The following is an 877913-nucleotide window of genomic DNA, read 5'->3' on the forward strand; positions in this document are numbered from 1 at the left end:
GCTCTTTGTCCTAGGATGTGAGCCCTTAAGACTGCATCATCTGCACTCTTATGTTCTCCATTTCAGTTGGGATTGGCAATGAGAAGTAGCAACTGGAGCACTGGGGACAGAAAGAAGACAGTTAAGAAAGTTCTGCCTCTGTCCTTTCTAATTCTGCACTTTGGTCATGAGAGTAGCTTCTTCCCTTGATCCAAACAGCCATGATGTCAGATTTATCCTTTATTTTGGCTATCTCAGAGATATATGCATCCCCTCATTTCTGCCCACATACAAAGTGGCATTAGTTTTCCACTTTTGCTAGTGTCTAGGAACATTATCACTAGATAGTGTTTTAATCCTATCCATAAAATTATAAATAATGTCTTCAATAAATTATTAGTTGTTAAACTTTTGAATGAAATGGACTTCTTGTGATTTGAATAAAAACACAGTTAAAAAGAAAACAGTGTCTGTCTCTCTTCAATCTTCCTGCTTTATGATAAAAGGCTTCTATCAATGTATTTCATACTTCATACTGTGTTTAAAAGTCACCATTCCTTCAGAACTTCAGTCTATCTTCTGTGATTCAGCTTATTTGTGTGAATAGTTCTTTGTGGTTGTTTCTTCTTGGTCCTTTTTGAATCTCAAGCGGCTTCTCCATAGGTTCATAGGCAGGAAGTACAAGCATGGTGTACCATGTACAAAAGGTGACTATTTTAAGTTGGCCCATCATAAAATTTATAATTTTGGCCTAACCAGTCAGTAAAAAAATCTCTACAAGAGACAAACAGCATCCCTCAAAGTAGACTAATTAGAAAAGAATGCTTTTCCTAGTGTAGGCTGATGCTGTCTTGTGCACATACACACACACACACACAGAGATAGAAAGAGAGAAAGAGAGAGAGAGAGAGAGAGAGAGAGAGAGAGAGAATCATTTGTACATAGAAAGAAACACATATTAGGCATTGTTGAAACTTCATTTCTCTTGTAATTTAAAATGCTAGATCTAAAATTGTTTCATTCAGTAACCACAAAAATTAAGAAATTGATTCCACATATAGAAAATGTCATTTTTTAGTATACTTCAAATCTAGAGAATAATGGTTTGCAGCAGGGGATATGCTTTCTTAGAATAAGATACAACAAAATTTTATGTAACTGGGCCAATAGTAGTATAGCTTGAAGAAGTCTATAGAAAGTTACCATTATTTTGACTTGTTCTTTGTCAGTATACTTAATTTGTATTGAAATTTATGTAGATTCAAGGAAGATTTAATGTATTTTTAAATTTGAGGCATGGATTACAAAATTTTAGAGTATTTATATGATGGGTCATGTCTCATAGGTCTGAAGATTGCTCAGAGCCAGTCTTATGTGAACAGTTATCTCCTATCTACCTCAGAGGACACAAAATGGGGTCCTTGGGATTCTTTCTAGGGTGTATATAGAATTCAGGCTTTGTTATCATTCACAGATATGTGGGCTAGGATAAAATCCATTTTGGTGGGAAATGAAGCCTTGTGCCACATTGACAAAAGAAGCACATATTTCTGGGGACTCTTGAGATTACTGCTTTCCTTTGTATCTCTTGACATGTTTTTCATGATTTTATTAACACATTCTATAAACATAGTAGGGGCAAAAAGAAAAATGTTCTTATATGATTTTCTATGCTTGTAGTCAAAAGAAGTAATAATTAGTTCTTCCTTTTCCCCCTCCACATTCTGAATTTAGATGCAATTAAGAAAAATGGCTACACGAGAGAGAAAAGTGAAAATAAAATAATTGATATTTTACTGACAAGGTTTTTTGACTATTAGTCAAAAAATAATGGATCGTATCTTTTATTATTGGATATTTTATTTACATTTCAGATATCATCCCATTTCCCCATTTCCTCCCTACCCAGAAACCTCTTATCCCATCCCATCCCTCCTCCTGCCTGTGAGGATGTGGCCCCTCCCACCCACCCACTCCCACCTCCCTGCCCTCAAATTCCTTTACACTGGGGCATCCAACCTTTAGAGGAGCCAAGACCTCCTCTTTCACCTATGTCCAACGAGGCCATCCTCCCCTACATATACAGCTGGAGCCCTGGGTCTCTCTCTATGTGCTCCCAGGCTGGTGGTTTAGACCATGGGAGCTCTGATTGGTTGGTATTGTTGCTCTCCCCATGGGGCCAGAAAACCCTTTAAGCTCCTTCAGTCTTCACTCTAACTCCTCTATTGAGAACCCCCTGTTCAGTTTAATGGTTAGCTGTGAGTATCTGCCTCTGTATATGTCAGGCTCTGGCAGACCTCTAAGGAGATAGCTATGTCAGCCTCCTGTTGGCTTGCACTTCCTGACATTCACATCAGTCTTATCCTTTAGTGACTGCACATGGGATGGGTACCCAGGTGGAACAGTCTCCAGATGGCCCCTCTTTCAGGTTCTGTCCCACACTTTGTCTCCATATTAGCTCCAAAGAGAATTTTGTTACTTCTTCTAAGAAGGACCAAAGCACCCACACTTAGTCTTCCTTCTTCATGAGCTTCATGTGGTCTGTGAGTTGTATCTTGGGTATTGTGAGCTTTTGGGCTAATATCCAATTATCAGTGAGTGTATACCATGTGTGTTCTTTTGTGGTTGGGTTACCTCACTCAGGATGATATTTTCTAGTTCTATCCATTTGCCTAAGAATAATGTGGTAATTTACACAATGGATATTACTCAGCTATTAAAAACAATAAATTCATGAAATTCTGACAAGGTTTTTTAATGGATAGAATTCTGTGTAAAAGAATTGGCTTCCCTTTGTCTGAAACTTACAAATTTTGGATCTAAGGAACAAATAATATGAACCCAGACTCTAATGTCCACATTCAGCTCTGTCTTGGCTTGGTTGTCACTAGAAAATAAAGAATATAAGAAAAAATAGTTTAATTATGAAAAAGACAAAGAGAAAACAGACAATAATATTGTGATAAGTCAGACATTCCACTGAGAAAATGTGTCTTAGTCTCTCAAGGAAATTCTAAAAGGGATATAAAATATATGTTTCATCATTATTTCTCCCAAGAGATGAGAGAGCTGGAGTATTTAATAGTTGGGGAAATTCTTTAAGGGAGAATTCATTCTGAGGCTTTCTTGTGAGTGTCTAGGGAGAGGGAATTCTGTGGTTTGGACAAAAATACTTCAGACAAAGAGGCGGAGATATTTGTGACTAAAGGTCAACCACATCAGACAATGAAAAAAATGTGTTTAGGGACTGATGCCTGCTACAAGCCCACAGAGTGTTTAGAGAAAGATTATTCTGCAGATCTAGTAATGGGCTCTTGACTTGGACCTACTGCTTACAGTATGAACCAGAATAAGCAGGGAAGTCTTTAAATTTTTTGATAGATGTGTCATAGAGGGAAAAAAGAAAGGGGAGTCAGACAAATAAGTTCAGAAGTAATTTCTTGGACAGTACGGAAGGGCAGAGTGAGTAACTTAAAGGACCTTCCCAGAATGGTCCCTTTAGGAAAAAGTACAGTTTGCTTTGAGAAAGATCAATGTAATAACATGAGGGGAAAAGAAATCAGTTCTTCATGACTGTTGTGTTTATAAAAAGAGAGAAGGAATATGCTTGGTGAATGCATAGTCAGGTATGGGGGAAGGGGTGCCTCTTTGGGCCCATGCTGAGGCATCCCTTCCTCCAGATGGGTATAGTATAGAATAGAGTTTATTCAGGGCATGGGGAGGGGAGTTGAGAGGGTAGTAGAGACAGAGAAAGGGAGGGAGAGCGAGAGCGAGAGCAGAGCAAGCGAGAGCATGTGGAGAGAGAGAGAGAGGGGAGGGGAATGGGAGAGATGGGGGAAGGGACAGGAGGATGAAGTGAGAGCATAAAGGCAAGAGCAAGAGAAAGCAGAGGGGGCAAGCAGCTCCTTTTATAATGAGTCAGGCACACCTGGCTGTTACCAGGTTACTGTGGGGTGGAGCTTAGACAAAATGGTAATAATGACTACAATTATTAGAGATTTAGAATTTTTAATTCAAATGTAACAATAGTTGTCACTGATAATAATAAACAAGCATTTAAACAACAAAAGTTTTCATAATTCTGGAAGAAATATACATGATGAGGAGACTCTAAGGTCTCTGTACACATATTGGTCTTTTTATGTGACTAAGTCTCTTTATGACCAACTCTTTCAATCTCTTTTCTATGAGATCTTCTTTTATGATCATGCCTCCAAATCCGAATCTTATATAGGTTGCAGTTGAAGGGCTAGGAGCAGAACAGAGAAGGAAATGAGGGTGGTTAGATTTGACAGTAGAATGCTTTGTGCTGGTGTTGAGAATAATCAAGGGTGGTTTGCTAGAGGCAGGAAAGAGATAAATTGAAGCTATGACAAGGAGAAGGAAGAACAACAGACTAGATAAAGCCACAGGTTAATGGTATATATATCACTCTTTTATCTTGCTAAAGTAACTCACATCTGTATGTCATTGTTAATATTATTAATTATTAATATGAGCTCTACATCTAAGGAAGCAAGAATGATAAACTGCTGTAGCAAATTCTAGTGAAAACGTAGTGGCTCTGCTGTGTCTAGAACATTGATGTTACCCCAGAATTGTTACATGAAACCAAATACTCAGGATAATGGAAGTGAGACACAGTTTTAAGGAGACATTGAAGGTGGAACCTGATGAATGCCATAGTGCTCTCATTCAAGAGGCCAAAGGAAGCTTACTGTTCTCTTTCACTACATGAGAAGACAGTTAGAAGGTTCTAACAAATCCCAGTGGGTACTCTCAGCTTCAAGTTTCTGCTGTTTTAATAGCAATGCAAAGAAATCAAAAAAAAGGAAAAAGTTTCTTCTTTACTAGTTCAGAGGCAGGCAAGCTGTCCCAGGTCCTAGGTTGAGTCTCATGTATACCACTGCTCTCAGTATGTGATCTTACGTTTGCTGTTACAGCTGCATTTTGCCTTCTAGCTCTTAGCAGGGATGGAATAGAAAAGCAGGAGCTACACAATTTCTTTTAAAGATTGTGAGGAGTTTGCCACATCACTCTGAACACTTATCACAGGTCAGAATTTACTCATATAATCATGTTTAAAACTGTTAATGGAGGCTGGGAATTATGTTCTCTGTCAAAGACTACTTCTGTGTCCTTCTAAAACTATGGTCATGAAGTCTATCACTAAAAGGTAAAATAAAAGAGCAAGTATTGGAATTGACAGAAAAAGCATGTCAATTTCAGCTTGCTAAGTCTTGTTAACTGATTTATGAAAGTTCTCTCATATTTAAATGCATGTGTTAATTGTGTCCTGAAATCCTTATTATTATACTTACTTTTATATTTTACTATTTTGTTATTTTACTATGACAAACTGAGGGTAAGTTTAACTTTAAAGTGAATTTTATAATGAATGCCACACAATTTTACTGAAGCTTCATGAAAACACAGTAACATGGCTTTTAAAGGAATTCATTACAGATTTTACTATCAATCTTGTAAGTTTAGTATCTCCTTATCTTTATTCACAAGCATCCAAGACCTGCATATCTTTTCATATTAGTTTTTATTTTTGCCAAGTAATATTGATTTAAATTTAGTGTGAATGAGCAAGATTTTGACAAAATTCCAAAATGAAACTTAAATAAGAGTCTGGAACTCAAGTCAACATGAAACAAATCTGTATGGATCTTTCTTGATCTAAGATGTAAACCTCCCAAAACACGGCTTAACTCCTAGAACACATTTGGTCTCTCTTCTGTCACTGGAAATCTGGTTCACTTCATACCTTAGTATTGAACATGATACTCTCTATAGTCACTTTCAGAGTGGATGCTCGGTTGATACTGGTTGCATGATTAATTATGACAGCTAGGGCCCTTTAGAATTCTGTTAATCTTCTTTGTCCTAGATAAAAATGAGTCTTTGTTGATATTCATTCAACAATGTTACATTTTATTTCAAATGAATAATTAATAATGTATTAGTAAATATAGTGAAGAATTTTTAGATCTTCAAAAATATATTTCTTTTAAACTCAAACAGTACCTTGCATAATAAATTCTCTGTAAGAGTGAAGCAAAGAAATAAGTTTTTCTCCTATAAGTAACAAAGGAGACCATAGATATCTGGTGGCCTTTCTTTATTTTAGTCTTAAATTACTTACTATATGGAAATATTTTTCTTTCATAATTCAGAGAAGACAGTAGAATTTGTAATTTCAAGAAATCTTGATTTGAGAAATACTATTTATACAGACTTACCATAAATTTTATTAATTACTCAATTGTTGTTCTATCTTTGAGCAAATAACTCAATTTTTGCAGTACCTTACAGCTGGTGAGTTTTCAGGACCGTGATAAACAATGCTTTTTACTTGATTATTTCTCTGGCTTTTGCCTAGTGACACTTTATGGATATTTTGAAACTCCAGGAAGACACTAAAGAATATTATAGAAACAACATAAAATTGATTTATGCAAAATTAAATCTAATTGCTTGCTTTTGGTTATCTCATTCTTCTTCCTTTAAAAAATAATTCCACTCTTCATTTTTTCCCCCAGTCTTCTTCGTAATAAGTCATTTGGCAGTAGATGTGTGTGTTCCCTTTCTCTGTCTCCCAAACAGTTTTAGACTATGTTTAATCTTAGCAATTGATTTAAACTGTAGAATGTGATTATTTTTGACACATAAAAGCTTTGGCATTTGGTCCCCTCATTTCTTATCTTTAGTAGCATTTACTCATCTTAAATTCTTCTTCTATGTTAGTGTAAAATTTATTAATGTTACCCCAAAAATATTTGTAACAAATTTTAGCATTTGGAAATACTTTGTAATTATCAGAACACTAAGGGATATGGAAGATGTTTATTATTTTTTATAGACATTAATAATAAAGAGATTTATTTTATAAGCTAGTTTCTTCAAACAATCTTCAAATCTATAAAGATTTATCTATTACAGACTTACTACTTAAAAGATAGTTTGATGATAAAGGTAGTAGTTTTAATTTTTTCAAACAAATAACCTGACATTTCTAAGCTAACAGCTAAAGATAGGGTTAACTCTTTAATGCTAGTGTAATGCATAACTTTAACATACTTATAGGAGAGTGAGAGTGGTCAGTTTCTCTGGTCCTAAATCCTCAGGTCAAACATAGGACTTGGCACCAACTCTTATATTTTTAGTAGGAACACTGCTGTTTGTTATATTGTTCTTTGTATCAGTTTGTACTGCCTTGTACATAAGACTGTTGATCCCCTAAAAACAAACAAACAAACAAACAACAACAACAGCTCTGCCCCAGATCCTTAGGTTTTCTGTGTAAATAGAATACTGAATTAGATTCTGCCCACTTTGTTGGGAGATACTGTAGTCTGTGAGATAGGAATAGAGAACTGAAAAGGGTGAGTTTGATGCTGATTCAATTAGCAGGCAAAAATAAGCCACTGGTTAGATCATGAGTTAATCAGAATACTTTCTGTCCAGAAAAATATTTCAAGGGAATGGACTGTCTAGAAAAAGGCATAAATACTGTCCTGTACATATGACCCTCCCCACTAGAATATGCTTTTCCATCTAGAATTTGGTGCTTGTCTTTTTACTAGACTGTTTCTAGAAATGTGTATTTACTATCCACATGTTTTATATTTTCCCATGGGCATGGTAAGTAGGAGTCACATCCCAAAAAAGAAAGGGACCCGAGTTTTCCTTAATATCTAATACGAGTTCATGCTACTTAGGAAGATGAAGAGTGGAGTCGGTTTTGGTTGTTTGCAAAGGCATTAAACTTCTCCTCTATATATTTTCTAAGGTTTACTCATAATTGCTAGTTGTAATTTTAAAATTCGCTTTTAGCAGAAGGATATGAGGCTGGCTCTAAGAGCCAGCAGCAGGCCTATGAGCTGGGCAAGGAGGAAGAGGGTCTCTGGGGTTGGGCTGGAGCAGGGATGGGGTTGGTGGAGGGGAGCGCTTCGGAGGGGTGGCACACACTGCAGTGACAGTCCCTCCCAGGGCTGGTTGAGGCACCTCACTGGTGACGGGTCTGAAAGCACGTGGCTACGTCATGGAAAGCCAGTCTTTTCAATGCAAACTTCAACTCCTCCTCCTCCCTCTAATGCCTGTAACTCACGGCCAAGGCTGGGCGAGGAATCTGGAGGGGAGATTTTCCTCATGCTTACGGTGGCTGGAGACTGGAAGGAAGAGTGTAGGGAAGGAGGAAGGAGATTTGTGGCGCTTTCTACCTACTACCAGACTGAAAAGGGGAGGGGGCACCTACATTACATCTTCTCTTCGTGATTGAGAACTGCAGGTTCAGCCTGATCCTACGGAGCTCTGGCGATTGCTTATTTAAAAAAAGAAAGAAAGAAAGAAAGAAAAAATTGATCGCGGGAGAAGGAAGGCTCAGTCTTTGGCAGCCAGACTCATCTCGGAGGTGGTATTGGTGTGTGTGTGTGTGGTGGTGGTGTTTTATTTTTTTCTTTCTTTTTTTCTTTCTTTTTATTTTTCTTTCTTTCTTTCTTTTTTCTTTTTTCCCCCTTCTCTCCTAGGGGCTACACAATGGCAGTCTTCTCTCGCTAAGATGAATCCGGCTTGCCTTCTGCAGATCCGCCCATCCTCAGTTCCATTTAGTAAAAGGCTATGATTTTCTCTTTGGGGATCTTTTGTGCATTACTGTTCTCCCTGGTTAGTTCTGGTCTCGGTTGGGATTTCTTTGCTTTTTTCTGTTTGGCTTCATGTGAAAAAGGATTTTTTTCTCTCCAACCCTTTGGTCATGATCCAGTGGTGATCAAGAGGGGATAAATCATTCACCCTGGCCGAGAAAAAACAATCGCTGAGAAGTCTCAAAGAGATATACCACGTGAGGGGAAAAAACTGGGAGAAGATCCGGAATATTAACGTTTTTCCTATGGTAAAACCGGTGCCCCTCTTCAGGAGAACTGATTTCAAGTTATTATTATGCAACCACAAGGGCCTCTTCTTTCTCAGGGTGTCTAAGCTGCTGGGTTGCTTTTCGCCCAAATCAATGTGGTTTCTTTGGAACATTTTCAGCAAAGGAACGCATATGCTGCAGTGTCTTTGTGGCAAGAGTCTTAAGAAAAACAAGAACCCAACTGGTAAGCAAAGCATGCATCATATTCTGTTTTTCCTGGTAATATCCGTCTGTTGCTCACGGAGCTAGGTCTGCAGTTTTGCTATGCAGGAGGCCGGGGAACATGCAAGGAACCCGGACAGTGTTGCATACAGAGGTGTTGCATGAATAAACAAGTAGCCACCGCCGGATCTGCGTCCTCCCGACCCGAAAACCGTGATCAACAGCTCTTAGCTGTGACACAATCCATCATTAGGAGGGAGGAGGAAACTTTTTTTTATCCCCCCACTAAGTGGATGTCTGGTGGAATATCGAAGGGCTTATAGCTTTATGGCTGTGCCAGGAGAAAGAGCCAAGAGCTCTCCTTACTTCTGCTCCTCCGGGGACATAGCTTTAGACTTTCTGATTAGCTTGCACAATATTCGCCACCCCATCACCTTTAGCAAAGTAAAAGCGCCCCCTCTCTCACGGCCTGGATCCTCCGTCAGCCCCCGCCTCCCTCCCCCGTCTAGCTCTGGGTGCTATTAACTCATTCCCTAGTCTGCTTCTGACACATCAGCCTGAGAACACTGAACACCGGAGCAGGGCTTGTGCCTGGAGGAAGCAGGACCCAGAGGACAAGCCCAGCCCCTCTAGTATATGCCATTTAAGTCCCTTCTTCTTTTAAAAACCGGCGTGGAAACCTTATGTATGGGTCCCACACACTGTGTGTGTGGATGAACAGAGGGTCCCTGCCTTATGGCTCCTGGCGATCATGCGCCCTATTCCAAAGGGTTTCAACCAGAGAAACTTGCAGTATATTACATAAGAAATGCAAATGCAGGTGATTCGGGAAGCCGGGTCCCAGAGGGTTTACTTTCCAGTGTCTATCTAGTCTGAGGCATTTGGGAGCAGCCAAGTGGGCGAGCAACCCTCAGGCAGTCAGGCCGGAGGGCTGCCTGGTGGTGGCAGCTGTAGCAAAGGAGCCTTGGTGCAGCCTTTCCTCAAGTCATTCCCGCTGTCAGTCAGGAGTGTGCATTATCCCCTGGCTGGGATATGGTGGGAAAAGACCTGGAGCGGTTTTGTGTCTGGAGTTATGCTGGAGGGGCGGGGGATCCGCTGTCCTGCAGTGACAGCGGGCGATGGAGGCTGCTGAAGCTAGCACTGCGGAGCACTAGATCATAGCTCTCCGCGGCCGCCCTGACACCTGGAGCTCACAGCCCGCCACGGTATCCAGAACTCCCACGACTGGGCAGCAAGTGGCTGCTGTCTCCCAGCCTCTGAACCCAGCAAATGTAATATCGCCTGGATGATGCACTTGGAGGGGGCTGCAGTCCGTGGCTGCAGGGAGAATAGAGGAGCGTGGGTGGGCGGGGATGGAGGCAGTGGGTGTGGAGGTCGAGGATGCTTTGCGGCCACCACTTCTGCAGCAAAAGGCAAGGTGCCTGCGAGTTGTTAAGAGTGCCCAAAAGGACAGATGTTCCTGTGCTCAGACCAAGGGAAGTTGCCCCTAGCTGGGCCGCTTAGGAGACTGTGGAGGCTCTGGGAGGAGCTAGCTATTGGCTTCCAGGAGGACTCCCCACTGCAGTGGAATTGTTGCCTCTGTCCTACAACCCTAGTCCCTGTGTTCTAAATCCACTCCTTGCCTACTCTGTCACTGTCCCCTGTCTTTTTACCCTTCTGTTCTTTAACTGCTCAGTGTTTAGCAACTCTGAAAAGATGTTCCCATCCTGAGATTTGTCCAAGGGGACAGCAGATACTTACTTTGGCATTACTGATTTAGTCCTGAGGTTTACTCCCTGCCATTTGGCATCTAGCCTGACACCAACGATGCCTGGTTCAAATAATACCCAATTACATCTGCAGCAATGGTTCATGGCCTGAACATGAAATAGTTGTCTGCAGGACTTCCCAAAGTGGGACAGGTCAAAGGCTGTAGTTGCAAGGGAGGGGCTACTACTTCACACAGTAAAAATAGTAGCCTTTTGAAGCTCTCTTGTGTTCTGTGAAAAGATTTAGTTCTCTTCTGAGAATGGAACACAGTAAAAAGTCTTTCTTTTTTGAGACTTGGCCATTTGTCTAGGGACCCCAAACTCAGCCTTTCTATAATATTGGGGAATGGGAAATAACTCAGAGGCAGAGAAACAGTAAGCTTGTTTTCAAGACCTTTGTGTTTTTATTGTAAATTATTTTATTGGGAATGCTGACTACCCCTGCTCAGTTCAATATCTTTTGATTATTAGACTTGCCCCTTCGCATCCACTTTCATCTCTCTATAATAGTTACCTTTTCCAAAAGTGCTTTGGAAGTCGTTAAACAAATGATTATTTATTTTAGGGAGCAATTTATTCTGCAGCTTAAATGTGCTAATGTACTTGAGGGGTAAAGTGGAGGGGTTAACCCACGACGTGTCTGACAATATAGACGACCATTCTAAAAGGATAGTTAAGGCTCAGATTGCCAGGGATTTGAGTCTAAACTGGAAGTCAGAGCATTTAGGAGGGAAAAAAAGGGTTAAATTGTGTAGTTCACTTTCAAAAGGCTGGACTCAAACCCTGCCATTTCCTTTGAATATTGTACTTGGTGAGGTCTATTCTCCTGCTGTTAACAGGAAGCCTAGAATCATTTGCAACTTTTTGATCCCAAGATAGTAGTACAGCTAAGAATTTAATTGGGTAATTAAAATAAAACAAGGACCAAAATCCTCTTAACTGTTAAAAACAAAAAGAACAGATTGACTACCACCTATTATGTTATCTTAAATCTACAAGGAAGACAATTAACTTGTTTCAAACTAAAAAGCTTGACAGAATGCTGCCAACCACTAGAGAATTTGTTGCAAAGCACTCCTTAATATTTCAGGGGAAGATTTTAGGTTGGTTCTTCTTCCCAATATTTGCAAGTTTTGAAATAGTTTACTGATTATTTTCAGCTTTGAAATCCTTAACAATTGTGGGGAGTTGGGCTAAAGATTCCTGAGAATTTTAGAGGCTTGGATTTAAAGGTGAAATTTATTCATCAACTCAGAACTTACTAATTAGCTCCATGGTATTACACTGTCCTGTATTTGTGTTATGTGATAATCTAGTGAGAAAAGAATGTGCAGTATGCATTTGGGCTACATTAAAAAAAATCACAATAGCTTAAACTTTTTTGGATATAAAGTAAATCTACTAATTTCATGGAAATACCTAGTATTTTATAGCACATCAATTATCAGGGAACACATTTGGATGTATACATGTGCTCAAATGTCCCACTTTCTGTTATTTTCCTAGCACAGCAATAGCTGTGCATTTAGAAGGAATGTTACCTGCTGTAGCTTTTGCTGTGAGTATGAGTCATGCGAGGTGACTGTATTCTGGGCAAATCATTAAGTGGGAATAATAAGTACAAGGTACTTTTTTTTTTTGGCCTGGAGGAGGAGGCCTGTTATGTTTTCTTGAACCAGCATAATAGTTTAGAATGACCAATGTATATATCAGGCTTGTTTAGAAAATAAACTAGGTCACTGTTCTTGAAACAAAGAGTGATAAAGTAATAAATATGGCTAAGTACTAAGGTTGTGTCATTGCTGTCTGTCCAGATTTCTAACACCAGTAAAGGAGTCAGGGACTCTTTCACTGTGGTATGTTGTTTCCAATATACCACACACAAGATCCCCAAGCCTCCTTATCAATTTTGGAAGTTTTGGAAAACTCAGATTTTAAGATACATTTCAATGTGTGAAAGTCTTCTTGAGTATAGGTGTCTGTGGTGGGAGAACATGTAAGAAGCAGATTACCTAGACATAGCTTCACAGAGTGCACTGGGAACATTCCATAGACTCATTGCCTTTGGCGTTCCCTTTTCTAAACTCAGCCTCATTTGCTGAGTAACTTAGCCACAGAATCAGGAGAGACTGATAGCAGTCATTAGCACCTTCTGTTTCCTACTGGCATTGGTATCTTTAAGCCCCACTTTTTTTGGTTTTTGTTTTTTTTACTAATTGTTTTAGGTGTCTCAAACACTTGGTATGTTAGGGCAATTCACTTACATATACATTTTAAAACGTTACCTGCATATAGGGGTGTCACATCCTTTTAAAGTGAGAAAATAGGGAGATTAGGAAAAAATATGAATAAGCACCCCCTTTCCCCTTCTCAGCCTGTAGTCTTATCCTGGGGTTCTGTAGAGCTCGGTCAGCTACAAATTGGCAAGTCTAAACACCAAGTGGGCAGAAAACAAAAACATCAAATTCAGATAGCATGACTAGAACAGAAAACAGGTGGAAGGTTCTTCTTGTAATATTTTTTTAAACTGAATTGGGTCTGGACTCTGTCCAGAAAGTTCTAGTTATTGAGGTATTGTGAGTTACACAGAACAGTGCCACTTTATGAACCAAAGATGGCATTTTTTAAAGCTAGGCTAAGTTATGAATTACTAGAAGAGTAGATTTTTTTCTTTTCTTTAGGTTGGCATACAAGTTAACTAGTATAAAGTCAATGCTTAATAAACTCACCTTGAACAATGTAGATTATGTTCAAATGATACATTACTATTTGAATGTGCTAAAGCTAACTCTATATGGTGCTTCACATTTCCTGCAGTGGACTTACTCCTTTATAATGTTTGGATCCAGCTTTCCATGCTTTAGCAAGACATACGTTGGAAACTTTGTGTTTTCATACAAATGGTAACAAGGACAACCAATGGTTTTATTCTTTTATATAGTTTGGAATCCAACTTAGTTCACACTGACTCATAAGTTTTATACAAATACCATGTGTATGTATCAAAATGGAAGCATTTATTCCAAATAGTTTCTCATGCCTTAGGGGGAAACAATTGAGACACTTGAACAGTGTGGCAGAAATTTTGCCTCTGTGAAGTTTAAACGAGTCATTGCATTATGCATAGGGTTAAAAAGCAAACAAACATACACCATTGAGTCCAAGTTAGCCATACCCTCGGGTAGATGTGGGTTAGAGATAGATCTACTTGCTCATCTACCTGCTAGTACTTAGTCTATACATTTTTCCTTAGATTTTTAGTTAGTGCACCATGAACAAGATCCAGGTGTGAGATAACCTTGGGCATTGGAGAGCACAGGATTTTCTGAGGGAGATAGCTCAATCTCTCAATCTTTTTCCTAACATGCAATTATAGTTTTTTGCTATTCTATTTTGAAAGGGTCACTGCATCTTGATGTTTTCTTGTGTATTTCTCCAATTGTTACAAAATAATGCTTCTACTTTAGTCAAAAATGTAGGATGATTGGGAAGTCAAAAGGAAGAACTACTAGGATTGTTTTCAAAGATGGAAGTCTAAAGGCAGAGAATCTGTTTTATAGAGATCACAGACAGTAGTGTTGGACACTACTACATTTCCTGTTTCCCAACAAAGCTTCTGCTAGTTACAGCAGAAAAAAATGTTACAGTAAGATGAATAGTGAAAAGTTGATGGCTCTAAAAAGCTGATCCACAGCCTTGTGCCACTCTCAGTACGATAGTTGGTTAAGTTCACTCAGTGTTCATTTCCTTCCTGAATGATGAAAACAAAACTAAACACACAGACTTAAGTAGGGAAGCACAAACGACAGTAACAGTGTCAATATCCGGCTCTTTGTACACCTGGGTGATTTTACAGAAGTGTCCTGAATCTGAAAACCCTGAAACCTGTAGTCTATTCCTCACACCTGAGCATTCTCTACGAAAACTAAGCCAAGGGTTAATCAAATTCTTTCTGTCAAGCTTGCCCTTAAAATCAAGAATGAAGGCTGAAGGTGCTACCAGGTTCCCCATGAAGCAGGGCTGGCTTCATTTTATTATCTGGTCCTTTCTTGTTCCTTTTTTTTTTTTTTTTTTTTTTTTTTTTGTGGAAGTCAAGGGAATTGTTTCTTTTTCTAAGGCATTATCTGGCCTGACTTTTTCCTTCCTTCCTTCCTTCCTTCCTTCCTTCCTTCCTTCTTTCCTTCCTTCTTTCTTGTCATTGAGTTGGCAGCTGTCTCTAATGAAGGCTTCTCACTTCTAGCATTCTGTTCTTTTGTAGTTTAAAAAGCAATAACTTCCCTACCTTTTGGCTCTGTATACTTCCAACCACCAAATTATTTTGCTTCCTTTAGCCAGGAACCACTTCAACAGGGTGGAGGATGCTGGGCCACTGTGCCTTTGAAATGAGAGGCTTGAAGCATTTGTATCAGGGACAACAAAGTTTGGCATACTTTATAGCTTTGGGTAGAGGCCTTCGGCCTCTAGAGAACTGTTACCATTCTGTGCAAAACCTAGTCTTAAAACCCTGTAGTTCTGATCTGTTCACAGCATAGAAACTCTTTGGAGATATAGATGAAGTTGATGACCAGGCTGTAAGAGGCAGGCTTCCTTCCGGTCTGACCCAGCAGTCTCATCCTTTCTAGGCTTGCATGCGAAGGGGTGTGTGTTGGGGTAGTTACCCTCTCATTCATCCTAGAGGGCTCTGCTAGGCTGAGCAATGCAGCTGAAACAACCTGCCTGAGCTGCCATCTGTGGGAGTTTCTGTTGCCATGGAGATGACCTCTGACCCTGAGAGCATGAGTGGTCCCTTTGCTACAGTGGCCAGGATCTTAGAGCTGGAGCAGCTTGGGAGCAAGGGCCAGGGAGCAGCCACTCTACCCTCTCCCTTCTAGGACTGGAGCATGGTTGTCTTGTGGAGCTTGCAAGGAACTACTGTACCAGCCTACAAGTGGCTGCCTCTTCCTGCTCCTCTCATAGGCTGCTTTAAAGAGAATGTGTTTCAGAAGGGCCCTGAGCTGACTGCTTTTTGACAGGGACTGAGACTGGGAGTCTTTCTTGGAGCCTAGTTCTGGCCTCAGTTCTTGGGAGAAGCACATACATTCCTGAAGTTTTCTGTGCTCGTCTAGTGTGCAATCCAAAGGGTTTTGATTAAAAATTTCAACACAGAGCCACTTTACATAGTTTTGAGTTCTGAAACTTTTATATTCCACTCACTACAACCCTGTCCCCTTCCCTGTGTCTTTCCTGGACTATGTTAACTGCATTTAAGCTGCATTTTAGATTTAGTGATTATCAGATGTGGGACCACCTTGAAACCCATGAACTGCTTTCTCCTCTTCAGAGTGTGCCAACTCCTCATTGGGAATACTAGTGACTGTTGTAAAAGCTGGTTTATAACTGTAGGGACCAACAGGCACATCCCTCAGCCCTGGAGGAATAAACTGCAGAGAGCTTTTCAAGCATTTTCTAGGGCTGTGTGCTTGCTGTTGAGATGATTTTACAGTTGACCCTTTCTGTCTCTAGATGTATTTTCCTAGGGGACTGCTAAGCATTTTTGAAGGATGGGATGTATGCTTTCCCCCCACCTTTCATCCTCTTAGGGCTAATGGTGATAATCACATTAAGTTAAAAATACAAACCAAACCCAACCCAAACAAAACCAAACCAAAACCCAGTCATAAATTTAAAGACTTTTCAGGTCTACTTCTAACTCTGAAATTTATAAAGTCATTCAGAACTAAAGGCTTTTTGTCAAGTACACATTATTCCCCCCTCCCTTTCTTTCCTTTGCCATGTATTCCATGCTGGTTCAGACTCAGAACTCTCTTGCCACAGTATGCAGAATACTGGCATTAGAGACAGGTGCCCACCACATCCAGCTCTTTTCTAAACATAAGAGAGTTAAAATGTTCTCCTGTGCCTCAGATGTTGTTGCAGGAGCAGGGTGAAGAGCTGCTGTGTGATGAACTTTGGAGTAGACACAAAGAATTGGGTTAGTTCTGAGGGTTCAATACTATCTAGGAGCTTTAGGCAGAGAAGGATAAGCCAAGGTTTGACCAAAAAGGATATAGAAGGCTTGCTGTAGGGAACAGAACTGAGCTCTGATGACTGGCTAGGAAAAGGCTCAGAGTGAATTGTTAAGGAAAACTCAGCAGCATGTTTTAAACACCAGGAAAAGGCTCAGAGTGAATTGTTAAGGAAAACTCAGCAGCATGTTTTAAACTTTGATCACATAAAGGTAGTGCAAGGCAGATGGAGGGAGAGAACTGGGAGGGGAGTGGGAAGTGGAATGAAGGATTCAGGATCAGGTGTGGGGAAGGAGACACGGCTAGCTGGCCATGAAAATGAATAGAAATCTGCAACTGATGGGATGAGGAGATGGTGGGCATCTCCAGGGACAAGACAGAGACTTGGGATAAAGGAGGCATCTGAGAGTTGTGCATACCAAGAACTAAGCTAAGGACAGAACTTGAAAGGAGGGAGTGGAACTTGAAAGTAGTGCAGTTAGAATGGAAAGAAGAACAGATCCTGTGTAAATGTGACTCAGATTTACTCTTCAGGTAACGCTCATGATGCAGTGTGGAAAAGAGCTTTGAGTCAGACTAAAGAAAGAGCACAGAGGAAGAAACTATTGTTTTATGAGATGCTGTGGTCCCAAACAAGGCTCTGGAGAGGGAGTAGAGTAGTTTGAGAGAAAAGTAAATTTGGAAAGGAAGTCGAAGGAGTCTAGAACTTTCTGTCTACAGGCTTTAAGCCTTTGGTAATTTGCCATCAGTATATTACCTTCACTTTGGAACCTGTAAAAGCTTCCCAGATTTCCCTTTTGAAGATCCAAGGAACTAAGTAACAAGTCAAAAACATTGATAGGTTTGTAAGTAAAAATTTAAACACTTCTGGAAATAATTCTATGAGATAATGAGTTTTTTCTTCACTTTTTTCCCCTGAAAATCTTAGGGATGGAAAAATGCTTTATAATAAAGTCAAGTGTCTTTTATGGTTATATACGGTTTTTGTTAATATCAGGCATTTTTTTCTGCACATATTTTGGCTGATATGAGAAGCCAAGTAGTGCAATTAAAAGCCAGGTTTTCATATGGATTGTTTCAGATTGGCAAGAAAGGAGAAGGAAATGAAAACCTTGTTGGGTTTATATATGTAGTGTATTCTTGCTTCCCACATGCAAATGAAAGTGCTTGTAATTAAAATGTCTTTCCCCCTCCTGTAACATTTTGTTGTTTGAGCAATTACAGTGGATCACTGAAGTGAGCCATAACCTTTTCTGCAAAGCTGTCTCTTAAATAGAGTGTAGCTTAGGAGGATTCACCATCTCTATTCTTCACATTTCCTATATGAAATACAGTACTGAATTGTACTTAAAATGCAAAAATAAGAGGGTCTAAAGACCAAAGCAAAAAATAATATTCCTTAATTGTGGGATTAAAATGAAAACAGTCTGAACCTTGTCTCCCTACATTGTGTTCCTGTTGAACATTAGGTGCTATAAGTATTTTTTTTAATTTTTATTTTTTATTGGATATTTTATTTACATTTAGATGCCATCCCCTTTCCCCATTCCCCCCAAGAAAACCCTTATCCCATCCCCCCTTTTCCTTTTTGTTTTTATACACTTTTAAAAAATGTTAATCAAAGGCTTTATAAGTTTGGTAATGCTCAATCAGAAGTGTAACCCAATACCCAACCTAGATATATCAACTATCTTTGACTGGTGGAGACACATGAACATCTGCCTCGATACCCCCCTCTCTCTCTTTCTCTCTCTCATCACCTAGCTTCTCCTCTTCTTCTTCTCCTCCTCTCCTTACTCCTTCTCTTCCTCTCTGTACTCCTCCCACCTTAGCTCCTCCTACATATCACCCTTCCTGTTAAAATAAAACTTTTCTCTCAAAATACAATTAGAGCATAATTATGCCAATTTGTACCAGTGAGGTACAAGATAGTCCTAATACCCAGTCCATCATTTTGTTGACTAACCAGAACCTCTGTCATCTCTCCTAACTAAAACACTTAGTTCTGAACCTGGCTTTATCCTTGGCTTTAGAATGAATGTCAGCTGAAAACTATCCACTCAAATCTTTTCTCTCAAGGTAAATAGCCAGGATTGGCTATGAGACTATAAGTTTTCAACACCGTCAGAAATCCAGAATGGCTGAGTTAACTAAAATTATGGGAAGGTGCTATAAGTATTAAGCAAAGAAAGACTATGTTTGCTAGGAGACCTTACTTAGTTTGCTAATTAAACACTCAACATTCACCATCATTCTGCATTACAGTTTTACTCTTAGGTGGATTGAAAGAAGTAACCCAATATATTAAAAGTGTCCCCTTTTATGATTAACATGGCTCATAAGATTTAGATTTTTTTAGATTTTTATTAGCTCAAAAATATTTTCCCATTTACAATGGTAACTGAATCAAGTAAAATTCTTGTCAGATCATATATGTAATACTAGATATTAAGTAGAAGAAGGATTTTTTAAAAGTTAATTACATAAAATATAAAAGTATGCATTTTAGAGGGTACTATGGGATGTTTTGACAAATAGATGTGATAATATAGGAGATGCTTTGAATGAATGAATAATAAATGTTAGAAATAGTTTAAGGGTACAGGAACCAATTTAATGCAGGATATTCTGGCTTATCTTCTATTGCTATAACCATATGAGACAAAGTAATTTACTGAGGAGAAGTTGGCAGTTGGTGGCTGTTTGGGGGAGGGAATATCACTCACTCTTTAGGGTATAGCCACTGGTAGGCTTCCCATGCTTCAGTAGATGGGCCTCTACTCATCTACTTAGTAGCCTTAGTAGGCTATCAGAAAGAGAAAAAAGATGAAGTTGGGAGAGCATGATGAAGGGAGTATAGGATTTAGAAGCAGGAGATAGGGGCTTAATATCATATTTTGTTGTGTACATATATGAAATTCTTAAAGAATAAAAAACACAATAAAATTATGAAACTCTAGAATAAACAGTTTACAAGTCTCCAGGCTGGTAATTAAAATTCTGAGTATACACTGAAGTGATTTAACTCCAAAGCAAATGTCCTTAAGTATCTACATTGAAGCTGCCTCTTTACAAAGCATGGTAGGCAGTGTATATATACACTGTCTGTGTTTTATGAATCATTTTGACATAAAGCTGAAATTAACTGCTACAAACTCAACCTTTAGAAACCTAAAGAGTTTAATGTTATTTTTGATAGTTATTTTAAATTTATTAAAATGCAAATTATTTATAGCTTGATGCATTTTTACAGTTGTGGCTTATAATCATAACCGACAATCTAATCAGGATTTAGACCGTCACCAATCACTCCAGAAAAAATTTTTCTTTCACTTTCAGAAGTGTTCTGACTTCTCTGTCTTTAAGTTACAGTCAAATAAGCCATCACTAAATCTCAAAACCCTCGCATTACATAGTTTGTTTCTTTCAGGAGACATAATGCTTCTTCTGAAGCAAAACATAGCCTGTGATCCTAATTAATTGAGGGATCTTTTCTTAGCTGAATACAAGTGATCAAGGCCTGAGAACAGAGATTCTGGTGACTCTAAGTAACTTGTTCATCTGTGGAAAAGATTATATTAACTTCTATAATCACAGAAAAGGAGAAAATCATGTTAGGACATTTAGCAAATACTGGGTCAGTGGATGATATCAGGTTTTGGATGTTATAACATTTTTTAGCTTTAAGGCTGATGGGAGCTAGTAGGCAGCTAAACTTCAAAAGTTTTATAAGTAGCAACAAGGGTGTTAGGTCAGATACAAAGGTTGAACGTAAATGGCTAATAGGTGGGCTTAAAAGTAGCCAAAGACAACTTTGGCTGTAACAATGCCAGTTGTGACAGTGACCAATGATAGAAGTTCTAGGAGTTAATTACTCTGCAGGATCTCCAGCTAAGAGTGGCTTCTTCAGAGAGTATCAGTTTATGTTTTTGAGATTCACCTGTTTCTTTGCTGTTATACTGGTAGGTTTGAAGGGGAAAGCTTTGGTTTTTACTTTGTAAACTGGAATCTTCTAATTGTACAGATTCAAGTTAACATCCATTAGTTGTCAGGAACAACCAAGGCTCAAAGTGTATGAAATTTTCAAACTTATTACAGGATACAGCGCTGCTAGTGTAAGACAGGAGACTCCTGGGGCAGGCTGAGATTCATGTCCTCATCATCTCATGGTCTTCTACATGATCTGCAATGCCTTAGAGGCAATGTTCAGTGGCTCAGTAGACACCTGTACAAGGTGGATCTGTGTCACAGCTAGGACATATATTTAGGAAACCACAGGATTTTAAGAGGCTTCTAACAAATGTGCTTATCTTAGGAAGGCATTATGCTTATTTTCCTAGTGAAGAAACAATTATGTCTTCACATGATGGAGGAGATACTATCCCTTGATTCCAAGATGGTTTGCCTAATGTATCCTTGCAAGGATTGTCTAGTACAGAAGCTGTTACAGAAACTTGGAGAGATCAGGTAGGTATCTTGTCTTTAAATCTGTTTTCAGAATTGAACTCTTCTATGTCTGTGATTTGCAAGACCTTCATGACATTCTCTATGATTTTAAAGCATACACTGAAGCCATAGTCACTGAAATCCTGGATAATGTGTTGAGCTTTTGAGATAGGATCTATGGAAAGTGGCTGCACTCATGTCCTTCATAGTCATAAAGTTGAAAGGTTGTTATGTGCATTCTGACAGTTCGGGGCCTTATTGTTAGGTCTGACCGCTTTCTTTTTTAATTATTAATTACTTTACTATTTATATTTCAAATGCTGTCCCCCTTGCTGGTCTCCCCTCCACAACCCCCCGAACTCCCCCCTCACACCTCTAGCATCTACTTTCTCTGGGGCAACATGCCTTTCTAGGACCAAGAACCTCCCCTCCCACTGATGTCAGATAAGGCAGTCCTCTGCTATATATGTAGCTGGAACTGTGGAACAACCCATGTATACACTTTGGTTGGTAGTTTAGTCCCTGGGAGCTCTGCGGGGTCTGGTTAGTTGATATTGTTCTTCCTATGGGATTGCAATCCTCTTCAGTTCCTTCAGTTCTTCCCCTAATTCTTGCATTAGGGTTCCCAGGCTAAGTCCAATGGTTGGCTGTGAGTATCTGCATCTGTCTTAGTCAGGTGCTGGCAGAACCTCTCAGAGGAGAGTCATACCAAGCTCCTGTCTGCAAGCACTTCTTGGCATCAGCAAAATAGTGTCAGGGTTTGGTGTCTGCAGATGGGATGGATCCCAAGGTGGGGCCTTCTCTGGATGGCTTTTCCTTAAGCCTCTGCTCCATTTTTTTGTCCCTGCATTTCCTTTAGACAAGAACAATTCTGGCTTACAGATTTTGAGATGGGTGAATGGCCCCATCTCTCATGCCTTTATCTACTGGAGGTGGTCTCTTCAGGTTCTATCTTTCTGCTGTTGGGTATTTTGGCTAATGACATCGCCAAGAGTTCCTGGGAACCTCTTGCATCCCTAGTGTCTGGATCTTTCTAGTGGTTCCCCTGTCTCCTGCTCCTGCTCCTTATTTCTATTCACTCTCCTGGCCCTTTGGACTTCTCTCCTGTCTCTTCCCATACCTGATCCTGCCCCTACTTTTTCCCTCTTTCTCCTCTCCTTCATTCAGGTCCCTCCCCCCTCTGTCCTTGATTATTTTGCTCCTCCCTTCTAAGTGGGATTGAAGCATCCACACTTTTGCCTTCCTTCTTGTTAAGCTTCATACGGTCTGTGAGTTGTATGGTGCATATTCTGAACTATTGGGCTAATATTCACTTATCAGTGAGTACATACCATGTATGTCCTTTTGGGTCTGAGTTACCTCACTCAGGATGATATTTTTTACTTTCATACATTTGCCTACAAAATTCATGAAGTCGTATTTTTAATAGCTCAGTAGTATTACATTGTGTAAATGAACCACATTTTCTGTATCCATTCTTGTTGAGGGGCATCTGGGTTGTTTCCAGCTTCTGGCTATTATAAATAAAGCTGCTATGAACATTGTGAAGTATGTGTCTTTGTTATATGTTGGAGTATCTTTTGGGTATATACCCAATAATGGTATAGCTGGGTTTTCAGGTAGAACTATTTCAAGTTTTCCGAGGAACCACCAGATTGATTTCCAAAGTGGTTGTACCAGCTTGTAATCCCACCAGCAAAGGATAGGTGCTCTTCGTTCTCTTCATCCTCACCAGCATCTTCTGTCTAACAGCTTTCTAAATAAAGAGAGAAGAAGCTTTGATTCTTCACAGTGTGGAATAGACTACTATTCACTTATCCCTTCTTGGCAAGATGATGTTTCTACTGAAACACTCAACATGGAAATGTCAACAGGTTATTTGAACACAACCACCCTTTCACAAACTTGTAGCACATTGCATTAGTGCTTCTCTCATTAATGTGACCAAATATCAGAAAAGAAGTAACTCAATGGAGAAAAGATTTATTTTGTCTTATCATTTGAGGGTCATCATAGTGGGGATCATGAGGATGCACAACATACTGTATCTGCAGTTAAGAAGCAGAGGAGAGGGCCTTCGAGTGACAGCGACACAAGATGGCAGCCACCACAGGCTTGGGAGTAAAAGTCCCTCGAAATTTCCAACTGTTGGAAGAGCTGGAAGAAGGTCAGAAAGGAGTCGGCGACGGCACAGTTAGCTGGGGTCTGGAGGACGATGAGGACATGACACTTACAAGATGGACAGGCATGATAATTGGGCCTCCACGAACAATTTATGAAAACCGAATATACAGCCTTAAAATAGAATGTGGGCCTAAGTACCCAGAAGCACCCCCGTCTGTAAGATTTGTAACCAGAGTCAATATGAGTGGCGTGAGCAGTTCCAATGGAGTGGTGGACCCCAGAGCCACGGCGGTGCTGGCAAAGTGGCAGAACTCTCACAGCATCAAAGTCATCCTGCAGGAGCTGCGGCGCCTGATGATGTCAAAAGAGAATATGAAGCTGCCACAGTCGCCAGAAGGACAGTGTTACAGCAATTAGTCACCAAGGCCCCACCTCCCCTCCACATCCAACCCAAGTCTTCATTTTCCACAGTAGTGAATTTTCTAGATACATCCGTAGACCTCAAAGTACTGGAGAGGAAGCCCCACTCAGCCTTCATCCTGGGACACTGTTCTGATACTAACTTCTTGTCCATTTGAGATACCTGAGTTGTGCTGTGTAGCATCATCTGTCGAGTGTAACCGCTGTCTGCCTGTTTGAACTTCTGGGATCAAGAAGGTGTGTTGAAATCGGTTTCCTTTGGGAGCCGTGGGTACAGCTAACGCAACTGTGAACAGACACATCACACAATCACCTGCTGCTGGCACTTGGCTTGGGTCTGCCTTTGCCCGCCCCGCCCTCCGCCACAGCTGTGTGGTGGCCCTTAGAATAGACGGGAAGGCTTCAGGTAGCAGCCGAGGGACTGACTACTGCTGGGCTTGGAGCGCTTTGGCTGCACCCCTGCTTTCTTAAGTCTTAAGTGATGCCCCATCCAAGCCGTGGTCCCCACTTCTCCACTCCCACCCTCGGCTAAAGCTTAGATTGTAGCCTTCCCCTTCCTTCCCGTCTCCCCACCTTTATCACGGGGTGCTGCTTTCCCCTCCTCAACTCCCTTGTTGCCCGTCACCACCCAACACTTGCTGTGGCCAGAAGCCATCAGATAAGGTTGGTAGAGCCTGGCCTCCCTCACTTAGCTCTGGGCCACACTCGTTCACTTGCCACCAGCCTGGGAAGGGAGCTCCAGGTCCTCAGCCCTGCTGCCACCATCAGCTCTCGAGCTTGGAGCTCGGGTCTAGAGGTGAACAGAACAGTCACAGGGCGACTCAGACCGGCCAGCGCTCAGGTCCTTGGTGGATATGCCTAGAGAAAGGCCATACGGAAGTCCTAAGTGCACACTGAGTTGGTTCCTTTCCCATAATCGCTTTGCCTTTACACATTGAAGAAGTTTGAACAGGACTCTCAGTCACCCTGGCACCCATCGGGTCTAAGGAGGAGCCCGACAGCTGGAACAGGAGGCCCTGACCCTGCAGATGCAGGTGTCAGTGTTGCTCCTCAGACCCTCAGCAGGGACCCGGAGGAGCTCTGTCACCGTTTGCAGATCATTTGCAGATTGTTGGGCCTGGCCTCCTGGCTCATTGCCACGTTCCCCACTCTGTTCAGGACCACTAAATGTTGAAATGTGGATGCATACCGAAATAAAGGCAATTCGTTGTGTTGCAAAACAAAAACCAAACCAAACCAAAACAAACAAACAAAAAAAGAAGCAGAGGAAAATGAATACTAATTGTCCTTATTCTCTTATTTCTAATTAATCTGAGGCCATGGGATGGTGTTGCTCACATTCACAGTGGATCTTCCTCCTCAGTTAAACTTCTCTGGAAACTCTTTTCCAGATACAGAGATGTGTATCTTAGGTGATTCTAAAGTCCATCAATCTGACAATATTAATCATTACAGGCATCTTTTTTGGTAGTGACTTAAGGTGCTGTTCTGGCTCCAATAGTGCTGGCTATTGTTAATGGAGAAATACATTAAGGAACAATTTACCACAGACACACTTTTGGGAATCAGTGTTTGTTTTATATTCTTTCTGTTACAAATTTGAATTTGTATTAGGGGGTCAGATCTTTGTTTAATGTTTGAAATGGTACATTCTTAAAATGGTTATTTTAAGAATGATAAGTTGTATTAAAGAGCAAATCTTACAAGTATCTAAAAAATAAGGCCTTAAGTTAGAAGTTATAAGAGTTTCTAAGATTGATATATATATATATATATATATATATATATATATATATATATATATATATGTTCCTTTTAGGTGGGATGGTGGTAGAACAATGTGTTGGGAGCCAATGAAACTTAAATTCAAATTTTCTGTTGGGTGGGTGAGTGAGTAGTGATTGAATCAAACCTTTATTTTATTTTATTTTTTTTAATTTTATTTTATTTTATTTTATTTTTTTTTTTTTGCAAATTAGAGAGGAAGATATAGACAACTAACTGCATAACACCATAGGACTAGATGCTGAGGCATTAAGAAAAGGACCTGACTGTTTTACCTAAGTATAACTGAATAAAAATACAATGTGAATTTTGTGCAGATAAGGATGCCACATCAGATCATGGTCTAATCTGTGTCATTTGAGTAAGTGCTTATCACCTTGCCCATTCCCTCAGGTGCCAACTAACTCCTGAGAGACCAAGTAAGGATGTTTAAGGTCATTCAGTTAACTCTGAGACTTATAGCTTTTCTCTTTTATGCTTATTAGTCAAAGCAGACAGAAATAGTATCTATCTGTGCACCTTGATATCAGCTTCTGTTTAACTATAGTTTCCATTATAATGTGAATATTTTAATGTAAGACAAATCTTTGTACATCTCTTATTTTTTTAACACGGTTAAATGGTTTAAATGCAATTGTGTATTTTTCTTCTTCTTTTTTAAAATTGGATATTATATTTACATTTTAGATTTTATCCCCTTACCCCATTCCCCCCACCAGGAACACCTTATTCCATCTGCCCTCCTCCTGCTTCTATAAGGATGTGCCCCCATCCAACCCCCCCCCCCCCACTTCTACTTCCCTACCCTCGAATTCCCCCTCCACTCGGTGTCCAGCCTTCATGGGACCAAGGATCTCCTCCTCCATCTATGCCCAACAAGGCCATCCTCCCCTACATATACAGCTGCAGTCATGGGTCCTTCCCTATGTGCTCCCAGGCTTGTGGTTTAGACCCTGGGGAGCTCTAGTTGGTTGGTATTGTTGCTCTCCCCATGGGGCCAAAAATCCTTTAAGCTCTTTACGTCTTCTCTCTAACTCCTCAATTGGGAACCAAACTCTGGCAGACCTCTAAGGAGAAAACTATATCAGGCTCCTGTCAGCATGCACTTCCTGGCATCCACATCAGCATCTACCTTTGGTGACTGCAAACTGGATGGATACCCAAGTGGAATGGTTTCCAGACGGCCCCTCCTTCAGTTTTTGTCCCACACTTTGTCTCCATATTTGCTCCCTTGAGTATTTTGTTACTCCTTCTAAGTAGGACTGGGGCACCCACACTTGGTCTTCCTTCTTCATGAGCTTCATGTGGTCTGTGAGTTGAATCTTGGCTATTTCAAGCTTTTGGACTAATATTCACTTATCAGTGAGTAAATACCATGTGTGTTCTTTTGTGATTGGGTTACCCCACTCAGGATGATATTTTCTAGTTCAATTTACTTACATAAGAATTTCTCGAATTCATTATTTTTAATAGCTGAGTAGTACTTCATTGTGTAAATGTACCACTTTTTTTTTTTTTTTTTTTTTTTTTTGTATCCATTCTTTGTTTGAGGGGCATCTGGGTTGTTTGCAGCTTCTGGCTATTACAAATGAGGCCATTATGAACACAATGGAGCATGTGTCCCTGTGGTATGTTGGAGCATCTTCTGGTTATATGCTCAGGAGTGATATAGCTGGGTCCTCAGGTAATGCTATGTCCAATTTTCTGAGGAACCGCCAGACTGGTTTCTAGAGTGATTGTACTAGCTTCCAATCACACCAACAGTGGAGGAGTGTTCCTCTTTCTTCACATCCTTGCCAGCATCTACTATCACCTGAGTTTTTGATCTTAGCCATTCTGACTGGTGTGAGGTGGTATCTCAGGGTTTTGTTTTTGTTGTTGTTGTTGTTGTTTGTTTGTTTGTTTTTTGCATTTCCCTGATGACTAAGGATGTTGAACATTTCTTTAGGTGCTTCTCAGCCATTAGAGTTTCCTCAGCTGAGAATTCTTTGTTTAGCTCTGTACCCCATTTTAAATTTGGTTGTCTGGAGTCTAATTTCTTGAGTTCTTTGTATATATTGGATATTAGCTCTCTATCGGATGTAGGATTGGTAAAGATCTTTTCCCAATCTGTTGGTTGCCATTTTGTCCTATTGACAATGTCCTTTGCCTTACAGAAGCTTTGCAATTTTATGAGGTCCCATTTGTCAATTCTTGATCTTAGAACATAAGCCATTAGTGATCTGTTCAGGGACTTTTCCCCTGTGCCTAGGTATTTGAGGGTCTTCCCCTCCTTCTCTTCTATTAGTTTCAGTGTATCTGGTTTTATGTGAAGGTCCTTTATCCACTTGGAGTTGAGCTTTGTACAAGGGGATAAAAATGGATTGATTTGCATTCTTCTACATGCTGCCCTCCAGTTGCACCAGCACCATTTGTTGAAAATGCTGTCTTTTTTCACAGGATAGTTTTAGCTCCTTTGTCAAAGATCAAGTGACCATGGGTGTGTGGGTTCATTTCTGGATCTTCAATTCTATTCCATTGATCTTCTGGCCTGTCTCTGTACCAATACCATGCAGTTTTTATCACGATTGCTCTGTAGTACAAATTGAGGTCAGGGATGGTGATTCCCCCAGAAGTTCTTTTATTGTTAAGAATAGTTTTTGCTATCCTGGGTTTTTTGTTATTCCAAATGAATTTGCAAATTGCTCTTTCTATCTGTATGAAGAATTGATTTGGAATTTTGATGGGTATTGCATTGAATTTGTAGATTGCTTTGGCAAGATGGCTATTTTTAGTAAATTAATCCTGCCAATCCAGGAGCATGGGAGATCTTTCCATTTTCTGAGATCTTCAATTTCTTTCTTCAGAGACTTGAAGTTATTGTCATACAGATCTTTCACTTGCTTGGTTAGAGTCACACCAAGATATTTTATCTTATTTGTGACTATTATGAAGGATGTCATTTCCTTCATTTGTTTCTCAGCCTGCTTATCTTTCTAGTAGAGGAAGGCTACTGATTTGTTTGAGTTGATTTCATATCCAGCCACTTTGCTGAAATTGTTTATCAGGTTTAGGAATTCTCTGGTGGAAGTTTGGGGGTCACTTAAGTATACTATCATATCATCTGCAAATAGTGATATTTTGACTTTTTTCTTTCCTATTTGCATCCCTTTGACTTCCTTTTGTTGTCTAATTGCTCTGGCTAGGACTTCCAGTACTATATTGAATAGGTAGGGTGAGAGTGGGCAGCCTTGTCTAGTCCCTGATGCCAGTGGGATTGCTTCAAGTTTCTCTCCATTTAGTTTGATGTTGGCTTGCTGTATATTGCTTTTACTATGTTTAAGTATGGGCCTTGAATTCCTGATCTTTCCAAGACTTTTACCATGAAGGGATGTTGAATTTTGTCAAATGCTTTCTCAGCATCAAATGAGATGATCATGTGAATTTTTTCTTTGAGTTTGTTTATGTAGTGGATTACATTGATGGATTTCAGAATATTGAACCATCCCTGCATTCCTGGGATAAAGCCTACTTGATCATGATGGATGACTGTTTTCATGTGTTCTTGGATTCAGTTTGTTAGAATTTTATTGAGTATTTTTGCATTGATATTCATAAAGGAGATTGGTCTCAAGTTCTCTTTGTTAGTTTTTTGTGAGGTATAGGTATGAGCCTGATTGTAGCTTCATAGGATGAATTGGGTAGTGTTCCTTCTGTTTCTATTTTGTGGAATAGTTTGAAGAGAATTGGTATTAGGTCTTCCTTGAAGGTTTGTTAAAATTCTGCACTAAAACCATCTGGTCCTGGTTTTTTTTTTTTTTTTTTGGTGGGGAGATTTTTAATGACTGCTTCTAATTCTTTAGGGTTTATGGGACTGTTTAGATGGTTTATCTGCTCCTGATTAAATTTTGGTACCTGGTATCTGTCTAGAAAATTGTCCATTTCATCCAGATTTTCCAGTTTTGTTGAGTATAGGCTTTTTTAGTAGGATCTGGTGATTTTTTTAAAATTTCCTCAGTTTCTTTTGTTATGTCTTCCTTTTCATTCCTGATTTTGTTAATATGAATACTGTCTCTGTGCCTCTGATTAGTCTGGCTAAAGGTTTATCTAACTTGTTGGTTTTCTCAAAGAACCAGCTCCTGGTTTTGTTGATTCTGTGTATATATATATATATTTTTTATTTCTACTTGGTTGATTTCAGCCCTGAGTTTGATTATTTCCTGCCATCTACTCCTCTTAGGTGTATTTGCTTCTTTTTGTTCTAGAGCTTTCAGGTGTGCTGTCAAGCTGCTAGTGTATGCTTTTTCCAGTTTCTTTTTGTAGGCACTTAGAGCTATGAGTTTTCCTCTTAGTACTGCTTTCATGAAGTCCCACAAGTTTTGGTATGATGTGTCCTCATTTTCATTAAATTCTAAAAAGTCTTTAATTTTTTCTTTATTTCTTCCTTGACCAAGTCATCACTGAGTAGAGGGTTGTTCAGTTTCCAAGTGTATGTGGACTTTCCATTTTTTTTTATTATTAAAGACCAGCCTTAGTCCATGGTGATCTGATAGGGTGCAAGGGATTATTTCAATCTTTTTGTATCTGTTGAGGTCTGTATCATGACCAATTATATGGTGGTGTATTTTGCAGAAGGTACCATGAGGTGCTGAGAAAAAAAGCTATATTTTTCTTTCTTTCTTTCTTTCTTTCTTTCTTTTTTTTTTTTTTTTTAAGGATAAAATGTTCTATAGATATCTGTCAAATCCATTTGGTTCATAACTTCTGTTAATTTTTTTGTTTTTCTGTTTAGTTTCTGTTTCCATGATCTGTCCATTGCTGAGAATGGGGTGTTGAAATCCTCCATTATTATTGTGTGAGCTGCAATGTATGTTTTGAGCTTTAGTAAAGTTTCTTTTATGTATGTGTGTTCTCTTGCATTTGGGGCATAGATGTTCAAAATTGAGAGTTCATCTTGGTAGCTTTTTCCTTTGATAAGTGTGACGTGTCCTTCCTTATCTTTTTTGATTACTTTTGGTTGAAAGTCGATTTTATTTGATATTAGAATTGCTACTCCAGCTTGTTTCTTGGGACCATTTGCTTGGAAGATTGTTTTCTATCCTTTTACTCTGAGGTAGTGTCTGTCTTTGTCACTGTGATGCATTTCCTGTATGCAGCAAAATGTTGGGTCCTGTTTATGTATCCAGTCTGATAGTCTATGTCTTTTTATTGGAGAATTGAGTCCATTGATATTAAGAGATATTAAGAAAATGATTGTTGCTTCCTGTTATTTTTGTTATTAGAGGTGGAATTATGTTTGTGTAACTATCTTCTTTTGGGGTTGTTGGAAGATTGCTTCTTTGTTTTGTCTGGGTTGTAGTTTCCCTCCTTGTGTTGGAGTTTTCCATCAATTATCCTTTGAAGTGCTGTGAGAAGATATTGTGTAAATTTGGTTTTGTCATGAAATATTTTTGTTTCTCCATCAATAGTGATTGAGAGTTTTGCTGGGTATAGTAGTCTGGGCTGGCATTTGTGTTCTCTTAGGGTCTATATGATATCAGTCCAGGATCTTCTGGCTCTTATAGTCTCTGGTGAGAAGTCTGGTGTAATTCTTATAGGTCTGCCTTTATGTGTTACTTGACCTTTTCCCCTTATTGCTTTTAGTATTTTTTCTTTGTTTTGTACATTTGATGTTTTGAATATTATGTAATAGGATGTATTTCTTTTCTGGTCTAGTCTATTTGGAGTTCTGTAGGCTTCTTGTATATTCATGGACATCTTTTTCTTTAGGTTAAGGAAGTTTTCCTTTATAATTTTGTTGAAGATATTTACTGGCACTTTAAATTGGGAATCTTCACCCTCAACTATACCTATTATCCTTAGGTTTGGCCTTCTCATTGTGTCCTGGATTTCCTGGATGTTTTGGGTTAGGAGCTTTTTGAATTTTGCATTTTCTTTGACAGTTGTGTCAATGTTTTCCATGGTATCTTCTGCACATGAGATTCTTTCTTCTATCTCTTGTATTCTGTTGGTGATGCTTGCATCTATGACTCCTGATTTCTTTCCTAGATTTTCTATTTCCAGGGTAGTCTCCTTTTGAAATTTCTTTATTGTTTCTACTTCCATTTTTAGATTCTGCATGGTTTTGTTTAATTCCTTCATCTGTTTGGTTGTGTTTTCTTGCAATTTTTAAAGAGACTTTTGTTTCCTCTTTAAGGTTTTCTACCTTTTACCTGTGTTCTCCTGTATTTCTTTAGGGGAGTTATTTATGTCCTTCTTAATAGTCCTCTATCTTCATCATGAGAAGTGATTTTAATTTTGAATCCTGCTTTCCCAGTGTGATGGGGTGTCCAGGACTTGCTATGTTGGGAGAACTGGGTTCTAATGATGCCAAGTAACTTCAGTTTCTGTTGCTTATGTTCTTGTGCTTGCCTTTTGCCATCTGGTTATCTCTAGTGCTACCTCCACTCACTGTCTCTGAGTGGAGCCTGTCTTTCTATTTATTTTGCTTGTGCCAGAATTCCTCAGGGTCCAGATGTCTCTGTGATCCTGTGATCCTGAGCTCCAGCTGCTCTCAGTGCAGTGGCTCCTCAAGGATATCTCAGGGTATGGTGTCTTCAGGGGAGCAGACCAGCTAGGTGTCTGCCTCAACCACAAGGACCAAGCGAGGGAATTGTGTATTTTTTAATGAGTGATTTTTAATCAGTCTCTACTTTACAATTATAAAAATAATATGGGAAACAATAGAAGTTGGTACTGATAATGTAATAATATAATCAACAATGTAATGGGTGCAGTTGTAGAAAAGTGGTTTTCAGGTAATAATACAGTATATTTATTTCTTATTATATTACATTATGCAAAAACCCAGCCATAACTACATAATGAACAGTGACATGCTACTTTAAGATAGCATATTACAGATTAAATTGTAGTTTGAACTTTTCTAAGATTCAGAGAAACACTAAGAAATTAAATGTACTTATAGTTATGACTATAAATATATACAACTATATAACTATAGTTATGACTATATATATAACTATAGTTATATATAACTATAGTTATGGCTATAAGTCACTTGGACATTTCTGTTCTCATCTCATCTGCTGGCCATCACAATCTTTTACACAAGAGAAACACTGATACAGGGTCTGTATTAACAATAATTTAAAACCAACAAGTAAAAGCTCAGACGTAAGTTGGTACAACTGATCTTAAACTTATGACAATGAAAAACAGTGTAATAGTTGTACTAGTTTTGTGGCTCCCAGCTATTCATGAGTTTTGTTTTAAAGACAGGGATTTACTATGTAGCTCAAACTGGTCTTGAACTCTTATATCAACCTCCTGTGTGCTACTATACCTAATAATTCTTTGTCCTTTTAGGTGTTCTTTCTGTAGTTTGATAAGAGAATATACTGTGCAAAATGTCCTAAGTCTCTAAACTTACTTTTGCTAAAGCTCTTGTTTTGAGACAGCATTTTCCTATGTAGCAATGAAGGGATAAACTGATTTTTTTTTTTTTTTTTTTGCCTTCTTTGTTCTTCCCCCTTCCCTTCACCTCATGTCATAGACACTAATGTCATAAGCTCCTATTCTTTGACCAAATTAGAGATGGATTTGGACTAAATCAAGAGCTCATGGTTACTCTTGAAATCTGAGAATAAATTCATGTGTTAGGTTTCTGCTACTGTAACAAATATCTGAGATAATTAATGACAATCACCTTATTAAGAGTAAAGGTTTATTCTGGCTTGATGTTTTGGAGCTTTTATACTATGGCTAGTCAGACTTGTTTCTTTTACTTAGGCATCTGATTGGGGCAGAAGAAGAGAGTGGAACAGAGCTACTCACTCCAGTGTTAGAACATATACAAGAAAAAAAGAGAGGAGTTGGATTCATATTATTTCCTCTTTCAGTATGTACCAGTAACACAAAGACCCCCTCTTAAAAGTTCTACCTCCTTCTAGGTTAAGCCTTTATTATTTGGACCCTTGGGAAACACTAAGTTCCAAACTATAGAATCTGGGCACAGTTTTAAAGGAAAATGAGGTAGTAAATAGTTATAAAACAGGTTGTAACCAGAAACTGATTTATATTTCACAAAGGTGACTGACAACATCTGTGGGGGCTGTCATTCATTATAACTGATGCTGACAATAGAACCCAGGGCCTCACATGATATACTCTACCACTGACCTACTTCTGTAGCATTTTGTTGTTGTTAAAATTTATTTGTCTAAAACAATACCATTTGAGGATTCAGTTTTCTCTACATATTTGATGACATTTGTTACTGTTCTTTTGATTCTAGTCATTTTAGTGAGTGTGAATTTGTATGCCTCTATGGCATTTGGTTATGTTTTTCTAATTACTATTCTTATTGGCCTCTTGTGTATCTTCTTTGAGATAATATCCACTTACATGTTTTAACATTTTTAATTGAGTTATTTATTCTTTTAGTTTTGAATTGTATGAGTCCATTATATATCCTAGACACAAATTTCTTATAAGGCTTATGATTGATAAGTATTTTTCCCTTCTGTTTATTTTATTCCCACAATTTTGATAGTGTCCTTTAAAGCATTTTGATTTAGTAAGGTATAATTTATCATCTTTTATCACTCATATATATGCTATTAAACATACACTGTTTATATCTAAGAAACCATTTTCTAACTCCAATTTACAAAGATTTAGCTCTAAATTTGCTTTGGAGATGTGTAAGCTTTACATTTAACTCTAGCTTCTGTTATTAGTAAATTTTTGCATATAGGATGAAATATGAATACATTTCTTTAACATGTTAGCATTCATTTGTGTAAGGAATGTTTGAAAAAATTCACAATAATATCTGGAAATCTTATTATGAGTTAATAGAAACCAAAATATTTTTTCTTTATTTCTAAAACCACTTTTAACTAATTTTATCAAAAATGATCTAACAACATCTTAGTATTTCAAATAAATAAATTATATCTAATGGACCTATAGTAGAGATACTGTGAAAATTTTTTTATGGAAGTGCATGCCTACTTTTACTATATCTTACTTCCACATGCCGTGTGCAAGCCTTTTCAAGAAATCAAATAACACACGCTTAAGTCCATTTAGGATTCTAAAAGAACATACCTTAGACTAGGTGTTTATAAACAACATAAATTCATTTCTCAGAGCTCTACAAGTGGAAAAATCCAAGGTTGAAAATGTCAAAGGTACATCATCTCATGAAGGCTTGATCTAGGATTTAGAGGTGATGCCTTTTCGGCTGAATCATCACACAATATAAAGAAAGATCAAGTATAAAAGATGTTTCTTTTATAAGGGTACAGATCTCTGTCTTGGAGGCACATTACCTGATCTCTATCTGATCATCTCCCAAAAATTTCATCTTTTCCTACTACTGCATTGGGAATTAGAATTTTGAGATAACATAAACACCAAAACTGAATCAAATGCTTAGACTATTTGTAGAAAGTAAACAGAGATAAACAATTCTTATAGCCATATCTGTGATTCAAAATTGCTCTGATTGTTCTTATTCATGTTTGTTTTTAAGGAATGGGCATTTCATTAGTGTACAAATAGTAGGATATTATATTTACTCTTAAGTTTTCTAGTTTTAAAGGTTAAGCCATGAAGGTCAAGATTCAAAGAGATACAAATCCCACTTTCTGTATTTAAATTTATCTCAATTCATTTATTAATTATCTCATGCAAGACATGTATATTCCTTGATATAAAATGTTATCTAAGTGACAGAGGTTATGGTTAGTCAACAAAATGATGGACTGGGTATTAGGACTATCTTGTACCTCACTGATACAAATAGGCATAATTATGCTCTAATTGTATTTTGAGAGAAAAGTTTTATTTTAACAGGAAGGGTGATATGTAGGAGGAGCTAAGGTGGGAGGAGTACAGAGAGGAAGAGAAGGAGTAAGGAGAGGAGGAGAAGAAGAAGAGGAGAAGCTAGGTGATGAGATAGAGAAAGAGAGAGAAGGGGGAGTATCGAGGCAGATATTCACATGTCTCCACCAGTCAAAGATAGTTGATATATCTAGGTTGGGTATTGGGTTACACTTCTGATTGAACAATACCAAACTTATAAAGCCTTTGATTAACATTTTAAAATTTTTTTATAAAAGCAAAAAGGAAAAGGGGGCATGGGATAGGGGTTTTCTAGGGAGGGGAAATGGGGAAAGGGGATGGCATCTGAAATGTAAATAAAATATCCAATATAAAAAAAGAAATATTATCTAAGTTGTAAGAAAATCACATCTTCTGCTAGATTACTGTGTTTTGTGAATAGAAAAGAAAATCCACTGCTACGCAGGAGATCAAAGCTGTGTCATCACTAGGAAAACCCTTCTGAAAGTGCCATCAGTTGATGAATAATGCAGATGTACTGTGTTATTATATGTTGATTTCTTTTGTATTATGTATAAACATACTTGGTTGCCTAGGCTTTGCTCTGGAGATTAAAAGAAGGGACATTTACTCTTGTTTGAGCCATAGTACTTAATTCATAGCCCCAACATCAGTGAAATATTCAAATGGGATGGGTGAATGATAAAGCCGTGAGAGGCCTCACTGATCTTAGTTTGATTTTCCTAAGAAGTATGGCAAATGAGCTCTCCAAGGTAGACTTCTTGTTTTATGATATTAATTTTTTTCTTTTCAATTATATCACTAAAAAAGAGAACCATGGTGTTAGATGACTTTCACTCAATTGTTCTGATTTATTCATTCACCTGACCCCTGCTTTTGATTTTTCATTCTGACAATTTCACTCTGTAGCTTGAAGGCACTTTAAAATCCAGCCTTGAATTCAGAATTTTCCTGTCTTAGCATTCTGGTTTACAGTACTGAAAGTATAAACTTGACATCCCAATTTACTTCTTAACCAAGGAACATACCTCCCAAACTTTAGAATGGTATAGATTAGGTGAATATGCTCATATGTTATTGTTATTTTTGTGTTAATCTTTGCATTTAGCATCAAGAAACATGGAGGGCATAATTTGAAAACTGAATTTGTGTGTGTATGTGTTTAAGAGAGAGAGAGAATCAACATCATCTAAGTGGTAGATCAGAGAAGCAAGCAAGGGGTACTTCTATTTAATTCTATTTTTCCTGTGGCAAATTTCCTAACACTGAGTGAGTTTGCTTAATTAATAAGGTATATCTGATTTTCTTGAAAATAACAGTGTAAATTACTTTACAAATGTCCAACATAAACTTAGAAGCAGAGCTGGAAGTCCAAATAAATAATTTAATGATGGTTTTTGATGATGTTGATATAATACTGAAGAATAAAACACTTAAAAATCTGAAATTTGATTTTGCATTAACAGAAAATGTGCTGTAGAACAGATAAAAGATTCAGCACTTTATTTTTCCCACACTATAGATAAGTCTTTTGGAGCAACTCCTAACTCAATGCTGTAAACTCCTTTGTCTCATACTTGCCCAAGTGTCCCCAGCCCTCTTGATCTACATGGGTTAGTTTTGTCAGATTTTATTTTTGGGTCACTAAATATCTTCTTTAGATAATTATTCTTGAATGGTATGCATTTCAAAAATCAAGTTTTATTCCTCTTACTCTCGTTGATAAAAACAGCTTTTGGAGTTAAGGTTTAAAATTCTATTTGTGATTTGTCTGTGCCTCAAGGTTCTTTTTGTTTGTTTTGCTTTTGGGAGGAGAGAGAGAGTAAATACTACTTTACCTATTTGCAGGGATCAGCAGAGAATACATACACATAGAATAACTAATATAACACCTAGCATGTAGATCTTTATTTATTAGCTATTTTCTCTTCTATTTCTTTTTCAGTAGTAATATTAGTTTCTTTGTTGTACTCTCTGGTAAGAATTAGGCTTATGCTAAAATTGGCATTAAATTAATATTTTAAAGCCTTTTACCTGCAATTAGTGTAAATAAATGAAAATGGAAAATAAATTTATTTCTAATGACTTGTTTTTGATTCTGGGGATTGGATCAAAAGCTTTGTATATGTTAGAAACACACAACCAAGAAATAAATAGAGTCCAATAAATTTATTTTTAATTGAAAATTTAAAGAATAGTTTTAGACTCACAGCAAAACTGAGAACAAATATTTTTCATATTCTCTATGCCAACACATGTGTTGACATCCTCTATCAGAGTAGTCCATTTGTTACAAGTGTATTTAAGTATCATCATACAGAGTCCAATGTTTACATCTGAGTTCATTCATGGCATTATATGCTTTGTGGGTTTGAACCAACTCATAAAGTTCTCACCATTGTAATATATGTAGAGTTTTCTTCACTACCTTAAAAAGTTTTGTGCTTATAAAAATGTCTAAACAAAGGTTAAAGGTAGACACATTTAGAGGCTTAAGAAAGTTCATGTTCTTTCACTGTACTTTCTAATTTTGTACTTTTTAGACTTGACTGTTTTTTCACCTATAAAGGCTTACTGCACTTGTGTTTTGTTGGTCCCAGTGGACTTGCTGCAAGCAGACAGTTTTTCTAATATTGTTTCTGACCTTTTAAAGAACACCGTCAAATATATGTGCTAGATTATTCATACATCTGCTGTTTTCTCGTATATTTTCATGACATGTATTAGTCACGCATGCATGCCAAAATGACAAATTTTGAGGCTTTAAGTATCTATACACTCATATCTTTCTGATATTGTTATCTTCATCATTTGTATTCCATAATTATTTCAGCCTAATAGAAATAACCTCAGGTACTGAAGTAAACTTCATGGATAATTCCCTTTCTCTGATGCCTTTTGTTCTAGTTACAAATTAATGAAGCACATTTATAGTAATCATTTTTATCATTATTTTGCTATATGAGAGATTCATGTTTTCTCTGTCTTTGGATCAGAAAGAATCTCATTTATGGCTTTGAGCTCTTTTGTTTTTTAATTTTCCTCTATGGCTCCAGTTTCTGCATAACTCCTGTTATTAGTGATGTTGCTCATACCATCAGATTCTTTTTCAATTATTTATTAAATATTTAGTCCTTTCCTTTATTCTTACCTGACTATTTTGGGTTCTGTAATTTTTTTCTTTTTCTCTGGGGGGTGGGGGTCCGGGATAAGCTGTCTAGATGTGTGAAGTCTAGCTTGAATTGCTTGTTTCACAGTTTCTGTGGAAAAACTCTTTATCTGTAAATGAACATTCTGTCATGACAGGAGATAGTGAATGGACTTTGTGAATTAATTCTCACTTTAGCTTCAGGCCACTGGGAATATTTTTTAGTGCTAATTGCTTATGGATGACAATAGATTTTTGATGATGATGGTAAATATACAGCAACATGCTTCAAATTTTAGAAATATCACCAGAAGACATTCTATTAATTAATCATTGTCAATTAATATGATTTAAAGTTATAGAGATAGTTCAGTCGGTATAGTAATGCCTTTGTAAGCATGACCTAAATTTCATCCCCATAGTCCACATTTTAAAAAGGCCAAATATTGTGTATGTATTTGTAATCACAAAGTAAAAAAGTGAGGACAGGTGAATCCCGAGATTTTCTGCCAGCTAACCTAGTCTACTTGGTGAATTCAAGATCAGATACTAAGTTTGTATCTTAAAAAACAAGATAGGTTAGGTGATGAAAGAGAGAAAGAGGGGGGAGACAGGGAGGCAGATGTTCATCTATCTCAACCAGTCAAAGATAGTTGTTATATCTAGGTTGGGTAGTGGGTTACACCTCTGATTGAACAATACCAAACTTATAAAGCCTATGATTAACATTTTTTTAAAAAAATGTATAAATGAAAAAAGGAAAAGGGGGCATGGGATAGGGGTTCTCTAAGGTGGGGGAATGGGGAAAGGGGATGGCATTTGAAGTGCAAATAAAATATCTAATAAATAAATAAATAAATAAATAAATAAATAAAGTGGAAAAAAAGCCTATGTTCATAAACAAAAATTGAAAAAAAAAAAAAAACAAGATAGGTGGTATAGGAGGAATGATTCTGGTGGTTGACCTCTGACTTCTACATACACATACACACATGTGTATAACATTCATCCCGAAAAATATGATTTAAATGGTACATGTCAAGATAGTCTGTTTCAAAAATTTAGTCACTATATTAAATAGTTGACTTAAGATCAAATCTTACAAATGTTTTTAGAGTCTACTGGTATAGTCTAAGCTGGATTGGGTTCCTTATCTCTGCCAGTGAATGAATTAAAAGGCAGGAAAATATGAAGGACAACAGGCAACAACAAGAGAAATCTCAAGTACTGCAGATAGAATCAGTAATTAAGAAAGGCATTTATTGGGGTTGAGGGAATTCACACATGCATCAAACAACAGACACCCTCTGTGAAGCACAGGGGTGACTCAGGAAGCCAAAACATCCAGCCTCTTATCCAGGGATGGGGGTTTTAAAGTCTTTGAAGAATTTTTCTCCCCTAATTTAGGGCAGGTCAGTTTGAAGACAGCTGATGAGTTTTCCCAGAACTGCTGCTGTGTGATGAGTTCTAATCAGGTCAGAAGAACTTATTGAATTGATGTATTGGTGTATAGACAGGCAGGTATGGGAGGTCACAAATGGTGGGAGACAAAAGCCTGGCAGGAGGTTGAGGAAAAAACTAGCTATCTTGGAAAATCACCACTTTTATTACCTAGCAATGGTTCCTATTCCTATGTGACTACCAGGGAGTCTGTCTAACTCCCAGTTTCTCACTATTAAGTTTAATTCTAAGAAGGTATTTATTACTTTTTGACTATTGAACTAATTTACTTACTAGAATTCTATAGTATTGTTTTTCCAGGAAAGGTTATGAAGAGGAGATAAATTCTAAGAGAGTGCTAGACTAGGTAATTGTATGCCATCTACTCAGAAGAGAGTTTGTGCTACACAAACTAGGGCGGAACTACCAGTGAGAATTTTTGGAAAGTATGAGAGCACAGAGAAGAGAGGTGGAAAGATAAAAGAGTTCAGAAGAGGGTCCTTGGAATAGTTAATTGTATCCACAACACAATCAGCTGACTTTTTAAAATTATTTATTCACTTTACATCCTGATAGCAGCCCCCTCCCTCCTCTCCTCCCAGTCCCATGCTCCCATTCCTCTTCTTCCATTCCCCCCTCCTCTTCTCTGAGAAGAAGGGGAGCCTCTCCTCACCCCCATGCATACCAACATGCCCTGGCAGTCAAGTCTCATTAGGACTAAACAAATCAATGGGAGACCATTAAGGCCAGACAAAGCAGCCCCACTAGGGGAAAAAAATCCAGAGGCAGGCGACAGAGTCTGAGTCAGAGTCTGAGTCAGATACAATCCCTGCTCCAATTGTTGGGGGACCTACATGAAGACCAAGCTACACATCTGCTACATTTGTGTAAGGGGCCTAGGCCTTGTCCTCTTTGGTTGGTGGTTCAGGCTCTGAGAGCCCCCATGAGCTCAGGTTAGTTGGCTCCGTAGGTCTTCTTGACCCTTATGGCTCCCTCAATCCTTTTTCCAACTCTTCCACAAACTCCCTTAGCTTTGCCTAATGTTTGGCTGTGGGTCTGTGCATCTGTTTCCATCAGCTGCTTGATGAAGCCTCTAAATGACAGTTGTGCTAAGTTCCTGTCTGGAAGCATAGCAGAGTATCTTTAATAGTGCCAGGAGTTACTTTTCTTCCATGGAGTAAATCTCAAGATAAACAGACAGATAGGGACTGGTGAGATGGAGGTATGTAGAAGTGCTTACCCCTCAATCCCTGCAACTTGAATTCTAACCCCAGGACCTCTGAAGTGGAAAAAAGATACAGTCCAGAAATTTGTTCTCTGACCTCCACAAATGTGTACCTGTGTGCATACACACACACACACACACACACACACTAAGGTGGATGACATTGACATTTTATTGATTTGAGCTTGGCTTTTTTCAAAACTAACAACTGACCACCTTGTATGGGAGAAAACCAGGTTTCCATGAGTGGAAGATAATCCCTGCTCCAATTGTTGGGGGACCCACATGAAGACAAGCTACACATCTGTTACATTTGTGTAAGGGGCTTAGGCAGTGTCCTCTTTGGTTGGTGGTTCAGGCTCTGAGAGTCCCCATGAGCTCAGAGCCATTAGTGGAGTTTGGAAGACATAATCTCAAAATAAAAACAAGAGTTTATACTAAGAAATACACCTTCCCAGATAAATAGCCTTATTGTCTGAAATTCAAGTATTTATTTTAAAAGGTAGGTTGCATACAGTCCAACACACACACACACACACACACACACACACACACACACACACACACACATCATCTTTTAAAGCCTTATCTCACCTACATTATTATTAAATAATTATATATTGGGTCAAACAGTTGACTCCGTAGACTTTAATGCCTCCAACTAACACAATTTATTATCACACTGAACACTGGCTCTAATTTGATTACAGCTATATATAGTGTTAGAATCAGGGGACAAGTAACACAAAATTTAATCCTGCTCCCAGAATAGCACCTGTCTAGAACAGTCCTGAATCTAGTAATGGAGATTAACTAAGTCAATAAGTGGGTGTTGATTTTATTTAGGGGCATAAGCATGAAAGTAGAGAGGCAGGGATGTTACTTTCAGCAGCATAATAAATCTTTACTATTACTCTGTATTTTTACTTCCATTTGGGTATACTCAACTGAAATGGCTGACCAGATGCTGTGTCTTATTTAGCCAGTTTTCCTTAAACTCTGGCTCTGCTACATGGTTCTGCCTCTCTAAACTGTGTTTTATTTCTAGTAAACAAACAAAAGACTAGTTTCTTGAAGGATAATTTAGCAAATGAGTGCTTGTTGATCAATACACTATATTATCTCAAAAACTCTTTATCTTGTTGAATCAACTTAATTGACCAGCAAGCTTTGGGTAAATTTATACAAATTATTGGGAATGTAATAAAAATTACATGAACTACCAATATACCTTGAGTCACTTTAAAACATTTCACTTTAGTCTTGGTTGAGGACCTGACTGTCTCCTACATAAGATTCCTTTATATTTCATATATTTGCATATGTCTGCATATATATGTCATCTTTTAGAAGTTTAAAATTTCAGTTATATTTATTTTTCTCAAGAAAATATGTGAGGTACAGACTTTTGTACTGAAATAAAAAAAATTAATTCTGCCTCATGACACCTTTTTTTTTTTTTTGGTCAGTGGATATAATCTTAGCCTTTATCCTTATATACGTATTGACCTACAAATTCCAACAAGCTCTCTGTTTAATTAATTAATTATCTAATGCCTATAGGAGTGCAGTAGAGAATCAGTATATAGTTAGTAGATGAACTTATGAAATGAGTCAATTTTGACCTCTTCAGTATATGATCAGAACCTGGAGAAGAAATGCAAATCATAGAGACATTCTCTTTGTTGTTTAAAACTTCATTTAGGAAAACAATACGATTGCAATAATTTATTTTGAAGATGATATCCAAAGAAACTTCAGGTTTGATCCAATGCAAATTATATAAAGACCACATGGATAATTCACCTTATACTCTCTGAGTTAGAGGCATTGGAAATGTCATCAAGTCCAACTGTCCTTCCCTTGCTTCTACAACAACTTTATGCTTCAAAAGGAAGATGACTTTATACAGTACAAATGATATACTATGTGTTAAATTAATGTACTTTGTTTTTTGTATAATCTTTTAACTTATATGACATTTGAAGCTTATTTAAAATATTGTTTGATTATGAATTTAGTTTTATGTAAGTGCATTGTCAGGCATATCAGTTGGTGAGATCTTGTTGCAATCCTGGAGCACAGTACTTAAGCTTGAACAGGTAACCTCATAGCTAGAGTGGAAGAAGAATTTGATGTTGGGATATTCCCTTGGCTGCTGATGACAGTAGGATGCTGTTTATCATGATTCAGCTACACTTAGGGTTTGATTCTACATACAAGAGAGTGGGCTGGGCTATTAGGTGGTGACTCATTAGAAACAAACATATGTATTGTTAGTGGTGCCTAGCTCTTACTTCCCTTCATTTTTGGCTACATAAGGGAAGACAGAATGGATTCTGGCAATTTATTTCCTCACCTGTACTGAAGAAATGGAGAGAGCAAGAAAATTTGTGCTATTCTCTCTCTCTTTTTTAAATGCCACAGCAGACATACTGGCCATGCTGGGCACCCATCAATGAAAGACAGTGACTAAAAATCACCTGATTATAGCAATCCACCATGTGTCTGAAAAGCCACATTTTACTGACATCAGCAGTGATAGACTGTGTGACTTGGCCAGGTGAATTTTGACAAGCTTTTCAATGATGTATGGATGAGCTGTACTAGATTGTTAAGAACACATTATAAACCTATGATGGAATCTCTCAGGTGTTAAAGGTGTGATGACTACTGTCATACAAAGCAGTTGAAATCTTTTAAAGGAAATGATTCTCACTATTGCCTCTTACTCATTTACTTAACAGACCCAGTTATATGCCAGCCTTTTAAATTATTGGATTTAGAGACCACACAGTGGTCATTGCACATAGTTCTTTTTGTGAGATAAAAAAGATGACTGAAAAAAAATGTAGCATTTACAGGCCTTCAATTACATTAAACAGGAGGCAAATTTGAGCTAGGGAAATAAATGGCTTAGTGGATGAGTGCCTTCAGAGAAGGCAGGAAGGACCTATGTCAGATCTCTAGCACCCATATGAACAACTGGGCATGGAGGCATGCCATGCTCCTGTTGGCCTGATGCTGGAGGGCAGAGACAGTTGGAACCTAAGGATCTTCTGGCCAGCCAGTTTTGTCTAACTGATGAGTTCAGGTTTAGTGAGAGTTGCTGTTTCAAAAAGTAATATAGAGTAGTGATTGAGGGAGACAATTAATGTCAGATGCTTCTGGCTTCCACACATACATGCCTGGGCAAGTGCACTGAATATATATGTATGTATATGTATATGATGTATATGTATATGTTGTATATGTATATGTATATGTATATGTATATACACACATATATATATATGCATGTAATATACATTACACTTATAGAAACTGATACCCCTCCCTTATATACAAAGAGGTGAAGTACATTTTCTTTATTTGTAAGCAAATAACAAAGGTAATTCTGAGATGACATCATTTTCAGAATTGGTATGTCTTTTAATGAAGCTATCTTCATTACTGACAAGCAGTTGCATTTGTTAAGTATTAACTATGCTATTTTTGCTGGAACTACCAAATAAGTTTTCCAAGGATACTGAACTTGGAGTATAAAGGTACCATGGTTCTTATGAGAGAAAAAAGAAGTTTTCAATCACTTATGGTCACAGTTGGGGAGGGGGAAAACCTAAATATTTATTATCTTTTTACTATGTGTTGTGAGAATGTTCATGACTTTTGTCACCTACACCTTTGAAAGTGATTCTATGAACTAAATTTGAATCTAGTTTCTTACTAATGAGATGGGTGGCATTCAGAAGATTCAGGGACCAGTAGTAATCTATTATGTGTTACATATTGTTAGGAACTTATCATATGTTTTTAAAATTTTATTCTCAAAAGAGATACCATTCTTTTACATCTGTGAGTTAGAATATTCTAGATTATATTGTTATAACAAGTAGACCCAAAATCACCATTTCCTAGGAATAAAAAATTTTACTCTTGTCCATATCAAGATCATTATGGTGCCCATGACCTTCCACAGCGAAGGTTAATGGAAATGTTATAGCTCTGTAGTGACAGCTATGCTTCTCAGAATGTGAGCCCACATACTGGACAAGAAAATGTAAGCACAGAATAGCACATGAGCTTGTAAGGCCTCAGCTGAGAAGCCTTACACAGTTATCTTCATAGCCTATTTGCTGAAGCTCTGCCTACAAGGAACTACCTCTCCATCATCAGGATGGGAAATATTAGAGTCACATGTATAGAGGTGACCATCACTGGTCTTGGGCTTTAAAGATGGAAAGGGTAAATTTAGATTATATTACTTCATTTTATGCTTATTAACTGATAAATTTAGTTATTATAGTTTGCTATAAGCCTGAAGAGTTTTTAGGCTCTCCAGCTTACCATGACAGGAAGTATATCTGTGGTAGCCAATCATCAGTGTGGTTTCTATGATTTGACCTCCTGTGTATTAAATAACATATTATTGAAATAGTGGTGTGACTTTTGAGCCAGTCATGATAGATAGTGGCTTCACTTTGTTCTCTATTGTGCTCTGGAGAAATCCAGCTGCCATATTAAGAGGATGCTAAGAGCAGTCCTGCAAAGCTCTCCCATGGCAAGAAGTAAAGGCCTCCTGCTAGCATGAATAGCCAGCATGCCATCTGTGAGAGTGAGTCATCTTGAAAGGAGAGACATCAACATCAGCCTTCAGATGACTGAGCTCAGATTGATTTGATGGACTTGGACAGCCAAATCTCAAGAGCCAAGTTATAACCACTCACTTAAGTTGCTCTTGAATATTTTTTGGCCACAGAACTGCTGTTTTAGTTGACTTTATAGCATCATTTGTTCTGTGAAATTATGCTTTAAATTTTCAGTGTCCCCCTAAAGGCTCATGTATTGAAGGGTTATAGTGTAGTTTGGCTTCGAAACCCTTTACAGGCCCCTGTATTTGAATACCTGCTTTGTAGCTCATTCTGCTACTTTAGAGGTTGTAGAATCTTTGGAACATGTGATTTAAATGGAAGTAGGTTGCAGTGGGCCTTTGAAGGATAAATTTGTTTCTGATTTTGGCTTGATATCTCTTCTTCCTAGTTAGTCACCACATGAACAAGCCTTTGCCACATGCTCCTGTCACTATGACCCGTGCTATGTTTTCCCTGTAATGATGGGACTGCTTGTAATCCTTCTGAAACTGGAGTCAAAATAAATCTGTTTGGTGCTACTTGGGAGATAGTGAAAACTTTGTGTAAGAGCTATGCACTTGAAATATAATATGAGATCTTGGCCATTTCTTTTCCTCTCTTGCTTCTTGGCCATGAGGCCATGGTTTGCTTTCTTTTGCTCTCCTGGCTCAGTGTGCTGACTCATCAGAAGTCCCAAACCAGCAAGGCTAATGGGTGGAGTACCAAACTCTTCAAATTTACGAGGCAAACAAACATTTGTAAGTTGATTACTCAAATGAAATATGACTAACAAATTTGTTAATAGATAATAATACCAACCCTATTTGGATTGCTTAGTGTGTATATTTTTCAGACTCTTTTGCTTTATGATAGCATTTTCAAATGAGCAGAATTATAAAGTAGTACATTTCACACTGACTGCCACATAGTACATAATGACTTTTGACTTGTAATGGGGGTTATGAATGCCCTAATAGATGCTTTGTAAATTGAATATATCCCAACTTGAAAATGCTCTAAAACACTTAACCTACAAAACATAGCTCAGCCTTCCTAAAGCATGTTCAGAACACTCACATTAGTTTATAACTGGACAAGACAATCTAATAACAAGTCTGTTTTCTAACAAAGTATTGCATATGCCAATACTGAAAATGAAAACACTGATTTCCATTCCATCCTAAAGTAGTCAGATCCTAGATGGAGCTGCTTCCAAAAGAAGATTACCAGCAGTATGTTATGAAACTTGAGTTGACTGTCTTACCAACTGCTATAGTGGTTGTGAACCTGTTCTACATTAAAACATTGTGTACTCCACTACTTTTGAAGAGAGACATTTTAAAATTTATTTTTCAAAAATATCTGTATTTTTCTGTTTTGAGATATTGCCTGTTTGAGATTATTTTATATTTTAAACTACACTGTGATGTTTTGAGGATGAACACATTAAGAACATTTTTATTAATAGTTTATTGTCAGGAAAAGACAAAACATAGGAATCTCTAGTTGTTTCTTAGTATATAGGAATGCATTCAGTCCTTTTCTCTTAAGGCAGGAAAATAAACTACATGTAAAGCAAAATTCTGCAAAAGAGAGCAACTGCCTCGTGACCACTTGTTCCTTGATGGTCAAAGTATTCAGTTCTTCCACACTTGCATCATAGACTTCTCTCTGTCCTGAGTGCTAGGCCTCAGCATTGCTATCTGATGGTACTATTGTTGATACTAAAAGATTATAGTTACAAAGAATGGATTTCTGAAGTATTATAATTCAGTTTATCAAACAGTTGTAGGATCTTTATTAATATACATTGTCTTAGTCAGGGTTTGTATTCCTTCACAAAATATCATGACCAAGACGCAAGTTGAGGAGGAAAAGATGTATTCAGCTTACATTTCCACATTGCTGGTCATCACCAAAGGAAGTCAGGACAGGAACTCACACAGGACAGGAACTTGGAGGCAGGAGCTGATGCAGAAGCCAGGGAGTGGTGCTCTTTACTGGATTGCTTCCCCCTGGCTTGCTAAGCTTGACTTCTTATAGAACCCAGGACTACCAGCCCAGGAATGGCACCACTCACAATGGGCTGGGTCCTCCCCACTTAATTACTAATTGAGAAAATGCCTCACAGCTGGATCTCATGGAGGTATTTCTTCAAAAGAGGCTCCTTTCTCTGCAATAACTCCAGCTTGTGTCAAGTTGACACACAAAACCAGCCAGTATATATAATGCTTTAAAATTTTTAAGTCACTCCTGCTTTACTCCTGAATATGGTGTATCTTTCTGACATAAATCCTGGCTTTGGGATTCTTGCTTCCTGGGGTAGCAGTGAAAGAGGCTTGGACCAGCTGTGGTCAGAGTCAATTGTCTATGTAAAAGGTAAGAGGATATTATTTCTGTTCCATGACTTTGGGTAATTATCTTTTGCAAAATATTTATGTAATGGACAACCTAACATTTTCTTAATAAGAACTTTTCTTCAGCTTTCTGTGCTCATGTGTTCCCTTTTCTCTTTAGCAAATGCTCTCTGTATTGCATATGCTCTTAAGTTTCTATCTTGGCTTAATTTTTCTGGTAGGACAAATGACAGAGAGAACATAATTTACATTAGACAAATATTATTCCTAGAAACATGATCTTCTCACAGAAACCTAGCCAACTCAGGAGGGTAATGAAATATACATCACATTCATATATACAAACTTTATATATTTAGATGTGAAAAAACATAGATGTAAATTTCCATTTATAAAGTGAATCTTTATAACAAACCAGAAATAGTGAGACCTTAAAGAAGACTAAGGCTCAGATCTACGGAATTTAGCAAAGTGGGTATGACCAAGATTTGACTGTCTATATCAAAAGAACATTTAACAGATTTTGAAAGACTAAGAAAAACGTAGACTCAAGGACAATTTCAAGGTTTCTATTATACACATGTTAATTTTCACAGGAAAATATAATTAGAATATACATACATATGTAGAACACATAGCTAAGTATATACAGATATCTACATATATATCTACAAATATCTACACATATACATTTATATAAGTACCAGAGAGGTAATTACAAAAAAATTATGAGCACCGTTTAAAATTATGTTTTTTGAGATTATAATATAATTACATCATTTCTTCCTTCGCTTTCTTCCCTCTAAGCTGTCCCATACACCCTTCCTTTGCTCTTTTTCAAGTCCCTGTCCTCTTTTTTCATTAATTGTGGTTATATGCATATATGTACTTACACATGCATATATATCTGTATACATATATATAACCTGATTAGTCTTTTTAATGTTATTCATGTATGTTTTCAGGGCTGAACAATTAGTATCGAATAATCAATTGGTGTGATCTTACCTGGAAGACTATTTTTCTCTCTCTTGCTCAACATTTCATAGTTGCCTGTAGTTTTTTTATGTAGAGGTTGATGCTTCATGAATTTTCTGCCTTTTATGTTAGCATATCTACTGGTGTTGTCTTTGTTTATGGTCATAGTCATGTCTTGTTCAGAAAGTCATGCTGGTAAGACTTTATGGGGCTAGCTTCTGACATTCCTAGGATACACTTTCATAGAAAACTCTATGTTCCTCTAGCTTTTACAGTCTTTCTGCTCCTTCTTCCCTGAGATTCATATTCAGGAGATGTATTGTAGATATATCAATTGTAAGTAAGCTCCACAACTCTATGTTTTGATTGGTGTTTTCTGTAATGTTTCCTGTCCAATTGCAAAGAGAAGGTTTCTTGCTGAGGGATAAACATTATTTTTAAATGAGAATTTTAGTAGATTTTCTGAAGGTTATGCTATTCATAAAGGACAAGATTGAATCTGGAGGTTCTGATTTTAGACATGATTAGGAATTTTTCTATTAGGGATTCTTTAACTATGGGGCCCACGGATGACTGTACAGGACCCTTGTAATGATACCAGGGACACAAATGTTTATATGTGATCTTTTCTGACCAGAAGACCCATACTTATGTTCTCACAGGAGTCAGGACTAACAGAGTTTAAGGACTTTTTTTTTTGTTGTTGTTGTTGATGATGATGCCTGCCAGACTCTTGTGACTAAAAGGATGGTGATGTGGAAGGGAAAACTCTACTTTATACTCAGATAATGGAAAACTGCACCCACTCGGATAAGAAATACTGAATGTGAAACCAAGAGACAAAAAGCAAAAGTGTAGATTTTAGATAAAATTGGAAGGATTTTATATTTTATTTAATTCTCTCTGGAGATGGACTGGGAGCTCAAAATTAGAATGAAATATATCAAATTTTTTTCTTTTTTCTTTTTATTTTTGATGGGAAAATTTTTTTTATTAGATATTTTATTTACACTTCAGATGGCATCCCCTATCCCCATTCCCCCCCCACCCCACTTAGAAAACCCCTATTCCATGCCCCCTTTTCCTTTTTTTAAAAATGTTAATCATAGGCTTTATAAGTTTGGAATTGTTCAATCAGAGGTGTAACCCACTGAGAAGGGTTAATGCTAATCCTAGTCAGGAAGAAGGGCATAGTTTAAGCCTTGGCCACACAAATGTTACAAATAAGCAAAGGCATTGAACTTTACCACATAAGCAGAGTCTCTGGCTTATTTGAACAATTATGGAAAATTGAGTTTTCACTCTTCTGTAAACAGAGAAGAGTAAAGCTTTTATGGTTTCTGAGCAATGGCTATGGGGGTGCTGTGGGTCTTGGGAGGACAGGTGATTTTTGATGCAAGGTAGCTTTGTTTTTAAGAGCCCATCTCTGCTGTTACATGATCAGAAGACAGAAAGAAGGATACATTTTTATTCTCTAAGTAACATACTGTGTTTAATCATTCAACATACAAAACACTAAGGAAAAAAAGATTGGAATATTACCCAGCTCTCACTAGGACTTTAGAAGCTAGCATTGGAACTTGGAGTCAGCTGTTCATTGTCTACAGTTATCCCCTAGTGATCCAGGTATCATCCTGGTCTATTCCTCGATCACTGATAAGCTACTTCCTGTAAATAGGTTGTGTGGTGGAAAAAGTCCTACCAGCTAGTTGTCTTTAAGTTCCTTGTAATTTCTTAAATGTGTCTTAACTTCTCAGAGGTTACTTTTTTCAAAGGGTTTACACAACATACAAGCAAATCATGGGATCATTTGACCAACTCCAGCCTGTCCAATTTTATATTTTATTTAATTCTTTCTAGAGATGGACGGGGGGCTCAAAATTAGAATGACATATATCAACATTTTAAATTACAAAGAGGGGTTAAAAATCAAACCAAGGTGCATCTCATTCCACTCTTTTTAAGAAGAAATTTTGTATTTAGTTGAGGAGTGAGTCAGAACTGAAGATTACCCCTTCCATCTTCTCTTGTCCTTAATGGATTCTGAAGTTGGATTTGATGATGAACCTTATTGTCCAACCAGTCCTCTCTGCCTTACATACTATCTTCTAGTAGAACCCGAAGCCCAAGGTATTAGAAATGGCTGCCACAGTATCTGATGTTCTAACCCTTTCTATTGTTTGTTTCTGTACTCTACTTTTCCCTTGTTCTGGTTGGACTTTTAAAAAGGATATTTTCTTCTACTTTGAATTTGACACTGAATGCCTTGTTATGCATACTGTCTTGTTCTTATCTCAGATCTTTTGGTCTCCTCTTCCTATAGACCCAGCTACATATTACTAATACATGTGCCTGCAAGTGTGCTAGGACAGGAAATTCACAAACAATACTCATCTCTGCTTCAATATTGGTGGCTAACCTGTATAATCTGGCCTCATTTCTTAGCCCATTTTGAAACTTTTTATGCTTTGAACATTTTGAATATTTTTCTTAAAGCTAAGTTAGTTTTCTGCCTTCTCCATGCTGCCTTCCCTAACTCTGTCTAGACCTCTTCCAGTGAGGATATTGTATACAGCTCATCTCATTTATGTGAATGCTAAGACACAGTGCCAAGTACTATTAATTATTGCACAGAAAAGAAGGCAATTAGTAACCAATAAATATTTGTATGTGCTATAGTTGCTCTGGTAACATAGCTGTTTAAATTTTGTTTTAGTTGGTTTTTAAAGGCACCATAATATTTTTGGTCTACATGATATTTTTACCCCAAATGCAGTCTACTCATTCTGTGTGTTTTCCATATATTATAACATTCTCTCCATTATATTTAAGTCCAAGAAAAATGGTAAATATAGAGAGCAAATTGTTCTTCCTGAGGATGGCTTGTGTTTCTCAACATAAAGCTAATTTTGGTTTATTTCCCTTCTAAACTACTATAGCATTTTCCAATGGATTTATGTTTAGGTTTTTAGAAACTGAGCATACAGAGACAGTGAGTTTTCTTCCTCCTGGCCTACCTAATGCAGATATCTCATTCCATAGGAGAATTTCACCAAGACATGCAGAGCTGAAATGAAACTTTTATATGAAAATGCAGTGTGTAACTTGAAGCTATTTCTTTTGTCAGATGTATTTTGGCCAACTTCTAACTAATTACTTTTTGTTCCTGAGGGAAACAGAGTGTCAATAGAGTTATATTTTAGTAAAAGAGGGGAATGCAAAAGTGAAAACTAGTGACAGATATAGAAATGTATTTCTAGGGTTGACAGATAAAATATAAATACAGAAAGTCTGTGTCTTACAGCTATGTGAAGAGGGATATTAAGGTTTAGGTCAAACAGCAGTTTTTGGTTCTATGCAAAGTACATTTTCATGTTATTTGAAATGTATCAGGTGAACAAAATCTTATTCAAATCTGACTAATTGTCTTAGTTCCATTTGTCAACTAATTGTAAGTGTCCTATTGACATGTTCCATATGTCAATATTCTATGACCTTGATAATTCTTATAAAGGAAAGCATTTAATCCATTGTCATCATGGTGGCATGTAAGCAGATGAAGTACTGCAGATGTAGCTGAGAGTTTTGTATTTGCATTGACAGGAAGAACAATAAATTGAGCCTGGTTTAATAATTTGAAACTCCAAAGCTGACCTCCTAGTGGCACATGTCCTCCAAGAATACAATATCTACTCTAACAAAGCCACACCTCCTAATAGTGTCACTCCTGGTGACCAAGCATTTAAAACTATGAGCCTATGGAGGCTATTCTCATTCAAACTATCACATTCCACTTTCTGGCTCTTATAAGCTTATAGCCATTTCATAATGTAAAAATGGATTCAGTCTAACTTCCAATATCTTCATAGTCTATAACAATCTCAACACTGTTTAAAAGTCAAAAGTTCAAGGCTTCTTCTGAGACTCATGACAATCTCTTAAATATAACCTCCTGTAAAATCAAAATAAAAAGCAGATCACATAATTCCAATATACAATAGTACTGGATATGTATTACCATTCCAAAATAGATGAACTCAAGCATAGTGAAGACAAAAGCAAGAGTAAAAGCCAGCCGAACAAACTCCAAACCACATCTCCATGTCTGTTGTCAAAGTTCTCTTTAGATTTAAATTCTTTTCATTTATTGACTGTACTTCACTTTCTCTTGGGCTGGCCCCACACCCAGACTGCAGCTTTCCTTGGCAGGCATCTCAAGACTCTGGCACCTCCAACATCTTAGTGTTTCCAAGCCACAATGTCCTCTCTGGGCCTCTATGTAGGAACAGCTCTCCTTAGCCATGGAGGAAGATTCCATAACCTCTTTCTTGCATCCTTGATTCTAAAGTCAGAACCACATAGCTGAAGCTGACCAGTTCTGCTTGCTGTGGCTGGAATATGTCCCCAGCATTTAAATACATTTTCACTAGCTTTCTATTTTCAGTGGTTTTCTTTAATGCCTAAACTGGTCCTGGGATTCACTCTGGGTAGACTAGGCTGTCTTCTAATTCAGAGATCTACTTGTCTCTTCCTCCTTAGTGCTGGGATTAAAGTTATATGCCACCCTCACTGGTTCCAAAGCTTTTCTTTAATTCCTTTTACAATAATCCAAATAATATCATAATAATAATAATTATATTATTATTATTGTTAAATAATCCAATAATCTAAATAATTGGGTTCTTAACTATTTGAAGTTTTGAAGCCACTCCCTTTATCTCATTTAGAGTCAAGCTTTTCTTTAAGCTTTTATCTCCTTGAACATAAGACTTAGCTTTGTCACATTTACTGGTGCTCTTTTTCTCAAACTGTATGTTTTATAGTTTTCCTTGGTTAGCTTGCTTCTTTCATTGTAGATATACAGAAGGGTTACTACTAATAGCGGCATGACAGAGTCACTACGAGGCTGTTCTGAAATCTCATCTGCCAATGCTATTAATCCAAAACGCTTTAATTTGGCTTCAGGAAGATTTTTTGTTTTGTGTGTATTGGTATTTTGTCTGAATATATGTCTGTATGAGGGTGTTAGATCCTCAGAAACTGGAGTTACAGACTGTTGTGAGCTACTATGTGTGTTCTGGAAATTAAACCTGGTCCTTGGGAAGACAGCTAGTGCTTTTAACTCCTGAGCCATCTCTCCAGTCCCCACGTAGATTTTTTGAACAATAAAAGAAAAGAGCCATATTCTTTTTTTCCATTTTTTATTGGATATTTTATTTACACTTCAGATGCCATCCCCTTCCCACATTCCTCCCTTAGAGAACCCCTATCCCATGCCCCCTTTTCCTTTTTGCACTTATACATTTTTTAAAAAATGTTAATCAGAGGCTTTATAAGTTTGGTATTGCTCAATCAGAGGTGTAACCCACTACCCAACCTAGATATATCAACTATCTTTGACTGGTAGAGATACATGAACATCTGCCTCCCTGTCTCCCCCTCTTTCTCTCTTTCATCACCTAGCTTCTCCTCTCCTTCTTCTCCTCCTCTTCCTACTCCTTCTCTTCCTCTCAGTACTGCTCCCACCTTAGCTCCTCCTACATATCACCCTTCCTGTTAAAATGAAACTTTTCTCTCAAAATACATGGAGTTTATTGTTAGAATGTTTTCTATGTTTTATTTAGAAATAGCTGAGTGGAGTTAAGAGACAACAGTTCAGATTACCTTACATGGATAGTTGGTTTTCAAAACATCAGAAATCCACAGAATTGACGTGACAAACATTTCTGTATTAGTGTTCATTTTGATTAGAGACCTGTCTGCTCCTGACAGCTTCCTATATTGAATTCTAAGAAGAAATTGAGCATCTTTGGAGTTACTCCAGTTGTGGTGAGACAGCCACTAGACAAGAATTTCCTCTTTCCTTCTACAGACAAATTACTGTCCAGAAAAGGACACACTTGCAGAATAGTCGACTGATTATATCTGCCTAGACAGAGTAATCAGCCCTTAATAATTCTGCAGCACTAAGGTCTGTCAGATGATCCTGGGCCAGAAGGCAGAAGAACAGATGCTCCAACGTTTTGTAGTAGAGGGAGTGTCCAGGTGTTCAGAGGTCTCTATAAATTGGCCAAGTTTTAGAAGCTATGCTTTGTGCTTCCCACAATTATAGTTAACTCAGTCATTCTGGATTTCTGATGGGGTTGAAAACTTATAGCCTCATAGCCAATCCTGGCTATTTACCTTGAGGGAAAAGATTTGAGTGGATGGTTGTCAGCTGACATTCATCCTAAAGCCAGGTTCAGAACTAAATGTTTTAGTTAGGATAGATGACAGAGGTTCTGGTTAGTCAACAAAATGATGGACTGGGTATTAGGACTATCTTGTACCTCACTGGTACAACTTGGCATAATTATGTTCTAATTGTATTTTAAGAGCCATATTCTTTATCAAAGTATCACAAGAATGATAAACAATGCTAATTACTAATACTCTTCCTCTCTTAAAACTCTTGATCGAGACCATCAAAATCTATATTGTTTTCAGTACCACTCTCTTTCCTGCTTCTACTAGTATGGTTCATTAAGACCATTTAAAGTGTCACTATTAGGAAGGAAAGTATTTAATTGGGGCTTCTTTACAGATTCAGACCTTTAGTCCATTGTCATCATGGTGAAAAACAGTGGTTTGCAGGCAGACATGGTGCTGCAGAGGTAGCTGAGTGTTCTACATCTAGATCAGCAGGAAGCAGTAAGAGAAAAATACACTAAGCCTGGCTTGAACATTTGAAACTCTCAACCTGACCCCACAGTGGCACACTTCCTCCAAGAAGGCCACATCTACTCCAACGAGGCTATACTATGAGCCTATGGGGACCATTCTTTTTCAAATGAAAAAAAAAAAAAAAAGGTCCTTCAATTAACATTCATTGTATAATATCAGATGAACATTTACATCTGAAAAATGAAATGTTATCATTTGAATCCTTTTTAATATTTGCATTATTGTGTTAGTCACCTTCCTATTTCTGTAAAAAAATGCTGTATATAATTAACTTAAGATGAAAGGTTTGTTTTAGTTACAGTTTCAGTTGATGTCTGTTGAGCTTATTAATCTTAGGGCTATAGTGAGGCAGCCTATCTTCCCAGGGAGTACTTGTTACAGTGGAGATAGTGACCTTATGATAGCCTGAAAACAAAGAGAGAGGAAAAAGAGGAAGGAGCTAAGGTTCTATTATCAACTTCAAGTGCCTGCTACCACTTATCCAGTTTCTGTTCACTGGCCTTCACCTCCTAAGGGTTTCATCACTTCTCAATCACTTAGTGGTCCAGAAACTAAGGCTTCTATATACTGGCATTTGGAAAATACTGGTGCAGACTGTGACAATTGCCGAAAACAACTGATTTTTAAGATATGTTTCTATAGACTGTGTATAGATTGGTTTTGTGTCATGGAGGTAAAGATTTGCTCAAATATTCCAGCTGTGTTTTAGGTGAAAGAGAGGTAAGAACACACACACACACACACACACACACACACACACACACACACACACACACACTATGCCATCAATAGATGGAAAACATCAAATTCTAAATGAATTAGGCATTGGCAGCTAGTCCTTGTTATGCTCCTTGACCTTTGATAATTTGTTACCACTACACTGCTTTTGACTTACAAAGATAGCATTTTCTTAAAGGTTATATTAGGAAATTCTGTAAGTTCTCTGAGGGTATACATATGACTGGGGTATAAAGTCCTTATAATGAGGATGATTTCGATGTCTAAAAAAAGTGGTTTAAAGTGGTCTTCAGTAAAGGTTGTAGATGTTACAAAAGGGGCTTCCTGTGTTTGATGAGGATGGCCTCTGACTCATAGAGGCTCTACTTTAAGATAGTATAGCTTTACAATGCTATGAATGTGATAAATGCTAAGTAGTAACAAAACTTGAAAATTTTGACTTTTTAACTTTTCCTAGCCTGGTAACATAGAGATGCCATGCAGCTCCATGATTGAGGGAAGCAACTACATTACTGTGGCATGCTGTGGTGTCAAGCTATCATATTCCAGAACTTAGTGGTGCTCAGTGTACATTTGTCTCATCATATTTTCACTTTATGGTGGGTTTTTAGGAATGAGACTCCTTTGTAAGTCAAAGAACATCTGTGAGTAATGTGTCCCTGAGACATCATGTTTGTGTTATGTTTAGTATTCTTTCTGTTTTACACACAGCCACTAGGAATCCAAGGCTTTAAGCTACAGTTAAAGTGTCACTTTCAAAGGCAAACAGCTACTATAATTTTTTAAAACAAATCTTAAGTTTTATTCATCAGAAGTCAGATTTTCCTAGCTTGAGACCTTCCTGTTAACAAGTAAACCAGTGGACTGCCCTTGGTGTGAATAATTCCATTCTGGTGCCTCTGCTTGTCCAATTGTTTGGTCTATAATTGTGGTATAATTACTGTTCACCTGTAGACCTGTATATCTTCCTCTAGAAAATGATGGATCAGATATTGATGGCATGTGAACATTTTGCTCTGAACCCATTTTCTCTTATATACACCACAGTCTTCTCATGTAGAGACAAGAATAGTAACACAAAAAATGTCATTTATCAAACTTATATTTCAGAGACTTCTGGAAGCATTTCATAGTACCAATTCACTTTAGTTCTTCAGTGTCTCCGTTACTGTTCCCATTTTACAGGCTCTGAAATTGAAGTAGGGATAAATAACGTGATATAAATACTCTAGCTTAACTTATAGCTAGTGGGTCAAGATTGGAATTTAGGCAGTTTGACAACCAAAGTGCTGTTTCAACTACCACCCTGAGGTTTTTGTTTTCTGTTTTTTTTTTTTTTTTTTTTTTTTTTTTTTTTTTTTTTTTTTTTTTTTTTTTTTGTAGAAATAATAAAGATTGTTGTTTATCTAGTTGTTTCTGGCCCTCAGTGGATACTGCTGATCTACCCTGATATGCATACTTAGTTGGTGATTTGACTTACATGGCCACAGTGAAGAACTGCATGGTACATGGCTCTAGATGCATGACCTGATAAATAGCCTTGCTTGAAATGTGAAGAATTTTCTGTCATCAGGAGTTAGATATTCCATTTTTAAAAAGATCACTGTAGTGAAAGTCATCCACTTACCACCCAAGTTTTATGATTTAAATTGTGCACTGGTTCTTGTTCCTCTATTGCCTTCTACGGGGAACTTTTACTAATAAATGAACCTTTCCATATATAATCACAATCTATATAGATGAATCTCTTTCCGTCTTCACATATGTGCATACTTTGGACACATAGACAGATTTTATAGGCTAAGGTCACATTTTCATGTTCTGGAAGTTTCCACAATTATCTTTCCATTTTAGAAGTCTGTGCTGGAATATTGAGAAATATCTCATTTTAGAAAGCAATCACTGAATAATCCAGAAAGGAATCTTTGAAATAGAAATAATAAATCTTACTTAAAGTAATAAATAATTTTAGAGGAGGTCCTCCCATAAGGTTTTGGGTTGTGTCCTAGCAGTGTGACTTACTAGGGGAGTGGGCAGTATCTCTACCTGGGATGCTCAGGTGAAGAAAACATTAATTTGTCTGTGCTTAGACTTCTATTTATCTTGCCTCATGGAATGCTATATTGTTCCCCATGCAGCAAATTCTTCAGGTTTATCCTTAATAATACCAGATTTTCTGTAATTCACAGGTTTGTCAATGATTCAGCTTAATGAGCATTATGTGGTTGATTGGTTCATTATCCCGCTATATTTTTTATCAGTTAAGAGGTGGGAATAAACTTTCTAAATTCTGTATTGTTAAAATCAGAAAAGACAAAGGTTTTAAGTTTATGTCCAATAGCTTTAGAGTTATTTCCACTTTTGAAGGAATTCTTCCACCTTATATAAGGTTGTTTGGGTTGGGTCTTAAAACTTTTTACTTCAGTAGAGTATATAGTGTTATGTTAATGGAGACAGTGCTTTCTGCATCTGGGTTTGAATTCATCAGAGATGGCCAGAACGGTCTGTAGCTTCTTAGCAGACTCATTAATGTCTCCTTCTTTGACCTTGGTTGATATATTCATTATTTTCTTTCTTTCTTGTTTGCTTCTTAAACATCTGTTATGACTTATTGCTAGATAGTGAACTTATTCTGTGAAAAGTTCTAAAAATAATAATCCTGAGCAAATGACTTCAAAGTAGCACTATAATTGATGTGCTAGAGAGATCGAGGCCTATGCTAACTAACTCCATGGTTACTGTGACTATAAAGCTTCATGAAGCATTAGCAATGTAGATTGTACTTGACAAGGAACAGAAATCTTAGGACTGGTTTAGTCTCAACATAATTTCACTTCATTTTTTTTTTTTTTGTTGCTTTGGTACAAAGACTTTTTATAACTTTTATAAAATCTTAATAATTAGTACAAATAATATATTTAGTTTTTTGCACAATGGCTTTCATCTCATAAAAACATAAACTACAACATGCTAGCACAAAGTGTAAGTGTGTATCAACAGAGTAGACCATGTATAGTTCTCTTATTTCTATAAAACAATTCATATAATTTGACTAAAGTTAGGGAATGTGCAAACTGTATTTGTTTGAGGAGTAATTTATCATATCTTGTCCTGTGCAATGGTCATCAACTTAAATGGGTATTAAAGAACTGTTTTGTCTTTATCAAGACTCTCATTCTGTCATCGATGCCTAAGGTTTATACCTGAATTTCTAATTAACCCACCCACAACACAGAATCCAAGAACTTTATACAGAGGCCTTTGTCATTGTAATATATTTGAAATTCAAGGGATGCACATACTATTTTAAGTATGTTAATTGTGTTAATTGTACCTAAGGTGCCAGATGCATGTGTTCCTTGGTTACTGACCATGCTTCATGTAAGTCTATATCAGGAAATATGTTAGGTTATTGTTTTGCTATTATTATTGTATCTCACCACTCCTATCATTCATTTATTTGTCCCTTTTGAGCAAGAGGTTTTATATACTGCGGTTTACAAAGCTGAAAGATATGTTTGTTTGTTTCTTTCAAGATAGTCACTGGTTATGAAGCAATGGGTTAGGAAGTTACCCAGATAGGCATAGTAACATGACAGTTTTTACAGATGGATTAACTCTTAAGCTAGGTCCTGGATGATGAACATATTTCACACACAAGTAAGAAGAAAGTTTTTTCCCTCTGAAAAACAGACACAGGGGTGTGTTCTACTAAGTATGTTAGGAGAATGACAAATTATTCTTTGCACACTAATAGTGAATTGTATATATTGCATATAATTGGGATGCTGTTTGATGGACAGGAATTTTCTGGGAGGAAAGAAAACATCAAAATAGAATGAAATTTAAGTAAACCTCATGTAATGAAGAAAGTGAGTTTAGGCTCTGCCTTTTGGTAGAAGTGGAAGCCCAAGAAGAGTTTGAAATAGATACCTTACGTTCAGGAAAAGCACCTTATCTCTAAGATAAAGAAAGGAGCTGGGGTGTCAGCAGTGTAGGAAGGAAACAGTTAATTAAGAGTCTATTACAATTGATAGTCCAATTGGAAGTCCAGGAAATAGGGATGTGTTTTGCAAGATGAAAGGATGGCAGTGTATAGGTGACTGACTCGATATGGAACATTAGTGGTAGGAATGGAAGATTGAATGTGATGTAATTGTGCCCAAAAGTGTCTGAGAAGGAATTAGGGAGAGGACTTTTTGTTTAGGACAGTTTGAAATCGAAGGACCTCTGAAGAGAGGTCAGAGTTTTCTATTGGATAACTGGAGTCTGGGAGAGAAACCTAACCTGGAGCCTAGCACTGGAGTGATCACAACCAACAAGATCACTCTGGAGAGCATATCACAAGAACATAATAGGTGCAAATACTGAACCTTCCTGATCATAGAAGTGAGAAGCTGGATAGTGGAGGGAATCCAGCAAAAATGTTGAGATGCAGGAAAGGGAGAACAAGCAGTGTACCTGGCTGGCCTTGAATTTACAACATTTTTTCTGTGACTAATGACTACTGTATTTTAAATGTCATCTTTCAGTGTTTTGTAGTCCATGCATTAGATTCCAATTATTTCAGATAAGATTCTTTAAAATGTGGGATTCTGCATTTTCATGTGGCATCAATAAAGAAGAAAAAGGAATGTTCAAGACACTGTCCTTTTTTTTTTTTTTTTTTTTTTTTTTTTTTTTTTTTTTTTTTTAGAAACAACAGACTTGCAAAGGTAGAGGGAAAGAGGGGCAAGGTTTAGAGTATTCTATTATGAAATAGAATATTTTGAGAGGAAATATTTATCTCTGAAAGACCCCCTATATCTTAAAAGAAGCCCCACGGTGTGTGATGGCTACTGGCTGCTGATGGCTTTGTCTTAAGAGTTGCAAGCCATTAAACCACTTGTATCCTGAATAGCTAAAGCTTCCCTCAACTTTTCATCAATGAGTCATCTGATTATGGTACTTTGTGTATAACCCTGCAGGTATTCTATGAATATTTAAAATTGCTAATTAGTTGGAGATTATGTGTGAATGTGTGTTCACAAGTGTATATAAGGATAGATTCTCATTGTTTTATAATTGTAAAATCTTTGAACATGTGTCTTTTAATAAATGCTAAAGTTGCTATAGCATGCTAGAGTATTGGCCATATTTATACAGTATTGTCTTTTAGAAATAATGTATTTTGAATATTCACATGTAGGTAGATCATAGAACAGTTTTTCCCCTGTCCAGATGTCACTAGAACTTGTCTTACTTCTATAGTTGTTTGAAATGTTTCCAGAGATTCTTTGGCATATCTGTCTTTCAAATAATGAAGCAGATTCTCTTCCCTTCACACTGAGCTAGATGTAGTGACTTCTCGAAAACGCAAGCAGTAAAAGGAGTGACTGGGTGGCTTTCAGAGACTGGATTAAAAATGTTTTACCCATGTTCTTTTCTTCCTTTTTCCTGGATCACTGGCACAAAAGTAGCCAATTTTTCTGTCTTGAGGCATTTTTGGAAAGGGTCCACAAGAAGGAGAAAATAAACTTCCTGCTAAGACACTTGTGAGTGATCTGCTTGAAACCCCAGATATCTGTCCCAGTGGACAACCTATAGTACCTTCATAGGAATCAAGTCAGAACTGCTTAGCTCATCTGAGCCTGAATTTTTGGCTCACCAAAGATGGCATTTTCTTCTTACCACCTGAGTTGCTGTAAAACTCTATAGAAGAATTTGATTTTTTTAAAACTTGAATTTAATTTTATCATACCTAAGACATGATACCATTCAAAATTTTGCCATTTGTGATTTTAGTTACTTAAGATCAACTGAAGTCTGAAAATGCTAAGTGAGAAATTCAAGAAATAGCCAATCTACAAGATTTATATTGCATATTTTTAATAATTTCCTAGTTTGCTATGTACTGCCTGCAATATGAGTAAAATATTCCTTTGCTCAGTGCATCCACACTACATATGCTATATTGCTATTAGTTAGTCCATAGTTATTTCAATTATGGGATCAACCACAATTTTATCATAGTCCTTGTGTTCAAATTTCCCTTACTTTATATCTTTTTATAATCCCTTAATAAAGCACAGCACAAGATTTGTACTGAAGTTTGAGTATGCCAACAAGAAGCTATAAAGTGCTTTTCATAAGTGAAAAAGAAAAGGAACAATGTTTTGAAAAAGTGATGTGATAGAAAAAGAGTGAGGAAAGACCACATCTATTAAACTTTTGTACGGGATGATATAATAATTTCTATTTTATGGTTAGCTATTATGTTCTTGCTATATAAATAATTTTGTAATAAGCATGTGTGCTTAGAGTATATTTAAGATTTGATATTAGCTATGGTTTCAGGTACCCACAAGGGGGTCTTGGCAAATATCTCTGTAGAAAGGGGGTCCCATTTCTTAAAAATTAAAACCATAGTCTTCTTGGATTCACAGCATGAAGACATACTATGACAGGAGAGTGAGAACAATGGTTTTCCTGAGAAGAGAGTTGATCAGTTCCAAGAAGTTTTAGAACAGTGCTATTTATAGCAATCAGTGAGCATGGGGGTGGTTGGGATTATAGGTGGTGCACTCTCCACAAAGGAGTTGGGATGGTACTGATGGAGAACTGTCCTTCTTAGGAAAGGAGAATATCTTTGAAAAAAGGTTGGTTATAATTACCTAGCATTGGCATCTGGCCACTGGAGCACAAGGGAGCTGACGATGCATTGAAGGGAGTTTTGTGTAAAAATGGCTGGAGCATAAGCCAGTCCTTAATTTGAGTGTATAAATTTGCATATTTCTGCCTTGATATTTTTTTTCAGTTCCTGTATCTTTGTTTTGTACCTAAACACATGAGGATGGTCAATATTTACTTGTCGTCTGACTGGTCTTCCCTGAATGTTCTCTGAATAAAGTTCAGGGAAAACAGCTTGATTTTTCCACATTTTCTGTTTACCATAAGTTTTTGGACTTGTAGGAGTATAAAATTAATTACCTAAGAAAGAAAAGTAGAGCTGAAAAAAAAATGAGATGCATTTATAATTCGCACTTGATCCTGGAGCTTGGAAGGCTGAGGCAGAAGGATTGCTGCAAGGCTGATGTCATGCTGGCCTACATAGTTAGTTATACTGACAGGACCAGGCTACATAGTGAGTCCATGTTCCAAGAAATACAACAAAAAACCAAACAAACAAAAAACAAATAAGAAACAAATTTCTATTCAATTTGGAAGCATAGAGAAGCAAACCTGTCTTTGTTCTAAGCATGACCTTTAAGATGCCTGGAGCTTATTTCTTCCTACTCTTTGGAGAGAAGAACATTTGAGTATGACTTTGGTGACACTAGAGGCAGCTACATAGTTGTCTGAATTAGACTGATGTTTACTGTCACACAGAACCCTGGTAATCATGGTATCAAATTCTTACTAATAAATGCTTTTTTCTTTTTTAAATTAATTTTTATTGGATATTTTATTTACATTTCAGATGTTATCCACTTTTTCCAATCCACCCAGAAATGCTCTATACCATCCTCCCTCCTCCTGTTACTATGAGGATGTGCCCCCACATGCCCACCCACTCCCATCTCCCTGTCCTCAAATTACCCCACACTGGGGCAACCAGCCTTCACTGGACCAAGAGCTTCCTCTCCCACCTATGCCCAACAAGGCCATACTCCCATACATATACAGCTGGAGCCATGGGTCCCTCCTTATGTGCTCCCAGACAGGTGGTTTAGACCCTGGGACATCTGGTTGGTTGGTATTGTTGCTCTCCCCATGGGGCTGCAAACCCTTTCAGCTCTTTCAGTCTTCTCTCTAACTTCTCCATTGGGAACCCCATGATCAGTTCAACGGCTAGCTGAGAGCATCCACCTCTTTATATGTCAGGCTCTGGCAGACCTCTAAGGAGACAGCTATATCAGGCTTCTGTCAGCTTGTACTTCCTGACATCCACATCAGTATCTACCTTTGGTGACTGCACATGGGATGGATACCAGGTGAAACAGTCTTCAAACAGTCCCTCCTTCAGTTTCTGTCATATACTTTGTCTCTATATTTGCTCCAATGAGTATTTTCTTGCTCCTTCTAAGAAGGACTGAGCACCCACACTTTGGTTTTCCTTCTTCATAAGCTTCATGTGATCTGTGAGTTGAATCTTGGGTATTGCGAGTTTTGGGGCTAATATCCAATTATCAGTGAGTACATACCATGTGTGTTCTTTTGTGATTGGATTACCTCACTCAGGATGATATTTTCTAGTTCCACCTACTTACATAAGGATTTCATGAATGATTTGTTTTTAATAGATGAGTAATATTCCATTGTGTATATGTACCACATTTTCTGTATGTATTACTCTGTTGAAGGATATCTGAGTTCCTTCCAGCTGCTGGCTATTAAAAATAATGCTGCTATGAACATAGTGGAGTGTGTGTCCTTCTTATATGCCGGAGCATCTTCTGGGTACATGCCCAGGAATAGTATAGCTTGATCCTCAGGTGATGAATGCTATGTCCAATTTTCTGAGGAACCGCTAGACTGAGTAGTGGTTTCTGAGGAACCGCCAGAGTGGTCTTATCAGCCTTTAATTCCAGAAACAGTGGAGGAGTGTTCCTCTTTCTCCACATCCTCGCCAGCATCTGCTATCACCTAAGGTTTTGATCTTAGCCATTCTGACTGGTGTGATTCTGACTGGAATCTCAGGGTGGTTTTGAGTTGCATTTCCTTGAAGACTAAGGATGTTGAACATTTCTTTAAGTGCTTCTCAGCTATTCGAGTTTCCTCAGTTGAGAATTCTTTGTTTGGCTCTGTACCTCACTTTTTACTTGGTTGTCTGGAGTCTAATTTCTTGAGTTCCTTGTATATATTGAATATTAGCCCTCTATGGGATGTAGGATTGGTAAAAATCGTTTCCCAATCTGTTGGTTGCCATTTTGTCCTATTGACAGTGTCGTTTGCCTTACAGAAGCTTTGCAATTTTATGAGACCCAATTTGTCAATTCTTGATCTTAGAGAATAAGCTATTGGTGTTTTGTTCCTCGCCCTTTAAGTTGGGAATCTTCATTCTCATCTATACCTATTATTCTTAGGTTTGATCTTCCCATTGTGTCCTGGATTTCCTTGATGTTTTGGGTTAGGAGCTTTTTGAATTTTGCATTTTCTTTGACAGTTGTGTCAGTATTCCTTGGTATCTTCTGCAGTGAAATTCTGTATTCTATCTCTTGTATTCTGTTGGTGATGCTTGCATCTGACTCCTGGTCTCTTTCCTAGGTTTTCTATCTCCAGGGTAGTCTCCCTTTTGGGATTTCTTTATTGTTTCTACTTCCATTTTTAGATTCTGGATGGTTTTGTTTAATTCCTTCACCTGTTTGGTTGTGTTTTCTTGCAATTTTTAAAGAGACTTTTGTTTCCTCTTTAAGGTTTTCTACCTTTTACCTGTGTTCTCCTGTATTTCTTTAAGGGAATTATTTATGTCCTTCTTAAAGTTCTCTATCTTCATCATGAGAAGTGATTTTAATTGTGAATCCTGCTTTCTTGGTGTGATGGGGTGTCCAGGACTTGCTATGTTGGGAGAACTGGGTTCTGATGATGCCAAGTAACTTTGGTTTCTGTTGCTTATGTTCTTGTGCTTGCCTTTTGCCATCTGGTTATCTCTAGTGCTACCTGCACTCACTGTCTCTGACTAGAGCCTGTCTTTCCAGTTATCTTGCTTTTGTCAGAACTCCTCAGAGTCCAGCTGTTTCTGTGATCCTGTGATCCTGATCTCCTGGAAGAGCTCCTGGGACTCATGGTGCCTCTGGGATCCTGAAATTCTATAATCCTGGGCATTTTAGAGCTCCTGAGAATCCATCTCCACTTCTCTGAATGCAGAGTTTCCTCTTCTGCTCTTAGTGTAGTGGTTCCTCTGTTCCTCTGAGTACAGTCATTCCTCCCATGCTCTGAGTGCAGTTCTTCCTGTGGAATGGGTCTTGATATGGTATCTTCATAGGAGCAGACCAGTTAGGAGTATGCCAGCAGAAACACAACATATAGTTTCAGAGTTTTAGTACATTATCATCGTGGCAGGAAGCATAGCAGCATCCAGGCAGGTGTTGGAACATTATCTAAGAGCTATATCCTTACCAGTACTCAGAGACTAAATGTTTTGCTATGTGTATGCTTTTTTATTCCAGCCCATATTCATACTTGCCTTCCTTTGCTTTTTTTTTCATGTGCATATTTGAAAATAGCAGGGTGTAATTCAATGTGAATATTTGATTTTTTTAATTTATTTACTTTTATTGGTTGTTTGCTTTTGCCCTCTTAACTAATAGACTTGACTCTGAAGGAGACAAATAGAGTCTATTTATTCTATGAGAAAACTGATTAGTGAAAGTATTCATTTGAAAATACTTGACATGTTTTCATCAAGTAATCAGAACCTGTCCTAGTTTCACCCATATCTGTGGCTTTATAATACAGTATATTTAAGTAAAACCATGAATCAACCATATTCAAGGCTTTAAAGTATCTCCCAAGGTAAAGCCAACTTTCTGTTTTTTAGCTTTGAAAGTTTTATTGATATAAAAGAAGAGAAAGGGGAGGAGGAGGAAAGAAGGAAGGAAAGAAAGAAAGATAGAAAGGAGAGAGAGAACTGTTTCTACAGAAATATATATTTTTACCATCTTGGGAGAACTATAATTTGCAGATTTTGTGACTTTCCACCAAGTGGCATTGTTATGGAAACTGTCTTATCAGTTTGCTTAACATGTTATGTCAACTATTAGGAACACAGTATCAATTCTCTTTGGGGACTTTGATGATATGCACGGTTCACATGGAGAAAACAGTTAATTGGGATGGGTTATGTTTCTCATGAAGAATCAAAGATACAAAATGTTCTGAGCATGAAGAGAAATTGACTTTATCACAGCAACCACAATTTCACAAGCACAGGTGAAACTCATTTTGTCTGGAGGAACCAAAGAACTGTGATGATATTTGATGTACAATCTCGCTTGCTGTAAAAATAGCCCTAGGTTTTGGTTTCTTAATAGTACTATTAATACTTTGATCAGGAGAGATCTTCATTGGGAGAGGTTGTCCCGTGAATCTTAGAACATTTAAGAGCATCCCCAACTTCTAACCAATAGCTATTAGATTTAGGTAAAATGCTGTCTTTATGTTCATAGAGAGAGGCAATTTCTGGGTGAGACATAGCATTTGCTAAAACAGGGGCTTTTAATCTGTGGGCTGCAACCTCTTCGGGCGTCATATATCAGATGCACTGTGTATCAGATATTTACATTATAGTTCATAACAGTAGCAAAATTCAGTTAGGGAGTAGCAATGGAATGATTTTCTGCTTGGGGTCACCACAACATGAGGAACTGTATTAAAGGGTCATGGCATTAGAAAGGGTGAGAACCACTCTGCTAAAGGAATGGGAAAAAAACAGCTAGAGAAAAAAGACCTTTTCATGAGGTTACCTACACAGATCCACCTTTAAGATATTGTTTCTCAGGTCTTGGACATCTTATAAGTTTCATGGTGTCTTTCTTCATGGATATCTTGAGAAGTGATGGGTTCTGAACTTGTGTGGCATCAGCATCACCCAGATGGCTCATGAAGCCACAGAGTAGACTAGTACTCAGCATATGGTCCCATAAGCTGGAGGTATGTAGTCTAAGAAAGATAAGACATCTCTACTTAGCTGCTATGTGAAGATAAAGCTTGTCCAGGAGATCATACCTTGAGAATCATTGTTCTGGAACCATCTCGCCTTGGCACTATCTGACATTGGGATTTATTTTTTCCTTTTATTGTATATTTTCTTTATTTACATTTCAAATGTTAGCCCCTTTTCAGGTCTCTCCTCTAGAAACCCCCTATTCCATTCACCCTCTTCCTGCCTCTATGAGGGTGCTCCCCCACCCACCTACTCACTCCCGCCTTCCTGCCCTGTGGGATTTCTTTATTACTTTTATGTTTCTTTATGCCCTGCCTTGCTTTCTCTATATGATCTTAGTAATTCTCTTTTATGTAAGGTTTGTATGCCTCCTCCCTTTTCATTTTACACTGGGCATATTTTTTCTTTATTTCAACATTTATGAAACCCACTTCCCCACATACTGAGACTGGTACCATCTTTTACAGCTGTCTGCTTTTTAAGGAAACTTGTTTCCTAAGGGTGGGCTATCTCCAGAAATAGTCATTAATCATTTGGGATTATTTAACATTTTACTAATTGGAAAATAGTAACACATTTTAAGGGAATATATGACATGTAGGCCTTCCTATGAGCGGTAAGTGATTTCTTAGAACTTATTTTTCTAAAGGGGACATTTGAATTATTTTACATAAATGTATATTTTTACACTTGCCCACATCAAACTTATCTGTGAATTTCATGCCCACTCACACATTTCCATGTGACATCCTTATCAAACTGCATTTTATTGTTGGGGAAAGAAAATTCAGGGCAGCATGTATTCTTAGAGATGGCATTGTAGCTTGTCTTTTTAATAATTTTTAAAACAGCTGTAGATTGACTCTATCTACATTGTAGATTGGAAAGCTATCATTGTTTTATCTCTCTCTGTGTGTGTGTGTGTGTGTGTGTGTTTGTGTATGTGTGTGTGTTGGGAAGCTGAGTGTGTCATAGGTCAGAGGACAGCTGTTTGGACTCTGTTTTCTCGTAAAACTTTCATTGAATTCCAGAGATTGAACTGAGATCACCATTTCACAGAAAGCACCTTAACGTTGAGCCATCTTGCTGGTATGTTTTATCACTGAATCAGTTCAGTTGGACTGCTTGATTAATGATTCCAATGGATCCTTCTACTTTTGTCACCCTACTTTTGAGATTACAGGTAACTGCTGTGGCCACTGGTTTTTGAAAAAAAAGGGGGGGGTGCTGAGGATGGAATAGATGTGCTCATGCTTTGCACAGTGAGCACCTTCCCAGACTAGAATTGCTTTTGTGTTCATTTTGTTGGTTTAATGTTGCTGTATAATTCCAAGACCATGACAAATCAGATTTACATTCCAATTTTGCTTCAATAGTAGACTATTTGCTCCCTTTTGCCACTTGGATTTCCTTGGCCTGGTTTTTCTTATGGAGTTGAACCTGGTGTCTTACTCCAAATCTCCCTGCAGTACTATCACTCTGGACCTTGCAGTCCACTCATGTGGATTGTGCTTCATGGTCAGGCCCCATTGGATTGCAATCAAATGCTGGGGTAATTTCTCTTTATGCAGTGTTACATGTGAAGTCATTGGTTTTTGTAGTGGTTCTGGCTCCTTCCAATCTACTTGTTCTCTAACATCTTCTGACTGAAAGCTCAGCACATATCTACTTTCCCAGAAAAGATTCTATTCCAACTCACCTCAGTGGGTCTTCCATGATACCCATGTTATGCTTCTGTGTCTGATCTCCTTTAAGGCGCTTATTATAATGTAATTAATCATTTTTAATAGCTTGGTGACTCATTTGCCTCTGAGTTCTCTGAGGACTGTGATGACTTCTAAGGTCCTTGTAAATCCATGGTGCCTGGATGGACCTCAATAGTTAATTGAGTTTGATGTCTTGAGTAACAAAAGCAAAAGCAAACAGAAGCAGCAGCAGCAGCAACAACAACAGAACAAACAAAAACCAAAACAATCACCACCACTACCACCACCACCAAAAACAAAAGAAACTGCTAATTTTTGATTGTGACTTGCCTTCGGCAGTTCTCCTTTTCACTTTCTTCCGTTATTTATATTTTCTGAAAACTCCTCCATTCCTCTGGTCATCTTAGGGCACAGTCTCTAACCCTTTGACTACCCCGGCTCTCAAAACACTGTTCTAAGCATTAGCACAACCTGTGACACTCTTTTTCTGTTATCATAATTTCTCTTCAGAATACCTCAGGACTACTCTAATGACTGTCTTTAGTTAGGGTTTCTATTGCTGCAATGAAGCACCATGACCAAAAAGCAAGTTGAGGAGTAAAGGGTTTATTCAACTTACACTTTTTTAAAAGTTACTTTATTTTTGTATGTGAATTTTTCATTAATTTAATTATTTATTCACTTTGTATCACAATCATTGCCCCGTCTTCTCTTCATCACCACATCACACAATCCCTCCTCCCAATCTCCCTACCTTTCTCTTCCATGGGTATCCATCCTCCCTGGCATATTAAGTCTTTACAGGGCTGGGCACATCCTTTCCCACTGAGGCCAGATAAGGCAGCCCAGCTAGTAGATAATATCCCACATACAGGCAACAGCTTTTGGAACAGGCCCTGCTCCAGTTGTTGGGAGGACTCACATGAAGAATAAGCCCCATATCTGCTACTTATGTATGGAGGCATAGGTCCAGCCCACGCATGCTCTTTGGTGGGTGGCTCAGTCTCTGAGAGCCCCCAAGGGTCCAGGTTAGTTGACTCTGTTGGTCTTTCTGTGGAGTTCCTATCCCCCTCCAGGAACCTCCTCAATCCTTCCCCCAACTCTTTCGTAGGACTCTCAGAGCTCCCTCTGATATTTGGCTGTGAGCCTTTGCATCTGTTTCCATTGGCTGCTGGGTGGAGGTCTCAGAAGACAGTTATGCTAGACTCCTGAGCATAACAGAGTATCATTAATAGTGTTAGGGATTGGTGCTTACCCATGTGATGGATCTCAAGTTGGGCTGCTTATTGCTTGGTCATTCCCTCAATCTTTGTTCCTTCCTTTCCCCCCACATTTCTTGTTGACAGGACACATTTTGGGTTAAAAGTTTTGTAAGTGGGTTGGTGTTCTTATCCCTCCATTGAGGGTCCTGCCTGGATACAGGGTAAATGGGATCTCACAAAACTGAAAAGATTCTGTAAGCCAAAGGACACTGTCAATAGCACAAAATGACAACTTACAGGCTGGGATAAGATCTGCACCAACTCTATATCTGATGGAGGACTAAAATCCAAAATATATATAAAGAACTCAAGAAGTTAGACAATAAAACAACCAAATAACCCAATCAAAATAGAGTACAGAACTAAATAGAGAATTCTCAACAGAGGATTCTCAAGAAGTACATAAAGAAATATTCAGTGTCCTTAATCATCAGGGATATGCAAATCAAAAGGACCCAGCTTACACCCATCAGAATGGTTAAGATCAAAAACTCAAGTGATAGCACATGCTGGCTAGGATATAGAGCAAGGTGAATGCTCTCCCATTGCTGGTGGGAGTACGAAATTGGACAACCACTCTGGAAATTTGGCAGTTTCTCAGAAAATTGGAAATAGTTCTACCTGAATACCCAGCTATACTGCTCCTGGGTGTATACTCAAAAGATGCTTCACCATACTACAAGGACATGTGCTCCACTATGTTCATAGCAGCTTTATTTGTAATAGCCAGAAACTGGAAACCCATATGTCCCTCAACTGAAGAATGGATAAAAAATGTGGTTTATCTACACAATGGAATACTATTTAGCTATTAAAAAGAAAGACATCATAAATTTTGTAGACAAGTGGATGGAACTAGAAAATATTCTAAGTGAGGTACCCCCAAACCAAAAAGGACATAGATGGTTTGTACTCACTTAAAGTGAATATTAGTCATAAAGTCCAGGATACCTACATTACATTCCATAGACCCAAAGAAGCTGAACAAGAATAAAGGCCCAAAGGAGGATTTTTGAATCTCACTTTGAAGGGGGAACAAAATAGTCATAGGAGGCAGATGGGAGGAGGGAACTGAGTGGGAGAGGAGATGGGAAGGGAAATGGGGGTTTAGGGTCAGGTGTGGGAGAGATAGGAGAGAGGGCTAGAGCACCAGGAGAATGAATGAAATCAGCAGCTGATGGGGGTAGGGGTTGGGGGCATCTCTAGGATGTGCCAGAGACCTGGGATGAGGGAGGCTCCCAGGAGTCTATGGGAGTGACTTTAGCTGAGACAACTTATATTTCTACATTGCTGTTCATCACCAAAAGTAAGTCAGGACAGAGACTCAAGCAGATTAGGAACCTGGAAAGAGGAGCTGATGCAGAGGCTTTAGAGGAGTACTGCTTACTGGCTTGCTTTACATGGTTTGCTCAGCCTGCTTTCTTATAGAAGTCATGCCCAGAGATGGCACCACCCACAATGGGCTGGGCTCTCCTCCATCGATCACTATTGAGAAAAGGCCTTATTTCTGTATGTCATAAAGGCATTTCCTCAACTGAGGCTTCTTTGTCTCTGATGACTCTAGCTTGTGTCAAGATAACACACAAACCCAGCCAGTATAATGACTTTAGCACCCAAACTACTCAGCTGATTCCTGCTAAATGACAAAAACTACAAGGTTCCAGTTTTACATTTTTTCAGTAATATGTGGCCATTATAAAGTACTCAAAAATTCAGATGAAAAACTATTTTTATGTGCGTAGTATATATATTTCTGTGTTTGAGTACTATAGTGCCCAAATGCCTCTGTGTGTGTGAGTGTGTTTGTGTGTCTATGTGTGCTTGTGCATACATATGTAGAACAGAGGTTGACATAGGGTGTCATCCTCTGTGTCTTTCTACCATATTTTTTGAGACAGGATTTTTCACTCAATCTGGGATTTACTGATGCAGCTATGCTTGCTGACTACTGAGCTTCTAGAATTCTCCTATCTTTTCCTTCCAGGGCTGGAATTATAGATATGAAGCATCATGTCTGATAGGGATAGGAACTTAGGGCATCTTCTTTGTGAAGCAATTGCTTTACCCAGAAAATCATTTTCATAGCCTCCCAAATAGAATTTTAAAAATCCCTAAATAATACATTGTCATCTACAAATGTCCAGTGTTAATTTATGTATGAAAAGACTTTAACTATGAGCCATGTATTCACATGTGTGCTTATGTATGCATGTACAAGCATTTGCATATCCTGAGTTGATGATCTCTTTTTATTTGTGGCTCTGTACACTGTCTTTTGATGTCACATTATGTCAACAAATATAGCACTAGTCATCTTTGGGAATTAATGAAATACTGATTAGAATTTTAGTGCTTGAGTTCAGATCAACCTTTCCTCCACACCCCAATGCTTAGTAGCTGTTTTGCCTGGGGATATATGGCTTATCAACTAAAACTATAATTATACAGTTATTTATAGTTAAATAATTACTTCATGCATAGTTTTACAACATTTAAATAGCTATATAACATTCCACTTCATGGGTAAATCTACTTAGAAGATCTTTAAATTAGTTCTTCTTCATCCTATAATTAAAAATTTTCAGTTTTAAAAGCTGAATTTGATATATTTATGACTGTTAAAACTTCTTTTCAATTTCAATCCAATTATTTCAGGTTTTGAATAATTTTGAACCATGTTTGAATTTCTGTCTCTTCTATCTGTGTGATATACAGACCTGATAAGCAGAATTTTATCTTGTATGATAGGTCAAGGATTAAGTGTTTTAGATACCTCTATAACATGTCATTGTAACCACTAGAGTGCCCCTTTCTCACTGTTCATTCATTAATACTATGCTACCAACTAACATGTTAGTTATTAATTATAGAATATACCAAACTGATTGCTGCATTCCTGATAAGGTACTTCTTTGATTCCAAGGAAGAAAAACACAAGAAACCTGATGAAATGAGAGTAACTTTGTTGTGTTCTCACAATCTTTATCTCCAGTAAGTTTTGTAAAGGTAACTAAGCTTGGGCCAGCAAAATGTCTCAGTGGGAGAAGTACTTGCAAACCTCATGACATTATTTTATTTCCTGGGACCCATATAACAGAAGGCTAGAACTAACTCTGGAATGAAGTCATGTGATCTCTACATGTTCACTGTTGCACGCCCATCCTGCATGCCCATGAACACACGTAATAAAAAACTAACTGTAATACTAAAAAATAAACTAATTTTGAGTTAGTGTGGTGAGATTTTAGTGAACTCACACTGGCTCCTTAAGGTTTTCATGATTCTTACCTTTTCTTCCAGAAATCTTCCTTTGATCCTAATATGTAGGCTGCTCAGCACTTAACCTTGAAAAGCAGTTAACACTGTACTTGATGTGGCAATGCTTTCCTTACACGTGTCTCTACTACTTTACTCTGAGTTCTTTGAACATCCAGATATCAATATGTAGTAAGTGTTCTAATATGAAAGTGAGTTAAAATGACAAGTTGTGTTAAACAGAATTTGTGAGAAAACACTAATCAAAGACCAGATTAAAAAACTCTTGAGCAGAATCCCATTTAAGAGGAAATTGTGTTTCAATGTAATTTTTTTAATTTTTAAATTTTCTATTTTTGAGACAGATTTATCTAATATAATCCTAGCTTTACTAGAACTCTCTATGTAGACCAAGCCTACTCTGCACTCATATAGTTCCATCTGCCTCTGCCTCTCCAGCACTGAGATTAAGAGTGTGCTCAAATTACAGGTTGATTTTAAATGAATGAGGTGTATTACATTTTTAATGACTATTGGGGTTGGTAAGGTTCTTTAAGTAGTGATTCCACTTAAACTCAAATTCCCTAGGTACTAAATATATAGCTCACATGGTAAAGTACTTGCCCAGCATATATTAAGCACTAGGTTTGAACTCCAGCACTGCATAAACAAGGCATGATGCTGCTTGCCTATAATTCCAGCACTCAGAAGGCAAAGCAGGGAGAGCAGAAGTTCAAGGTCACCCATAGCTATATAGTGAGTTAAGACTAGCCTGGACTACATGATTCCTTCAGAGATTGGAGGACTCTTTAGTACCAATTGTAGCATTTTGACAATCTACTTTTTCCCCCTTTCTAAGCCTAACTTACTTGATTGATTTAGTTTTTAATAGGCATGAAGGAATTTATAAAATTTTACCCACAGGTTAATTTACTTGTGGAGGTTCATTTAATAAGTGATGAATTTTATTCTTTTCTGTTTTAGTACACATTAGAAAAAGGTCTGTGGATTAATTTTATTAACTTAATAATTTTATTGATAAGTAAGATCTCGCTATGAGTTATATATCTAATTTAAAAATCATTGCATATCCTTTCTGTGACAGGTTATGGAAAACACAGGGTAGAGAATGTGGTTATTATATAATTTTTTTCTTACAAAAGGTTTAATGACATTGTGTTTCACAGTATAGTTAGAAAAACATTGTGTTGGAACGATCAAAATAGCCACTCAAGCAATGTAACTACTCACAACAGTCATGGATAGCTTTTCTTTCTCATGCTAAGAAAATCTAACAGAATAATTTAAAAAGTTAACCTTCAAAATATGTTTGAATTCTGTTCTGCTTCTAGAGAAGCACTACGACTATGAAAGAAATGTTAAGCAGAAAGTTTGACCCATAGTATTTACAGAAAGAGGTCACTTAAATTTAGTTTGAAAGGCAACACTCCTGTATGACAGTCCTGAATATCACATCCCTCAATCCATTCTCCACACAGCTGGTGCACTTATCATTCTAAAAGCAAACCTAATTATGTGATTGATCTGTTAAGAGCTCTGTAGTGGTAGAATGTAGGTGTCTTTTGTGGACAGATCATCCCTCAGCAGGGTCTGTACCATGTGCCCTAGAAATCCATGTTAGAACTCTGACCCATCTCAGCCATTTGCTACTTACTATTATTTTGCAACCAGCTCTGTCTGCTTGTAATTCATGGTCTCTTCTGCCACTGAGTAACTAAGGTCTCTTTTCAAAGTATTTACAATCTATATCAACATCGTCGGCATGTCAAGCCACTTCCAGAAGTTTCTATATTTAATTAGTCTTCCAAGCTTTTATTATCTCTGCATGGTTCTTTCTCAATGAGGTATTCTGAGAGGCCTTTGGTTAAGTGTATTTATAAGTGGACCTAGTGATATATGAAAGACTGTCAAAAGTTTCTATTTGTAAAAACAACACTATCCTCCATGAGGACTTTGATAAATAGAAAGTTTGACCCATAGAATTTGCAGAAAAAGGTCACTTAAATTTAGTTTGAAAGGCAATATGTGAGAGACTACTCAATGTTTCTATTCTCAAAAACAGTATCCTATATCAATGTTTTGCAAGCAATTTAAAAATAAATTGTCTTCATTTTGAATATTCTTGAGCTTCTCTTGCTGTATTTACTGACTTTATATAAATGGCATCATTGAAAACATTGAACACAAGTAGATATGGTTTATAATTTTTAACTTTTACTAAAATGCATTCAGAAAATCAGCATAGTGAGTAAAGTAAAAAATTTCAATCTTAATATTTTAATCTATGGAAATGTATTTTCCAGAACATGCCTTTTAGCCCACCGATATTGTTGGAGGGGGTTGTGATTTTATGGAGAGGAAAGGCACCAGCATTTTTAGTAGTATTATTTATAGCTAGAGTTTAATTTTTAGCTATACACATTGTGAACAGGATTAAGAGTAACCATTGAGGATGTGCCCCCACTTAACCCCCAATCCCACCTCCCCACCCTCCTGGGTGGTGTGGGGAATGGGTTAAGGGGATAAAATCTGAAATGTAAATATAATATCCAATAAAAAACAACAACAACAAAAAACCCCAAACAGAGTAACCATTGAATTAGATGCTGTCCTTGGGATGTACACAGTATTGGAAAGTTAATTTTGTACATCTTTCTCTTTTATTTTTGTTTTACAATAAAGAAAACTGAAGTCCACAAACTTAAGTAGCATATAGAATTTCATATAATTTTAAAAGAAAAGTTATAAGCACCATGCAAAACCATTTTAAAAACATTTCCCTTGATCTGTGTACTTGGGTTTATTCTGGTGTATTTTAATATATGGCCTCTTCAAGGTGCATCAGGCTTGTAGCTGTGAATTATACCACAGCTTACTTTCTACCATGTTTCACAATTGCCTTCAAGAATGCCTCATAAATAGTTAGCCTTCAGGGGCCAAAACACTGAGATGCACAACTACCTGATAAGTGTTAGGTAGAACCTTAAAATATCAGAAGCACTAGCTTTCTACTTGAAATAGCAAAGACTTTGACCACATGAGGAAAGATTCCAGTCTAATTACTTCTATTAACAAACTGGGCTGTTGTCTTTCTTCAAGTTTGTGAATCTTCATGTAGAATAAAATCAGTTAGGATAACAATATGGGATCATAGATAAAGTAACATAGGAACAGGAAAGAAAATAGCTCAAAGAAAAATGTAAATAATCTTGGGAGTCATTTCTAAATATATCTACACAATGCTGTATGTGTGCTTCTCTGACAGTGTTTTTCAGTAGGTTAACTATTCTTATTAGATAGTTTTACTTATTTTGCATTTAGGTAAAAAAAAGAGAAAGAAAACGCTAATACCCTTGTATTAATTGCTTTTTCATCACTATGATAACAGAACTGTTAAAAAAACTTGAAGAGGCAAAATTTTTCTGGCTTATGATTCCAGAGAGTTTTATTCTACTGCACCAGAGAAAACATGGTTGGTTCCATTCATGAATTTTTTCAAAGTTTCAGAGATATTATTGCCTTCAGGCTTTTGATATTGACAATAAGAATAATGTGTATCTTTGCCCAGGTTCTTTCTGGGACACCTCCTCCTGCCATCTGCACCTTGGAATTTTTAAAAAGCCTAAGACATGGATTGTTATTTATTTTACAAACATTTTAACCAACTTTTCATTTTAATTTTATTTTTAATGTAGGGAATGCATCACAGTGGGCCAAAATTTAAAAATTCTTCAGGGACTAAGGATAAAATTTACAGGCCTGTCTTCTATAGATAGACCTTCCTCCTGAAGTGTCCACAGCCCTATGAAACCTGAGCCTTTGATGGATATTTCAGATTCAAACCATAGCAACCACATCGTTGTGTCAGTTCTGTCTATTATTTAATAGTAAGAAGGACATGGAAAGGGCTTGATGAGTGCTGTGTTAGAAACCTTTTGGAACTGTAACCATCACTATTATGAAACTATTTCCAACAGCAATTTAGTCACTTTTTTTTTTTTTTTTTTTTTTTTTTTTTTTTTGCTTAAAGCTCATCATGTGGAGAGTAGGAGGGTGGGGAAAGGGAAAGAACAGCCTTAAATTACACACCAGCAGCACTTTCAGGGAGAAACCGTATGTACTTGTGTCCTTCAAGGTCTGATATCTTCTTAAACATACAATCTACACATAAAGTGCTTGCTGAATGGATAGGTTATGGGATAACATTTCATTTTACTTCTTTCTGGCCTATATTCACCTTTCTAGCTTTTATTATGCTGCCTCCCTTTCCCCATAGAGTCTCTTACTCTGCCATGCTTTTCTTTTCCTTTGATGCTCTGCTCCTTCAAGAATGGGAGGTGCTTGGTGCTTTGCTTTTTCTCTTCCTCTTCCTCTCCTTTTAAAAAAAATCAGGTAACCATTCTGCATTTATTCAATGTATTTTCTTTTCTTCATTGTTATTTATATACTTTATGTTCTAATCGCAGCCCCCTGCTCCCTGTTCTCCTTCATACAGCTCCCTATCCCCCTTCCCCTTCTCCTCTGAGAAAGGGGGGCCTTCTCTAGGCATCATCCACCCTGGCACATCAAGTAACTTTAGGACTAAGCACATTCTCTCTCACTTAGACCAGACAAGACAGCCCAGTTAGGGGAGTGGGATCCACAGACAGGCAACAGATTCAGGGACAGCCCCTGTTCCATTTGTTGGGGAACCTACATGAAGACCAAGCTACACACCTGTTCCATATGTTCTGGGGGTCTAAGTCTAGCCCATGCTTGCTCTTTGGTTGGTGGGTCAGTCTCTGGGAGCCCCCACAGTTCCAGGTTAGTTGACTTTTGTGGAGTCTCTATCCCTTTTGGATCCCTCAATCTTTCCCCCAACCCTTCCAAATGACTTCCCAAGGTTTGTCTAATGCTTGGCTGTGGGTCTCTAAATCTGTTTCCATTGGCTGCAGTGTGGAGCTCTCAGGACATGCTAGGCTCCTTTCTGCAAGTATAAAAGAATATCATTAGTAATGTCAGATATTGATTCTAGACCATGGGATGGGTCTCAGTTGGGCCAGTCATTGGTTGGCCATCCCCTCCATCTCTGCTCCATCTTTGTTCCTGCACATCTTGTAGGCAGGGCACATTTTGAGTGGAATGTTTTGTGGGTGAATTGGTGTCCTTAGCCTAGCTACTGGAGGTGGCTACTTCAGGGTCCATATCCCCCCTGCTAGGAGTCTCAGCTAGAACACCACCATAGACTCCCTGGGGCTTCTCTCTCTGTCCCAGGTCTCTGGCATGGCCTAGAGATGCCCTCACTCCCAGCCTCTGCTTCATTTCTTATCTCTTTATAGCTTAGCTTAAATCCTTCAAAGATGACCATTTCTTATGTAGAGTGAAAATAATATTCCACACTAAAATATCTTTGAGTAGTCCCTTATGAGCTGATATAGTTGATGACTTCAAATATGATGATTTTTCAGACAAGTATCAGAAACAAAAGTTTATTCTTCTTAAAACTTGAGGAATCTTTTTTTGCCATTTTTGCTTCATAAAAATTTGCCTCAAAGGCACAAGAAAAAGACAGTTCCCACTGGTCATCTACCTTATCTGTTTCTAGTTATGCAAGCTATTTTTTTTTTTACTGTATTTATAGGAAAAATGTAACAGCACACAACTGAGTAGAAATTAGCTCATTAATTACTAATAATCAATGGCTAGTTAACTAGTATATAATTTTTGATGGACCTAATCATTATATACATATGAAGTATATGTATTTTTTTGAGACTGTCTTATTGTTATTGCCATTTTATTTCAGACTCCAAATGCCCATAGATGCACACTCATCACAGTAATTTAATAGATTATCTTGTATTTAATATATTTAATAGTATTTAATAGATTATCATATAAAATATGAAAGCTTTTGCATCTTTACTGTTGCTTTTTTTGACCTGTGTATTGATTTTAATGTTTGTTTGTTGAGCATCATACTTTATTCCTTTTCACAGACAAAGGGTAGTGCAAGATTCAAGTTACTATTTCAGAACTGGTACAATCATTTTTCATATAAATCAACATTATGATACTGCATTATTGGTTTTAAATTCCAAAGTATCTTGGTATATATTGCAAGGTTCTAATATAAAAAACTTGCATATTTTGTAAAACATTTATGATGAGATTCTTAACATCTTTTATGTGTGTGTGTGTGTGTGTGAGAGAGAGAGAGAGAGAGAGAGAGAGAGAGAGAGAGAGAGAGAGAGAGAAAGAAAGAAAGAAAGAAAGAAAGAGAAAGAGAGAATGTGAATTTATTTTGTCAGGACAAAGGTTAAATAACAATCCTAGCTATAGCCCAAATGTAAAATCAGGGGAATAACTATTAATATTTGTACTAAGTTTTTCTTTTTTGATTCTCTCAAAGAAAAATTTTTTATATGGAACATGATTTCATCTAACCCCAAATCTCATATTTCTTCTTTACTGGATTTGTCAAAATTGCAGAAGTGGGTCTGGGTCAATTTGCATTAAACATTTCCCCTATTGGGCATGATGGCAAATGAACTACGTTTCGTGGAGTCGTCTAAGAGTAGAACATTGTAGGAATTTGAAGACAGTGTTGTTTTAAATTTTCTCCATTTTAAGTGAATTAAACATATCATTAACCTTTATTTAACCTCCACCCCATCCCACCCAGGCCAAAAAAAAAAAAAAAATGGAAAAGAACTTGAGATAGACATTCAATCTACTTTGTAGAATGTGTTATGCATCATGTAGCTTATACTGAAAATTTCTTTCATGTTTTAAAAGATGGGGCCATTTAGCTCTAGGTCCTAATCTTACCTCTTACTATAGTGATTTCTGGAGAAACTTAGTGGCAACTGAGACAATATGTCTTACTTAGGATTTTATTGCTATGAAGAGACACCATGACCACAGCAACTCTTATAAAGAAAAACATTTCATTGGGGCTGACCTACAGTTCAGAGGTTTAGTCCATTATCATAGCTGGAAGTATGGCAGCATGAAGGCAGAGATGGTGTTGGAGAAGGAACTGAGAGTTCTACATCTTGATCATCAGGCAGCAGGAAGAGACTGCCATAACTAGGCATGAATTCAGCATCTGAGACCTTGAAGCCCACCCAGGTCCTGGACAGATGTCTTGAGACCACAGAACTTTCAATCACTACAGATGAAGAAACCAAGATATTCCGTGACAAAACCAAATTTAAACACTATCTTTCTATCCAGTCTTATAGAGGATACTGGAAGAAAAACTCCAACACAAGGAGGGTAACTATACACAAGAAAACACAAGAAATTAAGCATCCCATAACAAACCTGAAAGAAGAGAATCACACACACACATAATACCACCTCCAATAAATAAATAAAATAATTTAATAAAAAAGAAAACTATTATGAAGTCATATATTAGTTTACATGTTTAGAGGTTTGGAAAGGGCCTTGAAAAAATAGACATGGACACACACTTATGGGAATGTAGATTTACACTATAAAGGACATAGAAAGAGAAGAACATAGGCATGATAATGGCTCTGATACTGGCTTCTAATTAGAGAGGGCGGTACCTAGTCCCTTTAGGTTTTAGTGTAGGTTGAAAGCTGGACTTCATTGGGAATGGGAGGGTGTATCGCTAACACAGCTACTCAAGCAGCCTTATTTCTTTTCTTTTTTTAAAAAATACTTTATTTATCAATATTTGTATAAACATATATACTCATACATGTATACATATACAAACAATAATCAAACAACAAGATGCACTTAAAAAGCATGGGGGTTGGGAAAAGTGGGAGGAAGGAGAGAAAGGGGAAAACCATGCAAATACAGTGTTCATATATGAAATTCTCAAAAAGGAATCCAGTTTTTTAAAATGTCCAACAGATTAACTAGCATTTTACAATATGAAAACAAATATGACCCATAATTATGTTAAAGGACATTTTAACTCACTACAAACTTTAAAGTTTAAAATGAGATCAATAAAAAATCATTTTACCCAGCATATTAACAAAAACCACAATAATGCTTTATAATTCAAAGTATTTCTGAGAACAAGAAAATAGATTGTCAGGAGCTAAGTCAGTGGAACCAGGGGTACACTGTGTGTGTGTGTGTGTGTGTGTGTGTGTGTGTGTGTGTGATTTATCAAATCATAATTTTTACTTTTTAACATGGGGTTATAAACACAAAAATGCAATATGTGGGGAAGGGGATGACACAGGATCATAAGTGTTCAGGGGGAGTAGAGATATCTTTCAGAACAGGGTATCACCTGGGTGAAGTTCAGGGGTCAGGTCACTATGACTCTGCCTATGATTCACTTGTCCTTATCTAATTTGGTACTATCTGCCAAAAGCTGCCTATTTACAAGGTCTATGACTACTCAGGCTGGTAGATTTCAACAAAAGCTGTCTGTTTACAGTAGTTTATAGCCCTCTATTTCAGTGTTTTTCCATAGAGACCCAAGACTTTGTGTTAGCAGGCATGTAAGTCAGGCCTATTGCTGATTTTAGGCTTATGGCTGATTTTAGGCCTTCAGTGTATAAGCAGGGCTGCCCCTGACATCTCCTCCCTTCTCCAAGTATAGAAGGGCTGTGGTGATTCTAATCTTGCCAAGGCGGGGATAGAGGCCTGCCCTCCAATAATTAAAGGAGACCTTGTAATGGCTCTAGTCCTCCTGTTGTTGTTCAGTGAGCAGCCTTATTTCTTGGTGTTCTTTTATTAATATATGTATTACTGTGAAAAACTAGGCTGTCCTTGACATGATCATCTCAAAGCTAACCATGAAAAGAAGACACATTTCAGGCACCATAAAACAAACTTTGGAATATCTTCTAAAAGTAAGTTACCTGCATAGAGTTTATAAATAAGTAAATGCTGTGTGTGTGATATGAAGTTAGAATTCTGTTCAAAGAAGACTGACGGGAATGTGTGCTGAATTCCAAACTTCTCTGTCATGACTGGAAGTTCTCTGCAATGGATCATGAATCTTTACACAACAGGGTGATGTTGAGGTGAAACAGAACATCTCATTTGGCTTTATTTCACTGAGCAAAATACATGACTCTGCTATTTTTGGAGTGTGTATTCACTGGCATGCATTGCTGCAGACAGCTGATTTTGAAGGGACACTAACATTACACTAGGGAGGCACTGAGCACAATGTTGAGGCAGGTTTCACTTGGCAGGATTGCTTTGTAATGTGTATTTGCATTGATTCACTGGCACTAGCTACCTGGGTGACTATCAGAACAAAGGTTCAAATCAACTGAAACTTTGCCTAGGAAAATCAACCTCAGAACAATTGTTCTGGCATCAATCCATGACCTAATTGGTTCTGGATGTTAAAAGAGCAGCTGAGTGGGTAGGTTGCTCTGCTGGGTCTTATGGTTTACCTCAGGTGGCTCTTTCCCAGAGCTGGAGCACACTCTTTTGACATCATCTTTCTGTGTGTGTTTGGAGAGCATGGGACCTGAGCAGATGGCCTCAATGTGGGCTCCCATGACTACCAGGCATGCCAAGCAGTAATCTGGCTTGTTCTTTCTCTTTTGAATTGCTATTAACCAGGGAAAGTGGTGAAAATAAATCAATGACTGCTTTCTTCTGACCCAGCATATACCTTTCAGTCATCAAAATAAGCAACATTCTTTGGCAGCTGTCAGGTATTTTCTTTGGTAGGAGTCCTTCCTACTTTGGGAAGGCATGTAACAAATGACCAAGTCATGCCTCAGAAAAGCCATGTATGTAAGTGTGTTGTCAGGGACCAAATGTTGGCACTTTTGGACAGCAGCAGGCTTATAGGAAGTATTATTTATTCACTCCTAGATATTCTGCTTTCTCTATCACTGGATTAAGTATTTTTGGTAACTAGTTGGTGATTGTTTGCATCTCTCATCATAAAAGCACAGAAAATCATAAACAGAAATGTTGCTGAACACCCCTAACAATGTCTTTGCATTCCAGCTGTATGTAAATCTCAGGACCCTCTTCTTGGATGACACCCAGAACTTTAGTTCTTACAAAACAAAACTGGGGCTCAGTTTAAGAGAATAGAATAAGCTTTAACAAACATTTAATCTTCAGATGAAGAGTTGATATTAGGCTGAACTGCTTCATGGACCAGCTTCTTTTTGTTTGGAATAAAGATCCCCTTCCTACCTCATTTACCAACCCATGACTCATTCTCACAGACGCAAACTGACTTTCCAGTTATAAATCAGGAACATCTGACATGTTTTCAAACAGTAAACATCCCACATATGTGACAGCCATGTCGGGTTAAGATGGAAAGAAAAAAATTACTTTATATATATATATATATATATATATATATATATATATATATACTCATATATATGTATATATGCATGTATATGCATGTGTTCCAAAGATTCTTCAATTTTGGAAGTTTCATATGGCTTGTGGGTGGCAGTTGGAGATCCCAAGATTTACTTAGCACAGTATGGTAATCTAGTTCCCAAATTTTACATAGTTTAACACCTAGAATTTGTAATGTTTCTAGAAATATCACTGGTAGAAATATCTTCAGAAGGGTTCTATGTTTTGGTCTGTCTTCAGTTGACTTTCATTAGTTAACTAGAAGGATCAAAGGATAGTTAGGTTGAGGAACTGACAGGCAAAGAGCTGGTTTCATTCTGATTTGGTCATGATTGAACCTTTTCTTTGAAAGACATCATTTATCATGGCTCTTCACTGATGACTTAAAATATGTATGTGGCATCAAACAATCTAATTGTATGCTTTGCATTGGGTTCTTTTATAAATATTAGAAAATGTACAAGTACAACTAGTTATTAATGACTGAAACACATAGACTCATCAGGAAGGCTAGCAATGTTTCAACCAGTCCTGGAGAGAAGACAGGTCTGCTATGAGTTAGTCATCTTTTGTAGATAATACATTTGAAGATATGATGCACTGAAATTGTTGGTAAAGTTTCTTTCAGAGGAATCATGGACTGAAGTTTTATATGCTGGGAAATGCAATTTTCCCTCAGTTTTACAAACATGTCAGAAGGGAAACACAGTACTTTGTATTTTAAAATTTGCATTAATATTTTATCTTACATAAAATAACCAGTGAGAACTATGGTAATCACAAATCCTATGTAGATTTAAGGTACATTTAAAATATCCATACATGATGTCATCTTGGGAAGAAATGATTTTTTTTTCTGTTTCAAATATGTGGCTTTCTTGGGGAGATAGACAGCCAACTGCTTGTTCACACTTTACCTTTACAAAAGTATTTTTTAGCTTCTGAATAGACTACGATCCTTAGGCTCCAGTGTCATAGGATAATTCTGGAAGCTTTAGCACAAAAACCTTAAAATTTGTTATCTTTTAATACCTTTACAAATTGGAGTATAGGGTGTCTCTGACTGTGTTGTCTGCCACTGATCCTCTTCTTCTCTCAGGGGACAGCTATACTGGGCTCCTGTCTGTAAGCACTTTTTGGGATATAGTGTCTGGGTTTAGTGTCAGCAGGTGGGATGGATCCCTAGGTGGGGCAGTCTCTGGATGACCTTTCCTTCAGTTTCTGGTCTATTCTTTATCCCTGCATTTCTTTTTGACAGAAGGAATTCTGGATTAATATTTTTCAGGTGGGTGGGTGGCCCTATCCCTCAACTGGGGATGTAATTTTTAAAAGCTCTCAGTATCTTTTGACCTAGAATAAAATTGAAGTGTCTGCATTTGTTGGTAGTTTGCTGTGTTCTAAGGAACTTTGTAGAATTATTTTAATAGTTTTACATTATGCTTATTATTCACATCAAGTAGGAAGCTGAGTTGCAGAGAGTTTTATCTGACCTACCTCAGCATGCATAGTTGATGTTCACTTCCTTTGATTTCAAAGCCTCAGTACTCATAAATCACCATGAACCAATTCTTCCTTCTCTGTGTATGCACTCATTCTCCATGTACTTAAGGCATATTTGCATATTTACTATTTTAGATTCTAGGATAACAACAGAGAATAAAAATAGATGATAACCTTATATCATAGAGTTGTTGTGATTATAGGGGTGACAGGAGGTGATGCTGTGAGGAAATTTCATGGGATACCATGGTGGCTGGAGCTTTAAAGAGCAATAAGACAGAGAAAGAAGGATAGGAGCTTTGTGTAGACTGATCAGGAATGCCTTGTCAAGAAGGTCACATTGGATCAAAGGCATAAGCATAGCTGGGTTCAGTGCAATTGAAACCTTCAATTCAAAATAATTAAAAAAAAAACAAAGAAAAGGGAGGGGATTATGTTCAGAGGGAATGCCATCTCTTAGGCACAGGTCAGAGCAGTCACAGCAAAAATGAGACTGTGACAAATTTATTGCAAACAATCAGACTTTTTACAACCTTATCAAAACAAGAAACAATGGTGAGTATCAGGAAGAATACAGTGGTCGTTGCCAGAATACAGTGACTATACAACTATACATAGAATACAAGATTAATGTCTAAGAATAATTGTCCTGTCAAACTTTTACATGATTGTCGGACTTCTAGGGGATTCAGGGATACAAAAGTTGTCTGAATGCTTTCACTGTATGAAGGAGTTCCTCAGTTTCTCAGGCATTGAAAGGCACACAGTGTTCTAGGAACCATTGACTTTAACCTGAAAAGCATATGATGCATGCCTCTCAAGGAAGCTAGACCAAACCAACTCTGTGATTTTTCAGAGGAAGGAATTGGAGAGTTGGGTAGGTGTAGGATACTTTAGTTTTATCCAGTTTTAACATTTTGAGATATAACAGCATGGTTTATTGATAAATCATCATGGCGTATTAGATAAGAAAACGATGAGAGAGAGAAATAGAATGAGGAGGAGGAGGAGGAGAAAGAAGAGTAGAGAGGAAAAGAAAGGAAAGACAAGTAGAAGATAATAGAGGAGAAGAGAAGACAAGAAAAGACAAGAGATACAGCTGTATTCTTGAGTAGGATGATTAGAATGTGATCAGGTACAAAGTGGAGGATGTGGACTTAAATAGGAACATATAAAGCTTTGTTATAAGTTGTGGGAATTCCAAGTTGGGGTAGACTCTCGATGGCCTTTCCTTCAGTCTCTGCTCCATTTTTTGTCCCTGAATTTCCTTTAGACAGGAACAATTCTGGCTCAAAATTTTTGAGATGGATGAATGGCCCCATCCCTCAACTGGGGACAATGTCTATCTACTGGAGGTGGTCTCTTCAGGTTCCATCTTCCCTCTGTTGCACATTTTGGCTAATGTCATCCCCACTGGGTCCTGGGAACCTCTCAGATCCCTGTTGTTTGAGACTTTCTAGTGATTTCCCACAACCCCACCCCACACTGCTGCATATTTCTATTTATTCTCCTGGCCTTTTGGGCTTCTCTCTTTTTTCCCCCCATACCTGATCCTGCCCCCCCTTTCCCTTCCTTTCCTTTCCTACCCAAATACTTCCCTTTCTCTGCCTCCTGTGATTATTTTGTTTCCCTTTCTAAGTGGGAACAGCCACTTGAAACATCCACTCTTTGGTCTTCCTTCTTGTTAAGCTTCATATGGTCTGTTGCATTATGGGTATTCTGAACATTTTGGTAATATCCACTTATCAGTGAGTATATATCATGTATGTCCTTTTGGGTCTGGGTTACCTCACTCAGGATGATATTTTCTAGTTATATCTGCCCCAACTTGGGATCTATACCATGCTCAGGCATCAAACCCTGACATTCTTGCTGATATCTTGTTGTGCTTGTAGACAGAAGCCTGGCGTGGCTGTTCTCTGAGAGGCTCTACTAGCACCCAACTGAGACAGATGTAGATATTTAGAGCCAACCATTGGATTGAGCCAGGGGACCTTTATAGAAAAGTTAGGGAAAGGACTTAAGGAGATGAAGAAGATTGCAACCCCACAAGAAAAGAACAACAGTATCAACTAACCAGAACACCCAGAGCTCCCAGGAATAGAGGCACCAACCAAGAAGCATACATGAACTGTTCCGTGGCCCCTGCTACATATGCAGCAGAGGACTGCCCTGTCTGGCCTCAGTGGGAGGGGATGCTCTTGGTTTAGTGGAGGCTTGATGCCCCATAAAAGGAAGATACTAGAGGGGTACGATGGGAGTATGAACAATCATGTACAGGTGAAGGTGGAGCTATGGAGTCTTATTCCTCACTGTTGAACTATTTGCTATTGGTAGGCTTAGGGAGTGGGGAAACCTTTGCCTTCAGTTATGTACTCACTGATGACTTCACCAAGTTCCAATGAACATTTCTAATTCAATAGTCATATAAATGGCCCTGGTTAAACAAAAACCACAAACTCAAATCATGAACATGGCAAAAGTAGGATTCTAGGAGGTGATTGATAGGGACAGAAAGAAGATAAGACAAGATGTGGAGGGGTGAGATTCATAATATAGCATACACATGTATTTCATTGTCAAACAACAAAATTGATCAATAAAAATCAGAGACAGACAGGGTGACCAATAGAATAGAATTGAAGGCTCAGAAATGAATCCACACTCTTATGGTCACTTGATCTTTGACAAAGAAGACAAAACCATCCAGTGGAAAAAAGAGCATTTTCAACAAATGGTGCTGGTTCAACTGGTGGTCAGCATGCAGAAGAATGCAAAGTGATCCATTCTTATTTCTTTGTACAAAGCTCAAGTCCAAGTAGATCAAGAAGCTCCACAAAAAAACAGATGCACTGAAACTAATAGAAGAGAAAGTGGGAAAGAACCTCAAACATATGGGCACAGGGGAAAATTTCCTGAATAGAACACCAATGGCTTATGCTTTAAGATCAACAATTGACAAATGGGACCTCATAATGTTGAAAAACTTATGTAAGGCAAAGGACACCATCAATAGGACACAACAGCAACCAAAAGATTGGAAAAAGATCTTTACCAACCCTACATTCGATAGAGGGCTAATATCCAAAACATACAAAGAAACTCAAGAAGTTAGACTCCATAGACTCAAATAACCCTATTAAAAATGGAGTACAGAGCTAAACAAAGAATTCTCAACTGAGGAATATTGAATGGCTGAGAAGCACCTAAAGAAATGTTCAACATCCTTAGTCATCAGGAAAATGCAAATCAAAATGACCCTGAGATTCCATCTCACACCTATCAGAACAGCTAAGATAAAAAAAAAAAAAAAAAAAAAAAAAAACCTCAGGTTACAGCAGATGCTGGTAGGATTATAACCATTTTGGACAACAAACTAGGTGGTTCCTCAGAAAATTGGAAATAGTTTTATCTTAAAACCCAGCTATATCACTTTTGGGCATATACCCAAAAGATGCTCCACCATGTAACAAGGACACATGCTCCACTATGTTCATAGCAGCCTTATTTATAAAGGTCAGAAGCTGGAAACAACCCAAATGTTCCTCAATGGAAGAATGGATACAGAAAATGTGGTACATTTATACAACAGAGTACTGCTCAGCTGTTAAAAACAATGACTTCATAAAATTTTCAGACAAATGGATAGAACTAGAAATTATCATCCTGAGTGAGGTAACTGAGACCCAAAAGGACATACATGGTGTATATTCACTGAGAAGTGAATTTCAGCCCAAAAGCTCAGAATACCTGCGATACAACTCACAGACCATATGAAGCTTAACAAGAAGAAAGACCAAAGTGTGGATGCTTCAGTCTTACTTAGAAGAGGGAATAAAATAATCATGGGAGGTAGAGGGTGGGAGAGACTTGGGAAAGAGAGAGGAGGGGAGGCAATAAAAGGGTAGCAGGATCAGGTATGGGAAGACACAGGAGAGAAGTCTAGAGGGTCAGGAAAATGAATAGAAATATGTAGCCATGGGCAGTGGGGAGTAGGGTGCACTAAAAAGTCCCAGATGCCAGGGAGGTGAGAGATTTCTGGGACCCAGTGGGGATGACATTAGTTGAAATACCCAAGAGTAGAGAGATAGAACCTGTAGAGACCACCTGTAGTAGATAGGTATGGCCCCCAGTTGAGAGATGGGGCCACCCACTCATCTCAAAAAATTTTAACCCAGAATTGTTCCTGTCTAAAGGAAATGCAGGGACAAAAACTGGAGCAGAGACTGAAGGAAAGGTCATCCAGAGACCATCCCACCTTGGGATCCATCCCATCTGCAAACACCAAACCCAGACACTATTGCTGATTCCAAGAAGTTCTCACAGATAAGAGCCTGTTAAATCTATCCTCTGAAAGGCTCTGCCAGCACCTGACTAATACAGATGGAGATACTCACAGTCAACCACCAAACTGAGTTCAAGGACTCCAATGGAAGAGTTAGAAGAAAGACTGAAAGGATCTGAAGGGGATTGCAATCCCATAGGAAAAACAACAATATCAACTAACTGGACCTCTCTCCCTCCCCCAGAGCTCCCAGGGACTAAACCACCAACCAAAGAGTATACATGGATGGGTCCATGGCTCCATCTCCATATAGAGCAGAGGATTGCCTTATCTGGCATCAGTGCAAGGGAAGGCCCTTGGTCCTGTGGATGCTCGATGCCCCCAGCAAAGGGGGATGCTATAGCAGTGAGGTGGGAGTGGGTGGGAGGGTGGGGGAGCACCCTCTTAGAGGCAAAGGGGTGATGTCATGGAGGGTTTGTGGAGGGGAGACCAAGAAGGAGGACAACATTTGAAATGTAAATAAATAAAATAACCAATAAAAATAAATATAAAATACAAACCAAAAAATTATAAAAAACAAATGAGAACAAAAATTAGATAAAATTTATAGCAAAATCAAATAGTTCTTGTTCATTACTTTTAGTTATAAGAAGTACAGTGGTGGAGAGGAGACCATGGCTTGAAAATTTTACTTTTCTTTTTTCAGTTTTTCCGTATAGTAGTGATGAGGAGCCTTTCCCAGCCGGGAAGTCCTCAAACAGATCCTACTATTTATAATTGTTGTTATTGTTCCTTCTGATTTGTGTTATGTTCCCTTTTGCTAACACACACGTAATTTTGTTGTATTTTATTTTTAAAAACAGTATCATTATGAGCCTTTCCTGCTTTTAGGATAGTAGTGCAGTTAACTTTTCATAAGATATATTATTATGAAGGAAAATGCCACCCTGCTGAATTCATTAGTAATTTCAAACCCACTCTCATACATCATAGATTCACTGATGTAAGAGCTTGTGTATGATAGCTATTCTTACCAGTTCTGGGACTTTTTCTGTTGTCTGTATCTTCAGTCTGATCCTTTACCTCTAACAGATGTGTCATAAAGAAGTCACATGTGAGGCATTGTCCTTATGATTATATAGATGCATAGTTAAATGGGTTGTGCAAAGTTGGAGGATCAGAAAGCCTTTCCTAGGCTTGGCATGCTACTGGCCAGCACTTTAGAAGTTTGTTGAGGTGACAATGCCTTGAACTATGGAAACAGAAGCAGGGGAGCTAGTTACCCACTTTAATCTTTTGTTTTGAGCTTTTGAGTTTGTACTACATTTGCTCTGGACTTGGTCTAACGTAAGAACCAATATCTTCCCCCAAGTTCCTCTTCTCTAGGAATTTTTGGGTTATCTTGATTTTTGTGACAGTTATAATTTACTGATGTATTCTATATATATTATATAGTCTATGTATTTTAGTCTCCAAGAACTTCTCTGAAGAACTTCTCCAATAACTTTCCCTGAAATGAGGAAGTACTACATATTGTTATAACTCCTTGCATTTATTAATCATTAATTTGTGCCAGGGAAAGAGTTTACAAGGCCAAAGAAATCATAAGAGAAGGTCAGTATCTTTTTTGTTTTAATTTATTTAAATTGAACATAAGCAATGGAATAATTATCTGCTATGCTTGACCTAATTATCTTGACAGTCTTGTTTGCCATCATGCAGTTTATACCTATGGGGCATATAATGGCACTGAAGTATTTAACTGCTATGTTTTAGTGGAGAAAGTTTTTGTTCTGGTTGCTTACATTTGATATCTAGTTATTGTTTCTGGGTTGCTTACTTTGTTTTCAGTTCCTTTGTATTTGAGATTAAATTTTACAACTTGAATAATGCTCATGGTGATAGTGATTCACTCCTATTTTCACCTCATTATTTTCTCTTAAACACACCCAACCAGGAGCACAAATGCTTTCTTATTCTCTTGATACAGCTACCAAGAAAACTTTTTGCTTTGTTTTTATTTTATAGTAAGACTGAAAAAGTCACTGGAATGTTCAACTTATTGAACCAACACTTTTTGTTTGATTGTATCAGTGACTATTTATACAAACATCCATGGCACATCAGTGGAAAAAATAACAAATAAAAAACCCACGCCTTCATTTAGCTCATATTCAGTCTGGAGTAGGCAAAGGCAAGTATATAAAATCATAATAATGATAGCGAAATCTTAAACACAATAGTTCCTGTAGTACAATACTGGCATGACTATTATGTGAATAGCCAACTGTTTTTGGTTGAAGACCATTTCAAATGAAGGAATTCATATCTGGTTCTGAAAACCAGATCAAAGCTTATGTCTGGGGTGGTCTTAAGCCTCAAAGAAGAACCTAGAAATATTGATTTGTTAAATGGTCACATTGTCAAACTGCCTTCTAAATCACTATATGTATACCCATAAAGTAGTACAGTGCCATCCTTCAACAGAGATGCTTCTTACTACAGTAGACAGCAGTTAACCATCACTAACAAATACAAAACAGCAGAAAATAGGTTTAATGAGCTGTAAAAGTATATTATTATAAATCTTTGCACCTACATACATATAATCATGATGAAGTTTGTCAGAATTCCAGGTGTTCTTGATGATGTCTGTGGCTAATGCAGCTCCAAACATCTCAAGTAGCTTTTTGTTTATTTAGTTTTAAACTATTTCTTATATACTGTGATGTCTCAAATGCTGACATAGTATTAACAACAACTTAAAAACTGAAATTTCAGTGATTTTTATTACCTTATACTTTGACAAAATAAATTAAAAATGGAAAAAGAAAAAGAGAGAAAAAAAGAAAAAAACAAAATGCCCTGGGTCAATATTAACTAAATTTATATTATCTTGAATCGCATGTTAGGCGTTGGGTGTGCTGTTACTCTGGCAGTTTAAGCAATGGCGTCAAAAGAATCAGCTTGTGAGAAAGCAAGGGCTAAAGAGATCAGCTCACATTGCCTCCCAAACTTCTTTTTCTTTTGTTCTTAAGATGATGAATTCTTTCAAATTCAATCCAATGGAAGGAGATAGAGGCTAGTCAGGATGAGAAAGGAGAAGGCAAGTCTGTATTTTTAATGGGCACAATGTGTCTTGGGAATGTTTTATTTATATTTCAATGAAATTCAAATGTATTGAATCTTCTGAAGTTATTAGTGTTCCATGTTGGCATGTGTTTGATACTACTTTGTAAAGTCAATGATGATAATTTACCAAAGAGAACTTATTCAGGGTACAGGAAACAAGATAATACCAAAAACTTTATTTATAACTACAAAAGGACTTCAAATCCTAGGTAAAGTTTTAGATAACATTTTGTAAAATTCTGAATATGTTAATATTCCTATCAAGAGTCACAGAAAAATTCTATCTTTATAAATGCTGTTGAGTCACATCAGCCACTACAATGACAACAATTATGGGATTCCCTAAAGATTCATGGCAAATTATACATCAGCATTGTGATGTACAGCCTGTCTTTTCTATCCAAGGTGAAAATGTATTTATTATCTAGCCCCTACAACACCATATAAGTTTCATTCCTCTGGGAGAGGCTGTCTCAGGTCATTGTAACACAGTGCTGCTAAGTTACAAGTATTAAACCAGTTAACTGCTCAAATAGTCCAAGGTAATACTCTACACATCACAGTGTAATGCTGAGAGGCTATGTGTAGGTGTTTTGAGAAGTTCCACTTCATCTCTACCCAGAAGTCAGTTCCATGCCCATTAGTTTTTCATTTCAGTCAACACTAGAGCAAAAGTGCTTGGTGAGTTTTCCTTTTGATGTTCCTGTGTTTGGGTACTTCTCTCAGGTCTGACTGCCTTTCAGCATCAATCTATGCTTGTCTAAATCAGACCAGGTTGGACTGGATCCACCTGATGAAATTTGGTCTGTCCTCTGTATAATTTAGGAGAAATAAAAGATCATTTGAAACTTTGGGTTTGAAAACAAGATGTGAAGTTGAAGAAAGTGTGTGTGTGTGTGTGTGTGTGTGTGTGTGCACGCACACATGTGCATCCACATGAACAAATTGAGACAGATAGAGAGAGGAAGAGAGAAAGAGAGAGAGGGGGAGGAGGGAGGGAGAGAGAGAGAGAGAGAGAGAGAGAGAGAGAGAGAGAGAGAATCTGATCTAGTGAATCATTATGTTTTTTTTCTAGTTATGTAATCACAAGCTAGTGAAGACCTGGAGATAATTATGAATTTTATGCTGCTGTTTGTAAACCAGACATGAAATTTAACTATGTTATGTTTTAATGCATGCCCAGCCAAAATTTAGAAAGTACATCACGGTCTAATTAAAATTAGTGAAATGTAAGCCCATTTTGTATGTTTCCCTAAATGTTCAGTTGCTTCCACTCACACTCAGTGTGCATGGCCAAGTATACATTCAATGTATAGAAGTCAGATTAGAAGAATTAATCAAAAAGTCTTACTAACTTGTATTTTAAGAATCATAAGTTACATAAAAATTTAAGTTTATAATGTACTTGAGAAGTACTAAAGTTCATTAAAATTTTATATTTGTTGTGATTACATTATTAAATAAATATGTTCATATTGATACTTTGAAATTGAAAATTAAATATAATTGTATATGTAAAGTTATCTGATACATCAAAACAATTGAAACCAGTAAATTCTGATATTTTCTTCCTTATCTGATTTTATGGAGATTATAATCACGAATTTAAGCTTTCTTTTTGTGTCTCTTCTATCTCTCTTTCTATCTTTGCATTTATACACACACTTGTATACTTAGTTACCAGCCAACCCCAGTCTGCTTAACCAGCTAAATGACAGAGACAAGGATCTAGGGGTATAAATTTCAAATCAAAATTTTATTGAAAAAAAATTATTGAAGAAACACCATGATCTGCCACAATCAAAAGGCTTGTCCATGGGAGAATGGCTATTTGTCAGTTAAGAAGAGATTGTAATTTTGCCTTTTCACTTAAAAATTGTTGCACTAGGCTTTGCATCTGCCCTATAAGGAATCAGACATTCCAACAGTTTTTGGGTAGCACGCATTTCTCTAAGTTTGAGCTGTACCAAATACCTAGGTTATAATGACTTTTATTCTTTTAAAAAATTATTGACAGTTCCATACTGCTGTTTTTACTGCTGTGAACAGACACCAGGACCAAGGCAACTCTTATAAAGAAGAACATTTAATTGGGACTAGCTTACAAGTTCAGAGTTTTAGTCCATTATCATCAAGGCAGGAATATGGCAGCATCCAGGCAGGAATGGTGCAGGAGGAACTTGAGAGCTCTACATCTTCCTCTGAAGGCTGCTTGCAGAATACTGACTTCCAGGCAGCTAGAATGAGAGTCTTAAAGCTCACACCCACAGTGACACACCTACTCCAATAAGGCCACACCTACTCCAACAGGCCACACTCTTTAATATTGCCACTCCCTGGCCAAGCATTTACAAACCACTACATATGCATTTATATACTTTTCAATGCTTAATTAATATTTTATTTCTATATTTAAATATTCTCTTTCTTCATTGAGATCTTACCAATTTTTTGAAGGAATCACTCAAGGCTTGTTTAAACTTGCTTATTTCTCAGAGTATAAAAGAATGGGTTCAGCATGGGAGCAATTGATGTCATCAGAACTGTAACACCTTTATTGATAGCCACTGATTCCTTTGTGGAATGGTAAATGAAGATACAGATTCCATAGGTGGTTGAAACTACAATCATGTGAGAAGAACAGATGTAAAAGGACTTTTTCCTTTGCTGAGCAGTGGGGAATCTTAGAATGCATACATTTATATAATTAATTTCAGTAGTTTTATCTTTTGTTTTTCTCTCATCCTCTTCCTCCTCCTTCTGAAACCCTTCTTCCCAATGTCCTCTTTGTACTTTCATGTGGTGTGTGGGTGCATGCGTGTGTGTGTGTGTGTGTGTGTGTGTGTGTGTGTGTGTGTGTGTAAAATCACTGAATTTTATTAGCATTTCTCCAGTAGATGAAATTATTCTTTCAGGCTGTTCTTTAAAGGCTGTTTAAAGTGTGATGATAGTAGTCCATAGGGAGTCTAAGTCACCTAAAGCTGAGTGAGAGTGCCCCATGAAGGCAAAGAGGAAGGGGACTAGGAAAGGAAGAGGAAGGGGAATGAAAGTGAATTCTCTCCCTTCTAGGTGCTCACAATAAAAAAATGATCACCCCTTTATGTGATCAGTGTTTCTGGATTTTAGTACCACACATTCCATTTTTAATTTTATTGAAGAGAACATAGTGACATAGCTGTGGGGCATGAAAATGAAAAGAAGAGGCTTGTAAAGGGACTTGCCTCGTGTTCCCAGGATTTTCCTTGCTGGTTTTCTTTCAAAGTTCACACACTCCTGAGAGGGCTATCACTTTTTCTCTGTCTCCAACTTCCACTTGGGAACAAGCAACCCAGATCCCTTTCTTTTAACATTGTGTGAGAGGATGAGTTTCCACAAACGAGGAAATAACAGGGGAAGACTAAGTCTGGGCACTGAAGAGGTACTTGCCCTCATCATTGTTTTGTTGTAGGGATGATTCTGATAATGTGAAAAGAAATTACAAGTCTAGTCTAGAGCAATACTGACTGCCTGGTGGTGCTAGGAAGGCACCCAAGATGTCTGCAGGGTCAGCATGAAACAGTCATGTCTCCATATAGACAAGCAAAGGTGGCATGTAATACTACCTTTTTCATGGATGTCACATTATTTCTCATAGTTTACATGGTACTTTCACATATTAGCTTTCATTTTTATCTTCATATTTTGGTTAACAAATATCATTTCTTTTTTTTTTATTAGTTGCAGGAAAGGAATTCAAACTAAGGACTTCTAGTTAACTTATAAACTTATGTGGTCTCTGCAGCTGCTTTGAAAGCATACACACACAAACACTCATAGATACAGACATATGCACACATTTTATTAATGGAAGCCATATAGAAGTGTGCTTGCACATACATTTTGTCAGGTGCTCTCAAAAACAGCCTCAGTAATGTGCTTCACAGTCTTCAAAGCTATATTTCAATGGCAATTGAAGTTATCAACAAAATAGTTTTAATTAGTCTATATATGCACCCTCATACACGTATGTGTTCACATAGCCATTAACATCTCTATTTATATCTCTGTCCATGTCTGTATATATAGATTCTATATGCAATCACTATTCCTAGCTAGTACACCAATTGTCTCCAGAAAATATACAGGGATTCTGAAACATAAGCTTATAAAACTAAGTGTTTTAGAACTGAGGGAAGAACAGCACCATACTTTCAGTGCACATTTAGAATTTTCTTGCCTTGCTTAAATTTTATTTTTTATTTTATTTGATATTTATTTACATTTCAAATATTATCCCTCTTCCCGGTCCTTTCCTCTACCCCCTATCCCCTCCCCTGCTTCTATGAGGGTGTTCCTCCACCCACTCACCCACTCCCACCCCCATGCCCTTTAATTCCCCTACACTGGGGCATTGAGCCTTTACAGGACAAAGGGCCTCTCCTCCCATTGATGTCTGACAAGGCCATCCTCTGCCACACATGTGGCTGGAGGCATGGGACCCTCCTTGTGTACATTTTGGTTGGTGGTTTAGTTCCTGGAAACTCTGTGGGGGTCTGGTTGGTTGATATTTTTGTGTTTAAGAAGCAATGAAAGTCCATCAAAACCATGTTTGCCTTGCAACACTGACATTAATACTGTTATATTTTTTCTATTACATGGTCCATGTAGTTGCCAGTGTCCTTTTCTCTGGCTGTGTTCACCTCAGAGCTTTCCTGTTGTGTTATGACTTTGCTTTTCATGAAAGAGGTTGAGTCTAAGAGGCTGAATGATATCTCAAGCTCTGGCAGCAAGGAGCCTCATTGCTTACAGGATACTATTCTCAGATCTTATATTCCCAGGTCCTTTTTGAGATTCCTGATGTATCTGAGCATTGATCCAGGCAGGACTTATATCCCTCAGTCTAAAAGTGTGATTTTCAACCTTCACTAACTGTGACATGTTATTGTGTAGTTAAATTTAGTCTGCCATTTGAATATGTAGTTAATTATAATATAGTTAATTCTCTTTAGACTTCCTTTCCTATAAATCGAATTACTCAGGGACGCTTATATGACACTAAAATCTTTTTAAAAAGTACATGTGACATTTTGAAGGATAAGATTACATGCTATTTATAGAATTTCAATGTCAAATTCAAAGTTTACTGCTATAATCAGACAGCAAGGAGGGCTTCAGTCTTTCAAGAAACCTCAGGGCACTATATGCTGCATCAACTTCTCTTTCCAATAGTGTTCCATGAAAATCACATCACCCCTCAAAAATTACTTCTTCAGAAACATTACTCATCAATGTATTCATTTATTTTTTCCTTTTATTAGATTTTTTAAAATTTACATTTCAAATGTCATCCCCTTTCCAAGTCTCCCCTCTGGAACCCACCCTATCCCATCTCCCTTCCCCCTGTCTCTATGAGGCTGCTCCCTTACCCATCCACCCATGGCCACCTTCCAGCCCTGGCATTCCCCTACACTGGGGCATCAAACCTCCTCAGGTCCAAAGGCCACTTCTCCCACTGATGTCCAATAAGGCCATTCTCTGCCACATATGTGGCCAGAGCAGTCCCTCCATGTGTACTCTTTGGTTGATGATCTAGTCCTCGTTAAGATATAGATTGAGTATCAGCTACTGTATTCCAGGCCTTCTCAGATAACTGTAGATTTATTGATAGTACTGTGTCTAATGATGTCCCTTCAAAATTCATGTATTGAAATCATAAGCCCCAATAATTCACAAGATGACTTTATGTAGAAATCAGGTTGCTATAGATATAATTACTTGAGATGAGGTCATGCTGGAGTAAGATAGACCATTAATTTTTCAGTGTGACTACATCCTTACACAGAAATAGACACACAAGGAAAACGCTGCATATATATGAAAACGGAACTGGAAGATGCTTCTAGAAATCAGAAATATCACAGATTGATAACATTAATCAGAAGGTAGGAAAGACATAGATCAAATTCTCTCTTTTAACCTTCAAAAAAGGATCAATTTTGTTGACACATTGATCTTGAGCTTCTGGCTACATATGATGAGCAGAGATGATTCTGTGTTTACAACTACCAGTTCATAATCCTCTGTTATGAAAGCTCTATCAACATGACACATCTGGGTACTGAATGTGGATGAGGTGAGTAACTCTGAGGATGAGGGTTAGATATGCTTTTTCTCACAGCTTACATAGCATCCAGGTAGCTCTTTGTGCATAGAACCCAAACTGCATTTTGGCTACTTCCAGTGGTTGAATCCTTCACTAACTGGATATCAGATGCTTACATGAGAGATAAAAAGTTGATCTTATCAGCCTTAAAAGTATCCAGGAAGCCTCAGATTAACACAGCTTCATCTGCCTCCATTTACTGAAAACCCTATGTGCTATAAACAATTTCTCTGTAGGACAAATGGTAAAGTATTAGAGAAACATTTGAGAAAAAAAAGTATAGTGATTTCCAAGCACCCACAGTGAGGGCCAGGTCTTATTATATCATCAGAACTTTGTGTGGCCAAGCTCTTTAGTGTTACAGGAGGGTTGGAGGATTTATCTAGGTTGAGAAAAGGTTAATAGGACAATTTATTGGTAGGAACCAAGCAAAGGGCTCTATCTGATCAAACTGGAATTTGAAGACCAGCTGCTTCTCAGGAAATAGGGGAGTGGGAAAGGAAATCAAGCACTAGACAGAAGGCCAAGCAGGACATTGGTCAGACATGTTTAGTAGAAGCCTGGTCTGTCCCCAAGAATGAACAGGGGTGTAGGTCCTTTATAGGTGGAATGCAATATGCAAGGTTCTTATATTGCCTCAAACCTCACAAGTACAGGAAGGGTGTGGTCCTATGGAAAGCATGTGGAAAAACCCAAAGGTGGCTTAGATAGTCTCAAAGCTGTGAAGAAAAGGTGAAATAACTGGGAGAAATTTATAGATAACTAGGAAAAAGGACACACTCTCAAGTTCTTCTTAGTGTATAAATGAGAAAAAATGTGTTAATTGGTTTATAATACATATATATGGATCTTATTCTATTTTATTTGGAGATGTTTTTATAATAATTATTTCCATGTTATAAAACACAGGTATAAAAATAAACAACTGACTATAATTGCTGAGTGGATGCTGCAATGATATACTCAAACATTTTACTTATAGGAAGATTTTAAGAGTCTCATTAGACCTATTCATGCTTACATCAGTCACAAAGTAATGAAATGCTTTGTGAAATTCCATGGCTTACTAAAATTTTGACATAGTGGGGTTAGTGTAGTTAAATAATCAGTAAAGAGCTTTCTGTACAGCACAAATTTCAAACTTCAAAAGTGAATAATTGCATAGCATGAACTTATGAATAGGAAATGACCACACACAATGCAATTCAGCCATACAATGGGCAGCTGTGTGATAATGCATTCACGCACAGGAGCTTCTTCATCTCTATCAGCTTGGAAGATGCTATGTAAGCATAGTGATTTCTCTGAGGAAGGATTTCATTATTTTTATTATAATCTTTCAAGAGCCTCAGAATATATGTGGCTGGCTTTAAAAATATATAGCTTGTTGTTTTTGTAGAGACTCAAGTTTGGTTTTCAGCAACCACATGGTTTTCAGCAACAACCATCCATAACTCCAGTTTCTGGGAATATGATGCTTTCTTTTGACCTCCATAGATGCTAAGAACACACACACACACACACACACACACACACACACACACACACACATACATAGATGCAGGCAAAATTCATGCACATGAAGTAAAATGACCCAAAAAGTCTTAAAAAAAATTTTAAAAAGTAATTTAAAGGACAACAGTAATTACTGCTTTTTCAAGGAATTTGAGTTGGTTCCCAATACCCATATTGGGTGGCTTACAATTACTTGTAACTCTAGCTCCAGAGAATCTGATACCCTCATTTGGCATCATGGCATTCATATACATGGTCATGCACATGTATATGCATGCACATGCACACAAGCATTAAATGAATCTTTAACAAGATAATTTAAAATGAAAAAGTTCTGGGTCTGAAAATATAGCTAAATGCTTACCTACATAGCATGACTAAAGTTCTAGATTTGGTCTCTTTCACTACAAACATATACTAAATTAAATAAACAATTTGTTTTTCCATGAGTTCCATTCCAAACATTTGAACAGGAGTCAAGAAATCTAACACCATGGTTGAAAATTCACATGCCAACATTTAAAATATTTCATATACACAAATAGTTCAAAGAAATTTAAGGTAACTTGTAAGCATATTTTCTGCTGTTGTCTCTCTCACCTTATTTCTTTATATATATACACATACATGTATATAGTTTCTATTAAAAATACATACTATTTCTCTCTATGCATATATATGTATATATAGTCTCTTTGAAGCAGTGGCTCCCTAGTATAGCTTGGAACTCACAATGTAGATTTAGCTTGCCTTGAACTTGGGGTGCACCTCCTACCTTTGCCTTTGAATATTGACATTATTATCACTATACTTGACTGTTAATGTTTTAAAGTGTTTAATTCATGGAGAACTTGAGTGATGCATGGTCTTTGTATGTAAAAGACACCCCTTGTGCATGTTTGATCCTTACTAATCTTTTTTCCATGCTAGAAAACCTGTTGTGATATTATTGGCAGTAATAGGGTCAGCAAGCTAACACTGGAGCTGGTTTCACTTGTTGAAAATGTATTATCTGTAAATAAGAAAGTTTTGTTATAATTGGTAACATTGTTTTGACATGCTCAATAATTATCAATTACTTTTAATAAATAGTATGTCATGAAAACAATATTTGAATGTGGCCAAAGTATTAGGTGTTTAAGAATCAAGAACAGAGGTTGTAGAGAAAGTTTAGCAGTTAAAAGTTCTTGTTCCTTCTACAGAAGAAACCCTATAATGGCTCACAATTTTTAGTAACTTTAGTTGCAGGAGTTCTGATGCCCTTTTCTGGCCTATGTTGGCACTCCATATATGTGGTGCACATACATTCATATAGGCACACACTCATGTACGTAAAATTTAAAAACTTAAAATATTAAAGTAATTTTTTCTACAGGCACAAAACTTATGCTAATTTTTATATATAGTACTCTTGGGGAATTAAATGGGATTTTAGGGGGTCTTCTGGGCTAAATTCTTGCCTCTCAGAGGTGTACTTTCCCTTGACATACTGGCTGAAAGCTTGGTTTTTCTCAGAAAAGTACAGCTATGGAATGCATGGTAGTTAATATGTAGCCAAATAGTTATATCCTAGTTTCTGCTTTTTCACACTGCTGCTGTATGAAGGAGTGAGTGTATTGTAACACACACTGCTGTTGTATGAAGGAATGAGTGTATTGTAACACACACTACTGTTGCATGAAGGAATGAGTGTATTGTAACACACACTGCTGTTGCATGAAGGAATGAGTGTATTGTAATACACAAAGGTTTTTTTTCTATACTATCCTGGGATATGTAGAAGGGAATAATTGCTTGAAAGTTAAGAAGAGGGAATTAAAAATTGAATAAGTCTGTGTTAGATTCTCTGACTTTCTGCATTCGAGATCTTAACTAGTTTAATTCAGGCTTGGGGTTCTCCCTAAGGGACACAAGTCCCAAACTAATATACTTTAGTTGTTTATTAGGAGAGGCACATGTGCATATGTATATGTGTGTAAATACAGTATTCACACAACACAAGCATATGCAGCAAAATCACACAAGCAGATACAAACCTATGTATGTGTACATCTTCATGTTTGTTTATATGTGTATTTTAAGATATTTATTTTATGATCACATATATAATAACACAATATATGATGCATATATGGTATATTTTTACACATATAATTTTAATACCAAAAGGTAGTGAGATTAGTAAAAACTATATTTAATTGAATTTCCATTTAAAATTTCTGATAGATTTCACCATGCATCAGTTATATCTCCAATCTGGCAGTGTAAGACCAGAAGCCATAGGCAACATACAGACTTCCACTCAAAGAAATATATGCAAGCACTCAGGGGCTGTGCAAGCCATCTTCATGAAATATCATCTGATAAGAACTGACTGGTTTTCTGAAAGGTCAATCAAAAAAGAGTATTAGAGATAGAAATTCCCTTCTATAACTTGTACCTTAATAGAAAACCTATATTGAACCAAAGTCATTTACAAACTGAAGCCATTAAAGGAGTGTTTGGACACTACTGAGAGAACAATATTTCTCTCTCCAATGACTTAAAACATGCATTGCATATTTTAGGTCAAGTAGCAGGTATCCTGTCTTGACCTCTTACCTGCAGAATATTTCCTCAATCATGTTCATTGATTCATTTCTATAAGGCTTACCCTGATGTTTCTAAGAAATTTTTAGTGCGTATATTGCTATTTTTATTTGGTAAATGTGGCTTGCCTTTTATATTTACAAGAAATACCCAGGAAAGTTGATGATTTGTTTTGTTCTTACCTTTCAGCACAGGGATTTGAAAATATTATACTAGTTGTAATTCAGGGTTATACCACACTATTTTCATTGTAAAAAAATCAGCGAAGTTTATTTTATTTTATCTTATTTTATTTTTTGGACTTTAAATTCCTTATTAACTTTTAAGCTTTTTGTTAATTTACTTGGCCCCTACTCCTTCATGTTGCTCTAGTTTCAGTTATTGGTAGTATGAAAAGACATCTGGAACCATTGTTCTTTTTTCCATGCTTGTTTGGAAACTTTTTTTTTTTTTTTGACACAGGTTATGGGTGTAAGCTCAGACTGGTCTTGAACCCATAGCAGTCAACCTGTTTGAGACTCCTGAATGTTGGGATTACAGAGAAGATCTGTAATGTTTGGCTGTAGTGTGGTGTTTTTCCACAGTCCCAACCTGTCCCAAACACATGAGGTAACTAAAATTTGGCAGACTCAACTTTGGGGATGAGTGACAATTATAAGAAAAGTCATTGTTGTTTATACTAAGGCACAATTGTACACTTCCTTCTGAGAATCAGTGACAAAACCCACTTTTGCTTTAAAGAACTTACATAGGAAAATTGTTTTTTTTTTCCCAGCACTTTTCAAATAAGAGAACCTTGTAGATCATACAGCTCAATTCTCTAGAGTCCAGAAACCAGGACACAAGAAACCCCTAATGCAATGTGATCTGTTCATGACCTTCTTAGAAAAGAACATCTCACACTCTCTGAATACTATGAATTCATAGGGATCCTTTCTCCCACACTGCAGAAACTTCTCTTCTTAGGCCACATAGAACCTAGTGAAAAGAACAATGAATAAGAATGCAGAGAAATAGCCTAGTTAATAGCTGGCCACATTGTGTGTGTGTGTGTGTGTGTGTGTGTGTGTGTGTGTGTGTGTGTGTGTGTAAATTTAAACAGAAGTCAAACAGAAGTAGTGCTGACATCATGGAGGGACACAGGCTGGAATTAGGTCATGCTCCAGGTGCAGCTCCAGCTCCTAAAGATGAGACCCTGGCAGTCCCTTTCTGCCTCCAAGGGGGAACAATCTGGCCTAGGAGTTGACTCCAAATTATTAATTCGCTCCTGAGATTATGAACACCAGATCTCGTGAATATCAGGCTTTCTTTTTCAAGTCCTTAAGGCTTATTACATTCTATATTGAAGAAGGTTTATTTATAATACATACATACATACATACATACACACACACACACATAATATATAGAATTTTTATTTCTTTTTTTTCCTCATTTTCTAACTCAGAAAGGTGTCTTTTCAGCCCCATTTGCCAACAAACACTACTGAAGAGAAAAGACTGTTTTAATTTAAAAGAGCAAATTTTCTCTCTTTTAATATTTATCAGCTCCATGCAGCCTGCTCCTCAAGGTTATTTCCATTTTACACATTTGTAGATTCTGTCATAATTTTTAACTTTCAATAATTGTAATTTAAATAAAGAAAATTGAGAATGCAGAAAGGTAGAAAAAAGTTGTATTTGTGGTCCTCAATTTAACTCACACCAAATAAGGGAAGAATAAACTCTCACTCTATGTTCTATTTATACTCTGGGCTCCTCTTAAGATTAAAGTCCTCCCAAGGTTTTCCCAGTTTAAAACCATGACATTCTAAAGAATCTGGTAATAGAACCCCAGATCTAAGAAGTAAGAAACCTCTCTTATTTATACAGTGATTAAACAGGCCTAAATTGTTGAAGTGACAGATCAGTATCACTGAGAGATGTTTGTGGATAGTGAGAAAGTTGTATTCCTTGTGAGAGGTGTGTACTTGACTGACATATAAAATGCCATGGAGACCTCAGCAGTGGTTTTTATTGGATTTTTTAAAGATGCAAATATTCTGATTCAAGAATAATGGAGATCCAAAGACTCATCCAAAGGCAGGAGAAAGATTCAGAGCAGTCTCTATCATCTGGAGATGGAGAGGAAAGAAAAAGCTCTCCAGGATATACCTACTAGGAAGAGATTTACTACATTCTGGTGAATTTTCATTAGTATAAGTCTGTTCACAGATTAAATTGTAGCTGCTACCTTTGATGCAGTCCTGTACTTAATAACACCAATTTCAACCCACCTTTTCATGTATATTGCAATGTTTGCCTGATTTATGCAGTTCAATATTGAGTATTTTTCCCTCCTGATCCTTTGCTTTGTCACCAAACTTTATGGTCCTTTTGTGTAAAAGACATCACTAATAAAAAACAAAAGACAACTTTCCTGCTGTTGTTTTTGTTTGTTTGATTTTGTTTTTAGTAGAATCTAGGCAGAATTTCCTGTGTTCCTTGTTACTGCAGTGTAGGCTCTGGCTCTTCCTAGGATCACCTAATGCTGGCAGACACTTTTTCATTTCAACCTGTTAAGGGAAAACTTAACTAATAACAGCATCATGGTTTGGAAGAGTTCCAGGTCATTCTCATGCTCAGAGATGTTTCAAGCTTGCTAATGTTTCCAGGCTTGCTGTGTGCTTGGTGAGTTTGCTGCAGTGCAGCAAGCTTGTGTAATAGGGCCAGGTTGACAGGCTCAGTGCTACATTTGAAAGAATGGAAGCCCTGACTCATAGCTGTGTAAAGCATGTGTGCATATCATATGCATGCATGCATTTGTGTGGGTGCGTATTTACTTTATTTAAATCACATTAATTGAGTATCAACTACATCTACCTTTACTTATTCAGGAAGATTACTATTTCTGGTGTTCCATTTTAATTCAGGTCTTGGAAAACTCACTACTCTTTTGTTGATATTTTGAAGTGCTCCATTTTTTAGGGCTTGCTTTTATTTATATGTATAAGAAATATTTATGTGACTGCATCAAAATCTATATGAATATATTGCTTACCTATCATCTATCTATCTGTCTATCTATCACCTATCTATCATCTATCTATCTATCTATCTATCTATCTATCTATCTAAATAATTATCTCTGGGGTTTGAATATTTGCCATTTTCTGCACCTGGTACTACCACTTATCCCTGACCTCACACCAATTCTGTTAATATCTGTCTACTGAACTGCCCAAAGCTAACCTCTTCCTGGTACAAAGGTACATTGCCAGAATTTGTTGAACAGCAACATACAAATGAGTACTAGGAAAATACTTGATATTTTGTAGCCTAATCTTTTTGTTTTACAAATAAGAAAATGGACACCAATTCATGAAGAGATTGTCCGGGTCACTCAGAATGAGCAGGTGCTACAGGGTGGATCTGCTCACTTTTGGTCTAATTCTTTTTTGCTGAGGTCATCATTCTGGTTTTTTTTTTTTTTTTTAATCCAATAGATAACTGAAGCTATTTTGTTTTCTCTTGAAAGTTACATTCAGTATTTGTAAATGTTCAGCATACTTGTCTGCACACAGTAGGTGGTCAATATATCCTTAATTAGTTTTGCAATCAGGATTATTTTTGAAAAAGAGCAGGTGATATTGGGTTTTTGCACATATTCTGAGTTTCAATTGCTTATTGGCAGAGAAGAGGGGCTCCAATGTTCTGACTTGATTAGGTGGACTGAAATATGCCTTTAAAGATTAAGACTTGAACCTGTGTATTGCAGAAGTCTAGCCTTCCTGATCTTCTTTAGAACACACTCAACAGTTGTGAGTACCTCTTATGAGGTCAGTTCCAGCTTTAGCTACATTATGCAATCATTGTGAGAGTCTGAGCAAGTTACTAACATCTCTAGGCTCATCTTGAAAATGGAGTGCTACTGAGGCTAATGTGTGTGCTAGAAAGTAAGAAGTGCTTGGCACAGTACCTGTAACACTGTTTACTCCCCACAAATGCCTGTGTCTATGAGTCTGCTAGTATAGGGTTAAGTAATTTCTATCTATAAGATCTTGGCATTACTCATTTCAGTCTCAGTACCCTCATCTTTAAAATGGGGATAACAATAGATGTTGCCCTATAAGGTATTGTGAAGATTAAGTGACTCTCTTTACCTAAAATAGGGAGTACCTATCAGATGTTAACATAATTTACATGTGCTTGAAATATTAACAGGTATTATTGCTGTGTGGAACATTTTGCATAATAAATGGAAACTTCTCAAGAAAAATAGCTCTTATTACTACTTTTATTCCCTGTTCTTTAGTGGAACTCATCCATAAATTAATGTTGTAATTATAGCAGCATTTTAAGGTGTTATACAGTATTTAGGTCTTTTGTTGTTCTGTTTTCAGTATAATTTTATAAACAATCTTTTTAGTATACAAATACACAAAAATTTCCTGCTACAAAACTTGTTGAATTAGACTTTCTGAAAATGAAATTCTACATGGTGGGCAGAACAATCTTCCTGAGGATAGATGTGAATTTACCTGTGGGTACTGAGCTATGCTCTGCTTCCACTGCCCATGAGAAAGGTAAGATATTTTGAGGTCATCAAAGCAAATGGTTAGGCTGTGGCCCTGACCTCAGCCCTGGATACCTAGGCAAACAGATGCTCCTGTCAGCTCAGTGGATTTGGAGGCACAAGTGATGCCATGTAGTACAAGGTTCTCTTTCCCACCATGTTTTTTTCTGGAGCCATATTCTGCTTTAAATTTGGCCAGGTAGGAAGCTTACTACAATCCACCCTCCATACTCTATTCTTCATCAACTTTTGCTGGGGGAGGAAGTATGAGACTCATTGGCAATTCTGACCAAAGTGTGGCTTTTGTTTTTGACTAGGCTGAGGTATCTGTAATGGTGGGGTGAGCCTGCCTGCCCACTGCTCACAGTAGTAGCTCCATCAGGCTGAAAAAGCCTACTTACTGAAATTTTTACAAGAGATTTGAGACTAACGGGTCTGGAGCTAATGTCTGAAGAATAGCCCTAGGCCTCTCTGGGAGGTAGTAAGGTCTAGAAGGTTAGATAGTACATATTCTAGATGGTGTTTTTTCTGTCCAGTTGAAAGATATTTATGCTGGTATTTAATCTCATGTCCTGTGGAAGAACAGTAAGTGCTTTTAAATACTAAGCCAAATCTCCAGTTCCTGTATTCATCTTTTTATGTTTAGCTTTTTTTTTTTTTTTTTTTTCTGTTCAGCTTTGGTCTCCTGAGCACTTGGAGATATGCTTACTATTAATTTTTTGGCAGTATGTCTGGTGTACAGTTTCATTTCATACAAAATATAGGTTTGTACTGTTGGGTTCTTTCTTACCTAGTCTTTTAGATGACTATTTACTTAATGACCAAAATCAAAGGTCATCATTTTTAATGGTAGCTTTTCAGATAGCATCCTATTCATTTATTCTTATTTTTTCTAAGTATTATTCTTTTCCTGAGCTTCTCTTAGTCATGATAGCTTTCCTCTCCTGAACATTGCCATGTGTATCGGCTGACTACATGCTCCTCTATAGACAGAATTGTACATTCCTGGAGCCTAATACATTGCCTGACTGAAGATGAGCATGATAGGTTGTTGGTTGTAATATATGGTCTAGAAAATAAATATTTCCATCATCGTTTAATGTGTCATTCAATAGTTATCTATCAGTCAAACACAGGACAAAATAACTTATGGTCAAAGGCAGAACCATAAATAGACACAGTTACTCTCCTGGGGGTTTACAGCCTAATTTCTAGGGAAGCATCAAAGTAACACATCTTTGACAAAATGAGTGTGCATCCCTCAGGAGGCAACGGATGCTAAGTGCTTTATTTGAGGACAGGACAGGCCATTGAAATTATTTAACTTTTCTTTTCTAAATGTTTCCCCCGAGCTTCCAAAGAGAAGCCAAATATTATTCCAGTTCTTCTGTCTTCCACTTTAAATTTATAACGCTACTCCCTATAATGAGTGACTCATCAAGAGCAAAGCAAATGCTGAAAACATTCAGGCACCTCTCTATATTGGACACAGCATTTCATACCTCTTGAAGATTTGAATACTGATTAAAAATGGTACTCTGGCCTATTTGGCTTATATCACTTTTTTTGTGATTTTTAAAAATTTAGTATGTGTGTACATGTGCACAAATGGAAGCACATATGAATGTGTTGTATGTCCACATGTGTCTAGAAGCCAGAGAATACCCTTGGGTGTCATCCTCAAGAACACCATTTACCTCCTTTGAATCAGGATCGCTTTCTGACCTGGAGCTCATCGATTGGGATGAATGGCCAAAAAGCTCCAGGAATACTGAAGTCTCTTTCTACCTAGCTGTGTATTATCAGGCTACTGCTACTACACATAGCATTTCAGCTGAGTTCTGGGAATGAACCACAGTCCTCACACTATGCTTGCCTTGTCAGTTAAGCTCTTTATTGACTGAACTGTCATCCCTGTCCTTAAGTTGCTTCATTTAAATCCACCTCTTGGAGGATGTTGCTGGCCAGAAAAGTAAAGGATTAGCTGAGAGTGGTACAACTCTTTATAGAAGGGCCATTCATATTTCTATTCATTTGGCTTCTTGGAGCAAACTTATAATCACATAAGAAAGTACAGCACAGACTTCCTTTTAGTGGCATCCTAGTATAAGCACCAAGTTTTCAACCTTAAGGTGAATGTTTCTGTGATGAAGCTGTTTTCTCTCACAGCTGTATTCTAACCTTCGTTTTGCAGCTTCTGTAAGCACACACCTCTTTATACTCCAGGCAACCCACAATTAAGTGATAAACATTATATTTTTAAATTGTTATCACTGTGTTAGAATCAGCACTTCATGTTTCTTAATGTTTTTCAGAGTTCAGAACTCTAAATCTTCAGAAGCCCCCTTTCCCCATAGCTTGGCTATTTCACAAACTTACTTAAATGCATCAGCTTCCTTTACTGAAAGCCAGAATGAGTCAGATAACTGCTTATGAGGAAACTCACATAAACATTATAAGCTTAAAAAATGATCAATTCTTATTGATTTGTTTTATATATCAAATCAAATTTAGATGCTATGTTGAAATTTTTAATGTGTATTTCCCAGCAAGCTGTCAAGTTGACAAAGTCTGAGTTATCTGAGAAAGATTCAATGGGGATTGAGAAAGGTTCAATCATATCAACCTGTGGTCATATCTTTGGGGGGGCATTTTCTTGATTGCTTATTGATGTAAGAGCCCAGTCCACTTAAGACAGCACCATCCATAGGCAAGTAGGCCTGGGCCTACTAGAAAGCTAGCTGAACATGAGCCAGTCAGTAACAGTTTTCATCTGTGCTTCCTGATTCTGCTTGAATTCCTGCATTTACTTTCCCCATGATAGGCCATGAACTGGAGGTATAAGCTGAAATAAACCCTTTCCTCTCCAAGTTGTTTTTAGTCATGATATTTATCATAGTAATGAAAGTAAACTAGAACTAGTTATTTTTATTTATGTGAGTATGGATGTCTGTGTGCCATGGGATTTGGATAAAGGTCAGAGCAACTTTCAGAAGTTGGTTCTAACCTCCTACCATGTGGGTCCTAGGGATTGAATTCAGGCTGTCAGGCTTGGCAGGATGGGCCTTTACTTTTAAGTCATCTTTATGGCCTTGGGTTGAAAATTTTTACACGATTCTCCTTGCTGTAGGCTCTCCTTGCTCATGATCTTTTAGACTTATTTTCCTTGTAATAGGTTTTGTAGGAGCCTTGGTTTAGTCATCTGTTGGTGCCTCCGTCACTTCCACAAAACTCAGTGGCATCAAGGAAGAACAAATTCTTAGCATTTTAAATAGTTTCTGTGGGTCAAAAATAAAATTCAGGCATTTCAAAGATGTTTAATACAGAATGCTCCAATGTTGAGATGAGAGAAGGGTCTCAAGAGAAGGAAATGTTACAGATAAGATCAACACTTTTCTACTCTTGGCAGACAAGTGTCCATATTAACTAGATCTAGAATAATAGCACTGATAGAGAGTTAAACCAAAGGGAATGATCAATTCTACTTGTATGTTCTATGCCTCAAATATAGGAGGAAATGTTCATACACAGTGTTTAGTTTACTTTTCTGTTCTTGTGTTTAAACACCATGGCAAAAGCAACCTGTGGTGGAACATATCCATTTAGCTTATAGGTTAAAGTGCAACATCAAGGAAGACAGGAGAGAAACTTAAGTAGGAATCTGAAGGCATGAACTGAAACAGAGACCATGAAGGAAGCCTTCTTAACTGTGCTCTTTACTTAAGTGCTCCTCTGCTCAGTCAACAGTCTTCCACAACCCAGGACCACCTTCACATTTGTGGCAATACCCACAGCAGGCTGGGCTCTCCCACATCAATCACCAACCAAGAAAATGCTTGGCAGGCAGGCAGGACTTCCAGTGGAATGAGGAGGACATCAAACCACCCACAAAACCCACAAAACCCACAAAAAAAAAAATGAAAATTTGTCCTGCCTACAAGATGCACAGGGTAAAGATTGAGCAGAGACTAAGGGAAAGGCTAACTGATGACGGGCCCAAGTTGACACTCATCCCATGGGAGAGAGCCTACCCCTGACACTATTAATGATACTTTGCTATGCTTGCAGACAGGAACCTAGCATAACTGTCTCCTAGGAGGCTTCATCCAGCAGTGGATGGAAACAGATATAGAGACCCATAGCCGAACATTAGATGGAGCTCAGGAAATCTGTGGAAGAGTTTTGGGACAGAATTGAACAAGCTAGAGGAGTCAAGGACAGTACAAGAAGACCTACAGAATCAACTAATCTGGGCCCATCAGAGATCACAGAGACTGAACAACCAACCAAAGATCATTCAGGGGCTGGACCTAGCGCCCCTCCCCCCATTCATCTCTGTGTAGCATACATACAGCTTGGTCTTCATGTGGGTCCCCTAACAACTGGATTGGGGGTTGTCTCACACTCTGTTGTCTGTTATTGGCTCCTCTTTCCCTACCTGGACTGCCTAATTGGGCCTCAGTGGGAGAGAAGGTGCTTAGTCCTGGTGGGACTAGATGGCTCAGGGTGGAGTGGTACCCAAGGAGGGCTTACCTGTCTCTGAGGAGAAGAGGATGGAGTAATTCGAGGGGGGGGTTATAAGGGCAGGACTGGGAGAAGAAGAGGGAGAGGGGCTGCAATTGGGATGCCATGTGAAAGAAAAATTATGAAAAAAAAAGGAAAGGCATGAAAAGGTACTAAAAACACTGCAGCTGTGTCAGAGATAAGCTAGAACTAGTATTTGGTAAAAATATATTCTTATACATTCTACATCTAGATTTTTATTTCTTATATGACTAAGGATGGATCCTTTTCAATTGTAATTACCCAAAGCCTCAGAGAGCCTGAAGAACTAGTTTATGTGGTGTTATAAGCCCAAAAAGTAATACAAGTCACATCACTACCTGAGTTGTATAAAATTTACTGCAATAAATTAGTCATAAATATGTCTATATTAAGAATAGAAGGTACAACAAGCAGCTGGGTATGTGCAGATTATACCTTTCAAATCTGGTGTCCAAAAATGAACACTTTTGCACAGAGCCAATAAGTGATCTATTTCAAACAAGAAAAAAAAATGCTTGGCAGGCATGACCACAGGTCAATATGATGAAGGGAATTACTCAAACAAAGTCCTCTTTCCACAGGATGCAATTATTTAATAATATTTGTGCTGAATTAAGTATCGTAAATAATATAAAAAACTATTTAAAAAAAGAATCTATGTGTATCTCAGCTTATCTCATTCTGGCAATCTGGATCTTACTGTTTCCTGAGTTGGGGAATTCCAGTGGAAGCTGAAAGTATAGTGCCCTCTTTGGATTGCTCCTATGAAGGACAGCTGCTGCTCCTGTTTATCAGGCCAGTTCTGGATGGTGTACAATGCTTTAATTCCTTGTGCTAAGTGGACTTCTTCACAGGAATGATTTCATGGTTTCATGATATGAGAGAATGACCCAAGAGCACAAGGCAGCTCCTACTGTGTCCTATGTAGTTTTCCTTCAACTTTAAGGCCATTTTATTTGATAGAGAAGGGGAATATTAAACAACATGAATAACTGGAAGCAAAAATCTCTGGAGTTTTTCTGGAAGGTGTTTGATCACCATCTAGTCCTTTACTTCTTAGTCTAGTCTGTAGAATTCTAATTTGGGGTACTTTGAAAATACACTTTAAGATTTGTTTGGGCTTGATGAGAGAACCATTAGGTAAAATTCAGAGGTGGCAGCACATAGAGTTAACAATACTGGAAATTGTAGGTCTGGTTTTAGAATCAGAGCAGCAGGAGGAATCTGGGTCAGGAAGACAGGTCCAAAAAAGAGCAGGTACTCAACCACACAGTATATCTGGCAGCTTTGTTGTTTTAGCTAGGTTTGCTAGGGTTGGGAAGAAGATAAACATGGGAATAGGTACCAGTGAAAAGAGCTGCTAACAACATTCTTATTTTTTTATTTTTATTTTTTTCTTCGGTGATGTGAATAATCTTTTTTTTTCCTGGTTTGTGTAGTTAATGATGGTGAGGTAGTTATGATAGTACCTTGGCAAATAGATTTTAACAACTTGAATATCAATCTTAACATATGCCTACTAGTTTTATGGAGTTAAGACCATGCCCATTCCATTGACAAGAGAGATACCATCCATTTCCCAAGCAACAAAAAGGGGATCAGTAAATGTTGTACCAAATAATTTTTATGTGTTTTAATATGAGCTTTTTTCAGGCTTTTGCCTATTGTGTGGATTTTGATTTTTAATAATAATGATTGCAAATGCTTATTAAGTATTTAAATTATATAAAAGTCATTATCTAGGCTCACTGTTATAGTGACAATGAGATATGCTGAGTCAGTTTAGAAAAGCAACAAGCTACTGGGTGAAACTGGCTAGAGTGTCTATATTAAGTGGGCCTCATGCTTATTGTGACTGTGGGAAGTTGGGACCCCTTAGCCCTAATTTTCTCATTGGTAAAGCTGAGGATTGAAAGAAGTTGCTTCAATGATTAATTACTGTGGGGGTTTAGTAATATAACACATATGTGTTATGTTACTTATGTAATATGGGTACTTATGGGTAAAAAGTGCCTAGTATGTGTTAGCTTTTATTATTCTCATAAGCTTCCTTCTGAAAGTTTTAACTAAATTACTTATTTAATGACTATTTATGTATTTCATTTTTGTACCAGTTTTATTTAGGGAGTCTTGGAAGTAAAAACAAACAGTCAAACTCTCTCTGTTCTCATGGTACAATGTTCATGACCATAAATTAAGCCTCTAAAGTATGCAAGATGTTGATTAATTCTATGAAGAAAGTAAAACAAGGGAAAGGGAAACAACTGCTATAATTATAGAATGATTGCTATGTTTTGTAGACTGGATAAGGTAGTCCTTGCTTTTAGATTCCCAGATGATTAGGAGGAATGAAGGGAAGAGCTATGATGGTGGAAGCTGAAGACGTAGACATTTAGACAAAGGAACCAAAAAAAAAAAAAAAAAAAAAAAAAAAACCCACATCCCACCTTGGTTGTTAGACCATCAGGTCATTGGAAAGTGTAGTTGTGGGAATGTATAGTGTTCATCTGATGAGTTCTTTATTTTTAGTAAAATCAGAGAACAAGGGTTTAGTGGTATATGAACAAGGGTTCTGAGAAGAAGAAAAGCATGAAATATTTTCCAGTGCATTCCTTCTGTAAAACTTTCTTGAAGATAGCAGACCTGAACTTTAAGGAAGGGCCTAGAAACTCAAGAGTGGTTTTCTCTAGTTTTATGTTTGTTCCTGTGAGTGCAGCTATGAAGTACCTTAGACCAGAAAGTCAGAGTGAGTGAGGGGCTGAGTAAAGCTATTCAAGATGACCAGAGATGAGAGAACTTAGAATTTAATGCTTTCCTTTTACTATCTTGTCATAGATGAAGATTACCTCTTCTATTAAATTAGACTCTTCTCTGTCAACCCCAGAAGTTATGATCTGGTCTTACTCTTCTAATCTTTTCAACACAGTTTGTTACAAGTTTTGTTTTCTTGAAAAACAGTAAATCAATAACTGTCAATTGGATTGTGTTTCATATTTTTCTTAAGTCATTCTACATCACTTACATTATGTAAAGCTTTACTGAAACTACTTTTAAAAAAGTCAGCACCACATAAATACAAAGCTACTCTGTTCCAAAATGCTACTTTGATTATAGATGTGTACATGAAGTTGGACAAAGTAAATGAAAATTTTATCAATATGGACAGTTTTTTCAATTAAGCAGATGGATGAAACAGAAAACTCAATGGAAAATTTGGCTTGAATGATTTGATTTGACTATTTACATTTTGTCAGATTGAGCTGGTGCTTGCCAATTTCCCATTTTATTTTTAGGTAATCTTAAATAATGAAGAAAAGGACTTTTTTGTTCCTTTAAAATAATATCTCTATGCTGACTATCACTTTAAACTTTTACAGAAATGAGATACATGGCTGTGAGGATGCATTGCTGGAGTCAGGAAGGGAACATGGACTATAATGAAAAGTCAAGTCAGGAGTCATCAATTGACAAACGCTCTCTAAAAATACCTTCTCTTGTGATTATAGCAAACATAAAAGCCTTAACTGAATTAATTATCCTGAGGTATTGTAATAAATAAATCAATTCAACAAGTATGTTGTATGTCTCATTATGACTAATATTATGTGATGAATGAGAAATATTAGATACACAAACAAATTAAATATTCTTTGTATAGTGGGACTGAGTCTCTGATGGTTCTATGTGGTAGAATCCTTGTAGATAGAGCGACCAGATGTTAGTAAGGGAGAAATGATTAAAAGAATCTCATAGATTTGAGGAGATGATTCAATGGGTGGAAGAGCTTGTTAGTGAGCACGAGGACCTGAGTTCAGATTCCTGGTCCCCATGTAAAAGCTGGTGAGGTGGAGCTTGTCTGAACTCCCCTTCTCAGTTGACTCTAGACTATGTCAAGTTGATAGGTAAGGCTAACTTGTATAGATGCTAAAATTCCCAGGTGAAGGGAAGGGGAGGTTTGAAGAAGAAATAATATTGGAGGAAACAGCTAGTTAAAATTTAGGTTTTAAAGATTAAAAATTTTGGCTGTTGCTCATTAATGTAATAATCATATTTTGTATTTGTGTGTGTAATTGGTTATAATTTTAAATGATGAATATTGAAACATTTTCATTCACATATCAAATTTGAAATTATAAGACTGTAGCAATGAACAGAATATGCCAGCATCTCAGTTTCAGTGAATAGCACATAGACTAAAAATATCCATTAATAAATTTAGGTTTCAGTGTATAAATGGTGGGATACTTTTACAAACATGAGTTTGTTTAGGGATAATGTTGGTGAACTTTTAAAGGCTTAGCTCATTTGTGGGTTTAGTGTGCACACTGGTTTTCTTTCTTATGTTTCTAAAATACACCTGAAGGCTATTATTCATTTTCAGTGTCACACAAGTTGCAGTATTCTCATTCTACCTTTCCTCCCATCTTAGAGAGTTTCTACATGCTCTAGTCTCAACTTGTTTTTCTCTCCCATACTACTGTCCTTTCAGCCTCATGAACAATGCCTGGGGAAGCAAAGCAGAGGAAGGAGGAAAGGAAGTCTTGGGCTTTTATCTTTGACCTGTCAGAACCTTCTTTCCACTGTCATACTTACCCTCACCTATGCTGGGAGTGATTCAAAATGCCAGGTGTAAAAAATACAGACAGTTCCAGTGCTTTCTGCCTTACTTGATTTTTCTCCTGCTCTATTGTCTGTTTGCCAACCTGTGGTCCTGGCAATAGACTGTTACTATGGAAAAATAAACAGTTCAGCCTAACTATGTGCATAACAAAGACTCTCATTGTTTAATCCTAAAGTGGACTGATTTTGTATTGTCCCTACTGTTCTATATTCTGAGTGGAAAAATAGCTTTCATTTTCTTTCATTGGATTTTTATTTTAAGCATATTTTTATAAGTGACCTATTTTAAAAATTACCCCTCCTAAGCATTGACCAGACAGAAGCATACCATTTTATTTGGCCATTTCTTGTCTTTTGGTGAACACCTGTGTTTGTAAATAAACAGTTAAATCCACTCATTGTATTGCTAGAAATCCTTGCTGTTTTTGTTTTAGGTTAGAAAATTCCAACCACTTGGTACTATTCCACTAAATAGGATAAGTTTACCCTATACAGAGAAACCAACATCATTGTCATCACCATTGAGAAAGATGGATTCCTTAGGGACAGTAAAATAGGGGAGCCTTTTACTTTTAACATGAAATAAACAGATTCACATCAAAAATAAGATGTCTGGTACAGAATTTATTACTGAAAGAGAAGTTACTTAGTTTTCCTCTAAGACTTCTTCTTAGAGTGTTTTGAAAATAGAGTTACTTAAATGTAAGGAAATGATGTTGTTTTCTTAGACACTGAATTTAAAAACACCTTTTAGCTCTTTTTCTTTAGGAGTTTTTCCTATAGCATTCATCTAGTCCACCACATTGTTCTATGAGAAGCCACTTTACAGAGTTGACTTCTTCCAAGCAGCACAGCACAATTAGAAAATCACTCTTGTATTTGGATACATGAAGGTAAAATAGGGACAGAATAAAACAGTACAAAATAAAAGTCTAGACTTGGCAAGGAAGTTTCAGAACTTCTTTTCTGAAAGGAAGTTTCAGAAAGTAGTGTAAAGAATTTTGATGCATGAGAGGCAAAATTAAAAAATCACCTCCAATAGAGTGTCTTTTGTTTATTGGGATCATTAGTAATTTGTTAATTGAAAAGTTAATAAAAGGGAATAAAACACAATAATTATTTAAAAAGATACACATATACTTTAAATGTTTTAATTTTATATTGAACATGTATATGCACTTGTACTCTGAGTTATCCCGATGGTGTGTTCTTTGATATCTTTAGGTTTATCCAGAATATCTTTAGGTTTATATACATATTGCAAAGATAGTGCAGTGATCTAAAATTAAATTTCATTTGAACATTACACAACAATGGTATATTTGTGTCAACTAATGAGCCAAAAATAGATATATTACTAATGAATATACCTTTTCTTAGCATTCTCTGATTTGGTTGAACTGATTTAAGTTCCTGAAAGAACAACACTTGAATGATCAATTATGATTCTGGTATTTTTAAGTAAAATGGAACTTAAAAGAAGTAGGAAAGTCCAGTACAAATCTTTCTTGAATTTCAAGGCATCCCCATCTTTTATGGGACAAGAACATATATATTCAAATAAATGTTTTTAGTAATTTTTATTTTTCAAGTTTTTCCAAACTGTTTAATCTATTTTCAGTAAAAGTAACAACACCCCTTAACAATTATATTATTTTTAAAATAATCTAATTGTGTAATTAAAATGACAAGTGTTACATGTATAAATAAGACTAGGGGGATGTGTTGGTTGGAATAGAATTCTATCACACGAAAGGTCATGAAGGTGTCTTAGCCACCAGTCTGGCTTACTATGACTATTTTTACACCTCTGTATAAAACATAAGTAAAACAGTGTTTTGATTAGTTGAATGATTCTGACACATAGAAATTAGCAATATATATGGAATGTCTTATTATAAACTTATCTCAGAATATCTTTAGGTTTATATAAATATTGCAAAGATAGTGCAGTGATCTAAAATTAAATTTCATTTGAACATTACACAACAATGGTATATTTGTGTCAACTAATGAGCCAAAAATAGATATATTACTAGTGAACATATCCTTTCTTAGCATTCTCTTAGCTTTTATCCAGTGTCCTCCTTCTTTTCCAGGAGCTCATATAAGATCCCATGCTATCTTGGTTCAGATAAATGATACTTCCCATATGTAAACGATGTATACACTTTTACCAGCAAGTCAAATGGCATTGATGCTGTCTCTTGTCATCTGGCTGAATCTTCCCTCCTGAAAATATGTTCTGATATAGGATGTAGAGAGCCACTTCCATCACATGGTTTCTGTAATGTGATGGCTTGCTTTACTGAATAAATGGCTTCTTTTATCTACACTCTTTTCAAGATGGAAATCATAGTTTGGTTTTTAATGAGGATTTTCTGGTAAGCTAAGATGTTCATTTTATCATCTTATCGAATTCTACCTTTCCTATGCTCTCCTGTTCCTTTATTGAGCTTAATAAGCCAGCAGAAGAATAGACATGCTCCAACATTGTCTAAGTTAGTTTGGAGGAAACAGATCATTGTGGTTATGCAATGTATAGTTGTATAATTCTGAATTCAAGTTCAAGGCTACACCATTCCTTTCAATTTTATTTGAGTCTATTCTTACTTTTTTGGTGGCATTTTTCCATGTTCTTCCTGAATGCACTTGACAAAATTCATTAAATAATTGTCTTACACAGTATCATCATGTGACTAAGGCTAATCCCGTATCCTTTGCTCAGTAGACCATTTCTCAGCTGGAATACAGCTTTAACATGATACAAACAAGAGATCTGTATACCAAGCTGAAAACTGGTATTTCATAATCCTATACTTTATGGGAGAAGTTGCACAGATCTTAAATTATTTTAAACAAACAGCCAGACTCCTACACTATATCTATTGGAAAACATTTTAATATAGAACACAAAGAGATCTCTTTCTGAGAACATCTGCTTCCTATGTGCCTGGGAAATAAAGATGCCACAAAAGCTTCTTTGTATATAAATATCTGAGAAGGAAGATATCAAAGAGAAACTAGTTACTTTACTTAAATAATACTGATTTCTTTAATTTCCTCAAATGTATAGAAATTAGCTCCTGATAATTTAAACTAATATTACCTAATTGATATAAATTGAAAACAAGGGCACCCAAATATTTTGGTTTTCACTTATGTGTTTTAAAAAAATTATTTTCTGCCCCACCTAGGATGAATATGGATTTTGTTCTGTTTCTTCATTATCTCTATTATGTAGGGAGTCTTGGTATGAATTTAATATGGAGCTGCTGATGGAGTAACTACCTTACTGTCTGCTATATATTATATAGTTTCTATGCAGTTGTTCTTTGGTTCTCTGTCCATTGAAACAATGGTGTAAAACAATGTGATCTAGGGAGAAGCAATGAGGAGCTGTTATGACATCTTGGAATAGAAATCCTAGGACCTGGGCAATATGTCTCTCTAGCGTCTATCATTCTGTAACCTCAGACAAGGTTCTTGCCTTTTGTCCTCTATGTCTCAAATGATTATGATAGGACAGTTGTGACTACCTTGTCTACCTCTAGGAAGGTAGTTTTAGGATCCTGTATAACACTATATAAATATGTTCTAAACAAAACTGTATTGTATAAATCACAGGGATGGCTTTGAGGCTACCCAAAGTGGTGAAAATCTACAGCAGTAACAGATGACTTTTGCATTTACAGGAGCTTTTAGTGTAGAATAGGCCGAAAATCTGTATTGTTCAACATAGTTGGTAAGAGGTACAGAAAAGAGAGTTAATGGCCAGAGAATCATATTCCAAAGCTCCCATGAGCTATGATCCACAGAGTGACCAGTTATGAAGTGCCCAATGATGGTTGCTTCAGTGAAGAAGAACATGATATGGGTATGTAGACGCTGCATGATTTGATTTCTAGTATTACTTCTACTTTAAAATAACTTGAAATGTAAATAAATAATATCCAATAAAAATAAATTAAAAAAAGAAATAAAAAAATAACTTGAAATAAGTCAACTACTTAAGCTAAAGACATCTATAGACAAGTAAAGTAAAAAACTACACAAGTATAGGTATTTTTAGACATTTTAAATGATACTATGTGCACATTTAAATCACTTTACCTTTCTGGATGAAAACACAAAAAGAGATCTTGTTTTATCCCAGTCATTGTTCTATTTGCTGTGGTGACACACTTAATGATATTATGTTTCATAGGAGGTAGGTAAGGCAACTGAGTCACAAAATGAAGGTATTGTTTTATAGATATTGTGCAGGTGATTGTGAGAATTGTGGAAATGAAGAAAACAGTATATTATTCAGTATTAGAGAACAATTAAATTAGGAAGATGTCATCAACAGTCAAGGAGAAAAATAAATAACTAGTTTGCCAACAGAAAGAAAATGAGATAGCACATTAAAGTACAACACAAGGCCAGCTGTGGAACTTGCGGGTGGTCCTTATAATTGATACATGTGACGTGTCTTTTAGAAAGAAAATGAGACAATTTACTGCTAAGATGAAAATATTTTAAATAAGAAATTTCTAATATTATATGTATTCGGAATATACAGATTTAAAAATATTCTAGAGAAAGATTTATGAAAAACAAAAACATTAAACAGTGGCAAAGGGGACTATCACTATTACAAAATTAATTGTTGAAAAAGAGTAGGAAGGACAGTTGATGGTGTCTGAGAACATGCCTTTAACTAACTTGAGTATCTTATTTGGGCCAAACATTTTATAGATTTTTTTCCTAAAGAATACACCTTTGTAATGATTAGATAAAAACAGCTTTGTTCTAGTTTTTTTAATTGCATGATGCTTGTGGATGTTATGTGTTTATCTTTTATAGTGCAGGTCTCAACATGTACACTTTTAATTCCAATTACGCATGAAAAATTTATGAATCTATGACAGGTTGCACTCATCCCCTTAGTGCATTCAATTTATATGTTATTATATCTTGTTATATTTTGAATCAAGTGTTGCTGTTTCCAAGCTGCTATCAGCAGTGGATGCCAAAAATATTCATTATAACACTTCTCAGCATGCAAGTGAGAGCACTTCAAATCACAGGAGCAGAATTTACAGGCATTGTTCTGTTGTTCTGTTCTCTTTTGCATATTATGTAGCCAAAAGAGTACAAGACAAAGGAGGATTTACTAGAAAAAAACATGTGGTAAAATATGAGGTTGTTTTGTGACAGTTTGTAACTGAAAGTTAAAAAACCTGTATCAATTGTGCATTTAGCAAAATATTTTTCACAGCTTTTAGACTCTTATACAAAAAATTACACAGATCATTACTCATAAAACGACCATTACTCAATTTCAATGATGTCTTTATTTTGATTTCTTAACATGAAAATGGTAAATGAAAAGAAATAATGTTTTTAGATGCTATCAGTTTATTCTGGGAAGACAACTTAATGGGTAAAGTGCTTGCTACGCAAACATCTGCGTTCAGATGCTCTGAACTCATGTACAGCTGGCTCAGTAGGGCATACATATAATCCCAGTGGTCTTCTGGTGAGATGGGGAACAGAGAAAAGGCAAACTCTTGGAGTTTATGGATTAGCAAGCCTGTCCTATCAATGATGAACAAAAGACTCTGGTTAAAAAAAAGTGAGTAATAAGGACCAACACCAGATGTCTTCTGGTATTCACACATGCACCATGGCATGTTTGTACTTACAGAGAGAGAGAGAGAGAGAGAGAGAGAGAGAGAGAGAGAGAGAGAGAGAGAGAGAGAGAGAGAGAGAGAGAGAGAGAGAGAGAAAGAGAGAGAGACAGAGAGAGAGAGACAGAGAGAGAGACAGAGACAGAGAAATAGATTGAGATGCAGAGAAAGACACACAGAGAGACAAAGATAAGGATTTAAAAATGCTTTTGAGCTCAGGATCATCTGACAGACTTTAGTGCTGCAGAATTATTAAGGGCTGATTACTCTGTCTAGGCAGATATAATCAGTTGACTATTCTGCAAGTGTGTCCTTTTCTGGACAGTAATTTTTCTGTAGATGGAAAGAGGCAATTCTTGCCTAGTGGCTGTCTCACCACAACTAGAGTAACTCCAAAGATGCTCAATTTCTTCTTAGAATCTAAGACAGGAAGCTGTCAGGAGCAGACAGGTCTCTAATCAAAATGAACATTACTACAGAAATGTTTGTAACATCAATTTTGTGGACTTCTGACTTCTGAAAACCAACTATCCATGTAAGGTAATGTGGACTGTTGTCTGTTAATTCCACTCAGCTATTTCTAAATAAAATATAGAAAACTCCCTAACAATAAACTCCAAGCCATGAATTTGCTATAGTCCCTTAACTCACAGGCCAACCATCTTAAATCAGTTGAAAAAGTTAAAGAAGGACTGGGTCTAGGCCTTGTATTCCTAAATGTATTATACAGGCACAATGCCTATGAGAGTATAAATATTCATCTCACTTTTATGTCAATAAGAAGCTCGTACCAAAGAAAACCTTAAATTTGAAATTAAAGTAAATTTTGTACCATTTAAGAAATTATAACTTCATCTTGATAATAATTATACAGATTTCTACCAATATGTTATGGCTATGCAATAAATCCAAGCTAATCCTCCCTATTCCCACAAAACCACTACTTTTCCCTAGAAAGACAGCTTAATATTAACCATCTTAGTCCCCAAGCCCAGGGAATAGGGGCACTGACTCTTCATTAACTTCTTCAAGCTGATTATGGGCGTTGAGATATTAGAAGAGGGGTGGGGGGAAGAGTAAATTGATAAACCTCTGACGCTGTGTCTTCACTGCATCCAGTTGGAATTCCAGGACCTCAGAGGTTTGAGCAGGTCTGCTCAGCTTGCTTGATGAGTAGATATACCAAGGCTGTGTATTCTGCAATGTACAATTCTCAAAACAAATTTTAGTATCTAGATAATTTTTTTAGAGGGCTGACATTTTATTAAAGATGATGCTCCAACGTTTTGTAGTATAGGGAGTATCCAGGTGTTCAGCGGTCTCTATAAATTGGCTAAGTTTTAGAAGCTATGCTTTGTGATTCCCATAATTTTAGTTAACTCGGTCATTCTGGATTTCTGACAGGGTTGAAAACTTATAGTCTTATAGCCAATCCTGGCTATTTACTTTGAGAGAAAAGATTTGAGTGGATGGTTTTCAGCTGACATTCATTCTAAAGCCAAGGAAAAAGCCAGGTTCAGAACTAAGTGTTTTAGTTAGGATAGATAACAGAGGTTCTGGTTAGTCAACAAAATGATGGACTGGGTATTAGGACTATCTTGTACCTCACTGGTACAAATTGGCATAATTATGCTCTAACTGTATTTTGAGAGAAAAGTTTTATTTTAACAGGAAGGGTGATATGTAGGAGGGGTGCCGAGAGGAAGAGAAGGAGTAAGGAGAGGAGGAGAAGAAGAAGAGGAGAAGCTAGGTGATGAGAGAGAGAAAGAGAGGGGGGTACATGGAGGAAGTTGTTCACGTGTCTCCACCAGTCAAAGATAGTTGATATATCTAGGCTGAGTATTGGGTTACACTTCTGATTGAGCATTACCAAACTTATAAAGCATTTGATTAACATTTTAAAAAAGTGTATAAAAGCAAAAAGGAAAAGGGGGCATGGGATAGGGGTTTTCTGGGGGGGGGGGGATTGGGAAAGGGGATGGCATCAGAAATGTAAATAAAATATCCAATAAAAAAAATTAAAAAAAAAAAACGCTTTTGAGGTTTCTAGGTTCTGCAAAATATCCCTCCACTCTGGCATTTTAAAACTCTGTAAGGGATACCCAGTGGGGGAAGGGGGTTTGGGGAAGGATTGTGGGATGGAGTGAGCAAGAAGAAGGCAGTGAGAAGGATATTAAGTGAATAAATAAATAAATTAATTAATTAAAATATAGAGCCCATGGAGGGTGATAAGGTCATGAGGATTGAGACTCATAAATAAGATTATTCTTATTTAAAAGAAATACCAGGCAGCTAGCAAATAGGGGTGTCTTCTTCTAATTAAGAATACAGAATAAGGCATCCTATCAGCCTCAAGGAAGTCTTGTCTTCAAGGTTCTGGTGCCCTGACTGATATTTAAGTTCTTGGATCCAGAAATATGAAAAGTGAGTGTACTTTCCAGAGTATAATGAAAAATATCAGAGACTGTAAACTTTATTTTTTTCTTAATTTTTATTGGATATTTTATTTATTTACATTTCAGATGTTATCCCCTTCCCCATTCCCCCCAGAGACCCCCTATTTAATTTCCCCTCCTCCTGCTTCAATGCGGATTTGCCCCCACCCACCCAATCACTCCCACCTTCCCGCCCTTGAATTCCCTCACACTAGGGCATCCAGCCTTTAAGGGACCAAGAACCTCCTCTCCCATCTATGCCCAACAAGGCCATCCTCCATTACATATACAGCTGGAGGCATGAGTCTCTCCTTATGTGCTCCCAGGCTGGTGGTTTAGACCTTGGGAGCTCTGGTGGATTGGTATTGTTGCTCTTTCCATGAGGGTGGAAACCCCCTCAGCTCCTTCAGTCTTCTCTCTAACTCCTCCATTGGGAACCTCATGATCAGTTCAATGGTTAGCTGTGAGCATCCACCTCTGTATATGTCACGTTCCAGCAGACCTCTAAGGAGACAGCTATATCAGGCTGTTGTCAGCATGCACTTCCTGGCATCCACAACAGCATCTGACTTTGGTGACTGCACATGAGATGGATACCCAGGTGAGGCAGTCTCTGCATGCTCCCTCCTTCAGTTTCTGTTCCATACTTTGTCTTCATATTTACTCTCATGAGTATTTCTAAGAAGGACCTTTACTCTTTCTAAGAAGGACTGAAACACCCATACTTTGGTCTTCCTTCTTCATGAGCTTTACGTGGTCTATGAATTGTATCTTGAGTACTGCGAGCTTTTGGGCTAATATGCACTTATCAGTGAGTGCATACCATGTGTGTTCTTTTGTGATTGGGTTACTTCACTCAGCATGATATTTTCTAGTTCCATCCATTTGTCTAATAATTTCATGAATTAATTGTTTTTAATAGCTGAGTAATACTCCATTGTGTAAATGTATCACATTTTCTGTATCCATTACTCTGTTGAAGGACATCTGGGTTCTTTCCAGCTTCTGGCTATTATAAATAAGGCTGCTATGAACATAGTGGAGCATGTGTCCTTGTTATATGTTGGAGCATCTTCTGGGTATATTCCCAGGAGTGGTCCTCAGGTAATGGTATGTCCAATTTTCTGAGGAACCGCCAGACTGATTTCCAGAATGGTTGTACCAGCTTGCAATCCTATCAACAATGGAGGAGTGTTCTTTCTCCACATCCTCACCAGCATCTGCTATCACCTGAGTTTCTGATCTTAGCCATTCTGACTGGTATGGGGTGGAATCTCAGGGTTGTTTTGATTTGCATTTCCCTGATGACTAAGGATGTTGAACATTTGTTTAGATATTTCTTGGCCATTCGAGTTTCCTCATTGAGAATTCTTTGTTTATCTCTGTATCCCATTTTTAATGGAGTTATTTGGTTGTCTGGAGTCTAATTTATTGACTTCTTTGTATATATAGGGTATTAGCCCTCTATTAGATGTAGGATTGCTAAAGATCTTTTCCAATTCTGTTGGTTGCCATTTTGTCCTACTGTTAGTGACTTTGCTTTGCTTTCTGTTCTATAGAAGCTTTGCAATTTTATGAGTTCCGATTTGTCAATTCTTGATCTTAGAGCATAAGCCATTGGTGTTCTGTTCAGGAACTGAGACTGTACACTTTTAAAAATGAAAAAGGACATCACCTATACAAATCTGTGAAACTATAGAACTATTTTCCATCATTAATAAAAAAGAATGTGTTGTCTCAGAAAGAATTGACTTACATTTTATCAGTGTAACACTTAAGGGAGAGTTAAAAAATTCAGACTTTTAAGAAGTCCTCTGAATTTGTTAGTGAGTGTGTGTGTGTGTGTGTGTGTGTGTGTGTGTGTGTGTGTGTTGTCAGAAAATATCTTTAGGAGCATGTTCTCTTCTTCTACCCGGAATGGAACTCAGGTCATGAGTTTTCCAACTACCTGATGAGTCATCCTGCTGGTCTCATTTTCTGTTCAATGTAATGAAATGGTTAAAAAATGTTAATAGCCAATATTTTATTCTACCTTCATAATTAATACAAATCTGGAAATTTGAATCAGCTTCTCATATAATTACTATGAATAAAAGGCCCTATGGGAATGTGATCATCATTCAGATGTGGTAATTTACATGAGTTCCTAGTATTTGAATTTCATGTTGCAGCAAGATGTGACACTTTCTTGGTATTTAAAAGCAATGAGTGAAAGAGATGAAAAACTAGTACAAGAAAAATTAGAGTTTCAGAGTAGTATCAATATAAACAAATGCAGGGTACTATCTGGAAGTCTTTGAAAGTTTAGTATTACAGACAGATTCAACATCAGACTGTCCTCTGATGTAGATTGTTTTAAATCATTCATCCTCAGAAGAGTTCGGTGTATTTGCATACTTCAAAAGACTCTCATTTGTTCATTAACCAAACAATTATTGAGTACCTACTGTGGGCCGGGTACTGTGTCAGATGCTTGGAATAATAATGCAACCAAAAGTGTTCAAGTACTTGAAAGACAAAGGTAGAAAGTTGAACTGTGATAGACAAACTGTTCTCACAAGTTTAGTGTATGTGATGGACTCAAGCATTTGGGAGGACAGGAAAATGTAGACATGTTTTTTAACTGGTAAATTTCTGTCTCTTATTGAGGAATTGGGAGCTATGAGAGATAGGGATATGAAAGGGACAGTGAGACAACAAAAACTAAGTGTGTGAGAAATTTTTATAAAGAAATCTACTACTTTGTAAGCTGATTAAAATAAAATTTAAAACTCAGTGGAAATGTTTTATTATGTTTTCTTAGAACTCTTTAATAAAAATAAGAACATTGAAAAGACTAAACATTAATTATTATAAATTTGATTAACAAAGGTATCTTCTTATTCTAGAGATATAAACTGTTATTTTATTTGCCTTATGGGTTTGTCTATAAATTAAGTAAAACACAAATAGAAAACATTGTTTACTTAGAAGTAGACATAGCTTCAGTAGAGGTAAGTTCACAAAGAATTATATATATGACATGGTTAATTCTGATTATTAGCTTGACTGCATTGAGAACCATGCAGGAGAAGAATACTATATGTCCTTTAGGATATGGTTGAGGATTTTTCTATAAAGGGTTAACAAAGGGGGCAAGGCCTATACACAATGTGGGACATATTATCCCATGTGATAAGGGACCTGAATGGAAATAAAGGACAAGAGAGAAAGCCAGTACATGCAGGCATGTTGTCTCTGATTCCTGGCCACCAGGAAGTGGGCTGCTCTGCTTTGGCATACCTTTTCTACATAATAAACTGACACCTGTGAAGATGAGTCAAAAGAAGCCATTACTTTTGTGTGTTTTCTCCAGGTATTTGGTCACAATAACACAGAGGTTACACCTCAAAACTGCCATCTTTCAAAGCAATTTTAATCTAACAGATATATTGATTAATACTATATCCCAAATAATGTCACAAATTTAGGGGGCTCTGATATCTAGGTTTCAGTCTTATTCAATGTCACACTTATCCCTTATACACAGATGTACTGTGTCAACTCCCAAGATTTACAGAATATCTAAGCAAACCTGGAATATAATGAGATAAAAATTCTAGCCTTGAGATTCCAACCTTCCTCCTGGTAGCTTATTTCAACTTGACACAAGCTGAAGTCATCTCAGAGGAGGAAATGGCAATTAAGAAAATGCCTCCATAAGATCAGGCTGGAGGGAAGACTTAATTTTCTTAATTAGTAATTGATATGGGAGGGTCCATCTCCTTGTGGGTGGTCCTGAGGGTGATGATCCTGGGTTCTCTGAGAAAGTCAGATGAGTAAGCCATGAGAAGCAAGCCGGTAAGCAGTACTCCTCCATGGCCTCTTCATCAGCTCTTGTCTCCAGATTCCTGCTCTGTTTGAATTCTTTTTCTGACTTCCTTCAATGATAAACAATTCTGTGGAAGTGTAAGTCAATTAAAATCTGCCCCCTGCCCAATTTGCTTTGTGGAGGAACATTTTGTCATGGAGTTCCATTAGAGCAATAGTATTCTGACAAATACAGCAGCTATCACTACTAAAATTCAGACTCTACAACTATTGTGAATAATGAATCAAAGAAAGGAGGAATGGCTGGGGTGGAGGGTGTTCTCACAAGGCTGTAGGGAAGAACATGCTTGTGTTCTAAGGAAATCTATAGATTGTGCCCACACTTAAATGTCTTTCAACTTCCTCCTTCTTCCTTTATTATCATCATCATGATTATTATTAAAATTACACAATAACATGATTATGGTATTTTATAGTAGTTCTGACCCACTAGTGAAACAGTTAATTAATGAGAATATATTGCCAATTAATTTATAGATCACTGAACACCTGGACAGCCCCTATACTACAGAACGTTGGAGCATCAAATCTTCAGCCTTCTGGCCCAGAATCATCTGACAGACCTTAGTGATGCAGAGTTATTAAGGGCTGATTACTCTGTCTAGGCAGATATAATCAGTCGACTATTCTGCAAGTGTGTCCTTTTCTGGACAGTAATTTGTCTGTAGATGGAAAGAGGCAATTCTTGCCTTGTGACTGTGCACAACTGGAGTAACTCCAAGGATGCTCAGTTTCTTCTTAGAATCCAAGACAGGAAGCTGTCAGGAGCAGACAGGTCTCTAATCAAAATGAACATTAATATAGAAATGTTTGTAACGTCAATTCTGTGGACTTCTGACGTTTTGAAAACCAACTATCCATATAAGGTAACCTGGACTGTTGTCTGTTAACTCCTCTCAGCTATTTCCAAATAAAACATAGAGAACACCCTAACAATAAACCCCAAGCCATGAATTTGCTATAGTCCCTTAGGGGCTGTCCAGGTGTTCAGCGGTCTCTATAAATTGGCTAAGTTTTAGAAGCTATGCTTTGTGCTTCCCATAATTTCAGTTAACTCAGTAATTCTAGATTTCTGACGGGGTTGAAGACCTACAATCTCATAGCCAATCCTGGCTATTTACTTTGAGGTAAAAGATCTGAGTGGAGGTTTTCAGCTGACATTTATTCTAAGCCAAGAAAAAAAAGCCAGGTTCAAAACTAAGTGTTTTAGTTAGGAGAGACGTCAGAGGTTCTGGTCAGTCAACAAAATGATGGACTGGATATTAGGACTATCTTGTACCTACAAATAGGAATAATTATGCTGTAAATGTATTTTGAGAGAAAAGTGTTATTTTAACAGGAAGGGTGTTATGTAGGAGGAGCTAAGGGGGGAAGGAGTGCTAAGAGGAAGAGATGGAGTAAGGAGAGGAGAAGATGAAGGAGAGGAGAAGTAAGGTGATGAGAGAGAGAAAGAGAGAGAAAGAGAGGGGGGGCATGGAAGCAGATGTCCACGTGTCTCCACCAGTCAAAGACAGTTTATATATCTAGGTTGGGTATTGAGTTACACTTCTGATTGAGCATTACCAAACTTATAAAGCCTTTGACTAACACTTTAAAAAAGTGTATAAAAGCAAAAAGGAAAAGGGGGCATGGGATAGGGGTTTTCTAGGGAGGGGAAATTGGAAAAGGGGATGGCATCTGAAATGTAAATAAAATATAAAATAAAAAATAAAATAAAAACTACTGTATATCAAATAAAAAAGAGAATATAGTGGATATTTTTATTTGTATCATGAATACTGGCTTGATTGAAGAAGTCTTATAATACATGAAGCATGGTTAATTTGGATGAAAATATACTGTAGGTACTTTTATAAACATGTGAATTATAAACAGAAATTATAGTATATGGCCAATAACCTTACAGGAAAGTCACCCATATAAAATAACAGAAAAGTATCCATGCACTGTGACTGAATGCAATATACTGACATTAAATATTATAGTTTTGCCAGTCTTTAAGAAGAAAGGAAGGCTTTATGGAAGAAGGAAAACTGGATCAGATCTCATGTAATGGGCAAGCTTTAAGTGGCAGGGAATATTTATTAGGAGGTGAAGAGGTGGGGAAAGTGTTGATGTGCAAGTGTTCTGTGTCAAGTCAGGACAGTGATTGAGAATTTGCCTGGTGGAAACATGCAGCAACTTATTATCAACCCTGGTCTCTCAAATCAAAAAATCTGTGGATGAGACTACTTGCACCAAACATATATAAGCATTTGTTTTAAACTATAGGACCTATTTTGTTTTCATTCAGAGCATATTTTTGGAATCTCACACCAATGGCTCAGAAATATAAGCTCAAGTTAGTTTTACATTATTTTGACACCTTTTGTTAGGAACCCCAACTTCACAAAGGTTGCTCTTTACTCAACCCTTATCACTGGCCCTCTACATTGTACTCTATAGTCTCTGCAACTACCACCTGTGTTTGAAGGGTCTACCTTGGCTCTATGCCTTGCATGACTAGAAGTTGTAATAGAGTGATAACTGTCTCTGCTTTCATTATATACTTTCAGATTTGAGAACAATAGTGTCTATCTCTTTGAAAGATGAGTTTAGAATATTTAGAGCAGTGACAGATACTAATTAAGTCTAAGAATAACTAAAAACAATTAAAGTATTAGTTTAGCTCATTTATAAGAATATGGCATCTTTATGAACTGACTCAACAAACTTAAAATAATAAAGTTTGTGAAAAAAAATCATTAGAAATGCTGAGATCAGGTTCTCTCTAATAGTTTAATGTCAACATAGAGAATAAAGATTGGGTAGTCTTTACTCTCTTTATCCTCCCCATTAGTGAAGAAGCATGTTTAGTGTTAGTGTGATAAAGGGCCAGCTGTCATTCATTCCATTAGCTGTAAGTTCATTCTGATTTCTTAAAACCACACATACAAATTGTTGCAATAAATTCATTTTCTACAATTTTTATTATCTCCAGAAACACAGCTACCTGAAATACATTTCATTCTATATAGAACCACTGTTTTTAATGAAGCAATGAAATTACTTCATTTTGGACTCTGTTTTTAATGAAGAAATGAGATATTCTTTGACAGAGCACATATAACCAAGTTAATAAAATCAATATGTGTTCTAAGAGCATCATAAAATTATTATGGAGCTGTGAATGCCTTCATGGCTCCAAAAACTATCTCGTATCATTAGGACAGTGTAACAAGATAGGTTTCTGTAACAATTTCTAGATCAAGAAACATATCCCTTTCTGAGATCCATTCTTTTTATTTTCATTTAGTTTATGCCTTTTCAACTCATTTTCCCTTTTGTAAAACTATTTGATAATATGTAAAGTTCAAGCAAGGAGATAGATGAAAGGGAAGAAAGTTTGAGAGAGACAGAGAGTGCAGACTCAAGTGCTGATATCTATGCCTTCAGAAAAAAAATGGTTGTATCAGTGTTTGCTTTGCTCAGAAGTTGTTGAGAAACCCAGTTCTCTTGTGTGGCTTCATTTGCATTAGAACTGCAAATAAATGTTTGATATTCAGCTGCAATGATTTGGTCTGGTGTTATCCTGTAAATGATTTGCTCAAATGCCTCTCTGTACTTGTACTCAACGAGTGAAGTTCTATTTAATCTAAAACATGTTCACACTGAAATCAATATAAAAACTCAGTTTCTTAAAATTTGAAAGCAAAATATTTTACAAAGCATCTAGTCCATAGACAGTTAAAGAATAAACCACATGTGGAATAAACAAAAACCACAAAGGATAAAGCCTGAAAAACCACAAATGTAATGTAAATTAAATTGGTAAATTGTCTTAAGCTGTTGGCATTTGTTGAGACATGACTCTGAACAAGAGAAGGGCCCCTTTGCCTCAGGTGTCTCTCATATTTACTTTAGGTGTCTTCTAAAATTCAACTGATATAGATCATATAACTTTGTGAAAGGTTACAGGATTATATTGTCACCAAGTTAATGTCCTTTGTACTTGTTAACTAGAGGATTTATTTCTGTTTGTATTTTTTTTTTCTTGTCTGCCTGATGGACCTATGTGTAGGTAGCCACTACACTCTCTACTCAATCACCCCTCTTCTCTCTGGGAGCTTTCTCCAAGCCTCTGCACTCCATGTATACTTCATAGGCAGTCATACTATCTCTGGGTTTTTCAGTTTTCACAGGACATATCCCCTTGAGTCATATTTTCTTCTTTAAAATAGTCTACACAGGTATTTTCTTAAACAAAGAGAATTTTTCCTCCTCAGAGAAATTCTGGTACCAGCTGTGAAAGTGGCATTTTCTCTAATGTGCCTTCCTTTAAAGATAAATATGTTATTTAATCCTCAATGACTGACATTTCTGCAAAAATAATTGACCATTTTTACCTACTGCTGGTGATCTAAGTCTGGACTATTATTTGAATGGAGTAAAAAAAGGAAATAATCATTACTTAATATGTTCAGAACTGCATCTATGATGGACTTAACTGTGCTGGTAATTTCCATTTACCATGTATACACAGCAATCTCCTGATTTATTAAACCACATAGTCTACAGGGCTAAGCCTGTGCCTGAGCAGCATCATAGTCCCCAAAGACATGTCTGCATTCACTAGGAGAGGGGATACTAATAGCAGCACCACTGTCATGGAATTTACATTTTCTACTCAAACTGTTAACAATTCTAAAGTCTTAGACTTTTAGACTGCATTTCTTTCTAAGAAGCATCTTATCTTATTAACTTATTTACTTCTTTGCTTGTTTGTTTGGGAGATCAAAATGTAGGTAAAAACTTATAATTCTATATACATTGAATTTAGCTATTTTGTGTGAAAACTAATTTTTGTGTGGTGTTTGACTCTGGCACATAATGCTTAATAATAGATTAATATTCCTATTTTAAGATTTATAGCTGTAGCAGTGAGAAGTGCATTGTTCTGGGGTCACATCTGCAATGGGTAGCAGTGGCATTCATTCTGATTCTAGCACATTAAAATTCTCCGTTATTCCTTTCTTAAATATACGACTGTGTGCCAAACTATTTCTTTAAAAGATAATGAGCAGAACTATGCATTTTTTAAGAGGAGTAGGACAACTGTCTTGTGGAGAAGGAGAGAGTAATGCTGCTTCAGTGACAGTTGAATCAGGGTGACTATTTTCCCTGTGGGTGGTTTTCCGATTAGTTATCCAACTGTATCAATATTCCTATTCTTAATGCAGTTTAAAAGATAGGGCTTAGATTTAAATAGCATACTTTGTAAACATAGAAATATATACTTGGAGAAATGGTAATGTTCTAGTGATTCAGATCAGGGCCTAGGCAACCACATGTTTGGTTTTAACTGTCTGATTGTAATGCTAGGAAATTGTAGTGGATTGGATTTTCTTGTATTTTGAAGATGATAACAGACAACAGTAGTGCTATGCTATGGAAATTACTGTGAAATATGTAATATGGAAAATGTTTAGGATGAATTTATTGTATAAATACATAATATATAAAATTGACTATAATATTATGGATGGGGTAGGGTACAATAGATATCAAAAGAAACTCAAGGTTGGAACATTTAGACAAAAATTTTGGCAATTAAACTGATGAATCATAAAATGTACACTTGTGAATTCTTTTTGCTAATTGTAGTATTAATAGCCAAGAAGAAAATTGATCTAAACTCTTGATAAGAGATGAATAATTAGGTAGATGCAGTCAAATATGGTGGCAACTCTCAAATATGATGCTTTATTCAGTATGTTTCCATTAAAATATATCATATGAAAAGGATGGAAACATTTCATTAACCTATCTAAAGACATTATCTGTCTTTCTGCCCATCTATTCATTCCATTTATTCCATTCATTTCTATCTATCCATCTAACCATCCACACACCCATGCATACCTGCAGGACCAGGAATAAATACTACTATATGTTAATTATAATATTTTGCTGGAATTTAAATATCTAAATATTATGCAGAACTTGAATTTCATTATTTCTTCTTTTCCCGAGTCTTAGTACATTCATAACCATGAGCATGGGGTCTCCAATGGAGGAGTTAGAGAAAGAACTGAAGGAGCTGAAGGGGTTTGCAACCCCATCGGAAGAACAACAGTATCAACTAACCAGACACCCTAGAGCTCCTAGGGACCAAGCCACCAACCAAGGAGTGCACATGGAATCCTCAATGTGTACTCCTTGGTTGCATTGAGGATTCCATGGCTCCAGTCACTTATGTAGCAAAGGATGGCCTTGTCAAGTGTCAATTGGAGAAGAAGCCCTTGGTCCTATGGAGGCTTGATGTCCAGTGTAGAGGAATGCCAGGGTGGGGAGGCAGGAGTTGGGGGGGCACCCTCATAGAAGCAGGGGGAGGGGAAATGGGATGGGGGTTTCTGGAGGGGAAACCAAGAAAGGGGATAACATTTGAAATGTAAATATAGAAAATATTCAATAAAAAGTAAAAAAAAAAAAACCAAAAAATAGGATTGAAATAAAACAAATGAGATTAATTTTATTAATATTTGTTATGGGATAAACAATAAATATTGTTGCGTAGTGTCTGCTTGAAGGGTCTTCAGGTGCCCTCTATATTTACATTATGTCTCTGCACTTTTGATCTTCTGTATTATGTGGATTCTGATGTCCTTTTTCATAGTCATTATTGCTTTTATCATTTAATTTTCAAATTAAAGAGTGAACATCATGGTAGCAACAGAGGGACAACTTCAGAGCAATACATAACATTAAATTTTTTCTTTCTACACAGTATATATTTTATTGTGAGGTTTACTTTGTTGCTTATAATTCTATTATATGCTTATTTGTCTACTTATATGCTTACATGCTTAAATCCTAAATCTTAAGGTGAACCAACTTTCTGAAAAAAAAATGGTGCAAGTTTAACTTGTAATTGATGTCTCCAGAATAATCTATGCAGTCGGCTGATTAAATGCATTAGCTAAGAACAGAGTGACTGTGGGGATGGAAGTGGCTGGCATCACTATTTGTCTTTGTCTAACAGGTAGTAGATAATCATGAGCCTTATGAGAGGGCTTTCACTTAATTCTTACCAAATCATTTCACTTCTCTGGTCCTTTCTTTGTCATTTGGGAATATAGAGATTATCTGGAACCCCTAGTCCATGACTCATGTGAATTTTGTCTATAGACTTTTGGTGGCAATAGGATACTTTGAAAGATATCAAGTGCATGATGTGTCATTTCATTATATTTCAATTGAAGAACCTAATTGTAGAACTGTTTCATCTGATTGAAAGTTTCCTGCTTGGGCTGCATTTTCTAATGGGCTTTCTAAAGCACATTTCTCCCCATCCCAAGAGAAACGTTTCATTGAGGATTTATACTTGATTTGAGGCCAATCACTCTGAAAAGATAATTATGCCCAGGTGTACACAGTTTTTAGTCACAGACAGTCAATAATGAACTGGACAGGAATATTAAGGATATAAACTAAACAAGTTCATGCATTCAGTTAGCGCAGTCTTATAAGGCAGCTGAAAAATTAGGCATGTAGCACTTCTTGTGAGGTCAACACAGGACAAAAGAGTGAACCAGCTGAAAACTTAGTGGAAAAACAGTTCAGAATTCAGACCTCTTCCCATTTCACAGTGAGATCCAGTGAATGAGAGAATTGTGATGTCTTCTATCTTCTGGTCTCCTCTTCCCATTGCAATTTTCCCTCAGGATCAAGGAAGGTGGCAGAGTGAATCTTGGGGTGGATCTACAACAACCTCCATGCTGGGACTGGAAGATTTGAATTGGCAAGATAAGTGCATGAAGAACTCTCTCAATAACCCTAGTGACTCAGATAGGGCCACACAGATATTCCCACAAATACAGAGGGCTTTGTGTCTATGGAGCTTTCCTAGAGTAAAGAGATTTGATACAGAATGTTAACTGGAGTGCATTTTCCCTTGTAGAAAAACAACATATTGTTTTTCTAATTCTGGAATAACTTTCAGTTTGTGTACAACTTGATAATTGGTAAGAAATGTATAAATTTAAATCCATAAGACATTTCATTATTTTATAAATTATTTTATTTTTTAGATAATAATTTAGATAATAATTTCCTGTTTTCTTTTATTCCTCCAGATCATCTCATATGCTCCTCCTTTCTTTTTTAAATTCATTGCCTCTTTTGTCATTAATTGTTGTTACATACATATATGTATATGCATAATACATGTAAGTCAATGTATAAATGTGCATATATAATTTAAATGAAAATTTCCCATCTGGGCTAACAATACTTCCTCCAAAACCTAAAGACCACATAACAAAAACCAGAATAGCACTTTCTTGAGTTGTTAACAAGGGTTAACCAAGAGACTCCCAAAACATTACAAGCTATTACTAACACCTGTAGTTGTTCTTCAGAAGCTTTAAGATAAGTCCCTGTTAGTGAAGATAACATGTACTGCAAAAGCAGGACCCAGAGGTCCCTATGCTGAAACTGACCTGAATATCTTCTCCTCAAGGACTAGCTTTCATAGTACCAAAAGGTACCATACAGGATTCCAAAGGAGGGAGGCAAGCAACACTCTTATTCAGTCATGATACCTATGAATCACATCAATGACTAGCATGATACGATAACCTCAGGGTGCAGTAGTGTCACACATACCATGGCAGTAACCAATAGCTCTCTAATTGGACTTAAGACTCACTGCATTGTTTTAAATGGAATATAAAGTATACGTTGATTTCTAGAATAGAGTTTCTTGGTAATCATTATAAATTAGATTTTTATTAGTTATTATCATTTTATTGCTGATTATTCATTTAAAAGTAAAGTGGGTAAATTTACTATATTATGGGAATGTAGCAGTTGGCAAATTTAATGCACAACATACAGATAAAATAATAGAAAAAATGGAAGAATTCATATATATTGTTAAGCTTTGTAGCATCTTTTATGAGGTGCTGCTTGTAGTTTGGCTTAATAGTTACTTTTTAAATCTCACATCAATTTTATAGAGAATGAAAATCAGCACAGATGCCCATCAACATAATACCAAATCAGTCTCAGTATTTTTCCTATTATTTATGACGACCCTCAGACCTTGTAACCTCTTACTTTTTGCATCATTTACTTTCAAATTAGTCAAGTTAATACTGTCATGTTAGTAACATAACACATAATTTATGTGCATTTTGTCTGCTTATATAAGATATTGCTTAGATAAAATTTTTCTAAAAATCTCTAAAAGCATTAAGATAAATAAAACATACACATTTCTGCAGTGTTTCAGAAGGAAGATTATTTTATAGCATGACAATTATGTGGTGTTTGGGCAGCTTGAATAATACCTCAAAGGCTTAAAAAAAAACTCTTCTTAAAAGAAAAAAATAACTTTAAACTGACAGCAAATAAATTTTGAATTTTGAAGCTACAATTTTTTTCTTTTAAATTTGATGTCCTCCTGCATCAAATGCAATAAGCTATAAATTGTCAGTAACTTGGAGAAGATTCCCAGAGACATTTGTTAAGGTGCTTTTGATTAATATGAATTAATCTTTAAGCTAGAGGACAGAAATAGTGTTTATTTATTTTAGTAAACATTCTCTTTTCTTTTTTATTTTTCAATCTTTTTTACAGTCCAGTCTTTATCCCCTCCCAGTCCACCCTCTGACTGTTCCTCATCCCACACCTTCTGCCGGCAAACCTCCGTCTGCAAGAAGATGTCCTATACGGTTGCCCTCCTCCTCAGCTTCTTCCAGCGTTTCCTGAATTCAACTATGGGGGTCATCAGCTTCTATCCTTTGGTTGGATGTAAATATCTGTGTCTTATTCTTTCAGCTGCTTGTTGGGCCTTTTGGAGGGCAGTCACGATAGGCCCCTGTTTGTAAGCACATCAAAGCATTAGTAATAGTTTCAGCCTTGGGTCCTCCCATTGAGCTGGCTGTCAATTTAGGCCTGTCACTGGACCTCTTTTTACTCAGGCTTTTCTCAATTTTTGTTCCTGTAGTTCTTTAAGACAGGAACAATTCTAGGTCAGAGTTTTTGACTGTGGAATGGCAACCCCATTCCTCTCCCCACAAGTTCCCTCTCCCCACTGTAGAGCATTTCATCTAAGGTCCCTCCTGTTGAGTCCTGAGAGTATCTCCCCTCCCAGGTCTCTGGTACATTCTAGAGGGTACCCCCATGTCCTGCCTCCCGAGGTTGCCTGTTTCCATTCTTTCTGCTGGCCTTCAGGGCTTCAGTCCTGTTCCCCTCTCAATACCTGATCATGTTCCCCTCTTCCCCTCCCTGTTCCTTTTCCCACCCAAGTCTTTCCCTCCTTCTCTTCCCTTAATCCCTGTGATTGCCTTCTTCTCCTTCACAAGTGGGGTTGAGGCATCCTCACTTGGGCCCTTCGTCTTGCTAACCTTGAGTTTTATTCTGGGTATTGAGTTTTATTCTGGGTATTCTGCACGTCTTTGGCTAATATTCAGTTATTAGTGAGTACATACCATGCAAGTCCTTTTGGGTTTGAGTTACCTCACTCAGGATGATATTTTCTAGTTTCATCCATTTGCCTGCAAAACACATTGTGTCCTTGTTCTTGATAGCTGAGTAAATAAACCACATTTTCTGTATCTATTTTTCTACTGTGGGACATCTGGGTTGTTTCCAGCTTCTGGCTATCACAAACAAGGCTGCTATGAATATTGTGGAACACATGTCCCTGTAGCATGGTGGAGCATCTTTTGGGTATATGCCCAAGAGTGGTATAGCTGGGTCTTCAGGTAGATCTATTTCCAATTTTCTGAGGAACCTTCAGATTGATTTTCAGAGTGTTTTTTCCAGTTTGCAATCCCACAAGCAATGGAAGAGTGTTCCTCTTTCTTCACATCCTTGCCAACATGTGCTGTCACCTTAGGTTTTGATCTTAGCCATTTTAATGGTATAAGATGGAATCTCAGGGGCGTTTTGAGTTGAATTTCCCTGATCACTAAGGATTTTGAACATTTCTTTAAGTCTACTCAGCCATTTGAGATTCCTCTGTTGTAATTCTCTGTTTAGTTCTATACCCCATTTTTTTTTTTTTTTTTTGGTTGGGTTGTGTTTTTTTGCGGGGGGGGGGTGTTAGCTTCTTGAGTTCTTTATATATTTTGGATATTAGTCCTCTATTGGATGTGGGGTTAGTGAAGATATTTTCCCAATCTGTATATTGATTTGTCCTATTGATTATGTCCTTTGCTTTACAGCAGCTTTCCAGTTTCATGAGGTCCCATTTATCAATTCTTGATCTTAGAGCCTGAGACAGAGTTTTGTTTAGGAAATTTCCCCCTGTGCCACTGAGTACCAGCCTCCTTCCCACTTTCTCTTCTATTGGGTTCAGTGTATCTGGTTTTATGTTGAGGTCCTTGATCCACTTGGACTTGAGCTTTGTGTAGGTGACAAATGTAGATATATTTTCATTTTTCTACATACAGACTCTCTAAACACATTTTTGTCTCCTTATTAATGAAAGGAACATTAAGTGTCAGACTGAATAGCTTACTGAAATACATTCTATGGGATCTGACTGAAAAATTGGTAGCCATTTCCTTTCCTTTAGCCATTCAAAACAGCAGCTGCCGCTTTAATGTATGCACAGTAAAAAGAGAGTCCATTAAGATATATGGTAAAAGTTCTTTCTTACAATTTTCTGTCTATTGTTAATAAATTCAGCCTGGGATTATTATAGATAAACAGCCAGACTTACATTTTGCCTTGTGTCTTTATTTTCAAGTAGTTCTACTTTCTGCTACTCTTGAAAAAATTTTTAGAAAAAAATTAGCATGGAGCCAGAGTAGCTTATGGGGCTGAGTAGTCATAGAATCTGGGGAAAATATTTTCTTTGAGTATTTAAAACCTGTAGACTCATGATAGATAGAGAACAAGATTTAAGAACCACTGATGTTCGGAACTCCATAAGTTCATCAGAAATACAAGTCTGAGATACAAATTATTTTTAAATGAATTATATTTTCAATAAGCATGCATATATGTGTACTTGTATGTACATTCATTTGTGAGTGCAGGTGCTCATGGAGTCCAGAAGAGAGTGCTGGAACTCCTAGAGCTGGAGATATAGGTAGTTTTTAACTACTGGAATTGGGTGCTGAGAACCTAACTCTAGTTCTCTGCAAGAGCAGCAAGCACTGCTAAGCCATCTCTGAAGATCTCTTGTTCTTTTCAAGGACTTGAACTCTACCAGGTTTGGGGTCAAGTTATTTCCCAATGAAATTCACATATTTGGACAGCTAGCTCATTATTTTGAAATCCTTTTTCATTATTCTGAAATTCATTTTTACCTCTATTATTCTTTAAACATTTTAAGAGTTATTTTAAAGTGAAAATTTTAGAAGAATCTCTCTATGTTTAAATGAAAAGTTTTAGAGTTTGTAAAAATAAACATCACCTACTACAAACATCATGGTTTAAATTTTTATTAGTATTTTTGGATGTTTAAAATATAGCAAAGATAGAATATAAAATTCTAGGTTTAGATTAAAAAGATATTGTCTTAAGAGGAAGGTGATGACTTTGTTTATGGCATTATGGGAAGTATTGCCTACATGTCAAACTGAGAGTGGTAACAGTTAATCTCAAGTAAAACTGAATATATATTTAGGAGAAAATGCTGTAAATTTGTACAATGATTCCTGAATACGCAACACTAAATCTTAAAAATTTTTATGTAAGATTAATATACCTTTAATTATTGTGAATTTTGTAGATATGTTAAATTGAATTATTATTGTTTGAATAATCTATTATGTACTTATGAGAAAAAGATAATCTTTACAATGAACACAAGATAAATAGGCTTAATTTATCAAGTTAGTGGCTAAGAAACAAAAACAGAGCATGCTATGTAAGACAAAGCTGGTATGTATACTATATATGTGGTCTTAACATTTCTTTCGTTAATCACCAAATACCCCATGTGTATTTGTGTGTATACTCTTGGTCAGATAAGCATTACCTTCTTAATAAGATCTACTCAAATGAAAGGATCTGTTATACAGATCTTTAAGTGTTAGTGAAAACTTCTGAGCAGCCCTGTATACTTACCATTTTAGTTCTTTACTTAACAATTTGCAAAATCTTGCTAGATGCATTCCTTAAAAAAATTCAAGCAAACATGGCTGGGTATTGTTGCTCAGTGGTAATGTACTTACCAGATGATCTAGAATTAATTACTAGTAACACACACACACACACACACACACACACACACACAACACAAACATATCATAAACAACCCCAAGCATACAATAAGTAAATAATCTTTATTGCTTAAATGAACATCAAAGTAAGTGTGGGGGATATTAATAAATATCTAATAAAACTCCAAATTTGTTAAAAAGAAAATAATATTTTAGTGAGCTTGTACAAAGTAGCCTTAGATACATGTAGTCCTTAGAAATAAAGAATAATTTTTTACTCACAAAAGGACAAGTGAATAATATAGGACTCACAATACTACAATACTATGTTATTGAGGATCACTGCACAAAGTCAGGGATATAATAAAATATATTAAAACATACTTGGAGGAAATGTCCATTGAAAGGAAGGGCAAATCAAGTGTCTGCCTTGTAGGTAAGTGGGATGGGTCCAAGTGGCACTGGTTGACAGGGTGCTGAGAATTTTCTAAGAATCTGAGGCTTTTAAAAATTGTTTTTTTTTTACTCACAAATGTTTATACAATGTATTTTGATTATAATCCTTCCCCTTTCCCAACTCCTCCTAGATTCTTTTTATTTCTTCCCATCTTCACACTCTCTTCCCTCAATTTTTCTCAAAAACAGAGTAAACCTCCCAAAAAAGAAAGAAAGAAGAAAAAAGAGAGAAAACAACCAAGCAAACAAAAATACTAAGAAAAAACTAACAAAATAAGACAAAGCAAAACATACATGCACATTAAAAAATATGAAGTCCATTTAAGTTGACCAATCACTCCTGGGCATGGGGACTGACCTTGGCTGTGGGGTTGATAGTCCCACTGATAGTTCGTTGAAGAAAACTGATTTTTCCTTTCCTAGTAGGTATCAGTTGCAAATAGCTTCTTGGTTAGGATAGAACTTTGTGTTCATTACCTTTTCTCAGTGCTGGGATTTCATCTGATTCTAACCTGCGTAGGTCTTGTGTGTGCATTATAGTCTCTCAGAGTTCATATGTATATGAGTCCTATTGTATCTGGAAGATGTTGTTTCCTTAAAGTTATCTGCCACCTCTGACTCTTATAATTTTTCCACTTCCTCTTTTCCATAGATTCATGAGCCTTGAGGGGAGGAAATAAATATAGACATTACACCAAAGTCTCCTACACTAGGCATGTTGTCTAGTTGTGGGTCCCTGTGTTATTTCCTATCTATTGCAAAAAGCAGTTTCTCTGATGAGGGTTGAGCAAGACACTGACATATGGATATAGAATTATGTCTCTAGGACTCATTTTATAGCTATTTTTTCTTCAGCTTTTTGTTTATAATGATTCTACAGCACAGTCTTTGAAAAATGTCCTCCAATGTAGTTGGTCTTTCCTTTCTTTTTCTTTCTTCTTTTTCTTTTCTTTTCCTCTTCTCTTCCCTTCTATTCTCTTTTTGTTTTCCCTCCCTCCCTCATTCCCTCCTTTGTTCCCTCCCTCCCTCCCTCCCTCCCTCCCTCCCTCCCTCCCTCCCTCCCTCCCTTCCTTCCTTCCTTCCTTCCTTCCTTCCTTCCTTCCTTTTTTCTATCATAGAATAAAATGAAGCTCAAGAATAAGGTCATTTACTGAAAGTCAAATGGAAGGAACTAATCTAGTGACTAAATCGATATTGTTAATAACTAAAATAGTTGTGAATAAATGAGAAAACCAAACTATAGAGGAAAACAAGAGAACAGAATACTTGCATTAAAGAGGCATTAAAATTATACTTATTAAAAATAGTTAAAGACCACAAAGAGAATGAAATGTTTATTATGGAAAGAAAACTGGTCATGCAGTAGCATATGAAAGAATACTATATGCTGCTTATTAAATTTCAGGTGTTCTAAGTTAGTAAAAAATATCTGTTACTAAAATTAAGCTAGAGAACATAACTATTTTACCACTTCATTCTTTAGAACACAGAATTTACTTTGAATCATCCTGGTACATTTTTTTTTTTCATTGTATGACACACAAATGCCACTCTCATTCTGGCTGTGTACTGTCCTAAATCTCCCAAAAACCAAACCTTTGAACAGGTGGTGAGTCCTCAGGTTTCCTATCAGTGAAGCTGTGTGCAGGGAAGGAAATTACATGTTGTGGATTAATTCTCTCCCATGCTGCTATTTCTTATCCTCACAATTTCTATTTCCTATAAACACCATTAGCTGACAGATCAGTGGCTGGCTATAATTAACTAGGTTGTGTGTATTTGTTAGTGGCCCTATCCAAAAGTCACTCAGCATGATTTGAACCATGCCATATGGACAGTGTTGCTACATTTGAGCAAATGATGCAATGCTTCAAGGTCCTGCATGTTTCTTCCTATGGAGGGGAAAGAAAGTCTCTGCTTTTCCCCCCTCTTACTTAACTTGCTTAGTGTGTGTGTGTGTGTGTCCATTGTAAAAATCTCCTTGTAAATAAAATACATTTGTTCTAGCCAGGTATGACAAGGGAATAATAAATTTGTGAATAGTTTGAGCAATATAGCAAGACCTTCTCTTAAAAGTCAAGTGGTGAAGTTTTTCATATTGCTTTAAAGTGAGAGGTATGTAGTCCAGTTTATAGCCAGAGGTAGAGGTTTGCAGTAATGAGAGACCGGGTTCCTGATTTTAGACTCATATCTGCTCATCTTTAGAGCCCTGGTCATGCCATGAGCAACACCATAAACACTTGGAAACTAAATGGATGGAATCTATTCATGTTTTGAACATTATTGGTTTGACAGACTTGATTTGCTGAAGAAATATTATCTTTCCTCCTGATTTATATAGTATAAGCTCATTTAAAAAAAATGGTGTCTTCACAAGAGATTATTTGTATAACAGTCCACCAGATTCGTAAAGTACACTTGCATTCTTTGGTCTTTTCAGATAAGTTTTGTGATGCTCATGCTGAGAGATGCAGTTGAGCTATCAAAAGGTTTTGTTTTATAGCTGTGGACTACTGCTGGTTATGCAGTTTCTGAGATAATTTATGGGCATTTTCTTTCCTGTTGCATACACATATGTCCAGATTCTACCTCTTAACATTTTGAGGGCTTTTGGTTTTCATGTGTTGCCTTTTGTTTTTCTACATACTGGTGCTTAACAAATCTTCTATGGCCTGTCTTTGGCTACATTTGTACTGTATTAGTATAATCTTAATCTAAAATTGTGTTTTTCATTTAAATGCTATTTGAACACATAATAAGAATGTTAGAGTACCCCAAATTGCTAATAATTAGGTGACATGTTTCAAACACTTACAAATGGTATCTCTCTTCTCATGACCTATTGCAACATCTTCCTGAGATAGAAGATGAAATTGGTTGCCATGGAGAGTTTTTTATTAAGCTTAGCATGAGATGAGTCAGACTTTTTATGTAAATATTTTCCTTAATTTACATCTATTTGAATAATGTAGCATGTATTTTCCCATACATTTCAGAAATATAAATTAAAGAATCAGTGTTATAAATTTTCAGATGATATGTGTATGCTTTGCTTATTTTCAGTTCAGATGATTTAAATTATAAAATTAGCATACTAAAAAAGTAAAACCTAACAAATGGATTTAAAAAAAGACATAAAGATCTCCATTTTCAATCATTTCCCATTTCATTCATTAGAATCTTTACTGAACTTTTGAGGTAATTGTACACATCACTCTGCATACCCTCATACATGCATGTAGTAGAATATATACATTATATTTATGCATTTTGTAAAACTATTTGACATCATATTCTCTTAATAAAATACCACGCAGGACTTTTCATTTCAGTAAGTTTTGGATCTTTCTTAACATTTTCACAGCTGCACATTTTCCTTTGCATGGGTTACTATGAGTTTCCATAGCTCATAAAGAGTGACCTTGTAAATTCCTGTAACATGTGAAAAGAACATGAAGCAGGCAGAGATGAGGCATTTCAAAACAGTCACACTTCTGTGACACTTGTGTGTCACCCTGCAGGATGGCGTCCAATTGTTCACTATTAAACACTCTGTTTCTATTAACAGTTGATTTTTTTCTATATAGTGATTTCAGAAACATGTTTAGTTGTATCCTAATGTTGTAGAGGAACAGAGTAACTCAGGGTTTTTTTTTGTTTTGTTTTACTCTATTTTTGCCTAAATTGAGTATGCTGTTTTTTACTTTTTGAGACACAAAAATGTCATCTGAACTAACAAGTTTATTTTAATAGTTTTCTTAGTAACTTTAGATAATATACCAAATAACTCATCTTACAATTTCTGGCTTTCTTGAAAATATATATATATATATATATATATATATATATATATATATATACATAAAATTTTATTGATGTAGTTACATTTTTTATTTTCTTATTGGATATTTTATTTACATTTCAGATGTTACCCCCTTTCTCCATTCCTCCCCCACTCAGAAACCCTCTATCCCAATCCCCTTCCTCCTGCTTCTATGAGGATGTGCCCTCACCCACCCACCCACCCACTTGCACTTCCCCGCCCTCAAATTCCCCTCACAGGAGCATCCAGCTTTTAAGGGACCAAGGACCTCCTCTCCCACCTATTCCCAACAAGGCCATCCTCCCCTACATATACAGCTGGAGCCATGGGTCCCTCCTTATGTGCTCCCAGGCTGGTGGTTTAGACTCTGGGAGTTCTGGTTAGTTGGTATTTTTGCTCTCTCCATGGGGCCACAAACCCTTTCAGCTCCTTCAGTCTTCTCTGTTACTCCTCCATTGGGAACCCCATGATCAGTTCAATGATTAACTGTGAGTATCCCCCTCTGTATATGTCAGGCTCTGGCAGACCTCTAAGGAGACAGCTATATTAGAATCCTGTCAGCATGTACTTCTTGGCATCCATATCAGCGTCTGTCTTTGGTGAATGCACATGGGATGGATACACAGGTGGAACAGTTTCCAGATGGCCCCTCCTTCAGTTTCTGTCTCACACTTTGTTTCCATATTTGCTCATATGAGTATTTTGTTACTCCTTCTAAGAAGGACCAAAGAACACACACTTTAGTCTTCCTTCTTCATGAGCTTCACGTGTTCTGTGAATTGTATCTTGGGTATTTTGAGCTTTTGAGCTAATATCAAATTATCAGTGAATGCATACCATGTGTGTTCTTTTGTGATTGGGATACTTCACTCAGGATGATATTTTCTAGTTCCATTAATTTGTCTAAGAATTTCATGAATTAATTGTTTTTAATAGCTGAGTAGCACTCCATTGTGTGAATGTATCACATTTTCTGTATCCATTACTCTGTTGAAGGACATCTGGGTTATTTCCAGCTTCTGGCTATTATAAAACATGAACATACTACTATGAACATAGTGGAGCATATGCCTTTGTTATATGTTGGAGTGTCTTCTGGGTATATGCACAGGAGTGGTATAACTGGGTCCTCAGGTAATGCAATGTCCAATTTTCTGAGGGACTGCCAGACTGATTTCCAGAGTGGTTGTATCTGCTTGCAATCCCACCAACAATGGAAGAGTGTTCCTCTTTCTCCACATACTCACCAGCATCTGCTATCACCTGAGTTTCTGATCTTAGCCATTCTGACTGGTGTGAGGTGGAATCTCAGGGTTGTTTTGAGTTGCATTTTCCTGATGACTAAGGATGTTGAACATTTCTTAAGGTGCTTCTCAGCCATTCAAGTTTCCCCAGTTGAGAATTCTTTGTTTAGCTCTGTACCCCATTTTTAATAGGGTTATTTGGTTGTCTGGAGTCTAATTTCTTGAATTCTTTGTATATATCAGATATTAGCCTTCTATCAAATGTAGAATTGATAAAGATCTTTTCCCATTCTGTTGGTTGTCATTTTGTCCTATTGACAGTGTCCTTAGCCTTATAGAAGCTTTGCAATTTTATGAGTTACCATTTGTCAATTCTTGATCTTAGAGCATAAAGCACTATTGGTGTTTTGTTCAGGAACTTTCTCCCTGTTATCAAGTATTCGAGGTTCTTCTTTGCCTTCTCTTCTATTAGTTTCAGTGTATCTGGTTTTATGTGAAGGTCTTTATCCACTTGGACTTGAGCTTTGTAAAAGGAAAAAAGAATGGATCGATTTGAAGTATTTTACATGCTGACTTCCAATTGAACCAGCACCATTTATTGAAAATGTTGTCCTTTTTCCACTGGATGGTTTTACCTCCTTTGTCAAAGATCAAGTGACCATAAGTGTTTGGGTTCATTTCTGGGACTTCAATTTTATTCCATTGATTTTCCTGCCTGTCTCTGTACCAATACCATACCGTTTTTAGCACTATTGCTCTATAGTACAGCTTGAGGTCAGGGATAGTGATTCCCCCAGTTCTTTTATTGTTGAGAATAGTTCTTGCTATCCTGGGTTTTTTGTTATTCCAAATGAATTTGCAAATTTCTCTTTCTATCTCTATGAAGAATTGAGTTGGAATTTTGATGGGGATTGCATTGAATCTGTAGATTGCTTTTGGCAAGATGGCCATTTTTACTATATTAATCCTGCCAATTCATGAGCATGGGAGATATTTCCAACTTCTGAGATATTAAATTTCTTTCTTCAGAGACTTGATGTTCTTGTCATACAGATCTTTCACTTGCTTGGTTAGATTCACACCAAGGTATTTTATATTATTTGTGACTAGTGTGAAGGGAGTCATTTCTCTAACTTCTTTCTCAGCCTGTTTATCCTTTGAGTAGAGGAAGGCTACTGATTTGTTTGAATTTTAATTTTATATCCAGCCACTTTTCTGAATTTGTTTATCAGGGTTAGGAGTTCTCTGGTGGAAGTTTTGGGGTCACTTAAGTATACTATCATATCATCTGCAAATAGTGATATTTTGACTTCTTCCTTTTCTATTTCTATCCTTTTGACTCTCTTTTGTTGTCTAATTGCTCTGGCTAGGACTTCCAGTATTGTTGAAGTAATATATTAAATATTTCATTCTCTTGGGCCGACTAAGCATCGGTGGTTCTGCTAAGCTCTACAGCCATGTTCTGCGGCCAGAGGCCAAGTGCGCTCTGCAGCAAGAAACAACCAGAAGTGTACCATAGGTAAAAAATGGCCAGCCAGAAACACTGGCCACCCACAAGACACCAATGTGAGAGATGGCTCTGCCAATCTTCTATACTGTCTCCACAAGGTTGGGGTGAGCCCAGACCATCCCACCATCCACGTGGTACCTGGTATGAATGAGACTCTAATGCATAAACATTAATCAAACTGTTTATATGTTTGGTAATGCTCAGTAATAAGATGCCCACACAATTAGAGGTGTAACCCAATACCCAACCTAGATATATAAACTACCTTTGACTGCTTGAGACACGTGCACATCCTCTACCATGTTTCCCTCTCTCTTATCCTCTCTCCTCGATCCTCCTCTTTCTTCTCCTCTCCCTTTTCTTACTCCTCCTCTTCCTCTCCTTACTCCTCCCACCTTAGCTCCTCCCAACTTGCAGGGAAAGTATGCTGCTACACAGTACTATATCAAATAGGTAGGAAGAGAGTGGACAGCCATGTCCAGTTCCTGATTTTAGTGAGGTTGGATCCAGTTTCTCTCCTTTTAGTTTGATGTTGGCTACTGGCTTGCTGTATATTGCTTTTACTATGTTTAGGTATGGGTTTTGAATTCCTGATCTTTCCAAGACTTTTGCCATGAAGAGACGTTGAATTATGTCAAATGCTTTCTTAGCATCTAGTGAGATGATCATGTGCTTTTTTTTTTCTTTGAGTTTGTTTCTATAGTGGATTATGTTGATGGACTTCCATATATTGAACCATCCCTGCATTCCTGGGATAGAATTCTGCACTAAAACCATCTGGTCCTGAGCTTTTTTGGTGGGGAGATTTTTAATGACTGCTGCTGTTTCTTTAGGGTTTGTGGGACTGTTCAGGTGGTTTATTTGCTCCTGATTTAACTTTGGTACCTGGTATCTGTCTAGAAAATAGTCAATTCATCCAGATTTTCCAGTTTTGTTGAATATAGTCTTTTGTAGTAGGATCTGATGATTTTTTTAATTTCCCCAGTTTCTGTTGTTATGTCTCCCTTTTCAGTTATGATTTTATTAATTTGGATACTGTCTCTGTGCCCTCTGGTTAGTCTGGCTAATGGTTTAATCTATCTTGTTTATTTTCTCAAAGAACCAGGTAGACATGGCTAGAATTGATATTCTTCAATATCCAACTCACAGTTCACACCAGAATACTCTTGAGAATAGACACATGTATTTTCCTATCTCATTGAGGTATATAGCTTCATTCATGCAAAAAAAGAAATGTTCATTCACTTCCAAGTCACAATGCCTGCCTTTGTATCCAGACACACAGAAGTAGGAGTAGCCATTGATTTCATCCTGGCACACAGCCCCATTGTAGTAAGCGCTGGGAGCCACTCATTGTGATCCCTCTCACAGAACTTTTCAGCATATCCAGCAAGGTAGATACAGACAGGGTGCTCAGGGTCTTTATGAAATGTACTTTCATGTTGGCAGGTGTTCCCTCTACAGAAATTAGTGGCAGTTTCACAGGTCGGCCACCTGTAACCAGGAGGACATTGGCACAGGAAGCCCCTTTCTTCCAGGGTATTCACACAAGTGGCAATTCTTTGGTATTGACCAGAGAAGCAAGGGTCTTTTAGATCTTCAGTTTTTGTCCAAATTATTGGCTATGTCTAAGTAAAGATTTGTGTTGGAATGTTGATGGGAAGTGCTTTAAATTTGTAGATTGCTTCTTGGCAAGATGGCCATTTTTACTATATTAATCCTACTGATCTATCAGCATGGGAGAGCTTTCTTTTTTTCTGATATTTTCCTTAATTTCTTTCTTCAGAGACTTGAAGTTCTTGACATACAGGTCTTGGCTAGAGTTCTGTTTCTTGTTGTATAAAGGAGGGCTACTGATTATTTTGAGTTAATTTTATATCCAGCCACTTTGCTTAAGTTGTCCTAGGAGTTCTTTGGTAGAATTTTTGGGGTCACTCATGTATGCTATCAAATCAACTGTGCATAGCGATTCTTAGTCTTCTTTTCCAATTTGTATTTTCTTGCTCTTCCTTAGCTGTTGTATTGCTGTGGTTAGAACTTCAAGTACTATATTGAAGAGATTCAGAGAGGGCAGACAATCTTGTCTTGTCACTGATTTTAGTGGAGGTGCTTTAATTTTCTCTGGATTTAATTTGATTCAAGTCTATATCTCATGAAAAATTATTTGTTATATTTTTGAAACTTTTCCTGTTCTACTTTTGTGAGTGTTTTTTTTTTTTTCAGGAGTGCCAGCCCTAAACATTTCATCCCATGTTGTTTTCCATAGGTATTTTTTTTCTCTAGTGAGTTGTATATTTTTACTTTTGTTTTGTGTGATTTACTTTGCAAGCTTATATTTCTTATTGGTTTCAAGGTTATAAATTACTTTACTCTCTTTCTAATGTAGTTTTTAATCTGAGAAACAACTGTTTTATGTTTCCTTACTGAAATGTTAAATTCACTACTGTTTCTTTTACTTCTAATTTCCCATTTGTCTTATTCCCCCAATCCAAATTCTTTATCTAAAATCTGTTTTCACTTCAGATTTTTTATAATAATTGTTGGTATGCATTTCTTCTATTTTCCATAAGAAATTTGTTCAGAAAGTTTAGTGTTCATCTGACTTTTTTTTCTCTTTGGAAGAATTAGATATTTCACCAAGATTCTACTTGGCACTGGATAATTAGAGTGTATATTTCACAGTTCATATTCTGTCATTGAAACCATGGAGATGGTCCTTGTGTACCTTCTACCTTCATTTCTTTGTCTTCTGGGAGGTGAAAATCAGGCTTTGACTGTTTCATCATAAGTAAAAGTTCACAAATCAGTCTGTCATAAGCACTGCTGTGAAGAAACACCATGGCCAAGGTAACTCTTATAAAAGAAAGTATTTAGGTTACAATTTCAGGGGTTAGTCTATTTTCATCATGGCAGGAAGCATGGTGCTGTAACATAAGATAATAGCTACACTCTGATTGCAAGCAGCAGACAGAGAATGGCACTAGGCTTGATGTGGGACCTTTGAAACTCAAAGCCCACACCCTGTCTGTGACACAAACTTGTCCAACAAGATCACTCTTAGTCTTTCCCTGAGAGTCAACTTGGCACCAAGCTTGCAAATATATGACTCTATGGGGCATTTCAAACCACCATAGGGGTCTTTTTTATGAACTTACCAGTCACTTAAAATCATGGTTATAATTAAAAATATTTAATCATTATTGTGTGTGAGAAAGAATGTGCATATGCCACAACACATATATGGAGGTCAGAAGAAAAGTTCCAGGATCCAATTCCTTTCTTCCATTGTGGAATCCAGTGACTAAACTCAGGTCATCAGGCTTCCAGGGGACATGCTGAGCCATCTTAATAAAGTTTATATCTTGGTCAAGATCCAGAGAAATGAATTGCCCACAGTCTTTTCTCATTTCTTCAATAAATTCCTTGTATATTCTAAGTCTTACTAATAAATATTTTTATAGCTTCTTAATAGAAGTTTTATCTTATTTCAAATTATTTTCATTAATGATTTTAAATGGTAATGTAGGAAACAAGCAAATATTTTTCTTGCATATTTTTTAGAAATCTCCACTAATGGGATTTAAAACAGAGAAACTGGAATATTTGTACTGAGTTTTAAAATATTTACATTATCAAAACACACCTTTAAAAAGCATTTTACTTAACTTTTAAGTAAAATGTTTTCAATCCATAGGGATAAATAAATTTATGTTAAAAATATTCTGGATTCTAATTTTGATTTCTCCACTCACCAGCTGTGATTCTTCTGTTTAGTCATTTGATTTTTCTCAGCCTTAAGGGGAAAAAATTCCTACTTGCTTCACAGGCTGTTTTATGAAATTCTGACAAAATAACACAAGAAAGCTTGGAATGCTACCAGCTTCAGTGCATGTGTTAGGTATAATCAATATTTACATTTTATAAGTCTAATAAACCCAAGTAATGGCTCATAAAAGGATTTAATTCATTGATTTTAAATTGTGCTTTGCTTCTTTTCATGTTTTCAAAAGACATAGTGAGTACTGTTCTTAATTTTTTTGGATTGTGTTTCTTTGCAGTACTAAACGGCATCAGCCTTATGTGAGGCGCTTCTGTTTCTCCCTGTATCCTTTCTTCCATCTGTATACTTCCATCGGTGCCATGCCCTTGGAAGTAGACCTTGACTTTGATCATTGCATCAGCAACAGAGAAAGCAGAGGCTGGGAGCATAGTCTTTGTCTCTGACTGACCCTCACTGCAGTTTATCCTTTTCTGATTTCAGGCTTGGTAAACATTTTCTCTTTTACCATCTTTAACTCAGGAGTCTTGTGCCCTATATTGCCTGCTCAGGTGCCTCCAGTATGCTATTGCTGTCCCTGTAATTTCTGTATAATCATAATAGACTCTTATTAATGATTTTTTTCAAGAATTTTCTTCTCAGTTTACTGATGTGTAATGTGTTGTTTTCTGCTAGAGCCAAGGGTGTTACAGGACTTTATGCAGCTGTTCTATTTACCCAGTTAACAAAAGTATCTTTTCAATGTCTGGCATTCCCCCAGAGAACATAGACGGCTTACTTGTCAGATAGCTTAATTAGCTAAAAAGAACAACACATTTATTTTGAGACATCGTTTGTACAATACATGTACACTACCTTGTAATAGATTCAAGGTCAATAGTATTTGGTAATTTTAGTGAAATATGTAAACTCTTTTGAGCATCCTTTTTGTGATATTAGTTTTCAACACTTCATAACTGATGTAATTCCAGTAAGAAGATTATATTTTCCCTCATTTTAAAATAAGTGTTATGAGGATAAGAGAGTCTAATTTTGTTTGTCAAATAAACACAAGAAATTTTGCCTAATTCTGGTATTTTTATTATTTTCAACAGTAGAGAGTAAATTGCATTGCTAAGAGTATTTAATGATTTTCTTTCTAGGTCACTTTTTTAAAACTAGAAAGTTTAGCAATTGTGCATGAATCAAATGCAATTATAACTAAATACTGAATATATTTTCTAGAAACATTGTGTCTTTTACAGTATTTATTAACTAAGAAATAGTGTTGTTAACTATCCCATAAAATATGTAAAGACTAAATTACCAGTATCAATGAAGTAAAACCTATTAAAATATTTAAAATACTAGCTAATAGAAAACAAGAGTGTTAGTATTTGAAAACCTTTCTAAATTTTGTGCACAATAGAAACTATCTCTGTTGTTCGAGGTTTGGAGATTGAAGCAAATTTTAGGCTTTTAGCTTCTGTCAGTAGATTTTAGTTATGTTCATCAAATCATAACACCACATAAATTTTCACTACTTACGGCTCCATTTTGTTGTTTTTAAAGTAGGAAAAAATCTACCTGATTTAAGCTCAAAGAATAATTCACTATATGTGGAGGCTTGTTGCCCCAGCAAAGGGAGATGTTGGAGGGGTGAGGTGGGAGTGCATTACCCTCTTAGGCAAAGGGGGAGGGGATGAAATGGAGAGTTTGAGGAGGGGAGACAGAGAAGGGGGACAACAGTTGAAATGTAAATATATAAATTAATCAATAAAAATAATTTACTGATTTCTAACATGATATAAAATGAAGGCATCAATAAAATACAAGCAAAAATGAGCTGCTTAGGGCCTTATTGAAAGCACCGAACTACTAATGAACCATGTGGTTTCTCCTTAGCAACTGAGATTTCCATGGCTTATTTTGCTTATGTGAAAATAGTCACTAAGTTAGGCTCCATCTTGTCTGTATTGTATCATTATTGCATGAGGTACATGAGTGAGTGGAGTTGCCTTGAACTATTTATACATAGAATTCTATTATGAATAATTGTTTCTGATAAGAGCTTTAGGAAGACTACCTGCCCATCCAGAAAGAGCAAATATGAAAATGTCTCACTGATAGGAACTAGAGTGGCATCCTTCTTCATAAATCTCCTCCCAGGAACAGTATAAATATGAAATAAAAAGTGAGTTTGTATGTTAACACTGAAAAGTATTAGAAAGCTGAGTTTGACTATGTGAAAGGTGTAATAAAAAGAGAGTAGATATAATACAATGGCTTGGAATTTTCTTTCCAATAGGCAAAAATCAGAAAAAAAAAAAACCTTTAATGTGTTTAAAGCTTTTACCTTAAACATCTGTGATATCTATTCTAAGGGTAGAGACATTGGAAAGCCTCATATTCCACATTAATAATATTAGAAATTGTGAAAGTTTTTCTTATAGGCATCATAAATAAAACAATTTCTGCACTAAGTGACACTGGAGTTTTACCTCTGCTTCAGAAAGGCCATGTCTGTTTGTTCACTGGAATCTTCCTGAATCTCTAGTCACAGATGGTGTTGAATGAATGCACAAGCCCAATGATTTAGGTGGATCATGTATCTAATCATCAGGGATCTGAAATAGTCTTCAACCTTTCCAGTCTTGACACCTTAGGTAATGAAATCATTTGGCTCATCTCTGAATCATTTTGGAGAGTCACACCAAAAAAGAGGCAGTGAGTAAAAGACTGCCATACAGCTATAGTTCCATAAAACCCATGAGATGCCCTCTACTTTTTAGGGTGACAATCTCTTCTTTATTTGAGATGTAATAGGGAAAATAATTTTGTTTATTCAGCACTACAAAGTTGAAGGTAGATTTTAGCTAAAATGAATTCTAGGAATATGCAAAGCTGATAGGCTCTCTATGCTAAGAAGGAGTTTGCTATCATCTTTGAGACCTGCTGTCATCTCTTCGTTAGTCTAGGAAAACAAGGGAAGTATAGCGGGTTATTTTGGAACATGCAAGACATGCTGATGAGTTATAATTATATAGCAGCATCTTGGAAGCTGCTATTTGGATAGTGCTTCCAAGCTGATTTATAATTTTTCAACAACGCTAAATCTATGTAGCTTTGCATTTACTCTCAACCCTTCCCCCCATTTTAAACCACTGCTATTGGTTTAAAGTCCTCAAAGGTTTTCCTCTGCAAGATATCACCAGCTGAATTAGTCATTGAAAGGTCCCGAAACTAAAGGTACATCTCCCTAAACATCTCTCAAACTGGGTTAATTGCCTCTCCTAAACCTTTTGCTTTGTTTTTGGTGCTGGCTGTGGCTACTGTGAGGCAGTCAGGATGGATCTTACCACAGCTTTTAATGCAGGGCTGGCATCATTTACCTCAGATATTTTTCCAAAGAAAATCATGTGGTTTTGTTTAGAGAAAACAGGTTGAGTTTTTCACTTCTTGAATATCTGAGTTTTGTCTGCCAATGGGAAACTGAGAGTATGGTAGGAAGAAACAAGGAAAGACCAGTCAGCAGAGTAAGTACCATTTGAGTGGTTTGGGAGAGAGATTCTTACTCATTCAAGAAGCAACTTCTCTGCTGAAGCACATAGATTATACCTGTATAGAAAAGAAATTAGCAGAGTTAATTATGTGTCTAACAAGGAGTGAGACCTTGATAGGGTGAAGGCCCCAAGGACTAACTCAGTCTACTTCCAGAAGGTCTTGAAACATTGCCTGTCTTCCTCTCAATTCTTGGATTTATTTTGCTCTCTGTTTCCCCCTTTATTTCTTAAGACATAGGCTTTTAGCCCAGGTTGGCTTTGAACTTGTGGTCTTCCTTCCTCTCCCTCTCTAGTGTGAACTTATAAGCCTATACCACCACATGTGGTCACATTCTAGCACATTTTAATAAAATGAACACAAATCAATGCAATAGAGGAGTTACTTTGTGTTTGAGCTTAACCTATTAGTATGTTGTAGTGAACTAGAAAAAGGAAGCAGCTGCAAGTTTGTAGAGAAAATCAAAGCATGGCAGCCACCGATACTCCCTTTGGAACCATCCTGAACACTCAATACTGAAAGGCTCAGAGGCTGCTGGCAGGTGGCTTGTCAAGACACAAAGTCCCCAAGGTTGCCACTGCCATCTGTCCTTGCTCAGTCTTCCACCAATACAGAAACTTACTTTGCTTCCAGAAAATAAAGTCAGATTCCCCAAATTTATAATGTGTTTGTATGGTTTTCTTGTTTTTAAAATGTTTTTTTTTTTTTGGTTTTGTTTTAAATTGTTCAAGTTTTTATTTGAGCTGTATGAGTAATTGAGGAGGTAATAGTTTTCAACTGTGCCTTAAAGAGAATTTATATAAAATTATTCACCTTCTACTCTTCTTCCTTTTCCTCCTACTTCTCTTCTTCCTTTTCTTGCCCCATTCTCCAGCTTTTGTCACATGTTCACTCTGAACTAGCATACAAATCATGGATTTTGTGAAAATAGGCAGAGAATAATACAGAAGAAGGTGGGGTTGGGGACCAATTCCTCTGTCTAGTGAGGTCCACAAAAGTAATATTTACACTTATGTTTTTAAAGACACAAAGCAAAATAAAAATCAAGAGCAGAAAGGGAAAAAAGCAATCCTTTTTGCTATTATTTCAGGGACACTGTAAAATAATGAACACAGGGAGAAGATCACTGGGACCAGTGGCAGGGGTCTATATCTGTCTGTCTCCACTAGCTCCATGACATCCTAGATATAGTAGTACATCAGTGGTACATAGTATCTGGACTGTTGAAGCTATTTAGTTCTCTCCATTATTGTCTATTCAGGGGATCCTACTTCATAAGTGTTCCATAACCTTCTAAAAATATAACACCAGTTTGAGACTAAATGTTGAAATACATGAGCCTATAGGAGACATTCATGTTCAAACCACAACTAGGCTCCAAGGAACATGAAGATAGAAAAATTTGACTTTCAAGGAAGAGTTGTTGGGAGGGCAGGTCACTTACACAGTATTGACTTTCCCATAGTGAAGCAAACACAAAACAACAGTGGGGAGATATAGACAGGTGTACACAGGTAGCTATCAAGAGAAAATATCACCTAATAGAAAATGAGTGTCCAGTCTGTATTGGACATTTTTTAAAGGGAAGAGATATTACAGGGTCATAGTGCATTGAAATTATCTAGGTTATATGAGGAATACATGTTCCCAAAGAAAAGTATAAACCATTTAGGGACTATGAGCAAATCAACCATCTGTACAGGGCACGACTCTTAATGCATGATGAACATGGCTCTGGAAAGTTGGCTGAGGCCAGATTCCTCCTTCCATCCTGTCTATAATAGTTTGTCTCACTTGGAACTGTTGGGAGCCAGTGAAATCTTTTCTATAAAGGATGAGATGATTATACTTAGATTTTGAGATGACCTCATTGTACTTTAATTTTCCTATGTAGAAAATGAGCAGATGATTGAGATGGTCTCTAGGTTTTAGATAAGGCTCTATTTAGAAAAATCATACCTGTGGGTAACATTACATTCAGGGCTGTAAAAGCTCTCAACATCCATTCATTGATCACAGCTTAGTAACTTCCCAATCATAACTCTATATGTTTAGTCTCTTCTAAAGTTCAGATCAAAGATGATTGCCCCATTGCTGAGCTGATTCTAACAGTTTCATGTCACTGTATATCCACCATTCAGATAATGTATTTGAGAGCTCATCACTCACCAGTCTTTGTTCTGGCATCATCTACAGTACAAAATATGCATAATAGAGCATTCATTTAGATAGTTGTCACTCTGGTGACCTTGATTCAGGAGTAACTTCCATCTTCTTCCACCTATTATTATATTCTTCCCATATGTTTTCACTTCTCACAGTGGAGGTATAGGGACAAAAGATGGCTATTAAAGAAAGAGCTGGTCAAAACATACCAAACTGGGCCATGTCAGGACAATCTTAAGAGGAGGATAAGACAAAGGTATTCGAGCTGAGAGGGACATAAAGTGTCAGAAGTCACCTGGAGAGCCTAAGACTAGTAGATGACTTTCCTAGAGATGGCCCACCATTTGCATGGTCTTCAAGGGGTGAGCTCTGGGAAGGAAGGCCCCAGGAGACTTCATCCCAGAATTGCTCCTTGCTATCAATATGCCTCTCCTATCACTACTACATAGTCTAACAATTCTTGAGCATCAGCCCACCCCACTGGGAAAATTTCATGCAGATCAACATGAAGAAGAATTTTCGTGAATTAATGCTGTTTAGATGAATTAATGAATTTATAGAACTCCTGATTTGATTCATGAAATTTTAGGAATAAAGTTTTAAGAGATGGTTTTAGTTGTTTTGCTAGATAGATGTAACAATCATCAGAATCAAGTTATAATCAAGAATATGATGTGCCCATTCTTTGAATAGTAAGTAAAGGCTGGATAATGAGAAATACAATAAGCTTTTATAATTGCACTAAAAATAGAAATAGGCTCAGAACAAATTTGTGTTCAAGGAAAAACATTCAGGTCAAAGGATGTAGCCACAGGTGTGTTCTATGATAAGACAAGGAATGTGAAACTGTTGCTTTGAACTTATAATAAGCTTATAGAATAAAACACTGCTTTTAACTTGATATTGGTATCCTTCTGTTACTCCCCTTTTATGTAACATTTTATTTATGAGGTAATTGTTTCTTACATAGAAAAATTTTTGTCTAAAATCTATAAAAAGTTGAAAGCAATGAAAAAAAGGTGGTGTAGTCATTTTCTGCTTCACTCAATGTGTATGTGTCTGTGTAAGTAACTTCTTTCCTTTCATTTCTTTCCTCTCTGGTTTAAAGAGTTAATGATCTCCCTGGATGAGCACTAGCAATAAATTCTTTTACTTAATTCCAGCTGCTACACAGCAGGAGTTAATTACATTTGGCCTTAGGATAGCAAATAGTTTAAGAAAGGAAAATATTACCAAAAGTAAGCTACTTTTGCCCCAGTAATCACAACTTCTTCCACTGCAACTGCCAATACCTCATTGTTGCCTTCCAGGCTGGGAAACCCTATAGCTGCTGAGGAGGACACTGGCAATAAAGAATATGTAAAGAATATATCAGTTATGGCTTCCAGGCCTTCTAACCTGGGCAGATTAGAAAGGGCAGTGGGCAGTGTATTAGTTAGGGTTCTCTAGAGGAACAGAACTTATAGAATGAATCTATATACACAAAAAGGGAATTTATTACAATGATTTCTAGGCCCTGGTCCAGATAATCCAATAATGACTCGCTATGAATGGAAAGACTGAGAATCCCATAGTTTATCAGTCTACAAGGCTACATGTCTCACTTTGGTCTTCAGTATACCCTGGGATCCTGAAGAAGTAGGCTCTAATGCCAGTGAAGGAATAGACTTGCTAGCAAGGTGAGATCAAGCAGGCAGAGAGCAAAAGAAAAATGCTTCTTTCTTCAATGTCCTCATATAGGCTTCACACAGAAGTATGTCTTTCTGCTTCAAGGTCCAGATTAGAAATTAATCTTTTTATTTCAAATTAAGCAAAAATCTTTCACAGGTGTGTCCATCACTTTAAATGTTTAGTTAATTCCATATGTAGTCAAGTTCACAACCAAGAATAGCTCTCACAGGCAGGAAAAATAGATAAGCCACTGTTATCATGGGCTGATCTTGCCATTGCTTTCCCAGCTATAGGTATATCTGGCTGAGAAATTGTGACATGGGAGGACATTGGTTATCTCAGCCTGAAAAATTTGAGGCAGAAAAGACAGAAGAGAACTCATTCACTTGAAATGAAAGCAGATCCTGCAGAAACACTGGACAACAGAGAGCCTTGTAAAACTCTTCAGTTTTTAGAGAACATTTGACTATTCCCTGGCTTGGTAGAAGCAATAGGTGTAGTATTTATTACATTAAAAAACTCCTGGCATGGGGTTACTCCCCACTTCAATAGTTTATGTTTCCAAATGAAACACACACACACACACACACACACACACACACACACACACACACACAACACACACACACACACACACACACACACACACACACACACAGTCTTTATATTTTAATATGCCTTAGGCAGCACAATAGCTGTAGAACTGCCATGGTGTTAGAATCTACCTCCCACCAATAACTACTTACTAATTTTTATGTTCTATCTTGGCTGCTCTTGACCCAGTTGAGCAGTCCTATGGGCTTTGGTCTCTTGGTCCCTTCATATGGCAGCTCTGCCTCTCTCTCCTGTACGTTATTATTTTATTGCTGCTCTCACTCTGCTCTTTCCTCTCCTGTACCTCTCCTAAGGCATTGCCACCCTCTCCTTTCTGCTTCACCCGCCATCCCAAGCCCAGGAAACCTAAATCTCCACCTAAATCTCTTCTCCCCAGCTATTGGCTATGGGCATCTTTATTTACCAATCATAATTAACTGGGGGCAGGTTCCCAGAAGCTATGTGCAGACCCTATGTGCAAACCATTTTGGGGACCCCAATTAGCATTAGAATACAAGCAGGTATAAACAGGCAAGGCATAAACATTGATGAACAAAGTACAGAGGGTTTTACTAGAGATGCATTTGTATACAAGTAGGTGAAAATAAAAACAAAACACACGACAGTAACAGTGTGGGACTGAAAGAGGACTGAGAATGTAGATCTGTAGTGGAGTATTTGCATAGCATACATAGGCTCTGAGTTTGATCCCCAGCCTCTCCTCTAGTAAGATTAAAAAACTTATTCTCAGGAGGCTGAAGAGGTGGCTCAATGGTCATGAGTATTGCTGTTCTTACACAGGACCTGATTTCAGGCTCTCAGCACTCAAATACATCAGCTCATAATCACCAGTAACTACAGCTCCAGGAAATCCAAAGCCCTCTTCCTGCTTTGGTGGGCACCTGCATTCACTTATTTTGGGGAGTGCTGTATATAATATTTTTCCTGCAAAGTTAGTTGTATGTATCCACCGTTGCTTACTCTGAAGACCATTATGAGACTAACATTAAATTTAATCCAGCTGACATTATTTATAGTTATCTTATTGCTTGGGTTAAATTAAAAAATGCAAATCAATCCTCTGTTTTTGATATATCAGTTTCAAAGCAAATAATCATATGCAAATATATTTGTTAATCTTATTTGATAATCAAAGGCAAATAAGTTTTATTTTATTGTTTAAAGATCATGTTTTATAATAATTTTAAATTATAAGTATTTGTTTTTTATTGTGTATGTGAGCATGTGCACATGTGCACGTGTGTGGGAGGCAGCTGACACCTTGGATAACTTTCATGAGTTAGTTTCTCCTTCTACCACATGTGTCATGGATATTGAACTCGGGTCATTAGGCTTGGCAATAAACACCTTTTTTGTTTTTGTTTTTTCATTTTTTCGTTTTTTTGTTTTTTGTTTTGTTTTGTTTTTCGAGACAGGGTTTCTCTGTGTAGTCCTGGCTGTCCTGGAACTCACTCTGTAGACCAGGCTGGCCTCGAACTCAGAAATCCGCCTGCCTCTGCCTCCCAAGTGCTGGGATTAAAGGCGTGCGCCACCACCGCCCGGCTCATTTTTTATTGGATATTTTATTTACACTTCAGATGCCATCCCCTTTCCCCATTCCACCCCCCCTTAGAGAACCCCTATCCCATGCCCCCTTTTCCTTTTTGCATGTATACACTTTTTAAAAAAAAATGTTAATCAAAGGCTTTATAAGTTTGGTAATGCTCAATCAGAGGTGTAACCCACTACCCAAGCTAGATATATCAACTATCTTTGACTGGTGGAGATACGTGAACATCTGCTTCCCTGTCTCCCCCCTCTTTCTCTTTCTCATCACCTAGCTTCTCCTCTTCTTCTTCTCCTCCTCTCCTTACTCCTTCTCTTCCTCTCAGTACTTCTCCCACCTTAGCTCTTCCTACGCAGCACCCTTCCTGTTGAAATAAAACTTTTCTCTCAAAATACATTTAGAGCATAATTATGCCTATTTGTACCAGTGAGGTACAAGATAGTCCTATTACCCAGTTCATCATTTTGTTGTCTAACCAGAACCTCTGTCATCTATCCTAACTAAAACACTTAGTTCTGAACCTGGCTTTTTCCTTGGCTTTAGAATGAATGTCAGCTGAAAACCATCCAGTCAAATCTTTTCTCTCAAGGTAAATGAGACTATAAGTTTTCAACCCCGTCAGAAATCCAGAATGACTGAGTTAACTATAATTGTGGGAATCACAAAGCATAGCTTCTAAACCTTAGCCAATTTATAGAGACTTCTGAACACCTGGACACTCCCTCTACTACAAGACGTTGGAGCATCTGTTCTTCCGCCTTCTGGCCCAGGATCATCTGACAGACCTTAGCGCTGCAGAATTATTAAGGGATGTTTACTCTGTCTAGGCAGATATAATCAGTCGACTATTCTGCAAGTGTGTCCTTTTCTGGACAGTAATTTGTCTGTAGAAGGAAAGAGGCAATTCTTGCCTAGTGGCTGTCTCACCACAACTAGAGTAACTCCAAAGATGCTCAATTTCTTCTTTGAATTCAATATAAGGAGCTGCCAGGAGCAGACAGGTCTCTAATCAAAATGAAAATTACTACAGAAATGTTTGTAACATCAATTTTGTGGACTTCTGACATTTTGAAAACCAACTATCCATGTAAGGTAATCTAGACTGTTGTCTGTTAACTCCACTCAGCTATTTCTAAATAAAACATAGAAAACACCCTAACAATAACTCCAAGCCATGAATTTGCTATAGTCCCTTAACTAACAGGCTAACCATCTCAAATCTGTTAAAAAAAGTTAAAGAAGGACTGGGTCTAAGCCTTGTATTCCTAAATGTGTTATACTGGTACAATGCCTATGAGAGTAACAATATTCATCTCACTTTTATATCAATGAGAAGCTCATACCAATGAAAACCTTAAAATTTGTAATCAAAGTAAATTGGTGCCCTTTAAGAAATTATATCTTCATCTTGATAATTAAGCCATCTGACTGATCCAATAATATGTTTAAAATTATGAATTCCTTTACAATTTCATATAACATGTTTTAATCATATCCACCCCTTTGTTTTCCCAGACACCTTCACTTGTCCATCCACACTACTAACAAAATTTAAACCAATCAACACCAAATTTTGCTGCCCAAATATTCTTAGATGTGGGCTTTTCCACTGGAGCATGATCAAGTGTCAAGATCTACATTCTTATTCTTAGAGAAAAACTATCTTTATTTCAGCTCACAACTGCCAATACTCCAAAGGCTAGGGTTTGGGCCTTTCTGCCCAACTCTCCTCTCCATACTGGGATTTGGTTTGACTTGGACTTGCACAAGTCTTGTGCATGCTGTCATAACTGCTAGTAATTCATATGTGCAGCTACCTTGGTGTGTATAAAAGATACTGTTTTCTTGTAGTCACCTACTAACTTTGGGTCTTACGCTATTTCTACCCGAATTTTCCATAGTTATATCTGAGCCTTGGTAAAAAGGGGTGTAGTAGATTATGTTAGATAATGTTAGATTTAAGGCTGAACATTTTGAAGTCTGTTTGATCAGTTGGGTTTATGTGAAAAATTACCATTTACAATTGAAGCTTCTCTGATAACATTTGAGAGATGCATTGGTGTATGAGTACAAGGATATGTCATTCGGAATTAACTTAATACTACATCTATGATTGGCTCTCCTATAGGACCTACAACCTGTCTAGATACAGTTTCTAGATCTGATAATGGTGCCAGGTATGGGTTTCATCTTGTGGAGCAGAACTTGGGCATGTCTTGCTAGGCCAGACAAATAATATGCTTTGGGAAATTTTCTCATTTAATACTCTGTTGTATAATTCAAACTACCTAGATTTGATCTATAACCCTGATATTACATGTCACCCATCTTAAAGTCCAACTGTTTTCTACATAGACCCATTTTGTACGTGAACTACATATACTCTTATTTTTAAATTATACAATGTATCCATTTACTATTTTCTTTATAAATAATTGCTAGTATGTAATATTTTAGAAAATATTTTAATTATTTTTAAAAATTGTTTATTTCTATAAGGGTTTTACCCACATGAGTATATGTGCTCCATATGCATACAGTCTTCAAAGAGGCCAGAAGAGCACACCTGAATCCTACTTCTGTAACTGTTCTGTAACTGGTTTTGATTGTAGCTGCAGTGTGGGTGCTGAGAACTGAACCATGTCCTCATGTTTTCTGTAAGAGCAGCAAATATCTTGTTTCCTGAGCCATGTCTTGAGCTCAAAGGCAGATTTTTGTTTTTGTTTTGTTTTTAGAAATTAAGATCTACATAAGATGTGGGAAATATCAGAAAATATGTTAAGTATAGAACATCTAAACCCAGTAGCTACAAAGAGATTTTGGGAACCATTCCAACAAATATGATCAAGGTCTGGGCACTCCTGATTTGGCTTTTTCATCATCTTCTTGTAATTTTTTGAATATATATTATACGGTCTCATTATTTTAACTTTTCATCCTCTTAAATAACTCATGTATCCAAATTTAGAATTTGAATGAGTGTTGTGCTCACTCACTTATCAGCAGTCTTAGATAATTTTCTAAATATTTAAAAAATATGTGTTTTATTTTTGCTAAATTCTGATATTCTTTTCTGTTCTCTTACATTACAAAATGTGTATAAGACCCTTTCTAAGTCTCTACTCTGCTACCATGGTCCAGACATATTGGATTAACTCCAAAATTTTGCAGGTGTCTGGGTCAATAATAGGTTGTAACTGGCCTGGCATAACATATTTTGACTTAATTTTTAGCCATTTGTGACTCATAGCCTATGTAGGCTGAGAGACAGATGAAGAAATAAAATGAATTTTGTCATTGGTAAATTTAATTTTAAACTTAATAATGACAGTTAAATAATGGAGAGATTTTGCCTATACTGGAAGTATCATTTGAAGATTAAATATGTCTTGGTAGAAGAGCAGATTAATAATAGCATTTGGAGGAAATGAGAGTCCAAAGAGAGTCACACAAAGGAGATTATTTGATTTTCACTAAAGTATCAAGACTACGAGGTTGTTACTAGCCCTGAGATTGTTGCTGAGAGAATGTTGACATGATAACTCCTCTAGATATTAAATGATTACTCAAGTATAGATAGTAGGATAGACACTAAACAACTTGTCACATATGTGGAATGTTGCTTTTCAAAACATGTTCAGTAAAATATTAGCTTAGTAGAATGTTCCCAAAAGAAAAATCTGATAAATACTTAAAAGAAATAGCAGCATTGCAAAAGTAAGCAGATGTTTTTATGGCAGGACTTCAAGGGGGAAGTTTACATTTTCTCATGAATGAGGTTCCCCAAGAGAGAAAACACCATATGCAATGCCTGACACAGTTGTATGTAAATTCATAATTAATATTCATTCTACCTATATGGCCTCTTTATACATTTGATGATGTGGTTTCCTGTTCCCTGTTTAGAGACTTGAATAAAGGTGTGGTATTTGATAACTCTGAGATGAAGATACTTCCCTTGGGATATAGAGAAAGCCAAAATTCAGAAAACACAGATACAACATTTTGTATAATATTAAAAATTCTAAACAAACACAATAATAAAATACTAAATTTCTCCCATATTTGATGTGGCTCAGGTTAGAAACCTATTCTCCAGGTTCAGTTGGGTATCCTGTTGTTGCTTGCTTACCCCTTATGGTGGCTGTCACTGAAATCTCTGATCAGATTAGATGTAGGTGGGATAATGGAAGAGATAACTGACCCCTCTCTGTTGTTCTGTTCATCTTAACCAGTGTCAAAACTTCCCCTTCCTTCCTAGTAGTGTTTTCAGAGTTCTTCCCATCTCTGGGGTCATTGACAGGGAGTATAGATCTCTTCATCAGATCAGTATCCTCTCCAATAATGTTCCCTTCATGCCTTCTGATTTATTCAGCCATGGTTTCCTTATCTATTTGCTATCCATGGACAGGACCAAATCAGCTACCTCTCCTGAATGTCTCCAACCTACTCCAGGGTGGAGTCCCCAAGCCTCTCTGCCCTTATAGTTCACAAGTAACTGGTGTTCTGGGTCTGCTACAGAAAGGGTGATCATCCTTTCTCCCAGACTATACTAACTAGTTCTAGAATCCCTGGGAAGTTTTTCATAAGAGAAATAAAATAATATTCTCTTACTTCAAAGAAATTACTCCTCATTCTTTAACCTCACTAAAAAATGAGAAACAGGAAAAGACCACAAAAATGAAAACTGATGATGGTAAAAATAGGGACAGAAGGAGTATAAACCCAACATTTCAATACAAGCTCATCAGTAACCATGTCACTGATAGGTAGTAGAGGCCCAGGAAGGAATTCCCTGAGAAAGAAGCCATTTAATTAGGAATCTGTGGGGTTTCAAGCATAAGAAATTATGTTGATAGATTCCTGTGATGTTGGTTTCAGACATGTAAATAAAGTTCAGAAATCAATGTCAGCAAAAAACTGGAAGGTATAGACTTAAGTTCATCTGTGACAATGGACAAGAATTCAGGAGGTGTGAAATCTTCCATCATTACAGTCTTCCCAATTCTTAATACTTAAGAATTGGAAGACAATGCCTGGGAACTCTTTTACACTGTTATCTAGGGATTCAAGTCTTGACTTCATTGAAATGTATACAAAGTCCTATGTTGACTAATTGTGTGTGGTTTTTTTTGTTTGTTTGATTGTTTCAACATGGAAGTTTCCCCTAACACACACATGTAGGGACATGTGCACACAGGTATATACATCTGCTATGCTCAGAACAGTGGCACAGTTTTCTGAATTCTTGGTGAATTTCATGCTTAGCCTTCATTGCACACTATCTACTCAAATTTTGCCCCTCAAGCCTTTCTACCATCATTCTGCAGAACTGCTGTCCACATGGTCACTGGTTTCTTCCCAACTGTCTAATCCACTTACACCTTTCAATGACTTGATGAGCTCTCTATCTCAACAAACTATATACTGTACCATCAATATTCTCATCACTTATACAAACAGTTCTTCATTATAGCCCTTTTTCTTACTCCCCAGTAGTGAGAAACACAGCAATAAATGTTTATCCCTCTATCTCTTCCTACTCTTCCTAGAACTCTTGTCCATTGTCACAGATGAACTTAAATCTATACCTTCCAGTTTCTCATTTTTTCACCATTTTTATCCCTACTCAAACCACTTATCATTTCTTATATGATTAGAGATATGTTTGTTCATTTCCACCTGCCTGTAGGTTTTCTTTCTGTGTATATTATCTTCTGCATATTTCACTTGAAGCCATCTGAAAAATCAAAAGTAATCTTGTCTTGATACCTCTATTTTCTCCCCTATCCTTCATTTGCTGTTTACCCAAAAACACACTCATGGAGTCTAAGTGATTGTGCTTTTACACTAGACATGTTACAGTGTACTGAACACCCTCTCCTCTTAGTGGAACATTTACTCTCTCAAAAATAACCATTTACTCTAAACTGCAAAACATTAATAATTCTATGTGCTGAAAAATAGACAATATTTTCTCTCTCATATATTTCATGATGCTGAATATAGTGCCCAACATATATATTTTATTATTTTGATATAGACTGAATGAAACATAATAGAGCCATCTATAAGCTTTTCTAGCAATCTTTGATATAAACTGTCTGGATTTTACTCTGGGAGTAATAAGAATTTGTGCTTTTCAACATCAAAACTTGTTCTGGCTTCTCTGCCAGTACCAGTATCACCTCTGTCAAGGGTGCCTCCATGTGTGTAGATGGAATTTGAACTGTTTTACATAATGCTTGTAAATTAACTCACCAGTTCTTCAAATGCTGACCAATTTGCATAGCATTGCTTTCCTGTGTTTATTTAACATTGAGGATTAAAAGATGGCTTGAAACCTTAACATTATCATAAATGCAAAGATAGTTTGTCAGCTTTGAATCATTTGCTTTGTAGTTATCATAGTTATAATTTTTATTTAACTTTGGGTCAAGATTTGAAACAGGGTCTAACTGTGTAGCTCAAACTGGCTTGAAATTCACTTCATAGACCAGGCTGGCCAGAACTCCTGACAATCCTCTTGCCTCATTCTACTTTGTGCTAGTGTTACAAATATGAGCTTAAATTTTCTTGAGAGTGGATGTAGAGATTTCAGGAAGATGAGTTTTAAAAGTAAATATTCCTTATCCTGCAAAGTATTTTAGCCAAGTTACTAGAAATTATGTGTTTATGTCTTTTTAAAGACAACAACAAAACAAAACAACCTTATAGCATTCACTTGTCACATTTTTTGAAGCAAAAAAGAATAAAACAGAATAGCTGTAATTTTTTATATATTATTTAAAGCAAAGATTTAAATTGTGGGGTAGAGAAAATGGAAGTATACATTTTTAATTGATTATAAGTTGCTGTTTTCTTAGCTATACTTTCAAATTGACTGCAATGGGTTTGTTTCATCCATGAGTTTTGTTCTGAATATTGAGTACAAATTAAGACTTTAAACACTAAATAATATTTAAATATATAATCTTAATTTTCACATTTCTTTCTGAGGCCAGCTGAAACTCCTTCCTTATGTAGATATGCTTATTATAAAATAATTTCTTTAGATGTTCATTTAACTCAGCGGGTATAGTTAATGCTATGCAATCATTTTTATAATATCCATGTAGAAATAACAAGGCTGCTATTTATTATATTTAAGTATTACTAACAATGGAGTTAGAGATAATCTCTAACATTTTTTACTTCTAAGAGGTCATGGCTATTAATTTGATTTCTTCATTCATTTAGTAATTTTTTGAATGAATGCCTTTGTCTACAAGGTGCTTTACCAAGCCTAAGTCATCTGAGTGTAGATTTTATATGCTTTCTATCAGAGAAAGCTTTGTATACATTCTGTAAAGGTTTGCCATAAGTATTTTTAAGGAATTCCCATCCATTGTTCTGTTTTTAAATTAATGCCTTTTAATGACATGTTTATATTTACATGCTGCTAAACACTGGGTAGCATATACACAGTCATATTATTGGCCTAAATTCTTAAATTAACTGTGTCTGTCAGCTTTTTTGGCTGTGACAAAATAAATGGGGCAAACGTAATTTGAAGGAGACGGGATTAATTTGGCTTAGTGTTTTAGAAGTTTTGGTTCATGTTCTTTTGACTCTGCTGTTCCTGGAGTTTTGTGAAGTAGAACATGTTTGTGTGGAAGAACAGAGAAGCCCACCTCATGGTAGCTAGGAAGGGACTAGTACTAGACATCCAGGTATTGACTCTTCAGTATTTTAACCAACTGATAACCCAGTCATCAATCTATGGAGGTACCATCTTGGGACCAAGCTTTCTGGGAAAGACATTTAACATTTATCCTAAACTAGCAATCACTTAGAAACCTAGCTAGAGTCCATTATGCACTTTTCCAGTTTAATAACTTACCCAAGCACCAGTGGGCAACTGATAGGATTTAAAATCTTTTGAATATAAGGGACAGAGGTGGGGTGAGATTTCTAATTAGTTGGGATTTATGAAGATAAGAGATAAATATCTCAGCTGTCATTTCTTAAGTGGTGAGCAACTGCCTTCCTTTCTTTTTGACATTGATTGAAGATAGCTGATAGTTCTAAATTTTATGTAATAAGAACAAATTTGTGGTTTTCTGCTCCATTATTAAGGAACTATTATTGTGAGGTTACATCATTCTATGGTTCAGACACAAGAAATTTTGTTCGTTTTTTGTTTTGTTATTTCTCTGCACCCTTATATTGTATTCACAGACACATGTGTTTTTTTCTTGAGATGAGATCCTAGGATACTGCCAATAAAGAACCAATCTTTATGGTGTTCTGAATCAGGCATTAGTTGGTATCTATCTCTGTACTTTTTATTTGATAAGACCCATTTGCTGTCTAGAAACATTTGTGACTAAATAATCAATGACTGAATAAATGACTTTCTTACCTAATAAGATATTTACTTTATTACATACAACAGCACAAAATTCAATAGATGACTGGATATAATTTGTATATACTTACTTAGTATTTCCATTATTAAGTCTATAACCCACTTTTCATAAGAGTCTATAGTCTGATGGATATAATAATATAATATTGAAGATTTTTATCTAAAATATTGTTTCTACACCTACCCACATACATCTGCAACACAACCTACACACAGTTATTTGTATGAAGTGGTCAAAGAATGTAGAATTTGAAAAGTGTGTACAAGTGATCACTGCACCCATCCTTATGTATAAATGATGACTTTTCAATTCATACCCACCTCACAAGTCATAAGTTTAAGAAAGAGCTCAGAAACTAAAACAGAACATAAAACTGCAGAATTCTGACACAGCAGAGAACTCGGTGTTCCATTAAAAAAAGTTCATTAAAAGAATGTCCCAAAGTCAGTTTGGGATTTCAAGGCACATGGGGGATACAACTCTCCTTGGTGGAACTCTCAATTAAAACTCAGAACCTGGCAGTTCTTGGATAGAATTAATATTTGCTAAGTATAACAATGTGGGAGGGACTTGGTTGGCATGAAAAACATCCCTTGTAGAAAGATGGGGCTAACAGTCATAAGAGCTGCTTGAGAGCATTGTTTAAGTCTAGATCACCCAAGTAGAGGATCCTTGAAACTAGAAAATGAAAGTTCTTATCAACAGATCTGTAAAGCAATTACCTGTGCTTGAGTCAGTGTTAGTGTTCCCCACAGCATGCACATGTGTTCTGTAACTAAAGGCTTCTAACTAAAACAGAATGTGTGTTCTTGCTGACTAAACACAGCTGCCCCATCATTTGATGATCTAAATCCATATTCTGTGCATTTTATTATCTTTGGGTACAGAGAAAGTCCTTTTGCTATTAATTTGTTTCAAGTCCTTTTGCTATTAATTGCACATTATTATACTTGAACTTTGCTTTCTTTGCCTCCTTTCCATTTCACCAAACCTCTCACTACTCTGGCACCTCAACTTATTTTATAGTCAAAACTGGAAATTAACCTCTTACACTATTACTAGAACCAAGTCGGTAAAATAGACATCTAATTGTCATTAGTGATCTAGGTCTATAAATTTAGATGATTTATTTTAGACTTAACTTGAAAATTCTAAAACACACTCAAGAACCACTATGGGAAAAGAACATTCTAAAGGTAGAATTTGGTTTAGTACATTGACTTCTTCTGTATTTTTTATGAAAAAATTAAGCTGTGACAAAAGGGCACATGACAAATGACAATCTCTTAAAGAATATATTGCCCATCTAACAGGCTAGATAACTTTGTTCTGTGATGCCATTCAGACACTTAGAATAATTTTCTATCATTGCTTTCATATCCTTTAGACTTTGTACTCTTCTTCATGGTGCTTACTGGGTTGCTGTTATATTTCTCTCCTAATCTGTGGGAAGATGATTGAGAACAGTAATGTGAATGGTCAAAATGTTATGGCTAAAAACAAGTTGCACTCACTGATAATGACTTAAACATGTGGCTATCTATGCCTAATTGCAAAGAAGGCTGGGATTTTAAATTCAGCAAAATGACTACTCTGGCTGAAATGCCCTTTAATTCCAAACAATGAAGGTAAAGTTAGTTGGTAGAAGGAAGCAGCCATATTTGAAGGTGTTGTCTAATTGAGAGGTAGACAAAGAAATGAATCAGATGAAGATCTGACAGAATAGGATATGTCCAACTCACATAAAAAGAAACAGGGAGGAGAGGTGACTTAAGAGAGCAGTTCAACATCAATACCAACCAACCAGAGCTCCCAGGTTCTAAAGCACCAGCCTGGGAGCACATAGGGAGAAATCCATGGCTCCAGCTGTATATGTAGGGGAGGATTGCCTTATTGAGCATAGGTGGAAGAGGAGGTCCTTGGTCCCGTGGAGGCTAGATGCCCCAGTGTGGGGAAATTCAAGGGCAGGGAGGTGGAAGTGGGTGAATGGGGGCACACACTCATAGAAGCAGGAAAAGGGGAGATGGGGGTTCCTGTGTGTGGGCGGGAAATGGGGAAAGGGGATCACATCTGAAATGTAAATAAAATATCAAAAAAAAAGAAAAGAAAAGAAAAAAGAAAGAGCAGTTCACAGAGAGAGAAGAGGGAGTTTTTTTTTCAGGATAGTTTTACAGAGACAGGTTGAAGAGCAAACAAATTAGACATAGGTGAATACAAAACTAGCCAGAGAATAAGGAGCCAGAAGCTCAGAACAGGTTGCTAGTTAGTTTGAGGCAAAGGAGAGTATTTAACTTACAGGCTAAAAGAGATGCCAGATTGAATCAGTCAGTTTGGAGGGAAGTTTGAGCCAGAATAGAAGAGTTATACTAGCCAGCCAGAGATCAGAAAGAACAAGAGAGGGTGAGGCTATTCAGCTACTCTCAGAGGCTGAAAGCATTCTAGGACTAGATTAGATTGTATGGAGGCTAGATGCTTTCAGGACTAGACCTAGGCTAGCAGACAGAGGCTGTAAACCTCAGAAATGACAGCTATATCAGGTGAAAAAAAGATACTTTTATAGGGTTAGGTTCTTGGTGAAAAAAATTAGGTTGCTGAAATAACTGACTATCATATATTACATATGTCAATTATTCTGAAAATGTGAGGTTGAATAAATATGTAGATTTGCAAGCAAACCACCAAAAAAGAAGCTAAGTATATGAAGTAGATGTATATAGAAGAGGTAATATCATGCACTGTGGTTGAGTGTTTGCTCTGAAAAACACATTAGAAATATAATCTCCAACATTACAGTCCTAGGTTGTGAAGTCTGTTGTGAAAAGTGTTTATACCATGAGGCCTGTGCCTGTGTACAATGCATATTATCAGAAAAGCAGCTTTATTATTGTATGAGTGGATTCCTTTTCTCCCTTTAGTCTGATTCTTCTTCTTTTTTTTCTTCTTCTTCTCCTCCTCCTTCTTTTCTAAAAACAAGATGGTGTGCTATGAAGGCTCTTTCCAGATTCTGTCCCTACCCATTGACTCCTATACTCCAGAAAGGGTATTCATATATTTCTGTCTAATATAAATGATGTAGCCTTGAGTAATTTGTTATAGCCATACAAAAAAAATAAGGAATCTTTTTACTTCAAAGCATAGCCAGGGGTTAGACTTTCCCTTGTATCAGATTCCTTTAGTCATAATTATAAATTTAAGGACAATTTAAATAGAATAAATGCTTGAGGAATATCAGAGAAAGGGAGTAAAGGTAGGGTCAGCCAGGACCTCTCGAAGCTAATGACTTAATTATTCAATGTAAAAATCCTTAATATGTGTTTTATTTAATTTTATCCTCACTAAGTAAGTTATTATGACCATGTTCATTATACAATTGTGTTGTACTTAAAATTCATATGGATGAGGGGAAAAATAGGGGTCGTTAGTTTTCTATAATGAAAAGTCATTGTACCTGTCACTACCCTGTCTTGGGGCCTTAAGGCCTGAAGAAGGCATTTAGTTTATTTTCCATTCTATGGTTGCTTTAAGTCTTAAATACAGAACAAGAAGAACTTGCATGTCTTGTTGAAAATCATTGCCTAACTAAAAATAAGACTTCCTGCTGGATCAGAGCTTTAAGGTTTTTCACTGGCAAAACTTTGTCTCTAGTGGTTCATCTCTCCTCATTGTACTCTAAACAATTTCTTTCTTTGTTAAGTAGATATCTCTGTAGGTAATAAGATGACAGTTTAGCTGCTACTCATGGGAAAGATTTTTTTTTTTTAATAATGGAGAAACAGACAGTCTTGATGCCAAAGTTCTCTAGACCAAATGAGCTAGGCAGGTGGACAGATCATGTCTTCTCTGAAGCATAACTCCAGGGGGTTCTGAGCTGTTTTTGGTACTTGTCCTAGTTCCTTCTGACTCAGACTCAACAAAGAAATGTGCATCTTTTAACTTCACTGTTGTTTCTTCTAAAGGGTTATTTTATAGTGAGATGTGAAATAACAGCTACTTATTTGTCTGTCCAGGTTGTATAGGGTATGATCCTAAGCCACCCTGAGAAGGTGACGATAACAAAGTGACTTTTACAAGATATTTATTTTGTTAAGACAAAGGGATATGTGACTTGAACATAGTGTCCTATTTCCTTCCTTTCATTTTTTTCTTTCTTTCCGTCTTTCCCCCTTCCTTCCTTCCTTCCTTCCTTCCTTCCTTCCTTCCTTTCTTTCTTTCTTTCTTTCTTTCTTTCTTTCTTTCTTTCTTTCTTTCTTTCTTTCTTCCCTGTTTCTACAGGGTGAATCATGCATGGTTTGGGCTCATCTTTTTTATAAAACACACACACACACACAGACACAGACACAATTGGTGCTGGTAACAAAAACTCTAGTATTTACAATATACAAGTTTAGCCCTTTCTTGGCAACCATTAAACTACCCAATTTTGTTATCAAGCTGATATGAAATTTCTAAATCAATTATTTAAATTTTTATTTTTTCTCTTCACACTGACAAGATTGAACTTCTTATGTTGATTGGACCTTTCTTACTGGATTTCTACTTATTGCTATGTTGGTGTTTTTCTTTCCACTTAATGATTTATAGAAGCATTGTGTGTGTTGTAGGTCTAGCTTCCATCCCACCTACTTGACCAAGTCAACAGGTAAAAATGAGTTCTATAGTGTCTCTTGTAATTTTATTTTTCCCATCAATATTCAGTTTTGGTCCTTACTGAGTTCATAGATGTTATTCTGCCAATCTTTCTAGACTTTACTTCCTGTAGTTATTTGCCTCAATAACATTTACTCAACTGAGACCTTGGTTGTGAAAAATATGAAGTATGTTTTTCACAGTGCTGCTCTGTAGATGAGGATAACTGGAACTCAGATACAGTGGAGAACATGAATCTGTTCATAATCATTTAAAAATAAAAACATTATCTCTCAAAATTGTTAGAAATTTAATTTGAGTTAGATGATGTTGAAGGAGAGTAGATAGAGAAAATATCCTCTGTAAAATAACAAGCATCTTTATTACATAAAGTGTGAGCTGGAGAATGGCATCATTTTATAGAATAGCATCATTTTATAGAATAGCATCATTTTATAGAGCAAATTGGGACATAAAGTTCGTATTTTCCACGAATCTGTTTATCAGGTTATCTAACTGCCTTCTACCACAGCTGAATATAAGGTTCTGAATCCCAGAGCCACAGCCTTTAATTCCACTTCACTTTCACTTCACTTTCACTGTTTTGTATTAGCAAAACAGTTTGTGGGTGTGGAGACTGAGGCTCAGTCATGGTCTTTCTGTCAGGAGATTCTGTCTAGTTTTATATGAACTGTCTTTTGCAGGGAAGATATGTAAATCAGAATCATAAAAATATAATTGAGCTATGAGTAAGGAAAATTGAAGGGACATTTAAAAGCCCCATTAGATTATTTTAATAGTTGGATTAAAATTAATATTTTTAAATTAACATTTAAATGTCTCCAACTAATTGGTTGCAAAGATGAATCAATGGCCTTGGCTAGCTACCCTGCCACCTGTACTTTTTTATGTGACCTCTGTATTATAACAGTATGGGAACATTGTTAATAATAATATGATGCTATGACACAGAGACAAAATTAGATGTGTGTAGAATTCTAGTTGGCATACATAGACATATTTTAAGATGGGCAAAAGAAGTCTAGTCTTCCTCTGAAATAGCATTTGTAGGAGATGGGGGGGCTCATGTGAATGACTTTCAACTGAAAAAGATATAATGCTACTTGTTTGTGACATATACATATTTTATTATTCGGAATATTCCTGAATTACACCCCTCTAAAAATTTAGCTGTGATAAAGGTCCAGGAGGAAACACCAATGATAGGATAGAGGATAGAAAAACTGTATCCTATACATTTTATTTTTGTCTATCAGCATATGAGTGCACTGCCAAAAAATTCTTACAGTACCACAGAAGCCAGAGAGGGCATAGGCTCCCTTAGAACTGAATTTACAGACCATTGTAAGCTACTGTTTAGATGAGGGGAACTGAAGCTGTGTCGACTGTAATATTAATTCATGCTCTTTCCACTCTCCTTCACATTTTCAATCACCTCTAGAGAAGTGTGTACAACATGTTTTATCTTATATTGAGGTTTTGTTAATCACTGCATTCAACTTCATTGTATTCTCCTAAAGCTGATGCTTTTGTTATTTGTTTTGTTAAGTAATTCTTCAATAGATTTCCATAAAATTTAACTCAATGTAGCCTTTACAAATTTCTTATGTCCTAGTTATTTCATGTAGTAAGCAAGCATGTCAATTTAGTTAAAAGACAAATTTAATGATAATAAAGAAAAAATAGCCTATTAAGTGCATACTGGGTATATAAGTGGTAATTAAATAGATTTGGGAGTACAAATAACTACATAATTAAAACTTAAGTAAATCTAAGAGCATAATTAATATGCAGCAGTAAGTGTTCCTACTACCAGCTCACACTAAATGAAAGAATATTGATTTACCTCTTAAATATCTTCCAAACCTCTCCATGTGACTTTATGACAGCGAATTAAATCATTTTTCTATTGAATTCAACAGTTTTATTTTTAGGGTATGTTCTAGTTTTGTACATTAAAAACTGTCATTTGTCAATTTGAAGGAGGAGATGGAGTCTTGGGAGTTATTTTTTAAAGTTTAAGGTTTGCTTCCAAATGTAGTCTCTATATTGATTATCTTCAGATTGCTACCTTGTAATCCACAGATTCCCAAGTAAAGGCTGACACTGTATCTCCCATCTATAGCACCCACTGGCTGTTCTCTTTGCCCATGCCAACTTCTGACTCATATTCTAGGGTTTCTTGCTTGGCAAGTGAAAAGGCACAGCTCTGGTACTGGGTACCTTTTTATGCTAATGCCCCTAACTATATGAGGCTGGTTGAAATGCCCAGGCAAAACTTTTCTTGCAACTTCTTGAAGTTCTCAGACTATGGCTCATTCCCAAGGAGATAGAGTATGCTATAATTTGCCCCTGCTTGTCACAGTTCTAATAGGATAAGGCACTTTGTGGAGTTATCACAAAGATGGGAAAGAAATGACTTACTGTGAGAACTCTCTACTTGTAGACTGGGTTATCAAGCACTGTTGATATTTACTGAAGAATGAATGCTTTCCAAGGAAGCTGGAGGATTTTCCTTCTGGAGATGCCTTTTATTTTAAGCCACCCTTAATTGTTATTACTTATTTCCTCTCTGAAAACTTAAAGAATAGGTGTCCTATGATAATGTCTAGTTCTCATGAGGAGAAATGTTTATTTCTCATATTTTATTATTTAAGCTGTAGAGGCCAAAACATCAGAAAGATGAGTCAATGTTCTGCCATGATCTAATCCTGACTGGTCATCAATTTGGAAAATGTTTATTGCTTATCTTTGCATACACACTCGTACATAATTCTTCTCAAACTTAAATGTGCACATAGCATTCAGAAGGATTAAATGATGTTTGTGGAGTCTGTGAAATTTTATATCTAATAATTTTCAGCTAACCTCAGTGCTGCTTTACAATGAACCAAATTCTGAGTAGCAAAGGCCAAAACCAAATAAATTACAATAAATAATTTTATTTGGTTATCTTGATACCTGAGTCGAGATTCTATTTATGAATTACTCATTATTTCTAATTTATTAATTTATAAAACTTTAATGATATCCTGGAATTTTAATATTACTCTGTATGACTAATGATTCATATTATTTTGGAATTAAGCAGTACAGAAAAATAGTCATGAATCTTGAAATACAATTTCTAGAGTAATAAATATCTTCAACAACTCTAATGTTTACTTTGGTGCTAGAAGTTTACTGAGAGTATATGTTATAGTACTGGGAAATAAATCAAACTCGGGAGTGAGTAGGTGGGTGGTGGAGTACCCTCATAGAGGCAAGGGGAGGGGGGAGGGGATGGAGGTTCTGGAGGGGAGACCTGGAAAGGAGGTAACATTTGAAATGTAAATAAAGAAGATATCCAATAAAAAAAACAAAATTAGAAATCATTAAAATCTAAATGCTATTTGACTTGGCCAGAAAGTAGGATCCTATTTTCTTAGGGTTATTTTGAGCATGAACATGGGAAGCCTATTATTTTATATGAATTCAGACACTGATAAACATGTAGTATGGGTCACATTCCCTTGCTGGTTAAAAAATGCTTTATCCCAACACACATAAAGCTTTAGCAATTCTTATAGCTTTTTTCAATATACTAGTTCTCCATTTTCAGAGTGTGAATGTGATTTTAGGTTTCAATCTATCAAAGTTTCCATCTATCATTGTGGGGAATACAAAATATTTAGCTTTAATAAATTCACATATAATTCACTAATAATGTACATTTAATATCTCATACAGACACACATATGTCAATAAAATAGATATAGCAATATTATAGTGTCTAGATATTTAAAGAAAATTGTCTATAACTATATCAAAATTATGACATGTAAAAAGTACTATCATATTTGAAAGTATACAGTCTTGTGTTACTATATTTTTACATTGTTGTGTTTCTGTCTGCAAGCATAACAAAATGTCATTAATAGTGTCAGGAGTTGGCTCTCTCTCATGGGATAGGTCTCAAATTTAGCCAGTCATTGGTTGGCCATTCCCATCTTGTAGGCAGGACAAATTTTGGGTTGAAGACTTTGTAGGTGGGTTGTTGTCTCCCTCCCTCCACTGGAAGTTTCTATATCCCCAGGTACCAGCAGTCTCAGCTAGGGTCACTCCCATAGACTCCTGGGATCCTCCTCTGTCTCAGGTCTCCAGCTAGTCCCCGAGACATCCTATTCCAAATTTTCCGAGAAAGCACTAAATTGATTTCCATAGTGGTTGTACGAGTATGCATTCCTACCTGCAATGGAGGAATGATCCAGTTCCTCCACATCCTTGCCAGAATGTGCTGTGCCTTGAGTCTTTGATCTTAGTCATTCTGATAAGTGTAAAGTAGAATCTTGGATTGTTTTGATTTGCATTTCCCTGATAACTAAGAACATTGAACATTTCTTTAAGTGCTTCTCAGCCATTTGAGATTCCTCTGTTGAGAAATCTGTTTAGCTCTGTACTCCATTTTCCTTCCTTCCTTCCTTCCTTCCTTCCTTCCTTCCTTCCTTCCTTCCTTCCTTCTTTCCTTCCTTCCTTCCTTCTTTCCTTTCCTCCCTCCCTCCCTCTCTCCCTCCCTCCATCTTTCGCTCTCTCTTTCTTTCTTTCATTGGATAATTTATTTATTTACATTTCAAATGTTATCCCTTTCTGGTTTCCCCTCCAGAAAACCCCTATCCCATTTCCCATTCGTCTGCTTCTTTAAGGGTGCTCCCTCACCCACCCACCCACTCACAACTCCCTGGCCTGGCATTCCCCTACACTGGGGCATTGAGCCTTCACAGGACCAAGGGCTTCTTCTCCCATTGATGCCCTACAAGGACATCCTCTGCTACATATGTGGCTGGAGCCATGGGTTGCTCCATGTATACTCTTTGGCTGCTGGTTTAGACCCTGGGAGCTCTGGGGAGTCTGGTTAGTTGATGTTGTTCTTCCTATGGGGTTGTAAACCCCTTCAACTCCTTCAGTCCTTTCTCTAACTCCTCCATTTGGGACTCTTTGCTCAATCCAATGGTTGGCTACGAGCATCCTCCTCTGTAATTGTCAGGCTCTGGCAGAGCCTCTCAGGAGACAGCTATATCAGGTTCCTGTTAGCAAAGACTTCTTAGCATCTGTAATAGTGTCTGGGTTTGGTGTCTGTATATGGGATGGATTCCCAGGTGGGGCAATCTCTGGATGGCCTTTCCTTCAGTCTCTGCTCCACACTTTGTCTTCCTATTTCCCCCCATAAGTATTTTGTTTTCTCTTCTAAGAAGGACTGAAACACCCATGTATTGGTCTTCCTTCTTCTTGAGATTGTACTCCATTTTTAAATTGGGTTATTTGGTTTGTTGTTGTCTAACTTCTTGAGTTCTTTATATAGTTTTGATATTAGCCCTCAGTCACATGTAGGGTTGGTGAAGATCTTTTCCAAATCTGTATTCTGCCATTTTTTCCTATTGACAGTGTCCTTTGCCTTACAAAAGCTTTTAAGTTTTATGAGGTCCAATTTATTAATTGCTAATTTTAGTTTCTGAGCCATTAGTGTTCTGTTCAGGAAGTTGTCTCCTGTACCAATTAATTCAATAGATTAAGTGTATCTGATTATCTGTTAAGGTCTTTGACCCACTTGAACTCAAGTTCTGTGCAGGGTGAAAAATATGGATCTATTTGCATTTTATATCCAGATAACTCCTAAAAATTACAATTTTAATACTGTTTGAGTAATGTTGATATTGATAAGAATGTCAAAAGTTGTTTTTGTTTTTACTCTTCTAGTCACTCTATAATATAACTTATTGGCATTGTGTACCTTTCTTCTTTCTTGGATCCTTTTGACAACTTATCTATAAAGATGTAAATGCCATGTTAACTATAGTTATCTCCATACAGCATTCTTCTCCTGGAAGACTTTGCTGTAAAGTCCACAGGCTTCATTAAATTTCAGATGAATAGTGCTCTACCTCTCTATACCTCTTCTCAAAACAAGGGTGGAAAAATTAGAAATAAGAACCACAGCCTACTGAAGGCTGTGAGTTCACACTTCAGTCTATGGAGACTTGTTTTCAAAGAAAACATTTAACATTAATAGGAATAATGAATATTGGACATTTTTACATTTTTCTTGATACCTGCAATTGTCCTGTAAGGTAGTGTTTATGATCCACTCTCTGCTTACAATAGAGAGAAAATATTTTTGAGGCCAGGATAACAAACTCAGTGCCTTTCAGTAAGAAAGAAGTGATGTCTTCTCCCAATGTCAGTGAACTGTTGAGAACATTTTCTCCTGTGCTTTTTCTTCTGGTTCTCATGAGTAATGAGATAATAATTAGGCAGAGATCAACAGAAGGAGCTGGGTGTTCCATCTTTAGCTGTTTTGCTACTTGCTGAAGCCATAAGGAGCATCCCAATTCCAACACAACATAACTGGGATGCTCATGTTATGAGTCTCAAGAAGCTTGCCCTACAGTTCTCTGATTCTCTATGTAGAGATGTCTTGTCTCATGAATGCTGTTGTCTGCTCTGGCTTTGCATCCTGTCTTCTCATCTCTAAACATTTCTACTTTACTGCAGCCAGTTCTTCTGCGGCCACTGTTGCTCATAGAGGGTATTTGGCTGTGTTCATGAGGTCCAAAGGCCAATGAGTTTGGAGTCAAGCATCTACATTTATTACTTCTGAAACCTTGATTCTTCACCAAATATTTTTCTTATTTATTTATTTATTTATTTATTTATACTCCAATTTTATTATACTCCCCCATCTACCCTCCAACTGTTCCACATCCCATACCTCCAACCCACCCACCTGTCTCCATGAGGCTGTTCCCACCCCCACCCCCACCCCACCTAACCTCTAAACTCCCTGGGGCCTCCAGTCTCTTGAGGATTAGGTGCATAATTTCTGATTGAACACAGACCAGACAGTCCTCTATTGTATATGTGTTGGGGGCCTCATATCAGCTGGTATATGCTGCCTTTTTGGTGGTGCAGTGTTTGAGAGATCTTGGGAGTCCAGATTAATTGAGACTGCTGGTCTTTTTACAGGTTCTCCCTCCTCCTCAGGTTCTTTCAGCCTTTTTCTAATTTAACCACAGGGGTCAGCAGTTTCTGTCCATTGGTTGGGTGCAAATATTTGCATCTGACTCTTTCAGCTGCTTGTTGAGTCTTCTAGAGGGCAGTCATGATAGGTCCCTTTTTGTGAGCTCTCCATAGCCTCAGTAAAAGTGTCAGGCCTTGGGAACCTCCCCTTGAGCTGGATCCTACTTTGGGCCTGTCACCTGACCTTCTTTCCCACAGGCTCCTCTCCATTTCCATCCCTGTAATTCTTTCAAACAGGAACAATTATGGGTCAGAGTTTTTACTGTGGGATGGTAACCCCTTCCCTCCTTTGATGCCCTGTCTTCTTGCTGGAGGTAGGAAGTTCTCTCTCACTACTGTTGGGCATTTCATCTAAGGTCCCTCCCTTTGAGTCCTGAGAGTCTGTCACCTCCCAGGTCTCTGATGCATTCTGGAAGGTCCCCCCTACCTCCTACCTTCCTAGTGTGCCTGTTTCCATTCTTTCTACTGGCTCTCAGGGATTCAGTCCTTTTCCCTCACCCAGTACCAGATCAGGTTTCCCTCTTCTCCCCACTCCCATCCACTCCCAGTTCCCTCCTTCCCTCCCCACTTGTGATTGTTTTATTCTCCCTCCCTAGTGGGACTGAGGTGTCCTCACTTGGGCCTTTCAGCTTGTTTACCTTTTTGAATTCTGTGTACTATACCTTGGGTATACTGTACTTTTTTTTGGCTAATATCCACTTATTAGTGAGTACATACCAAGAAATTAGGGAAAGACACCCTTCACAATAGCCACAAATAAAATAAAATATCTTGGTGTAACTCTAACCAAACAAGTGAAAGACCTCTATGACAATAACTTCAAGTCTTTCAAGAAAGAAATTGAAGAAGATATCAGAAAATGGAGAGATTTTCTATGCTCATGGATTGGCAGAATTAATATAGTAAAAATGGTCATCCTACCAAAAGCAATCTACAGATTCAATGCAATCCTCATCAAAATCCCAACACAATTCCTCAAAGACATGGAAAGAACAATTCTCCAATTCATCTGGAAAGGCAAAAAACCCAGAATAGCAAAAAAAAAAAATTCTTAACAATAAGAGAATAGCTGGGGAAATCTTTATCCGTGACCTCAAGCTTTATTACAGAGCAATAGTGATAAAAACTGCATGGCATTGGTAAAGAGACAGACACATTAATCAATGGAATAGAATTGAAGACCCAGAAATAAAACCACACACTTATGGACACTTGATCTTTGACAAAGATTCCAATATACAATGGAAAAAGAAAGTATCTTCAATAAATGGTGCTGGTTTTATTGGCTGTCTGTATGTAGAAAAATGAAAATGGTCCCATATTTGTCACCATGCACAAAGTTCAAGTCCAAGTGGATCAAGAACCTCAACATAAAACCAGATACACTGAATATAATAGAAGAGAAAGTAGGAAAGAACCCAGAGTTCATTGGCATGTGGAGAAATTTTCTAAACAGAACTCCAATGGCTCATGCTCTAAGATCCAGAAGTGACAAATGGGACTTCATGAAACTGAAAAGCTTCTGTAAGGCAAAGGAGATAGTCAATGAGACAAATTGGCAACCTACAGATTGGGAAAATATCTTCACTAACCACACATCTGATAGAGGACTAATATCCAAAATATATAAAGAACTCAAGAAGCTAACCACCAAAAACCACAACAACCCAATCAAAAAATGGCATATAGAACTAAACAGAGAAGTCACAACAGAGGAATCTTGAATGGCTGAGAAGCACCTAAAGAAATTTGCAAAGTCCTTAGTGATCAGAGAAATACAAATCAAAAATGCCCCTGTGATTCCACCTTACACCAATCAGAATGGCTAAGATCAAAACCTCAGGTGACAACACATGTTGGTAAGGATGTTGGAAAAGGGAAACACTCCTCCATTGCTGGTGGGAGTGAAAACTGATACAACCACTCTGGAAATCAATCTGGAGGTTCCTTAAAAAAATTGGAAATAGATTTACCTGAAGACCCAGTTATACCATTCTTGGGAATAGACCCAAAAGATGCTCCACCATGTCATAGGGACACATGTTCCACTATGTTTATAGTGGCCTTATTCATGATAGCCAGAAGCTGGAAACAACCCAGATGTCCCATGATAGAAGAATGGATACAGAAAATGTGGTTCATTTACACAATGAAATACTACTCAGCTATTAAGAATGAGGACAGTCTGTATTAATGGATGGCACTAGAAAATATCACCCTAGGTGAGGTAACTCAGACCCAAAGGGACATTAATGCATGGTATGTACTCACTAATAAGTGGATTCTTAACCAAATTGTTAAGGATACATTTTTCTTCTTTCTTCATTAGGTTGAACATAAATGTATTTTAAAAATATGGCTCTAGAAAAGTGGTTCTTAAACTGTGGGTCATGGCATACATATCAGTCACTTACATTATGATTCATAACAGTAGCAAAATTAATTATAACATAGCAACAAAATAATTTTATGATTTGGGATTACCAAAATGTGAGGAGCTATATCAAAGGTTCTCAGCAGTGAGAAGACTGAGAACAACTGCTCTAGAAACTGGTGATTTAGATCAGTGGTTAGAGGCACTAGCTACCAATGTTAACAATCTGAGTTTAATCCCCAGTCCTACCTAGTAGAGAATAAAAAACCCAACTTCACATGTTGTCCTCTGACTTCCACACATGTGCTATGGTATGCTTGTGCATGTATATAAACACCAAATACTTGTAAAATAAAAAAAAAAGCCTCATGCAGTTTTTGCTATGCATTTATTTAGTGAGCTTGAGCTAGTATCATTTTGAAATGATTATGAAACTCTTTGCAAGAATGATAGTGGCTTACAAGTAAATGCCCAGTATAGTGCAACCTGCTCCATGCTTCCCAAACTTAGACAATTCAGGTTTCATAAAATTATCAATACTAGTTACCTATGAACTTCTAATGAAGGTCTAATACAAAGGCCCTTTTAATTTTAGGTTGCATTTATTTACATCCCTGCTTATACTGTTCATTACTGAAGGAAGATTGTATGCTATTTATTTTGCTACACAGGAATGCCACTTATAGAATGCATGTTTAGTAACAAAAGTTGGAAACAGTCTTCTTCCTGTAATAACACTTTCCATAGTACATTTCAACATTTTCTACTCTAAGTTCATCTATGTATACTCTCACAGCCTAAAGGTCATCTGAATTTTTTGATTCCTTCGTCAATTACATGTTTTATTTAACATAATATTTTATTGTTTATTTGGGAATTTCACATAATGCACCTCTATAACCATTACTTCTCAGTCCTCCTTGGTCTGTCCCAACCTTGTGACTTCATTCCACCAAAAAATAAGAATAATAATAAAAAGAAGAAACTAACAAAATCCAAACAAACACAATTGTGTTTTCTATATAGTCACAGTTTGAGCATGGTCAAACCCCTGATGTCAAGCTCCTTAAAAAAAAATGGAGTCTTTCCCTAAGACCACCCCTGCCAGTAGCCATTTCCTTTGAAAAAGCTTCTTATAGTTTAGACATTGGAAGGGTGGTCCCCAAGGGGGCTTCCCTCATTTAACTTTAAGCTCCTCATTTTTATTCAGTCCTAAATATTCAATAATTTTAATCATGGCTACTGGGAACAACCTTTGAAATGACAAAGCTAGTTTGTTTGTTATTTTGTTTATTGCCATCAGTATTGTCATTTTTAATTCTTCTTTCATATATTACATTCCAGGCTGGAGAGATGGATCAGCTGTGAAAAGGCTAGGTGCACAATCAAAAATAAATTACATCCCAACCTCAATTTGTCCTAATCCATGCCCCACAGCCTCTACTCCTCATTCATTTCCCTTCAGAAAAGAGCAGGCTTCCCAGGGCACCTCCTCTTATATTAAGACTGGATGAGGCAATCCAGTAGGAGGAAAAATGTCTCAAAAGCAGATAAAACAACCCAGGTGTCCCTCAACCAAAGAATGAATAAAGAAAATGTGGTTTATTTACACAGTGGAATACTAGTCAGATATTAAAAACAAGGACATCTTGAAATTTGCAAGCAAATGAATAGAACTAGAAAATATCATCCTGAGTGAGATAACCCAGACCCAAAAAGATATGCATGGTGTGTACTCACTTATAAGTGCATATTTTCCATGTAGGATTGCCATGCTACAATCCACAAACCCAAAGAAGCCAAATAACAAGGAAAGTTCAAGGAGAAATCATTGAATCTTTCTCAGAAGGAGAAATAAAATAGATTTCAGAGGTGGATGGATGGAGGGAACTGATTGGGTGAGGGGATGAGAAGGGGAAAGAAGGAGGGGATCAGATAGGGTAAGCCTGGAAGAGAGGGCTAGGAGAGTGAATGGAAATTAGTGTGTGTTGAGAGTGGGTGGGGGCATCTCTAGGATGTGCCAAAGACCTGGGATTGTGGAGGCTCCAGGGAGTTTAAAAGGGTGACTCTAGCAGTGGGGGATGTAGAGCCTGAAGTGGCCACCTTCTATAGCCAGGAAGGAAGGATAAGGACACCAAACCATTCACAAACCCTTTGACCCAAAATCTGTCCTGCCTTCAAGAAGTACAGGGACAAAGATAGAGCAGAGACTGAGAGAATGGCCAACCAGTAACTGGCCTGACTTGAGACCATGGGCAAGAACCAACTCTGACACTATTAATAATGCTCAGTTATGCTTGTAGACAGGAGCCTAGCATGACTGTCCTTTGAGAAGCTCTACCCAGCAGTTGACAGAAACAGGTACAGACACACAACCAAACATAAGACAGAACTAGAGGAGTCTTGTGGAAGAGTTGGGGGAAGGACTGAAGAATCTGAAGGGGATAGAAACTCCACAGGAAGATCAACAGAGTCAACTAACCTGGACCCTTGGGGATCTCAGAGTCTGACCCACCAACCAAAGAGCATATACATCGGTTGGACCTAGTCCTTCTGCACATATTTAGTAGATGTACAGTTTGGTCTTCATGGACATCTCTCAACTATTGGAGCAGGGGCAGTCCCTGACTCTGTTGCCTGACTCTATATTCTGTTACCTTAACTGGGCTGTCTTGTCTGACCTCAGTGGAAGAAGTTGTGTTTAGTCTGGCAGTGACTTGATGTAACAAGGTTGGTTGTTATGGGGGAAAAGGGGGCTCCCGCTTCTCAGAGGAGAAGGAGAGAGGAGGGTTGGGGAGGGCCTATGTGAAGGGGGATTGGGAAGGTGTGGGGCTTCAATTGAGATATAAAGTGAGTAAATAAATACATTAACAGAGAAAAAACAAATCAAGTCAGAGAAATCGCATGCTCCCACTGTTAGGAGTCCCACAAGAAGAACAAGCTATACAACCATAAAATATGTGCTGAGGGCCTAGGTCAAACCCATGAAGGCTCCCTGATTGTTTGTTTCATCTCTGTGAGACCCTATGACTCCAGGTTAGTTAATTTTATGGGTTTTCTTGCGATGTCTTGACTCCTCTGATTCCTATAATGGGAACCCATCCTTGACACTGCCTGAAGGGCCAGGAACCAGAGCCTGGATAGCCTAGAGGTTTAGGATTAAAACCAAACATGACCAGAAAAAGAAAAGGGGTCAATGAAATGATTAGAGAAGCTTTCTCTAGCAACTGATGGAAACAGATGAGACACCTATTGCCAACAATTAGACGGAGCTTGGGGAAAACTGTTGATTTTCTTTTTTTTTTTTTCCTTTCTTTCTTTCTTTTTTTTTTTTTTTTTTTTTCTGTTTTTATTCGAGACAGGGTGTCTCTGTATAGCCCTGGCTGTCCTGGAACTCACTCTGTAGACCAGGCTGGCCTCGAGCTCAGAAATCCGTCTACCTCTGCCTCCCAAGTGCTGGGATAAAGGGAGTGCGCTACCACTGCCCGGTGAGTTTGGCTCCTGATAAGTGCTAAGTAAACATCAGTTATCAATTTTTTGTTGGCTGTGTAATTCCCCAAACTTAAGAAAACAGAACATAGTATCACTGCCTAAGATCCTCGTCTCTAGCAAACAAGAGCGTCCACATTACCCATAAAGTCTCCGGTGGCTGAGAGCTCCCACTCAGGGCAGGAGCCTTCCTGTCTTTGAAAGATGGACGCTGACATCTTCCAGGGGTAGGAGCAGCCGAGAGAGAATTTTTTTTATTCATTCTCAAAATAGAAGTGAGTCGAGGTAGGAAACAGAAAGAATGAAGTCAGTAGAAGACTAAAAATAAAATTGAGCAGAATCTTGAGAAATTTGGGTTTAAATCAACCCAAAATGTATTTGAGGCTAAATTTGTTCTAAAAAGTGCTTTTAATTACAAGGGAGGGTTTATACGTAATATTTTTATTAGAAAGGACAGAGGAATTGTTCTGATTATTAGTCAGTTTGACAAAGCTCCCAAGAACAAGTTTCCTCATCAGCAAAACCTGAATCAAATCCCAGGACTAGTATCTACATGCTTTGCAATAAGAGGTTTCTTAATTTATTCATGAATCATTCTTCTCATCTGTTAAATGGGAATTATTGTAGCTACTCTCTAAGTTTATCATAGATAATGTTATTGAAGAATGCACTAGAAGACCTGATCAATACATAGTTGGATAAGTATTTAGGCAGGTGGAAACTGATGTAACCATTGTTTCAATCCCAGTGAAATATGTGTGAAGTACGAATTAGGTGATTCTGATTTTAGAAGTTTGTGCCTTCATGAGTTGATTGAACAAAGGCCAATCAGTGTCAGAATGGAAGGGAGCTGCGACTGTCTTAATATTTATTAGTTTAGGTTTGATGTTTTCTAAAAGGGAGTACCTGGCACAATAATACATTTAAAGCTCATTTTAAATTACTATAGAGTACTTGGGAAACATATCTGTGTTAGTCAAGAAGAAAAAGTTCCGCAAATAAAAGATAAAGATAGTAGGTAAAATTTACATCATTCATTTTGGATAAAAGCAAATCCAAAACAAGAAAAGATATCATAGGAGGAAACCACAGAAGCAATCTTTCAGTTATCCATTTGCAGTTGGTAAACATGAGAGTTAGTCTACATAAACATTCAGGTGGAAAAGAAGCCATTACTCAAGGAGCCAAATATGTTATATGCAGGTTTCCCTTTATAAACTTTTCCAACAAAGAAACTTAGATGTGAATGAGAGTGGAAAATATGGCACATGCAGTATATATAATGTAAAATAGATAGGTCATTAATGTGGTTGAGCACACAAGGTAGTAGATGTTGTATGCACTTGAGCAAGTGGCTCCCAGTACAGGAAAGCACCCACCTGTTTTTTCTGAAAACACAGTGAATACGTTTGAAAATTTTCATCTATGGTATTTTCACAATTCAGATTTTAGTTTGAGAAATGAGAATCTATTAAATAATAAAGTGTGGGTAACAATGACCAGAGCTATAGTAAGACTCAGAAACACTCCTGTTTCAGTAGCTTGACATTGTGCAGATGGGAATATGTGAAAGGTGGCCCCTAGATGCATGTAGATGCGGGAAGATGAATAACAGCATAAAGTGAGCCTTAAGGATTCTACTGTTTCTGCTTGGATTTTGAAAGGTAAATGCTCTATACTAAGAAAAGACCACCATAAAGAGAAGGGAGTGAGGGGTTGTAGTAGTGAGAATGTGTGTCTAAAATGACACATTTATAACTGCCTAAGACTTATGACTTACCTCCTGCAGCATTCACAGCACCTTTTAGTGCTATGTAAGCCAGTCAACGTGAGTCAGCTTTTTAGTCTGTACCAAGTTTATTTCTTAATATCATATGGCCAAAGTTTGTGATATCACCAGCATATTATCAAGTTATGCTTGGAAACCAAGAGCAATGCAACAACCTGTATTGTTTTGGAGGTCTCTGAGATACTCAAGGACAGGTATCCCACACTTGGCACTGGGAATTTTATTTGGAAATTTATGGTTTCTGAGCGGACCATTATAATACCCTCTTTTTTATAACTCCAAAAATGTATAAATCCATATAGATTTGTAGATAGATGATAGGTAGATAGATGATAGATAGATATGAAACATTCAAAATATTAGGTTTCCATGGAGCTTTTCCAAACATCCTTAGTGTTAGTTATTACTCTTCACCCTCTCCCACACCTTACTCTCCCATACCTCTCCTCACTTAAATCTTTCTCTCCAGTATTCCCTTTCCCTTAATATCATCTGTGTTCTAATGACAGTCAATACAAGATAGGCCTATAGGTGCAATAGTGGCATGACAGTTATAAGAAAAAAACAAACTACTTTCTGATTGGACTTACAGCCTGCTCCATAGAAACACATGATTAGTACTGTAAACTCTCTAAGAATCCATAGTTGAGGAGCTCATATCATAAGCCCCATGTAGATGAACCTATTAGTATTATTTTGCTAAATAGACACTGTATCAAATTGGCCTCTAAATTTCTATTTTTTGTAACTGTATATTAGTGTAGCTCTTAGACCTCATCAGAAAATTTGTGTGTACAATAGTGTTGATGATAGTGTGAATGTTGGTTAACCCAGAAATTTACAACTGGTCAAAGTGCAGAGAATAAGTATTTGTGTAGTTCTCAGCCAGAAATGGAACAAATATATCCCTCCTCTAAAGGGACAGGTACCACCATGGAAGTGATGTCATAAAGATTAAAAAATCTAGTGGTCAAGAAAGAAAGACCAGAAAAAAACAGTATCTTCTGAACATGATAGGTTCACTGAACAAATGAACCCAAAGTAGCTGTGGTTGCCTGCATAAGACTTGCACAAGATTAAGCCAGTCAAAATTTCAGCATGGAGGAAGAAAGGGTCCATGAGTCACTATCCCTACCTCATCATCTATTGACAATTGATAGCTTCTAGAGCAGGGAAAATATATCTTCTTTAAGGGTATGGCTCCTGTTAGGTTGCCCCTGCTCCATTGTTGACCCTTGCATATATGTACTATACAAATTGGACTTAATAATTACTTAAAATATTAAACACAAATGTGGGAGTGGTTGGTAGTGGGGATGGATTAGTAGGTAAATATGGTCAAAGTACATTGTATACCTATATAAAATTATCAAAAATAATAAAATATTATATTAAGAAGGATTAATTTATCCTGGTGGCTGGTCATGAAGAGATGTGTTAAAAATATCAGAAATGAAGTTTTTGCTTAAGATTGAAGACAGAAGTTTGATAATAAGTGGAATCAAAGCAGTAATTGCAAGCATGAGAGTAGATGGCAGAGCCTAGGGAGACCAGATACAGTAAGAACAAAAAGGTAAAACTCTGAAAGAATAAGTAGATTTCAAAGATGAGAATAGACTTTACTGGGAGGGTTTTTTTATAAGAATTAAAAAAAAACCACGAAAAAGCATTGTTGCTGAAGTTTTGAACCTGAAAATTTGAAGAACATTTCAAAACTATTAAATTCCAAAACATTACCTGTTTGTTGTCAAGGAAATTGAATAGAATAAGAAATGAGAGAGTATTGCAGAAGATATTATCAGATAATAGTAAGTATAGCTTAAAGCAGTAAGTGGTATAAGCTTAAAGGGAAGTAATTACTTTTTATTTAGCCTCTTCTATTTTATAAGTTTTGTTCTTCAGACTTTTATACACACGTAAAAATATGATCATATGCATCTCCATTTCCCCCTTCAACCACCTCTATATCCTCCCAACATGTCCCCCTTTTAACTTTACATCTTCTTTAAGAAGCATTTTTGATAACTCACTTAGTTCAGTTACTGCTGCACACATATGCTTGTGGTGGGACCATCCACTTATGCATGGGAAATCTACCAGTGGCCACATCTAGAACCTCATCTTTGTGCTTCATATATTCACTCCAATCCTCAAAGTCCCAGGTTGTTAGGTAAGAAAAAGTACAAGGCTCCTTCAGAATGTATAGATAGGAAGCTTTCTCTGCATCCATTAAGCCCTAAAATGGATCCTTGGTACTGCAACAGAATCCATATATCTGATAGATGACACAGAGTACAATTCTTAAGTAACTTGAAATAAGTTAAGTGTGGTATTGGAATGTATTCTTCAATGGGACAACAGCTAGTTTCCCCATGAGCACTTGATAATTCTGGCACAACAGAGTAGCAGCTGGATTGTATCTATAGTCTGTACAGGGACTTCAAGTGGCTCTATTAAAGCACCTCTAGCTGGATGTGGTACCTGTAATCTAACACTCAGGAGTCTGATGCAGAGAATTGCTGAATGTTAGAGACTGTTTTTGGCTTCAGAGTGTGTTCCAGGCTAGCTTGGGAACCAAACAATAATAAATGAAAACCCAGAAAACTTCTAGCCATGCTTCTATAAATAAAAAGTACAATTATAAGGCCACAGGTTTAACTCAGGGATTGTCTTAAAGCTACAGTGTTTGGTTATAATTTGTAAATCCTGTAAAAACAAACAAACAAACAATGCGGTGAATTGTATTTCAGGGAAAAAAGAATTTGCTTTATTATCAGAATGCTCATTTCTTTTAGATACCTACAAGTAGTAGTGTTGCTCCCAATAAAGAGAAAACAAGATGAGTGGCTTGCAAGGTATCTTAAATCAAAATATTTTGTTTACTTGGAGAAAGGAGGATACATAAAAGCAGCTTTTCTGATGTTCTGCAATTTATTTAGCACATGAAACAAATTATGAAATACTACCTTTGCTGTTCTTTGTAAAATTGATGTTTTGTCCAGTTTCATTGGAGACAGCCATGAATATTGTCTTCTCTTTGTCCTCTTGATCACCTGTAGAAATGATAACTGAGATCTATAAACACTTTGAATCATCCATTTAGCTTAATCTATAATTTTCCTTCACCCTGTGTGTGTACACAAGGAGACTGATATTATCTAGTTAGAAGTGATTAGAAAGAGGCAGAATGAGAGTTGTAAATCAGCTAACTGTAGCAGAGCTAGGTATTTTAAATAATTCTTATTATAAATTGATATAGAGGCATGCCATTTGCATTAATAGAAACTTGATTTTTTTTTCAAGCTGCATCATTAAATAAAGGAAAACAAAAATAATGCCTAGAAGGGCTGGGCATAATTAGCCCATCCAGATTACCCACATGTCAGGTCTAGCCATGAATGACTGTGGTGAGAAATAGAGATAGTTACTGTAATGTAACATGGAAGAGCTTGTGTGGAAACTGTGTTAACAATATGGGGAAATCAGGTTAAGAAGATTCTGTGAAACTCAGGGTACTGTCTGTGGTATGAGGGAAGGGTCAGCAAAGATAAGGAGAGAGAAGGCCCAGTTCCCAATGTTGAGAAGGGATGGGATTCTCACTGGGGCAAGTAAGGAGTTGAAAGGGAAGATAGTGCTGAGATGCAAATACATGCTGTGATTCTCACAAGAACAATTGCTATACTTAGTGAGAAAGGAAGTGGTGCTGAGATGCTGGCAAAGGTGTATTGTTTTGGAAGACTAGTGGAGCTAATCAATTCTAGGATTTGGTACCTAGAGAAGGAACAGCGAGAGTTCTCCCATTGGAACTGAATGTATGCTTAGGGTCTGGAAGAGAATTATAATGATCCAGATAGGGGATCTATTAGGGACTAAGATATTCCCCAGCATTAAAGACCTGGTTAAATTCTAATATGCCAACTTACAAAATAATGTGTTGATCAAATTTTTACTTTTTCATATGGAGCCAGTGGGAAACAGAATGACTGCAATAAAGAGTATTTTTTTAGTTACTAAAAACACTATGCATAAAATACATAGTGAAATGTGGTAAACATGTTAAAATTGAACTAAAACATTATTTTTTCAGGTCATATTTTAAAATAGATGTGATTATTAACTATTGGTGTATTTCTTCAATAGGACCAAGCTGCAGCTCAGCTGTTGTATAAAAAAATATAAGGATTTTAAGTACGATGAGAAATATTCCACATTGCAGTTGGTTATACTTGGAGAAAGGAGGATAAATAAAAGCAGCTTTTCTGATGTTCTGCAATTTATTTAGCACATGAAACAAATTATGATAGTAGAAATACTACCTTTTGCAGTTCTTTGTAAAATTGATGTTTTGCCCAGTTTCATTGTAGACAGCCATGAATATTGCCTTCTCTTTGTCCTCTTGATCACCTGTAGAAAAGATAAATGGGATCTATTAACACAACATAGCAGCAGCCTACCCTATCACATGCTGGTGCACTAGAGTCAACACCCCAGAGAACCCTGGACACAGTACAATCAAAACGCTTTATCATTTACAGAAAGAGCTCTCCTGCAGAAGCGATGTTAAAATAATATTTAATCATGAATTTCTTTATAAGCAATCTGTTCCACCAAAATGATATGGGGGTGTTCATTGTTCATCCAAAGATTGTTATGATGCTTAGGAATGCCCAAAGACATTTTGGAGAGATATGTTTTCTAAATTCTTCTTTTTTTCTTTTAATTGTGGTAAATTCGGAGAAATTTTCCTACCAAATCTCTTCAGTAATTTCAACATCTTTCCATATGAGAGCACATTAAAATGTGTCCTTTCAAAGAGTACAGAAATTCCAACACATCTAATTAATATGCTGATCAATACGGGTTCTCACGATCATTCTATTATTTGTCACTAACAACAAAAGGAATTTACAAAGATATTCTAACATGTTATATTCTGAGGTAGGATATTTAACTTATAGTCTTATAGGGTTTTGGCCCAATTAACAGTACCAGGTGTGAGTAAGCATTAAGCTCAATTAGAAAGGAATTTACTTCCATAATATCCACACTACTATTGTATCAGTAAGCATATCTTATCAAGCAACATTATTATTTTAATTTGAAGTGTTCATAGCAGGGTATGACCATTGATGACTTTGTCCACAGGCAGCATACACAAATCTCCCAGAACTATAAATGCTGGCTAGGAGCAATGAAACTTCCAGGATAGCACCAGCTTAATTTCTTTATGTCTTATGACTCAAATATATGATGTCTTCAGCAGTAAGATCTTACCATTTTGCTCTAAATGACAGTCAAAAGTAATGTTAATATCTTGTACTTTTGGGGGCAGACCCATGGGATCCTACTAACAAAACTTACAGCATTTGTGACTACATATGCAAGTCTTACACAAGAAAAATGTGTTAATGTGGATGGGGTAGATATAAAATCACACCCTAGTTGAGGAACTATTGGCAGTTGATGGCTTATGGCAGAGGGGAAGTCAGTTTTCTTTAAGTATGTGGTCCCTGAGAGAATACCCATGTTCCAGTAAATGGTCTGATAGTATTTAAGTTAAGGTTTATTTTGCTGTGATAAAACACCATGACAAAAATGAACCTGGGAATGAAAGGATTTATTTCAACTTAGAGTCCTACATCACAATACAACACTGTGGGAAAGCCGGGGCATGCACTCAACAAGAAAGGAACCTGAAAGTAGGAACTGATGTAGAGGCCATGAAGGATCTCTGTTTACTTGCTTACTCCTTATATTTTGCTCACTCTACTTTCTTATGCCATCTAGAACCACATCCTACAATGATCTGAGCCCTTCCACATCAAAAAAATCAACCAAGAAAAGACACTATAAGAGTATCTACTGGATAATCTGATGGAGACATTTTCTTAATTAAGGTTACCTCTTATGAGATGACTCTACTTGTGTCAAGTTGCCTTAAAACTAGCCAGCACATAAACCAACATACAAAGAGCACTAAGTAGACTGTGTAGGTTTTAAATAATGAGCACCTGAAGTTGAAAGGGAAGAGTCATGGCAGGGAGAGGGGAAGAATTGAAGGGTGAGGAATGAAGGGTGGATTTGATCAAAACACATCAGCATGTTCAAAATTCTCAAACAAAAAATGTGCATACATGTGTGTACACGAACAGAGTCAAGAGAACACTGAGTATCCTGCTCTATCTTTTCCCACTTATTTCCTTGAGACAGTGCCTGAAATTGGATCTGAAGTTAGGCTGGTTGACAGAAATCCCATTATCCCCACTCTTCCATGTCACCCTATCCTTGAAATTTCAGATTTAAGGGCATGTATATGAGTGTGAATGACTTTTTATGTATGTGGTGGGAAGTTAAACTTGAATCCTCATATTTGAACTGAAATCACTCTTATCTGATAAGTGATCCTCCTGTCCTTCAGATCCCAGGTAGGATGTGATCTAAGTTATGCTGGTGAGCCATTGGAGTGAAATTCAGCATAGATGGGTGCACATTGAAACAGGGTTCTTGCTAGCTTTGGAAATATACCAAAATATTTATGAATTCCTGATAACTTTTAAATCTTTAAAACAAATTGTAGCTTATTTGAAAGTGATAGGCCACAACAGACAACTGTCATAGTACAGAGTAACAGTAAAAATTGTTATTTCAAATTTAGATAAGGGCAAGCCTAACAGGTTTAGGTCCTTAGGTCATTCTGATGCCATAAACTGACAGTAGCTTTTACTGGTGGAGCTGATACAGCACCGAAAACAGAACTCATTTGAAAAGTATAAAACTATAAATAATTTTAGTCCCTGAGGTATCTTCAGTAGCTATGGCAATCCCCTCCTCTTCCTATACTGATAAGCTCTACGAATTGGTTCATGGTCCCAAACAAACATGTTTTATATCTAGTCACTTATATGGTTTCTAAATACTCACCAAAAATATGGTTTCAACACACCATATTTTGCGAAAGTATTTAGAGACTAATTTCTGACAAAAAACAAACAAACAAACAAACAAACAAACAAAACCAAAACCCTTTTCTATCATTTGTTGAGTACTATCTGGGTCATATATCTGTTCTGGAACATGCTATTTCACTTTGTTTTAAACCTCATTTTCAACAGTTCCAAATATAGGTTTCAAATTATCTAGAGGAAAATCATCCTAGAAAATTGCTAAAACCAAAAATCTACAATCTCACCAAAATGCAGAATCAATGGAATAAGAGTACATTCCTGACCACTTTCCTAAAATGATGACTGGGGACTCTTAAAAAGAGACCAGTGGCCAGACATGGGGACACGTATTTGTTTGGGAACATAGAGCAATGTGTACACTATACTGTAACCACAAAAGATTCTTTCTGTCTCTCTTTGTCTCTCTGTCTCTGTCTCTCCCTGTCTCTGTAACTCTATTTCTCTGTCTAACTCTCTGTGTGTCTCTGTCTCCATTTGTCTCTGTTTCTGCTTCTGTCTCTGTCTTTATTTCTCCCCAACCCCACCCCCCACTTGTGTGTGTGTGTATGTATGCAAACTCATGTGCAGGTGTGCATAAACATGCATGTGTGTAGAGGCTGGAGGAGGATGTTCAGTGTTCTCCTGCATTGCTGTAGTCTACCTTATTTCTTTGGGGCAGGGCTTTTTACTGAGTTCCAGTAATCCTCTTGTCTCTAATGTCCACCTCCAGTCTGCCTTGTGTATTGTAAGCATGTACAACCATGCGCAACTTTTCTTTAAGAAAGCATGCAAAATATCAAATGATTTAAAAATAATTAAAAATATAGTAAAAAATCCCAAAATAAATAAAATATTTGTAAATTATAAAATATAATTTTATATCTTTGCTTGAACTTTGTTTGTAACCCACTCTCCCACCTCTTTGTAGATTATTCCTTAGTGCAAAAATCTGTCAGTCACATTCTCTTTCACCATCCATTTTTCCACTTTTCTGTGGGATCTCATACCTATTGGTTCTCTCTCAGATCTGGATGCCAAAAGCTGAAGTGGCTGTCTTCTTTTGCACTCGATTGTGTGTTTTCTGTTTCTGCAGATGTTTAGCTCTTTAGTGTATGTGTTCATTTTCATTTTTCAGTTTCCTTTTGATGAAAAAGACACAGAAATGTTTAAAGTTAGCAACTCACCACATTAACTTGTTAGTTTGCTCTGCTCTAGCTTAATTTGGTGCCCCTTTAACAAAAAAAAAAATGCAGACTTGCATTAATGATGGGATTTTCTGGTAAATATCTCTCCTTCATGCTGAGCATGATGACTCATGATTGCACTCCCTGCTGAGAAAGAAACATTGCTGTAATGTAACCAAATTCCAAACCAACCTGGGCTATAGAATGAGACATTTTCTAGCACACATGCAGACACACACACTTCCAGAAGACCTGTATTCTATAAAATTTAACTAAAATGTTATTTAATCCAGTTATAGTTTCATGATCAAATCTTATTTTACAACCTATAATTATAGGGGCTGGGGGCCCCTCTTTCTTCATTGGTGACTCTACACTCCACCTTTGGGTTAATATTTACTGAACAACTCCAGTAGAGAAGAATATGCTTTGAGGTATCATTCAGATGGAGCTCTGGTTTCAGACAAAAGATGGGGATTTGATGAAAGGTTTTACTTTGAGGTGAGATTGATTTCCTCTAGGGATCAATACTGCATTTGCAGAGCTGGGAAAGTTGAGCTGCTGAGGCTCCAAAAGTAGATTTTGTGAGTGAGAGGTAAATCACTTGGGTGCCAGAGAGCACTCTCTAGGGACTAGGTCAGGATTTTGTAGCTTTGGGGAATTTTAAAGACATTTAAAATGATCACGCTTTGGTGTTTTTGTTTTGCCTTTTGAGTGTATTTTTTATCTACGCAGTAAATGGCTTCCTTTATAGAACCTACGGTTGGTCCTGAACTTTACCACTCTTCTTTGTGGTTCTTATAGCTAAGTGACCACCATTCTCTTCAGATCACTGGACTTTGTTGGGTAGCTCTATTGAACCACATTGCCAGAGAACATTTCTTTCTTTCTTTCTTTTTTTTTTTAATTTTGGTTTTTCGAGACAGGGTTTCTCTGTGTAGTCCTGGCTGTACTAGAACTCACTCTGAAGACCAGGCTGGCCTCGAACTCAGAAATCCGCCTGCCTCTGCCTCCCAAGTGCTGGGATTAAAGGCGTGTGCCACCACCGCCCGGCGCCAGAAAACATTTCATGCATTTTATTTTATTATTTTTTATTTCTTGTATAGAATAGAGTTTATTTAGAGCATAGTAAGGGGAGCATAGTTGGGAAGGGAGGAGAGGAGAGAGAGAGAGAGAGAGAGAAAGAGAGAGAGAGAAAGAGAGAGAGAGAGAGAGAGAGAGAGAGAGAGAGAGAGAGAGAGAGAGAGAACAAAGAGGAGGAGGCAGAGGAGGCAGAGGAGGAGGAGGAGGAAGAGGAGGAGGAGGAGGAGGAAGAGGAGGAGGAGGAGGAGGAGGAGGAGGAGGAGGAGGAGGAGGAGAGGCCCATTGTGAATACATGGAAAGAGAGTGGGGAGGAGAATGGGGAAAAAAAGGGACAGGGAAGAAAGAGTATAAGAGGGTAAGAGAGTAAGAGCACATTTCAGTTCTTGAGGAAAGTTATATGTTATTTTTCTGTAGAGCTGTGGAAAGGGTGACATGCTTGTTAATTGTTGTTTAGCTTTTTGAGCCAATACATTCTCTCTGTTCTCCTGTATCCTTCTCACTATCCTTCAGAGTGCTGGCATACTAATTTTAAACAGAGTAGGCTTTTATTTGGTCCTCATCAATAAGATAAAACATGTTACTAAAATGTCTATTCATCACATTTTTAGCAGGTAATCTTATAATATAAATGCTATTTTTACTAGCTATAACACAAAGTTTGGCTATGGAAGTTTCCAGATTGCAATGATTTTTAGAACTAAGTTTTCCTGCTTTGCCTTTTCTCCTTGTAGGTAGATAACAAAAACTAACCATCTTTCCTCTCCTTCTCCCCCTCTCTTCCTCTTCTAGTTTCCTCCCTCCTCTTCCTTCCCTCTCTCTACAACATGCTTTAGTTTTTCAAAGTTTCTGAAAATTGTATAGTCTAAAATGTTTATAAGAGAATATTTTTACCCTAGGGAATTAGTACATAGCTCTCACAGTTTTAAATTCCTTTGGAATGAGTATGTTTATGGTTTGATCTTGTTTACACTTTTGGTTGCAATACTTTGTCTCTACTATTTAAAGCATGCACATTACTAATGCATCTAATAATTAGAACATGTACCTCAGCTCAGTCATGAATTGATTCGTGTCCTCACTTTAAGGATGAAGAAATGGAGTTAGTGGAAATCTAAGTGACTTGGTAAGATTATGTGGTCTTAGGGAAGCCTGTATTGTCTGGACTAATGGTACACATTTTCATAGACCTATTATTCCTTTGTTTCAGAGCTCTGAGGCTTAAGATGAGGCACATTTTAGACTGAGGTTGTGTGCACAAAGTGTGACATAGAACCTGATTGTATCTCCTAGCAACATAAACCCCATTTCTTCTCTTGCCAGGCTTCCACAGGATTTATGGCTCTTCTTCCTCCCACCTCTTAACTTTATTCTTCTCCATTTAGTATCCCGGCTCATTTCTATATATATTCTCCTATTTCTCTTGTGACTTCATTTCACATTTTTTGGTCTATATGGACCTCCATTTCTGATATTTCTTTCTCCCACTTCATCTGTTCTAGGTTCTTAAAAATACAGTGTCAAGTCTAAGTCAACCTTGAACAAGAACAGGAAGAGATGAACAAGGAGGTGTGTACAAAATCATACTAAGAACATTGTTATCTTACTTCCACTCAAAGACAAGAGTTATCAACCAAACTTAGAAAGATATTATATATATGACCAATGCCTGAAAGAGTAGAATTTGAAATGATTCCAAAACTGACATTCTGCTCTTGAAGAACATGTCATCTCAAGACTGATATACTGTTTATTTGTATCAGCTGCCTGCTAACATAGTAGCATGAATGGTGAATATGTGGCTGGCCAGTAAAGGGACATGAGGATAAAATACTAATTTATTGGCTTCTTACCTTCTCTGAGTTCTGAACCAACTTGTTTGAAACATGTGTTACATTTATATTTTAAGAGGTATAGAGGAAAAAGGAGTAAAAAGAAGCCCCACTTCTGCCCCAAAGCTGGAATATATGAAATCCACATTTAAAGCTGGATCAGATCAGTGGACCTCACATGAATGCACTATGCTGTCAATCACTCTCATTCCACACTCAGAAGATGATGATGAACCATCTATTGGTAGGAGCAGGCTAATCTTAAGGGATCTTCCTGCCCTGTGATCTCCTAGTGCCAGGCCTGACACCTAGACCAGGGGAAAATTAGCCTGTTTTTGTTGCCCATTTTTAGTACATTATAATTTTCATATGAACTAAAAAGAGGGAAATTGTGAAATTTTATACTTAGTTTTCCAGAAGAATAAATAACTGTGAGCCTTTCCATCACACAATGTGGGTGGTGACATTCAGTTGCCACCAACAACTGTTCTCAGGTGAGTTATTCTCTAGGATTTATGTGAACCCTGATGAGCACAGTGGCCCTTTACTCATGATGTGAACAAGAAGTTCTGGAGTTATGACCAGTGATTCTTCACCATTGACACATGGCGTATTGGGATGGAAAATTCTGTATATGATCAGACATTTAGTGGCATCCCTTACACTTTGCCATAAATAGAACCTTTGACTTGTTGCCAACTAAAATCATCCCAGCAGTAGGGAAGAACCCCCTGGGAGAAAGGTCTATTGACAATGAACACAATAACAGCTTAGAGGAAGAGACCTCTGTAGTGCTTCAGTAGTTGGGACTCAACTGAATCCAGGAATTGTGACTTTTTTTTTTTTCTTAAAGGTGGAACTTAATATATCTCCTTGTGCTATCTTTGGTAATAACAAATTTGCTCACACAAATTTGAACACAAGTTCAGAAGCTCACACAATTTTAGGCTACCTAGTTATTTATTCCCTGGAGTAAACCTCACTTTTTCTTGTCTTTTAAGCTTTTGAATCTTAAATGGCTGGTCATATCCTCAAACTAAAAACAAAAAAGGAACAATGAAATGACTCATAACTATTGTTCAAACTAAAGAATTTTTTTCTTTCAAATAACACCTCTCTGCTATTTGGGTGTTGTAAGTAATTAACAGCAGAAAAGGGGAATTACTGAACAAGACCAGAGTGGAAAGGTCTTCTCCAGTGATAAAAGCATTGAGAAGTATTGTTAACCTTACCAGGTGGCGAAAATTATATAGTGTAATTCAGGAAAGTGTCAGAAACCTAGATAAAAGATAAATAACGCTCTGTAATGGGCAGACCTAATGCTGTTTTGCTAACTTGCCCTATACTTCTGGACTTACATTGTATGTTGAACTCTCACCTGTAAGCTTTCTTGGGTGAACAGTGCCTCAGCAGTCTTCCTTTATGAGGCTGGAACATTCTGTATAGTCTTTCTTAGCATAATAGATTGAAATACTTCCTATCTAAAGGTGATATGTCGAATGGCAGCTTCTCATTACAACATGAATTGTGACTGATCATAGAGATCTCTAGGACTCGGGGTGTGAAACGTGGTTCTACACACCTTGGTGTATTGATTGGCAGAAGACACTGCTGAGCTCCTTGTCAAAAAGGTGGGAGGAGATAATAAATAATTTCATTTAAATCATTGGGCCTGTTTTTTATACTCACTATTGCCAGGCTTCTGATTTATTGTTTTTCTCATTAACACTGACAATAACAATAGTTACATAAATAAGTACAATGTTAGCCGGGCGGTGTGGCGCACGCCTTTAATCCCAGCACTTGGGAGGCAGAGGCAGGCGGATTTCTGAGTTCGAGGTCAGCCTGGTCTACAGAGTGAGTTCCAGGACAGCCAGGAAGAAACACAGAGAAACCCTGTCTCGAAAAACCAAAAAAAAAAAAAAAAAAAAAAAAAAAAAGTACAATGTTTCAGTGTTTTCAGAGAACTTTTTCTTTTGGCCTTGATTTATTGGCAGATACTCCAACAGATTCTTAGTTTTACAGTCAGCTGATGAGTACATCGCCGCCCTCCTGAAAATTGCCTGGATTCCAGTATAACTCTTTTTCTCACCATTCAAATGAGTCTGATTCATCTCTTGTCTGGCTAAAACCTGGAAAATGTAGAGCTTGGACAATCACAAATGAAAAGGATATTCTAGAAGGGCTGATGGTATTTTCAAATACAAGGTTCTAAATTCTTTTCATTTGTATTTTTCCCCTAGGGTAATTTATTATATTAACATATGATATCCCTTAATGGAAATGAAGCATACACCTGCTTCTGTGTATGCTCTTTGTGAAGGTGATGGCAGAAATCCCCAGGCAGTTCACCTCATTTAGTGTATTCTCATCCTCAAATTGCAAAAGCAGGCTCAGGGCATTCTGGTTGTAGGCAGAAACCTCTGGCTTGTGAGGCTGCTTCTAAGAATCTCCATTTCTTTTACTGACTCTTTCAAGGTAAAACAATTTCAAAGTGGTTGTTGTAAAATAAGTAAAAAGGGCACTGACAGCTGTCAGTGTTCTGAAGGTTTTTCTGTTCCTGTCAAGGAACACTTCTGGTGGGTAGAGCTTCAGGTTTCATTTGGACTTAGTTATACTGTGGAGTCTATAAAATAAAAGCTTGGTAGTAGTACTGGTGAAGACCCCCTTGCTTCAGCTGCCTTGCTGTGTGGTGAGAGACCCTTACTTACCAGGGATGTCTATTCTTTGGAAGGGGAGGGTAATTCTCTTTTCCCTATGGTCAATCTTGTAACTAGTTTTTGTTAATGCCAGGATCACAATTTTCTGTTTTATCTCTTCCTACCTTTCCCTTCTTTCTACAGTACTCTTCTCTTGTATTTTCCAATCCAGGGTAGCAATGTGTCTGTTGCAGTGAGAAATAAGAAAGCGACCTAGGAAAATCGTGGAATTCCACACCTACCCTATGACATTGATTAATGAGGGCCTCAGCCCCTACTGTACTGTACCAGAATTCACTCAGGACCACTTGTAGTCAAAGCAGGCAAAAACAGGCTGGGTTTTTTTTTTTTTTTTTTTTTTTTTTTTTTCTGTATCAACAGGGTAGAATGTTAAAGAATTGAAATATTTTTTTTGTGACTAGTAATTTATCTGTCATTTACAATAAAATATGGTGTGCTTCACTATAATTTGAAATGTCAGAATTATATAGCAGAATGTCATTAGGAATTATGTTATTGCTATTATTTTAGGAGAATATTATTTGGATTTACCTTAGATTCCTGGCCTATCTAATTTTAGGTTCTTGGTCACTCAAGCAGTGTCAGACCATCTTGAAAGTGGGCCTTCAGTCAAAATAAATATTAGCTGGTTACTCCTACATGCTTTGTACCACCTTTGCAATAGCATATTTTATAGGCAAGATGACATTGTATATCAAAGGTGGCTTGGTTTGTGTGTATGGTGTGTATCTTTCTTCTTTGGTAGCATGAAGAATAACTTCCTGTATCAAAGATGCTAACATGTAGGCTTGGAGGCACAAACTTGACTTCATGTTCAGTGAGTTGTGGAGAGTAGGAACACACAAAATCCTATTCTGTTCTGTAAGCCTGGAAACCTCTTGTAACATAGTGGCTGACCACACAGTCTTCTCCACTGAGTGCAATCTAGTTATTTGTTCTAGCAGAAGTGAAAATGCACAGTAGGTAACAAACTTCAATTAGGAGTTGTTTCCAACTAAACAGTCAATTGTTAACAGAGGGGGAGTAAATGGTCTCACTGAGTTAAATTGTTTTGCCATCATATAAGTTGGTGTCAAAAGTTGTGCTAACTGGGAGAAAAAAATTACAGCATAATTGAACTCAGTAGGTTAAAAGTATAAGCAATTAATCAAACAGACAAATAAATAAATAAAATAAGAAACCAGTATATGAATCTAGAAGGAAAATATGATGGGGCTCTGTGGCAGGCTTAGAGGCAGAGAGTGAGGGGTGTATATAGTCAAAACACATCATATACATGTATGGAATTAACAAAGAATAAATAAAAAATAAAAGTAAGAGTAAAGCCAGAAACTGCAACCCCATTACAAACTAAACAATTAGATTCCAGGAAGTATATTTAATAGCACAGAGGCAAAGTACTGAACATATTTAAGCTTGTTTTTCTTAGCATTAGTGTCTCACATTTGTGACTGCTGATTGTAAACATAATAAACACAATTAAATTTTGCTATTTTCTTCATATTGAGTTCTGAAAATCAATAAAATGTGTAATTTACTTTCAAAAAGATATCAGATGAATCTCTTTGTAGCTTGAATAACATAAGAAAAAAAAAAAAAAACAGCTTCATTTGTGTCCCTGGTCATAGCTATTCAGTAACTAACTGCAAAATGACTCTACGGTCGTTTTTTTTTAACACTATTCCTGAGTTATTTGGAGTTAATTTTTCTCCTTAACTTTTGTATAAAAATACAAAAATATCTGCATCATACCACTACCATATTTGTTATTTATAAATTTGTCTTTAAGAAGTAGATTCTCCTTTGTTACCACTACTCTGAAAGCTGCCTTACTTTGTTCGTTACTGGTATGTACTTGGCAAATACAAACTGATTTATTGTAGTATTTGCATAGTCAATTGTGCTGAAGGAAACCATACACCATCAAAGCAAAGGAAAGTACAGTGCATATATAGTCAAACTGAAATAGAAAAACCCACTCTGACCTGATTTCTTATAGCTCTTCATAACCACTCTGAGTGGGGCTACAGATTCCATGATTTCTGTTTCTGATGGACACAGGTAAAGTCTCATTTTATACTTTTTATCTGTGCTGAAATTGAAGGGATCCAGAGATGGCACTGTTATGTCTGAGTCAGCATTGCCTTCAAAACACCCACTCAAAGTCCCACTAGCTGATTCCCTGCCACATCATAGATGATCCTGGATGGATCCTGGAAACTGTAGTTCTAAATCTGGGGTCTTTTCTTACTCTTGGTAAGAGCAGTGCAGTAGAATTTAGGGTTGGGAACTCCTACCAAAAAACTTACAACCTAAGAATAGCTTTTTTCGGCAAAAATATTTGCAATGAAGAGGAAAATTGGCCACTGTAAACACACCTGGTCATAGCTTTTCTAAGATGAACCTCATCATGAAGCTTGTTAAGCAGCAACAGATGCAGGGCTAGGAAGATGATGTATTATTCTGTGAACCATTTATGTAACATTATCCCTTAAAACAGCAGCATACAATTTGACATCAGCAGAACGCTTTCTATGTACTATTAACAGTGGGTCAAGATGACTAAAGAGGCTCTGTAGCTCCTCCTACCCTGTTGTCATCAGGCTATCTCATTGACTCTTAGTGTATTGTACCACAACCTTGGTTCTTAAAAACAAGTCTCCCTTCCTTCCAGCCTAGCAAGCATTCACAACCTCTCTACTGCCCTACATCATGATAGGCTTTTTGCACTGAGTGACTTTTATGAAGACTGGAGAATGAGAGAAAAAAAAAACTTGATTCACACACCATCTGTGGCCATGTTCGCTAAGCAGGACTGTTCCTCACTGAAAAGTTTTGTTTGAGTTAGAAATGGGCCACTAGGCACATGGATTTTTTTCAGAGATTTTCCCTTAAAAGAACTTTATACTGAAATACTAAAGCCACTTTAGATGGATTTTTTGAAGACATTTGAAAAATAATTTTATTATAACGAATTTTACCTATGTAGAATGTAGTTCTCAGGAAAAGGAGAAGTTCTCAGGAAAAGGCAAAATCCCACCTGCAGCTCAGGTGCTTTTCACCCCAGGGCAGCACTGTGTTTCTTGCAGGGTGCTGGGCCTCCAGGAGAAGCTGTAGCCTATGACTGTGAAGTGTCTCACTCCTTCCTTTGACCTTATTTCAGATAGGGAAGGCCCAATAGAGGAAAACACAAGAAGCAGTTGATTTACAATATACCAAACAGCATAAACGCTAAAAGACATTATTAACTTCCTTCATAGCCGATAGACACTTATCCTTCCTATGGAATAAAGAAATTTCCAAAAACCTTCCCAGTGTGCACCACTCATAGAAATTGGTCTTCTATTACATTTTATCTGTTTATCATGAGACTATGGTTTCCCTTTTGCTCTACACTGCAGATGCAAAATACAGATCTTACCTTGGCATTGGTACAGAGATTCAGTTGCCTATGTGATGGGCTTCATGTGTAAAGAGTCTCACGAATGGGTACCGAGTAAAAGAGAACAAAATCTGAGAGGATAGCTAAATACACTGCTAAATACACCGAACAAAGTGGTTGCAAAAAAGCAGGAAATTTGTTACAGGCCTCAAATGCTACCTGTGACTCAGCTTATGGGTTAGTGGAAGGTACTAGTCAATTTATAAATGGCTAAAGTTTTATGCATAATAGTCCCAAGGATGTTATGTCTGACACAAGAATTGGCCATTGATGGCTATTAAAGGGACAAAAGATAGCAGGAGATAATTTAATTATGGATCTGCAACATTCTCACTCTCCTCAATCCAGTTGTAATCAGTCAGTCAGCCTTGTAAAGTCTTTAGCATGGGTGTGGTTTGTTTTGTCCTTGGGAATTCAGGTCAGAAAGTTTACACTGTAAGCACAAGATAGTTGGGGCTCAGTCATCTCTTTGCAAAGAAAACCCTCAGTAGCTATCATTTTACTCTATCCATTTAGTTAGGTGAGGGGGGGTTCTGATCAAATGGTACAAGTTTCAGTTGGAGAAGAGAAATACATTTAGTGCTCAATGCCAAAGTATGGTGATTGTAGTAAGTAACTATATATTATGCACTTAGAAATTATTGAGTGGGTGAGGGAACACCCTCTTAGAAGAAGGAAATGGGGGATGGAATAGAGGGTTTGGGGGAGGGGAAACCTGAAAAGGGGATAACATTTGAAATGTAAGATAAAGAAAATGTCCAATAAAAATGTTTTCACCACAAATAATGTTAGGGACCATTTTTTTTTGTTGTCTGGATTTAATTATTCTACACTATAAAAATGTCTCAGGATGTCACATTGAATCCCTATCTTTCCTTTCTTTAACCATGGGCTGTTTTTCAAATGTGTGACCCAAATAGGCCACTTGAGTCCACATTTCTTAGCAGTTGACATACTCCTTACTCCCTTTTCCTTCTATCAGCTGTCTTGTAAGAAATGGCCAAGTTTAGATTTTTATCCAATGCCAGCAGGCCTACAGTCCAGGACACTTAACTCAGTGTGATATGGTCAGTTTTATTTTAAATTAAAACTAGAACAAGTAGTGTCTTAATTCTCTTGTCTAGACAACCGTCACGCTGTAAATTCTCATCCTAATGGCTCTGGCTGCTTTCTGATGGCCTTTCCAAAACACAATTTGCCAATCCTACAAACTTTTGAACATGTTGTTTCGTTTACCCTGATTAATCTATTAAGAGATGAAATACTCATCTTGCTTCCTCCTTCCAAAATGACATTTGAAGATTCAATTTCTTGCTGTTTGCTGATGCTGTCTGTAATGCCACTACTGATTTAATTCTGTCTTCTGTCTGTCTGCAACAAATTTAATCAGAAGAACCATTAACCAAATTTGATATTGTTTTCCACAGCTGAGACAGAGACTCTAGCTTTGATAGACTTTTAATATGATCTTAAGTGAACAGCAACTGCTCATACACATTTGTGAAGGGTAGAGATGGTAGTACATTGCCTAAGTTGCTACAATGTGTGCCTCCATGGGAGTGGGGAGGATAGTCTTTTACCTAGAACTTGGAATTCAAAATGATTCCAAGATAGACCTCCATACTTGAAATATAGGCAAGGAAGTGTCTAGTCCTGAACCAGGCTATGAATCAACTTGGCCTCAGAATATGTGGAGTAACTAGTTACACAGTTATACACTCATTAATACCTAGTCTGCACAGGTCAAACTCTTGTGGGGATCAGGCTGAGAGAATTAGTAGGTTTAAGACAACAGGGAAAGGTGGCAGAGCAGATGCATTAATGGATTAGGCAAATATGCAGCATTTTAACCCTGGAAACCAGACTTGTCTATTTGCTGGAAGACTAAGTATTCAAATATATGAGCCTATGGGGGGGGCATTCTTATTCAAACCATCATGATGTTACTGTTATTTTCAGGTGACACTAAGACTCTCATGAAACTAGTATGGAATTCAATTCTTACTTTTGTTTCATGTTTATCTGCTGTTCTACCTGCTCACCTGGAACTTCTCCTTGTCCATATAAATGTACCTAGGATTATAACACAGACACCATGACTCAAACTACTGCAAGGCAGAAACTTGCAAGTCAGCAAGAAACCTGTGAAAAGAATGCTGAGTATTCATTTATTGTCTTGTATGTATTGATTGACTGTCCTTTGTCTCAGTCTTATGACAACACCAAGAGCTGTTATGGTCTCTGTTTATATCTAAGATCTAGAAAGCTATGTCCTACATGTGTGACACTCTTCCCTCCACAACATGAAGTTAAGATGGGTAGTGAGTTTCGTGCCATTGTGTCTATATCTGACACAATGGCATGTTATACCCAGCATCTATCCATGTTTCTTTGATTATCTGTTTGTGTATGGAGACACATCAGCTTGTATCTCTTCTAGCATCTCTCACAAATGGATTCATGGGACTAAGGACAGTGGAGTGAAAGCAAATACTAAATATATTTTCTGTTTTGACAGAAAATACCAGAGGATTTTAGGGACTAATATAAGTTGCCAGTTCCCAGCATGTGGTACACATGTAATGATGTAAGTGCTGAATAAAAGATGTTTTCTTTGAGCTACCACCTCTTCTCACATGAAAGAAGCATGCACTCCCCTGTAGAAGCAGGGCTTTCTGGTAACGCTGATGCCCCTACTTTACTGTTTCATTTCCTATTTAACTTTCCATTCTTCAAAATGAAGGTTCTAAGCTCCAGGTAGAGCAGTTAAGCTGAAGGTTTGAATGTATCTAATTCACAATTAACAAATAACAATGTTCAAATTCATCCTTACTGGATATCTAATTACAATTTCTGAATGCTAAAGAATTCTTTGAGGAATGGATTCTGAACACAGAAAATCACATCTCTTTACAAAATCGGACAGTATTTATTTTCCCATTTTTTTCAGAATTTCTTCTAGACCTCTGGTTTTGTTATAATACCACACATACATACATACTCATGCTCTAAAGTTACCTGTGGGTAGAGTTGGATTTTTCCATTTTCCTGAAGTAAGGGGATTCTCCTGATTTTTGTTTGTTTTGGAAATAAATATTCATGCTTATGTCAGTTCTCAGTTGTGTGAAATTTCGTTCTAAATGTGCGACACGCATGTGATCGATGATCCAGGTGTCTTGTGATAGCATACACAAACTGAAAAAGTGAAGTTCAGAGATTACTAAGTGCAGTCACTGTGAAGATGGATACCTTTAACTTAATTCTTTTTAAGAGTGTCACTATAAAATTTATAATCAGCATCCTCAGTAAAATAAATACCATGTTACATGAAATATTCAGAGATAAAAGATCATTTTAAACATTTTCCTTTCAACAAATTGAAAAATTGCTAGCATTTAGAACCAGAAGTCAAAGCACTTTAAATCAGACAGCAAATATTTTAGGCTTTGTGGGTCAAGATACAAAATTGAGACCATTTATCAAGAGAACAATTATAACTGAGAATAACTACATATTTCATAATGCAAGGTTATTACATATATTCTATCTTCTAAAACTCAAACAAAATTCATCATATATATATTGGCCTATTGTATAGTCCAGGGCTTAAAAGCTTAATAAAATTTTCACTCTACAGAGGTTAAAATGTTAGCACGGCTGTGCAGGCCTTGTTATTAGAAGGGGTTATGAGAATGTGTTTTTTTTTTTTTTTTTTTTTTTTTTTTTTTTTTTTTTTATCTTGTGTAGAGGCCACAAATAGCCTGCACTGTGTATCTCTGGGTTCCATCCTCTGAGCTCAATTACAGAAAATTATGTTTTCATTATTGTATATCTTTCTGTTATTACATGGAAAGGTGCTGCGATTTTTTGCCTCATGTGATTGATTATCCTGGACTCGCCTGGAACATTCAGGCTAACCTTCATAAACCAGTTTCTAGATTACAAAAAATGGAGAACCACCAATTTGTTAGTGAGACCACAATCATTAATATTTTTTCAAAGTGCTAAGGACTAAAATTCCAAAATCAATGCTGCAAACTGAGAATTCAGCTAGATTCTTTCCTCTCTGTAGTTTCTGGTGGGACTCTCAGTCTCTGGAGCTCTGTGCTTCACTGCATTGATACAGTCTCTACTTCTGCCTCTCTACATGACTTCCATTCTTTGTGTTTCTATCTCTTCTTCACTGTGAATATCACACTAAGGGCTCTGATGACTTTGTTGTAATTGTGTTACATCTACAAAGACTGTACCACAGAAATTTAAGTGTCAGAAATAAAGTGTCAGAAATTTAAGCTTTGTCATATCTTTGCAGAGAATATGATCCAACTCATTGTTGTCCATAGTCTCTGTTACCCCTGCAAATTTGTTTTACTATGTGCCCTTTTCATAGGTTCAGTGACTTTGACTAATAATTCTATACAGAAAAAATATTTAATTCCTATTCCTTTATTTTTTTGAAATAACATTCTATGTTATTGTTATCCAGAATAACATTCCCTATGATCAAATTACTTAGAAATCTAAAAAGTCACTTTCAGCTTTGGGTCATAGAAAAACATGTGGAAAGTTGTATTTGTCCTGTAGGTTGTAGTTTGCTCAGTCTTCCTATGAAGAGATCTCTTTTAAGGCAAAATGTAGGAAATTGTTGATAGACATATCATTTAATATACTATAAAATGATTTAAAATTATATTAGAAATAACTCTCAGTTGGTCTGGAATACCTATATAGAAGTCAATCATATGATTAAAAGGACCTGTTGGATAATTTGAATAAAGTTGGATAGACTTAGGGATCAATATTTATTTTATTTTATTTTATTTATTTATTTATTTTTTTGGTTTTTTTCGAGACAGGGTTTCTCTGTGTAGCCCTGGCTGTCCTGGAACTTACTCTGTAGACCAGGCTGGCCTCGAACTCAGAAATCCGCCTGCCTCTGCCTCCCAAGTGCTGGGATTAAAGGCGTGTGTCACCACCGCCCGGCAGGGATCAATATTTATTATTAATTTATTTCAAGTGATTACGAAGTTTATACTACTATTACATGTGTGTGTTTCTTCAGCTCATAAATTACCTAACTATGAGTATCACAACTATATCCATTTATTCTAGATGATTCTCAACAAGCAGGAAAATATTGCTAGTCTTCATATTTAGGAAAATACTAATTGATGAGAATATGTATTATTAATATAAAATGTTCATTTTAATTGGTATTGACAAATTTCAATGTTTTCATAGAATTATAGTGTGAAAATGGTAGCAAATTATTCTAATGATTAACATTTATACTGTTAAGCATAGAACATGGTGAATTTCAAATAGCACATCCTTCAGAGAAGGACATAATATCTGTAGAAATTTAACTGGTTATAGCACACTCTTGACTTAGAAACCAATATTAACTTTTCTCTTGATTGATTTTCATAGACATACTCATTACTCCCAAAATAAAATATGAAATTATGGAAGTTTAGTCAGGACAGCAAGTGGTTAGGCAAGAATACAGAATTCCCACATTTCAAAATCTGATTAAGTTTCACTGTGAATAGGTTTTAATATCTGTATTATATAAAGCAACTGACTACAGATGTTTTTGAAAGGAGATGACAGAACTATGAAGCCAAAGCCTATCAAAAAATTCTGTACAAGGGTAGAGTTATATTCAAATTTTTAGTTATTTTGTGTGGATACCTTCATAATCAAGTCTTCTCTCTTGAAGATTAGTATGGAATGGAGACAAACAGTATGTTTGTGGAATCTAGATAACATGGCTTTAAATCTCTGGTATGCCATTTCTTAACATCCGAGTTCAGATCCCAGATCTACTACTTCTTAGAGATCATGCTGCCTTTTGAAATCTCAGTTTCATTTTCTGTTTAATGTGCCCAAGTGCAGTACCTGTAGAAAGCTTTTCTGACAAGCCCCCAATTCTTTTCAAAGTGCATACTTTTGCCCTATAATAAAACTTCCTTGCATTCTTTGTTTTAAAAAATAGTACATACATACAAAGTGATAGTGAGATTCTTGGTACATAATGAGCATTACATACATACTATTAACTTGTTTTAGTATTACTATTATCATTTGGTGATGTTGGTGATAAGGTGCCCTGTTTTCCTGAGCAAATATACCCAGGACTCTCAAAAGACTGTAGAGTCTACAAATCATTCTGAGGTAATTTGTTAGGGATGGGACTCCAGATTGTCTCAAAAACACTTGGACCCAAACTGAAGGATGTAGCTCAATGGGGAGGTCATTGTCAGAACAGTACTCACTGGGCAAGAATAAGGAGGCAGAAACCTTGTGTTCCTGGGTAGCTACTAGATGGCATCCCCCTGTTTCTTTACCTCTTCCCGCTTGCTTAAAATAAGCTGGAGAGCAAGGGAGAACCTCATGTCACAAATTTATTTTCATGTTATTTTTGTATGGTTATATGATTATTGCAAGCTGTATAACTGAATTTCAGTTTGCAGGATAACAATAGAATTTCTTGTAGCTGTCCTCTCTTTGTTTTCAATATTGGTTTTTTCTTGTGTTTTCTTTTTCTAACATGTTTTCCTGAGAACATCTTCCTCATCACTGTTTCTATAATACCAGTACCCTCAAAAGAGATATAAAGCCATGATTACAAAGAGCAAATCAAACAAAATCTTTGAATTTGAGTTGAGTCTATGATGGTGACTGCAATTCCAAATTAAAGCTAAACTAAATAATGGGAGATTATTCTGTAGTTATATGGTAGAGCTGGGGATTGCAAAGAAATTGGTGACCTCAATCAGCAAAGCCTGTTTTTAGTAGCTGTAGGAATAATGTCTTACATGGCTGAAATATTATGACTCCAGTTGAAAAGTTTGGGTTTTCCAACTTACTAAGTAAGAGTGATGTGGTTTTTATCCCCTGTTGACAATATCTGGTCCTTTACTTCCTTCTTTAATTCATATTCAATATTTTTAAACCTTGGAAACAAAAACAAAAAACATTAGCATTTGAATATTCTAGGATGTAGTAGCAACTGGGTTGGGGAATACCATCTGAAATACCAATGCATTTGTAGAAGCAGGTTGGGAGAGACACTAGTCCTGTGTTTTTGCTGGAGGGGATGATGCAGTGTTCAGGAATTTCTGGTGTTTTATCGAGATCCTGTGTGCTGTAATTATGCAGGCATGGATCTTGTGCTGAGGAAGGTGGGTATTATATGCTGGCTCTGATAAGCTGATGGTAGGCCATGGGATACTTTCACATTAACCTATTAGAAGTGTAGCTTTGCAGTGAAATCTGATTTTAGGTAGAAATCATTTAGGTAGAGGGGAATTTTTTCTTAGATAAGAAATATTTTTTCTTTCTAGTGTTCTGTATTACACTTGCCTTAATGGACTCTTGGTAATAGACTCCCCATTGCACAGATTTCAATGGGTCACAAAGTTCTCAAGCAGGCCTTGAGAATGTTGCTTCTTTTCCCATTGAAAATAATTGCTGGCAAAATAACATTGGTACACAAACACCAACAGCTCTAAGATGAAAAATGCTGTAACAAAGAAAAGGAGTTTCTAGGAAATAGTAGAGATTGTGAAGCACATTAATTGAAAAGTTGATTTTCCTTAAGTAAAAAAGCATGGACACTATTATATGTGTTAAATGAAACAAGACCCCACATTCTACTGATATGTCAGAGCTTCCAGAAGACCATGAGGAGGACAAATGGCTGAAGCCATTTGCCTCAGTGCATATCATTTGCATTTAGTTTGGTTCCTTCTAGACACTGCTTGACTTCAGAAGGATGTGCCCATAAGACTCAAGCTCTAAATATCTTCTATACTAGTACTAAATCTCTTTCTCTTTGTCTCCTTCCCTCCTTTTCTCCCTCCCTCCTGGAATCCATATACAGAATAGTTTTGAGTTCTGTCTTCAGGGTCCTGTAAGGAAACAGCTACTGAACTACTACAGTTAGTTGTCTGTGAGAACCTAGGAAGGGATCAGGTAGGAGCTGGAATGGGACAGAAATGTCTATAAGCACTAGAAACAAAAAATGTGAGAAAGAAAAAAAAAAAGTCAAAATATCTACACAGGGAAGGTTGTGAATAAGTAGTCTGTGAAGAACAGCCATGTTTGTGGATATCCAAGGATGCCATGGCTTACAAAGGCTCACAGATCCAAATGCAGAACTAGAAAAAGCTGACTTTGTATTTGTGGTCTTCTTTTTCATATCTTCCCACCTTGCCTTAGGCATCTAGAGAGACTTTTACTGTTTTCTAGGGAAGACATTTATTCAGAGGTTTTTCTGCCTAGGAATTTCCACTGTATTTTCTCTGGGGCTTGATGCTGCATTTTTTGACCTTTTCTGCTCTTGGAGACCTCTCTTCCCTTATCTATCCCTGCTGTGGACAGTGATTTCCTACCTTAAGCAGCTGTATGGACTTGCTGAGGTCCTTAGCTACAGTCAGAAGCCAAAACTAATAAGATGATTCTTTCTAGTTCTTTTTGAACTCTGGATGGATTGTTTAACTCAGATGTTCTGGCTCAAACTCCTCTCCAAGCTGACTGATTCCAACTGCCTTTTAAACTTCTGGCTCCTTCTTACTTTCTGGCTCATTCTGTCTTTACTTGTCTCTGTAAACTGTTCCAGTAAAACTGCTTCTCTGTCTCTCTCTATTTCTCTGTCTCTCTCTGTCTCTCTGTCTGTCTCTATCTATCTCTGTGTCTCTGTCTCTGTCTCTCTCTCTCTCTGTCTCTGTCTCTCTCTCTCTCTCTCTCTCTCCTCTCTCTCTCTCTCTCTCTCTCTCTCTCTCTCTCTCTCTCTCTCTCTCTCTCTCTCTCTCTCTCTCTCTCACTGCTGTTGTTGCCACTGCTCTTTTCTGTCTGTTCCTGTGAGAGTTGGGTGTATCTAATCTCTGACTAATTCTGTCAAATCCTTCTCTGCTTCATCACTTTGCCCCTCAATTAGATGTCACTTTCAAGTATGGTTGCTTCCTTCTACAAACTTTACCTTCATTGTTTGGGATTAAAGGTGTGTAGTAAGATGTGTGTGTATTCTAGCCAGAGGGATTAAAAGTATATTATTCCATCCAGATTACACAGACCTAGAAGTATTTTGGATATGATCCCTTGACAAAGTAGCCAAGTTGATGGCTTAAAAAACATCCTCTACATAAGACAATCATCCTAAGTGAACTTGAGAAAGAACATACCTTTGGTTACCCTCTCCTATACCCAGTCAACTTCCCTTCCCCTCTACTTTCACCTCCTCTCTTTTCCTCTTTCCTCATTCTTTCTAACTGCAAAACTGACACTAGTTCAAGAGAGTATTTTCATGGTCTCAGAAACCAAACCAGGTAGTGCTTTTGTTCTCACCTAGGTCAATTTTAGGTAAACATTTCCAAAACAGGAAAATATTAATGCATGTTTAAAAATTGACCTAAGAGTACATGGTTTATTGTAAATAAAAAAACAAAAAGAAAGAAAGAAATTCAATTACCACAATGCCAACTTGGTGATTTATAGTGTAGTTTCTTGAAGTTGTTTACAGCTCCTACAGACTATTTTATCACCTACAAAAGATGGCTTTGTCTAAAGTTCATTGAGTAGATTCAGTAAATGGCTGCACAAGAATGGAATTAGCTGACTTATATCATCACCTCCTACTGCTACACCTGGAAGGGTATAGTGACCATATGTTCAACACTTCCAAAAATAATACAATAAAAGGACTTTGGGACTCATTTTCATTTAAATGCTTATTTCTTTCCTTATCTCATCCTATCTCTATATTCCTGTATTACCTCTTTCCCTTCCTTTTCTTCTCTCCTTCTGTCCTTCTCACAGGATTAGAGAGGCTGCTTTCTTCCTATGAAAGCAAATACATGTCATTTTGTGAGTTTTCTGTTGCTCTTTTTCTGACCTCAGTTTATTATTCCAGTTGATTTTCTGACATAAATGTTTCTGTTGCCGGATTAGACAAGTCAGATATTTGGAATTTATTTTGCACAAGTACATTGGAGAGTAAATCCCTCACTCTTTACAGCTTTCCTAGGAGAGAACCAATTAGATTATTTGATCTGAAGCCTTCAGTGCAATATTTGAAGGAAAGGTCTCCATGAAAGGAAAACTATTATGTTGTGAAAACTGGGTCATACTAGAAGGATGAGGAGCAGAAGGAGGAGGAGAAGGAGGGAGAGGAGGAGGAGGAGAAGGAGGAAGAAGATTCTTTTTATCTGCTATAATATATCCAGACTGTGTTAACATTAACAATAGTATCTAAGGTTAGGACACAGCAATTGCAGTGTCTGGACAGTTACAATGGAGGGTGAAGAGAGTTCACATATCTTCATATACTTTCATTATAAGAGGCCATATATGGCTTACATGGAGGACATTGCTATTTATATTTTAGTTTATTTTATTTCAAGCACTTGAATGTAAAAGTAACTTTTATTCACCAGATGTAATTGTCATCTGGGAGGCTTAATGCTGAATAAGTATCCCCTTTCTAATTCTTTCTGAACTCTGGCTGGCTGATTCAGCTCAGCTTTTCTGGCCCATCTAGAGATGCCAGAGCTGTGGGATAGCTGCTGAGGAAAGCTGGTTACAGGGAGTGGAACCACCCCAAGGGAAAGATGTTTGTTGCAGTCAACAAAAATGAAAGGAGTTGGAGATATGAGGAGCGCTTTTATATTAGACATGGAGATGCAAAGCTTAGAGGTCTCGCAGAGATTTTCATGATCAATGGTGACTTGAGTCATGTTAAAGTCAAGGCCTGAACATGGATTCTCAAGAACATATCTTTCAGTTCCCAGTGACAGTCATTTATTGACCTTATGGGGCTTCATTGGCTTAAGTAAACTTGCTATATTAACTATGACCAATAACAAAAAGTCATACTTTCTTTTCAGGTGAAAAATGTCAAGTCTTAAGTTACTGAGATAGAACCAAACTGAGATTGAATATTTTTAAAACTAAACTTTTTAAATTTTATTTTATGTATATGAGTGTTTGCCTGCATGTTTGTATGTTCATGATCAGCATACCTTGTGTCTGTGACTTTCAGGAAAGGGCATCAGATTTCCTGAAACCAGACTCATAAGTGTGAGTCACTATGTGGGTACTGGGAATATAACCCTGATACTCAAGAGAACAACAGGTGATCTAAAGCACAGAGCCATTTCTCCAACCCTAGATGCAGATCTGAAAATATGGGTGAAGTCTGTTAAGGCAGTAAGATTGGTATCTTTGCCTGACCCTAATGTACATATTCCTTTACTCTCCAGGAATTGTTCGCAAAATAGCAGTGACTACTATCCAGTAATTCACAGTATTATGAAAACATCAAAATTCATGTTTAATGGGGATAGTGAAAAAGTTCAGGATTACTTGTCCCCATTTTGCCACATGTTTTCCTCAGTCTATGTGAAAAAATTAGAAATGTATAATTCAGTATTGTGAAGGTACAATTTTATTTGGTGTGGTTCAATGACTATATGCCTCCAAAGCCACAACAAAAAAATGAATTAAAGCTTCTGTGCACACATAAATGTCTGGTTGTTTTTATTTATTAAATGTTTTTAGTCCATTCCCTCAAGGGTGATAGTAACTTATATTTTTCTTATCTTGTAAGTTGAGTCTTTCTTAAGTTTATTAAGGATAGTTCAAATCATGTATTTAAATGTCTAATGTCCCTCTTACTATTATCTTAGTGAGGACCTCTAGTGAATTTTTCAAAGCTTAGGATTTCATGGAACTAAATTCCCATGTATAGACAGTTGTTCACTCAATGGGTTTAGTGCATCCCTTAGTCATCAGACTCCTGATTTACTATTTAGATAGAGAAATGGGATGAAAATTCATATGGAATTACTCATGTAGAAACACAAAAACTAAAACTTTTGTGCTAAGTATTTAAATTAATTTTTTTTAATATGAGTCTTTTGTCTGTCTGTATGTTTGTGTAGCATATGCACATCTGATGATCATGGAGGACAAAGAGGGCATAAGATCTAAAACTTGAGTTATGGTTGGTTGTGAACCACCACATGGTGCAGGAAGCTGAATCCAAGTCCTCCAGAATAGTAACAAGTGTTTTTAAATGTTGTGCAATTTTTCCAGCCTACTTATTTTAATTCGTTTACAAGTTTATTATTTGGATATTTCAGAGATACTTGATTTAAAGAAAGTAGACCAAGGATTCATGACTGAAAGTATAGTCACAAATGTCCTATTTCTTATGATTCTGTGTAAATCTTATCTGATAGTCAAAAAGGAATTCTGGCTTGGACTTTGGTCATATTGTTTTTACATATGTAATTGGAAGCAAACATTAGTTTTTTTCATCTTAATCAACCACTTAATGCTTAGCTTGTATTATTTTTCTTTGCAATGTCACTAGAGAACAGGAGATTCTCATTATCCATAATATTTATATCCTCTTAAGTCATCAAAAACAGTGAGTTAGCAAATGCTAAGCCATTGTATCTAGGGAAATGCAAGGTTAGGTTCTTCTGAGCTCTTGGTTACATTTTCCTTTAGAAATCAGATACTATTTAATACACAGTGTGAATCTGTTTATAGTGAAGTCATGGCCAGTAAATTTATAGCTCATGCCTGAATAAAACAAGTCTACTGTATAAGGGTAACATAATCTTCTTTCACTTAGGTAAACCAGTTTGGGCCATTTTATTTTTTAATTTTTATTTTTGTTTTATTTTTTCTTTTTATTAATTATTTTATATATTTACATTTCAAATACTGTCCCTCTTTTTGGTCTCCCTAAGCAAACCCTACCCTCTTTTGCCTCTAAGAGGGTGCTTTCCAACCCACCCACCCACTCCTGGCTAACTCCTCCAGCATTCCTCTTTACTGGGGCAACATGCCTCTACAGGACTAAGCACGTCCCCTCCCATTGACGTCAGATACTGAGTCCTCTTCTATATAGGTAGCTGGAGCCATGGACAATAACATATACTCTTTGGTTGGTAGTTTAGTCCCTGGGAACTCACTGGGATCTGGTTAGTTGATATTGCTATTCCTATGGGGTTGCAATCCCCTTCAGCTCCTTCAGTCCTTCTCCTAATTCTTCCATTGGGGTTCCCAGGCTAAGTCCAATGGTTGGCTGTGAATATTTCCATCTGTTTTAGTCAGGCCCTGGCAGAACCTCTCAGAGGACAGCCATACCAAACTCTTGTCTGCAAGCACTTCTTGGTATCAGCAAAATAGTGTCAAGGTTTGGTGTCTGCAAATGGGATGAATCCCAAGGTGGGACAGTCTCTGGATGGCCTTTCTTTCAGTCTCTGCTCCATTTGTTTTGTCCCTGCATTTCCTTTAGACAGGAACAATTTTAGATTAAAGATTTTGAGATGGATGGTTGGCCCTCAACTGGGGTGCCATGCCTATCTACTAGAGGTGGTCTTTTTAGGTTCTATCTCCCTGCTGTTGGGTATTTTGGCTAATGTCATCCCCATTGGATCATGGGAGCCCCTCACATCCCTAGATCTGGGACTTTCTAGTGGATCCCCCATCCCCCACCTCTGCTACTTATTTCTATTCACTCTCCTGGCCCTTTAGACTTCTCTCCTGTGTCTTTCCATATCTGATCCTGCCCCCCCCCCACACACACACTTTTTCCTTCTCCCTCCCTTCCCCAACTCAGGTCCCTCTCTCTCTCTCTGCCTCCTGTGATTATTTTGTTCCCCTTCTAAGTGGGTTTGAAACATCCACACTTTGGCCTTCTTTCTTGTTAAGTTTTCTATGGTCTGTGAGTTGTATGGTGCATATTCTGAGCTTTTGGGCTAATATCCACTCATCAGTGAGTACATACCATATATGTCCTTTTGGTCTGGGTTACCTCACTCAGGATGATCTAGTTCTATATATTTGCTTACAAAATTCATAAAGTCGTCATTTTTAATAGCTGAGTACTGTTTAATTGTGTAAATGCACCACATATTGTGTATCCATTCCTCTGTTGAGGGACATCAACAGCTCTTGGTGATTATAAATAAAGGTACTATGAACCTAGTGGAGCACGTGTCCTTATATGTTATATGTTAGAGCATCTTTTGGTTATATGATTGATAGTAGTATAGCTGGGTCTTCAGGTAGAACTATTTCCAATTTTCTGAGGAACTGCCAGATTGATTGCCAAGGTATATTTACCACCTTGCAATCCCATCAGCAAGGGAGGAGTGTTCCTCTTTCTCCATATCATCACTAGCATCTGCTGTTGGCTGAGTTTTTGATCCTGATTGGTGTAAAGTGGAATCTCACTGTTGTTTTGAATTGCATTTCCCCGATGATTAAGGAGGTTGAACATTCCTTTAGGTGCTTCTTGGCCATTCGAGATTCCTCAATTGAGAATTCTTTGTTTAGTTCTGTATCCCATTTTTAATTGGATTATTTGGTTTTCTGGAGTTTAATTTCTTGAATTTTTGTATATTTTGAATATTAGCTCTCTATCAGATGTAGGACTAATAAAGATCTTTTCCACTCTGTAAGTTCCTGCTTTGTCATATAGACAGTGAACACTGCCTTACAGAAGCTTTTCAGTTTCATGAGGTCCCATTTGTTAATTGTTGATCTTAAAGCCTGAGCCATTGATGTTCTGTTCAGAAAAATTTCCACTTTGCCAATGTGTTTGAGGCTCTTTCCCACTTTCTCTTCTATTAGATTCAGTGTATCTGGTTTTATGTGGAAGTCCTTGATCCACTTGGACCTGAGCTTTGTATAAAGAGATAAAACTGTATCAATTTGTATTCTTCTACATGCAGACCTCTAGTTAGACCAGCACCATTTGCTGAAAATGCTTTCTTTTTTCTACTGTATGGTTTTGGCTTCTTTGTTAAAGATCAAGTGTTTATAGATGTGCAGGTTTATTTCTGGGTGTTTAATTCTATTCTATTAATCTACCTGTCTGGCTCTGTACCAATACCATGCAGGGTTTTTTGCTTGTTTGTTTGTTTATTATTCCAGATGAAGTTTGGAATTGTTCTTTCTGTCTTTATGTACAATTGAGTTGGAATTTTGATGGGGATTGCATTGAATCTGCAGATTCAATGGTTGAATTGCTTTTGGTTAAGATGGCCATTTTAACTATGTTATTCCTATGGATCCATGAGCATGGGAGATCTTTCCATTTTCTGAGGTCTTCTTTGATTTCTTTCTTCAGAGACTTGAAGTTCTTGTCATATAAATCTTTCACTTGCTTGTATAGAGTTACTCCAAGATATTTTATATTATTGTGGCTACTGTGAAGGGTGTTGTTTCGCTAATTTTTTCTTAGCCCATTTATCTTTGTATAGAGGAAGGCTACTGATTTGTTCAAGTTAATTTTATATCCAGCCACTTTGCTGAAGTTGTTTACCAGGTATAGGAGTTCTTTGGTATAATTTTGGGTGTCACTTATGTATACTATCATATCATCAGCAAATAGTGATACCTTGACTTCTTCCTTTCCAATTTGTGTTCCTTTGACCTGCTTCTGTTGTCTAGTTGCTCTTGCTAGAACTTTGAGTACTATAGTGAATAAATAGGGAGAGACTGGGCAGCCTTCTCTTGTCCCTAATTTTAGTGGGATTGCTTCAAATTTCTTTCCATTTAACTTGATGTTGGCTGTTGGTTTGTTGTATTTTGCTTTTATAATGTTTAGGTATGTGCCTTGAATTCTTAATATTTTCAAGACTTTTGACATAAAAGGGTGTTGTATTTTGTCAAATGCATTTTCAGCATCTAATGAGATGATCATATGATTTTTTGAGTTTGTTTTATAGTAAATTATATTAATGAATTTCAATGATGAATTCCTGTATCCCTGGGAAGAAGCCTACTTGTTCGTGATGAATGATAGTTTAATGTGTTCTTGGATTTGGTTTGTGAGAATTTTATTGAGTATTTTTGTAATATTCATAAGCAAGATTCATCTAAAGTATTCTTTCTGTGTTGGGTCATTCTGTGGTTTAGGTACAGTGTAACTATGGCTTCATACAATGAATTTGGTAGTGTTCCTTCTGTTCTAATTTTGTGGACTAGTTTGAGAAGTATTGGTATTATGCCTTCTTTGAAGGTCTGATAGAAATCTGTCCTAAAACCATCTGGCCCTGGGCTTTGATTCAGAGACTGCTTCTATGTCTTTAAGGGTTATGGGATTGTTTAGATAGTTTGTCTGGTCCTGAATTAACCTAGTATCTGTTCTAGTATCTGTCTAGAAAAACATCCATTTCATCTGGGTTTTCCAGTTTTGTTGAGTATAGGATTTTGTTGTGGGGTCTGATAATTTCTTGAATTTCAATTTCTGTTGTTATGTCTTTCTTTTCCCTTCGGATTTTGTTAATTTGGATACTGTCTCTGTGTCCTTTAGTTTGGCTAAAGGTTTATGTATTTTGTTGATTTTCTTAAAAAAATAAACAGCTCTTAGTTTTGTTGATTTTTTTGTATAGTTATCTTTCTTTCTAATTGGTTCATTTCAGCTCTGGGTTTGATTATTTCCTGCTGTCTACTCCTCTTGGGTGTATTTGCTTAATTTTATTCTAGAGCTTTCAGTTATGCTGTTAAGTTGTTAGTGTAGGATCTCTGCAATTTCTTTATGAAGGCACTCAGTGCTATAAAGTTTCCTCTTAGTATTGCTTTCATTGTGGCCCATAAATTTGGGTATGCTGTGATTTCATTTTCATTAAATTCTAGAAAGTCTTTAATTTTTCTTATTTACTCCCTGACCAAGGCATCATTGCATAGAGAATTATTCAGATTTCATGAGTATGTGTATTTTCATTGTTATTGAAGTTCAGCCTTAGTCTGTGGTGATCTGATAGAATACATGGAATTATTCCAGTCTTCTTGTAGATGTTAAGGCTTGTTTTGTGTTCGATTATTGGTCAGTCTTGGAGAAGATACCATGAGGGTGTGACAAGAATGTATATTCTTTTGTTTTAGAGTGAAATGTTCTGTAGATATCTGTTAAACCATTTGGTTCATAACTTCTGTTAGTTTCATTGTTTCTCTGTTTAGGTTCTGTTTCCATGATCTGTCCATTGATGAGAGTGGGGTGTTGAAGTCTTCTACTACTATTATGTGAGGATCAATGTGTACTTTGTGCTTCAGTAATGTTTCTTTTACAATTGAGAATCCCTTGCATTTGGGGTATAGATATTTATAATTGAGAATTCATCTTGGTGCATTTTCTTTGATGAGTATGAAGTGTTCTTCTCTATCTATTTTGATAACTTTTGGTTGAAAGTCTATTTTATTAGTTATTAGAATGGCTATTCCAGCTTGTTTCTTGGGATCATATGCTTGGAAAAAATTTTCAGGCTTTTAATATGAGGTCATTTCTGTCTTTGTCACTGAGGTCTGTTTTCTGTATGCAGCAAAATTCTGAGTCCTACTTATGTATCCAGTCTGCTAGCCAATGTCTTTTTATGGGGAATTGAGTCCATTGATACTGAGAGAGCTTAAAGACCAATGATTGTTCATTCCTGTTATTTTTGTTGTTAGAGGTAGTATTATGTTTGTATGGTTCTCTTCTTTTTGGTTTGTTGTGAGATAATTAGTTTCTTGGTTTTCCTTGGGTATAGTTTTCCATTTGTGTTGGAGCTTTCCTTCTGTTTTCTTCTGTAGTGCTGGACTAATGGAAAGATATTGTTTAAATTTGGTTTTGTCATGGAATATCTTGGTTTCTCCCTCTGTGGTGATTGAGAATTTTGCTGGGTATAGTAGGCTGGGTTGGCATTTGTGTTCTTTTAGGGTTTGCTTGACATCTATCTAAGATCTTGCTTTTCGAGTCTCTGTTAGAAGTCTGGTATAATTCTGATAGGTCTGCCTTTATATGTTACTTGACATTATTCTCTTACTGATTTTAATATTCTTTCTTTGTTCTGTGTATTTAGTGTTTTGATTAATGTGATCAGAAAAATTTCTTTTCTGGTTCAATCTGTTTGGTGTACTGTAGGGTTCTTGGATGTTTATAGCCATCTCTTTCTTTAGGTTGGGGATGTTTTCTTCTATGATTTTGTTGAAGATGTTTTCTGGCCCTTTGAATTGGAAATCTTCAGTCTCTTTTTTATTTCTATTATTCTTAGGTTTGGTCTTTTCATTTTGTCCTGAATTTCCTGGATGTTTTGGGCTAGAAGCTTTTTGCACTTTGTATTTTCTTTGACAGCTGTGTCAATATCTTCTACAGTATCTTCCATGCCTGAAATTCTCTATTCTATTTCTTGTGTTGGTGATGCTTGTACCTGTACCTCCTTATCTCTTTCCTAGGTTTTCAATCTCCAGGGTTACCTCTCTTTATGATTTCTTTATTGTTTTATTTCCATTTTTAGATCTTGGATGTTTTTGCTCAATTCTTTTACCTGTTTGATTGTGTTCTCCTGTATTTCTTTAAGGGAGTTATTTATATCTTCCTTAAAGTTCTCTATCATCTTCATGAAATGGATTTTAGGTAAGAATCTTGCTTTTAAGGTATGTTAGGGTATCTAGGGCTCTCTGTGGTGAGAGAACTGGGTTATAATGGTGCCAAGTGGTATTGGTTTCTGTTGCTTAGTTCTTGTAGTTGCCTCGTACCTTCTGGTTATTTCTGGTGTTTACTGGCCTTGTTGTCTCTGACTGGAGCCTGTCCCTCCTGTGATGATGTTACGACATGTGGGGAAAAAATCTCGGGGTGGGCGGTGGGGGGGGGGGAAGAGGAAGTCAGGCAGCCGGGTCCCCAGAGGTCTGGCATCACGGTCCCAGGCGGGCTTCCCATGCTGCCAGCAGAGGGTCCCACATTGGTACAGCCACTGCGGGTTGGCAGTGGGCGGCTCAAGTTTCCAAAGGCTGGGAACCTGGCCATGGCAGATCAGGCAACACGTGGAGTCCGGTTTTCCAAAGCTTTTATTGTTCATGGCATGGTAAATGGATGTAGGTGGTATGCGCTTCCCCTGCCAAAAGCCAAGGGAGCAGGACTTTTATAGGGAGGGGAAAAGGGGAGGGAATAACTTAATTAGCTATGCCCCTGGCCTTTTGATAATTCATTAATATTTAAATCTCTGGAGGTGGAGACTTGTTAATCACGCCCTCTACCTGTGTGACTGAAGGTGGCAGATTAAATGGAGTTACCTCATCCAAGGCCCAACAATGACAGACCTTCTGAAGTCAAGCTGTCTCTGGGTGTAGATGTGCGACAGGAGTGCTGGAGCACCTGATCTGACTCAAGGCATAGTTGTGGACCAAAAGGATGATGTGTTTCTAGTAGGGAGTATAGGTTATGCTCCTTTGGGCTTCTTGAGGGTGGTCCCAGTTAGGTCAGTCTTAAGGGAGTGGAGGGTCATCTGTGAGTCTTATTGTGAGGGACTTCCTGGGAGTCAAGCTGTCTCTGGGTGTAGGATGGGGTCTGGAGCACTTGCTTTTCCCTGGGCAGAGTTGTGGGCCAGAAGGCAATTTGGGCCATTTTAAACAACAAAGGTATCAACAAAAAGAAATGCAAAACAAACTAGTCCTCCTAAAAATGTGAAGTCATGTGGATCCCACAAAACTTGGGGCTACAATGTGAAAGCTGAAAGTATAACATCACATTGATCAGACTCAGGAGTAAATATTCTAAACTGTGTGCATGTCTATTACTGAATAAGAAAATATAAATATTAATTTGAGGGTGCAAGTGAACTTTAGTGAGCAGGAATATCTGTAAACACAGAATCCATAAAACACAAGAATAGTCTGTAGCTATGAAAGACAAGGACATTAGAAGTTTTATGCTAGGTATATAAATTTAAGACATTTTATTATCTTGTTTTATGAGCATATGTGTTTTATATACATGTATATCTGTACCATATGTATACTTGGTGCCCATGGAGGACAGAAGATAATTTATAGATAGCTGTGAGCCACCAAATGGTGCTGGGAACTGAACAAAACTCTTCTGAAAAAGCGTCAGTGTTCTTAACTGCTGTGCCTTTCCTCCAGCCCCTTTTCTCTGATTGCTATTGGTATTTTGATTTGGCCCCATTCACTTCTGTGTGGCTGCAAATATCCCCAACTGTCCTCCACCAGCCTCATCATGTTGTGTTGATTCTCCCTTTTTGCTAACAAGACTGTTATTGCTTTTATAGTATTGTTACCCTTCTTATAGTTTGAATTTTTAACAATCAATGAAATAATTTCTAAGAATTGTAGTACTCTTTGACCCTTTGAATTTTCTCATGTTATCTATTGCTCATAAACTGTATTCAGTATACAATTTTGCAGTGTTTTGAGCATTCTCTGTTTGCCTTGTTAGCTCTACTGACTGCTGAGTGCTTAGATCATGCTTCTCCAGTAGTAAGACTACTACAGCTTTGTGATTTTTTTTTTAATGTCATAGACACTATCTACCTAACAAGACAACTCTACTCATCCTGTCCCAATAATATACAGAATTTTCTCCTTTCTTATTTTTGTTTATAATATATAATATTAGTATTAATATTAATAATACAATCATTATTTTGTGTGAAAGAAAGACATACACAGACAGGGATATAGAGAGAGAAAGAGAGAGAGAAAGGTAGGGAGAGTCATTCTAGTGGCTATGTCCTAAAATGTGAGTGATTGTCCTTCCCTAAATAACTATCAACCTTCCAATAGCTCCTCAGTAAGAGGTGGGATCTGGAGCTCATTCTGTGTTTTGAGGTTTTTCCTCTATACAGGATGAAGAGCAAGACTCTTGAAGGAATGGAATTTCACATTTAGTGTGCAATACCTCTTTGCCTCAAGACAATGTATATAATAAAACTAGAAAGACAAAGTATAATGCCCATAAGCTTTCTTAAAATTTTTTATTTTCACAGATAGATGTTTTTTAATGAAAGATTATTAATTGAGTTAGGCAGAAAACATTTAGAAGTATTTATATTTACAGATTATTTACTTAGAAATCTTGCACTATGTTTTAAAAATAAATCAAACATTTTATAAATTTGAGAAAAGTTTTATGTTATTCTATATGAACTACATGAGTATGTTTATTTTTATAGCATAGTTGTTTATTTAGAGACAGTTTCAAATCAAATGTGTTTCTAGAAACTGGAAATACCATTCATTTTTAAAATTGTGTTTTCCATTAATTCTCAAAGCTATAGTCACTGCTATTGACCAAGGGAAGAGTACCAAGACGTATAATACTCTTTCCTAAAATAGTTACTAAGCATACATTGAGAAAAATATGGAAACTTCTTACATAGAAAGATTAGTTTCAATGACCTTCTACCCAGTGAACTCCTGTTTTGACTTCTTGGATGGCTTTCTATCTCAATTAATTTATCATTAAGTTGCAGTTCATAGTCCCCTTTTCTTAACCTAAGGCCTCACACATGCCAAGCAAATGTCCTACCAGTGAGCCATGTCTCCAGTCCTTCAGTTCACTCTCAGTTAACATACAATAGACAAATTGGTCTGAAAATGGGGGCAACTTTGTGATTATCTTAATGCTGCAAATGGCTCATTTGTAATCCTGGATGGTCTTTATTGCCTTATATCTCATTGATCATGGCTTTCTTTTTAATACAGTGTTCACTTATATTAATTGTATAAAATTTTGGGCTTCATATTTGCAAGGACCAGCATAGCTCATGGAGACTTTTGCTCACCCCAAAAGATGGTTTTATTAAGAACCTTCATTTTAAATTACATTCCACTAAATTTACTACTATGATCCATTCTTATAATTTATCACAAAATGCTGGAAATATCAGCCTCTCTGATTCAATGTTCATCTCTGACCAAGAAAAATTGGGCTTGCTGAAACTTCACTTTTCATTGAAAATTGTTTAGAAGCCTCAGCCCTGGATTCAACTATGAGATTTGTAACAGATTCCAGTACCTTTTCCTAAGTGTCTTTTAAAAACCCAAGTTAGCTTACCTCCATGAACTTTTGAACTGATCAGGTGTCTTCCAGTCATCTAGCTTGAGCTGTTGTGTTTAAAATCTCTTACTAATTAACGTCCCAATATCCCAAATATCCCAAATGCTCATTCAGACTCTTCATAAATACTGATCTGAGAATACATGACAGAAGTCAATAAAGGGCACACATTTTTGTAAGAGTGTTAAAGTCACATCCAAGGGAGCACTATCATTCATTCACATACTTTTTTGCAATGTCTTTTGGGTACAGCATAGTGAAAATGCAATGATAAATCACATACTTCTATTATCTACTTTTTTTGTTTTTGTATAATAAGAATAGTGGAAATTTGCCTGCACAGAGCCCATTTATACTTATAATGAAAATATTATTTTATAAAGGGCTCCAAAAAGTGTTCCTTCTGATTGTTCCCTTTTAGTCAAAAGAACAACTTTACCTTGATCATAACTGTTGCCTGTAATTTGTTGTCTGGGTATTCTGCTGTTTCCCAGACTCTTTTCCAGAAGACATGATAGGCAGAGGGATGACAAAATAGTTATAACTAAACCCGTGATGACTGAAACAAGAGGATCAATTTTCTCTTATGATCATGATAGTTCTTGCTTATTTCAAGGAAATTTTCAATAAAAACATAAATACAGAGTTCTGGAGACATCCTTCCGTTCTGCTTTTCCCTTTCCCTTTGTGTTATGTTTTATTTCTTTTCTTCTTTTTTTCTTATAGCTTGTCTTCTTCAAAATGTTTGCCAAATGCCTAGTACATTGTACAAGACAGTTTTACATTTTTAGCCACTTGAATTTTGTTGGGAACAATGATGACAACCCCTCATCCTCTTTCTTTATCATGGGAAAACTCTGTTCTTCTCCAATGACTTTTGTTTTTTTCATTATCAGTATTATTTTAATAATATTAAAGCAGAAATGCACATATGATTTGAAGGGGCTCTAAGATTATGAAGTGTTGATGATCACTTTTGTGTTCTTTTGTTGAGTCAATCAATACTTGATGGGAAGGTTAGATGAAAAGCTAGTTGCTTTGCCATCTATAGCATTTTTGGCAACCAAAATGTGTAACAATTTGACACATGTATATCAATGTTTATACATTCTGAGAAATGCCCTAGACTGGCTGGTCAGCACTGCTGGGTTTTGTTTGTCTACACCCACCTCCAGAACTGAGGTTACTGGTACCTGGTACTGCAAAACCAGCATTTTACATGGTAGCTGGGCATTGGAACTCAGGTCTTTATGGCAAGCATTTTGCCATTTACCTATCCTAATACTTGTAACCTTAGATGAATGCCTAGAAAACTGAGGAGAAAGGGCTATGCTTGTACAGACCATCTTGGGCAGAAATACACTTCCCTCCTTGAAAAGAGAGATTAGTGAATATTTGTTTAAATGGGCCTACATCATTTAATTGTTATGGCCAAGCATCCATCCTACATAGTATAACATGATGAAGTAGCATAGAACATTTAATTATATTGAAATAAAGACTGTGTCCATGATATATTTCAGTGAGATATCATTAATAAACTAGTTACAAATGCTAATTTGCTTGTTACCTGAAAGGAATAAAGTAATTATAAGATTTCTTTCAGGGACATTATAAAAAGGATATAAAGCCTTAATAGAAATCTAGATACCATTGACTATATGTTATAATCTGTAATATATACAATATCTTAATTCAGCTCTCACACAGAGCGCTTGGTGTATGAAATGAATGAGTCTTTCTTAAAGTGCTAAGCACAAAGTGTTCTTCAGTCTTGTAAGTGAAAGCAAAGGAGGTAATGATGGAATGTGTTCTGTGTCCGTTGTGGCAGGTCTTCTGAAAAATCTATACTTCCATGTTTGACATGCTCATTCACAATTCCATTTATGTTAGAATTAAACAAAAGCCCTGGCAGCTTTTGCTCAGATCTATCCTCTCTTCAGGTTTGGTGTCTTCTCTGCTTATGTTGAGACAATGTGATCATCCTTGAAGACAATGCCCTGACTTCTCTCTGGACTATTAAGTAGAATTAATGCATTATTTTTGTCATTATAACATTTTGTTCATATTGCTAATTACTTCACTTCTCACATTTCAGTAAAAAGATATAGGTAGACTCCCTGATGTTAACAATGGTAAATGTTACAACTTTGATTGCTAATGAACAATTTATAACAGTATCTCAATATACTATCTGTGACTCCAAAAATAAAAAAAAAAAAGTTATATATTGATTTGTGAAACTCCAAGTCAAACACTGGAATCACCAACTGGTGGTGCTGGTCAAGTCCAAAGCTTCAGTTTTATTTACTATCTTTTTTTTTTTCTTTTGAGACAGGGTTTCTCTGTGTAGTCCTGGCTGTCCTGGAACTCGCTCTGTAGACCAGGCTGGTCTCGAACTCAGAAATCTACTTGCCTCTGCCTCCCAAGTGCTGGGATTAAAGGTGTGCACCACCACTGCCCGGCTTTATTTACTATCTTAATATAAGAACAGATAATGATTTAAGACGGAGAGACAAATTCTGCCTTATGTCCTTGGATCTTAACTTTAATCCTATGTAGAGAAAAAGACAAAAACAAAAACAAAAATAAATGAACACACAAGCAAAGTCCATCTCAAAGGGATTAGGTAAAGTATGTGCTTATCACTTAGTATGGCAGAGAAAAAAAATTATTAAGTCACAGTTCTAATTAATTCTATGATTGTGCTTCCTGTTTTTTCTTTTTTCCAAATGAGTTGAGTATTTAACTAGGAGAAATATAGTGACTCTTGTGTGTTGGTTTCTTTTTATTGTTATTATTAATTAATAATAATTTTATTTATTTACACCCCAAATGCTGCTCCCCTTCCAGGTACCCCCTCAAAGAGTTCTTCCCTCTGTTCCTTCTTCTTCACATCCAAGAGGGTGTACCCAAGTCTCATAGGAGTCCCCGGCCTCTGTCCCATGCTTGGCTATGGGTATCTGCATCTGCTGGATAGAGCTTCTCAGACAACAGCTATGCTAGACTCTTAACTGCAAGCACAACATAGCATCAATAATAGTGTCAAGGATTGGTACCCACCCATGGGATGGATCCTAAATTGGGCCAGTCCATTCCTTCAGCCTCTGCTCCATTTTTTTTCCCCTACATTTCTTTTAGACAGGAGCAATTTGGGGTCAAAAATTTTGTAAGTAGGTTGGTGTCCCCATCTCTCCACTAGGGGTCCTGTTTGGCTACTGGAGGTAGTCTCTTCAGGTTCCAAATACCCATTGTTAGCCATTTTAGCTATGATCACAGGCATTGAGTCCTGGGAGCCTCCTTCATGTCAGGTTATCAGAATTACACTTGACTTCTCAACAGAGACCCTAAAAGCCAGATGATCTTGTACAGATATCCTGCAGACTCCAAGAGACCAGAGATGCCAGCCAAGACTACTATAACCCGCAAACTATCAATCACCACAGATGGAGAAACCAAGATATTCCATGACACTAAAGTTAAACAATACCCGTCTACTAATTCAGCACTATAGAAGAAATTTCCAACACAAAGAGGATAATTACACCCAATAAAACACAAGAAATTAATCATCTCACAACATACACAATAGAAAAGAATCACACTCATATAGCACCACCACCAACAACAAAATAACAAGAACTAATAATCATTGTTCATTAATATCTTTTAACATCAATGGACTCACTTCTATAAAATGACACACGCTAGCAGAGTGAATATATAGACAGGCTCTATCATTCTGCTCATACAAGAAACATACCTCAGCAACAAAGATAGATACTACCTCAGAGTATATGGCTGGAAAAAGGTGTGTTGTTTTCAAACTTGAGCTCTCGTTCCTTTCACATCTTCTTAGTTCCCTTAACAAAAGGAAATTGGAAGCCATGAGAGGATCAAATTCTTATGCAACACAATGGTAAACTCTGGTTAAATAAGTGCCAAGTTCTCCTAGTATCCTATTGCAAAAATATGAGTTTCATTTAAACTTTAGCCTACTGCTGGGGTTTGGCTGATAATTAAAACATTGACCTATTTGTTCCTTATTTTAGACTGATTAACATGCAAGAAAAGGAATAGAAAACTATATAACATTAACTAAAGTCTTTTCAGAAATACACAGTGAAACAAAATTCTTTTCAGAATGGTAATGGATAATGTTATCATTCCATCTACTCTGTCTAATCTGATCCACACAAAACTGTAAAATACACATGTGTGAAGTCTTTATTCCTGAGTGGAAAATGGAAAAGGGTCCCAAATAAGGTGAACATTTTCTTCAAAGCCACACAAGAAACATATTGTATACAAGACCTGAAGATGTAATCCAGACTTTGTGAGACAAGACTCAGGGTCTTGCTATTTTTTTATTCATATACAAGTGTGTGTGTGTGTGTACACACATGCAAGAAGCCAGAAATTGATATCAGATGCTTTCCTCTTTAATTCTCTCCCTTATATATTGTGACAATGAATATCACTACACAGGCAACTTGCTGATTTGGCCAATCTAACTACCCTGCTTGCCCTGAGGATTCCCTACCTCCATCTCCCACATGTTAGGATTTCATTTCTGCTTGAAATTTGCATGGATTCTCAGGTTCCCAACCCTAGTTCTTATTGTTACATGGCAAGTGCCTCGTATAATCACAGAGTTATATCCCCAGCTCCAAGGTTTTTATTGATATACTTTTCAATAGAACAGTTGCCATCAGCATCAACTAAAAAAAATACACATGACTTCTGGGGATATCTATATATAAAATTATGGTTCCTTCTTGTTCTTTATTTGTGGTGCAGCAGCTAACCTTGGAGATTAGCCTCCTTCTCTGTGATGCTATTCTGCTCTCTTCCAGGCTGTTTCCAACTTTAGAAAGTGTCGGGCACACCCTAAAAAGCTTTGTCTTATTTGAGATGTCTCTGAAGCACTTAATCACTTCATTTTATAGGAAAACCTCAAGCTAATATATTTGGAATGAAAAAGAGCTGGGACCTCTCAGCTCTCAGCAGCTGCGCTAAAGTTGCACACTGCCTGATGTGAGCAGAGACTTGGGTCTGCCACCATGTGGGAGGAGAATGAAGTCATGTAGAAAGTCAAAAAGTAGCTTCCCAGGCAGCCAAAAACAGACCTCTGGATCAGCCCCCTCACATCTTTAAAACTAAATGTTCAGCAGAACTTGAGACATTAGTAGATTAACATGTCAATACATTTTCCACATCACTGCAGAAAGGTAAGCTCCAAGAATAAAATGTACTGTTTAGGCATTTTTAAAAGAGATATAAAAATTATAGGTATAGCAGAGGATGGCATAACTCTAAAAAGAGCTATTTTGGAGCTGAGGCTTCTGTTACTCATAGAATCCATATCTGAGTCCTAGAAAATTCTTTGACACCAGTATTACAGGTTAGAGTCAACTTCCCCTAAATTAATGGCTGAAGTTATAATCCTCAGAACACTCAGAACTGTAATTGTATTTGTAGCTGAGAGTCAATATTGAGTTAAATGAGTCCTCAGAGTGGGCTTTCACTCAATGTGACCTTGTTCTCAAAAGATCAAGACCAAACCAGGAAGAGGGAAGATTATATGGAGACAGAGGCAAGATGATTAACTCAAAGCAGGAGCTAAGGTACTCTGAAAAAAACCAATCTTGTTCTTGGGCTTGGACCTCTTAACTATGAGAAAGTAAACCTATAGTTTGAGATTGTCATCATTTAGCACTCTGTTATGGCAGTTAATACAATCATTAAGGGCCTGATGAGTTTAATGACACTTGAACATGTTCCTCTCTGTAATTACATTGTCCTCAGTTATAGTGACATACAGTTTTAATTTCTAGGACACAAATCTATGAATTTAGGGTAGCATCAATATCAAGGGATTTGTTAGAGCTTAGGTCTGGAACCCACAAGTAAGTAAAAACTGAACTCAGACAGGAAGCTCATTGTAGAACGAGCTTACTCCATGAAGCTTTCATGCTGTTAAGAGCTTTTGGCAGGTGTTACATTTCCAGTGAAATGACATGCTGTCTTTGGCAATAGTAAACCAGGCCTGGTAAATAAAAACACCACTTTTATTTTCAGAAACGAGAAACCAACATTTCCATTCATAACTGTGTGAAAGAATAGGCTATAAGTACCATTAGTTTGCTTTATGTAGGAAATAGTGGAAGTGGTCATTGGGAAGTCACAATTATCTTGAAGACTGAGAATCCCAGGAAATTATACTTCTTGCATAATTTCTCAGTATAACAGGCAAATAATGTATTAGAAGATTGTATTATGACCTAGTGAGCTAACCACCCATGAAAATAAGGTCATGCACTTGCTGCATAAGTAATAAAAGTTCTGTATACAAACATGGGTCACTATTTCACTTGCCTTTTTCCCTTTTCTTGAAGTCAAATGGTAAGAGACTATCTTACCTTCCACATACATTTGAACATTAATGGGACTTATCTTATTATAGGAGGTAGCTTTTAAGATAAGGCTTCAGATACTGGAAGTTGCTAAAAAAAGATAAAATAGGGTCAGAGTTGTATTTGTGTGTGTTGGACCCCTTAGCATTATGCCATCAAATCATCCCACAACTGGTATTTATGTATGGTTTAAGTTTTCTCTATGACATGCAACAGCTCATTACAGCATAAAAGAATCCAAGGGCACCTTGTTGCTATATCATAAATAATAAAACTTCAAAAGCAATTAAATTTTATAATCATACTTTCCCCTTTGCTCAGTCACCCCATTTCAAAAAGAGTTTTAAAGTAATGTAAGTTCATCGAAAACCATTTTAAAACACAGAAGAGCCAAAAGAGAATTTTGTTTGCTTTGCTTTCTGAATCCTAGCACTCAAAATCTTACTACTGACTGTTCGTGTCTTTTATTCATATTTCCTTAAACATCTTTTCTAAATTGTAAACTCCAACCAGATCACAGTTTCACTAACCTCAGCATCAATATCAGCTTATAGCTAGATAATTACTTGTGGGTGACGACCCAATGTGCTGCTGAGGTTTTTAAAGGAGTTCCTAATCTCTATCTACAAAATACTGGTTCATCTCATTCTCGTAAGCTGTAACCACCAAAACTTCTTGCTTTTTACTAAATATTCGTTTCAATGGGAAAATCTTGAAAATCATGTACTTTAATGGAAGAATACTTTGAAGACATTGTGAGAAAAATGTGTGAATAAGACAAACACTTTGCCATCAGCATGAGAAAAAAACTCTGTATTCACACTTAAGTTGTGAACCATCCTCTTTCCTTACTCCTTGAGTTGTCCTCTTCAAGAAGGCAGTAGAATTAAGGATGGAGTTACTATGCCTAAACAGCATGGTGGGTGAGTTGTAACATGAAGACTGTGAGAATGGTGGACACATGGAAAATCCAGAGCCAAAGCCATTATTCTTACAGATGAAATAGACCCATTTCCATTAATATTAGTCTTTTATGTATATCAACTCTTCAGGCCAGTTCTATCATTGTGTGTCACATTATTTTCTGTAGTTTTGGGGAGGAAATAAAATACAAATATGCACTCTTCTAGAGAACACAGGCCATTAAGGCTTTCTATTTTTCTCTTTTTGTGTATCTGTGACAAAATACTATACGTAGCAAAGTAAAAGAGGGAAAGACATACTTTGGATCATCTCATCATGGGAGTCTGTATCACAGTGGGCTAGAAAACAGAGAGATGATCTTCATTTGAGAACATATAAGGTTTTCTTCCTGAAGTTATATGACATTAATACTATACATATCTATACATACTATACATATTTTAAAAGATCAACATTGGCTCAAATTATAAGAAGATGATAAGCACATAGAAGATATAATTTGGATTGAAAAATTTTTATAATCATCATGCTAAGGAGGTTTTATATTTTTTTCACAAAGCAATTCTGATTCATTAAACAAATTCCAGGATAAAATATTAAAACTTTTTTCTTCTCTAAATTGTGTTGAACTTAAGTATAAAATTATACAGAGTAACTGGAGAAAAGACAAATGAGCATTTTAAGTGACATAAATATTTCATTGTTGATACAATGACTTTTGATGTATTATTCACTATAGTTTCTGAGCCTGTGAACTTGGAAAAATACTTTAAGTCACATTAGTAAGCAAAGAATTGTCTACCACACAATTTTCAGGCTTGAAGAATTTGCTGCACTTTGGGCTTTGACTAATCTTTGGAAAATATTTATTCTTTATGCTGTGCATATTTATAAGAAGTTATCTGTAGGCATGACCTAACATACAGAACAGACTTACACCTTTAGGATTTTTACTTGTTAAAATTCAACATGAGAATCAGTTTCCAAAGGGGGAAAGCACCAGATCACTGCCCCAAATGTAAATTAATGAGCTTTCGCTTCTATGCTCTTTCTGGGACTCCTCTAGAGCTTGTTCCTTTCTGCCTAATATTCAAAATCCTGTGCTACATTATTTGAATTTCCAAAATCTAAATGGGTTGTACAAAAAAATGTGAGAGCAGTTTCTGTGTAAATCTGCATGGTGTGTTCTGAAGTGAAGAATTCTGGGAATTTAATGATTCAAAACCATTCTGATATCATTACTAATATCAACTTATCAGGAAATATATTTCTACATGGCCTTTATTAGTTTATAATGTAGTCATAGAAGCAATCTGTAAAGCATTTGGTAAATGAATAAGGGAATTATATTATCACATTTAAACACTTTGGCAAATACAAACCATATTTGCTGCCATCACTTGGGTAGATATGATATTAGGTTACAGTTTATTTGTGACAGTCTTAGATTTTGTCCTTAGTGACTTTGGTCTGAATATCACACAATGTTTTATCACCATTAACTGTCATCAGCTAGTTATTTAGAATAAAAAAGGTTACTAAGAGAAACTAGAACCAGTCTAAGCAACATGTGCTGCACACAAACTACAGATCTTGTTAACTTGACATGTCTGGGAAGAGGGGATTTAATTGGATTACTTCTGTTACATTGGCCTATGACCATCTCTTGTTTATATACAGTTCTGGGGTATAAGTAGAGCAGTGTTAAAAATAAACAGGAAATATTTTACAATAATAATTTTTGCCTTGATTATTTATTGTAAAGATGTTTCACTTACATTCAAATTTTGACAAAAATATTTGTCAAATATTTTTTTGACAAAATAATTGTCAAAAATATTAATCCCCATGCATTTTTCTCCCTCTTGGCAGAATTTCACATTCTGAGTGTGTCTGGATAATTAGTTACACTGGTCAATATATTAACGTTCACTAGTTTCCTGAGATGGCTTTTACATACAGCTCTTGAAAAAAATATTGTATATCATTGTGGTATGAAAACTACAGGCATGATTGGTTAGATAAACTGTTATCAACTGTTTCCATTGAAGGTAGGTATATATTTATAACAAACAAGGGTCATATGATTTATCATATTTTTACTACAAATACCTCCTCCCAAAATGGATTAAAATTTTTTTTTACCTATAAGTAAGGAGTCTTGAGGCAGGATAATTTTAGAGATGGTTTACCCAGCAATTTAGTAATGTTCACATTACTTGTATTTTCTCAACATTACCATTCTATCAATGAGTGAATTGGCTTCTGATCTCCTGGTTTTGGTTTCTGCAGGTCCAACACTATTAAAGCACCCTTAGATGATCTAGTAGCCTGAATCAGGTTCCAGCACACTCCTAAATCAGTTATTGAGAAAGAAAAAATATTTACCATGACTTTCAAGATATCATTAGGAGACAGTAGTGGCAAAGAGTCCACCTTCCCCTAAGCAGCATGATCCATACTGCTACCCACAGTATCTCCAACAAATTGAGGTTCTGCTAAAATTGAAGAAAGGACTTAATGAGTGTTAGAAAGCAAGGTTATCTTTCATGATAATCAAATAAGATGTTTGTTTTGGAATTTATGTATCAACCATCACCAGATATTTACTTGGGTATAACATCTTTCTTTAATTTGGTTAAAATTGATATAGATCAGTAGGTGCTAAAGGGACAATAAAAATCATTCTTGAAATAATTTGACATAAGGTTTAGATACTTCTAGAAGCCTCATTTCTCTCCTCTTTTCACTGTGTGTTCCATTCCTTCAGAGGAAAATTGCTAGAAGACCATTGCATGTGATATTTGTGCTGTAAGCTTATCAAGAGGAATGGGCACGTGCTTCATAGAGCATTTCATAAAAGTTAGAAAGAGTTATCACAATAGGAATGCTGCCTTCATAAAAACATGTGATTTAAAAATATGGTGATAGAAACTGGCATTGTTCCTTGTTGAGTGAGTATTCTAGTAACATTAAAAGCAAAAATTTATCATTTCACCCAGAGATTGTTCAAATAATGACTTAAGAAGTAACAAAAACTTGATGGAATGTTTTAGAGAGTTTATTAACGTAGTATTTGGATTTTTTTAATTTCTTTTTTTCTTTTTTCTTGGATATTTTATTTACATTTCAGATGTTATCCCCTTTCTCCATTTCCTCCCCACCCAGAAACCACCTATACCATCCTCCCTCCTTCTGCTTTTAGGAGGATATGTCCCCACCCAGACACCTACTCCCACCTTCCCACTCTCGAATTCCTCCACACTGGGGCATCAAGCCTTCATGAAACCAAGGACTTCCTCTCTTACCTATGCCTGACAAGGCCCTCCTCCCCTACATATACATTTGGAGCCATGGGTCCCTCCCTATGTAATCCCAGGCTAGTGGTTTAAAGAATGTGTCTTGATCTTATCCACTTTACTATCTTCCCCAATGCCCTTAATGACTGTTGACCCATTTTCCCACTAAACTCATGTTCTCATTTAAATTTTTCTTAGTATTAGTATTTTAAACCATTGAGTCCAATTGGTGTTGTCCATATGGGCATGGGTGTAGGGTCATCTACTGTAGTATGAGAAACCTATTAAATGTTTCTCATATTAACATTCCCAATGAAAGATAAATTTTATTCCTTCTATCATCAAGACATCAATTGACAATAGGTCCTCCACTAGGGATAAGACATTGGTAACTCCTCTCCAATCTATACTGGCTTACTGTTATATACATAACCTCTGCTGATGTGAGTTCATATGTGCAACATTCATGTTATATCCAGAAGACAGGGTTACTTTAAAATGTATCTTAGAATCTATTATAAACTATAATAAATACCATATACTAATATATAATATATGCATATATAGATTATACAACTATAATAGATTATAATTTATAAATGTGTGCTTCCAGTTGTTATTCAGGAAAACAAACAATGGATTATTCCAGGCATAGCTATACACATTAATTTTCTTGTAAGCTCTTGTTGAAGTTATGATTCTATGCTGGGCTCACTCTTCTTAATTTAGGCTTGCATGTGGAATTGTGCAAATGATCCTGTAAAGTGTGGATGTGTCACTGAGCTGAATGCCAAGTAGGGTTGAGGAACTCTGTAGTGTAGCATAGCCTATGAACAGTGTTGTAGTTTAAATGGCTATGGGTTTATTTAAGAGTTTAGATAGCAACTGTTTAGAATACAGTGAATACATGTCTGTGGAGTGCTTAGCCAGAAATGGGATATGTATATCATATCCCCTACCCACAAGGCTCAGAGAATATTGCCAAAAATGGGGCCAGAAATATTGTAAAAGTCAGAGGTCAGGGAGGACTAGAGTGAAATAGTATCTTTTTGGCACAGAAGGACCACTATACTTATGAACTCACAACAGCTGTGGCAGTGTGTACAAGACCTGCACAAAATCAAGCCAGTCAACACTATAGCGTGGAGGAGAAGGGGCTCAAAGCCACACCACTAACTAAGGAGCTATTGATAGTTGATAGTTTCCCAGGGAAAGAGATTAAATTTTCTTTTTTAGGTGTGATTCTTGGTAGGTCAACCAAGCTCCAGGAATGGTCCCATACCCAGAAGTATGAGGATAACACAAAATACAGTCAATGGTTATTTTTAAAAGAAGACATGTAGTAGGGATGTGGGAATGTGAGAATGTCTCTGAGAGAATACAGAGAGAGATGTTGAGAGTAAATATGATCAGAATATATTGTATGAAACTGGCAAAGATTAATAAAAATTTAATTATTATAGCCTGGGTAGATTAAACAGTAAAAAGATACTTAACACAATGATGTAGTTGAAGTTCAAGGTCAAGGTGCCAATTTGTTTTTTTTCTTGTGAACATTTTTTCTTTTTTTTTTTATTGGATCTTTTAGTTACATTTCAGATGTTATCCCCTTAACCCTCCCCCCCACCCCCAGCCAGGAACCCCCTATATCTCCCCCTCTTCCTGCTTCTATGAAGGATGTGCTCTCACCCATCCTCCCACTCCCACCTCCCCACCCTCGAATTCCCCCACACTGGGCGTCCAGCCTTCATGGGACCAAGGATCACCTCTCCACCTATGACCAACAAGGCCGTCCTCCCCTATATATACAGTTGGAGTCATGGGTCTTTCTCTATGTGCTCCCAGGCTGGTGGCTTAGACCCTGGGGGCTCTGGTTGGCTGGTATTGTTGCTCTTCTCATGGGGACACCAACCCTTTCATCTCCTTCAGCTCCTTCCCTCTAACTCTTCCATTGGGAACCCCATGATCAGTTCAATGGTTAGCTGTGAGCATCTGCCTCTGAATATGTCAGACTCTGGCAGACCTCTAAGAAGACAGTTATATCAGGCTCCTGTCAGCATACACTTCCTGCCATCCACATCAGCGTCTACCTTTGGTGACTGCACATGGGATGAACACCTAGGTGGAATGGTCTCCAAATGGCCCCTCCTTCAGTTTTGTCCCACACTTTGTTTCCATATTTGCTCCCTTGAGTATTTTGTTACTCCTTCTAAGAAGGACCAAAGCACCCACACTTGGTTTTCCTCCTTCATGAGCTTCATTTGGTCTGTGAGTTGAATCATGGGTATTGTGAGCTTCTGGGCTAATATCCAATTATCAGTGAGTGAATACCATGTGTGTTCTTTTGTTATTGGGTTACCTGATTCAGGATAATATTTTCTAGTTCCATCCATTTACCTGAGAATTTCTCAAATTCATTGTTTTTAATAGCTGAGTAATACTCTATTGTGTAAATGTACCACATTTTTTAAAATCCATTCTTCTGTTGAAGGACATCTGGGATCTTTCTGACTTTTGGCTATTATAAATTAGGCTGCTATGAACATAGTGGAGCATATGTCCTTGTTATATGTTGAAGCATATTCTGGGTATATGTCCCGGAGTAGTATAGCTGGGTCCTCAGGTAATGCTATGTCCAATTTTCTGAGGAACTGCCAGACTAATTTCCAGAGTGGTTACACTATCTTGCAATCCCATCAACAATGAAGGAGTGTTCCACTTTCTCCACATCCTCGCCAGCATCTACTATCACTGGAATTTTTTTATCTTAGCCATTCTGACTCGTGTGAGGTGGAATCTCAGGGTTGTTTTGATTCTCATTTCCCTGATGACTAAGGATGCTGAACATTTCTTTAGATGCTTCTAGGCTATTCGAGTTTCCTCAGTTGAGAATTCTTTGTTTAGCTCTGTACCCATTTTTAATAGAGTTATTTGGTTGTCTGGAGTCTAATTTCTTGAGTTATTTGTATATATTGGATATTAGCCCTCTATCAGATGTGGGATTGGTAAAGATCTTTTCCCAATCTGTTAGTTGCCATTTTGTCCTATTGACAGTCTCCTTTGCCTTACAGAAACTTTGCAATTTTATGAAGTCTCATTTGTCAATTCTTGATCTTAGAGTATAAGCCATTCGTGTTCTGTTCAGGAACTTTTCCCCTGTGCCCAAGTATTTGAGATTCTTCCTTGCCTTCTTTTCTATTAGTTTCAGTGTATCTGGTTTTATGTGAAGATCCTTTATCCATTTGGACTTGAGCTTTGTATAAGGAGATAAAAATAGATTGATTTGCATTCTTCTATAATATCATCACATTTCTTGCTGTATCCCTTCTGGAGAGGGAGAGAAAATAAATTTTTTGTCTCTTTGTACAGATTAGTCCCATCTCCAGACACTATCTTGTTAATTCTGTGTAGCCCTGGGTATCTCACAATGGCTTGCCTCCAAATACAGCCTCTACATTGTAGGGTTACAGCTTCAATATATAAGTTCTGGGGACTCAAACCTCCAGGCTATTGAAGTTGGTAAAGAGTTTGATCAGAAAATAGAATAGTTTGGTGGTTGAATTTGGATCTAAAAGTTAAACAACTGCTAGTCTTCTCTGATGCTCCTGAGTCAAGGTTATTGATTTTTCTTCTTTTGTGCAGAAATGTTAAAAAGCAGTTATCATTTACAGCTATTTATTTCAATTATTTTCAGATTTTTCAAAATCTCAACAGTTGAGTTATAATATAAAAATTCACTGGAGTAACCAACAGATGACTCATTACTTTCATTCTTTGTATAAATATTGGCTCATTCTCATTGGCTTATTCTGTAGTTTTCAGATATAATAACTTTATATTAATAAAACATGACTTTAATAATTAACATACTCTTCTAATTTGTTATCTTTTGAATAAACAGTTCAGTGTGAATTTATGGATCTCATTAAATGTTTCAGGAGTACAATTATAGAAAACGACATCTGTAATAGAACCATTCAGACAATAGGTGATAACACAACTAGCTTGGATTATTTAATTCCTTAATCATATTTTGGTGTGTAGTATTTTTGGTTTTAAGACTCAAGAACATCTTTCATGACGACTTTATTTACATCTGGTTTTAGGACACTGCATCACAGTAAGTACTGATGACAACAGGTAAACCTTTTGAAGTCTGTAAACTCATATCCTCCACATATGGCAATTGGAATTAGATGAGGGACTACAGGCATCTTCCTGGCTAGATAGTCAATGATCTAAAAGGAGTCATGTTCCTCTTATGCACTTTTCAGGGACATTCTTGCCATCTGCTATACCTCAGTCCCTTTCTTCTTGTGCACTGTGGTTTGGCAGTAAACATGGTTACTAAGCTTGTTCCTCCTTGTCTTTTCCTTCCTTCCTTCCTTCCTTCCTTCCTTCCTTCCTTCCTTCCTTCCTTCCTTCCTTCCTTCCAAAAGGAACTTATTTATTGTATGTGATTTCAGTGTCACTGTCTTCAGGCACATGAAGATGATGGTATTGGATTCTATTACAGATGGTTGTGAGTTACCATGTGGTTGCTGGGAATTAAACTCAGGACCTCTGGAAGAGCAGTCAGTGCTCTTAACTGTTGAGACACCTCTCCAGACCTCCTCTCTGTTTTTCTAAAAGATCTACTTCCATGTGGAAGCTACACTGTTCCAGACAAGACCATTTTATTTGTACTTGATTTTCAAGATAGATCTAAAACACATTTTCTATTTTTAAAAAATAATTTTGAAGTCAATTTAACTCTACCAAGTCTGTGGAAACAGGGATTAAAGTTTGTAAATTCAAAGCTAATTTTTAAATCTAGGAACTGCTGGGAAAATATAAATGTTGTTTTGTCTCTAGTAAATGTGTTGACTTTTGTAACTATTATATGTAAGATGAAAACGGGTACGTTCTTTTCTTGGAATAGAGTGAATTAGCAGTATGTTATAGTTGATATCTGTGATTAGTTGTGGATATCATACCTATCATAGTTTCACTTGCACAAGATTTTTGTTATCATAATTTACTATTTACTAAAACTAATATGTTAAAATACATATATCATATCATATACATATGTAAGTTAAAGGTAAAGAAAATATATCATTTTTCAAAAGAAGCAGTTCATCAGCTCCTGTGAACACCTTCAATACTGAAGGATTATTCTACAGGAGACACTGCTTGACAGAATTTGAATGGAAGAAGAGTTAAGAGTTCTGGCTCAGTTCTCCAGAACTATGTATTTTTTTTGTTTGTTTGTTTGTTTTGTTTTTTCGAGACAGGGTTTCTCTGTGTAGTCCTGGCTGTCCTGGAACTCACTCTGTAGACCAGGTTGGCCTCAAACTCAGAAATCTGTCTGTCTCTGCCTCCCAAGTGCTGGGATTAAAGGCATGTGCCACCACTGCCCAGCCTATGTATTTTTTTCAAATCAATGCTTGCCATATGTGGATGCTCACAAATAGTTAACTGGCTATCAGTAACCAGTATTTTATGTATGGTAACAGACTCTGGTGGCTAAAGAGTTAAAAACTGGATCAGAAAAGGCAATACATTCTAAGTAGTATGACTTTAGTAGAAAGGGCCAAATTTGTTTCTGTGGAAGGCATACACAGTTTAATAAACCATCATAAAGTAATTTAAAAAACATACATTTTGGGGGTTGGAGAAGTGGCTTTGCAGTTTAAGTGCACACATTGTTCTTGTGATTCAGTTTTCAGCACTCACTTTGGGTGGCTCACAAAGGTTAGAACTCTAGTCCTAGTAAATTCAGTGCCTCTATGGGCATCACACTCCTGTGCATACACTACTACACAAACACACATAATAAAAATGAATCTTTTTTTGTTTTGTTTTGTTTTGTTTTGTTTTTCGAGACAGGGTTTCTCTGTGTACCCCTGGCTGTCCTGGAACTCACTCTGTAGATCAGGCTGACCTCGAACTCAGAAATCCACCTGCCTCTGCCTCCTAAATGCTGGGATTAAAGGCGTGCACCACCACTGCCCGGCTTATAAAAGTGAATCTTAATTTTTTAAAATGTTTTTTAAAAAAGACATTGAGAAAGACTATGCTAAGTAGCTGAAAATATGCAGGTCCTAGTTTATAATCTTTAAGATTAGACTTTTAGAGAAGTCTCAAAAAACAGCGTAATCAATATTTTGCGTTTTGACATTACTTTTCTGTTTCCAGTACTTTTTTCACTATTTCATAGACAGCAAAATTAAAAAAAAAAAAAAAAAAAAAAAAAAAAAAAAAAAAAACAAAAAAACATCATCTGGCTAGGTATCCTTTCTCTGCATTTAAAGGCATTTCAGTATACTGTGCACTGTTTTGGTTTTATTTTTGGTGTGATTGTTGGCTCTGGAACGGGCTTTATAAAATAGATGTAAACAAATCTAGGCAGTGATCAAATGTGATTGCAGGTATGAGAGCTTGCCAGACACTCAGGCTGACAAGATTGAGACTCATTTGCTTATTAGGAAGAATCTAGGCCTCCCATCCTCCTCTCTCCTTTTCTTCCTTTTAAAAGCTAAAAGAGCTGTTGAAGATGAAGATACTCTCCAATTATAACTCTGGTGCACTAATCTGTGAAGACAGCAACCAAACCACATCTTGTAGTTTTTTTCTTTTTTCTCCATTTGTTTGTTTGTTTGTTTATTCAGCTTCCCACCCTCCCAGTCTCCCTCACAAACAATTCCCCATTACCCCTTCCCCCGTTTTTTATAGAAGGAGGACTCTCCCCTTCCTCTGCTCCCCCAGCCCCCTACCAATCCACCCTAACACATGGCACATCCTCTCCCACTGAGGTAAGACAAAGCAGCCCTGTTAGAGGAACAGGATCCACAGGTAGGCAGCAGAGTCAGGACAGACTCCGTTCCAGTTGTTGGGGGAACCTGCATTAAGATCAAGGTGCAGATCTGCTAAATATGTCTGGGTGGCCTAGGTGTAGCTTTGCTGATTGGTGGTTCAGTTTCCGGGACCCAAAGAAGCTAAATAACAAGGAGGACACAGTGAGGGGGACACCTCTAGGATGGTCCAGAGATTGGGGATGGAGGAGACTCTAGGGAGTCTATGAGGGTGACTCTAGCTGAGACTCCTAGCAGTGGGGGATAAGGAGCCTAAAGTGGTCACCTTCTATAGCCAAACTGGACTCTCAGGAGAGGGATAAGGACAGCAACCTACTCACAAAACCTTCTACCCAAATTTGTCCTGCTTCCAAGGAGCTCAGGGACAAAAATGGAGCAGAGACCAAAACTGGCCCAACTTGAGACCCATCCCATGGGCAAGAACCAACCCTGACACTATTAATAATAATGCAGTTTTACTTACAGACAGGAGCCTAGCATAACTATCCTCTGAGAGGCTCCACTCAGCAGCTGACTGTAACATGCAAAGACCCACAGCCAACATTAGAAGCAGCTTAGGGAGTCTTGTGGAGGAGTTGGGGAGACCCAGAAGGGATAGGGACTCCACAAGATGACAAGATCAAGTTTTTATTCACAGTGCTATCTGTTAAAAAATAGACAGGATATATGCCTGATATCTACAAGATAATAGGTTTTGTGAGCTCAAAACAAGTATTTCATACTTTTAAAAGCTATTGACTCTGAAGTTCTCACTGTGGACCAAACAGAAATATGTTTTTAAGCGAACTGTAGCTGGGACAGTATCTTATATGTTTTTCTGTTTCTGATGATAGTTTAAGTTTAATCATTTTATATATTCTTCATTCTTATGAGTAATTTGTGCTTCTTGCTCCTTTCAAACGTATACACTTTGTTTTTGTGAGCGTTTGAGAAAGAAAAGAACAGAGGTACATGCTTAAGTGTGAATGTTTGATTTTTCTTCTGACTTAAAAAAAACACACACATCTAAGTATCCAAACTCAGCCTCCCTAATAGAAATGTTGCTATTTTCAAAGCCTGTTTTTTCCTCCAAGCCAGCTTTATTTGTGCCCTCTAGTGGTAGAAACATGGATGTGTTCAGTAAGCTAGAAAACCCTGGCCAACATCACAAGCTCTCTTTTTGGTACATAATGATTCAGCATTCACGTCCCTAAATAATAATGCCAAATATAAATATGTACAGAGAAAAGGGGTATATGAGTTCACTAAGCATAATTTTCAAATGGACTGGAATTTCTATTGAAACATGAATTTTGACTCCTGGGCAGCTAAGGTTCTTATGTAGCAAAAGTATGTATTTTTATAAATATAATGGCCCTTTTGCCCATCAATTTTCTGATAATCTTTGAAAAAAATATTCACATTTTCCACAAGTGTGTTTTCTCTTCTATAGATCAGTTTTCTGAGACCTCTTAAATTGCTGCTGTCAATCAACATACCACTTACTTTGATCTCATTACAAAGCTGCATGGAATCATTTCATTACCTTTCTTTGTTTCTTTCTTTGTTTGTTTCTTTCTTTGTTTCTTTCTTTCTTTCTTTGTTTCTTTCTTTGTTTCTTTCTTTGTTTCTTTCTGTCTGTCTGTCTGTCTTTCTTTCTTTCTTTCTTTCTTTTTTTCTTTCTTTTAAACCAGTTGTGTTTGGTTCTATCCTAGTTTTTTGAGATATCCAGCCTCTGGTTTATGCCATCCAGGCAGTGTCTTACACCATCTCATGGCTTGGGTCTCAAGTTGTACCAGTTATTGCTTGGCCATTCCCACAAGTTCTTCTGGGTAAAGTACCAACTTTACCCAGCACATATTGTAGGCAGGACAGATAGTAGATCAAAGGTTTTGTGGCTGAGTTGATGTCCCTGTCCATTCACTGGAAGTGTTGCCTGGTTCCACATACATAGACGAGTGCCTAGTCCAATAATCATCATAGAAGGTTCATCCAGCAACTGATAGGAACAGATGCAAAGACATATAGCCAAACATTAGACAGAGCTTGGAGAACCCTATGAATGAGGGGGAGGAAGTCAGAGGGATTAAGGACAGCAAGAGAACAAGGCTGACAGAATCAACTAACCAGGGCTCATAGGGGCTCACAGAGGCTGAAGCAGTAACCATGGAGCCTATAGGTGTCTGAGCTAGGTTCTCTGCATATATGTTATGGTTGTGTAGCTTGGTGTTCTTGTGGGACTCCTAACAGTGGGAGCAGAGGTGTCTCTGACTCTTTTGCCTATTTAGGGGAACCTCCAGATGAATTGACTCATCTAGCCTTGATATGAGGGTTTATGCCAGTCTTATAGAATCTTGTTAGACCATGTTAAATGGCTATCCCTGTGAGGCCTGCTCTTTTATGAAGGAAAATGGAGGCATGTGAGGTGTGGGGAGGTGGAGGGTAGCTAGAAAGAGTGGTGGGAGGGGGAACTTCAGTTGAGATGTAATGTATGAGAGAAGAATAAATTAAAAGAAATAATACAAATTTGATAGAACAAAATAAAACAAAACCACCACAAACTACAAAAGCTGCATGCAATTGAAGATTATCTTTCTCAGGAATTAATTCTGATAGAAAATGTTCCAGGATTAGTGGATCTTGGCCTCAAGGCCACACTGGATATCCCCTGGCTTGATATCTGGCTAGCATTTTCTCTCTTTTAAAGCAACCACTGAGCATAGTGGACACATCTATTTTCTAGTATGACTAAAGTTAACTGAGACAAGAATGGACTCCTTATCTAACAAAGCCAACTAGAATGCTTCTTTGGGACTTTTAAAACTGAAGATGAGAAAGAAAATAATCTATTGTAAATATAGCAATCCTTTGTATCTATGCTAGTTTCTGTCTCCCTCTATCTCCTTTTCTTTCTCTCTCTATCTCCATCTGCAACTTCTTTTGACTATGTTTACTGCCAGCATTTACAAGATGTGTGGCATCATATAATAGAAGATAATTTTTATCACTTTTGTCAATCTGCCTTGCATTTATGCTAATATTTTTAAGCCATCAATGGATTTTGTGAACCAATATATTCTGAGATTATTTAGGTTTAATTTGAACTTATCATTTTTTAAGAAACAAACTTCACACAAAATATTTTGTTTCTACTATTTCATCCATCTCTATTTAGAAGTGTTCTCTCTTTACTTTTGTTTTGTTCTGTTTCCTCATTCTCTTTTATGAGAACCAGATAATGTTAAATTATAAAGAAGTCAGAATACACTCAAAACATCTACTTTTAAAAACCCCTCAAGGACACATAGATACATATAGATACATTCCATAGATGCAGCACACACAGCCTGAATGTCAAAAGAATTCTATATAATGGGGCAATAAGAAATATGACTTTCATCTTACAGTGTATATAGCCATCAATAATTTAGAAACAAATGGCACTCAGGAAAATTGTAGGTTTTAAATTTGTTCATAGACATCAAAATATCTACATAGTGAGAATGAATACAGGAAGCAGTTATTTCATTGTGTAGAAGATAATAGCAATTACTTGCGCAAGCCTCTAATCACTTAGGAATAGCTTTCATGTTGTACAATAAATGTTTAGCTAGTGTAATAAGCCAGCATTACATTTATGACCAGAGATTAGCATTGTTAGACATATCACCAGCTATTCTCCTTAGAAACAAGCAATATCTCTTCTCTCTATCTTGTTCAGTATACTGAAGATCTAGCTCAGACTTGAGATATTGTAGAATTCTCCTCACAACTCCAGCTTTCTCTAGAGGTCACTAGTATTATCACTTCAGATCTTGACAGCAGGCATTCAGCTATTTACTATGTTTTCCATGGAAATGTGGATTCTATCCTTTCCCTCACATCACAATAGACAATGAGAAATTACAGCAGACTGAGACGATAATGGGGCAGAGTGACACAGAGAGGATAGCATACAGTTTTATTTGGCTTTACCCCTCACCACACATCTTAACTTTATCTGACAAGGAGCATCTCACTTTGCTATGAAGATTTCAGTTCATCAGAGTCCAGGTCAATCTAAAATTTCAAGGTCAGGATTTTTTTTTTTTTTCTTATCACTGTAGACTAAGGCCACTCTCCTAAGTTACCACCTCCTATTTCTAGAGTCATGTAGCTGTTTGTATTCTAATGTTAATTATATTACCCCCCCCCAAAAAAAACTGTTTGCACAAGTACATCTGCACATAGCTTCTGGGAACTTGCCCCTAGTTGGTTTTGATTGGTAAATAAAAGATGACAACAGCCAATAGCTGGAGAGGACAGACAGGCAGAATTTTAGGATTCCCTGATGTGGGAAGAGGAGGAAGAAGGAGAAGAGAGATCCTCTATGCTGGAAGGATGTGCCTGAGAATAGTAGAGGACAGAGAGGGATAGCCATCATGTGAAGGAGCTAGAAAGCATGACCCAGAGGGCTGTCCAACTGAGTCTAGGGCAGTCAAGATAGAACACAGAATTTATTAAGTAGTACCTATGAGTTATTGGCAAGAGGTAGTGGGGGTTAGGTAGTGCCCTAGCTGTTGTACTGTGTATATGCTGTTATGCATATAAAATATTAAGGATGAGTGTGTATCTTTTATTCAGAAATATAAACTATTGAGGTGGGTAGTGAACCCATCATAGGGATTTATTTATTAATTATTTAATTTAATTTAATTTCGCAAATCCATGCTTTGCTGCTGTATCTTTCTCTCTTGAACCCAGTCGAACTGTTGCTTGAAGGAAAACATCACACAAACTTAATTAAAAAACCATGGTAACTCATTCTCTGGGTGCAACAACTAGAATGCTAATCTTGTAAGCCATATTAAATCTAAATCCTCTTGGCATAGTTTAGAAGTTACTTCATTGTCATTTCTAAAATATAATGGGTAGAACTGCCTAGTTTTAGATTCTTGTAATTGTTACATATTTTGTTAAGTGTTGACTAAATGATACAGTATTCCTGATTTCATCCTTTCTTTGTTTAAAAGTGTTGTTCTGATCTACTAGTATAACATGGCAGACAGAAAGAGAACTGGTTCTGTGTATATGTGTGTGTGCACATGTGTATGTGTGTGCATGCACTTGCAACAAACCACATGTCTGAAAAAGTTAAGATTACAGATATAGGGATAGGTGGTTTTCTACTTTGCTATCTATTATTAAATATTAGTGTTAATATGAATTGCATTTACTTTGATTTATATCAGGTATTCAAGCCTGTATTATTTTATACAGGACATTTTAAATTATGTATTTATTTACTTACTTGTTTGTTTAATTATTTATTTTGTGGGCTGTTTTATGGCTGTTTTAAGCATGGTTCCTATGTTGGTCCCAGGAGATATTTTTAAGATGTCCATTCTGGTTGCTATAATGCTCTTTTCTGTTAGATCATTTTGAATAGGGGACCCAATTTAAAAGCAATGCTGTGTGTGGGTATGCAGGAGCTTACTATTTTTTTAAAATAGATTTTGTTTTTGTTGTTGCTAATATGGGGAAAGAACAGTACAGCAGTTGTGCGCTCAAGCTTGTAAAAACAATACTTCAGGTCAGCTTCTGTCTCTGCTACTTAAGGATGATCTTGTATTTAAGCTGTCTGTCCCTTAATTTTTTCACCTACCCAATAAATAATATGATGATAATGATAATGTTACATCCTTCATGAAGTGATTATGAGGATTATGTGACTTAAAATTTATATAATATTTAAACAAAACTTAATATATATTAAATATATAATAAATGTAAGCTATCAGTTTTTCACTCCAGAAATGAATAACATTATTATTGTTAGTTATAAATTAACATTGTCTAATTGGATAAAGTAGCTTATCACTAAGCCTGAGACCTGACTTCCATCTTCAGGGGCTACATTGTGGAAGAATTGTCCTCTGACCCTCATATCTGAGCATCTATCTCTGTCTCTGTTTCTCTGTCTCTCTCCCTTTCAATAAATCTTTTTAAAAAAGATATAATGGTTGAATTTAAAAGTCTATCATTGTCTGAAGATTTCTGGGTAACACATATTTTCTGTTTTGAAATATTGCTTATCCGATTGAAATATTCTCCATCTCTTCAAAGCGGACAAGTTGAGACATCTAAAGCATGTAAAGACATATTTAAATCTCAGTGGAATTAAGTTTAAAGTCCCACATATAGACACATTCTATTTATAGGCAGTCTTCCAGATGTTACTCACTGGGTCCAGAGTGTCATCCAAAGTCCTGGTTCTTGTTCATTTTAACTCTTTGAATGCTACTTTTAATAGAAACCTCATTCTCAGGCATTTCTTAAAAAAAAAAAAAAAAAAAAAAAAAAAAAAAAAAAAAAAAAAAAAAAAAAAGGAATCAGAACTTCAGAACTTAACCAGATAACATTTTTAATACAGTCTTTCCTGTATTGTGATATTTGCTGTTGTGGGGTGGAGACTGAGTACTGTTGGACTTCTTTCCAGCGCAAAGGGACCTGGTTTTGCCTAAGTGAGTTGATCCTGTATTTCAGATAGATCAGGAAAATACCAGAGTCATCAAAAACTGACATGTTTTTCTAATGTGTGTATGTGGAGACAGCTTCCAGGAAGTCTTTCCCATAATTTTGTAGTTTAAAGAAACATTCTAATGATACCTTAAAGAGGTTTCTTTTTAAAAATCTAGAGAATCACCATTAAAATGTATACCAATGGGGACCTTTGTTAAATTTAATTTTAAAAAAATTCTTGATTTAGACACTTTACAAATAAATGATCAATAGTTATGAACTTCTCTAGTTCAAATGCCATTTCACCTGTCATTCAATGGCTGTTCAGGACCAACAACCAGTAAGGCCAGATTGTCACTATGAAGAAACCTGTTTGTGAGTTTATTCTGGAATTTTCCCTCTATCTTCATGCCAAGATAACTAAGATAATTAAGTTTATTGTGCACAAAGATACAAGCCCTAGTAAACTAAAAATATTTAGCATTCATAATTTTTATTTTATTAATAACACCGATGCAGTTTACACATTTGCTTGTGTGAGTGAGGTTGGGTACCAATCATAACACTGAGTTTCCATGGACTAACTCCTTCTAATCCAAGGATAGGCCGGCAGAAGTGTTCCTGCTTTGTTCTTTTAAGCATCTTTGAGAAAGAGCTCATAGAACTTGCTAGGAAATGCTGCCTAAGTATCTAAGCATGGGTCGGGGTATAGACTCAACTTGTAGTCTATATTGCACAAAAGTTTAGAAAATAAATTTTAAAAAGAACTAAGAAGGCATGAAAAATAGGACTGCAGTCACTCAGATCACCACTAAAGCCTGTTCTCTACCAGGATTTGTGACCTACCTTAGAATGAATGGCATCTAAAATATTTTTGTTGTTTTTGCTGTTTAGGGCTCAATGTCTTCAGTCTAGCATCTTGTCCAAAGTATACACACGTCTCCAAAGTATACACATACGCATGTCTCTTAATGTAATACATCCTGTGTAAGAGAAAGATAAATGACAAGGAAAATGGAAACTCTTTTAGATTATTGTTTTTAATTTTTATTTTTAGATATTTGCTGAATTTGTGTGTTTTTATAAGAAAGAAGTGAACAGAAGTGAAATGTGGCAGTTTTACCAGAATAAACCCCAAGCACACAAACTAGGCTCCCAAAATAGCATCGATCTCTACAGAACAAAGACTAGGAAATTTAGAGCCAGGCAGTCCATGGCCAGCTCTGTTGTATGACAAATAGAAGCCAAAAGCATGCTTTTGTATTGCTAGTTTCTCAACCTAGAACTGACCTTAATAGTTGCATGTAATTTAAATGGTATAAAAGCAAAAAAGAAAAAGGAGGGATGAGCTAAGGGATTAATGGGGGGGGGGATTAGGAAAGGGGATAACATCTGAAATGTAAATAAAAAAGCTGTTTGCAAAGCAATAAATACCCCTTGCTTAATTGAATTGTCAATTGAAGACTAACTGATCAAAAATGCTAGTACTGAATTAACTCTATTTTTATCTGACTGTGTTATTATAGACTGCAATGAGTGTTTTCCACATTCTTAGGAAATACTACTTTCTCTATCTCCATGTGTAAATATCTTTTACCTTATGTATTATTTCTTGTAGAAGATATTTTATGACATGTATTGTTTTATAAAATACACATATACAATTCATCATATATATTTGAAATGTAGATACCACAGGTGCTGCATATGTTAGTATGTATACACACACAGACAAACAGGCACATATTATTAAAAAAATTGATGTGACATCATCTTAATGACAGCCCACTTCAGTGAGACCTTTAAAAGGCTAAATTTTCTTTTTTTTCCTTACAATATAAACAACCAAATTCTTATTTAATTAAGAGAAAAAACTGTAACTTAGTCATATTATTTCATATTTATGTAGTTTAGGATCACAGAGCTATTTGAAGTAGCTTTCTAGATCAAATGCAGCACAAATGTAAAATCATGATAATAAAAATAATTACTTTAGAATAACTTTTCTGGTAAAATATCATGGTTCTGTGTTGACTGGAAATTGCTGGTGAAAAATAAATATACAGACAATAGAAAATGGCCAGAAATTCATTCTAATAATAAATGTTAGCTTTAGTTTTGACGGATTTTAAGGCATATGTTTTAAAGTTTTCTGCTGTCTATATTTACAGGGATCAAGGAAGTTGCTGAAATGCCTATATTCACATAAACAAAACACCTAAAAATCTTTTGAACAGTCTAAAAAATGTTAACTGGTCCAGAGGAAGTAATATACTCCAAAGTTAAAAAAATCTGCACTTAAAAAATGAAATCTGCTTATAATCTTTATTTTACTTTATTAATTAAATTATTTTCTATGCAGTAATCATACTTACAGAATACAGAGTGATTTTTTAGTGCATCTAATGTGTCAGGATCAAGTAAGGTCATTTTAAATAAAGACACCCTTATTGTATGTATGCCCTTATTTTTTCGCCATCTGCTTTCTTAGATCTCCAATTGAGTTAATGATACTTCCAGTTAAATAGCATTATGCTAGAAATTATCATTTAAGATTCCAAGTTTCAGGGTTTTCTCTCTTATGCTTATTTTTAAAATACATACTAAATGTCTTAAGATGTAGCAGTACATAGCATTTTGTATATGTCCTAAAATGATAAAAGTCCAGTACTCTATAAAGGTGTGCCTTTTCCTTTTGATATTATGTATCTGCTGTGTCCATATGTTGTCTCTCTCTGATGCATGTGTTTCCTTATAGTGTATTAACAATATAGCAAAATCCTTTCCTCGATTCCCTGTCTTCTGGCTTCCATCCAACTATGTGGGAAAGATTGCCTAGACCAATGTCCCTGAAATTTTCCTGATTGATCTGGTGAGAATATCTCTAGTATATATTCCTGTAGGTATTTTTTCAGCTTTACGGCAAAATGTGTCAGCTGTTCAGCTAAACAGAACTTTAGGCTTTAGGCTTTAGGCTTTAAGATTTCATTGTTTGCTGCTTTGAGAACCAAGTTACGAAGAGGCAATGAAAAAATTTGTAATTATGTGAGAACACCAGAAGCACATTAATTGCAGAATTTTGCTCTTGCTTTTAGAAAATTTTGAGTTGCCCATTTAAAATGAATTGGCTACTAAATCAAGAGCTTTCCTATATATTTGTTCTAAACAAGCAGATAAAGAAGTCATACAAAATTTATTGCCATGAGGTCATATTTATCCTTCCCATAGACTTTCAAAAAAAAACCTTGAAGCATTTCTTCTATAATTATAACTTGTTGATATATTGGGTTTCATCTTTGAGGGTAATAAGTACCTGCCCTTCATTATAGAAGCATAGACATTTAAAATGCTAAGCATTTTCTTCACTTCCATAGCTTAGATCAAGGTAGGTAAATATGATATTTTAGAGCATTTGACTTCTTTACCTTCTTTCTTACATATGCTGTATGGAATAATGGCCCATTAACTGCGTCTATTATCTAGTTCCCAAAATTTATAAGCACAAGAGAGAGTATATTTTGCATATAAAATTAAGGCTATCAATCTGATGAATAAAAATAGGAAGGGTTATTCCCAACATCTCAGATAGACTCAATGTAATCACAAAGTTGCTTGAGCAGAAGGGTACAGGGTAGGTCAAAATGATGTCATGATTAAGGGTTCTATCCCACACAACATTTTGGAAAAGAGAGAGGAAAGAGACATGTCTCAAAAGGAGGTAATCTTTGGAAATTAAGAAAGGCAAGGAAACCCAGCAGATGCCATGATGTTTGACCATCTGAAACCCAATTTATACTCCTATCCTTCCAAATGGTAAAATGACAATTCTTAAATTTTAAATCACTATTATAACTTTTATAGAAATGAGCCAAAATTAATACATACACTTGAATTGAATACTTGGTTGTTTGTGGGTGTGAAGTAAAGAATGTTTTATAATCTAAAAGATCAGATATAAAATGATTATCTTGATTTACAAGGTTATTATTTAATGTTTTGACAATATTTTTAGGGGAAGACTGGCAGAACTAGAGATTGAATCTAGGGCCTCATACATGCTTAACTAACACTGTACCACTAAAAAATATTTTTAGCCCTTCAATTCTTTTTAAATTTTGAGATAGTGCTTCACTAAATTTCTCAGGGTAGAATTGCAGTTACAATTCTTTCACATCAGCCTCTGGAGTAGCTGGGGCAATAGGTCTGTGCTGATAGTCCTGGAAACTCATAATTTTCTGTACACATTACATTACTCTGCTATTTTCTCAAAGAAAAATTAACATATATAACATTGTATATGTTATAAATGATTGAGGGATCAACATACTCATGCAATGTACATCAATCTTTATACCAACGATTAAAATATATGAAAATGGTAGAATTTTAATACCACAATTATCTTCAAATTCTGGTAAAAGGAGATAATTTATGTCAGGATCAGTGTTCAGCTACATTGTGGAATTTTTCAAAGAGCTATAGAAGCATACCACAGTGTAATTATTAATGAAACTTTCTGCTTTAACATTTAATCAGTGTTCCCACAAATCAGTCCAACATGTAGTGAATGAGTTCTTTAAATTGGAGTTACATTTTTTAAAATTGTAGTGGAACCCAGCATTTAAAACAACCTGCCTCTGACAAAAAAAAAAAAAAAAGCTTCATCTTGGAATAAGCTGCTGTCTTTTCAGCACACACTTCATGGATCCTGGAACCAGCTTCCAGTTTTCTGTAATTGATTTTTCCCTTCTAATGCTGCTGCAATTTGGAGTGTTAACAAATGTTTATGGGGAAGTGAAGACTGAGTTTCCCCACTTCTGCACCCACATGAATGAGTGAGTTATATGCTTTTTTCTTTATTTAAAAAGAGCCTAGTAAATTTGACCTGTTAAAACTAAGTCTTAGCTTCCTTTATCTCTTTTAGTAAAATATTGGTAACAGTGTTGTCAACAGGGTGAGGCAGCCATGTGAGAATTAGCAAACTAACTTTGGCCTTGTTATCTTCAACATTGATAGAAATAGGAGTGCCTTAGACTTCTGCATGACCAAATAGCCACATTTTTCCAGTTCCTTGGAGAATTTGGAGTTCTTGAACAGATTGCCTTATTTGTGAGATAGTATTAATGATGACAGTACGTGCTAACAACCATTGAACTCTGAGTATGGACCACCCTCTAGAGACCTCTCCTCTTAGCACTAGGAGCTCAGCATTACTGTTAGGAAGAGGTAGAATAGGATATCATATAAAACCAGATGTATATTACAGTACAGAGTAAAGACTACCCCTTATTGCTGAACTACCTGCCTCAAGGAGAAGTTGAGGGTACCCAGGATTACAAAGGTCCTTTTTTCCTGAAGAGAATACAGATGTTTCTGGCTCACTAAAAGTGGGGTGGAGGCATAAATACCAGAAAGCTAACAAATTAGCTGTAGCTGCCTGTATTGTCATTCATAGGCACTCACTTAAAAACTGTCAAGCATGTAGTGCTGGCATTAGTGGTGCATACCTTTTATTCTAGCAGTTGGGAGCCAGAGGCAAGCAGACTTCTGAGTTTGAATTGAGCCTGATCTACAGACCTAGTTCCAGCAAAGCTAGGGATACATGGAAAAAGCTTGTCTCAAAAGATAAATGAATAGATGATAGATAGTAGATAGATAAATGATAGATAGATAGATAGATAGATAGATAGATAGATAGATAGATAGATAGAGAATAGATAGATGAAAACCATATAGCAAGATAGAAAAAAATCATTACCTTTCTAATTCATGGCTTTGGCATTTTTTCTCTTTCTTTTTTATTAGATATTTTATTTATTTCATTTCAGATGTCATTCCCTTTCCCCACTTCCCCTCTCTAGAAACCCCCTATCGCATCCCCACTTCTTCCTTTTGCTTTAATACCATTTTAATTACATGCAAGTATTAAGGTCAGTTCTAGGTTGAGGAACTAGAAATACGATAGATACAAATAGTCAAGGAACAAGCAAGAAAATAAACAGAAATAGTCAAAGAACAAGCAAGGCAATAGCAAAGTTCCATGAACACTCCTGTGATCACTGTTTCTAAGGGCTTATCAGGATGACCACAATATCTGAGCCTACTTCTTTGTCCTAACCCAAAGTCATTTTCATGTTTGAAGCCTACTTCCTTGTTCTAGCTTAAGATTTAGATTCCTGCCTGAAATTACTTCTTTGTTCTAGCCTAATATTTAGATCCCTGTCTAAAATTCTTCTTTGTTCTAAGATTTAGATTCTTGCCTGAAATTACTTCTTTGTTCTAGCCTAATGTCAGATTCCTGCCTGAAGCCCATTGTCTTGACTTTGGGCAATGTCGTATTCCTGTCAAGCAGCCCCAACAGCTTTCAACTTTTCCCCATTTTTTGTTTCATAACAAGACTGAGTCTGTCTTAGGTCGTTCTGACAAGAATGCCTTTCTTACCTGTTGTAGAATATGCATTATCAAACACAATGCACTTATGTCTTGGGTTGGTAAGGCTCTGTGCAGAATATTACCCATCCTTGGCTTGCCAGACTGTTAATTTAATAACTCTATTTGGGTGTTCATTTTAAGTTTCAAACCATGAACTTTGGCTGCCAATGTGTTGATACTGTTAAAGTCAAGCTTTAACATAATGGGCAGGAATAAAATTATTCCCTGGTCAAAAAGGGCTAGCAAGATCAAGCCATATATGCCATTCTTGAAGCTTGACAAAAACAGAAATTCTGACCTCAGACCCTGAGTAATTTTATCAGCAGTGTCAGCCACATCAATGCTCAGCAGAGCAGCATTCTTTAAATTCATAAGCTCATTATGCAAGGTGAGAGGTGTTTGACTTATGGCAAATACACTGCAAGTATCTTTAAATTTTTTCCTAATTATAATGACTACCCCTGTAAATTTTGGAACTAACACGAATCCAATGATACACTCAAGATGGCTCCTTACTCTTAAACTCTGAACCTCCTTCCAATAATTTGAATAGGATAAAGAGAATCAACCCATTGTTCCAAATGCCTATCTAAATCCTCTTGTATATTCAACACATTAGTAACATTTTTTTTTGTTAAATGATTTACAAAAGTAGCTGTCTTATCTTCCTATATCAAAGCAATTACAGAAGCAGTAATGCTAGCAATTAATGTAATTAAAGCTGTTATACCAGCAATAATCAAGCCCACTACCCTCTAGCTTCTCCTTAAAACCTGATCCACTTCTTCCAGTACTTGCAAACTTTTTTCAAAATACCAAGGTTGTGTGATATTCAGGGCAATAAAATAAGAGCTGGTTGATAGACCTCCATAACAGACATGCTGGGTTTCAACATACTAACACAATTAGAAAGTGTACAATCAATGCAACTTACATTAAATATTGTAGAAGAAACAAAAGTAACTTTAACTTGATAATTAAAAGAGCCGTAACATATGTACTAACACTTGTTTGAAATCCAGATTGTGTCCAACTGTATCTCTTGCTACAATAACATCATAGAGGACTGCAGCTAACTTCCAAATATGTCTTGAAAATGTCCAGATCCAACCTTCCAAATGAAGACTGTTATTTCCAATATTGGATTGATTTCTAGACCAGTCTGTGATTGAGTCCAAATAGCTTGTCACCTTTAAGAAAAATATAAGAGTCATTATGAATTCTCTTTTTGATTCTCTGTTCCACAAGGTCTAAAAACTTGAAGCAACACAGCTTGTCCCATTTGGGGCTTAGGTAAGCAAAGGTAGGTCAGAAACATATGTCCAATACAGCTTCCCAATCACCCTTGTCCGGGCACTCAGCAAGTTAACAGGTCAGCATTCTTCTTTGTCTCAGCATCAGCATGTCTCACCCATTGCTCTGGCAGCCACCATGCTCCTTCAGCATCCTACAATCCTAGGCATGTTAGAGCTCTTGGCAGTCCAGCCACTTCTGGGTATTCTGGAATTGGGTGCAGAGCTGGTGCCCTAAGATTGCTCAGGGCACCAGCGCAAACTGGAAGGTGGCTTTGATGATTATTATACACACTATTTATTTATATTATTTTACATTCAAGTTATTGACATTGTTACCAACATGTACTGAATTTTGCACTTAATAAAAGGAAACAATAGAACTTTGAGAAAATAGTTTTTAAGCAATTTTAATTTCTTTCTTTAGATTTATTGATTTTATTATTTTCTGTGTATGAGTGTTTTATTTGGTTATGTGCTCAAAGAGGTCAGAAGAAGATCTTCTAGAACTGGTATTATAGATAGCTATTGGTTGCTACATGAGTGCTAGGAGTCAAACATCACTCCTTTGGTTTAGCAGTTAGTGCTGTTAACCACTGAACCATCTCTCCAGGCCTCAATTGGGATTTCTTGCTTAATAGTTTTTTATGGTATTAAGTATAAGCACAGTTTGTTTTATGGTGGCTAGCTATTATAGAATGAATTACCTCCACAGACTGTGTTTTGGGGCAGTCTGAGAGCTATAGTTTTGCTTTATAACTCAACAAATGTCTGACCTCGGTTGAGTTTCTAAGATCTTTCATAGCCTTGGTTTGTACTTAATCTTGGAAACCAACAATGATAAGAATAGTTAGATCTAGATTTATTGAGAAGTGAAATATGAGACAAAATGTATAATGTCATTGGTCTGGTGCTTAGTACAGGGGTACTATTTCACACATAATAGTCACTTAGCATGATTTTATTTATTTGTGGTTCCTATATATTTTTTATTTTGTCATAAGACCAAAGTGAATCTTACCCCTAAGAATTTACCTTTAGAGGTGTTGATTATATGGGCTATGTCTATAACACAGACTTCTTTACATTGCAGAGCAATGTGAAGGAAGAAAGCAATGAAAATGCTGGAAAAACAGAAGGGCTAGTATTAGGAAATCCAAAAGCTACATATTTAATTTTGGAAAATTGATCTAGTGCTTGATCATGTTTTGTTTTTAGAATGCTTATTAGCATTTTTTTTTCTATTTTTCTAACATTCTAAACATTAGTATGTCTCAAGAAAAATAAATTTTTAGGTAATCTTTCTCTTTAGACTAAATCCTTATAGCAATATCAATGTATGCATCTTAACTACTTTGGCACTTTTTTCTAATATCTTATCTTCTAACTTAATTTAATTATTGACTAACCTTGAATTCTTTCCTACCACCCTCTTAAATTTTACTTAAGAAAATACTTACAAAAATATAGCTTTTCTTCAATAAAGTAGCAAGCATGACTGGCAGACATTCTATTGCAAACTTAATTTTATAATCTTCACTAAGTCCTCTTTTGCTTTAGTTTTGTATAACCACTAATAACCTACATAATATTGAGTTCTCTTCTCCAGTATCTATCTATCTATCTATCTATCTATCTATCTATCTATCTATCATCTATCATCTATCATCTATCATCTATCTATGTAATCTATCTGTCACCTATCATCTATCTATCATCTATCTATCTATCTATTATCTATCTATCATCTATTTATGTAATCTATCTGTCACCTATCATCAATTTATCTATCATCTATCTATCTACCTATCTATCATCTATATCTATCTATCTATATCATATCTATTTCTCTATTTCCCTATCATCTCTCTATCATATATCTACCTTTCTATATCTACTTATCTATATATACTTATCTATCTATGACATATCATCAATCTAAACCATCCATTCAATTATCTCTCTACATAAGTTATTTGTAAATTCTCCTCAGCTTGGGAATAAATTTAATTTGATCCTTTGGTTGAATAATGAAGTGTATGATAAAGTAAATTTTATGAGTGACTTGTTATCTTTTTTAGGCAGAGAATAGGCTCTGAAACCAGACATTCTGATTTCAAACATTTGTCATTTCATCAGCCTCAAGTAATTTTGTCAAAATTTCTCTATTTGAAGACTGTAAATAGACAAGACACAAGTATCTTTAGCATAGATTTACTTGTGATTTCAAATACATTAATAAGCATTAAGTATGTAAAATTGGCCTTGGGACAATTAAATTCCCTTAATCAATTTTATTCTTCTTTGGAGTATTTGTTTTAAAGGCTGAAGTGATGACTCAGTGGTTAAAACATTTGGTGCTCTTGGAAAAAACCTAGGTTTAGTTTTTAGCATCCACATCACTTCTCACAAAACACAAGTTCCAGGCAAATCCAACATCCTCTTCTAGTTTCTGCAGGAATTGCATGCATTACACATATATGCATGCAGACAAAACATACACATTAAATATACATAAATAATTTTTATCATGATCCAATACTTATATAACTCTGTGATGTAATTATCAGTAATGTAATGTGCTGCCCAATAATTAAGTGGATAAAAGCTGAAAAATGTCCATTCAGTGAAAGAGCTTTTCTAGGGGATCACCTGGAAGAGTCACTATTTATTTCTGCTGCCTGAGTTTCTACAAAAGGGGATATGACAGATGCAGTGAGTGAAGTCTAGAGGCTTTCCTGAAGAAAACCATAAACTATAATGTTAAGATATCAGTGAGAGTAGAGTTGCAGACTGAATTCAATGTGGGTGCTAGGATACTGAAGTTTGAACATTTATATAGCAGGAGAGAGCTCCAGGAAGATTCAAAAAGTCAGATACTCACATGTGGACACTCTTCTGTTATGATACTACCAGCCTGATAAATTACTGGGGAATTAGCAAATTCCTGAATAAATGGAACTTCACAGTATGTTACATGACATTTTTCTTAGATGTCTTTGTGAGAAAAATCATTTGCTCTTTAATTTGTCACTTTGAAATATAAAACTCCCTGAGGAATAAAAATTATGCTTCAAAAATATCCTGTGGCTTGATAGTAGTTATAAACATGAATTTCCACTTACTTTGTCTTGATCAATTTGCATTTTATCTCACTCAATTGACATGCTACTTTTGAATGTCAAAATAGGGTTCCCTTAGCAGAAACAAATTTCTGCTAAGAGAACTAGGGTTTTCTTAGGCTATTTTTCATTTATTTTCATGTTACCTCTCATGTTTGATTACACTTATGCCAAACTAAGCAAATATTAAATTGAAAACCTGGTGATGGTTTCCATTAGCTGTGTTCCAAACACAAACATTCTATGGCATTTTCACTCCAGTTCAAAAAAAATAGTCCTAAGCCTTATAGAAACTATTTGTGTATAATTTATAGTCTAATGTCTTAATTAGAGTTGCTCTGATTGAATATTATGACCAAAAGCAACTTGTAGAGGAAAGGTATTATTTGGCTGGTATTATTTACTTTCATACGATAGTCTATCACTTGAGGAAGTCAGGAAAGAAACTCAAGCAGGGAAGGAACCTTAAGTTAGGAGCTGATGCAGAGGCCATAAAGAAGTGCTGCTTACTGGCTTGGTAATCATAGCTTTCTCCGTTTGTTTTCTTATGGAGCTCAGGACCACCAGCTTAGGGATGAAACCACCCACAAAGGGCTTAGAACCCCACTTCATTAAAAAAATTCCTTTAGGCATGCCTGCAGCTCTATCTTATTAAGGTATTTTCTCAGTTAACGTTCTCTCCTCTCAGATGACTTTATTAGCCTGGGTCAAGTTGACATAAAACTATCCAGCACACTCTAAAATATTTCATATGAAAACAAAAGTATTCAAATGATAGAAGCAAATAGTTTCACCCAGATATTTTTAAGTCTATAATGTTTAGTTTTCTGCAGCAAATATGGTGACAAATAAAAATGAATTTCAAGTAGAAATTAAGGAAAACTAGACATGAATGTAAGGCTCCATGGAGTGAAGTGGCTTAGTGCTTAAGAGTACTTGTGTTCTTCTGGAGGGCATGGATTTAGTTCCCAACATCCACCTAGTAGTTCTCAACTATCTGTAAGACCAGTCACAGGGGAACCAACATTATTTTCTGATTTCTGAGGGTATACATGTTATATCATCTACATATACACATGCAAACATTCAAATACATATAGCATGAAGAGGAATAAATTTCAAAACAAAAAATTGCATAAGGACAGTATGTTTATATTCTATAGTATTTAAATGACAAATTCATTAATCTATAAATGTATGTCAGTGATAGGTAGTTTATAAGCATGAATAATTTGACAACAAAACATACAGTGGTAGGATATAGAATATACACAGGAATAAAGATATATAGTTCTGTACCAAATAAAGTCAGAATGACATCAATAAATACGTTTTCCTAAGAAGTAATGTTTTGAAGCTTAAAACATTCGTCTGAATTGAATTTTATTATAAGATTAGTAGTAAGCAATAATTGAAAATAGCATCCTTTATAATTTTTAATAGCTATTTTATTACTGTTTACAAGAATTTCATACAATGTGTTTTGATGATATACACTCCCAACTACTCCAAGTTTCACCTACACTTATCTACTTCAATTTTGTGTCTTCTCTCCTCAGCCTTCTTAAAAATTTAATAACTCATTGAGTCCAACTCATACTGTCCATACACTCCTTGGTTTGGGGCCATTTTTGGAGTAGGGTTGACTACCAGGAGACATACTCTTGAAGAAAACTGATTTTTCCCTCCCAAAGAAGCTTATAATAATCTGTAGCTCCTCAGTTGTGGTTGGCTTGATCTTGTGAAATAAATCCCAGTTCTTATGAGTTTATGAGGGCAGAGGTCATATTATATTTAGAAGACAGTGAAAGCTAGTAGAAGCTCTGTAGTCTGGCTCTTAAAATGTTTTGGCTTCTTCTTCTGTGATGGTTCCTGAGCCTTAATTATTAACTCTAGAAATCAGATTTTTCAAAAGACGTTTGTCATTTACTGGGCTAGATGTATGAGCAATGAATGGCAAAACAATATAGTTTCTGTGTTAGGAAAGAAATAGAAATTTGCCAACACCAAACATCTTCATTTATCCCTTGGCAAGTTGTCACATGTATAAATTGTTCATACTATAATACCTGGTCAGTGTGAGGTATTCCTTTCCACTGTAAAAGGGTAGAAACTCACTGGAGAGGAAACAATGGCAACAGGGTCAGAAAGAACACAAGACCTCACCACCAATGCTAACTCCAGAAAAATCCATGTTAGAAAAAGCTTCACTATGAGCTTGAGGATTTGGAATATGTTCCCTTGAACCATTCTGAGCACGTTGGAATATGTTCCTGTGTACTCTAGACTACATTTCTTAGTTGAAGAACATCTTTTGTAGAGGCATGTGAGATAAACCATTTAGAGACATGCACTCACGCAGCTGCCAAATTTCTCTCCTGGTGACAGAATTTTATCTGTTATCCCACTGGCTTCCACTTTTGAATCACTCAGACCTCACACCTTAGGCATCAGTTGCAATTCTAAGAACATGAGTCTTCTTGTTTCTGCAATTCTCCCATTTGAATCTTTTTACTCAACTAACTATTGCTTCACTTAGTGCTGGATATTATGCCTTTCATATTTGTACCTGGCAATTTTCCACAACACCTCTTTCTTTGATGAATATCTTACTGATGGTATTATCTTTTTCCTGGCATATTCAAAAGCACTGTGTAGTAAAATAGCTCCCCCATGAGAACATGAAGGTTTAAATCAGGGAGGGCCTGGAATGCTTGGGTTGCCAGAATTTAATGATGTTGGCTGTCTGGGGGATTAGAAGAAGAATGTGGCACCTTCAATGTTCATCAGTATCATCTAGTGGTTTATTAAGAGTACCAGTGCCCAAGCCTTAGCCTGGTAAATTGAAAGATTTGTGAGTTAGCCTCTGTTAATTTTCTAAATTTTGTAATAAAAATATTCAAATATATACAAATGAATCAAACATCATTTACTTATCTACTACCGAGTTTCAACAGTTGTAACATTTTGCTATAGTTTATGTCTTTGTACTTAGGTATGTAAACACACACATTCATATGATAACATGCTTTTATGTGTTAATTTTTTTTCATGCAATGGTTACATGTCTCATTCATTTCCAAATCTAAATCAGTGTCTCTGATTTTCTTACCATTTCAATAAATGACAATTTAACCACCCACTTGTCTTGCAAAGTACCTAATATCAGGGATTGCTGAAGTACAAGTGTTAACTAATTTGTTTCTCTGTCCCATATACATTCTCCAGAGCAAGGACATTAAGGCTGTGTTTTGTTTTTACTAGATTCAGCTTAAACCTTGTCATCAAGAGTGCCCATACTCTATACTGTGTTATAACACAGTAGAAACACATAATGTCATTGCTATTCATAATGAAGGCAATAAAGGTTATAGACTTTGGTTTAAGACTTACACATCTTATTACAAAGATTCTCTTATTTCATTAGGGGTTGTAGAAGTTGATTTGTAATATTATTATCTACCTTCATTAACATGATTATGGTATAATTATAATTATTTACCTACATTAAACTACTTATTTCATAAACTCTGGTTATAAGTATAATTATCTCCTTTGGTTACCACTTTTCAAGGCAAGGGGTAGAGAACAGCCATATTCAATAATCCAAGTTAGTATTTTATTTCACTAGGGTCAGGGACAGACAATAACTATATATGCATATTTTCTATTTAGACTGAATTTTCAAAATCTTTTACTATTTACACTGTTTTGTTGTATCATGTGCTAAGGCAATTTGACAAACGGCTTTATTTAGTCTCAGCACAAATTCCCATATACTCAGTACCAGTTCTCATTCCTCAGTGGGACTTTAGGAATCCTTCAAAAGGGTGTGATAGTGCTAATTCCTTAACACTTAGGGAAAAACAGCAGAATAAAACTTTGGCCACAGAAATACAAAAAAATAACCTTTGAACATGAGCCATGAAAGAGGAAAAATATATATAGTAACACATACACATATATATGTGCAGACAGACATATATATGTACATATAAATGGTCCTGACACTACCTCCCTCAATGTAGTAGAAAATATAACAAAATTATTTTTGTAAAGGGAATAAGCAAGTCATGGTGTTTTAGAAAAGATAAAGTATTCTCATATAGAAAAAAAAATTGAACAGATGTAAGAAAGCAGAAGAAAGGATTGTCTTAGTAACTCAGACTCAATAATGGGGCTCTAACCCAGCAATGGTAAAAAGATACTTTTATGTTTGAAAAGTTTCCAAGAAGATAAAGGTAACTGTGATGCAAGAGGACACCAATTGAAGGCCATAGTGACAACCATATGTGATAAATACTTGAGAATTCAATGATAGACTAGATCAGAGATTCACAGACTTGTTCTATTTATGGCAAATAATTAAGTACCATCAGCTTTGCAGAGCAATATATTTCATGGTTCTGTACAAAATGCAACCATGGACACAGGTAAAATAAAAATATAAGGTAAAAGATAATTGACTCTGACCTCCCTCAGGATATATTTAATATATCCATCTCAAACACCTTGTTACTTTAGCCATATATTAATTAAAAATATAGTCTTCTGCATTCTCCAAAGAAGATGAAGAAATACTTAAAAAGAATAAAAAATTACAAAAATCTTACTAATTTTAAGTCAACAATTAAATTTGTATAAATTTTAGTGTACAACATAGTATCTTGAAATATGTACATATGAAATGACTAGATCTAATAACATACATATTACCTAATACACATATTTTTTAGGGGTATGGTAGAAACATTTGAAATCTATTCTCTTATCAGATTTTGAGTACATACCACAAGTCATCAGTACAGTCACAGAGATGTTCAGTGATTTCTTGAACTGACTCCTTTTACCTGAAGGAAAATTACAACATTTCTCCAGCATCACATCTCTGTCTCCACATCATCAGGCCCCTTATAACCACTGCTTTACCCTCTACTTCTATGTTGATGCATCAAATCTTGATTTTAGCTTCAGTTATCACTGAATTTGAATAGATATATTTGGGGTTATTTATTGTGGACAGTTTTCTGAATGCTGATATATCTGAAGCTGCATCCTCCTTAGAAAAGTGTATGTTACAAATGTAATCTTAAATATAGATTTAAAGTTTTTTAAAAAATATGTCTATGTTTGTGTATGTGTATTGTGTGGGTGTGTACACATGAACACAAGTACATACAGAAGACAGAGTTGTTGGACCTCCTGGAACTAGAGTTATAGGCATTTGTGAATTGCCCAATATGTGTATTGGGAATTGAGCACTATTACAGTGCAAGAGCAGAAAGATATCTTATTAAATGAGACATCTCTTCAGCCTCCTATATGCATGTTTTTAATAGTTGTTTTATTATTTGTAACTGTGGGTGTGTGTGTCTATGTGTGGGCATGCGTACACAAGTGTAGATGTCGTGGAAGGGCTGAGATACTGGATGCAGCTGGAGTAATAGGTGGTTGTGAGCTTTCTGATATAGGTGCTAGGAACCAAAGGTGAGTCTTTCGGAAGAGAACTATGTCACCTTAACCACATCTTTTTAGCTCCTTGTACATATTTAAATAAATTAACTAATTTACATTTCAAAAGTTGCTCCCCTTTAGGACCCTCTCCCTCTCCCCTTCCCTGAGTTCTTTAATCCCCTTCCCCTCCCTCTGCCTCTGTAAGGGTGCTCCCCCATCTAGCCACCACCTCTACCTTACTCCCACCAGCATCTCTCTTCCCTGGTGCATTAAGTTTCCACAGGATTAAGCACATCCTCTCCCATTGAAGCCATACAGGCAATTCTCTGCTATTCATGTTCCATGGGGCCATGAACCAGCCCATGTATGTTCTTTGGTGTTTGACTTAGTCTCTGGGAGCTCTGAGGGGTCCTAGTTAGTTGACACTGTTGTTCTTTCTATGGGGTTGCAATCTCCTTCAGTTTCTTCAGTTCTTCCTCTAACTCTTCTATATTGGTCCCTGACCTCAACCCAATGATTGGCTTTAAATATCTGCATTTATCTTAATCAGTAGCTGTTAAAGCCTCTCAGAGGACAGCCATGCCAGGCTCCTGTCTGCACATACAATATGGCTTCAGCAATAGTGTCAGGATTTGGTGTGCATGCATGGGATGGGTTCTAAGTTGGGCTGGTCACTGGGTGGCCTTTCTTTCAGTCTGTACTCTATCTTTGTTTCTGCATTTCCTTTAGACAAGAACATTTTGTTTAAAAATTTTGAAGATGGGTGAATGGTCCCTTGCCTCAACTGGGAGCCATGTCTGTCTACTGGAGGTGGTTGCTTCTGGTTCCATAGCCCCAATCTTGGGCATTTCGGCTAATGTCATCCCCATTGAATTCTGGTAGCCTGTCACATCCCAGATCTCTGGGACTTCCTAAAGGTTCTTCCTAGGAAGTATAACAAGAAGAAAGATCCAAGTGTGGATACCTGAAATCCACTTAGAAGGAGAACAAAGTAATCATGGGAGGCAGAAAGTGGGAGGAAACTGGATTGAGGAGTGGAGGGGGAGAGGAAAAGGATGGCAGGATCAGGTATGAGGAGAGACAAGAGGGATGCCCAGAGGGTGAGAAAAATATATCTAAATATGCAACAGTGGGGTAAGGGAGCAGGAAGAACCTCTTATATAACTTTTAAAAGCCCAAATGAGCCTCTCTTTTGAAATTCTTTGGCCTTACATGTTTCTTGTTTTACTAGGCAAGTCAGAGTAAAAAGTAAATAATCTCTTTAAAAAAGGAAAATTTCCACAAGTATTTTCAAGTGCTAAGAAATCTTTAAAAGAGCTGCTGTAATGTCTCAGTTCAATCTGATTTCAGATTTGACTCCTTGAAAAAAATTTCTTCTTTGTAAGTATTTCTAATCCATTGTTTTCCTGATTGGGTATATACATATATATTCTTAATATTCTATATTAATATATATAAAGATTATAAAGACTATATATAAATATAGTCTTTTGGAGCAGATCACTAGAAAAAAAACAAGGCTAGTTAGGAAGATTTGTGATATTCATAAGAAATATAAATAAGAAATACATAGGTAATAACATTTAAATAAGAAACATGGGTAATGGCATGAATAGAAAATAAAGACAAATCTACTGATTTACAACCAAATTGATATAATAGATAAAAATCAATATATAACAGTTAATTTAAATCATTATCAAAGACAAAAAAATCATATAAACAATATAATTTATGACTAATGACTCCATGTTTAATGTATTTTACCTAATATAATTTAATTTCATATCATTATTTGGTTTTAAAATGTTAGAAAATGTGATCACATGACCTATTAAATGATTGAGAATATTGTATACATATAATAAGCTTCAAAATTAGATGAGTTTTTCTGATACTCTTATATAATAATGTTAAATTGGTGAGCAAGGCAAAAATCTCTCCTTTCCTAGTCCTGTCAGTGACAGTAAATCCCGTGGCCTTCTGTTTGCTACATATATCCTGTCATTTCTGTTGATTATGACTTGACAGATGCTTCCACCCACCTGAAGTTTTTTCTTTTCTTTTCTCTTTTTTCAGTGAAGAAAATATAAACCCTACATTTTATTTTATTAGATTACTTACTATACAAAAGGCTGAACCTTTAAAAATTATACATTTTAACTTATCTATAAAGTATCTAATACTTGCATTGAATTTTGAAAAAAAAATGTTTGCACTTCTTCTGTGCAACATTTTTTCACAGTTTAAAAAGTAGTTCTTATAATCTATAATCTATATTTTGTTGTGCCACTCCATGTACAAACAAATGAGCTTCCAAGTATATGTGATGTAAAAAAAATAGTGTTTTAGGCTTAGAATATTGCTCAGTATATAAAATATTTGATGTGCATGCATGAGGATAAGCAGTTTAATGCTTACAACTCAAAAATAAAAAAAAAATAGAAGCTGGCCACAAAAGCACATATATGTAATATGTAATCCTAGTCCTCTTATGATAGAATGTTAAACAGAGTTCAGAGTTATCTTGGAATCTTGGTAAACAAATTGGAAGAAACTGTCTAATAAAAGGAGGAAGAAAGAAACTGACACCTGAATTTGTTCTGAAAATCTACTGTGGTATGAATGTACCCACTCACAAATTCAAACTCAAACACACATACAGACACACACACACACACCTCATACAACAAACATAACACACCATAAATAATGTAAGGTGGAGAGAGAGGAAGTAACTGGAAATCTTTGTTTCTCTTCTATTCCAAATGCCTTATCTTTTAGATTTTTTAAAATATGTTATAGACTTCAATCCTAAATTTTGTAACATACATACACACAGACATGCAGGCAGACACACACACACACACACACACACACACACACACACACAGACACACACACACACAGACACACACACACGCACAAGGTTACAAATTTGCACAGAAGTGCAAACATTTATTATTTTCAAAATTCAATGAAAGTATTAAATACTTTATAGATAAGGTAAATGTATAGTAAGTAATGTAAATATATAGTAAATAATCTAATAAAATTAAATGTAGGGTTTATATTTTTTTCATAGAAAAAAGAAAAACTTTTAAAGCTCTTCCTTGTGGGGAGCCAACAGCTGTGGGCAGCTATCATCCTTGCAGCCATCTTGAGCCATATACCCTGACAAGAGACTTGTTTACAGTAGCCTACAACAGCTGAGCACACTCTGATAATATCTTGTTTTAGATACCCAGGATTTTCCCTTGGGTGTGTGAGACTTAAAGGGGTGAATTAGAGCCGAAACTTAAAGGCGTGACTTAAAGGTATGGCTTAGAAGTGAGACATATAAAAGGTGAGAGGCAGACAGAAGAAATTATTAGACACTCAAGACTTGGAAAGAGAACTAGGGATTAGACACTTGTACTTGGAAGAAAACTTGCAACTTGGAACTGGGAAAGAGACTAGCAACTAGAACTAGGAGAAGGACTTGAGACTTATTACAAAGGAATTAGGATTAGGACTTGAGACTTGGTGCTGAAACCCAGGACCTGAGACTTGATACTAGGAACTAAGGACTTGGAGAGAAGAAGAGAGACTGAAGAATAAACGGGATTGAACCACACTCTGTCTGGTCTCCATTCTTTGTGTCCGTCCTCACTCTATCTCTTGCTGAACCCTGACCCGAGGACTGGAGCAGCTTGGGGCAGTGTGGGCTCTAACACTTCCTCCTCCTTCTCTTCCTCCTCCTTCCTCTCTGAAACAGGATTTCTCTGTAGCCCCTGGCTGTCCTGGAACTCACTCTGTAGATCACTCTGGCCTTGAACTCAGCAATCTGTCTTCCTCGACCTCCAAAGTACTGAGATTAATGAGCTTCCAATGTCTGGCTTTAATTTTTTTTTCAATACTGAGTATTGAATCTAGGACCTTGTTTGTGCAGGCTAAATAAGTGTCCTACCATGGAGCTACATACACTCTAAGTTTTTAATTCTTTATCTTTAATCTTTATTGGACTTTAGAATCTTCTGATTTTAAGGGAGTCTATCTTCTAGCTACTTCTGAAGACTTTCTGACTGTTCACATCAGTAACAGCCCACCCTTGAGACAATGAATACCCTTCAATGGTTCTGTCAATTTTTCGTATTGACCTCAGTCTTTGTGTGGTTTACCTGCTTTGTAAATCACTTGCAAAATATTTAGTTAGTTAAGATGAAAGAAGTATAGCAACAACTAAATTCTCCTATTTCTTCTAGAAAGCACAGGAGCACATTTTCTTTTGATCCAACCTTGTCAGAACTATGTGCATCTTCAGATAGTTAGAAATGCTTACATATGGCTGCATGACTTGTGATTGTGTTATTTCAGGCTAAAGCTTTTGTAGTTATTAAAAATTAAAAGTTATTTGCTGTGAGATGTTTTATATTATTAGCAGAACATTTCAATTATTTTGGATATTTGAATCTAACCACTCAACAGTATATTTGGTTACTGAAAATAAAATTATTCAAGCTAAGAATTATTTTATAAAAGGAAATACATTTATCTTGATATAACAAAATTTCAATGTAAGCCATTTTTAAAGCCCCATTTGAGACTGTTATAAAATTTGTTGATTCATTTTGGCTTTTAATTACTTTATTTTTTAATTTTATCTATATTATATGTCTCTGTTTATGCCACAGGGTACATGTTTCCTTAGAGGTCAAAGGGGTACATCAAATCTTCCGAAACTGAAGGGCTTTTATGACCCGGGAATACATATTTGTTAGCTCTTTGCCTAAAATCTAAACTGTTTTAAATCAATATTCACTGATTAATATATTATCTATACACTGAAATCAGTATCATTGATGCATGTGTATTGACTGGGAATTACTATTTTTAATGTGCAATATGTTAATATTTATAATAGCTACTTACTGATGGTTTGACTCTCTAGGAACAAACACATGTGTTTAATTCGCTATCCCGCAAGATTCTGAGTGTCTATTTATAGAGTTAACAAAGCATTTTGGAAATTCAACTCATGGAGTGGCAAGTTACTCTTGATTAATATTTTCCACTTGCAATGTTGCTGTTTCTGAATTCTTAACGTACTGTGAGGACAGTGTGCCAGCCAAGCCACACAGAGAAAATAACAGAATAAATGAAGTGGGCTTTCTGTCCCACTTAGCTCTATTCAACAATGCAGCAGCTCATGTCTTTGCAAACCTACTTCTTAGCAGAACAAAGCCGCAGTTGGAAACAGTGATGCCAGTGGTGCCTGGGAATTTCCAGCAATAGGAAAATCATAGATCTTTATGACCAAATTAGACTTTTTTCATCGTCTTGTCAAAAGGAATTAAAATGGAATAAAACAGGTCAGTGATTATTCATTTAAAAAACTGTCTCTAATTCAACCTTGATTAATGAAACAATCAGGATAAAATACCTAACTATTTCTCTAGACTTACTTAGTCCTGGCATCAATTATCCCCTTTACTCTCTAAAAAATGAAGATGGTGACTGAAACAATGATAAAACACTCCATATTTAGTCAAAAAGTGGAATTTTAACTGTCCCTAGAAGACCACATACTACCTTCAGGGCAAATGTATTAGTGTTAAGAACAACTAAGTAGCCTCAGTTTTTCCTACCAAGTTCCCTAACAAATGTCTGTTAGAGGTATGCTGGTACAGAACCATTTTGTATTAGAAAGTTGATATTTTCTTTGTATACATTTTATCTTCCTATCTACCCTGAACTGGTCTTCTAACAGTCCTTGCTGTAACCTCATTTGGATTCTGAAAACACAAGTGGCTTTTGATTTAATCACTCAGTGATGCATGTGTGCAATTGGTCACTGTTAAAAACCTTGTGATTTCAGTGGCACAAGGAGGTCTTGCAGTGTGTGGCTGCTGTAAATTTACTTATCATAATCTCTTCTCCCAAGAATTTCTAGCTTTTTAGAATGTGGATACCTTTGGCAGGGAGAATTCTTAAAGTGTTTATATCTGACAGATGATGGTAAATAAATAGATGTCAGTGATATGTGGCATATAATTTCATTTCTTCAGTTTTCTTATGCATGTTACTATTATGAAAGTATTAAGAGAACTAGATGGGTAGAGTAATGATTCAACTTTGCTTGATGTTATTTTACTGAGTGTGGATATGGAATACTGGAAGGACCATTAGAAAATAACAAACAAGCAGTATGTGATAAGTAAAATGAATTCTGAAGGAGAGGGCTAGATAAATAAGACTTAGCCTTTGTCTCTTTTTCTAACTTGACAGATTACCATAGAGTTGGTCCCAAAAGCAATGCAGAATGGACCCTACATGGTGAATACGGCTTTACTCCAAGATTGTGGTGGATTTTACATTTTGTGACATGTACATTATCCCCTGGCAGAGAAAGAATACAGGGAACAGAAATAAGTCATCCACACTCAAGTAAAATCCCAGAAGAGTTTTTGAATACTCAGTATTTCATCAGGAGACCTTTTCCAATGCAGATCCTCACTGAAGTCTTATTTGGGTTCATTATATGTACATCTTATATGTTCTCAGGTGGTGTTGTGGCTGCCTGTGTGATAGTCATACAGCTATGGGCTAGTTCTTTAATCTTTAGTTGAAAGCCAACTAAATCCGAAAAGGAATAAAAAGATGATTTTATTTATAAAATCTAAAAGTGCATTCATCTTACACCCTTAGAAAACAAAAACAGGAGTGCAGATAACAGCCAGCAAAATTACATTCATGTACTTGCAGAGGAAAAAGTACCAGTGTGTGGCTTTTACAAAACAACAACAAAACAAAACACAACACAAAATCAGCCAAGATGCTTTGAGAACATCTTGAGGAAATATTATTGCTCTTTCTCTATAGGACTCCTGACCCAACATTAGGCAATTATTCGCATAATTGGCTGAGAATGCTGAGGTATCTATACCTCTAGAACTTTTACCCTCTTCCTGAGCAGAAATGTTTGTAGCAGATCTGGAGCTGTGCAACCATGATTTACAGCTGATATTCATGCTGTGGCTAGATTATTTCATAGAGAGTTTGACTCCATCCTTCTACTTATTCATCCTGTCATTATCTCCTACCTGTGCCCTCTTCTCCATAAACATCAGAGTTTTAAGGAAGGCATGCTGTTCAACCTTCAAGTCATCTTTGGAAAGTTGGCTTTCTGGAGCACTAATGTTTTGCCACATAAATTTCACGGTAGTTCCCTTTTGGAACAGATCTTTTCCTTCTTTTTTCTTTTCTTTTCTTTTCTTTTCTTCTTTCTCTCTTTCTTTCTTTCTTTCTTTCCTTCTTTCTTTCTATGGCTGTGTGTTTAAAGTAGAGCTTGCAGGCTTACAGCATGACCTAAGAATCTGCAAAAGAGGTGAGGGGGAAGCATGATGTGACTGATAATCAGATGGAAGTGCTTTGAGGACTAGTTGATAAGGATCCAGGGACAGGGGATCAGGATATGAAGTATTGCTTTGCTATTATGTGACTCTCTGCACTTGTTACTCCACCCACAAAAATACTTTTGTTTCAGTTATATAAGCCATAGAAGAATGCTGTGGTAAGTTCATTACAAGGATTCTTCACCAGCATGTACACCAATTGATAGTGTAAGCATTTAGTTTGTGTGGTGGTTCTCAATCACTGACTTGCTGACTTGGATATTTAATGGCAGGGTTATGAATTCATAAGGTGTTGAGTGACCCTCAAGGCTGATAAAATCATTGGTAAAATACTGGATATTTCTCAAGATTTCTCCTGTTGAGGAGGCCAGGCAATAACTTCTACTTCTTAACTTTGGTATTAGCAACAACAACGTGATGTTTTCTCACTTTTGATATGAAAGTGAAATCAAATTATCTAAAAGGGCACATTCTTTTTGTAATTTCCATTACCCTGTGTTAAACATCAAATCAGTACCTTTCCTGAACAATAAAGAACCATTATCTAACATATCTTGTATACCTTTGGGCAGAAAAAACGCTACTTGCTTTTATTTTCTCTAATACATTGCTTCTGTTGCTACTGATTCAAGTTTAACTAGAATGATTTGGGAAATAACTGATATGTGTGCTATCATTTGTACAAAACTAATCATGCCTGCCAGGTTGATTGAATCACTTTTTAGCTGTTGCTTCATGTTGCTGACATTTGTCTTCTTATCTCTGTTCAATATTGACCTCTATGTAGGAAATAAAGGTAGAATAATAAAGCCCCTACAATTAGGAAATGTGTTCTGCATACTTGATTCTTAATTGTCCTTATAATTTTAGGCTTTTAGACATGCATTTGGCTTAAGTATAAATGCAAAGTATATTTGAAAACAAGAATGGGCACATTGTTTTATAAAAGGCTGCTGGGAGACTCACTTTTCTAAATCCTGAGTGTAGGCCATAATGACTCATTCTTTTTTTTTTTTATGATGAATTCTCTTCTGTAAGATTAGTAAAACCTGGCTTTTAACCTTCTACTCTAAACCACATCACAGATTAATAGGATTGTTTATATTTTTCTGGACCTTGGTTTAAAATATGAGCCAGGGTATGTTTCTTAGAAGGCTTCAGAACCTATTTAAATTCAAACCCATGAATAAATTATTCTAGGGTGGGTGAGAAATTATTTTCGAAGTAGCTCCATACTAGTTCACAATGAATGGAACCATAAGGATAGCTGGATAAAATGTGTGGTCCATGTTCAATGGGATGCTTTTAGCCATAAAGAAGTTATGCTATTTGCAGGAAATGAGTGCAACTGGAGAGAATTATATTAAAAGAATTGAACAATTTTCAGAATAAATAAATATTGTATTTTAGGTTCCTACATTTTATAAAGATACATAAAATCATATTTGAATATATGAAAAGCTCACATTATTAGAGTATTGTGAAAAATAATAGCTATGTGCTATCATTATTTTATTAATGACTTTGTAAAAGATATTTTCAAGGATTTTGTTTCTAAAAGCAATGCCAATAAAGACATTAATTCATTAATGCATGGCTTAATAACAAATAGGACAAAAATATAAAGTTGCACTGTTGAGATGTTTCTAAAGAGTGGGAAAGAGAATGGGCTTTGCAGCTTGAGAAAGCTGGGTTTAAATCCCTATTATCACTTTCTCAGATGAAAGCTCTTCTTAATTGAGTTAAACGAGACCAGTGAGAACATTGTAAGAATTAAAGGCATAATTTTGTAATGTTCCTAGCATGGTGTCTATTCTATAACAATTAATGAATTTTCCTCATCTTAGACATGACAAGTTAGTTTTAACAAGCCATATGTAGTTAAAAGGCAGGAGGCTGAGGATATGAGAAAGTGGAGTAGGGAGAGAGATTTAAAAGACAGTAGTTAGTAGTGCATGATCACTGTTTTTTTTTTTTTTTTCATAAATACTGTGTTTGAAAGCACACAGCTATTTCTGTCCTCTTTCTGTTAACTTCAGCCCCCTTGAAACAGGCAGCCATTAGCCACTTTTATTTTGCCTACAAAATGGCATCCATTAGCCAGACTTTGAGGACTATGTAAATATGATATACAACTAGAAAATCTTTATCTAAGAATGGAGAAGGAGGAAAAAAAATGATCCTACCTTTGACAAGTAGGTAGGGTGACCATCTCCAGAAATTTACTTTCTGTGTTCTATTGTTCTATTTGTTTTGTTTTTTTTTTTGTTTTGTTTTTTTTTTTTTTTTTTTTTGTAGGGAGTTCACTGTCAACCTTACTTTGCCTGTGGTTACTTATGGTTCCTTTCTTACTTTTAAGGAACAAAAAGAAAATCAGTTTATGTCTTTGCAAACTTAGTTTGTACTCAAGCCAGTATGTTTCTCCCTCCTAAAGTGTTTACACTGTGGAGTCTGAGTTTAACTTGATTTAAAAGGTTTTGTGCTTGCTGAACTTATTTTAGACTATAGGTGAATTGGAGGTAACCTTGGCAGCAGGGCAACCTTTTCTGTCCTCAAAGCACACTAAAGAAGGTCCTTGGTCACCCCCATTGATTCTTGTGTGCTTCCGTTATCCCAGGTCTCTCACTCATCCTGGAGATGCCCCCTCACTCCTCATCCCCATAAGTTGCAGATTTGCATTAATTTTCATGATAATCTAGCCACCTCTCCTGTCCTTCCCCACATCCCCATGTCTGTCACAGTTGTTCCCTCCCTCCATCTTTCTCTTATGACTAGTTTATTCCCCCTTCTAAGTGATATTCAAGCTTCCTAGTTTGGTCATTCCTTTTTGTTTAGCTTCTTTGGGTCTGTGGAGTATAACATGATACTTGTATTTTATAGTTAATATCTAGTTATAAGTGAGTGCATACCATGCATGTCCTTTTGGGACTGACATATCTCACTCAGGATGTTATTCTCAAGTTCCATTTATTTGCCTGCAAAATTCATGGTGTCTTTGTTTTTAATAGCTGAAAATAGTATTCCATTGTGTAGATGTACCACATTTTCTTTAGCTTTTCTTCAGTGGAGGAACATCTAGGTTGTTTCCAGTTTCCAGCTATTATGAAAAAGCTGCTATGAACATAGTCAATTAAGTCTTTGTGGGATATCGGAGCATCTTTTAGGTATATACCCGAGAGTGATATAGCTGTGTCTTGAGGTAGAACTATTCCCAGGTTTCTGAGAAACTGCCAAATTGATTTCCAAAGTGATTGTATAAGTTTGCACTAGCACCAATAATGAAGTATTCTCCTTGTTCCACATCTTCACCAGCATGTGCTATCCATTGGGTTTTTGATCTTAGGTATTCTGATGAGTATAAGAAGGAACCTCAGAGATGTTTAGATTTGCATTTCCCTGATGACCAAGGGCTTTGAACATTTCTTTAAGAGCTTCTTGGCCATTCAAAAATTCTGTTTAGTTCTATACCCCATTTTTAAATTGGGTGATTTGGGTTGTTAGTATCTAACTTCTTTACATTCTTTGTAAAATTTGGATATTAGCCCTCTGTCAGAAGTAGGGTTGGTGACCTTAGTTGTAACTCACTACATTGTTGATATGGAACCTGAAAAGGCCACCTCTTGTAACCAGGCAGGAACCCCATTGGAGTGATAGAGATACCAACCTTCCCACAAAATTTCAATCCCAATTTTATATTGTCTACAAGAAATGCTGGCACAGGGGATGGAGTAGAGACTGAAGGAATGGCCAAACAACAACCAGCCCAACGTGATACACATTCCATGGGCAAGCTCCAATCCCTGACACTATTAGTGATACTCTATTATGCTTGCAGACAGGAGCAAGTTGCCCTTTGAGAGGTTCTACCCAGAAGCTGACTCAGACAAATACAGACACTCACAGCCAAACAGTGGATGAAGCTTGGGGACTCTTATGGAAGCATGGGAGGAAGGATTGCAGGTCCTGAAGGTGATAGGCACTCCATAGGAAGGCCAACAGAATCAATTAACCTGGACCTTTGGGGCTCTCAGAGTCTGAACTACCAACCCACACATATGTAGCAGATATGCAGCTTAGTCTTCATGTGGGTCCCAAACAACTGTAGCAGGGCTACCTCAAAAGATGTTGCCTGTACTTAGGATATGTTCTACTAGCTGGGCTGCCCTGTCTGGCCTCAATGGAAGAGAAACACCTAACCTCACAGAGACTTGAAGTGCTAGGGTTGGGGGATAAACAAGGGGGTCCCACCCACTCAGAGGAGAGATGAGGAGGTATGGGGGAAGGACTGTGGGAGGGGGTGACCTGGAGGGAAAAGTCAGTAAGTAAAGTGAATAAGTAAAAATAAAATAAAATGTAAAAAAATGTCTTTAGCAGGTACCCTTCAAAATAAGGTCTGACATACCCCAAATGCACAGACAGTAGGATTTCATTCACTCTTGGTCTCTGATCTCTACTGTTTTCTGAACTATTTTTTTTTTTGCTTTGGCTGTTTCTTGGGATGTATATCTAAAGATGCCAATTATAGAACAAACAAGTATACCTCTGTAAATATTTCAGTAGAATGAAGCAATAGTAAATTATTAATTGATCTCCATGGAACATCTTTCTAAATTCAGTAGCAAATAACTTTGCATAAAACAACATGAAACTTACATATGAATTACTTAAAATAAAAACACACAATCCTAAGAGTGGATTATGGAAAAAGAAATGAATATTCAGAGATTAGGAGATTAGCCACATATTACACGCACCGAGAAATAGTTCTCAGGATCATTCTAAGTGTAAAAATCTAAGGAAAAGATTTTATAGAAACGAGGTTCTAAATTAAAAAGCAAATTGGTGACAGATTATAAGTTCAGGGATCATGAGGAGAAAAGGATGCTCTTATTTATTGTCAGTGGTGGTATCCAGAGCTAGGTAGTGGTATTTTCAGATAGCCTCAACAAATGTGCAGAATGAGACATATCTGATCAAGGGAATCCAAGTAACACTAGAAATGGGAAATAGCTAATTGCTGAAGAAAGCAACATGTAATAAAGATGCTTTTGGGTTGCACTGTGAGCTGGTGATTCCAACAAGCAGCCATGTCTCAGGCCAGGCTAACATTATGCTTTCCTTCAGTGAATACTCATTGTGACAAATAGCAGATTTCTGGTTCTGGTCTATGTGGCAGGGTGCTCTGCAGTTCTCAGGAGAGGCATAACACATTCTTGACAGCTTTTTACTTTTTTCTGATCAGCTTATCTTCTTTTCAAGAAGAGAGGCTTCAAACACTCCTCAGAGTATTGTCTGGCAGATGTGCACTAGGACAAAAGCAACTTCTCTGTAAAGGATATGAGGCTGCTGATTTGGAAATAGAAAAGCAGCAAAGTCTTTCAATCATGTTGCACACCGTGTTACTCTCTTTGATGTTAATAATTTGATTCTCAGTTCCCACACTGCTTTTATGCATAGATGCTATTGAGTTGATCTAATTATAGATGCTTAATCATTCAGATTGTAGAGGATACTGTACTGGGTGCCAACTCTGTAGACACAACTTCTGACTACTTCTGGGAGCATAATAAATACATCTTATTTGTTAAGGCATTAGTGGACAAAAGAATTCATTAAAATGACCATAAATTAATCTAGAAACACATTAGGAGAATCTTTATCCTTGACGAATTCACTAAGATCTATACGTTTCTAACAGTGTCTAAGGCCAAATGCTTTTGTAAGTATGGTTATCACTAGAGAGTTGGAAAGATGTTTAATTTCTGAATCCTCTCATTTTATAGTCTCAGTCATTTGGGGACTGCATGCAAGGCAATTTTAGGGATTTGCAGAAGACAGAAATTAATCTACCTTCCAAAAACTAATGCTGATTTATTAAATGTTGAATTGTCCGTGATCACATCCTGTTTTAAACTTGTCTCAGCCCTTCATGACTGCCTAAAATGTCTATGATTCCTACTTACTTTCATTATTCTTTCCTTTTAAAAACCAATACTGGATGTTACATAGCAGTTGGAAATAAAGTGTGAGGGAAGAAATTGAGCATCCTTGAAAATTCAAGTGTCTGGGGTCTCTTACACATGTAAGGCATCAAACAGTTCCATTTCTTCTTACTCACACACTGAGAATGTAAAATTTTATGTGAGGACTCAGGAATAGAATCTATGATATAAATTACATTTTTTAGTTATTAATTTGATTGTTCTTACAAAACATAAGTTTCCTAAGTGTTTTTTAGTCAACTGATCACCATCCAAGTTACTAAACATCAAAATACAGAATTAAGCCTTGACTTTTCTTGGCATAGCACAATATAGATCACTATTTTTCAAGGTCTAATGCACAATTTCAATGCCTAAATGAGGTAATAAATTCAATATATAGTTGCATTGGCTGCTCATTTGGACAGAGTGTAAATGATCACCAGATTTTATAATTTTGTTTCTTTATAGTTGATCATCCTTGTTCCATATAACTTGTCATTTATTCCTAATTGTACATATATTTATTGAGCTGACTTTTTTAAATAACTTAAACCAATGGCTCTTGGTTGATATGCTGATATTCAAAATGATGTCTCCAAATCCTGTTAGTTAAGGTTGAAATAGAGAATGAAATAGAGAATGTATTTATACAAGTGCAGCAAAGATAATCATGTAATTTGTATTCATATAGGTATATATCTCTTTATACACCAATAGTTTCTAAAGTAAAAACTCACATGTATATTGTATATATTCTCTCCTTAATTCTGTTACATTCTAACAACTTTCTAACACAAACAGATGCTTGCTTTTCTCAAAACAAAATTGTCTCTCTGAAATATGTTTCAAGGTCCTCCATAGTAATTAGATTGATAATCATATTGTCTTAGATTCTAGTGTAGTTTATTGCTTAAGCAATGACATATTACGTTATTATTGTACACTAATAGTATTTTGTTTACTAATATATACATAAGTTATTCATTATTATTTATTTGTTTGCTTGTTTATTATATTGTTATGATCTTAAAATATGTCTACATGGGGCCTGGTATGATAGCTCAATTTGTGAAATGTTTGTCTTATAAAGACCTGAGTTTTATTGCTAGAACCGATGTGAAACTGGGTTGTGATATGTTGTTTTAATGCTAGCACTGGGAAAACAGAGGAAGGTCCCTGAGTTGTACTGAACAACAATTCTAGTTTGTTTAGTTTTACAAAGGCTATTAATTCATTTTACTGTGTTAATTATCAGAAAACATTTATTTTTTCTTATTTTCTTGGATATTTTAATACATTTCAGATGTTATCTCTTTTCCCCCTTTCCCCTGCCCAGGAACCCCCTATCCCATACCTGCTCCTCCTGCTTCTATGAGGATGTGCCCTCACCCACCCACCTACTCCCACCTCCCTGCCCTTGAATTCTCTCACACTGTGGCATCCAGCCTTCACTGGTCCAAGAACCTCCTCTCCCACTTATGCCCAACAAGGCCATCCTCCCTTACATATACAACTGGAGCCATGGGTCCTTCTCTATGTGCTCCCAGGCTGGTGGTTTAAAACCTGGGAGCTCTGGTGGGTTGGTACTGTTGCTTTCTCCATGGGGCTGAAAGCCCTTTAGCTCCTTCAGTCTTCCCTCTCACTCCTCCATTGGGAACCCCATGATCAGGTCAATGGTTAGCTGTGAGCATCCCCCTCTGTATATGTCAGGCTCTGACAGACCTCAAAGGAGACAGCTATATCAGGCTCCTATAAGCATGCACTTCCTGACATCCACATCAACTGCACATGAGATGGGTACCCAGGTGGAGCAGTCTGCAGACGACCCCTCCCTCAGTTTCTGTCCCACATCTTGTCTCCATATTTGCTCCCATGAGTATTTTGTTACTCCTTCTAAGAAGGACAGAAGTACCTACACTTTGGTCTTCCTTCTTCATGAGCTTCATGTGGTCTGTGAATTGTATGTTGGGGATTGTGAGCTTTTGGGCTAATATCCAATTATCAGCGACTGCATACCATGTGTGACCCATAGGTAACTATGAGGTAACCTATCTTATGTGATTGGGTTATCTCACTCAGCTTGATATTTTCTAGTTCCATCCATTTGCCTAAGAATTTCATGAATTCATTGTTTTTAATACCTGAGTAATACTCCATTGTGTAAATGTACCACATTTTCTGTATCTATTACTCTGTTGAAGGACATCTGGGTTCTTTCCAGCTTCTGGCTATTATAAATAAGGCTGCTATGAACATAGTGGAACATATGCCCTTGTTATATGTTGGAGAATCTTCTGGGCATATGCTTAGGAGTGGTATAGCTAGGTCCTCAGGTAATGCTATGTCCAATTTTCTGAGAAACCACCAGACTAATTTCCAGAGTGGTTGTACCAGCTTTTAATCCCACCAACATTTCTTCATTCTATCTCAAACCTTCAAATGTTTTATCAGGTGAGAAGAACTGAGAACCAAGGAAATGCTCTGCCAGTATAGAAAGGCAGGGTTGTTGTCATAGTAATTAATCTCCATCAGGAGTTTCTATGCTGCCTTTTATCATTCTGCTCCCAAATAAAAAAACACAGAACTTTTATATTCATAATAAGCCTTAATCACCACTAGAGTTGGCCAAATATCTGCCCTCTATACTATTATGTCTATTTCCCTGCCTATAACCCAGAGATATGACTTGCCATATTCTGTCTGGGCTGCTCTTTCTCAGACTGATTAGCCTTCATGTCTACTTCTCATGATCATTTATCCCGTGGCATCTTCTCTTCTTTCTAACTTCTCTCTCTCTGTTCCTCATTGTCCTTCTCAGACATCAAGTCTGGGAACCAAAACTCCACCTACTTTCTTTTGCCTAGCTATAGGCTGAAGGCATCTTTATTCAACCAATAGTTTTAAACTTAGGAGCAAGGTCATAAAGCTTTTCTTGATGTACATGAAAATTCTCTTGTCCCTGAGGGCAACTAGACTTTGTGGGCCAGTATGTAGCACTATAATACATAGCAACAAAGCTAACCTTAACATAGAGTGTAACCTGTTTCTTAATTCATAGAAGAGATGGCCTTTGTTGCCCTGTTACTACTTGATGCAAATGTATAAAGTACCTTTTATACTAATGTAAGCATTTGTTTATGTGTGCATTCATGTGTGTACAGGAGTCAGAGGACAATCTTAGTTTTCAGTCTCAGAAATATCATCTACATCCTTTGAGACAAGGCTGAGTACCCTTTATTCAAAATAATTAGGACCAGAATATTGTTTTTAAATTTCTGATCTTCCTTTGGATCTTAATTATTAGGAAGACACCCCAAATACAAAGATTCTTTATTTTTAATACATGTCTTTACATGTAGCTTGAAGGCTATTTAGTACAATATTTTAGAAAAATTTTAAAATTTATGTATATGTAGGAGCAAAAATGTGCAGGTATGTGTGCAAGTGTCCATTCAATTAAGAAAAAGACATTGAAGCTATAGGTGGTTGTGAGCAACCTGATATGGGTTCTGGTAACAGACTTTAGGCCCTCTCCCAAAGCAACAAGTGCATCTAACTGCAGAACAGTCTTTCCAGCATTAATAACACGTTTCATATGCCTCTTCAAGTTGTTATGTGAGGTCAGTTTGGAATTCCACTTTTCTTCCTCCTCCTCATTTTTGTTTAAAGGGTTCTACCAATGAATTCTTGTTGATACAGAAAAGGATCAAATTGTGGAGCAATCAAATTTTTGTATTGGAGTTCTCAGCCTGTACACTATGTGATTTCAGAGGATATAGATAAGTTTGCATGCTGTGAGAAGAAGTCATAATCTTTTTTGAGATGAAAACATATGGGACTGTCTTGTATAAAGAATCTTTTCCTATATTCTTTGGTTACCTAATACATACAAATGCAAAGGCTTATTTCAACAATTGAATAAGTTTACTGAGAACAAACCTATCCTATAAATAAGAAGAAATTGAAGTTTATTTTGTTTATTCAATTTTTTTCTTTAGGACTATTCACTGTTATTGAAATTATCTCTGTCAAGTCACAAATGAAAATTCTGAGGGTGACTTGCTAGCCAGTAATGTGTCATCCATTATGAATAGTTTTTTTAAAATGTGGTTGTAAACAATCATTTTTTACTTTCTTTCAAACATATTCAAATGAAAAACAATTGTGTTTTACTAACACACCCAAAGAATTGATAGAAGGTGGACAGTGCTATAGTTAGCAACTGGCTGCCCAGCAGACAAAGGAAGAGACAGTATTTGTATCAGTTACTGGGGTGAGTTAATGTCTGGTAGTTTCCTGATAGTGAGCATAACACTTTTAAAGAAATGTCCTCAGTCAAGCATGACTGAGTGGCCATTTGATCAGTGGAGACACTGAATCACTATCTCAGTTATAGTGTGCTTGGCTTATCTGGTATGGGAAATATGAGTAAGAGAATCCAGAAAGATACATAGTATATACTATTGGAAGAATAAATAAGACAAAACAGGGACAAGAATTGGCTATGCTAAGGCCCATCTGTTCTTATGACAATAGTAACTCAACAAAAATGACAGTGGTCATATGAAAGATAGTTTTAAATATTTTTAAAAAGTGGAAATAATTTAAAAATTATAATCATTTTAAGACACCAAGTTAACAAATCAGTAGGTTAGCTAGATGTAGCTACATGTTTGAGCTGCCAAGGACTAGGATCCATTGTATTATCTCAACCAGAAAGTGCTTCCATGCTATTGGATTCTTCCTGTATGGTTGATGTTCAACTTTTCAGCCCCACTCAGCAAGCACACAGAGGAGGTTACCCTCTGTATAGCTACAATCTGCACAGTTTCTTTAGAGGATGGTGGTGATTATTGTGACCATTATGGACATGCATGAGCTTTTTATGAAAATCACATTAAGGAGCACTATTTAATATTGTTTAATTCTGTAACAACTAAGCACTTGGAGAGGGATCACATACACAGTTTACAAGTGTATCTAACTCTCTAACATCTAACAGATGTGGTCCCTGACTGCAGAGACTGCCATTAACCTATGATCACAGTACTAGCTAGAGAGAACACAGCTCTACATTTCCTGATTTTTTTGACATAACTCCCTACCACTCTACCTTCAAAAGTAACATACACACATATAAAGAACCTACTTTTATGCTACATTATTTTTGTAATTATGTAATTATTTGACAGCGATTTTTATTATTAACATATGTTAATAACAATATTTGGTATATATTAGAATCTACTGTTATATGTTGTAAGTACATCCATAACAAATTTTTGTTATGAAAATTGACAAGTTGGCCCATTCTGACTTGAATATAGTTAGTAGTGATTCTGAAGTATACACAGTACAGCTATTTACCTAACTAGTTATTTGCTTCATTGCTGTGACAAATATCTCATAACAGCAACTTAATGGGAAAGAGGTTGATTTTGGTTCAGAGTTGCAGAGAATATAAAACACTGTAGTAGCGAAGATACAGCAGAAGCATGGGGCAGCTTGTCACACTGTATTCATATCCAGGAAACAGAGAAACAGTATTTCTTATTCAGTCCAGGACCCTGCATATGGAATTATCTTATCTTTCTTCTCCTGCCTTCACTCAGTGTAGGCTTCCAAATTTAGTTACCAAATCGGTATAATTTTCCACAGACAGGCTTACTACATGAAATGAAGTTCCTTCCTAGGATACACTTTCATAGCTCAGAAGAGAAGTACTTGAAAGACACAATCAGGAGTAAGAGACCTAAAGCAGTTATATGGTGGATAAATACTTGTCTCAGCCACTTGGAAAAGGAGACTCATTAAAACCACCATTGTTTCTCTTTCTATGCCTTCTAAGATTCGATGAAGCAGGATGCTTTTGAAGGCCTAATGTCACAGGGAACATTTTGTTTATAACCATTCTATATAACCTATGTTCTTAGCATGTTTTTTCCTGCTCTATTCACTTTATTTAAAACCATTTTATTTGGAGACTACATAACATTCATCTAAATTTGGCTCTGAAAATGTGAATACTGTCTCATTATTTTTTCTATTTATTTATTTATTAACATTTTAATATTTTATTTCTTAGACTAAAAATTTTAGAACATTTACTTTCCTTTACCTTTTACCAACTCATTTACTGCTGAACCCTCCTAGTGAATTTTCATTTCTGTAACTATATTTTTAACTTTAGAACATTTATTCAGCCTGAAATATTTGGTACCTAGTCATTCATACTCTCTATTTTTGAGAAATTTTATATATATTTTATGTTTCATGCAAAAATTCAGTAACTGATTTAAAGTCTGTAGAGTAAGTTCAACATCCATGATTTCTTTATAGGCATTTTTATATTGACTATTTTTTTCAGATTGACCTATTTTGCTGTTCTTTAGTTTTTGGTTGGAATATTAACCATCAAATAATTTGCCATTATTATAAGTCAAATCTCCATATAACCTTTAATGGCAGGTACTGTTTCTGTATTTTATTTTTGTTTTATGATCTTCAGAAACTTATTTTGTATCCTTTGAAGTCACTATCAATTTAATAAAGCAGCTAGCTCACAATTCTGCAGTTTCAGCCCTGTGAATTACAGTAATGATTAGTGTGGTAAGATATGCCCCTGGGTACAATGGTGGCAGGTAAGAGAGTCTCTCTCTCTCTCTCTCTCTCCTCCCTCTCTCCCCTCTCCCCTCTCCCCTCCTCTCCCCTCCTCTCCCCTCCCCTCCCCCCTCCCCCCTCCCCCCTCCCCCCTCCCCCCTCCCCCCTCCCCCCTCCCCCCTCCCCCCTCCCCTCTCTCCCCCTCTCTCCCCCCTCTCTCCCCCCCTCTCTCCCCCCTCTCTCCCCCCCTCCCCTCTCCCCCTCTCTCCCCCCTCTCTCCCCCCTCTCTCCCCCCTCTCTCCCCCCTCTCTCCCCCTCTCTCCCCCTCTCTCCCCCCTCTCTCTCTCCCCCCTCTCTCCGCCTCTCTCTCTCTCCCCCCTCTCTCTCGCCCCTCTCTCTCTCCCCCCTCTCTCTCTCCCCCCTCTCTCCCCCCTCTCTCCCCCCTCTCTCCCCCCTCTCTCCCCCCTCCTCTCCCCCCTCCTCTCCCCCCTCCTCTCCCCCCTCCTCTCTCCCCTCCTCTCTCCCCTCCTCTCTCCCCTCCTCCCTCCCCCCTCCCTCCCCCCCTCCCTCCCCCCTCCCTCCCCCCTCCCTCCCCCCTCCCTCCCCCCTCCCTCCCCCTCCCTCCCCCCTCCCTCCCCTCTCCCTCCCCCCTCCCTCCCTCTCCCCCCCCTCTTCCCCCCCTCTCCCCTCTCCCCTCTCCTCTCCCCTCTCCTCTCCCCTCTCTCCTCTCCCCTCTCCTCTCCCCTCTCCTCTCCCCTCTCCTCTCCCCTCTCCTCTCCCCTCTCCTCTCCCCTCTCCTCTCTCCCCTCTCTCCCCCCTCTCCCCTCTCCCCTCTCCCCTCTCCCCTCTCCCCTCTCCCCTCTCCCCTCTCCCCTCTCTCCCCTCTCTCCCCTCTCTCCCCTCTCTCCCCTCTCTCCCCTCTCTCCCCTCTCCCCTCTCCCCCCTCTCCCCTCTCCCCTCTCCCCTCTCTTCCCCTCTTCCCCTCTTCCCCTCTTCCCCTCTTCCCCTCTTCCCCTCTTCCCCTCTTCTTCCCCTCTTCTTCCCCTCTTCTTCCCCTCTCCCCTCTCCCCTCTCCCCTCTTCCCCTCTCCCCTCTTCCCCTCTCCCTCTCCCTCTCCTTCTCCCTCTCCATAACATTCATCTAAATTTGTCTGTAAAAATGTGAATACTGTCTTATTATTATTTATTTTATTACCTTCCGACTGTTCCACATCCCACATCCCATAGCTCCTCCCTGTCCACCTGTCTCCATTAGGATGCCTTGCCCACCCCTCCAGACCTCCAAACTCCCTGAGGCCTCCAGTCTCTTGAGGGTTAGGTGCATCTTCTCTGACTAAACCCAGACCCAACAGTCCTCTGTTCTCTATGTGTTGGGCACCTCATATCAGCTCGTGTATGCTGCCTGGTTTGTGATCCAGTGTCTGAGAGATCTTGGGGGTCCAGGTTATTTGAGACTGCTGGCCCTCCTACAGAGTCACCCTCCTCCTCAACTTCTTCCAGGTTTTCCCTAATTTAACCACAGGGGGCAGCAGCTTCTGTCCATTGGTTGGGTGCAAATATCTGTATCTAATTGATTTTCTCAGCTGCTTGTTGGGTCTTTCAGAGGGCAGTAATGCTAGGTCCCTTTTTGTGAGCACTCCATAGCCTCATTAATGGTGTTAGGCTTTGGAGCTTCCCCTTGAGCTGGATCCCACTTTGGGCCTATTGCTGGACATTCTTTTCCTCAGGCTCTTCTCCATTTCCATCCCTGCAGTTCTTTCAGACAGGAACAATTATTGGTCAGCGTTTTGACTGTGGGATAACAACCTCATCCCTCACTCAATTACCTGTCTTTTTGCTGGAGGTGGGCTCTACAAGTTTCCTCTCCCCACTGTAGAGCATTTCATCCAAGGTCCCTCTTTTTGAGTCCTGAGAGGGACTCTCACCTCCAAGGTCTCTGGTACATTCTGGGTTTTTTTTGTTTTTTTGTTTTTTTTTTGTTTTTTTTTTTTTAATTTTAAATAATCAAATGCTAAATGTAAACTTCCATAAATATAAATGTTAAAGAAAGTGGCATCTTTAGGTAGTGGTACAGATTAGAAACACACTCATAGGTGGGTTATAATAAGGAAGCTGGGGGCTAGATAGATGGCTCAGGAATTAAGACCACTTGCTGCTATAGCAAAAGCTCAAGGTTCCATTCTCAACCCCCACATCAGGAAGCTCACAACCACTTGTAATGCCAGTCCCAGGGGGATTCAACACTCTCTTCTGGTCTCTGTAGGCACCGGGAATGCATGCAATGAACACACATATATGCAATCACACATATATAAGATAAATAAATGTATTTTTAATTAGGAAGCTGGTAAAATCCTAGTGTCAGATTTCAAGCATCACTTTACTGAGGAATATTAATACTTCTTATATTTACCTTTTAAAGCATGAAAGAAAACACACTTTATCCCTAAAGATGTTTATTATATTGTAGTTTGTTTTCCTTCTGTCTAAAATATCAGACATTGAGTTTAATGTTTGTCAGCTCACTTTTCCAGATACAATATGACATATTTTCAGATCTTACTCACCCTTACATATTTTGACCTAAGCAATTTCTCCTTGACCTCAGAGAATTGGAAAGCAGCAATAATAAGTCACAGTTAACTAAATTATGTGCAAAAAATATGTGCTGTACTCACAGGAATGTGAGGAAATGTTTAGAATATATTCCCTTGGTACTTACTCAGTGTTCCTTCACTCAAAAATTAAGGTTCAATTCTGGTTTCCCTATCTGTGAAAATGGAAAGCTAGATTTTATAAATAATGTAACAGAGACTTTTCTTTAGCATTCATCTTCTTTTTTTTCATAGAAGTCTAATCTTGAAATGATGTCATTATGGTCTAAATTCAGGCCAGTACTTCCATTTCCTAAGCTAACCTTCTTGAATGAAGAACTGCATCTACTCTATATGCCAATCATAGGGTTAAGTGCAGGCATTCATAATCTTGCCTGTCATATAGTTAATATTATCTACTATATGTGTTGAAATGAGCATTTGTAAACATAAACATACACTTCAATATAAGGGGTCCAAAATCACAAAAATCTTCATTTATATTACTAGATTATGTAGAATTAAAAGCCTGTAATTTTTTCTAGTAAAATCAATTGGTATTTCCCACTTGGTATATCACATACCAGATTTATAGATCTTGACTTGCCAAAAGGTGATAATGAAGTATATTTACCATGAAGATCTAAAATACACATTTGTGACCTAAATACTATTCCATACCTTTAAGAATGAGAGAACAAAAGTTTTATTAAATTCTTATATTACCCATGTTGTGTTTTAACAGTAACTTATTTTAAGAATGTGTTTCTTAATCTGTACTATAATGTTTCTAATATTTCTAATACCAAGTATTTACTGTGCTCATAAATTTATAATGTGAATTATATTTTTCCAGTTGTCAGCAGAATGACTTTTATCAAATATGGCTACTCTAAAACTTGATTAAACATCAAGAGCAACTTGAAGACTAATTTAAAAGCTGAGCATACATGTGTTTGTTGACTTCATAGCTTGGAAAAATGAGTTCTCCAAGGATCTAAATAAAAGTAGGACTTTGTCACAACATACAATCTCTGTGACACATGAAATGTCTTCTCCAAATTCATAGGTTATTCGTAAGTTTTAAGTGAAAAAAACTAATACAAAGTTAAGTGCCCATGGTAAATCATCCCCAGTGATATGTTAACAGACTCATTGAAAAGCAGAAGAGCCCTAGGCTTTAAAAGCATGTGAAGCACTGCATAAATGACATCTTCTACACCTATTTCTGCAATTTGCATTTGCAACCTGTAAGGTTGCAGTTATTTCAAATCAAATGTGCACAAAATGTCTAACTCAGTATCTGAGCTACAGGAAATTCATATTGTGACAAACAGATACAATAACTTATCCAATATCACACTTGCCCGTGGTTGACTTAAGAGCTAGAATCACTAAAGGCTGGAGCAGTGGTTCAGTTGGCAAAGTGCTTATCATGTAAGCACAAGGATCTGAGTTCAAACCTCAGAATCCATGTGAAGAAAACCATGTGAAGTGGCATGCACTGGGAGGCTGAGATAGATGGGTCCTCAAGCTGTCTTCTGACTTGTACATGTGTAAAACCACGAACCTACAAATGTGTACCTCATCAGACACCTGTACTATACAGAAATAGATATACACATATGCTCAAAACATGAGTTACAATCTCTACTTCTATATTTGTTGTCAAAGTAGATAAAAGGTAGCTTATCTAAGGTCATACTGTTTGGAAGCCTTTAACTGGATTTGGTCAGGTCCTTCCTTCCCTTATCAATGCTTCAGTTATCTTACTCAGGGCTGTATGCTACACTGTATTACACAAACCTTCTATCTTCCAGGCCATCCTGGTATATAACTTCCTAAATTACCCAGTGACCTGTCATAACTCAAGTTCCATCAGCCCTGTGTTCTATTTAATGAGACAGCTCATCCAGTTAAGTGAATTGTGGCTCAGTTATTTTTGTATCCGAGTTTCTTCTGACAAATAATACATTTGTGTCATAAGGACAGTGATGGCTTCTTCTGTCTTACATCCTCTCTATCAAGCACTCAGGGGTACCTCCAGTTATCACAGCCCAGCTAAGGAGTCTTTGGGATGCTGTGGTTTTCTTCTTACCCATTTCCTACTAAATTATTATGATTTGGCCCACATAATTGTAGGATGTTTTAAAAAACTTGATGTTCAGGTACCTATATATAAACCTGTCCTTAATAGTAGACAGAATTTACCTATTGGATTTTAATTCCTTATCCTTTCCAAATAGTGTAGATTCTTTAGTTCCTGGAATACAGAATAAGAAGAAATAAAATAAGCAATTATGAGTACACTTCATTCTTAACTTGCAATCTTCCAACACTGGAATTAAAAATAAGTTTTTAATTTTTTTTAAAAAATATATATATCTGTAGACTTTCTCGGTCTTTCTCTCTGTGTGTGTACTTGTGTGGGTATAAGTTCATGTGTGTGTGTGGGGGGGTGGAGGGATGCATGCCCAATTATACAGAGGACAGAGGAGACAGTGAGGGTTTTCTGCTGTTTCTTTTTGTGTTGTATTTTGAGACAGGGTCTCAGGGAACCTAAAGTTCATCATTTTTACTAGGTTGAGTGACCAGTAAACTCTCAGAATCAAGTGAAAACACCTACCAATGCTGAAAAAATAAGCATGTGCAGACATGCCTAGCTGGTATCCACACAGCCACTCACAGCCTCTAGTTACCAGTGATCTGATGACTCTTCCGACTTCCATGGACTCCTGTGTGCACATACACATACTCAGACACACACCAAGATAAAATAAAGCAAATAAAATATCTAAATGATAATCATAAACAAATTAGAAAGTACTTCAGACATTATTCCACTAAATTCTTCTGTTTTGAGAAAATTGACATTGTCAAGAAAAAAACTTTAGTACTGAGAGCTGTCCGAATTCAATTGTCCCATCTGTGAAACAGAGGAATTTGATTAAATTATGTCCGTGATATTTCTTTAAGAGTTTATATTTATTTTGGATTGTAATTAACTAGTAAGTTATATATGATATAACCTAGAAACTATAAAAATTTAGTTTAAGTAATCAGTAGTTACTAAAATACTGAGGAATATGGTTTCCCTTATCTCTATAACTTCAAACTGCCTGTAGCCCCTCCAAAGGGATGAAGACTTATATTCCCTTGGCTATCCATAATGGTTGAGGGTTCAGTTATTGTGAAGATTACTAAGCTGCTATTAATTAATGTGTGCAATATTAGGTCATGTCCAGAAGACACACACTTAATAGAATTGACTTTAATTAGAAAAGTTTATAGACACTATATGACATGAACTGGGCTGAGGAGTGCTAGAAAATACTGAGGGCAATTCTGTTGTTATTAGCTTCCTTTCTTTAACTTTGTGTTACCTTACATTTTGTCATTGACCATTTCTATGAGAATTTAAGGAATACTCAGATGATAATTGTCAGGAGTTGGAGGAGAAATTTCCATTTAAAGAGTACAAACAGCAACAGAAATTGTATTACTGGGAGGCAATAAGAATCAGTATTAAACCATATTTGGGGAAGACATTTCTGACTGTTAAGCTTTTTGAAGCAAACTGCCATAATTCTACTGCCCTTTAAAAAGCAATTAGACACTCTAAGGAAAGTGCAGCTCACACCTGGATAAGAACTCACCTCCCAAGGGATGATTAAGGAGGAAGGTACCTGGGAAATATTCTGCAAAGAATTTGTCACTGCTTGCCTTTTTTTCTCCTGTGATTGCCTCAATAGCTTTTAGCTTCCGACTATATATAACTCACGTTATTAATACAGTGATATTTACATCTCAGTGCTGTAGCAGAACTTAATTTTATGCTTTAACTGATCAGCAGATATAGCATTAGGCATCTTGATGATTGGTCTATAGCCAATATTTCTTCTTGAATTTCTATTGCAAATTGAAAATATGGAAATTGAAATAAATTGCTCATAGGCAAGATTAACAAGTAACATCAATGGGAAAATTAAGAGCAGTATAAACTTAAGAATACTGGCAAGCTGAATTATTTCTCAACAAACATTTACACCAAACAGGTTTTTGTTTGTTTGTTTGGTTGGTTGGTTTTGTTTGTTTTTTTTTTTTTTTGTTTTTGGTTTTTGGTTTTTGGTTTTTTGGTTTTTGGTTTGTGGTTTGGGGTTTTTGGTTTTTGGTTTTTGGTTTTTGGTTTTCGTGTTTTTGGTTTTTGGGTTTTGGTGGTTTTGGTTTTTGGTTTTTTTCGAGACAGGGTTTCTCTGTGTAGCCCTGGCTGTCTTGGAGCTCACTCTGTGGACCAGACTGGCCTCAAACTCAGGAATCTGCCTGCCTCTGCCTCCCAAGTTCTGGGACTAAAGGCATGTGCCGCTACTGCCTGGCTCCAAATAGTTCTTGATAAACAAAATAAATCTATGAATCCAAATGGACTAAAGTTCATTAGCAATATAAAATTTATGTTCTAGTTAGGCAAGAAAAATGACAGCAAATAATATGAGTGTAGAATTTATTGGATATCTTAAGTAAACAAGTATTGTCACTGTCAAGATTTTGGCTAAAAAAAACCTTTTTTATTATTAATTAATTTATTCACTTTACATGCCAATATCAGCCCCCCTCTCCTCCCAGTACACTCTCACACGACCGACCTTCCCATTATTCTCTTCCCCTCTTTCCTCTGAGAAAGGGACCACGCTCCTCCTCTAGCCCTCCCCCCACCCCCACCGCAGCTCTGCATATTAAGTTACTGTGGGACTCCAGACAAGGCAGTCTAGTTAGGGAAATGGAATTCACAAGTAAGCAACAGATTCAGGAACAGCCCCATCTCCAGTTGTCGGGGACCCACATGAAGACCACACTCCTACTTCATGTGTTTGTCAGGGAGGGGAACATTTGGGGGAGGGATAGGGCCAGCCCATGCTGGTTCTTTCCTTGGTGGTTTAATTGGGAGCCCCAAGGGTCCAGATTACCTGAGTCTGTTAGTCTTCCTGTGAGGTTACTATCCTCTTTGGGTCTCTCAATTCTTCCCCCAACTCTTCCACAAGAGCTCCAAGTCAGAATGGACTGGTTCCTAATTGCAAGCATAACAGAGTGTCCTTAATAGTGTCAGGGATTGGCTCCTTCCCATGGGATCAGTCTCAATTTGGGCCAGTCATTGGTTAGCCATTGCATCTATCTCTGCTCTTAGTCCCTGCACATCTTGTAGGTAGGACATATTTTAGGTCAAAGGTTTTGTGGGTGGGTTATTGTCTGTATCCCTCCACTGGGAATCCTGCTTGGACAGGAAGTAGCCACTTTAGGCTCCTTATCTCCCACTGCTGGGAGTCTCAGCTAGAGTTGTCCCCAGAGACACCCTAGGGCCTACACCTCACCTCTGTTCCAGGTCTCTAGCAAGTCCTAGAGCTGCTCCCTTCCCACTGTGGATTTCCATTCTCTATACTTGATCCCCCCTCTGCCCAACTCCCCTCCCTTGCCCACCCAGTTCCCTCCCTCTATCCACCTCTGATATCTAATTTATTTTTACTTCTGAGAAAGATTTAACCATGCTGACTTGGAGTTTCCTTGTTAGCCAGCTTCTTTGGGTCTGTGGATTGTAGTGTGGTTATCTAGTCTTTTATGGCTAGTATACACTTACAAGTGAATATATGCCATGCATGTCCTTTTGGGTCTGGGTTACCCCAATCAGGATGATATTTCCTAGTTCCATCCATTTGCCTGTAAAATTCATGTTGTCCTTAGTTTTTAACAGCTGAGTAGCAGTCCATTGTGTAAATGAACCTCATTTTCTTTATTCATTCTCTAGTTGAGAGACATCTAGATTGTTTCCAGTTTCTGGCTAGTATGAATACGGCTGTTATGAACATAGTTGAGCAAGTATCCTTGTGAGATGTTGGAGCATCTTTTGGGTATATACCCAGGAATAGTATAGCTAGGTCTTGAAGTAGAACTATTCTCAACCTTCTAAGAAACCACCAAGTTGATTTCCAGAATGGTTGTACAAGTTTGGACTCCTACCAGCAATGTAGGAGTGTTCCTCTCGCTCCACATCCTCACCAGTGTGGCCTATTGCTTAAGTTTTTGATCTTAGCCATTCTGATGGGTGTGAGGTGGAATCTCAGAGTCATTTTCCTGTTGACTAAGGATGTTTAACATTTCTTAATTGTTTCTTGGTCTTTAGAGATTTCTGTTGTGAATTCTCTGTTTAGCTCTGTAACTCATTTTCAAATTGGGTTATTTGGCTAGCTGGTATCTAACATCTTGTGTTCTTTATATTTTATATATTAGTCCTCTGTCAGATGTAAGGTTGGTGAAGATCTTTTTCTAATCTGTAGACTTTTAGGTTTGTCCCATTGACAGTGTCCTTTACCTTACAGAAGTTTTTCAGTTTCATGAGGTCCCATTTATTAATTGTTAATCTTAGTTCTTGAGCCATTGGTGTTCTGTTTCGGAAGTTGTTTCATGTACCAATGCATTCAATGCTATTCCACACTTTAAGTTCTATTAGATTTAGCCTATCTGGTGTTACATTGAGGTCTTTGATTAATTTGTACTTGAGTTTTGTTCAGGGTGATAAATATGGATCTATTTTTAAAATTGCTACAGGCTTAGGTGTCTGTAGGGGAATTGTAATACAGCAACACGGTTACTCTGGCAAGGAATTACATCAAAAGATCTAGGTCTGTGTGATCTGGCTGGAAGGCAGACATGTCACACACCTTTAATCCCTCTGGCTGTAATACAGACATGCCCTTAGTACACATCTTCAATCCAAAACAATATTGGTAAGGTTAGATTATAGAAGGAAGCAGCCATATATGAATGTGGTATCTAATTGAGGGGCAAACAAAATGGTGACTCCGAGAAAGAATTCACAGGGTAAGTCAGAGATAGGATATGCCCAACTCACACAAGAACAGCAGAAGAAAGAGAGATGACTTAGGAGAACAGTACAGAGAGAGGAAGAGAGATGTAGTTCAACTTTCTGCAATTCAGTTCAGGGTGGAGTACAGTTAAATTCCATTCAGTCAGTGCAGTGAAGTTAAGTTTGTTCCTGAGTTTGTCTACTTCCATGCATGTCAGTAGAGGCAGTTTTACCAGGACAGTTTTACAAAAATAGGTTGCAGGTGAAGACAGAATGAGCCAGATAATGAGACGGAGCCAGAAGATTAAAACACATTGCTAGAGTTAGTTTGAGGTCAATCAGAGTAATTCAGTGAGAATCCAAGAGAAACCAGTTTGAATCAGTCAGCTTGTATAGGAGTTTGAGCTAGAACAGCTGAGTTAAACCAGGCAGCCAGTGTTCAGGAAGAATTACAAACCATGATCTCATTCAATAGTAAGACTCCACGAGATTACTTACACCTGGCAAATAAATGTTTGCAGGTATCAATTAAGTTTGGAAGTACTCCTTCTTTTTAGTATTTTTGAAAGTTATAGAATAACTTTCCCTGATTGATTAATGTGTTTCTAATACCTAATGCAATTTCCATTTCATGTTAGATTTGTTAAGTTTTGTTGAATGAATGGTTGCATTTCTCTAGATGCATTTGGGAGTCAGGACCTAGAATAGTATTCCCCAACTAAAGCATTCAATAAAAATGAGACTGTTTCTTTTCAGTTGCAAACTAATGTGTTGAACAAGGATTTGTGAACCAACATTTACAATGGTAAAACTTTTTTGTAGACTTCATAGGGTTGGGAGACAAAGATTAAATGCAAGAATAATAGAAATATTTGTTCTACCTTCAAAAATACTTTTCATCAGGATGTTTCTTTGGCTTTAGGAACATTCCCACTGCCCTTTGATCAAGCTATCAGGATAGAGTCCTGATACTGTTTTGAGCAACAAAAAACATAGCTAATTCTTTACTGACCTAAAATCTATAAAGAATAGCCTGTTTGAGGAGGTGTGAATACTGATGAGAGAACAAACAAGGGATAGGATGCACCTCAGCACAACCAAAACTGAAGAACCTCTACTCCTTATGTCTGAAGCATGCTGCTTCAAAGAATCCATTGAAAACTGGTGACATGAAAGAATTACCTCATAGAAGGAAGGATAATAGGAGAAATACCTCACTGTCAAAGCATAAACAAGTAGAGGGCTGGAGAAGAAATTGCCCAATGCACTCTGATCTCCTCCAGCTGTCATTTGTCAAACCCAACTAGAAATATTGGACAAGTACTAGGTGTTTCAGCCTAAAGGCAACATTGCATACTCTGGCATACAGAAAACAAAGATAAGAAAGAATGGTGGGTGATAATAAGTGTGGATAGATTGAGTTTAGAACAGACAAGCATCTGGATTCTTATAAACAACTTTTGAGTTCCATCACTCTCAACCCTGAGATTATTCTTAGGCTATCTATGAAAATTTAAACATCATTTTTTGAATTTCTTTTCCAGAGTAGCCTTTGTTTGTTTCTTCCTTTTTTTTCTGGAACTTCTCTCCCTCATTTGTTACTAGTCTTAAGTACAGTTTTCCCACACAGAGTTCTGGTTTATCTAGAATATCAAGTACAGCTGGTTTATAAGCAACAAGACAGCCCTATAACCTGCTGAACAGACATCATGTATAGAAAGGCTAAGCTTCTGATTCTACTTTTAGGACACACAGGATTTTTGCAGGAACTGAATATAATGAGCTGGTAGAGTCCGATGCTGCTTCTTGCAACACTAAATATTTTGTCTAAGGGCAGGTAACCGTAAATGACACAGTTCAGATAAAGTTTTCAAATATCTAGGACCAAAGATTCTTCTTATCACAGAGCCTCTTTCAAGCCTAGAGATGTTATCTTGATGGGATTGACATGTTATCACTGGGGCATCCTAAAACTAGAAATGTTTCATTCCAAGACTGGCATTCATCTTTGCATGACAATCCAACATTCTATTTGTGAATCCTACATAGGGAGGAAATTCAAGAGACTGTTACATCATGATCATTGGATAACACTTTGTTCAGGTTTTGTCATTTACAAGACAGAACACTCACTTGGCAGGTTAGAGAAGATGCAAAGAAGGCCCTAGAACTTGCTGCTCCCCTGAATGATTTATCAAGATTTAATAGTCAACTTCCAGAAAGAAATATACAGTCAGTTGTAACTCAATTGTCAAATTCATATTGAGTAAATGACCTAAATTGTGAGCTTAAGTACATGCCCACAAATGTGAGTACCACAATTTTCCCTCAAGGAACAGAAACAAAGCCACTGAAAATTAAGGAGTTAGACCAAGTCTGAGAAATGGTCTCAGCATTAGAAGTACTTCAAGTCTCAGAATCACCCATTACTAGAGAAACTTTTACCTGACATCTGGAGAATTCATGTTGGCAAACCAGTGGAGGTGCAGCTGGTAAGGATCTTTTCTCTTTTCTTCAGTATTTCTTTTTGTGTATGTGTGGATATTAATTGTATTGGAAGAAAAGACTAGACAGACAACCAGTGTAAACCACCTGTTTTGAGACACCCTGAAAGAGTTCTTGGTCACTTTTTATGAGCTCTAGCAGTTTTCTAGTGATCTTTACTTTGACCAGTGAAAAATTTTAAATGAATGAAACCACTTAAAATCAGAGTTTATTGTTAACAAATCTTTTTTTTTTTCTTAAATCAACGCATTCAATAATGCTTTCCCCACAGTTTGCTTAAAAGGGTCAATAAAAAAGAATAATTTTGTTTGGAGTGGATATTTAAAGTAAGATCTATCTGTGCTGTGTACTATAACAAGAGTTTGTGCTCATTTGCTTTAATTGCTGTGTGGTATTTGAATGCATTTTTATGCCAGAATGACAAGTGCTATTCATGTCATTTATTTGCTTCTCTCTCTCTCTCTCTCTCTCTCTCTCTCTCTCTCTCTCTCTCTCTCTCTCTCCCTCCCTCCCTCTCTCTCTCTCTGTCACACACACACACATACACACAAGGAATTTTAGTGTTCTCAAGGCTGATCTGAAGCTCCTCAGCTCAAGCCACATTCCTATTTCAAGCTTCCACTACAGCTGCTTTGCAGAGCTCTGTTTATTTAATTTCAGATGAACTCTGATATAATTAAGTTTGCTGATTTATTAAATAACTAGACACAAAATAATGAACTTTCACAAGCAGAACTCCTTGAGTTCTGTCTTAACTAAGTACACAGCAAGTGTGAAGTGAAAAATGAGTGATAAGACCTGTCATTAAAAAGGTCTGCAACAGTGTTTATGGTAGGATTTAAGAACAGAAAAAACATATACCATCCCCCAAGAGATAACTGTGATAGATACTTTGCTACATTTGTTTATGTAGGTGAACTCATTTTGTAATAATATTTTCCCATGAACATTTTGTTTAAGAGTTCATGTTTATGAGGATTTCCCATTATTCAACTTTTTACAAAAACAGAATGTTGATAGCTATATAGTATATCAACTTACAGGCTACTGTTGTAGTGAATATAATTATTATGTTATTTTATTGAGATTTAGTTCTTTAAATCTTTATACATGAGTGCTGTGGACATCCTGATCCATGTATACAAATTATTTCCTAGTTATGATTGACGTTTCAATATAAGCTCGTTGATGTGGAATTGGTAAATCAAAGCAGTGTATTAAAAATGAGAATTTTCATGTTACATTGTTTTAATGAAAAATTCCTTTTATTCAATGAATTAAAAATTAATCTCCCAGTATTATCAGTTTTTATATTCTTTATTATTCATTTTCCCTGACAGTATTTGAAAAGACTAAATTATTATTTAATTGAATTTTTGAATTTGTGTGTATGCAAATTATGCCTTATCTATGTTTTTCTGTTGGAATGTGTCATATTGTTCAGTAGAGACTTTTAGCTGGCAATATTTACAGTTTTTCACAGTGATAGTTTATTGGCATTTCCCCTCTTTATTCTTTTCTTTAGTTTCTGTTACACTGTGTAATTTGGTACACACACACACACACACACACACACACACTGAGGCATCTTTTTAAGTTATTTTAACATTTGCATCTTAACAACTTCTAATTTAGTAGTGAAAAAAGGCTTAAGGCAAGTGCTAACCATAATATTCTATTTCATTAGTGGCTTTTATAAAATAATCTTGAACAAAATAAGTTTTACTTTATTAATTGGTGCCAAGGTTTGGACTACGTATATCAAACCATTATTTCATTAATTCAGACTAACATTTTCTCAAAGTGATATGTCTGCAATTCTAACGATGAGATTAGAACTTTAATTATACTAAAGTTTTATAGACATTATAAATAATTATTTCAAAGATAACATTAAATAATTATTATCCACACTAAGACAAATTTAGGGAATTACTTAAAACTTAAATGTGCTTTTGTTAGTAAAATATGTCATATGATTTTAAATTTTTTTATAATTTTAAAGTGGATATTTCAATTATTTTTTTGAAAATTTTCTATAAGGAATGCTAATAATCACCCCAAGATGAGTTAATGAGGTAACAGATAATATCTGTGAAAGCTTAGCTGTCAATGTAGTCAGAAGTCTGAAAGAGCAAACAATAATCTACCAGTTATATATTATTTTTAAAAAAAAAATGACAGAGTCCACTAGCCAAAAGTTCCCATGGTCTCCATAGTCTCTTGAGCGAAGTCAGTTTGGCTTCCAAGCGCAGAAGATGCAGGGCTTTTTCTCTGTGGAATGGATACGCGTGACATGAGAAATGACTTACCTTGGTTTAGCCAAGTCATTTGATTCATAGCATCCAGTTTAGCCCACTGCATTTGTTAGTGACCATATCATCGCATGTAATCCAGGCTGTATCTTTTAGGTGTCCAAGTCTTCTGAAACCATCTTGGGTCAATTGTGGCAGGCTTTGGGAGTTCTGTCGGCTACAAACTTAAATATAGTATTAACAGACTTTTGACAAGATTGAGAGCCATAAGGTTTGGTTGTAACTGAATAGAATTTAATAGCAGTAGTAAAAATCTATTAAGACAGGATAGGAAAGAGTTTTAAGCGGGTTCTGTAGGTAGAGAAAAGCACATTTTAGTATTAGCAAGAAAACATTTGGCTAGGAACAGAATAAGAAAGCTGGCAATAGTGGCATACGATCAAATGGCACATATAATTCTGAGTGTAGTACCATCTACTAAGCATGGTTAACTCTCTGGGAGCCACATCTCTAAAGAAAACTGACTTGCCTTCCACCAGGATCCACCCTCTGTCCTGGATCAATACAATATATATTTCAGATTTTCTATACAATTTAAATTTCAATTATTTATTTGAAATATATGTTGTATTAATATCAAATGTCTTGTTATTTAATGAAATACTTCTCTAAATTTTTAAATATTTTTATGTTCACTGTTTTTATTAATTTTATAAAAATATTTAAGGTGCATCTAGAAAATACTGAAAAGCAGAAGGGAGAGAAAAGTCATATCTTTTATAACATCAAATTGGTACAAGATGTATATATTCTATATTTATTTTTCTCTTACTGAAAATAGATTTTTCCTCTCATATATCTGCTACAAATCTCTCTCCTGCAGCTGATGCAAACAAATATAGAAACCTATAGCTAGAGAGTATGCAGAGAGTGAAAGACTTTGAAACACTCATTCCTAAACAAGATGTCTCATCAAAACCCTCTCCTCAGGACTCAGGGAACCCTGTGGGGAAAAAAAGGAAAGGACTGAAAGATCCAGAAGGAATGGAGGACACCAAGAAAACAGGGCCCTTTAAATCAATATGATCAAAGCTAACATGAACTCACAGTTTCTGAGGCATTATGCAAAGGGATTACAAGATTATAGGACCCCCACCAGATGGGGTCCTAGAGCAAACAGAGAAGAGTACACATACCCTCTTCCCTAATCCAGAATCTACCTCCAATTGATAATCATTTACAAATAAAAATTTAGTTTTTTCCAAGAGTCTCATTGGAGTGACTACTTTTAAATGTAGGTCACCTGTACAGCAGCAGATGGCCAAGAGAAAATGAACTCAACAGTGTCTTTCGAGGTAAGTTACTTCACAATGTCATTCAGGGCTTTTTATTTTTATAAGTTTTTAATCTTTTTATTTTTTAATTTTAGTTCATTTTTTGAAGTTTAGGTTTATTTTATTTTAAAGTGGTTTTTGCCTACATGTATGTTAAATGGATTATGTACGTGCTTGGTGCCCTCAGAACTCATAAGAACAGAGACACATCTTCAGCCCTCAGTTTTTGTAATTAAAAAAATAACTTATTTATTGTATGTGTACACATATATCTACATATACATACATGTACACACATGATAAATAAATTAATTTTTTAAAGTGTACTTTTTGTGGTCAGAGGGCACCTTGTAAGAATCTATTTTCTTTATACTTATGTGGGTTACAGTGATGAAGCTCAGATTGTCAGACTTGATGGAAGGTACCTTTAATCACAGAGCCATCTTTCCAGCCTCTCAATTTAATTTTTATTACAGGCTTAAGCATAAATATTAATTTTTTCTTGTAGAATTTTAATGTAATCAATATTGATATAAAAATCTACAATGATATAAAATACTTTCTTGTACTCATTTAGAGTGTTTCCACTAATTTAATACAAGTTAGGTTCAAGTATAAGTATGAATTTCCATATACAGAGTCTTGAGTGTATCCCATACTAGCCCTGAATTTTTTGTACAGACAAGGCTGGCTTCCAAACCACACTCTCCCTGTCTTAGTTTCCTGAGTGCTGGGATTTATGACATGCTCCACCACTCCTGGATACCTAGATATAAATATTAATTTTTAAACATGATATACTCATAGGCCTCTGAGATAAAAATACCACATGACAAAATCCTCAAAAGCTATTGGTTTTGGCAACTGATACAAAAGATTCATAAATCACTGATTTTTAAATGTATTAATTTTAGTTCCTTTGTTCAGCATCTCAATCATGTATAAAAGGGCTTGTTTGCTGGTACTGCAATAGGATATAAGCTGTGGTTGTTTTAACTTACCACCAAGGTAGTGCTAAAATCATATGATCTGTGTGGTAAAATCTGTGGCCTGTTGCATGACAAATACCGCAACAGCTGTGATTCACAGCTTTACTGGAAACATACTGTAAAGCTGAACATTTTCATGGACCTGAAGTTTGCTTGATAGTCTATATAGCCTGTAGAGATTGCAGAATAAACTTGGGAAAGGGAAATTAGGGGTCAAAAAGTATCAGCTGCCTGGTGGTACAAAGAGAGCTGATGCATTTTAGGCACATTTAGTCCTAATGCCTTAGATGGGGTCTGAATTCTCTGGTTCCCTGCAGATAACCCTGCTTTCTGTTGCTTTACATGCTTTATTACTAGCTTCTGCTATATAACATTTGATTTAGATACCACAGTTTACAACTTCAATTTTCCTATTCTTTGTTTTTACTTTCCCATTAGTTTAGTGATATTCTGAGTAATGTTTACTCAGGAAATGCTAAGAAATAATATGGAGGTCACCTTTCTCATGTGACTATAGGTGGGGATTCATATAGCATAAAAGCGTTTGTTTATTTTTGTTTGTTTTTGTTTTTTAATTAAAACTGTATATTCACACCTTTGCCTTGTACAAGTTCCCTATCTATGCTGTAGGTTTGTAGGAGGCTGGACACCAAATGGTTCCTGTTTTTTTAAAATTTTTATTTGCATAGCTTAATAATGACTGCTTCTGGAGTGACTTTTTCTGACTCATTCCTCTTCTTGTATTCTTTGCTGTCACTGTGTTTACAAGTGGATTTTTATCTCTCTGTTGATTCTTTGGGAAGTGTAGATCATTCTCCAAAAATAGTGACACAGTTTGCTCAGACTTCATTCTACCTTGTGCACGCAAATGAGGATGGATATTTTGCACTTTGAAATTCTACCTTCTCTGTGTGTGTGTCATCTGTTTTTACATTGTATTGTCTGCCTTTGCCTGTGTTGTAACTTAAGGTTTTCTCCTAGAAAGTCTGTATATACTTGTGTCCTCCCGTGAAGGCTCTTGGGTAGCAGGGTACTCTAACTTTCAGGTACACTCTACACACAGGAAAAGTGTATTAAATAACATAAGAGCAGGAGAAAACAAGAGAGTCAAGTAATATATCAGATAGATTCATTTAAAACTAAATGTTCCTGAAAGTAAAGGGGACTTCAGATGATCAACCCTACCTTATCGATAATATGGTGTTCGATTATGAACGACATATACAAAGGAGGACCTCTCGTAAGCTCTGGTTCTTCCTTGCTTCTTTCTCCTATCTTATTGTTATTTTCTCATAACTCTCCATATTTTAGTGCTTCTAAGGATATAAATAGCTTTTGATATTTTCTGCTCCTGTGGTCTTTACCTGTAACTTGGAGAGAAAGCATATACGGTGGATTATTTTAGTGCCAGCATGCTCAGTCTTAATTATTTTTATGCTGTCATATAAGATTTTGTTTTAGCTTAGAAAAGCTTTTGGTAACTATTGTTGCCTGGCAAGTAAGATCACAGTCCTTACAGAATCTGTTATAGGTGATCCTAACATATTCCATATAATTTGTCTTTGTAATATTCTTATTCATGAGGACTGGGTGTGACCTCATGCTTAACACAGCTACATCATACTTATATACTTATTTTTCTAGCCTAATTTCACTCCATTGTCAAAATATTTCTTAAAAATTTTAAATGGATCTGTTCCCTGTTAAATTACTTAATTTGAAGCCAAAAGAGCAGACTCAGAAGCCTTTCATTGGATGGTGAAAGTGTCTTCTTGCATTCTTTCATCATTATCATTGTTTTTGTCGTTGTTGCTGACAATGATGCCTATTTTTCCATCTTGAATAGAACTTTTATTTAAAATGTGTGAATTTTTAATTTTTTATATAACTCTTTATTCTTTGTGAATTTTATATCATGCACCCCAGATCACATCTCCTAATCCCTTCCTACCCAGGACTCTGCCCTTGCAACCTCCCCCACAAAAAAAAGAAAAGAAAAGAAAAAAAGAAAAAGGAAAAAAAAAAAGAAAAGAAAGAAAAGAAAAAAAGAAAAAAATATCAATGTGGAAGTTGTAGTGTATAACAATGTGTTTCACAGAATACTTTTTGTTCATGCTTCTTTACTTAGAAATGTTCATTGCAATGTGTCATTGGTCTGGTTTGAGGCCTGACCCCCGGCGTCTACTATACTTTCAGTACTGGATCTTCACCAGGGCTCCCCCTGGATATCCTGTTGTTGCCTTAGTCATGGAGATCCTGAAGCTTTGAATCTGTAGGACCACCCTCTTCACATGTTCTAGCAGTTCAGAGATGGCATTGATGTAGTGATGGGTCAACTCAAAGCTCTGGAACTGGGACTAGGTAGTAGCTAAGCTGGTTAGCCTGCCGCTCTCCAGTACTCACATCATCAGGGATAGCTCTCCAGCACTGCCCTCACTAGCTCACCCAGTGCTACAGCCAACAAAAGACAGAGCCAGCTCTGCCAATCTTATGTCCTCTAACTAGCTCACCTGCTCCAAAGCCATGCCATTAGGGAAAGCTCTACTGTGCTGCCCAGGCAAGGGCCAGCTTTCCCTGGTCTTATAGCTGGTAAGGGGCAGGGCCAGCTTTCCTGCTGTCATGACTCCTTGGCCAGCTCTCCCACCTATTGTAGGTGGTGCTGTCTGTCTATCTATCTATCTATCTATCTATCTATCTATCTATCTATCTATCTATCTATCATCTATATATCTATCATCTACCTACCTACCTACCTACCTACCTATTTATTTGCTTTTGTTTCTTGCAGGGTGAGCTGCTATTTATTTATTTATTTATTGATTCTTTCGTGCATTATATCACAATGACATTTTCCCCTCCCTCCTCTCTCCCAGTCTTTTCCAAGCACCTTACTTCTCCCCCAGATCCACATCCATTTGTTTTTCTTCTGAAAAGAGAAGGCCTCCCAGTTTTATCAATCAAATGTGGAATAACAAGTTACAATAAGACTAGGCTCATATCAAGGCTGGATGATGGAACCCAGTAGGAGGAAAAGCATCTCAAAAGGGAGATAAAAGAGTTAGAGACAGCCTCTGCTCCCATTGTTGGAATTCCCACAAGGATACCAATCTACAAAACTATAATTTATATGCAGAAGAACTAGCACAGACCCAGATAGGCTCCCTGACTGTCGCTGCAGTCTCTGTGAGCTCCTATGAACCATGGTTAGTTGATTCTATTGGCCATGGTTTTGTGGTGTCCTTGAACCCCCTGGCTCCTAAAATCCTTCCTCTCTGCCTTCTGCAGGATTACCCAAGTTCACTTTAATGTTTAGCTGTGGGACTCTGCATCTGTTCCTCTATCAACCTATCAGTTGCTAGATGAAGCCTTTCTGATAATGATTATACCAGGCTCCAGTTTACCAGAATATCATCATTAGGGATCATTTTATTGACATTTTTTTCCAAACATGTTTAGGTATCTAGACTATCCAGCCTCTGGTTCCTGATTCTCCAGGCAGTGTCAGGTGTGCACTCCCTCTTGTGGTTTAAATCTCAAGTTGGATCAGTCATTGGTTGGCCAATCCCACAATTTCTGCTCCATCTTCACGCCCAGCACATCCTGTAGGCCATAAAATTGTTGGTCAAAGTTTTTATGGCTGGTTTTGGTGTTCCAAATTCTCCACTGGAAACTTTGACTGGTTACAAAAGATGGCAGGTTCAGGCTCTGTATCCCCATTTATTAGAAGTCTTAGCTGGGGTCACCCTCATAGGTTCCAGGGAGTTTCCATTGCATGAGAAAATGCCCCCAAATTGCAGTTGTCTCTCCCAGTACTCTCTCCCCACAACCCTCCACCTGATCACTCCTGTTTCCTTCCCCACCCACCTCCAGTCCACCTACAATATCCATGCACCTCCCTTGAGCCCTCCTTGTTATTTAGGTTCTCTGAATCTGTGGATTGTAGCATTGTTATATTTTACTTTACAGCTAATATCTACTTATCAGTGAGTACATACCATGTTTTTTCTGTCTGGGTTACCTCATTCAGGATGTTTTGTTTCTTTGCTAGCTTCATCCATTTGCCTGAAAATTTCATGTTGTCACCTTTTTTTTTTTTTTTATCAACAGTAATACTTTATTGTGTAAATGTACCACATTTTCCTGATTCATTCATTGCTTGGGAGACATCTAGGTTGTGTCCAGTTTCTGGCTACTATAAATAAAGCTGCTATGAATATAGTTGAGCAAGTATCCTTTTGGTAGTATGGAGTGTTCTTTGGGTATGCCCAAGAATGGTGTAGCTGGTTTTTGGGGTAAATCACTTCCCAATTGTCCAAGAAACAGGTGTATTAATTTCCAATATGCCTGAACAAATTTGTACTCCTACCAGCAATGGAGGAGTGCTCCCCCTTGCTCCACATCCTAGAGAGTATGAGTTGTCACTTGTGGTTTTGATCTTTGCCATTCTGATAGGTGTAAGACGGAATCTCAAAGGAGTTGAATTTGATTTTCCCTGATGGCTAAGGATGTTGTTAAACCTTTCTTTAAGTGTTTATCAGCCATTTGAAATGTCTCTGTTGAGAATTTTCTGTTTAGCTCTGTATCCCCTTTTAAAATTGGATTATTTGGTTTATTGATGTCCAATTTCTTGAGTTCTTTATATATTTTGGATATTGTAGAGTTGGTGAAAATATTTTCCTATTCTATAGGATGCCATTTTATCTTATTGACAGTAGCCTTATAGAAGCTTTTCATGAGGTCCCATTTATTAATTGTCGATCTTACCCTACTTTAGATTTTGCTGTAACTTAAATGTGAATTTCACATTGATATTGCTTATTTTTTACAAATTTCAGCTGGAGAAGAATTAACAGGAGTAAGAGTTTGCCTTTAAGTAAATGTACTCTAGAATATGTGTTTGATGTTTTAGGAAGAAAGACTACAGAACATTTGTTGGTAAGCAGTTAACACATGGTGAGAGCCAAGCTGTGTCATACTGTGGAAAGCTTTGAGTGAGGATTTTAAGTTTGTTTTCTGTAAGCCATAGAAACCTTAAAGGAGGCACATTCCATGAGCCAGGTGATCCTACACATCTAGATATGCAACAAGGGGAAGGAAGAAGAGGAAGTTGGGTTGCTTGTTGACTAAAGAGAATTTTAAAGTGTATTTACTATTGAATATGTTCATATACCCACACAGATATAAATGTATGCAATGCTCTTTGTCAAATTTACCCCATTATCCTCTCCTATTTTCCTTCCCACAAAATCCTTCTTCTGAAGCCCCAGGTTCACCTCCCATTTCACATCCATTTTCTTTTGTCAGCCACTGCATTTAGTAGTGTTGCTGCTTGAACATGTTTTAGGGCCATTATTTACTTGAACAGGATCAATGTATCAATAGCTGTGCTCCAGAGTAATATAACTTCCAGCCCTTGCAGCATTTAACTGCCTGTAGCTCCTTTGAGAGGCAGTTTGGGCCTTTGTCCAGTAAGAACCATTCCTTGGTTAGAGAAAATTACTCAGACTCAGGATTTAGAAAAAAAAAAAAACTTAAACAGAAAAAATCTAGTAGAAAACCTTGATAGGCAAATTTCCTGTTAGAATCTTCAGAAACATTGAGTGTACAATTCAGAAATCCAGAAGCATATTGAAGGAAATAAAGTATATAATAGTTTAGCACTATGATGTACTAGAAAAGAGTTTTGTAAATATGAATTTATAGGAAGAACCCATTATTTGGTGATAAAATGTTCATGCATGCCAGTGTTGTTTCTGTTCACTATCTTTAATAAAATGGTACCATTATTGATAAGGTCAGTTCACTGGTTCTTCTGTGTTTGAGCACCTATATTGTTTCTAGTGGAAAATTAAGAACCTAATGCAAAATAACTGTCAGAAAAAGCAGTAACTTTTTAGGTTGTTTTTGAATCACACACTGGTAACAATGACAGAAAACTCTCAGCACTTATTAGACATCAAGCAGAGACTAATTTTCCAAAGTTACTATTATAAATTAGCCATCTATTTTAAAGTGGGAGCATTCTACCATGGTAATTATGGAGTCATAACACATTAATAACCCTTAATAACCCCTGTTAAAAGCAGGGTGTGTTTTAAGCCAAATGCTATTATTAACGCATTATGTGTATTCTTATGTGCTGAGACTCTTGTACATTAAACACAGTTAAACAGAACTTGGAGTTACATTCTATTCACTGTATGTATCTAGAAAATCACTCCCCTTTCATGTTGGAGGTACAACTGCCTAAATAGTGTTATTCAGCATCCATAGTTAATCATTTAAAGTTCTCAATATGTATTATTCCAGGCCTGACTACATAAGGGGCTCATTCATGGAGAAAAATAATTCTCCTTCTCTCAGTACTCACTACTTTTGGTAGTTCTTAGCATAGGGTTAGTCCTGTAAAATTTCTTCTTTCCACTTTAGCATGTCTACTAGTTTTGTCCTTGTTCGGGTCTTGGTCAGGCATCCATATTGCTGATGTATTATGAATGGAAAGGGAAGAGGGAGATGGCGTAATTATATTTTAACTTTAGAGAACAAAAGTTATATATATGTATATGCCTGTATATCTCAAGTATGTGTTATTTTTCTCTCTATAGTCTTCCTGCTTCCCTTTTCTGAGGGTAGGGATTACAGGGATGTACCACAGTGCCCATGTATACTGTCTGTTTATTGTAAAAGGAACTATCCCTTAGATCTTTGAAACTGATCTTCATAGTTGTAGAGAAGCTAATGTGAAAAGATGTTTTAAAAAGGTATTAACCTGGATCACTGTCCACTCAGAGACCATCATTGCTGAGTTAAGTGAATGACTGTAGGAGCTCAGGGTCATTCCTGGGATCTCTTGACCTCATCTCCTAGATCAGGGTACAAGGGATGCTTCCTGAGTAGTCTGCCTCCAGCTTAAGTTACACACACCAATTTTCAGAGTGATGGTGCATAGCTTTTTGGAAAAAGTGCTATTTCCATGCTGGAAACTTCTACTAAAAGTCCTGCTTCCCTTTCCCTTCATATGAAATATATTCAGGCTTAACAGATGATGAACCTCTTGGTGTGAGCACAGCCTGGTTAATCAATGCAATAATGTTGTACTTGGAACAAAGGATAGTGTTTGAATTTTTGGAACTTTATTTTGTGGAAAGGTTTTAATTTAAAAGAGAACAGCAAAATGTCACCAGGTATGTATGACAGAAATAGCATTCCATTACCTTTTTTTCTATTATATACTATAAATGGAATAAATCATACATGTTTAAATTGTATATTTTATAAAATTATTTGACTTTAAGGCAAGCTTTTTAAAAATAAATATACTTATCGGTTTACTTTTTATAATCTGTATTGCAAGGTAATATTTATTTTCTTTTTAATTCTTCAAAAATTGTCTTGAAGGACCTCAATGTGCTATAAGAAAATGCAACTTAGCCATAGCTGTCTTTCTGGTAATGGAATCCTAGAGTACATGAGTAATAGCTTTGAAGTTAATCTAAGCAATAAAATACATTTGAAACTTTAAAAATATTTGAATGTCTTCTGAGTCCATATAAAGAACATTGTCTTCAGATCATTGGAAAACATAAGAATTTTCTTTAACCTACTTCAGATATCTGTTTTTTAAAATCATTATTTATTCAGATAGCAAAATTATTCAGCACCTTGCTACCAGTCTGAGTCCCTCTGTAAATTAATTATTCTTTACTTGAATATTTAAATTATGAAGTTTAGGACCTCTTTCCTGTGCCCACTCATCACCACATAAGAACCACATCCATAACAAATATATGAGATAATACTGTGCCTCCATGTGAGGTCCACCTTCAGTGATGGCACAGCCAAGACAGGGAATAGAAAACCACAGTAAGTGCCAGAGCCATCCTCAACATTTATAAAGCTTTATTTGAACTAGCCACACTCACTCATTTGCATACTCCCAAACCTGCTTTTTCACTGCAGTGACAATGTTTCTTAGTCCTTATAAACACTATAATATTGAGAACTAAAAATAGTTGACCTTGTCAGGCCCTAATATAAATCTAGTCCCTAAATTTATCTACTATAATTATCTAGACCCAAAGAAAGTTGTCAACATCTGCCATTCTCAATGTCCTCTTTCTCTGCTATTTATGGATCAAGGTGTGAGCTTTCAGATGTTCCTGTAGCCATACGTTTGTTCTGCCAACATGAATTATAACTCTCTGAAATCATAATCCAAATTTAAACACTCACTTTTAAAAGTTACCTAGGTTGTGATTTCTTATCACAGCAATAGAAAAGTAACTAAGTAAGACACATAGGAAAAAAAAGATGTTCAATGAGAACCTATTTGTTGAACACATATTTAAGATAGGTATCATAATTATCTGGTGCTATGGATTTCTCTGCATCAATATTAAGTCCCTCTAGCTTAATCCAATCATACTAACAGGTATTTCTTGAAGAAATAAATGCTTAGCAAAGAAAATGATTAGACAATGTCTAATATGTTTGGACCATTCTCAATTCACTTAATTAGAATTTTGGATTTAATTTTATTTTAGATTTAGAACTTAGCTTTATTATTTTAATGCTGAATATTTTATATACACTGAATCTTGGGTCAATATCTTCATTATTAAACAGATCTATGAGTTAATTTTGTGGCAGCCTGTGAAATACTCTGACAACCATATCCATTCCATTGCTGTTTCTCAGCGATTAACTCAGGGCATTTCATTATGTATGTTAATGTGAATGTGGAGGTCAGAGGGAAACTAGAGAGTTGGTTTTCCAACATGAAGGTTCTAGGTATCACTCTTAACAGATAAAATCTAAACATACACACACTTTTCAAAGCAAGAGAATAGGTTACATTGTTTTGGTTTTTAATAAAAATGAACTCAATTTCCATTTTAATAAATTGTTATGCCATCTACCACAGGACCCTAATTTGTCCCATAATTTCAATTGCTGTTTAACTGGGAGACAATGAAGGGTCATGTATTGCTCTATCTGCTGGACCTTGACAATGCTTTTTTAATCATATTTTTTTAAAAACTAAATTGCTAAGGAAGCCAAGAATTTCTTCTCTGTTAATTACAAGGAACTGTAAAGATAATGTTACTTTATATGTCAGAAACAGTTCTGAGTAGAGGGATTTTTGGATGTGCTCAAAGAAAGGCAACAAAGGCAATTAAAAGATGCAACTAAATCTAATCTTTTAAAAGTCTAGACTGTCTAGGGCATAAGTGGAAGTATCTATAGTCTTATGCTCCTCCAGGAGTTAGACATGGAAAAAGTCTTCTGGCAAATAGTAATACAGTTTGGCATCCTTTAACTCTAGAGACTTTATAGAAAGCATATCAGTTGCACTTCTGTCAGAAGCCATCTAGGGAAGGCTAAAGGCTGGCAGGTGATCTTCCTGAGATGGTTTCACCATAGACTGTGGACTGAGATGAATGAGCCTTTGCAGGCAAGCCTAAAGAATAATATTTTCAGGATCAATTCCTGCTCTTGATATGCCTTTCTGGTCAATATTAAATTAATATATAATTCCTGGGCATTAGCCCACCCTCTGGGCAGCTTTTCTACAAAGCAATGAAAATGTACTGTCTTGTAGTGATGATATACGGAAAATTTCTTAGTTCTGAATGATGATTCTATAAGAATTCCTAAAATTATACCAGTAATTATTAAGCCATTTTATAATAGAACTGCAGTTAAGGCCTTCTGTGATATGACTACTACAACTAGAACTCTGTGAATCTTCACGTGTCATAAGAAGACTTAAAATTAAAAAATATATTCCTTGGGGGATGTAAAACAATTAACTAAGGGTTATAAACTGAGAATAAATGATTTATTGTAGGATCAGGGACAGAAGATGAAATATTGGCTGTGTTTACCTGTATAATACTTCAGTGTTAAGTTAGACACAAAAAATATAATTTTAGATTCTCAATGAAGCTGTGGAGCTAATAACAGATAATGAATGTCTAGCTAGATAACTAGTCTTAATGAAAACACATGTAAACATTTTTCTTGTAAACTACTTATTCAATTTAGTATTTGAATTTGTTTGAATTTTGAGGGAAATTTTGTTAAAAAATTGGTTGGAAAAACCATGCTATCTAGTCTCCTAAATAAGGTACAAAAAACTAGAAACAATGACATTAGGTGGCAGAAGGAGAAAACAGAATTAGGAGGGAGAAGGAAAGAGCAGAATGCAGAATGCAGAAAGAGAATTAGAAACTAAGGCAGAAGGTGGAGAGATAGCAGAACAGAGTAAAATATAACACAGCATAAGAGAGAGATGAAGAGAGACAAAGATGAAGCCGCAGAGAGAACAAAAAGAGTAGGCAGGCTTCTCCTTACCATGGGAAGTTTTTTTCTTTCATTTTCTTTTTCTCTCTCTCTTTTTTTTTGTATTTTTATTGGATATTTTATTTATTTACATTTCAAATGTCATCCCCTTTCCAGGTTTTCTCTCCACAAACCCTCTATTTCATCCCCCTCCCCTGCTTCTTTGAGGGTGCTTCCCCACCCATAGATGCAAATGAGAAACTGGGGTAGCCACCAGAAAGTCCCAGAAGCCAGAAAAGCAAGAGGATCCCAGAATTCAAACAGGATGACATTAGCTGAAATACCCAACAAAAGGGAGAGAGAACCTGTACAGACCATATCCAGAGGTTAGGCACAGCCACCAATTGAGGGATGGGGCTGCATACCCATCTCCAAAATTTTAACTCAGAATTGTGTCTGTCTAAGGAAATACAGGGCTAAAAAGGGAAGTGTTTTTCTTAACAGCGAGCCAAGTTCAGTCCTACTAAAGAGGACAAACCTTTTTTATTAGAGATTTGAGTTTAATTAATTTCACAATAAAAGAGTAAGAGCTTTCCCTTTCTTTGTGCAATAAGGGTTGGAGTTTAATTTTTATACAGAATGAATGAGTTCTTTTTGCACTGGCACTTGGACTTTTGCTCTATATGCATATGCAATATGGATGTGTGTGTGTGTGTGTGTAAGTATGTACATATGAGATAAGTAGCTGAATACTCCAATACAAGTGTATGATGATGTGTGAATATATGTGCATGAACATGTTTATGAATTTATGCATATTTATGCATAATTGCTTGTGTAAAAGTTTTTTCCTTTTGCAAGTGTGCCTCTCTCCTGATTCGATAAAATCTCATTGCTACAAACCTCCCTTCCATCTGGCAAGCAGGAGGCAAGGCTTCTTGGCAAAAAGAGAAAGGAGCCCTAGCAATTAATCCTTTACTTAACCCATCCCTAAACCTCAACACTCTGTTAAGCAACAGATGCTTATTTGCCCAGAGGCCTGCAGCTTCTGGCTTCAGAGTAACTAAGAACGAAGACAGGTAAATATTATACAAAGCAACCTTAATCTCTCACAATATCAGTGCTCTTCCCCCTTTTCTGCTTCAGAGAGGACCCAGCCTACTTCTGGTACGAACTCACTTCTGGTATGAATGTTTACAACACTTAAAGTAAAAGGCAGGTGTCCCTAAAGTGAAGCTTGGGAACTCAAAGATATCATGAAGAGACATGATAGTATAAAGGAGAGTAGAAAACAACAGTAAACATTAAAACATTAAGAGACTTAGAAAACATATGTCCAAGAATCTCCTCTCCCACCTATGCCAGATAAGGCCATCCTCCCCTACATATATAGCTGCAGTCATGGGTCCCTCCCTATGTGCTCCCAGGCTGGTGGTTTAAACACTGAGAGCTCTGGTTGGTTGGTATTGTTGCTCTCTCCATGGGGCCAAAAACCCTTTCAGCTCCTTCAGTCTTCTCTCTAACTCCTCCATTGGGAACCCCTTGATCAGTTCAATGGTTAGTTGTGAGCATCTGCCTCTGGATATGTCAGACTCTGGCAGACCACTAAGAAGATAGTTACATCAGGCTTCTGTCAGCTTGCATTTCCTGCCATCCATATCAGCGTCTACCTTTGGTGACTGCACATGGGATGGATACCCAGGTGGAGCAGTCTGCAGATGACCCCTCCTTCAGTTTTGTCTCACACTTTGACTCCATATTTGCTCCCTTGATTATTTTTTTATTCCTTCTAAGAAGGACCGAAGCACCCACACTTGGTCTTCCTTCTTCATGAGCTTCATGTGCTCTGTAAGTTGAATCTTACCAATCCCACATCCTAGAGAGGGCTAATATCCAATATATACCAAGAACTCAAGAAATTAGACTCCAGACAACCAAATAACCCTATTTAAAATGGGGTACAGAGATAAAACAAAGTATTCTCAACTGAGGGAACTCGAACGGCCAAGAAGCACCTTAAGAAATGCTCAACATCCTTAGTCATCAGGGAAATGCAAATCAAAACAACCCTGAGATACCACTTCACACCAGTCAGAATGGCTAAGATAAAAAAACTCAGGTGGCAGTATATGCTGGAGAGAATATGGAGAAAGAGGAACACTCCTTCATTTTTGGTGGGATTGCAAGATGGTGCAACCACTCTGGAAATCAGTCTGGTGGTTCCTCACAAAATCGAACATAGTATTACCCGAGGACCCAGATATACCACTCCTGGGTATATACCCAGAAGATACTCCAATATATAACAAGGACATATGCTCCACTATGTTCATTGCAGCTTTATTTATAATTGCCAGAAGCTGGGAAGAACTCAGAGGAATGGATACAAAAAAATGTGCTACATTTACACAATGGAGTATTACTCAGCTATTAAAAACAATGAATTCTAGAAATTCATAGGTAAATGGATGGAACAAGAAAATATCATCCTGATTGAAATAACCCAGCCACAAAAGAACATACATTGTATTTACTCACTGATAATTGAAAAGAACACTTTTTAAATATACTCATTATTTAACTCAGGCTCATAAAACCATTCTTAACTAAATGCAGATCATATATGCAGACGCCATACATACACATGTGTGTGTACACACATGGAGAAAGAAAGATAGAGACAGAGAGAGGCAGAAAGGCAGAGAGAAAGAGAGAGTAAAAGTCATGGAAATAGAATGAAAGCCACTTTGGAGAGAAGGAGTTGTTTGATGGGAATGGGAGGGAGATAAGAGGATACTTTTGAGTGAATATAATCAAAGTATATGTGTATGAAATTGTGAAGAATAGATGGAATTATATTGATAATAGTATGTGTCATACATTAAGGTAGTTATAAAGTCAAGGCCTTAGAGTATTGTGTTTATTATTTCACAGAATATGAGCTTACTTGTTGACCTATACCTTTAAAGTTGTTACTTTACATACACTCTTACATAAGTGATACCAGATTGGTTTTTCTTCTCTTAATTTAGCCAATTCTGCCTATCTCTGTTTGCAAGGATGTTTTAAAAAACACAGTAAATGTCTATAACCACATGGGTATTTATGTAAACCACTAACAAATGCTGTTCATGTGTCTATGGTTTAAGAGAATTTGTGCAATAAATTTTTCTTCCTTAATTCATTTAAAGCACAAGTTAGTACTATACTATAGGTGCTGTATTGAATACCTGAACATTATCTGAATAGTGAAGGTGGTGAGCCTTTTCACAGGAAACCAATGCTCCAGTAAAAACCCAAAGAAAACAAAACAAAATAGAATTTTGAAGTTTTGTTTGCCCTTTTATAAAAAGATAATTACTTCATAATCTGGAAAGTAAATTTAAGAAATCTAAGTCCTTATATATGTTGAATTAATTTCTCCATTTTTGTTTTTTTTGGGGGGTTAGGATATTTTTATGGGATGTGAATCAAGTTTATGTCTACTGTGGGGGCAAGCATCTGACTCTTGACATGTGTTTAAGCTGTTCTAACTTTTAAGTATAGTTATTACTGTAGTAAGTATAGTATAGCCTTGTCACTTCACCCTGAGGGTTATATTTGTCATGTTCTATAGGTTTTTCCATGGTTGTGTTTCTTTCTGTGTTCATTTTTTTTATAAACACATGCATGCGTACATACTTACATTTTTTTCATGTGGTGGTTTGAATATAAATGGTTGCCATAGACTCGTAGGGAATGGCATTATTAGAAGTGTGGCCTTGTTGGAGTAGGTATGGCCTTGTTGGAAGAAGTATGTCACTGTTGGTAGGTTTTGGGGTCTCACATGGTTTAGCCAGGCCCAGTGTCTCACTCTTTTCTTGCTGTCTATCAATCCAGATTTAGAACTTCCTCTCCAGCGCCATGTTTGCCTGCTTGCCACCATGCTTCCCAGCATAATGACAGTGGACTGAACATCTGAAGTGTAAGCCAGCCTCAGTTAAATGCTTTTCTTTTTAAGAGTTGCCATGATCATGGTGTCTCTTCACAGCAATAGAAACCCTAAAACACAAGTTGGTACCAGAGTCTAGGATATTACTGGGATAATTCAGACCATGAATGTGGACTTTGAGATTTGTTTTAAGAAAGCAGTTGAATGATTTAAGTGGGGCTGAATGGGACATACCAATAAAAGCATGGAAGACAGTGGAGCTGAGAATTATTTAAATGTGGGGGCCTGGCTCAAGAGGTGTCAGAGGAGAATTTTAGTATGTGGCCTTCTGTATGTGTGTTTGTGTGCATGTGTGTGCCTGTGTGTGGATGCGTGAGTGTATGCATGTGCTATGTTCCTTTGTTTTGTTTTGTTTTAGTTATTTTTGCAAAGAATGTGGCTGCTTTATGTTCTTGTCAAAACAAACAGACAGACAGACAGAAAAAAAAAACAAATTAAGGCTAAATTTAAGAGAGATAGAATAACAGCTTTAGCTGAGGAGATTTGTTTTATTCATATGGCTTATTGGCTACAATCAAAAAAATCAAATGGCAACAAATACAGTAAGGTTGTGGGAGGAATAACATGTATTCATCATGGATTCACTAGAAACATGTAACCACAGAACTCTAAGCCAACATGCCAGGGTTATCTTTGCACATCTAAGTTTTTTTGTTGCACTGTTCCCAATAGTCAAAAAATGGAACTGGCATGGTGTCATGGATGTCCATCATGGATGAACAGATAAAGAAAATGTGATGCATATACACAGAATTTTATACAGCTATGAAGAACAGTGGAACTGTGATATCTGTAGGATATATATATATATATATATATATATATATATATATATATCACAGTTAAAAGATAATGTCACGATTCATAATATAATTTTTAATTATCTTTAGTCTTTTTTACAATACAGATATTATCCCCCTTCTGGTCCACACTCCCAACAATTCTTTATCTTATTCCTTTCTCTCGTCTCCAAGAGGGGAAGTATTTCTTTATGGCACTTTGAGTAGTACTTCTGTCCAATACCATAAAACTTCAGCTGAGAAATCCATTGCTTCTTCATTAACACTCCCTTAGTTTTCTTTTTCTTCCTCTTTCAATTGTAAGCATCTTTTTCTATAACTTTGAACTTAGACACTTTGATTATAATATGCTTTGGCATAATCTTGTTAAATGGAATATGCTGGAAACTCAAACCTTCCTGTAAATAGATATTAATGACTTTCCACAGATTTGGACAGTATTTTGGTATTATTAATTTAAATTTAAAAATCAGCAGTCTGTTTGTGTTTCTGAATTCCTATGACTTAATGTTTTTATCTTTGGATGCTATAATACACCTGTCTTTAAGCAACTAGTAAGATGAACCTATAAAAATGAATAAGTATCATACAAAGACTTAAAAATACTATAAATCAGAGTGAGAATATGCTTATAAAGCCCCACCTGTAGATGAGAAGCAGTTGGCAACTGATAGCTGATGGGGGCAGAAGGATCAGTTTCCTTTAGATGTGGTCCTTGAGAAGCTGCTCTACTGGGTGTCCCTACTCCCTTGTACACATTCCAGCACTAATCAAACTCAGTGTGTCTTTAACTGAGTACATGAGGTTGGGAGGGAAAAGTGGTGGTGGGTATAGAAGGAGATGGAGGAAGATAAGGGGGATTTGATTAAAACCATATGTACATGTATAAAATTATCAAACAAAAATTTTAAGATATTACTGTGAATTTCAGGACAATCTTAAATCTGGACACAAGGCATGTTTTCTGGGAGTTCCTGAGATCAATGCTTGTCTCTTTTGGGAAAATTTACATATAACATTATTTAATTTGATAACAAGGATCTACTACTCCTTATCATGTGATTCCTTGCTAACATTTGACTGCTATCCTTTTGCTTGTTGGTTGAATAGAAGTTACAGGAATGGTAAATAGTTTGTGGAAAGTGATGAAATTGTGGTAATTTTGTGGTTACTAAGAAGCCAGTATTCCACTTTTTTTTTTCCATCACCTACCATGATGGTTCAGTTCTGTACTCTTAGTACATTAGTGCCAGTTTTAATGCTGTGATGCCTCCAACTAATATAGGAAGACTACCCTAGAGGTTAAGGAACAAAGTTCAAAATACTTCAATGGTATTTTTATTTGCTCAGTTTTAAAATGCAACCTGATCCATTGTAGGAGAGATAGATGTTTGTTTCATATACCTTAAACTGTATCTGGAATAAAATACTGTTACTGAACAGAGATAAATAGTTTGTGAATCTTCCTTTTTCTATGTCTCTGTGTAAAACATACGTGTTCTACATCCCTATCATTCTGCCCCCATAGGGTCATTTTCATTCTCCTTCAGCTTTTAAAGAAATTTTCATGATGGTTAATTACAGTTGGAGCATAGTAGTCATCATTAAAAAGATGAGTCATGAGTTATTGAATCCTCTACCAGCCTTCTGTCACATTTAGAAAATTTTCATTACTTTTCATAAAATTCTGAAAGCATGCTGAAATGAGTTCTGTGTATAATGTAGCCCAGTCTGTTTGTTGCTTCTCTCACCTGTACAGAAATTTTGTCTGATGTGATATCCATATGTTATCTATAAACTCATCTAGATGTTTGAAAAAGTGCCCAAGCCTGTCTAGTTACCTAAATTTAATCTCAACATCTAAATTAAATATAGAAAACCCAACAAAGTATCTGACTGATACTATCATTTTTTGCGGATGAGGAATGCTAATGAAGTTATAGTTACAGGTGTCTTCTCACTGCTGCTTGATTCTTGTGCAATGTGGTGATTACATTTCTCTAGCAAATCTTAGACTATTTTTCTTAATGTATTCTATTAAAATCTTCATTAAACTGAAGATAATCTTCTTGTGTCTGATCAACAAATATCCTTGAAATTTGGTGTGGGAAAATGGAAAGGGGGCAAATGAAGCACTTTTCCCCCTTTTCATCAATGCTGGTGAACTTTTCAGATTACATTCTTTTCATGAAAGTAACAATTACATAACTTTGTAGAAACATGGGTTAGAAAATAATTCATGCAATGGTCACTCAATAGGGCCTTTAAAAACTGTGCTTAGCTTTCTTTCCTCAAGCATCCCCATGCCACTTATAACCTGGAGAAGATACCAGATGTGTTTTATAAAAGGAGCGGAGACCTTGCTTTCATTAGTCATTCAACAGGATTCATTTCTCAAGGACAATCTCTACTCTAGGATGTACAAATAACATACATGTTTTTGGGTTTCTGATTTTCTCCACATTTGTTTTCTTGGGAAAACAAAACTGGTTTCATGTTAACAGAGTAAGAAAGCAAAAAGAGTGTTTTGATTAAATACCGTCTTAGATGACTAGCAATTAAGGCAACAGAATTTGAGAGAGGAGGCTTCTTTGGAAGTGGAGGATCCATTAAAAGGCACCTCAAATGCAGCTCCTTTAGAGCTTCATGGGTGTTAGGTGCTTATCAGCTAGCTATCCTGAATGTGCCTCAGGTAAGGCTCACTATTGTGGAGGAAGTGCTGTCCTAGCAAAAGGAAGATTTCAAATTCGCTCAGTAGGAGCTGATAGGAGGAATCTGCCTTCAACTTTGGCTTTCACTTGAGAGTTGCCCTTTCTATACAACACATGCCTACTAATATGGAATCAAAACTTGACAGAAAATGAGCATTGGAATTTTGTATCTTTTTGACTGCCATGTTCTATCTACAAGAATAGTCTAGCAGTGAGATGAAATACACCAGTTGTTCTGACGTACAGTGTTCATTCACTCAATGCAAGATTCAAAATTTTACTAAGTGCTAGTCATGCTCTTTATTCTTGAGATACACCATTGAATGTAATGTAAAAACAAAATTCTTTCTGTTGTAATTTATTTTCTATCCAATGAAGAGCACTTACTGTGTGGTGTGCCACTTAGACAATATTATACACAAGGCTAGACAAGGTCAGAAAGTAACAAAAATTGATCTTCACAAATTGAATGAGTTAGGCTGTAGTGACTAATAAATGAGAAATAGATGAGGAATCTCAGGAATCCTCTGATAATGAGATGGCTCAGCACACATTTCACATCTGAGTATCACACACAGAAGCCCTGTCCTACTAAATAATGCCATCTCCTTATTTATATTCCATGTCAGCTGTCACACAAATTTAAACTGTCTTACCTTCAGTCTTTAATGAAAACTTTGGGTTCCTATTGTGTGCTACATAATCGTTGACACAGAGCTGATTCTGTTTTTGAGAAAAATTTATCTGAAGGGATATGGATTGGAAAAATAAGCTTTCTCTTCTGTGACTATGTTTGGTGCTTTATACAAAACAGTACAAATGATTTACGTACTATTAAGTACAAGCCAAATATTTCAAGAACATTTCTCTACTATAAATCAGAAGGTAATGTATTTGCGGAGCACTCTGTCAGGCCTTCACTTTGGGAAGTCTTATGTAAATAGCAAGTGGACTAGAACTTACATTTTCAATTTTAATTGGTAACTGTCATGGCCACCCAGATTCTTTGAACAGATTATATGCATGTCATTTCACATGCTAACATTGTAGGACATATAGCTTGAGAGAATAGTGTTTCCTCTAGTACAGTATATCTATTGAATTGCATATCCTCCCATTTTAAGTATTTATCCTTTCTTTGTGTCTTTGTATTACACTTAAGGCATCATATTGATTTAGGCAAGCAAATAGGAACAATATTCAATATTTGCTTTTGCAAGGAGGTACTAGTCTTAACAGAAACCAAAATGTTAAGTGGATGGAAGTCAACTCAAGCCATCATTGGTTGAATACCTATTGCATTCAGTAATAGGTTCAGTAAATATTATGTCTTCCTCAGTAACTATAACCATCTATGTTTAGACACAGGTTTTATTACAATGGACAGACAGTACGGGAGCCAGTCTTAGTGAAGGACCTGGCTTATCTAGCCTTTGGGGAAAAAGTCAGGGTTTAAATTAGTAAAAATAAATGGCCTTTGATCCTGATAGAAACAGTAAATGTGAATTACATTTTTCTTAAGTCTACCTAGATCTATTGCTTAGGAAAATAAAATATTCAGAATACACACTAAGGCTTCTCACTAATATGCTTTAACAAAGACTAGAATGTCCAGAGATTCAACAAACCAAAGCAATAAGGAAATAAACACAATAATAGTCAACAAATATTTAGACAAATTTTAGCATGGGTAGCATACCCTGTGGAAAGTCTCCCTGTATCTCTCCTATATTCATGCTGTCTGTGTTAAGTAGTTTTGACTGTCTACATTTTATAGATTTAGATGTGTGGTCTGGAATGAACAGTTTAAAGTGACACTAGAGTCTTTGTTACTCTTTCTATATCAGCTGTCACTGTAAAATATCTGCAATTTGAAAAACACTCTTATTAGTCTCTACAAAAAAGGCATTGTACAGATGAAAATAAGGCAGACCAAAGCCATTGTGCCTGCAACCAACAAAATAGGAGATACTATGGAGGAAAAAGTTGACTGTAGATATTATAAGAGAGAAAACACTGTGTCAGAGAGACAAAAAGAAGAGTGTTTTGAGGAAGTAGGGGAGTCTCACAGAGACAATTTTGTTAAAAATTCAAATATATCAGGCAATTATATTCTGTGTTAATTTCTCAGGTTTTTCAAGGGTAGGACTCCAGCCTCCTCTGCTAGTGAACATACATGAGGAACCATGATATTGTAAAGATAATTTTAGAATGGAAAGTAATATTTTTTCAAAATGCTTCTTGCCAATACCTATTTCCTCAACCCCTAACTGGAATAAGAGAAATTAAGAAGCTTTCAATAAGAGTAGGTCATAATAATTCATGTTGTTCTTTTGAATTATTTTATGACCATTTGCTTTAATGAAAACAGCTCTAAACTTGGTTATTATATTAATTACTGAAAGAATAACATCTTACAATATATTCCAACATAAAGGCATCTGTCTTCTCAGTCATCTATCATCTATCTATCTATCTATCTATCTATCTATCTATCTATCTATCATCTATCTACATATCATCCATCTATCCCATTGTCTTTATCCATATCTCATAATTCCTTGTATTAACACAAAACTGATGTTTTGTTAATGTTTATGACTCATTCTCATTCCTATCTCATTTGTTTATTCACACTAGAGGTATAACCTAGAGTTACCAAATGTTTAAAATAATAGAATGTCCAGTTTGTGACATCTTAAGCTGCATTTTAAAGTATTTTGTTCATGTTGAAAATGGTGTTTACTTAAATGCCATGTGATATATATATATATATATATATATATATATATATATATATATATATATGCTTCATGTTAATACCTTCCCTCATCCACTAACTGGAATAAGAGGAATCAAGAAGCTTTCAATAATAGTAGGTCATAATAATTCATATATATACATAAATAAAATTGGTTGTATGTTCATATTTTACTAGTCAGTTCTGTCTCATTATTATGAATTCCAGGTCCGTGTGTGTGTGTGTGTGTGTGTGAACTCTAGAGAAGTTGAGCATTTGCATTAACATTCTTTTGTATCAGAATTCACATTAAACAGTCTTCTTTCCTCTATTAGATACAATAGTGAATAGCTCCCAGAAATAAGGGAGGCACAGCTGTTGAAGTCATGGCAAAAGCAATGTTTGCATATTTCTCTGACATGTGGGCCTCATGCTCCTAGATTCATTTTCTGGAAATTCAGCATTTTGCTATGAAAGGCTTTTCAGACAGATGGCATGCTGACACTATGCAATATACACAACCCACCTTACCACAAGTCACATCCCTCTGCTGATGAACAGAGCTGATGGGAAGTGTTAGTGTTGATTGCAATTCAATGAAGCTGTTTCCATGTCTGTGCTTTGCTGAGTCTACATGATTTTTAGAAAAGAAAAACCTTAAAATTGATAAACATGTCTTAGAATAAGTATGTTGTCCTGAATAGACATTGAATTTTAGTATAGCTAAATGCTAGATTCTGCTCTCCTCTCTGAGAATGTATTTCAGTATGAATAACTTCGATCTTGTAATAAGGGGAGTGCTGTAAATCAGAAGAAAGTGATGTTGAGCTGACAAGCTCTCCGGTAGATTTAAGTCCCTCTAAACTTCATAGTGGAATTGTGTGCATCCATGGTAAAATAAAGTGATTTACACTAATATGTTAAACTTAATGTTCTACTAAAATAGTATGCTCTGTCTTCCTTAGACTGACCTGGTATGATCTAATAGCTTTTCACTCCTCATCATGATTCTATTACATACTATTATTTCACTTGTGTTCTATGAAAGAGTTGCTACTCTTTGACTCATTGTAGATTTTGTACATGGTAAATTACAGCCAGATGTGATTTTATATATTCTGTAATCTTTCACATACTTGAAATGCCACCAGAAAGTAATGCTGATAGTGGAAAGATTGATTATAAATACTAGCATATGTATTCATGAGACTTGATTTATGGTCCTAACATTTAAAATTATATATATATATATATATATATATATATATATATATATATATATTCTTCAAATATTTTCTCATTTTAAAACATTTTGCTAGTGTATGAAGGAATCCAGAAATTAGTTACATGTTTAGGGTCAGCTGATGAAGCTGTTGTCTTTAAGTCTATTATTTTAAAGAGTTTGGGGCCCACTTTGTCTTCTATAAATTTAAATTCATAATTTATTCCTTCTTGCAAACATTTTATGGAAAGAACTCCCAGAGAATGAAATATTTGGTTGGTAGTGTAAAATAAAGAATACACACTGGGATTTGAGGTGTCTTTTCCTGGGACTTTTCCTCTGGGTGCCTAGAGCATGATGCCTTCCTGATTTGCCTATCACAAAGTAATTGCAAGTGACAGCATTGTTTTTGGAGAAAAGAGATAATTTGTGATAGTCTGTGTCATGTATGTATCCTTATGCAACTATGCAACACTTTATACACCTTAAATATATATGTATACATACATGTATGCATGCATTTATAAGTGAACATATGGGTGTATGCATATAAACAGGCAAATATAGACATACACACACACCTCACAGAATGACCTGCATATCTCACCTCTAAATCATTAAGGATCTAATATGTAATTCAACCAATGTAATCTACATATTTCAAAATAACTCAAGATCTATACAGAATTTCTTATTTCCATGATTCCATGAAAGGAAAATAAGTAATCTCAAAGTATTTGACAGCTTTATGAGCTATCTCTCCCACACTGAGGTTTTTATTTCATCTTGCTTCTAAGCTTTGGTAATGTTTTTTCCTGTAAATCAATCTCTCTCTCTCTCTCTCTCTCTCTCTCTCTCTCTCTCTCTCTCTCTCTCTCTCTCTCTCTCTCTTTCATGACCTCTCATGTTATTTTCTTTCTCTGTATACTTCTTTACAATTTTTCACCACAGGAGCAAAACAGATCCAGACATGGGATAAGAAAAGGGATAGGATGAGACAGTTAAATAGAAGTCCTATGGTGTTAAATGTGTAGTAAGGCTGAAGAGAGCTAAGTTTCTGTTTGTTCTTTCTGTTTGTTTTGTTTTGTTTTGTTATTGCTTTAGGCTTTTAGTGGATGTTACCTTGGCTGTGCTTGCTTAACATAAAGGGAGCAGTTGACCTGCAGTTTCCAGGTTTAGAGATTACTAACTTCACTATCATATTTATGATTTTCATGGTGTAATTAGAAATTCAGGCTCCACCCTCATTATGTTATGGTTCTATTTCCAGATTTCTGGAATAGGTAATGAATTAGAGGTGTAGTTTTAGGTATATTAATTTTGTTGTTACTCTTTTAAAAATTGATGGACCAAATGAATGTAAATTTCATGCCTTTGATCTTTAAATTGAAGTTTCACTCCTTTATAAACCATTTCATCAAATGCCACGTGTGAACAGATTTTTCTGTATATTTTTGTCATGGGCTGTGTATATTCCTTTGTCTTATAAAAATGTTAAAGTTGCTATGAGAGCCTTTCACGAGTTTAAAGTACTTGAAATAAATCCAAATGGACTGCTCTGATGTATTATGCCTTCATTATCTTTCCTGGGATTTCAGTGATACCTAAATAAAATATAAAATTCACAATTTTTCAGTCCTTTATTTGAAGAAATATTTACAATTGTGATTTCATAGTGAGATGAAGGTGTTAAAATTTGCAAACTGCTATTAAATTGAAAATAAAAAGAGGAACAATTTTGAGTGAAGTAAGTGTGGACCTCCTGGCATCTAAGACTTGAAAACTAGCTATCAAGTGTAGAAAAAAATGATATCATTTTTTAACCCCAAGTATCTTAAATGCATATGAATTCTTACCTCAGTGTGCAAAGTAAATTACCTATAATATACTACCCACTGTAAGCTATCTTATCTGCTGCCTTCTAATATATTATGATTTAATTTTCATTTCACCCTAGAAAGCATTTTGTGCTTGAATATTTTTTATTTCCCAGGACTCCAGTTATAAATGACACAAAATGAGTATGCTGCAAGGGAGGAAACTTAACCAGTTACATATTCCTTGTGGGTGGTTACATAATGTCTCAATGCACAAAGAACTTGGTAAAGCCTAAATGTAAAACCTGAACATGAGTGATCCTTAGGCTCTTTATGTGACTATTTGGGAGACACAGAAACAAACTTTATTTTGATTCATGTTATAAAGCTGTTGCCAGACACCTGTGCTTAAGTCAGAATTCATGTAGAGATAGTAATGACTCCCATTTCTACGTAATTTGAAGATCTCACACTTTCTCTAGAAAATTAGAATTACAATACGATGTCAGCAATTTCACACAAGCCACATTTTTATTGAGAATTGCCTCAGGATCTTGCAGGATTGCTGTAAGATGAAGGAAAAGCAGTCAGTTAGGGAGAAACAATAAGATGGGAATATTCATAGATGAGTTTTACACCTGCTTCTGTCATGGTCATCTTTACTCCTGCCTTCTTCACATTCCAGTGGCTGCTTTCAGGATGGATTGTGTTTAAAGCTAGAATCCAACAATTTCTTTGAAGTGGTTCTTCTATTTTATGTCATTATCTGTGATATGTACATTTATCTTTGCCTGAATACCTTAATATGAGCTTACTCTCACTGCCTGGTAACCATCCATGTTAACTTCTCTCAACTGTGTCAGTCAACCTTTTCTGTTACAAACTGCTTGGTTGCTGTTACATCACATGATGGTTCCCCATGGCTGTGTATACACAAGCTGCCTTTGTGGTTTCCTTATCCCATCGCATGTTGAGGCATAACTTGACAAGGGCTCTTTTTCTTAAATATGGGCTAGTATAAAATAGAAAAGTTTAGGGCTGGAGAGATGTTTCAGCAGTTAAGAGCACTGACTACTCTTCTAGGGGTCCTGAGTTAAATTCCCAGCATCCACATGATGCCTCACAACTATCTGTAATGGCATGCAGTGTCCTCTTCTGGTGTGTCTGAAGGGCACAACAGTAAATAAATTGAATAAATAAAGTTTGTAAATTAAATTAATCACATTTAATAAATAAGTTTGTGAAAAAATTATAATTTTTTGCTCCCTCAATGCCTTATAAAGCCAAGTTTTATACTGTCTCCTAACAAATTTGTCTAAAAATAATCTATCTATATGCAAAAATATGTTCATTTTGTTAAAGATTATAATTTTCATGAAACTATTATAGCTCAATAAATAGAACTTCCATGAATGAAAATCTCTCATGTTCTTGATCTAGTCTTAGCAAAAATTATCCTTTATGTATAATGCTTTTCTTTCTATATAATGAGGAGAGTTAATAATTTGTATAATAATTGATTAATTCTCATGAAAGATTATAAGCTGGAAGGAGACAAAAACATTTTTTTGCTTATTTCCATAATCCTGGTATTCATAATTGTTTCAAATATCAAGACAATGTTCAAGATATGTCAAATAATCTAAGAAATGAGCCATTAAAATCTTCCCTTAATATTAGTAGATATTGTTCTTGACTTATCTCCCCGTTTCCCCCAAAATATGTTTTGTTTCCACTTTGGCAGTTTATCCTGTCTGGATAAACTGGGTTAGTAGGGAATCAGAGGAAGTAGATATATTTTATACATTAATTCAAAGATTTTGATTTAATCTCATAGTTTAATATTTCTCTACCTTGTATAGCTTAGGTTGTTTTAAATAATAGAATAAAATGTTAGTAGACATTTGTAAATTTGTAGTTCAATATTGCTTATGTTTGAATTACTTGCAATTACACCATTCATATTAGCCAAGAAAAGTGGTGTTTCAGTGATTGAAGTTGTTTCATTTCTCAAAATGCTCTGAAGTTCAAATACCTGTGATGCAGTGACTTAATTATTAAAAAAATATTCTCTTTTTATTGTTTCTTTAGTTGTTCAAAAAAATTAAAATAAATACTATGTTTTATATTTCCTCAAATTCATATACTGCATGAAGAATGAGCATTTTAAGCCAAGTGTTTTCTCTCTACATCTCAGATGTCATCACAATGCATAGTAACCAAGCACTCTTCAGAGGTCACAAGTATTTCAGCAGTCAGCTTTACTCTGCAACAGTTTAGGATGAAAGCATATTTCATTTTATCTTACAGAGAGTTGACGGAGGTCAGAGGAAACGCATATATAGAATGGTTCATAGCTGTCAGGAAGAGATGGAAAAATGTTTATTTTAGATTATGTTATTAAAAGTAGCTGGTATTATGCATAGCAACTGTGAGTTAGGGATATCAGCATTTTTGAGATATCAATATTTAGTCTAAGTATAGCACATGATTTTGAAGAAAGACACCCACATACAAGGCAAGACACAAATCTTACTTTGCTCCCCCCCTTAATGTGTATATTAGTTGTCATTTGTATAATTTCCCAAGCAAGTGAAGTTATCATATGGGCTATGATAATCATATCACTGTTTTACACACACACACAGACACACACACACACATCTATATCTATATCTATATCTATATCTATATCTATATCTATATCTATATCTAATCTATATCTATATCTATATCTATATCTAATCTATATCTATATATCATGTTTGTTTTCTGCACTGCCAAGCTGTGCATTTCTACTTTGCACAGAGACTGCATAATGCTGAGCCTGGTCTTAAACTGAGCCCTTCTTCACTTGTGGAAAAAAAAAAAAAAAAGATAAATTCCTGCCTCTAAGATTTCCAGTCTAACAAAGCACTATGCTACCAGAGCCTGGGAGACCCAGATGCTTTTTAAGTAAAATCATTACATAAATTTTATTTACAGGTCCTTATTGAGTCTGCTTATTTGAAAGAAAGGTGATAGATAATTAAAGCTTAAATAACAACAAAATCATCAACAACAAAAGCAACAAAATCTCTTATTGTGAATACCAGTGGTCCAGGGCAATGATTTGATTTGCAAATCTTTCAAAATGGTTTGTTATCGTTAAATAAATGCTTAAAGAAATGTAAGCATTTGATAAACATTGAGCATTTGAGAAATTTTCCAGTTAGTTTACATTGCTATAGCACAATGTCATGATATAGATAGCTTATAAACACTTAGAGTTTGGTTTTTAGAGTTCCACAAGCCAAAAATTTCAGTATCAAAATTTACATTATTATTTATAGATGGTGCATTTTTCCTAGGTCCTTACATGGTGGAAGGGGAAGAAGATCCTTTGAGCCTCTATCATAAAATTACCCAATTTTTCAAAGCCTAATCACTACTCTTGGGACCCACCTCTTAGTCACATTTGTGATTAAATTTTAGCATATATGTGCATAAACTGCATAAACATTCACACCTTAACAGCCAGGAGAGGAAGAGGAAAGAAAAAGAACTTATACTACCATCTTTAAAAAGGCAAGCTTCCATCCCATGTACAGTCACCTAAGCTAGACACTGATGTGGATGGCTGGAAGTGCATGTTGTCAAGAACATGATATAGCTGTCTCTTTAGAGGTCTGCCAGAGACTTACACATTGAGAGGACGATGCTCACAGCTAACCACTGATCTGATCAAGGGTTTCCCAATGGAGAAGTTAGAGAGAAGACTGAAGGAGCAGAAAGGGTTTGTGACCCCATGAGGAAAGCAACAATACCAACCAACCAGCACCGCCCCCCCCCCCCCCCCACAAGGGTGTAAACCACCAGCCTGGGAGCACATAGGGAGAGAGACCCATGACTCCAGCAGTATATATAGGGGAGGACAGACTTGTTGGGTATAGGTGGGAGAGGAGATTCTTGGTCCCATGAAAACAAACGCAGAGTGGTGGTGGGGGGAATGTGAGGGTGGGGAGGGGGTAGTGAGGGTGGAGGGTAGGTGGGGGCACAGCCTCATAGAAGCATGAGGAGGGAGGATGGGATAGGAGGTTTTTGGGTGGTGGGAGGAAGTGGGATAAGGGGATAAAATCTGAAATGTAAATATAATACCCAATAAAAAATAAAATAAATAAAATAAGGCAAGCTTTTGCTTCCTTCCTCACTTCCTTTGGAGTAATCTAATAGGTACCTATGTCACTATCCATATAAATAGGCAGAGCCTCCTGTTTGCCTGTTTGTGCTCTCTCTCTCTCTCTCTCTCTCTCTCTCTCTCTCTCTCTCTCTCTCCCTTTTTCTTGCCATCACCTTTGCCCTACCTCCTGAATAAACCTCAAATGGAACCCTTTGCCTGGTGCGGTCTGTTGTGAGCCACACGCTTTGAACAATAGGTTGCCTATGTCAATTCTCTAAAGCTTGGCAAACAGGCATGACTCCTTCTTAATGCCTGAATGCATCTCTGACTCAAATGAAAGTGAGAGAAAGAAAGCAAAGAGCAGCTAGTGACATAGCCTCTAGCAGGTAAAGGTGGGAGGTGAGCCAAGCGGATTCTAGGAATGTATGGCAGTTGCTTTGGCAACAATGTGGGGGGCATCTAGATGTGATGTCACTGGGTTCAAAGACAGTCCTGATACCAACATATTGTTTAGCCTGGTGTGGTCTCTTGTGAACTCCTCTGTTGCTAAACATCATTCTTCTGTTGTCATCCAGTTATTGGACTCTACCAGGTACATCGCTCAAGTTCAATATCCTCTTTCTCTCCAGAGCCTTAAGTCCAGGGGGACTTAAGCCTATCATTTCTGAAATCTTAAGGAAAAAAAAAACTCCCACGCCTCACCTCTCCTCCCCATTAACACCCTATATTAGCAGTTAGGAAACCTAATGGTACCTATCGATGGGTTCCAGACTCCAGATGCATTATTCTGCAGTGGTCCCCCTCTATCCTATTGTGGCTAACTCTTACACACTTCTTTCCACTATACCCTCGGAGACTTCCCATTTTTCAGTCCTAGTTCTCAAGGATGGATTTTTCTCTATCCTTCTAGATGCCCAGTCACAGAGCATATTTGCCTTTACCTGGACAGATCCTGAAGCCCACTTTTCTACTCAACTTACCTGGACTGTTCTACCTCAGGGATTCCGGGGCAGCCCACACCTATTTGGTCAGGCCCCAGCTTCTGACTTATTCTCTTTATCTCTCCGTAAATCTAAGATTGTACTCTATGTAGATGATGTCCTTCTCTGTAGCCCTTCTCTAGAGATTAGCTAAGCTTACACCTCTGCTCTTCTAAATTTCCGTTTCAGTTGAGGCTACAGAGTCTCACCTTCTAAAGTCCAACTGTCCACTCCTCAGGTCACCTATTTGGGACTAACAATAACCCCAACCCACAAGGCTATTACCTTAGATAGACAGAATCTGATTCAGTTTCTAACTGTTCCTTCTACAAAGGAAGAGATTTTATCATTCCTAGGAATGGCTAGCTTCTTGTGTTCCTGAGTTCCTTCCTATTCCCTCCTTTCTTGCCCCTTATATGAAGCAGCATTGGGCCCTACCCATGAACCTCTTCTCAAACCTATTATCAAGCCCTTTCAAAGGCTCCAACAAGCTCTCCTTAAGGCCCCTGTAGTGAGCCATGCATCGAACAAAACAACCTGTTATGTACTCTAAGGAACAGACCTTTTAGGCCCGTGAGATAGCTCAATGACTAAAGCTGCTTGCCACCAAGCCTGGGGACTTGAGACCTGAAACTTGAATTTGAGCGTTAGAACCCACATTGTGGAAGGAGAGGAACCAACTTCTTCAAGTTGCTCTCTGTGAAGTGTGTTTACTCAGATACATGAAAAATAGATGCTAAAATAATATTTTAAAAGAATAGAATTTCCCACTCTACCCTACATTTTATTTTTTCTCATTGGAAACTACCAATTCTAATATCTTGTTTATAGATTTACTTTCCCTCTAGACTTCTTGTTTTCTGCTTTGGTATTATAATTCAAGCCTGTATGGAGCCTAGTATTTTCTGAACACTCATTTTTATAATTTTCTTCTTATATGTCTTTCCTATGGTCCTCATTGCTGATGCCCTAAAGCTAGCCTGACTGGGGTACTCATTGTATTCCTACACTTTGGTGACTAAGTGTCATTAGGGAAAGTCACAAACATTCAAGAAACATGAATTCATGGCCTACTTGAACTGTGCTCTTGCTACTACTCAAAGCCACATGGTGAGTTATTTCCTAAGTACCTAATCCCCCTACTGTCTTTGTTTACTATCTTACTTCTGAGAGACTTTCTTCCATTTCCTTCAATTCCTACTACCAAACCTGCAATGTTAGCTATACCTGAATCTAGTCACACATCAACCCTATAGCAAGCCTGTTTCTCCACACTCCCTTTAAACCATTCTTTGCTCATGAAATGCTAGCATGCCACCACCATGATCATCTGGTGACTGCTTCATGTGTTATCACTGCTCTAGAGGCTGTAGGAACTAGGAGGATGGAGCCAATAAATGAGGTAGACTAAAGTCTCACCCAATAGCCAACTTTATTTAAAGCCACAAATAATTTATACTCTGGGGGTTAAGAGCGGTCAGATAAGTGAAGTTCTCATAAGTTTATGCTATATGAAACCCAGGGGCAAGCTGCAAGTGGCAAAAATATTTTTTCCATAGACTCACATAGAGGATAGTTTCAACATTTAATTGACTAACAAAAACAAGAATGAGCAACCTGAAATAAATTCACTTCTATCTTGTCAACTCTTTGCCTACAGGTCCAGGCGAGAGGAGAGAGGTCCTGGTCCCACCAGTTTCTCTGGGGCTGAGTGGGATGGAGAGTGTCAATGGCCCAAGAGAAACACACTGAGCTGGGAGTCTTGTCAAAGCAGGAACTCAACTTTATTGCATCAGCCTCTTGCTTATATAAATTTGAGGCATAGTGAGGGGGATTTTTGGTGGTGTAAGATGACATAGAAGGCAGGGAAGGGTGACAGAGGGTATGAGGTGACTGACAGGGCCAATGGCAAAGCTTTACATCAGCAACAGTGAGGCAGAGGCAAGGCCAAACAGGTCTTGCTGAGTTACCCTGATATGGAAGTTATTGAGATAGGTCTCAAAACCTGAGCTAGGCTTAGGCTCTCCCACAAGCCTGCAGAAACTTGAGCTAGGCTTGGGTAGGTCCTCAAGGCCCAAACCAGGGCCAAAATGTGGTCCAACACTATCTCCTAGTAGAAAAACAAAAACACATTCCAAGAACAATTCCATTGTTTTGATGAAACTTATATCACAAGACTTGGAAGTTTCTCAGAGTGATCAGAATTCTCACATGACTATAAACCTGAACTATGTTCCAACAATTGTATTTTCCTTAAGTATTTTTCATATAATAGAGTCTTTAAAAGTTGCATAAGTCCTAAGAGTCACTCATCTCCCAGGTTTCTGGTACTTTCTAGGGGGTCCCACTGCCTCTAATCTCTACAAGGCTGCATATTTCCATTCATTCTGCTGGCCCTCTGGGCTTCTTTCCTGTCCCCCTTTTCCCCCATACTTGATCTTATTTCAGTTTCCCCTTCCCCTCCCCTCTCCCACTCAGGTCCCTCCCTCTCTCTGCCTCTCATAATTATTTTCTTCCCCTTTCTGAGACTAAAGCCTCCTCACTTGGGCATTGTTGCTTGTTATGCTTCTCACAGTCTGTGGGTTGTATTTTATGTATTCTGTACTTTTTGGCTAATATCCATTTACCAGTGAGTACATACCATGCATATCCTTTTGGGTCTGAGTTATTTCACTCAGGATGATGTTTTCTAGTTCCATCCATTTGCCTGCAAAATTCATGATGTTCTCCTTTTTAATAGCTGAATAGTATTCCATTGTGTAAATGAACCACATTTTCTGTATTCATTTATTTATTAAGGGACATCTGGGTTGTTTCTAGCTTCTGGCTATTATGAATGTGGTTGCTATGAACATGGTGGAGCATGTGTCCTTGTGGTATGATGTGGCATCTTTTGGGTATACGCCAAAGAGTGGTATAGCTTCGTCTTTCAAAAGAACTATTTCCAATTTTCTGAGGAACTGTCAGACTAATTTCCAAAGCAGTTATACCAGCTTGCAATCTTAACATCAATAACTAGCGCTCCTCTTTTTCTACATCCTCACCAGCATGTGCTGTCACTTGTATTTTTGATCTTAGCCATTCTGACTTGTGTCAGGTGGAATCTCAGAGTCGTTTTGATTTGTATTTCCCTGATAACTAACAATTTTGAACATTTCTTTAAGTGCTTCTAGGCCATTCGAGATTCTTTTGTTATGGATTCTCTGTTTAGCTCTGTACCTCATTTTTAAATTGGGTTATTTGGTTTTATGGAGATTATCTTTTTGAGTTCTGTATATATTTTGGATATCAGTCCTCTATCAGATGTAGGGTTAGTGAAGACTTTTCCCCAATCTGTATATTGCCATTTTGTCATATTGATGGTGTCCTTTGCCATAGAGAAGCTTTTCAGTTTCATGAGATCTCATTTATTAATTATTGATAATAGAGCCTGACCCACTAAAGTTCTGTTCAGGAAATTTTGCTCTGGGCCAATGAGTTCAAGGCTCTTTCCTACTTTTTCTTCTATTTGATTCAGTGTATCTGTTCTTATGTTGAGGTACTTAATCCACTTGGACTTGAGCTTTGTGAAGGGTGATAAATTTGAGTCTAATTTTATTCTCTTACATAAAGACCACCAGTTAAACCAGCACCATTTATTGAAGATGCTTTCTATTTTTCCACTTTATGGTTTTGGCTTCTTTGTCAAAGATCAAGTGTCTGAAAGTGTGTGGTTTTATTTCGGAGTCTTCAATTCTATTCTATATTGATCAACCTGTCTGTATCAGTACCAATACCATGCAGTTTTTATTACTATTTCCCTGTACTATTCTCTGTTCAGAATTGTTTTTGCTAATTTGGGTTTTTTGTTTTTCCATATGAAGTTGAGAATTGCCTTTTCCATGTCTGTGAAGAATTATGTTGGAATTTTGATAGGGATTACATTGAATCTGCAGATTGCTTTTGGTAGGATGGCCATTTTTACTGTGTTAATCCTAAGATTCAATGGGGGTGACCTTACCCAGAATGCCCAACACTGGGAAGAAGGAACTCAAAGAATCCATCCCCAGTAGAGCGATGGGCTTATAAACCCATAGTCAAAATTTTTGACCCAAACTTGTTTCTGTCTTAAAGAACTTCAGAGACAAAAATAGAGAAGATACTGAGAGAAGGTGGTCCAATACCCTGCCCAACTTGGGATCCATCTCATGGAAGGATGCACTAAGGCCTGACACTATTACTGATGTTATGATATGCTTGCAGATAGAAGCCTAGCACCAGCAGCTGACTGAGACAGATATGGATACTTATACCCAATCATTAGACTGAAATAAGAGACCCCTGTGGTTGAATTAGGAGAATGATTGAAGAAGTTAAAGGGAGGGCAACCTTGTTGGAAGACCAGCAGTCTTAACTAAGCTGGACCCCAGGTTGCTCCCAGAGACTGAGCTACCAACCAGGCAGCATACAGGAGATGGTCTGAGGCACCCTCGCCCTCAGCATATATATAGCAGAGGACTGCCTGGTCTAGCCTTAGTGAGAGAAGATGCACATAATCTTCAAGGGACTTGAGGCCCCAAGAAAGGGGAAAGTATGGTGGGCAGGGAATAAGCTCTTGAAGGCAAAAGGGAGGAGAAATGGAATGAGGAACTGGGGGAGGGGCAGTCTAGAGGGAGACAGACGATGACTGGAATGTAAATAAGTAGAATTAATAAGAAAGAAAGAAAGAAAGAAAGAAAGAAAGAAAGAAAGAAAGAAAGAAAGAAAGAAAGAAAAGAAAAAGTTGCTGAAGTTAAGCACCTAACAAAAATAAACCATTCTTTCAATTTGAGCTAAAGATCATCTTCAAATGAAGGCATATAGACTGTTTCACCTCCACTGAAACAAAGTGTCTTTCCTTCTCAACAGAAATGCAAGTCCACCTCTCACCCATTAATAACAGAGGGATAATTCTGGCTCTCGAAGCACTAGGATTTGTAGTATGTATGTCTTACATAAAGTGAAAACCATGCCTGCAGTGCAAGTACAATATAGGTAATTACCTTCTCTACTACTTGTTACTTAAGAGAACCTGCACTCTAACTTCCACAAGAGAGAAGCAGGACCATCAGCCCCAGTGAAGGTTTGTCCAGGTGAAGATGGAGTGCTTAGCCAATATGGAAATGGAATGCAGGTATCATTTTCTGGACTAGAAAACCAAGAATCTTGGAAGTTTTGAGTAGAGGAAAAAGGAAGGTGATCAGGTATATGGATACCATGGCCTGAAGGAAGGATCAGCAGAATAATATTCATCAGGGTCAATGAACATCATAAATTAAATTATAAGCCATGTTCTTTTAAAGACTAAGAGATACAGATACTGATGAACCCCTTCAGATAAATATTGGAATAGATTCCAATTTACTGGAAGTTTCAGTTAATGAGTGAGAATGGATTAGAATGCAAAAGCAAACTGTGAGCAACTACTTGAAAACTCAAAACTGTCCTGACTATTGGTTTGGCTAAACATATTAAGATGGCTTGCAAAATGTTTTCAGTGAGTTAAAAATTAGAGTTGCTCTCTTTTCATTTTGTCTGCAAAGAAGATTGATGCATAAGGAGGCATTTGAATGTCATAAGTTATGCTGAGGCATTGCCTCCACTTTAGCTAAGCATGAGACTCATTGAAGACATTTGAAAAATGTTCATATTTGGGCCCTATCTAGAAGGATAAGTTTCAGCAGATCTAGAATATTCTCTGGGAATCTATACTTCTGTGAGCTCCACAGTGCTTGAGATATCCCACAGTTACAAAGAGTTGACTGCTGTCTGGTTTAAAACCACTTTGATGGGTTTACCTTACTCCAGTGTCTCAAAAATCTCTTAACAAGATCAGCAGTGGCAATGTACATGCCTCAATTCTCCTCCATTACTCTCTGTTTCTCCTAGGTGACTTTATCTGGCTTTTTAAAATGTCAAATATATATTTTGCATTGTGTTGTGAATTTCAAAGTAGTTTTCAAATGATCCTGGTAGAGGGTTAGTTAAATAAGTCTAAATACATCCAATTAAGTATATTATAGAATGGGAAGAGAATTAGCTATTTTTCTTAACTTCTCTAAACCATCATTTTCTCACACATATAAAGGGGAACTATACAGATCAAACTAAAAATCTCCCTAGGGATACTGTAATCATTAAAAATTTTATTGATTACTTTATTTACTTTACATCCCACTCACAGTGTATTTTCCTTTCTTCCCTTCCAATCTCTCCCTCACTTTTGATGGTGTTCTTTGCTTTACAGAAGTTTTTCAGTTACATGAGGTCCCATTTATTAATTGTTGTTCTTAGTGCTGTTGGTGTTCTGTTCAGGAAGTTGTCTCCTGTGCCTAGATGTTCAAGATTATTCTTCACTTTCTCTTCTATCAGATCTAATGTATCCAGTTTTATGTTGAAGTCTTTGATCCACTTAGACTTGAATTTTGTACAGGGAGATAGATTAGGATTTCTTTGCATTCTTCTACATGCAGAAGTCTAGTTAGTCCAGCACTATTTGTTGAAGGTCTTTTCTTTTTTTTCCCCTTATGTAGCTCTGGCTTCTTTATAAAATATATCAAGTATCCATAGGTATATGGGTTTACTTCTGGATCTTCAATTTGATTCCACTGATCAATCTGTCTGTTTTTATGCCAATACCATGCGGTTGCTATTACAGTTGCTCTGTGATACAGGTCTTTTAGTTGCTTGGTTGGGGTTATACAAAGATATTATCTGTGGCTACTGTGAAGGGTGTTGTTTCCTTGATATCTTTCTTAGCACATTTATTGCTGTATACAGAATGGCTACTAATTTGGGGGGTTTATTTTGTATACAGCAACTGTACTGAAGGTGTGTGTCAGCTGGAGGAGTTCCCTGTTAAAAAATTTTGGTTTTATTTTCATATCGGTGAGTGCAGATACTTTGACTTCTTTCTTTTTAATTTGTATCCCTTTGATCTCTTTTATTATCTTATTGCACTAGCTAAAACTTCAAGTACTATATTGAGTAGATAGGGAGAGATTGGGCAGCCATGTCTTACATGGCTTTATCAGAATTGCTTTAAGTTTCTCTCCATCTCATTTGGTTTTGACTATCAGCTTGCTGTATATTGCATTTATTGTGTTTACTTATGGGCATTGTATTCCTGATATCTCTAAAACTTTATCATGAAGGGATGTTGGACTTTGACAAAGACATTTTAGGATATAATATGATGAACATGTGCTTTTTTTCCTTTCATTTTGTTTATATGGTGGATTGATTTAATGGATTTTTAAATGTTAAACCATCCATGCATCTCTGGGATAAAGCCTCATTGATCATGGTGGATGATGTTTTGATGTGTTTCTAGATGTGGTTTGTATTTCATTGAGTCTTTTGCCTCAATGTTCATAAGGGAGATTGGTCTGAAGTTCTCTTTCTAGGTTGAGTCTTTGTGTGAGTTAGGTATCAGGATATCTGTGGCCTGATAAAATGAATTTGACAATGTTTATTCTATTTCTATTTTGTGGAAAAATTCAAGGAGTATTGGTATTAGCTGTTGTTTGAAATTCTGGTAGAATTCTGCACTAAAACTATCTGGCACATGTTTATTTTGGGAGAGGGGTAAGGGAGATAGTTGGAGAGACTTTAAATGACCACTCCTATTCCCTTGAGGGTTATAGGCCTAGTTAAATTATTTACCAAATCTTGGTTTGACTTTGGTGTATGGTATCTATCAATAGAACCTTCCATTTCATTTGGATTTTCCAATCTTTTGGAGTGTAGATTTTTGAATTAACACCTAATGATTCTTTGGATTTCCTTGGTATCTATTGTTATGTCCTCCATTTCATTTCTGATTTCTCTATTTGAATATTCTGTTTGCCTTTTGGTTAGTTTAGCTAAGGACGTGCCTATCTTGTTGATTTTCTCAAAGTATCAACTCTTGGTTTCTTTGATTCTTTTTATTTTTCTCTTTCTAATTTACTGATTTCATACTGTCTCTGAGTTATGATTATTTCTTGTCATCTACTCCTCTTAGATTTGTTTGCTTTTATTACTTTCTAGAGCTTTTAGATGTGTTACTCAGTTACTAGTATGAGCTCTCACTGATTTTTTTATGAAGGCACTTAGAGTTGAAGGCACTTTTAACATTGGTTTCATTGTGTCCCGTAAGTTTGTGTATGCTGTGCATTCATTTTTTTGTTAAATTCTAGAAAGCCTTTGATTTCTTCCTTGACCTAGTGGTTGAGTAGGGAGTTGTTTGGTTTTTATGGGTTTTCAGACTTTCTGGGTTTTTTTTTGTTGTTGTTTTTTTGGTTTTTTTTTGTTGTTGTTTTTTGTTTTTTGTTTTTTGTTTTGCTATGGTTGGTGTCCAGCTTTAATCCGTGGTGGTCTGATAAGATACAGGGGGTTATTTCAATTTTCTTATATCTTTTGAGATTTTCTTTGTATACAAGTAGGTTCTCTGAGTTGCTAAGAAGGAATATTCTTTTATGTTTGAGTGAAATGTTTTGTAGATATCTAAAGATATCCATTTGATTAATAACATGTTACTTTCATTATTTCTCTGTGCAGTTTTTGTCTGGGTGATCTGTCTACTGTTGAGGTTGGAGTAGTGAAGTCTCTTGCTGTTAATATATAGGAATCAGTGTGTGATTTAAGCTTTAGTAATGTTTATTTTATAAATGTGGGTGCTTTTACATTTGGGACATAGATATTCAGAATAGAGATGTCAACTTGGTGGAGTTTCCCATTGATTAGTATGACATATCCTTGCCTGTCTCTTTGGATGAATTTTGGTTGAAAGTCTATTTTTGTTACAATTAGAATGGCTACTTTGGCTTGCTTCTCAGGCCTGTTTGTTGGAAAGTATATTTTCAGCCCTTTACTCTGTGGTAATGTCTATATTTCTTACTGAGGTATATTTTTGTATACAACAGAATGATAGACCCTGTTTTCACAACCATTTTGTTAGCTATATCTTTTTCTTTGGTAATGGAGTTCATTCATGTTGAAAGATATTAATGAACAATGGTTGTTAATTCCTGTTATTTTGATGTTGGTGCTTGTAGTGTGTGTGTTCTTTCTTTTGGTTTTGGTGGTGAGAAATTATTTATTTCCAGTACTTTCTTGGATGTGGTTAACCTCTGTGGTTTAGAGTTTTTCTTCTAGAATCTTCTGTAAGGCTGGATTTGTGAATAGATACTATTTAAATTTGGATTTGTCATGGAATATCTTGCTTTCTCCATTTATGGCGACTGAAAATTTTGCTAGGTGCTGGCATCTGTAGTCTCTTAGAGACTGCAAGACATCTGCCCAGGCCCTTCTGGCTTTTAGATTCTCTGTAGAGAAGTCAGGTGTAATTCTGATAGGTTTGATTTTGTGTCACTTGTTTCATTCCCTTGAAGCTTTTAATATTATTTCTTTGTTTTGTACATTTAGTGTTTTGATTATTATGTGGTGGTAGTATTTTCTTTTCTGGTCCAGTCTATTTGGTATTCTGTATATTTCTTGTATGTTTACGAGTATCTTCTTCTTTAACTTAGGGAGATTTTCTTCTATAATTTTGTTGAAACTAGTTTTTGGACCTTTAAGCTGGGAATCTTCTTAGGATTGATCTTGTCATAGTGTCCCATTATTATATTTAACATTTTCTATAACTGATATATTGATTTCTTCTATTGTGTCTCCAACACCTGAGATTCTTTTCTCCATCTCTTAAATTCTGTTGGTGATGCTTGGGTCTGTAGTTCCTGTTCTCTTACCTAGGTTTTCCATCTCCAGGTTTTCCTCAGTTTAGGTTTTCCTTATTGCTTCTATTTCCATCTTCAGGTCTTGAACAGTTTTATTCATTTTCTTTACCTTTTGTATTTTTCTGCATCCCTTTAAAGCATTTATTCATTTCCTCTTTAAAGGCCTATATCACCTTCTTAAGATTGGATTTGAAGTCATTTTCTTGTGCTTCAGCTGTTAGGATATCCAGGGCTTATTGTAGTAGGATAGCTGGGTACCTAGTGGTACCATATTGCCTTGGCTATTGTTTATTGTAGTTTATTCTGACCTTTAGCTATCTGGAGTTTTGCAGTTATTACAGGCTTAGATGCTGACTTCAGAGTTTATTTTTGTTGGAAGGGTGATTTTGTTTGTTTGGTTTCTATTTTGTTTGTTTTTTGAATGTTTTCCTTTTTGTTTCTGTTTTTTCTTTGTATATTGGCCTGAATGACCCGGAGTTCTGGTGACTAGCTATTCCTCAGGTCTAGTAGGCTGTATTCCCTTTTTTTTTTTTTTTTTTTTTTTTTTTTTTTTTTTTTTTTTTTTTTTTTTTTTTTGTGGCTTTCATGTCCTGTGGGGTTTAGGGTGCTACCTTTGACCCTGGAGTCCATAATACAAGTGTGGTCTGGGGTTCTTGGTGCTTGTGGGCCCCAGGAAATCAAGCCAAATTGTTGCCCATAAAATGAAGTCCAATTGATGAGATGTAACTAAAGCTGATCAATGTGTTTTAGGAGACTATGGTATGAAGGTCTTGGAGAAGGACCAAGCAGGATTCTGGGGCAGAAAAAGGGATGCTAGATATTTGATGCTAATTGGGGTATTTTCAGGGGCTTTGGCAGCCAGGAGTTTGGGGGAGAGAGGGGCTTATCTGGTGTCTTTGGGGCCCACAGGCCTCCAGAAAAGCTGATCACTGAATTTTTTAAAACATATTTTAAATGTCTTATATTGGTCACTGAAAAAAGTCAATTGTTTATTATGGGAAAAGATCAATTTTTATTTCTACTGAATAAAAGATAATACTTATGTTAAAATTCACATAACTCTTGCAAGGAAACTTCAGAATTGGAGCTAATGGTTCTATATCTTTCAGCTGTGTTTTGGTGACTAATGATATATCAAATTTCAGTTAATATGTCAGCTTTTGGTGGAGATAACTTTTAAACGCTGCTTTCTGAGAACTCTACTGAAGCTAGAAAACTAAGCCTGAAACAAGTCAGCTTCCATTTTATACCTGGAAAAAGGATGCAAGTGGTGAACCTGGCAGGTATTTTTCATGCAGACAAAAACATCCATTAACTTCTTCATTTTTGTTAATAGTGATGCCTTAGGTCTTTTGGCAACATAGCAGAGAGTGGTGTATCTGTTGTGAGTGAAAAATCTGTGATGAGCAGTTCAGACACTATATCCAGGGACAGTCTTTCAAATTCTTCTCAGAACTATTTTTCCCTGATGCCTTTCAAGTACACAAAGGATGGCAAATATGAGTGATTAAAGTGTAATTGGTAGTGTGTTCTATCATTGCTGGTCTTAAAGGTAACTGATGTTTGAACTTGTTCTTTAGTGACTCCCTGGCATATAGAGTCTTTGCTTTGACTGGGCTTGTCATGACAGAAGGTTAACAGACTAATATACTCCTTTGTTGACATGAAAGAAAAAAAAACTTCCCTCTTTACCAGAATAGAAGACTGAATTTAGCTGCAGGCCTTTGTTATGACTTTTAACAGGAGAAAATAGTTTTTGAATGGATCTATCTAGCCATAAACTATATGACTTTCATTCATAAACTGTATGGCTTTTGGCTATTTTATGGATGGATATAATCTTCTGCCATAAATCACCAGCTTGGGAGCACATAGGGAGAGACCCATGGTTCTGTATATATATATATATATATATATATATATATATATATATATATATATATATGCAGGAAAGGATGGCCTTGTTGAACATAGGTGGGAGAGGAGATCCTTGGTCCCATGAAGGCTGGATGCCCAGTGTGGGGGAATTAGAGGGTGGGGAGGTCGGAGTGGGGTGTGGGGGGTGGGGGGCACATCCTCATAGAAGCAGGAGGAGGGGGTATGAGATAGGGGGTTCCTGGGCAGAGGGGAAAATGAGGTAAGGAGATAACATCTGAAATGTAAATAAAATATCCAATAAAAAACAAACAAACAAAAATGTGTAGAAAATGAGTAACTTTTGGCTTTGAATAACAATAGCCAAATTTTTTTTGTACTTTAAAAATTCAAATTAGTCAATGAGCCTGGATCATATTTTGAGTTGGTTCAGTTAATCTTGGATCCAAGTTATCATATTTGATATGATATACAATATTGCAGTCTTGATTTCTTTCTTATTTCTTAAACTTTGCTACTTAGACTCAATTTAAGTGCATAAACACACACATATATTATTTTCTCAGAAACTTCGTGTTTTTGTTGTTGCCCTGCGGAGAACAATAATGCTCAGAGGAGAACCAGGCATTAGAAAGGATTTTCAGCTAGTGAGTGGTTGTACTAGCTGGAACACAGCATTTTCTAGCCCAGGAACTCTCACATGGTACATTTATAAAAGAGAGTTCTTGCTGCTGAATTCCATTATCTCCTGTCTCCTCTGATTCTTTCCATTACAGAGGAGGAATTTGTGCTAGTATTTTCAAGGTTAAAGCTTTCATATGCACTCTCCAAGGAATAGTCAGTTATACATATGTGAGATGAGATTGCATTTGGTACCATGGAGCTGCTCAGATAAGCAAATGACTTTTTACCATTTAAAAATTAACCTTTTTTTTTCACTTTACCTAGATCCGTCAGCAGTTAGAGAAAGAGACAGAGCAAGAGAGATAGAAATAGTGAAGATGGGGGGCACTTTGAATGGGAAACTGGTCAAACAATTAAAGCCATCAATACTTCAAATCAAATCAAGTCAAATATTGAGGGACTATGCTCCTACTGAATTTTATATCCAGAATACCCAGCTTGGCTATGTCTTCTCTTTTTTATTTATTCAGTTCTGAAAACCCTTTATTTCAATTTTCTCTTTAACATGTTGGGTACATTTTATTGGAAGCTCCATGAAAGAAGGATGAAAGTATGTTGCCATAGTAATTGTCTCCATGTAGTTTGGAAGGCTATCATGGGAAATTAGACAATTAATAAAATGTTGTTATAACAATACCGTCCTAAATGACTCTCAAAGTAACAAAATATAACAGAGATAATATCTTTGCATCTTAAAAATCATGTTCCCATGGAAATAGGATTCCTAGATTCTCATAAGGACACACCACTAAAATAATACACAAAATGAACAATGGCATTATTAAAATAGAAGACAAAGCCCAAGCATAGTCACTACTTAAATTTAGCATTTTTACATATTCAAGGTAAGTATAAAATTCCATGTTGATTTTCTTAAGTCAGTTTTTGTCACTTTCATCATCCCTAACCACAGATGCCTGAAAATGAGCACATGTTTGAAAACTTATCACCAGTTCTTATCTTTGACAATTCTTCTCTGTATTTGAGCACTATCTGCAATATAGTGTCCAATGACCTGGTGAGCAGAGTGCTGCTATCACCTTTATTCTGCAGAAGAGAAACTGACAGGGATTAACCTGTCCAAATAGCCAAGTTGATTATTGATAAAACTGAATTTTGAACTGAATACTAGGTTGAGGGATAGAGAGGTTACTTGGTGGTTAGAAGAAATTGTTGCTCTTTCACAAGATCTGAGTTCATTTTTCAGCTTACAACCATTCAGAACTCCAGTTCCAGGGTATCTAATGCCTTCTTCTGATGCATGTGGTGAATATACATGAATGCAAACAAAATATCCATACACATGAAATTAATAAGTCTAAAAAAGTTTAAAGAATAGTTGTTTCAAAGAAACTTAGCTATGATTATCTTCCTGGAATTTATTTAGTATCGGTCACAAAAGAAAATTTTAACTGTTGCTTATTTTGTAAATAAACAAATGTTATTATTTTTAAAACATTTTTTATAATTAAATAACATCATACTCTTTCCCTTTTACCTTCAAAATTCTCTCATATACTTACTCCTCTTTGTTCTCTTTTAAATCCGTGACCTCTTTTTAAATTATTGTTAGATGCATATATGGATCTCTCTCTCTCTCTCTCTCTCTCTCTCTCTCTCTCTCTCTCTCTCTCTCTCTTTCTAAATAAAACACTCTGCTTTGCTTTGCTGTTAGCACCGAAGAGAAGGAAGCAAATTTGGGGTTGAAGTGGCTAATCTCAGTTTTGTTACCTAACAGGAACATCTCAGCATTCTAAAATGGGAACTAAACTAGGCTGCATTTGTCCTGCAGGCTCCTTTCCCCTCTCAAGATTATCCCTTGCCTCCCTGCCACTGGCACCATATGCTGCCACTTTAATGACTTGACTTAATGGCTTTACATCAACTTTATTTTCTCTTTCAGACCATTTACATAACACAAACCCACTGTGTGAGAGAGAATGTTCTGTTTCTAAAGTGAAATGAAGAGTTATGCTATTTCAACCACTTACTTAGTAAGAAGAGAATGGTTACTTCAAAGTGTGGGCCCAGATGTAGCAACAGAATTCTCTCTTCTCTACTAGAAGATATGAGCTTTTCCTTTATTTCTGATATTTTTTCCCAGACAAACTTTAAGATTTTGAGAATCATGATACGTTGTGTTCAGTGTTGGTAAGGCTTCTAGAAGGAGAGAATTGGTGAGCTTTGTTTCACTTCTGCTTGGTGCTAGAATGTTTTGAATAGAATGCTCTATTACATACTGTGCTACCTGTACTGAGAAACTAGAGAAGGGAAGGCCTGTGTACAATGTTACTTTATTTTGTTCAGAAACCTGTATGTCAAATAAGATAAAACCATTGTGTCCAAATATAATACCCAAGAATTGTGAAGATATGCAAAAAGTAACCTTAAAGTCTGGTGACAGGTCTATAATTTAGTACATAATTATTAAAGAGAACTCAGAAAACCTCTATAAAGTATTTATGGAAGTATGTACTTAGGCTCAAATTTTCTTTTCTACAAGGCATATCCTATTAAAGTAATTGATAATTTGTGTGAAGGAGACCCATATAAGAATTCCCTCCTAGAACCACAGATTAGGTACAAACCACAGTGAAACACCTGTTTTCACAGACAGATTATTAACAGGAGAAGAAATATTAAAGTGGTGCTCTCTGACTCGGGAAGAAAAAGAGCAGCAAATGACTTTGCATGTGTAATTTTTAAGAGGAGAAAGGGGCAAGGTTTGTGTTTGAATGGTCTAAGGTTTGATGATATGCTTATTTGGGCATGTTGATTAGGTAAAACAAAGAGGGATTGTTTGCTGTACTCAAATAGCTGGACCTTGGTAGTCAGCCTCAGGAGGAGGAAGTAGCCCAAAAGAGAAATGGATCTTGAGGGCTAGTTTAAGAAGTGTAATGTAAAGGATTTTAGCAAGGCAGAGAGAAAGTAGAAGAGAAATTCTTATCATGCTCAAGGTGGAAGAGTCCCTTCAATGTGTACAGATAAGGCATGTGTGTTGGTTATAATGAAGAATGAAACCAAACTCTTACACCCCAAACTCAGAAACTAATTTCAGCCAATTCACAATAAGAGACAGGTTAAAAAATTAACAGAAAAAAATTTACCAAGTAGCTAGATAACATTATTTTATAACCCCTTCTTATCTCTATCAACTGCCTATATAAGCTGCTTACATAAAAAAAAAAAAAATTGATACACTATATTGTGGTTTGAATGTCAGGGCCATGTCCTTTGTTTCTTCCCTGTCAGGGTGTCCAAATGTTGCCCACTGGGCTAGAAGGATGAATCTGAGTCCAGAATGGGTAGGGTCTTCAGGATCCTGGTCTGTCTAAAAGTGAGTGAAACAGGGATTGGGGGATAGAGAAAAATTTTTATGAAACAGCTCTCTTAGCTGATCTTAGCTGTGCATGTACCTTTATTCAATACGAGCTTGTATGCATAGACTTTTTTTGTTTGTTCTCAAGGGCAAACCAGGGTTATATATGAACCTTGGAGAGTGGGAAAAGGCTCTTCCTAGGATAAAGTTTCATTGGCTGGAGTTTAAAGCACTGTGAATGCCTCATTTGTATGGAGAAGCATTCCAGGAATCCCAAGTACTTGCTGAGCAGGTTCTTATTAGGAAAGAGGAAGTTGAAATTATAAGTTTGCCAAAAACTATGCTACATTCTTGATTGGGGGTCAAGATCAGGGGTCAGAGAAGAGGAAGCCATGCTAAGAAAAAGAAGTCCTTCACTTTGCATGGAGCTCATAGGAGCTATCCAAACATGGTAGGCTACAAACTTAGTAGTAAGGTGCACCAATACATTATTTAGTAAAGTCTATTACAGATATAATTTAAGTATTCACTTATCTGCATATAATAAACATACTTGCTCATCATAAAGCCTGAGAGACAGCATACAAGGTATTAAAGTGGCAAAACAATACATGTATTTTTTCAAAAACTATGTATATTATATTAAAGAAGAATATTTTCTTCCCTCTCCTCTCAAATAAAGCTATGTAATTTGGCCTAAATTTTTAATTTTCTGTGAATTATGCTGGTTATAGTTAATTCTCACAGATGTAGGCTTAGAAATTATCAAATTAGTTCAAGGAGAGAAATCTCAACAAATCATTATTATTCAGTCTTTTCTGTCTAACAATATTTGGGGTTGGGGGAAGGTTTAGATTGGGTATCAATTTTAATGGTGATAAAATATATCCTGTGAGACTGTGTCTGATTAATAATAAATAGGTGGGTTATAATAAAAAATTATAAAGCATTGACATTTATATCATATTCATACTGTTTCTTCTCAAGAGAGCACTCAGAGAATCACATGAAGATCATGAAGACATGTATTAGTCATTTACCTGACCAAAGATAACAGATAGTCACATGAGTAAATGCCAGTATCATAGTGTTTTCTGGGTACAGAATGTCACTGTTTCTAGAATCTGACCTGAAACATACATATTTAGTAGCAAGAACTCATGTCACTCAAAAACCTCAAAATGTCTTAGGAAGTAAAGAACAGTTCTCTGAGGTCTCTGCATCAAGTGGGTGTCTGTGTAAACCACTTTAATAATGATAGAGAGATTTGGATATGTCATGTATAATGGAACAGGTTAAATCTAGTAAGTATATGTAGTACAGTATGCCTATTTGGCAAGCAGATAAAAAGACCATTCAAGATTTCCATCTGTGAAAGTTTTGCCACTTTGAGCAAGGGGTATTAACATGGTTGTTATTCACTAATGAGGAAGCAATTGCTCATTTGATGTCCTTTATCTTTTCTCTTGATGCTTAACAAAGCATTGTCTAAGGAGGTAGAGTTAGAGGATATTTGAGTGCCTATAAAGCTAATATTTGTCATTTCTATGATGATTTTCATCTGAACTACTAATAAAGATGCAAAAGATGGAATGCGTTGCCATCTTCCTCCTTGTACAATCAGAGATTCCCTATTTTAGACTTACATCCTCTGATTTCAATTACTTCATCTGCTATATTCTAATAACACATAGTGATTATTTGAGCAGAGTAGAGCCCCATTTTAGCTTGATCATTGTAGAAACTTATATATCAGTTGCCACAAGAAGTATGGTCTTAGAGGATGATAATACTGAGGAAGTTCAGTAAATTAAATTGTTACACTGATGAAAACCATAGACATTGTCACAGCTCTGCCTACATCCCAATTTTCAGTAGGGATGAGCTCAGCATTTCTGCAAAGAATGAGTTTAATTGATCTTGGGCATACAGAAAAATGAGGAGACTTACAGAGTCAACAAGTGACTCAAGATAGGTAGTGTCAGAGTGTCTCCAGGGCTCCCATCTTTGTCCCTTCTCTTGATGAACACCTTGCTGACTTCTGAGGTTAAGAAATATACTGATAGTTTTATATTCTTCATATTCTGAGTTGTATCTCATTTTTCACATCAATATTATAAATATGAATAGGTTACATATATTATATCTATGTGAGTAGCTTTTTTTTTGTTTTGAAAAAGGATCACTACTCACTAGGTAGCCCTGTAGGCAAGAGTGATCTTGGATTCTTAGGCATTTGCCTCCTGAGTACCTAGACTACAAGCTTGTGTTATCACATCTGGATATTCCTGGAATTTTTATTATTGAATATTTTAGCCTCAAGGTAAAACTTGTTAATAAAGTGTCAAGTTTATTTCATTAAATGTGCTACGTACTGCATCTGATTAACTTTGGGCCATTTTATAATTGAACAGGATGAAAGAACAGGATGAAATCCTGACAACCTCATTCATGAAATCTCCTCCTATCCTCTTCCCTTCCCTCCTCTGCCCTCTTCTCCAGTTCTGTCTTATCCCTTTAAAACACATTTTGAGAGATACAGAGTAAAAATGACTTGTAATGGGCATTTTAGCTTAACCCTTTATTTTTAAAATGTCATTTCTTTTTCTTTTTCTTTTTTTTATTTTTTTTTTTTTTTTTTTTTTTTTTTTGAGACAGGGTTTCTCTGTATAGCCTTGGCTGTCCTGGAACTCACTCTGTAGACCAGGCTGGCCTCGAGCTCAGAAATCTGCCTGCCTCTGCCTCCCAAGTGCTGGGATTAAAGGCGTGCGCCACCACTGCCCAGCACCCTTTATTTTTAAAATGTCATTTCTCCCTAGAAAATTGACTTCTCTTTGCCCCTTTGATTTTTTTCCACAATCAGGTCCTGAGTTTCATGGCTCAGACACTGACATTTCCCAAGGCTTATTTTGGGGTTATTGATGTATTTTAAAATGTAGTGTTGATGTTTTGAGTTCATTTGTCTTTTTGCATATTTGTCCTTTTCATAAAATGTTAGGGATTTCTATAGCATCAACAGTACTTGTAAAAATAATTTGCATTCAGTGTCTTGCCAAATAATAGCAATAGATGAAAATTAGGACGTCTCATACTGAAGAATTCCCACCAAACCTACCTGGTGACTCCCTGCCTGCTTTCATTGAGCTTTTCCAGCTTTAACTATCACGCCAGAAGTGTTGATTTTGATAGTAATCTTGATGCCTAGGTCAATAAAACACACTTGGATGTGTCTAGTACCACATTTTCAGAGGTGGTTAGATTAATGAACCAACTCTTTGATTAGATAACTTTAGTCTTTAAAACATGATGATGAAAAGTTGGGAATAAGACTTAATTGTAGGAAGTTGGTCACCTTCAGTGTGTCCTTGGAAATATGTCTTGCATGCACTCTTCCTGTTTTCCTCTTTTCTGACCCTGTTCACTATGATATGACTTGGCATGCTCTGTTACTCTATAAGTCTTCTGGTGAGCCAATACCTCTGAAAACAGGAGCCAAAGTAAGTGACTCCTCCTGTTGATCTTAGAGCTTTAATGAGTCACAGTATTAAATTCAACTAATATAAATTAAAGTCATGTTACATAGAATTATGAATTATTATTTTTTTCATCTATCTATAATTATGTAGGGAGATATTTTACTAATATAATTTATTAATAAAATTCAGGGTATGATAATAATTTTAGAAAATTTATTGGTTTATACAAAACCAGATAAAATAAAGCATACAGTTTCTGTATGTATCCTCTTGGCATCCTTTATTGTTAACAGGTTCCTATTAAGATATTAAAGTTCTTAATGACAATGTCTATTTTCTTGTATCTAGTTATTATTCACTAGATTGCACAAAATTTTGTATAGCTGGATGACAGAGAAACTATTTTAATGATGTATACATTTAGTATAAATAAAAGTGTTGTTTATTAGAAGTACAACATGCATACCTAGTGTGCTTAAAATTTCTGTAACAAGTCATAATTTATTTTCTCATGCTATTCCCCAAATTATAATAGTGACTTTAAATCTTTCTAAGATTTTACATAATTTAATGCAGAAATGTGGGAGAGACAAAATTAGTTTATTTCTCCAAATTTATCACCAATTACTTCAACAATAACTGCTGTTCACTTTTGTGCTGGTTATTTTACAAGCTAGTTATATAAAATCTGGCTCTTCCACATTTGGTTAGCAATAAAGAATCCTTAAATATATGTCCCCAAAGTTCCTTTCTTGATGACTTTGGATTTCCTAGAAGTCATTTCTGAAAACACTATAGATAGTGTATGTGTGATATACAATGAACTTCAAGACTTAACCAGAAAAACAAGTATGGCATACTAAAGCTATCGTTATATTGGCATTATTCTTAGTCTACATAAATAATTAATAAGCCACAAATATTAACCCTAGGCTACACTGAGATATTCTGAGTGGTGCTGGCATTGCACAGAGAAAACTACAAGTTTAAAAGCTGCTATTTTCATAATGTAATACAAAACCAAAACAGACATCTCACGATTATTTGCATGTGATTATCTATATGGGATTTTTTTTTTTTAACAGCATCATTAAAGGGATACAAAAGCTAAAAAATTTTCTCTGGGCAAAACAGATAGTAAAGTAAAATGTTCACAGTTTGTATTAAATTTTAGCTTGCTTCCTTAGAACAGATCCCCAGATTAAGATAAATGTCCAAATACCACTCATTGCCTGACATTTTTAATAAACTCTTTTCTGTGGAAGGGAGTTGGTGGTTCTGAGAGTGTACTTGTTTCTCCACAGACAAGTTGGATACAGAAACTAAAGTGCAAAATAACCTAACAGAGGTCCAGGTGTTCAACAGGTATTTAATTATACCTCGGGGTGTATGATGATAAGAGAGGGATGGGGAAAAGTTCACAAGCTTTTGTTCTTTGGAAATTAGGTTACTTTAATACCTACAGAGAAAACTTTAGATTAACAAGTCAATAATTTAAATGGAAGTAATCAGGTTTTAATATATAATATTGCCCATAAGAATGTTTGGTCTCCAGAGGGTGATGATACTTTGAAAGTTTGTAGAAAACCGGAGAGATTGTTCAGTGGTTAAGAACATTTTCTGCTCTTCCAGAGCATCCAAGTTTGGTTTTCAGCACCCAATTTAGCTGTTCACAACCACTTCTAACTCCAAGTCTAAGGAACCTGATACCATCTTCTGGCATCTACAGGCACATGCACATACCACACACATTAATAATAATAATAATAATAATAATAATAATAATAATAATAATAATAATAATAATAATAATAAATTACCCGTAGTTTGTAGACACCTACAGATGGAGCCCAGAGGGAGTAAGCAGTTACTGGGGACTTGTCCTTGGGTTTTTTCTCTCTGGTTATTTCTTTTTCTCCTTCCATATTAGTCATGTAAGCAGAGCTCTTCTTCACCACATATTCTAGAAACCATGATGTTCTGTCTAGGAGTATGTGGACAAACAAGCAAGGACGGTGCCCTCTGAAATAGTGAGCCAAAAAAAAAAAAAAAACCCAACCTGTCTTTATGCTGTTTTTGTCAGGTATTTGATCCCAACAATTTAAATGTAACACATATAGGAGGCTTTGGGTAAATCAGCTAGATCTTACTGAACACAATAGGGGGACTAATACAACACAGAAAGTTTGGTTTTAGTTTTGTTCTTTTGCATCTATCACACTTGTTAGTAGAGGTGTAGGAGATACCAAGTCTACTGTGAAATCAAGGACTTATGTGCACTTGCTAGCTGTGACAGTTCCTCTGTCAGACTATCCCAATTATCATCCTGGGAGAACAGAGGGGGCATTTCTGATAAGACAGGATACACAGTGAATTTAAAGTATGGGGACTGTTTTTCATATGACCACTAAAAGTCTACAGTGCATGAAACTGTAAATTTTGGTGAACACTTATTATTTATTCACCTTGGTTTGTTTATGAGCATTACAAGTATTTAATAGATTCGTTTCCCCATGTAGACAGTTATCATTTTTGAAACAAAAAGAAGCCTAGCAAATCAAAGCCACTATTCAAAGTACCTTTGAATATTTTGTTTGTTCATTTAAGACTTTGTAATACTATATGGCCTCAACCTCCTATGTAGACCAGGATGGTCTTAAATTGTGGCAATTTGGCCTCCATCTCTGTAATTAAAGGCTTGTGAGACAATGCATTTTCTAGATAAGTTGTTCCCATGTCTATATTATAAAACAAAACAAAAAACAAAACCAAAAAACCAAAAAACAGAACCAAAAACAACAAAACAAAAAAACACCCATGATGAAGACATCTTTGATGTAAATGAGTGTGCCTGCGGTCTAAAGTATGAGCATTGTATTTCTGTAGAAACAGAGACATGGTTCTTGGCTCAGTTCCTAAATTCACTTGCCATCATAAGACAAATAAATCCCCAATAATTCAGATGCATCAACTGTTTTTCAGCCATCAAGAGAAAAATCTGTCTTTTATAACATTCAGATGGTTGTTTTCTCATTGAAACTTAGAAGTAAGATTCATATTTGCAATCACACTACTTCCTTTTGGTTTTCATAAAAATCATTCTGTTCATTATGTAGTCATGGTTTTCTGGACTTGTTCTAAGAAATTCATTTGTTAGCATAGTACTCTCAATTGGGCACATTCTTATTAAACATGAACTCATAACATACAATACCAATAATTTTGGGATTCGATATCACAGGGTTCAACTATTAATTCTATTAATTCCCAGATGGAACTGGTAATGTAAAATATTAAGGCAAATGTTTACTCCAGGTGGTGGTGGTGTAGGTCTTTAATCCCAGCAATTGAGAGGAAAGGAAGGCAGATCTCTGAATTAGATGCCAGTCCAGTCTACAGAGCAATTTTTAACACAGCTAGGCTACAGAGAAACCCTATTTAAAAAAATAAAAAGAAAGTAAGATAATCAAGTGTTTATATTAAATGTTGGAAGTTTGCCATGAATATACTCCTAGGTTTTTTTATTCTTCAGCTTTGTTTTTATTCCAGAAAATGGAATCTAATTTTCCGAGTTTATTAATTTAATGAGATTATTAATTTCATCTTCATTAAATTGAAAGTTTAATTTGATATGCCTTAGCAATAGCATTTGTTAGCAGTTTACAGATCAGAGTGAGAAAAGTTTTTGAAGATACTCAACAGGAAGGTATGTTATAAGTGGCATCATACTTCCTGGTCCCATGGTAAGGATTGTGTAATTAAAAAAAAAAAGATGGATCTTCCAGTCCTAGGCAATAATGCAAAATGATAATAAGCAATATCTTAGTGCTTTCTTAGAAAAAAATGGAATTGGTATTCCTTAAAGCACAGCTATACCACAGCTGGGCATACACTCAATGGATGTTCCATCCAACCACAGAGACAGTTACTTGCTCAATGTTCATAGCAGCCTTATTTGTAATAGTCAGAAACTGGACACAACTTAGATGTCCCTCAATCAAAGAATAGATAAAGAAAATGTGGTATTTAGACAATGGAGTATTACTGGGCTGTTTAAAAAAATGACATCATGAAATTTGCAGACAAATGGATGAAAGTAGAAAAAAAAATCATCCTGAGTGAAGTAACTAAGAATAAGAAAGACAAACATTGTATGTACTCACTTACAAGTGGGTATTAGCTGTAAAGTGAAAGGCAATCATGTTGCAATCCACAGACAGATAGGATAAGAAACAAGGGGGACTCCAGGGTGTGTTGGCTTGGGGGAGGGTATGTATGTGAATGCATGATTCTCCTGAGAAGGAAAAATAGAATAAATACTGTGAGCGGAATGAGGATGGGTAGGGATGGGAACAGGAGGGATCAGTTGAGGGTAGGAAGAAGGGAGAGAGTACTGGGAGGGGGGGCATTTGGGGGCAAGGTAGAAACCTAGCAAAATGGAAACTTCTGGGTGCCCAGAGCTAAAAATCCCAGTAATGAGGAATATGGAACCTGAATCTACCATCTCCTGTAACCAGGCAAGACTTCCAGTGGAGGGATTGGGACAAAATTCATCCACAAAACCATCTACAATTGTCCTACCTGCAAGATGTGGTGGAGTAGAGCAGAAATTGTAGGAATGGCCAACTGATGAGATCTATGCCACTAGACGGGACCCAAGCCTAACATTGACAGGATGGTCAAGAACCAGAGACTGGATAGCCCAGAGATGTAGGATAGAACCAAATACAACTAGGAAAAAAGTCAACGAATGTGATTCACAATGATAATCTGTTATATTCATAGACCAGAGCCTAGCATAATTGCTATCAGAGAGACTTCATCCAGCAACTGATGGAAACAGATGCAGAAATCCTCAACCAAACATTAAACAGAAGTAAGGGAACCCTGCACTGGATAGGGAGGAAGAATTGTAGAAGCCTGAGGGATTGAGAACACAACAAGAAAATCCACAGAATCAACTAACCTGAGCAAAAAAGGGCTCACAGAGACTGAACTGTCAATCAGGGATCCTGCATGGGTCTAGCTTAGGCTTTCTGCATATATGTTATAGCTTGGTCTTCTTGTGAGACTCCAAATAGTGAGAGAAGGGTTTGTCTCTGACTCTTGCCTGCTTTTGGGACCCCCTTTTTTTCCTATTGGTTTTTCTTATCTAGCCTCAATATGAAGGGAGGTACTTAGTCATATATAAATATATATGATGTCATGTTTGGTTGATATCCTTGTGAGGCCTGCCTTTTTCTGGAGGGAAGCTGATGAGGAGTGGATTAGAGGAACAGAGGAGGAGGTAGGGAGAGACTGGAAAGAGAGGAAGGAAAGGAAACTGCAGTTGAGGTGTAATATATAAGAGTATATATTTAAAATTGTCTAAAAAAGAAATATAGATGAACCTTTTAAAAATTAGCAATATCTCGTTAATCTTAGCATGTACAATTATACTTTTAAGTTCCGATTAAGTGAAATGAGTCTGTTATTAGCTTTCCTAACGCATTTTGGTGAACAACATTCAGAGCTTTCATAAATCACATCAGATGTTCAATCTAATCATACTTATTACTGGTTGTAGAAAACGTCACCTTGGTGTGACCCATATCATAGGAAACGTTTTTCTTATACTTCTTTGAGAAACCTACAGCAGGTATAAAAGGAAGGTCACAAAAAAAGGATGCACTATATCATTATGTGGTATGGAGAATGGAAAGAAGCCATGGTTTTTGGCAATGACAGGTTGTAATTTGAACAGTGCTGGGGTCCTCCAATAAATAGTAAGGATCCTGAATCAGTCAGGGTTCTGTAGAGGGTCATAGAAGAATTTGGTTCTATTTTCCTAATTGAAGGAAGTTAGACAATAGAGAACATTACGTGCATGTTTTACCAAGACCATTGGATAAAATAGGAGAGTGTGTCAGCAAGGGAAGACCACTGATTCTGGTTGTAGAGATCTTTCTGGTCAGAATCCAGAAATGAATCCACAGAAATGAAGTTAAAAGCAGTCCTTCAAAATAACCAGATATTTTCATCAGAGGGGACTGCAGGTGGAAATGTCTTGAGTTAAAAAAAAATTGCTAGATATCAGAAACTACTTATTGTTGTATTTTATGTTGTATTTTGGATGCTGGCAGAGTGTTGGTCTGTGTTATTCTCTCTCTGTATTTAGGAGGTGGCAAATCAATTGTTGTATGCAATAAAATTTTATAAACCAGACTTTTTGTAGTCATTCATTTGGAAAGAAAGTGACAGTGAAGATATAACAGAGGATTTCATGAAGAATCAGAAGTAGCTTCTCGTTAAAGACTTCCACTGTGAACCTGGCTCACATGGCAGACACAAGATCTCACAAATATCAGCTCCTTGCTCTCATATCTATTCTAACCTATGTTCTGATGCAGGAGTAAGATGTCTAAACTGCCCAAACCTTAAACTATTACTGTCTCATGCTTTCTTCATCTGATCCCTCCATCTAAGTTATTTTATTAGTTATATGTTTTAGCAGTTCCTATGACTGTGGCCTTTCTTTTTCTCCCTTTTTCAGTTTTCATCTTAAGTATTCTAAAATCCCCTTAACCATGGCCACCATTTCCACTCCACAGCCAACTGTACCATAGAGAACTCACTGATTTTATGATGAAGGAGGGATTTTACTCTCTGGTGTACTATGTGAAGTCATATAGCCATACTAGATGATTACTGAGCTAATGTCCCCCATTATATCTAATCTATTTTCAAACAAATTAGAAGCAAATTAGACCTAATGACTCTTCGGAATCAGTTTGTCATGTTTGTATCACTCCAGTTCTTCAAACAATGTGACACACACAAGCTCTTGTTAAATTGTATTCAATTAACTGCCAGACATTGGTCTAGTTTGGGTTGTAAATACATGAATTAGCTCTTCCTTATGCAGAGTGTGACTCATTGCCCCACCCCTGTTATCATAAAGCTGAAAAAAAACACTTCATTTTTCAAAACCACATTCATTTTCTATTTCTAAACTCTTAGAAGCTAGAAACCCTTGTTGTTTTCCTAAGATATAATTCATTTTGGTTTAGGACCATACTGCTTAGAGAAATTCACATTTCTCTATCTTTATATTGAGTAACAGCACACACACACACTTGAACACACCCACACTTGAACCCACACATGAACCCACACACATGCAAATATAATTCTTTCAGGCAAAACTGCAAAAGCAAAATATGAGGCTTTCAATGTTGTTTTAGAAAATTGCTGCCCTTTGGATATTTTTGTGACCACTTATGACAGTTGATAGCACACATTATGGTTTTTGTTTTAACTAGCAGATGTCCTATTCAAAATGCTGTAATTATTTTCATCTTGTGATTGCTATACCAGTGCAAAACATGTAAGTAAGAAAGATAGGTATTTTTCATTGCCTTGTGGTTTGAGTAGTCATACTAATGTCTAATTATATAACACAATTTATAGTTGTACCATATAGCTTCTTTAACTGTTGCCTAGAACAAATTGCAGCATATTTCTATATCTCTCATAACTAGATTAACTCCAGAGGCTGCTTTCAGATAAGGAATTGAGTGGAATGCTATTATAAATGCAGCAACATTTGCTTATTAGCTCATTTTAATTTTATGTTCTTTAAATTTTGTTTCCTGCAGTTCCTATAAAATTCAAATTACTTCTTGATATACTCCTATATTGAGTTAGGAAGTAAAAATAGAATTGTATAATTGTGACTTATGGGTTTATGACCAGTAGCTGATGGTTTTTCAGTCTCTTAAGGCCAAAATGAATTTTTAATAGTTGTTAGAAAATGAGAGTATAAAATCAGTATCCAATACAAAATTTAAAGAAGAATGGCTATTCTTAGGTGGGACATGCTTGTCATGTTTGTAACTGATGAACTATGATTGCCACATTTGGGCTATTAAAGTATGAATACACAGGCCTTATACTTTCCATTCATATTCAAAGGAAAGCTATGTTTGTGAAATGTGGACATTTCCACTTGAGTATTCTGAGCTTTGACTAATATTTTTTTGTGAGGGTCATGACTCATAGAATTTTGAAAAGTCATTCTTCGATTAAAAAAAGACAGATAAAAATGTTTAAAGTTACTGTGAGATAGTTTGTTTATGGTAAGATACTACACTCATCATAAATCTAGTTTTTATTTAGTGTTAATAATAGGGAAAATTGGCAAGAATTTACAATTAAAGATCTCACAGTAATAACTTCAGGATGCTGTTCAAAGGAATTAATGTATGATCTTAATATATAATAATATATAGTTAAATAATAATAAAATAATTAAAGAAGCATAATGTTCTTTTATATGTTTACCAAGAATCAGAAGACTAAAATATTTATTAATTAAACCTTATACGCTACAAACATAATTGATTTGTTTGGAAGAGTTTTACAGTTTTATGTTTATAAATAAAAATTTATACACATATCTATAAGAGAATTTACATGAACTTTATAAAAGGAATAGTTGTAAAATTTCATTAATTTATTAATTTATCTCTGTCTATTTATTGAGGAAGTAGTCACTATAGAGTTGAGTAAAAATAGCTGATATTTGCTCAGTAGAAGACAACATATCATGATATGGGAAACCAAATACATACCATCCTCTGTTATCAGCTAGTTTGGATTCTTTATATTCTTTTAGAAAAGTGAAAAACTCATAGATAATAGTTCTCATTTGAGATAGGAAGTTGACAGATGTAACAATGCACTTGGCAACTTATTTGCAAAGTGGAGCTTTATATAATTATTAATTAAGATACCAAATGTCGCCGGGTGGTGGTGGTGCACGCCTTTAATCCCAGCACTTGGGAGGCAGAGGCAGGCGGATTTCTGAGTTCGAGGCCAGCCTGGTCTACAAAGTGAGTTCCAGGACAGCCAGGACTACACAGAGAAACCCTGTTTCGAAAAACCAAAAAAAAAAAAAAAAAAAAAAAAAAAAAAGAAAAGAAAAAAACCAAATGTCCTTATAAAATTAATCTTATACATAATATATGTCTAACAGAGAGGCCATGCATTTATCAATTGTCTTAAAGATTCTTAATTATCTCAGACATTTAAAGCTTTTTAGAAAAATTACTTTACAAATGACAGAAGCTACTTTTAAGATTCTAAATAACTGTGGTCTACAGAGTGAGTCCGGGACAGCCACGGCTACACAGAGAAACCCTGTCTCGGAAAACAAAAACAAACAAACAAAAAAATTCTAAATAACTGTAACTCTAAGAGATTCAAAGACTAAGAAGCTTTCTGAAAATCGTTTTTGAAGTAGTCAGTGAAGTCTTCAACTCTAAACTCTGACTGATACCAGGAAATCAGATGTAATATTTTAAATTCAAGTGTTTAAGGGCAATGTTTTATCTCAAGTATGAGCTGTCCTCATAGGAGCTAAGAAGTAAGTTTTGCATTGCATTGTGCTAACGACAAATGGTGTTTGCTTTAGCTATAGTTTGCTTTAGTCCACATCAGTAGCATTTTTTTCATTCTATTGTTAGAACTCTTTGGTCTGCAGTCATCATTTAGTGATGCAGAATAATTTCTTTTTACATCCAACTAGCTATGGTAACCACCTATGTACTTCTGGTCTCATCTTATTGATTTTACAGTAACACCAAGAATAACCTGTTAGTTTAATTGCTGTTTTTTTTTTTTTTAACCATTGTTGGTATGATTATCTAAAACCATGGTTCATCTATCTTTGCAAATAACTTGTACCCTTTCACCATGAAACTCTGTAAAAGAATTAATATCTCTGAGATACATGTTTCTGGCTTATAAAGTAAGAAATATTGCTTACAGTACAGTTCATTAATAGTTCTAGAATAGGAAAGAAAATGAATCTGATCTATTTGCTTAACACACATTAGACAAATGTGACAATCATTTGAAGAAACTGACAATAGATTTAGAAACAGGACAAACCTTAGCTCTGTTCTTCTGGTCTTATGCTACCATTGAGAGAGATCATTGAGTCAATGAATCCAGTGAAATACACTGTGAATTTTCCTTTAAACTACTACAGTGAACAGATTTAAGAATTTCCCTTGAAATACATTAAATTTTGTGAAACATTGCTTAATGAAACAGATCTATTGAATGTCCAAATATAAAGTGCTATCTGGGTCCAGATAACTGAAACACAAAAGGAGATGACATCATGCTATTGCAAGGCCAGTATTCTGGAAGAGGGACAAGAAAAGTAACTAATTAAAATAAAAATTAAATCCAAAATTCACTGTGAAAAATTAGGGATGCAAAAATCTTAGGAGAGAGTACACAGAAACACATGCAACTTGGGTGTGTATGTGAGTATGTAAGTGGCCTAGTGTGCTAAGTATGAAATACTAAGAGTTGTAGAGAAGCCATCAGAGTTATGATAAAAAAATAAATAGGGGGTTTGCAACCTGGATGAGATAGAAAGTGGGAGGACTTTTATTAGGAGGGTAATATAATTGGAATTATATTATAAAAGGAAGTATATACCCTATGGAGATTATATTGTAGTAGGTAGGAAGTGGAAATAATAATTAGAGGTCTTGGCAATGTGAGTCAGAGGTAAGACTGTTTTAAGTTGGCAACAGTTGAAGTAGTGGTAGTTATAAAGCATTAATTATAAAGATAAAACTAATAGAATTTTACAACAGATTGTAATGTTTGTGTGTATGTATGTATGTATGTATGTATCCACATGTGTATATATGTTGGTTAGGAAAGAGAACAATTGGGAAAATTAGCTATTTCTAAAACAATAGAGTTTGAAAAAGTAATGGTGTTGATATATAGTGAGATAAATAAGATTTAGATATAGATGAAATTCAGAGGGTAGTTTCCAGAACTTGGATTTAGACAGGCTTTTACACTTCTGTTAGACATTCAATGAAGACTTCATGGATTCTAGATTAATATTTGATTAATATTACTTTAAATCTCCAAGATTCTACTTACTTCTGAGCTCTGAACTAGATGTATCCTTTTGAAAATGTTTTCCAAGCTGCAACTTAATTGTTCTCAGAAACAAGAAAAATGAATGAAAAAAACTTCTTTTACTTCAGCCTAGTTCTCTTTCCTATATGATTCAGTCCACTTCTTTCCTTTAGGGACTCATAAGCATTTTGACAAATACTACTCTTCTGTGGGGGCACAGTTAGGAAGATAATGAGTCATGAGAAGGGTAACAACTCCAGTTATGAACTGCTGTACATTCAAGAAACAAGGAAGAATTTTGTCATTATTACATCATAGTTCTTGTGCAGATGTTGGTAAGAAATGGGACATGCCAGAAGAAAGACCAGAATGCATCTTTCAGTTTTTCATAAAAGAAATCCAACTGAAAACTATATACTGAGAAAATAATACATTACTCACATCAAGGAAAATGCTTCATGAAAATTTGAAGAATAAGAATTATGTCTAACATTGAGTATTCTTTACCCATGTAATCATGGTTAATAATTTAGATAATAGATATAAATGATAGTCAACATTAAGTATCAAAATAAGTGTTTTCCTTCATGTAAAATTAATGTCACACTCTTACAAATAGGATTTTTCTGACTTCATCTGTCATTCACACATGCCAATCACTAAGAATTAAGTTGCAAAATAAAAGCATCCTTGGCATGTGAGGGTTTTTCTGAGCCTACAGACTTGCTGGGTAGAATGAAATCAGTAACAGTCTACTAAGTATCTCTTTTGAAAAAAAATGGAAACTCATTTTTTTCGTCTACTTTGAAATGCCCAAGGTACATCAAAATCACTGTGTGTATCCAGCTTATATTTTGAGTAAGTTTTTATTATCAACTGGATATTAGGAATTGTAAAAATTTTTCTATTACATAGCATATAGAATGTCATTTGGAATTTTCAAAAAAAAGTCAGAAATAAAGACGAAAACATGTATTTTTAAATTTCTTCATATTAACCATGATTTTTTTTTATTCAACAGAGAACAGCAAGTTAACTAATAGATGCATTAGGAATTTGTCAACCATGATTAATCCTGGCAACTCAGTAACACATAACAAGACACTGATTTAATCTTGCTTCTCTGCATTTTAGAGATATTATCATCTTAACATATGGTTTATAGCATTTTTTAATGTGCATTAATTTATTTTTAATTTTAAAAGTCATTTAACATGATAGCATAATGGACTCTGAGAAACTAACAAAACACACATAGGTGTAATTCTTCCTTTTCTAAGTAGAAATTATATACATATATGAGACTTCAGTTTATTTAGTTGCAACAATTTTAAATTGTCTCTTTTCTAAAGAAAATTTCTGAGACAATTTTATTGCTTTGCTGAAAGAGTCTAACTTTTTGAGTTCTTTATATATTTTTGATATTGGCTCTCTATGGGATGTAGGGTTAGTGACATAATCCTAAAACCACCACGACTATTCCTCCCTTGATGTTAAAGAAAATGGGATTTAAGAAACTATAGGTTGTTGTTTAAAGACTGGGAATTTTTTATCCTGGCTGCTATTTCACTCCTAGACTTCCCATTGGGTCTTTTCTGTGCTACTTCTTTCTAGAATTCTACCCCAAGTTTGCTATTGTACCAAGAAATCCTCCATCATTTTATCATGAGTGGTGTGATACAGAATGAGAGTGGGCCCGACAGAACTGAGAAAATAGTTGCCTAACTTACACAAGGCCTGGTTCATCTACTAGGCAATTTATCCAGTTTCTTCTTAACTTATATGATGTAATGGACTTGCTATGAAAATACAACTGGCATTTACTAGAATTATCTTTGTTTTCCATGAACACCTAATGAATTCAGATGTTATCATCATAGGCTTAGGAGAAATACTTCTATTTGGTTTTAGACTTGTTAAAAAACTTAGAAATCCCACTTAGTATTTGTTTTTAAAGCTACCTTCCCTCTTTAAAACATATGCAAATTACCCCATTTTATCATTTACTTTGACATTTTAAAAATATTAGCAAAAATATCTCTGATAACAGTGTTTTCTGGATGCCACTTAGAGGTGCTTCTAGCTGTATGGTATTATGATTAAAATCAGCAGTTGAGCTGAAACAGCAGCTCTCCTATACAGATGAGGAAGAGACAATTAAAAGAGTATGATTATAGAAGGATAAAAATGTCAAGAAAATGTTACATCAAATATCCCCCATTCTACACAGGCTATGAGTAAGTGTAAAATTTCATTAGCAAGACAGGGCCAGCAAGGAAAATACTTTGAAATGCAATTCTATTACAATTAGTCATTTATAGCGGATAGTGTGCATTAAACAGAACAACTTAAAAACAACAACAAAGTACCCTGACTTTTGTTAACCTGCTTAAGCTTCTTTCTTGATGGGGGATATCACAGATAAAACAAAAGTTATGATAAAAACTAGCCTGGGTGATTTTTCATTCAAATGGAAATTTCAACTCACTTCTATTTTCATATCTGTTGTGGAAATTACATCCCAACCCCATTACATCAGCAACTCAGTAGTTTTACGTTTATTAAGTTGAAGTCTCCACTTAATCAATGTTTAGAAAATCATACAATTTAATAAGTATGTAATCTGAGTGAAATTCAAACACAAGTTGACTGGCTTGTGACTTTGATTACTGACCACATGCATGTAAATCTGTACTTGGGTCTTAGATCACAGGGAACATTCAGGTTTATCTGGTCTCTTTACTGGAAGTGGCCTTCTGTTCATAATTTTTATATGACTTCAGGCTACCTCATTCTGAGTCTTATATTTGAAAGCCTGATTTTATTTTTCTGCAAGTGCTATAATAACAAAACTGAATAGGAGATACAGGCAGTACAACTTCTAACATGGTTCAAAGGTTTAAGAAATTGTATAGCACCCAGAAGGAAGTACAACCTTCTGAAAATGATGCCTATTAAAAAGGAAGTAAAGATGGTATTGAGTTACTTTTCTTAGTGGCCTGCTAAGTTGGGCATCAGTCAGCTGCTTAAGCATAATTACTTCATACATGTAATTGTCATCTATTCCTGTGCTTTAGATATAATGAAAAAGCTAGTATGGTAATGAATGCTATGAACTGATAAAATTTTGAAATAACTACATTTTACTATTTTCTGATTCTTCAGTTATCTAGAATTGTTTAATTCAGGTCAGAAGTTAAGAGACTAAAAGAATCAATGAAGTGATTTGTAGTTCTCTGTCTTTAAAAAGACCATGTTTAATGGGTAATTTTTCTTTTATAACTCAGGCACATAGTTCTGAACAGATGCTCAAGATTCTAGGTGTCTCACTGAAGAACCCACTGTACTTGACAGGCCTTAGTTAAGGACCACATGTGGCTTCATGGTACAGCTGTTATGTTTTGGAGTCATGTTAGCAGGTTTCCGTTGTGTTCAGCTGGCTTTTCTTTTCTTCTGTCAGAAAAAATGAGAGAAAACAATGGGAGGCCACTAGCTTTTAAATCTTTGAGTTAGGATTTTTGTCCCTATATATCTTTTATATTTCATGAAGTTGAGTCTCTGAAGCTTAGCATCCTTGAGGCCAAGAAGATACAACATGTTTCACTGTGTATTACTTGGCAGAAAGCTTAGCCCATTCTGAGTAGTTTTAAAAATAATATCAATATACTATTTAGAAATATTGTCTACATTGTTTCTCCTCTCTGCCTAGGAAGGCAAAACTACAGAGCAGATTTTGCTATGTCTTTAAGAAGCAATACATGTAAAAAATGAACTAGGCCATAGCTCAGAAACAGAGGCAACAAGAAGATGCTGGAGATTTGAAATTCAATGAAAATAGAGAGGAGCAAAGGTTAATTTCTGAAGGAAAGGACTAGAAAATGCTTTTGGTGAACATGGTGTTCCCAGTGGGGCCTTATGCATGAGTGTTTGTCCTAGGCAAAGGTGGAGTTGAACATACTTTAGTTACAGGGAAGAGGGACAGTGAGGTCTTCTGCCTGAGGAAGGGCTGGTTTGGGTGTCAGAAAAGTTCCTGCACTGATACAGAGGGATAGGAAGCAGTCACAGCAGAACCAAGAAAGGAAACAAGTCTGGAATACAGCTTGAAAGGAGTGGGGTTGATATTCACCTTTATTTTCTGGAAAGTGAGCTAGATTCTGTAGTTGAAGTTTCGATCCCAGTCAGGAAAGGCTTAAGTAGTCATGAAACATGGGTGTTCAGGAGTAGTACTAAAGGCACATTAAAACATGTCAACACTCATGCCTTTATTTTTTTCAGCTATTTTATTATTTTCCCCTTCCCCTTTGACCTACTCTGCTACTCCTGATTGCCTTTTGGACACACTGAATTCTCAATTTTGACCTCAAGAAGTTGTGTTTTTTTACATATGCTATTCAACAAAACACCCATTATTTCTGGCTAGGACCTGGATGCACAGTCTACAGGAATTTATTATGAATTGAGGTACCTGTGAACTTGTGAATAACCCAAAGAAAAATGGGAAATCTGCTGTACATTGTTCACTATTTTTATTGCTAGTGAGATAATTCTCATCTGATGAGTTATGGAGACTTAATTTCCAAGACCATCTTGGTTAGTTAAGCGGGGTACAGAATACCTGACTCTAAATGGAACTATTTCTATTGAATTTAGTGGAAAGAGTAGCCCTTAGAGTAATGCAATGAGGTGGCCCTGCTTCACATAGTAGAAATTTATAATATCAAGGTAGTCCACATTAAAATTATCATTATGTGACACTGAAATTGTATATAAGGATTCTTTTACAACTTTTAGAATTTGACAGGGACTTGATTAATCCTATGTTATCCATGTCTAAGTATGAGATGCTAAATCAAATTAAAATGAATTAATAACACACATATTATTTCTTAGCTAAACTTTGAGATTATCAACAGTGCAGCATCCCATGACTGGTCTGGATGAACCTGAAGTTGATCTTTTATTCTAACATGTTAAAATAAAAGTTCAGACATTTAAGAAAATAAAGAAGGATGAAATCAAACCATATAGTAGCAAGTTCACTGAGTTACCTCCTCTGCCTAGTGGGAATTTCTTTATCAAACACAAAAGAGTAAGTGAAGTAATTATCATACTTAATGTGACATTAGAGAATATCTCCAAGCCAACTTGCATTATTTTATAAATATTTATCATGGTGCACAGTGTTATGCTGGCAAAATGAATATATTTTATTTAGATACCAGAAGGTTTCCATGGCTATGGCCCCTGTAGGAAGGGGCTAACTTTATTTAAACATTCATGTGTATTATTCAACCTCCTTTATATACCAGACCAGCTGGTTAAATGGTTTTTCAAGAACTTTAAACCTTTAAACCAGACATAAAGAAAATATAAATGAACAGTATACTTTCTGATGTGTCTTTTCTCTGACAATATTCTCCACTTTTTTCATTCTGAGCCTAAAAATGCTATGAAGTTTTAAAACACCTTAACTGAATTAAAGCTTAATTTTTCACAGGAAAAAAAACTGTGTATGCCCCTTTAGGTAACTAGAGATGTAGTTAATGATTACTGAATACATGTTGTACTATTTTCTCATCCATACTCCTGGAAATAACACTTTCTACCCCCAAGGCTGCTAATTTCTATTCATTCTCTTGGTCCTCTGGTATTTTCTCATGCCCCCACCCCTTTGAACCTATTCCCCTTTTCCTCTCCTCCTCCCTTCTCCCACACAGGTTCCTCCCTTTCTCTGCCTCCTGTGATTGATTATTCCTTTCCCCCCCCCTTCTAAGTGGGATTGAATCTTCCTCACTTGGGCCTTTCTACTTGTTACAGATCAAAGTCTAAGAAGTTCCAAGTTCTTTCCAAACAAGCAACTCAAGCATCAAAAAAATATGCTCATGAAATAAGTGAGTGAAATGAGAAAAGAAGAAAGGGCCTGTGGGGGAAACACAAGTGTACGCTCTAGCTTTTTGGTCATTGTGGTAACTTAAATACAAAATACTATTGAAAGTAAAGATCAAATAAAAATTGTCCAGTAAATGTTATAAAAGCAATGGGTTTTTATGTAGCTAATAGCTTACATATTTTATTGCTGTTTGATGAGCTGTAAAAACAAAGACATATTTTTAGCCTTTTGTCAGATTTGTGATGACATGCCTAATAAATTGAACATCATCATTACATCAGAGTTTCACCTTTGTTCATTTACATTAATTCATCTTCGTCTAGGAGACAATATTTTTTTTTCTTATTCTTGCTGGTTCTCTTGAACAGAGATTAGTTATAGAAAAAATCCATTATTGTTTCTCTTTCAAGTCATCAATCTTAGCTAAAACTATAACTGTTTTAAATACTATCTAAGGCATTAGAAAAGAGCTACAAATTGTCTAGATCATCACTGAGTTAGTGACTCAGCTGCATTACAATTATAGGTGAACATCTAACTCAGAAAAAAAAAGAAAATGATGTCTTCTCTAATCAAAGTGCCTAAGCTATCATCCCTTGATCTTGAGTATTCATGCATCACATTTTTTTTTCTTTTTAATGAGGCAATAGAGTTCTTTGGGCTCTTATCATGTTTAAGAATGTGAAATGTGTGGCAGACATAGCTCCTTGAGTAAATGATGTATTCTGGCAGTTCTAATGACTTTAACTTTATCCCTGGTATCCATGTGCTGGAAGAAGAGAATCACTTCCTGCAAGTTGTCTTCTGACCTCCACAAACACCCTGTGTTGCACACACACACACACACACACACACACACACACACACACACTCCCAAATAATATAGACATACGGAGCAATAGATGATATCATTCATATTCCCAAAGAATGTTCAGTGTTATAGGGGATAATGCACAAAAACATAAAATATTCAAAGTGTAGTGTTTTAATTTAGGAAAGACACAAAACAAAAGGAATACATTTTTCATAACATATAATTTAAAATATAAGGTGGCAATTGAAAGAAAATTGGAGTAAATTGTTCATCTCTCCAGGACCTAAAACACAGATCCTATTGAAACAGATATCATTCAGTGAGTTAGATAGGACATTAAAAACTGCAGCCCTGGATCTAGTAGAACATTCAGCATTACATAGAAATTGCCAATGTCTTTTAGCCAGTGATCACCAGGCACACAACAAACATTAAATGCAGTTCAGTAGTACAGAACACAGTAAAAAAGAGAATGTAGAACCAAAGAAATGAAGCTGTATCTGTAGATGAGTGTTAGTAGGATTTGAGTTTGGTTCCATGATTTCGGAGAAGGGTCTAGATTGAAATGTGATCTAGATAGGGTGTTATCAGATATTCCTTTTAAAATTTTGTTTTTCTCTTCTCTGTGTTTTGTTTGACATACATAGTCTCTCTTCATTTTTTCTTCTCACTTTGCTTTCTTTTTCCCAAAAGAATAATCTTAGTAATTCAGTTACTTCTGTTCTTTATTTTTAAAACTATACCTAAGTTTTGAAATGAGATCATAAAGATGAAGCATTCAAGTGATAATATCTCTTTGTTTTAAATTCTCCTTATACCTGTCTTTTATGTAAATCCAAATTTGGTTACCCAAGACCCTATAAATGCAGGTCTTACTTTGAATTTAGTTTTTACTTTATAACTTGTAGGGCATTTGTAATCATAGAGCTTGATTATATTTCTACAAATTCTCTGGATGATCTTGAATATTTTGATTACATTTATTTGTGGTCTCATTATTCTCCTAATTATTTGTCTTATAGCCAAAGTTCAGCTTTCTACATTTAAAATGAAATAATGAAAGGAGAGACTCAGCAGGCTGTTTCTTTTTAGTCACAAAGGCTGCCAGTAAAAGCATTTTTCTCCTTTTATTTCCTTATTTCTTTTTTCCTGGTAAATTAAATAATAGATGAACTTCACTAGGAATCCTCCCATCTAAATACCACCAAACAGTTTGGCTCCTTTTGCAAATCAAATAAAAAGTGCTAGAAGTTAACTTTATTGTGCTCCACCATTTAAATGGCTGAGAGAGCTTGCAGCTTTGCCTCATCATTTCTGCAGATATGTAGGTTGGGCCTCTTTGTTGTATGTACATTGTTGTAAATTGGGACTGAGAACTGACAGAACTACTTTCTGAGACTCTAGTAGATGAGAACAGAAGGCAATCATAACACTGTCAGAGAATGGAATGATCCGTTCCTTATGGAACTCCTGGAAAAATATAGGCTTTCCTCTACTTGCTTCTAAAGCAAATTATAGTAGAAAGCAGTTAATTAAAATTAGAAAGGCATTACATGATAATATGAAAGGCTGAACATACATAAATGTGACATATAAGGTTTATGTTAGCGTAATAATTTATGACAGGATTTTGTGAACCAATGAGTTATTCAGTTGACCTGGCTAGAAATTTTTATTTCTTTTCTGTTTCAGTAGTCAGTAGAATCAACTTGCTCCCTTGAAGAATTTCAGTGACTGAATAAGTGAAAAATGTAGTATTAGGAGATGATGAAGTTACAATTCTATTACCAACTACTTCATTTTATCCTTATTTCCCTCCAAGTCTTTATCAGAGAACCTCTTTGTCAACACGTGAATGAAAAACAAAAGAAAATCTGAGACATTCCTACTAGTCTGGGTAGTGTAAGACAACAACAGTAGCCAGTTTAAATGGCAGTTCAAAGTGATGTCTATTTTCATGTGAAATTTCAGTTAACAATACATTTTTGGTACTCATGCAACTGTTTGACAGACCACTGTGTCCTTCCTGTCATGTTAAATCAAAGGGTCTCAATTCTAAAACAATTATTTCAAAAATGTATATTGATTAAAGTCAACTATAAAGAGTACTGTAAAAAGAAGCTGTCTGCATACTTCTGCTTAATGTTACACACTCAGGTCTTATCCTTCGCTGAGCAATTTTGAGCTTGAAGGTAACAGTGTGATGTATACAACACTGCCCAGCAACATAGCACAATACTCCCCCATCTAAATAAATATGCATTTTATAATATGATAAGCTATTTTATAAAGAATTGAAGGGAAATTAAATTGTAGACTGCTTTGAGCACTGCTTTTTCCTAAATTTGTGTACTTATCTCTGGGCCTTTGTAGTGTCACAAGAAGTCATCTTATTCATGGCTGAGAAAGCAAAACATAAAACACAGCTAGCTATAGTCATGAAGAAGGTTGTGGGCCTGCTGTGTGAGAATAATTGAAGCTACCTTAGATTTGCAATTTATAAGCTAAATCTAATTGCAGTGTAGTATGGTTTCTGTGCAATTGCCTTCCTGCTTACGACTGATCCTGAAAAGTGAGTCCCAAGTGGAAAACAACTTTGTAGTATTGCTATTATTCTCAGACACCTAAATGAAAGTTGTCAGGATGCAGTGAACTCTGCTATTCTTATTTTTGACTTGCTAGATTTACCTCTAGTCTCCAACGGAATGTATTCCATTAGTACCATCCATAGTTAGAGGCTTCTGGGCAAGTTTTGTTCAAATGACAGAATTGAAGCACAGAGACACAGCCAGAATGTCTGTCATTTACTTTTATTTTGGAAGCAGACTACTCAGATTTAACTTGAAGAATGGTAGATAGTCAGTTCATGGGGTAAAGTGATTTAATCATGATTCCAACCTTAAATACCCCCTTGCAGGCTGGATCTATTAGCTGAGAGACATAACAGCTAAATTTACAACTGATTGCCTTTAAACTTTTAACTTCCATGGCTGTGATAGGTCACTATTTGGCTACTGTTAATGTTTTCTTGCTTAACAGATTATGAAAATGAAATGTCTATGTATGTTTGCAGACAGACAGACACACACACACACACACACACACAAAAAGTACATGGATGGAGGATTCTACTGAGTTCCTCAGGGACTGTGACAGTATGCTTTAGTATATGTAGGGACTTTATGATTTTTTCATTGAATTCTATTCTTCTAACTAATAGAAACATGAAAGTTATCAACATGCTTCACACTTTTTCAATTTGCTGCAGAGCAAAACTATATTTTAATTTTTATCAACTTTTTAATCTATTCCTCAGTGTCTCATACATTGTTGATGATCCATAAATATTTACAGACTGGGTAATTATGCTTAGCAGAGTAAGTTAAGGTCAAGCTTGGTCAGGCTTTCCTATGGTATACCAAGATTATGTCTGACCTCATCTGCTTTCCAACTGGTTATATGGTGAATTTAATAGGAATGCTCTTCATACCCAACAATGAGCAGTAAATTTAATATAGTCTGTTCATCATCTACTTCTTTAATGTGCTAGAAAGACTCCAGATTGTTATCATGCTGAAACAAAGGCTTCTGGTTAATGTAGACAGCGTCAGTGTCTGGTCTCCGCACCAGGTTTTACAGATGTGAAGGATGATGTGCTTCCCTGGATGTAGGCATTTCGATAAAGCCATCATTTATTAGAAATTAAAATAAAAAACTAAAACTAATGATTTGTTATGAAAGACAGACTTCAATGCAGTAACATCGAGAGGGGCCATTTTATAAAATATAGAGATATGTAAAAAAAAATAGAAAGAAAGAAAGTTAGGATGTTAATGAATTCTAAGCTACTATCCATCAAGCCAAGACTTTGGCAGTGGTTTTTTTGTGAGAGCTAAGATGTCTTCTCCAGTGAGAGATTATCTTTGGCTCCATCCTTTTATTCTCTGAGACAAACATTCTGTGAAGGCCACACTTACTGCTGTCTGCTTCTGGAAACCTGAGAGTTCTTTGGCATGTCAGGGAGAAAAGATAATGTGAACCACGTAGAGGCACATTCTTCATATTAACTAAAGAGATGTTTTCCTCTAGTTGTATTACTCTGGCATTCAAATTTATCATTCCTCCACAACTTGCTGTTCCCCTGGGAGAAAATTAGAAAATTTGGTTTGATACTATTTCCTTTCTGATGCTTGTGACAGAAATAGAAAACAGAAGAGATAGGGACAGAGTTATAAGAATAGTCAAAATTGTGGGAGAAATAAGGTTCTAGACCATTAATGAGATCAAAATGCAGAGAGTGCTTGTGGATATCCAGCCATGATTGATACATCTACAATCTCACCTCCACACCTAAGGTATAGGGAATATCATAGAAGAGTCCAGAGGACCATCCCTCATGACTCTTAAGAGTATCTTCTAGACATGAATAGGAAGCTGCACCCATGAAATCTCAATAGTACAGTTAAATAGGCAAGACACACATAGTAATAACACCAGTTGATATGCCAATGTTGTCCAGGAAAGTTTCACAATGTGTCACTCATAAATAATCAATGGGAGCAGGTTAATAGGTTTTCTCTAAGGACGAGACCCCACCCAGTAAGTTATTCAAACCTACACAGTTAGTCATTTCATCTTTAAAGATAAAATGAAAATGCATCTGTGAAATATTTTTTGATATTTAACATTGCAGGAACCTAATAAATGTAGGGTAGATTAAATTAGATTGTATTGCACAGACATGGAGTACAAATTATTAAACAAAAAGAACTTATTGCATTAACAGAGTTGGAAAATTATGTCGATAAAATAACTTAACACTGCGTGGTATTTTCCTTCAGGTGCTAATCAGTGTAAGAAGAACGGAAAGTGGTTAGGGTAGTCTGGGTTATTACTGTTGTCAACAGAGAGGATAAATGATTAAGTAATGATGCTGTACACATTGAGGTGAGGATGTGGTTACCCATTTCATCAGGGGAATTCCAATCTAGGCTTCTCATTAAGACTTATTTCTTGAAGATGAGATAAATTCTGTAGTGACAGAATTTTGAAAATTACTACTTGACAAACAGCTGAGGCTACATATTAACAGAGGGAAAGAGGAATTTTAGAAAGCCCACCTATAAGAAAAGAGAAAATAAGCTCACTGTAATTCTTCTACCTTGTCCCTAATATTTCTAAGCACCTAAAATATATCTCATGTATAGAAACAATTATATTTTGATGAAATTATGAAAATATTTCACTTAAAAATTATAGCTGAGTACTAGGGGCTAAAAAAGTTTCCTTACCTCGAATGACTTTGTCAGGCTTAGAATGTCATCAATTCTTTCCTAACTTTCCACCTCACACTGTTATGCTCTATCTTGTTAGCTTAGCTGTGTTCAACATGTGCACATGACCAGATTAACTTTAAGTAACTTTATGTTTTTTCTCAATACAGAAAAAAATAATTATAGTCTAAACTGTAAGATCTTGTATGATACAATTTTAAATTGTATATCCTATTACATTCTTCATAGCATGTATTACATTAAAAACACAGATTTTGTATTTTACAATATAAATACTTCTTATTCTTCATTCCCAAAGATATACTTTATATATTATTATCTTTTAGAGTAAAGCTCTTATCTTTTCTCTAAAGAGTATAGGAACTTTGTAGTAAACCCCTTTCTCTTCCTGACAGCCCAAAAGTAGTCTTTTTTTTTTTTAATTCATCATTTACTTTTCAGTTACAACTGTTTGATTGCTGCTTCCAGGTTCCTATAAGAAAATAGCTAAATGATCAGATTATTTAAAATCTTGATTATCAGTTTAAAACATTGAAGTAGAATTTAACATTCAAAAGCTAAGTGTGTTTTGTGCAAAGACATTGTCTAACTAATGTTGTTTTGTTTTGTTTTGTTTTTTTATTAAAAGATGAGTTGAGGTGTGATTACACAGAAGGTATCTCTGGGGAGCTGATTCCATGATCCTAAATACTGTGGCATTACATTTGGCAATTATTTCAACTTATCTGGGTATTTCTCAAGCACTTGATGCCAGGTGTAGAGATAGGCCACTAGAGACAATGAAACTCATGTCTTCAATCACTGAGGACTAATAAAAGGATAAAACTAAAGTGGGAGAAAATAAAAACTACAGTAAACCAATAGTCATCTTGTCCACAAAAGGTCCTGTGTTATGCTCCTCTCATTATAACTAAGCCAACCTTCTAACTATCTAGAAAATAACCAAGTATGTCCATAAGAACATAGTCATTTATAAGTACTTCAATAGCTGCTTCATACTAATAATTTAGTCATTAGTATACATTAGGTTTGTTTCACATTTAATTTGTGATATATGGATAAAGCTTGTTCATTGATGATTTAGAAACTTGAGCTTTCCCTGTTTTTATAAGGAATATATCTCACAGATGCAAGATAAACTTTCCTAGCTGCAGAGATCACTTCCTTGTAGAAAGGTTCTAAATTAAAAAAAAAAAAATGAGGTTGGGTAGTAATGGATTTACATTTCATAAGGAGGAAAATAAAAGTCTTCTTTAGCATCTCTCCTGTTTATCCTTTTCCCAGTATACACCACGCGGCAGGAACTGTTCCCTACAGCATCAAGTATTTGCACTGGAAGCAAGAGATCTGAGTTTCTAGAGCAGAAAAGTGAGTGGGTCACAGGGTGGCATAGAGCACCTGGGATTCATTTGTTTGATTTGAGCATATTATAACAGTGAATTATAACAGTGAAACTAGGGCTCTCCTGAAACATATGGATGGAGTTCTTGTCACCAAACATTTGTTGTTAACTACTCCAAAAAAAACTTAAAATCACTTTCTAATTCTTCTTCAGGCCCTTTTCAGTAAGTTAGCATGTTTTTATGAAAATGTTAATGTTTGAGAGGATACACGCACTCTTTAAGTTCTTAAGACACAGCAGCAAATGGCTTACATTTCTAAGTACAAATGTGTCTTGACTCAAATTTCTGCTTCTTTTGAGTTATTAGTTGAATACCAAATTAATAGTGTTTTAAACAGCATTTATTTGCTAAATAATACCCTAGTCACTCCCAAAGAATTATTTGTTTAATTCCTCAAATGAGCAACCACATAGAGGCAGCTGTCCCTGTCCTCCAAGGAGAATATTAAATTTTGCAACTAGGCCATGTTGTTCAACAGCCCTCATCAGAACATACTCGTCCCTGAAGCCCACATTGAGCAGGGGTTCCATTAGAGAATAGGATAAATGTTAAGGTGTTGCCATGAATGTTTCCTGAGAGAAAATAAAATGTTGATTTTCCTTCTTAACTCTTAACATGACCAGAATTTAATCTCCTCAACACAAAGTCCATCAGCAGTTTCACGGACCTGTTTGTCCCAATGTAAAAATAAAGAACCAAGGGAAAAAGGAAGGAGAGGTAGTGCTAGAGCTTTATGGGCCATGAGACAGATCCAGTAATGGACTCCCTTCAAATTTCTGCTAAGCCATCACAAATACTTGAGCTGAATTTACTGAAACAAACAAACAAACAAACAAAAACAATAAAACAAAACAACAATAAAACCACTTGCATTACAAAGTAAAGTAAATGCAGACTTTCTGAGAAGTCATATTTCAGAACTTCAGAAGAGAATTAGAGCTGGCAGGAGTCCTACCCCAGGAATGTATCATTATTGCATCAGTTTTAAAACCTTCCCTGATGAAAGCACAGTGTGTCAAACTCCTCTTTTGTTTGCACCTTAAAATGGAAAACAGCTCTCACTTTTCTTCTTTGTCATTAATGAGGCTTGTGCATTGGGAACCTATTTAATATCCTTGTTAATGAGCTCATTTTAATATCTTCATTTGTGATTAAGCCAGCTTCATTAGATAGACCTCTAAGCCTACTTGTTATAGTAAAAGTATTATGCAACTATTTCAAATATGACAGCTTTCTCCCCAAATCTTTTCTCTCATTACTAGCTCTGTGTCTCTGTTTCTTTCCTCTTTTCCCTCCTTTTTAGTTCTTGTGGAACTGTTAAACAGTTGGCATTGTATTTGCTGAGCAATGAGAACTGAGATATTTTCAATGCATTTGCATTGCTGATTTTACAATTATTAAAGGGTAAAGTTCAGTAATAATATATGTGGTGTGTTTTCCAAAGATACCTTTGCTTTATCTTCTCTTTGATTGGGTAACCTTGATAAATATTTTGCACATGTGGAGAAATCTTTTGGACACAAGAAATCAATATGTGACAAAATGATAGTGAAAATAACAATAGTCACTGTACTTGGGCATCATTTATTTTATCAAAAATTTCTTTTTTAAAATTGAGTTCAATATTGCATTTGAACTAATTTTCTTTAATTGCTCTGAAAGGATTTTCCTATTTAAAATTTTCTATCATTAATTCACCTCTTGTATACTATTATTTTTACTCTTCCTGTTACTTGATTTTTTAAAGGCAATTCATTTTAAAGGAATAATAATTTCTAAGAGTGTTCTGTGTCAGAATTTGGTATCTATGATTCAAAACTCCGTCACTAGGGAATTCTTTTCAGATATAATATATATTATATAATATTTCAGTAGCTGTAATCAGGAAAATATTTGTAAAGTTAACCTTCAGACAATTTAGCAGCATCTGAACAACCACAAATGGCATCTGCTGGTGACTGAATTTTGTTTGTTCAGGGCTGCAGTATTCTTTCAACCTGCAGTGGTTCCCATTCTCTGACATTGCAACAGCTTGTTGTAGCTGGCAAAGAGAAGCTGCATGGAATGATTGATGGCTAAAGATGGGGTTTGTCATTTTTAGAATCCCTCATACTCAGAATGGTTACTTGAAATCAATCTTCAGATATCATTGGACATTAGGGTGGAATGCTGAACTAAAATTTACAGAATTTACTCTCTCATCTTGTAGCTGGATAATTAAATGTAAGTAGGGAATGTGAACAGTAAGTTCCACAGGAGGCCAATTAAAATTTTACCCTTCAAATATCACAGACTGAAATTTTGCATATGTTTTTGTCTTAAAGCCAGAGAATCGATACTCCAAGCTCTGTAGTACATGATGTCTGGGTAATATCTGCCCAATTCATGCTATGATATATATGAAGCTTTACAACAAGTAAAGAAGTGGTCAACACTATGGTCTAATTAAACTTCACTACACTGAACAACAGGGTAGACTTAGACTAAGAATCATGATTTTTCTTAGGCATGACTTAGACTTTTAAATATAAAATAAAATAAATATTTTATATGAATTTTAATTCAATTCCCAAATGGAAAGTTGCTGTATAAACCCAAGTATAAAGACTTAGATCAGGCATGAGGATGGTCTGTGCAGAGCCACATCTTAGGAAGCCAGAGCTGAAGACTTCAGTCATTTTTCCCCAGATTAGAGTGTTTATGAAACTGAATATCAGCTTTTTACTGAGGATACAATTTTGTAGATGCTTCAGATACATGTGAGTATATGGGTAACTGGATATTAGACAGTTCATCCACTATTTTCTATATGCTGGAAAAAATTTAGAGAGGAATGTATCTCAAGATATAAATATAATCTGTTAATAATCCGTTGCCTTCTAACAGTCATATTGACATTATTTTTAAAGCTGGCTTCTTCAGTAAAGTTGTGTATATTACTGATGTCTGCTCTACTTACGGTAATAAAGAGAAGGCATTTCTCGAGATATGAAGCAGACTTTCCATTCTTTTCTATCGTAATAACTAGAGTAACAGTGGCCACTACTGTCCAATCAGATAATTGCACCACTTTCCTCACACGGCTCTGTGTGGCATAAACATTAATCTTCACCTAGAAGCATTTTCAGGGAGTTTTAAAACATGTCATTTGGATGGACACTACTATGGATTAAAGAAATGCTCATTTAATATTAGCTATAAATCAATTTGTTGTTTATGAATAACCAATGTATCTCTAGAAACTCTGAATGTAATATAGTGACAGTTCCTATTATAAAATAACTGAGGTTTAATATATTAAAAGCATACTTTCATACAGAGAAGTTTTAATTATTGATATTACATAAAATTAATGATCACCATATAATGATGTAATAGGTAAGTTTTTTTTATCATTTCAAATATTAATCCACCAACATTTCTATAGAATTGTTATTTTAAAAAACAGTCATCACAGGTTTGAGAGAAGAATAATAGATTACTAGAATAGAGTTAGGATTTTTGCCCTGGATTTCTTAAAAATATATGAGAATATTTTAACTTATTAGATCATAGAAGCACTTTTCTGTTATCTAATAATTTATTTTCTATTGGCATTTCTAAAATATTTGGCCTTAACTAGAAATGGTTTCTCTAGGATTTCTTAAGGAAAGCTTGCTAGTTTCAATGCCAAAAGCAGGCAGCAGAGGGCCCTGCAAATTTAACTGTCCAGAGACTTGCTAAAATAGATAACAATTTTCTTTAACTCTTGTGAAGTCTGTGCTTGTTAAATGCAAAGGCTGCAGTTTCCCTGCAATGGAAAAGAAACAAAGGGGCCTCCATGGGTGAAACTATCTTATGTTGATATAATTTTTTTGAAATCCACATGTAGTTCTTTATTCTAGTTACAGAATTCTAGTTAGGAAAGTCAAAAGCTTGTGTGGCATTTCAGGGTTGATTAGCTCTGAGATTGGGTAATTACAGCTGCAGCCACAAGCATCCACCATATGCTAAGTCTATGCATATTGATGAAGGTTGTAAATATATGGAAATGCCTTGGTCGTCTCTGCTCAGTTTGCACTTGCCATCTGATGACTGATTTATTTATTTTTTTATTATTTTTTTTTTTAAGATCTGGAACTCCTTAACACTTCCTGTTTCCAATCTCTGTCCTCCATATCTCTCTACTTGCACCTTTCATTTTTAGACTTTCTTATGTCCTCACTTTTTCTTTTAACAAATATTTATTGAATTTAATAGGTGTCAAATACTTGGGCTTCCACTCTTAGGGAATTTGCTTTCTAATGTTGTGGATAAACATATATACATTAGATATATAAAGACAAAAATCAAGAAAGAATGTCATGAGGAAAAACAATCTGAGAAGATAGAGAGAATCTGAAATATTTGAGACAGTTACTTTAGACTGACAGCTGCTTTAGACTGACTGGCCAGGAAATGGCTCTCTGAAGAGGTGGGATTGGAGAAGGAATTTGAATGACAGAAAACATTACAGAGAGTCAAAAGCAAAGTTTTACAAAATTGCTTCCAGACTGCATAGGCGTTTCTTGTCTGAAGAATGGAAAGTAGGCCACCCTGCCTCCCTGCAGTGCTTCCATTTCACCTTGAAAAGGAGAAATGAGCTGGGAAATGTTTTCCCTCTCTGTGTCCTACTAGAAAATCATGGCTACGCTGAGTACCCCTACCCATCCTCCTTGCTCCTTCACCACTGCCTCTCAGGTGTTTCTAGAGGAGGAGATGATCTTATTTGGAATACCAGCCAATCACCCTTTAAAAATACTCCCCTAGATGTAAGTGTAAAAGCCCATCAATTCGGGCAATGCTTGTGTAAGCAAGCATGCCTTCTAGGTACAGCTTTGACAGATTTTCATGGAGGTGATTCAAGTTGTCTGCTTTGCAGGTCCACAGATTGGCCAAGGCTTATTTGCTAAATTGAAGAATAATAAGCAAAGATATTTGCATATTCTGGAATTATTTGAGTGACCTTGATCTACCTGCAGTAGTAATTTCTCTGTAAAGTTCCATTTTACCTCCAAACCACTTTTTTTCTCTCTGCCCCATCCCTTTTGAATTATCTGGTTCTTACACTTTTATCAACTTCCATTTACCTAGTGCCTTCTATTATAAAAGGAAAATTTTGTAGGCTTTTATTCCCCAGTTTTGTTTCTAAAAGGCTAGACAAAATACAAATAATGAAGCTAGCTGCATTATATCCTAGGCCTAACAGGGATGTTTTTCATGGATAATGATGCTATACAAAGTAGATCAGCATTTGCATCCTGTGGACTAAAGACAGGAAGAGGAGGAAAGCCTGTATGATTCTATTATTACAAGGTTTAGTGTTCAAGATGCAAAGCAAGCCATGCTCAAGTGTACATCTCAGAATTCTGACTAATCAGTCTTCCTAACTACTACTTTATCTTTCAAGCTGACTCAAAATGGAGTGTGTTTATGATCAGGGAAAAAGAATGTGTTTCAACTTCTAGAACCAAGAATATGCAGGCAAAATTAAATAGGGAAAAAAAAGTTACAGTTGACCAAAGGCATTTATAATCATAATATAAATAATTGTATCTAATGATCCTGTTGATACATTTAAATCAATTTCCATGAGGGTTGAAGAAACCCTGCCACTTACAATCAGGAAAAAAGAGGCCTAACCCAGAACACAAATACAGCTCACAGAATTAGAACATAAGAAGAGTTAGAGAGCAGCAGAAAACCTGAAACGTTGCAGGTTTCATTCATTCATCACATTATTTTACCAAAATTGATCTCAGTGTGCTATCAAGGTAGGATATCTCTAGCTTAATTCTCCATTTTGAGTTAAATATTCTTTGCAGGAGAAAGGCCTTTGCATTGTTATGTATAATATTCAGTGGCGTCTCCGGCCTCTGCCCATTAGTTGCCAATAACACCACCCCACCCTCTGCTCTCATTTCTGATAACCAAACCAAGTCTTCAGGCACTGCTGAAGACATCCTCTGGGCATCCAAATCACCCCCAGCCCCTGAAGAAACATGGCTTCTGGTGAAGGTGTTTTTATTTTACCCTAAAGAATCAGACTGATTATTTGTTTTATCAGTTTCCTTGAAGGAGTCACAGAAGATTTGGGGAACAATGATGCTGGTTGGTATGTTTATTAGATTACATAATGAAAGTTAAAGGCAATATACACATCAGTGTAGCAATTTCATCTAAAGAAGACACTGTTTTGGCACACTAAAGGGATCAATTTGAAAAGAAAACAAATGATCTCATTCTTATTAACTGAGAAATGTTTAGAAGACACTATGTTTCTTTGTTTAATGGAGAGATACCAGGGCTTTGTGCATGCTAGGCAAATTCTATCATTGAGCTATATGTCTATACCTGAATACCAGCTTAACAAGTTTAAAAATTTCTCTTTGACCTGGATTTTTATTAGAGCAAATGCAGCACCATGGTGTTTTAAGCAATTTTCATTACGAATAAAATTAATATTTTTTCTATATTTCTCTCTACTTAGAACCCAAGATATAAAAGCAGAGTGAATAATTATAAATACTAATTTCATCAAGATGCTTTCTTTAGACATTCACCATAATTACATTTCCTAGTTTGAGAAAAAGAGAAGCCATATATATATACAAGGCCTTTCTCTCTGTGTCTATGAAGTTCTTTCTTGTATTATAAGCAGATGATGAACACTGCTCTCTACCTGCAAGGGGTAGCAACTTCATGTTTACTAGTGGGTTTAGTCACCAAGACTAAACATGAAGTTGTCAGCAGAAGTTTAGAGAGTTATCTCTAGTTATACCCACAAGTATCCACACAGCAGCACAATGTGGAAGTCATCCTTCGGGGAATTGGCCTCATTGATTTTTTTGTGTTGTTTGTTTTGTTTTGTGGTTTTTGTTTGTTTATTTTTTATTGTGAACCTGTAGGAAGAAATGGCTTACCTGAATGGTGTTTCAAGCAGACTCTTTTTAAAATGACATTGCTTTAGCAGAAAGACAAGTTCAGTATCAAACAATGTATTACTTTACTCAACTTGATTTGATAAAATATGAGAAACTAAGTAGGTTAACAAATAAAAATCAATTTTCTTATATGTTAAATGGCTATAAGATCAATATTATGGTATTTTTAGGGCTAGTTTCCTCCAAGGTTCATCTCTTCAACTTATGGATTGTTGTTGCCTTCCTGTTTTTCATGTAGTTTCGTCTGTGTGGAAGCATCACTAGTGTCTCTCTTGTGTCTGGACTTCTCATAATCTAGATATCAGTCAAATTAAATTATGGCCATTGAAATAGCCTCATTTGAACTTACCCTATCTCCAACTAGAATATATTCTGAGGTAATAGCTCTAGGAAGTCAACATGTAGATCAGAAAGATTTAAAAGAGAATATAATTAAGTCTGTATAATTCAACAAGTAGCTTGTATACTAATGACAAAATGAGAGGAAATCTACTAACCCAATCATTATTTCAAGTAGGTTCCATTAATGCAAACAAGGTCATGGATGTAGAGAAAGAAGCTTATGCATAATAACAGTAGATTTCACTACTTCTTACATACCTTTCACAGGTAGGCAGGATCAGAAGTGCTGTAACCAATTATAAAGTACCATACTTTATGCACGTTTATTAGAGATATGATTTTCATAAAATATAAGACTTATTTCTGCTGGTATTTCAAGTTCTCCCTTCAGTCTGACATTTTTGAAATGATTTGCTCCTATAAATTCATTTTTTTCTCTTGAAAAAGAATATATATATATATATATATATATATATATCTCCTAGAGGGTAAATTGCAGCCTCTGTTTTACTATTATGCTCTGTCACTCATTTAATCTTTCATTGTCTTCCTACAGTTATTTAGATTTATAGCACATGATAAGTATTAAAAAGGTGACAGTGAACTAACAAGACAGCTGACTTTGAAGTCTGAAAAACAAGACAGATACTGAGCTCCCAGGGTGTGAATTTAAGGTATTGACTTGCCAAACAGCCTCTCTCTTCAGTCTGAAACTTTTGGATGAGACATGCTGGAAACCTACTTCTATGTCTGGCACTCAGTAGATGGTAGATTATGTATATATTTCAGGTCTGAAGCTAACACTTTCAATGTTTCCCTACTTGGTGATCTGCCACAGGGCCATTGATAATTCCTCTTTTGAGATTAATACTATGTTTACAAATATCTTGCTAAAAAATAAAGATATGTTACCTGAGTAGGGAAATCTACAATGCAATGAACATATCCTTAGTCCATAGTAGCTGCACAACTACTTAGAACCTGTGGGTTGTGACCCCTTTGGTAAACCCATATATCCAAAACTATTTATATTATGATTCATAACATTACCACAATTAAAGTTATAAAGTAGCAACAAAAATAATTTTATGACTAGGAGGTAACCACAACACGAGGAACTGTTTTAAAGGACCACAACAGTATGAAGATTGAGAACTACTGACTTAGAAGTTTTTGTAGATAACAGATACAGTTTTATGGATGAATAGGATGCCTTTGTGTGTTTTATTCTGTTTTGTATTAGTTTCTTGAAGTTTAGAGTGGAGTCAGTTGAAGACTGGGAACCAAGAGGCACACAGTAGGACTGTTGGTAGAATAGGAGCCTTGTTTGGCTGATAAGCATTGCATAGTATTTGACAGGCGATCAGGACCTTCTATTTCAGGTGTGTCCTTGAAGGGTATAAGTGAAGGTGCTTCTCCTCAGTTCACTCACAACAGTCCTAACCCTAATTTATAAACTGTTAATCTGCCTCAATCATTTCAACTTTCATGTGAAATATTTGATTAAAATATATTCTTGGAAATAATTCTGTTCTGTTATCCTTTCATTTAACTTGAGTGTGCTATAGGTATAACTTCATAATCTCCATAAGGATATTTGTGAATATAAAAAGAGATAAAAAGAACAAGTTCTAGAAATCAACAATCCATAGTTATGCCTAGAGATGATAATACTATGTTATTCAACTTAAAATATGCTAAAAGGAAGATCTCATATTAAATACTCTTTACTTGAAAAATAATGTCTTTTTTAAAAGCTAACAAAACAAATAAGTAAAAAAGGCATCCCGAACCAAACTTCCTTTCTAACATATCCAAGATGGGAGCTCTCTATGGCAGGATGTTGCATTTTCCTAGATTCTACAAACTATCAGAGTGGCTTCTGAGCAGATAACCAAGGTGCTTAGAGTGGAAATCATGACCTCAGATCATTTTCTTGTGCTGAAGCTGTCACAGATCAACTGGGAAATTTGATTTGATGCCATTGGCATGGTGGTTATTTGAGATCCTAATCTTTCTTCTCACTATAATTTCTGGGATTAAATACATTAAAGTAAAATGCAACTTATTGAGAGGTCAGCATCAATTTGTAACAAGTATGTATATCCTGTGATTATTATTTAAGTCAGCAGATGTTATTTTCAACACCAACTTCCATTTTGATACTTTCTGAACAGTATCCTCATCTCTATGTCTTCATAACTGTTCAAATTAATGTTCATGAGTTATGTTCTTGGTATTTTATATTCCAGTGTTTCTGAAATGTAAGTAAATAAAATATCCAATAAAAATAGTATCATCACATATGGATATGCTATGCATACACTGACTTGTCGGGGTGGGGGCATATGGCTTATTTCCTTCTCTTGAGTTTTGAGGGCCTCTGTCACTAGAAATGTTTTCTGGTGTCACAACCATATTTATTCATTAGTTCAAGATCTTTTATCTTATGAATTGCTTGTTTGATAAAAATCTTTTTGCCAATAGTGATGACTGTAATTATAAGTTTTCAACTAATAAGTATTTAAAGTGACTTTTAGTCTCCCATTATTTTTGTTGATTAAAAAGTCATCACTTGAGAATATTAGCTGACTTATATATGTGAGTTAATATCTTTATGCTCTACTAATGAGCTTAATCAAAACTAATTGTGAAATTAAAGTGTGTTGTTTCTTGGCCTTGATATATATGTACACATTTGTAAATGATGAGGACAAATGATGAGAAATATATCATTAGACATCATAGAGAGTGCTTGTAGTAGCCAATATTGCACAGGTTGCCTGTTTCCACATGGCTTTTCAATATAGTAAAAAAATGCAGTCCACATAAAGTGTGGAACATTTATGCTGGTGAAACTGGGAAGACTGCTTTTCAACAAACAAGTCTTTAGATATAAATTGAAGAAACACATTAAAATAAAATATGCTAGATACATAAATCAGTACATTCATTTATATGCCAGAGACTGCTGGGAAAGACTGGAAGATTTTGTATGTACTTAATGACAGCTCTTAGGGGTAGATCAATATGAGAGATCAAAGGTCTAAGAAACTAGAAGTTTAGAAATAAATAGTATATATTTATAAAAATGTATTTAAAGGTTTCCATGTGGATAATGAAGAAATATTATATTCTAAAGGCCATTGTAAAGTGTGGAAAAACTCTGGAAAAATCAAAGATTAAGCCAAAATCTGTAAAAGGAAATATTTAACTCAAACCATCTGAAAAAGAGGAGGGGTGATTTTGTCAAGTGTCAAGTCCCTGGAGTCTTCAAGTGGCAACCTGGTCAGTCTTCATTCATCTTCTGGAACAAAGCAGAAACTATCACTGTGACTTTAGCAATCCAGTATCTGGGCTTCTATATAGGTGCTACTGTTATTGCCTTTGGCAGACTCATGGAGTTTAGCCATATTAGCTTAATTGTCTGTACATGTGTATTTTAATTTATGCCAAATATAAATATTACTGTGGTGTAAAATACTTTGTTTCTATGAAGTTAGTAAATTTCTGTTTGCCATTAACTATGCAGGGAAGGAGGAGGAATACTCAGCAAGTGGCTCCTTCACTCAAAGATGAAGCAAAATCACCAAATGCTTTTCTAACTATACAAAAAATATTATCAAAACAAACTATCACAGAAATATAGGTTTATTTCGATATTTATCAATAAAGCATTTGTAGCAGAATATGATGATGTAGGTGTGACAGAAATAAAATGAAACTTGTTTACCTAGGAGCTGAGGTACAACTATATGGAGAGTAATATTTTATTACAGGAAATTAATTTTGCTCTTTCTGATAGGAGACCTTATAAATATTCCCAACTAATGAATCACATTACTCATATTTATACACAGCCAAGCTGAAGGTTCTCTCAACTAATTCCAACTTTGACTTTTTAAGTATTTAAGGATAAAATCATCTTGTTGTCTCCTTCTCCTTTTATTTATTTAAAAAAAACTATTTCATTGAAACAATTCATTTTACCTTTGTGAAGGCAGAGTAGGTAAATGACAAATTCATCTTTATTTTGTTCATATATGTAACTATACTTAACACTTATGGATTATATCTTGTGTGTTTACATGAAATTATGATATTTCAAATATTAACAGAAAATGTATAATGAAAAAGAATTCTGAGAATAGTTGGATAATAAGATAATAGTAGTAAAGTAAAAATCTCATTGCTAACTTGTGTGAGAACATTGGTAGGTATTACATGAATTATTACAAGCTCATTTTTATGTTAGAAAACTGTGTATGTTATAATTTGGGATTTCCTTTTCTTGATATTTCTACTTGAATTCCTGTGTACCTTTTTCTACCTGGCAATTTCCTCTAATCTATTGAATCTTAGCTTCATATGGCATTGTTTCCTTGAGATCTTTTCTTGGCTGCAGCAGAGAGATGTGTCATTTTTCATAGGCTGCCCCTCTGATGCTTCATCTAATCATACTATGTTTATATCCTCTCCGTTCTTTTCTTATTATTCTTCAAATACTTAGCTCAGGGATGATAAAGCAGTGCTCACTATACTGTATAACAATATGAATTAATGAATGGATGAGCAAATGGAAGATATATAAACAAGATGTGTGTCATGACTATATTGATTGAGAGAGGATTACTTTGTACATATCAGATGCAATAATTCACCACCTGAAGTTGTTTAAGAATAACATGGATACATATGTGAATTTCTACATAGGAAAAGTCATAGAAGTACTGAAATAGAAATTTTTGGGTTTTTTTGTTTGTTTGTTTGTTTTCATTTGTTTGTTTGGTTTGTTTTTGGTTTTTGACCACTCACTTGTCATGTGATATTTTTCTGGAAGCTGTTTTGTGAGAGGATGTTTTCCTGAAACAGACATGTAAAAGAGTGCTTTGCTGGAGCATACACTTAAGGGGGCATATGATATTTAAAAAGTGTATAAGTAGAACCCCACAAACAGTGAAAGGACACTCATGCATCCTTATATCTTGCTGGTTTTCATTGTCATTGCAACATTTCACTGGTCTTTGCTGGTCTTTAGTGGTCTTTACTTAATAGAGAGAATTCTGCCAAAGAATTTCTTATAGTATTCCATCTGATTCTTGCTGCTTCTGCTGACTCATTCTGAGTAGGCAGAGCCTTGCAATTTCTGGTAGATTGAGCCACTACTGCTGGCTTATGTTTGGTGTTTGTATAGGCCTGGACTACTGGAATCCTACAACAAAGAGTAATTGCTCCCAGATCTTCAAGGTTTAAACAAGTTCACAACTTTCTTTCCTTATAAATCTTCTTTTCCTACTTCTGGTTGGTGGGCTAGAAGAGTTTAAAGCATTCTAGAACCCTAAATAAAGTAGATTTAGAAAATCTAACCCCACAAAGTACTCTAGGAAGCTTACAATGGCCACTCTACCTTAGTGCAACTGAAGCCATGTCAGAGGTATGTAATTGGGACATGGAAGTATGCATACATTCAGGATATCAAATGTGGAACTTAAGCTTGTGTCTGCTTCCAGTTAGTTTGGTGACTTTGGCAAATTAATCATCCTGTACACTTAAATTTGCACATCAGTAAGATTAGGTTGTTGGACCAGATCATCACTTAAGGTCTTCATTTTAAATGGGGAATGATACTGTAATGCAACAGATTAAGATTTCAATTCAGAATCTTAAATGCTTAAAATTTTAAAAAATATAGAGTTAAGTTTCATGGTGATTTTTCTCTTTTTTTTTTCTTTCTTTTTTTAGATTTATTTATTTTATGTATGTAAGTATTCTGTTGCTTTTTTCGGACACACCGGAAGAGGGCATCAGATATTACATATAGTAGTGAGCCACCATGAAGTTGCTAGGAATTGAACTCAAGACCTCTGGAAGAGCAGACAGTGCTCTTAACCACTGAGCCATCTATCCAGCCCAAGACACAATTCCATGAACACTTCCATGATTACTATTTCTAAGGGCTTATCAGGATGACCAAAATATCTGAGCCTACTTCCCTGTCCTAGCCCAAAGTCATTTTCATGTCTGAAGCATACTTCCTTGGTTCCTGCTTGAAATTACTCCTTTTTTCTAGCCTAATGTCAGATTCCTGCCTTCCTTGTCCTTGGCCAAGGTCAGATTCTTGCCAAGCAGCCCATTTCTTTATCCTTGGCCCATGTCAGATTCTTATCAAGCAGCCCCAAAGCTTTCCAACTCTCCCCCCTTTCATTTCATAAACAAGAGGATTTAGATAGGCATTTGGAACAATGGATTGATACTCTTTATCCTATTCAAATTATTGGAAGGAGGTTCAGAGTTTAAGAGTGAGAAGCCATCTCGAGTGTCATGGCAAATACCATTGGATTTGTGTTAGTTCTAAAATTTACAGTGGTAGTCATTATAATTAAGAAAAAGTTTAAAGACACTTGCAGGGCATTTGGCATAATTGTAACACCTCTCTGGATGTTTTAAATTTGCATAGTGAGCTTTTGAATTTAAAGAATGCTGCAGATACTGCTGATAAATTTACCCATGGCCTGAGGTCAGTATTTCTATTTTGGTCAAGCTTCAAGAATGGCATATATAGCTTGATCATGCTAGCCCTTTTTCCCCTGGGAATAATTTTATTCCTGCCCATCGTGTTAAAGCTTATCTTTAACAAGACAGCATGTTGGCAGCCAAAGTACATGGTTTGAAACTGAAAATGGACCCCCAGACAGAGTTACAAAATTAACAGGCTGGCAGGCCAAGGACAGGTAAGATTCTGCATAGAGCTTTGCCAACCTATGACAGAAGTACATTGCTTTGGACAATGCATATTTCATGATAGGTAAGAAAGGCATTCTTGTCAAAATGTCCTAAGACAGGCTCAGTCTTGTTTATGATTTTTCTGTTTCTTAAAGGCATAAATTATATATACACACATGAGAAGTCACACAAAATGCATATTAGGATGTCTGGACTTTTATATTAAATTTAAAACTTTAATTAGCTTTTAGTAATTTTAAATAAAAAGTCTCTCAATCATTATTTTTGTGATTAGCTAATGAGATTTGATTTTATATTCAGCCTCACTATTACTGATGAAACAGAAGACTTGTGTTGTGTGACAGTTCCTAATTTCCTCCCTTTTTCATGTTATCCATTTTATTAACAATATTAAGAAACCAATTGGAACAGTTACATCTCTATTTTCTCTCACACTCAATGTATTCTAGCTTATGGTCTGAAAAATCTCCCCCAAGCTGCTACTTTCTCTTGGGACTCTGTTATTAAGCAGATAGTATGAGCACTATATTGAAGAGAATATCTATTTCAAATATTTATCTTTCAAAGGCCTATTGCTTTATATGTCTTTTGAAAAGTGAATTCTATTTCCTTTGATAAGGAAGGGAAATGAGATTAAAATCCTGTAGGTTTTACATGCAGGTGGAGACTCATAGAGATCTTAGTACAGCATTTTAACTATCATTATTTTCTTCCTCCCAGCAGTGGCAGAAAGAATTAAACTAGTCACGTAGATTTGTCGAGCCCAGGAAGGTAGAGGTATTACAGTGGGAAGCTTTGAGCAGGAGAGACTGAGAATGTTTGGAACCAGAAAGATGATCCTCAGAGGCAGAATAGCTGAGTTTTTATTGGTAAGCATGAATGTAGTGACAAAGAATAAGAACAATCTTTTAAAATGCAAAAATAAATTTTTAAAAATAGATAACCATAAAAGGTAGACCTGGAGGGTGGTGAAATTAAGACCCCTGTTTCTTGGTGTCTGCCCTGACTATTACATGACTATAATTTCTAAATTTTGTTGTATATAGTAAAATATTCCTGATATAAATTAGTCTGAAGCTTGTCCTTCCAGAAGTAAATGTCTTGAGAGCCTCACTAAGTTCATTTCATGGAGAAAAGAACACAACTAAACGCAACCATGCTGCTTTACCATACTTAACTGCACCTATAAGATATCTTAATGAAAAGCTTTGTTTGAGTAGTTTCTCCCTGTTATCTGGAATAGATCCCTTGATTGATATGTCTTTGATTTCAGGTGTTTTAAGTATGTGTGAAATGTATATATGAAAGAAAATCACAAAAACAAAATGACTACCATTTCCAACTCATAACCAAAGGTATCTTTGAAGCATGTGTTCCTGTTATCTCTATAAATCAGATTCAGATATCTGTGAACTTCAAGAGAAAGAACAGAGAATAAGATATAAAGACCCAGAGAAATGTAAGTAGGGGTAAGCAAAAACAAAATTGGAGGGGATTTCTCTGAGTAACCTGAAGTTTGTTTATTTAGGACACATGTGATGCTCTCTGCCTGAAATTACAATGTTTCTGAAGCTCCCACCACACAAACACACACACACACACACACACACACACACACACAAGAGAGAGAGAGAGAGAGAGAGAGAGAGAGAGAGAGAGAGAGAGAGAGAGAGAGAGGCACTCATACATACCTACACACTCAGGGTTAGGGTTATGCACACACATACAAGTGCACAGACAAATACATACAGGTATACACATAGGCATGCTCAATCTAGGAAATAACTGTCATTCCTTTATAATTCTCTCAAATGATGACTTTCATTTGTCTTCAAGTCTATCTATGTAGTTAAGACAAATCCTTACCTAAGATATAGTCTAAATTTCTGAAGAGGAAGACTAATTATCTACTACAATTCCTAAAATGACATTAAAAAGAAATAAAAATGGAAAAGGGAGAGAGGACGTTCTGAATCGATTTCTTTCATTTGATGATAGCCTTAGGCCCCAAATCTCATTTTGTAGAGCACCACATTTACTTTTAGTTTTATTTAGCTCAATTCTATGGCCCTAAATCTCAAGAAAGTCATGTTATAAATTCAAGAAACTAGATTCTCCATGGATTGATTTCTGTAGAGTTCAGAAAGATGTGCTCTCACAATCCTCAGGAGAGCACAATGTTTTTGTTTCCACCACAGCAGAAAATTGCTGTGTCCAAACTCCTTTTTTCCCATGAAAAGATCTGATAGTTAAACTCAAAAGATATTCTAGTAATCAGGGATTACTAAGGAAGTCACAGCAAATTATCCCAAGATATTCTGAGCAAGGAGTAGATCACTCAGAAAGACAGGGCAAGTGGTAGTTAGAGATTCAACCAAATGAACAGCAAATAACAAAGTAGGTAAGAATCAGGATTTCCACTTTAAAAGTCAAAGGTACTCTGGAGCTGTTTATGGTAGTGAGTAAGTGATTGTAGCTGTGGTAGACTAGAGAACAAACTCAAATTTTATACACCCATTTCCCTGAAACATATAGTAACAGTATGGTAAAATGAACTGTAGGTGTAATGCTTTTAAATGTTTATTAAATGTGACTGTGTTAAAGGTCTTAAGGGATCCTGGACTGAGTACAGGAGCCCAATGAAACCATTAATATTTGTATAATAAAAGATACAATAGGATCAAAGTCAATAGTAGAGGAAGTGACACAAAACCAAGAAGTTGCTGTGACACAAAGAACAGTCCATGAGACACAGAATAATGATATTATGGGGATTGTTCAAAGAAGTAAGAACAGCTCAATCTCCCCTTGGGGTTTTCAGAAGTCATAGTCAATATCTTAGTAGTGAAACTGAAATGAAACTTCTGACACTATCCCAGGACTCAAAGAAAATGACCATGTTATTGCTTAAGCAGCTAAGATTGTATGAGTTCTTTACATATCCAATGGGAAACTTAGACTGTAGATTACTAAAAGGAAAGACAGCTCCATAGTAAAGAGAACGCACTGCTCTTTGTTCCCCTCACCTATGTTGGATATCTCAAACCACTTGGAACTCCTGCTCCAGCAATCAGACCCCCCAATTCTGGACCCTATGGGCAACTGATTCATGTGCTCATGCTCCCAACAGAAAAATATACAATGTACGATATATATTAAAAATAAAAAATATTTTATAAAGACATGGAGATGGGATTTAAAGACGTATTCTTGTTTTTCAGTGTTTGAAACAAGGTAGCAACTAAGATTTGGAACAAGGCATCAATCAGTTTATGATTTTAACATTTCCTGAGTGTATGTACTTCGGAAGCTATTTTCACACATATCAGAAGGAGCTCACAAGATTAAGGTGGATTAATAGCAACTTTTCCAGAGTCCTGAGGCTTCTGGTATTTAGCTAGATTTCCTGAAGCTGTATATACTAAGAAAAGAATTAAGTTTAGGCCAGGCAGAATATTATTTGGAGGATATTTTAAAACTTATTTATTTCCATCCCAAATGCTGCCTTCTCGCAGTCCCCTTTACAGGGTTTCTCCCCCTTTCTCCTCTCCTTCCCCTCTGAGAGGGTGGGACCTCCTGGGTATACCCCTCCCCCCTACCATGTTCCCATCCCTTTCAGGGTCTTAGATCCTCTGTTCTGCTTACAGACAGGAGCCTAGCATAACTGTCCTCTGAGAGGCTCTACCCAGCAGCTGACTGAAACATATGTAGATACCCATAGCCAAACATTGGACAGAGCTCTGGGACCCTTATGAACGAGCTGGGTGAAAGATAGAAGGAAGAGGTCTTTGAGTAACAGAGATTTTAGAGATTGTATAGTACACTAGTCCCCTTGGACTTCCAGATCATATCCTTAGAGTGTGTGATCTTTCACATAGTGGCTTTTTACCTCATCTGTAAAGTCCTTGTTGTTATGTCAAAAGCAAGTTATAAAAATTTTGATTTTTTTTACAAATACTAGAGAAGTAATTCTGTTGAAATCAAAGGATTCTGCATTTATCATCGCATTATATATTTTTCTCTCAATGAGTATGTATCACTTTCAGAGTGAGAAACCATTTTTTCTGTTTCTTTACACCCTCCTTTAATCTGATACTATGAAAATACACACAAATATGTTTATATAAAATTCAGAAGAAACCACATACTTACAATGCCATCCACATTGATGTCAAGAGTCCTAAGCTTCTTGATGTAAGGCCCTATTACTCTACAATGCAGTAGAACACTTCCTTCTTTGAGATCTAGGGTTTTAATTTCCAAAGATGATTCCATGATAGATGGTTTGATTTCAAGAACTGACTTTTGGATGGCTGATACTGAAAGAGGAAAAAAATGCTTCTCCTCTGTCACTTCCCAACAGAGAAGATTTGATGATCATTTATTATTCCTGAATTCTCTCTACTATTAAACTGGAGTCAGGACATTCACCTCACTAAATCTAAAGGCTCTTCACAAACTATGGCCCAGGCACTATTTAGGTGTTTCATAAATCAAGAGGCATAGTCTTATTAAAATAAAAAAAAAAATACAACTGGATACATCTAATTTACCACTAATTTTTACTTAAGCATTATCTTAAAAATATATGTCTCTTCTTTTTTTAAAAAAAAATAGCTGAATGTTTATACATACTAGTGAGGCACAATGTGATTATAAAATACATGTAGCGAGTGTGCAACAACAGAGTCAGGGTAATCAATGTTATTTTCTCCTTTTTTTCACTTGTAGTATCTCTGTGTTTAGAGCTCACAACCTCTCTTTCATCCTTTGTAAAGAATATAATAGAGTGCTGGAGGTTATAATTACTCTACAATGCAGTAGAACACTTCCTTCTTTGAGATCTAGGGTTTTAATTTCCAAAGATGATTGAGAGCTTGCATTGTTTTTTTCTGTGTCTAACTTATTTTGTTTAGCACACTGTCTTTCAGTTTCATCCACCATGCCACAAATGACAGGATTTATTTTTGTTAAAAATTAATATCCTATGTTGTATGCACATATATATGTGACTTATCTATTCATCTCCTGATAAAAGTCCATATGAGACTTTTTAATGTAAGTTTTCCACAATTCAGTGATTATTATGAATAGTTTCCAATAAACATGGGAATGAAGCTATCTCTTTGATGTGTTTACTTAATTTCCCTTATGTATAAGCAAGGTATTTGTGCAGCTGGATGACATGCTCTAAAATAAAGAGCAATAATTCTGTCATGGGAAAATGTGACTTAGTACTTTGTCACAGGGATATAAATATCCAATATTAAGTAGTTGAAAACTGGTCCTCACTTGAAAACTAGTATCTCACTTTTAGTAGCTTACCTAAGGTTCTCTAAAATGATTGTACTGGTCGTGTATGCACCAAAAGTGCTATTTTTCAACACTAATATCCAAATGGTTATTATTTGCTGTTTTGATAGTAGTTTCTCTGGCCATGCCGAGATCATTTGCTATTGTGTTTCTCATTTACATTACCCTATTGAGCATTGATTAATATACTTTTTGATAATTCCTTTTTTATTCTGAGAAATGTGTAATCTTATAATTATCCTCTTTAAAAGAAGTTATTTGAGTTTTTCTGCTGTAATTTTTTCTGAGTTCTTTGTATTATTCCAGTTTTAAAAATAGTTCTTCCATCCTTGAAGTTGTAGTGGAAACATACTCTTTATAAGTTTGAGGAACATTTTCCTCCAACAGTCATTAATGTTTTATAATTATCTTTAAAGTCTCAGAAGTTAACTAGTATGATTTAGTGTGCATATTTGTATGTTTATGAAGATGTTTGGGTCTATTTTACCAATATTAAAAGCAAAGGAGACAATGTTGATCTAGAACACTTAAGTACTACGAATGTGCCTATTTAATTACTATAAATGCAGTTAATTCTTAAAACTAAAACATACTTTGAGAGGTTTTTTACATTTTATTATTTCAATCTAAAATGAGGAACAATAATTCTGTTATGAGACAATGTGACTTAGATTTCATCACAAGTATATAAATATCCAATATTAATTAAGTAGTTGAAAACTAGTCCCAAGTACATATTAATACCACTTTTTGACATTTTTTTCTAAAAAGAAAAAATACATTTTCCCCAACATTTCCAGAAGTACTGTAAACTTTTTAAATTAGAACTCATTATATCTAGAATGTAAAAGCAAACGCAAATATATCATTTGTAACCCTGAACAACCTCACCCTGAATTAGTTGACATTAAGTTGTTAGTGAAAAACAACTGTGTATCTTATTTTGCTCACAATTTAGAAAATGCTCAAAAATGTGAAAAGTGATAAAAAAAAAAAAAACAAAGTCAATCATGCCATAGACTATAAAGTATAAAGTAGACCAAATATAGTCTCTGGAAATATTTGTAAAATATTTACTAAATTATACTCTATGATTCTCTCAATTCTGAACCACAAGGAGATAAATTAAAATAACAGCCACAAAAAAGATGAAGGACTAAAAATATTTTTACCGAAAGCATTGCAAAATCTAAGTAAAATACACAGTATAAAAGAACAAACAAGAGTATGACCACCATTAGTGGCTTCTCTAATGCCACTTTCCCACATTGTATTGACTCTAAGTTGAAAAATTTTATAAACAAACACTAATGTAATTAGCACATGTATTATAGTCTTTAGGATGGCATGGCTTAATAACATGCTTATCCCTTTTCTTGGTACACAAAATAATAAATAATAATAATGATAATAAATAATAATAAATATATATAAATATATAGACAAATAATAAATAAGAATAATAAATATTAAAAATAATTGTTTGGATTACTTGGGTTTCTCTGTTTGTTTTTAATCACAAGATACTCCTGTCCTTTTAGAAATATCTCCCCCAACATAATATCCCTATTGATTAATTGGAAATTTTATACAATACACTCAGATCACACTCACTTCCTATTCCTACCAGATCTGCCATAACTTTGTGTTACCAACTCTCCCTGAAAAACAAAAACAAAACAAAGAATGAAAGAGAGAGAAAGAAAAGAGAGGGGGGAGGAAGGAAGGGAGGGGAGTCAAGGAAAGGGAAGGAACGGGAAGGGAAGGGAAGGGAAGGGAAGGGAAGGGAAGGGAAGGGAAAGGAAAGTAAAAAGGAATGGAAAAAGGAAAGGAAAAAGGAAAGGAAAAAGGAAAGGAAAAAGGAAAGGAAAAAGGAAAGGAAAAAGGAAAGGAAAAAGGAAAGGAAAAAGGAAAGGAAAAAGGAAAGGAAAAAGGAAAGGAAAAAGGAAAGGAAAAAGGAAAGGAAAAAAGGAAAGGAAAGGAAAGGAAAGGAAAGGAAAAAAGGAAAGGAAAGGAAAGGAAAGGAAAGGAAAGGAAAGGAAAGGAAAGGAAAAACACACAGTCTAATTTGTGGTGCCCATATACTCATTGAAGCATGTTTAATCTCAGTGATTAGCCCCTTAAAGATAAACGAGTCCTTCCCCACCCCATCCCACCTCTGCTAGAAGCCATTAACTGTGAGGAGCTTCACTTCAGCATCATTGTCATAATTATCAAGACACATCAGTAGCTTCCTATCTGGATTGTTTCTTTTTGAAGACATGTGAGAAGGCTGTCACAGAATTCTTCAATATAAATCTGCAGTAGTTGATACCACTACAAAAGAAGGTTCCTTGGTGGCAAAATAGATCGCTATCATTAACATGGCCTCTGTTCAGCCCTGATATTAGCATACTCTCCAGAGGCAGCACAGAATATAGACAACCACATGGCTCCAGCAACAACACAGACCATGGCCATCAACATGGCTTGCTTCAGGAGCACAGATTATGGACAACAACATGGCCTTGGGTTGCAGCATGGACCAGGAACACCAATATGGCCTCTGGCAGCAATGTGAACCATGGAAGTCTTTCAAAGAGGTTTAATCCAGAAAATTAACCATTCTTCTTCTCAGATACTTTGTTGTCGTTCAGAGTTAGGGTGATCATGATAGGGATAGAGCCTGCAAGAGGTCTAGGCTGCTCCCTACTCAACAAAAACATGCTGCTTGTCCACTGCAGCTATGTTCCTATACCTGCAGTTATAACTCTACTTCTGCATCTCTCTGGTGCTCAAGCACTGTTCCTTTCCACCATGTTTCTTACCGCTCTATTGCACATTCATTTATTAAACTGGCATTCCAAGTACCCTACATCACACAGATATACTTTTTAACCCAAAATGCTTTACATGAAAATACTTATAAGTCATTGGTCTAATTCAAAATCTCTGGTAAATACTGGACTATAGCTGAGATATATCTCCAATATCCTACTGTTGCCCAGAGTGAGGGTGATTTTGTGGCTGGGCTTTGGGACAGTATTCTCAAGAGCTCTAGGTTGCTGAACACATTCCTACCCTCAGTGCTGGCAGCCCCACGGGCTCCCCAGCATGATCATCCTGCTTGCATCCCTCAGGCAATGTTGAGACCTGAGACTTTCCTCCAGGAGCAGGACTTGTAAGCTTCAGCAGCAGTGGTTCTATGCTGCAGGTTGGGCTGTTGGGGCAGAGTACCAGCCCTACTTGGCAAAAGCATGCTTTTTTGTCTGCTGGGGTCTATGTTTTTCTCTACCACCTTTTCCCCCCCAATTCTGAGAAAGTACATTATAAAAGAATCTTCTCATAAGGTCTGCTTTACAAAACGTTTTTTAAGAAATATTACACACTCTGTGGATTCATCCTCCACAACATCTACCCTTGAAGCCTTCATGGGTTTCTTATCTCCTCTGAGCAGCTCTGTGGCCTCTGGTGGCCATTGACAGCTTGACTCTTCTCCTCAAATAATTTGTTTTCCTTAAAGAATTATAAACAAAACATATTCATGTTTTTTAAACCACAGAGAAACTTACTTGCTTGAAAATAAAGTCACCTATTCATAATCATCTAAAATACCATAAAAACCCAAAAGAGTTGTGAAAATTCCTCAAATAATACAGTCACTATTGACAAGGCTGTTCTCATGTCTATACACTCTTCCTTTAAGATCCATTTACTTTCATATCTATAGATTACTTGTAAAAGTTCATTTAGTTAAAATTTCTGTGATGAGCTCTATGTAGCAACATATATAAAGATATAGACATATTTAACAACTGTCAATGTGCAGCCTGAAAGCAGGGGGTAATGATGGCTGAATTATCAAAATCAATTTGTAATTTAAGAGTAATTAGTCATATATTTTCTAGAAAGCCCTCCTGACATTCAGAACTCAACATGCATGTCCTGATTGTTTGAACATATGCCTTCAACTATGCTTTGTATATTGCATATATGGTGATGAGATTGTGCATAATTCAATGAAGTTGTATATGTTTCAATACTTTACCACATAAACATTTATTTTTATTTCCTGTTCATCGCATTTGGTATTAACTATTTACATGTCCAACTTCCCCATCAACAATAAATAATTACTTGTTAAGTGCTGACTGAGTATGCTTGTGACAATATGTTGAGAGACAGAATTTGTGTTCTTCCAAGCTTATATTTAAAAGGAGGAAATATGCCAAATAAACAAAAGACTCTATAGAGATTTTTAAACTTGTAGGCACTCTATAAATTCATTAAATAAGAAGACAGGGGTCTAAATCTTGCCTCCAGTGATCTGGCTAAGGTGTTGAGGTATGAAAACAAACAAAAAAACAAACAAACAAATAAACAAAACAGTGAACCTCAAGTGACCCATTAGGTTACTCCTTCAGTGGTCCATATCATGGGATGGTTGAATAAATTCAAGTAAGGATGATGATTGTGATTATGTTGTGTGTATGTTTTAAAAATAAATTGAGTAGTTTCTGTACCAGTGTATATGGGGTTTACAGAAGAAATCAGACTAGTATGATTCCAAATATTTGGGACAGAAGGATGAGAAAAGAGTTACTTTTCTAGAGATGGGAAAGAGTAAATAAAAACCAAGTTTAAGAAGACAAATAGTAATTCAGTGTTGGCCATGTTAACGAGATGCCAATTGTAATTCTTTGTAGCGATAGCTAGATTTCTTGATCTTCAGTTAATGGAAATTACCTGTAATATCCACATTGTTGGCCATATTTGCAAAGGCATGCATTGTTGCACTTTTATCATGGTATGGTAAATAGAAAATGTTTTTTCTTTTTTCAGAAAAGAGGTCTATGTTGAGACATAATAAGTCAGTCTAAGGTTTCAAGGGCAGAGCTTAAGTCTCCGTTTGTTTCTCTTTATAATTTAAGAATCTGTTGACTCACCTGTTACTGTACTGACTCTTGATCAGAACTCGATCAATTGAATAAATGGTGACAAGTTAAATGATTACCAATAGCTATTATGTATTAAATCACAGTTGTGTGACAGGCACAGCAGTGCTTGATATATGGGTCATCATTGAAGTCCCACAATAACCTTATGGGTAATGAAAATTGTGGGAACAAAACTATGTTGAGAGAGTATAAACAAAATGCTGAAGAGTTTATTCAGTAGATTTTCCTCACTTGGGTTCTGATTTTAGCCAATACTTCATATTGCAAGGATGAGTGAGAGGAACCAGTAGTCAGAGAGAATAACAAATTTAGACTGAGGCCCATGGGAACCATGAATCTTCTAGAAACCTTAAAGTATAGCAAATGGTAGAACAATTCTTTTTCTTCCATACCTTCTATCAGAGTAGTGTTTCTTTGGCACTTGGCATGCTAAGGCTATTTACTGCTCACAGACTCAATAACATCTGAAAGGCAGGATGATATTTGGATCAGCAGTTTGGAGGCATGGAAATACAGAGGTAAATTCATAAATCTGTTAACAGAAAGAGAAAAATGTACCTGAGAATATATGCTGTGATATTAAAGCGTTGAAACTGGAAAAGAATGCATAAGATAAGAGTACATAGTCTAGGGGATGATACTAAATAGCTGACTTTTTTGTATACTCTAAGATACTGTCATAGAGTCTGCACTTTGATCAGAACTGAGCAGGTTCTGCTATCTCTGTTTAAAAGATGCAAAACATGAAGCATAAAAGAACTGAAATGACTTTGGAGATCACCTTAAGAAGTTGCAGATCCCCCCAAAAAATAAAAAAAAGGAAGGAAGGAAGGAAAAAAGGAAGGACGGAAGGAAGGAAAGAAAGGAAAAAGAAAAGAACCAGAAATCAAGAACCAAGAGCACTTGAAATTGGAGTTCACACTCCTAAGAGCTTAGAAAACCCTCTTCCTAAATAGCCTCCCCTCCTCTCCTCTCCTCTCCTCTCCTCTCCTCTCCTCTCCTCTCCTCTCATCTCCTCTCCTCTCCTCTCCTCTCCTCTCCTCTCTTCTTCTTTATCGTTGCTTTATATAAAGTCAAAGGTGAAATTAATAAGTCTAAAGAGATTCTGAGGCGTGAAGAAACCTTGTCTGTATCCTTCTTATGTTTGGTTTCCTCTGCACCCTCCTGGTTTTTCTCCAGCTCCGTGCTGCCTTTTTATCACAGCTTAAGACAGCAGATGGCTCTCTTGCGTTTTCTTTCACTTATCTCTATCTGTAAACAGCCTGGTAGCCTTTGGGAGAGGGAATAGAAAAATGAGAGGATTGAGCTAAAAGACCCTGATTACCCAATACAACTTCCTTCTTTAGGTTCTCTTGAAATACGAAGCCACATCAAATAGAATGGGCCTCTGGAGATTTGAGAAATTTCGCTGTCTGAGAGACTCTCGTCTTTTACGCACTCCATCAGGGGTCCTAATAGAAAGATCGAGCAGGCAGGATGCTTCTGTGGTATCGAACAGTTGAAAAGCTTCTGCCTTGACGTGTGTTATTGCAGTCAGTGGAAGCTGTGATGGTTAATTTCCTTTCCTTTCCATCTTAAAAAAAAAAAAAAAAAAAAAAAAAAAAAGGAGGCGAAACACTGCCTTTAAGAGAGGGTATAGTGTAGGAGACCTTTACAGATGGCCATTGTCCACCATGCTGGCTTCTTTAACGAAGAGTGGTCTGCCAGGGTTACTGTCCACGGTGCTGAACCTCAAAAAAGTGGGAACTTGTGGTGCAGTAAATATTGGAGAGGGGGTAACATATGAAGCCCAAAAGTCTGATTTTCCTATTGTCAAAGATTGGGAAATATGACTGAAACACGAAAAAAAAAAAAAGCCAGTGAACACAGCTGCGATGACAAGGAGCTCAATCCTATTCAAGTTAATATAATGTGTTGGCTTGTGGAGTTGTCAATTTGAAAGGTCATTATACTTAGCATCTCATCTCGCTCTCTGAAAAAAGAAATCACTACAAAACCTTTAGGTAAATCTGTTTGCTTTAATCATGAAGTCATTCAGAAATCCTAAACTAGAACTTTTCAAATGTCCAAATGGCTTCTTTGCAGTCATGGCTCTCATTTCGGTTCTTACCCCTGTGATTTAGCAATAGAACAGTTATGCTTTTATCTGTGGTTTATTAGGGTTGCTCATCTCTCTGTAGACCATCTTCTCTCTTTGTGAACCATGACACTGCTTCACAAATACAACTCAAAATACATTGGTGCTCCCCTTTTCTCAGTTTTCTCTTTAAAGTCATGGATGACAAAGCAGTACACATAATTGAAAAGGTAACTCTAAAATATTCCTTTTAATAATTGTGGTGTTTGTATATGTAACAGCCAAGTGATGAGAATAACCTTACAGGGCATACCTCTTAATATTGAAAAATGATATTATCCCAAATCTAATATTACCTGTACTGGATTCAAGTCTACACACTACCATTTCAGCAGACATTCTCCACATCTCTAGTAAGAAAGGAGAGAGAGAACTAAATGAAGAGCAGTGGAAGAAAAGGAACTTACGGGGGGGGGTATGGATGAGTTGTAGAGAGCAGAAGCTTAGCTTCCCTGGAATACATCCTAGGCTACACTTCCCTCAATTTCCTGGTGGTATCTTTGTAGTACTTTTTGACTATTCCCCAACACAAAAGAAATAGTACATTTTTGTTTAACACTGCTTCAGAGACCTACTGTCTTCTTTATCCCTTCTTTCCAGTTCTCATGTAGTGCTGGGAGAAGATTTGTAAAACCCTGTCAATGACTGCCAAAACATGCTTTGTCTGTGTCCACATTGGATGGTGAGAAGTTTGGCTTTTGCATTCCTTTCTCCTTGTCTTCCTGGAATGATAGGCAAAAATAAGTGGGGGTGGGGGAGTCATCTAGTGCTTGGATCAACTACAGCCACTAACTGTTCATCTAATGCATGGAGAGCTTTTCTCCAGTCTCCCTTTCCCCACCTGTGCTCTCTTTCTTATTCTTTTATATGTTTAATCATCTGAGAGAGAACACTGTTAGGTCACAGGCAGAACACTGAAGGGAAGGGACATAAAGTATTATATTTGAGTTTCAGATCCAGCTCAAGTGGCTTTTCTCTCTGATGGTGCTTTTCCATGTAGGTAAACCAAAGAAAAACAGAGCTCATGATGACATGCCCTAAGTCTGACTGCTTTTTGCTATCCCTCAGTGCTGCGACAAACACCCTTTCTCCACATTGTTCTAATCTTTGTGCTAAGGTTTCCTCAGTATTCTCCCAGGCGCTTATCCTAATCCAGTTCCCTGTGAAGAACCTGTGCAGCCACTGGCTGCTCCTCTTCCACCCTTTGAGAACTAGAGCTGGAAGCTGTTTCCTCCATTCTATATTAGAACGGATTATCTATGGTCCTTTTTTTTTCTTTTGGCCGAGTATTGATCGTTCAAAATAATAAACCTACCCTTCTTGGCAGCGGAAGAGAGTCCAACAAGTTTGGATGACTAGGTGAGAAGTGGAGGCACCTCCCTCCCCAGGGCTAACTCTCCTCCCTCCTCCTCCTCGCGGTGTGGGATGTTTTGGTGCTAGAGGGATTAACCAGAGAGCAGAAACTATCTCACCCTTCAGGCTGCTGAGAATTTTCTGTGGACTCTAGAACCCTACTTAAGCTGTGACAGCCTCGGAAACATGGGAGTTTCATTTAAGCCAAAGCGCACCAATATTCCTTCAATTCAACCTCCTTAGGCTAGCATCTTGGCATCCACCCCATGCAATTCATTTTACCTTTCTCTTTCTATTATTATTCTAAAACATCACTGCATATACTTTTTATTTGTGTGTGTGTGTGTGTGTGTGTGTGTGTGTGTGTGTGTGTGTGTGTGTGTGTGTAGACACATCGGATAGGGACCACATAGTTGGGAGGGGATGGTGGGGTGGGAATGGAGCGCTTTGATTAGAGAGCTCAGGGGAGAAGATTGCTCTCTCCAGATGCTGATTTCCAAAGCACTTGACAATCACAGGCAGAAGCCAAGAGCGGACCGCTGTGGCCGCACCTGCCCGAGGGCAGCTTGAGCAGGGCACTGAGACCTGCCCATCACGCCCGGGGACCCACAAATGCGCTGATACACTGCTGCGACCTGTCCTCCGCCCCTCCATCCTGTGCCCAGGAAGGAAGCCCACAGATCTGCCAACCTTTCACACGGGAGGCAGACAGGACAAGAAAGCTGAGCTGGTGGTGGTGGCGACCCCGAGAGGGCTCCAGACCCGAGGTGACCGTCAGCCACAGCCCTCTGGACTCGGAAGCAGCTGCGACCTCCAGTTCTCCGTGCTGGCTCTGCTGTGTCCCGGGAGCATCTGCTTGCTTGGTCCGGGCTCAGTAGACTGAGCGATGGGTCCTAGTGGGGACTGACCACCCTCACCTCTGTCCTCAACCCCTCCAGACCTCCCCTCCCTCTGCTTCCCTTGGGGCGAGCAGCTGTCTGCGCCGCCCCTTTCCTCTCCAGTGCCCCATCTCCCCTTGCTTCTGTCCCTTCCTCCCCGGGACCCATTCCCTGGGCCACCATGGCCGCGGCCATCGCCAGCGGCTTGATCCGTCAGAAGCGGCAGGCGCGGGAGCAGCACTGGGACCGGCCCTCTGCCAGCAGGAGGCGGAGCAGCCCTAGCAAGAACCGCGGGCTTTGCAATGGCAACCTGGTGGATATCTTCTCCAAAGTGCGCATCTTCGGCCTCAAGAAGCGCAGGTTGCGGCGCCAAGGTCTGTGTGGGTCACGGTAGGGAGGTGCGCCTCGGATGGGATGGCTGGCATTTCACTACCTGAATAGAGCCGCTTCGGGCTTCCCTTGCTGCTTCCCTCGTGTTTCTGTTTCTGTCCACCCATCTCCAACCCTCTGATCTCCCTTCAGCGCGCCAGAGCGCCTTCCCTGTGTAGCTGCGAATCTGCTCCCAGGCAACCTGTAGCCAGCCACTGGGAACTCAGCCCGCCCAGAGCCCTCAAATTGGCTAGCTTCTAGCAGGCTCTTGATTTCTGATTCTCCTGCTGGAGCTCCAGAAAATCAGTTTTCACTCTTCTTCGAGACCCCAGAGAACAGTATCCGCTCTAGAATGCAGGATGAGGGTCGGCCTTCCGCAGTGCCCCAGGTCATGTATGTTGTTCCCCTACTAAGATAGATGTCAGAATTGGTGTGTGCCCCGCCTTACCTGGTATCTTTAGTCTCCTGCAAACCCCTTGGTTCACATCTCTTGGTGAAAGAGACCCTCTGCTGGGACTATTGTAAAAGAAATGAGCAGCTGGGGGAGCATGAATTATGGGTTAGCTCAGTGGAGAGTTAATAGAAAGCTGGTTATCAAGGGGCTCTGATCCCTCCTGCCCACTAGCTTCTGCTTCCTGTAGTCAAATCTTGGGTGAATACAGTTACCCTCAGAATGAATCTGACTGTGTCTGTTAGGGAACAATGTATTTCTGCTTTGTCTGCTTTTAACTGATAAACTAGCAAATTATGTGAAGCATGAACAGTTACTACACAAACATGGCCAGCATAGAGCTCTTACTACGTGTGATGTTACTATGATATTTTCAGAAAGAGTTAGTGCCCCTCATGACCTTCTGCTGCCTGTAAAATGCCAGTCTTTACTCAGGAGACAGAGCCTGGCCAGCTGCCCCCCTCTCCACACCCAGTTAGAAAGGGTAGCTGTTTTAGGAGCATGTTAGAAGGACAACATAGGGACACTTGCTATATCTAACCAGGTGGGCAGGAAACAACATATTTACATTAATGGTTATCTGTGTTTGCCCAGCACAATACATTTTCCCAGCCCAGCTGTGTTTGCTTTCAGTGTCCTGTTCAAAAGGCAGAGACACTCTTGAAAAGCTTGGGTTTCTGTGTGGATTTGTATGTATCCACGCCTTTTCCCATCTATGATCAAAAGTTTTAATGCCTTTAAAAAATAATGCTAAATTTGAAAAGGGTCCATAACTGATTGTGGTAATGATGAATTTTAGCTAACAACTGTTTGTTGCCATCAAGCTGAAAAGAACACAAGTAAGATATGCCCTCCTGCATACTCTAATGGAAATGCAGCTGTATATCTGTAACAGGAGAAACTTCCTTATAAAGACGATGGGGCAAGGAGATTTCAGAGCAGTGGCAAATATGAAGAATAATTAACTTGTCATTTGTACTTTATATAGGAACCTTATCCAGGAATCTTTAAGGTCAGTGTTCTGGTCACTGTCCATATCAGTACCCACCATTACCACGGTGTTTGCTTACTACTTTATCAGATAGATTATCCATTGGAACCCAGCATTCACAGCAGTGAGTTCTGAACTTGCCATCTAGTTAAACTGCAATGGATATATTTTCTCCTGTATAAGATTATCCTAGTTCAAACACTGCTGAACAGTGCTAAAGGTTACAATGTACATTCTTAAAATGTGCAACAATTAGATTATTTTATAAACACAGTGGATCTTTTGTGTTATAATGAGTGATGAGGGTGGGGTTACTTGACATATGATGAATTCCAAGATAATCTTTTTCCAAGTCTAGAAAGATATCTGGGCTCTCTAATAGTCAATTTTTCTATTTTTAATGTTGACTCTTTCTTTAATATTCTTAAGTCTGAGACAAACACATACATACACACACACACACACACACACACACACACACATCTCGATGGTCTATAAGAAAATTACATTTGGAACCATGCTGTCACCTTGTTTTTGCTGAAAGAGTATAAGAAAAAATATTAATTTATACAGAATATTTTCTTTTGTTCCTATTTCATCACCTACAAAATATTTTCTTTAGTGAAGAAAGCCACAGATACAGCTAGCTATTGAATATCAGACAAAAGTCAACTTCTTGATATTATTTTAAACAAAAGAAACATTAAAACTGCTATGCAAACTGTATCTTGATAGGTAGTATAGCTATGATTATATACAGTGAATATAATTAATTTATTGCTTCAATACTATTTGGGGAAATATATTTGCTGCCTTTCTTTACCTACTGTTTATGAAGGAATTGCCCCCAGAAAGCTTTTAAAATCTGATTTGCCAATAGGTAGACATAATCTTTAAGTGTCATAATTTCATATATTCTTAATACTTGAAAATCAATAACCTGACAAAAAAGTGCTAAAAGTTTATAGTGTGATAAGCCTTGCTACAGATCTTATAGATAACTAGGTTGATAACTAAGACAGTCTCTTCCTCCATGGAGCTCACACACACAGGCTATAGAGTTACTGCACAGAAGGAGAAGAAATGTATGAGACATATGTCCAGAGTTCTACAAACCTGTAGAGTAGAAGAATGGAGAACTAGGGGGAAGGTTAGCTGAGGATTGAATTTAGTTAAAATGAAGGAGGATGATGCCCACATTGAGGGTTGCCTGTTAATGAGGGTTTAAGGGCATAAGAGATGGTAAAAAAAAATGGCATATAGGTGCAAAGACCTGCTGGCAGGAAAAATATTAGTTCACAGGGAGAAACAAAAGAGTTATAGAAACTCTGGAAGTACACCTTCAAGTATAATACACGTTAACTCTTTAAGACAAAACAAAGCAATAGATCTAAACTTTGTGTTTTGGAGAAAGGCAATAAATATTTCTTAAACTCAGGGAATTGATTTTTCCTTCTTTAAAGATTTTTAGCTGGTTATAGTAACACATACCTGTAACAACAGAACTTGGTAGGTGGGGGCAGGAAGATCAAGAATTCAAGGCTTGACCTAACTATGTGAAATCTTCTCTCAAAGAAACAAAACTGAAAAAACTAATGCTTTATTAAATAGCAATGTCTGTATTGTCTAATGGATTAAGCTAGAGCCCCACCACCCCAAACCTCATTGCATGCTTTGATTTGCTCCTGAGCATTTTGCAGGATGGCTGTAGCATGATAGGTGCTGTGACGGTTCCACCTTTCCAGATCCCTCTACTTCTGCCTTCTCACTCCTTTGACTTTAATCCAAAGTTAGCATCCTGCTAACTAGCCATATGAATGTGATTCTTGCATGTATGTATGTTTATGTGTGTGTGTGTATTTATGTATGAATAAGTGTGTGTGTGTGTGTGTGTGTGTGAGAGAGAGAGAGAGAGAGAGAGAGAGAGAGAGAGAGAGAGAGAGAGAGAGAGAGAGAGTGTTTTGCTCTGTGCCTGGAATGTTCTCTCCAATTCTATACTCGCATACGAGAAATAGTCTTATTTCTGAAAACTCAGAGATGTTTTCTGAGAAGTCATCATTCACTGCATCATGTTAGAATAACCCTCAGTGGCATTTTGTAGTTTCTCATAGTTGTGTACACCTGATAAAAATTATTCAGCACACACCTTCAGTCTATTGTGTTTAAGACGAAGAGAAGTCCATTTTCTTCAGCTTTCAAATCTTGTTAGAGTGCTATCTAGGCCCTGGGGTGCTCATCTCTGCCATTTAACTGGGAGAAAAATGGAATGCCAAGAGGTCCAAACCTCAGCCTCAATGTTCTAACTAGATCATACTAAAATCAAAGCTCCTTTCAAGTCTCCATATTTTTCTATTTTCCCTTAACAACTACATAAATGTAATTTGTCCCTTGGAAATGGAGCTATAGAATGGGATTTTAGTGAGTTATTCACAAGATATTAAGGATACAAATTACCTCATTTTAATACCTGCATAATACATGGAGCACATTTAAAGTATAGGCTAACTTTATATAAGGAAAGAGGAACACACAGGAAACAAAATGTTGGCAAATAGTTTTATTATTTGAAATCTTTGCAGAAAATTTAAAACAGAAAATGAAGGTAATGATTTTATACTAAAAGCATTACAATTCTTCTGTTACATGTTACAAATAATATGCAACATAACAAGCAATAGCTTGTCTGTTTGTAGAATAGTAGCATTTCAAAAAATCTCTGAGGCCTGTGTAATTGTTTCTTGCAGGTTAATTTTATCTGTACTTTTATCTAGGATCACAGGAGCCATTGAAGAATGCACTGTTTGTGTTTAGGCAGTAGGTATAGGTTTGCTAACAACACATCTTGCCTAAAATAAATTACAGGGTAACCTAAAATTTTAGAAATAAAAAATGTGCCACTTAAATCATGTTTTCAAGTTAAACTGTGTTCTAAAAAGCAGAAATGCATGTGTATCTGTAGAGACAAAACAGCTGTCCTCAAATGGTAGTGAAAAATCTCCATCTTCTAAGAAATCAGAGGCCTTCCCTCTTACAAATCACGCTGTTACAAAAAACCTAGCCTCTCAGGAGATGATCAACACAGACAATAACTTAGGACCTCCATGTTTATGCTGCTACCTCAGAACAGCTGTCATGGGCTAAAGGGCAAAAGGCACAGGGCATAGGCACATAGACTTATGAAGGTCCTCATGGAAACTAAAGTAAAAGAACCTTTTCTCTCTAAAGTATATTTCTTTTCCCTCTTTTTTTTTAAATAACTGGTTTAAGAATGTTCTGTTGTTATTGTTGCTCTTTATGTTTTTGTTTTCTGAGACTACTGGAATCTTGCTACACATGATAAGACTTGTTGCTGTTTAGTGACTGAAGTTATATCTTTTGTTACACTATGGCTATAAAAATCATTTTGTTTCTTAATTGAACTATTTAATTTTATTTTTAAATGGACATTTAAAGAACTTACAGGAATATTATTAAATTATGTTTCCCCACTGATTTTCTTGTTTTGGGGTCAACAATCCATGTTTTTTGTGGGTTTTAACAGTAATCATTGTTTCAGTTTTACAATAAATAAAAATGTATAATGAAGTAAAAGTAATTACTAGATTAAGGTAGATATTCAAATTATGCTTTGTTCAAGGTTGAATTATATTCATAGAGTTTAACTTCTACATACTTAAGTAATTAATTTGCATTAGTGATATCTTTTGACTTTTTTTTTTTTTAACATGAAGTTCACCCAAGAAGCACTAGAACTCCTCTGCTTGCACTCCCATGGATTTCACAGTCAACTACAGATTTCTCTTTATATTTCACTTAGTGAAAATTTCAGGATGCTGTTACATGGAGATGATAATTTCTGTGGGATTTTATGTTATTAGTAATTCTACATTTATACTTTTATTTTTCAATTTATTTCCTTTTTATGATAGACAAAATATTCAGATTAATGGAAAACTATTTTTTTCTCTTGGAGGTAGTGTGATATTGGCTATTGAACCGAGGGACAATCACATGCTGTGCAAGCAATCTACACCTAAAAACAACACTAGTACAGTATTTATGTTTTTAATTTGAGAGAAACTCTTCCTATGTTGCTCAAATTGGCTTTGAACTTACATTACTGCAGGTAATGATAGGTACATAATATGTACATCTGTAGATGAGATTAACTGTCATCAAGTTGCTGTTTCTGGACAGGAATCTAATTACAAATCATTCTAAAACTTCATTATTAACTTTAAGACTAAAACCAGAAGCAAATTTACCTCAAAGGAAAGATTGTGAGTTTTGTAAAAAAAAAAAAAAAAGAAAGTTTTATGATTCACCAAGCCACTTTTGATATAGGAATGCAACTTAGTTTTTAGCATAGCTGGATGTTACGTACAACAATTCTATGGCAGTTAATAATTGTTACCTTCATAGATACCGAATTACCTAGGAGTCAAGCCTCTGGGCATGCCGTGAGGAATTATCTAAATTAGGTTAGCTTCTGAATATGCCTGTAAGGGATTGTATAGATTTGGTTGATTGAAGTGGAAAGACCCATCTTAACTGTGGGCAAAGAATTTCAAGGACTGAGATTCTGGACTGAATACAAATGAAAAAGAGAGCTGAGCAGAAGCATTTATCTTGCTTTCTGCTTTCTGACTACAGACACAGTATCACCATCTGCTTTAGCTCTTCTACTATGACTTCCCCACCACGGTGATTATACCTTTAGACTGTGAGCCCAAATAAACCCTTCCTTCCTTATGTGGTTTGTGTTAGGTATTTTGCCAAAGTAACAAGATAAGTTAACTAATAGAGGTGTGATGTCCTTAATAAACTGAAGTTTCCATTATCATGTAGTGAAATCTAACATTAAATATTTTATTACTTGTTATGAAAAAATATATTCTAAATACGTTTTATACTCATTAAGATGTGTTGTTGATTGTATTTGTCATTGGTCTTATTTTACATGATAAAATGAAATTAAGCCACTGAGGTTAGAGGATTACAAATTAATCATGAAAATTTACAGATGGTTAGAAATCTACTGTGTTTTGTTAGTTTTTAATCATTTCTTTGGCTCATAGCCTTTTTCCAACAAGTTCTTATATTTTATTCTTAATACTGATTCTATAAAATATGATGTAGTCAAATACATCTTGTAGTCAAATACAACTTGTAAGTTGTATTACATATTCTATATACATTACACATAGGTGAGTGTTTAAGTCTGCAATTGCTTATTAGTTTAGTTACATGAGATTTGGTTGAAATATTCACTTCTCTTTCTTGTTATTTTCATGGCAGGGAAAAACTAACTGCTTAATCCAATGGCCAATGCTTTTTATGTTTATATCAACATGGTTGATTTTGACTGGAGAGAAAAACCTACAGACAGAATTGGTCCTACTTCAAGTTGTAGTCAATAACTTGTAGTCAATAACTTCAAGTAGCTCCCTTATGCATTTAAAAAACATATTTATCTTTAGATAAGAAATATTTCTTGTCCTTTTTTTTCTCTTAAAAGATCCTCCAAGTGCTTCTTTTCTCCACTCTCAAAAGTATCTTAGCTTCTGATTCTCTGAAAAAAACAATAAAAAACAATATGTAAAAAAGCAATAATAAATGGTATGGTTTTACAAAGTCCTGTGGTTTCAAGGAGCTAGTCTATACAGCTGCCCATTTGCTCCCTTTTCATACCTAACTGGGGATAGACCTTAGTGCTCTAATCTTGTAAATACCTTACATTGAATCACATATCTTTTTCCTATGTAGGCTCATCATTGGAATAATTTTTATCTTTTCTAAACCACAATGTAACTATCAGCACATCTCTTTTGCATGTAAGCATGTGATAATATGTCCCAATTTGAAAAGAAATGCCCTCTTATGTTGATCATGTGTTTTTATGGATTTGTCTTTTATTGACCACCTGTTGAAAGGAAACCTAGTCCTCTTCCCGATCAGTCTTTCTAATAGATTTTACATTAGTTTTTCTCATTATTAAACTGATTTGTCAACATCACTGATGAGCTACAGATGTTCTGTGATTCTGCTGTCTGATCTTATCACATCTGCACAGCCTTGAACATCTTGATTTTCACAATAAATTTGTATTTTTAGTGTTTAGTATCTAATATTAATACAAAAATATTTAGAACTTATGGCTTATACTATCTTAAATTTTCATGTGATTGCATTTTCATAGCTATGATGTTTTTTAGGCAGTGTCCTATTATGTAGCTTTGGCTACCTAGTACTCTGTGTATAGCCCAGGCTGCCTACAAATTCATGGCAATACTCCTATCTCACCCTCTAGTATTCTGGCATTACAGGTATACACCACCAAGCCTGGCTATAGGTAGCTTTCTATCTGGGTGTGTTAATGAGTTATCTATTTCCAGTATGTGACTGGGTTTATGTCAGTTATGTCAACTATTGCTAATTCATTGGTGTTATTAAAAGATGGAAGTATTTCCTTATGAGGGGAAACTATTCTGTAGGGCACATTTGGCCTGCATTGAATGATTTCTCTTCATCATATGGAGAAAATTCTGAATGGACTTTTAAAGAATTAGCCTAAATTAATTGTCTTTATTTTCAAATATAAAAGATTTGCCTTAAGCAGTGACTGTTTTTAAACTTCTACTATCACAGTAAATAATTATTTGGCAAGTTAACATACTGTTTTAGATACTTAGCAAAAACTATCACTCAGATTCAAGTGTCATGTAGAAAGAAATAGAAGTCAAGAAAAAGTAATCCTTTTGTAAAATGTTTTCAAGGACACTTTTGTTTCCTTTTGCATCTAAACATTTTTAAGAACATATGTTTTTTTTTTCTAGACCTATCTAATACATACAGATCTATAATTATGAGGTCTGTTAAGGAAATTAAGGTAATGGTTTTGCTTTTTTCCCCCATTTCTTAATTTTAATTCCTGTCAGAATAACAAAAGGTTCTTCAGGTATAAGAGATGGCACAAAGCTGCTGCTAGAGTGTAGCAATAAATCTGCAGGCACAGTTCTACTGTGAATTCTTGTTAGATCCTCTAAGAGTGATGGGTCACCACTATGTGTCATCGCTACTATGTAAGTGCAGTGCTTTTTCTTGGGGTGCTTCAAATGTTAGACATGAGTTTGTTTACTTACTTTGTGTCCCCAGAACACAACAATTCTCCCCCCTTCTGAATGTCTTTAAAACAGAATCTCATTGCTTAACATCTTTTTACACCACCACATGCTTCATTTCATCTCTCTAAATTTCTGTAAATAGTTCCTGCCCATCCTTGGATACATCTTGCCCTTTAAATATTTGTTCATGACTTTTTTATCCTTCTTATCATTTGGTCAAGTTAAAACTGTTTAACTCTACTTATCTTTCTGCATAAGTAAATGCCACCAGAACCTTAATCATTTCTGTGGCTCAGAGTGTTCAATAATTACCTCATCTTTATTCCAGCAAATGAGATGACTGATGTTTTCATGAGCAGAATTTCATGTAGAGGCCTGACTTGGTGGAAGAAGCCTGACAACAGCTGTTCCTCCTTTCTCTTTAGGGTGGGGCTGCCTTGAATGGAAGAAAAAGGAAATCAGGCACATTTGTACAAGGAAGAAGTGCTTGGTGGCTTCACACCTGAAAAACTTAAAAAAAAATGTAGGGAAAGTAACCCAAGAGTATCATTGCTATATCTGCCAGTATTTTAGGCGCTAGATGCTACAACTTACATCCCCCACTACAGAAAGTAGGTGGTGTTAATTTCATTTTCCTGGATGAGAGGGAGTGAAGTACTTTTTTCCCGGGACTCACTTGATAGATGCAGTAGTGGAAAGTACCTCTGCTCCATAGAGGATGTAGTTGGAGAATTATTTTGTAGATGCTAGATGATACCAGTGGCCAGCATTCCATGTCTTTACCTTTGGTTTCGTCTAGAATATTAAACACAATGCTATCTGTTCATTATTACAAGATTGATATGAGATGGGTGCTAGTGTGGCAGCTGTGCCCAGTGAAGTGCTGGAACACACATAAACACTGAACAAAAGGGTGATGTCTGTAACTCTGTACTGGTTTCAATTTCTTTCCAACAATGGACAGCAAGTTAACACCTAAACAGGGCAGCAGAACATCAGCACAGATGTTCTGGAATCTCTGATTCATCTTTTGAGCGCACCATCAGAGAGCATGTGGGCAATGTTGGAGTTTGTCTGTAAGGTGCAGAGTATTAAATATTCATTCAAATTTTAAAAATTCATTCTAAGCCCTTTGGATTTTTGGAAAATTACAGAAGTTATATTAAGTTTCTGAAATTTCATGAATACAAGACTAATGAACAAAGGTTTCTTGTTACCTCACTGATGCTCTGAGCTGGTACAAGTTCCATCATTAGAAATGTCTCTGGTGTTCAAGCATTTTCTTGTATGTTTGAATTTGTATTTTTTGACTGGTGTAATATCATTAGTTTTTATCATAAAGTCCTGCTTGTTTACTTTAAACATTACAGTTTTTAAATACTAACAAAAGTGTTGCTGTAATTAGTCTGTAATAATTAATAGATGACATTGTGGTTGATAGTCTAGCCCAACTTAAAGATGAACCTACAAAGATATAAAATATGATACTGACTACTGTTACCATCTAGCATCTGTGGAGTTCATTCAGAGTACATCCTCCAGACCATGCACTGCAGCTTCTTTTGAATTTTTGAATTACCAAGAGAATTTCTATTGTCACCTTATGCAAGCTTATTAATTTTCTTCTTTAAAAGAGAATATCCAAATAATCTCTGTATCCTCTTGTTCATAGTCTTCTACATTACCTTTTTCCTACCACAATATACAGAATTGACTACTCTTCACAGAATGGTAGGTCCTCTTTGGAGTTATGGTTTTGAATGTGAAAGATTCTGGGTCTCACACAACTGTGAGGTGGCTGAAAACTTACTGATGTGTAGAGGATAGTCAGTGAGCAGGCTGGACAAGATGATGTGAAGGATGATTTGGTTCTTTTGTATCCTCCTTTATCTCAGCCCCCGAGAATTGACGCAGAACTGTGTTTCTTTGGCATAAATAAAATACTTTACATTAAAAGGCTGTTTACAGGATGGAAGTATGTCTCATACGTGCCAGTTTCTGACTCTTGCCCTAGCACAAGAACCACCTACTCATGCTTGCCTAACCCCCATGATTAGGATTAGTTAGGACTGTACTTCCTGTTGGCTGCTCAACAAATGCATCCTTGAAGCTGGAAGTCATTTTGTCATTAGCATTGTATGTGTGTGTGTCCATGCATGTGTGTGTGTGTGTTACATTTACATGTAGCTTTCAGCTTTTCATAACCCAAAAGGGGTTATAGATGAGGTTAGGGTCTCATTGTAATTTATTATTTAAAACATTTGTAGTTAATGCTTTTCTTATCAGCATCTGCATTATTCACATTATTCATGTGAATAAAAACTTAAAGCATGTTGTGTGGTGAATATGAGCCATAAAAACCAACCAATTCCTATAATGTTCAGCTCCATATATTTATTTTTGAGTTTGTGTTGCAGTAATTATTTAAAATGGTGTTTTCTCGGACCAACTATCTAAGCAGCAGCAGCTCTGCTTAGCTCTGCTGCCATATTTTGTGGCCAGAGGCCACGTGTGCAACACAGCTAGAAATGGCCAGCCAGAAACACCGGTCTTTCCACCCCCCAAGAAGCCAGAGTAGGAGATGGCTCTGCCAATCTACCACGCTGTCTCCACAATGCTTGGCTGAGCCCAGACCATCCTGCCATCCACATGGGCCTGGCAGGAATGAGACTCTAACGCTTAGATTATCCAAAGGCTTTATATATTTGGTAATGTTTAATAACAAGATGCCCACACAATCAGAGGTGTAACCCAATACCCAACCTAGAAATATCAACTACTTTAGACGGCTAGAGACAGGCCGATTCCATGTCTCTCCCCTCCCCACCCCTGCCTCTCATGTTCTCTCCCCTCACTCCTCCTTTTTCTTCTCTTCCTCTCCTTACTCCTCCTCTTCCTCTCCTTACTCGTTCCACCTTAGCTCCTTCCGACTTTCAGGAAAAATAATACTGCAATACAAGTATTCAGGAAAAATAATACTGCAATACAAGTAATACAAGTTTGTTTTACCAAGCTTGACACTTCCTCTCTGTTTGATATGTGCTCTTTCTACCTACAAAAGTAACAATTTCTTGTGGATACTAAAAGTAAGAAATATATAGATGCCTATTCATGTACCTCCCAAAAGACAATGCCTCTCATTATTCATTGTACTTGATTCTGCCATGTAGCTTTCTTTAAACCTTAGCAAGCTTTGCTTTATTATTCTAGGATTAGAATATACATAACACTCATTTTCTTTTTTCTTTTATTGGTTATTTTATTTATTTACATTTTAAATGTTATCCCCCTTCCTGGTTTCTCTTCAGCAAACCCCTTAACTTATGTCCTTAACCCCTGCTTCTATGAGAGGTCTCCCCCACCCATCCACCTACTCCCACCTTACCACCCTAGCATTCCCATACACTGGGGCATCAAGCCTTCACAGGACCAAGGGGCTCCCCTCCAATTTATGCCAAATAAGGCAAGCCTCTACTACATATGCAGTTGGTACCATGGATCCCTCCATGTGTACTCTTTGGTTGGTGGTTTGGTCCTTGGGAGCTCTGGTTGGTTGATATTGTTGTTCTTCCTATGGAACCCATTTCAGCTCCTTCAGTCCTTCCTCTAATTCTCCCATTGTGGTCCCTTTGTTCAGCCTGATGTTTGGCTGTAAGCATCTGCATCTGTATTGGTCAGGCTCTGGCATAGCCTCTCAGGAGACAGCTATATCAGGATTCTGTTAGCATATACTTCTTGGCATCAGTGATAGTGTCTGTGTTTGGTGTCTGCATATGGGATGGATCACCAGGTGGGGCAGTCTCTGGATGGCCTTTCCTTCAGTCTCTGGTCTACTCTTTGTTCCTGTAGTTCCTTTAGGCAGGAGGAATTCTGGGTTAATATTTTTGAGATGGGTGGGTGGCCCCATCCCTCAACCAGGTATCATGCCTAACCTCTGGATATGGTCCCTACAGGTTCTTTGTTTTTTTTTTTTTTTTTAATTATAAGTTATATACATAAAATTCAGTTATACAAGCTAAACTCATACATAGTAAGACAATGTCAAGCTTGAGGAAAGAATGAATACATACAGCATTAATTATACTTCCTGTTGTCATGGTAAAATAACCCAACAAAAGCTAAAGAAAAGGTATATTTGGGCTCACGGTCCAAAGATACAGTCTTTTCTGTGGGAAAAGAGCAAGAAGCAGTACATTATGGTGACAAAGTTACAACAGCAAGAACTTGAGGCCACTTGTCACATTAAAGCCACATCTATGTAGTAGAAATTGATAAATTAATCTACTCATCTTTCCTCATTTTCAGGTCATCTTTTTAGTGTAGCCCATGAAATCATGCTGCCCACACTAAAGGGGGTCTTCCTACCTAAATTAACCAAACCAAAATAATTCCTCATGGACATACTCAGGAGTTTGTCACCTATGTGAATCCATATCCTGTCAAGTTTACAATCAATATTATCCATCACCACAAGTCTGCTTCCCTTCTCTCTCTCCTCCACCTCTCTCTCTCCTGCACCTATTTCTCTTTCCCACATCTCTCCCCCACTCCTTCTACCCCAACCCCTCTCCCCCCTCTCTCCCCCTCTCTGTCTCTGACACAGACACACACACACAGACACACAGACACACACACACACACACACACACACAAAATGCTGTATGTAACTTCAATAAATGCAAATTGTGTCCTAAGGACTTAATCTTCAGGTTTTGGTCTTGTTAATGTGTTGGGATGCATTCCTGTATTCAGCAAGAGCAGCATACAAAGCTTCTAAATAGCTACTAGAATGCATTTGAAAAGGGTGTTAGAGAAAATAATGATTTACCAAACTGGCAGAATGTCATCTATAAGGCAGAAGCAGGTAAACCTGAATGCCGGGACCATTGGATGATACCTAGTTGGATCAGCCTACAGCAACTAACTTCTTCTGGGAGAGAGGGAGAAGCAATATATGAGGTTCAAGTTAAAAAGTCAAATCAGTCAAACAGAGAATTCAAGCTATGGAATTTTTATTAAATGTGATGCTTTTGAAGGGGGTGCAGATTAATGTAATTCTGATTAGCAATCATCAACTGAAGACTTCAGATTCTCAAAGCCATGACAGGCTTGGAAAGCATTCTTGGGTAAAAGTATCAGTAAATGGTAATTTCCCTAAAGAAGAAAATAATTATATTCAAGAGGAGTATTTATGGCTCAAGGGAATTCTTCTGTATTGGCACTTGCATTCAAGGTGATTCCATTTGGAGTGCGTTATACACCCATGTTTGTTAAAGGTACTGAGTAACTGACTGTACAGTATTGGCTGCAAAAATATTATTTCATGAGGAAATATATGGGTGGACAACACAATATTTAGAAAGAAATTTGAGGTATTTATTTATTGTTCTTGAAAGATATAGGATCCCCTCTAGGTACAAAAAAGAAAAAAATTGTAAATTGATTTATTAGCCAGTCTTTTGTTTTTCTTTCACTTTGTTGTGCTGTGTATTGAAGAAGATAGGTATTTTTCACCTAATTCCATTTCATAAATATAGAGGCATTTTCTAGATTAAAACCTGTGTGCTTAAAATTTCATATTATTAAAGTACAATGCCCATTCACAAGATTAGAGCTAACCACATAGAATCTAATGAATGTTCACACAGTGAATGCCTTTATGTAAATACAACCTAGATGAAAAGCAGACCAATAGGTCCTTAAGACCTTCACCCACAATTACTAAAGCCTAAAGACAAGTACCCTCCTGACCACTAATACAGTAGATGAGTTTTTTTCTGTTTGTAGCTTGTATAAAGCATCTCATAGTACATATACTTTGCCTGGATTTTTAACTTACTGTTATATTTAGGGATTCATTCATATTATCTCTGGTCATATTTTATAAGATTTGTAGAGATGTACCTGTTTTTTTAATATTAGTAATTTTAGCTTTTTTTGCACAATTTTGTGTAGATATATTAAATTTTATTAGTCTTTTTCCCAAAAAGCTACTTTTAGCTTAGTTGATTTATTTTCTCCTAGGGTTTTGTACTGTGTGTTTCTATTTCTTAATTTTATTATTCCCTTGTATTTTAGAGAATACTCACCTTTTAAATCTTCTGGAACATAAAGTGATGTTCACTGATTCTAAGTTGTTGAAGAACTTAAGTACATATGCAGTTCAGCTGTAATCATGGCTTTGGTCAAATTGCTGAACACTGCTGGGTTACAGTTTAATCAGCTAGATAAATTATCTTCTATTTCCCATTGTGATTTCTTCTTTGAACCATGATTACTGAGAAGCACTTGTTTATTTTAAATATATCTAGTAATTTTCTAGTTATCTTTTTATAACAGTAAATTACTATATTTCAAGGTGAAGCCTAAGGTAATTAGGGAACAAATGAAATGTGATAATGAAACAAAATGTTTACTTTTCAGTGGCTGGGAAAATGTTTTCTGTGTTAATTACATCAAGTGTGTTAATTACACTGATCATTTTAAAAACTTATTTCATGTGTGTGTCTGTGTGTGTGCGTGTTTGTACTGAATGTGTGTATTGAGTGTATGTGTACATCTGTATATGTTGGTAGTGTGTGTGTGTATGTGTGTGTGTGTGCCTGTGCATGTGCATGTACGTGTGCGTGTGCATGTGTGTGTGCATGTGTGTGTGTGTTTGTGTGTGTGTATTTGGAGGCAAGAGTGAGACATAAAGTACTCCTCTAGCGTTCTCTTTATGTCGATCGTCTAGGGTCAAACTAGAAGCTTGTCATTCTAGCTAAGTTCTCTGGTTTGTTAGGTCTAAAGTTCCCTCTGAGTAGTAGCCCTACTGCTCTGTACCAAGGGGCAAGGCACCTGCAGCTATACCTGGTATTTTACCTGGGTGCTGGAATTTCTAAGTTGGGTCCTCAGGTTTGCAGAAAAACTACACTTACCTACTGTACCATCTCCACAGACCTGAATTATTTTCTTATTTCCATTTTTGTCAGTTCTGAGATAACTGTAAAAATAAGAACACAGTGACTTAGATAATGTGTGTGTGTGTGTGTGTGTGTGTGTGTGTGTGTGTGTGTGTGTGTGACTTATAAGTAATAATGAGTTAAAGGGGGAATATTAATGGAAATTAGAATATTTTTCTGTGTCTCATTTGACTCTGCCAGTTTTTGCTTTCTTATTTTCTAAATTGGTGTAAAAGCATTGAGTTAGCAATAGGAATACCATGTTTAAAGAAACTTGTTTTTTGTTTTAAGGTTCACCTTGCTATTAGTACACTACTAGTCTCATTTTGTTTAGTGTTTTTATGAGTTCATCTTTCAAAATTTCATTTTTCTGTGTCTTCAAATATGAAATGTCCTCTGAAATCTAATTAGACAAGTATACTTATTGCTACATCAATTTACTAGTGTATTTTACTTTTGTCTACCATCTTAATAATTCATTTGCTCTGTCTTCAACTCTACTTATTTGCTTTACTCTCCTGGCTTTTTATAATTTATGAAGGATATTAGGGTATCTTTCCATTTTCTACCATTACTAACATGTTTGTTAAGTCAGTATATAGTAGTTTCAAAATTATCTTGTATCACCATACTAAATACTTGGAATCTACCTAAATGTGAATACATTTCACTTTTCAATACACTTGCAACTAAAGTGAGTTAGTCAATCTCTTTCATTTTTATTTCTTATTACTATGCTTTCATTTCCATTTTGAAATCTTATAATTATTGATTATTGTTTAAGGCTTTCAGTGTTTAGTTATTTATTTCAGTAAAGTCCATTTGTTATAAATTCTGTTAGCTGTGTGTGTGAAGATGTCTTCTCTCTTTCTTTCTCTCTTTCTTCCTTTCTTTCTTTCTTTCTTTCTTTCTTTCTTTCTTTCTTTCTTTCTTTCAAACTCTGAGATCTGCCTGCCTCTGTCTCTGCCTTGCCTCCTGAGTGCTAGTATTAAAGGTGTGCCACCACCTCCAGGTGTCACCACCTCCAGGTACATCGGTTTTAATTTTGAGGACTTTTTACTAGGCTCCCATTTCCAGGCTGGAAACTGTTTCCTCTCATCACTTTAATGATTGTATTGTTTCCTCATTTACATTATTTTGTCTTAAAAATTCACCTGTAATCACATTACAGCTTATTTGAAGTTGATGTTTCTTTGGCTAGTTTGCATATTTCCTTTTATCTTTTATTTCAGCCATTTTATTCTATGTGCCTATGGTGATTGTGCCTTTATTTGTGTTACATATGGTTCTCGGCTCTATAAAGTCTGCTGATAGCTTTAGAACTCATTATCTCCTCATCTCTCCTTTTAGATGTGGTTCATCTCCTCAAGTCTCACATTTAAAAACTATATTAATTTTATTTGTGTGTCTTCAACATTTTCAGATTTTCTCTACATTTATTTGTGCTTTCTCTGATAAATTTTCTAATTTTTATTGATTTGGAAACAAAATAAGAGGCTATGATTTTACATTTTGTGAAAATTATTATATATAGCATGCATATGAGAATATATATACACACATATGACATAAAACCCTAATTTACTCTAGTATAAAATATATTTAAAATTGGTTTTTAGTTGTATGAACCATTGTGTGTCTGTTTCTCTCTCTCTCTCTCTCTCTCTGTCTCTCTCTCTCTCTCTCTCTCTCCCTCTCTCTCTCGTTTTCTGTGTGTGTCTTCATTAACTTGTATCTTTCTGTTTACTTTTGGTTGGTTTATGTTTACAAACATTCTGACAAAGAACCTTGGTATTTTTCATGACTGCTTTAAACTCTAATTTTTGTCCTTTCAATATTATATAGCAGAAAAATTGTTGCTCTATATTTTATCTTTTTTCTTTTTTTTTCATTGATTGATTGATTGATTGATTGATTGATTCACTTTACATCCTGATCACAGCCCTGTCTCTCTCCTCTCTACCCAGTCTTTTCTTACAACCCCCTCTCCTTACAACCACCTTCCCTTAGCTTTTTTACATCTTAGGTATAGGATATTCTGGAGAGAATAATGTTCAACACAGGGCACTGTGGCTCAACACAAATCACTGTGGCTTACTGTCCTTCTTACTTTTTCTCTCCTCCTGGGCACTGGTTCCTCAAGTCTCCTCACTGTACTCCCCAGAATGTGTGTCTCTTCTTTTTCAGGTATGACTGTGAAATTTCTGATATTGATAAAATTTGTTAACAGTAATGGTAAAATTAATTTTCTAACTTTAAATTGTAATTCCTAGATAATGGCCATCAAGAAATTTGTTCCATTTTGGTCTACACTTCCTGGATAAAGAAAGAAAATCAGTGTAGTGACATAAATGGAGAGTTTTGTATAATGCCGGTTATGAATAAGCCTTCAGAAGTTTTAGGAAGAATGATCTTGGCCAGGTTTTTATTTTACTCAATCTTTTCTAATACACCTACTGAATCCACATTCAGTTGTAAATTTTGATAAAATCTGGGGCAAAGAAAGATATTTTTGTCAAGAATTGTTTTTGGGTGTATATCTTTTGTGTGTTGTGTGTTTCATGCTATTATGCTGCTGCCATTGCCAGCTGGGATTATTTTAAGCCTTTTGTGTTATGTTGCAAAAATTGAGTTATTCTTTAGCTCTTCTGTTTCCCAGCAGTTGCAAAGATTTATGTGTGATCTAATTTTGGCTTAACTCTTAAAGTTTATAGGGAAGAGGGAATAACAGATTTGCTACCAATCTAGGCAACAACATTTTCCTAAGTCAAAGCACTCATGAGAAATTGAAAAAACTTTTACAGTACATTTTGATGTTCTGTATCTATCTATCTATCTATCTATCTATCTATCTATCTATCTACCTACCTATCTATTATCTATTTATCATTTATCCATCATCTATTTATTGTCTTATATTAATTTATTTACTTTACATTCCTGTTGCAGCTTCCTCGTCTTCACTAACAGTCCTGTTTTTTGCCCTCTACTCTTCCATTACTCCCTCTCTTTCTTCTGAGAAGAGGAAGCCTCCCATAGATATCAACCAGCCTTGGCATATCAAGTTGCAATAGGACTATACACATTTTCTCCTACTGAACCTATACAAGACAGCCCAGTTAGGTGAAAGGGTCTAAAGGCAGGCAACAGAGTATAGACAGTACCTGCAACTCTTGTTATGGGTCTCCCATGAAGTTCAAGTTTCACATCTGTTATATATATGTACGGGGCCCAAGACCATCCCATACATGTTGTTTGGTTGGTGGCTCACTTTCCATGAGCCCATATGGGCCCAGGTTACTTGATTCTGTAGGTTTCTTGTGTCCTTGATCCATTGGCTCCCTCATTCCTTTCTCCCCATCTTCCACAAGATTCCCTGATCTCTGCCTAATGTTTTGACTATGGATGTCTACAGCTGCTTCCATCAGCTGCTAGGTGAGGCTTGTCAAAGGACATGTATATTAGGTTCCTATCTGCATGTATAGGAGAATATCATTAATAGTGTCAGGAGTGGGCTCTCTGAGATGAGTCTGAGGTTGACACAGCCATTGTTTGGCCATTCTCTCAATTTCTGCTCCATCTCTATTCCTGTACATTTTGTAGGCAGAGAAAACTGTAAGTGGGGTAGTGTCTTCATCCCTCTACTGGAAGTCTTGCTTGGTTACAGAGGTGGGTGTTTTAGGTTATATATTCCCTATTGCTAAAATTCTTAGCTAGGCTCACCTTTATGGATTCCTTGGAGTTTCCCTTGTCCTAGCTTTCTAGTTTGGTCTAGAGATCCTTAACTCCCAGCCATCAACCCCAGTTCTGTCTCCCAGTTCTTTCCCTTTGTACTCTCCACACTTGATTTTTTTCTGTTCCTCTTTCTAACCCGTCTCCCACCCAGTTTCTTCCCTCTGTCTACTCCTGATGTCTATTTCCCATTTTAAATGAGATTCAAGAATTTTACTTTAGGGTTTTTTTTTTTTTTGTTGTTGTTATTTAGCTTTTTTTGGTCTTCAGATTGTAGCATGGTTATCCTGCATGTTATGGATACCATTTGCTTATAAGTGAGTATATATTATGTTTGTCTTTCTAAGTTTGGGTTACTCCACTCAGGATATTTTCTACTTCCATCCATTTTCCTAAAAATTTCATGATATCCTTGTTTTCAGTAGCTGAGGAGTATTCCATTGTGTAAATGTACCACATTTTCTTTGTCTATCCTTTAGTTGAGGGATACCTAGGTTGTTTCCAGTTTCTGGCTATAATGGATAAAGCTGCTATGAATATAGCTGAGCAAGTGTTCTTGTGGTATGGTGGAGCATCTTTTGGATGTAGGCTGAGGAGTGGTATAACTGGGTTTTGAGGTAGAACTATTCTCAATATTCTGAGAAACCACCAAATTGATTTCCAAAGTGATTTTTACAAGTTTGAATCCTACCACCAAGAGTGTTCCTATTGCTTTACATCATTGTTAGCAGGAGCTGTCTCTTGAGTATTTGATCTTAGTCATTTTGATGAATGTAAGGTAGAATATCAGAGTCATTTTGACTTGTATTTCCCTGATACTAAGGATGTTAAACATTTATTTAGGTTCTCAGCCATTGAAGATTCGTCTGTCATTAATTCTCTGTTTAACTTTATATCCCTATTTTAATTGGATTATTTGGTTGTTGGTGTCTAATCTCTTGAGTTCTTCATATATTTTGGATATCATTCCTCTGTTGTAGGGCCTTGTCCAGCACATTTTGATGTGCTATATTTAAACTTAAACCCATTATCTCACATTCTCTCCTCTCTGACCTCTTAGATGTGACACATAAGCAAGTTCATTTCACTCCTTGAGTCTCTCTTGCTGTTGTTGCTGCTCCTCTTCTTTCTCCTATTTCCTTTCTCTCTGCAACTCCTCCTCATCCTCCTCCTCATCCTCCTCCTCATCCTCCTCCTCATTCTCATTCTTATTCTGCTTTATGTTTTAGCCTGGTTATTCAGTTGAGTTTGTTTGCATTTATTTATTGTTTATTTTGATGGATGCTGGTTTAAGCCCCATCCCCCCAATTACCTGTATCTTTCAGAGGTTTTTTAGGTTATATTTGTGTTATCTTGCACATGTGACTCCTTATTATCTGAGTGATTTAATTTGCATTTCTGTATTATGCTTGTTAATGAACAAAGTAGGACTCAAATGAAATAAATCATGTGAGTGGTTTTATAAACTATCGTATTCCATATTCATGTCAAGATTGTATCTTTTCACCACAGATTGATGTGAAAAGATACAGTGTTTTTAACAGCCAGTTAGTTACAGAAGCCACAAATATAATCCCTTCACATAAAATATTTTTATTTCATTCCCACAAATACTAATATAATTAAGTTTTAAAATATAGTCTGAAAGAAAAGAGTAACGATTGCTGAATATTTGCCTCTTTGCTTCTTAGCTTTATTTGAACTATAATATAATTTAGTTCTTCTTTTGGCAAAATTTGAAAATTTTCTATTATTGGTTTATTTTATATGTACCTTAACTGCAAAATATAGATGAAACAAAACAATGTCAACTTTCTTATAATGCACTTATTGGTAATTGTGTGTGTAGGTAATAAAGAATCCTAATTTCCTTATGAATTGACTTACAGTGACATGATACTACAGAAGGCTTTTTAGATAGCACACACAGAAATATGCCAGTGTATCAACCTAGACACACAAACACACAGAAATAAAGAAAGACAGCTTTCCTCATACTGACCAAACAACATTTTGACTTCTTCCTCTATCTCTAAAGGAAAATAAGAACACATTTCTTTCCCATTTGACCAGAGTGATTATATCCCTTGGGTGAGCACATTTTTTAGTACTATCCAATATGAGTCATAGATATCTAGAGGAATGGCATAGCAGCTCAGAAGTCACACTAGTTGAGGTGGAATTTTGGTAAAGGCATCTTTAAAACAAACAAGCTCCTATGTTTATGTCCTAAGTGTAATCATTATAAAATTTTTACTGAGGGATTGTTCTAGTTTTCTTTCTGTTGCTATGATCAAACAATCTGAGCAAAAGAAACTTAGGATAAAAAAGGTTTTATTCCACTCATATTTTAGATCATAATATGTCACCAAAGGAAGCTAAGGCAGAAGCTTAAGCAGTTTTGTATGACAGACTTTTCCTAGGTATATGCAAACCCCACATGTAGATACACATACACATAGAAATGCACAGATGCACATACACACACAGAAACACATACACAAACACAAAAATGCAGACACACAAACACACTAGCTCCCATGCATGCATACACATATTCAAAAAAAGGGACCCCAACACAGACCAAGGTAATCATTGTATGAACATCCAATTTGGTGAAACAAGATTTTATTGGGATACAAGCAGGGGGATAGGTAAAGAGTTACTTAGAAATAGAAGGAATAATTCAAAAGCAGCTACATTACCAGAAAGCCCACCCATCATGGGCGATAATCTGAAAACTGCAACACAGGAGCCCTCCACACAACTTGTAGTAAGATCCACTGCTCAACATCTTTCTTCATGCACTTTGCCTGGTCAATTTCCACCCTCGGAAAGTGTTTATTCACTTTTATCCTTTTATGCTGTTCGTAGGGGCCTTCAAAGAACTTCCAGGACTTTATTCTCCTAGACTGTGACATTTCACTTGTGTACTGTTTACCAACTGAGCTTGGTGACCATCTTATTTCTTCCTGGAACAAATGTTTCAGTCAAAAGAGAATGCTACAATTGAGAGGAATGTGCCTTGCAATAAACAGAACCTGAAGCAGAAATCATGACAGACCACTGCTTACTTACTCACTCTCTGGCTCATATTCAACTAACTTTCTTGAATAGCCAGGAACTACCTGCTTAGGAATGGTACTACCCATTGTGGGCTTGGCCTTTCCACATCAATCATCAAATGCTTTCCACTTCTTAGTGCAATATTGGAATTAAAAATTTTGCCTCTGTAGAGTAATATATTTCTGTTCTGTACATTTGCATTTGCTCATTACTTAGCTTGGAAAGTTGTATGTATACATCACTTTTGTGTAATGAGAGTATTTATTTTCCATCTGTTTTAAAAATGTTTTATCATTTTGAGCAAGTCTCTGGATATCATGAGAAAATATGATGTGTCCGGGATAAAAAAATTATTTTGAAAAATGAACTACACTGTAAAATATAGGAGCAGAGAGAGAAGCAATCAGCAAAGAGCTATTGGATAGTGTTGCATGTTGAAGAGAATGCCCTTATTTTATATTTATAAAGAAAAGTATGACATTTGAAACTAAATAATCATATTGGCTTAAAAAACTAACAACTCAAGGATTTTATTAAGACTTGTTAGTATATTTGTGAAAAGTAATATGATAATTCTTAAATAGTCATTAGTTGATTAATTTTGTATAAGATCTCTGATGCATATAATCATCACAAACATAAGACAAGAAGTTACTTTTACCATGTTTTAGGTATAGACTATTTCAAAGTGAAGTAGACTAGATGAATAGTAAATATACATGTATTCATCTGTCTTTGCTTTGCACTTCCACACTCCATTTTCATGAGTATGGATGTGGTGTATATGGGGATTTTTGTGTATGTGTATGTGCATGCTTCTTTGAATATGAACACACCTGTGTATGTATGCACATGAATACAAGTGGAGGCCCAAGGCTAAAGTTTAGAATCATCCTCCATCACCCTGCCACATTGTTCAATTAGGTAGGGTCTCTTATTCAAACATATAACTCTCTAATACTGCTGGGGTTGGTATCCTACTTGCTCTGGGTGAATCACTTATGTCTGCCTTATGAGGCTGGAATTACAGCTGGGCACTATACCTAACCAGTATTTACTTAAGTTCTGAGAATCTGAATTTGCAAGGCAAGTGTTTTAACAACAGAATCATCTCCCTAATCCAACTCTCTGCTCTTGGCTGTGAGTGTGATGTGACTAGCTACTAGCTCTTGATTTCCTTACTATAATAGGCTGAACCTGGAATTGTGAGCTATACTTAACACTTTTCTCCCCAATTTGCTTTTTGTAGGGTATCTTATCAAAACAACAGAAATGAAACTAGGACACTCTCTTTTACTGTCTTTCAATTTTTCTGCAATTATCCTTGGGGAGACTCAATAACCCATGATAATCTCACTAGTCCAGTCCTCCAATTTATCTGCTAGACTCCTGGGTCTTGTAATGTCACATATTTATTGATATTAGAAACTAGGATGTAGGTAGTCTTAGAGGAGTATTATTTTGACCACTGTAACAAGACAATCACAGGGAGAGGTAATCACAAGTAATAGGACACAGTTAATGCTACAGTGACATTGAAACAAAGGCAAACTGTCTTCATGCAGCTTCAGGTACCAAGGGCAAAAAACTCCATGATGAGACAACCAAATACAGAGATGACAGAGATGATGCCATGGTGAAGAGGAAACAGCCATTTTACCCCCAACAAGTAGCTAATATAGTCAGCCAGCCTCTATAAAACTACATCTCATAATTTTTAGCTTCTACACAGCTCAGAGCTATGTATTTGCTACTGTCCCATTGACTTCATCTCAGAAAGAGGTTGTGCTATGTATTTCATGATTATATATCTTAATCACATTCATAATATCCAATAATCCACCAGCTGGAACACTAACATAATCCAACTACATTGTACTCTTTCTCTTGCCTCCTTGAATTTATTGACCTAGTATATTTTCAGCATACAGTTAGACTCTATTCTAGTAGAACAAATCAGATTTTTTCTTTTTTTAATTGAATATTTTATTTATTTACATTTCAGATGCCAACCCCTTACCCCATTTCCCCTCCCTAGAAAATCCCTATCCAATCCCCCCTCCTCCTTTTTGCTTTTACACCATTTTAATTACATGTAAGTTTTAAGGTCAGTTCTAGGTTGAAGAACTAGAAATACAATAGATGCAAATAGTCAAGGAACAAGCAAGACAATAAGCACAAATAGTAAAAGAACAAGCAAGGCAATAAACAAAGTTCCGTTAACACTCCTGTGATCACTGTTTCTAAGGGCTTATCAGGATGACCAAAATATCTGAACCTACTTCCCTGTCCTAGCCCAAAGTCATTTTCATGTCTGAAGCCTACTTCCTTGTTCTAGCCTAAGATTTAGATTCCCGCCTGAATTTACAGTGGTAATCATTATAATTAAGAAAAAGTTTAAAGACACTTACAGTGTAATTACATAATTGTAACACTTCTCTGGATATTTTAACTTTGCACAGTGAGCTTATGAACTTAAAGAATGCTGCTCTGCTGAGTGTTGATGTGGCAGATACTGCTGATAAAATTATTCATGTCCCAAGGTCAGTATTTCTATTTTGGTCAAGCTTCAAGAATAGAAGCTTGAATATAGCTTGAATAGCTTGAACATGCTAGCTTTTTTTTTTTGTCATGGGAATAATTTTATTCCTGCCCATCATGTTAAAGCTTGTCTTTAATTTTATTCCTGCCCATCATGTTAAAATTTGTCTTTAACAACATCAACATGTTGGCAGCCAAAGTACATGGCTTGAAACTGGAAATTGATCCACAGACAGAGTTATTAAATTAACAGGCTGGAAAGCCAAGGACAGGTAAGATTCTGCAAAGATCCTTACCAACCTAAGACAAAAGTGCGTTGCTTTGGATATTGCATATTCCATGACAGGTAAGGAAGGCATTCTTGGCAGAACAACCTAAGACAGGCTCAGTCTTGTTAATGAAATAAAAAGTGGGGAGAAGCAGAGAGCTTTTGGGGCTGCTTGGCAAGAATCTGAGATGGGCCTAGGACAAGGAAGTGGGAATCTAACATTAGGCTAGAGCAAATCAGATTTTTGTTTTGGTACTTGCCAAAGGCTTTAGCGTCATTCCTTTATGATGCACTTCATGACTATAAAATCTTGGTGAGATTCCCATAGCATCCTGTGATGTTAGTTTGCAGATATTTTTATACCCACTTTACAGAGGATTCTGAGAATCTGTGACTTACCTCAAACCACCCAGCTAATGAGTGACTCAACTACAGTGTTTTTTCCCATTGTGCTGCAGGAGGCATCCCATTGCCAAATGTAAGGTTTTGTTCCTGGAGACTATAGGATAGATCTGGGGACAGACTTCCTCCTAGTTTTCTCCAAATTCATTTTCTTTTAAACTAGTTAACTCTAAAATAAGGGTTTTCTGGGGCATGATAGTGAGTCATAAGAAGTCCAATTCTTTGTGCTTCACATGTTCAATGGCCCATGTAATTATAAAGTACAAGGATTTCCTCTCTACTGGTAAGAAAATTACCATGTTAAGAATGTCTTGATCTTAATTAGGTTTTACTAGCCTTTTCTAACTGCCAAATGTGGTTAAATGGTAAACAAAGGGGTAAAGAATATTTTCTTTTGCTTCCAAAACAGGTTTTAAAGAACTTACAAAGAAATCTTTATATGAAGTGTCTGCTGTAATACCTTATACTTTGCTTTAGGAGAAAATTAAGAGTTTACAGAAGGGCACATTTTTTTAAAAATCAAGATGATATACATAAAATAAACAAATTCTTTTGAAGTTTGGCTTTGAGTTGTCCATGCCTACTGTTTTCTTTTCCTGTTACTCAAGTGTCATATGTCTTAAATCTTTACCATTGATCCTTTTATTTACATATTCAAAGGATGACAAATTGTATCTACAAAAAACTTAGTAGAATGTTTGCTGTGAAGTGATTAACAATTGAATAATTGCCGTCACTCTTATCATAGACTAGCATGCCTACTGAATAGGGCAATTTTGAGCAGTACATCATGACTGGAGACAGGATAGTGTGTTCTGTATGATTTCTAGCTTTGAGGGTACTTTTTGGAAGAAGGCATCTATGAACTATTGTCCTAGTATTTTCCCATTTGATCAATAGGACACAAGGGAGACATATTCTTAATAAACATATTGAATCAAGCTAGAAAAATGGACTATGATAGCCCAAGTGTCTACACTGTGGTCACTGGAGGGACTTTCATGGAAGAGATACAAGGCAGAGTGTAGAGAGTCTCCAATAGTGGGCACTGCACAGAGGACTTGAAGTAATATCCTCTCTCATTTGTAGAATCTGGATTTAGAGATTTATTTATATATGTTGAATGAAAGTAGTATGGGAACCATGAGAAGAAAAGAAAACTAAAGATGGGGATTGGCAAGAGAGGTTAATGAATGGAAAGAAGAACAACATATTGTATGTTTTATTTCATCCATATTTAAATACACACAGAGACACACACATACTCACACAATGTGAACACACACAGAGACACAAAGAAAGCAGAAAGGGATTATTTGACAGTGGAGGAACCAATTAGTAAAAGGAGAAGTGTTAGGGAGAGCTATGAGAAAAACAAGCATTGTATAATTTATATATGAAGATGAAATAATGAAAACTGTTAGTCTTTTGTTAAACAAAAGTTAATTAAACCATTAAATGAACAAAATGAATAAGGAATTCTCATTTAATTCTTTGTAAAAAGAAGCTGTATAAACACACGGCTTAAAAATGAGAAAAATTTAGCTCCTGATTTATACAGATATGCTTTACATTGGTATGCACTATATCTCATTTAGTTGTCCTGCCTTGATTTAGCAACTATATTTGGAGAAAGAACCTTTTCTCTTGTCTTCTATAGATTATAAAATAGGTCAAACAGAGTTGAGTCCCTTTCTTACTTACTGAAGTGATGGGAAGCTGTGATGTTTTGAATGAGAATACCCCTATAAGTTCATATATATATATAAATACTTAGTCACTAGTTGGTGTGGGGAAATGCTGTTAATTAAGGTTGCAAACTACCATGTCCAGTTAGCTCTTCTGAGCTCTTTGCAAAATGGATGGCTTTCTTTACCAGCAGGGCTTTCCCTTCTCTGACCTTGTCCAGGAAGCCTGACTCCCATACCCTCTAGTAGTCCTTGTCAAACTTACAAGTTCAATGTCCTTTTCTCCAATAAGAGCCTAGCTAGAAAGTACCTGGGATTCTTGAATGCCTGTCTGTACACATGAGGCATTCATAGCACTTTAAACTCTAGCCAATGATTTCATTCACTGAAAACTCCTTCTCACTCTCCAAAGTTCATCTATAGCAATTTTTCACCTAGAATAAAGGTATTCACACAAGATAAGTTTGCCTAAGAGAGCTGATTCACTGAAGATCCTTGGAGAAGACATTTATCTACAGGAGCTATAACAATTCGCCCACCCCTACCGCCACCTCCTGCCAGCATTCACTCCCACTCCAACCCAGATCCTGCGGATCTCACCCATTCTAGATTCCACTTGATCTTTTTAACCATGTGTGCAGTGGCATCTAAAAACCCTGAGAGGGAGGAAGCAGAGAACAGGGAACCACAGTTGTATCTCAGTACATGTATCACAGCTGGTGTTTAACAGGAGGCAAAACACAAGTTAGTAGGCTGTTTTGAGAAAGATCTGGAAAAGAATGGTAAGGGTATGTAACTGGGAGGCTTTGAGATTTCAAAGTTCACACTGGTCTCAATTAGCTATATCTCTGCCTCCTACTTGTGAATCAGGATGTAAACTCTCTGCTTCTGCTTCACAGCCATGCATACCTACCTTCTACCATGCTTCCCATCATGATGAGCATGAATTCACATACTGAAATTATAAGCAAGCTCCTGATGAAATGCTTTCTTTTTTAAGTTGCCTTCATCATGGTGTCTCTTCACAATAATAGAAAAATAACTAAAACTGAAGGCAACAACTTCTTCCAGAAGTCTTTTTTTCTCCCTCATTCCCAAGCTTCATCCTATCTAGGGATGAGATAAAGAAAAACAAAGGTAACTTTGCTGTGTGCTCATTTGTACTCAGTTTCCAATACATAATATCTGTCTGCATCTGCATCTTTGACCATGTAAAACATAAAAGTATCTAAATCTGAGGAAAGATGAGATTTGCCTATGATTACCCACTTACTAAAGGCTTGGTGTGTTCTGAGTACCAAATATTACGGCTCTGGTCTCACACAGCTTTGCCATGCTGCTTTATATATGCACATGACTTCTTAATTCAAAATATTTCTTAAGTCTTTACACCTGCCAAAACACAGCCCTGCATCAAGGTCCAGATTCTGCATCTCCTGTTTATTCAATGATCTCTTGTCATATTTGTTGGGGAAAGGGGTATCATTTAGAGTTTTTGTTTTCATTTTATATCCATGAATGTGCATGTGTGTATGGTATAAATTTACATTTTTCATATGTGCACATATGCTTGTGTGAATCTTAGACTTACAGACACATAGATCCTTTCATGCTAACCTTTTGTTCTGACTGATATCTTCAGGGCAGTGTTTGGTTCCTGGGCACTCATTGGCCTATGTGCTTTCATAAATGCATGAAGGTATAAATTCTATTCTCTGACTAGGAATCATTTTGTTCCCACTTAGAGGTTACGTGGGAGTAAATCATCATTGCCATCAATATTGTTGTAACCTATTTTATACTGTCCTTTCAGAGATTTGAAATTTTCTTTGAACTCCAATTTTGTTTAAAGTGCTGTCTTTCTGGAATGACCTCGTGAACACATCTTTTCCTGAAGGAGCTGCCATGAGCCACAGCCACATTGTTATATATATTATTATATCCCATTTTTAAAATTGAATTATTTGGTTTGCTGAAATCTAACTTCTTGAATTCTTTATATATATTTGAATATTAGCCTTCTATTGGATATAGGGTTGGTGAAGTTTGTTTCCCATCTGTAGGATGCCATTTTGTCCTATTGACTATGTCCTTTGCCTTACAGAACCTTTTCAGTTTCATGAGGTCCCATTTGTCAACTGTTAATCTTAGAGCCTGAGTCATTTGTGGTCTGTTTAGGAAATTTGCCCCTGTGCTGATGTGTTTGATGCTCTTTCCCAATTTCTTTTCTATTAAATTCAACATATCTGGTTTTATGTGAAGGTCCTTGATCAACTTGAACTTGAGCTATGTACAAGGAGATAAAAATGGATCAATTTGCATTCTTCTACATGCAGACTGCCAGTTAAACTAGCATCATTTGGTGAAAATATTTTCTTTTGTTCCACTGTATGGTATTTGCTTCTTTGTCAAAGATTTAGTGACCATAGGGATGTGGGTTTATTTCTGAGTCTTCAGTTCTATTCTATTGATCTACCTGTCTGGCTCTGTACCAATATCATGTGGTTTTTATTACTATTTCTCTGTAGTACAGTTTGAAGTCAGGGATGGTGATTCCCCCAGAAGTTCTTCTATTATTTAGAATTATTTTCACTATCTTGGATGTTTTGTTATTCTAGATGAAGCTGAGAATTGCTCTTTCTATCTCCGTGAAGAATTGAGTTGAAATTTTGATGGGGAATGCATTGAATCTGTAGATTGCTTTTGATAAGATGGCCATTTTTACTATGTTAATTCTGCCAATTCATGAGCATAAGAGATCTTTCCATCTTTTAATGTTTTCTTCGATTTCTTTCTTCAGAGACTTGAAGTTCTTGTCATACAGATCTTTCACTTGCTTGGTTAGAGTTACACCAATATATTTATATTATTTGTGACTCTTGTGAAGGGTGTTATTTCCCAAATTTTTTTCTCAACCCATTTATCCTTTGTATAGAGGAAGGCTATTGATTTGTTTGAGTTAATTTTATATCTAGCTACTTTGCTGAAGTTGTTTATTAGGTGTAGGAGTTCTCTTGTAGAATTTTGAAGGTTGTTTATATATACTATCATATCATCTGCAAATAGTGACACCTTAACTTCTTTCTTTCCATTTTTTTTTCTTTTAACCTTTGTTTGCTGTCTAATTACTCTAGCTAGAACTTCAAGTACTATATTGAAGAGATAGGGAGAGAGTAGGCAGCCTTGTCTTGTCCCTGAATTTAGTGGAATTGTTTTAGTGTTTCTCCATTTAATTTGATATTGGCTCTTGGTTTGTTGTCTACTGGTTTTATTATGTCTAGGTATATGCCTTGAATTCCTGATCTTTCCAAGACTTTTAACATGAAGATGGGTTATATTTTTGTCCAAGGCATTTTCAGCATCTAATGACATGATCATGTGATTTTATTTTTCAGTTTGTTTATAAAATGGATTACGTTGATAGATTTCTGTATATTGAACTGTCCCTGCATCCCTGGGATGAAGCCTATTTGATCCTGGTGCATGATGGTTTTCATGTGTTTTCAAATTTTTTGCAAGAATTTTATTGAGTATTTTGCATTGCTATTCATAAGTGAGATTGGTCTGAAGTTCTCTTCCTTTGTTGGGTTTTTGTGTGTTTTAGGTATCAGCATAACTATGGCATCATAAAACAAATTTGGAAGTATTCCTTCTGTTTCTATTTTGTGGAATAGATTCAGAAATATTGGCATTAGTTCTTCTTTAAAGGTCTGATAGAATTCTGCACTAAAACTAGCTGTCCCTGAGTTTTTCTTGGTTGGAAATTTTAATGATTGCTTTTATATCCCTAGTGGTTCTGGGATTGTTTAGATAGTTTATCTGGTCCTGAGTTATATTTGGTACCTAGTATCTGTCTAGGAAATCATCAATCTATATTTTCAAGTTTTGTTGAGCATAGGCCTTTGTTGTGGAATTAGATGATTTTTTTGAATTTTCTCACGTTCTGTTGTTATGTCTCACTTTTCACTTCTGATTTTATTGACTTGGATACTTGTCTTTTTATCCAATAGTTTAGTTAGTTTGGCTAAGGGTTTATCTATCTTGTTCTTTTTCTTAAAGAACCAGCTCTTTAAGTTTTATTGATTCTTTGTATAGTTCTCTTTCTTTCTAATTGCTTTATTTCAGCTCTGGGTTTGATTATTTCCTGCTGTCTACTCATTCTGGTTGTGTTTGCTTCTTTTTGTTCTAGAGTTTTCAGATGTGATGTTAAGTTGCTTAGTGTAGGATCTCTTTAATTTCTTTATGAAGGCACTCAGTGCTATAAATTTTCCTCAGTGCTCTTTTCATTGTGTCCCATAAGGTTAGGTATATGGTGCTTTTATTTTAGTTAAATTCTAGAAAGTCTTTATTTTCATTCTTATTTCTTCCCTGACTAAGTTATCATTGAGTAGAGAGTTATTCAGTTTCGATGAGTATGTGGGCTTTCTGTTGTTTTTGTTGTTACTGAAGACCAGTGTTAGTCTGTGGTGATCTGATAGAGTGCATGGGGTTATTTCAAACTTCTTGTATCTGTTGAGACTTGTTTTGTGTCTGATTATATTATCAATTTTAGAGAAGGTACCATGAGGTGCTGAGAAGAAGGTGTATTCTTTTTCTTATTCTAAAATATTGTAAATTTTTTCTAAAATATTGTAAATTCTAAATTAAGAATATTCTTATTCTAAACTATTTAAAATATCTGTTAAATGCATTTGGTTCATAACTTCTGTTAGTTTCACTGTGTTTCTGTTTAGTTCTGTTTTCATGATCTGTCCATTGGTGAGAGTGGGATGTTGAAGTCTCCCACTCTTATTGTGTGAGGTTCAATGTGTGTTTTGAGCTTTGGTAAGGTTCCTTTTACAAATATGGGTGCCCTTGCATTGGCAGCATAGATGTTCATAATTGAGAGTTCATCTTGGTGGATTGTTTTCTTTGATGGGGATGAAGTATCCATCTCAAACTCTTTCAATAACTTTTGGTTGGAAGTCTATTTTATTGGATACTAGAATGGCTATGCCAGCTTGTATGTTAGGACCATTTGCTTGGGAAATTTTTTTTCCAGGCTTTTAGTCTGAGGTAGATTCTGTCTTTGTCACTGAGATGTGTTTCCTGTATACAACAAAATGTTGGGTTTGTGTATCCAGTCTCTTACCCTATGTCTTTTTTCTTGAGAAATTGAGTCCATTGATGTTGAGAGGTATTAAAGAACAATAATTGTTGCTTCCTGTTATTTTTGTTGTTATAGGTGATATTATGTTTGTGTATCTTTTTGTTTGGGTTTGTTGTGAGATGATTAATTTCTTGGTTTTCCTTGCATGTAGTTTCTCTCCTTGAAGTTTTCCTTTTATTATCCTCTGTAGTACTGGATTAGTGGAAAGATATTGTTTTAATTTGGTTTTATCATGGAATATCTTGGTTTCTCCGTCTATGGTGGTTGAGTGTTTTGCTAGGTGTGGTAGCCTAGGCTGGCATTTGTTTACTTTTAGGTTCTACATGACATCTGTACAAGATCTTCTGGCTTTTAGTCTTTGTTGAGAAGTCTGTTATAATTCTAAGTCTGTCTTTATATGTTACTTGGCCTTTTTCCCTTACTACTTTTAATATTCTTTCTTCGTTTTGTGTATTTAGTGTTTTGATTATTGTATGACAGGAGGAATTTCTTTTCTGGTCCAATCTACTAGGTGTTTCATAGGCTTCTTGTATGTTTATAGCCATACCTTTCTTTATATTAGGGAAGTTTTCTTCTATGATTTTGTTGAAGATGTTTTCTGGGCCTTTGATTTGAGAATCTTTACTTTCTTCTATTCCTTTTATTTCTTCTATTTTTAGGTTTGGTCTTTTCATTGTGTCCTGAATTTCCTGGATGTTTTGGGTTAGGAGATTTTTGCACTTTGTATTTTCTTTGACTGGAATGTCAATATCTTCTATGGTATCTTATACCTGAGATTCTCTCTTATATCTCTTATATTCTGTTGGTGTTGCTTGCATCTGTAATTCCTGATCTCTTTTCTAGGCTTTCCATATCTAGGGTTGCCTCCTTTTGTGATGTCTTTATTGTTTCTATTTCCAATTTTGGATCCTGGATGTTTGTGTTCAATTCCTCCTCCTGATTGTGTTTTCCTCTATTTCTTTAAGGGATTTATGTGTTTCCTCTTTAAGGTCTTCTACCTGTTTACCTGTGTTCTCCTGCTTTTCTTTAAGGTAGTTATTTATGTCCTCCTTAAAGTCCTCTATCATCTTTATGAGATGGGATTTTAGATCAGAATCTTGCTTTTCAGACGGGTTAGGGTATCCAAGGCTTACTGTGGTGGGAAAACTGGGTTCTGACGGTGCCAAGTTGCATTGGTTGCTTATGTTCTTGTGCTTGCCTCTCACCATCTGGTTATCTCTGATGTTAGTTGGCCTCCTGTCTCTGACCTGTCTTTCCTGGGAGCATATTCCCTCCTGTGTGCCTGGTTATGTTGGACCTCCTCAAGTCAGGGTGTCAGTAGGTGTGGGAGGGGATCTGGAGCTCTGGAGCTCTGGAGCTCTGGAGCTCTGGAGCTCTGGAGCTCTAAGCCTTGTCATGACAGACCTCCTAGGAGTCAATATGTCTCTGAATGTGGCCCAAGGGGGAAGGGGCTGCAGCACATGATCTGCCCTTGAGCACAGTTGTGGACAGGAAGGATAATCCATTCTGTAATTTCTTAATGCTATAAACTCTACAGAAGGTATTGTACTAATGTTGAGGCAGAAAGTCGGGTTAAATTTTGTTTTACAAACATAATGACATCAATGAAAAGAGAAAATCAACATGGAGAAATGCAAGGCACATTATGAAATTTCCTTATTACTATATAGCTTTTAAAAATTGTTTATTTTCATTTTTAACTTATTTATTATTAGTGGAGTGTGATAAAAAGATAAATTAGTTGTAGCTAATTTTCTCCTTCTTTCATGTGTTTCCTGGTGAATTAAGCTCAGCTTGTTGGCAATCACTTCTACCTGCTAGGCTGTCTTATCAGCCTTGTATAGTTTTTAAATATCACTAAATAGCCAAGCATTGTTGTTAAGCCTTGACACTGTTTATATAAGTCTTCTAGAGATGCCTTAATGGAGCGTTATGTCCTGGTACTTTTGTACATTTTCTCACCATTCTAAAAATACATTTTCTCACAATTCTAGAGACTAGTAGGCTAATGCTATGGTCTTGACTGAGTTGGTTTCTTCAGAGTTTCTCCTCATGGCTTGTACATGGCTGCTTTTCCCTGTGTCCTCACATGGTCTCACTCTGTGATACTTTCTTCATGTTCTAATATTATCTTATAAGGACATCAGTCCTACTGGAATGAAGCCTGCTCTAAGGATCTCATTTATAAATGCCATGTTTGAATGCTTTGTCTCCAAATGCAGTTACATGCTGAATTACTGGGGCTAGGGTTTTGTAGTCTGTGATTGGGTGATCATATAATCAGTCTCCCTTTGAGTTTCAGACCATCACACAAAGTAAAAATAAATATCTTCTATGGAATGTTGCTAAACATCAGCAGCAGCACTTAAAAAGCACCAATTCTCAGAGGTAAAAAACACTTTTGACTATTGTGAAGGACCTAAGTTCAGTTCTCATGACAAAGTCCAGGAAATTTCTCCCAAGAACTTGTTACTTGAGTTCTAAGGACTCAACATCATCTTCTAACTCTTGCTGGCATTTGAATGTATGTGGCATGTAAATTCTCTGTCTATCTGTCTGTCTGTCTGTCTGTTTCTCTCTTTCTAACTTTCTCTCTCTCAGAGACAAAGTCAGATGAATAAAAATAAGAATAAACTTTTCTAAGTTCTGCATCTTTAATATATCAGAAAATGCTACTTTTTTTAACTGCAGGAATACACTTCTGAGCACTACTGACAGCGATTTAAAGTGTCATTGTTTTCTATTAGTGTACATGTTAGATACTCTTCCATCACAAAGCTTGCTTAACCAATATTTTAGATTAATCCCATATGTAAATGACAGTAAAAATCATTGGGAAGCAGCCACAGTCACAGAAAACAAAACAATACTTTCACATGCTACAGCATATATTTTAAGTTTCAGTGTGTGTGTGTGTGTGTGTGAGAGAGAGAGAGAGAGAGAGAGAGAGAGAGAGAGAGAGAGAGAATGAGAGAGAGAATATAGTGTTAACTTCTCTACAATAAAAAAAAGGAACTAAGAAATTACGATTTGGAAATTTGAGTATACATGCATATAGCCAAGTATTTTTTTTCATTTATAATCTCAAGATTTGTTTTACCAAGCATCTGTTATGTGAAGAATAATATTTTATTCCTATAAACAGTTAAAAATGAGACTTTATGTGAAGAGTGATAGTTTATTCATATAAAGTTAAAAATAAGACTTTGACAGGTAATTCCTTAATTAAGAAAAATGAAACAAAACAAGTTTTAATCTATCCAGTGTTTAGTATGCAAACTCCTCAGTATGTTCATGGATGCCCAGAATGGCTGAGTACAGACTTGCCATCAGCTTTGTCTATTATTTTCTGAAACTCAAAAACCACTCTGGATGCAGCCAAAGTACATGGCTTAAACCTGAAAATGGACCCCCAGACAGTTATTAAATTAACAGTCTGGCAAGCCAAGGAAGGGTAAGATTCTGCACAGAACTTTACCAACCAAAGACATAAGTGCATTGCTTTTGATAATGCATATTTCACAATGGGTAAGAACGGCATTATTGTCAGAATGACCTAAGAAAGACTTAGTCTTCTTAACGAAATGAAAAAGGGGGAGAGGCAGAGAGCTTTGGGGGCTGCTTGGCAGGAATATGACATTGGCCAAGGACAAGGAAGTAGGCTTCAGGCAGGAGTCTAACATTAGGCTAGAACAAAGAAGTAATTTCAGGCAGGAATCTAAATCTTAGATTTAAATCTAGAACAAGAAAGTAGGCTTCAGACATGAAAATGACTTTGGGCTAGAACAGGGAAGTAGGCTCAGATATTTTGGTCATCCTGATAAGCCCCTAGAAACAGTGATCATGGGAATGTTCACAGAATTTTGTTTACTGCCTTCCTTGTTCTTTGACTATTTGTGTTTATTTTCTTGCTTGTTCCTTTACTATTTGAATCTCTTGTATTGCTAGTCCCTCAAAATAGAACTGACCTTACTACTTGCATGTAATTAAAATCGTATAAAAGCAAAAAGGAGGAAGGGGGATGAGATAGGAGTTCTAGGGAGGGGAATTGGGAAAAGGAGATGACATCTGAAATGTAAATAAATAAAATAGCCAATTTAAAAAAACACTCTGGATTTCTTACTATGAAAGACACCTGCTTAGTTGACAAGCCTCTGTTTTCTTCTACCACCTACATCCTGACCAAGTTATTCTTAGTTCAAACAGCCTTCCACTGACCACATGGTTTGGAACTTCTATTTATGTCTATGTATATACATTCTACTGTTAATTGTGAAGAATAGCCATCTTTGATCTTTGAATATTACATAAATGAATAACTAAGTAGTTTTTATTAATTCAGGTTTTATTTAAATCTAACTTGATAACCACATAAAATTTCAAATTTCTTAAAGACAAAAATACCTCAAAATCACCAGTCAGCAAGGGACTTAACACTACTTTTTTTCAAACACTACGTTTATGAATTAAATGGAGACCTTTTAACTACTTGACACACATGGTACACAGGTACTGAAAAATTGGTCTGAGATTTTAAAACTGTTAAAAAGAAAGCTGAGCTCTCGAAGTCTGTTTTAGAAGAAAAGGAGACAGGTATATGCATCTGCAGAGCTATGTGGTATTTTGGAAGATAGCATTTAAAGTCTCACTTTTTATTTTTATTCTTTTTTTTTTTTTCATTGTGATGAGGGTTAGCTCCAGGCTTCATTGGCCTCCTGGCTTTTTTAGCTTCTTGATTTTTTTTTTCTAAGATCTTTTGCAGATCAGCTGTAGGTCAAAAAGCCTTTTTGGGTAAAGGGGAACTTGATATTATAAACATGAGTAAAAAAATGTAGATGTATTAAAGCCCTTAGAGATAAGTCACCTGTTGTTCTAAAGAAGTGTGCCCACATGGACATTACAAGTAGCACTTTTCCTAGAATTATTTCTACTTAAAAATTAACAGTATAGTCCAGGCAGTGGTGGCGCATGCCTTTAATCCCAGCACTTGGGAGGCAGAGGCAGGCGGATTTCTGAGTTTGAGGCCAGCCTGGTCTACAGAGTGAGTTCCAGGACAGCCAAGGCTACACAGACAAACCCTGTCTCAAAAAACGAAACAAACAAACAAACAAACAGTATATAGATGGAATCAGAAGAAATAGATTTGAAATCAAAGTCACAAATGATGATTCCAGTACAGGAAAAGGAAATCAAGACAATTAAGTCAGATATATTTGATGCAGGGCAAACAGAAAGAAAACCTACTGTATTGTCTTTGTTTACATATTTTTGAGAATATCACAACAAATACAATACTTACTTCATAACAATTTCACGTTCTCTAACCTCCGATACTTTCCATGTTCTCTCCCAACTCCTTTTCAAATTCATAACTTTTTCTTCTTCAATTATTATTGTTGTATATACACACATGTATTTATCATATAGACTGCTGAGTCTATTTAGAGTAAATAGTCTATTTAGAATCATAGCTTGCATGTGGGTGTATGCTTGTGCATGTTGCTTGCATCCACAGTCATGCACGTATATATCATGTGCATATACATTTAAGGCTGATTTGGAATTATATAACTTATTAGGGGTATTGTTCACACCCTAGATGTAGAGCTACAGAAAAATGATGGTAACTAAAAACACCGTATTATTTAATCTAAATCCAGTCCCCACTTTTCTTCCTTCCTCCATTCTTATAGCCTGTAAACAATTCCAATCAGTGAGATTGTCTATTAATCTTATTGTGAGCTGAAACAAAATTTGAAATACACAAATTAGATACAACAAAAAGAGAAATTTAAAGGGGAGATTGAATGCAGTTTTATGCATATTTTCTCCCAGATTTTAGCATATGTAAGTCCCACTAAAGTGGGCCTGGTATGACCACAGATATGGTATATGGTCGTACAGTTGAAGAGTTCTCAAAAGAGTCTGAAACTTTAAACTGTTTCAGATTAATATATTTTGAAACGTTGCTCAATAAGTGAGATCTGTCTGTTTTTATCAGATAGACAATAAATAGTTGTCTTTTCCCGGGATTCCTTCTACTCTTCACCCTTCTTTGTAGCTGCCTGCAGCCACAAGTAACGAGCGTTCTCCTGAGAGGAAGCCTAGGAATGAACGGGAATGGAGGGCGAGAGAAACGTGGAGGCCAAGACAAAGTATTCTGATCAAGGCCCGAAGTTTAATAATTTGCTTTCACATATAAAGGGGAAGCCCCACCCCCAGAGTCTCTTCTCAGTTCAGCCCAGGGGCTGGGCAAGGACATAGCAGTCTGGAAAGTGTCAAGGCTAGTTCAGCAGGCAGTCCATTCTTCTTAGCTCAGGTAGCAGGCTCCAAGGTGCCAAGGCTGGTAATGCAAATGCATCTCCTAGGTCCTATTGTTGCTTGGTCTATTGTGGTAAATGACTTTGCAGGCCTGCTCAGGCCTTGGGGAAGGATACACTTCTTAAATGGCAAGCTCCTCCTGATACAACCTATAAAGGGGAAAAAGATAGAGTCTATATGCATGAGTATGTTTATGGAGATTCTGGAGCATAATTATGGAGGAGAGGTCCTGAGATCATCATATAGAGATGGACTTCTACTTCAAAAGTAAAAGCTGCTTTTGACTCAGATTTGTTTTGTGTCTGTCTTAGGTTTCATTTCTATGATAAGATACCTTAGAGAAGCACCTGATGGGGACAAACAGTTTATTTTAATTAATAGTTTTAGCAAGGATACAGTTCATCACAGAAGGAAGTTCACTAAGGAAGGTATGGCTTCATGAGTATAAAACCAGATACTCAGTTCATGTCAGCAGTGCGACCACAGACAGAGAACAGAAAGAAAGGCTATGTTGTCTACTCCAAATGACCCAGTGATGTACTTCTTCCAACAATTCTCTCCCTTCTAATAGTTCCAAGGCTTTACTAAACAGAACCACCACCTGCAGACCAATTGTTCAAATGCACAAGTCTATGAGGATACTTTACATTCAAACCATGACAGTAACTGTAGTTCATTTTTTAAAAGCAATCATGAAATTCAAGAGGCATATCACTGATTTTTTCCTCAATTTCTCTCTTGAATGCTCTCAGGACCAGGAATCTATTGCTTTGTTCGAGAGTTGGCTCTTTATCCATTGGGCAGCTCCGAGTATTGCATCTACTCTAATGAGTTTCACCTGGAGTTACCAATGATTAAATAAGATACTGTCCATATCTGAATACTACTCTAATTTGTCCTAATTCTGTATTCTGAGGCAACATCAAAATTTTCTACTTTCTCTTGTCATGACATCCTCATACATCTGAAGACAACCTCTCATCATCTTCAGAATAAACATTTCCTAGAGAAATTATTTCAACACCATCCCTACCAAGTTAGTCCCCTCCAATCTGTTTGTGTCTCTCACTGTGTACTTGCACTAGTCCTGAGTAGTCTATGAACATTCCAAGTAGGCTGAGAGAGAACTGAATTCCATGTCTTAATACTAGCAGCACAATTCCCATATTATGTTTCACTTAGGTGAGTTGCACTGTGCTTTGATTTCCTCATCTTTATAGTGAGGCTAACCATGCCACCTTCCTAAAAATCTGATGGGAATATTATGTGAGTTAATAAACAATAAAACAACTAGAATAGTTTCTGGCTTGAATTATGTGCTCAGAAAATAAGAGATATTGTTCTTTTGACTGATTAATTTTGGAGAGTCCCTATCTATTTATGTAGCTTCATTGTCTTAGGATATCATATGGTTGACTGAGGCTTGGAGCAACTGACAGTAATATACTCTGGCTATTATTTACTTTTTGGACCTAGTAAACATCCTGGAAAAAGGAGATGCACAGCAAATTCTTACTTAACAATCAAGTTAAATACTACAATTTCTGAAAATACCCATAACTAGAACCTGAAGTGAATTTCTCCTCTTATTTTTTCACTGTAAACTGCCCTATTACCTCTAAACTGTACAGTACATTTTTAGTGGCTAATATTCTATACTGGAAGAACTGAGGAAACTGTTAGGACCTATTATTCATTTCAAGCTTCAATAAATAAATATAATGGAGAGGCTATTTTATAATAATAAAAATACAGAGGCTTTGGATTTCTGAGATATATGTATACATCTGCATGGAGTGGCACCAGTTAACCAATGTGTTTCTATCCCACAAAGTTCTGCTTGGAGCATATGGAAAGAAATTTAGTGGTTAGCAGAACTCAGATGTCTGTACTTGGTTTACATGTAAATGTCCTTGAAATTTTAATCAATACCACTTTCAATTGCTCACAGAGTCAACTCTACCAACTCTGTAGAAACTTCTGAGCATTTTTAGATATGAACAGGTAACATGAGGCTTGCTCTGAGATCGGTTACTCAAATATGTGATCCCAATGCTTAGGAATGTGAAGATCATTCTGGTCACAAGCAGCTATAGGCTTTAATTTGTCCACTGTCATGCATAATTTTCTAGGCAAAATATATTCAGGAGTAAACATCCTATTCCTAAATCAAAATATGTATCAAAAATTTGACAACATCCTTTTTATGTCTCTGTTTTTGTGGTTCTAGTTCATTGCTCTATACTTATTCTTAAGAAAATCTGAGTTTATTCATCAGCTGTTCCTGTTTTCCTGGTTACAAGATCACTTTTAACCAAAGGCTTTTGGCACTGAATTTTAGTAAATGATAACACACTTTAATTCCAGTGGAAACCTTCCAGCTCCAGTGTTAAACTCTGATCATGCAACTCCAGTGTTTCCAAGAGAAACAAATTCCTGGAGAACCTCTTAAGATGACCCACTATGGGTGTAACTAGCTATTGCATACCATGAATGAATAAAATGTTTGTTTTTCATTTTTTTCTTTTTTATGTCTGTATTTCAAATTCTTTAAATTTATGGAATCTCACTTTTTGTTCTGAAAGAAGTCAGTGTGCCTTGTGTTATCATTTTGTATTAAATTTAATACATTAAGCCTCAGATTTGTTTATATATCCTTACTGATTTTCTATTTTTATTCTTGTTATAGAGAACAAAGTAGAAACATCTTAGTATATTCTCAGAATTTTACATTTCTCCTTGTAATTCTACCAGTTTTTGACTTTGGTGTTTAACGTTACCGGCAGCAAATAAATATCTAAAGATTGCCCTGCACTTTTTATTTGATGAATTGACTACTTCATCCTTAATAACTTTTCACTGGCATATTGCAGCAGGTCTTTACTTTGAAATCTGTTTTGTCATTTTTTTAAAAAAAAATAAAGATGTTTAATTTTATTTACTATTTTATTATTTATTTTGGTTGTGGTGCTGTGAGTCAGACCTAGGGCCTTGGGCATGTAAGACATGTACTCTACAATTATGACCTTATTAATATAAATTATTGTTATTATTGTATATTGTTTTAAATCCTGTAAATGCATAGTTTCAAAATATTTGAGAGATTGATAGTGCATATAGATGATAGATAAACATAAGATAAAAGGATAGATTATGTCAGACAGAAAGAGAGATGATAGATACATAGATAGATAAATAGATAGATAGATAGATGATAGATAGATGATAGATAAAGACAGATAGTAGATAGATAAATATAGATGATTATACTCCTATACACTTTTGTATTACACAACAATATTTTGACATATGGAACACTTTTATAGACATGGTCTCAAGATTTTATCACACATTAACATAGTTATCCAACTTAATTTGTGTAAGCACATTCTATGATGTGTGTACAGAGATAGAATCACCTAAAAGTTTTTTTTCCAGAATATCCCATTCACTAGATGACCCACTAAATGGGTAATACATATATAGACATGTATACATGTGAAGGTTTTACAGTATTTAATATTCCGCCTGTGTCCATCATCACTAAAGTTTGCTTAAACTATCTTTTACTCCCTGAAATTTCAACCCTCTGACCATCTCTCCCTTTACTAACATCTAACTGCAAAGCCTACTCATGTGGTAATGCACCAGCTTATACAATTATGTAAATGGAATTATGTAGCGGGTACAGTTTTATTGAGTATACATCCTCTATCAGTAGTTTATTTATGTGCTGTGCCATCCTTCAGTGTATGTAACCCAGTTTACTTATACATTGATTTAACCAATAGGTATTTGGGTTGTTTCCATTTTAAGGCTATTATAAATAAAGCTGCTATGACCATTCATGTATTGTCCTATATGCATTTATTTATGTGGGCTAAATACCTAGAAAAACTGATCACATAATATGTTAATGTTGAACATTTTTAAACATTCTAAAAAAATAATTCCCAAAGTTATTAGGACTTCTACTCTTCCCATTATCCATTTACGAGCCCTGAAATTTATCTATAATCTTGTCAGAAACCTATATGATCATCTTTTTTCTTTTGTTTTTAAATTATTATGTAAAATGTTCAAATTTATCTTTTCTGTGAAGCACTCATAATTTTACTTTTTATTTTCATGGTAGATGTCAAGTTCTTATTTGTTCCCTTTTGTTGTCTGGTAAAAATACTGCATTACATTTGCCCATCTACTTGTGAATTTGTTTTCTTATACTTTGATTCTCAATTTAAGCTTCAAACCAGATACAAAATATGGTAATTTCTTCACTCAGCCTGTGGTCTATGGTCTGCATTCACAAATTCTGTTCCTTTTGAAAAGAAGTTTGGAAATTTTATGATGAACAAATAATCATTATTTATATAAATGTATTGTGTCTCTTATGTCATACATACACCATAATATAAGACAGTGTATGTAGTTCAAAATTTAGGAAAAAAATGAAAACACCAAATTTCTCTTTTGCTTAAATGATTCTGTAGTAAACCTGTGGTATATGCATAGGCGAACACTTAAAAAGTTAAAAGGATGTGTCATAAGAAAATTAACTTTTTTGACAGCATAGAGAATATATACTTCAATAAAATTGCCATTTCCTTTCTTTTCTACTGACATTTGTACTATTATCATGCATTTTGCTTTGAATATTTTAAAACCAGTTTCTGTTATTGCTATGACAAAATAACTGACAAAAGCAGCTGAAGACAAAATTTGCGCTGGCTCACAGTTTGTGATAGTACAATTTATCATGGCTCAGTGTGGGAGGGTACAGTTCAGTTCATCATGGCCCACAGTGTAAAGGTTCAGTTCATCATGGCTCACAGTTTGTGGAGGTACAGTTCTTCAGGGCTCACAGTTTATGAGGGTAAACAGTTTATCATGGCTCACGGTATAAGAGTACAATTTATCATGGTTGAGGAGGCAGCAGGACAATGAGTCCACTGATCACACTGAATCTTCATTCAGGAAGCAGACAGAAATGAATGCTATTATGAATAAATGAAGTCTATTATGAATAAAGCTGCCATGAGACCATTCATGTAGTGTCCTGTGTAGACACATGCATTTATTTATATGGACTAAATACCTAGAAAGAATATTTCTGCTGCTTGGCTTATTTTCAGCTTTTTACAAAGTCAGAGACCCCACCCTGTGGATTGACTTAGGGTAGATCCCCCACTGTCTATTAAAACGGTCTAAAAATGCCTTCACAGGCACACCCAGAGAAAGTGTCCCCATGTAGTTTTAAGTCCCATTGAACTGTCAATTATGATTAGCCATTACATTCTATAAATGTGGCTCCACTTTATTATTCTGTCTTAAATTGTCAGTTTTAAAGACCTGTAAGTAAAACGGTATCTGTATATTGACCTGCACATTTGTCATCTGTTGGGCTCCTGTGGATCCATGTAGCTATCTGGTTGTACTGTTTCTTGTCCTCAGGGAGCTCCTGTAACATTTCTGGAATGAAAGGTCTACTGAAGAAAAATTCTGCTGTTCAGAAACATTCATCTTACCTTTGAATTTTAAGTGACATTTTCACTGGGCTTAGAATCTTATGATAATGTTGTTTTTTTCTTTCAACACACTAAAGGCTGCTCCATTGTCATCTTGTTTGAATTGTTATAAACAAGAATCTCCTGCCTTTTTATCTTCATTTTTTTTTTCTAACAAGGTACTCTCCGCATACCCCAGGGAAGAGTAAAAACAGAAAACAAAGCAGACTGTCTCTTTTTCTGTTGTTTCTCTACTGCATTTTCTGCTGTAGCTCAGTTTTCCTCACTTGTGTTACCTTTGGATTCATACAGTTGTTCAAATCTTTCTGCTGATACTTTCTGCTGATAAATTTGGATATTTCCAAGCTATTAGTTGCTCTCCCTTCCTTTCTCTTGACCTTCCTTCCTTCCTTCCTTCCTTCCTTCCTTCCTTCCTTCCTTCCTCCCTCCCCTCCCTCCCTCCCTCCCTCCCTCCCTTCCTTCCATCTTCTTCCTTCTATGCTGTCGTACTGAGACTTTCATTAAATATAGCAACTTTCTTGAAGTTGCTACCAAAACTCCCCGAAGCTCTGGTAAGTTTTAATTTTCTAAAAATTATTTTTTCCTTTGAGTTTCATTTGGAACTATTGCTATTTTTGTGTTCTAGAGTTCAATTTTTAAAAATAACTTTATAAAATTTTGATTTATTTAATGTATGAGTGTTTTGCTGCATATACATCCACAGGCCAGAAGAGGTCATCAGACCCACTTATAGATGGTGGTGAGCCACCATGTCCTTGTTGGGAACTGGATCCAAGACCTCTAGAAGAGCAGCCCATGCTCTTATCTGCTGAGCTGTTTCACCAGCCCAGAATTCATTATTTTTCATTCTTCAATTACCAACTAGTCTTTAATCTCATACAATACATATATTTTAGTCTATGTGTTGTAGAAATTTAAAAATGCTTTATTTATTTTATGTGTGTATATGTTTTGCTTGCATGTGCATGCACCACATGGGTAACTGGTTCATATGGAGACCAGACTTAGAATCTTCAGAGACTGAATGTACACATGGTTGTAAACTATTATGTGGGTAGTATGATACATCCTGAGTCCTCTGGAAAAGCATCTAATGCTCTTAACTACTAAGTTATCACTTCTGACATTTGTAGACTTTATCCTTAGGAAACCCTTTGGGAGTTATTTTTATTTATTCTAACTATAAACAGAAATCAAACTTAGGGAAACAAATCAGGCCTTAATGTTTTCTTTGCAGTGTTTTAGTGACTAAGCTATTCCACAGTTCCCAGCTATACATACTTTTTAGATCCTGTTTTCAATCTTTACAAGGTGGTAAGGTGAGACAGATTCAAGGTTGAAGTTGTTCTTTTCCTAATACTGAGAAAAGACATATATTTGTTCTTTGTTCAGAGCCCTGTGAATTACGAAAATTTTCATTGTGACTGTGATTCTCAGTTCTGTGCATCTGAGACTCCAATACCCCTAATACATTTGATGCTTCTTTTCAGCCTCCGGTTCTTTCAATACTATGACTTATTAGTCCTCAGCTGTATATGTGAAAGGATATTCTGTGTCTTAAACGTTTTTTCCTCTTTATTATTCTGTTAGCACCCTTCAGTCTCCACAGATGCTCATTTTCTCCTGCTTACTCTAAAAGGAGTGTCAAATCCTTTCTGGGTGTGCTTCTATCCAGCATGTCCTGCAAGATTCATAAAATGTTACACTCTGGAGAGAAGGCTTTTCTGCACAGCTTCTCCATTGTTTCAGGATGACTGCCTTTTATTTCTAGTGGTCAATGGGTTTTATCATTCAGCCTTTTGTATTTATATGTTAGGTATGGGAGAACACTGCTATTTTTACTCTCTCCCCTCCCGTCTTCTCCTTTATTCTCCTTTGTCCTCCTCCCCTTTCTCATCTTCTCCTTCCTACTCCCTCTCTTCCTCCTTCATCCCATTCCTTTCTTTTCTTCCTCTTCCACTATGTTCATACATTCATTATGCATGGTATTGAATTTCATGGGCACTCTTTCATAAACATGCATCATGTACTTTAAGTACATCCTTACACTAATCCTGTAACAACCCCTCTGCCCTCCCATTTCTCATCTCTTACCCCTTCCACTAGTTTCTTTGTTTCTCTAAACATTTTCTCTTATACTTTTATATTATATACACATCCATGATTTGATATATCTTCAGAAAATCTAGGATCCCTGGTGACATTCCTATAATTATTTAGAAAAGGTTCCACTGTTGTGAGGCACTGTTGAGTACTCCATCCAAGTTCTAATCTGAAAAGAGCAGTACAGGCACACACAATAAGGTGTATACCTAAAATTTTAAAATAGCAGCTAAATAGCAACTTAAATGTCCTCTGATCTACACTTTTCATGAAAATTTAAGTAACATTCATAGTTATTTGCTTAGCCCTCTGAGAGATATTTATACTCTTAATTAACTGCAGCATAGTCCTTTCTAATATTTATGATAGTATGAGCCAATATAAATGTTTTCTGCAGCTCTCTTGAGTCTTTTAGAATGTGGTGTTGTTGACACACTCACAAGGACTCTGAGAGTGAATAATTGTGTGTCTGTCTGTGATTGCTGAAGCTCATATGAGTGATGCATCAGCAAACTGAGGAAAGTAGAGTGCAACACTGTTCTCTTCTGCATGTGCACATTGTGAAGGGCAGGCATGAATAGAGTCGCACAAAAACTGGGAATTCCTAACATAATGCAGCATCTGAAGAGTGTACTTAGAAATACACTCATCTACATAAGTTTACCTGATTACTCAGTGTTGTCACTGAAGAATAAGTTATCATTTACTAAACTATGTCACAAGAAAGCTGAGTGTTTTCACTTAAGTAATTATGACAATATTTATGACATAATGTCTTTAAATTTAATACTATAAAAGATATATGTCACAGGAACAAAATACAAAGTACTTTAACACAATTTTTATCACATCTTTAAAAAGACAATGAAGCAAATTTTAGAAAATCTCATATTGTGGCCATTACATTGTCTAAACTGAGAGGACACTAAGGGCTGTGAGAGTTTTAATATGCTTTTAAAATTTTAGGATATTGCAGTTATATAATATTGGTAGAAATTACTGTTGGAAAAGGTGTTTCTTAGGAGAGTTCCAAAGATTAGTTTACTCTGGTACTTTCAGGCCAGATATTTGTATATTTGGCCAGCTCTTGAGAATTCAGCTTTAGTTCCTTGAAATGTTGTAATCTGGGTTGTGAGGAGAAGGGGGGATGGGATAGGAGGTTCTTGGGTGGTGGGGAGAATGGGGTAAGGGGATAAAATCTGAAATGTAAATATAATATTCAATAAAAAAAGAAATATGGAAAAAAAAATTTGCCGGGCGGTGGTGGCGCATGCCTTTAATCCCAGCACTTGGGAGGCAGAGGCAAGTGGATTTCTGAGTTCGAGTCCAGCCTGGTCTACAGAATGAGTTCCAGGACAGCCAGGGCTACACAGAGAAACCCTGTCTCAAAAAAACAATAAAAAAAGAAATATGGAATATATGCTAAGTACGATTCCTGAATGTCATGGGTTTATGTGTATATATGCAGGTGTGAGAGATTATTTATGTGAACATACATGCAGGTATATATGAAAGTATGAGTATCCTTGAGGTCAGAGGTTAACAGCATGTGTCTTGCTCTATCACTTCTCACTTTCTTGTTTCACAACAGGGTTTCTCACTGAATCTAGAGCTCAATATTGTTGGCTAGACTGGTGGCTATCAAACTCTAATGTTCATTCCATGCCCATCCTCACTAGGGTTTGCCTGACCACACCTAGCTTTTATGTGGGTGCTGGGGATCTGAACTCATATCTTTATGCTTGTACATGAAAGTCTCTTAGATACTAAAAGCAGCATTTTTACTTTCTGCCTTCCCTCTAATGATTTCTTCAAGCATATCCCCTTGCCCAAATTACTCATGTCCAGTTAATATTATCCTATATTTTAACAAAAGACATCATCTCTTTAACACAATCATTTTGGAAAACTATTTCCATTTTTATTTTCACATTTATCTTTATATCAAATAGGCTTTTTTATTCAGATACCTAAGAAAGATCTTTAAAATAATATATTTTATTCAGAGCACTAGTTAGAGCTTGTGTAGATATTTTAAAATGAACAGAAAGTATATTTGATTCAGTAGGTATTCCCTGAGTATCTATTCTGTGAAAATCATACTAATAGGCAGTCCTGAGGGAATATGCAGATATCAAAGAATTTGTAGTGTTTTATTGAGCACATTAATTTAAAGCTATTTGGTGGTGAGTCTTTTACATTCAATGCATAACACAGAGATGGAGGGCTTCAATAATAGCGTTTCTTAATCATCTTAAAGGTCACGGCCAACGTCTCTACACACACAAGTCAAGTTAACAAGAGAAAAGCATAAACAATCTTCTAATTAAAAATCTTATGTGACATGGAATCTTCAGACATGAAGACCTGAAAAGCTAGTAAAACCCATTTCCACATTGACTGAACAGAGGTACTCTTCTGACAATAAACTGAGATGTCCAGTGAAGATTTGTCATCTTGGCCTCCCTGTGGAGCTTTCATTCCTTAGGGTGTGACTTGAAACTCCTCTGAAATGATAGGTTTGGGGAAAACAGGAGTATAATCATCTGAAGTTCTGTTGATCACTTTGCAGGAAAAAGGGTTCTGGATTCTACCACCCAGTTTAGGAAAGGGAAATTTTGGTTTACATTATTCACTTTTATGAAGAATAACCCTGGAGACAGCAGTTTTAGAGAAGGTTAAAGAGCCCATAGAACTCTCCCTTGTCATAGTACGAGGCATGGAAAACTGCAATCTGAGCACTGAGCCCCCTCTGTCCCCAGCCCAACCCACAGAGAAAGCTCTTTGAAAATAAAACCAGTATGTTCTGCCTGGCTTGTTTCTGTAAACCTGACTGGGGAAGAGAGGACAAACACAAAAGACATGTACAGTAAAGCTGGATCCAGTGGGCTGTGGAATTCAGAACCTCAGTCCTGTAGCACTGGAAGCAGGATTAGGTAGGAGGTCTCCATAAGAGTACAATCTCTGACTGTAAGCATCCAAAAGAAGGAAACTGTTGTCAATGCTTCTGTATGTGTCACACTTGCATATGGAACAGAGGAAGGCTTGCCAATTTCCATCGGTCTGAGGCATCAGGGTCCTTGTCATAAATATACATTCACTCAGAGCTTCCTCTGCTTCCCACATAAAACTATTTTGTTTGGATTTGATTTTCATTTTTGAGGAACAATTTAACAAAAGAGGGTTTATTCTATCTTGTATTTTAAGGAGATACATTCCAACACAAAGAGGAAGACATGGTATTAAGAGCAGGATGGCCAGCTAGTCACATTCCATTGACAATCAGGAAGCAGAGATTAGGCAGAAAGTGGGATTGTCTATAACACTTCAAAGCCTGCCCACAATGGCCCACTTCCTGCAGCATAAAAGCTCCACCTCCTAAAGGTTCAATAACCTCAAACAGCACTACCAGGTAGGGAGTCAGTGTTCAGGCACATGAGCTTATGGGAACACTTCTTAGGCAAACAGTATCATTCTAGAATGGCTGGAAGAAGGAATGGAATCTCTTAGCAGCATTGTGTTTATAAGTGGAAGAAAATGAATATCATCCCAAGAGATAAGTGGAAAGATATATGAAATTTTCTGTGGCTTCTGATAGTTATCATTGTCCTTAGTGCCTTTACCATATCCTCTTCATCAGTCTTCTAGAAGTATTCAGGACATAGTATCTGATAATTTATATCTTTCAGGAAGAGACTCACAGTACTTTTTGCTGCTATTAGGAGTGAGAAAATCTAATTAGATCTGCCACATTTCCCCCATATACATATTCTAGAAACTGTTTTTGTCCTGGGGAAAAATGTGTGTATGTTTTTATAGCTAAAGGAAGAGTCATGCTTAAGAACTTCCACTGGCATTAAATTAGAACTAGATGCATCACATATCAACACAGGACATGTGAAATGACACATCAGTGTATTTACTGTAAAAAATGTACAATGTAGTGAACATTTTTTCACTATGAATAGTAATTAAAATCATGAATATCATCAAATGGTATGTCCTGGCTACTCTTTGTCAATATACATATTGTAAGAAAACAGCTTATGATAGTATTTGATTTAAATGAAGCCACTTCTGAGAGGGTATTTGTTCAAATTAAAAACATTGGGCATCTTTGGTATTTCAGTCATTCTTAGAAAGAGGAACAAAATACTCACAGGAGAAAATATGGAGACAAAGTGTGGAGGAGAGATTGAGGAAAAGGTCATCCAAAGACTGCCCCACCTGGGAACCCATCCCATATACAGTCAATAAACGCAGACACTATTGTGGATGCCAAGAAGTGCATGCTGACCAGAGCCTGATATATCTGTCTCCTAAGAGACTTTGCCAGAGCCATACAGAGGGGGATGCTCGTAGCCAACCACTGGACTGAGCACAGGGTCCCCAATGGAGGAGTTAGAGAAAGGACTGAAGGAGCTGAAGGGATTTGCAACCCCACAAGAAGAACAATTATATCAACCAACCAGACCCCCCAGAGCTTCTAGGGACCAAACTACCATCCAAGGAGTATACATGAAGGGACCCATGACTCCAGCTGCATATGTTGCAGAGGATGGCCTTATTGGGCATCATTGGGAGGTGAGGCCCTTGGTCCTGTGAAGGCTTGATGCCCCAGTGTAGGGGAATTTGAGGGCAGGGAGGCAGGACAGGGTGGGAGGGTTGGGGAACACCCTCATAGATGCAAGGGGAGAGAGGATGGGATGAGAGTTTCTGGGGGTGGGGACCGGGAAAGGGGATAACATTTGAAATGTAAATAAAGAAAAAAAAAAAAAAAAAGCAGACATTGGGTATTTGCTCCCTCTTTGTTCAGGCATTTAGACTCATTTGCATGTCTTTCAATTCTTAGTGTTGAGAGGAAGTACATTACAAAACATTTTTTCCTGATGTAGACACATTAGTTTACATTGTGTCTGTTTTAATTAATGTTTATAATTTTGGCAAAGTGTATCTTCTAAAAAAGTTTTAGGTAACTGACTTGGTACAGTAGATAGAAAATTAATGAAAAAGAAAGAAAAAAATTAAGACAAAAAGAAGAAAATAAGTTATTTACATTTTCTTAAGTAGACTAGATATTCTGAGGATGTAGTGTTTTTTAGAGGACAAAGAACTCTACAAATCTTATGAGTAAAATTTTTTTTAGATCAATAGCTAAAATATGTAAGTGGTAGACCTCAAAACTTACTTTTACTTAGTTATTAATTTTGGTTCTGAATTGTAAGAATTTGGGGTACATGGGTATAGAAAACAAGTCTTTGTTCGTACAGAGTTATTACTTAAAATACTAGAGAAATGTCATACAACTTCTTACTTAATAAATTTAATAAAAACGTGAACACCTATTCACAAAACAAACCTGTTTCACATTAGTGATATTTCCATTGCTTTGTATGTCAGGACACAATATTTATTTAGGGTAAGCATTTTTTATCATAATAAATATATGTCAAATGTCTTAACATTTTTGAAACTTTGGCTTAGTGCATGCTAGATTTGAATAGACTGCTTATTTTTTATGTGTCTATTTTAAACAAGTAACCTCTATACAACAGATTTCATCTTAGCTAAATGTTTGGCATTTGACAATGCTAATTTTATGTTTCATTTTCAATCCACATTGTATCAGTGTATTTTCCCTTTAAATTATCCTAATATTAGTTAAAATGAATGTTATAATATATAGATCTGCTTTACTTGTAACACATAAATTTCAAAACATAGTGAAATATTCATTGGGAACAACCAATTCAGAGCCAGTTTCCCTTGGCTAGCCCATCAGAATCACAGGATATGTCTCTCCACCTGCCTCAGGCTCCTTAAGGATCTGATGTAACATTTAGCTGCATGAGGACACCAATATCACATCTGCATATTAAATGATAAATAAATATAAATTTAATTCCCATTTTTGAAAATAATAAAACACAATGGATGGACATTGTGCCTTTGTATACCTATAGGCAGCCTGCTTTGCACATCATTATTTTATAGAGTTGTACTTTCATTATGGCTACTTAATGGGTCCTATCCTACTGGAGACTATAAGGTTTTCTTGGTCTATCATTGATAATCACTCCTCTCATTCTGACATGAAGATTCATGTAGGTGAGTAGTCTAGCAGATGTTAGTGTTGCAGAGTTACTGAGATTTCCCATGTGTTCATCTTCTAGTCAGTCTAGGAGCTCAGTTCTCTTTGCTTCGCAGCATGTGACTGACATGGCTCTTTTCTTCATCTCTTTTGCCTTCCTATGATCATCCAGGTATATTTTGGCCTGAGAGGAAAAGTTATATTTTGTTTCTTTTTATGATTGTTTTTGAAGATGGATATTAAACTTTAAGTGGCCATATCAACAATAGATCATTTTACAAGTAATAAAAAGAACAAAGTGTCATAAGGAACATTCTCTGTATCAGGATATTCAGAAAATCAACTGACAAATACTACCTTTAAAGATTTGGACCAGTTAGCACACAGAAGTAGTACTTATATTTTTGGTATATATGATTATAATTTTAATTGTGGCTGTGTATAAAATATTATTCTTACTCATTATTCATCAGCCATTAATAGATTTTATTACAATCTCTAGAGGTCCATAATAAAATTGGCATATCTTCATTGTACAAAATTTAGCAAAAAAATAAAAATGTTGACAAATACTTTCAAAATTCAATATATTAAATATTTTGGTGTGTTTTCTTTTATATAATTTTTTCCTAATAGGTGGTAAGTTGTATTTTGCCACATTCCTTTTTAAGAATATATGCTTTGTACAAAAATCTGTACTAGACTTTATCTTAAAGTTAGAGATCTGGAAAGCATAACTACATGAACGAGCTGTGAAATATCATGTAAAGATTTGCTAGCCATTGTCACTGTGGATTTTCACACTGTTCAAGTTTCACTTCTGTCAGCTATATATAAAATTGCTGTATGCTTTACTAGCCCCATGTCTGTATTTAATCAACAGTAACTGAGAAGATCATGAACAATGTCACACACTTCAACTTTATGTCACTTTTATGAACTTGGTTGAGGTAAATATTGTCATACAATTTTACCAATAAATATGGATTTATACTCATAAATTATAAGACAAATTATTAGCATCTGTTTTAGGTACTGTTGGGTACATAGATGTGCCTTGAAATGTTTCTGTATATTTTAATGGATTTTAAAGCTCAAAAATGAGTAATATCTATGTTTAAAAAATGAAGAACTCAAGAGATGGTTTAGTTGACATTGTATTTACTGAGAACACATGAGAAATCCCACACTGGTGAGTTGATAGGAGAAGAGCTTTAGACAGCAAAGAAGGAGGCAGACAGCTCAACAGGTGGACTATGAAAACAACTTGATGGTGTGGAGGTGGATGCTGGTCACATGACAGTCAAGTCATGAGTAGAAATTCCATTTGGCTGGAGTTGAAGATGGGCAAATTACAGGGAAAATGGTATGGGTTAGAAATGTGGTGCTGCCTTTACAAAATTGGTGAGGGGTTCACAGGGGCAGAGCGTGAGACAGAAACTAGAAACTTGAAAACTTGTCTAGCTACAGAGTGGTATGGAAACTTTCAATGACTTTGATACACTCACAATTCCATCCTGGCTTTGCCTTTCCTATTTGCTTGTGAATGTGATGGTTGAGACACAGCTAGGTGTGATCATAGAAATGGTAGCACTTCCTTTTTTATTATCAGTTCTGTTTTCATTTTATTTGAGGTCTATCAGGCAATTTAGTTTAATTGTTCCATTTGTAGAGGTCACATGGCCTGGCTGTTAAAAGGGGAGGCTGAGTGTTCATACTCAACCTCTAGTCTTGTAAATTCCATGACTTATGTAAAATTATTTTATTGTTCTCTTTCTCAATTTTCTCATCTTTGATTTGGGATCCTCTGAAGTAGAATCATAGTGAAGATTAAATGAATAAATCAGAGTTTTCTTAGAACAATGTCTGACATCCAAAGACATATGTGGTTATAAGTTTTATAAAAATAAAAATATCAAATTCTGTGTAAACAGGTACATTCAAATTAGATTGATTTTAGTTATTAAATGGACACTAGAAAATATAATTTTGTGTTTTATTGTTACTCCCACAATAGAGATGAAATATGGAGTTCATAAGGTCTTACTGTTGAGTATCTATGTGTAAGTATAAGAGAAACTGTGTGCTAGGCTACAGGATCCTCTTTCCCTGGCTAATATATTAAAATAAACTCTGGAAAAATTAGTGGCTAGAATGTGGGGCTATTTTAAAATAAGCACTGGCAGAACACACAAGGTTTTACAAAACAGTTGCTAAACTGTAAAAATGCTTTTATATGTTCACAGGCACTAATAAATTCTTCCATCCTTTTAGCTGTATGTCTGTTTGTTTGTTTGTTTTTGAGACAAGGTCTCACTATGTAGCTATGGTAATCCTGGAACTCACTATGTAGACCAAGCTGAACTTGAACTCACAGAGAACTACCTGCTTCTGCCTCCTGAGTGCTGGGATTAAAGGCATGAGGCATCGTACCTGGTTTACTTACATTACTTTTTTTGCTACCAATGTACAGAGAAGAGCATAAGAAACGTAGCCAATACCAGGTATAGGACTGCAGTATACAGGGCATGTTGAACAGGATATATCTCTATCTCTATCTCTATCTCTATCTCTATCTCTATCTCTATCTCTATCTCTATCTCTATCTCTATCTCTATCTCTATCTCTATCGGTTAAAAACATGTATATATGTTAAAAAATGTCCATATCAGAAGTATGGAAATTTGGAAAGAGTTTGGAAAGTGGAAACATGATCAGAATATATTTCATGGAAAAACATCTATTTTCCACAATCAAAAACAAAACCAACAAATCAAACAACAGCAACAACATAGCAATTAATACTCAAGCAATGGTTAATATTAATTTTCAACCTGACTGGACTTACTTATCTAGGAAACTGGTAGATCTTGTTTCTAGTTATATCTGTGTGGGAATTTCCAGAAAAAAATTAACTTCAGGGGAACATGTACTTTGAATGTAAGCCATATCATCCCATGGGCTGGGTGGTCTGACAGAACAAAAGAATAAAAAAGACAAAACAGAATTATGGGATTAATTAATTAATTAATTAATTATGGGATAGTGAGATTTCAAAATTATTTGTTATAGAAGATGGTATTGATAAGTTATTTCTTGGCCAGTAATATAAAACAATTCAAGCAGATTAAATTACATTAAACGCAGGTATATTGGAAACTGCTCTTGGGTATGTTCACTGGTCCCAAGGATTGAGGCCAGGGGAGTTGTCTTGAAAAGGAAGAGAAGAAATGGGAGGGGAAGAGAAAAAGAGAATGAGCATGTGCAGACAAGAGAAGGAGAAGAAAGAAAGAGAGAAGCGGGTAATAAAACTGTTTAGATTATACAGGGAAGAGCCTCTGAGGGAAGGGCAGCCCAGCCCCTGGACTAAAAAGTTCAGGGTTGGGGCCAGCTAGGGACTGAGGGATGCTGGGAGAACCTGGAGGCCAGGTCTGCTTTGATGTGTAAAACATGCACCTTAGTTCCTTCTCCCAGGGTCCAAAACCAAACAGGTATATATACAATACAGCCTTAATTATCACTTAAATATCTCTTTTTTTACAATCAGCATTTTAAACACACCTGTCTTCTGACATGCTTGTTACAATGATGTTATAATACCTCAATGTGAGCTCACTTTCCAGAATGTTATTTGTGTTCAATTCATCATCCCATCTATGAAGTAAATGTGATTAGTGCAGCCGTATGTGTAAAAACAATGACTGGGATTGATTTTTTTTTCTTTTTGGAATTTTAATACATTTCGGCTTTTATTTCTGACTATGAAACAACTATGATTATTTACTCTTGTATTTTTTTTATTTTATATTTTATTTACATTTAAGATGTCATCCCCTTTCCACATTTCCCCTTCCTAGAAAACCCCTGTCCCATGCCCCCCTTTCCTTTTTGTTTTTATACAATTTTTTAAAAATGTTAATCAAAGGATTTATAAATTTGGTAATGTTCAATCAGAAGCATAACCCAATACCCAACCTAGATATAAAAACTATCTTTGACTGGTGGAGACATGTGAACATCTGCCTCCATGCCCCCTCTCTCTTTCTCTCTCTCATCACCTAGCTTCTCCTCTTCTTCATCTTCTCTCCTTGCTCCATCTCTTCCTCTCAGTACTCCTTCCCACTTAACTCCTCCTACATATCAGTCTTCCTGTTAAAGTAAAATTTTCCTCTCAAAATACAATTAGAGCATACTTATTCCTAATTGTACCAGTGAGGTACAAGATAGTCCTAATACCCAGTCCATCATTTTGTTGACTAACCAGAACCTCTGTCATCTCTTCTAACTAAAACACTTACTTTTGATCCTGGCTTTTTTGGCTTAGAATGAATGTCAGCTGAAAACCATCTACTCAGATCTTTTCTCTCAAAGTAAATAGCCAGGATTGGCTATGAGACTATAGGTCTTCAACCCCATCAGAAATCCAGAATGACTGAGTTAACTGAAGTTATGGGAAGCACTAAACATAACTTCTAAAACTTAGCCAATTTATAGAGACCGCTGAACACCTGAAAAGCCCCTATACTACTGAACATTGGAGCATCTAATCTTCAGCCTTCTGGCCCAGAATCATCTGACAGACCTTAGTGATGCAGGATTATTAAGGGCTGATTACTCTGTCTAGGCAGATATAATCAGTCGACTATTCTGCATGTGTGTCCTTTTCTGGACAGTAATTTGTCTGTAGATGGAGAAAGGCAATTCTTGCCTAGTGGCTGTCACCACACAACTGGAGTAACTCCGAGGATGCTCAATTTCTTCTTAGAATCCACGACAGGAAGCTGTCAGGAGCAGACAGGTCTCTAGTCAAAATTATCATTAATATATAAATATTTGTAGCATCAGTTCTATGGACTTCTGATGTTTTGAAAACCAACTATCCATGTAAGGTAACCTGGACTGTTGTCTGTTCACTCCTCTCAGCTATTTCTAAATAAAATATGGAAAACACCCTAACAATAAACTCAAAACCATGAATTTGCTATAGTCCCTTAACTCCTAGGTTAACCGTCCCAAATCAGTTTAAAAAGTTAAAAAAGGGCTGGGTCTAGGCCTTGTGTTCTTTATATATATATATTTTTATATGTGTTTTATATATATATATATATATATATATTTAAAAGATGTTGGTTCTGACAACTTTTTTTCGCTTGTTAAAATTGGTTGTAGTATTTATGTTTCAGATTTTATCCCCTTACCCTACTTCCTCCTACCACCCAGAAACCTCCTATCCCATCCCCCTCCTCATGCTTCTATGAGGCAGTGACCGCACCTACCCCCCCCCACTATCCCCTCCTCTCCCTCACATTTCCGCCCCCCCCCCACTGTGTGTTCATTTTTTTTATGGGACCAAGAAACTCCTCTCCCACCTATGTCTGACAAGGCCATCCTCCCCTACATATACCTCTGGAGTCTTGGGTCCCTCCTTATGTGTTCCCAGGCTGGTGGTTTAGACTCTGGGGGGCTCTGGTTGTTTGGTATTGTTGCTTTCCACCTGGGATCACTAACCCTTTCTGCTCCTTCAGTCCTTTCACTAAGTTCTCCATTGGGAAACCCCTGATCATATCAGTGGTTAACTGTGAGCATCATCCTCTGAGTGTGTTAGTCTTTGGCAGACCTCTAAGGAGACAGCTATATCATGTTCCTCACATTATGCACTTCCAGCCATCCACAACAGTGTGTTCGCTTAGGTGGTTGTACATGGGATGAATACCCAGGTGGAATGGTCTCCTGATGGCCCCTCTTTCAGTTTCTGTTCCATGTTTTGTTTCCCTATTTGCTCCCTTGAGCATTTTTGTTTCTCGTTCTAAGTAGAACTGAGGCATCCCCTCTTGGTCTTCCTTCTTCATGAGCTTCATGTGGTCTGCGGGTTGAGTCTTCGCTAATCCAAGCTTTTGGGCTAACATCCGTGGAGATATGTTTGTGTAGCTACCTTCTTTTATGGTTTTTGTAAGATTACTTTCTTGCTTTTTCTAGGTTGTAGTTTCCCTCCTTGTATTGGAGTTTTCCACCAATTATTCTTTGAAGTGCTGGATTTGTGTTAAGATACTCTGTAAATTTGGATTTGTCATGGAATATTTTGGTTTCTCCATCAATAATGATTGAGAGCTTTGCTGGGTATAGTAGTCTGGGCTGGCATTTGTGTTCTCTTCGGGTCTGTATGATATCGGTCCAGGATCTTCTGGCTTTTATGGTCTCTGGTGAGAAGTCTGGTGTAATTCTTATAGGTCTGCCTTTATATGTTACTTTGCCTTTTTCCCTTACTGCTTTTAGTATTTTTTCTTTGTTTTGTACATTTGATGTTTTGACTATTATATGGCGGGAAGTATTTCTTTTCTGGTCTAAACTATTTGGAGTTCTGTAGGCTTCTTGTATATTTATGGACATCTCTTTCTTTAGGTTAGGGAAGTTTTCCTCTATAATTTTGTTGAGGATATTTACTGGTCCTTTAAGTTGGGAGTCTTCCCCCTCATCTATACCTATTATCCTTAGGTTTGGCCTTCTCATTGTGTCTTGGATTTCTTGTATATTTTGGGTTAGTAGCTTTTTGTATTTTGCATTTTCTTTGACAGTTGTGTCAATGTTTTCCATGGTATCTTCTGCACATGAGATTCTCTCTTCCATCTCTTGTATTCTGTTGGTGATACTTGTGTCTATGACTCCTGATCTTTTTTTTAGGTTTTCTATCTCCAGGGTATTGTCCCTTTGTGATTGATTTCTTTATTGTTTCTACTTCCATTTTTAGATCCTGCATGGTTCTGTTTAATTCCTTCTCCCGTTTGGTTGGATTTTCTTGCAATTCCTTAAGGGATTTTTGTGTTTCTTCTTTAAGGGTTTCTATCTGTCTACCAGTGCTCTCCTTAAGTTCTTTGAGAGTGTTATTTATGTCTTTCTTAAAGCCCTCTATCATCATCATGAGAAGTGATTTTAATTCTGAATCCTGCTTTTCTGGTGTGATAGGGTGTTCAGGGATTGCTCTGATGGGGGAGCTGGGTTCTGATGATGCCATGTAACTTTGGTTTCTGTTGCTTACGTTCTTGTGCTTGCCTTTTGCCATCTGGTTAACTCTAGTGCTGCCTGTACTTGCTGTCTCTGACTGAAGCCTGCCTTTCGAGTTATCTAGCTTGTGTCTGATCTCCTAGGGGTCCAGATGTCTCTGTCATCTTTTCCAGCTGCACTGATTACAGTGGTACCTCTAGGATGCCTCAGAATATGGTGCCTCCAAGGTAGCAGTCCAGCTAGGTGTCTGCTGTTCTGGGTGCAGTGTCTCCTCTAGAATATCTCAGGATATGTTGTCTGACGCTTTGAGTTCAGTTGTTACTCTGCGGCTCTGGGTTGAGTGGGCCTTCCAGTATGTCTCAGGTGGAATCCGGGGTCCACACAACAGCAGACCTGGCAGGGGTCTGGTCCAGGCCTCAGATCTGAGAACTAGTTTCTAAGACACTGTCCAAGTTAGAGCGCCTGGGATCCCCGCTCCCTCTGGGTTCTTGGAGGTTGGGGGCAGAGCTGCCACCCAAGATCTGCTCATTGCTCTGACCCAGACTGGAAGAAACCAGTGTTCCAGGCCAGGAGTGACTTCCTGGGTCCTTGTGAGTCCCAGTTACTCTCTGTTTAGGGCGGGCCCTGCTGTCTGCTTACCTAAGATACTGCCTGAGTTAGAGCGCCTGGGTTCCCTGCTTTCTCTGGGTTCTTGGAGGTTGGGGGCAGAGCTGCCACCCAAGATCTGCTCAGTGCTCTGGTCCAGACCGGAAGGAACCAGTGTTTTTTGCCAGGAGTCGATTTTTTGTTTTTTTTCTTTTTTTAAAAGCTGATCAAAATCCTAGAGCTGTTCTGTCGGGGGCAAATCTGCCTTTTTGCCATGTTTGCTGTTTCTGTTTGCCTGTTGGCTAGTCTGTAGTTATTAAAGACTATGTGTTGGATTGTTCATTGCATCCTGTAATTTGGATAGCACAAACAAATTTGCATGTTCCATTCAGCTGCTGTGGAAAGAATCCTGTTACCATGGTAAGAGTTATGATGCCTCATACTAGATGTGCTCCCCAAATGAGGATGAGCTTTGCAAGGCTACGTGCAAATGTTTATTTTCTTAAATACAGTTAGTTTCCAGGGAAACACTGAATTACTAGGCAGCTACCTTTTCTCTAAGTCATTAAGTGAGAAGACCACAATACATACATAACTTCTACTTCTGTTATAATAAATGCCTACCTCCCTTTACTTCCGTGCCTGATATTCAAAATCAGATGCTACATACATAGATACTTACACACACACACACACACACACACACACATATATATACATATATATGTGTGTATATATATATATATATATACAAACAGACATACACACACATATATACATGTACATCATATATATATAATATACACACATTTATACATGTATATATCATATATATAACTTGGCTATACTTTTCAGTTATATAAATGCAGAGCTTGCTTGTTGTTGGGGGCCGACTTTTAGCAGAAAGCAGCTATCAGCTTTGCAGCCATCTTGAGCCATATACCCTGACATGAGACTTGGATTACAATAGCCTACAACAGCTGAGCACACTCTGATAATCTTGGTTTAGATACCTTGGGTGTGTGAGATTAAAGGTGTGTGATTTAAGAATGTGACTTAGAAGTGTAGAGATCAGATTTAGAGACAAGACCTAAGGGCATGATTAAAGGTGTGACCAAAAGGCATGGTTTAGAAGTGAGACATATAAAGGCGAGAGGCAGACAGAAGAGAGATGAGAGAATCAGACACTTCAGAGAGTACAACTTGGAACTAGGAATTAGGTTAGACAGTACAACTTGGAGTTAGTTATTAGGCATTAGGTAGCAGGCACTTGGAAAAAGTAACTTGGAGAAAGAACTTGGAGGCACAAGGGACTAGGAACTCAAGACTTGGGACTTGGACTAGGAAGAGAGACTGAAGAATAAACAGGGTTGAAACACACTCTGTCTGGTCTCCACTCTTTGAGTCCATTCTCACTCTCTCTCTTGCTGAACCCCGACCCGCGGACCAGAGGGGCAGCTTGGGCCAGGATACAGTGGCCACCAAGCGCAAAGTGGAGAGGGCCTCAACATTTTTGGCGCCTGAACAGGGACTCAAGCTTAGGCCTCAACAGCTTGTTTCATTTACAACTTAACTAGGACACTGTCCTAGAGCTGCTGACTCCTATGTAGATTAATATATTGTTCTGTTTTGCTGTTTTGTTTTTGTTTTGTTTCAGCAGTTCTAGGTGCTACACATGCAAGGCACCCATTGCAGCATTTAGCTAAGCCCAATCTTCTGTGTCCTTTGATCCTAGACTTCACTTTGAGTTCAGAAGTGGAATGTCCGACTCTTGTGTGTGTCACTAATAAACACCACAAATCCTTCCATGGAAGCTGGTGGGAAGGGAGTTGTTCAAATTGGGAATTTTAATAAAGATGTACATCACATTTTAACATATTGTTTTAAAATAGTTTTCTCACACTTAAAGGTTGTAAATTTAAGTAAAATGAAAACTCCATGTAAACTCCTTTAATGAAGTTTCTGAGTCACTCCTTTGCAAAACTCTTGAATTGCCACCCTGAATGAAATAATTGGTTTATAATAATTAGAGGTTAAAGTCATAATTAAACTAGTGATTTAATTAGTTTAACTGTCTAATGAATAATGTAAACAGACATGCTACTTTCCTGAAATGCTCTGTTTTCCGAGGCTTATTATTATGCCTGCTTTAATTGTGGTTTCTGTAGTCTGGATATCATGTATCATGCCCCAGACAAGTCTGGGAGATAGAAATGTGTACTCTCTACAAAATGTCTTCTTCTGAAAAAGAAACATGAAATTTTTATAAAAGAAAATGAATAACCCAACTCTCCCTTGCAGCCTTATGAAGCTGATTACCTCTGTATTTGCCTTTCAGATCCCCAGCTCAAGGGCATAGTGACCAGGTTATATTGCAGGCAAGGCTACTACTTGCAGATGCACCCCGATGGAGCTCTCGATGGAACTAAGGATGACAGCACCAATTCCAGTAAGTGACAAACCGGGTCAGATACTCAAATGTTTTTGTGAGATGCATTTTTACATGCTTGGTTCTGTTGACTTTATTCTAGTTGGCCACTAGAATTTATGTATCATTTTATTGAGACCACATGCATGAAGGTACTAATGAAGAAGAAGGCACTTGTGGTGTTAAACTGAGTTCTTGTTTTTTTTATCACAAACTGGTTATGTCTAGAACATCACTGTTCATCTCCTGACTAAAACAGTTAAGTACATTAATGCACTAATATAAAAGTCTTTTGCATAGAGGGCAATCTTCAGAATATATATATATATATATATATATATATATATATATATATATATAAACACATTGTATAAAACATTTGATTATCTTATACAATAGAATCTGTGCTCATTAAAAAAATCTATATATCATTTGAAGTATTGATATCTCTCTTCTATTTTCTATTGTTTTATATTACACATGTTACATTTTTCACAGGATTTGTTTGAGACCTTCCTTATTTAAATGTTTTCTCTTATGCTGGTCTCTAATTACCTCTAATTGCACATTAGTTTTAACACACACACACACCTTTTACTGCTGGGTTCAGAAAAATGACAAAATGGGTTTTGATAGATTTAGTTCCAGGACATACAACCCTTAGGTCATGAGCAATGATGACTGCCTAGTTATCATTCTCTTTACAATAGATCATACTCCATGAATAGAAAGGAAGACCTGATTCATTTAGTGGAAACAGCAGCCCTTCCTGTAGTTTTAGTTCCACAAATCAATTCTCAGGCACAGATTCTGCAAACAATTAATGACATAAAATAAGTTGTTTTATACATGATGCTTTTTTTTTTTTTTTTTTTTTTGGTTTTCGAGACAGGGTTTCTCTGTGTTGCCCTGACTGTCCTGGAACTCACTCTGTAGACCAGGCTGGCCTTGAACTTAGAAATCCGCCTGCCTCTGCCTCCCAAGTGCTGGGCTTAAAGGCGTGCACCACCACCACCGGCTATACATGATACTTTTATGTGAAATATTAGTATTTTTCAGTATCTTTATGAAGTGAGCTGATATTTATGAATAGTGTGTTTACATTGGTAATTTGTGAGACTTGCTTTACTCTCTTCAAATAATATTATATATACATTTTCTTGTTAATCTTCCTTTTCTTTTTTGTAACTAATAATAAAAGTCTTCCATTTTTGCCTTAAAAATTACCCCTAGATTAATTCCCATTTATTTATTTATTTATTTATTTATTTATTTATTTATTTTTATTGGGAAAATAGAAGAAAAATTAATTCAGGCACAGGGAAGAAAGGAAATAACTGTTGTTAGAGGTCTTATAAATAAAATTTCTCTTTCATAAGATTAGAGATTCAGTGTTATTATCTGCACAAATTATAACAAGAGTTTTCAAAGGGGAAAAAAAACAGAGACGCTATACCTGAAGGAGAGAGCTTCTTCTTTGCTTTCTTTATTTTCTGGCATGGTGTGAGGGTGTGAGGTATATAGTTCACAAGCATAGTTAGATCTGATGGTCTGAAGTATACAAAAATCGTCACATCACCCCCCCCCGCCAGTGGTTTAGAATGTGATCTCACATGAACTGCAGTGTAGGCTCATTTGAGGAGCTCTTCTGAAACTTTTCTTGTGTTCTTAACCCAGCCCTAGAGATTCTGACTTGTTTGGCTCAGGGCTGGGTATGTTCATTTTATTTCATAAACACAGCAAGTTTCATGTACAACTAGGCTTCATATGTATTTGTAGACCAGAGATTTCTACAACAGAAACACAATAATAGGGACATTTTTATTTTTATTCCATCAGGTTTTGCCTCATTGCTTTGTAATTATATAAAATTTGAGGAGAGTGAAAAATAATTTATCTGTGTTCTTAACTAGCATTACTCTTCCTCCATGGTCAGCTCTACATTGTTAATTAGTAAATGATAATTGCTTGGATTTTCCTTGCTAGAATCCCAGAAAAAGAAGATATTGTAATTTTTATTATGGTTATTTTAGGCTACATTTTAGAATTTTTCTGCTTCTTACAATGTATTATTTTAGTGTATTCATATTACCCTTGCCTTGAGGAATTATACCATATAGTTGACATGATATATTAAGAAGCTACAACACTTTTTAAAAAGCAGATTATGTTTTATCTTAAAATCCTGCATGGAAGTTAGGAATTATCCAATAGTGTCCACCCTTTCAAATTTTAGGGTGATAGTAAAAATAAAAATAAACACAAACTTCACATGCAAAAAACAAACAGAGAATTTTCAGAACAAAGCCTAGTTCCCAATGACACCATACCATATGCAATACTAAATAACAGAAATAAAAGGAACTAAAAATTGTTTTCTATATGTCATAATCTTCTAGAATCCTGTGGAAGACAGTTCAGTGTTACTTTGCATAGTGAAAACAATACTCAACTATCCACATATAGGCCCCCAAATTAATCTCTGTGTATTTATCAAGACCAGGTCCTGCTGTTTTCCTTTGAGGTGCAGATATGGTATGGTTTGGAAAATAGGAATATGTAATTATTGCAAAAGAGAATGTAGCTTTCCCCACCATACATAGTATGACCCTGAAGAAGAAAAACAGAACAAAAGTTGAGTATTACTTTATGTACTGAGTAGCCTTAGAATGAAATCAAATTGCCTATCAATTTCAACTGACATGTCTTCTGTGAAAGAGATAAAGACCTAAAGATAAGACATTTTACTTAGAAATTTATGTTAAGAGCTAAGTATTTCCCATGCCTATTCCTGTTGCTCAGAAATAAATTCAAGTTAAGGAGTTGAATGAGAACAGTTAATATTAATACCTTTCTTGTCAATAATACTTGCACTAAGAATATTAATGGAAGCCTCATTAAGTAGTATATGTGTACCAGAGATATTGTGGTTGACAATATCCAAGATGATATTGTTGTATACATTTCATAAAAATACATTAAATACCCTTATTCAAGGGGAAGAAAATGTAGAAATATAATTAGGTTTTAACTTATCAGAAATATAAAACTGAGCATACTCTACTTTTATTTATAGCTTTGTACAATACCAATAAATAAAAGTCTTTCTTGAAAATTTGCATGTTATTCAATTTTATTGACGCCTTTTAAGTTTATCCCATGGGCAGGTATACATCTTTTCTTGGATTATCTGGCATCTCATTTGCTTTTGCCAAAGCAATTTAGTTTAAGAATTACTTCTGAACTTCTGGCCTATGCTGCACTACAATACCCAGTCATACTGTATAGAAAATGATGGTCAACTTTCAAGTTGGACTTTTGAAATTCTGAACCTTGAGAATATTCATAGATGATTTTTTTTTCTCCTGAAAACTAGTAGTGTCAAAGACTTTGATAATAGAAGCATGATTCCAGGCTTGATTTTGTTCTGTCCCTCAAAGCCTTCAAAATGTGAGCAAGCCTTCTATGGGGAAGCTGAATCTGAGATGCTCATTTTTTTTTTTCTATATAGCAGAAGCCTTTTCATCATAAAATTCTTCAGTTGACCTTGTAAAATAGAAATATTATGATGTTTCTTAAATAACAGAAAAGAAGGGGAAGTATTATTGAAGTGCTTTGCTCCATTTACTGCTTGGTGACAGATCACCTTTATCTTCAACAGCACTGTTCAACCTCATCCCAGTGGGACTGCGCGTTGTTGCCATCCAGGGAGTGAAGACAGGGTTGTACATAGCAATGAATGGAGAAGGTTACCTCTACCCATCAGTAAGTGACACACTAATGACATTAGTCCTCAGTGCAGTATTGGTAAAATAGCAAGAGCAATACCAAGAGCTAATGACGTGTGTGCATGAATTCTGACACTTTGACTTTGAGATTTGGTTCTTATTGTGCTTCTGCAGAAGCTGTTTATTAATTATTCATCAGTGTTTGGTGATGGGCACATCTGGAAAAATAGTAATCTTCAATCTGGAAATGTGTTTTCCATATTTTGAAACATAACCTAGTTCATAAAAGGAATTGAAAAATATGGTCTTATTATGAATTTTTATTTCTCTTTATAGATGCACTTGTTTTTGAAACCTTCAAAAGAAGTATGATTTGTACATTTTTTTTTAGTAATTCATTTTTACTTAGTTTAGTAACTGAATATTTATATATACAAGAAAACAGTGCCATAGTATGTGATTCCACGACATTTTTTTTTTCATTTTAAAATACAGTATATGATGTCACTTACAGTTGGAATCCAAAAGCTTGTATTTCTTAAAAGGATACAATATGAGTTTTGAAACAGAAGGGACACAGTCATCTCTCAGTCTCTATAAGCAGGGCTTCCCAGCTGTGAATCGTACAATCTGAAGAAGTTAAAGTCATCTTTAAGAAATGGTACAATATTTGTATATTGACTATATTTCTTCATGAATACCATATCTGTTTAATTGATGATTCTTTATGATGTGAATAATAATGAGGCAGTTGTTTTATGTATTGCTTATGGAATTGTTACATCAAGAAGGTCTATATATATGTTCAGCACAGGCTCAAGTTTTTATAATGCTTTTGAGTGGCTAGTTTGAAAGTATGGATACTGAATGAGAGGATATAGAAAGACAAACTACTATATTTGTTTTAATGAGAATTACAACAATGAATAGATTTTGATGAAAATATTTCTAGTAATTAAGTATATATCTCACACAAATCTAAGTATGATTTTATGATTTTTTTCTGATATGTATTAGAAAATGACCAGTTTTTCTGCTACATAGCCTCTACTGAATGATTTCTTCTTTAACCTATTTTTCATTAGGCATGCTGTGATCATGCACTATAATATGGTTAGATCTCATTCCATTGCAAGACAAAAAATTAAAAATAAAAATTTGGTCAGAAATGCTTCTTTCTACTATTCCTTGAGCATAAATTAACAGATTAAAATGTAAATGTATTAAAATACATTCTTTTCTTTGTTTGCTTTTCATTTTCATATATATTCTTGGAATGTTTGTTGTTATTCAATATTAGTAGCAAACAACCATAATATTATATTCAGTTATAATATTATCATATATATATGTATCAATAGCATATGACTTTATGTACATATCATATATTATAAAAATTCTCTTCATCCTTCCACAACAAACAATCTATTTTTCCAGCAAATCTGGAAACTCTGTAAAAAGGGAACTGCAAAGTAACATCAGAGTCCTTCTTATCTTAGCTCACCCAAGGGTATTCCAAAGCACAGAACTCGGTCTTATATTATGCAAATTGCATGCTGCTGCAGGAGATGAATATGCAGCAAGCTGTGAGCAAGATCAAGATAGAATTTCTTACAGCTTGTCTAGGAAAACATATACAACAATTCACTTCTAGAGATTACTCATTTCCAATACAACTCGATTTTATTGATTTGACATTTGTTTTGTTATTTTTTTGTTTATCTTTCCCCAAGTAACATGTTTGAATAATCTATATTTTACTGATTAAGAATTTTTCTACTTGGTTGTTTTCTGGTGAATGTACTGTTATTAGAACATTTCTGTTTGTTTTTATCTTTTTTTTTTTTACTATTGGAGACACTTTCAATTATTGTTTATTTTCATATTATGTACTTTTGAATATGTGTCTTGGCTTAGACCAAATTCTAGTATGTTTAAAGCAATCTACCAGTACAGTAACAATGGAAACAAGGCAGCTACCCCCAGTCCAACTTCAAGCACCTTAAACATGGCTTCCTTGTTCAGGATTCAGAAATCATGAAGTTGCTGTGGGAAACAGTGTTTGTACCTGTAAGTATTGAAGTATCTTGAGTCATTGCCTTCTACTGGTTTTTTGAATGGATGGCTTCTGAGCATCCCCTGTGATGGCTTGAGTCTCTGACTTACAGATTTTGGTTTTGCTTCTTTCTATCTTTTGGTACTATGAACCCAGACTGTGTGCATTTAAATATGCATAATGCTGTAATTAAAATCTTTGCAGGAATAAATTCATTTCAGGACAGTCAGTAAAAAACTAAAAATTGATAGGCCTACAAGTTTACTCAGTGATTTTTTTGTTTTGTTTTGTTTTTTTGTTTTTCGAGACAGGGTTTCTCTGTATAGCCCTGGCTGTCCTGGAACTCACTCTGTAGACCAGGCTGGCCTCGAACTCAGAAATCCGCCTGCCTCTGCCTCCCAAGTGATTAAGAGCACTGACTGCTCATACAAAAGGCCACTTATACCTCTAGCTCCAGGAGATCTGAATTCCTTTTCTGTCCTCTGAGGATACTATATACATATGATGACACACACATGCATACACACACACACATATACACACAAATCTTTTTAAAAAGAAATTTAACCTAGTGCCTTTTTTGTATATGTATTTTATGAAGAATATGTTTTGGGGAAAGTAGATAATAAAGTAGGCCGTTCCAAATGAATTCTGTTCCATGACCTCATAACAACATTGGACTCTAAGCACATATTTCTCTATTTCAGAGAAATTCTTGAAATCCTTTCCTATCCAGATAAAGATATTTAATTTGTCCAATACCAACAGTCTACCTTGTGTGAATAAAAAGTGTTGTCTTGACTGATCCTAGTCAGTAACCACATTTTAAGGGTTGGAAGTTGCTATTGCCTGTGGACATTTTTCTTTCATATGACAAAGCTATTGTTGTAGTCCTAATGATTATGGTATGTCATTTGATGTGTGTCTGAAGAGATTTAATGTCATATGAATGTTTTGCTTGAAGGTATAATACTAGCTCTCAAATCAGAGAACAAAAATTGGCAAATATTTTGTTTAGGAATAAAATACATTAAAATACTGCTTAAGAAAAATAGTATGTTTAAGCTAGCTAGAACTACCTATCGTGACAAGAGAAACAGGTGTATTGTTTTGTTTTTACCAATCAACCCACTTTTGATGACTAAGAAATTCCCTGTGGGGTTGGAAAGATGACTCAGCAATTAGAAAAAACTTACTGGTTTTGAAGAGGATCTTTATTTTGTTTGTATGACCCACATGGAGTCTCACAAGTATCTGTAACTCCAGTTCCAGGCTTTCCTTTTCTAGACTCTATGGACATTATATGCATGTTCTTTAATGGGACATCTGTATCATCCTAACCAAGCACTCTACCCAAGGCTGAGGGAATATTGTAGGAGAAAAAAGAATGGGGAGCAGTGCTGTAAAACGTCAGATACATCTTGGTCATTACAGTCACAAATACATAGAAGTTGTACTTACCTACAGAAGACTAATAGATCAAGAGCATATCAACATTCTATTATGGATGATGCAGAGGCTCATGGGGCCCCATCCCTAACTGGGAGATATTGGTCGTTAGTGGTTGTTAGAGTATTTGGTAGCATATCCACTGGTAACATACAGGCTCATATAGGCTCAACCCTAATGAAAATCAGTGGGTTTTTGCACAAAATATATGAAAGTACTAAGAAGAACACTTGGGGAAAAGTGGGTCATCCAGAGTTGAGGGCTGGGATGTAAAAGATGGCAATGTGGGTGAATATAATCATAATGCATTATAGTCATTTATGAAATTGTTAAAGAACAAATTTCAAAAGAGAAGCATATAAATATATAACTGTTTTAAGATGGAAGATGTTACCTTTTCTTTTTATTCATGCTCGTGTGGCAAAGATTTAAAAATGAAATCACTAACTTTAAAATGTTAAAGTAAGAAAGTAGAAAGAAGCTTAGTAAATCATCTTACTTAATAAAAAGTCTTCCCAACATATTTTACTTAATTCATAAAATCCATTACAGTTAAGAGAGCAAAGAGCTAGTTGATTTAAATTCATAACCTGAGCTTTCATAAAAATAATTCTAATGTACAAGAAGGAAAATTTCAGGTATTCACATGGTGCTTCAAGACTTGTGTAGAATGTTTTGTATATATTCAGACCTAAGAATATTGACCCAAAAAATTCCAAGACTCCAGTTCAGTAAGTTCACATGCTTTAAGAATCACAAGTCTGGCTGTATATCATGAGCCTTTCTATGCCTGAATAACAGTTTGAAAAGCACAGGTCTTCATCGCATCTAACCTACTATGACTAACATTTCATACTTTTGTTATTTGGTATTGATGGTGATGAAAATGGATAAATGAGTATGGAATGTAGATTTATGCCTAGGTCTAATGTCCAGTGCAGTGAAGAAGACAGTTTCCATGGGTAGTGCTGACCTTTCTCTTTAGCCAGATTGGGTAGGCCATTTAGAGAAAATAAACGGCCACTGGAGAAAGTAAAATGAGATGGAGAGTTCAAACCAGTAATAGCTGGTTTGTAATTCTGCAAATACTGTGAAGTCTACAACACGCAAAGCCTAAGAAGAAACTCAATATAAGAAATCAAGAGTACATTTCAGCTTCCTGGTACCTCTGGTGTAACTGGACAGAATGTTGTCAGTATCAATAAACCTGAGTTGCTTTTGAAGTTAATGCCTTTCAGATTTATGCAGATGAAAATAAAGCTATATTATATAAATTAATTTTATGGCCGTTTATTTTCTATGAGATCAAATTTCATTTGTAGCTAAGCATGGCAGCTTCACCTAAATCTCATTCCTGGGGTCAGAGGACAGACTTTCTTCTCCTTCCCTGTGTGATCACCGCGTGTCTGGTATATGAGGACTGTACCCTAAAGTACATCCCATGTACTGTATCCACACGATTTCTTTCCATGTGGGCCCATCTGGGTGGTTTGAGTGAGAAATATATTTTAACACAGTCAGTACTTAAACACGCAGTCTTCATTTGGTGGCAATGTTTGGGGGAGGTGGTGGGTGGTGTATTCTTGCTGAAAAAGTAAAGTTTATTACTAAGGTGTGTTTCGGCAGCTTATAGCCTTCTTTTTCTTCCAGTTCTCTTGCTCTCAGCTTCATGTTTTAGTTGAGGATATACTGTCAGCATCCTGCTCCAATTGCCATAACTGCTATTTCATTCTATGCTTCCCTGCCCTAATGGAGTCATCTCTCTGGAACCATAAGTCCAAATTAACTGTTTCTTCTATAAGTTGCATTTTTTCATGTTATTTTACTACAACAAAAAAAATAAGTACAAATACATACAAAACTATTTGAAGTGATTCATCTTCTGTGTGTTTTTCTATCTCTTTACACTGATTTTTAAACTTTAGTTCTCTTGAAAGATTGACCATTTATTTTAGTATAATATTGCCTGTTAACTAGCGTGGACCCAGCACACAGGTGGACAAGAAGAAATGACTAAATAGATGTGGCCTCATGGAACTTAAAGTTTCTATAGATATGAACCCCATGAAAAGTATGATTTAACAGAATTATTTACCTAGATTGCCAAAGTATCTGCAGTACTCTGAGCTGTTTAGAGTTTCACTAAATAGTAATTGTTGGTTCTAAAATAATTCACTCAATAAGAAATGCAATTTCATGGATGGTATACAATGTGCTTCTGAGAAGGCCATATTAGAGTATTATCTGAGGTTAGATATTGGCCTTAAGACCCAAACATTGTATTAGACAATGAGAGAGGATTCACAGTTATTAGGCATTCTTCAATCCATGCGAACACCTCATAGTCAGTGGATATTTGGTGTTTCAATAACAGTACAGACCAGATGAGAATATTCTCTTATAGCTTTGGAATCACTGTGGTTTTGTCTTCTGACAAGATGAAAGTACTTTATTTGGTCATTATTTAGCAAAAATTGCCCTGTGGGAAAATAGGAAAAATATTATTTAACTTTACTTTTACATTGCTACATCTAGTACCTAATGGTATGAACCTAACAAAGAATAGGTTTTGGTTTACATACTGAGAGAAACATTTATTGACATTGCATAATAAATTAACTGCACATTCCCTCAATGAAGGTATAAGAGCACACATTTGAAAACTGATGGCTCTGCCATTAAAAAAAATTCTACAATTAACTCATCTTTCAGTTGTGGACCATTATAATATTGTTAGAACTTCTTCTACCTTAATTTCAGTCCCTGTCACACCAAGTTCTTTCTGGTAAGAGTTTCTGTTCTCTTATAGTTAAGGGTATTAGCCTCCTGGGCTGTAATTTACTTAGCTAATCTGAGAAAGCCAATATTTTCTTTGCTAAGAGAAAATGAAGAATAAATTAGACATATGTTGATATGTCCCTTGAGAAATGCTTATTATTATGTCCTGAAAGACACTATATTTTATTATTAGAAATCACATAACTTGCTCACATTACAAATGCTCAAATTACTTTCCAAACATTTCTCTGTAATTAAGATTTACATTAAGTTTACTATTAATATTAATAAATGTTGATTTATATTAACTTTACTATCATGATAAACTAAAAATGATGGCTAAAATATATAACTCTATAGGTTATTCTCACACCTACTATGATATTATTATTATTATTATTTAAATATCAATATTTAATATTTCCTATTTCAAGACCATATGTTAAGAGTATAAAAATAAAAATTATTTTGGTTTTAATATTTTGGAAAATGGAGCCTTGTGTAGCCCAGGATAGTAGAAAATTTAACTATGTGGCAGGATTGGATTGAGCTCCTATTCTTGTTTTCACTTCTTACATGCTGGGATTATAAGTGTGTGCCAGATGCTTGACCAGAAATTTTTAGGTTTAGAATTATCACCTGTGATTACTAGAAAATGATTGTTTCAGTGTATGGTAACAAAGAAATATAACACAAATTAGATAAGACTATTGTTATGAATAACTGTCTTTGTATGTTTTTTCTTTTGGTTCCAATTAAATATTTGTATTTTTCACAAGATTAGTAGAACATGCAAACTTTTTAATTGCTTAAAAGTCTTAAGTATATCTGGGGAATAAGAAAGAGGTGTTTTATAAATATCCATAGAGAAATACATGTTGATATAATTATGATTAAACTGAATAAAGAAATTGTTAAGAAATCATTTCAAGGTGCTATAAATTATTTAACAAATTTCTTAATGCAATTTGAGCCATTTGAAAGATAGTTTATAGAGTTAACAGAACCAAATGCCTGCTTAGGAGAAATAGCAATAAACCCTTTACTTAATTTAAAATTGCAGTATAAAATAAAGCTTTGAGCATTAAAATAGACAGACAGAAGAATTGCATTAAACAAAAGCTCTTGTGTATTTACCTCAGATACTCAAATATCATGTAGAATTTGGGATGAAGATAAAATTTATATTAATTTTTAATCATAATTTATCAAAAATATCAATCAGAAAAAATTAGAAATGAAAAAGGTACTAATGGGTAACAATTGTGAGTGCACAGTATGTACCAACACACTTTGGTTTTCTGGGCCACAAAATCCAGTCCTGTATTTAGGAATAATAATTTCATTTGACAATCTGTACCTGATAGTGGTTAGCAAAAATACAATATAACATAGAATACAATATCACACTTAATTTTATTGGTCAGATATTCTAGTCATTTCCTTTACAAGTCACTTGCCTATGGGATTATTATTATGGTATCTAGATTCCATAGTCATTGTTATGATAAGCACATGCTGACTATTATTTCACATATTCTATTGATGTCACACTTCACCTAATCATCTGGTACTTTAAAATAAGCTTTGTATTTGTTAAAAGTGATCAACTGATATTGACCACCTGCAGTGGTTTTATATTTTTCAAGAAGTGATGGTAAGAATAGCTACATAAATGTGAATAAACTATGCCTGAATTTGACAGGTGCATAGATGTAAAGCCTCCAAGTTGTTTTTAGTGTATTATTGAATTATACTTGTTAATTATCCTTCCAAGTAAGCTTGTTAACCATAATTCTATAACTTGAAAAGAAAACTGTATCATCATTTTTGACATATTATGTGTGGTTTTGCATGTAGCAATCTTATAATCACAAGGTAGTAAGACATATCTTTTCTTCAGAATGAAAATAACACACTAAACATTAATTTTGCACACATACATGTAAGTATTTTTCTTTATCTCATATATGAAGTGTTATGAAAATAAAATTCATTTTCAGCAATATGGAGTAATACCTGTACCTCACAGGTCATACCATTTGTAGTTCCTCAAAGGCAAAGAATGTAGAATAAATTTTCTGGTCTGTTGTCTTGTGTAATGGTAGAGGGAGAAGCATAATAGATAGAAGGCTCAGTTCAGATGACTGATTAATAAGTATGACATGTTGTATGAGCATGGTGAAGAACAAATACTTAAGATCTCTGCAATAGCTGCAGAGACATTTGGAAGAACTCAACACATTTTGTGATAGAACTGCTACACAAATTAAGTATGGAAGGGGTGGGTGTCAACCATAATAAGAACCACATACAATAGTCCAACAACTGACATTATACAACAGAGGAAAAGCTCAAAGTTTGCTCACAAGATAAACAAACAAACAAACAAACAAACAAATACATACATAAATAATTGGCAAGGATGCCCACATCCATCACTTTACTCTACATGATGACTGAAGTTTCCCCAAAGAGAGAACACAGATTGTTGATAGAATGATTATTCAATAGTTATGTGAGGCTCTGAGTTTGTTCTCTAGCATCATATAAAACCTGGCATGTCTGCTTACCTGAAGATCCTGAACTTAAGAGATAAAGGCAGAAATAGCAAAAAGTCAATGCCATTCTTGGTCACACAGCAAGTTGCAGTCCAGTCTGGACAATATAAGACTCTATCTAAATATAAGTAAATAAACAACTAAATAGACAAATAAATGGTTAAGCCCCCAAATTCTTCCAACACAGAGTAAGAATTAATAAAGAAACCTAACAAAGTTTCAGAGTATCAACATGCTAAAATCAAAATTATTATATGTCTATAATAAATTATATGAATCAGACACCAAGAAAATAATTACCCTGACAGTGGCTACAGAAAAAAAATAAGATGGCTAGGAAAAAATTTAACTAAATAGGTAAAAGATTTCTCCACAGAAAACTATAGAAGGAATTAAAGACCCCAAAACGGAAAGACATCTTATGCTCATGAATTAGAAAACTTGGCATTGTTAAAGTGTCTCTACTGCCCAAAGTGATCTACATGTTGGCTTAGTGTATCACAGTATACATGTATATAATCTTAGTGTAAAACAAAATCTTAACATGTATATAGAATCAGAAATTCTTTACTAGCCAAAGCAATCTTAGAGGAGGGGAGCAGAGTAGGAGGCATTACACTACTTAATTTCAACACACATACTACAAAGTTGTAACCATGCAAACAGCATAAACTGACATAAAATAGACATAGAGACTGAAGGAACATTATAGAGATCCCCAAAGTAACCCCACACATCTACTGCCAAGTTCCTTCCAGTAAAGGTGTTACTGATCTATGGAAGGGATATTCACATACAGAAGAAGATAGTCTTGTTTCTCACCAGTTACAAAAATCTACTCAAAATGTATTAAATGTTCAAATGTAAAACCTGAAGCTATGAAACTACAAGAAAAAAATATGGTGAAGAAAGTTTAAGACATTTGCAGAAGACATGACTGATGAGCTGTGAGGTACTCAGCACTTAGAATATAAACATTTGTCTTTCAAATATTCTTGATTCATTCACACAAACATTCCTTATAGGACCAAGTTATTAATAAAGATTATGGTAATCTCATATAAATGTACATCTCACTTAGGAATGCTCTAACAGGCAGAAAATGCTTCAAGTTTCCCTTGGGGAATCCACTCTGGTGAGAACACTTTGAGAGCAAGCTCTATCTGCTATCCATGTCTGCTGTTAGGTTCTACAGCTGTGGCAGGCTGGGAGTGTGGTACTGTTGTTTTGGAAGTTCCAGAAAGTCCATGAGAACATCTGTCAAAGTTAGCTAGTGTTGACTGGTAGGCACTGTTACAGAATTTTAGCAGAGATGTTGTATCTGGCAGGAATCTGGAATGATAGCACCTAAACATTGAAGTACCCCTTTATCAGTGATTGTTATCTGAGGTTTTATGGGGTTATTCCTTTGAAGGTTTCTTAGAACCTTTGTATCTTGGTCCAGAGACAGGCTTGGCATACAGATTGCTGAAAATTGCATAGGTGATAGGTGTTTCTAGATAGCCTTTGGGCCAGAGGTAAGTTTTGGTATACAGAAATTATCTTGCTAAAGTGGCTTTTTGTGTTACAATATAAAGCACTCCTAAGAAGCTGTTGGAGTTCAATCATACAGAGGCTGTTTCTCTTGCAGCTAAGAATTGTGATAGTCCCCACCAACTCACCAATCCCATCAGAGCATATGTGAACTCAACAAAGATTCAACTACTGATTTCTAAAGTCAGAGCCACACAGAGGCCAGTTTCCAAGTCACCTTACCTGTGGGGACCAGAACAGACTTGAGATGTTGTGTTTTCAGGTCATCTCCAAATTTCCAGTATTTTAAATTCTCCAGTACACATTAGTTTAGAGCTTTCAGGATTCACAGTTTAGGACTGGTTCACCAACATATCAATGCCACATTGTAGTTGGTTCCCTAAGCACATCAAAACCTACCTTAGACTTGGCTCAGGAACTGCCTTATGGCTGGTTCCTATCTTGTAAGCATTATATGATTTCAAGTCACACAAAATGATTTTGAAGCTATCCAAAATGTTTTTACTTATCTTGCTAACATCATTGGATGGGATAGACAAGGTTATTTGGAACAGTATTTTCAAAGCACAGTATCAGGAAAAAATAGGGAAAAGAGATTGTGTGATTTTAAAAAGCTGCTCAGCAAAACTGTCAATACAGAAAAGTGACAACTGGAAAAATATAGAAAATACTCACAAAGGGGTTAATATCTACAGTATATAAAGAAATCAAAATATTCAATAGTAGAAACCCAAACAATTATTAAAATATAAATAACAGAGCTTAGCAGGTAAACAAACCTGCATTGCAAATCTTGTGACCTGAGTTTGATCCTCTGAAACAGACACAAAAGGGAAGATAGACTACACCAAGTTTTTCTCTTGCCTCAACACACACACACACACACACACACACACACACACACACACGCCACAATATTAAAAATAAATTAATAAAATAAAAGTAAGCAATAGAGATGATAATGTCCAATAGATGAAGTATTATCAGCAAAAATTATCAAAGTAGTGCAAACTAAAACAATAAGATACCAGCTCATTCCAGCCAGAATGTTATCTATCTATCTATCTATCTATCTATCTATCTATCTATCTATCTATCTATCTATCTATCTAATCCTATTTGGTTTTACAAGGCTGTGTTTCTCTGTGAAGCCCTGGAACTTGCTCTGTAGACCAGGCTAGACTGAAAATCAGATTGGTCTCCCTCTACCTCCAAAGTGCTGGAATTAAAGGCATGCATCATGACTCCCAGCCTAAAAAAAGTGATTTTTCTGAGACCAAAGATGACAACTATCATAGTTAGGCTTAGTGGCACATGCCTTTAATTGTATTACTCAGGAGGCAGAGGCAGGCAGAGCTCTATGTGTTCAAGGCCACATAGTGAATTCCAGGACAGCCAGAGCTATATAGTGAGACCCTGTCTTGAAAACAGTAGCAGAAAAAAAATGAGAAGTACCAATGAAGATAGAGTAGAGGAGAATTCATGCATACTTTTGGAAATAATGTAAATTAGTACAGTAATTATGGAACACAATATGAAGTTACCTCAAAAATTAAAAATAGAGCAATAGTATAATCTAACAATTTCACTATGTATTTTTAGAGCAAATGGAATAGTCTGTATTCTAATGCTTATTGAAACACTGTTCACAATAGCCAAGAAATAGAAACAAATGAAGTGAACCCCTAGAGACAAATTCAGTCCAGGTACATAGTAGATAATGATTCACCCATTATAAGAATTAAATCCTTTTATTTGAGGCAACATTGATGTTATTAAATATTATTATATTCAATAAAATAAGCCAGACACTAAACCCCCAAAGTAGGAAGTGGCTCAGTGGGTAAAAAGCTTGCTGCACAGTGTGAGAACCTGAGCTAAATTCTAAGAATTTACATAATGGCAGAAGCAGTATTACGCATTAGAATCTAGTTCTCTATGATGAGCTAAGAGACAGAGAAGGGAATTCCCAGAAGCCCCTTGGCCAGTTAGCCTGGTGTCTGAGGAGCAAACAGCAAGAGATTCTGTCTTGAAAAAGATGGAAGACATACATGTGAGGTTGTCTGCTAACATACACACAAAACATAATATACATAAACACATACTCTCTTTTTCTCTTTCTCTAACTCACTGTCTCTCTTTCTCTCTTTCTCACACACATGTATAAAAATAGAGAGAAATATAATATAATTTTATTCATATATGGATTCTCAAAAAGGTGACTTCATAAAAGCTGAGAATCAAATAGTAGTTACAGAGGCAGAGGCAAGTTAAAGATAGGAAAAACTGGTCAATGGGTATATCCCAGTTGCATAAACCCAGAAGTTCTAATATCCTTTGGATAGTAAGATGGACACAGTTTCTAATAATGTGCTATATACTTTAAAGAGAATTAGGAAGAATAATTTTGAATATTTGTTCCTAAAGAATAAATTAGTGTTTGAGCAGGCAGACACATTTAAGCCAGAATAACAGAATTCACCTATGAAAACACCATACAATGCCTCATTAATAGATTTACCTTTCATGTTACTATATTACAATTAAAATAACAACTTATTAGAAAATATACTAATTTATTTTTAAAAAGTAACTCAAAAGGCTGAATGAAAGATGGCAGTGTACTAGCATTGAGTCAATTCTTTGGGACTTTGGAATGACCCTGAGAATTCTGAATGGCTTTTTTACAACACGATGGTAACATTTGGTTGTTTACAAAAAAGATGAAACACTCAGTTATGTTTTGCATAATATTCAGACACTGATTATCTTCTGGCAGGATGGTAACAATGAATTTCATTAGGCCAGCAAACATTGCTATATTTATTGCATCCATGAGAACTATTCAAACTCCAGCAGCTGCACAGTTAGACTGATGGGCATCCTGCCTGTTGCCATGCTTTCCTTAATTTAAGCATTTTTTCCATACAGAGATCTTAAGTGAAGAGACACTGGTGTAGTGGAGATGAGTGGAGAGTGTTCTCACTTTTCTTTTATTATATTCCAGTACCACTTGTAAGAAATTTGGGGGAAATTGCAATGATTATAACTACACTGGCATTTTCTTTGAGGCATGAGTGTATGAACATATGTTTTATAATATCAAATAAAGATGATATTCACATGTGTGAATTTCCCAAATAGTGCTAACACAACTTGAATAATTGCCAGATATTTGCCAATGCAACAGTTCCCAACAGTGCATTTGGTTACGTTAAACACTCCTCAAAGTAATAAACTACATAGTTTAGATACTCCAATTTATCATATATTATTGAGCAATGATTCTGGCTTTTCTTTGAAAACAATATATTATAGTAGTGCAGAGATGGCTGAGAGTGAATTCAGCTTGGAGCCATCGATGTAAAAACTCTGTGATCACTTAAAATAGCCTAACGAGTTTGAAAAAGAATTACAGTTGGAAATTAAAGTGCATACAAAAAACCATTTTTGAACAAGAATCTCAAAAAACTTTTATCTCAAAATACAATTGTGAGGGCCAAATATGTGGAAATATTTATTATATATTTGTATTATACTTTCCATAGAGATGAAATTTAAGAATGGCTATCACTCCCTTTATTACCTCTCCAAAAGAAACAAAGACACCAGATACTTCCCAAAGAACCAGGAGGATGAACTGCAGGGTGACAGAATGAGCTTTTAGAGATGGATACCACCTGCAAACAGAACAATTTGGTTGTGCTGCATACTCCCTGTTGCCTAGAGGTAACACAAACCAGAAACCTCTGCAAAAGTAACTTATATTAGCCAGATATAATTGAGACTTTGAGGATTATTGCTGAACAAACTCACTCTTTGTAGCTCTTTCTGAATTCTCTGGCTGAGTGATTCAACTCAGCTATTTTGGCTCAAATTCCATTCCAAGTTGATTGGCTTCTTTCAGCTTCTGACAGAATTTCTCTACTTGGGAAAACTACCTCTGAGTTCCACAAACTGAACTGCACTATCTTAACTGACTGCACAAACTGAGCTGAACTGAACAGAATCGATGAGAATTGCACAAACTCAACTGAATTCAACTGAATTCAACTGAAGTGCACCAAAATGAACTGCACCGCACTGAACTCATCTGAATGCCACTGCATTGCCTAAATTCAACTGAACTGCACTCACTGAACTCCTCTGACTCACTCTACACTCTCTGAAGTCACCTCACTTTCCAGTCTATTCTCTTGAGAGTTGGGAAAATCTCATCTCTGACTCTTTTTTGTCAAATCTTTCTCTGAATTGACACTGCTCCTTAATTAGATGCCACTTTCAAACATGGCTCTGTCATTCTACAAACTAACTTTATCTTCATCATTTGGAATTGAAGGTGTATTTTAAGGACATATCTGCACTGCATTCCAGTCAGAGGGATACCAAGAAAGATACCTAAAAGGTCTTTGGATATGATCCCTTGTCAGAGCAGCCATGATGCTGGATTAAAGTTTCTCTACAAAACTCCCCCTTCATTTTCTCTTCCATAGTAGGACCAAAACTCTGAAGATATGAAACACATTTAAAGAAATTACTAATGACTTTAAATTATAGAGACAGTTTAACATTTTTAAGTGAATTTTGATTCTAATACATATTTAAGGTATGTAAAAGATTATGAATTAAGCAAGGTATCTCTTTGTATGTGTTACTTGAAAAAAATGTTTATTACAACGGGTCATTACCATATGAAAGGTGGACCTAGATAGAGAAAAAATGTAAAGGTTTTGTGCAGTGTTTCTGTTTGATACCATCTTCTCACTGCAATTTCAGGAACTAACTAAATTGGTCTTTCCTTCAGTAGTAAGATAAGTAGATAACACACAAAGTAAAATCCATTTTTTCACTACAAAAAGATCATTTAAAAATTAAACAATTAGTAGTCAGAGTGATATCTCAGCAACTGCAAGTATTTATTGGTTTTGCAGAAGTCCCGGGGGGTTAGTTCCCAGGAACAAGATCAGGAGTTATAGATGCAAGCATCACCAACAGAATACAAAAGATAGAGGAGAGAATCTCACAGCTAGAAGATACCATAGAAGATATTGACACAACAGTTAAAGAAAATACAAAGTGCAAAAAGCTCCTAACCCAAAACATCCAGAAAATTCAGGACACAATGAAAAGATCAAACCTAAAAATATCAAGAATAGAAGAAGGTGAAGATCCTCACTTCAAAGGGCCAGAAAACATCATCAACAGAATCATAGTAGAAAACTTCCCAAACATAAAGAAAGAGATTCCCATAAACATACAAGAAGCATACAGAATACCAAATAGATTGGACCAGAAAAGAAATTCCTGCTATCACATAACAAAACACTAAATACACAGAACAAAGAAAGAATATTAGAAGCAGTAAGGGAAAAAGGCCAAGTAACACAAAAGGCAGACCTATAAGAATTACACCGGACTTCTCAACAGGGACTCTAATAGCCAGAAGATCTTGAACAGATGTCATGCAGACCCTAATAGAACACAAATGCCAGCCTAGACTGCTAAACCCAGCAAAAGTTTGATTCACCATAGATAAAGAAACCAAGATATTCTATGACAAATCCAAATTTAAATAATATCTTTCCACTAATTCAGCTCTATAGAGGATAATAGAAGGAAAGTTCCAACACTAGAAGGAAAACTACACCCAAGAAAAGCCAAGAAGTAAATCATCTCACAACAAAACCAAAAGAAGACAGCCATGCAAGCATAATTCGACCTCTAACAACAAAAATAACAGGAAGCAATAATCATTGGCTCTTAACATCTCTCAACATCAATGGGTGCAATTCCCCCAATAGAACAACTTAGGCTAATTGACTGGATACGTAAATAGAACCCAGCATTTTGTTGCATACAGGAAACATACCTCAGTGACAAACACAGACACTACCTCAGAGTAAAACCCTGGAAAACAATTTTTCAGCAAATGGTCCCAAGAAACAAGCTGAAATAGCTATTCTAGTATTCAATAAAATAGACATTCAACCAAAATTTATCGAAAGAGATGAGGAAGGACACTTCATACTCATCAAAGGAAAAAACCACCAGGTTCCCAGAATTCAAATGGTGGGTTTCCATAACTCCAGTTCTAGAAGATCTATGTTCATTTTTGGCCTTTAAAGGTTCCTAAATACAAGTAGTCATACAAACTCACACAAACACTTATGTCTACACACATACATAAAAAACTTGGTAAAAGAAAACTCTACAGTGTTTGAGAACAATGATGAATTAAGCATGGTCTCTATTAATGTCTTAGGACAAGATTTAAAGTGACACTGCTAATGTCAAAATATGTAGCCTCACATTTTCTTGATTTCAAACTTTAAAAAAGCTACATATGTTGTGATGGCAAGCATCTCAGATTTGCAGTGATATTGTTGAGTATACCAACATGCCTATGATGCGACTTGTTCACCAAAATAGACAGTTGAGCATTATAAGTGTCATTCTATATGTGACTTTACTTTTGAGATACTGTACTTTGAGAAAGTCCTTCCAACCATAAAAAATGTCTAGCAAAAATCCAAGTTTATCCAGGAAAACATCTGACATGAATTCTAGTAACCTGGATGAATTTTGATCACATCACTTAGCAGCAGAATAATGATTTGACTATGAGAAATTTTTTAGTTTTTTGTCTATTTTTGTTTTGTTTTGTTACAAGTAGAGTTTTTAAGCTGTGATGGTTGAGTTGCTTAAGCATGCAATTACTGGGAACCATGTCTAAACCTTCGCAGGAGCTCATCAGATGTTAGTGGTGATAATTATGAGGAAAGTCAGGAGGAGAAAGGAAAGGAGAAGAAGTAATAAATAGCAGTTCAATACTTTTTCTTTTGACTCACCATGTTTAAACATCTTTTAAAGCAATTGTTATACATTATTTCTTGGTGTGATAGCTAATTAATGGAGGACCAACTTCCTTTGGCTCACAATTGCAGAAGGTGCATTTTGTCTTGGCAGGAAGGTATACAAGAACAAAGCAGTTCGTATCACAGTGAGCTGAATCAGAGAAAGAGGAAATGTTTGAACTCTCTTGATTTATCCTTTCCCACCTTTTATTTTATCTACTACACCATAGGAAGGCACTTCCTACACTCATAGATGACCTTCGTTCCCTACTACATATATATAAAATTATATATATGTGTGTGTGTTTTAACATTCTAGTAACCTGAATGAATATATACATATGTTAAAACACACACACACACATATATACATATTTTAAAACTAATAAATATATGTTAAAATATATATTATTTATATTATATAATATTATTATTTTTGTTTTCTCTTTTATGGAAACATCACACTGATCTGTTGTCATGGCAAGAGGGCATTTCCCTGTGTACATATTTCTGTCTCTATATTTTTCCTTTTTATAGTTGGGCTTTCTAATAACTCTTATAAACTCAAATACCATTTTAAAAAGATCAAAGTCCATATCTAGCCTTATTTATACAAAGAAGACATAGACATGAAGAGTAAAGATTTCAGTGCCTTTAAGAACTACCCCAAACAGACCAACATATAACACAAAGAGTCTTGCAGAGCTCACTGCCTCTAACTAATGAAATGTAGCACCACACAGTTGGGAGATACAAAACCATGAGGGAGAAGATGACTGAATCAATATAATTCTGACTTTGCTGAAAACTCACAACTAAAAGATGAAGAGAAAAATTGTCCTCAATATTGTCAGCATCTCATGTTGAGCTGAGATGTGTCAGAAAATGGCCCCACCTTTTGATAATTTAGAGATGACACTTCTATTTGAATTTCTATTGTTTTCTCCTGTTACATTTACTTTTGGTATTCTTCAACACTTCCTTCTGGCCCTGTTCTTTTTTCTGCCTTTCTCAGATTCTTTACTCAAAATCTACAGATTTCAACTGTCCATTAAAGTGCCAAATTTATACAGAATTCTAATGTATATGTTTAGTTGGCAACATTGCAGTTTTCAGAACTCTGAAGACTAAATTATTTGACCCTTTTCGCGTTAGTTCTTCAAGACCACAAAATGAGCTAGTAGGAAATCTGGAACCAGACACCAACTTGCTAGAAGTCTATTTCCTGGAACATAAAAACTCTCAGCAATCTTTAAAGAAGCATTGGTGTGACACATTCACTTCAGTTAGCCATTGTTGTAATTTAAATAACAATGAACCCTTTATGATCATATATTTGAATACTCCATCCCCAGTTGGTGTAACTATTTGGGAAGGATTGGGAGGCACAGTATTGGTGGAGTTGGCTTTGAGGTTTTAAAAGTCCATGCTAGTCCCAGGTAGCTCACTCTGCTTCATACACATGTATCAAGATATAAGCTCTCAGCTACTGTTTCAGTGCCATGCCTGTCTACAGTGGTTAAGGTATTACTTACACTTACTGCAGATCCTCCACAAGTATATGCAAAGTAAATATCATTGATCGGAACCTTTTATAGTTACTTATGTTCTTTTATCTTGTGGGTTCCAATTATTTTATTGCTTCTTTAATTGGTATAGGTTTTAAAAAAATCTTTCTCCAAGTATATTCCATAATATACAGATAAAATGCAACTGGGTCTGATGGCACATACTTATAATCCTGGCATCCAGAAAACTGAGGCAGAAAGATTATGAATTAAAGTCCAAGCTGGGTTTCATAGGGAGAACAAAACAAAACAAAGAAAAACAGTGAAGTGCCTACATAATTATCATTAAAGAAATGATGTGTATTAGACTTCATGTCTGTGATTATTTTCTACAAAATGTGGTGTCCTCAGAGAGTGATTAAGTAGCTACTTCCCACAATAAAATGCTAAATTAGAAATGTTGAAGTCATTTTCTATCTAAGCCCTTTTGATGTTATTAATAAACATGAGATTTGCCTGCTTCCTATTGGCAGGCAAAGTTTTTCTACCACATTGTTTTCTGGCAGTTTTCATTACTAGCTAAAGATAAGACAAACTATGTTTTAATCATATGGAATATATCATAGTTCTTTCTGATTTACAGAAAGTTTTCTTTAGAAATGTTTTCAACAGGTTTTGATTTCATAGACTTCATCAGTCTGAAATAAGGTGAATTCTGCTTTTCACAATACACATAGGCCTTTGTAAGAGAAGTTTTTCTAAAGCAAAGTCTGTTATATTCTTTAAATATTGTGGATCAGATGATGTCTTGTCAAGAACTGGGGTTTCTGTGAAAGGATGGAAATGCCTATTTGTTCATGTCACAAAGTGTAACAAAACAGTAACAAAAATACACTTAAGTTGGTCATCTCATTTTAAAATTCAGTAGATTCTGATCCAGAAGAGGATTTCTATTTAATTTTAAAATCTAAACTGACTTGACAAGTTGATCTTTGAGAGAAAAAGACCTGAAAAATGTTGGAAATCAACCATCTTCCTTAAATCAAATACCCCAATACTTATTCCAGCATACAAAGTGGCTACTGTTTTGTGGAGATCTCCAGAACTTTCTCAACTTTGCCATCTCATGTGTTTCCTCTTAATTTCTAAGTCTAGTACTCTTTTCAAGGGAGCATGTTTTCTTATGTTCTATTACAAAGTTAAGGGAGTAGAAAGGCAGAATTATAAAACTGAATGAGAAGCCATAAATGAACTATTACAACTTTTTCAGTGTAGAGATTTAAAAAAAATCAAGGACTAAGAACGGAGATTAATGTGTTCAAAGACTCAATGAAAGAGTCAAGACTAAAAGGTAGAAGCCTTTCTGTTACATTGCACACCTTCTTCCCCAGGCTAATTAATGATAGAAAAGATATCTGTAATATTCCCATCCTTATTTTCTTCCCACATAATGATCTTCTAATGCTAATTTCTAATTCTAATTTGATTATCCACTAAACACACTCAAAGTCTCTTGGATACTTTTGAATTCACTGAACTTACACTGAACTGAAGGACTCTAGAGTGGATTTGACCAGATCTGAGACCGCTGAACCTGGTAACTTGAAGTTGATGCCTGGTTTCTATTCTGAAATTTATGTAGATGTTAAAAATTGTACTAAACCCCCACTGTTGGTGCTCTGTATGTGTAATAACAAAGCCTGGTTGACAGCACACCTGTTTCCAACATGGTTTGCTGACTATTTTAAACCCACTTTCCACAGCTCAGAAAGCAATATTTTTCAAAGTATTGCTGCTTATTGCAATGCCTCTGGTCATGTAAGGGCTGTGATGAAGATATACAATATTAATGGCATTTTTATGTCTGTCAGCATGATATCTATTCAGCAGTCCAAGGATTACAGAGTGATTTTGATTTTCAAGTCTTACTACATAAGAAATTTATTTTGCAAGGCTACGGCTATGTTCTAGTTTAGTTTAGTTTAGTTTTGGTGGCTGGCTAAAGAACAGTATCTATCTATCTATCTATCTATCTATCACCTATCATCTATCTATCTATCTATCTATCTATCTATCTATCTATCTATCTATCTATCTCTATTACACTGGGATATATATATATTTGTTTGCTTTACGAAGCTGGAGTATGTCACTCTAATATACTTCAAAACCATCTGCTTAAGGAATGGCACTTTCCACCTTAGGCTTGGTCTTCTAATGTCAGTTAGCTTAACAGAATTCCCCCATAGGTATGTTCACTGGCTAACTTCATACAGACAATCTTTCACTGAGACACTTTCTGGGTGATTCTAGGTTGTGTCCAGAAGACAATGCTATTATAGGCTCTTGGTAATATAAACTGAAAACCCTTAGTAAAAGCTATATTGCTGACGATGTCAACAAGAATGCTTGTGATTGCTGGAAAAAAAAAGCCAGAATATTAAGATGAATAGGAACTTGAAAACTCTTGGAAAACTAGGTTCTTTCAACTCCCATGGAACACTCTGAAAAATCCAGTATTTCAGTAAAGATAGCACTTGCAGCTGTAGTAGAAACAGAAAAAGAATAAGAACTAAAGTGGAGTCAGAAGGTATGCCTGGATTGCTCAAGCGTTACAGCAAAAATTAACTGTTAAGGAGTTGTGTCTATAGATGAGCTTTTAAAAAATGTTTTCTGAGTCAATCTACTCATGGTAAGGATGTTTTGAATGTAACTAAGTGACAATGAAGAATCTAGAAAATTACATAAACTCATTTGATAAAAGTAGCACTAGGGACTGAAAAAGAATTGATATTTTTAGAAATAAAGGACAAACAAACAGAGCTATTTTTGTAGTTGAAAACTTACATCTTTGAAACTGACCATGTCCCTTATTATTCATTTAACTTAAACTGTTTTCCAGAAATATAGGTGACATGGCTTTATAGTATGATGTTGTGTGCAAGTTTTATGATGCATATTAAAGACTTAATTTTATAATAACTTACAAAAGAAAGGTGGCAGTAGCTGGTTTGATCTTACTCATACATTGTCTATGCTTACAAACCATGTGGAGTTTGAAAAAGAACATTTTACATGTGATTAACTCCCCTTGACTCTATTCTCTCTGGAATACATCCATTCTTTCTTTTTTTCCTAACTTATAACCATGACTTCCTCTCCCAGACCCACCTTTCCTCTTCACCTCTGTTTCATGTCTTCTTTTTGTTTTTGCTGTTGTTTTAGAAGATGCTAACTCACAACAGACATCTTCATCCTCTAGACAAAATCTTTCTGTGCCTCTTCTGCAGTGTACCCTGAGGGTTATGTTAAGGGGTTATGTTGTAGCTGCATTAATTGTGGATAGGCACCTCATGATCAGTTGACCAGTTGTAACTTTCTGTAATAATCTCCATCTACTGCAAAAAATTTTTTTTCTTTAATGCGGGGTGTGAAAGCTACACCTATCTGTGGATATAAGAATAGATATTTAGAATACAGCTAGTGATTTTACTTGCTTGGAAAATATAATTTTAATATAGAAAGTGTTATGGTTTTCTTTCAGGAGGGGCTTTTAATTTTATCAATAGAGAAATAGAAATTATATATAAGTATACATATATTTGTTTTTATAAAATGCTTTGATCATAACTTTCCCCTCTCCCAACTCTTCCTAGTTACTGCCTACCAATTCAATGTTTTTACTCCCTCAGATATAATACAAAACAAACAAAAAACAAATAAAAGTGTGTGCATGCGTGTGTGTGTGTGCGCGCACACACACACACGCACACACACACACCATGGAGGACTCCATTTTGTCATGGCCAACTACTCTTGAGTGTGGGGTCTTCCAAGGAATATGGTTGATAGACCCATTCTATTGAAGAAAATTGATTTCCCCTCTCCCAATAGGTATCAACTGCGAATAACTTCTTGAATTTGAGAGGCTTTGTGTCTGCTTTCCTTTCTCTGTATTGAAATTTTGTCTAGCATGAGCTTGAGCAAGTTTTTGCATGCTCTGTGAGTCCCTATGTGTATCAGCCTTGTGGTGCTAGGATGATTTTGTTTCCTTGGAGTCTACCACCTCTGGCTCCTACAGTTTTTCTGCCACATCTTCTACATAGATCCCTGAGACTTCAGAGGGTTTTGATAAATACATTCAACTTATGGCTGAGTGCTCCAAAGTCTCTGTCGCTGTCTGTGTCTCTCTTCTCTCTTTCTCTCTCTCTCTTCTCTTCCCATTGACCAGTTGTAGGACCCTTCTTTAATTTGCATCTAGTACAAGAAAAAGCTTCTCTGATGGGGGCCGAATGATGTACAAATCTATAGACTTAGTTTTTTTGTTATGTCTCTTTAGCCAAATAATAGTGGTATGTTTTCTCCTAAGACCCTTGATCTATCCAGTCTCAGTTTCTTGGCTTCATTAGCTGCTTGGTTTGTCTCTTGACAAGCTACCACCCATATATATCATGTTTAGAGTGTATTTTGAGTAAAAACAAATTATGTAATCAGATAATTTATATAGTATTTTAATCATTGCCTCTGTATTATATATAGCATGCACATACAATTATCTTTAAAGCAGAGATACTACCAAGAGTAGAGTCCTCAATTTTCATTTTAGGTACAGAGGGCTTATATATCTCCACATATTGCCCGAATTTATATGATTTCAGAGGATTCATAAGGAAATATCATTAATCATTATGTTAATTAAAGGGAACTTTTCTCATTAACTTCTATATTTGAAATTACAAATAATCCCCTACTTAACAGTACAAACTTCTTTTATGAGAAAACCAACAAGATGATTCTCCCAGTATTCATGTTATTTTATTTTAATAAAGCCCATATTTTATATAAGGAAATTAAAACTCTCCTTAAAATAGCCACTAAACTATTGTGAAAGTACACATTATTTAGGGTTTCACTTGTTTTTTTGTTTTTTGTTTTTTTTGAGACAAGGTCTCACATCACCTAGGCTATCCTTGAACCCTTGAACTTGCTATGTAGCTGATAATGGCATAAAATTTCTGATCCTCTTGTCTCTACTTCCTGAGTGCTGTAATTGCAGACATGTACTATCAAACACAGTTTATGAAGTGCTATGCAATGAACTCTGGGCCTCAAATGTGTTAGGCAAACAGTCTACCAAATGAGCTAAACAAACTATATCTTCTTAGTTTTATTTGACATTCATGGATGACAGGATTCAATCATTAATGTGTAAGAGAAATGCTTAAGCCATTTTATATTAAAAAAAGCTCTACTGAGTATGTATAGCTCTCTCTGTGTTATACTGAAGATACATATGCAAAATATTGCATTTGTTACATTGTATGAAATATTTAAATATTTATATTTCACTGATATTACTTGAATAAGTCTTTGTCTACTTTAGAATATTAGCTTATAAATGTACATATTATGACCATCAATTTATCTAATTAAGACCAGTACAATAGTAAAAAGTATATCTTTATATTATTAGTAGCATTCATAAATACATTTATATAATAAAGAAAATAAAATAATTGATGCTTAATATGAATATTTATTATAATTGAAAAATAAGTATAAAGTGTCTTAAAATACTAAGTTGTGCAATGTTAAGAATTCTATACTGTTCAAAAGTATAAAGGACAAATGATATATTTAAAATGACAATATTAAGTCTTGATGAATTTAAAGTAGGTGGGAAGTAATGTATATCATTTCATAATCTCAAGCAAAACCAGAATTCTTTAAAAACAGAAATAGCCCTTCTTCTGGATGAGCCAATTGAAGCAACAGCAGGGACCCACTTTACTCTGGCATTAATTGAACTGGCATTTAAGCTTTAAGCTATTTCTTCTCATTTGACAAGGGAATATTGGGGCCTGGCTTTTCTCCAATAATGACTTCACTGGACACTGAGTTGTAAGAAATTGTTAAACTACCAGTGTTAAGAAAAGAAAGAAAGAAAGAAAGAAAGAAAGAAAGAAAGAAAGAAAGAAAGAAAGCATAAACAATTTTAGTTTTCTGAGCAGCATTCATTTTTCTCCCTGCCAGTAAACTCAGATTCTACTCTTACTTTTCCAACCCTCACAAAGCAAGGCAAACCATCATGTCTTCAGTTACTATTTCCATTTTGAGTCACTTTACCTAGAGTAATATTCTAAATCCCATGTCATTCAACTTGGGACTTTATATTCTGTGAGCCTCCATAATAACAACCAAGCAATTGGGCAACACAGTAAACAGAATTTGTGGCAAAATTATATATTCAAATTATGTTTTGGAAATCCACCCCAGCCATCTCCCTGTTTTCTGTGGCCTTTAAAAAGCTGATAGGAACTATAGATCAAATTTGTTCTTTGATAAGAGTCATATGGGGCCAAAAACTGATCTGACATTTTATTTTTAAATGTTATATTCAAATAGTGGGTTTTTTTCTGTCCTTTTAAAGCCAAAGTCTGGGTTTAGGAAGATGGCTCAGTAAATAAAGTGCGTGCCATGCAACCATGAGGACAAGATTCACATATCAAGAATCCACATAAATGCAAGACAGATATGACTGCCACAAGTAAATCTAGAGTTTGGGTGGCAGAGAATGGGGAGCCCTGGGAGGAGCTGGCTGGCTTGTCTAGATGAGCATGGAGGTCTGGGAATCAGAATGCTCCAAGTTTAAGAGAAACCTCACTTCAGTAAAAAATTTTGCAGTGATAAAAGAAAATACCTAGTGTCAAATGCATGACTCCACATACATGGACTATAGACAAAAAAATACCTGCACAAACATGTACACAAATACATATATATATATGCAAACACACACATACACTTGTGCAAACAGAAGCTGAAATTCATGGTGTTTCTCAGAATCATACTTATATGAATAGTTTAATTCACAGAAATTATCAATAAAATAAAACAAGGAAATAAACTTTTTATTTCATTTAAAACATTTAATCTTTGAATAGATCATGAACACATTGTATATTTTATCAGACATGAAACAGCACAAGGAAGTAATTGAGTCTTGAAATTATTGGCTTCTAGTTATTAAAAAGATATACATAGTGCTTACTGTAGTATCATATCTGTCATTATTTTAAAGCAGTGGATTTGGATATGGAGTATGCTATAGTCATTGTATGTTGATGTCTCTAATTCTGATATTATGGTCTGGAATGGGGATGGATCTGGGATGGATGCCTATGCCAAAATTTTTTAAAGTTTTTAGGAAATTGCCTATCAGTAGTTCCAACAAAAGTGTGGAAAATGGGAAAATTCTTTGTAAACTTTGAAAACTACCAAATTTTGCCTTGTTAATGTGTTACCCTATGGAAATACTATTTGGTTTGTTCACCAACTCCTTTGTAATTTGAAAGTATTAATTAGGAAAAATCATGTACTTTTGCTGCTTCTCTTGAAAAATACATTTTTAGGTCAAGTCTTCATTCTACCAAAGTTCATTTAAGCAACAATTTTATTTTATTGTCTGCAATGCACAATGCCAAAACTTCTCTTGCTTATTTACTTTAGACTTTTTTTGAAAGGAAAGAAAACGAACATCTTTCTCAAAGACTTCTTGTGCAAGTTACTGCCAGGTGACCATCATTCTTTGCAAATGCACTCATTATTTCGATCAGTAGTTCTCTTTCAAACATAAATTTTAATCTTTGAATAGCAATCTTCATTCCTGTTTTGGCTTCATGCTTCAAGACGAATCGCTATGCCTGGAGCAAGAGCATTGTGAAGGATGAGGCTGAAAATTTGAAGGAGCGACTAGAGTTCTTGCAGCCCTCTGTTCCTAGGTCAGCTCTTAAGGAAAGGATAATGCATCAGAGAAGAGAACTCTGAGAGCTGCAAGAAGTTACAGAGTCAGAAATGAGCCTTCTTTTCCACACCCCCATTTTCATTTCATCTTATTTTAATTTCCTTAATATGAACAGTCAGGAAGCAAATTCTTTTGAACATGATGACAATATATTTCAGAAAAAATGGAAGACTGTGAAAGTGAAAGTTATAGAATTTAAATTTTGTGTTTCATTTTCTTTAAAGGACATTTGACTTGGGAGCTTGTTGTTCATAAATTTGAGAGTTATAAGTGGAGGTATTTTGGAGTTTATAAAGCCATCATTTTGGAAAGAGGGGTTATTCAAACATCAATATGAAGGGTTTTTATCAATTACATAGTTTCTAGACACTCTTTTATCTTCCTGTTGAAATAATTTAGACTGACTTTGTTTAGTGCAGCTGTGATGCACCTAGCACTCTCATTGGGGATTCATACTCTCATCTATACAGGAATCTGGGATGTGTGGGAGTACCATTTTTTACATTAGTGTACATACAGAAAGTGGTAGATAAGAGCCTGTTTGTTTCTTTAACTGAGAAATCCCATGGATAATTAGGAAATAACTGAAAAACTGTTAAAATAAGGATATTAATTCCAAACTATGATTGAAATGGTACACACACACACACACGAGATAAGTCACACTTGAATATTTTAATTAGTTTACTTCCACTTAGTAGAACAACATTATGTTTTAAAACATAACAAACAAATGTCAATCATGATATCAATCAGTTACTAAATGAGCATGTCTAACAAAAGCAATCACTTCTCATCAAAAGATTGTAGTGACACACCATCCTCAAGGTTCCACATTGCAATCATGGAAAAGATTGACCTTAATAATAACCATAATAGGTCATGGATATGAGAGAAGCTTGTGGGGCTATTGAACATTAGCTATTGGTAGCTTCTGGGAGAAAGGCAGTCATTATCTTCAGCTTTCAGTTATGCCCAGTGCTGAGCCCAGTGGAACAATAAATAGATAGCTCCAAACCCATGATCACACAGACAATTCCTGGATAAACTCTTTGGGACATACACATACATGTACTCTCTCTCTCTCTCTCTCTCTCTCTCTCTCTCTCTCTCTCTCTTTCACACACACACACACACACACACACAGAGACAGAGAGACAGAGAGACAGAGAGACAGAGAGAGACAGAGAGACAGAGAGAGAGAAATTGAGAGAGAAAAATTGAGAAAGAGAATATGAAAGTGTTTTGAATATGAAATGTGTTATGAATATGAATATGAAAGAGGCAGCAAGGAGATGAGAAAAGGTAGGAAATGAGACTGGTCAGTATGCACAATGTACACTTGTATAATTGTCAAACAACAGATTTGATTAATACAATGTGAAAATTACAAATAAAATGCAGGCATGATAACATGACACTTGTCTAAAAAGTATAAAAATTAAATATTTGAAAAATATTTGAAGTCACACATTAACAATTTTATGAGACCAATGTCTCTTTCAAAAAAATTTTCTAAAAATTGATACAATATATTTGGAAAGCATTTTGTCAATTGCATTTAAAATGTGGATGTCTTTGAATTAACCTTTCCTTCTTTTCTTTCACATTGATTAATTTTACTGAGTGTGTGAGTGAGTGAGTGAATGAGTGAGTGAGTGAGTGAGTGAGTGAATGAGTGAGTGAGATTGCATGTGGAGGAAATGGGAAGTACATGTATACTATGGTACAAGAAGTGTTTTCTTTTTTCCTTCTACCATGTGGCATTTACTCTGGGTTTAGAGGCTTGATGGTAAGCTGCAGGATTATCTTTACCTGCAGACATCTTGTCTACCCCAGCAAGTTCAGTCCTTTGAACTAAATTAAAAAAAAAAAAAACAATATAAAAACTGGAAACAAATTAGAATGTAGTAGTTATTGCAACACTGCCTCCAAGAGCAAATCTATGTCCAGGGATCAGTAAAGCACTGGTTAACTTATGTCCCTATGTCTGATGTCTCATAGATTGTATTTTAATTGAAAAGTTACATTAAAATGAACTATTCTGTCTTTTGTGTCGTAAGTGAAATTCTCTTTATTCAAAACAAAACATTTATACATCAGTTTGGGTTCAATACATTTTAAAATGCTGGTGCTTCAACATTCTGATATAGCTACTTTGTGGTATAGATCAATCATTCAAATTTTTACTTTCTAATTTTAAAGATTTGACACATAAGTACATTACATTATGCTGAAATCTGGGTAAAAATGAAAATCACCAGATATTTCTCACATAGAGAAATATTTGGTACATTTTTGCTTTACCTCAACCTATTGAATTGAGACCTTCAAATAGATATGAATCTTATATTTTCATTTTAATAACATGCTGGGTGCTCTTTACACACACTAACCTTTGGCAACCGCTCAGATTTGCTATATGAGATTTTTCTTCCAAGAGCATTTAATTCTTTTATTATACAACACTGTTCTCAATTTCACAGTTTTTGCTTGCAGTAAATTCAGATATCTGGAGCTATATTTATATATTTAAGCATCATCTCTATGTATTCTATATGTGTTATTTTGCCATATGCTAAGTATTCCTATTGCCTGTGGCTCCTCCAGTGGATAAAGACAACATGACAAAGCACAGTGCTTTGTCATTTCTACCTGCTCTTAATAGCTTGGCAGGGCTTAGTTACTTAACCGAGGTGCTTTGGTGATACTCTTGGATTTTATCAGAAAGTTTGTCTCAGAGGTTCCTTGTGATGTAGCTATGGGTACCTTTCCCAACTAAGTTTTATTTGTCTGTTCAAAGGTGAATTATTTTTCAGAGTCTAGCTATGCATCCCATGCTGACCTCGAGCTTTGATTCTCTTACTTCATCCTTTCCAATGCGGGAATTGCAGGTGATTACAAGTATGCATTGCTATACCTGTGTAGATGGCTGGCATTCATAGATATCTCTAAGATGTTTTTTTAAGTGATATGGTGGCATAGACTACTACTCTTCAAACTGTAATGCTGTCTAGCTTCTGTGTGTTACTGCCTCTGTGTTTGCAGAGTGGGGAATGTTGCTGTACAGAAAACTCTGGATATATGCCTGGATACGTCTAGCACATTCGGAATGCCCAAATGACTTATATGTGGAAGGTATTAAACTGTGTTCTTCTATAACTATATAACTAAATAACTATACCTATAACTATATATACACATGTATATATATATATATAAAATATTTTAATTCTATAATTAATAATGACTACTTCAGCAAAACAAAAACAATTGAAAATCAAGAGAAAGAATTTATGTGGGTTTTTGTTCCAAAATAAAAGATTTTATGATACTTTCATATTTTCTTATGTTTTGTTTTGTTTTTGTGTATATATGTGGGTTTTCTATTTTATTATTGTTTTTTGTGAGGAGAATAAATTTGTTTTTAATTATTCCTTTGTTCACCTTTTTGTTAGGCTGCTGCAACTGGGAAAAAGGCCGTTTTGAAAGCATTTGTTACTTTGAAACTTGTTCTTATTAAAATGCATATCATTTCAAATGGAGAGTTGGTTAAAAGGGGGAGTTTGAACCACAAGCATGTTTTACATAATATTACTAATCAAATTTTGCTTAAGTACATGCAGTGGGGGAAAAAAATCTGATTTTTTTTGTAAAATGTGTTAAAGATCGAGAATATGGATTTTCACTGAGAACACTGTCAAGCTTTATAAAGTTGAATATTTTGCTACATACTTCTGTGAAATGTGAGACTGAGTCATGTTTAGAACCTGGGGACAACCACTGGCCTCAGCTGACAGTCACAAAGGACCCCTTAAATCTCTAATTACTTTGGTGTTAGGAATACTCAGAGTTTTCATTGACATCCTATACATGCTTTAAACACACACTGTGACCTTTATTGATTTATAATCTATGATGAGATGTCTTAGCATACTTTGCTAAGTGTATTATGGCTGTAGGTTTTGTGTTTTTATCTGATTATTATGAGTGTGAACATGTGTATCTCTACATATATGTGTGTTTCTTGTGCTTTTCCTTTGGCTATTTTGTTTGTCCTAGTCCAGTTTGTTTTTATTTTATTCTATTAATATTCTTTAGATGTTTGTTTGTTTTCTGAGACATACAAGAAAAAATAGAGGAAAATGTTATAAACTCCCATCACAAAGTTTACTGGAAGTTTATAGATTAGTATTTCTAAAATCCTTTATTATAAACTACATACAAGTTCACAGTCTCTGTAAATGCAGCCTACTGGTATTTCACTGGAGAGCAATGAGATGTGCCATGTTTATTCAATGTAAATAAATAGGTAAGTAGGCAGAATAAAGAAATTCAGAGTGTGGGTGTATATTATAGAACATTTAACTTAGTTAATAATTAAGACTCAATTAAGATCACAGGTAGGATATAATTGAGTAACCATAAATATTCTTAAGATTTCCAAATAAGTTTAATAGCAAATCTTACACTTAGAAAGTAGCAGAAATCTTTCACTGACTTTTTACAAAGATTAACTATAATTTTTTCAAATCCTATTTTTGTTTTGTTTTGTTTTGTTTGTTTGTTTGTTTTTGAGACAGGGTTTCTCTGTGTAGCCCTGGCTGTCCTGGAACTCACTCCGTAGACCAGGCTGGCCTCGAACTTAGAAATCTACCTGCCTCTGCCTCCCAAGTGCTGGGATTAAAGGCATGCGCCACCACTGCCAGCTAGTGGGTTACACCTCTGATTGAACAATTCCAAACTTATAAAGCCTATGATTAACATTCTTTTAAAAAAATGTATAAATGCAAAAAGGAAAAGGGGGCATGGGATATGGGTTTCCTAAGGGGGGTGGAGGGAATGGGGATAGGGGATGCCATCTGAAGTGTAAATAAAATATCTAATAAAAAAAAAAGAAAGTAGCAGAAAACACCTATACAAGTAATGAGAATGTGAAATAAAATATGAGTCAGAAGATAGGATTGAATGAGTTTCTGCTGAGAGAAAAAAAGTAAGAAGAAAGGAGAGAGGAAGGGGAAATTGAAATAGATCCAGTGGAGTCAAGATTGGAAGTACATGTTTTTGTAAATAACTAAGTGGGTAATATTCATTGAAATATAGTTTAAATTTTTACATTGAATTATTTTATTTGTTTCTGTATGTATGCATTATGTGTATGTTCAAAGCTGCTTGGTGCTGGTTCTCTCTTGAAAGTGAGGGGGAAAGAGTGTTGGGGAAGAGCCTTGGTGGGAACAAGACTTCCTCTTGCAAGATACTTAGGGTTGCCTTTTAATAATAAAACTTACCTGTCTTAAGTCTAAGTTAATTTGCAGTGGTAGTTGATCTGCCTGTTTGAGTTCCTCTGAGGCTAGAAACTTTTCTTTAATTCCTTTTTAAATTTCTTTCATAGGTTGGAAGCTGAGCTGAGTTGGGTTTTGCTCTAAGGTCACTACTCCCTGTAATCAACTTAGCATCAGACCTTTCTTTAATCTGTTTGCACTTCCTGGTGCTCCTTTTCTCTTTCAACTTTGCATTTTGTATCTTTCCTTGCCCCTTTTCATTATAGATCTTTATGATACTAACCACTAATAACCAAGAAACACAGTCAATAGGTTGTTTTGAAATGTCCTCTGCCAAAGCTGTTAGTCCATAGCTCTTCAATTTAGCCTCAGGCCAGGCAGAAAACAGCCACAGCCTTAGCCAAAATATCACAATTGTTTCTAGGCCATATATTAATATACTTTTCTTCTGAAACCTCTTGAGCTGGGCCCCCACAGTTCAAATAACCCTCTGTACCACTGTCTTACACACTCTTACTTGTATGGCCATTAAGCTCAACTTAAAACGTTCAACTGATTTTCTAATCTAAAGTCTCAAAATCCGCATTCCTCCAAACAAAAGCATGATCCAGCCTATCACAGCCATACTCCAGTTTCTGGTACCAACTTCTTTCTTAGGGGCCTATTGCTGTGAAGAGACACTGATTACAGAGACTTTTATAAAGGAAAATAGTTAATTGGCTGACAGTTTACAGTTCAGAGGTACAGTACATTATCATCATGGCTGGAAGCATGGTCAAGTACAAGCAGACATAGTGCTGCAAGGGGCTGAGGATTCTAAGTCTGGATTATCAGGCAGCAATAAGGAAGATGAGCCACAAGGCCTAGGTTGAGCTTCTAAAACGTCAAAGTCCACCCCTGGTGGCATACTTTCTCCAGGAAGACCACACCTACTCCAACAAGACCACATCTCCTAATAGTGCTACTCTCTATGAGGCTATGGGGGCCATTTTCACTCAAGCTATCATACGTGTATATATATTTGCATATATGTACATATTCATGCATGTATATAGCTACACACATGGATATATATATATGTATACATATATATATATATAGTATATATAGTAGAAATTTTATATATCAGCTTTTTTTTTTAAAGATGCAGGCATCAGCTGGGGAGTGGTGGAGCACACCTATAATTCCAGCACTTGGGAGGCAGAGGCAGATGAATTTCTGAGTTCGAGGCCAGCCTGATCTACAGAGTGAGTTCCAGGACAGCCAGGGCTATACAGAGAAACCCTGTCTCGAAAAACAAAAAGCAACAACAAACAAAACCCCACAAAACAAACAAACAAACAAACAAACAAAAAGTTAAAGGCATCTTAAATCCTGGACTATTTATAAGAAATTATCTTTCAATCTCCAGGTTGTAAACTGAGTAAACATGGAGACCATTCCCACCCCCCCCCATGGAGAATGAAAGCCATATTTTGTCATCTCTGTTATTTGTATGTGCTATACTTTAAATTGTGAATGCTTTCCAAATGTCCATAAGGCAATGGCTTGCCCCTTGAGCATTACTATTGGGCAATAATATAATCTTTAACAAGTACACAGCTAAAGATAGTGATTACCCTTCTTTTAAATTCTTCATTAATAGCTTCATTACTTAAGCAGAGGGGGTAGAATGCCAGGAGGCTTTCCTGACTCATAACTCAATAGTTTTTGCAGTTTTGTGGAGGCCTCATTCAAACAGCCATAGCTGCCATGTGTCATAATACAAATGGCTGTGCCATACCCAGAAGACAACATTCCGTAGTCCTCCCCCCTGTATTCTAACTTCTACATTTTTTCTACCTCTTCTGAGACACTCCCTGAACATAGATGAGGCACTATAAATGTCCTATTTGGAGCCTAATGATCAGTGGACCCTTAATTCTCAGCACCCTGTGCAACCAAGAATCTCTAGTGGAGAATATTCTATGCTTAATCTTGTGAGTAGCACTGGTCTAAGGGTATAAGCATAGACATTTACAAGACCATTTTACACCATGAAAAATTAATAGTTAAATATTAATAGAATTTCCCACTGCATTACATAGCATCACTTTCCATGACTTTTGGGACTGGGTTTACAGACCCATTCATAAATTCCTTCCTGCTTAAACCCAATCAGAGAGAAGTTAATTATCCTACAACAGCCTTAATAATGATTCTTAAATTTAAATTCAATTCCATTTCTCTCAAAATTTAAAAACAAAGGTTTATAAAAGAGTCATGAAGTTTTTAAGGACTTCTATTAATATTTATCATGTATCACATAAGAACTTACCATTTGGAAGTCTTTGTATCAAAGTCTTTTAGCATTGCACCTGCACTAGTAACTTAAAAGAACAACCTTATAATGTCATGCCTGTTTGGAAAAATGTAAAAGGGTCTATAGATTATTTACACCCATTAACACATTGACCTAAGTAAATGCAAGGGCTAGAAAGCAGTCTCACCCGTGGGTTTCCCTGGGCAGTAGAATTCAGGCTTCCATGTCTGTAGTTCATTCTAGCAGCAGTGCCTAAAAGATTAGGCAAAGTAATACTTTATTCACTTAAACCAGAAACTGTGACAATCTTGTAATGTCAAGACCTTTGATATGATCTCATCTTCAAATCCTCTCTTTTCCTTATGAAGAGTATAGATGTTAGATATTTAGACAGTCTTACTTTGGTGTGTGTCCATTAGGATGCTATCATATGGTTCAGTGAAACACTACCATGCTAGCTTCTAGATATTTAATTCCAGAAAAGCCTTCTCTGACATCATGGAAGTGTTCCCAATTCATCTGTAGTCTTAAAACTTTCCCTCCAGTGCAGACCAGGTCTTCCTATTTGAGTTCAATGATAGAATGAGTTGATGCTTGACTTTGCTTTAATCCAAGACTTGTTTTATTAATTCTTTTAGCTTATTAAGCAAATTATACATCCTGTCTCTGGAAGAAATTGAACTTCAATACCCCAGGGTGCCAATTTTTTTCTCAGACTTACAAAACCTTCCTATATGTATATGGCAGTTTCAAACTTCATGGCACTTCATTAGCCTATATTTCTGCAACAGTAAATATTCATAAAACCCTGTACTAGTTGCATTTCATATAATATTCTCTAACTCACTACAGTTATCTAGAAATAACTCATTAGTAAATATATATTATATTATATTATATATATTATATTATATATATTATATGAGTCACTATCTGTATTATATATGATATATTAATGTATAATATAATGTGTATATGTCATATATGATATAATTAACATTATACTACAGATATAATATTAATATTATATTATTATATATTATAATTAATATTACATATATTTTACACCCAATGTTTGTCTAACTCTCTAACATATCATTTAATTCAATTGTTACAAATTCTATGAGGCATAATAATGTCTCTTCAAGATGTCTACACTGTGATTTCTAAGGTCTATGATTATATCACCTTAAATCATAAAAGAAATTAGACAGGATGTGTCATTAGGCTAAGAACCCTGAGATGAGTTCTTCTTGAATTATCTCAGTAGACCAAATGTAATTGCAATTTTTCATAGCACTAAAGAAACCAGAGGATGAAGTCAGAATGATGTAATGTGCTAGGATTCAATGGTCATTGCTGGCATTGGAGCTCCTGAGTATAGGAAGTCTACAGAAGCTGGAGAATTGACAAACTGCATCATTCCTCTCATCTCCAAAAGGGAACATATATGTGCCAAAGCCTTGGTTTTACTCAGAAGGACCCTCATTAGACTTATGATTTTCAAAGGCTCAAAATAGCTGTATGTTTCTTTGAGTGGCAAATAAGAAGTTGATACAGATGGTGACTCATTTATCTGAGTGAAAATAAGGATTACATGTGTCACATACTGTTAAGTATCTTGCCTAGGGTGAAACAGTCCAGTGGTAGAGGATGCATTGAGTTAAGGCAGTCTGTTTATAAATATATCTTTTAAAAATCTTTATCTACATATAAACAAGTATCAAATTTGTCTCAACGTGGAAATATTTGCTACAGCTGTGAAATCTTGGTTCACAAGGAATCTGTAATCCCAGTATACTTGGTAAATAATAGAAATTCTCCACTAGTTCATTGTCCTGACCCAGATTCTTTGGTTCTTTCCTTATCTATCATTCATAACAATTATTCTCACTGCTGACTCCTGCTACAATCCTTAGATACCTTCAGAGCCTCTTCAGAGGTAAAGTGGAGAAAGAAAATTACACCATAATTCTATGTAGATCCATTTGTGATGTCTTGGATTTATGTGATAGCTCTTGGTTCATTTCAAACATAGTAACTCTATTCAGAAAGTAGATAATGTTCTCTGATATAAGACTGGTGTGTAAGATGATTATTGACTAAAGAGGTTCACAAGCTTGTCTAATGTTTTGTAGGAAGTGTAGGAGCAGTGGTTGGCCTGTATCCAGTGTCACTGTGGCATGAGGAAGACCAGGGCTATAAAGTGAGCTGTTTTGTTTTTTTTTAATTATAAAGCACAGTGTTTATTAACCTCTAGATCTCAGAAACTTCCATTCACCATATGAACTTCATTTAAAAACAAAAACAGCTAGAGATAGGCAAAGTTCTCACCTCATATGTTTGTTCTGAGGCTTAAAGGGGATACTGTGCTAAATATTTGTCTCTTCATAGAAGTTAAATGAATTCTAGTAACTATTATAATCAATAGTTAGTTTGGGGCAAACTTAGTTTACTTTGTATTTCAGATATTGTCATTCTGCCAAGAAAGTTATTACTGAAATCTTTACATCCCCCAAAGACCTAAAATATGCAGTTATTCCTCACCTGTGGTTTAATTTCTCTATAGTTTCAGTTACTATGTTCAATCATGTCTGAAATTAAGTGGAAATTTCTAGATCTAACAAGCATAAAATTTAAATAGGACAGCATTATGAGTAGCATGAAGAGGGGTCATGCCACCCTTTCAGTGATGTGCAAGGTCATACTTTGTTCAATGACTCACTCTGCATATGCTAGTTGTCTGTGAGTCAATTAAAAGTCATTTATGTATCAGATATACTATTAAGCTACCACAATGGCTGTGTTCTATAGTTTTTATTTTACTTAATTATGGCTACAAAGCACAAAGTAGTAATGGTAGAAATTCAGATAAGCCAGAAGGAAACCATAAAGTACTTTAATGAATAAAATGAGTAAAAAATTAGGTAAAATTGTATGCTCAGGTTGCTAAGATGTGTGACAGGAGTTACTGTTACCTAGTGTGACACTTGAGCCAACAGGGAACGGAAAGATGAGAAAGAGCTAAGCCATTCTTTCTGCTTTTCCTTCTACAATATATAAATCTTAAAAAAATTGAATGCAAGCAAAACAAAGTGGGAAGATAATTCTTTTGTTTTTAAATAAATTCTTCTGGTTTGAATTCAGAGATTTTTGTTTTCATTAAAAATAATTTTATACAATATATCCTGATTATAATTTTCCCTAAAATACAGAGTATTTTTAATCACAGCACAGTAAAAATAATTAGGATAAAATGGAGCATGTAAAATAATTGAATTAATCTGTGAATTAAGCCTATCCATTAATCAATGATAACTGTGGTTCTACTTTAAATATTAGTATTGGCCACACTATATGAATATTAAAGATATAAAATGTCCTTTTAGCCCTCACTTTGGAAGAATCTTTGTAATATATTAACAGATAAACTAATAAGTAATCACTAAGAGTCATGTTTTCCCTTATCAACTTACCTACTAGTACAACTACTACTAATAATAATAATAACAATGATAAATGTGTTTTATTTTTTAAAATCCTTGTAATGGCCTCGTGAAATATTGACATCAATGTCCTACTGCAACAGGGACAGTTGCTAGAAGTGTGTTTTGAATGACTTGGAGGAAGGAAGATACACCTAATGAAGTGGATATTTACTTAGCAGATACATACAACTGATTCCCTGAATTGTACTCAAATTGCGTATAGATAGACCTACTGTGTTATTTTTTATAACTTCTTTTATTATTTGAAATTATAATGTAATTACATAATGTTCTTCTTCCCTTGTCCCTTTCCAAACCCTCCAATATTATCCCTCCTTTCTCTCTCTCAAATTCATGGCCTCTGTTTTCATTAATTATTGTTACATGCATATAAGTATGTATAAGACATATATGTCTTTTGAAGGTGTTAGAACTACATGAATTATATATATATATTTATGTATACATTGTATATATATACACAATATATATACATATATATAATTATATATGTATCATCAAATGCATACATATATATAACATATGCATATGAGAAAGCTTTGGATTTGATGAGTTATCTTTATAATGAGAAAATAAAATAGTCAATTTTATAATAATTTGGAAATGACAGTGAAATATGTATGTTGATTTTTTCTTTTTTAAAAAAAATGAAAATAATTTTTTTTCTCATACAATACTTCCTGACCACAGCGTCCCTTCCCTCCACTACTCCTAGCTCTACCCCCAGATCCACTCCACTGTCAAACAGGACAAAACAAGATACAATAACACAGGGCAAAAGACCTTGAATCAGGGCTAGAGAAGGTAACCCAATAGGAGGAAAATAGTCTCAATGACAGACAAAATGGTTAGTGAAGCACCTATTCCCACTGTTAGTAGTCCCACAAGAACACTAAGCTGACAGCTAAAACATACATTCCAAGGACCTGGTTCAGATGCAAGCAAGCTCTATGTTTGCTATTTCAATCTCTGTGAGCCCATGTAAGTCTTGCTTAGTTGATTTGGTGGCATGTTCTCCTGGTGTGTCGATATATTCAAAATGTGTTAGAATTCCAAAGTTTTCTGTAAATGATATCTAGAATGTTATGTGTATCCTATTATCTTAAATTCAGTAGTTGAAGATACTTTATCATAGTACAGCTCCATATTGATGTGTTTCATTCAATGACAACGAAGCAAGAGTCAAAATGAGTTGAATGGCACTCTTTGCCTTTCCTTTCTGGGCATATATATAAAATAAATTCATTATCTTCAGTAAGTTAGGAGAATCATGGTTACCATTTATAATTAAGAGTTTTATTTCCTATCAATGGTTCTAGAGTCTTAAATTAATTAGAATTCTGGAGAAAAGCCTAGGTGAAAAAGCTTGTTTGTTTTGTTAGAGACAGTCTCCTGCAGCATAGGCTGACCTCCAACTCACTCTGTACCTGAAAGATTATCTTGAACTCTTTGTCCTTTTGTCTCTACTTCCTACATGCTGGTGTTGTAGGAATGTGTCACAACTTCCAGAAAATTAACAGTTTTCTTGTTAAATATTTCTTTATACATAAATTACAAAAATAATTTGAATAAAGAACTTTGGCACATGCATTAACAAGTATTTTTTTTAAATATTCTGTGAAAAAATTCTTCTTGAGATTAAAAACATATTTTTAAAATACTTGTAAGAGAATTTATAGAAGATAAACCATAAATGTGTTTAGAGGAAATAAAGTATCTTTTAAAACATAAAAATAACAATTTCCATCAATTCAGAAATGTGTGATTAAAAACAACAAGAGGGTCACATATCAGCATGATCCTTACTTTTATGAACATGACCGCTTATTAACATATTCCATCTAGTGAGCTTTTGAAGTCACAGAATATTCAGCTTAAAGAAAAGTTCATTTTCTAGTCATATATGAAGCCTATTTTAAAAATCCAACACCTAGGGTCTAGAGGAATGGCTCAGGGGTTAAGGGTACTGGCTGCTCTTCCAGAGAACTCAGGTTCAATTCCCAACACCCACATGGCAACTTAGGACTGTTTGTAGCTCCAGTTCTAGAGGATTTGACATCTTCATACAGGCATACATGAAAGTTAACACAAAATAAAATACAAATAATTTCATCATTAAAATTTTAAAAAATAACTAACACCTATATATTAACCATCAACTCTCTAAAACTTAATGTTTAAAAGATAAACTCCCACTTTGATATTATTATATACTGACAAAAAACTCGAAATTTCTTTGTCTTTAACTAGATGTTGTTGCTTTCTTAAGCATGGAAATGACCATATAACCTATAAACATGTTATTTTACTTATTTCTAATAGGATTTAGTGTTTTAATACACATAACATGAGACTACCTCTGCATCTGTGGCAAAAGAGAGAAAGTTAAATATTTCAAAATTTAATACTTTGATGTGCTGTATGACAGAAAATCTGGAGCATGAATTTTGTTCTGCATCCACCAATAAGACACTTACAAAACTAAAGTCATATATATTCTAAGACTATTTTCAGATATCTCTAATACCTTAAAACTTTATACACACTTCTAAATGTAGGCTAAATCTAGAATAATTTCAGAAGTATTATTTATTTAAATTGCCAGATGTATTTAATTGCATCAAATTACACATACTCTTAGAGCTCAAACTACCAATGTATAGAGCCATAGTATATAAGAAAATGACACAATTCTAATTTTTTGGAACAAATATAATATGATTCAGTGTTTTTTTCCCATTTTGTATATATTACATTTTATGAAAAATAGAAATCTTTACATATGGTATGTGAAAATTTGATGTGTACAAATTATCAATTGCAAATGCTTTGGATTTAGGTTGGAAATATAGCTCATTGGTTATCTGTGACTTGTCTGGCCACTCAAAATTTGGTTGATGTCAATGTGGATATTTAGCAATTAAAATGGGACAAATGAAACAAATAGGATTTAGCCTAGTAAATTCTTAAACTTTTTAGTGATTTATTTTTTAATTTTATGTGCATTGGTGTTTTATCTGGATGTATGTCTGGGTGAGGGTCCCATATCCCCTGGAACTAAAGCTACAGATAATTTCGAGTTGCCATGTAAGTGCTGGGAATTCAACCCAGGTTCTCTGAAAGAGGAAGTAGTGATGTTAAACACTGGGCCATCTCTTCAGTCCCTCCCCGTTTTTTGTGTAGTATATTCTTAAAGGGTTATTTTTCAGATAAAAGTTACCATTGGGTATTCCTAGGTGACTTGGAGGATTTAGAGATTACAGAATGTTAGATTATTAGAAACCTTAGAGAATGGAAGAAAGGTGTGCTAAAAGATGAATGTTTCCATGGCTGAATAATTTAACTGTGAAATAGTAAATTATTTTCTGTTTTATATATTTTGTATTTTCTAAAAGAGAATGAAAGGATCTACAATAACTTAATTTACATATATATGTATATATATATAACTAGATAATGACTTACTAAACAATATGATTATTACAAATGCAATATTACAAATGCAATAAACGTACAGAAGTCAATCCTATATTTGAGTGATTCATAGAACTAAAATAAGCTTTCTATTTATTACTAATGACTTATTTAAAAGATACAAATGAACATCCACAAAAATGTCGCAGCCCAAGCAAAATGTTGAGGCCCAAGCTGACCCATGTTTGGGCGGCCACTGTATCCCGGCCCAAGCTGCCGCTCTGGTCCTCGGGTCGGGGTTCAGCAAGAGAGAGAGTAAGGATGGACTCGAAGAATGCAGACCAGACAGAGTGTAATTCAATCCCATTTATTCTTTAGTCTAAGTCCTAAGTCTTGAGTTCCTAGTGCCTAGTCCCTAGCTCCTAGTCCCTCCAAGTTCCAAGTTAGTTCTTCCAAGTTCTCTTCCAAGTGCCTGCTACCTGTCTTCTCTCTGCTGTGTCTGGTTCTCTGTTCTGTTCTGTCTCTGCCTTTTATATGTCTCACTTCTAAGCCATGCCTTTTGGTCACACCTTTAATCATGCCCTTAGGTCTTGTCTCTAAATCTTATCTCTAAATTACACTCTTAAATCACACACCTTTAATCTCACACACCTTTAATCTCACACACCTTTAATCTCAAGGTATCTAAACCAAGATTATCGAAGTGTGCTCAGCTGTTGTAGGCTATTGTAATCCAAGTCACATGTCAGGGTATATGGCTCAAGATGCCTGCAAAGCTGATAGCTGCTTTCTGCTAAAAGTCGGCCCCCAACACATAAATATATTTACATATATTTATAATAAACTCCTAATTAGGATTTTCTGTCTCTGTGGAGTTGAATGACATTGGCCTTCACTGTGTGTATGCAATATAAACTTTCCACACATGTTTTTTTCACGTCTTATGATTTTATGGAGTCTTCTGAAAGTAGGCATGATAGATAAAATCATTAGCCCATGATATATATAACCTCTGCCTCTCTGCTCTGCTTAAAGACCAGGGTAAGGCTGGAATCTATAACTATTTAACACACAGTTCATTCCCATAGCAACCAACCATATCCAAAGATATCTCCTCAAATCACTTATTTCAGTTACACACCCAAAATTAGATGCATCACTTAGGAGACTCAAAGTATTTGGAAACTATGAGCCAAGAAACTGAGACTAAAACTAAATATATTTTTATTATAAATCACAATACTAAAATTATTTATATGATTTTAATACCAAATATCTATTTATTGTAAAAGGACATGACATTAGTGATATCAGGTCAATGTAGAGAAAGGAAAGGATGAAGAAGTCACTATGAAAAAGATTGGCTAAGGAAACTGAAACACTAGATTAGAAAGGAGCTTATAAAGCAAAACAAGAAGTGTAAGTCCAGGAGCAATCAGATCTGTGTGTGTCATGTTCAAACTTTCAAAAGCAAAGCAGAGAAATTAGGGGCCCCTTGAAAAGAGAGAGTCAGAAAGGAGACTTAAGGTGACTCCAAAGGAAAGTGGGATCTTAAAGATAAAGAAGTGAAGGGTGAAAAGATTAATCTAGAATTTCAAAATTGTTTTGAATAATAAATCGTTCAAATAATACATGAAAAAAATCACCAAATTTTTTCTGAGGATAGTATAAAAATTGTCAAGATAAGAGACAATTACTAAAAGTGAAGTACAGAATGAAAATGAGGCATATGGAGACAATATGTGGTAGTATGTGTGTGATATAACACAGACTGTATAAACCCCAGAGTTGTAATACCTTCTGGGATTTGTGACTAATACCTATATATTCAAATTTATTCATTTACAAAACTGGCATACATTTCAGAATCTACTCATAAATTTCTGCAAAACCAGACTCAACGTAGAAAAGTACCAGCTTTTTGTAGGAAGTTTATAAAGAGCAATATTTTGAGGAAATTTTGACATAAATATATAATATGTATATATTTGTTAGAGAGAGATAGAAGCAAGCAATAACATGAACAGCTGCTTTCAAATAACTTGCCAATTCTTCAAATAATTAAATGTAAAATTGCCATATGATGCAGCTATTCTACTCCCAGGCATTTTCCAAGGATAATTGCAAATATATGTCGACATGCAAAATAATTGTACAAGAGTATTTATAACAGCTTTATTTATAATCACCAAAAGTGGAAACAACCCAAATGTCTATCAAGGTATAAATGGATGCGTAAAATGTAGATTTTTATAAAATGAAATATTATTGAACTATCAAGAATAATCAAAATACTGAAGAATGTTACAACAATAAAACCTGGAGACATTAAGTTAAGTGAAACATTAAGCAGCCAATTACAAAGCTTAGTATATAGCCATATTAAAGCCCAGATCTAGGAATTCAAATTGGGATGAAATGGAGTCGTGGTTACTTAAGAGTAGGAGGAAGGTCTGGGTGAAAACTATAAGGCTTCCAACCTGAGTCTATAGTTGATTGTTACTATGATTATTCATATCTTAGAATACCTAAATTCTAAATGAGAGAGTTGTATGGAATATTCAGTTATCTAAAAGCAATTCCAAAAGGTTAATGAGATGAATAACATATATAAAAGAAAAAATAATAAAATAATAATGAAACTACATTGATATCAATTTAAACAAATGTTAAAGAATAACTGAAAATAATTATCTTTGTATGATAAAATATTTACATATTGAAACATAACTGCTAATATCCTATGAACCAAGCACTCAATGCTTTCTGCTGAGCTAAGGAAAAAATCTAATACTATCACTTTTATTTAGTTCTATACTTACAGTCTCTACTATGTGCTAAAGAGATATAAAAATAATAATTAAAATTGTAATGAGTGGGCACCTGTTTGTAGATAATATAATCTTTAGGCTTTCTTTCTTTCTTTCTTTCTTTCTTTCTTTTTTCTTTTCTTTTTTTTTTTTTACTTTACATCCAGTCACTGCTCCCCTTTCCTCTCACTCTTCCTCATATGGCCCTTCCCCTGCCCCCTCCTTCAGTTCTGAAAAGGGATAGATCCCCCCTCCACTGGGTATCAACCCACCCTCACACTTCAAGTCATTGTAGAACTAGACAAATCCTCCCCTAGTGAGGTCAAACAAGGAAGCCCACTAAGGGTAACATGATCTACAGGCAGGCAACAGAGTCAGGGTAAGCTCCCACTCCAGTTGTTCAGGGACCTGCATGAAGACCAGGCTGCACATCTGCTACATATGTGCAGGGGGGTCTATGTCTAGCCCTTGCATGCTTTTTATTTTTTTATTGCTGGTACATGGTTAGGATTAGCCACAAATAATATAAAATATCTTGGTGTAATTCTTACCAAGCAAGTAAAAAGACCCATATGACAAGAACTAGGGAGATAGACCAAAAGAGTTGTGACAACTTCCTTTGACACCCTGGACTTAGAGCTTCTGAGCGTTTGAATTGAAGTTACCTTTGCAAGCCTGTTACTCCACTTCAGAAACTGACACAGTTGCAAGTTCAATCTCTGCCTGGGATATAGAGTTGATACTTTCAGTATTAGTACAGACTAACTTAAGAGTGTGATAAGACTATTGACATTTAAAACTAGTTGACTAATATGTGTTTTCCTGAATCAAGATAAAACCACCACTTCATTCTGTACATATGGAACCATGTTCAATGCAAAGATGTTCCGTCAACAGTGTTTTTTTCTATGTGGAAAAGAATCCTAAGAAGGGGTATAAGTGGATAAAAGCCTAAAAATGCTTTCCTTGGTAAAACTGTGTGCAAAATCTTGGCATATAAACATATGCCAAGTTATACCTCAGTGGAACAGAAGTGGTAGAGGCCGCCATTGAAAAGCACCCTCCATATTCTTTTCACAATCACATTTGCATTGTCATAAATACTCCCTTTACAAACACTACATTTGTATTATAGGTTTTGAGAAATGTTGTATGCAAAACCCAGTATTTTCTCATTTCAAATTTAAGTTTCTTCTTAAATACGCATCATAAATTGACTGTACTTGCCTAACTCGGAATTACAAATTGTCTGTGAGGCTTGGGATTCCCCTTGGACATGATATTTTCAGTTTAATTGTACAATTTAATTTTTATTATCTTTATATATTTCCTTAATTGTTAACAACATACTAGAATCACATTTACTATTGTTATTATACAAAGAAAGAAATCTAGCTCTAAGTGATCTGTACTAAAAAATGTGAATTTTTATCTTCTAATATCTCACCAAACAACACAATATCTTCCATTATATAATGTGTTTTGTCCAGCTTCAGAAATTTGGCATATTAATAAATTGTTGCTGCTTTTTCTCTGATGTTTTATATCCTTTGGGGCCAATGAACAATGTCCACAGAAATATAGAACCTCTCTTGATAGCAGGTAGCATCATATCAGTATAATTAATTCTCATCTTTGAATCTTTTCACCAGCTGTTTCCCAAAAAAAAATTAAGTAGAAGAAAATGATCTGCTAAAAACTTATGGGTTTGTTGACATAAATGGTGGGTATGGAGTTGAGGCTCAGGTTCTACCTTTTCATTCTTATTATACGGTGTAAGTACCTGATAGTCATGTGTGCCAGACAAACAAGAATGTAGGGAAGTGAGGTATTGAAGCCTTGAGATGGACAGTGATAGACAATTTTTTTCTCATACTAAATCCTGTACTTCATCTTTCATCAGTCTTCATAATCCTAATGTCCACATTAGTATTGAACTGTGAATGAATATCAGGTGATATGTAAAATGAAGAATCTTCACTTTCTTAGAGAACTAAAATGGTGGCTACTGATATGCTTATTTTGAGTAAAACAAAAAATTTAATTTCAAGTCTTAGCTTCAAGTTGATATTATGCCAGTGCTAGTATTTACTTGGTAAAGTATTTACTTTCAACCTGTGCTTTTTTTTTAAAGGCTGGAGTGATAGTGTACATTTGTTATGCAGCTTCTGGGACTGTTGAGACAGGCAATCATGGAGCACCCAACACAGCCAAGATAGCCTAACTTAAGAACTCCAAAAGTAACACAGTCTGCTCTAGGCCTCCACATGCACATGCATATGAACACATATGAGCACACACCCTCACTCTCAAACACTCACACACATGTACACACAAAGAAAATGAGAAGAGATCACATTACATTGTTTTTCTATTTATTCACAACCAAGGATAATTTTAAACTATCAATGTATAAAATAAAGATTAGCATAACTATTTCTTTACAGAAAAAAATGGTCATTCCTACTTATATCTAGTCTGGGGACCTTATTTTAATAAAAGATCTCTCACTGTCACTCCTGGGGATCATGGTTCAGCTCTGAGAACCTATACAAGCTGCTTGGTTTAGTTTATAAGAGAAACAGTCTTTTCTGTTTTTGTCTCATCTTTCTCCTTCCTTTCACTTTTGTGTGGGGGGCACACTCAGCTGTGTGTGTACTTGTAAAGGATAGAGCTAAACATTTGTGTGTTTATCAGTCTACATTTTACAGATTTGCATAGGGTTCCTTTAATTAACATGAAGTTTCATCATTTGGGCCAGACTAGCTGCTTAGTGAGTTCTCGAGATCTATATGACTTTTTCCTCAACCCCAGAACTAAAGCAACAGGACAATACTAAAATGCTACCAAGCTCAATTTTTACATGGATGCTGGATATCTGAACTCAGCTACAGAAATCACTTTACCTACTAAGCCACCTCCTCAGCAATTCTCCTGCTTTCTTACTGGGCTTCTTTTGTAACTCACTTTCTCACAAAGGAATTTAACACCTGAACATGTAAGAAAACATGTAAGAAAACAGTTTTGGCTTCCAAAAGATGCCATGGAGAGTATGCAATGATATTGTGGTGTCCCCAAAATATTTTCTTATCATAAGAAATTTAGACTGGCAGAAGCCAGAGAGAAACATCTTACCCAGTAAATCCCACAAGGCAAAGGAAAGAATCACTCTGACAAGCCCAGTCCCTTTATATCATAAGCTGTTTCAAAGATACAATGAATGTCTAGTAATGATTTCCTTTTAATATTTGTTTTATTATTTTTGTGAATATCATACATATCATAATTCCCATGCCATCCTCCTCATTTCAACCCTTCCTTTGTTCTCAGTGCCTCACAAATTGATAACCTCTTTTTCTTTAATATATAATTTAATATATATGTATGTACACACACATTATCCATCTATCTATCTATCTATTTATCTACCTATTTCTCTATATATTATCTATCTATCTATCTTTATATCTATCTATATCTGCTAATTCAATTTAATTATGTTAATATGTATATATTTTCAGAGATGAGCACTTGGGTTAGGATAACCTGTTAAGACCCTATGCCTGGAGAAGACTGATTCTCCCTTGCCTGTTAGCTGCAGCTCTTCTTCTAAGGTTGGGGCCTTATGAGAGATCCTCTATGTTCAGTAGGTGTGAAGTAGTATTTTCATTGGCCAGATCTTGTTTAGGTGGCTATATTGTTAAGATTTTATGGGTGCAGCTTCCCTGTCATACATATAAGACTGTCTTGTACTTCTATTGTCTTGTAGAAGGCACCTGGGCCTCTGGCTCTTTTACTCTTCACACACACACACACACACACACACACACACACACACACACACACTTCCATGATATTCTCTGAGCCTTAGTTGTAAAGTTTGTGTTGTATATATATTAAATGGGAACTGACACTCAAGGGTGGTTGTTCTATATTGATCAATTGTGGATTTCTGTAGTAGCTGCCATCTTCTGGGGACAACAGGTTTCTTTGATGAAAATAGGAGTTCTATTTACCTATGGGCATAAGGATAGGAATTAGGAATACAGGCGAGAATTAGAATTGCTGAATTTCATTATGGACCAGAAATATTTCCATCAAAAGTTGTGAGAAAAAAAATAAAAGAAACAAAAACTAATCTCACTGTTATCTGACAGCAAGATAAGGAATATTCTCTGTAGGTTTAATCTTCATTAATTCTTTTATAAAGGTTTCATGTGTCAGCATGTTTTTTTTTTTTTTTTTTTTTTTTTTTTTTTTTGGCTAGAAGCTACATATATGAGCATCTTATGTTGGGGGTTTCCGTCTTAGCCAATTCAACTTTTCATGACACTTGCATGTAGTTCTAAGCACAAAATAAACTTTGAACACATATGTCTTAATTGATTTAATAAATGGGAAGTGAGTGAAAAAGAAAGAGTAACCTGCAGTTTGGCTGCATCATCTCTGCTCTAATTGTACAAGGATAACACAAGATAATCAATGATAGCCATGGTAAAATCTTCTCTATTGTTATGTTAAATGTAATTGCTATTTTTCTAAATCTATTTTTAAGAAGAACTTCAGCTAAATGAGAAGGTTTTAAAATCTATGCAAGATACTTCTTTTTTTTTCATAAAAAAACATTTAAGAGTACATCTCATTTACCCCTTTCTCTTCTTTCATCTTTGAAACTTTTGTGAGAATTCAGCTGTTGTTGTTTGCACAAGACCTGCAGGAGATCATGTGGTTGTAGTTAATATTTCAATATGTTGACTACATTTCAACTCTTCACCAAACATTGGGTTCCACTGTTTGCCTTGATGACTACCCCTTTGGCTAAAATCTTCAATGTTTCTTGCATCATTATTCTTATGAGGCAAATTATATATATGTTTTAATATATAATCTTATATACATACAATAGCTGAGTCCTAGTGGCACCTAGAATGGTAATCAAATTTACAGAAAAAGGCAGACAACATGACATAACATAAAATCTTTTTCCCAGAACCTTAGATGCTAAACCCAGCCTTTTTATTTCTATTGTTTAACAGTAAAGGGGAAAATAAATTAGAAAGAAAGATAAAAGATTAAGAGTCTGTGAAAGAAGATGCAAAAATATGCAATAACACATTGGTCATCATGAAATTACAAACTTGAAGAGATGTCAGACAGAAAGTCTATAACTATACTGTTGTACTTTGCTCTGTTAACACATACACTATTTCTTCATTTAAAGATTAGTCTCAAATAAATACTTAACATTTGTTTTATAAAGTAGACTTTGTATTTGAGGCTTGTTTGGGTCTTCTTTCTTTCTTTTCTTTCTTTCTTTCTTCCTTTCTTTCTTTCTTTCTTTCTTTCTTTCTTTTATTTATGCTTGAAGCCCTTCAATCTTTTGTTAAATCATTAAAAGAATATTTCATGTCATGTCTCATTATTAGAATAATGAGACATGGAAAAAGAAAGGGACCAGGGATGGATAAGACCTGAGTGTCGCCATTGCAGTGGCTCATTAAGAAACCAGGTTCTCAGTCCAAGACAAGATTACAACCAGAGTCAACTCCTGTAAGTTTTAGGAAGTAGCATATTTAAGTTCTCAGAACCCTGTCAGAAGAATGATTTTGTCTTCTCTCAAAATTTTAAATATTATTTTATTCTTCTTGAACTTCTTGCATGGATGCAATTTACTCTGATCATATTCATCCCTCTTGTCCTGCCTCCAATTTCTCCTGGATACCCCCAAGGTCCCTCTCCCAATTTCATATCCTCTTTTCCTTTTTATTATCCACTGAGTCCAATTAGTGCTGCCCATATGTGCATGGGTGTTGGGACATCCACTGGAGTGTGGTCAACCTACCAAGGATGACACCCTTGAAGAAAGTAGATTCCAGTGGAGGCTCAGATGCCTCTCTTGAAGCCATATTGGAATTTTGACAACTACTGATCTCCTGCAGGTCTTGTGAAGACAGCAGCAGTTGATCTCTCACAAAAGTTTTACATATGGAGGAAGATAAAGAGGGAAATGAGATGTGGTCTTAAATGCTTTTATTGAAAGTAGAAAAATTATTTTGCATATGTTTTTATTTATAAGATTTAATGTCAATCACCTTCAGAGTGGTCCCAGACTAATGGGGCATTAACTGAGCTGTTTTTATTTCAGTGAAAGTCCTCTTGCATGTGACTTTCTCTTACTAGTGACACTCTACTTTTCAGCTATATTCTCTCATGTCATCCATGATGGGTACACAGAAGCATTTAGACCTATCTGATTCTTTTTTAGTAGGGTACTTAAGTGAAGCTTGAATAATGAAATTTCCCCCCCAAAGCTAGCTCTCTTCTTCCTCTAAAGGCCACTAAATAGGTAAACACCACCTTTTTAGTCAATGGAAGAAAACAAAAAGCATTGCCATGTCTCATATCTGGCTTCAGGTGTGTTGCCATAGTATCTTCAATCTACTTTATGTGTACATATATATGGTGCTTACAAGTTGAGCTAAGAGACACTCTCAAATGTCTTTTAGTGCTTATAGAGCCATGAAGGAATCTCAGATAGACATCAATGATTTGGTAAACAGTCTCTGTGATTGGTCCCGTGGAACTGCCACATGATATACTCATGACCATTCTTTAAAGATCTAATTCCCAACCAACTACTAACTCCAACCCTTCTTAGATTCAGAGATTAGATGATAGCTTGCATGTTCAGAGAAGTATGTGATCACTTCTGGAAAGCAAAGTTTCTGTAACCAGGAAAGGCATGAATAGATCTAATTGCTGTTTCCAAACCAAATTCCCTTCTCAACTTTCCTCCCTACAGCCCAAGCTTTAGATGAGATCCCTTAAATTTTAATACACATGGGTCCTTGTGATTGTAGTTAAAGTGAGATTCCGATTCAATTTTCTGAGGTACAAATGTTATAGTGATATTCTGCATGTCTAAACAGCTATGTGATGTCCAGGCTTTTGATGCTGAAATCATACTTTTGAAGCAGCAATTCAGTTTTCTACAATCTCTGAGCCTGTATCAGTGTTTTAGTTGCTTTTCTGTTAGTATGATAAACATCATGACAGACAGACACACACACACACACAAAAACCAAACCAAACCAAACCAATCCAAACCAAACAAAACAAAACAACAACAAAAAAAAAAAACTTAGAGGAGGAAAGGATGTTTTATCTTACAATTCCAAGATAACAGTCTGTCACTGAGGGAAGTTAGGGAAGGAACTGATACATGAACTATTGAGCATAAACCATAAAGAACACTGTTTACTGACTCAAAGCCTTATGTTCAGTCAACATCATTTTTATTATTATTTTAACATATTGTATAGGTATTTTGCTTGTATGTGTGTCTGTGCACTACCTTTATGCCTAGTGCCCACATAGCCCAAAAGATGTCACCATATCCCCTGGAACCAAAGTTATAAACAATTGAGAATTGTCATGTGGGTATTGGGCATTGAACCTGAGTTTTCTGGAAGAACAACTAGGACACTTATCTGCTGAGCAAGCTTTCTAGACCCTTAGGTATACATAACCCATACCTACCCACAGTGGGCTGAGCCCTCCCACATCAACCATCAATCAAGGAAATCTCTCACAGGCATTGACACAGAAGTTACTTGACTTCCATTACAAACAGGTGGAAAATGAAGCTGAGAATGAAGTTCAGCAATAGCTTACTTGCCTAGTACACCAGAGCATCCTGGGCTTAATCCCCAGTACTGAGAAAAGAACTAAATAAATAAATAAATAAATAATAAATAGAAGTTACTAATTTGGTTTTAAGTACAGATGTCTAAGAATATAGGACTCTAAAGAAGCATATCATCTTCATAAATTTTTTCTTAGGGACAACATAAATTAAATACTCAATATTTTGTTTTAAAAATACATCTATTTCTAGAAGACTTTTATTATATCAATTTGAAATACTCTTTTACTAATTTTTGAGAATTTTATACATTAATCACCATCACTTTAAAAATACCTCCCTCATTTCTGACCCATCAGAAATTGAGTCCTTATTTTTTTCAAATTCATGGGATACCATTAGATGTGCCTATGTATTCATAGATATATGTAACAAACCACTTGAGAATATTACATCTACAAAAGACACACTCTTTAAAAAGTCAAAACCTCTCCCTCCCCTGGCAGGTGTAAATTACTAGATCTCGATTATGAAATTTGCGCCCATCTCACTCCTTTTTGCTGGGATTTTGTCTTGTTTGAACTTAAGTAGGTCTGCTGTATGTTATCAGAACTACTGTGAGTTTATACGTACAACTGTCCTATTATGTTTCCTTGTTGTCAGTCTCTGTATCAGTTTCTGACTCTTAAACACTTTCTGCTTCTTCCCCAATGATCTCTGAGCTTTGGGTGGAGGGGAATAGGATACAGATGTTCCATTTAGGGTTTAACACTTTTTAGTCATTTATACTCAGCACCTAAACCAGTTGTTAGCCTCTGTGTTAATTACCATCTATTAAAATAAGCTTCTCAGATAAAGGTTGAGATATGCAAAACACTATGACTATAATGAGAAGTTTTTAGGAGTCATTTTAATGTTATTTCCCATTAGGAGAGTGCTAGAGTAGGTTCGGGCTGATGTCAAGCTACAGGTTCTTGGGCCCATTAACTATCAGATCTGGATTCCATGTCGTGGAGAGAGCCTTAAATCTAATCTGAATGTATTTGTTTACCCACATGCCATTTGTGCCACTATTTCAACACTGGTAATGTATTGTCATTCAGCTCTCTCTCTCTCTCTCTCTCTCTGACACACACACAAACACACACATGAAAGCAGATGGGGGAGGAAAGAAGAAAGGAAGGAGAAAAGGAAGGAAGAAAGGAAGGAAGGAAGGAAGGAAGGAAGGAAGGAAGGAAGGAAGGAAGGAAAGCTAAACTAGCTAGCACAATTTTTAAACTTTTGTTTTATAGAGGGATTGTTTCTCCATGATAGAGTAACTCCATTTGAAAGCTTTTTGTATATGTTATGTTTATTTAAAGCTAGTATATGAAATGGTAGTTTTTCATTGTTCTTTTTGTTTGTTTGCTTGCTTGCTTGCTTTTTCTTGTCCTAATCCTCTGTTGCCCTTATAAACTTGGAGCTTTTGTAAATGATGACCCATCTTGGTTAGCTTGTCGTGGTAAAATAAAATGCCTACATTTTGGTCATATATAAAGGGCAAGAATCCATTCATTGCAATTCTGGATGTTTAAAATCAAAATGCCAAGAGTATGTGTATCCGTAATCCCTTGATGTGTAGGCCTTAATCTCTTATACTTTAATCATTCCACAGAGGTCCTACTCAATACTATTTAATGTCATAATCCACTAATTTAGGGGCATGGTGAAGAGAGTGAAGTCTCAGAAATAGTGTAGGAAGAACACTGGCCTGAAATTTAGAAAGTGTACCTGCAAATAGAGTTTGTTGCTCCCTGCCCAGAAAAATTATTAGGATGCTTACATCTCTCCTCACTAAAAGCTGGAAACATTTTGAGCTGGACCTTACTTCTTGAAGTACAGTGAAATATCTGACTTTAACATTTATAGAAAAAAATAGCATACGCAAAAGCAGTATTTTTGCTACAAAGGAAAGATTATTTTAAAATTCAATTTTCAAAAGATAATTTAAAAAGATATACTGAAACTTAAGAGGTAGCTCATTGGGCACCAAAGTATAATGACTTGAGTTCAAATGCCAGAAACCACAATGAGCTGGGCATGGCCACATGTAACTGTGATCCCAATGCTCAGAAGACCTGATTGAGGGAGGTTCTTGTTTGCCATCCTATCTACAAGTGAGAAAACTGTTTCAAGGGAATGAGGTAGGGCATGATAAGGCAAGGCAGATATTGTCTTCCTTCGTAACATTCTCATCTGGACTTGTACAAATGAACAGATGTACATACTTGCACGCACAAGTATTCATATACCACACACATAGAAACACACACAGAAACACACACACACACACAAAGATGTAGTCATATGTTTGGTTTTCTGAGTAACACATTAAATAAGATGTGGCAACAATTCTAAAATACTTAATATTGATAACTAGAAATACTTGGAGATGTTTGTAACAATTAAATATAATGTGAAGATACTTGCATTTCTGAGACAAAAATATTACATAGTCACGTTACCATTGCAGTTTGCTGCTATTTTTATGGCTGAGGGAAACAGTTACCATTGCAGTTTGCTGCTATTTTTATGGCTGAGGGAAACACTGAAGTTTAGTAGATCATTGATGAAAATATACACACACTGCTTCCTCTGGAGTTTGCTGATCCTCTAGATCCCACTTACAGACAATCTGAGACTCACCAGCCTCTAGATTAAGATCACCTTCACCAGAAACTCCCCAAGATGGAAAGTTTAGTGGCTAAGTGGTGATGGTTGTAGTAACAATCTGGAAAGCTTGTGCAATATTTATGTAATTACAGTTTGTGGCATATTTCCCTACTAGATAACAACAGTGTCTTTAAATCTTTCTTATCTTAGAAGAGGAAATGTAAAGTTGATGCTGTTAAACAAAAGATACATAATTGGTTAGTAATAAAAACCTTAGAACAAGACATGATGGTTTCTGAGACTCCTTTTCATATTACTTTCCAGTTTAGGAAATGAAACACTGAAATTTGTTCATCCAGCTTTCTCTATATAACTCGAATATTAACAAAATTACTTACTGGATATTTATTTAAACCTAAGATCCAAAAAAAGACAAGCTCCGATATTTCAGCCAATTCTTTCATTGTATAGATTTTTGTTTTAAAAGAAGAAAACATTTCCTTTGCTTCAAAGTTGTATGTATAAAATTCGCATAAACTTGACTTAGATACCTTTATTCATAATTGGATAAAACATGATAGCAACCAACGTCATCCAGTGAAACCATAGATGAACAAAATGTGGTACATCCAAATAATGGAATAACATTTGTTACTAAAAGAGTTACTAAAGAGTCCTGCAAAATCTTGGAGGAACTTTAAGTGGAAAGTATTAAGTGAAAGAAGCTATTTCGAAAGATTTTTACTGCTCATGTCCAACAATATGACTCTGAAAAAGACAAAATTTGTGGACAGTAACATCATCAGGAGTAGTGGTCACTGCAGAGTTACGGTAGAAAACAATGAGTAAATGACACATAGAGGGTTTTAAAGGTAAAAACAATTTTGTACGTTTCAGTAATAGTGGACACACATATGAGGATACATCTGTTAAAACCTAAAAAATGTTTAATGCCAAGAGAATACCCTAATGTTGGGCTGTAACATGCGCGGGCATGGGTCCTGTTGGGTTGAATTGTGGGCCCTGCAGCTGACACCCCCAAGGGGCTAGGGCCATGGGTCAGAGAGGCAAAGGAGTGGGAATTCGATGGTCAGATGTAGGGCTGTGAAAAACCACAGGACTCTGCTCCAGGTTAGGACTCTGCTTCAGGGGTGAAGGAAACACAGTCTGGGGTCCCACTGGGGTGAGAGTTCTTGGGTTGGGAGTCGCGGGGCCAAGCCAGCCAGGAACCAGCTGGTTCTCAGACCCTTTGTCTCAATCAGGCACTGCTGAAAGGCCATGGAAGGGCCAAGATGGGGGCATAAGGGTTGGATCGACCCAGAACTGAAGCAGGAAGGATGAATCACTTGGTTGGGTCATAGCTGGCTCGGCTTGCTTGCTTGAGTTGGTGGCCTTTGTGGCTTGAACATAGAGAGGTCAGCAAGAGATTAGATGACAGCTCTGTAGGTGAAGACCTTCTCCACAGTTCCCCACAGGAGGTCCCAAAGAAGAGAGATAGGCCATGGTCATAGGCTATGGTCTTAAGATATTTATTATCATGGTGGAAAATGGATGAAGCTAAACCCCTGTATTCTCAGGGCAAGCCTGAGGTTAAATACCTTTTGCAAAGAGGAGGGTCTGGGAAGGAATGTTTAACTGGCTATGCCCACTGGCCATTAGGTATCTCATTAATATAGAGATCTATCTTGAGGCTCTGTGGCCTATAGTTACACCCTCTACCCGTGTAGGGGCTAGTTGGAGCGTTGTCCTATGTACCCGATGGCCACAGACCTCTCGGTGGGGGGCTGTAGCTATGTGAAAAAGGTCAGGGGCCCAGGAGCAAGGCCAAATTCCTACCATCCCTGAGGGTCTCCAGGGTTCAAAGCCTGTGCATTTTGTTCATGTATGGTTTCACTGGATGACGTTGGTTGCTATCATGTTTTATACACTTATGAATAAAGGTATCAAAATCACATTTATGCAAATTTTATATATACAACTTTGAAGCAAAGAAAGTGTTTTCTTCTTTTAAAACAAAAATCTATACATGAGCTGGATCTCTTAGATTGACAGCTATCAATCAACACCATGACTTATGAGTAGAGTGAGCAGAGAGTCGTCAGGAACTGCAGCTTTAAGAATCCTTAGACAACACTGAATGGAATTCTCTTGCTTGGGTATTGCGGTCCATTTGTACATCAGACACAATGACTGGATCACTCCTTGGATTCAAGGTGTGGTGTTATTATGAGCCTACCAATGATTTCCGTTTGTTCAGTTTTATTAGTTTGGGTTGCATAATGACCCTAGGTGTACATTCAAGGCTATTTGAACTACTTTTATATTAAATTCCTTTTAACTATAGTGAGTTTTTGTTTTTCAGATTTTCTGATAAGCTCTTTACAACCTATGTCTGGAACCGGACAGTGATATAAAACCATATATAACACAGTAGTTCTTGTATAGTAAAAATGCACATAGTTGAATATTTTAATGATATTTTCTAAAAATAAACACCTGGAATCCTGATTATTTTGCATTTAATAAGTACATTTTATGTTTCATCTTTATATATCATTTGACTCTAAAACAAAATATGACAAAAATATTTGCATTGTAAAAATATTCAAAAGTTATCATTGTCACATAAATAAATTATTGTCAGATAAGGACTAAATGTCACTGTTATACCACATAATTTTCAAATTATTTTCCTATTATTCAAAATATGATTTATCATCATCTCTGATAGCCATCAAATACTTGTTTGTTTTATAACTCCTGGAATCCTAAATGTTTGCAAATTGCTTTTACTAACATTATCTAATTTATAGATTACTATTTGTGTATATAGTTATATGTATACATATACAAACACACACATACATATGTTTGTGTGTGTGTGTACACAATGCTATACAAAGTGTCTTACAAATAACAAGTATTATCATATAGCCAGACATACATTTTTTTGGAAAGCACATTTGTGTTCAATTTTAACTACAACTTCATGAATACACCCCATATGATTTGATGTCCAATAGGAATATTATGGTTGAACAAGATAACATGCAGAGAGTGAAAGACTTTTGGAAAGACACAACTACAAATAAGATATATGTCTCATAGCTCTTGCCTCAAGGGTCAGAGTCCTGTGCAGAAGAAGAAGCAGAAAAATATTAAGAGTTAGAGGTGATGGATTACTCCAAGGAAGCATTTTCCAGACACAACAGGGCTGATGCCCTTGTGAACTCAGAGAGTCTTTGTCAGCACACACAAGACATGTCTAAGTTCAAACCATCTAAAATCCCAGCATGGAGAAGAGGAAGTGAGCACAAAATTTCATCCCTAATCAAGTAGTTATTTGTGATTGATAGCTGGTGGGAGAAGGAAAAGTATTTTTCTCCTATGGAATCACCTTGACGGCATCAGCCACACTGGGGGCAAGTCTCATACTCAGAGGTAGTTAACTAATACAAAATAGTGTCCACTTTTATGTGCTTTTTGTTGTTGTTTTCTTTATTTTGAAAGTGAGGGAAAAAAACATGAAATCAGGTGAATAGGGAGGAAGTAGTACCTGGGAAGAGTTGGGAAAGGGGAAAGAAAAAGAATAAATTAGAACTTACTGAAATTTTTTTTAAATAAATTTAAAAAGATATTGTGTTTAGGTTACAGATAGTGAGATACATGAAAAATTTCTGTAAGTACACATGCATCTACTTTATATTAATTTTGTGCATATGATATATTTATATATACAGTACATGAGTTTTATAGAGCTAATATTTTTACATATTACCTATACTTTACATATTGGATTATATGTATAGCTATAGATATGTATATACATATATATGTTTATACATCCAACTCATTATGTATATATTTATTATATATTAATAAATTGATATATATATAAATATTTATTATATTTACTTTATATACACAAATTATATATAAGTAATATATAATTTGTCTTGCTTCATATACATTCTTAAATATAGTGTGGAATACCAGGTTTTAAAAATATTTTTAGCATAACTTTTTTTAACTTCTGTTATATTTATGTTGGTTATAAGCACAGAAACTTTATAGAGTAATATTCAAGTGACTGAGCTACAATTTTGATGTGATCAAATTTACATGTTGTTCTGGTTTTCCATGTAAGTTTGCTCTAAATGTTAGCCATTTAGATTATTGGGAAAAATAAGGGATTTGAGGAGCCATGTTCTAGACTAGCCACAATGGGAAGCCATGGATGCCACAGTCATCCTTAGCTTATCTTTCAAAAGGTGCCCTGGAGCTCCAGTGACTTTAGTGGCCTTTTATTTTTCCCAGTATTTAATCTGATTTTGTGCTCTGAAATTGAGGATTCTTGGACTTCTTATTTTAAGTAAAATCAGTAATACAACAATTAATGTGTAATTCAAGCTTTAAAATACAATCCACAGCTTTCTGTAATTTAAACATTTACTTTCTTACTAAAACAACTCTTAGTAAGCATTTACATAATACATTATACATACAGCTTCTCCATGCTAAAGAATATGGATGATATATTCTCCTACTCCCTCCATCTGCCTCTTATGAGAATTTTATTCCCCATTAAAGTAAGATTCAAGTATCCTCTCTTGTGCCTTCCTTCTTTGTTTAGCTTCTTTTGGTCTGTGGATTACTAGGATGGTATCCTGTATTTTATGGCTAATATACACATATAAGTGAGCAAATACCAAACATGTTCCTTTGAGACTGGGTTACCTTACTCAGGATGATATTCACAAGTTTTATCCATTTGCCTGCAAAATTTATAATGTCTTTGTTTTTTAGAGCTGAATAGTATTCCATTTTGTAAATGTATCTCATTTTCTTTATCCATTCTTCAGTTGAGGGACATCTAGGTTGGTTCCAGTTTCTGGCTATTATGAATAAAGGTACTGCAAACATAGTTGAGCAAGTGTCCTTGTGGTATGGTTGAGTATCTTTTGGGTATATGCTAAGGAGTGGTATAACTAAGTCTCAGGGTAGATCTATTTTCTGAGAAACTACCAAATTCATTTCCAAAGTGTCTGTACAAGTTTTCACTCCTACCAGCAATGGAGAAGTGTTCCCTTTGCTTCATATCCTTGCCAGCATGTGCTATCTCTTGAGGGTTTTTTTTTTTATCTTAGTCATTCTGATGGGTGTAATACTGAACCTTAAAGCTGTTTTGATTTGCATTTCCCTGATTTCTAAGGACTTTGAACATTTCTTTAAGTGCTCCTCAGCCATTTGAGATTTATCCGTTGGAATTTTCTGTTTAACTCTGGGTTATTTAATCCATTTTTAACTGGTTTATTTGGGTTAAGTCCAAGTGGCTCAAGAACATAACATAAAACATGATATACTAAATCTCATAGAAGGGAAAGTGGGAAATAACCTTGAAACATTGTTGCAGGAGACCATTTCCTTAACAGAACACCAGTGGCTCTAGCTCTAAGATCAACAGTTGATTAATGGGACCTCATGAAACTGCAGAGCTGCTGTAAGGCAAAGGAAACTGTCATAGGACAAAATAGCAGCCTGCAGATTAGGAAAAGATCTTCACTGAGCTTATATCTGACAGAGGACTAATATCCAAAATTTATAAAGAACTCAAAAAGTTATAAAAGAGGTAGTCTGTCAAACTCATTATTCTTTCTTACTGCCTGAGAGGTCAACTTAACCTGATTTTTCAGGTGATCTTGATTCTTCTAGTTACACACCATAAATCGATTACTCAGTTTTGCAATAACAACACAGATCTTTCCATGCTTCTATCCTTTTGATCTATTACAGCAAAAATCTGCATGATGTGACCCTGGCCTCAAATCTGGACACACCCATAGACACACTCATTTACTCATATTTTGTTTGTGGCTATTTTCAATTTACAGTGTCAGAACTGAGTGGGTACACACGGGATTTTAAGTCTTCTAAAGCCTAAGACACTGTCACAATATGTCACAAATATGCTCCTTCCTACATTGAGCACATACTAATTATTGAACATACATATAATAGATTGTTTTATATTGTGGTCATTAAGTACTACATTTCCCATGTGTTCAGTATGAATTATGTGATTATACGTGACCCCTTTATAAGTTTCCTTGATGACAAAGAACTAATGCTCAACTTGGACAATATGTTCTGTTCAGACTTCAATGGTTTGAGACAATGAATTGTGCATTTATCATCAATGAGAAAAGAAAATGCCTGAGAGATTGGGGGATTTGAGAAATCTTTCAAGTGTGTGGTCTCTAAAAGACAACTTCTAACTGTCTCTCATTAGGTCACCTACTTACTACCTTCCAGCTTTAACATTTCTTTCATAGAGAATGCCAAGGATTATCTCAGATTTTCTAGAACAATGCAGCAGTTCATTCTTCAGGGAGACTTATTATTGAGTGAATATTCTTGAATGCTTGTGGTGTTCTATCGTATGGTTGCGCAAGATGTCCTACTAAGGATCACACTACACCCAAAGCTCTCTAGAAGGAGGATAAATTTCTATCCATGCAGCCAAGCTGCATTTGGTCACGTTGCTATGTTATCTACTTCACCACATCTGCCAATCAGCAATATAGACATTCAGAATACAGAAACTGTGCATCAGTCTCATTAGATTTTGGATGTAGATATTTATATTTAGATGGAACCTTTTTCTATTATGGTCAGGAGGAATAAGATTGTTGGTTGCTGTCTTTGGATAACTGAGAACAAATATTCAGAGTAAAACAAACAGCAAAACAATTACACACTTTTGGTTTAGAATAGTATCTGATAATTTTAACATGTGTTGCTATTGATGTTATTTTATTAATGTGTTATACTGCTGTATCATAGTTAGCTATTAAGCTGATAGAATAGTATCAATAATATGTCTCCTATTTCTGAATAGTTTATGAGATGATGAAACATTTTAAACATAAATTATCTGACCATGAGTTCCTTTGAAAATCAATTAAATCACCAAGTAGATAGCAGTCTTATTGGAAAAAAAATGAATATTTAACCCATGGTGCTATTTTAAATGATTAGTCTTTACTTCAAGATTCTCTTTAAGTCTGAAAATTTTAGAATATGAATTTTTTTTCAAGAGAAACATTACTTTTATATCAAGTTCATTTGGAAGGCTATCTGATTGCCTGCAGTAGGCTTTAGACTGATAAAGTCTGTGTGCAGCCGTTTGTATGCTACTGTATTGACCCCACTGTAATTTTCATGAAACCATGCCTAAGGGCCATGCTGAAGACCATTTTTTTAGGTATCCATTTCCATTTCAGCTATTCTTTTTAAGTATTTTTATAAAGGTTTATCTTCTCGTGTTTAATTATGTTACTGTCATCTCCTGATATTTTTCTTTTAACTTTGGGTAGTCACCCGAGACTAGTTAGAACTATCGTAAGAATAATTCACTTAGTGAAGAGTATGGAAAGTGATCTGTTAGTTGCAGCAGAATCAATCTGCTTAGAATCAGATGCTAAAAAATAAATCATAGAATAGAACCCCTTATAAATGTTTCCTCAACAGAGTGCAGTCCTGTGTTTCTGACAGTGACAAATTATTCAAGTTAACCCATAGCCATGTTTTTCTTTAAATGCTTTAAATCCTTTTATTCTCCTAGTATCAGACTGTACAGCTAGATCCTTTGTGGCAACACTCTCCATACAGTGCACTTGCCTTCTATGCTTGAAGGCACCCTTTTACTTATCAGGGGAATAGTCAGAGTCTGCCAAGGAGAAAGGGAACCCTCTGAGATATCACATCAATGTCACCAGAATGCACTGCTGTGACTTCTCTATCCTTTGGGTTCCTAGAAACTTCAGATTTGAAACACAATCAGAGAGGACAACATGAATTTGAAATGAGAAAGCTCAGAAAAGAAAAATTCTCTCCAGGCTTTCTTCCATACATGGTCTAAAGTTAAACAAAAAGTAAAACAATTCTATACTCTTGAATTGCACTAAACATTCACAGAAATTGTTTATGTATATCAATATTTATTTTTTACTGTGTATGTTCACAACAATTTTCCATTCAGGTCTACTCAATGCCTATGATTACTGTTCTATTGTGAACCTCTCACATAAAATATTGAGCATGGTTCTAGGAAACAATACTTAGAAATTGAAGTTGTTCATCATTTTGTAAATGTCAATCAATTGTTAATATGTTTTCTCTCTCTCTCCTACAACCAATAGTCCTAAGTCACACACACACACACACACACACACACACACACACACACACACACACACTTCTATTCTGTCTCATATTGCAGTGACTTAGAAAGACTCACATATGCATAATATTTCTTTAAAAAAAAAGAATCTGTGTTCTCACACAACATTTAAAATTATAGTTCCCAGTTGGGCAGTGGTAGCTCAAGACTTTAATCACAGCACTTGGGAGGCAGAAGTAGGTGGAACTTTGAATTCAAGGCCAGCCTTGTCTGCAGATTAAGTCCCAGTATAGCCAAGCTATACATTGAAAATCTGTCTTGAAAGTACTGGAGAAGTAGAGGAGTATTACAACCCCATAGGAAGAACAATGTCAGTTGGACGGACAACCCAGTGCTTCCAGGGACTAGATCACCAACCAAGGAGTGTACAGGGAGGTATTCATGACTCCACATATATATGTGGCAGAGGATGGACTTGTCTGACATCAATGTGAGGGGTGGCCCTTGGTCCTGTGGAGGTTTGATGCCCCAGCAGAGGGGGATGCTGGAGCAGTGGGGCAATAGAGTGGGAATGTGTGGGGAAGCACCCTCCTAGAGGCAAAGGAGAGGGAGGATATGTGATGAGGAGTTTGTGGAGGGGTAACCAGGAAGGAGGATATCATTTGAAATGTAAAATAATAATTTTATTAATATTAATAAAAACAAAATAAAATAAAATTGTAATTTACAAGGTGTACACATTTTGAAAATGTACTAGTCTATTCTTAATAAGATTATTCACTGAATCACAAGTGCATCAGTTCTACCACATTTATATCTCTGTCTGTCTATCTGTCTGTCTGTCTATCTCTATCTCTATCATATCTATCTCTGTATGCATCTGAAAAAGAAGTTAGACATATTTAAGAGGAATAGCAGTGTTAAAAGTTCAGCTTACAGATTTTCTCATTTATTGTATGAAACAATTGTTATAGAAGTTAGTGTCAATAAAGCCAGTGTTTGTGCATTAACCAAACTAAATTATTTTAATGTAAAATTAGTTCATCAAAGGATTTTTTAGATCAAAGACTGATATAAAAACTGGCAAAATTTTCTAGAATTTCTCTGAAGCATATATCATTATTAAAAAAAAAAAAAAACCCTGATTCTTAGCCCCTTGTTGCTTGGTTTTCTACAATAGACAAATGCCTATGTGGAATTAAATTTTTTCACTGCATTATCTTTTTGTGTTTTATTAACATTATCACTCCAGAAAAAAATTGTGGAAAATTTGTTAAGATTGAGAATTATTCATTGTTGTTAAACAGAAAACATGTCTTTTTTATTTCATTGTTATAAACTGTTCTTTAAAAACTAAAAACAGGGAGAGGGTCACTTGAAAGCACTGACAAGGGGTAAAAAGAAAGATATTTTAGACTGTAATTTTTTCCTAAGGGCAGCAAATTCTGTTATAAAGTATTTTCAGAATTTGCTGGTAATTGCCATCATATATCCTCATCCTCATTCTCCTTTTCTTGTAGTTCTGTCTTTGAATAAACATATTCTCTGCTTTTTAAAATGACTTAAGACAATGAAAAGATTACTAACTTTGAAGACTGGGCATTTCCAAAACCCCTTTGGTAATTTTCTTTGTCACATTTGTGTTTTGTTTTATGACATATTGAGTTTAGCAAGAACTATCTACTGGACCATGGGTTTGTTACTATTCACTGAAGAATGGTTTGCTTCTGTGGCTATACAACTGAAAAGAATGCCTACCCTCCTCTAGAATCTATCAGTAGCACATAGTAGAATAGGGAGATAAAGGCCACAGGATTCTCTCCCCAAACTATGATTGAGAGGTCCAATCTAGTGCAGGCTCATTGTTGACAGCTGCCACTGCTGTAAGATTATGACTGTAATATCTGTATAATACCCTCATGGTAGCACTTCATGGCCCTTCTCACAGTCATTCAGCTTTTACATCCTTTATATCCATATTAATTACTTTCTATTGCCATGATAAGACAACACAACCAAAGGATTGTATAAAATAAAGCATCTTTAGGGGGAGGGGGCTTACAGTTTCAGAGAGTTAGAATCTATGACCATCATAGCAGAGAACATTATAGCAGGCAGGCAGGTAGGTAGGCAGACATACAGCTAGACAGGCAGTAGCTGAGAGCTTAGATCTTGACATATAAGAACTAGATGGAAAGAAAACTAACTAGAAGAAAATGTAAGTTCTTATGACACACCTTCTCCAACAAGGCTATCCTTCCTAATCCTTTTCAAACAGTTTCACCAACTGGGGACCAAATATTCAAACATACAAGCATATGGAGAACATTCTCATTCAAACCACCATACTATCTCTTCTTCCGTATTTTTCCTCGGGCCTTAAAGAGGGGGATATCAATGTTTTGTTGAGGGCTAAATACTCAATAATCACCTTGAGTAGTCATGTATCTCTGTATTTCCCACTTTTTACTGTGAAGAGAATCTTCTCTAGTTAAGAGTAACATTTGTCTATGGGTATAAGTGCATTTATAAGCCAGGTTGGCACTATGTCCATATAGCTGAACAACAAACAGTAAATTACAGTAGGGCCTAAGAGTTCCTTAGCCAGTTAAAAACCTGGGTTTATAGTACCAAATATGAATTTTCTCTTGTTCATCAAAGAAAGCTCTTTATTGACCCTATAATAGTTATACTACTATTACACACAGCAGTGGGCATATCTTGCCTGGGAGGATGTTATTATAGATTTTAGGGATCTTAACAGGTAAGATTAGTGTTACTTTTTATTCACCTAGTATCTTCATTGTACCCTTCTTCTAGCAGGGGAGAAGCTTACAGCTCAGTTCAAGCTTGAAATCTCTGTATCTTACACCCAGAGAGCATTATATCTTTAGTAATAGGATCTTATTAACTTGTTCTAGTGAGTAGCCAAAAGGAATATCAAGAACTTGTATTGTTCTGGAAGCCTTTAAAAAAAAATCATCAGGAGGTAGATGATTCCTTGCACTGAGATTTAATTTGATAACCTGTGGGTGTTGAATGCAACATTATTCAGTCAAGCAGATTATCGCCTTTCTAACTCATTTTTTATACCAGTATACACCACTGAAGAGCAGAGACTGTTTAGTTAACTATTGTTGTAGTTCTTTCCTATCTCCCAACCCCACAATTTATGTTCTGTGATTATCGTGTGGAAACCTGATTTGCTGAAGTATATGATTCAAATCACTATGTGAGTTAACAAAAGAGAAAACTCCATGTAATAAGTAGATTTGTCATCCCATGGTTTCTCATCTCATAGCATCTCAATCATTGAGATGCTATAGAGCAGGAGCTGTCCTAGGAGCTCAGAAAGATAACTACAATATTTGTGCTTCAATACTTTACAATAGAAGAAATGGAACCATAGACTTTGACAAAAAAAAGTTGGTAGGAAGTAAGTTGTAAATTAAGAAATATATATTCAATTAGCTTATCAATGAGCATCAAAACTGCTTACACACATATATTCTGACTCATGTTATAATATAGGAATACTTATTCTAACTATAGAGGTAAAAAGTCTAAGGCTTGGGAGAATAGTTATTTCCCAGAGGCTACTGGGCTGATTAAGAAGCAGATCTGGGGGTGAGATGCAATTTTTAGAATTCTAATCCCAAACTATGTATCACTGAGAGGAGAGTAATCAGCCAGGTCCTGTGAAGACACAATTGGTTTAGGAAGACTTAATGAAACATTTGTAAAACTAGACCCAGAAGGTAGAGTAAGATTGTTAATACTCTTGGAATAGAAAAAAAGACATGAGAATGTATTAATCTGCAACACCTGTAGTAACAAGTGACTTGAACAGCAAAAATGCATTATCTCAGAATTCCATAGGCTGAAGATCTGAAGTATTAGCAGGGCTCATTCATTCCTTCTCTTGAAAATGTTTTACTTTTCCGTGGTCCTCATATGGTCTTGCTTCTTTATATATGTCTGTATCCTAATCTCTTTTTCTAATGACACGAGACATTTAAGATTAAGGTTCATCTACACAACCTCCTTTCACCACACTGAGCTCTTGAGCAACCCTGGTGTAAGTACATGATGAAGTACTATAAGTTGGGCATCAATATAGAATTTGAGACAGGAAGGACAACATCTGAGTTTACTACTGGTGGTTAAGTTCACAGAATAAAAACAAAATCCCTTGAACATTCACATGGATGCTGAAATCTAGGGAAGAGAAAGAAAATGGAACTCCAACTAGGAGTTCATCATGAAGGAAGGATCCCAGCAAAAGGGCCTTGCTAGCATTTGCAAGATATTTCTCTCCAAAAAGATCTTAGGCTTTTACTTAAAAATTATAATAGAAAGTTAAAATGAGTTTTGAGGATGAAACTAAATAAATAGCTAAATCATTTGTTTAAAGCTGTATATTTTAAAAGACATAACCACCTTGTGTAACTTTATATTTTCCCATTTCTAAAAATAGTATGAGTATTTATCTAGAAATTGTAATTAATTTTAGACACCAGTCCTATACCCTTGAAAAGTTTTTAATAAGACTTTACGCTTATATTCAGTGTCTATATGAAAGCTATGTAAAGCTACAGTATATCAGACAACATTTTCCCTTCATTCTAGTAATACTTTAAGATAAAAATCACTTCATGATCAAAAGCTAACAAGTGATGTGAGGACGTGAATAAAGGGAGTCCTTGCAAACTCTTTGCAAGAATGCAAATTAGAGCAGTCATTATGGAAATTAGTATGGAGGTTCCTCAAAACACTAAAAGTAATTCTACTTTATGATCTAGTCACTTTATATGCCTGAGCACACATCCAAAGGAAACGAAATCAGTATGCTAAAGAGACATTTGCACTCTCATGTTGATTGAAGGATTGTAAAACTATTCCTATGCTTATAAAATGCTTCTCGATGATTTGTGTATATAACAAAATTCAATTTTATGGGCTACCTGTTCATCAAATATGAAATGTGAGCAAATATATTGCCCTGTATTTCATGAGCTTTATCTAGTTCACATTGCCTGAGTGATTGTGTATGAATCCTAAGAAATAATTTCTTCTTGTTTCACATCTGAGTGATCATCCTGGTGGATTTGCCTTTCTAGTTTGCTTCTTGTTTATTTACATGAAGCTATTTACTACTATCTAACCTGCCAATGCTCTTTTTATTCTCTCCTTCTGGTGGCATGCTTTCTTCCTTGGTGTCAATCCTTAGGAACAAGAGTCAGAGTTGGAGATGTCATAAAACAAGCTTCACAGACTCACAAAGATTTCTTTCCCACCCACCACAACCCTGTAAGTCTTAGTTATGAGTTAAGCAAAATGAAATATGCCATTCTAAAATGGAGGTGACTTTTAACAGAAAGAATTTTTTATTTCCTTTTCCTGTCACTGCACTCCTCATATGGAGTCCTAGCTGTTCTATCCTCATAGCTTAACCAGTAATCACAATTCAGAAGAACCAACACTAGCTACTTTGATTTGATCAGTGCATTTAGTTTACATATATTGAACTAACACAGTTCATCCTATAAATATGTATAAAAATTTTACATGCTCATCAATTTTTTAAATTTAAAAATAGCAAAAATGGTACATGACCTTGGTTGAGTGAAGACAACAACAGCAATAAGTGAAGCATCTCTGAGCAAGCTCTGGCTGCTGGCTAGCTCTAGTCAGCCTCTTGAATGAAGGTTAATTGAAGTGTAGTCATATCACTTATGTGTCTGCCTGTTGGCCATGCCTTTTCTGGAAGTGTAGAAGAATACATAGAGGCTGTTTGACTTCAGATTTTAAATTACTGGCACTCTGGACATGATTACATAACATAGTTTCATCTGTACATATTATTGTGTATGAGTTAACATGCAAACAGAAGTATAACTTTAATCCTAAATGCTTTCAAACTTACAGATATTTAGGTAACTTTGTCACATAAATAAAGTCAGTAATTTTTTAAATTAAATTAATTTTTTAAAACTTACTCACTTTATATCCCTCTCATTGTCCCCTCCTGGTCACCCCTTCCCACATTCCTTACCCCATTCCCCCATCACCTTCTCCTCTGAGCAGGTGCCCTGACCCTGGGTAACTCATCCTTTGTACTTCAAGCCCCTTCAAGACTAGGTGCTTCCCCTCCCACTGAGGCCAGACAAAGCATCCCAGCTAGTATAACATATCCTACATATAGACAACAGCTTTTGGGATAGCCCCAGTCCTAGTTGTTCAGGACCCACATGAAGGTCAAGTTGCACATCTGCTACATATGAACATGTTCTTTGACTGGTAGTTCAGGCCCTAAAAGCCCCAAGGGTCCAGGTTAGTTGATTCTGTTATCTTCCTGTAGAGTTTCTATTCCCTTTGGGGCCTGCAATCCTACCTTCTATTCTTCCATAAGAGTCCACCAGCTCCATCCACTGTTTGGATATGGGTGTCTATATCTGTCTTTGTCAGATGCTGGGTAGAGCCTCTCAGAGGACAACATACTTCAGTTTGCAAGCATTACAGAGTATCATAAATAGTGTTAAAGATTGGTGCTTACCCATGAGATGGGTCTCAAGTTGGGACATTTATTGGGTGGCCATTTCTTCAGTCTTTCTGCTCCATCCCCTGTGCCTACATTACTTGTAGACGGGATAAATTTGGGGTTGAAAGATTTCTGGGTAAGTTGGTGTCTTTATTGCTCCACTAGGGTTCCTTTCTGGCTATAGGAGGTGGTCTTTTCTTGTTCCATATCCTCAATATATAGTGAGTCACGGCTAAGGTCACCCCCATTGATTTCGGGTGCTTCCCTTATCTGTCTCATCATAGAGATGCCCCCCACCTCCTTTTCCCAATCAGTTACAGATTTCCATGGTCATTTGGCCATCACTTCTGTTCTCCCCAAACTTGATCCTGAATCCTTCATTTTTCTCCCCATGCCTCTCCCTCTCAGTTCCCTTTCTTCCATCTCCCTCTTCTGACTATTTTATTTCCCTTTCTAAGTGAGATTCAAGCTTTCTCTCTTGGGCCTTCCTTCTTGTTTAGTTTCTTTGGTTCTATGAAGTGAAGTCAGTATTTTTATTAGTTCTTTTTTGCATTGTGGTAAGTACCCAGAAGAGTAACTTTAAAGAAAGATTTATGTGGCTCACAGTTTCAGGATATAGTCAACTTGTTTCATGGCTTTGGGCCTTAGTTGAGGTAGACAAGATGGTTATCTGAGCACAGCAGAGAAATAAGGGCTACCTTTTCTCAGGTTCCCAAAATAATGCCACTAGATTAGAAACAAACTTTTACCTTCTGAGTCTCTGGTAGATATTTAACAGTTAATTCACAAAAGTACATTTATAGGATAAAGTGTTGAAAATGCTTTCAGGATATAAAATAGCATAAATTATTCTTTTAGTAAATGTCTTATTTTGAAGTAGAGGGAGTGTCCAGGTGTTCAGAGGTATCTATAAATTGGCTAAGTTTTAGAAGCTGTGCTTTGTGCTTCCCACAATTATAGATAACTCAGTCATTCTGGATTTCTGACGGGGTTGAAAACTTATAGCCTCATAGCCAATCCTGGCTATTTACCTTGAGAGAAAAGATTTGAGTGGATGGTCGTCAGCTGACATTCAGCCTAAAGCCAGGTTCAGAACTAAATGTTTTAGTTAGGATAGATGACAGAGGTGCTGGTTAGTCAACAAAATGATGGACTGAGTATTAGGACTATCTTGTACCTCACTGGTACAAATTGGCATAATTATGCTCTAACTGTATTTTGAGAGAAAAGTTTCATTTTAACAGGAAGGGTGATATGTAGGAGGAGCTAAGGTGGGAGGAGTACTGAGAGGAAGAGAAGGAGTAAGAAGAGGAGGAGAAGAAGGAGTGGAGAAGCTAGGTGATGAAAGAGAGAAAGAGGGGAGAGACAGGGAGGCAGATGTTCATGTATCTCTACCAGTCAAAGATAGTTGATATATCTAGGTTGGGTAGTGGGTTACACCTCTGATTGAACAATACCAAACTTATAAAGCCTATGATTAACATTTTTAAAAAATGTATAAATGCAAAAAGGAAAAGGGGGCATGGGATAGGGGTTTTCTAAGGGGGGAATGGAGAAAGGGGATGGCATCTGAAGTGTAAATAAAATATCTAATAAAAAATGGAAAAAAGTAAATGTCTTATAGTGAAATATATCTTCAACTCATGTTATTGTGGCTTCGACAATACTTCCCCTTGACAGCAGCACTGGATTAGTAAAACTAGCTTTTTAATAAAAGGTGTTAGAGTATTCAAGTGAGCATAGGTGAGTTTGTTTTATATTTTGATGTGTTTGTTGAGTTCTTTTTGCTTAAACTTCCATGCACTCAAAGATGAGGAACAGAATAGAAATTCCTGGCTTTGAACTGTTGAGAAATACTGTTAGTGTGTTAAAATGATGCTAAACAGCATTGAGAAAATCTACTGGCACTTGCTTGGCATTGTCTGTTTGTACTCTGTAGCTATTTATCTCTGTCTCTTCTGATTGGGACCAAGAGTTGGTAGCTGAGCTGGTAGCTGCCCCTCATGGCTCCATATCACTGTCTCATCATGAGCATCCCCTTTTCAGAGTCCACTAACCTTATGTGGTAGATTAAGAATTGGATCAAGAAGGAGGGATGACTACACAAAAAAGAGAAGGCAGTGGCTAGAGATAGGAAGAGGACACAAGTAGTAGAGGGCTTTGGAGTTGCTACTAGGCAATAGAAATAGGGAGTGAAAGAAGACAGGGGGGAGAGGGAATACAGGAGTTGTAAAGAAAAAATGAGAGATGGGAGGAGAGGGGGCAAAAGGAAGAAAAATGGGAGCAGAAGAAGGATGAAGAAAAATCTAGTAGAAACAGACTCAAGGGAGAAACTGAGTCAAAAGAATGATTGGGTTCCTATAATAGGAAGTTTCATTCACTTCTATCAATGTAATTAACCACTTGAGATGCTTAGTGACATAGAGGAGTACACTAATGCTTCTGAAATTATTTGCCTATCTACCATATATGTCCACACACCATTGCAAGAAAACTCCTTACTCATAACAGAGACATAAACATCAGAGTTCCATTAGTAAGCATGATTAACTGATGGGTTTCATAATAAAAGACAAAGGTGACAGACCCCAAAACCTATTCATAGCTTTGAAAATGTTACCACATATATGAAGCCAAACTAAAGGATGGTGTGTGAGTTTGAGTGTGGGCAGCAACAGGAAGCAATGATAAACAGAAAGGCAGCTTGGATTGAACTCAAACTGCATGTGGAGTTAAAGGCTCTGCTAGAGAGATGAAATCCTAAACTGCTGATTTTCAAAAATAGCTAGAAATTACAGTTGTATGTGAGTTCTAGGTTTTAAGAATAAGGACGAATGATTTAAAAAAAAAAAAAAACCAAAAACAACAACAAAAAAACCCTGAGTAACCAGTCTGAGGTAATTAGTTGGATCTGATAATATTATATTTACAGGTAACTACAGGCTGATGTATTTCTCTCTCTCTCTCTCTCTCTCTCTCTCTCTCTCTCTCTCTCTCTCTCTCTCTCTCTCTGTGTGTGTGTGTGTGTGTGTGTGTATTTGCATGTGCATATGCTAGCATACAATCATGTGCAGACATGTCGCATACACATGGGTGTTCACATGTGTTCATCTGTCTAAACATGTTGAAGCTAAAACAAGTAATATCCCTACAGTCTTCCTCCATAATTTTCATCTTTATTTTATCAAGATAGTGTCTCTCACTGAACGGAAAACACTATTTTTTTTTTCAAACCCTTGTTTGAAATCCAGATCCTATCCCCACTTTAACTCTTGCTAAACAATATTTTGAGTTGGCTGGCTGGCAGAGAACTCTTGAGATCCCCTGACTCTGCCTCTACCAATTTTGAAGTTATAGGCCTGCACCTCCAGGAATTACTTTTTGAGTGATTATTAGAGATTTGAAATCAGGTCATCATGATTGCATAGCAAGTGCTTTTACTTAATGAGCCAACTCCACGGTCCCAAGAGGATGATTTTTGATAAGCTTCTCACAGTGACGATTTCTTCAGAACATGGACCAGTAATTTTTTTCAGAGATTTTTTGTTTGTTTATTTTTAATATTGTAATTTAAATACAACCTTCCCTTTCCTCCCATCAAATACTTCCATCTACCCCTTCCCAATATTCTTCAAATTCATGGTCTCTTTTTTATTTGTTATTGTATGTATATATGCATTTGTTTTGTTATATATCCAGAAATACAACCTATTGAATGTTATTTATTTATAAATACTGTTATTTATGTATATTTTTTCAGAGCTGATCATTTTTTTTTCTTCACAAAAATTGGCCTGGATATTAGTTTATCACGTGAATGAAATTTTACTGCTATTTAGTCTTTCACTTTTTTTTTCTCCATAAACATTCAAAGCCTAAATCTACAATGTATTCAGTGATGAGTTGGGATATAAAGTCAACACTAAAATGAACCTGGCTTTCTAGGGAAAGTCAGTAATATCATAGTTTTATACTTATACATAAGTATACAAACAGATCAAATAGATATTCAGGGAGTTTTGTTTCTAGAGTGACATCTTCCAATGAGTAAAGTTCACCTAATTTCTTTAGTTCACACATAATTTAAATACTAAAGAACTTTCACAGTGTGATGTATGTTGTAGTGTATATTTATCTTTATTTGAAGTTGACCATGAACGTGTTTAGAATGAATGATAATGGGCAGAAGAGAGGTAGTAAAACCAGAGACCTTGGCCAGATAATGGTCTTAGGATTTTTACCTTTCCCCATGTCACTGTGCTATTTCAGGGGCTACAGAAAGTCCTCTTGTTAGCCAGAAGAGGTTGAGGAAAGGGATTGGATGAAAATAGGAACCATGAAATGTTACTAAAAAATAGATATGCTTGTAAAATCATTCACCTGAAATATTGAACAACTTTTAGACTGCTAAATTTAAGGAATTGTAGAGAAGTAAGATGAAGTTACTGAATTTAATTAAAAACTGCAATTTAGAAGTACTGGAAGGTCTTAAGTATAAGGGGACTGCAAAATTGTCAGTGACTTAATGCCCTAAAACCTGATCCATCCTGCTGGGCTTCACATCCTAAAATATGACTGCCAACTAATTTCTGTTTCTTCTCCCAGAACCTTGTAGAATCTTCTCACTTAATCCCACAATTGCTTCAAGTAGCATCATTCCCAAATTATACTCAGGGGTCACAGTTTCAAGAGGTTTTGTGTTCATCCAATAGAGCCAGCTAGCAACAACGAGAAATGGAGCTTAGAATTGCTTTGCACATCTCTAGAAAATTCCAAACTATGTATAGGAGTTGATATGCCCATGTTGATCCCAGAAAGTGTTTTTTCCAATATTCTTTAAATCTTTGAGTTTTAAATTTATTTGTTTGTTTACTTTTTTGTTTTATATTACTGTTTGTGCATGACGGGCACATATTTTGGAGAGCAGAGAACACGTAGCAGGAATGTTTCTCTCATTCCACCTTTTGGATCCTGTACTCTAACTCAAGTTTTTAGGATAGACAGAAAGTACCTTTACCAACTGAACTATCTTGACTCCCTCTATTTTTCAGAAAAAAACGTTTATGAATTAAAAAGGAACAAACACCTTTCACATCCTAACAAAAGCACATATATGTACTTTGGCACAAATATAAATAATAAATCCATGTTATAAGTATGAAAAATAGACACTAAAGATTTAGAACTAACTGCTCTTATTTATTTCTTTATCAGTCTTTATCACAGTCTGATGCAAATCCACATTGTATCAAAACCACTTTGGATCGCTATCAAGCACCAACTCGACCCCCAAACTGTTTAACCAATGTCTGTGTATAGGACATTAGAATACATCTTTTAACAATTTTGTAGAAGATACAGTGAAATTCACTGACAAAGATATGAAAACAAGGGTTTGATCATGGAAAGTGCATATTTTATAACTTTATGTTTAATTCTAGAGTAGAAGTGAGAGTTTAAAGAAAGGTAAATAAAGCCAGATGTATACTCTCCCAAATTCTAGTTCCTTCAAATAATTGACAATGTTACAGAAAGTAGGAACAGTTAGATTCTTTATTGTAGTTATTCTTATTAGATATAATTAAAATAAAAGAACTCCTGTGTTATAAATAAAAAAAAACCAGACAAGATAACAGAGTGAAAGAGTGTTAATATTAAACAATCAAATCTTGGAACATTTAAGATTAGAGAAAACTAAAGGAAAACAGAGGAAACTGTATATTTAATTTAGCACTTCATATAAGGAACAAGTTGAAATAACTACAAAACTTGGTTATGGAGACAGTCTAGGAAGTGAAAAAAATATGGGTCACAAAGTCAGCTGACAATGATGTGTGCTGGGACATGCAAACACAGAGCAAGGAAGAAGTCCAACTCCTGCCAGTCACAGGAGAAGATTTTCAGGTTTTGGACACATTTCAACCTCATTCTTGCTCAGGACTGTCTCCCTCATTCACATGGCTCTTTGGCCCCACATCCTAGTACCATACATGCTACAGCAAGGTTGCACCTCCTGAAGGTCCCACAACTTCCCCAAACAGTACAAACATCTAGAGATAAGTATTCAAACTCTGAGTCAATGAGAGACATTGCTCATTCAAACCACCACAGTGACCAATAGGACAGAAAGCCTCAGTTTGTTTCCTGATTATACATTTGAAGATGAATGGGAATGATGGGGTGATTAAAGGAAGACAGAGAAGAAAGAAAACTACATTACAGACACTAGTATTTGATGTTAAACTAAAATTGTGCACATTCTACACATGACAAGTATAATGTGGTGTGAAGAGAGTTATAAACCACAGAGATCTGTGACTTGTGGAAACTAAAACCCTAAAAGAAGATATTTGTAAGACAAATGTTCTCTTGTAGGGGGAAAGAAGACAGCCTGATATTAAATAGCAAAAAATATGCCTATAGTCAAAATGTACAGACTACACCAGTGGCACTTGACCTCCTCATGCCAGAAAGCATCCTGGGCAAAGAAGAATAAAGGGGTATTCCAGAACAGCTTGGGTAGGCCTGCTGATACTTCCAAAGCTGAAACACAGCCTTCTGCTTAGTGTGACCAACACAAAATGTAATTATGAGAAAAATGTGCTCTAAATAAATTTAATTAAATGTCTGCTTCTCTTCCCCCTGTCTGTCTGAGAACAACATGCCTTAGGTTTCTAATATCTTACCATAGGTTACAGATCTTTGTGATTTCTAACTCTCCTACTTCACATTGTGTTCTATTAGATTTTAGGTTTGGATGTTGAACTTGTTCAAGTTCAAAGCAAAGAAAGGAGGCAAGCATATAACATCCAAGTCACATTTAAGAAATCATTTTTTTCTCTCGGAAAATGATTTTAATAAGTTAACTAATCACAGCATTCTGTCTTAAAACTGCTGCTTTTTCTTTTACCAGCGGATAGTAAGAATTTGCCTTGGAGTTTCCTTACACATGTGTATTAATTTATAAAGGGAGGGTAATAATTACAGTCCCCTCATCGATTAATTCTTTTAGTTCAGAGTTCTAATTGCCAGGTAGTTTTTCTAATTCAACATAGGCAAATCAGAAATCAGACATTTTAGCAACTTTAAATTAGCTGGGTGGTTTGCTGAAATCAGTGAAGCACAAGGAACCTACACTCTATGCCAGGCTAGCAGAACCACCCTGATGATCTGAAAAAAAAAGAAAAATCAACTAGACCCAACTAGATATTTCCTGTGTTTAAACTTCTTGGTGTGGAGAGGTGAGTAATGTGGTGAAAGGGACAGAAAACCCATTAACAGCTCCACACCATGTGGGCGGCAGTGCGAAGGCAGCAGAAAATGTGTGTGGATTGACGCTGTGAGGTGGGGAGGGCAGACTGAAGAGAGGACACTATGTCTCAGGATGAAACACAGACTGGCATGCTTTGAGAAGCAGTCAGACAGCTGAAAGCAGTTTGTTTCTATTGAACACTACATCCAGGAGCTAGAGCTGCTCTGTTCTTCATGAGCTATAACTCAGTAGGAAAGGAGACAAGTAAATTTGCAATTAAAATACAGAATATGGGGCCAGAGGATAATTCTGTGAATAAAGTGTTTGCCACTAAGCCTGACAACTTGAATTCAGTGCCTGGAACTCACATGGTTGGAGGCAACAATCTTGAGACAGAGTGCTGTGATTAGTTGTTATTATTTTCTGAGTTAATTTATTATTGCTCCACATGTATGCTGCACATAAATCTCCCTTCTTCCCCTACAAGTAAATGAACAAATGTGAAAAATTAATAGTTTAATGAATTAATAAATAAGGTGAATGGTCAGAGTGATAATAATCCCACACTGCAGAAGTGTCAAAAGGATACTAGTGTGGTACTTTGTTAAAGCAACCCTAGCAAACAAATAGTGAAACCAAAATTTTCTCAGCAGGCAAGTAATCAGTGACACTCTACTCAAAATAGTTAAGTCCCTATGTAAAATTTCCATTTTTAAAGACAAAAATGAAATCTCAAGTACATTTGGTGAGCACACATACTTCTGTATCCCTGTCATAGGGTGGGAAACATGCCCTGAAACATGGACCAGCCTACAAAAACACCTTGAGCTCCTAATAATCCTAGGAGCACCTGATCTTTTTCCATTGGTACAGAGTAAGAGTGACTCATCAAGTGACCATAAATATGAGCCAGGCTACTGGACAAAAACAAGTAGCAGGCATAGAGTACCTAGAAAGTCCTCAGTAAATCTGAGATAAAATCAGTTCAAAGGAGAAAGAGTAAATTTGGATTCACAACCTGAGTTGATATATTCTATAATGGCAGGAAAGGCATAATGGCAGAAGAAAGAAGCTGACTGGTCACATTGCATCATTAGTCAGGAAGCAGAGAGAAAGGAATACTCATGATATGCTTATTTTCTCCTTTTAAGTCAACCCAGTACCATAGCTCATGGCATCTCCAGCCCACAGTTAAGGTCAATCTTCCCTACTGAACTAATCTAATCTAGACTATCCGATCCTCACAGGTATGGCCAATGAGTCTACCTTCTATCAAATTGACAATATTTAGCTACTATACCATCCATGTACAAGGAATTTGATCTTCAGATATCAAGTTAAACAAACAAATAACAAAAAAACAAACAACAACAAATAAAATAAAACAAATTGACAATATTTAGCTACTATACCATCCATGTACAAGGAATTTGATCTTCAGATATCAAGTTAAACAAACAAATAACAACAACAAAAACAACACAGAAGCATGTGTTTATAAATCCAACACTGGGCAGTGAAGCAAGGAGGACCCCTAGGGCTTGCTGGCCAGCCTAGTTAAATTTTTGAGCTCCAGGTTCAGTGAAAGATCCTGTTTCATAAAATAATACAGAGAGTGATCAAAAAAGTTATCCAATACCAACTTTTGGCACTTATAACAAATGCACTGATGTATGTGTATATGCATACACACACACATACACACAGGCACACACACCATAAATGAAAGTGGTATTTAAAGTTGTACCTTATATATCAAACTGTCCAGAACTCAAATAGCACTGCTTTGTCCTATAATTTTTCTGAGTTTTATAATTTTACTGAGTTTATAATTTTACTGAGTTTTCTTTACAAAACATTAGCTGGGATCCTGACAGCTTTGGAATGTTATAAAACAGAACAAAGGGACATTCTCTACTTTCTACCATGTTACTCAGTAATATGTAATTCAAAAGACACATCAACTGCATATCTGTATGTATATTGCATGTGTGTACAAGAAAGAGATGTGCCTCCATTGAGAATACGATGACTATGCTAATTCGACATGCATAGAAAGAATGTCTAGGAGACACCACAGAAAGAGGATGCCTGTTGGCAGATGTGAGTTCTGTTTCTATACTGTCCAGGCAACATCTTAAATAAAGCTTGAATTTACCCTATCTGATGCCTGTTCTCAAAAAAGGTGGTTAGAACCCAGTCTAAACCTTTCATGTCTCAGGCAGTTGATTGTCATGGCTCACAGTAACATTTAAACCTTTAAATTATAACACTGCTCTTAATGACTGTGTATGTTTTTAAAGATTGTGGTTTCCCTGGAACACAAGTATGCTCATGGTGTCTGCTAATCTTATGTAGTGTGGCAACCTAATCAGGTTGTAATCACAACCATTTCAGGGAGGTGGGTCAGAAATTGGACATCTGCGGATCTGGATAAATTGAGAAGAGACCTCATCCCAGAACATACTTGGGAGTGTGGATAAAGGTCTGGGAGCAAAAAGTAAGTGAAAGCATGTTTGGAAGACTGAACCAGAGGCTATGAAGACACAGTGAAGTTGGGGTGAAAATGCACACTGGGGCCATACTGCAGGTGACTGCTAGCAAGGTGTATCATTTAAAGCTCATACTTTGGACAGTGACTTTCTGAGAGAAATTTATGTAATACCAATTTGGTGCAGATGGGCAGGATGACATCTACTTAGGAGACACAGGAAACAGAGAACAATAAGATACTACTGTAATAATCCAGGTGTAAATCCACATGAGTTGAAATATGAGATTGGCAGTGGGAATAGAAAAGACAGAAAGAGTACAAGAAACAGACATAATTTGGGTAAGAATCGAAAGGATGTAATGATGTTTTGAATAAGCTAATACAGCTAATACTCAAATACAGCTAATCCTTGGTATGTAAACTAAGAATGTCATTCCAAAGTTCAAAACAAAGAGAAAATTTGGGGTAAAAAAGCCAACTGAGGACATAGAGAAATACTGACTTTGGTGATTGATGACAAGAACTTAAAGTGAGGTGTTTGTTTGACATTAAGAAACAAGACTAGAATTGAAATGGATTCTATTATAGAAACAGAATAAAGGGTGTAAAGCCATGTGGAGAAATTGGCCTTTTATGACACAAAGGAAAACATGATAAATCCTAGGAAGTGCCTACATTTCAAGGAAGCTTAAAGAAGTAAATAAAGAAACAAAGAAACAAAGAAAGGAAAACAAACAAGAAAGAAAAATAGAGAAAAGAAAGAAAAGAGAAGCCAGAGGCTGAAGTTTGAGTTTGAGGCCAGGGTGAGCTGCTTAGGTAGCTCCAGGCAATAAGCCTCAGCTACAGATAAATCCTTATCTAAGGAAACAATAAGGCATATTAGAGAAGAAAAAAAGTAAAGGGGAGTGGAGCAAAGTTGTGGAGAGAAAATATTAAGGAATTTGTTTTCTAATTTGTTTATATAAATACCCATTTTATTAGCTACCCATATCAATTCTCATTCAGATACTTTCTAATATGAATCAATTAACATTTAAGAAAGTTTAACCTCTCTAAGTTTATTTGAAACTTATTTCATATCAACTATAGACAAGAGAGAGAGAGGGAGAGCAAAAAGGAGGAGTAGAAGAGAGAAGAGATAGAGGAGAGAGAGAAGGAGGAGGAGAGAAAAGAGAAGAGAGGAGAGAGAGAGAGAGAGAGAGAGAGAGAGAGAGAGAGAGAGAGAGAGAGAGAGAGAGAGAGAGAACACAACCACCAAATTTGGAGTTTTACAAAAGGACCTGGCAGTCACTTGTTGGTACATGACTTCAAATTGAACAAGTTCCTTAGATTCTAATATCAGAGACCTCTGAGGTAAGAGGTTCCTCCATAGTGTTTGTTTTAATAATTTAATGTAAAAATACAAATAAAGTAGCTGTGTCAGATCCTTGCCATTTCAGTAAATATTAGTCCCCAATGCTTATCTACTTTTCTTGCTGAATACTGACTACTCAGCATTGACATATATACTTGTATATTCATTTAGTCTTTGCAGTGTTCAGACACAGTTCCTGGTGCCAAGCATATGACAATAAAATAATTAGTCTTGTCTTTAAATCATTTGTGTGTGTGTGTGTGTGTGTGTGTGTGTGTGTGTGTGTATGTGTGTATTTAAGAGTGCTCTGAAAATATGTATTTTGAGAACTGGCAAACACAATTTTTATAGGTAAAGCAAAGCCAACTCAAATAGCAAGATTTGTGGGAAGTAGAGGTATTTTAAAAATGACAACTAAGGACACACACAAAAAAAAATTGACCAGAATGGTAAGGGAATAGGGGTGGTGAGAAGGAAAACATGGCTAGAGTCAGACAGGGTACACATGAGCAGTGCTGTGGAGGTGGGACAATCACACTGATCTTAGAGACAAAAAGCCCTTGGACATTCAGAGCATAGCGCAGCATCTCTGTTCTGAAGGAACCTTTAAGATAAGGAAGGACCTCTACATGGTATGTTCCTCTTCCCCTGGTTTCTTCCTCTACTTTAGAACTTGAATATCCATTCTGTGCTGTGATATACCGCAGTGGTGGGGGGAGGGGAACCTTCCATGTCTAAAAGAAGAAAAATAGACAGAAATAATAACAGCAACAATGAAAGAGAGAGAGACAGAGACAGAGACAGACAGACAGAGAGATAGAGAAAGGGGAGGAGTGAGAGAGAGGGAGAGAGGGGGAGAGGGAGAGAATGTGAGAACACTGTCTTAAAGGGTTTAGGAAGGTTTAGGTTTAAATAAGAAAAGTAAAACAAAATCTACAAGCCTAGCACAGTACATGTGCTATTTCTGACACACACACATGCACACACACGCATGCACACACACAAGTGAATGTGCTCTGTGTATCCCATTATTTAGACTCATCATGGCCATTGCAATTTTAGGACTGAGACTACATTATTCCTGGTAAACACAAAAAGAGTAAAGACTTTGTGCTGTATATTGACCTCTGAATAACCCCATTTTAAAAGATGTTGTTTGACTTGCTTAGACAAAACCGAGATTATGGTACACTTCACAAGCACCTGATAGAAAAACCATGAAGTCAGAAGCAATATTTCTAGCTGCCGAGGCACAAAAACCTCTAAAAGACAGAGAGACAAGCAAAGGAACTTGGAAAGCCTGTCACCCCACATCATTTATGCTGTTTCACTTTGTGTTCATATTCAATTAGCAACAGTAAGAAGCCATACCCATCAAGAAGCTGGGAAAGCAATTTAATTGTCCCTACCTGAACATCAAAGAACAAGTATAGTATGATCAATCCACATTTTCATATGTGGAAACTAATACTCAAAGAGATTCACTTGACGTTTCCATCACCACTCAAGAAATAAGTGCCAGGACCAAAATTCGAAGACAGATTAGCTGTCTTCCATAGCCTGTGGAATACATACAACCAGGACATTTTACTTATGAAAAGACATACTATTTTAAAGTTTTCTAAAATATTATTAGAAATTTCTTTCCTACATTTTATCTTATCACTACTCATAGGCCATGTATTACTGAGAGACGAGGTGTTGATTCTCCTTTCATAAACATAATAGCCAAACCAAACTGCCAGTGAAACATATCAGATAAGCCAAATTACCTGTGGACTATAAATATGAACATGTTAAAATATTTTCGATTACCATGTTCAGATTATCTGTTTAAACACAAAGAATTTGTAGCTTCAGATTAGGTACACACAAATTCACTAATTTATGTGTCTTTTACATTGAGTGAGATTTTTTTTTACATTCTAAGGAAAAACTTAGAAGTACTTCAAAATAGAATTTATATTAACTAAAGCACAGATTTTATCTCAAAATATCTCAGAGGCACATTTTACCCTTATATATTTATTCTTTAATATGGTTCTTAGTCCCTAAGATAGATGATGTAGTAAGGCTTCCCTAGGTTTCTGAGTTTGCAGTTGTTTATTATGGCAAAGCTGTGCTCTGATTTCTAAGTGAGGAAGGAGTTTTGCTGTTGCTGATACATACAAATGGCATCTTTGTGTGTCTGAACCTCAAGTTTCAGTCCCTCCTTCAGGCTCTGGCCTTTCCAATATTATTGTAAATATTATCTAAAAAGGTAATTTGGGGAGCTGCTTCAGGTCTAAGGGGCAAAGGACAAAGTCTAAGGAGATGCTCAGTAGATACAGTGTTTGCTGTGCAAGTAATCTTTAAAAATGCAAGCTTGGAGCTTCATCATCCTCACAAAAATGTGACATGGTAGTACATACGCATAATCTCAAAGCTGGAGGAACTCATAAACAGATGGCCAAACAGTCTAGATGACATGGTGAGGCCAAGGTTTAGGGACAGACTCTATCTCAAAAAATAAAATGGAAAACAACTGAGGATGACACATGATGGATGTCATTACACACACACGCACATACACACACATGCACTGCATACATATGCATAATATACATGTATATTGTATATGAATATATCATATATGCATAAAATAATATAATTGGTAAAGGGCTTTATGTCTAACAATGTTTTGACATCTATAGTATATTAAATCATCTACCTTGATAATTGACAGTTGTAACTAGAAAAAACATAGAATATAGTTAATATGTCATTGTTAAACACCTTTTTGAAGACAGGAATTCACAAATTTTTCTCAGATCTTTTTAAAAAACAATTGAAGCTGTTATATTTTAAAACTAAAATCACCATTTATCTGTAATACCCATATTCATCCATACATGCAAAGATACAATACCAAATTCCCAAAGCTAGAGAGAGTCCCTGAGACTGTGGGTCTGAGAAAACTAAAATTCATAGATGGAGAAGAAATTCACAGGGCCTTTAGGAATGAAAGTATTTCATAATTGAACAAGAAGGTTGTTACAGATAGGAACACAGATTGGGGTAAAAGCAAGAACACAGAAGTGTGCCATGATGACAGAAAAAGGCTGCATGCAGGCTGGGAGATGGTTAATAAGTAAAAATACTTGCTATGTAAGCAGGAAAAACCTCATCTGAATCCTCAGAACCCAGGCACACACACACACACACACACACACACACACACACACACACACACACACACACACGGCATGAGAGTGAGACAGAGAGAGAGAGAGAGAGAGAGAGAGAGAGAGAGAGAGGGAGGGAGAGAGAGAAAGAAAGAGGGAGAGAGAGAGAGAGAGAGAGAGAGAGAGAGAGAGAGAGAGAGAGAGAGAGAGAAAGAGAATACAGAGACAGAAAAAGAAGAGGTTTCAAGAGAAGAATCCAGAAGTGTACAGATAAGGAAGGAAGGAAGACTGCTGGACTTGGCTTGCTCTAATAAGTCATCTTCACAGGTGAACCATCATAAAGTGATGTCATGGGGTTCCTGAGGATCTGGGTGGTACCATTTGGATGGTTTCAGACATGTTTAGATGAGAAAAGTACAAGTAACATTTCATAGGAAGGATAAACAAAGTTGAACTCTGTCTGAGCAGGGATACAGGTAGACAATTCCAATTAGATTTAAAAACCATGACAACTATCTTTCTGTAAATCATCTGGTAGCCTGGAATTTGTTCCATTTACAAAAGCAAGAATCATAACCATTTGATTTATAAGCTACTCTCAACATGTGGCTCAAGGACATGCTTCCCTCCACATGTCGAATCACAATTTCACTGCATCAGACATGCAGAAATTTCTCCTCCGGTTGCTCAAAGGGCATTTGAGGTCAGAAGGAAATTTAAAATCAATCTCCCTCTCTCACTCTTCTCCCTACCTCCCTCCCTTTCTCTCTCACCTAGAGATTACTCTACCATTGTTTTAGACACAAAACTTTCTCCTGCACATAGAATATAATTAATGTAATTGAAAGAGATTTGAATTCCAGATGTTTATGCATTTGTGATCCCAAAGGCCTTTCTGGGGGAGCCATTCTCATTTGCAGTTAGAGAAACAATGGAAAGGCAGCCTCAGAGAAAGCAAACAATGTCACTTAAATTCAGATGTCAATCCAGGGTTTTGGTGACAGCCCTGGAGTGTAACATGGTTACACTGTGTCTCACATCAATTTCTCAGTTTTGCCAATTATGATGCTACAAAGACTGTCTTACAAAAGCTGACATCTTAATGAATGGCCAATCTTAATGATTTTTCCTCCCCTTTTCAGTGGTGGCAGAACAAAACATTTTTATAACAAAGGCAGTTTCCACTACCTGCAGTGTAGAGAAGCCTAGGTAGAAGCAGGTTGCCCTGAGCCAGGAATTTGAAGACAAAGAATGTGACAAACATTGAATATATTACTATTGTCTCAACTCCTAATGTCATCATCATGTGGAATGAAGACTTCCATAAATAAATTTAGAGGGACAAGGACATTCAGACCACAGCTTTTAACAAAACCTGGAAATGTACATCTCTCCTCCTTTTGAAATGTGTGCAGAGGTTATACAATTAAGATCTTTTAAATGGGTTTAGGTGGTGAATATGTAGTATTCATAAAGATTAATGACCTTACAGAAGAGGCTTGAGAGACATCTCATGCACCTTTCATGAGAAGGAACTGTCTGTGAACTAGAAACTGCCACCCAAAACAGAACCCTTCAGACCTTGATCTTAGACTTCCCAGCCCCCAGACCTGTGAGGAATTATTATTGTTGCTTATAGTGTAAAAAATAATGATCAAATGACCCCCAAATGTAGCTTTAAAAATGGTGCATGTGACCTAATCACACACAAATTGTGTCATTGGAGGTGTGGTTTTGTTCAGTGGCAGAGGTTCTCCCATAAATCCATCTCAGGCTGAACAGATCAGCCCATCTCATGCTACGAGCTGAGGTCAAACATAGATCTTCATAAAATGAAAGGCGGCTCATGTATTGTCCTGAAACAGAAAACTGAGACCCAGCATGGCCGACATCAGGAGGAAAGATGCCTGGTTGTTTCCTAGGGCTCACTAAGATCATAACACTGCTCAACTTTCATCCTGCTGTTTCAAAATCCAAGAGCCTTTTCTAGAGACACTTTCTAAGCTTTAATATCTTCACATCCTGGATGATTCGCTATAACTGCAGTTAGATAATAAACTTTCACTCGGAGAGAGGGAGAGAAGGCAATAAAGAATGATGCCCTCAGATATTTGTTTTAGTGATAAAAGAAGATATAGAAGGCCTAAGACACTTCCAGGTCTCTGTGGGTAATTTTCACCTATATTAAGAGAACCATTAAATGTGTCCTGTAAATTAGAAAATAGAATTCTAGAAGGTAGTCCCTGCAGACTTTGCTACATTTTGATTTTAGGAAGTTGTAAAGTATCTTCCTGAATGTTTCTTCTTAGAAAACCATTGGCATAAAGCATTTCATAATTACTATTGGAAATATAGTACCTCAAATTGAGAGAATTTATAAATATTCTGTGGATGTTTCCTTGACAATTTTAGTTCACATGTATAATTGGTAGTAATAAATATTTTGAAAGGGTAAAGTAGAGTTTACCTCTTGGCAAAGGAACTGGGTAATACCAGATGAAAACTCATTTGCACCAAGGGAACCTCGCATCCTTGCTTTTCCAGTTTCTTTTCACATTACCCATGGTCTTCTGGGTAACCTTCCCATGAGCGTATCTTCCTCTTGGGCATCCACCTTTTGCTTTCTTTGTGAGTAGACAAAGACAGGTATATGACTCTAAAAGCATTTGTGTTTGTTCTTCCCTAAGATTGGTTGCTTAAAAGCAAGAGAAAAAGTATGTGATAACATACACATGGGCCAGAATCTCTGAGTTTCTCAGCTCCACACGGGAGTGTATTTTCACCTTATATAGAATTTGATATGAGTCCACTTATAGAAATAGCAGCCATTTGAATTAGAGGAGCTTTCCCTCCATCATTTTGAAGCCACGTTTTTTTTTTTCCTTCTAAGAACATTTACTTTTTTTTTTTTTTTTCTGCCGTGCACAGAAGAAAGATTCCAAATGAATTTAAAGTTTACAAAATCTCTAAAAGTTATCTTTGGGTTATGGCAGTAAGTACACAGATGTGCCAAAATGAAAATAAATGCTCAGTGGAACCATCTACAAATGTTTGTTTATGTTTTACATGAATAAATTATATATGTGAACTGATATTGTATCTACTGCTGTATTTTTTATGTAGAGTTTTACAATGTGATTTTTTTTTTTTAGGAAGGTGGGATGTGTAGACTACATGAATTATTGCTTAAAGTCTGCTTTTCTGTCTTTTAGATGTGAAGAGAAATAAATATATCTTCTTTCCAATCTCATTTTTACTAAAAAAAAAAGCTTTATTGATATATAATTTTAGCAAATTTTTAATTACAGCTCTTTATTCTTAAATCAGGATACAAAGTAGTGGGCTTTGTGACAGTATTTTCATATCTGGATTTCACTGATTCCTGCCTTCCTTCCTTCTCTCCTGTCTTCTGCTTCCCTTCACTCGTGCCTGTCCCCCCTTTCACTTTCATAGCACATGTATTTTATTTTCTTTTTTTAAAAATCTTTTTGTACTTCCTTAAGACTTCCTCTCCCCCCATGATCCCCTCTCTTGTTTAAAACATCCCCACTCTCTGTCTGTCTTTCAGGGTTATGTACACACTAGTCCTATTTAAGATTTTTAAAAAATTCATTAGAATCTTTAAACAGTCTTACTCTACCCACTTTAATTATCAACTTGCATCTGGGCTTTACCCTTATGTTTAAAAAATCTGTCCTATACAATACAATATCCTCTGCCATCAAAGCTGCTATGCATAGACACTTTTATCAATAACAATGCCATTGTGGGAAGCAGAGTTTTAGAACCAGCATATTATCCTTCAGTCAAGAGAACTGTACCAAACACAAACTTAAAGAACAGCACTGAGTTTGCTATGTACGTGATGAACCCTGAGTCCTTTAGTGTTTGCCATAGCTTTCTAGTCCCTCTGATGAGAAATTCTAGTCTTAACTGTTTTGAAAAATAGGGAAATACAGAGTGTGCTCTAATGCTGACAGAACTGTCCTTGTACTGAGACAACTGTATCTTAGTGTATTCTTTTGGAACACTATTAGAGTCATTACTGTTAGGAGCCGCGGTGTGCGTGACAACATTTGCCATTACAAGATGGCACGGACATCCTGTGCTCCCACAAGTAAACAACTAAACTGCATAGGTGCAAAAGGCAAAAGTGCGCCAAGCCACTGCCCATCCCGGGGCGTAATAGGGGGTGATGAGTGAACAGCCAATCAGAAGTGAACACACCACTCTAGGGTACATATAGCAGTGCCTTTCCCGGGCTTGGGGTCTTCCACTTCAGCTGATACAAGAATAAAGCCTCGCTGCAGTAACTACCCGAACACTGCCTCACATGTCTCTTTCTTGGGCAAAGGGGACTCAAAAGGGGCGCGGAACACATTACCTTTTTAAAAAAATACTCTTTAAAATATTTGAAGAAAACTGTAATATTTGACTAATCTTGATTTCTCAGGATAAGTTGATCCTATTTATTTAAGCATTGTGCCATGCCTATTATCAGCAGTCACAGCTGCTCAGATGAATTGATAGTACTTTGGCATTTCTAATTTATTTCTATGTATGTCATTGTTTCTTTCCTTTTGGTTGTTTTTCTATTTTTTTATTTTGCAGTACGATTATTGAAACTATTATTGAATAAGTACTTTCTCACTAAGATAAGCTATATTCTTGGCTATCTTTTTAACTCTTTGTTGTTTTTAAGATTTATTTTTAGTTTTAATTACTTGTATGTATATGTCTCTGTGTGTGTACACATGAGTATAGTACCCATGGAAGTCAGAGGCATAGGACCTCCTGGAGCTAAAATTATAAGTTGTTGTGAGCTGCCTAGTGTGGGTGCTGTAAATTCAGTTCCTCTGTAAATGAAGTGTGGACTCTTAACCACTGAGTCATTTTTGGATCCTCACTTTTTATTATTAAGGCAAAGTCTCACTAAATTGTGTTAGCCTCATGGCTTTGTGATTCACACCACTCTTCAATAGGATTTCTTGAAAAGGGAATTAGAGGCCTGGCAAATTCTTCTCCCTAACACCACCAAACTGGTGTGTGTGTGTGTGCGTGTGTGCGTGTGTGTGTGTGTGTGTGTGTGTGCAAATACACATCTTTATGTATGAGTATAGTCATATGTATACCACCACCGTTCATATGGAAATCTGAGGCAACTTTGAGTGTTGGTCCTCACTACCCACATTCATTGAGACAGGATCTTTCTGCTGTTGGCCACTGTGACTATCAGGTTAGCTTGCCATAAGATTTTAGGGATTCTCCTGTCTCTGTCTCCTATGTTTCATAGGAGCATTGTGACTACAGATGTATACTAACATGCCTTGCTTTCCATAGTCTATAGAAATTTAAACTCAGATTCTCATGGCTGCAAAGTAAGTCTTTACGCATTGAACACCATTCACCTTCGTTATTTCAAGAATATTTCCATATACTTACACAATAACAACTGTAGGTTCTTGATTTTATAAATGAAGAAACTGAGCTCAGGCAAGATAAGTCACATGGTTTAATAATTGGCTCAACAAGGACTTAATAGATAACAGGTACAAAACAAAATCATAGGATATTGGAAAAGTACAATAAAATGATGCCACTCTCATTTACAAACCAATGAGACAGGCGTAAGTTGTTTTTAATTATGATACATATATACAGCTTCCCCAGGGTTAGGAGTTTGACAGAAGCCTGTTTCCAAACCAATCTCAGCAGATTTGTTGTCTTCACTCTAGTGATCCCACCCCACTCCACTTATATTACTGAAGCCAAATGAGATGTGTCTTTCGTAACAAGTTACATTGACATAAGCCCTTCTCAAGGTGGGACTTTCGCTTACAAAAAGTTTATATAGATTTCAATCTAATACTGTTTTATTTTCTTGTCCCCATTCTTACTTGCATTTGGACTCTTATTCTATCATCTTTTACACTCTAGCACTTGCTCTGAGCGTCTTTTCCAAGCTTTATTTGCTTTATCTATGGGAGGCAAAAGTATCTACAAGAGTTTAGTATAAAAGATGAAGTAATCACTTGCTATTATTTGTATATTAGGTGAAATGCTATACCAGGGAGCTTCAAAGACCTTACTGTGATATGAAAACAGGGAGAGGACACAAGGGTGAAGAGAAGGAAGTAAGAGCATACATTGCTAAGAACTGATGGCCATCACATCCTGTGCTTTATACTACATCATATGGACACATAAGCATTCTAGCTGCCAAACCTTATCCTAATCTAACCAATGACTCAAAATCCTTGACAGTCTTTTTTTGTGATTTCCATATCACTTGCCATTTAGGATTTGCTGTTTTCCATAGTCTTCAATTTAGCATATTTGTTGTCTTAGAGTTTCTAGCTGTGACAAAACACCATGACCAAAAAGCAAACTGGGGAGGAAAGGATTTTTTTTTCAGCTTACACTTCCAGATTATGCTTTTCATTGTTGAAAGAAGTCAGGACAGGAACTTAAAAAGAACAGGAACCTGGGGGCAGGAGCTGATGCAGAGGTCATAGAGGGGTGCTGCTTACTGGCTTGCTTCAAATTTCTTGCTCTGCTTACCTTTCTTATAGATTCTATGACTAACAATTCAAGAATGACACCATCCACCATGGGCTATGCCCTACCGCATTGATCACTAATTGCAAAAATGACTTACAGCTGGATCTCATGGAGGCATTTTTTCAATTGAGGGTCCTTCCTCTGAGATGACTCTAACTTGAGTCAAGTTGCCGCACAAAACCACTCAGTACACTTGCATTATCTATTTCTCCTCTATTCAGGCAAATTGTCTCTGGTTCTATAAATGGTACTCCTGATATGCTCCATCTAAAAATTTGCCTTATAAAATAGAGATCTTTCATTTTATGATTTTGAATATTAATCATTTATGGAATTTCCTTTCTTATTTCTTCATTTCCAAGTAACTTACTTATTTTTATATCAGCTGTATTTTGGTTGTAATATGTACTTTGACTTACTTTTTCCATTATCTTAAACTATCATTTAGAGAGAATTCCAACTTAGTTAATAACATAGAGCTGTACAGTGTTTGATCTATGCTTCTTCAAAAGGATGAGGGGGGTTCAGGTTGTGAGAAGACACTGTAGACATCAACTGATTGAAGTATTAGCCTGAGTTTATGGTGAGAGAGATGGCACCTGCACTGAACAGATGAAGTGGGAAAGGCTGATGAAATAACTGTTCATGTGGACATTCACCCCAGCAAGGTGGAGGTCATCAGACAAAATGGATAAAAGGCTCAAAAATATCCTGAGACAGAAAGCCAGATTTTTCAACTATGAAAAGAAAAAGATAAATAAGACAATTTACTTAAAATGCATATTTATACAGAAAATAATTTTCAAAGGTGACTCTGTGTTCAAACCATGGTACCTTATAAGCAATATCACCAGATTTATTTTTAGATTGTGCACTGGAAAAATATTTTATTGGTACTTTTTTGGTTTACTAGTTCTTTGATGCATTACTATAATGCATTCACATTTTTGTTGGTCTGAGGAGTTTCTCTAATGTTCTTACGGGCTAGTCAAATTTTCATCACTCTAAGAATACCTGAGATAATCAATTTGTAAAACAAGGAGTTATTTTAGCTCACATATTTAGGAGTTTTTATTCAAATTTTTGGGCATGAGGTGAGGTCATATGGATAAGAATCCATTGCGTGCTTAAGTTACACACCCACAAGAATGAAGAGCTCTTGCTAGGCTCTATTTCTTAAAGCAGACCCTCTCCTTTTAGTAGTACCACAAACTGAGGACAAAACATTTGACAGATAGGCTTCTGAGGGACATTAAAGATATAAAATACATAACTTTAAAATGAAATAGTCCATGCACTATTCTAACATTGCATTTTCTTTCTTAGGGGTGTAAAAGCTCACTGTATTTAAATATATTATTATTATCAACATATATCAGATTGTATCAAAGTTCACCAGAAAATAGCATCCGTTTGACAACATTGTTGATTTTTTCTTATATATGCACATGGGGTATAAGTTTCTGAAGGCTCTCAAGACATCAAGACACTGTAAGACAGATAGATAATGAGAGAGAAGAGAGATGATTAGATAGATAGATAGATAGATAGATAGATAGATAGATAGATAGATGATAGGGTGGGTGGATGGATAGATAGGTAGATAGTTGATAGATAGGTATGTATATGTATATGTGTGAGTATTAAAATATGGTTTGCAAAAAGAAATCAAAACCAAGTTTGTGGGGTCTCTATTTTCTCTACAAAACTTAAGTTTAAAAAAAGCTGATTAGTTTTACTTTCAGAGATCCTATCAGCTAATTGCCCAAATTCAGAAAACTAGAAAAAATACTAAATATAGCAATATTGCAATAACCCCATTCAGGTAAGCATTTACCTATTTATCTAAAGTCCAAATTCTTTTTTTCTTTCTTTTTTTTTTTTATTAGATATTTTATTTACACTTCAGATGGCATCCCCTATCCCCATTCCCCCCGACCCCCCTTAGGAAACCCCTATCCCATGCCCGCTTTTCCTTTTTGCATTTATACATTTTTTAAAATAATGTTAATCATAGGCTTTATAAGTTTGGGATTGTTCAATCAGAGGTGTAACCCACTGTAAAGTCCAAATTCTTTGTAAGTGCAATTTTGCTGAATCACCTATGTCATTTTCAATTTTAATTTTTAGTGATATAAAGAAGCTCTCGACTTAGTAAAACAATAGCCCATTAATGTTTTTATTCTGTTTTTTAAGCCAAGCTATAATGAAATAATAAATTTAGCAGCTCTATATTTGGAAGGAATAAAAGGCCATTTCACACCTTAAAAATTAAAGTCTTAGGACATGTTAAATTAGCCTGTCCCATGTGTCTGGTTTGTTTTTACCTTCTGTGTACCTATAAAGCTAGAATACTGATGTGCTACCCATGAGGATAAAATCGCATGTGTGGTCTTGAAAATTTCTTGTTGATAAAGAAATACGAAGATCTATATGAATTTGACCAAAACATTCTCCTTTAGATACTATAGATGTGCTTAATAAGTGCTTACAGATGTTGACATTTATAGATATGTCATACAATATTTCAAGATTTATTAGCACCCTCTATCTCAGACTGACTCAATATAATGCATTTTCAGTTTGGGAATCTTTTCTTGACTGCAATGTATTTACATATTATGTTCTCAAACCAGTAATTATGTGTCATTTTTTTTAACAGGAAGACAATGTTTTAAGACATTACAATGCTTATTCAGGTACTACTGATAAGCTGTCTAGAAAAGTGTGGGCTTCAACATTTCTTTCCAAGTCAACAAAATTTAAGAGCAGCTGGTTTAGTATCAAACTATTATGTTAAACCACTTAGGTATTTTTAGGTTTTCGTTTGATATTTTAGACTATAATTTCATAGTAATACTTTTTAAATGTGTGATTGAAATTACTCTTATGCTCTGTTCTTTCTGAAACTGTATAGGAGTGCACTTTATATTCATTTAAAACTCTCAACTCTGAGATTTGACAGTATGGCTAATAAAATGATTACAAGATATACTTTTTAAAATATAGTATCTATTTTACTAGTCATTGAATAAAATGTAATTAGTCATAAATTATTCTTTTAAATTTTAATGATTTTAGTTCCTTTAATAATTCTAAGTCCTCTTAGTAGACACTACTTAGTATTTTATATATTTAAGTGTATTTTTTATTGTGTTACCATATTCAGTGATACAATATTCTGTGATGAGATAAAATTTTAAAACTAAAAAATTAGAAAATTATTAATATTGCCTCTGAAAAATGTCAGCATACACTATCTGAAAACAAATACTTTGTACAAAAACCAAATTATATTTAGATCTATGCCATCCATGAGGGATTTATACTATCATAAATGTCAGAAACATCTATTTTAATAAAATATTTTCTTAATTAAACCAATTTTAAATGAAAATTTAATTTCATATGTAAAACTGATAGACAATTTTTAGATCCTCTATATTCTCTACATGTTACCCTCCAGATTTGTGGGTTAGAATTTACATGTAAGTCTTTGATTCATATTTATTTAAATTTTTGCTCTAGCCTGTATATAATTTTCCCATGTATATATCAAATTTTCCAACATCATATTCAAAAACTACATTTCTTACTGAGTTACCATTATTTATTTGTCAAAGATTGCTTAACTATACTTGTGTGGGTTTATTTTTTTCTTCTTTACTCTGTGCCATTGGTATATATTTTTTTAATATCACACATAGTGTTGATTAGTACTGCATCATAAAACAAAGAAAAACATTGACATTTTCCCTTTAATACTATGTTATTTATTATAGAATTTTCTTCTCTCACACACATATACAGGAAGATCCTGTTTTTAAAATTGACTTGCTAGAATTTTGAGAGTGCATAAAGTTCATAGAATATGCTGAGACAAATAGACATGCTGATAATATTGATTCCTCTTATTCATGAACATGAAGTATCTTTTTACTTATGTTGTTCTTAATTTTTTAAATTAAATGTTGTAGAATTTACCACATGGAGACTTTGATTATACACATTTAAAAATTCTTGTATTAGTCTTTCTAGAGCATAAAATCTTTAAGGATGTATAATTTTAATCATAAAAACTACTTTATTCTATCTGAATGTAAAATTTTGCTGGTATTAAAATTTTCACCTGTTGTTGCTGTGAAGAATTTTCTTTCATGTCAACCAAAAAGCTATACTTTGCTTAAATTATGTAAAAATGAAATAGAAATATGAACATCAAAGTGATTTTAGGCTGTACAGATTATATTTTCTGTTCTGTACTCAAAGGTATTTCATTTTTTTTAGAAAAACAATTAATTTAAATTCATTATTAAAATTTTAGAAAAACCACATACTTCTGGCAGGCACATATGGTTATTAAATTAACCAATTTCCCTTTTCCTGGGTAATGCTTTATTTTAGTGACTTTTTCCCAATAGGATAAAATGGCAATTCTTCTTTTTCTTTTGCCTTTAAACTCTTACCTTCTTACTTAGACTGTTTCTGCTGGACCATTCTGTCTACCACCCATCATTCTTCTCCTCTGTCCTGGAATCAGTAAGATCCTACTGTCCCTCTGTCATAGATCATATCTCATTATTGCCAATATTCCCCAATTTCTACTGTAATAAAAAATGGCAAAATATTGCATACCTTTATAAAACAGAATCACAAATTTAGAGCTGACTTTCAGATTTTATTTGTTTTATCATGCCTTTACAAACTGCTTCACATTCTGTAAAGCTTTGCTCCGTAACAGTGATTTTCAATCTGGGCTACATGTCTACATCTCTAGAGAGTTATAAACAAAAGGATGGGGGATACTGCCTAAGATCAATCCAGATCAATTAATTCAGTGTCTCTGGAGGTTGGTGCTCTGGCATCAGTACTTAAAACATCTCTATAGGGGATTCTCAAAGGCCCCAAAAGTTGCAACCTGAGGATTAATACAACAGAGGGAGGGGAACACTCCATTATGAATATCTTATAAAAAGTGGATAAAACACCTTTAATAACTTAGGCTACTGGAGGATAGTAATATATTTTACTGTTATTTTTGTCTCATATGAACAGAAAGAATAAATGGATGATAATTACAGGAAAATAGTAAATTTTAATTATGTCCTGATTAAAAACTGTCATGCACAGGAAAGTTAACTTTTATGGATGGTCTGCCTTTGTAGGAAGGCTAGAGTGATTTTTCTGATGAGTCCTTAGTCCTGTTAGTTTTCTTGTACTGTTACAAAGAACTTACTATAATTTTGGTGTCTTAAAACAGCAGTGACTACAAAAAAAAAAAAAAAAAAAAAAAAGATACCTCATAACTCAGAAAGTCCTAAGTCTGAAGACAAGCCAGCAAAACTGGTTCTCCTGGAAAATTCTCAGGAATCATCTCTCCTTGCCTCTCCAGGGTTTCTGCTGACTGTTGCTGGTAGCCTATGCTTGTAGATAGATCACTCAGATACTCCTGTCTCTGGCTTCTCTTCTGTGTATCTATAACTCTGTTTACCTTCATCTTGAAATTTAGGGGATGTTATTATAACCCAACCAATTATATATGCCCAGTACACTTCTTAAAAAATTCATTCTGACTTCACCTACAGACATAACTCACTTACATGTCTAAGGGGGAAAGCAATTGCTGGCTTTTAAATATACCTTAGTAAAGCCTTTACTGATATTATCCTAATAGCTGTTCCTATGGAAACATTAATTTGGGGAGTACACTATTGAATCCAATGTTAGTGGAAATTTGGGCTGCCACAGTCACCAGATAGTACTCAGGAAATCAGGTTCCCCATTTTGATTTCTTCATTTCATTGATAGATGAATTTAAGAACAGACTAAAATTAAAGCTTGAAGATAATTGAATTAGAGTTTAAAAGAAAAATACTCCAGAGTGGACAAACTGTAAATTTCAACCACTGTATAGAGTAAGAGAGTGGAGAAGAGAAGAAAAAAAAAGCCAAGGTACTTAGGTTAAGCTGTCATGAATGGCAACCATGGAAAGGGGAAGCTGTAGAGAAAAGAAAAATAAAGCCCATGGATCTAAGGAAAGCATGCTTGAAACAATATAGAAGAAAAGATTATACTTTTTACAGAAAAGTAGGCAGATTTTCACTGCAGCAAGGATGTGCTCTCGTAAGAAACTGCCCTACCCTAAGGGGTGAAAATTAGGGAATGGAAAAGTATATTATTCTATTAAAGGACTAAGTATTCTGTCTGTCTCTGGCATGGGACATTGCCATTGTAGGAATAGATTTTGACCAGGGGATTTGTTAGGCACCATAAGAACCTCGCCCCAAGATGGCGATGGCCACCCAAGGGCCGAGTGATAAACAAGTCCTTATTAGGTGTGAAGGCTGTGCTTCAAGGTGGCCTGATCTTACGCAAGTGTCACGAGCCTATGGAGAGATGATATGTGGCATGAGTTCATGGGCTCCTGGCAGGGTTTATAAGCTGCACCCAGGAAGGGCTCGCGGGCTCGCCATCTTGACTACCAACTGCTAAGCATCCTGAGTAAACTGCTGTGAGAAGGAACCGGTTGTTCCATGTCTTAATTCCTGCTGGTCAGGGTTGGCGCGGCACAGGGATTGACTTGACCAAAATGGAATGTTATGTCCTCACCAAAACCAGAGATTCTATCCTCTTGACTAGAAGAAATTTTCCCTTAATGAAACTTTATTACTAGTTTAATACTTGTACTTTAGATATATAGCTGAATTTCTTCTCAGCTTTGGATGCTGTTCGGCAGACTTTATGCTTGTGTGTGTTATTTCTTGTATTCCATGTGTACTATGTAGGTTTTGTTTACTTCTTCTGTCATTATGCCCCTGAGCATATATTTCTAAAGTCTGTTTTCTCATATAGTCTATGAAATGTTAGAGAGCAGAAATTGACTTTTTCAGGTCATTGTGTAAACACTTAACACAGTTTCTGACTCATGTAAACCTTCATTAAATACCAAAAGAAAGAAAGAGGAAGGGGGAGGTATAAAAAGTATGGATACCCACTTGTACATAGCAGCTAAACCTCCCTAAACACCTGCCAGAGTATATAAACATGAATTTAGTAGACTTCTACAATTCACTTTTCAAATATTGCTACTCTTTATTCATTATTGAACATCTCATATAAAAAAATACAGTCAATGAATACAGTTTCTGTTTATAAAATCATAGTTCAGATCATTGGCCCTATAGTTACTATTTCCAAATTATTGGGTCTCAATATTTGGAAATGAAATCTCCATAACGATGTTCAAGAAATAAAAGTCTTCAAGAATACACAAGATATGATTCTTCCTAGGCAAGTATTTATTTGACAGATAGGGATCTTATGAGGAAAAAAAAAAGTTGTACCTTGGGCCAATTCTTAGACTTCACCTCAAGAAATAACTCACCTGCATGTCTGCAGGAGAAACAATTTCTATCTTTTAATACAATCAGAGGGACAGACAAGAAAGCCTTTCCTGCTATTATCCTAATCCCAAAGACCTAGGTCTTCAAAATTTAGATCATGTCATCATGGGTTCATTCTGTGAGTCAAGTATAGAATTTTCAGATTTGCTTTTATGTGAATTTTTATAGTGATTAATTCCACTCCCATTTGAAGCAAAATTAAGAGAAACAACACATGGACTAAGCAGGGTAGCAGCATAATGTAACATAGATCCCTCTCTGGAAAGTGAACTTGTCAGCCCTGTAACAGCTACCTTCAGAAGAGGTTTCTGCTCACACCTCACTAAGAACCTCATTACATGTAGCATTAACATGCTAATTTCTACACTTCTTTTGGATAGTTTGGAAGACCAAGTCTCTAAAGTAGATGTGCCTTAGAACAAAGTCAAGGTGGTACTTTTACCTTTTCATATTGTAATCTGAATTTTAACTAATGGCAAAGTTAATGCTTACATTTCTAGTGTTTCCTGGGAAATGTCAGAGGGCTCCAAAACTTCAATAGCCTGAAGCTACTGTAACAGAGCCATTAATCCCTTCTTGTGAAAGTGCTGTGAAGTCTCTTTAACTCCAAATAAAAAATTGAAGATTATAGAATTAGTTGCCTTTTAAAATCCAATTTGATATTATTTGAAAATAATTAAATAATATGCTTTGGAAATTTTGGGCTTCCTATTTTTCTTTTTTTCTTTTTCTTCCCCCCCCCCCCACACACACACTGACTTCAACTTTAGAAAGGTTGTTCTTAAGCCAAGGTAATTTTGACTTCAGGCAATGTTTAGAGCTACTTTTTGCTTTGGTATCTTGGAGGAAGGGGAAGAGAATGATATGTTATAAAGATAGAGGCCAGTAAACTCCGCTGAATGAACAGTGCACAGGATACTCCTGAAACAAAATTATCAGCTTCAAAATGTCAAGTGGTGCCAGAGTAGAGAAACTGTACAGACCACAAACAACCAAGAAACCAGGGCTCAAACTGACATCTTTTTATGACTTCATTTTTCTTTCTGCAATATTTGTGAAGTGTAGGGATATTCTATATTCTACTACATTCTATTATATATATATATATATATATTACATACATAATATATATATATATTACATACAAGGCCAGCCTGGCCTACATAGTTCCAGGACACCCACGACTATATAGAGAGATCCTGTTTCAAACAAACAAACCAACAAACAAAATAAAATAAAATAATAAAACAACATAAATAGTTGTATACATTTGGAATTAGGAGATGCACACCACAGCTTGCTAAAAGGGTCCACTTTCTACTACCTGTTTGGGTCTTGGGTGAAATTCAGGTCTTCTGGCCTAGGGAATACTGTTTTAAACCAATGAAGTTAGAAAATGTCAGAGGATTTCAAATTCTCCCACATTCACTAGGCTCATATCAGACACAATTAAGGTCTTAATCTCCAAAGTTTGCTTGACAGTTACAGATACTTTCTCATCCATTATCATCTTTGATCTTCACAACTGTACAATGTTAAAAGAACCAGTGTAAATTTGTCATATGCAAATTAGGTAGTAAAAATTGAGAGGCAGTTTAGAGACCTAAACTGGATTGGAAGGGGTATTATCAGGGCTGATCAGGTTTGTAAGGGGGCATTGTCTGAGAAATGTTACATAAGGATACTATGCTGACTAAAGAATACTATGTTTTTTATTGCCTTTCTGTGCCAATGTCAGTGCTGAGGTACTGTGTCACCAGGAATAAGATTCACACTATCTCTTTTTACCTTGACTTTTTACCTTAACATTTGAGATGTTTAGGTGTTTTATTCAAATTAAAACAGGAGAAGAAAAAATTTGAATACATATAGACCAATCTTCCTCTCTTGTCTCTCTAGATAAAGCACTTCTCCAATTTCTGATCAATGTTAACATTTAAATATTGCAATATTTACAGAAGAAAAAAAATGGGTCTTTAAAATTCTGTTAAATCCTATTGCTTTAGCAGAGTACATATTCAAAGTGCTTCTCAGTATCACCATTTTGTGATCACCATTTTAACACCCGTCAATTGCACAGAAAGGGTTTCTTGCTATCTTGATCACTGCGGGAAATAATGGGTTGAAGACCTTTATATTCCTCTGATTTTGTGACAGGTAATATATTCAAATCATAATCACAAGTACTGTCTGCTTCACTATTCATTCTGGAACTTACCAGAACCATTAAACAGATATTCTACCAATACAGAAAGTAGACCTTTCATGTCAAAGGGAATAAGGGATAGTTTATTCTGAAGCCAGGAATGAACATGGTCTTGGAATGGAGATTTAAGTTACCTTAAATACCATATTTCAATCTGATAACAATTTTATGAATTTTATGTTAACAGGATGAAGACAATCATAAATCAAGTTATTTTTCTAGCACCTTGTTGGAAATATGAGATAGGTGGGTTACAGTATTGTTGGGAAGCCTCTACTGTAAACCTCAGAAGCTGACAGTCTTAGCTTTTGAGTTGTTGGAAGATGGATGTCTGCTTATATATTCCAAAAGAATGTACCTAAAAGTCAGAAGGCTGTTAGGCAACACACAATCTTAGGCAATAAATGGCTATTTAAAGGGCCAACGTAGCCTAAGATAATTTTGGCTCCTAACCTCTAATATATATTTCAGATCTCCACAATCAGTCAGTCAGCCTTTCCCACTTATCAACATTATCCCATTAGGAGCCCCAGTCATTTACCCGCAATTTGACTTCTTTATGATGAAAAGGAGAAATGACAGTTGGTAGTCTGAAAGATGCCATGACCTTTCTGTGATGGGATTGATAGCTTGAGGCTGGGGTTCAGTGTGTGTTTGGTGCAGAACTAAAAGATATTACCTATGGCTGTGTCAGAGCATGCTAGAGAACAACTTGATGACTAGCTTGACAACATTGCTCAGGGCAAAAGGAAAAACAAGACCTGGCAGGAGGGATTGCTGATACGAAACTGATTTAGTAAAAACAAAATGTGACAGTTGCTGAAACCAGTTCAGTGAGAACTGCCTCACTTCAGGTTTACAACAGGTATTTAATAATGCCCTATTAAGAGCCAGTAGTTCAACTACTGGCTACCTCTGAACTTTCACACATATGCGTGCACACACAGATGTGTGCATGTGCACACTTACACACATGTGTGTATGCGCGCACGCGCGCACGCGCACACACACACACACACACATACACACACACAAATAAAGAGAGATCATGGCTTTGAAACTATATTTACTTTGCTATGCCTACCTTCATTTTAACTACAGGAACATGAATAATAGTGTAGCCGCCTGTGGCCACAAGTCAACTGGGTTCACCTGAAAGGGGGGCTGGGAATGAAAGGGGAAGGAGGGCGAGAAGAGATGAGGCCAAGACAAAGTTCTCTGATCAAGGCCCCAAGCTTTAATGTTCATCTCTCAATTTAAAGGGGAAGACCCAACCCACAACCTCTCCTGGTTTCAGATGGGTGGGATAATCCATAGTCTGTTCCAGGTCATGGCCGGAGGTGTCTCAAGGCAAGCCCAGGGGCAGTTCTGCTTCTGTGTTCTGGGCAGCCAAGGTGGGTAACTCCACCTAGATCCTGTTACTTGACCTTGTTGTGGTAAACAAGGTCTCTCAGGCTTGCTCATGGTGGGGGGAAGGTACATAATAGTCCTTCTTTGGCCAACTGGTTCTGTTTTGCTTTGTTATTCATTTTTGTTGGTTTTTAAATTTTATTTTAATTTTGTTTACTTATCTGTCTGTTTATTTCTTTGTTTTTTACTAGAGTTGTGTAATCACACAAAAGACCAGAATGGCCTGAACTACACTTACAGTTCCTGTTTCCTAAGATTATCTTTCTAGTAGTATTTTGAAGGATAACTGGAAGCAGAGGAGAGGAGACAGTTATAGTGGTGCTTGCTTTACTTGAACACAATGCCCTTAACAAAATTTGTTCTGCTATTCTACATTTGTGAGCGTTTGCTGTAGGCATATCAAAATCAGCCTGAAAATATATTTTCCACAAGAGTTAGAGGAGTTTGATGGAAAAAGTTATCCATGTGCAAGAAGATGCCACTGATTCTGAATTTGGGGCATGCTATTTCACAATGTTATATTACCAAGTATGATTTAATGTGGGGTCCATGATTTAACTGTTTTGCTCATAAGCACTCAGCCTTGTAAATGTTTATCAAGGCATGTCAAATCATGTAATCATTTGAGTTTTGACTTCTTCAGGTTTGTTTAAATCCTCTTGCTGGGGAAAATCTCAGTGTATCATATGTACCACAGTGCCTGGCAGTCTTTTCTACTCAGATCATTTACCCATGTTGGTTATTTGTTTAAAATGTCAGTTGAAGTCAGCAGAATCCAAACACACTGGTTTGGGCTGGTTTATCCTCAGTTCTCACTCCTTGGCAGTCCTTCTCTCATTTACTTCCCTGAAGGTATATTTCCCAGAGGAGGAAGCCTCGGACTGATTCCAAGGATTGAGAATATGAACTGAATACCACAGAGGAATGCCTACCTCTTTGTTGCGAATGAGGCACACAGGGGATTTTTTCTGAGCGCTTGACCAGAAAACCTTGATGAACATTTGTCTGGGTCCAGACCTCATGTAGGCAGTAGAGTTTTAACATTTGCTATCCTGGCTCACATTGAAGAGTGTTCAACATTTTGATATTTCTCTTGACTAAACAAAATAGCTCAAATTTTCAAAGCTATCATCAACATTCTCGAATCTACAAGCCTGTAGCAGTATTTATGTTCCTGTAAAACAAAAAATGGTTGACATGAAACGTTTGGATTTGACAGATTTTAACATTTCCTAAAACTTTAAAGAATATGGTAACATGGAGAGCAAGAGTTATATTTCTAAAATAGTGCACTGGCATCCCTTCTCTGCCCTCAACCCTAAACTTTCTAGCCCAGGGGCTGTGCTGCCCTTTCCCCAGAGGTCTCTCTCTCTCTCTCTCTCTCTCTCTCTCTCTCTCTCTCTCTCTCTCTCTCTCTCTCCCTCCCTCCCTCCCTCCCTCCCTCCCTCCTTCCCTCCCCCTCTCCTCTTTCTGTGCCCACATACCCTTTCTCTCCTTTTCTTCTCCTTCCTTCCTCTCTCGTGGGCTACTTCACTAGTCTCAATCATTGAGGTCTTGCTCCCGTGAGAGCAGCTTCCAACTGTAATATAATCTAATCTGGTTTGAATTAGCTCTTTTCACTGGCAAAGAAATAACCTATTATTACCATCCTTCACCATTCCTATAGAAGGGCTCATTCTGAAATTGAGGCAACATCAAAGCATGCAAAACTTCATCTTTCATTGCTATATACATACACACACACATATACACACATACACACATACACACACGTTAGTCATGCCAGTGATCTTACTTTTCTACCTTCATTTATATCAAACCTAGTTTAATAGTTTTTGTATTTGAACTCATATCAAATATTTTTAAGCCTTGCAGCAATTTCTTTAATTGTTGGATAGATAGTTTCAGAGGTTTATATAATTTAGTTATTTCATCTCTCCACATTGTTTCTCTCACTGTACTTTGCCAGAACTATTTCTACTTTGTGTCTTCTTCCACATGGTCCACAGAGGTTTTTGTTTTAATTGAATATTTTATTTATTTACATTTCAAATGTTATCCCTTTTCCCGGTTTCCCCTTTGCAAGTAGCAACTGGAGCCATGAGTCCCTCCATATGTACTCTTTAGTTGGTGGTTTAGTCCCCTCCCCCACTCCCCTGGGAGCTCTGGGGTAGGGTTGGAGGGTCTGGTTGATTGATATTGTTGTTTCTGTGGGGTTGCAAACTTCTTCAGTCCTTATTCCTCCATTAGGGACTACATGCTCAGTCCAATGGTTAGTTGCAAGCATGTGCCTCTGTATTTGTCAGGCTCTGGCAAAGTCTCTCAGAAGACAGCTATATCAGGCTCCTGTCAACAAGCACTTCTTGGTATCCGCAGTGATGTCTGGGTTTGGTGTCTGTATATGGGATGGACCCCCCAGGTGGGGCAGTCTCTGGATGGCCTTTCCTTCTGTCTCTGCTCCACACTTTGTCCCAAATTCCCTTTATATAGAAGCAATTCTGGGTTAAACATTTGGAGATGAGTGGGTGGCCCCATGCCTCAAATGGGGGTCTTTGCCTAATGTCTGGTTATGGTCTCTACAGGCTCTCCCTCCCCTTTCTTGGCTATTTCAGCTAATGTCATCCCCGTTGGGTCCTGGAAGCCTCTTGCTTTCCTGGCATCTGGGACTTTCTGGCAGCTACCCCCAGTTTCACATCCCTTCATTGCTACACACCTCTGTTCAATTTCCTGACCCTATGTATATCATCCCATACCTGATCCTGGGCCCCTTTGCCCCTCCCTCTCCTCTCTTCCTCCTAAGTCCCTCCCACCCTCTACCTCCTGTGAGTTTTTGACTAAATTCCTTCTCATTTTTACTTTCATATTCAACAGTACATGAGAACACTGAGAAGACAAACATATATATATATATATATATATATATATATATATATATATATTTCTAGTTAATTATAAACAAATGTTTCCAATGTTCTGGTAATAGTTAATACCTTTAATTAGACATTTCATTGGAACTGTGGCTCTAAATATTCACTGATAGAAATTAAAATGGATTTATTATCAATTTAATTATCAAGTGGATAATTGAAATAATAAAATATGTAGAGAAAGATACTGCGTTGTCTGCTCTGTAATTGGATTATCTTAATGAGTCAATATGAACACTGTTACTGCTGCAGATCAAATTGTAAAATGTTTCTAGGATCCTTTCTTAATTCTAAGATATTCACATTGCAATCTGGCCATAGCTGGAATAATTTCATTTTAGTCTCAGAGATTTCCATGTACAAGCATTATTTCCATGAATAAGTATTTTATTTTTCAACTGAGAGACTTCTGTGTGTGTGTTATGTTTAGCTAGCACCAATCTAGAAAGGCAACAAGAGCAGCAACTTTTATTTTTCTGGAAAAGGCTAAGCTGAAAGTATGTGAAGTTTATGGGTCCAGTTCCAGTTGTTACTGCTTAAGCATGGAGGTAACCAAAAATCTAAAACAAACAAACAACAAAAAACATTATCCCTAAGATTTGTATAAATTATCAGACTTGGCTATTTGCCAATAAAAAAATTTATTTTCACTTGTAAATGATAAGCTGCATTTGGCATGAGAGCTGTGGTCTGCTTTTCTCTTGTCTAAAATTTATACTTGTTTTCCCAAGCCTGGACTTTCAAATACTCTTCTTGAGAATGGTTAATGGGTATATCTTGCTTTGTGCATAACCACAGAGACTTCCCACTGTGGAGTTCATTAAGACATTAGTCAGGCAACTTATGCAGAGTTTGAAATATCTCTCCCTCCAGACCCCAAACGTCTTCAATTTGACTCATACTGTCATTTTAAAAATGTGTTTTGAATGAGTAGACTTTTCAATCAACCTAAAGTTTACAGGCAAATTGAGCAGTAATTAGAGTTGCCGTGTAACTCTTTGTGACTACCCTACCCCATCCATCCTACGAGTTTGTCCTACTATCAATATTTCACACTAGTGAAATACAAACGCTACTGCTACTCAGTCAGTATTGCCATATTAATATTAACTAAAGCCCACAGTTTTCAGTAGAGTTCAGTCCTGCTGTTAAGTATTACATGAATGTGGATCAGAGCATAGTGAAACAAGACCACCATTACCGTGTTGAGTACCAGAACTAAAATTCCTCTGTGTTCTATGTAGCTATCCCTAGTCACAATCTCTCACCTACACACAAATTGAAAAGAACTGGCCGTTTCACCATTTCCCTTACTCAGAACATCTATGATTAGAATCATGGGCCTTTTCATATCATATTTTTTCACTTTGTGACATTCATTTCACTTTCCACGTGTTCTGGTGGCTTCACAGTTCCTTTTGGTACTGAGTAATAGCCTACTATCTGACTTTTTTTTTCCGCATTCACCTGTTAAGGTGATCTCCTTAAGTACTAGCAGTTAACTCGATCTGGTGACCAATCTGGCTCTCCATATTCCATCTTCAGCTGATCACACAAATTCAAATCTCCATTATGTTGTTCCAAAACCCAAGTTCACACTACATCACATCATCTTTTCCTTTACACAGAAAGATGCAACCTTCCCTCTTTTTCTATCTGACTCCTGCTCACCCTCTAAGATTCACCTACATATCATCAAGTTTAAAGATATCCCCTATCTTAGCCAGAATTAGATTTCTTCTTTCTGTTTAGACATGTGCTGTACAGTTCTGACATAAGGTGCTCCCTTATTAAAGTGTTAACAAAGCTCTCAGAGGCCTAGAATGATAACTCTTTACCCACCCTTTTCCAGCAACTAGAAGAAGACAACACGGTAGATATAAATATTTGTCAAATGAAACAATGGGTTTGCTGCCCTGAAGAAATAGGAACAAACAGTTCTCATTGTTCCTTACACTTTCTGTTCTTAATAAACCACTCAAAGTTAGTTCCACATTGAAACTACACTTTAAAAATTTGAAAATACAGTGTTCGTTCATGATTTATACCTCATAGATGATCAAAGAACTGCTTTGTTTACTGATTGAAATTTTTTTTTAAAAAAGTCATAAAAATTTACAGAACCGTTCTCCTCGAATTCCAGTCTTTAAGACTTCAATTTTGTTGTTTTGTAGCTAATACTATTTATCCATATGCAATTTTTCTTCATTAAGATGTGCCTTGATTTAAAAAACTAATCTAGACTTGAAATCTAACCCATCATAAAACATATGAAGGAAACATTTGCATGTTGAACTGTGGGGAAATACTCTACAAATATTTGAGGAAATATTTTATAAAAGGATAGAACACAGCAGGTAATTTTGTGCTACATGCTGCAGCTTTAGTTTGCCCACAAACTCAAGGACTGAGTAGTTGACCTTTCAGAAACAGTGGCAAGCACATCACAAATGTCATCCATTCCCACAAGCAAGAACCCTGTGCACTGTGCCTGAAGCCCCAGCCCCACTTCAACACTACTGCTGCAGCATACACTCACATAGCACTGACTGAGCTCTCTAGTGCAGCATTTCTCCCTGTCTTCACAGTGTCTCTACTGATGATGTATGTGTGCTTTATACAACAGTATTTTCTGCCTGGTGTTGCACAAAACATGCACAAATCCTTGTATCCGGTCTAGCTCTCTTCTGTTCTTCATGACTAGCAAGAAATAGCTTTCCAAATTTGCACCTGATTTTTTAAATGTGCCTGTCCTAAAACTTTTAGCATCTTTTTCTCATTACTAGGGAAACACCCAAAACCTTTAAAAATAACTGCCTGGTTTAGTTCATGCCTAGGACCCAAATCCAAGCTTCAGACTTGGTTTCTGTTTTCATTGTTCATGTTTTGTATTTCAAATGTTTTCTCTCTGTCTCAGTACAAGCACAAGCTGCTACCTTTTTGAACAATATTTTTCATCCTACTCTTAATCTATTTAAAACATACTAGTGTTTCAAGTTCCCCTTCATAGTTTAATACTTTTGTTTACCAGTTGATGCTAGATTGAGTTTAAGTAATCTCATTGGAATCATTCAATTTTAGGAAGACCATATAAGAAGAAGATTCTTAGTATAAGCATTTGCTCCACTCCTCCAAAGCCTATATTCTCTAAGAAGAGATAGACTACCTCAGTTTATGCTAACTGAAGTATCTTTAGTTTGAATGCAGTAAGTGGTACATGCTAAAAGTTTAATGAATACTTACTGGATAAATGAATGCATGGATTTTATGTCTTTAAATATGAAACAAATGGAAACCAATCTCCATCTGTCCACTTAATTCAGATTTTCAGATTTATTATCTACTATATGGGGTTAAAAAGAATGGTAAAATTTTGTGGGTAAAGTCTATTTTAATTAATTATTTTCTTGAAGTATCATATTCTCACCCACAATGTGGGAAATAAGAAAATATAAGTCCCCATCCTTTTAACTGTGCCATGCTGAGTTAAAGAAAATTGAATCTGCAACAAAGCAAGCCTGAAGGCTTCACTTATTCTGAGTGGATTGCTCTAACCAAGTGTTTGACATTCCTCCTTCTCAAGGCTTGTCTCTCAGGGTGTGCTGGCTTCCCACTCTCCTGATTTCACTCTTCAGTATTTGATGTTTGCTCTTTTGTGTTAACCTTTGAAATGATCAAACAAGTTGTTGCTAGAATCTGGAGGATTAAAGCCAAGGTGTTCCTGGTTAATTAAGCAAAGTGAAGGTTAAAATTACCCTTCATATTTTGTTTCTGCAGTACATAGACTTTATCTGTTTTCCACACCCTCATATTGATACTTCTCATGAGACACTTAAAGCTCTAGTTCTCTATCAGATGATTTATTTGACACTAATCAAAATTAAATCCCCTTTATTTCCTTTATTGATCTATTGCTATCATTAGAACTACATATTTAATAAATAGTTCAATGATAGATGATAGTTAGGATGTTACTGCTGTGAACAGACACCATGATTGAGGGGAAAACATTTAATGGGGCTGCCTTACAGGTTCAGAGGTTCAGTCCATTACCATCAAGGCAGGAACATGGCAGCATCCAGGCAGGCATGGCGCAGGAGGAGCTGAGAGTTCTACATCTTTATCTGAAGGCTGCTAGCAGAATACTCACTACCAGGCAGCGAGGATGAGGGTCTTAAAGCCCACACCCACAGTGACACACCTATTCCAACAAGGTCACACCTACTCCAACAAGACCACATCATCTAATAGTGCTGTTTGCTTGGCCAAATATATACAAACCATCACAGATACAAAAATAAATAACTGCTGCTATTGCAGATGACCCAAGTTCAGTTCCCAGCACTCACACTGAGCTGCTCAAACCTTTCCCTACCTCTAGTTTCCTGGGATCTGACACCAATTTCTGAGCTCTGTGGGCAACTGCATAAAACATAAAATATATTCAGACATACACACACATTCACATAAACAAAACAAAAATAAATCTTTGAATAGTAGAATGATGCATGTGCAATATCACATGGCTAGAAAAAGAAGGGTCTCCACTGCTTGATTCACTGTTGCTTTATAGGGCATGTAGTCAGTGCTTTGCTTTTTACATCATCTTAACAGCTTCATGGGTGGGAATAAAATGAATGTGACTATTCTTTGAGAATACAAAACATAAATAGAAATTATTATTACTATTTAATGAATATTAAATTTTAAAAAATATTGTAGAATTTATCTACCATTCCCTTCTGTGTATGAAAATTTGCATTTTAAAGCAAGTATTTCTGATCTGCTAACTTGTTTGACTTATATATTATTTATTTGTACTTATAATCCACAACACATTCTAAACACAGCAAAGGCTTATGGACAAGTTTAATTTACGATGGGACTTAGAGGAAAGAAGCTAGAAAAGGGCAGTCTATGAATGCACACAGAAATGAATGTTAAAGAAGCAGACAGAAATGGGATGAAGATATTATTCTGGGAGGGAAGTAGAGAGAGATTTGGATGAAAGCAGCCCACATTTATTCAAGGAATCCGTCAGTCAAAGTCATGGAGCTATGATCCCCACCCCCTTTCCCCAAAGTACTCCATTTGGAAAATTTCAAAATGTGCCATTTTATATTCAGTTACTCATGTGATGAACTAACTTGCTTCCATCTTAGGCTCAAAAGCTGTCTTATAATAAAGACAAACTAGGTTCATTTCTGTTTGTAATCAAACCTCTCTTTCTCAATGATTGGTCCATGCCCCTTATCTAAGATTTGTAGATAATCTTAATGACAAATGTCTCCGTTCAGCCTGTTCCAGGAAACATCAACCAGGCCTTTGTTTTAAAAGGTTATTAATACCATCTGTTGCTTTAACTACCTTATGACCACCTTGCAAGCATGTCTTTATTTCACAAGAGGTTATTTTAATCAACCTGTTACATTTTGCTTCTACAACCTGGACTATTTGCATGCCAAATCCCTCAGTTGGAAACTCCCTATTCATGAACTATAAAAAGCTTATCTTGCTCATGTCCAATGCTGACATCTTAATCCCTGCTTTAGAGACAGGTAACCTGTGTAGGTGAATAAAAAAGCTTGCTTTAATTAATTATTTCCTTTAATTAATTTGGCCAAGATCATTTGTGTCAGTGGTCTTTCTCCTCAGATCTCCGGGATTACCAACAGTCTAATTGACAGGAACAGGCAAATAGGTAAAGACAATATTAAGTTAAATATCATGGTTCATACATTAAATTCAGCACTTTGGAGGTACACTCCAGGGGCTGAGCCATCACTACAGCCCTGATATTGTTATTATATACACTAGAAAGGAAGAAATATGGGCAGATTTGGTAAATGGGGGGGAAAAATCTATTTTGAGAGGTAATATTTTTATTGTTACTATTTGCAAGGGCCTTATGAAGCCCAGAGTAGCTTTGAACTATGCAACAGAGAATGACCTTGAATTCTTAGCCTTCCTGTCTCCATATTCCAAGCATTGGCATTATCAGTCACGTGTCACCAGACCCACTGTTTTCTTAGTACTGTAAAGTACAATATTTTAGAGAGTGTATCCTTTTTGTTTATATTATTTATACTTTCATTTTTTTGTTTCTTTAGACACATGTTTCAGATGTCAGTATGCCATGTACCATTATATTTTCCTGGCTATATTTCTCCATATATAGGTTTAGAGATCAATAACACATGTACTTTCTGATGTGTTGAATGAGTATTTCAATTTAATTTGTAATTAACTAATGAGAGCGTATAACATAGAACCACAAAACCCAGATTCAGACAGTGTGTACATTGCTTTAACATGTATAGTCAAGTGGGATCAAGTAAGGTTTCTGCACATAGGGGCGGGACTTGGTGATATGACTGGGATTAGATTAGATTTCATTTGGGCCCTTTGACCACTCCACCTGTGTCTTTTATTTCCAACCAAGCTTTCCCTGGACTCTTCTCAGGGTAGTAAAGAAAGCACAAGATCAAGGATCACATTCATTGAACAAATATTTATAAAGCCTCCACTTTCTTCAACCTGACTCACAGTGAGAGAGAATATTGAAGATTACAAGCTAAAGAAATTGATTTGGGCAATGAGAAACCAGCTGAGGCTAGCTTTACAAAAATAGATATAAGTATTTTATGTTTACTTTTAATTCTTTGATATTTATTTATTCTTCCCTTCTACAATACATCCAGATGCAGCTTCCTCTCCCTCCACTCTTCCTAGTCCTTCTCCTACATTCCACTTCTCCAAGATTCTCTGCTACTACATTTCCCTTCAGAAAAGAGCAGGCCTCCCAAGAATATTACCCAAACCCAGAATAACAAAAGGCATTCCCACTGCCCCCCAGCTAACATGCAAAATTTATTCTATTCTTCCCAAGGAGATTCATGTGTCTCTCCTTAGATCCCTCTTTGTTATTTAGCTGGGTCTATTATTATTCTTTAGTTAAAAGCTAATATCTACTTATAAGTGAGTACATATCATGTTTGTCTTTCTGGGTCTGGGTTTTCTTCCTCAGTATGATTTGTTCTCTAGTTCCATTAATTTGCCTACTAATTTTATGATGTCATCTTTTAACAGCCAAGTAATACTCCATTGTGTAAATGTACCTTGTTCCTTTATCTGCTTCTCAGTTGAGAAACATCTAAGTTATTTCCAGTTTCTGGCAATTAAAAAAAAAAAGCTGCTATGAACATAGTTGAGCAAAATTTCTTGTGGTAGGATAGAACATCTTTTCAGCGTATGCAAAAGAGTGGTATAGCTGGGTCTCCAGGTACAGTGGTTCCCAATTTTCTGAGAAACTACCTTGTTGCTTTCCATAGTGGCAGTCAAATTTTCACTCCCATTAGCAATGGAGTAGTGTTCCCTTATTCCACATCCTTCCTGCATGTGCTGTCAACTGTGTTATTGATCTTTAACCATTTTGATGCATGTAAGATGAAATCTCAAGCTGGGCAGTGGTAGCAAAGGCCTTTAATTCCAGCACTTGGAAGGCAGAGGCAGGTGAATTTCTGTGAGTTCAAAGCCAGTCTCATCTATTTAGGGAGAGCCAGGACAGCCAAGGCAACACAGAGAAACCCTTCAACAAACAAAACAAGAACAACAAAAACCAGAAAGATGAAATATCAAAGTAGTTTTGATTTGCATTTCCCTGATGGCTAAGGATGGTGAACATTGCTATAAGTGTTTTTTTGGCCATTAGTGAAATTTTGGAGAATATGGAGTATTTTTTCCTGTCTCTTTTGATTAATTGTGTTTTGAAGTTTGTTTTGTCAGATATGGGTATGGCTACACTTGCTTTTTTTTTTTAGTCCATTTGCTTAGAAAATCTTTTTCCAAGTCTTTATTCTGAGTTAATGTCTATCTTTGACATTAAGGTATGTTTTTGTATGCTGTAGAAGAATAGATCTTAGTGTTTTCATAGTGTTCTAGTTTTTCCTGGATAGTTTGCATCAGAAAAAATTGAGACTTAGCAAGTTTTTTTCAGAGATATATCTATTTCTTTTATTATATGTTCAAAGACTGAGATTCTTTCTTGCATCTCTTGTATTGTGTTGGTGATGTTGTGTCTGCCGATCCTGTTCACTTAGATTTTTCAACTCCAGATTTTACTCATTTTGTGTTTTTTATTGCTTCTGTTTTCATTTTTCAGGTTTCAAATAGTTATTCATTTCCTTCTGCTGTGTTTTCTTGACTTCTTTAAGGGATTTATCCACTTCCTCTTTGAGGACTTCTATCATCTTCATAAAGTTGGTCTTAACTGTGTTTTTTCTGTATTGATATACTCAAGGCTTACTGTAGTAGGATACCTGAGCTCTGGTGCTGACATATTACCTTAGTTGTTGTTGATTTTGTTCTTACACTGGCATCAAGGCATTTGTGTTTGGTATGATTATTAGTCTAGGTGCTGATTTCTGAGTTTGTCTGCCGGGAGCCAACCCCTGCCCCTGGCTTGGGGGTGAGAGAAGGGGAGAGAGAGAGATGCAGCTGCTTCTTCTTTCTTCTCCTCCTCCCACCGTCCATCCCTCTGGTCTGGTTCTTCTTGAGGCAGCCCCTATGCTACTGTAACTGACCTGCAGTCAGCATCCCGGCCCTAAGACTAGCAAGGAGTTAAGTAAATAGCCTTGTACTATCCTAAAAACTTCTGAGGGTAAGAGACTGCAGGCTAGGGTGATTAACACCTGTAGCCTAACAGCAGAGGATTAGGCAATGTGGCCTTTGTTCTATCTCAGCAGGAACTGCTGGGCTCTAACTTGTAGCTGGGTAGAAGGAAGAAAAGACGCTTTAGAAAAGTTACTATAGAGTTTATTAAGTGTAAAAAGTATCCTATGAAAGCTATCTGAGGGGAAAGTGGAAAGGTCCTAAGTGGGGAAGAAGAAAAGATTCTAACAAAGTAAAAAACCCAAGGGAGAAAAATTCTAGGCAGGGGAAAGGAAAGGGCGATGGGGTCCTAACTAACTAACTGACTAGTCTAACTTACCATTCTAACTGACTCTCATCTCTTTGTCCTCAGAACTTATACATCTTTCAGAGTACATGGTCACATGTTACAAGGTTCATCACAAGTTCACACCAAATTTCAAGTCATAAATTGAAATAGAAGTTTACAACACAGAATGTTTACATGAATATCCATTAGGAGTAATTATCTAACTAGACATTCATCACTGTCTAGCTCCACAGGTTCGCAGAAAGTTTGAAACTATAACTTAGGAAATTAGTGAAGTTTTGTATAGATAAACCCAGGCAATATTTTCTCTTCTGTCCTGGTACCTATAATAAATTGTGGATTCCCTCTAGTAACCTAGGCTAATTGTTTTATGACCTCTTGGAATGTGCTCTGAGCAGAAGGTCCAGTTACTATCTCTCTTGGGGCAATTAACTGATAACACTCAGGAGACTGGCAGAGTTCTCTTTGCAGTTTCGACTATGCCTGAGGGACTTAATAGCAGTCCTGTTATAAAAGAGCCTAATAATCACTGATATAATTTTAGGAATTCTTATAGGATCATCATTAAGACTTAAGAAGTCATCTATTTGTCTATATAGCATTACTACAAGACAGTACATCTTCATGGATCTGCAGAGATCTGCTACAAAGGGGAATGCTATTGCTTGGTGATAGTAGCATATGTCTAATAATAAAATAATAATAATAATGGGAAAAGCATATTAATAGCAGGAATCTTTCCCAAAATCACGTCCACCACAGCCTTGCTAATGGGGCACACTCGTCACAAATTATATAATAATCCAAGGCAAGCATTTCAGGATGATCATCTGCTCATTATTAGCTTGTCCCATTATGGCTCCCGACATTTGTCTTTATTGGATGGGTACTTTGTTCTTTGGTTTCTATTTTCTCTTTGGTCTTTTGCCTGTGGTTGAACAGAGCCTCTCCACTGGAGTTGGTGGCTCAACTTCTGATTGCCAAAGTGTCTACTTGTTGAGAAGGGATCCATGCCCAAGTTGGTTGTTGGGATACAGTAATGAGGTGAGGTGGGAAGATTGTGGATGGGGGGTGGGGCAAGAAAGAATAAAGGGAGTCACCAAGTGGATGGTCTAGTTGGAATTGTGCTGGCTGTGTGGCCTGTGGTAAAGCAGGGGCCCTCACCAGAATTGAGGATCAGGATATGGTGATGGGGAAAAATCGAACAGTTGAAAGTAGGGTGAGCAGGCACTGAGAAGGTGGGGGCAGTCCACAAGTATGCAGCCTACTTCTAGTTCTGGCAGCCAGGTGCCTCTCAAAATAAGTATTTTCAATGAAAAAAGTGAAACTAAAGTTTTATATTTATTTTGGTGAATATAAATATACTCTGGTAAATTAACTTAACCACATTGCTCAGTCTTTCATTACTATAATGGAGTTGATAATGTTACTAATCTCATAACATTACAGGGAGGTTTAAGTTAGCTAGTCCTATAGAGTTTTTACAACAATGACTAATATGTAGGTATGCATAAAGTCAATCTTAGCATATTCAGTAACATTGTTATTGGTATTAGTGTAACCACTCTTGAATATTGACAAATATATACTGTTGAATCTTATGCAGTTATAACAACTCTTTCTTCAGAATGATATAAGAATTACAATTTAGGGAATTCATACATGTCTGCCTTCTGATGAAACAGGTATTATATTATAGAACCAGTTGAGACATATTTTTATTTATAAATTTAAATTTCTCACTTATACGTATACTGTAAATACATTAGATTTTTGTTTTTACTTTCTTTTATTTGTAAATTTTGCACTGACTTTAAGAAATGGGTGGCAAACTTTTTTTTTAATTGTACGAGTACACTGTCACTCTCTTCAGACATACCAGAAGAGGGCATCAGATCCCTTTATAGATGGTTGTGAGCCACCACGTGGTTGCTGGGAATAGAACTCAGGACCTCTGGAAGAGCAGTCAGTGCTCTTAACCACTGAGCCTTCTCTCCAGCCCTGGTAAACCTCAATAATGTCAATTGGATGCTGTGGTCATTTATTGATTTATTCTGTATGGCACTGAGAACATATAGCATGGCTTTCCAAACTTTAGAGCAAACACAAATTACTTGGGGTCCTGTTAAATGCTGATTCTAATTTTTTAAGTAAGTGGTAGGATGAGAATTTGTGGAATCAGTACTGGTCACAGAATACCACATGTTAAGAATATAAAATATACATGTATGTATATTTAAACACTAAATATATGGTTGCTGGGAATAGAAGTCAAGACCTCTGGAAGAGCATAAATATAAAGTGTATATTTTCAGATGTGACATCTATTTATGTTATACAGTCGAATATTATGTCAAACAAATTATTTGTTTTAGAACTAAAATAAATTATAATATATAATAGCTCCAAATATAACATGTAATAAATAAATTAATACATTTTAAGATATGATCACTTCTAAATAACAAATTTTGTCTTTTCAGCTGAAAAAAACAAAGGTTTTATTTGCAATTTTGTTTCTTTGGAAACTACTTAGGTAAAAGTAAAATAAAAAACCACCTGGTTTGTTGGTAACTATTCACTTATATTCATTGGATCTTGTTTTCAAATCAAAGCTATGAATCATGTAGAACATATGAAATTGTACATTTGTTTAAAGTATACATATACACCACACACATACACAATTTACTAGTTTTAACTCTATATGCTATTCAAAGCTCTATAGTATACATTTTGAGTATGTAACATTCCAGAGAAATAAAACACAACAGTCAACTTAAATGGATGCTTTAAAGTGTTAATTTAGGTATTTTCTGCTTCAGATTTTATGACTACAACCTTTTCTGAGCAGTCAGACTATTTTTGCCTTTTTTAAGTGATGGTAAGAACATTCTGCACTCCATTTTGAAGTTGGTGCTGTCAGAAGAGTAGCATTCAGGGATATAACTGATTGATTATAAACTGTAGAGGGTGACAGAGATTGAGTTAAATCTCTGCTGACCTCATTTTAACCTTCAGTAGGCCACATCTCCAACAAAGGAGATGAGGGAGAAGAAAATGGAGATTTCAAGTTGAACAGGCCATTAGGATTCCATCTAAAGTCTGCCCAGTTAATTTAAAACCTATTAAGAATAATTAAATAGCACCTTGTTCCTGGTAACAATTAGCATTTGACAGCACTTTTTGTTTCATTTGTAGTTATAAACAAGTATACTTTCTCAATTTATAGTTTAAAAATTTTTTTTATTTCTCTATACTTGATAGCTAATATATTTGATACTTACAAATTGCTTTTGAGATTTGTCATTTTTAATTTAAGAACATGAGACTTCTATTTAATTCTTAGGAATAAAATGTCTAAAAGTCCAGCAGAGTCAGTGTCATTACTAGGCTCTGAATGGGGAGAGGTTATATGTTTTAATGACTCTGGAAATAGATGTAATGCTAATGCAGGAATTATTATCCGAGCAGTGAAGAGCTGAGCAGGTCAGTCATCTGGCTAAGGGACCTTAAACCATACTAACAAGTGGAAAGAATAATAATCCTTTTAATGAAATAGTTTACTTTTCCCCCTAGGACTTCTGTCCTCTGTGCAATCATCTTTCTGAGCCCTCACTCAGAAAATAGATACTTTTCCTTTCTTCGTATCTGCTCTTCCTTTTGGATGCTGTCTGGATCCCGAGTATACTTCTTGTATAGTACTTTTGGTGTTTACACTTCCACATGCCATGACTGCTTGTCAGCAATGTAACTGCTTATAGACTGCCTGGCTTATCTGTCACTTTTCTTAGTCTTCCTCTTCCAGGCAGCTGTCATAATTTACATCTTGTAGTTCTGTTACTGGAGTTTTTGATACCTAATGAAACTGTCCTAAAGCCTTTTTTTCAGTCCCTGCACCTTAAATTGTTTTACTAATAAAACTAAGAACTGTAAGAGGGAGCCAGGATTTCCCCTGTAGTGTCCCAAGTGGGGCTCCTTAAAATTTCTGGTAATAATACTTATCATGAATGTATGATATGCTCTTTGGTACTGTATGCCTAGTATAATCCCTTTATGCTGTCTTTTTAATTGACTTTAGAATTCTCTTTTATTTAAAAAATGTAAATCTATCAGAATACTTCTATTTTTATTTTCTGCTTGAAATGATGGTAGACAAGCTTTGCTATGAATAAAAAACAATGAAATAAATGGAGAAGGACATGCCTACTCCTAAAGTATGAAGATTTTTATTGTAGATATAAGGGAGAAAATAGGTAGAGGGAAGCATCTGGGCTGAATTTTATGGCTGACTAAACTGAAGCATGAGAGGAAAGAAGGGGAGGGAGAGCAAGAGGATAGAGGAAGGGAAGCAGAAGCCCAGCCCCTGGGAGGAAAAGGTTTAGGGTATGAGGTTGAGAAGTGAGAGGAGAAACCACAGGCAGTAAGGGATGCTGGGAGATCTGGGAGGAGCCACAGGTACTGAGAGCTGCTGGGAGCACAGTCCAGTGGACATTTTGATATGTTCATAGGCACCTCAGCCATTTGTCTTGCATTTCAGAGACCTAATATGCTATATGTGTAGAATGTAATTGTCATTCTGTCAGGTTCTCCCAGGTTACACAGTACATGGAATGGGTGGGCTAAAGCATTCTAAGAGGAAACCAGCTCTCATAGGGAGAAGACTTACAGGTTTCTCTAAAATCAAACTTTGATGAAAAAAAATGTATCCAAATCATGTATATTTACATACATGAATATAATACACTATACATGAATGTATACATGTTGAACAACATACAACAAAATGAATGTGCATGGAATCTAAATTTAATTGGGAACAATTATTCCTAAAAAAAGTTTCATATTAAACACTTCTTCCCTTGGTTATCTAGATTATGAAAAAAATATTGTCAAGTTTTACTTTAAACCAGTTGTGGAAACCTTTTTTGGTAAAGGACTACACAGCAAATGCTTTAGGGTCTGGTCTTTTTCTCAGCTCCCCAGATTTGAACTTTGGAGTTTCTTGAAAAAAGCCACACCTATGCTGAAGGTTCTAAAGACTGATTTCAAAACTGTGATTGTGGAAAGTCTGAATGTTACAAATCTTGAGCCCAGATTTAGCTCTGTTAGTAGGGATGTAGTTCTCATCTCTGATTTTCATATAACAACTTTTAAACTAGCAGATAAAAACCTCAGAATACATTAGCTAGACTATCTGTTTCTAAAAATTCAGGCTCTAAGAACATCACAAGATAGCATGTAAAACCTATTAACAGAGCCCCCATTCTACTGCCTACCTGATGTCCCTACCAGTGTTTTTAGTAAATGCATTTATTTTTTCTGGAAGCTCTGGCTTCTGCTCGGGTCCCTGGTTCCTGAATAGAAAAGAGAGGAGGATAGAATGTAGCACACAGAAGGAGAGAGTTTATGGCCTGGTACAATGCAGCAACTTCAGGGGATGACAGTGGGCAATGGCCCAAGGGACCAAAAAGAAGAAACACATGTTCTCAGGGTAGTAGTGGCCAGTGCAAGAGACTCCACTGTGCTGATTTGCATGTTTAGGGATGATTCTTGGTATTTCTTGAAAGAATGATTTGAATGAACTCTTAAGGGAGAGACAGTGCTAGTCTCAAGTAACTACACAGATGTTAGCAAGCTTCCCTGGAGGTCCTAGAGAACATCTGTCTCCTTCATAGAGAGTGGACTCCACCTCCTTTTTGCCAGAAAATAAGTGTCTTTTGAGGACTAAAATCAGCATATAAAAAGATAAAAGACTGGTGCTTTTTTGAGGACCATTAAGGTCAAAAGACTAGGACCTCTAGACTTGGATGGAGGCATAATATTCTCAGCTACATAACTGGGTGGGGAGATTTAATTTATATTCTAATTAGTACTATGTTTTTCTTTCACAGCAACCTTCCCCTTGTAGTGCAGAAAGCACTGTCCAGCCTACTTTCTGAGTCCTAACCCAGAAAAAGCATACAGCTCTGTTCTTTCTACCCTTTTCTTCTCTCTTTTCCTTTTGTAGTAGACTTTTTCTTGTGTTCTGGGCTTTCTCACTTTGCTTGTGTAAGGTCAATTCCCCACTCTTTCTGAACCTCATTGCTGTACATGCCAGATCCTAACAACATATTGTTGCCTTCTTTTTTCTCTCTTCATCATCTATCAACATAAACATATCAGTTTAAAGTTCATCTGTCTTGCTGTTTTTCTATTAAACTTTAGTAAAATTGTTCTCAATCTTTCTTCTATTTCTATTTTAAAATTCTCTTACTTGTTAAACTAGAAACAGCAGAAGGGGTCTTAGATTTTGTAAGTCAAATATGGCACCCAATGTGGGGCTTCTCAAATTTCTCTGGTAACAAGAGGTCTTTACTGTTAGCCATAAAGCCTTCTGCTAAAATATCTTATGATCTTTTGGGCAATTTAGAATGTCATATCCCCACCCAAAGCAAGAGATACTCTTCAGATTTAATCCTTTTAACTAGCAATCAGATTCCTGCAACAATACTCCCTGCTTTTACAAGCTAATGATTACAGAAAAGAGGAGTCCTTCCTGAAGGCCCTTCGAGTCTGCTCATTCCTCACTAGGTTTAGAACACATTGCTTATGACTGTCTTTTATTCTGTGACTCTGGAAGTTTATTTAACTATTTCATACTGGAACTCATCTTTCAGGGAAACCTGAATCCATGTTTCCAACCATAATCACTGACATTTGCCTCAAAATAAATGCTCTTATTGCCTTTGGAGATGGATTTGACTCAAAATAAATGCTCTTAATGCCTTTGGAGATGGATTTGTAGTCACTCCACAAGAGTTAGACTTGATCTTGTGAAAATATAAAAAAAAAAAAAAGTTTCTGAAATAAGAAAAATGAAACCTGCGCTTGCATTGAACTTTCTACAAGGCTGAACTTGAATTGATAAGAACTTCCACGATTGTGGGAGATTAGAATGTTGCAGGTCCAAAGCCTAATTATAATTTACCTTGTATGGTCTTTACCCACCTAGCTAGCCATTCCTTGTCCACCTCTGCATCTGACCTAACATCTTTGTGACTAACAGATAAAAATCTTTGGAATTTATTAACTTAAAAAATACCCTCATTTCCTCTAATTAAAAGTCTAAGACTGTCATCAGATAGCATCTGAGGCCAATAGCTGAGAATTCTCTTGCTTTGCTGTTTTTCTGATGACTCCACTACAGTATTTGAAAAGTGTATCAATTCATGACTTTATTCTGTCACTATAAAATCTTCAAAAGATTGTTATTTTACTGGGACATGGAATTTGGCTAACCTAAATATGAGTTCCCAGGTGGCTTCAGCAAAACAATTCTCTTTTCAACTTAAGGTGCGTCAACAGTCTGAACACTACAGCCTACTGCACATCTCAAGGTCATGTCATTACTGACATTATGCTTTGTTCATGCCAAATCTTCTGGCTTTATGGCTAATTCATTTCTTATGAACTGTAGAACATGGATAGTCTCTTTCTATCAGGCTCCCTTTTCATCCACAACCAAGAAACCTATCTTTGCACATGCAAATAGACCATCAGGGGTTTTCCTGAATAAAGAAGAGGGATTCTGCTGCTACTGTCAAGATAATAAGCACACTGCAGATGGTGCTTTCATCCCAGAACAACCACAACAGAAACGGAGATATGAAACTTCTGTCTGCATTGTGGTGTGCCTTTTTTTTTTTCCTATTCTATAATTTGACGGTTTAATTTGGCATTGGTGCAAATAAATACTTAATCTTCTACTGGAACTCGACTACTGGGCTTGTTGTCAGGGTGGTAGTTCTAAATATATGTAGGCGAGGGGAGAAAAAAGACACATCAAATTTCTTATCTATCTCATTTTGGTACTTTCAAAGAGTTTATATTTAAGCTTAAATTTAAATAAGTGTTCTCGTATTACCACTGCCAGTATTCTGTCACAGTAGTCCTTTTAGTTCACTAAATAAGAAAAATAAATTAGAGCTTCAGAGATAGTCTTGAATCCATGCTTTTTCAGTCTATCAAAGGTATCAAATTGGAAGCATACTGGGTCTATCCCAGACCTTGACCTTCTCCATGTTGAGAAACACACTAAAGAAACAGTCAAGATGAAAAGGCATTATGACCAAAAACATGTTTTCTTTTTCCCGAAACCTCAGATCTTCTCAAGATGTAAGGTTTTAATTTTTCATGCAATATGCAGCCTCTTCAGTTTGTTCCTACCACTGTCTCTCCAGTGCAGGGCCCAAGCTGGACATTTATCCTCATCTGCGGATCCTGTTTGCCAGCTGGCTTTGCTCCTGTTTACTATAGCGCCCAAAGGCCAGATGATCCCTCCTCTCATCAATTACAATTATTTCAAGTTCTACTCATTGAACTTTCTCAATGCAGTCTATCTCCCTAATGCATTTGGAGTACTCAAATATAAAACTGCAGTTGTGTCTACTATCAAAATTTTTTTCCTTTGTGTTGCTCAACCTTTTATAGGTTTCTTTACAAGTTAGCATCAAGAAAAAGATTTTACCTCCTGAATAACTTAAATAACATGTTTTCTTTCTCTTTCTTGGATATTACAAAATTGAGAATTCCATTGTATAGCTTATCATTTGTCTATGATCTGTACATCGTACTCATACTAACTACTGGAGTGAACATAAATGTACATCTTTGAACAACAGCTTCCTGAAAAGTCTCATATTTTAAGTCCAAAGGGGACATTGGGATAGACTTTCTTTTTAGTAAGAAGTTTATTAAAAGTAATTGAAGCCATAGACAGATGGCAGCATAGCAAGAATATTGAGTACAGTTCAGGCTCTGGACTGGCTGGTTTTGTGTGTCAACTTGACACAAGCTGGCATTACCACAAAGGAACTCCAAAAAGCCTTCATGAGATCCAGCTGTAAGGCATAGTCTCAATTAGTGATCAAGGGGGGAGGGGCCATTGTGGTTGGTGCCATCCCTGGATTGGTAGTCTTGGGTTTTATAAGAAAGCAAGCAGAGCAAGGCAGGGGGAGCAAGCCAGTAAAAAACATCCCTCCATGTCCTTTGCATCAGCTTCTGTATTCTGACCCGCTTGAGTTCCAGTCTTGACCTCCTTTGGTGATAAACAACAATGTGGAAGTGTAAGCTGAATAACCCTTTCCTTCCTAACTTGCATCTTGGTCATGATGTTTAGTGCAGGAATAGAAACCCTGACAGGTTCCTATGGCAAAGTAAGGATCCATTTTCATGCATTTTAGAGGAAGGGGGAGAGGAAGTAGATTATAAAATTTTATTTGTGGCCTGCAGTTAGCCATTGGTAAAGACAAACAATGAGTAGTCAGGTAAAGAATGTCAGGTGTCTAAAGGACAATCATCTTTCCTGGATGGTTGTGACTTGAGACTGATGGGGCAGGAAAGACACAAACCTAGAGAAACAACTTAATTTAGTTCCAGAAACTAAAGTACCTTGGTTTCCAGAATTATAAATTTAGTCAAAAAGAAAAAAAAAAACTTCACAAAATAGCATTGCCCTACCTAACACTTGCCAGTCCATTTTTCCAGAGATTAGGAATCAACATACTAGTGTTGAAACATAACTAATATTATAAAATTGTCTTGCACATTGACAGTCACTTTGTGTTTACTCTGCTTATTCAAGAGTGCCATGTTTCTTACTCACTATAGGGTTCATTATCTTGGCAGCATATAAAACCTTTATCACAAATGCTAGCTTGCCTTTCTACCCATATTAGTTTCTGTTTCTCCTCTGCAGCCTGTATTGCTACAAACTACTCATGGTTCTCCAGGTGTACAGTGGCATTTTCTGTCTCTGGTTTGTCACAATGATTTATACTACATCTATAATCCTTCTCTCATCCAGATACCAGCCTTCTATAATAATATGTACTTATATGATCTCTTGAAATAAATGAATAATTTTATTCATTTTTGTCATATCTGGTGGTCAACTCGATACTTGATATAAAGCCATGTTTGTATCTCATAGTTGAATTTTAATCTGTAGAAATATGATTGATTGAAATATTGAAATAATTGATACAGAAAAGTTATACTATATAATCAATAATGTATTTCATAACAATTAGTGAGTACTTATTATTTTCTTAGCATTCTAAAATGAGTTAATTCATACCAGTTCGCTCACACAACTTTTGGTCCTATAATTTCAACTTTGTTTTAGAAATTGGACTGAAACCCAGGGAGATAAAACCATCTTCCCAAGAATACTCAGCTAATAAGAAATCAAACCCTGATGGAACCTTGTCTGTCTGAACACACAGATCACAATCCTCTGTTCCATTGGCTTCCAATGACATACTGAAAGTATATTTATAACAAATGCTAATAACTAGGCCCTCCTAGGTTTAGTTTTAGCATTTTTCTTGTGAATGCTGACATTGCTTTAGACTGTTACATTTGAAGAATAGATTCACTTCTTTCTTTTAAAGTCTTAAGAAAACTGTGTTAGATAAGAGCATCTTAGGATGTTGTATGTGTATGTATTTACTTTGATTATTTAGCTAGAAATAAATGACCCCAAACATACCAACCAGTCTTCACAAGTATTACATAGTTCTCTCATGATGTTTTTTTGGCTTGTTTGTTTGTTTTGATTTTTTTCTGAGACAGGGTCTGCCTGGTTGTCCTAGAACTCACAATGTAAACCAAGCTGGCCTTTAATTCACAGAGATCCACCTTTTTCTATCTCCCAAATGCTCAGATTACAGTCAGAAAGTACAGAAATTTCTGGAGTCACAGGCAAATCTCAGAAAGTAATGTAAACAAGAGCTACAGAAAATGTTTAATGATAAGAGTACTAGCCATGCAAGCAGGAGGATCTGAGTTTAGATCTCAAGCACCCATGGTAAAAGCCAGCTATGACAATGTAGACCTGTAACTCTAATGCTAGGGGAGCAGAGATGAGATCTTGCAGTCTCCCTGGCAGTCAGTCTAGCCAAGACAGTGAACAAAGGCTCAATGAAGACCCTGTCTTTAAAAATAAAATGGAGAGTCATTGAGAAAAACATCTGATGTAGACCTATACACACATGTGCACACACCAGCACATACATATATACCAAACATACACAAACAGAAAAGATGCTAACACATTCCTGAAAAGTAGTATTTGGAGGACTTGATGAGTCCACTGAATAAATTACCTCTTACACATTGAAAATTCCATTTTCTTTCATGTTTACATCAGCCACTGCAGAACAGAGATCCTCTTTACTAATGCTATATAAGCATCCTATGACATATTTTAGATATTTTGGAAGAGGTGTTGAGATAAGAATAAGGTATGATCTACATTCACAATGTGGAAGAAATTGTGCATAAATATGAGGCAGGCATCTGTGAGCCTGATCTGGCTAAACGTTCAAGGCCTCCAAAGGCAAATGGCAACTACTTTAACCACCATCAAGTGGCTTAGCAGTTCAGCTGTTAGTATCATACTCTTTGATGATTTTAAGACAGGCTTTTACTAGCAGATAACAAGCTTTTTGGCCTTAGATTATCTCAAAGATATAAGTTACATGCCAAAGTCTAACATATTTGACCTAGAAGACTTAGTTTCAATCAAGATGGCAGATTTATTGGTCTGTTGGGGGCTCTCCTATTTTAATTGTGCTGCTGTGATAAAACATACTAACTAAAAGCAACTTAGAGAAACAAGGGGTCTATTTCATCTTATAATTCCATGTTATAATGGAGACATCAAGGCAGGAAGTTCACATAGCTAGTCATATCACCATACAGCCAAGAACAGAGAGAAATGAATGCATGTAAGTTTACTTACTTGCTTGTGCTACCATGATTTATCCAAGTTCCCCATATATTCATAATATGGGATCAGGAAAAACTCTCTAGGGGATGTTGCCACCCACAGTAGGCTGGCTTTACCCACATCAATTAACTTAATTAACACAATCTCTCACAGGCATGCCCATAGGATATCCCTAATTGAGATTATATGCCTAAGTAATCTATAGCTGTGTAAAGTTGGCAAAGAAAGCTAACCATCACAGGGGACAAGCCAGGTTTGGAGCATTCCATTTTGTTTTCCCACCATTTTGTTTTCTCTGTGACACCTGTTAGATGCTGACTTAGTGGGGCTCCATTTAGTAATGAGAGAACTAAAAGGAGGGTATTTGGAGAACAGAAATTTAATAGAAGGCCAGAACATTTATTTTGGAAAGTTCTTGTTAAAATCTGACTTAGTATCATGTTGGAAGACCTCACACATCCCTGTGGGAGGGGCTCACCCTGTCTTTTGTTTTGCTAATGTCTTTTATTTACCACTACATCTGTCATCTTTCCCATAAAAAGCATCTGAATGAATAAAATCCATTTCTCCTTGGAAAAAGTTAACTCCCAGTGATATATATATATATATCACTATATATATATCACTATATATATATATCACTATATATATATCATATATATCATATATATCATATATATATATGGAATATATATATATATATATATGGAGTATATTAAATAAATTTATACTGCAGAATTTATTATTTGATTACTCACCTATTTTGGAAGACATTTTCCATGTGCAATTATGACACATTTCTTATGACAATTAGACTTTTAGAGATTTTATATTTTTACTTAAAAAGCTGTAGTATATAAATGTTTGTAAAAAATGTATAAAATGTTTCTAAAATAAAACAAAATAGCATAACTGCTACAAAAACTAGTTAAACATTTTACATAGTTTGCCAATAGGAGGTTAGAATTTTAAAGTTCTGTAGTACAGTGGGTAGTTTGGTAGATGCCATGTCATCAGCAATGCCGAAGATTACAGTGGTATGCTAAAGTAACCTGAATTCAAGCATGGAAGTACACAACATCCTTAGCAACCATGTTCCAGTGTCTGCTCCTTTGGGACAGGAATTCATATGACACTCCCAGAACCGGCACCTGACAAGTCCAATGTTTATGACTTCAAACCCACATATGATCAGATGTACAATGATCTCCTCAGAAAAGACAAAAACTCTATACACAAAATGGAATTTTGCATAATGCTGGACAGAAATAAAAGGATCAAGTCCCATCCAGAAAGGTTCCAGAACTTCATGGACCAGTTTGACCTGATCTTCACTTGTAAAGAGAGATTCTATAACCAAGCTGTAGAGGATCTGAACTCCAGAGAACAGGAGACCTGCCAACCAGTGCATGTGCCCAATGTGGACATCCAGGACAACCATGAAGAGGCCCCTCTGGGAGCATTCCTTGTCTGTGAGTTCTGCCAGTATATTCAGCACACTGAAGAATTGGAGAATAAAATCAATGAGCAAAAGTTCGAGGAGAAGAGTGGCCAGGCCTTTCTGCATACTGTCTGCTTCTATTGAGCCACCCATGCTTGGTATATGGCCTGTCCTGCACAGCCACCTTTGTTGAAGCCACTTTTTCAATGTGTTTTCTCCTCTGATATTTGTTTATACAACTAGGTGTACTGAACATATAGAATGATCAGTACACATAAATGCCAGATTCAAATCTATTGTTTTTAACCAAAAGAAACTAAAATGTTTTACTCTACAGCCCCCGCCAAATAAAGGGATTTTAAAGTTCTATTTAATTGGATGCTGTCAGAAATGCTTGTGCACTGCATTATTGTGCATTCTTATAGATAAGCATGAAATCATATTTATTATTTATTTTAAAATAAGAATTTCATAAAGATATAAAAATCATCTGTGAAATATTTGTGATATTTATAATAATACTAAAGCTTTGTGATGCTCGCTGTTGAATGAAGACGATATGAACCTAAATCTCCTTAATACAATCTACTTTTTCCAAGACAGGGCAGGGTTTCACTGTTGATCTTCAAGAGTTTCAGTAGGGTTCAAAACCATGAAAATGGGTAATTATTTCTAGCTTCTATCAGTTAGCATGATGTCTGTCCTCAGCTTGTCACACTTTAATAGCTCTGGTGCCATCTCATTATCATAACTTTAGTTTGAGGTTTCAGTCTGCTTCTCAGTAGTATAAATTTGTCACCCTGCAACACTAATCTACTACAATTGGCATTACTTATTGTAACAACTGTCTACTTACTGTTACAATATTGCAAGGTTATTTCTGTGAAACTAATGTAAAACATATGGTATCTTAAATAGCTTTCTAAACTTTATCAGGAATAGACAATGCTACACTAATGCGGCAAGTGGTTAGATGGTGATTGAATTGAGCTTTGATTAAGTGAAAGTACTGTATGGTTCATTTTTATTTGGATTTCTATGATTTAACATGGGATCTTGCTATGTAGGTATTGCTGTCCTGGAACTTGCTGTGCTCAGGCTGTCCTCAAACACACAACAATCCTGCCTCAGAGAAATTCATGCAGAACATGTAAACACTAGAAACTTCTGCACTCTACTTTAACTTTCTTCTCTTCTTTTCTCCCAATAGGAACTTTTTACCCCTGAATGCAAGTTTAAAGAGTCTGTTTTTGAAAACTATTATGTAATCTACTCATCCATGCTGTACAGGCAACAGGAGTCTGGCAGAGCCTGGTTTTTGGGATTAAATAAGGAAGGGCAAGTTATGAAAGGAAACAGAGTAAAGAAAACCAAACCAGCAGCTCATTTTCTACCCAAGCCATTGGAAGGTGAGTCTACCACATGCATCATCCTCTTGGGTGCTGCTGAAAACTCTAATTTTCACATGGATACATCTGGTATGGCCACAGGAACCTTCCAGAGACTGTAGAAATGTTTCTTATTGGAGTTGTGTTCACATAGATTTCTCCTTATGCTGTTTTGCTAAGCATCATGGGGACGCCAAGTACAGGTTTGAAGTAGAAGATGTGCATAACATATGTAGGAGGGAAGATTTTCAGTCCTGGTACCAAAGAGGGAGAATAAAGAAAAGAAAAAAAATGTGTTCATTATATATACTTGACTGTGTGTATGTTCTGCCTGTACATGTGTGCATGTGCGTGTGAGTGTGTGTATGCTCATGTATGCATATGTATAGCAGAAAACTTTCAATGTTGTAAATCTTAATTATCCCAAATGCCCTAAGTACTTCATGACTTTCAATTATTTTAAAATAAAAATATATATTCTTATGAATATATAACAATACATATATAAGAAAAATATTTCGTGTGGAACTTAAGGATTGGCCTATTTTCAGAATATCTAGATAAATTTTCTTTTAAATTATTATAATTCATAAAGATAATACTTAAAGAACTCTATAAAATCCCATGCTACATAAATCATTTTTCTTTTATTAAATTATTTTCTTTGTATTAAAGGAACTTACCTACCTTCAACTCTAAATAATAGCTCCTTCACATTTATTTTGATCAAATCATAAAACCTAGGCTTATTCTGCCAGAAGGACTATTTATTGTTATTTATGTTAAAAATTAGAGCTGAAAAAATGACTTTAAGGCTATTGCAAAGTTTTCTGAAGAAGTGAATGAGGAAAAAAACCAAAGCCAGCAAGTTTAGCCTGGCTTCCTAGGATAAAAGAAAAGGCCACCAGGTCCCTCTAGAGACTGACATGGTACTGGCAGGAATTTCTTGAAGATTATAGTCCAGCTGATCTATAGAGAATTTCAGTTTGTTCTTTGGGTTTGATGTTTTGGAGTTCCTTAGTATTACATCCAACCACTGAGCTAACCCCAGTCATGCTCCTTTAGGTAGGTCAGGTTTGAGACATATAATAAAGTCATGAGGGCCACAGAAAACATCAGAGATTCTCCCTCGATGACATAAACAGTATAATAACAAATAAATACTATTTCTTGGTATTTCACCTCTGAGCTGAACTGTTGTGTGAGTACAACATATAAAGAGAAAAAGGTACTATTTTATCATGTTCTAAAATAATTCTTAGACAGGGGTACTTTAACCAAAACAAGGTGGTGTGCTTTATTCTTTTAAAACATTACTTCTGAAACACAATGCTTAACAGTGAAGATTATTAGAGGAATATGAATTTTAAAGTTTGTAAGCCCCAGTAAGGTATAAATTATGCAACTGAAAGCTTTAGGACAAGTATAGACATTTCCATGGAACTGTAATTGCTTCTGGATACTCCAGGCAGTCATATCTCCCACTCAGCCTTATTTCATATGTGATGTAAGTCAAAGCTTTGATACTATTGGGTCCTGATTTGAGTGAGAGTGAGAGACTGGAGGTGCTTCAAGAATGAAGACTGTCTTTTTACTTTTTCTTTTAAAGTTAAAAATAGATTTTAATACAATATATTCTGATTATTGTTTCCATGTCCCCCAACTCCTCCAGATAGTCCCCACTTTCCTACCCACACATTTCCACACTTTTTTTCTCTCTATCCTTAGAAAAGAAACAGACATTTAAAATAATAAAATTAGATAAAATAAAATAAACCAAATAGAAAACAAACACGAAAAAAGGCAAAGAGCGAGCTCAAGATACACATACAGATACAGAGACCCACACATTTACACACAGAGAGAAATCCCATAAAACCACTAAACCAGAAACCATCACATATATACAAAGTATCTGTAAGGAAACAAAACAACAAAAAAAGCCTAAAGACTTGAAAAAGCATTAGGAGACAAGGACTCTCTAATAAACACGGTTGAGTTCATTTTGAGTTGGCCGTCTATTGCTGAACATGGCGTTAGGCCTTAAAAGTGTTTTGTATAGCCAGTGAGACTTGGAGAAAAAATTTTTTTTTCATTCATGAGGGGTTATCAACTGGACACAGCTTCCTGAATTAGAGACTGGCAACTTTTACATACTTTCCAAGACATTTAGCTCAGTGTACATTTACTTTTGTAAGTATGCTAAGAAAAACTATGAGATGCATCAATGTGGATGCAAGAACCCTCCATGGCACTTGGGGAATTGATCCCGATTCCATGTAGGGTCTCTTCTGAAACTTCTAAGGTTTCAAAACCCAAGTAGCTTGTTGAGCCGTTTGACTGTAATTATATTTCTGGTGGCAAATGGCTTTGTGTCAAATAATTTTTCCAAATGTAAGATACTCTTAAATACTCTCTCCCAGGACTCCCTGTAAAAGTATTCTCTAAAACGTGACATGGTACTCATGTCATCAAGCACAACTCAGCCAGTTCCTCAACATTTCCTCAAGCATTAGTCTCAGTTGCTGTTACTGTTTTATACCTCCATCCTACTAATTTTATTTTTAAATAATGAATCAAAACTAGACATAAATATATAAATGCCACACAGTTGCTTTCAGTTGTAAAAGGCCTTTACTATGATAGTGGGAAAAAATAGAAACAATTATTCATAGAAGGCTCTGGTTTAAGCAAAAGGAAGCCTTTACTACTATTGTTGTGTATAGCTTTCAAGTGAAACCCAGTGTGACTGTATGTCTTTTAAACCACTAGAGAGAAAAATAGCTTAGTGATCTCAGGTGAAAATAGAATTAACTCACATGGTTTTCTCCTGGAGAGAGGCGAGCACATGCATGTTCATGCATGGTTAAATATTATGTGTGCTTTGCTACATTGATCTACAAAGAGGCCATAGTTTTTATTTAAACTTTCCTAGAGAAAAATCTAAGTACAAATATATGCACATATTTCATTGTACAAATTAGATAATGCATTGAAAATGATGGCTTAACTTATGGATTGGGAATGGATGTCTTAAAACTACTGTCCTGTTATCAATGGGATTGGGTTCATTAGCCAAAAACAGACACAGACTGGCTGAGGTCTATGCAAAAAGTGATATGCCATTCTCGAATGGTAACCAGATAACCTCTTCCTTTCCTCTCCCTTTCTTTATATCCCTAGTTGCCATGTACCGAGAACCATCTTTGCATGATGTTGGTGAAACAGTTCCGAAAGCTGGGGTGACACCAAGCAAAAGTACAAGTGCATCTGCAATAATGAATGGAGGCAAACCAGTCAACAAGTGCAAGACCACATAGCCAGATCCTCAGGTGTCCTGACTTACTTGTCCCGAGCACAGTGGAGCGATTTATCCTTGCTAGACATTCCTGCTCCGGTGGCGGAGAAGCCCCAGCAAGCAAGCTGACGCTTGTCCTATGCTGTCTCAGACCTCCTTTGTTGCAAGTGGATAAATCTCAACCTGTGGTCCCCCTACACCAAGAAGACACCTGGACAAACCAGCTAAACTCAGACCATGGAATGCCCTACCAGATATGGAATGCCTTTTTAATATCTTTTCTGTGACTGTGACACTTCATGTGAATGACATACTTCACAAGTACACTCAATACCTTGCCTGCTGACAGCTACCCATAATCCTTTTTGAGTCCTGTTTCAGCGAAATCCATGTGTTTAAGTTCAATTTTGTAGCACACAAATAATATTGAGTAATTTCTAGTTAGATGCTGTAAACCTGTGCTATCATGGATTTCTCTTCTTTCCATTTTTACAGGGCTGCTCGCTCCACTGTCTGTGACCTTTAGCAGGGATTGTGTTCCTCTGAATTTTCAATGTTGCAGTTGGTTTGCTTAGGAGAACAATTAGGGAATCAGGAAGCCTTCTAAACTTATTACTACAAATAGTATCTATAAAGATTAAGATTGTTGTCTTTGGCTCACATTATCGATTAAACACACATATATGTTCTGTCTAGTAGGAGACGCTGTGCTCCCGAGGTAGGCATTGCCTGGGTGGAACAAGGGTCAAACACAATCTATGGAAAGCGCTCTATGATAGGTGTTTGGCATTCCCTCTTAGTTTCTTTATGTGTGTGTGTTTTATACATATCACAAGCTTACTGGTAATGGTAACATTTGCCTTGCCCAGCGAGCAAGACCCACTTAGTTTTTGAGAAAGTGGGTCCAAAGAATTCTGTAGGCCTTGTAGGCCTGATTAAGGTTCGTTTTATTTTCATCGATTAATAATCATTGGGAAAAAAAAGGAATAAAAACCCAAATCATTACAACCTATAAGAAATATGCTACCTAAATCCATTTTTGGCCCACTCCTTCCTGTTTTTAATGAAGATAACTCAGTGCCACACCTGATTTGGGCTGCATTCCAGTTATACTCAACCTCAGCCAAGCATGGGCAAGGCGGCTGTTGTGTTCTTTCCTGCAGCAGCAATGCACACGTTAGTATAAATTAGACTTTAACATTTTTGGTATTTAATGACAAGTTTTAAAACTGGAAATATTGGGGATTTTGTTTGCTTCTTTGCTTTGGGTTTGTTTTGTTTGTTTTTGTTTTCTTTGTTTTGGTTTTAGCTCATCATGGGGCCTGGTATCCTGGATGTCATCAGTATGTACCTCTAATTGAGCTCTGTGAGGCCCAACTGGGTGGGTTAGAGATGACTTGTCAATATTTCAGAATACAATTTTTTGAGTACCCTAAATAAAACTAAAGACAACCCAACACACTCCAGCATTAGGGGTTTGGGCCATTTGATTTGTTTAATTTTATTTTATTGATTTAATTTCATTTTAAATTGAATTCTGTAGAACTCCAAGTTTAAGGATACTTAAAAAGACTGTGAATTGCTGGAGATACACCTTGAAGATTTCATGCGAAATGTTCAATATCAGATATAAAAAGCTTCAAAATGTTTAGTACTAAACTGTTTGGAAAAATATTTGTTAACTGTATGTACACTTAATAAAATACCATGTTTTCTTCTCAGAAGAGTTCATTGAGACCAAACTGAACCTCTTTTATAGAAAAAAGTTGATGTGGGATCAATGTACTGGCCTCTTGTTATTACTTATTTTCACAAAGCAGGATGACCCACTTGCCACTGCCCCCAACTGCACTGTACTTACTGGGAAATTATTTTCTCATTGCTTTCACGAATCTTCATGACAGCCTTTGCCCAGCATAGAAAAATTTTGGCTTGCTTAGCTAATTAAAGATTCAGTATAAATTTAAGTGTTTAGGCTCATTTCATTTTCATACTAGATTCCATTTTAATAAATAAACATTAGCAAAATCTTTAAATAGGTTTATTGTCAATAATGCTAAATTGCAAATGCAACAAAATGACCCCTTTAACCACTCCTGATTTGGTGTTATGCATTATTACATAAAACTCATTAGCTGAATATTTAGGGAAGACATGCATCTTTAGTATGTGGTGAATATAAATAGCTTGTAATTCTTATTAGTTGAGCTTATAGACACTGTTTATACCCCTCTCCATGCACACACATCCCAAACCAGCCTACCTTTCTGTTTTTGATAATCAACACTACTTGAGATTTCTGTTCTCAAGACCTATTTACTGGTTAAAATTGAGGCAAGATTTATTTTTGTAAATGACTAAGATTTATGTTAATGTTTCCTTCTGCTGTGTTTCCCAAGAGATGTCTATAAGAACATTTATTACTATAAGTAGGTATTCAAATGGTTTATTCTAATATATGTTTAGACACATTACAATGGGGTCCTTGTTATCTTTGATTTAGTTAGACCATTTCCTTTGTGTCTGGTCTCACCTGTTGCATGGAAAGAGGAAAGCACCAAATGATCTGCATGTACTAGGACTCATGTATCCAGAAGTGCTGGTATGTATTATTCAATTTACATACAGAGAGATTGTCTGTATTGTACAATTTGTGTTTCTTATCATTTGTTGTGTTCATAGCTATGACATATCAAATCAAATACTTATATGAAGGCATATGGAAACCACAAAATAATTTTGTGTAACAAAATAGCATTATATCACCCCAAATATAGAGAACTCTCATGTAAATAAGTTGATAAACTCAATTTTCCCCCTTTACCATGCCAAAGAAAATTTTAGCTCTTTGATGATACCTCTCTTGCTACTTTTCTGAAACAAGGTCATCATTCCTTCCCTCAGAAATTAAGTTTGCTATCATTAAATGCAATCTGTCATCACTGATGATCTGTGTAGTAAATCTGATGGAACACATTAGTATTTATAGACTGTGTGTTTTATATCTTCCCGTATGTATGTTCATTGTACCAAGTCTATAGAAGACCCATTCCTTCTGCATGCATATCTGGTGGGGGAGGGTTAGTTCTATCACCTTTTTATGGTACCTGATTGCTTTGCTTAGCCACCAACAGTGCTCAAGGTTCCTCCTTTGCATAATTCAAGTAACACCATTTTTGTTTTCAAATAAGTTTAGTTCCTGAAAATTCTTACTACTTTCCTTGGAAATAATTATAATAGACACACAAACAGTTTGTTCCGTGAGAAGAGCAAAGGGAACTGAGCACTCTATTTTTCTGGAGAATGTGGAGTCTTGCTTTAAGTGTTTGCTTGTTCTGGGTACTTTGGGTGAGGATTAGATCCATAATGAACACCACAACTTTTTTCTATAGTGTTTCCAGTTGTTGTTTTTTTTTTTTTTAAAGTAAGCAAAATGTATCATATCTGATCACTTAATTAGTGATTCAACCACTAAACCATCTTTCATTCTCTCTCTAGAGTGACCAATATTAGATTTGGCTCTTTAAGCAAAAACTAAAACAATAACCACAATTCCTTTGTTGTTCCTTCAAGTGAATATATATTACTTTGTTAAACAAATTTTCCAAACATTACATGTGTAATATGTGTTTGATATTTCTCAATGAAGGTTAGTGAGACTAAACTGACCAAGGTTCAAATTAGAAAACACAAAACAATGGAAAATGATTTTCAATCTTATTTTAGGAAAAGAATATATATATATATATATATATATCCTAGGGGAACAATTAGGTAAAATGTCTAAATATTTTCTGAGGCACAGGCTTAGTCAAATCCAGAATGTAAACTGTATTGTTCTAGATTAAGAGACATATGTAGTTAAGAGTTTTACAAAGTAACACACAAGACTGGGTAAGTGTCTGGAATACTGAATAGCTTTAAGAATAGTTGTGATAGTTGAGCTTGTAAATTAAGACTACACTGTATTTTTTTCTTTGTTCTAGGTTCTCATTTAGTCTAATTCTTATATTTACTGGCGAGCTGATAGAGATAAGTCATTTCTTCCCTGGTGCTGCTAGAATCCAGATGAACTCAGGATTCCTGAAAGTCAGTAGGAACAATGGTTCTCTTCCTAAATTTACAACTTTTGTTGACTTTTATAAGTCCCCTGGAGGAATTCTTCAGTTATGGTTTGCTGAATAAGCAGGGTTAATATCATCACAATTGATGAACATAATGTCTCCTTTTCAATTATCATGTATCCCAGCGTAATTTTTGAAAACCACAAGTATGCCAAAGAAATTTGTTTATTTTCTTCTACTTATTACAAATTTATCTTTGCTTGGCATTGTCAAAAAAAGTAGTTTCTATCTTGGAGTCAAAGTATAGAAACAGACTTAGATAGGAGATAGGTTACATTTTTGCCTATCACCGTGTTTTTGGTTTTGTCTGGTTTCTTCCTCCTCCTCCTCCTCCTCCTCCTCCTCCTCCTCCTCCTCCTCCTCCTCCTCCTCCTCCTCTTCTTTTCCCCATTCCCTTCCCCTTCCCCCTTTTCCCTTCCCCTTTCCCCTCCCTTCCCCTTTCCCCTCCCTTCTCATTCCCCCTTTCTCCTTCCCCTTCCCCCTTTCTCCTTCCCCTTCCCCTTTCCCTTCTTCTTGCCCTCCTCCTCCTTCCTCCTCCTCCTCCTCCTCCTCCTCCTCCTCCTCCTCCTCCTCCTCCTCTTCTTCTTCTTCTTCTTCTTCTCCTCCTCCTCCTCCTTTTTCATAGTGTTCTCCTCCTCTTTTTCCTCTTTCTCCTCCTCCTTTTACTATAAAAGTATGTGAGATCTATTACTTTTTTATAGATATACTGACATTGGCATGGCTAGGGCCAAATACAGATAGACAGACACGCACACACAAATTATAGCAAATAAAACTAATCTTTTTTAGAAGTCCATTTTCCAAGAAAAAGAACTAATTAGAGTTTAAGTTACTGTAAGGCATATACTACAGCTTTCTTCCACAGTCTGTAACAATACACTCCAGAATATGGTGACATGTTTCATGTTGTTCAAAATTCAGAACATAGCACACTTTGATCTTCATGAGAAAATCGTTTCTCCCAATGTCTAAACTCTATCCTGAGAAGACTTAAATGGTCAGGTTATTTCAACACTTTTTCTTATGAAAACATAAGAAAAGTAACACATACTTTTACGATAGATGCTATTCATGGAGATGATAAAAACTAGAGAGGGAATTATAATAATAAAAAATGAAAAGGCCATAAGGAACTGATAGTAATTCCAGGAAAGCAAAGTCAGGCAAACTACCACACATAGCTGTGATTAAAGTCAGCCCATAATCTGTTTATGTATGGCCTTTGAGTTCAGGATAGATTTAATTTATTAGTTACAGTTTTAAAATATCAGACAAATAAAAAAGACAATCCCTCAGTGGTTTCTTTGATAGGCATTGTCCAGATCTTTATAGAAGGCTGAGTCCTTTAGTAAGAAAAGCTGAAGGCCATTTTACCATGATGGGAAGTTCAGTGACTATTAGTGTATGAAAGTCACCAAACACATCATCAGAACTGGTATTGAATTATTATAATTGTTTTTTTCTGATTTAAAATGTATTTGGAGAAATAAAAATATGCAAAAAAGAATGCAATCATCTATACTATACCTTTAATCCTTATATTTTCCTCATTTTACAAAACTGACATTGATTACCAGCTCAGTAAGTAATAGATATATAAGCAGTATGGCTGGGTTCCTAATCTCAGGATAGAGGCAACAATTTTATAAATATGTTAAATTCTGAGGAAATTATTATTATTATAAAACCAGCACCAGTAAAACTGACCCTCCAAATACTTCTCAGTATTTAGTTTTTAAGTAATACAGTGGAGGTGTATTTTCTTTACATTTGGAGACTTGACTCATAAAGTCCAAGCCATGATTCTAAAATATTTACATTATTAATATAAAATTTGCAAGTAAAAATTTCATCTTAAGACAAAGCAGAAATGATTTTGCTATGTTATTTTGGATTTTACAAATAATTCACATTTAGGGAAAAGGTATTTTTTTAGCTCTAAATAATGGTTGACTCAACTGTGTGTACAAGTAGATCTAACTGTATATATGCAAGAGAACCCCAAATATTGTACATTTTCATAATTCAATGTGAATTTCATACAGAGCAAAATTTCACCAAGAAAATAAATATTTTGTTCGTATCATTGAGTGAATATTTGTAATTTTGATTTAAACCATTTCTAGAATTTTGGAGTCCACTTCTGAACTTGTAAAATCGATGTCATCCTTGTTGACTCCACCATTTCTTTGAAGAGAGCCATTTAATGGAAATGAATGCAGTATGAAGATCCTTATGTTTCTAACTAGACACTGTCTTCTTCAGAGAATAAATTACATGAAGTAATCTAAATATGAAAAATCAGATTTCTTGTACATGTAACCCATACCTAGTCTTAAAAACAAGATCTGCTAGTTCTTGGGATCTAAACTGGTTATTCCAATTCATTCTTTTCTGTTGTGTTTGTTTTCCATGAGTAAATAGATACTGACACAGAATATAAACAACTTATGTCATTATTTATTAAAATGTCAAAGTATGCATTTTTCATTTCTTACTGTAAGAGAGTCTTGTGAATTTGTAGCCCTTATGACCTGGTAAGCCCCCAGCCCATCATCACACCTGGTATGTGTCTGTCATTATCATCCCATATACAAATTCAGAGTCATATGGAATCCTGGAAAATCTGACTGGTTGGTTTATGTGAGAATAAATATTATCCTTATATTCTGATACAGTGTTTCTGGTGTTGGCATGTGGAGTACTAAATACCATGTGATTTAGCATTTTTCTACTACATCTTGGTAAACATTGGATGTCAGAAAATACTTTGTTGTAAGAGCCTTTCTATGTTCTGTAGGGTGTTCAGCATTGTCTGTTGCCACTCCCTCTAATATTCCCATAACACAAATACTCCTATCTACCAAGTCTGACAACCAAATTCTTTGTAGATATTGTCAAATATCTTGGGGGTTGCAAAATTGCCCTCTTCAGTTGAGAAACACTAATATTAATTATGGGAGAACAATTCTTTATGGTGTAACTTACATTGGTTTGCTAAAGTCATTTCTATTGAAGACATATGCTTCACTTGGGCAGTCAGAAATAGAAAAACACAAAAAAGTCTGTCCTAGTGCTGTGTAACATGCTTTCCTCTGAATTTCTAAAATTGCCTAAAAATAAGAATCCAGTTGTCTCCCCTGGGATCATTAAGGATATTCGGTACCAAGCCAGATTTCACATGCATTTCCATTCCATCCATCCCAGCATTCACAGTTTCCACAGCTACAGATTCCATTTCCTGCAATAAACACAGAAATCACGATTATGAGTAGAATACACCATTAGAATATATAACTATGAACCATAGCTGTTCATGAGAAAACCATTTATCCTTTCTAAAGTGTTTTACCATACAATGATATTATTATATTATTAGGCATATGAGAGAAATCTATCTTTAAGATACTTAATGACATCTCTTTGATTCCATAATTTATTAATTGAACAGTATCTACCTTATATCAATCAGCTGGGCTCCCATATCACAATTCTATGTACTGTTAGTAGGCAAACCATTTGTATGACTTACAAATAAACATTGAAAAGCATAAACTCCCTTGATATGAAATTAGGCAGGCCTGAGAGCTGGAAAAAAAAATCCTTTTCTAGTAAGACAGACAGAAACTGATTGTCTAATTTAATGTCATTCCAAAATAACCATCTTAAATAACTGTACTTAAAATGTTTGATTATAAAAATATTTGGGGTTACAAAGAATTTTATCAATGGTATATTGAATCAGCAAGAAGTCTAATAAGTGGGCATATATTATATAATTAAAATAATTTCAGGAGAACACATACATAGTTATTTAACTTGGTTCAATATTATTTATTCCCAATTATTAGAACTCAATAAATTAGGTTTGATGGCCATTACACAGTTAAATATTTAGTATATTCTGTTGTTATCTCTCATACCACACACACACATTCATACATATATCCAGTTTCCTAAAAACAGCCAATACATCAATTTGTGACCTGCAAGTGCTGCTTTTAATAATACCCCTTCCATATGGACCATATTAAAATGAAATGGTTGTCAAGAGAATTCTGTACTTGTATAACTGTCTTTGTGTGAGTTTATAGAACAAGGTTACCTTGTAGAAATTTTCCAAGAATCACATAATCTGGCTTTATTCCTTTGCATTCTTCAAGGGAAGATGTTGGTGTGTATTCACAGATATTCACTTTTCCTTTAAGAGTTACAATACATGGACATTGTTCATTTGTATGTATGGAAGCTGCCTCTCTGCCCTATCTAAAGCAGTGTTGTGTGTTTAATTTCACTCTATTGTCATTTGTGGCACAAAACAATTAGTGTAGTTCAATACTGCACCTGTGCAAATGAGACCATCGTGTTTGTCGCAGTCCCTGTCATCACAGTCACAAAACTCCCCTGAAATATACCACTCTTCTCCAGAACAAATGCACTTTCCACAATGACAAGAACCTGAAATCACAAAGGGTATTATTCACTGTCACCAGAGAAATAAAGGTTTCCATCAAGAAGAAAGTATCACTGACACGCTAACAATAGACGTGTAATAACCTATCTTCTAAAGGAAAAAAGTTTATTGAATAGCTGCTTCTCAGAGGGGAGCTTTACTTACTGTAATATATAAAGGTCATCCAGGAAAGCCTTCATTATAGATCTAGACAGTTGCAATTAGCCTTGAGCAAATGTTCCTTGGTCCAGTCTGGTTGAAATGTCAGTGAAACAGGATGTGGCTCATCCTTAGAGATGCTTTCTCCAAAAGGTATTCAAAATAGATGGTATTTGTTTCTTTTCTTTTCAATTGAATTGCATTTTAAGGTCCCTGTTCTCTAAAGGAATATACTACTAAATTATATCAAATGAAGATTCATTTTACAATTAAATAATTACTAAATTATTGGGCTCATCATTTTAGAGTTTTATTTACATGCTTTTCTTGAAATAAGAACATACAAACTTCATACTGAGTGGTAGGGTGAAATGCTAAAAATGCAAACTCACTTCTATATGTCTGATTGAGTTGATATCTCAAGCTTGCCCTTTAGGATTAGCTATAATCAGCAAGAGCTCTAAAAAATCCTGAATAGGGTCCAGTCAATTTTCCCACCCCTTACAAACTTCCTTTGTGGTTAACTCCAATTTAACTTAAAAACTATTTAGTTATTAAAATATTGTGTGGTAACTGGAATTCTTACTAATGGCACATTTAAAATAAAAAGTAGTTTTGTGATGTCTCAAAAGGATTCTCTTGGTGTAAATGCCTTTCAAGACAAGCTTGAAAAATCACTCATATTAACTATTTTTGCTACAGCTACAAAGACAAATACAGAATTCAAAAAGACCTCTTTCATTTCTTTTTTTGGCATTTTTGTTGAACATATTTTCATTTTACTATAAGATGCTGGTAGTTATTGCTAAGTTACTCAAATATCCAATCACCTTTAGAGAATATGAAATAATAAAAGTTTTTAATGCAGTTAGAAAAACTCTAAACTCATTAAGCTTCAAACACACACAAGAGATTAGGGAATAAATTCTGAGTACTTCTGAAACAGTGATTGACAAATGATCAATGACCTGTGGGAATAGATAGCAGAAAACCTCAGTTTTGGGAAGTAGACAGCTATGATAATGTCATGTATATCATGAAAGAATTCAAGTTAAAGTGTCCCAAGCATTTGTAATCTCATGCCATGGAAACAGGTACATGTATTTTAGGTAAAAGACTCTCTCACAACAAAATTTTACTCATTCCATTCCTGATCACACATCCCAAGGCAAGCAAATAGTCAGGACAAGCTAAGAGATAATAACTGCATTATATTTGTTTTACTTCATTGTTAAGTGAAGCACAATTTCACTTAATCTTGTTTTCCTGAGTTTGAGCTGACTTGCAGTCTCTTTAGGGCAATATAAGGTTATCTTCCAGTTTTGAGACATAATTGACAATCAGTAGTTGCTCAGGCTCTTACTGCTAGTCTAGTGGGAAAGAGATTAAGGGTCCCTTGCATCTTTGTCAACACAGAGTATATCCTCATTTTAGAATGTACTTTTCCCTAAATTTAAATATTTTCTTTGAAATTTCGAGACATGGGAACATTAACAATCAATTGCTTGTTTAACAAGTGGTTTATGAAACACCTACATGGGAACTCAATTGTTTATCATAGAGATATTCCCCAAGAATATCACATTTAGTGGCTGATTTCTATCAGTGAAAGATTAACTATTTGAAGAATTATGTTTATTTGGTTCTAACATAGTATCTCTTACATCTTATATAATTTTATATACTCATGATATTAATATCATAACTAGGATGCCTTTTTATGTGTATCACAATTTTTGCAAAGAGTTTACAATTCATTGTTGAACTTATCTCTTACCTGGAAGTGATTCTTTTATTTCTGGACCACTCAGCTGTGAAGAATAGCAAAGTATTTTCCTGAAATCAGCTAAAGTCAATTTGGTTTATGTGGACTGAATATTTGACAATTTGGAGTTCTAGCTCCAAATATAGTAGAGGCCAGGAAATGGTTAGAATAAAACTGGAGTTTGATTTTGTGTATGTCATGGAAGCAATCTTTGTGGTCACCATAATTGCAGGTGTGTTGTTTTTCTGTTTGTTGATGGTAAGTAGGAAAAATTCTACTTTCTACATGAATAGAAACAGTATGCCATGTAGTACTAACACAGTGTATGTAGTCATTAGGATCTATTATAGACCTTTATTATAGAGAGCTCTGGCTGTTCTTATAATAACAGGGGTAGATTATCCCTCTTTATAAAAGGGAAAAGCATGAGGAGAAGATTCTGTCTAACAAATGTAAGCTTCCTGAACACCCAGAAATGAGCAACTGTTGGACTCAGCAGATTCGGAACCATTCCCATCAGATGACCAGCCCAGCCATAGACTGCAGCTGGCCCATCCTGTCAGAACCCTAGGATGATAAACCTGGAAAAACAATACCACTAATCCATTTGTTTTTATTCTCCAAAAGAACCTTTAACATTGTCGATGTTTTGCTGGCTTTTATTATTGGGCAATTCTTTTTCATTTATTCTTAAAACATTCCAAAGACCTAAGAAGGAGAAAACAAACAAAAACTTCCCTTGAAGATGAGAATGGAATAGCAGACATGGGGGAATTGCCTCCGATCACTTTCCAAAATACAGCTAATAGACTATCTTAATCTGATTTAATCCACCACCTATTCACCTATCTATCTGTGATGACGGTCACAACAAAAACATTGCATAGTTTCATAAATGAGCAGTTCTTGCTTACAGATCTGGCTAGCAGTCATCTGAGATTGGCAACTAGAACACTAGGTTAAGGTTGGTCCTGAAACGTATAAAATTTTCCTTCTCTTTTTTTGAACAGACAGAAAGGCGGTAGCTGAGAAAAAGGTGAATGAATGAGGGTACCCTAAATTTATTAATGACATGGATGCAGCAGTAATACTGTGACAGTTTAAAGATACATTCAAAGACGTGTTCCATAGTCGTATCTCTAAAAATATGAAGTGATTACTTGGATCTAGGTTAACATTGTTAAGACGAACACATTATTGTGTCACCATGGAGCTAAATAAATAAATAAACCTCTAAGTCAACAAATTAACATAAATCAATAAATATTTCACCATATATTCTGCAAAGGTAGCTAAACTTGGGGGCAACATGGCCACTAAGCATATCTCTCTTGGTCATTTACAAAACCTATTTCTGTCAGGGGTTGAGGCTCCATTCCATTACTGACTTTATTCTTCATACATCAAGCCTGACAAAATGCTGCAACCTGACACCCCAGCAGGCAGTTTTCACTATTGTATTAATGACACCATCTGTTATGAAGGTCACAACAATGTATCTTGTTTTAAATTTTTCTATGGAGTGATTTATTGTCTTGGCTATAAATTTGTAAGAAATAAAATGCTATTTCCTCATCGTCTCCTGAAGTGATGGCTTTATTCACAGTTCCTAGCAAGTGCAGAGTTTCACACTTGTCATTTTAGTGGGGGATGGGTTACAAAGTATCATTGAATGCAGTTACAAGCCAATTTCTGACTCAAACCTGTACCATGATAAGAGGGGAAGTTGTCGACACACTTTGAGATCACCAGAATAAGGGTTTTCCTGTTCAGATTTCAGAAAAGTTTTACAGAATTCAGACAAGTACATGAGATTTATCAGGAATACAAAATAGAAGATGTGAGAACATCTTTCCCATTCACCATGCTGAAGTCCCCCAGTCTCTCACATCCAATGGTTTTACTATAGTTCTTGGGGTGGGCTGAGGGATGGTACCCTCCATGGAGACCAGGAATAACATCCTTGTTGTTCTCTATAATGAAGACAAATTACAGTTGGAAGAGCTCAGCCTCAGCTTTTTCTTCTATAACCCAGGATGGATGGCACCAAAGAGGAAAAGAAATAACCAACCACATTTTATTTATTTTCTAAATAAAAATCCTTGGGAAGCCTTTACATTCCTCTGAAGTTAGCCATACTCAAGCATTCTATCCACTTAGAAGTATTAAGATTCTCAACCTTTGTTGATCTGTCATTGTACTCCCACCACCTAAAGCAATTAACTGGGAAAACATTAAATAGTGTTTTGTGTTTATGTTGGTTGTGAGGAAATACCTTTGTATCACTATTTAATCAACTTTTGCACTTTTTCATTTTTTTTAAAAAAAGATTTATTTCATTAAAAATTGTGTATGTGCAGATTCAGTGCACAGGAGAGCAAGTGCCATGCAAGTAAGAAGAGAGTATTTGACCCCCTCAATATAGTGTAACTTTTGCAGTTGTGAACTGCAATGTGGGTGTTAGCGATAGCGAGTGCTCTTAATCTCTGAGCCTGCTCTGCAGTATCCCTCAGCTGTATTTTCTTGTTGTTGTTTGGTTGGGTTTTTTTTTTTTTTTTTTTTTTGCATTTTCTATATGCAAATTGCTTAGCTGAAAATTCTGAAACTTTAACGAAGACTCGATGTTTATAGTTTTAGGGAATAATTTTGTATAGTAGTCAGGTTAAGGAATAAATGGGCTGTACTCATTGTGCTGGTGAATATAGCTTTGTGCATTCTTATGGTATTTGCAACTGGGCATGACTTAGCAAAAGCTTATTTATGATGGGGTTCTAAACAAAATATATTTTAAAAGCCACACCTGTGTTTTAGCATGAATGAAGTCTTCATTTGGTAAAGCATTTGTGAAAACTTGGAGAAGATTTCCTTCCATCTTTTACACAGACAAAAACTCAGCTCCCATATCTCCTGTTACTGACGTTCAGTTTTCAGTGGTCACACATAAGCTTGGTGGCTTCTTTTCAGACAAAGTTTATTCTGGAGGGACTGTTTGCTACCTGCTGTTCTGAGGAACCACATGTCTGAACAGGGATCCAGTCCAGACTCTGGCAGTGATACTCACCCTTCCCTGAGCACAATGTGCCATCTGCTGACTCACACAGACTCCTGCTTTGTTCTTCCGTCATATTACACTTCCGCAGGTGTTGGCAGAGCTTACCAAACCATCCTTTCTCACAGACACAACGACCACAGGAGCATGTGCCATGGCCTGTGTAGCAACCATAGGGTGAGGTAAGGGGAGGATATGAATAAACAGCCAGAAAAAAATCAGAGTTTGTAAGATAGAAAGTGCAAACCATAGGTTCTCATCTTCCGTTAGACATACTTTCCTTATACATACAGCCATTCTGACACATCTTTATTTAAAACAGTGTCCCAACAGAGATCTAGCTTAGCACTGTACTTTTGGATGTGATGTAGAAAATAGCTTGCAAAAAAGAAATATTGAAATTATTTGAAATGGAATTATAGCTCCTGTCTGGATAGTAGTCCCTTCTCATTGCATTTCTGTCAGCAGTATGTGCTGGTGTTATTCTTCATGTGCACACCACAATACCCAATTCAATCTTGAAGGCTAGTCACGTTGTCATTCCTTGCAGCATTTAATAATTGCTCTCCTGGGGCTTACTAATAATAACAAATGGCATTCCTAAGGATTTTACCTTTGTCCTTTCCTCTTCATGTACAGGAGCAGATAGAGAGTAAGTACTCATGCCTTTTATTGGTGAACAAAAGTTAAAAATTGCATGAGGTTTGTGCTCACATTTGACCTTTTATTTTTGTCTTTTTGTTTCTGATGTATTTTCTTTGTTTTGGGGATGTTTATTCTGTATTGTGCAACTTTATTTGTGACAGTTATATAGGGGTATATAGTTTATGTATGGGGTATACACTTTTTAACTGTGTACAGGTTGTCAACTACTAGACATTTGAATTTTCCAGTTTAGTTTCCTATTTCTACTTAGTGCTTTGGTGTTTTTTTTCCCTGATAGTCACACTTTCTTACAGCTTGATCACGCTCTGCCTTAGTTATTTGACTGGAATTTCTCAGGTATGTATTATAAACATAATGAATTGCCAAGAACCAGAACATAGGAAATGAAAGATGATGGGCAAAATGATTCTGACATGTTTCCAAGAACATGTATTGTTGTCATCTATACTGACCAGTGCTTCTGGCATTGTGACCACCATTCTCTCTTGACTCATATCTGTACATGAAAAGGTTAGTGGACATGACTCCCTTGTTGAGAACTCATTATTGTTAATTTAACATAACCACTCATGAAACCAGGTAGCCATTTTTTATAACATATGACAATCTGGAAATTAATAGAAAGCAGATGAGAGACCAATTTAAAAAACTAAACAAATACACCTATCCCCAAAGCTTCTCCTCATGCATGACATGCTGTTATAGTCAGTGACATTCTGTGTTGTCTCCATCTCACAGACTGGGAGCTGAGACTCTGAGGGTATCAAGTTGCACTTCAAGTCCTGTAGTCCAGACATACAGAACCAGAATTTGGTTCTACTTCCTCTGATTTCAAGGTCCCTATGCCTTTTATAACACAGGATCTTTCATTTTGGGAAAGGGGCTGTATAGTAATAATTTCTTAATATTGGTCTTTTTATTCCATGTTTCATCTTCAGGCTTCTTCTTAGCTCTTTCCCCTTCTAAGACCTCTTTCTTTTTCACAACTAGTTAACTTATGTCATTTGATAATCCACATTGATTTTATCCTCCTGTTTGCTTTTATGATCTAATAGATGATTCACTCTACCTTCCTTTAATCATTTTCAGTTATCTTAATCAAACCATGGAATTTCTCTGTTTCTGTTTCTATCTGTCTGTCTCTGTCTCTTTGTCTCTCATCTCCCTATCTCTGTCTCTTTGCCTTTCATCTCCCTGTCTCTGTCTCTCTGTCTCTCTCCATCTCTACCTCTCTCTGTCTCTTTGTATCTGTCTCTTTTGTCTGTCTCTGTCTCTCCCACTCTTCCACCTTTCTCTCTTTCTCTCTCTCTCATGGGGTGTGTGTTGTGCCTAAAGAGGCTGGAAAAGGGCATTAAATCACCTGGAGTGGTAAGGTGCTGACAACAAAATCTGGTTCCATAGAAGAGTGCTTTTAACTAGTGAGCCATCTCTCCATCATCCACACCTACACCTTACTTTTGAGACAGGATTTCATACTGACCCTGGGGATGATTGACTTGGCTAGTCTGCTGGCCTGGAAAGCACAGTGATCCCTCTGTCTTTACCTTTCATATAATGGTAGATGCCACCATTCTGCCTTTGACATGGGTCATCATGCTTCCACATCAAGTGCTTCATCAGTGGAGCCATGTCTTCAGCCCAAATCATGAGATTTCTGTTAACTACAAAGATTTCAGGGCTGTGCTTCCAGTATATAAATCTCCCAAAGCTTGTTACTGTGATACTCTACCTGCCTTTCTGTCACCCTCATAATTAGAACCTTCTTAATATTACCACATAACTTTCTTTCCAAAAGTGATCCTTTTGTATTTTTCAAATTCTTTTAAATGCACAACTGTTCTAGTCATTTAGTTCAAAATGTTTTGAATAATGATTGAATCTCCTCAGCTCCCTCCATCAAGGGAGCTGTTAATTCCTGTTAGTACTACTTGCAATATAGCATCATAAACCTTCCCTACTGGGGCTCTCACATTCTTTCTCACAATGCCCTATCCTATACTTTTTCACATCCTAGCTTTCCTCCTAGTTCTATGGGATTTCCTTTTGCTCAACTAGGAGGTCTTTGATGTGCTATAGATTCCTAAAAGGTAGAGCTTCAAGCTTCTCTTTATAATTTTATTTCTTCTTTCTTTAACCTTCCTGACCTGTTTCCTGTGCATTTCTTATGCTTGCTGAAGTTGAATGCCTTTCTCTCAATATATTCAAGACCTACCTAATCTACAAATCTCAGCAAATGAGTGAGTGACTATACTTCCACAAAGAATTTTCCTCCAAGTAGAACTCACTTGATCTCCTCTAAATTCTCTCCCTCCCTCTCTCTCTCTCTCTCTCTCTCTCTCTCTCTCTCTCTCTCTCTCTCTCTCTCTCTCTCTCTGTGTGTGTGTGTGTGTATGTGTCTGTGTGTCTGTGTGTTTGTATTTGTGTTACTTGGATTCAAATCCAAGGATTGTGCATACTTGGTAGCATTTTACTCTAATCTGAGCTACATCTTGAAACTTCTATACAATTTTATTTCTTCCTTTGCATGGAATTCTCTAGTGTGAAGAAAGGCATTCTGCTATTACTTAAAAGAATCCATGGCTACTCACAGAGAATAATATAATACAAAACATTTATGGGATGAAAAAAGTCTATATTTGCCATTTATTAGCTCATTTATCAAATCCCTTTGCAAAGTAAAGTTGTCAACTATACCAGACAATCATCAAAATGCATCAATATTTACATTTTGATTTGTCATTTTTATATACAACTTCCCTTTACTTAAGGTATTACTCATTTTTAATAGCATGTTCTTTATAAATGACTATAAATCAGTCATCAATTCAAGAAATATTTGTTATGTATTCTGTATTTTATTAGCAGTTTGGATTATAGTAAAATAAAGCATGTATTGGCCCTATTTTCATGGCACTTATAGTCTACCAGGGGTGATCACAAGTCACAGCAAAATACACTTGGGTTACTGGAGCTTAAAGGGTCTGTTACTATATTCAATGGTGAAAACAGGGCAAACAAGGGTACCCAAAGAAGTATTCAGCAAAACCAGGCATGAGGAGTCAGGCAGTCAGTGTTCTAGGAACAGAGCCTAGGAATCCTTGGGACAGGAAATAGCTGGGCATGTTTTAGGCAGTGAAGGCCAACTGTTTGAACAATTAATAAAATGGGAGTGTGAAGTTCAGAAATGAGTACATAGCAAGTTTTGGTAAAGAATTTAAATCTGTCTGAGAGGAATGGGGGAATGACAGAAGACATTAAGCTAGATGACGTGGCATAATTAGCAATTTGCAACTTCATTTAAGTAACTGAGTGTGGTTGGGTGTGTTGGGGGATATGAGTTTGGAGAATGTGGAAGACTATTAATGATCAAGTTAGGAGAAAATGAAGAGACTGCTGTTAAAGTTCTGTCTTGATAATAGAACATGGGCCTATGGGATAAACTGTGGGGCTGGAGGTTGCACATATGGGAAAAATTATTGATTTTCTGCCCTGAAAACTAGAATAAAATACATTTTATCAAATAAAGAAGTTTTAGGAAGTTAAAGGAACATTAGCTCTTTGTTAAATCTCCTGTGTTTAAAAACTCTTGAGACACTGAACTAAAAGTCAGATAACTAACTGCATTCATATCAGAGCTCAGAGAACATGTTGGGGCTGATTCTATCAAACATGCACTGACGTTTACACTAGTGCACATCATTCTGAGTTTTAGAAGTGAATGAGCCTAACCAGGGAGAATAAGTTCTGTCAAACTCTAAACTTTAAGGCTAGAATACATATAGAAAAGTCAGACAAGGAGTAAAATCCAGCAAAGCAAGAAAATACTATAACAAAAAAGAGTGTCTCAGAAATGAAGTCTACTGAGCACACTGAAAATTTTAGTTAAAAAAAAAATAAAAGCATACAAGTAGACAGTTGGCTTTAAGTCAACTTTTCTCTAGCAAGCCTTATTACATTGCCACTGAAGGTTACAGAGTAAAGTAGCCACCAGCAGAACTCTAGAAAAATAGAGTCTATGCTGGTAACTCACTGAGAACAATGTCACTGTTAGTGGTAAGAATAGTAGTGATACCACCTTTATAGAAGGAACATCCTAGAATTATCTCTAGGGATTGAGTTTAATGACTATTCACAAGGCTATGAAAGTGCCGTTGCCTGCTTTCCTTAGAATTTGTACAGATGGCCAACTTTTTACAGGCAAAAAAAGTAATCCTGTCTAACATGTTCATCTCTTCTCATTGCCTTAATTTTCACACTGAAATATGCACTGAGAATGCTCTGTGCCTCACTGTCTAGTGTAATACAATACTCACTGCTGATGGGTATTTGCATTTAGTTAAAGTACGTAATTTTTAAAAATTAGTTTCTTGATCTTGTTAGGACAAGTACTCAATAGTCACATAGGTCTGTTTGTATTGTAAATAATTCAGATGTCAGAAATTTCTGTCAATTATGCAAGATTTGTTGAATGTGTCTTGAGATACTAACCTTTCCCAATGCAATTTAACATGCCAGCTCTGTTAGATTGCTCCTTATGCCATTGGACTGAAGTTCTTAATTGGTAAACTAATATATTTTTATCTTTTATTGATTAAATTAAACATTACAAACCCTTGTCATTTCTGAATTTACAATCAGAGATATATGATTTCCTTCAATTGCAACCAAGAGCTGGAGAAGTCCCAGAAGAAATGGGAACTGATTGTGTAATTAAGAGGTGGCTCTTCATTATCCTTTCTTGTTTCTTAAATTGGACTCCTGGGCAGCTATTCTAGGAGCAAGGGTGAATGACAGAAGCAACCTGCAGTCTATTTCTCATTCTCACCCTGGGTGTAGGGCACATAGGAGGGAAGCCTCTGATTAAGCTTATATTCACTAAAATAATTAAACACATGTAAACCAGCACCTCAATATATTCTCTTTATGAAATTAGAAAAGTTATGCATTGCTGAAAATGAATAAATCTTAGGAACTATCCCTTGGACAAAACATTTTTTAAATAGTGACTTATTTGAAAAGAAATTCATGCCAATTATCAGTTACATCCATTTTATTTGTTAACAAAAAATGTTTAGAGAAAATCTGCATACCCTTTATGGTAATGGAACATGACTCACACAGAAGCTAATTAAATGAAGAATGGTCCTACTGCACACTGATTTTCTTTTTGCCATTTTTATGACTCATTTTGAGGTTGCAATTTTGGTTCAATCAAAACTGAACTGTTTAAAATTATGAAATTAGTTACATTCACCTTTGAGTACAATTGCTAATTTATCTTAACCTGCCAGAGTGGATTTAATCATCCTTAGTTTTATTGTTAGGAAAGTGGATAAACAATTTTGGCTCTTTGTTTTCACATGTTTGCTAATTAGGTAGACATGTTTGTGGTTTACGTGTTTGTTAGATAAGATTCTCAAATAGTTCCTGCTTTTGAGTTAGAAGCTGATTTAGTTCTCCAGCTACAACCTGAATATGCAGAGTTCTAGCTAAATGTCAAGGTGAACCCACAAATCAGTGTGGTGGCAAACTGAGCATGTGATCCAAATTTAAAATGTTCAATTTATTCTATTCTACATGCCTAACTTAGAAAAAGAGTATCCAAATGTTTCATACTTACTCAGTAATGGTGTGCCCATCACTGGCTTCCTGTAACAGGAGCGCTAACTTCCTAGTTAACCTTAACTCTCAACTTGACACAGCTTAAGTTCACCTGAGAAGAAAGCCTCAATTAAGGGATTGTCAAGATCAAACTGGCTCATGAACTTGTCTATGAGAGTTGTCTTGATGGTTAATTGACGTAAGAGGGCTTATGTGTATAATCAGTGCAATTTAATGTACTGGAGAATTTGGACTTTTCCTATCTACATTACCAAACTATTTCAATGGGGCTAATAAACTTATATTTGAAAAGAGTTCTATCTCTTAAAGGAAACCTAGAAAGAAATACAACAAAATGTCATCAGATATTATTTTGGGATATATATACATACATATATATCACCATATATATCAATATATATAATATATAATCACACTCATACACACCTTATATATACATATATATGTATATATGGTCATATATATATATATATATATATATATATATATATATATATATAGTCTCAAGCTCAGAAATCCTTCTGCCCTTGTCTCCCAAATACTGGAATTAAAGGTGTAAGCCATCACTATCCAACTTGGTGATATTTTTTTATTAATGAATTTCATTTTGGTTTTTGCTCTATTTAGTTAAATATTTCAAAGGAAATGATCATTTTAAATGATTTTTAGTGTCCATTATTTGTTGGAAAAATGAATAATGAAATCTGCAGGCAACAAATGAAACTGAAATATATTACTATATTCATAAGTTAACACAAATTCAGAAATATACATACTATGTTTTTTCTCCTTTATGCTGTTCAAGCTTCTAACTTTTGTATGTTTTCTGAGAGTGAGTATTGGAATAAGCTCAGAAATAACTAAAGATGGGTCAAATAGATGGGAAAAATTAGGAAATGGACTGGGAAGAATAAAATAACATGGACTGAGTAGGAAATGTAGAAGTAGAAATACTGGTGAAAGAATGGAGTAGAAAGAAGGAGCTCAAAAATAATCCCTAAGTATATATAAAGGTGCTGCAAGATATTTTGTTGCTTTGCATGCTGATTAAAAATGAATTAAAAGAGAAAAAACACTTGTTTCCATTACAAAAAGCAATATCTATGACAAACAATGTATAAGATCAACTAAGAAATACTTAAGGATACAAGAGAATGTAGCTGTCAGGATAGCTCAGCAGTTAAGAGCACTCACTGCTCTTATGGAGGACCTAGGTTTGGTTCACAGCACCCAAGTCAAGCCCTCATAACTACCTACAACTCTGCCCCTGAGGGATCTGATGCTTTCTTCTGGTAGCTGAGGTTACCTGCATGTCCTGGGTACACATACATACACTCAGGGATACTCACATATACATAAAATAGAGAAATATTTTTAGAAGACACAAGAAAGTAAAATATCTTTCCTCAACATAACACATACTTTTATTTACTATGGTTTTGTTTACCCTTCTTAGACTTAAATGCTTTCACATTAAACACCATACACCCAAAGCTGTTGTAAATCCAATCCAGGTCTACTCCAACTTGAAGAATTATATACTACATAATTCTGTGCTCACAAATTCTGGAACTCCCTTAACTTCTTTTTATTTGAAGGATGCTCTTTATACTAAGTTTGAAAATAACTTGAAGTGCAGAAGATGATGAGCGATAAGAGAGTTTGATTATATTCACATGCACAGCACTTCACTGAGTCATGTACCCCTTGGAAGCACTGAATACAGAGGGAATTGTACAACAGTTCCCTGGAGGGGGTCATCTGGAAGCATATTTGGTGAGATTATTCAGAAGAATGTGAGAAGATAAAGAGCAGAATGCTAGGTAGAATCATGATATATCCCAGTTGCCCTCTATGAAGAACCCATTATTTTTTTAATAAGGAGATAACTGGTAAATATAAAGCATAAATTCCTCCATCCATCTAGCACTGCAAAGAATCCTAGGAGTCATCAGAGTTGACTCTAGCTATCACTAATATCATTCATTATATCAGGAATTTTTATAACTGCTGCTTATTTTTTGGAGTTAGAGCTTTTTTCCAGTCCAATTAAATGTTCACACTGTTAATCCAGACCCACCTCCTTTCAAGGACATGGGGAAGAGACCAACATCTTACTATCATCAGACATAGGGCTTCACAGAGGTTCATATACTCATATCGCTGTCTTCTCTTCAGATCATAAGCCAGACACACAGAGGTGAGCTCTACAGTAAAGATAGTGATATTTCTATCTCAGAAGAACTTCTTGAACAGCTTAAATCTCACTCTATGATTTTTCAAACAGGGATTTTAAGTACTCCACAAAGGGTTTTTTTGTGAGCTATAAAAGTCATGAGAACTTTTGACTTCTTTACAGAGTGTTTGCTGTACTTTGTACTTTATTACCACAACTGGTTCAGGTTCAAATGTCTTCTACAATGGAGGATCTTCTGTGTTTTAAGACCAACCAAGAAACGGAAAACTATAATATTAAAACAGGCAAAGTCCATGTAATCTCTTCCATAAAGCATAATCAGAAAACACAGGAAATAAAACCACATTATTTTTATTCACCTCTTTAATGAAAGCACTATGTGTAGGTCAGTGCAAAGCTAAGGTAGGAGGCATTGTTCACTTTTCTAGTGGCATTTAAAATGATCTATAGATAATTTGCATTAATTCTCATTTTTTTCAGACTCATTTATTTCTAAGTTTATTTACAGTCCTAATCTCAGTGCATAGAGTGATGGGAGCATGTATGTGCAATGTTAGAAAACACCATGGTTCAGATTTGTAGACACAGCTAAAATAATATTTTTCAAGAGGAAACTTAAAAGACTTATTTTATGTATAAACTCAATCAGTGCTCAAAGATCAATTAATCAATAAAATGCCTGTAATAATATCAAAGTAGGTAGTAGATGTTTTTCTTTAGTTCTAGAAAACAGACTGAGAATTAAATCTGATGATAATGATTAAATATGATCTTGCTGTCTGCTTATGGTTTCTCCATCCCCGGCAGGAGGAGCCTCCTGGTATATTTAGGCACCAGCAAAGTCCTAGCCAAATTTGAAACTGCATGAAAAACACAATCAACAACTAAATTTTTTCAAGTCTTAAGTTATTGTTCTACTGTTGTGAAGAAACATGACCAAGGAAATTCTTACAAAAGAAAGCATTTACTTGGACACTTGCTTATAGGTTTATAGGGTTAGTCTATTTTCATCGTGGCATGAAGCATGGTGACAAGCAGGCAGGCAAACATGGGACAGGAAACTTACATCTTGATCCACAGAGTGCAGGCAAAGTGAGTGATTTTGGACCTAGCCTCAAAGTTCACTCCTAGGGCCTCCTCCAACCAGACTATACCTCCTATTTTTTTTTTCCCAAACAGGGAACCTTTCCAACTAAACATGCAAATTTATGAGTCTATAGGGGCAATCTTCATTCAAATTGCCACACTTGGCACTACTTACTCTGAGTGAGGAACCCAGTAAGAAATCTAGTTGTGTATAAAGCTTTTCTAGAGTGAACCACAGTTGTATCAGGGTTGGGCAGATTAGCATATATATAGCAATTGTCTATTTTATTGTTATATACTGTACAAGGAATGACTATCATATATGAATATGGTCGAAGGTCATCTACAGTCCTTTGAGAAGGAACACAAGCCATCTGACATAAGAGTTGTGTTCTTTTGAAGTGTACTGTGTTAGCTGTAACAGATACCCACAGACATTCTCTCATCCTTATTGCTTTTGTTGAGTTTTACTGCCTGAAGTTTTTTCAGCGGTAGGAGATGATCACACACCTTTGAGTCATGCTGATGTGGTAAGACAAATGCTAGAAGCAGGCATTAGTGAACAGTTGATGGATACATGAGAATTTTGTTTTGCATGATTTTAGAACTTTTACTTCATTTAGAACATTTTAGTAATCATTTTAGAACGATTACTTCAAAGGATTTGCCCCTGTGGTTCAAAATATATATATTTGATAAAATTGTGTCTCAGAGCAGGTTACAGAAAGCAGAGTTGATCAAGATACACAAGAAGGTAGATGTGAACCTATAAAGATAAACACATACATAGTGATGATAGAGGGAGAAGCGAGTTTCCACATGATGGTCAAAAGATGCCAGCAACATCATGCTTGATAATACAAAGCATTTCAAGACTGGCAGGACTAGAATAATTCAGATCCATATTCCCTCTCCTGGATGGTGCTCATCTCAGCATTTCATCTTCTGGACTTCATCTTCTCATTTTACTTTTCCATCTACCCTTGCTCTGCCTTTTTCTTTATCTGGCTAATTGATTTTCAGGGGACTTTTGGGATCCAAGAGCAAGGCAAGAGCTGAGTTTCTATCTCTAGTGATTCTGTAGTTGAACTTGGACTGTAATCTTATAGTTCTTGTCCCAAGTTTCTGGGAGATATTTCATTTCTCCCTCAGTGTTTCTGAGTGAAACAATAGAAATCATGAACAGATGTTGGCTTGCATGGAAGCCTTTCACTTGCCACCAACTAGCATAGAACTTAGAAATTTATTTAGATTAGATAGTGTTTTCACATATCCTCAAGTCAAGTGTTCTTGCTTATAAATGTGGTAATAAAGCTATATTGCTTTTAGATATGATGCTGTATTTCTTAAATACTTTTTTTTCGAACAGCAACTTTAAATGGTCTAGACAATGAAAAAGGGCAGATGAAGTAAAGCTGAGAGAACAGTTACTACCTCCGCAGACCACACCGTCCAGGTCTTCACAGCGCCGGTCATCACACTCACAGGTCTTGCCATATACTCTGCTGTCCCCAGGAGGGTAACAAGTGCATCTGCCACATTCACATCTGCCTACAAGGTAACCAGAGAGAGCAGGGAGAGGACAGTCAGCCTGAGCAGGGCCTTCAGCGAAACAAGCACATTCAAAACCCAAGTATCCCAACGTGTCCAGCAGATACTTTCTCAACCTCCCCTACAACACACTGAAATTCAAACACAAATGCCAAGAAACCAGAGTGGAAAGGACAGTGGCTGGCTCAGAAGATGGCCACATTTGTTATGCCACTTTTAATCAACCTGAGGGATAATTCCATGATGAAACTGTTTAATACCTAGTTCAAGTGTGCCATTAAAAATAATTTGCATCAAAGTATTATATATAATATACATAAAATATTCACATGTAATCAGTCTATACTTTCATTTAATTTAAAATACTTTGGTTATTTAAAACATCTTTTAATTGGAGATAAAGCAACACATGAGAAGAAAGTAATCGTATGTATATTTCTGTTTGATAATTGAGTGATTATTTGTGGCCAATTTACTAGTTCATAAAATTCATATTAATGTGGAACAAACACCAAAAACCATGACCTTCAAATATTTAGCCCCAAATTTCAAACTATAAACATATTACAGAATGAGTTTGACTCGTGTTTAGGGAAGCCCCTCAGCTAGTGAGATGCAAATTGCCCTCATTATTTCTTCATCTGTACCTACATGCTGATCACTGATTCCTTGCTTTGTCTCATTTTGTTTTTACAATACTACACATTGACTATCACTTTATGCCCATTTGACAAGACAAGAAATTGAGATATCATTGAGGCTAACAACAGAGTTGCTCATGTGAACCAGCTAATTAATATTAGAATCAAAATTCATATTCATTCTCACTGACCTTAAAGCTTGTTCACCTATTAAATCATATTGTATCTTAATATGGCATCATGAAACTACACAGGAAGAAACTTCCTTTTGTCTGAGAAATCAGACTCATTTGCCAGAAATTCATCTAGTGACAGTACTTCAAGACAGCTGTTAGTCCTAGTCATTAGCCCCGCTATCATAATTACACACACACTGATATGATCCGATGATGCTTCAGGGCTGGCCCAGCAATGCTGTTGCTATACTTGTATTTTGTGAAAGAAATTCAGCATTGGCAGTGATGGAGGAAAAATTAGTATTTAGAATCACAGTCTCAGAGATGAAATTACAGATGATCTAATTTGCAGTGATTCAGTCTCTCTGGCAAGAGTGTGCGGTCAGTGTCTCCTTAGAATACTGTGAATAAGTTCTCTCTCTCTCTCTCTCTCTCTCTCTCTCTCTCTCTCTCTCTCTCTGTCTGTCTTCTCTCTCCTGTCTTCTGAAAAACTCCTACTTGAGGGTAGCTATAACTTCAACAACAGAGAAGTATCTCTTCCTGAATGACAGTCCTTCTTAGCCATTGGTGGCCAGAATGGAGACACAAGGAAGCCTCTTGTTGTAAGAGTTCTGATTCTTAAGCAAAGGTGCAGGATCCAAGATGAAATAGCGTTTAGCCCAGTATACAACACCAGCAACCTATGTCCTGGATGTCCTGTCATCCAAGCTGTTGCAGAGGTTGATGATTAAAGTGAATTATGACCATGAACCCTTTATAAAATATATTTTCTCCCATTAATGAAGCACATAGTCAATGGTGGCTATTCACTGAAGACACAGACATCTCTCATGCACCTTATTTCGTCCTAATCTTGAATTTTCTACAATGTCCTCTATGGAATCCCACCAATGGTGGGATTAGAAGCCAGTGGAAATCCGAGCTCTATGTGACACCATAGAGCTCACGCTTGGTTACATGGCAGAATTGCTCCTTGACTCTCATCTACTATCTCTTCATTACTAAAGTATTAAGTGCAATTCTATACTAGATAATCAGTGCCTAAATCTTATCAAAACAGTGAAAACACTGCAAAGTACCAGTCAGATTTTTTATTGTGCTAGCAGTTAATAAAGGTTTCAGCTACTGAAGTAAAAAAACAAGATATGTAGATTTATTGTCCTAATTGAAAAATAAGTTGGATTTAATTTATTTCTTTCATTTAAGAAATGATATTATTTTACATATTTTTCTAAAGTTTTGAGATATGAATGTGATTTTTGCCAAAAATTAAAATTAAAATAATCATAAATAAAAACAAAAGAGAATAATAACATAAGTCTATATCTAATAAGTGCTATTTGTGACATAGTGTCAATCAAAACAATAAAATCAATGCTCGAATAAAAGAAAACAAGTAGTTTATAAGACAATTCAAAAAGAAATCTAAATACCTATGTGATAAGAAATTAATTCAGTCAATAAAATCAGTATTATCTTACTAAAACTTATCTAGAGTGTATTCTACACTAATAGAACTACCTACTCTTAAATATAAATAGCATAGAGAATTAACATTTACAAAATCCAGCCACTATTCAGTGTTTTAAGGCATATTAAACATTAGTAAAGACTAATAATGCAAGAAGGAAGGTATTTAAGAGTTCAGATAAAAATAGACTTTATGCATTTCACATCTAACATATAAAACCCAGAAATAGTCTAATTCAGGCATTGAAAAAATGCACAGTTCATAGTTCTACATATAGTTAATCATTTAAAAGATTTAAAATATACATCATTTAAATTAAATCTTAATTTGGATTTTTTTGCTTCTTCTATATCATCAAAATACAAAACATGTAAAGACATCAAAATATAAAACATTTTCTTTCAAAGATGTACATGTGTTTGTCTTAGACCACATTTTTTCCATTAGAAATAAATAACAAAGACACTGATTTAGGCTGTGGATGGAGTTTCTAGCACTACAAAGTAAAGTAAAAGTCTAATATAGTCTAATAAATTACCAGATATTTATTGAGATCTGTCTTGCATAAGGTTCCTGATTAAATATAAGAATATTTTGTCAAAAAAGAGCCAAGTCTACATTTTCTGTTTCTCTAAAGAGGTTGCCTCATTTCACTAAATATTGACTAAAAATAAGGTAGTTGGAGAAGGAGCACATTACCAAATATTAAATATTTTGGATCATCTTTTCTGACTATAGACCATTAGTATTAAACTAATTTGATTAATATTTGTATATGAAAAGTCAAATGTTTTCATTGGTTGCCTTATTAAACAGAGAGAAAGTTTAATTTTTCTAGGGCTTTCTTTCTCTTTAGGTCCAACCATATATAAAACTATCTCAAAAACCTTAAAACATTCATTAATAAAGGAAACTTAAAAATTCACATTGTTATGAAAATTTCTGAGCATTTTAGATATGACAAGCTATTTGTCATATGCTCTGTTCTATGCTTATCATAGAATCAGCCATTACATATTTGTTTGTACCCATTCCTAATCTTGTCTTAATAAATCTTCACATACACTCCCATAAGCAAACGTACTGCTTTAAAAAACAAAACAAAACAAAACAAAAAAATATTGTCTTATGTAGGTACCCCAGAAACTGAAATGGGGGCTGTCCCTAAAACTATTGCCTGTCTGTAGAATCTGTTCCCCAAAAAGGCTGCATTGTTTTGCCTCAGTGAGGAGGATACTCTTAGTCCTCCCAGACTTGATGTGCCAAGGCTGGGGGATACCTGGGAAGGGGGGAAATCCTCTCAGATGAGAAGGGAAGAAGTATGGGGAGAGACTCTGTGAAGGTGGGACTGGGGAATGGCAGAAATTGGGGTATAAATAAATAAAAAATATTTAACTTATAACAAACAAAATATCATGGTTTTGAAAACACGGTATCATACTTTTCTCTGTAAACAAGTAGACTGTGGGAAGGACTGAATATCAAAGTCAGGAGAAGGATGAACAAATCCCTTCCTAATGGGAGAATGTAAGCCTGGTGATTGTGGTTCGGAGGAATATGTAGGATATATAAGAAAACATAGATGAGTGAGAAACAGAAAGCAGGTTAGGCTGCAGATGAGCGGCTCAGCAGTAAAGGCAGAACAAGACACTCAAAGGAGATTGTTGTTCTTATATTTCCATTCTCATCTTGACCTGCTGCAATTCTTTTGACACACCACTAATTAGCAATCTCTTAATTGAGCAAACTGGTTCCTTTCCTGAATCATCTTGTACTGTAGCTCAGAAGTCACAGAGAGTTAGCTCTCTCTTTCTTTTTCATAATTCCAAGAGTTGTTGTTGTTAGATTTTTCCTGTTTTGCTCAGTATATTCTGGTTGTTTTCCATTTTTATACAGATGCTGAATCTTAGAATGTCTCCAAATCCATTCTTTGAAATTTCTGTTCCCAAATACCATCTCTCCCTCTATAGTTTAAAACTATCTCACATGAAGAACTTTCATGGCATAGAATTAGATCCAGCCACTGTGAAGACTCCTGTATTCCTTGATAAAACAATAATTCATTTAGTTCTTTAAAATGATCCACTCAAACTAAATAATATCCTACATCATGGTTAATAAGGAGTGTCATGATTGATAAGGAGTAATCAAAATCAGAGAGTAGGTGGTAAGTTGCTTATTATATCCACTGTTATGAAAAGTGCAAAAGGAAAAAATAAAATCAGACAGAAAAGGAAATATTATCAAATGGTATGTTTTTACATAAAAATAAAATTATAATTGCATTAAAATACAAAGAAATATGGTAAAAATATACTAAACGAGTAATTTTTTGTATTCCAAAAGTAACCAAATCTAACAAAATGGAAATTATCTTTCATACAAGAATATTAACACAAAGTGAACAAATTTAAACTGTATCAATGCATAGAGTCATCTTGAAGACACTAACAGTTTATTATTTTGTAAAGGACATATTTAATTTCAGAATTGCAAGGAAGGAATTTTCATGAATGTGCTCAATTAATATGGTGCAATTTGAAATATGATAGATTTGTTTAAATACAAAATTATTCTCAAGTAAATATTCAGGTGTCTTATGAAACAGAATAGATAACTGCATGTGCATGTTTGCATCTTGTGAAAAAAGTAAATAGAGTAGTTTCCTATAAAAATCATATTAATCATATGAATCATATGAATCATATGACATTATCAAATGAGATATAATCTAAATGCAATGTTTCCCTCCTATAGTAAATAAACTATTAATATTGGAAAAATAAGAAACAAAAGAGGAAAACTAATAAAGAAAATACATTATCTTAATGATAATAATTGCTTAATACTATCAATTAAACTTAAAGAACTTTAAGACATTTAGAAAGATAAGCATTACATCAGTTCTGCTCAAACTCACACTGGAAAACTTTGCCAATGAAGTGTGGTATGAAAGAAGAAATACATAAGAAATACACACACACATGTGCTTCACACATGCACACACACAAATAGTATTGCTTCATAGGATAGTAAAGGCAGAAATATGAAACAAAAACACTACTAAAATAATTTTGATTATGAGCAGAGTATATCAGTTACTATACATCAAGCATTCATAAAAATAAATTGCATATATGTTAGCTTAAAAACAAAATCTTTCAGTAGTATTTTAAAAGTAAAGACATAATATAACATTAAATACTATTGACAATTTCAGTTAGCCTGCACTTGACATTTTATATATATATAAATATATCCAAGTTATTTTTTATGAATGAGAATTAATAGCAATTAAAAACTGTTGAACAAGAAAGCAAAAACCCTTTTCTAAGATGCTATGGCTTTGTTTAAAGGAAATTGCATTTAAAAGAACGAGGAGACCAACCAAGCAACACAAAGAATAGAGAGGCAAATCCTAGAACATCAGACATTCTGTTAGGAAGAGATGGCACTGTGGAGCATAAAAGAAAGATATTCTTCAATGGCTATAAAGAAAAATATTACCAATTTGATTAGGAGCCTTATATTCACTAAAACAAAATATTGGTAGAGCAAAAGAGAACCATAGAATGAGCTATATCAACAAAACCGCAAATCAGACAACTTTCTCATATCCCCAATACACAGAGGGTACTAAAATAACACTCAACACATATAATCATTAAACATATAGACAACTGAGATGAAAGAGCACTTCTGCAAGTGGGAAGTTGGTATGGACAATAAATACATGAAAAAAACCTTCTCGTACTTAAACTGGACTTTAATGATGTTCTACCACAGACTAGTTAGTTTAATAAGAACTTAAAAACAAATAACAATAAGCACTGGAATTGACTTTGAAAACTGAAGTCTTGTACAGATGATGCTGGTATAAACAGGTAGAATATTGACATTGTTTGGCAGTATTAAGTGTTGATATGAAGATTCTAGAAACCAGCCTGAAAAAAGCAACAATTCTTCTGTAACTAGATATGAAAATGGGTTTTGATCTAGCCTGTGGGTACACAGAACCAAACCCAGATCTGCAGAAGTAGCAAATGCTTTTAACCCTAGAATCCATCTCTCCAGCCTTCAATGGCTTATTATTTTAAGTTTATTATAATCATCTTTTCAAATGTTTGGTTCCTTTATTGAACAACCTTTAACTAAAATCAATTAATTGAGTAGATTCAGCATTTAAATCTAAAATTTTGAATCTCAAAATCTTGAGAGAAGAATATGATGGAATTTGCCTAAACATTAATGGAATAGGCTGTTCCAAACATGACATGTATAGATTTCCACACCAGAAAGGTAAAGGAAAGTATTGATAAATTGGATTTTAAAATGTCACTTCTTTATTTGAAGCAAACCATAACATAAGCAAAAAATGTTGTACAAATTAGCACATACTAAATTATTATGTGTATAAAGCACATACTAAATTAGCATCCTGCTAGGTGAACATAGGTGAGTATATTATAAATGTGTACATATATATGCTTTCATGAGCATATATAAGATCAAATTAAATGATTAGTGAACAAAAAAGTGGACATTCACCAGACATATTTTCCACTGCTGAAAATGAAGAGCTGTCTGGAAGTATGGCTTTTGAAAAGTTCACCTCAGAAATTAGTAGTCCAAAACTTACATAAGTCTGACTGTGAAATTATGAAAGCAAATTTTGTTTACTGGCCTATAGTCCCTCATCCTTCCTTCTTTTCCCTCCTCCTCCTCCTCTGCAATTCCTTTTGATTATCTGTTGTCTTCTTTGCTCTTGTAGTAACTCTTCCCAGAACACACACACATGTGCATCCAAACTCACATAAAATTGCTACTCCTCATTTCACATGTGTTTTTTTGTGTGTGTGTGATTAGCATTATCTTCCTTAAGAGAGTATGACATAGAGAACACAGGAGACCTTATTCAAGGATGGGCTCAACAAGACTCAACATTCTTGAATATCAATATTCAGGCAATCACAACTCTGTTGTTAGGGTAATACACAACAAGAATATCAACTAATATGCCAGCTACTGAAGACACAATATTAAGATCAATGTTTACTACCATTAATAATCAGGGAATTAAGGTAATATGTATGAGTAAGTACACTCTACAGGGCTAGCAAAAGTTTCCTTTAATGCAGGGTTGAGCTTTACAGTGTCGAGTCATGTGTTAGGAAAGGACATAAATATATATATATATATAAATATATATATAATATATATATTTATATATATATTTATAATATATATATTTATATATTTTTTATATATATATATAAAATTTTGAATCTAAAATTTTGAATGGTAATATATAGTAATAATAGTACCATTATCACTGCATATATATATTTATAAAATATATATATATATATTTTATATATATATATAAAGGTAGAGATAGATAGATTATAGATAGATGACAGATAGATAGATGATTGATAGATGATAGATGTGAGAGAGAGAGAGAGAGAGAGAGAGAGAGAGACAGAGAGAGAGAGAGAGAGACAGAGAGAGAGAGAGATTATGTGTTGCTGTGTGTTTGTGTAGGTAGATATGTGCCGTGAGTGCAGGTGATTGTAGAATGCTATTGTACAATGCCATAAAATGCCACTGTATCTCCTGCAGCTGTAGTTTACAGGCACCCCCTGCAGTCACACTTTTAACTTTAAATAGGGATAGATTTTGATCTTGACATATCTGCCAGTAAACATGATTATTTTGAACAGTTAGACCTCATTCATCACCATTTTCAAAATGGGCATATTACCCAGAATTACTGTAAAAGCTGAAAATGAATACAGAGGTACAAAGGACATTTTCAAGGATCTGTGCCCAATAGATGTTCCACAGACATTACACATCATCATTATATTATAGTACCATTATCACTGCATATACTTTTAATAATAAAACATGTTGGGGGCATATACTTTATTTACTTAGATATAATTTATCTACTCCTTTTCTCACTTCATTTATCAATTAAACCAATCAAAATTTGTACTTCCTACTCTAGAATGAGATTATTTAAAAGAGGCCCTTTATGCTGACTGCACCTGCCAGGATGGTAACAGCAAGCACACTGTCTATGACCTTATTTTTCTCCTTTTACAAGATGGTGTAAACCATGCTTGCAATACATGCTCAATAGTTGAAGAGTAATTAGAGGCTCACATAAAACAGAAAAGAGATTAGCACTTTGCTAACATAGTCTTACTTTGCCTAAAATAATAGGTTTACCATAGCAACCTGATTGCACTAGAAAAAAAAAGTGCCTGCCAAATACATCCTAAGTTCCCTTGAAATTTCTATGAGAAAAAATTAAGCATTTGAGAACTATAATATTCTGTACCATTTCATCTAAGTACAAATATTTTTTTTCTGGGGGAATGAAGTTGTCTTGCCTCAGAGATTTGAAGGTGAAATAGTACTTCTGCCTTTCATTTCAAAACAAGCAGAGAAAAAAAACCTTTGAATACCACGCACATTGACATCACACATAAAATTTTACACAAGGAAATTTACTCCTGATTTTAAAGTATAAATAATGGCAATCCTACTTGGACATTCATTCTTAAAATAAGATAATGAAGTTGCCATGGAGTCATGTGAAGAAATTAGACATCTTAATAAATGTTGTACTAATAAGATTTTCTGTGTCTTCCCTAAACTCTCTAAAATTGAAAATCAAAAAAGGAGTAATAGGCCTTACTCATGTTGAATTTTTTTAGGCACCAAAAAAAAAAAAAAAAAAAAAAAAATCACAGGGACAATTATCTAGCCCTCCGAGCTATTTCATTATTTCAACCTTATATAGTTTCTAAAAATAACAAATAATTATTCAAGCCTCATTTTTTTTTTCTAACTAAAACCTTAGATATTGGGTAGAAATATCTCACTCACACAAAGGTACCTCAAAACTTGCAGGTGCAAGGTTAAAATGTCAGGAACGATTAAATCATGAAATGTGGAGTTTAATCAAGAAGTGCAACTCACCATGAAGCAACCCATAAAATTAAAATTGGAACTGTCATTTCCCAGAAGGAGTATTCTGTATTTTGCTCACTGAAAGACAGAAGCCACTTGGTCAAGAGACAACAGAGTGGTACAATTTAGGTAAGGTGAAAACCTTAACACAATAAACTAACTGCTTGGAAGACAGCTATTACTTAAAGGGTGTTTGTGTAAGAGATGGTGAATGTCAGTGCCAGCTGGAGGAGGATAGTCCACAGGTGGTGATATGTAACCAAGTGACATGTTTCTGATCCTAATTGCATAGCCATGAGATATTGCTCAGTTCTGTAAATCTCTAAAACAAACATAGTTGGCCCATATGTTGTCATACCTGACTATGCATATTAAAGACTGGACCTGGCCGGGCGGTGGTGGCGCACGCCTTTAATCCCAGCACTTGGGATGCAGAGGCAGGCGGATTTCTGAGTTCGAGGCCAGCCTGGTCTACAGAGTGAGTTCCAGGACAGCCAAGGCTACACAGAGAAACCCTGTCTCGAAAAACCATAAAAAAAAAAAAAAAAGACTGGACCGGCTGGAGGTGTATCATATTGCAGAGAACCCCTTGCTGATCATCAAAATCGCAGAAATAAAAAATACACAAATTAACAACAACAAAAACAAAAACAAAAATGCCTTATGCCTCGCCTGATTATTGTAGAAGACATGGGTCAGAGCAGGCAAATAGTTGTCATATGTAAGGTCTGGCCTGCATCTGTGATCAGGGTCAAAATCTCCTACTGAGTTGGTATGGGCCATTGAAGAAATCAATTTTTATAGGATTAAGGTTTGGGGTATCTGCACACATGACACCACAAATTCTATTAAAAACATGTGCAACTGTGGTTTACCATAAGTACTGCCTAAGGGATGAATATCAAGAGCAGAATACAAGGAATGAATGTTACTGCCTAATGGGGATACTGGAGCAATGGAAATGATAGACAAATGCTTCTTGCAGATAAATTTATTTGTGTAAAGAAGGAGTGGAGCAAACTCAGGTCAGAGTCACTTTCAATTTGTTATTTTGACAACAAGACTAAAAAGTATGAGTGAATATATCACCCCTTAATACACATCTCTGTAGTCTCAAGTGACCACATTTAGAGCAAGTATGGACTTTTCACCTCAGGAGTGATTAGCAAGCATGTTTGTAACAGATGAGACATCATAAAACAGCACATTCTAATGATTTTATGCTTTGTTTTCGGGTCTACCAGCATCAAGTTTCCATGTCATAAAACCAGAAAGAACATTGTGTGTGAAAGTATCCACATGAAGGAGAACATATGTGGACATGTAGGCAAGTTTAGAAGGAGTGGGACTCCTCAACCAGCTCATGTCATAAAGCTTTTTATCAGGTGTAGGGAGACAGCTTAGCACTTAAGGGCACCCAGCACCCAGGTCAGATAGCCTTCAAGCACCTGTAAATTAAGTTTCAGGCAATCCAATGCCTACTGCTAGCCTCTGTGGGCACCTGCACACATGTGGCATACATTCAGACAGATACACTCACATAGTCATAAATAAAAATAAAATCTTTAATGTAAAATGAAAAAAATCTTTGTACTATGCTTAAAGCTTCTGGATTTTGGAATTATTTTAAAAGATTTATTTTTTTTATTTTTAATTACGTGTGACTGCAGATAGTTATTAGCATGTGAGAGTGGAATTACAGATGCTTGTGGGCTAAAAGACACGTATAACATCAGTGTTGGGAACTGAATTTGAGACCTCTGGAAAAGCAAGTAATCTTAACTGCTGAATTACTTCTTCAGCTCCTACTTTAAGATTTAAAAGAAATCATAACAAAAATGTAAAATTAAAGTTTGCACATAATTTATCTACGACCTGAATAGCATCATGAACATAATTATAGATAATTATTCATTTCATTCAGGTTTATAACATATGTATGTACTTTATGTCCAATTTTGAGAAATTACCCTTCACATAATATTCAAAATGAAGGCTGGTTTTGGGTTTTGTTCTTATTCTTTGAAGAATGTCATCAATCACACCTCAAGCCCAGGATCTTGGAAGTGTCAAGAACTTGGTAAGCTTAAATTTAAGGACATGGTTGACTTGCATTCAGACCTTCAGATGGGAAACAGCATTGGCATGTTGGCTGAGAATGTCCTTGCACTACTTCAGATAAGTTCTCACATCTCCCTCACCAAAGAAGATGCATGGCCATTTCCTTTAAATGAAAGGAAATTTAGGGTCCCATTATATTATGAAATTAACTGTACTATGTCTATCATTTATATTTTCTAAAAAATTACAGGATTTAATATCAGAAAATAAAATAAAAACAAGAAAAAACAGAACAAATTACATGGAAACACAGTTTCTCCAGAGTTCCTAAGTCATTGTTTGAAGTGTAATGCATTCTTTGAAGTGGCAGGAAGTCAAAAAAGAAATAATGACATTGATTCCCCGATAAAAAGAGTTGCTTTAACCTGATGCTTATCGAAATGAATCGACCATTCACTCTAAATAATGACACTAGCATCATCCTGTAAAAGAATTTAGAAAATGAAATGAATACATTAAAAGAGAAAAAGGCTAAATGCCCATATGCTTTACACAATGATGACTCTATATCACACAAAGAACTGTGGGGTAAAGCCTGATTACTTTTGTCTTGAATCATCTTCAGTTTAAACTCATCTGATTGCCTGAAAATCCCAAAATGTACTGCTTACCCACAACATGCTAGTAATGAGTCATGGCAACAACTCCAATGAGAAATTTAATTTGCAGATTTACTTCTTTCTTTTATAAAACAACAACTGTTTGGTGGAAAGAATAGTTAATAAACATTCTAAACATAATGTCTTCTAAGTTTCTTATTTATTTTCCACTTCAATTTATTATTTTTCTCCAAGAATATGACTTTTTGTTGTTTTAAGTGTTGTTGACTATATAAGATGACTTTGAATTTACATTACTTCTGACTCAACATTGAAATCCTTAGCCACAATGCCAAATAGAATGTGACTTTATATATGAGGTTTTTATTAATTGTCATTTTAAAAAATAACATGAAGATAGATTACAACAAAATATGCAATATTTATGTTTTAGCTTCTAGCAACTCAGAAAAATAATAGGTTATATTTAAAATACCTTCAGTACTATTCTCATAGGAAGTAATGCAATTCTTTAGCATGCCCAGATACAAAATCTGAGATGAAACAATAGAGATATAATAAACTTTTGAAAGGGTTGCCCAGAAGGTAAAAGCCTGCCCAGGTGCTTCAAGCATTGTAAGTAGAAAAGATACATCTGTGTCTATATAAGTAACTCAGGAGAAAGGGGCCTAAGACCAGCAATTTTACTCTCAAAATTAAGTGTTATCATTGCCAAAAAAGAGACTGATTCTGAGCCCCATGAGCATTTAGCATTTTGTAGAAATCATAGACATATTGGAGTAAAAGATTAACAGAGGCATGCAAAGGAAACAAATCACCAAGAGTTAAAGTCAGCAGGAACAGCAATCTTTCAGCTCTCCATGTTTACACAGTGTATTGACTAATAGTCTATCTTGTCAAATTTCTCTTGATAATGTTGTTTATATCATTTTATGCATTCTTTATAAACAAATAACGTGGTCATTTATAACCAGTAGGAATCTGTTGGTTTTATCTTTAGTTCTCTCTCTCTCTCTCTCTCTCTCTCTCTCTCTCTCTCTCTCTCTCTCTATCTCTCTCTATCTCTCTCTTTCTCCCTACCTACCTCCCTCTCTCTTTATTGGATTTCAGAAATAGTATAAGAGATAATCATCATTGAGCCTTCGGATGATAACCTTCCTCTAAAATGTTTCTCTTCTTAAAAGCAGGCAGAACAGTGTTTCTGGGCTGAAGAACAGCCTCACAGCCTAAAGTATCTTTGTCAATATCTAGAGACACTGTTAGATACAACAATGGGTTAGACATGCTACTACTGTGCAATATGTGACTGTCACTCGACATTCTACAATTAAAAGAACAATTCTTTCAGAGGTAACTGTAAGGCCCAAATATCAACCATTCTGCTGTTGAGGCACCCTGAAAGAAGTTAGCATAGACTGCCTTAATTTACCCAGTAAGTGTTTAGTTTCTTTTTACTCTCTTACCTAGAGGTCCAAATAGGTGAAATGTGCACATGCTCATGTGAAAGCTATCTCACCAAATCTCTTTGTCTGTTGAGATTAATCATTTTCACCCCCTTTAATAAGCACTCTTTCTATCCTTGTATTTAATCACCACTTTAGTGACAGGTAGTTACCATTGTGATGCTTAAGATAAAACTTTGGTAATACTCTGGTCTAAGAAGTATCAACAGATCTGAAAAATGTGGTTTATTGTTTTAACATTCATTTAATATAAAATATTTATTATATACTCATATATTATATATACATATCATATTACTGTAGACTTCCAACTTGTACTTTGAAATCAGTGATTGATTATACCAGTAATCACCTTTTCATTCTATTATTCAAAAATTTTGTCTACTACACACACACACACACACACACACACACACACACACAAATACAAACAAAACAAACAGGTAAATGAACAAAAACTGTGTTGGTCAACTACTCTTGAAGCCTGTCCTATCATATTTGATAAATCCAATGTCACATTGCTAGAAACCTTGCTAGAGGAATTATATTACCAGGGATGGCTGTGTTTATGGTCTTGTCCAACTTCCTGTTCACTCTCTCTGCTTTCTGACACACACACACACACAAATACAAACACAACAAAACAAACAGGTACATCCCCCTATCATTATGGACAGTTCCTCTGGAGCCTCATATCAAAATAAATACATTTTTCCATGTGTCATAGTGTTTATCACATTAACAAAAAATTAACTGACATACTTCCCAACAGGTCCCCATCACAATAACATGTCATTTTTTTTGTTATTTTTATGGTTGTTGTTTGGTTGGTTGGTTTTGCTTAATAATATACTACTGCTTTAAATTTTGTTAAAAATATAAAGTCTAATATGAGTTTATAGTTATAAAATATTAATAACAATAGAGAAAGAGGATATTAAATTTATCAATGCTTCTTTCTATTTATGACAACTGGCTCTCAGTTTCTAGTCTTGTGGTTTTGCTGTATTATCAATGTGCTTACATATGTGAGAAAGAATTACAACAGGAATTTGCATCTCCTGAGGAAAAATTATTAGTGCATTAATTTGACTAAATTTATCTTGTCTACCACCTAGATTTTTGCTGTATTTACATAGGCATGTCTAGCAACTGCTTTTTTGCAATATGTCCACTCCTCCCACACAAGAAAACAGATAAGAGAAAGAAAACACCTATTTTATGTCATCAGTACAGCTGGGACACAGCAGCAGTGTGCTGGCATTTCACATGCAAGGAAATCTTGGTGAACTTTCTCCTCTTTGCCAAGAACCCCAACTCTTTTTCTTTTGAACAAGCCCACTATTCATGCATCACTTTTACTAAAATCATTTGCAGAAATCCAAGTTCAAAATTATATGACATGAAGGAAAATGTATATGTAGTCTACTTTATGTATCATGTTCCCATCATCCCTGGAGCTCTACACTACATTTTTGGAGTGAAATCTTTGACTGTTTACATTAAACCATATGCTTTTCTCTGAGCCTTGTTTTAGTTCTGGCTCTAATTGCAATCTAATTGTTCTGCCACCCCAATCTTCCCCTCCTGATTTCCTTGGTCCTCTCAAATGATTGCCTTTTACCAAGGCTTACTTACAACTTTACACAGTCTTTAGTCTCATCAAATCTCAGGATATTTTGTCTGCAACTCTCTTCCATACTTGTGCATGGGTTGTTTTGCTAACCTGTGTCACAAGGAACTAAACCTTAATCTCATATACTAACTCACTGTACTATTTCAACTGACCCTTCAAAGCCCTTCTTTGTTTTATATTCATACAAACCTAATAACTGATAACAAATTACCTCTACTGTTTCCTTTGATTCAGATTACCAAACCAAACTTTTAGCAAATTAGATCACAGGAAAAAAGTTACACCATTTGTACAACTCCTCATCTTTGGTTCACTTCCCAGATCTTCATTACATTATGGCTCTGGTGCTTTTTCCACTTTTGCATCATACACTATGATAGTCAGTGACCTTTCAAAGGAAACAAAAATAGTCTACCACCCCTCCCCCATCACTTTCTAATAATCTTCTTTAATTAAGAAAATAAAACAAAATTTGTTCTTCCAGAAAATAAAACAAAATTTGTCAGTCTGACATCAAGATCTGAACTCATATCCCTTTATTCCTTGGCCTCGGCCTTTATGACCTTTGATTGCTTAAGCTGTGACTATCAATAAACTCTTTGTACCCCATGTTATACATATTTAAAATTTAGACACAACAAATATTATTGGTATATATCTAATAAAACATAAAATGTGGTTTGAGGCTTCAGTTACATTAACTTTAACTAAAAAACATTTGGGCACATGATCTAATTAGAAACTTGAAACTTGGTTCCGCTTGCCCATCAAAGGACATGCAATTAACAAAACAAAACCACACCACACCATATAATGTCCTCTTCTCTAGAATTCTCATTCTTACTCTTACTTTTTTCTCGGGCAACAGACACTTCACTGGGCAGAGCAAATAAATCATTCCTTCTGGTAGGGAACAATTTGATAAGAGTGGAATCAAAGTGTAGACTAGAGCTCTGGGTAACAAGTTTTCACAGGTTTTTGAAAAACAGATTCCCTCAACGAGTTAAAGCTGATTAAATGGGTGTGGCAGATGACTAGAATATGTAATCATCCCTAAGTCTTCATAAACCTTAAGTTGAAAAGTTATAAAATTGACTTTGAATTTTTGCCAAGATTATCTTGGAAGCAATTTGGAGAATACATAGATCAAAGCTCACAGGAGGTGAGTGGAAAGTTGACCTGGAGGACAAACTGTGATGTTCTTAGAGCCAGGAGACTGAGAGGCAAAGATCTGCAATGAGGTTGTGGCAAAGGTGGGAAGGAGATCAGACATTACCTCATTTGACTGAAGAAGACTGTGTCTAAACAAGTGCAGATGCCCATGAGAAATATCATCCACAAGGCCACAACCTTGAAAATAATTTTTAAAAACTCTTTCTAATTCTAAAGGTAACCAAGATCGGCAATCATTTCTGCAATCATTTCTTTGCAGACTTTACTTGTATGAGTCCCATAGTCTAATTGAGAAACAAATCATGAAGAATACAAAAGTAAATTATTTTAATATAATTTCTTACATATACAAGCACTAACATAAGATTCTGAATCCAGTTCTTTAATGAGCTTTTTCTTTAAATTAAACAAAGATACCTCCTGGAGTTCTGAATTGTCTGCCAGTTCTCAATGAAAATATGTATTAGGGAAACAAGTGTTTTCAAATTTAAATTTCAATGAAAATAAAAAACCAATAAGAAACAGAAGTGAGCAGATGTTCAAAAGCCAATAATATCCTAAAATGGAAATTATCATTCTTATTAAGAGGAAAATATGTAAGTTATAATTTTAGTCATGTTTCATCTTAAAGTCTTTAAAGTTTAGATAGCTGTCTCATTTCTAATATGTTAATCTAAAGACATACACATTTATAATAGACACAGAAGACAAGTGGCAGGGCCAGCTCTCTCACATTCATACCCTAGAGGCCAGATCACTCACAACTCGTGAAATGTGCAAGACTGTTCTCTGGAGTACTAAAGCTGATTAGGTCAGCTCTCTTGCTCTCATGACTCCAGAGCTGGCTTGCCCAAGATGCCCACTTGAGGTATGGGACCACTTCTGTACCACACTCAGACATCCATAAGTCTCCAAGTGGCAGCACAGACCAGGGACATCTGCCTGGCCTTTGGTGGGTTACACATCTCTGCAACTGAAGGGCCACAGCACTGGGCAAGGATCATCTTGGGTATGGTCTGCCTCTCTCTCAAACATACACAGCACCAGACTGCTACCTCCCTGTCTGGACCCCATGACATAGTCTGATGGTCTTCCTGAGCTCACTTTTTTCAGGGAGTGGTAAACCACTGATTATGGAGATGTTCACAGGGCTGAACACTAAATATTATTTTCATAAGATTATTTTTATTGGATATTTTATTTATTTACATTTCAAATGTCATCCCATTTCCCCATTCCCCTCCCTAGAACCCCCATGCCATCCCCCTCCTCATTTTTGCCTTTATACCATTTTAATTACATGCAAGTATAAAGGTCGGTTCTAGTTTGAAAAACTAGCAATACAATAGATGCAAATAGTCAAGGAACAAGTAAGACAATAAACACAAATAGTCAAAGAACAAGCAAGGCAGTAAACAAATTCTGTGAACATTCCCAAGATCTCTGTTTCTAAGGGCTTATCTGGATGACCAAAATATCTGAGCCAACTTCCCTGTCCTAGCCCAAAGTCATTTTCGTGTCTGAAGCCTACTTCCTTGTTCTAGCCTAAAATTTAGATTTCTGCCTGAAATTACTTCTTTGTTCTAGCCTAAGATTTAGATTCCTTCCTGAAATTACTTTTTTTCCCCCTAACCTAATATCAGATTCCTGCCTGAAGTCTACTTCCTTTCCTTGGCCCATGTCAGCTTATTGCCAAGCAGCCCCAAAGGCTCTCTGCCTCTCCCCCTATTTTTATTTCATTAACAAGACTGAGCCTGTCTTAGGTTGTTCTGACAAGAATGCCTTCCTAATCTGTCATGGAATATGCATATCAAAAGCAATGCACTTTGTTTTAGGTTGGTAAGGCTCTGTGCAGAATTTTACCCATCCTTGGCTTGACAGCCTGTTAATTTAATAATTCTGTTTGGGGGTCCATTTTCAGGTTCAAGCCATGTACTTTGGCTGACAGCATGTTGATGTTGCTAAAGACAAGCTTTAATATGATGGGCTATATATACCCATCAAGCTATATATGCCATTCTTGAGGCTTAACCAAAATAGAATTACTGACCTCAGGCCATGGGCAATTTTATCAGCAGTATCTATCAATGCTCAGCAGAGCACCAATCTTAAAACTCATAAGCTCACCATGTAAAGTTAAAACATCCAGAGAGGTGTTAGAATTACGCCAAATACACTGCAAATGTCTTTAAACTTTTTCCTAATTATAACGACTACCACTGTAAATTTTAGAACTAACATGAATCCAATAGTATTTGGCATGACACTCATTTTTCCAATAATTTGAATAGGATAAAGAACAACAATCTATTCTTATAAATGCCTATCTCAATCCTCTTGTATATTCAACACATTAGTAACATTTTTTGCTAAATGATTAACAAAAGTAACTGTCTTAACTTCTTGTGTCAAAGCAATTGCAGAAGCAGTGATGCTAGAAACTAATGTAATTAAAGCTGTTATACTAGCAACAATCAAGCCCACTACCCTCTTGCTTCTGCTTAAAGCCTGAGTCATTTCTTCCAGTACTTGCAAGCTATTTTTAGAATACCAAGGTGCTGTGATACTCAGGGCAATAAAACAAAAGCTGGTTGATAGACCTCTGTAACTGACATGCCAGCTTTCAAAACACTAACCTGATTAGAAGGTTTACAATCAATGCAACTTACATTAAATACTGTAGAAGAAACAAAAGTATTTTTAACTTGACAATTAAAAGAGCCTTAACACATGTGCTAATACCTGTTTGAAATCCAGATCCTGCCCCAGCTTTAACTCTTACTAAAATAACATCATAGAGAACTGCAGCTAACTTCCAAATATGTCTCTGAAAATGTTCAGAATCAGACTTCCAAATGAAGACTGTTATTTCCAATATTGGATTCATTTCTACACCAGTCCATAGTTGAGTCTGAATAACTGGTCACATTTAATAACAATACAAGAGGCATTATAACATCTCTTTTTGATTCTCTCTTCCAAAAGGTCTAAAAACTTGAGACAAGGCATCTTGTCCCATCAGGGGTACAGATAAGCAATGGTGGGTCCAGAACATATGTCAAATACAGCTTCCAGTCACCATTGTCAGGGCACTCAGCAAGCTCACAGGTCAGCATCATTCTTTGTCCTGGCATCAGCCAACATGCTCTTTCAGCATTCTGCAGAAAAAACACAAACATGCCCTCTTCCCCATATTTAATTCCTGATCAGGATCTTGCCTTATGCCAATAAGTGGATCCTTCCCTTTCACCTATGCATAAGTATGCCTAGTTGTAGACTGCCATAGACACTCAACAGAAAATTGCTTGGTGTCCAAATTTTTTTAAAAAATTTAAAATAAAAAGAACATTATTTAAATAAATTTGTGGTGTATTGGGATATATGTCCCCTGTTTTATTTTATGGAGATATTATTTTAAAGTTCCCCCTTCCACCATCTCTTGTCCTCTACAAGTATAAGGAATCCCAGTAATATGGGTAATATTAACTTGCTTCCAAAAAGTCTCAAATATTCTACTGCCATGGCCAGTTCCATTATCTGTTTTTGTTTGTTTTTCATTTTTGTTTTTTTTATTGGATAGTTTATTTATCTACATTTCAGATGTTATCTCTTTTCCATATCTCCCACCCAGAAACCCCTTAACCTATCCTTCCTCCTCCTATTTCTATGAGTGTGTGCCCCCAACCATCCATGCACTCCCACCTCCCCACCCTCAAATTCCCCCTCACTGGGGCATCCAGCCTTCAAGGGACCAAGGCCCTTCTCTCCCACTGATGTCCAATAATACCATCCTCCTCTACATATATAGCTGGAGACATGGATACCTCCATGTGTGTTCCCAGGCTAGCTGTTTAGACTCTGGGAGCTCTGGTTAGTTGGTATTGTATCTCTCCTCATGGGTCCACAAACCCCTTCAACTCCTTCAGTCTTCTCTCTAACTCCTCCACTGGGGACCCAGTGATCAGTTTGATGGTTAGCTGGGAGCATCCACCTCTGTATATGTCCGGCTCTGACAGTGCATCTCAGGAGATAGATATATCAGGCTCCTGTCAGCATGTTCTCTCCCAACATCCACAACAGTGTTTGCATATGGTGATTGCACCTAGGATGGATCCCCAGGTGGGACAGTCCCTAAACTGTCCTTCCTCCAGTTTCTGCCCCACACATTGCCTCCTGTTTGCTCCTGTGAATATTTTGTTACTCTTTCTAAGAAAGATGGAAGCCCCCATGCTTTGGTCTTTCATTTTCTTGGGTTTCACGTGGTCTGTGAATTATGCCATGGGTATTGTGGGATTTTGGGCTAATATCTACTTATCAATGAGAGCATACTATGTGCCTTCTTTTGTGATTGGGTTACCTCACTCAGGATAATATTTTTCTGTTCCATCCATTTGCCTAAGAATTTCATGAATTGTTTTTAATAGCTGAGTAGTACTCCACTGTGTAAATGTACCACATTTTATGTATCCATTCCTCTGTTGAAGGACATCTGGGTTCTTCCAGATTCTGGCTATTATAAATAAGGCTGCTATGAACATAGTGGAGCATGTGTCCTTGTTATATGTTGGAGCATCTTCTGGGTATATGCCCAGGAGTGGTATAGCTGGATCCTCAGGTAATGCTATGTTCAATTTTCTGCGGATCTGCCAGACTGATTTCCAGAGTGGTTGTACCATCTTGCAATCCCACCAAGAATGGAGGAGTGTTCCTCTTTCTCCACATCCTAGCCAGCATCTGCTGGTCATCTGAGGTTTTAATCTTAGCCATTCTGACTGGTATGAGTTGGAATCTCAGGGTTGTTTTGATTTGCATTTCCTTGATGACTAAAGGTATTGAACATTTCTTTAGGTGCTTCTCGGCCATTCGATATTCCTCAGTTGAAAATTCATGTTGAGCTCTATACCACATTTTTACTAGGGTTATTTTATTGTCTGGAGTCTAATTTCTTGAGTTCATTGTATATTTTCGATATCAGCCCTCTATCAGATATAAAGACCTTTTCCCAATCTGTTGGTTGCTGTTTTGTCCTATTGACAGTGTTCTTTGCCTTACAGAAGCTTTGCAATTTTATGAGGTCCAATTTGTTAATTCTTGATTTTAAGAGCATAAGCCACTGGTGTTCTGGTCAGGAACTTTTCCCCTGTGCCCATGTGTTCGAGGCTCTTCCCCACTTTCTCTCCTATTAGTTTCAGTGTGTCTGGTTTTATAGTTTTATATGGAGGTCCTTGATCCACTTGGACTTGAATTTCATACAAGGAAATAACAATGGATTGATTTGCATTTTCCTACATGCGTACCTTCAGTTTCCAGCACCATTTGTTGAAAATGATGTCTTTTTTTCTACCAAATGATTTTAACTCCTTTGTCAAAGATCAAGTGACTATAGGTTTATGGGTTCATTTCTGGGTCTTCAATTCTATTCCATAATCTTCTTGCCTATCTCTGTACCATGCAGTTTTTAATCACTACTGCTCTGTAGTACAGCTTAAGGTCAGGGATGGTGATTCCCCCAAAAGTTCTTTTATTGTCCAGAATAGTTTTCACTATCCTGGGTTTTTATTATTCCAAATGAATTTGAGAATTGCTCTTTCTATCTCTGAAGAATTCAGTTCAAATTTTAATGGGGATTACATTAAATCTGTAGATTACTCTCGGCAAGATAGCCATTTTTACTATATTAATCTTGACAATCCATGAGCATGGTAGATCTTTCAATCTTCTGAGATCTTATTCAATTTCTTTCTTCAGGGACTTGAAGTTCTTGTCATATAAATCTGTCACTTGCTTGGTTAGATTCACACCGAGGTATCTTATAGTATTTGTCACTATTGTGAAGGGTATCATTTCCCTAATGTCTTTCTCAGTCTGCTTATCCTTTAAGTAGAGAAAGGCTAATGATTTGTTGGAGTTAATTTTATATCCAGCCACTTTGCTGAAGTTGTTTATCAGGGTTAGGTGTTCTCTGGTGGAAGTTTTGAGGTCAGTTATGTATACTATCATATCATCTGCAAATAGTGATATTTTGACTTCTTCCTTTCCAAATTGTATCCTTTGCTCTCCATTTGTTGTCTAATTGCTCTGGCTAGGACATGGAGTACTATATTGAATAGGTAGGAAGAGAGTGGGCAGCCTTGTCTAGTCCCTGATTTTAGTAGGATTCCTTCAAGTTTCTCTACATTTAGTTTGACATTGGTTACTGGTTTGCTGTATATTGTTTTTACTATGTTTAGGTACGGTCATTGAGTTCCTGTTTTTTCTAAGAATTTTACCATGAAGGGGTGTTGAATTTTGTCAAATGCTTTCTCAGCATCTAGTGAGATTATAATGTGTTTTTTTCCTTTGAGTTTGTTTATATAGTGAATTATGCTGATGGATTTCTGAATATTGAACCATCCCTGCATTCCTGAAATAAAGCCTACTTGATCATTGTGGATGATTGTTTTGATGTGTTCTTGGATTTGGTTTGTGAGAATTTTATTAAGTATTTTTGCATTGATATTTATAAGGGAGATTGGTCTAAAGTTCTCTTTCATTGTTGGGTCTTTGTGTGGTTTATGTATGAGCATAATTGTAGCTTCATAGATCGAATTGGGTAGTGTTCCTTCTGTTTCTATTTTGTGGAATTGTTTATAGAGAATTGGCATTAGGTCTTCTTGGAAGGTCTGATATTCTGCACTAAAACCATCTGGTCCTTTGCTTTTGGGGGGGGATTTTAATTACTGCTGCTATTTCTTTAGGGGTTATAGGACTATTTAGATGGTTTATCTGCTCCTGATTTAACTTTGGTACCTGGTATCTGTCTAGAAAATTGTCCATTTCATCCAGATTTTCCAGTTTTGTTGAGCATTTTCTTTTGTAGTAGGATCTGATGATTTTTTGAATTTCCTCAGTTTCTGTTGTTATGTCTCCCTTTTCAGTTGTGATTTTATTAATTTGAATACTATCTCTGTGCCCTCTGGTTAGCCTGGCTAAGGGTTTATCTATCTTGTTGATTTTCTCAAAGAACCAACTCCTGGTTTTGTTGGTTCTTTGTATAGTTCTTTTTGTTTCTACTTGGTTGATTTCAGTCCTGAGTTTCATTATTTCCTACCATTTACTCCTCTTGGGTGCAATTGCTTCTTTTTGTTCTAGAGCTTTTAGGTGTGCTGTCAAGCTGCTAGTGTGTGCTCTCTCTAGTTTCATTTTGTAGGCACTTAGAGCTATGAGTTTTCCTCTTAGCACTGTTTTCATTGTGTCACACAAGTTTTGGTATGATGTGTCTGCATTTTCATTAAATTCTAAAAAGCCTTTAATTTCTTTATTTCTTCCCTGATCGAGTGAGTCATCATTGAGTAGAGCATTGTTCAGTTTCCATGTGTATGTGGTCTTTCTATTCATTTTATCATTATTGAAGACCAGCCTATCTGTGGTGATTTGATAGAATGCATGGGATTATTTCAAATTTTTTTGTATCTGTTGAGGCCTGTTTTGTGACCAATTATATGGTTAATTTTGGAGAAGGTACCATGAGGTGCTGAGAAAAAGGTATATTCTTTTGTTTTTGCGTGAAATATTCTATAAATATCTACTAAATCCATTTGGTTTTTAACTTCTTTTAGTTTCACTGTGTCTCTGTTTAGTTTCTGTTTCCATGATCTGTCCATTGACGAGAGTAGGGTGTTGAAGTTCCCCATTATTATTGTGTGAAGTGCAATCTGTGCTTTGAGCTTTAGTAAAGTTTCTTTTATGAATGTGAATGCCTTTGCATTTGGTGCATAGATGTTCAGAATTGAGATTTCATCTTGGTTGATTTTTCTTTTGATGAGTATAAAGTGACCATTCTTATCTTTCTTGATAACTTCTGGTTGAAAGTCGATTTTATTCTATATTAGAATGGCTATTTCAGCTTGTTTTTGGGGATCATTTGCTTGGAAAATTGTTTTCCAGCCTTTTATTCTGAGGCATTGTCTGTCTTCGACACTGAGGTGCATTTCCTGTATGCAGCAAAATGTTGGGTCCTATTTATGTATTTAGTCCATTAGTCTATGTCTTTTTATTTGGGTATTGAGTTCATTGATGTTAAGATATATTAAGGAGAAGTGGTTGTTGCTTCCTGTTATTTTTGTTATTAGAGGTGGAGTTATGTTTGTGAGGCTATCTTTTTTGGGGTTTGTTGGGAAAAGATTACTTTCTTGCTTTTTCTAGGATATAATTTCCCTCCTTGTGTTGGTGGTTTCCCTCTATTATTCTTTGTAGGGCTGGACTTGTGGAAAGATATTGTGTAAATTTGTTTTTTTCATGGAATGTCTTGGATTCTCCATTTGTTGTAATTGAGAGTTTTGCTGGGTATAATAGCAGCCTGGACTGGCATTTGTGTTCTCTTAGGGTCTGTATGACATCTTTCCAGGATCTTCTGGCTTTTATAGTCTCTGATGAAAAGTCTGGTGTAATTCTGATAGGTCTGCCTTTATATGTTACTTGACCTTTTTCTCTTACTGCTTTTAATGTTTTTTCTTTGTTTTGTGCATTTAGTGTTTTGATTATTATGTGATGGGGGGATTTCTTTTCTGATCTAGTTCATTTGGAGTTCTGTAGGCTTCTTGTATGTTCATAGGCATCTCTTTTTTATGTTAGGGAAGTTTTCTTTTATAATTTTGTTGAAGATATTTACTAGAACTTTAAATTGGGAATCTTTGCTTTCTTCTATACCTATTATCTTTAAGTTTGGTCTTCTCATTGTGTCCTGGATTTCCTGGATGTTTTGTGTTAAGAGTTTTTTGTGTTTTGTATTTTTTTTGACAGTTGTGTCAATGTTTATGATATCTTTTACACCTGAAATTCTCTCTTCTATCTCTTGTATTCTGTTGGTGATGCTTGCATCCATGGCTCCTGATCTCTTTCCTAGGTTTTCTATCTCCAAGGTTGTCCCTTTGTGATTTTTTTTATTGTTTCTACTTCCATTTTTTATTTCCTGAATTTTTTTTTCAATTCCCTCACCTGTTTGGTTATGTTTTCTTTTAATTCTTTAACGGATTTTTGTGTTTCCTCTTTAGGGCTTCTACCTATTTGCCTGTGTTCTCCTGTATTTCTTTGAGGGAGTTATTCATGTCCTTCTTAAATCTTCTATCATCATCATGAGAAATGATTTTAAATCATAATCTTGCTTTTCTGGTGTCATGGAGTATTCAGGACTTGCTATGGCAGGAGAACTAGGTTCTGATGATGTCAAGTAACCTTGGTTTCTGTTGCTTATGTTCTTTCTCTTGCCTTTGCCATCTTGTTTTTTTTCTAATGCTACCTTTATCACTGTCTCTGATTGGAACCTGTGTGTTCTTTTGTATTGGTTGTGTCGGAATTCCTTACAGTCCAGTTGTCTCTGTGATCCTAAGACCCAATTGTGATAGCTCCTGGGAGTTAGGCTGTTTCTGGGCTTTTTAAATCCTGGTATGCCCAAGCTCCTGAGATTCTCCTGGGAGTCCGGACTCCTCTGGGTTTTGGGGGATTGTGTGCAGAGCTGGTGCCCTAGGACTGCTCTGAGCACAGGACCCACTGGACTGGTCCCAGGCCACTGGCCTTGAGGGAGTTCCTGGGACTCTGAGGGCCCCACTTACTCCCTGATTTTTGGGGGGTTGGGGTGTGTCACAGCCTATTCACCTGCATTCCTGGGTGTGTTAGAGCTCCTGGGAGTCCAGCCTTCTCTGGTTTTGGGGAGATTGGGTGTAGAGCTGATGCCTTGGGACTGCTCCCGTTGCGGGTACAGACCAGAAGGGTCCTGTGCCACTGGTCTTGAATTCATTTTCTTTAGGCATTGTGTCAGGAAACATACAATACCATATTTCTTGCTGTACTGATGTATACTTGCTGTATACATCAAGAAGTGGTCATGTTTATTTTCATGCCTGGCATACTCTGCTTCATTTCAGAGTTCCTGGGTCTAAATTCCCTGTTGTACTTATAAAGACACTTTCAGATTTTATTCTGATGCAGTTCATGAAAGAGTCTGTAACATCAAAGAATTATTGCAGATAATTTTCTGAGGAAGAAAGATATCCTCTGCCAACTATACATTTGGTCCCTTTATTTCCTAGGGACCAAACTTTTGTTTTATTCAAGCTCAAAAGGGAGGTGGTAACCATTCTTCTGGACAAAGTCGAACACACACACACAAAAGGGGGGGGGGCAGCCAGTGATGTTTCAACTGTAAATTTCTTTAAGGAATTTATGTTCTTTCTGTACAATGAAAATGAATATTATTTACTTTACCCTTTCCTCCCCAAAACATGTATATGAATCTAAAGATCCAGTAATATCCTTAGAATATGAGGGCAAATGTGTCCTCAGGCACACATTTCCACAGGCCTACCATAGAATATACATACCTTACTAACATTAAAATACCAACATTTTAAAAATGTTACTATACACATCATTTTTTACAGTATTTTTCAGTTACAATTAAATGGATGCACTTATGTCCTAGCCATCACTGGGTGTTCATTGCACCCTACTGCCTTTCATCCCTTCATCATTGCACATACAAGCACTCAATCTCTGGTCTATGTCAGACATCATGAAATTCAAAATATGATGACATTCTATCATCCTGCTGTGTTAGGCTTACATTCCAGTTAAGAGGTGCACTGAAACAATGGTGACTATTATACTATACTCAGAAAACAGGAACAAGAAAATATCTTGACTTTATTCAGGAAAGTTGGTAGAATAACTGAAAAAAATTTCACTTAACCCTCTACTCTTATCAATCCAACACCCCAGTCTCATCAACAGATTTGTAGAAGAGATCCTGTCGCAGCCTCCTTCCCCCCACCCCATTTCCAATGGGTCATAAAAATCTTCCATTTTAAAATTTTCCGCACTCATTTATTTATTGCAGTCCCCAACAGTACCAGGCATTCTTGGGAGCCTGAAAGTCATTCAGGTCAAGAAAGAAGGGAGGTTAACTATAAATCTTTTCTTACTCCTCCTTTCCTCCAAATCCAATCCCCTAATTTGATCCCCAGATCTATAGCAGAACACATACTATAGTCTACCCTTTCTCTTGGACTTCAATATCCAATGAATCAGGTGCATCTTATTTTTTACCCTTCCTTTTCCCAGCCATTTATCTCATTATCCCAGCCTCTGACACCAGCAGCAATTTCCTGGTAACATGCCAGCCAAGCATCACAGAGAAACCAGAAGACAAGCTGAGTTTCATATTTTCTCTCTCTCAAAACACAAACCCAACAAAGATAAGGCTGGATATCAGCATCCAGAATTATAATAGTTTCAAACATAGATACCAGTGTAAGAACACAATCTTCAACACCTAGAACAGTGTCTCCCCTAGAGCTCAGGAGCCCGACCACAGCAGGCCCTGAGTATTATAGCATAGTTGAAGCACAAGACAAAGACCTCAAAATAACCTTTATGAATATGATAGCCATCTTTAAAGAAAAAATGAATAATTTAAAGAAATCTATGAAAACACAAACAAATAGAGAAAGGAAATGAATAAAACAGTTAAAGAATTTAAAGATGAAATAGAAGCCATAAGGAAAACCCAAACCAAGGGAAATCTGGAAATGAAAAATTTTGGAGCTTGAATAGAAAATTCAGAGGCAAGCCTCACCAACAGAATACATGAGAGGAAGAAAGAATCTCAGTCATTGAAAATACAATAGAATAAATGGATATCTTGATCAAAGAAAGTGTTAAGCCTAAAATAATCCTGGAAGAAAAACATCTAATAAATCTGGGACAGTGGGAAAAGACTGAACCTAAGAATAATAGGAATAGCGGGAGGAGATGAAACTCAGGTCAAAATTCAGAAAGTATTTTAAACAAAATCATAGAAGAAAATTGCTCCAATCTAAAGAAAAAGATGCTTATCAAGGTACAAGAAGCATACAGAACACCAAGCATACTGGACCAAAAAAGAAATTCCCCTCAGCACATAATAATCAAAACATTAAATAAAGCAAAGAAATCATATCAAAAGCAGCGAGGGGGAAAAGACCATGTAACATATAACAGCATACCTATTAGGATAACACCTGATTTTCTCAATGAAGACTCTAAAAATTAGAAAGGCCTTTACAGATTTTCTGTAGACTCTAAGAGACATAGATACAACCCCAGACTCCTGTACCCAGCAAAACGTTAGTAACAATGGATGGAGAAAATAGGCATTCTGTAATAAAACCAAATTTAAACACTGCTGGGAGCTTCTGGCATCCAGGTCTCTGAGGAAAGCTGCTGAGGGGTATGGAGTCAGTGATTGCATGGTCAAAAGCTGCTTACTCTTGGCGATTTAAATTTATCCTTAATTCTTTGCCATTCTGTGTCCAAAAGCTGCTGTGTCCAAAATTTGGCAATTTAACTCTTGTTGATAGCAGGGAATTTAAAAAATGGCTTATTTATCTGAAGTCATTTTCCCCTGACTCATGGTCTCCTTACTGGTCAGGCTAGAGGCTCAGAGTTTGTTAACTCTTCATGAACCAGAGAGAAAAGAAAAGGAAGAAAGGAAGTCTGACACATACACAGACACACACACACACACACACACACACACCTTAGCTAATCCCAACCACCTGTTTAAACAATTTCACAAGTGCACACACATAATTACATACATATACATATACCTACACACACACACACACACACACACACACACACATATATATATATATATATATGTCAATATATATATTGACAGACATATATAAATATATACATTTGGTGAATGGAGTAGAGTCCGAAACTCACACTTTATTTCTTCTCTGGCAATTTATACATTTGTAGACAAAAGTTATTTATAAAATTACCTAATAGATAAAATGTTATACAGAAGGTGAGTTATAGAAGGATGTTGATAGTAAGTTCAAAGCAGTGTTTCATTCTATAAGCTCAGTATAAGTTCAAAGCAACAGTTTCACATGGCCTTTCTTTATCATACTGCACACCTGTACCTTCATCCTTGGACCTGACCTAGAATGAATATTTTTCCTTCATAACAAGTTTGTCTTAAACCTAGTTCTCTTTTTTAAAGCAATTTATGAAAGCTCATTATATTTCTTACTCTGCAGTCTTTACTTACTAATTTATGAGGGGCAAATTCTATTCTTGATTCTAACTTTATTATATCTTTCTGGAAAAACAACTAAAACCATCTCCTAACCTTTCTACCTAAAATTATTTGAATCAAATCAGGAATGCTATGAAGCCATTAATTCATCCAAACAGCTTTAATTTATGAAAGTTCATCTTCATTTTAATTTGCAGGAAATTTGTTTAATAGGGTGACCTGATGTCCAAGAATTGCTAGGGTATGTGGCAGTGGCAGGAAAGGCATATAAGCAGCTGGAAGTAATCCTGGGGTGAAATCTCTGGGCTGTGCCCCTTCAGAGTATGCTAATCAAATTCATGCAAAATGGTAGGCCATCTCCTGGAAACTCACTTGCTGGCTGTAGCCTTTCTTAGATGGCTTCTGTCACAATATCTATCTACAAATCCTACCCTACCAAGGCAATAGAATACTGGTTCTCAACCTGTGGATCCCAATCCTTTTCCTGCATATCAAATATTTATATTACAATTCATAACAGCAGCAAAATTACTGTTATACAATAGCAATGAAAATAATTTTATTGTTAGACCACCAGAATATGGGATACTATGTTAAAGGATTGTAGCATTTAGAAAGGTTAAAATCTACTGTGCTAGAAGAAAAAAATCAACCTAAAGAGTTTAACCACACTCAAGAAAACAAAGGGAACAAATAATCCCAGACTAGGGATGTTGCCTTCGGCCATGCTGATATCCAAGACGGCTCCACCCCTCACGTGGATAGCTTGTGGGAGCTGTCCCTAAAGACATAAAAGTATGAGAGTAGGTAAGTTGGCCACACCAGATCCTCACCAGCTGCAGCATTTAGGAGAGCCAGCCCAGAACCTCACCTGGGCAGCATGGTAGACTTGGCTCTGATAGTGTGGACAAGGGTGAGCCTCTCTGAGAGTGTAAGAGCTGGAGAGCTGGCCTCAGCCTTGCCAGTCTTGGTACTTAGGTGAGCTGGCTAGGCCCCTCATGTCAGCAGTGGGAAGCTATTAGTCTGATGAACTCAGCTACCACCCAGGACCAGATTTCGGGCTTTGAGTTTGCCCACCCCAATATCTGTACCATCTACAAACTACTGGAGCAGATAAAGGGGCCAGTCATTCAGAACCAAAGCTGCAAGATCTCTAAGACACATGGCATAACAGTATACCTGAGAGGGGTCTCAGTGAGGATCCAATATTGATGGTGTAGTGGAAGCTAGAGGCCTCAAACAGACCAATAACTCACCGCAATGAACATTTACAAAAAAAAAAAAAAGGTGTTTGAGAAAAAGGGTATAGTGTGTAACACATCATGATACTTCCACAGTGAGATTTTCTATTCTTGTTTGTTTGTTTGTCTGTTTGTTTTTTTGAGGGGCAAGAGGTTGCAATGGTGGAGGGCAGATGTGAAGAGACAGGAAAATGAGTGGCATGTGGGGCATGATGTAAAATTTAGAAAGAATCAATAAAACAGTTTTTTAAAGTCCTAGGCTAGTAAATCAAAAGAGATTAAAAATATATACAACATACATACATACATACATACATACACACACACACATGCACACACACACAACCACCACCACCATTCACCACAAACAACAACATCAAATTAACAAGAATCAACAAATACCACTTATTGTATCTCTCAATTCCTCAATAAAAAGACACAGATCAACAGAATGGAAGTGAAAAGAGAATCTATTCTTCTGCTGCATGCAAAATCCCTTTTACCTCAAGAATAAATGACACCTTGGGTTAAAAGAATTGGAAACAATGTTCCAAATAAATGGCACTAAAAAGCAAGCTCATGCAACTATTTTAATATCCAAAAAAATATACTTCAAACCAAAATTAATCAGAAGAGACAGAAAATGTCTCTATATAGTCACCAAGGGAAAAGGATCCACCAAGAGGACATTTAAATCCTTAACATCTATACACCAAATACAAGAGTGCATAAATTCATAAAAGAAACAAACCAATAGCTTAAATAAAATATTGACCCTCAAACACTGATATGAGAGATATCAATACCTCAATTTTGCCAACAGACAGGTCATCTAGACAAAAACTTAACAGAAAAATGCTGTAACTAACTGACTCTATAAGCCAAATGGACTTAACCTATACTTATAGAACATTTGCCAATCACAAAAGAATTTACATTCTTCTCAGCACTCATGGAACTTACTCCAAAACTAAAAACATACTAGAAAACAAAGCAAGTCTCAAAAGATAAAAATACATTGAAATAACACTCTGCGTCCTACCTGACCACCATAGATTAAAACTGGGTATCAATGATAGAAAGAACAGAAAACTTATAAATGCATGAAAACTGAACATCTCACTACTGAATGAAACTTTGTTAAGGCACAAGTTAAGAAAGAATCTAAAACTTTCTAGAATTGAATTAAAATGAATACATAATAACCCAAATCTTATGGAACACAATGAAGGTAGTTCTAAGTGTCAAGTTAACAGCATTAAGTACCTACATAAAAATAATTGGAGAGATCTCACTCTAATAACTTAATAGTATACCCTAAAGTTGTAGAAAAAAACAATAAAAGATCTCATTCAAAAGGCATAGATGGAAAGAAATAATCTAACTCAGGCAGGGCTGAAAGATATAAAATAGAAATGACAACAAAACAAGACAAAGAATCAGTGAAACAAAGATTTAGTTCTTTGATAAAAAATTGACAGACCTTTATCCATATAAACTACAAACCAAATGAAATTTCCAATTCTAGAATTGGGTTACATCTGATTAAGATTTTGGTCAGAGGGGTCCATGTGAACTCCCAAAGAACCCAGGCTTTTGCCGAGAGTATGGGTTGTTCTCCAAAAACTGACAGCAAGGCCTCATTGCTGGAGACAATATCTGCACAATTCAATGAAGTTGGAGAAGTTGAGTAAGTGTCTATTAGCCTTCACTCTTGCCATACTAATGTCTTTGGTACAAGAAGGTATTTTGCATGATAACAAAGGAGAAATGTAAACACCAACATAGCAAAAAACCCTTTGATTTGCAATAGTGTCATACATGTAAGATATGTTAATATAACAGTGACACAATGCTTGTGGGAGTGATCAATCAATGTCTAATGTGACTTAAGTTCCATTCCATGAAATAGAACCCATACCTGACAGTACTTGGTGTCCAAGAATCTGAGACTAGATGGCCCATGGACCCTGGGTAAAGCCAAATACTATGGTTCTTAAAAAAATAAAGATAAAAATGAAATGACTCTTACTGACATTCTGCTATACTCATAGATCAGTGCTTTGTTCAGCCATTATCAGAGAAACTTCATCCTCCAGCAGATGGGAACAGAAACAGAGAAACAAAATCAGACATTATACAGAGAACATGAGACCCTAAAACACTTTGTCCTAAATGGGATATCTCCATCAAATCACTACCCTTGGGGCTCAGGGTTCCCAATGGAAGAGGTGATAGGAGTGTAAGAGACAGAAAGAAGGAGGATACCAAGAAAACGAGGTCCTCTAAACCAACATGATCAAAGTTCATATGAGCTCACAGATTCTGAGGTACCATGCATAGGGCCTGCACAGGTCTGTACCAGATGGTGTTTTAAAACTGAAAAGTGGAGGGGGTCGGGCATGAGGGAAGATGGGAACCTGATCTGGTGTTGGGTAAGGGAAAAGAACTGAAGCCCCGAGGGCCAGCAGAAAGAATGGAAACAGGCAACCTTGGGAGGCTATTCTATAGATCTTTTGAGTATTTTATGCCTTTTAGTTTATGCTTTTATTGGAATTCCTGAAGGTGTGAATTAATAAGCCTCCATTCTTGGCTCTTTTCCTTCTGTTTATTTTGTCTTATTACAATGTGTTAGGTTTTGTTTTGTCTTTTTTAAACTTCTATTTTATCACTTAATTTAATTATATTACTTTATTATTATCCCTTATAAGCTTGTTTATTTTCTATTGAGATACAGAAAGTGGGTGAACCTAGATGGGAGTAGAGAGGAGGAAGAAACTTTGTAGAGTAGTGGGAGAAGCCATAATCAGAATGTATTGTGTAAGAAAAGACTTTTAAATAAAAAAGAAAATTTTTTAAAAGAAAAAAAATATCTTCACTGACAAAAATTTGTAGTGGAAAGTCCTGCAGTAATTGTCAAACATGTCATTAAAAACGTATTCACTCACTGATAATTGGATATTAGCCCAGAAGTTTGCAATACCCAAGATGCAACTCACAGGCCACATGAAGCTCATGAAGAAAGATGATCAAGGAGTAACAAAATACTCAAGGAAGCAAACAAGGAGACAAAGTGTGGGACAGAACTGATCAAGGGGTTCCCAATGGAGGAGTTAGAGAGAAGACTGAAGGAACTGAAAGGATTTGAGGCCCCATGGAAAGGACAACAATACCAACCAACCAGAGCTCCCAAGGTCTAAACCACCAGCCTGGGAGCACATAGGGAGGGACCCATGGCTCCAGCTGTATATGTACTGGAGGAGGTCTTGTTGGGTATAGGTGGGCGAGGAGATCTTTGGTCCCATAAAGGCTGGATTCCCAGTGTGGGGAAATTCAAGGGTGGGGAGGTGGGAGGAGAGGGCTAGGATAGGGAGTTCCTGGGGGGGGGGGAAGATGAGGTAAGGGGATAACATCTGAAATGTAAATAAAATATCAAAAAAAAACCCTCCACAGATGAAATGTGATTGGTAGCAACATGAATGCAAAATTAAACAAACCAAGCAACTCTAGATTGTATTCAATAAACCAGATAGTCATCAAATATTCATTAAGATATTTTAGTATTTCATACACAACAAGGCATAAGCTCATGGAGATAAATAGTTATATTGCACTTTATTCTACAATTTCATTTGAGGAGGTGAAGCGGATATTTAGAAGTAAATACATAAACTTTAAGAAATATAAATGCAGTAGACATTACTGTAACAGACTAAGGAATAAATTTGTATTGCCCATACACTTATTGGCCAACTGTCTTTTTAGGGAATAGAGTGCATGATTATCTTTGAGCTGTTGTCTTTTTGAAAGTTGATTCAAAAATTAGTGTGTAAAGTTCCTGCCTTCAAATATATTCATTTTCACTTGCAAATATGAGCAGAGAAGATTATAAGCTGTCAAGAATCTTCGGAGTTCCTGCCCATGACAAAATGATGGGTCCACATGCTGCATTTAAATCCCAGCTGAATGGATAAAAATAGTATTTAACTTTTATAGTCATTATGAGCTGAAGCAATTTATTGAACTCTTCAATCAAGAAAGAAAACAAAAGACAGAAAATGGACAGATGAGTCATTTTTTCATGTGTTGTCTACATAGTGCTATTCTGGTAATTGGATGATCTGAAGTTTAAAGGAAATTGCATTAATGTCTTTTAGAGACAAGGCAAGCACAGAACATTTCAAAAATGAAAACAAATCACTGCAAAAGGCTAAAGAATGAAAAAATGACACCATGTAATTAGAAACAGAGGCTTTAAGCATGATAATGAAGACTAAGGCATGACAAAATACATTTAAAATGAAAGAGAAAAGGCTTTTTTTATACTTAAAACTCCAATTGAAGTCTTGCATCTATAGTAAACCAGTTTGTTTTAGAAAAAACCTTTGAAGTAAATATTTGATTCCTTTTAAAAAATATTTGAAAGTATAGTGACTTGAAGAATCTTTGTGGGCTGTAATTTAAATAACTGGCTAGATTTTATTCCAAATTTAGTCATTTGTTGATGACTTACCCAACCCACATGACAATGGCATTTGCGTATTTTTGCTTCTTTTGAAATGTTTTCAGTATGTTCAAAGACTGCTTACTCAAGTTGCTTTATTCTACAATTTTAGAACAAAAATAATTGGTCTTAAGATTCTGTTGACCACCCTGGAAAATATAGAATATAAACATCTATGAGATGTCAAAATTAATTTAGAATGCATCTCCTTTCCATTTTTGACTATCACCTTTAAAATGAATATTTAAAATACTATCTTTCTAATGTAAACAGCCACTTGGTGTCCTGACTTGAGGAAAGAAGATGCTTGTGTATGGGACCCTGGGAGAAGTGGAAATATAGTCCGAGGAAGTTACAGGCAACCTTTTGCTAGAAGCAGTCCACCAACTTGCAAAGAACATGGTATTTAGGCATTTTCTCCTTTTTTCATGTTCATTAGTATTTTTTAATGTTTCAAAGGACTAGTGCAAATGAGGGGCAGAAAAGATGGGTCAGTGAGTAAAGGCTCTTGGAGCAAACCCCCCAAGGAGTTGAGTTCAATTCCAGGAACACACATTGTAAAAGAGGAAGAGAAGGAGGAAGAGAAGGAAGAGGAGGAAGAGGAGGAAGAAGAGGAAGAGGAGGAGGAGAAGGAGGAAGAGGAGAAGACAAATTGTCTTTTTCCTCATATATGCTGTGGCATGCACACACAAACACACCCACACACATGAACAGACACACAACCACACAAACAAACAACACATACAAATCACTTATTTAAAATAAGCATTTAGGCATTTTTTTCCTTTTTATGTTCATTAGTATTTTTTACTAATCTATAGAATCTCAGTTGATTGTGAAAAGGAAAAAAATACTACTTCAACACAAATGGCTGAGTAATCTTGACTACTACTTTTCTTTTGTGTTCGATAATATATATTTGAATTGTTAGGGACCCTCATCTCCTCCCAAACAAATCCCCAACAAGCAGGAAAGATGATTCACAGGAGGTAAAGAATAAAACTAAGAACAGTGCCATCTTTACAAACACTAGTTCATACTTCCAGGGTCTGACCTCTTAGTTTTTCTTACACAGTTAAACATAGTAAAACTTGTGACCTGTGACCTTTACAGTAAGAATTAATTCTATTGATTGATAAATAAGCTAAGGCCCAAAGGAATAATCTGTAATAAGCATAGAGATAGAGTCTATTGGTGAAGACTATAAAGTACATAGGCTTCTTTCATAGGGTTGTGTTCTATTCACTGAAGAATTAGGCTTCAGCACTTCTCAGGATTTTGGGTGAATTCAGGTAGAGGCTGGTTCCTAACAGAATAGTAAAGAATCACCAGGTTGACTGACCAATTTTCCCTCTGGCATTCCAAGTGAATAGACATCAATTATTTTCTTCCCTTGAAGAAAATAGAACAGTGTGATTGACAATGCTTTCCAGTGCTTGCTCTAAGCTATGCTCCATTCACTAAATAATAACAAAGGATTCTTGTTTGTTTTTAATAAAGAATATTAACAAATATTAAAATCCAGGAATATTTCAAGAATTTAATCCTAAGGTCATATCTAAAAGCTCTAGGATACATCTTCCCTTTGCATTTCAAATGCTGTCACTTAAGGGTAACACCAACTTGCATACGCCATATGTAAGGATCATAAAAAAAGGATGTCTTAGCTTTTACAAGGTAATAACTTATTATATTTTCTTACATTGAATTTGATTTTGTTTCTATCAAACCATTTAAAGATAGTATCATAACTTTCTTTTAAAAGAAGAACTGCGCTAAAAGTTGAATCTAAAAGATGATTGGTATACTTCCATTAGACACTCAAAATACTCTAAAGCCATGTTTCATGACAAATAAATACTTTCCTGACATACTCTTATTAGATATACTTCCTTTATTTCACCTTCATGTTAACATATTATAATATATTTCACTTTACCCTAAATTTTTCTTTCAAGTGAAGTCCAATTCTACTTCTGACCTGAACAGTAACAATACAAATTGATATGCCAATATGGATAAGGAAAATCCTATGAAATCTGAAACCTATATAAAGCTAGATTTGGAGCTATAGGTAGCTAATGGTTGCTGAGAAAGGGAAAGTAATCTTTCTCTAAAGACAAGCTCCCTGATAGGTTATGCAGTCTCAGCCCATCAGCACTGTCATACAAATATATGCGCAACACTCAGCAACTTGTATTTATAAATTTACACACACACATACACACACATGCATAACACAGAAATTTTAATTAAAGAATAAAAGATTATGAATTTGAGGTGAATTTAAAAGTAGAGAAGAGTTGGTGGGAGGACAGAAGAGGATTGGGAAAATGGTGCAAATATATATTCATATATGAAATTCTCAAACAACAAATGTAAAAGATGTATTAAAATGAATTTACATTTAAACATCAATCTGCTAATAAATTGGGGCAACACAAAAAATAATTTATTTTAGATCTAGATCTAAGGCTTCTACATAAAATCAACTCAGTCACAAACCATTGATTATCATCAGATTAGAAAAAACATCTGGCCTTCCGCTGCTCGCCCCTCCTGCAGTCTGAGGCCTGCGAGTGAGTGCACCTAGGAGCCCCCCAGACACATTCTGGGGTATCCATAGAACCCATAGCCAGCGCTAGCACGCCCCTTCCGCCGCCGCTCGCCCCTCCTGCAGTCTGAGGCCTGCGGGTAAGTGCACCCAGGAGCCCCCCAGACACATTCTGGGGGATCCATAGAACCCATAGCCAGCACTAGCACGCTCCTTCTGCTGCTTGCCCCCCCTCCGGTCTGAGGCCTGCAGGGTCTGAGTCCCAGACCAGACCTCTACCAGGTCTGCAGTTGTGTGGACCCCGGATTCCACCTGAGACATACTGGAAGGTCCGCTCAACCCAGAGCCACAGAGGAACAACTGAACTCAGAGTGTCAGACAACATACCCTGAGATATCCAAGAGGAGACACTGCACCCAGAACAGCAGACATCTAGCTGGACTGCTACCTTGGAGGCACCATATCCTGAGGCATCCTAGAGATACCACTGTAATCAGGGCAGCTGGAAAAAAACCACAAAGACATCTGGACTCCTAGAAGACCAAACAAAAGCGAGACAACTGGAAAGACAGGCTTCAATCAGAGACAGAAGTACAGGTAGCACTAGAATTAACCAGATGGCAAAAGGCAGGCGCAAGAACGTAAGCAACAGAAACCAAAGTTACATGGCATCATCAGAACCCAGTTCCCCCATCATAGCAAGCCCTGAACACCCCATCACACCAGAAAAGCAGGATTCAGAATTAAAATCACTTCTCATGATGATGATAGAGGACTTTAAGAAAGACATAAATAACACTCTCAAAGAACAGATAGAAACCCTTAGAGAGGAAACACAAAAATCCCTTAAGGAATTACAAGAAAATGCAACCAAACAGGAGAAGGAATTAAACAAAACCATGCAAGATCTAAAAACGGAAGTAGAAACAATAAAGAAATCACAAAGGGAGAACACCCTGGAGATAGAAAACTTAAAAAAACGATCAGGAGTCATAGATACAAGTATTACCAACAGAATACAAGAGATGGAAGAGAGAATCTCATGTGCAGAAGATACCATGGAAAACATTGACACAACTGTCAAAGAAAATGCAAAATACAAAAAGCTACTAACCCAAAATATACAAGAAATCCAAGACACAATGAGAAGGCCAAACCTAAGGATAATAGGAATAGATGAGGGGGAAGACTCCCAACTTAAAGGACCAGTAAATATTCTCAACAAAATTATAGAGGAAAACTTCCCTAACCTAAAGAAAGAGATGTCCATAAATATACAAGAAGCCTACAGAACTCCAAATAGTTTAGACCAGAAAAGAAATACTTCCCGCCACATAATAGTCAAAACATCAAATGTACAAAACAAAGAAAAAATACTAAAAGCAGTAAGGGAAAAAGGCAAAGTAACATATAAAGGCAGACCTATAAGAATTACACCAGACTTCTCACCAGAGACCATAAAAGCCAGAAGATCCTGGACTGATATCATACAGACCCTAAAAGAACATAAATGTCAGCCCAGACTACTATACCCAGCAAAACTGTCAATCATTATTGATGGAGAAACCAAAATATTTCATGACAAATCCAAGTTTACACAGTATCTCAACACAAACCCAGCACTTCAAAGGATAATTGGTGGAAAACTCCATCACAAGGAGGGAAACTACAACCTGGAAAAAGCAGGAAAGTAATCTTCCAAAAATCGTAAAAGAAGGTAGCTACACAAACATATCTCCACTGCCAATAACAAAAATAACAGGAAACAACACTCATTTTTCCTTAATATCTCTTAATATCAATGGACTCAATTCTCCAGTAAAAAGACATAGACTATCAGACTGGATACGTAAACAGGACCCAACATTTTGCTGCATTCAGGAAACGCACCTCTGTGGAAAGGACAGACACTACCTCAGAGTAAAAGGTTGGAAAACAATCTACCAAGCAAATGGTCCCAAGAAACAAGCTGGAGTAGCGATTCTAATATCAAATAAAATCAGTTTTCAACCAGAAGTAATCAAAAAAGATAAAGAAGGACACTTCATATTCATGAAAGGAAAAATGTACCAAGAGGAACTTGCAATTCTCAACATCTATGCCCCAAATGTAAGGGCACCCACATACATAAAAGACACTTTACTAAAACTTAAAGCATACATTGCACCCTACACAATAATAGTGGGAGATTTCAACACCCCACTCTCAGCTATGGACATATCATGGAAACAGAAACTAAATCGAGACACAATGAAACTAACAGAAGTTATGAACCAATTGGACTTAACTGACATCTATAGAACATTTCACCCTAAAACAAAAGAATACACCTTCTTCTCAGCACCTCATGGTACCTTCTCGAAAATAGACCATATAATTGGTCACAAAACAGGCCTCAACAGATACAAAAAGATTGAAATAATCCCCAGCACCTTATCAGACCACCATGGATTAAGACTTGTCTTTGACATGGACAAAAACATCAGAAAACCGACATACACTTGGCAACTGAACAATGCTCTACTCAATGATAACTTGGTCAAGGAAGAAATTAAGAAAGAAATTAAAGACTTTTTAGATTTAAATGAAAATGAGGACACATCATATCAAAACATGTGGGACTCATTGAAAGCAGTACTAAGAGGAAAAATCATAGCTCTAAGTGCTCACAAAAAGAAAGTGGAAAGAGCATACATCAACAACTTGACAGCAAACCTGAAAGCATTAGAACAAAAAGAAGCTAGTATACCCAAGAGGAGTAGACGGCAGGAAATAGTCAAACTCAGGGCTGAAATCAACCAAGTCGAAACAAAAAGAACTATACAAAATATCAACAAAACCAGGAGCTGGTTCTTTGAGAAAATCAACAAGATAGACAAACCCTTAGCCAGACTAACCAAAGGGCACAGAGACAGCATTCAAATTAATAAAATCAGAACTGAAAAGGGAGACATAACAACAGAAACAGAGGAAATTAAAAAAATCATCAGAGCCTACTACAAAGGCCTATACTCAACAAAATTGGAAAATCTGGAGGAAATGGACAATTTTCTAGATAGATACCAGGTACCAAAGTTAAACGAGGAGCAGATAAACCACCTAAACAGTCCCATAACTCCTAAAGAAATAGACACAGTCATTAAAAATCTTCCCACCAAAAAATGTCCGGGGCCAGATGGTTTCAGTGCAGAATTCTTTCAGACCTTCAAGGAAGACCTAATACCAATCCTCTTCAAGTTATTCCATCGAATAGAAACAGAAGGAACACTACCCAATTCATTCTATGAAGCTACCATTACACTCATATCTAAACCACAGAAAGACCCAACAAAGAAAGAGAACTACAGACCAATCTCTCTTATGAATATTGATGCAAAAATACTCAATAAAATTCTCGCAAACCGAATCCAACAACACATCAAAACAATTATCCATCAAGATCAAGTAGGCTTTATCCCAGGAATGCAGGGATGGTTCAATATTCGGAAATCCATCAATGTAATCCACTACATAAATAAACTCAGAGAGAAAAACCACATGGTCATATCACTAGATGCTGAGAAAGCATTTGACAAAATTCAACATCCCTTCATGTTAAAAGTCTTGGAAAGATCAGGAATACAAGGCCCATATCTAAACATAGTAAAAGCAATATACAGCAAGCCAGTAGCCAACATCAAACTAAATGGAGAGAAACTTGAAGCAATCCCACTAAGATCAGGGACTAGGCAAGGCTGCCCACTCTCACCTTACCTATTCAATATAGTACTGGAAGTCTTAGCTAGAGCAATTAGACAACAAAAGGAAGTCAAAGGGATACAGATAGGAAAGGAAGAAGTCAAAATTTCACTATTTGCAGATGACATGATAGTATACTTAAGTGAACCTAAAACTTCCACCAGAGAACTCCTAAACCTGATAAACAACTTTAGCAATGTGGCTGGATATAAAATCAACTCAAACAAATCAGTAGCCTTCCTCTACTCAAAGGATAAACAGGCAGAGAAAGAAATCAGGGAAATGACACCCTTCACAATAGCCACGAATAAAATAAATTATCTTGGAGTGAATCTAACAAAGCAAGTGAAAGATCTGTATGACAAGAACTTCAAGTCTCTCAAGAAAGAAATTGAAGAACATCTCAGAAGATGGAAAGATCTCCCATGCTCCTGGATTGGCAAGATTAATTTAGTGAAAATGGCTATCCTGCCAAAAACAATCTACAGATTCAATGCAATACCCATCAAAATTCCAAATCAATTCTTCATAGAGATAGAAAGAGCAATTTACAAATTCATTTGGAATAACAAAAAACCTAGGATAGCGAGAACTATTCTCAACAATAAAAGAACCTCTGGGGGAATCACCATTCCGGACCTCAAACTGTACTACAGAGCAGTAGTGATAAAAACTGCTTGGTATTGGTACAGAGACAGAAAGGACGATCAATGGAACAGAATTGAAGACCCAGAAATGAACCCGCATACCTATGGTCACTTGATATTTGACAAGGGAGCTAAATTCATCCAGTGGAAAAAGGACAGCATTTTCAACAAGTGGTGCTGGCTCAACTGGAGGTCAACATGTAGAAGAATGCAAATTAATCCATTCTTATCTCCTTGCACAAAGCTCAACTCCAAGTGGATAAAGGACCTTCACATAAAGCCAGGTACACTGAAAATATTAGAAGAGAAGTTGGGGAAGACCCTCGAATACCTAGGCACAGGGGAAAAGTTCCTGAACAGAACACCAATGGCTTATGCTCTAAGATCAAGAATCGACAAATGGGACCTCATCAAATTGCAAAGCTTCTGTAAGGCAAAGGACACTGTCAACAAGACAAAACGGCAACCAACAGATTGGGAAAAGATCATTACCAATCCTACATCTGATAGGGGGCTAATATCTAATATTTACAAAGAACTCAAGAAATTAGACGCCAAACAACAAAATAACCCCATTAAAAAATGGGGTACAGAGCTAAACAAAGAATTCTCAACTGAGGAAACTCGAATGGCCGAGAAGCACCTTAAGAAATGCTCAACATCCTTAGTCATCAGGGAAATGCAAATCAAAACAACACTGAGATACCACCTCACACCAGTCAGAATGGCTAAGATCAAAAACTCAGGTGATAGTAGATGCTGGCGAGGATGTGAAGAAAGAGGAACACTCCTGCATTGTTGGTGGGGTTGCAAGCTGGTACAACCACTTTGGAAGTCAGTCTGGCGGTTCCTCAGAAAATTGGACATAGCACTACCTGAGGACCCAGCTATACCACTTCTGGGTATATACCCAGAAAATGCCTCAACAAATAACAAAGACATATGCTCCACTATGTTCATAGCAGCCCTATTTATAATAGCCAGAAGCTGGAAAGAACCCAGATGCCCTTCAACAGAGGAATGGATACAAAAAATGTGGTACATTTACACAATGGAATATTACTCAGCTATTAAAAATAATGAATTCGAGAAATTCTTAGGTAAATGGATGGATCTAGAAAATATCATCCTGAGTGAGGTAACCCAATCACAAAAGAACACACATGGTATTTACTCACTGATAAGCGGAGATTAGCCCAAAAGTTTGAAACAACAAAGATTCAACTACCAGAAGACACGAAGCTCATGAAGAAGAAAGAACAAGTGAGGATGCCTAGGTCTTTCTTAGAAGGAGTAACTAAATAACCAAGGGAGCAAATATGGAGACAAAGTGTGGGTCAGAATCTGAAGGGGGGGTTGTAGGGAGACCATTGTGTCTGGGTATTCATTCCATAGGCAGTCACCAAAAATAGATGCTGATAGGGATGTCAGGATGGGAAAGCTGACAGCAGCCTGATAAGGCTGTCTCCTTAGAGGTCTCTCACAGTCGGACATACCCAGAGACAGATACCCACAGCTATCCATTAATCTGATCAAAGTTCCCAATGGAGGAGTTAGAGAGTAAATTGAGGGAACCGTGAACCATACGGGCTGGTGGCCCTGTGAGGAGAGCAAGAATACCAACCAGCCAGAGCTCCCCATTGTCTAAACCACCAGCCCAGGTGCACATAGGGAGAGACACATGACTCCAGCTGTATATGTAGAGGAGGATGGCCCTGTTGGGCATAGGTGGGAGACAAGATCATTGGTACCTGAAGGCTGAGCACTGAGGGGGGGGGAATCTGAGGGTGGGGAGGGAGGCTGGGGGTAGGTGGGTAACACCTTCATAGAGGCAGGAGGAGGGGGGATGGGATAAGGGGTTCCTGGGTGGTGGGGGAAATATGGTAAGGGGATAAAATTTGAAATGTAAATATTATATCCAATAAAAGAGGGGAAAAATAGAAAAGCGGTTAGAACCAACATTCTTAATAAAATGTCAGCCCTCTTTAAAAAAAAAAAAACTATCTTGATACTAAAATTTGTTTTGAGAATTGTATATTGCAGAATGATCAGCCTTGGTGTATCTACTCAACAAGCAAGCTGGGCAGACCTGCTCAAACCTCTGAGGTCCGTGAATTCCATCTGGAGGCAGCGAAGACACAGCATCAGAGGATTGTCAACTTGCTCTCCCCCCCCCCACTCCTCTTCTAATATCTCAAGGCCCATAATCAGCTTGAAGAAGCTAATGATGAGTCAGCGCCCCTATTCCCTGGGCATGGGGACTAAGGTGGTAAATGTTGGGCTGTCTCCCTAGGGAAAAGTAGTGGTTTTGTCGGAATAGAGAGGATTAGCTAGGGTTTATTGCATAGCCATAACCTATTAGTAGAAATCTGTATAATTAATATCAAGATGAAGATATAAATTCTTAAATGGCACCAATTTACTTTGTTTACAAATTTTAAGGTTTTCATTGGCATGAGCTTCTTAGTGATATAAGAGTGAGATGAATATTGTTACTCTCATAGGCATTGTACCAGTATAACACACTTAGGAATACAAAGCTTAGACCCAGTCCTTCTTTAACTTTTTTAACTGATTTGAGATGGTCAGCCTGTGAGTTAAGGGACTATAGCAAATTCATGACTTGGAGTTTATTATAAGGGTGTTCTCTATGTTTTATTTAGAAATAGCTGAGTGGAGTTAACAGGCAACAGTCCAGATTACCTTACATGGATAGCTGGTTTTCAAAACATCAGAAATCCTTAGAATTGACATGACAAACATTTCAGTATTAATGTTCATTTTCATTAGAGACCTGTCTGCTCCGGACAGCTTCCTATGTTAAATTCTAAGAAGAAATTGAGCATCCTTGGAGTTACTCCAGTTGTGGTGAGACAGCCACTAGGCAAGAATTGCCACTTTCCTTCTACAGACAAATTACTGTCCAGAAAAGGACACACTTGCAGAATAGTCGACTGATTATATCTGCCTAGACAGAGTAATCAGCCCTTAATAATTCTGCAGCACTAAGGTCTGTCAGATGATCCTGGGCCAGAAGGCAGAAGAACAGATGCTCCAACGTTTTGAAGTAGAGCGAGTGTCCAGGTGTTCAGAGGTCTCTATAAATTGGCTAAGTTTTAGAAGCTATGCTTTGTGCTTCCCACAATTATAGTCAACTCAGTCATTCTGGATTTCTGATGGGGTTGAAAACTTATAGCTATTTACTTTGAGAGAAAAGATCTGAGTGTATGGTCATCAGCTGACATTCATCCTAAAGCCAAGGAAAAAGCCAGGTTCAGAACTAAGTGCTTTAGTTAGGATAGATGACAGAGGTGCTGGTTAGTCAACAAAAGGATGGACTGGGTATTAGGACTATCTTGTACCTCACTGGTACAAATAGGCATAATTATGCTCTAATTGTATTTTGAGAGAAAAGTTTCCTTTTAACAGGAAGGGTGATGTGTAGGAGGAGCTAAGGTGGGAGGAGTACTGAGAGGAAGAAAAGGAGTAAGAAGAGGAGAAGAAGAAGGAGAGGAGAAGCTAGGTGATGAAAGAGAGATAGAGGGGGGAGACAGGGAAGCAGATGTTCATGTATCTCCACCAGTCAAAGATAGTTGATATATCTAGGTTGGGTAGTGGGTTACACCTCTGATTGAACAATACCAAACTTATAAAGCCTATGATTAACATTTCTTAAAAAAATGTATAAAAGCAAAATGAAAAGGGGGCATGGGATAGGGGTTTTCTAAGGGGGGGGGAATGGGGAAACAGGATGGTATCTGAAGTGTAAATGAAAGATCTAATAAAAAAAAAAACAATTACAAAAAAAAAAAAAAGAAAAAACATCTGTTGTAAAAAGTGCAATACTAAGTCTTGGAAGCATGTTTCATAAGCCAGATAGCCAGATATGGTACTTCTATGTACATGAAGGATAAGGAGACACTTGCTTACACAATGATGGGAATATATTTTTCTGGATGTGTGATTTAGTTACAGTAACAATAACTGATACCTTAGAATTACTGTACTAACTGGTAGCTGTGTCCCAGTCACCAAGTAGGGCAGATATTTCTTGCCCAAAAGCATGCTATGCTAGCCAGAAGAACATGTCAAGCCAACAAGAACAGTTGAGCTGCCTTCCTATGGAGCTCTCTCCTCCAATCTCTGAGTGCTCTTCTACACTATTCCCAATTTTCCCCTGCTGATCAGCATGTCCCAGACCTCAACTCAAGCAAAGACTTCATGTTCAATAAGAGGCCATGTTGGCTTCCAGAAGTTCATCTTCTAACTCAAGCTGAGAACTCCTTCTTGACTACAGGCTACACAGACCAGAAAGCCAGAAGGGAGGGGGGGAAGCAAAACCAGAAACTATTGAACAAAATACACATACAACAAAGACAAACTCAGAAATTGGCACCTAGAACTATAATTACCCTAAACCAAGATGCCTAAACACCAGCATAAGAACACAATCAACAAGAGCAATGTTTTGCCACTAGAGCCCAGCTATGTGACTACAGCAAGCCCTGAATGTTGCAACATAGCTGAAGCGTAAGATAATGACTTTAAAACCAATTTTCTGAGGATGATAAAGGTCCTTAAAAAGGACCACCTGTAGGACCCTGAAAGGACAGCATGTTTTTATTTTTATTTATTTATTTATTTATTTATTTATTTATTTATTTATTTATGTTGGTAGAGCTCTGGCTAGAAATCTCTGGAGACACCAGGGGATCCTTAGGGACAACATGCATTTCACCATGCTCCCAGACTCCAGGCTCCTGACACAAGACCTCCAAAGAGTGGAGCCCTCTAGTCACAAAGGACAATGTCCCCCAGCCCCTCCACAGGTAGAGGGCAGGTGTGACTTCAGGCCACAGAGCCTCAAGACAGATGTCCATATTAATGAGATACCTAAAGACCAGAGGGACGAAGCCAATTAAACATTCCTTCACAGCCCCTCGTTCTTGCAAAAGGTATTTAACCTCAGGCCTACCCTGAAAATATGGGGGTACAGTTTCATCCATTTTCTACCTTGACAATAAATATCTTAAGACCATAGACTATTTATGTTCCTTGGGGCCTACAGTGGGGAACAGTGGAGAAGGTTTTCAACTATTAAGCTGCTGCCTAATCTCCCACAGATGACTTCTCTACTTTCTCAGGCATGGAGACCTCCAACCCAAGCAAAGCAAGACAAGCCAGCCAAGCTTCCCCACTCCAAGTAGAGTCCTGTGGCTTCACACAGCCTGCACAGCCTAATGTCTGCTCCATGCCAGATGGAGTAAACACAGTCAACTTCTTGTGTCCTGCCTCTGTCCTCCATGAGTGGCCCTAGTCCCATAGTAGTGGGGCAGACACGGGACTCCCACATCAACCCACACATACTACAACCTAACAACCATCAACCAAAGAGTACACATGGAGGGACCTATGGCTCTGGCCACATATGTGGTAAAGGATGGCCTTGTTGGACATCAGTGGGAGGAGCGGCCCTTGATCCTGTGAGGATTCTATGCTCCAGAGTAGGGGAATGCCAGGGATGAAAGGCAGGAGTGAGTGGGTAGATGGTTAGAGGAGCACTCTCATAGAGGCAGGGGATGGGATAGGGGATTTCTAGAGGGGAGACCTGGAAGGGGGATAATATTTAAAATGTAAATAAAGAAAATATCCAATAAAAGAAAAAAAGAGGAAGTGAATAAATCTGTTAAAGAAAGTGAAGAGACAAACATATAACTGGAAGAAATGAATATATCTTGAAGTTTAATAAAAGGTTGAATTTAGCTACAAATCAGAATGTTTGGTTTTTTGTAGACAAACCTTTATATAGAAAAGAGAGTATCCAAATTAATAAAACCAGAAATGAAAGGGGGATAAACAACACACACCCAGTGAATCCAAAGAATAATTGGTTACACTTAAAAACCTGTACTCCACAAAATTGGAAAATATAAAAAAAGTAGTTTTCTCAATAGATACCACTTACCTTATGGATTAGATAAACAATTTAAGTAGACCCAAAGCCTTAAGGAAATTTAAGCAGTCCTTAAAAGTCTCCCAACCAAACCAAAAGCCAGGGCCAGAGGGTTTTAGCACAGAATTCTAGCAAGCATTCACAAAAGAGCTAACACCAATACTCCTCAAATTATTCCACCAACTAAAAACAAAATGAACATTGCCAAATTCATTGCATGAGGCCATAATCACCCTGATATCCAAATCAAAAATGATTTAACAAAGAGAATTATAGAAAAATACTTCATCATTACCACAGTTGCACAAATATTCAATAAAATACTCCCAAACTGAATCCAAGAACACATCAAAAAGACCATCCACCAGGATCAAGTAGGCTTTATCCCAGAGATACACAGTGGCCTCAACATATCAAAATCAGTCAATGTAATCGGTCATTTAAATAAACTAAAAGAAAAAAATCACATAATCATCTTATTAGATGCTGAAAATCTCTTTGAAAAAAGAATCCAACATCCTTTCATAATAAATGTCTTAAAGAGATCTGTAATAAAGGCAATTTATAGCAGTCCTATAGCCAACATCAAGTTAAATGGTGAGAAACTCAAAGCAATTCCACTAAAATCAGGAGCAAGATAAGGATGTCTGTGCTCTCCATATTTATTTGGTAGTTTTTAGTTAGATCAATAAGAAAACTGAAGGAGATCAAGAGGATACAAATAAAAAAGAAGTCAAAGTATGGTTATTTGTAGATGATATGATAGTATACATAAGTGACCCCAAAAAGTCTATCATGGAACTACTACAGTTGATAAACACATTCAGTGAAGTGGCTGAATACAAGGTTAACTAAAAAAATATCAGTAGACCTCCTATAAACAAACATCAAGTGGGCTGAAAAGAAATTTGTGAAACTATGTCAAACATCAATGGGAGGAGAGGCCCTTGGTCTTGGGAAGGCTTGATGCCCCAATGAAGGGAAATGCCAGGGCAGGGAGGCAGGAGTGGGTGGGTGGGTGGGGGAGCATCCTCATAGAATCGGGAAGGGATGTTGGGATAGCAGGTTTTGGGGGGGGGGGGGACCTGGAAAGAGGATAATATTTGAACTGCAAATAAATAAAATATCCAATTTTTAAAAAGAAAAAAGAAATCTGTGAAACAACATTCTTCATAATAGCCACAAATAACATAAAGTGTCTTGGAGTAACTTTGACCAAGCAAGTGAAAGACTTTCATAATTAAAACTTCAACTCTCTGAAGGAAGAAACTGAAGGTATCTGAAGATAGAAAGATTTCTCATGTTCATGTATCAGGAAGATTAATATAGTGAAAATGGTCATCCTATCAAAAGCAATCTACAGATTTAATACAACCTCCATCAAAAGTCCAACATAATTTTTCAAACATTTAAAGAACAATACTCAACTTCATATAATTATGGAAAATAGAAAATATAGAGTAGCTTAATAATCCTGTACAATAAAAGAACTTCTGGAGATATCATCATCCCTGTTTTCAAGCTATACTACAGAGCTATAGTAATAAAAACTACATAATATTGACATACAAATAGACACATTGATCAATGGAATCAAATTAATGACCCAGTCATAAATTAGCATACCTACTGACATCAGATTTTAATAAAAAAGCCAGAAGTACACAATGGAAAAAAAAGAAGCACTTTCACTAAATGGTACTGGTCTAACTGGATGTCTGTACATAGTGGAATCCAAATATATCCATATCTTTTAAATCACACAAAACTCAAGTCCAAGTGGATCAAAGACCTCAACATAAAACCAGATACATTGAACCTAATAGAATAGAAAGTGGGGAATCTCCTTGAATGCATTGGTATATGAGGCAACTACATGAACAGAACACAATAGCTCAGGCACTAAGATCAACACTAAATAAATGGAATATCATGAAACTGAATGTCTCTGTAAGACAAAAGACACTGTCAATAGAACAAAATTGCAGTCTACAGAATTGAAAAGGGTTTTCACCAACTCCCCATCTGCCAGAGGGATAATATCCAAAATATATAAAGAACTCAAGAACCTAGATACCAACAAGTCAAATAATTTTATTTTAAATTGAGGTATAGATCTAAACAAAAATTTTAATAGAGAAATCCAAAATGGCAAAGAAGTAGCACTTAAAGAAATATTCAAAATCCTTAGCCATAAGGGAAATGCAAATTAAAACTTCTTTAAGATTGCATCTTATACCTATAAAAATAGCTAAGATCAAAATCACAAATGAGAGCTCATGTTGGCAAGAATGTAATATAAGAATAATACCCCTCCATTGTTGGTAGAAGTGCAAACTTGGACAATCACTCTGGAAATCAATATGGAGGCTCCTCAGAAAAATGAAAATCAATCTACCTCAAGACCCAGCAATACCACTCTTAGACATACACCTAAAGGATGCCTCATTCTACTACCAGGACTCTGGAACAACTGTGTTCATAGTAGCTTTATTTCATAATAACCAGAAACTGGAAATTACCTACATGTCCTTCAACCAAAGAATAGATGTTTTTCAATTTTTTTTCTTTTTTTATTGGATTTTTTATTTATTTACATTTCAGATGTTATTCCCTCTTTCCATTTCTCCTCCCTCGAATCCCCCATCCCATCCCCCCTCCTCCCTTTTGCTTTTAAACCATTTTAATTACATGCACATATTAAGGTCAGTTCTAGTTTGAGGGACTAGCAATACAATAGATGCAAATAGTCAAGGAACAACCAAAACAATAAACCAAAGTAGTCAAAGAACAAGCAAGGCAATAAACAAAATTCCATGAACACTCCTGTGATCAGTGTTTCTAAGGGCTTATCAAGATGACCAAACTATTGAGCCAACTTTCCTGTCCTAGCCCAAAGTCATTTTCATGTCTGAAGTCTACTTCCTTGTTCTAGCCTAAAATTTAGATTCCTGTCTGAAATTACAAGGAAGTAGGCTTCAGGCAGGAATCTGACATTAGGCTAGAAAAAAGAAATAATTTCAGACAAGAATCTAAATATTAGGCTAGAACAAAGAGTGGATTTAAAATGGAGTAACAAGGAAAATTACTCAGCTGGTAAAAACATTGACATTATGAAATTTGCAGGCAATTGACAGAAAAAAATATTCTGAAAGTGAAGCAATTCAGATCCTGGAAGATAAATGATATGTACTTATTTAAGTAGATATCAGCTGTTAAGTAAAGGATAATCATGCTAAAATTCATAGACACAGATAAACTAAGTAATGAGGACTTTTTTTGCAGTATGCATAGAGCTCCATGGGAAGGGGTAATAGCATAAACTTTGGGAGTATATTGATATGGAGGTGGGAATGGCAACAGACAGGAAAGATCAAGTGTTGGGGCAGAGTGAGAGTACAGAAAAAGATGAATTGAATGGGGGTGGCATTTGGGTCATGATGTGGAAAGGACCCTGAAATTGAGGTTTTCTAGTAATAGGGGATATAGAAACTGAACAAGCCATCTTCTGTAGCCAGGCTAGGCTTCCAGTGATGGGACTGAGACACTAACCCAGATACAAAACTTCAACCTACAATTTGTCCTGTCTGCAAGATGTGCTGGGGTAATGGTGGCACAGAACTTGTAAGAGTGGCCAACCAATGATTGCTTGAAACCCATACCACGAGAGGAAGTCCATGCCTAGTTAGTAAGGAAGTAGAAGCTGGATGGCCCACAGACTTAAGATAGCGTGAGGCATGAGTGGTAAGTAAGTAAGTAAGTAAGTAAGTAAATGAAAAAAGTCAATGAAATGATATCCAATGATATTCTACTGCACTCATAGATTGGTATCTAGCCCAGTCAGAGAGGCTTCATCCAACAATTGATGGGAGCAGATGCACAGATACACGAACGTTAGGCAAAGCTGAGGGAATTCCACTGAAGAGGCTGAGGAAGGACTGTAGTAGACAAAGAAGTTGAGGACACCAGAAAAACATGGTCCACAGAATCAACTAAGCAGGGCTCACAGGTGCTCACAGAACCTGAAATGACAATAAGAGGCCTACATGTGTCTGTGTTAGCACCTTTGCATATATGATATGGTTGTGTAGCTGGTGTTCTTGTGGGTTTTCTAATGTGTAAGTGGGGGCTGTCTCTGACTCTTTTGTCTGTTCTTAGGACCCTTTACCACCTATTGGGTTGCCTTGTCCAGCCTTGATATGAGGGTTTGTTCCTCATATCTTGTTACTTGTTTGGCTTGATATCGTTGGGTAGAGGGTGGCCCTTTTCTGAAGAGAAACAAAAGAAGAGTAGGTTTTGGGGAGGGTATTCTGAAAGGAGAGGAGGAAAAGAAAATGCAGTTGGGATGTACTGTATGAGAGAATAATACACACACACACATACACACACACACACACACACACACACACAAAATAACTGTACTTTTGGTTTTACTGACCCATAATTAATTTGATTTTGAAGCAAATGCATGCCTTGCCAAGTGAACCCATATTTGTAAGTAAATATACTCGTGCATATATATCCAATAATCATTGGGTTGAGATAATTTTATATTATTTAAATTACTAAGAATGTCCACCTACTAAAAATTTAGAGTTATTAAAGTATGTTTCATTGAATTTATATTTTGTTGTTTGGGGCCAAACTATATAAATATGATTATGAACAGGTTTAGATAGATGCTACTGTAGATTATCTAGATTAGTAGAGTTAAACCAGTCTTAGCAAAAAGCTAATGTCTTAATAAAGTGGATGCAATTACCTGATTATACCACATATAAAATTTATCTAAATTTTCTCAAAAACATTTTTGATGTAATAATCTAGGACAAAATCAAAGCAGTAGACAGTCTTTGGAATCTAAACACATGGAATATTTTTAACATAAGATACATTAACTCAACTTTGGAAAATTCAGAGGTACCAAGACATTGAAGGGTTGGGAAGCACAGTCAACACTTTATGACAAACTCAGGAAAGAGACAATCATATTCCCTGACATCCTATTTTCTTTTCTGTGAGGGATGAACTGAGGCTATTTTTGAGTAACGCAAGACCCTTAAATCCTTACCTAGGACTAGAGCCCACTGCCTTTAAAGTCATTAAAAGACTCTAATTCATTTAAAATAGTTTTATCTTATAATGCCAAAGGAATATCAGCAACAAACTTATATGTAAATAATCTGTAGATATTTGAAAGGCTTTTAACAAATACAAAAACTGTATTCTTAGTAAAAGTACCCCATTAGTCCTGGTGAAACAATATGTCATGTAATTTCTAATGCAGTCCACTTAACATGAATCATAAGATTAAATGGTAATACATTCCCACTCTTTGCTACGTATGTGATGATTCTCCTGGACTCTTGCCACTGTCTAATTAGAAAGAAGCCTACTCTGAAAACTCTTTGTACAAGATTGCTCAAAATCATATTTCTGGATCCTGATATTATTCTATTCTGAGTGGCCATTGTCAATTTTGTAGCTGACATTTAAGACAAACTGAAAAAGCAGAACACAATCTGACATTTTCATAATGTATTGTGTGCAAGTGTAAAATGGAAGGAAACCATCAGAGATGGTCTTTTGAACAAGGAAGGTTTTCTTTTTGTCAATTTTAGTTCTGAGAAATCTTCATGGGTTGTGTCTTCAGAACACTGGAAAATAAGTCATTTATGATCACAGATAGGTTCACTGTCCTAGTCAGGCTAATACCTTTTTATCGCTCTCTGTTTTTTTTTTTTTTTTTTTGATATTTGTTGAGTTATACAAAAATTTAGCTATGATAGATATAAATGGTGAAATAACCTATAGTCTGAATTTTTTTTTTTAGTTTCATAAGAAAGGAAAGTTACCTCCAGGAAGAAGTGGTTTGAACAACTTAATCTGTGTACAATAAGAGATACACACTTGGTTAACAGTCTCATTAGCTACCAAACTGAGTGCTTACTCTTTCCTGTGCACATTCAGATTTAAAAGTATTATCTTTCTCCACCATAACTACTGTACATTTCTGTTGAAACAGGGCCATATTTTACATATGTTTAATCCTTTGAACAAACGACTATTTTGTATCCCCTTTAATGATATTTGAGAGGGATATTTTTCATCCCATTAGGCTACAATATGGACTATTGTTAGGACTCATATAAACAATTTGATTATGAATGATTTGAAGATTCACTTTGAAGAAACCATATGTTTATTTATTCTCTTGAAATGGTTGTTTTATTTGGTTATTTAATGTATCCAGATATAAAACATGATAGGAGAAACAAGGATGGTAATAAACTGCTAACTAATATTTTCCTACAAAAAATATTGTATGATTCACATGATTAAGAAATTCTAAAATGTTGTTGGAACTTTTTCCCATCAAAAACTCCACAAAATTAATATGAAATACCACAGGTCATTGTACATTTCAATTTTTTTCTAGATCAATACTATATCTTGATTAAATTAAACTAAAATAATGAATTAAATTGATAAGGTTATTTAATAAATTGAAAATTTAAAATAAAAATATAGTATACCTGCCTATCAAGCTAATTATACAAAAGAATCACAATGTCAGCAACACACATTTTTTTTCTATCTTCCAAAAGTATTTGTATACGTTTAGTTTATGGTATAGTCTCCTACCAGACCTAAGATACCCGCCAGCTCTATTTTCTGATCATCTCATCTGTTCTTCCCAAAACAACTGCCACATCTGCGTACTTCAAATCAACACTCAAACTCTTCTTCCCATGCATCTTCTGATGAATCGGCCTATCTCCATCTTAGCCTTAAAAACCATCTTATAGTAAAGACAAACTAGACTCATTCTTGTTTTCATTAAGCCTCTGTTCCTCAAAGATTTGGTCATGCCAACCCACAGCCTTAAATATAAATGACTCTGTTCTGACTATTCCAGGAACCAGAAACCATACCTTTATTTCAAAAGGTTATTGTGACCAGCTGTTGTTATGACCACGTGTTGTCACCTGTTACAACTACCTTGCAATCATGACTTTGTTTCAAAAAGTTGTAATGACCATCTTGCAACTCTACCTTTGTTTCAAAAGTTTGTTATGATGATGTTGTTAAAATCATCTTGTATGTTCTGCTTCTGTAACCCTGCCTATTTTTCCCACCAAATCCTTCATATGGAAACCCCCTACAGCTGACCTATAAAAACCTTGTTTATCTCATGTCCAATGTGGACTTCTCAACCAGTCTTAGTGGGAGGCAGCCTTTGTACATAAATGTAAAAAGTTTTCATTAATTCATTGCTTACTTTAACTAATATGGCTGTGATGATTAGGGGCAGTGTTATTTCTCCTCAAATTACTTCCTCCCTGGGTTCATCTTTTCCAAAAGGAGATGTTTATTGTTTGTTTTCCCACTGAAACATAAGCAATTTTTGAGAGGAGCTTCATTTTCTGTTTCCTACCTATACCCTCACCTGAGACTTGATATAGATCAAGTGTTGATAAATACTTGTTAAGGAAGGAAGGAATAAAGTACTTGAGGGAACTGTTATAAATGACTAGCAGTGAAATCTATAAATTACCCTCATATAATGTGACTTCTCAAATTGTACTGGAAAATTATCTTACTTCATGTATCCCTCAATTTAATGTCTTCTATCAAATATCATTGTTCTAAATCTCAAATATGATAGTATTGTTAATGTTTCCTGTTTAGCTTTCACTTCTGGCTTCATTAGCAACCCAAATACCAGTGATCTGCCAAATTATCATGGTGCCCAATAAACATTTTTAATAGGTACTAATTTAACCATCATCCTCATCTCCCCACTGAAATATATCATTTTCTAATTTCAAACATCAAAAATGGATCCTATCTACTTCAATAAACCTAGTTAAATTATACCCAGAGTTCTGCATAAGAGGAATTTTAACTAGTTTTTGCTCTCTATAAAGATATGCTTAATCAACTTTGTGTGAAAAAAATTATGGTGAAGAAGTAGTCTCTGTGGACAAAATGACTTTCTTGAGAAAAATAAGCTAACAATATTTTAATAGATTTTTCTATTTTCCTTTTAACAAAATTTATTTTACTTCTATTCACTATTTAATGAGTTGTCATTCCATTACACAACTGAAAGAAACCTTTTCCAGAATTATTAAACAGTTTGTTGTCAACTTTGTTTTTTTCCATATATTGTTAGAAAAATAATATCAGATAGAATTACCATGATGAGTAACACAAATAGTATATACAATGTGGTCCAAGACATGGGTCATGTAGGAGAAATGCCTTTTTGCAATGCCCGCTCTCCAATGCAATAGTATTTATTTCCTGCTCAGGCAACACAATGGTTATTACTGTTCTCCCTGTCCTTCTGTTTTTGAGCTGAAGAACAGTTGTTTTCTGTGATGTACGTTTCTTATGAAGAAATAAAGACAAAGCAGTTTGGGGGAACATTGGAGGCTCCCACAGCTTCTTCTTGGAACTCTCACTCTCTTATTCCACTTATGTTTCCTTGACCAAAACAACTCCCAAAGCTTAGCTTGTTATCTAGTGGGGAAATATTCTCCTTCACTTTTTCCACTTCATATTGTAGTATAAGTCACATAATAAGACATAGGGATAGAAGAAATGGGCACAGGAATAAGATGTACTATCCTAGCTGTTTCAAGAAATTAGCATCAGGGCTAAATAACACATGTACTTTGGGAAAGCTGAACGACAAATAATTTAGGGGTTTCTGCATAACATAAAAACTGTCTTTGTTCTACTTAATTATTCCATGATTATATCCTCAGGCCAAGTAAATATAAAAGTTGATTTAGGAACAAAGTGTCCATGGGTTCAATAGTAGAGTAAGAAAAGCTCAAGCTGTAGTCAGAAATGTGTTACACCATCAAGGACAGTACCCAGCAAGAAATTGCATCTCAGTCTGGTATTCTTGTATTATTCTTTAAAACACAGAACATGGAATCAACTACCATCCTTAGTCCATCAGATGCTACCCACAAAGACCATCATGTAGTATTCTCATCAGCTTCTACCATCTACATTAACCAGGAAGGTTGAAAGGAAAGAACACTCAAATGCTCCAGTTATATCCTCCCATGTCGAAACTCAGAGACCCTGTTGAATACAGAGGTTCAGCATTAGTAGCAATTCTGAACCTGTATTTGAAGTCCATGTGCAGAAGGTTTTGTCCTCAATGTGGTGCTAATAGGAGGTGAGGCCTATGGGATGTCATTAAATCATCAGGTATACCCCTTCAGAAAGGTTGTGAAACTTGTGCCGTGAAACCTGCCTGTTGTTTTTCTCTTTAACTTTCATGCCAAACATGAGCTTTCTTTTGATGAATTATCCTTGATGTTCCCTCCTGGCTCCTCTACCAGATTTCTAAATGAAATGGATCCAACTTATTAGGTAATCACATAACAGTGAGCTAAAATAACATTTTTTTTTTTCTCATCACTATTAGAAAAGCAATTCAAGCTTTTATCACGGGGATGAAAAGTTAAATAATTTTTACTTCTTTCAAAAATCTGTTGGTTTTTGGCTAAACCCTCCAGTTCAGATTAATTTTTAAAGGTGTTGTTATTGAAATTGACAGACATTATTTAGCCTTCAGTATCAACTTAATTTTCACTCATAAACAAATGATTAAAGTTAACAACTAATGTAATATACAAAGCATGATAAAAGTAATTAGTTCTACTTTCAGGATTTGGCTTTCTGTTGCCATCATGTATCTTCTAGGGTCTGTCATAAAATACTGACGTGAAATGCTACCTGATGACAGAAAATCACTCTCAATTGCACTTCCAGGCTCTTCCGTTAATTAATATTCAAACAAAAAACCAAAAGGTAATTTAATTTTAAATGTAAAATTGTCAAACATATAAATACCAACTTTGTTTCATGTTAAAAAATATTTCAGAACTTGTGAACATTAAATATATCACTTCTGTAACTTTTATAAATTTGACTTTTCCATAAACATTATCACTTATTTGAATCTAATGAGCAATTTGACTTTATCAATCTTAAATATCACATTTTTATAGTGATCTGTAATGTGTCTTCCTTAGAGGTGTACACACATGAATAGTGTGCTCAATAACAAAAAGATTTCATGATGAAGCATGAGTGGAGATGATTTTAATTTTGTAAAATGCTTTTGTACCTCAAAAATCTTTTGAAATTTACCAGCATTATTTTCTTGTGGAGTTTCAAAAGACACGTTTATTTTTTTGGCACTTTCCATTAGCAGAACAACATTACATTCCTCATCATGCTAAAAGTAGTTTCAACCTATAGTTGCAACTACTCATAAGCCCTCCAAGTATGTTTCTGTCAGTCTTATATGTTGGCAAACCTTAGAACATAGATGCTGATCAAGTAGATCTAGTCAAAAGAGACAATGATGAACAGGACTGGTACTGAAGTTTCACATGACTGAGTCAAAGCCCCACTGTTTATTACCTATGTAATCTTGGAATTCTATGATTTCTAACTTTTCCTGAGTAAATGTCTCTGTTTACCTCAAGGCCCAGAGAGATATGTGGAAGAAGAGGCAGACAGGTTATAGGATCTAGAATGGTAGTTGTCAAAGGAAATAATGTCTTCCAGACACAAGACTGATACACATGTGAACTCACAGAGACTTCATTAACATGCACAAGACCTTCACAGGTTTAAGCCACAAGGATTCCCAGTAGTGAGAAGGGGCACATATACAGGGGTCCTACTTCCAGCCAAGAAGCTCTCTGAAATTGATATCCATTTGCAAAGGGGAAATCAGTTTTCTCTAATGGAGTCTTGCTGGGTACATTAACCATACTTCAGGCCAGGCCTAATTCCCAGGAGTAGTTGGTCAACAAACAAATAAACAAAATCCATGATTATTTGAGGAGGCATTTTTTAATCATGATTTGTCTTTTTTTTTTTTTTTTTTTTTTTTTTGCCTTTATTTTTAAAGAGGAGGGCAAGACGTTGGGCAGATAAGGAAGTGGGAAGGATCTGGGAGGAGTTGGATATACTCAACATCAAAATATGTCATATGAAAAAAAATAAAATAAAATGATAGTCCTGGCCACACATTTTTTTTCCTTTTTTAAAAATTGGATATTTTATTTACATTTTAGATGTTATCTCCTTACACCATTCCCCTCCCCACCCAGGACCCCTTATCCCACCCCCCTCCCCCTGCTTCTATGAGGATGTGCCCCCTCACACACCCCCACTCCCACCTCCCCACCCTCAAATTCCCCCACACTCAGCATCCAACCTTCATGGGACCAAGGATCTCCTCTCCCACCTATGCCCAACAAGGTCATCCTCCCCTACATATACACCTGGAGCCATAGGTCCCTCCCTATGTGCTCCCAGGCTGGTGGTTTAGACCCTGTGGGCTCTGGTTGGTTGGTATTGTTGCTCTCCTCATGGGACTGCAAACCCTTTAAGCTTTTTCAGTTCCTTCTCTCTAACTTCTCCATTGGGAACCCTTGATCAGTTCAATGGTTAGCTGTGAGCATCCACCTCTGAATATGGCAGACTCTGGCAGACCTCTAAGGAGACAGCTATATCAGGCTCCTGTCAGCATGCACTTCCTGACATCCACATCAGTGTCTACCTTTGGTGATTGCACATGGGATGGATACCTAGGTGGGCTGGTTTCCAGATGGCCCCTCCTTCAGTTTCGGTCCCACACTTTGTCTCCCTATTTGCTCCCTTGAGTAATTTGTTACTCCTTCTAAGAAGGATCGAAGCACACACACTTGGTCTTCCTTCTTCATGAGCTTCATGTGGTCTGTGAGTTGAATGTTGGGTACTGTGAATTTCTGGGCGAATATCCAATTATCAGTGAGGGAATACCATGTGTGCTCAAGAAATTAGACTCCAGAAAACCAAATAATCCTATTAAAAATGGGGTACACAGCTAAACAAAGAATTCTCAACTGAGGAAACTTGAATGGCTGAGAAGCACCTAAAGAAATGTTCAGGATCCTTAGTCATCAGGGAAATGCAAATCAAAACAACCCCCAGATTTCACCTCAAAGCAATCAGAATGGCTAAGATAAAAAACACAGGTGATAGTAGATGCTGGCAAGGATTTGGAGAAAGATGAACACTCCTCCATTGTTGGTGGGATTGCAAGATGGTACAACCACTCTGGAAATCAGTCTGGCAGTTTCTCAGAAAACTGGATAGCATTACCTGAGGACCCAGCTATACCACTCCTGGGCATATACCCAGAAGATGCTCCAACATATAACAAGGACATATGCTCCACTATGTTCATAGCAGCCTTATTTATAATAGCCAGAAGCTGGAAAGAACTCAGATGCCCTTCAACAGAGGAATAGATACAAAAAAAAATGTGGTGCATTTACACAATGGAGTATTACTCAGCTATGAAAAACAATGAATTCGAGAAATTCTTAGGTAAATGGATGAAACGAGAAACTATCATCCTGAGTGAAGAAATCCAATCACAAAAGAGCTCACATTTTTTTTAACATTTTGGGACATTGCAAACTTTACATGAAATTTTTAGAACAATGTGACTAGCACATAGCAAATACCCAACAGAGCTTAGCTCCTGCTTTACTGTGTATAAATAGAGGAAGGTCTGATAAGCTTTCACATACAGTATAGTTATAGAATCACCCATACTCAGGTAATGCATTTCCACAGGAATCAAACCTATCCTCTCATTTGGTAGTGGCCAGCTAGCATTTCATTGAGAACAGTTATATTAAGCTCATTGTAGGAATTTAGAATATTAGGCCCATAATCATATATTTATACTTAAGCAGTTCTTTAATGTTTAAAATCTCTATCAAGAATATCCACTATGTCAGTCTTGGACACAGCATGACCATCATAACTTAGCTTATTTTTGTCACCTTGTGATACTGATCCTCTATTAGACATGATTATTAAATCTACAACCTTTGCTTTGGTAGAACAGGAAAGGTGACTGCCAGGTTGCTATGGCATCACTAGCAGAGGATTCTTGCTTTAAAAATGAATATGCTGCCTTTCACTCTGTGTTTGTCTATTAGCAGCAGCCTGTTAGGCAGACTAGGCTCTGTCTCAGAAGCATCATCTCTTCAGCCAGCTGCTGCTTCTCTCTCTATGATACCTTGCATACAGAACTAGAACTTGCCTTAACATGACAGACAGGATCAACATATGCACATTATTGATGCAAAAAATACCTTTATCAACCCTACAAAATGCAAGTAAACCATTCTATTCTGATCTAAATTGACATTCAGTTCACTTGAAGCCATCTAATGAGGAGGTTCCCTTTCCTTCTGAACAGATACCCTCAAAGAGAATCTGTAGAGTACCATAGCTGGCTGCAGAGACCAGAACTGGAAAGTGAGTCTCTGATACTGTGGTGTCCTGATTAACTGAGTAAAACCAGGAATTTCACAGAAGTAAAGCATAAAGATATGTGTGGTGAGTGAGGGCTAGTCAAAGGAAAGGCACAGATGTGAACCTACCTCTTACACTTGACTTATTCTTCCTCATGTTGCTTTTATACTCAACCCAAGATCACCAGGTAAATTGTGGAAGCCACCCTCAGATCACCCTTTTCAATGGATGATCATTTAATTTAAAGTTATGGGCTTTTAAAATCCTTTCAAGTGAACATTTCAAGGCTCAGAGCCGGGGGAAATAAATAGAACTGTAGTTACTGGAGCATAGAATATAAATGTTCATCTAGGGAGGAATTGTTAGCTAGGGGATGTGATCCAGGAAATAATGGTGTCTGCTTTCACTAAGGGAAGCTGAGCAATTAGGGAAAAAATAACAAAAGCTCTTATTTAAAAATGAAATTAGTCATAGATTGTTGCTAATTAAAACACGCTTAAGTGAAATCTGCCTGTAGGAAGCAGAGGCCTGGGCAGTTAAGTTCTAACAGGACCGCTTTGTTCTCACCCTGTAAAGCCACATCTAGGATGCTTTGGAGGCTCCTCTGAGGCATCGTGTAAAGTCATTACCATAAACAGATATAATGGAGAACATCTTATTATTTTAGGTAGATATGGAAACAGTTTTATATTTATATTTAAAAACAAGATTAAAACATACATGGAAAACTTGGGTATGTACTCCAAATTAAATTTAATCCATTTAAAAATATTTGCAATATGCATATTCACTGCAGTGTTATGATAACCTAACCAAATAAAAAAGCTTGTGTGTTAATTTTGCATGACCAAACCACACATCATCCTTTAAATCCTCATGTGTGGTTGTCAAGCTCATCTGTATCTGATATTTTTTGGTGAACTTATTACTCCTCAGATGAAGTCAACAACACAATGAGCACATATAATTTTATAGGATTGCCATTCACAAAAGTATAGCTTCATTTACCAACCTTTCTTAAAATAACCACAAAATATATCTCTACATGTTGAGAGAAAAGAAAGATAACTGTATACTACATCATTTTTATCAGGAACAGAAAGTAATTTTAGCATAAAAAATGTGAGGTGTGTGTAGTGTGGTGGTATGTTTATAACCCCAGTGCTTGCATGGGGAAGGCATGAGGGTAAGGAGTTCAGGACTAGCCCCAACTTAATAAGTTTTCAGTTAGCCTCGGCTATGAATCATGTTTCAAAAAAAAATCTTGATAAATGAAAGGCTTTATTTTTAGAAATAAGTTATATTATTAGTATAAAAAATGTAAGCAGTAATCTTTGAAATATTCTCATAGTTATTGATTATATACCAATGTTGGCTTGTTTTGTTATAGGATAACAAAGAAATAATTTGTTATAGAAATAATTAACAATACATTACATTACTACCTCTATTTTTCCATTTCTTCTGAATTTTCAGTGATTTATTTTGATTAAAAAATTAAACACACAAAAATTAATTGGAGAATAACATTCAGCTTTATAATAATAGTCATCAGTGATTTACAAAATTAAAGATTATTAATGAATGAAAGCATTGTCTATAAAATACAAGTATAATATACTGTCATTCATACAAAGTAGTATAAATAATGGAAACACCTGCATTACTTTTGGCATTAGCCCACAAGTTCAGAGGAAACACACACACACACACACACACACACACACACACTATTACTACTACTAATAAAGAATTCATATACCCATGTTCATGGTCACTTGTTGAAGGTATACAACTCTTTACTCTGAGAAAAGTGTTTTCTTGGTCCTTAATTCTAGAATTACAAACAGAAAAATCACTATTCATTGGATAAAACTTAAGAGGAACAAACATAAGTAATGATAGTAAAATAGTGTGTGTGTTCAGAATTAAGTATGTGCTCACAGGTTTAGTGGCATCATGGAAGAAAATGAATATTATTATACATACATGTGAAGTTTTTAATCTGTGTATATGTGTACATGTTTGTGTGTATGCATGTGGAGGTCATAGATGAATGTCTTTCTTGATGTCTTTCTCTTTTCCGAGACAGGATCTCAAACTGAATGTGGAGTTTATTGATTGACTAGGTGGGCTGTCTAGCAATCCCTAGGAATTCTCTTTTCTCTACCTCCATAACACTTGGATTCAGACCTACCATACCAAGTTAGGCTATTAGATAGATATGGGATCTGGCTGAGTTCCTTATATTTTCTTAGCAAGCAGTTTATAGAGTTATCACATTATGCCTTTGAAGATTAACTTACATGCATATCAAGAAGATGGCAGCAGATAATCTAAGTAGAAGGAAGTATACATTAGGAACATAGTAGTGATGAAAATAGAAATAAATGGTTGGATTTAGAGAGACGGATGATTTTGAAGATTAGCTGTTGAGAGATGTTCATGATACCACTGCCATGAGATTGATGAGTATTAAATAAGGATTCGTGAGTATAAAATAACCCTTAGTACAGTGCCTAGGACCAAATAAGTACTCATTAAATATTAAGTACTGTTTTCTGAGAAACTGCCAGATTGATTTCCAGAGGGGTTGTACCAGCTTGCAATCTCTACCAGCAATGGAGGAGTGTTCCTCTGTCTCAACATCCTCACCAGAATCTCCTGTCACCTGCGTTCTTGATCTTAGCCATTCTGGATGGTGCAGCCACATGGAATCCCGTGGCCGTTTTGATTTGCATTTCCCTGATGACTAAGGATGTTGAACATTTCTTTAGGTGCTTCTCAGCCATTCTAGTTTCCTCAGTTAAGAATTCTCCATTTAGCTCTTTTCCCCATTTTTTAATTGTTTCCCAGGAGTCTAACTTCTTGAGTTCTTTGTATATATTAGATATTGGACATAGTACTACCTGAGGACCCAGCTATATCACGCCTGAGTATATACCCAGAAGATACCCCACCATGTATTAAGGTTACATGCTCCACTATGTTCATAGTAGCCTTATTTATAATAGCCAGAAGCTGGAAACAACCCAGATGTCCTTCAGCAGAGGAATGGATACAGAAAATGTAGTACCTTTACACAATAGAGTACTAATCAACTATTAAATGCAATGACTTCATGAAATTCACAGGCAAATGAATGGAACTTGAAAATTTAACCCAGTCACAAAAGAACACACAAGGTATGCACTCACTGATAAGTTGATATTAGTCTAAAAACTCTGAATACCCAACATACAATTTACAGACTATTATGAAGCTTAAGAAGAGGGAAGACTAAAGTGTGAATGCTTCAGAGTTTTTTAGAAAAGGGAACAAAATACAGGATGAAATATGAAGGTAAAATGTAGAGCAGAGACAGAAGGAAAGGCCACCCAGAGACTGCCCCACCTGGGGATTCATCCCATATACAGTCGCCAAACCCAGAGGACATTGCAGATGCCAGGAAGTGTTTGCTGACAAGAGCCTGATATGGTTGTCTCCTGAAAGGCTCTGCCAGAGTCTGACAAATATAGAGGCGTATACTTGCAGCCAACCATTGGACTGAGTGCAGGGTCTCCGATGGAGGAGTTGGAAAGGGACTGAAGGAGCCCCATGGGGGGGGGGGGGGAGCAACAGTGTCAACCAGCCAGACTCCCTGGAGCTCCAGGGTACTGGACCACTAAACAAAGAGTAAACATGGAGGGACCCTTGACTTCAGCCAAATATGTGGCAGAGAATGGCCTAGTAGGACATAAGTGGGGAGAGCAGTCTGGTCCTTGGCCTGAGGGTTTTCGATGCCCCAGTGTAGGAAAATGCCTGGGCAGGAAAGCAGGAGTGGATGGGTGGGTGTGGTGGAGAGGCAGGGGGAGGGGAGATAGAATAGGGGGTTCCTGAGGAGAGACCTGGAAAGGGGATAACATTTGAAATGTAAATAAAAAATATCCAATACAAATATTAACAGAAAAACATACATAACTAGGCTTTAATTGTAATTATTAATAAATATGTATATAACACAAGATAGGAGACAAGATAGATGAGCATAATTGGGGTAGGTGGTATGGGATGAGGAACAGTCAGAGGGCAGACAGGGAAGAGGATAAGGACTGGACAGCCAAAAAGGATTAAATAACAATAAAAACATTAATTGAACAAAATTTAATCTATATAAGGAATGTGAAAAATTACCAAATATATTAAAAAACAGTTGAATGAATGTTTTTGTTCTACTTATGAGAAAAATATACAGACAATTTTTCAGATTTGTATATGGCTTAGGAATTAAGAAAAGTCCTAAAATCTACTTATTGAAAAACTGTATTCTTTATGAATATAGAAGTGCATGCTGGCAGGAGCCTGATATAGTTGGCTTCTGAGAGGCTCTGCCAGAGCCTGACAATTACAGAAGGGATGCTCACAGCCAACCACTGGGCTGAGCAAGGGGTCCCCAATGGGGTCCCCATTGGAGGAGTTAGAGAAAGGACTGAAGGGGTTTGCAACCCCATAGAAAGAACAATAATAGCAATCAACCAGACCCCACAGAGCTCCCAGGGACTAAACCACCAACCAAGTAGTACACATGGAGGAACCCATGGCTCCAGCCAAAAATGTAGCAAAGGATGGCCTTTGGCATCAATGGGAGGAGAGGCCCTTAGTCCTATGAAGGCTCGATGCCCCAGTGTAGGGGAATGTGAGGGGGGAGGCAGGAATGGGTGGGTGGGTGGGGAACACCTTCATAGAAGCAGGGGAAGGGGATAGGATAAGGGGCTTTTAGGGAGGAAAACCGGGAAACAGGATAACGTTTGAAAAGTAAATGAAGAAAATATCCAATAAAATAAAAGAAAAAGAAAAAAAGAACTTTTAAATGACATGCTTATTCTTACTATGACCTTTCTTCAGAGTGTCCTTCCCTGACACCATGTCTACAGTGATATTATTTTACTATTATTTCTGTTGTCTTAATTTTATAATTACCACTACACATTTTTAGTTTATGTTATTTATCCAAGATTTTACTCTTCCTCAAGTATTCAAACCTTCTAAATATAGAGAAAGTAATATCTTACTTAGCATATTTTCTGGAAATGAGAGAACATACACCTATTTTGTCTTACAAATAACTATCAGGTCTTTTGTAGTTATCTGACCTATTTTCTATTTTAATGCATCCTGACTACTGAAAAAATAAATATTAAGTACTATTACTTATTAAATATTAAATACAATAGAAAAATTGCACAAAATGTTTGATCATATAACTTCTTATAATGTGTGAAAAAGACTAATTTAATCAACAGTAAGCATCTAGCAAACACCTAGAAATTGTGTAAACAAAGGGAACACAAGAAAACAGAAAACATAAATTCCACCTGTCTGCTTGCATGTCATAGTTATCAACAAATAAACATCTCTTTTCATTTTTCTTTGCTCTATTACTTTGCTGCATACAGTCTCAGTTCTTGACCTGAGGGCACACACCATCTATACTGAAGTCTATGCTGCCGCTGTCTTATTTTTGTCTGATCCAGGATTTGGGGATAAGCTACCTAACTTTCCCTCTTCCTTATTTCAATTATCCTCTCAAACCTTAATTTGTCCTTGCTGACACACTCATTCCCTTTGACTAAGATAAAGATCCACCTTTCCCCATGAGAAGTCCAGAGAATTTTAAAGAATTGAAGCAGCTTTCTTTTTTGTATTATCTTTATTCCAGTGCTTAAAGTCTAGAAGCCTCTTGCTGCCAAGGTGTTATGAAAAGATGGACAAGAGCATTTTAAAATGTGGAAGAAAGATGTTCAAAGGTGGGAACTCATTTCAATGAGTATGCAAGGATCACCTCAGGCTTAGGAAAGATCCTGGCTGGATCAGCTTCCTTATCTCTTTTTAAATGAAAGAAAAATCATTGGGAGTACTCTAGTTCCACATTTTTAAACTAAAAGTTTAGTTTTTTTGTGGACTGTGAAACTAAGACTCAAATTTATGGCTTCATCTTAGTGGAATATCTACAAGCAATTCAGATATGAAGGAGCATTCTATATAACCAACAGAACAGACATGCTGAAGACAAAGGATAAATATTTCAGAATTTAAAAAAAATGTCTTTGACAGACGATAATTTGACAAGTAACTCCACTCCTACACATGTCTGTGACTTGAAAGGATGCCCAAGCTATGGTCAAGTGCTCAGCCTCAGGCTTGATAGTAACATCCCAAATGTCAGGATGTAATGTGTTCACAGCTATAGATGGACCCCACCTGGAACAGGAACAGAGAAAGCCTGATGAACATCACCTGTTCCACTTTGACAGATGCTTGTCTTACTGTTCTGCTGAAATGTCAGTAACAGTTAACATAGAGAAAGTCATTCTTCTATACTTTGGGTACATCCTTAGGTATTTAAAGGCATTTTTCTCACCATTGTAACAAAATACATAATAGTAGAAAATTATAAGGAGGCAGAGTTATTTTGACCCATAGTTTCAGTCCATCACAGTGGGGAAAACTTGGTAGAGATTTTTAGCAACTGAAGCATACAGAGGAAGCTCCCCTCATATTGTTAGATCAGGAAAGGTGGTTGTAATGGAAATGTGTTTGGGTTATTAGCCTTAAAACTATCTTCAGAGTCCACTTTTGCCCACCATGCATCACACGAGCAAGTTCTAGAGCAAGCAGCATCACCAGTCTGAACCTGTTATTCAAGCACAGGAGCATGTGGAGGAAATTGCACATTCAAATCACAACTTGTAGATAAGGGGAAGATATGTGCTCAGACATGTGCAATACAGAATTACAGAGAGAAGAAAATTCCCACAATGTAGAGATCTTATAATTATGTTCATGGGCAATTTAAATAAAATAATACATCCAATGATGGACTAATAATGCATATTATTCTTGGTCAAAATACCTTAAGATGAAACCATTAAAAACAATGTTCATCATGATTATATTACAGCATCCAGTAAGTAAAAATGTAAGATATAAAGTAGTGTTTAAAAACTAGTTTCCATTATTTTAGAATAATTCAAGGAGAAAATCAAGATGAAATTTACACCCCAGTTAATCTCTGTATGTATTCTTGGATATTTAATATTAATAGTAAAAGGGAGTAATCTTATCAACACTGCTCTTTTTCATAATTATATAAAATTCAAAATATACAGTTTATTAAAAAAGAAATTCTGTTTATATTCTGGTGATTATATCAAAGATTGATTCTAAAGGTCACTGTACTTGTCTCCTGTTATTACAATCTTTATGACAAGGCAATTTAAATGTACTATCTTTAATTTTCCAAAGTAGAAGGTTAAACTGGTCTCAGTGGAACCCGTGGTCTCAGTTGAGGTAACATTACCACCTAAAAAAGCTTGTATCTGCTCTGGAAATCAGGGGGTGAATCTGGATCCTTATTTTATTTTATTAATTGTGTGGTGAGTGGGTTTTCATAACCTCTCAGCATGTGCCGAAGTCAAAGTCTTCCTGGTGTCTTCTATATCATGGCTAGTCTTTCTCCTTCTAGACAGGGTCTCTCATTGAATCTAGACTAGACTAGCTGCCAGCAAGCTTCTTCTATCCTCCTGTCCTCTCGACCCTGCAACTCTTCATATGAGGGTCAGGATTTGAACTCATGCTTCTACAGCAATTCTTACCCACCACTGCAGCCTTTGATTTCTTGCTTTTCAAACTTGACATTTCTTTGTTCTTTAGCTGTAAGTCTAAGAAGGCAGTAAGATAAGGTTAAGATACTTTTCATGTTGTCATTCTGAGTCTTCTTTTATACTTTTCTATATATGTAGACCCTTGTGATTATATTGGGCCCTTTTTATAATCCAGTATAACCTCTTGATTGACAATCACAGTTGTTCCCTGTCATGTAATTCAATATATTGCACATTCTAAAGAGAGGGACACAGGAATATTTAGATAGCTATTATTCTTTTTACCACAATCATTAAGGATTGAACTTTGATTAATTCCTTTTTTAATATAATCCTTTGCCTATAAATCTGATAACAAGATACAAACCATCTTCTTTACACCAAAGGGAAGTGTGCTCTACATGTGATTAAAGATTCTCAAGAACAGTATAATTCCAGTGAACTTCCAAATAATATGAACCATTTTATGCTCAGAGGAGTTCTTTGAAATCACGTGATCTTACAACTAACTGCTCAGACACAACTGCTAGAGAAAGAGAACTTAGGACTTCACTATTCCTCAGTTTAGGCACAATTTATTAATTCAAAATTGATTACTTGGTCCAAGTTTTCCAAATCAATGTTTTCCACTAAATTCATTTTAGGTTTTACTTTCCTTCTTTAAGCTCCCATGGAAGAACCTCTTCCCTGTCTTAGAAAACTTAACCTGAAGATTTGTTAAATTCTCCTTCTTATAGAAATACCCATATGTAGCAAGCCAAGGTAAAATCAAACTGATGATAAAGTAGAAACATGTGTGCCACAGTTGAGTATTTGCACATTTGAATAAATGCATGATAGAAGAACTAGAGAGAAGGACTGTAAGTTATTTATATCCCTCTTCGTTTATGTGTCTGATGAGTAACACAGATCATTTGTTTGTTTATGGTCACCTCAGTTGGAATTCTTCACTTTCATTCTGAACTACAGTAGATGCTGTGTAATTTTGTATGTACCAAGGATTGTAATTAATAACAATTAAAAATACAACCAAGAAAGGTAGTTCCTTCAGGCTACAATCAAAGAACAATTTGTTAGATGTCCAAAATGGGACTTCTTTTTAGTATAATCTGGTAACATCAAAGCCTCATGCATTTTATTATCTTAATGAAAGCCTCCTTGATGCGCTCTATATGTATCAGACACAGAATATTATTCCCTTTGCTGTCACCACTTTACGGCATAGAAATGAAACCCTTGGCTTCAATAAGAAAGTATAAGAAATATATGTATAAAGTATAAAGAGGTATAATAATAATAACCCAAATTATATTTCCAAGAATGTTGCTGAGAAATCCTGTTGACATCTTTTATTGCCATTGCAATAAATTGTATCAAATAAATGCATAAGTAAATGAATACAAGTTGAACAAGTAAGTATAAGCTCAGAAGGTAGCCTATGAATTAACTAACAACATAATGCTGGTTCATAACCCATGAGTCTGTCTGTACTTTTATTGCCTGAGGTTATATGTCTATTAGAAACTATATTTAATTTGGAATGCCCCACCTATTTCCAAGATTTCTGAAACATACTGTAGCCAAAGATAAAGCACTAATAATACAGTTTAAATTGATTAGAAATAAGTTTATAAAATAGGTAACTATATAGTTATATAAGTATATAAAACACCAATTATTTTATTATTTAATGTGTATACTTTAAATAAAATTGTTTATTTTTATCATACAAATTAAATCTCAATCCCTTCCTCGTTCTTATTTTCTTAGCATCTTTAAAATATCAAGTTATATTCATGTGAGTATCCAAAACTTAAAGTTTTAGTAATGAGAAGCACAACTCTTCTTACAGGTGAGAATGACACTGGAAACCATAGAGAATAGGGAAATTTCTTCTCCAAGAACAGACCAGAAATTGACTTGTTTCTTCTACCTGAAACTTTATGGTAGCTCCAATTATTTGAATAAAAGTAAAGCCCTATATGTATCAGGATATATAATCAAATAACCCGTGACTTACTCTATGTTTTCAATCTAACACTGAATCTTGTGCTGATATTTTTAAAAGAGAGGATCAAAACATATCTACAAATGTAGAATTTATAAGGTATTTCTAAAATTACTTGTTATTTGGATAATTTACTCATTTAGTTCATAATCAATATGATAAAATTAGAACTTACCTATCTCAAAATATGTTCCTTCAAAATTTGGGGGGATACTGAAGTATTTACATTCATGCTGTGTTCTCAAAATCATTTACCTTTGAATGACATTAAGGGTCCTTTCACAATCAGTAAAATAAAACCATGGGCTCTTTTTTCTATAAAAATACTGGAAAGTATGTATGATATATATGTTTCATGTTTAAGCAGCTTACATTCCTGGTTCATATTTTTTAATGTTGCATGAATTCAACTATTTAAGTATCTTTGATATAGGATGTAAAAAAAAATCTTTATCACAATACAAATTACTGTGCCAAAGAAATCATCTCACAGATCAACAGACAGGAAAATATTCATGAAGACTCAAATCAAAAATAAAGGTTTGAGCAATTAAAGATAATGAAAAGGCAATTTCCTGAAATATGCACCTTTGGCATGCATGTCCAGATGTTTGATAATCACCCTGGAATCTGTTTTAAGATGTAGAATTCTAGTCTTCCCTTTTTTTTTTTTGGTCAACACTGGGTTCCATTCCAGTATATGCCTTTACTGATTATATAAATATTTCTTTGTCCTCCAGTACCTTATGATGAAATATAAAAATTATCTTTCTGCTCCCTCCAAAGATAAATCTACGAATTGTCCAAACCTGCCATACCTGCTCTCTCAATCCTCCAGGCAGTGATTGTTATCTTCCTCAGCACAATAGCCTGGGATTCTCATACCCATCAGATTATAGTCTACTGATGAGAATGATGATGATGATGATGATGATGATGATGATGATGATGATGAGTGCATGTTCTGTGCTGTGCCTAATGCAACTTTACTTATTGTATAAATTATTTGAGCTGCGTTGAGAACTGAATGTGAAATGTCCTCCACAGATCCATGTGTTGGAACAACTTGTGCATACTGAGTGGTGCTGTTAGAGAAGGTTGTAAAAGCCTTTAAAAGTTGTAGCCTGGCTAAAGGAAGTATACAGGAAACCAGCAGCTACAGGAAACCAGGTTCACCTGAGAGGACGCCTGGGAATGAATCGGAATGGAGGGTGAAGAAAACGTGGGGCCAAGACAAAGTATTCTGATCAAGGCCCTAAGTTTAACATTTTGTTTTCACATATAAAGAAGAAGCCCTGCCCCCCAGAGTCTCTTCTTGGTTCAGCCCAGGGGCTGGGTAAGGAGATAGCAGTCTGGAAGGTGTCAAGGCTAGCTCAGCAGGCAGTCCATTCTTCTTAGCTCCGTAGCAGACTCCAGGGCCTGAGGCTGGCAAGGCAATGCCTCTCCTAGGTCCTACTGTTGTTTGGTCTATTGTGGTAAAAGACTCACAGGCCTACCCAGGCCTGGGGGAAGGGCACAACCAGGAGTAGACTTTGAGGTGTTATACCCCTGTTCACTTCCTGTTCTCTCTCTACTTCTAGGTTGGCCATACAATGTAATATACCCCTACCTCATGTTCCTGCCACCGTGCCATCTCATCAATAATGGGCTGTATTCCCACAGAACTGTGAATCAAAACAAACCTTTTCTCATTTGTGGTCTTTGTCACTAAGTATATTTTATTATAGCAATAGTAAAGTACCTAAGGAAAGACTGGGTGGTTTAACAACAAAAAAGGAAGTTGAAGCATGTTCAAAATTGTAACAAAGGGACACATATTTCCTAGCTAAGAAATGGCATTTTGTTGATATGTCTTCATGTGTAAGAATGTCCAGCTATCACATTAGAACCTTTTTATATATGAGCACTAATGTCATTTACAAGGAGTCTACTACTGTGACTTAACCACCTTAGAAAGGTCCATATCCAGAGACCATCATCTGGGCAGCTGAGTTTGAACACATGAGTCAGTTGGGGCAGAGATAATCATTCAGACAACAGCTAAGCACAGTCACTCAGTACAGAAATTAGCACACAGTAAATTAGAAATTCGTACTCCTTTTGCAAATACCTGGGGAAGATATAGGCTTGATTTCCACTATGTAAGTTGTTGAATATATCTTCCGTAAGATGTATGCCTACTCTAGACTTTAGAATGCCATCTTAGATTGTCATAGAAAATGTAATTAGTTAAGGACATAGAGAGGAACAGGCATGGATTTAGTGTGGTCTATAAATCCTATGATAGTGTCTCTATAGTAAGGAGGAGAAAGGGCTTGGGAAAGAGACTTGTACCAAAATGGGCATGGAAAGCAACCCAGTAACAACAAAGATTTAAGTTAGAATAATTCTGCCGTCCTTCAAGGAACATCAGGAGCCAACTCAAGCTAGAAAAAGAAAGGAAAGAAGGCAGCTATTTCATTTTACTTTGTATAAGGACTGGGTACTCTTAATTTCAGATTCACCATTTCTAGAATTCTGAGACAAGAAATTTCTGTTCCTGTTATCGGATGTGTTTCTCCTTATTTCAGCATCTCTAGGAATGGCTCATAGAAGTGAGCTGGGGTAGACCATAAGCAGTAAACTGCAACTAAGAGGAAAGAGGGTACCCTGGAGATAGATAAGTCTAGGAGACCATAAGCATGGGGAAGGTTTCTGGAAAGGCTTCTAAGGACAAGCAGGGCTCCTCAAGATACTCTCTTCCTTGCACTAGTCCCATGTAGCCTTTGAACAATGTGCCATGACACCACTGCTAACCCAAAGTAGGTTAACTGCTCCCATGAGCATGGGGATCACTTCTCAGTAGTGTCTCATGCTGTCTACAAAAAAACCACACTAAAAAATAGCTATGAAGCTGACACACCCTTAGGCAAGCAGCTAATCAAATGCAGAGGGTGGGCAGGGAACATCCCTAAGTAGATTGTTGTATTTGGCTAGTCATATCTTTGACTAAATAATGGAGAATGTGTTCAGTCAGAATTATCCACAAAACCTCAGGTTTATTAACAAAAAGAAATCATGTCCTTATTAGCAACTTGAGAAAATTTATAGAGAGGAAACAATACAGAAACAGACATCAGCTTATGAGTGTGTACAGAAAAAAACAGAATATTACTAATAAATACTACCATAGATTTTTCATCAACCACATACTTCTTTTGTTCTATAATTACCTCCGGAAAAAATCCAATATTTTTTTTTCTGGCAAAACAAACAAAGAAAAAACAATCTATCAGTTCAATTATCTTCTATTTGAGCAAACTATCATTACCCTGTATGTTTGTGGTCAGGATTAGAATGTGACTGGCTATTCATTGTTTAAGATTCTCCTTGTGTTGATATGTCTCTGTCTCTCTGTGTTTCTGTCTCTGCCCCCTTTTTTTCTTTCCCATTCCCCTGACTCAATTTTTCTACATATTCAATGAATCATGAGAAAAAATCCCAGAAGATGTTAAAGTCCTGTGCAACATTTAAGCAATTGCTTAAGTCCCACCAGCTCAATCTAAAGTAGGGCAAACACTTCAGCACCACCCTGTGCAGCCAGTTTGTTCCCACTACATAACTCTGCAGAGCCACAATTCTTAATAGAGGTGCATAGTACAGTCACCAAGGGAACTATAAAAGTCCTCGATGAACAGAAAGCACAACAGACCTGGCAAACTGGCCAGAAACTTGGCCCTGGCATCTTAAGGGTACTTCTACAAAGACAGATGCCACATTCTTTATGAAATTTCTTCAGACAAAAATCCTCAACACTTAGAAATCTTCCAGAAAGTTTCTATCACTTGAGTCTGAATTCTTTGCAAAACATCTTTTGTTTTATCCCCTGGTCATCTCCTTTTCTTTCTCCATTGGTCCTCTTTAGATAGGGCTTGATAGCCCTTTCTAGAGTGGTCACCTAACTTTACTATGTTCATTCTGTCAAGTAATCTAGATTAGCTTCAATTATTTGCTTTTTGTTTGATTTTTCTTGCATGATATACACTAGACATCTATGACATTAGTTGCCATACATGTTTTTCTCTACTTAGTGCCTCATATAGTAGGACACTAATAAACATATGATGGCTGGAAAAATAAGTGAATGAAAAAATATGGATCTTCTTTCCTATAAATTCTATGTCCTTGAGATCATGGGTGAATCCTGTACTTGCACAATTGCACCTTATAATTTTAATATTGGTTTGAAGTTTACAAAGAAATTTCATGGGAATTTTTTAATTGTAGCTACAACATCACTTAAAGGAAATGAAACACCTGTTAATAGAATACTATTTTGAAAGAGAAAAAAATTGAGGTCCTCCAATACCAAAAATGAAAAACAATCTGTCTAGGGTCACACAAACAATAGGTCGTAGAGGACAAATACTCTTAGAGGGCACCATAGTGCCCAGCATCCTTTTCCCACATTCTTGCCACCTTTGAAGTAAACACCATTAGGACTGTAAGCAGTTTGTGTAGGTTATACACTTCCTATGGAGGAAAGATATAATACTAGTAGTTTGATCTTGTTTGTTTGTTTGTTTTACCCAAATTGAAAATAGACTTCTGCAGACAATGTTTACAGGATTTACAGGTAAGAAGCTGGAGTCACTACTATTAGTGAGCAGAATAATGGCATTGTCAGGATACACTGTATCATACCCCATGCAATTTTATAATTCTTCCAAAATCTTACTTGCTAGTAAGCATGTCCTGAAGACCTAAATCCCTCTGGACTTATCTCTTTATGTAATAAAATTATCTGAAGGAAAGTGTCTGGACAGGAGCATGAATTATGTCACTTGAGTTTTGTGGTTGTCTCTTCTATATTTACAATAAACTATACTTAAGAGTATAAGTTCTGAGATTCTGTCTTCTCATCACAATGAAAATGCTTACTCACATTAACCACACACAGCCTTCCTGCAGTATATCTGGAGGCAGCAGCTTAAGAAACTTTTCAAGGTACCAGTGCAGATTATTTTTTCATCTCACATTCTCAAGACCATCATTTGCTATCATACAATGCAGACTTTTGAGTGGAAACCTGACAAAGCTGTTAATGTGCTTGTCAAAGACTGCTAGGACCTTGGGATGCTTGTTGTTTCATCTCTGGGACTAAGCCTTACAAGTCTGGCTGCTGCACTATGTCAGATCATTTGGTATTATTTACCAGAACCCACATGGCATGAATATTATGAATAGTAATGAGGCTAAAATTCTTTAAAATCTTAAATAGGAAGCCAATTCCCTCTTCCTCCAAATAAAAGACACCACATGATAAATAAATATGGAAAAGCAAAGTCTCGTGTATCTTGTTACATTCCAAATGAAAGGGTGTTACATAAAAGAACGCATTACTCCCAACCCAAAACAAATACTTGGTAAAAGGCAGAGACTAGAAGCCCATGTGCCTGAGACACATCCAAGGGCAGAGGGGCGAAGGACAAAGGATGGTTGTGAGCTCTCAGTCCTTCTATCTGGCTATGCAAGTCCAGACTTGGAGCTAACTTTGAACATCAGCAAGAAGTAGCATCAATGGGAACAGTAATACAATCTAGGTGTCCAAAGATGAGAGCACAGAACTAAGCTCACATACAGCATAGAATAGTAAAGAACAAGAAAAGCTAGCATATGGGCCAACATAAGCTCATGGTTTGATAAGTTTGTACTTCTCTCAAGGAAGATCCAGAGTAAATTACAGGCAGCTCAATCTAAGTATCTCACACAAAGGAAAGATTCTTTGGCTTCCTATTTAAGATTTCAAATAATTTTAGCCTCATTACTATTCATAATTTTTATGTCATGTGGATTCTGCTAAATAATACCAAATGGTCTGGCATAGTGCATCAGCAAGACTTGTAAGGGTTGGTTAGTCACAGAGATAAAAACAGCATCCCAGAGACAAAACATATTGGAGATGTTATCATCTATATGTACGTAGGTCTCTCAAAATATTAATCTGACTTCTAATAAACAGCTGCTGTTTCTTCTTTGTGTGTGTATATATATGTGTGTGTTTGCATGTGTTTATATGTGTATGTGTACCTATTGCTTAAATATATGGCCTTGTATATTCTAGGCAAGTATACTACACATTCCCAGTTCCTTTCTTTAAAAATTATTTTTAATTTACTTATATTTTAAAAATAGACCTTTACTAACTTGCTCAGCAAGACCTTCAAGTTGCTCTAAAGTCAGATAGGTCTTGAATCTGGGATTCTTCTGCCTCAACCTGCTAAACAGCTGTGACTAACATACATGTACCACCTAGCTAATAGTTGTCATATTAATACACTGATTATATTGTATGTGCTTTTTTCACATACCTGTCGACAGACAGGATGATATAATTTAAAATATAGGAAGGAAGAAGAGGAGCTAATTAAATTGTGTTGTTTGTGGATGGATTTGCACATTGATAGCCTGAGTGATTTTTGGTATTTTAATAATGATATAATAAATGGGAATCTTGGTGTTTCAATGTCAACATTAAAACTAAATCACAATGTGAAGTTTTTTTTAATAGCAAGACTCTAAGAAAATTTAATGGACCTCTAGATAGTATGAGAATATGGTCTCATATACTACAAACTTGTTATTTCTGATTCATCTTCAAAGAGAGCTCTACATAGCCTGGACTTACATAGCTAGCCAGAGGGACTGAGCACATACATAGAACACACACACACACACTAGACAGAGGGAGACAAAGGGGAAGGAGAGAGAGAGAGAGAGAGAGAGAGAGAGAGAGAGAGAGAGAGAGAGGGAGGGAGGGAGGGAGGGAAGGGGGGGGAGGGAGGGAGGGAGAGAGAGAGAGAGAGAGAGAGAGAGAGAGAGAGAGAGAGAGAGAGAGAGAGAGGCCAGAAAGAGAATAGGGAGAAGTGAGAGAGGAAGAGAGAGAAGGGGAAATGGACAAAAGACAGAGAGCTTTATACAGTGAGCCTTGCTTTCTTTGCCTCCAATCTGTCAGAACATAGGTAATATTCTCTCTTTTATCTGAAGTCATATTGAAGTCAGATTTCTGCTTTTTTCTTGTTTGTTGTTTGGTTGGTAATATGTGTATTTATTTTGTGTGTTTGACTCAGGGAAATTGATTGTGGACAGAGGTCATAGAACAACCTGATGCAGTAACATCTCTTTGCACCAGGAACTACTGGTCATTGATGAGTGCTTGGCAAGTATTTTCTTCAGTGATGCAGCCACTGAGAGGCTAGCCATGCTCTAGCAGATTGTTTCCAATCAGGAAGACAGGAGTGTTTAAAAAGATAGAAAATCTAGGCAGTGGTGGTGCACGCCTTTAATCCCAGCACTTGGGAGGCAAAGGCAGGCGGATTTCTGAGTTTGAAGCCAGCCTGGTCTACAGAGTGAGTTCCAGGACAGCCAGGGCTACACAGAGAAACCCTGTCTCAAAGAAAAAAAAGAAAAGAAAAAACAGAGAGCCAGTACATGATGTCTGGAGGAAAAAAAATGACTGGGATGATAAGAGAGGGCTTAAGATGCATGTATGAATATTAACTAAAATATTAAAAATACCTTAATTTCCTTCAATACTTGTGTTTATCATTATTATTTGTTATTTATCACAAAACACCAACACAGGGCAATGTAATTGTCCTATAGAGGACTACACAGGAATTATTTCAGCTTTTATAAGCCACATGGTTTCTGTGCCAACTACTGAAGTTTACGGTAAAGAGGTAGTAGCTCATATAAACAAGATGATGACTGTTTTCAATAAACCTTTCTCTACATAGTATAATCTTAACCCCCTAGATCTCATTGCCTTACTCATGGCTTAGGTAATAAATAAAAAGTCAGGTAATCAATAAATGCTAGATTGATTTGATTTGCAAGCAATAAAACTGAACATATGATTCATCTACAGCCTATGTTATAGACTACAGGGTCTATTGAATTTTTTAATTTATTTTGCAAACCCAACACAGAGCCTGGGCTATTAATTTTTAATAACATCATGTGTATCGAAGGAAGAAAGTCATAGGGTTCTGACTGGCTGGATGACCTAAAGCTTAGACAAAGAGATGGCACTCTGCCCCAATGATTTTTCTATTAAAAAGAACATATACTGGGGCTGGAATGTCCTCAAGAGCATGACTGATAATCAGATGAGATTTTACCCACTGAAAACAGCTAGCTTTGCCCATTTATACTAAATAAAATATAAAAAACAACTTCCGGAGAACCACAATCAAGGCCCTATTATGATTTTGGTGTTTTCCTACACATAAATATTTAAATACAGTAACAGAGTGGTTCTGGCTGTTACATGTTTCATTTTAAGCTTGCTTAAAGAAATTGGAATTGGATTACTGTCCAATTTTCTATTCCCATTTCAAATAAGTTTTGACAGTATTTGCTACAGTCTTCCCTAAAAAAATTTTCTTAGCCAGAGGATTTCACGGGTTTTCAATTTACCACATGAAAATGATTTGAAATGCAATAAAAATATCTATTTATTTGGATCAATTTCTATCTTTGGTACAAAATATTCTGTCGTCATAGATAAAACATTTAAACAAGATTAGTGGTTAGAACTCTTACAGAAAAAAAAACATTCAGTGTGTCTGAGTTGGCAGTGGTACAATTTTAGGGGATGTGGATTAAGAAAATCTCAGGTAATTAAAAATACTATGTTTGATATTTGTCTAGTAAAGTATTTGTGATGGCTAATACTCATTGTCCAGTTAACTCGGGGTCATCCAGGAGATAGGTGAGCCACACTGATTAATCTGTCTGTAAGGGTGTTTCCAAGAAAAAAATCAGGGAAGATATGTCCCAAATATCATCCATTCTGTGGGCTGAGCTGGTAATAAAAGGGAGAAAGAATAAGGCTGGCTTAACTCCAGTTTTCACTTTTACAACTTCCTGAATGCTGTGAGCTGCGTGGCTCTGCTGTGACATCTCTCTATGATAGATTGAGCTCTTAGCATAAACTCATCCTCTTTAAGTTCTTTCTGTCCAACATTTTTGTCAGAGACCTATTACAATGTTTACACTATGTTTAAACCATAAAAATGTACTTCCTAATATCTTCTTTTCTTTTCTATTGCTTAAAAGAGGCAAAAACAAGATAAAAAAAAATATAAGGGATAAAGAATATAAGTATTTTTCATCTAGCAAGGGGGTCCCTGAATAAATACTTTATCTTGTATTCAACATGGATCTTTTCTAATCTTTTTAGCACTTCATTTTCAGGGACATACATTATGCCTTCGTTTTAATAAATGACACTTTATAATATGACTGAGAGACCCAATAATGGAGTCATCAGACCTTTCAAATAGACTACCACTTATGGGCACCTTCACCTGTGTCCATCTGTATAAGATTATACAGCATCCAAAAATAAATTCACATACTTTTTGAAAACATAGGAAGAAGGCTTACCATATCTTCCACAGTTTTTTAGGGCTTAATATTTTCCTTTCTGGGGTATTCTTAATCATGTTACAATATATAACTATTATATTCCCAAAGTTTCATTAAATATAGGACACATGCATACCTTAAAGCTTGCTAATGAGTTCTTCTGGGTACAGAGAAAGAAATAATGAATAGGCTTCTCTCTGCCTGGAGACCATAGAATGTAACAGACCAATGGTAACAGAGCACATAAAACACAAAATAGTATCACAAGTTCAGTGTGCTCAGCATTGCACAGAAACTCAGGTAGTTCACAATTGATTTATCATCATCATCACCACTACCACCACCACCATCATCATCATCAACATCTTCCTCTTCATCATCATCATGTTCCTTATGAGTCCAGATTTTGCCATCTGATCTCAGTCACCACTCCCCTTTCATTTCTTATCCATTGGTGAACACTGAGAGTGTTAAATACAGAACCATTTCTCCAGGAAAAGCAGAGCTAAGAAGTTTATTTGTCAGAACTGTTTCTTCTTCATCCTTAACTAAAGTTCATTGAGATTAGATTTGAAATGGCACCATTTAGTGCCTGCTATTCCAGTGTTCCTAAGCACTTGCTTGCACGTCAGCATTTCAGGGCACTCAAATGGAATAAACTGGGCCCTATTTGCTCTCTTTAAAAGTTCTGGCAGAAACACAACTGAGCCTTTGTCACTTGACTCTCAGGAACACCCTACTGGAGTTAACTTACAGCATCATAATTAAGCAACAGAGTAAATATAATCAAAGACACTACATGTGGTATGCTGCTTAACTGAAAATGTTTGGAGGATTTCTAATATTGTAACTTTCCGTTTCAAATAAATAACACATCTCTAAACATGGATTTTCAAAGGAATGATTCAATGGTCTTCAAGCCACATGACATACAAATTGCATAAGGTAAAAAAAAAAAGATATTTTATGGGTGCTACTGTGATAAATGAAGCAAGAAAATTTGAAGCTGTGATTTGCTGGTAAAAGGGAGATAAATTATGACTTCAATTGAAAAAATCTACAGATGGTCAGAATGTGACATGCTATTATTCTTTGAAATGTGTTCCCTTGGTAGGAAAATTGAAAAACACTTGATTAATTCATTAATTAAAGTATGCTAATTGATAAAAATGAGGATACCATTTCCATTTTCTAGATGATAAAATGTGAAATAAAATAACTAGTTTCCACATGCCATTTTTCTTACATGTTGCACCATTGCAGATAGAGTTATGTGTTTATGAATGCCCCAGGAACTAAGACAGAAAAATTTTAACAACAATTCTACTGAAAGAGAACCAAAGAGCAAGGAATCCAGGCAGAATGCACAAGGGACAGAGATACAAGGACGATTTGCTGGTGACGACCAAAGACAGCAGACACTGCAGACACACTGTGAATAGTAATGCCCAGAGATAGATAATTTATTTTGATGGTTATAGAAGACAATACGAGGAATTTGATAGATGGTGGAAGTGTATAATGCAAACAGCAAAATACATGAGAAAGAGCTTTCTAAATTACCTTGATTGGTGGGCAAGAAGATTCTTTCTTATGTTCCCAGTAGGAAAGCAGATTAGTGCAATTTTTCTAGAGAATATAAATTGTTTGGCCATATTTTTACTCAAAGGACTTAAACTATTTTCATTCTTTATCCCACATCTAAGAAGTAGAACTAAGGATTTTTGTGCATGTTCTGCTTCAAGAGTGAAATTTATGGCATCAGATAGAATAAACAGCCACAATATTTATAAAAGCAATTATTTTGCTACAACCAAAAATCATGTACAACCAGATAATGTACTACTGTGTAGGCAGACAATAATTTTCAAGATTATCACTATAACAAAAACACATATAGTGTGTGCATTGTTTAGCAAATTTACATGGTGAAGAATTAAGCTATTTAAAACAATAGCTCTGGAGTTCAGAGCACTTCATTAAAAGGTTACATTGACACCCACAGGCCTGGAACTTACCATATAAACAAGCTATATATATATATATATATATATATATATATATATATATATATATATATATATATACTGCATAAAAATAAAAACAGTTCAAATTTCACTTCACTTATTTTCAATCAGAATAGCCATATTACTCACAATTTCATTTTGTTTTAGGGAAGTTACATTGAAAATGCATTTAACACAGGCTTTTTATTTATTTTTTGTTTGTTTTACCACTTTTTCTATTCAAGGAAATTCACTTAATTGTATTTATTTTGATTTAGATGTTGTTCTTTATAACACATATAAAGTTAAAAACCTTACTCATTTGAACATCCATGTGTTTAGGTATATGTGAAATTTTGTTATTATTACTTATTTATTTTGGACTAGTTGTAATCCTTAAAGTTTGATTGGAGAAAACTGTATGAAATAGGAGTTTTAATACAATAACCAATGTGCCTTAAATATAAGTTATTTAAACAAGTGGAGTTTTCATCCACATCCACCATACAGAGCTGATGGCTGAATACTGTCACTCTGACCCAAACCAAGAGACCAGAATCTCTCTAGCACATCAGCAGGAAGGAAGAAATGGCAAATCTTTTCAATGCCTCTCTAAGCTTCTGCTTAGAAGGAGTTGTGGATGTAAGGAAGTGTATGCTGACATAAGCCTGATAAACCTGTCTCCTGAGGTTCTGCCAGAGCCTGACATATACAAAGGCAGATGCTAGCAGCTAACCATTGAACTGATTATGGGGTCACCAATGGAGGAGTTAGAGAGAAGACTGAAGGAGTCAAAGAGGCTTGCGGCTGCATGGGGAGAGCAACAATACCAACCAACCAGAGCGCTCAGGGTCTAAACAGCTAGCCTAGAAACACACATGGAGGGACCCATGGCTCCAGCTATATATGTAGTGGAGGATGGACTTGTCTGGCATCAGTGGGCTAGGAGGTCCTTGGTCCCTGAAGGCTGGATGCCCCAGTGAGGGGGAATTTGAGGGTGGGGAGGTGGGAGTGCATGGATGGTTAGGGGCACACACTCATAGAAATAGGAGGAGGGAGAATGGGATAAGGGTTTCTGGGGAGTGAGGGGGGAATGGGGAAAGAAAATAACATATGAAATGTAGATAAATAAAGTATCCAATAATAATAAAAACAAAACAAACAAACAAGCAAAAAACAGATAATGGAACCAGCTATCGCAGTTGAGCATTTGAGTCTCTTTGGCAGCAATTTAATATTACCCATATTACTGGGATTCCTGATAATTGTCAAGGACAAGGGACTGTGGAAGGGGCCCATGGAACTTTAAAACAATATATTCATAAAATAAAAAGGGGGGATATATATCCCCATACACCACAAATTTATTTAAATTATGTTCTTTTTATTTTAAATTTTTATTAAAAATTTGTATGCCATGGAACTTTCTGCTGAGTGTCTATGGCACTCTATAGCTAGGCATATGTAAGCATAGGTGAAAGGGAAGGATCCACTCACTGGCATATGGCATGATCCTGATCAGGTATTTAATATGGGGAAGAGGGCATGTTTGTGTTTTTTTTTCTGCAGGATGCTGAAGGAGCATGGTGGCTGCCAGAGCTGAGACATACTGATGCTGGGACAAAGAGTGATGCTAACTTGTGAGCTTGCTGAGTGCCCTGACAAGGGTGACTGGGAAGCTGTATTGGACATATATTCCTGACCCACTTTTGCTTACCTATACCCCTGATGGGACAAGTTGCCTTGCCTCAAGATTTTAGACCTCATGGAAAGAAAATAAAAAAGAGAAGTTATAATGATTTTTTTATTTTTCTTAAATGTGATCAGTTATTTGGACTCAATTATCAACTGGTCTATAAATCAATCCAATATTGGAAATAACAGTCTTCATTTGGAATACTGGTTCTGGACATTTTCAGAGACATATTTGGAAGCTAGCTGCAATTCTCTATAATATTATGTTAGCACAAGATATAGTTGGGGCAGGATCTGGATTTCAAACAGGTGTTAGCACATGTGTTAAGGCTCTTTTAATTATCAAATTAAAAATACTTTTTGTTTCTTCTACAATATTTAATGTAAGTTGCATTGATTGTATACTTTCTAATTGTGTTGGTGTGTTGAAATCCAGCATGTCAGTTACCATGTCTATCAACCAGCTTTTGTTTTATTGCCCTGAGTATCACAGAACCTTGGTCTTCTGAAAAAAAGCTTGCAAGTACTGGAAGAAATGAGTCAGGCTTTAAGCAGAAGCAAGAGGGTAGTGGGCTTGATTATTGCTGGTATAAAAGCTTTAACTACATTAACTGCTAGCACCACTGCTTCTGAAATTGCTTTGACACAAGAAGTTAAGACAGCTATTTTTGTTAATCATTTAGCAAAAAAATGTAATTAATGTGTTGAATATACAAGAGGATTTAGATAGGCATTTAGAATAAGCATTATCAATAATGATAAAACTGCAGTTTTTAACTAAAGAGTTAAAAACTAATGTGTAGACTATCTTAAGCTTCTTTTACTTTTTAAATAAAAAATACAAATGTAAGAAATGAAAAGGTGACTCCCCACTGCTACTGAGAAGCAAAAACCAAGATGAATAAGCTTATAAACACATCAATCTCAGAGAAAACATCTAGTTAAATGAAGTCATATCTAGAGACAATAGAGACTAGAAATCAAGAGTATTTAAAGATCCTCAATCCTTTAGTGAATTCAAGGATCTCAATCCTGGAGACAGAAGAACTCCATGTACCCATCACTATCAAAATCAAGTACAATGATTTAATTTTCCTAGGATATACGTACCCAGTAGCATATTCTACTTGGGGATTCTACACAAGTTTATGGGTTGAGGAGGCTCTCAAGCTGAGAACTGATGGTGCTTGCAATTGTTTTCTCAACTCTTGTAATCACAGAAACCGTGGCGGGTATTCATTCAAAACTGCAAACACTTTCAAACTTTCCTAACACTTTCAAAGATTTCCTATGAAATGTTTGCTTCAAAGATCCCAGTTGCAGTTATAGATATAGCCCCACAGGAAAGTAGAGTGAGTCACAGATTCAAACGTGAATGGAATACAGCATCTTGTTTTATATTCTCAAACTCCTATGGGAGAAAATTCACCCATCAATACCTCCATCTCCCATAAGGAAACTGGTGATTGTACATTTATACAGTGCTTGTAGAAGCTTAAGCAAATTCATGGTTTAGTCAGATTATTCATACATATTCAATATCCTGCTGATGTAATATATTTTAACTATATTCTATTTCTCTAAAAAGGTAGCTAAGAGTTGATCATTGAGAAAGATGGGGAAACAATAGGTATTAGACACCAAACCTACTCATAGTTTGTTAAAAATTAACATATAATTCCACAATAATTCTCTGTAATTGTTTTGTGTATTAGAGTCTAGACAAACAAAAGGCCACTGTACAAGCATACATTTAAAGTGAATCTTTAAATATGAAAAATAATTTAGGAAGTTTTCTTATTGTATCATTATATAATTTGTCATTTGTTTGTTCACAGTCTATTTACTTCTACTAGTAATAAAATTTTATCTTTTGATGACCTTACATAATGTGCATCTCTTAGATTCAAACAGTTCTTGTTTGGGACTTAATAGCAATAGCAAAATCTTAAGTGACTAAAATGAAAGCACCTGGAAAAGGGTTTTAAGAAATAAAATCTATTTTGATATGAAGTTATTTTTTATTTCTCTTTATGTTTTTTGCTTTGGAATCATTTCCATTATTATTATATTATTATAATATCTCCATATATTATATATATGGATAAATATATAAAGGGATAATATATAAACATTGTAGAATAAATAACAGGAACACTACATGGGGTAGCCTCTGACATTCACTCCTATCACAGAGCACAATGTTAAAACTTTCATAAAAGAGGATAGTGAGGTCATGTCAGTTTCTGGCTAAAGACTGTAAAGGTGGATAACAGTTGTCTGAGGGATAGGAAAACTTCAACCCTTGAAAGTCCAGAAGCCTTACAGAGTTATTTAGACCACCTGAGAATATTTTATATTGGATGGAGCAGAGTCTCCTGTCTGGAATATTTGTAAAAGGCAGAATATTCAGAAGTATCTCTGACATTAAAGTTCCCTGACCCATACTCCACTAGCCTAATAATATGTGTAGAATTAGTATTCACAACTGCATTATTCTGTGATTTTTATCTAAAACACCAGGGTTTGAACACTAAAAGTTTAAACTTTGTGCTATATGAATTATATCTTAATAAATAAATCACATTTAAAAAGCAACATAACAGAAAATCACATTTTCCATCTAAAATTCAAGGCTCTTTCCTTGTTCTGTTCTAAACAACATTTCTAGTAGATTCTACAAACAGTTCTTCAAAAAACACATGTCAGATTGAAGTTGCTATTGTCAAGTGAGGTATGAATTCATATTCTAACTTTGATAGATCAAAAAGAATGTTCTTCCAGATGAGCTTTTCTTATCCTGAATTTTTTTCTTGATCTGAGACAGTCAAAAACACACCTGAGGCTAAACGTCTTCCATAGAAGCAACTTATTCATGTATGTTTATACAATGCTTTTCCAAGTGAACAATGCCCAATAAACAATGATACTGAATTCCATAAATGTCAGTGGGTAATTAGGTGCTCAAGTTCAGAAAGCTTTAAGCAAACATCTTAACTGTGCTTTTGTTGTTTTTAAAGTATTGAACTGGATGAAATTGAATAAGCTAAAGTAGAGAAAATGGTGTATGTGTGTGTGTGTGTGCATCCACATGAAGAGAGAAAAAGGAGACAGAGACATATTTTCTTTGTTGAGGTACTTTCCCTGATCAGACTGTAGTTTACCAATTCTGAAAAAGCAACAATTTTTCTTCTTTCAGAGATCTCAGACACCATCTACATAAGGTGCATGTATGTGTGTGTGTGTGCGGGGGGGGGGGGGGGGATTCATTTAACTCATACTATTAGAAATCCATGATAAGACAAGTGGCTTCACTCACCCCTTCCAGAGCAAGGAAGGTCAGAGCTACCCTGGCACTTCTTGGTGCTCTCCTCAGCTGACAATGGACAGTTCCTTGGATGCTCACATTTCTTCCCATACCAGCCTGCTCTGCAGTCACATCTTCCACAGTTACACTGCCCATGACCTACACAGTAAGGAGGAAGGGGAGATTACATGAACATTATATAACCATAATTTGTAGCTTTTTATTCTAAAAGTGACTGTCAGAAGTCAGGATCTTAATTTATACAGAATTAACAATTACGGCAGAGGAACACCCTTTTTCTCAAATTTAAACCAATGTACATTAATGGATCAAAAAGGACAAATGAAAGCAACAAATACGGTTTAATAAGGTTTTTATTTGAACTCTATCGAATTCTAAATAAATGTGATTGTGTTGGTCTGTTGGGAAGTAAGTGGAGTATTTGATGGATTTGGCAATTACTTCATGTGAAGGAGAACTATAGGAAATAGAAAACAATCATATTTTTGAAGGAGGTTTTTCTTTCTAATGAATCACTCAGTTGATTTATATCTAGTTAAAAGAAAAAAGGAGCCACAAACAGAGAACAAAGTAATAAAATCTAGAATTAGGGAGACTTCCCTCCACCCTCAAGGTTTGTTAAACTATAATGTACACATAAAGAGGGAGTGATTGAGGGCATCAAAGGGAAGGGACTAAATGATGTATTTATATTACAATTTAATTTTTTAATTTATGAAAATGTATATATTGAAAGTATACAAGACTGAGGCTGCTATTCATATACACATGGTGAAATGACTGTCACAGTCAAGCTAATGAGCAGATCTCTCACCCCACACAGGTGCCTCTGTGGGTTACCAACACTTAATGCACAAATCTAAACACTTTTCTCACAAATCTAAAGTATACAGAGTCCAGTAATTATATTCACTATGCTGAATGTTATGGCTTCTGGACTTATTCATCTGTAACTTTGAAAGTTTGTTTGCTTTGATCAGCAATTCTCACCCTCAGTACTCGGGATCCACTCTTCTACTCTGATTTTAAGAACCCTTTAGGGCTGGAAAAATGTCTCAGCAGTTAAGAGCACTTTCTGCTCTTCTAGAAGACCTAGATTAGAGTTTGAGCAAGCATACAGTAGTTCACCACTCCCTGTAATTCTAGTCCTAGGGGATTCTGTATACTCTTTGGACTTCTGTCTGTACCAGGAATGGAAATAATGCACATAAGTACATGATGCAAAACACTCACACATAAAATAAAACTTGAATAAGCTAATGAAAAACTTAAAAATAATCTAACATTTTTATATTCCATATAATTATGATATATGGCTACTTTTCCTTGATACTACAATATCCTTATGGTTCTGCCATGCTATTGCAATTGCCACATTTTTTTCATGGAGAATTCTACTCAATTATATACATCTATATCCATATATACATATAATATTAATATACTCATATAGCCATAGCCACTTTTTTTATAAACCTTACTATTATTAAAACAGCACAAAAGTAGGTTATGAAGATAAAACTTTAAGATAATGATTGTATTTCCTTTAGAAATGTACCCAGAAATTTCTCCCTTCCCTTTCTCCAAAACCTTCAAATATACCTGCCTCCTATTCTTCTTAAAATTTCTGACATCTTCTTTCATTAGAAACTATAAAATTCACATTGTAAATGAGTTCTTTATTTTATTTTGATTGTTTTGTTTTTAAAATCTACTGACCTGATCCTTTACAATAATATTACAAGTTAGAGTTAAATGATATAATAGTGAACATTAACTATAAATATTTTAAGTAATGAATTAAATTCAACAAACATTTCTTGAGTCCCTGTTACATGATATTCTATTCTACAAGGTTCTATCACCACTAATTCTGTATAGTGGAAGAAGATGTATTATTGATAAATACATATGTAGGTATTGTCTTTTACAACTTCCAATATAGAAATTTTACTAATAATTGCTATATTTCATAAATCACTTAGTTCTGTAGCTTTTTGCAGTTTATTTATCTTAAGAAATTATTAGTCATTAACAAATTATTTTTAATGACTAGTTTTAACTGTCAACTTAACTAAGCCTATAGTCACCTAAGAAGGGAATTTCAATTGATGAACCTTCCAAACAGATTGGCAGGTGGGGTATGTCTGTGGGGGACAGTCTTGATTTTTAATTGGTATAGAAATTCTTACCCCACTGTGGGCAATACCAATCCCTGGGTAGTGATCCTTAGATGTATAAGAAAGATGGTTAATTGTGGGCCTATAAAGGTGCTAGCAAGAAGCCTTCTTCCACAATTTTTATTCCAATTTCTGCTTGAGTTACTATCAAGATTTCCCTCAATGGTGGGCTGAGACCCAAAGTAAACAAATCCTTCTCACCCCTAAGTTGCTTTGATCATGGCATTTTTCACAGTAACAGAATGAAACTAGAACACCACCCTTCTCAGCCCTCCTGAAAATAAGGACAAACTTCAAGTAAATCTACATCAGAAATGTATATATAAATAACTATTTTGAGATAAAAAGCTTTAACATTTAAAGTACAATTCATTCCACTGTTTTATACAAGCAAGTGGTTTTCAAATACTTAGAGACAGGGAAGAGACTTGGTTCAGGAACTATTCAATCTGTAAGAATATTGTACAGGACATGCTGCACTTGTAGAAGCTTAGTCTACATTCTTAACAATACAACTGAAGGAATGGTTAGATTGAAGGAAGAAGTCTTATTTACCAAAGAGGATACCTTCTGCTGTTGTGACTCACAGGGATTCAAAAATTCACAGTCAGGGCAACACCCCAATGTCAGAATATCCTACTCAGAGAGAGAGAGAGAGAGAGAGAGAGAGAGAGAGAGAGAGAGAGAGAGAGAGAGAGAGAGGAGGGAGGGAGGGAGGGAGGGAGGGAAAGGGGGAGGGGAGGGGAGGGGAGGGGAGGGGAGGGGAGGGGAGGGGAGAGGAGAGGAGAGGAGAGGAGAGGAGAGGAGAGGAGAGGAGAGGAGAGAAGAGAAGAGAAGAGAAGAGAAGAGAAGAGAAGAGAAGAGAAGAGAAGAGAAGAGAAGAGAAGAGAAGAGAAGAGAAGAGAAGAGAAGAGAAGAAGAGAAGAGAACCTGTGAAGACAGGGACAGAGAAAAACCAAGGACTGCAGAGACATAACATTGTCAAGCTGAAGTCAGAACACAAGTTTAAATTTTGTAATGTTTATCTGAAGCTCATTTGCATGAAAACATTAACAAAGAAGTTTCAGGTTTGATGACACACATTTTTAATTCCAGCACTAGGAGGCAGTTATAGGCAAGCAGGTCTCTAAATTCAAGGCCAGCTTGGTCTTCACATTGAGTTACAGATCAACCAGGGTTACAAAAAGACCCTGTCTGCCAAATTAGAGAGCTCTGTATAAAATACAGTCATAGTTATTAAGAAGAGATTTTTAGTCGTAGTGTGCCATAGACACTCAGCAGAAAGTTACTTGGCATCCAAAATTTTTGAAAAAATTTAAAATAAAAAATAAAAAGAACATGATTTAAATAAATTTGTGGATATATCTCCCCCTTTTTTATTTTGTGAAGATAATTGTTTTAAAGTTCCATGGGCCCATTCCCAGTCTCTTGTCCTTGACAATTATAAGGAATCCTTGTAATATGGGTAATGTTAAATTGCTGCTAAAAACTCTCAAATGTTTGACAGCGATAGCCAGTTCCATCTGGGTTTTTTTGTTTGTTTTTCTTTTTTGCTTTTTCTATATTATTGGGTACTTTATTTATTTATATTTCACATTATCCCCTTTCCCCATTCCCCTTCCCAGAAAACCCTTAACCCATCCTCCCTCCTCCTATTTCTATGAGGGTGTGCCACCACCCATCTACCCACTCCACCTCCCTACCTTCGGATTTCCCCTCTCTGGGGCATCCAGCCTTCAAGGGACCAAGGCCCTCATCTCCCACTGATGCCTGACAAGTTTGTCCTCCTCTACATATACGGCTAGAGTTAGAATCTTGTTAATCACTATCAAAAGAAATTAATTATGGTGGGCTTAAGGCTATTTTTCCATATTTTAAATTATAATTATTTATTGTGTGAGGGGAGGGGTGGATGTGTATACCATACTGTACACATGAAGGTCAGAGGCCAACTTGCAAGGAGTCTGGGTTTTTTTCTTTCTTAATGTGGTTCTTAGAAATGTAACTAATGTCAAGCTTGGTTCTAAGTGCCATTTCCCACAGAGTCCTGTTGCTGGCACCTAATGGTGTCTAGTAAGTTGCATATGCTTCTGGCATTTCTAGAAGAAATCATCTTCAGAATTTTGTTTTAAGCTCACATATTCACTTTCTGTTTCTGAGTCATTTTATTCATTTTTAAATCCTCTAAACCTTTTCCACGTTTGTGCTATAGTAGTGTTATCTGTCTATGCCATTGTTACTTCTGTGTCCTTCACGGGGCAGAGGAGGGTACAGCCTGTGATCTGCACCATAGTTTCTTGTGTACTTGTAATATGAAGCTTTTGAAGATGATTCCTGTGAATTTTGATTTCACCTCCAGCCATGCTAACTCTCAGCAAAGTTGGGGGACACATTTCTTCACTTTTGTCAACTGTGTGATGATACTTAATTTGCTCTTGATTTCTGCTTCAGTTTTGTTTCTCAACCATAGCTTTTAGCTATTCAAAAATCTCTATAATCAATAGTTTGTTGATCAGTAGGGGTTAAGAAACTGTGAGATGGCTATGACTGGCTCAGGGATCAGAGGCATTGTCATTGAACAGAAAGTGCCAAGGTCAGAGACTACTGTCTGTCTCAAGATTACTGCTCTTATTCCTGAATCACCTGGGTATGTGTATATTTCCTTTTTCAATTTTTCAAAAGCATTCAGTATCATCCCAAAACTTCAATCTTGGAGACACTAAAACAGGAGGGTGGTGCATAAGTCACACAAGATGTGAGCTTACGACAGCTGGAGAAACCACAATATGACATATTTTTTTAAATGTGGATTAAGTAATATTCCCTAAGTCAAATATATCAATGAGGAAATGCAAAAATCACAGGAAAATTTCCAATCCACAATGCTGAAAAGTAGAATAAAAATTGGCAATGTCAGACTGTGCTGAATGACTTCCGTCTGTGATCCCAGCACTCCAGAGACTGAGGCAAGATGACTGCTTCTAGTTTGATATCTGTCTGAGCTACACAGTGAGTTCCAAGCCATACCTACATGTGGAGTAAGATTGTCTCAAAATAAATAAATAGATTTTTTAAACACCATGACTAATTTGAACATTTATTCAAGAACATTAGAATTTTTAACCATGATTTTTTTCTTTCTCAGTAGTGATAACTCTTCTTACATCTTGATTCCAAGAAGTCTGCTCTATACTGTCAAAATAAATTTCAGAATGTTAACGATTCCATTTTAAATAAAACTGTGCATTTCCTACAAAAGATTTTTAATCCGTTTAGTCAGAAACTCGTTTAGAGGTGTAAAGTATTGACAGCAGATTGCCAGGAAGTGGCTGAGTCAGAGAAGCACTTGGAAGTGTAAGGGATTGATATGATTTCTGAAGCAGACACTGAGTCCTAAAGAGGAGACAGGAAATTACAAAATAACACTGTGGTCTCTTCAGGAGTTACCAGTTTCTCAATTCCAGACAAAAATCCCAGCTCAAAAGAAAAGGATCAGTGAGCAGAAGTAAAATCAGGAGGATAGAAAGGCTTGATTTTGATAAAAAAAGAATTTAGGCTAAAAGATCTATTTGACATGAGAACCAGTTAGTCTGTCTAAGACACTTAAATATACCATTAGACCTTTTTAAAAAAGAAAATAGGGGAGAAAGGTTTAAGATAAATAAAAGTATGTGTTTTTACTTAGATGTGCCACTGTTCTTTTCTAAGCCTCATCAGAATTTAGTCTTTCAAGTGGCGAGAAGCAAAAGGGACTCTCACCACACTGATTTGAATGTAATGCTTTCAGGCTAGTTTGTTGAATCCATGTATATTTCAAACCTGTAGGAACTAGTCTCATTTTTTTTTTCTAACAAGTGTTCTTTAAACTCCATAGACAAATCAATAAAACTGAGATGAAAGACATAAAATACTGTTTATCCCTGATCCCAATATCAGAAGTATTCAAATAAGAAATACCCTGCACACATGTGCACATGCACACACACATACTCTTCCCCACATACCTACACACATATACATGTACACACATGTACATAAAAATTCATGAATTCACACATATTCACACACAGATAGGTTTGGGTATAAACTACATAGTGCAAATGTGACTGCTGCCCAGGCTAACTCACATGGTCAAGAAGGTCCACAGCACAACTGGCAATGCAGTAGTGTGGTAGCCATCCCAGGAAGGCAGCATAGACTTTCAGGCTGTTTTAGGATGAGTGTGACAACCAAACTTCTGTTTCATTTATAGATTGTGCTCCCTTGAGTTACAACAGCTAAACTCTAAAAAGTATCAGTCTAGGATAAATTTAGTTAACTGCATTTCAAACAGTTCTTTTCTCCTGGAGAAAATATCCCTTCTTTAAAGTGATCAAAAAATGCACATGGGTGTAAATTTGATTTACAAGTAGCTACTTAAAATGGACACAAAGACTATCAACAGGGAAAACTTCAAGGAATAAGTTATACCTAACTATTTATATAACTTGTTGTTTTCTAAAATCTATTTCAATATTGATTTTTTTTCATTCAAGACAAGGCAGAATGGCTATATTTAGTCATTTTCTTCTATATTTTTCTTAATACTTTAGTAATATATCATTATAAAATTTTCCATGTAATATAGTTTTACCATACTATTTCACTTTCCAAATTAATGCAGCCCACCTTATGCTCTTATCATTTTGGTATATTAGACAAGAAGAATAAAGGTTAGGGTCATTCTGGAGTATAGTGTTCTAATTCTGGAGTTTGGAAAATAGAATGGTAGGCAGTAGTTTAGTAGTTCAGAGCAATTGCTACTCTTCCAAGTTCAGTTCCTTGTACCCATGTTGGTGCTTCATAATTGCTTGTAACTCCAGCTCCACTGGATACAATGCACTATTCTGGTCTCCAATGATACGTTTACACACACACACACACACACACACACACACACACACTTTGGATTTTGAGTTGTACCCTTTTAGTTCAATCTTGTTTAGATATTGCCATACAGTATTTTATATTGACTGTGTTCCTCTATGTGTATGTGTGGGGGTGTAGGATGTTTTTGAAAGAATACACACAATTTTATACTATGTTAATAATATCACCTAGAAATGAAAGGAGTGAATGGAACTAATTAATTTAGAGGCAGGTATCATATTCTAATACATCTGTACCCCTGTGAATTTCTAAGTATAAGATTTATACACTTGAGTGTACTGGTGATACAGTGAACAGATGGGCAGAGTTGGAGGGGATGAACAAAATGAGAATGTCAATTAAAAGCACCAATTTAAGCTAATGCACTTATATGTTTCCGTTAGACTTAAATAAAACTAATATTCTCAGGAGAACAAGGATGACAACTAAATATAAATCACAACCATTCCAAGCTTTTTACATTCTTCCTTGCAAAAAAATCACTGGAGAATATCGATGCTGGCTTCCTTCTGTGTCATCACACAAATTTATTAACATCCTGGATAATCAAATGTATGTCACCCTTTCTACATTATGGGTGAAAAAGGTAATTAGTAAATCTGAAAAGTCTAATTGCTCTCAACATATTATATAGAACTCAACATGCATAGTCAGGATTCCAAAATCCTCCAGCAATTGATGCCTTATATCATCTGGAAGTTTAAAAAAAAAAAAAAAAAAAAAAAAGGCCTAAGAATTTGGGCATCCATAAAGCAGTTCTCCCTCACTAAAATCAGTAAAATTTAACAACTGTATTTGTATCTCTCGCAGACTATAGCACATCAGTGCTTGAGCTACATGAATGTTTAGATGATAATGGCCTGACAAATACTGTCAAAGAGCTTAATTCCATGAAATTATTTCCTTTTATGAGTTGGTAAAAAAAAAATCAAATGGAATAAGATGTGATTGTAGCACTCTGCAGGAGTCTGACCAACTAAAGATCTACATTCATGTGAGAGTTTCTTCTTTTTAAATTCCTTCTAAGTGTGGGAGCCACACTGGCCATATTCAAACCACTCCAACCAAATAAACAGAAATAACAATTACACATTAATGTCTTGTTGCTCTCATCACAGCTGACCACCATCACTTCTTCCCATCTCTGTCTGTACCCACAGCATGATGCCACATATGAAAGATGAATCATTCTCTCTCTCCCCCTTTCAATCTTATCAGCCGTGTAGCCATAAATACTCAACCACCTTTTCCTGGATTCTACAGGTCAGGTAAAAAAGTGGGGAGAGAAAGAAAACAAGACTGAAGAGATTAGGTCAATAAAACATGAGTTATTGGTGGGACTGCACCTGTTCAGTTTACAAATGTAGCTCTAAGCCTGAGAAACATGCTGTAGGACCTGAATTTATAGAAGCCTAAAGGGTTCACTGTGATACCATTTCTCATGTTCATCTACGAATCCATCTCCTTACAATGGAATAGACCAACTCACAGGACCCTGAATAATCACTAAGATGCAGAAAACATAAATGACCAAGCCCATAAGAGATATCAAGGCCAGATATTAATCTAACAAAGGAGAGAGAATTCATGAAAAAAAGCTAGACCTCATATCAGCATATCAAAATCTTACTTTCTGCTCTCTTCATATATATGCACATACATGTATATATGTATCTATTCCTGTTTAATCCCTTACCTTATTTTCTCATTTTAATTCATATTTACCTCTAGAAAACTTTAAAAACTTAAAGGTATTCACAACCTTAAATTCTCACATTCAATGAGCTTCAAAAGGTACCAACTTTGACTTGCTATCAGTCATGTATGCTCACAATGTCTCAAAATAAACTTGAAATTTTGCTTCTATAAATGACCATTGTAAATGGCACTAGCATTTACTCAGAGAACCAGGCTAAAAATGCAATGATGCTGACAGTCTTCTGCCTATATACATCACAAACTCTCCACTGCCTGAAGAACATGGTTCTACAGTAAGTCAGCATTCGCTTAGTAGTCCACTTCCTTTCGACTATATTCTGCTTATTTGCCTCTTGTTCTAAGCAAGTATCGTATTCCTCTCTTCTTCCTGTCTAGAATGTCCTTTTTATATTTCATTAACTAAAAGCCTGCTTTTAAGACAGAATTCCACCTCTATGATACAGCAGCATCCTGCCTTGGATACCCAACTCTGTGAATAGCCACATCTCCCTAATTAGAATGCTAAACAATCTCAGGTCCCCACAGCCTCTGTGTTCCTTAGCATGTAAAAACTATTCAATAATTGTTAGCTTTTTTAAAAAGCAACTTCTGTAGTTATGCTAATGATCCAGGAGAACACTCACATTCTCTAAAACACTATGACTAAAATGTGCTCTAATGTTTGAGTATTTTAGAAAGGTGTCCTGCAGGAGAAAATACTGGAAGCAAGCTCTCCCCAGCCTTTGAAGTTACGCAATCATGATTATGTAGGACAATTCTTTTATCTCATTTTGCTGGCAAATTTTCCAGAGACCAGGGAAGCTTTCTGTCTACCTGCAAGTACCAGCCAACCAACCAATCAGGCTAAAGAGGCACATGCACATAAATATCTCTATCTTCTGATTTATTAAGCAAAATGACTTAGAATCTGTAACTTCATTCTAGAGGAGTGTACACATTTGTGTGTGAGTATACATCCCTTTACTTGTATGCATGATACCCAGAAGATGATGTCAGGTATCCTTTTCTGTAGCTCCCTGCCTTGTTCCTTGAGATGGGGTCTCTCAAGCTAGACTGGTGAGCAGCAAAGCCAACCTCCTGTGTGTCCGTTTTACTGTAGTTACAGGCATACATACTGTGATGTTCAGCTTTTTTTGTGGGTTCTGGGACCCAAACTTAGTACTTCATATTTGCATGCTAAGTGTTATTACCCACTAAATCATCTCTCTAGTCCCCAGATATTTTCTTCTTGGTCTACATATTGTGAGCTCTGTAGAGTCCCAGGTCATGTTTGCTTCCTTCATTACTGAACTCAGTAACCCAGACACAGCCCATAAGCTGACATATAGTATCTGTTCCATATATATTTAAAATATAAAATGTATGAGTCTATTAACAAATACTCAATTCTAGATTGTACTAAAGAGTACTTTTGTAAAATTTTCTACCAGTTTATGAATATATCATTATCTAGGAACTGTATTGCTCTAACTTTTGGCATATATTTTTCTTTCAGTCCCTTGCTGACAACCAGCAGGTGTACTGGTTCTGCAATCTCAGAATTGAGTTGAACAGATATTTGAAGCTAATGGATCTCTGCAGCAAGAGATCAGGCTAATTTAAAGAGTGTAGGTGGTTCATCTCAAGCCTCTGCAGAATGTCTGAAATCTCTAGAGGTTGCCCACATTACTGAGAGGAGTACTGCAGAATATGGAAGTCCTAGGGATACAAGTTCAGTTTGTTTCCATGTATGTGACACTCAGAATGACCCTGTACAAGAGGAAAGTAAATCTTTTATATAAAGATAAGAATCAGGGGCTGCCTTACCAGAACAGAAATCATCAGAGTATCGATCATAAACTGCTCTGCAGTCCCTTTCATCACACTCGCATGTGTCCCCATGAATGTCTCCCCAGTCCCCAGTCGGATCAACATCATGGCAAGAACATTCACCACATACACATGTTCCTAGATAGGAAAAAAGAAATCTTATAGGGGTCTAGACAAGGCAACAAGTATAAAAGAAAGTATCTTGTACATTTACTATTTAAACTACTGATTATTTTACATGTTGGAATTACATGTAAAAAATTAAGAAAAAATATTCTAAGAAGAAACAACATCTAAAGATGATGGAAGAGAGTTCTTAACAAATAAAAAATTCTATAATTATGTGAGATTGTTAGATATATGAGTAACATTGTGTTAATTTTTCTCAAAGATAATATTAAAACTATATGTAATGTTTGTCTGCAAAAAAAATGTAGAAACAAATTGACCCAAAAGTAATGACAAAGATAACAGAAGGTCTACTAAACTCAAAAATTGTTATCACCAACATTTTGTGAAGTGAGACGTATGTATCTTAAGAAGTGCAGTGTGGATGGAACATCAGGAGTAGACAATATGGATGTGTTGAGGATGGAGAATGTCTTAGCCAACTTTAGAGGTAGAATCTAAGAAAATGGAATAGGATGATCATGATGGTGAGATCCTTAAATGCCTGTGTAGGGACTAAGTAGATTCCATTAAGTGAGATGAGGCTGGATTAGAGGAAGTGTTGAAGACAAAACTGAAAGGTCCGACCTTGTCAGTGGGAGAGTTTGTGTTGGAAAATAATATTTTCTTTAAATAGGTGGTCAATCTTTATGGTAAGTAAAAGCAAATGATTTGGGAACTAAAATAAAGACATCTCTTCCTTGCTTTAAATAAAACTAAGTAGCAATTCAAATAAAAATAAAGCTATAGGATATGAACAAATTAATTTTTTATCCAAAGTATCTGAAACAATTACTAAAAGAAAAATGAAATATACTTACCTACATGAAAATTTGAAATTCAGATTGGGACCAAAACAATCTAATAATATCCAAAAGACTAAAAGAACTGAAGCAAGTTATCCATATTTACGCATGTAGAGGCAAAAGTGCACCCACAAACATCCAACCAATTCCTAGGCATCAAGACCTAAAGTTTAAATATACCTAACATAACACAGGCAAAGACAGAGAACAAGAAGTATCATAGGGAATCAATAATAAGCATGACCAGGATTGACTATGAAGAGAAATATTACTAAGATCTGGGAGGTAAGACCATAATAGTAAATTAAAATTATTTTGGATGTTAGATTTTCACTGGTTATGAAGCATTCAGGATCTAGAGGCTTTGAGTATATGGCTAGATGTACTACAAATGATGGCTCTGTAGCCAATTGAATACAAGAGATTTAGGCAGAAGGAAAGTGCTTATGAATACAAAGTAAGTTCATGTGATATGTAGTGGGAAGTAGTCCACATGAGCAGAGGGTTTCCCTTGCAATTATTATTTTTGAGAGTGTGGTAAGCCCATGGTTTTTCCTTTCTTTTTCTATATTTATCAATATTTAAGACACTATGTCAGGTGTTTCTCTCTGAGAATAGGCTATTATAATGACTTGCACCTTTATTGATATGAAAAACAGAACTTATTAAGCTTTCTATTTTAATGACTTTTAAAAAAGCGAAAAAGTTTATACCACCAGGTAGGTAAGCATAAATCTCCTTTACCAACCTTCATAGAAAAGGAAAAATTAAAAAAGCATTTAAACTGTGCTGATGAGATAGCTCAGTAAATCAGCCAAGCTTGACACCTGAGTCTGATACTCAAGGCCCACATGATAAGACAGAACTGACTGTAACAAGTTGCTCTCTGACATTCACAGGCAAGCCATGATAAATGTATACCCATACATGTATTGAGTAGGCACACAAAATATACTAATGAAATAATTTTTAAATTTGATTTTATATCAGTAGTTAATAACTTTAAATTATATTTGATAAGCATTAAAAATTTCTCTTTATGGTCATTCTACAATTCATAGGGCTATCTGATGCCTAGTTTCTGTTATCTATTTTGCTCAATGTATTTTAGCATTGTATTCAGAAGTTAAGTTCATTTATACCAATTCTGCACTTCAGAATTCAACCTTCCATTTCCATGATTAAGATAGGAGGGTTGTCTGACTGACTTCTTGACAGATACTCATGCTGTCCATTGTTTTGTTAGTCAAGAGATGTTTTTAGCACAGCATCTTCAGAAATTGCCTTTTAGCTGTTCTGTAGCAGTTTTGGGAAGATGCCAAAGAAATTCCAGCCTTCGTGTTCTATTTGCTCAGGAAAGCTTAAAGAATAATAACAAATTTAATTTCTCTTATCTACTCAGTAAGGAACAAGAAATAAAAGATTTTTGGTGTCCATGTGAATTTCCACCAAAGTAAGTGATTATGGATGATAATTGTGTCCCACACTAAAGAAAATACATTGAGAAGAAGCTTCTTAATAATAATTATAGTTGTTTACCACCTGGTCATGTAGTACGTGAATGGGTGACACACCTCTGTTGCTACAGACTTTGCCATCTGGAGAAGTGCATCTTCGCTTGCTTTCCCAGGGGGTGATGTCACACTGGAACTCACATTTATCTCCATGCCAACCAGCCTCGCAGTAACAGTTTCCACAGTAACACTTCCCGTGGCCTTTACCCAAAAGAATTTTATACAGTGAGGAAAAAAGCAACTTTTCAAAGCAGCATTACCTTTCTACTTTTTCGCAACCATTTGGAAATAACAAAGGGTTCCCAGACACTAGCTAAAATTAATCAACTTGTGGGTTTTGTTTTTCTCTCCCAAAACATATGAGTTGAGCTTACGTCTACATAATTATACAAATAAAGGCAGCCAATATGTTCTTTGCCTTGACCTACAAGGAAAATGATTTAGATGAAAGTATTTGCAAAGAAGTTACAAGAATGACTATGAAAGTCCATTACTCCACCATCTGAAGTACATGCATTACTTGAATGTATACAAGCCTTACTGTGTGGACGTCTCTTGAAACAGTAATTAATATTGTTTATTTGAAATCAATTATTGAGAAAGTAGCAGTTCATATTTACTTAGACATGCTTTATTAATGGATGAAGTACTCTCAAGCCAGAGGAAATGTTTAATTTTCTCATTCCTCTGTGTTCCACAAGCTGTTGTGTTCTACCATGTGGAAAGTTCTGAGTTAAATCAATAAAATGCAATGTACCTTTGGCCTCATAACAAAACTCCAACTCTAGTGTCCAGAGAATACAAATGAGAGTTAAGGATGCCCCTCACCTTGACTCAAAATGCCAAGCTATAGTGGCCACCTTGCGATAATATTTTACATTTTTACTTGTACAACCCACCAAGCCATCTGCAACAAACTTTCATCCTGAATGTCTAGCTGACCTTCTCCAAAATAGTATTTACCTTTAATTTTACTTTCCATTTGCTCTGTTCTTTATAGTTACTCCACACAAACACAGATGAATGCTCTATTTATTTCTTATTCTAGACTTTCTTAATGATAAATGTTTATAATTTTTGCGACTCTGACTAAGGTATTTATTCTTCCAATTTCCTCTTATATGGCCATAATTCTGGGGTAACCATGGAAATGTGATTGTGTGGCTACTTTATAATTGCTTACTAGTACATTTTCCATTGTGCCATTATGATATATCTTTATTAATTAAGTCTCATAATTATATATACTTTATGTGCAAGTTCCTAAATAATATAAAATTCAAAATTCAAAAAGGATTTGTTTTAAAATAATAATTAATGTAAGGGTTTAATCATGAAAGAAAACATAGCGGGGTGAATTTGGGTGATATGGGGGGTTATGGGGATCTAGAAGAAGTAGAGGGAGGGGAAAGTGTGGTCCACATATATTATATAAGAGAAGAATCTATTTTCAAAAAAAAAGATTAAGTTAAGTAGAAAAGAAAACTAATGTAAAAGCTATACTTTAATAAATATGGGGAAATAATTCAAGTGAAGGGTAAGAAAAAATAAACATTGGGACAGCAGAAGATTATTAAAATAAAATGTAATTTACATAAAATGTAATTTACTACAATGTATATCCCAGGCAACAAACATAACTTTCTGTGGTGTGTGTAAACTGGTGGAGAAAAATCTCTTTTTCTGTGTAGTATCAATGGTAGACTAAAGAAACCTTCTCAAGACGTTGTTTTCATGTGAACAACATATGAAAAGTCCTAGGATTCTAAATAACAGCACTCCCACAGTGTTACTGGATACTGGCATCTGTGGTCAGAGATGCTGCACCATGAAATTTCTAAGACCCAAACAACCAGGAACACCAAGTTAAAAAAGAGTAGTTAAACATTTCCTATTGCATTGTTTCAAGTTAATTTTTTTTCTGTCTGCACATACAAATAAGCTTTGCCTCAGTGATGTATAACAAAACTCACTGATCTCAAAACATTTTCATTTACTCTTTTCTGATCATTGACTTGAAATAAAATATCAAGATTGTAATTACATAATGTCTGTGGGTAGATTAATTGTAAGTATTTTGAACTAAACCCTGTCAAAGAATGTTCTAGTCCGGCCTAGAACACTAGCTCAGAAGAGTTTCCTTGACATTTGTTTTAGCCTGGTGGGTTATATACTCAGGAGACTGGGGACAAAGTTCATTCCAATTTAAAATAAAAACAAAGAGACTTGGGATAATGAAGGAGCCCAGTAAGGGTGGCCTGAGCTGTGACTCACAACATTGGAGGTATGGAACCTGAAAAAGCCACCTCCTATAGCCAGGCAGGAACCCCGTGGAGCAATAAAGACACCAACTCACCCACAAAACTTTTAACCCCAAATTTATCCTGTTTACAAGAAATGTAGGCACTGGAGATGGAGCACAGACTGGGGAAATGATCAACCAATAACTGGCCCAACTTGAGGTCCATCCTATGAGCAAGCACCAATCCTGACACTATTAATGATACTGTTATGCTTGCAGACGTCTAGGAGCCTAGCATAACTGTCCTCTGAGAGGCTCCATCCAGCAGCTGACTCAGACAGATGCAGTCACCCACATTCAAACAGTGGATGGAGCTTGGGGACTCTTATAGAAGAATAGAAGGAAGTATTGCTGTCCCCGAAGGGGATAGAAACTCCTCAGGAAGACCAACAGAGTCAACTAACCAGGACCCTTGGGACTCTCAAAGTCTGAAACACAGACCAAGGAACATACACAGGCTGAACCTAGGCCTCCTGCATATATGTAGCAGATATGCAGCTTGGTCTTCCCATGTGTCCTGAACAACTAGAGCAGGGACTGTCCCAAAAGCTGATGCCTGTATGTGGGATATATTCTAGCTGAGCTGCCTTGAATGGCCTCAGTGTGGAAGGATATACCTAGCCTCCCAGAGACTTGAATTGCCAATGTGGAGGATATATGAAAGGGGACCCCACCCTCTCAGAGGAGGAGTGGGGGAAGTATTATGGGAGGGGGTAACAGAGAGGGGGCAGTGAGTGGGATATAAAGTGAATAATTAAAAAAATAAAATGAGAATACTTGGATAATACTGCAAGACTATCTGGAAGCCACAGTGATATTAGGAAATTGGCAATTTGTTATACGGTTGTGGTAGCTTTCTATAGCTCTCTGATTCCTTTGGGTCCTTGTATTACTGATCTTGCTAGGATATGCCAGAGCATATAAATAGATTAGAATCCTTTTGGAAACAGCAAGGAGAGTGTTCTCAATCAAACTGACTCTCACTGCTCTCGACTGCCATTGTGTCAACGAAGGCTACAAATGGCCATTCTGGGCAAGTGCTTGGCTATAGATAAGAAGAAAACAAACTATAGGATGGGTGGTGAGGAGGCAGTCTTCTCAGGGAACTCCAAGGATGCCATGAAGTGTAAATGGTGAAGAGTCAGAAACACAGTCCGAGTGTAGGACACCAGTCTGGGGGCTGTGCCTAAACTTCTACCTAAATTCTAGTTTTGCATGTATTAAATAATTCTAGAATGCTCTGAAAGCCTTGACACAACTCTTTTTACCTGATATGTTTTTAGAAACTCAGGTTCAAACTGAAGTTTATGTAAAGATAAGCATACAATAAAATGGGTAAAAAACAGGGGCTTTTACTCTCCTTACTTAGCATACATACCTCCACATACTTCTTCTGTTTCATCATCTATGCATTCTCTATCATCACACTCACAAAATTTACCATAAATGAGTCCGTGTCCACCTGAATTATCACACTTACACCTGCCACAGTGACATGTACCTAAAACAGGGAAACAAAAACAAGAATGTTACAGACTAGAAATTATCATTAATAGTGCTTTTCACTATTTCTTCCAAGTGGGTAGAGAACTCAAACCAATTTAATGCTGCAATTGCACATTTCTACAGCTATGGTGAAGTGGAGAGGAAGCTACTTATTTTTGTGATGATTATGTTTCAAGAATTATAGCATGTACTTCACAGTTATTACTGTTGACCTTTGATAGTTAAATGAGCATCAGTATAACACTCTCAAAACATAGAGGTCCTGATACGTATCTTTCAAAGTAAATTGTGAGTGAATATCTTCTGATGACCCGTTTCTAAAGAGAGCTAAAGCACTTTTCAGCTTTGTGACTGAAGGAATTTTGCTCATCTTTCCCACCAGTTTAATGTTTTATCACTTGTTTAAACATACTATTTATATACTAAATATTTAAAGAAATGCTTCATTAATAAATATGCCAATTAAAAATATATGTATGCCTGATAGTGTCACATCTTAGCATTAGCTGACATTCTTGTTCTAAGGATTATAGGACCACTGCAAGATTTCTTAGGCATAAATTCTTGGGACCTCAATGAACTCTCAAAGCAGCTCAGAGAGTGTTAGAGATCCTGGAGATATTAGATCTCCTAACAGCCAGATATTCACGTTACTGGAAGGTTGCCTACATTCTGCAAGAGTGAATTTATTGAAAGTAATATTTTATCCAAATGATACTAACAAGTCAGATGTCTACCTACTCTACTAAATAGTTTTCCACTTTTAATTGATCCTCATAGTAATTGACATATGAAAGGTAAAAATTTATGCTTCAACAGGATGGTCATAAATTCTGGAAATCCAACAAAAGGCAATCAAGTCATTCATAATAAACAAATGTGCTAAAATAAATAGGGATATGCAAAGTACTGCAAAAGCACATAGCAAGGAAATTTAGCTGAAAGGTGGAGGTCAAAGAATCCCTGAGTACATGTGCGAGGATTGAAACCAAGCTAAGTGAAATAAATAAATAAATAAATAAATAAATAAATAAATAAATAAATAAAACAAAAGCAAAGCCTCAGTCAGTGGTTGAAGAACAAATAAAATAGGCCTGAAAAAAATAGCATCAAATGAACAAAACTACTAGATAGAATCTTCTGGTAGCTGTGCAGTTGATGCTAAACATCTCCAATATCTGCATTCTCATCAAATGACCACAAGAAGAGGAAAACTTCTGTACTAGATAATTCTTGTTATCACATGGAACATGAACTGAAACTGAGAAAATGGATGTCAAGAAATGAATAAATAAGGCTATGTCACAATGGCACTGGTTGGATGAAGGATGACAGAGAGTTGAAAGAATACAGAAAGAATAAAGATTGTTGTGATCAGGAACCTGAGTATAAAGGGTGGAGGGGGGATTGGAAAATTTAAAGAACGATATTTGGCTTGAGTGATGGCATAGTAGTTATTCTGTGCATGCTACATAGGAAGAATATGGGCTTTATATCCAGGTACAATTACAGTCAAATACAGGTTTAATTATTCCTGGTGAAGAATTGCTTAGATTGAGATCACTTTTATGTCTCATTCTCAGATTCCATGTGTTCATACAATTTGTTCACAGGATAACCATGAGGCCAAGTGACAAATCCAGAAGCCATTCACCTCTGAAGGCACTGTTCTACCTGGTATGTAGGAGGCATTCAGAAAACCATGTATCTTTCCTCATCTCTCTTTAAACATTAGTATATTAGTCATATCCCAAATACTTCTTCCAGACTCACCTTTATCTATGGTCCCTAACAACATTCTCATTTTCATACCTTCTACATGCTTCTGTTACCCAGATCACCTGTTACCTATAAGAGGGCCTCCTCTCACAAAATTACAAAGAAAAGGAACTTTGCAAGATCTAATTTTGTTGTTTTATACACTGAGGGTACTCCTGTGAATCTGGCATATATTAAATACAATTCTCTTGTGTTATTTTTTCTGTGACCTACTTTAAGTTATAATCTTACTTGAAATATAATGCTATAATTTGTGGAACTGCTTCATTATTTTTTAATCTCATTATCACCTTTCTCTTTTACTTTCACATCTCTTCTTTCTGTCTCTCAACCACCCACATATTTAGTCATTAAACTTTCTTATGACCTATTATGCTATTGTCAAAGTACTAAAGAAGATAATAAAATAAAGGAAATTGGGTAAATCAGAGAACAGAAAGGAGAAACAACAGAAAGACATTCATAACAGATTCAAAAAAAGTCTTCACAAAAAAAAAAAAAGTTAACTCTCAGACTGGTTAGATGAGGGGGAAAGGCATCAGGAAGGCGGGAATTCTTAATTTATTCCTGATACATGGAAAGAATGGGAGCAAATGAATTGAGATGCCATGAAAATGTGAGGTGTTGAGGAAAATGAGTAGAAAATTATGGTGGAAAATAACAGTTTAGGTAAGAGTCTGACTTAAGTTTGGATGAGAGAATATGATGAATACAGATGGCAAAGATGAAGAACATTGGCTAAGGATATAAAATTATCACTTGGAATACCAGGAGCCTGCCACGGTTTGGCACAAGAGAATAACTTGGTGGGAGATGCATACACACAATCATTCTCCCTCCAGAAAGATGGGCAGGAACTGTCACTGTATCCAACTTCCATGACTGATGAATTCTACTGGCAGGCTCACTCCCATCCACACATGTGAACCATTCCTATTCCTCACCACAGTGGAAAGTTTACAACAGCTCAGAGACTTCCTATCTCACTATCCAGCAGAAATCACATCTGATCCTCCAAGACATGGCAGATGGGAGCCCAAGCAAAGGTGCCAGACTCCTGTGTTCCTGCTGTGCCGTCCTACTTCTCGCTCTGGGTTGCCAGTCAATCACACTCCAGGATGGGTAGCTTTGCACGTGATTATTTTAGCTCTAGTTTTCCTGCTGCCTAACATAGCTGGTTCTTTTTGGTGACTTACTAGACTTGAACACCAATCTTCCCTCTGTTCTAAGATACTGGTGTCTGCATATTGTTACCTCTCTGGATCCACTAAAGAGGAAGTTTCTGAAAGTTCACTGTTCTCAGTTCCTTCTAAACATGCCTTTCAATTTAGCCCTACAATAGTTGTCTCCTATTCTTTTATACCCAAACTACCGTCATAGAACCAAATTCTAAAAGAGGATAAAGCTACCAAAGGAGATATCTTAGTTGGAGTTTCTTGCTGCTATGAAACACCATGACCATAAGTTGTGGAGAAAAGGGTTTATTTGGCTTACACATACGTACATACCACTGTTCATCATCAAAGGAAGTTAGCATAGGAACTCAAACAAGGAAGGGGCCTGAAGGCAGGAGCTGATGCAGAAGTGTAGTGGACTATTGGTCACTGTGTTACTTCCCATGGTTTGCTTAGCCTGCTTTCTTACAAAATCCAGGACCACCAGCCTAAGGATAGCAACACCTACAATGGGCTTGTCCCTCCCCTATCAATCGCTAATTAAGGAAATGCCTTACTTTAAGATATTATGAAAGCATTTTCTCAATTGAGGTTCCCTCCATTCCAATGTGTCAAGATGACATAAAACTAGTCAACAGAGGGAAGTAATGCAATTTTGAGGGGCTCGTCTTGAAACTTCTTGGTGGAAGTTGTTATTAAAGGAGATGTGGGTAAAACTGAGATTGCCAAATCAGATCACACGATTCATTTAAAGCAATCAGTAAATGTAAATTTGAGTAAGCCCAAAGCAGCAAAGTTAGTTCTATACAAACCTAATACCAGATGAGGTGGATTCTCTGTGTGACTGTGACAAATCTTTTAGTATGACTTTTGCAAGTGTTAACATGGACCCCTCTTCATAATCATCACTACAATCCTATTAATAATAAAGGGAAGAAAGGCTAACAAAAACCATAAAAATAGAATCAAACTAATATAAATAAGCTCAATTATATTTCAAATGAGCTACATGGCTACTCTAAAAAGAGATTAAGGAAGCCAGGCAACTTATGACTATAGTTTTGACCAGAACCACTAACCTGAGGCATGGTTAGGGTGGAGGTGAGAGTGGATGGACTTGAATCAGAACCAAATATTTTTTGGTTTTGTACATTTATTTCATGTAGCTATGTCTATGAACAATTCCTAAGAAACAATTTTAGATGTAGATAGTATAGAATTGAACAAATGAGAAAATGTATAGATGCTGTGGGGAGGCTTCACAGAGGTCCAAACTGAGCAACATTTCATTGAAGAGAATAGATAAATGGACAATAGGCATAGTGACACATGTTTGTGATCATGGCAGTAGGGACAGAGGCAGGAAGGCTGTACCAAGTTTTAGTATAATTGGGAATATAGGAAAAGCTAAGATAGCCTAGGCTACATAGTGGCACTTAACCTCAAAAAATAAAAAATTATACAGCAGTAATAACATTAATAGACAACACACCAAATAAGATAAATAAAATAAAGGGGGATGTAGTACAGATTTTGTTTGTGGTTGTGCAAAATTATCAGTACTATAAATATAGTGAAAGCAAGAAAAAAACAGTAGAGATGACAACATAACTCTGTCCCTAGATTAGATTTAGTGAGAAAGGGTTGGTGTTAGAAAGGACATCATTAAGTCAATAACAACAGGGAACCAGAACTATGTTTTATATAAAATTGTTTATCAATCTTACAGAAGTAGGTACAAATATCTTGTACCTTATACTTTGTCAAATATGATTTATCATCTATTAAGACTCTTCTGTGCCAAGCATGTTAATGTATATATTTAACCCCAACCCTTGCAAATCAGAGGCAGGCTGATCTCTGTGGAACTGAAACTAGCCTGGTCTGCATAGTTCAATGGTTCTCAACCCATGAGTTATGACCTCACAGGGGTCACATATTAGACATTTACATTACAATTCATAGCAGTAGTGAAATTGCAGGTATGTAGTAGCAATGAAATAGTTTTGTGGTTTGGGGGTCACCACAGCATGAGGGACTATATTAAAGGACCCACAGAATTACGGAGGCTGAGAACCACTTGTATAGTGAGTTCCAGAGCACGCAGAGAGTAAGACCTTCTCTCAAGGGGGAAAAAGAGACAGGTTTGCATATTTCTCTTTTGTGCAATATTGATGTGCCAAGTCACACTTACTAAGGAATGAACCTTCAGAATCAATAACATATTTGTGTGCATATGTGTTTGTGTGTATTTTTATGTTTGTATGTGTGTTTTACCTGTATGTGTGTACATGGGTATGTACACGTGAACATGTGTGTATGTGTATTGACAAGTAATTGTAAGTCAGAGAAATCATACTAAGAGAAAGACTATAGTGAGCAGAGAAGGGAGGAAACTGTGTTAAGCACAGGATTCAAAACTGCTCATCCTGTACATCCTGGCATGATAGATCCTAATGCCCTGCACTCTGCATACAGTCCAGATTCCATTAGCAAAACACTCTGACTGAGCTTAATTATACTAAGTAGTTTGTTGATATCAGACTTTGAAAAAGTCCTAGCTCTGATTACAGAAGAGACCCAGAAATAATGGAAGCTTCAAGGTGGGATATGTATCTAAATTGTCAAAGGTTTGCCTTTACCAGGTGGAACAAATTTTTTACCTCTGGAACTGACCAACCAGATATCTTCAAAACCCAAATTAACAAGTAAACCAGACAAGAGATAAACCACTGTTCTCTGTAGCTTGTTATGTGGATTTGTTGCTTACTGTGGGGTTACTGAAAACACCTCTGACCCACAGAATTTCTTCACTACTTTGAGTTGCTCCTTCTCTTGCTGATGTAAAAGCAAACAAAGACCGTGAGAATAAGAAAATGACTTGATGCTGAACAACTCTCTAACAAAGTGAATGAAGATGACTCATGCACTTATAGTCACTGAAAAATGAGTCACAAAACCCAATACTAATCTACAAACAAAGAAACAAAAAACAAAAGAGCTCACACTACATATCAAAACAATTGAAGCTGAACCTCCAGGACAGCACATGAGACTGGAATTTTATTACTTTCCTTCGGATGCGTAGGTTCCATATGAGTGAGAAAAGTGACTTAGAGGCTGTATGTGGGCACTTGTGGAAGCTATTTAATTACAATTACAGTACCTAACTACCATTTTAGTCTAAACGGTAATTATTATGTTTTATGTGATTTTTGCTAATTAATTTAATAGTTTCCCTATCACTCCTAAGCAAGATTACTAAATGACTCCTATAAAATATACAAATATTTTGTCAAAACACACACACATAAATAAATATGTAAATAAATAAATAAATAAATAAACTTTTCTATACCTGTATCCTCAATGAAGTTCATAAGCAGTATCTGAAACTTCCATTAAATTAAAATTTTAGGCTCCATTCACTGCTAAGGTGTAAATTCAAAGCACTCTTGAACTCTAACTACAATAATTAAATCATTCATATGTCTTAGTCCAGCACTTTAGTTCAGCACTCAACATCATGGTTCACCATTTACACAAAGCATCTTCCAGTTTTATTTCTGGTGAATATCTTGCTTGAAGGAGGATACAACTGGAGACTATCAAACCTGCAAGTCTCAGCAACATGACATTCTTTCCTTATTGATTTATCTAAATTTCACCTTTAAAAAGCATATGCATAGTAATCTCATTCAGATGTTCACCTTTTCTACATGATTATAAAATTACATTTAAAATCCAAGTCTTTATTATTGTAATTAAGAACTCTCCAGGGATGTGTTCTTACCTGCATTGGAGCAGATGACATCTTGAGAATTCCTGCACATCTGGTTGCTGATTTTTTTGGTCAGGTCACACTTGGTTGGGTACTGGCAAGCTTCCCCAAACCATCCCATATCACACTTGCATTTGCCGCAGTCACAAGTACCGTGGCCTGAGGGATCAACAACATCTGGTGAGTTCAGATGGTTTTACCAAGGAAGGGTTTATGTTAACAAAGATTTCCAAGGAGCTGTTGCTTCAAGACAATAGTATGATAAAATCAAATACATGAATCTGAGAGTAGCTGAGGAGTAATATGTTCTTCAGAAAGAATATGAAAATTTTATTTCAATAGTCAACTTTTATAAGCACAAATATTAAATGAATTTGCAAAGATAGAAATGAAGACTAATAAATGACATTAAAAATAATAAGTATTCCTATTTAACTATACTTTGTAATACCTAACACCACAATTCCCAAATGAACTCCTATGAGCCATCACTGAATGGTACATTGAACTGGTATTTCTTTTATAAATATATTAAATATTACCATGGAATTAACATAAATATTAAAGTGTGCATTTTTTTAATTAATGAAGAAATGTGACTCCATCATTAGAAAGAGAAAAGCCACACACTCACAGAACTGTTTGAGTCCTTTCTGTTTTCAATCATTATTTTGCTTTTAGGTGATTCTATTTAAGTGGTTATGAGCACAGGCTTTATTAAGTCTGATTTGAAAAAGCATACTAATATTTTTTGTTGACTGTACATTAAATAAGCCTAAGTTTTTATCACACAAAATGCTCAACCTGATGTGATGGAGTTGCTGATACTTTCATTTGCCAATGTTTGTCACCTTGTGTGAAAGAATATAGTTTATAATTTCTGGGAGTAAGATGTGGCACTTCCTTGTCCTTAAACTGGGCTTTGGAAGTTGAGCAACATTTTGATGTGTTGTGGGGGATACATTCCTACATACTCAAGATAATAGCACTATGTCTTAATATCTGATATCAGAGATGAGTAGTGAGAATCTCTTATAGACTGTGTGGAAGCACCACTTGCCAATCAAAAGCTGCTGAGGCAATAAATACAAGGTGAAACATCAGGCAGAGAGAGGATTCTGGGAAAGAGCCAAGAATAGGATATTTGCCCCAAACTCTGAAGAAGATGGAAGCATGAAACTGAGGAGAGGTAACCAACACTTGGCATACATAGAAGAGAATAAGTTGGTTATGTATATTATGAGCTAGTCAGAAAACAAACCAAATATATGACCTAGACATTTATTCATACATAATTAAGTCTCAGAATTGTTATTCTGGAAACAAAGAGGCAGAGTAGCAAAGCTCAAGGTGACATAGACCTTGTGAGTATAGACCTCATGTCAACAGTCTTTCAATGTGGTAGGAGAGAATCTGCAAGGTCATTAGGAATGCATGGCTCAGCAGCTGCACATTTGGCTATGTTCAGCAGACCCTAAAATTATGGCTGGCTGAAGTTTGGAACACCTCTTCATGGTATCCAGTCTATGTACATGTTCATATTTCTATTGTAAATGTCAATTAATTGTCCTATTTAAAAAAAATAATCCTCACAAGAACCTCAATTAAAATTAATTTTATTCACTTGTATCACTTTGTGTTCTATTTGGCCACATAGGCTTAGTTAACTTGGTGTCATTTACAAGCATGAGAGGTACCTGCCTGACATTCAATCTGCTTATAAAACTGTTAAGCTAAATTCTTGAAGTAGACAAGCTTCTTTCAGTTGGTGAATAATCTTTGCATTGTATTGTTTCTTTAATGAGACTTCTTTTAATTGTGCTTGAGCCATTTCTGATGGCTAATCACGATGAAAAATGGTTCATATCAATAGCTATGTAAAATTTACATAGAAGCTAAATAATTATGGTGTTAGTAATTTTTTGATTTAAGAGATGGAAAAACTGGAGGACCGGAGGGGGAATGCAACCCCATAGAAGAACAATGTTGGCTGGTCAGACCACCCAATGCTCCCAGGATCTAGACCGCTAACCAAAGATTGTACAGGGAGGGATCCATGGCTCCAAGACATATATAGCATAGAATGACCTTGTCTGACATCAATGCAAGGGGAGGCCCTTGGTCCTGTGGATGTCCCAGCATAGGTGGATGCTGGAGCAATGGAGTGGAAGTGGGTGAGTGGGTGGGGGAGCACCCTCATAGAGCCAAAGAGAAGGGTTGGAAGAGAGCAAATGGGATGGAGAGGTTATGGAGGGGTAACAGGGAAGGAGGATATCGTTTGAGATGTAAATGATAAGAATGATCTTAAAAAGAAAAAAAAGTAAATTTCCCTATACAGAAAAAAAAATATAACATGATTCTCTTTTATACTGTATGGAACACCATATATTCTAATTTAAAGGGGTCTGTGTGTGTGTGTGTGTGTGTGTGTATCAGAGACAGTCAATCAACATTTGACAATTTTTCTGAGTCAAAGATTATAAAATTTTAAAGAAGCATATTTAAAAATAGAAATAAAGGATAGGGAGAGATATTCCATGCCAAATTACCCCATGGATCAACAGTGGAAGCAAGGTTATAAGGTCCTTATTCCTGGGAGACCCAGGTTCTACTCCAGCATAATCTCTTCTTAACCAATTCTACCTTGAAGATCTTAGTTCCAAGCAAGACTGTGTCACATTTATAGGAACAAATGTTAGGGTCTCGTGTACTGTTTTGTTCAACCCACAATGTACAGCACTCACTCAACATTCAGCACCACCACAGTGTAGAGCATACACAATGTATAGCACCCCCATAGTGTACAGCACCTCCACAGTGTACAACACCCCTACAATATATAGCACAATGTACAACACACACACACACATGTATAAAACTCCACAATGTACAGCACCCACACAGTGTACAACACTCCACAGTGTACAGCACACATAATATACAGCACCCCTACAATGTACAGCACATACAGTGTGCAGCACCCACACAGTGTACAGCACACACAATGTACACCACACACACTGTAGAGCACCCACACAATGTACAGCACTCCACAATGTACAGGACCCACACAATGTACAGCACTCTGTACAGCACCTACACAATGCATAGCACCCACACAATGTACAGCACCCACACAATCTTCTTTTGTCTCTCAAGAATGTCACTTCTCCCCTCCATGATTACACATTTCTGTGAGTCACAGTTTGACCCCTATGTGATCCAGAACCAGGTTCTCATTTCTGAGGTCTAAGGGTATATTTAGCTAGCCCATGGCTACATCAAGTCCTAGTTAGAAAAGGAGTCTTCCAGCCTGACTCTATGGAATGGGCACCTTAGAAGTAGTCATCAGAGAGGAATGCAGAAAGTGGATGTTTATTTTTATATGCATAAGAACGGTTTCAAACTGAAAATAAAAACGATTTCAGTGCTGAAAAGATTTTAAAATTAATTAACCATTTGTATATACCAATGAAAATTACTATACTTTCATCTGCTGAACAAAAGGAGAGCAAATGATGAAAGGGCAGCACTTACTTTTCTCCTACCTACTACTATCCTGTGGAAAAATAGACTCTGAAGATACACACGGCAAGGAATCATGTTTAGTGATGTAAGTCCACCACACATATCCAAAACTATGAGCAACCAATCTTTCTGTGGCTTGGGAGGCTCTAAAGAAGTACATCAGAAGCAAACATTACTTTAGGTAATATATACTACATGTGTGTGAATTTGGAGCATATTGGTACATACTTTATCAAAGGTATTAAATAAAAGCTACTAAGCTTCTAAAACTTAAGCCAACAAAGAACTTGTTTCAAGGGAGGTGTTTTTACTAGAACTAAGAACAATTGCCTAATGATAAAAGCCTGGTTGTTCAGATCTCTAATAAGCAACAATTCCTAAACCCGCCTCATACTGAGGACTGTCCAGAATTCTGAAGTGTAGTGATACTTTTGTTATTATTGTTGTTTTATATATAATGTTTCAATTTACTATTTTCTAACAGGTTCTAGTGAGTACAGGGAGTCTATCTGTTACCAGAAGGACTTTTTATATAGGTAGATACCAGTGTCCACAGATGCATGATCACATGACAGGGCTGAATTCCTTGCAATGTTAACTTGAATTTTCTGATAAACAACAAGCACCTCCATGGTCAAGTTTCCATTCACCCCTTGCATGTGATGTAGCTTGAGGAAATACTTTGAGGTCCTGCAAATGTCCTATCTCCATCTAACATTTTCACCTTTATCTTCAGCATTTATCATGGAGTCTTATCCGCAACACTTTGGGGTAATTCAGTGACATTTTTTCTATTTCCTTTATTCCCAACATTAATTTCTCTAAACACAGAATTGTTCCTTCTCTTCATTTACTTGTAAAATACTTTTTTATTTTTTATAATACTTTGTATATTATTTAATTTTTCATAGCAAATCTCTGTGTGTCTCTGTGTCTGTCTTTCTGTGTCACTGTCTGTCTCTCTCTGTCTCTCTCTCTTCCCCTCCCCTCCCCTCCCCTCCCCTCCCCTCGCCCCTCTATCCTCTCCTCTATGCTCTCCTCCCCTTTCCCTTCCCCTCTCCTCTCCTCTCCTCTCCTCTCCTCTCCCCTCTCCTCTCCTCTCTCTCCCCTGCCGTCCCCTCCCCTCCCCCTCCCCTCCCCTCCCCTCCCCTCCCCTCCCCTCCCCTCCCCTCCCCTCCCCTCTCAAAGGCAAGGTCACAGGACTCCTTTGTAATACAATTACCTGCATTTGTCACACTTCAACTTCCTTTTGAATTCTACCTACTTACTGGATGATTTGTTTTAATTTTACCTCCAGAATACTTACTTTTTGTGGGTTACAGCTCAGTGGATTTTGGCAAAGACCAGAGATTCACAAATGGAGTGTTTACATAACAATTTAAACATTCCATAGAGTGTTCCATAGTCTCTGCTGAAGAATCCTCTTCCTGTCCCTGGCAATGACTAAGCTAGTTTGTATCTCCAGGGCCATGCCTGTTTTTCAGTACTGTGTGAGTAGAATTACATCCTAAACAGCTTTTTAGGATGGGCTTCTACAACTTGGAAAGATGCATTTAAGTTCATCTTGTATGGGAATGAATTACTATTCATTCAGAGAGTTTTTTCTTTTTAATTTTCTAACTAATATTCCACTGTACAGGTTTAAAAACATTTGTCCATTTACAGGCTGAAGGACATGTGCATTGACTTGAAATTCATAGCATTTGTCAATTAAACAGATTTCCATATTTGAGTGCTGTTTTTCTAGTGGCTATATATTTTTATTGTATTTATTTTGGAATAGGATTGCAATATGAATGAGACAGAAACATAATTGTATTTTTAAAGTCATAGAAGTGTTTTCCAATGTGACTAACATTTAAAGGTTTTGTGTGTGTGTGTGTGTGTGTGTGTGTGTGTGTGTGTGTGTGTGTGTGTGGTGTAGTGTAGCTTTGGTGATGGAATTCAAGGCTTGTTGAATGTTAGCCAAACTTTTTTCTATGGAATCACATTCAGGACCTTGTATCATGAATTTTACAAGAAGAATGCATAATCCAATTGGCCCAAATCTCACAACCACTAACTACTGGGAACAGAACAACCTTTTCTTTTGTTGTTTACTTCTTTTCCATTTCGCTTTTGGATTTTAATCATTCTAATAAATTTGTTGTAAAACATCATTGTGATTTAATTTGCATTTTCCAAATGATTCTGATAGTTTTTTTCAATATGCTTTATTTTGCAATCTATACACCTTTTTTACACATTTTTGGGTTGTTTTGTTATTGAAATTTAAAGCTTTTAGATCTTAGACACATCTCTGTCTTAAATGTGATTTGCAAAAATTTCTTTAATTAGTGGCTTATCTTTCATTTAACAACATCAAATAGAAAGAAACTGGGTTTCATTTTATTCAAATGTATTTTATCAAATTTTTATTTTAACAACTACTTATAATCTGTCAACAAATTCTATACAATGTCAAGTTTATTCTATTGTCATTAATAAATAATATTGGGTCCTACAACTAGCAGGTTTTATGCAACTTGATAATTACTGATGCTGTAAATATTTCTCTAAGTACTATTTTTCCTGTATCTCACAAAATATAAAATATTGATTTTATGACAACCCTATCTATGTTCTTAAAAATGTTTTTGGCCACATAACATAATTACTTTGGTTTTCTGTGAAAATTCAGAATTATTCTGTTGATAATCATAAAAAAAAGAGAAAAAATACTTTCAAGAGATTTTACTGGGATCTCATAGAACCTATGAATACAAAAAGAAAGAATAGTTATCTTAATATCACTCAGTATATAAATATAATTTTAAAAAACTATGAGCTTTGAATGCTGTTCCATTCCATCCTATGTTTTGAAACACATTCCATTTTGTTCTCAGAAGTTATATTTTGGCATATTCTGTTATGATGTAGATGTATCTTCTAATACTCATTGAAGATTTTTGCATCTATGTCCTTAAACTGCATTGGTATAAAGTTTTCTTTGTTGTCACAACATTTTCTAATTTTAGTTTACTCAAAATCTTAACAAAATGATCTGAGATGCTGTTTTCAGTTTTCTATTTTTGAGGATAGTTTGTATGGAATCAGTAGTATATTATTCATAAGGTTTGGTAGCATTTTCCAGTGAAATAATTTACCCTATATAACATTTTATTTTCAAATGTTAGTTATGATTTAATGTCTAACACCAGTAATAGGACAATAAGGCTTTTTTATTTTATTATTATTTTATAGGGTGTGACTTTCAGTAAATTAACTAGTTTCATTTAAGCTGTTGAATCTGTGTTTATAATAAAGCAGGTCATCCTTTACCACTAACAAGACCTGCTATGAACTACCTTATTTTTTGTTGATGAATTGATTCTCTTCCTGGATTTTATTTGCTCCTCAAGAATTGTATAAATTGTATTGATATTTTCAAACAATTATCTTTTGATATTATTGCCTTTTTCTTCTTTTAAAAAAATTCTTAATTTCTTTTTTTGTTATTTTTATTTATTGAATATTTTATTTATTTACATTTCAGATGTCATCCCCTTTCCCCATTTCCCCTCACTAGAAACCCCCTATCCCATTCCCCCTCCTCTTTTTTGCCTTTATACCACTTTAATTATATTCATGTATTAAGGTCAGGTCTAGGTTGAAGGTCTAGCAATACAATAGATGCAAATGGTCAAGGAACAAGCAAGACAATAAACACAAATAGTCAAAGAACACACAAGGCAATAAACACAATTCCAAGAACACTTCTGTGATCATTGTTCCTAAGGGCTTATCAGGATGACCAAAATATCTAAGCTTACTTCCCTGTCCTAACCCAGGGTCATTTTTATGTCTGAAGGCTACTTCCTTGTTCTAGCCTAAAATTTAGATTTTTTACTTCTTTGTTCTAGCCTAAGATTTAGATTCCTGCCTGAAATTATTTCTTTGTTCTAGCCTAATGTCAGATTCCTGCCTGAGGCCCACTTCCTTATCCTTGGCCAATGTCATATTCCTGTCAAGCAGCCCATTTCCTTGTCCTTGGCCCATGTCAGATTCTTGCCAAGCAACTTCAATTCTCTCTGCCTCTCCCCCTTTTTTATTTCATTAATAAGACTGAGACTGTCTTAGGTCTTTCTGAACAAGAAGCCTTCCTTACCCATCATGCAATACGCATTATTCAAAGTAATGTACTTATGTCTTAGGTTGGTAAGGCTCTGTGCAGAATCTTACCCATCCTTGGCTTGACAGCCTGTTAATTTAATAACTCTTTCTGGGAGTCCATTTTCAGGTTCGAGCCATGTACTTTGGCTGCCAACATGCTGATGTTGTTAAAGGCAAGCTTTCATACGATGGGCAAGAATAAAATTATTCCCAGGACAAAAAGGGCTAACATGATCAAGCTATATATGCCATTCTTGAGGCTTGACCAAAATAGAATTACTGACCTCAGGCCATAGGCAATTTTATCAGCAGTATCTACCGCATCAATGCTCAGCAGAGCAGCCTTCTTGAAATTTATAAGCTCACTATGCAATGTTAACACATCCCGAGAGGTATTAGAATTATGCTAACTATACTGCATGTGTCTTTAAACTTCTTCCTAATTATAATGACTACCACTGTAACTTGTAGAACAAACATGAATCCAATGGTATTTGGTATGACACTTGAGATGGCTCCTTCCCCTTAAATTAAAACTTCCTTCCAATAATGTGAATAGGATAAAAAGCATCAACCTGTTCTTCCAAATGCCTATCTAAATCCTCTTGTATATTCAATACATTAGTAACATTTTTTGCTAAATGATTAACAAAAGTATCTGTCTTAACTTCTTGTGTCACAGCAACTGCTACACAAATGTATTGCCAAATCATTTCTTTTCTACTCTGACTTTAATTAGGTCATACTTCCATTGTCCTCATGATTGTGACAATTAATGTTAAACATTTTTCTGCCCCATTATGAAATATTGATGCAGTAAATTTTTCTCTAAGTACTACCTTTTCTGGACTGCACAAAGTTTGCTATATGGTATTTTTATTTTCACTTACGTTAAGATTTAAATACCCCAGGAAGTTTTCTCTAACCTATGAGTTATATAAAAATATACTATGTATTTTAATAACCCATGAGGATTCCTCTAACTTATGGATTGCATAAAAATGTACTATGTATGATGCAGTGTTTTTCTAGTGATTTCTCAGAAGTGATTCTTTAATTTTTTTATTCATTTAAGTTTAATATACTACTATAGTGTCTCTTTTAAATTTCTAGAGGCTTATTTTATGGCTCAGAGTTCCCATCGTATTTAATTTCTCTTCTACACTTTGTTCTATGATGTAAACCAGCCAGATAGGTAATGGTTTAATTTAGGCTTTTCATTTCCTCATCAATTTTGTATCTGCCTGCCCTGTCAATTGCTGACCAGGGAGCATTCACATTTCCAACTGTGATTATTGATTCTCAATCTTCATTTCAGTTGTGTCATTTTATTTTTGATGTCTGTGAATACTACACTCAGTGCACACAATTTGGCTTGCTCGCCTTGGTACAGAGTCATAACTGGTTCATTATATGGTGTCCTTACCTGGATGTTAAGCCCTTCCTTAAAGACCGAATACTTCAAATCAGCATAGCTGTTCCATCTTAGACTATCAGTATTTTAATAAAATAAATGTTTTCTTTTACTTTTGACCTATTCATATCTTACATTTTATCTGGTTTCATACACGTGGCATGAAGTTGGATCTTCTTGACTAATAGTTGCCACTTTTCCCCCATTTTTAACTAGAATTCTCTGATCACAGTTTTATACTGTTAGATTCATACATGATCATACATACATCATTTGGTAGTTTCCATTTGCCTTTTACATTCCCTTCTCTTTTGTTAGCTGAGCAGTATTTATGATCCTAAGTTTTCCTCTGTTAACTAAGTCTACATTGCATTTTCCAGTGAACATCCTAGATATACACTATACTCTTTTAATTAATCAGAATTTACTTTCAAATGCTTTATGTGTGATATTAGGAGTATAACAGAACATGTATTTAATTCCTTCCTCTCATTATCGATGGTATTTTTGCTTTTGCGTAAACATACCTCACATTAACTGCAATAATACAATATGCTGTCCTTTAGTTTAGAATTAGACAGTTATCTTCAATTTAAAATGAGTAAAAAAAAAAAAAAGTAAAATGAGGTGAATTTGAGTGCTATTTCACAGTAATTTCTTTCATTTTCTAGCCATCTTCATCTTTGGTAGCCCAAGTAATTTCCAGTGTCATATCTTTTTGCCTGAGGAAGTTTACATTTCCTTAGAGTAAAGCCGCTGTAATAAATATTCTTATATGAAAAGTCCTTTATTTTGATTTTAAAAAGTACTTTTGATGGATACAATGTTGCTTTTTCATTCCTTTCTGTGCTTTAGAAATGTCACTCATTTTCCTCAAGCTTACATGATTTCTGACAAGAAGTCTCCTCTAATTATTATCTTTGTTCTTCTACATTTAATGTATCTTTATTCCCCTGTCATTCCAAGATTTTCTGTCTTTACTTTGAGCAAATGTTTCTATCTTTTCCCCAGGTACAACTGGTACCCTAGAAAACATTGTTTGTTTGTCTGTCACCAAACAGAGAGGAAAGTTTTGTTCTGTGGGGAAATCAGGACACTGCATATGGAAGTTCTCATAACCATAAAGGTTTGGTGATCTCCTTATGGTCCCCAGTTCATGAATCACTTTAAAAAGCAATTTCCAATCTCTTCTATAAGCACTCAGTTGAAGTTACAGGAGGCAAGTGTGAAGATTGTGTAGAATGCCTCCTTCTGCCCCTCTTCACCCTCACACAAACACTGCTGCAGCGTCTTCTCCCGGGGCTTCCTATATATCATTTTTATTTTGATGCTTTTTTAAATTAATTGGTTATTTTATTTATTTACATTTCAAATGTTGTCCCCTTTCCGGTTTCCCCTCTGCAACCCCCCACTCCAATTCTCCTTCTGCTTTGCCTCTAAGGTGGTGCTCTCCTACCCACCTATTCACTCCTGCCTCCTCTGTCTAGCATCCCCCTACGCTGGGCAACACACCTTCACAGGACCAAGCACCTCCTCTCCCATTGATGCCAGATAAGGCAATCCTCTGCTACAAGAGTAGCTGGAACCATGAACTCATCCATGCATACTCTTTTGTTGGTGGTTTAGTCCCTGGGAGCTCTGGCCAGTTAGTTGACATTATTGTTCTTCCTATGGTGTTACAATTTCTTCAGCTCCTTCAGTCCTTCCCCTAACTCTTCCACTGGGGTCCCTGGGCTCAGTCTGATAGTTAGCTGTGAGTATCTGCATCTGTGTTAGCCAGGTTCAGGTGGAGCCTCTCAGACAATACTAGGCTCCTGTCTGCAAGCACTTCTTGGCATCAGCAATCATACTGGGGTTTGGTGTCTACAGATGGATGGATCTCAAGGTACATGACATTAGCTGAAATATTCAACAGAGGGGATATAGAACCTGAAGTGACCACTTCCAGTAGATAAGCCTGGTCCCCAGTTGAGAGATGGGGCCACCCACTCATCCTGAAATTTTTAACCTACATATTCTTGAGGGCATGCTTGGATTCTATGTCCCATGAGGGTTTGGTTGTGACTCCAGGGAAGTCAGTGCTCACTCCTTGTCTCTCTCCAGATGTTCATCTTTTCCCATACGGCGCCTAGCTGCTTATCCTGTTATTTCAGAGGAATTTGAGAACACACAAGAATCAGCAGTTTTTCTACTTTTTTCCATTGTCAGGGTATAAACCACACTTTCTAGCTCTCTGTATCCTAGATGGAAACTAAAATCATAATTTGTTTTGAGGGCTAAGATCATCAAAGAAAAATTGTAATTATAGCTTGCTTTCTCAGATCTTACTAGGCTATGTAGCTGATATTTAAACAGAGACTGTAAATATGAACAAGAATAACTTCAGTCACTTCAGTAACTCAGGCATTCTTAACCATTGTCAGTAAGGCTTATTTTAAAATTTAAAATCATACCATAGCTATATAATGTATAATTTGAAAGCATTTGTTTATGTATAAGTTGTTTAACTGAAATAATTTTAAAAACTAAAATATTTCTGTTTACTTAAATTTATACAACACTACTGCTTCTACTGACTTTATATCATCAGACTTCTACTGACAATAGCCTTATCATAAGAATAGTTATAAAATCTGGTCCTTGGTTGGCATTGAAGAGATACCGTATTGCTACAGCCTAGCACCAACCTTGAAGCTGATGTTTTAATCTGAATTCTTGGTTGGCCCTGACAGATAAAACCTGTTTGTTCTTTCTTAAAATATGCAAATTACCAGGATCTACACTACTTTCCAGCAGATTCAAACATGCTTACTTAGACACACTCAATATTTTCCTAGTCTTTTTGAGACACTGTTGCTTCCATGGCCTTCAGCCCTTCCAAAAACTCAAGAATTAACCAACACTGTAAAAGCTTCAGTTTCTAATATAACAATTAGTTCATACTTTGAAGTAGAAACTTGCCATTTTTTTTTAACACAGGGTCTGTCACTGGCCATAATAAGTTTTTCAGACTAACAAAAGATTACCTTTTATATATTTCTGCTTTTCGATTTTGAGAACATTTCAATGTGAGCAATGGAAAAACTCCATAAAAACAAAACAAAAAAAAAGCCTTTTGCCTCAGAATTAAATGGTCTTCATTTTAGTGTTGCCATGACATTAGTAAGTCACATGATCCTGACAAGGAAAATAGAAAAGCAAAGGAAAATGAAAGTGATAATTATTGGCTTCCAACACTGTGGCAAGCACTTTATGCAGGTTAGTCCATTAATTGTCAATAAGATAGATTTTGTTTCTTGATTTTGCAAGTGAGGGTGACAAAGGGCCAATGTTTATGTAGCTCTGGTGCTCAAAATGCTTCTGTCAATATCCTCTGCTTAGAAGTTGAAATGAGTGGGCTAAAGTAAGCCATTGTTCCTGGAAAGGTAGCATGAAAAACAGCTGTGGGCTGGGACTTGACAGCAAAACCTCTGTTTTCCTTGTTTCTTTTTACAAATTGGACCAAACTAAATCAGATAAAAAACCCAGGAGACAAGTCACCTAATATCTCTGGATCTTATTATGATCGTCTGCAAAAACAAGAGATTGGATTAAAATAAGAGATTGGACTAAATAAGGTTCAATTTACTTGAAAAATCTGACACTATAGACTAGAAAAAATTATTTAATTTTTATCTACCTTTTTATTAATTTTTGTGAATTTCACATCATGTACCCAATGTAGGACTGTGAAAGGCAGCCTGGTTCCTGATCAAGCACAGGCTGAAAATTCTGGTGACTCTTTGGGACTGAAGGCATTTTTCCATGATCCAAGACATCAGGCTCCTGACACAAAGCCACAGCCCTCCATAGATTTGTGGCCATCAGTCACATAAGGGCAATGCTCCCAGCCCCTCCACAGACCTGTGGACATGACCTGTGGTGATGTAGGCTCAAGACAGATATCCATTTTAATGAGGTACCTAAAGACCTAAAGGGCTTAGCCAGTTAAGCTTTCCTTCCCAGACACTCCTCCCTGCAAAAGGTATTCGACCTTAGGCCCGCCCTGAGAAACTGGGGTGTGGTTTTACTCATTCTCCACTCTCCTCCACTACAGTAAGTGCATTAAAACCACGGACTGTCTCATTTCATCTGGATCCACCATGTGGAGCAATGGAGCAGGCCTTTGCTTCCAGAGCCTTCTAGTCTCCCAGCCAGGACTACCAAGCCAAGTCAGCTGCCCACCGCAGGCTAAATCCAGCCTGCAGGAAGGGTTTGGGAGTGGTTAGTTACTTCATTCTCAGCTTTTCAGTGGCTCCCAGTGGTGCCTGGATGTCCAAGAGTCTGAGAACCAAAGGGCCCAGGCCTCACTGCAGGAGGCCTGGTCCCCTGGACTTCAAACTGAGCTTCCCCACCCCCAGTGGTGTCCCTGAGGCACAGGGGTAAACACAATCAAAACTCCTTTGTCCACCTCCCCAAGTGGTCTGAACCCTGTGGTGGAGCAGACACTGGACTCCACTTAACCCTACACCCCAATCTCACTCATTTTCCAATCCCTTTGTACCTCCCATCTGCCCTTGCAGCCTAGTTCCCCAAAGGGAAAAAAAAAATCTCACTGTGGAAGCTGTAGTGTGTCAGTGTGTTCCACAGTGTGCTTTTTTCAACACTTTTTTTTAACTTGCTATGAGTCATTGGTCTGGTTTAAGGCCTCTGGCTTCTTCTACTCTATCAATACTGGATCCTTGCTGGGACTCCTCTCAGATAACCTGTTGTTACCCTGTGTCATGGAGATCCTGAAACTTTGGATCTATAGAATTCACCCCTACACATTCTCCAGCAGTTCATAAGTGGGGTAGATATTAGGGCTAGCCTACTCAAAGTCTTGGATCTGGGCCTGGGTGGTAGATGAGCTGGTCAGCGCACCCACACCATCAGGGTAACTAACCTCTCCAGCATTGCCCCAGCTAGCTTAGAGCCAGCTCTCTGGGTTCTCATGCCCTCTGTGCTGACTCACATGAACACACAACAGCAAGACCAGCTCTATTGTGTTGCCCAGATGAGGTTCAGGGACCAGTCTTCTGAGTACTGCAACAGGCAAGGGACTAGGCTGGGTCACCACAGTCAGGGTCAGTGCTACTATGCTGACTAGGTGACCTGCAGTGCAGGTTATCCCCTGTTGTTTCCAGTGAGGGGCAGGACCAGCAATCCTGCTGTCCTGAAGACTTTAGAGCAGAAAAAGAAAACTTCTTTATAACAAAGCAAAGCAGACTTTTCAAAGCAAAGACTAAACAAACAAAACCAATCAAAGTTAGATAACGGTTGACATCTAAACATGAAATAGTTGTTATTAAATTATATTTGCTACTCAAAAATGAAAAAGTTAAAATTCTACTTTTTAGTCAAAATACACATTAAAATATTACATATGCCAATCTGATTGTATGTAAATTGGACTTGAATTAATCCTAATAAAATTGGAACTTAAAATAAAAATTTTGGTAAAGAGATTGAAAAATAAATAATGTATTATAGTAAAGATAAAATTTGGGAAGAACTCAGGTAATAAGTTGCATAAAGTCAAATACATTCATGCATTAAATGATTGTGCATTAAATTTATGCAAAAACACACAAATATTACTTTAAGGATTCAGAAAACTTCTAGGAGTTGTTACAAATTCTGCTACAGTTCACTGTGAGCTTTGATGTGTTATATAATTAACCTTTTCACTCCCTTCAACTCATTCAGGAGAAGAGTATTAAAATAAAAATATATGTGTGTTCCTCATTTCCTACAGAATGCAGGGAATGTGTCTATGTGAGGACATTAGAATTATTCATTGGCTCTGTTTAAGCCTTATAAACCCCAAGAAATACTTGCCCCTTTTCTATTACAATAAAGAAGTGTGCCCTGTGTCCTAGGTCAATCAAGATAGGAAACACAAAAAGGAGGGTTCAGAGATCTGGGGATAGATGTTCTCAAGTCTCCTTCAGTTTGAACTTCAAATCCTAAGACTTTATCAGAAAACACATATAAATAATGTGTGTGAGTGGAGAAACCTTGTCAAACTAATCCCAGAATGGTTCAGAGAGATGGCTCAATGGGTAAAGTACATGTAACACAAACATGAAAACCTGAGTTTATGTCCCCAGAATCCACATAAAACCATATCCTAAAGCATTTGTCTATAATATCAGCACTTTCGTGGCAAGACAGGAGGTAGATATAGGAGATTCCTGAGAACTTCCTGAGCCAGCTAGCCTTGTTCACAGTGGTGAACAAGAGACCTATGTTAAACCAAATGAAAGATAAGAAAGATATCTTGAGTTTGTCTTTTGATCATGACATGCATGCATACATGTAATATGTGTATTTTATATGCACATCAGTATTCACATATATGAAAGTTACTAAGCAATAAATGTGTCTAATATGGTTACTAAAATTGGAAGCTCTGTGTAATGTAATGGTATACTGCATCGACCTAGTACAAAAACTATGAAGACTAGGCATTCTAACAAACTGACCTAACAACCACGATCCTAAGCTTAAGAGAATAAATGATTTTACAGTTATTTTAAAATGACATAAAGTACAAACATATTCAGTATCATTTGTCCTCTTTGTTTTAGGGCACACACAAAGGTGTACCCAACCAACTGGTAATGGTGCACATGGATTAAGAGACAGGTAATGTTTATATTCCACAAAATTAATAAGAAAGCCTTTATAAATTAAGCTATTATCCAATTTGAACTGGATAATCAATTAAATATGTATGTTTTTATACATTTTTTTACTTTTATTGTTAGCCAGTATGCTAACAAAATTATAACCATGTCAAATCATGCATGTGTGTACATTTCTGCGTGTTGCTTGAGATTTTTTCCTAGAGTTCCTTAAAATTCCTCTACATTAATAATAGGCCTTATGATCAACTGCCTTTTAAAAATCTGAAAACATAAATAAGTAAATAAATAAATAAATATCAGAATTCATATTGTCCTCTCTGACTGTTAATGGTAGGCTAAGATCTAATACAAATAGTGTTTAGAGAGTATTAGCATCATTAATTTATGGAATATGACAAGAAAGAAACAATAAAATTAATATTTATATTTTATCTTTAGAAACATTGTTTGTTTATGTATACAATATTTATATATAAGGCATGTATAAAATTACAAATTAGTAGAATATTTACAGGTATATTCCATTTTTATGTGTAATTCCGTTTTAAGACAACTGAATTAAGAATAGATTTGCAAAGTTCATAAGAATTATTCTAAGCTAGATGGAGAGACATTAGTGATTCTTTGGGTATTTTTCATACTTCTTGTCCATTCTGAGCCTGGGTGAGAGTTCTACCAAAGAGAAATGAAGTGTCTCAATGGTTAGGAAAAAGCCTACCTACCTCAAGCGTGTTAATATATAGACACAGAAGGAAAATGTTGGAAATCTACCCTGCATGAATCTTAAAAAGATTTGCAAATTTTTTAGTAATATCTTGGGACAGTTGCAATGGAAGTGGGAAGTGGCTGTTAAGGTCTCTTGATACTCTGCAGGTCCAGCAAGACACAAGAGGGAAGTCTTAATTCTCTTTAAATAGAGAACTACACTTAAGGAAGATTTGAGTTTAGAATGGGTAGATGGATTCATGGGGACTGCTGATGTCCTACTAAGAGAGAAATATAGATGTGGCAGCACAAAAAGTAACTAGGGGATCCAGCGTCAAGCAGAAATACCGAGACAGCAATAAAGTCCTGTGAGACACTGTGTTTACATTAACTTGGGTTTTATTCCAGAGGAAATCCCAAGTTGGCTGAGTACTTCCAGAATAAAATCATATACTTCTATCAATAGAATTAGGACTCTTACAGGTTATATGTGTCCTTTTCATTTGAATTTCTAACCACCAGGACTTCAGATGCCATGTCATTTGAAAATGGGATCTTTGCAGATATGTTCAGGTAAGACAGGTGATGCTAAGGCAGGATAGATCCTTAAACTATGAGGGATGGTTTTCTTACAAACAAGAACAATCTGAACATAGAACCACACGCATAGAGAAGATGCCTGGTAAAATGGAGGAAAAGGTCAGTGTACTCTGTCTACTGGCCACAGATCATCAAAGAGCCAGTAATCAAACGACCAGTGCCTAGAACAGAGGACTGAGTCACTTCATTGCTCCCCACAAACACAAAACCAGGCCGCTGCTTTGATAAATAAATAAATTAATCAGAGTTCTTGGGACTTCTGGTCCCAAGAACTGTGAGGCAAAGAAACTTCTGTAACATACAGCAGTTTCTGTGTGGACTCCATTACAGGAACCCTCACAACAATTTGAGGTACAGTTAACAATGGTTCTCAACCTTCCTAATTAAAAGATTCTCTAACCTTTTAAGATGGTTCCTTGTGTTTTAGCAACCCCCAGCCATAAAATTATTTTTGTTGCTACTTCATAACTATAATTTTGCTATTGTTATGAAACATAATGTAAATAAACTTGGAGACAGAGGTTTACCAAAAGGGGCCTAGATCCACAAGTTGAGAACTGCTGGTTTCAAGAAATTAGAGGGTATGGAGGTGTAACACTATACTTTCCTGAGTTTGTGCCATTAAAAATTAACTGACATTCATTGGCATCATTAAGATATAACCTGTGTGTTTAAGAGGTGGGATTAATCTGTTTCTTGGGGAATCATGAACTGTAACACTGTTCTAATATATCCATTGGCATTCTGAGGATCACATAAGAAGGTTTTGTTAAATATTTCTTTAGTTTAAACTATTCCATCTAGAAGGAGGAAGAAGGTTTATAAGTCTCAAGGACTATCACAATTTAAAAGACTCATGTAAATCTGGAAATTTGCAAAAGTCACATGGCCACCACCAGTGCTATGTAAGAATGAACAATGGTGGGCAAGAGTGAGGAGTTTCCTTCAGTGGGGGTTCCTGCAAGTTGGGCAGAGAGCTCTAGGGATGCAGTTTTCATGAATCATCATCAACACTGGGTCAGACTTTCTGGTAATGGAGCTGAAATTGAATCATCTATGCTTGTTTAAATGACCTAACAAACTCATTGGTTTACCAAGCTAAAATCAGGTGCAATGGTGTTGGCTTTGTTTCACTCTGATTAATATTTATTTGTTGTCTATATCCCACTTGGGGTAAACACATGTTTGTTCAATTATTTCCAGGAATATTCACACAACAGAAGATAGAACCTTCTAAACAAAGAATATATTTCTCTTTGTTTGTTGAGTCTACACTCAATGGGGGGAAAATGATGGGAAAGAACACCGCCCCCCATTAATAAACTCACTGCTTAGACAAGCACAAAGAAAAAGGAAGAAGATGAAATGACTTTTCTACATCTTTATAATCATTCTATTCAAGATTTCCCCAGTCCCTAAACCTTTGTTTTTTGGTTTTTTTGGGTTTTGTTTTGTTTTTTTGGGTTTTTTTTTGTTTTTTTTTTTTATAATCTTTGAAAGCAAAGCCAAGCCTCTTCCACTGTATTAGTCAGGGTTCTCTAGAACTTATGGAATGCCTCTATATATCAAGGGAATTTATTATGATGACTTACAGTCTGTCATCCATTAGCCCAACTAAGCCAGCAAGGGGCAGCTGTGGATGGGAAGTCCAATAATCTAGTAGTTGCTCAGTCCTACAAGGCTAGTTGTTTAAACTGATCTTCTATAGAAGTGGGTTCCAACAGATGTGCTGGCAAGTAAGGGCATGCAGTTGAAGAAGAGTGAATCTTCCTTCTTCTAATGTAAGCCTCCAAGAAAAGGTATGTCTCAGATTAAGCTGTAAACCATCACTCCTGGATCTGGGACTTGCTTTGTCCCAAGCTGACCTTGAACTCAGAGATCTCCTTGCCTCAGTCTCCTGGGATAAAAGACATGTACTACCTTGGCTGCACCTAAGCTTTTCATGGCCACTATATGTCAAGATCTCCACGCCAAGATCCAGGTCAGAAACTTGTGTCTTCCAGCCTCAAAATCTGGATCACAGGTGCACCCTCCAATTCTGGACTGTAGTTCGTTTCAGATGTAATCAAGTTGACAACCAGAAATAGCCACCACACCCACTAACTCTATAACACTTCTGGTTTCAATGGGCTGTTGGAAGTTCCCTTCTGCAAACATAGCCTGCAAATTGGTCCTGTGAGGTAGGATTGCAATATAAGTGTCTTATTGCCAATTAAGTTATACCTCTGTAGGGTAAGCTAAATACTACTATTACTGTAAGATGATCAATCAACTCTTTAGAGTGATCATTTCCCCACCTCAACTACAAAAGAGCAGATGACAATTTCTTTTTCATTTCCTCTTCAGTTAAAAAATTAAGCATTTATATATTTTGCATTAAGTGTATTATTAATCCTCTAATTGCAATGTTTTCTTTTTCACTTCATCTCCCTAGGAGACATCTACTATAAGCTGGCATGAAGTAGAGACTTAATGAAAGCAATCAACAGCTTGGCTGCCTTGATTTTCAAAGAGAAAGAAAATCATTCACTTCCATATGGTAAGAGTACTTTAAAGTATGGCTGTTTATGCAGTATTAAATCATCCATCAGAAAAATGTATGTCTGCAGTTGGCATGGAAACTAATTTGAGCTGGTTCTCATTCATTCTTTTAAAGTTTTTAATCACTTATGAAATATTTCACAAAATTTTAAAAGCAATTCATGGATAAGATAAGATGTATTAAAAATAAATTGTCACTTTTGATTTTCTTTTTGAAAAGATAACTGACTTCCAGATCAGTGGACAGAAAAATTAAATTAGAAATAAAACCACATGGCAAGCAATGTGTTTTAGGATATCAGAACTCCCTCTGTTCTGATACACCCACCTACTCTCTTGAAGAGTGAAATCTGGATACAGGTCACTCAGCAACTAGAGTTCTAGAAATCACATAGCATAGTCGTGTGTGTATTCAAGTGACCTAAAAGGAAAGCACAGGTTGCCATAGAAGCCAGGCCACTCTGTGTAGAAACCGTTGAAATCCAAGGCTCTTGGATATTGAATAAAGTCTGTAGCAGGAGTGGGGCTGATGCTCCAGTAATGGATTTGCAGCAATATGATTAGCTTTCAGCCTCCTCAACCCTGTCCAAAATGCCTCCAACCCTGATCGTGACTCATGTGCCATGCTTTACTGCTCTGACAACCCATAATTATAATTCATGCTAGATAACTTCCCCTAATTTTACATTTAAACAAATATTATTTTATCCATTCTAAATGATGGAGTTTAACTTCCACTTTGCACTGGCATACTGATAGTTTCTTTGGAAAATAGCAGCACCAAATCTATAATGCATGAAATCACACAAATACACGTTAAGCTACAAATAACTTGGATTATTGAAGCAGTGTGTAAAATGAAAAACAACTTAACAGAAGAGGAAATGCTTGGAGACAGTCTAGAAGTGACTCATGCAAATGCTTGAGCACTTTGCTGTCACACCACCAGTGGATGAGGGTGAAGAGCAAAGTCCTTCCCTGCTGCTCCTTTCTCTCATCCGCCTAGCCCCTCAGACCCAGAGTCCATGCCTCCTCTGTCTCTTCTTTGGAGAAGACCTATGTTTTTTTGTCTCTGGTTCTTAGAGACCCCTAATTCCTTTTTCTCCTCCAGATCAACCCTGGTGGTTTTATTAGCACTTGCTCTGCATACGTGAAGCTAAGCAAAAGTCCCCTGTTCTTTTCTCAATGAGAACAAAAGCCCTTTCACAGACACAGATCTCTGCTTCTAGTCTCTACTTCAATTCAACCTGACCTTTCCTGTTCAGAAAGTCAGTTTGCACTCTGGTTGCTGTCTATTACTTACAATCAAGATTCAATACTGCCATGAGTTCTTTTCTGAAATGACTAATACGCTTTTTCCACTTAATTCGAATGACATTTACATCCTTACCTGATAGGCTGCTTCTCCTGGCACCCTCTTCTTTCTCCCACTCCTCCTGCCCTTCTCTGCATCCTCACCATCATCTATCATGCCTACAGACAAAGTACAGCAAACCCAGACATCCCACTGCATATAAAGGGTAAAGCCAATCAAAGCAGTAAAATGAGCAACAAAATTCATTTGGGAGAAAGTTATTAAATCTAAAGATAGTCTTTACACTACTGTATCACATTAGATTTCAAACAGCTGGAGCTAAATATATTTGTTTGTTTGTTCTCTGGTTGTCCACTAGCAGTTGGGGCATTGAAAGCTCAGTTGTACCAGAGAATTTTTTTAATTAAAAGCCTTATTTCCTTTGCCTATCCAGATTTTTTTTATTTAAAAAAAATGCTTAGTCTCCCACACAAACAAACACACATCATACACACACACACAATATATATATATATATATATATATATATATATATATATATATATATCACATTGCCACTGAGATCAACCAATATAGTGTTCAGTACTCAGATGGATGCAGGTTGTTTGAGAATATTCTGCCATGTATACATATATATTTCATATATTTACTAATGTACCATGACACCATTATGAGCCATGCCTTATTTTCCCCCATAAAATACATTTTAGAAGATTTCATCAAGAACTGCAAAGGAAGACTCAAGTTATATTTTATCCTCCTTTAAGCTAAATAATTCACATGAGCAAAGTTCATCTATGGCCACAGAAGACATGGGATGCTGGGGTCAATAGCACTAATTACACACAGCAAGAATAATAACTTTACTATTCTTATGAAACAATTATCTAACTCCTGAGAGCAGCACAGAGAGAGAGAGAGAGAGAGAGAGAGAGAGAGAGAGAGAGAGAGAGAGAGCGAGCCAGGCCACACTTGCAGAAGCACTTGGTTGTGTTGCAGATCAGATACCCCAGATCAGGGTTTATGACCCCTCCTCAGTGGGAGAAAAGTGTTCTGAATCTTGACACAGAAGGAAATAGTATTTTGTTATGTTAGGTAACACATGAGCCTTTTAATGTTACAACATTGCTGCATGTATAAGACAGCACAGGGCAAGAACATTAAGAGTATGTGGTGCAGTCATTATAGAAACCTAGGAGACCCATGGAGAATTTTGTCCTGATAGCAATGTTCATAGCAATGTCTTAAGGCATGAAGAACTTCTTTTCTGTTTGTTACTGATTGATAATGCTCCACAATGCACAGCTTCAATACTTGAGCTGTCTTTCATTGATGTGCACTTATATAGGTTCTGATCATTTATAGCTACAAGCAATGCTGTCACTAGTTTATTTGCTTCTTTGTTTATACCACTGGGGATTGAAGTGAGGACTCTTAGCTGCTAGGCAAGCACTCTACCACTGAGTTACAATCCCTAGCCTTCTTTTTAGTTTTTTCTTTGAGACAGAATTTTTATAAGTTGTCAGGCTGACCTTGAACTAAATCTGCAGCTCAGGCAGACTTTGAAATCTCAGTCTTCCTGTCGCAACCTCAGCATGGTTGAGAAGATTGGACCTGCCAACTCAGTTAGTGGAATGTATGTATGTGTGTATGTATATATGTATGTATGTATGTATGTATGTATGTATGTATGTATGTATGTATGTTGTCAATACAATTTCAATATTAAAAGCAAATGTGTTTCTAGAGGTGCATTAAATACACTTTGCTGAATAATATATAAAGACATGCTTATTAATACATAGCAGAATATTATCAAACATCCTGCATCCATCCAACTAGCACAAACTAGTTGGTCTCAGTGGCAATATGTCCACTATGAAGATACTCAGCATCTTTTCATAGCATTATTTTGTTTAATAAGAAAAATAATCTTTGCCAGGCTGTGGTGGCGCACGCCTTTAATCCCAGCACTTGGGAGGCAGAGGCAGGCAGATTTCTGAGTTCAAGGCCAGCCTGGTCTACAGAGTGAGTTCCAGGACAGCCAGGGATACACAGAGAAACCCTGTCTTGAAAAAACAAACAAACAAACAAACAAACAAAAACCAAAAACAAAAAAAGGAAAAATAATTTTCATTATATTATTTTAAAAAGTATTCATATGTATATATATATTTGCCTATTTTTCTATTAGTTTATTAAAGATTTTTGTGACTTTTATGAGCATAAGATTTTAATAAGATAGAAAGTTTAGCCATTTGCTTTGTCCATTATATTCCAAGCTTTTTTAATGATATTGCTGGTTGTTTTGCTTTATAAATAGCATTTTAAATGATAAAATTAAATTTTAAAATGTTGATTATACATTACTGTCTTCTATAATTCTAAGCCTGTGATATATATTGGTTTTCAGATTCCTAAAACATAAATGATCAAACCTCTCAAATATTTAAAGTCTAATAGTATTTAAAAAAACAAATGCTCACATTACTTTTTCTAAGTCCATAAACATGGTTGATACATTGTTAACAAAAACTTCTTTCTCATTGATTTAAAAGAGTTTTTCTAAATATTATATTTATTGATGTAAATTATTTTCGCCTTTCATCTGTATAATCTCAGAATAATAGATTTGTCACTTCATGTGTTAATGTCAAACCACTGAAATATTTGAATAAATAGTATTTTTTTAAATAGTCAGTTAACCTGGAAAGTCTGCTTTGTGTCTTCAATTTTTATCTTTAGACTATGAGTTTTCTGTTGTTTCAAAAATAAATATTGGATTTCTTCGAAAGAAGAATGAAATATTTCAACATATGTGTATGGTAAACAACACGTAGATATATATTAGTGCAAATATAAAATTAAAGTGTCAATTTCAACAACTGAACTACAATAGTATCTTGTTGATAGTAATAATCACATGTGTGCTATTCTTTTTATTTTGTGAATGTTATAAAAGTTGCATTGAAGTAATGATAACTACATCATTGTTTTGAAGGTTTACTGGTGTTCTGTGCATGAACTATCCTTTAAATGGAAACAAGACTGGCTATATGTTATTTAACACATTAACATTAATGCTATATTGTGAATACTTTACATACATCCTTTGTCTATACATAATTATTTTCTGCATTGTTGTGAGTATTTAACATGACACTGGACATTCTCACTGGCTTTGCTCACTATCATATCTTACTAAATTTATCTTATTATTTCAAGCAGAAATGATCATAAATTATTTTCAAATGTCTCTTAAAGCTCGGTATAAATATTACATACTTTTCCTGATTAGACTTTGAATGTTATAAGAGGTATTAGAATACACTAAAGTTGTCATGTTCTTATACATGGCTGCCATCCCACTTACTAAGACATTATTTAAAAATTTTCGATTCAGTGAGTGTGATACATGGTTTTAAGATGCCATAATTTGGTACAATGTTAAATTTTTGCAGATCTTAAAAATAAACTTTGAATGTTTAAAATTTCTTTATATGGTCTAAAATCAATAATGAGATAGACCTATCCTTAAAATTTTTATTTTTATCTGTGAAATATTTGTCCTCTTTAAGTACTCAATAATTATACACCATCTAGATTTTAACTATTGTTAATATAAACATTGCTTCATTTTTCTTATGTTCTTATTGGGAAATATTTTTATAAAACCATTACATCCACAATTTAAAATTTATATACGTAGTAAGTATTATTTTGTTCAATATTATCAGGTACTTAGGACAATAAATGAAAAATAAATCTTCTTAAATATGTTTTTATTTGTAAACAGGAGAAACGTTATGAAAAAAGCTTTTAATTTAAAAATTAACAAAAGCTTAACATAATTTTTTAGTGAAATAAAAATGTCTCTAGCCAAAACTTCAGCTAAAATAAGACAATAAATCTTGTTATGAAATCCTTAAGATTCATCATGCCATCTTTCACATGGTATGAACCAAGATTTGTTAAAATTGGTTATTGATCAAATTAGCTCATAAAAAGACACTTGTCTTTCACCTGCTTAAACAAGGAACAAAAAAAAAATTCATCCTTAACTGTTCTGTGCACCTTGCATAATCCATATAAATGTCTATATAATACTAACATTTGGTTGTAAGATGCAGAATGTTCAGCTCTGACAAGATTCATCCTTGGGGAGTCTGAAATGACCTGCTGAAGCTGTTTCCAGAGACTTGCTTCCAGAACAGCTTCAGGAGTATTTGGCAATTCCCAATAACCCCAGTTCACCTAGCCTTTCAAAATCCAGTCAAAACTTTAGTCAAGCCCTGAGTCTTCTGAGCATACAGAGACTGGATAAACAGATGCTAAAGCTAGCTTTCTTGAGTCTAACCAATTTTTCCAATTATCCTACCCTTTCCACCCCTTAAAAATAAGCCATGGAGAATCTCCATCCCTACTCCTTGTGTTTCAGTGTCTGGTTACGGTTATTTTACATATTATAGATAGGTCGTTTTAGGGGATAATTTGGAAATGATCATAAGTTTGAACAGGGAGAATACCAAATAGAGAGCTTAGACTTGGGGACTTCTGCCTTTCCTTTCCTCTTCTCTATGATTTTTTTTTTCCTGGAACAGTTATTTCTGAAATTTTAATGTGGTGCACGACCAAATGAGTTAGCCTCTCATGAATATTATTTTTCACATATGTGTAAATATTGCCCCACCAGTTTGTAAAACTCAATCTGATTTCTCAAATATCGATGTAAATTTACCGGAGTTGGTTGTGATAGACTTTAAAATGTCTGTGAAAAATGTTCTCTCCACCAACAACCATATCCTGACTCTCTTCTGTTTATAATTCCAATCTACTTGAATGTTTTCCTAGAATTTCAATACACTATATGCAAACCCATCTCTTTATTCATCCATAATGTTGTGTTTGTCTGGGTCCTCTGCAAATCTGCTCGCCTCTTAGGTTAAAAAGACTGTATCTTTTTTTTTTATCCTCAGTGTCTATCTATATTTGGCACACAGTAATTAACAACAACAACAAGAAGTATGTTTGACAAATACAGGAATATGAAAACACCTTAAAATTGCTATGATGCTAACAAATGGTCAAAAGAGAATGTAAAACCATTATTCTTATCTGCAAATCATACTTTTGAAATATGACAGTCATAGTCAAAGCAACATAAACTGAAAAATCCAGGTCTAGGTCAAAAACTGGTCTTACATACTTTAAATTATAATTATCCTATAATGACTCCTGCAAATAACTCTTATTCATCTTGATACTGGGAAAATTGCAGTGTAGGATTTGCATAAACATTAATAACAAGGTTTTAATTCATGTGAAATTTTTAAAGCTTGACTCAAGTGGCAATGTATATCTATGTAACCAAAACTTGACACAGGACTGATAAACTGATAAACTCCCTTGAAAGTGTTGCATAATTCTCCGACTAGTTGATTAATCTGCAACTAACCAATTATAAATGATTAGGACTAAAATCCAATCACTGTTAATGCAAATTACTCCTTGGTTTTGCCCTCAAGCGAAGAAATAGGCAATCTTTGGAGGCTAAGGAGAAGGTGACTGAGAAATGATTACAGTAATTTCATGGGGACATACTTGACAACTTTCTGTCTCTGAGAAAGAAAAGGGCAGTTTTTACCCTACATGAAAAATATTTATGTTTAAATATTAATAATTTAGCTTAATTAGAATTACTGTATCAACCTTGGATGTAGGAAATTTAGTCACAATGTACTGTTCTGTATGCTGAGGAAAATAAATCTCTCATCCAGATAATTTTTATTTTCTTATCATATCAGTTATTTTTCTGTTGCTATGAAACACACCTAGACCAAAATGACTTTTGAACAAGTTTATTTCTATTTATTGTCAAACAGGAATGGAGTTCATCATGATGGGAGGCATGGAAACAGGATCAAAAAGCTGATTATTACATCTCAGTCTGAAGCATAGATCAGGGAGAGTGTTAACTGAAAGTAGGGCAGGACTACATACTCTCAAATCCTAGCCCAAGTGACTTACTGTCTGCGGCAAAGTTGCACTTCCTAAATCACTGGAAACAGTGCCATCAACTGGGAACCAAATGTCAAAATATCTGAGCCTATGGGAAACATCATCATAAAAAGTGCTATACCTATCTACTCAACTTTTGCCAACCACAGAGAACAGAAACATCCCAGATTGCCATGTCTCATCAGGCTTAACAACTAAATTCAGAACTTTAGTGTGAAATGTTAACTTTCTATAAAGACTAAATTTTATGTAAAACTATTTTAATTTCATGCATGCCTCCCACTGAAGAGGTGCATTATGTTATAAATATTGTCTGAGATTTCTGGACAAAAATCTTTTCAATTTTTTGTCTTTACAAATGGACAGAATGAACTAAATGCCCATGTCTGACAGCCAAGATGTGGCTTGGGGCAGTCTGAAGTGATTCTATTCATGTTTCAGGTTGTACAACATACAGTTTGATAAGAATATTATACCCAGCAGTCTAAATCACAGAATGAAGGAAATTATCCTGCTATTATATTATGAACTCTAAGTTCTTATATTTATTAAACTAAGAGAAACATTGAGTGTCAAGTTAGGTTTACAAAATAAGTTATTTATGTTTCCCCACATATCTCAGTCAACAGTGCTGGTACAAACATACATTAACACTAAGACACTACAACCATGTCTCCCTTTAGAAACTATATCTTAATCAATTTCTAGGCTAAAATTCAGTGAAATTGGTATTGCTAAATTTTCATATAAACTTGTCATTATAGTTTATTCTCATTACTTCTCTCCCACACAACTTATTTTAAAATATAGTCTGCATGGTAGACAAAAATATCCTCCTTAAAAGAAGATAAACAAAGAATATCTGTGTATTTAAAATACATATACATATTAATATCTTATGCACCATGTAAAACATACTTATTTTAAAATGCACATTGTAAAACATATTTTTAAAAGTACAGTGTACAACTGCAAATGGTTAAAATTAAATACCCAAATGTCATTGACTTCTTGAGTCTGTACGAATAACATGTGTCCTCTATATTTTCCATGGGACAATAATCAGATTAACTTGAGATTATAATAAAGTAATCCAATTATAACCCATCCATTGTGTTCAAGAAATTATTTGTCAGTGGAATAAACATACTAAAATAATGAATCATTGGTATCAATATATTGAAAAGTTTATGTGAAACAAATACAGGTTTAAAACAATGACACTAATAAAGGAAGACGTTGAGATTGACATAGTGCCTACTAGGGCCATGGCATTCACTATCACAGCTAATTGTGAGTTGTGAAAGACAAAGCAACATTTAGACAGGGAGACAAATTAAATTATCTCATATTGTATAATTTGGATTAAATAGTAACATCCATGACCTCTCTTCTGGCACAGTTCTCAGTATTAACAGTCGCTTTCAATTTTGCTTCTTTCTAACATAATTTTCAGGAAAGTCCATGGCTGTATGGTTAGTTACCTTAGATTTTTATCTGCTTAGATGTGATGTTAAATACTCTTTTCAGGATAATTTATCCTAAAAAGTCTAGATATTGTCTCAATTATTTTCTGCTTACTAATGTCTCTAGAATTTGAAAAAGCAGTCTTTTTCCTGACAAGAAGGTTGACTTTGGGGAGGATATGCAGATGATACTCTTCTTGAAAAAATAAGCATAATCTGTTTTTATTATTATTATTATTTGCCAGATAATCCTTTTAGACTAAGGACCACCAACTTGCTCTGGATATTGAAAGAAAAAGAAGTAATTCATGGGATAAGTGCAAAATCAAATACAAAATTCTAAAGTGAAGATCTAACCATGAGAAAAATCTTTTGAAATCCTATATCAATACAGACTAAACCAGCTACCAATGTCTGGCCTATAATTTCTAAAACCCAAGTGAAAAATATTTACCTGGAACTTTAAGTAGGTTAATTATGAACAAGTGGTTTGGATAAAGAAATCACATAAGAAAGTGTTTTTGTCGAGCTGAATGAAAGTTCTGAGGAATTAAATGATCTCTGAGTATCTTAAAAGCAAGGTACTGTTCATGTCACAGGTAACAATTAGTCTTTACAAGATTATAGTTCTGGAAAAAAATCAGGTGTTGACTGAGGAGGTGGATGAGTTAGTAAGTTCTTGCCTCATGAACACTAGGACCTGGTTTCAATTTCCAGAACTAATGTGAAATGCAAGACATGTTACTAATTGTGGGGTACCAGAGACAGGAGGATCCCTGTGGTTTGTGGACCACATAATTTAGCCTAATTGGTAACTTACAGGACAATAAAAAAATTCTGTCTCTGTAGGGATAAATGACATGCTTCAACTTGACACACCAAACCACCTTCTGTTCTCTATATGACATGAATATGCAGGCATGTGCATCTGCACCCATACAATCATGAGCATGTATATACACACATGCATGTGCACATGAGTACACCCTTATGTGTGTGTGTGTGTGTGTGTGTGTGTGTGTGCATGTGTGTGTGCATGTGTCTGTGCATGTGCATGCATGTGTGTGTGTATGTATGTATGTATGTATGTATACAGATTTTTTTAATTTTTAGATGATTAGGAAAAAACTGGCTCTGGATAAAATTTTAAGAAAATTTACATAGTCTAAATTCCAGCATATCAAATGAATACTAGAGAATTTTCTCAAATCTTGACTCCCTAAGGACTTTCAAGATATTTAAAAAGAAGTTAAACACTTAAGCTAAAGTTCCAAAATAAAGACATCCTTGCCAGGTGCCATTTTGTTTTCAAAGTTATGACCCTAACTCCAAGCATTCTTGGGAAGGTAGGGCCTCACCATATTGTGAGAACTAATGGAGTGTTATCATAAAATGTGTGGTAGAATCAGGGCATGTTCCCACTCTTCCATGTTACATGGGAATTATTGTACAGATTAACAAACAAAGTAGCTGGAAAGGTTAAGTTACTGAAGGGAAGCCTTAAAAGGCTATATCTGGTTTTTTCTTTTATCTCTGCTTCCTAGCCACCATGAGTTAAGAAATCCCTTTATTTATTATATGATCACTGGCTATAATCAATTCAGGAAGGCCAATCCAAGTGTAACAAAAGCATTGATATGTCTAGTGAGGAAGAGAAAAGGCAAGAGGAATATTACAAACAAAAGTTAGCATATTAAGGCAATAATCATGATTGTAATATTGTCTTCAAAAGTGCCTATATGCCTTCATTGTAAAACTACTAGGACAGTTGTTACACCTGTATCAAGGTCACAATAAATGGCACAATTCAAACTCTCTATTTGGACAATAGTTATTATTGAGAAAGTCTATGTCTTTTCAGACTCCTCTACACCCATGATATCTGGATTTCTCTGGCTCGTCAACACTATCTAATAAGCTTTGAATTGTCTTTTTGAGCTCTGATATCGTCCATCATCTTTATGATCTTTCTGAGCTTCTTGAATGCTCTTTTAGATTATATCCCTTTCACTCCTTAGAGACAGCCTTATTTGTTTCCAGAAGGATGGACAGCAGCAGGATCTAAGTTTCTGTCTTAGTGATCCTATGAGTTACAATATTCCTTCTCTACATCAAGCTTTTCCTGTAATGTTTCCAGCTTGCTATTGATGAGGCCTTTTGCTTCCATCCCTGTTTCCTCATAAATTGCTATCCACCTTTCTTCTGTATTCTCACACCCCTCTACTTTTTTTTATATTTTCTGTTAATGTAAAAGCACACCTGATTATTTCTCTAAGAAAATCTAAGATAAAAACAAAACTCTCTTGTCTGAGATACATGTAACTATTTCTCATGTCACCTTACTAAACAGGTTTCTGAAAGAATATCCTATACCTGCATTTTTCCTTCTTTCCCTTTATCTGTATCTATGTGTAGATGAGCAACAATTTTATCTCTTTCATCCATTACTTTAAGCACCAGCTCTTTGCAATGTTTACAGTGGCATCTGCGTTACAAATAGAGGCACAGTACTACACCTTTGCATGATTGCAAAATGCCAAAGATGATGCCATTGATCAGTAACCAGTTGTTTAAAAACAGAAAAGAAAACAAACAAAAAACTGATGTCCTCCCATCTTAGCTAGAGATAGATTTATAACATGTCTTCTGGCAGGCCTAAGAAAGACAGCCTTAAAGCCAGTAAACTTTGAAAAACTCCAAGAGGTTGTCCAGGACAAACAGGAAAACCCGTCTCAGTTTCTAGAACGCCTTACAAAGGCTTTATTGCAGTATACCAATCTGGACCCTGAAAATCCGGAAGGTAACCAACTCCTGATGACCTACTTCTTTTCCCAGAGCTACCCCGACATAAAAGCTAAACTTAGGCGATTGGAGAGGGGGCCCCAAGGTGTACCATGAGAGAGATGAGAAAGCCCGAAAACAAAAATACCATATGCTGGCAAAGGCTATCCGACCAGCCTCAGCTGCTACCCCAGACTCCTGGTCCCTGAAGACTCAGGGACCACCTGGCCCCTGCCATAAATGTGGTCAACAAGGTCATTGGGCGAGGGCTTGCCCCAACCCCAGCAAACCAAGGGGACCATGCCCCAGGTGCCACCAGAAGGGACATTGGGCTGTTGATTGCCCTCATGTTGCTCAGAACAGAGGGACATCACTCCCAGAAAACCCTTCAGCTGACCTTCTAGGATTGGCTATGGAGGACTGACAGGGCCCGAGCTCTCTCGATCCGACCACGCCTATCACTAGCTGGGAGCCCTGGGTAGATATTATGGTATGTGGAAAACCCATCTCCTTTCTCTTGGACACTGGGGCAACTTACTCGGTCCTGATGGAGTTTTGGGGACCCACCTCACCTTCGCGTTTTCCTATTGTCGGGGTAGGAGGACAACCTTACCTTCCTCACCAGACTCCCCCACTTAGTTGCATTTTTAGGGGTGTACCTCTCACCCATTCCTTTTTGGTAGTGCCTACATGTCCTGTCCCCTTATTGGGAAGAGATATTTTAGCCAAGTTGGGAGCTTCTATTTCCTTTGCTCCCCCAATTCGCCTAAACCCAAGCTCACCAGCAGTTCCTCTGCTCCTTCTTCTAGCCAGTCAACCTACTAACACTAACATGTTATTTCCCTTACCAGCTTCTCAGGTAGACCCCCGAGTTTGGGACATCCAGAACCCCTCTGTTGCTAAACATCATTCTCCTGTTGTCATCCAGTTACTGGACTCTACCAGGTACATCACCCAAGCTCAATACCCTCTCTCCCTCCAGAGCCTCAGAGGACTTAAGCCTATCATTTCTGACCCCTTAAGGAAAAAAATTCCTTCACCCTACCTCCTCTCCCTTTAATACCCCTATATTAGCAGTTAAGAAACCTAATGGTACCTATCGCCTGGTCCAAGACCTCAGACGCATTAATTCTGCAGTGGTTCCCCTCCATCCTGTTGTGGCTAACCCTTATACACTTCTTTCTACTATCCCCTCAGGGACCTCTCATTTCTCAGTCCTAGATCTCAAGGATGCATTCTTCTCTATCCCTCTAGATGCCCGATCACAGGACATATTTGCCTTTACCTGGACAGATCCTGACACCCACCTTTCTACCCAACTTACCTGGACTGTTCTACCTCAGGGATTCCGGGACAGCCCACACCTATTTGGCCAGGCTCTGGCTTCTGACTTGCTCTCTTTATCTCTCCCTAGATCTAAGGTTGTACTTTACGTAGATGATGTGCTTCTCTGTAGCCCCTCCCTAGAGATTAGCCAAGCTGACACTGCTGTTCTTCTAAATTTCCTTTCCAGTTGGGGCTACAGGGTCTCACCTTCTAAAGTCCAACTGTCTACTTCTCAGGTTACCTATTTGGGACTAACAATTACCCCAACCCACTAGGCTATTTATTACCTTAGATAGAAAGAATCTGATTCAGTCTCTAACTGTTCCTTTGACAAAGGAAGAGATTTTATCCTTCCTAGGAATGGCTAGCTTTCTGCGCTCCTGGGTTCCTTCCTTTTCCCTACTTTCTCGACCCTTATATGAAGCAGCATTAGACCCCACCCACGAACCTCTTCTCAAACCTGTTACTAAGCCCTTTCAAAGGCTCCAACAGGCTCTCCTTAAGACCCCAGCCTTACATCTCCCTGACCTGACTGGTCCTTTTTCCCTCTATGTAACTGAAAAGGAGGGGTTTGCCCTTGGAGTCTTAGGTCACCAACTGGGACCATCTTTTGCACCTGTAGCATACTTGTCAAAAAGACTAGATCTAACCATCCAGGGATGGGCACCTTGTATTCGTACCTTAGCAGCTGCAGAACTCCTTATTCGAGAGTCAAAGAAACTAACCTTGGGATCGCCCATAACTGTTCTCTCTTCCCACAACCTGTCACAGCTCCTAACTTATAAAGGCTTACAGACTCTACCTCCCTCCAGGGTTCTTTCTCTCCAGGTAGCCCTAATAGAAGACTCTACCCTCAGCTTTCAATCATGCCCATCTCTTAATATTTCCAATCTTCTTCCTCGACCTAATACTAACCACTCCCTATCTCACTCCTACACTGAGACTTTAGAGGAACTACTACCTCATCCTTCACACATACAGGAGGGCACATTGCCCCAAGCCACCTATACCTGGTATACAGATGGAAGCTCCTTTTTATTTGAAGGAGCCAGGAAAGCTGGCTATGCCATAGTGTCAGACACCAAGGTGGTGGAGGCACAGGCCCTTCCTGATCACACCACCAACCAACAGGCTGAACTAATAGCCCTTACCCGTGCCTTCCAGCTGGCACAGGGACAATCCCTCAACATCTACACAGATTCCAAATATGCTTTCCATATCCTCCTGTCCCATGCTGCCATCTGGAAGGAGCGTGGGTTACTTACCACAAAAGGAGGATCAGTAACTAATGCAAACCAAATTATGGCCATGCTAAAGGCCTCCCATCTCCCCACAGCTATTGGGATTGTCCACTGCAGATCCCATAGGACTGATGACTCTATTGTCTCCAAGGGAAACAACCGAGCTGATGAGGCAGCTAGAGCTGCAGCCCTTAGGGGCCTAGACTCATCTCACCCTCCCCAGGACATTCTTACACTGCAACCCATATCCCCACCTACACCCCCTGATACTCGTCAAACTCTGTCCTATCTTCACCAACTCTTTCACCCTAACAGCCAAGCATTGTCTCATTTTGTTAAGACTCACCTACAGCCTACTCCTGAGGACTTAAGTTTCTTAAAATCTATCACTGCTTCTTGCAGAATTTGTCAGATGTCAGATCCCAACTCCAGGTATCGTAGCACCCTTTTTCCTACCCACCAGGCTAGAGGTTCCCTTCCTGGAACTGACTGGCAACTTGACTTTACCCACATGCCCGCCGTCAAACATGTCAAATACCTCCTGGTTTTGGTGGACACCTTCTCAGGCTGGGTAGAGGCTTTTCCCACAACTAACAAAAGGGCTCAGACAGTCTCTGATGATCTCCTCTGAGAGATCATCCCCCGATTTGGCGTCCCAGCCTCCCTCCAGTCAGACAATGGTCCCGAATTTACTTCCCAGGTTTCTCAAATTGTATCTAAGGCCTTAGACATTCCCTGGCATTTTCATATTCCCTACCACCCTCAATCTTCAGGTAAGGTAGAAAGAACTAACCACTCTTTAAAAACCACTCTTGTTAAGCTGTCACAGGAACTTCATCTTGACTGGGTAAAACTTTTACCTCTGGCCCTTTTCAGGCTACGAGCTCTCCCCAAGCGGCCTCTCCTCATCTCACCCTTTGAACTCATGTATGGACGTCCAGTACTAACTCCTGGTCTTTCACCTAAGTGCTCTCTCCTCCCAGACCATCTATTCACCCCATTACTTTGCCACCTCCGTTCTCTCTTGTGGAACTTTGCTGATGGCCATCTACCTCGACCACACACTGTCTTCTGTCCACCACCTGTCAACATTGGAGACCAAGTCCTTCTCTCCCCTCCAGATCACTGGCCCTCACCCCTCTCTCCCAAATGGCAGGGCCCTTTTAAGGTAATTCTTGTGACCCCTACAGCTGCTAAACTTGAGGGACTCCCTCATTGGGTCCACTTGTCTCACCTCAAGCCTTTCATCCCCCCACCTAAAATCGACTCTTCATACACGTCGACTCTAACAGGACCGTGCTCTATTAAGCTCCAGAGGACTTTGAAATCACCCACCTTGCCCTCAATCTCAGAACATGAGACTCTACTCCGGCAGCCGAGTTCGACCACACTGGACTAGACATGGGTTTCTCATCCTCCCCTGCTGCTTGTCTCTATCCAGTTCAGGCCTTACATCTGAAGGTTCGAGGGTCAAGAGACCCCCACAGATTAAAAAAAAAAAAAAAAAAAAAAAAAAAAAAAAAAAAAAAAAAAACTCTTTCCAAACAGGGTCAGGAAACTGCTCCATAGCCGGGGGCCAAGAACCAGTTCAAGCTGCTATCATCTCTATATCCGTTACTCATCTAAATATCATGCTCTCTACACTTGCTTTCTCCTTGACCAGGTAGAAGATTATTGTAGAAACTGACCAGATGATTATGGGGGCTTCCCATATTGGTCTTGTCAGATACATATGCTAGGTCACAGACCAACCACTTCCACCAACACCACAAGACCTGGGAGATTCCAGCTGTGTTGCTTCAGAACCGATGAGGGCCAGATGTCCTGAAATGGTCTTCGCCGGCTTGTCCAGGAAGAATGCTGTTTTTAAGGAACGTGAGATCTCCAGCTCTAAGATTTTTTTTTTTTTTTTTGGAAAAAATCCCATATAAAAAACAAGATACTCTCTTTTATAACACCCTTTCTTGTCATCCTCCTGGTGTTATTATTTCTAACCAAATTATTAATCAGTTCCTGTTACAGGATTACCAGCCACTGTCCACAGAGGAACCTGATACACGTATCGACCGAGTGGACCCCGATGGTGAAAGCCAGCTACTCCCTACAATGGACTACGCCCCTACACAGCAGGAAGTAGTTTAAGAGACACTGCGCCCCAACTCCCGTTTCACCATCGACTTCCCCTCCACTTTTCTTCTCTTCTTTATAATAAGAAAAAGGGAGATATGTTGATATCAGGCTCCAAACTCAGTGATGTCACTTCTAGGCGACTCCCACATCGTTGCCAAGGCAACAGCCGCACACTCCCAGAATCCACCTGGCTACCTCACCTTTACCTGGGAGATACTACGTCACCGCCCATATAAAACAGGCAGGACCCCTGACTCGCCCTCTTAACCCCTTGCCACTTCCACCTACCTCTCCCCACCTTTGCCCTTTCCCCTGAATAAACCTCCTCCCCCCAACCCCCTTTGGAACCGCTTGGTCTGGAGTGGTCTATTCTGCAGAGCGGTCAGATTTCTTACATCTTTCTTACACTATGGATCCTGCATATTCTCTATCTCTGCTTCTTTCCTACTTTCATAGCTTCTTCCTTCTTTTTTATTTATCATTCGTTCGTTTACATCTCCAATGATCTCCCACTTCTCAGTTACCCCTCCACAAACCCCCATCCCACATCCACCCTCTCCCCCCTCCTTTTTGCCTCTGTGAGCTTGCGCCCCTTCCCCCATCCTCTCCCACCCCATTACTCCAGCATCCCCCTATGCTGGGGCATCAAATTTCCACAGGACCAAGGGCCTCCCTCCCATTAATGTCAGACAGGGTCGTCCTCTGCTACATATGTATCTGGAGTCATGGATCCCTCTATGTATACTCTTTGGTTGGTGGTCTAGTTCCTGGGAGCACTGGGTGGTCTAGCCAGCTGACATTGTTCTTTCTATGGGGTTGGAATCCCCCTCTACTTCTTCAGTCCTTCCTCCAGCTCCCCCACCAGGGTCCCTATGCTAATCATTGGCTCCAAGCATCCACATTTGCATTGCTCAGTTGCTGGCAGACCCTCCCAAGGAACAGCCACACCAGGTTCCTGTCAGCAAGCACCTCTTGGCAACAACAGTGTCAGTGTTTTGTGTCTGCAGACAAGATGGATCCCCAGTTGGGGTGGTCCCCCGATGGCCCTTCCTTCAGTCTCTGCTCCATTTTTTGTTCCAGTCTTTCCTTTAGACAGGAACATTTCTGGGTTAAAAACTTTGAGATGGGTGGGTGACCCCACACCTCGACTGGGGGCAGTGCCTATCTACTGGAGGTGATCTCTACAGGTTCTATCTGCTGCACATTTGGGCTAAAGTCATCCCTGTTGGCTCCTGGGAGCCTAGCCACTCCCAGATGCCAATTTCAGATGCCAGAGAAGCTTCTACTTTTTTAAACTTAGAAAATAAGCCACAAAACTTGATGTATGCAGCATTGAAGATTAAACAGGGAACCTCATTCATGGCAGGAAAATTCTCTACTAAATAAGCAACATAATCTACTCTTGTTATTGAAGTTCAGCTTTGAGATGGGAGCATCCAAGTGAGTGCTACCAAATTTCTTCCTCCTTTCTTTTTTTAAAATTTTATTTATTTATTACTTTTACTTATTCACTTTATATCCTACTCACTGCCTCATTCTGGTAACCCCCTGTAGGTAAAAATGGCTGGGGAACTGCAGGGTTCCTCTCTCCACGCTGTGTGTAGTTGGCTGGGAACGCTCTGGGTTCCTCCAGCTGGAAGTTAGGCCCGGCTGCTCACTAAAGGCTTTTCCATGGCTCCTCACGGCGCAGCCCCAACATACGAGGAAGTCCATGGGTTTTTAAGGGCTTTAATGTCATGGCAGATGTAGATGGATCTGGATGCACCCCCCCACCCCCAAAACCCAGGGCAGTCCTGAGTTAAATAGGGAGGGGAAGGGGGGGCTGGGGAGGAATGCTTAATTGGCTCCATCTTCTGGCCTTCAGGTACCTCATTAGTATGTAAATCTCTCTAGGGCCTGAGGCCTGTTTATCACACCCTCCACCTGTGTATGTGACTGAAGGGTGCAGGTTGAATGGAGATTAGACCTCCTGTCAGGAGCCTGGGTTCTGGGGGCATGGCCAAACTCACAACCCAAGAACCAGGATACCCTTCCACGACCGACAACCCCCTACCACAATTATTCCCATATTCCCCAACCGTTTCTCCTCTGAGATGGTAGAGGATGTCCTGAGTATTTCCCAACCCTGGTACATCAAGTCTCTGTGAGGCTAAGTGTTTCCACTCCCACTGAGGCCATACAAGGCAACCCAGCTAGAAGAACATGTCTGACCTAGAGGAAACAGCTTTTGGGATAGCCTCTACACCAGCTGTTCAGGACCAACATGAAGACCAAGCTGCACATCTGCTACATTATGTGTGGGAAGGCCTAGGTCCAGCCCCTGTGTATTCTTTAATTGATGGTTCAGTGTCTAATGCGTCCAAGAATCAACAGGGGTGACTCACAACATTGGGGATATGGAACCTGAAGAGGCCACCTCTTCAGGAACCAGGCAAGAACCCTAGTGAAGCAATAGAGACACTAACCTGTCCACAAACTTTCAACCCAAAATTTATCTTGTCTACAAGAAATATAAGTACAGGGGGATAGAGCAGAGACTGGGGGAATCATCAACCAATAACCAGCCCAAATTGAGACCCACCCCATAGGCAAGCACTTAACACTATTAATGATACTCTGTTATGCTTTTAGACATAAGAAAGAAAAGAAAGAAGAAAGAAAGACAGAAAGAAGCCTAGCATGGCTGTCCTATGGAGAGGCTCTACTCAGCAGCTGAGTCAGACAGATGCAGACACCCACAGACAAACAGTGGATGAAGCGTGAAGACTCTTATGGAAGAATGGGAGGAAGGATTGAGGGCCCTGAAGGGAATAGGAACTTCATAGGAAAGCCAACAGAATCTTCCTCCTCCTTTCTAAATATTGTGTCCACAATGCCTAATGTGAACATGACACTCTTTCAGTTTGATGGTCAGTAATATATATGATCAAGACTTAGTGTTTGTATTTATTTTTATCTTCTAATTAAAAGCTTTAATGCATTTAACATTTATTTAACAACAAATAAAAATAACAACCCAGACATGAATATTTCTCAAATTTCTGAGGAAAAGACAAAAGTCTTCACAGAAAACTTAAGAAATCATGGAATAATTTAAAGTCTGCTTTATTGTGAACAATGTCACAAGGTTGAAAAGAAATTATTACTTGAACCTTTGTTTTGTTGTTTTGGTTTTGGTTTTTTTTTTTGTTTGTTTGTTTGGTTTGGTTTTGGTGTTTGGCTTTTGGTGGGGATGGGGTGGTGGTAATGATGGGTTTTGTTTTTAGAATTTTTTTCTTTGAGAAAAAAAGAAAATCTTAACAACTTTGTTAAAACCATTCCAATAGCAGTCAGTAATGGACACCAGCAAAGATGAGACTGGCTTTTCCATGTGTAAAAAAATGAAAGCCAGCATTTGTTTAGAGGGATAGATTGTGGCAGAGTTGTGACAGAGTAGTGACAGAGACAGCCAGATAAGTGGAATCACCATTCTTGCATTGCTTCAAGATTTTGAAATTTGACTACAAACATATTGGCACTAAAAATAATACATTATTGTGCTAGTCAGCTTTCAGAAGATGCATTCTTTTAACTAGAAATGTGTCTCTGAGAAAATATGTCTCTAAGAAAATACAAGATGTGGTGGTAGTGTGGTAAGATCAGCTACACATTGATTTTGACACATGACCACTGGGAAATGACACCCAGTTATGTGTTGTTGTGGAGTTTCTTGGGTTTTTTTTATTCCAAATAATCTTAGGTCAGTTATATGACATGCACTTAAATAACTGTGCAATAAAATACATAATATTAACAGTGATGGCTGACTGCTCCTAGATTTCCACAAATTATTACAGTCTTTCTAATGCTGGTGAAATGCTATCATTTTGACTCAAAATGTTTCTCAGTCCTTTTACTAAATTTAAACAACATTTTAGAAAACATAACAGTTTGCAAAGTTAAAATTCAAATTTATTTTTCATGTGCTTCATTCATGTTGTAAGCCCATGTTCAGACAAAACTTTTATTTGTACAACTGCTTTTCTTTTCTCACTATTATCTTAAGTACTAGGGACTGAAAAGATTGCCAACAGAAATACTATTCACCAAACCTGGAGTTGGCTTATTCCTTATGATCTATGAAATTCTCATTGTAGAAAGAAACAATAATATGCAATCAATGCGCAATCGATGCCTATATACATAGATACGAATTCCAAAACTTTATGTTAAAATATATTTTGAATCTACTAAAATTAGTGAAGTACCTATTAAACAACATATGTCTAAACTTCCTTTTTTTTAAAACTTGCAATGAACAAACAAACTACATGTCAGATACTATACTGGATATTCACAAAAGCTAAATTAAGTAAAAAATTACTGGAAGTGATTTTATGTACCTATTTACTATTATGTCTTTAAAGGACTCAAATGCTACTGTATCATTAAAAACTAACATTACTTCAAATATTAATTCCAAGGATAAACTTGAAATTAAAAAAAAAAATGATTCTTTAAATGGAAATGTGTACCTAAATTAAGATGTGTATTTTATCTAGGTGCAGTAAAATAATATGAAAACTTTAGAAACACTCAAAAGCACTAAGAAAATACCTATTTTTAAGTAGTGTAGATTTAAAGCACCATTGAGAAAGTGAATATCTGGCCACTTCCCAGAGACGACAACATTTCATCTCTCTTCCAGAACATTCCTTTGAAACAGCACAGTATTGAAACTATAAAAAGCAGGCATGCTTTGATAAGTATTTAACAACTGATTAAGTGAATGAATATTAATGATCATCAAAAACATTAATAGAAACTTCAAACTACCAAGAAGATAATTTTAGTTCAGGGAACAGGAGCAGCAATATCAAATACCATTTATTTTCTTTTATCTGATAACTTTTGAAGTCACTTTTTAATTACACAGAGTAGTGTTGAAGCTTTCTGCATAGAACCAACTAATTTTCAGTTTGCATATTTCCGCTAAATTTAATGAATTTGAACACCATTAAAAGTTTCTTTCTAAGATTTATTGCAACTTCTCTAGCAGTTCCAATATGAAAGCAAGACTACAGTAACAAAACAAGAAGAATAAAAAAGAAGATAACTTCAGCATAATTTCAAACATGTGATTGCCACATCCACTTTAGCCTGTTCCTGAAAAACTGACTGAGATGACATAGGAACAAAAGGTCATAAGAGTTTGTCTTTCCAAATTCATTATTTCTCTCTTGAAATTTCTTATGACATCTATGATTCTTAAAAATTGTTTAATTTTTAAAAATTTGGTAATGGAATAAGGTTTTAAGTAAAGAGGCAGAAAATCTTAGGAAATACAAATTTAAGACAACTTCATTTTAATTACAAATAGATATGCCTAACTTGTATAAACCCCATTTTTTTCAACAAAATCCTTTCTTAAAACAGTTTGTGCAATTGTAATTATTACTGGCTCAAGCTTTTGTGGATAGTACTTAAGTGATAAGATAAATATCAAACCATAAATCTATTAGATGCAAATTATAAAGCAATAATCCCAAAATATCAATCATTATAGTCAACACAATACAGAATTTTACCTTTAAATAATAAAATCCACATATGACTATGTTGTAGTAATTATTTAAAAGACAGTCAGCAAGCAAAGCTGACTGTCTAGGCTGAGGCGGCTCTGCCTAGATCAGAGGCCATGTTCCCATGCAGCTAGAAACAGCCAGCCAGAGACATCAGCCCTGCCCCCACCAGGAGACGCCAGTGTGAGAGATGGCTCTGCCAGTCTTCCATGCTGTCTCTGCAAGGCTGGGCATTGCCCCGACCATCCTACCAACCACACGGGCTTGGTACAGATGAGACTCTAATGCTTAGATTATCCAAAGGCTTATATATTTGGTAAAGATCAATAACAAGATGCCCATACAATCAAAAGTGTAACCCAATACCCAACCTAGATATTCCAACTAACTTTGACTGGAAGAGACACATCTACATCCGCCTCCATGTTCACCTCTCTCTCTCCTTTCTGTTTCTCTCTTAGCTCCTCCTCTTCCTTCTCCTCCTCCTCCCTTTATTCCTCTTCTTCCTCTCCTTACTCCTCCTACCTTAGCTCCTCCTACATGACTATATTTCAGCTCAATGCAAGGACTGATTTCTCATACCTTCAGCTGCTTAAGAACTAAGAAGGAAGGTAATCTTCTTTGTTTTGAGACATAGCAGTGCCCAGGTTCAAAACTATTTGGTCAGCTACTTTAAAAACACCTATACAAACAGTTTACAGTAATTTAATTCTTTGTTTCATTCTTCAGGTCAACAGATACCCATATGGGGTGCAAATAACATATGAGATTTGTGTTAGGCTCTCAAAAAAGTGATGACTCATGTCATCACTCATATACCCTGGGTAACTGTCCCTATATCCCATACACTGTACTACAAAAAAAAAAAAAAAAAAAGGAAATGGAGAATGAGATGAAGCAAATTTGTATGAGTGGTGATAGCTATTAAAATCAATTTGTCTAATAATATTTTTCTGAAAGTTTGATGGTGTCTATTCTAGGTATCTAACTTTCTAGGATTTAGATCACATCTGAATCAGTAAACAATAAGAATAAAGACTTCATGTTTCAGATATTTTAAGAAAAACTTTTTGTTTGAAAAATGAGGCTGTACTGAGTTCTCTATTCTATCTCTCAACAATAAAAAGGACTGAAATGGTTTAGAGATGGCTTGGTTGATAAGTACCTTCTACATGAACATGAACACTGAAATTGGATCCTCAAATCTTACCTAAGAGCCAGGAAGTTTGATACGTCTGTAACCTAGTGCTGAGGGAGCAGGGGCAGGTAGATCCCTAAAACTCACTGACCAGCTGGCCTAGCCAAATATATAAGCTACAAATTTATAGAGAAACTGGTTTCAAAACCAGAAGGTGAAGAGCAATTGAAGAAGACGCTAAAGTCAATTTCTGGTCCACACACACACACACATATGTTCACAACACACATGTATTCATGTGTATGAATGCATACATACACACAAAAGGAGTGAATTATTTCATTTATAAAATAAGTCTTAATGGGGCAATATGAACTAATTACATATATAAACAGACATATCAATGACATTAATTATACTTTGAAGGATAACCTTAGTAGAAAGAATTTTCATCAGAGGCAGAACATAGCTGTTCCCATCTTCAAAGCATATGCAGGACAGGTCATTTAATTTGCAGTGTGAAAGAGGGCTGGTTTTAAGCTGAAAACTGTTTTTCCCCTTAATCTCATTAGGAAGGTGTACATTAATCACACTTAGCAGCAGTGAAAATGATTCTGCCACTGTCTCTCTTTCGCCCACGCTAAACCAGGGAGCATCAACTCATTTGGCCATCATCCATAGCCCTCGCAGCCATCACGCTCTACCCTCCACAACAGACTCAGTCTGAGGCACACCAAGTGAATCTGGTAGAGGAATCATTGTGGTTCACACAGCAGTTGCTAAGGGCAGCCCGTCCTTTCTACCAGCTGGTCTTGAGTCACTGGAAGTGACAAAGTGATTCTGTGACAAAATTTGGGATCACTATGATGAAGCAATATATGAACACATGATGCTATTTTCTTCTTACAGTTACAAACTTTCAAGAAACCCTCTGATGCTCATCCAATCTAAGTGCCAAGTATTGTCATGAGAACAAAATAATCAATCCAACACATAATCCACTAGTGAATAAGCAGCGTCATAGCTTGACATTTTAGAGGTCACCTGCATTAACAGGAAGCATATGATTTTCTAACATGAAAAACAAGCAATGTTGGATTAGCCCAACTCCAGAGTAGAAGATTCACTGTCACTAAAAGTATATAGTAGTTTAGTCACAGTAAGTCACCTAGAGACTAAAAGCTCATTAATGTGATATTCACTTAGCAAAAACATTTTCAGCTTCCAATACTGTGGGTGGTAAGCTACACTTCGGGACATCATCTGAGCCAACACCAAGCTGAGTTCTTTTTAAGAGGATTTGGCTATTGTGCCAAGGAGAAGACAAAGTCTTGGGAAGAATGAAAATGTTACCTTGTCATCCAGGCCTGGCTTTCTCTCTTAGAAATAGGTAGTTTAGAGGTATTGACAGATGACTAAAAACCTTTAAAATGTAAAATTGGTTGCACAAGAAATCTCAGATCTCACAACAATCATTTATTTCAAGGAAAGGGAACCTAGGACCATGAGTTTCGTTTCATTGGACAGCTGTTTATTAAGCAAGAGAACAGAATTGTTTCCACTGAGGGAGAACTTTAAGCTTGCAAAAGAGGAAAAACATCCCTGAATGGCCTGAGATAAAGCTGCTGAATTAAAAGGATATGCACACATAGATATCCTTTACTGCACAATTAATTCTATGTGCAGCTACATAACCAAGACTTTTCTTCTCTGAAGTTACTGTTTTTTCCTAACTCAAGACCCCACCAGTCTTGTTGCTCCTTTTTTCCATTTACTCACCTGCATCAATAAGAAATAAATCTCCCTTTGTCTGAGATTCTGACTTCAGCAATATAACTCTCATAATTTTTGTAGAATACAAACATGAGTATAAAACTCCTGGTTTGGTCCCGACTCTCACAACTACACAACTACACAGATGAAACACAGTAGACACTGGCAAGGAGCAGACATTCGGGAAATATTGCTCACTGAGTATACCTTTGTCTACGTCCTACTGATGAGAACCATCAATTGAAGAATTCTCTAAAATCCAGATGATTGGTCCCTCTGCTACAAATCTTCCTGCTTCTCAGAAAGCATTTACTATTGTTTAACTTTCTTAAATCATGATGAAATGTGAGTCTTCACACAAGGATCCAGTTACTGCTTGAAGCTAAACTCAAACTCTTTCATTATTCCCATTGAGAGTACAGAGGTTATAATCTCTAGAATGAGGACAATGGAAGCAAAAGGTTAAAACAGTATGAACACTCTTTCTGTTCTCCCTTTTCTACCCTCCCCCACTGCCTCTGGCACTTCTTGTTCCTAATCCTTTTATTATTATGCCATTTCCTTCCTGGAAAGTAACTAGTCTCTGAAGTCTTTATCAGCACAGTACAGATGCGCTTATGCTACGAATTTTGATCACACTTTGCCATGGACTACACTGAGTCTACCTAGTATCCATATGTGGAAGACTGCCCTCAATATAACTATCTATGAAGACAGACTTTGAGGTGGAAAGTAAGACTAAATGAGATCACAGGTGGAATTCCAATCTGAAAGAACTGGTGTTTTTAAAAAAGAAAGAAGATAGCAGAGCTTTCATTCTTTTCATATCATACAGAAGTGAGCAGGTGAGGACATGGGAAGTACCATCTGCAAGCCAACTCAGAGGGCACCAGAGGCTCCAACTCAAACCCCCAGAGCTGAGAGGAATGACATTAAGTCACATCGTATGTTAGAAGAAAAAATAACATGTGTGGGAAGTCAACCACCCTGAGTAAAGTACAGCATTTGATTTGGGGCATTGTATTTGAACTAATCACAGATTAATAATGTCCAAAGAGGCTCCTAGTTGTCCTTGTGGCCTCATAAAAAGAAGATTTCTGGATTCTATCCCCAGAGGATGTGAGGTCTTCTGATTAGCTTTTGTTAAATCCAGCTACTTTAGACCCTGCCTGTTGCCAACTTGATCTCATTTGCTCTTTCCCTCTCCCTCTACCCCATCACCAGTGTTCTTTGTTTTGTTTTCTATGACAAAATCAAGGTCCTTGGCCTCTGCAGGCACCTTCTGCCCACCCTGTTTAAATTGCATCTCACCTCACCTCAGAGCAACAGCCCCTATTTTTGCCATGTAATGTTCATGTTTTGTTTGTAACCATATTTAACATACAGTACTTTTGGATTCTTTTGAATTCATTGACTGCCACATTGTAATGAAAGCTACAGATGAGGAAAGAATTTTAACACTTCTATTTGCTACTACTTCTTTTCCTAGAATAATGCCTTGGAATGAATGAATGGAAGAAATAAAAAGTGGATAAATGAGGAACAGCTTTGCAATGTGATCTCCAGCTAACCAAACACTACTTCCTTCTACTGGTTCAAAATTCTGTATGTACTTCAGAGTCTACCTGAAGTTTATAATATACCACATAATATCTCATTCTATCAGACTTTATTGTTCCTTCATTTAATCACTCTTGTTTTATTACTGTGAAAACATTATATCTGGTGTTAAGTTAATTTAAGATATAAATTGGCCACAAAAGGCTTGTCCTCCCCACCTGAAGGAAGTGTCACCTTTTTTATGAATACATTACCCACAGCCACTTCCTTCTCAGGGTATTTCCCCCAAGTGCCTGATTAGATACCCACATTGTCCTTTACATACACCGTGTCTCCAAATACCTCAGGACCAATTGGTTTTTAATGCACCCACTGCTCTCACTCCTTGTGCTTGGTCATTCCAGGGCAGCACTTACACTCTCCTCTTATGTGTGCTTTCCTTTCTAAATAATTCCTCATAAATCCCTTGATCCAGTGAGACAGACTTATGATATTCCACATCCTGTTTTGTTCCTCATAGAATGAACAGTATAGCCTTTAAGCCCATGATTAGTTACCATTGCTTCGATGGAATCACCCCAACAATGGAAGATGGATATCGATAGGGTGGTTGGTATGTTTCCAGCCAGGATTATTTCTTCCATTTTTATCCATAAAGAACACAGGCTTTGTCTATAACTCACTCCTATTGCACCCATTTCAAGGACTTGGTCTGAAATTTTCCAACTGCACAGTTAAACAAAGCAAATGCTGCTCACAGGGGTGTTAAAAAAAAATGAAGGCAACAGTTGCATCTGAAATTTTCATTTGCACCAAACATATTGACATCTCTGGCATATTATTTGCTTATTTGATAAGAAAATATTATAACAAAATTTCACAATAAATGTTGAAATTATTATATTTATATTTATTTATAAATATATATTTATTATATTATATTTATGTTTTTCATATCACTAATGTAGAATATATGCATAAAATGAAGTAGAGAGAAAAAGAAAGTGAGCTTTGGAGTTTAAATCATGGGCACTATTTAACAAATTCTTTTTTTACTGTTTTTTTTTTTTTATTATTTCATTGTTATCAATCTAAGCTTAATACTTAAGTATGCAAGCACACACATGCATAAGCCATTATCTCATGTTCACAGGCTGTGCTTTATACTTGTGACTTTGGTTACAGTCTGAAGTTTTACTATAGCCGGAGTAGACGGAGATGGTCACATGCAACACTAATGTGGAAATGAAGTCTCCCTTGCATCCTATTTGCTAAATCAGTATCACTATCATCATAACCATTATCCTCATCAACAGATCATCACTTAAAGCAGGTACTCTGCTTGATGCTTCTCACAGATTGTCTCATTAATCCTAAAAATATCCAGAAGTACCTACTCACATATGTCCCATCAATCCTAAACTAAGCTACCAAATAAAGAAGCTGATATTATTTACTCTTTGCATTTAGAAAGAGAAAACTCAGTTGTGTACCCAGATTGACATTATCAGGAATTGAACTTTCATGTTTCTGATTCCAAACTTTGTGTTTATTCTTTTAATTCCTAGGGGAGGGCACTCTGTACTGTATAATAAAGCAACTGTTCTTCATGTATTGCTAGTTGAGTTTAAATTAATTGATCTAATAAAAATTAAAGCTTCAATTACTTATTTGCTGTGTCTTTATTCCAAGTGTTCGCCAGGCTTCCATCCTGTACAAATACAAACATCCCTACCACTCACAAAGCTCTAGCAAGCAGACTCAGGTTAGGGCATGGTCAGACTAGCACAGCATCTAACTTGGGTATCAAAACATTTGTATGGAGACCTGGCCACTGCTTTTCATATCCTATTCAAGTATTTACTTCCAAAATGTGTCCAAGCTTTGGGTATTGGAGCATGTAACTAATAACCACTCTGTACAAACATATAATATACTTTGTACACAAACAGACTTTTGTACATTATCCACACCAAATATAGAATTAGAATATTATTTGTCAATGGTGGTTTTTATGACTACAGTTCTTGAACTTGGTTCACTCTGTAAGCTTAATCACCTAGTAAGCTTAAAAAATTAGTGATGTCTGGTTCAAACCAGCTATTCATATTTAGTTAGCTTGGGATGTATCCATTGCTCTCAGACTTACAGATCACAAGCAAATGAGTGTCATTTGCAAACAAACAAAAGTGTGTGTGTGTGTGCGCTCACACACATGTGCACATGTGCACACACACACACACTCACAGGAAATGACATGCATCTACGATTTTCACAACTTCACAAGATCTCTAACTACCCTGGATGGCTCTAGAAACATGTGCTTATTGGATCGGAGATTGGGTGATAGACTCTCCCTTCATCACTGTTTCTTTGCACTGGGAATTTGGGTTTTTTGGTCTTTTGATTGATTCATAAATACCCATCATTGCCAGGGCCAGAAAGGGGAAAGGGTAGTAGGTTGGTAAATTCTAAAGTAGTCTTCTCACACCCAGAATGAGTAAGAAGAAAAATCACATTTCTCCTAGGCGACCAAGGGAACATAATGTCTGCTGAAAGAATATTGGCAATAGAAACCTTTGCAAATAAACCTTAGGAGATTATTTTGAGCCAAAGCACATTTTCTGCCAATTGAATTTCAGATAATGTGAGTAGTAAAATATCTTCTCTCTAAATGGTAAACACATACAATTGGAACAGTGTCTAAACATCCTGAAGTTCAAAGCTGAACCAGAAACATTGAGATTGTATGTCACTTAGCATGAAATCATTTAGAAATATTAATTAAAACATTTTAGGGTATTAATTCTAGGTAATACAAGCTTTAAAATAGTATTAAAATCATTAATATTTCTCTGAATGAAATTACCTACTCCAGAAACTAATTTGATTTTGAAAACATCTTTTTAATTTTATTTTTATTTTTAAATTATTTGTGTGTGTGTTTCTGTGTGTATGTGCGCAGAGGTAAGATCCCCTGGAACTGTAGTTACGAAGGATTATGAGTATGCATGTTTACTCTGGGAACCCAACTCTGGTATTTTACAAAAATAGTAATGCACTCTTAACTGCCAAGCTATAACTTCATCCCCAGATTAAAAAGCATAAAATAAAATGCAACTTGTGGTATAGTATATATCTCATCACTAGCAATATTGTTGGTTTTTTAAATCATGTATGCTGCTGCTCATGTTTTTAACTCGACACAAGTCATCATCTTTTAAAGTACTTAGGTGATAAGTGAAATGTTTTGTATTTCCTTTGAACAGAAACAGACACATTTCTTGGTGAACATTTTCAAATAAAAATCCCAGTGAATCACAGGGACAGGTAGACTAGGTCAGTTCCCAGATGACTATGAGTGAACAAATGCTATTTGAGTACAAAACCCAACTTCACAGTATGATGATTTTATATTCATGTTTCCATCAAATTTGGTAATTTAAAACAAAGTACTGGAGTGCTTCTTAATCACCACTGTCTCGTGAACAGAAAGCAATACTGGGCTGGAAAACGTTTTGAAACAGAGGAAGCCTGCAGGAAAACCACCATTTGAAAACCCAGTTTAAAACGGAATTCAAATAGTGCTTCAAAATTGTTTCCATGAACACAAGATGCATGGGATCTGCTCTCATGGTATTTTCTTTATCTAAAGAAGAGCACAATCAATAATTCTCAGACCAGAGCATAATAGATAAAAAAGGACAGATTGTTTTATTTTTTTTCTATAATACAGTATTTCAATCATACAGTCAGGAAGGCAACATCCAGGTGCGGGTGTATAATTAGTTTTAAAGGGATCTCCATGTTGTTACTTTTCTTGGTACACATTTAAATGCAAAAATAAGAATGTATGTTAGGGCAATTTTAAAAGGCAGAGCAGCTATCTTCCATTGAAGTGAAAAGGCAGAGCAGCCTTTTGAAGTGATAACCGAATACAGCTTATAGAGCATCTCAGAGATCAATCTGATGACTCATTTGAGTAGATTCACCTGGATTTTAAATGTTCCTAAAGAATCTTGCTTTTAAACTTTGTTCTGAAAAATGTATGTTTATTTCCCTTTGTTGTGATGCCTAGTCTCTTCATCATGATAGGATTCCACTGTGTAGGAAACACTACAGAAAGTGTTTGGGTTGCCAAGGTTAGACAACATTTCATCTATTCGTAAGACAAATGGCAGGTGCAATTTCTACTTCTAGAGTTTTCCTTGTAACAGAGACTGCATTAACTTGCCAGTGCAGAACCAGTGAGAAGGGCTACAGAAGCAAAATCTCTGTTGATCTCTGTGTATATATTAGTTTGTGGCATCGCTCCTCTTGTGACCAATATGCCCACAGAAGAACAGTTGGCACTCTTATTCTATGACATTCTGAATCATACCTCTTTACCCCCAAATAGGCTTTGAATTGCAAAAGCATTTAGCATTATAATGACGGATTTCCTATACTTTACTCTGAAAAATAAATACAACCACATTACTCTAACCACAATCAGTTCTGCTTCGTGTCATTTGTTTATAAATTATAAAATATAGATGTAGATTCTTGTTCACTTACATAAGTAGTTAAAGTAGGGAGTAAGCAGTCATTAAGTATAGTAACTACAGAGCTTGCAGACACTGAGATAAAATTCAACCACACAATTTAATTACTTTAAGTTTGCATACTAAAAGCATTTTTGCATAAAGGCAGAATAGTTTTAGTAAATACACTCCACCACCACCACCACCAAATAAGGTTTGTAGTATAAATTACAATACTTCTCATTCAATAGTGAACTTTCTATTAGTAGTACTTGCAGTTTGATACTTAGATGGAAGGGTTATGAGAGCCCTCTGGTGGCCAATATTAAAGTGCTTTCTGGTATAGGCCGAATTTCCCTAACATGGGGGTCTGGGAGCCCAGGGGCTAGAAAGAATGGATGTCCCCAGGGACAGACAGTGGAGTGTATATATCATACCGTATTCTTCCATTTCTCAGGAAATGTACTCAGCAGTTAGGTCAGGAACAAAATAATCTAAATTCATATATAAAATAAGGCGTTAAAAAAGATAGCAAGAGGGTTAAAATTTATATATTAAATGGGGTAGGTTTTAACAAGAGCAAAAAGATAAAAGTGGAACTTACACAGTAATTGCAGAGTTAATTACTAATCAATGCAATTGTTTTTATTAGCATCATTTTTTTTTCACAGGGTCTCACTGAGGTGTCCGGTCAAGCCTGGAACTCTCAGAGATGTGCCTGCCTCTGCCTCTGCCCCACACCCAAGTGCTAGGATTAAAACTGTGGTCCATCACACCCAGCTGTGCCATCATAACTTTTGAATATTGTTAATATCTCTTAGGAGAGGGGAACAAGAGTGAATATAGTCAAACTATATTATATACATGTGTGACATCATAATAAAATCCATTATTTGTATGATTAATATACAAAAAATAAAATAGATAATTTAAAAGATAATATAATGCATGACACAAAGCAACATGAAAACAAAAGACCTTAGAAAACAAATTAACTTAAAATAATTTTTAAATAAAAATATAATAATTACATGTGCATCATTAAAGAGCACCTTGCTGACCTGGAAAACTTCATGCACTTTCAGAAGTATTGTTTTCCATGGGAGATATTTATATTCCCTGGGTTATTAAGTCACAGCATTTTTAATGATGAAATTTAACATAATTTGAACAGATGCTGACATTTGAAACATCTTCAAATCCAAATCCCTCCATTCAATCCAGCAATGAATATAATCATGAAGCTTTCTACAACCAACCATCTCCTCATATAACACAAAAGTAACATATGGTGGAATAATTAAGTTATAATTTATTTTGTTTCTAATTGTATAGCACCACATGAAAACAGAGTATTTGTTAAATATTAGAAGCACCTTAAATCTCACCATGAAAACTAATAACTGATAATGAAAGAGAGTTCCAAGTTAAGGCATTAATTTCATGTGATTAAATTCACACTGGAAAGATGAATACTATATATAGTAGTGTGTGTGTGTGTGTGTGTGTGTGTGTGTGTAATGTGTGTTTTTATGTATCTTTCTTAGTCATAGCAGAAAAATCAATTATTTTTACACTACTCATTAATACACCATGCTTTGAGATCAGAACTATTTTTTATATGTAAGATGTTTTCTAACATCATTTAACCTAGAAATATTATTAGCCCCAAATAATGACTACAGACGTGAGTAATATATCCTTATTAAGAACTCATTACTGTAGGTCAATTTGAGAACTTGATTTCACAGGGTCAATGGTTCTTCATTAATTTAAAGTATAATTATGAATGGCCATATTAAAAGATTTAGACTTACAAGAGAATTATAGAGGCAGAGGAATTCTAATTACACTCTGTCTGCTAATTTTGATTATATAAAAACAATTTTAGGAGACTATTGTTTCTACTTTTAAGATATATTGTTCTTTACAAATTATAAGAAACTTAAAAAGAAATTTTTGATATAATTTCACCGACATTATTATTTTAAAACCAGGAAATAATATCCTCAAATTTTGTCATGCACACACACACACACACACACACACACACACACACACAAGACTCAAGAGGCTTACAAAATTCCTGTGCTCTATATGCAGACTCTAATTAAGTTCTTCGAACAGTTGTGCACCCGCCTAACTCGGCAGCTTTACCTTCACAGTTCTTTACAACACTTCACCTCACTTTACAGTCTGGGAAGCTTTGCTAAAGACTGTGAAGGAAATTCCTTTCTGTCTTTACCCATTCATTCCCTTCTGTACGCTATCTGTGATATCATAATTATTTACTAAATATGTATTAAGTAAAACAATGCAAGAGCTTTGATGGAAGAAATCTTAGACAAAACAATTTTACCAGCACAAACAGAAGTATTTCCTGATACATAAACGGGCAGAACACTAAACCATTGCCACACCCAAGTACAGGAAATACTCAACAATCTTTCCTCTCTGTTCTCATGTAATATATTCTGAATCCAGTTCTGGAGAGATGGCACAGATGTTAGAGTCATCTATTTGAAGGCAGGTCCTCATAGATGAGTAGCAATGTGTCCTAAAGTAGAGCTGAGAAGACGTCCATTGGCCAAGAGCCTAAAATTTTTCCGTGCTCAAAGCAAAGTACTGTTCATTTCCCGGAGGGGTCCTTGTGCTCAATAAGGATAACAGTAGAGAGAATATCCTGTGTATCATATGGATACATCACCTGTCAATTAAAAAGCCTATGGCCTGTGGCTTAGGCAGGAAATAGAAGTGGGACATCCGGGGAGCAGAAAGGATTCTGGGATAGAGCTAGGCAAGAGATTCATGGGGAAGATGTGAGGAGCCAGGATGGACACATGGCACCTGAGCATAGGTAACCAGGCACATGGCAGAATGTAGATTAAAATAATTAGGTCATTTAAGTTTGATCTAGTCAGTGTAGAGCCTAGCTATTTGGTAAAGGTATTTGAAAATATATTTTGAGTCTGATTCTTATTTCTGGGAGCATAGGACTGTGAGGAAGAACCAGGTTTAACTTCTACAAAGAACCACAGCAGTAAACTGCCCACTAAATTCTCATCATTATACCCATCAATTAGCAAATCTCTCAACACTCACTAGAAATGTTTCATTTGCACTATATGGTAATTAATATAGAGACTCTATATTAATTAGTCAATAAGTAGAGAGTAAGTGAATTTAGATTATTCAGCTCTGAATGGAACATTTAAATCGCAACCCCTTTCCCCTAAAGATCAGGAATCATAAAAGAAGTGGGGAAAAATCGATTGTAAAGAACCAGAGGGAGTAGATGTCCACAGCAAAACTGTATTTGCACAAATGAACTCACAGCAGCTGTTACTACATCCACAAGATGTTTACCTCATCAAACTAGCCCTCAAAACAGGAGAAGCTAAAGAAATTCCAAACCTACCTGAAGATACAACTGCAATCCATGCCACTGGAGGAGCAATGAGGGCTCTGAGAAACTGCCCATGATCCAGGAAGTAGCCCCACACTCCTGTGTATATATTGGCAGTCCTTAATGGATTCAATATTTTTTAAACATTTTTAATGATTTAAATGAGAATAGCAAAATTTGGAAGAGAAAAGTCATGTGGGAATATGGAAGAAACTGGAGGGGAGGGAATAAGGAATGTATTTGATAAAAAAAACTAAAAACAGTTATATTGATAATAAATAATGTCCAAAAAAAAAGATAAAGGGAACACAGCAGTTCTTCAGAATGGATATAATGTAAATTAGAAAGGCAATATTCAAATTGATGGCAGACTCAGGAAGGAACTGTTATTCGGGCATGTCTGAGAGAAGGACTCCCTCTTCCCACCACAGAGGCCATCAAAGGGACAGCTTGATTTTGTTTTCTACTGTAGCATAACTAATCATCAGAAGTGCCGATGCTTAAAATAGCATCCATTACATATAATATAACACCCAGTTATATGTTCATGGATGGCACTGGGCTACATTCTGACTAGGAGGTTCAGACAGAGACTTCCTAGCTAAGGCTCTGCCCTCATTTCCTTGTGGTTGTAAGGTTTATGGAACTTTACATATTCAAATCCAGGAAGAGAGGGAAAGGGTCTCATCTGCTTTGCAGCCTAATTTCAGGAACAATATGAGGAGCATTCTCTAAACAAATCAGCTGCTTAAATCTGCCCTACTAGGTGCATTCTGTCTTTCAACAAGATGAAAAAACCATAACCAAGTTTTACATATAAATTTGAAAACTGTTTTGGAGGGAAAAAAAGACCCTTTAAGTGTACATGGGAAAGTCACAAACTTAAACATGAAAGTGCTGGTCTCATAGTGAAAGGGTAAGATCAGAGTTCTCACAAGCCCCAGGCAGGAAAGTTAATAAGAGCAATGTTTTTATGAGGCAGTTTGGAATTTCAGGACAGAAGAGAGGCCATACTCATTTATCTGGGAACTTCTCCCTTGCCATGTTTCCTGGGAAAATTGCCAAAAATGTAGAGAACAAAATTTGGTGTAAATATGTTGGAAACTGGAAATAAACTGAGTATAAAATATATGTCATTCAACAATGTAACAATGTTTATCAAAACTGTGAAAGTTCAAAAGTGCTAGGTACTACTGATATAAATAAACACACTTCGATGCCAGTGTGGAATTTTAATTCTAGTACAAGATTATCAGATTATCAGAAATATTACAAAGAAAGTTAGCTAGTAAGAAAGAGTTTCTGAGCAAGACCATTAATGTTTTGGTAAACAGGTTTATAAGTTTATAAAGAAGTATTTATTTTAATTATTAACATTTTAATTATGCATTTTTGTCTGTGAGTGAAAATGCCCAGAGTCCAGAAGAGAGCACTGCATTCCTTGGAGTGGGAGTTACAGGTTGTGAATCACCTGATGTGGGTGTTGGGAGCCATAGCTGAATACTTTGCAAGAGCAGCAAGAGATCCTAATCACTCAGCCATTTTCCAAGCCTCAGAAATAACTTTTGTACTTAGACTTGAAGCATAGCAGTAAGTTATGTGACCAACTTTAGGAAGCATCTTCCTGATTAGAGGAAATACAAATATAGGAAATACCCAGGGAAGAGTTCTAAATGCTGAAAAGGCCATGCCCCAAATTCCTTTGCAAGCAACACTTCAGGTAATTTGCATTTGAAAAAAAACAAATTCAGAATGACAACAGGATCAATGTAATGTTGTCCCTAAAAACTTATTCATGAAGTCCTTTCTTTTAGTTGTGCAAATGACTTTGTGAGTTCAGTATGTTCATCCTGTTTCAAAACATTAGCTAGAAGCAATTATGAATAGTTGTAGTTAATGGTAGCTACATAAAAGTTCCTAGGATGACTACAAAAACAATGTAAAAGAACTAATATATTCTTTAGAAAGATAAAATGTGGTTGTTTTTCTAACACAAATTTCTCTACTTTGAAATATATATAAGTGGTTTTTTATAATTATTAAAAGAAAAAGTACACTAAGATATACCGTATTTGAAGTGGAATAAGAAAGAACAATTATTTATTTGTCCAGTACAATCATAAAACTAAAATCATTTATTTGAAAGTAAGTTATCTGTTCAAAAATTTTCTATGTGTCCAGTCTGTAAAGCAGAGTCCTCCTTGTTGCCGTTTAAACAGAGAACAAATATTGTCTTCTTTTTCTTCAGGAACTTCTGTGGGAGAATAATTAAGTAGGTCCAAAAAGGACAAATGAGAAATCATAGTCTCCCCATCCCCATCCCTGAAGACTTTAACTCTGTGTTATGTAGAAAAACTGTGCTGTGGAGAGGCATGGAGAAAGAATGTGCTTCAGTCTAGTCTCTCTGCACCAGTGATCTTTGCTTCTTCTTTTGATCCTTTGCCTCTTTGCTTCCCCTTGGTGTTGTGGGAAGACCTTCCTGCATGGGCCTACTTGCCCTTTCTGTGGAGGAAAGCTTTTCTTACACTTACATCATCAAAACTACTGACTCTACTTTACTAATGACTCTTTAACATCCATAGTCCTTAGAAAATGAAAGCATTTTAATTTTCCATGTTCTACAGGGTAGTCAGCGAGCCTCAGGAGACAAGAATCCTGTGTGTTACAAGTGTCAAAGGATATCAAATGCAAGACAAACAAAATGAAATCTTTATGCCGAAACAAATCTGATCTCTGTTAATGTTTCCCAGGCACTTCCTCCAAGTTCAAAACTACTTCTGTTTTAGAAAGGTTCTGTATAGCCTGAAGGTCAAAGTGGACTATGAGAAAGCAAGCCTGGGCCACATCCAGGCACTGTTTGAACATTTTCATGTTTGCTCATTTGTGCACCTTTTACTCTACCCTGAATATTTAAAACATCTTTCACATATCTCAGTACCTTTTTTTAATGTAGTCTTTCACGATTACAGTGGGAGGGATGGGGTTGTAGCTCAGTAAAAGAACATTTGTTTAGCATCCACAAGGTTTGATCCCCAACATTGAAAGAGAGGGAAAAATAACACAAGAAAAAAAAAAATCTTACATTCAAAACCCTATTGCTAGACATACACACACAACTAGAAATTTGTCCAATAATGAAGATGAATAAATTAGCTCATTATGATTTACACTTTATCTTTAACCATTTTGTTTAACAGTTCCCTTCTCTTCAACGCCACACATGCAATGAAAAAGAAGAAAGTTATGCCTCCTAGGAGTTTGTCCTGAATTAAACCAAAGTCTAAAATTCAGCACATCGGGGCTGTCTTGTTCAGCTCAGCAGTGCATTGTCACACTTTAGGACATCTGAAGTGTTAGCAAATATCCTTAGGTTAGTTCCACATTGAGCATATTGCAGTAAGCCTAGCGTCAAAGGAATATTTACTTGGTGGGAAATCCCACCTTCAGAGGCTGCGGAGTCTCTTGCTAATAGACCTCTTTCTCATAACACTGCTGTACTGTTACCCTGTGGATGGCAGATGCTGTGGCTCAGTCTCCTGAGCAGGTCTCTAATCCACATACCTACTCCTAGCAAGCCCATGTTCTCTTCTGTTGTTAGTTGGTTTCCTCAGAACAGAAAACCTGCTCCCTGAAACTACCCAATCCAGTTGATTGGGGCTCCACTCAACCAGTGCTATATTTGCTTTGTGAGCATTTAAAGTCACAAGAACATGGATATAGTTAAATGCTTACTTTTCTTTTTCAGTGCCAGAAAGACACGAAGCAGATTAGAGGAAAATTCTTAAACCCTTCTCAGTTATTGATGCTGCTCTTTGTCATCAATGCATGCCCAACTAAAGTGGAAACTTCTGGTTTCTTTGGAAAGTCAGTCATATCAAAAAAAGTTTTGCTGAAGCAGACACAGGCGAAAGAATGTTTTGCTAAAGCAAACACGTGAAAGGACGCATGATGTTATGAAGAATCCAACAGGTGGCAGATGAGGGTGGTTGGTAGTAGTACACCTTGACATTCCTTAATGGCCATCGTTTGTCATGACGTCATAGAAAGAAACATACCAAAAAACTTCTTGTTGTCTTCCGGCAGCTTCTTGCCACTTCCTCAAACTTAGGCCAATTGGCAGAGTGATATCAGTTGATACAGGCTCTCATGGAGTTTTGCTAAGACAGACTCATATGGCGGTTTGCTGAGGCAACACCACGAAAAGACACGTGATGTTTGGAGAGAGTATAACTAGGACTCAATGGACAGTGATGGGGATTTGCATAGCTAGCTCTGCAATGCTTCCTTGGTTTCTAGTCTTTGCTGATCTTCTCTTCATTGAGAGAGGCTCCTGGCATCCCTGTTGCTCCTGGTCACCCCCACTGACTTGTGCCAATTTGGTGGAGGCCTGGCTACTTCTGTTGGGTTTCATACCGCAGCTGCTGATTTGTGTTTGCTATCCTGACACTACTGAACTGGACTGCTGGTATATTTGTGATGTGTTTGCTGGTGGATCAAGCTGCCACTGCTGATTCCTGTGAACTGAACTGCTGATTTCCTGACAACACATACTGGATTTGCTCCAAAGAACAATTTCTAAACAAGTTCACTTCCCCTTGTATCTTAATAACCTTTCTTTTCCACTACCTCTGGTGGGTGTTGGGCTAGAATAGAGGTTAAAGCATTTAATAACTCTTATTAAAAGTAGGTTTTGAAAAATCAAAGCAACACTCAACACAAAGTGTCTGGCAAATAGTAAACCACCTGGGGATTTGTTTATTGGTTATGTTGCTCTTGTTAGTCCTCTCATCTTCCTAGTAGACTAGTCACAACCTGTTACGGGTATCCAGGACAAACACATCACCCTTCTTTCAAATATTTCATTGCATCCTACACTATACACACATTTGCTTACTTTCATCTCATTAGACCATGACCATAAACTCTTTAAGGACATAGATATCAAGTACACAATATGTACTTAAGGAATAATAGAAAAATGCGGACAGAAAAGTTAAATAAGTGCACACTTCTACTACAGGGATCTTCCTGTTCAAATACCTTTCATAGAGACACAGAGATCCTTTTAGACAATTCTACCTACAGTCCATTTCATGGTACAGAAACCTCATTAAAGTACAATTTTGTGTGTGTATAAGTGCATTCACTGTTAATCTTGGACTTTTGTGAAGGTTTTAGCTTTAAGTGTTTATAATACATAAGTAGATAAGCTTGGGAGTGAGTAACAGCTTAGAGCACAGCATGGACACCCCAAATGCCCCAGCATTAAACACTTCATGGTGAGATGACCCACTGAACACTCACTTTTACCCTCACCTTCTTCCACTTAGGTAGAATTATCTCTAATTGTGCAAAAAGGCTCTGAGGTACTTTTTTCTCCTCTGGCATTATGTGATGTTGTCCTTTTCTCTGAGTATAGTGGATATGCCTTAGAAGATTCTGCCAGGTCTATTTTCTCCCTAAAACAGGCAGGACAGAAGGAGCAACAACCAAGGCAAAACAGTCAGTCAATCATTTGCCAGGTACTGTTTTAGTGTTTTTCAAGTACAGTAAAAGGGCTTTTAGATAATATGGGATTTTCATTTAATACTCACTGTTTATGTTAATACTTTTATTTCATGTAATATAGATGTGTGTGTTACACATATGTAGAAGTCTCTCTCTCTCACACACACACACACACACACACACACACACTCACGATGTACTTAGACATATGTATCTGAAAGGCCTGCTGCTAGGCCTCAGGATCTGAGCACCATCCCTGGAACCCACAATAAGGAAGGAGAGAACTGATTCCTGCATATTGTCTTTTGACCTTCACATGTGTGTCCTGTCACATATGTGTTCCTATATATACATGTGCAAGAACACACAAAAGAAAGAAAGAAAGAAAGAAAGAAAGAAAGAAAGAAAGAAACAAAGAAACAAAGAAACAAAGAAACAAAGAAACAAAGAAATCTATTAATGTGTTAATTGTGGGAATGAGAATTATGAATGTAATTGTACCTTGGGTTCTTGACAAGTACTTTGATGAAAATATTTAGAAAAATTCATAGAGCATTTGTTTTATTATTAAGTAATACTGTTCTACCTGTGTGTGAAATTACAGGACACACAGCAAAGCAAATATGAATTGCATGATGCAGAGACTCAAATTATTTTCTAACCTCTTACTGGGTTATGACTGTCTAAAAGGACACAACTTCTTTTCCATGCACTTGGCATGTCCAAAACTATGCGTAAAACAAGTGAGATAAAGTGCAATAATAAAAGTGGGATTTTAAAAATATATCTATCGTAATTATGAGGTGTCTGATAAACCTCCTAGGCATATACCATTATAAACCAATTGGAATCTAAAAATTATTATAGTATTTAGCAAAATAATACTTTATTCCATAATTTATTTTGTAATTTTCCTTATCATTTACATGTTATTGGGAGCACCCATATTTCATCATAAAGGAGATGTTTCATGTACTGTGAGAGCCAAAGTTATGTTTTAAGTTTTAATTACAGTTTTACGAGATCCATAAAACAAAATGCCTCAAACCTATAAGCCCTTTGTGGAAGGAAAATTACTTCCTGAAATGCTGGAGGCTATTGTTTATCAGAGATAAAAAGCCATGTTTTTGATCCTCTAAACAAAATTGATTAAGCCAACTGCACCAGATGTACTTGAGCAAATGTAGGTGGGAGGTACACAGACAGGAAATTCATCAGGATATATAGTTGTCCTTGACTGGACCTGGTGGAAAATACGATGGCCTTATGGGTTTTCCTTTTTAAGCCTCAGTAAAATGTGAGGTTGTTGCCATTTTCTGGGAACCTAGGAATGTAGCTGGCCAGAGTCCATTATCCTGACCAGTATTTAGTCAAAGCCTGCTTCAAATTTGACTCAAAATTGTGGTGATGGTCTTATTCTCACATGGTAGAATTAAAAGTAATCCATCATTTTTCAGATCACATTAACATGAGATAAACCCCCAGCATTAGAGGATTTACAGATTCGCACATTCCAGTCTAACCTGTCTTCTTCCAGTGATCTCAGACTCTCAGCTTATCACACACTTCTCTTTGTTGGCACCCACACAGGCCGTTCCAACACTTTAAAGAAGACAATCTCATCTCTGTTGTTGGTCACTTCACTAACTTTAGTTGCTGAGGCTGAGGAAGAATTGGGTATGTAGATGCCTCAAAGAAACCAGTGCTATCAATTTTAGCAGTTATTTAATTTTTAGAATTCTGGATTGCCTCCCCCAAGGGGCTGTGTTGGAGACCATTCAGAGCTGTCTATCAGTGTCATATTTAAAGACAGGCATGGTGCTAACCAAGATGAATGTTGTGCAGATCTAGCCCACTGGAGAGGTCCTGACTTACCCAGCCATCCTTCTTTGTTCTTAGCCTGAAAGTAGAACTGTGCTTTGTTTTCCTTTGTTATTTCAGAATACTTTGTCTTGTCCCCCTAAACTGGATTCTCAGATTTTATTTTTGTCACCATTTTCTCCACAGGTACAAGTGTCCCAGGACGTTTGATGTGGTCATTCATATAAGCACCTCTATTATCACCGTGATTTCAAATAGCCTTAAAAAAGTTGCCCATGTTCACTATTCAAATGAATATTTGGCTATCTGGATAAAATGTGCAATTAGATATATTGGTTGGGTTTATTTGTCAATGTGACACAATTTAAATTATCTAAAAAGAGAGTCTTACAGGGGTGGGGAGTGACAAGATCATGCTTGGCTTATGGGGATGTCTTTGAGAAATTGTTTTGATTGTATGATTTAGTGTGGAAAGACCCAGCCTAAAAGTGGGCTGTATCATTACCTGGTGGTTTTAGTTCTGAACTCTGTAAGAATGAAGAATGAAGCTAAGCAGGAGACATTCATGCATTCATTTCTCTTTGTTCTTGTCTGGATGTGATGTGACTAGTTGTTTCAAGTTCCTCAATTGGCTTTCCAATAATGATGTGCTGTAACCTGAGTAACCTGAGTAAAGTAAACCCTTCACCCCTCAGGTTGTTTTATGTGGGGATATTTATCACAGCAACAACAACAACAACAAAAACCTAGAACACCATACTTCTTCAGCTGTGCCATATTCTGCCTAAATTCTAATTTTAACTTTTCTTGGAACAGAAAGACCTAAAGAACTTTTAAACTGATTTTCTTGCCTTTTTATTACCTAATATGACTGATGAGAAATACAACCTACTTCAAATTTTACACATTTGAACAAACAACTGTTAGGTTGAGGCCATTTTATTGAATATACATGAGATGAGTTCTCAGGAGAACTGAATTAGTTAGATTCAAAGGTGCTATGGGAAAAGACTGAAGAAAAATTAAATTCATCTTTCAAATTCTTTCTTCTCTCTGAGGAAAACACTAGTGTAGAAAAGAAACATACCAAATCATTTTCCTTCCTATCTCAATCAGTAATAGCCTTTAAGCAGTCATAAAGGCACCAAGAAAAATACAGCCTTTAAGATTTTTGTTAGTTTGTTTGTTTGTTTGTTTCTCTGTGTAGTCCTGGCTATCTTGGGAACTCATTCTGTAGACCAGGCTGGCCTCGAACTCAGAAATCTGCCTGCTTTTGCCTCCCAAGTGTTGGGATTAAAGGCGTGCGCCACCACTGCCCGGCAGCCTTTGAGATTGTTAATAGCATTTCTACTGAACAGTGTATTCACAAAATACACAAATTGTAGAAACAAAGACTGGTTTGTTTACATTCATGTCTTTTCTAATTACCAACATAAGACATAAAACATTACAAATTCTTAGTAATAATTGATTTAATTGGTAAATACATGAACAAGGTCTATCTGGGCCCTGTCAGAACATCCATAGAACAGAAGTTTTAGAGAATGAATTTGTAGTGTCAACATTCAAATTTATTTAGAATGATGTCTTATAAATTAAGATTTAATTATAATTGTGTCAGATGCAAGAGAAAAGACTAGTCTAGGCTAATCACTCTAAAATGCTTGCCAAGTAAGTGAATTAATGAATTAAAAACAAGTAAGGAGACAATGAATACTTTTGATGGAAAGGCTAGGGGCAGATATGAGAAGGGAAATGTGACCTTTGGAAAGCTTGACACAGACTTCAATTTCTTTCTTTTTTTTTTCTTTAAATGTCTTTTTTTATTATTGGATATTTTATTTATTTACATTTTAGATGTTATCCCCTTTCTTCATTTCCCCTCCCTAGAAACCCTCATCCCATCCCCCTTCTCCATTTTGCTTTTATACCATTTCAGTTACATGCAAGTATTAAGGTCAGTTCTAGGTTGAGGAACAAACAATACAATAGATGCAAATAGTCAAGGAACAAGCAAGACAATAAACAAAGTTCCATGAACACTCCTTTGATCCTAATCACTATTTTGAAAGGCTTATCAGGATGACCAAAATATCTGAGCCAAAGTCCCTGTCCTAGCCCAAAGTCATTTTCATGTCTAAAGCCTACTTCCTTGTTCTAACCTAAGATTTAGATTCCTGCCTAAAATTACTTCTTTGTTCTAGCCTAATATTTAGATTCCTGCCTGAGATTACTTTCAGACTTCAATTTCTCAGCCCTTTGTACTTTCTGTACTTATTATCATAAACTCAGTCCCCAATTTATACTTGATTTTGCAACACAAAATTTTAGAGAATAAGATATAAATGTACTTAACACTAATAATTATTAATTATTTTAACTCTTTTGATACAAAATTCTAAACTGTCATAAAACACTATGCATACAATACCACACTTATGCCTACAATATCGATTTGGTCCTAAAGTATGGTCACCATGGTTTATTTTTATCCCACTGAATTTCACTGATGAATACAAATGCATACGGTAATGCACAGCTCTAACATGGGTGCTGGGAATCTGAACTCATATCCTCAGTACTGCACAATTTTCTACTCATTGCACAATCTCCCCACTCCAGAAACATAAAACTTTACTGTTAAGAAAAAAAACATGCCACTTTATTTATTGTCAAGATAAAGTTGGAAGAATAATGAAGTTAGATACATCGCCTGTGACTCCAATGGGTACTAAAGTTGGAGTTAGAGTAAGATTCTAAGTTTGATGCCACTGGTTCTAGAAGGGTTTAAGACATTTCAACCAGATATTCAAGATGATGCTGATACTGCTGTTAGATGCTGTCCACAAAGAAATTAGCTTATGTATTCAAAGAGTTTTCATTATTATTCAATCAGAAAAAATAACAGTTTTAATGCTATAAAATAGTATTTCCTGCTAAGATGCCTCTAGTGGTTGGTCGTGATTGTCAACTTGGAATATTTGAGAAATTACATAGAAGACAAACCTCTAAGGATATTTGTGAAGTTAGACAAAACTTAAAGTTACATCTTAAATGAGATGTAAAGACCCACTTTAGATATGGATGGATTTCCAGAGTGAAGTGAGATGAGTATCAGTCAACATCTACTCCTTGACTATAGACATAATGTGAACAGCCTCATACTACTGTTGTAATGCCATCTAGTCCTGATGGATTGTAGCCTCAAACCAAATAAAAATAAACCCTCCATCCTTTAAATTGCTTTTCTTTGGTAATTTGGTCACAAAAATGAAGAAAAAAAAAACTTGTACAATGTCTTTGTGTACCTATGGCCTACTTACATACAAATTAGTATGAGAAAATGTAATTGAGCAGTTATTAACCAACCTACTGTTGCATAAGAGATCTATTCTTTACAGGTAGATAAATATGTTCAAGTTATTCCTACTTCTGAAAATTCAGAGGTTTAATTAACAATTGTTAAATTTGATGTGATTTGGAAGAATCATAATTTCACAAGTATTTTGTAACAGTTGCTTAATATTAAAAAAGAACGTTGAGTTCCTTAGAAGAAAAGATTCACTCAAATATAAGGATAGAGCATAATAAGCCTCCCTGACAAAGAGCAACATGACATTTTTAACACAGTAGTACTTTAATTGCATCCTTATAAAGGATGATTTTATTTCCAACACTGTTCAGCAGGATTTATACTACATTTATCTGTGTTACAAGAAAAGAACCCAGTGGAGAATGCCCATAATCAGAAATAATATTTTTTTTTAAAAATACTTTATGACATACCTTATTGGACTTTTAGCTGACTAACTGAAATAGACAATGGTAATTTTTTTCCTAATATAAGGCAACAAAATAGAGGATATTTTGAATATGCAAGACCTCCCGATCTGATAATATAAAGACCCACAGATATTCAAGTCCCTTATGTGAAATGGTATGCTGTTTGTATATAATGTGTGAATACCCTCCTGTACACTTTTCATAATTTCCAAATTACGTACAATAGTAATCTACATTATGTAGTTGTTCTGTGTGTTTCATAGTACTAACGACAAACAAAGGGAAATATACATATGCAGTGCAAAGAACTTTTCTGAAATTTTCTATCTGAGACGGTTGGATTCATAGGTATGTAAACCTTGAATAAATGGAAGGCTAATTGTACTGTGCAATTCTGAGAACACGGAGGATGTAGCAGACAAGGGTGACAGTTTCCCTAAGGCATTATTATTCGTGCTGTAAAGCAGTACTACAGACTATAGAGACAGTGGGAGATGATGGGTCTGAAGGGTGACAGCTGTGATCACAATTTTGATCCAGCTGGTAACCAAGACAAGAAACCAAACGGAGAAGAAGAGGGGTGTGAAGTGTCAAATGAAGGAAACTGAAGCTGCAAAAATACTAGTGTGCTCCAGACCTCCAGTTCATTCTAAGGAGCAAATCAGGAGGCACAGTCATCCAAGCCATGGCCTATATCCTGTTCCTTTTGTATTTTACTTTTCTCTCTTTTCCACAAATTATTATTATTATTGCTATTATTGGATGTAAAATGTTTCCATTTTAAAGTCAGAGTCATTACTCTCTATGGAGTTACCTGATTACTAGTGAAAATAAAGTGCCAAAGCCACAAAGGGGGCAGGGAAAACATGAGGAATGATTTTCCCTAGCCAAAAGTGGCAATTCTATATACTTCTCTTGTTCCCTTGATCCTGTTCCAAAGTTCAGCTCAGGAAATATCACAGTGGAAGGTGGAGAGGGAAAATTATCTTAATGAGAAATATTTGGATGCTACCATATAGTCTCCTTTCTCTAGTAGCAAACAAATGGTCTATAATCCTTTTTGCAGTCAGTACTGCGACAGTCTAAAATGTGGGTATAATATATTTTACACCAAATATATCTTTCAAATTATGCATATCTACACACAAAACAAAGTTTGACAGAGCTAAACAGAAAAATGGAGACAGAAAATACAGTACTCTTTAACCATGGCTGAGATAAAGTTCTCATCCACAGAGAGAATATATGACAAAGACCCATGTCTGAAGCTTTTTATAACAGATATTCAGGTGTATTCATTATTTTTTTTGTTGCTGCTGCAATAAAGCACCATGACAAAGATAATGTAAAGAGAGGATTGTTTTTGGCTTAAGTTTCCAGAGGGTTAAGAGTCCACCGTGGTGGGATAGAGGTATGGCAATAATTGGCAGGCATGGTGATAGGAACAGAAAGATCACAAGGATGAGGCAGATAGTTAAACAGGAAGTGACATAAGGCTATACATCTCAAAACCCACTACCAGCAACATATTTCCACCAGAAAAGCTGCACCATCTCCCTAAACAGTGGCACCAACTGGGGACCAAGTGTTCAGATGCGTGAACCCATAAGGAACATTTCTCATTCAAACCAACACACCAGGGAACTATTTATGAAGTCACAAACAAAGGCAACAAGGTAGCCCTAGAAAATAACAACCATAAATTAATAAGGGATCCCCTAACTATGACTGGTCTTGTAACTAATTTCAACTAAACAGATTAGAGGTATAGTGAGCTGACTTACAGAACACACTCTTGTATAGCAGTGCACGCCTAATTGTTTTTTGTATTTTTAATGCTAAGTGAAGTTTTAACCTGTATTAACTAATTATTTCATTTGTTATAAAACCCTGGAGCCTTAATGAGCCAAAATCTTTTGAAACTGAAGCAACCCATTATAGATTTCTAGTCATAAGACATACATAAGTAGCCATGCCTACCAAAAGTCCTAAGCAATCAAATCAACCTGTGGGAAGAGTTTCAACCTATATGAAAACTGTATGCAATAAAATTATTGTAATACATATTTCAATGGAAAAATATGTCAAAATTTCTACTCTAAAATATGCCATTGTATAAGATTATTCTAATAATTTTCAATATTCATTTTGATCTAATAAATTTCGACACAGGAACTTGGGCCAACCACTGAGATTTCAAGGGAAATGTAAGTTGACAGTGGTGACAACTCCCAAAGAAACTGTACAAAATCACAGTAGAGAGCCTTTCTCTTTTACAAAATTAGAATGGAAAGAAGTGTCAGATGTGTTGAATTCCTGCATTCCAAGAGTCTCCATTCATCAGACTGACTGTACTGGAAAGTCTTACAAACTGAAACCTTAGAAGAGTCTCAGGACATACCTATGATTGGAAAAGTGCTGGTCAGGACCTGGCATCAAAAATCTCCCCACATCTCCTTGGAAACTGTCAAAGTGTTAAACCCTACAGAAGGAATATTTGCATGTGAGTCTGACAATGGGGGATTTTGTACTTACCCAGAAGGAAAACCCATTTCTTCTGAATTACCTAGAAAAAAGTGAGATGGATGCTATTTGTCTCACTGGCCTGTCAGCCTTAAACTCAATTTCCTAGTGATTTCTAGAGACTACTTGGTCATCACAGATTAATTTCCCTGAAGGAGAGCTTCATGACCACTCAGGGAGTAGAAATGCAGTGAGCATCTAACTCACGAGAAAAAGTATCAGTCCACTCTAGAAATTGAGCTCTCATTTACAGAAATTCCATATGGCTCTATTGAGTTCATACACATTAAACAAAAGTTTGTTTTTCTGGACTTACTCTTCCCTTAGCTTGCCCAACTAGAGAGAACTTTCAGATGTTCAGTGCCTTCTTATATAAAAAGCCCATATATGGCTTGCCTGAAGCTTCCTATATGTCTGAGCCCAACAACACAGAAAAAGTTTACATCTGATTGTGTATTTATCTAAAGCTGTCTGTGTCTCTTGCTACTTGTGTCATTGGGATTAATTTTCTAAATTTGGGTGTAAAATATAAGGCATATGAAGCATTTGCCTCTGAGGAATCAAGTAAAACAATCCAATGGCCAGGTGCTATTAGCAGAAATAAGAAGTATTTATTGTCAGGTCAGATCACTACTGAGCCAGTAAGCTGCAAGTCTGGCTTCTCCCATCTCATAAGAAAACCTGTGGCCTTTTTCTATTTTATCTCACATAAGAGTTCAATGTTGGGAAGGTAGCTCTATAGCCTTTCTTGATGTGAAATTGGCCCTCAGCTATGTTCTCTAATCTGCCTGGTTCCTGGACTCCTTTGACCCATAAGCTAGGTGCCAGATATCTAAACCATACCTGCCTACGAGTTCATGGTTTATAGTTCATGGTTTATAGATTTTTTTAATATGTTAATTCTTGTCTCTGGACTTTTTAAGGATGTCTTTGTTCTAGGCACCCTCACTAACAATACCATTGCTATGGTAGAGTGTCTTTAAAAGGTCTGTAAGCTACAAACTTGAAATAATGATAGGTCCTTAAGCACTATGAGTATGACCTTACATGGGATTGTGGGAATCTAGTTTCTGCTTGTCATTTTATATGGCTTGCTGACTATGAACTATGTGGCTTCACCCAATCATATACTCTGACTATATATTTATTGTAGATTTAAAAGCAATGGCATCAGCCAATCAGGGACTAGAACTCCAACATTAGAAGCAATACAAGCCTTTCTCTTATAAGTTGATAGTATTGCATATTTAGTACACTAATAAAAACAAAGAATGTTCAGGTAAGTTGGAATTCAGATTCAATATAATAGTATTTATCTTATGGATTTGTTTATATAACCTTGCAATGAGAGAGAATAATGACAAGAAGGATGTAGAGGATGCTATCGATAAGAGAATTTAAGCTTTCAAGGGAAAAATTAAAGGCCATTGATATTCATTGTGGATATTTTGAGGAAAATCAGTAAGTCATGACAGACTTAAAATCAAGTACAGACATTCATATCAAGCTACTTTTTATTCCTGCTTGATTATCATACAGCAAAGCATAATTATGCATATTGTTAAACAATAAAATCAAAGAACCAGAAGAGACTTCAGAGAACACCTAGGTCAGGGCACCCTGTTACTGATGAAGGGCTGGAAACATGAACCACCATGTGTGACTTCCTAGTAACCAAAGCCATACTTTAATAGAGGGAATGCAAGTCCTGGCCTCCTGACGACCATCTCAGAGGGCTGTCTCTATGGACACACTAGTGCACCAGTGAGTTTGTCTATCCATGCATAATGAGTTAAATTCCACTCTGAACATAGTTTGCTGTTTTGAAGCATAATTAAGTTTTAACTATGGTTTCCGTGTGTGTGTGTGTGTGTGTGTGTTTTCAGATTGTGACAGATTCCCTCAAGTAAATGTAATCTGAGAAGTGCAAACTTTGTGTAACATAGATTGAAAAATATATGTGAGCTAGGAGAAATGGAGTCAACCAAGGAGGTAAGAAGGAATCTGTGTGTAGATCAAATGTAGAAATTGAGATTGGTGGGTAAGTGAAAGGATATTTTAAAAGCCAACGTAAGACAAAGATCTAAAAGTAGTAGTCACATTTTATTGTATATTATATAATGTATTATAGTATATGCTACATAATAGTAACTTTTATCAGTGAGTTAGTTACCTAGAATCATTGTATTTCTTCTACTGTGTGTCAAGAAGCAACTTAAGGATGTCATGGTATCTCAATACAGAGACTTGCCCTTATAAATAGATAGTGTACTCTATTTCCTGATAAAATGTGAAAGAGTAGCTGAGAGAAGGAAATGTCAATTGAGAAAATGCCTACAAACTATAGAGCTGTAGGCAAGCCTAGGGATATATTCTTAGTAATTGTTAAAGGAAGTCTCAGTCCATTGTGGGTGTTGTCATCCTAGGTATTTAACCATGTACCAGTCAGGAGTATAAATTTTCATATACCTTCCTTCCTGTAACTTCCCAGAAAAGTATTTCTTGAGCCTCTTCTATCTTTTGTCCAAATGTACCTTCATATAAAGCAGACACCCAAACTAATGTATGATTTGAGGCATACCACAAACAATGATTGAAAAAAATCTTCCTACTGTTATTTCTGCCTTGTAAGAAAAAGTGTGTCTGTGATAGAATTGTTATACATACAGCCATGCTGATGTGGAGAGCTGCCCAGGCAGGAACGTGGTCCTGGGAGTTAGTGCTCTCAAACCCAGCTTTGAGAGGATGAGATGAGGACAGGGTATTCCCACTCTAAGCTGAATTCTAGGATGAGAGCAGAAAGTGTACCTTTGTTTCTGTTTCTGGGATGGCGTTCTGGATAGTTTTATGTCAACTTGACACAAGCTATAGTCATCTGAGAGAAGGGAACCTCATTTGAGAAAATGCCTCCAAAAGATAGGGCTGTAGGCCAACCTAGGGGCATATTCTTAGTGATTGATAGAGGAGGTCCCAGTCAAGTGTGGGTGTTGCTCTCCCTAGGCTGCTGGTCCTGGTTTCTATAAGAGAACAGAGTGAGCAAGCCATGAGGAAGCAGCACTCTTTGGCTTCTGCATCAGCTCCTATCTTATTTGAGTTTCTGTCCTGACTTCCTTTAATGATGAACAGTGCTATGGACATGTAAGTCAAATAAACCCTTTCTTCCCCACAGTTGCTTTTGGTCATGGTGTTTCCTCACAACAATAGTAATCTTGACTAAGACAGATGGAGATGGAGCATCATTCAGCTAGGAATGGGAAAACAAAAGAAACCTTCCCAGTGATATCAAAGGCACATTTCTGCCCACCGTTCCCACCACTTCCATCTCACATGTTTCTTAATGGCCCAGACTAGAATTTTCTACTAGCCACTATTCTTTTCACAGATATACCTTAGAGCTTCTTAAGAAGTAAGTTATTCAAAAAATTTATTTGGACTTTATAATGAACATTACGATGAGAATGGAAAACAGTAAGCACCCTGTATGTTGTTGCTGGTCAAGTTACAGTCCTGAAGGTTCAGCAGAGAAAGACTGAAAACTCTCTCTGACTGGTTAGGAGTTCCCATTATGAGGATTATAGAAAGACCCCTGAATTATATAATCACCACCCCACATCAACTAATATACCCGTGCTCCCTCACAGTAAAGATCACACTGCTACAATTTTGGTATATTAGAAAACTGATGTTAATTTACAAAAGCAATGGAATGCAGAGCACACCTATAATTTCATCAGTGTTATAGCATTTCATAGAGGCTTTCACTGTCCTCTGTTACCTACTGTTCCTATAAAATGGAGTGGGTATACAGTAGGGTTTGGTGATTTTAAAGCTCGATTATATATTTTCATTATAATGAATTATTATGCTTGTTGTCTTAATGACTAAAAATTATGCTTCAAGTTAATATAATTTAATGCATGCACAAATAATTTGCATACATTTCTCTCTGAAAAAAAAAATGTCATGTGAGGTCTTGGGTAACAGCACCATGGTTAGGAATAAGCTATTCTTCAAAAACCTCAAACCAGTTCCCAGAACCCACATCATTAGCTTACAACCACCTGTAACTCCAATTCCAGGAGGTCCAGTACTGGTTTCCACAGGCATTCACACATACTCAAACTGTATTTAAAGTTTTAAAAATCCCATACATGTACAGTATTTTTCTTCTCCTTCAAATTATTTCCAACAAGAATGATATTAGGTAAAAGCTGTATATAAAAGGTTTACATGATTGTGTAATAATATAAGACATATATTCAATACATCTTCACTTTGGGGAGGTGTGCATTGTGCATTTCTATGTGGCTATGCATTCTGATTTCAGTGTCACATTTTTCATTATTTTAACATTCTTAAACTTAAAAGTTTTTGAGACTATAATACTAGAAATAATTTTTTTCTACTGAACCTATGTTTGATTTATTGATGAGATAATACACAGATACAAAATCATGAATTTGCAGTTCAGTAGTAGAATTTTAAGCATAATCCAAAGCAGGCTTTACCTCCCAGTCACAATGTTCAGTCCCAGCTGTGAATAAGGAAGCCTGGCTTCTAGATGTGTTTGCCAAAATTATTCCCATCTTTTTCAGCAGTACCAAACCAGAATAAATTTACAAGCTTTCTTAGAAGCTATATATGGTTATATGATTGAGTTCCAGCCAACAGAAGGTGAACTGAAGTTGTATATGTCACTTCCAGTCTTGGCTCATGAACAAACAAACAAGGGCTAGAATGCCCTCTCAGTAGTTAAGAGCATCAGCTGCTCTTCCAGAGGACCAGGGTTTGGTTCTCAGCACCTACATGGAGGCTAACAACTATCTGTAACTCCAGTCCCAAGAGATCTAATGTTTTCTCCTGGCCCCTGCAGGCAGTGCATAAATTTGGTGCCCACATATACACTAGAACAAAATACCTATATACATAAGACTTTTTAAAAGTTTATTATTAAAAAAACAAAAACCTAATGTGTAGCATCTTCTCTCTTCCTTTCGTGAGCTCAATATAGATACTTGAGGAGACTTTAGAAACCACATGTTAAAGATGGGTTGGCATGGGACCTATCTTTTTTTTCCCTAAAACACTTTATTTATCAGTATTTGTATACACATACATACTTATACATGTATACATATATACATACATATATGAACAATAATTAAATAAGAGGTATTTGAACAGTATTGGGGGTTGGGAAGAGTGGGAGGAAGGAGAGAAAGAAAAAATTATGTAACTACAATGCTCATATATGAAATTCTCAAAAAGGAATCCATTTTTTGAAAAATGTTCAACAGATTAACTTGAATTTTACAATATGAAAATAAATATGACCTATAATTATGTTGAAGGACATTTTAACTCACTACAAACTTTGAAATTTAAAATGAAATCAATAAAAATTATTTTACCCAGTATACTAACAAAAACCACAATAATATTTTATAATTCAAAGTATTTCTGAGAACAAGAAAATGGATTGTCAGAAGCTAAGTCAGCAGAGCCAGGGGGACACTTTTCTTTTCATTTCTTTTTTTTCTCTTTTTGTCTTTTTTTATTATCATCAAATCATAATTTTACTTTTTAACACAGGGGTTATAAACACGAAAATGCAGGATGTGGGGAAGGGGATGACACAGGAGCATAGATGTTCAGGGGGAGTACAGATATCTTTCAGAACAGGGTATCAGCTGGGTGAAGGTTTAGGGGTCAGGTCACTATGACTCTGCCTATGCTTCACTTGTCCTTATCTAAGTTGGTACTATCCACCAAGGCTGCCTACTTACAAGGTCTATAACTACTCAAACTGGTAGATTTCCACAAAAGCTGCTCGTTTACAATAGTTTATAGACATCTGTTTCAGTGTTTTTTCATAGAGACCCAAGACTTTGTGTTAGCAGGCATGTATGTCAGGCCTATTGCTGATTTTAGGCTTATGGCTGATTTTAGGCCTTCAGTGTATAAGCAGGGCTGCCCCTGACATCTCCTCCCTTCTCCAAGTATAGAAGGGCTGTGGTGATTCTAATCTTGCCAAGGTGGGGATAGAGGCCTGACCTCCAGTAATTAAAGGGGACCTTGTAATGGCTCCAGTCCTCCTGTCATTGTCCAGTGAGGCATGAGGGCCATACACATCCCGATGTCTTTTTTCTGGAGAGGGGATAATTTTGACATCAACCCCTATGCAGTCAGGCTTGTCCCTCAGGGAACCCAGAAACATATTTTTTAACTATATATATATATATATATATATATATATATATATATATATATATATATTCCCTTGCAGAGCTTAGCATCACAGCCTAAGCAAGAATTCAGATCGCCAGACAGAGGGGGCTCTGGGTGGCCCCTCTCTGTTTGGTCTAGGGGCAGAAGTCCCCTCTTTTAGGTTGGGTGGAGATGGGACTTGGGAGCACCCTGGATAGAGTAACATCCTCATCTAGAGTCTTGTGGTCCTCCATAGCTAACTAATGATAATGTATCTGAATAGATTTTGCTATCAGATTATCTATCTGTTGTTTCACAAAGTTAGTCAGCCTATTTAAGGCCCAGGGACCAAAGGAAATAAGCAAAAATAAACCTAATTAATGGTCCCAAAATGGAAGGAAGTAGGGTTAACAATCATGGAGAGGTTGAAGACCAATTCTTGCATAAGCTCTCATTTTTCTTTTTCTCTCTCTGTCTTTTCTCAAGACCTCCTCTGGCCTTTTTCTTAATTTTATCCTTTTAATACAATCACTTCTTGACAAAGAAGTTACAAAAACTGTCTAGAAAACAAATGACCATCAAAAGTTTAGTGCTATAATTAATTTAGAAATTGAAAACAAATTACCACCTGAAATGTGAGCCAATTTTGGGATTTAAAAAAAAATCCTTAGATTTCAATAAACAAAAGGGGGCAAGACACCAAATCTTTTAAGTTCAGACTTTATTTTAGAGAACCTGACCTATATTTGAACTCAGGTAAACTAACAGGACAGTACCAAGCATTAGTTTCCAAGTTACCCCTCAACAAAAACCTGAGCCTAGCTCTAGTCTCTAGGCTCACCCCTAATAAGACCTACATCTACAGGTTACACCCCCAATAAGACCAGCATCTTCAAGTTATTACCGCAACAGATCTGTACCCCCAGGCTACAAGCCCACCTCCTGTCTATCAGCCACAATGCCTAGGGAAATAGAAATCAAGTTTACAGTTTGACTCCCAACACTAGCCAATTATGTTAAAGGCTATAGTAGCTTCCCAATTAGATGTTTGCACACTTACCTCTGCATGCTGCTTACTATAAAGCCTTGCCCGATAGATATTCGGGGCTCCTCTCCACCAAAGACTGTCTTGTGTATCTGAGGTGAGCTGAGGGACCCAAACTAGCTCAAATTAAAGGCCCTACTGTGACTTACATCAGATCAGCTCCTGTCTGTCTTTTGGGGTTCAACCCTTCCCTGGCACTACAGGGGGTCTCAAAATGTGTGCCTGGTTTCTTGCTTTCTACTTTGTATGGTTTTACAGCACCTAATAAAGAAATTCTAGACACTGTGTCATCACAGTAAAACCTACAAAAATCATTATTTCTTCAAATGGCTGAACAGTGAGATATTGTAAGAAAATATTTAACTATGTGGTCTTAGGTCAGGTTGAAAGAAACACAATTAGCTTTAATGTCTACATAAATGAACCTGGAAAATCTAGTAAATGGATCTAAGATTAGAAACCAGCAACAGATGGCAACACACTTTGTTCAAAGCCAAGTTTCTTATAACCTTGAAATTCTAAAAGGTCTCCAAAGAAGAAAAATCAGATAAGCTTTTAGCCTGGATTGTCCTCAAGACAGATGAAGCTAATGGACTTGTGTCAACAGAGAGAAAATGAGATCGATGTTTACAGGCTTGGGTCCCCAGGGGAAGAACATTTTGCCATCAGGCCTATGGAATAAATCTTCAGACAGAAAGGGCAGATGTGGAGAGTGTCCTGTTAGGAAGCACAGGTAATGGTACAGGGCACATCACTCAGGAGCAGAACATGGTACAGCTGAAACACACAAGGACAAGGTAGATCTTGACAGATACAATTTTCCCACCACAAATCAGTCATTTCAGAACATGACAGAGAATGCTAGATGCCACCTGAATCACAGTCTCAAAACAAATGAGATTGACCGAATACTAAGATTCAGAATGAGCAAGGGACATGAGGACAATAGAAAAGGTTTAGTAGGACTAAAAAACTGGCTCCATAGGTAAAAGCACCTTCTACCATATCTGATGGTCTGAACTCAATCAGAAGCACATGTGGTTAAAGGAAGAGCTGACTTTGCAAGTTGTCCACTGCCTCCACATATGTATCATGGCATAAGTGCATGACCATATGCCTATACAAACATATGTATACAAATAAATAATAAAATGGGGCTTCATTGTTCATTGTTTGTTTGTTTGTATTGAGACAAAGTCTTTCTATTCAGCCTTGGCTAGATGAAACTCCCTATCTAGACCAGGCTGGTCTCAAACTCATAGAGATTCATATGCTTCTGAGTCCCAAATGCTTGAATTAAAGGCTTTTGTCACCATACTCTAATAAATAAAATATATTTTAAATGTATGATAAAAATGTTTTTATTCTCTATAGGAAATAACACTAACACTGGTATTATTTCATAAGAGTTTCTCCTATCTTTCTGTAGTACATTGTCTTTAGATAAATCTTCGGGCAAGCTGGAAAGCAAAAAACAATATTCTGCCAAGGAAGAAAGTCTTCCAACTTGGCCAACCTTAAAGCTCAGTATTAAGAGGTTCCCCCCTGACATCTTAAACTGACTCCAATGAATATAAGGTTGTAAATGCAACTGATGACTTGAAATCTTTTATATCACAAAAATGTGTGATATAATTTCACCCATTCAATTATTTCTGTCTAATCTATCTATCTATCTATTATCTATCTCTATCTATCATCTACCTACCTATCATCTACCATCCGCATCATCATCGATCTATCTTTTGCTTTCTATCCATTTAACTATCTATCTATGTCTATCTTTTTATTTCTATTTAACTATCTAACTAGCTATCTCTATTTAACTATCTATCTGTGTGATAAACATTTTAATTTATAATATACTTGTGCTGCCTTAGAGTAGTCTTCATAAACATGTTTGTCTTCCAGAAACCCGAACTTCTTCTCTTGAATTTGAAAGAAGACAGCCTAAAAGGCTAGGGCTAGGCGTAGAGACAAGGTAAAGGAAAAGAAGGGCTTGATTTTCAGCTTCTAAAATTCGAAATAGAGCTACAAATGAAAACAGTTAACATACTGAAATGCTGGGCATTGTTCCAAAGGCAAAGACCTTCTAACTTCGTCTTGTAGCCACCAGTTAACCCAATAATAGTCAAGAGTAGCAAATTATATATTAATGATTCATCTACTTGAATTCTTAGGAGGACTAGAAAGAGGAGGAAAATGGTATCACACCCTTTCAAATAGAGAACTGGGAGAGAAGAAAGGCCAAGGGCAGAGGGGCCCGAGGTAGGGTAGGACACAGATCCACAGAATGGAGCATTATCATCCTCTCAGGGACTCCACAGAATGCTGACGAGTCTGTCTCATTTCAAGTTTACTATTATTTATCATTAAAAACCTGAACAGAAAATTTGTATCTACTGAAATTATAAAAAAAAAAAACCTAAAAACTATAATAAAATCTCAGCACCATGGGATCAAATGGTTTTCTGAATTCTAAAAGTATCCTCTCTGATAGTCCATTTCCCTTTTCTTAACAAAATAGCAACATCATTCCCTAGGTGGGTAACTGCTGAGGATGTCACAAATGCACTCACATATTTATTTAAAGTATATGAAATTCCAAAAGAAAGAACAATACATGTTCTAAGTATTTTCTGTGAAAAACAATGCCCATTTGGAGTACAAACTACTTGGAATTTTTAATCTGATAAATCAGCCTAAAACAAAAGTACTTATTATCATCAAAGAAAGGCATGCTAAGTGGCACACAAACATAAAACATGCAGCATAGCCTGCTAATAAAAACACCATAGTGTAGGAGGAGCTAAGGTGGGAGGAGTAAGGAGAGGAAGAGAAGGAGTAAGGAGAGAAAAAGAAAGAGGAGGAGCTAGGGAGAGCAGAGATGTAGGAGTGATGGAGAGCCACGCGGGTATGGAGAGCAGTCATGGGTAACAACTTTTATTTAGGTTAGCTAATTGGGAAACCACTCTCTTTGCATGGGCATATTGTTATTGAGCATTACTAAATATATAAAGCATTTGATGAATATTTAAGCATTAGAGTCTTATTTTCTTACTGGACCCGCATGTTTGGCGGGATGGTCTGGGCAATACCTCGCCTTGTGGAGACAGCGTGGAAGATTGGCAGAGCCATTTCCCATGCTGGCGTCTTGTGGGTGGCAGGGCTGGTGTTTCTGGCTGGCCATTTCTAGCTGTGGCGTGCATGTGGCCTCTGGCCACAGAACATGGTGACTAAGCTAGGCAGAGCTGCCACAGCTTAGATAGTCAGCTTGAACACCGACCGCTTTTTAAAATAATTATTTCAACACCATAGCTCTAGTGTCTTAAAAAATTCTTTTTTCTCCTAATTTTGAAGACTGAAAAATCAGTGGACTAGGTTCTGGGTAAAGAACTACTTCCTATCCTGCAGAATTTTCAAAAACTTCATCTACAAATGCCATCAGAATGGGTTGAGGGCTTCCACATATGAATCTTAGGGGACCAGAATTCAGCAGTTAAAAGTGCTGGCTAAATTGAATACTAAGGCTGTTTTCTCTTAAGTGTTTCCACCCTACAACTAAGCTTGTGAGACAAAGTTAACATGAAAACATTTTGCTTTTTACTTGTTCTGAAAGCTAGCAATCATCCCACCAAGACCTGGTCCACCTTTCAATCATTTCTATTTTTTCATTGTGAGTCAGACAGACTGAGGGTGGTGTTTTCAGTGTACATCAGCATTACAGTGTCTTTTCATATAGGTGACCTCATCCCTAGCAGAACATCAGGGGTTTTTCCTCTAGTGTGAAAAATTTTAAAGTTCCACCACTTGCGGCTTTTAGAATGGGTCTTAACAAAGGTTAGTTAAAATCATGCAGCTGTAACATTCATACATTACAGAAAATTATTTTTTTCTGCTCCATTTCCAGGTGCATCTTAGTTTGCACTGCCAACATGTCAACAAAAACAGCCATGATCTTTAATTATAACTTTCTCTTATTAATGAAATCAATGTAATTCTCCAAGGCAATCCATGCATTCTTATATCAGGGATGGTAATGGAGCAAATTTGGTTTGATTTTATGTCACCATCAAAGACGACTTGTTAATAGCAGGCTCTATATATCAATGTCCATATCTCAATCTTTTTCAGCAACTGACGAGACATAAAAGCAATCAAACACAATCATAACAGCTATGAGGCCACCTGTCTCTTGTGAAATGTCAGATATTCAGCTAATCCACCAAGCACAGACATGTGTAACTAAACATGCAGCAGTGAAAATAATATAGGTCACCAAGATCACTGCTTGAACCTACAAGCAATAAACCCATTTCAAGATTTAAGAGACAGTAAGACAAAACTGTTACAAAACAGTGAGCTGTATCAGTCAGGGTTCTGAGCTAATTCCAGCTAATTACCAAGTTGACAACCACAGACCACAGAGGGAAAGACTCGTGATTTTTTTCACCTGCTTCCAAATTTTTTTTTCATTTGAGTGATGCCACTGAAAATGATTTTTTTGAAACAGCTAATGTTTAATAGTTATAGGATAGTCTTCTGTGTAAACTCAAATCAACTAAAATGCATACTATTTAGACATGTTTATATCACTTGAAGTATTAAAACCACATGTACATATTGAATAAATGAATGACATCTACAAGAGTAACAATTGCCATTAATGATTAAAATAGCTGCCATTTAGTGGTAAACATGGTACTCAAATTGCTTAAAACCTTTAGTACTGTAAGAGTTCTAGGTTTAAAATATGAAAACTATCTTGCATGTTTGCACGACTTACATTACATGACCTCTAGCATTTCTTGTAGGTCAAGTCATTAAATTTTCAACCTTTGTTAAGTCTGAAAACTTTTTATTTCCCATTTATTTTTTAAAAATACTTTGCTGTGCACCAGAGAGATAGTTTAGTGTGCTTCCAAATGCTTGTTTTGCAACTCTGACAATGACAATCTAAGTCTGATACCAAGAATATCTCATGGAAAAATCGAACCAATTTCTGAAAGTTTTCCTCTGACCCCTACGTGAGTGTCATGGAACATGCATGTTTGCATGTAGAAACATCATGGATGCATAGACACATACATATGATGTAATAATAGTAAATTTTATTTTATTACAAAAGAAAAGATCACTGCTCCACTGAGTATAAACTTTTAGATATATATTACCTTATATTTTTAGCACTTTGAAGATGCCCTTTAACTTTGTCGTCACAAAGAATTCTGTGATCCTTATATACCCCCTGCATATGTGAAGCAGACTCCTGCTCTAGCTAATTTTAATATTTCCTATTTGCTACTAATCTCTAATGATTTGGTTATAGCATATACCCATGGAGTTTTCTTCATATTTGCTTTGCTTTTAGATTTATTGAGATTTATCTGTGTGAGCATGCTATTTTCTTCAAGTTTGAAATGTTTCAGCCATTCTTTTTTCAAATACTTCATATACTCCCCACAGACTGAATGACACACTTGTGAGGCTATGAAGTCCTTAAAAGTTCTTTGCAGATAACCATCACTTTATTCCTTCTTTTAACAAAAAATGCAAACTTTAAATTTGCATTGTTTCTGTTTCTCTACCTTCGAATTCACTAACTTTATTTTTCTGTGATTTAGTTTGCCATTAACTTCTTGCTCTGTTTTTTATTCATGACAGATGTTTTGGTTTTCATATCTAAAAATGCAATGTGGGCCAACTGGCAACATTAGCAGACCAAAGGACTGAAATTTTTTAAAAATTAAAGAAAACACGACTCTTCGGTTAAAAACTCTACCCCTATGAAACTGAGCCCACAGCATAAAATATGTGAAACCAGAGATTATTGTCTTTTGACTCTGGATATTGTATGATTCCTTTCATGTTTTTCTTGGACATTGGAGAAGACATTTCGTGTATTTTATTTTGCTATGAAATGAGAATTAAAGTTCAGAAAAAATACTTGAAACATATTGGCTAAAATGTTCCTTAGGAAATCCTGCAATTTTTTTTGTTTATTTGCCTTTGTACTTTCAAAAATATCTGGACATAAAAACAGATATCATTAAATACAAGTGTGCCACTTTGGAAAAGAATAGTGATTGATGAAGACAGAGAGACACTCATCAGAACTGCAATCCACTCTCCACTGACAAAGTCTTTCCATGTGAGACTAGGCTACATAGGGCATAGAATTCCTGAATTGTCTCAGCTTTCCTTTGTAAAGGAGGTGATGAAGAAATGGAATATATGATAAAGGGGACAAGAGAGAGAGTCTACACCAGGGCCTTCTTATATTCCCATTTACTTGCATGTCTAATTACCCACTTCTTCAAGAAACCATCTGGATAAAATGATCATCTATTAATTTAAGAACATCAACATCATTTTACTTAAAGGGCTATATAAGAGTAATGACTTTGATTCTCAAAAATATGTGATATTAATAAGAAAGTGAATGGGTCATCTTTAAAGAAGGAAATTCTTTTAAGGTAGAAAATGTGTAAAAATTCAATAATAACTTAAGAAAGAATACTTGAGTTAGTGAATGGCATCAGGAAATTGAGCCTGTCTCTGACATGTGCCAGTAATTGGGGTTATCTGCTTCTATGCTTTGTGGAATCTTCAGCACATTTGCAGAAGGATTACATAGACGGTACATAAATGGGAGACTGGGTATATCTAAGCAAGGTTCTTTTGAATAACAGCACCTTTTCTCTCCTTCATCTTTTGTCCTGTCTATCTGCCAACTCCATCTTCAATTCATGACCTCATCTAAAATAATTATTGTTAAACACACACACACACACACACCCTATAGAGTCCATTTAGTGTTGCTGGTATGTACATGCATTTAGGACTGACTACTTAGAATTGGATAACTATGAAGGGGCTTGTTTCTGGAGAAGACCATTCCTCTCTAAACAGCTATTTGTTGGCAATATTGCTTTATGTAAGTATAGGGTCTTGTGAAATATCATCTGACTGATAGAATACTTACTTGAGCCATACTCCCATATCCAGCACAAGTATCTGGACTTACCTGGTGATTGCTTTTGCCCATAGATCTAGTGTTGTACAGTGAAAGTAAGGAGTTCTGAGTCAGAGTCCTGAGAGACCACTCATATTTCTTCTTGCTTTTGCCTTCCAGTCATCTTTCACAATGAAAGCAAGGTCGTGTGAATCATGTGTAAATCTACGTCAGCCTGAAACCTGAACTTTGGCTTTGATGTTGTCAGAATGCATCTTCAACAATGAGATATAAATATTCATGTTCTATAAGTCACTGAATTGGGAGTGGTCCAGAAATACAATATGATAAAATATTACTGTGCTTGAGGAGTATACAACATAATTGGATATGGAAATGAGTTCATAAAACTGACAACATTAGTAAGAGTAACTTCTGTTGAGCCCTCATTGCATGTCATGGATTGTTTTTCTGAGTCCTAATACTCATAATAACAACATGAGGAGGAAGTAGATGCACAAGAAAATCAGTTTATTTTCTCAAATCACACAGTTCAAAATAAACTGAACCAACACTTTGACCCGGACAGTTCTTTTTCCATTTTCTCACTAATCTGCCTCTTAAACTGTCATGCATAAAAACAGTACTTAATAATTGTCGTTTGATACTGTATATGGTCATTCAAACTTGCAGAGAGGAGATTTAATAATTTTGTGCATCTGTTACTTGGTGCATCATTTGGAACAGTTTAACCTAATAAGAATAGAGGATTTGGACATCAAATAATGTGGATCTTAAACACTTCATTTAATCTCTCACAGATGCTTATGTTCATCTTTAGTGTGATGAGATGATTGACAAGATTTTAACTCCATTCAAAATAAATAAGTAAACACTAAGTGTGAAGAGAATTAGCAATGTCTTATTTAAAACTCACAATAAGCTTACAAGCTCTGTTGTTATTAATAATATTGTCTTTCTTCATTTCTTTCTCTTTTTTAGTTTGCTCCACGTTTTAGTTACTATTCTACTGCTATAAAGAGACACCATGACCAAGGCAATGTATAGAAGAAAATATTTAAATAGGGGCTTACTTAGTTTCAGAGTATTAATCTATTATCATCATGGTTAGAACTTTGTCAGCAAGCAGACAGATGGGCAGGCATGGTACTAGAGAGGTAATTAAGAGCTCCATCCTGACCCATAGGCAGCAGACAAAGAGAGATACTGAGGCTGGCATGGGCTTTGAAAGCCTCAAAGCCCACCATTAAGTAATATTCCTCTTCTAACAATTCCACCCTTCATAGTGCTTTGGGAATAGTTCTACCAACTGAGGACTAAACATTCAAACATATAAGCCCATTTTTCATCCTTATTTATTTAGAAAAATAATTTTTTATTCTTTCTAGTACTGCCATACAGCATCATTCAACTCAGGGTTCTCATCTTCTACACCTTATCTCTCTGGCACACAGTGAGAAATGCAGACTGCTCAGTTCTTGATAACCACATAGCTACAAGGTAACTTCTTGTGCTTATAAGGAGCTATATTGAGTTTGGGGGAAATTAAGGACTCAATTTTATAAAATAGTGCTGCCTATGTTACAATAGGATGTAGGCACTGTGCAATAATTAAATACAGTCTTTCTTGGTATCTGTGGGAAGCTGTTTCAGGAGCTTATATGAACATAAATAACTGAATACTCAAATCTATACACGAAGTACACAGTATTTGCATATAGCATGCACATATCTTTCCATAAACTTTAAATCCTCTTTATAGTGCCTATAACACGATGCAATACAATGAATACAAATGTTACAGAAATAGTGGTTATTCTGTAGTTTTCAAAAATTGACAACAGAATTTAGTTTAGGAACATCTTTTTCCTGAATAAGTTTTAGATCTGTGTTTGGTTAGATTCACATAGAATGAGCACTGAAATACACGTACAGCAATAATTATCAATGGGAGAAAAGTTTTTAAAACCCTCAATGAAAGTAGAGCTTTCAAGATGAGCTAAAGATTGTAGGATCCTCCTCCTTAACACAGATGCAGGTAAGCAGGTGTTTCCCACTCCTTTACACTACCCAGAGTCACCAGATTCAGTCACCCTCAGATAGCATCTCTGAATCTGACAAAACACAGTCCAAACCTAAGATAGTCCCATCCTTCCCCAGATGACACATCATAAAGTTGTTATAAATGTGTCATGGTTTCATAAATGCGTCATGGTTTCAACTCAACAGTCTCAAAGAAATTAAGTAACTCCCAAAAGACCCACAATAAGGAACAAACTTGGTGGAAACAAAGAGCATTTTTGTATTATTTCCTGTTTCTGTGCGTTATCGCAGGCAGTCTGCTTTGATGTTTTTGACCTATCTAGATCAGTCTCTCAGCTTCCCAAAGGAGGGAAAACTCATTTAGTTCAGTGAAGTCTGTGCTATGATAGGTCATTATTCTGTCACTTGTGTCTTAAAGTGCTATGTCACCTGTCAGCAGGGCCATTTGAAATGCAGAAAGATATTTTCAGGAATCCAGGAAGGCTGGTGAGTGACATTATTCAGCATGTCCCCCATCTGGCCCAAAGTCCAACACATGCATCCAACATATAAAGCAAACCTTTATGATGAATTAGCTTTCAGTTCTCTGTGGATGTCCCTCACTCTGCATTTTTTTAAGCTCACATTACTTTCATGTCGTTCTGAGTTCACTTCCTGTCAGTAGCTACTATACAATGAGCCAGCAATGTGATTGTAACCTGTGGATCCTGAGAGGGGAAGTGAGGCAAGAACTGGTGGAAGCTGAAGAAACCTCAGATGGCTTTGAGCATAACCATCTCAAGAGACCGCTTCAGTGATAAAACTCCTATAATGTGGGGTGGGGAATAAAGGCTACTTAAACTTTTGGGGGATGGGTAGGGGCTTTTAGGATGAGTGTACATCAGCAGGACCTGGGTGCTGGGGATACCTCATTTGTATAAGGAGGAATTCCAGGTGCTGGTGGCCATGGCCTTGTAGGGGAAGAGGAAGTTTAACCTGATTACAGAGCTACATAATCTTCTCCAAGGGGCAAAGTTAAGGGTGCAGGGCTACTAACCAGGCCAGGTCAGAGGGGCAGGGAGCAATCCTATTCCTGCCTGTCTTAGGGTTAGATTTCTAGGGTTTGAACATGCCTACACCCGACTCTTGCACTCTTGATCTTGTCTGGCTCCCATCCCCCAGGCTCCCACACTTTCATATCAAAAAGGTCACATATATATATTAAAACTTATGTAGCCTAATTTTTAAATTTCCTTTATGATTGCTTTAATATTATAAGAGCTAAAGAGGACTTTTCTATGTGACATTCATAAAAGCTAAAAAAAAATCCATCACTGACAAAACAAGGAAAAGTCTCTGTTCATAAGAACAACTAGTTCACAGATTCAACATTCTACCTACATTTTCTTTTTCTTTTCCTTTTATAGACAAGGAGAACTGCAGATTGCAAGGTTTCTACCATTAATGAATCAGGAGAATTTTTTTTCTTATTTGGATAATAGTTAATGCAAAATGCATTCCCTTTGAGGGACTTCAATTATAACCTAGAAAGTATTCTGCCTTGATATGCCAAGAAATCGTGTATCAGTAATTTTTGTTATTGTGACTTCTTTGAACATCACATGCAGAAAGGATTCCTTTTCTAGTATTTAAGCTTTTATGTATATTCACTAACAAAGGGCAGAAATGGGAATCAGCATTTACTTTTCTAGAGGGGGAAAAAGGACACATTTGATCTTAAAATGTAAAATGAGGCTCCCTGAAAATCTGTCTGTATTTCAGTTCTCCAAAACTCTGTGAAAATATTGGCCCGAAATATGTAATTTCACTCTAATAATGTGCTTCAAGATAATCCTTATATTGGTCTTAGGAAGGGCAAATTTCTACTCAGTGTTTCTCAGAATAACTGTCAAATGATTATATTTGCCACTTCTTAAAAGTTATGAAAATTGAATATATATCCAACAAAGCATGTGAAAACATAAGTTGATTAATTTCATTATTCTTTTGTGTTACCAACTCAGCATTAAATCCAAGGCTCCAATCAACTCAATCATGCAATTGAGAAAAATTTGTCCACTATATCAAATATTTTCTTTCTTGAAACAAATGTATTAGTTTTAGGTCATGTAACTACTGGTGTTCACTGAGAAAATAAAAGTCTATAACTTGTACTTTCTATTTTGTAGAGGAAAAGACTTAAACAGCCAAGTCATTTTATTTAGGAAAATAACTAGTTTTGTGTAAGTATTCTGCACAGCAGATAATAGTAGCTTTGAAAATACATTAATCATCAATTAAGAAATACACTTATAATGTTTTGATTTTCTGATTTTGGCTCCTCACTCTTCCCCATGAACTTAGTAATAAATGTATAGTTACTGCTTTACCATAAGAGAAATTTAAAGTAATCCTTAGACTCACTAACCTCTTAAAATGTGCTTTAGCCTGTCTTTCTCTGAGAAATTTCCTGGTAAAACAATGAATTAGAAAACTCTGGTGGTTAACTACCTACTTAGAATAATTTGCTGTTTGAACAAGTAACACTTCGTAGACAATTACTATGATAGGTCTTAGAGCAGTGACTTATTTTACAGCATGAGAAAAGACTGGGGTGGGACAAGGTCAGGCCACTGTCCTTATAAAGTCCTTTTCTTCTTTTCCCTTTATAAAGCCATCATTCTTCTACCCAACCCTAAGTAAGATTATTTGGAATAGATGAAAGAGTGATTTCTATTACAAGATACAGTTTCTTATTTGCCAGGAAATGTGATTCTTGAAAAGACAAAGCACTCTTTTTCCAGAGAAAATGAGATTTGTAACCTTCTTCCAGCTCTCTATCTTTACCAATTTAAGAGTTAATGGAAAATAGCTTGAGAATTCACCTATGAAGAGGCCTAAAAACACCACAGAAAATCCCTTCAGCACCCTGTTCCCAAATGTACAAGACTCCTCTCTCTCAGGTCTGATTCTGGCCTCTGAATCCCAGACTAACCTGGGGAACTAAATTTCCCAAAGGACAAAAGCTGTTGCTCTCCTAGTTCCACTGGTCTGAAGCTCCTTTTTGACAAGATCAAAAAATAAGGAAGGCAGCTGTAACATTACTTTCTTGTATATGAAACTCCCTCCTGTATGTCTGAAAGCCCAGCTCATGCTCATGGAAATGTCTAAACAAATGTGCAAAATCCAGAGTGCCAGGCAGCTATGTGTACCTCTTTTATAAAAGCTGGAACTTGTATATGTGGATAATTTTAAGCTGGAGCCCAGAATACAAAATCCTGTATCAAAACATACAATAAATTTTCTGATAGTTTGATAGAGTAATACGCCAAGCCATTATATTCAGTGAAATTATTTTACTAATGTATTTTTAATATAAAGTAAGGGTCATAATAAGATTATTTAGAAATCGACCCCATCCCTTGTATTCCTGCCCATAACCCCAGCTTCTTGTCCATAGACCACAACTGCACTAGGGACCCCAGCTAATACTCTATTCTCTGCCTGCTAACTCCTGAAAAGCACAACCAACAGCCCTAAACTGCACCTCATCCCCTGGGGTTCATATTCTGGCCCACAATTTTAGAAGAAGACTCTTTCCTAGAGGCCATGCTGGTTCTAGAGAGCCTTGAGGCAATGTAGGCACCCAAAACCTTATCAATCATGCAGTCCACAAATATCCCAGCAGTGACATCCTACTAGATTACCAGAACTCCAGCCAACTCAGGACAGAATACCAGAGAAGAAACAGAAACAAGGGAAAAACATCTAAAAACAAAATAAAAGAAAACAACAACAAAACAAGAAACAAAAAACCCAAAACAAAAAACAAAACAAAGTTTAAAAACCCACCCATCTAACAAAGATAAACTAACCCCAACCCCAGATGACAGATAAGAACACAATCCATAACAGCCAGGGCAATATGGCACTACCAGAGCCCAGCTATTCTACTACAGAAAGGCCTGGATATTCTAACACGACTGAAGCACAAGAAAATAACCTTAAATACAATCTTATGAAGATTATAGAGGCCCTTAAAAAAAGAAATGAATAAATCTTTTAAAGAAATTCAGACAAATACAAACAGGAGCTCAATGAATAAAACTGTTGAAGACCTGAAAATGCAAATAGAATCAATAAAGAAAACACAAACTAATGGAATCCTGGTGTTGGAAAACCTAGGTAAGAGAGCAGAAACTACAGATACAAGCATCACCAACAGAATACAAGAAATAGAAGAGATAATATCAGGCGTTGATGATATGGTAGAAAAAACTGATACAGCAGTCAAAGAAAATGTGAAATACAAAGAACTCCCAATATAAAACACCCAGGAAATCTGGAACACTATGAAAAGACCAAATCTATGAATAATAGGAACAGAAGAAGACTATTTCCAGATCATAGGACCCGAAAATATTTTCAACAAACTCATAGAAGAAATTTCCCTAACCTAAATAAAGACATGCTTATAAACATACAAGAATCTTATAGAACACCAATTAGATTGGACCAGAAAAGAAAGTCCTCGTGCCACATAATAATAAAAACACTAAATGTACAGAACAAAAAAAAATAATATTAAAAGCTACAAAAATAGTCAACAAAATACTTTCAAACTGAATCCAACCACAGATTGAAAAAATCATCCACCATGATCAAGTAAGCTTCATCTGAGAGATGCAGGAATGGTTCAATTTATAAAAATCTGACACTATAATCCACTGTATAAACAAACTGGGGAAAAAGCACACATGATCATCTCATTAAATGTTGAAAAAGACTTTGACAAAATTCAACACCTCTTCCTGATAAAAGAAAGATCAATGTTACAAGGCACATACCTAAACATAATAAAGTCAATATACAGCAAGCTAATAGCCAACATCAAACTAAATAGAAACTTGAAGGAAATTCCACTAAAATCAAGAACAAGATAAGGCTGTCCACTCTCTCCATATCAATTCAATGTAGCATTTGAAGTTTTAACTAGAGCATTAAGATTACTAAACATCAAGATGATACAAATTGGAAAGGAAGAAGTTAAAGTGTCACTATTCACAAATTACAGGATAGCATACATAAGGAACCCCAAAAGTTCTGCCAGGAAACTGCTACAGCTGATGAACACCTGGATACAAAATTAGCTCAAAAAAAATTAGTAGGCCTCCTATATAAAAAAGATAAATAGGCTCAGAAAGAGATCAGGGAAACAAAACCCTCAAATAGCCACAAATAATATAAAAGGTGTAACTCAAACCAAGCAAGTGAAAAAGCTATATGAACTTCAAGACTTTGAAGAAATTTAAAAAGATGTCAGAAGGTGGAAAGATCTCTCATGTTTGTGGATCTTAGAATTAACATAGTAAAAATGGTTATCTTAGCAAAATCAATCTAAAAATTCAATGCAATTACCATCAAATTTCCAACACAATCCTTTACAAACATTAAAAGAATAATGCTCCACTTTATATGAAAAGAAACAAACAAGCAGAATAGCTAAAGCAATCCTGTGCAATAAGAGAACTTTTGGAGGTATTACTATCCCTGATTTCAAGCTTTACTATAGAACTATAATAAAAACTGCATGGTATTGGCATAAAAACAGAAACATTTTTCAATGGAATCATATTGAAGACACAGAAGTAAATATAAACACCTATGGACACTTGGTTTTTGACAAAGAAATCAAAATTATACAATGACAAAAGAAAACATCTTCAATAAATGGTGCTAGTCTAACTGGATGTCTGCATGTAGAAGAATGCAAATAGCTCCGTATCTGTCACCTTGCACAAAATCAAGTCCAAACGGATCAAAGACCTCAACATAAAACCAGGTACAGGAAACATAATAAAAGGGAAAGTGGTGAATATCCTTGAATGCATTAGCATAGATGACAAAAGGGCAAAATGACAGTTCACAGCCAACATAAAACCAGGTACACTAAATATGATATAAGAGAAAGTAAATAGTCTTCAATGCATTAGCACAGGAGACAACTTTCTGAAGAAAACACCAACAGCTCAGGCACTAAGATCAACAATTAATAAATGGGACTTCATGAAACTGTAATTTTTTTATAAAGAAAAGGATACCATCAAAAGGACAAAATGGTAGTCCACAGAATAGGAAAAGATCTTCACCACTACTGATGACCTGCCCAGCATGCAGGGTAGACTGAGGCAGTCAGTGATGAGTGGTGTAGGCAGTTGCCAGAGCAAAAGTTGCAATTATTGGGGCAAAAGTAGCTTATTTTTGATAAATTTTCTCTTTCTTTAACTCTTTGCTATTCCATGGCCAAAAGCTGCTGGCTTCTGGTAATTTAACTCCCACTGTTAGCAGCAGGAGATTAAGAAAAAGAAGTAAATTATTAGGACTCTTTGTTCTTTTAACACTCAGTCCCTTGCTGATCAAGTGAGAGGCTCAAATTTCATTAACTTTTTGTGAGACAGAGAGGAAGGAAAAGAAAAAGAGTCAGGCATACAGAAAAAACACACACTTTGGATGAAGCAGAGAAAAGAAGTTCCAACAAACCATTATTTCTGCTCTTAGTATTTATACTTATTCTAAAAATTACCTCATACAACTATCAAATAAAACTGTTACAACAGGATACTTGATTAAATGATTTTCTAAATATTTTTATATTTCAATAAGTTCATAGTAAGTTTAAGAAACTAATTGAAGTTATATAGAGATAAGACTTAAGGAATTATAACAGAATTGTTTACATGTCTTTCCATTAAGAACAGGACCTGACTAAACATTCATTATCTATCTTCTAGAGTTCTAAGTTTATTATAAGTTTAAAACAATAATTTTAGCCCAATAAACTGGTTTTGTCAAGAGATAAATCATCTGCCTTGTGTCTTATTATTTTGAAGTTTTGTATAAATAAATTAGTCAATATTTTATTTTTTTGTTCTTGCACCTACAATAAATTGTCTATTCCCTGGCCACTTTAGTTGCCAGATAATTGTCTCATAGCTAACCTAGAGAGGATGTTTCCTTGTTCACAATTTGTTCCAAGCTAGCTTTCTTTCCTAGTACAATCAGCCCTTGATATGTGAAGGTTTGCAGAACTCTATTTGCAACTTTTATTCTACAGGGGTCTTGAGATTACTTGTAGCAATTTACAAATTCTATAAAATAATCATCAGGAATTATGAATTCATCAGTTTATCTAAGCAGCATTACTACATGAAAGTACATCTTTATGTTTATCTGCAAAATATCTGCCCAATAGGGTAGGTTAATGCCCAGGAACAGTTAGGATATGTAACAGTGACAGAAAAGAGATATCAGAAGCAAGAAGGGATCCTGGGATGAAGTCTCTAAAGACCATGCATTCTCAGAGCTCACCCATTGTAGCCATGCAAAATGGTGGCCCATCTCCAGAAAACTTATCTGCTTGCCTTAGCCCTTCCTAGATGGCTTCTGTCAATCAACCTCACATCTGACAGAGGGCCAATATCTAAAATATATAAAGAACTCAAGAACTAGTCATCAACAAACCAAATAATCCAATTAAAAAATGTGGCATATATCCAAACAGAGAATTCTCAATGGAGGAATCTCTAATGAACAAGAAACACTTAAAGAAATATTCAACATCCTTAGCCATCAGAGAAATGCAAATCAAAACTCCATTAAAACCCTGTCTTACACCCATCAGAATGACTAAGATCAAAAACTCAAGAGACAGCTCATGCTGGCAAGGAGTGAAGCAAGGGAAATTCTCTTCCATTGCTGGTGGGAGTGAAAACTTGTACAGCCACTTTGGAAATTTATTTGGAGTTTTCTCAGGAAGTTGGGAATCAACCTCCCTCAAGACCCAGCTATACCACTCCAGCATATATACCCAAAAGATGCGCCAACATATCATAAGGATTTATAATAACTAGAAACTGGAAAAAACCTAGATGCCCCTCAATTGAAGAATGGCTAAAGAAAACATTTATGCCATGGAGTATTACTCGGGTATTAAAAACAATGACATCATGAAATTTGCAAACAAAAGGGTGGAATTAGAGAAGATTACCCTGAGTGAGTTAACCCAGACCCAGAAAGACGAACATGGTAAATACTCACTTATAAGTGGATATTGACTGTAAAGTAAAGAAGGGTAACCATGCTTTAATTCACAGACCTTAAGAAGCTAAGTACAAGGATGGACTAGTAAATCTTACTGAAAAGAAGAAATAGAATATCATCATGAGTAAACCAAGAGGGGACTGAACAGCAGTGGCTTTAGGTATGGGAACAGAAGGGATCAGGTATGGGGATGATGGAGGAAGAGAGTACTGAGAGAATTGGGAGGGGCATTTATGGGATGAGCTAGAAACTTAGGGCAATGGAAATTCCCAGGAATCTATGAGGGAAGATTAGCTTCCTAAGCTAAGACTCCTAGCAATTGGTGATATGTAGTCTAAATGAGCCTTCTCCTATAACAAGGCAAGATTTCCGATGGAGGTATTGGGACACTTAGTTAGGGTTTTATTGCTGTGAAGGGATAACATGACCAAGGCAACTCCTATAAAGGAAAATATTTCATTGAAGCTGCCTTTCAGTTTCAGAGGTTTAATCTTTCATCATAATGCTGGTAAACATAGTGGCATGTAGGCAAGCATGGTGCTGGAGGAGTTGAGGGTTCTGCATCTTGATTCACAGGTAGCAGAAGGAATCTGTGTGCCGTACTGAGAATATCTTGAGCATATATTTAACATACATGACTTCAAAGCCTACCTTCACAACGGCATACTTCCTTCAATAAAGCCATACCTCCTAATAGTGCTACTCCCTATGACCAAGATTCAAAAATGTGAATGTGTGGGAGCCAAAACTATTCAAACCATCACAAACATCAACACAGCCACAAAACCTTTGACCAACAATTTATCCTGCCTACACAGAACTAAGACGTTGATAGACATAGAAACTTTCCCTTGATATTCACATGCACATAAGTTTATCGTAGGGTGATTAGATCAGAAAGTCCTAAAAAATTATGTACTTTTATGTTTATGTAAATTATAAATAGATTACCTTGGATGACAAATGGGGTATTGAGATGAATAGCTTACGTTGGGATATCTAAGTGAGTTTGACCTAATGGTCCTTAATGGTGGAGAACTGACTCAACATAATGAGCAAAGACATGACTCTATAGGAGCCAAACAGCAGAAGACAGTCAGATATGGCAGTATGAGAATGACTGGACACCCTGTTAGCAGTTCTGAGACATTGCCAGCCCTACATATTATTCATAAGTGACCCCAGGAAAGGAAGAAGTCAAAATATCACTATTTGCAGATGATATGATAGTATACTTAAGTTACCCCAAAACTTCCACCAGAGAACTCCTAAACCTGATAAAAAAAAAAAAAAAAAAAAAAAAAAAAAAAAAAAAAAAAAAAAAAAAAAAAAACCTTCAGCAAAATGGCTGGAAATAAAATTAATTCAAACAAATCAGCAGCCAGTACCCTTCCTCTATTCAAAGGATAAACAGGCTGAGGAAAAAAATTAGCAAATGACACCCTTCACAACAGTCACAAATAATATAAAATACCGTGGTGTAAATCTAACCAAGCAAGTGAAAGATCTGTATGACAAGAACTTCAAGTCTCTGAAGAAAGAAATCGAAGAAGATTTCGGAAGATGGAAAGATCTCCCATGCTCATGGATTGACAGGATTAATATAGTAAAGATGGTCATCTTGTTGAGAACAATCTACAGATTTAATGCAATTCCCATCAAAATTCCAACTCAATTCTTCATAGAGATAGAAAGGGAAATTTGCAAATTCATTTGGAATAACAAAAAACCCAGGATAGCGAGAACCATTCTCAACAATAAAAGAACTTCTGTGGGAATCACCATCCCTGACCTCAAGCTGTACTACAGAACAATAGTGATAAAAACTTCATGGTATCTGTACAGAAACAGGCAGGTAGATCAATGGAATAGAATTGAAGACCCAGAAATGAACCCACACACCTATGGTCACTTGATCTTTGCCAAAGGAGCTAAAACCATCCACTGGAAAAAGGACAGCATTTTCAACTGGAGGTCTGCATGTAGAAGAACACAAATCAATCCATTCTTATCTCCTTGTACAAAGCTCAAGTCCAGGTAGATAAAGGACCCTCACATAAAACCAGATACACTGAAACTAATAAAAGAGAAGGTGGGGAAGAGCCTCGAATACTTAGGTACAGGGGAAAAGTTCCTGAACAGAACACCAATGGCTTATGCTCTAAGATCAAGAATTGACAAATGGGACCTCATAAAATTGCAAAGCTTCTGTAAGGCAAAGGATATTGTCAATAGGACAAAACAGCAACCAACAGATTGAGAAAAGATCTTTACCAATCCTACACCAAATAGAGGGCTAATATCCAAGATATAGAAAGAACTCAAGAAATTAGACTCCAGACAACCAAATAACCCTATTAAAAATGGGGTCCAGAGCTAAACAAAGAATTTTTCAACTGAGGAAACTTGAATGGCCAAGAAGCACCTAAAGAAATGTTCAGCATCCTTAGTCATCCAGGAAATGCAAATCAAGACAACCCTGAGATTCCACCTCACACCAGTCAGAATGACCAAGATCAAAAATTCAGGTGATAGCAGATGCTAATGAATATGTAGAGAAAGAGGAATGCTCCTTCATTGTTTGTGGGATTGCAAACTGATACAACCACTCTGGAAATCAGTCTGGCGGTTCCTCAGAAAGTTGGACATAGCAATACCTGAGGACTCAGCTACCACTCCTGGGCCAGAAGATGCTCCAACATATAACAAGAACATATGCTCCACTATGTTCATAGCAGACTTATTTATAATAGCCAGAAGCTGGAAAGAACCCTGATGTCCTTCAACAGAGGAGTGGATACAAAAATGTGGTACATTTACATAATGGAGTATTACTCAGCTATTAAAAAGAATGAATTCATGAAATTCTTAGGCAAGTGGATGGAGCTAGAAAATATCATCCTGATTGAGGTAACCCAATCACAAAAGAACACACATGGTATGCACTCACTGATAATTGGATATTAGCCCAAAAGCTCAAAATACCTAAGATACAACTAACAGACCACATGAAACTCATGAAGAAGGAAGACCAAAGTGTGGGTGCTTTGGTCCTCCTTAGAAGGGGTAACAAAATACTCATTGGAGCAAATATAGAGACAAAGTGTGGGACAGAAACTGAAGGAGGGGCCATGGTCAAGAGACTGCTCCACCTGGGTATCCATCCCATGTGCAGTCACCAAAAGCAGACACTGATATGGATGTCAGGAAGCATGTGCTGACAGGAGCCTGATATAGCTGTTTCCTTAGAGGTCTGCCAGAGCCTGACATATACAGAGGCAGATGCTCACAGCTAACCATAGAACTGATCTTGGGTTCTCAATGGAGAGAAGACTGAAGTAGCTGAAGAGGTTTTCAGCCCCATGGGGAGAGCAATACCAACCAACCAGAGGTCCCAAGGCCTAAACCACCCGCCTGGGAGCAGATAGAGAGGAACCTATGGCTCCAGCTGTATATGTAGGGGAGGATGGCCTTGTTGGGCATAGGTGGGAGAGGAGGTCCTTGGCCCAGTGAAGGCTGGATGCCCCATTGTGGGGGAATTTGAGGATGAGGAGGAGGGAGTAGGTGGGTGTGTGGGAGTACATCCTCATAGAAGCAGGAGGAAGGGAGGATTAGGGGGTTTCTGGGTTGGGGGGAGGAAATAGGGAAAAGGAATAACATCTGGGATGTAAATAAAATATCCAATAAAAATAATGTAAAAAGTAAATAAATAAATCACAAAAGGAATGTTAAATAGTCTGAATAAATCCATATATTATATAACTCAAATATATTTATATATAACGATGGGAATTATTTAGAATATCATATTTGATACAAGTGTCTTCATAAAGTCACTGAATTCAGAGAAATGTAATAACTAGTTCATAGTTTTCTATTCAAACCAGTTAACAGTTCAGGCAGGATTTCCATACAGACCCAGGGTTACTGGTTGATGAAGTAGAGTCTCATTATGCAAGCAGCAGTTCTGCACTCTACATTTCTACATTAAAACACTGTTCCTTAATAAGGGCTGTAAGCCACTGAGTTACCTAGCTCTTTCCCTTATCCACTTATTCCATTTGCTGTATCACATTCCCATCCACACCTCCCTCAGTTTCCATCCGTTATCTCACTTGCCCTTGAATGCCAAATCACAAGAGCAATGCTTTTAAATAGCTTTAAAAACTTATCCCAATTCTGTCTGGTTCTCTCTCCCTTAGGATGCAAACATACGCAGCATTCAAACTAAATTCTTGTCCACTGAATCTCTACTTCACACCATGCCCTCATGCATCTGTGAACCAGAGCACAAGCCATCGCTCCTAGATTCCAGAATGTAGTCCCTCCTAGCTGTTGTTTAAGAGGGGCAAACTCCATCAAGGTTTATTGCTCTATTTAACTTCTTTAACTGTAACTACTTTCAACAGTTTCCCTGCTACTTTGCCTATGGTGCTAAGATCTCGCCAAGCCAAACCTATGTGCCTTTCCATATTCTTAGTACATCCATATTTCCCAAATCTCACCTGTTACCCGAACTCTTCCTTATTTGGAATTCCAAGTCTTTTTTTTCCCTAACAATTTCCTATCTTTAATGTTTTACATCAATTGTTTCCTTTCTTTAACAAGTTTTAGCCACAGTGTTTAATACCTGGATCAATGACATCCTCACTGGAATTATACCCTACAGTACATTATATATACTTGGTAGTTCTGGTAGACTCTCTATCCAATGGTAAGTAACCACATAGCTCCAACTTCCCAACCACTTCAACTACTAAACACAGTACTTTGTGCTACCTAAATCGAATTCAGTAGTTTTTCCGAGTTACACTATATTTTTAAGTTGACAAAGGTGTCAGATTCCCCTGGAGCTGGAGTTACAAGTTACTATGAGCTACTTGACATGGGTGCTGGGAACTGAACATGGGTCTTCTTTAAGAGCAACAAGTGCTCTTAACCATGAGCCATGTCTTTAGCACCCTACTTTAGTTTTTCATGTTTTTTGTGGGGATCTGTGCCCACGAAAGAAACACTGATCAATTTTAAGTGACACATTTCAAAAGCAACTCTAAAAACTTTTTAGTAAACCAATGTTTTATTTTAATAAAGCACATCATTGCTAATCATGGGGTTTATCCAGGGAGGCTTTAGAAACATCAAGCTAAATTTATTTTCATGCAAAGAAAACTGTTGCTGCTGTCACAGATACAATTTACCAAAATTAGTTTATTCCACAGTAAACCATCACACCCACAGGAAATGTCACTGGCCAGATCTGTATGCTACAGAAGTGAGAGATAGATTCAGGTACCATGAACCCATGGGCACTGAAAGAAACATATTTGCTGTAGTGTGGACATTTTCAACCAACTCAAACTAAAATAAGCACTGTTCTTATGATTCACAGTATAAGAATCCTAACTGACTGTGATTTAAAAGGGCAGACTGTGCATAATGCAGATGTTTTGAGGCTAGGCCAAAATTGCTATCCTTGCTTGACCTTTTGAGCCTCAAATCAATAACAGGCCCTGACTATGTGAAGAAAATTAGATTAATCTTAGCCACAGATACCCAATAACCATAAGGCCAGGCCTACCCATGTATCTTTTTACCTGTCCACCCACAATGCTATACACGTTAAAACATTATTAGTATGCTTTGAGCATTCACTTCATGTCAGACACTACATAAAATGCTTTATACATATTAAACTTTATAACAATTTTATAAGGTCATTACTGTTAAGATGCACATTTAGTGGGACTGGAGAGCTGGCCCGGTAGTTAAAAGCCTCTTATAGAAGACCTGAATTAGTTTCCAGCATCCACATGGTGACTCACAACAATATATACCTCAAGTTCCAGGGCACTGGACACCTGCCTCTGAGCTCTTCAGGAACCAGACTTACATGTAGCCATGCAAACATGCAGCAAAATATTCATACATAAAATAAACTAAATATTTTTTTAAAAGATTTCTATTTTAAAAGATTTTTTTTCAGATGAAGAAATGAAGGTTTGGATGTTTAAGTAAGTAACATCCAATTTCAAATAGTAGATGGACGAGGATTTGAAGTCTGAAATTTTCTAACAGATTCTATACTCTCTTATGTACAAGAGCAGGATTTGTTTTCTTTGAAGTCAAGAAGAGGTCTCTGGCAATTAATATATTTCCACAAAGCACTTACAGGGGTTCATCATGTTAAATGTCAGATGAATTCACAAAACAAACAAACAAAAACAGAATTATTTTACCAAAATTTTCATACTAATTGTGAAATTGAAAGTGGGATGAAGAAGCTAAATCTGAAAGCACTGAACAGGAGGGTGAGCGAGCTGGCAAGGCAGATTCTTCCTGGGCCTGGCAAATGTGTTCACAGCAGTGTCAGGGCCAGATACCACAGAAGACCCTAAAGGGAAATCTCAGTGGCCACCGTTAGCGTGTACATTCCTCTGCACATAAATATGTCAAATGAGCACAAATATTTCACTCGGCTGTGAACAAACAAGGATTTTACCATTTATAAAAAGGCACAGAAAACATGTGATTTGGTCTTGCATTTAGTATCAAGAAGGAAGGAATTCAGTGACTAAGATGTCAGAAGTAAACAACCAGTTCCTCCAAGGAAGGAGAAGGAACTCCAAAGTGACAGTATCACAAGCCAGATTCACAGCAAGGCTCCAGCCAGGACCCTTAGCAGGAAAGCTTATGGGATGGCATTCAGCCATCATTGCTAGCTTTACTAGCTAAAGTCTAGATCTCACCACTTTATTTTTTTAATCAAACAAAAGCCAGGAATTATTAAAACACACACACACACACACACACACACACACACACACACACACACACACACACAAACCCTCATACCATTGTGAAGGCCTTGCCAGAGGCAGTAAAGCCAGAGAGACTGGTATAATGAGAATGTTGGTTTCTTTAAAAAACACAAAAATATTATGGGAATATGTTTTTGTTTTAATCCAAGGTATGGGATATGGGGCTGCTTCAGATTGATTATAGCAGCTATGATTTGTCTCATGGTCAACAAGGGGCATAATTTTACCAGCCGAAGATAGATTACATTTGGAATTCTGGGAACTCTTCAGAGGGTCTAAAAATGCCAGAGAGGACGTCGCTGCTCCCTGATACTACTGTTTGCTGAAGTTCTTGTGAGCAAAGAGATAAGAAGAAGAAATTGGATATCCTGATGATAAATTTTAAACTTGTCCCAAAGGAACTAGATTCCTCTAATCATCAGGAAGTAGTCTAAGGAGAATCTATCCTTCTATTTCTCCTACCTAATGTTGAGGTGTTGCAAGGCATAAGGCCAGAGTAGGAAGGTAGATAAAGGAACCCAGTAAAGTATCCCAAAGTATGGTTACAGACTGGGTGATTGTTGAACTTGGAATGAAATGCAGATAAAGCTTTGCTTTCATTTCAAGGAGCTATCCCTAATAATTCAAACTTGAAACTATTATAGTTATATGACCAGAGTTGAGTCACAACTCTCACAAGGTCTCACAAACAAGCCACCTAGAATCACCCGAGCTCCTTTGAGTATCTTCTAGGATTAGTTTTTCAAGTCTCACACAACCTAATTAGAACTTTCCCAATGTACTATTAGGTCCAGGTTCTGAGGGAAAACGTTGTTATTATAAATTTAGTTTTGATTTCTTGATGTTATTGTTGGACACCTCAATCCCAACAGCCTCAAGGGTAAAATAACTTGCTTTGTTTTACTGCTAATCGGCCCAGCCCTGTTTGGCATGCATCATGCTGGCTTTGCTAATGGGGAATTATTGGTCACAATAAATTAACTGAGGCAGGCTTCTAGCCACAAGTAAATGGCCCAGTTATACAAAATTGTTAAAGAGGTTAAAGGTTCTGACCCTTTTCAATGACACGTTCTGATGAACTCGAATTATGTTTTCAAGTGTGCAAGAGAAACAACAGTTCAGAATTCCAAGCAGTTAAAACAAAATGTGTTCAAGTAAATAAGTGTCTTTATAATATTTTTTCTGTCATGGTTTTAGATATATACCTCTCTGTGAAGCACATCGTAAGAGTGAAAGGCAAATCTGAGCTCAACGATGAAATCTGCCTGCTTGATTTTGAAGAAGATGGCACCCCTATATTTCCTATAAAATGAGGATCAGAATCTTCAAATATGATGATTAACATGTCTGAGACAAATAAGGGAATCCATCAAGGTAACTCCAGTTGTAAGGCTATGAAGAATCTAGTCCATGATAATGAGCCATAGGAGAGGCAAGTGAAATGTAGAATGTATATATATAATTATAATAATATATAATATAATAATATATATTTAAATATATGTTTATATCAAATATATTTCTATATACATATACATTTATAATTATGTTTATATACATGTTTATAATATGTTTATATTTATAATTTTCACTTAAGTGAGGTTCCCCAGAAGAGAAGAAATATTGTAATAAATGATGCCAAAGTTTCATAGAAGCTTGACCTCTGATAGCAATAACTGTCTGGAGGCAGGTGACTCCCAAGGGGCCAGCGCCTCTGCCTTACCTGCACAGGTTTTCCCGTCGTAGGTCTCGCACACCCACTCATGGCACTCACACAGTGGCCCGAAGTAGGTGCCAGGTTCAGTCACGTGACAGATGCAGACCCCACACTCGCACCTGCCGCGGTCATGACACAGAGCACTCCCTGGGGGCTGCCCAGGTGCACGACATCTGCGCTCGGACTCTGCCCGGGATAGCCTGCAGGGGGCGCCCGATAGGCTTCTGCAGGAGATAAAAGAGGCCACAGCTGGACCACAGTCAGACACAGACCCCGCCCCTTCTCCCAGCCCACACTGTGGAGAAGAGGCCTGCAGCCTCATTTCTCTATGGGCCAAGCAAGCCTCTGAAGGCCTGTTTTAAATATGACTAAAAATAGCACCTTCCAAGTAGACAGAGGCGATGGCCTCTTGCTCCTTGGCGGATTGCCATTGAATCTTAAATGCACATTTTGATTAAATGCAAATTAGTCTGAAGCATGATACTTGGCTGGCTTTTAATTTTCTTTCTCTGTAAAAAATGCCCATTACTATCTAATAGCTATAGGAAGACTATCTGGTAAAAAAAATAGAGAGAGGAATGTATGGAAAAAGTTTAACGTATCATACATATGATAGGAAGTAATGATTTTAAATGGTGCTTGAAGCAGACCTTAAGTAGTCTACGTTTTAAAAGTTGGAACGGAACTTGTTGCCTCTTGCAAAATGTAATACAAGGTATGACAGGGCCATCAAGCAGGTGTTATATTAGAAAGTGGAAATAAAACTGCCTTACAGGCTATAAGGTGAGACAAGTGTGCATAAGTACATCTTTGACTTGAGGTAAAAAAAAAAAAAAAACCAAAAAAACAAAAAAACAAAAAACAAAAAACAAAAAAAAAAAAACCAAAAACAAACAAAAAACCCAATAAAACCCTAACACGTATTTGGAGAGGGAAAAATGATACTAGCTTTATTCAATGAGTATTTTTCCAAAGAAAAAAGTGAATGAACAGATATGAAGCAACATTAAGGTTAGATATAAGGAAAGGAAAGGCAGAACAGGTTGAAAACATTTTATCTCACGTCCCACTTAGTAATTGCTCTTGGCTTAGGACAGTCATCTGTAAGCTTGAGTTCTGCCACCCACAGCAGGGCAGATGTGTCTCAAACAACAATAAACCAAACTTACCTCAGAGATGGTGAGAAGCTTTGAGGAGCAGCTGACAGCCCAATGAAGAGAAGGGAGGATGCCAGCAACAAGAAGTTCCTGAAGCCTGGGGGATGCATGCTGAGGTCTGCAGGCAGGAGGGCAGACCAGCTGCACTGCTGCTAGGTGGGGCTTCCACCGGAGGCGGCAGGAGGAAGAAGTGTCACCAGCAGATGTCCAGGCAGAAGGACTTGGGACACCGGAGCTTACAGGTTCTGGGCTCCTCCTGGAGGCTCAATTGCCTGCGAAGATTTGGGCAGTGGATCCGCTCTGGGCGGGGTGCGAGTGCCAAACTCCTCCAGTGGAGAGTCTAGGCAGGGAAGTAATTAGAAACAGTTGTACAACCAGATGGTTTATTTTGACATTTTAAAAAAGTGTCCTGTTCACAGATTTGAGAAAATCATGTCTTTCTTCAAATACAGGCCCCAGAAATATTTAACAAGAGGATATTTGGACTGGCTGATAGGAAAGGCACCGTGAAAATAATTCATGAATTGTGAAAAGGAAGGGGAGGGCTATGGTAAACACGAAAGGGAATCGCCCTCTCTAGCTTTATAAAAGAAGCCCCATTGGCTGTATGAGTGATGCAGACGAACAAAGCTGACAATCACAACTTTGTATTTGTTAAGCTTTGTCTTTAGCTATAGGCATTTTATTCCTTAAATGTCTAAAAAGTGTATTTTTCTTCCAGTTATTCAGGCCAGTTTCTTATCACAGTCACATTTTTTTTTCTTGACTTGGACAGTCCAAATTAAAGTTGTTCCAAGTCCACTCTATTCTTTCCTGTGATTTCAGTATGCAGAAACAAAATAAAATATTTTTTTAAAGTGTGATTTGCACTATAAAAAAAATCAGCAATGTTTTTTTTAGTCACCTACTCGGTGCCAGCCTCTGATATTAATTCTGATTGTGAGAATGATCACACATTGTTTTGCTAATTACACTTCTATCAGGCACCAGACTCTGTGCCAGATGGAAGAGACATACAAAGGGCAAAGGGGACATCTTCTTTTCTGAGAAGGCAGAGGACTGGTAAACTGTCAATCAAAACAAAAACACCAATTCCAGAGGACCAGGGATTGCAATGGAAAATTACTTCCTGATTAGATACAGGTGACAATCACAACTAAGGGAGGAGCTGAGCTGAAGGTTGAAGAAGGAAGATTTAACCTCGATGATAAACGTGGGGGTGGAAGAGAAAAGAGATGCAATTTTATTTTATTCCTACTTTAAAGATAAAATACTGAGTTCAAAGAAAAGAACTAATGACTCGCTGGAACTCACAGGGAAGTTAAAGTAGGTTTCACCTGAAAACAGTGGGACCTCTATGTTCACTCATGGTCACCCACATTGTGGCCATCTGGGAGAGTGTGCAGAAAATCTTCACCCTATGAAGACCATTTTATGTGTAATGGCTCCTTCTGATGTTGAAGATCCCTGGAACCGTCCAAGGCTTTGTAAGCCTTAAGGTTAGGCATAAGCCCCTACAGGGTAGAATTTTCCCTGGCACTTGCATAAGTGGAAAAAAGGACAACACATCACAGCACTGACTGCTGGAGCAAGAAGGAAGAGAAAAGTCCTTGATCCCTTTTCTTTTGCTCACTGTGCCCAAATCTGTACCAAAAGGAGCTTTGCATGGATGCCAGTAAATTGTTGACCTTTGTCAGTCCTTAGGTCCATCAGGGGATAGACTTGTAATAGGTATACAGTACATGGAGTTGTATTGGAGGCTTTCTGAAGAGAGAATTCTGAGATATTGGTACCAGAGAGTGACCCAGAAAGTCTGGATTCCAAGTTGGCAGGTTCCCTGAACCAAATGACCTACTCATCCTGGAGAAAAGAATTGTTTTAAAGAAAGGTTGATTGGGGAGTTCAGTGGTTGACAGAATGGGAATCTGGTTCCCAATTGGGGTCCATGGATAGGCAGCATCGGCATCACCTGGAAATTTACTAGTAATGTGCATCTTCAGGCTTCTTCATCACACCCACTGAATCATGAAGTATATTTCAGTGGTGCCACAAGAAATTAGCTTTCACAAAATGAATAGAGATGGCTTGCAACGTATAGGACACAAGCCTGAGGCTAAGGGTGTCTGGATATAGGAGTGTAGGAGTGGTCTTCCTACTCCTAGTACAAGCTATAGCATTACATTCCTTCTCACCCATACTTAAGACAATGGAGACATGTGATAAGCTTTCCTGCAAACATCAAGGAATGTTGGATTAAGATGAAATAACAGAGAAGCATCTATCTCAAAGCTCGAGTGAAAAAAATTGCAGCGAAAACACAAAGCTTTAATGTGAAGCATGTATTATTTATCCTCTTTGCTTCTCCACCCCCCAACCTCCCCAAGGGAAAAAGACTCATTATACAATGGAGAACTGATTTTTGAACATTTTGAATATTTACTTTGTGGATTACAATGGTGTTTTGATGATATTGTTTTCTCATCCTCAATAACACATTCGTGTGTGTGTGTGTGTGTGTGTGTGTGCGCGCGCGCTTGTGTATATTATTAGAAGTACACATTTCTAGGTTCTTCTCACAGTTCAACTGAATCATGAAATATATTTAAATAATATCCAAGAAATTTACTTGAACATAAGAATAAAAATATGCATGATTGAACTTAGAACCTTAAGAATGCTATGCAAAAGCTCGACCTACCACTGGGCTACGCCTCCATTTCCCTTGTCCCCCCCTTTTTTTTGAGATAGCTTCTCACTGAATTGTCTTGTCCTGAACTCATCATACAAACCTAACAGGCCCTAAAACACATGATGGTTCTGCTTTTGCCTCCTAAGTAGCTGGAATATAGACTTGCATCATTGAACCCTACCAGTTTTACAAAGTATGCAACTGTGTAGTAAAGACAGTATGTACTAGGCGGCTGAGGAGATTTAAACATTTGGATCATTACATTACAAGGCTTCAGAAATTAGGTTGTAGTTGACTAGGTGACTCAGTAAAATATCTTAAAACCACAGAATCTCTGTCAAAAATAAAACAGTAAGTTTACATTTGCTTTGGTTTTAAGCAAATCTACTTTATGTTTTTTCCTGCCCTAGTATTAAATATTCACTTCCTGTCCTCTCTTGCTTTGAAGAAAGACCCTGAATCATGTATGGTGCAAAGCAATAAAGACAGACAATAATCCATGCACCCATGCATGTAGAACCAGACTCAAAGAGAATGGAAGTATCTCAACAGTTGACTGTAGTACTTAAATCATTGGGTAACAAAACTATAGAATTTAAGGACTATTTTCTTAAGACTGTTTGCTTCTAAATTAAACTTACTGACAGCATACTTGCCAAACAATGAGGCTGACTTGGCAAGAAGACAAAAAGCTAGCAGAGCTTGTCTTTGAGAGCTGCCCCTGGGTCTTTAACCTTTGACTTCATGTTATTCAAAGAGGTCATTAAAATAATGACCTGAACAATAGGCTGGATTCGAATATTTAAAGGCATGAGAGTGTCTTTACCAGGGTCACAGCCTACACATTAATTTCTCCAATAATTCTACACTTCTTAAAGGCAAGCATCCTATGTCTTTCACATCTGTCTCATGAATTACAGCTTCAGGGCTTTGATACTCTAACTTCTGCCATGATGATTCCATTTGTGCATGGATACAAGTATATTCCATAAGAACACCTACCTCTTTAAAAACTTTCCTACCCTCGGTTTTTTTATCCAAACAGTAAAATTCACTGTAGAAAATGTGTCATGTTTCTCTCACCCTTTCTAAAGTATAATGAACACACCTGTGCATCACTTTATGAGTAATCAGCCAATCACAGAGTTGATAAAATTGGTGAAATGATCACGCTTAGATGACCTCTTCTTTCAAAACAATAATGGCTTCGTTCAAATAGCACATACTCACTGAGACTCTCTCCAGTTACTGGCTTAACCTTGATCTCTCTTTCTTTTCATAAGAATTTCCTGAAAAATATATTACTTGCTGTACACTTTTAAGAGTTTTCCACACTTTCATTACTACCACAAAAACATTTTTTAATAGTACTACATATCAATATGCCATTAATGCATTAAATACATTAAACATATACAACTTGACTAAAAGATCTGAGAATTCAGGATGAGGCAATAGTGTCAACTCTGGCTTATGATACAAGGAGTAGGGACCTGGAAATGTCATAAGCAGAAGGAATACAACTCAGTGCTGTGTAGCCTAGAGTTCCTGCACTCAAGTATAAATGGGGTGTTTTGTTTATTTATTTGTTTTGTATTCTATTTTTAATTAATTTTTAAAAATTCCCTCTCTCTCTCTCTTCCTCCCTCCCTCCCTCTCTCTCTTCCCCCAACAAAAACAAGGAGAAAGATCCATAAAAATTACAAATACAAAAATAAACAAAAAATTCAAAACACCAAGTCAAAATATCCCATAAAATTATGAGTTTGTTTTGTGTTAGCCAACCATTCCATTTGGGTTGAAATTACCTAATGACATTTCACTGGAGGTATCAATTGCAAGTGGTGTCTTCTTTTTCCTCTTCTTTTCTCTCTTCCTCCTCTGCCTCCTTCTTCTTTTTTAAGACAGGGCATCTTTATGTAGCCCCAGGAGGTTGTCCTGGAATTCACTTTTTAGACCAGGCTGGCTTCAGACTCATAAATTCATCTGCCTCTGCCTCCCAAGTGATGGTACTAAAGTCGTGTACCACTACTGCCTGGATTATAGATAATTTCTTCACTAGGGAATTATATGTTTACTGCTCCATCTCAGTGATGAGACCTCACCAGGCTTTTGTGTACACTGCCCCAATCTCTGTGAGTTCACATGTACATCAGTTCTGATGTGTCTGGAAGACACTCTTACCCAGTATCTCTAGCTCTCATAGTCTTTCCTTTTCATTTTTCCTACAAAACCCCGAATCTTGAGGAAAGCTTTGAAGAACATCCCATTTAGAATTAAGTTTCAAAGTCTCTCAGTCTCTGTGCATTGTCTAATTGTTAGGCTTGTGATAATTTCCATGTACTGAAAGAAGTTTCTCTGATGAGAATTGAGTGAGGTACTAATCTAAAGGTATAGCAGTATATCACTACAAGTCATTTTTTGTTATGTTCCTTTAGCAGAGAAGTAATATTAGATTTTCCCCTAGACCCATGAAGTCTCAGGTTCTTGGCCAGGTTAGCAGTGCCAGCTATAGGTTCACCCTCATTAAGTATGCCTTAAATCCAACCAAAAAAGAAGTTTGCTACTCCTTTAACAGTTGTACCACTATTACACCAGTATATCTTGTAGGAAGGTCACTGTCATAGGTTGTAGGGTTTGTAGTTGGATGATATTGATGTTTAGCATAAAGTGTACCTTCCAGAATAGTGAATGCTCATCAGTAGGGAATGAATCTTCTAGTTAAGTAACAGATTAGTTCTCTGTACTCAATGACTAGTGTTGTCTTCAGGTTGTAGAGATCAAACAATAGCATTGTCTGTACCTTAAGATGTTTGGGACACTCCAAAAGACCCTTTGGGAAAACTTAACAAGATACAACCCACTTCTGTCATTGGATGTTTTACATGTGGCATAAGACTTCTAGCTAGAACATTGTGTCCTCTATTATTTTGTGGCTCCATTTAAATTCCACATGTGTGTGTGTGTGTGTGTGTATACTTTTCATATAAATATACTTTTATTTAATGAACTATCCTACAGCAAGAGATTCTAGTGGGATTTGAAGTGCACTGTGCACATTTACATGAGAATTAGATGAAAACAGGTTCAAAATGGTTAAAGACTTCTTACTGCACATAGGTCTCAAGGAGGTCCAGGCATGTGTTTTGACATTAAATTTCATTCATAGTCCTGTTTATACAATTTTTCTCAGAAAAGGGAATGCAGATAGTTCTTTTCAGGCTGCTTCCAAACTCCTGACTCTCAGCCTGTGAGAATGTTAGAAAGAGGAGGAAATTAAAGGTATGTAAGAAGGAAAATCAAGCATACTACTCTCCTGGATGTGGTATAATGTTCTCACCTTTAATTCCCCCTCTTTCCATTTCAGGACAAAGAACTTCCTTAGAGAGCTCATTTCAGACCATACTGTAAGACTGTGTGCCTATCCCAGCATCTTTTACCCTGTTAAGTATTTAAAAGCAGTTCAGTAAGACCTAAAAATCATTGTTTGTATTTCTTTATCTTTTTCAGTGTAGTATACCATCCTCTATTTCAATATAAGTTGGATGAGATCTGAGGATTTTTTTCTTTCTTATCCTTTGCTGAAATCTCAGGGTTTTGACTAGAGAATCCCAAAGAGAAGATTTCCTCAGATAACGACTTCTAAAATTTTAATGTACCTTGATAAAATTCAGCAATTTTAACTAAAACATAGTTAAAGAAAGACAGGCATGAAGACTTTAAAAAGGTAAGTTCAGATAAAGATAATGTAAAAGTCAGTAAGAAAATTATATAATGAAAACATCAAGGAAGCTGATCTCAAGTTTAAAAATTTGACATCACCCGTTGATGCTCCAGTGTGTGTACAACACAAAGAATGCTTCCCATCACTCACTAAAGCTCCAAGTTGATGAAAAGAATCTCGACTTTATTCAAAACCGTGTGGATAATATTTTTAATCTAGGGCACCTTTCAAAATTTCAAGTAGTGGACTATACACAAGAGCATTCATAAAGGCAAAATATTCCTAAGAAGCAATAAAAAAAATAAGCTTGCAATTCCAAGAAAAAGTAGAACTTTGTCCTGGGCCAAAGCTGTGGAATAAAAAAAAAAAATGGTGTGTGGTTAACATCTTTTCCAGATGTGAGCCCAAGACCAGAGGGCACTTTTCCCTCCCACATGGGAAAAACACCTGGAAATATTAGTAGTCTCTGGAAGGAGAAATATTCTTTTACTCTGGTGAATATTTTTGCAGTTCTACTTTATGATGAAGGGAGATTTTACAGAAAATAATCTAGAAGTCATTTTCACTGACTTCATCAGCTAGAAGGAGTCTACTAACACTTAAATATAATTTCTATCACAAATAATAGATTTTTGTTTCTTGGCTGACAAAAGTTGATCAACCAGAAGCAGCAAAGAATAGGCATAGAATATTTATGCAGTGATGGAGGCTCCTTCAGGATATTTATCTGACAGGCTATGACCTTGCCAGGTCTGCTTCAGTTGCTAGATCCCAGCTTTCACAACAGCAGGATGAAAGAGTCTTAGTTCAGTCTAATGCTAAACTTCTGCGAATATGTTGCAGCTAAAAGGGTGGAAGAGTACAGATAAATACAAGTCATGGAAACACAGTAAAGGTTTAAATGGTAGAAATAGTATTTAGTCTACTGGCTGTAGGAATCATATAGAGCCCTTTTATATGTTTCCAGAAGTGAAACAGTTATCCATTCATGTCTGTTTTTCTTTAAACTCTGAGCCAAGGCTGGGGAGCCTCATCCACTAAAGCTATACTCAGGAACTAAAACCCTCAACTCCTTCCACTTTGTAGTTCTTCTAGGGTTTTGTTTTTGTCTTTGTTTTTTGATGTTGTTGCTGCAGTTATTTACTATAGTGTGTACCACACACTGCCATGGTTGACATTTTCCATTCACTGCTATTTTGAGGTTTTCCACTATTACTCCAGGTAGGAGTAAGATTCACTCTATGCAAATCAGGCTATGAATCAGAATATAAAGCTAGATTATATTGTGGACCAGAAGCCAGACAAGTTTTATAGCATGGTTATTCAGGTTTCTTTGTTCTACTTATATTGATATAACAGCAGAAGTTAGGAATAATATACATACTATAAGGATCTACTTAAAAACTAAACATTTCTATATAAAATGCATATATTATAAACTGAAATAAGATGCCAATTTATAGGCGTTTTTTAAGCTTGTATAGAGTGTATCTTACCATGCATTGCTACCATGGATATAGTCTTATCAGCAAAAAGATTACTAGCAAAGCTTCACAGAGATTTTCATTTAATGTAACACAGAGATTTTCATTTGATGACACAAGTCACACTTGCCTTTTAAATCCTAGCTGAAATGGTCATGTGGTGTGTTCCCTTTCACAAATCAGCTAATAACTTTGTCCCATTGTCATTGTGGAGCCCAGTGAAGCTTTATGATACACAGTTTTTGAAAACCTAAGTTTAAGAGCAAGGAGCCATCTTGAGTGTCATGCCATTACTTATTTTTATTGGATATTTTATTTATTTACATTTCAGATGTCATTCTCTTTCCCCATTTCCCCTCCCAAGAACCCCTCTATTCCATCCCCCCTCCTTCTTTTTGCTTTTATATCATTTTAATTACATGTAAGTATTCAGGTCAGTTCAAGGTTGAGGAACTAGCAATACTATAGATGCAAATAGTTAAGAAACAAGCAAGACAATAAACACAAATAGTCAAAGAACAAGCAAGGCAATACGCAAAATTCTGTGAACACTCCTGTGATCACTGTTTCTATTCACTTATCAGGATGACAAAAATATCTGAGCCAACTTCCCTGTCTTAGCTCAAAGTCATTTTCATGTCTAAAGTCTACTTTCTTGTTTTACCCTAAGATTTAGATTCCTGCCTGAAATTATTTTTTTGTTCTAGGTTAATGTCAGATTCTTGCCTAAAGCCTACTTCCTTGTTCTTGGTCAATTTCATGCTCCTGCCAAGCAGCCCCTTTCCTCATCTTTGGCCCATGTCAGATTCTTGTCAAGCAGCCCAAAAGGCTCTCTGCCTCTCCCCCTTTTTTATTTCATTAACAAGACTGAGTCTGTCTTAGGTCATTCTGACAAGAATGCCTTCCTTACCCATTATGGAATATGCATTATCAAAAGCAAAGCACTTTTGTCTTAGGTTGCTAAGGCTCTGTGCAGAATATTACCTGTCCTTGGCTTGCCAGCCTGTTAATTTAACTTCTAAAATTTACAATGATAGGCATTATAATTAGGAAAAAGTTTAAAGACACTTGCAGGGTATTTGGCATAATTCTAATGCCTCCCTGGCGGTTTTAACTTTGCATAGTGAGATTATGAATTTAAAGAATGCTGCTCTGCTGAGCTTTGATGCTGTAGATAATGCTGATAAAATTATTTATGGCTTGAGGTCAATATTTCCATTTTGGTCAAACTTCAAGAATGGCATATATAGCTTGATCATGCTAGCCCTTTTTGTCCTGGGAATACTTTTATTCCTGCCCATCATGTTAAAGTTTGTCTTTAACGACATCAACATGTTGGCAGCCAAAGTACATGACTTGAAACTAAAAATGGACCTCCCAGACAGAGTTATTAATTTGACAGGTTGGCAAGTCAAAAATGGGTAAGATTCTGCACAGAACCTTACCAACCTAAGAGATAAGTGCATTGCTTTTGATAATGCATATTCCACCATGAGTAAGGAAGGCATCTTGTCAACTCACCCAGTCTTGTTTATGAAGTAAAAAGGGGGGATATGTGGCAAGCTTTGAGGGATGCTTGACAGGAATCTGACATTGGCCAAGGACAAGGATGTGGGCTGCAGGCAGAAATCTGACATTAGGCTAGAACAAAGAAGTAATTTCAGGCAGGAATCTAAATCTTAGGCTAGAATAAAGAAGTAAGCTTCAGTCATGAAAATGACTTTGAGCTAAAGACAGGGAAGTTGGCTCAGATATTTTGGTCATCCTGATAAGCCTTTAGAAACAATGACCACAGGATTTTGTTTATTTCCTTGCTTGTTCTTTGACTATTCGTGTTTATTGTCTTGCTTGTCCCTTTACTATTTGCATCTATTGTATTGCTAGTTCCTCAACCTTAATACTTGCATCTAATTCAAATGGTATAAAAACAAAAGAAAGAAAGAAAGAAAGAAAGAAAGAAAGAAAGAAAGAAAGAGAGAAAGAAAGAAAAAAACCTAAATATTACTACCAGAGTACTGGTATACAGAAATTCTATTTAATAGATGGGGGAAATCAAATTTATTGTTTCATTACTGTCATTAAAAAAATTAGCTGTCTTTCTATTTTTTCATAATTGATAGAAGATAATTGTGGATAGTAAAGACAGCATATACTTAGCAATGTAATTATAGCATAAAACAAAAATATTATAATTTAATATCACACCTTTATTTTCACTTTCATGCTATTTATTGTTAAAAAAAATAATCTTCAATGATCCACATGCCCACATTTTTCAGCAAAGAGATCTGGGCTATTCAGTTTCATTGAAAGTTATGATGTGCCAATCATGTTTAATGCCAGAAGTCTTCCAATATAACAATCTGCTCTGAGATTCTTCATCACTTTATGGACCTTGAACACAGGAATAATGTAGCTAACATATCTTTAATTTTACATTTATTGGAAAAAGTACTCAGGCTTGCTTAGAAATGTCTTTATTTATCAGCACACCTTCACACCTCCTAAGGTTGGAGGGAGGAAAAAAGGGAGGTAAATGATGTGATTATATTATAATTATATTGGTTGCAGTAAACTTAAAGCATAATGGGAGAATCCAGCTTGTCACTGTGCATGCCAAACAATACAACAGCATGCTGTTGTGTGTATCATCCTCAGATTATAACTCAGTTCTTCTTAAAATACTCTATGAAAGAAATCAGACCCCTTTGGAACTGAGTTGCTTATCTACTTTTATGAGTAGACAGTTTGGATTCAAATACCTACCTAGAACTCTGCTAAACTCATCAGATTCACATTTGCCTCAGAAACTCTGGCTAAAATGGACAGGCAATGTGTTCCTTTCTCCAACTGTGGACTGACATATACATCTATTTCCCAAGATTCACTCCACTCCTGTCATTGAGAATAGTTTCAACCTCTTGATCCTATTGCAGGTTTCCAAGCCCATGCTTTGGCTGCTTAGGCAGAACCATAACTGCCTTAGTCAATTCTGATTGCAAGATGCTGTTGGTTGCATTGATCCAGCTTCAGCTTTGTTAAAAATGTGAACAAAATAGCTGCCTCTTAGAATCAAAAAGATGTTACTTTTTTAAAATGTTATTCAGCCCTTACAATGACTTTATAAGTTCAAAATATAATACTTAGCTAAACAACATAAAAAAAATCTAGAGAACAAAAATGAAGATAACAATCTAGCAAGTCACAAAGAAGTCATTTGTGCATAAAGTCAATTGATTCTGTTGGAACAGAATCAGCTCTAGGTCTAGTAATAAAGGAAAGTTACACTCTGCACCCGGTCGCTTTTTCGCTTTTCTTCTTTCTTTCTTTCTTTCTTTCTTTCTTTCTTCTTTCTTTCTTTCTTTCTTTCTTTCTCTCTCTTTCTTTTATTAGAGAATGATACAGTAAATATATTTTTCATTTTTTATTGGATATTTTATTTATTTGCATTTCATTTGTCATCCCCTTTTCCCATTTCCCTCCCTAGAACCCTGTATCCCATTCCTCCTTCCTCCTCCTTTTTGCTTTTATATTATTTGAATTACATGCATGTATTAAGGTCACTTCTAGGTTGAGGGACTAGCAATACACTAGATGCAAATAGTCAAGGAACAAGCAAGACAATAAACATAAATAGTCAAGGAACAAGCAAGGCATTAAACACAATTCTATGAACACTCCTGTGATCACTGGTTCTAAGGGCTTATCAGAATGACCAAAATATCTGAGCCAACTTCTCTGTCCTAACCCAAATTCATTTTCATGTCTAAAGCCTATTTCCTTGTTCTAGCCTAGAATTTAGGTTCCTATCTGCATTTCAGTTACTTCTTTCTCCTCCCTCATCTCTTGTTTCAGAAAATTCATTTTCCTTTAGTTAAACTTGAGCATCAAATCTGCTCCATTTCCTTCTTTGGCAACATGTATCTGAATGGAATAATTCAGTTGTTTGATTATCAAACTACTTAAAACATTTAAAATTGGCATATATCCAAAGCTGTTGCCAGGAACAATCCCAGGTGTTTAGATCCAAAGAACAGTGGCCACAAACCTAAAGAATGCTTCTCACCAACTGTGACATTTCTCAGGATTACAAAGGTGGTCTCTATTCTAGTCCTATTATCACTGCCATTGTCTGCTGTGCCTTTATAAACTCAATCTTGCATTTATTCATGTGTGCATTGAGGGGACCACATCAATTAGGATCACCTTCAAGAAAGCACTTGTGAAGCAGTCAGGAAGAAAGTAGAAGTGTAAAAGCCATCAGCTACTGTTCTCTTCAGACACTATATCTTAGATTGTCTTAGTCATGGTCATTTTCCAGACAACCTGTCAGTCACTGGATAAGACAATGGTACAAAGATGCAGAAATCTCTGCTTAACACAACATTTAGCTTTAAAATCTTGTTTCAATACCTTCCTATGAGGCTCACCGAGAGACTAAGGCAGTGAGCTTAAGAGGCTGATGTCATCCCCTCCCATTCTGCCTATCACCCTTTCCCTATCCTGGTGATTTATTCCAAGCAACCCTTCAGTACTTTTCATTCTATCCCAATCTCTCTTGTTCTTCCTCCTTTTCCTCTCTCTCCCTCTCCTTCTCTCTTCCTCTTTTTCTCCCTTACCCCTTTCTGTGTGTGTGTGTGTGTGTGTGTGTATGTGTGTGTGTACTGCAAAATCTTACTTTTTAATCTGTTTCAAATTGAATCACTTCTCATAATTAAGTCTTCAAAATCTTTAAAGACCAAGTTAGGTTCACTGTCTTCCTTAGATCTCTTTAATGACCTTCAGTCCAACAAACTCAGTAAACTCTGCTCTTAAAATGATAACCCTTTACTTGTTGTATGATACTGTACCTGCTTTATTACTGTTAGCTATGCTTTCTTGAATCTTGAAGGTTTGCCCCAGAGGGGGCTGATATCTGTGTAGCATTTCTCCAATTCCTTCAAATTCAGTTTCTCTTAGTGTAGATGTACCAAAGGTCTTTGATGTACTTTTGAAACAAGTTCCTTCAAGTCTCCAGATCATTGTCCTCAAACATGTGTGGCTACTTTTGCAGCCTGGATATTGTTTCCATTCTTATACCTTTACCTTCCATCCCCATTCACCTTCTTGGTTGGCTAACCAGTGGCAGTTTGATGAAACCCAGCAACTTGTCTGAGACTTACACATAAAGTAAATTATAATCTAAAGTTCCCCTACATGTTGTTTGAAATGGTTTAACAAGAAAACCATTGCCCATTTCCAAAAATATACTTATAAAGATTTTGCTGCATCATGTGTTTAATGTTATAAAACAAAAAATCATGTATAATTTTTTTTATTTTGTTATAAAACCTCATAAAAACTTACAGATGACCTTGTAAAATTGCTTTCCACTGAAGATTTTTATTTAAGAAAGACAACAATATTTCTGGCTTATTCAGGCTATTTCTTGGAAGTCAGTCTGGTGTTCTAAGACTTTTGCCAACCTATCAACGTGAGAATGTTTTGAAGACTAATGAGGACATCCTTATTCAATATCATCTTCCATTTCATTTTCACACTAAAATTGGAATTCTCAGTCTCCTGGTGGTTTAGTAATTATACATTATCATGGCTGTGTTTTGAAATTGAGTTTTGGCCTGGAAAAGAAAAATTTTCAGTTCCCAATATAAAAATGTTTGTTTTTCTCACTAAAAATGTCCATTGTCTCAAAAGGACATAATGTTCATACAAAGTGTTTAAATCTTGAGCCATTGAGGTTGTGAACTAGTAAATATTTACTTCCTTTATTATATAAACACTGACTGAACAGCTCTTTAGGTAAAGCACGAGATATAACAATATGAATGTATATGATTATAAGATTAGGCTACAAGGGATTAAGAAATCTAAATAAAATGTGTATTTATAAAAAACTAAGAAACAGTACTGAATAACGATGTCATATATTCCCATATTAAAATGTTAATGTGAAACAATATATGAGGTGAATAATTCTCATATCTTTGATAGTTTGTGTTTTGTCTTAGTTTTTGCTTGATCATAACTATAAATTGACTGTGTATCACAATATCAGTCATGAACATTACCATTCAAATTATTAGAGTTAAAGAACTATAGAAAACACACACATGCACGCGTGCACACACACAACATCTTTCTTTTTTGTTTTTGTCTTTTGGATATTTTATTTACTTACATTTTAGATGTTATTCCCTTTACCCATTTCTCCTACCCAGAAACCCCTTATCCCATCTCCCCTCCTCCTACTTCTATGAAGGTGTGCCCCCACCCATCCACCCACTCCTGCCCCCTGCCCTCGAATTCCCCCACATTGGGGCATCCAGCCTTTACAGGACCCAAAGCAATCCACAAAGAAACTGAACAGTCTTTCAAATACTCTCTTTTATGACACATTTCATCTCTACTCTTCTTCTGTTTCTCAGAAACATCCTATCTATCAGCAAATTTTGAAAGACCCTTTAAGTAAAATTCAGAGTTTGAATATATTTGCCATTTTGATTGTTGTCACTCTGATCTGCATCAGCCATTTCATGTGCCAGGACGGCAAAAAGCCAAGAGTCAGGCCTCCTTGGTTCTGCCCTCATTTCAAACCTTATCCAGCACCTTGGCCAGAGCAATCACTAAATCACAAGTGGGTTATTGCATCCCACTGCTGAAAACCTTCTTATTTCAATAACCTAGAGGCCCTCACTTGATTTGCATGTACCTGCTTACCATCTCTTTCCCTTCTCTCATTTCCAGATACATCGAACTCTTCATTCTTCCTGAAGATTGCTGAGTACTTTAATTCATGGGAAAGCTAGTATATTTCCCTACAATCCAGTATATTCTTCTGATACATGTTATTTTAAAAGAATATAAAGCATATAAAAATTTTTATATGGTGCACTAGACTAGTTATGTTACCATGCACTTTTAAAACTCTTGCAGCAGTGGATTCATAGCTTGCACCCCATGGTTAGTACTAGAAACCTATTAAGTCATATAAATACTAGTATACAGAACACCAAGTCTCCAGGTTGGGAAGTTTTAGGTTATTTCAGAAACTAACTAATGGCATCTTAAAGTCACAGTCTTCCTTTGCTTTTGCTCCACAATCCTTATGGTGTTGGCTATAGACTTGCCTTAAGTAAAAATTAAGACAATCTTGTTTATAAGACTTGTTGGGCAGGAAGCTATCCATGCCCATGCTTTTCTATAGCCAACTACTAGACATGGGAATAGAGTGTGTGATTGGCCCTCGTGTTGAACATATGGCAAAGATGATAGATAACATACTAATGGAAGAGTAGATATTACTGGTATTTGCTAATAGAGAAATTTGGATAAGGCTAATTCTAAGGTCTACAGATTTGTTTACTTTGACATCACTTTTCTCTCACAGATAAATGTATTTCCGCAATTTTGTTTTATACAACAGCAATCAAATATTCGGTAGGTGCTATCATTTGCTAATCTTATTTTAGGTGTTGGGGATATAAAAATAGAAAAAATGGTCCTTAATACCTGCCTGTAAGAAACTAACACAAAATAAATTGAAAACTGTTTTGTCCAAAGTTTAACTTATCTCTGATAACCTTTCTTGGTTAGAGAACTAAAACTTGTTTTTATTTATTTATGTATTTATTTATTTATTTAAATTCCAAATATTGCTCCCTTCCCACTCCCCCCTCCCAGAGTTCTTCACCCAATCCTTCTCCCCTTCGCCTCTGGGAAGATCTTGGACATCCTCTTCCACTGAGGCCAGACAAGGTAGTCCTCTGATATATATACGTGTTGGGGGCTTCGGACCAGCCCATTTATGCACTTTGATAGGTGGCTTAGTCTTTGGGAGCTCCCAGGATTCCAGGTTAGTTAAGACTTCCTATGGAGTTGCCATCCCCTTCAGCTCCTTCAATCCTTCCCCTAACTCTTCCATAAGAGTCCCAGATCTCAGTCTAATGGTAGACTGTAAGTATCTGCTGCATCTGCTTAAGTCAGTTGCTGGTATAGGCTCTTTAGACGACAAACATACGAGGCTCCTGTCTGCAAGCACAACATAGGATCAGTAATAGTATAGAGTTTGGTGCATGCCCAAGGGGTGGATCCTATGTTGGGCCAGTCACTGTTCTGCCATTCATTCCTTTAGTCTCTGCTCCATTTTTTGTCCCTGCATTTTTTTTAAAGACAGGAACAATTCTGACTCAAAAATTTTGAAGGTGGGATGGTGCCCCCATCCCTCCACTGTGAGCTGTATTTCACTACTGGAGGTGGTCTCTTTAGGTTCCATCTCCCCACTGATGGGCATTTTGGCTAAGGTCACTCCCATTGAGTTCTGGGAGCCTTACAGAGGAAATTTTTTTTCCTGTGTAAATAGTTCACTAAGACTTTGTCTCTGGTACTCCCCAGTTGAGTTCATTTATAATAGACAAGAAGATGGTAATATAGCTTCTGTCAATCATTCCACACCCCTGGGTTCACGGAAGTCTCTGGAAAATCTGATGTAGAAAACTTTTGTACCTGAATTATATCTAATTACAACCACTCAAAATGAAGAATTGTTCATGTGTGTGTGTGTGTGTGTGTGTGTGTGTGTGATCACATTAAGCTTGTCAAAATAATAACATATGTAAAGATAGAAATAATTAAATACTAATAGACTCAAGAAAATTTCAGAAATACAGCTACATAAAAGATAGCCTTTCAAAACCAGATGATTTTTTTCCTCTATACATAGCAATAATGAACTTGGACATAAATAATGGAAACACTTATAAAGTGAATATTATCCAATACCTAAAATTCTTAAGAATGGCCTCTGCATGAAATATATGAAAGCTATTTCAGAGAAAATCCATAAATTTAGTACAAACCATCAAATTAGACATCAATGAAAAAGGCTGTGTCATACCTCAGGATAGATAGATGAAATATCACAAAGATGTCAGCTGCTCACACAGTAACACCAGAGCTTAATGGAATGCCACTCAAAATCGTCATGTGCTACATTTTTGGACAACATAAAATGGTTCTAAAATTAATTTTCAAAAATAGAAAAGGAGTTTAATAATGGAAGCTGGCATATGGACTCTTCCCCCCAAACTATTTGGCATTTGTTATAAGAAAAATAGTCAGAAGTGATGAATTTTTTCCACAAGTAGACATTTATATCACACCAAAGAAATGATAACCTCAGATCAGAACTTCCATTCAAATTTTAATCATTCTAGTGTAAAGCTGAATATTTTGTCAATAACTTTTTAAAAAAATAAGAGAAAAATGATCTTCAATCATTTCAACAAAACTAAAATCAAGTCAGTAAATTTTTCATTGGATAATTAATTAAATTCTAGCTGGAACAAAAACAGATAAAAACTTATAAAGATGGCTAATTTGAAAAAAATTCACAAAAGAAATCCTGATAGGATAAATTGCTTCCCTTTGGGTGGGGAGGGGTATTCAGGAATCATTACACAAACCACCTAGACTGGTCTCAGTTAAACAGGGCCGGTTTATTGAATGCATACCTTAAAACTGATTGATCAGTGTCAGAGCCTATTCTTAGGAGCTAAGGCTGGACCTTGAACATTTCTCAGGACCAGCTATAAAGGAAAAAAAAAAAAAAACAACCAATTAAAAAGAACCAAAGAAATAAACAAACACACAATAAACTCATACATAGCATGTCAGGGTAGTTGTCCCTGACTCAAGCTATTTTAGCTAGCTAGATAGAAAGGTTCTAAGTGACCTTTATTCTGATTGGTACCACATGGAGCTTATGGATGTGGAATTTCTTAAGATTAAAAATCTCAAAACATGTAGACTATAACAGGGAATATGGTCAGCAAGACCCTGCTCTCAGTCAAGCTATTGTTCTGTGTTAATGAATGGCAGGCATGGTACAACATGGCTACGGCTATGCTAGGGAGCTCTGGCCTCAATGCTGTTTTATTTTTTCTTCTCTAAGACAGGGTCTGCTAAGTAGACCACAGTGAAATCAAATTTCTTATGCTCCTGCCTCAGCCTCAGGCTCCTAGATTTATGGAATTATAGATGTATGTTACTGTACCTGGTTCACTTCACTTTGATATATCACTAACAATAGAATACTAGAGAAATATTTATAAAATTTATGAGAAGTCATTTATAATCTGTTAAAATTTTGGAACTAGTTCTATTATAAGAACTTACAAGTATTGGAATCATTTAAAATGTTTTTATTCTCATATTTATTATATTCAACTCACCAAAGCAATACATCATAATATATTATAGCAGCATATATCTCATCAAGCTTTACTAATCCATTGTTTATTTCCTCTGATGAAGGGATGAAACAAGAGCTATATCCAAGCTGTGCAAATACATGGCTTGAACCAAGTCCACAGAATTTATTTCTCTCTTCTAACTATCCCTAGGTCTAAGCCTGGAAACTTCTAGCCTCCATACCGTCTAATCTTCCAAGGTGACTGATTCAATCTGGCTTCTCTCAGTTTCTGACTGAATTGCTCTGCTTGGCCTCATATTAACTTTTGCAGTATATTCTAATCTTCTGGACTCTTCTCATTCTCAGGCTCATTCTGTCCATCACCTGTGTCTAGCTTGTTCTCTCTGCAACCTGTCTGTAAAACTGCCCTAGGCACACACCACATATCCCATACCACACATTATTTCTCTTTTTCTTTCTTGCTTTTCTCTTTCTTGCTTCTCTTAAGTAGCTGTTCTTGTGTAAGTTAGGTGTATCCTATCTCTGAGTCATTCTGTCAGATCTTTCTCTGATTCCTCATTTTGTCTGCCCCTCAAGTACATGTCACTTTCAAACATGGCTGCTTCCTTCTGCAAACTAAACTTACCTTCATTATTAGGGATTAAAAGTGTACTAAGAGTGTGTCTGCATTCTTGCCACATATCTTTGAATGTGATCCCTTGCCAGAGTAGCCATGCTGCTAGGTTAAAATTCCTCTACAATCCACAAACAAATGCAATGTGGATGTACAAATTGTAGCAATGAAAAGTCATAAGTCATTTAATAAGAACTGTGTACACACACATAGTTTAAAGGCACAAGACTGCTAAGTGACTCAATAAATATATAAAGAAAGTAAAACAGGCAGCATGACTTCCCATCATTTGGTTTGGGAAATTTTGCAGACAGTAATGGGATGAGGCAGGTACATCTGTATTGTCTAAAATTTTGAAAGGAACCTGCACACATGCTCCACATCTGACAGTGCACACTATGTTCTCTCCTCAGAAGGTTCCTGGATTGTTGGGGTCCACACTGCCCCACGTTGGGCGCCAAAATAAATGTTGCAGCCCAGGCAAAATGTTGAGGTCCGGGCCGACCCACGTTTGGGCAGCCACTATATCCAGGCCCAAGCTGCCGCTCCGGTCTGCAGGTCGGGCTTCAGCAAGAGCGAGGGTCAGGGCAGATTCTACCTAATGTCTGATGTGTATGAATCTCTCTCTCTCTCGTCTCCCTAATGTCTTCTCTCTGCTCTGTCTCCCAAATGTCTTCTATCATCTCAAATCTGATCTGTTCTGTCTCTGCCTTTTATATGTCTCACTTCTAAGCCACGCCTCTAAGTTACACCTTTAATCATGCCCTTAGGTCTTGTCTCTAACTCTGATCTCTATACTTCTAAGTATACTATTAAGTCACACACCTTTAATCTCACACACCTTTAATCTCAAGGTATCTAAACCAAGATTATCCGAGTGTTCTCAGCTGTTTTAGGCTATTGTAATTTAAATCTCATGTCAGGGTATATGGCTCAAGATGGCTGCAAAGCTGATAGCCGCTTTCTGCTAAAAGTCGGCCCCCAACAGGTCCCCCTTTTTAAATTTTTTATTAAAAGGGAAGGCTGGGAAAACTTACGGAAACTGTGCCTGTCCTAGGTTGGAGCAAAGGACCCCAGCCTCCCTTTCCCGTCCTTGGATACTCAACAGCCATTGGTTGAGCTCCTGTCTTAGGATGGTGAGGCCTCCCTTCTTTTAGGGGCAAGGGTCTCGGTATGCTCTCTTACCCGTCACTGACTATCCGGCTTAGCACGTAAGTTAGGGGATATACCTCATTAGTCTTGATGACAGAGGTTTTACAATTCCTTACTTCCAGCCTGTAATAATGGACCTGTGTGGGTTTCATTTGAATAGCATCTCATACAAAAGCCATCAGTTTGTTGAACCGCATGGACCCAAAAGACAAGAGACTTAACGATGCCTGAATAGTTAGTATGACAGCAACACTCTTTTTAAAGGGCAACATATAACTCCCTCTATCAGAGGAGTAAAAAGTGTAAGCCTCTTCTATTCTGTTTATAAATGTCTTATATTAGAATCTAAATCTATAGAAATACAAAACTGATCATAGCTTTGATCTAAAGAAAACTAAGGAAATCCCTGTTCCTGCTCTAGTCAATCTCAAACCCAAAAAACAACTATAGTAACTGTGGTAGTGGGTTTTCTCCTGGGTCTAAACAATCTAAATTCCCACTAAATCTAAAACAATCTAGTTCCCCACTAAATCATAAGTCAGGGAATCAAGAGTCCAATAGAGCCACCCTGGAGATATGGGTGGTGATGTAAAAAAATACGCTTCTCAGGGAGTTTCTCCTCCCTGGATTTGTTATTGTTGTCTATTTGTTTAATCAGTCTCTCTGGCAGCCAACATGCAGCATCTGCAGTTTGGGAATATATGCAAACAGAACCTCTTCCCCAGATAAGCACTGGATCTGGCCCATTCCAGGTTCCAGTTAATGGGTCTTTCCAGAGGACTGTTGCAAAATTCTTTTTGGTATCTGTATGCCAGAATCTATCTGCAGCAGATTTTTCTTCAGAATCCAAATTTTAAAAAATTAAAATGAAGAGTGCATGATGAAGGATATTTCTGGGGGATCCCTTGGTAGGGTACTATTTCCCCTTTTTAATTTTTTCAAATTGACATTTAATGGTTTGATGTGCCCTTTCTACTATACCTTGGCCCTGTGGATTATATGGAATACCCGTTTTATGTAGTATTCCCAATCTTTCACAAAATTGGTGGAAACGGGAGCTTGTATAACCTGGGCCATTGTCAGTTTTTATCTGTTTAGGCACACCCAATACAGCGATTGTAGCAAGCATATGAGCAATCACATGCTTGCTTGCTTCTCCAGTTTGTAATGTTGCATAAATGAAACCACTGTATGTGTCTACACATACATGTATATATTTTTGCTTGCCAAATTCATTATAATGAGTAACATCCATTTGCCAGATACTGTTTGGTATCAGTCCCTTTGGATTTACACCCAAATGAGGAACTGGTAAAAGTTTAACACATGATTGACATTGTTTGACAATTTGTCTAGCTTGTTCTCTGGTAATTTTAAACATACCTTTTAAAGTTTTAGAATTAAGGTGATGTAACTCATGAGCCTTTATGGCCTTATCCAAGTTAGATTGTGAATCTGATAAAGTAACTGCAGCTATTCGAGTAGCTAGGTCTGCCTTGGTATTTCCTTCAGAGAGAGGACCTGGTAGCCCAGTGTGGGCTCTCAGGTGTCCTATAAAGAATTTACACTTTCTCCTCAGAATTAATTGTTGGCACTGTAAAAACAAATCAGCTGCTTCTGAGGAATGCTTTATTTGTGCAGCAGTTTCTAGCAGAGGGATAGACTGAGCTATATATGAGCTATCTGTATAAATATTAATAGTTTGATTTGGAAATGCTTGAAACACCGCAATAACAGCATGTAATTCAACCAATTGAGCTGATACAGATGATGTAGCAAAAGAGATTACTTGATCCTTAAAGGCATAAGCAGCTGTTCCTGATGAGGAACCATCAGTGAAAACTAGCAATGCTTCCTTGATAGGTTCATGTGCAGTACGAGATGGAAAAACAAATTCATGATGATTACAAAACTGAACCAATTTATCTGGTGGATAATGATTATCTATCTGACCAGCAAATGAAGCACATGCAATAGGCCAGACTTCAGAATTCTGCATAAGCCAATCAACCTGATGCCTTGTATAGGGTTGTACTATGATATCAGGATCTTTTCCAAAATATTTTTGACTGTTATCTCTGCCTAACATAATCATATCTGCTACAGCTGCATAGTATGAATTAAGAACTTTCTTGGGGGATGAGAGAAGATGAACCCATAATATGGGTGCAGTTTGCCAAAAAACTGCAGTAGGAGTTAATTTTGTGTTAAAAATAAGAAAATATAAAGGCTTAGAATAATTAATATGAGTTACAAATTGAGATGAAATAGCATTTTCTACCTTCTGTAAGACTTTTCTACCCTCCTCTGTTAGAGCCCTGCCAGATTTAGGGTCAGGATCTCCTTTGAGAATATCAAATAGAGGCTTCAATTCTCCTGTTGTAAGTTTCAAATATGGTCGTAGCCAATAAATATCTCCCAATAGTTTTTGAAAATCATTAAGTGTCTTAATCAGTCCTCAGTGTGGCTTTACTATTAATAATACGTGGACCATTAATCTGAAATCCTAAATAGGTATATGGGTCTTGTAATTGCACCTTTTCTGGTGCTATTTGTAACCCTGCAGTCTGTAAAGCTGTTCTAAGATCATCAAAGCACTGGAGTACCTGTTTTCCATCTTTTCCAGCTATCAAAATATCATCCATGAAGTGAATCATGTAGATTTGCTTCCGCATAGTTCTAACACCCTTTATGCACAAGCCACAAACTTTTGGCACAAGGTAGGACTGTTAGCCATACCCTGAGGCAAGACCTTCCATTGATATCTTTTCATAGGTTCCCTAAAGTTTATAGAGGGAACACTGAAAGCAAAACGTTTTCTATCATTAGGATGCAAGGGGATAGTAAAAAAAAAAAAAAAAAAAAACAGTCTTTTAAATCTATAACTATTTTATAATAACCTAAAGGTATGGCCACCGGTGTGGGCAGCCCAGGTTGTAAGGCTCCCATTTTAATCATGGTTACATTAACAGCCCTCAAGTCTTGCAACAATCTCCACTTTCCTGACTTTTTCCTAATGACAAATATTGGGGTGTTCCAGGGAGAGTTACTCTCTTCTAAATGTCCTGCCTGTAATTGCTCCTGCACTAGCAACTGGGCAGCTTGTAATTTTTTGGTGGTTAGGGACCACTGATCCACCCAGTCCCCTTTCCAGGTGATGGGATCCGCACAACGTCCTAGGGGTGCAGCTGAATCAGTAGCCCCCATCAAAAATACCCCAAGCCTCTTCTTTCATTGTTACCATCAACCTCAGTAGGGTGAATAATTCCATTTTCACCTTTTCCTAATCCTTTGCCTGAGGAAGGCTCAGAGTTTACCATTTGAGCCATGATTATTTCATTAGGGGTGCACATAATCAATCCCAACTGGGATAACAGATCTCTGCCCCAGAGATTAATGGGAAGGCCTGAGATGACATAGGGTTGTATATTTCCTGTATTTCCTTCTTTATCTTTCCATGTTAGCACCTTAGAGCTTTGTAGTGGATTTTGACTTTGGCCAATACCCCTTAAATTGGTTAAGGTTGGGGTCAGAGGCCAGGTAGCAGGCCAATCACTTTGTTTTAGGATAGTCACATCAGCTCCTGTGTCAACCAAGCCTTGAAATGCCTTTCCATCTAGCCAAATTGTCATCATAGGCTTTTGTTTAACTATAGACTGTACCCAGTATGCATCAGAGGAACCAAAACCTTGATCCCCTCTTTTAGGATTCTTATATTTGTGATTAGTAGGGTACAATGGAAGTAACAATAGTTGAGCTATCCTCTTTCCTGTAGGAATGGTGACTATGTTTTGAATTGTCTGTGCCATTACTTTAATCTCACCCTGATAATCATTATCTATAACTCCAGGGAAAATTTGTAGTCCCTGCATAGTAGCACTGCTTCTTCCCACTATCAGGCCAAACACATTTGGGTAAAGCGGTCCAAACACTCCAGTGGGTAAGGCCTGAGGTCCCATTTCTGGGGTTAATACTGTGTGGGTGGCAGAACTGAGGTCTAGTCCTGCGCTTCCTGGTGTTGCTCGACTAAGTTCAGAAAGGGATTGGTGTTCGCTGGTAGGACACTGACTGCTCCATAAGCCTGTTTTGGCTTGCGTCGGTTCGGGGCCTGGAGCTGGCCCCTGTTCCCGTTTCCCTGATTATGGGAAAGGGTATTACCTTGTGCATCTTGTTTAGACCTACAATCACTAGCCCAATGCCTTCCACATTTGCAAATTGGGCAGAGCCCAGGCTGTTTTCTGGGCTGTCTCTGGCTTAACTCATTTTCTACTTTGCAATCTCTTGCAAAGTGTCCAGGCTTACCACATTTAAAACATGCCTTTCTGTCTTTACTTGCCAAAAAATCTCTTACTGATTTTCCTTGCATAGCAGCCGCCATAGCTAAGCCCTGTTGGTAAGAGGGACCTATGTCAGAACAAAGTCTGATGTACCCCGTAAGGTCTGTTAAAAGTCGGCCCCCAACACTGGATGACCCATGCATGGAACTCACTGACATTCAGGCCTCACCCAACTTGTCCTCACAAGGATCCCTGAGGAGTACTGAAAGAGTTAAACATTTTAAAACCTTCCACAGATGGAGTGAAGAGTGCAGATCAGCTTGTTCTGCGTTCTGGGTCCTAGGAAACTAGCTATCTACAAGACAAAATAAATAAGAGTTCAGAGCTGGGAGTTCAGGACAGCGTGACCAAGCGCTATGGGTACCAGGAACTAAAAACTGACCATAAGATAGATTGAATAGGGTTTGAGCTGGGAGTTCAAGTTAGTGTGCCTGTGCACCCTGGATACCAGGAACTTGGCTGACCACAAGATAGATGGCTGATTACATATAGGCTCTTAGAGAATAGCCTGTTCCTTGTACCCTGTCACAAACTGAATAATGGGCTGGGACTTTCCACAGGTGCTCTCCAATAGCCCTCCCTTACTCCCCCTGGGTTGTGGTCCCCCCCCCCCCCTGAGTTGTGGTTTTGGGCTTTAAATTCTGTCTCCAAAGTCAGACCCCACTGCCCCTGCATGGGTCATGGGTCTTGACCTCAGTATACTGATTAAAATATGCCTCTTGCTGATTACATCAAATTTGGTGTCTTGCAGTTAATGGGTAGCCGCGAATTCCTGAGGCTTGGGTGAGGTCCTCCATTCGTGAGGGCCTTACAGTACTATGTCATAATTCTATAAAAGGATGTTGTTTTCTTCATGTAAAAATTTAAAATAGTAGTTGCTCCATCCAAATATATATCAAATATACTTTACCACAATATGTTATTTATAGAGACTTTTCTCAAATTATCCCAAAGATACAAAGGCTCAAAGATGATGATATCAACAACGGCTTTTACATTGACACCCAAATCAATTTTTCTATATGTGTTGTACATTGATCGTTGGATTCCAGCAACCTATGGGACATAAAGCTAGTTCACATTTTCTGCTGACCTGCCCATGAAAGGATTTTGTTGAGTTGGTCATTCTTTTATCAATGCCATAACCATACATATTTTTTAACTAAACAACAGTGGGAATATCATATTTATAAATTTAATAATTAAAAGATGAATATGGAGTGTAATAGTAACAGGCTCTCTTTGAAGACAGGAGATACAATGATGAACTTAGAGAAGAGAAACCCCTGTTCTCAAGTATATTTTATTTAAAAAAAAAAAAAAAACACTAAGTAGTAGAGGATAAATCCTTAGAATAATGTCTTTCATTCTATTTATTTTTTTCCTTCAGTGAGATGTGCAATTCTCTTATAATTCTTGGGGTGACTTTTAACTGGCTTAAATTCTTTATAGAAGCACTTAGATGCCAGACTCAAGTTCAGCAAAATATTTATCTTTAGGTATACTTCTAATTATTATTGCAAAAGATGTTCATAATAGTTCAATTTTACTAAACCAAACATATGTATTTCATTATTTATTTATTTATTTATTTATTTATTTTTATTCTTTTTTCATATACTACATCCTGAAGGATGCCTCTCTCCCTCTAACCCTCCCAAATTCTCAGATTTACCCTCTCCCCCAGATTCACTCCTCCACCACAGTTTCAAAAAAAAAAAAAAAAAAAAAGCAGACCTCCCAGGGATATCAACCAAACACACCATAACAAGTTACAGTAAGACTACCACAAACTCTCATGTCAACAACACTGGATGAGACTACTCAGAAAGAGGCAAAAGTTCTCAAGATCATACAAAAGAATCAGAGACATCTCTACTCAAGCTAGTGGGAGTTCCACAAAAATCTCAAGCTACACAACCATAACATATATGCAAAGGACCTAGCGCAGACTCATGCAGGCTCCGTGATTGCCACTTCAGTCTCTGTGAGCCCTTTGAGAACTACTTATTTGTTATTGTGGGCCATGTTCTCTTGGTGTCCTCAGCCTTTCTGGTTCCTACAATACTCCCTCTCTCTCTTCTGTGGGGTTCTGTGAGCTCTGCTTAATATTTGGCTGTGAGTCTCTGAATCTGCTCCCATAAACTACTGGATGATGCCTCTCTGATGAGAACTGGACTAGGCTCCAACTTGTAAGTATAGCAAAATATCGTAAAGAATCATACCATTGACTTTTTTTCTCGTTCTTTGTTTCTTAGTTTGTTTCCTTGTTTCTTTCTCTGTCTCTCTCTGTCTCTGTCTCTTTCTTTCTTTCTTTCCTTCCTTCCTTTTTCTTAGCCAGTTGTGTTTGGTTCTGTCCTAGATCTCTGGACTGGTTCACTGTCAGGCATGGGTTGCTTCTCCTGGCATCAGCCTCAAGTTTGATCAGTCATTTGTTGGCCACTCCCACAAGTCCTATGCTACCCTGAAAATCTTGTCCTGAGACCAGCAGGAATAAGACTATTTTTTTCCTTGCTCTGGACCTGCATGTCCCAGGGCACACATGCCTTACATCCACCACCTCTGCCACCCTGAGCTAGTCATGTAACCTGGTGTCCAAATTACAGCTTAACCTTCCACTCTCCCTATAACCAGAAAACACCTAGAATTCCTCTTCATGCAAATGAAGCATTCCGAGCACCTTGGCACTAGCCAATAATGTACTCTCACCCCCAAACACCTGCCCACTCTCCAAGGTTTATATAGCCCTTGTTATCCCCAATAAAGAGGAGAGTTGTTTCACTGAAAATTGTCTCTGGAGGCTATTTCTCCCAAACTTACAACAAGAGTCTGTGGAACACATCTGCCCAGATAAGCTTTGTTCCTTCCAGTCTGGTCCAGTGCTCTATTGTGTCTGGATAACCCAAGGACAGAAGCATAACCAGGCCTGCATTAGGAGTCAAGAAACAGGGTGCAAGGGGAGAGGGTGTTCCAGATGTTATGGGAGCCACAACATGTAGAATATAGGAAGACAGACTGAGAATGATGGGATATTATTACTATGTTCTAAGAACAGGCATGGCTAGGTTAAAATGATTGATTATATTTATTCTCACTGTTTGTCATAACAGAATGCAAGTCACAGGTCAGTAGCAGCAGGGAGACTAGTTGAGACATAGAGGTAACCATAGCAAGAGCTTCAGGAGTGAGAGAGCAAGCAGTCAGGTCTGACCACTTTATACATGTTTATTACAAAACATTTCATACATTGTAACAGTTATCTAATGACCCCACAAAGAGCCACATCTTCTGCCATAGTGGTGCTGCGTACCTGTTTACTTATCATATTGCATATTCATCTACCTCAAGTTTCCTTCAACCCTCTGTCAATTCTAAAGTTTCTCTGAATCTCAAGATAAATGGCTGACATCTCCACCTGTCTCCAAAATAATTCAGCAGACATATCAACTATACCTCAATTTATTTAGTCTATTTAATATAAGGTTTGAATAAAGTAACTCATTTCAGTATTCAAAATATTATCTTTATTGCTAAACATTTTTTCTCATTCCCATCCTAGTTAGTATTTCTTATACTTAAGTCAAATACTATTTTGACTTTTTTAAACCTGATTTTTTTCAACTTTAAAAAAAAAATGTTGCTTAACTAAATCAAATACTATCAATTTATTTGGATAAGGCTTTTCAGGATCCCGGGACAATTCAGTTATATGGCAAATGCCAACAATTCATTATCGTAAGTACATCTCAAAATTTTAGATTAGAATAACTCAATTACTATTTCTCAACCATATTAGGTATGGTTGGTTGGCATATTTGAAGCTGTTTATTGTTTTCTAGAAACAAACACTAGAGTTGAGGCCTGTATCAGTCAATGCTTATGAAAATCACCTCAGATTTTATAGCATTAACTTACACCTTTTCTGGCATCTTAACAAAAAGCACATGGTATTTCCTAACCATGGCTCTAGCTTGTTTCTAGTGTTCTAGTGTTCTTTTGTTTTCATGTGTATGTGTTTGGTATGGGTGTGTTTGTATATGAGTTTGTGCATGAATATGGAGGCAGACACATATACACATGTATCTTAGGGGCCAAAGGTTGACTTGGGTAATATTTTTTGATCAATTTTCACCTTTATATAGTGAAGCAAGGCCCTCCACTTGAACCCAGAGCTGCTGTCTAACTAGGCCACTTTCCCCAGGAATCTTCTATGTTCACTTCCTGAGAAATGGGAATGTATAGATTCTGGCAGTCTAAACTCCATTCCTAACATTTGAGTAACAAGTGCTTTATCACTAAGTCATCCCATTGGTCTCTCCAACATTCTTTATTTAAAAAAAAAGGAAGAGAGAAAGAAGTAGATAGACTCTTGAAAACAAGATTTAGGAGACTCTTGAGGACAAGGATCAGATCCCATTTCCCATCAGAACTCTACCTGCTCTAAGTAACTGCAGGTTCTAGTGTGAAAAAGGCCTCTCCTTATCTGACCTCCACTAACTCTTCACTTGGAAGTATAGTGAATAGTTTGATAAAACTTGACTGCAAATGCTTAAAACCTTCACTTGGGCTTCAGTATCAGGACATAACTGTGCAGAGGCTTGCCCCATGCTCCAGAGCATCAAATAGTGGTCTAGGTGTTCTTTTATTACATTTCAAAGAATCAAAAGAAACAAATGTTAAGATGTCTCAATTTCAGGTTTTATGATGAAGATTCTTGTAGCTGGACTTTCTTGGCTACTTTGTGTGTTCCCTTTTCTACCACCTCCATCCCTGCCCCCAATACTAGATAGGAGAGAAAGAAGGCTAGGGGGAAAAGGAGGCTTCAAAATCATTAGACTACTTCCTGCTGATTTATCTTCATCATCAGGCTATCTCCAACAAGCAAACAAGCAACCAACAACCAGCAAACAGCAACTTCCAGGAGCAGAAGCATCAGGAGCAGCAGGAGGAGAAGCAAGAGCAGCTGGAGAAACAGGAGGAACAGGAGAAGCAGCAACAGGAGCAGCAGGAGCAGCAGGAGCAGCAGGAGCAGCAGGAGCAGCAGGAGCAGCAGGAGCAGCAGGAGCAGCAGGAGCAGCAGGAGCAGCAGGAGCAGCAGGAGCAGCAGGAGCAGCAGGAACAGCAGAGAAGCAGGAGCAGAAGAAGGAGCAGCAGAAGGAGCAGCAGGAGGAGCAGGAGAAGCAGCAGGAGGAGCAGCGGGAGGAGCAGGAGCAGCAGGAGGAGCAGGAGAAGTAGCAAGAGGAGCAGGAGCAGCAGGAGGAGAAGTAGGAGCAGCAAGAGGAGAAACAGAAGGAACAGGAGAAGCAGCAGGAGCAGCAGGAGCAGCAGGAGCAGCAGGAGCAGCAGGAGCAGCAGGAGCAGCAGAGAAGCAGGAGCAGCAGAAGGAGCAGCAGAAGAAGCAGCAGGAGGAGCAGCAGGAGGAGCAGGAGAAGTAGCAGGAAGAGCAGGAGCAGCAGGAGCAGCAGGAACAGCAGAGAAGCAGGAGCAGCAGAAGGAGCAGCAGGAGGAGCAGGAGAAGCAGGAGCAGCAGGAACAGCAGGAGAAACAAGAGGAGCAGGAGAAGCAGCAGGAGCAGGAGGAGCAGCAGGAGCAGCAGGAGCAGCAGGAACAGCAGAGAAGCAGGAGCAGCAGAAGGAGCAGCAGGAGGAGCAGGAGGAGCAGGAGAAGCAGCAGGAGGAGCAGGAGAAGCAGCAGGAGGGGCAGCAGGAGGAGCAGGAGCAGCAGGAGGAGCAGGAGAAGTAGCAGGAGGAGCAGGAGCAGCAGGAGGAGAAGTAGGAGCAGCAAGAGGAGAAACAGGAGGAACAGGAGAAGCAGCAGGAGCAGCAGGAACAGCAGGAGAAACAAGAGGAGCAGGAGAAGCAGCAGGAACAGCAGGAGCAGCAGGAGCAGCAGGAGGAGCAGCAGGAGCAGCAGCAGCAGGAGGAGCAGCAGCAGGAGGAGGATGAGGAGCAGGAGCAGTCTCCTTTACACCTCTTCAAGAATCCCCTGCAAGAATATGCTGTCAGAAGCTACCTGTAGCTGGCAAAACCATGCCTCTGCCAGAGCCCGAAACAAATCATAGTCAGCTGCTGTGGGCAATCTGAAGCAGCCCCATAACCCACACCTGAGATTTAAACACGAACAAATTACCAAAGAATTTCTATGATTTTAAGGAAACTGAAATTCTCACTACAGATTTTAAGGTCTACAGAGAAGTAGCTAAGGCATAGACAGGTTGAAAAATGATATAGATAGACAGCCTATTCTAAAACTGTGTCTCATAATTAACAAACATTTTGCTTCAGATGACTTCACACACATCAATGTACCTGATAATTATTCTTAATCACCTAATCAAAAGATTTTACTTTGAAGATAAAAGGCATAATATCATGGTTTGATCCATTTAAGTGCTTGTTGGTAATAGTGAAATAAACTCTTTTTAAGCTTGTTTTCTCTAGTTGTCTATCTGTATTCCTTGAGGACCAAAGTTTAACATGAAACAAATATCACTGAAAACAAATCAGCCATTTGGGGCTTAGCAAACATGAGAACCTTTCCATAGATATGTGGTCAAAATAGTGCTTCAGTGACAGAGTAAAACCCAGACACAACATAACACACTTGACTTTCAAATGCTATTTACTATTCTCTTTTATTGTAAAAGGCTTAATTCTTAATTTAAAAAATTAAGAATATGAATATCACTGAGTTGCAAACATTTTATTTAATTACATAGTATACAAATCATGGGTTTTGCTTTTAAATACACACTGTATCACTAATATGAAAGGAATTTTCAACATCTCAATATATTTTGATTAGCCAAGTCTATAAGAACATCAACACACACATTGCTTAGAATAAAATAATCAGTTTAGGATATTGAAAACATGTTCAAGGACTTTGTAAACTTATTTTTCCAGTGTTAAAAAGGTCAAGATTTTGTTTGTTTTGTTTCTGTTGAAGCATTTTAAAGACCTTTTTACTGGCAAATAAAATGTTTATATGTCTATGAGTACAGCACAATATTTTAATATATCCATACATCTATACATATTGTGTAGTTCAAATCAAGGTAACACTTGATTTCTCTTTGCCACTACATTATGTTTGAGTGTCCTTTTTCTGATTACTCACAGATATATGATATTTAACAGATGACTGTGTTCCTCTCAGGGGAGGGGATTAGAAAAGCTGCCCTGGGCCTTCCACTAGACTCCATAAACCTCTGTCAGTCAGAAGCCATAGTGAAATCTGTCTGATTCTAGAACTCATCCGGTACCATTATAATGATGCAGATACGTGAGACTTGCAGAGAGGGAAGAAAGGGAGTAGAAAGCCTACTGGGGCCTGTTCAGAAGGTCTGCTTGTGGAAATGGGACAGGCTTGCTCTAAGGATGGTTATTTAATTTAGAGATATTCCTCCATTACAATCTCATTCTAGATGTTTCTTGTCAGAATCTTGATTGTAACACTTAAGATACCTTAGGTGATAGCCTACTAGGAAATTCTGACAAAGGAAACTATATGATATAAGATGTCTTCAAAAGATACCCTAACATGTCACAGGGGCATGTGCTCTACAGTGTTCATAGTGGCCTTATCTGTGATGTCCAGAAGCTAGAAACAACCCAGATGTCCCCTCAACAAAAGAATGGATACAGAAAACATGGTACATTTACACAATGGGATACTATTAAGCTATTAATAATGAGGGCATCATGAGTTTTGCAGGCAAATGGATAGAACTAGAAAATATCATCCTGAGTGAGGTAATTCAGACCCAAAAGAACATACATGGTATGTACTTATTAATAAATGAATATTAGCCAAAAAGTACAGAATACCTAGTATACAATCCACAAAACTCAAGAAGGTTAACAAGCAGAAGAGTCCAAGTGAGGATGCTTCAATTCCACTTGGGAGAGAGAAGAAAACAATCATGGAAGACAGAGGGAGGGAGGAACCTGGGTGGGAGAGGAAAGGGGAAGGGGAAAAGGGGAACATGATCAGGTATGGGTGTGGGGAAGACAGGATAAAAGCCCTGAGGGCTAGCAGAATGAATGGAAATATGCAACCTCTGGGGTGGAAGTTGGGTTACCCTCTAGAAAGTACCAGAGACCTGGAAGGTGAGACACTCTCAGGACTCAGAGAGAGGGACCTTAGATGAAATATCTAACAGTGGGGAGAGGGAGAATGACAGAGTATCAAGTGGAGGGATGGTGCTGCCATCCCACAGTAAAAAAAAAAAAAAAAAAAAAAAAAAACTCAAAATTGTTTCTGTCTAAAAGAACTACAGGGGCAAAAATGGAGAAAAGACTGAGGGAAAAGTGGTCCAATGACAGGCCCAACTTGGGATTCATCTCAAAGGGAGGCTTCAAGGCCTGACACTGTTACTGGCGTGCTTGAAGACAGGATTTCTAGCATGGCTGTCCTCTGAGAAGCCCAACAAGCAGTTGAAAGAGTCAGCTGCAGATACTTGTACCCAACCATTGGACTAAAGTTGGGGACCCCTGTGGTTGAATTGGGGAAAGGCAGGAAGAAGCTGAGGAGGAAGGTGATCCCATAGGAAGACTAGAAGTCTCAACTAACCTGGACCCCTGACAACTTTCAGACACTGAGCCACCAATCAGGAAGCACACAAAAGCTGGTCTGATGCCCTGACACATATACAGCGGAAGACTGCATAGTCTGGCCTCAGTGGGAGAAGACACATCTAACCCTTGAGAGACTTGAGGCCCCAGAGAATGGGGAGGTCTAGTGGGGGAATGGGGACATCCTCTTGGAGATGGGGGACGACAAATGGGATGAAGAACTGTGAGAAGGCTGACCAATAGAAGGATAATGACTGCACTGTAAAAAATAAAAGTAATAAAAAAAAGTTTAAAAAACTTTGCAGTATTTAACTTATTAATAAATGTTTAGAGATATGAACCCATAAAACGGTAAGGAGCTATTTGAGGTCTCCAGAACATTCAGGACAAAGGAAGACTAGTTCTAGTTTCATTGGTTCTAGTTTTGAAAGGGTTAAAAAATTTCAAAATCTCCTAACAGGCAGGGCAGAACCAAGAGTGCAGGTCAGCTTGGTCGTGAGCTCTGTGTTTCAGAAACTTGGCTGACCACACAATAGATAGATGGCTGATTACATACAGGCTTTTAGAGAATAGCCCATACAAAATGTTCTCCATGGCTGTTCCTTGTACCCTGTCACAAACTGAATAATGGGCTGGGACTTTCCACAGGTACTCTCCAACAACCCTCCTTCACTCCCCCTGGGTTGTGGTTTGTCCCCCCCGAGTTGTGGTTTTTGGCTTTAAGTTCTCTCTGTCTCCAAAGCCCCAGGGTCAGACCCCATACAGGATACAGGTCTTGACCTCAACATGTTGATAGAAATATACCTCTTGCTGATTACATCAAGTTCGGTGTCTTGTGAGTTAATGGGTGGCTGTGAATTCCTGAGGCTTGGGTGAGGTCCTCTTTCATGGGGGCCTTACAGTTTCATTTTTGTTGCTGTGATAAAATATCCTGATCAAAGCAACTTAGATAAGAAAGATTACAGATTACTGCAAGAGAGTCAATCATATTGCATCCATAGTCAAAGGCAGAAAGAAATGAGTTCATTCATGCCACCCTCCCCTCCCCCTCCTCCTCCTCTTCTTCTTCCTCTTCTTCCTCCTCTTCCTCTTCCCTCCCCCTCCTCCTCCTCTTCTTTCTGCTGCTGCTGCTCATGATCAGCTGACTTTTTACATTCTTCCAGACTTCCTGTCCCAGCCCATGAAATGGTGACACCTACATGTAGTGAGAACTGGTTTTCTATAAAACCCAGTTGTTATGTGAATATGTTTTTATTTTAATCCCAGATGTGTGTAGGTTTAGATTTTTCCAAACCTACTTTAATAAGGGTTCTCAAACTCTTTGACCCCCTGCCCCTGCCCCTTGTAGCCTACCATCCAAAGGTAAGGGAGAAAGATGGTAAATAGGACAAGGGGATATGGCCCTGTTTAGAAGTAATTCTTTGGGGCGATTCCAATCTGTTTGTCAGGATACCAACAGTCCCATTCAAAAGTGTCACCAAACAGATCAGCAGTGAATGACAGAAGAAACTGCCAGGCCTCCAATAAATTGTCATGAGTCAGCAAGAGTGACCAGGACCAGCTGGAACACCAGGAGTTCTCTGCTGTCCCTCTCTCAACAAAGTGAAAATCAATGACACAAGACTAATGAAGCTTTGCAAGGCTAGCAATGCAAGCATCTTGTCACTGTCCATTGAGTTTTATTTATACTCTCTCCAAACATTGCCTGTCCTTTCACAAATCTTGCATCAGCAAAATGTGACGTGAGAATGTATCACATGACACAACAGGAAACTCCCACTTCAGGTGTGGAATACACAGCTGGTTCACAGCACATGATTATGATTTGTCTCATGCACCAGCAGGGACATGCTCTTTGCCAGCTGCAGATACTTTAATTCTGAGGACTCTGGAGAAGGTATAAATGCCAGAGCTCTGAGAGAAGCATGGGAACTCTGAGAATGCTTCTTCTTCTTCTTCTTTTTGTTCCTAGTTGTTGTGGTTGCAGTTTGTCAAGTGTTCCTGAGAAAAGAGACAACAAGAAGTAGTTGAATATACTGACAAGGAAGATTGGACTGGCCCCAGGAAATTCCATGCCTCTGACCAGGAGGAAGTAGTCTAAAGAGGTCTATGTTCCCTTCCCCACTAAACTTCTTTTTCTCCTATCTAGTTTTATGGGGTTGGAAGAGATTAGAGTGGAATAAGAGTTGGAAAGGAAGGTAAGAGGTATAACAATACAATAAAATAGTAAAATATAAAATATATGTAAACACCTACATTCTGAGGGGATCATCCTACCTCAATGAACAGTCAAGAAACCCCCACAGATATGCCCACAAACTCAACTGTCGGAGATATTTCTCATTAAGATTCTCTTTGAATGTGACTTTAAGATGTTCACAGTTACAACTAACCAGCACGACCACTAACTAGAAATGTTTTTCCCGCAGAAACTCTTCATAATGATTTCCTAAACGTCCAACATAGACCTTGATCACTGGGACCACACAACTAAGCAATGTGTCTACATGTCTCTCCCCTTGCTCCAGCAGTTATGAGTCCCGCTGTACATTGTTTTAGCTTCTCTAGGCCATGTTCATTTAGAAATCTTTCTGCCTAGACTAACTTCTGTATTTAAAAACCCATATCAGTGAGTTTTAAGTGGATCTATTTAATTTTTATTTTCATATGCCCAATCTCTAATAGACAAATCATCCTATCAATAACCAAAGGCAAGTAGGTCTTGAAATCATATCACACAAATAAGTGTGTACTGATTTAGACCATTTCTGAAAAGAGCCATTTGAAGATCCTTAAGCAATTACCTAAGCATAAGATGCCTATAAATCACATCTAATTGAACTGTACTGTACTAGAATTCTTTTCCAATAGAATTGTGTGGTCATGTTTCCATAACTCACACAGCATCCCTCCCAAGGATCCCAAACTTTCTCTTTTACCGTGGTTATTGTTTTCTTAGTAATTCTCTTAGTACTTCAAAGAGAATAACAGTGTTTGGTGGATATAAACAGCAGGAACAAATGAGTTATTAAGAAGCAAGCCTCCTGTTTGCATCAATTCTTCCTGTCTTGTCATTCCTACACACTGTTTAGGCTATGAGTACAACTTTGTGAAAGCCATAGATTTCAGTATAAGTTGCACATTGCCTTGGCTTCTCCTGCTCTGCTTCACAACTCCCTGA

The 877913-nt window shown here is 36.4% G+C and overlaps 2 protein-coding genes and 2 pseudogenes across 4 annotated transcripts; 3 read left to right on the forward strand and 1 right to left on the reverse strand.

The window, feature by feature from the left end:
- Positions 1–8042: 8042 nt before the first annotated feature.
- Positions 8043–607558, forward strand: Fgf14 (fibroblast growth factor 14). Of its 3 annotated transcripts, XM_076930521.1 has the most exons (6): positions 8043–8398; positions 8514–9080; positions 470364–470474; positions 474115–474218; positions 601219–601417; positions 604580–607558. In XM_076930521.1, exons 2-6 carry the CDS (start codon positions 8873–8875, stop codon positions 604714–604716), a joined length of 759 nt encoding a protein of 252 aa, XP_076786636.1. In that variant the 5' UTR covers positions 8043–8398; positions 8514–8872; the 3' UTR covers positions 604717–607558. The 3 variants fall into 3 exon arrangements, with proteins under 3 accessions (XP_076786636.1, XP_034354691.1, XP_034354692.1); XM_034498800.3 differs by having other exon boundaries at positions 8043–9080; XM_034498801.2 differs by lacking the exons at positions 8043–8398; positions 8514–9080 and adding an exon at positions 407282–408053.
- LOC117705998 (ubiquitin-conjugating enzyme E2 variant 1 pseudogene) lies at positions 23355–24272 on the forward strand (annotated as a pseudogene).
- On the forward strand, positions 599575–600152 carry LOC117705997 (RNA polymerase II subunit A C-terminal domain phosphatase SSU72 pseudogene; annotated as a pseudogene).
- A 3700-nt stretch (positions 607559–611258) lies between the features above and the next one.
- On the reverse strand, positions 611259–842208 carry Itgbl1 (integrin subunit beta like 1). The gene is made up of 11 exons (XM_034497723.2): positions 841960–842208; positions 840797–841014; positions 740434–740580; positions 733559–733681; positions 729939–730079; positions 727388–727528; positions 716745–716891; positions 629250–629366; positions 618257–618403; positions 613163–613276; positions 611259–612059 (listed from the first exon to the last, which is right to left on the reverse strand). Exons 1-11 carry the CDS (start codon positions 842055–842057, stop codon positions 611968–611970), a joined length of 1485 nt encoding a protein of 494 aa, XP_034353614.1. The 5' UTR covers positions 842058–842208; the 3' UTR covers positions 611259–611967.
- Between the last annotated feature and the right edge of the window lie 35705 nt (positions 842209–877913).

The sequence above is a fragment of the Arvicanthis niloticus genome, chromosome 3, assembly GCF_011762505.2.
Source record: "Arvicanthis niloticus isolate mArvNil1 chromosome 3, mArvNil1.pat.X, whole genome shotgun sequence".
NCBI lineage: Eukaryota > Metazoa > Chordata > Mammalia > Rodentia > Muridae > Arvicanthis > Arvicanthis niloticus.

Bases quoted from the DNA above. Each gene is read 5' to 3' on its own strand.
- Itgbl1 (XM_034497723.2), bottom strand. From the start codon at position 842,057: ATGCATCCCCCAGGCTTCAGGAACTTCTTGTTGCTGGCATCCTCCCTT. The intron at 733,682-740,433 runs GTAAGAACACAT...TCCCTGTTTTAG, and splicing joins TGTCATCTGCTCCAATGCAG to GTACATGTCACTGTGGCAGG. The intron at 612,060-613,162 runs GTGCAGTATTGA...TGTTTATTGCAG, and splicing joins CGATGGTCTCATTTGCACAG to GAAATGGAATCTGTAGCTGT.
- Fgf14 (XM_034498800.3), top strand. From the start codon at position 8,873: ATGGTAAAACCGGTGCCCCTCTTCAGGAGAACTGATTTCAAGTTATTA. The intron at 9,081-470,363 runs GTAAGCAAAGCA...TTTGCCTTTCAG, and splicing joins GAAAAACAAGAACCCAACTG to ATCCCCAGCTCAAGGGCATA. The intron at 601,418-604,579 runs GTGAGTCTACCA...TTATATCCCTAG, and splicing joins TCTACCCAAGCCATTGGAAG to TTGCCATGTACCGAGAACCA.